At 44.4% G+C, this 964,410-nt stretch overlaps 1 protein-coding gene and 2 long non-coding RNA genes across 6 annotated transcripts; 1 reads left to right on the top strand and 2 right to left on the bottom strand.

The window, feature by feature from the left end:
• The first annotated feature begins 19,009 nt into the window (after positions 1–19,009).
• NPHP4 (nephrocystin 4) lies at positions 19,010–505,566 on the top strand. 3 transcript variants are annotated; one of them, XM_068240494.1, is made up of 31 exons: positions 19,010–19,307; positions 19,425–19,485; positions 42,060–42,227; positions 83,309–83,464; positions 126,981–127,150; positions 135,378–135,442; positions 151,302–151,457; positions 164,040–164,176; positions 176,332–176,516; positions 177,905–178,031; positions 217,436–217,618; positions 220,489–220,618; positions 256,436–256,491; positions 257,752–257,877; positions 316,747–316,892; positions 340,230–340,421; positions 344,899–345,086; positions 348,572–348,732; positions 360,493–360,673; positions 407,683–407,811; positions 417,504–417,715; positions 429,507–429,733; positions 431,150–431,339; positions 434,799–434,882; positions 438,946–439,102; positions 440,062–440,147; positions 469,652–469,737; positions 486,966–487,137; positions 488,647–488,826; positions 497,698–497,838; positions 504,340–505,566. In XM_068240494.1, exons 3-31 carry the CDS (start codon positions 42,093–42,095, stop codon positions 504,496–504,498), a joined length of 4,317 nt encoding a protein of 1,438 aa, XP_068096595.1. In that variant the 5' UTR covers positions 19,010–19,307; positions 19,425–19,485; positions 42,060–42,092; the 3' UTR covers positions 504,499–505,566. The 3 variants fall into 3 exon arrangements, with proteins under 3 accessions (XP_068096595.1, XP_068096593.1, XP_068096594.1); XM_068240492.1 differs by having other exon boundaries at positions 177,902–178,031; XM_068240493.1 differs by lacking the exon at positions 19,010–19,307 and having other exon boundaries at positions 19,314–19,485; positions 177,902–178,031.
• LOC137521364 (uncharacterized) lies at positions 422,831–470,136 on the bottom strand. The gene is made up of 3 exons (XR_011022110.1): positions 469,994–470,136; positions 469,836–469,900; positions 422,831–423,054 (listed from the first exon to the last, which is right to left on the bottom strand). It is a non-coding gene; the product is annotated as an uncharacterized lncRNA (long non-coding RNA).
• Positions 505,567–783,135: 277,569 nt separating the features above from the next.
• LOC137522677 (uncharacterized) lies at positions 783,136–812,180 on the bottom strand. Of its 2 annotated transcripts, none has more exons than XR_011022399.1 (2): positions 812,104–812,180; positions 783,136–783,373 (listed from the first exon to the last, which is right to left on the bottom strand). It is a non-coding gene; the product is annotated as an uncharacterized lncRNA (long non-coding RNA). The 2 variants fall into 2 exon arrangements; XR_011022400.1 differs by having other exon boundaries at positions 812,087–812,156.
• Between the last annotated feature and the right edge of the window lie 152,230 nt (positions 812,181–964,410).

The raw sequence follows: 964,410 nt of genomic DNA, 5'->3' as shown, positions 1-964,410 counted from the left end.
GACGGATGACATCTACTAAGTGACAGCCTGACAGGTATAGTGTCAGGCTCTAACACAGGCCATACATGCATGGATTTTTCACATTCGATTCCAGGCAGTTTCAATCACTGATCAAATCCACTAGCAGTTTATTACACCAGGAAAATAATAAAATAGACTGCTCAATCCTAATACCAACAACAGACCAAACTTCAGACAATTACTGTGAGGGGGTGACTGTAATTACTGTGGGGGGTGACTGTAAGTCACCCTCCCCTCCCCCCCACCCCCCCACCCATCTAGGGCCACCTAAAATAATTTAGAGCAATGAAAAAAAGAAAGAGGCCACTAAACAAGGGGGCATTCATACAAATATAGAAATGCTTTAAAGGGATACTGTAGGGGGGTTGGGGGAAAATGAGTTAAACTTACCCAGGGCTTCTAATGGTCCCCCGCAGGCATCCTGCGCCCGCGCAGCCGCTCACTGATGCTCCGGCCCCGCCTCCGCTTCACTTCTGTAATTTCTGATTTTAAAGTCAGAAAACCCCTGCGCCTGCGTTGCCGTGTCCTCGCTTCCCCTGATGTCACCAGGAGTGTACTGCGCATGCACAGACCATACTGGGCTTGTGCTATACACTCCTGGTGACATCAGCGGGAATGAGGACACGGCAACGCAGGCGCAGGGGTTTTCTGACTTTAAAGTCGGAAATTCCAGAAGTGAGCCAGAGGCGGGGCTGGAGCATCGGTGAGTGGCTGCGTGGGCACACGATGTCTGCGGATGACCATAACAAGCCACGGGTAAGTTCAACTCATTTTCCCCCGACCCCCCTACAGTATTCCTTTAATAACCAATTGGCACAAATTACAGTAAAGACAAAAAGTAGGTTTTAAAATATAAGTCATGCCAGTAGGCATAATCCTGAATTAGGCCGGCAGACCCCTACATAAAAAAAATCAAATTGTTGAAAAACAGGATGCACGCACTCCATTGCCACAGCTTTGAAGAGCATAAGCTACCATTCCAACTGACAGGCGGTCAAGATCAGAAACACCACACACTGTTGTTCTGCTAGCATGCATATCATAATGGCAGGGCCGTATTTGTACTTTCCAGCACCCTAGGCCGACTGTCACCAACCACCCCCCACCCCATTCTGTTCAACCTTGACTAGTGATCACTGGTTTGAATGGGCTCCTCTCTGTTTTGTTACTGCTTTGCCCACTGTTCAACAAAGAAGCAGTACTTGCTCTGTCCATTCTCTGTAATTTTGCACTCCAGTCTAGATGCACAGCAGCCGATAGTGTTCTGGGCTTGCATACTTCAGAAATGACGCTCATGTATGAGCAGCACTTGTCAAGTACGCATACCCATAACACTTGTCTGTTGTACACATCCGTACAGGAGCACCAAATTACAAGGAGCGTGAGTGGACAGAGCATGTGCTGCTTCTTTCTACTCTGTGCTACTGGCTGCAGTCAGAGCCACAAACAGGTGACAGTGCAGTGCAGCGCAATGGAGAGAAGTCCATCCAAAACAGAGAATAGGTAAGTAGAAAGATCCCACACTACACACGCTGGCATAGATGTAGTGTAATGCTAGATACACATGATGCAATTTTCTGATAGATTTACTGTCAGATCCATTATTTCCAACATGTCTGATCTGATTTCCGATAAATTTTTCGATTAATTTTCCGTTCACTTCTATGAAAAATCATTCAGAAAATCGATCGGAAAGCAGATCGGACATGTTGGAAATAGTCGATCTGACAGTAATTTTGTCAGAAAATTTGCTTCCTGTATACCTAGCATAAGCTCAGGAGTACTTTACACATTGACAATTTAGCACTTAGGGCAAGTTAAGACAGATCTTAAAATCAGTTAGCGGGAAGTTTTTAAGTTTTAAACAGAATGATACTATTTGTTGGCCAACTGAAAAGAAAAACAGTGAGCCTTTGGTTAATGAGCCGTCTTCAGACTTTGTTCCTGTATACAAGATGTTAGAGCACACAGCTATATATACAGACAGCAGGAGATGCATAGGTTGCTTTGCAAATATAAATAAATGTAATACAGTTGTCACTCTGTTTCAAAACATCCTGCTTTCACTGACGGCTAAGAAAGTACAATGATTTGTTGCTACTAAAAAAAGAGTCAGGAAAGAGTTAAACTGTAGTTTAAAGAATGTTGCTGTCATTCCCTAGGAAAAAAACAAACAAATCATAAATTTAACAGGTCTCAGGTCTTTAACAGCACTGACCAAGTAATAAAACTAACATCAGTGAGGGAGAAAGGAGAACTGTAACGATTGTGGGATTATCTCCGTGATCAGCGCACAAGACGTGCGCTGACACTGCGGAAATCCTCCACAAGCGTGTAATTTGAGAAAACCCAGCAGAAGGTGCAATGCACCTGTAGAGGGAAATTCCTGTCGGCAGGTGGAGCTGTGGAGTGCAGAGGAACAGCTCCTCTGCCCTACCACACACGCCAGACAGGAATTGTACGAAGCGAAGAAACGCAATCGCAAGAGAGGCGATTGAGAATGAGCACAGAGACAGATTGTAAGTGTGTGCACCAAACTAGTCGCCAACCCGCGACGGTGCACACATCACAGCAGAAATGAAGCAGGAACGCGATCGCAAGAGGTGCGATCGCCAGACGTGACACAAGGCTACAGCAAGACAGAGCACGAGAGTAGCAAAGGCACAGCAAATCATACAATGAGGAGATACGGAAAATAACAAACGCTAGCTAAACGCGAACACCGCACTCATTCGCAACAGTGCACGCGTTTATGCGCGGTCTCCACGTGATAAGCACAATAGAGACAAACACGCCTAACTAACCACCGACAGACAAACATAAAACAGAGGACGCGAGCGCTTGCTTAACGGTTACCTCACCGAGCCTCCAGCAAGCGTTCGTAGCAGACAAGACAGACACACGAAAACAGGAACAGGCGAGAGACAGGATCCACAGCACTAGCGAAAAGAGGCCAGTGTGATCCAGGGAGAAAGAGAGATGGAGATCAGACGGATCCACAGCACTAGCGAAAAGAGGCCAGTGCGATCCAGGGAGACAGAGAGATGGAGATCAGATGGATCCACAGCACTAGCGAAAAGAGGCTAGTGCGATCCAGGGAGACAGAGAGAGGAGATAGCTGGTAGCAACCGCTGCTCCAGCTATACTCCAAGAACAAAGATCAGAACGACTTCCTGCCGACCACCGCAGGGACAGGACAGTCGCAACAGACAGACAAAACAGATATGCAATCCTAACTACACTAGGGAACCCTGCCGAGTGCAGTCCCAGGAATTACTCTAAACTAATATCCAAACAATGAGCAAGGCTGACACTCTCCAGAGTGTTTCACAGGATGAATCCTTATGACCAGCGCAGGTCTGTGATATCACATGGTATATATAGAGCAGGCCTACAAGGGATGTGGCTAGGCAATTTGCATGACAAACGTATGCAAATTCCTCAGCAGCAGCAAGCTGAAAAACTGTCAAACGGTCTCTCTTCCAGAGACCTGCAGAATGCAGACCTGAACAATGGTCAAAAAGCTGCCTGCCTGCACAGGCAGCTGAGCAGATCATTACAGTACCCCCCCCCCCCCCCTAGGGTCGAATTCCAGACGACCCTCAAAACTACTATTAGCAAAAGACTCCAACCGAAGACTCATGAAGGTCGGGACAGCCCGACAAGGTCCAATTCCAGAGTCAGTCCACCCGAAACCGACCTCATTGGAAGCAGAAGCCACCGAAACATGCCCATCAGTACTACAAGTCTCAGTGTAACACCCATCAGGACTGTGAATGCCAGAGAAGAAGCCATCGACACCCTCCAGACCATGGCAAGCAGACAAAGATAGCAGGAAAGCTGGCACTGCTGCAAGTGTTCAATTTATTGTAGCAAAGATAAAGTGCAAACGTGCAGCATCTTGCAAAAAGTATAGCATGGAGAAACACATACCCTGGTGGCAGCGCCGCCCCTACTTCCGCGTCGCATGCATAATTATGCAGTACGCATGTATCTAATTGGCATGCGTACGTTGTAGGCGCCACGCGGATTTTCGTACGCATGTGACGTACTTTGACGCAACGCGTCATTGTGTACGCACACGTGACGCGGAAGTAGGGGCGGCGCTGCCACCGGAAGTGACGCTAGACGCTGGCTCTGAATAGTATTTAACCAGCAGCCATTGCCCAACAGTGTTGCAGCCTCCGTAGAAGCGCTGTTTAGCGCGAAACGGCCGTCAGGCATCCTGTGCCCAGCACCCACCATCCTCCACGCCTCTTCTCACCAGGGTATGTGTTTCTCCATGCTATACTTTTTGCAAGATGCTGCACGTTTGCACTTTATCTTTGCTACAATAAATTGAACACTTGCAGCAGTGCCAGCTTTCCTGCTATCTTTGTCTGCTTGCCATTTGATGTTGTTGCTTGAGCACGCTGAAGAGGTTTAAAGAAGAGGTGTATGTGTAGTCCTCCTGCGCAAACTGCCTGTTGTCGCAGCTGATGTGTGCATGCCATTTCACTGTAGTGCCAACCATCTGCTTTTCTATGAATCTACCCTCCAGACCATACCCACCACCTTCCAAGGAGCGTCCGAAGACACCATACCTGCCACAATACCTGTTCGAAGTGTCTCTTACAAAACAAAAGCCACTGTTGATCCTATCCAGGGTATCAAGCAAAATCTCTCCCGGAATCTTCCAAAACCCTTTGGAGCCCTGCAGAGATCCCAAGAGGCCAGAACGCTCACCAGGCTCACATGGAGAACCGCCAAGAACCCCTATGGAACCAATGATTATTCTGGATTCAGAATTACCCAGACACCCATCAAGATCAGGACTTTCCGGGACCACTTCTGGGCATGCGACCAGGCAGGCCATATCAGAGCATGTCTCCACTGAGGAAGCATCTGAGTATGCTGGTAACCGAGGCACACTTGGGCTTTCTGGGTCACAGAGCACACTGGGGTACACCAGCACAGGAGAAACCTCAGGACATGTTGGGGAACTGCCAACCTCAGAGTCCGATACGAGAAAACCAAAACCAGGCATGGGCATAAATTCATCACGAGTAGGGGCCACAGGCACTGGTCTTTCAAAAGAAGACTCGGACTCAAATTCAGAAATTTCTGTGACTGCAATATCATCATTGACTACACATGCGTGAAGCTCCGTCAGAGCTGCAAAGGTAGTCAGCACAACAGCAATGCCTACTGAAGTGGGCAACACCTCAGAAGGACTTGGGGGGCAGGAGACATCTCCTACAAGTTCTGCACCCTTTGGGGGGAACTCGGAGGTCTCCAGGACATCAGACAAGACCTCAGGAACATCATTTTTCACGTTTTCTGAGAAGGATTCTGAACTATCCATGTTACAGGGCAAAACTGGAACTTTATTTTGTGAACAGGGCAGATGTCCCAGGGAAGGTTCCACCATAAACTGAGACTGAATTTCATCATCATGAGCGGAACGTACAGGAATATTTACTGGAACACACACTGACTCCCTAACTTTAATCTCGCTGCACCCAGAATTCTGCGTAGCAGTCAAACTAGCTTGCAACTCCAAAACTGCAGAAAAACAGGTGAGTATAGTGGCAATACCTAGACGAGCCTCTAGGGACACTGCAGGAGACTCTAAACAAGGCCATCTTAACTCATCCAGAGTACAGGGTGCAGAATCAGCATTTTCCTCAGAACAAGAAAGGGACTCACAAATGTCAGTGTGATTGGACATCATATTGCTATTCATGGTACAGGGCAGGCTCAGAGAAACTTTCTCTGGACCCAGCAAAGATGTTTCAGAGTCAGATTCGCAAAACCGAAGCGCTGTCTCACTCTTAGATTCGGCTAACAATGTCAAATCCGTGGAGCCAGAACGCAAAACCTGCGAATCAAAAATCACTTTAGGTTGTGAAACTGACGCTTCCATAGCGCAAACCTCTGCGATCTGCGGGGCAGACTGTAAGGTGTTCAAAACAGAAACACTGGAGCAACTGTCACCAGGCAACGGGCCCTTACAGGTGTGAACAGGGTGACACAAAGACGCATCTGCAGTAGAAATAGCGACAACATCAGGAAAAACTTTATTAGACATATTAACCACTTGAGGACCACAGTCTTTCTACCCCTTAAGGACCGGCCACTTTTTTTCCATTCAGACCACTGCAGCTTTCACGGTTTATTGCTCGCTCATACAACCTACCACCTAAATGAATTTTGGCTCCTTTTCTTGTCACTAATAAAGCTTTCTTTTGGTGCTATTTGATTGCTCCTGCGATTTTTACTTTTTATTATATTCATCAAAAAAGACATGAATTTTGGCAAAAAAATGATTTTTTTAACTTTCTGTGCTGACAATTTTCAAATAAAGTAAAATTTCTGTATACATGCAGCGCGAAAAATGTGGACAAACATGTTTTTGATAAAAAAAAAACCATTCAGTGTATATTTATTGGTTTGGGTAAAAGTTATAGCGTTTACAAACTATGGTGCAAAAAGTGAATTTTGCCATTTTCAAGCATCTATGACTTTTCTGACCCCCTGTCATGTTTCATGAGGGGCTAGAATTCCAGGATAGTATAAATACCCCCCAAATGACCCCATTTTGGAAAGAAGACATCCCAAAGTATTCACTGAGAGGCATAGTGAGTTCATAGAAGATATTATTTTTTGTCACAAGTAAGCGGAAAATGACACTTTGTGACAAAAAAAAAGAAAAAAAAAAGAATCCATTTCTTCTAACTTGCGACAAAAAAAAATGAAATCTGCCACGGACTCACCATGCCCCTCTCTGAATACCTTGAAGTGTCTACTTTCCAAAATGGGGTCATTTGTGGGGTGTGTTTACTGTCCTCGCATTTTGGGGGGTGCTAATTTGTAAGCACCCCTGTAAAGCCTAAAGGTGCTTATTGGACTTTGGGCCCCTTAGCGCAGTTAGGCTGCAAAAAAGTGCCACACATGTGGTATTGCCGTACTCAAGAGAAGTAGTAGAATGTGTTTTGGGGTGTATTTTTACACATACCCATGCTGGGTGGGAGAAATATCTCTGTAAATGACAATTTTTTCATTTTTTTTACACACAATTGTCCATTTACAGAGTTATTTCTCCCACCCAGCATGGGTATGTGTAAAAATACACCCCAAAACACATTGTACTACTTCTCCCGAGTACGGCGATACCACATGTGTGGCACTTTTTTGCACCCTAACTGCGCTAAAGGGCCCAAAGTCCAATGAGTACCTTTAGGATTTCACAAGTCATTTTGCGGAATTTGATTTCCAGACTACTCCTCACGGTTTAGGGCCCCTAAAATGCCAGGGCAGTATAGGAACCCCACAAATGACCCCATTTTAGAAAGAAGACACCCCAAGGTATTCCGTTAGGAGTATGGTGAGTTCATAGAAGATTTTATTTTTTGTCAAAAGTTAGCGGAAAATTGATTTTTATTGTTTTTTTCACAAAGTGTCATTTTCCACTAACTTGTGACAAAAAATAAAATCTTCTATGAACTCACCATACTCCTAACGGAATACCTTGAGGTGTCTTCTTTCTAAAATGGGGTCATTTGTGGGGTTCCTATACTGCCCTGGCATTTTAGGGGCCCTAAACCGTGAGGAGTAGTCTGTGTAATGATCGCTGCTGCAGCAGCTATTACTGGAAGTAGTAGTGCTGCAGCTCAGGCAGTTCTGATCTATTTCCATGCAAGCTGCATAGCTTTGTCTGTCTTTCCCTGCTGTCAGCTTGTGACTGATTATCATTCACCTGTGTGGGAATCTGCATGTCTGCTCCCATTGGATGACCTCAGTATAAAGATCTGCTTCCTGCAGGGTTTCCTTGGGTTTTCATAGCTTCAGCTTAAGCCTGCCTTGCTGTCGCTTTAGCCCCCGATCGTGTTTCTTGTTATAAAGATACTTTGCTGGTTTTTGCATCATATATTGGTTCATTGCCAATATATATGCATACCAGCACGTTTATTATTTTCCTTGTATTTGTGTTACGTTGATACATCAGTGTCGCAGATGTATACGTACACGAACTGTTTATATCCTGTGTGCAGTTAGTCAGCTTTCCAGCACGTTTTGGTAGGTTGCGCGTACCGTGACCACCCGTGCTGAGGTAGTTACCCTGCTCCTGGTTCTGTTTGTGGATAGCGTTCATCTCTGCGTAGAGATAACGAATCCTTCTGAATCCTGTTCTGTTACTGTTTGTGGATTGCGTTCATCTCTGCGAAGAGATAACGAATCCTTCTGAATCCTGTTCTGTTACTGTTTGTGGATTGCGTTCATCTCTGCGAAGAGATAACGAATCCTTCTGAATCCTGTTCTGTTACCGTTTGTGGATTGCGTTCATCTCTGCGAAGAGATAGCGAATCCTCCTGAGTCCTGTTCCCTGTGTTACTCCATTCCTAGTCAGCGTTCCTGCTTATGTCATATATCGGTTCATTGCCGATATATACATATGTTAGTCAGACGTTACAAATAGTTTCATTGATAGCTGTAATTGTAATACGCTAGGAAAACATACTTATTGTATATTTATCTGTGTTACGTTCATCTATCTTAATCCTGCTATTTTCTGACTATCCTGTCCTGTCTTTGTGAGGCACGCCATCGCCGCATCGCATTGGCTGCCTCATTCCAGTCTGTCTGGTTTTGGACGCTTGCTGTCGCTAAGTAGCCGCTAGCTAGCAAGCGTTCATTCTGTCTACCTGTCCTGATCTCCTCAGTTCTGGTTTGTGCGCTCAGCGCTACTTTGCGCTGAGACGTTATAACGAAAGCATTGTTTGTGGCTGTCAGATCTGCACCGGCTCTGTGCGCCACAATCTCCTATTGGAGTCAGTCCTCCCCTCCACTATACTAGGGATAGCCTGTTTCCTGGTGCTAGTGTGTGTACCTCCTCCACGCCAGCTCATGCGTTGCATGCTGACTGTGGAGAATACACCACCAAGCCTTACAGTCTGGAAATCAAATTCCGCAAAATGACCTGTGAAATCCTAAAGGTACTCATTGGACTTTGGGCCCTTTAGCGCAGTTAGGGTGCAAAAAAGTGCCACACATGTGGTATCGCCGTACTCGGGAGAAGTAGTACAATGTGTTTTGGGGTGTATTTTTACACATACCCATGCTGGGTGGGAGAAATAACTCTGTAAATGGACAATTGTGTGTAAAAAAATCAAAAGATTGTCATTTACAGAGGTATTTCTCCCACCCAGCATGGGTATGTGTAAAAATACACCCCAAAACACATTGTACTACTTCTCCCGAGTATGGCAATACCACATGTGTGGCACTTTTTTGCACCCTAACTGCGCTAAAGGGCCCAAAGTCCAATGAGTACCTTTAGGATTTCACAGGTCATTTTGCGAAATTTGATTTCCAGACTACTCCTCACGGTTTAGGGCCCCTAAAATGCCAGTTCAGTATAGGAACCCCACAAATGACCCCATTTGAGAAAGAAGACACCCCAAGGTATTCCGTTATGAGTATGGTGAGTTCATAGAAGATTTTATTTTTTGTCACAAGTTAGTGGAAAATGACACTTTGTGAAAAAAAAAAATAAAAATCAATTTTCCGCTAACTTTTGACAAAAAATAAAATCTTCTATGAACTCACCATACTCCTAACGGAATACCTTTGGGTGTCTTCTTTCTAGAATGGGGTCATTTGTGGGGTTACTATACTGCCCTGGCATTTTAGGGGCCCTAAACCGTGAGGAGTAGTCTTGAAACCAAATGTCGCAAAATGACCTGTGAAATCCTAAAGGTACTCATTGGACTTTGGGCCCCTTAGCGTACTTAGGGTGTAAAAAAGTGCCACACATGTGGTACCGCCGTACTCAGGAGAAGTAGTATAATGTGTTTTGGGGTGTATTTTTACACATACCCATGCTAAGTGGGAGAAATATCTCTGTAAATGACAATTGTTTGATTTGTTTTACACACAATTGACCATTTACATAGAAATTTCTCCCACCCAGCATGGGTATGTGTAAAAATACACCCCAAAACACATTATACTACTTTTCCTGAGTACGGCGGTACCACATGTGTGACACTTTTTTGCAGCCTAGGTGCGCTAAGGGGCCCAACGTCCTATTCACGGGTCATTTTGAGGCATTTGTTTTCTAGACTACTACTCGCGGTTTAGGGCCCCTAAAATGCCAGGGCAGTATAGGAACCCCACAAGTGACCCCATTTTAGAAAGAAGACACCCCAAGGTATTCCGTTAGGTGTATGGCGAGTTCATAGAAGATTTTATTTTTTGTCACAAGTTAGTGAAAAATGACACTTTGTGAAAAAAACCCAATAAAAATCAATTTCCGCTAACTTTTGACAAAAAATAAAATCTTCTATGAACTCATCATACACCTAACAGAATACCTTGGGGTGTCTTCTATCTAAAATGGGGTCACTTGTGGGGTTCCTATACTGCCCTGGCATTTTACGGGCCCAAAACTGTGAGTAGTCTGGAAACCAAATGTCTCAAAATGACTGTTCAGGGGTATAAGCATCTGCAAATTTTGATGACAGGTGGTCTATGAGGGGGCGAATTTTGTGGAACCGGTCATAAGCAGGGTGGCCTTTTAGATGACAGGCTGTATTGGGCCTGATCTGATGGATAGGAGTGCTAGGGGGGTGACAGGAGGTGATTGATGGGTGTCTCAAGGTGTGATTAGAGGGGGGAATAGATGCAAGCAATGCACTGGCGAGGTGATCGGAAGGGGGTCTGAGGGGGATCTGAGGGTGTGGGCGGGTGATTGAGTGCCCTAGGGGCAGATAGGGGTCTAATCTGATAGGTAGCAGTGACAGGGGGTGATTGATGGGTAATTAGTGGGTGTTTAGAGGAGAGAATAGATGGACAGATGTAAATAATGCCCTGGCGAATTGATAAGGGGGGGTCTGAGGGCAATCTGAGCGTGTAGGCGGGTGATTGGGTGCCCGCAAGGGGCAGATTAGGGTCTGATCTGATGGGTAACAGTGACAGGTGGTGATAGGGGGTGATTGATGGGTAATTAGTGGGTGTTTAGAGGAGAGAATAGATGGAAACACTGCGCTTGGGTGGTGATCTGATGTCGGATCTGCGGGCGATCTATTGGTGTGGGTGGGTGATCAGTTTGCCCGCAAGGGGCAGGTTAGGGGCTGATTGATGGGTGGCAGTGACAGGGGTGATTGATGGGTGGCAGTGACAGGGGGTGATTGATGGGTGATTGACAGGTGATTGACAGGTGATCAGTGGGTTATTACAGGGAAGGACAGATGTAAATAATGCCCTGGCGAATTGATAAGGGGGGGTCTGAGGGCAATCTGAGCGTGTAGGCGGGTGATTGGGTGCCCGCAAGGGGCAGATTAAGGTCTGATCTGATGGGTAACAGTGACAGGTGGTGATAGGGGGTGATTGATGGGTGATTGATGGGTAATTAGTGAGTGTTTAGAGGAGAGAATAGATGGAAACACTGCGCTTGGGTGGTGATCTGATGTCGGATCTGCGGGCGATCTATTGGTGTGGGTGGGTGATCAGTTTGCCCGCAAGGGGCAGGTTAGGGGCTGATTGTTGGGTGGCAGTGACAGGGGGTGATTGATGGGTGATAGGTGATTGGCAGGTGATTGACAGGTGATCAGTGGGTTATTACAGGGAAGGACAGATGTAATTAATGCACTGGTGAATTGATAAGGGGGGGGGGGGTCTGAGGGCAATCTGAGCGTGTGGGCGGGTGATTGGGTGCCCGCAAGGGGCAGCTTAGGGTCTGATCTGATAGGTAACAGTGACAGGTGGTGATAGGGGGTGATTGATGGGTAATTAGTGGGTGTTTAGAGAAGATAACAGATGTAAACAATACATTTGGGAGGTAATCTGACAGCGGGTTTGCAGGCGATCTAATGGTGTGGGTGGGTGATCAGATTGCCCGCAAGGGGCAGGTTAGGGGCTGATTGATGGGTGGCAGTGACAGGGGGTGATTGATGGGTGATAGGTGATTGGCAGGTGATTGACAGGTGATCAGTGGGTTATTACAGGGAAGAACAGATGTAATTAATGCACTGGCGAATTGATAAGGGGGGGTCAGAGGGCAATCTGAGCGTGTTGGCGGGTGATTGGGTGCCCGCAAGGGGCAGATTAGGGTCTGATCTGATAGGTAAAAGTGACAGGTGGTGATAGGGGGTGATTGATGGGTAATTAGTGGGTGTTTAGAGGAGAGAATAGATGTAAACAATGGATTTGGGAGGTGATCTGATGTCGGATCTGCGGGCGATCTATTGGTGTGGGTGGGTGATCAGATTGCCCGCAAGGGGCAGGTTAGGGGCTGATTGTTGGGTGGCAGTGACAGGGGGTGATTGATGGGTGATTGATGGGTGATTGACGGGTGATTGACAGGTTATCAGGGAAGATAGATGCATACAGTACACAGGGGGGGAGGGTCTGGGGGGGGGGTCTGGGGAGAATCTGAGGGGTGGGGGGGTGATCAGGAGGGGGCAGGGGGCAGGGGGGGGGATAAAAAAAAATAGCGTTGACAGATAGTGACAGGGAGTGATTGATGGGTTATTAGGGGGGTGATTGGGTGCAAACAGGGGTCTGGGGGGTGGGCAGGGGGGGTCTGAGGGGTGCTGTGGGCGATCAGTGGGCGGGGGGGGGGCAGATCAGTGTGTTTGGGTGCAGACTAGGGTGGCTGCAGCCTGCCCTGGTGGTCCCTCGGACACTGGGACCACCAGGGCAGGAGGCAGCCTGTATAATACACTTTGTATACATTACAAAGTGTATTATACACTTTGTAGCGGCGATCGCGGGGTTAACATCCCGCCGGCGCTTCCGTATGGCCGGCGGGATGTTACGGCGGGTGGGCGGAGCCAGTTGCCGGGGGAAGCGCGCGTCATCAATGACGCGATCGCTCCCCCGGCATGCCTAAAGGACGCGCCGCCTGAAGGCGTATTGCGGTCCTTTAGGCGTCCACTTTGCCGCCGCCCATGGGCTGTGGGCGGTCGGCAAGTGGTTAATTTTACTTTTGATGGTGCAAAATTTAGGAATTTTCCCCATGGCAGAATCACAGATGGAAGATCTTAAAGATCTGTTTCTAAATGATAAGGGGTCCCACACATCCTTGAGAAAACTGGCACATTCATGCTGATCACAATCTGCAGGAACATCACAGAAACAGGCATCAGATCGCACAGATTTAAACTGCACGCAGTCAGGAGAGAATCCTCCAGCATTCGCACAGGAATCAACCACAGTGGCACACCCACTCATTTCAGATCGCACAATGTCACGACTCACATGCTTTACCCCAGAAATGCAGGAACAATCATCCGACAACGATGTCTCTTTATTGGAATCAATTGGTTGGTGTGTGTGCAACTCATCCAAAATCGGCTGCCATACATAAATCATCAGATCCACATCACCCTCGTCACATTCATCGGAATCAATCAATAGGTACATAGAATCGAGACAATCATTCAAGACATCTTCGCTTTTTGCAATGTAAAAATCGCAAAAGGCTTTCCAATCTAAATCAAATTCCTCCATCAAGGCCCCAATGTTCCATGAGGCAAATGGAGGTTCAAACAGGCCAGTATCCAGATAATCTCCATATGGGTGGAATTCAGGAACAAGAACAGATTTTTTAACTGCTTTAATAAACTTTGGATTGAGGCAAAAAACCCGGAGACAGATCAACATCATGGTAAACATCATTATCATACTGAATGGTTTTGCACATTTCAGACTTGACAGAAATAACCTCTTTATTTGTGGTTGCCAGGGGCAACAAATCTTTTGGCTGACAAGCCAAATCAGCAGATTGGCCTGCAAGCACCAACTCATTAACATCAAAAGGGAGTATTTTATTCAGATGCTTGCATCTTCTAGCCTTTCCCTTTTTTGCAACTTTGCATGTCTGCGGTTTAAAACCTGAAGTGGCAACCGACACATTGAACTGATTGTCGTACTGAAAGGTTTTGCGTGGAAGGGAAAGATCAGCTGACTTATCAGCAGCTACACATTCAATCAGAGCAGGTGGCAAGCCAGGCAGTTTAAACCAGTGAGAGAATATCACTGCAAGAAACTGATACAGATGATCATTCCAAGAATTGTTTTTTAGCACATCATATGCCCAGGTGAACAAATCGTCTTTTAAGAGCACATAGGCAAACTGAAGAGCCGACGTGGACGGATCAGTAATCTGAAAGGTGGGATTCAGGCAAAATCTCACACATTCAGAGAGAAATTCCGCTTTGGTCTCTGAGTTCAGTCTTTTAAAGCTCTTAAAGACACAGGACCCATACTCGACAAAATCGTACAAATCAGAAATTCCCTCTACACTGGGAATTTTGGTTTGGCTGGTCATACTGTAACGATTGTGGGATTCTCTCCGTGATCAGCGCACAAGACGTGCGCTGACACTGCGGAAATCCTCCACAAGCGTGTAATTTGAGAAAACCCAGCAGAAGGTGCAATGCACCTGTAGAGGGAAATTCCTGTCGGCAGGTGGAGCTGTGGAGTGCAGAGGAACAGCTCCTCTGCCCTACCACACACGCCAGACAGGAATTGTACGAAGCGAAGAAACGCAATCGCAAGAGAGGCGATTGAGAATGAGCACAGAGACAGATTGTAAGTGTGTGCACCAAACTAGTCGCCAACCCGCGATGGTGCACACACCACAGCAGAAATGAAGCAGGAACGCGATTCCCGAGAGGTGCGATCGCCAGACGTGACACAAGGCAACAGCAAGACAGAGCACGAGAGTAGCAAAGGCACAGCAAATCATACAATGAGGAGATACGGAAAATAACAAACGCTAGCTAAACGCGAACACCGCACTCATTCGCAACAGTGCACGCGTTTATGCGCGGTCTCCACGTGATAAGCACAATAGAGACAAACACGCCTAACTAACCACCGACAGACACACATAAAACAGAGGACGCGAGCGCGTGCTTAACGGTTACCTCACCGAGCCTCCAGCAAGCGTTCGTAGCAGACAAGACAGACACACGAAAACAGGAACAGGCGAGAGACAGGATCCACAGCACTAGTGAAAAGAGGCCAGTGCGATCCAGGGAGACAGAGAGATGAAGATCAGACGGATCCACAGCACTAGCGAAAAGAGGCCAGTGCGATCCAGGGAGACAGAGAGATGGAGATCAGACGGATCCACAGCACTAGCGAAAAGAGACTAGTGCGATCCAGGGAGACAGAGAGAGGAGATAGCTGGTAGCAACCGCTGCTCCAGCTATACTCCAAGAACAAAGATCAGAACGACTTCCTGTCGACCACCGCAGGGACAGGACAATCGCAACAGACAGACAAAACAGATATGCAATCCTAACTGCACTAGGGAACCCTGCCAAGTGCAGTCCCAGGAATTACTCTAAACTAATATCCAAACAATGAGCAAGGCTGACACTCTCCAGAGTGTTTCACAGGATGAATCCTTATGACCAGCGCAGGTCTGTGATATCACATGGTATATATAGAGCAGGCCTACAAGGGATGTGGCTAGGCAATTTGCATGACAAACGTATGCAAATTCCTCAGCACAGGCAGCTGAGCAGATCATTACAAGAACTGATAATTCCTGTCCCTGAATATGTGCGTGAAGAAATTAATCCGAACTCAAAAGTTCTGCTACTTGAGCCCATAAATTTTTCTTCTCACAGCAGCTTGTTTGTCCACACTCATCATACAGAGGACAGGATCATCAGGTGACAGCAGATGCTGACTGTCATCACACACACTCTTCACAAGTGCGAGAGATGCAGGGATCTCAGGGAATTCAGGCAGACCAGAGCAAGCAGAAGAAATGATTTACTTTGACATGTGACCTCTTATCTCTCAAAATCCTGCACCCTGCTGATTTTTAACGCCCTAGGCCATGGCCTTTTTGGCCTTCCCAGAAATCCGGCCCTACATGCTGGTGGTCACATCACAGCATCAAGCAGTTGTATCAAAAGAGTGTAGTTTGCCACCTGGAACTGGTCTGGACTGTACAGCACGATTGAAGAAAGGAGTGAGGACGTAGCGCTCTGGAAGCTGGTGATATATTGATGCTCTGCTGCCATGCTCTGTTTATTGGGGGCAGGGGGGAATAAGTATTTGCAGGGGGGCCCCTGATGAACATGTCACATGACATATGGGGGCTGAGGCCACAAGGAGATAGACTCTATGGCGAGGCTGCCGAGAGAAGTGAGGACTGCCATGCTCTGTCAATGGGGGAGGCGGAGGGTATACACATTTGCAGGGGGGCCAAATGTTTGACCTTGGGGAGGGGGGTTAGTTGAGCAGGGTTTTGCAGGTGCTTGGCTGGCTCAGTTCTTGGAAAACCCCTGTCAGATTTCCATCCCTTCAGCCTTTTCCTGCCTAGCTGTGTAACATCATCCTCCCTGCCTAGCTTCATTTTCAAATCCCAAAGCAGGGACTGGAGGCAGGACCATTGGCTGGCTTGAAGAAGAGGCAGCTTCATTCTCCAAATGAAGAGTGATCTCACCATTGGAGATGCTATAGGCACAGGCCTGAATGGACTTTGACATTGATAACGTTCTCTGTTTTTATGAGGTCCTAAGCAAACACTTGGGTTGATTGTCCTAGCTGTGGCCTACTGGCCTTGCCTAGTTACTACCAGAGAAACATTACACAGCTGACACCTAGACACAGAGTATTCAGTCTGGTTGTCAGTTTTAGATCTAGGTCTGCTTGCAGGAAGAATTAGACAATCTCTCCCACATTTTGGAATAAGGCTTGGTTCCCACTTGCGTAGAAAACATACCCATTCGGTATGTTTTCTACACCTCTGATCAACACAGGAAGCGCACAGGGAATAGATCCTGCGATGTATGTGCAGATCGACCTAGAGACAGATCTCTCTCTGATCGAAGTAAGATCTGTTGGCAGCCCATACATCTCAGGCCTATTCTCGATTGATTTTAGTTTAAAATCTTTTAGGAATTTGCCTTGTAACGCCACTGATTCCAACCATCTTGCCACCCACCAAATGTAACCCTCCCTCCCATCACTGCCCATGTTCTTCGAATGGGAAGAGTGTCAGGACCCGGCCCCATGACACTTTAAACCTGGGGGGCCTGGCAGGCAGCGGCGGTGTGAGGACAATTTCCATTAGATTTCATGCTGTGGGTCTTAGTGTGCAATTTTACTGGGTATCCGATTTCTTACAAAATAGTGGTTGCAACAAAATTGCCACAAGCAGGGAGCGCAGTTGGTCTGTGAGGTTTCCTGCTTAGATTCCTCAACTAGACTAGCGCCCAGGTTTTACCTGGTCAATGAAATAGGTATTTTGACTGATTGCTTTAAAGCAAACCTGAACTGAAAATTAAAATACAAAACAAACATATACGTGTCATACTTACGTCCTGTGTCTCCTTTCCTGTGTCCTGTGTGCTCTTTCCCCTTTCCTGTGTCCTCTTTCTCCTTTCCTGTGTCCTTTTTCTCCACTGTGATCAATAGAATTCTCTGTCCTCCATTTTGAAAAAGGCCATTACCCCATAACAGCCTCCTGGTCAGGACACTGTTAAAGGACAACTGAAGCGAGAGGGATATGGAGGCTGCCATATTTAATTACTTTTGTGCCTCTTTCACAGTGCGATGTTAAAGTCGAAGTTTAAGTTTAGCAATACATTTGCTGCGTTATGTGTGTTGCACATGCTCAGTAATTTTTTTTTTAAATGTAACGCATGCGCCGTTTTCGTTCCATCAGTATGCAACGAAAACGGTGCACCTAGAGACACAACGTAGTACAAAATAACGTCCAATTTTATAACCTACATGCGCTGCATTAGGGGCACGTTGTGCGACCTTAACGTCGCATCAAACGCAACGTCTTAGTGTGAAAGAGCCCTTAAGCAATACCAGTTACCTGGCATCCTGCTGATCCTCTGCCTCTAATACTTTTAGCCCGTGAACAAGCATGCAGCATATCAGGTGTTTCTGACATTATTGTCATATCTGACAAAATTAGCTGCATGCTTGTTTCTGGTTTTATTCAGACACTACTGCAGCCAAATAGATCAGCAGGGCTGCCAGGCAACTGGTGTTGTTTAAAAGGAAATATATACGGCAGCCTCTATATCTCTCTTGCTTCAGTTGTCCTTTAAGCTGTAATATTGTCCACTTGAGCCATAGGGAAACTTGGACATTACCTTGCTCATCAGTTGTTCTTTCAGTTATAACTGACAGCAACTGATATATAACTGACAGCAAATGATATATTTCAGTTCTGACAAAATCTTGTCAGAACTGGAAGAATTCAAAGTAAGAAGAAAATGGTGAGCAGTGAGCTTCTGAGAGGAACAGACGTTGTGGTAAGTATTTCATATTCAATTCCAGGTACAGTACATCATCTGTTTATTTTAAAGAGAAACTGTAACCAAGAATTGAACTTTATCCCAATCAGTGGCTGATACCCCATTTCCAATGAGAAATCTTTTCCTTTTCACAAATGGATCATCAGGGAGCTCTGTATGGCTGATATTGTGGTGAAACCCCTCCCACAGTGTGATGTCAGGACCATGGTTCTGACATCACACTGTGGGAGCCTTGTTGCATTGTAGGAAATAACAGCTGTTTACAACTGCCACAAAAGCAAGCAGCATCTCCTTCCACTGATATCACCTGCCAGCAGTAAAGATGTCACCATGTGATAAATGTCCGAATGTAAATCAGGGGGAGGAAAGAATTTACAATGGGCAAACACTGACTAAATCATTTATACATAATTATTGTAAAAATTAAGCACTTTTTTATTACATTATTTTCACTGGAGTTCCTCTTTAAATAATTTAATTCAGTGCAGGTTCACTTTAAGCATCTGCTCCACTTTTAACCCACTTTCTTTTGCGCCTGCTGTCCAGATCCAGGTACATTATCCAGCATCTCTCTTCTTGCTTCAGCAGCCCAGGACGGTTAGTTGCAGAAGTTCAGCCAGTAAACTACAACTCCCACTAACCCCGATGAGATGTTAGCATCGTGGGGGATGCCGGGGGATGTAGTTCAGCAACTAAATTCTGCCACATTCTTAGCCACCAGTTTTATTATTAGCAACAATATAACGATATTACAGTGCACTCTTTATGCAGAAATAGCCGTTAGTTCCGCATGTGGGAGGCACGGAGAGTGAGACCGTAAAACCTTTTCTTCGCAGCACAGGCCGTCGCCAGGCGTCCCATGCGAAGATTTGTATTACTATAGCAACAGACGCTGTAAGGCAGGAGAAACCAACTGGCGGATTAGCAGGGGTGTCCACAATGTTTCTTTGTAAGCCGTTTGCTGTTTCTCATAGAAATGTAATCATCACATAGCGGATCCTGGTAAGCGTTAAACGTGAGGAGGGGAAAGCGTTCAAAGCAAAGCTATGTTGCCAGTGTTTAATATTCATTACTGAGTTAGACTCCCCTGTAACGTGGGTTTGCTTGTGTTGATGCTAGCAGAGGGAAGATGGCTGATCAGAGCCGATGAATGAAGAAGATGTGCTTTGACTTTGTTATGGTAAGTTGCTGGAAGGGGGGATGCAGAGGAGTATCACTTTGAGTTGTTCCACAGGTTTTGAAATCACTGAAGCTGATAATACCAGAGCTGTGACTTGTAGTTCCACACACACAGGACATACTTATCAAAAAGGGAACACTTCTAAACAGAATCATAAGAGCTCCTATTGCTGAATATATGTTTTTAAATGTGCAGAAAGCTTCAGAGCAGTCAGCCTGATTTTTGTTCTTCTTTTATCACTTGTCATTTAGTTGGAATGTTTATACTGTGGGGAATCGGAGTTGGTGCAGTTCAGTGACTCCCCTGGCAGTGATGCTAGGATCAGAACAACAGACATGGCATTTACATAGGACATGTGACATGAGACATGATGCATGTGAATGTACAGTGAGAAGCAAACAAATAAGTGTGATGTGTTTCTTTTCTTCCTTTACTTCCTGAAAGAGATAATATTTAGCTATTCTACTGACGGTTTCTCTCCAGGCGTGGCCCAGTCACACTATAACGTCCCTCACTGATAAGGTATTACAGCCATTAAACACTTTCCTGGCCTGTGCAGCAGTATGGAGCCACTTTGGCAGGAGTGACTTCAGCTTACTGCACAGGCACGGGCAGGGATCTTCCTGGGATCTCTGCCGCCCAAGGGATCGTGTACCTATCCCTGCTAGGTGACAGAGCACTAATGACGCTTTACAGATGTGTCATCAGCCCTTGCTATGGAGGGGGGCGGAGAGATGACGAGCCGCGTATGACGATGCAGTTACTGGCAGGCAGGGGAGCGAGCAGAACAATGTGATCATGCAATGCTTCAATGTAAAGAGCCAATATGCTGGATCGTTGGCTGCTGCTGTAGACAGGCTGGTCTGATGCCCGATTCTCAGCCATGTCGATTGTTATCGTCCACTACAGCTGAATTCAGCCCACCATGAGCCCACCATGAGTATGTAGCTTTAGGGACTGCCGAAAGTATCCACTCAAAATATTCATTCTCTTTACCCTTCTAAAAATAGATTTAGTTAGACTGTATCATTGATGGACACCTTACAGTGTACCTGAGATGGAACACTGGTGTTTATACTTACCTTGTGCTTTCTCCAGCCCCATGAGCACCGTGGCTTCCCTTGCCGTCCTCTTCAGCCCCTCCCTTCTGACGCTATGACTCCAGGTAATCCGGTCAGTTGCCGCCAGTTGTGGACTTCTGCATCTGTGCAGGTTGGCCATGCGTGCGCCCCCGCTGCACTCAAGTCCCCGGAGCGTTCTGCGCCTACGCCGTACTACGCTCCAGGGGATGTGAGTGCGATGAGGGGTACGTGCGCGGCCGCGCCGCACATGCACAGAAGCCCGCAACTGCCTGGATTACCAGGAGTCATAGCAGCATAATAGAGGGGCGGAGGAGAAAGGTGAGGGAAGCCATGGTGCTCATGGGGCTGGAGGAAGCCCAGGAAAGTATAAATAAGGGCTAGTAAATGATAGTGAACCATCTCAGATTCACTTTAAAGTGTACCTGAGATGGGGGATTCACTTTAAAGTGTACCTGAGATGGGGACCCTTTAAACATTTATACATACCTGGGGCTTCCTCTGGCCTGATCGATCCCTTGTCGTCCTCTGTCGCCTTTTCCTTCACCCGCAACTGGCCCTGCAAAATCCTCCAGTTGGCGCAGACGTAGTCTGGCCAAGCGCCCTCCCTGTCTTGCTCTGCGCCTGTGAAGTAGTACTGCGCAGGCACAGAACGCTCCAGGTGACGTGAGAGCATGCACAGTTGGTCCTGGACTGGGGGACTTTCCGGGGCCAATTGCGGACAGTTGGGGAGTCGAAAGAGGACGGCGTGGGAGCGATCAGGCCGGAGGGGGCTGGAGGAAGCCCCAGGTATGCATATTTTGTTTTTATACGGCCATCTCAGGTTCCCTTTAAGGGCTTCTTTTGCAAGGAGTTCACAGAGTGCTTCAATCAGACTTGCCTCATACAATGAGAAGTTACCAAGAGCTCTATGCTGAACTGAGCAATCCTACTTGTGCGTTAGTTGCCAGCTTTGAATACCTGTGGATGGCAGCATCTAACCAGCATGTCAGATTGCCTTGTGCTGTTTGTAGTGGATTCTGCACTTTACTAAAAGTCACATGGACTAATTATATGCCTCAGGACACAATTTTTCATGTGCATTGTTCAGCTCCTCTTCACATGTCCTGTGCTCATTGTTTACCTTTGACCTCAATTTCTAGGGCTTAGTAAAGGACAGCTAATTCTAGCCCAATGGTGTGAAAGTTGTTCTAAATCCAAACACAGCATACTTTGTACAAAAAAACAGTAATGCTACAAATTTGTCTACAAATTGCAAGTACAGTAGAGTCTCCATTATCCAGAACTCAACTAACCAGCAGTCTCAACCAACCAGCACAAATCGCCAGCAGTACTGTCAGTGGTGAAGGCCAACTTATTAGGCTGTTTGTGGGTTCTGCTATGCTTAAAGGGAACTTTAACTGAGAGGGACATGGATGTTTTCCTTTAAACAATACCAGTTGCTTGGCAGTCCTACTGATCTCTTTGACTGCAGTAGTGGCTGAAGCACACACCTGAAACAAGCATGCAGCTTATCCAGTCTGACTTCAGTTAGAGCACCTGATCTGCATGCCTGTTGAGGGGCTGTGGCTAAAAGTATTAGAGACACAGGATCAGCAGGAGAGTCAGACAACTGGTATTATTTTAAAAAGAAAAATCCATATGCTTCTCAGTTTAGGTTCTCTTTAAAGACTGCATTCCATTGTGAGGGCCGATTTTAGACTTTTTGCCACTTGGCCACTTGAGGCAAACTTGTGTGTGTGTGTGTGTGTGTGTGTGGGGGGGGGGGGGCGACAAGCTGGAGGGGGTAGCGGGCAGGAAGGGGGTATTTGGCACAGCGGCGGGGAGGGGGGTCGGACCCCCCTCCCACACCTGGGTCCCCCGATCCGCGCTCCCCCTCCTAGCTTTAAAGTGCAGCAGCAGCGTATTAATACCAGGCAGCGGGCGGGATGACTCGCCTCTTCCACGTTCCAGCGTGCGTTCCACTTTCATCACTTCCTGCAATGCCGTCCACTTACACTGCAGCTGAGAGTCTGTACTATATTTTCTTAAACCAGCCGAGTCTAGTTTAAGACATTTTTCAATCCCAATCCAGAAATTTTGAATAATGGGGAAAACAAAATTATAATAAGCTATATACAATTGAGTCTTTTAACAAGCTCAAATACATAGACACATTGGTTTCTTCTCTGGAGCCCATCATATAATTCACTGCAGTGTCTTCCTGGCAGCTAGTAGTCAAGCCTTCTACTTACGCCTGATTAGAGTTGGACAATAACGACTGCCTCAGCCGTTAGTCAGGCGTGTATAAAGAGGCCCCCGACCAGTGACGGCCGCTTGGCAAACGATCCACCCAGCAGATCCACTTGACCTTGTCTTCTTTGAAGACGCTGCTCTCCTGCCCGCCGCGTGATGTCACTCACGTGCCACTTTGTCGTCCCTCCGCCCCCCCCCCCCCCCCCTTTCATAGTAGCAGAACACATTGTCCGCTACACAGCTGACGTGTCTGTACAGGCCGACCCAGTGATGTCGCCCAAGGAGATTCCCTGATGGCTGACATCAGTTGATAGATGTGTACGCACCTTTAGGTCCAATCTACACGATAACATTGTTTGTTCGATTCGATTACGATTCTATTTGCGATCCGATTAAATCCGACATGTCTGATCAGGATTCAATTTGATTTGCCATTGGTAAATCAAATTGAATCGAATCCCGATCGGACATGTTGGATTTAATCGGATCGCAAATAGAATCGCGATCGAATCGCACAAAGAATCGTATCTTGTAGATGGGGCTTTAAAGGCTGAGATAAGTCACATGGTGTGACACGATAATTCATCTTCAGCATTCCTACAGACTTCTAGGCCCATATGCAATTCACTTTTTCTCCTGTGTTTTCTCCAAGGAGATACAATTTCATTTTCCATTTAAAACAACTTTTCAGCACTTTGCAATTGGAAAAGTACCAAAAAAAGTAGGGGAAAGAGGACGATTAAAATTATTTTAAACATTTTCTTGCTTGCTGGCGGCCAAGACCTGGGAGAAGACTAACATACATCTAGGCAGTGGAATTCAGGAATCCATGATTATGCAAATTATTCTTATCCTATATAATAATAGGCAACTGTCCCTGCGTACAGCAGGGACAGTTGTCTCTGTGTAGCTGGGTCCAGCCTCACACAGACAGGAGGACAGGCATGGGCGGGCGTGTGCAGGGCCGGGCGCAGTGTAGGAGGGGGCGCACAATTCATTCAGCTGTCATTCCTAATTGTGTTTGAAGGAGAACAAAATAAGAAAAGGGGATACATAGCAGTGACTGCAAGCCAGATAACTAGAGATTAAGGTGTTGGGGGCCCTGGTGTGCCTCTTAGTCCAATAGCAATCAGTGTGTGATGGCTGGGGTTGCAGGGATGGAGGGGCACACTTTGGTGTCTCAGCCTTGGGTGCTGGAGGACCTTGTCCCAGCTCTGGGCGTGTGAGAGGGCGGCAGAGTGTGCACGTGCGCGGCGGGTGTGCATGTGTGCGGCAGGTGCGCGCGCAATGGGAGCGCACGGCGGGTGCGTGTGTGCGCACTAACAGGCGTTGGTGGCGGCGGGGATCCACAGACCTAGAGCCTGTTTTTAAACGGGCTAAGGTCTGTTAGTACTTATAATAATATCCATTGTATCAATCACCAATCGCCATCCTCCCTAGTAATCCATTTATCCTTGTTGAGTAGAGATGCACAGTCTCAATTGCTTAACATAAATATAGTGTACTTTTGAAGTAAATTATTAAATGGGGTCATCTAAGCAAATAAGAGTTCCAATAACATTGAAAAAATTCTCAAAGTGACACTGAAGCGAATAAAAAAACCTTATGATATAATGAATTGTATGTGTAGTACGGATAATTAATAGAACATTAGTAGCAAAGAAAACAGTATCGTATTTTTATTTTCAGTTATTTAGCATTTTTTTTTTATAACATTGCATCATATTTGCAGTTTACGAACTACACTCTGCATTTTAAACTATGAAACAGAGCAGAGCTAATGACCCTTTGAACTTAATTGCAAAGAAATGAACAGCGCTACTTAAAAACAGATGAATGCTTACCTGCAAAAAAGTGCAGACCCCACTCATGGGATACAAATACACAATGAGCACACATACAACCTGTCTACCATTTGGAGGATGTTAGTTTCCACTAACAGCTTGCAATGCAATTTGTTAGGTACTCGTCCCTCCCACTGTCGAAGAAGTCTTTCCTCCATGGGAGGGGACCTAACACTAACTAAAACCTACCTATGCATATGCATAGCCTGGGCGCGCTACCAGTAAAATTAAGAATTGCGCAGAAAAAGTGTTCATTTCTTTGCTATGTTTGATTTAATTCTGGTCAGCTGCTCCCACTTGTTAGTTTTTCTTTGGTGTATATGCAGAGCCTCTGTTTGGGTTCAAGGTGCGTTTGTAGTTCCTGGGGGGGCTCAGCGCATCTCTGAGCTGAGGCCATTCAGAGGTGGCCTGGTGATGCGCTGATCCCACTTTTTCTGCGCAATTCTTTGAACTTCATTGCAGTAAAATCCTATCTGAAGTTGTCTTTTACTGTACTTCAGAAAATAGCACTGCTCTCTGATTAAATTAGTTGAAGAGCTCGGAGAAGCTCATTTGCATAGGTTACTGAAGTTTTTTTTTTTAACTCTTCCTGTACTGGAAACAATATGAGACTCATATGTTTGCTACTAATGTTCTATTTCTTAGCTGTACTACATATACAATACATTAGATCATAGGTTTATTTTCACTTTAGCCAATTTTGAGGACCATCGCCCGTCGAGGATCCATGATGATTGGGTCTTGATTCCTTAACCACTTGAGGACCGCCCCCAGCCGATGGGCGGCGGCAAAGTCCGGGCCCAAACGACCGCAATACGCCAATCGGCGGGGGCGGCTGCGGGAGTGGCTATGCGGCGATCGCATCATTCGTGACGCGATCAGCCGCCGGGGACTGGCTCCGCCCACCGTTCGCTGTAACCCGCCGGCCGTTCGGAAGCGCCGGCGGGTTACTAGCACCCGGATCGCCGCTACACGCATGTATAATAGGCTTTGTAATGTATACAAAGCCTATTATACTGGCTGCCTCCTGCCCTGGTGGTCCCAGTGTCCGAGGGACCACCAGGGCAGGCTGCAGCCACCCTAGTCTGCACCCAAGCACACTGATTTTCCCCCCCCCCCTGCCCCCTGATCGCCCACAGCACCCCTCAGACCCCCCCCTGCCCACCCCCCAGACCACTGTTTGCACCCAGTCACCCCCCTAATCACCCATCAATCACTCCCTGTCACTATCTGTCAACGCTATTTTTTTTTTAGTCCCTAATCTGCCCCCTACTCCCTCCTGATCACCCCCCCACCCCTCAGATTCTCCCCAGACCCCCCCCCCCCCCCGTGTACTGTATGCATCTATCCCCCCTGATCACCTGTCAATCACCTGTCAATCACCCGTCAATCACCCGTCAATCACCCGTCAATCACCCCCTGTCACTGCTAACCATCAATCAGCCCCTAACCTGCCCCTTGCGGGCAATCTGATCACCCACCCACACCAATAGATCGCCCGCAGATCCGACATCAGATCACCTCCCAAGTGCAGTGTTTACATCTCTCCTCTCCTCTAAACACCCACTAATTACCCATCAATCACCCCCTATCACCACCTGTCACTGTTACCCATCAGATTAGACCCTAATCTGCCCCTTGCGGGCACCCAATTACCCGCCCACACGCTCAGATTGCCCTCAGACCCCCCCTTATCAATTCGCCAGTGCAATATTTACATCTGTTATTCCCTGTAATATAGCAAAGAAATGAACAGCGCTACTTAAAAACAGATGAATGCTTACCTGCAAAAAAGTGCAGACCCCACTCATGGGATACAAATACACAATGAGCACACATACAACCTGTCTACCACTTGGAGGATGTTAGTTTCCACTAACAGCTTGTATGCAATTTGTTAGGTACTCGTCCCTCCCACTGTCGAAGAAGTCTTTCCTCCATGGGAGGGGACCTAACACTAACTAAATCCTACCTATGCATATGCATAGCCTGGGCGCGCTACCAGTAAAATTAAGAATTGCGCAGAAAAAGTGGGATTAGCGCATCACCAGGCCGCCTCCGAATGGCCTCAGCTCAGAGATGCGCTGAGCCCCCCCAGAGACTACAAACGCACCTTGAACCCAAACAGAGGCTCTGCATATACACCACAGAAAAACTAACAAGTGGGAGCAGCTGACCAGAATTAAATCAAACATAGCAAAGAAATGAACAGCGCTACTTAAAAACAGATGAATGCTTACCTGCAAAAAAGTGCAGACCCCACTCATGGTCATGGTATGCAGAGACTCTGTTTGGGTTCAAGGTGCGTTTGTAGTCTCTGGGGGGGCTCAGCGCATCTCTGAGCTTAGGCCATTCGGAGGCGGCCTGGTGATGCGCTGATCCCACTTTTTCTGCGCAATTCTTAATTTTACTGGTAGCGCGCCCAAGCTATGCATATGCATAGGTAGGATTTAGTTAGTGTTAGGTCCCCTCCCATGGAGGAAAGACTTCTTCGACAGTGGGAGGGACGAGTACCTAACAAATTGCATGCAAGCTGTTAGTGGAAACTAACATCCTCCAAGTGGTAGACAGGTTGTATGTGTGCTCATTGTGTATTTGTATCCCATGAGTGGGGTCTGCACTTTTTTGCAGGTAAGCATTCATCTGTTTTTAAGTAGCGCTGTTCATTTCTTTGCTATGTTTGATTTAATTCTGGTCAGCTGCTCCCACTTGTTAGTTTTTCTGTGGTGTATATGCAGAGCCTCTGTTTGGGTTCAAGGTGCGTTTGTAGTCTCTGGGGGGGCTCAGCGCATCTCTGAGCTGAGGCCATTCGGAGGCGGCCTGGTGATGCGCTAATCCCTGTAATAACCCACTGATCACCTGTCAATCACCTATCAATCACCCCCTGTCACTGCCACCCATCAATCACCCCTTGTCACTGCCACCCATCAATCAGCCCCTAACCTGCCCCTTGCGGGCAATCTGATCACCCACCCACACCAATAGATCGCTGTCTTGAGCCTGAACGGAGAAACTGGGATTGATTGCAGTTTGCAGCAACACAGACACTGAGACAGGAATAAACTATGCAGGAAGGTTTATTTACAATCGTGCATACAGTATTATGCAATATCAATGCAGCAGCACACATAACACTATGTACAGCAGTCAGAGAATATGGTGGCAATTATATACAAGAACGCAACCACCACATACATACACACCATACAATTAAGGCAAGATGCAAAAATCCCAAACCCTATCTATCTATCTATCTATCTATCTATCTACCTAAATATATACAGGATATATATACACACACAGATACACCGGACAAAGATATACAATATATACACCAAACGCAGTACAAGAAGGCAGGCACAAAATCACAGTCAGGACAAAGCATAGGTCGGCAACAATCGAGCAATCACGGTACACAAGGAGCAGGCAGTAAACGAGGTCAGACAGAAACTAGGTTCAGAAACAGGATAACAGATACAGGGATACAGGATACCAGAGAACCAGGGTTGTCCAGATACTCCAGCTAGCGAGCACAAAGTTCTGGCAAAGGTTGCTCCTTGCAGGGCTCTTAAATAAGGAGGACACACCTGCAGCATGCTTGACAAGCAAAGTCCATAGAGAGCAACCCTTGCAGTGGCAGAGCTGTCTCCAGCCAGCATAGAGCCACCCAGTGGTGGAACAAGGAAAGTTCAGGTCCTGCAAAGTCTCTAGAGCCATCTGCTGGTGGAATAAAGGAAGTTCAGAGTTCAACACGATGCTGCCACCAGCAGGCAGGAAGTGGCATGACCATATTCCTAACAATTGCCCGCAGATCCGACATCCGATCACCTCCCAAGTGCAGTGTTTACATCTCTTCTCTCCTCTAAACACCGACTAATTACCCATCAATCACCCCCTATCACCACCTGTCACTGTTACCCATCAGATTAGACCCTAATCTGCCCCTTGCGGGCACCCAATCACCCGCCCACACCTCAGAACGCCCTCAGACCCCAGCTCTGATCACCTCGCTAGTGCATTGCTTGCATCTATTTCCCCCCTCTAATCACACCTTGAGACACCCATCAATCACCTCCTGTCACCCCCTAGCACACCTACCCATCAGATCAGGCCCTAATTTGCCCCGTGTGGGCTCCTGATCACTCGGCCAAACCCTCAGATTCCCCTCAGACCCCCTTCCGATCACCTCCCCAGTGCATTGATTGCATCTATTTTCCCCTCTAACAGCCCCCTGAGACACACATCAATCACCTCCTGTCACCCCCCTAGCACTCCTATCCATCAGATCAGGCCCAAAACATCCTATCACCTAAGAGGCCACCCTGCTTATGACCGGTTCCACAAAATTTGCCCCCTCATAGACCACCTGTCATCAAAATTTGCAGATGCTTATACCCCTGAACAGTCATTTTGAGAAATTTGTTTTCCAGACTACTCACAGTTTTGGGCCCGTAAAATGCCAGGGCAGTATAGGAACCCCACAAGTGACCCCATTTTAGATAGAAGACACCCCAAGGTATTCTGTTAGGTGTATGATGAGTTCATAGAAGATTTTATTTTTTGTCAAAAGTTAGCGGAAATTGATTTTTATTGTTTTTTTCACAAAGTGTCATTTTTCACTCACTTGTGACAAAAAATAAAATCTTCTATGAACTCACCATACCCCTAACGGAATACCTTGGGGTGTCTTCTTTCTAAAATGGAGTCACTTGTGGGGTTCCTATACTGCCCTAGCATTTTAGGGGCCCTAAACCGTGAGGAGTAGTCTAGAAAACAAATGCCTCAAAATGACCTGTGAATAGGACGTTGGGCCCCTTAGCGCACCTAGGCTGCAAAAAAGTGTCACACATGTGGTATCGCCATACTCAGGAGAATTAGTATAACGCGTTTTGTGGTGTATTTTTACACATACCCATGCTGGGTGGGAGAAATCTCTCTGTAAATGGACAATTTTGTGTAAAAAAAAATCAAAAATGTGTCATTTACAGAGATATTTCTCCCACCCAGCATGGTTATATGTAAAAATACACCACAAAACACATTATACTACTTCTCCTGAGTACGGCGGTACCACATGTGTGGCACTTTTTTGCACCCTAAGTGCGCTAAGGGGCCCAAAATCCAATGAGTACCTTTAAGATTTCACAGGTCATTTTGCGACATTTGGTTTCAAGACTACTCCTCACGGTTTAGGGCCCCTAAAATGCCAGGGCAGTATAGGAACCCCACAAATGACCCCATTTTAGAAAGAAGACAACCCAAGGTATTCCGTTAGGAGTATGGTGAGTTCATAGAAGATTTTATTTTTTGTCACAAGTTAGCGGAAAATGACACTTTGTGAAAAAAAACAATTAAAATCAATTTCCGCTAACTTGTGACAAAAAAAAAAAATCTTCTATGAACTCACCATCCTCCTAACGGAATACCTTGGGGTGTCTTTTTTCTAAAATGGGGTAATTTGTGGGGTTCCTATACTGTCCTGGCATTTTAGGGGCCCTAAACCGTGAGGAGTAGTCTTGAAACGAAATTTCTCAAAATGACCTGTGAAATCCTAAAGGTACTCATTGAACTTTGGGCCCCTTAGCGCAGTTAGGGTGCAAAAAAGTGCCACACATGTGGTATCGCCGTACTCAGGAGAAGTAGTATAATGTGTTTTGGGGTGTATTTTTCCACATACCCATGCTGAGTGGGAGAAATATCTCTACAAATAGACAATTGTGTGTAAAAAAAATCAAAAATGTGTCATTTACAGAGATATTTCTCCCACCCAGCATGGGTATGTGTAAAAATACACCCCAAAACACATTATACTACTTCTCCTGAGTACGGCGATACCACGTGTGGCACTTTTTTGCAGCCTAACTGTGCTAAGGGGCCCAAAGTCCAATGAGTACCTTTAGGATTTCACAGGTCATTTTGAGACATTTGGGTTCAAGACTACTCCTCACGGTTTAGGGCCCCTAAAATGCCAGGGCAGTATAGGAACCCCACAAGTGACCCCATTTTAGAAAGAAGACACCCCAAGGTATTCTGTTAGGTGTATGATGAGTTCATAGAAGATTTTATTTTTTGTCACAAGTTAGCGGAAATTGATATGTATTGTTTTTTTTTCCACAAAGTGTCATTTTCCGCTAACTTGTGACAAAAAAAAATCTTCTATGAACTCACCATACTCCTAACAGAATACCTTGGGGTGTCTTCTTTCTAAAATGGGGTCACTTGTGGGGTTCCTATACTGCCCTGGCATTTTAGGGGCCCTAAACCGTGAGCAGTAGTCTAGAATCCAAATGCCTCAAAATTACCTGTGAATAGGACGTTGGGCCCCTTAGCGCAGTTAGGGTGCAAAAAAGTGCCACACATGTGGTATCACCGTACTCGGGAGAAGTAGTACAATGTGTTTTGGGGTGTATTTTTACACATACCCATGCTGGGTGGGAGAAATCTCTCTGTAAATGGACAATTGTGTGTAAAAAAAATCAAACAATTGTCATTTACAGAGATATTTCTCCCACCCAGCATGGGTATGTGTAAAAATACACCCCAAAACACATTATACTACTTCTCCTGAGTACGGCAATACCACATGTGTGGCACTTTTTTGCAGCCTAACTGCGCTAAGGGGCCCAAAGTCCAATGAGCATCTTTAGGCTTTACAGGGGTGCTTACAATTAGGCACCCCCCAAAATGCCAGGACAGTGAACACACCCCACAAATGACCCCATTTTGGAAAGTAGACACTTCAAGGTATTCAGAGAGGAGCATAGTGAGTCCGTGGCAGATTTAATTTTTTTTTGTCGCAAGTTAGAAGAAATGGAAACTTTTTTTTTTTGTTGTCACAAAGTGTCATTTTCCGCTAACTTGTGACAAAAAATAAAATCTTCTATGAACTCACCATGCCTCTCACTGAATACTTTGGGATGTCTTCTTTCCAAAATGGGGTCATTTGGGGGGTATTTGTACTGTCCTGGAATTTTAGCCCCTCATGAAACCTGACAGGTGCGCAGAAAAGTCAGAGATGCTTGAAAATGGGAAAATTCACTTTTGGCACCATAGTTTGTAAACGCTATAACTTTTACCCAATCCAATAAATATACACTGAATGTTTTTTTTTTTTATAAAAAACATGTAGCAGAATAACTTTCGCGCTCAAATGTATAGGAAATTTTACTTAATTTGAAAAGTGTCAGCACAGCAAGTTAAAAAAGTCATTTTTTTTTACAAAATTCATGTCTTTTTTGATGAATATAATAAAAACTAAAACTCGCAGCAGCAATAAAATAGCAGCAAAAGAAAGCTGTATTAGTGACAAGAAAAGGAGGTAAAATTCCTTTAGGTGGTAGGTTGTATGACCGAGCAATAAACCGTGAAAGCTGCAGTGGTCTGAATGGAGAAAAAGGCTCTGGTCCTTAAGGGGCGAAAAGACTGTGGTCCTTAAGTGGTTAAACAACAGTTGGGCCTGAGACTGTAAAGATGCATTGCTAGCCTATAGGCTAGTGAAGCAATCTGTTGCTATGCATGGTAGAGAACGGCCAATGGTGCAGCGCAGAACGGAGTGGGCGGCGAGATTAGGAGAACAATCACCTCTGACTGCACTCCGCCGACACATGAAGAGATTCTTGTCAGAGGCAGCCTCGACCAGTTGTCTTTGCTGAGAACTGTCAAGCGTGTGTACAAGGCTTTAGTGATATCTTCAATATCCATACAACTAGGTAGCCTAACCGAATGTGCTAAAAGAGCCATGCATGGGACAACAGCAGAAACATTTATGGGGGTTACATAGCCATGATACAATCTTAAAGGGGTATAACACCATCCAGAAAATGAGTTAAATAGATTTTCATGTAAATCTATATTTCTAGAGATGTTAAGCAGAGGGGAGGAAATTCTGTTATTGGTGTTATCAGAAGAGGGGTCCAGTTCGAACACCTACATAGATAGGATTTCTCTGGTACACTCTTCTCTGTAGAAATGATTAGTAGGTAGTCACAGGAGTGTTGAGTGTTTTTATAAAGTGCTTTAGTTGTCTGCAATGGAAAGCTGCTAGCATCCCCTTGTATACTGAAGGCTGTGTATCTCTTGTATATTGAAGGAGCAAAAATACAGGAATGGTACACCCTAACCAGAGATCACTAATCCTATAGCAGATGTTTGGGTGTGAAATCCCTACTTATTTTAATCAGACAAATGGATTCCGGGGGAACATTTGACTAGCTGCACATTTAAAAAACAAAAAACCTTTTGTTTTCCACGTTTGTGAATGGTTTGAGCTATAATTGTTTGAGAACACTTGCCAAAGCCTGCCGCATGGGTAAAGAAACATATTTTAAAGCTAATTTTAGTCATATGCACCATGTTCCAAATTATTATGCAAATTGTATTTTTTCCTGATTATTCAAAGTAGTCGATGTAAGCTGTCTGTATAGTGTTTGAGTCACCTACCATTAGAGTTATAGAGTATAATTCAAATGCTACTGAGCAAACCTCCTCATGATAACGGTATGTTTTTTTAAAATTACGCACTGTTCCAAACTATTATGCACCACAGAGTTTCAAAACATTCTATGGATTGTAAAGGACTGAAAATGGTAATTTTCTGAATTTGCGGAATTAGGAGGTCATATTTACTGAATTTAAAAACTATTTCTATCAAATATCTTAGCAGATCAAGTTACATATTAGCATAGGACACCTTTGATAGCAGCTTGCATCTATTGAACTTGTGAGGTTTTGGCGAGTTTCTGCTTGAATTTCCCTGCAGGATGTCAGAATAGCCTCTCAGAATTGCTGTTTGGATGTAAATGTCTCCAACCCTCATGGAACTTTTGGTTGATGGCCCACTGCAGCCATTTCTGCTTGTGAGCATTGGCTAGGTGTGACGGTATAGAAGGTTTATGCATAATTGCAATACTCTGGAGGATCTTGTACCTTCATGTTCGCAGGACTCCAGAGGCACAAGCAGCTTCAAATACCTGTTTGCTGCTTTGTAATAGCTTTTTAGTAGCTGCTCTCTTAATCCAAGGTATTTGTCTATGAGAAACCTTGCTCATTTTGCCTTTATCTGCACAAACCCATGTATGCTCTGAGTCAGTCACAAATCTTTTAACAGTACGGTGATTGCCTTTAAAGTGGACCCAAATTAAAAATACAAGATTTCAGAAATAAAATGTATTTTCTAAATTATAATAATAAATAGCAGCCTTTTTTCAGCTGCATGATGACAAATATAAAATATTTAAAATATTTTACATTTATTAGAGGAACCCCTCTCTTTCTTTCATATTGCCGGGACAGAATCCGGCAAACTGGTGGAGTAGGTAGTGTCCAGCAATGGAGGAATTGCTAATGGCTGCCACCTGCATAACCCTCCTAGTTATGAAAAGAGAAGGGTGAAAAGCAGGCACTGAAATGCTCATAGGCTTGAAGGAGTGTTTATTTATATTTGTATGTGTCAGAGTGGTGCAACTAATTATTTTGAATTAAAAAATGTTTGGTTTGGGTCCGCTTTAAGTTTCCGTGAAATATTTAAGGTTTTCATACCTTGTCCAATGCTTTCAACTATTTCACGCTTCTTGGCAGCAGATGGACCCCTTTTCTTTCCAATGTTGCTTGAAAGTGGCAGTGTGCTTAATAATGTGGAACACCGTTCTTTAGAACTTCTTTTAATCGGGCTTACCTTGAAAACTAATTATTACAGGTGTCCGAAATTGTTTTCAGTGATCAAAAGAGCCCCGAGGCACTAAATACAATTTGCATATTATCTGTAATTTGGAACGCAGTGTAGGTAAGTTAGAGTACTAGAAAAGCACCCTAATTCTGGGAATGCACGGTTCGTTTTTGAGGTGATTAGATCGTTCGATAGATAATTTCAACATGTCTCACTTTCGATCCTTTCGGCGCTCGATTTCTGATAGAAGTGAATGAAAAAAGATAAGAAAAACGAGCGGAAGATAAGAGAATCGACTGCAGAATTGAGCGGCAAAAATGATCGAGAGGAGAATCGAGCACCAGAAACGAGCCGTGTATGCCCAGCATAAAACCGCTATATCAAGTGTTGGACTTTTTATGGTATTTGACATTGTTGCATTGCAAACAACGATCCAGAGACCAGCATGACGAGTTCTCTTAATGAAAGTGATCTGGGGAACCCTTTTAAAGCTGCAATTGGTAAATTGCTCCTTTCTGTGTACTCTGCCTCTGTTAGTCAAACACGGATTAAGCAGCAGCAAGTGCCAAAATATCTTTGTACTGTAAATAGCATTCAGTTCAGCATTCCCAGTCAGCTGTGTGGTTCCTGTATGATGCAGCCCGCTCTTGGCATCAGTACAGTGAGGAGCATGACATCCAGAACTGCCAACTATTATCTAATCATTTCCAGAGGATTATGGGATTTACTGATGTCATCAGTGTAAACAATGGCTACATTACTCCAGTTAACCAGCAATTTTGGCACAGAAAAGCCTGTTTTCTCATGGCTTTGTACTATCTCTGTGGCTTTAAAATACAAACCTGGAGAATTAAAAACGTAAAGCCCAATTACACTCAAAACTCAACAAAGCAAATTGTAAAGGCTCATTCACCCAACACCTGGTACACACCATGCAATTTCCTGTCGCATAGATGGGTTGAATCGATTATTTCCGACAGGTCCGATCTGATTTCTGATTGTTTTTCTTATTGATTTTTTGATCACTTCTATACAAAATCACTAAGAAAAAATGATCAGACTTGTCGGAAATAATCGATTTGACTCATCTAAATCTATGGACTTTCATGTTACCATGAGCATCGCACACTGTGCGGTGCATCATAACTGACAGCAATGCGAATAGTGTGAATGTATAGAAGCAAAGTGCTGGACAATACTTTTTAGTTTAAAAAAAAAATGTGCTACACAAACTAAAATACAGATTTCCATCTGCTTTCTGTAGATATAGCTGGTGGATGAGTCAATCAAGTGTGACCGTCTGACCCACAAAACAAAACAATAGAAACAGGACTACTTTTCCCAGCATTGCTTTTTAAAATGTGCCTGAATGAGGTGGCAATGGCAGTGACGAGGGCCGAGCATGGAAGGAAGTAGAATTTTAAAGACTTCACTCTTCGAACAGGAAACTAGCCCGAGCAAGGGTCTTGCTTGAAGAGATGTATACTTCCAGACAAGCGCAGCTGTAACACAGATTTTTTAAATTAAATAATGGGTGCATGAAATAATGGTGTGAGGGGAAAAAAGAGTGTGGCTGGATATAAAACTGGCACGGCTGGATGATAACTAGCTCATTAACGGAAAAGTTTGTTTTCAAGTGGGTGCCAAGTGAAACCGAAAAATGAACACGATAAGTACCGTTTTAAAACAGACAGGGAATCAAAACGAAAAGATATTTACTTTTAAAAACCATGACATAATTCAAGAATACAGTTTAACCCAACCCTACTCTCTCCCAGAACTCCTAATTGCTGGGTGCTTTGCTATTTGCTGGGCTCAGAGCTTTGCTGGCTGCTTTGCTATTTGCTGGGCTCGTGGCTTTGCTGGGTGCTTTGCAATTTGCTGGACTCAGAGCTTTGCTGGGTGCTGTTCAATTTGCTCTGCTGGGGGCTTTGCTGGGCGCAGGGTGCTTTGCAATTTGCTCTGCTGGGGGCTTTACTGGGTGCTTGGTGCTGTGCAGTTTTCTGAGTTGGGAGCTTTGCTGGGCTCTGGGCTTTGCTGGGTGCTGTGCAATTTGCTGGGCTTGGTGCTGTTCTGGGTTCTTGGTGCTGTGCAATTTGTTAGGCTCGGGGCTCTGCTTGGTGCTTTGCAATTTGTTGGGCTTGGGGCTCTGCTTGGTGCTTCACAATTTGCTGAGCTGGGGGCTTTGCTGGGTGCTTGGTGCTGTGCAATTTGCTGGGCTGAAGGCTTTGCTGGGTCCTTGCTGCTGTGCAATTTACTGCGCTCAGGGCTTTGCTGGGTGCTGTGCAATTTTCTGGGCTGGGTGCTTTGCTGGGTGCTTTGCACTTTGCTGGGCTGGGGGCTTTGCTGGGTGCTGTACAATTTGCTGGTCTGGAGGCTTTGCTGGGTGCTTTGCTGTACAATTTGCTGGGCTTTGCTGTACAATTTGCTGGGCTGGGGGCTTTGCTGGGTGCTGTGCAATTTGCTGGGCTCAGGCTTTACTGTGTGCTGGGTATTGTGCAGTATGCTGGGATGGGGGATTTGCTAGGTGCTTGGTGCTGTGCAATATGCTGTGATCGGGGCTTTGCCATTTGCGGGGCTAGGGGCTTTGCTGGGTGCTTTGCAATTTATTGGGCTGGGGGCTTTGAGTGCTGTGCAATTTGCTGGGCTGGGGGCTTTGCTGGGTACTTTGTAATTTGCTGGGGAGGGGAGCTGACATCGTTCCACCCGCGCTCTCCATGGGACCCCCTGCAGAGGTAGGTGACTCACTCAGCTGCTCGGCTCCATGCAATGTCCGCTTCAGCTGCCAGCTCCTCTCTTGCGGCCTTATCTCTGCATGACGCGTCATGTTGGGAAACAGGAAGTAGAGAGGAGCTGGCATTGAATGGAGCCGAGCAGGTTAGTCAACGCACCACTGCCCTAGCTCTGCAGGGGAACACAGGAGGGTTGCCATGGAGAGGGAGGGTGAAAAGATGTTGGCTTCCTTCTCCTGTTGGAGAATAACAACTGGCAACTGCAGCATTTTTTAAAAGCAAGAAGGTCCACTGGGGATTCTCCCAGCATCTCACTGGGCCAGTCAGACCCTGCTCTCAGAAGTAGTACTGTCAGCTTGGAGTGTGAGGTGACTTACAGGGAATGGGAGAGCACAGTATTGCATAGAGAGAGCACAACAGTGGCAGAGAGTGAGAACAAAGTGGCAGAGATACATGCTGCAGAGAGAGAGAGATTGCAGAGTGCTGCAGAGAGAGATAGAGAGAAAGAAGAAGAAGAAGAAGCACAAGGGCCTTTATTCAAATAACTTTTTATTCCAGGAGATAATTTTTCAGTTGCAAAGTGCTGAAAAGTTGTTTAAAACACTTTGTCCTCCTTGACGTATAAAAACGTCAAGGAGGACATGCGCGCTCCTGCTTGCTCCCGCGGTCGATCGTGCACGCGCACTCCCGGCTGCGGATTCGGTAGCCTAGGAATCAGTGAATCGGGCTATGGTGCCCGATCACTGATTCCTCTCCCCCGCAGAAAAAGCGACAGCTTCTCTCGGAAGCTTCGCTTTTTCTGACTCTATGTCCCTCTAAGCGTACATTGTACGCTTAGAGTGATGTCATGTAAACAAACTCAAGGTTGCCATCTTGTGGCCAAAGAGTAAAACTACATCTAAAAGTAAGAAAAAATTACACTACACAAATATTTTCCTAAATAAAACACTATTTACTTCCAACCCTCCCAAAAATACCCACATAAAATGTTTAATAAAAAAAAACAAAAACCTTACAATAAAAAAACAAAAAACAAAAACACATAAATATTTACCTAAGGGTCTAAACTATTTAAATATCTATGTAAAGATGAAATATTTCTATTTTTTTTTATATATATAAGCTTGTAAATAGTGATGGATGCAAAATGGAAAAAATGCTCTTTTATTTCCAAATAAAATATTGTCGCCATACATTGTGATAGGGACATAATTTAAACGGTGAAATAACCGTGACAAATGGGCAATTACAATACGTGGGTTTTAATTATGGAGGCATGTATTATTTTAAAACTATAATGGCCGAAAACTGAGAAATGATGAATTTTTCCAGTTTTTTTCTTATTCTTACTGTTAAAATGCATTTACAGTAAGGTAGCTCTTAGCAAAATGTACCCCCCCCCCCCAAAGAAAGCCTAATTGGTGGCGGAAAAAACAAGATATAGATCAGTTCATTGTGATAAGTAGTGATAAAGAGAGCTTAAGTGGTTAAAGAGAGGATAATAGATTATCTCCTAGGAGAAAACTCAGGAGATCAAGTTTATTGAATAAAGGCCTTGGGTTTATCAGAATCAAAATCTATTTAGCCAAATAAAGTTGCTTAACAGACACAAACAAAACAAAACAACACAAGGAAGACAGTATGCAATTCACTTTTTCACCTGCGTTTTCTCCCAAGACATTATTTTTCAGCTTCTTTTTAAAACAACTTTTTGGCACTTTGCAATGGAAAAAAGTACCAAAAAGTAGGTGAAAAGGTAGTCAACATTATTCTGAGTAGTTTTGTGCTTGCTGGTGGCTTAAAAGGCATTTTATTGATAAGGCATAAAAATATCACCCATGAGAAAACTTTAATTGCAAATGGACTTTGTTGTCTCAAAAAGATTGTGAAGTATTGCAGACAGAGTGCACAAAGTTATTATTTTTTTTTTTTATGCAGAATTAAAACCGCATTGGATGTACACAAGCACACTGATAGATATGGGCTTTTTGTTCTAGAACATTTCCACATGATTGCAAAACCTAGAAAACAAAGTATGATTGAGGCCTTTACCAATTTTCTTTCCTGTCCCTCTGACCTACATGGTTTCAATATTAATACTGGCACTCATAGGGGCAAGAAATGTAAGACCGCAATTAAAACTTGATGGGGAAGTTTAATGTTTCAGCAGAAGTAATTAACCTTTTGCACACTCACACATGGACTCATTGCATGCTAGCCTCTCAAATGTAGTCAATGAGGTTTAATGTTTCTCCACACCACACAAGGTTTTAGGTGTCGCTGCCTCTGTCCATGGTGGAGAGATTTACTAAGTTCTTGCCAGGACAGGAAGATGGAGAAATGATCTTAGTTGGACACAGACAGCAGTAGAACCCTGAAGAGATTTTAATCTAATTCCATGCCATTTGAAACTACAGTAAAATGAAGTTGTTTTGTGGAATTTGAGTTTAAACAGTTATTTTTATGTTGTGTATCTAAACAAATGTTGCTATATAGCATTTTTATAATGACAAAACATTTTTGATAAACTGCAAGAGTGATTTTGTTGAGTTTAAGTGTCTCCACTGGACAAAGTATGTTGTATAACTTTGTGTTCTGAACACATGGTACACGAACCCCAGGGCGCACTTTAGTGGTATCCAAGGAGTACTTGAGTCAATCCATTGTACATAGTTCTGAGTTAAAAAAGGAGAATCATAAATGACATATAAACATACCGAAGGGCTGGGACCCACTAGGAGCGCTTTTGCTGCGCTTGTCAATCACCGGCAATTGGCAAAGTGCTATGCCAGTGGATCCCTATAGGTATTATCCCACTTTGTTGTGATCACAGAGCGATCACCAAACGGTGCTTGCAGCATTTTGTAAGTGATCTCAAAGCATTCACATCAGCGGCTACAGTAGCCAAATCGCGAGTGCTCTGGGAATAGCCATGAACTTGTGGCACTTCCGCAATTTAGCAAATTGCAGGCACTTTGCAATTGCCGCAAAGCACCCCTAGTGGATCCCAACCCCAAGTGAGGCTTTATAGAACGTTGAACAATGATTCAGGAAGCCATAGGCTGTTATAGTTTTGGAACTATCATTTTTTAATGTGTAAAGGTGCCCATTAACGGTAAATTTTTTTTCCCACCAAATGCGATCTTTTGATGCGATTTTAATGATCAAATTGTATAGAAAATTTGCAGTTTGAAGGCAATTGATAAGGAATGATTCTTTGGTTGATTGATTTTTTTTAATTTACCAATCTGAAAGTTGTATTTTTTAATTGATTTTGAAGAAAGAATTGTTCAGTAAATGTGAACAATCTATAATTGCCTTCCGATTAGCTATGTTCAAATAGCATTGATAGATCGTATCTGATGAAAAAATTGTACCGTTAATGGGCACCTTTAGTCTAGTGATGTCAGTTTAGCACTGTTTCTACTTATGGGGTAATTTCCCTTCAATTAAGAAAATTCAGTCAATTCAGTCCAACTCTGTATCTGACGAAGATTAAACGTCACATTTGTCGATAGGAATGCCAAAGTTTGCAGTCACTGGAGTAGCGACGTTTTTGTGGCTCCTGCTTTGTGCATTTTATTAACCCCGAAGTAAGGTGGGAATTTATTAACCACCTGCTTTCCACAGAGAATACCCATGCTGTGGTTGCAAAGAAATTCAATTTAAGTTCACTATCAGTCAAGTTTTAAAAATTGTTGCTGGCTGCCATTTAAAACTAAAGATAATTTTGATAGTATTAAATTACAAAAGGATGTTTACACCACCAAACTATGTCTATGGTAATTTTATAATGAAAGTTGAATCTCCCCTTTGAAGTGCAATGCAAGTCCCTGGGACTGTCATTATTTTTATTTTGTTGCTTGGTGTGTTGCTGACCAAGAACTATACGTGCTGAAGTATCTAAACCTGTCCCAACCACACTTGTAACCAACTAATCACACTTTGAGTTAGGCCCTGCTTCCACTGAGTGTCGGCGACTTTGAACCCATGGAGAAAATGAACTAATGAGGTAAACACTTGAATCTATGTTCTGACTCCTGAAAGTTACTTTTTTAAAATCCCACAGTTTTCTTTTCTTTTTTAAAGCTGATAAAATAGGTTTAATGTTGTATTGTTTCATATGACTGATAATCTTACAGTGTCGCAGAAGCTAAAATATATCAACTCTTTATTGGGATTTATTATCAGCGAGGATTATGCTATAGTCCTAGGTCTGGACTGGAGAGAAATTGTCAGTTGCGCACCTAAAAGTTTAACTTTTTTTCAGGTAGAAAAAGAAGAAAAGAAACACAGCCTAGATATTTGTATGCTTGGAACTGTACATACATGTCTGTCTCATCATGTCACATGTCGCATTGGGTACACTTTAAATCAGGACAGCTCCATCCATGTATAAATCCTGATTCAAAGGCTACTATCCACCCTGCCACTGATCTGGGTCCTACTGGAGAAAATGCTTTACAAATATTACTGCTGCTGCTGTTGTTGACATATCCATTGGATAAATCATTGATGTGAATGAAAGCCTATTAAAGGCTAAAGTTTTCCTGATCGATTTTGGCTGAAATACCAATCAGAAAAGGTGTTTCTTTATTAATCGAAGAACCACAGGAGGAGCAGCACATGATTGACATCTGAGTAGTACAAAGCTAGCTGTAGTGACATTCTTATCTTTATTCAATCAGATTTTTGCTGTGTTGTGATTGACCTAGAGTGGTGCACAGTGGTAAAATGATCAATACTTCATGGTTTATATTCCATCATAGAAATAGCGATCATGTACTTCATCAGGCAACCATTACATAGTGTTTTAGTACCTTAAATATGGTCAGATGCTGGTAAAGCAGCCATGTGCCCTGCAGTAATAGGATAGGAGTGTCACTATTGCAATATTTACAGCATACCACGGACAATACACTGGTTGATTATTTCTGTCCAAAGGTATTGTTTTTAATTAATAAACAATATTAATGTGAGGATTTCGGATGCAAAGTTTTTTTTTTAATTTATTTTGAAGGCAAATATTTAAAAGGAAGTCAAAGTAGACAAGATGGCAGACTGGGAAACTGTGTTTGGCCAAAGCCGGCTCATACCGCAACATGTCCAGCGATGGAAGCACAGCACTGGCGAGTCACTGGGATACCAGCTGTTCCTGGCCACTCTGGAGGGGATTCCAGACAAGCAGGTGACCTGTCAAGTGACTACATTTGGTCAAGAATATTTACCCTACTCTGGTTAATTATCACTAATGTTGTTTGCATTATTTGTTTCAATACCACATATGGCCAGCCTTAAAGTGTAACTGTCGGGCATAAAATCAAAAATCTATTCTTTATTTATATCTGGTAAACAAGTAATAGGGATGCTAACCAGGCAGTCCAAAAGTTAAAAGTCACTATTACTTTTCTTGTTGATAAATGATCATTCCCCAGTTTACCTGACCTGACTCATATTTGGTACATTGCCGCACAAAGGAAGTTACAGGGCATGCTGGGTTGTCTTTTTTTTTGCTTCTTTACTTTCCTCTCAGACTTAACTAATGCAGCCTTATTGGCTGAATCCTCTCCCCCCCCCCCCCCCTGTTTTCCCCAGCCACACCTCTGTTCCTCTCTGATTGGCCAATATTTATCATGCTGAGACAATGCACTTTCTATTGCAGAGCTGGGTGGGAGTGCCTGAAGACTGGGAGGAGGGCGGACAATGCATTCACAATCAGGCAGAGGAGAGTGAGGAAGGAAATTACATCAGGATTGGCTTCAATCCTAAAAAGGATTTTCTCTTTTTTTACTGTAGAAAAATCACTAAAATCAAAACTTGGACAGTGCAATACATATGTTATGTAAGGAGAGCACATATTTATCTACTTATATATGTGTTGTTTTTTCTGAGATAGTATGGCAATCCTGACAGCAAACTCTGCTGCAAGGAACGCTTGCTGGCTGGTGTAACTCTAAGGAAAGGAACATGAGTAGTTAAACAACTAAACTGTGAGTTGCAGAACTTTCATCTCAGAATTCTGAAGGTAATTAATTTAATAGTATTGGTGTTGGAATTCGGAATATCTAATTGGAACACCCAAATACTGCAGATCATCACACTTCAGCACCATTTCAGTACCGAACAAGCGGACAGGGTCAATTTATGTACTTGGCCTTCACGGCGCGTTTCATGTTACTCTGCTGCTTCCTCCTTCTGGTTCTGGAAGGAGAAAGTATCGGAGTCACATGAAACGCACTGTGATGCACAAGCCAGTGTACTGATGCTGCCCGCTTGTTCAATTCTTCAATAGTGCTGAAGTGTAGTGATCTGCAGTATTTGGGTGTTCTAATTAGATACAGTATGTCGAATTCCAACACTATTAATTAGTTACTTTTAGTATTTACATACAAGTCAACTTCAGATATCTGGAATACACGGCTGATTTTGAAAGATATAGCATATCTATAGTATGTAGTAGGCATACTCTTTGTGATAGAGATATTTAATTGTATCCAAGAAGAAAATGGCAGGTTTTCTTAAAGGGAATGTCCGAGCTCTTTTTAAAAAAACAACTACTTACCTGGGGCTTCCTCCAGCCCGGCAGCTGCTATGTCCCGTGCTGCAGCTCCGCTCTCAGCTTTTGGCTCCCGTCCCCCACCGGTGCATAGGCCGCCAGGTCGTCCTCTATTGCGCCTGTGCAGTACATTCCGGACAACGTGGACTTGATCGACAGCGGCGCTGGCGCAGTAGAGGACGACCTAGTGAGGTCAGCCTCTGCACTGTTGGGGACTGGGAGCCAGCGGCTGAGAGCGGAGCTGCGGCTAGAGACATAGTGGCTTCCAGGGGCTGGAGAAAGCCTCTGGTAAGTAGGTATTTTTTTATCTAGTTAATATATTAGCTGTCTCATGTCCAATTAGTCATTCATTCATCACTCATATAGTGCTGAGTTCTTCCATGCTTCAGAGTACGTTTAAAGTGAACCAGAGATAAAGCACCCTCATGTATTTTACCATATATGTGTCAGTGGGAACATTAGATAAAACACCTACCCTGCTCTCTGTTTCATTCTTCACTGTTCAGCCTGCTTCTTATCACCCCTGATAAAATCCCCGACTGAGCATTCAGTCTGGCTTTGCTCAGGAATTATTATAGCTGAGTCATCATAGCAGAGCCACAAGGGGGCAGGCTTGGGCTTGAAAAGACATCAGAGAACACAGACTCAGCTATAATAATTCCTGAGCAAAGTCAGACTGAATGCTCAGTCTGGGATTTTATCAGGGGTAATTAGAAGCAGGCTGAAGAGTAGAGATGTAGCGAACTGTTCGCCGGCGAACGGTTCCAGGCAAACTTTGGGGGTTTGCGGTCGCCTGCACCAGGCGAACTTTTGCGGAAGTTCGATTCGCCCCATAATGCTCTATTGAGCAAAACTTTGACCCTCTACATCACAGTCAGCAGTCACATTATTGCCAAACACACTGCTCTCACTGCTGGAGGCCCGCCCCCCCCCCTCCCTCCTCCAAGCAAGGTCCATATGCCATTTCACTCACTTGTCTGCCTACACTAATTAGTTAAGGGACAGCTGCTTCCCTCCACCCTTCTCCCTCCACCTATTCCCTCCTCCCTCCTACCGGAGGGAGGAGGGTGTCATCTGCCAGGGAATTATACTATTTTAATAACCAGTTTACATACCATAGCTGGGAATCGAACCCAGGTCTAACTGTGTGGTGGGCCAGCACCCTAACCGCTGTACCACAACAGTACTAACTGAAGCTGGCCTAGCATTTACTATTTATGCTCAATGCAATAGAAACATTAGGTTGCTTAAAGGGAACCTTAACTGAGAGTGATATGGATGTTTCCTGTAAACAATACCAGTTGCCTGGCAGTCCAGCTGATCTCTGTGACTGCAATAGTGGCTGAATCACACCCTGAAACAAGCATGCAGCTAATCCAGTCTGACTTCAGTCAGAGCACCTGATCTGCATGCTTGTTCAGGGGCTGTGGCTAAAAGTATTAGAGACACAGGATCAGCAGGCGATTCAGGCAACTGGTATTATTTTAAAAGGAAAAATCCATATCCTTCTCCGTTTAGGTTCCCTTTAAGGATTTGTAGCATAAAAGCCAACTCACATTGGCTGGGATTTGAACCCGGGTCTCACTGTGTGGTGGGCAAGCACCCTAACCGCTGTACCACAACAGTACCAACTGAAGCTGGCCTAACATTGACCATTTATGCTCAATGCAATAGAAACATTAGGTTGCTTAAAGGGAACCTTAACTGAGAGTGATATGGGCTTCCAGGTATTAGAGCCCTTGAAACATGTTTTCTATCATTTTTCCAGCCAGTAGAATTTTTTCAAATTTTCAAAGTTCGCCTCCCCATTGAAGTCTATTGCGGTTCGCGAACTTTTTCGCGAACCGAACCTTTCATGGAGGTTCGCGAACAGGGTTCGCGAACCGAAAATCGGAAGTTCGCGACATCTCTACTGAAGAGTGAAGAATGAAACAGAGAGCAGGGTAGGTGTTTTCTTTAATGTTCCCACTGATATATATGGTAAAATACATGAGGGTACTTAGTCTCTGGTTCACTTTAACGATTTGTAAAATCAGAACACAACAGTCTGATATATGTACAGGAATCCTCCAACCTGTGTAGCCTACTAAACTTTTTTTCTTTATGACTGATTGTGATTATATATTCACTCACAGCAAGAAGTCTCCTTTATTCTTATGCTTAATGAGTGTTGAGAAGGAAATATATGGAACTCTTTAAGCTCTAGCTTTTAAAGTGAATCTCAGCAGCACTGAAATGACTCAGCAGCACTGAAAATGCTTGGTGTTTCTTTAACAGTGGTACAGCATCAGAACTTTATTTTTCATACTCAAGCCTAATTTTTAGCGGCTTAGAAGCTAAGCTCCCCCCATCAAAGAAAACATGCCATGCATTTTTCCCCTGATGCTGAGCAAAGCATGATGGGATTTCTGATGTTGTTGTTCTCGTTGCCTAGTAGCTGCGAGGGATGATCAGGACACAGGGCAATTGGAACTGTGTCTCATGCTCCCTGTCACCTCCTTTCAACCAAAAAGATGACTGCCATCAAGAAATCACAAACCTTTGCCTGTTCTTGTATAACAGGGTGGGTAAGAGATTATATTACCTATCTATTTTAATTAACATAACTAATGTAACTTAATGACAGTATGTTTGTTTAGGCTGAAGTTCCTCTTTAAGGACCATGGGCTTTTTTTATTGGTTCACAGTGATCACAGGGTCAGTAGGCAATGAAATTGACTCCTAACTTGCACACAGAGTCTAGGTATTGTTAGTCACCTAGGTTTAGTGACAACAGAAGTGGGGTTGTGGTGTAAGCTGGGATATTGAAATCTATGCCCTGGCAGAGATAAGAATCTGCAAATGGCATAAGTTCAATATGCTGCATCCCCAACAGGTTAATAAATAGGCTAGATAGGGAACGTAATTAGAATCTGAAATATGATCTAACACTCCATCACACTACCAAGTTTATGTTGCTCTCACCCGGACAGGAAGTCAAAATTGTTCTAGGTTAAAATATGGGGTACATATATTGGTAGTAAAATAATGGCTTACCTGGCACCTATCGTAACTTCTATCCTCCACTTAAGGTACCTACCCTTAACCCCCTTCTGAAGGTACCTAACCTTAGCCCCCTCTATCTAATGCCTAAGATTAGTCCCCTAAAAGTAATTCCCACACATTTTATTTGCCCGTTAGTCCCTGCTATCACAACATTTTAATTATGTTCCTAGTACAATGTGTGTCGACAATATATTATTTGGAAATAAAGGTGTATGTTTTCTGTTTTGGGGTTTTCTTTGTATGTGGTCCACAATTACAAGCCTTTATTTACTAAAATAACAGTACTATACTCTCATGACATAAATATTAAAAAAGTCCCTAACATAACTGTATATCACATGCTTTATTTTGTTAACTATAGTGAAGGGGAAAGTAAGAGGTTAAAATTAATTGGGGATTATCTTTAATTTTTTTTATTTAGCATATTTATATTGGCCACTAGATGTCCCCACACTATCCTGTGTGCTGAACAGTACACAGAGAGTATTGCAAACCCGTGTGTTTACTTTTAATTTGTGAATGACGATCGGCCTCATTCATGCCATTTCATCATTCACTACCGGGAAGCTGATCTGGGAATGGGAACATTTTCCCATTCACAGATCACTACTCTGCAGCGAGGGGAGGTCACAGGCAGGTGCTTTCACGTGTGCCACGCATTAAACGCCACAGATGCATAGCTACGCTCCTGGAGCGGTAAGTGAAAAGGAAAAGATTTATCATGGGAAAGGGGGTATTAGCTACTGATTGGGATGAAGTTCATTTCTTGGTTACGGTTTCTCTTTAACCTTCAATTAACACAAAACCCTCTGATCACAAGGCTTGAAGGACAACTAAAGTGAGAGGTATATAGAGGCTGCCATATTTTTTTCTTTTGAGACCACAGTGATTGTGTTGCTTTGCTCCGCTGCACTCTCCAACACCGCAGCTCATCGCAAGGGAGATGCAAGTCTATGGAGAATTGCACAGTTCACACGATGTGGCGTGACGCAATTATCAAAATCGTAGTGCGCATTGTCAAAATCAGGCCTTAGTGTAGCTTGTTTGGATAAAACGTATACTTTGATCTGGTAAAACTACAATGTATATGCACTTTTCTACGTGATTGAAGTCTTTGTATACAAAATTCTGTACTTTTTGGAATATTAACCACTTCTGTGCCAGGGGTATTTTTGCTGATCGGTGCTGCGTGGGCTCTCCAGCCCGCAGCACCGATCAGCTAGCAGCCAGGGCGATTAGACTTCCCCCCCCCTTTTTTCCCCACTAGGGGGATGTCCTGCTTGGGGGGTCTGATCGCCGCCGGCTGCTTGCGCTTCCGGGGGGTGGCTCTTCAAAGCCCCCCTCCGCAGCGCTTCCTGGCCTCCTTCCCTCCCTCTCCCTCCCCCTGTGAGCGGCGCAGGACGGATTTCCGTCCTGCGCCTGATGGGATAGGCTTTAGCCTATCAGATGCCGGCGATCCCCAGCCAATCAGAGGCCGGGGATCGCCGATCTCCTCTACGGCGCTGCTGCGCAGCAGCGCCGTATACATGTAAACACCGGGGAAGATCTTCCCCGTGTGTTTACATTTACCCTGCGAGTCGCGATCGGCGGCTCGCAGGGTGTTCACGGAGACACCCTCCGTGAACTGACATGGAACGGCCGCTCATACGAGCGGCCGTTTCCATGGAATCCACTTCAGGATTCAGGGGCGTAGTTAAGCGTACGCAGAATCCTGAAGTGGTTAAAAGAAAAAGTATTTTTTGCAATTTTTTGGTTTCCTGTGTTTTCACTATATCCCTGACTAATTGATTAGTATTTGATCTGGTAAAAGGCTGGGCTCACACAAAAAAAGGTGTCCAGTCCTGTCCTGTCAGTTTTTAGTAGTGTCTGCACCAGGGCCGTTTCTTGCCCCGTTCAGCCGGTTCTGCTGAACGGGGCGCCAATGAGAGTGCCTGATTGGGGGGTGCCAGGCAGAAGGATGTCACTGCTAGGAGCCGGTGACCAGCGCGATCACCGGCTTCCTAGATCCTTCTGGGCGCTCTCCCCCTGTGGCCGCCGCTCTCTCCCTCCCTCTGGCCGCCGGCGCCGCCACGTCAGACCTCGATCAGGCGGCGACCAGTAGTGCAGGCGCTAGGACCTAGCACGCCGCACTGATATGCGGAAGTGACATCACTTCTGCATATAGAGCGTGTGCGTCCGGCGCCCTCTTACTGGTCGGGTTGCCCGCTGATCGAGGTCTGACGCTGCTGCAAGGTGAGGAGGTGGCGGCGGTGGCGGCTAGAGGGGGGGGGGGTCCCCTTTCACTCACTCGGGTCCCTATACCCCTGGCTCCATATACTGGGCACATATACCCCCTGGCTCCATATACTGGGCACATATACACCCTGGCTCCATATACTGTCTGGGCACATATACCCCCTGGCTCCATATATTGGGCACATATACCCCCTGGCGCCATATACTGGGCACATATATCTCTGGCTCCATATACTGGGCACATATACCCCCTGGCTCCATATACTGGGCACATATACCCCCTGGCTCCATATACTGGGCACATATACCCCCTGGCTCCATATACTGGGCACATATACCCCTCCCTACATATACTGGGGACATATAGCCCTGACTACATATACTGGGGACATATACCCCTGACTACATATACTGGGGACATATACCCCTGGCTCCATATACTGGGCACATATACCCCCTGGCTCCATATACTGGGCACATATACCCCCTGGCTCCATATACTGTTTGGGCACATATACCCCCTGGCTCCATATACTGGGCACATATACCCCCTGGCGCCATATACTGGGCACATATACCTCTGGCTCCATATACTGGGCACATATACCCCCTGGCTCCATATACTGGGCACATATACCCCCTGGCTCCATATACTGGGCACATAAACCCCCTGGCTCCATATACTGGGCACATATACCCCCTGGCTCCATATACTGGGCACATATACCCCCTGGCTCCATATACTGGGCACATATACACCCTGGCTCCATATACTGGGAACATATACCCCCTGGCTCCATATACTGGGCACATATACTCTCTGGCTCCATATACTGGGCACATATACCCCCTGGCTCCATATACTGGGCACATATACCCCCTGGCTCCATATACTGGGCACATATACCCCCTGGCTTCATATACTGGGCACATATACCCCCTGGCGCCATATACTGGGCACATATACCTCTGGCTCCATATACTGGGCACATATACCTCTGGCTCCATATACTGGGCACATATACCCCCTGGCACCATATTCTGGGCACATATACCTCTGGCTCCATATACTGGGCACATATACCCCCTGGCTCCATATACTGGGCACATATACACCCTGGCTCCATATACTGGGAACATATACCCCCTGGCTCCATATACTGGGCACATATACTCTCTGGCTCCATATACTGGGCACATATACCCCCTGGCTCCATACATACTGGGGACACTGGCTGTTTGTCATTATGTGCATTTACTGGTGAAAAGCGGTCTCTTGTTAAGTGCATTTACTGGTGAAAAGTGGTCTCTTGTTAAGTGCATTTACTGGTGAAAAGCGGTCTCTTGTTAAGTGCATTTACTGGTGAAAAGTGGTCTCTTCTTATGTGCATTTACTGGTGAAACGCTGTCTCTTATGTGCATTTAGTGGAGAAATTTTGTCAGTAAAAATGTTTTGTCAGTAATTTTTTAGGTATTTGTCAGTAAAAAATAACGTGAAAGGTTGGCAACACTGGCAGGCGGCGCAACGGGAAAGATACAGGCAGCCCACCTCACGCTTGAGCTGGGCTGGGGGAAGAGCCGACGACAGCGAGCAAGAGTAGGGTGGCCGCATGCAGCCATAAATACGCAGTGTGTGACTGCGTCGCACTCGCAGAGCCTCTCAGCCTGAGTCAGTCCAGAGACTAGCAGACTCGCAGGCAGCCAAAGCCAGCCAGGAGCAAGCCCATGGAAGAGGGGTAGTGAAATAAAATAAAAAAATAAATAAATAAAAATGGTGAGTTGGTTTCAAGAAGCCTTTTGACATGATTTCACTTAGCAGCTTTGATTTTGGGGAGGAGGGGAGGGGGGGGGGGCGTTTTTTTTGACTCTCGAACTGGGTGAAATTTAGCCTAGAAACTGCCCTGGTCTGCACCAAGCATGCAGCCAGTGGTAACAGAACACCTCATCTGCTTGTTTGTTCTCGGTTGGTGATTGAGGCAGAGGATCAGCCCAGTAGCAAGTCTGGTAGCATTTTAAAAAGGGTTATGGCATTGGTGTCTTCCGTAATCAACATCAAATGTTATTGTAGTTCTGTATAGACAGTAAGCTTATTTTAAGCTCTGGTCACCTTTAATCACCTGATATTGAGTCACTTTTAAAGTATCTGGTCAGGAGCACGGGCACCTGTCATTACGACTGCAATTTTCACAGACCGCTTGCTCCACTCCCTTGCAGCCTGAGTAGCATGATAATAATGAGCCAAGCAGCAGCTGCTCCGCACATGGAGTTTGCTACTGATCATGTGTCCAGAATTCTGTAACAGGATTTTGTGCATAGATTTTCATTGAATCAATCAAAATTAGCTGTAGTTGGAAATATTGGCAGTTGATTGACCATCTCTAGGTGAGATATTTTGGCATACTTAGTAGCATTGTTCTAGAAACTGTTGGATACTGTAGAATGCTGCTCTAAAAACGTTCAGGGAGTCTTATCTGTGGTTTTGTTTTCTGCATATAGAACTATGCTGTGATATTTACCTTCGTTTGGCAACTTGGAAACCATCACTGTGTTGCTATGTTACTTTCTACAATGTTTGTCATCATCTCAGTTGTTGTTTATTTAATTCAAGCATTGCAACTGTTTATTGAGCAGAGCAGCCTTGTTTGTGTTGCTGTTGGCACAGTCAGCTTCTGGCATAGAGAAGAAGTAGAATTATTGTCCAAATATTTAAAGGGAACCTTAACTGAACGGGGGGGGTAAAGAGTTTCAATTACCTGGGGCTATTACCAGCCCCCTGCAGCAGTCTTGTGCCCTCGGCGCCGCTCTGGAATCCTCTGGTCCCCCGCTGTCACTTAGTTTCGTTTTTGACGACTCACCAGTCGCCGGCCGCCATGCGTATTATAGGACGCATTCACCAATACAATTAGCGCTATTGCGGACCGTAACACGTACAAAAATACGCATTGCAGCATTCCGCACGCGTAGATATGCGGCAACGTGTATTTTTGTACGCGTTGCGGTCCGCAATAGCGCTAATTGCATTGGTGAATGCGTCCAATAATACGCATGGCGGCCGGCGACTGGTGAGTCGTCAAAAAAGAAACTAAGTGACAGCGGGGGACCAGAGGATTCCAGAGCGGCGCCGAGGGCACAGGACTGCTGCAGGGGGCTGGTAATAGCCCCAGGTAAGTGAAACTCTTTACCCCCCGTTCAGTTAAGGTTCCCTTTAAGCGTACCTGAAGTGAAATGTGACATGAGATAAACATACAGTGTACATGTAATACTAGCCCTAGTAAGAAATTTTGTTTCTGTTTTTTTTTTTACAGTATAGCAAGCGCTAATATACTATAGTTGTTAATTGCGCTTTAAGGTACTTACCTTCCTTCTATTAGATTACTATACCTTGGGCGCCTCCTAAACCATTTATTTGTTACAGCCCACAGAACTCCTGCAATAAATCTACAGTGTGTCTCCTTCCTGCTTTTATGGAAGCAGAAAAAGGGTTAACATCCTGTGTTTACAAATTAGCTGAGGCTTCTGAGGCTGCCTAGATTCCTGTGCTGACACAGCTGAGAGATCATATTACAATTATAATTACTTGCAGCTGAGGGGAATCAGATAGGCTCTTTACTCTAAACACAAACAGGGTGGATTAATCTATGTTTTTCTTGTGTCCTGTGCATGAGTGCAGGTCAACTTTCACAAGGCAGAGTGTGGATTCTACAGACGTCGGGCCGACTTCACGCGACATCAGGGCTAGGCTCAATGAGCACAGAAGTAACATTAGAACATATAAGGATGAGGAATCAAAAAAGCCTAAAGACAAATTTGATTCTCCCGTAGGCAGACATTTTCATCAATGCAAGCATAAAGTCGGTGATCTGAGATGGTGTGTGCTGGAAAAGGTTTTCGATATTGAAGGTGTTGACCCGCAGACCTTATTACTGCGAAGGGAATGCAGATGAATAAGTGATTTAGGATCTTTGACCCCTAATGAGATAAATGAAGCATATAGCTTGAAATGTTTTTTATGAGTAACTTTGCATTACCTGTTGTATCTACTGTCACTTTAAGTTTTGTGCCCGCCCCAGGGGTGTGTTTTATGCAAATTTATGTCCTTTAAATAGGGTTTGGCACTTTTGTTCTGTAAGCACTTGAGAAAGACCTCTGTGGTCGAAACGTTGTGCTCTGCACTGTGGTACTTGCAATAAAGTTGGCCAGCCGGCCTTAAAGAGACTCCGTAACAAAAATTGCATCCTGTTTTTTATCATCCTACAAGTTCCAAAAGCTATTCTAATGTGTTCTGTCTTACTGCAGCACGTTCTACTATCACCATCTCTGTAATAAATCAACTTATCTCTCTCTTGTCAGACTTGTCAGCCTGTGTCTGGAAGGCTGCCAAGTTCTTCAGTGTTGTGGTTCTGTGATGCATCTCCCCCCTCCTGGCCCCTCTATGCACACTGCCTGTGTATAATGATCTCTTGAGATACAAAAGGAATGCTGTATACAGCCTGCTTGTGTATGGATGTATTTTCTATGTGTGGACATACTGTACATCAACCTACTTCCTGTTTTGGTGGCCATTTTGTTTGTTTATAAACAAACTTTTTAAAACTGTTTTTAACCACTTTTAATGCGGCGGGGAGCGGCAAAATTGTGACAGAGGGTAATAGGAGATGTCCCCTAATGCACTGGTATGTTTACTTTTGTGCGATTTTAACAATACAGATTCTCTTTAAGGTACCCATACACTCGTCAGATTAGCAGCAGATAGATCATCAGATGGAATTCTTATCTATCTGATGTGTAAAAGGAACATTTTTTACTAGAATAGAATTCCAATAGATTTCAGTTTGAAATCTATTGAAAAACGATCTGATGGCATTTTTTTGCCATCAGATTTCCATTAGGGCCAATGCAAAATGATAAGCAATCTCAACAGATCGACCTAGATTTTCCACCCTGCCAGTTCGATGGAAATCCATCGAAATCGACCGAAATCGGCCGTCGATCGGTCGATTGGGCAACCGATTTGCAATCGATCAATTGATTTTGATCGATCGATCGGCCAGAAAATCGGCTGAGTGTATGGGCCCCTTTAAATCCAGGTAGAGACCCAGCATCTTTGTTCAATGTGTAGAGTGTGGATTCTACACAGCAATTGTAACCGTCTGATACAATCTTAACCACCTTAGCGGTATGGACGAGCTCAGCTCGTCCATTACCTCCAGAGGGTGCCGCTCAGGCCCTGCTGGGCCGATTTTGACCAAATAAAAAGCAGCACACGCAGCCGGAACTTTGCCAGCCGCGTGTGCTGCCTGATCGCCGCCGCTCTGCGGCGATCCGCCGCGAGCAGCGGCGAAAGAGGGTCCCCCCAGCCGCCTGAGCCCTGCGCAGCCGGAACAAATAGTTCCGGCCAGCGCTAAGGGCTGGATCGGAGGCGGCTGACGTCAGGACGTCGGCTGACGTCCATGACGTCACTCCGCTCGTCGCCATGTCGACTAAGTAAGCAAAACATTTTGGCCGCCGGAGGCGATCAGAAGAACGCCTCCGGAGCGCCATCTAGTGGGCTTTCATGCAGCCAACTTTCAGTTGGCTGCATGAAATAGTTTTTTTTTTAATTTAAAAAAAACCCTCCCGCAGCCGCCCTGGCGATCTTAATAGAACGCCAGGGTGGTTAAAAAATAAGCCATTACAATGACATGTTACCAATGTTCTATTTATCATCCATACTAATAGAATTATTTATCTCATAAGTTTTTCACTTCAGGCTCATTTTTAGAAAGAATGTGAAGGCTGCTGTCATCATTCCCCTTTAATTGAAAACTGTGAAAAACTATACCTCAGGATAAAACTTAATGACACTGCCGCAGAGCCCACTGATGGCAGGTTTTCCATAACCACATCCACTTACAAAATCTAACTTTTTCACTACCTTAGTTATGAGTTAAAAATAATGGTCACATGATCTATGTTACTATGTTCTACAAAAGTATGGCTGGCTTAGTACTTCCCATTTTTAATAAATTTTTATGACAAGTCTCTCCAATGGTTTTCTCTCCTTTTTCACCATTTCTGGGACAAGCTGCCTGATTTTATGCACTGCACAGTACGCTCCAGACAACGTTAGCACGACCCCAAGCGGCTCTCAAGCAGGTGCAGTAAATGCCGACCTGGCGTAGTCGGCCTCTGCCACCGGCTGGGAGCGGAGCGGCAGCGAGGGTACAAGATGGCTGCCAGGGGCTGGAGGAAGCCTCGGGTAAGTAGAGTTTTGTTTTGTAATTACTTCAGACCTTCCCTTAAGGTTACTCCTATTCCCCCCCCCCCCCCCCCGCCTCTGTGACAAATCCCCCTGTCTCTAAACTCCTTTTGCATCACTGTCAGTGGGCTATAGCACAGGTGACTGCAGTACAGTATGCCACAACTTGCAGCTCACCATTTGCAGTGTAATTGTTAAACACTGTGTAGGTTTATATTGGCCCAGGAGGGGAGCCTCGTGCTTCCTGACTTATTGGAGTTATTAAGACTTGGAAGGGGAGCTATACTTTCTTTTAAAATTATTTTTTAATTATTGTTGCAACTTCTAAAGATGGTCAGTATGGAGTTAAAAATTCTGACTGGCATTCAAATTGAATTTAAATTGTATGCAGCTTGGGATTGAGCCAACCAAAAAAGGTAGGAAGTGCATTTAATTATGCCATTTCCAAGATACATATAATTTGCATTAAATGTGCATGCAAGCCAGAATTATTATGACCTCATTGACCATCTCCAGAGAGTTCTACATTCTGTGCCAAGTAGATCTGAGGAAGGGCAAAGTGCTGCCATGCTCCTAAGGGGAATTTAATCAGATCTAAGTATAATAAATGTATTGAGGGCGCTGCCCTGACTATATAAAATCCTATTAATATTTCTAGGAATACAACTTCCTCCTGCTGCAATCCTTCAAGGTGTGGTATCCCCTAACCACACCCTCAAAAAAACAAGATTTAAAATAAAATAAAATAAAAGGTGCGCTGGAATTGATACAAATTATTATTTATATTTAAAAGGTCGTTTTTATTATAATAAGTTTTCAATATATTTTCGTTTGATACGTATAGTACAAATAAGTATTCAATAATTCCACACTATGTCTCACACTTGTGTATACAGTCGTCCATACATACATCCAAACATACAAGGAGCGTGCTGGTTCCCCTAAAAAAGGTTTAAAGTTATCCTTTAAAAATATTAATCATAAGCTTTTAGCTAAAAAAAACCCCTTACAGGGAAATAAAAGCATGTAATCTCCGTGACGCTTGATGGACTGTTAGTTCCTGAATGTCCACAGCAATACAAGGCTGCAAGCGACATGAAATCCTAAATACACTCCGCAGATGATATACATATATATAGCGTGCCTGTTTGGCAGATCTCACCACATATCACAATCTTGGGGAGTCCTGAATCCAGGTGACCTCCTTCAGCCCAGAGAGTTACTTCAAAGTATCAGATGTTCTCCGGCAGGATGACACGCAGTGCTGCTCAGGCGGTTACTGCTCTACTTCAAACTTTTGTTCCACAGCCGTCTCGGATGAGCGACTTCCGGCTCCTCGTCTTCAGAGCGTGGCGTCACTTCCCAGTGCGCCTCAGCTCAGTGCTGTAATGACTTCCTTGCGTTCCACCGCTTTTATTTCTCCGTGAGTCACAATGATTAAGTGACCAATGGTGGGAACAAAAGAGTCACTCTGTACTCATGTGGGGCGCTCCTACAAAGTTACAGTAAGCAGCTTGATTAACATGTTTCGCCGGCCCGGCCGTCTTCTTCAGAATCTAGAGGATAATTCGGAAGTCGCCATCTTTATATAGTGATGCTTATCACCAAGCTCCTCCCTCTCCGGTCACATTAAAGTGGCTCTCCGTCCAATATTTGCACACTGTTCAATGATACATTAATTCCATACTATATTGCACAGAGTTTTATTCAGAGGAAATTTTCTGTTATTCTGATCATGTCTCTAATTCCTCAGAGTCCTAATCAGTGGGAGAATGTATTTATCAAGTTCGATTTTCGATTATTATTACATTATATTTCTCCCAATTTTTTCTCCTTTTCTCAAAAGTTTAAATCCTCCTAAAAAAAGGGGGGGGGGAGGGGGGGGGTTGGGGATTCCAACAGCTCCCTGGGGAACCAGAACACTCATATTATCAAGAAATAAAATTATATAAAATATGTATGCCTTGTATTGCTGTGGACATTCAGGAACTAACAGTCCATCAAGCGTCACGGAGATTACATGCTTTTATTTCCCTGTAAGGGGTTTTTTTTAGCTAAAAGCTTATGATTAATATTTTTAAAGGACAACTTTAAACCTTTTTTAGGGGAACCAGCACGCTCCTTGTATGTTTGGATGTATGTATGGACGACTGTATACACAAGTGTGAGACATAGTGTGGAATTATTGAATACTTATTTGTACTATACGTATCGAACGTAAATATATTGAAAACTTATTATAATAAAAACGACCTTTTAAATATAAATAATAATTTGTATCAATTCCAGCGCACCTTTTATTTTATTTTATTTTAAAACAGACTACGATTTTAATTGCGGTTATAGCAATGCCTAGAGTGTAATGTGGGCATAGGAGGCGCAGGATGTAACTGAGCTCTGGAAGATGCCGGCAGACCAAAAATAAGCATCGGAGGGACAGCACAGATAGTGGCAGAGCAGAGGTAGTGACCGCAGGGGTAAGTAGTATGTTGCACATTTGCATTAGTGAGGGGGTTGGGTTAGGTGTAGGTAGCATTAGGCTAGCATTAGGAGCAGGTAGAAGATGGGTTAGTGTGAAAGTAAAATTAAGGCGCCCAAATCTCCTGTGCTGTTATTGCAGTGCTCGGTGCAGCATAATTCAGTACGGATTGAACTAGGATCAGTCTGTAAAATGGCAGATCACCCAGCACAATGCTACAATAACCAAGGCAGGGTATAATAAGAGCATGCACTAGCATTTTAGTAATGGCCTGTGTGAGGTGTATACAGGATATAGGTTTAAGTTAAAGCTTTTCCTATTTTAATAAAGCTTGCTGATTAAAGTTTTATGATGATTTCAGGAAGTTCTGTCATCCAGGCAGTAAGAAGTTTAGTTTTAATTTAGTGTTTCGGGCCTGGGGAGAAATGCTTAAGTCTGGAACAATGGGCTGCAAGGTAAATAATTGATATTAATCCCTGTTTTTGCTGAAAGTGAATAGAGAGGGAATGAGGCTGAAACGGAAAAGAAATTAACAGGCAGCTTCTGACAAAATGGACTGTCATTGTGATCGCAGTGGCTGACTCACTTTAATGATTCATCAGGACATTATTCTGGTATAGGACTGTGCACAGTTCACACAGAAACACTTGACACTCAGTATATATCATGTTATGATTAGTAAATAGGGATATTAGCTCCAATGAAACTCCAAACAAGCAGCACAAAAACTTTCTGAAAACGTCAAAACTTCCAATATGTCTATCTGAGGTTCGGAATAGAGGAGGATTTTGATTGTGCAGATAAGCTAGCATACTACATGGAAGTGGAAAAATTGACCAATGACTGGCCAATCAAAATTGAATGCGTGTACCAGGCTAAAGCACACTTCTAATTATGATTTGCCAATCACTGACTAATTTTACCACCTCCATGTAGCATGAGGGCCAACTGATTGCACGGATTGTGTAGGTAAACCCTCATACTTACTGCATGGAAGTGGTAACACTGGCCATTCAATTGGATGTGTATACCAGGTGTTATGTTGGAGAGCGCTCACAGATACAATGTACACTGAGATGGAAATAAGTACCTCTTCTGCCAGGATAGTGTACTGGCTCTGCCTCTGACACAGGAGACCTGGCTTTGAATCTCGGCTCTTCCTGTTCAGTAAGTCAGCACCTATTCAGTAGGAGACCTTGGGCAAGACTCCCTAACACTACTACTGCATATAAAGCGTGCCCTTGTGGCTGCAGCTCTGGCGCTTTGAGTCCGTCAGGAGTAAAGCACAATGTAAATGTTATTTGTCTTTTCTTGTTTTGGCTTATTCAACTGTGATCTTATAGAGACTTGATCAGATTGTGCTATATCAGAATCAGAATTTATTTCGCCAAGTACAACGGGGGTTGTACCAGGAATTGGTTTTGACACTACAGGGTTGGTTGTGGTACAGTAGCAAACTTTTATATACAGAGGTAAAGAAATCACTACATGCAATATGCATTTGATATAGTAACATACAGTGGTACAGTAAACAGTATTGTGCCATATGCATACAGAAGATGGATACAGTAGAATATACAGATGTTTGGCTTAGATAGAAAGGTTACGCAAAACATGGACCCAGGAGAAAGACCAGGGAAAGATCTGCTGCCGTCTATGGCACTCAAACCCTTCTGCTGCGATAAATGAATCAGATGCCCCACAGCCTGTCCCTGGGGAAGACAGAGAAGAGAGGAAAGGAGAGATTGAAAGAAAAGAGAGAGTGACACAGAGAGAAAAGAAAATTGAGTCCCCTTTGGGAAGTGGCAGAACCTGACCAGTTAATGTCCTGGCTGGCTGGCATGGCCGAAGGCCTGCTGTGAGCTGGCTTCTGGCCACAATCCAAAATGAAGCACCTGGCTTGCAGCCTAGTCCAGACGTCCTGGAGCATACTAGTGCCCTAAGGAGGATGGATCTGTGGAGGGGTCCGGCTGCACAGCTGCAGGGTCTCATCCCCTGTGTAGGATGGCTGCAGCAGCGTTCAGCAGATGATCATAAAGGGACCTTGGGCAATTGAACTTTAAGTGCTCCATACAGCAGGGGCCTCCCAGAAAGTCTGGCTTATTTCAGTGGCAGGGATGGAGCAGGACAGGGAGCAGGGGACCTTACCCCTCTGGGCCATTGTGGTAGAGTAGGCCTCTTGTTACAGTGGTGGCATCTGGTGTCCCAGGACAGCAGTGGTGTAGTGGCCCCATGTGATGAGAAGCAGCATGGTTGGGACCTCAGGCAGCTTCCGAGTCCTCTGCTTGTGGCGGTGACTTAGTGGATGCTAGTGCAAGTGGCCATCCGCACTATGTAAACACTAGAGTAAAACCTGGTAACACTTTTAATTATAGTTGGCCAATCACTCACCATTTTTTCCACCTCCACGTAGTATGAGGGTTTACCTACACAATCTACTCATAGTTTTCATTATCTGTTGACCCTCATACTACATGGAGGTGGTAGAATTGGTCAGGGATTGTCCATTCATAATTGAAAGTGTTTACTAAGCTTAAGATTCAACACTATAGTTGAATGGCATTGTTTAGACAGCAGCAGGAGAACCAATGAGGATGCCTCCTCAATATTCCAAAGACTTAAAAGACCACGAAGGTAAGCTATATGATCTGTACAGTGTTCTCCCCAGGCTCTTAGTTTTGGTGAGCACCCAGCTGTCACCGACTCACCTCCTCCTCTGTTGTAAGCAGAGTTGTGTAGAAAAGCGCCGGCCTTCAATTCTCTCATCTCGCCCCTCCCGGCTATTTTTTCATGCCACCCTGCTGGAAAAAAATTCTGGGGAGAACACTGCTCTATCACCACTGGAACATCCACCATTTATCTGTCTAGAACAAAGATGGCACCTGGGCATTATAAGGTGTCCAAAGTAAAAATGGCTTCTGGACTAGTACTCCAATATTTTATGAAAACTTGAAACAGGAAATGGGATTATAACACCTATAGACCAAGGTGTTAAACTGAAATAGAAAGTGGTCCAAAATTGAATACTGAGACCTAGTCGCGGGCCAACCTCTATGTCTACTGGCCACCTTCCTCCCTTATAAAGTTCCCTGGTGTCTAGTGCTTTTCCCCTTCCTGCCCCATATGGCTTCCCTGGTGTTCTAGGTCTTCTCCTCCAGTATAGCTTCCCTGTTGGTCTAGAGGGGACCAAACATAATGCAAAATGGGGAAACCACTTTGGGGGAAAATGTAATGACTCTGAGGGCCAGATTGGGCCCCCGAGCCAGACTTTGACATGTATGCTGCAGAGGAATGGTTTCGAATTGAAATATTTTTCCACAGATTGAATCCAGTTAGGGCGATGGGTTTTGTTGTTGTGGACTTTCTTTCTCCTGGATTGAGGTATAGTGGGGCGTAAGAGGTGGAATTTGATGACTCTTCACCTTTTTAACCTATAAAACTTTGCAACTTAAAGCACACCTAAAGTGAGGGTAATATGGAGGTTGACATATGTATTTCCTTTTAAATAATGCAAGTTGCCTGGCTGCCCTTCTGATGCCCTGCCTCTAATACTTTTGGTCATAAACCCTAAACAAGCATGCAAATCAGATGTTTGACTTAAATTTGACTGCATTTACTGCATGCTTGATTCAGGAGTGTGATTTAGACACTACTGATGCATTAAGGACAAGGAAATATTCTCTTGACCTGATTTTGTAGATGTATCATGTTATATTATTGGGTTGGGTTACTAGTGTGTTTCCATGGAGAACCCAGTAAAGTCAGTTAAGATAGCCAGATTGAGTTCCATAAGAAAGGTTCAGTGACTACAACAGTACAAATAATTTCTGTGAGTAACTGTCAGTTTAAAAGATCATGTTTAAAGGGACCCTAGTGAAGTATACCTAAGCAGTATAAATTAGTACTGTATATGCCAACAGCATACATAATCAGGGGTAACTGCATGACAGAATTATTATTTGTTTAAAAGGGAACCTGAACCAAGTAAAATTATTTACAATAAGTGCACGATGCACCTGCAAATGAAAATTACATACTTACTTTGCCGTCAGTTCCTCTCAGAAGCTCACCATTTTCTTCTTACAACAATTCCTTCCAGTTCTGACAAGATTTTATCAGCTGCTTTCAGTTATACAGCATACAAGCTGCTGTCTGTTATAACTGAAAGGACAACTGATGAGCAAGGTAATGTCCATTGTATGTATGTTTGTAACATCCCTTCCTTGAAGGGTTAATGCTAAAACGAATACCTGACAAGAATGTGTAATGATCCGCTCAGCTCATTCCTCAAATCTGTGGGCTGCAGGTCTCTGGAAGAAAGACCATTCTTCACTTTGCAAGTTTCAGACCTGCTCTGCTGCTGAAGAATTTGCATACATTTGTCATGCAAATTATCTAGCCGCCTCCTTTGAAGGCTTGCAGCATAAATACCATGTGATCCCACAATTCTTTGCTGGTCATGATGGTTTGTTAATACACTCCTGGAGTGTCAGCCTTGCTATTGTTTGCTAAAGATTATCTTAGAGTATTCCTGGGGACTGCACTAGGCATCCCATTAGTGCAGTCAGGTTGTATTATCTGTATTGCCTGTCTTGTCTTGTCCTTGCGATTGCACTGTCGCCAGCGGTTGGCGATGGTGAATCGTTTGGTCCAGTACCTGGATCGCACTTGCCCTAACGTTAGTGGCAGTGGGTCTCTCTAGTCTATGTCTTGGAGTTTTACCGTAGCTGCGGTTGCTACTGGTTACTCCTTCTGTCTGTCTTGCCGTGTGGTTCGCACTCACTCTGGCGGTAAGTGCAGTGGATCCTGCTAGGCCTATTCCTGTATTTGAATCACACTCGCTCTGGTGGAAAGGAGCAGTGAATCCTGCTAACTCTGTTGCTGTACTTGGATCTCACTTGCTCTGGTGGAAAAGAGCAGTGGATCCTGCTAACTCTATTTCTGTACTTGGATCACACTTGCTCTGGTGGAAAAGAGCAGTGGATCCTGCTAACTCTGTTTCTCTACTTGGATCACACTTGCTCTGGTGGAAAAGAGCAGTGGATCCTGCTAACTCTGTTTCTGTACTTGGATCACACTTGCTCTGGTGGAAAAGAGCAGTGGATCCTGCTAGCTCTGTTTCTCTACTTGGATCACACTTGCTCTGGTGGAAAAGAGCAGTGGATCTTGCTAGTTCTGTTTCTCTACTTGGTTCACACTCGCTCTGGCGGAAAGAGCAGTGGATCCTTTCTGTCCTATCCCTGAACCCGGATCGCACTCGCTCTGGCGGAAGAGCGGTGGATCTTATCTGATCTATTCCTGTTGATCGTTCGTCTGTCTGTCTGGAGCAAACGCTTGCGGTTGCCTGTGGTAAGGCAACCGTTTAGCAAGCGTTCCTGTTATTTGTTCATTTGTCTGTCATTGGTTAGTCAGGGTGGGGTGTTTGTCTCTGTTGCGCTTATCGTGCGGAGACCACGCCGTAAACGCGTTCGCTGTTGCGAATGAGTGCGGTGTTCGCGTTTAGCTAGCGTTTGTTATTTTCTTCACCTTCTGATTGTTGTTTGCTGTGCCTTTGCTACTCTCGTTTTCTGTTCTGTTCTGCCTTGTGTCACTTCTGGCAATCGCCTCCCTCCTGCGATTGCGTTCCCGCTTTGTTTCTGCGGATGTGTGTTCACCGTCGCCGGGTGGCGACTAGATTGGGGAACACACATTTGGTCTGTCTCTCTGCTCTCTCTCTTTAAGGGCTATCTTGGCCTGCTTTGCTGTCCCATTACGTACAATCATTATCTGGCATCTGTGGCTGTGCAGAGGATCTGTTCCTCTGCACTCCACAGCTCCACCTGCCGGCAGGAATTCCCCTCTACTGGTACATAGCATCATTGCTGGGTTCTCTCCGATTATACGCTTGTGGAGGATTTTAGGGGGAAGCCAATTTACTTATCTGTATGTTTTATGATGTGGGAGGAAACTGGAATGCCAGGAGGAAACCCACAATCATTATTTTTTCAGGTTTCCTATAAAGTTGTTTCTACTGTGACTTTGCTGTATGTTGAGTTTTTTCATTTGACTTTTCTTTTTCTTTAAATAAAAGGACAAACTTATGTTGGAGGCAATGATAAGCGTCATTGTTTCAGAAGTTTATTAGTTTCAGAGTCGAAATCCAGATGTTTACAAAAAGCTCATTTTTTGACTAGTTCTCTTTAAGAAATCCTGAGACTAGGACAGTTTCCGTTCTCCTTTTTGCTATTTAAGTGATGTAGCTAGAAGCCCCGACCTTCCCCGGAGAAGCATAATGTCCCTGTGATAATGGTGAGATTACACTTTTATCGCTGTTGGAATTGTCTGCTTTGCTTTTTTTTATTTCTATGCTGATCCTTTGGTACAATTATGCAGTGAGAGGAGGATGGAGGCAGCAAGCACTGCAGTATTATGCAACGGCCCCAGAAACTGCAGAGACAGCTGCTGACTGAATAGAGATCACAGTTTTTTCTTACCTTGCAGTCATTCTGCCTGAACCATGTACGGACAAGAGTGTACACTCCCTATAAAGGCAAATTGTCATTCAGAGGCACATTGGATATTGACATGACTTTCTTTCCTGTCATGGTGACATTTACCCTTTTTTTTTTTTAAAGTTAGATGCATATAAAGCAAAATAATAAAGTGAAACTAGATACTCCCTTGTTTGGAAACGAGATAGGGACTGTTCTTAACCTGAATCTGTCCATAAGTTAAAATACTGTGCTACCTCTGTCCTCCTCTCTGCCCCCCTGTGCCTGCAGTGTCCCCCTCTGTGTCTCCTCTGTTCCCTCGTGCCTTTAGTGTCCCCCTCTGTCCCACCTTTGCCCTCCCAATATGGCACCTTTGTCCACCTGGGCCCTCAGTGTACCACAGCAAAATGTCATTGCATTGGTTTAAAAAAAAAACAACTATTTTTTTACATTTAAGTTTATCAAAAACTACAAGGTCTTTTTGAAAAAAATATTTTGACTTCTTACCACAGAATCAAATGTCGCATTTTCTGGCTGCTCGTACCGTCAAGTCTTTTGTAAGTCAGGTGTTTGAAAGTCAGAGACTTCCTGTACATAAATTTCAAGTGCAACTCTATGTTGAGAGAAAAACCTTTTTTTTTTAAAGAGCAAGCGCTACTTCAGCTTATTTACTTTGTTTTTATGTGAATGTACACATCAGTCTTATCATCCTGCATCTTATATCCGTATGTGTTCTTCTGGCTTCAGTGATTCTCTTTTCGTGCCACAATCCCACTGCTGAGGATGGAGGCTTGAGTAAGGAGCTATGGACTATGACATCTGGGCCGCACTACTCATCTGCATGCTAATGCGCTGGCGCGGCAGTGCTCATGTGTCTGCACCACGGCCACCACGGCCATGCTCATGATAGAAGAAGAGGGCCCCGATGTTAAACAAGTGATGGGGGACCAGGGTACCACGAGGGAAGCCTCAATAGGATCCAGAGTCTTCCCTTTCTTTAGGTAAGTATCTGTTTCTAAACTAGAGCTTCAACTCAGGTTCTTTTTAATGATTACCACTATCCAAATATATACACATATAAAGGTGAATATTGCCATCATAGCACCAATGAAGAGCTCACACAGTAGTTAAAGGAGGACTCCAGTACATTGTCATCCCCTTATTCTTACACCAATGGATAAGGAACAGTATCACTGGCATGTTGGTACTTCCTGTTGAGCATTTGGTCTAGAAAAATGAACAAACCTGTATTCTCAGTAGTAACCCCACTATGTATTACCTTTGGCCCACAGGCCATACCTGCACCAGGGCACTTCAGCAGTCTGAAACTATGCTCCCTTACTAACCCACCCCTTTCCCTCATTTAGTTCCAGCCAGACAGGCCTGGGGAATTAATGGTGCTGGTGTTGTGAGTGTCATGTTGGCCTGTTGTCTTTTATGTAGGCACCACTAAATGTGAGTTCTTCAGGGGATTTGCATAATTCTTGTTTTCAGGGTACCGTATTTTCCGTAATATAAGACGGACTTTTTCTCCCCCCAAAATGGTGAGAAAAAGTCCCTGCATTATATATTCCAAAGACAGGGAATCCCCGTCTTATAAACGCCCACCGATACGAACCGCTGGCCCGCAGCAACTTCGGGGACTTCCTGCCTTGTCTCCCTGTGTGTTCCTCCTGCCCCCTGGAGTAAGAATAGCGGCAGACCGGCTCACCTTCCTATCGATTCTAGCACTGTGTGGTCCTCCGCCTCCAGCATGTCTCCGCTACCCCTGCGAAAGAATAGTTAGCGGCAGAGCGGCTCACCTTCCTAGCTATTCCAGCAGCGGTGATCTGCAGACATCTTGCGTTTCATGCGGCTTCCCCTAGTCACGGCTCCTGTTGAGGAAGTCCCCATCTAACGCAAGCGCATGCCTACATTACCTTGCAGCTTCTAAGGAAGACTGGAAGTCATGTAAGTCAATGGCGATGCAGGGTCTTATAAACACTAACGTGGTGGCATTGCCTGCATGCATGCACGGAAGCGTATTTTTACAATACGCTTCCATGCACTTCCGTATTTCCAAAACAGGAAGTGATCGAGCATCACTTGCTGTTTGGCTGTCAGCCAGAAGTGGTTTACCGCGTGCTAGTGTGGTAATCCCTATTGGCCTGTTTTTGGCGGTGCGGCCCTTGGGTTGCACTGCACGGCTGCCGCCAGCCAGTAGTCTGAAACTGGCCTAAATGTTTGAGAAACCAAGAGTTAGACATTAAATCAATTGGCAAAAAGTGGTTAAAAACAAAGACACTCTTGGTCTATATTTAATCAACGTATTGATCAGGAAAGCCCATTCTTTGTTTGAGGGATGCTGGGGATGCAAATCAGATATAAATTATGCACTAATCCCTAACCTAAAAATTTGAATGCAAACTGAAGCATATGGATGCAGCTAGCCATAAGTATACTTACATTTTTTGTACAGCTGGAGATATTGGCAGCACTTCCAGACAATGGCTGCACCTGAATAAACTACCTGCATAGATGTGCATAGCTCGAAATACGGGCAAATTACCAACTTGCATTCAAAACAGGTACAGCAAAGGAGGACATTAGCTTCAGCACCATGCTGCATACGCGTGAGCGCCCTCTCTCTTGCTCACTTGTGCATATGGAGCCACCTGTATTCGGGAGGACTTTGCTCCCATAGACTTCGGAAGCCCCCTTGGTGGGAGATTCAAACGGGAGAACCAGTGCTTAATGGAGGGGACCGGGAGAGGAGCGGGAAGGCTCTATAGTATCCAGATTCTTCCCTCTCCTTAGGTATGTATCTGGCTGTATTTTTTTTTTTTTTATTGATTCCCATTGACTTTAAGACAGATCCTGAAGTGACAGGCTCTGTCTCTTTTATACTGGAGGTACTCTTTAACAAGCTTATCACATGCCTCTTCCTACTGACTGTAGGAATCTTCACAAGGCTTTTTTTTACACTGCAAGTCACAATCCTGATTATCGATTCCGAGTTGTGATTTTCACTAAATGCTAGCTACACAAGAAGAAAAACGCAGCATGCAGGACTTTTTTTAATTACATAAAAAATCTGAATCACATGTAGTTTTGAAACAGGTTGTTTCTACTTTCATGTGTCACGTTTTTGTGGTTATTTTTCCCACATTTGTAACGTGTTATTCATTTATTGTGCTGAGTTGTTTAATATCTTAGTGCTTTATAAGTAAAGCATGAGGATGATGATAATCTATGAAGACAATTGTGAATACAATATGCTCTTCCTGTGCAGCAGGTGACCCTGACCATCGCTAGACGTTGCAGTTGAATGAAGGAAAGCTAGTTATCCATTAATCTCAGATCTGAAATGACATTCTCCTTATTTCCATTCCGATTGGCAAACCCTGGATAGCTACGTTAGGTCTATGGGTCACCTAATGGCTTTGTACACAGCTGATCATAATGACGTCCACTGGTCCATCTTTCTTATATATGGTGATGCATTGCTAAACGTTTGGCTGCTGCTGCAGAAACTGTTAATGGCATCCATTAAGGCTGAATAAGTTAAGGAACATTTATGTACCATGGCTGTCCAGTGCAAGAACACCATTTATAAAGCAGCGAGCAGGAAGTAAAACAAGTCTGCAGTGCAAGCCTCCCCAACAAATTAACAATCCTGCTGGGTAGCTCTTATCAAAGATTTATAGTGATCCTTAGGGAGTGCATCTGGATGACTATACCGAAGAACACTTCCTCCTGTGTGATCATCGCTTTGATAGGTAATGATTTACTGGGATAGCCTTTTCTTTTATGCATCTGTATTGCAAAGAGAGTCATATTAATCAAATCAAGGCAACTGCAGGCACACTTGTTCCATAGTCATCTGTATTCTTTCATTGACAAATCTTTTCTTATGTGTGCACAAGCTCCTCGATTCCTTGATGTCCAATATTTTTCTATGAAAACATTGAGACCCATGCACATGCTAGATGAAAGTCAGCTGAGGCGGCCGATGACTACTGCCGATAATCTGGCTTGTGCACAGTAGCACCTGGGCAGCAATCCGCCAGGTGAATTAACTTGGCCAAGCGATGGCCACATGACATGTCTGCTCCACTCCATCTGCCCTCTGCCCCCCCTGCATTGCAACAGAACGCATGTTCAGTATGTAGGCTAGCTATGCGTCTGTACAACCTCGGCCAAGTGATGTCGCCTAAGGGATCGGGTCCATATCTTGAGTTCAGTATGTGCTGGTCTCTGCTATTCTCACTGCTTTGTAATTACACTACACTTCTCGCTGGTTGTAAATCATATCTTTCTCAGTCCTTAACACCATGCAGGTATTCTCAGAACTTCAGTAACCATTGAGTAAAAAGTGTAGACTAGTCATAAGTTATTTTTGTGGCATAAATAGGGATGGAATTCACCACAACATGGGTTCTCCAGCCGTGAACTTCCATCCCATAATGGGCAGTGTGACCTTTGACCTGAAGTCAGGTGGCCAATGATGTTCATGAACTTGCGTGTCCAGCTAAAAACATCCGTTTTGGTTAATTGACTTCAGGTCAGAGGTCATGCTGGGCATTATGGGATGGAAGTTTGGCTCTGGTGAACGCATGCTACTTCCAACTCCATCCCTAAACATAAATGATAGAAGGGACATACTTGTTAGCTAAAACAGAGCTAGAATCAGTAAAGCTGACCTTACAGGCGTTGATTTTTCTGATTGGTTGCTTATTCCTGGTTGCTCCAGCATAACCGATCAGTTGACTTTCAAATGATTTTGTGAAGCTAAAGTGGTAAGATTGTACAATGAAAATTGTATAATTAATGGCCACATTTATCAACTGAAAGTCAGATTGGACATGTTGGAAAATGTCTGTGTGATGTGGGTGTGGGGGAAGTGGATCAATGGATCACTGCATTAAGCTGTGTAGCGCTTGTAGTTTGATTGATACTCAATAGATTTATGCTGCAAAAATAATTATAAGAATAATAATAAGAAATGACCACTATCTGATTGAATTCCAATCGGATTGGCATATCGGTCCATAATGAATCTGTTTTTAGCTAGCTTAAAGGGAAGGTCCGAGGTGATTAAAGAACAAAAATCTACTTACCTCGGGCTTCCTCCCCCCTTGCAGCTGTCCTGTGCCCTCGCCGCAGCATCTACTTGCGCTTCAGCATGCGGCTTACATAGTCACACTGACGTCATCCGGACTGTACTGTGCAGGCTCAGAACTACTACGCCTGCACAGTACAGCCCGGATGACGCCAGTGTGACTCCGTAAGCTGCACGCTGAAGTGCAAGTAGGCATCTTGTCCTGGAGGTGACTCCGGGCGACCGGCGTGAAATGGAGCTGTAGCAAGGGCAAAGGATTGCTGAAAGGGGCTGGAGGAGGCCTGAGGTAAGTAGATTTTTGTTTTTTAATCACCTCGGACCTTCCCTTTAATGCAAGTACATTGTGTTATTGATCAGATCAAAGTACCTTGTCAGGAGCCCGTGTGCCAGCTTTTACCTGTGGACAGAACAGTCTTCCTGTGCCAGTGACTGACTGATGCTGCTTGGTCGGACTGAACACCAGTTTGTGAGCCATTCACAATCCTTCCCTATCAGGTACATATAAAAACGGTGCTGCAATAATTTGATTGACTGAATAAGCTGCTAGTAGAATATCTGTAAAATTACAAAATCTTTTTACCAGCCCTAACCCTCCCTGTACCGATAACTAACACTAACCAACCCTCTCCTCTGCAATCTCCACCAATATTTATAACCTAACCTAAACCTATTCTCACGTTAACCCTCCCTCTATCGAAGCCTAACACTGACCTTACGATGATGGTTGAGGAAAGCTACAACAATATATACAATGTAATAGATAATGGGTGAGGAGAGCTACAACAATATACACAATATAATAGATAATGGTCAAGGAAAATATAACAATATACAATTGAGAAAAATATAACCATTTACACAGCATATTAGATAACTGTTGAGGAAAGCTACAACAATATACACATTTATGGGTGCATTTCTTTTACATTTCACCTTTAAGTCCTGTAGTGTTATCTTACCCTGGAGAACCTTAGTATTTGAGCCCTGTGTGCCAATGCTCTGATTCAGGCTAATGATAAACCATTTGTTTAGGCAGACCTGAGGCTTTGTAGAATGATAGGCAGGCTTTGCTGCTGTCGTAAGTCAATAAAATGTCAAGAGACTAGGCAATAAGGTTGGAGCCACTCTGTCCCAACACATGTTCTCGCTAATCCTGGGTCAACCTAAGGTTAGGAGCTGATTATTAATTCCAGCATTACATAGCTTGAATTACTGACATCAGGCTCCCATAAGATGAAATATACAGATATAAGCAGTGACCTCTGAGATTACTGGTCTCTGCCATATAAGGCCAGTGAGCATCCACAACAAGCTCATTGTCATTTCCTTCTACACAGAGGCTTTGCACAGGATGAAATCCTTTTAATTTGAGAATTCCAAGATACAGTAAACAAGTCTTCCCAGTTCATTTTGAAGCCTAAGCTAGACATACACCATATGATATTCTTCATAAATTGCATGTTAATTTTGATAAAACCGTTGATTTAAACAGAAAACCCCTCTCAATTTATAATCAATCATTTTATCAGCTGATCACTGATTGCGAAAGGCCGATCTTCGTCAAATTGAGCAGCCCAATGAGCGAGGCTGGGATTATATTTTTTGCCAACTTTCTTGTGTCCTCTTCCATCTATAGCATTGATTTCCATGTGTAACATCCATGTACGGCAGCCCCTCTGCCATGTGTGACATCCATGTACATCAGCCCCCTCTGCCAGGTGTAATATCCATGTATAGCAGCCCCTCTGCCATGTGTAACATCCATCTATAGCAACCCCTTTGCCCTGTGTAACATCCATGTTCAGCAGCCCCTTTGCCATGTTTAACATCCATGTATAGCAGCCCCTCTGCCATGTGTAACATCCATGTGCATCAGCTCCCTCTGCCATGTGTAACATCCATGTATAGCAGCCCCTCTTCCATGTATAACATCCATGTTCAGCAGCCCCTCTGCCATGTGTAACATCCATGTTCAGCAGCCCCTCTGCCATGTGTAACATCCATGTATAGCAGCCCCTCTTCCATGTATAACATCCATGTTCAGCAGCCCCTCTGCCATGTGTAACATCCATGTTCAGCAGCCCCTCTGCCATGTGTAACATCCATGTTCAGCAGCCCCTCTGCCATGTGTAACATCCATGTTCAGCAGCCCCTCTGCCATGTGTAACATCCATGTTCAGCAGCCCCTCTGCCATATGTAACATCCATGTATAGCAGCCCCTCTGCCATGTGTAACATCCGTGTATAGCAGCCCCTCTGCCATGTGTAACATCAATGTACTGCAGCCCCACTGCCATGTGTAACATCCATGTGCAGCAGCCTCTCTGCCATGTGTAACATCCATGTATAGCAGCCCCTCTTCCATGTGTAACATTCATGTTCAGCAGCCCCTCTGCCAATTGTAAACATCCATGTACAGCAGCCCCTATGCCATGTGTAATATCCATGTACAGCAGCCTCTCTGCCATGTGTGACATCCATGTACAGCAGCCCCTCTGCCATGTGTAACATCCATGTACAGCAGCCCCTCTGCCATGTGTAACATCCATGTTCAGCAGCCCCTCTGCCATGTGTAAACATCCATGTACAGCAGCCCCTCTGCCATGTGTAAACATCCATGTACAGCAGCCCCTCTGCCATGTTAACATCCATGTATAGCAGCCCCTCTGCCATGTGTAACATCAATGTACTGCAGCCCCTCTGCCATGTGTAACATCCATGTTCAGCAGCCCCTCTGCCATGTGTAACATCCATGTATAGCAGCCCATCTGCCATGCGTAAACATCCATGTGCATCAACCCCCTCTGCCATGTGTAACATCCGTGTATAGCAGCTCCTCTGCCATGTGTAACATCCATGTACAGCAGCCCCTCTGCCATGTGTAACATCCATGTGCATCAGCCCCCTCTGCCATGTGTAACATCAATGTATAGCAGCCCTTCTTCCATGTGTAACATCCATGTACAGCTGCCCCTCTGCCATGTGTAACATCCATGTTTAGCAGCCCCTTTGCCATGTGTAAACATCCATGTACAGCAGCCTCTATGCCATGTGTAACATCCATGTATAGCAGCCCCTCTGCCATGTGTAACATCCATGTTCAGCAGCCCCTCTGCCATGTGTAAACATCCATGTACAGCAGCCCCTCTGCCATGTGTAAACATCCATGTACAGCAGCCCCTCTGCCATGTGTAAACATCCATGTACAGCAGCCCCTCTGCCATGTGTAAACATCCATGTACAGCAGCCCCTCTGCCATGTGTAAACATCCATGTACAGCAGCCCCTCTGCCATGTGTAAACATCCATGTACAGCAGCCCCCCCTGCCATGTGTAACATCCATGTATAGCAGCCCCTCTGCCATGTGTAACATTCGTGTATAGCAGCTCCTCTGCCATGTGTAACATTCGTGTATAGCAGCCCCTCTGCCATGTGTAACATCAATGTACTGCAGCCCCTCTGTCATGTGTAACATCCATGTGCAACAGCCCTTCTGCCATGTGTAACATCCATGTACAGCAGCCCATCTGCCATGTGTAACATCCATGTATAGCAGCCCCTCTGCCATTTGTAACATCCATGTATAGCAGCCCCTCAGCCATGTGTGACATCCATGTACAGCAGTCCCTATGCCATGTGTGACATCCATGTACAGCAGCCCCTCTGCCAGAGTACATTTGAAATCGGCGCCGGTAGACTTGGGCGCGGGATACAGCGCTAAATGGCTGATCCTGCTTCTGCTCAAGTCCCGGCCGATTTAATTACTATTCCCTCTCCAGGCCGCCATGGATAGTGGGGGAATGAAATAATTCGGCTTCCAGCGATTGCTGGAGGCCGAATTATTGTGTTTTTAAGCAACTTCGGTTCCGTCTTCTGACGGAGCCGACGTTACTCACTGAGCGCCGCTATAGACTGATTCCCATTACAGTCTATGGCAGCGCTGGCTGCGCCCAAATCTAGCAGCGCTGAAAAGCACTGCTCCGCCTCTGCCATGTGTAATATCCATGTACAGCAGCCTCTCTGCCATGTGTGATATCCATGTACAGCAGCCCCTCTGCCTTGTGTAACATCCATGTACAGCAGCCCCTCTGCCTTGTGTAACATCCATGTACAGCAGCCCCTCTGCCTTGTGTAACATCCATGTACAGCAGCCCCTCTGCCTTGTGTAACATCCATGTACAGCAGCCCCTCTGCCATGTGTAACATCCATGTACAGCAGCCCCTATGCCATGTGTAACATCCATGTATGGCAGACCCTCTGCCATGTGTAACATCCATGTACAGCAACCCCCTATGCCATGTGTAATATCCATGTACAGCAGCCTCCTGTCCCGATCTCTGCAGGCGACAGTCCTTGTAAATGTAAATGTGCTTTGGCTTCTATTTACTTCTCAGGAGAGCTGAACTGCAGTTTAACTAATGTTCATACATAAAGTACTAGTTTTATTAATCCTTGCAAAGGAAATAATAAATAGATAAAAAGTGAGCACATATACAGTGGCTTGCAAAAGTATTCGGCCCCCTTGAAGTTTTCCACATTTTGTCCCATTACTGCCACAAACATGAATCAATTTTATTGGAATTCCACGTTAAAATACCAATACAAAGTGGTGTACACGTGAGAAGTGGAACGAAAATCATACATGCTTCCAAACATTTTTTTACAAATAAATAACTGCAAATAGGGGTGCGCGTAATTATTCAGCCCCCTGAGTCAATACATAGAACCACCTTTTGCTTCAATTACAGCTGCCAGTCTTTTAGGGTATGTCTCTACCAGCTTTGCACATCTAGAGACTGAAAACCTTACCCATTCTTCTTTGCAAAACAGCTCCAGCTCAGTCAGATTAGATGGACAGTGTTTGTGAACAGCAGTTTTCAGATCTTGCCACAGAGTTTAGGTAGATGGCCTTGTCTTGGTAGGTTTACAGTTGTGCCATACTCCTTCCATTTCTGAATGATCGTGTGAACAGTGCTCCGTGAAATGTTCAAGGCTTTAGAAATCTTTTTGTAGCCTAAGCCTGCTTTAAATTTCTCAATAACTTCACCCCTGACCTGTCTGGTGTGTTCTTTGGACTTCATGGTGTTGTTGCTCCCAGTATTCTCTTAGACAACCTCTGAGGCCGTCACAGAGCAGCTGTGTTTGTACTGACATTAGATTACACACAGGTGCACTCTATTTAGTCATTAGCACTCATCAGGCAATGTCTATGGGCAACTGACTGCACTCAGGCCAAAGGGGGCTGAATAATTATGCACACCCCACTTTTCAGTTATTTATTTGTAAAATTTGCTTGGAATTATGTATGATTTTCGTTCCACTTCTCACGTGTACACCACTTTGTATTGGTCTTTCACATGGAATTCCAATAAAATTGATTCATGTTTGTGGCAGTAATATGACAAAATGTGGAAAACTTCAAGGGGGCCGAATACTTTTGCAAGCCACTGTAGGTTGTAAGTAGGCTTAGTGCTATATGTACCTATGTTTATATCATCACATCACATATCAAATCAGACATGCTTTAAAGAGGAACTTCAGCCTAAACAAACATACTGTCATTAAGTTACATTAGTTATGCTAATTAAAATAGATAGGTAATATAATCTCTTACCCACCCTGTTTTTAAAAGAACAGGCAAATGTTTGTGATTTCATGGGGGCAGCCATCTTTTTGGTGGAAAGGAGGTGACAGGGAGCATGAGACACAGTTCCAACTGTCCTGTGTCCTGATCACCCCTCCCAGCTGTGTGCTCTAGGCAACGTGAACAACAACATTAGAAATCCCATCATGCTTTGCAAAGCATCAGTGGAAAAATGCCCGGGCAGATTTCTTTGATGGGCTGGAGCTTAGCTTCTGTACAGCTAAAAATGAGGCTTGGGTATGTAAAACAAAGTTCTGATGCTGTTAAACTGTTAAAGAAACATTGCTCTCCTGTGTCCCTGGGTACGGTTGTCCCCAGTACAGCGCTGCCTTAGATCGCAGCGCTGTGCAGCCTAATTAGACGCCGGTTTTGCCGTCTAACAGTCTCCGAGCGGCGATTGCCGCTGATCTCCTACTAGCCCCATAGAAGGCCGTTCACGCCAATCGGCTTGGAACTATCCTGGGGCTGAAGCCGTCGGCTAGTAGGTAAAGTGTACCTGAGACCAGACTTATTGCATGATTTATACTTACCTGGAGCTTCCTGCAGCCCCATGAGGACCGTGGACTTCATCACCGTCCTCCTCGGCAGCTTTGTTCTCCCACTCTGAGCTCTGTTAGTTTGGCCAGACATGGCCAGTTGTGCTCTTCTGCACACATTTGCCCATGCATGAGCCCCCGTCATACTCCCATGGCTGAGAGCAATCTGCCTCTGTGCAGTAGTACTGTGCAGGCGCAGAAAGCTCCTGAGTGGGCCTTGCATGTGCATACAGCGCAATTGGCCAAACTAACAAAGCTCAGACCGATGATGCCCATGGGGCTGGAAAAAGCCACAGGTAAGTATAAATCATGCAGTTAGTCTGGTCTCAGTTTTCCTTTAACATATGGCTGGGCCTTTGTATTGTAATACAGAATTAGAAATGCTCAATTAAATCTATAAAAGTATTCTATGAAACTATTATTTAAGTATTATATATTGATTATGTTGAGACTAATGCAAATTTTTGCTTACAGTAACCCCCCCTCCTCCCCCCAATCCCTGTATGTCATTTCCTGCGACTGAGGCTGCAGCCTCACCTAACCTCACCTTATGGTCGGGTCAGCCCTGTATGTAGCTACTAATGATTGGGGATCCTATAACAGGGTTTGGGCGGGGAGTGCTCAGATCACAAAAATAGTCTGATTTTTGTAATATTTTGTAGCTTATCCGAACGTTTCATCACTGTTTGTAAGGAATATAAAAGCCTAGCAGCATCTAGTGAAAATCTATTCTGCGTTCCCACAGAGTCTAAGTAGGTCAACAATTTAATTATGAGAGAAAGCCGCCATTTCATTTATGTAAGTGAAAACAGAAAAGAAGACGATGAGGTTGAGTTTTAAGCCTATTGATTTATTAGCGAGCATTGTGCTTGGTGATGTCAGCGACTTTGCAGCTGTCTGGCAGAATATTAGCTGGGCAGCCCAGCTTGCCCTTGGACTTTGCTAGTTCAGCTGTGTCTCTTGGTGTTTTTAGAATCAAGGATCTTCTGCTTTGTCTCCTATGTGGCATTTACGCAGATAATGCACCTGCATTCATACCCAGCTCCCATGCCCTCCCTAACCTTTCTTTATTCCATTACCACAAGCAGTAATTTGAGACTCTGTGATTCATTTTTCTTGCTGATAAGCAGGAGATTGTTTTTCTAGGTATAACATTACATTGTATCAAAAGGGGCTCCTTTGTAGATCGGTGAATGTGTACTCAAGGGCAGTGCTTGTTTTTATATTTGTAAAATCTTGTTGAATAGCTGATATAAAAAAAAAATCACTCTTTAAATTCCCTGGTCAGAAATTCATTCAGCAGGCCTACAGGGTTTCAGGCTGTGATTTTTTCGGACGGCTCTATCTAGTGCAGAGGTTCCCAACCCATGTGTCACAACATGGCAGCCTAGGGTATGTGACGCAGCTCTGCCCCACCCTCCGATATTCATTTCTTGCAGGAGTCTTGATTGAAGTTAGTGAGGAGGAGGAACGGAGGGAGAAACTGACCACAGACTGGATTGTGAGTAAAGGAAGTCTACACCCTTTACATAGAAAGAAAGGGTGTGGCTTCCTCTGGTGGACATTTTAGCAGCATGCCAGCAGCAGCAGTTAGCATTGTGCCAGCAAAAGGCAGTAATTACCATTGTGCCAGCAGCAGCTATGATTGTAGCAGCAGCAGTTACCAGCTAGTTACCAGTTACGAGTTAGCAGTTACCATCAGTTACCAGTTACAGCAGCAAGCACTGTGCCAGCAACAGTAACAGCCACTGATCAGCAGCCATCACTGTACCTGTAACAGTAACAGCCTCTGATTAGCATAGAAAGCATTAACACCTCTTGACAGTTTTAAATCCAAAACTAGATCATGGCTCATTTATATAGAAATGGAGTTAAACTTGAGTTTGTCAACAGTTAGGCCAGGGTCATGGAATGCGGAAATGTACATGTGAACAACTTTTATGTTAAATATAGGATCCACTTACACTGGTACATTTTCCAGTGGGTCCATTGGATCGATACCAGTAAAAGGGGCTCAAAGTTCCAACCTGCTTGATTTCCTGAGCAAGTCATGTGGTGCAGATGCCAATGGAAACAATGAAAGCCTATGAGAACTGACAGTGTCCATTCTCACTAGTCTATTTGCCATATATATTCCTGCACTTTCTTCTGTTCTTCTGTCCCCTTCTATAGAAAAAAATGGGATTGGGATGCACTAGAGCCAATATGCTTACTGACCCCTTAGGGTAGCCACCCTCTGTCACAAAATTTCACAAGACAGAAAAGACTTACAGAGAGTGTCTTCAAAACAGTATCAAAATTTATTATAACATCTTATACAACCCTCATCACTATACCCTTATCCCCCCTTAAAAACACGGCCGTGTTTCTACTGGTCAGCTGACATCACCCCTTTCACCCACAGCACTCATTCACTACTTGTTTAAACAGGGATGACTTTTCACTAAATCATATAGGGTTTGCACATCACCTATAGTCCTCCAATGTAGCTCAATTTCAGGTGCTGATTGATAGTATCACAATGCTTGGTTGTAAAAAGTCCCCAATTTCAGCATACAGAGCAGAGGAACTTAAAGAATTTGATATGGCCGTTTTAAAGTTCAGAGGTGGTTTACTTGGTATCCTTTGCATGCAGGTATTAGTACTGGGACAGTCATTGCACCAGCCATCCGGCTTAGTTGACACTTGATATTCAGGTTGCACAACCTTGTAACTTCAATTGTGCCCAATAATACCACAAGCACTAAGTTCCACTGGTAAACCAGTATTCCTGGAGCCAAGCATGCACACAGCTATTTCAAGTGGCATCATACTACCACAACTCCAAGAGACAGGCTAAGTCCATTGCCACATAAACAACATGCCATGCAAAGCGGACATACGGATGCAGATAAACAGCACTGCCCAGCGGGCTCTCACCACCGCTGTTTAGACCGTCTCCGTCAGCCTTGTTGTCCTGCCTGCGATCACAGTTCCAAGTTCCACTGCATTTCCCTTCTCTGTGTTGGGGCACTTCACTGCAGCAACTCCTGATGATGTTCCGGCATGCGCCGTTGTACGGAGCTCCGGTCAGCTGATCGTGACGGCCGTGTCACGTGACTAGTTTCGTTTGGTTCTCTCTAAGCTTTCTCAAACGTGAGTCAGGGTTGGCTGTTGCCTCCTTCAATATATAGTCACGTGTCTAGTGCTTCTCCAATTAAAAAATATAGACCTAATCTACCTAGTAACAGATGATGCAGTATTGGACCTATCACTGCCTCTTTCACTACAGCTCAACTTTTTAACTATTTAAAATCAAATATCATCATAGCTAATCGTAGTAGGGCATCAGAGGGTCTTTTATCTTAATTAACATGCATCATATCTTATTATACACATGACTTTTACATACTCCGGGGACCCAGTGGATGTACGGCCGATTACTCAGACATTAGAGCCCTCCTATGGGACTTTTTGCCGGTCTCGGCTAAGGGTGTACATGCCGCAAACCTGACTATAAATACGCCTAAGGCTTGCATGCAAGTAACTCTTCCCCCCCCCCCCCACATAGACCGATCGACCCCCAATCAGTATTTTGAAATTAACAATGCATCACACATCTTCACAAAGTGCCCGGGTCCCCACTGCAACGTGAGGGCTGCCCAGCTTTTTGATATCACACCGCAGCAGCCTCCACCTCACAGGGGCCACCCACCGCACCCCGCATTATCTTGGTAAAAAGGGGACCAGGGACAGATCTGTATTCAATCCCCTAGGTACAAGTGTGTGCAGTCTGAAAATCCACTTAATTTCCATTTGTTTTAGTGACCTCTCATAGTCACCCCCTCTTGGAGATAATTTAATTTTATAAAAACCCTTGAATCTGATTTTATCAGGATCACTAGCATGAAATTTAAAAAAATGTTCCCCTAGGGGCGATCCAATGGTTGCATTCCTGACATTACTAACATGTTCCTGAATACGAGACTTTAAAATTCGTGTCGTCTCCCCCACATATTTTAGTCCACACGGACATGTGATCATGTAGAGGACAAACTTGCTATTGCAATTAATAAGCGATCGTACATTATATTCATGTCTTGATTCTGCATCGGAGAAGGTGTCACTTCTCTCAGCCAAAAGGCATACACTGCAGCCAGAACAGGAATACATCCCATTGGGGCGTCTCGACTCACCCAACCACATGGTTGTGGCTGGCACCGTTTTGGGCTGGTAGTCAGAACGCACCAAAAGGTCACGCAAATTTGGAGCCCTCCTGGCCGTCATCTTGGGATAATCTCCCACCAGGCGAGCTATTTTTGGGTCAAGCTGGAGTATATGCCAGTGTCGAGATAGTATACCCCCCAATTGATTCCAATGGGTACCAAACCTGGTAATAAGTCTGATGGAGTCATCCTTTTTCTTAGACGGATTCTTATCTTTCCGCTTAATTAGTGACTCTCTTACTGCAGACTCAGCTCGCAGTTTGGCCTCATGTAGTACTTCATCATCGTATCCTCTTTGGCGAAATCTTGCTGTCATAGCCTCAGCTTCACCGATAAAATCACTTTCCCTTGAGCAATTCTTGCGAATACGCAGAAACTGACCCAAAGGGATACCCCGGATCTGAGTCTGGGGATGGAAGCTCGAGGCATGCAGCAACATGTTGCCAGCTGTTGGTTTCCTGAAAGTACAGGTAGAGATTCCTTCGTCATCTTTCCTGATCAGAAGATCCAGGAAACTAATTTCCTTACTGTCTACTACATGAGTAAGTGAGATATTCCGATCATTCATGTTCAAGTGGTCAAGAAAAACCGCTAGATCGCCTCTTGTGCCTCGCCAGACCAGGACGACGTCATCTATAAAACGAATCCAACAGGCGGCGTGTGCCCCAAATGCCACATTGCTATACTCCTCGCTCCGCTCCCAGAAGCCGAGGTGCAGACAGGCATATGCTGGAGCACACGCCGCCCCCATCGACGTCCCCCTGATCTGGCGATAAAAGTTACCACCAAATCTAAAACAGTTTCTGGTTAAAACTATCTCAAGTAGTTCCAATATGAATTGTTTCCTTTCATTGTGACTTCAGTAAGAAAAAATTCAATTGCCGCAATACCAACATGGTGCGGTATGGACGTGTATAGGGCCTCGACATCGATACCTACAAGCATATCATTGGGTAACACCTGAAAACCATCCAAAAGGGTTAACACCTCACCCGTATCCCTTGCAAAGGAACAACTTTTATGTTAAATATAGGATCCACTTACACTGATACATTTTCCAGTGGGTCCATTGTATCAATACCAGTAAAAGGGGCTTAAAGTTCCAACCTGCTTGATTTCCTGAGCAAGGCATGTGGTGCAGATGCCAATGGAAACAATGAAAGCCTATGAGAACTGACAGTGTCCATTCTCACTAGTCTATTTGCCATATATATTCCTGCACTTTCTTCTGTTCTTCTGTCACCTTCTGCCTTCTTCTCTCACCTTAATATTCTGCTTTCTTCCATCACCTCCATCTTCTGCCTTCCTCTGTCACTTTCTGCCTTCTGTCACCATCAACTTCTGCCTTCTCTGGTTGCCTTCTTCTTTCTTGTGTCACCCTCTCTGTATCTTCTGGACAATCACCACTATACCAATGGGAGCTGAGGCATAAACCACCCTGGCTCCCCATTGGATTTAAACAGACTAGTGGGAGTCCGACTCCTACCTCTTTGGGGAGGATTTTTATTGGTTCACCACTCCATGTCTCCTGAGTGGCAAACCAATGAAAATCCTCCCTAAGGGAGGAAGGATTCCCATTGGTCTGCCTCAATCCAATTAGGATCCCCTGAAGTTGATTATTTTTTACCTGGGCCCCCATTGGTACTGAGGTGCTTACCATCTGTGGCAGCAGCGACAGTAGTGGACCCGGGCAGAGTGCACATTGGTGCATAGTATAAGCAAGGCAATAAACACTGCAACAAGCACAGTGTATACATACAGAATACCCTGTGAATGTACCATTGTGCATTCAGGATAGCGTGGACATCAAAATGGTCATCCTTCACATGAAACAATAAAAATGTTAAACTTAAAGAGAGTCTGAAGCCATTGTAAAATCTTCTTTTTACCTTCTATTTATGTTAAGCAGTATCAGTAGACCTGAAACGCCGCATTCCCGCTGCAAAAACAGGGTTTTAGATCCCCCAAATCCCGGGACAAACATCCACGACTTTCAAAGTCATTGATTTTGCTGCCCAGGGAGGCAGAGCTTTGCCATGTAGCTCTGCCTCTACTGAAGTCAATCTGTGCGCGGATCTCCGCCTCTCCCCATCCCTCTCTGTGAAGGTAGACTGAGAGGGGCGGGGAGAGGCAGCGATCGGTGCAGATTGACTACAGTAGAGGCAGAGCTACAGCGCTAAGCTCTGCCTCTTACAGGAAGCGCTGCCCACAATTTGCCCTGGGGATTTGGGGGGGGGGGTATAAACCCCTCGTTCTGCCACCTGAATGCAGTGTTTCAGGTTTACTGATACTGCTCAACATAAATAGAAGGTAAAAAAAAGAATTTATTTTGGCTTTAGAGTCTCTTTAAGTTTCTAGCTTTTAAACACAAAATTAGAATGTTGGATTCTAGGAAACTCCTGTATAGGAGTAGGACTGTAAGTACCATTGTTTATCTCATCAGCTTATTTTCAGTTCAGCTTTCCTCTCAAGTACAGGTGGAATGTGAGTATTGGAAATGAAGGCCAGTCCATGTATACTATGAAGTAGGGGGCAGGAAGTAGGATGTAAACTGGGAAATGGAAAGTGAGACATTAAAAGTAATGACTGAAGTAATGCTACTAGTGTTAATATCGCAAAATGCAAAAGCATACAGTACAGGCAGCGAGCATACTAATAGGCCTGATGGTGTTTTTTTATGTATTCCAAACTTCCAAAACTTCCTTTGATTCTAACAGGAAACCTGAGAACACATGGGAATGGTCATTAGGCTTAGTCATGACCATTCCTACTGCCTATATAGCAAGCACCTTTTTGCATACAGTTAAAATAATACAACCAGCTTATAATTATGAGCACACATGTTACTGCTATTTATCTATTAGAGTGGTCACATATGCCATTCAGCCATCTTGATTGTTAATCACTATAAAGGCCCATCCATTTAATGTGTGATCGGCAATGTAATTTAATGCTGGCCCTTTTCCGTGCCTAACAAGGCGCTCAGAGCTTGACAAAGTTGTTTGTCAAGCTCTTGTTGTTTTGGCGCCTGCATTGACCTGAGGTAGCGGCTATAGGCCATAAAACGTATTATCGTAATGCGCATTTTGTTTTTGGAATAAAGAAATCAAACGTTAATCATTGCTTTTTCATTTGTTTTGTAACCAGTCGCTAATGGTAACATGAGCATAGATTATTGATAAACAGAGGTGGTCAGTGAGATACTGATAAATCTGGTTTGCATGCAGATTTCATACAAATTGTATGCAGTTTGGAATCAGACAGTTTATATGCTCTTGCTGACAGTTCTATTGGCCCAATTCCAAGTTGCGTACAAGCTGAATTACTAGCATCTCGCTGACCATCTCTAGTGATAATTCACATATCTGGTTTGCAAAGCTGAAATATTTATTGTCTAAATAGTATGCCTCCTGTTACTGATATGGAGGAGACTATCAGCAGCACAGATAATGCTTTTATTGTCTTATTAAGGATTGAATGCGGAGACTGGAGGAGAGTAGGGACTGTGTGCAATGACATTGGGTAGATGGTATAGTAACATTTCATCCTAAAATAAATGGACTTGCATCTAGAAAATGGTTGGTTGCAAAAAATGGTTTCAACATAAAAGTTTTATTTATCAAGTTCATGAACCCAAAATATCACTAAGCTGACCTTATTATAACAAAAGTGCAAGTGACAGGTTCAATGTACTTATTACATCTAGCATGAAAGTAGGAGGGCTTGGATCTATATCATTATTATTCTTTTTCTTTATAGGGGGCTTCAGATGTTGGTACTGACAATCAATATCAGGTCCGATTGTCATTATTTGATTTCACTTACCACCATTTCTTTGGAAGGACCTGGAGAAGTTCAGCAAAACCATTAAAAACTCTGACAGGTCAACAGACTTCAAAAGTGTTCTTCAATGAGGTAAGAGAAATCTGTAACTGTCAATATTGTCATTAGAATGAGAGAAAACTGGGGAATGGGAGAAGCTATGGCTGCATTTGGGCAGGCTGAGCATGTGTCAAGGCTACAGTGTACAGTAAGAGTACAGATGAGAAAGAGCAAACACAGGGAGATCAGAATATGCTGACTAAACAGTGAAGACCAGCAGTACCTTGATGAGTCATCACTCTGCCCTGTCGTCCTACCAGGAAGGTCACCATCAAAGTCTGACAGCACTTTGTTGCTCCATCTCCATCCCTAGTCTAGGAGCTACTGTTTTGGTGGTTAAAGGAGACTTATTTTGATAGTTAGTTTCAGGACTGGTCATTGAGATGCTCATAATTCCAAGTTGCTGCAAATTATATATACATATATGCAATTTGCAACTGGGCTAGTCAAATACAGCAGCATTTCATTGGTGCAATTTGCATAAAATCTCCATGAACTTGGAATTGTTGGCATCTTTTTGAAAACCTTTAGCTAGTTATAATACATGATAGTCTGTGTGTGCTTAAAAAAACAACCCCCCCAAAAGAACGGTGTATAGCTCCATCCTCTATTGCCAGTAGATAATGCAGGGTAAAAACACTCCACTAAAGTCATACAGCATTTCAGTGTGGTGGATATTCTGCTGTCTGATATTAACACAATGCTGCAGATGGATAGTCTCAGAAAATACAAATCAACCAGTATTACTGATTGGGCTCAATAATCATTAAGTTGATCTATATTTCTCCTGGTAAGACGATGATTTGGGCGCCACCATAGGCCATAATATAAATGATGGCTATAGTGGTGCTCAGTGACTGTTATACTCACCAGTCCAGGGGTCCAGCGAAGGCCTCTTAAGACTCCGTTCTGGCAGGCCTCTGGGAACGGCATAGACGCCGTCCTCATCCTGCGATAGCCCGCAATTCCGCAAGTTAGTTGTAGCGGGGTGGGGCTACAGCACTGGTATTTAAACCCTGGCCACTCATCGCTGTCTGGTTCTTCTTCAGGCACGGGCATGGCCATACTGCGCCTGAGTAAGTATGGCCGCGCACAAAGCTGGGACTAGGTCCTCCAGCACCCAAGGCTGAGACACTAAAGTGCGCCCCCCCATCCCTCCCACCTCAGCCGCCACACACTGATTGCTATTAGACTAAGGCCTGGTGCACACCAGAGGAATTTTTCTGAGCGTTTTGAGTTTTTAAATCTGCTGCTAATGTTATCCTATGTGTCTGTGCACACTGGAGCAATGAGGTTTTGTAAAAAACCCATAGCATTACATTGGGAAGAGCTTTTGAAACCTCTAAAAGCTCTTCCCAATGTAATGCCATGGGGTTTTTTACAAAACCTCATTGCTCCAGTGTGCACAGACACATAGGATAACATTAGCAGCAGATTTAAAAACTCAAAACGCTCAGAAAAACTCCTCTGGTGTGCACCAGGCCTAAGAGGCGCCCCAGGGCCCCCAACTCCCCCAACACCTTACTCTCTAGTTATCTGGCTTGCAGTCACTGCCATGTATCCCCTTTTCTTATTTCTCTCTGATTCAAACACAATAGGGGAATGAAAGCTGAGTGAGTTGTGCGCCCCCTCCTACAATGCGCCCTGAGGCTGGAGCCTCTCTTGCCTCTGCCTCGGCCCGGCCCTGCACAGTAAACTGGAGCTGCTCGTGCATGAGTTGCTCTGTGCTACTGCACAGGGGCAGTCGAGGGCGGGGCAGCATGGCTTTTTCCCTGTTTTTTTTTTTTTTTTTTAATTTAGTCTTGTTAAGCATTATATCCTAAGTGGAATCACCGCAATCCCGCCGCAAAACAAGTGTTTTTTAATAGAGAAAAAGCCCAGCAGAGTTACTGGGCTCGTATGGCTTTAATTCCTTGAAGAGGCAGAGCTTTGAGCTGTATCTCTGCCTCCTCCGCAGTCAATCTCTGCCGATCGCCGCCTCTCCCCGCCCCTCTCAGTCTTCTTTCACTGAGAGGGGCGGAGAGGAGGCAGAGATCCACGGAGATTGATTGCGGAGAGGCAGAGCTACAGCGCAAAGCTCTGCCTCTCCAGGGCAGCACAATCTGCGCCCTGCAAAGTCGTGGAACGTTGTAGGTTTTTTTTCTCTATTAAAAAAACACTTGTTTTGTGGCTGGATTGTAGTGATTCCACTTAGGATATAATGCTTAACAAAATTAAATAAAAAAACAGGGAAAAAATAAGACTTCAGAGTCTCTTTAACTTACTTCTTTCTTGGTATGTAGCCCTGCCCTTCCAGTAATGTCACAGCCTAGGCTGTTTCTCTTCCCAGAGCATTCTGGGAGACCAGGTATTATTTCTACTGTCTTTGGAACAAAAAGTAAACAAACATTCCACAGCGATGCACCTGCCAGCATCCAAAGATGTTACTACTTGTTTCCTCACCTGATTTACATTCAGAATTTTAACACATTTTACAATGGGCAAACACTGGCTAAATCATTTATAAAGTAATATTGTAAAAATGAGCAATTTTGTTCATTACTATATTATCAGTACAGTTCTTCTGTAAGATAAAGTGTAGTATCTTGTACCAGGGGTTGTGCAAAATAAATATGTATTCCCCCGTGTAGAAATACGTGAGTCTATCCCATTTACTTGCCAGGTGGCCTAACAGCATGTGGGCCAGATTTATTAAAGCATTACCGACAGTTTTTTCTTCTAAAACTGTTCTAACCAGCAGAGGAACTGTTCTGCATGATAGTAAGAAACTTCTCAAATCCTTCGTAATAGTGGCAGTTTAGCTTGGATTTCTAGAGCTGCACTACAGTTAAGATAACTGCAAATCCATCCCTAAACTGCTGCAGATAAAGAAGTGCTTCATAGCTGTTCTCCAGATAGTGCAGCAGTGCAGGCTAGATGTGATTTGTGAAGGGCTCCTCCCCCCTCATTCAGAGCCTGCTGACAGCAGATGTGTTGGTTACCTCAGCAACAGTAATTTCCCGCACACACTGCACTGCCTGAGAGACCTTCCTAACTCCTATTCCTGAAAGTTAAAGAAGGAATCTGTACTATTTAGTGATTTCTTAGGATGTCTAAGACCATTCTGCACGGATTTCTAAACACCTACTAATATTTTGTCTCAGAGACTCTTGATAAATGTCCCCCTGAGTGTTGTACACAATGTGGTTTTAGATAGTTAAGGGGCCCATACACTCAGCCGATTTTCTGGCCGACCGATCGATGCCGATTGATCGATCAATTGATCGTTTGCAAATCGGTTGGCCGATCGATGGCCGATTTCGATGGATTTCCATCGAACTGGCAGGGTGGAAAATTTAGGTCGATCTGATGAGATTGCTTATCAGTTTGCATTGGCCTTAATGGAAATCTGATGGCAAAAAAATGCCATCAGATCGAATTTCAATAGATTTCACACTGAAATCTATTGGAATTCTATTCTGGTAAAAAATGTTCTAAAAACGCATCAGATAGATCATCAGATGCATTCAGGGCCGGCCTTAGGTTTCACAGCGCCCTGAGCGAAATCTGATTTTTGTGCCCCCCCTTCATCTGCTTCGTGCATGCCCACACACTTACGCATGCACGCGCACACGCACACACACAGGCCCATATGCAATTCAACTTCTCTCCTGAGTTAACTCCTAGGACAGTGATTCCCAACCTTTCTGAAGTCATGACACATCATGCCAAATGCTCAGATCTTTGTGACGCATCACATATGTATAATAGAAAAAAAAATATTAATAACCACAAAATGGATGGAAAGAGTGCATTATCCTGAATAAACTTAAAAGATGAAGGCTGAAACCTTTCAGGAATATTAATAAAAATAATCAGTGGGACAGTTAGCCCCCCCAATTTGGAATGATCGCACAGCACCGACAATTAGCACCACACGTTATTGCCCCAGCGCCCCCCCCCCAAAAAAAAAACGCCATCAGACTCAGTATAGATAGGTAGCCAGGTATAGGTGCCCCCAGTATAGGATCTCACGTGTAAGATTCCCGCAATATAGGTAGCCAAGCATAAGTTCCTCCAGTATAGAAAGTCAATTGTAGGTCTCCCACCATAGGTAGCCAGGCTTAGGTGCCTCCAGTATAGGTAGCTAGGTGTTGGTTCCTTCAGTATAGGTAGCCAGGAGTAGATGCACTCCCTCAGTATAGGTAGCCAGGAGTAGATGCACTCCCTCAGTATAGGTAGCCAGCTATAGGTGCCCCCAATATAGGAAGTCAGGTGTAGGTGCTCTCAGTATAGTTGTCAGGTGTAGGTGCTCTCAGCTATACAGGGAGTGCAGAATTATTAGGCAAATTAGTATTTTGACCACATCATCCTCTATATGCATGTTGTCTTACTCCAAGCTGTATAGGCTCGAAAGCCTACTACCAATTAAGCATATTAGGTGATGTGCATCTCTGTAATGAGAAGGGGTGTGGTCTAATGACATCAACACCCTATATCAGGTGTGCATAATCATTAGGCAACTTCCTTTCCTTTGGCAAAATGGGTCAAAAGAAGGACTTGACAGGCTCAGAAAAGTCAAAAATAGTGAGATATCTTGCAAAGGGATGCAGCACTCTTAAAAATGCAAAGCTTCTGAAGCGTGATCATCGAACAATCAAGCGCTTCATTCAAAATAGTCAACAGGGTCGCAAGAAGCGTGTGGAAAAACCAAGGCGCAAAATAACTGCCCAAGAACTGAGAAAAGTCAAGCATGCAGCTGCCAAGATGCCACTTGCCACCAGTTTGGCCATATTTCAGAGCTGCAACATCACTGAAGTGCCCAAAAGCACAAGGTGTGCAATACTCAGAGACATGGCCAAGGTAAGAAAGGCTGAAAGACGACCACCACTGAACAAGACACACAAGCTGAAACGTCAAGACTGGGCCAAGAAATATCTCAAGACTGATTTTTCTAAGGTTTTATGGACTGATGAAATGAGAGTGAGTCTTGATGGGCCAGATGGATGGGCCCGTGGCTGGATTGGTAAAGGGCAGAGAGCTCCAGTCCGACTCAGACGCCAGCAAGGTGGAGGTGGAGTACTGGTTTGGGCTGGTATCATCAAAGATGAGCTTGTGGGGCCTTTTCGGGTTGAGGATGGTGTCACAGACCGCTAGGCCGGTCTGCGGATGGGGTAAATCGATCAGCGTCAGAAATCCTCTTACACGGTCATTTGTTCATCACGAAGGGTAACCCGCGTTCGCAATTTGATGAACTGACGCGCAAAGGGAGCGTTCTGATACCAACCGAATCACTCCACACACATACACAATTCAAAGATCTGCCACCAAGCGAGTTACACAGCCCGCTACTGTAATTTTACTAGGACTTCGAGAACGCTCTATTAACCCTTAGCAGTATGCAGGAACCTGGGTCAGATCTTTATATCTGGGCCGGGTTCTCGCATACGGGTTATAAAGGTGTATACTTCTATTAAACACAGGGTAGCGAGTTCAGGAAAATAGGTACGATTGTGTATGTTCAGCAACAGGTCATAACCGCTAAACGATTTTTAAACGTTTAATAACACAAATGCATTACATACAGTTATATACACCTATTAACATATAAAACACAGAGCTTAAAAATAAAAGGAATAAAATCAGAAAGTTCTTACTTAGTTAGCTGAGCAGTCCATTTGAAGCATGAAGAAAATAGTCCAGTTTAAAAGTAGGCATTCAGTTTAAAAGTCCTTTGTACACTGCAGGCGCTGGCTCTCCTTAGCGCCTGCATAGACGTTCCTTAGTCGATGGAATTTGGAGAACTGGGAGGAGTTCCTTGCAAACGCTTTTTACTGACCAGAGTTTTGGGGCGGTCACTACCTGGAAAGTAGGTGTGTTTGAGGCAGGGTTACCTCCTGGCAGTCAGGTTGCCACCCACAGACTTGGAGCAAGGAATGTACCAATTATTAATAATTTGTGTAATTCCGCCCCAGATGGGTGCATCGCAAATCCGAGACCATATTCTTAAACAATAGTTTTTATTATAGATTTTTCTTTTTTTTCTTAAACAATAGTTTTTATTATAGATTTTTCTCCGAGACCATATTCATAAGCAGCATGCGACTCTTATTAAATGAGACTATACACGCCTAGTCTGTCGAATTTGCTCTACGCAGGCCGGATAAAGTGGTCTCTCTATTGATTCCTGATAGCCAGAAAATTATAAATCATGTGAGTGATAGAACTGATTTCTGGGTATCAGGAAATGTGTTTGTTGTCTTTCTGTGCCAAACCCATCTTGAATTATTAATAAAGTAAATGTTCCCATTGTGTGAAGCTATAAACTTGGAGGGAAATTTGAAGTTCAACCAGTTTGAGCTGGTTTGGTGGAACATGAGCTGTGTGACCAAATGGCTGCTGCCCAGGTGGTCTGGCCACCTGACCTGAACAGGATGTGGGGGAGGGCTGCCCTCTCTTAGTAAGAGAGAGGGAAATTGACATCTATTGTGCATTTACCCAAGACTGACAGGAACTGTGCACGACCATGCGAAAGTCGATGGCGCTAGCGCACGACTTTTCCGTAATGTTCGTCACAGATGGAGACAAGCTCAACTCCCAGTCCTACTGCCAGTTTCTGGAAGACACCTTCTTCAAGAAGTGGTACAGGAAGAAGTCTGCATCCTTCAAGAAAAGCATGATTTTCATGCAGGACAATGCTCCATCACACGCGTCCAAGTACTCCACAGCGTGGCTGGCAAGAAAGGGTATAAAAGAAGAAAAACTAATGACATGGCCTTCTTGTTCACCAGATCTGAACCCCATTGAGAACCTGTGGTCCATCATAAAATGTGAGATTTACAAGGAGGGAAAACAGTACACCTCTCTGAACAGTGTCTGGGAGGCTGTGGTTGCTGCTGCACGCAATGTTGATGGTGAACAGATCAATACACTGACAGAATCCATGGGTGGCAGGCTTTTGAGTGTCCTTGCAAAGAAAGGTGGCTATATTGGTCACTGGTTTGTTTTTGTTTTGTTTTTGAATGTCAGAAATGTATATTTGTGAATGTTGAGATGTTATATTGGTTTCACTGGTAAAAATAAATAATTGAAATGGGTATATATTTGTTTTTTGTTAAGTTGCCTAATAATTATGCACGGTAATAGTCACCTGCACACACAGCTATCCCCCTAAAATAGCTAAAACTAAAAACAAACTAAAAACTACTTTCAAAAATATTCAGCTTTGATATTAATGAGTTTTTTGGGTTCATTGAGAACATGGTTGTTGTTCAATAATAAAATTATTCCTCAAAAATACCACTTGCCTAATAATTCTGCACTCCCTGTAGGTGCCCCCCTTGGAAGCCGGCGCCCTGAGCGACCGCTCCGGTCGCTCATATCAAAGGCTGCCAATCTGACGAGTGTATGGGCACCTTAACAGGTGATCTCTCTTTTCAATAGACTCTCCTGCTCAAAAAGTTCATCAGTCATTAACCCTCTACAACCCTTTGGATCCCTATCTATATTGTATGCGTTTCCTCACTGGATCACACTTTGTCTTTTGTAGAAAAACCTTTGTGCACACAATGGCCTCAATTCACTAAGCTTTATTAAACACTTTTTTGAACGTTTGATAATTTACCTCATGGGTAAAATCTAATTTTGAATTCACTAAAGTGTTATATATTTTTTGAATGTTTTATCGATAAAACGTTCAATAAATCTATAACACCTTAGTGAATGCAAAATTAGTTTTTACCCATGAGGTAAATTATCAAACGTTCGATAAAGTGTTTGTTAAAGCTTGGTGAATTGAGGCCACTGTGGATTATTGAAAGTTCTATTAGATATAAATTTTACATTTAGTAAAACCACTTTCTTATCTTAAGTTTCCACTTTTCCATGATTGGAAATCCACGTTAAACATTTAATTCACTGTGTAAAAATGCATCACTGATGCCTTCTACTGGATCATTGCTGCCATTACAGCTTTATGTTAAGAAATATTTCTTTCCATTAAAGTACAGTTGAAGTGAGAAGACTATGGAAGCTGCCATATTTATTTCCTTTAAACAATACCAGTTGCCTGGAAGCTCCGCTAATCTGTTTGGCTGCAGTAGTGTCTTAATAGCACTAGAAACAAGCATGCAGCTAATCTTGTCAGATCTGACAATAATGTCAGAAACACCTAATCTGCCGCATGCTTGTTCAGGGTCTATGGCTAAAAGTGTTAAAGGCAGAGGATCAGCAGGACAGACAGGCAGGCAACTGGTATTGCTTAAAAGAAAACTAATATGGCAGCAGTGGCGGACACAGGCAGCAGTGGGCCCCTGTGCAAAATATCAATTGTGGGCCCCCTGACCTGCGGCGCGCAAAGCGCGCCGCGTCAAAAAATGGGTGCAGCTATAACCTGCGGCGCGCGAAGCGCGCCGCGGCAAAAAATGGGCGTGGATAGAACCTGCGGCGCGTAGCGCCGCGGCAAAAAATGGGCGTGGCAATGACCGGATAAGGGCGGAGCTAACTGTAATTTAAAGTGATCCCGGGGTGAGAGTGATATGGAGGCTGCCATATTTATTTCCTTTTAAACAATACTAGTTGCCTGGCGGCCCTGCTGATCTATTTGGCTGCAGTAATAAACTGAATTACACCAGCAACAAGCATGCAGCTTAATCTTCTCAGTTCTGACAATATTGTCAGAAACCCCTGACCTGCTGCATGGGGTCATGGTTGAAAGAATAAGAGGCAGAGGACCAGAACGGCCAGAACGGCAACCAGGCAACTGGTATTGCTTAAAAGGAGAGAAATATGGCAGCCTCAATATTATTCTCACCTCAGGTTCCCTTGAAAAGTGCAACGCAAAGACAGTGGGCCCAAGTTTTGGTGACCCTTTCCCCAGAAAATTCACATAATTGTGCAGGTTTTCTCAAGAAAATACACATAATGTGAGCAGATTTGCCCAGAAAATACATTCAATCATGTCGGCAGATATGCCCAGAAAATACGTGCAATGATGTCGGCAGATATGCCCAGAAAATACATGCAATGATGTCGGCAGATATGCCCAGAAAATACGTGCAATGATGTCGGCAGATATGCCCAGAAAATACGTGCAATGATGTCGGCAGATATGCCCAGAAAATACGTGCAATGATGTCGGCAGATATGCCCAGAAAATACGTGCAATCATGTCGGCAGATATGCCCAGAAAATACGTGCAATCATGTCGGCAGATATGCCCAGAAAATACGTGCAATCATGTCGGCAGATATGCCCAGAAAATACGTGCAATCATGTCGGCAGATATGCCCAGAAAATACCTGCAATCATGTCGGCAGATATGCCCAGAAAATACCTGCAATCATGTCGGCAGATATGCCCAGAAAATACCTGCAATCATGTCGGCAGATATGCCCAGAAAATACGTGCAATCATGTCGGCAGATTTGCCCAGAAAACACATGCAATCATGTAGCAAATTTGCCCAGAACATACATGCAATCATAATGTGAGCAGATTTGCCCAGAAAATACATTCAATCATGTCGGCAGATATGCCCAGAAAATACGTGCAATGATGTCGGCAGATATGCCCAGAAAATACGTGCAATGATGTCGGCAGATATGCCCAGAAAATACGTGCAATGATGTCGGCAGATATGCCCAGAAAATACGTGCAATGATGTCGGCAGATATGCCCAGAAAATACGTGCAATGATGTCGGCAGATATGCCCAGAAAATACGTGCAATCATGTCGGCAGATATGCCCAGAAAATACGTGCAATCATGTCGGCAGATATGCCCAGAAAATACGTGCAATCATGTCGGCAGATATGCCCAGAAAATACGTGCAATCATGTCGGCAGATATGCCCAGAAAATACCTGCAATCATGTCGGCAGATATGCCCAGAAAATACCTGCAATCATGTCGGCAGATATGCCCAGAAAATACCTGCAATCATGTCGGCAGATATGCCCAGAAAATACGTGCAATCATGTCGGCAGATTTGCCCAGAAAACACATGCAATCATGTAGCAAATTTGCCCAGAACATACATGCAATCATGTGGCAGACCTGCCCAGAACATACACGCAATCATGTGGCAGACCTGCCCTGAACATACACGCAATCATGTGGCAGACCTGCCCAGAACATACACCTGCTAAAATAAATAATAAAAAAAAAACATTTACTCACCTGCAGCAGCAGACCTCCTGTCCCAGCCTCCATCCGGCGCGCAGCTCCCATGGGTGGTTGGGTGGATAGGTAGCCTGGTGGGTAGGTAGGCAGCCGGGTGGGTAGGTAGGTAGCCCTTAGCCGGGTGGGTAAGTAGCCTGGTGGGTGGCTGGGTAGCCGGGTGGGTAGCCTGGTGGGTGGCTGGGTAGGCGGGTGGGTAGGTAGCCTGGTGGGTGGGTAGGTGGGTGGTTAGGTAGCTGGGTGGGTGGGTAGGTAGCCTGGTGGGTTGGTAGGTAGCCGGGTGGGTAGGTAGGTAGGTAGCCTGGTGGGTAGGTAGCCGGGTGGGTGTGTAGGTAGCCGGGTGGGTGGTTAGGTAGCCGGGTGGGTAGGTAGCCGGGTGGGTAGGTAGGTATCCGGGTGGGTAGGTAGCCGGGTGGGTGGGTAGGTAGCCGGGTGGGTGGGTAGCCAGGTAGATAGGTGGCAGGGTGGTTAGGTAGCCGGGTGGGTAGGTAGCCAGGTAGATAGCCGGCAGGGTGGTTAGGTAGCCGGGTGGGTAGCTAGGTAGCCGGGTGGTTAGGTAGCCGGGTGGGTAGGTAGCCAGGTAGATAGCCGGCAGGGTGGTTAGGTAGCCGGGTGGGTAGCTAGGTAGCCGGGTGGGTGGGTAGGTAGCCTGGTTAGGTAGCCGGGTAGGTAGCCGGGTGGATGGTTAGGTAGCGGGGTAGGTAGCCGGGTGGGTAGGTAGCCGGGTGGGTGGGTAGGTAGCCGGGTGGGTAGGTAGGTATCCGGGTGGGTAGGTAGCCGGGTGGGTGGGTAGGTAGCCGGGTGGGTAGGTAGCCAGCAGGGTGGTTAGGTAGCCGGGTGGGTGGGTAGGTAGCCAGGTAGATAGCCGGCAGAGTGGTTAGGTAGCCGGGTGGGTAGCTAGGTAGCCGGGTGGGTAGGTAGCCAGGTAGATAGCCGGCAGGGTGGTTAGGTAGCCGGGTGGGTAGCTAGGTAGCCGGGTGGGTAGGTAGCCAGGTAGGTAGCCGGCAGGGTGGTTAGGTAGCCGGGTGGGTAGCTAGGTAGCCGGGTGGGTAGGTAGCCGGGTGGGTAGGTAGCCAGGTAGATAGCCGGCAGGGTGGTTAGGTAGCCGGGTGGGTAGCTAGGTAGCCGGGTGGGTAGGTAGCCAGGTAGATAGCCGGCAGGGTGGTTAGGTAGCCGGGTGGGTAGCTAGGTAGCCGGGTGGGTAGGTAGCCAGGTAGGTAGCCGGCAGGGTGGTTAGGTAGCCGGGTGGGTAGCTAGGTAGCCGGGTGGGTAGGTAGCCAGGTAGATAGCCGGCAGGGTGGTTAGGTAGCCGGGTGGGTAGGTAGCCAGGTAGATAGCCGGCAGGGTGGTTAGGTAGCCGGGTGGGTAGCTAGGTAGCCGGGTGGTTAGGTAGCCGGGTGGGTAGGTAGCCAGGTAGATAGCCGGCAGGGTGGTTAGGTAGCCGGGTGGGTAGCTAGGTAGCCGGGTGGGTGGGTAGGTAGCCTGGTTAGGTAGCCGGGTAGGTAGCCGGGTGGATGGTTAGGTAGCGGGGTAGGTAGCCGGGTGGGTGGGTAAGGTAGCCGGGTGGGTAGCTATCCGGGTGGGGGGCCCGACTCCTATCCTCCCTCACTCACCTCGGGGCCCCCCTCCCGGTATGCGCTGCAGCCGGCGGGAGAGCAGAAAATACAGGAAGTCTCCGGCCGGGGCTGCAGCAGACGCTAGAGGCAGCTGCTGCTTAGTTTCCGATATGTCTCCAAAGTTGGAGACCAAGCGGCAGCTGCCGCCCCGGCCGGAGACTTCTTGTATTTTCCGCTCTCCCGCCGCATGAGGGGGGGGGGGGGGAGGTGAGGGGGGAGGACAGGAGTTGGGCCCCCCAGGTTAAAAAAAAAAAACATAAAAAAAAAAACAAAAACCCTGCAATACTTAATGGGCCCCTGAAGCAGCAGAACTTCAGGGGCCCTTGTGCGGCGGCACGGCCTGCACGGCCGTATGTCCGCCACTGTATGGCAGCCTCCATATCCCTCTCATTTCAGTTGTCCTTTAAGTCTTCTAATACAGTACATTTAAACTTACTTACTGTTAGGGGCATTCTTTAGTCCCAAATCCAATGACTTTTATTCTCCATCAGAACGGGTATTAAAAATGCTCTGTTGTAGTTCCCTTTCTTGCTCTTTTATTTCTAATTGACCCTCTTACTCCTCCTTATTTTGATATCTGCTTTCCATTTTTTTCTATAGCAAGTGTTCAGTATATAAGCCATGATCAGGGACAGTTTTGCTAGAGGTGTGAATGTGAATGTTCCTCTAGTAAAAGAAGGAGCAGGATATTACTGGTAATTACAATGGCCTCAATTTACTAAGGGCCGATCAGTAAATCAAAACTGTTTAGGAAACTACCACACTCTGTATCTCTGATTTTTTTTTTTTTTTACTTCACCAAAGATTTAATGAATGCAGGTGACGTTCTGTAAAATAGTTAATCTGGTAAGGTACTCTAAAGCAGCGGCCCCCAGTTAGTCAGTGGGCTGCTTTCTGCCGGTCCGCGGGTCTCCCCACTCCCCCTGCGGCTGCCACTGGTGATACCTTAGCTGGCGGCCACTTCCTCTTACATATTCCCCTGTCTGCCCCTCTCCTCCTTGCTCATCTTTAACTTTAACTTTTTCGGTAGTTTTACATGAATACAACTTGAACACTACTAAAGGGGTGTCCATTAGGTACATCGAGATCTACCGGTAGATCCCAAAGGGCTTGTAGGTAGATCCCACACTGCCCACCTGAGTGACATACGCGTCATACTGGGTCCCTTTGATTTGGATGATCTGCTGTCCTGAAGTTATGCACAGCAGTGTAGTAGCAAGGTGCTGATTAGAATTTTGTTGGACACTGAGCATGATACTGTAAGCATGATATTGAGACTCTGATCTATTTAGCTTACTGAGGAGTACTCTGTATCTAATTGATTGGTGGAATGTGGTAATCACTAATGGACTGCCGCTGTGCATGTGCTGCAGTTGTGGCTTTCATCTATAGGTAGAGTCTACCTGGTAGATCATTTTCAAATCATAATTTTCTTAGTAGCTCGCAAGTTGAAAAAGTGTGGGTACCTCTGCAATACCTAATGCAGTATTTTACTGAACAATCGATAGATCGGTCTAAACTGCTTTGTGAATTGAGGCCTATATTGGTATCTGCACAAACTGCCATTTTCTATCCTAACACTAATCTTCCCCCTCTCGACTCCCAACACTAACCTCTCCCATCTCCACTCCTAACACTAACCTTCCCCTCCACTGCTAACACTATCCTCCCTCTCATCTCCTAACACTAACCTTCCCTCGCCACTCCTAACACTATCCTTCCTCTCCACTCCTAATACTAACCTTCCCTCTCCACTCCTAACACTATCCTCCCTCACTACTCCTAATACTAACCTTATGGTCTATCTACAGGGAGTGCAGAATTATTAGGCAGGTTGTATTTTTGAGGAATAATTTTATTATTGAACAACAACCATGTTCTCAATGAACCCAAAAAACTCATTAATATCAAAGCTGATATTTTTGAAAGTAGTTTTTAGTTTGTTTTTAGTTTTAGCTATTTTAGGGGGATATCTGTGTGTGCAGGTGACTATTACTGTGCATAATTATTAGGCAACTTAACAAAAAACAAATATATACCCATTTCAATTATTTATTTTTACCAGTGAAACCAATATAACATCTCAACATTTACAAATATACATTTCTGACATTCAAAAACAAATCAGTGACCAATATAGCCACCTTTCTTTGCAAGGACACTCAAAAGCCTGCCATCCATGGATTCTGCCAGTGTTTTGATCTGTTCACCATCAACATTGCGTGCAGCAGCAACCACATCCTCCCAGACACTGTTCAGAGAGGTGTACTGTTTTCCCTCCTTGTAAATCTCACATTTTATGATGGACCACAGGTTCTCAATGGGGGTTCAGATCTGGTGAACAAGGAGGCCATGTCATTAGTTTTTCTTCTTTTATACCCTTTCTTGCCAGCCACGCTGTGGAGTACTTGGGCGCGTGTGATGGAGCATTGTCCTGCATGAAAATCATGTTTTTCTTGAAGGATGCAGACTTCTTCCTGTACCACTGCTTGAAGAAGGTGTCTTCCAGAAACTGGCAGTAGGACTGGGAGTTGAGCTTGACTCCATCCTCAACCCAACAAAGGCCCCACAAGCTCATCTTTGATGATACCAGCCCAAACCAGTACTCCACCTCCACCTTGTTGGCGTCTGAGTCGGACTGGAGCTCTCTGCCCTTTACCAATCCAGCCACTGGCCCATCCATCTGGCCCATCAAGACTCACTCTCATTTCATCAGTCCATAAAACCTTAGAAAAATCAGTCTTGAGATATTTCTTGGCCCAGTCTTGACGTTTCAGCTTGTATGTCTTGTTCAGTGGTGGTCGTCTTTCAGCCTTTCTTACCTTGGCCATGTGTCTGAGTATTGCACACCTTGTGCTTTTGGGCACTCCAGTGATGTTGCAGATCTGAAATATGGTCAAACTGGTGGCAAGTGGCATCTTGGCAGCTGCACGCTTGACTTTTCTCAGTTCATGGGCAGTTATTTTGCACTTTGGTTTTTCCACACGCTTCTTGCGACCCTGTTGACTATTTTGAATGAAACACTTGATTGTTCGATGATCACGCTTCAGAAGCTTTGCAATTTTAAGAGTGCTGCATCCCTTTGCAAGATATATCACTATTTTTTACTTTTCTGAGCCTGTCAAGTCCTTCTTTTGACCCATTTTGCCAAAGGAAAGGAAGTTGCCTAATAATTATGCACACCTGCTATAGGGTGTTGATGTCATTAGACCACACCCCTTCTCATTACAGAGATGCACATCACCTATAATGCTTAATTGGTAGTAGGCTTTCAAGCCTATACAGCTTGGAGTAAGAAAACATGCATAAAGAGGATGATGTGGTCAAAATACTCATTTGCCTAATAATTCTGCACTCCCTGTAGCTTTCTGCAACACAACTGTGGTCCTTCAGTCCACTGTGGTATAGCTTAAATCCCTCAGTCACGTATGACAAGGCTGTGATCGCTCAGGCTCTTGTCACAGGGTTTCAGTCCCTTATTTTGGCATAGCTGTAGTCCCTCGTGCTCCTGTTAGACAAATTCAGTCCCTCAATTCCTTGTGACATGGCTATGGTCCCTCAGGGCCTTTGTAGCTCACAGGGCACCTGTGACACAGCTATTGTCCCTCAGGACTCCCATGACACGTCAGTGGTCCCTAAGTTGTATTAGCATCTCATTGACCATCTGTAGTTCTGAATAACATATCCAGTGTGGCCGGACTTCTTGGTTTGGTAGCCCAGATTTGCTCAGTGCTGCCCATGCCTCCCCACATTTGTAAAGCCTCCATCCCCCTGACTGACACATCCCTTCCAAGTCCCTTTGTTGAATCCTTGCCTGGCCTCTGAACCAGTACTGAGGCTGTCAGATACCCCATGGAGGGGATGCTAAGCTCATAGTCTGAGTCTGATCTAGCTATGGGGACATCCTGGGGGAGCAGTGAAGTCCTATTTTGATGGCAGCCAGTGCTGCTGAGGTAGTAAGGTTGTATAGTATACTGTAGTGAACTCTAAATACCTTTAAACTGGTATACGGCGCTTTAGCACAAAATTCAGTGGACTTGGGTGTTTTGGGTGCTGGATATTGGGGCTCATAATTTTAATACTGTCCCCAGGAACGGCTCTAGACCAAGTTGCGCCTGGGGCAAGGTCAGGTTTTGGCGCCTAAACTGCCAATCCCTATCCAAATTTTGCCGCCTTTTTAAGAATTCAACAAACTGCGCCTGGGGCAATATACCCGCTTGCCAATAGATCCGTCCCTGACTGTCCCCAGTAACTTAAAAATTGTGTTCTAACCTCCAGCATTTTAAATCCTTTCCCTAAGGCTGAATACTCACCACCTAACGGGTCCAGCAACTTCCCCTTGACAATGAGTGTTCGCTGATTCCTCTTCCTGCTCGCAACATAATGCAATGTACACTACAGCACACAACGGGCACAAACCGGAAGTCAAGCAATCGTTGCACTTTGCACAACGTCGTCAGGGATCTTAAAGATCTGATCCACCGTGATGATCATTATCGGCAGGCGTTGGTTAGCGAAATTCTCATAATCGCGCCCCTGTACGCACATTGCGAGATCGGGGAAACGATCGCTCTTCACTCAAAAAAAAAAAATCGCCAGTCACGGAAAAACCATGGGGAAAATCGTGTGCTGGGTATAGGCCTTAACCCCCTGCCAGGGCTCATGTGACTACTACTCTCCAAACCCACTTTAGCCTGATCACTGATCTGTCACAGTAATTAGGGTATTGAAATTACCATTTTTGTCCATTGACACTATTGCTTATAGACCTAGGAATGCAATTTCTTACTTTGGCCAGTAGAGAGCAGTCATGTTCTATGAATAGCTACAAGCTCGTCTCTACTGATGAATTACAGTAGTGTCATGTTCTGCGATACTGTGGCTCCCTGTCATTCTTATCACACGTCTAATTCGTGAGAGTTGCTGGCTCTGTTAAATATATACACATGCATATAAAATACTTCATGCTCCCGGAGTGCAGCTCAGTGCTGTGTGACAAGGCTTGAATTCTCAGTATTGATTTTATACACATCAGTCTGTGCTTCTCATTTATTTGCCATCACAGCAGCTGAACTATGAAACAAAGAATAAAGCAATAGCATTATTTCCCATAGCAACTGCTAACATCTTAAAGGGAACCTGTTAGCTTCTAGGAAAACTCATTATAGTGCCAAGTGCATTCATATTCCTTCATTTTAGCCCTTTGTTCACCCAAAAATTTCACTGACAGGTCCACATTAAAGCCGAACTCTGCTTTTTAGTGCTTGGTTATAAACCCTGTCAAAAGCCATTTGCAATAGCATATGCTTCTGGAGGTGATGGCTGTGACCTATTTGGACATGTCAGTTTGTGGTTTTTTTGTATGAAATTGGCATTGCATGTTCAAGCCCATCTCCAGTTTGGATTGGTTAGAAAGTGGATAGGGTGCAATAAGGCATACGGGAAAGGGGGACATAACTAGTTAAAAACTGTACTCAAGGATTGAACTTCATTCCAATCAGTAGCTGATACCCGGAGTCCCGTAGACGTACTGTCTGCAGTATAAAGATACTGTTTCAGGGCCGGATTTACCATAAGGCACTGTAGGCACGTGCCTACAGGTGCCTGATGATGGATAGGTGGCTCACTCCCCTCCCTGAGCGCCTCCCTCCTTTCTTCCCTACGCAGAGTCCTGATGAGTGTGTAAATGAGAGGTTACTCACCCTGCTCTCTGCATTCCACTGACCATCTCTCCCTTCAGTCAGGGGCACCTCTAGCTACTTAATACTGAGGTTCCTCTAGCTACCTTATACTTGGGGGCACCTGTAGCTACTTACCCACTTGAGGACCGCAGTGTTAACCCCCCCTAAAGACCAGGCCATTTTTTAACAAAATAGGCCACTGCAGCTTTAAGGCCTTGTTGCAGGGCCGCCCAACTCAGCACACAAGCTTCAGCCTATGACAGCGGATCACTTTCGCAACTACAGACGGGACAGCGCTGCCTTAGATTGCAGCGCTGTACAGGTTAATTAGACGGTGGTTCCGCCGTCTAACAGTCTCCGCTCTACTCAGTCACTCATATGGAGTTGCGCGCGCGATCTCCTGCAATACCCGCCCCAAGGACCTTATGCCGATCTGCGTTAGGCGGTCCTGGGGCTGCAGCCGCGGCCACGGCCATCGCCATGACACGTTCGGCAAGCAGGTAAGGTAACCCCGAATCAGGCTCGAGACGGAAATCCACAACTCAGATTGGTAATCCCGAATTGGATCCATTGCAGGGGTGGAATGTGTAGGGCTGCTACAGAGCTATCTAGTGGTATGATTTGTAGGGTCTAAAAGCTTATGAAAAAATTGCACTGCTTTTGGACAATAAAATCTGGAAATAATCATACCGCCAGGGAGGATAATACTGAGAGTAGTTTTGGCTACCTAATACTAAGGGACATCTGTAGCTACGTATGACGACAAGGGAAGTAAGGGAGAAGTAACAGCTGGGACAGCCAGCACACTTGCGGTGTGGTTTGGTGGGGCGTTGTAGGTTAATGGAGGGCAAAATCTAAGGTGCCAGGATACCTGTGGTTATAAGTAAATCCTCGCCTGCACGGTTTTGTATTTGAGGAAGTAGACCACGCTCCGTGAAACATGTTATCATTTATAGTGCCTGATGAATAATACATCTTTTGGTTGAAATTGGCATTGCCCCTTCTTTTAGAGGTAAGCAGTTTTTTTATTATTTTTAGTCACATAATGTAGATATACCTGTCATCCACTACCACCTATTGTTTGGGCGCCTTCTCCCTCCATCACAGCCCCCTACCTGCTTTTGGGGGGTTATTCTTGTGTTCACTTCTAAACTATTGCTTTTTTTTCTGGAGTGCGATCCACGCACCTGAAGACCCGAGTGAGGACAGGATTTCCTCACCTGCCTTCATACTGTGGTTGCTAGTCGTGCAACCTACATTTGTGAGTATTCTTTTGCTCTTTAAGATTACATGATTAGCACTAGACATACTACACCATAAGGGGCTTCTGGTGTCCCTATGTTTTTTCCTGTCCCCCTAGGAAGTCTGTTGAATCCCTTGGGATAACACACACCCTCTCCTTTTCCTTAATTATACCGGGCTGCCGCACAGCTACAATGTACATGCCATCCTCAGAACACATTATTTCTTTCTATAGCGCCAACATGTTCCACTTATGCGCTTATCCATCGCCTCATGGAAACTTCAGTCTCTAACTTTAACTGCTTTTATGCTCCTGTGGTGGCATACTTTGCCATGTAGTGCACCACCATTTCCTGTAGCTGGAAGGACCAATACTGCAGCAAGTGCAACTTAATGAAAATCCATTGCCGTGAACAGGCACAATTTAAAGCATTGATCTCAGCTCTTTCCCAGAGGCAGATTATTGCAGTGCAGCACATTCGTTATCAATATGCCCTAAATTAATCTTTTCTCATGTGCATCCTTCATACCTGTAGTAGCATTGCTATTTAACCTATCCCTTTCCACTGGCATCTTTCCATCCTAACTCAAAAAGGCTGTTGTGACTCCACTACTTAAAAATACCATCTCTGTATCCCACCGCATCGCCAACTACTGCCCTGTGTCACTTCTCCCATTTGCATCTAAATTACTTGAACGCCATATACATGCTGAACTAAGCCATTATTTATCTGCTAACTCCCCACTTAATCAGTTTCAGTCTGGCTTTTGCACAAACCACTCCACAGATACAGCTCTTACTTATTATTCCATACTCCTTCTTCTTGATCTGTCATCAGCAATTGATACTGTTGACAACACCTTACTCCTGCAGATACTTTCATCTATAGGCATGAAGGGCTTCACTCTCTCTTGGATATCTTCTTATCTCTCTTGAAGAGATATTTACTGTCTCTTACTCAGATTGGATCGCTTCTCCACATAATTTGTCTATCGGGGTACCTCATGGCTCTGTCATTGGCCCCCTCCTTTTTTTCTATCTATTCTACGCCATCTCATTTGGTTTTCAATACCACTTATATGCAGATGATACACAACTGTACTTCTTAGCCCCAGGCCTTAACTCCCTCCTCACACATGTTCCTGACTGCTTGCCTGTCATATCCTACTTCATGACCTTTTGCTTTTTAAAACTTAATATGAGTAAAACCATCTGGCCAAAAGACTTTTTGGATTAGCGTGCTGGTTATGATACCAAGTCTACCAGCTTTTCATGAGAGCATTTTATAGTGTGAGGAAAGAAAGGATCCATTTGTTTTGGATTCTGTTGTACAGTTTTTCTTGTGTACTGCTTTCACAGAGCCCGCTGTAGTTGGGTGTGCCATATTGGTATTTATTCTTAAGTGCTGAAGTCATGAGGACTTGTTTTCAGGCTTCAGGGAAGTAGTGAACATACAGGACCAGATGAAAGGCTTTCAGTGTTTGTGTGTATTTTGGGTGAACTGTGTTTGATCATCTCTGATAGGATTCCATTTGTACCACCAGCTTTTTTACACTGCATGAGTTTAATCTTCTCGGTTATTTCCTGCAGAGTGATTGATGCATTAAGTAGGTTTAGGAAGTCCTTGAAAGTCTCCTCCATAGCCTTTAGTTTGGTGATAATTTAAAATACAGTAGTTCTGGAGTAAAGGCTAAAATCGGAAGCAATTTAGCAGAATAAATGCAATTTTTTTTCTGTTTTTCCATTGAATTACATTAAATGCAAACATCACACACAGAAGAAAGTATCACTGCAGCGTGATTTAAAAATGCAGCAAAACAATGAAACATTTCAAGATGGGGTGTTGAGTGTGTGGGAAGATTTAAATTATTTATTACAGACCAAGCAAGGAAAGAGGAATGGTAGTTGCAGTGCTGGCCACAAAGAGTGATGTAGGAGGAGGTAGACAGGGTTATATGATCTGCTCTGTTCTGGGAAAGGAACTCCTACTCCTCTGGCAATGAGAAAGTGCCTTACAGAAACCTGATGGCTAATTTCAATTTATTTAATGCAAAGAAAAAAAAATACAGATGTGCAGTGAGCAAAGCTTTGTGCATTGATAATTAATGCACATTTTCTAACAAGTGCATTTGAAAAGAGAGGCTTTAAATTAAGTTTTTACTGTACATGCTTTTCAAAATATTACACTTATGCAGAGCGTTCCATCTGTTTGAAAATGGAGTTGTTATACGCAGTAGAAGAACACCATCAGTTAAAGGGCAACTGAATTGAGAAGACTATGGAGGCTGCCATGCTTATTTCCTTTTAAACAATACCAGTTGCCTGGCCGCCCTGCTGGTCTGTTTTGGCTGCAGAAGTGTCTGAATAACACCAAAAATAAGCATGCAGCTAATCTGTCAGATCTGACAATAATGTCAGAAACGCCTGATCTGCTGCATGCTTGTTCAGGGTTTATGAATGAAAGTATTAGAGGCAGATGGTCAGCAGGGCTGCCAGGCAACTGGTATTAAAAGGAAATAAACATGGCAGCCTCCATATACCTCTCTGTTCAGTTGTCCTTTAAAGCTTCCTCCCTTCAAGGCAAAGTGATATGTTTGTATTTCGCTCACCTGCTGCTTTATTTTTATGGTTTACATTTCTTTATTTCCTATCATTTTTGCTTTTATCAGCTAATGCTATCAGGACACCTGCACAGCAATATTAATCCTCACTGCAGACATCACATATGGCCATATGATAAAAAAAGACACCTACAAGGTTTCTTTTATGGGGTATACAAAACAATGCATGCTAAGTAGCCAATCGTCTTCCAGGTCCTGTTCACTGCTGATGCTGTCATTACTGGTCATAATGAGGCCCAATGCTGCATCGCTAGACCAATGTCATGCTGCGATCTGACAGAAGTCAGGAAACTCTCCTAAAGACTTTTTTCCTCTAAGAATCAATTTCAAAGCTAAAGCTGTGCTTTGTGAGGCTTACAGTGGCAATAGATGACAATTATATTTCGTTTCTGTTTTGTTCCCTGTGAACTTTGGCTTGCTCTACTTTGTTTGTCCTCTGAAAACAGCAATTCTGGGAGATTAAAAGAAGATATTCATATTGTAATGTTATTACGGTATCATCAGGCAATCTGGATGCTAGGATAGCTTATCATGCCGGGAAGGAACTGAAGAGTTGGACAAAACCAATTTAATCCGATTCCAGTAGATAGTACCTGACTAATATAAAGACAGCGGCCTCACCAGGATGTAAAGGGGCTGGCGTCTTAAAAGAAAACAGAAGTAAACACTGGCTTATTTAACTCATATGTTTTCCTCTTTTATCCAACACAAACTAATTTATATCCACCGATTTGTAAATAATCTCAAATACCCTTTTTAAACATCAAGGGAGGTTATGGGGACTGTAAATAGCTGTTGATGAGTCTCCTCACTGTAATAGCTGTAATATCACACAGGGAGACTCAGAAGGAGGCCTTCTTTCTTTCCTTTGCCTTTCCACTTATTTCCTCTCTAAGGCCCCGTTCACACCTGAGCGTTTTGCCGGCGATTTCGGCAAAACGCTCAAGCGCTTTTGAAAGTGCTAGTGAAATAGAAACCTATGGGCCCATTCTCACTTGGGCAATTTGCATTAATCGCCGGCGATTAATGCAAATCGCCCCCCAAAAATTTGTATCCTGCACCATTTGCAGGTGATTTCCCATCGATCGCGTTTAGTGCTATAGAAGCGCCAATCACAGAAAATCGCCCCAAGTGTGAATGGCGTTAATCGCCAAAAACCACCAAAGCAAAACGCTAACAAAAGCGCTAGCGTTTTGCGTTTTGTAAGTTTGAATGGGGCCTAAAGATGGTCATACACTAGTGTTGGTGTTTGAATTTGGGATATCAATTATGAACACCTGAATTCTCCCAAACACCACACACCCCCTGAACTGCAAACCCCCCAACCATGTCCATTTGTTTGATACTGAATGGTGCTGATGTGTGGTGCTGGAAAAATTTGGGTGTTAAGAATCTAATATCCTGAATTCAAACACCGACACCAAACAACTTTTTCTTTTTTTCTTTAGCTCTTTTAAATTCAACACATTTTCTGATTGATTGTATTGTTTGAAAAATCAAACCAATCCACCATAGACTTTTCATTTTTTTTCTAAGAATTGATCAGAATTATTTAAAAAAAACTAGCGCTAGATAGGCCATGCTTCATTCAGAAGCTGTTGTTTTGGTTAATGAGCATTATGCAAGACTTGTGCATTTGCAGTAATAGGTTACTGAAATTTAAAGACAAAGCCATAAAGATCTGAAAGTGTTAGACCAGATGCTATGGGGTGTATGCACTAAACCATGGTAAGTGGAATAACGTGCATTACGTGTTACCGTACATGAGTAGAGCAGAATGCAATACATTATATGCAATGCATCTCGCTTTACTCGTCCTGCATAATTGATATGCTCTGATACCTCCATGGGACTAAGCATGGGTTGGACTGCATGAGGATTGGCTGCATTTTGTAGAGAGGCTGCATGATTGGCCCAAGGATGAGCAGGAAGTTTCTGTACCCCATTGCAGGACGCAAGGCTGCGATTTGTCCAGCCTGGGATTAGTGTTGCCTGGCTATGCAGCCCTAAGGTATGTAGAACTAGTCCTTGTAGTTCACAAAATGTGCATACTTGCTAAAGAGTACCAGCGGCGCTATCTGCAATTTTATGCCATGTATCACTTGTGAAATTATCTCTGTCACAAGTCCAGCAAGCAAACAAAAATTCTAAGATTGCTGTCAAGCACAGGTTGGACTGCATAGGTAATCTTTGTAGCCCATTCAGACATCACCTCACCTGCCAGTGTGAAGAGAGCAGCTGATCATTGGTTTCATACTGACGCGTGATGCATGCACCGTCTACTTTTTACTTTATCCAGAGTCAGCTTCATCTTGGCCTAAAAAACAATTTTACTAAACCCAAAGTTTTAATATATCCGGGTTCACTATAGCAGGCGTTGCTCCCATAGACTTATAATGGAGATTGGCCAGTTCCTGGAGAGGAAGTTTACTATATCCGAATGTTTACTTTAGCCGAGTTTACTATAATGACATTCTACTGTAGTAGAAAATGGATAAGCAATTGTGCCATGTTCAAAATCTTTAGTTGGTTACACTATAGTTGAGCGCCTATAACTTCTCCCCCGACTGCAGGCACTCCAGCGTCCGCAGCGCCACTATTTAGTGGTCTATAGTGGTGCCCAATATACCACACCTGTGATCTCCTGAACAATTAGGGGTGACTCCACGTGGCGGTGACGTAGACGCTGCGGCTTGTGGCCGTTTCCGGGATCCAGCTATACTTGAATATGGCAGCATGGAGTTTGCTTTGCTGGATGGAAAGTGATATCACAGAGTTGAGGATTTCTCCAAAGGAACTCTGTCAAATGAAGTGTTGTTACTGCCGCAACCAGCACTGGTGAATTTGATGAATAATGCAGTTGGACTGTATGTCTTAATAGTCCTGCTAAGTGGCTGAGTTGCATGGGGAAACTGCCACCCGGGAGAGATACTACTGTATCAGGTCGCATGGTGTTTTTTTCTTACATGGTAAGGCCTTAGCCAATGATTTACTGTTGCAACAGACTGTCATTCCTATGAGTGCCCATGCACTTTAAATTCCTCCTATGGAGTGGCCTCTCTCATTCCGTTTTAGGAACTGCATACATTTGATTGCTGTGCAGTTTTATAATGCATCCTATGGACATGTTGGTTTTTTCCACCTTTGAAGTTATGAGGTCCTTTTTTATGCTATAGACTGCCTTGATTTTTTTGGATGAGGATTGCCTATTTATGTCAACAATAATGTGTATGTTGTGGGGTGATATACGGGCTTATACTTTGCACTAGATAGGAGTGAGGCTTATCAGGTCTTAACATGTATTGTGATATGTATGCAACCATACCCGTATTTTGGGGATTTTTGTTGGTATGATTAACAGTGAAGCATATTTTTTGCTATTAAAATTTCACCTGTTTTGAGTGCAGCTAGACTGGTTATGGTTCTTTCTTTCTTCTAATATAATTAGATATATTACTGTTCTTATGTTTATGTCTAACTGTGTGTTATATTTGTGATCCACTTTGGATGAAGACAGCTGTCAAAATAAAGATAAGAATTTCAAGCCGTGGGTTTATAAAGGGTTTTAGTAACTATATTGCGTGCATCAGCTATTTCATGAATTCCAAATCTAAAAATACTAATGCGGATGGATCACTAACTGATGTAAAGAAGATAGTAAAAGAGTTGTGACTGCAATAAATAACAAATTCATAAAACCCTCTGGAGTCATTCCACACAAGTGACAATAAAATAAACACAGAGGGTGGGGTTTCTTCCAAAGGGATCATGTTTCATTGTGGTAATTTATCATTTCATTAGTATGTGTAGGCTAAAGCTAGGCATACACAGATTTATTATGGCCTAATATGCCAAGCCAATTAATCCTTCTCTGATCAGAAACTGATTGACTTCTACACCATGAGGCAGGCTACATATCGGTGGATTTAGCAGAAATCTATTAAGCTCCACTTGAACTGCAATCACTGTATTGCTCAATGATGTGTAACGCTATGCAGCCATCAATCCACCAACACCCCTTCCCTACCCACTCGTACAGGAGTTTTTCTACATACCTAATCTCAATGTGACATGATGTGTATGTACAGTGCCAAGCATACAAATAACTAGGCTACATTGTTTTTCTTCTTTTTCTGCTTGAAAGTGTTAAACTTTCAGATATGCTAGTGACAGTTTCTCTGCAGCCGGGACCTAGTTGGACTATAGCATAATTCTTACTGATAAGGAATTACAGCCTTAAAACCCTTGCCTTGCAGGGAATAAATAAAGTTCAATAATTTGTATATTTAATCTCTGGGACACCTAAAAACTGTCAATGAGCAGGGTCGATTACACATTAAATCTACTTTTTTTTAAAGATTTGAAACATAAAATAAAACTGTGGGATATCTAAAAAAAGTCAATTTTAGGAGTAGGAGGATGGATACAATTATTTATCTTATTCGTTTTATTTTTTTCCTCTGATTCACTTCACTATAAACAGACAGGCAACAATTCAGATTAGGAGACCAAGAGATCGGAGCTGTCAGATGTGAGGCACCACCATCTGACCAATACCAACCCAAATGGCTGTTAATGTTGGGGTTACCTTAAGAGTGGGGTAGAAAATTCCCCTATGTGATGCCAAATCATTGTCCCAATGTTGAGAGACAAAGGGCTTTAACCATTTCTGTGTCCCTCAAAAAGCCAGTGGGAGTAATTGATTGGAGACCTATAATGTTATCTGACTGGATGAGAGTTTAATAAGGCTTTAAGGGGGTGGCCATGTTGTTAGTTTTTATTAAAAAAAATAAATATATTTATTCATTCTTGCAGAGATGTTTGTATAAAAAAGGCAGCATTGTTGGCTATTGCTGGCAGTCAATGCAGTCATCATCTGGAGCACACAGCTCTGTAGCCAGGGACCATGTGCCAGGAAGCACATATGGAATTCCCTAGAATACACATATGCTCACAAAGTAGAACTACAATCTGGATTTTTCCTGAATGCACATCATCACCGCGTACTGCGGCTTTCATAAATTGGGCTCAGTGTGTCACGAATGGGCATGGGAATCCCCAGCGCTAAGTCTTTATCACAGGGAGGTGTTTTCAGTGAGGTACAGCTGTTTTACTTGCTTATGAAAATGTTTATACTTCATTGGGACACAGAGTGTTGTTTTGAGTGATGTTCCTTAATATGCTGCCTGCGCTTGTTAAGTTCTCATAACGAGCACATTTCAAATGTATGTCCCTGTCATTTATACGTGAAAGGTAAAACGCAGGCTTCCTAAATGACTGCTATTATCAATGGAAAACTGAATTGGAAGCACTGAGCACAGGCAGTACTTGAAAGGGGTAGGAGGCACCCGTGGACGTATAACTGTAGTTCTTATAATAATTCAGATAAGGTACTTATAGTCCTACCTTAGAGTAGTATAACTCACACGTACAGTAGTAGTTGGAGTTTTTCAAGCTTTATTAGGGCACAAATGACAACGCGTTTCGCGGCCAAGCCGCTTCCTCAGGTCTATAGGTGTGCCTTTGAATACAACATGGCAACAATCAGGATAAACATATAACTAAATATCGGTAAAATCATACACAACAGTAGTAAATAAATAAAACCTATACATGCATGACATCAATAAAACATAATAAATAAAAAATTAGGTAAACATCACAGAATAAGATGTATGTCCTCATATGGACATGTAACTGTATAGATGCATGTATGTGTATTCGCATACATATAAACAAGTATATCTGTACAAGTAACGTATACCTATATATACACAAACATTCCCCTTTAAGTTGTACCATCAGGTGTAATATAATCTGAAAGACAGGGGTATGTATGACCTCAAGGGATTTAGGCAAGATTAGTACACATAGGGATAGGGTGGTTTATATGGGGGATATATTTATAGGGGATTAGAAGGTTAGATGACCCGTCCGGGGAACGGATCTAAGGCACATTTAAGTAGGAGTGTGTGGTAGAAGGCCAGGAGGGGGCCCACGTTATGGGAGGGGGGTTAGGATAGGTATAAGTAGATACTATAGAAATAGCCCGTGACAGGAGAGAGGAATAGGACCCATAAAATACATAGTTGTCCAGCTTAGAGGCTTACCTAGAGGGGTCCACGTCTAAATCCTGAGCGCCATGTAGTGCTGCACGTGGAGCAGCGCTGATTAAATAACTGGATACACGCGCCGGAGGGAAGCCCCTGTGACGTCATGGAGAGGCGTGTCAAGGAGAGGCGTGCGTCAGGGGGCGGGGATGTCCTGTGTCGAAGCACCATGACGTGCTGAGGAAACGTGCTATAGAGCACGATATGTAGGCTGGCGGGCATTTTGGAGGAGTCCTATAGGGGAAATCATTATGGAAAGGGCTCAGAACGTGCTGAAGAGCATGATATGTAGGCCGGCGGCCATTTTCAAGGAGTCCTGTGGGGGCAACCATTTTGAAGAGGGCCCAGAACGTGCTAAAGAGCACGAGAGGTAGCCAGGCAGCCATATTGGCGGAGGCACCTGGAAGCGGCTATATTATAAAGGATTAGGGATCAGATTGGACAGCCAGTATGGCCGAACAATAAAAAAACATTAAAATTACAATTAGAAGTTGGATATATATATACAGTATAATATACTGATATATACATTAGAACAACAAAACTGTAAAATGACAATATAATAGGTATTTTAAACCAGTATATAATAAAAAAGTATATAATAAAAAAGACTGTAATATGTAAAAGAGTGTGTATTGGTAGTGAAGATAATAACCAGACGAGCAATATCCTTTACATGCATATCTATAAAGAAAAGTATGTGTAAAAGTTCACAATAAAAATATGTATTACAATAAAAACACTGTATGCAAATATCCTGTATATACGCCCACTTACCCCCATCCCCATTTATCAGTGTTTAGAGTGTACTGGGTTAGAGGTGGTGGGTTGCGCCTCTGACTTACAACAAGCCCTCGGGTTGGAGGGTGTTCAATCTGAAAACCCAGTACATTTCCCTTCTTTTTAACTTCCCATGTCGATTTAGGGTATCATCGGGGATATGTTCAATGGGGCAGATGTTGGTCATACCAATACTCTGACCATGTTGGATTTTGTAATGTCTAGAGAGGCCATGTTTCAAGTAGCCATTTTCAATGTTCCGCCTGTGTTGGCCCCATCTTGTTCTTAACTGTTGGGTCGTGCGGCCCACATATTGAAGTCCGCAGGGACAAGTTATTAAATAGATGACAAAGTCCGAGCTACAGTTCATTTTCTGTTTTATCATAAAATGTTCTCCTGCGGCTGTGGACTGGAAGTCTTGTTCACCTTTTTGAATCCTATTGCAGCATAGGCACAGGCAGTGCAATTGATGGACATAGTGAGGCCCTTCCAGTCACAACAGAGCTGAAGATTGGAAAAAACAATACAATATTATTATTATTATTATTATTTAGTATTTATATAGCGCCGACATTCCGCAGCGCTGTACAGTGTATATATATATATCTTGTCACTAACTGTCCCTCAAAGGAGCTCACAATCTAATCCCTACCATTGCCATATGTCTATATTATGTAGTGTAAGTACTGTAGTCTATGTAGTCTAGGGTCAATTTTAGGGGGAGCCAATTAACTTATCCGTATGTTTTTGGGATGTGGGAGGAAACCGGAGTGCCCGGAGGAAACCCACACAGACACGGAGAGAACATACAAACTCTTTGCAGATAGTGCCCTGGCTGGGATTCGAACCAGGGACCCAGCGCTGCAAGGCGAGAGAGCTAACCACTACGCCACCGTGCTGTCCAAATATGATAATAAAGCGGTTAAATAGTGGCAAAACCTGTATAATCGATTTCATTTCTTAAAATGTGAGTGGTTTACCTTAGAGGCCAGCTGTATTTCTATGCCTTTGATTTTTAAAACAGGTTTTATTTGGTTTTTAAGTTTAACAGCAAAATTAACAGTCTACAGGTACAGAGAGAAGAGTACATTTTTCAATGCTCCAGTCAAGGAGCAGCACCATAGGTGATGCACAGTATGATTTAGTTTGCGATTTAAGTTGGATGACTAGAGCAGTGGTTCCCAACCTTTTCCGGCCCGGGGAACACTGTCTGACCAAATTTTTCTCCGGGGACCGGCGCGGGGGGGACAGGGGACAGGATGCGGCCCCCGGTTGTTTGCGCGACCTAGTGGACAGTCCCGTGCGCAGCAGGCTATGGGGGGGGCTGGGGTGCGGCTGCATAGCTAGCATAGTTGCCCCAGTGTAGGGAGTTTAGTTGCCTCAGTGTAGCTAGTATAGTGCCCCAGTATAGCCAGTATAGTGCCCCAGTATAGCCAGAATAGTGCCCCAGTATAGCCAGAATAGTGCCCCAGTATAGCTAGTATAGTGCCCCAGTATAGCTAGTATAGTGCCCCAGTATAGCCAGTATAGTGCCCCAGTATAGCCAGTATAGTGCCCCAGTATAGCCAGTATAGTGCCCCAGTATAGCCAGTATAGTGCCCCAGTATTGCCAGTATAGTGCCCCAGTATAGCTCCCCAGTATAGCTAGTATAGTGCCCCAGTATAGTGCCCCAGTATAGCCCCCAGTATAGCTAGTATAGTGCCACAGTATAGCCAGTATAGTGCCCCAGTATAGCCAGTATAGTGCCCCAGTATAGTGCCCCAGTATAGTGCCCCAGTATAGCCCCCCAGTATAGCTAGTATAGCGCCCCAGTGTAGCTAGTATAGTGACCCAGTATAGCCAGTATAGTGCCCCAGTATAGTCAGAATAGTGCCCCAGTATAGTGCCCCAGTATAGCTAGTATAGTGCCCCAGAATAGTGCCCCAGTATAGCCAGTATAGTGCCCCAGTATAGCCAGTTTAGTGCCCAAGGATAGCACCCCAGGATAGCCAGTATAGTGCCCCGGTATAGTGCCCCCCGCCCGTCCACGCCGCTGTTATTACCTTAACAGCTGCCGCTCTCCCCTCTCCGGCGCGTGTATATTCAAGCAGTGTATCTCCGGCTGCTCTGTGTGATGCGGAAGGAAGCAGGGCAGCGGCTTCCTGTAACGGTGATATGTATCGCCGTTACTATGGTAACCGAGCCCTGCCTCCTGCGCATCACATACAGAGCAGCCGGGAGATACGCTGCTAGAATAAATACATGCGCTGGAGAGGGGAGAGCGGCCGCTGCTAAGGTAATAACAGCGGCGGCCGCGGGGACGGGCGAGAGGGGGATAAGAGGACGGCACACCAGGCGACGTTCCGCGGCACACTAGTGTGCCGCGGAACACTGGTTGAAAAACGCTGGACTAGAGCATTGGGAGGCTCCTTCTTTGGTAGGCCATCCTGGTGCAGAATATGAGACAACTAATAAACAGAAAAACTAATCCAACTTGCATTTCTTTAAAACCCCTAAATTAAACACCCCCCCTCCCTAAACAAATGGGTCTTTGCTCTCTCATTTTAGGGGATTATCATTCGTAGTCAAGATACATTAGAAGTACACATGGCTTTAAGATGATATTTCCAAAGGGCCTAAGGTACCTGATAGTTGTTCAGTACAATACCAGGAGGTGTATTTGAAAGGTTCCATTAATCTGTTAATCTCCTCACGAGAAAAAGTCCATTTAATATAAGATTTCCATATCTTGAAAAACATTTTTGAGTTCTTTTCTTTATGCAATAGAGTGTCAGTTTTATCCATGACAAATAAGTCTAACATTTCATCTTTGACATCTTGAATAGTAGGGGTAGTGGGATATATCCATCTGTTGTAGATGTTTTTTTTTGCTGCAGCAAAAGTTAGATGTAGGATATCTGGAGTTCGCGGGGGGTTCGAAGGGTTGGTGTGAGTTTTTTCAAATGCATGGAATAGAAACAGTATTGGGTTACGGGGGTGATGACCACATCCTAATCTATTAAGGAACCGAGAGACTTGTTCCCAGAAGCGTTCAATCTCTGGACAAAACCAAATGCAGTGTGTTAAGTCCGCGTTAGGATGCCCACACTTGGGGCATTCAGGTTTGCAGTTTGGAGGGGGTTGATTATATTTGATGTTGAAAGCGTATTTAGCTTTGTGCAGAAGAAAGAGATGAGATTCTCGCCACGTTTTACTTATGATAGTGCTTTTATATATACTCAGGCCATCTAGAATTTTGTCTGTAAGTTGAGGATGGGAAAAATATTTTGTCCATTGTTGAAACGCCAAAGAACTATATTTTTTAGAATTGAGGTCTTGTAGGCCTCTATGTAGATAGGATAGGGAATGTCTCTCGGTTCCTGGCTGAAGGAAGCGATCAAATGGAGTTAACATTGATATTGTAGACACAGAGCTCAGATGCTTATGAGTATAGGAACGTATTTGTCCATACATCAGAAAGTCCGATTTCGGTATATTCCAATATCTATTCAACTCTAGGAATGTCCACCAGCGGTTTTCCCTAATATTGAGTAGTTGACCTAAGGATTTGATACCTCTGGCTTCCCATCGAAGAAAGGCATTATGCTGCATCCCCGGTGAGAAGTCAGGTGTACCCCATAGGGGTAAGTATTTGGAAATTCTCCATGGGAGTTTAAACAATTTACGTAGTTCCTTCCAGGTAACTATCGTGTCTCTGATCACTGTGTTGTGTTTTAGTCTGAGGCGGAGATTGGAGCATGAGGAGTGTAATAACCTGGGAAGAGTCCAGGGTTCGGCTAGGGAGCTTTCGAGGTCGTAGTTGGAAAATTCCGAGGTATGGGACACCCAGTCTCGGATATGACGTGTCATACATGCTAAGTTATAAAGCCTTATGTTGGGAAGGTTTAGCCCACCCATATCTTTGGGCATTTGTAGTTTGTGGAGGGCAATCCTGGGTTTTTTATTTCTCCACAGGAAACTGGTGATCTCTTTGTTGAGTATTGTAATGTCTTTGTGTTTTAGTAAAAACGGGAGGGTCTGCATGGGGTATAGTAACTTACCGAAAGTGATCATTTTAATTAAAGCGCTACGTCCTGTGACGTTTAGGGGAAGGTTGTGCCAGGAACGCATTTGGGAGATCAGCTTAGGGATGAGAGAAGAGATATTTAATTGATATAGGGAGTGTGGATCTCTATTTAATTGAATACCAAGGTATGTGATTGGCCCTTTAGTTATATGTACTCCTAATGGGTTAGATGAGGGGAAATAGGCTTTAGATGAGAGGTAAAGTAATTCACTTTTAGATTGATTTATCTTAAATCCTGACTCTTTTCCCACTTCTGATATTATCTGGAGTATATTTGGGACTTGCGTGGTGGGGTCGGTTAGGAAAATAAGGATATCGTCCGCAAAGAGTGTTTGGGATACCCTAGTCTCTCCTACTTTGAAATCTGGTATGATAGAGTCTATTAGTCTAGTGAGGGGTTCAAGAGCGATGTTGAAAAGTAAGGGCGAAAGGGGGCACCCTTGTCTGGTGCCTCGTTGCAGTGGTAAGGGATCCGAGATGAAACCTGGGGTATAGATACGAGCTTTTGGTGTGGCATACATTAATTTAAAAAGTTTGAGAAACTCTCCCGAAAATCCCATTTTATCAAGAGTGAGATTAAGCCAGTCCCAATTAACTGCATCAAATGCTTTCTGTGCATCAAGAAGCAATATGGCTGCATTTTGGTGGGTTATGGGGTAGGCTTTTACTTGCTCCATAATCACTAGAAGTTTGCGGATGTTGGAAATTGCTGATCTATCTCTAATGAATCCTACTTGGTTGGTGTGAATGAGTTTAGGCATGAAGGTGGCTAGTCGATCTGACATGAGCTTAGTAAGAATTTTGAGGTCCTGGTTTATGAGAGAGATGGGGCGATAGGACTCGGGCAGGGAGGGATCTGTGTTTTTTTATGAATTAGTTTAATGTATGTTTCATTGCCTGAAGGAATGAATTTTTTCCCGGATAGTATATCATTATAAAGGGTTTCCATTGTGGGGGATATCTGTGTCTTAAGAATTTTATAAAATTCATAGGATAGGCCATCTGGTCCTGGGGCTTTATTATTTGCTAGGTTGGTGATGGTTGCCGTTATTTCTTGGACTGTGACTGGAGCATTTAGTAGTGCTAGTTCTTCTGTGTCGAGTTTAGGTAGGGTTATATTGTTGAGGATATGGGCACTGTTTGTCTTATTACATGTTGATGGGGATGTATATAAGTTTGCATAGTATTGCTTAAAGATGTTATTTATTTCTTTAGGGTGACTCCTTGGGGTGCCTGAGTCGTCCTGTAGTGCTGAGATAGGGGAGGGGTCAAATCCCCCTTTAGCTATTATTGCTAGCAGTCTTCCGGCTTTGTTGCCATACTTAAAGTATTGCAATTTTTTGTATGGTTGTGTATATATTTCTCTCATTTTGAACCATTGGTTTGTTTGGGATTTAATTTTGAGCCACTGTGCTCTATTTTGAGTGGAAGGTGTGCTTTTATAGGAGCGATAGGTTTCTCTGGACATTTGTACATATTTGTTAAATTCTTGATTTGCCTTTTTCTTTTTCGTTGATGTGTATGCTAGAATATGGCCTCTCAGCACTGCTTTGGCCGCATCCCAAAATAATTGGGGTGTGTCCATATGCTTCTTGTTATCATGATAATATTCTAGCCACCAGTTTTGGAGTAGCAGGTGGAATTCTTCATCAGCATATAATTGAGTAGGAAATCTCCAGAGAATATCACTGCCCCTAGGGATTTGTTTGGTAAATATAGCTATTGAGGGTGAGTGATCTGAGATGAGAAGGTCAGATATAGATGCGTCTGTTAGCCTATGAATTAATGAAGGAGTAACAAATAAATAGTCTATCCTTGAGAATGATGAATGTGGGTGGGAATAAAATGTATACTCTCGATCGTAAGGGTGAAGATATCGCCAAGTATCATGTAAAGAAAGAGTTTCAACCATCTCTGCCAGTGGTGTGACAGAGGCTGGGGAGGGGGTTTTCCTTGTTTTTGTATAGGTTTTATCTTCCATCACATGCATAATATCATTAAAGTCACCCCCTATTATTAAATTGGAGTGCAGGTGTTGCGATATAATAGGGAGCAGCTTCTGAAAGAAATCTTTTTTGCTCTCATTTGGCCCATATATATTGAAAATCACTACTGTGTCACCGGGTAGCGTGATGCGTACAGCTGAACATCTGCCCTGAGTATCGCAGTATATTGAGTCTGCTTGGCACTGTAAATGTTTACTTATTAAAATGAGAACTCCTCCTTTTTTATTTTGAGTAGGTGATCCCACACAATCAGCTACCCATTTTTTTTCATGTAATTAAGTTCATTCGCCTTTAAATGAGTCTCTTGAAGCAAGGCAACATCTGCGTCAAGAGATTTAAGATGACGTAGGATTTGGGCTCTTTTAATTGGGGACCTAAGTCCTTTTATATTCCAAGATATCACTTTCATTATTGATTTATTTAGGTGTATATATAATCCAGTCGGCGTTCAGCTATAGGCACCAGGCCAATCTTATATTGAGATGCAGTTCTAATGCGGGAGACATGTATGCAATCTTTGTATTTTATATTTAGGAGTAACCCCTGAGAGAGCAAAGACCAAAACCCCATTTTATAAAAGAACATTATCAAGCAGGTGCATAGAAACATAATAAACATGGTGATATTTGTGGATACGGCTGGTAGTAGCTTCAGCCGTTGGTGAAAAAAACAGGTAGAATTAAAAGTCAGTAATAATAAAATGAGAATGCGTGTAATAATAGCAAGAACAGTATTCACATATAGGACTTCGCTTCTTCCCTGCGTCCACTAGGCATCTTAGCTTCCAAAGCAGTATGGTAACCATGGCAGATAATATAGTAGATAAGTAAAGAAAAAAAAGGGAGTGAAAATACAAAGGAGAATACTGCCCTGATGTCCGGTATACGATGCAAGTAAGTTCGTTCACTCTGGGTCTTTATGAGGAGACTTGGATGGCGAGCGGTTCTGTGGAAGAGCAGTTTTCCGTGAAGAAGAAGGATTCAAATGGTTAGCCATCAGGTACTTGTCTGCATACTTGGCGCGTTTGAAAAAGTGAGTTTGACCGTCTTCTTCAGTGATTCTGAGCACTGCAGGATATAGGAGAGAAAATTTGATCTTTTTTAGTGCCAGAAACGAGCACGCCTTGGTAAAAGATTGTCTCTTCTCGGTCACTTCCAAGGAATAGTCATTGAATAAGCGGATTCTGGATTCCATATAGGATAGAGGAGAATTGCCAGCCTTGAATGCACGCAATATTTTAGCCTTGGCCCCATAATCTAAGTATCTGTGAGGATCCGCTCGGCTTTTTGACCACTGTTCAGGTCTGCATTCTGCAGGTCTCTGGAAGAGAGACCTTTTGTCAGTTTTGCAGCTTGCTGCTGCTGAGGAATTTGCATGCGTTGGTCATGCAAATTTCCTAGCCACATCCTCTGGAGGTTTGTACTATAAATACCATGTGATATCACAGACCTGGGCTGGTCATAAGGGTTTGTCCTGTGAAACACTCCTGGAGTGTCAGCCTTGCTCATTGTTTGAAGATTAGCCTAGAGTAATTCCTGGGACATGTTCCCTAGTGCAGTTAGGATTGCATATCTGTTTTGTTTGTCTGTTGCGATTGTCCTGTCCCAGCGGTGGTCGACAGGAAGTCGTTCTGATCTTTGTTCTTGGAGTATAGCTGGAGCAGCGGTTGCTACCAGCTATCTCATCTGATCTGTCTTGTCTGCTACGAACGCTTGCTGGAGGCTCGGTGAGGTAACCGTTAAGCAAGCGCTCGCGTCCTCTGTTTCATGTTTGTCTGTCGGTGGTTAGTTAGGCGTGCTTGTCTCTGTTGTGCTTAACACGTGGAGACCGCGCAGAAAACGCGTTCGCTGTTGCGAATGAGTGCGTTGTTCGCGTTTAGTTAGCGTTTGTTATTTTCCTTATCTTCTTATTGTATTATTTGCTGTGCCTTTGCTACTCTCGTGCTTTGCCTTGCTGTAGCCTTGTGTCACCTCTGGCAATCGCCTCTCTCGCGATTGCGTTCCTACTTCATATCTGCTGTTGTGTATGCACTGTCGCGGGTTGGCGACTAGATTGGTGCACACACATACCCTCTGTCGCTTTGCTCTCTCTCTTTCAGGGCTATCTTGCCCTGCGTTTCTTCCCTTCGTACAATTCCTGTCTGGCGTCTGTGACAGGGCAGAGGATCTGTTCCTCTGCACTCCACAGCTCCACCTGCCGACAGGAATTTCCCTCTACAGGTGCATTGCACCTTTTGCTGGGTTCCCTCAAATTATACGCTTGTGGAGGATTTCCGCAATGTCAGCGCACGTCTTGTGCGCTGATCACGGAGATAATTCCACAATCGTTACAGTATCGTGCCATCACTACTCTTGGAGGGAGTCTCGAGGTAGAATTTGCGAGGAGGTCTAATTCTATGTGCTCTCTCGATTTTAAATTCTCCTGTCAGCTTTAGCAGCTGGGGCAGATTTGTTTCGCAAAACTCGATCAGCGTGTCAGGACCACTTGTTTCAGGGAGGCCTACTATCCGTATGTTGTTCCGCCTCGACCTGTTCTCTAGGTCCTCGATCCTGCTGTGAAATGTTCTATTTTGCCTGGTAATGAAGTCTATAGTATGGAACGCTTTATCTAGGTCATCTTCGCACTGTGTAATGCGCTGTTCAGCTTCATCCAGTCTAGCGGAGTGAGCGTGCAGTTTTTGGTTTATGCCTGTGAGGGCCTTAGATATGGCCGCTTCCACGGCGGATTGGAGTTCTGGCGCTAGGATTTTCATAACCTCTTGTGCCATGTTTTTGTAATTTATGTGGGGAGATGCACCCTTACCATCTTCCGATGGGGCGTCTGATTCTTCATCCCATTCTGGTTGTGATGAGCGGTCATCGGATCTCAGGCCGCGCTTCCGCGAGGCAGGCGCCATCTTGTCTCTGGAGCGAGTGTCGGCTTGTTCGTGATCCGTGCGGGCAGGTCGTGTCAGGTAACGTTCCATTATGAGCCTACTTTGGTGGGCGATAGTGTGAGCCGCTCGGGGATGTAAGTGCCGGGCGATTTGGAGAGGTTTTCCCCCTGTAGTGGGTCAGGCTTGTCGGAGCTCCGCTCTCGTCCTCCCTACATGCAGGCGCCGGAACTGGAAGTCTTCTATGCCTTTTTTAAAATAAAGGTGTAAAACAAAATTAGAGATAAATGTGATGGTGTGAAATTTATCTTTTCGCCACTAGATGGTGCTAGAAACACTACCCTGGTTAACCAGAAAGTGTTTAATTTTAATTTTTTTTTTCTGTTTTGCTACGTAATTATGAATGGACATGGTCCCTGATTAGGTTCATGTCCTTTAATTCCAGGCACTGCGATTGGTTCGGGGAACCCTCAGTTCCCTTCCCCAATCGCCGAGACGGAAAAGCCGCCTGGTAAGAGCAGGGTCGTGCGCACCCACCGCTAGAACACTGAACGCCTATACGCGTCCAGTTAGAATCAGAATCAATCAGAATCTATTTATTTTCGCCAAGTAAGTTTGCACCTACAAGGAATTTGTCTTGGCAGTTTGCTTAACAAACACAAACAAAAACAATACAAGGACAGACAGTGTGAATATTACAAGTTAAGGACATTATAAGTATAGTGGCAGTAAGCAATGTGAGAATTGTTTATTTACAGTTCTGTGCTGATTACTATCAAGTCCTAGCAGCTCTAACGTGGTTCAGCATTAAGTATGGCTACCGCTTGAGGAAAAAAGCTGTTCCTGTGTCTGGAGGTTTTGGTAGCGATTGACCGGAATCTTACTCCTGAAGGCATGTGCTGGAAGATGGAGTGAGCTGGGTCAGAGGCCATTTTGGTTGCTCTCTTTTTGCACCTGCTAGCGTAAAGATCCTGCAGGGAAGGTAAGCTACAGCCAATTATCCTTTCCGCTGATCGGATGATGCGCTGCAGCCTCCCCTTTTCTAATGCTGAGCAGGAGCCGAACCATACAGTCATAAATAATGTTATGGTGGATTCGATGATTGCAGTGTAGAACTGCACCATTAGATTTTGAGGTAGGCCAAACTTTTTCAGCTGCCGTAGATGGTACATTCTCTGTTGCGCTTTCTTGACAATAGTGGCAGTGTTGTTGGCCCATTTTAAGTCGTTTGAGATCATGGACCCAAGAAACTTGAATGACTCTACCTGGGTTAGAGCATTAACAAGTTAGACTTGAGTGTGGACAACTATAGTTGTCCAGATAGACTGAAGTGGTTAAAACTCCATGAAAATGCTCAAAATTATTTTGATAGTGCTTTTTCACCAACTTTTAGGTACTTTTTCAATTGTAAAAAGTGTAAAAGTTATTTTAAAGAGAATATGAAAATTATCTCCTAGGAGATAACTAAGGAGAAAAAAGTTACCTGGATTTGGGCCCCTGTCTTGAGGGATAAATGTGCACTTTATGGTTTATTTTTGGATACATCTCATGGCTGTGGAGGACATTTTAGGATCCACATTGATTGGATACAATTATTGTACATACGATTTTTTGCCAATATATGCACATACGGTATGTATGTACAAGTTTTTAGGCATGCTTCACATTATTACACATCATGCGCACATGACAGAGGAGTCTTTTCCCAATCAGGGAATTTTAGAATATTTTTTAAAGTTTGAAAAAAAAAAATATACTGCAACGCTGTTGGATTTGAACTTTGTTCAGTATCCCTTATGCTTTTGTATTTTGAATGTAGCTAATCTTGTCAGATTTTTGTCAGAAACATTTGATCTGCATGCTTGTTCAGGTTCTATGGCTAAAAGTATTTGAGGCAGCGAATCAGGAGGGCTGCCAGGCAACTTGCATTGTTTAAAAGGAAATAAACATGGCAGCCTCCGTATTTCTCTTACTTCAGGTGTCAGGTAAATACAGTTTGTGTCGTAGGGGGTTGACAATGTAGGCTTGTTTTAGCTTGCAAGTTAAGCCATCATCAAATATAAGATGACAAATGTGGCTGGATCAGGCAATAATCTAATTTGGAAATAGCCAGCAACCACATGACCAATATTTGGAGGAAATATCTGGATGCTTGATATCATGCTTAAATATTATTGTTCATCCTGAGATAAGCCATTAGCATTTGCTGCTGGCTCTCAACTGCTAATTCCCCCTTCCTCTCTTCCAATGCTAGCTAAATGCTTGGCTGGGTGTTTATCTTACTGTCCTAGCCTGCCAGTGGCACCCCATTGAGGGTTGTCACATGCCTGTATGTCTGACCACCTTCTGTTCTGCATAGCAAGCTGTAAAATGTAAATCGCATACAATTCTACATTTTCATTGCCCCTTTGAAATGAAGATAAGCTCGGGAATTTGTTTAATTTGCTGCTATAGTGTTTGTAATTACTGTTTATAGTGTTTTTCTTAAAAAGCCTTATGACATTTTCATTATTTTGGGGGAACTTCTTGGCCTGGTGTTTGAGGCTGCTATGCCCTCTGTTGTGCTTATTTACTTATACGCAAGTTCAGGCTTGGTTACTTGCCCAGCAATGAAAGGTACAAATAAGGACAAAAGTGGGCTTTGCAATCAAATGTGGATTTGGAACCAGTGGACAGGTCCTCTTTAAAAACACAGACTTTTCCCATATTGTTTTCTTTATGAAAGCAGTAGTCAGCATTGAGCTCCTCAGTGAATCATTCAAGGAAGTGGCCTGCTTGGTTTATGCTAAGATGGCTTTAAAATGAGCTGGAATGAATTCCGCTTCGGGCCACTCATATTTCCAATATTTCCAAATGTCAGGAGTTATTTGTTATACATGCTCATTTTTTTTCTCCTAAATGAATGCATAATGTTTAAGAGGCCGATATCTATCATTTGAGTCATCCACAAAGTCACATTTTCACATCTACGCTGGATCAAAATAGGACCGCCTGCTCTCGCTATACATCTTCTGCATGCTTAAAGTGATTTTTAATGAAGCAAGTTATCTGCTTATTCTGGAACAGGAGGGTGGGGGGCTGGTGTTAGAAGAGAAAAATAAGAAACTGAAAATGAAAACTGAAGACAAAATCTTTCTCTGCCTTTATTCTCCCTTTCTCTGTTTCTCTTTGTCTGGCTTTCTTTAGCTATGTACCGTACATGCATAGTATCAGGAGACATTTTAGGAACAATGATAATACTAACACATTGCATGGCAGCCTATGGGGTGACTGAATGGCTGATATTGTGGTGAAATCACTCTCACATTGTGATGTCATGAACATGGTCCTGACAGTTTGCTGTCTGTGAACCTTGTTGCGTTGTGGGAAAAAATGGCTTTTTCCAACTGCCAAGCAAGCAGTATCTCCCTCTGTACATAGAACTCTCAGTAACTCTGTGCATAGAACTCTCAGTAACGAACATTACGTACAGATTACCTTGCAGGACTTAGAGACTCTGAAGCGAGATTGAGGGCCCGTTTCCACTGTTGCGACGCGATTTCGCCGGCATCCCGACGCTTGTAAAAACGCATGCGGATGCGTTTCCGCATGCGTTTTTACCCGCGATTTCCCGTGCGATTTCGCATGGCAGGGTGCCATGCGAAATTAACCATGACTCTGCCAGGGCAAAATAACATTAAAAAGGTGCGAAATCGCACGCGAATCGCGGGTAAAAACGCATGTAAAAAACGCATGCGTTTTTCCTTCTAAATACATTAGCGGCGATTCGCATGGATTCCCGACGCAGGCGAATTCTGTGGGTCCCGTCGTGCAGATTTGGCCCGCCGCCAAATCGCTCCCGCACGCCGCACATATGGAAACATCTCCGGCCACTTCAATGTACCAAGCGAATCCGCATGTCGGCGCCGCATGCGGATTCGCTATGGTGGAAACGAGCCCTGAATCAATGATTTTAACTTGTATTAATGTTAAGCACTATAGCTAGTGCTAAAACGCCGATATCCCACGGCAAAATGAGGGGTTTATACCCCCAAATCCCCTCTACAAAATCCACGACTTTATTGGTTGTGGATTTTGCTGCTCATGGAGGCAGAGCTATGAGCTGCAGCTCTGCCTCCATGCGTGTCAATCTGCCGGCAGATCTCCGCCTCTCCCCGCCCCTCTCAGTGAAGGAAGACTGAGAGGGGCGGGGAGAGGCGGCGATCAGCGGGGATTGACACGCGAAGAGGCAGAGCTACAGCCATTAGCTCTGCCTCAATCAGGAAGCGCTCCCCGCAGTTTGCAGAGGGGCTTTGGGGGTTATAAACCCCTTGTTTTGCTGCGGGATAGTGGCGTTTTAGCACTAGCTATAGTGCTTAACATTAATACAAGTTAAAATAATTTGTTTAATCTCGCTTCTGACTCTCTTTAAAGAGGAACCCCAGTGTGCCCAGTATATGTAGTCAGGGGGTATATGTGCCCAGCATATGTAGGCAGGGGTATATGTCCCAGTATATGTAGGCAGGTGTATATGTCCCCATTGTAAAATCTTTCCTCTCCCTGATTTACATTTAGACATTTAGCACATGGTGACATTTTTACTACTGGCAGGTAATGTCACTAAAAGGAGATGCTGCTTGCTTTTTTGGCAGTTGGAAACAGCTGTTATTTGCCACAGTGTGATGTCAGGACCTCACAGCTGTGAGATGCTGGCATCACACTGTGAGAGGGTTTTCACCCCAAAATCAGCCATACAGAGCCCCTTGATGATCTGTTTGAGAGAAGGAATGGATTTCTCATAGGAAAGGGGGTATCAGCTACTGATTGGGATGAAGTGCAATTCTTGGTTATGGTTTCTCATTATATAGAAGCAAATATATCGGCGCCAAGGGACAATGGAACCGCCGCTGAGAAGAACAATGTCCAAAAGTTCAGAAGTCAGGCATACATCAAAGGTCAGCGCAGGTTTAGAAAGTCATTATATGTAGGGAATGGTAAATTCTTCACCACAATATATCAAATGCTCAGAGGTAGATATCCGCCAAACATCAAAACTAGAAAAGGCTTACCAGCTCCCAACAACCCACATTATAAGGTTGTAAAATGGCTCAGGTCACAGATAACGTCCAGGGAACATCAGACGTCGTGAAGATCCAGTGGACATCCGTATGGAGGTAAAGTTTCAGGAATTTATATAGGAAAACAAAAACGGCAATATCTAAGCGTAACCCGTTTATTTAGATAAAATTTCTTTAAAAGGCAGTAGATATAAAAACAATAACTCACAAACGGGGCCCATAAACAGGGAACCCCGGAAGATTAGCGCGCATGTAATTCTCCCCTGATGACGCAAGACTGCGAAACCGGTCGGGAAGGTAACAGGCGGCACCATTGTCTATTGATCTACGATTGACCATTACATGCGCGCTAATCTTCCGGGGTTCCCTGTAATAAGCAATTTTATTTATTATGTTATTTTCACTACACTTTCTCTTTAACGTGGATCTGAGCTCAGAAGTTCCTCTCTGCTCTAAAAGATTAGGGACAGTATGAAAACAACCAGGGAAAAAAATACCTTTGTTATGATGCACAGAAATAATAAAAAAAAAGCCCTAAAAGTTACTGGATACATTTTCAGGAGCAAAGGTAGGTTTAAAGCATGTCTTTCTTGTACAGCTAACTAAGGTGCTGTGAGTCATGCCTACTGATTACACACGTGTTACACTCAACTGTACCTAAATAGATACAGCTCAGTGCACCTGATTTCTACAGCATTTCTATGTGGAATGAACACTTTTCAGTTTGTTCTTTGCTAGTTTTGGAAGTCATGCAAAGAACAAACTCTTTAAAGTGGCACTTAAGTCAAATAAAAAAAAAATGAGTTTTACTCACCTGGGGCTTCCCTCAGCCGCCTGCAGCTGATCGGTGCCCACGTTGAGTCGCTCCGATCCTCCTGGACCCGCCGGCGGCCAGCCAACAGGCTGGGAACGCGATTGATTCTTCGCGTTCCCAGCCACAATAGCACCCCCTATACTGCTATTGCGGCCTTCCTTGCCGCAATAGCAGCATAGAGGGCGCTATTGTGGCTGGGAACACGAAGAATCACTCGTGTTCCCAGCCTGTCGGCAGCTGACGGCGAAATCGGAAGTGGCCGTCGGCGGGTCCAGGAGGATCAGAGCGACTCTACGTGGGCACCGATCAGCTGCAGGGGGCTGAGGGAAGCCCCAGGTGAGTAAAGCTCATTTTTTTATTTGACTTAAGGTTCACTTTAAGTTTTGGAAGTCTTTTAGCTTGTTGATTATTTGCATTTGTTATTATAACATTCATTTTGTATTGTATATATTGTATTGTATATTTGGTTAAAAATTTTTCTTTTGTGCACTCCTATCTTGCAATTTGTTTGTTCTCTATTTTACAGGCCATCTACTTTCACACAACCTTAAATGATCCTAATGTTGTCATTGTGGCCGAAGTCATCGTCCTATCCAAAAAGCAAGATGGAAGCAAGCAGGAGTTGTCTTGTGGCTTTGGGCTTATGCGCTTATTTAATAGCCAGTCAGATGAAGAAACCTCCTCTCAGAATAAACGGTAATGCTAGCTCCTCTAGTACCAAATGGTGTTTTGTGTTGTTTTTAAAGGAAACTTGAAGTGAGAGATGTATGGAGGCTGCCATATTTTTTTCAGTTTAAACAATATCAGTTGCCTGCCAGTCCTGCTGATGCCTTTTGCTGCAGTAGTGTCTGAATCACACACCAGAAACCAGCATGCAGTTAATCTTGTTAGATTTTTGTCAGAAACGTCTGATCGGCATGTTTGTTCAGGATCTGTGGCTAAAAGTATTAGAGGCAGAAGATCAGCAGGAGTGCTAGGCAGCTGGCATTGTTTAAAAGGAAATCATGATGGCAGCCTCCATATCCTTCCCTTTTTTAAAGGGATACTTAAGCCTGATTTTTAAAAAAAATCAGTTTTACTTACCAGGGGCTTCTACCAGCCCCCTGCAGCAATCCCGTGCCCTTTCAGTCACTCACAGATCCTCCTGTCCCCTACTGCCAGCTAGTTTCGTTTTCGCCAATAGGCCCAACAAGCCTGGCCATGCGTCTCCTTTTTCGCATTTCCATCCGCAATAGCGTCTTGCACAGGACACTATTAAGGCCGGAAATGCAAAGAAGGCTACGCGTGGCCAGGCCTGTTGGGCCTGTGGGCAAAATGAAACTAGCTGGTGGTGAGGGACAGGAGGATCCGTGACTGCAAGAGCACATGATGGTTGCAGGGGGCTGGTAGAAGCCCAGGTAAGTAAAACTGATTTTTTTTTTTACACAGGCTTAAGGATCCCTTTAAATACCTTCTTTATTTCTTTATAAAGCTATTTCTGTGGTCTACTCTTCAGCCCAAGCTTCTAGATATAGTCCGCTGTGGTTTGGAATCTTGTGGCAGGCAGCATAGTGGTATATAGGACCTTGCAGTACTAGTCATTTCAGATGTAGCATCCCATCTCTAGTGTGTGAGCGGTGGTGGAAGATGCGTCTTATGGCAGTCATGCATTTGTGAATATTAGCTGTAGGAAGAAGCATTTATTTATTTTTATCTTTTTGTACAGCTAATGTTGTTGAGCTGTTCAGTGAATGAATTATGCCATTTTTATCCTCCTGAAGTGCAGCTTTATTTCATGGAGGATTACATACATTTTCATTGCAATAAACCTGGAATAAAATAACATTTGTACTTTTTTACCTATTTTTTTTACGCTGTAGAAGTTATAAGCAGCAAATCTGAGTATTCTGAACACTTCTGAGTATTCTGAAAACAGATTTGCAGAACTTTTTTGCAAAATAACAAAGCTTTGTGAATCTGTCCGTAAATATGCCACCGGCTTTGGATTGCGAAAATACATGCACGTGATATAGAATTTACTGGAAATGTGCGTAACAACATCTTCATGATAAAAGTAACATACAATTATATACAAATCTGCACCATAACTTTATGGTAACTGTTATAACACACACTCATGTAGAAATGTGCACAGTAGGAAACTTGATGGTAATCACATACAAAAGTGCATGCAATGAACTTTACAGTGGCTAATATTGTGCAATGTGCATATTTCCATGTGTTTATACATTATTCCAGAGTTTACAGTTACCAGATGAATGCACAATCACATAGAAATGTGCACAGTAGAAAACTTTATGGTAACTGTAATGATGCAGCATCACATGGAACTGTGTACAATAGTAATTTACAGTAACTGGAATAACGCCCAATCATGTACAAATGCAGGGCATTAACCTTTACAGTGATCAGTGACTGGAGTAATGCACAATCATGTCCTGAATAGGGTTTTCAGTAACTGGAATAAAACCGAATTACCTGAAGATATGCACAATATTAACCTTCATGATAACTGGAATAATGCATAGTTGTGAACAAACAATTGCATGATATTAAACTGTTAGTAACAGTTTATCCAGAATGTTTGTCTAGACTACTGCTTGGCCCACTGAGAGAGCAGTGTGTCCTGTTCCATGAGGAGGGGAAGGGGTGGACGAGAGAGGGTGGTGCCCTTTAACAGGAACTACACTCACTCGCCAAGGATTTTCTACCTTGACTAATCACTGAATGTAAGGGCCACCAATGTTGGAAGACACCTAAAGGTGCTCTAGATTTTAACCTCAAAAGATTTAAGGTATATGTAGCCTGAATGGACCTTAAAGTGGACCCAAATTATAAATACAAGATTTCAGAAATAAAATGTATTTTCTAAATTATAATAATAAATCGCAGCCTTTTTTCAGCTGCATGATGACAAATATAAAATATTTTACATTTATTGGAGGAACCCCTCCCTTCCTTTCAAATTGCCAGGATTTTTCCTGCAAACTGGTGGAGTAGATGGTGTTTGGCAATGGAGGAATTGCTAATGGCTGCCCCCAGTATAACCCTAGCTATGAAAAGAGAAGGGTGAAAAGCATGCACTGAACTGCTCATAGGCTTGAAGGAGTGTTTATTTATCTTTGTATATGTCAGAGTGGTGCAACTAAATATTTTGAATTAAAAAAAAATGTTTAGTTTTGGGTCCGCTTTAACTCTTGCACAGGACAGAAGGAAAACATAGAGAAATGCACCCTTTGTGTATTTAGAGAGTTTAGCCTAATTCCCCTCATCTGTGACTAATCACTATTGTAATTTGAACTCTCAGCTGTATCAGCTCAGGAAACTTGGCAGTCTCAGCAGAGCAGATAATTTGTAAACACAGGATGTTAACCCTATGTCTGCTTCAATGAAAACAGGAATTATACAGTAGACAAACTGCTGATTTATCGCAGGATTTCTATCAGCTGTAACAAATAAATGTTTTTTTAAAGGTTGTTATGCTGTTGCTTATCTTTCAGAGCAGAGAGGAAGTCCTGAGTTCAGGGCTTTAAATTTCTTCTGCTTCCTAGTGGAGGGACAAACTTCTCTCTGTCAGAGTCCATTTTCTATCAGTCTCTTGGCCAGGTCACAAAATACTGGAGAGTGGTGTCTTAGAAATGTAAGCAATAGTTGGACACATTTGCATAAAGCTCGGCAAGATATTGCTATTGAAATTCTAAGCGGTTTGTTGACAGCTGAAACCTGTTGTTCTTCAAGTGTTATAGCCTCATTACATTGGCCAGCATAGCGAGTATCTGTGAACCGCCACCATTTCATAGCACAGAAGTCGAGGTGTTAACTAAGCATTCTAATGGCTGTCATGCCTTTCTGAATCCACAAATTAAAAACTGGCACCATAGAGCACCCAGATGGCTTTCATTCCTTCATTGGCAATACAGAGGAGGAAACACAGCAGAAAACCTACCAAAAATATTTACCGTCGTTATTTTGGGTGTAATTTGGACAATGCTTTTTCATTTAGATGGATGTCATAGCATATTGTTGGTATGATTACACGGTCGCGCCTGTGGGCCTGCAAAAGGGGAGATTCTGCAAGAAACGGCTTAATAAATGTCGCAATATAGCCATCTCGTTGAGAAGACAGTCATTATCAGAGACACAGTCCTCTAAAGAGATGTCTGTATTGCTGTATGTAATGTTCCACTGATGTGAATAATGAAATGGATAGCTAATAGAATATTTGGTTAGAGAGACGTTAAGTTAGTGGAGCATGAATGATAATCTGCTTGTTTTGAGGTCACCGTGGCACTTGCAGAATGTTAATCATGTGCCAGTCTATCAGAATTTACCTTGGGCATTATGGCCATGTTAGAAAATGTTATGAGATCCCTGAAACTAATAGTGAAAAAAAAATGCATTTATTCGCCTTATGAAAACCTATTTTAAATTGCCAATAGCCTTGTTTCCCAGTACAGCTAATTTCCTGGGATTGATTGTTATAGCACGACTTCAGGCAGACGAAATACACTATTTGTGAAATGGCTTATTTGTCAAAATGTTTTTATTCTGTCCGTTCAGTCCTGTGGTTTAGCCTGCCCAAGAACACAGCTTGTGTGTATTATGCTGGTTATGCAAATTGTTTAAAACACATTATGTAATTTGCGTAATTTCTGGTAAATAATGTATGTACGTTATCTGCGCATGTAAATTTTAATGTTTTTTAGTGACTACACCGCATAGAGTCTTAAAAACACATTTACTTACCGTACATACTTGCATATAAGCTGACCCATGTATAAGCCGAGGTACCCACTTTTCCCTCTGAAACCAGGAAAATAATGATTGACTCATGTTTAAGGCCCCCTCCCCAGTATAGCCCCCTCTACAGTAGCCAGCTGTGCTCCCAGTACAAGTCAGCCCCCCTACCTATAGCCAGATGTGCCCCAAGGATGATACAGCTGTGTCTCAAGACACCACTAGTTGGCATCATAGATATGAGACACAGCGATTGTCACACAGGAAGAATCCCTGATCACTGCACTGCACACTCTGCTCCACGAGCCAGGGGACACAGATAGTCTTGAGCAGTGCACTCTGCACACCATGTTGCAGGGGATGGGGGCACAGACACAGCAGGGAACCAACAGGATCACTAGTGCAAGATACTTATGCTCCTCTGCCGGTAACAAAAGCTGCTTCACCATCCGTTCTGCTCTATTGACTTGAACATAAACCGAGGGGGTAACGGTTCAGCACATTTTTTGTGTCAGGCTTATATGCGAGTATATACAGTAAGTAAAGCTTTTTACAACGAGCAAACACTAACTAAATCATTTATACATAAATATTGTAAAAATTAAGCAATTTGTTTTTATTACATTATTTTCATTGGAGTTCCTCTTTAAGGCAAAATTGACTTTATAGATGTCCTATTTGTGCACAAATTAGTGCAACTATGACATGTAATAAATGTTTCTTCTGCCAAAATGCACGTGCACGCGCCCGTTTTAATGCCTTAATGGGGTGGCTTCACACTGAATGAGCTTGGTTTTGCAATGCATTTTTCTATTCTCCAAAATTCAAGGTCTGTGATGTAAACTTTGTGGATATGTTTCCACATGTGCAATGTGATTGTGATCCAATTTGCCCATTTGCAAATGTAAGACCGGCTGCCTTTTTGGAGTATAGAAAGTTTAAGGACACAGGAAAATCTCTTAGCAAATCGCAATGCTAATTGTTTGCTGCACTGTGTTCCTTTTCCCTGTCGTCAATTGCAAATGCAGTCGCGCTGTACAGGCAGACCAAGCGTGCAATATTCGGGTGTGGTGTGAATAGAAAAAAATTGTGGTTGTATTATAGCAAGTTTGCAAAACCAATCACGATTTTCAGTGTCAAATCATCCTAAAAACTTCCTTAAAACGTTTTTAAAGAGACACTGAAGCGAAAAAAATTAAAATATATGATATAGTGAATTGGTTGTGTACTATGAATAATTACTAGAAGATTAGCAGCAAAGAAAATATTCTCATACTTTTATTTTCAGGTATATAGTGTTTTTTCTAACATTGCATCATTCTATAATATGTGCACATTACACAACATTCAGCATTCAAAATGAGTCTTTCAGAGCAGTCTGTGAAGTAATGACCTCTCCTCTAGCAGAGGAAAAGTAAATAGTCCAGGAACAGTTGAGATAATAAAAGTCAGTTAACAGCCCTCTCCACCACTAACTTAGTTGGAGAGCTTAATGGCTTGTTTGCATAGAGATAACTGGAGTTTATCAACTCTTCCTGTACTGGAAATAATTACACTGATGTATCTGATCTTAATGTTTTATTTCTTAGCTGTGCTACACATACAAATCATAATATCATAATTTTTTTTTTCGCTTCAGTGTCTCTTTAAATACAGCTAAATTCCTGAAATACAGCTAAATTCCTGTATTTGCATATAGGTTTCTACAGGCAGTGATGCAGTGTGATGCAATCAGGCTTTGCTGCCTTGCACATTTTTTGTCACTCCAATAGTGGGGATTTGATTGCAAGATGGTAGATCAGAATAATCTTGCCAGTGTGTTGCTAACGCACAGTGTTCTCCCCAGAATTTTTTTCCAGCCGGGTGGCATGAAAAAGTAGCCGGGTGGGTCGGCACGGGGAAATTTGGCGGCGTGCGTAAGTTACCAGAGCACGCTATGCTGCACTACCGCAGCCTAGCGTACGCTCGTCTCTCTATCGCTGTCCACTTTTACCATTTAGTTTCCAGTTGCATTGGTTGTGGGGTATTGCAGATAGTGTGCAGGGGCCACATATAATCAATTTATTATAGGAAATGTCCAAGGAGTTAAACAAAGATCTACTTACCAAGGGGGCATTCTCCAGCCCCTGGCAGCAGTCTTGTGCCCTCGCCGCAGCTTCGGTGTCCCGGTATCTCCTCCGTTTCAGATGGCAACCCTGTCTGTCTGGCATCTACTGCACCTGCGCAGAACGCTGACACCAGGTGCAGTAGATGCCGACCTGGCGAAGTCGGTATCTCCAACGGGGAGGATCCCGGGATGCCAGAGCTCAGGCGAGGGCGCAGGATGGCTGCCAGGGACTGTAGGAAGTAAACCTTTGTTTACTAACTCCTAGGACACTTCCTTTAATATATTATAATCATTATATGTAGCCCTTGCACACTATCTGCAATATCACATGACGCCCAATTTACCCTCCCAGCAGCCCCCTCCCCCCGGCGATATCATGCACATCAACCCATATCCATGGTCAGTGAACATAACAGCCTGCAGATTGCGTATACAGTATATATAATCACAGTCCGCATATAGTATTTGATCACAGCCCGCATATAGTATTTGATCACAGCCCACATATAGAGTTTGATCACAGCCCGCACATAAAATTTGATCACAGCCCGCACATAAAATTTGATCACAGCCCGCACATAAAATTTGATCACAGCCCGCACATAAAATTTGATCACAGCCCGCACATAAAATTTGATCACAGCCCGCACATAAAATTTGATCACAGCCCGCACATAAAATTTGATCACAGCCCGCACATAAAATTTGATCACAGCCCGCACATAAAATTTGATCACAGCCCGCACATAGAATTTGATCACAGCCCGCACATAGCAGCCCGCACATAACATTTGATTCAGCTTCAAGCCGACAGTGAGCTGTGTGCATACCTGTCTCCCCGTCTCTGCACAGCTCACAGACACACGGCTCTGCAGTCGGCGGCCAGCGCGACATCTCGCGCTTCCCGGTGAGCTGGTGCTGTGATTGGCTCAGCGCATAAGAGCCAATCACAGCACCAGCTCGCCGGAAAGCGCGAGATCTCGGAAGCAGGAGAGAAGCAGCGCATCCTGACAGCCGAGCACTCGTTAGCGGCGAGCGCTGCTCACGGTGACAGGGACACAGCGTCACAGTGACAACGGGGCATGCAATCTCACCAGCCGGGCGGTAATTAAATTTACCCGGGCGCTCCGCCCGGCTGATTGATCCTAGGGAGAACACTGAACTCACATGTCCAATCAGCACACAAGGGGAGGGGCTTTGCCCTGGCTGTGTTGCTGAACTGAAGAGAAACAGAGAGGAGGGCACAGGAGTAGTAATGCAGAATGTACTGTGTGATTTGGCTATCTTACATAGTTACATAATTACAGTTATTTCGGTTGAAAAAAGAAATACGTCCATCGAGTTCATCCACAAAACAAAGTACAACACCAGCCTGCTCCCTCACATATCCCTGTTGACCCAGAGGAAGGCGAAAAACCCTTACAAGGCATGGTCCAATTAGCCCTAAAAGGGAAAAAATTCCTTCCGGGCTCCAGATGGCAATCAAATAAAATCCCTGAATCAACATCACTGGGCATTACCTAGTAATTGTAGCCATGGATGTCTTTCAACGCAAGGAAAGAATCTAAGCCCCCTTTAAATGCCGGTATAGAATTTGACATATCTACTTCCTGTGGCAATGCATTCCACATCTTAGTCACTCGTACTGTAAAGAACCCTTTCCTAAATAAATGGCTAAAACGTTTTTCCTCCATCCGCAGATCATGTCCTCTAGGCCTTTGAGAAGGCCTAGGGACAAAAAGCTCATCCACAAGCTTTTATATTGCCCTCTGATGTATTTATACATGTTAATTAGATCCCCTCTAAGGCATCTTTTCTCTAGACTAAATAAACCCAGTTTATTTAACCTTTCTTGGGAAGTGAGACCTTCCATCCCTCGCCTTAGTTACAGTAATGGCTAGATATAATTAGAAATATAGTGGCAGGTAAGAAATGTTATATTTACTGGATTTCAGCCATATATTTATCTTCTCTTATCCACTGTTAAACAATCATTGGAAACTCTAGTGAGCCCTTTTTCAGCTATTCTAAGTGTCTGTTGCAATAAATGTTCTATTTCTTTGTACCGTTCTGTTTTAGGTTGAATCTTTATCATGGATCTCCTCGAGCACTCCTGCATCCATCTTTTAAGGATCTGACTGAATGTAAGTTTAATGTGATTAAATGCAATTTTTGCTCCTCCTTCATTGATCATAGTGGAAGGTCAGTAGATTTGCTAGTCATGTTCTCTCACTTCTTTCTCATCCTGTTTGACACAGGTAACATTATTTGGTATTTGTCAAATGGGCACATGTGGCTCCTGTACAAATCGGGCGCCGCCATTAATTACCATATGAAATAACGGCAAGCCGGCGCCAAAGTGAAAATACGTGCACCCCGCAGTGCCCAATATTTACCAATTTTGTGGAGGTTTTGCCTTTTTTTGGTGTGGTTTTGACACCCACCATATTTACTGTATGCTGGTGGGGTTAAAGGTTAGGTGTCAGGACTGGGGTATGCCTGGAAGGGAGGGTTAAAGTGGAACAGTAGTGAAATAGATGTATTCATTTATAGATTATTTAGTCAGTGTTTGCCCATTGTAAAATCTTAGTTCTCCCTGATTTACATTCTATAATTTATCATGGTGATGACTTCTTTAGTTCTGCCAGGTGATCTGTACAGAATATTTCTTACTGAGAGTTCTCTGCACAGAGGGAGATTTTGCTTGCTTGGCAGTTGGAAAAGGCTGTAATTTCCCACAATGCAAGGAGGTTTACAGATAGCAAACTGTCAGGACCTTGGTCATCTGTGGTGTGAGAGTAGGGTTAGGTTTAGCTATAGTAAAATATCAGTAAGATTTCCCAATATTTTACTATGGAAAATGAACACTGTAAATAGTAGATTATCGGTACTATCGGCAGTTTACCTGCACCCATTTTTCCCTGGCGCCTATAATTTGGATGTTTGAAACAATATTGCTAATAAAGCTGTATACTGCAGTGAATATCTGGTAGAACCACTTTCTTGTGTGTAACTTTGGGAGGCATATGAATCCCCCTGCATGTGGCTGGTCCTCAAAATCATGTTATGATAGTGTGTATTTATTTAGCACTGACATCTTCTGCAGGTTTTTACATAGTCTATATATAGTCATGTCACTAGCTGTCCCTCAGAGGAACTCGCAATCGATTCCCTACCATATTCAGTCATTTTCATAAGTTCCTAATGTAGTCTAAAGACCTTTTTTTTGGGGGGGGGGGGGGAGTGGTGGTGGTGGGTTTGGGGGACATCAATTAACCTACCTGTATGTTTAGGGGATGTGGAAGGAAACCAGAGTACCCTGAAATCCACACAGACACAGAAAGAACATACAAACTCTGAGCGGATAGTACCCTGGCTGTCTTATTGACTGGTGGTATTCCGCAGCGTTTGAGTGATTTGGGTACGGCATGTAAAAAAACCCTAGGGATTATCGCACCTGTTGTTTTTTAAAGTGACCCTTTAGTGACTTGCTACCTCTCTATAGACAATTAGTAGCATAGTATACAACCTTACTACCTTTGCCGGCTTACATCTGGCTGCTCTTGATATAGAGGCTCTATTGAGTTTGTGATTGCCTGGTTACGAAAACCTAGCCAACCCTCACTCCTGCCTTTCCTCCATGTTTATAACATTATTCTCATCATGTTTTATGAGACCTTCAATGGGCCTTCACCCCTCTCCATATCCTCCCCAGACATCCCTCTCCAGACTCAGAGACTCTCATAGGCCTGGTGCAAACCAAAAACCGCTAGCAGATCCGCAAAATGTTAGCAGATTTTGAAACGCTTTTTCTTATTTTTCTGTAGCGTTTCAGCTAGCATTTTACGGTTTTGTGAAGCGTTTTTGGTGTAGTAGATTTCATGTATTGTTACAGTAAAGCTGTTACTGAACAGCTACTGTAACAAAAAACGCCTGGCAAACCGCTCTGAAGTGCCGTTTTTCAGAGCGGTTTGCGTTTTTCCTATACTTAACATTGAGGCAGAAATGCCTCCGCAATCCAAAATCTGCAGCAGCCCGGGAGTATGCGTTTCTGCAAAACGCCTCCCGCTCTGGTGTGCACCAGCCCATTGAAATACATTACCCAAGCGTATCCGCAGCCGCAAGCGGATCGCAAAACACAGCTGAACCGCTCTGGTGTGCACTAGGCCATAGGCCTGGTGCACACCAAAACCCGCTAGCAGATCAGCAAAATGCTGACAGATTTGGAAACGCTTTTTCTTATTTTTCTGTAGCGTTTCACCTAGCATTTTGCGGTTTTGGGAAGCGTTTTTGGTGTAGTAGATTTCATATATTGTTACAGTAAAGCTGTTACTAATCTGCAGCATCCCGGGAGTATGCGTTTCTGCAAAACGCCTCCCGCTCTGGTGTGCACCAGCCCATTGAAATACATTACCCTAGCGTTTCCACATCCGCAATCGGATCTGAGAAGGTTGCCGAACCGCTCTGATGTGCACTAGGCCATAGTGTGTATGTCAGCCTGACTGTGAGGGGACAGGCCAGAGACACACATGAAAGATACTGTAAATGCTCTTAATGTTATTTTATATGCACACCAATACAAAGTAAGTAGATTCCACTAATGCTATACCTTATCACCTGTGAGCTCATATATCATGTTTGTAGGCAGTCATAAACGGTTCCTTCCTGTGTCTCCCTGATTTGGCTGCCCTAGTTGTTATTTTTGCTGTTTATTCTGATTAAATGCATAAATGCATACTAATCCTCATAAGCCTCATCATTTCTTTCCTGACTGTTGTTTTAGAATAGAAGCGTATGAACAGTTTATCATTTTTTTTTCTACATTTGTTTCTTGCTCCACACCCATTCTACACAGAGCATATCTGAAATAAAATAACATCTGTAGCTCACAATCACAAACAAATCAAGTTAACAAAGTTTAAGGCTGTGATCCTCCTACAGCGGAAAAAAATTAAAAAAACATTTTTATGCTCGGTTTCCAGCATTGCAAAATCGACAGTGAACGGATCGTATATTAGAAATAGGATCCGTTCACAACTGTCAGTCTGCAATGGATTTGTTGGGGTAAGTGGACTGCACTTTTCTGCTATCTGGGATTTTCCCACAGGCAGAAGGCTTTTCCATGTATCCTATGGTTGAAACTTATCCACCCTGGGCTCCCGAAGCAGGTTACTTTGGCACATGGCACTCAGCACCTAACGTTGAAGCTGGGCGGCGTCATAACAGCAATGCTATGATGCGCGCCCCGCACAACAGTAATTCAGGGATCCGATGATCGCCAGACCCCAAATTACACCTCCTGCCGAGTTGCTACAGAGAGAGGGAATGGTATTTAACGTTGCCAGGGAGTTTAGCGGCAGCAGGGAGAGCTGTCATTCAGCTCGTCCTGCGCCCAACTCGCTGGCAGCCATACTATCTGTACGCTGGGCTTCAGCCTCACTACAACAGACCATTGGAGTGATTACTATGCTGTCCCCTCCCTGGCTGTTCATGATCTGGCTGCAAGTGGAAACCCAGCCTAATGCTCCGTACACACGCTCGACCACCATCACCTGAAAGGAACGTGGAATGACAGGACAGCCAAGAATTATTAAAGAAAAAGTGTTCCGATGGTAAAGGAGTGTGATTATCATCCTTTTGGACCGTTCTGTCCTGGCAGATAGGTTCGGCCGTTAGTTGTTTGTATCAAACGATGACAAATGATCACTCTATACTGCTCACTTGTGGCTATTTACGCACTTTCGGGTCCTCATTTTTTTTAAAGAATTGACAGATCGTTGTTGAATTCAAACATGTTCAGACATTGTTGGATTGTCACAAAAAATCAGGAATCACTTGTTTTATAACTACGGGGATCGAGCACTTGTACGGAACTTTAAAGGATACCAGAGCTGAAGTAAATAGGAAAAACAGGGGGAGAAGACATGTAGTGGAAGCTGTCCTACATCACACGCTCTGCGCATGACATAGTGGTGATGTCATGTGCAGAGGGCTCCTGGCCGTTGACGCGCAATGTAGGAAGTGCGCAGTCGGGCCAGCGCCTGCGCATTAATGCCAGATCCGGCCGACCTGCAAGAAGCTGCCGGGGGACAGAGGAGAACAGGGCAGGGGATTGGTGGGCATCAGGACAGCTTCCACTACATCTACATCTAAAGTTTGAAGCCAACATTTTGGAACCCACGTAGTATCCCTTTATCAAGGCAATATATGATCTAGGGCCATATCCGGCCTGAGTACGCTGTTACTTCCTCTCCTTCTCCCCTCCCTCCCTGCAGAGTTGCGAGCAGGCAGTTACGGGAGGACTTAAAACTCACCTGATTACCAATTCCTGCGGCTTGTCTCCATGGCAACAGGGTGTCACATGACACGACATCCTGACGTTGTCATGTGACACCATGGAGACTCAACGTGGGAATCGGCGATCAGGTGAGTTATAAGTTCCCCCGCAACCGCCCGCTTGTGACTCTGCGGGGAGGAATGGGGAAGGAGAGAGGAGGGTTACTATTTAAGGAATGCCTCCCGGGCCACGCAAACTTTGCCCAGCCCTGCTCTAGGCAATTATCTGTCTCCTGCACGCTAGATAAAAATGCTTTATTAGCAAGTCCGGTTGTAGTCACCTCTAAGCTCTCACGCTAAGTAATGTGCTCTGAGTGAGCGAGTGAGTGAGCTTCCACTACATGCCTGCTCCTCCCTGTTTTTCCAATTTACTTCAGCTCTGGTATCCTTTAAGTAGAAGTGAATTTGGTACTTCCCAATCCCCCTTTGCTTCCCAGGTATTGTCTTCTGTTTATTACAGGTGTATCCACTGTTTTAATTATAGAAGGAATACTTTATGAGATTCTGGTGATGAAGAGTAAAGTGTTTAGACAAAATAAACACTCATAGTAGAATCTAGATAGCACTTCCCCATAGACTGATCTAAAAAAAGCTAGTAAAAAAAAAAGAAGAAGAAAGAATAGAAAGCAGGAGGGATAACACACATATTGCAATGTGTGCATCAGAATTTCAGAATGAAATGAAGACAATTTACAACCAGAGCTGTTGAGTTGTTACAAACGTTATCTGACCTCAGACACCTTAGTTTATCCTCTGACTCCAATTCCTCTGTTTCCCTGTTGTCAATATAATACTTTCTATGTTGATTGAAAGAATGTAACATAAAAGACATTTCTTCTCTGTTACTTAGCAGTTTTAAAGAGATGATTATGAAAAGACCTATCCGGTTAAATAATATTAAAATAAACACACTACCTGATCCAGGGGAGGACTGGGACCTTTTAGCCTGGGGGGAAAACAAAACCTAGAGGCCCTTTTACAGCAGCCCCAGCCCAAATGTACCGGATATCTATCTTGTGTACAAATATACAGTGGGTTGCAAAAGTATTTGGCCCCCTTGACGGTTTCCACATTTTGTCATATTACTGCCACAAACATGAATCAATTTTATTGGAATTCCACATGAAAGACCAACACAAAGTGGTGTACACGTGAAAAGTGGAATGAAAATCATACATGATTCCAAACATTTTTACAAATAAATAACTGCAAAGTGGTGTGTGCATAATTATTCGGCCCCCATTGATCTGAGTGCAGTCAGTTGCCTATAGACATTGCCTGATGAGTGCTAATGACTAAATAGAGTGCACCTGTGTGTAATCTAATGTCAGTACAAATACAGCTGCTCTGTGAGGGCCTCAGAGGTTGTCTAAGAGAATATTGGGAGCAACAACACCGTGAAGTCCAAAGAACACACAAGACAGGTCAGAATTGAATTGAGAAATTTAAAGCAGGCTTAGGCTACAAAAAGATTTCCAAAGCCTTGAACATCCCACAGAGCACTGTTCAAGCGATCATTCAGTAATGGAAGGAGTATGGCACAACTGTAAACCTACCAAGACAAGGCCATCCACCTAAACTCACAGGCCGAACAAGGAGAGCAAATGATCAGAAATGCAGTCAAGAGACCCATGGTGACTCTGGACGAGCTTCAGAGATCTACAGCTCAGGTGGGAGACTCTGTCCATAGGACAACTATTAGTCATGCACTGTACAAAGTTGGCCTTTATGGAAGAGTGGCAAGAAGAAAGGCATTGTTAACAGAAAGCATAAGAAGTCCCGTTTGCAGTTTGCCACAAGCCATGTGGGGGACACAGCAAACATGTGGAAGAAGGTGCTCTGGTCAGATGAGACCAAAATGGAACTTTTTGGCCAAAATGCAAAACGCTATGTGTGGCGGAAAACTAACACTGCACATCACTCTGAACACACCATCCCCACTGTCAAATATGGTGGTGGCAGCATCATGCCCGGGGGGTGCATCTCTTCAGCAGGGACAGGGAAGCTGGTCAGAGTTGATGGGAAGATGGATGGAGCCAAATACAGGGCAAACTTGGAAGAAAACCTCTTGAAGACTGCAAAAGACTTGAGACTGGGGTGGAGGTTCACCTTCCAGCAGGACAATGACCCTAAACATAAAGCCAGTGCAACAATGGAATGGTTTAAAACAAAACATATCTATGTGTTAGAATGGCCCAGTCAAAGTCCAGATCTAAATCCAATCGAGAATCTGTGGCAAGATCTGAAAACTGCTGTTCACAAACGCTGTCCATCTAATCTGACTGAGCTGGAGCTGTTTTGCAAAGAAGAGTGGGCAAGGATTTCAGTCTCTAGATGTGCAAAGCTGGTAGAGACATACCCTAAAAGACTGGCAGCTGTAATTGCAGCAAAAGGTGCTTCTACAAAGTATTGACTCAGGGGGCTGAATAATTACGCACACTACACTTTGCAGTTATTTATTTGTAAAAAATGTTTGGAATCATGTATGATTTTCGATCCACTTCTCACATGTACACCACTTTGTATTGGTCTTTCACGTGGAATTGCAATAAAATTGATGCATGTTTGTGGCAGTAATGTGACAAAATGTGGAAAACTTCAAGGGGGCCGAATACTTTTGCAACCCACTGTATGTAGTATAAAAATATGTAGCATAAAAACGCAATACATTTTACAGTTACATTAACTAGTTCTTGCAAAACAAACATTTTAAAATGAGGGTCGGAATACACTTTCAGGTGCTGCTTGGTGTGGGGGGGGGGTTTCATTTGGTCGCTTTCTGATGGGCGGTCGGGTTAAAAAAGCAATAAGATTGATCCTGGCTGCTGGTAGTGGTGTAATGGTGTGGGTGATATATTCTTAGCACACTTTGGCCCTTAAGTACCACCTAGGCTTTGTTTAAAGCCTACAGCCTACCTGGATGTTGTTGCTAACCATACCCATTGCTTCATGACCACAGTGCACCTGATGGCTTTTGAAGGCTAGTTCCAGCAGAATAATGCATAATGTATGTCACAAACCTCAGATCATCTAAAACTGGTTTCTTGAACATAAAGAGTTTAGTGTAATTCTATGGCCTCCATAGTCATCAGATCTCAATCTAATAGAGTACTTTAGCGTTAGGTAGATTAGTGTTAGGTGCAGCGGCAGTGAGGTTAGCGTTAGGTGCAGCAGTGACCATAGCTTTAGGTGCAGTAGCAGTGAGGCTAGCAGCGTTAGGTGCAGTGGCAGTGAGATTAGCAATAGGTGCAGCGGCAGTGAGGTTAGTGTTAGGTGAGGCAGTGACGATAGCATTAGGTGCAGCGGTGAGGCTAGTGTTAGGTGCAGCTGCAGTGAGGTTAGCGTTAGGTGCAGCAGTGACCATAGCTTTAGGTGCAGCGGCAGTGAGGCTAGCAGCGTTAGGTGCAGTGGCAGTGAGATTAGCAATAGGTGCAGCGGCAGTGAGGTTAGCGTTGGGTGCAGCAGCGACGATAGCATTAGGTGCAGCGGTGAAACTAGTGTTAGGTGCAACGGCAGTGAGATTAGCGTAAGGTACAGCGGTGGTGAGGCAGCAATGAGGTTAACGTTAGTTGCAGCGGTGGTGAGGTTAGCGTTAGGTACAGGCTAGGTACCAGATAGTCCCGCCCCCCAAGTATAGGTAGCCACAGAGCCCCACATAGAGGAAGCCAGGGAAACCCCCCAGGATAGGTACCAGAGAGCCCCCCCCCCCCCCCCCAGTATAGGTAGCCACAGAGCCCCACATAAAGACAGCCAGGGAAATCCCAGAGGATAGGTACCAGAGAGCCCCCCCCCCCCCCCAGTATAGGTAGCCACAGAGCCCCACATAAAGACAACCAGGGAAACCCCCCAGGATAGGCATCGGGGAGCCCCCCAAGTATAGGTAGCCTGTGAAGCTCCCAGGTTATGTGGTTGGAGAGAGGGAGCCCCCCAATACAGAGTTTGCAAGTGAAAGAAGGGTGATGTAACTCACCACTACAGAGTTCAAGAATACCTCCAAGGTTTGGAACGAAGCTTTGACCCGGTTTGGGGGCGGAGCTTCGCGGTAATTTTGGGGGCGGAGCTTCGCCACGATTTTGGCGGATGCACAGGTTCCCTGAAGCCAAGGTTCTCTTCCAATTCCCTCAGCACATGGCGTGTATTAGCACTGCTGCGGCCTCTCCTCTGACAGCTCCAGGCCAGGGGCGGAGTTAAGACTCCAGAGCAGCCATCCTGGACCATTCTGCATCGGGGAGGAGCTGGAGGTCTCACCCAATGCCTGGACACTGAGGAACAGCTACTGATGGGGGCGAGGCTTAGTCTGCATATCGAGCAGTCGCAACACTGCAGTTATGCTCGGCAGCCGACACCTGTGTAGATAATTAGTTCTGCCCCACCGGCCCTGAATGTGTGAGGAGGCAGCGGCCCGGGGGGCAAATGCCACCCGTCCCCCCGGGTCAGTCCGCCCCTGACCTGATCTGAAAGGCAACTCGGATCAGGTAGACTCCCTTACCACCACTCCTACTCCTTGCAATCCTCTGGTTTCTGTAAAAAAAAATGGTTGTGACACAGAGCACACTGAGGAGGAAAAGGGGCAGGGGAGGGCAGTGGAGAATCGGAGAAGAGGAGGGTAGAGGAAGGGGCACGCAGGGGCGGACTGACCCGGGGGGACGGGTGGCATTTGCCCCCCGGGCCGCTGCCTCCTCACACATTCAGGGCCGGTGGGGCAGAACTAATTATCTACACAGGTGTCGGCTGCCGAGCATAACTGCAGTGTTGCGACTGCTCGATATGCAGACTAAGCCTCGCCCCCATCAGTAGCTGTTCCTCAGTGTCCAGGCATTGGGTGAGACCTCCAGCTCCTCCCCGATGCAGAATGGTCCAGGATGGCTGCTCTGGAGTCTTAACTCCGCCCCTGGCCTGGAGCTGTCAGAGGAGAGGCCGCAGCAGTGCTAATACACGCCATGTGCTGAGGGAATTGGAAGAGAACCTTGGCTTCAGGGAACCTGTGCATCCGCCAAAATCGTGGCGAAGCTCCGCCCCCAAAATTACCGCGAAGCTCCGCCCCCAAACCGGGTCAAAGCTTCGTTCCAAACCTTGGAGGTATTCTTGAACTCTGTAGTGGTGAGTTACATCACCCTTCTTTCACTTGCAAACTCTGTATTGGGGGGCTCCCTCTCTCCAACCACATAACCTGGGAGCTTCACAGGCTACCTATACTTGGGGGGCTCCCCGATGCCTATCCTGGGGGGTTTCCCTGGTTGTCTTTATGTGGGGCTCTGTGGCTACCTATACTGGGGGGGGGGGGGGCTCTCTGGTACCTATCCTCTGGGATTTCCCTGGCTGTCTTTATGTGGGGCTCTGTGGCTACCTATACTGGGGGGGGGGGGGGGGGGGCTCTCTGGTACCTATCCTGGGGGGTTTCCCTGGCTTCCTCTATGTGGGGCTCTGTGGCTACCTATACTTGGGGGGCGGGACTATCTGGTACCTAGCCTGTACCTAACGCTAACCTCACCACCGCTGCAACTAACGTTAACCTCATTGCTGCCTCACCACCGCTGTACCTTACGCTAATCTCACTGCCGTTGCACCTAACACTAGTTTCACCGCTGCACCTAATGCTATCGTCGCTGCTGCACCCAACGCTAACCTCACTGCCGCTGCACCTATTGCTAATCTCACTGCCACTGCACCTAACGCTGCTAGCCTCACTGCCGCTGCACCTAAAGCTATGGTCACTGCTGCACCTAACGCTAACCTCACTGCAGCTGCACCTAACACTAGCCTCACCGCTGCACCTAATGCTATCGTCACTGCCTCACCTAACACTAACCTCACTGCCGCTGCACCTATTGCTAATCTCACTGCCACTGCACCTAACGCTGCTAGCCTCACTGCTACTGCACCTAAAGCTATGGTCACTGCTGCACCTAACGCTAACCTCACTGCCGCTGCACCTAACACTAATCTACCTAACGCTAAAGTACTCTATTAGATTGAGATCTGATGACTATGGAGGCCATAGAATTACACTAAACTCTTTATGTTCAAGAAACCAGTTTTAGATGATCTGAGGTTTGTGACATACATTATGCATTATTCTGCTGGAACTAGCCTTCAAAAGCCATCAGGTGCACTGTGGTCATGAAGCAATGGGTATGGTTAGCAACAACATCCAGGTAGGCTGTAGGCTTTAAACAAAGCCTAGGTGGTACTTAAGGGCCAAAGTGTGCTAAGAATATATCACCCACACCATTACACCACTACCAGCAGCCAGGATCAATCTTATTGCTTTTTTAACCCGACCGCCCATCAGAAAGCGACCAAATGAAACCCCCCCCCCACACCAAGCAGCACCTGAAAGTGTATTCCGACCCTCATTTTAAAATGTTTGTTTTGCAAGAACTAGTTAATGTAACTGTAAAATGTATTGCGTTTTTATGCTACATATTTTTATACTACATACAGTGGGTTGCAAAAGTATTCGGCCCCCTTGAAGTTTTCCACATTTTGTCACATTACTGCCACAAACATGCATCAATTTTATTGCAATTCCACGTGAAAGACCAATACAAAGTGGTGTACATGTGAGAAGTGGATCGAAAATCATACATGATTCCAAACATTTTTTACAAATAAATAACTGCAAAGTGTAGTGTGCGTAATTATTCAGCCCCCTGAGTCAATACTTTGTAGAAGCACCTTTTGCTGCAATTACAGCTGCCAGTCTTTTAGGGTATGTCTCTACCAGCTTTGCACATCTAGAGACTGAAATCCTTGCCCACTCTTCTTTGCAAAACAGCTCCAGCTCAGTCAGATTAGATGGACAGCGTTTGTGAACAGCAGTTTTCAGATCTTGCCACAGATTCTCGATTGGATTTAGATCTGGACTTTGACTGGGCCATTCTAACACATAGATATGTTTTGTTTTAAACCATTCCATTGTTGCACTGGCTTTATGTTTAGGGTCATTGTCCTGCTGGAAGGTGAACCTCCACCCCAGTCTCAAGTCTTTTGCAGTCTTCAAGAGGTTTTCTTCCAAGTTTGCCCTGTATTTGGCTCCATCCATCTTCCCATCAACTCTGACCAGCTTCCCTGTCCCTGCTGAAGAGATGCACCCCCCGGGCATGATGCTGCCACCACCATATTTGACAGTGGGGATGGTGTGTTCAGAGTGATGTGCAGTGTTAGTTTTCCGCCACACATAGCGTTTTGCATTTTGGCCAAAAAGTTCCATTTTGGTCTCATCTGACCAGAGCACCTTCTTCCACATGTTTGCTGTGTCCCCCACATGGCTTGTGGCAAACTGCAAACGGGACTTCTTATGCTTTCTGTTAACAATGCCTTTCTTCTTGCCACTCTTCCATAAAGGCCAACTTTGTACAGTGCATGACTAATAGTTGTCCTATGGACAGAGTCTCCCACCTGAGCTGTAGATCTCTGAAGCTCGTCCAGAGTCACCATGGGTCTCTTGACTGCATTTCTGATCATTTGCTCTCCTTGTTCGGCCTGTGAGTTTAGGTGGATGGCCTTGTCTTGGTAGGTTTACAGTTGTGCCATACTCCTTCCATTACTGAATGATCGCTTGAACAGTGCTCTGTGGGATGTTCAAGGCTTTGGAAATCTTTTTGTAGCCTAAGCCTGCTTTAAATTTCTCAATTCAATTCTGACCTGTCTTGTGTGTTCTTTGGACTTCACGGTGTTGTTGCTCCCAATATTCTCTTAGACAACCTCTGAGGCCCTCACAGAGCAGCTGTATTTGTACTGACATTAGATTACACACAGGTGCACTCTATTTAGTCATTAGCACTCATCAGGCAATGTCTATAGGCAACTGACTGCACTCAGATCAATGGGGGCCGAATAATTATGCACACACCACTTTGCAGTTATTTATTTGTAAAAATGTTTGGAATCATGTATGATTTTCATTCCACTTTTCACGTGTACACCACTTTGTGTTGGTCTTTCATGTGGAATTCCAATAAAATTGATTCATGTTTGTGGCAGTAATATGACAAAATGTGGAAACCGTCAAGGGGGCCAAATACTTTTGCAACCCACTGTATATTTGTACACAAGATAGATATCCGGTACATTTGGGCTGGGGCTGCTGTAAAAGGGCCTCTAGGTTTTGTTTTCCCCCCAGGCTAAAAGGTCCCAGTCCTCCCCTGGGCACAAAGAGGCGGGGAAAGGGCATCCCTCTCCTGAAAGCAACACCTCTTCCCTTAGCTGCTAACGACAAGCAAGCTTCTGGGGGGATGGCATGTCCCATTCATGGAGCACATTCTGTCTTTTTGTACATTTTAAGATAGTATCTGTGTTTTGGGAACAAAGCAAAGCTCCTGGCCAGGAAGTTGTCGCACTAACCAGTTGGCCATCCCAGTCTCTCACTGCCAACTTGAAGAAGGAGACCTCTGCATTTTATTATCATAAATTTATCAGTTTCCCCTTGCCTGTGTTTGTTACAGGTGTGCATTAAAGCTGTGTCTGCTAACTCAGTTACAGGCCTGCACAAAGCACAACCAGATTGCCGTATTTGGCCCATTATAATTAGCTGAGGCTGTAGCCAGGCACAGACAGTAATTAACATGCTGCGCCGGGCACCTAGACGAATTGTCACGGAGGGAATATCATTCAGGAAACGGCTTCAGCTTTCTCTGCTTCTGCTTAATTTGAAATAAAAATAAGCAAGGCAGCAGTACTTTCCAATTAGCATAAGTTCTTCCCAGACTCACTGCTACGCTTTTAAGTGGCTTAATGTTCTGAGCAGGCAAACAGACGTAAAGTAAACGAAATCAAGAAAACTCTGCACTGCTGAGAGGATGCTTACATATCACAGGTGTGCCTGTTTCAAAAAGGTACTATTTCCATCATGAGAAACCAGATTCCCTCTTTAGCATTTGTAATTAAAAAAGAACTGTACTGACATAAACACAATTAAATATTTATTTATAAATTATTTAGTGTTTTCCCATTGTAAAAGCTTTCCTCTCCCTGAATTACATTCTAAAATGTATCACAGGTGGTGACATACAGTATTTAGTGCTGTCAGGTGCAGCTCTGTGGGATGTTAGTATACTTTGTGTTCCAAAGTCAGTAGAAAAAATGCCTGCCTGGCCTCCCACAATGCTTTGGGAGAAGAATTCAGCCTAGGCTGTGAAATCACTGGAAGGGCAGAGCTACATACTGATATACAGCAATATGTAGATACAGGAAGTGTTTCTGATGCTGGAAGGTGTCGGCTCCTTCTGTTCCCACAGATACCACAGGACACTTAGAGGCCTTGTGGATTCCATGCCTCTATGGGTTAGATCTGTATTTAGTATACAGCCTTAGTATATCATATTTTGAGCCACTTGTAAAGACACGTTGGGACTCAGTAGAACCCTGTTTTGTGACAGCAGCCAGCAGTGGCATAGCTAAGGAGCTTTGGGCCCCAATGCAAGTTTTACATTGCCCCCCCCCCCCCCCCCCCTCCCCAGCACGCTATACATAACAATTAATACGGTGTACCAAAACCTGCTAGTTCAACCACAGAGTCAGAGGTGCAAGAAAGGGATGGGACATGGTTTGTTAAAGGGGCAGTATGGTGAATTGACTTATAATACAACCATTCAATATAACCGTTTACTAAGTGGAGCAATGTATTGAGCTTGTATTGTTGTAGAATAAAAGTCAATTACAATAGGGCATTAGCCACAATCAGTGAAGGAGTCACATCGGGAGAGAATTAGAGAAACCTTACTGACGCACAGTTAGCATATACCATTGTGGAGTAGGAGGCAGCCCTGTCAGCTGTTTGTATTTTCGTTATTCTTCCCCCTTTTGATCATCCCGGAGAGGATTGCTCCTACTTGTAACGGCACACTCGTGCAGTTTTACCGCTCATCAGAGCCGCTGTATGCAGGGCTGGCCCGCTCATGAGGCGGGGTGAAACTTTTGCCTCAGGCGGCACATTTTTAGGGGCGGCATCCGCCCGTCAGTGGGTGCGGGGAGCCGGCCGCCGAGCTGGAGGGGAAGCGGGCAGGACAGGGGTATTGGGCCTAGCGGCGGGGAGGGGGGTCGGACCCCCCCCCTCCCTAGTCTGGGTCCCCCGGCCTCTTCTCCCATCCAGCCTTAAATAGATCAGAAGCGCTACTCGTAAGAGGCAGTGGGCAGGGAGGACTCACCTCTTTCTCGATCCAGCGTGCGCTCCACTGACGTCACTTCCTGCAACGCTGCCCACTGTATTGTAAGTGGTCGGCGTTGCAGGAAGTGACGTCAGTGGAGCGCACGCTGGATCGAGCGAGGAAGAGGTGAGTCCTCCCCGCCCACTGCCTCTTACGAGGGGGGGGGGGGGGGGAGCGGCAGCAATAATTTTTTCAAAATTTGCCTCAGGCGGCAAAAAGTCTAGGGCCGGCCCTGGCTGTATGTCCCAGGGCAGTGATTTATGGGTACACACAATGCAATTTTCTGACAGATTTACTGTCAGTTCCGTTATTTCCAACATGTCTGACCTGGTTTCCAATTGATTTTCCATAGAAGTAAATGGAAAATCGATCTAAAATCAGATCGCACATGTTAGAAATAATTGATCTGACCGTGAATCTGTCAGAAAATTGCACTGTGAATACCTAGCATAAGAATCTGTGATAGTCTGTCCATCAGCTCAACTTTCTGTCCTTCATGTGCAGCAAGCAGGCAATTTATTACATTTAGAGGAAAGTCAAAACCCCTGTCTTATGCGAGTGATTATTTGTTCCATGTCAGTGTCTAGAAAGGTTTGTTTTTTAGCGATTGGCATTACAAAAGAAAACTGTAGAAATACAGTCTTGCAGCCTTAAAATAGGAACTTAAACCCAGAATAGGAACTTCATCCCAATCAGTAGTCAAAACCCCCTTTTCCCACAAGAAGTCTTTACCTTTTGTTCAATAGATCATCAGGGACATCTGTATGGTTGATATTGTGGTGAAACCCCTCCCACCTTGTGATGTCAGGGCCATGGCCCTGGCAGTTTGCTTTCTGTGAACCTCAATGCATTGTGGGAAATAACAGCTGTTTACAACTGCCAAGCAAGCCGTATCTCCCTCTGTGCATAGAACGCTCAGTAAACAAACATCCCGCAGAGATCAAATGACAGCAGGACTCAAAGATGCGGCCAGCTGTGAATTACATTTTAGAATGTAAATCGGGGAGAGGAAAGATTTTACAATGGGAAAACACTGACTAAATAATTTATAATGAATATTCTTAAAAAAAAAATAAAAAAATGTATTCATTAGGTTATTTATAGTACAGTTCTTCTTTAATCAATCATGCATTATGTTCTGGTGGAAGCAGTAACCCGTATTAAGAAATCATTGCTGGGCTTTCTTGTGTTTTTGTAGACTTCATGGCTTCTTTTAATGCACTACACAAAACCCTGGTGGCTGTGGGTCTCCATAACTTCGCTGCATACCTTATATTGCTTTTTTCATATAACAATACAGTGTACTTTTTACTGTAGTGCTTTGACTTGATCAGAACTTGAAGACAACATGTGTATATATAGTGCTAGAGACACAGAGCATTCTGTTCTCATGCGCCTCTTGCAATAATAAATACCAAGACAAAGCATAAAGCTTCCTACGCACTCTGATGCACATTTCAGCGTGAAATAGCAGCGATTAGATTCTCATTCTCAGCACCTGTAATGGTTTCTCTTGCAGTGAACAGACACATGATGCTGATTGAGAAAAGCCACATTCAGTATAATGTGAGGAAGCACAGCGGGCTGCAAGAACTCGCTCATTTACTTCCTCCAAACACCCTGGTGTCCGGATCAGAGAAGATCCCCGGCATCACGCAAGGCAGAGATGACGCAGGTAAGGTGTGGAATAATGGCAACAACAAAAAAAGAGAGAGGAAAAAAAAAGATGTATACACACTAATGCAACTATTAAAATGTTAAAGGGGAATCCAGCTAAAACTTTAAATAAAGTGTATGCTCACAGTTTCCTGGAGGTTTTCTACTTTAGCTTCTCTCTCTTACAGGACAACTGTAACTAGAGGGATACGGAGGCTGCCATACTTATTTCCTTTTAAAAAATACCATTTGCCTGGCAGCCCTGATGTTTTATTTGGCTGCAGTAGTGTCTGCATCACACCAGAAACAAGCACGCAGATAATCTTGTCAGATCTGACAATAATGCCATAAACCCCTGATATGCTGCATGCTTGTTCTGGGTCTATGGCTATGTCACGTACCTGGAGTTATGGAGACCGTTATGCTGAGGACAGCAACTCCTGCAACTTACCAACCAAAGGCCCTGAGCTGGGAACAGGGTACTCTGGTTGGCACGGGGCAGAAGTGCTCGCAGAACCAGTAGTTGGAGTAAACCGGAACTGGAGACTTCCGCAGGACGGGTCTGGTACTGCAATGACCCGTACACCAGTGTTGGTCTTGACACGCAGATCCTGTAGTCAGTAGGCAGGAGAGCAGATCCGTGAACAAGCCAGGGTCGGTAACAGAGCGGGTAGTCAGACAAGCAGGGTTCGGCAACAAAGCGGGTTCTCAGACGGGCAAGGTTCGGCAGCAGAGCGGGTAGTCGTAAGTAGCAAGGGTCAAAGCCAGAGCGGATAGTCAGACAAGCCAAGGTCAGCATGGAGCAGGATCAGGATACAGGCAGACAGAATGTCAGGTCACGGGAACCAAACTAGCTGCAATACTACAGCACAGAGGTCTGGGCTCTCCAGGCTTAAATAGGCCTTTTGGCGCGCACCGCGCAATGCGCGCACGGCGTAGCGCGTCACGCACGCACGGTGCGACGTGCTGCGCGCGCATGCGCACACACGAACGCGCGCATGCGCAAACACACGCGCGCGCCCGCGCACGCGCAAACGCGCACAAACAAGAAAGATGCATAAAACAGACATCCCTGCGCGCGCGCGCAGACGGCCCTCACACCAACGCCTTTCAGCGCTAATGCTCACGCCGCACAACGCAACACGCACTGGCGAGCACCGACAGACCACCCCGCAAGGAGGCCCGCCGGGACCCCCCAGGACGCCTGCCAGCATCCGCATGTGCCAGCCGCCTCGCCTGGACAGGTAACTGACCGTGACAATGCCCCCTCCTTACGGGCAGCCTCCGGATGCCTTTTGGGCTTGGTTTATCAGGAAACCTCTGATGGAACCTCCTTACCAATGCGGTTGCATGGACAAACGAGGCTGGTTCCCAAGAGTTGTCCTCAACTCCATAGTCTCTCCACTTGATCAAGTATTGTACACCACCATTCCTCCATCTGGAATCAAGGATATCCTCCACTTCAAATTCCTGTTCACCATCCACCATATCCGGTGGAGGTGGTACAGAGTTTTGTCCCAGAAAGAGTTCCGGTGATACCGGTTTCAATAAAGAAGCATGAAATACAGGGTGTATTCTGAACCTGCTGGGAAGTTCGAGTTCATAGGATGCTTGTCCTACTCTTCTTTTTATTTCAAAAGGTCCAATAAATTTGGGACCCAATTTCTTGGACGGACATGAGAGTTTCAGATTCCTGGTTGATAAGTACACACGATCTCCGGTTCCCAAGTCCAAGTCTCCCCTCCTGTGACAATCAGCCTTCCTCTTGAAGTTCCCTTGAGCCTGAGCCATAGATTGTTGCAGTAGTTGATTATTTTGAGCCAGCCATTTGACTAATTCTTCCGCAGCAGGAACCGGAGATTCTTTTATCATTCCAGGCAAAAATGACGGATTGTAACCGTAATTAGCAAAGAATGGGGTATGTTTAGTAGAAGAATGTACAGAATTATTATAAGCAAATTCCGCAGATGGTAACAACTGAGACCAGTTATCCTGTAATCCTGAAATGAAGCATCTGAGGTACTGTTCCAATGTCTGGTTGGTGCGTTCTGTTTGTCCGTTGGATTGGGGATGATAAGCGGATGAGAAATGCAACTGTATATTGAGTAATTGGCATAAACTTTTCCAGAATTGTGACGTGAACTGAGTCCCTCTGTCTGACACAATGTTGTTAGGAACCCCATGAAAACGTACAATCTCTCTGATGAATACTGTAGCCGTGATTCTGGCGGAAGGTAATCCCGTCATGGGAATGAAGTGCGCCATTTTTGTCAATCGATCCACCACCACAAAAATCGTATTTGAACCTTCCGCATTTGGTAATTCTACAATGAAGTCCATAGAAATTGAGTGCCATGGTCTAGGAGGAACAGGCAGAGGGTCCAACAACCCCCAAGGTTTAAGCTTCAAACCCTTACTCCGATTACACACCTGACAAGACTTGACATACTTCTCACAGTCTTTTCGTAGAGCTGGCCACCAAAAAGTGCGCTGAATTAATTCACATGTTTTTGCACTGCCAAAATGACCGGTCCACTGATGGTCATGATATAGTTTGAACACTTCCCGTCGATGATCCTCGGGCACGAAGATTCTATTCTTAAAGAGCCACAAGCCATCCTTGGCCACCAACTGTGCTTTAACTTTATCTGGTGGGTCTGAAGTATTTTGACGAAGTTGCTCTATCAGATCGGGTTGTATCAATAGAAAGTTCTGTTTAGAAAGAACAGTGTCCATTACAGGTGACGTATCATCTTCAGGAAACATGCGAGACAACGCATCTGGTTTAGTGTTCTTTGACCCAGGTCGATATGTGATATGAAACGAAAATCTTGAAAAAAAAAGTGCCCATCTCGCCTGTCTGGGGTTGAGTCTCTTTGCCGTCTTCAGGTACTCCAGGTTCCTATGATCCGTGTAAATCAGTATATCTTGGGATGCTCCTTCCAATAAATACCTCCATTCCTCTAAGGCATATTTGATAGCCAGTAACTCCCTGTCCCCCACGTCATAGTTCCTTTCCGCATCAGACAATTTCTTAGAGAAGAATGCTATGGGATGAAGTACGGCTTTTTCACCTGATCTCTGAGACAAAATTGCACCCACTGCCGAGTCCGAAGCGTCCACCTCAAGGATGTACGGTAATACTGGGTCAGGGTGTCTGAGAATGGATGCAGAAGTAAATAACTCCTTGAGCTTTTCAAAGGCACACTGGGCTTCAGCTGTCCATTTGAACGGAATGTGTTGCCGGGTGAGATTTGTAATGGGTAAGATGATGGCAGAAAAGTTCCTAATAAACTTCCTGTAGAAATTTGCAAACCCTACAAACCTTTGAACTGCTTTCCGGTTGATGGGAGCTGGCCACTGCAGAATGGCTTGGACTTTCTGTGGATCCATGGTGAACCCCTCAGCAGAAATAATGAGCCCCAAGAATTGAATTGTATGTTGTTCGAACTCACATTTCTCGGCCTTCGCATACAGACTATGCAATCGTAGTTGTTCCAGTACTTGACAGACTTGTCTCCTATGTTCTTCCAAAGATGCTGAAAAAATCAAGATGTCGTCCAAGTAAACTACTAAAAAGTGATCAATAAATTCCCTTAGTACATCATTAATAAAGTGCTGAAAAGTGGCTGGTGCATTACAAAGCCCAAAGGGCATGACCAGATACTCGTAATGACCGTAGCGTGATCTGAAGGCGGTCTTCCATTCATCTCCTTCCCTTATTCTTACTAGATTATAGGCCCCTCTGAGATCCAGCTTTGTAAAAATCTTAGCATCACGTAGTTTCTGAAATAGTTCTGGCATCAGTGGTAAAGGGTACCTGTTCTTGATCGTGACTTTGTTCAATTCCCTGTAATCGATGCAGGGTCTGAGAGTCCCATCCTTTTTCTGTACAAAGAAAATTCCAGCACCCGCAGAGGACTTTGAGGGTCGAATGAAGCCTTTCCTTACATTTTCCTCGATGTATTCTCTCAACACCTCCTGTTCTGGCTCTGAGAGAGGAAACATTCGGCTAAAGGGGATGGCTGAACCAGGAAATAAGTCGATAGGACAATCATACGGCCGATGAGGAGGTAGTACGTCTGCTTTCTTCTTATCAAAAACGTCAAGAAATGCATGGTATTGTTCAGGTATGGTTTCTTGTAAAGAAGTTGTACAAAGAAGAGTACCTACTGGTCCTGGCCGCTCCCTTATACAACTTTTGTCACAGTAGGTAGAGGGAAAAGATATGGTGCCAGAAGACCAATTAATAGCAGGGTTATGCGCCTGAAGCCACGGTAATCCTAAAATAACGGGATGTAGAGGTGACGTAAGAAGATCCAATGTTAGCTGTTCCTTATGTAACCCTTGAATAGTTGTGGCTATGGGTAATGTTTCCCAGATGACAGGTCCAGAGCTGACTTCACTACCGTCAGCTAGGTGAATGAGAAGGGGGTTCTTCTTATACTGCATAGGAATCTGATGAGTGGTAGCAAATGTAATGTCCATAAAGCAACTACATGCGCCAGAGTCGATGATAGCTGAAACTTCAAGGTTTCCTCCGGTTAGCTGAAAAGAAACAGGGACAGAAAAATGATTAGAGGTTGGTCGGATAATCTGGAAATTACCTACAGGACGTATCCATGGCGCTTGCTTCTTACCAGGCATACGAACCGGGCAAGCTTCTAGGAAATGGCCTGCTGCCCCACAATAGAAACACAAATTTCCTTGACGTCTTCTCTGTCTTTCTTCTGGAGGAAGACGAGGGCGGATTACACCGATCTGCATTGGCTCAGGCTGATCCGGTTGATCTTCAGTTGTCACAGGAGCAGGAGAGCTGGTAGGAAAGGAAGGTACCCAGTTGAAACGTGGGTTACGCTCACTAGCCCTCTCCAACTGGCGTTCCCGGAATCGCCTGTCAATTTGAACTGCCGCAGTGATTAATAATTCCAAAGTAGCGGGAGCATCAGCTCTAGACAATTCATCCTTGATATGGGCTGCAAGTCCCTTCCGGTATTGATATCTTAAAGCAGAATCATTCCAGTCCGTGTCGGCCGCCCAACGGCGGAACTCTGAAGTGTATTCTTCCACCGTCCGACGACCTTGACGTAAGTAACCTAATGCGGTCTCAGCAGTAGCACCGCGCTGCGGGTCATCGTATAAAACGGCCATAGCCTCAAACAGGGTCTCTGAAGTTGCTAGGGACGCGTGCTTCTGATCCATAAGATTATGGGCCCATGCTTGGGGTTCACCCTGAAGTAAGGAAATAATGAGTCCCACCTTGATTTCCTCGGAGAAGTAAGTACGGGGTTGCAGGTTGAAATATAACTGGCAGGAGTGACGGAAAGCACGGAATTTAGTTCTGTCTCCAGAAAAACGTTCAGGCATGATTACACGTGGCTCAGGAGGAGGTGTTGCAGCTGGAGGTGCAGGAGGTGTATTATTGACTGGGGGAGGGTTAGTTACTGGAGCTTGCCCCCCGGCTGCAGTTAGTGCACCGACTCTTCCTTCCAGGCGTAAGTGACTGGTCTGTAGCTCCTTAATGGCATCAGTCAGGGCCGCCATCTGTTCATATAGGGTAGTCAGAACCTTCGCTGCCTCAGCGGTCTCCATGTCGTGGCTGTAGTATTCTGTCACGTACCTGGAGTTATGGAGACCGTTATGCTGAGGACAGCAACTCCTGCAACTTACCAACCAAAGGCCCTGAGCTGGGAACAGGGTACTCTGGTTGGCACGGGGCAGAAGTGCTCGCAGAACCAGTAGTTGGAGTAAACCGGAACTGGAGACTTCCGCAGGACGGGTCTGGTACTGCAATGACCCGTACACCAGTGTTGGTCTTGACACGCAGATCCTGTAGTCAGTAGGCAGGAGAGCAGATCCGTGAACAAGCCAGGGTCGGTAACAGAGCGGGTAGTCAGACAAGCAGGGTTCGGCAACAAAGCGGGTTCTCAGACGGGCAAGGTTCGGCAGCAGAGCGGGTAGTCGTAAGTAGCAAGGGTCAAAGCCAGAGCGGATAGTCAGACAAGCCAAGGTCAGCATGGAGCAGGATCAGGATACAGGCAGACAGAATGTCAGGTCACGGGAACCAAACTAGCTGCAATACTACAGCACAGAGGTCTGGGCTCTCCAGGCTTAAATAGGCCTTTTGGCGCGCACCGCGCAATGCGCGCACGGCGTAGCGCGTCACGCACGCACGGTGCGACGTGCTGCGCGCGCATGCGCACACACGAACGCGCGCATGCGCAAACACACGCGCGCGCCCGCGCACGCGCAAACGCGCACAAACAAGAAAGATGCATAAAACAGACATCCCTGCGCGCGCGCGCAGACGGCCCTCACACCAACGCCTTTCAGCGCTAATGCTCACGCCGCACAACGCAACACGCACTGGCGAGCACCGACAGACCACCCCGCAAGGAGGCCCGCCGGGACCCCCCAGGACGCCTGCCAGCATCCGCATGTGCCAGCCGCCTCGCCTGGACAGGTAACTGACCGTGACAGGCTAATAGTATTAGAGGCAGAGGATCAGCAGGAAAGCCAGGAAACTGGTATTGTTTAAAAGGAAATAAATATGGCAGCCTCCATATCCAGGCGTCTAGTCCTGAGAAAAGAGGTGAGTGGACTCACCTGAAGACCCAAAAAATGGCCGTAGTCACACCGCAGAATGTAGGCGTGGTCATGGGTGGGGCCAGATATACACGATCTTAGCAGTGGTGTAAAAGGTCTGCTGGGGAAGTTTGAGTTCTGCCGTAGTGCATCACCCAAAAATAGCTGTAATTTGATAGCATTTCACCAAAAATACACGTAATCTGGCAGCAGCAGTTCCCCAAAAATACAGATCTGACAGCAGTTCCCCCAAAATAGCCCAGTATAGCTAGCCAGGTCTATAGGTGTCCCCAGTATAAGTAGCCAAGTGTATAGTTGTCCTCAGAATAGGTAGCCAGATGTATAATGTCCCCAGAATAGTTAGCCGGGTGTATAGGTGTCCCCATTATATGTAGCCAGGTGTATATGTGTCCCCAGTATAGCCAGGTGTATAGGTGTCCCCAGTATATGTAGCCAGGTGTATAGATGCCCTCAGTATATGTTGCCAGGTGTATAGGTGTCCCCAGTATATGTAGCCAGGTGTATAGGTGTCCCCAGTATAGCCAGGTGTATAGGTGTCCCCAGTATATGTAGCCAGGTGTATAGCTGCCCCCAGTATAGCCAGATCTATAGGTGTTCCCAGTATATGTAGCCAGGTGTATAGCTGCCCCCAGTATAGCCAGGTCTATAGGTGTCCCCAGTATATGTAGCCAGGTGTCCCCAGAAGGAGGGTAGGCAGCGCAGTGGAGGAAGAGTAGTGGGCACAGCGGCGGGGTAGGGGGGGACGTCTCTCCTTCTCCCTTCCCTCACCTTGGAGCTCGCTCTCCCTCGCTCGCTCTGCCCTCCAGAAGTAAACATTTTTCGGCGGCTAGCAGCGGGTGGGGACTTACCTCCTCCTCCTTCCTCCTCTGCATTGCCACTAGTCTGGTCTGGTCTAGACCAGAGCAGCGACACGCAGAACTTCTCCCAGCACTAGGAACGAGGAGGAGGTAAGTCCCCACCCACTGATGCCAGTTGCCAGCCGCTGCAAATGTTTAGTTCTGGAGCGGAGAGCGAGGGAGGGGGAGCCCCAAGGTGAGGGAAAGGGGGGGGACGTCCCCCCTTCCCCACCGCTGTGCCCACTACTCCTCCTCCACTGCGCTGCCTACCCTCCACTGTTTCCATGCTAGGGTGGACGACGTCTCCGGAAAAAGTAGGTGGACGTCGTCCACTCGCGTTCACGCCTAACTTGACCCCTGTCCATATTTTTTACTCACCTGGGGCTTATACCTGCAGCTGTCCTGTGCCCTCGCAGTCACTCTCGGATCTTCCTATCCCCCGCCTCCAGCTACTTTCTTTTTCAGCTGCCAGGCTTACTGCGCCTGTTGAGGCCTGGCCACACATCTCCTTCTACGTGTTCCCATCCGCAATAACATCATGCGCCTGCACAGGACGCTATTGCGGACAGGAACGCGTAGAAGGAGATGCGTGGCCGGGTCTGTTGGCAAAACGAAAGTAGCTTGTTGCGGGGGACAGCAGGATCCGAGAATGACTGCGAGGGTGCGGGACAGCTGCAGGGGGCTGGCAGAAGTCAGTAAACCTATTTTTTTTCCCCTGGCTTAAGTGCCTCTTTAAGGTGCGTACACACTTTTGACTAATGTTGCCAGTTGGGGATCCGGAACTCATCCTGTTGGGCGACATCAATGGGCTGGGCTGACAGACAGGAAGTCAGCTTTGTAGCTGACGGTGGGCTCTTTTGCAATGCAGGGAGGGGGAGGGACAATGGAGAGGTGCTTGCTTGACGTCACACGGCTGGTGGGATGAGTTATTCGCCGGGCAGATCGCTTGCGGATCGCCGGTCTTATCTTATCCAATGCCACCCACTCTCTTCTTCATGATTCTCAGATCAGAGAGGCATAGAGCGGTTGGTAAAGGAGACAGGCAGGACCTCTAGTGATTAGAGCTTTGATGAGGTGAGCCGCTATTGTAAACCGCTGTGTGTAACCCTGCATGTGCCTCTCAAAGAGAGGGAGGGAGGAAAAAGTTTGGTCCCCTGCAAGCATACCTTGCGCCGCGAGCCTGGTCGATCCCCATGTGGCAGTACCTGTTCTACTGCCCTGATGGAAGCCCTCTGGACAGCGGGGGGGGGGGAGGGGGGGATCATGTGAGAGAGGAATGTGCCTCTACTCCAATTATGTACAATTGGTGTTTTAGTCAGGTGGATGGCTTAGAGGTATAGCTCCACTACTGCTGTACCATGGTCAGGTCTGCTTTAAAGTGAATCCAAGGTGAAAATAAACTGATAAGATACAAAATTGGTTCATACCTCCTACTTCTAAAAAAACCCCACTTTTTTTTAATGTTGGATTATTATGGCTCTGTACAAATTAACAAGCTGACCCATCATTGCATTCCAGCGGTTCTGGAGGTGTGTTTAGCTTCTAAGGGTACAATGGTTAATTTACATATATTCAGCAGTGGTGCTCTGGGAGACATCTCAAGCTCACTCCAACCTGAATTATCGCAAATTCTTTCTGTTTTAGGAAAGCAAACTTTTGTTTTGTTTTTTTAGATATCTCATGCTTTTATTTTATGTATAAACATTTTCAAAGTAGATTTAATGTTTTATTGTCTTAAATCAATGGCAGTGTTTCGAGAGTCCCAGAGCGAAACAAAATGAACTATTGACCTTTTTTTATCTATCCCTTACTCAGAAGATGTCATCTGTTTTTATGATTGTAATTCCTTATAAGATTATGCTATAATCCAGGACAAGGATCCGACAAGAGAGAAGCTGTCACTTTCACTCCTGAAGAATAACTCTTTCAGGGAGGAAACGAAAAAAAATAAACACAGCCTAGCCCTAATTAATAACTTGATTGGCACAGTCCATACACATGTTTATCTCATCATGTCACCTCGGGTACACTGAAAGTGAGTCTGAAGCTAATATTAAAAAAACAAACAGATACTTGCCTAAGGCGAGGGAAGGCTCTGGGTCCTGTAGAGCCTTCCCGTTCCTCTCCTAGTCCCTTTGTTCAATTTCAGGCCGATGGGTTGGAGACTGCTTATTGCTGCTTCAAAAGTCTTTGGAAGTACTCCTGAAGATGGGCCGCTCCGTACTGTGCATGCCCAAGAATGCTCTCTCGCGCACTCGTGCATGCGCAGCACAGAGCCGCTTGTCTTTAGGATCACTCTGGCTTCTGAAGACTTCCGAAGCCTCCCACGCCGGGGAGATTTGAATGGAGGAGCCAGTACTGGAACACGGGAACTGTGAGAGGAACGGGAAGGCTCTATAGGACCCAGAAGTATCTGTTTTTATTGTTTTTTTGTTTTTTTCTTAATATTCGCTTCAGGCTCCCTTTAAGCCATGTACAGGTATCTTAGACTTTTGCCCGAACCATGTATTTTGGATCTTCAGATTACAGTCTAATTTCTACCTGTTCTCCCCATCTTGAACAGCAGACACTGATGAGGCTAATAGCAATCAACAACCATGGATTTTTTTTTTTACCTGATTGCAATTGTATTCCTCCACAGGGAGAGGCCTCCATCTCTTCTCACCTTTTCCCCGACAGGGCTTTAAATCCCAGAAAGTAAAGCAATGTCCTGATCACTACTGCTAGTCTGTTTCAGATCTACACCCAGCGCACGCATTTACTAAACTCCAGCGATCCTGAGAGGGACATTGCGCTTTTCATAATACACTCTAATCTAATCTAGTATAAGAGGACAGTCAGATATGAAAGGTAAATTATTTTTGCCGTTGGTTTAGCTTTCTGTGTCCTCATATAACACCGGCTGAATAAATGCTTCAGAAAGGACAGACTCCAGCCTGATGGCTGCTTTCAAGTAAGCTGGGCAATGTAGTGTGTTTCCACTTGAATTTTCCTGCTAATTTGCAGACACTCCAAGCCCTCCAAGACGTAGCAGTGCATGTAAAAGCGCTTCAACACAGCGTTAGAAGAACACAAAACATTTACTGTCTTTCTATTGTTAAACAAGTGATGTGGGAATATAAATGAATAATGGGGAACAGAACGCAGCTGCTCAGACACTTCATATTTCAGGAATGAGCAGGATTCGCATCCCCTCTGAGAGATACAAACCGCCCCAATGCTGTACAGTATATCCACGTCCAACCCTCCACAGACACATTTACAATAGAAGCTCATCATTTCCTTTATGTAGACAGATTTATTAGAATTTTTATGAAGCGGCTGAACAGCAAATACGCGATTAATGTCCTTGTTTGCATTGAGACATTTTTTTTATTAGCATTAGTAATGCTTATTGCTGGTCTCACATTCATTGTTCCTTACTTCTGTTTATGTACAGTGACAGAGCTGCAGCAGATGTAAAGGGCATATCGCATCTATACCATAGGCAAGGTAGGGTACTCCACAGTTTAGTATCATCAGCTGGGGTGAAAGAGGGGAATCACTGGCGCGTACACCAAATAACTAGTGACTTATAATTAAATAATTAAAAGTATCTGTAGTGTTTACTGGAATTCACAAACACTGGTGCAAATGACAGGCAGGGGCCCCAAGCTCTGCCACCACTTGGGACCCCCAATCCCACATGCAACACCACAGAGAGGAGCGCAGGCAAGCCCTGGAGCTTCCACTACCAAGTGGTGACAGAGTTGGGAGCCCCCACCTGTAAAGTGCACCATTGTTTGTGTGTTTTAAACTTCTTTTTTCAGGGTAGTTAGGGAGGGGTGTGTGAGAGGAATACCTGCACAAGGTACCCCCTGCTGGTCAGGTAGACTACAACTATGTGTGACCGAACCTCTCTCCTGTCTATGGCTCAATTGCTCAGCTCCTGCTAGATTTGGTATTGCAGACTTGGTGTGAGTTATTTGCACCTTTTATTGGCTGCCTGGCAGTCTGCAGACCTATATAAATGGCAGAGCGCTGTCTGGGAGTGAGAATTTGTGCCTTTTGTGTTTGGTGGAATAGAGACCTGTAACTGCCTCTTCCAGTTTTTACAAATTAGAGAGAGAGAGAGATTTTTTTTTTTGAGGGAGGCATGCAGGACAACAGACAGTGTATAGAGGTGTGTAATACTTTCTATAGTTGAATTTTTTGGACCACTACCTCAAAGAGAAACTCTTTATATGTAATAAAAAAAAGTGCTTCTTTTTTTTTTTTTACAATATTTATGTATAAATGATTTAGTCAGTGCTTGCCCATTGTAAAATATTTTAAATCCCTGATTTACATTCTGACATTTATTACATGGTGACATTTTTACTGTTGGCATAGAAGAAAGTCTAACCGCCAAAATAGTGTGCAAGTAAATAGGGAGGGTGGCTGGTATCATACTATTTTGGCAGTGAGACTTAGCAACTGCCATTCACAGAATGCTTTTGGAAACAAGGAATACCCTGAGAATCCGCCATTAGGAGATGGACTAGTTCAAAACCTGTCAGCTCTGTCTGCTTACTTTTTTCACTGTTGTGGTCCTTTAACTGAAAGTTTTTTCACAAAGCACTTCAATAGAAAGTTAAAACGCATCAGTTTTTTTTAGCATATAGTGTAAAAGAGGTCTAACCCTCCTTTAATGCAAGAACAGCAGAATTGCACTTCTGCCATTCAGATCATATGCGCTGCGCTGTCGCACTGCTGCATGCATTTTTTGGCCAAACGCAGCGCTGACCCATTCACTGTAGTGAATAGGATCAGAAGGGCAGCACATAGCTGCACATATGACGTGCGATCAAGTGCATTGCGTTCCGATTGCACGGCCAATTTGCGCTAATGATGTGAACGAGCCCCTAAGGTTACCTATACATTATACATGTTTTATCATGGTTGATTGCACTGTTAACTCACCTTTTTTTGTGATTGTGCAGGTATAGACATCAGTAACCGGTTTTGGCAGAAAACTGGTGCACCCCCAGGAATTTCATACAGATATTATCACATACGGCAATTGAATTCAGGACCTTTGTGCTTTAAAATGAAAATGCTTCCCACTCAACCCACACACTGTGTTATTGACACTAATACTGGTGATCTATATGTGGCTGACACTTTTCCTTGTTGTATAGGAGATGGGATGAAGAAGCCGCATTTGCAGAAGACTGTCACGTGTTATCTAGATAAACTCAGTCTTCTGCTATACCCCTCGCTGGAGAAGTTTGAAGAAGAACTGCTTAGTCTGGTTAATAGTGATCGCTTGCCCAAGGTAGGTGGGAAGCCTCTTCATGGCATTTTAGAAGTTTCCTGCAATATTTATTCTTGCACTGGGGGGCGCTTGCAGAGTGGCAGCAGGAGCACAACTGACCTCTCCAAGTTCCATACATGTTGCCCGCATCTCCTTCCTGCTTCTCAGCTTCAAGACTCTCTGGTAACAGCGCCCCCTGTGGTCATGCTGTTACCAGTGAGATGGGAAGCCGAAGAATAGGAAAGGAGATGCAGAGCGGCGTGTGTGGATCTTGGAGAGGTGAGTTTCGCTCCTGCTGCCACACTTTGCAAGTGCCCACCGCTGCTATGCCTGCCCCCCTCTGCTTCCACTGTGCCTGCACCCTGGGCAATATCCCGCTTTGCCCACCCCTGGAAACGGACATGGAAGGACACATTGGGCATGGCTACTATTAAAGGAGGATACGGGGGAATTGCTACTGTTAATGGAGGACGCAGGTGACTTTGTTACTGTTAAAGGAGGATGCAGGAGGCAGGGCTACTGTTAAAGTAGGACACGGGGTGGTGGGGGAGGGCATGGTTACTGTTAAAGAAGGACACTAGGCATGGTTGCTGTTAACAGAGAAGGCAGGAGGGGACCTGATTTTTGCTAGAGTGGGATGCAGGGGCCTTACTTGTTACTAAAAGGGGCCCAATGTTTCACTTTTTATGAAAGGGAGGCACAAGGTCCACACTTGTTTAAATGAGTGAAGGCATAAGGGCTGCATTTTAATATGGTGGACATGATGACTACATTTATATAGGGTGGCAATGACTGCTACGGTTTATATTTGCTGGATGATGATTGCTGCATTTGTTATTTGGTAAGGCTAATGATAGCTTAATTTACTGCTTGGGGAGCTATTGATTGATGTTGCTGCACTGGATATTTAAGTATATACAGTGGTTTGCAAAAGTATTCAGCCCCCTTGAAGTTTTCTACATTTTGTCATATTACTGCCACAAATATGAATCCATTTTATTGGAATTCCATGTGATAGACCAATACAAAGTGGTGTACATGTGAGAAGTGGAACGATACATGATTCCAAACATTTTTAAAAAAAAAATAACTGCAAAGTGGGGTGTGCGTAATTATTCGGCCCCCTTTGATCTGAGTGCAGTCAGTTGCCCATAGACATTGCCTGATGAGTGCTAATGACTAAATAGAGCGCACCTGTGTGTAATCTAATGTCAGTACAAATACAGCTGCTCTGTGACGGCCTTAGAGGTTGTCTAAGAGAATACTGGGAGCAACAACACCATGAAGTCCAAAGAACACACCAGACAGGTCAGGGATAAAGTTATCGAGAAATCTAAAGCAGGCTTAGGCTACAGAAAGATTTCCAAAGCCTTGAACATCCCAAGGAGCACTGTTCAAGCGATCATTCAGAAAAGGAAAGAGTATGGCACAACTGTAAACCTACCAAGACAAGGCGGTCCACCTAAACTCACAGGCCGGGCAAGGAGAGCGCTGATCAGAAATGCAGTCAAGAGGCCCATGGGGACTCTGGACGAGCTGCAGAGATCTACAGCTCAGGTGGGGAAATCTGTCCATAGGACAACTATTAGTTATGCACTGCACAAAGTTGGCCTTTATGGAAGAGTGGCAAGAAGAAAGCCATTGTTAACAGAAAAGCATAAGAAGTCCTGTTTCCAGTTTGCCACAAGCCATGTGGGGGACACAGTAAACATGTGGAAGAAGGTGCTCCAGTCAGATGAGACCAAAATGCAAAACGCTATGTGTAGCGAAAAACTAACACTGCACATCACTCTGAACACACCATCCCCACTGTCAAATGTGGTGGCAGCATCATGCTTTGGGGGTGCTTCTCTTCAGCAGGGAAAGGGAAGCTGGTCAGAGTTGATGGGAAGATGGATGGAGCCAAATACAGGGCAATCTTGGAAGAAAACCTCTTGGAGTCTGCAAAAGACTTGAGACTGGGGCGGAGGTTCTCCTTCCAGCAGGACAACGACCATAAACATAAAGCCAGGGCAACAATCGAATGGTTTAACCAAAACATATCCATGTGTTAGAATGGCCCAGTCAAAGTCCAGATCTAAATCCAATCAAGAATCTTTGGCAAGATCTGAAAACTGCTGTTCACAAACGCTGTCCATCTAATCTGACTGAGCTGGAGCTGTTTTGCAAAGAAGAATGGGCAAGGATTTCAGTCTCTAGATGTGCAAAGCTGGTAGAGACATACCCTAAAAGACTGGCAGCTGTAATTGCAGCAAAAGGTGGTTCTACAAAGTATTGACTTAGGGGGCTGAATAAATACGCACACCCCACTTTGCAGTTATTTTTTTTTTAAATGTTTGGAATCTTATATGATTTTCATTCCACTTTTCATGTTTACACCACTTTGTATTGGTCTTTCACGTGGAATTCCAATAACATTGATATTTGTGGCAGTAATAAGACAAAATGTGGAAAACTTCAAGGGGGCCGAATACTTTTGCAAACCACTGTATATTATTTCATTGTAGATATGCAGAGGCTTCCTGAGATCTAAAAATGATCGTAAGGATTCCTCTAGGCAAAATAAGTTGAGAAAAGCTGGCATAGACAGTGTTGTCTCATGGGACTTGCCAGACATTGGCATCAGTGGTGCAGTGATGCAGAGGCTGCAATCATGCCAGGGCCCATGGGGCCCTCCTACAGTTACTGTGTTAGGTCTATACTGTTGCTGTAGTGGTAATGACTCTCTAAATGTGCTTTGAACAGTTATCATCTTTAATAAACCATTCTTTTCCTCAGCTTACACCTCTTTCATACAGTGGCTGTCCTTGTAAATCTGGTTTTGGTGGACTGCATTATACTGATTATTATACATACAGTGCTGGTAGGGGTCCCAGTGTAGAACTGTTGCCGTTTCATGTCCCAGAAGCACCCCCCCCCCCCAGCATACACGTAAAACTCCCCAACATAAAATACTGTTCCCCTCCATAATAAACGCTCACAATGTGAAACAAGTTTACACTTTATGTCCTAAAAATCCTCTTTCCCCAATCCCAAAAGTAAGAACAAAACAAAACCCCAAAAATTCACCTAATGACTCTGTGAATGCCTGAAGTTTTTACTGAAACCCTGTGGTGCTGGAATAATTAGGGCCATGAAAACAAAACCCCAAAAATTCACCTAATGACTCTGTGAATGCCTGAAGTTTTTACTGAAACCCTGTGGTGCTGGAATAATTAGGGCCATGATTGCATGACTCTCTCATCTCTAGGCACCAATGTTTGCACTTCTTTTTACCTTTTGGTGTACTCCAACAGTAGCTCTCCACTGGTGTACCACAATGTTCAGAACTTGGACCCCTTCTCTTCTCCATCCACATTCGCAGCCTCTGGAACTGTTGATATGTTCATCTAGATCTCAGCATTACCTATACAGATGTCATCCTCTTTCATGTCCATGCTGTTTCTTCACTCACATCCTCGTGCTTCTTCAAACCTAACTTAAGTAAATCCAGTCCTGGTCTTTACATCTCAGGAGCTTGTAGGCACAGAAGTTCCAGTGCCATGATCTCCATCTTTTGCCAGACTTGCAAATACTGACAAGAATGGTAGCTCATCCTCCGAAATTGCACCTTGAATGTGCTGGCTCACTCGTACTATGCCTGGCCGTCACCTCTCTAACCATTTCTCTGCCTGATATGCCCATGCTCACCATCCTTATGTCCCCATCACAGGAACATAAAGTATTGGTTGAATGGGCTAGATGGATTTGCCTATCTAGACAACCCATCCAGCTCACTTTGCTTCCTCAACAGTGACCAGCCTGGTTCCGTATTTGTAGCATAGAAATCTGAACAGGGAGGATGGATAAGACTGCCCATCTTGCTGCCTGTCCATTTCTCTATTTGGGGGCAGAGGATGTCAGTGTGACTCCAGGATGGTGAATGAAGGTTCCTGGACCCGAGACAGACACCTCCTCACACACTGGAGCCTCTAGCATTCTTTTCTGCCTTTGAGTAAAACAGAACTGATTAACTTTCCACTCACTCTTTCTGTTCTCTTGTCTGTTCTTGTATTTAGATGTCCCTGTTGTACTATGCATGAACTATACCAAATGAGCACATTATTAGGGGAAAATGTACTGCTTCATATTCATGTAATTATTTAATCAGCCAATCATGTGTCAGTTGTACACTGAATAAAATCCTGCAGATAAGGGTCAGGAGCTTTAGTTACATAAAACACTAGAATAAGAAGAAAGTGTGATTTCAGTGATTTTAACTGTGGCATGATTGCTGCTGAGAGATGCAATGATTACAGTATTTCTGTAAATGCAGATCACAGTTTGGTGTCTCCAGCATGGGTTTGAGATGTAGTATATTTGGGAATCTGTAGCATGAATGTATAACTGCCAAATCTGCACTCATTACATGGCGCAATCTTGTCCCCATGGACCAGGTATTTCCAACATATTGTGAAGTCCATGCTTTGAAAAATGGATGATGTTTTGTGGCCAAAGGGAACTTCTATCCAGAATTGATACAGTATAGTGTTCCTAACACAATGCTCAGTGAGAGTATGCCTGTTACCCACTAATGTCTATACTGCACTCTGTATGGTGTTACAGAAGATGGTGGTGCTTTATAAATAAACTAAGAATACATAGTAATAATTACATATGTAAATGTGGATGAACATATTTTCAGAATGCATAATGGGCATCCGCTGCATGTATGTGTTGCGCCGCTGCTGCGTGAGCTGGGTGGTGGGTGGGTCTGCTACAGGGGCGTAGCAATAGGGGGTGCAGAGGTAGCAACCGCATCGGGGCCCTTGGGCCAGAGGGGCCCCGAAGGGCTCTCCCTGAACTTCAGTATTAGCTCTATATTGGTCCTGTGCTCATAAGAATCACTTCTATAGATACTTTGAATTATGGTAATCATTAACAAGCTGTTCCCCATTCCTTTTTTGCACCTCTGACACTGTAGTTGCCATTGGCAGGTTTTGGTGCACCACATCAATTGTTATGTATAGAGTGCTTAGGGGGCCCCATTGTAAAACTTGCATCAGGGCCCACAGCTCCTTAGCTACGCCACTGGTCTGCTAGTAAAATTATGGGTAATTTACATTATGATCTTTTCCTGTGCACTTACCCAGCACCCATTCTCACTTGAACCCTCTCCTGCTAGTACCTAACATTAACACCCCTCTTCCTAGTGCCTAACACTAACCCCCCCCCTCCACCACCTACTGCCTAACACTTACCCCCCTTCTTAGCACCTAATACTAACTCCCACATGTAATGTCTAACATTAACCCTTCTCCCCGTTCCTAACACTAACCCCCCTATCTAGTGCCTAACATTAGCTCTCCAACTATAGCCTAACACTAACTCCTCCTTCCTAGTGCCTAACACACACAATTGACCTGCTTTGATCTGCTGCAATATAGACATAATAGAAGCTAGTAGCTGATCAGTGTGCTGCAAGCACTACTAATGGTGAGAGACACTCACAATGGTCCTGCCATCCGAGGTTTCCTCCTACCACTAAAGCTCAGAAGAAAAGTTTTGTTTCCTAATCCATGGGCAGGACCGGGTTTGTACTTTTTACCGTCCAGTGCCAACTGTCATCAGCCACCTCCCTAACAGCATCTCAGCCAACACCCCCTTCCATGTAGATAGGAAGCGAGCCCCCCCCCCCCCCCCCAAGTATAAGTAGACAGATGCTTCTCCCCCCTCCCTCCTTGTAAGTAGCCAGATGCTTCTTCTCTCCCCCTCACTGTAGATAGCTGAAGGCTTTCCCCCCTCCCTCCCTGTAGATAGCCTGAGCCTTCTCTCCCCTCCTTCCCTGTAGATAGCCAAAGGCTTCTCACCCCCCCCCCCCTTTCCGCCTGTAGACAATTGCTTCTCCCTCTCTTTTGCTCCCTGTAGATAGCGATATACTTCCCCCCCTGACTATAGCCAAATGCTTATCCCCTCTTTCCCTCCCTGTAGATAGCCAAATGCTTCTCCCGCCTCCCTGCCTATAGCCAAATGCTTCTCCCCCTCTTTCCCTTCCTGTAGATTGCCAAATGCTTCTCCTTCTACCCCCACTGTAGATAGTCAAATGCTTCGACCCTCTCTTTCCTCCCTGTAGATGCTTCCCCTCCCTCCATAAATGCTTCTTCCCCTCTTTCTCTGTAGATGACCAAACTCCTCTCCCCCCCCCCCCCCCCGTCTGTACATAGTCAAATGCATCTCCCCCCTCCCCGACTATAGCCAAATGCTTCTCCCCCTCCTTCCCTTCCTGTAGATAGCCAAATGTTTCTCCCTCCCTCCCTGTAGATAGCCAAATGTTTCTCCCTCTCTCCCTGCAGATAGCCAAATGCTTCTCCCTCCCATCCTGTCGATAGCCAAATTCTTCTTCCCCCCTCCCTTTCTGTAGATACCCAAATGCCTCTCCCTCCTCCCTCCCTCTCTGTAGGTAGTCAAGGGAAGGCTTCTCCCCCCTCCCTCCCTGTTAGGTAGCCAAAGGCTTCTCCTAATGCGGCTCCAGCGCTGAAGCCTCACTGTAGGTAGCCAGAAGCTTCTCCTGCTGGCACACCAGCTACCTGTCCCTCACCTCCTGATCAACCCGGTGCTGAAGCTTCCTTCTCTGCTTGCGCTGTCTTCGTCAGCTGTAGCTGTGTATCTCTCTCTCCAGCTGGCGTCTCTCACATGTGACTCGCCAGCATGTTACCGGCGAGTCACATGATCCCGTCTGGAGAGAGAGTTACACAGCCGTAGCTGATGGAGACAGTGAGAGCAGAAGAGGAAGCTTTGGCGCCGGAGGTGAGTGACAATCCCCAACTCTGCAGTCGCCCACGGATGCTACTATTTCCCACTCTGTTAAACAAAAGAATAGAGCGCTCGTGTCAACAATAAAGACTGGCTGCCGCCCTCCTAGTCAGGATAGGTCTCAGGTCTCACCTGATGTATGGTGGCTGTCTAGAAGGATCAGCCAAAGAGGACTTTGTCCCTCTCACCCCGGGGACCAGGCTTGCGATCGCTCCAGCCACACCTGGGTCATCAGCACGTAGGAGCAGTCAGCTGGCAGCAGTGATAGGTGTCCGGGGTCAGCGTGAATCATCAAAGGCAATGTGCGCGTGACGCCACTCTCTCACTCTGTACTATCCAAGGAAGGAGGGGTGGCTATCGCATGGTCATTGAAAGAGGTCGTCACACGCAGTGCTGGAGCGCAGTGCTACGGTGATATGGGAAGTAATGTATTAAAGGAACAATAGGGTATATGACAAAAGCACTTTATTGTGCATAAAGGAGGTATAAAATGATAAAAGATTATGCGTTTCACAGAAAAGCCACTTTCTGTTTATCAGGTCAGTAATACCATAGTCATGTGCCCTATTGTACCCTATTGCAAGCCTTGTTCCCCGGCGTACAAGGGACAAAGTCCTCTTTGGCTGATCCTTCAAGACGACCACCATACATCAGGTGAGACCTGTCCTGGCTAGGAGGTCAGCTGCCAGCCTTTATTGTTGACACTCAGAGCGCTCTATTCTTTTATTGAACAGTAGTCCAGGAGATATCTTTAGAGCTGCCTGACTCCAGGATTGCTTGATCGCACCATTGGGGGATTTTTCCTCACTCCTCACATTGCTGCTATTTCCCACTCAGCACAAACTGTAACGCAGGGAGGCCATGGCGGAGGATTGGGTTTGATTTTGTTGTAGTTTTATCTGGCGCCCTAGACCACGGCCCATGTGGCCTAGCCAGAAATCTGTCCCTGGCCATGGGAAGAAATTTTAATTTTTTTTTTCATTATTAACAATAATAGGATTTAATAACTCTGACATGTCCCCTGTAAGTGGATAACGTAGGATTGGCATCTGTTCATGTATGCTGACATTCAAACCAACAAACGTTTGTTGATTTGATGTCAGAATATCTGCTCCACGACTAACACCGGACCATACTTCGCTTGCACCTGTGTATAAAGTATCTTAATTAGAATTTTTCCTCTTTATAGACAAACCATGATGCTTACCTGTACACAAGCTTTCCTCTATGTAGATTATAAAGCTCTTCATCTGACCTTCATCTGATCTGTATTTTGAATATTGGTGGACACCATTGTCTGTATTATTATTCTCGACCCCATGTTTGTTTCTTTCTTTGTACAGTGCCACGGAATATGTTGGCACGTTATAAATCAATAATAAAAATACCATAGGTTTCTCAGTGACTGTACGACCCGCATCGGCAGTGTCTGACTGTTTCTACCATGTAGACATTTTTGTTTATATCGTCCTTTGCTGCTTCATTTTGAAATTGGACATGTCCTGCACTTTGTTTTTCTGTTTTTATAATGTACAGCTTGTTTTGCTGGCAGCAATATTGCATTGTTGTTTTTTTATATAGTTTGTTTATTTATTTGCCAGGCTTAACCTAATCAGTTGTGAGAATGGGACTAGAACATATGTTGAGCGATGCATTACGTGAGGTGTTTACACATTCCCACCATCTCTGAAACTCTTCCAATGCTGTTACTATAGAAGCTTAGGCGGGAAAGCCTTCTCTGACTAATGTTTCTGGCGCAGGTGCCATATTATTTCCTAAATAGAAAATAAACTGGTTTTCAGCCAGTTTTGTTTTCACTTTTTATGATGTTTTCGTATGTATTATTTATGTGTTTTTTAATTTTTTATTTTTTTTTACTGCCAAGTGATTTATACAGGGTGGTATTTTATTATTGTGTGTTCAAGGCCTCATGGATTTATGAATGATTAGGCATGGCAGTAGCTAAGTGCATTGAGCTAACATCAGCAAACGGGGAACAGAGGCGCCAGCAGGGTAAAAGTGGATAAAACCTTTAAAATTTGCTTGGAGCAAGCGGTGGACTTCCCTCCATAAAGCAGACACGAAAGCCTGTCTGTATAATAGTGATCACGTTTATTATATAGTACTTTTGGGGTACTATATAATAAATGTGATTACTATTATACAGACAGTCTTTCGTGTCTGCTTTGTGGAGGGAAGTCCACCGCTTGCTCCAAGCAAATTTTAAAGGTTTTATCCACTTTTACCCTGCTGGCGCCTCTGTTCCCCGTTTGCTGTACCGTGTCCATCCCTGGTGGAGGGGTGATCTACCCCTTTTCTGATCTACAGAGAGCAACTTCTTAATCTTGAGTGAGGACAGGTCTAATCTCCTCACCTGCCTATACAGTGGTTGCCTTTGTGGTAACCCACGTTTGTGAGTATACTCTTCTCACTAATTATCTTTACTCATTTTATGCTGAACATACTACACTATATTGGGCTCTCGGTTTCTCTAACCTTGAGCTAACATCAGATGCAGAAAGCAGCCCAGTACACAACAGAGTTGCACAAAGAACAGCATTTAAAGTACAACTGTATCAAGAGGGCTATGAAGGCGGCAATATTTATTTCCTTTTAAGCAATACCAGTTGCCTGGCTATTCTGCTGATCCTCTGCCTCTAATACTTTTAGACATAGACCCTGAACAAGCATGCAGCAGATCAGGTGTTTCTGACATTATCAGATCTGACAAGATAAGCTGCATGCTTGTTTCTGGTGTTGTTCAGACACTACTGCAGCCAAATAGACCAGCAGGGCTGCCAGGCAACTGGCATTGCTTAAAAGAAAATAAATATGGCAGCCTCCATATTCTGCTCTCTTCAGTTGTCCTTTAAGGTCCCACCCTTTGAAATGATCATGTTTTGCAGATCTTGTAAAGGTGTTGGTGAGCATGCTAGTTACAGTCAGGCTGTTTAGTAACATCTCAAGTTTGTGGACCAGGCTAATCCAAACTAAAATCTATGTACATCAGTTGTGTATAAACTGTCTGAAGGTATTCTAAGAGACGCTATACAAGATATTATAGCACAGAATAGTCTCATTTCAGCTCGTCAGCATGAGACAGGTCTTGTCTCACCAACATGCTCAACTTTTATGCATGCACATTTAGATCTTGGGAAAGTTATAGATGTAGGGTACTTGGACTTTGCAAGGGCTTTTGACACTCTTCCCTACAATAGCCTGTTGCAGAAGCTGAGGATACAGGGACTAGGAAAAAATGTGTGTTTGTGGATGGAGAACTGGTTAAGGGACAGAAGGCAAAGAGTGGTGGTAAATGGGTCATATTTAAAAAAGGAAACTCTTAGCAGTGGGGTCCCGCAAGGTTCAGCAATAGGTCCAATCCTTTTCAATCTATGTATTCATGGATGGGTGGAATACAGAGTAATGTTGCCATCTTTTGCAGATTATACAAAATTATGCAGAATTTGGATGTGTCAATGGTAGAGCAACATATGAGATAAATGGCTTACAGCTGCAAACATTAGACTTGGAGAAGGAATTGGGAGTACTGGTTGATAACAAGTTAAATACCCATATTCAATAGCAAGCAATAAATCTTGGATTCATAAAAAGGGAAATAAAATCATGAGATGCTAGTATACGATTTCCTCTGTATAAATCATATGAAAGACCACATCTGGAGTATGCAATACAGTTTTGTGCACCACACTATAAGAAGAACATTACCATACTAGAACAGGTACAAAGGTGGGCAGCTAAATTAATAAGGGGGATGGGAGATTTCACTTACCAAGAAAGGTTGGACAAACTGGGTTTATTTAGCTTGGAAAAAAGATGGCTAAGGGTTGAACATACTGTATATAAATACATCAGAGGGCAATACAAAAGCTTGGTCCCTAGGCTTGTATAATGGACAAGGGGCCATGATCTGCATATAGAGGAAAAAATGTTTTGCCATCTATTTAGGAAGGGGGTTCTTTACAGCAAGAGTTGTTAAAATGTGGAATATTTTACCACAGGAAATAGTTTTGACTAATTCTATACCTGCTTATAAAAGAGGTTTGGACGCTTTCCTTGCATTAAAGGACATCCGCAGCTATAATTACTACTTAATTCCTAGCAAAGATGATCCAGGGATTTTACTTGACTGCCACATGGAGTCTGGAATGATTTTTTTCCCCATAAAGGTTGATTGGCCCAAGCCATGTAGGGTTTTCACCCCTTCCCCAGGATCAACTGGGATATTTGAGTAGTAAGAGGGAAATGTATCTAATGCTTATTTATTTTTTGTGTTTGGACTTGATGGACAAATGTCTTTTTTTCAACCAAACTATGCACTGTATTTTTCAGCATATAAGACGCTCTGGACTATAAGACACACCTAGATTTGGATGGCAAAATTCTGGAGGGGAAAATGACTAAACCTGGTGAATTTATGGGTCAGAGGCATCTTAAAGACCCCTCCCAACTTGTTTTTAATTTACACTAACCAGCTACTCTACACTAATCTATGCTACACCTACCAGCTAAGCTACACTACACTACACTAACCCCTGCTGCCCATCAGCTAAGCTACACTGCTTTACAGACTACACTAACCCCTGCTGCCCACCAGCTAAGCTACACTACATTGCACTACAGGCTACCTACTGCCCACCAGCTAAGCTGCAGTACCCACTACACTACACACTACACTAAACTAGCGCTGAAATCACTCTCACCTCATCCTACTGGCGCGCTCCTTTCCCCCTCGCTCAGGTCCTGCAGCTACACACGCGATCCTCTTCTCTTCTGGTAGTTTCCTGTACACTGCGGCCGCCTGCCACTACATATCTTCAATCCTTTGTTCTTCTTGGCTGGCTTTTTTTCCTGATTAATGGTTCCTTGTGTGACCGAGGTGACACATGTGCACTGGGGTCACGCATGACATAAGGCGCATTTTTGCAGCTGGGGTCCTGCAGGGAGCCCATAATTAGCTAGCAGAAACTGCCCAGAAAGAACGAAGGACCAAAGATGATGACGGCAGGAGGCCGCAGTATACAGGAAACTACGAGAGGAGAAGAGCATCAAGTGCGGAGCTGCAGGACCGGAGCGAGGGAGAGAGGAAATCTCTGGAAAAGGGAGTAAGAACTCATTGTGCCATTTGTTGAGTTGGTGCCTCAGATCCTGTTCTGTAAAACTATGGAATTCACTGCTGGGCCATATGTAGCGCTTGCAGCCTGAGTGCCAAGGTTTGTAATTTTTATCACAGTCTACTCAAAACTAAAAAGAAACTTTTGACTTTCACTCTGTAAAAAACTGAAAAATGTCGGTATTGCTTAGAAACTGATTATTTTGCTGTACTGACTTAGAAAATCAAACTAACATGCTATCTAACATTCCAGGGCAGTTTTGTTGCTGGTTGGACCCCAGTGACAATACAAGAACGGCGGCTCCACATTGGTGTGCACAATGGCTGGGGGTTTGTGCAGGAGCCTCAGGTTGTGGTGGTTGCACCAGAAGCAAGGATAATGAAGGGAGTTTCTACTAGCAGCCTAAAGAAAAGACAAAGCAACCGTCAAACATTGAGGTAAGTCCACCTACCCAGCTCTCTGTTTCTGCTTACATCTCCTGAACTGTCTTCACTTGGCTATAACAGCAGAGGGTGTCATGGTCATCTTCACACTGGCGGTGCAGCAAAGGATGGGTCAAGCTTGATTTTCTAGAAGAAAATCTGTATTTGTACATTAGAGTATCTTGGGTTTTGGCTTTTCTTCAGTTTCCTGAGATAAACCTTGAGGGCCCTTTCACACCAAGGTGGTGCGGTATTTTTACCACACCCCACCGCTGGACAATGAAAGTCTATGGAAACTTTCATACTGCCACGGTACGGCGCGATGCGGCGGAAGTCACGTTTTATCCGCATCCCCGAAGCTAGGACAAAACTACGTTAATGCGTGTACTTGCATCGCTCTGCGTCGGACCGGAAGTCATGTTACTCTCTGGCGATTCAGGGAATTTAAATGTATTGACATTGCGGCATGCATGTGTGGAAGTGTATTTTAACAGTACGCTTCCGTGCACTTCTGCATACTCAAAGCAGGAAGTCACGGCAAGCGCGTTTCACTTCCTGCTTGGCTGGTGGCCAGACAGGGAACACCGCATACTAACACGGTGTTCCCTGAAGGCCTGTTTCTGGCGGTGCGGCGGGCACGACGCACCACAACGCTCCCGCCAATTTGCAGTGTGAAACCGGCCTGAGCCTGATACAAACATCCATTTTTTGTTTCAAAAGTTTTTATTGTTTTATTTTGTTTTAGACAGCATCATTTAACTGACATATTCATTTTGATTGACCAATCCCCAGCCAATTTAACACTTCCATGTAATATGGGAAATTAACCTATACAATCTGTTCTTAGTATAATATGTTAGCCCTCACACTATATGAAAGTGATAAAATTGGCCAATCAAAATTAGATGTGTGTACCAGACTTAAGTGCTGTCATTGAATGGATGATGCCTAAAATAGAAAAACCACATCTCAGTTTGGTCAAAAACAGTAATAGTGTTTCCAGCAGCCATTTGTACATGATTTTCTTTTGTTTGTTTATATTTTGCCTGCACACTCTTTTTACATTTTTTTATTTTCTGTTTGTGCGTCAGAAACATACCATAATTCTAGTTCCTAAAACAGAGTGACAAATCAAATAAAAGGACAAGCAAAATACCATTAGAGAAAAGCTATTAATACAGAGAAAAGTATGTTTTCCTTTTCTGTGATGTGGAACAGCTTTAAATCCTGCTTAGATGTGACATCTAGATTAGCGCTTGTTCCTGCGTCAGTAATGCCGGGTGATCTAACACAGCACCAAGCAGATCTATAGCACTAGCCTTATACTTGTAGAGGAAAAGTTGTGGCAGCTATAAGGTAATGTTCAGAAAATGATTTAAAACTACCTATATTCTCTCCAGCAGCTCCATGGCTCAGACTTTGGTATTAAGAAGCCGCATCCGCCTGCCTGAAATGATCAATGACCCCAGATTTGCTGTCGTCTTTCTACTAGAATATGTCTTCTGTGTTCCTAGCACTATTGGCAGCAAGGTACTGTGAACTTATTCTTCTATTCTTCTTTTATTCGTTTGCAGGTTTTGTTTATCCAAGGACTGACGGTGACATTATAATAGACTTATTACATTGCTATATAAGACTAAACTTAAAGTGGACCTCTGCTGTAAATTCCAAAGTGAAAAAGAGTCAGGGCCCATTCCCACTTGTGCCGTGCGCGGCTGCGAGACGCGCGGCGGCACGAATCCTATCAGCCGTGCGGATTCGCAGCCTCCTGTACCGAAACTGATGGAAATGTCGGCCGAATCGCTGGCGCAAGTGATTCAGCCGGCAGCACGATTGTATCCTATGGCAGAGTTTCCCTGCGCGATCTGTTTGTGGGGAAACTCTGCAGAAACTGCGCCAGTGAAAACGGCCCTCTAAATGACACTTACTATGACTGTTCCCCCTCTTGTTTTTTTACCCAGTGCAGCAACAGCTGACTACTTCATTAAACAGCAGGAAAACATTGTAGCAACTCTGGAATGCAACATACTGTGGCTGGCTCTGCAGTTACTGCACTACTTCTCTCTTCACCTCTCCTCTCTGTGGTAGAAAGGCTTAGGGCCTGTTTCCACTACACGCAGATTCTGCATGCAGAAAACTGACTCCAATGAATGTCTATGGGCCTGTTTCCACTGAACGCGATTTTTCTGATGCAGATTTCCCATAGGCATTCATTGGAGTCAGTTTTCTGCATGCAGAATCTGCAGAGGCAGAAGCAGAGTACCGCTCAGGACAAACCATGAGGCTCCTCCCACCCACGAATGACAATCTGTTAGCAGTCTTTACAAAGGCACAAAACTGCAGTGGCAATTTTTCATGCTGATAGTGTGTGTTTTATATTTACACTGCAGGTCCGCTTCAAGTGCAACTCAAGCCATTTTTTTTTTGTTTCAGTGTAAGGCTTGGACCACACTTGTCAAAATCGCACGTGGTTTTACCACATGCAAAAACAAATTACAACTGAAACCCAATGTTAGTCATTGGGATGGTTCAAACTTAAATGCAAATTTTGCACGCAGAAAAAAAAACATTAATCTTGCAACATAATATTGCACATCCTGTCCTATCTTACATTGTCAGTCATTACCTACTGTAGAATAATTTGTGTGTTTAAACTTAGACAATTGCACATAGTGTTTTACAAATAACATGCTGGAAAAATGCTCGCCATTTCTGCACTGACAAGTGTTGTCCCAGCCTAAGACAGGTTTTATCCTGTGTTAAAGAGGAACTTCAGCCTAAACAAACATTATTAAAAACAACTATTTATTATTATAATTTAGAAAATAGATTTTATTTCTAAAATCTTGTATTTTTAATTTCGGTCCACTTTAAAAAAAAAAAAATGCCCTGGCAATTTTCTTTTGTGCAGCTAAAAATGAGTCTTGGGTAAGAAAAACAAAGTTCTGATTCTGTGAAACTGTTAAAGAAACACCAAGCTTTTTCAGTGCTGCTGAGTAGATTTTTAGTCTGGAACTTTACTTTTAGTTTTATTACCATCTGTATATGTGTTGGAAAGATTTCTTGTCACTGCCAGCTGAGAGATCATCTAAATCGGGGGTGCTCAATAGGTCGACCGCCTATTTGGTAGATCGCGGCCTCTTGGCCGCGTCTTGACAAATATCACGGCCTTTTGTGTTTGATACACCAGCCGCGCATTGTAACTAATCAGCCGCGGCTGTCAGAAAATGGCCGCGGCTGTCAGAAAATGCTTCCCAGCACACTGAGGGGAGAGGCGCGGCTGACAGCACAGAGGTGTGGCTGAAGGGGAGAGGAGCCAATTTTGAGCTTCTCCTCTCCCTCCCCTCTGATGGGCAGGAGTTGTGGCCACGCCCCCCCAGGTCCCGCGGGTCTTACAATCACGCGCCGAGGCCGACACCTGACCGCCATCTTGTCTTGTGAGACGCGCCGGAGAGGCTTTGAGGTGGGCACATTACGTGGTGGGTCGGGTCGGTCGCTGTTGAGGTCGGGTCGGTCGCTGTTGAGGTCGAGTGGATTCTTACTGCGGGGTAGTGGTATGTGCAGGGGGAAGGGGATTTAGTGTTTTAATATTAGAAGCCATGTGCTGTGTGGGGGGGAGAACGATCGTTGGGGGGGGGGGGGTTAGTGGGGTTAAGTGCTAGTGGGGTTAAGTTTATAAATGTGGGTACCTGTGTATCTGTGTGGGGGAGGGGGGGAGATACTATGTGCATCTGCTGCCAAATATACTGGGGTGGGAAGGGGGGCTTTCATGTCACACTGTGTGTGTGTGTGGGGGGGGGGGGGGGATACTGTGTGCATCTGCTGCCAAATATAGGCCCCTATACCTGGCGAAGCTACACTGAGGGCTCCTATACTTGGCTAAGCTACACTGAGGGCCCCTATACTTGGCTAAGCTACACTGAGGGCCCCTATACTTGGCTAAGCTACACTGAGGGCCCCTATACCTGGCTAAGCTACACTGAGGGCTCCTATACTTGGCTAAGCTACACTGAGGGCCCATATACCTGGCTAAGCTACACTGAGGACTCCTATACCTGGCTAAGCTACACTGAGGGCCCCTATACCTGGCTAAGCTACACTGAGGGCCCATATACCTGGCTAAGCTACACTGAGGGCCCCTATACTTGGCTAAGCTACACTGAGGGCCCCTATACCTGGCTAAGCTACACTGAGGGCTCCTATACCTGGCTAAGCTACACTGAGGGCCCCTATACTTGGCTAAGCTACACTGAGGGCCCCTATACTTGGCTAAGCTACACTGAGGGCCCCTATACCTGGCTAAGCTACACTGAGGGCTCCTATACCTGGCTAAGCTACACTGAGGGCTCCTATACCTGGCTAAGCTACACTGAGGGCCCCTATACTTGGCTAAGCTACACTGAGGGCTCCTATACTTGGCTAAGCTACACTGAGGGCCCCTATACCTGGCTAAGCTACACTGAGGGCTCCTATACTTGGCTAAGCTACACTGAGGGCCCATATACCTGGCTAAGCTACACTGAGGGCTCCTATACCTGGCTAAGCTACACTGAGGGCCCCTATACCTGGATAAGCTACACTGGGGGCCCCTATACCTGGCTAACCTACACTCGGGGCCCAAATGCCAGGCTAACCTACACTGGGGGCCCATATGCCTGGCTAACCTACACTGGGGCCCATATGCCTGGCTAACCTACACTGGGGCCCATATGCCTGGCTAACCTACACTGGGGGCCCATATGCCTGGCTAACCTACACTGGGGGCCCATATGCCTGGCTAACCTACACTGGGGGCCCATATGCCTGGCTAACCTACACTGGGGGCCCATATACCTGGCTAACCTTGACTGGGGGCCCATATACCTGGCTAACCTATACTGAGGGCACGTAACCCATGCTGCAGGCACATACACCTGGCTAACCTACGTCGGGGGGGGGGGGGGGGGCATGCTTAGCATTTGGGACGTTGGTAGATCTCCTGGCCTCGGCAAATTTTAAAGTAGCTCGCGAGCCGAAAAAGTGTGGGCACCCCTGATCTAAATCATGTACAGAAAAATTGATGACAAAAGCTCCCTGTCTGAAGAAAAGACAAAAATAAGAAAACATTTTAAATCTTACTATCAACCCAAAACTATAAAGTAACATTTTGTCTTTAGTTCCATTTTAATGATATTGACAGCATTCAACTAGATGAAAAAAATTAGGAAGATTCAACTGGACACGTTTTTGTACTCTAAAACTGGGTTTCTCAACTCATGCCTCAAGTACCCCCAAACAGTGCATAGAAATCCACAGAAGAAGTTAATAAGCTCTTAAAACCCCCAAAAATGGTGGTCTGCACACACATGCCCTCTTGGCTTGTTTTCAATCTGCGTATAAATCTCTGTGTAACTTCCTCAATACCTCAAACTAAGTAAATCAATACAGAAAAACTTACCACGATACAATAATAATAATAATAATAATAATAATAATAGTTATCCAACAACTCTGTGTCCTCTGTGTCCTCTTGAGCAACCACCAACTCTCAGCACGGCGGTGCAGTGGTTAGCGCTCTCGCCTTGCAGCGCTGGGTCCCTGGTTCGAATCCCAGCCAGGTCAACATCTGCAAGGAGTATGTTCTCCCTGCGTGGGTGTCTGTGTGGGTTTCCTCCGGGCACCCCGGTTTCCTCCCACATCCCAAAAACATACAGATAAGTTAATTGGCTTCCCCCTAAATTGGCCATAGACTATGATACATACACTACACGATACATACATAGACATATGACTATAGTAGAGACTAGATTGTGAGCTCCTCTGAGGGACAGTTAGTGACTACACTATATACTCTGTAGATGTCGGCGCTATATAAATACTAAATAATAATAATAATACGGGTCTCACAACCGCTCACCCTTTAACTGTGCTAACACACCAACAGCAGTAATGTGTGTTAAGAACAGTTCACTCACCAGATAATTAAAACTGATCACTTTCTCCGCCACATGCTCAACAGGATGGCCTCTCACCCTTTCTCCTGTTGTCCAGATTATAAGACAGCAATAGCACTCAAGGGTGTCCCAATAACTGTTTCCATCTTCCAGTTCACAGGAGGGAATTAAGCTCCTCCCAGTGCGTTTCGTACAGACATTCTCCTCGTACTGACATGCTCATTTAGGGGCTTTGTATGAAAAACATTGGGTGAGCTTTAGGATGGGAGCGATCAGCCCAAGGAAAAGAGTCTGCTGTTTAATACGCTTTTTATTCATATTTTTTATTGGTGCAAAGTTTCTGTTGGAGCGAAGTCCCAGTGGGTGCTAAGCTCCAGTTGATGCAAAGTTACAGTGGGAGCCAATTAGCTGTGGGTGCTAATGTTCCTGGGGCTCCATTATAATTTTGCTTGGGGGCATGGGGCTATTGTTATGCCCTATAAATTATGGTATCTATTGTGTCAGGGTTTGCCCTGATAGCCTGATCTGTTTATTCCTTCTTTAATACAGGTGGGAAAAAAAAGAAAGAGAGCAAACCTATTGCAATTTGGAACTTTTTTTGTTCTAAGAATCATAATCAAAATCAATTTATTTCGCCAAGTAAGTTTGCACCTACAAGGAATTTGTCTTGGCAGTTGCTTAACAAACGCAAACACAAACAAAAAAATACAAGGACAGACAGTATGTATATTACAAGTCAAGGGACAGTATGTGAGTATAGTGACAGTAACAACACAGAACCTGAGAGAAACAGCAACTAACAAAAATGTTCCCTGACAGGGGAATAAAACTTAACGTTTATTAATCCATTAAAAATCCTCGCAAGACTGTCATATTAGTAGCTACATACAGATAGTTGATGCAGTAGGTAAGGTAAATTTGGAGTAGAACTCTCCTCCTACTTCAGCTAAGAGGTGCTTATTACAAAATTACAAAGACCCCCCACCATATAAAAAACCTGACATGTTTCACTTCCTGATGGAAGCTTTCTCAAGGGACAAAGTGCAGTGCATTAGTGCAATATAGTGAAAAGATAGATTACAAAGTAATTAAAACATTATAAATTGTAGCATAGCGTATAGGCCTATGACAACAGCCTGTTGTCATAGGCCTATACGCTATGCTACAATTTATAATGTTTTAATTACTTTGTAATCTATCTTTTCACTATATTGCACTAATGCACTGCACTTTGTCCCTTGAGAAAGCTTCCATCAGGAAGTGAAACATGTCGGGTTTTTTATATGGTGGGGAGTCTTTGTAATTTTGTAATAAGCACCTCTTAGCTGAAGTAGGAGGAGAGTTCTACTCCAAATTTACCCTACCTACTGCATCAACTATCTGTATGTAGCTACTAATATGACAGTCTTGCTAGGATTTTTAATGGATTAATAAACGTTAAGTTTTATTCCCGTCAGGGAACATTTTTGTTAGTTATAGTGACAGTAAGCAAGGTGATAATTGTTCATTTTCAATTCTGTCCTGATTACTTTCAAGTCCTAGCAGCCCTAGCGTGGTTCAGCATGAAGTATGGCTACCGCCTGAGGAAAAAAGCTGTTCCTGTGTCTAGAGGTTTTGGTAGCGATTGACCGGAATCTTACTCCTGAAGGCAAGAGCTGGAAGCAGGGGCGTAGCAATAGGGGGTGCAGAGGTAGCGACCGCATCGGGGCCCCTTGGGCCAGAGGGGCCCCAAAGGGCCCTTCCTCAACTACAGTATTAGCTCTCTATTGGTCCTGTGCTCATAATAACCACTTCTATAGATACTTTGAATAGTGGAAATCATTAACAAGCTGTTCTCCATCCCCTTCTTGCACCTCTTATATTGTGGTTGTCCTTGGCAGGTTTTGGTGCGCTGGATCAATTGTTATGTATAGAGTGCTTGGGGGGCCCCATTGTAAAACTTGCATCGGGGCCCAAAGCTCCTTAGCTACGCCACTGGCTGGAAGATGGAGTGAGCTGGGTGAGAGGGGTCAGAGGCAATTTTGGTTGCTCTCTTTCTGCACCGGCTAGCGAAGGTAAGCTACAGCCAATTATCCTTTCCGCTGATCGGATGATGCGCTGCAGCCTCCCCTTTTCTAATGCTGAGCAGGAGCTGAACCATACAGTCATACCATGTTATCTTGGATTCGATGATTGCAGTGTAGAACCGCACCATTAGATTTTTAGGTAGGCCAAACTTTCTCAGCTGCTGTAGATGGTACATCCTCTGCTGCGCTCATGCATAAGATGTAAGATGGGGGAGTAGGGATAGGAACTGTAAAAAAATTGGAGATTTGTTTTAAAGGTTGTAGTTTTCTCAGCCGTGACCTGGATTATTCCAGCTCAGATATATAAAGTGCTGTTTTATGTTGCACAATCTAACACTTCAGTATGTGCGCTCTTGGTGTGTGTGAAGAATCTCATAAAGCAAGAGCATATGCTGCAGATCACTTATCAGGCACGTTTTAGCGTGTTGTTGTTATCTTGCAGAGTTGTCCTATCACTTCACTTTCATTTCCTCGCAAATACATTTTTCTGCGTGCAGCAAGTATTACTCGATAAGCCTGCGTTCTCTCTTTTATGTGACTTGCATTTTTTCAGAGAAGCTTGTCATGTCACAAAATGTGAGCAAACCTGCAAAACTGCTGCATTTTGTGGCGGCTGTAAATACTTGCTGTGAGCGTTCATACTATGTTGATGAAGGTGGTCGGCCCCTGATCCTCGTATGTGCTGTATTCAAGAGGAGCCCAATTTTCTTGATATTGAAGAATTGCTTCCTCCCTTCCAGCACTGAGCACAAACTTCAGCAGTTTAATAGCTCAATGCCAGGAGCTCACTAGAAAGCAAAGGATTTGGTGTTCAAAAAGTTGTTACTGGACTTTTGCATTGGATTGGGTGTGGATTAGTTGTAAACTGATAAAGCTTAAGGTGGCCAACTAACGATACAATTTGCGCAGCAATTGTTTACGAATGATTCTTTGTATGAACGATTGGAAATGATCGTTTGTGACCACTAATGGAAAAAAATCTCCTAACTGATCCGATCAGATCAATTAAATCGATCCAATTTTCCCATCAATCCGATTGGATTGGTTAGGAGATTTTTGTCTGTTAGTGGTCCCAACCAATCATGTCCAAACATTCATATGAAGAATCGTGCCTAAATGATCAGCAAATTGTATCATTAGTGGCCACCTTTGCTTTCTTGTATAGCAGTGCCCCTGTGAGTTTAAAGAGGAACTAACTAAGAGGAAAATAACATAATGAACAAAAGTGCTTAATTTGTACAATAATTATGTATAAATGATTTAGCCAGTGTTTGCTCGTTGTAAAATCTTTCCTCTCTCTGATTTACATTCTGACATTTATCATATAGTGACATTTTTACTGCTGGCAGGTGATGTCAGTGGAAGTAGCTGCTGCTTGCTTTTTTGGCAATTGGAAACAGCTGTAATTTCCCACAATGCAACAAGGCTCCCTCAGTGTCATGCCAGCACCATGTTCCTGGCATCACACTGTGGGAGGGGCTTTAACACAATATTAGCCATACAGAGTCCTCTGATGATCAGTTTAAGAAAAGGTAGAGATTTTTCATGGGAAAGGAGGTATCAGCTACTGATTGGAATTAAGTTCAATCCTTGGTCACGGTTTCTCTTTAAGGATTTGAGCCTTAGTGCTAAATCACATGGACTTTGAGATGTGTCTTGTATAGCCGATGCTGAACGCTTTTCTATAAATGAGCAGAAAAGCTTTTGGCATCGGTTTCCATCTTCGCGTTTTAAGCTCCATGGGGGGCATAAAACCAGCAACCATCACAGGATGCTAGAGTAGGAAATTTTTTTATTGACCGCGATGTTTGCACAGTTGCAGGCAAACAACGGTAAATGCATTGAGATGAACGCTCACATTAGCGCCGGCTCACACAGGCTTCTGGGGGCGTCTCGTTTAGTTGATGCAACCAAGCAGAGAAGTGTTTGGCATCAGTTCCCATCGTCACATCATCACATCATCACATCATGTTTTAAGTCCCATGATGGGCAAGGAAATGCTGAACGCAACTGCCGCCAGGACGCTACATGCAGTGTCCAAAATTTTGATGTACCGCAACGTTTGCGCAGTTGCCATAAAATGACGGTAAACGCATTGAGATGAATGCTCCCATTCATCTCAGTGCGGGCACCAATCTACCGTAGTGGTAAAAGATGTCCCTGAACGCTAGCAGCCGGCAATCTGATCCAAGCCTTCATCTTGATGCGGGCGTTGGTTGATCCCGGTGGTAAACGTCATCCACGCACACCGGCAACCGCCCGTCTGAACTAAGCCTTATTTCAGCAATCATAGATTGTCGCTCTTGTGTATTTTTCTGTTTGGTTACATTAACAGATGTGGCAGCGTAACAGGTTCACTTTAATGCTTATTGCATTGGTGAGAAAAGCATTTACACCTTCATGATTTCTCCTTTGATTGCATGCTTTTCACACGCTTCTCACGCCAAGTTCTTTTAAGCTGATGTGAAACGCCGCTATTGCTGAGAAAAAAAAAAAAAGCAATCCCTTAAAGGGAACCTGAAGCGAGGAAAATTATTTAAAATAAACACATGACGTAGCTGCAAATGAATATTACATACTAATCTCACCATCAGTTCCTCTCAGAAGCTCACCATTGTGTATAGGGCTTTAAAAAGGCACTGTAGTGAAAATAATGTATGGAATTAAATTGCTTTTTTTTACATTTATACATTAACCTCTTAAGGACCACGGGCTCCTCCCCCTACCCCCAGTGACCAGGTTATTTTTTACAAATTAGGGGTCTGCAGCTTTAACTGTGCGCTGCAGAGCCATACCTGTCAGCATACATATGAATCCTCCCCCCTTTTCTGCCCACCAACAGAGCTTTCAGTTGGTGGGCTCTGGTTACTGCTGTGTTGTTTGTTTATTTATTTGTCTTTTTTATTATAAATTTTACAATTTTTTTTACGTATTTGTATATCCCCCCTCCCTCTCTCCCCCCACCAGCCAATCACAGTGATCGACTCTCATAGACATCAGCTTATGAGAACCAATCCCTTTCTGAGCCTCCCAGGGGGACAGCCGAGTGTCACAGCTGTCCCCAGTACACCGCTGCTACAGATTGCAGCGCTGTACAGTTTGCCATCTAACAGTCTATTAGCGGCTGATCGCCACTGACGGACTGATGATGGAGCTCCGCTCTGTGATTCAAGTGGGGATGCGCGACATCCCCTGCAATCTCCACCCCCAGGACTTCACGGCAATTGGCGAAGTGCGGTCCTGGGGGAGCTGCCACGTTCATGCCAATTGGCGGGGGGCGGTCCTGGGGGAGTCGCCATGTTCATGCCAATTGGCGGGGGCGGTCCTGGGGGAGCTGCCACGTTCATGCCAATTGGCGGGGGCGGTCCTGGGGGAGTCGCCACATTCATGCCAATTGGCGGGGGTGGTCCTGGGGGAGCTGCCACGTTCATGCCAATTGGCGGGGGCGGTCCTGGGGGAGCTGCCACGTTCATACCAATTGGCGGGGGGCGGTCCTGGGGGAGCTGCCACGTTCATGCCAATTGGCGTAGTGCGGTCCTGGGGGAGCCGCCACGTTCATGCCAATTGGCGGGGAGCGGTCAGAAAACCATTATCAGTGCTTGACCATTGTAATATCTTTCCTCTCCCCGATTTACATTCTGAAATTTATCTCTGATTATCTCAATTCACAGGTGGCAACATCTTTAGTTCTGCCAGGTGATCTTTGCGGAATGTTCATTTACTGAGAGTTCAAATACTGCTTGCTTGGCAGTTGGAAACAGCTGTTATTTCCCTCAATGCAATGAGGTTCACAGACAGCAAGCTGTCATTGCCCTGACATAACACTGCGGGAAGGGTTTCACCAGATTAACAGCCATACCCCCCCCCCCCCCCCCACCACCACCACCGGTGATCTATTCAAGAAAAGGGAAAGACTTGTCATGAAAAAGGGGGTATCAGCTACTGATTGAGATGAAGTTCAATCTTGGGTTAATGTTCCTCTTTAAGTTTGACTGCATTTGCTGCATGCTTGTTTCAGGTGCATGATTGCAGACACAACTGTTTCATGAAAGATCAGCAGGATGCCAGGTAACTGGATTTAAAAAAAATAAATAAATTAATATGGCAGACTGTATATTCCTCTCACTTCAGTTCTCCATTAAGCTTGCTTCTATAGTTCCTTACAAAAAGCTCCACTCTCTAGGCTGCTGCTCACCTGCCTATGTTTTGTGGCAAGCTTGACAATACATTTTATTCTGAGTTACAGATGATCTATTTGAGGGGTGTAGACAGGAAGTCCTTCTTTACATTTCTTGAAATTCCACTTTAAAGCCATTTTGACCTATCCTGTCAGAATGATTCAAAAAGTCCCTCAGCTATGAGCTCTGAAGTTATACGTATGTGAGGAGTTCTGTGGCCTGTGTATAAGAAGCATAAGACCGTGAGCCGTATGGTCTTTAACCAGGTCACAGAGCTTTTGCTGTGCATATGGCTCTAGGGGGCACATTTATCCTCTATAATTCAGACCTGCTCAGCTGTTTATTGATTGGCATATACTGTGGCATATGTACACAGAAGACAACAGATATATACATGTAAATGCTTTTGAATGTGCATATTGTCCTGATATTTGAATAATAGTCTCTCTAGGGTACATATATAGTTTATTTTATGAACATGTATAGCTGTAAACACATTCACTATCATTTATAAAGCATTACCGCATTCGGTAATGCAGAAAACAGCTGACTTTACCGAGCACTTAGCAAAATGTCAATTCATGAAAGCAGTTACCGCATGAAAAGCTGAAATTACTGAGCAGTGAGGTAAATTACCAACTTGTGCGGTAATTACCTCAACACATGCCAGTAAATGTCAATTCATAAAGATTAGAACAGGCGGTAATGGCACGGAACATACCGCCTGCTTTGAAGTGGTTATAAGAGAAAAGTCTATGCGGGACTGTATGATGTTAATATAGACTCACAAGCAGAAGCAGTGAGATCTCCCCCCAGGCAGCAGCAGAGCAATCGGAACAAACAAGGCTTTCCCTGAATACCTTAGGCTGTGTTGCCTTTTTAGCCTCTTGGATTCCTGTTTTTGAGATGTGTAGGAGCTGGATGAGAAAATCACAAAGCCTGGCATGTGTTAAGTTTCTTGAAGTTCTTCTAAGCAGTGTCAATTAAATAGATTGTTAAGAAAGACTAATAGACAGATTCAGAGCAGATTCAGTGCAAGCAGAGGCAGTATAACAAAACATGCACATATTCTGATGTTACCGCCAGTTTACTTCGGTAAATCCCCGCACTTCTATCGCAGCTGTGAACATTTTTATGAATTAGCACACAAAAGACTAAAATACTGAATGCAGTATTTTCCCGACCAGATATATTTACCACACAGCCTTTTATGAATGATAGTCATTGCATATAAAGAGTACATACAACGGCCCATGTCAATAACTGTTCATTGTTTGAATTTAAGGTTACATAGGTATCCACCAGACATGCTTGAAGTGCTGGGCTTTTGTATATGAACAAAAGTAGCTTGTTTTGTTAACTTTCATGGCTGTACCCTCATATGAATGTTTATTTTTAAACTCATATTTTCACGCAAAAATAAAGTATACAAACATGACGTATAAGCTTTGAATAGCTCCCTTCCCCCAGCATGATTTTTATAACATGTTTTGCTTGGCATTGTAGATTAATTAAAGTAGAGGTGTTGGGTACATTGATTTCTGCTAAGGCTGGACAGCCAGCATTGTACAGACATGGGAAATGAGAAATCAGTGACAAAGTGGCACCCAACAGCTTCAGACACGTTTTTCTTTGATCTCATGAGAGATGTAGAGAAACCACCTAGGGATAGGAATGGGTCTGTACTGACGCTCCTGGCATAAGAACTCCATGGGTTTCCTTTCATGAGTGATAGACTACATGTTGTGAGACCCCTTGTTATCTGTAGAACATGTTAAAAATTATTCTGCTGAGACATTTATTAACTAATTGCTCTCCTAGGGAGCCCCAGCCAATGCATTTTACTAAAGCTATACTTGTATTTTAAAGACACCTCCTGTTCTGAGTATTTGAAGACCCTCAATGTTTTGAACTTTCTGACAATCTTACCAAACCAAAGCCGGCAGCAAGCTGGAATGGAAGGGTCATTTTTAAGAATTGTATTGTATAAGGTTTTAGATTAATTTTAAGTGTACTGGAGTCACATTTCCAGCATTTCTAAGAAACCTGCTGTGAGAGGAATTTGGCGGCTGTCATCTTTATTCCTTTTAAAAAATCAGAAGCCAAGATATAGAGCCGGTGGGCTGTTTACAGTGTAATAGCCTAGAAGGTTTTACACATATAGAAAGACAGACTTCTTCAACCCCCTGGCCTTACCGATTGGTGTCTGGCAAACCCTCCACAGGGCAACATACATAGATTCAGCAAAGAAACCCACAGCAACAAAGTAAAATCCAGGAACTTTTATTTAGCACATTCAACGGACAGAAAGGTAGGTAGGCAATGCGTTTTAGACACGCAGGTCCTTTGTTATAGCTCGCCTTATACAAACAGGAAATTAGGTATATACAAAATACTCCGTCCATTCAGGGCTGGGCCACACACCTAACAGGTAACGAAATGAGCCCACACCTAAAAGATCTTGAGAAACAATGGATTGGAATCATCAGTATACATTTAAAATCATTGTAATGTCACTTTAATACAAAAGATGAAACTGTAACTGTCGGTCATAAAATTAAAAATCAATTATTTATTTTTATCTGGTAAACAAGTAATAAGGTTGCTAACCAGGCAGTCCAAAAGTTAAAGTCAACTATTACTTTTCTTGTTGATAAACGATCATTCCCCAGTTTACCTGACTTTTATTTGATACACAAAAAGGAAGTTGCAGGGCATGCTAGGTTGTCCTTTTTTGCTTCTCTACTTCCCCTCAGATTTAACTAATGCAGCCTGATTGGCTGAAGCCTCTTTCCCTCCTGTTTTCCTCAGTTCCTCTCTGATTGGCCAATATTTCTCATGCTGAGACAATGCACTTTCTACGAATATAGTGAAGGGAGGGCAAATCAGGCAGAGGAGAGTAAGAGAGGAAATTACATCAGGATTCACTTCAAAATAGCCACAGTTACAATGGGAAATGCTAAATTGGATTTTTTTTTTCTGTAGAAAAATCACTAGAATAAAAATGGGGACAGTGCAATACATATATTATGTAAGTAGAGAAAGTATTTATCTACTTATATATGTGTTTTTTTTCTGAGATATTATGGCTGACAGCTCCTCTTTAAGAGCCTGCCTTGCGTTTAAACCATCCGGCACTCTAGTATCCAGAATGAAAAACTATTGCATTTCACACAATAACAATTAGGGAAAAACATCACCCCCTCTCACTGAGCGAATCCATTTCTCAACACCCTTAACCTCCCTGGCGGTATATTTCTTTCCTGATTTTAGACTCTAAAAGTGGTACAATTTTTTCATGTGCTTTTAGAAAAAGCAGGAACAAAATCTTTCTGCAGAGAGATTTCCTGCAGCCCTGCACATTACTGACCTCCCAGGGATCCAGCGCTGCAATTCTTTCTCCTTTCCTCCGAGTGGTGCTCTACGACTATGGGGAGATTGCTGTCTGTCAGATCCTGGTCTTGCATGTTGTAAAAATTTTGTTTTCCATGTGGCTGCTGTTGTTATTTAGCTACAGCAAAGATTACTGTTATCACTAGTTGATTTTGTTCATGGGCGATACCTTCTACTTTCTTTCCCTAGAGTGTTGCCAAAGAACATTTGGGCATTCCTAAGTTTATTATTGTCTATATCTGTCCTGTTCCTTTTATTTCTATTTGGCTATGTCTGCCATTTATCCTACTAATCCTAAGTATGGATTTATCGACTGTTTGATGTGCTACCCTCAGCCTTCCCAGGTGACTTTTAAAAACAAAAAAGTTAGATACTTAGCTCAGTAGAGGGAAGTCTCTGGATGCTGGAGAGGCTTCTCGGATCTTTCTTGAGCCTATTGTTGCTCGTCCAGTTCCCCTTCTTCTTCACAGCCATGGTCCTGTCTGTGTAACTGCCCGCCCCTGTGCACTAACACGGAGCTCCTTGTGCTCAGAAGAAAAAGCTGTGCATGAACAACTTCATTCTACTGCATGGGCCTTCATGCATCTGAGTTTGTACATTCACTCTGCGTTTGTTTAGAGATATTAGCCTTTCTAATTACCTCTTATCAGCAAGTAATCATAAAGTGTAAATCAGGGATGTCAGCTGTGTCTGAGCTGTGCCATTGTTCTGTGCTAATATGTAAACACTGAAGGTTAACCATTTCTGTGCTCCCAGGAAGTAAACACTGCAGATTAATTGTAGGAGTTCTATAGGTTGCTTATCTTTTAGTGCAGAGAGGAAGTTCAGAGTTTGGGTCAATTTTAAGTGCTGTAGTACCCTCCAGTGAAAGCAAACCTATTTTGAATTTCTTGTTGTTGACTGTTAATTTCACTACATTTGTTTTATATGGATCCATCATCGGTGGGGTACCTGGATAGTGTACTGCTTAAAGAAAACCTTAACTGAAAATTAAAAAGTCAAAATAAACATACACAAGTCATACTTACCTCCTGTGTAGTCTACTCCTCAATTTCTTTCTCCTCTCCCGCATCCTGTTTGTTCACTGTGATCAAGGGAATTCTCTGTCCTCCATTTTGAAAATGGCAGTTACCCCGTAACAGCTTCCTGGTCTGCACACTGTTAAACTGTAACATCACCCACTTCAGCCATAGGGAAACATGGACATTACCTGGCACAGCAGTTGTCCTCTCAGCTGTAACTGACATGAACTGATATATAACTGACAGCAACTGATACATTTCAGTTCTGACAAAATGTTGTCAGAACTGGAAGGGATTATTGTCAGAAGAAAATGGTGAGCTCCTGAGAGGAACTGATGGCGAGGTAACTATGTAATGTTCATTTGAAGTTACCTCATGTGTTTATTTTAAATAATTTTACTCACTTCAGGTTCCCTTTAAGGGCTCTGCCTCTGACACAGGAGACGGTTCGATGTCTCTCAGCGCCTATTCAGTAGGAGACCTGCCAACCTTAATTATTTCTTTTGATCCTTCTAAATTATTTGCAGTCCTGTCCTGCGGTATTGCAAGAATCTTCAAATTAATTATTACATTATCTTTTTGAGCATTGCCCAAGATTTGCTTGTAGTCTACAAGGGTCAAAACAACGTTGTACTCAGCACACTACTTTGAAGATTGTTGCTGCACATGTATGTGATCTATAGGCTCCACTCACCTGCTAGCGTAAACTTCAAGTCTATTATACAGTAGACTGAAGAGCACTGTATAAACAGCATTCAGTAAAGTCAATACTTTGTAGTTGCTGCAATTTCTTTTGTCACCTTTTTATGTGTTGGTACTGCTAAACATACCCTCATTCTACTGCCCTGGCATTTCTCTTCCTTTCAGACCTTTAATGCCAATTCATACACTTTTCCCCCCAAAGAATGGCTCCAACATTTTCTAAAAGTTCAGCAGTCATGCTGTCACTTGCTGGTGATGTCTAGTTTTTTAGTTTCATTATTATCTCCATAGCTTCAGCTTCTGTTGGCTCATGTACATCAGGATCAGCAGTGAAATACACTTCTGCTTCTTCTCCCCTCACTTGACATTCTTACATCTCACTCTCATAAAGAGCCATTACATATTTCCTCCATTATTCCATAATTGAAGTGCCTTCAGAAAGTAGGTTTCCATTGTGAAAGCCTTTCATAGTTCTGTATACCTTCCTTCTATTTTTTAGGGTGCCGAACTCTTCTAGCTCACATGTCTTATATTTGCTGATTCCCTTTTCTTTTTCCTATTGAGGCCGTATGATTCTTTTCTCCTTTGCCTGTATTCATCCATATTTGCTTCTATTGCTCTTTGAAGGTATTTTGGCCTTGCTTCATTCTGTAGTTCCATCGCTCCTCCACATTCTTTATCATACCAATCTTCATTTCTAGATCTATGCTTCTATCCTATTATGCTGCCTGCTGCACTTACTATTGCCTTTTTAGTGCTCATCCATCTTTCATCTACACTTTTGTACTGATTCCAACCATTCAGTTTTACAGCCAGTTCCTTTCTACATGCTTCTTGTACAGCAGATGACTGAAGTTTTTTACAGTCCCACTTTTTGGGCTTTTCCTCCTTGGATCCTGTACCTTGGCAATTCACTGTCTCATCTCTCTACTCTTACTAAATAATCAGTAAATTGGAGTCACAGTTGGCCCTCTTGACTGATCTCACATGCTGTTCAGATGATGGACATCTCCATGATATGTGGTCGGTTTGATTGCACACATTTCTCCCTGGTAGTTTCTGTGTGAATCATTGTGTGCTGAAACCACATGCTACTTATAATTACCCTCCGAGATTCCACTAAATTACAGAATTTTTTTTATCCATGATTTCTACCAGATTCTTTGAGGAGACAAAATCTGTTTCATCCAGTTTTACTATTGACATAACAAGAATTACATTTGTTATGTTTTATGAGTTAATTACATATCTACATGTGTTCGCTGTAAACTCTTTTCTACATCTTCCTTAGCATATTTTGGAGCACAGGCTTTGATGCATGTTATATTGAAAAACAAAAACAGCTTTTGACTCTTAATGTTCAGATTCTGTCATTAATTGGTTCAAATCAGCTGACCTTCTTTAGTTTTGAACTAGAATTCTCTTTTATACATTCCTCGTCTGTGGTCCAATGTAAAGGAATGAATGATTCTTCTTATTTATTTACCTGGTAATCTCCAACACACTTGCTGAACACCTGCAATTTGTATGTAATAAGTTTCTAACTGATATGATTTATTCCATCTGTCCCATTTCTCACAGCATCTGGTCATCCCTCGAACTTTATTTCCAGTTGAGAACTGTCCCCATCTTCTCTCCTTTTCCCAGGTAACTTCCGTAAAAAAAAAAAAAAAAGTCTGTGCCTGTATTCCTGGCAAAAGATTTTGATAATGTAGGGTTGCTAACCATGCAGTCAACCCCAAGCTGGGAACCAGAAACTATTGCAGACTTTTTAGTGCCTGAAGTGCTCTCTTCACCTTGGCAAATGAGTGCCTGGTTGCAGTCGGACTTCTCTCACTCAGTCTTTATGTACTGCGATAAGTGTATTTTCTACCACTAAGCTTGATGCCAACCCTGCTGCCGATCTACACCATCATTTCAGGCCAGAAAATAAATTTCACCCAGGATCCATGCCAGGACTCCCTTCTCTCATCTTCATGCTGATCTAAATGTATTGGTTACCTCCATCTTCAGATGGATTGCTGAACATAAGAGGTGAGAGTGGAGCTGAAACCTTGGGCTAAATTACGTATCTTCTGTGTAGTCATAAGTTGTTCATCCCTCTCCTTTAGATCCCAATTAATGCACGGGTACATTTTTAAAAGAGAAATTTAACATTTAGGTACAAAACATCCTATTTACCATAGTACTAAAGTCTTTGAAAGGATCTCAAAAACAATAACAAAAGACACAGTGCCAAAATAGTATAGTAACTTAAACAATGAAATGTTAGTTGCTAGGAGAGGTAGTCACAGACATAGATCACCCGAGAGGTGACCTCACACCACTCCCAGGTGTTATCATGCTCCAAGTTGAAATGGGTCAAAAACAAACACTTCACCAAAGTTGGGTGCCAACAGGTATAGTGTGGGAGGCACCAAAAAGTGAATAAAATAACTTAAAACCATTTAAAAAGGAGAAAAGTGCTGGACTCTCCTACAAAGATGACAAACCATAAATAACAAATAATGTATCATGCTCAACAAAGTGTGTTTCATGGCTTTATGATACACGCTTCATCAGGTCCCATAGAGCCATAGTGGCAATAAAATAAAACCAAGCTCTTAATATGGTTTAATAAAAAGAGAAAAGGCAAGCATCATTGGGAGCCTTATGAGAAATTTGAATATGATCTTTTCTCCCTGCAAATAATTTTGTATGTAATTTTCAGTGTTTTTCTTAAGGGCACTACACGGAGATTGGATGCAGAATGGATGCAGAATGGATGCAGAAAAACTGACTCCAATGAATGCCTATGGGAAAATCAACAAGACGTAATAATCCGCACCACCTCTAGATCCAGTATCTTCATTTATTATAGAAAAGACATATTAAAATACAAAAAACATAGGGCATTTTTTGTATTTTAATATGTCTTTTCTATAATAAATGAAGATACTGGATCTAGAGGTGGTGCGGATTATTACATCTTGTTGATTCTATGGTCCTGTGATTGTCCAGGACTATTTCTTCTGCACACCTCACCATCTTTAAACTGATGGACAGCCTGTGAGTGCGATTTCATCACCTGAACTGCCTATGGGAAAATCTGCATCAGAAAAAATCGTGTTTAGTGAAAACAGGCCCATAGACATTCATTGGAGTCAGTTTTTCTGCATCCATTCTGCATCCAATCTGCGTGTAGTGGAAACAGGCCCTTAAGCGTAACTACTTGTCTGACTACCATTGCAGTTTTCTGAATCCCATACTGCATGCTAGATCTAGGACAGTGGAACACACAGTTCTGGGAAATTGGAAGATTCAAGAAACTGTTTAACATAAATGGAATAAAAGAAAGTGGAAATCAGACAAAAATTGTGTGGTGAATGAACTAGGTGCAGTATATAAAATTAACTCATGGTGGATTAGGTTTGTTAAAGTTTGTAATGAATTTACTTTTCCTAGACCTGGAAGGACCATCTCTCACTAGTTCCTGACAGATAAAGTTACAGTTGTTATGCACTCAGTTATGAGATGACACTGGGTTTCATACCAGGTTGACACGCTAAAGGCAGTTTCACCTGTATAAATATTAATAATATAAGAGAGAGCTTACGCAGACACAAGAGAGGATTTTGCTCACTGCTGCAGTCTCATTAGACATCTGTCAGCATGCTAATTGGAGAGGCCTTTTTCTGGGTTAAAAATGCCATATAAATTATTGAAGGCGATGGTGAAATCTTTCTCACCGATGTCACTTCATGTTTTGTATGTCCCTTGTGACAGCACTGACTGCCCGGCTGCTCGTCCACAGATAACCCTTGTTTGTCACTCTAAACAATGAAGCACTCTGATCATTTATATCATATTTTAAAAATGGAATTTGCTATTAAAAATGAACTTGCTGCTCATTAATTTCCATCTTTAGTTAGTAGAGTTTTGCCTTTTTGTAGTGGAGGTCCAGCCACAAATGTTTATCGTGCTTTCGTTTGACTTTGGAATGTACCGTATTAAATGGCTACTTGATTATTAGTGGTGCCTGGGTTCTCCTTGGGGACATTTCAGTTCACTTCCTGTCCTCTGCAATATGGTTTCTGAGCACAGGAAGTTAGTGGAAAATGGGGACATAGACAGCAATTGAAATAGACTTTAATAGTAAGGAAAAATTAGAACATTGTTTATGTTATTTGTTCCTGTTTATGAGTATATTCCTTACATCGTGGCCCATATGCAATTCTTTTTTTCTCCTGTGTTTTCTCCTAGGTGAGATTTTTAAATGTGTCAATGAAATGCCTTTTAAACCACCAACCAGCAAGGAAATACTCAAAATAATTGTGAGAGCACTTGTTCACCTACTTTTTGGTACCTTTTCAATTGCAAAATTATGGGAAATTATTTTAAATGGAAGGGAAAAAATTATCTCCTAGGAGAAAACTCAAGAGAAAAGTTTAATTGCATATGGGCCCGTGTTCCAGTGAGACAGGTTCACGGAGATGAGAATGTAATGGAAAACCTATTTAAAGTGTACCTGAAGTGACAAGACATTATAATATAGACGATTATGTACAGTGCCATGCACAGAAATAACTAGGCTGTGTTCCTTTTTATGCCTGAAAGAGTTAAAGATTCAGGTAGGCAAGTGACTAAGTGTAACCCTTACTGATAAGGAATAACAGCTATAACACTCTTGCCTGGCAGAAAACATTTTCTGAGAGCATGGAATAGATAAAAAAAGGTCAATAGTTCATATATTTTAGCTCTGGGACACTTGAAAGACTATGTCCTTAATTAGAGACAATAAAGCATTACATTTATCATTTAAGTTTTAAAACGTAAAAGAAAACTGCTGGATATGTAAAAAAAAAAAAGGCCAGTTTTAGGAGAAGGATAGATGACAGCGGTGGCAGGGAGCAGTGTAGACACTTCAGAAGGACCTGGAAACCACGCAATGTAGTGCTTGCTGGGAGCTGGAAAATGAGAGGGAAATATACTTACTAACATGCTGCAACGTGCACTCTGCATTGGGAGGAAGGGAGCTTGGAAGGCACTTTTGTAATGCATGTGCCCTAAATCTAATGATGCGCATGTGCCCTAAATCTAATGATGCGCATGTGCCCATTACAGACACTTGCAGGGGTGTGACTATAGGTGAGTAGCCCCTGCATCTGCGGGAATGGGGGGTGCAACTTCTGGCGATCCCTTTCTCCAACACTCTCATCTGATTTTGAAGTTGGATAACTTCACTGGTATGAACAGTAAATTGCATGCTTAAAACATTGCATAAAAAACATGCACAAATATTTGGAACACAATTTAAAACAAAGTCAGAAATTGCAGGGTGAAAGCTGTGTTAGACTTTTCTCTACCGCCTATAGCTCTGCGGCATGAATGGCATAGATTAGAAAGCTGGTGGAAGGAAGGTATTAGGGGATAAACAAGGTACATACAGTACTTCAGGGGGCCCCCCTTAATTCAGCACCCCATATCATAGAACTTGTGTTTTAAGATTTCAAATCATTATTGCATCTCCGAATGGGATATTAGATTCAGCCGGGGCACATTTGCTCTCAATTTGGAGACTGGAATGAAGTCCCTCTTGTGCGCTCTTCTGCATGCTCCTGCACACTTGACAAAAAGCATGTGATGCAAAGTAATGATTAATGCGGTTATGCTGATATTTAATCAAGCCGTTATGGAAAAAAAACATAACTGTTAATATTTATTTTCAGCATCAAGGTGCAATTATTTTCTAATTTACTCTTCGTGGCTCTCTGCTTAGCATGGGGTCTTGGTTTAATTGAGTCACGTTTTAAATGAAAGTTACTAAATAGTGACACATCCCTTCCGATCAGATTCCTGCCAAGCTTTATAAAAATAATTTCATGTGGTGCACAGCTGGGTGGCTCCGGCTCACACCTCCATATCATGTAACCTTGATTTCACATAGAAAATTACACATGTACACATGTCACTCATCCCAAATTACTTACTGTCCCTCACAACAATGCCTCCCCATTGATCAAGTAAAAAAAACAATAAATATAAATAAAGCTGAAGGTTGAAAGGACAGAAGCAAAGCTAAAACTAGAAAAAAGGGAGAATCCTTATTTATACTGTTAATCATAACCCACGGAGGCCTTGTGTTCACTGGGGACCTAAATATCACGCAGGGACTAATCTATTATACGCAGCAGTGACTTGGGAGGGAGTGCTGTGATACCGCATGTCACTTCTCTTGACTGCGGGGATTTATAGCAGACTGACAAAAGTCTAGCATGGCACCAACAATAAATCTTTTCTGTGGAAATATAGCTGGATGTTGGTAGTAAAATGCAAAGAATGCCTGCAGTTAAGGAATAATGAAATTGCCTTGGTCAACTCCCCCCTCCCCCCCCCCCAAAAAAAAACACAAAAAAACAAAAACAAACTGGCTGTACCTGTCATAACCTGCTGTATAGGCCACCTTGAGTTTAGTTTACTGTAACGATCGGTGTCAGCACACTGAGAGAATCTCTGATTATTGGTGATCTGCAGTATCACCAAGAATGCAGATATATACCTGATTATTGATGATCTGCAGAATCACCGATAATACAGATATATTGCTAACCTCTGGACACCTATAGGTATGTAAGTGTTTGATGTAACAGTAGTACTTTGAGTAATGCACCTGCTGGTCAGGTGATATTAGGCAGTAAAGGAACACTGCTCTGAGAGTACAGGAACCTTCCAGCAGCCTGAGACTCCCCAAGGGGTGGAGTCAGGCTGGAGACAGGAAGGGCCAGAGAGTGAGTGACACCTGAAGGTGGATGTCACTATCTGGTCTGGAGACTATCTCTTAAGAGGAGAAATAGCTCTCGAGGTCGGACACGCCTGGTCGGTAACACACGGACAGATAAAGTACAAAGACAGAAGGCTGATTCGGTATCCAAGGCAAGCAGGGTCTGGCAACGGAATATCAGATATGCGAGGTACCGAATCAGTGTACAGAAGAGTAGTCAAGAAAGCAATAAGTCATAACAGATATCAAACAATGCCTTGTCTTGGGTGCGAGGTCCGTGGTCTCAGCACCCTGGAACTAGTCTGGAGTATAACACAAATGGTAATACAGTTCCCTAGTCTGGGTGTGAAGTCCTTGGTCTCTACACCCTGGAACTAGCTCAAGCATAAACAGAATAACAGTTTAAGTAATCTGGCTCAGTGTGAATTCCCAGGTCCACCTGGTTCAAAAACACTGTTGGATCTGACTAAGGTCTGAGTGCTTCCACGTAGTGTTCGCAACGGCAGACAACTTGCAACTGGCCAGCAGTAACTATATATGGAGTAGTGCTCTCCAGCACCACCCCTAATTGATCAACCAATAGTATCCTGCTCTGGAGTCAGCTGATCGGTGTGATCAGCTGACTCTCTCTGCCCAGTATAAGAATTCTGCCTCTCAGCGCGCGCGCGCGCGTTTTCCTAAGCCTGTGTGCACTAACAGACTCAGCCACACCAGACACAAGCTGCCGCATGCAAACCGCCGCGCTGGACGCGGAACCAGCCGCCTTACTGTTGTTGCATGCGGCGGCTTTTCCACGTTCTGCCCTGCTACCAGACACACGCTTCCGCGTGCAAACCACCGCATTGGATGCGGAATCAGCTGCCTCCTCAGTAGCACACGCGGCGGCTTTTCCGCGTTCTCTCACATTTACAAAGAGTGGGAACAATTTCAGCTTATGGGCCTAATGCAGTTGTGGGAGTAATATACCTTACCTGTCTCCCTGTATCGTACACTCTTAACCAGCTGATCCATTTGCCAGTGTAATGTTTCACTGCCTAAGCAAACCCGAAGGGCTGGTTCACACTTGGGTGCTTTTAAGCACTTTGTTGATAGCTGGTGATCAGCAAAGCACTGTTACTAATGTATCTCTATGGGATCATTCTCACTGCAGCATTTGCAGAAATGGCAAATGTACTGCATGCAGCGCTTTGGGGGCGATCGCAATGTGAATCACAGCGCAGATCTCTGCAAAATCGGGATGCGAAATTGTGATTGCATTTAGAGTGTGAACTAGCCCTAAATCACCTGATGCATTTAAAGAATCCGCTTTAACATTAGGTTGCTGCTTTTAGGTGCATTGATAGATGCACAGGGCTACTTCTGTTACTTTTGATGAGCTTTCTTTAGCATCACTTACTATTTCTGTTACAGTTGATGAGCTTTCTTCAGCATCACTTGCTATTTCTGTTACTTTTGATGAGCTTTCTTCAGCATCACTTACTATTTCTGTTACATTTGATGAGCTTTCTTCAGCATCACTTGCTATTTCTGTTACTTTTGATGAGCTTTCTTCAGCATCACTTGCTATTTCTGTTACTTTTGATGAGCTTTTTTCATCATCACTTGCTATTTCTGTTACTTTTGATGAGCTTTCTTCAGCACCTCATGCCACTTATCTCTTACTGCTTGACAGGCTCTAATATAGTAATTGTTATCATTTTAAATATATTAAAATACTGTAATAAAAAAATACAGACAGATGGTTGTGTGACATCAAATACTACTAATCAAACATTACTGGGAGGGCAGGGCTGCAGCCCATTATATAGCAATAAATAGATATAGGAAATGTTTCTGATGTTGTAACTAAAGCAATTAGCAAAATGGGTCACCTATATAATATACTACATTCTACTATGTTAATTACGCTTCCTCTGTATTTGCGTTAGCACCTTCCCAGTTTATCAGTTGTTGCAGTTATTAGTAGCCTTTAATGCTAGCAATAGTTGTAATTGCATCAGCCCCATAATATCTCTCTTCATTTTGTATCAGCTTGAAATTGCTTTAAATTCAGAGAGAACACCTCCAAGCAGCTGTCCTTAAAGAGACTCTGTAACAAAATTTTCAGCCTTATTTCTTCTATCCTATAAGTTCCTATACCTGTTCTAATGTGGTCTGGATTACTGCAGCCTTTTCTAGTTGCACTGTCTCTGTAATATATCTAATCTTCTTTTCTTTGTCAAGCTTTGTCGACCCAGAGAGGAATGCACTGCCTCTGCTGTGATAGGAACAAGTTATGCATGCCCCCTCTATGCCCCCCTGCAGGCTCTGTGTGTGTGCTGTGTGTATGAGTCACAGGCAAGGTCACTGCTCACAGCCAGAGTGTCTGCAGCTCATGGAGCTGTGACCTTGTGAACAGCTGTGAGTACAGAAATATCAGTTCAAAGCCCAGACAAGCAGTTAAGGCAACAAATGTGAGTAACATTCCAGCAGTCAAGTCAGGCTTGAGAGGAGCCACTGCAAACAAGCACCTGCTCTGAGGATGTATATCCTGTTTGGCGGCCATCTTCATTGTTTACAAAAAAAGTAAAACAGTGATTTTTATCACCAAGAAAGCAGCGGGGAGCGGCGAAAATGCCACAGAGGAGGCTAGGAGAAGACAACAAACAGGCTGGTATGTTTATTTATGTAAGATTTTCACAGTACAGATTCTCTTTAATCTTCAGTCATGTAAGGACGTAATACATTTATTTCTGTGGACCATGTCTTCTGTCCTGTGTGGCATGACACAATATACAGTGGTATCAAGGGTGACTTACAGTATTACTGGTTCAGTGATGTTATCTCTCCTTGTTATTTCTCACCAATAAACCCCCAATTCTCAAAATAATTGCGCGCGCAGCTGTGTAAACCCCTCATTCTCAAAATAATCATGTGTGCAGGTGCGTAAACCCCTCAATCTCAAATTAATCATGCGTGCAGGTGCATAAACCTCCTCATTCTCAAAAGAATCATGCGTGCAGGTGCATAAACCCCTCATTCTCAAAATAATCATGCGTGCAGGTGCATAAACCCCTCATTCTCAAAATAATCATGAGTGCAGGTGCCTAAACTCCTCATTCTCAAAAGAATCATGCGTGCAGGTGCATGAACCCCCTCATTCTCAAAAGAATCATGCGTGCAGGTGCATAAACCTCCTCATTCTCAAAAGAATCATGCGTGCAGGTGCATAAACCCCTCATTCTCAAAATAATCATGAGTGCAGGTGCCTAAACTCCTCATTCTCAAAAGAATCATGCGTGCAGGTGCATAAACCTCCTCATTCTCAAAAGAATCATGCGTGCAGGTGCATAAACCTCCTCATTCTCAAAAGAATCATGCGTGCAGGTGCATAAACCTCCTCATTCTCAAATGATTTGCTTGCACAGGTGCGTAAACACCTCATTATCAAAATAATCATATGTGCAGATGTGTAAACCCCTCATTCTCAAACAAATTATATGTGCAGGTACTTAAACCCCCAATATCAAAAGAATTGCGTGTGCATGTGTGTCCGTGCATACTTACAGTTTTTGTTTTGCGTTGTGGGTGGTGGCTTAGTGTGGGCGGCACAGGCTTTTGAGTGGTGGTACTGTTTGCATTGTGGGCTGGGCTTAGTGCAGCAGTTATGTTGTGTGTGCATGCAGGTGTGTCTGTGCATACGTATAGCCTTTGTTTAGGATATAAGATAAGAGATCCTGGCTGCATTGGGAAGCCCAATCTGTAACAGCATCAGACCTGAAATGTCAGACCAGGCCAGCAAATGCAGACAGCTCAAGCCTGGTCTACCCAGGCTAGCAGCCAGGGCCATCTAAGCAGTGCTAGGCTAGCTAACAGCTGTCAAAGTGGAGGTGTGGTGGCTGGTAAGGAGATTTTGGGCTAGACTCTCTAACACTGCTACAGTCTACAGAGCGCACCCTATTGGCTGCAGCTCAAGAACTCCATCAGGAGGAAGTCTGTTAGGAGAAAAGCGCAGTATCGATGTTATTTGCCTTGTCTTATTGTAATGTGGATAAACATCCAGCACTATATTATGTATGGAGAGACCATCACTGATGAATCTATCCAGAGCCTTGACTTAATAGTGATTGCCTTTTGTGTTTAAAAATAACAGGTTACAGGTTTCTCTGCTTTCTTATTAATCTAGCTGCTGGTTTCTTATAAAGAACAGTGGATTTTCAGCTGAAATTGCAGACTGCTGAGCAGCAGAGATAGGACAGGCCTGCACTTTATTATATGAGCGAAAATGAGATTGTGCAGGCGTGCAGGAGAAAACTAAATAGTATTGTTAACACCCAGAATAGAGAACCTCTGAGTTTGGGGTGTTTCATGATTGTTCTTGATGGCATTAAAATAGCAAAGCCGATTCAAAAATTCTTTGCATCTATTTTAAAAAGCAGAAATCTTTCTTCATCTTCATCATTTCATCTAATTTAGCTTTCTCTAACATACTACTGCAAGAATAATCTAACCACATTACTCAGGACTGTTTCTGGCCACGTTGGTGCCCCAGGCAAAGCACCTTTTGTCTCCCTATCCCAATCTAGTGGACAGGAAGATCGATACCTACATCAATTAGTTTTGTGGACACTAATAAGAAACTGACAGTTTACATAGAAATAATGTTGTTTCTAAAAATATGTTTGTAAAGGATTCACAAATTATTACCATGCCATATACATCTCAGTGGCCAAAACTCTCCGAACCCATTTAACTATCCTTTCCAATAATGGTTGTCAGGGGAGGACTGGGACCTTTTGGTCTGGGGGAAAATGCAACCCAGAGGCCCTTGAGAGGGGGGGGAGGGGAGGAGGTACGACAAATGACAAAAATGGGCGTGACCATGGCATGCTGTGGGTGGAGCCAACGGCATGACATGCAGGGTGGACCAAAAATCTCAGAGGAATGCCATAAAGAATGAAAATTAAAGGGGAACTGAAGAGAGAGGTATATGGAGGTTGTCATGTTTATTTCCTTTTAAGCAATACCAGTTGCCTGGCAGCCCTGCTGATCCTCTGCCTCTAATATTATTAACCATAGCCCCTGAACAAGCATTCAGCAGATCAGGTGTTTCAGTGGTTCAGACTTTAAAGTCAGATCTGACAAGACTAGCTGCATGCTTGTTTCTGGGTTTATTCAGATACTACTGCAGAGAAATAGACCAGCAGGGCTGCCAGGCAACTGGTATTGATTAAAAGGAAATACACATAACAGCCTCCATATAGCTCTCTCTTCAGTTTCCCTTTAAGGCAGTTCCGATAGCAAAAACAGAATATATTCAGTACTAGCAAGACATACCTAATAAAGTGGCTTGTGAAATACAGGTAGCCCTAGGTTAATGAAGGAAATAGGGAATGTAGGTTTGTTCTTAATCTAAATCTGTTCTTAAGTCAGAACACTGTCATTTCTGTGCCTCTTCTGTCCCCCTCAATGTCACCTTTTCCCCCTGTGCCTTTTTTGTCCCCCTCTGTCTCACCTCATGTCCCTTATTCCTTTTTTCCCCCTGTGTCACCTTTGTTCCCCCTGAGACCCACCCCCATGGATCCTGTGTTCCCCCCACTGTGGCTCCTTTGGTTCCCCACTCCCCGCAGCGGGAACAGCAGCAGTCAACTCACCTACTCCTGGGTGCCTGCATGATAAGCAACCTCCTCTCCCTGCTTCCTCCTAATGCCGGTGTCGCGAAAGGATGTGATCAATAAAAGCCAGCAGTAGGGGGTACCAGTGAGGGAGGTAGGATAACGCTTATCATGGAATCGGCCGCGCTGGGAGTAACCATGGTACCTGGAGGCTAAGCGACAGGAAAGTCACCATAGTTACACTCAGCTTGAGGAGAGCAGAGCGATTTGCCATTGGATCGGGGACATGTGAGTACTACTCCTTAGTAGTACTACTCCTTAGCTGAGCTGTTCCTGTGCTGTCGAGCACAGGAACAGCTCAGCCTGAGGCCCCTGCAGAGAGTGAGGGACCAGGCATGGCCACACGCCTCCCTGATAATGCTCCCATAGTTGGAAATGTTTGCTGCGTGCGCAGTACCAATTTTTAGCAACTTCGCAAACACAGAATGCTCCCGGCTGTGGGAGCGCAATTCAGGAGGCACATGCAACTTTCAGAGGGAACAGCTGCTGAATGGATATCAGAGAGGGACAAGAAGGACAACAGGGAGTGGGAATGGTGAGGGAAACAGGCATGTGCAGAAGAGCATGACTGGCTGCGACTGGCCAGATTATCAGGAGGGGGTTGGTACAAGACAAGATTTTATTTTTTGTCACAAGTTAGCGGAAAACGACACTTTGTGACAAAAAAAATAAAATAAAAAAAAGTTTCCATTTCTGCTAACTTGTGACCAAAAAAATGAAATATGCCACGGACTCACCATGCCCCTCTCTGAATACTTTGGGGTGTCCTCTTTACAAAATGGGGTCATTTGTTGGGTATTTTTACTGTCCTGGCATTTTGGGGGTGCTAAACTGTAAGCACCCCTGTAAAGCCTAAAGGTGCTCATTGGACTTTGGGCCCCTTAGCGCAGTTAGGCTGCAAAAAAGTGACACACGTGGTATCACCGTACTCAGGAGAAGTAGTATAATGTGTTTTGGGGTGTATTTTTACACATACCAATGCTGGGTGGGAGAAATATCTCTGTAAATGAAAAAAAAAATTTTTTTTACACACAATTGTCATTTACAGAGATATTTCTCCCACCCAGCATGGGTATGTGTAAAAATACACCCCAAAACACATTATACTACTTCTCCTGAGTACGGCGATACCACGTGTGACACTTTTTGCACCCTAACTGCGCTAAGGGGCCCAACGTCCAATGAGTACCTTTAGGATTTCACAGGTCATTTTGAGGCATTTGATGACACCCCAAGGTATTCCGTTACGAGTATGGTGAGTTCATAAAAGATTTTATTTTTTGTCACAAGTTAGCGGAAATTGATTTTATTGTTTTTTTGTTTTTGTTTTTTTTTACAAAGTGTCATTGTTTACTAACTTGTGACAAAAAATAAAATATTCTATGAACTCATCATACACCTAACGGAATACCTTGGGGTGTCTTCTTTCTAAAATGGGGTCACTTGTTCCTATACTGCCCTGGCATTTTAGGGACCCTAAACCGTGAGTAGTAGTCTAGAAACCAAATGCCTCAAAATGACCTGTAAAATCCTAAAGGTACTCATAGGACGTTGGGCCCCTTAGCGCACCTAGGCTGCAAAAAAGTGTCACACATGTGGTATCACCCTACTCGGGAGAAGTAGTATAATGTGTTTTGGGGTGTATTTTTACACATACCCATGCTGAGTGATTGATAGGTGATCAGTAGGTGATTACAGGGGAGAATACATGCAAGCAATGCACTGGCGAGTTGATCAGAGGGGGTCTGAGGGCGATCTGAGGGTATGGGCGGGTGATTGGATGCCCGCAAGGGGCAGATTAGGGTCTGATCTGACGGGTAGCAGTGACAGGGGATGATTGATGGGTGATTGATGGGTGATTAGAGGGGAGAACAGATGTAAATAATGCACTGGGGATGTGATCAGTATGGGGTCTGAGGGTGATTTGAGGGTGTTGGCGGGTGTTTGGGTGTCTGCAAGGGGCAGATTAGGGTCTGATCTGATGGGTAGCAGTGACAGGGGGTGACAGGGTGATTGATAGGTGATCAGGGTGTGATTAGAGGGGAGAATAGATGCAAGCAATGCACTGGCAAGGTGATCAGGGGGGGTCTGAGGGCGATCTGAGGGTGTGGGCGGGTGATTGGGTGCTTGCAAGGGGCAGATTAGGGTCTGATCTGATGGGTAGCAGTGACAGGGGGTGATTGATGGGTGATCAGTGGGTGATTACAGGGGAGAATAGATGTATACAGTACATGGGGGGGGTCTGGGGAGGATCTGAGGTGTGGGCGGGGTGATCAGGAGCCCCCAGGGGGCAGTTTAGGACCTAATCTAAAATATAGCATTGACAGATAGTGACAGGGAGTGGTTGATGGGTGATAAGGGGGGTGACTGGGTGCAAACAGTGGTCTGAGGGGTGCTGTGGGCGATCAGGGGGGCAGGGGGACAGGACCAGTGTGTGTGTGCTTTTACATACACAGCTGCCTCCTCCCCTGGTGGTCGCTCGATCTCTGGGACCACCAGGGTAGGAGGCAGCCTGTATAATACACTTTGTATACTTAACAAAGTGTATTATACGTTTTGTACCGGCGAGATCGGAGGGTTAACAACCTTCCGCAACCTGCCGGCGGGTTGACGTTTTGGGTGAGCAGAGCCTAATGCCGGCGGATGCGCGCATCTCTGCGCGCGATCCCCGGCTAATTAGTCCCCCAGGTGCCGCCGCCGATTGACATTACGCGGTCCTCGGGGAGCCACCTTGCCGACGCCCATAGGTAGTGGGCGGTTGGCAAGTGGTTAAAGGGAACCTTAACTCAAATAGAAACATGAGTTTCACTTACCTGGGGCATCTACCAACCCCCTGCAGCCATACTGTGCCCTCGCAGTCACTCATGGCTCCTCCGGTCCCCTGCTGCCAGCTAGTTTCCTTTTTTGCCGGCTGGGAGTCGGCCGGCCGCCATGCGTACCTTTTTACGCATTCCTGCTGGTGCAGGAAGCTATCGCAGACATTAGCTATCGCAGTACATTTTTACGCGTTACAGGTGCAATGCGTACATTTTTGTGCATTACACCCGTAACGCGTAAAAATTTACTTGTTAATGTTCGCAATAGCGTTCTGCACCAGCGGGAATGCGTAAAAATGTACGCATGGCGGCCGGCCGACTCTCAGTCGGCCGAAAACGAAACTAGCTTGCAGTGGGGGACCAGAAGAGCCATGAGTGACTGCGAGGGCACAGGATGGCTGCAGGAGGCTGGTAGATGCCCCAGGTAAGTAAAACTCATGGGGTTTTTTTTTGTTAAGTTTCCCTATAACCATTATATTGTTTATGTAAAGCCTGAGACTTTACAGGTTAAAATATTGTCCTAGCAATACAAGTAGTATTACAACAATTACAGCAATGCCTATTTAGGTGTTAAAATTACCTTCCATCCCTTCCTTAAAGAGTAACTGTCAGGCTGCAAAAGCTAATTTAAACCTCAATTCTCCTGTATTAAACAGTTTAGAAGGAAGCCAAAAAGGCAATACTGAAGTTAAAAATCTCTCTTACTTTGATGTTTGCTGAATAGCAATCCTCTTTATTCCCAAGCTCCTAAGGAGGCCAGCAGGTCGCATAACAGATACTGCAGAGCATGCTGGGGCTGCTTCTTCTCCCTACTGCACTCCCTTGGTCCTCCCCTTCATTTCCCTATCCCACCCTAAGGCTGCTTTCACAGTGAGAAGTTACAGGCTCATGTTACAGCAGCTTGTAACTTGCAGCCCAACTCACAGCACTGAAAAATCAATGTGCTGTTCACAGTGCACATGTTCCATTAGAGTATACTGCAGGAGTCTGCTATTGTTCCTAGCCACATGGCTAATTAATATTCACTGCACAGTAGTGTTGTCTGGATCATGAACGATTAGGATCTTTGATCCGGATCTTTTTTGTGAGTCGAATCATCCGAGATTCGGTTCACAGTGGATGTCTGGAAGAAACACAAACTGCAGCTTCTCTCACTGCTGCAAATGATTCAAAGATTTGGTTCAAAGATCCGGATCTTTTCAATGATCCGATTCGAATCAGAGTGACAGACAATATGCCCCGTTACACCAGAGACTGGTGGGAGTGTCTGAGGGCTGGAACTTGGAAGGGCTAAAGAATCATCAATCAGGAAACAGGGTAAGGGAGGATATTACATCACAATTGGCTTCATACAAGACAGTCAAACATGGAACCTGCCATGAGCTGTCAGGAGCATCAATCTCTGCAAATACTATATAAAAATTCTGTTAACCTCCTTAGCGGTAACCCCGTGTGTGACACGGGGTAAGCCGCCGGAGGGTGCCGCTCAGGCCCTGCTGGGCCGATTTACATAATTTTTTTTTTTGCTGGACGCAGCTAGCACTTTGCTAGCTGCGCCAGCACCCCGATCGCCGCCGCCGCGCGCCCGATCGCCGCTATCCGGTGCAGCGCGCGCCCCCCCCCACCCCCAGACCCCGAGCGCTGCCTGGCCAATCAGTGCCAGGCAGCGCCGAGGGGTGGATCGGGACTCCCAATGATGTCCCGACGTCGTTGACGTCGGTGACGCCATGGCGACGGGGGAAGCCCTCCAGGAAATCCCGTTGAATTTCCTGATCGAAGCGGGCGGGGGGATGCCGCTGAGCAGCGGCTATCATGTAGCGAGCCCTCGGCTCGCTACATGATTAAAAAAAAAAAAATGAAAACAAAAAACTGCTGCGCTTCCCCCTGGCGGTATTTTTCATACCACCAAGAGGGTTAAGTTCTGTTAAGTATACAAATCCCGAGGTGAAAACAGACTGATGAGATAAACAATTGTATCTATCCTCCTTCTCCTAAAAATTGCTTTTTTTTAGATATTCCACAGCTTTATTTTATATTTAATTCCAAGTTTTTACTGTTTGATTGTTTCTGCTCAAGGACACATTCATTGAAGTATGCCAGAGCTAAAATCTATGAATTATTGACCCTTTCTATCTCTTTCCTGCTCTCAGAAGACAATTTCCTGCTTAGGAAAGGGTTTTATGGTTGTAATTCCTTATCAGTGAGGGTTACGCTATAGTCCAACCCAGATATAAACTGTCACATACATACCTGATGTTTAACTCGTTTAGGCAGAGAAAGAAAAAAAAAGTAATGCAGCATAGTTATTAGCGCGTTTGACACTGTACTTACACATGTCTATCTCATCATGTCACATGTCACCAAAGGCTGGTGGTGCTGCAAAGGTGGATGAATTTTGTCAATCCTTCAACCCCTCACCTCTTACTGCTGCTTCTGTTCTCCTAAGTAAATTGCACGGTTAGCTGCCACCAACTGTATCCTCCCCTCTGCAGTTCAGTGACCACATTCTCTCAGCTGTCTAAGTTTTCTTCTTAACTTATCCGCATGAAGGGAGTATGACTTAGGAAATAGCTAAAAAGCAAACAAAAGAGCGCTCTGAAGAACAGAAAGTACAATCAACCGCTGTCCCACCCAGGACAGGTCTTACCGGGAAGGTGTTGGCTTTCTAGTATAGTCCAGCCAAATCAAGCGTTGTCCCCTTTAAATAGACCGGGGACCAGGCTCTCCAGGCGGTGTCTGGCGATGGAGTCTCCATGGGAACTGGTCTGCGACAATCCTAGTAAGTTGAGGGGGTGGCGGCATAGACAACTGGAGGGCTGGGGCAGGAGGAGGCACGTTCTCCCCTGCGTGGCAGGACAGTGGCAGAGCAGCGTCCGCTCCCGATACACTTGCCGCTCACCCAATGCAGGAACGTGTGGTGTCAGGTTGCTGCTAGGCAACGCAGTGGCTGTGATGCGGAAAACTGCAATATGCACAGCGGTTGTAAGAGGATAGGGGCACTGTTTTCCTTTACAGTGTATTTTTAAGGGAACTTTCACACTGAAAAGTAACACACAACTGACACTGTTTTGTGCACTGTAACATGCTGCAATTCAAAGTCTATGAACAGTTCACTCCTCATCAGTTGCCATAACTGATTCTGTTGTTAGAAGGTCAGAATATGCAGTGCTTTGCTAGAATTGCACACGCTTAATTAGTAAAGGTGCTTATTGGGCAGTTGCTTCTTTTCCTGCATTACATCGCATGCCAATGCAAATGATGGTTTTGGTTTCATTATATGCACGCCATAATGCAACACCCCACTGAGAAACTGCCCTTAATGTGGCAGTGCTTGTAAACAAGAGGGGTTCTTAGACCTCTTCAGGGTGGCAAAGTTTGTAATGCAGCAGAACTGCATTATTGATTATAGGGCAATGTGTAATTGATTTGGCATATTTCTAAGTACACTTTACTCTTTGACACTATTGCATTATTGATGATGATGTGCCTTCCACAACTCTCATTCACTTTACCTATGTGTACAAAATAGGCAATGGGCAACACTAGTCAAGTAAAGTTGCTTATGCTAAAGCCTCTTTCCATGTCGATGACTTTAATACAGAAATAAATCTCAGCGGATGAGATACACTGTCATATTCATTTCAGGAGTGAGGCGCCAGCATAATACACGTCTGGTGTCTGTAATGAGCTGCACCGCTGCTTTATCACCAATTGTGCTGATGCTGTAGGCCCCCCCGCCAGGCTGCCAGCATAAGGACCTGTCCAAAATGTCATTTAGGATTTTCGTAAAAGAAGTTGTCCCCATCTTATTTTCCCGAAGACAAGTGGCAGCTGTCATCTGTCCAGAAATTGCCAATAAAAGATATAAATATCAATTTCATGGCGCACACAAGCTTAGCATGATGCCGTATATGTGGCAAACCTCTTCCTGTGAATGGATGATTGCGCTGCAGACTAGCCATGCTCAGCTGTCGGCCTCAGGGCTGCCCCTGGCCCTCCGTTGCTGGCTTGCCATCCCTGGTTTAAATCAATTAATTTTGTTAAAAATGTTTTTTACCTCATTCCTTTTATGCACACATCTCTGTGTGGGTGCGATATCAGGTATTGGAGAGGCACACCTTGCCGTGGGTGGTTTGGGTGCTAAGCCTAGATGCAAAAGCAACATCAGTCCATGTAGATAATCCAAGTACGGCTAGCATACCAATGTAAATATTCCAGGAACCTTATTCCTTATTACATGTGCAACATATGACCATTGTTTCGGGGCCACGGAGGGTCCCCTTCATCAGATACAGTGCAGACATACTGTGTAGGTGGAACTAAGAGAGCCAAGCTCCAGGCGAAAATCTCTTTCTACACAGGTGTAAGATCTCAATGGAAGATGCTTGTTTTATAGGATTAGCTAATCTCACATTATTGCTTGTTTTAAAATCCTTGTACCAGCTCCAGCCTGCCGCAGTGGCTTCCAGAGCTGCAGGATGCAATCTTCTCAGAAAGCTCTGTCTTTGCTTGAGCAAGCATCATCTGTGGCCATTCCTGTCAAGTCTACTATTAACTTCTTCAGCTGAAAAGTTTTAGGTCTTTAGATTTTTAGAATCAGTAGCGATTTTTGTCCTCTTCAGATGAACCTGTCATCGGCCCAGTGCACACCAAAAACCTCTAGCAGATCTGCGAAATGCTAGAGGTTTTTAAAGCAGATTTCAGAGCGATTCTAGACATGTTTAGAGACGTTTTCTAAACATGCCTAGCGTTTTTTGGAGCGTTTTTGTGTAGCAGATTACAAATATTGTTTCAGTAAAAGCTGTAAGGGCCCGTTTCCAGTAGAGCGAATCTGCATGCGTTTCCTGCATGCAGATTTGCATAGACGATACAAGTGGATGGGCCTGTTTCCACTTGTCAGGATTTCTGAGCGTTTTTCTGTGCAGAAAAAATCTGCACGGCAGACCCCGCAGAATTCGCATACCGCACACCGCTATGCGAATCGCCGCAAATGTATTTAATAGGGAAATCGCATGCGGTTTTGGCATGCGTATTTTACCGCGATTTCGCATGCGATTTCACATAGAAAGTAAAGTTAAATCACACAGGCATGACATGGTTAAAATCGCATCAATACTAACCTATGCGAAATCACATGCGAAATCGCAGTAAAATACGCATGCGGAATCGCACCCGCATGCAATTTCGTCAGCGGGGAATCAGCGGCGATTCCGCACCGCACAAGTGGAAACGGGCCCTTACTGAACAGCTTCTGTAACAAAAAGGCCTGGAAAACCGCTCTGCTCTAGCGTTTTTCAGAGCGGTTTTCCACTTTCCTATACTTTAACATTAAGGCAGAAACTCCTCAGAAATCTAAAAAAATGCTGCAGCCCCCGAGTTTGCGTTTGTGGAAAAAAAAAAGCCGCTCTGGTGTGCACCATCCCATTCACTTTCATTAGCCAAACGGCTTTCCCCCTGGTGTGCACCAGCCCATCATGTGGATAGCAATCACCCGGTGCTGCGTAACAGAATACTGAAAAATACATAAACCCACTCATATTTAGGTGAAGAGAAACTCAAGTACTCAGTATTCAATACTTTTTATTGAGTAAAGCAGTTTTTTTTTTTTTTTAATAGAGTTTTGGAAGAGGGATGGTACATTATTTTCTGGTGTTGTACTGTGTTGAAGGTCATTGCAGCAATTTTGACTGAAAAGCTGGAGATGTAGGCGTTCTGCCAGCCTTATAATTTAGGGCCCATTTCCACTTGAGCAGTTGCTCAGGGAAATGCTGCCTTGTTGCATGCAGCAGTTTTTTGTTTCACAATTTTGAATCAGGATTTGGATGCGTTCTCACATCTCTGCAAGTGCTGACGAGCGCCCTGCAAGACGCACACCGGCTCAGTGGAAATCGGCCCTTAGGGATCCTGTCATATCATTAAAGCACACCTGAGCTGAGCCTGAGACTGACATAAAGGCTGACATATTAGGCCTCGTTCAGACTATACGCGCTGCCGTCCGCATTTTGGCAGCGCGTATAGTGTGCGACACGCAAGAACGGTAGAAGGGCATAGACAGCCCTTCTACCGTTCCCATCATATGCGCTGCGTGGCAGCGCGATTGCGCTATCGCGTGCTGCACGCATTTTTGGGAATCGCAGCGCAGATCCCATTCATTGTAATGAATGGGATCTGCAGCGCAGCGCATAGGAGCGCAGATGGCGTGCGATCGGACGCGTTGCGTTCCAATCGCACAGCCATCTGCGCTAAATGATGTGAACGAGGCCTAATGAATGGGATCTGCAGCGCAGCGCATAGGAGCGCAGATGGCGTGCGATCGGACGCGTTGCGTTCCAATCGCACAGCCATCTGCGCTAAATGATGTGAACGAGGCCTTAGGGTATTTCCTTTTAACGAATACCAACCGCAGGCTGTTACACACCTGAAACAAGAATGTGGCGAATCCAGTCAGAAACATCTGATTTGCATCCTTGCTCAGGGCCTATGGCTAAAAGTATTAGGCCTTTTTTCAGATGGGCAGCTGACAGGTGGTGAAAAAAAGTGTATTGTGTGTGGCCACCTGTATCTCAAAGACTCTATCCAGACTACTTTCCTGCATGCTGGTTCATATCTAATGCCTTGTTTGGGTGTAAATGATAAAACTTACGAGCATCTTTTTTCTATACACATTTTAACTTGAAAGTGCTGTTTTGCTTCTGAAGACTCATGCTGTTTTGCGCCACACAATATAATTGCATTGTTAATGCAATGCAATTATATTATTGAATGTTCACATCAACATTAGCAGTGTGGTGGATTCCCTCAGCATAGCTAGGTTAGGTTCACACTGATGGTTTCACAGCTTTTTTAAGGCATGTAACAGAGCAGTTAAGAGAAGATTGACTGCTTCTCCACTGAATAATTGAGAATGTTTATGGAGGAGCTTGTGATAGGCATTAGAAGGAGTTTGTAAGTCACCATGGTAGATTTAGCTTGCACAGATGTACACACGCTGCTTGCAGCTTCTGAGAAGCAGTTGTTGCTACAGCCACCTCTGTAGAATTCAGTGTTTTATGCTTTTGGAAGCAACTGCTCTTTTAATGCCTGTATGTCTTCTCAAATGCTTAGGAAGTTGGAAGAGGTTGGTTGGAGTCATGAAAGAAGAATCCTCAAAACCTTTATGCTAATCTTCTATTACTCAGAAAATATCCATTATTTTCTGTAGCCCTAGGAGGAACATTTCTGGGCTCCTGTATTAAAGGGACTCCGAGCAGTGCAGAAACTATGGAAAGATGCATATCATTTTAAAGCTCTCTTTCTCCTCTTTCCAATGATATACAAACCGCCGCCCTACGCCTTTTAGTTTTCGCTATTTTCGCGATTGAAATTGCCGCGGCCGCAATTTCAATCGCGAAAATAGAGAAAACTAAAAGGTGTAGGGCGACGATTTAGGTGTCGTCAGAAAGAGGAGAAAGAGAGCTTTAAAATGATATCCATCTTTCCATAATTACATTGTATTACACAGGACGACACTTTCCCCAGTGTCAGCAGCTCCATTCAGCAGAATGGAGCTGCTGACTTTAGGAAAAAGTCGCTCTGTGTAATACAATGTAACTATGGAAAGATGGATATCATTTTAAAGCTCTCTTTCTCCTCTTTCTGGCGACACCTAAATCTTCGCCCTACACCTTTTAATTTTCTCTATTTTCGTGATTGAAATTGCGGCCGCGGCAATTTCAATCGCGAAAATAGCGGAAACTAAAAGACGCAGGGCGGCGGTTTATATATCATTGGAAAGAGGAGAAAGAGAGCTTTAAAACGATATGCATCTTTCCATAGTTTCTGCACTGCTCGGAGTCCCTTTAAATGTAGCCGCTAAAGTATCTACCTCAGGAGAGGTGGCAGCGCTTCCCAAAGCAGGCTGCAACTGAATGACTACCAGCATAGGCAGGGTACACAACTTGTATTCAAAACAGATGCACCAAATTCAAATTAATGGAGGATGTTAGCTTCCAAACAGTTTGCATGTAAAGTATTATGTACTTCGACCCTTCCACGGCGATGAGGCCATCCATTTGACAGGGGCCATAACCTCTAACTAATTAACAGACGAGCACAGTGTGAACCTGGAAGAAGTTAGCCATATAATGCTTTATGTTGTCTTTAAAGTATCTACCAGTAGATCAAGTATCAGTTCTTGGAGAAGGGAAGTCAGAACCTCTGTCAGATTTTGGTTGTTTTCTGCATCCCCACTGGGAAGATTACGCTATCCGATCTGTTCCTGTGATCCAGCAGAGAGTAAAAGAAGAGACATTGGTAGCCATGAAAAACCAGGCCATGGTCGTAGCCCATTTCCATGCTAACTTAGACCAAATAAAAGTAATTAACATCCCACTGTGTATTTGATTTATTTTTATTTTGCATGTTTACTTAGGTTCCTTCTGCTACAGTGTTGTCAAGCTCGTCATACATGCGCATGATCCGCTGGGGCTTCTGGAACCCTCTGCTGAATGCTGGGACTACAGAAGTGACTGTACCTCTTCAAGGCGGACCTATGACCAATCCAAGTAATAATCTTGTGTACAAGATCCCCTCAACCAGCATGAGCTCAGATGAGGTAAATAAAATTATATATTTCAGGATGCTTTAGTACTTTTAATGATCCCTGGGGAGGTTTTATCTGGACAAATGCAAACAAAACTGGAAGAGTGAAGCAGTCACCCAATGTAACAATCAGGTTTCAGCTGTTAAATGAAACAAGAATGCTAATTGGTTGTGCCTGGCAACTGGTCACTCTTGTGTATGTATGTGGTAGTATATAGTAGGGGGAGGTTAAGGTTGTGTGTTTGTGAATAATCACTCCACCAGCAGGATACACAGGACGCAATTTTCGTCTCAGATAGACTGTTCATTTGATAATTTCTGCCTTATAGGATCTGCTTACGTTCGAGAAAGGAATACATTTTATGCATTACTGATCTCAAAATTGATCCCTTTCTTGTTTGGGCATGCTGGAAATGTTTAAACAATCAGTCTTAATTGCATCATGTGTACCAGCCTTTAACATTAATTGTCTATGTGTCATTGAGATGGTTCCTTATCACCTGGTATCACCTGAACTGGTTTCTTATCATCATAAAGTGCAATTCCCCCTCGGTCCTCCGTGCCTGGTACTGGCCTTTATAATACTCATGCTTCAGCAGTAGTGAACACAAGGTTTATATCAAATTCAAATTACCACTCCTGTGGAAATGGAAATTGTGAGGGGTGAACTTGTGTGTGGACCTGATGTGGGCATACAGTGAACATTTTTAACAGACATTAGATTGGGAAAAAACATACAATTTAATGATAATCAGGGTCGCCATCAGAACTTTCTGGGCCTCATACTTGGCAAACCTACAGGACTCCACCAGCAGGATACACAGGATGCAATTTTCGTCTCAGATAGACTGTTCATTTGATAATTTCTGCCTTATAGGATATGCTTACGTTCGAGAAAGGAATACATTTTATGCATTACTGATCTCAAAATTGATCCCTTTCTTGTTTGGGCATGCTGGAAATGTTTAAACAATCAGTCTTAATTGCATCATGTGTACCAGCCTTTAACATTAATTGTCTACATGTAATTGAGATGGTTCCTTATCACCTGGTATCACCTGAACTGGTTTATTATCATCATAAAGTGCAATTCCCCCTCGGTCCTCCGTGCCTGGTACTGGCCTTTATAATACTCATGCTTCGGCAGTAGTGAACACAAGGTTTATATCAAATTCAAATTACCACTCCTGTGGAAATGGAAATTGTGAGGGGTGAACTTGTTTGTGGACCTGATGTGGGCATACAGTGAACATTTTTAACAGACATTAGATTGGGAAAAAACATACAATTTAATGATAATCAGGGTCGCCATCAGAATTTTCCGGGCCTCATACTAGGCAAACCTACAGGACCCCCCTCACACCAAATAACAATCTGATAGGTAGATTGTGTGGGGGCAGAGCCACTGTATGTGGGGTAGAGTCAAAGCAACTTGCCTGTGGTCCATAACTCCCTCACCCCTGCATTGATGCATGTTCACCAATCACACAGCAGGGAAGAGGGAGATGACCACACAACTCCTGTTATGCCACGGTAGAATAATTGCCAGCAGAGGCTCGAGTGGCACTGCCACTGTTTGGGCCCCAGACCCTTCCTGGGCCCCATACTACTGTCCCTCTTGTACCCCCCTGATGGCTGCTCTGATGATAATCTATTAATAATGAAGGCCTTGTTTTACTGATTGAACATTGATCAGGAAAGACTGGCCTTTCTGAAATGGGGAATGGGTGTGGACCATGGGCGGAGCAATATGCGATTATGGCAGCAGTAGCTTTATACTCTGAGATATAGGTAAGTATCGATCATTTACCATGGATGTGTATGCATTTCTTAAGCCTGCCATACACTGGAAGAATTTCTCCTGACATGCTCAAAAGATTTGAACAGAGAGGAATCCATTGTTGCCACTCACTGCACATTGATTTTTAATAGAATTTATCCCCTGCCTGCCCCTTTTGACCACCATGAAAACCTTTACGCCTAATCCAAGTAGATTTTTGTATTTTTGAATTTGTTTTAGAAATTGATCGAAATTACAATCTGGCAGCATGTGGTGACATCAATCTGTGTCAGATTTGTTCACAGTGATCAAGTCTTCCGAGAAATATAACAGTGTATGGGCACCTATAAAGAAGACAGAACTACCAGAGTTAAATAGTGGCACCTCAGTCCTAAGTTAAAGGGGAGGACAGGCTCCTGGCAGGAAGAGGAGGCCACACAACCCAATACAGTGTGGAAAACTGCCTAAAGAGTGATGCTGAGCTAGTCAGCACTAACTCTGCGCTTTAAAAAAAAAAAATTAAATCTGGATTTAGATAGGCTTTAACATATTGGCAGGTGATTGAGTACCAACTAGCGCCTTTGATTTGTCTGCTGCAGCTTTTGTTTCTGTGTGAACAGAAATTTATATATTATGCAAATTCTCTTCCTAACAATCCTCTCCTGGAACAAGCGTGGAAAGTGCTGGTTGGAACACCTGATCTGTAGGCTTGATCCAGGGGAGTAATGTGGAAAGAGATATAGCTAGAAGCTCAACATTACAGACAGAAAACATCAGCAGTTACTGCTACTTTGGTGATTTTTAATGACTTTATTGCTAGATTTAAAGGATGTTTTATTATATTTGAAGTTGTGCTTTAATGACTCCGTCTTGATTAATTCTGGCTGCAGCATTGGCAAGGCCTGAAAGCCGATGACAAATGGTTTTATTTGAAAAACCATGAAGGGCAGTAAAAACAAATTGACATTTTGTTAATGGCTGCGGCAGGGAAGCATCCATAAAGAAGAGTTAAAAGAATCTACAAGCATTTAAACATGTTGCCGTGACTGTAGATCTGTAACAGACATACATGACATTTATTGAACTCTTTGTTCTGTAATTAGGTACAACGGGTGGAAGGAGGGACGTTGTGGTTTCACTTCAGTGCCCGGATGGACCATGATGATGCTGCATCAGTGGACAGCATGCCTGAAGAACTGGCTCAGTCCAAGAAGAGAGTTACTTTGGGGAACGGTAATTGGATGATTTTATTTCTTAAGGCCCTGTTTCCACCTAATGCTGGTTTTCAGAATTAGTTTTATTTGCCAAGCACAACTGGGTTTTGCCCGGAATTGGTTTTGGCACATACAGGTGACATGCAGGAAGGTTAGAGGTAAGACACACAAAATTAAACAACTTAAACAGCATTGTAAGCAAGATACTGTACATTTCTTCAGCAAGAGACTGTGATCAGTAGACAGTGTAACAGTAACAACAACCAGCTTTCACAACCTAAGGGGGAAAGAGGGTGTTGAATGCTGGAACGAGGAGGGCGTAGAGAGGGTTTGAGATATTAATAGGAGGGAAGAAAAGTGCTTCTATGCCTTGCAGTCCTGGTGGAGATGGACCAAAACCTCCAGCCTGGTGGGAAGCAAGGAGGTGGGAGGGCTCCTTGGCTTGAGGGGTCATTGACAATCCTCATCACTGTGGAGTGCAGTCTTGCGTTGTAGAGGAGGTTTAGTGGGGATAGGAGTTTTCCAATGATTCTCTCCGCTGATCTGATGACCCTCTGCAGTTTATATCTGGCGCTAGCACATGAGCCGATATACCAGACCAAGATGGATAAGGAGAGGACAGATTCAGTAGTGGTGGAATAGAAGCTCCTCAGACGCTCCCGAGCCATGCCAAACTTCTTTAGTTGGTGAAGGAAGAGTAGTCTCTGCTGTGCTTTCTCTTGGGTAGAGGCGGTATTGGCCTTCCAGCTCAGGTCATTTTTGCACTCGTTTATGTCCAGGAATAAAATATGCTGCCTGAAGCAATTTTTCCAATGACGTGTCCATCCGTTGCTGAATATAGCGCCACCCTGGACATCACATGCGTATCTACAATATGTACATGCACATTATCTGGAATGCCCCATCGGCCACCAGTGGAAACATACCCTCATTTACAAAATTGCCAATCTTGGGCAATAGGAGATGCATGAATTTAAAAAAAGGCAGTCAGAAATTACCGTTAGTGAGAACTGCTTATCAGAATAATCAGTAGTTCTATAGGATATAGAATATAGGCAAGAGATACAGAGATAACACAAGGTGAACATTTGGGATTTCCCTTTGGCCAGTAACGCCTCCTATCACATGAAAGGAGCAGTAGGGAGACTTGGGACTTGGAAGTGGTGGGATAATGCTTAAGATTTATAGAAGCTGCCAGTATCTCAGGAACTACTAATAAACTTGACATGCAGACTTCAAAGAAGGTATTTTTTTCATGTTTTTACTTTCATCATGTGGTCATTTTCTGTTGACCAGTGCTGTTTTTAAGGCAAATATTGTTTTTAACATACATATGGGTGTCATCAGCTTGACGTGCAGAGTTTTTTCTGTGTATGTTCAAAGGCAACAGAGAGAGCTACAAATTATATTTTGTTTTGTAGGGTGGAGATGAGTTACGATCCCTGCTGAGTTTAATTACCGCCTTTCACCTTTTCCTGGAAGTACCAGGGTTCACATACAGGGGCTTATTAAGGTCCAAGTGGCAATACGTGAGGGAAAGTGTGCCTAGTGGCAACAAAGATGGCATAAAAAACATCCAGTTCAGCAGAATGAAACGGAACTGACGCAAACAGGTCCTGTGCAAAGCAATAGGATCCGCTCTCAGTAGTCCGCTAACAGTAGTCCGCAGAGTGGAACGCAAGTATGGATTCTACACAACGTTTCTGGATCGGCTGGACGGAGCGAATACCGCCAGAATCAATGGTAGTCTGTGAGAACGGACAATGTCTCACTAGGCTGGTCACCTTACGTTTCACAAGTTTATCTGTCACCGTAACATTTGCAGTGTACAGGAGTCCTGTGACACCTGCAGACTGGTGGAAAGGCTTCCTGGAGAACCATGCCCAACTGCTATAGTATTTCGGTACAGATTTCTCCTGCTCATCCCTGCTCTCCCTTTCCTTCTACATAGAGCAGAACAGGCTACACTGGAAAGTGACAAACCTCCTTATCCCTATATATCTGTCACTCAAAATGAAAAAATATTGTTTCATTTTTAATTGTTTCAAGTGATATTAAAAAATGTATACAGGTCCTTTCATTCTCCAGCATCTATCTATCTATCTATCTATCTATCTATTTGTTTGTTTTGAACTTGTTTTGTGTAGCTTGCTTCAACGGCTAATTCTCTGAGCTCCGATTAGCCCTTATCAACATAAACCTGATTTACGTGATATTGCGGATGATGCCTCCAGGCATTTGGGCAGTACCAATCCTTCTTATTTGAAAGCAAGCAAGCTTTGCAAACAGATTATGACAGCACCGTGTGCTGAATGTTTAAATCAGATATAGATATTAAAACTTTCATTTGTAAATGAAGCCAATAATGTTAGACAAGATTGTATAGTGATCCCAAACCCTGCCTTGTCACTCAAAGTCCTACTTCATCCTCAGATACTTTTCATTGTTAGTTAGGTGAATGAGGAACTATGCCATTATTAGTCAAAATGAATGGGGGACTATGCCATTTAATATTCATATTCCATGTAGCTATGCCAGAAAGAATTGATATACGGTCCCTAAGTCAGTCGTGATCCAGTGAGAAGACTGACAGCTGCCAGGAAAGTGGCTTTCCCCAGCTAATGAGCAACTCTCACTCTTGAAGTAACTATTGTGAGCTGGATTATGTCCTCCTCCTGAGTGTCTAAATGCTGCTCGTTGTCCTCAGGGTCCCTTGCCATTCCCCATCCCCAGTCCTCTAAGTATTTGACTGGATCCCACTGTCTAATACTTTTCTGGAAGTTTCCCTAAGCAATGGGGAGGCACGAGATCTGAACCCTGTGTGCACTCTTAAGCCAGAACTGGTCCATGAGTGCTTTTATTCAATGCACATGTGCAGTTCCGAATCACTCTGTGCTGCTTAGAAGACTGCAGTGATAAGTGAACTGGGCAAAAGGAATGGGAGGGTCCACAAGGACAATAAGCACCATTCTGGAGACTCAGGAGGAGGTAATCTAGCCCACCATGGGCTCCATTCAGTCCCCCCCCCCATTCAGGGGTATTTTAAGCTCAGAGTTCACCACCTTACCCCACTCACTTCTCCCTTTGGCTGCAAGGAAAATATACCCAAGTATACATGCTAGATAAAACAAGCCAAGACAGCCTATGTACAGCTGCTTCCTGACCCCAGATCTGTAAACGACATCAGTGACTGAGCATGTTGTTCCTTCCTTACTCTGCCCAATGGAAGCCACTTCATTGGGCCTCAATTCAATAAGCTTTATCAAGCACTTTACCGAACGTTTGATAATTTACCTCATGGGTAAAATCTAATTTTGAATTCACTAAGGTGTTACAGATTTATTGAATGCTTTATTGATAAAATGTTCAATAAATATATAACACCTAAGTGTATTCAAAATTAGATTTTACCCATGAGGTAAATTATCAAATGTTCGGTAAAGTGTTTGATAAAGCTTAGTGAATTGAGGCCAATATTATTGTGTGTTGCACTGTTGGCCCTCCTCCCCAGTACAGTACATAGAAACAGTTTAGCTAGGCAGAAGCAGAGTGGCAAGTCTGTACAAAGTCGTGCATTGAATTGTTGCCCTAAGGATTGTGTCTCAGTCTCTATGGGTGACAGATTTTGTATATGTGATAGGGTTAGGGTCTGAACACACTTACATGCCTTTGTGTATTTTCTTTTAGCAATGCTTTCCACTCTGTAACATTGATGTGTTGCCATGAAATGCACAGAAGCACAAGTGTGATTAGGTCCTGACTGTTTGTGGCCAGCATTGTAGATCAGTTTTATTCCCTCCCTGATTATTTCATCCTTGCTTAGTGTATAATAAAACATTTAACCTTTAAATCACAGCTCTTTTATTTTACTGTTTTATGGCAAAACTGGGAAGGGAATGGGAAAGGTAAATGTTTTTTGAGCAGGAAGTCACTAGAAAAACACCTCTGAGGAGACTCTGTAGAGCTGTAGCTGCAGTGCTGGCCACAAACAATATTTCAGCAATATAGGGAGGAGGGTAGAGTTAGGTGGTCAATGATATATTGTACGCTATATGCAAGAAAAAATTAGCCTTAAAGAGAATCTGTATTCTTAAAATCGCACAAAAGTAAACATACCAGTGCGTTAGGGGACATCTCCTATTCCCCTCTGTCACAATTTTGCCGCTCCCCGCCGCATTAAAAGTAGTCTCAAATACTTTTGTCTTGCATTAAAGAGAATAATTCTTGCTTCAGAGCTTATATTCAGCAGGGCATGTGTGCCCCTGCTAAAACGACGCTATCTCGCGGCTAAACGGGGGTCCCTCACCCCCCCCCCTCCCCAAATCCCCCCCTGCAAAATCTACGACCAACTTGGTCGTAGATTTTGCTGCTGTTGAAGCAGGGCTAACGGCTGCAGCCCTGCCTCTCAGCGCCGTCTATCAGCGGCGCATCACCGCCTCTCCCCCGCTGACAGACGCGCGTGAGGCAGGGCTGCAGCGGTTAGCCCTGCCTCAATCAGGAAGAGATCCCCGGGACTCCACGAGGGGATTTGGGAGGTAAGGGACCCCTGTTTAGCCGCGTGATAGCGGCGTCTTAGCAGGGGCACACATGCCCCTGCTAAATATAAGCTCTGAAGCGAGTTTTATTCTCACTTCAGAGTCTCTTTAAAAGTAGTCAAAAACCGTTTTAAAAAGTTTGTTTATAAACAAACAAAATGGCCACCAAAACCCGGAAGTAGGTTGATGTACAGTATGTCCACACATAGAAAATACATCCATACACAAGCAGGCTGTATACAGCCTTCCTTTTGAATCTCAAGAGATCATTTGTGTTCTTTCCCCCTGCAGCTCTCATCCACTGAAGACCGCTGATTGTTTCTTCCTGCAGACAGCTCTGCTGGTGTCTGTAATTCCTCAGTATGTGACAGCATAGCTCCTTTCACAGCCTAACAGAGGATGATTTATCCAGCTTGTAAAAGGCAGCTCTCTTCTCTCACTGACAAGAGAGCAGAGAGGCTGCCTAAAGTAAATAACACACACGGGAGTGTGCATAGAGGGGGTGTGGAGGGGGGCGTGCATAACAGATCAACAACACTGAAGAGTTGGCAACCTTCCAGACACAGGGCGACAAATCCGACAGGGGAAAGATAAGTTGATTTATTACAGAGACGGTGATTGTAAAAAGTGCTGCAGTGAGCCAGAGCACATTAGAATAGGTTTAGGAACTTGTAGGATGGTAGAAAAAAAGATGACATTTTTGTTACAGTCTCTTTAAGGCTTTAAAATTATGGGTGACTGAGCAGGCACACAACCTCTGGGACCTTGACTTTATATACACGATGTGATGCAGGGAATGTTAGTCCACTTTCCCACCTTCCTCAGGTGAATCGTATGCTGTGTCATTTGTATGAGATACAGTGGACCATGTGCTGCATGGAGAGGCTGGGGACAGTTAAGGGTTGAAAAGAGAAACCACTGCTTGGGTTAAGTGTAAGAATTAATTTCCCAGGGCGGAAGTGGCCATCGGGAATCATCAGTTTGTTTACTTTATTGAATGGAGTGTCCCTTTGAATTTCCCTGAAACTGATGCTCAGGCAGTCTCTGTGTTCACAATTTTCCATCCTCCAGACGGGAGTTAATGGAGGAAGTTTAGAAGTTTGATAGCGACACTATTGAACAGATGGCACTCCTTCCTCTTAGACTGACCCGCAGTTCCCTTGTGCATTTGTTTAATTGATATGTCATGTCAGCTGGTGTATAGACAATTTATTTTGCTCAAAGCTTTCAGGAAACTTGTGAAAGTCAAACGTTACCACAATAATAAAAGTCTATTCCCCAGACTGCAGGTCTTTAAAGAAGAACTCTACTACCTGCCTGTATATTAACTGGCTACACATTATAACCCCATTGTTACTTAAAGGGATACTGTAGGGGGGTCGGGGGAAAATGAGTTGAAGTTACCCGGGGCTTCTAATGGTCCCCCGCAGACATCCTGTGCCCGCGCAGCCACTCACCGATGCTCCGGCCCCGCCTCCAGTTCACTTCTGGAATTTCTGACTTTAAAGTCAGAAAACCACTGCGCCTGCGTTGCCGTGTCCTCGCTCCCGCGGATGTCACCAGGAGTGTATTGCACAAGTCCAGTATGGTCTTTGGTCTGCGCAGTATGCTCCTGGTGCCATCAGCGGGAGCGAGGACACGGCAATGCAGGCGCAGTGGTTTTCTGACTTTAAAGTCAGAAATTCCAGAAGTGAACTGGAGGCGGGGCCGGAGCATCGGTGAGTGGCTGCGCGGGCACAGGATGTCTGCGGGGGACCATTAGAAGCCCCGGGTAACTTCAACTCATTTTCCCCCGACCCCCCTACAGTATCCCTTTAAGAAAATGTGTGGTGCGTTCACTGATCACAATATTAACATCGCGCTCAATGCTAGGGAAATACATGTGTTAATGTTTTTTAAAGGAGGGAGTTCTTTGGTAATACAGAAAATTTGAAATAAACTATTCATTTCAGATCCAAGTCTGGTTTGTGTATAAGTGGTTGTGTGATTGAATTTACATGCAGCATCCACAGATTTTTGTCCATTAAGTTCAGTTCTAGATTCAGTTTAAAGGACCACTCTTATAATATCCCTATTGAGATGCACAGAGATGACGATTCCCTTATTAAATCATGGCATGCGAGTGGAGGTGGGCAATAAAGGCTCATATAATAACATTAATTTACATAAAACACACTGAGATAGAAAGCGTGACACCAGCCACTGAAATGGGACAGTGCAGCTGTCACTGAGGTCAGGCTGAAATCCCGGATCCTATGTATTTTGACATACTTGTCTCTATAAAAGTTTGGAGCAGTGATCTAAAGTCTGCTGTGTCCAGGTTCTGTTTCATGCTGCCTAACCCAAGATACTGATTATGAATAGAGCAGGTTAAGGAATGACCCATTAGCTTGCCCCTGCTTTTTTCATGAGTGGTTTTGATGCTCAAACACTCATCATGTAAAGAGGTGCTTTCATGTTCATGTACATGTGATGCTATCTGACCTTAACTATGGCCTCCACAGCTCCTGAAAGTGATAAGGGAGTATCCCAGAAGGAATGACTACCTAGGTGAACTGACACAGCAGCACTTAGAACTGTAAACTTTTGAGCATTGTGGACATGTGATATAAACATTGTGGGTGTTATTGCAGTCCTGACTGCAGAGATTTCCCATCATTTCCAATCCTCGGGCCACCATGGATGGAGATTTGGGTTTTAATATGAAAATTGTTGGTCCCAGCAACAAGAAATGAAGAAAAGCAATAAAGCTAGTGAAGAGATGAACACTTTTCCATTCTACAAAGAAAATAAGGGGCGACATAACCCCACAGCTCACCTGCCAGAGCCACAGTGAATTGTTTTCCTGGAACTGGGCTTTAAAGTAACCATTTGGAGGTCCACAGTAATGTATCAAATACAGTACGGAGCACAAGGCCAGACTTATATATTTCCCACCCCAGGCCAACTTTCTTGTTGCTCCCCACCCATGTGCAGCAGTGTCATCCCATTCCACATGCAGCCTCCTCTCCTGTGTGGAACATTCATGTACAGCAGCGCTTCTCTTACAGCTCCCTTGGGCAGCAGCTCCCCTTCATATGTTTCTCCCTATGTGCATCTTTTCATTTGCAGCCCCTCTTCCATATCAAGCTGCCTTCTTAGGCCTTTATGGTCTCCCCCGCCCTCCAGCGGCACTTTCCTACCCTGTCACTGGGGAGATGGCAGGGTAAGAATAGCAGCCTGACACTCCCAGCTGTATCCCAGCAAAACTCATTTAATGGTGGCAAGTTTGATGCACTTGGAACAGAAGGGAATAGAGCATCTTAACAAATTAGCAAGCGTGCCATAGGACAGAAGTTTGAGGACAGTAAGGCTTTCCTACTGTCCCACTTTAAAGGGAACCTGAACTGAGTAAAATTATTTAAAATAAACACATAATGTAGCTGCAAATGAATATTACATACTTACCTCGCCGCCAGTTCCTCTCAGAAGCTCACAATTTGCTTCTTACAGTGATCCCTTCCAGTTCTGACAATATACCAGTTGCCGTCAGTTATATACCAGCTGCTGTCAGTTACAACTGAATGTGCAAGGTAATGTCCATGTTTCCCTATGGCTCAAGTGGGCAATATTACAGTTTAACAGTGTGCTGACCAGGAAGCCGTTATGGAGTAGTGGCCATTTTCAAAATGGAGGACAGAGAATTCCATTGATCACAGAGGACAAACAGGGCGCAGGAGAGGAGAAAGAGATTAAGGAGTAGACTACACAGGAGGTAAGAATGACGTGTTTGTGTTTTTTTTTCCTTTTCATTTTCAGTTCAGGTTCTCTTTAAAGAGACACTGAAGCGAAAAAAAAAATATGATATAGTGAATTGGTTGTGTACTATGAATAATTACTAGAAGATTAGCAGCAAAGAAAATATTCTCATACTTTTATTTTCAGGTATATAGTGTTTTTTCTAACATTGCATCATTCTATAATAAATGCAGATTACACAACACTCAGCATTCAAAATGAGTCTTTCAGAGCAGTCTGTGAAGTAATGACCTCTCCTCTAGCAGAGGAAAAGTAAATAGTCCAGGAACAGTTGAGATAATAAAAGTCAGATAACAGCCCTCTCCACGACTAACTTAGTCGGAGAGCTTAATGGCTTGTTTGCATAGAGATAACAACTGGAGTTTCTCAACTCTTCCTGTACTGGAAACAATTACACTGATGTATCTGATCTTAATGTTTTATTTCTTAGCTGTGCTACACATACAAATCATAATATCATCATTTTTTTTTCGCTTCAGTGTCTCTTTAAGGCAGGGCAAGGGAAGGGAGTCAGTGGAGAGTTAGAACAGGGGTTGGTAGGCATCCTGCAGTTTGTGTGCTATTACTGTGAAGACACTCCCTTAGCAGCAGTTTACATTCCTTTTGAAAAGGTAACCACTACTTTGGGTTAAAAGACGCAATACGAGCTTTTATAATGTTGACTAATATGTACTGTTTGCATAGTGCAATGAGAGGGAAGCAGTCATGCAGATTATTTTTTTAAATATCCATTCACTTCCAACAATCAACTGGAGCACTAAAAAATGATTTTCTCTGGAGTAGTGGATGCTTGAAATGAACACATCACAGCGTTTCACTACTGCACATCTCTGTTAACAGATCTCCTCCAGGGAGAGCATAGTGTCCAGAGCTCAGGCTGTGATTAACATGCAAAAAGTAGCCAGCAACAAAAAGCATAAATATATGATGAACTTTGTCAAATAAGGCACCCCTTTAGGGAGAACTTACACCAATGTATGCTTTAAATGAGAGATTTCAGTGATAACCTCGTTAAGAGTGGAAGACTAGTGTTTTGATTCTGCCATTAGATGGCACTATATGACAATAAAAAGACAGCAGTGAAAGACCTCTTGTACGAAAGTAATACTGTAACAGCCTTAAAGAGGAACTCCATTGAATGACTGCTTTTTTTAGAACAATAAAAAATATTTTATTATTTAGGGTTTATAAATAAAAAATAATCAATGCCTCATGTAATGGCTCCTTTATGGAGATTTCCTGTCAGCGTATCAGCACATCCGGGTGAATGGGCGGCAACATATTTAATATGGGCAGAGAAAAAAAAATCCTGCTCTGATCCATCTGCCAATCAACTGAAAACACGCCTATAAGGCCAGTGATTGGTTGTTTTCCTCTGCTATGAAAACGTCACTTTTGAGCGTCCAAAACACATGGCCTGCGTAGGACGTGTTGTGAAGATATGTACAGGAGAAGAGAGCTATTTGTAGTGGTGATTAGTTGCCTATTCTCAGTATGACTATATAATAGACTCTACTCTTTCTTCACGTTCTTATTGTGGCAGCGGCTATGCAGGGCTAATGCAAGGGAGACACCACAGAGTGCATACTATGTGGTGATTATCCACCCCTCCCTTCTCCTTAGTATAGCTGTAGAACAGCTTCTGCTTTCTCCACGGGCTCCTTCTTGCAGGGCAGATGCAAGGGAGACCTGGCTGGATAAATCCTTGGTAATAATTATCTCTCTGCACCCTCTCCCAGTATGGCGACAGAACACCCTCCTCTCTTTCTATACTTTTTACGAGGGCCACCCACTCTGACTCCACCAAGTACAGCGGCAGTGTGGTCTGCACGGCCTCCCCTCTTCCTGTATTTGTTTCTGGCGGGTGGCTGTGCAGTGCTGATGTAACGGGAGACCTAGCTGGCTGTATCATCTGTGGACGGTGATGATCTTCCCGACCCGACCTGCACCCCTCCCCTGTGGCGGCATAACAGCCTCTGCTCTTTCCCTACTTACTTCCTCTAGCAGTGGCTAGGCAGGGTTGATGTAGGAGATAACATCTTTGCTCATCCTCCCAAGTACAGCGGCAGTGTGGTCTGTGAATAGTCTCCCCTCTCCCTTCAGTATGTGCTAGTTCTTGCGGGGGATGAGTGCAGCGAGAATGGATGTGGCCGGCTGCATAGTTGTGTTCCTTACCCCTCCTCCTCCTTAGTATAGAGGCAGACTCCGCTCTGCATAGCTTCTGCTCTTTCTTTACTGTTTATAGTTATAGAAAGTGCAGGAAGAGCTGTGGCTATGCAGAGCTGAGTGAAAGTCAGGCATCTGTAAGCAGACTGGACTGTGCATTGCCTCGCTCTTCATTCAGTGTTTGTTTATGTTATACGGAGTGAAGGGCTGCAGCTATTGAAGCCTGGTCGTCTCCCTGATTTACACGAGTGTCTTGTGTTTGTGCTGATCATCTTGGGGAGGGGGTGGGGGCTGCAGTTGTAGGTGATGCTTCTTCTGGTGGAAAAGGTTCTGTTTTTGTTTTTCTAGATGGTTGTAAGTTTTGATTATTGTGAAATTTCATAAAATATACTGGATACATGTGGGTTTTTTTGTTGTTGGATGTATGACAAATATGGGACACCTGTGGCTGTTTTGAAACCCTTATTTATTTTTGTTGATGAGCCCCCGTTTTCCTGGGAGATTTTTTTTTTTTTTTTTATGAGGTCCGTTTTGGTTTCATGTGTCTTACCCCTCCTTTTTTCTGTGAGCATCCTCTCTGGTTTTGTGTGAGCCCCCTTTTTTTAGATTAGCTCCGTTTTTCTTTTGTAAGACCCACTGGTTTTCTATTTGTCACCTATGTTTCCTTTGTGAGCCCCCTGTTTGTATTCCTGTGTGAGACCCCCGTTTTGTTAACTTTTGTAAAACATATTCTGGTTTGTCAGTTAGCATCACTCCCTTGGTGTCCCCATTTGTGCACCCCTTTCCTTTCTCTGTGTGAGTGGATCTTCACTTGGTTTGACTGTTTACACACCCTCCTCTCTTACTTGCCCTATATGTTGTCCCCTCCTCTTTTGGTTTCCCTTTGCGGATCCCTTTTTTCCTTTCGTTTCCCTATGTTACTCCTTTGTTTGCCTTTGTGAGCACCCCCTCCCTTGGTTTCTCTCCGTGATCACTTCCCTTGTTTGACTTGTGTGATTTCACCCTGGTTTCCTTTTTTTTGAACCCCACCTTCCTTGTTTCCCTCTGTGTGATTTCCCCCCCCCCCCCCATTTATTTGGTTTTCCTCTGTGTGGTCCCCCTCCCTTTGGTTTTCCTCTGTGTGGTCCCCCTCCCTTTGGTTTTCCTCTGTGTGGTCCCTCATCCCTTTGGTGTCCCTCAGTGTGGTCCCCCCATCCCTTTGGTGTCCCTCCATCCCTTTGGTGTCCCTCAGTATGGTCCCCCCCCCATCCCTTTGGTGTCTCAGTGTGGTCCCCCCCCATCCCTTTGGTGTCCCTCGGTGTGGTCCCCCCATCCCTTTGGTGTCCCTCGGTGTGGTACCCCCCATCCATTTGGTGTCCCTCATTGTGGTTTGTCCTTACCTTTGGTTTCCCTCTGTGTAGTTCCATCCAGGGCTGTGAAGTCAGTACAAAAATCTTCCAACTCCACAGTTTATGAAACCTCTGACTCAAGGTACCCAAAATGGCTTTGACTCCTTATTCTAATACTTAGCAGGGCTGTGTATTTTGTATAAAAATCATCTGAATCTGACTAAGTTTATGAAATCAACTCCGGGTATCCAAAATTGCTCTGACTCCACAGCCCTGGTTCCAATTCCCTTTGGGTTTCCTCTGTGTAGTTCCATTTCCCTTTGGTTTCTCTCTGTTTAGTTCCATCTCCCTTGATTACCATTAGTATTTACCCCTTTGTCTGTGAGCTCTCCATCCTTCAGTAACAAACCTTCCCCACGTGGACAATTTAAGAAATTCCCAACTGCACAGGTTTCTTAACGTCAAGTTTCCAACAATAATACATATACACAAACCAAAGTTTAATACACAGGATGCGATTCTACCATGAAGCTGTAAGCTCCTGAGGATAGTATGTTACAGTTCTACTTTATTTCATTTTGACAGGAACGGTTCTCTTTTTTTGTTCACAGTACTATTGGTGCCCGCCAGTGCATGCTTGGATATTGCAATACTGTTCTCTATCATTCCATTTTTTTGACTTACTATTTGATATACATTTTTTTCTCCCTTAATTGGATCAGCATGGACACTGCTCACCCTCTTTCATTTCATGAGAGCTTTGTTGCACAGGTGGATGCTGGTTCTGAAAAAACTATCCTCCCTACTGCACAGAACTATGTTTTAAACAGGAGAATACCTTTTGTTATTCTCCCCCATAAGTGATGGCCTTTCTTTAATTGAAAGTTATGCATCGTTTGGAACGCTCTTTCATTCTGTGGAACAATGGAAGCCCGCAACTTTATATTATTAATAAAATATATATATTTATTGTATTTATAAAGCGCCAACATATTACGCAGTGTTGGACAATAAATAAGGATACATACAATATTTAGGGGTGACATGCAGCAAAATGACAATACCTGAATACAAGAAAGACCAGATCATGCAGCACAGTATGAGTACAAGGTAATGCTTAGTCAGTCACTGGATGGAGCATGGAGATTAGGCAAGTTAGGTTCACTCAGATGCATAGCATGGGTTCACAGTAATGGAGGTGCAAGATCAGGTAGGACACAAAAGGAGGAGGACCCTGCCCAAAGGCTTGCAATCTAGAGGGAGAGGTAAGGACACGGAAGGTAGGGGACCAGAGTTCAGCTGTGGGTTTAGAGCACTTGTGAGGGGTAGTAGGCCAGAGTGAAAAGGTAAATTTTGAGGGCTTTCTTGAAGATGTTGAAGGAGGGGACTGCCCTAATGGGTGGAGGTAGGGAGTTCCATAGTGTTGGAGCAGCTCTTGAGAAGTTCTGGAGGCGTGCATGGGACTGGGTGATGCAGGGGGGCGGTTAGGCGAAGTTCATTGGAAGAGCGGAGTGAGCCGCTAGGTGTGTACCTCTGAGTAAGATCGGAAATGTAGGTTGGACAGGTTTTGTGGACAGATTTGTAGGTCAGACACAGTATCTTGAATCTGATTCTGGACTGGATAGTAAGCCAGTGGAGGGATTCAAGGAGGGGATCCGCCGTGGTGGAGCGATGGGAGCAGTGGATAATTCTGGCTGTCGCATTCATGATGGACTGCAGTGGGGCTGTTCGGGTCATAGGGAGACCAGACAGCAGGGCATTGCAGTAGTCAAGGCGGGAAATTATGAGGGCATGGATGAGGAGTTTGGTGGTGGCAGAGGTCAGGAAAGGGCGAATCTTACAGATGTTACGAAGGTGGAAGTTGCACGACTTTGTGAGGTTTTGGATGTGGGGAGTGAAGGAGAGTGCAGAGTCCAGGGTGACACCCAGACAGCGGGCTTGAGAGGTAGGGTGAATGGTAGTGTGGTTAACAGTGACATGCACATCTGGGAGGTTTATGGATGTCCGGGGTGGGAAGATCATAAATTCCGTTTTGTCTAGGTTTAGTTTCAGGAACCTAGCGGACATCCAGGAGGAGATGGCTGATAGACAGGAGGAGACCTTGTCCATGGTATTGGTGAATATGTCAGGGGTGTGAAGGTAGATCTGGGTGTCATCTGCATACTGATGATAGTTAAAACCCATGGAGGAGATAACCTTGTCAATGGAGGATGTGTATAGGGCCGGGCCGAGGCATAGGCTGGAGAGGCTCCAGCCTCAGGGCGTAGTGTAGGAGGGGGAGCAAAATTCATTCAGCTGTCATTCCTAATTGTGTATGAAGCAGAAAGAAATAAGAAAAGGGGATGCATAGCAGTGACTGCAAGCCAGATAACTATATATTAAGGTGTTGGGGAGGTTGTGGGCCCTGTGGCCCTCTTTGTCTAATAGAAATCCTTGTGTGACGGCTGAGGTGGGAGGGATGGAGGGGCGCACTTTGGTGTCTCAGCCTTGGATGCTGGAGGACCTTGTCCCTGCTCTGGTATAGGGTGAACAATAGGGGGCCAAGGACTGAACCGTGGGGGACTCCCACCGAAAGGTGGTTGGGGGTGGACGAGGACTCATTGAAGGCGGTTGTGAAGGGGCGGTTGGAGAGGTAGGATGAAAGCCAGGACAGGGCAAGATCGTGAATGCCCATGGACTGGAGGGACTGGAGGAGTAGGGGATGATCTACTGTGTTAAAAGCTGCTGAAAGGTCAAGGAGGAGGAGAATGGAGTATTTACCTTCAGCTTTAGCTAAGGCAAGGTCATTGACCACTTTGGTGAGAGCGGTTTTGGGTGAGTGGGCAGGCCGAAATCCAGATTGCAGTGGGTCTAGCAGTGAGTTGGCATTGAGGAACTGGGTCAGGCGTTTGTGAACCAGACGCTCAAGGAGTTTTGAGGCAAAGGGGAGGAGGGAGATAGGACGGTAGTTGGAGGGTAGCGAGGGGTCGAGGGAGGGTTTCTTGAGCAGGGGTAGTACAGTGGCCTGCTTGAAGTCTGAGGGAAAGGTGCCTGTGGATAGAGAGAGGTTGAACAGGGTAGTGAGGACTGGGGCCAATTCCGTGAAGTGAGGCTGGAGTAAATCAGAAGGGATAAACGCTCTTGGCATTCTCTTGATGAGCTTCAAGAGGTAGTCACCTGAAATGGTTTTCACTTCACAGGTGTGCAATAGGGGGGATTTCTTGCCTTATAAATGGAGTTGGGACCATCAGTTGCGATGTGGAGAAGTCAGGTGGATACACAGCTGATAGTCCTACTGAATAGACTGTTAGAATTTGTATTATGGCAAGAAAACAGCAGCTAAGTAAAGAAATGAGTGGCCATCATTACTTTAAGAAATGAAGGTCAGTCAGTCTGAAAAATTGGGAAAACTTTGAAAGTGTCCCCAAGTGCAGTCTCAAAAACCATCAAACGCTACAAAGAAACTGGCTCACATGCGGACCGCCCCAGGGAAGGAAGACCAACAGTCACCTCTGCTGCAGAGGATAAGTTCATCCAAGTCACCAACCTCAGAAATCGCAGGCTAACAGCAGCTCAGATTAGAGACCAGGTCAATGCCACACAGTTCTAGCAGCAGACACCTCTCTAGAACAACTGTTAAAGGGAAGGTCCAAGCTAAAAAAAGTAGTTCTTCGCCTGCTCAGTAGAGACCCGATGACGTCACGTGCACCACGTGCCCCCCCGCCGTGGAGCGCACAGAAGCTGACCCAGAAAGCCGACCTGGAGAGGTCGGCTTCTTCAGCGCTGGACACCGGGAGGGAGAGGAGCTGCTGCGAGGGCACAGATCGACTGCCAGGAGCTGGAAGACGCCCCAGGTAAGTGGAGGTTTTTTTTTTTTTTTTAGCTTAAACCTTCCCTTTAAAAGAAGACTGTGTGAATGAGGCCTTCATGGTAGAATATCTGTGGTTTTTACCCTCTAAACCTAGGTGCATCATATTCCAGAGCATATGGTGAGCTTGGCGGCAAATACGGTACCTATCTAACCTATACTAGAGGTAACTATACTGCCTACCGACACTTGAGGCACCTACCTGGCTAACCTATACTGGGGAAAAATATACTAACTATACTGAGTGCAATTAGACCTGGCTAACCTTTAATGTGGCCACCTATACCTGGCTAAAAATGGTGGGTGGAAGAGAGAACTCACAGTGGAAGACAGAGGGTTGGAAAACAATTGAAAAATCACAGGAAAAGGTTTGATAGGAAGGTGCACCCCATAATGGAAGAGGGGAGTCAGCCGCTGGGTGGGCTACTTGACTTATGCCTCCCTTCTTCTCCCTGGAGACACCTTCCATGCTCCCGCCTCCATGGAGATTTTTTTTGAAAGAATATTTTTATTGTGTTTTAAGTGGCAACAGTGCCACTAAAGCAAAACAAATTCAACACTGTAACATTGATACAATGCAGTCCAAAAAAAAAATATTGCTCGGTAGGATGGGGTCCTGAAACCCCAGAAAAGGGGGGGTCTGGTCCAGTCACATGCCTTTCCAGAAAACCATAGCCTCCATGGAGATTTAGCGCAGCATAAAGCTTGGTAAGAGAAACTCACCTTTCTGCTTGATCTGATAGCTGCTGAACTCCATTTGTATAACCGCTGATACACACTCTACTTCATCATTAACAGGTGTGTGAATCAGCGGTATGTAGACAGAGATTTTGCAGCAATTGGAGCAAGCAGGAAGGCTAGTTTCTATTACCGGGCTTCCCACTTCGCCAACTCTGCATAGAGGGGGGAGCACAGAGGGCAACTTCATGGAAAAGGAAGGAAGGGAGATAAGTCAAACCACCATTCTCTCCCCCCCTCCATTATGGGGCACCTACATATCTTATCTATACTGTGGAGTTATACCTACCTGTACTGTACTGTGGGCACCTACATATCTCACCTATAGTGATGGCAACTATACTGCCTACCTATATTGGAGACACCCTCCTATTAAATCTATGCTGGGGCAAAGATACTGGCTACCAATATTAGAGGCACCTACCAGGCTAACCTATTCGGGGGCAATTATACTGGCGCCCCTATGCAAGGCTACCTATACTGGGGGGACCTATAGCTGGCTACCTATACTGGGTGCAACTAGACCTGGCTGACCTATACTGCGGGCACCTATACCTGGCTCCACAGGGGAGGGGTTCCAAAGAATGGTACACAGAGGGAAACAAAGGAAGGGAGAGGGAGCTCTCAGAGGAAAACAGACTGAGGGTTTGAAAACAAAAAAAATGTTGATGGAGATGGATAGATAGGTAATTGCCCCCCATAATGAAGGGTGAGTTAGCCTCGGGGAGGATGGTCTGACTTCTCCCTTCCTATTTCTTCCTGAGGCCGCCCTCCGTGCTCCCCCCTCTATGCAGAGTTAGGCCTCTTTTCCAAGGACAGTTAATAAGCAGTGAAATGCCTCTCAAAGTCTCACAACTGCTCACTGCTGTCTGGTAACTGTTCACTTCTGCCTAGTAACTGGTCACTGCTGTCTAACTGCTTGTTGAGCACACATCAACTGTCCGTTGAAAAAATAGAAAGCCTGGTCAGAAGAACTAACCTTCCTGCTTGCTGATGTCCGTCTGCATAACCGCAGATACACGCTCTACTTCCTGATTAACAGGAAGTATAATTTGAGTCAGCATCTATGCAGTTGTAGAATTTGTGGCGATTGGAGCAAGCAGGAAGGCGAGTTCCTCATACGAGTTATCCCGCTGCACGAACTCTGCTTGAAGGGGGGGAACACTGAGGGTGGCCCTGGAGAGAGTAAGGCAGGGCTGTGGAGTGGGTCCAAAAATCCACCGACTCCTCAGTTTAGGATTCCACCGACTCCTCGACTCCGACTCCTCTAATTTGCATATTACAATTTTGTTGATTAAAAGTATGTAACATGAAATTCGTCTCTTAACTGCCAACGCTTAGGAATTTTACAAGACAACTGAAGTGAGAAGGATATGTAGACTACTATATTTATTCCCTTTAGACTAAAACTAGTCCTTGGTAAGAGTACTTGTAAAAGGTACAAACCGGAACAAAGAACATCTATCAGGCCCTAGGCAATGTAAGTGTGGGTACATGTAAGAGTGATGTGCAGGTGCTCTGCAGGGGAACAAGGAGATTCTTCCTCTATTACACATTATTCATGCACAATCTGAACAAGGTTTATGGGTGACAGACAACACCTCTGTGTTCAATGTGCACAGCATTCTCAGTGGATTCCCTGCAGCTCTGTGGGGAGTGCATATGTAGAGTATAGTGATACTGTGTAACAAAGTAAACCTGAGACAGATGAAATTAAAGTTTTATACATACCTGGGGCTTCCTCCAGCTGCCTTCAGGATAATCAGTCCCTCGTTGTCCTCCTCCACCACCTGGATCTTCTGCTATGAGTCCAGGTACTTGAGCCAGTCGGGCGTAGTGCGCATGCACACACTCCGCCGCCAGGAGCATACTCCACCTGTGCAGCACTATTGCGCAGGTGCAGAATGTTCCTGGCTGTGGGAGCAGTAAATGCTGCGCTTGACCGGTTTCACTGTGTAGGTTTCATCAGCAGCTCCTGATGAAACTTACACAGTGAAACCGGTCAAGCGCAGCGTTTATCGTTTGGTTGGATGGCGTCCTGTACATTGTGAAACGCTGCTACATATTTGGGTCCCTGTCAAATGGGCCCGTATGCGAGTACTCTCTTTTTTTTTTTCTAACTTCCATATGTTTTTATGTAGAAATAAATTTACCTCTGGAAGATAGATACCCTTAGATCTATATGTTTTATTCATCTTTTAACTGCATATTTGTGGCGAGTCTGCTATATGGTAAGACAGTGGATACAGTGTGACATGAGCGAGGCCTAGCAGGAGGAAGACCAGCTGCAGGCCCATACAACCCATATAAAGACCCTGTAATTAAGGTCTATGGATTTCTGAATAGCATTAGTGGTGATAGTGGAGGATCTCAAGAGTCAGCGCTGAAGTGATTTGATTGGCACCTATCTAACCTATACTAGGGGCACCTACCTATTTAGCCTATTCCGGAGGTGCCTACCTATCTAACCTACACTGGTGGCACCTACCTATCTAACATATAATGTGGCCACTTATCTAACCTACACTGAGGGGTTCCTACCTATCTAAACTATATTGGTGGTAACTATACTGGCTACCTATATTGGAGGCTCACACCTATCTAACCTATACTGAGGTCATCTGCCTATCTTACGTATACTGGGTGCAACTATACTGACTACCTATACTAGAGGCACCCACCTAGCTAACCAATACAGGGGGCAATTATACTGTCTAACTATACTGGGGCACCTATGCCTGGCTACCTGTAGTGGGGGGACCTAGAGCTGGCTACCTATACTAGTCACATCACGCGGAAAAAGACTGAAAGCCTGGACCCCTCTCTATCATCGGCTTCAATAGACCATACGGTATGTGTTAACCATCGCTCACCCACCAGCCTGGCTGCTGCACCCTCCCTCACCTGGCAAACGGAGTGAAAGTCGATCCGATCAACCAGTGATCAGATCTGTTTTCAAGTGTGCACCAAGCCATGTGGATTGGGTGAAGCAGAGACCAGATCCGTTTGGCTTTATCCAATGTGAACCAGTTCTCAAAACGTAAACAAACGGGGTTCACACAATAACATACGGAGGGCTCAAACATGTAAACAAACGGGTACCACACTAAACAGAGGGGGCTCACACATAAAAAACAGTAAGCTGACACATGTAAAAACAAACATAGGAAGCTCACACATGAAAATAAACCTGGGTAATCAAATAGGAAAATAAGTAATGGAATCTCACACATGTAAACAAACAGGGAATCACATAGAAAAATAAAAGATTAGGAACATACATCTACACAGAGGGACCACCTAAGAAATTAAATAGGGGGCTCAAACATGTACACAAAAACAAATATATGATCACACATTGTATGTTGCAGGATATGCTATGAAGTTTCCAACTAATCAAAAATCACAACCAAGGAAAAAAAATATCACCCACAAGAAGCATCAGCTAAAACTGCAGCCCCCACCCCCTCCCCAAGATGATCAGCACAAACACAAGACACTCGTGTAAATCAGGGAGACGACCAGGCTTCAATAGCTGCAGCCCTTCACTCCGTATAACATAAACAAACACTGAATGAAGAGCGAGGCAATGCACAGTCCAGTCTGCTTACAGATGCCTGACTTTCACTCAGCTCTGCATAGCCACAGCTCTTCCTGCACTTTCTATAACTATAAACAGTAAAGAAAGAGCAGAAGCTATGCAGAGCGGAGTCTGCCTCTATACTAAGGAGGAGGAGGGGTAAGGAACACAAACTATGCAGCCGGCCACATCCATTCTCGCTGCACTCATCCCCCGCAAGAACTAGCACATACTGAAGGGAGAGGGGAGACTATTCACAGACCACACTGCCGCTGTACTTGGGAGGATGAGCAAAGATGTTATCTCCTACATCAACCCTGCCTAGCCACTGCTAGAGGAAGTAAGTAGGGAAAGAGCAGAGGCTGTTATGCCGCCACAGGGGAGGGGTGCAGGTCGGGTCGGGAAGATCATCACCGTCCACAGATGATACAGCCAGCTAGGTCTCCCGTTACATCAGCACTGCACAGCCACCCGCCAGAAACAAATACAGGAAGAGGGGAGGCCATGCAGAGCAGGGGTCAGCCATCAAGGGGGAGGAAAAAAGAAAGGACCACCATGGATGCAGCTGGCCGGGAAGACGATCAGCCCTGCAAAACTTCCAATCATGCTCCACTTTCTCTAACAGTATCAGAAAGTAGAGAATGGTCGGAGGTATGCAGGGCTGATCGGAAGACCCGACCAGCTACTTCAAATAACACGTATTAAAAAAAAAAATAAGAATAATTAGCACATATGCAATAAGCTAGAGGAGCAGCCACTGCAGCCTAACATGGAAGAACGAATCTAGCATGGCACGTGCAACAGCCTGCTACATCGTCCCATGCTAGTGACGCAGCTGGGCTGAAAATTCCCAGAATGCCTCACTTCATTGAACTGTATAATTAGTACCGCGGTACTGAGCTCTCACTGTGGGAGGGGCTTCAGCATATAATCAGCTATGCTGACAAATCTGGAACAGCTAAAAGAAAAAGGAAACACTTTTTCATTTAAACATGCCTATAAGGTATGCTATGAAGCCAAGTTAAAAATGGCATTGGAGTTCCTCTTTAAGCGTGACAATGGTGGATGGAAAATGAACCAACATATATTTGAAGAAAGGAATAAAAGACTAATGGGAATAAAAAGCAACAAAAGAACGAATGCTCAGGTTGAATAGGGAACAATTCTTTTCACTGTGCCAAGTCAAAAGTTCCCTGAGACCAGGCATACACATCTTTTAAAACCTGGTTTCTCCATCAGGGCTTGTTCACACTATATGCTTTGCATTATATGCAGGTACTGTGCATAGTGTGCGATCTACAGACATCTCGCATGGCACAGAAAGCAATGTCTGACATTCCCATTGCTGCACTGCTGTAAGGTGTGTTATAACATCCCACTGCAGTATGCGATTTTTGTGTGCAGTGTATCACTGCCCCCTACAGAGTAATGAATGGTGACAGCGTTATGCTAGACACAGAACATTTATATCATGCTTTTCTCCTGGTGGACTCAAAGTGCCAGGACTGCAGCCACTAGGTCGCACTCTATAAGCAGAAGCAGTGTTAGGGAGTCTTGCCCAAGGCCCCCTTACTGAGTACTTACTGAGCAGGAAGAGCCAAGATTCAAACCCTGGTCTCCTGTGTCAGAGGCAGAGCCCTGACACAATCAGAGGCCAAGGCTGGATGAAACCCATGGAAGAAGTGTAACAAGCACTGCAGCTCAGAAGTTTCTGATCATTATTTGACTGAGCTGTGATGATGGCCACAAAGAGAAAAGCACATACATTTTTTTCTGACTGATTTGATGACTGTGATTGATCCTGCTGAAAACCCATTTCCCCTAATACATTAGATTGACTTACTTTTGAACAGTTTTGAGCAGCTTATCAATGGACAGTATGATTGGACAATGTTAAAAGTTGAGAGGCAAAGGATCAATGGCCCTCTGGCATTGAATTGCATGCATCAGTACAATGGTTGCAGTTCAGTTGATGCTTAATAGATTTCTTCTGAAGTTGAATTGGGATTGAGTGTGTCGTGTGGTAGAAAATGATCACAATCCATTAAATATCCAATGGAGGGAATTAATCAGCATGCCATTCCAGACTACTATCAGTCCACGTATGCCTAGCTTTAATCTCTCAGCAAAGGGAGAGGGTGGGGACAGGGACGTTACTAAAAATCATGGGTCTCCCCAGCAAAACTTGTATCCTCCCCCCCCCCCCCCCCCAATGTTCACATGCTTTCCCTTGCCATACCCTTGGTGACCCTTAAAGCCTGGGGGCCATCTTGCAAGGGTCATAAAACAAGTGAGGCCATCATAATATTCACACGCTTAACAAAGGGTAGCTACAAAAACACCTGATCTAACGGATGAAACCCTTTAGTCTAGAAAGGGAGGGTTTGTAGTTGGAGAACCCCCCTCCCCCCTGCTCCTCTGTAGTTACACCCCTAGATTGGAAAGGTCAGGTGAGTGGCTACTGCCCTCTCCCAGCTCATCTCTGATTATGTCATGTGTGTGTGATGATGGGACAGGTAGATAGGTAAAGACTGTGAGCAGCATTCTCTTTAGTAATTGCACTGTTATTGCAAGAGGAAGGGAATCTACAGGACTCAGCAGGCAGCATCTACTCAGCAGGTCAGCTATTTTAAATACGTTTATGACAAAAAGTACAGATGTTCAATACATACAAAACACTTTTGCATTGCAAATTAATGTAAGTTTATTATGACAAGGCTGAATTACATCTATAAAAGTTACTGAGCCAGTTCAGAAGGATGTCTGCCGGCAGCCGTTGTTTAACACAATTTTTTTTTTTATCCAATTTTCTGAGATGCTGCGTGTAGCTTCCAGCATTGGCTGCATTCTCGGTTTTGTACCCCCTAAGTGCTCAAAACCCAACAACGGAAGGATAGGAACCGATGCAAACCAAAGCCAAATGCTTTCCTGCACAGTAGCAGAAAGTGTTTAGTACTGGCTGAATTAGCCTCTGCCAACCGTCTGTGTGAACCAGCACATGTTAAAAATGTATCATTGTTGTTAGGATTAGATTTCGTTTTAATAATTATAAGTGTACCTATGTAAGATGTATTTTCTCCTGCTTAATTACAGCACTAATGAGGTCACTGCAAGGAAGGCAGCACTATGCAGGAGGGGGAGGGGGGCATTACATTGTCCAGGCCACTAAGGGGGATACATAATAATCAGGAACACCAATAGGAACACTATAACTATAATGGAAGGAGCACAATGGCAGACACTATAATGGAAAGTGTTATTGGTCAGGGCTTCCCAACCCTGTCCTCAAGTACCACCAACAGTACGTCTTCCACAACCATTCACTGGTGGGATAATTAGTGTGTCACCAGAACTGATTACCTCTGTGGATGGCCACAAAACATGCACTGTTTGTGGTACTTGAGCACAGTGTTGGGAAGCCCTGGTATAGGTGAAACAAGTACAGTGGTGTGAAAAACTATTTGCCCCCTTCCTGATTTCTTATTCTTTTGCATGTTTGTCACACTTAAATGTTTCTGCTCATCAAAAACCGTTAACTATTAGTCAAAGATAACATAATTGAACACAAAATGCAGTTTTAAATGATGGTTTTTATTATTTAGTGAGACAAATAATTCAAAACCTACATGGCCCTGTGTGAAAAAGAAATTGCCCCCTGAACCCAATAACTGGTTGGGCCACCCTTAGCAGCAATAACTGCAATCAAGCGTTTGCGATAACTTGCAACAAGTCTTTTACAGCGCTCTGGAGGAATTTTGGCCCACTCATCTTTGCAGCATTGTTGTAATTCAGCTTTATTTGAGGGTTTTCTAGCATGAACCACCTTTTTAAGGTCATGCCACAACATCTCAATAGGATTCAGGTCAGGGCTTTGACTAGGCCACTCCAAAGTCTTCATTTTGTTTTTCTTCAGCCATTCAGAGGTGGATTTGCTGGTGTCTTTTGGGTCATTGTCCTGCTGCAGCACCCAAGATCGCTTCAGCTTGAGTTGACGAACAGATGGCCGGACATTCTCCTTCAGGATTTTTTGGTAGATAGTAGAATTCATGGTTCCATCTATCACAGCAAGCCTTCCAGGTCCTGAAGCAGCAAAACAACCCCAGACTATCACACTACCACCACCATATTTTACTGTTGGTAAGATGTTCTTTTGCTGAAATGCTGTGTTACTTCTATGCCAGATGTAACGGGACACGCACCTTCCAAAAAATTCAACTTTTGTCTCGTCGGTCCACAAGGTATTTTCCCAAAAGTCTTGCCAATCATTGAGATTTTTTTTTTAGCAAAATTGAGACGAGCCTTAATGTTCTTTTTGCTTAAAAGTGGCTTGCGCCTTGGATATCTGCCATGCAGACCGTTTTTGCCCAGTCTCTTTCTTATGGTGGAGTCATGAACAAGGACCTTAATTGAGGCAAGTGAGGCCTGCAGTTCTTTAGATGTTGTCCTGGGGTCTTTTGTGGCCTCTTGGATGAGTTTTCTCTGCGCTCTTGGTGTAATTTTGGTCGGCCAGCCACTCCTGGGAAGGTTCATCACTGTTCCATGTTTTTGCCATTTGTGGATAATGGCTCTTACTGTGGTTCGCTGGAGTTCCAAAGCTTTAGAAATGGCTTTATAACCTTTACCAGACTGATAGATCTCAATTACAGTACTTTGTTCTCATTTGTTCCTGAATTTCTTTGGATCTTGGCATGATGTCTAGCTTTTGAGGTGCTTTTGGTCTACTTCTCTGTGTCAGATAGCTCTTATTTAAGTGATTTCTTGATTGAAACAGGTGTGGCAGTAATCAGGCCTGGGGGTGACTACGGAAATTGAACTCAGGTGTGATAAACCACAGTTAAGTTATTTTTTAACAAGGGGGGCAATCACTTTTTCACACAGGGCCATGTAGATTTGGAGTTTTTTTTTTCCTCACTAAATAATAAAAACCATCATTTAAAACTGCATTTTGTGTTCAATTATGTTATCTTTGACTAATAATTAATGGTTTTTGATGAGCAGAAACATTTAAGTGTGACAAACATGCAAAAGAATAAGAAATCAGGAAGGGGGCAAATAGTTTTTCACACCACTGTATAATATGGGAGCTAGAATGGTGGGAACTAACATGGACATTAAAATGATGGGCATCGTTACTCTGGGCACTGTAAAAGGACCATATGTAGTGGGCAGTAGCTGTATGAACTATAATAAATGTCATCCTATAATAGAGGGAGCAGTAATAGGAAGCCATATAATTAGGGCACTATAATAAAGTGCACTAATGAAGTTAATATAATGGGGGATCACTAACAAGGGCACAATAATGATGGGAACACTACCAGGGAGATCAAATCAAGAAGGCATGGGCATAAACCACTGCAACTTTATACAAACTAAGAAACAGACATTGTCAACACATATATATCACTAAATATAGTAAATAGATAAAAATCTACTGTAAAAGTGTTATGACTCATTGCCAAGAATATCTCAAAGTATATATTGCTTAAGGATTGGGACATAAGTGAGAACAGATGCAAAACTGTAAATATCATAGTTAAATGTATAACATGTTATTAAAGGACCACTCTCGCAAGAAAATGAAAAAAAAATTGGAAATGCATATGTATGAAATGTGCTATGAATCACTTTTCTCCTATGTTGCATTGCTTACAGTACACACTAAAAATGTGATGGATCTGACAGGTTTTATTATTTGATTTGATTGCCACAGTCAATCCAAGTAAGTTTAACAATTAAAACAATCATAAAATATTAAACAAACTTGAAGAAACATTTGATTTTCTACTTAGCAAGAATACTATCAAATCATTTATACAAAATTATTGAGTACTTCAGCAAAAATACTTGCGGTGATGTTAACCCAGGATAGCGGGGTACTTGCTAATTCCCAGATTTACATGCCGAAATAACACTGGCATAACGTATGCCCATCTTAACAACAGGGCTTCACTTTTTCGAAAATGGTTCATAGTTCTGGCCTATTGTTTTGCAATTGCTTTATTCTCCTAACTGAGTTGTGTCAGCTTTAAAGTGAAAGTTCATGTATGTTTGTTTTACTTTTACATTGACTTCCCTTACATGGACACATGTATTATGCTTTCCCTGCGGTTTTGAGACAGAAAATTTCACATTTCTCAGGCTGGGGCCCAGGAAACAAGATCTGAAAGCCTTTCGCTGTAGTAAACTGGACTGAACTCAAGGTCAGTTCCTTGTCACCTTAGAGAAATTGTAAAGAAGCAAGAGATTGTAGGATGTACAATTTGGAAGCACCTTGCTAGAGTTATAAATATACCTAGTAATATTAAAGTGGCTTGGTACTAAGAACAACTCCACAAATTATACCACCTCTCCTAAATGTGGCCGTTTTCATTTTATTATACATATCACATAGTGCAACACACATTTTTTCATACTATTTTACAGATTATGTAAACCAGTTTTCATCACTAGCTTTTCTGAGCAGGGCTCACACTCTAATGACCCTGATCCTATGAATGGACCATCTTGTGGGAGGCCAGTAAACATGTCACTATGTTTTTGGGGTGTGAGTAGAAATCTGAGCATGGAAACCCCATGCAGAAAAATGTAAACTCCATGCAGAGGCAAAAGAGAAGAGTGCTCTCCACCTATCCTTATAAATATAATATGATAATTGCAAGATTTATCTAAATTATCAGCAAATTAACCGTTCACTTTAAAGAGACTCTGTAACAAAAATTGCATCCTGTTTTTTATCATCCTACAAGTTCAAAAAGCTATTCTAATGTGTTCTGGCTTACTGCAGCACTTTATACTATCACTGTCTTTGTAATAAATCAATGTATCTTTCCCCTGTCAGACTTGTCGGCCTGTGTCTGGAAGGCTGCCAAGTTCTTTAGTGTTGTTGTTCTGCTATGAACTCCCCCTTCCAGGCCCCTCTATGCACACTGCCTGTGTGTTATTTAGGATTAGAGCAGCTTCTCTCTTCTCTCTTATCTTTTACAAGCTGGATAAATCGTCCTCTGAGCTGGCTGGGCTTTCACATACTGAAGAATTACAGACAAGGGCAAAGCTGTTTGCAGGAAGAAACAAGCAGCCTGAAACTTCAGTGCATGAGAACTGCAGGGGGAAAGAAACACACAAATGATCTGTTGAGATTCAAAAGAAAGGCTGTATACAGCCTGCTTGTGTATGGATGTATTTTCTATGTGTGGACATACTGTACATCAATCTACTTCCTGTTTTGGTGGCCATTTTGTTTGTTTATAAACAAACTTTTTAAAACTGTTTTTAACCACTTTTAATGCGGCGAGGAGCGGCAAAATTGTGACAGAGGGTAATAGGAGATGTTCCCTAACGCACTGGTATGTTTACTTTTGTGCGATTTTAACAATACAGATTCTCTTTAAGTAAGTGCAAGTTTACTGGCCTACTTGACCCAGATAATAAAATATACATTTGAAACACTGTATTTAAAATGCCTTACCTGCCAAAAGTTTTATAGTTCTATTCAATAAGTTATTCAGATAGCTGAAAAATGAAGAACATTCAGCAGTTCCTAGTCTGTGACTCTTTTCTGCAGCTGAACAGCACTGTATAGGCAAAGCCCCTCCCACAACCTTCTAAAAGACAAGGCAGGTTATTGGAGCATTTCAATCCATTTCTGGCATTCTATAATCAAAGTGGACTAACTGCACTGTGCATTTTTGCAGACTATGATTCATTCACAGTGACTCCCTTACCCTAAATGGACTCTTTGTGCAGTGTGTACATGTAGAGATGGTTTTAGGTAAATTAGGGCCCTGGGCAAAAATTAAAGTAGAATCACTTACATTTAAATACTGTACTGTCCACAAAGTTGGTTCTTATGCTGTCCTTGACTTGAGGACCTCAGGGTTTGTGTGATTTGTCATATATTGTTGCAATCATTTCTAACAAGTTTCTTTGTTAGAAAGTAAAAAAGTTGTGGCATCTTCAGACTGATGCTAAAAGTTGATGTTTAAAGTGTACCTTAACTCTTGCACAGGACAGAAGGAAAACTTAGAGAAATGCACCGTGTTTGTATTTAGATAGTTTAGCCTGTCGAATTCCCCCTCATCTGTGACTAATAACAAGTTGTAATTTGATCTCTCCCCTGTGTTACCTGACTGCCACGACAGATAAGGCAGATAAGCTAATTTGAATTACGATATGTCTGCTTCCATGAACTCAGGAAGTAGAAACACTGCAGATTTATTGCAGGATTTTTGTCAGCTGTTACAAATGTTTTTCTTTAAAAGGTATGCTGTTGCTTATCTTTTAGAGCAGAGTGGATGTTCTATATATATTATATATTATACGCTATAGCAGCATAGAGGGTGATATAGCGGCTGGGAACGCGGAGGATCACTCGCGTTCTCAGCCTGTCGGCGGCTGTCGCCGAACCCGGAAGTAGCCACCGGTGGGGACAGGAGGATCGGAGCGAGGCTTCAAGGGCACCATACAGCTTCAGGGGGCTGAGGGATGCCCCAGGTGACTAAAAATCATTTTTTATTTTTGACTTAAGTATCCCTTTAAGAGGGGTAAAGATGGGGGTGGGTGGAGGGCATACGAGGGAGCCATTGCAGCAATCCTGGCGGAAAATTAGATTTTAGCCAAAAGTCTAATTTTTCAAGGCTTGAAGAGGGGGTTAGAGCTGGACAATCCAGGAACTGAAGGAAACACAAAACAGAAAAACAAGCGCCAATAGTGCAATATGTCAAAGCATCGGGTAATGATCTGCGTAAGGAGATTTACTCACACCTTTCAGGTTGCAAGCAGATCAATCAGACATACGGTGGTATTCTTGTCACTGCTCGGGTATGAGAAGTTTATCACAGGTCCTACTACTGATTATGAGCCAAGTCCCCGAGAGCAGACTGAGCTGATAAAACCAGCAAACTCCAATGGAGTTGAAAATTATAATGGGAAGAGGTTAGAGGCACTTGTATCATTATCTACTCAACCATTAGGTACTTGCCTTTGGGCATCATTGACCTGACGAAGCGGGCGAAGCCAGCGAAACGCATTGTCATAATCTTGTTTTTCGGTATAAGTAAATAATCTTTACATTTCTCTTCAGGAGAGGCGAGTCTCACCACTGGCTCTCCATGTTAAGCTGTCTTTAATTGTCTTATTGGGCACCTCCACCGTCTTCCCATTATTCTTTCAAGGAGAGATTACAGGAGCTAGGGGATGAGACGAGAAGAGGAATGGACAATGACAAGAAGTATGTGCATCCAGCATGAACATACCTCTATGCTTACCTCAGGTAGCATTACCTCAGGTCAGGTATCATTTAATGGCATTCAGTTACCAAACTACTTTTTATTTTTGCCTCTAAAGTGGGCTTGACCTTTCATTGTTTGTTTTTCAGTACTGCATTGTGTGTTATCATGCTTCATTCCAGAATCATCCTTCTGGACTCACAACACATGCTGGGCAGCTTAAGGCCAGGGACCCACTACAGGCGCTTTGTTTAATCTCAAAGCACCCACACTTTTCTACATTGCAGAAGTGATGTGATTTCCTGGAACAATCGCGATTTGGCTCCTGTAGCCACTGCTGCGATCATTCCGGGATCGCTACCCAACTGTTTTCTCCTTGTGGGACCACCTCCTTTGGGATCCAGTAGCAAAAACGCAGCTAGTGGCTCCCAGCCTTAATTTGTTTTAAAACAGTCATGTAATCTAATCAATGGCACAGCCTGTCATTTCAGATTTGCATAAATTGAACACCTGTAAACTGAGAACCTCCAGTATATGCCAGTTGGGATGGGATCAGGTACATTTTTGCTCTTGCCTTTGTGACTCGGGAAAGGTCTGAAACAACACCATAGAAAGGCATAAAAGCTTCTTATACTTGATAATTTTAAAATAAAACAAAAATTCCTGGACAATGTTTTCACTTTGGCTTATGAACATTTCATCGCTGGCTTGGAGTTAACTATATTCCTTTATGAGACCGCAAAAAACAAGTGTAAGTAAAGCAAAAATGGCCATTCTCAGGTCTTCCAAGATTGGTAATAAAAGTCCCATAACTGGAGTTTATGAGGCATGTAATATCCCTGATGCAAATATTATGGCTTCCTTAACGCCAAAGCCAACTTTCTTGAGCCAGATCCTCATTTTATGAGGAGCGGCTGCTAATGATATACAGTGCCTGTGCAACTATTATTTTACTATGGTTTAATTGATGCTGCTGCAATAATTGAGCATTGTTCTGCTTTTATTTTTGTTGCAATGGTGGCATTAACTGTCTTTGCTGCCCTTTTGTTATAATAAATAAGGTGAGGTGAGAATCACATTTTCTTTTTAAAGGACATCATTTTATATCATATCTGACAACGGTGAATTGATCAGAAAGCATGTTTGTTGGCTTAAGCTTTGCACAAACTTTAGATTTTTCTTTGCCAAAAAGGCTCAGCCAAAAATATAGTGTGTACAGGTGTCCCCCAATGTCACTGGTCTCCCCCGTTTATTTGGTTGGATCCATATCCTCGGAGTTCTTGTGTTTTTTTGTGGGAAAGGAAATCCAACAATGTGAAGTAAGGATTTAAGTATACTTTTAACAAAATAAATGCAAGAAAAGTAGAGCATAAATTACTATGCAGGTAGTCCCCTACTTATGAAAGACCGGTCAATACGAATAGATCAAAAATGTGAAAATGTATTCTGTGGGAACAAGTCAATTTTTTTTACCAAAAAGACCTTGTCATTTCTTAGAAAATCAGTTTTAAAAAAATTCTAAGAAAGAATTGTTTTTTTAACTGGTAAAATAACATTTTGCTGTGCACTGGGGGAGTTTTTATTACTGTCTGTGTCCCCATGTTTTCACTTCCTAGCCAAAAACATGAATTGGATTCTTCTCTCAAACTGAGACCACAACAAAATCTTATTCTGTTTTTTTCTGTAGATGGAAAGAGTTCGTATCCCTTATAAGTGCTTCACATTTTCCATCTATTAAAACCCTAGCTCAGGCTTGTGTTTTTACATGCATATTGCATCAAATATATCATAAGATTTGTGCATTGCACATAAACCGGTTTTGCATTATATTAGGTTTAACATTAATCTGTAATCTGTCCAATTTCCTTCCCTTATCCCATTATTACTCACATGATGGTAGGGAAGAGCTGACGGGGGCAGTAGCAAGTCTTTCACTTGTGTCTAGTGGCTCTTCTCCCTCCCCATATAGTTTTTTGGTGTCTAATGCCTGTTCCCTCCCCTTACAGTTCCATGGGGTTTGGTTGGCCTGTATCCCGTACACAGTTCCCTGGGATTCAGTGGTCCTCCCTCCCCTATACAGTTCACTGGTGTCTAGTGGCACACTCCCTTCCCTATATAGTTGTCTAGTGGACCTCACCTCCCCCATATAATTCCCTGGTGTGTAGTGACCACCCTCCCCTATACAGTTCCCTGGTGCCTAGTGCTTTCGTCCTCCCTCCTCCATATGGCTTCTCTGGGGATCTATGGCTTCTGCTCCAATATAGCTTCCCTGGTGGTCTAGAGTGGGCCAAACATAATGCAAAGTGGGGAAACCACTTGGGAGCCAAATTTGATGGCCTTGCAGTTAATCAACAGTTAATCTCTACATATTCCCTTTCTCCTCATCTTCTCTTTGTGGTACAGTATTCACTAAACCCCGTTAAACTTGTAGGCAGCAAGGGTTACGTTTTGTGAGATTTATGCCAAATAACAGTGCACCACACAAATGTTCAGCCCTGCCTCTTAAGGACTTGTTCTGTGCAATATGTGATTCACAAGTGCATGCATTCCCCCATGGCATTCCCTTTACAGAGTTCCCACCAATGCTGCTTGTTGTATAAATGTACTACTGCACGCCTCTTTGTGTGCTGCATTTGTGTATTCGTAATGCTGTTGATAAAGCATTAAAATGCACTAAAAAGCTGAGAATAGAAGTCAGAAGAATGCTACTTTGGTTCACCTGGTGTTCTCATCTGTCTAAACTACAGTATTTTCTTTACTCATTGTGTCGAGTGTATTTAATATTTCTGACATTGCCATATGAAAATCACATTTTAAAAAGGCAGCAGTGAGTGAAGGGAGAACAGGGATCCTGGAGCATTGGAGAGGAGTGAAGTTCCTCCCTGACAGAAATTATCTTCAGCTATTGCAGCAATAAAGTAAAGTACCGGTAATGGGGATTTGGGGCTGTAGAAAATAGTATTTGTTCCTGTCTTTAAATCACAAAAATGTTCAATCTGCATGCTGTTTTAATGATACAGAACAATTCACTATATTCACTGTCATCTATACCAGCTAAACTGAAAGCTACAGACAGCTATAGGACGCGTTATTTAGAAGTATGTTAGGTGTGCTTAACAGCACAATTCAGTTTAAACAGTTTACACAATTATTTGCACATATGACCCTTCTAAGACAAAAACTAAACCCTGCACCCAAAACAAATGCCCTTTTAAGCCCAAAAGGAGGCCATGTGACTTTTGTGCAACTTTCCAATACAAGTGTAACTGCTGCTGGACTGTCTGTAGTAGCACACAGGGAGACATTGCATGATGCATCCTAAAACGCCGCTATCCCGCGGCTAAACGAGGGTCCTTTCCCCTCCAAATCCCCCCTGTGCTGCCCTGGGAGCGCTTCCGTGTGAGGCGGGGCTATGAGCTGCAGCCCTGCCTCACATGCGTCTATCAGCGGCGGATCTCCGCCTCTCCCCCGCCCCTCTCAGTCTTCCTTCACTGAGAGGGGCGGGGGAGAGGCGGAGATCAGTCACTGATAGACGTGTGAGGCAGGGCTGCAGCTCATAGCCTTGCCTCACACGGCAGCGCACAGGGGTAGCAAAATCTACGACCAAGTTGGTCGTGATTTTGCAGGAGGGGATTTGGAGGGGAAAGGACCCTCGTTTAGCCGCGGGATAGCGGCGTTTTAGCAGAGGCACACATGCCCCTGCTATATATAAGCAAAAAAGCCATTTTTATTATGGCTTCAGACTCTCTTTAAAGAGGAATTGTAATCAAGGATTGAACTTCATAGTTACATAGTTACTTGGGTTGAAAAAAGACATACGTCCATCGAGTTCAACATACGTCCATCAAGTTCATCCCAATTAGTAGCGGATACCCCCTTTCCCATGAGAAATCTTTACCTTTCTGTAATAGATCATCATGGGGTGTCTGTATGGCTGATATTGTGGTGAAACCCCTGCCACAGTGTGATGTCAGGACCTAGGTGCAAGGAGAAATAACAACTGTTTCCAATCAACCAGTATCTCCCTCTGTGTGCATGTGTATATCTATAAAAAAAACCAACCTTTTAGCCTATCACAATGTTAGTGGGCATGGCTATAAATAATGGCAGTTGGTGCTGTCTAGTTTTTTTCTTGTCTGCCAGTAGTAAAAATGATGGCGTGCAGGCTCATTGTGGATCAAACAACATGAACAAATTACATGGCAAATATCAATCATTTTTTTGTAACAAGAATATCAATCATGTCTTGAGCTCCCTTTTTCGCTAAATTTGCTCGTTAAGAATTCCGTTTCCAGCCTTGACCTATATTGTATCATTCCATCTAAATGAGCATTTATGGGTAGGGCATGGAGGTAAATCTATCTTGATTACAGGCCTCTCTCCAAATAAATGTGTAAGCTCAATCAGGTGAGATCTCAGGAAAAGCTAGATGGACAGAATTGTGACCTGCAGTGTTCAGGAACTAGACAGGTAATGTGCTCAGAGAATGTGAGTGACGCAGAATGGGTGTACTGTATAGAAATTTTTAGATAATTGCAGAATCTAGTGAACCATATTCAATATAATTATCGATTATTGCTATAGGCTTTAGCTTTACCGTCCCACTTCTGTGGCTTGCATTACAGTTTTCAGAACAGCTTTCTTAGCAGTTTTATTAATTGCATCAATTTTAATTAACCAACGTATAAACTATTTTGGAGTATCACTTGAGCAAATTGGCCTCAATATTGGCTATGTACAGTATCTCGACAAGCAAAATTCCCATGCTAGACAGGAATACAGTATATTCAAAAAACAAAAAACAAAAATGCTTTAATTTTCTGTGTATTGTGTAAGGTAAAAGAACCTCCTTTTTTTTTTAGTAATTATATTGGAGACTTCAAAAAGGAGAGAATAATCTAAAATAGCAGTTAGCGGCTCGCTGTGTCGTGGATCAATGCCATTTAAACCCGGAGTGACCTTGAGATGGAATAATCAGGTCGGTTTCATTGAGCATCAAAGACGGAAAAAAATGAAAATGAAAAAGCATGTAACATTGACCTATTCCTGGCTGCGGAGACAGGTCTATAAATTCCTTGTTAAGCAAGTTTGCCGCTGACAAAGTCCGCGGGAAGGATGCTTGATAAAAGCCAAATAGAAAAGCCAAGGCACTACCTTTGGGATGGAATCCATAGGCTGGTTGATTTATTTATTAATTTATAAAGGAAATATGAAGTGGAAGGAATATGGAGGGATGCCTTGTGGATTTACTGCTTCAAACTTGCGCTGGTCCGGCTGTTTTGCTTATTCTGTGTTCAAGCAATGGCTCAGAACATGTATGCAGATCAGGTGTTCTCCAGTCCTGCATGCTTTACAGGTTTGTGCATATTGCACCTGAAAGAACAGCATCTGATATAGTTTAAATAGGAACTTTAATGCAGGATTGAACTTCATCCAAAATAGATCATCAGGGGGGTCTGTATGGCTGATATTGTGGTGAAACCCTTCCCATAGTGTGATGTTAGGGCCATGGTGCTGACAGTTTACTATCTATGAACCTCATTGCTATGTGAGACATAACATCTGTTTCCAACTGCCTATATATATATATATATATATATATATATATATATATATATATATATATATATATACATATATACATATCTCCTTTTAGCCTATCATATTGTTAGTGGGTGTGTGTATAGATAATGGCAGTTCTGTTTTTTTTTTTTTGGTCTGTCAGTAGTAAAGATGCTGGCCAGCAGGCTCAATGTTGGTGAAGCAACAAGAACAAATTTCATTACAAATATTAATCTTTTCTTCATTTATTTTCTATTTTTTAAAGAGAGCCCAAGGTGGGCTCATAAAATGAAAAAAAAAAGTAGGCTACCTGATCTGGGGGGCTGAGCGGATCAAGTAGCCGCAAAAACCACCGCTCCTGTGGACCGCACTGGATCACTTTCACTTTTGTGACCTCTGGGTCATGACGCTGAAAGGAGAGACTGTGTGCCTCTAACAGCGTCCCGGGCGGAGGTGGAGCAGCAGGGGGCGCGGCCAGGGAGAGAGAGATGCCCAATGGCAGCTCAGGAAGCCCTTCAGGAATGCCCCTGGCGGGCGTTTTGAACAGGGAATTCCTCTCCCCTGTGTCCACCTTAAATAATGTCGCAGATGGTGGGGGGCTGTAGCGCAGCGGTAGGGGGACTCAGAGGCATGTCATGAGGCAGAGAACATGCCTCTATGTCCCATCTGCCCCCCCAAGAACCACCTCGGGTTCTCTTTAAACTACTCAGAGGAAAATGGCCAGACTGTTAAGCTGCATACTGCAGTAGTTCAGTTCAGTTCAGTACAACATGTTGAACTACATTGGATCTCCCTACTGTAAGCTAACAGCAGAAAGCTCAGGGGGGAATTAAACAAATCGAAATGGTCTAATGCTGGCCTTATGAATATCAGATCTGTTAAATTAATCCTGAAGTGAGAGGCATATGGAGAGTGCCATATTTATTTCCTTTTAAACAATATCAGTTGCCTGGAAGTCCTGCTGATTTTTCTAGCATTAGCCAGCCAGTCTTGAAATTATTTTTTTTTCCTTCAAATAATAAAATTAAGATATTTACCTTTGTGTGTTTTTATAGCAAAGTCATCAATGACGATGTCTGCCAACCTTCAGGAATCTCAGCTAGGACCTGCAGTAAGTGTATTTCTGCTCTCAGTTTTATAATATAATTATGTAAAGGATGTAGCTCTGGGTGAAAGCAATACATCAGATTTTGGTGTTGTGTTTGGGTATGTTTTATTTTCTTTTTTGGTGTCTTGTAACATTGGTCATTGGTGTTGCCCTAGCCTGTATGATAGTCTGCTGCATCTGCAGAACCTATGCCATGTGGATGATATTCTTATCTGATGGAGTGGTTTACCTATGTATTTCCTTTTTCTGACAGAGTTGATTAACAACCATTTTGAATCCCAAAACTAACATGATCCAAAGCCGCACATCTATCACCTGTCTGAACTTGAATATCATTATGTTCCTGTGATAGGATAACCCTAACTAGGCTTAACCATGAACCCATCACTGCCAGCAATCTCCCAATAGATCCTGAATGATCGTTTCCTTAAAGTATACCTTTTTCTTATGCCTGCCTATACCCCATTCTCCTCTGCCCCCTCCATTATAGTCTAATATCCCCCTAAAGCTACTTTAAAGTCAGGAGGGTCGGTGAGCACTGCACAGGCACTGCCTGGCGATGCGCATTTTTGATCACGCGCCTCTAGCCAGGGGAGCTCTATGCATGTGCAGTACGTAGTGTGCATGCGCAAGGGCGCTCCTGGCCTTCTAGTTCCATGCTACAAACTTCTAAGTTTATGTCATCTTGTCATTTACTCACTGATCTGCTGGCAATTTTCTTCTGCATACATGAACTGCTTAAATTCATCAGCATCTTGTGCTGGCAACACTGTCATTGGCAACAGATGCTGCCTGTTGTTTTCTATTATTAGCTACAAGTCACTGCCTGAGTGCATTCTATCCCCCAGAATAATATTGTACATACAGCAGCTTTTCTGTAGATACTCATGACAAACTATCATCATTTGGTGACAAAAAGGGGACCTTTCAAGAAAAAGCCCATCTTGAAAGTGAAGCTGTGAAATGCCAAATAACTATTTAAAGGTTGTGGATGGTTTATCAGAATATGTGTAGAAACTGCATGCACCTTCCCACTGCACACCCAAATCACATAATAGTGCATACTAAAAAAGGTGTTTTTTTTTTCATTACAAAATCCTGGTGAAATGAATTGTGGCCGTTGTTCTTAGTAGGGGTTTGAATTGCAGCCAGGTAGTGCCCTCAGACTGTGCACACCCCTGAGTGCTGCAGTGTAAATTGTACATGCTTTTATTGACCTTTTAGAACACCCGCTGAGAGGGAAATGTTTTGTTTTCACTGTAGCTTTCAATATCCCAGCTGACTACATCGTCTCGGTATCCGACAATAAGCCATTCGTCAAAAATACCGCTGCAGCAAGTCCCCAGCCAGCTGATGCCTTCACCTATGGCCTTTCAGGCATCTCACATGGTAAGTCTGTAACGGTTTAGTGGAAAGTCTGATTATTATTATTATTATTTCATCGTTTTTAATTCATAATTGTTCTATCTTTAATGTTGATTGATTTCCCCTTCTTTAAAGAGAGTCTGAAGCGAGAATAGATCTCGCTTCAGACCTCATAGCTAGCAGGGGCATGCGTGCCCCTGCTAAAACGCCGCTATAGCGCGGCTTAACGGGGGTCCCTGTCCCCCCAAACCCCCTCCGAGCAGCGGGGGAGCGCTTCCTGGTTGGGGCAGGGCTAACCGCCGCAGCCCTGCCCCATGCGCGTCTATCAGACGTGTACCTCCGCCTCTCCCCCGCCCCTCTCAGTCTTCCTTCACTGAGAGGGGCGGGGGAGAGGCGGCGATGCGCGTCTGATAGACGCGACTGGAGGCAGGGCTGCAGCCGTTAGCCCTGCCTCCAGGAAGATCAGCTCCAGCGACCTTTTTCCGACCCAGGTTTGCGGGGGTGGGTTGGGGGTGAAGGGACCCCCGTTAAGCTGCGGGATAGCGGCGTTTTAGCAGGGGCACACGTGCCCCTGCTATATATAAGACCTGAAGCGAGATTTAGTCTCGCTTCAGTGTCTCTTTAAGTATTTACATTTATGCCTATTATCATTAGTTTTGGTAAATAATGAATGCAGCAAGGGCAGCCGTGGTATTCAGTTTGCAAACTGAAGGTGGCCACTAACGGTCCAATTTCTAGCGAAAAATCGTTTGAGCGATCAAATTCTGATCGGATGAAAAATCGTTCACTACACCATCAACTAACCGATCATTGCTTCCTATCTATCATGACCACCAAGAAAATCCAAATTTTCGTTCGACGAAAATTCATTCAGGCGACAATTTTTTCACTCATTCATAATCGATTGTGTCCACCAATAGAGATTATTTACAACCAATCCGATCAGAATTTCTGATCGCTCGAACGATTTTTCGCTAGAAATTGGACCGTTAGTGGCCAGCTTAAGAGTAAGTCTACAGTAAGTGCCAGCTCTTCTTCTCTGAGCAACAGCTGGTGTTAAAGCTTGCCAAACTTGGGGACTTGATTGGAGGTCTTCTCCTGTTGGTTTCAGTCAGTCAAGATTAACAAACTTTTAAGTAATATTTCCCATTTGACTGACTAAATCCTAAAAAAGAATGCTGAATGTGAATGATGAACTCACCTTTAGATTTGCGCACGCAGGATGATGCTGGGGCTTTAAATAACTCAGATGCACATGTAGGGAAGGATAAGGTGGTAGGCTTGACGCACACTGGAGCACCTCTCTCATTCCATTCTGCCTAGCATTTTGCTAAGGTAGATCAAGCTGGAATCCAAGTAATGCAGCTGGTACTCAGGGCAGTTTCTAGGCTATATTGCTCCCAGGACGATTGTGTAAAAATTGTGCCCCTCCCCGTAGGCTTGAGTACACTATTTGAAATGCAGTATTTTGTAGCCCACAGATGTGACTCCCAGTATTAGGTAACAGGATGTATCCTCACAGTATAGGTGCTGCAAGGTATAGGTGCACCCAGTATAGGTAGCCAGGTATAGGTGCCCCCAATATAGGTATCCAGGTTTAAGTGCCTCCAGTATAGGTAGCCAGGTATATGTGCCCTCAGAATAAGTAGCCAGGTATTGGTGCCCCTAGTATAGGTAGCCAGATTTAGGTGCCCCAGTATAGGTAGCCAGATATAGGTGCTCCCAGTTTAGGTAGCCAGGTTTAAGTTACAACAGTATAGGTAGCCAGGTATAGGTGGCCCAAGTATAGGTAGCCAGGTATAGGTGCCCCCAATATAGGTAGCCAGGTATAGTTCCCCTAGTATAGATAGCCAGGTATAGGTGCCCCCAATATAGGTATCCTGGTATAGGTCCCTACAGGCTGGGATTAAAATGCAAGAAAGGGGGGTGCATGCGCGGAGCCGCCATGAGCAGACGCTAGTTGGCAGATCTTCGTCTTCGGGATCCTGATTATCTCTCTCACAGCCTTGTTCACAAGCAATTTTCCTCCCGCTACAATTCTTAACGACCAGGCAATGTCCAGGAGAGGAAAGAAAGATAATCCGCCACCTCCCGAGGCTCCAAAGAAGCAAAACAGACAACGCAAACTTACCGAGCATTTTGGGCCTGCTCCCACGAGATCCAAGATGGCCGCTGCGACCTCAGCCTCGGCTTCCTCGCCTCACTCATCAGGGCCGGGCTCACCCAACTCTCTCCCCGAGTCGCTGCAATCTGCAGTGGAGGTTCCCCTCACAAAGCAACAATCCCAACAGCTATACAAGGACATCAGTTTGCTGTTTAAACGGGAACTAGCAGCCGCGGTAAGCGATCTATCTAACCAGATCAAGGAGGTGGGTGAGCGGGTGGCCACGCTCGAGAAGCAAGCAGACTCCCTAGTAGACGCAGTAGCGGCAGATAAGCTCCAGCTTGATGACCAAGATGAAAAGATCTCGGCCATGGAACTTAAGCTTGAAGACCTTGAAAATAGGTCCCGGGGGGCAAATCTACGAATCTGCGGGGTTCCGGAATCCATTACGGAACTAAAGTAAATGGCCCTAAATCTCTTTTCGGCTATCCTGCCGCAGCATGATCCTCAGAAGTTCCGGATAGTGCACATCCACAGGGCCTTGAGACGCCCTCGTAATGCGGATCTTCCCCGGGACATTGTTCTAAAGATGCAGCATGAAGAGATGAGGGATGCCATCTTAACTGCAGCTAGGCCTTTATCAACACTCCCGGACCTCCCTAATACGATACGTCTCTTTGCTGACCTATCTCCCCTCACACTGGCGCGAAGGAGAGACACGAGGCCCGCAACCCAAGCCCTTATCACAGCTTCTGTGAAATATAAGTGGGGTTTCCCCTTCTCTTTGTGCTTCGAATACAACAACAGAAGCTATGCCTGCAAATCACTGGCTGAAGCCCGCCTTGCCCTGGGTCAGTGTGGCCTACAGCTACCGCCTCACGACCAGACCTCGCTTCCTCAACGTTCCCCCAGACCGACCAGAGTCTGGACGGAGGTCACTAACCGCAGACACCGACGGATCTCGGAGAATCCATCCTCACCACCCTCTCCGGCCCACTCTTCACAATCCATATGATCACGGACAGGTTATGTATAGTTTATAAATATATCACTGAGAGATCAAACTTGCTTCAAAAATACTGTATTGTTGCACAAAACAAACAATTACACCCAATACAATAGGTCCCCCAGTATTGCACAACCCTGTAAAAAGGAGCCCTTACACATGTGATTCATAGTGGAGGGAGAGGACCCAGGATCAACAAGAGCAACCATCACTCAACCTTATCTATCCCCCTCCCCCCCCCAGGCAATAGACAGTTCAGGACCTGGAAGACCCGCCTAGAGAAAAAAACCCAAATTGAACTCTACATTCATTCCCTTAGGGGCCCGGGTATTACACTTATATATCCACATACACTCCTTTTGCAACAGAACTCTATCAAAGTCCCCTCTCCTTGGGCTAATGTTTAATTTATATATCCCTCTAAATTTAAGACCTTTAGGGTCACTATTGTGAAATTCTAAGAAATGTTGCGCTACTGCACTGTCAACATTTTTACCCTTAATGTTTTTAATATGTTCTCCTATGCGAGTCTCCAAGTCCCTTCCCGTTTTGCCAATATAGATTTTATTACAGGGACATATAAGCTGGTAGATAACTTTCGTTGTTGCATATGAGATGTAGTCTCGTATCTTAAATTCAGTTGTACCATTGCTGTCATGGAATGTGTCTCCCTCCAAAACATACCTACAATGTCTACAATTTTGACACTTAAACATCCCTTTCCTTCTCCTATTAGTATTTTGATCTCTCTGGAATTCACTTCGCATCAACATATCTCCCAAACTGCTGCTTCTCCTTGCCGTCACCTGGGGTTTGTCACTCACAATCTGAGCAATATCTTTATCTAGAGTGAGGAAACCCCAATTTTTTTTAAGTAACTCTACCAACTTCTCCCAATGACTACCATATCTTGTAATTACTCTCACTAAGTCTTTCTCTTCCTGTTTCTCTTTCTTTTCTCTCTTCTCAAGCAGGTTTTCCCTGTCCGTTTTTAACGCCCTCACATAGGCTGATTTTATCATTCTATTCGAATAACCTCTCTCTTTCAACCGTTGTCTTAGAACTATTGACTCTTGTTTGTACAGTTCAATTGAGGCACAATTCCGCCTTATTCTTAAAAATTCTCCCGTGGGCACTGATCTAATCTGACACCCCAGGTGGTGGCTCGAAGCATGGAGCAGTGTATTTTCTGCACTTTCCTTTCTATATGTGCTCGAGAATAATTTTGTACCTCTCCTAAACAACTTAAAATCCAAAAAGGTAATAGCGTTTTCATCACAAGTGTAGGTCACATAAATATTCCTCTGATTGCGATTCAAACAATCCACAAATTCTTGGAGGCTGCTTCTGTCGCCCCTCCATACCATGACCACATCGTCAATATAACGGAGCCAGAGGGCGACACGCTCCCCAAACCCCAACATGCCGTACACCTCCTCCAGCTCCCATAACCCTAGGTGAAGGCATGCATAGGTCGGGGAGCATGCCGCCCCCATGGCCACGCCCCTCAATTGTTGGTAATACTTCCCATCAAACTGGAAGAAATTACGAGTCAAAATCAATTTCATTAGGTCTAACACATAGTTATTATGGGCTTCCTCTTCCTCTCCATAATATCTGTCCATAAACCAAGACATCGCTCTTAGACCTACTTCATTAGGGATTGACGTAAATAAGGAATCCACGTCTAATGCTACCAATAGACAATTCTCAGGTAGCTCAACTTTTTCAATTTTATTCAAAACTTCTGTTGTGTCTTTTACGTAAGAGGGCAGAGAGACCACTATTGGCTTTAATTTTCTTTCCACATACTGTGCTATTCTATCCGAAGGGCCCCCATTTGCAGAAATAATTGGTCTCCCCGGGGGGTCCGTCAGGCTTTTATGTACTTTGGGAATGATATAGAACGTAGGAATATTAAATTCCTTTACCTCCATGTATTTAAATTCCTTCTCCAATAGCACGCCTTCCACCAAACCCCATGACAATTTCATATTCACATATTTTACCAATTGCAAAAATGGATTCCCCCTAACTTGCCTATAGCAATTTCCATCCGACAGAAGTCTCTCTGCCTCCCCCACATATTTTTCCACAGTCATCAGGACCACGTTCCCTCCTTTATCACTTTTCTTTATCACTACCTTATTCATTGCTTGTAATTCTTTGAGTGCCTTTTGTTGATTTTTTGTTAAATTGCTCATTTGATCATTATTCCAATCTATTGTTTTCAAATCCTATGTACTATTACATAGTATTATTTAAGTACTATGCCCTCTAATATTCAATATTACCACTAGGTGGCCCCCCTCCCCTCTCCGTAACATAACATGTTGTTCATCCAAGTGACGAGAGGAGTATCCCCACCTGGACCGGACCTTATTCTGGGCACAAATACTCACAACTTTTGCTCTGGGTTTTTTCTACGCTTCCAAATCAATACTGTACTGACTTAATGATTATATACTATTGCTACTAACCGTTTTTCCTACAGGTCTTTCTGCCAATTCACCACCAAAAACCTGTCCTGTTTCATTATTTTAGTTTGACATAGGTTGTGTTACTGTTACTTATTACAGCCTCGGGATCCCCACTCTCAGATTTACGCATGTGGGTACCACTAATATGGTCCCCTACATCTGTGAATCATCTGAAGAGGAGTTTTATCCTCTGGTTATGTTCTTTTGTTATTTGTTTTACTAACATGTTACTGTTTATTTCACTAGGTACCAGGTCATGTCCAAATCCTGTAATAATAATTATAGGTCTAGCCTTCCTAACTCCAGCAAACTTATGCTACGATGTCTGTAGTAAAGCTTAATTTTTTTTACTGTCTTCCATGGTCAGAATAGTTTCCCATAAAGTTAGGGGATTTAATTCCCCCCCTAAAAGACGCAAGGCCATGCAGGATTATATGACACACAAGCCTGACATAATCGCGTTACAAGAAACGCATTTCACGCATTCTTCTTTCCTGAAATTCATTCATACCCAATATAGGCGTGTATATTTTGCCTCTTCCCCCTCCAGGAAAATATTAGGAGTTGCTCTACTTTTGCATAACTCCTTCCCACTGGAGGTAGAACAGGTTATTTCAGATGACTTGGGACGGTTCCTTATTCTAATAGGCTCCCTCCAGATGAAAAAGATGTGTATAGTATCTTCATACTGTCACCCTAATGACCCCCTAGCTACCTTCTCAGCATGTACTAATCGCCTTTTAACTTTAATGTAATGTTTTAGACCTGTTTTTAGACCTGGTCTAACATTCAGTAATTGCACAATTCACAAGGGCAAACAAGGAGTAACCACACCCACTTTTTCTGACAGAGATTAGACCAGCTGATTTCTTTTGGTAAAGTAATTATGTGAGGTAAACTGAACACCCCACACTACGGGATATCAACCTGTGTATCTACAATATGTATGTAGTGCTCGTCTCACCTTTCTATAGATATATCAAACAATTTGGTAAATCAAAGGGAGCTCATAGCAAAAGAATATAAATTTATTAATACACAAAGCAATGAATAGCAATAAATGCAGAACTGCCAACAATATAAAAACACCCTCCCTAAAACCAAACCAGATCAATGGGGTAAATAGCATGTGTCCCTAATAGGAGTGCACTTCCTATATACTGGAGATTCAAGCATGCATAATATCTTCAGGCCCAATTGAACTGTAAAGTGATGGTGTGCAGCTGATCAGCCTCATAAGTGTGGAAGATCTTCAGATTCCCCCCGTGTGCAGATAAGCACGCCTCTGTGTTGAACACTTACGCAGCCATTACTGACACAGGCAGTGTCAAACCTCCCCAGCGTCAAAGGAAATTCAAGCCAGCTCACACGTGAGTGGACTAACACTACTGCATATAGCTGGCTTGAATTTCCTTTGACGCTGGGGATTTTAGATGTGAGGATGGAACCTTTTGAATTAATTATGCAGGAGTTTAATTGTATGCATAGGAGAACTCATCAGATGAAGGAGGTCAGTCATAGCTTCTTGTTTGTGAATTACATCTTTTGATCATTTCCCCTGCTTTACCGACCTAATTACCAAATGGTTTAGACCAAGTCTAAAAACAAGTCTAAAACATTTGGCATTAGTGAATTCCCCTTTGATGCAACTGACCAAACCATCAGTAGACTAAAATCCACCAGTAGACTAGTCTAAACTGCTTAGTGAATTGAGGCCCTGTGTGATATTAATACTACTTGCAGACACTGTGGGCCTACTCTATGGATATAGATTGTTTGCACAGTTTAGGAGAACATCCCGTTGCTACGTCCCTATCATTTAGAAGTGACAAGCTATAGTTATTTATGTACTAATTAATTGTCTCATCAATGCTATGTTGTGATGGCTGTATGGGCTGATACTTGTTCTTTATATTTGCAATTTTAGTCATTTGTAATGTCCTATGTTTATAAAATTCTGTTTTTAATGAAAATTAGATGACCTGACTCACTAATTGCCAATTCTTTCATTGTATATTACATAATTATTACACTCCCCAATTAATAACCCTATTTAGCCCCATACAAGACAAGCATCTCCCTTGGGATGTGAGGAAACCTATTTATCTTTAATTTAAATCTACTTGGTCATTTTCTTTTTAATAATCATCATTTCAATATTTGTGTAGCGCATTTCTCCTGCCGGACTCAAAGCACTTGCGAGGCAGCCACTAGAGTGCACTCAGTAGGCAATAGCAGTGTTAAGGAGTCTTGCCCAATAATTCCTTACTGAATAGGTGCTGGCTTACTGCATGGGAAGAGCCGATGTTTAAACCCAGGTTTCGTATTTCAGAGACAGCGCCCTTAACCAGTACACTACCCAGCCACCTACCTACACTGCACTCTAAACAGCCACCATGATTGCGCGCGCATATTACAACTGCCAGGTACAACTGCGGGGGGAGTAAAGAGAAGGAAGGGGTGTGTGGCAGTGGGGTTGAAGGGGTGGTGCATATCGAAATTCTTAAAAAGAATCATCTGGTTACTGGTCTAAAATATCAGACACTTTACTCAAGAGTACTCAACATGCTGGATCTGTTTGATTTGGCCTATCCCTCAAATCCAATCTAATGTCCTAAGAAACAATTTTGCTAAGAAGCTAATGTATTCTTATGTTGTGGGAGGCATTAGGAGTACCAAGAGGACCCCATGTCTAATTGGAGAGTGCATAGTTACATAGTTATTTTGGTTGAAAAAAGACATACGTCCATCGAGTTCAACCAGTATAAAGTACAACACCAGCCTGCTCCCTCACATATCCCTGTTGATCCAGAGGAAGACGAAAAAACCCTTACAAGGCATGGTCCAATTAGCCCCTAAAGGGAAAAATTCCTTCCCGACTCCAGATGGCAATCAGATAAAATCCCTGGATCAACATCATTAGGCATTACCTAGTAATTGTAGCCATGTAGCATATAAACTACCTATACGGTTAATACCCTGGATGGGGATTTTTACCTTGGACTCCAGGTGGGAGGAAGTCAGAAGCACATGGAAGCTGTGCCTGCGTCGATCCGAACGGAAGGTGAGTTTTGAACTGCCCTCTCCCCCCGCCAATCTAGCCTACACTGGGGGAAGCTACCTATCTAATCTATACTGGGGGAAGCTGCCTATCTAATCTATACCGGGGGAAGCTGCCTATCTAATCTATACCGGGGGAAGCTGCCTATCTAATCTATACTGGGGGAAGCTGCCTATCTAATCTATACTGGGGGAAGCTGCCTATCTAATCTATACCAGGGGAAGCTGTCTATCTAATCTATACCGGGGGAAGCTGTCTATCTAATCTATACCGGGGGAAACTGCCTATCTAATCTATACTGGGGGAAGCTGCCTATCTAATCTATACTGGGGGAAGCTGCCTATCCAATCTATACTGGGGGAACCTACTTATCTAATCTATACTGGGGGGAGCTGCCTATCTAATCTATACTGGGGGAAGCTGCCTATCCAATCTATACTGGGGGAAGTTGCCTATCTAATCTATACTGGGGGAAGCTGCCTATCTGATCTATACTGGAGGAAACTGCCTATCTAATTTATACTGGGGGAAGCTGCCTATCTAATCAATACTGGGGGAAGCTGCCTATCTCATCTATACTTGGGGAACCTGCCAATCTAATCTATACTGGGGAAGCTACCTATCTAGCCTATACTGGAATCACCTAACTATGTAACCTATACTGGGGGCATCTATCTACTATCTACTGTATATAATCTATACTGGGGGAAGATACCTATCTAATCTATACTGGGGGAGGCTACTTATCTAACATACACTGGGGGCACCTACATATCCAGTTTATACTGGGGGTACCTACCTAACCAAGCTGGCACAGCATCACTGTCAGCCAGACCGGCACAGCATCACTACCAGCAATGCCAGCACAGCATCATCACCAGCCATGCCAGCACAGCATAACAGACAGTCGAGTACAGCACACAGGCCAGCCAGGTGAGGGGCTTATTTATGTGAAATACTACCTATTGAATATTTAAGATACGCCACTGCTATGTTCATGTACATTTGGCCCCACCTATGACCATGCCCACTTTCCACGGCATGGCCAAGCCCATTTTTTTATGCACGCCGCACAATCATTTCCTTTTGGTGCCAAGGGGTGCCCCAGATCTCCCAGGAACCTAGAAACGCCCCTGGCTTGAGCTATAGGAGCTATTCTAGAGAGTTCATGATTCTTGGTGAAATGTGCATTAAACTGCTCGATACTGGTTGACAAGTAATGTGGAAAAGGATAATCAGTCGAAGCATATAGCAGCTAAATATCTCTGTTATCAACAAGCATCTTCACCCGGTTTGCTTATTTTTCACAGGAAATAGGAAAACAGTGGAGTTAAGAGGCTGACAAGTATTTAAAGTGAGGCTCACACTTGTGCAGCATTTTTGTTTGTACCTCTTGACCTTCTCCTCCTGTGCTCCTGTCCTGGGGCTGAGCTCACTACACAGGAGAGGATTAGCATTCAGCACCTGATATTAAGCAGCCTGAAAGCTTTCTTTGGTAGCATTTACCCTGTTCCATGAATTGAACTGAATTATTTATTTACATATAACAACAGCTAATGGTACATTACAAATTCAATGGCATATTCACTCAGTCTGTAGCTTCCAGCTCATTGACCTTCACTTTTCACTGTAAACTCTTCCACACTGTACACTGTACCTTTCACATGGAACAATTACTCAGTCCTCACACATTATAAACATTACCGATGTGTTAACTCTTCCGAGAAATATACAGATAACCACAGGAATTACAATGCAACTTACCTTTCATTTTCTCTTCTTTGTACTGCTGCATTTGCTTTGTCTTCAGCTCTGATTTTCTGATGAATTCTTCTCTTGCCTTCTCATCACTTCTTCATTTCCTTTTCTTTTGTTCTAACTTCCCTCTCTTCATATCAGTTTATCTCGTCTCTTAACCTCATCTTCTTTTTTTTTCCGCTCTCCTTAAAGGACGTCCGAGGTGAAAATTAGCTGATGAGAAAAATAATTGTACCTGTCCTCCTTCTCCTAAAAATAACTTTTTAAGATATCTCATAATTTTATTTTATATTTAAATCTAGTTTTAAAGTTTTTACTGTTTTATTACCTCTGCTCAATGATACTTTCATTTAAGTATTCCAGAGCTCACATTTATGAATTATCTCTTTCCGGCTCTCAGAAGCCATTTACTGACAGGAAAGTGTTTTATGGCTATAATTACTTATCACTGAGGGTCATGCTATAGTCTGACCGAGTCCTACCTGGTCCCGACCCAGACAGAAACTGTCACTTGCATGCCTGATGTTTAACTCTTTCAGGCGGATAAAAAAAAAGGAACACAGCCTAGTTATTTGTGTGCTTGGCGCTGTCTGTACACGTCTATCTCATTATGTCACATGTCACCTCGGTTGTCCTTTAACTATTGACCCCCTTTTCAGGATCCAGAAAGCAAAAAAAAATTACTAAAAATAAGGTGAGAAAAGCAATATCGGAATTAAAGAAATAAATCTGCTGTAAGTGGATCTTGCACTTTTCAAAATACCCCAAGGTCCTTTCTTATTGATAAAAATATTTCCTACCTCACTATATAGCCCCAACAGTGCAGTCTAACGCATGGTAGCTTGCTTCCTACTTCCCTGAACTTTAACCCAGGATTGAACTCCATCCTTATCAGTAGCAGATACCCCTTTTCCACAAGAAAGCTTTACTTTTTCTCGAGTAGATCATCATAAGGGGTCTGTATGGCTGAAATTGTGGTGAAACCCCTCCCACGGTGTGACGTCATGATCATGGTCCTGACAGATTGCTGTCTGTGAACCTTGTTGCATTGTGGGAAATAAAGGCTTTGTCCAACTACCAAGCAAGCAGTATCTCCTTCTCTCAGCAAACAAACATTTTGCACAGATCACCTGGCAGAACTAAAGATGTCACCACCTGTGAGGAATTTCAGAAAGTAATTCAGGCAAAGGGAAAGATCTTACAGTGGGCAAACACTAACTAAATAATATATAAGTGAATACTGTAATTAATACTTTTATTAATTATGACCTTTTCACTACAGTTCCTCTTTAACTGATATTGTATATGCTAGATGTGCTGTTATCATGTCATATAAACAAAGCTTAGCTCAGATTTGTGCATTTTAGTATACGGTACTTCTTTTCTGTAATTAAAAAAAGTACAAGAAAAACAAAAAACCAAAAATCGGTACCCTGGGACGGGAAACATACATGAATTCCGGATTACTGTACAAAGATAGTGATGTTGAGAAGTGAACCTATGACCATACCACCCATCCCTCCCACTCTCTTCTGCATCTCCCCATTTCTGTCGACTTTTGGTGGTGGGGTCCCCTTCCCCTCTCGCCCTCCCCCCCCCCCCTTTTTTTTCATTGTCCGTGTTCTCAATGTGACTTAGAATCTCCTTTCTTCAATTGACAATATTTTTTTTCCCCTAAGTTTGTTGGTAAAACTTTAAAATTTAAAGTGACAGTGCATAATTTAAAAATAAACCATTGGGGGTCCCCTTTCGCAGTCACATTTATTTGTATGTGAAAAATGCTTTAGGGTGTAGTTTTACTATTTGGCCACAAGATGACAGTAACATTTTGTTTATGCGACCTGCAAGCGTCCGGAAGGACGCTTGCAGGAAGTACAAAGAGGCTGGGAACTTGATCGCGCTGCTTATCGGAGAAGCAGCGGATCATTGCGGGGCTTAGATCAACGAACGGGAATGGATTTTCCCGTTCATTGATCTCCGGGCGAGCGGCCGGCGGCGTGTTTACCAGCGGGGGTGCGGGCTAGAGCGAGCGGAAGCGCGGGCAGCGGCGGGAGCGCGGAAAGTACGCATTTCTCCGTCCCTAGTGGTGAAAAGATGTAAAAAGGGACGGAGAAATGTGTACGCGTGGGGGTAAAGTGGTTAAAGATCCAACTCCCAGTAATATGAAGCATAGTATGGATACAGAGGCGCCAAAAGGATAAAATAATGTAAAACGTTTAAAACATGAGGAGGCAGTGGTGGACTTACCTCCTGCAAGCAGACACAAAAATTGTCAATGAGTTTGTTAAATACAACAAGTTTATATACATACTTCGGGGGACAATGCAACACGTTTCGCAGGTTTGATCCTGCTTCATCAGGCAATAACAACGGAGCAATAGCATATGTGGTCAGTAGAAGAGCCAGGCACCTTTAGATTCTTTTATCCTTTTGGCACCTCTGTATCCATACTACGTTATATTAAGTCCCCCACTGGTGGAGGCGTGTTACCCCCTTTTTCCCTCATCTACGGAGAGCGACTTCTTAAACCTGAGTAAGGTCAGGTCTAGTGTCCCCACCTGCCTATACAGTGGTTGTCTTTCAGGTAACCCTGCTTTGTGTGTATAGTTTATTACTCTATCATACTTCATTTCAACTACCAGTACATACTACACTATATTTGGCTCTTGGTGTCCCTACTCTGTGCCCAGTAATATGAAGGCCTATAAGGAGATTCCATGGTCTCTCAGGGATTCCATAGAACCCCCAGAGTCAGAAAGTGATAATTGAAGCTATAGGACATGTTAGAACAAGGGGGTCATCCCCAAATAGTCACTTTTCCTTAACACTGGAAAAAGTGCTTATCAAAGGAAGACAGAATGTTTTGCACCCAGTGTTCAGAATATTGTGTTATGCCATTTTGTTATGATCTATTTGCAACAATATTGCTCAATATTAATTAGGGGGGAAAGATACACACTTCTGGGCACTGATGTCCCTGGGAAATACCATTCATGAGACAAGGGGTTGAAATTACTTGGACATGGACCTCCTGAAGTTTGATTTTAAAATGTGTCTTGTGACTTTAAGGCTCCTTTCAGAGTGGGACGTTACAGGCGCACGTTAGAGCAGCCTGTAACGCAGCCCAACTCACAATAATGAAAAATCAATGGGCTGTTCACAGTGCCCACGTTGCGTTACATTGTAACGCTACGCGTTCAATGAAAGTGCAGCATGCTGTGCGTTATAGCGGTTTTAGCAGAGTTAGACTGTTTGCACATGCTCAGTAATGTGTTTTTTTTTATTTACTCGTGCAGGAGAGGAGGAGGGGAGAGTTCGCTATTGTGGCCAGCCACATGGCTAATTAATATTCACTGCACTGCAGTGTAGTGATGGGAAGTTTGGCTCTTTTCAATGAATCGATTCATTAAAAAGAGCCATGCTTCCTATCTCTACTGTTCAGAATCGATTCATCACTAGGTTCAGTCCTGCTGCTCTGCTTCTGAATCGATTCTGAACAGTAGTGATGGGAAGTCCGGCTCTTTTCAATGAATCGATTCATTGAAAAGAGCCGGACTTCCCATCACTACTGCAGTGTTTACTTCCTGGAGCGGCCGCTTATTGGCTGGCAAGACCACGTGATGCGGAGTGTTCCGATCACGTGGTCTCCACAGTCATTTTACGGCGCACCGAGAGCCGCATAACGCGGCTTTATATAGCGTCTACCCTTGCCACCAGCAAGCGTTGCGTTAGGGGACGTTATGCGACCTTAACGTCCCCTAAAACGCAACGTCTTGGTGTAAAAGAGGCCTGAATCAGTTGACCTATGAAAAGTCCTTTTGTAGATTGAAGCATTGGAATGTTAATGAACTAAAAAATCAATTCTACAATTCTTCTCCCACCCATCAGCTGTCAGTAACACATTGTCCTGCCCTGCCAATATGTTAAATTTGATTTTTAAATACACTAGTTATTTTTTAATTAGTTAAACACTAAAGGGGTTTTTCCCCTGATGGACTAGAATAATTTTCACATTTCAGCGCTCCTCCCTTTCATTTGCCAATAACTTTATAACTACTTATCACAAGGAAATTATCTATATCTTATTTTTTTCACCACCAATTAGGCTTTCTTTGGGGGGGGGGGGAGGGGGGTACATTTTACTAAGAATTCATTTATTCTAAATTCATTTAAAGGTACTAAAAAGAAAAAAATTGAAAATATGCATTATTTTTCAGTTGTTGGCCATTATAGTTTTAAAATAAAACGTGCTACTGTGGATGAAACCCACACATTTTATTTGCCCATTTTTCCCGGTTTATTCCTTCTGTGTACTCTATGCAAACAGAGGATGTAAAGGGTGTATGTTTTACTATCACTTTTATCAATGGCCACCAGCATCTCATTGATGCTGGTGGTCATTGATTTCAAGCACTTAGATCTGTGAATGGGAACTGTACTAATGGGTGGCGACGAGTACTTGTGCGGGAGCGTGCACTGGTGCACGGTGGGAGACGAATATCTACGTCCCTAGGACTTCAGATGAAGTTTCCCAGGGCGTAGATATACACTTGCATATTGATTCAGGTTTTAGTGAGGATCTTAGTTTCCAAAGAAGACAGCAGTATCAGTTGTACTCAGCCAGTTCACCACGTTCTAGTTCCCTCCTTAGAACCAAGTAGAGAAGATACTGAAGTCTTTTCTGGTGACTAAGATCGTCCATTTTGACAACTCTCAGTTGCTTTTATTGCTGTCAGCGTTCCAGGTAGTTGTGAGCATGTGTTTTGAGTGCAGAGGGTTGATGATTGTTTGCATGTAATATTCAACCCAACCCAAAGGAAATAATTAATTACTCATATTTAAACAAAAGAAAGTGAAAATAGTCGCGCATCTAACCAAGATGCACCTGACATTGCATAGGGCTGATAAGCCTCTCAAAGGCACAACTGTGCTCATTGCAGTAGAACAGGTGCATTAGAACTAATGCATCTCACAATACAAATAATAGAAGCAAACTTATGCATTTAACAATATTAACTTATTAGGGGTAGTGGGATGCGGGATGCCTGTCCTTACATTCTATCTCCCTCCTCCCTTGGAATCTGCCCCCCTGTGGCTCCCCCTGCTTGCAGAGTGCGCAGCTAAGTGGAGCGGGCTGTCAGCTTACCGGTATCCATGGACGCCTACCGATGTCCGGCTTCAATCTGCTTCCTGTGACGTCACAGGAAGCCAGATGCTAGTACGTGTCCATGGATACCAGTAAACTGACAGCCCGCTCCGCTTAGCTGTGCACTCTGCAAGCAGGGGGGTGACACAGGGGGGGCAGATTCCAAGGGAGGAGGGAGATAAAATGTAAGGACAGGCATCCCGCATCCCACTTCCGCGTGGCTGGCGCCTCGATAATTTTTTTCTTGCATTGGCACCCTCCTCCCCACTCTCACGGCCATCCTCACCCTCCTCCCCACCCACCCACGGACACCCTCCTCCCCATCGTATATGGGGGAAATATTTATTAAAAAAATATTAGGGGATATTATTAATTGAAATTTTTTTTTAAAAAAAAACTTTATAGTAGGTGTGACTGGGGTGTGTGTGTGTGTGTGTGTGTGGGGGGAGGGGGTTATAGGGGTGTGGCCTAAGTGTCTCGACTCCTAACTTTAAAATGTTGGAAGGTATGCTTACCCTTCTCTTATTGAGAGGGACATCAGTTCAACAGCAGGGACGGCTCGTGCAGCCTTCTCTCGGGATCCCAACCCTAACCTATGTTTAAAATCACCCAGCAATGTGGAAACATGCTAGCAGTATAGTCTTGGGAGCAGCAGGCCATATAAAGGGGAAGGGGTGTTTGCATGTATATTGACCACATCCTCGGCACCTTTTTTCCATCCTATTTAAGACCCAGCAGGATGAGCTACCCTTGCTTCTGTATACATGCTAGCAAGTGCTGTAATGATGCAATATGACACATTGCTACCTAGATGTGATCTTCTCACAGCTTACAACTGTGCCTCTTCTGTAGTGACAGTCCCTCTTTTGGAAGTAAATCCCCCTCCCAGACTGCTATCTCTCAGTTTGACCCGATAGTTCAGGTCTGTATAAATGAATGTATTTACCTACTAAAAAATGGTCACATTGTGCTAAATCTTGTAACTAATCTCTAAATTATTGCTTTGCTTATCTCCAAATGCTAAACTAAAGGCAGATTAGTGATGGAAGAAAGGACTAATGTGATTTGAAGAATAAAAAATGTCTTATAAGGGTCTGTCACACTTGCAATCCATAATTTTGTTAACTCCTACATTTTCTCTTGGCTATTAATGCATTGTTTTGAGTGTTTTCCAGTCTCCCTGCTGTCTATTACGTAAAGATGAGTGTTTATTCTGAAAACGCAGCATGGTGCACTTGTAACAATGCAACGTAGCACAATTAAAATCAACTCACAAATGCGAAAACAATAATGGTTTTCTAAGGAGAAACCTTGTGCAGTGTGAATTTAAAAATGCATTGAAACACATATATGGCCCTGGTTCACAAAGCTTTTCTGTTAAACTTTCACACTTTACTGACAATTTAACTCCTGGTTTATCTTTCCTTATTTCACTTAACTCATATTGTATCTCTCGATATCTGTTTATCTCATGCATTAGGTCTCCTTACAGTTAAAGCAATCCCGAGGCGAAGCCCTGTCTCTGAGCGCTGCCCCTCTCCACAGCGGGGCCACGCAGCTCCTCTTCTTGCAGCGTGGCCGCGCAGTAGACCCGTAATCACGGCTGTGCATGCGTAGTAAAACTGAGCCCATGGCTCCAGCTTACTGCACATGTGCGGGCGGGCTCACATGGCTACTGTGATACTGCCTTGTTGCTCATCTTCAGGGGGCCGCGCTCTGCAACAAGGGACATCAGAGTACAGAGGTAAGCCTCAATTGTATTCTGATGATGCTATTGCAGTTTGAGAAAGGGCGTGAACTCCCGAAACAGTGTCTGTCACTGCTGCCTGTCCTGTCATGGAATAAAGAGCTTCAGGGTCCTTTCACACTGAGACGGTGCGGTAAATTTACTGCACCTCACTGCAGCCTAATGTTAATCTATGGGGGAGCTCAAAATCCCCACGTTGTGGTACGCTGCGCCGGAAGTGCTTTATCTAACGTGCTTCAATACCTGTGTTACCGCGCTGCTCCTGCGGTGGTCTGCGTCGGGCCGGAAGTCATGTAAGTCTATGGCAACACACGCACTTTATAAAAATCCGCCACAGTTATCTGTGTCACGCATGTGTGGAAGCGTATTTTAGAAATACGCTTCCGCGCACCTTAACGATTGCCAAACAGGTAGTGAGCAACACTTCCAGCTTGTCTGGATGCCAGAAGGGGGATTAGTTTGTTTATCTCAATAGGATCCTGAGGCTTCCCTCTTTCTAGGTAAGTATCTCCATGTGTGCCCGAGCTTCGGCTTGGGTACACTTTAAGGCAAAAAATAAGTAGGTTTTGTGAATCAACCCCATAGTGTGAGAGGGCTCTTAGGGCGGCTTAGTATACATGTAAAAAGGGCATTGCAGTAATTTGGGTGGCAGGAATAGCGGCTAGTAGAAAATTGGCAAATTTACCGATGTACCCTATGCCTAACTGACCCCATGTGCTGTAATCTCCATGGATTAATTGCTAAATTTGCCCGCTGCCTAATTAAGATAAGTGCAGCCAAACGGACCTGGCTTCATTTACAGAGAAGTCCTAATATGCTGTGGATAAAGCGAGCAAATTTGCTGGTAGTTACTTTAGTGTACACAAGCTAACTAACCTATTAGGAGAATCTTTTTATGTGTCTACTGTCCTACTGACCAGCAGTGTTGCCAACCGCCCGTAAATTTACGGGCAGCCCGTAATTTTAGATACAAATTAAGCTGCCCGTGAATTCCGTAAGGAATTCAGCAGCGTCCGTAAAAGGGCGGCCAATCGGCCGCCCGATTTGTTGCAGGACAGCAGCGCAGTGGAGGAAGAGCTGTGGGCAGCGGTGGAGAAGGGGTGCAATCCCCCCCCCTTCTCTCACCTTAGTGCTCTCCCTCCCTCGCTGACTGTCCCCCTCCTAAGTGACGAGTGACTGGCAGTGGCGTTTGGCAGCGGGCGGGACTTACCTTCCGTCTCGCTCCTGCGCCGGAAGTTCTGCTGCTCTAGTCTGGACCAGACCAGAGTAGCGGCAAATCATCCCGCGCCGGCGACGAGAGAAGACGCAGGTAAGTTCCGCTCACTGCAGCCTGCCACTGCCAGTCACTCGTCTACTGGGCACATATAACCCTGGCTACATCTACTGGGCACATATAACCCTGGCTACACCTACTGGGCACATATACCTCTGGCTACATCTACTGGGCACATATACCTCTGGCTACATCTACTGGGCACATATACCTCTGGCTACATCTACTGGGCACATATACCTCTGGCTACATCTACTGGGCACATATAACCCTGGCTACATCTACTGGGCACATATAACCCTGGCTACATCTACTGGGCACATATACCTCTGGCTACATCTACTGGGCACATATACCTCTGGCTACATCTACTGGGCACATATAACCCTGGCTACATCTACTGGGCACATATAACCCTGCCTACATATACTGGGGACATATACCTCTGGCTACATATGCTGGGCACATATATCTGCTGGCTACATATACTGAGGACACTGGCTGTTTGCCATTATGTGCATTTACTGGTGAAAAGCTGTCTCTTATGTGCATTTACTGGTGAAAAGCTGTCTCTTATTATGTGCATTTACTGGTGAAAAGCTGTCTCTTATTATGTGCATTTACTGGTGAAATTCTGTCTCTTAATATGTGCATTTACTGGTGCAAAGCTGTCTCTTATTTTGTGCATTTACTGGTGAAAAGCTGTCTCTTATTATGTGCATTTACTGGTGAAAAGCTGTCTCTTATATTCATTTACTGGTGAAAAGCTATCTCTCATTACGTGCATTTACTGGTGAAAAGCTGTCTCTCATTACGTGCATTTACTGGTGAAATGCTGTCTCTCATTACATGCATTCACTGGTGAAAAGCTGTCTGTCATTACGTGCATTTACTGGTGAAAGGCGGTCTCTTATGTGCATTTACTGGTGAAAAGCTGTCTGTCATTACGTGCATTTACTGGTGAAAGGCGGTCTCTTATGTGCATTTACTGGTGAAACGCTGTCTCTCATTATGTGCATTTACTTGCCATGCCCACTTTAGCCGCCACAAATTTCCTCTAACATGTTGCCCCCTACCCATTTGACTGCCCCCTCATATGTGCCAGTCTAGAACCGGCCCTGTACCCCTGCCTACATATACTGGGCACATATACCCCTGGCTACCTGTTCTGGGGACATCTCTCCCCCTGGCTACCTGTTCTGGGGACATCTATACCCCTGGCCACCTATTCTGGGGACACCTATAGACCTGGGGCTACCTATTTTTGGGGAACCGCTGCTGTCAGATTAAATGTATTTTGGAAGAACCTCTGCCAGATTACGTGGATTTTTGGTGAAATGCTGTAAGATTACATGTATTTTGGGGGAAGGGGGGGGAAACACTATGGCAGAGCTCAAACTTCCCTGGCAGACCTTTCACAGCAATATTAAAATCATGTATATGTGGCCCCACCCATGACCACGCCCACGTTCTGTTGCGTGGCCACGCCCATTTTTCGCGCGCGGCGCAGGGTGTTTTGTCAGAAAAAAAAACTTTTGTCAGTAAATTTTTAGGTATTTGTCAGTAAAAAATAACGTGAAAGGTTGGCAACACTGCTGACCAGTCTTATGTTACTTTCAGATGCATATCACAGTCTTTGTTTCCTCCTTTCTGTTTGCAAGACAACAATTTGTAGTCTTCTGCGTAACACAGAACATAGAAACAGTAACTATATTCTCACTCTCCATATCATTTCTAAATGAGTTAAAATAAGTAGCAGCAAAAAAAGAACTGCATTTTGTGATCACTTTGCTGTTAGTGTTGGCCCATTTGAATCACTGATCATCAGTTCTCATCTCTGATATGTTAGTCTCCCCCCTGTCCCCTTCTTTTCTTCTCTTTTACAACCTCTTATTCTTTTCTCTTCTTTAGCCTCTGCTCCTTTATGCTATCACTGCTGTTTTCTTGCTTTCTCTCTCTCTTTATCCACCTCTCTTTTCTGTTTCCCCTTCAGACTCGGTTCCTTTCTTTGTGTTTTCCTTTTCTCTCTCTTTATTGATCTGTCTGTTTTAGATAGAGGTAGCCAGCCTGATAAATACAGTATTGTTGTTTTTATGCTTATTTTGTGATATGATCCTTTGATTCTTTTGGAGATGTTATTTTGTCCACTGATGTCTTCCGCCTCATTTGCCATGGCAACCAGATTTCAGAGAATGATATGAAATGCTTGTTGCTAGGGTGGGATAGGTGAATGCTATGGATTCTTTAGGCAATCGTATGCATCATCAAACCAACTTCCCTAGTTTCAAAGGTAGGATACAGGTAAACCTGTTAGTCTTAATGCTAAATCACAGGGTTGCTGAGTAGGCCGAAACAATGTAGAAGTCACTTTTATGTGTATGTATGTGATCCATTCATACTGCCAATGGTTGAATAATCAGGTTAGAGAAAAAAGTGTATATGATGTAACTTCACTTTGTGAGAGAGAAAAAGATTTACACCAGGAGAGCTATATAGAATAGAAGGGTTTTTGCAACATTTTTACACACTCTTAAATTTGTTGTTTATGATTACACAGAAAGCTGTAAAAAAAGACTGTTGTGATGATCGCTGCTGCAGCAGCTGTTGCTGGAAGTAGTAGTGCTGCACCTCAGGCAGTTCTGATCTATTTCCATGCAAGCTGCATAGCTTTGTCTGTCTTTCCCTGCTGTCAGCTTGTGACTGATTATCATTCACCTGTGTGGGAATCTGCATGTCTGCTCCCATTGGATGACCTCAGTATAAAGATCTGCTTCCTGCAGGGTTTCCTTGGGTTTTCATAGCTTCAGTTTAAGCCCGTCTTGCTGTCGCTTCAGCCCCCGATCGTGTTTCTTGTTCTAAAGATACTTTGCTGGTTTTGCATCATATATTGGTTCATTGCCAATATATATGCATACCAGCACGTTTATTATTTTCCTTGTATTCGTGTTACGTTGATACATCAGTGTTGCTGATATATACGTACACGAACTGTTTATTTCCTGTGTTCAGTTAGTCAGTTTTCCAGCACGTTTTGGTAGTTTGCGCGTACCGTGAGCACCCGTGCTGAGCTAGTTATCCTGTTCCTGGTCCTGTTTGTGGATTGCGTTCATCTCTGCGAAGAGATAACGAATCCTTCTGAATCCTGTTCTGTTACTGTTTGTGGATTGCGTTCATCTCTGCGAAGAGATAGCGAATCCTTCTGAGTCCTGTTCCCTGTATTACTCCAGTCCTAGTCAGCGTTCCTGCTTATGTCATATATCGGTTCATTGCCGATATATACATATGTTAGTCAGACGTTACAAATAGTTTCATTGATAGCTGTAATTGTAATACGCTAGGAAAACATACTTATTGTATATTTATCTGTGTTACGTTCATCTATCTTGATCCTGCTGTTTCCTGACTGTCCTGTCCTGTCTTTGTGAGGCACGCCATCGCCGCAGCGCATTGGCTGCCTCATTCCAGTCTGTCTGGTTTTGGACGCTTGCTGTCGCTAAATAGCCGCTAGCTAGCAAGCGTTCATTCTGTCTACCTGTCCTGATCTCCTCAGTTCTGGTTTGCGCTGAGACGTTATAACGAAAGCATTGTTTGTGGCTGTCAGATCTGCACCGGCTCTGTGCGCCACAATCTCCTATTGGAGTCAGTCCTCCCCTCCACTATACTAGGGATAGCCTGTTTCCTGGTGCTAGTGTGTGTACCTCCTCCACGCCAGCTCATGCGTTGCATGCTGACTGTGGAGAATACACCACCAAGCCTTACATTATGAAAACCCCATTACCAATCCCCATTGTGGGGGGATTCCCAGAAAGTATGACACAGTTAATTATGGTTCCTGTTCCTTTAAGAAATTTGAAGAACTTAACCCTGAAACAGAAAATGAGTTTTTCTCTGAATGTGCCAGGTTCCTGGCCAATCCCGATCTCCAAGCGACTCCTGTTTCAACCTGGGCACTCCAGCTAGTTTATATTTTGTTTAAAGGGCAATTGCTTCAGTGGGCATGTGATGTTCTCAATCATTCCGATTTGAATGAGAGACCGCTGGAATTTCTAGCGTTAGTGATCCATAACTGGTTGCGCATAGATCCATTGCCTTTTCCTCTAAATGAACTCCTGGCAGCAGGCCAATCAGCTGCTCCTTCAATTGTTTGCAAAAATGATCAGCAAGCAGAGAGTGTTCCTGATAATTTTCCTGCAGCCTTGAATAAATCACCAAAAACAGCAGGGAAAACAGCAGGGTCTAAGGCAAAACGCAAACGTTCTAAGAAACGTGTCCGATCTGCAGAGTCGTTATCCTTAGCGACTGAGACCTATAATGAGATTCTGCCATTAACAGATAATGAAATGCAATTGTCTTTCAGGGGAGTTAAATGGACTTATGAAACTATTAATGAACTTTCATCACTGGCTAGGGAAAATAAAGATTTTTGTTTAAAAGAATTATCTGAGTATGATTATGAGGAGATATTACAGAGTATTGAACAAATCAACTTATTTGTGAAGCAAGGAAAGTTTGCATACACTACAGTTCAACACTTGCTACAGGTATTAGAGATTCTTAAGAATAAGGAATCTGCCAATCACCTGCTAATTAACCCAATATATGTCCCTGCCACAATCATATCTGCAAACTGTGATCTGCCTGTTAAGTATGCTTGGAATCCTCCATTTGAGAAAGGAGAGATGGAAGCTCTGGTCAATGAATGGAAGAATGATTCAAGTTCATTTTGTCAATTTTACAGTGCAAAAAGTGAATTAGTATTGAATGCATGCATTAAGTCTGCCTATAACCTAATAAAAACTGGTGTGTGGGGGTATGACTTTGTGGCTCCATTGATCGATGTGTGGAAAATGATTTTGGATGATTTTTATGCGATTCAATCAGTTGATACCAGGGAAGACACACTGTCAATTGGAGACTGTCCCACTTCTCCAGTTACTGAGTCCCTGCCATGTCTTGTGAATGTTCCTGTAACTCCACCCTGTACCATGGATAACTCAGTGTTACTTCCCAGTAAAACAGAAGCCACTGATACTTTCTTAACTTTGCCCTGCACAAATTTCTCAGCAGAGAATCCAGAGGTCCTGCTGACTTCTGAGTCCAGCCTAGCCAGTACTCATGAGTCTTTGTTCAGTGAAACAGACACCAGAAAAATCTTGCCTGTCTCTGCAAATACTTCTGCAGAAATTACCCGTGTTAATAAAGTTCAACTCCTGTCTGATCCAGCAGATGCCAATAGATGCACTACATCAGTTTCCCAGTCCCAGCAATCCTGTCTAGAAACCTCAGAACCCCAGCATCTGAATTTTCCAATTTTACAATTGAATGGTGATTCAGATGCGCAAACATTGTGTCTTGATTTTCCTGTTTCTACACCTCGCTCTAGTTTCGTGAATAGCTCAGAGCATCTGCTCTGTGAACCTGAAATCGCAGAATTATTACCTTGTTCAGAAAATGTTCCAATAAATTTGCCCTGTACCATGAATTGTGCAGTAGATCTCTCCAATGAAACTCAGGTCACAGAATCATTATGCTGTCCAGCAGGTGCTTCCATGGTTTTGCCCTGCAATATGGACTGTTCAGTGATCCTGTCCAGTGAAGCTGTGGTCGCAGAGTCTTATGCTTCACCCAGTACTTTGGATATTTCAAACCCTCTAGCAGAGGAGTCTGAGGCACTGCTTACCTCAGTTGGTGTTGCAGTAATATTCACTTGTCTAGCAGCTGTTTTGGAATTACAGTCTGCTCTAATAAAACTTGGTGAATTTCTGCCCAGCAAAGCAGAAGCCATTGAAATATTGTCCTCGTCAGCAATTGTGTTAGATACCTTGCCCTGTACACAGTCTGATTTAACCAATGTTGTTGAGTCCCTCTCCAGTGTTGTAACAGCCGAGGAACTCCAGCCCTGTCCTCTGAATGTTTCAGAAGTCTTGCCCTGTAACATGGATAATTCTGATTCTCTGGTCAAAATAATAGAAATCTCAGAATTTCAGTCCGGTCTGATGAGTGTTCCTGAAACCCAGCCCTGTATCCTGAAAGATTCTGGTTCTCTGGCCGCTGTGGCAGAGGTTCCAGAGTCCCCTTCCTGTACAGGGAATTCCTCAGTTTTGCCTAGTCCAGTGGGGGCTGCTGCAATACTGACTTGTTCTGCAGCGCCTCATGAGCTCCAATCCAGTGTATTAAATGAGTCTCTGTCCAGTCCAGAGGTAGTTGTGGAGTCCCTATCTGGTTCAGTGCATACATCAGAAGATTTGTCCTGTCTTGTTAGTGCCCCTGAATCTGATTTGTTACTGACTTTGCTGGAATCAGCGACATCTAAGTCTGATCCAGCATTCTCGTGTAAAAGTCCAGTAGTTGCGAAGTTTAGTCATGATGATTTTTTTTTGGCCAGTCCTGGTTTTGGTCCTGTCTTGGCTGACCCTGAGGCTCACAGTTCCTTGACATGCCCAGAGGTTTCTCTTGTGCCGGTGTGCCCAGATGTTCTTTGTGTGCCAGAATGCCCAAGTGTGTCTAAGGTGTTAGCGTGCTCTGATGCTTCCTTAGTGGGAACACGTTCTGATGTTGCCAGTCTGCCTGCATGCCCAGAGATGGTTCTGGTCCCTGAAAGCCCTGATATTGATGTTTGTCCTTGTGGCCCTGACTCGGGAATTGCCCTAGGTTCCATAGGGGTTCTTGATAGTTCTCCATGTGAGCCTAAGGGGCATTCTGACCTATGGGGATCTCTTTGGAGCTTCAAGGTGTTCTGGGAGGTCTCTGAGAAAACTTGTCCTGGTGCCTTGGACTGGTTCAACAGTGGGTTTTGTGTTGGTAAAGACAGTACCGGTGGGCATTGCAAAGGCTTTGGCGTTTCTGAACGGTTCCTGGAAGGCGGTGGGTATCGCTCAGGGAATTTCGGAGGGCTTTCTTCTGGAAATCATGGTTCTGATGGGTGTCACATTGGGGCTTGTAGTACTGATGGGCATGGTTCTGTAGGTTCTGGTTCTGATGGGTCCAGTCTTGTGGGGACTGATTCTGGAATTCGATCTTGCCGGGCTGTCCCGGTCATCATGAATTATCAGTCGGACTGTTTTGTTGGGAATTTCAGTTTTGAAAAGCGTCTGGAATCCGCTTTTAAGGGCGGGGGGTACTGTGATGATCGCTGCTGCAGCAGCTGTTGCTGGAAGTAGTAGTGCTGCAGCTCAGGCAGTTCTGATCTATTTCCATGCAAGCTGCATAGCTTTGTCTGTCTTTCCCTGCTGTCAGCTTGTGACTGATTATCATTCACCTGTGTGGGAATCTGCATGTCTGCTCCCATTGGATGACCTCAGTATAAAGATCTGCTTCCTGCAGGGTTTCCTTGGGTTTTCATAGCTTCAGTTTAAGCCCGTCTTGCTGTCGCTTCAGCCCCCGATCGTGTTTCTTGTTCTAAAGATACTTTGCTGGTTTTGCATCATATATTGGTTCATTGCCAATATATATGCATACCAGCACGTTTATTATTTTCCTTGTATTCGTGTTACGTTGATACATCAGTGTCGCTGATATATACGTACACGAACTGTTTATTTCCTGTGTTCAGTTAGTCAGTTTTCCAGCACGTTTTGGTAGTTTGCGCGTACCGTGAGCACCCGTGCTGAGCTAGTTATCCTGTTCCTGGTCCTGTTTGTGGATTGCGTTCATCTCTGCGAAGAGATAACGAATCCTTCTGAATCCTGTTCTGTTACTGTTTGTGGATTGCGTTCATCTCTGCGAAGAGATAGCGAATCCTTCTGAGTCCTGTTCCCTGTATTACTCCAGTCCTAGTCAGCGTTCCTGCTTATGTCATATATCGGTTCATTGCCGATATATACATATGTTAGTCAGACGTTACAAATAGTTTCATTGATAGCTGTAATTGTAATACGCTAGGAAAACATACTTATTGTATATTTATCTGTGTTACGTTCATCTATCTTGATCCTGCTGTTTCCTGACTGTCCTGTCCTGTCTTTGTGAGGCACGCCATCGCCGCAGCGCATTGGCTGCCTCATTCCAGTCTGTCTGGTTTTGGACGCTTGCTGTCGCTAAATAGCCGCTAGCTAGCAAGCGTTCATTCTGTCTACCTGTCCTGATCTCCTCAGTTCTGGTTTGTGCGCTCAGCGCTACTTTGCGCTGAGACGTTATAACGAAAGCATTGTTTGTGGCTGTCAGATCTGCACCGGCTCTGTGCGCCACAATCTCCTATTGGAGTCAGTCCTCCCCTCCACTATACTAGGGATAGCCTGTTTCCTGGTGCTAGTGTGTGTACCTCCTCCACGCCAGCTCATGCGTTGCATGCTGACTGTGGAGAATACACCACCAAGCCTTACAACTGTATGTACCGTATTTTTCGGACTATAAGACACACTTTTTCTCCCCTAAAAGCGGGGAGAAAAAGGGACTGCGTCTTATAGTCCGAATGTAACAACTCACCTGTCCGTGCACGTGTGTCAGCCACAGCAGCGTGATCCTGTGCGATATAGCAACAGCCGCTGAAATTATCTATAATGTCTATGTCCATCTTCCAGCTTGTGCCCGGAGCGTCAGCAGCATGATAAGTGTTAATAGCTCTCCAGACACATAGCAGTAGCCGCTGCAATGATCGGTAATGTCCATCTTCTATCTAGCTTGTCCCCGAGTGGCAGCAGCGCGTTCAGTGTAAACTCCCCGGGGAGGGCAGTATAGCAGCAGTCGCTGCAATGATCGGTGATGCAGGTCCGCTCTTCTTAGTGGCGTTTTGTCCCTGATTCAGCCCCATGTCAGCTAATCCAGGCAAAGTGGGACATCTTCAGCCATGATGCTTGCAGTGTCCATCAGAGGCCACCATACTGCCTTGCTTATTGGTTCACCCTTTGACCCTGGCGCATGTGCGCTGCAGGTCATAGGAGGGCGCCAATATTCAAGGCAGTATGGTGGCCTCTGATGGACACTGCGAGCATCGTGGCTGAAGATGTCCCGCTGTGCCTGGATTAGCTGACATGGGGCTGAATCAGGGACAAAACGCCACTAAGAAGAACAGGACCTGCATTACCGATCATTGCAGCGGCTGCTGCTATACTGCCCTCCCCAGGGAGTTTACACTGAATGCACTGCTGCCGCTTGGGTACAAGCTGGATAGAAGATGGACATTAGACAAGACAAGACAAGACAAATAACATTTATATTGCGCTTTTCTCCTTGCGGACTCAAAGCGCCAGAGCAGAGCAGCAGCCACTAGGGCGCGCTCTATTGGCAGTAGCAGTGTAAGGGAGACTTGCCAAAGTCTCCTACTGAATTAGTGCTGGCTTACTGAACAGGCAGAGCCGAGATTCGAACCCTGGTCTCCTGTGTCAGAGGCAGAGCCCTTAACCATTACACCATCAGCCAATCATTACACATTACCAATCATTGCAGCGGCTGCTGCTATGCGTCTGGGGCACTATTAACACTTATCATGCTGCTGACGCTCCAGGCACAAGCTGGAAGATGGACACACATTATAGGTCATTTCAGCGGCTGTTGCTATACCGCACAGGATCACCGCTGGATCATGCTGCTGCAGCCTCACCAGGAGCCTCATCATGATGGGTGAGACCTTAATTTAATTGCAGTAGTTAGTTAGTGTAGCTAGGTTGGGGGGAGGGAAGCAGGGGTTTGTGTAGTGTAATGAAGCTGGGGGAGGGGGGACATCAGGGTTTAGTGAAGTGTAGTGTAGTGTAGTGTAGTGTAACTTAGAGACATCTTGGGTGTCTAAAGGACACTCCTGGATCATGGATGCACCTAGATTAAGTTTTTTTTTCCCTGGTTAGTTGCCCTCTAAAACTAGGTGCGTCTTATAGTCTGGAGCATCTTATAGTCCGCAAAATACGGTATATTATCAGCACAGGGGTGTGAAGGCATTGATTTTACGTTCCCAGCCTACAGATCCATACTCAGGGCAAGATTTAATCTGTCAAAATGACAGATGAATGATTGTTCCAACTGACATTGTTTATCATTAAAAAAAAAAAAAGCAGAAAACGGCAGTTGCAGACGTCCGATGTACGATGATGTTCGTACATTTTGAAAGACCATCAAGACAGGTCAAACTGGATCAATTTGTTCAACGTCCCTGTGTGTACCGATCTTTCCATTAAAGTCTACGGAACTTCCCCCTTCATCCTCCCTTGTTTAATGGTCCTATCATTGGCAATCTGCTTGTTGCTGCTGTCCAGAACCCATTGGTAAAGATATTTTATGTACAGATCGTGGAAACTTTGTTCAGTTGCAGTTTCCAGTGATTCAGTCTACACATAGGTACTTAGTGTGGCGGACCAGACCCATCAGACAGTGGATTGCTTTACTAAGAGTCTTGTTAACTCCTCCCCAGCGAACCTCTTAAAAGGGGAGGTGTGGCGAATAAACGTTTATTCGTCCAAATAAAGTAGTTAAAGTTTTATAAAATTTTCCATGTTGCCACTATTAAAAAGTGACAACAGATAGGAAAAAGGCTTTGTTTAAAAAAGATCAGGGAAACCAGGGGTTAACACCGTTCCTTTCCCTGGTCAAATGTAGCAACATCATGCTAATTACCCATGGGCAAGTCAGATACCGTATATACTCGCATACAAGCCGAATTTTTGACCCCCAAAAAGGGGGTCAAAAGTTGGGGAGTCGGCTTGTATGCGAGTCTTCCCTGGTGGTCCGTGGTCCGCGGCCCCCGCTCCCCGCTCCCCCCGCCGCCGTCGCCGCTGCTATTACTTGTTTCGCAGCGGCTTCCTCGTCCCCGGCGGCGCTTCCTCTTCCCCGCTCTCATGCCTCTATGAAGAGATCACAGCAGCGCGCCCGACACTGCTGCTCTGATGATGCAGGGGGCAGGAAAGAGCGGTTTCCATGGTAACGGCGATACAGATCGCCGCTACAGGGAGCCGCGCTCTTTCCTGCCCCCTGCATCATCAGAGCAGCAGCGCCAGGCGCGCTGCTGTGATCTCTTCATAGAGGCATGAGAGCGGGGAAGAGGAAGCGCCGCCCGGGGACGAGGAAGCCGCTGCAGGTAATAGCAGCGGGGGGAGCAGGGCACTATACCGGCCACTACCTACCTACACTGGGTACTATACTAGCTATACTGGGGCACTACCTACCTATACTGGGTACTATACTAGCTAAACTGGGCACTATACTAGCTATACTGGGGCACTATACTAGGTATACTGGGGCACTACCTACCTATACTGGGTACTATACTTGCTAAACTGGGCACTATACTAGCTAACCTGGGCACTTTACTAGCTGTACTGGGGCACTATACTAGCTATACTGGGGCACTACCTACCTATACTGGGGCACTACCTACCTATACTGAGCACTATACTAGCTATACTGGGAACTATACTAGCTAAACTGGGCACTTTACTAGCTAAACTGGGCACTATACTAGCTATACTGGGGCACTATACTAGCTATACTGGGGCACTATACTGGCTATACTGGGGCACTATACTAGCTATACTGGGGCACTATACTAGCTATACTGGGGCACTCTACTAGCTATACTGGGGCACTCTACTAGCTATACTGCGCACTATACTAGCTATACTGGGCACTATACTAGCTATACTGGGGCACTACCTACCTAAACTGGGCACTATACTGGCTAAACTGGGCACTATACTAGCTAAACTGGGCACTATACTAGCTATACTGGGGCACTACCTACCTATACTGGGCACTATACTGGCTAAACTGGGCACTATACTAGCTAAACTGGGCACTATACTAGCTATACTGGGGCACTACCTACCCAAACTGGGCACTATACTAGCTATACTGGGACACACTGGGGGGATTATGCGGCCTGCACCATTCCAGCATTTCCTACCCCCGGCTTATATGGGGGTCAATCATTTTTCCCTGTTTTCTCATGGAAAAGTTGGGGGGTCGGCTTATATGCGGGTCGGCTTATATGCGAGTATATACGGTACTCCTGTAATCACTAGGTAGACCAAATGACTTCCTTTCCGAAAGCAATGATCTGGAGATATTGCTAGGATTGCTATGAGTGCCAAAAAGCTATTTGACCTTTCACTGGTCATGGTGCACAAATAATGGGATAGACCAAAGACCAGGAAGGCTCTATGGTATTCAGAACCTTCAGAACCTTGCCTCTACATAGATATGTATATCTAACAATACTAATATTTGTGTAGCACTTTTCTCCCTGGAGACCCAAAGCCCCTTTTACACTAGCAGGGTAAACCTGCTTTCCTTTACCCTATTTTGCCACAAGGGGCTGCAAAAGCAAAGAAAGTATATGGAGACTTTCACACTTATTGTGGTCCCTTGCGGTGCACCAGAAGTATCCGAGCGGATGTAAGGCCAACAGTGCATTACCGCAAGCACCGCAATTAACGCACAGTGCTTGCGGTAATAAAAGTCTATGGGCGACGCATATATTGTAAATGCAGCGTGCATGGATGAACCGATGGGAATCCCAGTAATGTAGCTCAGCAGGGAGTATGTCACTGAGGGGGGAGGGGGGGCAGTGGGGGGCAGTGCACTATGCATATGCATCTGTTGGCGCACTCTTCTGAAGTGTCATATGTTTGTCATTTTTTGTGTTGCAGCGGGGTGCAGCAAGAGCATCGCATCCCCACCGCAACACATAAAATATACTGGTATGTAAAACTGGGCTAAGGCTGTCCAGGGAAGGAGCCTCTGAATTAAATTTTCCCCTCAGATTCCCTTTAATGCTTAATTTCTCACCCCTTCATCAGTTTCGTTTAGTAATGCTGTGTGGCCATTTCATGGGTTCCATTCAAGCAAGTGAACCATCTCCCTGTGTCACGGTTTAACAGTGATTTCTTATGACATATTCAAGCTTGAAATGACTGGGCGATTTCTAACTCACCTGGTGTACTGACCGCATGGAGCAGCCTGAACAGTACCTTAGCACTACAGGCCCACATGGTCCTTGGGCGGAGGGGGTTCTCTGCAAGTGGGAGGTAAAAGTTCTGCTTACCCCTTGTAAAGCACTTTTCTCCATGTCAGTGTGCTCATCACCCCCTTTGCATCCAGGAGAGGTGGGGTTAACTAGCCCAAAACCTGTAGCAATGGCTCTCAGGTGACTTAAGATGGAATATGGAATCCCTCTTTAGTCAGGCCATTTCTTACATTTTTTAATGAAAAATGTTTTACAAAATAAATAAAAATTATTCACCTTGATTCAAAAAACAAACAAACAAAAAAATATGAGGGATACCACATCTAGCTGCATGCTTGTTTGCAATTCAGAAACTACTGAACACAGGATATACCTCCCAACTTTTTACAACCAAAAAAGGGACTTTTTCTAGTGCAAATATCATGAATACTTCCTTGCTAAAATTTGAGACTGTTTCCCTTTAAAGGGAAAAAAAAAGTTTTTTGTTGAAGCCTTGTAGTAAAACATGCCTTAGCATCACCTCGGGAAGGAAGCGTTTTCTGAGATCGCACGAGGTGACAGTCGGTGACACTTTGGTTTAATTATAGATAAACCTTCTTGGCTGAAGGCAAGTAGCATGTCATTCACTTAACTTAATGGAAGTGTTTGGGAATGCTGCCCCTTCACTGAAAATGTTCTTTTCCACTTTCTATATAAGACCTGACAGGAGCTAAGCTTACAAAACATTCCATTGCTGTGCAGTGTAACACCCTTCTAATGAAATAAATATATTCTTAAGGGAGCGTTCACACTTATCCTAGTGTTTTATGCATGCGATTTTCCACATGCACGAATCTGGGTTTGCAGTTTTGTGTATTTTTTAATGAACTTTTGGCACTTTTTTACATTTTTATATGTTTGTATGTAAAATTTTGCATAGCGATTTTTCTGTGAATCTCACCAAAGTTAATTTACATGAAAACCCATCTAATTAACTCCGGAATCTCATGTGCAAAATGCAAATTTTTTTTTAAATTGTTCATACTGACTTGGATTGAAACATGAATCTCACATGCAGTGTAAATTTAGACCACAGAAAACCGTGCACATACATTTGCATACAAGTGCAAGAAAGAATATTATACCATTAATATGTTTTACATGTGTGGCTATAGCATTTTGGAAATTCGTAAATTGCACGTGTGAACCATGCCTTTCGAAAAGTTTTCAGCCTTCCTCCTAGGCAATTAAACATAGTCCATAAATGCGTCCCAAACAGTCTTGTGTTATGTTTAGAAGCAGGGTCGCCTTCAGGGCCTCACAGGGGGGCTTCTGTCTGGGGCCCAAGTGAATCTGGGGCCCGGCGTACAGTGCCAAGCATGGTCGCCAGCTGCGCTCTGTGCCTTTCTGTGTCTGTCCTTCTGGCTGCCCATTAATGTGATGAGAGGTGTCGGGAGGCTCCTCCAGGAGTTACCTTAGTCAGTTAGCGATTAAAGTAAACCTGAGATGAATGGGAAAAAAGGATTTTTACTTACTTGGGGCTCGTTTCAGCTCCCTCAATATCCTTTCAGTCCAATCTGTTGGGCTCTTGTGAAGTTCAAACAATCCTATTGGGTGCCGCATTTCTCCTCCATCGTGTTCCTATAACTGGGAGTGGTCTGTGCAAGTTACAGTCTTAACGAACTGAGCATACGCAGAACACTCCCATATGCAGAAAAGCGGACACACGGACGTGTGTTCAGGACTGCAGAGATTGTTATTTGCCATGTGGGGTCAGAGGGGAGTGAGGGGGGCCCAGTAGGTTTGCCCAGTATGGAGCCCAAACATATTTGATGGCGGCCCAGTTTAGAAGCTTTGTGTATTCAGCAGTATCTTTTTTTTTTGATTGTTTGTTTGTTTTGTTACATATGGCTTTCTAAGTTGCAGCTATGGAAGTGGTGCTAAAGCCAACGTCAATCAAACTTCACACACACACAGTTTTTGTTGCTTGAAGCTGCTGTAAGCTTATTGGTTTTCTTATTGCAGCGGTTTAGATGGGATTCTTATTGCACTGTGTGAAATACATATTTTCTTTTATTTTAACTTGAAATTGTATTAATTTTTGCATTACACATTAATAAGCAGTATGCAAAACAGTGCTGGCCGTAAACAACAACGTTAAAGGGGCACTATGGCATAAAACTGTAAAATGTAAAATATGTGCAAACATAGACAAATAAGAAGTACGTTTTTTCCAAAGTAAAATGAGCCATAAATTAATTTTCTCCTATGTTGCTGTCACTTACAGTAGGTAATAGAAATCTGACATTACCGACAGGTTTCGGACTAGTCAATTTCTTCATAGGGGATTCTCAGGGATTTATTTGTTTTCAAAAGCACTTAGTGAATGGCAGTTGCTCTGTCCAACTGCCAAAATACTGTGTAGTGAGCAGGGAAGCTGGCCAGCATCATTGTTTAACCTATTTTGGTTCCTGGACGTAGAAACTACGTCCAGGAACCATGCGCGCTCCCGCGGCCGATCGCGCGCGTGCACGCGCGCTCCCGGGCCGCGGTTCGTTAGCCAGGCAATCAGTGAATCGGGCTATGGTGCCCGATCACTGATTCCTCTCCCCCACTGAAAAAGCGACAGCTTCTCTCGGAAGCTTCGCCTTTTCTGGCTGTTACCTCCCCCATGCGTCGCTCTAAGCGTGTGTTACGCTTAGAGTGACGTCATGTAAACAAACTCATGGCCGCCATCTTGTGGCCAAAAAGTAATACTACAACCAAAAGTAAAAAAAAAATTAAAATCAACACACATTTACATTTTAAACCAATTGTTTACATCCCACCCTCCCAAAACTACCCAAATAAAATGATTAATATAAAAAAAAAAACATTGCAATAAAAAAAAAAAAAACAACTTGTAAATATTTACCGAAGGGTCTAAACTTTTTAAATATCAATGTAAAGATGATATATTTCTATATCTTTTTTATTTTTAAACTTGTAAATAGTGATAGATGCAAAACAGAAAAAATGCACCTTTATTTCCAAATAAAATATTGTCGCCATACATTGTGATAGGGACATAATTTTAACGGTGTAATAACCGGGACATATGGGCAAATACAATACGTGACTTTTAATTATGGAGGCATGTATTATTTTAAAACTATAATGGCTGAAAACTGAGAAATAATGATTTTTTTCAGTTTTTTTCTTATTTTTCCTGTTAAAATGCATTTACAGTAAAGTGGCTCTTAGCAAAATGTACCCCCCAAAGAAAGCCTAATTGGTGGTGGAAAAAACAAGATATAGATCAGTTCATTGTGATAAGTAGTGATAAAGTTATAGGCTAATGAATGGGAGGTGAACATTTCTCAAGTGAAAACGACGGAACACGAATGGGTTAAACCCTTTTTAGGGAATATCTTTATAAAGAATAAACAATGATGCTGGCCAGCTTCCCTGCTCCCTACACAGTTTATGGCAGTTGGACAGAGCAACTGCCATTCACTAAGTGCTTTTGAAAATAAATAAATCCATGAGAATCCCTTATGAAGAGATGGACTTTTACTCTGGAGAAAACGTACTTCTTATTTGTATATGTTTGCACATATTTTAAATTTTAACATTTTTCGCCATAGTGCCCCTTTGAACAGCACATTTAGCAAACTCGATACAGAATAATTACTGGCGACTTTATCAGTAAGTTATACAAAGCATAAACCTTAGGTTGGAATGGGGCAACATATCAAACTCTTCCTATTCAACATATGCTGCGGAAGCTACGCCCTCAGCCAGGCCCAGATAGCACCCAACAAGGGTAGACCTGTAAGAGTAGTTCACTAAACAATGGGATTGCTGGTGATCCAAGAGGGCCAATTTTCCCATATCCGCAAATATTTGAAATACATATTTTTTGACGGGCACAGTTTTTATTTAATACATATTTAATAGAATATTATTTCAATTATGCATAAGAAATATTGAAATAAAAATGCCAATTGTTTCATTTTGTATATATTTTCTTATATACTTTGATTTGTTGTTTTTTTACATTTTGAATTAAAAAAATCTAAAAAGACTTATTGCACCAACATAGAGGTCCTATTCAACCCCTCAGAGACATCTGTGCAGCCATCATGCCCCTCAGATAACTAGTGCAGCCATAATTGCCCCATACAGCAATTACAATTTTCAAGGTTCCTATCTGACAAGGGAAACCATCATGTGCCCCTCTAACCATTACAGCCATTATGTCCACCCTCCATTATATGTCAATCATATACAGCCATCGTATCCCACAGATAATTAATGCAACCATAACAACCCCTGCATGATGGGTAGCCATCATCTCTCACCATATAACAAGTTCAAGTTCAGCCATCATTTCCCCCCATAACAACTTCAACCATCCCCCCCACACACACACACCTTACTACAGCTGCTGCCATCTTGTCCAAGTACAACCAGGATGTTGCCCTATATCAAGTGTTGTAATTTACTGTATGTCTCCCTTATAGCCAGCACTGCCATCATGGTCTCCAATAACTAGCGCTGCCACCGTGACCCAATTATAGCAAGCTCTGCTCTATTTTTCCCTTATTGCCATCAGATCCTACAATTATAAGTGATTACTGTCTTGCTCAGTAACAAGTTCTTCTATCATGCCCCTCAATGCCAATTGCTGCCTGCTTGTGTTCAAGTGATAGGTGCTGTCAACTTGTCTGTCAGTGACAAGTGCTGCCAGTTTTTCCCTCAGTGACAAGTGCTGAAAGTTTGTCCCCCAGTGACAAATGCTGCCAGTTTCTCCTCGAGTGACAAGTGCTGCCTTACAGTAAAGATTGCTGACAGCTTGTTCATCAGTGACAAGTGCTGCCAGTTTCCAACGTAAAAAGTTTTGCAATTTTGTCCCTTGGTGACAAGTGCTGCCAGCTTTGCCAAGGGGGACCAGTGCTGCTAGCTGGGGTGCCACGTTGTTTTGCTTTGACCAGCACTGCTGCTTTGTCCCCCAATGACAAACGCTGCTGCATTGTCCCCCAATGACAAAAGCCTTTGCCTTGCTGTCCCCTGATAAGTGCTGCTGTCTTTTGTCCCAGGAATAAGCGCTGCCATCCTGTCCCCAAAAAATGGGAAACTATTTTACAGGCGCTGCTTTCCCAACAGGTTGGCTGAGAAGTGCTAGGAATAATTACCTGTTTCCCCACCAGGTGCTTTACAGCTGTCTGACTGTCATGTCTTTCCTAATCCCAGCACATCATATGATTCGATCACATGATTAAGTCACATTATATACATCAGGAGAGCCGAACTGTGGTATGGCACCTGATAAGAGAACCCAGTGATCATGCCTAGTGCTTCCCTGACAGAAACAGTAAATTTGGGCGCATGAGGCAGGTGGACAAAAAGGACGCCGCCATTCACTCCCATAGTAAATATCATTTAATGGGCTCCCAAAAGGAAAAAAGGGCGCCGCAGAAAAATAACGTTTTACAAGCGGCGCCCGGAGACTTTTAATGTTTTATAACTGCTTCTCATGATTACACATTTAATGATTTTTAATTTTTAAACATTATTTTTAAACGAAAAACAGTACAATATTTTTTTAAAACATTATTTTTAAACAAAAAACAGCACAATATTTTTTTAAAACTTTATTAATGCTTATCACAGGGGGGTCTTAGGTTTAGGCACCACCAGGGGGGTCTTAGGTTTAGGCACCACCAGGGGGTCTTAGGTTTAGGCACCACCAGGGGGTCTTAGGTTTAGGCACCACCAGGGTGGTCTTAGGGTTAGGCACCACCAGGGGGGTCTTAGGTTTAGGCATCACCAGGGGAGTCTTAGGTTTAGGCACCACCAATGGGGTCTTAGGTTTAGGCACCACCAGGGGGGTCTTAGGTTTAGGCACCACCAGGGGGGTCTAGGGGTTAGGGGTAGGTACAGGGAGGGTTCTGTGTGAGAGTAGGGTTAGGTATAGTTTTAGTAAAATTCTTATTAATCTTTTATAAAACGTTATTATACATTTCACTTTTTAAACAGGGAAGATAAACGTTTTTACAATTGCCGATTTCATACACATTTAATGATTTATAACCTTATAAAACATTATTTTTAAACGAAATATAGCTCACATTTTGTTTTAACGTTATTCATGCTTATCGTTTAAAACCCTTTTTTCCCGACGCCCTTTTTTAACGTACGCTGCCCTGACCACCTCTTTTACACAGGGGAGCAGCCAGAAGGTTAGCTGTTTACTGAAGTACAAACATAGCCCTGGACAGAAATACCCCCAAAAGCAAAGCAGCCCACAGGCTGTAGTCAAAGGCCCACAGTTCTGTAGCGCATAGTAAAAAAAACGACATAACATCTGCCTTTTAAAAACTGACATTTCTTTCACATTTCTAATGCAAATTAATTTAGCTTTCATGCTTTCTGTCCATCTACATGGGGCAGCCATATCTGTTAATCTTGTAATATGTAGAAGCTGTGATATAGTATTTGACAAGGCGGCTTATTTTTCTTTGCAATATCTGGAAACTCCCCTGGGCTGTTCTTAGCATAGAATGAATCAGATTCAGTAGGATAATGATTTACATTGGTCAACCTAATTGATTGATTAATCAACTCTGAGGTATAATCAATAGTTTCTGAATCTGATTAGCCCTGTTCAAAGCCCTGGTTCTACCCAAGTGAATTCTACTTCCTGTGGAGCAAGACCATCACCTACGGTCAAAGTTTTGGCTCATCCCAAGTGACACTGAATGCACACTTATGATAAATCAGGCTCTTGCTAGCTGTAACAAATCATAGTAAATACAAAAGATAGTAAAAAATAAATAAATAACTTGCTTCCTCCTCTTATCTTTCTTGGCATACCAAATAACATATCCTGCTGACCTTTACTGTCCTCTGGTGCCTAGATACATGAGGCAACCTAGCAGGAGCATTGCGAGTGTCTTACAGCATCAGAAGATAGGAGAAGTTTTATCAAAACCAATGCATCAAAAATTAGGGCAAAGCTGGAGCAGAACCCCAGGTAAAGGATTTTGATTGGTCACTTTGGGCATTCTATCCACTGCTGCACCCGTTCTGCTCCAATAAGTGAAATTGAACATGGCACTTCTTTGTGCTGTGCAATAGCTGGAAACTGCTGGGCTGAACTGAATCTTTGCAGCGGACTCATCACATTTGGAAGGTTAATGATTGATAGCTGTCGTCTTGATTAATAGCGATCAAGTACTCGGGCTTCACCTTTCTAAATCCGATTAGCCTTATGCAAAATTCTATTCAGCCTAAAAGAAATCTGCATCCAGTAGAGCAAAAAACTTGCTTCGAAATAATTATTGATGCCTATTTATAGAGCTTCCTGTATGTACTATATTTCTTAGGGACACGAGGCAATAAAAGTACATATATGAAGCAGAGCCTGCATAGGTTATCAAAAGTATGGCTGCGCATGTGTATATACTGTATGTTTCCTGCACCTAAAAACCTTTTTAAAGGGGAAGATGGCAACCTGTATGCTGCTCTTCTATCCCTATTATCAGTTGTGTAATAAAGACAGCATAACTTTCTCTGTAGGGCTTATGTTTAAAAAAAAAATCCCTGCAAATAGCATTTTTTTTCTGTCACCTAACAGCTGATTTCCTGTCAGAAAGCAACTGCTGCCAGCCCGGTGTTCCCCTACATTACAGTGCCCTCCAGAGGAAGGAGACTGAACTGCATAGTCTAAAAAGCCAAATACATCTGCTAGTACTACTTAGTGCTCTGGCTTGCAATAAAATATTTAGCTACACCCAAATTCACACACTTTACTTCTAAATGTAATTTGGCTTGCAAACAGACAGCTCACAAAAATGTAAGAGTGTGTGAGCAGAAATCATTAGTTGCTCCCAATGGCATGTATGAGGAGGGCAGAAGATGACAGTCAGATCAGACCATGTGGCACAATCGAACACCACATTGGCAGCAGCTGCTTTCTGATGGGAGGTGGATGAAAATGCTACTTGCAGGCATTTTTTGTTGTTGTAAAAATAGGTTTTTATTAAAGTTTTCAACATAAAGAGAAAACAGTTCTAAAGGAATTGAACGGAGGGTGAAAGGACAAATTATACATCATAACTCATAGTTAGCTGAGGAAGTGCATACTGCATGATCACTGGTCTCTCCCGTGTTCAGTTTCACAGATCAACAGCAATATGTAAACATAGAGAGTTGCAGAGTATAGACCAGGCATGGGAAAACTTGGCCCTCCAGCTGTTAAGAAACTACAAGTCCCACAATGCATTGCAGGAGTCTGACAGCCACAGTCATGACTCATAAAGGCAAATGAATTGTGGGACTTGTAGTTACGCAACAGCTGGAGGGCCGAGTTTGCCCATGCCTGGTATAGACTCTATTGATAGTCTGATGAGAGTTCTTCTGTTCCTTTGACTATTGGAGTTTGTTCAGCTACTTGACATTGTCATATCTCGATGGATGGAAGGCAATTTTTTTTAACAGATGTCCTGTGGAGAAATGTATGCTGTCCTTATTGCACAACTGATAATAGGGGCATACATCAGAATCAGGTTTTTTTCGACAAGTACAACGAGTTGTACCCGGAATTGATTTTGGCACAAAAACAGGGTCGGTGATGGTACAGTAGCAGAAAGGTGCATTTAACATACAGTGGATACAGTAAGAACATATATTGTGTACAAATACATACAGTAGGTACAGTGCATGTACATAGAATAAAAGGCATAGATGGTAAGAGTAAGATACTAGAAGGACCCAGGAGAAGGACTGGGGGGTAATCTGCTGCCGTCCATGGCACTCAAAACGCTTCTGCAGCGATATTTTGAATCAGATGCCCCGCAGTCTATCCTGGGGAAGAGAGATAGGGGAGAGGAAAATGAAAGATAGAGAAGGTGAAGAGCAGTGAAAGTGAGTCCCCTATAACTATAAAGGTAGCCCCAGCGATAAATATAATAGCAGTACAATCCATAGCAATAAATTGTGGGTAGTCCATAGCAATGACGGTAGGTGGCCCATGGCAATGAACATGGCAGGCAGCTTTAGATGTAGCAGTCCATAGCAGAGATGTTAGGCAGTCTATAAAAATAATTATGAGCAGACGATGCCCTTATGTTCTGGCAGAGAGAGAGGGTGCATCAGTAGCAGCACTTACAGTTTTGGTAACCACCGGTCAGTGGAACAGTGGAGCAGGATTAATGGTGGCTTTGCCTGGCCTGTGGTGCAGCAGTCTGGGTGATCCAAGTGCATTGGAGGTGTAACTGCAGCAGGAGCCTAGACTGCATGCCAGTGAGTGCAGCTATCAGCTGGCATAAGATGGGAGTGCCGAAAAGGCCTCCGAGGATCTTTCCCACGTGTCAGTCCGGGGTCTCCGAGGACCCGTCCCACGTGGCTGTCAGGAGAGCATCGGCGGAGCATCGGTCTTGCGGGTCCCTCCATGTGGGTGGCCGTGCTACCCGTCGCATAGCTGATCCCACAGAGCGCTCTGCAGGAGGAGGATGCATTTGAGGTAGTGGCAGCAGGCAGCGGTGGTCTGGCTGGGGGGGGAGCATTACTGACCTTCCTGGCCACAGATTCGTCAGGATGCTCCACGTGGCGACGGCACCTCAGACCTCACTGGCAGTGGTCAGACCCTCGGGTGCCTTGCTGGTGGCATCTGGTCTCCCTTGGCAGCGGCAGTGCAGCGTCCTCATGATGGGAATAACGTGGACGCTGAGGTCGGGCTGCCGCTCTTCATGTCTCCAGTGTAGCGGCGGTGAACTGGCCGCGTGCAGCCCATGGACTGCAAGAGGAAGGCGCTGGGCGGATTGAGACCTGCACAGCGGCCTCGGATCGGGCAGATTGCGGTGCTGCACATCTGTGGATGCGATCCAGGGGAACCAAGGGGGAAAGTAGTGAGTGGAAATGAGGTTTTTAAGAGAAAGGCCGGAGCTCTGTTTGGCCGTGGCTACCCATCCGGCGCCATCTTGTATTATTTGAATTATTATACATGAAATAAAGGCACCTGCATAAAAGGGGGCAGGGGGTTGCTGCTAGAAGAATATGGCTACCATTAGCGAAATTCTACTGCTGGATTCCATAGCAAAATATTGATAACGTTTACTTATATTTTACTATAGCTAAAGCTAACCCTACTCTCACCCAGAGCCCTCCCCTGGTCATGCTTAACCAGGCGGCACCATTTTTTCCATGAGGGCTCCTGCATCCTTTTTACCTGATTCAATAATAGTGATATTAGAACAGCACAATTTTTGCCTTAACCCTTTAACCACTTTCAGACCAGCACGGTTGAAATCTATGTCCTGCTTGTGGCTGCACGGCTCTGACAGGACATACATTTCAAATATCGTTTCTGCACAGTCTTGCCTATCGTGTTGCTCTCCCATCTCCACAACTCTCTCGCACTGCCGTCCATAAGACAGCAGAGCTGTGTGAGCAGGTCAGGAACCGATTCAATTAACTCCTGACCCTGTCATCACTGTAAGCCAATCCCATTGGCTTACATTGATGGACAGCTTCAGGAGCCAATGAAAGCGGCTCCTGACCTGCTCACACAGTTCTACCATCTTTGGGACGGCAGAGAAAGGGACCTGCGGCAATGGGAGAGCAGCGTGACCGCCGGGTCTGTGCGGCGATTCATCGCTGAGCGTCATTTTGTGGTACCAGCAGTACTGCTGGTAAAGAAGTAGTTAAATCTACTAACATAATTTTGATAATATACCAGATGTTTTGCTCTGCTCTATTATTTTTCACTGCAGTGCCTGAATAATTAAGTCCAATATTAAATGTCAATAGCACATTTATGATTCTGTGTAGAAAGCCCCTGCTCACAGTTATCTTTATTTGTCTCTCTGCCACTGAACTCAATTTACATTCAGTACGAAACCTGCAGAAACCACACAAAAATATGAATGATTATAGTAAACACTACAGTGTAATAATAACACAAAATGAAAGTGCAAGAAAATGAGCATTATATGGGTGTTCTACCTGCAGAATGATAATATACACTATACAAGTTTACAGTTATCCAGTTAAACCAGCCTGGCTGTGTGGAATCACAGTATCTGAGATGTCATTTCTGCCGACAAGCCAGCATCACAACCTGCAAAACACAGCTTCCGTCACTTGAAAAGTTGGAGCACAGAAGATATTACCTCACGTCTCACCTCACATTCTGTACATCAGCCGAGCCAGAACCTGAAAAGTGACACCCCTTCACCCCTTACCAGCAGATGAGGAGAGCACGCAGGCTGGGATTTATTTATGGTGAGGGTCATATCTGCCTTTTAGTGCAGATCAGCCATACCATAAATGCAAAGTGATGTGCATACAGTGTATGATGCAACCAGCCTGACAGCTCAACTGCTGCAGGTGTTTTTCATTGTAGCAGTAGGTGAATGTTACACAAGGTCTCTGTGTCATACAGGGTCAACCGCTCTTCCTTCATTAACCTGCCCGCTGTAGAAACCACCTGCAGCTAGGAAATCAAACTTACCCAGTCACACTATTGACAGTACGTCTACCCAAAGCAGCTGCCTTGGAATATCAAAGATTTTCACACTAGTGATGTAGCGAACATCAAATTTACTGCAAATGTTCATGAACTGGCCGTTCGCGGTGAGCTCCATAGAGTTAATAACTTAGTACAGGTAGTCCCTGGTTAACAAACAAGATAGGGACTGTAGGTTCTTAACCTGAATCTGTTCTTAAGTCGGAACACTGTGCCATCTCTGTCCACTGTCCCCCTCTGTGTCACCTCTGCCCTCTGTACCTGCTTATACAAGTTTAACCACTTAAGCTCTCAGTCGTTTTCACTTTATGCATCCGAGCAATGTTCACCTCCCATTTATTCGCCTATAACTTTTTCACTACTTATCACAATGAACTGATCTATATCTTGTTTTTTCCGCCACCAGTTAGGCTTTCTTTGGGGGGTACATTTTGCAAAGAGCTACCTTACTGTAAATGCATTTTGACAGTAAGAATAAGAAAAAAATGAAAACAATTCATTATTTCTCAGTTTTCGGCCATTATAGTTTTAAAATAATACATGCCTCCATAATTAAAACCCATGTATTGTAATTGCCCATTTGTCACGGTTATTTCACCGTTTAAATTATGTCCCTATCACAATGTATGGCCACAATATTTTATTTGGAAATAAAAGAGCATTTTTCCTGTTTTGCATCCATCACTATTTACAAGCTTATAAAAAATATATATATAGAAATATTTCATCTTTACATAGATATTTAAATAGTTTAAACCCTTAGGTAAATATTTGTGTTGTTTTTTTTTTTTAATTGTAATGTTTTTGTTTTTTTTTTATTAAACATTTTATGTGGGTATTTTTGGGAGGGGGGGAAGTAAATAGTGTTTTATTTAGGGAAAAGTGTATGTAATGTAATTTTTTTTTACTTTTAGATGTAGTTTGTTTACATGACGTCACTCTAAGCGTACAATGTACGCTTAGAGGGACATAGTCTCAGAAAAAGCGTAGCTTCCCGAGAGAAGCTGTCGCTTTTTCAACGGGGGAGAGGAATCAGTGATCGGGCACCATAGCCCGATACATTGATTCCTGGGCTACTGAATCCGTGGCCGGGAGTGCGCGCGATCGGCAGCGGGAGCGCGCCTGTCCTCCTTGACGTTTTTATACGTCAAGGAGGACAAAGTGGTTAAAAGCCATTTTTTCTTTGATTTTTTTTTAAATCAATTTTCTCAAAAACTACAGGTCCAATTTGAAATTTACTTGTTCCCATGGAAACACAGAATCCATGCCGTTCGTATCGGCGAGTCGTACCTGTATAGCTAGAGCTGCATCGTGGAGTGGTGGCGGGTATGCGGCAGAGATCTTCAATCAAGTTCATTAGAGGATCTTGGCGTGGGATCATTTCCGAGAATATTGGCATAGTTACATTTTATAAGTATTTATGGTTAATTAAGAGTATTAAAGGACTTTTTTCATTGTTGTGGTTTTATTTCATTTAACCGTTTGTGGAAATGGGTAATTGGTAATATGTACCCCTATACTTATTTCTCCTGGGGAGGGGGCTAATATCTGTAAGTACCCTTCTTAACCTCCCTGGCGTTCTATTAAGATCGCCAGGGCGGCTGCGGGAGGGGTTTTTTTAAATTAAAAAAAAACTGTTTCATGCAGCCAACTGAAAGTTGGCTGCATGAAAACCCACTAGAGGGCGCTCCGGAAGGGTCATTGTGATCGCCTCCGGCGACCAGAATAAACAAGGAAGGCCGCAATGAGCAGCCTTCCTTGTTTTGCTTACATCGTCGCCATAGCGACGAGCGGAGTGACGTCATGGACGTCAGCCGCCTCCGATCCAGCCCTTAGCGCTGGCCGGAACTTTTGTTCCGGCTGCGCAGGGCTCGGGTGGCTGGGGTTGACCCTCTTTCGCCGCAGCTCGCGGCGGATCGCCGCAGAGCGGCGGCGATCAGGCAGCACACGCGGCTGGCAAAGTGCCAGCTGCGTGTGCTGCTTTTTATTTTACAAAAATCGGCCCAGCAGGGCCTGAGCGGCGACCTCCGGCGGTGATGGACGTATATATTCGTCCATACCGCTAAGGAGGTTAAAGGGTAATCCCAGATGCCATCATGAACCCCTTCCTAGGGCGTCATCGGCCCCCACCTCCTCCTGGGGCACCGGAGGTGGGGAAGAACCTCTTGTACATGGATTAGACAAGGGCTCTGAGGGAGAGGAGGAAGCTTGACCACCCCTCTCCCCCTGAGCCCCCCATACCATGGACCAGGTAGGCTGGTATAGCTCAGGGTGCAAAGCCCCACACGGCTGGGGCTCAGCATTCTGGCTATCCTAGCCTGTGTGGGGGACAAGAGGTTATATATAAAAATACATTTATATACATGTTAATACATTATCTGTCTGGGAGAGCGGTTCCAGCTTGCCATTATGCAGCAGTGTCCGCGCTGCACTGAGAGCTGCCTCCCTGAATGCCTACAGGGTACAGGGAGAGTGCGGGGACCTTTCTCTAGTATCGGCACCAGAGGAATAGCAGCTAGGTGGTGTGAGTTTTCACAGGGATATGGCAGTTGGGGGACAAGTTAAAATAAAGGCTATACCATCTGTTATTTACAACACCTGACCAAGCTACACCTATAAAGGCATTACAGTTACAGAAGTCCGTCAGCGCAAGTGTGGACACTGACCATACTAGAAATTAAAATAAATGACACATGGAATCTTCTGTATGCTTGGTGTAACTACTATGGGGGTGTTGAAAAATAAATGTTTTGCGATAGTGGTACTAACACTCTGCAAATTTGGTGCTTCTAGCACGTACAGGGGCTTTGCTATTCACTGCTAAAGTCGGCAGCCACTGACTTTAACCTCCCTGGCTGTAATCCTGAGTGTAGCTTGGGCTAGCTGCTGGGAGCTCAAAGAGTAAAGTGCGCAGTGGGTGCTTTTACTCACCTCCTGGGGGATCCAGACGTTGGTAGCCGTTCTCCTTCCTGTCCTCTGAGGCTCTGAGCCACTCTGGTGAGATCGCCGTCATCGATCTCACTACAGAGTAGAGATGTGGCGAACTGTTCGCCCGGCGAATATCTCTGGGGCTTTTACTACTCTCTGACCCGGAATAGTACGCCTGCGCTGCCCGGCGGAGCGCGTCCTAGATCGCACTACTGTTGCCGGGCACTCTCTGTGCATAAGCGTGATGTCGTTCATGACGCCACGCCCATGCGCAGAAAGTGCCCGGCAACAGGAGCGCGATATAGGACGCACTCCGCCGGGCAGCGCAGACGTACTACTCCGGGTCAGAGCGACCCGGAAGTAGTAAAAGCCCCAGGGATTTAGAGATGTTCGCCACATCTCTACTACAGAGTTACAGCGCCACCCGGAGGACGGAGGTAAAATTGCAGCACTGGAGCACAGGGAGGTGAGTGCTGGGGCTGCTGCAGAGACTCTGGCGGCATGACTTTTTTCCTGATTTTAGGGTCTGAAACGTTTTAAAAGACCCTAAAATCCAGAAATAATCATACTACCAGGGAGGTTAATGTAAAAATGCGGAAGCAAATTTGAGTTAAATGCGAACGACGAACAGCCCAAGTTCGCCAGGAACTGTCCGCTGGCAAACTGTTTGGGCCATCTCTATTTCACACTCAGAAAATGTATTCAAATATTAATGGGGGGTGATCTCTTATAGAGTGACAGCGTCTTTGAGGTGATGCTCCAATGTAGGGCCTACCACTTCCTGTCTGGATATGTTACGCCTTCTGTGTTGCTGGAATTCTTGCTGCAGCTGACTTGAAGAATCTCTTGTCAGCTAACTTGCGGAATCGCTGAAGTTGAAAATGGGAGAAATGCGATTGAATCGCATTGTGATCGTGTTTCTCAGTGGAAAACTGCCCTTGTAGGAGTAATGCACACAACGTTACTGGCATAAATACCACTAAAAGTACTGTGTGCTATCTGCGTGTGGTAATTTTAAGATTGTTTCATGAATCAACCCCTACGTGACATTCATCATACTGGAATGTATGGTCACTCCATTATAAGCAGGTACAATACGGTGGCAGAATGGTGGCGTAGTGGTTAGCTCTCTCGTCTTGCAGCGCTGGGTCCCTGGTTCGAATCCCAGCTAGGGCACTATCTGCAAAGAGTTTGTATGTTCTCTCCGTATCTGCGGGGGTTTCCTCCGGGCACTCCGGTTTCCTCCCACACTCCAAAACCATACCGATAAGTTAATTTGCTCCCTCTAAAAATTGGCCCTAGACTACAGTACTTACATTACATAATATAGACATATGGCAATGGTAGGGATTAGATTGTGAGCTCCTTTGAGGGACAGTTAGTGACAAGATGATATATATACACTGTACAGCGCTGCGTAATATGTCGGCACTATATAAATACTAAATAATAATAATAATATTGACTCCATGTAAGTACACACGGATTCGGGCAGCTGTCCATCCAGATTGTACACTGTAGTATAGTGTACCATAGTTGGAAAAACACTTTAATTCTTCTCTTAGTACACACAAAACTCTAGCGATATTTAAAAAAGCATGCTTAAACAAAGTAAACTTCTTGAAGCTGGGATTAATGCTGCTTTAGGAACACAAGCCAACACTTTCTGGTTTATTGACAAGCTATTATTATTTAAGATGTAAAAAGATTAAAAGCACTGTAACTACTTGCAACACATATTTAAGCTAATGCAGCCATTAAACAGCAGATTCTTGAAAGGACAAGAAATCTTTTTGACAAAACACCTAATAAATATATATAAAGCCATCTATATTCCATGCTGCACTTTCTAAATTTCAACTACATTAATATGCAGCAAATGTTAATGCATCGGTGTTGCTAGCAGGCTGTATTTTATGCCTGTGTATTGGTAAGTAATTTGCTCATTTCAGAGATCGCCGTTTGTGCATACTTTTAATTAGCTGTGGTATACCCTTAAAACAATATGGCGGATTTCTGAGGAACTGCTTCACAGAAAACTGGAGCAAATGTGCCCAAAGCAACCAATCAGTTTCAGCTGTGCCAAAGCTGTAAAATGAAACAAAGATTCTGATTGGTTGCACTGGGTAACTGCTCTATTTTGTTTGCAGCTTTATTTCCACCTGTCTAGAAAAGGCCTCTATTACATAGGAGACTGAAGGCAGGGAATTCACAACCTGTCAGCTGCTCCCGCATGCCAGCCGGGTGCTTTCTGGTACTTAGCTATGGCAGTAGAGAGGTGTCCATAACATTGTGCCACATCTGCGTGTGGTGACACTCGGATTTATCAATTTATTTATTACTAGCTGATGGCCCAGCGTTGCCCGGGTATGTATTTGGATGGTGTTGGCTCACTTTTTCTAACCTTAAAACACAATTACTCAATGACCTAGTTTGTGAACTTTGCGGTCTTTGGCATCAATAATTTGCATTGAAATGAAACAAATCTGATTGGCTTTTTGTGGTTCCATCCCCTTTTCTGAATTTGAACCCCAGTTACCCAATGACCAACTGTACCAGGTTTGAGACTTGTGCCATTAACAGTGCAAGAATGGCAGCAATAAAATATTCCCCTTCAAAATCAATAGGTGAATTTTGATTGGCTTTAGTAGGCTCCACCCACTTTTCTGAATATTAATCCCAGTCACCCAGTGACCAACTTTGCAAAGTTTGAGAACCCTACCATTAACAATGTAAGAATGGCTGCAGTTTACATTTTCCCAGAGAAATTTGTATTTGTCCCCGTCCACTTTTTGGTTATGGGGATAAAAAGTCTCCTATATGTTATTCCATGCCACACATAATACATTTTCTCTTTAGGAATCTGCTAAGTTGTAATATCCTTCGCCAAATATTGTTGTAGTTACCATTGCAACTCACAGCAAAAGTCATCCCGGTGGTCTCCTATGGGGGCGGGGGTTTCCACTTACAGTGCTGCTATCACAAAGCACAGCATGTAGCATTTTGGAAGCAATCGCATTTTTGGCTGCAGAACCAAATTACCATCGCTCAGGGAATTGCGTTTAAAAACACAGGACTTTCACAATTTGGAGATTGCCAGCTTTTTGCGATCTCCGGAAGAACAGCAACAGTGTGCTCAAGGCCTTAGAGTGTTATTAAATACCTTATCCACTGTGAGCAGAAGGATGTTGCAAACCAGGAAGCATCAAAACCCCTCCCACAGAGCCTGCTGCTTTTTTATTTGAACACAAAACCAAGTTTTTAAAGGCAGACTGTTGACTGCAGAAGGTAGCATTTTGGGCACTCTACTTGCTTAGCTCTTGAATGGCTTATTTAGACCTGTGCTTGGTGTTGTGCTTGAAGTGCAGGGATCTGTATGGTGAAAAGTTCCTTTTCTGTAAGAAGTCCTTGCTAGCCATGTCCGTAATTCTAGGGGAATTGGGAGAAGAGTTCTCTGCCAAGTTGAGCTAAATGTCCCTGACACTATTATTTGTATTCATTTTGGAGGAGATTATAGAGCACAAATAAAAACAGATTAGCCTCCCATAATTGTATGTGGTTAGCATCCCATGACGTGCCTATAATGGTGCAACATTTAGCTGGTTTAATTAGTTAGGTAATTCTAATAAGATGGCTCCCTAGAAAGCAATTAGCTATTTAAAACAAACTAATTTTTAATGCCATGTGCTTTCGAAGATTGGTTTGCCCACATGAATAATTGACTGAAACATGTTTTCACATGGAAAAGGGGACGTCTAGTTTGCTGTCTGACATTTCCTGTAAATAAAGTGCGTTAATCAAAAGGACTCTGCCAAACGCCTTATGCTATGCCACTATTAAACCTCATCTGTTTGCCTTCATACAAACCTGTTAACCTTGTATTTGTTATTTCATGTGCAGCGTCTGATCTGTGGTTGGTTAAACTTTAAGTGCAGTGATAAAGTATGTTTTCTTATGTGTTCAAAATCCACTTTTCATCAATAATGTCATTACATTACTGATTTTGCTTATGAAACTGGATATAACACTGCAACTTTTTCCTTTGGTTACATGCAGCAGGCTGCACAGAAATCCCATGTCTATGTATCATCCACTCTTCTGCTCTGCTTCTGCTGCTCTTCTCCACACGCCTCTGCTCTTGCTTACATATAGCATACAGATCTTTGCTCACATGAAAGCAAGCTGGGATGGACAAATGAATTGCCCTGGTTACCAAGCTTACTGCCAATCAAATGATTTAACAAATTATTAATCAAACCCAGCTGTCCGGATAATTGATTGGCTGCTAGGAACTTTGATTTACCCGCTGTGCTTCCATTTCCTTGTAAGCAGAGATTTGCATGCTCTGGGTATTCTCCACTGAACGCTGCTTGTGAGGTCTGGTGGGATCTGTTTTGGCGGACCCACACTTTACCCAAACCTATGGTACATGTCCAGTTTTTAGCCCAGGTGCACCTTTAGGAGGTTATAAATACTACTATACAGAATTTTACAGAGCTAGGCCTATCCAACTTGCAGACAGCTGATTCAGGTGTAAATTGGCCTTCATCAGTGCAAGACCTGGATTAATGTGGCTCTGTGTGTGGGACTTTGGAGGTAGGGATTTCCCTGGGAGTACCCAGGCAAGCCATGGCAAACCAGAACCACTAGGATTTTGCAAGGAACTGAAAACAACCCAGAAACCTAAAACATGAAGACCACATTGTACTAAGCGGAGGGATCACAGCTCCTCTTAGTGAAGCTGTGACAGACTAAGTGCCAGGCAACTGGCAGCATATAACCCAAAGTGCAAGCTAACCAGCTGCAGTGTTGTGTGCTGAGCTACATTGCATAACTATCCGTCCCAACTGCTCTTCACCACTAAACTGATCAGAAACTCTGTTGTTGGGCATTTCAATTTGCCGCCTGAGCCTCAAATGGTCCATAACCTGGTGGAAAATTCAATATGCTCAACAAAATAAAATACTCATAAACAGTTTAATATGTGATGACAAGACCATGTATGAATATGTTTGCGATTCACAAGTATTTCTCACCTTGTCTGATCAGCATTACTAGAAATGGGCATCAGCAACCATTTAAAAAAAAAAAAAAAACAGTGATACTTTTCAAGCTACACTGCTGATCTTTAAAATGGTTTACCTGGAACCTGCAGATCAGTGATGGACTTTCTGCTGGATTTCTTGTCCTGCACGTTTGTTCCAGGTAAGTCATTAAGAAAGACTTCACCTTAACCTCACTTCACATTCTGTCTTCTGTCACTTTCACATTCTGCCTTCTACTGTATCACCGCCCTCCACTCTGGTCTGTCACTGTCAATGCTGGGGGCAAACACCACTATACTAGTGTAAACCCCAGCACAGGCATAATCCACTGGGGGATTTAAACTGGCCAATGGGAATCCTCTCTCCCCAAGAAGGATTATCATTGATTCTCACCTACAACGCTCTTTATGTTTCAATAGTTTTTTATTAGGGTTTTTCTACAAAGCTCTTTACAACCTAGCTCCTTATTTAAATAACCTTATTTCCAGACACCATCCTACATGCAATATCCACTCTACTAACATTATTCCTCTGTCTTCCTCTCTGGTCACCTCTTCTCACTCCCACTTACTAGACTCTCCCTCAACACATCCATCAATCACCCACACTTACCTTTTTTGGCGCAACCTGAAAATTCACTTTTTTAGGCAGGCATTCTTTCCTACCAAGGACCATTCATCCTCTGACCACTGTTTTTACCATCTCATACACAGCTTCCCCTCACCTACTGTCCTATTCCTAAAACCTTTAGACTGTAAGGCCTTTTGGTCAGGGCCCTCTTTCTTCTTCTGTATCTCAATGCTGTGTATTATGCACACATATCTTCAACCCCTGTGTAAAAATCTGTAGTTGATTCATTTATTGCATCAGCTGTAACCCACCATAGTCTTGTTAACTGTATATTATTGTTATTTTTTGTTACAACCTGTGTTGTACAGCGCCATGGAAGATGCTGGCACTTTACAAATCAATAATGATAGTAATAGTAATTGTCTAATGAAAATCCACCCTAGGGATGAAGGACTCCTATTTGTCTGTATCAGTGCAATGGGCAGCCCCAACAGTATGCTTTTGCCAGTCCTCCCATCATTGTTGCAGCTCTTGTCCCCAATCGGTGGATCCAATCGGCAGCAGTAGAGCAGAGCAGGTGCATGATGCGCCTAGTGTTTATGAAGTGACATACATTTGATAGGCACAGCATATTTGCACAGGTGTAAATGCACCATTGTGCATTCGGCAAAGTGTGGACTGAGTCCTAGAGCCAAACAGTAAACATTTTTGGAAAGAGGTCAGGATGGTGGTATCCATGTTCCTTTCTTGACAGGTTTTACGTAAAGGTAAATTCAGATGGAATTCAATACTGCAGCTGCTTTGGAATCTCTAAGTAAGAGCAGGAGAAATCTATGGAGGCTTCACAGCTGATTGCTTTTCTGAGGAATGAAGATAGTGCTTATTTTCCAGCTGGTTTCAGGTGTCAAGTAGCATGTCATTGAGAGAGGGAAGGCTTACATGATGTGTCTAAATGCCGCAGGAGTCCCATGAAACAGATACGCAAATGACTCACAGCGAAACAGGCTTTCCTTTTGCAAAGTCTGGCAGTCTGCCTACCAAATCTGACATCAAGGGAAATATTCTGGTTTTAGGCAATATTATTCAACTTATTTTGTGAATGTTTACAAACTGATTTAGTTACATCTGTGGCGGTTCTTATTTATCCAGGTCATGGTGTGTCCAAAAACAAAATAAGGCAACTTCAACAGGACACCTTTTCATGATATAGAGGATGTATAGATGTGTAATCAGTTATAAAGCTTTTTTTTTCTAATTGAGGCAAGAATAATAAAAAACGGTGTATTTTGATAATAAATTAAGACAAATGGCCCGTCCCCTGTTTACGAATGGCTGACTCCTCTTACCCTTCTTGTGAACAAGATTTTGTCTCTGTCCTATATGTGTATCACTATCTGCAAAAGAGGGGCTTTTCTTCTTGAAATCTTTTTATACAGAGTACATTAACTGGAGCGCTGGAGAACCTAAGCGGGGTCCTTAGCATATTGCATGAACCTTATTTAACTAAAAGTAAAGGCAAATTACTTGCCATATACCGTATGTGTAAATTATTGGCACATATGACACATACTTCAGTGGCTGATTCAGTTGCGTAGTTAAAGGGAAACCGTGATCAAGGATTATACTTCATCCCAATCAGTAGCTGATGCTCCCTGAAGAAAGGAGAAAGCTTCTCTCCAGAAACGTGTTGCATAATAAACATTTTATTGTTTTTTCAACCAAACACGGACTTGGCCATGTATCCTTTCCACGCGCACTGCACCTTAAAGGAATCTACAGCCAACTTTCTATCCCCACACACACCGGAAGTTCAGAGTGCGGCTAACAAACTTGCACACACTGCCTCCAGGCACTACATTCAGCAATACCCAGAGAGCGACCATCTATGGAGATCAGCTAATGTGAGTGATCCTGTTTGAATGCACCACCCCTGCCTGCATCCCCGGCATAGAGAGGGACAATGCTAGACTGCTGACAGACCCAAATGGGCTAGTCAGTCAGTCCTAAAGGTGAGATCATTCCCTGGCAGGCTTGCCAAGGACAACTGCTACCTTTCTGAGTGCGCTCTCCTCTCTCCCCCCCCCCCCCCATACCCCTCACCCCTTGTCTATACAAATGCCAGGCAAATGGCAGCACATAACTTAAAGTGCAAGCTGACCGGCTGCAGTGCTGAGCTGCCATGCATCACTTTCCATCCCAACTGCACCTTGCCACTAAACTGATCAGAAACCCTGTTGTTGGGCATTTACTGGTAAATTTGCCAGCAAAGCTTACTATTGGTCCATAGCCTAATGGAAATAAAGCTCTTGACTTTGTGAGGTATTCTGCAAGTAAGGGTACAGAAATCTTCCATCCAACCTGCAAAGAATGCTTTTCCAGCCTCGAAGACAATGGGCTCATTTCCACTTCTGGTTCCCAGGAGAGGGTCAGAGTAAAAGTGAGGAAACCCTGGAATTGGATTTCTAGTGCCACAAGGTGAGCATAGTGGCAATTAAACCAAAGCTCCACTCACTAGTGATGAGCAAAAAAAATCCTAAATAGTGAATTAGCCTCAACCAGGAGGTGGAAGTTGGCTTAGGAAAGTAAATTGTTCTGGTGCCAGAAGTATTTAACCAGCAACTGTTTTGGTTAGTCAGTGATTTGCTAGCATCAACCTTCACCTTGTATTGAAGCAAAGCTAAGATGATCTATAGCTCATTACTAGACATCAAAAACAGCACCATGCAGGCAAATAGCTTTTTTGTAAGAATGCCTGGAGACGGAGGTTGTGGTCTAGATAGAGGTCTCATACACCTCTCTTTCCTCCCTATTGTTTGTTTTTTTTTTTTTACTCCATTTTTTATTATCTTACTCTACCCTTAAAAAATAATTTCAACAACTGATATAAAGGACAAACAACATTACTACAGGGTAAAAAAAAATATCATGGGTAGTGCTTTACGTTGTTGCTATAATGATTTCCATGGTCTGTGCGTTGAATAATGGCAATCACTAACAATCTGTTCCCTTCCTCTGCCTAAATCTCTCAGACACTGTGACTGCCCTTGGCAGGGCTTGGCGCCTTATATCAGTTCTTATGTACAGAGTGCTTGAGGGAGCAAAATGAAAAACTCGCACTGCGGCCCATGATTCCTTAGCCATGCCACGGCTTGGCACCCACTACTGCTTAAAACCAATGTAACATGGCACCCAGTGCAACTTAGGACCCAAATACACTTGTCAACCACTCTTAACATCACACTGCTACTTGGCACTATATGTGGATGTTAACTGGCGTAGAAGTCAATGGAATTTATTTTTTTTTTGGTTTACCTTAAGGTGGCCACTAATGATCTACTTTTTTCATCCAATCTTACCATTTCTATGTAATACAAGGGAAATGCCTAAATTATCAATTCAGTATATTTACTCAATTTACCCTTATACTACATAGATTTGGTAAAATTGGATGAAAAAGATTGAATCATTAGTGGCCATCTTTAGATTACCTTTCTTTGCTTTTTGCAAGCCTGTTCCCTTTGTGCTCAAAATGTACGCATCACCATCCTAAGATGAGTGTCTTCTCATTATGGTGCAGGAAAACCTACAGAGTTATGCTGGGAATACACCATTCATTTTTTAGATAATAGATGGCTTGATAGATAATTTCTGACAGATCCAATCTGATTTAGATTGTTTCTCTGATAAATGTTCTCATAGAAGTGAATGGAAATCGATTGAAAAATTTATCGGAATAACGATTGTAAAATCAATCGGAAAGTAAATCTGCAAAAAAAACCTCACCGTGTATTTCCAGCATTAGACCTCCTACATTGGACAATACACTTAATGGTAGTGTGATTTTCACAAAGTACATATCTTTTCTTTCCCAACTATGATAGTCACAGTAAACACTGAAAACATTGAGGGGAAGGGACATGGCATTTAGAAAATGAATGCTTAGTAATTTTCAGAAATACCATAGCTCACAAACTACTCACAAATATCTGTGCGCTGGTTGCATATAATAAAATAAAACAGAATAATAGTATGCAATATGTACGGTATACAGGTAGTCCCTGACTTACAAACAACCCAGTTATGAACGACCCGCCGATACGAACAGCCCGAAATTTCAGTCAAGTCAAAAAAAATGAATTTCTTTTCAAAAAGACCTTATAGTTTTTTGAAAATCGATTAAAAAAATGTAAGGAAAAATGTTTTTTAAACTGGTAAAATTACATTTTGCTGTGGTACACTGAGGGCACAGGGGGATAGAAGGAGACAGTGGGGGAAACTTGAAGCACAGGAGGGCATCGAGGGGGTACAAGGGACATAGATGGCACAGCCTTTCAACTTATGGACAGATTCAGGTTAAGAATGAACATACAGTCCCTATCTCTTCATTAGCCGGGGGACTACCCGTTCTAAGTCATTGAAAAGCTGCCGATTAACAAAAAGGCAGATCTCAGTCACCCTGGAAATTGAAGCAACAGCTAGCAAATCAAAACCACTGTTCAACGACTGGTTAGCAGGCAGCTAGAAACTTTGAATGCTTGGTCACTATATCCATCCTGTTTGTTAACCTGGCTCTACCGTACTCTCTTGAAATGTAAACAAAATAATTAGGAAGTATTTTAGTCCTGTCCTGTCATCCAAAAAGGAAAAAAAAAGTGTTTTGTTTGTTTGGTCTTCTTTACATGCACTGTGTGTCAGAAAATTCAGCTGGTGCTGTTTTGCCAATAGCTCTTTTTATTATTATTCTCCCTCAATACTTAGCATGTAAATAATATGCAACCAGGGGCTGCTTGTGTCAGAAGTTACACACCGCCATGGTGGCAGAGCAGAATACTGAAACGCCATTTGCATAATGTTTTATGTAGCACCTAGAACCTTTGTCTTCTTTGCCGTTGCTCCCTGAAGTGTGAAACCATTTTTATTTTCAATTACCTGACATGGTGCTTGTAAGGAGAGACCTGAAAAAGTTTTTAATCTCTCATTCTGTGTTCTACTAATGTCCTTTCCTGTCTGACTTTGTATTCCCTGCTTTCAGTAAAGCAGTGCCACATGACATGGAAACCTTAGTAGGAAACAGGCTTAAAGTGTAACTAAGGTCAAGTGTTGTAACCAGCTAAACAGACAAAGAAAGGTTCATTTTGCAGGAATGCTAACATATTTTAAACATAAATCGTTTGTTTTAATGAGATTTCTTTATATTTCTTCTTGCCTGGTTTATGATGATATACTGTTAACTTGACTTTGTGCCAAGATTATTTTTCCCATATCATAAGACTATTTTTATTCGCATGATTCATTCCACTATCCTGTCATTCCATTATTTTGGACGTTCATGATGCCCAATCAGTAAGGCTATGTTCACAGTGGTGCATTGCGGTGTGATATAGCGACCACGTTAGGCTTGATTCACACCGTGCCCATTGCATAACGCGTGCGCTATAATGTGTGTGAACTGCCATGGACACTGGACATAGACGATAATTCAAAGCCTACATACAGCGAGTTACAATAACCGAATCCATTACAATGCAGAGATGTGAACAGGCCCATAGAATTGTACTGTATGTGCAGTGAGTTGACCTGCAGAATTAGGCTGCATTTGCCAGTGGAACCGGCCGTACGGTTCCATTCCGCTCAACGGACAAAAAAAATGCAGCAGGACCCAATTTTCTGGACCGTTTCGCTCCGCAAAACGTAAAGTAAGGTTTTGCAGCTACATAGGAACAAATAGAAAACTGAGTTTACAGCACACTGGCTGTAAAAACTGACAGTTTTCACCTGATCCTGATGGCGGATCCGTACATCCGGCTCCGCAAAAAAGCGTAAAAATGTAAATCTGTAATGCAACTGATGCAGTGTGAAAGGACCCTTATAAAGGTAAAGTCGCACTGCAATGCAAGACCTATGCGACGTTCACAGTGTGGCTGGTGTGGTGCGATCTAACGGTGTGCAGCATCCCAAAGCACTGCAGGCATTGTATTACTGCAAATGCACGCATTAACAGTGATAGTGGAGCATAATTTTTAATGACTGGATGCTTCTGTGCATAACCTGCAGTGCGACTTTCCCTTCTGTTCCTGCTTTTACAGATAATGCAACACCCACTGTGAACCTAACCTAACTGTGATTCCACTGGCTGTTTCTACAATTTGTGTGTATGTAAGTTTTGAGTATTTTTATATTGCAAATCAGAGGTTAGTCTATCTGTTTAGCTGTTTGCATTTCAATACTTTAATTCCATTTTAATAAAATTAAATTCAGGGCAGCTATTTTGGTGATGGGGAAGGGGAGGGAGTTAGTCTTTGTTGACACCTTGCATCAGAAACAAACTTTTTTTTTCAAGGTAAAATCTGTTTACTACAGACATTTTTGTGATCAGTAGATTAACTTAATGCTGCCTTTCAAGTCTACTGCATGGTATGCGACAGAGATTCTAAAGACAGCCCTGGGACTTCTAAAAATAGAAAGCCAATGTGCTTACCTTCAGTACTTTTTGTGTTGGTTATGAGCAAAGAGTGACAGAGAGGATTATGGGGGTGAATGAGTTTGGTGTATGTTTTGATTTATCTAGAACATATTTATAACTTTGTAGTATACGGAAAATTGTTGTAGCTGTTGTTTTAACTCTTGCATTAATTCCTATACTAGAAAAAACAATGTCATTGTGTAGTTGCTTTACAATGTGAAGCTTCTCTCTTAAAGAGGAACTCCAGTGAAAATAATGTAATTAAAAAAAGTGCTTCATTTTTACAATAATTATGTATAAATGATTTAGTCAGTGTTTGCTCAGTGTAAAATCTTTCCTCTCCCCGATTTACATTCTGACATTTATTACAAGGTGCCATTTATACTGTGGGCAGGTTATGTAGCTGCTGCTAGCTGTTTTGGCAGTTGGAGACAGCTGTAAACAGCTATTTCCCACAATGTAACAAGGTTCACAGACAGGAAACTGCCAACAGTACCTCGGTCCTCAGAGCTTCTTGTGGGAGGGGTTTCACCACAATATCAGTCATACAGTGCCCCCTGATGGTCTGTTTGTGAAAAGCAATAGATTTCTCATGTAAAAGGGGTTTTCAGCTACTGATTGGGATAAAGTTACATTCTTGGTTGGAGTTTTTCTTTAAGCTTATTCACATTTTCCGGTGTGCTGGAACAATAGCCTTTGCCAGCCCCGCTACTCTAACAGAATATTGACTGCATCAATGAATTTATAAAATGAGATGTGAGATAAAGATAAGTGAGATTAAACTGTAATCACGTCAAGCATCCAGTGAGATGTAGAGGGTAAAAAGGAAACGCTTCTTAAGTAAATAATCTCTTTTGTTTCACAAAAAAGTGTTGTGCCTACAGCTTCACCATCTAGCTTTCTCATAAGTTGTGTTATGATGTTGTTGATAGGAGATGCCTGGTGTGAGTGGTATCACCCACCTAGAAGCTGACATGGGCATGATTAACCAGGACTACTCCAATGTGGACCATCTACAAGAGCTGGCCTTCTCTCCTGTCCATGCTCCGATTGTCGCAATGGGCACACAGACTGGGAGGTAAGTGCCCCCAGTCCATGCCTACTCACACTACAACTGGGCTTCCTGTTTTAAACTTTATTTTGTACAAGTGTATTGTGCTTATAACAATTATGATTTCATATGTGTTCTCTTTAAAAGTTGTATATCACAAAGCATGTTGCTCTCTTAACGCAGAGTCACAGTCTAACATAGAATAGAAATTTGATTTTCTACCTGTTTTTGTCCTAAAGTAATGTCAGCTGTGTAAAAAGTATAAGTTCTCTCAGCTTAGAGTACAGTATTGCTGGGAGATGCCACTGCATGTGTATTTTACAGGGCCGGATTACCAACCAGGCAACAAAAGCAGTCGCTTGGGGCCCCATTCAGAGTCAAAGGGGCCCCATCAGCACATAAACCAGCCCTCGCCATCCTGTTAGCAGTGGCTGGATGGTATAATGATTAAAGGGACTCTGAGCAGTGCAGTAACTATGGAAAGATGCATATCATTTTAAAGCTCTCTTTCTCCTCTTTCCAATGATATATAAACGGCCGCCATATGCCTTTTAGTTTTCGCTATTTTCGCGATCGAAATCGCGGCCACAGGATGACTTTTCTCCAAAGTCGGCAGCCCGATTCAGCACAATGGAATGAAATATAAGGAACCCAGGGGAATATAATTACAAACATCATGCTGGTAGGTGTGAGGATGTAATGAATTAGTTGTGGGTATGCTTAAAGGCATACCCACAGGCACTGCTCGGAGTCCCTTTAAGGGCTCTGCCTCTGACACAGGAGACCAGGGTTCGAATCTCGGCTCTGCCTGTTCAGTAAGCCAGCACCTATTCAATAGGAGACCTTAAGCAAGTCTCTCTAACACTGCTACTGCCTATAGGGTGCGTCCTAGTGACTGCAGCTCTGGTGCTTTGAGTCCGCCAGGAGAAAAGCGCGATATAAATGTTATTTGTCTTGTCTTGTCAAATGATGCCGTGCGCTGCTGATTGTCTTCAGAGCCAGGCTCTCCTCCTAGGTCCCCCTCCTGCTACTGTGCGCTCTGCCGCTGCCCACTCCGCCCTCCCTTCCCACAGAGAACCACAGCTGCAGTAAGAATGATAGCAGCAGATGGCAAACGCTCACTCACCTATTCATGATCCAAGCGATAGAGATCCCGTCATCTTAAACCCATCTGTCTCTTCTACAGTGCAGCCGCTTGCTCTGAACTTCCTGATTCTCAGATCAGACAGGAAGTAGGAAGTAGTAATAGTAGTAGTAACAGAGTGGCAGCACTCTAGAGGAGACAGATGGGCTCCGAATGACGGGACCTCTATTGCTTGGATCGCAATAGGTGAATGTGAGTCATCTGGTGCTGTCATTCTCCCCCGCTGCGGCTGCCTTCTCTGCTGGACTATCGTATTCACTGGGATGGAGGCTGCATGGTGACTGTCTAGTTTGGGAGGAAATCGGTTGTTCGGTGGTGGGGGTGGTTATGTAATTCTGTCTTGGAAACGGCTTCCGGTTTGGCGGTGTCCAGGGCTTTCTGCTATTGCCAGGCTGGAGATGCAGAGGGAAAGTGCTGCTGCTGTGATATCTTGCGCCCTCTTCACAGGGGTGCCCCAGCCCCTGAGTGCAAATGTCCCAGCCATTCATCTCTCACTCTGCATTTTGCCGCTGCTATTCCCTGCATTGTGCACCCACAGAGGTAAGCGGGCTGTTGCCCATAGCAACCAGTAGCTCGGCTGCCCCGGTGTGTGCGGCATGTTGCTGTACAGCTGCATCTTCTTATTCTATTACGACATGATGGGGGGCCCAAATCAGTTACTTTGCTTAGGGCCCCATTTAGCCTTAATCCGGCTCTGCCCTGAGTGCAAATGTCCCAGCCATTCATCTCTCACTCTGCATTTTGCAGCTGCTATTCCCTGCATTGTGCACCCACAGAGGTAACCAGGCTGTTGCCCATAGCAACCAGTAGCTCGGCTGCCGCGGTGTGTGCGGCATGTTGCTGTACAGCTGCATCTTCTGATTCTATTACAACATGATGGGGGCCCAAATCAGTTACTTTGCTTAGGGCCCCATTTAGCCTTAATCTGGCTCTGGTATTTTATATCACATTCATTCAAAAAGCTCATCAGGGAGGAAATATTATCTGTTTGCTGCTTACAGTCAGCGACCCCTGCACCAAGAAAATCTGCTCTGCACTTGCTCAGTCTAGGCTACTGCAATTAGTGATGGGAGAACAATAAATAGAGCTGCTGTGTCAGTGAAGCACAGTTTTTTTTAACCCTTTCAGTAACTTTATTTTGTTATCGATCAGTTGTTGATCCTTAGCAGTTCTTACAGTATGGCTAATCTGTTGGAACAGTGGGTGGATTTTGACAATAGTTCATCTTTAGTATTTTACTTCCTTTAAAGGGGCACTACAGCGAAAAACTGTAAAATGTATAATATGTGCAAACAAATACAAATAAGAAGTACATTTTTTTCCAGAGTAAAATGAGCCATAAATTACTTTTCTCCTATGTTGCTGTCACTTACAGTAGGGAGTAGAAATCTGACAGAAATGACAGGTTTTGGACTAGTCCATCTCTTCATAGGGGAGTCTCAGCAAGGCTTTTATTCTTTAAAAAGATATTCCCGAAAAAGGATTTAAACAATGATGGTGGCCAGCTTCCCTGCTTCCTACACAAATTTTTGCAGCTGGACAGAGCAACTGCCATTGACTAAATGCTTTTGAAAATAAATATATCCCTGAGAATCCCCTATAAAGAGACGGACTAGTCCAAAACCTGTCACTTCTCTCAGATTTCTACTACCTACTGTAAGTGACAGCAACATAGCAGAAAAGTAATTCATGGCTCATTTTACTCTGGAAAAAGTGTACTTCTTATTTGTATATGTTTGCACATATTTAAAATTGTACAGTTTTTCGGTGTAGTGCCCCTTTACGGACAACTCAATTTTCAAACATTGATTTCACTATTTTTTCAAGATGTCTGCACAGAACAGCTTAACCTTTTCACCCATACTTGTAGATTGTGCATCACATACATTTCAGATTTTCTGACCTACAGTGCAGTTATAATGATTTTATGGAAACAGGGCCTCTCTTGCTCCTTCTGCTATTGGACATTTTCCTCTATGTAAGAGCACATTACCCTTGTATCCCCTGCAAAAGCTTCTGGTGCCAGATTATGTGTCTTCTTCTTCTAAGTATGTTATGTTGCCCTATTGAAAAAATTGAGACTACTTCCTTACTGTGTGATGTTTACCAGCAGAATGTACATAAACAGGCGCTTCCTTATTCAGTTTCCTTATACCTGTAGGTGCCTCCTTCCACACTGCTAACCATGGCTGTGCATGGTAATATTCCTTACATATCTGTGGTCTAATTCACCTATCTGTAATCTGCACACCTTCCCTGAACTGATCACAGCTCTTCATTCCTTTTGTATGACAGAGGCAGTGATTATAGGCTGCCTTGGCCAAGTTTCATCTAGCATGTGTATGAAGCCATAGGCTAGGCTCACATTAAAGTGGCTTCATTGAGCTAATGTACAATTTGCTGTGACTATCCTGTTAAGTCTTGCAACTTTGTTGTAACAAACATGCCATAGATTGCTATCTATAAATATCTGACTTCTGTCCAGGTTTCAGAAAAGTCATGCAGAATGGGACTGTATTCTGTTACCACAATGGAAAAAGTGGGCACAATAGACATGTCAGAACACGTCTCAATGGATCCTAAAGTCTAAGGATACCAGAACTGGAATTAAACACTGTTCTTTTACTTACCTTGGTCTTTTTCCAGCCCCCATAGGCTTGTATGTCCCTCGCAGTACTCCCGGTCCTCCTCCTCAGCTGTTCAGCCTGCCACAGCAGTACTGCACATGTCTTGTAGCGGTGGCCCACATCCTTCATCTGCACATGCGCACTACATCAATCATAGCAACGCATGTGCAGAATGCTCATGGCTATGGTAGCACAATAAAGGATGCACTCTGCCCACCCAGCGCATGTGCAGCACTGTACAACTTGGGCAGCTCCGCTGCTGTAGCGGGCCAAATAGCTGAGCAAGGAGGAGGACCATGAGGACATTGAGGGACATACAAGCCTACTGGAGCTGGAAGCCCCAGGTAAGAAAAATAATATTCTTTAATTATTTAATTTCATCTCTGGAAATGTTTAAAATGGGGGGGGGGGGGGTGTTGAGTGAACTTTTGACCTTTATATAAAAACTTGAAACTCTCAAAAACTATGATGAAATTCTCAATAAACTGATGTTTATTGCATCACAAATGGGCAGAAACCAAGCATTACACAACCATATCACTTCTACGTTGGTGTGCCGTTGTAGGGGGGCTGGGTGACATCATTGGCTGGAAAAAAATAATTGCTATGACCTTTAAATGGAACACAGCACAAAACTTTCTTTTTGCAACATAAATGGGCACAAACATAGCACTATCCAAACACAATGGAATTTTTATTTGTGCTGATTGTAGGCGGTTGGGCAACTTCTCGGAGATTTTGTGGATAGCAAACTGCCAAGCAAAAAAAGTTAGTGCACATTTCCAGTATCGCCCCAAGATTGTGCATTTTCTGGGTGAATAGGAAATTACTTTTCCCCACAGACACTTTTTGTGGTACCAGCTGTTAAAAAAATCACTATTGCAAAAATTGAAACGTTTTAAATGCATAGGTATACATAAATGTAAAATGTATATGTGTTCCAGGGTTAAAATGCACTTTAAATTACTTTTTTCCTATGTTGCTGTCACTTGCAGTAAGTGGTAAAAATCTGAAAGATTTTTGCCAGGTTCTGTACTGCTCAATTTCCTTATGGAGGATTATCAGGAATTCCTGTATCTTTTTAAAGATGCATTCAATAAAAAAAAACCTATGCAAAGATGCCAGCCATCCTGCACTCTCATGAGCACACTATTGTGGCAATTCAACCCCTGCTGTCCAGGAGATGCTTTTAAAAATAAAGGAATTACTGAAAATCCCTATGAGAAGATGGACTAGTCCAAAACCTTTCAGATCTGTCAGATTGTTACTAACTACAGTAAGTAACGGTAAGGCCCGGTTCACATTAGCGGTGGCCCTCCGGAATCGCCGTGCCGGAGCCGCACCGCCTGCAGAACGGACGGAACGGACGCACGGCATAGCAATTAAAGCCTATGCGTCCGTTCACATGGGTCCGTTCTGCAGAACCGGAGCCGGACCGGATCCGGGCCGGATCCGGACTCCGGCCTCCGTTCCAACATGCGCTATTTTTTCATCCGGCCCCTCCGGCAGCCGTATCCGGGGCGGAGCCGGACTGCACCATCCGGCCAATACAAACAAATGGGAACCGGAGGCCGCACAACACACTGGCTGAGAAATCCGGATGTTCTACCCCACTTCCTATGCGGATTTTTGCGGCGATATTGGCTGGGGACACATGGGCAAGCATTTTGGAGTGGAGCAGCACAGCTGGATCCGGATCCGGAGATGTTGGCAGCATGTCGCAGGTGGAGGTGAGTGCTAAACAGCAGAGGGCCTGATTCCACAGGTCCCCCTTCTGCTGACCTCCCAGACCCCAACTTTTTTTTGGTGTTTTACGTTACTTCTGCCAAACGGATCCGGATCGCATCCTGATGGACACCTGATGCAACCTGACCGGATCCGGATCGGATCCGGATCAGAACCGTACGGTTCCGATCCGGATCCGGTCCGGATCCGGTCAGGTCATCCGGTCCGTTTGGCAGACAACCGCAAGTGTGAACCGGGCCTTAGATAGGAAAAATTATATTTTTTGTGCATTTTAGGCCCGGTTCACATTAGCGGTTGTTTGCCAAACGGACCGGATGACCTGACCGGATCCGGACCGGATCCGGATCGGAACCGTACGGTTCTGATCCGGATCCGATCCGGATCCGGTCAGGTTGCATCAGGTGGCAATCAGGATGCGATCCGGATCCGTTTGGCAAAATATACGTAAAAAAAAAAAAAAATGTTGGGGTCTGGGAGGTCAGCAGAAGGGGGACCTGTGGAATCAGGCCCTCTGCTGTTTAGCACTCACCTCCACCTCCGACATGCTGCCAACATCCTGCCAACACCTCCAGCTCGTGCTGCTCCACTCCAAAATGCTTGCCCATGTGTCCCCAGCCAATATCGCCGCAAAAATCCGCATAGGAAGTGGGGTAGAAGATCCGGATTTCTCAGCCAGTGTGTTGTGCGGCCTCCGGTTCCCATTTGTTTGTATTGGCCGGATGGTGCAGTCCGGCTCCGCCCCGGATACGGCTGCCGGAGGGGCTGGATGAAAAAATAGCGCATGTTGGAACGGAGGCCGGAGTCCGGATCCGGCCCGGATCCGGTCCGGCTCCGGTTCTGCAGAACGGACCCATGTGAACGGACGCATAGGCTTTAATTGCTATGCCGTGCGTCCGTTCCGTCCGTTCTGCAGGCGGTGCGGCTCCGGCACGGCGATTCCGGAGGGCCACCGCAAGTGTGAACCGGGCCTTACTCTGAGACAAATGTATACCTCCAAAGTATGTATACATACATACTTTAACCACTCCCTGCAATATGGATGTTTATAAACATCCAATTTATGCATTTTTAGTTCAAGTAGAATGATTATATAAGTCTGGCTATTCTCCCAAAAAGCACATGCTCATCTGTTCCCTTTACGTGTAACTTAACTCAGAATTTCCTCTCTGCTCTAAAAGATTAGCCACAGCATGATAAAACTTTTTGGGAGAAAAATCTGTATGGAAATCCTAAAGAAACGCAAAGTTTTACTTGGTTTAACTTCACTAGAAGCAATGATAGGGTTAAGCTCGTGTTTAGACAGGGCAGAAAGCTGCATCGGCAAAGCTCACACACAGCTCACAACTCTGCTGATAAGACACTGTGGTCTAGCAAAACAAGCATAGAACACAGTCCAGTGAATTTATTATCAACTATAATTAAAATAAAGACTTTTCATTGTGTGATGTGCTAGAGTTCAGGTCATCTTTCAGCCCAAGGCATGAAGTTGTTACATTTTACAATTTTTCATGATAGTTGTCCTTTATGCATCTGTTTTCATTTACGAAGTTGCACATCCTGACAGGTATAAGATTTAAAATACTTAGAAATTTGAGCATCTGCATCTCTAGCAGCAATGTAGCTTTGATTAACTGTAAATTGAAAAAAAAAATGCACGTAGGATTGTTCCTAAACCAGAAATAGCAGTCACCATGTGTTTGTGCAAAATGCCAAGAAGGCTGACTCACACAGTCTGTTCAGCCTGGCTCAGTGTTATTATTTTGTTATATTATCCTGGATGTTCAGCACCACACATTGCCCTGTATAAGATGCGGGGATATACCAGAGCTGTGCCATTTACTGAATCATTTCTCTTATGTGTTCTTTTAGGGAAAGAGTAAATACAGTAAATGTGACATTTTACATTATGTGACTCAACTAACTGAACCAACAGATAGCTATCCTTACAGACAGATGGGGAAGCTTAATGAACTGAAGAGCAATGAGATCAAATGACACATACTGTAGACCTGGCTTTTTTTACTTATGGCTCACGAAATGCATCTTGCCCACGCCCCATGTTTAGGTGTCACTCTGCCTATATTGTGATGGGTTTGTCATGTGTGGCTGGAGTACACATATTCTGTTCTTTAAAGGGAACATAAACCAAGTAAAAATATTTAAAATAAACACATATGATGTACCTGCAAATTAGTATTGCATACGTACCACACCATTATTATTATTATTATTATTATTTATTAGATTTATATAGCGCCAACATATTACGCAGCACTGTACAATAAATAGGATTACAGACAATGATAACAGGGGTGACAGAACAATACAGGTAACAGACCATAGATACAACAATACAGGTAATAGCAATAAGATACAACAACAACAACAAATAACATTTGTAGAGCGCTTTTCTCCCATAGGACTCAAAGCGCATAAGCATGGCTCAGACCATTGTGGTACAGAGGAAGAATTTTAGTCCAGAAAAAAGTCCGGAAATGCCAGGCTAAACAGGTGGCTTTTCAGTCTATAGCTCCAGGGATGGTGCTGTCTTTACTGGGTGTGGCAGGGAGTTCCAAAGAGTAGGGGCAGCATGACAGAAGGCTCTATCTCCAGATTTTTTGAGGTGCACTCTGGGAGTGACCAAGTTTATAGAACTAGCTGATCTGAGGTTGTGAGAGGTGTGGTGCAGCTTCAGCAAGTCCTTCATGTATCCAGGGCCCAGATTGTGCAGGGATTTGAATGTCAGCAGTCCAATCTTGAAAAGTATTCTCCATTCTACTGGTAGCCAGTGCAGTGAGCGAAGGATCGGTGTAATGTGACAGTGGCGAGGCTGGTTTGTTAGCAATCTGGCAGCAGCATTCTGCACTAATTGCAGGCGACGCAGGTCCTTTTTGGGGAGGCCAGCATAAAGGGCATTGCAGTAATCCAGCCGTGATGTGATGAAGGCGTGAACTAGGGTTGGAAGATCCTCTGGGGGAATCAGATGTTTAATCTTTGCAATGTTCTTCAGATGAAAGTAGGAAGATTTAACTATAGATGAAATTTGGTTTCTGAAACCTAAATCCCCATCGATTAGTATGCCAAGGCTGCGCACAAGGTTGGAGCTGTTTATGTCCGAATTCCCAATCCTGATTGGTGTTGCTTTAGGATAGAGCTGTTTTGATGGCGAGCACTGACTTTGGACAAAGAGGACCTCAGTTTTGTCAGCATTCAGTTTCAACCAGTTATCATTCATCCATGCCTGTAGCTCAGCTAAGCAAGAGTTTATTTTTGGAGTAGGGTCTGTTTCACCAGGTTTGAAGGACAGGTATAGCTGTGTGTCATCGGCGTAGCAGTGGTACGTCAGGCCATGTCGTTGGATAAGTGTACGGAGTGGCAACATGTAGATTGCAAACAGCAGAGGGGATAGGATTGATCCTTGTGGCACTCCGAATTGTAGAGGTGCAGGTTTGGACATTATAGGTCCTAGGGATACTCTCTGTGTTCTGTCAGTCAGGAATGATCTGAACCACTGGAGGACTGAACCACTGATGCCACAGTACTCCTGCAGTCTGTTAAGCAGGATTTCATGGTCAACTGTATCAAAAGCCGCTGAGAGATCCAACAGGATTAGGATGGAGCATTCCCCTCTGTCCCTTGCCATGAGCAGGTCGTTGCAGACTTGGATGAGGGCTGTTTCACAGCTGTGGTGTTTCTTAAAGCCAGATACACAACACAATGCAGATAGGAGTACAATGCCAGATCATAAACTGGAATGGTAGTGGTAAAAATTACCAGTTCCAAATTCTGGGTACAGTGCACACAGTCAAGTATGATACACAAGGGGAGAGGGCCCTGCCAAAGGCTTACAATCTAGAGGGAGGGGTTGGTGACACAAAAGGAGGGGGTGCAGCAAGAAGTTATGGGCAGAAAGGATTAGGGTAGTGTTGAGTTGATGTAGGCCTCCTTAAAGAAGTGAGTTTTGAGTGCTTTTTTGAAGGTGGAAGCGAGCCTGATGGGCAGTGGGAGAGAGTTCCACAGGATAGGGGCAGCTCTAGTGAAGTCCTGCAGTCTGGCATGGGAGTGCGAGATGCGTGGGGTGGTTAAGAGGAGGTCGTGAGAGGAGCGAAGTGGGCGGCCAGGTGTATATCTGCTGACCAGGTCAGAGATGTAGGTTGGGCAGGACTTGTGTATGGATTTGCATGCCAAACATAGGATCTTGAAGCTGATTCTGAAGTGAATTGGAAGCCAATGAAGGGATTTGAGTAGGGGAGTCGTGGAGACAGAGCGGTGGGAGGAGTAGATGAGTCTGGCTGCTGCGTTCATGATGGATTTTAGGGGGGCAATGCGGTTTTGAGGAAGGCCTGACAAGAGGGAGTTGCAGTAGTCCAGGTGGGAGATGATGAGGGCATGGACAAGGAGTTTGGTAGTGTCTGGGGTCAGGAAAGGCCGGATCGGATCTTGGAGATGTTGCGTAAGTGGAAATAGCAGGCTCTAGCTACGGTTTGGATGTGGGAGGTGAAGGAGAGGGCCGAGTCCAGGGTGACACCCAGGCAGCGGGCTTGTGTGGTTGGATGAATGATTGTGCCATTGACAGTGACATAGAGGTCAGTGGGGGGTGAAGCAGCACGAGGCGGGAAGATTAGGAGTTCAGTCTTATCCAGGTTTAATTTGAGGAACCTGGCAGACATCCAGGATGAAATAGCTGAGAGACCAGAGGATACCTTCTCCATGGTGGTGGTGGAGAGGTCAGTGGTATGGAGGTAAATCTGGGTATCATCTGCATATAGGTGATAGTTGAAACCCAGACAGGAGAGGAGTTTTCCAATGGAGGCAATGTAAATGGAGAACAGCAGGGGACCAAGAACAGAGCCTTGGGGGACCCCAACTGAAAGTGGGAAGGAGGTTGAGGAGGAACCATTGAAGGAGATCTTGAAGGAGCGATTTGAGAGGTAGGAGGAAAACCATGCTAGGGCAAGGTCTTTGATACCCACAGATTGCAGGGACTGGAGAAGCAGGGAGTGATCAACAGTGTCGAATGCTGATGAGAGGTCTAGGAGGAGAAGTATAGTGTATTTTCCTTCGGCCTTGGCGAGCGTGAGGTCATTGACGACCTTGGTGAGAGCAGTCTCGGTGGAGTGGCCTGGCCGAAATCCTGATTGTAGGGGGTCAAACAGGGAGTTGGAGTCAAGGTAACGGGTCATGCGTCATCAGTTCCTCTCAGACGTTCACCATTTTCTTCTAACAACAATCCCTTCCAGTTCTGTCAAGATTTTGTCAGACCTGAAATATACCAGTTGCTGTCAGTTATAGCTGAAAGGACAACTATTGCGCAATGTAATGTCTGTTTCCCTAAGGCTCAAGTGGGTGAGCTCCGAGATGTCACCCAGTGTATCACTACTGAAATATGCAAAGTAACCATTGTTGTCCCGGAAAGCTAGAGACACCTCCAGATCCACTGGAATGCAATGATGTACAGTAAAACCTTGGTTTGAAAGTAACTTGGTTTAAGAGCGCTTTGCAATACAAGTAAAAAATGTTGTGCAATCTTGACTTGATATGCAAGCAACGTCTTGATACACTGCCTTTGATGCTTCAGGATTGTACTCAGTTGCCACACTAATCCATTCCATGCACTGATGAGGATCAACCAATCCAAAACAGTCTGTATGCATGTTGGATTATTGTTGCTCTTTATATTTAACAAGCTAATATACATAATTGCATTCTAGCGGATCTGGAGGTGTGTTTAGCTTACAGGGACATCTGTGGGTGATTTGCATATTTCAGCAGTGATGCACTGGGAGACATCTCAAGCTCACTCCAACCTGAATTATCGCAAATGCTTTCTGTTTAAGAAAGCAAACTTTTGTTTTCTATAGTATTTTAGTAAGAGACCTTTTGGTACATTGTAGCCCCTTACACACTCCTAGGAGTTCTGGTTCACCATGAGCTTGCTGGGCAATCTGTAACTCTTTGTGTATAAAGGGCGCCGGATGTAGCCGATAAACATGGTTTTGTTTATAAAAGGGCACCAGATATAGCTGATAAAAATATATTTTTTAAAAGGCTCCAGAGGTAGCCGATAAACATGATTTCATTTATAAAAGGGCGCCAGATATAGCCAATAAATGTGATTTTGTTTATAAATGGCTCCAGATGCAGCCGATAAATGTGCTTTAATTTAGAAAAGGGCGCCAGATATAGCCAATAAATGTGATTTTGTTTAGAAAAGGGTGCTGGATGTAGCCGATAAGCATGATTTTGTTTTTAAAATGGCGCCAGATATAGGCGATAAATGTGATGTTGTTTCTAAAGGGTGCTGGATGTAGCAATAAACATGATTTAATTTCTAAAAGGGTGCCAGATGTAGCCAATAAACGGAATTTAATTCATAAAAGGGCGCCGATAAACGTTATTTTGAAGCCGGTAATGTGATTCCATTTACAAAAGGCACCCTGATTTAGCCACTGTTAAAATATAAACCTAACCCCAACCCCCCCAAGTACCTAACCTTAACCCCCATGGTGGTGCTTAAGCCTTAAACCCCCATAGTGGTGCCTACCCTTAACCCCCCCCCCCCCCCCCTCTTTCATTTGATGCCTGAATCGCTGTTCTGCACCAAATAGTTTTCATTCAATTTAAATATCGCGGCTGCCATCTTGGCTCTGTTATAGCTTTCGGGTCACCCCTGTCTTCTCTGTTAGAGAAGTGCATCACTGAATGAAGCAGGAAGAGGAAGTGATATTCATGGCCATTGCAGCAGGCTCCTCCAAAGGGGTCGGAAGTCGTCTATCTTATAGGCATGCCCATGAGAGGTGCTCGGAGTCCCTTTAACCCTCCTGCCCCCTAACTTTAACCCCTCATGGTAGTGCCTAACCTTAAAGTGACAGTGAAGCAAAAAAAAGTATGATATAATGCATTGTATATGTAGTACGCATAATTAATAGAACATTATTAGCTAAGAAAAGAGTCTCATTTTTTTTTTATTTTCTGTTATATAGCTTTTTATTTTTAGAACATTGCATCATTCTGTCATACAGTGGGGTGCGAAAGTTTGGGCAACCTTGTTAATCGTCATGATTTTCCTGTATAAATAGTTTGTTGTTATGATAAAAAATGTCAGTGAAATATATCATATAGGAGACACACACAGTGATATTTGAGAAGTGAAATTAAGTTTATTGGATTTAAAGAAACTGTGCAATAATTGTTTAAATAAAATTAGGCAGGTGCATAAATTTGTTTGATTCCAAAAATGTTATTGATTCCAAAACCTTTAGAACTAATTATTGCAACTCAAATTGGCTTGGTAAGCTCAGTGACCCCTGACCTACATACACAGATGAATCCAATTATGAGAAAGAGTATTTAAGGGGGTCAAGCGTAAGTTTCCCTCCTCTTTTAATTTTCTCTGAAGAGTAGAAACATGATGGGGGTCTCAAAACAACTCTCAAATGACCTGAAGACAAAGATTGTTCACCATCATGGTTTAGGGGAAGGATACATAAAGCTGTCTCAGAGATTTCAGCTGTCTGTTTCCACTGTTAGGAACATATTGAGGAAATGGAAAACCACAGGCTCAGTTCAAGTCAGGCGCGTCGCTAGCGCTATTTGTTGGTGGCACGTGCCCCCAATATGCCTCAGGGGTGCCACGGATCTCAGTTTGGGGAGTGCCCTACATGGGTGCCCCAAATCTATTGTTAAACGCGGCCGCCGTTCGCTCGATACGGCGGCCGCCATGTTGTGGGTGGTGCTGACAGTCCTCCTCTCCTGCACCGCCCCCTGCCCAATCACAAGCGCCGCTGTCACTGAGCAGCACCTGGCAGGGGGCGTGCCGGTGTGGGATCATAGTGTGGACTGACTGTGGAGACAGCCGCAGGGGGCTGGAGTGAGCGAGCGTGGTAACTCCGCCCCCTGCACGCGCTTCTTTTGGGCTCCCGGTCGGCGTCCTCCTGTCTGGCATCCCCGCGATTACATTTTAAAGGCAGGGGGGCGGCCATGTCACTCACTACATCACGGGGGAGGGGGCTGCGCCTATCACTCACTACCTAATCTGGGGGCGCCTATCACTCACTACCTAACGGGGGTCCCTGGTGTCACTCACTATCTAACTGGGGGTCCCTGGTGTCACTATCTAACTGGGGGTCCCTGCTGTCACTAACTGGTGGTCCCTGCTGTCACTATCTTACTGGGGGTCCCTGCTGTCACTCACTATCTAACTGGGGGTCCCTGCTGTCACTCCCTAACTGGGGGTCCCTGCTGTCACTATCTAACTGGGGGGCCCTGCTGTCACTCCCTATCTAACTGGGGTTCCCTGCTGTCACTCCCTATCTAACTGGGGGTCCCTGCTGTCACTCCCTATCTAACTGGGGGGCCCTGCTGTCACTCCCTATCTAACTGGGGGTCCCTGCTGTCACTCACTAACTGGGGATCCCTGCTGTCACTCACTACTTAACTGGGGGTCCCTGCTGTCACTATCTAACTGGGGGTCCCTGCTGTCACTATCTAACTGGTGGTCCCTGCTGTCACTATCTTACTGGGGGTCCCTGCTGTCACTCCCTATGTAACTAGGGGTCCCTGCTGTCCCTCCCTAACTGGGGGTCCCTGCTGTCACTCCCTATCTAACTGGGGGTCCCTGCTGTCACTCTGGGGGTCCCTGCTGTCACTCCCTATCTAACTGGGGGTCCCTGCTGTCACTCCCTATCTAACTGGGGGTCCCTGCTGTCACTCCCTATCTAACTGGGGGTCCCTGTTACTCACTACCTAAACTGGGGCCTCCTGTCACTACATACACTGGGGGGCTCCTGTCACTAAATGAGCTGGGGGTCTCCTGTCCCTACCTGAACTGGGGGACTCCTGGCGCTACCTGAACTGGGGGACTCCTGGCGCTACCTTAACTAGGGGACTCCTGGCGCTACCTTAACTAGGGGGCACCTGTCGCTACCTGAACTATCCAGGCCAGCCAGCCCAGCATCACCACCAGCCAACCAGCCCAGAATCACTGTCAAAAGGGCCACAGCATCACCACCAGTCAGGCCAGCATTCCTTTCAACCAGCCTAGCACAGCCCAGCATTACCGCCAGACAACCCAGCCACAGCATAAACGTCAACCCAGCCACAGCATCACCGCCAGCCAACCCGGCCACAGCATCACCGCCAGCCAACCCGGCCACAGCATCACCGCCAGCCAGGCCACAGCATCACTGCCAGGCCTTTCAGCCCACACATCATCCCCAATCCAGCCAAAAACCGTATTGCCAGGCACAGCAGCCAGTACAGGAGAATTCAGAAGCCAGGTGAGAGGTGTCTACCATATTAAGGGGGCATTCTGCCTATTTATGTGAAATGCTGTCTATTTATGTGCCCCATGACTGCTGAATTTGTCTTGTTGGGGGCTTCATGGTTGCTGAATTTGTCTTGTTGGGAGCCTCATGATTTGTTGGGGGCCTCAAGACTGCTGAATTTGTCTTGTTGGGGGGCCTCATGATTTGTTGGGGGCCTTATGATTGCTGAATTTGTCTTGTTGGGGGCCTCACGATTGCTGAATTTGTCATGTTGGGGGCCTCATGATTGCTGAATTTGTCTTGTTGGGGGCCTCATGATTTGTTGGGGACATCATGTTTGCCGACTTTGTCATGTTGGGGGCCTCATGATTGCTGAATTTGTCTTGTTGGGGGCCTCATGATTGCTGAATGTGTCTTGTTGGGGACCTCATGATTTGTTGGGGGCCTCATGATTGCTGAATTTGTCTTGTTGGGGGTCACATGATTGCTAACTGCGAGACTATGGGAAAAACTGAATCATCATCATATGAGACAATAGCATTAAACCTACTTTTTTAGCTTTTTAAAACAGAAAATAAAACTGGGAGGTTCTAAAAAAAAATAAATACATTTTTTCAGTAGTAGGATGGATGAAATTGTTTATCTTCACAGTTTTTCAACTTGGATTTTCCATAATGTTCATGTATGTGTTAAAACGTTTGTACAGTATTTAGTTTAAATTGCTGTTGCCACTTTGCGATAGATAAGTGACTTGTCAAAATTGTATGTGCGTATACATCTTTGATCTATGCCTATACTGATCGTAAATTATCTAAAGGACAGGGGGCTCCATCCAGTATTTCGATGGGCAGGCCCGTTATCTGTAGCTTACACCGCTGCTAAGTTCATGTACGTTTGGCCCCACCCATGGCCACGCCCACTCACTGCATGACCACTCCCGTTTTTTGCCAACCCCCACCTAGTGCCCACAGGTGCCCCCGATCTCCAAGGACCCTAGGAACGCCCCTGGTTCAAGTTAAGGCTCGAAGTGTTAGACCAACAAAAATCTCAGATAAACAGAAGCGATGAATGATGAAAACAGTCAGAGTCAACCCACAGACCAGCACCAAAGACCTACAACAATCTTGCTGCATATGGAGTCACTGTGCATCGTTCAACCATTTGGCGCACTTTACACAAGGGGATGCTTTATGCGAGAGTGATGCAGAGGAAGCCTTTTCTTCGCCCACAGCACAAACAGAGACGCTTGAGGTATGCTAAAGCACATTTGGTCAAGCTAGCTTCATTTTGGAATAAGGTGCTGTGGACTGATGAAACTAAAATTTGAGTTATTTGGGCATAACAAGGGGCATTATGCATGGAGAAAAAAGGACAAAGCATTCCAAAAAAACACCTGCTACCTACAGTAAAATATGGTGATGGTTCCATCATGCTGTGGGGCTGTGTGGCTAGTGCAGGGACTGGGAATCTTGTCGAAGTTGAGGGACGCATGGATTCCACTCAGTATCAGCAGATTCTGGAGACCAATGTCCAGGAATCAGTGACAAAGCTGAAGCTGCGCCAGGGCTAAATCTTTGTAAAAGACAATGACCCTAAACACTTCTCAAAATCCACTAAGGCATTCATGCAGAGGAACAAGTACAACATTCTGGACTGGCCATCTCAGTCCCCAGACCTAAATATATTTGAAAATCTACGGTGTGAGTTAAAGAGAATCTGTACTCTAAAATTCTTACAATAAAAAGCATACCATTCTCTTCATTATGTTCTCCTGGGCCCCTCTGTACTGTTTCTGCCACTCCTTGCTGCAATCCTGGCTTGTAATTGCCAGTTTTAGGCAGTGTTTACAAACACCTTACTGTGTGACTCATGCAGAGCTTGGAGAGGGTGTGTAAAGCTTCTGCCAATGACAAGCAGTGCTGCACATTCCACACATTCCAGCCTCAGCCCGACAGAGCCGACAGAGGAAAGAATATAAGATTTATTACAGAGACAGTGCAACTAGAAAATGCTGCAGTAAGACAGACCACATTAGAACAGGCATAGGAACTTATAGGATAGAAGAAATAAGGCTCAAAATTTTGTTACAGAGTCTCTTTAAAGAAAGCTGTCCATGCTCCGAAGCTATCAAACCTGAATGAATTAGAGATGTTTTGTAAAGAGGAATGGTCCAAAATACTTTCAACCAGAATCCAGACTCTCATTGGAACCTACAGGAAGCATTTAGAGGCTATAATTTTGCAAAAGGAGGATCTACTAAATATTGATTTCGTTTCTTTTTTGTGGTACCCAAATTTATGCACTGCCTAATTTTGTTTAAACAATTATTGCACACTTTCTGTAAATCCAATAAACGTAATTTCACTTGTACAATATCACTGTGTGTGTCTCCTATATGATATATTTAACTGACATTTTTTATTGTAACAACCAATGATTTATACAGAAAAATTATGACGATTAACAAGGTTGCCCAAACTTTTGCATCCCACTGTATATGCAATTTACAAACCTCACCCTTTATTTTAAACTATGAAACTGAGCTGAGCTAATGATTGTTTGAACTTCCCTGCCGTAGAACCTTATCTAAAGCTGTGTCTCACTGTTTCTTTGATGTATAAGTGTTTCAGAAAGGTACTGTAGCCGACCCACTCACCATAAGGGGGGGGGAATGGGAGGGTGACAGAAGGTAGCATTGATGCTATCATGCTTTTTCTGTCTGAAATTTGACTTTAGCCAGACAGTCAGATTTTTCAAAGGATTGATTACAGACACCGAGAAGAACGAGTAGAGTAATGGGCAACACACAGAGGCATGTGGATCCGTCATCAACATACCTCTCTGCTTACCGTAGGTACCTTTGCTTTGGGTTGGGTGTCCTTTATTCACTTAAGGACCACAGGCTTCTCTTCCCCCCCCCCCCCCTCCCCCCTAGTGACCAGGCTTTTTTTTACAATTCGGGCCACTGAAGCCTTAAGACCTCGCTGCAGGGCCATACAACTCAGCACACAAGTAATCCCCCCCCCCTTTTCCAACAGCCACCAACAGAGATTTCTGTTGGTGGGCTCTGATCCCTGCCAGTATGTTTGTATATTTTATATATATATTTGTTTTATTTCTTATATAAATGTACCCTTTTTTAAATTATTTTTCTTTCCCTCCTTCCCTCTCCCCGCCAGCCCATCACATCGATCGGCTGTCATAGGCATCAACTTATGACAGCCGATTGCTTCTGAGCCTCCAAGGTGGATGTCACACGGCTGTCTCCAGTACAGCGCTGCCATAGATAGTAGATTTATAGTGTAAATAGATGGACAGTCTCCTGGCGGCACCGCATTGGCGCGAGCAATCTCCTGCAAAACCCCGCCACAGGACTTCACGCCAATTGGCGTGGAGCGGTCTTAAAGTGAACCTAAAGTCACTTAAAAAAAACGAGATTAACTCACCTGGGGCTTCCCTCAGCCCCCTGCAGACGATCGGTGCCCTCGCAGCTCCGCTCCGATGTCCCAGGACCCGCCGGCGAGCACTTCCGGTTTGGCCATCACCGGCCGACAGGGATGGGAACGCGAGTGATTGTTCGCGTTCCCAGCCTGTATATCGCCCCCTATGCTGCTATTGCGGCCAGGAGGTCGCAATAGCAGCATAGGGGGCGATATACAGGCTGGGAACGCGAACAATCACTCGCGTTCCCATCCCTGTCGGCCGGTGACGGCCAAACCGGAAGTGCTCGCCGGCGGGTCCTGGGACATCGGAGCGGAGCTGCGAGGGCACCGATCGTCTGCAGGGGGCTGAGGGAAGCCCCAGGTGAGTTAATCTCGTTTTTTTAAGTGACTTTAGGTTCACTTTAAAGATGTTAAACCAGTGAAGATCATTCTGTAAAGTTTCCATGGTTTCCATGCACACATGTATTCAAACTATGTACACTTCTTATAGCTACATTTACATTTAGAGAGGGACAGATGTACTAATATCCAGATAATATCCTTGTCAATTTTGACTGGATGACATCCAGTCCAATTATACTCCCTGTACTCCCCAGTTTATATCTGATACAGAAGGTCACAAATTAAACAGAGGAAAATAATGCTTTAATAAGTAGAAGTTCCAACCATGTGATGTTGAAGCCACCTGCTTCTTAGTTTAAAATAGTTCTTTAATTATGCCAAGGGATCTTATGACCCAGACGTTTGAATCCAAGGTTGTGAATTATCAACATATGTGCTTTCTAAATGAGCTAATTGATAAGAACTCATGGTCATAGGGGATATGAATTATTGCCTGTGTGTTCCGTCTTTACATCTCTAAAGCAAAACTCCAGGCGTAATTATTTTTTTACCTTTCAAATGTGTGTGTTATCTGCTTTTTAAAAAACAACACAGAACTTCAATTGCATCTTTAGGATTGCTCTGCACCAGGGGTGTAACAATAGACCCTGCAAAGAATGCAGCCACAGGGGGGGCAGAAGCCGCTGGAGGCCCTGTGGGGGGAAAAGTTTATTTTGCTCGTCCTGAGAGACTGACAACTACGATCACCAAGAGAAAAAGCTTTCTGCTCTCTGCACAATTGGTCTAATGACTGCATCTGCTCAGCCACTAATAAGGAATTACACAAAGTTTTGTAGGCAAAGATTTGTAGACCATGCCTCTCCACCCCCTTCCCAAGTGCTGTGTACTATAGTGATGCTGGAGCAGTCTGCAGAGCCAGTTCTGCTCCCAGCCTCTTCACCCACCCCCCAAGTGCTGTGTACTGTAGTGATGCTGGAGAAGTCTGCAGAGTCAGTTCTGCTCCATCAGAGATGGACAGAGTGAGTGTAGTAAGCTGAGGCTGGGATCACACTCGTCTGTCAGTTTTCTGTATGTGTTTCTGCACATGTGTGTCTGTATGTGTAAAAACAGGGACATTTTATTACAGAGGCTAATGTAATTGATAGAGAAATGCCTGCAGTTCTTTAATGCTGTCTGTTTTTATTTGCATGGGAAAAACACATTCAAGTGTGCACTAACCAATTGAATAACATTGGTTCTCAGTTTACCCAGGGCCGGATTTGTGGGCAGGCCCCGTAGACCGGGGACTAGGGCGGAGCCTAAGGAGGGGCGGGTTAACAAACTGTCCTAACAGCTACCTATGAAATCCTACAAAATAATGGGCATGTTTGTCTGCAGCCGTCCCTCGGACTGCATCGTGGGAGGCGCCGAGGGATGGAGCTAAGAAGACGCCTGATGGGTAAGATTAACCCCCCCCCCCCTCGCCCACCCGCACAGGTGATTTAATTTACTGGATGAAATCCGAATAACAACTATTCGGATTTCATCCAAAGTCGTTATTTGAGCATGCCGTGTGTGTGTGTGGTGGGCGCTGATGACAGCGGGCCTTGGGAAGTAAAAAGTACAAATCCGGCCCTGAGTTTACCTGTGCAGAAAGTGAGGCACCATCCAAAGTTCTGAAGGGGGGTGGGGGTGGTTTCTAGTTACGCCCCTGCTCTGCACAAAGTTGTTCTAGAAAGATTTCTGATTCAAAAATGTAAAAAAAAAAAAAAACTCCCAGCAACACACATTTAACACAATAACTGGTAGCCAGGGCTCTCTCTATTAGTGTTTCCTGCTAGTTCTCTATATATACTAATTTTTAATTTCCTTGAACATTTTACATGGTGCTTTATTCATCTGTGTATCATCTTTGTTTCCCATATTAAGTTCTCAGCATGTGTGCATTTTAAGTATATGTGCCTAACTGTACAGTGACAAAAAGGGTAATGGTACTATATCAATTGATCATAATAAGAAGGTTTGATATACCACACTAATGTACAGTATTTCAAAGTCCAGTGCACATCAAACTAAAAGTCTTACCAATGCCAAACATCTTGTGTGAGTTGCCAAGCCCCTCACCTGGCTCTCTCCCTGCTTCCTGTTGTCCATCCCATTTATGCTACATCACTTCCTTTTTGGTATCCGTTCCCGGCCTCCCTCCCACATGTCCTGAAGCCAAGTTTCAGAAGAGTCCACTACGTTTGGGAATGGTATCATCTGCATAATTGCCTAGCAGACACGGGACAGAGTGTATCAATATTGTTCTGTGAGCACATTTGTCTTGTATGCTGGAGTGGGCACACTATGGGAGGTGTGTTTTGTTTTCTCCGGTAGCATAACAACTGAAAAGTGGGTATAGAAGTAATGCCAACCAGGAAGTGATGTCACACAGGATGGACAGAACTGACCGGTTCCTGCCATGAATGGTATTGCTTGTGTAGCAAATTCATAATAGATTTTTAAGGGTATGATTTGTCATGATCATATCCTGCCTCATTCTACATAAGAAACAGAAGTGAAATGGAATTGTAACAATAAACAAATCAGAACTGTATCACCTACCTTTACTTTTTCCTCGTCGTGGGAGGTCCTTGAACATTGAGGTCTCCCTATGGTATGGTAGCCAGGGCCATAAATAGCAGTTTATCTTACCTGGGCACACATGAATAATTACATTTAACCAACTGTGCATATGACCTCAGGCCAATATGCTCAGTACAGGCAGCAAGCTGCACCTGTGTGTCCTGTCAAGCAACACTTTACTCAAGAACTATATTAATGGGATACATAAAGGGGTACTGTATTTAAACTCCAGTAGGCCATATGTCTTTATACTTCCAGTTTTCAAGTACGTCTTGAAATTAGCAATAGGCTGCATTTTTTATTAACATGTAATTTGTGCCTCCATCATCCATATTTTTCACATGCAAACACTATTTTCTTTATGAAAACTATACATGGTTATCTTTACTGTACTCCTACAATTCATCATCTGTCATAGAAAACATTTGGACTCTGGCACACCAAAGGATGTCATAAATTATGTGTTTATCTGGCTCTGACAAACCAATTTGCACTGTTTTTGGAACTTTGCCATAGGCCACAGTCTGGAGAAGTCAATTATGTTAAAGCAAACCTGTCATGTAACTGGACGTGACTAGACTACCTGCGATAAGGTGTCTACATTTTCAAAACAATTCCTGAGCATTTGAACGGCTCCTGGATCTGTGGAAACAACATGTGGGTGTCAGTTTTGACTTTCCCACATTTCAGCTAAGCCCCACCTTTATGTGCTGATCTTTGTGTGTGATGCTAGCGCCCCAGAGGCCTGTAGGAGCTCTTGTGTTAAACTATGAAATGGATAGGTGGGGCATAAAAAGGCCGGGCTTAGCACTGGGAAATTTAAGTTGCACCTTGAGACTGCTGGTGAAGATTATTACATAGGTAACACCAGTCCTAAACTTTATCCATGTTGCTTTGATATCAATGTTTTAAAATGATAATGATATGTAATATCTCTGCTGCTGCACATACATACCTTGTGTGATATGCTTTATACACAGTGTGAACAAGCGCTAGTCAAGTTCCTTGACCTTCAAGTCCATCTGTCTAAATTAATTGGCAGGCTTGATTAAGCTTCCATGAAAAAAATCTGTAGAACGGTGCCTTCACAATTATCCCTGCGTTTTTTTGTTTACGTTTTATCGTATTTACAATTCCGCATTCTACAATTTTTCACATTCGATATTTATTTCAGAATCCGATTTTTTGTCTTTGCATACGTATTACATCAATTTAAATGAAATGGTATATAATGAACTACACATAATAATAATAATAATACAAATTTTCACATTTGGAATCCAAACTTTTACATATCCATAGACCTGTATTGTTTGCGTTTCGCATTTCTGGTGTGAAAAATGCATACATGTGGGCCGGTTTCATTCTACAAAAGATCTAGATCTGAAAATTTGCATTGAAACGCTCAAGAAATGCAATGTCATTGACTTTCATTCGAGGTGTGACGAACGCAAATTTTCAAATATGAAATTAGCATACACATTCTGTCATGTGTGAGAGTACCCTTAAAGGGAGACTTCAGTCACACAAAACATTTTTTTTAACTTAACCTGCTTGCAAAGAACGCTCCCAGCCGTGGTAGCATGGTAAGGAGGTGCAGGGCTGGTCAGGTTTGTGGGGGTGGCTGGTGCTTGCCAGAGGGACTCAGACCGACATCGTGGGCATCGGCTAATTCCAGGGGGGCAATTCCAGGTAAGTTAAAATCATTTTTTTTTTGGTGTGACTTAAAGGTCAACTGTAATGAGAGGTATATGGAGGCTGCCATATTTATTTCCTTTTAAGCAATACCAGTTGCCTGGCTGTCCTGCTGATCCTCTGCCTTTTTAGCCATAGACCCTGAACAAGCATGCAGTAGATCAGGTGGTTTTGACATTGTCAGATCTGACAAGATTAGCTGCATGCTTGTTTCTGGTGTGATTCAGACACTACTGAAGCCAAATAGATCAGCAGGGCTGCCAGGCAACTGGTTTTATTTTAAAGGAAATAAATATGGCAGCCTCCATAGCACTCTCACTTCAGTTGTCCTTTGAGATTTCCCCTGAGGACAATTTTAGGTACTTACAAAACCCAAATAAACAGCAAATAGCTGGCATTTGGAGGAGTATAGTAGTCAGCTGATTGGCCGCTTTCATGTAATTGCTTAGATATTTGATATAACATCCTGAAGGAGTATCTTTTCCTGTTTCCAGCACCACCTCCATCTTGTCTCGGGCCTCCCTGGCACGTCTTCACTCGGTTGGCTTCCCTGAAATTTTGGACTGCAATAATGAAGTGGCAGAGGTGGTTGATCCTTCAAGCCCAGTGAACTTTAACCCCCAGAGAGAAGAAGCAGATTATCTGCAGTGTAATGAAATTGTTTTGCAGTTTCTGGCCTTCAGCAGGTAAGCAGTAGCTTCTGTGTCTGTGTGTGTCTGAGCTCCTCATGAATTTTTAGCATCTATTCTTTCTCTGACATATGTTAATCACTGAGCATCCGAAAAACTTGTGTGGCAGTCATGAGTGTCAGGCTTATTTTACAGTTTACAGAAAGAAGTCACAATAAAGAGAGAAAAGTTACATTTTTGCACAGAGTTTGTATGTTCTCCCAGTGTTTGCGTGGGTATTTTTTCCCAGCAGTGAACCCATATACAGTCCTTTGCAAAAGTTTTCGGCTCCCTTGAAGTTTTCCACATTCTGTCATATTACTGCCACAAACATGAATCAGTTTTATTGGAATTTCACGTGAAAGACCAATACAAAGTGGTGAACACGTGAGAAGTGGAACGAAAATCATACATGATTCCAAACATTAAAAAAAAAAAAATGCGGGGTGTGTAGAACCACCTTTTGCTGCAATTACAGCTGCCAGTCTTTTAGGGTATGTCTCTACCAGCTTTGCACATCTAGAGACTGAAATCCTTGCCCATTCTTCTTTGCAAAACAGCTACAGCTCAGTCAGATTAGATGGACAGCGTTTGTGAACAGCAGTTTTCAGATCTTTGAACAGATTCTCGATTGGATTTAGATCTGGACTTTGACTGGGCCATTGTAACACATGGAGATGTTTTGTTTTAAACCATTCCATTGTTGCCCTGGCTTTATGTTTAGGGTCGTTGTCCTGCTGGAAGGTGAACCTCCACCCCAGTCTCAAGTCTTTTGCAGACTCCAAGAGGTTTTCTTCCAAGATTGCCCTGTATTTGGCTCCATCCATCTTCCCATCAACTCTGACCAGCTTCCCTGTCCCTGCTGAAGAGAAGCACCCCCAGAGCATGATGCTGCCACCACCATATTTGACAGTGGGGATGGTGTGTTCAGAGTGATGTGCAGTGTTAGTATCCCGCCACACATAGCGTTTTGCATTTTGGCCAAAATATTCCATTTTGGTCTCAACTGACCAGAGCACCATTTTCCACATGTTTGCTGTTTCCCCCACATGGCTTGTGGCAAACTGCAAACGGGACTTTTTATGCTTTTCTGTTAACAATGGCTTTCTTGCCACTCTTCCATAAAGGCCAACTTTGTGCAGTGCCCGACTAATAGTTGTCCTATGGACAGATTCCCCCACCTGAGCTGTAGATCTCTGCAGCTCGTCCAGAGTCACCATGGGCCTCTTGACTGCATTTCTGATCAGCGCTCTCCTTGTTCGGCCTGTGAGTTTAGGTGGACAGCCTTGTCTTGGTAGGTTTACAGTTGTGCCATACTCCTTCCATTTCTGAATAATTACTTGAACAGTGCTCCGTGGGATGTTCAAGGCTTTGGAAATCTTTTTGTAGCCTAAGCCTGCTTTAAATGTTTCAATAACTTTATCCCTGACCTGTCTGGTGTGTTCTTTGGACTTCATGGTGTTGTTGTCCCCAATATTCTCTTGGACAACCTCTGAGGCTGTCACAGAGCAGCTGTATTTGTACTGAGATTAGATTACACACAGGCGCACTATATTTAGTCATTAGCACTCATCAGGCAATGCCTATAGGCAACTGACTGCACTCAGACCAAAGGTGGCTGAATAATTGCGCACACCCCACTTTGCAGTTATTTATTTGTAAAAAGTCAGCTGTCACTCATCAAGCATGCTCAGCACCTCCTAATACAGAGTCCATGCATATAACACCAGCGCCTATATGCCTAGAATTTATTCACGTTGCATATGTTAGTCCAAGCTGAGCAGCATAAGTGTGGACACAAGAGTCCATATAGTTGCAGCTCACATATCATAAGGCAGAAGAATAAGCATGTAACAGTTCATTGAGGGTGAGCAAAGCCAGGCTGGGAGCAGATCATATATAGCTGAGCAGCAATAGCAGAGAAGCATAGTGACAGCGTGTGCCTGATGGTGGAAAGGCATGTGGAGTGCCCAATGGGCTCTTACTGGTCTCGACAGATGTTGGCTGGGAGGAAGAGATGTGCCAGGGGTTCAGAGGCGGTCGGGCATCAGAACAACTGCCTCCATGAGAAAGGACAGTGTCCTCGATCGATTTCGCCGGCTACTACCGGCTTCTTCAGGAGGCGTGTCCTAGCAGTCATGTCGCGCCTCCTATGTAGCAGCCGCCGCCCAATTCAGCCGCAAGCTGTAGCTACTGCAATTATGGACAAAGAGGCACTACATTGGCGAACAACTTGCATTTAATGTAGCTGGTAATACACACCATGTTTCAGGGTTTCCCCTTTCCTCAGGTATAGCTGCGGCCTTCTGGTCTAACAGTTTCCCCTTGCCTCGCTTTGCTCACAGCAAAACCCTCCGATGTTGGTTATAGATATACAGTTTATGACTACATTACTTACATGTCTGGAATTTTAATGACATATCTGTGATCAGTATTCTAAATTAATCACTGTTCTGGTAAGTCGGAGGCTTTCCTGTGTATGCTTAATTGATCTGACCTGATGTGTAGATTATAGATACCAGATATGGTAGTACTTCTGACCCACATAGCCATTGCAGAAGTAGGAGTTTTGGTGATGGATTTAGGACAGTGGTCATTGAAACTGCACATGGGAAGAGAGGGTTGTGGGCAGGGGCGTTGCAATAGGGGTTGCAGAGGTTGCAACCGCATCGGGGCCCTTGGGCCAGAGGGGCTCCAAAGGGCCCTCCCTCAACTGCAGTATTAGTTCTCTATTAGTCCTGTGCTCATAATAATCACATCTATAGATACCCCTGAATATTGGTAATCATTAACAAACTGTTCCCTATTCCCTTCTTGCACCTCTGACACTGCAGTTGCCATTGGCAGGTTTTGGTGCACCGTATCAATTGTTAGGCATAGAGTGTTTGGGGGGCCCCATGTAAAACTTGCATCGGGGCCCACATGTCTTTAGCTACGCCACTGGTTATGGGTGGCACTACACAAGGAGCATTCAGTACGGTACCATAAAGCCGCCTGCATGACTGTGTTAAAGGGAACCTTAACTGTAAAAAAAATGAGTTTTACTTACCTGGGGCATCTACGAGCCCCCTGCAGCCATCCTGTGCCCTCGCAGTCACTCATGGCTCCTCTGGTCCCCCGCTGCCAGCTAGTTTCGTTTTTGCCGACTGGGAGGCGGCCGGCCGCCATGCGTACGTTTTTACGCATCCTATTGCAGTCATCAACAAATAAATTTTTATGCGTTACGGTTGTAATGCGTAAAAATGTACTTGTTGATGACTGCAATAGCTTCCTGCACCAGCAGGGATGCGTAAAAACGTACGCATGGCGGCCGGCCGACTCCCAATTGGCAAAAACGGAACTAGCTGGCAGTGGGGGACCAGAGGAGCCATGAGTGACTGCGAGGGCACAGGATGGCTGCAGGGGGCTGGTAGATGGCCCAGGTAAGTAAAACTCATTTTTTTTTTTACAGTTAAGGTTCCCTTTAAATACATCTCAAGTACTCATGATTTGTGATGCAGATCTGTGTGGGGAGACTGATAAATCTTCCCCTGTGTACCTCCATCTGTTTATAAGGCAGTTTGAAAACCTTGTGCTATATACAAATGCTTGGGATTTGCTATGACTCAATCAGTAATGTTTATAGCACAACTTCAGGATTAGAACTTATTTTTAAATTTGTTTTCCCTTGCTTATAGTCTGCTCTAAAAGATTACTGAAAACAGACACTTAAAGGGGTACTGTTGCAAATGAATCATTTTTAGTTACTGTTATAAATTATTTTTGCAAGATTAGCAATGTTTAACATAGTTAAATTGTCTGGTAAAAACGAATCTGTACACTATGTCTGAGGTGAGAATCTCCTCACCAGCTAAGTTACCAAGGTCCAGCTCACTTACTGATGTGTTTACAACTGTTAGCAGGCTCATCTGGCTGTTATGTCACTCCCTACGCCCTCCCTGTGAGGCAAACTTTTTATTTCATAAAGTATAAATGCTATTTCTGTTCTATGTCTAGTTCAGTGATACCTCATGACGTTATAGCTTAATGCTCAGTTCTAGGACAAAGAAAAAAATAGTATATCTTTGAATAGTGTGGGGCTAAAATGTATTTTTGGTCTTTATGACTGCCCTGTGTCCCCAGTGCATATTATCCGCCCACGTGTAATTTGGGCCCAGTGAAAAGACAAACAATGGCTCTCCCTGCACTAGGTAATTTTAGGGAATATATTAAATACTGTATATTCCACTACTGATTTCTTCCTCTGGACATGTAATTTGTATTCCAGCCATTGCCGACACCTGAATTGCAGTCATTTTGTCGTACTTGAGACTGCGCTGCTATAGCCGTAATTAACATTACGGCCCATGGCGGCGCCCAAATCATGCACGGTGCCAAGCGGTGCGGAAATAACCTGACCCACACTATTTTTATTAGAACCTTGCAAAGCAAATTTTAGTAAATCACTGTTATCACATTCCTAATAGAATATTAAAACCATTTTTGTCCTTATTAGCCTCCAGGGAAACGACATCTACACAAACTGGCCCCAAACCGTCTACTTCACTTTTCAGTTCTATCGATTCCAACCAGCAACAACCCCCCGTTTGCAGCTGGTACAGGTGCATTCTAAAGGTGCCTCCAGAAGGGAAATATCAACAAGGGTACTTGTGCAGATCAACCAGGATGGTTCTATAAACAAGGGTAAGTGTTTGTGTTTTACTGCTGCTTCCATGGCTATATTGCTAATTGTCTATTTGTACAGTATACTTAGTCACATGACCGATGGTCTGCATCTGTAGAAAGATATTCTGGAGCTTATAGCAACACTGTTACGGTGAGTTGGTAGCAAAGTGAAGGTAGCTGCTAAAAATCCTTGTTGTTACCCATCATATTAAAAACCAGCCTGGCGTTCTATTAATTAAAAAAAAAACTATTGCATGCAGCCAACTGAAAGTTGGCTACATGAAAGCCCACTAGAGGGCGCTCCTGATGCGTACTTCTGATCGCCTCAGGCGATCAGAAATAACAAGAAAGGCCGCGATGAGCGGAGTGACGTCATGGACGTCATACGACGTCCTGACGTCAGCCACCTCCGATCCAGCCCTTAGCGCTGGCCGGAACTGTTTGGTCCGGCTGCGCTGGTCTCGGGCGGCTGGGGGGACCCTCTTTCGCCGCTGCACGCGGCGCTTCGCCGCTGCACGCGGCGCATTGCCGCGCTGCAGCGGCAATCAGGTAGCACACGCGGCTGGCAAAGTGCCGGCTGCGTGTGCACCTTTTTATTTGATGAAAATCGGCCCAGCAGGGCCTGAGCGGCAGCCTCCAGCGGTAATGGACGAGCTGAGCTCGCCCATACCGCCAGGCTGGTTAAACGACCAATTGTAAAACTACGTTTACATGCTAGATTAAACTAGGCTTCAGCAGCTGATAAAGACTGACTCAGGCAGAACCTAGCAAGCATCTTGCGTGTATACATTGTCTAAAGAACCAGGATGCTGGATCTTTAGTGACCCCTGACTACAATGTTCTGTGAGTGGCACCCTGTCCGCAGGAAGCAGCTCTGTTGTGCGCCACTTTTCTCTGCCCCACCTTCTAGTAACAAACGTGCCGTCAGCCTGCGGACTAGTGATGTGTCTGTACAGCATTGGGCCCCGGACTGTTGCCCAAGTCATCACTGCTAATCCCTGTCCGGTAACAGTGTACAGGGCCTTGAACTTCGGAAGTGGAAAGAAACCCCATCTACAGGGGATGTCTAAACTTGTGTATTATTTCAGCAACCTCTGAAACTACTGATTATTTTATTATAGAATTCTAGTTTTAGCTTTAGATGGTTTGGGTATGGGTAAGAACTGCTGTCATGTTTGTTTTTGCTAAAAAAAGAGAAAGGCCCCTTAAAGCGGTATTGTCACCATAAAAATCAAATTTTAACAGCATCTGGTCTGAGTGTATTAAGTGATAAATATGCTAATCCTGCATTCAAAACTTTCAAAACTTTTTCTGCTGTTTATGCTTTGGAGTTATTACATACTTTAGGAGCACTGGCCCTTTAGTAGTCAGTGTCAAAAAGTTGAATGCTGGGAGTTCTTTTTATCTATAATATATTCCTCCTCTTCTATTTATTTCCCTGCCTAGCTGCTTATCAGAAACACTATCTGCTCACTTGTGTTTACAAGCAAGGCTGAGGTGACTCAGCGATTGGAGGAGTAAATAAAAGTAAGTAAATAAAAAGACAGGCAGTTCCTAGTGGGAGTTGTCAGGAACTGGCCCTGCGGCAAGCCTGCAGATACAGTTCCCGACTGCGAGAGGGAAGCAGCCTTAGTCAAGCTACAACAAGGCTGTCACACCTCAAAGCACTTCTCACTGCCACCACTAGCTGCTGCTAGACACTTCAGCGATTCTCACTCTGCTGTCGAGTGATCTACACACAGTCAGCGTTTTCGTATTCGGGTCAGCTTTGCGCTTTAGGCCAAATACGGGAATGCCACGCACACACACACACACACACACACACACACACACACACACACACACACACACACACACACACAGTACAATAGTACAGTAGCAAGGCACAATCAGGCACTGAATCTTGTAACGCAAGTTACACTGCAGTCTCTCTAGGCTATGAGCGTTGGCTTAGTACAGCAGAAGTCAAACTTATTAAATAACAATTTAATATTCCAGAAACAGGTGGAACAATGCAGAAAATAATATATACGCAAGATTTACAAAAACAAAGTAAAAATTACAAAATAAAAGTTACAAAGATACACAAGACAGTTTGCATAAAATAAACGGGAATAAACATTACCAGCATATAGATCTGAGCGTTGTTGCGAGGGGAGCGTGGTTCTGGTCAGACCAGGTTAGTCCTAGCATTGTGCTATCCCCAAAGAACTACGAATTGTGAAGGACCTGTGCGGGTTCTTATAGGCCCATTTGGGGCCTGGGGGTACAAGTCCAACCTGCCTCCGAAGGTTTGCCCAGAATGCTTGTCATATCCTGTGATATGCAAACTTCAAAGGTTTTTCCTGTCCCACTTTTGATCTTTCAGAGATTTCCCATCTCCAATAGATCTAATTTCCACAGGTAAAATTGTATCAAAAGGACTTCAAAACACTTCACACACTTCCAGCAGGCTGTCATATGTAAATTCCAGAGTTTCCTGTTAGCCCTTTGAAGTTCCCAGATTGTATAGTTGGTCAACAGGTAGCGGTTTACATGAATACAGAGTTCAAAGCAATGCAACGCCTTTGCAGGATGCCGGACAAAAGAGGGGTCATTATCTAATTACATAAGGAACTCCCATTAGCAGCTTCTTTGAGCAAGATGACAATAGTACACATCTGAGACAGTATTTCACAGCAGATCAAGGGGAGGGCCTATGACTGGCTAGTGGCCTAATGAACCATTTCCTTGCCCGAAGCTAGCAATTCAATTTAGCAGTTCCTGCTCTGCTGTTCACAAGAATTCACCTTCAGATGCAAATGTATTATTTCCAGGTGACACCACAATATTTCATAGCCCCACACCTGTGAAGTAGACACTCAAGATGGAGGCTACCTTAGATACTAATAAAAAACTAGTGCCCATGTTCTGCATATTACCATACATATCATCATCATCATCACCACATATATCATCACAGGAGTGTCTGAAGCTAATTAATACACAACAAGCAAGAGAAGGGAGGGGGGGGGGGGGGGACAAGAGTCAGGGAGGAAATGTCCGCATTAGCTTGGCAAAATGGCCGCTGCCTAGAATAGGATTTTCTGCTTTTCCTTTATAAAACTCACAGGAATCATTACGTGGATAGCACAATACATCTGTTATGCAAGTAGAAGTAGTATTTATCTACTTATATATATGTTTTTTATTTCTAGGTTTGCATGGGTGTCGCTTGTTCTTTAAGCATGCATATCAAACAACAACATTCTGGGCACACCAATAAGGCCTTGTTTTCTCTTGCAGTTTTTTTTCCTGAGGGAAGTATGGTTGTTTGGGTGTGGAGGTAATAAGACTGAGTCAATGACTGCATGCTTGTTTCAGGGACAAGTCTTGGACGATAGTGAAGCCAAAATATCAGCATGACAAAAGGTTAAGATTGTCAGCCCCTATATTTCTCTCACTACACTTTAGTACAAATAGAATTTATATCTTAATTGCTGTTTTTTTCATGTTTGGTAAAGGCTCACCCGGATATCATCTGAAATACATGGTGGATCCTGGATTCTTGAAACCGGGAGAACAACGTTGGTTTTTACGTTATTTGGCTCTCCAGACTCTTCAGATTGATGTGTGGGATGGAGAATCTCTGCTACTCATTGGCTCAGCAGCTGTAGAAATGAAGGTAGGTACATTTAAAGCCTTTAAAATTAGACTTTACATCCAAAGACCATAGGTCGACTATTAAACCAAAACTCCGTCACATTTTTGCCTCTTGTAACTTGTCTGCTGGTGATGGTTGGTGAATAAATACTCTGAAGCATTGTGTATGGTGCCCCGCTTGCCTTTCTAACTGCTTTAATGGACTGCTTTGATGTATGAGTACACACCATAGGAGTTACCAAGCATCACCATGAGGTCCCCACAAGCGCATTTGGTTTCGACTCTGTGACTCTGACTATTACACTTTATTTCACTGTGGTACCACGCTGTGCCACATAATACTGTAATTAGGCCGGCACACATGCACTGGGTGCGATGCTAAGGCCTGAAAAAAACAACACCCACCAAGAAAAAAATAAGTGCTGGGCGGATGTGGGTGATTGGAAAAATAGATTGGAAAGGGTTAAAAGTGATGTTTTCCCTTTCCTTGACGTTTCCTTGAAGGAAACCTCTTATTTTTTTGTTCTTGGGGACCTCTGTTTTTTCAGCTAGTTTGTTTTTAATATTACTTTTTGTATAGCTGGCATCAGTAAGTGGGGGAAAGGCTGGTTTATTGTTCTGAAAAAATGCTGGCAGGTAAAACAGTGAATTCTTGTACTTTCTTCTTTTGCTTGTGTATGTAAGTGTCTCTCCTAGTAGGTATAATGAGAAATGCTTTGAAAATATACCACTATTAATACAAAAAAGTGGTAGATACAGCCAATTGGATGAAATCTGTTTTTCATAGTAGGCAAGATACAGTAGTAAGAAAAAGTATGTGAACCCTTCAGAATTATACGGATTTCTGCAGAAATTGGTCATAATCTAAGTCACTACAATAGACAATCACAGTCTGCTTAAACTAATACCACACAAATAATTAAATGTTTCCATGTTTTTATTGACCACACCATGTAAACATTCACAGTGCAGGTGGAAATAGTATGTGAACCCTTGGATTTAATAACTGTTTGAACCTCCTTTGGCAGCAATAACTTCAACCAAACGTTTCCTGTAGTTGCAGATCAGACGTGCACAACGGTCAGGAGTAATTCTTGACCATTCTTCTTTACAGAACTGTTCTGGTTCAGCAATATTCTTTGGAGGTTTGGTGTAAATCACTTTCTTGAGGTCATGCCACAGCATCTCAATCAGGTTGAGGTCAGGACGTTGACTGAGCCACTCCAGAAGGCATATTTCAAATGTCTTGATAAACTTTGGAATTTATTTATTTTTTGGTCAAGAATTACTCCTGACCGTTGTGCACATCTGATCTGCAACTACAGGAAATGTTTGGTTGAAGTTGTTGCTACCAAATGAGATTCAACCAGTTATTAAATCCAACTAGATAATAGTTTAAGCAGACTGTGATTGTCTATTGTTGTGACTTAGATGAAGATCAGATCACATTTTATGACCCCAAAGGGGTCACATAATTTTTCTTGCTACTGTAGATATAGAAGAATTTTCAGACTTTGGAATCATTCATATGAGCACTGGATGGGCACTTCCATTACATTTTTTTCCGTGGGAGATCTGCTGCAGTCAAGCTCCAATGTTCAAGTCAAGCGAGCAGTACCAGCCCGTCAGTAAGATGCCAGATGTGCTGACTGTACTATCTCAGTCTTAAGTGGGATTTTTTTAAAGTGTCCAAGAATGGACAAAATAAGTAAGCGTGTATGCCTGGGACAGACTAGATCTGCACATGCCTAGTAGAACGTAGAAAAAAAACTGTACAGGAGTGGCTTAGTTCTCCTGGGCATGCGGGGACCTTACTGGCACATGCCCAGTTCTGGGTGTCCTTGTCCATGGCTAGGATCACAGCCACAAGATTAAGAGAGGCACTGTGCTTGGGATTGAAAGGTGGCCACGCACCATACGATTTTTTACATTTCTTTTTAATTCAAGGTTTACAACCAATTTTTCTGATTGATTGTAACATTTAAAAAAAAAAACCTGTCCAAATCTGTGTTCAATTTTTCCCCATTTATGAAAAAAAATTGCTTGTGTCTCTACATTATGAAATTGTCACGCTACAACACATCATACAATCTTCAAAAAAATTGACCAGAAATGTATGCGACTCCTGATCTAGAAAAATCGAAAAAAATGGAAATCCAATTGTAATTTTCACTCAACTAAAAAAAAAAGCTTTCAATTTTTCTGTAGATACTATCATAGTGAGGGGTGTGCTAAGTGTTAATGCTAAGGCTTAATGCTATGCGTATAAATACGGATTATCATTTTGAAAGGGGCGTTAAGGCTCGTACACACGCTTGATAGTCTGGAATGATGGGTCCGTCCGGACCCTCCCGCTGGCCGGGCGTTCCAGCGACAATACAGCGTGTGTACAGTCTGTCTGCAGACTGATAAGGCTGTTTCTGAGCGATCCGCCAGGCAGATCACTCAGAAACAGCCTTATCAGTGTGCAGACTGTACATACGCTGTACTGTCGCTGGAACGCCCGGCCAGCGGGAGGGTCCGACGGACCTGTCGTTCCAGACTATCAAGCGTGTGTACGAGCCTTTAGTGTTAGGTAGCAGAGTATCGTTGATAGATCATTGCCGATACTTTAACTATAGGTAACACCCAGTGCTTAAGTCAAAAGGCACACTTATGATATGACTGCCAGTAGGCAGACTTACTGGGGTCTATTCGCCCTAAAGATTGTTGAATATTGGAAAACCCATAAAATTACAAAATAGGACAAAAAAAAGTTCCAGGCTAATAAGACTTCCAAGTGATTTTCAGAGTGAAATTTTAGTTTTTTGTAAAAGCATATTTGTAACAGGTTCTTGTTAGCGCCTGTGTGTATATAGACATTTGCGCTATAGTTGTTTAGGTTCTGTGAGACGTAGTTAGAAATAAGTGTACCGTGCATTGTATATGGTGGCAGAAGTCCAAGACATTGTCCTCAAGTCACCCTCTAGTGCCAGCTTGGCACCAAGCTTATAAAAGTCGTGCATAGCATATTTCAGTATAATTACCTAGGATGGCCTCTCCTTTATCAATGCTAAGCCATTTAAGTTATATTTTTTATCCAGATTGCTCTCAATAAAATGCTTACAAAGTTTTTTTTCTATTTCTAACCTTTTATCTAGATTAAATTGCAGTAATATGGTAATGAATATGGTTGAGGGCCAACTAACATCTAATAAAAATGTTAGTGGCAGAGCTTTATGTAGATGTCACAGCAAGCAAACAAGCAGAAATATTAATCTTTGCTGTAGCAACTAGTTGGAGCTGTATGGTTGCATTGATTTAGTACAATCCCTCCCCCCCTCCAACACAATATCACAGTCTATTCAGGATTTGGTGGATTAATTTGCATTTTTGTCTCCTATCTGTGCAGCCACCGAGGTCTTGTTTAGCTGAGCTTTGCATTGTTTTCATCTTGCTCTCAATTTATTTTTGATTTCCTTTCTGGAATGGATAGCCACTGGCGATAGCTAATCAGAAGTTTGGTGCAGGTGCCTAACAGACAGTTTTAGTTCCATTACATTTCTTCACCACCGAATTTCTCTGATTTGTACTTATGTTATCTTAGTTCGATGGCAAGACCAGAGTTCAGTCACTGAATAGCTTGCTCTGCCTGAACCTCAGTCCTCTTAGTTACAGACTAATGTGGACCTACATGACCTGCACTCAAAGCCTGTAATCTACAGGTTGCTTTGCCATATAGTTGGGTACCTACAAGATACAAGATACAAGATGGATTTATTCGCCAAGTGCGGGGGTACCGTACTCGGAATTGCTTGTGGTATACATGGCAAAGGAAAAATACACGACAACAGTTGTCTATCTTACATATATGGCTATGAGTACCTTGACTAAACTAAAAGGATTAACAGTACATTTTACATTTTACGTCTGCAATTTCTACCATTTTTACATGCTGCTGCGTTAGTAGATAACCTTGACGGAGTCCAAGCACCCTTAACAGATACGATGACATCATGGATCATTGTGCTAGTGGGAGTTGGATGCAGACATGCATGCTGATTGCAGGCTAGGAGGGAATAGTCAGGCGTCAGTGTTGTTGAGCAGTAGAACAGCCTGGGGGAAAAAGGAGTTCCTGCGCCTGGTAGTCTTGGATTGGATGGTTCGGAAGCGCCGGCCGGATGGGAGAGGCTCAAAGAAGCGGCTGCCAGGGTGGGAGGGGTCGCAGGAGATCTTGGTGGCCCTCTTCCTCATCCTAGCCGTGTGGAGGAGATCCAGAGGTGGTAGGGGCAGTCCAATGATCCTCTCTGCCTCACTAATGACTCTTTGCAGTCTATGTCTGTCGCTGGCTGTTGCGCCGGCATACCAGACGATTATTGAAGAGCAAAGTACAGACTCCGTGGTGGCGGTGTAGAAACTGGTCAGCAGCTCCCGAGGCATTCCAAATTTTTTAAGTTGGCGCAGGAAAAATAGCCTTTGTTGTGCCTTCTTCTGAATTTTGGTGGTGTTCTGCCCCCATCTTAGGTCGGTGGATAGGGTTGTGCCAAGGAACCGGACTGATGCTACTCTGGAGACTTCGGTGTCACCTATGTAGACTGGTGGGAGAGTGGGAGGGTTCCTCCTGAAGTCAACAGTCAGTTCAACAGTCTTTGCGGCATTGAGGACAAGGTTGTTGTTCTTGCACCAGTTGCAGATTCTCTCTATCTCACTGCGGTAGTCTCCCTCTCCGTTAACGCCAATGAGACCGATGATTGTTGTGTCATCTGCAAACTTGATAACCTTGATGGAGTCCGAGGCGGATCTATACATTTGGCTTGCCATTGCCAAAGACCTTCCCTAGAATACACAGGCTTAGAGCTCAATATCCCAACTCCAACACACACACAATGACCAGTGAGCACACCACATTTTATAAATGTTTGATCTCAAGGCTAAAATCAATCAGGCAAAGCTTTATGGGCATCAACAACTATTTTTCAGAGGTCTTCATACACCTCCTTTGTTCGAGCCATGATGCGCATACACTAATGTGTACGTGTCAACAGGTTTCTTGGAACCACATTCTTTTAATAAAACAAGGTCTCTCACTCACACCTGATTCCAATGATTGAAAATGCCATACTCTGATCTCACCTTCAAATTATATTATTGGATCATGTTTTCAATAAATATATGACCATGTATATTTTTTTGTCAAAGGAAGAGTGGTGGTCAGCACTGCTTCTTCAAATGATTTATTTTATGTGAAAAAACATCATAGCATACATTATACATGTGATAGCAGTTTACTTAGACTGGCACATACCAGAGCGGTCGGATAGGTGCCGGGTACAGGTAGCCTGATGGCCGATTTACGCTAAGAGCTTCATCGGAGGTTGGGAGGCAGTTTGTTTGCATATTTGTGAAATATTTGGCAAATTTGAAATTGCACTTCTCAAATCTAAATCGAATTTCCAACTTCAACAGCCCTTACTTACTTAAAATAGGTATACTTTCTCTTTAAATATATAGAGGTAGCAGTTTAGCAGGCACTGATGTAGAAAGCTTTGGTAGTATTAATAACAGCTGATCCAAGTGTTAGATATGATGATTTATATTTATTCTTTTCCTCAGCAATGTTTCCCCAGCTCATTCCCATAAGCGACACAACATTGATTCATGGCATATGAGACATCTCCAGCCATCCAGCTGTCACTCACAAAGGCAGAATTATGTAGGTGTCTTTGACATTTTAATGAGAGTGAAATGTGAAACAGCACATTACCCACAGAAAATGGAAGGAAAGCCAAACCGTTATCGCACGGCAATGCTGTTTCATAAAACTCAAGGCTAAAAGTGATCAAAAATGTGTCGGAGGTTATTAAGCACACGGGAGATGTTTAAAAGCTAAGAGATAAACAGCAAAATCTCTATCTGCCATCTGTCAAACCGAAACTGTCACTGTCCAAGCTGCAAAACGATCCTTCGGGGTTTGCTATCTTTTCTATGAAGTCTTGTGATTATGATGCCTGGTCTGGCTCCACCCCAACCCAGCCAAGGATAAAAACTGTGGCTTCTCACTCTGGGATGGAAAAGATGGTGCATAAATAACTTTGGAAAACTACATTAGAAATCTAGGCCCACTTTAAAGCTGAATTTCCCCATCTCTCTCATAACTCTCATATAACACTGTAATTTTAATGCCATTGGTAATACTTTAAAGCTCCAGTTCAGCCTAACCTTTAAGGCTTGGGAACCACTGGGAGTGCTTTTGCAGTGCTTGGCGATCACCGACGTTCGGCAAAGTGATACAACATTGGATCCCTATGGGGTGATCCAATACGTATCGCTGCTTGCAGCATTTTGGGAGCAATCCTGAAGCAACCGCATCAGTGGCTGCAGCAGCCAAATTGCAGTTTGTCCGGGAATCGCTTAGATATCACGGCTCTTCTGCGATTTGGCAAATTGCAGACACTTTGCGGTGTGGCGCAAAGCGCCAATAGTGTATCCCAGGCCTAATAGTAAATTTGTATTAAATAGCAAATACTACCGCACTGGTACTGAACACATGCAGTGTGAACATCAGACAGTGCAGTGTATGTACTTCTGATGTTTGTGCGTGTCTGCCTCCTGCACGCGTTGCTGAAATAACGTGTAATGTGAATGGCAACGCGTAATGTGAATGGGGCCTTACTGAATTATAAAGCTAGGAAGTAAGAAGGGGAGTAAGAGACTAAAAACAAGTATTAAACATGTACCGTAATTAACCACCCTCAGAGGAATAGACCTGTGGCCTTTAAGGGTGCCATTGACCTGCAGGGGTGGGAGGGATAAGGAAGCCACTGACCTGCAGTGGTGGAAGGGATATGGGTGCCTCTGACTTGCAGTGGTGAGAGGCTGCTGACCTGCAGGGGTGGGAGAGATAAGGGTACCACTGACTTGCAGTGGTGGGAGAGATAAGGGTGTCACTGACCTGCAGAGGTGGGAGGGAAAAGGGTGCCATTGACTTGCAGTGCTAGGAGAGATAAGGGTGCCACTAACCTGCAGAGGTGGAAGGGAAAAGGGTGCCATTGACTTGCAGTGGTAGGAGAGATAAGGGTGCCACTGATCTGCAGGGGTGGGAGGAATAAGGTTGCCACTGACCTGCAGTGGTGGGAAGGAGAAGGGTGCCACTGGCCTGCAGGGGTAGGAGAGATAAGGGTGCCACTGACCTGCAGGGGTAGGAGAGATAAGGGTGCTACTGACCTGCAGAGGTGGGAGGGATAAGGGTGCCACCGATCTGCAGGGGTAGGAGAGATAAGGGTGCTACTGACCTGCAGGGGTAGGAGAGATAAGGGTGCTACTGACCGGCAGGGGTAGGAGAGATAAGGGTGCTACTGACCTGCAGGGGTGGGAAAGATAAGGTTGCCACCGATTTGCAGGGGTGGGAGGGATAAGAGTGCCGTTTACCTGCAGGGGTAGGATAGATAAGGTTGGGCTGACCTGGGATATGGTCCGGTTCACACTGCAAAAATAAAAAAATGATTAAAAATTATCAGTTTTTTTTATCTGTGACCCTACTTTCTATTAGCACATGGTCAGTGCAATGAATCCATTGCTGCGGATTTATTGCCTTCCCAAACTGTTCTAAGGCCTGGGACCCACTGGGAATCGCTGCAGCGCTTTAAAATCGCCATACAGCTGTGTGTAGCGGTTACTAGGGTGTTTGGCATTTACCTAGGGTGTTTGGCATTAACAGCATTTACCCGACGTTTTGCTTTGCATATTTTTTTTTTTTTTTTTATTAAAACTTTATAATACTTACCAGGCGTCCTTCCATCCGTAGATTACACAAAGTATACATTGGTCTTCCACTGACATATCAATTCGGTAATCTGACTGCACAGTGTGGAATTTTTGCACTACAGCTGCAGGTGTACCGATTGATTGCGGGCCTTAAACTCAGATACTATGAATCTGCATAAACCACCAAAAATAAGTTAGCCCAGGCCTCGCTTGTCACATACAAAAAATCCCTTCCATCCGTAGCCCTGCCCCCTAAAGGAAGGCCATAGGTGCTTCTCTATGACCAATCAGAGAAGCGCCTATGATCTCTTCCTTTGGGGGGCGGGGCTGTGGACGGAAGAAGGAAATACAGAGACCCGTTAAGTATATTAAAGCTTTATTTAAAGAACAACCGAGGTGACGTGACATGATGAGATAGACATGTGTATGTACAGTGCCAAGCACACAAATAACTATGCTGTGTTCCTTTTTTCTTTCTCTGCCTGAAAGAGTTAAACATCAGGTATGAAAGTGACAGTTTCTGTCCGGGTCGGACTGGGTCAGACTATAGCGTAACCCTCACTGATAAGTAATTGTAGACATAAAAAAACTTTCCTGTCAGTAAATGGCTTCTGAGGGCAGGAAAGAGATCAACATGGTCAATAATTCATAGATTTGAGCTCTGGCATACTTCAATGAAGGTGTCATTGAGCAAAGTCAATGAAACTGTAAAAACTTAAAACTAGATTTAAATATAAAATAAAATGGTGGGGTATCTAAAAAAAAAGTCATTTTGAGGAGAAGGAGGATAGATACAATTGTTTTTCTCATCAGTTTATTTTCACCTCGGATGTCCTTTACAGCTAATCGCTCAGGCCCCCAAAGCGCTGCATAATAGCTTTGATAAGCTATTTATGTAGTGCTTATATACTTTGCATTGAGTGCAAATGCGCTCAAAATGCTGCATGTCCTGCGATTGCGATTACCCCTAATCACAATCGCACTGTAAGGTTCTGCCCAACCCACTTTCATTGGCAAAGCATTTTTGGGAATCGCTGGCGATTGTCTGCAATCCCAAAACCCTGCCAAAAACGCCCTAGTGGGTTCCTACCCTAATGGAACAATGTGAACTGATTCAGTTGATTAACATAGGAGCCGTTGGGATTTTGACGGTTTAGTTCCGCTAAATGGACATTTTTAATGCCAATGTGAAGCGGGCCTAAAGGTGGCCATACATGGTACAATTTTTCATTTTTTTTCGATTAGATAATTTAATTCGATTATTCCGTTAGATCGAATATAAAGATTTTTCCAGCATGTCTGATCTGATTTTTCTCGAAAAAACAGGATGATCGTTCAAATTTCTTGATCGAAAAAAAAAATATTTTCAACTTTCATTTAAATCGATCATTTAGATCGAATAAAAGGGATAATCGAACGTTTTTTTTGTACCATGTATGGCCACCATAAGAGTGTCACTGACCTGCAGAGGAGAATAGTGTCACTGACTAGCAGGTAGAGTGAAAATGATGGCACTGGCCAGCCTGGGTGGTGAGTAGCATCATCAGGGTTTGAGAGAGAGGGATGTCAATGAACAGCAGTAATAGAGGAGGAGGGTGTTATTATACAATACATGGGAGAGAGAGAGAAGAGTGCTATTGAGCAGCAAGTGTAAAGAGAGAGGATTTCCCTCACCAGCAGCTTTGGGAGGTAGGGATATAAGTGAACGGTTTCATTACCAGCAGGGAAGGTGCAGTGAAGGATACCTCTACTCGAAAGGGATGGGGGCGAAATAGGGTGCCATTGACCAGCAGAGATGGGGGAGGAAAGGGTATCAGCTGCAGGCAAGTGATGAATAGAGTGGCAGGTGAGGAAGGGTGTTACTGAACAGCATTGATTGTTTGGGAGAATACCCCTAAGCAGCAGGTTTGGGAAAGAGGCATACCACTGACCAGAGGGGTTTGTGGGGTGGGAGAGGATGATGCTACTGCTACCAGACATGTGAGGGAAATGTGCTACTGACCAGCACAGGTGGTGACGTGAAGGTTGCTTCTGACCAGCGATGGGGGTGAAGAACAAACTCAAACATATAACATTTGTAAAGCGCTTTTCTCCCGCAGGACTCAAAGCGCATAAACATGGCTCAGACCCAATAATTGGTTGATTGTAAATTGTGGTACAGAGGAAGAACGTACGGAAATGGCAGGCTAAACAGGTGCCTTTTCAGTCTGGATTTGAATAACTCCAGGGAAGGGGCTGTCTTTACTGGGTGTGGTAGAAAGTTCCAAAGGGTAGGGGCAGCATGACAGAAGCTCTAGCTCCCAAGGTTTTGAGGTGCTCTCTGGGAGTTACCAAGTTTATGAAACCTGCTGATCTGAGGTTGTGAGAGGTGTGGTGCAGTTTCAGCAAGTCCTTCATGTATCCAGGGCACACATTGTGCAGGGATTTGAATGTCAACAGTCTAATCTTGAAGAGTATTCTCCATTTTACAGGTAGCCAGTGCAATGAGCAACTAATCGGTGTAATTTGACATTGGCGAGGCTGGTGTGTTAGCAATCTGGCAGCAGCATTCTGTACTTATTGCAGGCGGTGCATGTCTTATTTTGGGAGGCCTGAATAGAGTGCATTGCAGTAGTCCAGCCGTAATGTGATGAAGGCGTGAACTAGGGTAGCATGGTGGTGTAGTGGTTAGCGCTCTCACCTTGCAGTGCTGGTTCCCTGGTTCGAATCCCAGCCAGGTCAACATCTGCAAGGCGTGAACTGGGCAGCACGGTGGCGTGGTGGTTAGCTCTCTCCCCTTGCAGCGCTGGTTCCCCGGTTCGAATCCCAGCCAGGTCAACATCTGCAAGGAGTTTGTATGTTCTCCCTGTGTCTGTGTGGGTTTCCTCCGGGCATTCCGGTTTCCTCTCTCTCATCCCAAAAACATTCGGATAGGTTAATTGGCTCCCCCCTAAATTGGCCCTAGACTGCAACACATACTACACAATACATACATAGACATAGGACTATGGTAGGGAATTCGATTGTGAGCTCCTCTGAGGAACAGTTAGTGACAAGACAAGATATATACTCTGTAAAGCGCTGCGGAAGATGTTGGCACTATATAAATACTAAATAATAATAATAGGGTTTTAAGATCCACTGGAGGAATGAGATGTTCAATTTTTGCAATGTTCTTCAGATAAAAGTAGGAAGATTTGACTACAGCTGAGATTTAGTTTCTGAAGCTCAATTCCCCATCGATTAGCACACCAAGGCTGTGCACAAGGTCGGAGCTGTTTATGTTTGAATTCCCAATCGTGATTGGTATTGATTTAGGATAGAGCTGATTTTATGCCAGGCGCTGGCTTTGGACAACAAGGACCTCAGTTTTGTGAGCATTCAGTTTCAACCAGTTGTCACCAGAGGCTAGGTAAAGGATGCTATTGACAAAAAAGATAGGGAGAGAAGGGTGGCATTCATCAACAGGGATGGTATGAATAAGAGTGTCACTGACCAGCAGGGATGTGGTGAAGGAGGGTGCCACTTACGAGTCCATAGGGAGAAGAGTGTCACTGACTAGCATGTAGGAGTAGAATGGTGGTACTAACCAGGCTTGGTGAGGGTGGGAACATCAGGGTTTGAGAGAGAAAAGGTTGTGCTGCTGGCAAGCAGTGATGGGGTGGAAGAGTGCCATTAACTGAAACCTGGGATAGCGAAGAGTACTACAAAGCAATACGCATGGAGAGAGAAAATGCCCCTAACCAGCAGTGGTGGGGGAGGGGGTGCCATTACCAGCAGGGTTGGGACAGAAAAGCTTGCCTCTTTCCAGTTGAGTTGGGGAATGTGGGATAGGGACCATCAGCTGTTAGAAGGAGAAGGGTAGCATTGATAAGCAGGGGTGGGATGATGGTGCCAAGTACTATTATGAGGAGGGAGAAGGGTACCAATGACTGACAAAATGGGGACTCGGGAGATTCAAGCATTCAAGCAGCCACTCAAGCATCAAAGCATCCATAGTTTATTGCATTAACCTCTAAATTCCAGTGGTTTGACTGACTTCTCTGTCTGTGTTTGATAGCATCTGCTACGTCAAGGCCGCACTGGAGTGCAGGTGTATCATGAGCTGGAGGTCATTACGACAGAATATGAGCAGGACTCCATGGTCATGAGTGGCGACATCTCAAAGCAAGGCGTGGTTAAACCCATCGGAGTCCATACAGTTATTAAAGGAAGACTGCATATGCGCATGGGCAATGTTGGTAAGACTACTGTGATTTATATGGCCGATTTTATGAGTTTGTGCAGACTTGCCTTGCCTCTTTTAGGTTTGTCAGCATTGATTAGTTATTTATTATTTTTATTTAAATACCATTCCAAGGAACCCAGACAGTTTCACAAACGCTTAAAACATTACCGTTTTTTACGTTTCAAAGGCAAACCTATTCTAAAGAATTACTAATTGCAAAATTTTTGGTGCCTAAATGTTATTTGTTGCCTAATCCAACTTCCTTGAACTGACTTGAATAGTGAGAGTAGTATGAAGGCAGCCATCCTTAGTCCCTTCAAAACTATATCAAATGCCTTTCTTTCATTCTGATCATTTGGAAAGGTCCACGCTAGAGGCTTAAGGGTGTACATACCATTTCCAACTGCTGAAGATCACCATCTGGTGACTGTGCAGTAGGTGAGCAGGCATTTGTCAAACACTTGACAAATGCCTGTTTTGGAGTCTATGGTGGTTTGTTAGTGAACACCTGTTGATCACACAGTAACCTCCTGCAAATATCCAGCACTTGGCAATTGTTTATTGCCGCTCCAGTACAAGTGTGTTGTGGTGCTTCACAATGATGTTAGAGCCGAAAAGGCAGGCATTGGATATTGCAGTTCAGTGCTTCTGTTCGAAAGTTGGGGATGTGGCATTTGTTTTCCTTAACAGTATGAGGAAAGCATAGTGAATCTGTAAACCCTGATCCTATATAGATGAAACGTAATAAAACCTGAGCTGAATGTAACCTGATGAGAGTACCAGGCTTTACTTGCTGATGGTTGGCCCTGTAGTTCTATATCCCAGGGCCACACTATAACATTCGGTGGTAGATCACACACCTTTATACAGCATAGGCAAGTATTAAAACAAACTGCAAGTATTAAACGTAATACTGCAAGTATTAAAACAAATAAATTCATTACTCAGTTTAACCCATAGCTTACTGGTGTCTGTGTTGGTTCTGTTTTTATATGGTACTATGCTATTAATCAAGTTACCTGTACAATCTTTGTTGCTGCTGTAAAGCTTGCCAGGTTATGTCCTCACTCAGTCTCTAGGCCCTAATCTATTACCGTGGCTCTGAGCCCGGCCCACGTCTTTACCTATAGACAAGCCCCCACGTGAGCAGGACACGTTATTTGTCTCCTGACTACGGTTACCCCAGGTCTTAACGTGCAAGGCATACAGACTAAAGTAGAGAGGAGTAACCTGTTAGAACCCTAATAAGGCTAGTAACACAGCTCAATAGTTCATCAGTATCACACAGGGTTATTACCTTGGTTCAGAAGAATGAGGGTGTCAGCGCCGTTTGTCAGTAATGACAGAGATGACAAGTGCAGACTCTCAAGTATCAGGAGAGGGATTAAGCAAATGCACATGCAAGGTTCAGGCAATAGGTAAACCAGGTATGAGACAGTTCAGGCAAGTCTTCATGCAAGGTTATTCAACAGGTAATGCATGATCCAGGTTATGAGATAGTTCATGCAGGTCTACATGCAGTGTTATTCAACAGGTAATAGATGATGCAAGTTATGACACAGTTCCTGCTAGTCCCGCATGCAAAGTTATTCAACAGGCAATAGCTGCACCAGGCAGTATGGGATATAGTTCATATGAGGCTGTATGCAAAGTTTATTCAAATGACTGACAGGAATAATTGGAGTATACTTATCGTCCAGTTCAGGTAGCATGCAAGAAGTATCCAGTAACAGGCAATATCAGTCCAGGCAGCAGACAAGAGTATTCGGTAAACATGCAATGGCCGGTCCAGGTGGCAGGCAAGAGTATCCAGTAACTAGCAGAGGCTGGTCCAGGCGGCAGGCAAGAGTATCCAGTAACTAGCAGAGGCTGGTCCAGGCGGCAGGCAAGAGTATCCAGTAACTAGCAGAGGTCGGTCCATGCGGCAGGCAAGAGTTTCCAGTAACTAGCAGAGGTCGGTCCGGTGGCAGGCAAGAGTTTCCAGTAACAGGCAAGGTCGGTCCAGGCAGCAGGCAAAGAGTTTCTAGGAATCAAGCAGAGGTTAATCACAACAGACAAGGATAGTAAAATACAAACCAAGGTCAATATCCAGTGTATCTTTAACAAGTGAGTGTGCACCCAGCAACTAGCCAAAGCTATGCTTATCACGGGCGATGACTGGGAGCACCTCTCTCCTTGATAAAGCGAGGTGACTCTCGCGGAACTAGTGGGATCTTGTCCTCTGAGGGGATTCCTTGTTCCCTGCTGTGCTGCTGAGATTGACTTCACCATTTCTGGGCTAAGTATCTCCTATTTTTTGCACTACTCCACTTTATGCTCTTTTTCCTATGGGCTGCTCCTTTGCCTTAATTTTTTACTAGGCATCTTATCACTAGTAATACTGTATACTTGGATAGCAATTGTGCACTTTATTTCATAATCTTATATATGCGATATTTATTTGTGTGTTTTTTTTTTTTGTTGTGTTTTTTTTCCATTGCACAGGTGTTGTTTATTGGTCCTGCATCACATTAGGTTGTATACTGAACCCTGGTTCTCCCCCTGTTGGGCTCAATATTGAGCCTACTGTGGGGTTTTATATCTGACAGCAGCATTGTGTCATTATACAATATATTGCATTTAGAGTGATTGTTTCATATGCAGCAGGGATCATGTTGGAATATTTGCTTGGTTTTTAAATGGTTTTATTCTTTATTGAATCATCAGTACTGTGATTATTAATATACCCAATGTTGAATAAAGATTTTTGTTATACTTTTTCAAATTTTACTGTGGGAGGTGCTATTTTTTAAAGAGACTCCGTAACAAAAATTGCATCCTGTTTTTTATCATCCTACATGTTCCAAAAGCTATTCTAATGTGTTCTGGCTAACTGCAGCACTTTCTACTATGACAGTCTCTGTAATAAATCAATGTATCTTTCCCGTCAGACTTGTCGGCCTGTGTCTGGAAGGCTGCCAAGTTCTTCAGTGTTGTGGTTCTGCTATGAACTCACCCTTTCTGGCCCCTCTATGCACACTTCCTGTGTGTTATTTAGTTAAGAGAGAAGAGAGAAGCTGCTCTAATCAGCTGGATAAATCGTCCTCTGAGCTGGCTGGGCTTTCACATACTGAGGAATTACAAACAAGGGCAAAGCTGTTTGCAGGAAGAAAAGAGCAGCCTGAAACTTCAGTGCATGGGGGAAAGAAACACACAAATGATCTCTTGAGATTCAAAAGGAATGCTGTATACAGCCTGCTTATGTATGGATGTATTTTCTGACAAAAAACAGAGAATAGCGCTCGTATCCAAGTTTGTAATTGATAGTTTATTTATCTATACATAAAAAATATCTAGCCTTTGGAGTTAAAACCATATAAGCATAAAGGGTTTCATATACAAGATCACTTCAAAAGTTCTCCACTATATCCCCTCCTGCATATGTCTTCTAAAAAAATAATAATAAGTCGAACAATATAACTTCATTCATGCCATGCACACTGTCATGCATACCATGGAGCCACCTGAATCTCTAATAAAAATTCCCCATAAAAAATTCTCCAGGATGTATTTTCTATGTGTGGACATACTGTACATCAACCTACTTCCTGTTTTGGTGGCCATTTTGTTTGTTTACAAACAAACTTTTTAAAACTGTTTTTAACCACTTTTAATGCGACGAGGAGCGGCGAAATTGTGACAGAGGGTAATAGGAGATGTCCCCTAACGCACTGGTATGTTTACTTTTGAGCGATTTTAACAATACAGATTCTCTTTAAGGGCTTTCTTCCTCTACCATATAATTGCTCTTGTTTTGAGCCCTAGCACACACAGTTATTTGGTTGAGGTGTTGCAGACACTCCCTAGAAACTAAGTAACAGCGTCATCAGCGGGGAACAAGCGCCCGAGACCTGGAAACGGCGTATTTCTCGGCAGACAAAGGCAGATTCCTTATAGCTGTTTCCTGCTGGTAGTAATGTGTTATAGGTTTGGAAACTCTCTGCCATGAGTATCAGCACAAGAAAGCACACTAACAATACCTTGCCAAGTTGCCACTGTATGAGATCGATTGGCAACCTATAATAAAATAAAACATATGATTTTTTTTTTAATGTATTGTACCATGAAAAGCTGCTATTGTTATATGCATAGAAACTTGGCTGAGATGACAATGGGCTTATCCTTGGTGTTCTCTCATATCTATGCAATCTCAATATACTAATATGTTGAAGTATGTGGTCTGTGAATAGAAATGAATGACAATGCCATCAAACTAACACCCAGCTGTTGCATTAAAAAAGACTGGGATTTAATGGCTGCAGTGAATGGGGCTTAATGTTACAGGGTTCAGGGCTTAATTGGTACAAAACGACATCACATTTCCACTAAATTTAAAAAACCTCCATAATTAAAACTCAAAAAAGTAGTATCTACATTTTCTGTTTTGGTTTAAATCCCATGTAATTTTAAGCAGTATCACAGAGAGCCTTTAATTATACAAATAGATGATTTAACAACCTATTCCAGGCACAGATGTTTTCCTAGATCTGTGTAGACTTACAGTAACTGAGCTTATTATTTATGTCTATCTATAAGCTCCTTGATTAACTAATCAAATAAATCACTTGTGAAATACCTCATAAGGAGCTTAGACACTGGCCACTTCTTGTGTCACAGCCTGTCTGTGCTGTAGACTGCAGTCTAGCCAGACAATATCAGTCTGTGCCTTCCCCCAGTGGGGATAATACATCCCAGGTGTCAACAAGAGCCACATCTACAGAGTCTGAAAACTGGCTCACTGAAGTCCTTCTTATCATGTGATCAGAATTTCAAGACAATCTCAACATTTTATATAAATGACAGATAATGGCAGACAAAACAGAAGTCCTTCACCAAACAGTAGCAGCGTGTGCTGCCCCACCTACTCTCATCTGTGCCCCAAACTGTTGTATACATGACCCTAACAAACTTTTAGGCTCATTTTTCACACATGGCTGAACCATGCACTTGTGGGGACGTTTGGCCTCCTAGCTTTCAGCTGCAGTTTCATTTAACAGGTGTTGGTGTTACCCAGTGGCAAAAAGCACATCTGAGTTGAATGTAACTCCTTAGGCTTTTCCAATGCTTTTGCTGTGGGCTAGCAAGGCACCAGGCCCTTGCATGGGAGCACCTCACAAATGGTTTATTGTTCGCCTTCAGCCTCCCATGGAAAAGGGGCCTTACTCCTGTAACCATTCTAATCTCTGCATGATTACAGTATTATCCTATCATCATGCATTTATTTTGCATAGACATCATATTCTGATTAAAGAGGGCCAAGACTTTAACCTTAAAAACCCTCCTTTTTTGGAGCATAAGTGGAGCTATGCTCAGAGGCGTAGCTAGGGTTGTGAACGCCCGGGGACATGGACAGTTTTTGCGCCCCCCCGAAGAAAATGGGTGTGGTCACGGATGCCACCATGTAGATAGCCAGAGAGTCCATTTAGGTAGCCAGAGATCACCCTCCCTTTAGGGAGACAGAGAGTTAGTTATTTTGGTTGAAAAAAAAAAGCATAAAGTTCAACCAGAAATTACAGTACAACACTAGCCTTCCCATCCCACCTCCTTTAGGTAGCTACAGAGATCCACCCTTTAGGTAGCTGCATAATTCCCCCCTTTAGGTAGCTGCAGAGCTCACCCCTTTAGGTAGCCAGAGTGTCCCTCTATATCCAGATAGTGGGCGGTGGGGGGAGAAAACACAGCAGGAGCTGTTACACTCACTTCACCTATCGAGTTGTAGCAGCTCAGAGGGAGATGTAATTAGATTGTGAGCTCTTCTGAGGACAGCCAGTGACATGACTGTGTACTCTGTAAAGTGCTGCAGAAGATGTCAGTGCTTTATAAATACATAATAATAATATGGTAGGACATTACACTATGACAGGATTAGACTGTGAGCTCTTCAGAGGACATTCAGTGACATAACTATGTACACAACCAGGGCTGTGCATTTGCCCACGATTGGTCTAATGGGCAAGCCTTTGGAGGAGCACAACATAACAGACAAGGAGGAAACCCAGGGACCTGTAAAGCTACAACGGAATGCAAGAATCCCTAGGTAAGTAACAATTTTTCCCCCTGTCTCAGGTACACTTAGACCAGAAACCCACTAGGAGCGACTTTCTGAGCGTTTTGCGATTTGAAAAAAACTCCTGCTAATGTAATGCTATGGGTGTGATCCCACTTGAACGATGTGATTTTATAAAAATCCCCCATAGCATTGCATTAGTTAGAGCTTTTTCAAATCACTCCTAATGGGTTTCTGGCCTAATGCTGGGCATACACGGCTCGTTTTATATTATCCATCGAGCCGCTGATAGCTTGATTGATAATTACCGACGTGTCCAATCACCGCGCCGGATCGATACCGCGCTCGATCCCCGCGGGCGGACAATGGAAGAAACAAATCGCAGATAAGGAAGTGCCCACGGGGACGAGCGGGAATCGATCCACGCGCACGCGGGGACAAGCCGGTATCGAGCCATCGGCTAGATTCCGGCGCACCAACGAGCCGTGTATGCCCAGCATAAGGCTGTAGACACACTATGAGTGCTTTCTGAGGGCTTTTCTGACCATCAGAGCTTTCTGAACTTTTTTTTTTTTTAAATGCTCCCATTAACTTGCATTAAAATTGCAGTGAAATTGCTGCGATCGCTATTTAAGAAATGGCAATCGTGGGTTCGTGGCAAGTTTCCTGCGATTTTAATGCAAGTCAATGGGAGCATTTTTTAAAAAATGCTCAGAAAGCTCTGATGGTCAGCAAAGCACTCAGAAAGTGCTCATAGTGTGTCTACAGCCTTCAAAGGAAACCTGAGATAAAGTAAGTACAGTATTGCCCCCTGTAATCCATCTGCTTGATCGCTGTCCTACTGATCCTCTCCGTTTTCTGCGCAGTGAAATGTGACTGGGCCAGTTGGGAAATTTACCGTGCCAAACTACGGGAGAATGGCGATCTAATAGATGAACTACAGGGGGCTGGAGGAAGCTCCTCGGCTGTGGCTACTGTACAGAGTAGAAGTGTGATCTCACAGGGTGTGGAGTGGACAGAGGCAGAGCAAGATTATTAGAGGGCCACAGCATGACAGCAGAGGGGACCCCAGTAAAAACAGAGGATGGGGACAGGTAAGAAGCCCCCCAGATATGGATACTTTCAGACTTGTTTAAAGGGGGGGGAACACAGTGAACAACATAATTTACTACTCACTGCCTGCAGCCTTTTTCTCCCCATCCGGCATCCACCACCACACACCATCAGACACCCTGGAGGCAATCGCTGTGCCGAGTGGAACACTTTTTTCCAGGGGCGAGGAAGAGGGTCTCTATCTGTGCGGCACCTGCTGGGGTTCTCTTCCAAACATCAGACCCAGCGGCAGTCGCACCGCACAACCTCAGACCTCCCCATCCACTTTACTTCCCTGGCTGGGCTCACGGGGCTGGTTGACGTCACATAGCGGGCAAAGCGATGCCCCCAGTATAGCTTAGCTAGGTAGGTGCCCCCAGTATAGGTTAGCTAGGTAGGTGCCCCCAGTATAGGTTAGCTAGGTAGGTGCCCCCAGTATAGGTTAGCTAGGTAGGTTCCCCCAGTATAGGTTAGCTAGGTAGGTGCCCCCAGTATAGGTTAGCTAGGTAGGTGCCCCCAGTATAGCTTAGCTAGGTAGGTGTCCCCAGTATAGCTTAGCTAGGTAGGTGTCCCCAGTATAGCTTAGCTAGGTAGGTGCCCCCAGTATAGCTTAGCTAGGTAGGTGCCCCCAGTATAGGTTAGCTAGGTAGGTGCCCCCAGTAGAGTTTAGCTAGGTAGGTGGCCCCAGTAGAGGTTAGCTAGGTAGGTTCCCCCAGTAGAGGTTAGCTAGGTAGGTGCCCCCAGTAGAGGTTAGCTAGGTAGGTGCCCCCAGTATACCTTAGCTAGGTAGGTGTCCGCAGTATAGCTTAGCTAGGTAGGTGTCCGCAGTATAGCTTAGCTAGGTAGGTGTCTGCAGTATAGCTTAGCAAGGTAGGTGCCCCCAGTAGAGGTTAGCTAGGTAGGTGCCCCCAGTATAGCTTAGTTAGGTAGGTGCCCCCAGTATAGCTTAGCTAGGTAGGTGCCCCCAGTATAGCTTAGCTAGGTAGGTGCCCCCAGTATAGCTTAGCTAGATAGGTGCCCCCAGTATAGCTTAGCTAGGTAGGTGCCCCCAGTATAGCTTAGCTAGGTAGGTGCCCCCAGTATAGCTTAGCTAGGTAGGTGCCCCCAGTATAGGTTAGCTAGGTAGGTGCCCCCAGTATAGCTTAGTTAGGTAGGTGCCCCCAGTATAGCTTAGCTAGGTAGGTGCCCCCAGTATAGCTTAGTTAGGTAGATGCCCCCAGTATAGGTTAGTTAGGTAGGTGCCCCCAGTATAGCTTAGTTAGGTAGGTGCCCCCAGTAGAGGTTAGTTAGGTAGGTGACCCCCAGTATAGGTTAGCTAGGTAGGTGTCCCCCAGTATAGCTTAGCTAGGTAGGTGCCCCCAGTAGAGGTTAGCTAGGTAGGTGCCCCCAGTATAGGTTAGCTAGGTAGGTGCCCCCAGTATAGGTTAGCTAGGTAGGTGCCCCCAGTATAGCTAGGTAGGTGCCGTCGATTATGGGGTGCTGCAGCAGGGGAAGAAATACTGTTCTTACCAGAACTGTCAGGCGATGTCCTCCACTGCACGCATCTGCTCCTCCGTGCCCTCCGATCTGGTCCACGGTGTCCTCCGGTCCTCCTCTTCGTGTCCTCGGCTTCTTCCGTCTGCAGCGCCTCCTTGGTGTTCTGTGTCCTCCGACCAGGTCCGCCGCTTTCTCCTGCCATCTGCATCTTCTCTCCAGGTCGCCAGCTCTTCTTTGACGTCACATAGCGGGCAAAGCGATGTGGCTGGCTGCTGCCCGCTGTCTTGGAAGCCGCTTTCGCTTGGATTCGGAACTAAATTCACTGCTGGCACTCGGGAGAGTCTGCATGCTGGATGCTGCAGACTTTCTTCAGCCTCAGACTGCCCCGCTCGCATCCGGCAGCGCTCCAAACTCGCAGCAGCGCACCCGACCTCGCTGTCCCTCCCTGCCTGGTCGGCTCCTCCTCACTCCTGTCACCCGGCCAGCAATGAATGGATGGGGCTGGCTCTCCGGCGCTCTGTGCACCCGATGCGTTCCACTGCTATGGACGCTGCGTGGGCCGGCGGTGCGGCGACGTGTGACGTCACTGACCAAATAGGGTGATCCGGGCCCGGCGAGCTACTGACACACCGCACGGCTGGGCGCCCTTAGAGACCCAGCGCCCGGGGGCACCTGTCCTACCCCGACCCCCCCTAGCTCCGCGCCTGGCTATGCTTCAGCTCTAAAAAAAACCCTGGCCATCTACTTACCGGTAGCTATGCACACACTTGTATTTTGTCAGTCAATACAATTTTTCCAGACCACTTAAGGTGGCGGTTTTGGACTACTCATTGTACAGGCTACTTGCCAATCAGCGAGCACAGCTCTGTTACAGAAGACTATGAGCAGCACCCCACTGTGGGAACTTCCTTTTAAGACACCACAAGAACTATTGGCATCAGATGAGGGTGATCTGTCTAGCTGATCTCAAGAGGGAAGGACAATGGCGCAGAGAGACACATGTACATGATTTATATGCTTTAGATTTTCGGCTGAGATAATAACACAAGATTGTTTCAGCCAAGGAAAGTCTTTATTTAGCTTTAGGCAAGGACCAAGTTAAGTTTCAGGCTAGTGTTCTGGTAAAAGATCACACAAAGAAATAGCGCTATGCCTCTCATTCCACACCTCAAATCACTGTGCCAATATTACGCCACCAAAATTAGTCTGTCATGTATGGCTGGGACCTCTCAATACCTGACCTATAAAGAACAGGCATACTTCATTTTTCTTGAGTTTGGACAACATTTGTAATAGTGGGCCATATCGGAGGAATGGATTGATAGAAACTTTATTAGACCTAGTATTTGGTCCATGTGACGTGCCCACAGAGACTCCCTTATCCTTCTATTTCTCATTATTTCCCAGGAAAGTGAGCAGTTGTCAGCTGGGATTGCACAGCTGCACAGATCATACCAGTGTCATGTTTCTCCATCTCTGATCAGCAGCGGTAATGGAACTGGCAGAGTGACAGCTCTGCAGGTGGCAGAGAGAATGGGCCTTCTCCGTGCATATCTGCCTGTAATGTCAGTTACCGAGAACATCTCCTATACCGTTAATTACAGCAAGAGGGAATGTGCTGTGAACAATGCTGTGTAATTTACAGATGCACGCTAATGACGATCCATATGTGCATTTGTATAAAAGAAAACAAAACCAGCTAATTTAATCTCTCCTTTGGCCTATAGGTAGAACTCAATAAATTAATCATATATATATTTATTTACATTCAGCTCTCGCCTCTTTTCTCTGAAGGGAAGCTAAATTTACAGTATTCATACATGTAACTATTAAACTTCTTATTGTATTGCGCAGTTTAAGCAATTAGCAATATTTATGCAGTTAGGCAGTAACGGCAGTGCATCCCCAGATGCTACTTTTGTTCCCTATACAAAGGCTCCTTCATGCAGAAGCATCATTTGACACAAAAAGGTAACATTTGAGCAATTTGGTTACTAAGCTCTCATATGATATACAGGTCCTTCTAAAAAATTAGCATATTGTGATAAAGTTCATTATTTTCTGTAATGTACTGATAAACATTAGATTTTTTTTTATATATTTTAGATCCATTACACACAACTGAAGTAGTTCAAGCCTTTTATTGTTTTAATATTGATGATTTTGGCATACAGCTCATGAAAACCCAAAATTCCAATCTCAAAAAATTAGCATATCATGAAAAGGTTCTCTAAACAAGCTATTAACCTAATCATCTGAATCAACTAATTAACTCCACCTGCAAAAGATTCCCGAGGCTTTTAAAAACTCCCAGCCTGGCTCATTACTCAAAACCGCAATCATGGGTAAGACTGCCGACCTGACTGCTGTCCAGAAGGCCATCATTGACACCCTCAAGCAAGAGGGTAAGACACAGAAAGAAATTTCTGAACGAATAGGCTGTTCCCAGAGTGCTGTATCAAGGCACCTCAGTGGGAAGTCTGTGGGAAGGAAAAAGTGTGGCAGAAAACGCTGCACAACGAGAAGAGGTGACCGGACCCTGGGGAAGATTGTGGAGAAGGAACAATTCCAGACTTTGGGGGACCTGCGGAAGCAGTGGACTGAGTCTGGAGTAGAAACCTCCAGAGCCACCGTGTACAGGCGTGTGCAGGAAATGGGCTACAGGTGCCGCATTCCCCAGGTCAAGCTACTTTTGAACCAGAAACAGCGGCAGAAGCGCCTGACCTGGGCTACAGAGAAGCAGCACTGGACTGTTGCTCAGTGGTCCAAAGTACTTTTTTTTGGATGAAAGCAACTTTTGCATGTCATTCGGAAATCAAGGTGCCAGAGTCTGGAGGAAGACTGGGGAGAGGGAAATGCCAAAATGCCTGAAGTCCAGTGTCAAGTACCCACAGTCAGTGATCGTCTAGGGTGCCATGTCAGCTGCTGGTGTTGGTCCACTGTGTTTTATCAAAGGCAGGGTCAATGCAGCTAGTTATCAGGAGATTTTGGAGCACTTCATGCCTCCATCTGCTGAAAAGCTTTATGGAGATGAAGATTTCATTTTTCAGCATGGCCTGGCACCTGCTCACAGTGCCAAAACCACTGGTAAATGGTTTACTGACCATGGTATTACTGTGCTCAATTGGCCTGCCAACTCTCCTGACCTGAACCCCATAGAGAATCTGTGGGATATTGTGAAGGGAAAGTTGAGAGACACAAGACCCAACACGCTGGATGAGCTTAAGGCCGCTATCGAAGCATCCTGGGCCTCCATAACCCCTGAGCAGTGCCACAGGCTGATTGCCTCCATGCCACGCCGCATTGAAGCAGTCATTTCTGCAAAAGGATTCCCGACCAAGTATTGAGTGCATAACTGAACATAATTATTTGAAGGTTGACTTTTTTTTTTAAACACTTTTCTTTTATTGGTTGGATGAAATATGCTAATTTTTTGAGATAGGAATTTTGGGTTTTCATGAGCTGTATGCCAAAATCATCAATATTAAAACAATAAAAGGCTTGAACTGCTTCAGTTGTGTGTAATGAATCTAAAATATATGAAAGTCTATTGTTTATCAGTACATTACAGAAAATAATGAACTTTATCACAATATGCTAATTTTTTGAGAAGGACCTGTATTTCGATATGTGCCTGGAGATGGGTCAGGGATCTTACATAGTTACATAGTTATTTTGGTTGGAAAAAGACATACGTCCATCGGGTTCAACCAGTATAAGTACAATACCAGCCTGCTCCCTCACATATCCCTGTTCATCCAGAGAAAGGCGAAAAAACCCTTACAAGGCATGGTCCAATTAGCCCCAAAAGGGAAAAATTCCTTCCCGACTCCAGATGGCAATTAGATAAAATCCCTGGATCAACATCATTAGGCATTACCTAGTAATTGTAGCCATGGATGTCTTTCAACGCAAGGAAACCATCTAAGCCCCCTTTAAAAGCAGGTATAGAGTTTGCCATAACCACTTCCTGTGGCAATGCATTTCACATCTTAATCACTCTTACTGTAAAGAACCCTTTCCTAAATAAATGGCTAAAACGTTTTTCCTCCATGCGCAGATCATGTCCTCTAGTCCTTTGAGAAGGCCTAGGGACAAAAAGCGCACCAAGCTATTATATTGCCCTCTGATGTATTTATACATGTTAATTAGATTCCCTCTAAGGCGTCTTTTCTCTAGACTAAATAAACCCAGTTTATCTAACCTTTCTTGGTAAGTGAGACCTTCCATCCCACGTATCAATTTTGTTGCTCGTCTCTGCACCTGCTCTAAAACTGCAATATCTTTTTTGTAATGTGGTGCCCAGAACTGAATTCCATATTCCAGATGTGGCCTTATTAGAGAGTTAAACAGGGGCAATATTATGCTAGAATCTCGAGTTTTTATTTCCCTTTTAATGCATCCCAAAATGTTGTTAGCTTTAGCTGCAGCGGCTTGGCATTGAGTACGATTATTTAACTTGTTGTCGATGAGTACTCCTAAGTCCTTCTCCAAGTTTGATGTCCCCAACTGTATCCCATTTAATTTGTATGGTGCTAGACCATTGGTACGACCAAAATGCATGACTTTACATTTTTCAACATTCAATTTCATCTGCCATGTATGTGCCCATATAGCCATCCTATCCAGATCCTGTTGCAATATGACACTATCTTCCTGAGAGTTGATGATTCTGCACAATTTTGTATCATCTGCAAAAATAGCAACATTGCTCACTACTGCATCTACTAGGTCATTAATAAATAAATTGAAGAGCACTGGACCCAGTGTGTGTACATTGACGCAAATAGAAAAAAGCGTAAACAATTAGGTGCACTTGTGTCCGCATTAGTCTTTTTGTAGAGATGCTTTTTAAATTTTGAAGCTCAATAGATCACGTTCTTTGCCTTGTAGCATAATAGATATTTCTATTCCTGTGAGTAATATTGATTTCATCTTCATTACCTGCTACTGACCTCTGTGTGAACATTTTCCAGCATGGTCCACCTCCTGCTATAAACCTTGCCTTGATGTTGACCTTTCCCACCTGCTTTGTGCTGGAAACCTTAGCAGGATGCTCACAGATCCAGCTGACTTACTATGTATAAGCTTCTGTCTCTAAATTAAACAGCTATCTCAGGGATGTAGTTTGAAACTTCAAGGGAACATGAAACTATAAGAGCTCATTTAGATGAATTCCTAAAAATAGCATTTTTAAGCAACCTGGCTGGGTACTGAGTCGATGATTGACTACAACTATTGATCATTTCAGCACCAGGGTTATGGAGATAGTTTAGGCACTCATGCGGCGGATGGGATTTAGGGTTAGGCATAGGGGGGGGGGGGGGGGAGTTAGGTGTATACAGGGGTGTTAGAGTAAGGCATTAGACATTAAGAAGGGAGACGGGTTCTTTTTGGGCACTTACATAAGTTAGGATTAGGTATTAGGTGAAGGGATTAGGCACCTATAGAGGGTTTTAGGGCTAGGCATGGGGAAGGGGAGTTAGGGTTAGGTATCTACAGCGGAGGGTTCAAGAGAGAATAGGTGCCTGGTAGTGCATACTAAAATATTGTTACTCTAAATTACCCATATTTTACTACTAGGGGCACCACCAGCAACCCAGCTCATACACTGGTGCCACAATAGGTACTCACTGAGTCAGTGGTATAGCATTAGGGGATGCAAAGGTTGTGACAGCAATGGGTCCCCTGGACTAGAGGGGCCCACTAGGATCCCTTCTTCATCTATCTTATTAGCTTTTCATTGGGGCTATGCTGGTAATTAGCACCTCTATATGTGCATGGGATGGTGGTAATCCTCAGCAAACTGTAGTTTTACTCTGATTACTTCTCTCAGACACTGCAGCTGTCCTTGATTGTTTTTTTTTTTTTGGCTGTTATCTCAATACAGTGCTTGGGGCCCCATGTAAATCTCACACTGATTCCCCAAGCTCCAAATTAAGCCACTGCACTAAGTGTTCCTGCGTATAAGAGACTGTCATATAATCAGACATAGAAACCGCTACCCAAACTTGACCAATCAGAAATCTTCTTTTATTGTATTGTAAAGGGGTACTTAGCATGAGCCAGCACAATGTTTTGGTTAGAAACCTTTCTCAAGTTTGCCATTGTTTCTCTGTCTGGTACCTGTTTAGGGGAGGTGGTCTAACCTGTTTGACCTGGATGCTCCTATTTTATTCTCACCCACTTTCATTGTAGCATGCAGGATCCTGTAACTTTTTGTCATATAATCATCCCACAGAACTGCTGCTTTATGGATTTTAGTCAGTTTGTCAGTCATAGAAAATGCCCATTGAACACTGGAGTCACTAGTCATCATCTGAATGAAAGAAATGTTCATATAGGTATTCAGCATTTGCAAGACTGCACCTTTCCTGCAACATTTTCTGCTTGTTTTCTGGTCAAACACATTGTATTAGAAGTTAATGGGTGCTCCCTCCAATTGTCTCCCAGTTTGCTTTTTGTGAGTGTGTAGTTTGTGTTCCAGAGAATATTTAATTGTCTGACTGAAAGTGCTGATAGAATGATTGCTATCTTAGATCAGAGACAATATTAACGTGTTATAGGTATTTGATGGATTCTACATGAGAGTGGACTGAATCTTTACATATCAATTCCATATGATGTAGACTCAGCTATCATACTTCTTTAAATAAATATTGTAATTTTCCACGCTAGCATCACATTTTGGGTATTGAGCTGATACCACCCAAACTCATTTGTATTACACCACTTTGTGTGAAATGTAGGTTTTTAAATCTATAGTAAACTAATACCTTATTTGATATATTTCTGTTACTGCATTACAGTTTAGTATTTACATACGTCTGTATTGAGTCCTGGTCTACTGCCTTCTTAGACCTTCTGCTTACACACAGCTCTGGTGAATATAGTATAGTGGGTGGAGCTTTTGTTGGGAGTGTTGTGTCTTAACATTTGTGTGCTGTGAGTGGGTGGTGGTGCCATCGGTCAGGTGCTCAGCGTCTGACGTGTGTGGATGCTGTGAGTATGTAGGGAGTGGAGTATGAGGGAGTTTCTTTGTTGTCTGTGTACTGCCCCTTCTTTCCAACCAAAGCTAAAGGATGACCTTTTTAATATCAAATGCAGTCATTGACCAAGTACACAGTGCTTACTTCAGCTTTTAAGATGCACCCTTCTGATTTTGTGAACACAGAAAGTACTGTCGATGATAGATTGCTACACGTTTTCTATACATTATGAATGTTGAAGACCAATTATTAACACACAAAAACCAATGTTGTCAAAGTAAGGAAAAGGGAATTCTAATAGATTTTCTCTTTCATAAAAATCAAACCATTAAATACAAAGAAACAAATTAAGAAACAAATTAAACCCAAGACTTCAAACAATTAAAAGCAAGTCATTTAAATATTGGCATGCTGCCAAGCCAGCTCTACTTTCGGTGATATAAAATACTGTATATTCCTGCGTATAAGACTACTTTTTGACACTTGAAAATCTTCTGAAAAGTTGGGGGTCGTCTTATACGCCGGGTGTCATTGATACAGGGTGATACGTCCTATCCTGTTACCGCCTCTCAGATCTCACTGCTGAGGACTGTAGTGAAGCGGCGCAGGCGCATATATGCGAGATCTAGGAGGCAGAGAAGGAGGTAGATAGGATACAAGGGTGGGCCAGGCAGGTGAAAGAGGTGTGTTTTATGGGCACAGCGCGATCTATTCTTCCATACCACTCTGATAAACCAGTAAACAAGAGAGCTGACCAATCCACTTATGGAGAGGGAGAGTTGACCAATCCAACCAGTCAATTGACTTTATACTGTTATATACTGGGTAACACATACAGTACAGCACCAGAATATGTCCATATATAGCACCAGTATATGATTTAATTATTTTACTGTGGTGTGCATTGGAAGAGGGGTAGTCTTATATGGCGAGTATATCCCAAACTCTATATTTTAACTGTAAAAGTTGGGTGTCGTCTTATACGCCCAGTCGTCTTTTATACGCTGTAATATACGGTAGTCTGCAGATTGAAGCACAGCTGGCCACTGCAGCTCCCTACCCCGACCCCCCCCCCCCCCCCCTCCAGTGTCAGCTGCATTGTAGTCTGCAGCACTCTCCATTTGGTAGCTAAGAAACTACCCAACATGCAGTTAAGATAGCACCAAGCCCTGGTAACTGTAAGACAATAGTTTCATTCTTCCACCTGGAATAAGCCCCAGCTATCTAAAACTCAACTTTTTTCCCCTTTGTAGGTTCACTTTAAGTCAGAAAAGCTCCCATATACCCACACATCAATTACAACAAAGGTAAATGCAGTGTTTTGAAAATAGGCTCCACACCCTTCCATCAGACACAGTAATCATTAAAGCAACAAACAATGGCCCTTATTCAATTACCTTTTTCTCCTGAGTATTCTCTTAGAAGATAATGTTTCATCTTTTGTTTCAAATAACCTTTCAGCCATCTGTAATTGAAAAAGTACCAAAAAGTGGGTGAAAAAGTACATTTTTTCAGTCTTTACTTGCTTGTTGGAGGAAAGTAAAAACCTCTCATTTACGATTGTCAGAGTGGTGGACTTTTCCACAAGCGTGGGAGGTGTAGGGAAGCAAAGGATTCCCTGTAGCCAGAAATCTAGATAAGAAAGAAGCAAAATCAAATACCATGCAATACAATACTTGGTACTTTAGCATTTCATCTGACACCACCAAAAAGAAATGTTTTTTTCATACCTCAGTGTTACCAGCAGTCTTTCCCCCAGAGGCTTATTCTTCTATATTCTGATGAGATATATATATTGCAGTTGGTTATCATGGAGACAGACCAGACATCCATGTACAGTTCATAAATTTATGAGGAAACTGTCTCAACTCTTCGTAAACTAACAGGAAGTTGTCATTGTCTGTTTTGCTGTGAGAGGGTGCAGCCATGTACAGCTTTTTTATGTTCCATCATCACACAATAACACCAAATCAACAACAGCTTGAGAAGTAGTATGAGTGTCAAAAACATTGCAGTGTGAGCTTTCATTGTGAAATGAACTATACAGATGTAAGTTTACACTTCATTGTTTCAGGGTAACACAATGTAAATAAACATTTTTCTTGCTTGGCTCTTATGCTTATGCTCCATCTCTAATACATTCCAATACACTGACCAAACATGAATATGTAGATCAAATGTTCCGGTTTAAATTTAATTCTGCTACCTGCGTGATTGTCTTAGATTTGTGACGCAAAGTAGTGAGGCCAAAAGATCAGCATGCCAGTCTGACAACTGGAATTTTTAAAAGGGAATGAAGATGACATCCTTCATACTCCTCTATCACCTGGTTTCCTTTAAATGCAAAAAAGGCATTAAACTACTTGGTAGGTTCAAGGTGGCCGGAGGCACCCAGAAAGATGTGTGTACATATACTTCAAAAAAAGAAATTAATACATATGAACAGTACAAAGGAATATTCAAAAAGCTTTTATTGTGCACCTTACGACAACGCGTTTCACGGCATAAGCTGCTTCTTCAGGTGGTAATGGTTCACAAAAGCCACATGATTATTGTTCCAATGGTGAACAAGTTGGGAATTTAGAATTCAAGATGGGCAGAAATTGAGAAGTAGTTTTGAAAGTTTCTCAATCTGCCAGCTGAGGCCATTGTCACTGGAGGGAAAAATGCCAGGGAACCCTTGCTAAGTCCTCAAGGAATCCTGGTTAGGAAAGCCTGATCTAAAGTAACACAATAAACAAATAAATAGACCATTAAGTTGCATTCAGTATGTGTTCTGGAAAATAAAGCTTCCCCTGTGCTTTTGTCGAGCATACATTTTAAAAATGTCTATTTTTTTAAGGTACTTGATGTGAGACTCTGACCTACACTGTGCCATATTAAGACATATTCAAAACTCTTGCACTCTTGCCTGTGTTCAACTCCTGTGTGGGGTTAGTATGTTCTCCAGATGCTGCATTTGGCAAGTACATTTCCGCGCTGCATACATTTACATACAATTAACATTTTTTTTAATTTGCATTAACTTAGAATTATTAAGATTCATTTGACCACCTCTTGAAGAGATGTTCATTAACGTTCAGATTACCACACAAGCAACAAAATGGTGAGGCCTGTATATTTTCTACCGCCTCTATTTCAGCATTGGGTCTTTCACTTGGTCCCACTCTTCACGAATATGGTCACGGAGTACCCCTTGGTCCAGCTACACTGGAACTATAGAATGCTAGGGTATGGGAGACAACCCACCAAGTAAAAGTATTTTAGGCAGCCAATATTGGCAAGGGAGTGTAATGCCTGGCAGATCTCATTTTCCTTCAGCTACTATACCCCAATCTAGTGCCGTAGCTCTGAGCTCGGCCCACAGTCTTCACCTAGAGACAAGCCCCTGCTTGAACAGGACACTGAATATGTCTTTGGTTGCCCCATGTCTAAACATGCAAGGTATAGAGGCTGAGGCCAGGAAAACCAGAGTACCACCAGAGCAAGCAAGACTATGCAGCTGGGTGATATTAGGTAATAGAGCAGAATGCTCTTATGGAGGAGATTACACAGATCACACCAGGAGCTATGAACAAGGGAGCAAGATTGCCCAGAGCGACCGCAGCTCTGAGAATCTGATGTCCATCACACTGAGTAACAAAGACAGACAACAGACAGACAGACGGAATGCTTGTCAATCTAATCGCTGCCCCAGTGATAGCAAACATCCACACTGGCACGGACAGGACAAACAAGTAAGAGCGTAACTAATAGCAACTGCAGCCTATCGTTACGTCCACAGGAACAAGACCAGCAGGAACAGACAGACAGATGGAATGTTTGCCGATCCAATCGCTGCCCCAACAATAGCAAGCATCCACACTAGCACAGACAAGACAAACAAGTAGGAGCGTAACTAATAGCAACTGCTGCTATAGTCATGTCCACAGGAACAAGATCAGCAGGAACAGACAGACAGAAGGATTGTTTGCCAATCTAATTGCTGCCCCAGCAATAGCAAACATTTACACAGGTTCAGGAATGTAAACTAATAGCAGCCACAGGTATAGTTACATCCACAGGAACAGAACTAGCAGGAATACTACCAGTCACCAACGTGGTGAAGGCAGTCTCCAAGCTGTCAGGATAGAAAAGTCTTCACTGTACCCCCGAGGGTGCAATGAACATCCAAGCAGGCAAGGCAAGGTAATGCAATACAATTCAAACTTCACACAAGGAACCCAGCAGTCAACTAAGGCAAAGCTGAATGCTATGACAGGCAAGGTGTGAGAGGAGGAGTAGGCTTTTCTATGGACATCAGCCAATGAGAGTAGACATGCAAATTCCCACACAGCTGAATGGTAATCACACAATCCTGTGTTAGACTGATTGAAGGCTGCAAGCTGACTGTGAATGCAAAGGACTCTCATTACAAATACATGCCAAATTACGCAACAACATGCATGTAAGAAATCCATAGCTGTCTGGCTGCAGTTCAACTGCAGCAAGCCTTAGGTGGATTCATGACAACATCCTGAGCTATTCTGAACTGCAGAGTGATTGCAGATGGCAATGAGACTTATTGCAAATGCAATCAAAACTAAGCAACCAAATGCAAGCAGAGAAATCAAAACTGCTTGGTTGCAGCTCCTTAGCAACCGACAGGACATGCTACTGGAGGGTTCCTTACAGGGAGTTTACCAAAAGCACTAAACACATTTTGGGGATCCATATTCAGGCACCTACTGTACAGGAAAGCTCCACCTTAAAGAAACCCTGAACCAAAGCTCAGGTTCAAAATAAGATATTAACCTGAAGAGAGGGAATCATCAGGATCCTATTGAAGCTTCCCTTGGTGGTCCGATGTCCCCCGTGGCTGAGCACAGCTACTTCCACATCGGGGCCGGACTTCTCCTCTGTTACAAGCTTGGCCATACAGTAGCCATGTGAACACGGCTGCGCATACGTAGTAAAACATGCGCAGTACCCACGCTGAAGGAAGAGAATATGATTAGGGACAATGCCTTGTTGCTAATCTTCCAAGGGTCCACGCTCCGCGATGGGGAACATCAGAACACCGAAGGCAGCCTCAATAGGATCCTGAAGCTTCCCTCTCTTTAGGTAAGTATCTCATTTTGTACCTGAACTCTGGCTCAGGTACTCTTTAACCTCACTCTGTCTGACAGTGCATTAGATACCTACATTTAAAGGACAACTGAAGTGAGAAGACTATGTAGGCTACCATATGTATTTCCTTTAAAACAATTCCAGCACATATAGTAGAAAAAAGCTTGAGACACTTTTTTGGCCTCTGAGGAAGCTTATTGTTAAGTGAAACAGCTGTCAGGCCTCCAACACCCCTACTGCACATCCGATGTCTGTACACTGCTGATTAAAAGGTGCATTTTTTTGCAATTTACAGTGCCTCAAGATTTTCTCTACTATATGTCCAGGACTTGTATTATGAGAGCGTGTTGTTGCTGGTATGCAATCCAGTGTGTGATAGCCAGTCCACCTCCCGATCACATCTAGTGCCGATCCTCTTTCTCTACAATTTTTGCCTTAACCACTTGAGGACCGCAGGCTTTACCCCCCTTAAGGAACAGACCCTTTTTTTCTATTCAGACCACTGCAGATTTCACGGTTTATTGCTCGCTCATACAACCTACCACCTAAATGAATTTTGGCTCCTTCTCTTGTCACTAATAAAGCTTTCTTTTGGTGCTATTTGATTGCTGCTGCGATTTTTACTTTTTATTATATTCATCAAAAAATACATGAATTTTGTCAAAAAAAATGATTTTTTTTAACTTTCTGTGCTGACATTTTTTAAATAAAGTAAAATTTTTGTATACATGCAGCACGAAAAATGTGGACAAACATGTTTTTGATTAAAAAAAAAACCATTCAGCCTATGTTTATTGGTTTGGGTAAAAGTTATAGCGTTTACAAACTATGGTGCAAAAAGTGAATTTTCCCATTTTGAAAAATCTCTGACTTTTCTGACCACCTAGAATTCCAGGATAGTATAAATACCCCCCAAATGACCCAATTTTGGAAAGAAGACATCCCAAAGTGTTCACTGAGAGGCATAGTGAGTTCATAGAAGATATTATTTTTTGTCACAAGTTAGCGGAAAATGACGGTTTGTGACCAAAAAAAAAAATTTGTAAGCACCACTGTAAAGCCTAAAGGTGCTCATTGGACTTTGGGCCCCTTAGCGCAGTTAGGCTGCAAAAAAGTGCCACACATGTGGTATTGCCATACTCAGGAGAAGTAGTATAATGTGTTTTGGGGTGTATTTGTACACATATCCATGCTGGGTGGGAGAAATATCTCTGTAAATGACAATCTTTTGATTTTTGTTTACACACAGTTGTCCATTTACAGATATATTTCTCCCACCCAGGATGGGTATGTGTAAAAATACACCCCAAAATACATTATACTACTTTTCCCGAGTACGGCAATACCACATGTGTGGCACTTTTTTGCACCCTAACTGCGCTAAGGGGCCCAAAGTCCAATGAGTACCTTTAGGATTTCAAGGGTCATTTTGCGGCATTTGGTTTCCAGACTACTCCTCACGGTTTAGGGCCCCCAAAATGCCAGGGCAGTATAGGAACCCCACAAGTGACCCCATTTTAGAAAGAAGACACCCCAAGGTATTCTGTTAGGAGTACAGTGAGTTCATAGAAGATTTTATTTTTTGTCACAAGTTAGCGGAAATTGATTTTTATTGTTTTTTTTTCACAAAGTGTCACTTTCCGCTAACTTGTGACAAAAAATAAAATCTTCTATGAACTCACCATAGTCCTAACAGAATACCTTGGGGTGTCTTCTTTCTAAAATGGAGTCATTTGTGGGGTTCCTATACTGCCCTGGCATTTTAGGGGCCCTAAACCGTGAGGAGTAGTCTGGAATTCAAGTGCCACAAAATGACCTGTAAAATCCTAAAGGTACTCATCGGACTTTGGGCCCCTTAGCACAGTTAGGGTGCAAAAAAGTGCCACACATGTGGTATCGCCGTACTCGGTAGAAGTAGTATAATGTGTTTTGTGGTGTATTTGTACATATACTCCTGCTGGGTGGGAGAAATATCTCTGTAAATGACAATTTTATTGATTTTTTTTACACACAATTGTCCATTTACAGAGTTATTTCTCCCACCCAGCATGAGTATGTGTAAAAATACACCCCAAAACACATTGTACTACTTCTCCCGAGGACGGCGGTACCACGTGTGGCACTTTTTTGCACCCTAACTGCGCTAAGGGGCCCAAAGTCCAATGAGTACCTTTAGGATGTTAAGGGTCATTTTGCGGCATTTGGTTTCCAGACTACTCATCACGGTTTAGGGCCCCTAAAATGCCAGGCAGTATAGGAACCCCACAAATGACCCCATTTTAGAAAGAAGACATACCAAGGTACTCTGTTAGGGGTATGGTGAGTTCATAGAAGATTTTATTTTTTGTCACAAGTTAGCGGAAAGTGATTTTTATTGTTTTTTTTTCACAAGGTGTCACTTTCCACTAACTTGTGACAAAAAATAAAATCTTCTATGAACTCACCATAGTCCTAACAGAATACCTTGGGGTGTCTGCTTTCTAAAATGGGGTCACTTGGGGGGTTCCTATACTGCCCTGGCATTTTAGGGGCCCTAAACCGTGAGGAGTAGTCTTGAAACCAAATGTCTCAAAATGACCTGTGAAATCCTAAAGGTACTCATTGGACTCTGGGCCCCTTAGCGCAGTTAGGGTGCAAAAAAGTGCCACACATGTGGTATCACTGTACCCGAGAGAAGTAGTACAATGTGTTTTGGGGTGTATTTTTACACATATCCATGCTGGGCGGGAGAAATATCTTTGTAAATGGGCCTTTGTGTGTAAAAATAATCAAAGAAATTGTCATTTACAGAGATATTTCTTCCACCCAGCATGGGTATATGTAAAAATACACCCCAAAATACATTATACCACTTCTCCTGAGTACGGCGATACCACATGTGTGGCACTTTTTTGCACCCTAACTGCGCTAAGGGGCCCAGAGTCCAATGAGTACCTTTAGGCTTTACAGGGGTGCTCAAAATTTAGCACACCCCCCCCCCCCCCCACTTGCCAGGACAGTTAACAAAGCCCACAAATGACCCCATTTTGTAAAGAATACACAACAAGGTATTCCATGAGGGGAATGGTGAGGTCATTGAAATTTTTATTTTTTGTCACAAGTTACCGGAAAATGACACTTTGTAATAAAAAAAAAAAATTCTGCTAACTTGTGACAAAAACTAAAATCTTCTATGAACTCACCATGCACCTCACAGAATACTTTAGGGCAGGGGTAGGGAACCTTTTTGGCCGAGAGAGCCATAAACACGACATATTTTAAAATTAAATTCTGTGAGAGCCATACAATATGTTTAAAACTAAATACAAGGTAATGTGTAAATTTTATGCAAAACAAACAGTTTTAAAGTACAATAAGTGTCTGCATTCTTTTTAATAACGTTATGCAGTTGCTAATGGTTAGCAACTGCATAACATTATTAAAAAGAATTCAGATACTTATTGTTTACCATTAGCACCTGATAAATAAAGTACTTCTTACCCTGCATTAATGGGACTTCTGGAGCTGCATGGTTTTGCTGATGGCTTTGTAGTCTGGTTGATACGTGGTGAGGCAGAGCTTCATGCAGGCGTTGAGACTTCCATCCGTTAAACGTGATCGTAGGTTAGACTTAATGTGCTTTAGATGTGAGAAAGACTGCTCACATGCATATGTAGAGCCAAACATCGTCAGTACAGCAATACTCACACGCTGCAGTGTGTGGTATGTAATGTGAAGAGCGTTCCAAGTTTTGAGAATCAGGTGGTCCGCGTGTTCAAGTTTTCTCATTTCTGCCCACTTGTGTTTGCTCGCCAACTCTGCTTGCTGGCATGCAAGTTTTTCCAAATCTTCATTCAATGTCTTGAACTTATTCACCCACACGTCTGAGGCCTTCAAATCAGCAGCTTGTAGCTCAAAATCTCTGACAGAGACGCTGGGGATGTAACTAAGGTCAGTGCTGTCCACTGCACACTCAAGTGGATGGGTGATAAACTTAAAAAGACGAGTGCGCTCACGAAATTCTCCAAAGCGCGCTTTGAATGACTGCAGGAGATTAGATGTGAAGCCTGCTAGCTGCTGAAGATCAAGATGTTGAGCAGGGTCACTTGCTGTGCATTCATCTTTAAACTCTCCCAGTTTTTCAAAGTGTAGTAAACGACCTGATTCAATGTCGGTGATGAACAGTTCTAGCTTGTTTTCAAATGCGAACACTGCTTGTTGAAGGGATAAGACTGTATTTCCAACGCCTTGCATTTTCACATTGAGCTGGTTCAGATGTTCAGTCATGTCCACAAGATAGTAGAACTTCAGGAGCCACTCAGTGTTTGCTAACTCAGGATGCTCAACTTTTTTCATTGCAAGAAAAGTCCGGATTTCGCTCAGACAAGCTGCGAAACGGCTGAGCACCTTTCCTCTTGACAACCAACGCACATTGCTGTGCAGAAGCAGACCAGGATAATTATTCCCAACTTCCTCCAGCAGTGTTTTAAACTGGCGATCATGTAAAGCTCGTGCAGCTATAAAGTTTACAACCCGAATGACCAGTGACATCACCTCACCAAGCTGTTCGCCACACATCTGAGCACAAAGTGCCTCCTGATGTAGGATGCAGTGAAAACTTAGGATGGGTCTCTTTTCATGTTCACGAAGAAGCGATACGAATCCTCTGTTTTTCCCCACCATGCACGGAGCACCATCAGTACACACCGAAATAAGTTTATCCATAGGTAGATTTTGTTCTTTAGCGAACTCAGTGAAAGTCTTGAATAAATCTTCCCCTCTTGTTGTCCCTTTCATAGGCAAAACAGCAAGACTTTCTTCACGTATTTTGTCACCGACAGCATACCTTGCAATCACACTGAACTGGGATAAATGGCTTACGTCTGTTGACTCATCCAAAGCGAGAGAAAATAATAGTGCTGTGTTTATGTCCTTCACTTGTGTTGCCTCAATTTTATTTGCCATCATGATGGTACGATCGTGAACAGTTCTTGCCGACAGAGGCATGTCTTTTATTCGTTTGATTATCTTGTCTTTATCCGAAAAGTCGTCAAAAAGTTCATTGGCAACATCAAGCATGAATGTTTTGGCATACTCCCCATCTGTGAATGGCTTTCCATGTTTCACAATTGCTAAAGCACCAGCAAAGCTAGCTGAATTCCAGTCACCTTGTTGGGTCCAAACACGGAGTTGCTGTTGACTAGCTTGCACTCTACCCAGTAGCTCTTTACATGCTTTCTTCCTGCTGTCCCCCACCGGATATTTTGATGCAAAAGTAGTATGGCGTGTTTCAAAATGCCGCTGTAAATTAGACCGTTTCATTGATGCAATTTTATCGTTGCATAGTAGACACACTGCAGAACCTGCTCTCTCCATAAAGGCGAATTCCTCTGTCCATTCCGGCTGAAAAGTACGATACTGATCATCTTTTTTTCTTTTAGCCATCTTCTGTAATCAGCTTGATGACTGAGGTAAGGAGGATACCACCTTAGTTTGTGGTCCGTGGGGCAGGGCAGAGATAATGAAGGCAGGGTAGCCAATTGCGAGTGTAGCTGGTGGGAAGTTCCGTAACAGCCTGCCAAAGCTGGTTAAAGCCTCCGACACAATTCAAATTCCTATGGAGAAATTATAAGACATAATTGCCATGTTTGACTCCACCTCAACACAGACCATACAATCAAACATTGTTACTTGCTATCTACTGACTACTATGGTAGGATTAGGTTGTGAACTCCTGGGCAGGGGAGGATGGCTAGGGGTGGTGGGTTGGGAAGGCCGGTCAGGGGACAGGGGCGAAACTAGAAATCACTGGGCCCCCCCCCCCTGCGAAAATTTGGATGGGGCCCCCCCATAGGTGCCAAATAATCGTAATGGGGCAGCGTTTCACTATAAAATAATTCTAATGCAGCAATGTTTCACCAGAAATTAATCATAAAGTGGGCAGCATTTCATCATAAAATAATCGTACAGTGGCCAGCATTCACCAGTAAATAATGGGTGCGGCAGGTCAGGGTGTGGAGAGGTAGGTCAAGGTGCTGGGTGGGCAGGTGAGGTGCACAATGGTCCACTCCACAAAATGCAATCTCATCGGCAGAAGATTTCCCCACAAATGCAAGCTCATTGACAGATTTCCCCACAAATGCAAGCTCATTGGCAGATTTCCCCACAAATGCAAGCTCATTGGCAGATTTCCCCACAAATGCAAGCTCATTGGCAGATTTCCCCACAAATGCAAGCTCATTGACAGATTTCCCAAAAAATGCAAGCTCATTGGCAGATTTCCCCACAAATGCAAGCTCATTGACAGATTTCCCCACAAATGCAAGCTCATTGACAGATTTCCCCAAAAATGCAAGCTCATTGGCAGATTTCCCCACAAATGCAAGCTCATTGGCAGATTTCCCCAAAAATGCAAGCTCATTGGCAGATTTCCCCAAAAATGCAAGCTCATTGGCAGATTTCCCCACAAATGCAAGCTCATTGGCAGATTTCCCCACAAATGCAAGCTCATTGGCAGATTTCCCCACAAATGCAAGCTCATTGGCAGATTTCCCCACAAATGCAAGCTCATTGGCAGATTTCCCCACAAATGCAAGCTCATTGACAGATTTCCCCACAAATGCAAGCTCATTGGCAGATTTCCCCACAAATGCAAGCTCATTGGCAGATTTCCCCACAAATGCAAGCTCATTGACAGATTTCCCCACAAATGCAAGCTCATTGGCAGATTTCCCCACAAATGCAAGCTCATTGGCAGATTTCCCCACAAATGCAAGCTCATTGGCAGATTTCCCCACAAATGCAAGCTCATTGGCAGATTTCCCCACAAATGCAAGCTCATTGACAGATTTCCCAAAAAATGCAAGCTCATTGGCAGATTTCCCCACAAATGCAAGCTCATTGACAGATTTCCCCAAAAAATGCAAGCTCATTGGCAGATTTCCCCACAAATGCAAGCTCATTGGCAGATTTCCCCACAAATGCAAGCTCATTGACAGATTTCCCCACAAATGCAAGCTCATTGGCAGATTTCCCCACAAATGCAAGCTCATTGGCAGATTTCCCCACAAATGCAAGCTCATTGGCAGATTTCCCCACACATGCAAGCTCGTTGGCAGAAGATTTCCCCACACATGCAAGCTCGTTGGCAGAAGATTTCCCCACAATGAACTTACCAGAGGAGAGTGGACTGGAGTGACCTCCTGGACCTGGAGTGGCCTCCTGAAGTGACCACGATGGCGGCAGTCCGGCAGGCTCTCACTCGCTGCTGCTTAGTACACGTTCCGGAGGCAGGAGTAGTGGCTGGCTGCGTAGCTATGGGTGCGGCTGCCTCTGGGTCGCACGTCGTCGGGTCGGCTCCTCCCCCCCGCCAAGCTGCCTCTGCTCCCGCTGGCTGCGCCGATGTCTACGTGTCACACGTAACGTGTGACATCACTTTTATAGCCAGCGCCAGCATCATCCATCTCGGAGGAGATCGGGGAAAAAAGGCAGAATTCTGGCGTGGGAGGCGGTGCCGATCAAGGAGGCACACGTAACTATAAAGACCAGGCATGGAGGAGGGGGCGGCGGCGCAGATTGCAAAAGTAAACACAGGCTCTCTGGCAGCTCTGTCACACGTCTTTTAGCGAGCCAGAGAGCCATATGCGGACATGAAAAGAGCCATATATGGCTCGCGAGCCATAGGTTCCCGACCCCTGCTTTAGGGTGTCCTCTTTCCAAAATGGGGTCATTTGTGGAGTCTGTCCTGGCATTTTAGGGTCTCTGCAATCATTACATGTATGGCCAGTATTAGGAGTTTCTGCTATGCTCCTTATATTGGGTATACGGGTAACGCACTCTGGGCTGAAAGGAAAAATGAACGGCAAACATACCTTGCTCCACATCAATGGCAGATCTTCCTCCACATCAATGGCAGTGATAACCTCAGGAGAGAGACACACCGTGCCACCCTGCACTCAGGGTGAGCCACCAACTTATGTGACTGGGCCTCAGAACTTTAGTATACAGCATTATGCCTGTAGTATACAGCAATATGCCTGCCAATATAGATGACTCTGTGTGGCATTAAAGTATCATCATAGGCCCAAAGTAAATCACATATAAACCGGGGGTGTCCACACTCAAGGGAAATTCAAACATGCCGTCTTATATCGCCAACCCAGCACAGATCAGCAATATCAAGCATGGAAACCGATCCTTCTTCCGACTTTTATGCTTACCTGTTTGTTTGGTTTTTCAAGCTTACCTCTCCTCCCCCTGGGACACTGTGCGAAATACCACTGAGTGTGTGCCTACTCCTGTGTCTGGAGTTCCCTAGGTTCTAATAGTGTACATGCTCGTGGTACCTCTCAAAACATTCCCCTAGGCATAGGCCAGGCTGGTCAGGACATTTGGGACAATAAAAACTGGTGTCAGTCCTTCTTCTAGCACTGCTGCAGACACGACAACGTTTTCTTCGGATGCGTTGACCTGGGGTACTCGGAAGCTGATAGGTGTAATGCCTTCCATGCAGTCGGCTAGTTGCATTTGGGGCAGGGGGCCTGGCACCTCCTGGATACAGGAGGTCCAGAACGATCTGTTCCTGAAATTGAAGGAAAGATCCAGTTCTCCCAGCCTTACTGTAGAGAACAAAGCTGTTGTAAACTGCCAATTGAATCAGATAAAAAGACACTTTCTTGTTTTCCGGGAAATTAAATAGGGCGCTAACCTCTGGTCATTGAAGTCCACCCCTCCCATATTGACATTATATTCGTGGACGACAAGGGGCTTTTCAATGACCTCAGTTGCCCGTTGAATTTGGACTGTCGTGTCTGTGTGAATGGTGGACAGAAAGTAAACGTCCCTCCATTTCACCGCGAGCAGGTCGTCAGTACGCAAGGCGGCCCTCTGCCCCCGTTCAAGTCTGGTGGTAACGAGCCGTTCGGAGAAGCCCTGGCGACTAGGCCGCGCATTGCCACAGCATCGGATTCCTTCTAACTTTAAGTGCTGATAGAGGGCCACACTTGTGTAATAGTTGTCCACATAAAGATGGTACCCCTTCTGGAACAAGGGTGACACCAAGTCCCACACAACCTTTCCACTGCTCCCCAGGTAGTCAGGGCATCCGACCGGCTCCAATTTTGAGTCTTTTCCCTCATAGACCCTAAAACGACATGTATAGCCTGTGGCCCTTTCACAGAGCTTATACAGTTTCACCCTATACCAGGCGCCCTTGCTTGGGATGTACTGTTTGATGCCAAGGCGACCGGTAAAGCGTAAGAGGGACTCGTCTACGCAGATGTTCTGTTCAGGGGTATAAGCATCTGCAAATGTTGATGACAGGTGGTCTATGAGGGGCCGAATGTTGTGGAGCCGGTCATAAGCAGGGTAGTCCTTTTTATGACAGGTTTTGTCGTCATTGAAGTGCAGGAAGCGCAGGATGGACTAAAATAGTGTCCTGAACATGGCAGCAGGGTACAAGGGAACATGATGTACTGGGTTCGTAGACCAATACGACCGCAATACATTCTGTTTCATTAGTCCCAAGTGAAGGATAAGGGCCAAAAAGATTTTAAGTTCGGAAACTTGGACTGGTTTCCACCGGAAAGGCTGGGCATAGCTGCTATCCGTGTTCTCGGTGATGAATTGTGTGGCTTTACGGTTGGTCTCAACCACAATTAAGTCCTAGAGAACCTGGGTGATGAACAGCTGCAAAAAGTCTAGGGCCGTTCCTAGATGAGCTGTCGCCACTTGGACTCCAGACTGGGCGGTGAAAGGGGGCACTACGGGTGCGGCGGAATCAAGGGATTGCCAATCTGGATTTGCCAGCACCTCTGGGAGTCTATGGTGGCTGCGACGGGGGTACTACTGCACGTGCCACTGTACCAGTTTCAACTTCCATGCTGGCGCTCACCACTTCACCAGGGTCTACAGAAGTACTGGTACTAAGTCCAGGAGATGCTGCGCTGCTGGTGCCTGCCTCACCAAGAAAACTCTCATCAGCGCTAGCACCACCCTGCTGCCCATGAGGCGGATCCTGCGCCACCTGCGATCTAACGACATGGGGTCTGGTACGCCTGGCTCTAGCTGGGACCAAAACCTCGTCATCACTTTCGGTCAGAGAACCACTGCTTTCCACAGGTTCAAATTCGGACCCGGATGATTCGTCGGCTGAGTCTTCCCAAACGCTCTCATCCGACTGGTCCATGTACCTGTATACCTCCTCATCGGAAATCACCCTTCTTGCCATTGTGGACTGCTAAATTTATGGGGTTTTCCTCCGAGACTACCCAGAAAAAAACAGCACCTAACTAGCAAAAGGGAGTATTTGAGAGGTAGAAAGCTGTGGTCACTGAGTTTTGATAAAAAAAAAATCAAAACTGAACTTTACAGCGCCACAGCTAGTGTAAAGTGTTTTTGCACTGATCAGAAAAAAAAATCTGTCACTACAGTGGGGCGGCTGAACGCAAGTGCGGGCGAACGATCAGGCCTGATCGGGTAAACACTGCGTTTTTAGTGGAGCCTACACTAAGGTGACCCTAATGTACTGCTATAGATCTGTCTGCAATCAGGAATGATCACTAGATACTATATAGTACCAATGCTGATTAGCGACAGTGATGGCGCTAATCGGCGACTAATCAGTGAATGTGGTGCAGTGGGCTGGGCACTAACTGACCCTAACAAAGGGGCCTAGCTAACTGGCCTAACTGCTAACACTAGTGATACTAAAAAAAAGTGTCAGTTTTCACTGATCACTGTTTTTAGATCACTAGGATAGTAACAGGGGGATGATCTGGGGTGGGGGGGGGGGGAGGGGGGTTTGGGGGTGGTGGCGAGTGGAGTCTCAGAGGCAATCAAACAATCATGGGACAATCAAAGCCGATCACGGGACAATCAAATACAATTACAGCACAATCGAATCCAATCACCGCACAATCAAATCTGATGCACTCGGAAGGTGATGGGGGGTGGGGGTGGTGGTGGGGGGTTGGTGGGAAGTGGGGGTCTCAGAGGCAATCAAACAATCACGGAGCAATCAAAGCCGATCACGGGACAATCAAATACAATTACAGCACAATCGAAACCAATCACAGCACAATCAAATCTGATGCACTCGGAAGGTGATAGGGGGTGGGGGTGGTGGTGGGATGGGGGTTGGGGTTGGTGGAAAGTGGGGTCTCAGAGGCAATCAACCCATAACGGGACAATCAAAGCCGATCACGGGACAATCAAATACAATTACAGCACAATTGAATCCAATAACAGCACAAGCAAATCTGAAGGCACTCGGAAGGTGGTGGTTGGAGGTGGTGGTGGGAAGGGTGGGGTTGGGGGTGGCGGGAGGTGGGGTCTCAGAGGCAATCAAACAATCACGGGACAATCGAAGCAGATCACGGGACAATCAAATACAATTGCAGCACAATCGAATACAATCACAGCACAGTCAAATACAATGCTCTCGGAAGGTGATTAGGGGGGGTCTGAGGGCGATTTGAGGGGGTGGGGGTTGATCAGGAGCCCGCACGGGGCAGACTGAGTCCTGATCTGATGAGAGGCAGACACAGTGGGTTACTGATCGAAGATCAGTTAGTGATTGCTGGGGAGGACAGATGTAAACAATGCGCAGGGGATGTAATCAAGAGGGGGGTCTGAGGGCAATCGAGGGTCTGGGCAGGTGATCGGTTGCCCCCGCGGGGCAGTTAGGGTCTGCTCTGATGGGTGGGGGTGCTGAGGGGTGATGGACAGGTGATAGGTGATCAGAGGGGGATCAGAGGGTAAGCTAGCTGTATACAGATGTATACAGTATACAGGGGGGTAGTCTGGGATGGGGTCTGGGGGTGATCTAAAGGTGGGCGGGGGGGTCAGGGGTGATTAGGAGGCAGTTAGGGACCTAATCTAGGGGGTAGCGTCGATAGTTAGTGACGGGGGGGGGGGGGGGTTAGAGGGGTGCAAGGGTGCTGGCAGGGGTCTGCTGGGGTGATCAGGGGGGGTCTGAAGGCTGGGGTGGGAAATCAGGGGGTTGTGTGGGGAAAAAAATGTGTGGTGTATACTTACTAGTGCTTCCTCCTCGCTGGTGGTCTCTGGAACAAAGAGACCACGAGGCGAGGAGGAAGCGTGTATAAAGCACTTTGTTTACCTAACAAAGTGCCTTATACACTTTAATTGGCGGAATTTGTGTATTGCTCCGCCCGCCGGCGCTGCTAATTGGCCGGGGGGCTGTAGTTTAAGTGCCCGGCCATCGATCCCCGGCGGAGGATCGCGTCACGGATGACGCGATCGCTCCGCCCATGCCCCTAGCAACAAAGAAAGTTTATAAACGCTCTGAACCCCCAAACATCATATCAGTCGGTGCAGGATCAGGTCAGCCAGGCCATACGAGATAAATGAACAAAAAAGGGATCCGCAAACCAGACCAGATTGAAGTAGAAAAAGGCTAATATATTTATTTGAAAAATCCACAGACAGTGCAATAAAATCATAGGATCAACTCACGCGTATCGGGCTTACCATCTGCCCTTAATCGTAGTTCACAGTAAAAGGACCGCCACATCTGTGCGTTAGCCGGTCCTTAGGGCTTCCACTTTCCGACTGCCCCTGTGCAGTGGGCGGTCGTTAAGTGGTTAAAACAATACCAGTTGTCTGGCTGTGCTGCAGGTCTATTTGGCTACAGTAGTGTTTGAATAACACCAGAAACAAGCATGCAGCTAATCTTTTCAGATCTGACAATAATATCAGAGACATCTGATCTGCATATGCTTGTTCAGGATCTATGGCTAAAAGTTTTAGGTCTGGTTCACACTGCAAGAGCTTTTTTAAGCACCAGTTATTTGAAGCTTTTGCTAATGAAATGCTATGGGTGATTTTTATAAAATCACATTGCTCAAGTGTGAACAAAACACATAGCATTACATTAGCAAAAGCTTTTAAAAACACAAATGCTTAGAAAAAGCTCTTGCAGTGTGAACCAGCCGTTAGAAGCAGAGGATCCGCAGGATAGCCATGCAACAGGTATTGTTTAAAAGGGAATAAATATGACAGCTCTGTCTTTCTTTACTTGAAATACTCTTTAATTTTTTTGTCTGATTACAGATGCATTTTAGCTGAGAGTCATGTTTTGTAAACAGATGAGAAGGGTACATTGATCAGTGACTTGGGGAATCCTTTTGAATCACAATATCTTTTATATCCTAGAATAAATATTTACATATGGGTATGTTTGTTGCACTGGCGTTCGTCTGCTTTAACAAAAGACAAATCAAACCATTCTGTTAATTTAAATGCAGCCCAAATACATTAGCCTGCCTCTTCTAATGCTCATAGTTAATTTTCAAGCATACAGTTAAACAATTCAGTTTCTTTATGGGGCTGACATCTAATCTTCATGAGAAAGATTAGCTATATTAAAAGTTAAATTGCCATTATCGTACTTTTTCATACGTCGCCTGCGGGGGAAAGATAAGCTTATGGAGAGAGCGGCGCAGCGAATCCGAAAACCTGTCACAAGTGAAATGTCAGTGGAAGCAGATCACCTACTTCCTCAAACGGAACTCAACTCCCCACTGCCTTTATCATAATTTAATGTTCTATTGCTGGAACGGCTCTATTTGCTGGGTGTTTACATGCACAGCTGATGTCACGTGTATGATGTGCACAGATGGCATTTACTTTTAGTACGCAAATTACATCTGCATGCTGCGGGAACCAGACAATGGTGTGCTGGATGACAGTGGCATGTCTTGGGAATTGTACGTAATAAGTTCCCAGTTCATGAATGATAGCTAATCCCGCAGTCTCATTTTAATGAATAGGGAATCTAGGTCATACTGAAATGAAAAGGGGATTTCTTGGCTACTTAAGATGTATGTACGCCATGTATGTAAATGTAAGCTGAAGTATAACGCATGCAGATTGTGGCACAGTTTATGATGCTGAATGCTGGTCTAGCCATTGGTTCAGAATTGCTTTCATATGAGTCTGATGCCTTTGTTTTTCAGAGTAAATATATATATATCCAAGAGCCTAGTAACGGAGATGCAGGGTATCTCGGGTACTTCTATTTCAAAACTGTCAGCTTCCATCATCTGACCTAACCTGTTACTTACCCATTAAACCAACCCACCTAACCCTAGCAATGAGCTAGTCCTCCCTCCACCAGTTCTCTGCCTAACAGTAATCTAAAGGCCTTATATATAAGCTTCCTACACCCTGTCCTCTGCCTGACAGTAATCCTAACCCTAAAGTAACTATTTACCCTATCCATAAATCCTAATGCTGTGTCTACTGTCAGCCGTTTCCCTGACGAATGTTTAACACTTATCCTGACCTTTCCTCTAAACCTAGCCCTAAAAGGAAACACTTAAATTATCTCTAACACTAAGTTATTAGGCAATCCATCAATATTCTTTAGCTAAACTGAAAATCAAACCTAATCCTAAACCTGGTTTTAACACTTACCTAAATACGAATGTTAAACTCCCCAGAACTTAAAGAGGACCTTTCCTGAATGTAGCTTAATAAAATTGCTTATTTTTATCAGTAGTACTTTTTAAAGTATTTAGTTATTGCTTGCACATTGTAAAACCTTTCCTCATTCTTAAATTTATCAGAGGTGGCAATATCCTAACTGCTGGTAGGTGCATCACTGCAGAATATTTGCTTACTGTGTTTTTCAAAGTCAATAGAAATAACACCTGGTTCTGCATAATAAACAGCCTAGGCTAAACATCACTGGAATAGCAGGGTTACATACCAATATACAGTTATATATAGATATGGGAGGTGTTTGTGGTGCTGAAACCAGGATAAGTAGCATAGAAGTAGGTATCCTGAATAATATACTACATTCTACTATATGTTGCCTCTTTAAGCTTGCCCTACCTGTATCTTATAACTTAACACAGATAGTCCACTACTTACAAACAACTGAAGTTACAAATATCTCATACATGCAAACAAAGTTGAGTTAATGTAAAAATTATCTGCATTGTTTTTGCTTACATATGTTTTATATTACATGTGAATGTATTGCATAAATGGTTATAAGTAGCGTAAGGCCTAATGAAGGTATTACTACTATACTATTACTACTATAGTATGTCCAAGTCTAAAGTTGTCCAAAAGTAAATCATTTATCCACACCTGCACCAGTATGAATAACACATAACTAAAAAACAACAAAATCAACTTACAAACACCCTCCCAGAAAGGAACCTGTTTGTAAGTAGGGATCCACCTGTAGTCAAGCAAATACATTTTGCAGCAGGTAGAATATGTAAGAATACAGCAGGTTTGTGCTCTTCTTGTCATATTAGGGTGGAGCCTCTACTTAATCTCTTAAAACAAAGAAATAGTAATAAATGGGAGGTCTCTGATTTTGTACAGTGCTTCATTGCTTTGAGCACATCCTATAAATAATTTAAAATCAAGCACAGCCAGAATTTGTGCTGTGTAAACCCTAATGCAGAAAACTGCAAACTAGCAAATCCTACAAGCTGACTGTTAATTCAACTTACTAACTAAATTATATATATAAAAAAAATAAGGTACAGAATGTCTGCCAAGAAATGATTACATTTCTGTGTAATATTCTGGTATGATACATGAACAGAGTAGACGTGCAAATTCACACATATTCCATTTCCAGCCTGTACTTTTATGTTGTCTGTTCTGTAGTATAGCTAGCACAAAAATGAGGCTAGGAACACACTAGGTAGAAACGCTATCTTGCATAAAATGCTAGCATTTTTGCAATTAATGAAAGTCTATAGGCTGCATGTAAAAATGTATATGCCGGTATGCCCATTTTACAGTGCGTGTAAAACGCACATAATTTATCTCAATGGAGACTGTAATGCTAGGGGGTCATACTTTCTGACCACCCAGCACAACAAGGCTAAGAGCTGGATAATGGAAGAGGTTACACAGGCTGCCCAGAGCAACTGCAGCTCAGGGCTTCCGATATCGCTACACATAAAACACAATGGCAGCGCAGTGCGATGTTGCGCTGCCTTAGTTCGCGCTGTGCTGCCTTAGGGATAGCAAGCATTCAGACAGGTACACGACAGGACTATAGATTGGAGCATAACTAGTAGCAACAGCAGCTCACAGTCACGTCCACATAAGCAGAGCAAGCAGGCTAACAGTCCCCAGCAAGCATCCACCCAGGCAAGACTACAGGATAGAATGTAACCAATAGCAACTGCAGCCTATAGTTACTTTCCCAGAAACTAGAGTAGCAGGAATACTACAGTCACCAACGTGGTGATGGCAGAATCCAAACTATCTGGATAATGGACTTCACTGATCCACCGCGGATGCAGCGAATGTCCGACAAGCATGGAACTAGGCAATACACAATAATAAGAAAAATAACAAACGGCTCAACTAACGGATAAATATATATTAGCAAGTCTGCATATATATTTATCAAGAACTAGCTAAAGCACAAGTAATAAGGTCGCATAGAACTACAATAACTATACAGAGTAACAAGGTGCCCAGTAGATCAGCGTACTGACCACTATGAGGGGAGGGGTATGAAATGGGAGGCAAACCTTTATGCTGGCATCAACCAATGGATGCAGGTATGCAAATCTCCACACAGCTAAATGGTAATCACTCAATCCTGAGCTGATTTGATTACCATTTGCTAGCTGGCTGTGAATGCAAAGGACCCCCATAAGAAATACATGCAGAATTATGTAGCAACATGCATGCAGGAAATCCAGGGCTATTTGGCCGCAGCTCAGCTGCAACACGCAATTGGAATGATGACAGCATCCTGAGCTGCCCAGAACTGCAGAGCGATTGCAAATGACAATGAGACCCATTGCAAATGCACAACCGAATGCAAGCAGGTAAGCCAAAACTTTCCGTTTGCAGCTCCACTGCAACGGACAGAATACGCTACAGGAGGGATCCTTACAGAGACGCAGAGGACTGCATTTTTCCATGCATTTTTAAAGCATTTTTATATAATACTGTATTTTACTACATTGATAAAGGAAAAATATTGATAAATCTGTTTCCCCAGCCTAATCTTTTGTAATCTATCTATTATTAAATAGGTTATCCTGCCTGTGGAGCTGTGGCTGAATGATGTAATGATTAAAGAGACTCTGTATTAAGAAAAATGCCCCTGGGGGTACTTACCTCGGGCGGGGGAAGCCTTTGGATCCTATCGAGGCTTCCCCCGTCCTCCTCCATCCCACGGTGGTCTCTGTCTGCCCCTCGGAAGTCACAGCCGACAATTGGTCAGGCTGTTCAATTTTTTTAAAACATAGTTTTTATTTTTATCTATAACACCAACCATACAGGGTGAGATAATAACAAATCGAACAGATTTAGTACAATACTAAGATATGAAACGCAATTAAGCATATCACATTTGTAAACGTTCATTTGTTCAACTTTTCTAAAATTTAACTGGTCCCACCTGATTTCCCATTTCCCTCCCCCCCTACCCCCCCCCCCCTCCCCTCTGTCATCTCTGGGAGCAGCTGTTGTTCTTGATAGTATTAAGAAATGTCGAGTCGACCCAAGGATCCCTGCAAATGACTCATCAGATACCACTTAGTGTATTTAAAATGTTCCATTATTGCTTTTATTTCCAGGTCCGAGAAAGATGCCAGGATAAATAGTTTCCACTTCTTGAAGAAGCTAGCTGTTTTCTTATCTTTTTGTATAATAGCCTCGAGTTTGTCTTGGTTAAAGAGGTGATAAAGTTCTTCCTGAACATCCCAGACCGTCGGGGCGCTGGGGAAAATCCATTTGTTAAAGATGACTTTACGCGAGGCTATAACGATCAGATGAGTCAGTTTGGACGGACTGGATCTGGTTACACCAGGGGTATCCTGGCTTTGAGGCTCGAAATAGTTGAACAACATCATTAGTGGGTCTAGATTCAATTGAACCCTGCACATCGCTTTCGCATACGCCATAATGTCATGCCAGAACTTAACTATTGTCGGGCAGGCCCAGAGACAATGATAGATATCTGCATTCTGCAGTGAGCACTTGGGACATCTCGGCGAGTAACATGCCGGGGGGATCTTGTATTTAATGTTAAAGGCATATTTTGCTCTATGGATTAGCTTTAACTGTGACTCCCTCCAGTTTTCGCCTGGTGCTATTTTATGCACTATTCTATATCCTTCCAGTATTTTTCCCTCAACATTATCAATGGGAATGTCTCTTTTCCACTTGGATAAACTATTTTGTGCCTTTTCTGACAACTCAATCTCTTGTAACCTGGAATGAATTTCCGAAAGTGAAACTTGATACTTTTGCGGAGAGATAAACCTGTCGAAGGGAGTTGGCATTGCTATATCTGAAATATTAGTCAGTTTAGTCTGTATGAAAGACTTCAATTGGCAGTAATATAAGAAATGGGCCTTAGGAATGTTGAATTTAGATCTGATCTCTGGGAATGAGAAAAGTCTCCCCTTACGCATGTCACAGAGTTGCCCCAAGCGCTCTATGCCCCTGTCCAGCCAGGCCAGGAATCCTCCATGGGCTAGGCTAGCTGGGAAACCTGGTAATCCCCAGAAGGGCATATATTTTGAAATCTGTTGAGGTGCCCCGAGGATTTTCCTTATTGCCCTCCAGGCCTGGATAGTATCTCTAATTACTTTGCTGTTTTTCAGTTTTGGGGGTATATGCTTTTGAGGTGTGTGTAGAAGGCCTGCTAGCGACCAAGGGTCTGTGAAGGCCGCCTCGAGAGAGTAGTTGGAATAAATGCTAGTCTTATTTAGCCAGTCCCTCACATGCCTAGTTAGACACGCTAAATTATATCGTCGGATGTCCGGGATTGCCAAGCCCCCCCACATTCTAGGGAGTGTTAACTTGTTTAGGGCTATCCTTGTCTTTTTATTTTTCCAAAGAAACCTATTAAATGCTCTGGCTGTTCAATTTTTACCTTCACTATCTCCAGCAGGTTTCGCTGTTGCGGCTCTCCGCTTGGAAATATACGGAAATAGCCAATCCCAGTCAGGTCCGCTCTACTGCGCAGGCTCAGACTTGCGCCTGCGCAGTATAGCGGATCCGACTAGGATCGGCTATTTCTGCCTATTCTGGAGCCGAGAAACGCTACTGCGCCTGCGCTGGAGTCGGGAAGGTAAATATTTACATCCCAGCCATTCGGGGAGCAGTATCGCCGCTGTCGTGGGACATAGGAGGAGGTGAGTACCCCCCAGGAGTGTTTTTCTTAATACAGATTTTCTTTAAGGGTTTTGCCTTTGACACAGGTGACTTGGGTGTGAATCTTGGCTCTTCCTCTTCAGTAAGCCAGCACCTATTCAGTAAGGAGTCCTTGGACTAGACTCCCTAACACTGCTACTGCCTACTGAACGCACCCTAGAGGCTGTAGCTTAAGCTCTTTGAGTCCGCCAGGAGAAAAGTGCAATATAAATGTTATTGGTCTTATTTGTCAGATACAGTCTGTTGGGAATGTTTTCCATTTAACAATGATGTGATTGTAGCAGAGTTGAAGTAAACAAAAAGAGCCCAATCTAATTAATTATCTATTTTAAGATTTGTATTAGTTTTTTAACTATAGAGATACAAACAATACATTTCAATACATTTCAAACAAGAAATGTTATTGACAATCTCAGGGTAACATCTATCATGGATGAACATAAAGGAAATATTCCATCTCATGTAGCCAAACATTCTTAAAGAGAACCCGAGGTGGGTTTGAAGAATATTATCTGCATACAGAGGCTGGATCTGCCTATACAGCCCAGCCTCTGTTGCTATCCCAAACCCCCCTAAGGTCCCCCTGCACTCTGCAATCCCTCATAAATCACAGCCACGCTGCTGACAAACAGCTTGTCAGAGCTGGCTGTGTTTATCTCTATAGTGTCAGTCTGCTGCTCTCCCCGCCTCCTGCAGAACTCCAGTCCCTGCCTGCATCCCTTCCCTCCCTGCTGATTGGAGGGAAGGGACGGGGGCAGGGACCGGAGCTATGCAGGAGGCGGGGGAGCAGCTGAGACTGACACTACAGATGTAAACACAGCCACACAGCACGACTGTGATTTATGAGGGATTGCAGAGTGCAGGGGGACCTTAGTGGGGTTTGGGATAGCAACAGAGGCTGGGCTGTATAGGCAGATCCAACCTCTGTATGCAGATAACATTCTTTAAACACACCTCGGGTTCTCTTTAAAGTGGTCTGAAAGTCAGCATTTCTACTTTGCTCTAAAAGATTCCTCGCAGCTTGAAAGCTACTATCCCAGAATTTTCTTTAGCAGAACATCACTGAAATGGTAAAACAAAGCACTTTGTCCTGCAATTCAGCTTCAAATCCACATCCAAACTGGAGATAACAGTATCTTTGTTTGCATTCCAATGTTGATACATGTGTGTAAACAGTGTAACAAATGAAAAGGAGCTCTCTGTGAAGCTATCTGTGCTTCAAGCACGCAAACAGCTCAGAACAACTAATTAGAAGATGTTAATATATAATTAAAAGCAGTTTGAATAAAATGCAATGGCAGGTTTCAGGGAAAGATAAACTACACTTTGGAAACTTGTAAACAGACGATATTTCTTATGCACCAAAGCAAATATGATAACTGTATGACTTATAAAAAGTAGGAAAGCACATTTTTGTTGAATGTTATGTTGGAGTTTCAGACCACTTTAAGACATAAATAGTACTGTGAACAGTGGCTTTATGCAAGAAAAAAATTCCAATCTCATGACCAAGGTTCTATGATATCAGGTCATACTTGAGTACCTGCGACATTTAGGCCCTGTTCACAGTGGTGTGTTGTGGTGCGTTGTAACGACTGCTTTGTAATGCAGCTTTCCTTACTACAATGCACCACCTATGCGACGTTCACAGTTCAGCAGGTGCATTGCAGTATGGTAACGCAGTGCATGCAGTGCATCACCGGTAAATGCACACGTTAACAGTAGAAGTGAAACATACTATTCAGTCACTGTATGCAACGCCATCGCACGGCCATAATGTGTGGTACAACTTTTTATTCTGTTATGTTTCATTCCCGTTATACAGGGCACACAACACGTCGTCTCACTGTGAGCATGGCCTTAAAATTATTTAACCAATCCTAAATATACTTCTTTGTATTATGGTTGAGATAATAAATCATAGATGATCTGAACAAGGGATTAAATAAATAAACAATATTAAAATATATTGACTTGGATATAATAAAAGGAAACAGCATTGGATCTACAACTGGGTTAAAAACAGAACTGTTAGAATATCCATCCTTCACATATTGAATACTGAAATAAAGTCTATCCCTGTAATGAAGAAGGGGTCCAGTTATGAAGGGAATTGCTGATGAACCATTCCAACTATCTACAGCAAGGGGCCAAAAAAGATAAAATAAAGGGTTGCATGTATCGGTACTTACGTCCCCATCCACTACATGCCGCCAGAGCATAGAGAAAAGGGAAGAAGTCAATGAAAAGGAGGAGAAAAAGTTATACATTCAGTAATAAGGATAATAGCAGAGAGGAAGAAAAGAATAAACAAGGAAAAGAAATGGGGAAAACTGTCATAGATTAAAGTTGGCTGAGCTTGGTAATTATCTCTATTTATTCCACAACTTAATAATAAAACTTTTTGGCACTTTTCAAACAAATGTAAATATTAAATAATAATCATAATAAAACAAAATAAAATCATTAAAAATAAGTTGAGCCTGATTTACATAAATGGTTCTAGTTGTTCTGCACAGTGCTTCGAGGGAGGCAAACACACATGTGATTCAGATTATGACACCTTAAGCAGGGACAAACGCAGGATTTTTAAGGGGGGGGGGGGATTCCTGAAAGGTCCAGAAGCACTTATGTCCCCCAAGTGCTTTCGAATACAGGTGGCTCCATACTGACCATGCACAAAAGTGCGCTGGCGTATTACGGAGCTGCCTATCCTTGGAAGTACTCAAGGACACGAGTGTTTCTGAGGGCTTCTGGAAGCAGCAAATTTGAACAGGGGAAAGCGCTGTAACAACTCCCCGAGAGAGGAACGGGAGATAGACTTAGTCTAGTGGACAATTCAGTGGAATATGCCACATAGTGTCACATAGCGCAAGCGATACCCATATGATGCAGGGATATATGCATCTGCGGAAGATGGCGGTGCTATATAAATACTAAATAATAATAATTTGCCTCACCAGGATTGCACTTTTATTTTGCTTTCCTATATGACAAGAAGACACAGCCAGCCAGCACTAGGGGAAGAGGGAAACAAAGGTGAATGAAGGAGGGCTGGTGCCAACCAAGAGGGCGTCTGAGCGTTTTTCAAATCGACAGTGATTTGAAAATCGCTTGGCTAATGTTACCCTATGAGGGTGTTCCCACAGCAGCATTGTGATTTTTTTCAAAATCATAAGTATACTGCATGTAGCATTTTCTTGAGTGATTCATTCAGAAATCGCTCTGAAAATCGCTTCACAAAATCGCACTCACTAATTGCTAGCGATTGCTATTGTGATTTTGGCGTGCACTAGCCCAGAGAGAAGAGGAGTGGAGAGAAATTGAGAATAGCCTGAGATGGAGCATTATCTGTATTGCAGTCCCACATCACACAGAGGCTACTTGCCTGTAATAGGACTCATGTCCCTGCTGGTCTCTCACACAAGTCAGAAAGCAGCCCTTCTGGAGTCTAGGGACTGTCAAAAACTTTTCACCTTGTTTAACACCTTATCCACACATGCAGTCATTATAACAATGGGGAGAGACCAGACAGATTTTTGCCCATGGACCCTCCAGGCAAGGTCTGCATCATGCTCAGGGACGGATCTAGGGGGGGGGGGGGGGGGGGCAAGCGGGTCTCTTGCCCCAGGCGCAGTTTGTTGAATTCTTAAAAAGGCGGCAAAATGTGGATGGGGAATGGCAGTTTAGGCGCCAAAACCTGACCTTGCCCCAGGCGCAACTTGGGGCAACTTGGTCTAGATCCGTCCCTGATCATGCTGTGTATATTTACCAGCTTGCCTGCCCTTTAATTGCACTTTTATCAGCTAGCCTAGGATTTTGCATTGCCTTACAACAACAAACCTGAATACACCAGACACCAGCCCTAAATCACTGACTGAAAGGGGACCTGGGGGGAGATTGCCCCCCTTCCAGCCAGCACTAGGGGAAGGGGGGAAACAATGGTGAATGCCAAGAGAGGAGGAGTGGAGAGACTGAGATAGAGCAGATAGCGTATTTGTATTGCAGTCCCACATCACACAGAGGCTACTTGCATGTTCTCCTGTCCCTGCCAGCCAAATCCAAAAAAGCTTTATTGGCAGGACCAAATACATTTAGCATTGCCAAAGCAAAAACAAAACATTAACAACATGGTGGGGGGGATTGTGGGAATAGGGGAAGGATTATAGGTATACAGTCCATAGGGGTGTGGAGGATGTAAGGGATGGTCAGCCTCTCACACAAGCTGCAGGCAGCCCTCCTGGAGTTTAGGGACTGTCAAAAACTTTTCAACCTATGAAATACCTTATGTAGCTGTCTACATGCAGTCTTTACAATAGGGAAAGAGCTGAGTTTTTCCCACAGACCCTGAATTTTTTTTAAAGGTACAGGAATATCAGGGGGGGTTCCATACATCTGTAACCCCCGCCTGAATACGCCAGTGTTAAGGCTCCCTGCGCACTGAAAATCCGATTTGCAATTCTGATTTGCGATTTGGATTTTCCCGGGATGCTATCAAAAGAAAAATGCAGACAAAATGATGCAGCATGCAGTAAGGATTAAAAATCATAAATCGGAATTGCATGTTAAAATCGATAAAAATCGGAATTGCATGTAGTGTGCAAGAGGCCTAAAAGTCTTAAAATAATACAATCCTCAGAAATCCATTTCAAACATCTCCTGGTCTTTTTTGCGTTTTCTTTTCTTTCCCCCATCTATGAATTCTCCTGTAAAATGGAATAAAATTATCTCCCACAAAAAATAATAGATTGGTATTGTAGACATCCATCCTTCCTGTACATAACGCTAAACACATCCCCTCTCTCACATGCTGGATGGGCGGATAGAATATTGACAACACGAATTGTACATTCTTTGAAGTTGTCAAGCTATTACAGCTGCCTAGTCTATAGCCACTGGAGGCTGTGTAGCACATCAAAGAGAGACGAACACGTTCTACGTGTTGTATAGTATATAGATAGAATATTTTATTATTTTTGATTTTTATTTGCAATGCAGGACATTTTGATGTGTTAATAAAAAGGCAATTCAGTATAAAAAAAGGAATACTGTATTTAAAATCATAAAAAATATAGAAATAGTTTTTCCAAAATAGCTGATATTTTTACCCTTAAAATGTAGACTCATCGTTAGCACAACTGTTATCAAAATTATCCTAAGTGGGGTTTTAAACAATATGACTACAATATTACATCATTGATTTCGCCTCCTCTCCAAGATAGCCCTGCTCTGCGGTGCCCAGAGGCACCCCAACTCCCACTGATCTGAATGTTGTTACTTCTTGTTGTACTTTTGCCTGTGGACCCGCAAAACATGTTGCAGTTTGTTTATGGTGTACCAAATTAATGTTGAACTGGTTGCAAAACATTCCAGTGGATGGCCTCAATTCACTAAGCCTATCTCCTGTCTTTGATAACATTTCTAGAGTTATCACCATGGTGATGACGAGGCATGTACTATTCAGGAAACATTTTACCTCAGGCAAACCTAAAGTTAACTCTTCTGTCTTTAAGTTAACTTTTCAATCCTTACAATAACTCCAGAATTCTAAAGTTAAAGACAGGCTGTTAATTAACTGCGTGTGAAAATAACTACAGAGGAGGTAACTTAACTACAGAGGAGGTAACTTAACTACAGAGGCGGTAACATAAGGAATGGAGAGATAAGATTACTCTCTCACTGTGTGGAGGTAAGTTTTCTCTTGCCTTATTATCTCCCACATGATCTTAGTGAATTGAGGCCATTCATGTCTTCTGTGTGGGAGGTAAGTCCACCTATTAACCCCCATTTTAAATGGTTTTGAATTATTTTTTTCTTTTTTGGCACCTCTGTTTCCTACTCAAAGTTGTTATCCTCCTTTAGTGGATGGTTGGTTTTTGCCCCAGTTTCCTACTTCTATGGAAATCAACTTCTTATCCTGAATGGGGATCGGTTTATTTTCCCCATATGCATCTGTAGTGGTTGCTTGAACAGCTACCACTATTTGTGAGTATTATACTTACCTATAATTTATATTCCTCTTATGTTACAATACTACACTATATTGGACTCTCGATTATCTTCTTATTCTATTTTGTCCCATTATTATCAGAGCCAGTTACATAGTGAACAATACACATACAATAGTATAATGATGAAAATGAATTCTGTTAACCCATAAATATTGAGGGGGTCTTATGCATTCAGCCTACTCCTCAATGTATCATACAAACCAGTTAAAGAGCTGTAACACTTGCCAAACAGCACAGGAGTCCCAATTTCCTTTTCCACTCTGAAAACTATCTACATTGAATGTTTGTTCTCCCAGTATTTCTTTCCTCTAGGCACCTTGGTTTCCTTCCACAACCAAAACTCACATTGACAGGTTAATTGGTTTCCACCACTTGGCCCTAGACTATAATGACGTCATTACACTATGACTATAATTGGGACATTACAGTGTGAGCTCCTTTGAGTGACAGTTAGTGACATGAGGTTTATTTTAAGTGTACTCTCTCAAGTCTTTTTAAAGACCAATCTCAGCTCTATATAAATGCATTATTTTTAATAATACTGTATATGAGATTAGTACATCAACCCCTATCTTAATTGTAACAAAGCACACTTGCAGACAACTATGCACCATTTTAATGTGAATTGCTGTTTAAGTTGTAATGTGTTCAAAAGACGCACACTATTCATGTGGTGTAACATTTGACAAAAGTACAAATGACACTGGCACAGGATAGTGAAGTGACTACCAAATTATATCCAGCGTTTTTAATTTTACAAAACTGTCAATGTAAGTTCTTTGTGCATAAGAGAAAAACATATTGGCCACTATTCAATAAACTTTTTTCCTCTCCTAGGTGATATTTTGACACCTTGTAAGTACAATCTCTCCCAAGCCACCAGCAAGCAAGAAAATGTTTAATAATAATTTTGATAGCACTTTTTGGTATTTTTTCAATTGCCAAGTGCTGAAAAGTTGTTTTAAAGAGAAGCGAAAAAGTATCTTCTGGGACAAAACTTAAGAAGAGAAGTTAATTGAATAAGGCTCATAGAGGTGTACAATTTTACTGAATTTATAAATCCAACAAATGCCAATAGCACTTGTTATATTTTTCAATCTTGGAAGAGGAACTTAAGCAAATCTTTGTTATTGCATTACAGGACATCTTTCTGACCAGAAATTAAAAAGATCTGACTCGCTTCCTCCACCAAGGTCTCGCATCATCACTGCTCATGACAGCAGAAGTAGCTTCCGGGGAGGCAGCTTGTTTTCAACTCAAACCATAGGTGGTAAGTAATCGCTAGAATTGAATGAATGCGTCCCAAGAGGTAAATGTGCCTGCGTCCTACTGCAGGACACTATTTCCTCAAGGTAAGATGATTCTTTAATCAGATTCAAGTAGTGTTTTGACTGCTGTTTCAGGGATAGAGCTGACGTAACGTCTGCCTTCATTATGGTTTTGTCATTGGATGACTTCGATGAGCCTTGGCAACACAGAGACAGGCACAATAAGACCACTTTGGAAACATTTCTCAAGGATTAACTTTTACTTTAAAGCGAAAAGAACACTATAAAAAGATGATGGGAGAGGTTATGCTGTAAACCTCTAAAAACTTTATTGTGTGCATCTGTAATAATACTTGCATATTGAAATGATTTTTGGTTCACACATAGCATCTGAATTATTAAGGTTTTCCTGAGCTGCAGAACATGTATCTGACCAATTATATCCAGGCCATGTTTGCAAGCTTAGGTGATCAAGAGCAAATCAAACCTATTATTTCCTCTCCTGTAATGCTTTGTATCCTGGAGATGCCAAACTACAAATTCTACAGACTACATGAAGACTTCATGTAGTCCTCTGTGATAATTCATGGACATGTATGCAGGCAGAGGTGGGAAAATGAGAGATCTCTGACATCACAGAACCAAAAAGTATGTGCAGTACTTTCACTTTCAGAATAGCCTGAGCTGAATCCCCAAGTGCTAAGCTGCAGCTCTTGCATGCAGTGAACATTATGAGGTTTGAATATATGGTTTTGCAGCCATCAATTTCCAATATGGCAGAAGGTGTTGAGAACAGGCCTGGTCAATTGACTAATATGAGAGCACACTTTAAAGGTTGGAAACCTGATGGATGTTGTGTTACTACACAAGCATGCATGTTTTGAGACCGCACAAACACTTGCCTTTCTGTCCAAGCTTCAAGCCTCCTAGTACCTTTCAGAAAATGTAGCTTAAAACATGAAGGATATTTTTCTTGTGTGACTGTAACGATTGTGGAATTCTCTCAGTGGTCAGCGCACAGGACGTGCGCTGACACTGCGGAAATCCTCCACAAGCGTATAATCTGAGAGAACCCAGCAAAAGGTGCAACGCACCTGTAGAGGGAAATTCCTGTCGGCAGATGCAGCTGTGGAGTGCAGAGGAACAGATCCTTTGCCCTGCCACAGATACCAGATAGGAATTGTACGAAGGGAAGCAACGCAGGGCAAGAAAGCCCTTAAAGAGAGAGAGTAAAGCGACAGAGTGTATGTGTGTCCACCAATCTAGTCGCCACCCAGCGACGATGTACACACAACCATGAAGATCAGGTGAGAAGGCAATCGCAAGAGATGGCGATTGCTAACAGCGACACAAGACAGAATAAGCACAGAGGAGGAATGTATGAAGATCCACCAATCTAGTCGCCAACCTGCGACAGTGAACACACAACATAGGAAACCAAGTGAGAATGCAATCGCAAGAGAAGCGATTGCGAATGAGAATGAGCACAGGGACAGAATGTATGTGTGTGCAACAATCTAGTCGCCAACCCGCGAAGGTGCACACACAACAGCAGAAACAAAGTAGGAACGCAATCGCGAGAGAGGCGATTGCCAGAGGTGACACAAGACTTAAAGGAATACGATCAATTAAAACGACTTTTTTTTTAATACTCTATATTAGTGTACACATTACCACTAGTGCTAGGGGCACTTTATTTATTCACCCAGGTCTCTCTATCGCTATCTCTGCTTAAAAATTAATTTCTCACACAGCTCATAGTAGTTTGGGTGACCCTGAGCTGCTTGGTTACTCTGTCACACAGCTCACAAATATATTTCACTGTGTCACTCACAGCATGCAGCAGACATGAGGAGAAATAGGCTGATCTGAGGTGGGAACAGGTAACTAAATGAGCTGTAATATTGCTGGAATATAACTAGCTATAACACTAGTTTGTGTTTACACTCAGACTGGCTGCCTGCTTGAGGTGATTCACTCCAGGCTGCATCCATTTTACAAGCTGCTGAGAGGGGGCAGACCACTGTCTACAATTAGCATTAATAGTATCTTTATCAGTCAAGAGAAGCAAAGATAATAAACACACATTGCTAGAATCTTTAACCCCTTACCACCATATCAATAAGATTTTTTCAGCAAGGTGATAATTAAACTATAAACTGAGGAGTTGATAGCAACTCCCCTGTGCAGAGACATGGTCTAGCCCTCTGGGAGCCCAGTATTTAGATACATTTTGTATCCAACACTGACGCCAAAACTGACGGAGGATTTTACAGCTGAGAGGAACAGCTGTGTGAGGAATCAAATTGCTGCTAGTACTTGCCCTAATGTGTGCTACAACATACAGCATTTAAAAATAAATGCATACATCGATAGTATTCCTTTAAGCAAGACAGGGCACAAGAGTAGCAAAGGCACAGCAAACGTACAAAGACTGATAAGGAATATAACAAACGCTAACTAAACGCGAACACCGCACTCATTCACAACAGTGAACGCGTTTACAGCGCGATCTCCGCACGTTAAGCGCAACAGAGACAAGCACGCCTAACTAACCACCGCCACACAAACACGAAACAGAGAACGCGAGCGCTTGCTTAACGGTTACCTCACCGAGCCTACAGCAAGCGTTCGTATCAGACAAGACAGACAGACGGACGGGAAACAGGATAGGAAAGATCCACTGCTCTTTCCGCCAGAGCGAGTGCGATCCAAGTAAAGCAACAGAGCTTAGCAGGATCCACTGCTCTTTCCGCCAGAGCGAGTGCGATCCAAGTTCAGGGACAGGATAGGAAAGATCCACTGCTCTTTCCGCCAGAGCGAGTGTGATCCAGGTTCAGGGACAGGATCACCGATCAGAAGGACCCACAGCCGCTACCGCTAGGGGCTAGTGCGATCCAAGCAAGACAGGCAGATGGGATAGCCGATCGCAACCGCTGCTCCAGCTATACTCCAAGAAAGCAGATCAGAAGGATCCACAGCCGCTACCGCTAGAGGCTAGTGCGATCCAAGTAAGACGGATGAAACAGAAGGGGCTACCAGTAGCAACCGCTGCTCTGGTTAGCACCCACAGATAGACAGGACGATTTCCTATCGACCACCATTGGCGACAGGACAATCACAGCAGAGAGGCAACATAGACAAAACAGATAAGCAGGCTAACTGCACTAGAGGAGCTGCCTAGTGCAGTCCCCAGAATTACTCTAAGATAACTATAACAATCCAACAGGGAAGGCTGACACTCCAGGAGTGTATTTAACAATCCGTTATGACCAGCAAAGCCTTCTGGGAGCAGAAGGCTTTTATACTGCCAGCCCTCAAAGGAGACAGCTGGGCAATTTGCATGTATGCAAATCCCTCAGCAAAGCAACTCTGAAAGTTGCAAGATGAAGCCAGGTCTCTTTTCCAGAGACCTGCATCTCTCAGACATAAGGAATGGTCAAACAGCTGTCTGCCTGTGCAGCCAGCTGAGCGGATCATTACAGTGACACAAGATAAAGATGTTACATTAAACATTTTTTTTTTTTTTTTTTTTTTTTTTTTCATGTTTTTTCTTCAATGTTTTGGTGTATGAAACTCTTTTTTTTTTATCAGCATTAACACATAAAAGAAAAGTTTTGTTGATTTTTCTGTTTGCAAAATGTTGCACATTTTAATCCTCTGGCATGCATATCATTATCATGGCACAACCGGAACTAGAGATCACTTGCAAGGAAATACTAAATCCTGCACAATGGATTTGAAAGAGAATAAAATATTTATTTACTATAGTGCAATATACAGTATGTACATACACTCAACAATATGCATGCAATCGGACAATCAGAAACACATGGTGCACCACATATACCAGCTAAACACCTTAGCTAACGAACTACGTAAATATATACAATGGCAAATATTCAGGAGCACAGAAAGTATGTATAAGCAAAATCAGCACACAAGAGAATAATCAGTTAGGCTAGGATCAAGACTACGATATCCGATAATACAGACATTAGGAAACGAATAGTCATGCAAACAGGAGGTCAATACCAGGATAGATGATCAGATTTACAAGGCTACTAGCACAATGATCTAGCAATGTCCTGCTGGTAGAACCAGCCTTAAAGTGGACCCAAATTAAAAATACAAGATTTCAGAAATGAAATCTATTTTCTAAATTATAATAATAAATAGCAGCCTTTTTTCACCTGCATGATGACAAATTTAAAATATTTTACATTTATTGGAGAAACCCCTCCCTTCCTTTCATATTGCCGGGACAGAATCCGGCAAACTGGTGGAGTAGAAGGTAGAATTGCTAATGGCTGCCACCTGTATAACCCTAGTTATGAAAAGAGAAGGGTGAAAAGCATGCACTGAAATGCTCATAGGCTTGAAGGAGTGTTTATTTATCTTTGTATGTGTCAGAGTGGTGCAACTAAATATTTTGAATTAAAAAAATGTTTGCTTTGGGTCCGCTTTAAATATGATGCACGTTGGTCAGGTGACAGTTCAGAAAGCTCACAGAGTTCCATATGTAGATGAACTGAGGAGCTCCACACTTCCTAGGGGGCAGAAAGACATCTGCTGGTGGAAAGTAGAAGTCCATATGAAAAGTGCTGCCACCAGAAGGAATCGTAATTCTGGGAATACACGGCTCGATTCTGAGCCATTTAGATGGCTCGATAGATAATCGGCGACATGTCCGATCTCGCGCCCTATCGTTTCCGTGCTCGATTCCGCATGGAGGACAATGGCAAAAGATAAGAAAAACGAATGGAAGATGAGAGAATTGCCCTGCAGAATCGAGTGCGGAAAACGATTGGGCACAGAATCGAGCAGCAAAATAGACCTGTGTATTCCCAGCATAACACACATATTGCACGTTTTTGTGTGCCTGAAATGTATTACCAAACTTAGAGCACGTAGTAGTAGTGGATAATTTAAGAACTGTCTCTCTCTGAGCTATATGCCTTGCATTCATTACTTACAAACCGTAGGAATGAACTGTTACTGCATAGCCATGCAATGCTGCATTTCAGAAGCATTTATATCCTTGGATTTGTCAATTGTACATGTTCCTTTAATATTACAGAAACATATAAAGCAGCATAGCTACTTTTGTAGGAGGGGGGGGGGGGGGAGAGGCCACTCTCTGAACCACACTATGCCATGAAGGAGGGTGAACATTATAGTTACATAGTTATTTGGTGCCTGGACGTGTTTAAATCCAGACTGAAAACCCACCTGTTCAGTTTGGCATTTGCAGAAATATAACTTTTGTTGTGTGAATACTTCATCCTACTAATTACTGAATCTGAGAGAGCCTAAGCGCTTTGAGTCCTATGGGAGAAAAGCGCTATAGAAATGTTATTGTATTGTATTGTATTGTATTTGGGTTGAAAAAAGACATACGTCCATCGAGTTCATCCAGAGAACAAAGTACAACACCAGACTGCTCCCTCACATATCCCTTTTGATCCAGAGGAAGGCAAAAAACCCTTACAAGGCATGGTCCAATTAGCCCCAAAAAGGGGCTACAGGATCATCATCTGTTCTGTGCTATAAAAATGCATATGCAGGGGTATGGGGCTGATTGACCTATACAAAAGGAACCTTCACTGTATTTTTAATGTTTATGCATATAGTATAAGAAATCCTGACTGCCAAATATGATGACAAGGTCACCATAACCTTGGTGTGCACCTGCTGTGCTATAATTAAGCTAATTACATTAAGACTACTGTATCAGATAAGTACTGTGCAGGATTTGTAAACTGGGCTACTTTTGCAAGTGAATTAAGTCTTTCCTGCCAGTTGAGAACTGAGTAATAATTAAAAGTTTGTATTAATTTAATGCATGCAAAATGTTAGTGTATGTAAATACAAATATGAGGTTTACTGCATACCGTACATCAATGATACATATTTTTTCTCATAAATTAATATAAAAATTTCCTTATTGGGTCACACTGCAGCCAGCTGTGGTTTTCTAGACCTGTTGAATTAGGTTCCTTTGCATTTAATGAGGAGTCCACTGGTGAACGTATTTGTTGTTTGAATGACCGAGAGATGACTCTTGTCCCTCTGCATGACATTAGTGCCAGATATCACAGAATACTTTTGGGCTAAGTTTCTCAGTGGGACGTTAAAGTCGCGCGTTAAAACAGCATTTAACGCAGAATAACTCACTGCAATGAAAAATCAATGCCCTATTCACAGTGCACACGTTGCGTTGGTGCCTAACGCTGCACGTTAAGTAAAAGTACTGCATGCAGTGCGTTATACACGTTATTAGCTGCGTTGGACTGTTTGCACATGCTCAGTAATAACTTGGAAGCATACTTTTCATTGCCTGTATTTTTTACTGTATCTGCTGTATGCGACGGTAACGCTGCGTTGCCACTTTTTGGGCGCGTTGAGTTGTAAGCTTGCGGTGCGACTTTAACGTGGCATCAAAACGCAACGTCCCACTGTGAATCTAGCCTTACAGATCTTTGGCGAGTTCATGCCTTGATAGCTCACAACTGCTTTGGCAGCACAAGAAGGGCCTATACAATGTTAGACAGGTGTTTTTTAATATTTTGGGTGAATGTGCTGAAGCTATTGAATAGGTTGTTTTATGAGAGATGTATGCCCTTAGCATCTTTGACAACTAAAACTGCTGCATAGAATCACAATATCCATGTTTGTGATTGTTGCCGTTTTTAAAAAGAAATTGAGACTTAGCTGTTCCTTTGGAGGTAAATAGTTACTTTTCTCGGGGGTGGATCTTATCCCTTGACAAATGACACTCCTCAAAAAGGTATTTGTTGGGCCCACCTCCAAGCCGCGTACAATTTGCAATAAGCTTGCATGCAGGCTGGAATTATGAACATCTTAATGGCCATATCCAGTGACTCCAAATCAAAGAAGACAATACTATTGGCGTAATATAGCTGGGTAAGTATAGTGCCAAATGTAGGGAAATACAGTATTTCATAAAATCACGGAATTCATCATGGGCACACAATAATTGTTACAGTATTACGACTTGTGGGACAGCCATAATGGAGGCATCTGCTCTAATGTTTGCTAATATAATTAGGCATATTATGAGGACCATCAGGTATTAATGCCTTGATTTTGTAATAGTTGTTTTTGAAAGAGTTGTTTTTTTTGCCATGAGCATAAATGATGGATTAACGCCAAAGGCTGGGACTCACAAGAAAGCAGAAATTGCGGAGCGTTTTTGGAAGCGGTTTTTGGATCATGTGTCAAAGCAATTTCTGGAATTTGAAGTGATTTTGAATTTATTGCAATTGATTTGTTTCACAATGTGGGATTTCCATAGGCTTGGATGTAAAAACGCTTAAAAATTGCTTTGAACAGTTGAAAAACGATTTTACAGCAATCCTATACTTTGTATTGGCGCACAAACACTCCTAAAAGGCTGCAGGCACCTTTATTGAGTAACCTAGCACTTTTGGAATCGCAGACGATTCCAAAATGCTGTTAAAAGTGCTCTAGCAGACTTTAGGCAATAGGCACTTCCAACTTCAGATGTTACCCTATTCACTTGATATGATATGGTGCTGAAAAAATGTTTGAATATAGACTTTTGTGCAAAGGCAGCAATGCTTATCTTTGAAGTTTTAGAGTTCTTTGAATAAAGTGTACTTAATATAATTTAAAGTGTACCTGAGACAAATAAGTGGAAAACATTAATACTTACCTGGGGCTTCTCCAGGGCCCCTTCAGGCCTAGAACTCCCTTGGCATCTCTCTGGGATACTCCAGTCCCCCACTGGACAGCCCAGTACTACTGTCAGTTGCGTTTCGTCACTCCTTAGTGGCCTGGCCACATGGGCACCTCCGTAGCTGAGGTTGTGCATGTGCAACGAAGCACAACTTTGCCAAAGTAACGGGCTATCCAATGGGAGACTGGGAAGCCCCAGGTAAATATGAATCTTTTCCATTTATTCATCTCAGGTTTCCTTTAAATAAAGTTCTGATCAATAATGCAATAAACTGATCATACTACTGTATGATACTGTATGTTCTGGATTTGACATGCTAGAAAAAAAGGATAAAGGCAATAATGCAAGTACCTGTATGAGGGAAATGGCACACATCACGTTACTTAAATCTGGCTTCACCTTCCGTGTGTGTGTGTGTGTGTGCCAATATAAATTATTTGTATACATCTGTTATGGATTTCTGACTGGATTTCCACTTTAAAGGACACCTAAAGTTAGTAGGATATGGAGGCTGCCATATTTATTTTCTTTCAAACAATACTAGTTGCATCCCGCTGATCTTTTATGCATCAGTAGTGCATGAATCACACACCTGAAACAAGTATGCGGCAATTAGTGTCAAACAGCTGAACATCTGAACTGCATGCTTGTTCAGGGTCGTTGACTAGAAGTATTAGAGGCAGATGATCGACAGGACAGCCAGTCAATTTGCATTGTTTAAATGGAAATGCATATGGCAGCCTTGATAGCCCTCAAATTTCAGGTGTCCTTTAATGCTTTGTTCCCTCCAAACCTTTTCTATGAGTTTTGGCTAGAGCAGGAATTGGTTACAACATCTCTAAATATGTTCCTTCTGTCTGTGTCCCCATTGGCAAGACTTTCCTTTACTTCCTATTCTGGGGACCTTCGTGGACCTCCTTAGACATAACACACATTCTGGTGATCCCAGAAGTGAAATAATGGACAGCAATAAAATGTTTGTGGTTTTAACTCTTCTCCATTGTAAAACAAAATATGTTTACCTCAATTGAGAGATTTATCCACATCCTATCAGGGCTATAAAAGAGGGCTATAAAATCCCCCCAAAACATGTTAAAACGGAGATAAGAGGAGGCAATGGTGGATTTACCTCCTCCTGATAGACACAGGCAAAGGCTGAAGTTGTATTAACACAAAAGTGTATTTATACACTGTGGGAATCGATGCAACGCGTTTTACAGGCATGGCCCTGTTTCATCAGGCAATAAAAGTGGAGTATACAGCTGTGGGACAGAGGCAACAAGCTTAGTAATAGATATACTCATCCAGTATGTATAGTAAAACTAGGAAGATCATACATATATTGTACCATATTAAACGTAATTAAATAAAGGGTTTGTCACATTGAGTAAAATGGAGAACATAAATTGAAGACACCAGAAAATGGGGAAACAGAGGGGACGTGAATGGGGTTCTTTTAGGAGTGGTACGGTGGGGGGTTTGGAGGAAGAGGGGGAGTCAGTTTCCACATTATCCAGTACATACTAAACTATATTTGGGTCTCTGTGTCTCCTCTTCTTTTTTATTTACAATCTCCACTAACCATGACTAAAATACAAATTTTGCTTTAACATTTAAATACAAAATAAAAAAATAGAAAAAAAATCTGGATTTTATACTGCTCTTACTGGATAAAAGATGAAATGCTCTAAATCTGAGCTACAGTAACAATAAAGGGTGCACGTCGCTCTTTGCAGTAGGAGCGTCTGCTCTATAAAATGGTACACACTGCAACAAAGACAGATAAACAGGCTTAATTGTACTTATTGCACAAGCTGGTCACACACAGAATGGCTTACCTTGTGCAGAAGCGATCCCTATTAGCGTGGATTTGATAAGTCTCTTCAGGCTCAATTGTATCTAATGGCCAGCCATTGTGTGTCTGAGCATCGTAATAATTTTTGCTGAAATCCCCTTTTTATGTGTCTTTAGCTGGGAAAAATCTCTCTCAGGCGCAGAAGCTGGCCGATTTAGACAGTGAATTAGCAGCGCTGTTACACAGCCGGATGAAGGAGGCCAGCATGGCTTACCAATGGCCAAACAGCGAGAGCGATTCCTCTCAAAGGCGCAAGATGGAAAGAATGATGGCCGTCAGACAGCTGGAGTCCACAGAGAACCTTATCAACAGGAAAGCATTTTTAGTTGTGAGTATCGAGTTTATGTATATCTGACTGAATGTAAAACTGAGCAAGGCACATTCGAACAGCAGTCAAGTGAATAGAAACCGTGTATATCAGCACACACAGAATACCTAGGATACCTGGTTCATGGGTCACATGTGCTTCTAGTGCAGTACAGCTTTCTTCATCTCCTCTCTGGACTTAGCCAGTGGGTGGGTCAGTCAGGTGTGGCCATGTAGCACTCAAACTGAGAATAATTTACACTAGCAGAGAATTGTTTATTTGGGAGCAAGAGACCCATGGTTGTGATGGGACGAGGGTTGTGTGGTTGGAACCAGGGCAGGGAGCATGTGTCTTTCATGACTGGCTAGGTTGCGCTTTGAAGTGTACACCTTACAAACATAGCTGGCTCAGTGTGGTAACTGTAAGCCCTCCTCTGTTTGGCATAAAACCCTGCTGGTATTCCCCATTACATCGTTTGTAATAATTACTGGTATCGGGGGATCATATAGCAATGGCCACTCCAGTCCAGCGGTTCCACTGAACAATAAGGAAGTGACATCACATCCTGCACTGTTAGCACTGGTCGAAAGTGGCTTGTGTAAAATCCTCTGATAAGATTACTGCAGTGTGAAATGCCACAGGGAAATCATGTCATATCTAGGTACTTATACCATCCGCTGATGGATAATAAGATTTCCAGCCAACCTAAACTTGATGGATATGCAAGGCTAATACGTAAGTGCGTTTACCTACAGTGAAACAAGTACTAAATAAAAAGCCAAATATCCTTTTGTAACAGTTTTTCTTTAAAGAAAACCTAAACTGAAAATGAAAAGGTAAAATAAACATACACAGGTCATACTTATCTCCCGTGTAGTCTACTCCTCAATCTCTTTCTCCTCTTCCACGCTCTATTTATACACTGTGATCAATGGAATTCTCCATCTTCCATTTTAAAAATGGCCATGACATTGTAACAGTTACTGGGTCAGCACACTGTTAAACTGTAATATCGTGCACTTGAGCAATAGGGAAACATGGATATTACCTTGTAAAGAAAGAGATTTTTATCCTTTTGGCGCCTCTGTTCTCCTTTACAATATGGATATTACCTTGTACACCAGTTGTCCTTTCAGCTATAACTGACAGCAACTGATATATTCCAATGCTGACAGAATCTTGTCAGAACTAGAAGGGATCGTTGTTAGAAGAAAATGGTGAGCTTCTCAGAGGAACTGACGGCGAGGTATGTATGCAATATTCATTTGCAGATACAGTATATGTTTATTTTAACTTGTTGCCGACCACTCCACACCAATTGGCGTGAACGCGGCGGTAGCCCCAGGACCACTCGACGCCAACTGACGTGAAGTCCTGGGGCGAGGTTTTGCAGGACATTGCGTGTGCTGATGCGCGCGCATCTCCGCTTGCATGATGGAGCGGAGCTCCGTTATCTGTCTCCCAGCGGTAATCGCTGCTAGGAGATAGTTAGATTGTGAAACTGCCGTCATTTACATTGTACAGCGCTGTGATCTAAGGCAGCGCTGTACTAGGGACAGCCATGTGACACGGCTGTCCCCCTGGGAGGCACAGGAGCGATCGGATGTCATAGGCTGATGCCTACAACAGCCGATTGTGGTGAATGGCTGGCGGGGGGAGGGAGGGCTAGGGATTAAAAAAATATAGCAACATTTATTATAAAAAAATACAAATAAATAAAAAAAACAAACGGCAGCAGCGATCAGAGCCCACCAACAGAAAACTCTGTTGGTGGGCAGAAAAATGCTGATTTTTATGGTCCTGCAACGAGCCCTTAAAGCTCCAGTGGCCTTATTTGTAAAAAATAGCCTGGTCACTGGGGGGGGGGGGGGGGTGTTGAAGCCTGTGGTCCTTAAGTGGTTAAAGGATACCTTAGGGATGCGAAAAAATTGAAAATGGGGGGGGGGTGCAGGCATGTGTAGGAAGATAAAATAGAAAAAAAGGAGAAGCCCAATATGGTGTAGTATGTTAAAGACAATTGGTAAGTGGTTTAGTGAGAGAATTTATACTCACAAACATGGGTTACCATTCAGGCAACCACTCAATAGGCAGGTGAGGAGATTAGACCTGTCCTCACTCAGGATTAAGAAGTCGCTCTCTGTAGTAAAGAAATAAGAAAGGGGGTAGCACTCCCCTCCACCAGGAGTGGACACAGAGTATTAGTATGTAGAACAGAGGCGCCAGCAGCATAAAAGTCAATGCAATTTTTAAAAATTGCATGGAGGAAGTGGTGGGCTTGCCTCCCAAAAGCAGACACGGTGGAGAGGCGCTACACCTGCTATTGCCAAAATTCTGTTTTGTCCCCACTTTTATTGCCTGATGAAGCGGGCTGGGCCTGCGAAACGCGTTGAACTGTTTTTGGGGTACCGTATAATAAATGTATTGATTTATATGAAGACAGGATCTCGTGACTGCTTTTGGGAGGCAAGCCCACCACTTCCTCCAAGAAATGTAAAAAATGTTTTATTGACTTTTATCCTGCTGGCGCCTCTGTTCTTCATACAAAGGCATGTGTAGGAAGCTCTCTTCATGCCCACTACTCCCCCCATTCTCCTCTGTCCACCTCCGTTATGTTTTAATGGCCCCCTGAAAATACTTTTAGGTCAAAAGGGTCGGTGAGCAGTGCACAGGCACTTCCCAACGATGCACATCCTTGATCGTGTGCCCGCACTGGGGACACTCAGCACATAATGTCACAACTGTATAGTGTGCATGTGCAGAACATTACCGTCCGCGGTGGCGCATCACCGGGCAGCGCCTGCACACTGCTCACTGAACATCCCGACCCAAAAATATGTTTTTTGGGGGGCGGCATTAAAACATAACGGTGGGCATGAGAAGAATTTCCTACCCATGCCTGCTCCTCTGTTTTGTTTTTTTCACAGCGTTTTAAACAATTTTAATTGGTTCAGGTTCCCCTTCAGGTACAAAGCGCGCATGCGCAGTACTTTCACGCCGGCCGTCGTGATGACGCGAGGCGGCCGGCGTGTGACGTAATCCGCGTCATATGCGGAAGAAGCAGCCCGACACTCGGGAGAGTGTCGCCCGGGCTGCGGCCTGCCAGCCATTCCGGAGCGGGGAGAAGGAGAGGAGCCAGGACGCCGGCGTGGGACCTCCCGACCAGCACTGGGCTGGAAAAAGCCCCTGGTGAGTACAACTTTCCTTTTTTTTCTGAGCTCGGAGTCCCTTTAAGTTTCTATGGAGAAATATTGCAGTTTTTTTCAATATCAAAGAGGAGAGATAAAAGATCTTTCCTTTCAGTTGGCAGTTCTCCCTTCTGTCTGTAAAAAGTTAAGATTCCTTTTCTGCGAGGGAAGCAATTTTCCATGTGAGTAAATTACAAGGGTTTGTAAAAATTAGCAGATCATTTTTTATGTAACATTCCTAGCAGGTTTCTTTGCTGCCTTGACAAACTTATTAATGGGTATTGAGAATTAAATGTACCTGCCAGCACAGTTGTGAGTAGATACAGGTACAGTCAGGGAAATAAATTTGCTAACTCCCAGCAGTAAAGTATAGAAATTGATCTCGAAATTACTGTTTCTGGAAACATTATACAGAGTCTGTAAGTTCTAACTCTTCCAACAATGTTTAAATATTCAGTTTTTCTTTTCAAGAGTTCAGACAACAGTTTTCCACACATCTGTTTCAATGCTTTGCTTTTTTAGTAGGAGGGCTTTTTGGTTCCTTTTATCCCCCTATACATTCCTAGTAGTTTGGGTCACCCTGAGCTGCTTGGTTACTCTGTTGTACTGGTCCAAGCCCTATTTCATACAGCCTTATCAATCCCTGCCATGTACTGATGAGGACCAAAAGTCCGAAACAGGCTGTCTACATGTGGGTTTGATATGGCTGTGTAAAACTAAAAGCTATAGGCTTGCTATAAACCAGCGGTTCTGGATGCTTGCTTGGCTTACAAGGGCGAAAAGGGATAATTTGCATATTTAGTGGTAGTGCATTGTGGGTAACCACAAATGTTCACTTATAACTGAATGATTGCAAATTTCCTTCTGTTTTAAAAAGGCAATTACACCAAGCTGTTTCAATGGGAATCAGTTCAGTCACAGAAGGTGACTAAAATAACATTCGGCCAAAAGGCAGGTATGCTGTACCTGCCAGTACGGTATATGGACAAGCTTATGTGGGCATACAACACCACCCTTGTATGGGCTTGTAAATGCTGATTTATAAAGCCATAGCCAGGAATACTGAGTTGGCCTCTCCTTTGCTTCAGCACCATCCAGCTCGTCTTGGAAGGCTTTTCAGTAGATTTTAGAACATGGCTGAAGGGATCTGCCAGACTCTGTAAGCCATTGCTTTATGGACCTTGCTTTCAGCACAAGGCATTGTCATAATGAAACAAAGAAAAACCTTCCTGGAACTGTTGCCACAATGCAGGAAGCATGCAATTCTTTAGAATGACATTGTGTGAGGTAACATTGGTATTCCTGACATTAAAGAGCCTAGCCCAAGCCTAAATAAAACAGCCCAGATAATAATTCCTCCACTACCAAACTTTTCATTTGGCATTGTACATGCAAGGGCATTTCCACTGCTCCAAGGTCCAGTGGAGGCCTGCTTTATGCTACTTTAGTCAGTGATTGGTATTGTGCATTGCAATGTTAGACTTAAAGGCAACCTGACGCTAATAAAATTATTTAAAATAAGCACATGACGTAGCTGCAAATGAATATTACATACTAACCTCACTGTCAGTTACTCTCAGAAGCTCACCATTTTCTTCTTACAGTGATCTCTTCTAGTTCTGACAAGGTTTTGTCAGAACTGAAATATACCAGTTGCTGTCAGTTATATATCAGAAGCTGTCAGTTACAACTGAATGTGCAAGGAAATGTACATGTTTCCCTATGGCTCAAGTGTATAATATTACAGTTTAACAGTGTGCTGACCAGGAAGCTGTTATGGGGTAATGGCCATTTTTAAAATGGAGGACGGAGAATTCCATTGATCGCGGTGGACAAATGGGATGCAGGAGAGGAGAAAGAGAATGAGGAATAGACTACAAATGAGGTAAGTATGACCTGTGTGGTTATTTTGACCTTTTATTTTCAGTTCAGGTTCTCTTTAAGGTGCTCAACCATAAAACTCAGATTATGAAAGTAATGACAAAACAGTTCTTGCGATGGCATTCCGTGGAAAAGCATTTTAGAACGTAGTAGTGAGCACTGCAACTGAGGAAAAACTATTGTTATTAAGCAGATGAATTCTACAAAGTTGTTTGGGCCTCTTCCCTTCCTCCGCCATTGTTCTGGGTGCCACATTAGATATTGGCAAAGAGCTGGTGGATTGGGCTTGGATTTCTGAAACAAAGATAGCAAGAGGTGAGTATCTATCAGTTAGATTATTTAGGGTTAGGCATCAATCAAAATTGTTAGGGTTATGGAATAGGGCATGGAGGATAATATTATTGGTCAGCGTTTGTAGTTTGCCTATGGGCTGAGAGATTGTGTGAAAAGGAAACTAAGAACTCCTGGACCATAGGCATTCTGAAGAAGTATGGGGGGCAGTATTGTAATAGAGAACAAAATATACATTTGTGGAGTGCTTGGAGGCAGCACATCTCACCCACAAATCTGACCCAGGTGTGGCTCTTATTATCCAATTTGAGCAGAGCATAGCAAAGATTGAAAATAGGCCCACCCCAGCCAAAAATAACATAAGGGAAGAAAGCAGCTTCTAAACAAATTGTTACATTGACTATACAGATGTTTCCATATATTTATAGAAGACCCTACACAAATCACAAATTGTGGTTATTGGACAACTGGTTTGGGTCTAATTTTAGTATTGAAGGTGGCCCTGGAACTTGTTGAACAGATACAGAAGATACAAGCAAATGCCTTGGGCTGGCTATGAGTATCATCATACGTGGGTTGCATTAGCACACAAAAGACAGTGTCCTGGAGGGGAGCTGGCTTCTCCTAAGGGAGGGAAAGGAAGAGCAAGACAAAGGAAAAGACTAATATCCATCTAAAGCTTTGCAAGTGATCAAAGCTATCAGATGTGGAGGTCCTGACGGTGTATATACAGTGGGTTGCAAAAGTATTCGGCCCCCTTGAAGTTTTCCACATTTTGTCATATTACTGCCACAAACATGAATCAATTTTATTGGAATTCCACATGACAGACCAACACAAAGTGGTGTACACGTGAGAAGTGGAACGAAAATCATACATGATTCCAAACATTTTTTTTACAAATAAATAGCTGCAAAGTGGTGTGTGCATAATTATTCAGCCCCCTTTGGTCTGAGTGCAGTCAGTTGCCTATAGACATTGCCTGATGAGTGCTAATGACTAAATAGAGTGCACCTGTGTGTAATCTAATGGCAGTACAAATACAGCTGCTCTGTGAGGGCCTCAGAGGTTGTCTAAGAGAATATTGGGAGCAACAACACCATGAAGTCCAAAGAACACACAAGACAAGTCAGGGATCAAGTTATTGAGAAATTTAAAGCAGGCTTAGGCTACAAAAAGATTTCCAAAGCCTTGAACATCCCACGGAGCACTGTTCAAGCGATCATTCAGAAATGGAAGGAGTATGGCACAACTGTAAACCCACCAAGACAAGGCCATCCACCTAAACTCACAGGCCGAACAAGGAGAGCGCTGATCAGAAATGCAGTCAAGAGGCCCATGGTGACTCTGGACGAGCTGCAGAGATCTACAGCTCAGGTGGGAGACTCTGTCCATAGGACAACTATTAGTCATGCACTGTACAAAGTTGGCCTTTATGGAAGAGTGGCAAGAAGAAAGGCATTGTTAACAGAAAGCATAAGAAGTCCCGTTTGCAATTTGCCACAAGCCATGTGGGGGACACAGCAACCATGTGGAAGAAGGTGCTCTGGTCAGATGAGACCAAAATGGAACTTTTTGGCCAAAATGCAAAACGCTATGTGGTGGCAGCATCATGCTCAGGGGGTGCATCTCTTCAGCAGGGACAGGGAAGCTGGTCAGAGTTGATGGGAAGATGGATGGAGCCAAATACAGGGCAAACTTGCAAGAAAACCTCTTGGATACTGCAAAAGACTTGAGACTGGGGCGGAGGTTCACCTTCCAGCAGGACAATGACCCTAAACATAAAGCCAGGGCAACAATGGAATGGTTTAAAACAAAACATCTATGTGTTAGAATGACCCAGTCAAAGTCCAGATCTAAATCCAATCGAGAATCTGTCGCAAGATCTGAAAACTGCTGTTCACAAACGCTGTCCATCTGATCTGACTGAGCTGGAGCTGTTTTGCAAAGAAGATTGGGTAAGGATTTCAGTCTCTAGATGTGCAAAGCTGGTAGAGACATACCCTAAAAGACGGGCAGCTGTAATTGCAGCAAAAGGTGGTTCTACAAAGAACTGACTCAGGGGGCCGAATAATTACGCACACCCCACTTTGCAGTTATTTATTTGTAAAAAATGTTTGAAATTATGTATGATTTTCGATCCACTTCTCACATGTACACCACTTTGTATTGGTCTTTCACGTGGAATTCCAATAAAATGGATGCATGTTTGTGGCAGTAATGTGACAAAATGTGGAAAACTTCAAGGGGGCCGAATACTTTTGCAACCCACTGTACAGTGTTGCCCAAAAGTATTCATACCCCTGGAAAATTTTGACTTAAAGTTACTTTAATTCAACCAAGTAATTTTTTGAAGGTAAATGATAAAGGTGTCTCCCAAAAGATAATAAGACGGTGTACAAGAGGCATTATTGTGGAAAAAAAACACTTTTCAGCTTTTCTTTACATTTGAGCCAAAAGTGTCCAGGCCAAAATTATTCTTACCTTTCACAAACTGTCACAGTCTGTGGGAAGTTCTATACCATACCAAATAGTCCAAGCTGTTCTAAAGCATCCTAATTACACTTATTCATTGGGAACAGCTGTTTTAGTCAACCCAACAGGTGAAAAACTGCAGCTTTCCGGAGTTGGTTTGTGAACAGTCATGTGTAAGACAAAGGAGCTCAGTGAGGACCTGTGGCTGCGCATTGTGGCTGCACACAAGTCAGGAAATGGCTACAAGGCCATTTCTAACTGTTGTCAAGTTCCAGTGGCTACAGTGCAAAGTATTATTAAAAAATGCAACATGTTCTGTACTGTGGAAAATCTCAGAGGACGTGGTCGGAAGCCCAAAGTGACACCAGTGCTGGCCATGAGGATAGCGAGAGAGGTGAAAAGAATCCAAGGACCACCACCAAGGCCATCCTGGTGAATCTGGACTCTGCTGGTGCAATGCCTCTAGGCATACAATTCAACGGACACTGCACACTGCTGGGTTCCACGGATACAGACCAAGGAGGACGCCACTTCTCCAGATAAGCCACACAAAAACTCGCTTGGCCTTTGCAAATGCTCATCTGGAAAAAAAAGAAGACTTCTGGTCTTCTGTGTTATTGTCAGGTGAAACATAAATTTAATTGTTTGGTCACAATGATGTTTCCTTCATTTGGCAAAAAAAAAAGGGAGAAGCCTTCAACCCAAAGAACTACATCCCTCCTGTCAAACATGGTGGTGGGAACCTAGTGCTTTGGGAGTGTTTTTCAGCCAATGGACCAGAGAACCTAATCACAGTAAACGGCACCATGAAAAATGAGCAATACGTGAGGATTCTCAACGACAACATCAGGAAGTCTGCAGAGAAACTTGGCCTTTGGCACCAGTGCACATGTCAGCATGACAATGACCCAAAACACACAGCAAGGGGTGAAAAAATGGTGGAGTGGCCCAACCAGAGTTTCGACTTGAATCCAATTGAGAATCTGTGGATTCTTTAGCAATGAGCTCCAAATCTCATTGCTAAAGATGAATGGGCAAAAATACCTGTGGAGACATGCAAAACACTTGTCTGCAATTATAGGAAGTGTTTGAATGCTGTAATAGCCAATAAAGGCTTTTCTATTAATTATTGAGAAGGGTATGAATAATTTTGGACTGGGCACTTTTTGCTCAAATGTAAATAAACGCTGAGAAATGTGTTTTTTTCCCCACAATAATGCCTCTTGTACTTCATCTTATTATCTTTTGGGAGACACCCATGTCATTTCACATCAAAAAAGTACTTGCTGGTTGAATTAAAGTAACTTTAAGTCAAAATTTGCCAGAGGTATGAATAATTATGGGTAGAGCACTGTACATCTATTGCAGACAAAATTGAATTATCCACTCTCTCTCCCTCCTTTCTCTGCCACTCCCTTTCTCACCTTCACACTCTTTTCTCTTTTTCAAAAGTACCTCCTCTTTTGTATTCTCTCCACTCATAATCTGCTTATCCCAACCTCCAGCCTTCCCTACTAATGCACTTGCACTGGTGGTCATGTGACTGCTGTGTCACAATACTATCCTGCTGTGGGGTTGAATATGTTGGAGCCCAAAACTGAAGATGGTTGTACAGTAGATAAAGGTGAAACCGAGGAAGCAAGTAGTGAACTTCAACCAACATGCGTGTATCAACCTTTGCAACGTTATGTGGCTGCACTTTAAAGAATTCTTTAATTAGGAGCAAAATAACAGACAACACTAAAATGCGAGGGTGGCAGCAGTGTTCTCCCCAGGCTCTTTTAGCCGGGTGCTCCACCCGGCTAGTTTTTGTGAGCACCCAGCTGTCATCGGCTCACCACTTCCTATGCCGTAAGCAGAGTTGTGCAGAAAAGCACCGGCCCTGCATTCTCACATCTCGCCCCACCCGGCTACTTTTTTATGCCACCCAGCTGGAAAAACATTCTGGGGAGAACACATGGCAGTATAATAAGGCAAACTACAATGGGGGCACTGTCAGGTTCTGACATTATATGGAACACATGCATGCACATAAATCGGTCTCATTTTCTCAAGGAGTGACAAACTGTGCTACACACTTAATTAAATAAATGAGCTGTGCTGGCATAAGAGCAAGAGAGCTACTGCCTGCAGGCTGACCACAATGGACCTGATGCACAAAATCGCAGTAATATTGCTGTGCAAAGATAGCGCACGCCAATATTACCATTACTTCTGGCAGCATGTACCGCGAGTTACGCTATTAGTGTGTCCCGCAGTACTCAAGTAGCGTGACCGTTGCTAATGGTAATGAATGTTACCAACTGTAACACTCCTTAGTAATGCATGTTATCATAGCAATGGTTGCGCTACTTGAGTATCATGGGTCGTGCTAATAACGTAACTTGTGGTACATGCTGCTGAAAGTAACAATAATTTAGTAGTGCACTGTTTCTGCATGGAAATATTACTGTGCTTTTGTGCATCGACCCCCATGACTAAACATACTCCCAAGCAAGGGTAGCTCAGACCAGGGTTTTAAGGGGAAGGTAAGTGCTGAGGGGGTGATCAATTTACAAACACACAATCATTAACCCACTGCATGCAACACACTCAAAACACTTTCACAACAAGCTGGAACTGTAGTTTGCAATTTATATTTGGTTGTAAAAATGGAGGCTATTCGCTTTCAAAATGGATTGCATTGTGTTCTGGACCATTTAAGTAGCCATTGTGATCTGCAGTCTGTAGTTTTTGCCCCTATGCCTATACAACCCATTTATGTAACGCGGATCCGAGATGAAAAACTAACTATAACAAGTAACTTGTCTATATATCTTATCTAAAGTTTAGATAGTTTACACAGCAAATCTAGCTGCCAACAACTTCAACCGTTTATGATGATTTATTCCTGTGATACAATGAGGGCAGCCATGTTCACATTATCACAGGCTGAGGGCTGGAGATGCTATAAGCTTGCCTGTGTGTAAATTCAGTCCCCTCTCCTCCTCCCTCCTCCCCTCTGCCTCTGAAATCTCTGGCTAGTAACCTCCTCCTCCTCCTGCCCAGACTGAGCTCCCATAAGCCCTTGCTTCAGTGCCATGGCACTGTGAAAAAGCTGTGGGCACGGCTTGTTTAGTTTATAGGGAATTAGAGTATTAAAACAAAACAAAAAAAGTATTTGGCTTGAGGAATGCCCTATAAACTATATGAAAGAAACACAATTATGCAATGAGTAAAAGTTTATCTCGGATCCACTTTAAAGCACAGGTGTCAAACACAAGGCCGTGGGCCGAATGCAGCCCCTCCTTGCCATTTTATGTGGCCCTCAAGATCTTTCATCCAATGTCCATCATTGTAAGCAGCAAAAGAAAGCTACTGCACGCACGCACTGCACGCACGCGCACACACACACTCTTTTAAAGTGTGTGCTTTTAAAGTGTCTTAAACTACTAAATAACCGTTTATATAATACTGTAACATTTAACAAAAAAAATAAAGTAGTATAGTATAATTTATACATTTGTTTGTGTCTCTGAAACATATTTTGAGTCTTTTTTAGGTAGACAACTTTGTACTGTACATCTCTTTAGTAAATGACCCTTCCCAGTTTTATTCAACAAGGAGATCCTTCAGCAGTGTAAAGATGTACTGTGTAGATGGGAACATTGTGTATCGTGTGCTGAGGGTAGCAGTGTGTGACCTTACAGTATGAAGTAGCAATGTAGATTGTCATGCCAGCACATTGATGCTGCAAAATTCCTTTGGGACTTAGATCCGGAGAGCCACAGGATCTTCATGTCAGAACAGAACTTACAACTTTTACCTACTTTCACGTGTCACTAGATATTAATGCAAACTTCAGTTTTCATTTCTGGTCCACTTTAATGCTGTATGTTAAGAGTGAAAAGCGCAGCAGCGCTTAGCTCGTTAGATGGTTTATAGAGAAGTGCAGCTTCTTCATGTCTGTTGAGCTGATAGTCTGTATTTTTTGTCTCCAGTCTGCACACGAGGAGCGCACTCAGCACACCAGAGATTTGCAGATCATTGAAGCGTACAGAGAGCGCACCAAAGCAGAGTGTATCTCCAGCATGCTGAATCAGGCCATTACCTCAAATTACACCATCTATGCTACGCTGGGCACTGCCGAGTTCTTTGAATTTCAGCTGAAAAACCCTTATAACGTCCAGCATACTGTATCTATCGAGACAGATCATGCTGACCTCAGGTAAGGCCTTTCCTGTCTGACTTGCTGTCTAGCCCTACTAAAGTGTCCTTGTATTAGGGCTGGACTGCATCCTTTACTTAAAGAGGACCTGTCACCAGCACATACATGTACCTTAGCCTCAAATCAAGTGGGAAAGGCAAGCTTGTTTTTAATTTTTTGTCATAATTTCCTCTAAGCCTGGAATGTATTTAAAGAAGAGAAGACACATCAATAAAAGAGGCTGAACACTGCATTTTACTCTATTTGCACTGACAATATTGTTATAGCTTTAGCAGCTGGGAGTACATTCCTTCATCACAGCTATAGAAATCAGTACTAAATTTTAACACAGGAGCATTCAAATAGGAGAAAAAAATCCTGCCACTTGATATCCAAATTGAACAAATTAATTGTGCTTACAAGTACTGTCAGGAAGATAAAAAACAACAAAATACAACTAAAAAAACAGGACAGTGGTTTCAACAAGTTCCCCACCACAGGTTATTTCCCCTTAAAAACCAGAGTCATTTTCACATATCACACTCCTCCCATTCATTCAAGAATAACGTTATCACATTTATGACACCAAAATGATCTATCTATCTATCTATATATTTATATATATATGATTATTATTATTATTATTTTTTTAATTTATTTATTTATTTATTTTTTCACCATAAAATAGGTTTTATTTGTTTGGTACTTTTTGCTAAGAATTTATTTTGTATGCATTTTGAAGGGAATAAGAAGAAAATAAATATTCTTTCTCAGTTTTCAGCTATGATAGATAAAACCCACATGTTTTATTTGCCCATTTGTCCCGGTTATTACAATTACAGTACATTATGTTCTAGTATGTATAGAGACAATATTTTATTTGGAAATAAAGGTGTATTTTTCTGTTTTCTGTCTCTTTATACTGTAGCATAAGAGGACTGTTAACCCATGAGATCGGGACTTGATCCCTTGGGTTACAGTTTGGGGCCAAGATCTGTACAGATGCATCATGTTCTGTTACTATGGGGAGGAAAACCAGTGCAAACCACAACAGTGCAGAGTTGACAGGACAAGTAGGATAAAAATGCCCTCAGCCTCTGCTCAGCTGAGATGATCTGCCAGGCTGATAACTCACAGATGCATCAAGGGGGATCGGGGAGAGCCATGTACATGTCTTAGGTTCTTAATGAAGGCGGACTTGATCAGCTATCTTGGCCAAGAACCACAAATCTTGAAGTAGGGATAGAACAGTGCAGAGTGATGATCATGTCACCATGAATTGAAGGTGGAAAATAAGTTAATTATACAAACTTTTATTCACAGTAGCTATTATGGCTGTCAGTGTGCATAACAATTTCAGATTCCTGTTAAGAAATAATTTTGTCAGTGCTGAAAATAAATGTAATTGAATGGTCTAATCAGGCTGTATTGTTCCAGGGTGATTATGGATACACAGGAATGGAGATATTTTAAAAATCTGACAAACACAACAACACCTATTGAAGAAAATATGTTTCATGTTGAACAACAAACCACAACACCACAACTGTATCTGCGACCCAAAGAGATGGTCTATATTCCATTCAAATACCAGACCTTCTGCCTGGACCACATGACCTTGCTGCAGGTGAGGGGAATTAACCATTCTGCTCTTTGCTATTATAGAACCAGGCCTCTATCAAACTGTCCTAGATCAGGGTAGAGATATTACAGTAGAGTCCCAGTACCCCGCAACTCAGCTAATCAGCAGTCAGCTAACCAATCAGCACAAATCACCGGCAGTACTTGCAGTGGTGAAGGCCAACTTCCAAGGTTGTTTGTGGGCTCTGCTGTTCTTAAAAACTGGGTCCCATTGCTCCCCATGGTTGATATGATAACCGATACTCTGCTGTAATTTCTTATCATGGTAACTTAGGCAGGGGTCACACTTGTCTATTTCTGTGCATGTTTCCTGCACAGAAAAACTGATTTAAACAGAGAACTCGTGTTAATCAATCGGCGTACTTGGTGCACAGAAAAAAACATCTTGCAGCATAATTCTGCACATTTTGTCAGTTTTCTCTATCTGGTACATTAGCTGCTGTGAAAAAAACGCATGCACATGGTGTGCAGAAAACGCACGCAGAAAAACATGCACAGAAAACTGAAAGACAAGTGTGTCCCCTGCCTTATCCCAGTGGGTTGAGACTGTACTCTCCTCTGAAGTATAGAACTGCGTCGGGTTGGGTTGAGTCTCCGCAGGTTATGTGATTTGTGGTTCAGATTTGGGTAGACTGCATGGTGTGTGAATGGGTTGTACAGCATTCTGGGTGCAGTTAGGCTCATTATCCACTGTGCAGGGTTTTGTGATCTTTTATGGTAGTTATGCCTGCAGGTGTTTTACTAAAGCAAATGTGTAATGGAGCTTCACAGTATCAATTCTAAACAGCCAATCAAGTGATAAAAGGAAAATACAATGTTTAGTGCATGTGGCAGCATGTTCAGAATTATTACAGTGAAAAGTCTCAGTTGTGTTCTGAACATGTTCTTCAGCAACCTCCCTCAGTGTTTGAAAATTCTGTGATCTAGCAGATCTGGTCAGCACTGCAAGTGTGGTGATTCAATTAGTAAAAAATATCTGCACACATCTTTTTCTGGTTCAATAACATTTTTCTTTATGAGCAAATGCTCATAAATGAAGACTGTTTTATTTTTGTAATGAGTTTTGTGAAGGAGGGTTGAGTTTTGGACAGGTTGCTGGTCTAAACACTTGCAGGTCAGGTGTGGGTGCAGGCAATGGGATTATTTTGCGATTCTGAAAAATTGCTTATGCAGGTCTCTACACAGAGGTCCATTTAGTTACATATATACATTTGGTTGAAAAAAAGACATCTGTCCATCAAGTCCAACTCCTCCGCCTTCCCCGGCCTTTCTTTAGGCATTGCTGGCCGCCGGGATCCCCACAACCCCGTTCAGAGCGCGGCGTGACGTCACGGGGCGGGACAAAAATTTAAGGTGGCCCTGAAGAGTCGCACAGGGCAGAAGAAAAAATACATAAATATAAGCCAATCTGCATTTGTATATACATATATACTGTGTATATATATATATGTATATACTGTGTGTATATACATATATACTGTGTGTATATATATATATATATATAATATTTATATATATATATATATGTATATACTGTGTGTATATACATATATACTGGATATATATATATATATATATATATATATATATATATATATATATATATGTATATGCACAGTATATATACACACACGTGTGTGTGTATATATATATATATATATATATATATATATATATATATATATATATATATATATTAGTGTGTCTAATTTCTCCTCATTTCTCTATAAACACAAAATTTGATCTCTCCCATGTCACCTGACTGCCAAGGCAGAGAAGGCAGATAAGCTAATTTGAAAAGCACAGGATGACACTATATATAAAAAGAGTTACCATTTTTTGTCTGGATTTTCACTACTTTCTGTCTGACTTATTTGTACAGTTTCACAATTTTTAAAGTTTATTCATAAATTTAATTAAATCAACAAATTTGTGTTCCATTCTTCTATTTATATGCAGAATGTCTACCAGACATATTTTGGTGAGTTATGACTGAAAAATTGAAGGCCTAAAATTCTTGGAATAAATGTACCGCTTTTGACTCATAATTCCAGACAGAAATGCACCGCCAGGGAGGTTAAAAGGGAAAAAATCCTTCCCGACTCCAGGTAGCAGTCGGATAAATCCCTGGATCAACTCTTCCAGGAATTACCTAATAATTATAGCCATGGATGCCCTTCAGTGCATGGAAAGCATCCAAGCCCTATTTTAAGCATCCAAGCCCTCTTTAAAATATGTCTTGAATGTCTAGACTTCCCTTCCCATTCCCTTTAAGGATTCTGCACTGCCAAGTCTATACAAGCATCTGGGTCTTAGTAATGTCCTTCCACACATCACTGGATGCATGGACACCCCTAAAATCCAGTACAATTTTAAAGTTCCCATGCAAGGTAACCTCAAGGCTCCACCTGTGTCCATAGTAAAAGGTAAACTATAGGTGACTCCCATCGTGGGTTGGGAACTGGAACACTATCACCTCTGACAAATTGTATAATATTTATATTGACTTCCAAAAAACCCAACTAAACACCTGATTCTTTGTATCATTATTAGATAAGAGCAGTTAAAGGATCCCCGAAGTGACATGTGACATGATGAGATAGACATGTGTATGTACAGTGCCTAGCACACAAATAACTATACTGTGTTCCTTTTTTTCTTTCTCTGCCTGAAAGAGTTATCAGGTATGTAAGTGGCTGACTCAGTCCTGACTCAGACAGGAAGTGACTACAGTGAGACCCTCACTAATAAGAAATTCAAACTATAAAACACTTTCCTAGCAGAAAATGGCTTCTGAGCGTAAGAAAGAGATAAAAAGGGGAATTTCTTATCAGTGAGGGTCACACTGTAGTCACTTCCTGTCTGAGTCAGGACTGAGTCAGCAACTTACATACCTGATATCTAACTCTTTCAGGCAGAGAAAGAAAAAAAGGAACACCGCATAGTTATTAGTGTCCTTGGCACTGTACATATACTTGTATATCTCATCATGTCACATGTCACTTCGGGTATCCCTTAAGGAGAATGTCAGGTTTTTTTTTTTTTTTTTTGTTTGTTTTTGTCATCAAGCTTCCTGCTGGGCCACTTTTGCTTCAGCTTCCTGATTTTTGTAACACCAGTGAGATTGTCCCAGTGGGGGACAATTTTTAAAGGGGACTTTTAGATTCCACTAAAAGTCTCATCATTCTATCATGTACAATATCACATATAATTCTGGGCACCGGAGGTGGGGAATTGCTAATTCTCTGGGGAACACCGAACTGCATGGGAGACAAAGGGGTAAGTGGAGGAGAATCTGGTTCTTATGGGCTACGGAAATTGAACTGCTTCTATAGAGTCTGCTGCATTGATACATTTTCTGTTGGCAAAACATGCATGATTTATGTATCAGTGCTAATTGTATATATCTAAAGTATACAAGTAATGTTTGTGCCCTTTGTTACAGAGTCCTGGCATCTCCAGTTCTCGGAAGGACATTGCTCTGTTATCGGAATACAAACCTAACACTATGGCTTCCAAAGTCATTAAGGTAAGGTGATGTCTGTAGGAATGTACGCTGTACATGGAAATTGACTTGCATGCTGGATCGTTTTGGGCTGTCTCAGCTGAAAATGTACTTTATGTACAGCTGCCCAACAATGTCTCTTAGTGATCTGATGTGGCAGATTGGTAAATGACGAACAAGTGCATTGTCTTCTTTTTGTGATCTAATTTGGTCCACTGAAGGTACTCAAATTGTGTGGGCAGAAGCATGCTGTGACCTATAGCAATGCATCTGCTATCTGTTAATTATTGTGCAGGTAGGGAATGTCTGTCACAATATCACAACATACTTTCCTGTATCCAATGCAAAAGTACTGTGTGAATGGGGAAATAGGAAAGCATCAGTCTGTCTGCTGTACCCCCTTCCAAATGATGGTCCTGCAACAAACCTAGTGTGACCTAGCCCTTAAAGTATCCCTGTAGTGAGAGGCATATTGAGTCATATTTATTTCTATCTAGTACAACTTCAGTCTTTCAATCTAGTACAAGTGCCTTGCCATCCCGTTCATCCTGTGCCTAAAATGCTTTAACGCATTTTCCCAAAATCATTCTGCAGATCAGGTCATCTAACAAAAGTGTACTCAACTAGCCTCCAGCTTGCTTCAGGCATGTAATTCAGTCACTAATGAAACCATAAAGATTAGGGCAGCGAGGTAGTTCACATTGTTTGATCAGTTGCTGCCCCATGAGGTGAAAAGAAGTCTCTGTGCTCTCTTCCCTACAAAATTCTAGATAACACTGTTTATTTATCTCTGAGCTGATAAAAACGCTATTTAGTTGAAGAGGAGCGACAGCAATCCCCTCTCCTTCCCCCAGGTTAATTCAATGGCAGGGCTAATTAGGAAACAAATGTAAAATAAACATTTCAGGAGTAAACAGATGTAACAATTCAGTAGCTTATACAATGTGTTACTAATACATTATGAAAACAAATTAACTGTTTAAACAAACAGGAGAGACAGACAAATAAAATGTGTGGGTTGAATGTACAATAGAACTGTTTACATTAAAGCCATAATGTATGAAAGTGGATACATTCTGTATTTTTTCACTTTTTTTCCTTATTTTCCATTTAAATGCATAGAAAATGAGGTATTTACTAAAGCAAGTATCAGCCACAACAAGCCTTATTTGTCCTGAAAAAAACAATATGTAGATCATTTAGTTGTCATAATTATTGATAACGTTATTGCCAATGTAATCAGAGTTGAGCTGAACTATGAAAACGACCAGGGCAGGGAAGTGGTTAAAGGAAGTTAATTATGGAAGTCTGCATATCCATCTCTTTATAGGGTTACTTAAAGGGAACCTGAAGTGAGAGGGATATGGTGGTTGCCACATTTATTTCCTTTTATACAATATCACTTTCCTGGCAGTCCTGCTGATCGCTTTGGCTGCATTAGTGTCTGAATCACACATTTGAAACAAGCAGGCAGTTATTCTAGCCAGACTTCAGTCAGAGCACCTGATCAGCATGCATAGACAGGGTCTACAACTATGCATATTGTAGGCAGAGGATCAACAGGACAGCCAGGCAATTTGTGTTGTTTAAAAGGAAATTCATATGCCAGTCTCTCTCACTTCAGATGCGCTTTAAAAGGAAACCTAAAGTGAGATGCGTATAGACTTGTTTTTACAACATACCGGTACTATTTGCACAGCAGTTATTCTGATCCTCCACCTGCAATATTTTATGAATTATTGGCCAAGTATGCAGATGCTCTGACTCCACTGGCTGCATACGTGTTGCAGGTGTGTGAATCAAAAAGGACTGAAGCCAAAAGATCAGGATGACAGCCAGGTAACTGACATGTTCTTTTACAAGGGGACTCTTTTAAAGTACACTTTTCTGTGTTGTCAATATTTCTAAACTAGAGGTGACAAGACCACCCACAAAAAATTTGTATTGCACTTTTCTACTGGAGGACTCAAAACGCTTCAGGGCTGCAGCCACTTAGGTTGACCAGGATCATTAGGGAGCCTTGCCCAAAGACTCCATACTGGCTTGAGCCTGGATTAGAAACTCTTGTCAAAGGCACAAATTCTATATCAAAGGCAAACAGCCTTACCAGTATGCTATCCAACTGACCCAAGTTGCTTCAGCTATTTCTCTTGTACTCCAAACCTTATGCTAGGTACACGCCAACACCATACAATTTTCTGGCAGATTTACCTGCCAGATCAATTATTTCCAACATGTCCAATCTGAATTTTGATTGCTTTTTTCGATTTTCCGGTCGTTTCTTCCGATCAATTTCCATAGAAGTGAATGGAAATCGATTAGAAAAATGATCGATAAAGCAAAAGCCTAACCCAACCCTACTCTCACAAAGAACCCTCCCCTGGTGGTGCCTAAAACTAACTACTCCCCTGGTGGTGCCTAACCCTAATTACCCCCCCCCCCCTTGATGTCTAACCCTAACCGCCCCCCTGGTGTTGCCTAAAACTAACCGCCGCCCGGGTGGAGCCTAACCACTCACCCTGGTGTTGCCTAACCCTAACCGCTACCTCTGCAGAAACACCCTTTTACACATAGAAATGATAATATCTTTGATAGCGTAAAATCTGTACATATAAACAAAATAATATGACAAAAACTATAATGTTACAAGCTTCTAAAACGATAACTACTTCAGAAACTATACAGTAATGTTCTAATGTTGTTAACGATATTTTTCCCAGCGCCCTTTTTTCTGCTTTGTTTGCCGTATTAACGATAATTGCATTGAAGTCTATGGCGGCGCCCTTTTTGTCCACCCTCGTCCTGCGCCCTTTTCTCCTGTTACCGGCTTATGTATTGTCTTCCCATGTTTAAAAGGGTTCCCTCAAGTAACTGCGGTTTACTTCTACGTTTCAAGAACATACTGATTAGTTAATTATCTTCCCCTCAAAAGTAATCTTACACTGTGATAGGGTGACTATACCATATACCATGACTACGATAGGAACATAAGATTTTGAGATCCATTAAAGGAATCTGAGCACCTGGGTGCTTCTAAGTTAAACAAATATACAAAGCTAACCTGCCCTTAATGGAAGTTCTTAACCTCCCTGGGACCACCTAACGCCGATGGGCGGGGCCGTGGTGGCAGCCCCAGGCCGCTTAACACAGATCGGCATCAAGTCCTGGGGCTGCATTTTGCAGGAGATCGCGCAGGCTCCGCCCCGCCTTCAGTCTCTGATCGGAGATTGCCGCTCGGGAGACTGCTGACGGCGAACCACCGTCTAATTACCATGTACAGCGCTGCGCTCGGCAGCAGCGCTGTACTGGGGACAACCGTGTGACATATGCTGGGGAGTGATTGGCTGTCATAGGCTGAAGCCTATGACAGCTGATCACGCTGGTGGGGGGAGGGAGGGAGGGAGCAGGGAATAAATATTAAAAAAATAGTAATTTTTATAAAAAAAACAAACAAACATAAATATTGATTAAAAAATAAACACAGGGGGGCGATCAGACCCCACCAACAGAGAGCTCTGTTGGTGGGGGGAAATCACTCATGTGCTGTGTTGTGCGGCCCTACAGCTTGGCTTTAAAGCTGCAGTGGCCATTTTAGTAAAAATTTGCCTGGTCTTTAGGGGGGTTTACCACTGTGGTCCTCAAGTGGTTAAATGCTGTGGGCTTTTGGGGTGGGCTGCATGCATTTACTTACCTACAGGGAAGGAGGTTGAAATAGCTGGACAGGAGATGTAATCACATGAACGAAATACATCTCCCGACATGCAATGCGGCAGCCATTGATGCGCACCACTGCTGCTGGTATTTCAACCTCTGGTCCTGCGCCACGGGACAGAAAAGATGGAGGCCCTTATACAGAAGAGGAGCTGTGGCGCAGCCCCCATAGTTATGTAAAGGCGTGCAGCCCACCCTTAAAGCTCACAGCATTTACGAGCCTCCCTTAGGAGGAGGTTACTTTTTATATATTTAACTTGGGAGCACCCTACTGATCCACCTTTGCTTTTGTTTTGTGCCGGTTTTTCTCCAACTTTTCCTTCCTCTGTTTTTTTTTTTTTTTTTTTTAATTGACTTTTGTCTTTATTCTGAACAGGTGTCTTTCAAAGCATTAGATGGAAGGCCAATTGCCATTCTGAGGGTGAATGTTGAGCCTCAGCCTCATGTTGTGGACCAGACCTTCAGATTTTATCACCCAGAGCTGACATTCTTGAAGAAATCGATACGCCTGCCACCGTGGTATACCCTTCCTGGTATGTATGTGTAAAGAAATGGAATGCCCGCCCGCCTCTTTAATATTTATTGTGATGGACCAGAATGAATCATTTTCTTTTTAATGATGGAGAATATATGCAAGTTAAATTATACTTAAAACCCAACTGTGTTTAGGTCTTCTTTTTTAACTATGGATACAGGGCTGGTGCTTGCATAGGGTCAAACTAGGCAAATGCCCAGGGCCCCAAGATCCTTAGGGGATCCACAAGCCAGAAATAGTAGTGATTTCAAGCAGGCATGTTCCTATTGCTTCAGGTTTCCTTTTACTAAGTTCACACTATGCACATTGGTTAAAAAAATATGGCTCTAGACTACAATACATACAGTACACAATACATAGACATATGGTAGGGATTAGATGGGAGCCCCTCTGAGGGACAGTTAAGTGACAAGACAATATATTCTGTACAGCGCTGTGGAAGATGTTGGCGCTATGTAAACACTAAATAATAATAATAGTTGTTTAACGCCCTCATTGTAACGTGCTTGTTATGTTTCAGAGCAGAAAGATTGCTATGGTAACGTACTTGTTCATGTACTTAGAAATGCACTGTAGGAAGGGTGTTAGGATAATGATGTAAACATGTCCATACAATAGTATGGGCAATGCATTCACATGGAGCAAAGCCGTGTGGTGCAATGTGCACAGCGTGACTGCAACCTCCAAGTTTCTCCTGTATATCTTTCTGTCACTGCTGCTGTGTGCTCTTGTGCCTGGAAATACAGCACAGCAAGTCAACAGAGCAAACCCCCAATACTGATTGGTGGTGGCAGCATTGGGAGAAGGTCGCTGTAGGAATGTGATATTATTGCTGGATATTAATTTTGTGGTGGCAAATATAAAGAAAAATTGATCCAGGGCTTTATTATCACTATCCTGACGCTATAAATGTTGTTGTGGTGTTGAATGTGATATGAGACTGTGTTTTTATTGCAGGTGCTCCAGTTGGGTCCCCGGGACTGGAACCTGAACTCTATGTACGCTGTAGTGATCCTAATGTTATCTGTGACACAAAGAAACTGGTAAGTATAGTAAAAGTGCATTCCTTTCATCTCCAACATGCCGCTGTGCAAACCAGTGTTGCCAACGCATCCCTTTAATTACTGACACATATGAATTATACAGGTCTTGTGACTAGTTTGATGCAGTTTAGGCACTGATTATGTATAAGTAGCCCCAGAACTGGTATAACTTAGATGTGTCAGTATTTAAAAGCACCCCTGGTGCAAAACTAACTTCTATTACGCAGTACACATTTAAATAAGAGAGATTAAAAATAGCAGCAACATTTTTTTTGTGTCCTATTTAAGGGCATTTTATTTCCCTTGGAGACCCTACTAGGGAGATCTCTTCTGTCCTGGTTTCAGGTGTTGCTGAGAAGTAAATTAGTAACTTTTCCAAATGTGAAAATAACTGTCAAAACCTTTTCCTTTGGGCAAGGAATAGTTAAAGCTTTAGGTTTTATTGCTCTCTGTGTCCCCATACATGCTATTTCCCCTGAATCCCTGTGTGGTCAAGAGTGTCTCTGAAAACAAGACGTCAGAGTAAATCTTCCCAGCCTTGTCACAGCAAGCAATTACACCTGACAGGCTGCAAGAAAAAAATGTTAGTGGAATTTCAGTACCATCTGATTGAATTTAGAAACAAGATAACAAGTCCAGAAACAGGACGCAGTTTCTGCTTTATATGCTTTATAAGACCTCTAAAAGCAGACTTGTTTTTGATAAAAAGAAAGATGGCAAATACGTGGGCAGCTAGATCCGCGCAGGCGCAGTGGCCTGCTGACTATGATACCGAAACTGAGCCGCAGCTGGGGACTGGAGGATCGTTTTGTCCCGGTGCGGGCACAGGACGTCTGCAGGGGGCCGTTAGAAGCCCCAGGTAGGTTCATCTCTCTTTTTTTTTTCCTTTTTTTTTACTTTGTTACAGGTTTCCTGTAGCCACCCTGGCGGTATGGACGAGCTGAGCTTGTCCATCAAAAACTTGCAAAAAACGCTGACGAGCTGAGCTCTTCCATGCCGACAGGGAGATTTCCTGTTTCTCTGCCCCGCTGGCTGCATTTTTTTCTCATCAGAGGGATTCCCCAGGATGGCTGGATGCCTGTCTGCACTCTGTGGGTAGCGATCTGTGCTACCCCAGTGTGCAGAACAAGCATCCACCCACCCTAGGGAATCCCTGGGCAGCGGATTAGTGGGCAGAGAATGTGTGTGCGTGCGGGGGTTCCCCCTTGTATGCGGCGACTGTGTGGGCGGGGAGGATCCCCTTCTGTGCGGGCGGGGGGGATCCCCCTTCTGTGCGGCGTGCGGGTGGCCTATCCCCCTCCCTCCCTCCAAAGTCCCAGTCTCTGAACATTAACATTACGAGGCTTGGTGATATCACCAAGTCTCGTAATGTAACTGTACAGATAAGGAGACTTGGTGATGAAAGAGGAAGTGCTGTTGCAGCCATCGCTGCAGAGAGCCCTCGGGTGAGTAGATCTATTTACGCAACGGGCTGAGACGGGGGAGGGGGGAAGAGGTTCGGGAGGGGGGACATCTGGCTACCTATAAATCTGGCTAAGCACCTGGATCACTATATATCTGGCTAAACACCTGGCTCACTATATACCTGGCTAAACACCTGGCTCACTATATATCTGGCTATACATCTGGCTAACTATATACCTGGCTATACATCTGGCTAACTATATACCTGGCTATACATCTGGCTAACTATATACCTGGCTATACATCTGGCTCGCTATATATCTGGCTATACATCTGGCTCACTATAGATCTGGCTAACTACAGTATATACCTGGCTATACATCTGGCTCACTATATACCTGGCTATACATCTGGCTGCACATCTGGCTAACTATATCTGGCTGCACATCTGGCTAACTATACCTGGCTATACATCTGGCTACCTATACATCTGGGTCTTATACTCACCATTGGCGTGCTAATCCCTCGTCGCGTACCTGATAGCTTCCCCATTGCCTTCTTCCATGTCCCTTGGTGGATTTTGCTTCTCCCTCGGCGATCACGTCCCCCGTCGATCGGCGTTGATGACACCAGGGTTACACAGCGTCATCAACATCTCGCAGCAAACACTTTTTTTTTTTATTCTATACAATAACCTGTATTGAATTCAATATAAAAAAAATTTATTGCAAAAAAAAAAATGGTTGAAAATCATTGGTAATTAATTGAAACACTTTTTGCACGGAAATCCTGGGGAAATTGAACGCCAGGGTGGTTAAGGTATATTGCTTGTCTTGAGGGCCAAAACAGCTCGGAGTTGTGTATTCTCATTATTGAGAATACTGTTTAAAGATGGTCAGTGAGGGAAGGATCACACTTGCATCTGCAAAACGATTCTCCTGCAAACGTTTTGCTGTGCAAAATTCTGCGTTTTGCGGTATATTTAAACTTGAATTTTTCTGCAGTAGCCATTGATTTCAATGACAAAACTCAAATGTGTGCTGTGGAAAAATAGTGCAGGTTATATCTTTTTTTAACACCATCCGGAATTGCATATGCCACTGGAAAACGCAGCAGCACCATGGATTAGATGGGGCCACACCATACAAATAATACACCTTTATTTCCAAATGATATATTGTCACCATACTTTGTACTAGGGACATACAGTGGGTTGCAAAAGTATTCGGCCCCCTTGAAGTTTTCCACATTTTGTCACATTACTGCCACAAACATGAATCAATTTTATTGGAATTCCATGTGAAAGACCAATACAAAGTGGTGTACACATGAGAAGTGGATCGAAAATCATACATCATTCCAAACATTTTTTACAAATAAATAACTGCAAAGTGGGGTGTGCGTAATTATTCGGCCCCCTGAGTCAATACTTTGTAGAACCACCTTTTGCTGCAATTACAGCTGCCAGTCTTTTAGGGTATGTCTCTACCAGCTTTGCACATCCAGAAAATGAAATCCTTGCCCATTCTTCTTTTCAAAACAGCTCCAGCCCAGTCAGATTAGATGGACAGTGTTTGTGAACAGCAGTTTTCAGATCTTGCCACAGATTCTTGATTGGATTTAGATCTGGACTTTGACTGGGCCATTCTAACACATAGATATGTTTTGTTTTAAACCATTTCATTGTTTCCCTGGCTTTATGTTTAGGGTCATTGTCCTGCTGGAAGGCGAACCTCCGCCCCAGTCTCAAGTCTTTTGCAGTCTTCAAGAGGTTTTCTTCCAAGATTGCCCTGTATTTAGCTCCATCCATCTTCCCATCAACTCTGACCAGCTTCCCTGTCCCTGCTGAAGAGATGCACCCCCCGAGCATGATGCTGCCACCACCATATTTGACAGTGGGGATGGTGTGTTCAGAGTGATGTGCAGTGTTAGTTTTCTGCCACACATAGCGTTTTGCATTTTGGCCAAAAAGTTCCATTTTGGTCTCATCTGACCAGAGCACCTTCTTCCACATGGTTGCTGTGTCCCCCACATGGCTTGTGGCAAACAGCAAACGGGACTTCTTATGCTTTCTGTTAACAATGGCTTTCTTCTAGCCACTCTTCCATAAAGGCCAACTTTGTACAGTGCATGACTAATAGTTGTCCTATGGACAGAGTCTCCCACCTGAGCTGTAGATCTCTGCAGCTCGTCCAGAGTCACCATGGGCCTCTTGACTGCATTTCTGATCAGCGCTCTCCTTGTTCGGCCTGTGAGTTTAGGTGGATGGCCTTTTCTTGGTAGGTTTACAGTTGTGCCATACTCCTTCCATTTCTGAATGATCGCTTGAACAGTGCTCCGTGGGATGTTCAAGGCTTTGGAAATCTTTTTGTAGCCCAAGCCTGCTTTAAATTTCTCAATAACTTAATCCCTGACCTGTCTTGGACCTATCTTGTGTGTTCTTTGGACTTCACGGTGTTGTTGCTCCCAATATTCTCTCAGACAACCTCTGAGGCCCTCACAGAGCAGCTGTATTTGTACTGACATTAGATTACACACAGGTGCACTCTATTTAGTCATTAGCACTCATCAGGCAATGTCTATAGGCAACTGACTGCACTCAGATCAAAGGGGGCCGAATAATTATGCACACACCACTTTGCAGTTATTTATTTGTAAAAAATGTTTAGAATCGCGTATGATTTTCGTTCCACTTCTCATGTGTACACCACTTTGTGTTGGTCTTTCATATGGAATTCCAATAAAATTGATTCATGTTTGTGGCAGTAATATGACAAAATGTGGAACACTTCAAGGGGGCCGAATACTTTTGCAACCCACTGTAATTAAAATCTTGTGATAACCAGGACAAATAGGCATATAAAATGTTTCAGTTTTATTTACAGTAGCAGTGTTTATATTAAAACCATAGGGGATGAAATTGGAGAAAAAGTGTGTTTTTTCCTTGTTTTTCCCTTTAAAATGCATAGCAAATAAAGTAATTACTGAAAACAAATATCAACCCCCAAAAAGCCTAATAGGTGGTGAAAAAAAATACCAAGATATAGATCATTTCATTGTGATTAGCAGTGATTAAGTTATTGACAAATGAAAGGGATGAGCACTGAAAGGTGACAATCGCTCTGGTCCGTTAGGGTAAAAACCGCTTTGGGGTGAAGTGGTTAAAGAAAAAACATTTCTTTGTTACAGCTGATACAAATCCTGCAATAAATCTGCAGAGTATCTACTTCCTGCTTTCATGAAAGCAGACATATTGTTAACATCCTGTGTTTATCAATTAGCTGCTCTGTTGTGCCAGAGGAGATTCCTGAGCTGCCACAGCTGAGAGATCAAATTAAAGTGCACAGATGAGGGTGAATTTTATTTATTGTATTTATAAAGCGCCATCATATTACGCAGCACTGAATTAGACAGCCTAAACTCTCTAAATTCATACAGGGTGCATTTCTCTATGTTTTCGTTCTGTCCTGTGCAAGAGTTCAGGCCCACTTTAAGGAGAAACGTGGGATCATTTTGTCAGAGCTGTGTAATATGTTGGCGCTTTATAAATACCATAAATAAATAAATACATTTGTTCATGCAATGAGTGTGTAAAGGTGCCCATCAATGATACAATCTAGTTTGTACAATCTTACCAAATATATGTAGTAGAGGGGTAAACTAAGTGAATATAATTTAAATGGATACTTTAGGTAAAAAGAAGAATAATATAGGGAGCTCAGAGCTGGTGTAATAGTAAGATATCAAAAATTTATTGCAACCTCTTATGGCCTATGGACATACAAAACAAACCAACATATACCCTCCCTTAAAAACAATCCCTGGAGCAGCTATGGGGCTATGACTACTGCGTGAGACCGGAGTGCACTCCTATATAGTCCTTTTGCATGCATGTAAATATGAAGCTTGTTCCTTTCTTCAGGCCCAACAATAACTTTGCATCCAGGTGCGAACCAGGTAAGGTCACCGATAGTGGCGCTACTGATCAACCCGCATGTCCATACATGTCATTGTGTACCTCTGCAATACAATTGCTTACGCATCTCATTACTGACACTGCAAACGTGTCAAACCTCCGCTCCCCGCCGATTCAACACAACTTATATTCAAACAACTCCCGGAGTGAAAAGCAGCCATTCATCAAATCTGCCGTATGTATAATCTCACCACACCGGTATGTCGGTCATCGTTGGGGCAGCCTGCGGCGCTGTGAGAGTTCCTGGTGGTGTCGGACGTAATGCGGGGGGAGGAAGAGAAGCGGAGGTGCGGGTGATCAGAGCCGGGACACACTTCCGGGTAGCGCCGTGTGTCACGTGACGCGTTTCGTCACGACCCACGTGACTTCTTCAGACGTGACGTAGATAGGGGTGTGCATCCTTTTATGGCTACCAAGCCAATCATATGTGAGTTAAAACAGTCCGTTCGTTGCCACCTACTGGCCATAGTGGCTATATGCACCTTAGAAATGACAACAGGGCAGTTTGTCTACGTTTATAGGGCATTAATGTCCGCGTCCGTGCGTTTTTTACAAAAAAGATTTTATATTCAGATCCCTATTGAGCCCTTTTGGATATAAGCTTTCACATTTATAAATCCACATTGATTCTTTTCTTAAAAGTTGGGTATCGTAGTCCCCACGACGTGGGCTGATATTAAGTTTGTATATGCCCATAAAACGTAGACCGGACACATCCGAATTATGGGTAGTTTTAAAGTGCAGAGCCAGAGGATTCAGTTTCTTTTTATCCACATTGGTACTTTTAATATTAGAAATATGTTCACCAATCCTAGTGTTTAAAGATCTATATGTTTTCCCAATATAAATTAAGTTACATGGGCATTTAATCTGATAAACAACCCGAGAGGTATTACATGAAATATAATCGTTAACCCAAAAGGATTTTGATCCATCAAAATTTGAGAACCGATTACTCTTGAGGACATAGCGACACATATCACAATCCAAACATTTGTGCATACCTTTTTTAGACATTTTACATATAGAGGGGCCACCCCATCCAAATTCACTTCTAACCAGGAGATCATTTAGATTATTGCTCCTCCTTGCAGCCATATGTGGGTATTCCCCAACTATTTTTGCCGTAATTGGGTCTCTTTTTAGGAGATGCCAGTGTCTCTGTAAAATTTCTTTTATCTCCGTATAGTGAGCACTGTATGGGGTCACAACTCTTGACACACAATTAGCTGTATTTACCGTTCTAGGTTGTGATGGGGATATCCCCTGCTGTTCCTCAGCTCTTTTCAAAAGATCCCCCCTATTTTTAGCGAGGGCTCTCTTGTATGCGGTGATAATAATCCTGTTTGGATAACCCCTTGCCAGCAATCTAGCCCTCAGTTCACCCGCCTCTCTTTCAAAATCATTAATATTACTGCAGTTTCTGCGTAATCGCAGAAACTGCCCAGTGGGCACGGCCCATTTTTGGGCGGGTAAATGAGAGCTACATGCCGACAAAAGGGTATTACCCGCTGTGGGTTTTCTATATGTACAGGTCTCTAGGGAGGTCCCTACTTTTTTAATCATCAGGTCAAGGAAGGAGATTTCTCCAGCATCATATGTATAAGTAAGGAAGATGTTCCTATCGTTCGAGTTGAGTTCTGCTACAAATTCTTTTAATTCTAAATCATTTCCTTTCCAGAGGAGAAAGATGTCGTCCACATAACGTATCCAGAGGGCGACGTGCTCCGCGTATCCACGCGTGCACCTCACAACCTCCTGCTCCCAGTATCCTAGGTGAAGGCACGCGTAGGCCGGGGAGCACGCCGCCCCCATTGTAACGCCCCTCTTCTGTCTGTATATTGAGCCACCGAACTCAAAATAGTTATTTTCCAGGATTAGCTTCATGGAGTCCAAGACAAACTCGGCATGGGACTCGTAACCCGAGTAATGATTTATTAAGTAGAATTCAAGAGCCTCCAAACCCCTAGAGTTAGGGATGGAGGTAAATAGGGACTCTACATCTAGTCCCACCAGTAGCCAGCTCTCTTCAACGCACACACCCTCGATGCCTGCCAGTACATCCCTGGTATCCATTACAAAAGAAGGTAGAGCTGTCACAATATCTTTAATTTTAAGGTCAACATAGTTAGCTAGTTTTTCCAAAGGGCCGTTATTGCCCGAAACTATCGGGCGGCCCGGGGGGTTCAATAAATTTTTATGGGTTTTTGGTAAAAAATAAAAAGTAGGAATTGTATATTCATTTATGGTTAGAAATTTTAGTTCTTTTTCTGTTAGAACGCCTTCAAGAAGCCCCATTGGACTTTGAGGTTGATTTTTTCCATCAATTCCTTAAAGGGACTAGCATTAATCCTCTCATAGGTTGATCTATCATTAAGTAGTCTTCTAGCCTCCTGTTCATAGTTGCTGGTTGTCATCAAAACGACATTACCTCCCTTATCACTTCTTTTTATAATGATCTTAGGGTTGGTTTGGAGCGCTTTTAGGGACTCTCTTTCTGTCCGTGTTAAATTATCCCGAGCTTTCTTATCCCAATCAATACTTTTCAAATCTTCAGCCACAAGGTCCATAAACATGGACACATGTCTATTTGAACTCAGGGGGGGCATGTACTTTGATTTTGGGAAAACATTAACATGCAAGGTTCTAGGGCGACTGGCCATTTCAGCTTCCTCAAATTGCTGGCAAGGGGTTATCCAAACAGGATTATTATCACCGCATACAAGAGAGCCCTCGCTAAAAATAGGGGGGATCTTTTGAAAAGAGCTGAGGAACAGCAGGGGATATCCCCATCACAACCTAGAACGGTAAATACAGCTAATTGTGTGTCAAGAGTTGTGACCCCATACAGTGCTCACTATACGGAGATAAAAGAAATTTTACAGAGACACTGGCATCTCCTAAAAAGAGACCCAATTACGGCAAAAATAGTTGGGGAATACCCACATATGGCTGCAAGGAGGAGCAATAATCTAAATGATCTCCTGGTTAGAAGTGAATTTGGATGGGGTGGCCCCTCTATATGTAAAATGTCTAAAAAAGGTATGCACAAATGTTTGGATTGTGATATGTGTCGCTATGTCCTCAAGAGTAATCGGTTCTCAAATTTTGATGGATCAAAATCCTTTTGGGTTAACGATTATATTTCATGTAATACCTCTCGGGTTGTTTATCAGATTAAATGCCCATGTAACTTAATTTATATTGGGAAAACATATAGATCTTTAAACACTAGGATTGGTGAACATATTTCTAATATTAAAAGTACCAATGTGGATAAAAAGAAACTGAATCCTCTGGCTCTGCACTTTAAAACTACCCATAATTCGGATGTGTCCGGTCTACGTTTTATGGGCATATACAAACTTAATATCAGCCCACGTCGTGGGGACTACGATACCCAACTTTTAAGAAAAGAATCAATGTGGATTTATAAATGTGAAAGCTTATATCCAAAAGGGCTCAATAGGGATCTGAATATAAAATCTTTTTTGTAAAAAACGCACGGACGCGGACATTAATGCCCTATAAACGTAGACAAACTGCCCTGTTGTCATTTCTAAGGTGCATATAGCCACTATGGCCAGTAGGTGGCAACGAACGGACTGTTTTAACTCACATATGATTGGCTTGGTAGCCATAAAAGGATGCACACCCCTATCTACGTCACGTCTGAAGAAGTCACGTGGGTCGTGACGAAACGCGTCACGTGACACACGGCGCTACCCGGAAGTGTGTCCCGGCTCTGATCACCCGCACCTCCGCTTCTCTTCCTCCCCCCGCATTACGTCCGACACCACCAGGAACTCTCACAGCGCCGCAGGCTGCCCCAACGATGACCGACATACCGGTGTGGTGAGATTATACATACGGCAGATTTGATGAATGGCTGCTTTTCACTCCGGGAGTTGTTTGAATATAAGTTGTGTTGAATCGGCGGGGAGCGGAGGTTTGACACGTTTGCAGTGTCAGTAATGAGATGCGTAAGCAATTGTATTGCAGAGGTACACAATGACATGTATGGACATGCGGGTTGATCAGTAGCGCCACTATCGGTGACCTTACCTGGTTCGCACCTGGATGCAAAGTTATTGTTGGGCCTGAAGAAAGGAACAAGCTTCATATTTACATGCATGCAAAAGGACTATATAGGAGTGCACTCCGGTCTCACGCAGTAGTCATAGCCCCATAGCTGCTCCAGGGATTGTTTTTAAGGGAGGGTATATGTTGGTTTGTTTTGTATGTCCATAGGCCATAAGAGGTTGCAATAAATTTTTGATATCTTACTATTACACCAGCTCTGAGCTCCCTATATTATTATTCTTTTTGTCGACATTTATACATGGGTGAGACGAGCCAATTAGAGGTGATATCCCGTACCCTCACATTTTTTTGCCCAGTTAAATTGCTACGGTTGATATCCCAGGTGTACTAGTTGGATTGATGATTATAACTACGCACAACAATTTTTAATAGATTATTAATACAATTGATTGCAACTTCATACAATGGCTTATGTACCTAGATTTGATACTTCACAGGACTCTGAAGATCCCTATGAGGGGATAGAGGATGAGGTTGCTAGTGAAGATAAACTGCTATTGGTACGATTATTTCACCAACATAAACGTATTGTTATTAAATTTATTAGGAAAAAGTTAGAAATTATAAGCATGGATAGATATATAGACAAGAACATCATCCCAAGAGGCATTAGAGAGAGAGTAGCCCCGGCCGAACATCTGCAAACTCTACGCATGCTCCCTGAGTGGGAAAAAGAGTGCAAAGCACATGGCCTTAGAATCATGAAAATATTTGTAAAAGAGGAAAAAATCCAATTTAAGGACGTTGAAAAAGAACTTGAGATAAGTACTCAGAAATTAAATGAATATAAAGATAAAGATTCTTTTCAGGAATTAAATGAGAGATTAAAAAAGGATATGGAAAAGGAACAGGAAAGAATCAAAGAAATTAAAGAAAAGAAGTTTAATCGGGATATTGAGGATTATAAAAATGGAGACATATTTAACTTAACTGGTCGAAAATATGGAAGCAGGCGTGGATCAGGCAGGCGTGTCGGCTTTGGCAGTAATATAGAAGAGTCAGGGACTGATACCTCAGGCCACGAGGACAGTGCTGGTTCTGGTAAACCCAGAAATAGAGATAAAAAGGGAAAATATAACAGACGTAAAAGAAACAGAAATACAAATAAGGACAAAAAACAGACTAAGGGTGATGATTCCCGTTTTTTAGGAAAAGGAAAAGGAGAAGGGGAAGACGAGGAAGAAGAAGAAGAGATAGGGATGCAGTTGAGACAGAGGCAGAACAAAGGGGGGTCGTCCCGCTAGATGCAAGTGAAGGACGCCCTAAAGTTTCAATGGACGTGATCAATTTGACACAAGAGGAACTATCTGAGACACAAATCTCCCTTTTACGAAAAGGGCTTAGCTTCTGTCCAAGACAGAATGGCTGTGAATTCGAGACCTTTAAAGATATCCAATTGTTTTTACGTAGGGTTCTTCTGAGACGCATGCACCTTTCTGATGCCTCTAGTGCATCCCTGGATAAAGGTAATCCCCCTGCCCCTATAGATATAGATGATTTTGATCTAGAAGATTTATTTGAGGAAGCTGAAATGGCCAGTCGCCCTAGAACCTTGCATGTTAATGTTTTCCCAAAATCAAAGTACATGCCCCCCCTGAGTTCAAATAGACATGTGTCCATGTTTATGGACCTTGTGGCTGAAGATTTGAAAAGTATTGATTGGGATAAGAAAGCTCGGGATAATTTAACACGGACAGAAAGAGAGGCCCTAAAAGCGCTCCAAACCAACCCTAAGATCATTATAAAAAGAAGTGATAAGGGAGGTAATGTCGTTTTGATGACAACCAGCAACTATGAACAGGAGGCTAGAAGACTACTTAATGATAGATCAACCTATGAGAGGATTAATGCTAGTCCCTTTAAGGAATTGATGGAAAAAATCAACCTCAAAGTCCAATGGGGCTTTCTTGAAGGCGTTCTAACAGAAAAAGAACTAAAATTTCTAACCATAAATGAATATACAATTCCTACTTTTTATTTTTTACCAAAAACCCATAAAAATTTATTGAACCCCCCGGGCCGCCCGATAGTTTCGGGCAATAACGGCCCTTTGGAAAAACTAGCTAACTATGTTGACCTTAAAATTAAAGATATTGTGACAGCTCTACCTTCTTTTGTAATGGATACCAGGGATGTACTGGCAGGCATCGAGGGTGTGTGCGTTGAAGAGAGCTGGCTACTGGTGGGACTAGATGTAGAGTCCCTATTTACCTCCATCCCTAACTCTAGGGGTTTGGAGGCTCTTGAATTCTACTTAATAAATCATTACTCGGGTTACGAGTCCCATGCCGAGTTTGTCTTGGACTCCATGAAGCTAATCCTGGAAAATAACTATTTTGAGTTCGGTGGCTCAATATACAGACAGAAGAGGGGCGTTACAATGGGGGCGGCGTGCTCCCCGGCCTACGCGTGCCTTCACCTAGGATACTGGGAGCAGGAGGTTGTGAGGTGCACGCGTGGATACGCGGAGCACGTCGCCCTCTGGATACGTTATGTGGACGACATCTTTCTCCTCTGGAAAGGAAATGATTTAGAATTAAAAGAATTTGTAGCAGAACTCAACTCGAACGATAGGAACATCTTCCTTACTTATACATATGATGCTGGAGAAATCTCCTTCCTTGACCTGATGATTAAAAAAGTAGGGACCTCCCTAGAGACCTGTACATATAGAAAACCCACAGCGGGTAATACCCTTTTGTCGGCATGTAGCTCTCATTTACCCGCCCAAAAATGGGCCGTGCCCACTGGGCAGTTTCTGCGATTACGCAGAAACTGCAGTAATATTAATGATTTTGAAAGAGAGGCGGGTGAACTGAGGGCTAGATTGCTGGCAAGGGGTTATCCAAACAGGATTATTATCACCGCATACAAGAGAGCCCTCGCTAAAAATAGGGGGGATCTTTTGAAAAGAGCTGAGGAACAGCAGGGGATATCCCCATCACAACCTAGAACGGTAAATACAGCTAATTGTGTGTCAAGAGTTGTGACCCCATACAGTGCTCACTATACGGAGATAAAAGAAATTTTACAGAGACACTGGCATCTCCTAAAAAGAGACCCAATTACGGCAAAAATAGTTGGGGAATACCCACATATGGCTGCAAGGAGGAGCAATAATCTAAATGATCTCCTGGTTAGAAGTGAATTTGGATGGGGTGGCCCCTCTATATGTAAAATGTCTAAAAAAGGTATGCACAAATGTTTGGATTGTGATATGTGTCGCTATGTCCTCAAGAGTAATCGGTTCTCAAATTTTGATGGATCAAAATCCTTTTGGGTTAACGATTATATTTCATGTAATACCTCTCGGGTTGTTTATCAGATTAAATGCCCATGTAACTTAATTTATATTGGGAAAACATATAGATCTTTAAACACTAGGATTGGTGAACATATTTCTAATATTAAAAGTACCAATGTGGATAAAAAGAAACTGAATCCTCTGGCTCTGCACTTTAAAACTACCCATAATTCGGATGTGTCCGGTCTACGTTTTATGGGCATATACAAACTTAATATCAGCCCACGTCGTGGGGACTACGATACCCAACTTTTAAGAAAAGAATCGATGTGGATTTATAAATGTGAAAGCTTATATCCAAAAGGGCTCAATAGGGATCTGAATATAAAATCTTTTTTGTAAAAAACGCACGGACGCGGACATTAATGCCCTATAAACGTAGACAAACTGCCCTGTTGTCATTTCTAAGGTGCATATAGCCACTATGGCCAGTAGGTGGCAACGAACGGACTGTTTTAACTCACATATGATTGGCTTGATAGCCATAAAAGGATGCACACCCCTATCTACGTCACGTCTGAAGAAGTCACGTGGGTCGTGACGAAACGCGTCACGTGACACACGGCGCTACCCGGAAGTGTGTCCCGGCTCTGATCACCCGCACCTCCGCTTCTCTTCCTCCCCCCGCATTACGTCCGACACCACCAGGAACTCTCACAGCGCCGCAGGCTGCCCCAACGATGACCGACATACCGGTGTGGTGAGATTATACATACGGCAGATTTGATGAATGGCTGCTTTTCACTCCGGGAGTTGTTTGAATATAAGTTGTGTTGAATCGGCGGGGAGCGGAGGTTTGACACGTTTGCAGTGTCAGTAATGAGATGCGTAAGCAATTGTATTGCAGAGGTACACAATGACATGTATGGACATGCGGGTTGATCAGTAGCGCCACTATCGGTGACCTTACCTGGTTCGCACCTGGATGCAAAGTTATTGTTGGGCCTGAAGAAAGGAACAAGCTTCATATTTACATGCATGCAAAAGGACTATATAGGAGTGCACTCCGGTCTCACGCAGTAGTCATAGCCCCATAGCTGCTCCAGGGATTGTTTTTAAGGGAGGGTATATGTTGGTTTGTTTTGTATGTCCATAGGCCATAAGAGGTTGCAATAAATTTTTGATATCTTACTATTACACCAGCTCTGAGCTCCCTATATTATTCTTCTTTTTGTCGACATTTATACATGGGTGAGACGAGCCAATTAGAGGTGATATCCCGTACCCTCACATTTTTTTGCCCGGATACTTTAGGTAGTCCTTTTCCAGTACATAGAAGCATTAATATTGTACAATCAAGACTGTATTATTAACGGGCACCTTAAAGAGAATCTGTACTCTAAAATTCTTGCAATAAAAAGTGTACCATTCTATTCATTATGTTCTCCTGGGCCCCTCTGTGCTGTTTCTGCCATTCCCTGCTGCAATCCTGGCTTGTAATTGCCAGTTTTAGGCAGTGTTTACAAACAAAAGACATGGTTGTTAAAAGCTTGTGATAGGCTCAAGTAAGCAGAGTGTGTGAGGCACACAGAGCTTGCAGGGGGCCTGGAGAGGGTGTGTATAGCTTCTACCCAATCACAAGCAGCACAGCACATTCCAGCCAGACTGCCTGAGCCCGACAGACCCGACAGAGGAGAGAAGATTAGATCATATAACAGAGATAACACAGCCACTGTGCAAGTAGGAAAGGCTGCAGTAAGCCAGACCACATTAGAACAGGCATAGGAACGTATAGGATAGAAGAAATAAGGATGAACATTTTGTTACAGAGTCTCTTTAAAGCCTGGTACACACTTTCAATATTGATTGGCCAACCACTGACCAATTTTGCTACCTCCATATAGTAGGAGGGTTTACCCACACAATCTGCTCATAGTGTTCAAAATCTGCGTTGAACAATCAAAATTGATGGTGTGTACCAGGCTTAAGTTGCATTAAATGATCACAGTCATTTGTTAATGTAGCCACTACCAAATCTATGGAGTAGTAACTGAGTAAAGTAGTAAACTGAGTGAATATACAGTACTTTTGCTAATCCCTCATATTATATAGAAGTGGCAACACTGTATCATTAGTGAGCACATTTACTTGTGCTTATTGCACACATATGGATGTTCCTGAAGAACATCCTTCCTAATTCTCCTTCCGTTCCTCTCAAAGCCCAGCCGTGCAGCATGCAGACAGCTCTGTGCACAAGCACTGAGCACACAAACCAAGCAGTTGAATTGTGCCTGTATTGAGAAGCTAGTGTACAAGTGCTCGGGACTACATGTACGGAGCGCTGACCTGAAAGCTGTACCGTAATTTTTTAATTTTTTTTTTATCAGCTTAAATAGTGATAAATAGCAAGTATAAGATGGATTTGCTGTACTGAATCAGGGAATAGGGTTTTTTGGGGGTTTTGTGATGAGTTCAGGTGTGCTTTAAATGAGAAGCTGGAACCAGATTGTGTTACCTTGTTTCTAAATTTGATGAAAGTGTGCAGAAATTGTGTTAATGTTTCTAGTTGTACCCTATTCTTCTGCACGTGAATTTGTCCCTTAAAGGAGAGTGTTTGACATAAAATATGTCACAATCATTTTGGAGGTGAATAAGTGATACAGCGGCACACTTCCAGAAACAGAACATCATATTTATTTTGAATTTATATACATTATTGCAGCATAGAGACTATTGTCCATTCACCTCAACCATATTCTCTTTTTTCGCTTGAAATATTGTATCTTTTTTATTACTGGCAGGAAATGAATCTGATAGTAGGTCAGAGGAAAAGATTTACTATATACTTGCTGACTTATATCATACTGTTGAAAAAAAGACATTTAATTTTAAAATAAAAGGCACTGCAATTAAACTTATAAGATTAATTGTATGTTTATTTTCAGTTTAAAGTGAACCTTAAAGAGACTCTGTAACAAAATTTTCAGCCTTAGTTCTTCTATCCTATAAGTTCCTTTGCCTGTTCTAATGTGCTCTGGCTTACTGCAGCCTTTCCTAATTGCACAGTGGCTGTGTTATCTCTGTTATATGATCTAATCTGTTTTCTTCTGTCGGCTCTGTCGGGCTAAGGCTGGAATGTGTGGAATGTGCAGGGCTGCTTGTGAGTGGATAGAAGCGATACACACCCTCTGCAGGCTCTGTATGACTCACACACTCTGCTTATGTGAGCCTATCACAAGCTGGTTAATTTGTTTGTAAACACTGCCTAAAACTGTTAATTACAAGCCAGGATTGCAGCAGAGAGTGGCAGAAACAGCACAGAGGGGCCCAGGAGAACATCATGAATAGAATGGTATGCTTTTTGCTGTAAAAATTTTAGAGTACAGATTCTCTTTAAGTCACATTAAAAAAAAACGAGTTTTAATCACCTGGAGCTTCCCTAAGCCCCCTGCAACCGATCGGTGCCCACGTAGAGTGGCTCCGATCCTCCTGGACCCGCCGGCGGCCACTTCTGGTTTCGCCGTCACCGGCCGACAGGCTGGGAACGCGAGTGTTTCTTCGCGTTCCCAGCCACAATAGCGCCCCCTATGCTGCTATTGCGGCCTTTCTTGCCGCAATAGTAGTATAGGGGATGCTATTGTGGCTGGGAACGCTAAAACTCATTTTTTTTTATGTGACTTAAGTGCCACTTTAAGATCTGTATTTTTAAGACTGAATTCTAAACAGCAGCCATGACAGTCTGATGTAAAATCTGCTTTGTTCAGCTGCTGAACAAAAAAATGTAATAACCCATTGAATGTTTCAGAACTAAAATCTTATCAGTATTGTTTCCTCAGCCAGATAATAGTTTTACCTTATATTTACTTTTCAATAAATCAGCTAAATTCGATTTTTGGTTTGGCTGCCTCATTTGCATGGATCAGCACTAGTTTTTTGTTTTACCACTTAATGTTAGGAATGACCAAAGAGATGCAAATACTTCTGACTTTATGCAAATTTATGTACATTTTTATGCAGATATATTCAGCTTTAAATTGGACCAATCCATTTAAACCTGGGTGGGACTTGATTGGTCCAATTTCAAGCTGCATATATTTGCATAAAAATGTGCATAAAATTGCATAAACCCAGAAGAATTTGCATGTCATTGATATGTATCATTATACTTTCTGTACAGGACATCAGACAATTCCAGGATCGGAAAGGAAACAGATCACAACGGATGCAAATGGATCCAATGTTAACCTATGGATCTGTGCACACATGATCCGCTGAATGGACTGCAAGTTTCTTGCTGCACCAAATTTTCCGGACCGTTGAGCCCAGCGGAACGGAAATAGAAGCTTTAGCACTGCATTGGGGAGCAACGAGAAAACGGAATGTTTCTTCACACTAGTGAACCATTCTAAATAGAAAAATCCACTTTAGGGGTAGGGGTCTGGGGGGGGAGGGGGATACGGGGAGAATTTTCCTGATTGACGTCAGGAATAGAGATGGCTCGAACCTCCGATTTTTCGGTTCGCGAACCTCCGCAAAAAGTTTGGTTCGCGAAAACTTTTCAAAACCGCAATATACTTCAATGGGGAGGCGAAAGTGATGGAAAAGATATTTTCAAGGGTTCTAACACCTGAGTTTTTGCATGGCGGAGTGGAATACACGCCAAAAGTCCCTGGGAAAAATCCGGATTTGACGCACAGCTGCGTTTTAAGGGCAGAAATTACATTGCATGCTAAATTGGAGGCCTAAAGTGCTTTAAAACATCTTGCATGTGTATACTTCACTCAGGTAGTGTAATTAGTGTACTGCTTCACACTGACCGACCAAACTCACTGTGTAACGCACCACAAACAGCTGTTTGTGTAGTGACGGCCATGCTGGACTGGTGCGCACCATGGCCAGAGTGCAGACGATAGCGGTTTTCAAGCCCATATGGTCGCCGGGCTGAGGTAGCTCAATCACAGAACAACAGTGACTGTCCAGCTGATCGAATTTGGTCTGTCCACAATTAAGCAACAACCTTATTATCGAGACACTCATATAGCCGGCGGTCATTGCTTCATTGTGATACGCAAGCCCCTTCACCGCGGCAAGGTACAATCAAGAAGGGGAATTGACACATGTACATGCCTTTTGTTTTTCTTGATGCAGCTGCAGTACAGCCAGAAAAATTAGGAAGGCGTGTATATGCACCAGAAAAATTATTATAGCGGCCGCTGCTAGTGCCTGGGGTCCTGGACATTGTTGGTGGTGGCGGAGAAGGCAGTCAAGCGGCCTGCAGGCAGAGATGCTGTGTGTGGGGACTGACTTCGTTTTCGGGCGGGCAGTAGCCCTCCGGAAACCATGCCTCATTCATTTTGATAAAGGTGAGGTACTGAACACTTTTGTGACCTAGGCGATGTCTCTTCTCAGTGACAATGCCTCCAGCTGCGCTGGATGCTTGAGGCAGGGCAAGACAGAAGTTGGATGGCAAATTGGGACAGCTCTGGCCACAGGTCAAGCCTGTGCACCCAGTAGTCCAGGGGTTCATCGCTGCTCACAGTGTCTACATCCACACTTAAGGCCAGGAAGTCGGCTACCTGCTGGTCGAAGCGTTTGGTGGAGGGTGGATCCGGAAGGGCTAAGGCAAGACATTGGACTAAAGAATGTCTGCATGTCGCTAGAGCGTCCTGTCCTTGCCTGGGTGGACATAGGAGGAGGAGGGTTGCTGGCAGTGGCACCTTTATTCCGTTGTGCTGTGACATCACCCTTGAGCGCACTGTAAAGTATAGTTGACAGCTTGTTCTGCAAGTGCTGCATCCTTTCTGCCTTCTGGTGATCTGGAAACATCTCCGCCACTTTGTGCCTATACCGGGGGTCTAGTAGCGTGGCCACCCAGTACAGCTCATTACCCTTGAGTTTTTTTATATGGGGGTCCCTCAACAGTCTAGACAGCATGAAAGCCGCCATCTGCACAAATTTGGATGCAGGCGTACTATCCATCTCCTCTTGCTCTTCCTCAGTGATGTCAGGTAAGTTCTTCTCCTCCCCCCAGCCACGAACAATACCACGGGAAAGTTGAGCAGCACAAGCCCCCTGCGACACCTGCTGCAGTTGTTCTTCCGCCTCCTCCTCCCAAAAAAACACCTTCCTCATCATCTGACTCCTCTTCCCCACACGACTCTTACTCCTCCTCCTCCCCCCTCTGTGCTGTCGCAGGTGTTGAGGAATCATTTGCTTCTGCAGAGAATTGATCCCACAACTCTTCCTCCTGTTCCTGTTCACCCTCCTGCAAGCCTTGGAGGTGTCACAACTAGGTCCGCTGCACAGTCACGTACTCCCTGCTTGCCAGTGGTCACACGGTTGACCCAATGGGCTGTATAAGTAATGTACCTGCCCTGACTGTGCTTGGCAGACCAGCCATCCGTGGTCAGATGGATCCTTGACCCAACACTGTGTGCCATAGATGACACCACTTGCCTTTCAACTTCATGGTACAATTTGGGTATCGCCTTTTTTTGAGAAAATATTGTGGCCTGGTATCTTCCACTGCGGTGTCCCAATGGCCACAAATTTTCGGAAGGCCTTAGAGTCCACCAGCTGGTATGGTAACAGCTGGCGAGCTAACAGTTCCGCCAAGCCAGCTGTCAGGCGGCGGGCAATGGGGTGACTGGCAGACATTGGCTTCTTCCGCTCAAAGATTTCCCTCACGGACACCTGGCTGCTGCTGTGTGCAGAGGAGCAGGAACCGCTCAAGGTGAGAGGCGGAGTGGAGGAGGGTGGCTGGGATTGTGAAGGTGCAAGGGAGAAAGCGGCTGAAGATGATGCACCTGAAGGAGGAAGAGGAGAAGGAGGGTGGCTTTTCTTTTGTATGCTGCTTTTCCTCCGGTGGTCTTCCCATTGCAGTTTGTGCCTTTTCTCCATGTGTCTTCTTAAGTCAGTTGTACCTACGCGGGTGTTGGCCTTTCCACGGCTCAATTTTTGGCGACAGAGAGAACAGATGGCATTGCTCTGATCTGAGGCAGACACACAAAAACATTTCCACACTACTGAGCCCAGGGGTGTGGGCACTATCGTGGCATCAGCAGCTGACGTTGAAGTGCATGTTGGCTGGCTGTCCATAGGTGGCGATACATGGCGCCGGACACTGCCACCAGCTGTTTCTGACGACGAGCTCCCCCTGCTTCCTTCAGGAACTCGTCTCCTCCTACTCCTCTCTGACTCCCACTCTGAACTGTCCCCCTGTTCATCTCCTCTATTGGGAACCCACGTAACATCCGTATCATCATAATCATCCTCCCCAGCTTCGACTTGCCTCAGACACCTCATAAACTGCCCCAACAACAGGTACTTCATCATCCTCCTCCTCACACCTTACGTCCAAAGTGTTGCCTAACTCAGACATATGAGGTGGTGTAACTTGCTTAGCGCCTTCATCTTGTTGTAACAATAATGGCTGTGCATCAGTGAATTCCCCACCAAATATCTCCTGCGAAGTGTCAAATGCAGGGGATGTGGTGCTTGTAGTAGCGCTGGTGGCTGCGGAAGATGAGGTGTTCTGTGTTAAATAGTCAACCACGTCCTGACAATCTTGGAAGTTGATGGGACATTCCTTCTTAGCGCCTTCCTGCTTAGCGCCTTCATCTTGTTGTAACAATAATGACTGTGAATCAGTGAATTCCCCACCAAATATCTCCTGCGAAGTGTCAAATGCAGGGGATGTGGTGCTTGTAGTAGCGCTGGTGGCTGCGGAAGATGAGGTGTTCTGTGTTAAATAGTCAACCATGTCCTGACAATCTTGGATGTTGATGGGACATTCCTTCTTCAGAGCACTATACCTTGGGCCAGGGCCGCACAAAATCACGTCAGCACGACCTCGAACAGACCTGCCAGGTGTCCTGCCTCTGGGTCTGCCTCTGGCTCTGCCTCTGCCTGTTGTTTTGTCCATATCGGGTGGGGTGAAGTGAAAGGTATGCACTGACTTGACTAATACAATGTGCAGTCACACAGGTGCAGTGAAAGGTATGCAGTGACTGGTATTATAATACAATGTGCAGCTGTCACACAGGTGCAGTTAACAGGTATGCATGGACTGGACACAGCGTGCGGTCACACAGGTACTGTAAACAATTATGCAATGACTAGTATTACAAATGTGCAGCTGTCACACACACACACACACACACAGGTACCGTGAACAGGTGCAGTGACTGGTATATGATATAACACTGCTTGCGGTCACGTAGGTAGGTGCACTACTGGACAGGTATGCAGTGATTGGTATTACAAATGTACAGCTGTCACACACACACACAGGTGTAGCAACTGACTGGTATATAACACTGCGTGCACTCACGTAGGTTGGTAGGTGCACTGAACAGTTGGGTATGCAGTGATTGGTATTACAAATGTGCAGCTGTCACACACACAGGTACCGTGAACAGGTGCAGTGACTGGTGGTATATAACACTGCATGCGCTCACGTAGGTAGGTAGGTGCACTGAACAGGTGGGTATGCAGTGATTGGTATTATAAATGTGCAGCTGTCACACACACAGGTAGTCACTGAATGTACTGGGCCTGGCAGTGGCACAGTAGGAATTACCAAGTGGCCAAGGTCCAACAGCTGCGACTGACTGACAGGGCTGTATATGCAACACAAGTGTCTGTGGGACACACACACAAAAAAAAGATTACAAGAACAACATTTGCTCTCAAAAGAGCTGTTGAGGATGAGGAGTGCTTTTTAGCAATAAGTATCAGCAAGGAGCAACCTAACAAGCCTAACACAAGAGCCTAACTATGCTTTCCCTATGTCAGCAGGTTCTCTCCCTTCTCTAATTACTGCAGCCACATGAGTGAGTGAAAAGGCTGTCGCTGCCTGCGTTTTATAGGTGGGGGGGGCTCTCCAGGAGGGAGTGTAGCCTGATTGGCTACCCTGTGTCTGCTGATTGTGATGTAGAGGGTTTGACCCTAATGATGTAGTATAGGGGGCGGGTCAAACTCGCATATAGTTCGAGGTTCACCGCGAACGCGAACCACCAAAGTTCGCGGTCGAACCATTCGGGCCATCTCTAGTCAGGAAGTACACAAAACATCACTACGCAAAAGTGCTTTTCTAAGCAAATTGCTCTGAAAGCACTTAGAAAAGCGCTGCAACGAAGGGGGGCCCGGTCCACCTCCTGCGGCAAGGGACATATCAGCTGCCAGGGGCTGGAGGAAGCCCCGGGTAAGTAGATCCTTTTTTTTTTTTATTTTGCTCGTACCTTCCATTTAACTCTGGCATGGATATGGCCATCGAGCACTGGAATTGGACATCCCTGTAGTAGACAATAGCAGCCTTGCATTAGGAAGGAAAGTTCCATTCAGCTAAAAGCTCTGGCATGTACAGAAGACAACCCCTAGCTCAGGGGTTGTAGCTCTTGTAAAGAAATGTGGAGACAAAGGCCAAATACTGTGCACTTTATCCCTTTCCTTCAATTAAAAGCTGGTACACTTTGGAAAGTCTGTACTGTGACAGCCAACACAGTACACTTGGAGCTTAGACAGTTGCAAAATGTTTTATCATTGCAGTTACACTTTTAAATGTTAAGACAGATGTTGGATAAAGATTGATGCATTGCACAATTTTTAACCAGCTTCACTTTAATTGACAGTGTGTGTGTGTGAGATCTGTGTCCGGCGAATCGCAGGTAACAATTTTCTGGTGTTTCAAAGCCCCGGTACAAGGCTTTTTCCAGGAAAACTTGGTCTAATCACCTAGTCACTTGTCTGTAGAGAATGGCTGCTGACACAATGCACAATGGCATCTGGAATAATTACCCCATTTTATCTTGTAGCTTGCTCCTAATCCTCTACCTACACCTCTAATCAGTGTCACACTCACACGGTGGCTGGCTGAGCTGAGATCTTACTGACAGTTTTATTATACCAGCTAGATTCCTGTAAAATAACCCATAAAGGCTTTTATCTATTCTCAGTGACACCAATTTACAATTTATTTCCTAAATCAAAATTAGTGTTCAGAAGAATATCTTCCCCCAATCTCTGGTCTGTACTGAATCTAATATATAGCTATATATTCTCTTTCTATATACATGTATCCCAGAGTAAATTTCACTTTTGGACAAATGTACATCTTTTAATGTATGCTTACCTATTTAGTTTAAATATTACAGTGTTTTGTTGCAGTGTTCTTTTAAGCAATTGATTATAAATGTGTCCCCAGAGCACCCACAGTGGGTTGCAAAAGTATTCGCCCCCCTTGAAGTTTTCCACATTTTGTCACATTACTGCCACCAACATGAATCAATTTTATTGGAATTCCACGTGAAAGACCAATACAAAGTGGTGTACACATGAGAAGTGGAACAAAAATCATACATGATTCCAAACATTTAAAAAAACAAACAACTGCAAAGTGGGGTCTGCGGACTTATTCAGCCCCCTGAGTCAATACTTTGTAGAACCACCTTTTTGCTGCAATTACAGCTGCCAGTCTTTTAGGGTATGTCTCTACCAGCTTTGCACATCTAGAGACTGAAATCCTTGCCCATTATTCTTCGCAAAACAGCTCCAGCTCAGTCAGATTAGATGGACAGCGTTTGTGAACAGCAGTTTTCAGATCTTGCCACAGATTCTCAATTGGATTTAGATCTGGACTTTGACTGGGCCATTCTAACACATAGATATGTTTTCTTTTAACCTCCCTGGCGGTAAGCCCGAGCTGAGCTCGGGCTATGCCGCGCAGGAGGATTTCTCAGGGTCTGCTGGGGCGATTCGCCCCATTCAAAGTGCTGTGCCGCTCTGCTGCGATCGCCCGCACGCAGCAGCTGAAGAGGGCCCCCGCCAGAGCCCTGCGCTGCCCGGATCAATGAGTTCCGGGCAGCGCTATGGGCTGGATCGAGTGCGCATGACGTCAGGACGTCGGCTGACGTCCATGACGTCATGCCGATCGTCGCCATGGCGACAGGAGAAGCCAAACAGGGGAACGCGTTATATACGCGTTCCCCTGTTTGCTATTGATGCCGGCGACGATCGCACTAGAGGGCCACATGCGCCCTCTAGTGGTGTTTCATGTAGCTACCACTCTGGTAGCTTTACATGAAACAAAAAAAAAAAAAGGATTTTTGCCCATTTTCAAAAATAAATTAACCGCCAGGGAGGTTAAACCATTCCATTGTTGCCCTGGCTTTATGTTTAGGGTCGTTGTCCTGCTGGAAGGTGAACCTCCGCCCCAGTCTCAAGTCTTTTGCAGACTCCAAGAGGTTTTCTTCCAAGATTGCCCTGTATTTGGCTCCATCTATCTTTCCATCAACTCTGACCAGCTTCCTTGTCCGTGCTGAAGAGAAGCACCCCAGAGCATGATGCTGCCACCACCATATTTGACAGTGGGGATGGTGTGTTCAGAGTGATGTGCAGTGTTAGTTTTCCGCCACACATAGCATTTTCATTTTGGCCAAAAAGTTCCTTTTTGGTCTCATCTGACCAGAGCACCTTCTTCCAAATGTTTGCTGTGTCCCCCACATGGCTTGTGGCAAACTGCAAATGCGACTTTTTATGCTTTTCTGTTAACAATGGCTTTCTTCTTGCCACTCTTCTGTAAAGGCCAACTTTGTGCAGTGCACGACTAATAGTTGTGCTATAGACAGATTCCCCCACTTGAGCTGTAGATCTCTGCAGCTCGTGCAGAGTCACCATGGGCCTCTTGACTGCTGTAACAAACATTGGAGAGGCAGTTGCGGTGAACAGCGCTACCACCGCAGCTTCCTCCAGCTCTCTGCCTAGCAATCTCTCCGTGCCTCGAGCGTCTAGCACGCCGAGGACGGGTTTGTCAGCTGCACATAAGGTCGCCTTATCGTGTGCGCGCGCGCACAGACACGACCTTTATGCGGGGAGGAGGCGCGTCAGCTGACCGGCCGGTTGGCTGATGTCAGAGGAGACACTCGCCGCTCCTCATTGGCTGAGAGGAGTAGGCGTGAAGGAGGGGTCTCCTCTGCTTCATAAGCCAAACTGAATCACTCGCGAATACTTGGTGTTAGCGCTCAGACCTTAGATAGTTCCGGTGTGCTTTGTTCTCGGAGGAACCTGGGGATTTCACACAAGATAGGAATTGTTTGATAGCTATAAGATTATTCATTACTGTGTTATTATCTGTGCATGACTCTGGCTCGTTCTGACTACTCTTCTGCTCAGTGACTCTGTACCTCTGCCCATCTGATCTTGCTGCCGACTCGGCCTGTTTAAACCTTCCTGTCTCTGCCTTCCGATTTTGTACCGCATCTGTCTGTCTGTTGCCAACCCGATTAGTCTGACCACTCTACTCTCACCAGAGGGCCCTTGACTCTGGTGAGGGGCGCTGTACTGTTAGTACCCACCAGCTCCTCTGGTGAGGTATAGCTAAACCTATCAGTACTACTGTTGCACCAATCACTATACTTGCTATTGCTGACACATCAGCTGTTTGATATACCTGCATTATAGGTGATTCTGCAGATCACCATATAATCAGGTATACATGGGTTGCAAAAGTATTCAGCCCCCTTGAAGTTTTCCACATTTTGTCATATTACTGCCACAAACCTGAATCAATTTTATTGGAATTCCACAAGAAAGACCAACACAAAGTGGTGTACACATGAGAAGTGGAATGAAAATCATACATGATTCCAAACATTTTTTTTTACAAATAAATAACTGCAAAGTGGTTTGTGCATAATTATTCGGCCCCCTTTGATCTGAGTGCAGTCAGTTGCCTATAGGCATTGCCTGATGAGTGCTAATGACTAAATAGAGTGCACCTGTGTGTAATCTAATGTCAGTACAAATACAGCTGCTCTGTGAGGGCCTCAGAGGTTGTCTAAGAGAATATTGGGAGCAACAACACCGTGAAGTCCAAAGAACACACCAGACAGGTCAGGGATCAAGTTATTGAGAAATTCAAAGCAGGCTTAGGCTACAAAAAGATTTCCAAAGCCTTGAACATCCCAAGGAGCACTGTTCAAGCGATCATTCAGAAATGAAAGGAGTATGGCACAACTGTAAACCTACCAAACTAAAAATACAAGATTTCAGATATAAAATCTATTTTCTAAATTATAATAATAAATAGCAGTCTTTTTTCAGCTGCATGATGACAAATATAAAAATGTTTACACTTATTGGAGAAACCCCTCCCTTCCTTTCATATTGCCGGCAAATAATCCGGCAGACTGGTAGAGTAGATGGTGTCCAGCAAAGGAGTAATTGCTAATGGCTGCCACCTGTATAACCCTAGTTATGCAAAGAGGAGGGTGAAAAGCATGCACCGAAATGCTCATAGGCTTGAAGGAGTGTTTATTTATATTTGAATGTGTCAGAGTGGTTCAACTAAATATTTTGAATTAAAAAAATGTTTGGTTTGGGTCCACTTTAACTTATAAGCTGGCCATCTAGCCCTTGCACCATTCCAACTTTGGATATATTTTTTATACTGTTGTGTTAAAGGCAGGCATGCTTGCTTAGCAGGCAGGAGACCTCCAGGTAATTGCTGAGGTGTTGTAAGCTGTATTTTGTCTTTATAAAAAAAAAACAGTGGCAGTTGACACTGTGAATTTTGTGTCTTAGGACACCCTGGCAAGTGACCATCATTTTGCCATCTTATACACAGCTTACCTTCACTTATTGTCCTGTCCCTTAACCATTTCAGCCCACGGGGATTTTTCACCTTATGCATCAGAGCAATTTTCACCTCCCATTCATTCGCTAATAACTTTATCACTACTTATCACTATTTATTAATCTATATCTTGTTTTTTCCACCACTAATTAGGCTTTCTTTGGGTGGTACATTTTGCTAAGAATTATTTTTTTATAAATGCATTTTAACAGGAATATGAAGAAAAAATTTAAAGAAAATCATTTATTTCTCAGTTTTCGGCCATTATAGCTTTAAAATAATACATGCTACCATAATTAAAACCTATGTATTTTATTTGCCCGTTTGTCTCGGTTATTATACCATTTACATTTTGTCCCTATCACAATGTATGGCGCCAATATTTTATTTGGAAATAAAGGTGCATTTTTTCAGTTTTGCATTTATCATTTACAAGCTTATAATTTAACCTCCCTGGCGGTAAGCCCGAACTGAGTTCGGGCTATGCCGCCGGGAGGCACCGCTCAGGCCCCGCTGGGCCGATTTGCATAATTTTTTTTTTTGTTACACGCAGCTAGCACTTTGCTAGCTGCGTGTAACCTCCGATCGCCGCCGCTACCCGCCGATCCACCGCTATACGCGTCGCCGCAGCCGCCCCCCCCCCAGACCCCGTGCGCTGCCTGGCCAATCAGTGCCAGGCAGCGCCGTGGGGTGGATCGGATTCCCCTTTGACGTCACGACGTCGATGACGTCGGTGACGTCATCCCGCCCCGTCGCCATGGCGACGGGGGAAGCCCTCCAAGAGATCCCGTTCTTTGAACGGGATCTCTTGATCTCTGATCGCCGAAGGCGATCGGAGGGGCTGGGGGGATGCCGCTCGGCAGCGGCTATCATGTAGCGAGACATTGTCTCGCTACATGAAAAAGAATTTTTTTTTTTTTTAAAAAACGTATTTGCTGCCCCCTGGCGGATTTTAATAAATCGCCAGGGAGGTTAAAAATTGTTCGTAGTATACCCCCTTCACATGCTTATTTAAAAAGTTCAGACCCTTAGATAACTATTTATGTTTTGCTTTTTTTGTTTTTTTAATTGTAATTATTGTTTTTCATTAAAAATTTTATTTGGGTAATTTTTTGGTGTTGGGAAATAAACAGTTAATTTTTAATGTTATAATATGTGTAAAATGGTATGTAAAATGTTTGCAGATGTAGTTTTACTATTTGGCCACAAGATGGCCATCTTGATTGTTTTTTCTCCTTGTGCTTCTCGCTAACCGTAAGCACAAGGAGGACGGAGAAACTTTTTTTTTGCAGAAAGACTGAAGCCTCTAGTAAGAGAGCATCGTTTTTTCTGCTGGGGACACGGATCGGTGATCGGGAACGATGTTCCCGTTCACTGATCCCAGGGCCACTTGGGGACAGCACGGGGCGCGCCCACGATCGCGTGCTGGAGCGCGCCAAAGCACGGCACCGCAGCAGAGCAGCCGCCTGGACGTGAGGATCACGTCCGGGCGGCTGAAATGGTTAAAGGATACCCGAAGTGACATGTGACATGATGAGATAGATATGTGTATGTACAGTGCCTAGCACACAAATAACTATGTTGTGTTCCTTTTTTTCTTTCTCTGTCTGAGATAGTTAAATATCTGGTATGTAAGTGGCTGACTCAGTCCTGACTCAGATAGGAAGTGACTACAGTGTGACCCTCACTGATAAGAAATTCCAACTATAAAACACTTTCCTAGCAGAAAATGGCTTGTGAGAGCAAGAAAGAGATAAAAGGGGGAATTTCTTAACACTGTAGTCACTTCCTGTCTGAGTCAGGACTGAGTCAGCCACTTACATACCTGATATTTAACTCTTTCAGGCAGAGAAAGAAAAAAAGGAACACAGCATAGTTATTTGTGTGCTAGGCACTGTACATACACATGTCTATCTCATCATGTCACATGTCACTTCGGGTATCCTTTCACCCTATAGATTGTAAGGCCAATTGGTCACCAGGACTCTCTTCCCCTTTTGTCTCACAATGCTGTGTAATAAGCTACATAAACTGTAATCCACCATTGTCTTGTTCACTGTTGTATTGTTTATATTGCATTGTTATGTCTTTTATTCTGTTGTACAGCACAGGGTTCCATTTATTTTGGGTAAGCTGGGCGAAAAAAGGATGTTATAGGAAAATGGAAACCTGGGCAATAATGATTGTGGGACTACTTACATTTTGGATGTGTACTGACAGTAAAGTTGTTGTGACCCCAAGAATCCTTGACTTAGGTGCCCATATGGATCCTTGGGCTTTGGGCAATTGCTTAGTTTACCCCGTTGGGAGCGCCATCCCTAACCAGAAGTGAGAGAAAGTCCCTGAAATGGGAACATGGAACAGTAAAAGTTCAAAAGAGATTCTATCCTATTCCACAATATTTTTTTGTAAAGTTAGTTGGGCTTCTAAACATATTTTATTATTTGTTGCTATACAGGTCTAGTGGAGCTTTTAGCAAGGACCATGTTTAAACTTTAAGAAACAGGTCATCTATAGAGCTCTCAGGTATGCTACTATTTGCAACTAACAGTCAGCATTGACCAGCAATAACGTAAAATGTGTACACGTGCTATAATAAACTCAGAGGCCGCAGTTGAGAATCGAGCATGTGCACAGGTGTGTCCTGAGCTTGATTTAGGATCTGGAATGCAGAATCTTTAAATGGCAGCGACCCCTGAGTGCATTGTTCCCCTTCTCACCACTCCTCCTCTTGTCATTCCTCCTCTTCTCCCCATAGCAGCAAACACATTGCTCTCCTACAGTGTTTAGCCTCCGAAAGAATTGAGTCTCAACCCCCTGCCCACATTTTTGTATGCACTTTTAGTTGTAACTAACTACAAAGAACTGTTAATAGCGTTAGTATATGTAATATCATACGCTATTCAAATTCCTTCCAAAAAGGCTAAATGCATCACATAATGATACACATGAAAATGGCCATTCCAGGTTATCAGAATCATCTGTGTATCTTAGAAGTTGGTCACCATGCACAGCTTCTTTCTGCTAGTAATACTTTAATTTAGAACCACAACAAAATTTGAGCATTTCTAATGACTGCAGCTCTGATGTAACACAAGCACAACTTTTGCATGATATGTATGATATGCTATTTTCTCTTTTAGGGCCCAGGAGAACCCCAAGATGTGTTCCTGAAGGTTGCTGGAGGGCCTAGCCCACAGATTAAAAAGTTCTTTGTGGCCCTTTATACGTAAGTGACCTAATTCTGTGGATAACATTCTTTGTGTTAAAGCCCATCTAGAGGCCAACTTTAAAAGAATATCTGTGGGAGGGCAGCATTATACTTACACTGCAGAAAGTCTTCATCTGGTCCTCAGTATTCCACTTCATTCTTTATGAAGGAACTCGCTGTCCTAAAAACAAATCACAAAGATGCCTGTTGGTGACTTGGACAACCATCTTCCAATAATATTTGAACTATACATTTGGAACAGACTGATCCTTACACTGCATTTCTCAGATCTCTGCTTTGCTCTGTGCTGCTGATTTCGATGCTTTTCATGCCACCCAAGTGGCCTTTTTCATTTTCACTCTAATGCAAGTTGATATTTAGAATTTCTCTTAGGTCACGCTGTTCCTCTGCTAATGACAGACTGGAAGACACAAAATAACCAAAATGATAACATTAATATACAGAAGTAGAAAGGCCAGCCATTATATAAACAGTTTGCTAGCCATGAAATGTTACAGACGTGAAAAGACAAATTCAGCTCTAGGCACACTGCTAAGTTACAGAATGTGTGAATATCTTAAAGAGAACCCGAGGTGGGTTCTATAAACGCTAATTGCACACAGAGGCTGGGTCTGCATATACTGCCCAGCCTCTATTGCTATACCAATCCCCCCACAGGCCCCCCTGTGCTCTGCTTGACCCCTATAAATCATATGCCGAGCTGTCGACACGCAGCGTATCGCAGCCGGCAGTTTATCTCTGCATCTGTCAGTCTCGGCACTCCCCCGCCTCCTCCATAGCGCCGGTCCCCGCCCGCGTCCCTTCCCTCCAATTAGCGGGGAGGGAAGGGACGCGGGTGTGGACCAGCGCTATGAAGGAGGTGGGGGAGCGCCGAAACTGACAGATGCAGAGATAAACAGCTGGCTGCGACACACTGCGTGTCGACAGCTCGGCATATGATTTATAGGGGTCAAGCAGAGCGCAGGGGGGCCTATGGGGGGATCGGTATAGCAACAGAGGCTGGGCAGTATATGCAGACCCAGCCTCTGTGTGCAATTAGCTTTCTTAGAACCCACCTCGGGTTCTCTTGAAAGAGGAACTTCATCCCAATCAGTATCTGATAACCCCCTTTTGCATGAGAAATATTTACCTTTTCTCGAATAGAGTATCAGGGACTTCTGTATGACTGGTATTGTGGTGAACCTCTCCCACACTGTGATGTCAGGGTCATGGCCCTGACAGTTTGCTGTCTGTGAACCTCATTGCATTGTGGGAAATGACCACTGTTTCCAACTGCCAAACAAGCAGCATCTCCCTCTCTCATTAAACAAACATTTCACAGAGATCACCTGGCAGGACTAAAGATGTGGCCACCTGTGATACATTTTAGAATGTAAACTAACTAAAATAATGTATAAATTAATATTGTACAAACAAAAGCTATTTTATTCCATACATTATTTTCACTACAGTCCGTCTTTAAAGAAATCTGTAATACTGTCCAACCAGTCCTGTGATCCAGATGGATATAGACAGGGTAACATGAGAGCAGAGCCAGCAACCTAATCTTGCTAATTCTCTATTCTGACAAATGTGGACTGCTCTGGGCATGCTGAATGGACTGCGCAGATCAGCATTCCACTAATGAGTCATCACTGTGCTGTAGATCTCAGTGTGAGATCAGCAGCATGGTGTCACTCCTCTGTTTCTTAATTTAAAACTGCTGTGCAGAGAATCAGAGGCCTCAAGTCAGAGGGAGTGGGGCCATTGCTCAAGCAAAAGTACAAGCTTGGTTTCTGACAGTGGCAGCATGATGCACCATATTAAAGGGAACCTTAACTGAGAGGGATATGGATGTTTCCTGTTAAACAATACCAGTTGCCTGGCAGTCCAGCTGATCTCTGTGACTGCAATAGTGGCTGAATCACACCCTGAAACAAGCATGCAGCTAATCCAGTCTGACTTCAGTCAGAGCACCTGATCTGCATGCTTGTTCAGGGGCTGTGGCTAAAAGTATTAGAGACACAGGATCAGCAGGAGAGTCAGGCAACTGGTATTATTTTAAAAGGAAAAATCCATATCCTTCTCAGTTTAGGTTCCCTTTAACATAGTTTGGTTGAAAAAATACATACATCCATCAAGTTCAACCAGAAGGAAAAAATATATATATCCTGTACCCCCACACATCCCAGTTGATCCAGGTGGTTGGGGTAGTCTGAAAGCACAAAGTGCCTTTTCAGTATATATGCTCTTGGTTTAAAGGGATACTGTAGGGGGGTCGGGGGAAAATGAGTTGAAGTTACCCGGGGCTTCTAATGGTCCCCCGCAGACATCCTGTGCCCACGCAGCCACTCACCGATGCTCTGGCCCCGCCTCCAGTTCACTTCTGGAATTTCTGACTTTAAAGTCAGAAAACCACTGCGCCTGCATTGCCGTGTCCTCACTCCCGCTGATGGCACCAGGAGCATACTGCGCAGACCAAACACCATACTGGACTTGTGCAATACACTCCTGGTGACATCAGAGGGAGCGAGGATGCAGCTGCGCAGGCGCAGTGGTTTTCAGACTTTAAAGTCTGAAATTCCAGAAGTGAACCGGAGGCGGGGCCGGAGCATCGGTGAGTGGCTGCGTGGGCACAGGATGTCTGCGGGGGACCATTAGAAGCCCCGGGTAAGTTCAACTCATTTTCCCCCGACCCCCCCTACAGTATCCCTTTAAGCTCTTTAATATAGTGACAAGTGTACTTTAAAGGGGATCTAGCTGGCTTTTTATTATATTTGTTTTATTTACAGTAGGCTAATCTTTTACATTCTCCAATTTCATTTTTGAAGCTTCATCAAGTTGTGTGTTTAGTAATGTTTTATGAACATAAGAAAGTGTCCATTTCAAAGGCAGTCCATGACTTATAGTGGACCCTGTTGCTCTTTATGGAGCTACATATACTACAGACCAGCAGGTGTAGCTCCAAGTAAATATACAAGTCTCATTTGGGATATTTTATTATTTACCTGATTAAAACATTTCCCAAAGGTAATTCTACATTTGAAGCTGAATTCTAGGAATATGGAAACTCAGCTTGTACACTTACTGACATCCCATTCCCATAGATATGTTTTAAGTCTATTTTACAAGGGCAGCTGCAGGCAATGTTTATGTCTCTTTTACAAAGGAGGGCTGCAGGCTATGTTTTAGGTCTTTTTTTTACAAGGCCAGCTACAGGCAATGCTTTAGGTCTTTTACAAGGGTAGCTACAGGCAGGGGTCGGACAAGGTTCTCTAGCACTAGAAGCAGAGGTTCCAAAGTATGCCCCCCCCCAAAAAAGCAAGAACTGTACCCACACAGTATAGGTAGCAACTTCCACCCCAGTACAATAACCAGATATGCCACCATAAAGTATTAGGCACCCCCTCCCCATTATAATAACCAGAATGTGCTCCCCTCCCCAATGTATTAGTCAGGTGATCTCCCTTACCCCCCTCCCTTCCCAGTAGTAACCAGATGTACCTCCATCCCTCCCCCCACACTATAGTAAACAGATGTGCCACTATTCCTAGTATATTACCCAGGTGTTCTCCCTTATCCCCCTCCCTTCCCAGTAGTAGCCAGATTTACCTCCGTCTCTCTACCTCACAGTATAGTAAACAGATGTGCCGTCCTCCCCAGTAAATTAGCCAGGTGTTCTCCCTTATCCCCCTCGATTCACAGTAGTAGCCAGATTTACCTACATCCCTTTACCCCGCTGTATAGTAACCAGATGTGCCTCCCTCCCCAGTATATTAGCCAGGTGTTCTCCCTTATCCCCTTCCCAGTAGTAAAGAGATGTACCTCCATCCCTCCCTCCCACAGTATAGTAAACAGTTGTGCTTTCCATGAGAAAATGTATGCGTGCTCAAACACCAAGTTTAACCCTAGCAAGTCTGGCTTTGCAAATCTGGCCTAATTGGCTATTCATGAGACAATGCTCATGCAAATATGCATTTGCTTTCGCATGCCAAACTATGCAGGGTCAAAAAAACAATTCCGCAAAGCGGTCGCCCTGCGGGAATTAGTTCATGCTACATTAGCACTATCCAGGAGCGCCACGGGGAGGCTTCCCAATGCCCCCATACAACCAGGCGCTCTCACTGCCTGGGAACCACAGCGACACCCTGGAGGGGTAGGCTGGGTGGAGCAAAAGACCCCCCCCCCAGAGTGGCCAGCGCCGGGGAGAGCCGTCCGCACCCACCTCCCAATATTAAAAACAGGCACTTACCTTAACGTCCATTGCGTTCTGCTACATGCGCATTAACTTGGGGGCACCACATGAGAAAGGAGTGAAGCATGGGTCACCCCAAGCTTTGGAGCTCAGGGATGGCTCACATACAACACTCCAGTGGGGGGGGGGGAGGACAGGCACAGACAACTCACTCCAGGGCTCACACCACCAGAGCAAGCCATCAGCCACCTGCCTCCAAAGGATACAACTACAAAAAATGCTTTCCATGAGAAAATGTATGCGTGCTCAAACACCAAGTTTAACCCTAGCAAGTCTGGCTTTGCAAATCTGGCCTAATTGGCTATTCATGAGGCAATGCTCATGCAAATATGCATTTGCTTTCGCATGCCAAACTATGCAGGGTCAAAAAACCAATACCGCAAAGCGGTCGCCCTGCGGGAATTAGTTCATGCTACATTAACACTATCCAGGAGCGCCACGGGCATGAACTAATGTAGCATGAACTAATTCCCGCAGGGCGACCGCTTTGCGGTATTGGTTTTTTGACCCTGCATAGTTTGGCATGCGAAAGCAAATGCATATTTGCATGAGCATTGCCTCATGAATAGCCAATTAGGCCAGATTTGCAAAGCCAGACTTGCTAGGATTAAACTTAGTGTTTGAGCACGCAGAAATTTTCTCATGGAAAGCATAGTAAACAGTTGTGCCCCCCTCCTCCCAGTTTAGAAGCCCAACCCTCCCCTGTATAGAAGCCAGGTGTGTGCTTCCTTCCAAGGATAAGAAGCCAGATATGCCCCCTCCCTAGTAACCAGATGCACCCTTGCCCCCCACCCCTTCCAGTATATGAGCCAGATGTGCCCGCTCTCTCCCCAGAATAAGAAGCCAGATATGCCTCTTCTCTCCCCCCTCACCAGGATAAGGAGCCAGATGAGCCCACACTACCCCCCCCCCCCCCCCCCCTCGATAAAGCAGGGCTGTGGAGTCGGTACAAAAATCTTCTGACTCCAACTCCGACTCCAACTCCTCAGTTTATGAAACCACGACTCCAACTCCGACTCCGGGTAACCAAAATGGCCCCGACTCAGACTCCTCGACTCCGACTCCTTAGTCTAAAATTTAACAGGGCTGTGGATTTTGTACAAAAATCACCCGACTCCCGACTCCTCAGTTTATGAAACCACGACTCCGACTCCAGGTGCCCAAAATTGCCCCGACTCCTCGACTCCGACTCCAACTCTGACTCCACAGCCCTGCGATAAAGTAGCAAATTACACCCCTCTCCCCCCTCCTACTCAGCATAAGGTGGCCAAATGACCAGATGAGCCCCCTGTCCCATTCCATAGAATAAGGTAGCCAGCCCCCTCATTCCCCCCATCCCAGGATAAGGTAGTCAGCCCCCCTCTCCCCTAGCCAGAATAATGTAGCTGGATAAGCTCCCTCTCTCCTTCCCCTCCCCAGGACAAGGTAGCCAGCCCCCTCTCTCCCCAGAATGAGGTAGTCAAACAGCACCCTCCGCCCAGGATAACGAGACCACCTCCCCTTTCCTTTCAAGATAAGGTAGCCATATGAGCCAGCCTCCCCTTCCACAGCAAAAAGTAGCCAGTTGTGCCTCTTCCCTCCCTTTCCCCAGCTTTATGTAGGCAGTGCAAAGGTAGCACTCATTCACCTCTTCCTGCTTCCAGGCATTTCAGGTCCCGTCTGCTCTCTCTGTAGTGTGGCTTCTCTGTATTTCTGCTTCACAGATTGGGCACTAGAGCCCATGCAGTGCAGTGACACTACAAAGGAGACAGTTGGACCTGTAGCGTCTGGAACCAGGATGAGTTGAGTGAGCGCTGCCTGTCCACTGCGCTGCAGGAGGGGAGGGGGCGCACAGAGGGGAGAGGGAACACGCTGCCAGGTTGCCACACATCACTGGCACACAGCGATGCAGGAGGGGAGCTCTGAGGAGAGAGAGGGAAGGATAGATGTCAGGCGTCAAACGCCCTGTCAATCATGCGCTCAGAGGCTGTAGCCTGTCCAGCCTCTGCCCGGCTCTGGCTGCAGGCAATGTTTTAGATCTGTTTTACCAGGCCAGCTGCAGGAAATGTTTTAGATCTATTTTACAAGGCCAGCTGCAGGAAATGTTTTAGGTCTATTTTACAAGGCCAGCTGCAGGCAATGCTTTAGGTCTATTTTACAAGGGCGGAAGCTGGCAAGGGTGGCTGGGTGCTCGCATATACTGTATTCAGCACAAGCAGTGAAGAGGCTTCAACCCCATGGTGGCATGGCTGAGCATGATCGTAACTGCACATGTGACACGCAATGTTTCTTTGCTGTCTAATAGCCGCACCTTATGTCATGCGCTGACACAGGTGTGATTCCGAATGCTGCCAATCTGCTGCATTACATTTCAGCTATTTTGTGCTTGTTTTCCACATAAAAAAGTTCATGATACTGACAGCTTTACCATTGATTTTAGCACTGGTTCTGTCACAGTTGAAATGAAGAGATTACTCAGTGGCTGGATAGTGTATAGTACAGTACTAGGTAAGGCAGTTTTCCCCTGCGAGTCCCGGGTCTCTGTCGGCTTTTGCGTTCATGTTCAAATGTTTTTCCATGAACGTTTCCGCGTTTGCAGCAGCATGTACTGTATGCGAACTAGCGTGCCGTGTAAGAAAAAGCAGAAACCTGTGCGATTTGAAAACACGCAGAAAAAGATGAACGCAAAACGCGAATGGTCACAGCGCACGTTTCAACAGCCTGTAAAATCTTGCACATTTTGCCATCCGCGGCAAAATGCACACAAATGCGTGTGTATTCCCTAAACTAACTTCACTTACCTGGGGCTTCTACCAGCCCCCTGCAGCCGCCCAGTGCCCGCGACATCCTGGAACGATCCTTTCGGTCCCCCGCCGTGGCTTAGTTTTGATTCTCTACAGCAGAGGAATGTGTGCATCAAACACCAAGTAAAACCTGATAAATCTGGCTTTGCAAATTTGGCCTAATTGGCTAATCACGAGACATTGCTCATGCAAATATGCATTTGCTTTCGCATGCCAAAATATGCAGGGTCTAAAACTAATACCGCAAAGTGGTTGCCCTGTGGGGATTAGTTCATGCTACATTAGCACTATCCAGGAGCGCCACGGGGAGGCTCCCCAATGCCCCCATACAACCGGGGAGCTGCAGGGCTCCAAGCCCTCTCACTGCTCGGAAACCACACAGCGGCACCCCAGAGGGGGAGGCGGGAGGTGCTGGCGACCCCCCCAAGTGTGGCCAGCTCCGGGAATAGTGATGGCCAGAACGGTTCGCACGCAAACTTATTTGCGCAAACATCGCTGGTTCGCGTTCGTGATCGAACGTGAACTTAATGCGAGTTCAACCCGCCCCCTATACTACATCATTGGGCTAAACTTTGACCCTCTACATCACTGTCAGCAGACACATGGCAGCCAATCAGGCTGCACTCCCTCCTGGAGCGCCCCCCCCCCTTTATAAAATGCAGCATTGTCGGCCATTTTCTCACTCTGTGTGCTGCTGCTATTAGTGAGAGAAGAGAGAGAGGTTGCTGCAGAGATAGGGAAAACTTAGTTAGGCTCTTTGCTGATATTTATTGCTAAAAAGCACCCCAAAACAGCTCTTTTGAGAGCTAATGTTCTTGTGATGTGTTTTTTTGTGTGTGGCCCACTGACACTTGCATATACAGCCATGTCTGTCGCAGCTGGCCCTTGCTAATTGCTAGACTGTGCCAGACCCAGCACATTCAGTGCTTACCTTTTCATTGCACCTGTGTGTGTGACAGCTGCACATTGTATTGTAATACCAGTCCGTGCATACCTTTCACTGCACCTGTGTGACAGCACACAGTTTTATATACCAGTCACTGCATACCTGTTAACTGCACCTGTGTGTGTGCGACAGCTGCACATTGTATTGTAATACCAGTCACTGCATACCTTTTCACTGCACCTGTGTGACAGCACGCAGTTTTATATACCAGTCCGTGCATACCTGTTAACTGCACCTGTGTGTGTGATAGCTGCACATTGTATTGTAATACCAGTCACTGCATACCTTTCACTGCATCTGTATGACAGCACGCAGTTTTATATACCAGTCTGGGCATACCTGTTCACTGCACCTGTGTGTGTGTGACAGCTGCACATTGTATTGTAATACCAGTCACTGCATATCTTTCTCTGCACCTGTGTGACAGCAAGCAATTTTATATACCAGTCCATGCATACCTGTTAACTGCACCTGTGTGTGTGTGACAGCTGCACATTGGATTGTAATACCAGTCACTGCATACCTTTTCACTGCACCTGTGTGCCTGCATATTGTTATACCATACCAGCAGTCACTGCATACCTTTCACTGCACCTGTGTGACTGCACATTGTTATACCATACCAGCAGTCACTGCATACCTTTCACCGCACCTGTGACTGCACATTGTTATACCATACCAGCAGTCACTGCATACCTTTTCACTGCACCTGTGTGACTGCACAATGTTATACCAGCAGTCACTGCATACCTTTCACTGCACCTGTGTGACTGCACATTGTTATACCAGCAGTTAGTGTATACCTTTCACTGCACCTGTGTGACTGCACATTGTATTAGTCAAGTCAGTGCATACCTTTCACTTCATCCCCCCCAATATGGACAAAACAGGCAAAGGCAGAGCCATAGGCAGGCCACCCGGCAGGTCTGTTAGAGGTCGTGCTGTCGTGATTTCGTTCGGCCCTGGACCAAAGTACAGTGTTCAGAAGTCACGTGCCATCAACCCCCAAGATTGCCAGGACGTAGTTGACTATTTAACACAGAACACCTCATCTTCCTCAGCTTCCACACGGAACCGTGACATATCTTCCTCCTCCTGCTCTGATTCTGGCACCCCACTTAACACTCAGTCGGCAGCCACCAAAGTGCCATCATCCCAGGGCTCAGCGATGTGGAAATTTCTGCCTCAGATGAGAGCAATGCCATCTGTACTCTCTGCCACCAAAAATTGAGCCGTGGAAAGACCAAGACCCGCGTAGGGACAACTTCCTTACGAAGGCACATGATGACAAAGCACAAACTGCAATGGGATGACCACATGAGGAAAAGCAGCACACAAAAGCAAAGCCACACACTGCAGTGGAAGATACTAGGCCGCAATTATTTCTCAAAAAAGGTGATACCCAAACTGTACCGTGATGTTGAAAGGCAAGTGGTGTCATCTCTTGCACACAGCGTTGGGTCAAGGGTCCATCTGACCACAGATGCCTGGGCTGCATACCTTTTCACTGCACCTGTGTGACTGCACATTGTTATACCAGCAGTTACTGCATACCTTTCATCCTGGAACGATCCTTCAGTCCACCAACGTGGCTTAGTTTCGATTCTGGCAACAGAGCCGAAATTGCTGACAGTTCAGGCTCAGATCAAGAAGACAGCAGTGGTCATGTGACCGCGGCCTATTAAAGCAAACCTTTGAGTTTAAAAAAGGCAAATGTTAGCTACTTATCTCAATAGATACTGATCCTCAATAGAGCCCTCTTCTTCTTCACGACTATGCTCCTGTATCCACTTGTGCAAGGAGGTAAAAGCAGGGCTAGAGTAGCTGCATGCTACTGTGCAGGCACGGGCATCTGCGCCTGCACAGTGCTGTCATGCTCATACACAGACAGGAACTCTGCCATGCGAACCTCTTCAACAAGCCCTTATCAAACAGGTTTGTGGGGGTCCCAGCACTGGAACAGGGAGCTCAAGGAGGACAGGGGAAGCCTCTGGATTATCCAGAGGATTCCTTCTACTAAAAGGTGAGTATCTATCTTTTCCTCTTTTTAGTCATAGGTATCCTTTAAGTTTCTAGAAATTGTATTCATCTCAACATTTCTTTTAAATCAGTATCATAAAATAGCTGTGCAGGGTAATTTAAGTGGAAAGCAATGCAGAAAGGCCAAATGCATATACTAACTTTTGAATTCATTTATATCTAAATTAAAGTGTTCTCATCTATGTGCTTCAATAGCCTGCAGCCATTGCCCCAGCGCGCACATTGACCATGGCCCGGGCAGAACTGCCACCTACAGGTACACCTGTCCAGTGCATCTTTCTGTAACATAACTTTCTCCAAGTCGTACATTCATTTGCTGACATCTCAAGGCCTTTCTCTGTATTTCCCCCCCAAGCAGAACATATTCATTTTTTATTGTCTGTATCCAATTTCCAGTAAATAAGAATACCCTGGGTGACGTCTAACAAAAGTAATGTGCTCTCTCTCTCTCCTCTTGCTGAATTGCATTTTATAGCATCACAAATTCAGCTTGAACCACGTTTATAAAACAGCCAATAAAAATGTCTGTGGAAAGTATCTTGTTTTACAGCAGCATCAGTATACATTACACAGATAAGCAGACTGTTACATGGTTAATTGTTTAATTCTGTTACAGTTGGGAAGTTATGTGCTTGCTGGTTAAGCTATAAATGTCTGTCGTAATGGTAAATCGACATGAACTTCATGATGCTTTTACAGAGGTCGTCCCTGCAACCTGCGTAGTAAAGATTAAAGGAGAACTCCAGGATGTGCCAAATAAAACTGCCCCCTCCTATTCAGTAATTCATTCCTAAATACTGTTCACTCTGTGGTCTGAGACCCATAGAAAATGTGAATCCAAATCACTAAGCACTTTTGGTAGTGATTTGTTTGGCGTTTTTCAGAGCGATTTCCAGGGTTTTTCAATTGATTTTGAATTTAATGCAAGTGATTTGTGCAGAAAATGTGCTTTGCGATAGCCATTTCAATTGGTATTTCCATAGGTTTGGTAGTAAATTCGCTGCAAAATGGTAGTACAGCGATTGAAAGGTGATTTTGCAGAGATCCTACACTTTGTATTGAAGTGCAATCGCTCAAAAACTGCCGCAGGCACTACTGAGAGAGAGTGAGATCACCTCGATTGACTTTTATTAACCAAGAGTTTTTGAAATCCCCAGTCATTTCAAAATGCTGCTGAAAGCGCTCTAGTGGGCACTAGTCCTGACTCCTGACTTATAATCTGCTGTGCAAAACAACAATAGAAGGTAATGCTTACTCACCAAGCAGCACCTGCTATATAACTGGTCTGCAGAGTTAAGCCAGTCAGCAAATTTAAAGACACAGTAATGTGTCCAGACCTGCAGTACTAAATCCAGCTGAACTGAATTACACTATCTCCCATATACTACAAGGAGACCTTCAGGGCCCTTTCACACTGGGGTGGTGCGGTAATTTTATGGCACCCCACCACAGGGCAATTAAAGACTATGGAGACTTTCATACTGGCATGGCGCAATGCGATGGAAGTGACATTTTTGCTGCATCCTCGACGCTCAGACAGATCTACGTTACCAAGCGGTTATGTGCCGATGTGCAGCGGACCGGAAGTCCGCCCGCCGCAGGTGGTAGGCGTCACACATGCGCGGAAGTGTATTTGTTGCAATTCATTTTCGCGTACCTGGAAATATACAGTGTGAAATCGGCCTCAGTTTCTCAAAGCAATGTGGAAGCAGGAGAGGAGTGTGGTTCTCACCTACCACTAACAATCAACCTGTGAGTTGCATTACCTGTGAGTTACTACAAGCTTTAAACAGAGGTTAGTTTGAATCATATTTAAAGGAATCCCAAGGTGAGCAAAGCTTAGTAAGCTTTACTTACCTGGGACTTCTTCCAGCCCCGCCCTTGGCCAGGAGAATTCTGCGCATGCACAGTGCTACTGCCAGAACGCTCCCGCCTCCCGTCCACAGGTGGAAGCTGACAGTGGGACCCTGGAGGAAGACGGAATTGCAGGGAGGGACCAGAGAGGCTTCTAGGGGCTGGAAGAAGCCCCAAGTAGCTAAAGCTTACTATGCTTTGCTCACTTCGGGATTCCTTTATGCAGTATTTTTTCCCCTCCTGTTGTATAAATAGTACATATCTAATCCTAGGAACAGCAAAGCCATTATGTATTTTCTGGCATATAATACTACTTTTTAACCTAAGAAAATCTTCTCGAAAGTCGAGAAAGTGCTGAAAGTTCCGAGCCGGACTGGTTGCCGCATATGGTGGGCGAGCTCAAAAACATCCACAGCCCCATCCCACTGTATGCGGTGAACGTATAAAAGCAGCAAGGGTGGAAAATCCACTCACCAGAATTCGTGGAAATAAGTGACAACGCGGTCCTGAGGACGAGGTAGGAGGCACCTCACTGGGAAGGTGTAAGTGAAGGGCGGAGCAAGCTGCAGGGGTCCGGGTCGCCCGGGGTATGGAAAAAATAGACAGAGCAGCGATATGCCCTGAAAAACAAGCCTCTTTCACCCGTCTGGCCCACCCTTGTATCCTATTACCATACCTCCTTCTCTGCATCTCAGATCTCGTTCCTGAGAACTGCAGTGAAGCTGCACAGGCACGCATGTACAAAATCTGAGAGGCAGAAAAGGAGGTAATTGTATATAAGGGTAGGCACGAGTGAAGGAGGCATGTTTGCTCTACTACTCTGACCAATCCAAGCAGGCTTTGTATACATTTGAGCCACGTAGAGATAAGGTGGGATTGACTCATGAAACACCTATGTCTCAAATGCGTGCTCAGGATGACATAACGCTGCAGCATGTCTTTGTCACAAAAGAAATCGGAAACATCCGGCACTGCATTGAAAAAGTTACACATTTATTCCAGACTTGTGCTCAAAAAATTGGGATGCAAACAGCAAAACAGTTCAACATTGAGAACAATACAGTCCTACCATAGGTGCGTTGGTGGCAGTGGGTGCTGGGTGTGATACCGGCAGCCTGACGACCGTTTCGCATGGCGGTGCTTCTTCTAAGGCTCAACCACGCCGGCACTCAGCATCAGCCAGGTTTTTATTTCCTGGATGTAATCGGCCTTGGGCGGGCTTAGGTCCGCCTCTCACGTCATCGCCTACTGGTGCTCGGCTGGGCCTGTAACTTGCGCGACCAATACTGGAAGCGCGAGTAGGAGGTCGCATAGAAGTAACGCATTCCGCATCATCTGTATCCAGGCAGAATAACTGCCCTCCGAGATCACGCTTCTATAAGCAAGCCGATTATGATGCATAGTGCATCTAGAGACACGCGGATTGGCTGGGGAATACACCAGCCTTTGTTTACATTATGTGTCACGCCGACGTCAGTCGGCTTGGACCAGTAGGCAAACAAGCGTGATCTCGGAGGGCAGTTATTCTGCCCGGATACCGATGATGCGGATTGCGTCACTTCTATGCGACCTCCTACTCGCGCTTCCAGTATTGGTCGCGCGAGTTACAGGCCCAGCCGAGCACCAGTAGGCGATAACGTGAGAGGCAGACCTAAGCCCGCCCACCGCCGATTACATCCAGGAAATAAAAACCTGGCTGATGCTGAGTGCCGGCGAGGTTGAGCCTTAGAAGAAGCACCGCCGTGCGAAACGGCCGTCAGGCTGCCCGTATCACACCCAGCACCCACTGCCACCAACGCACCTATGGTAGGACTGTATTGTTCTCAATGTTGAACTGTTTTGCTGTTTGCATCTCAATTTTTTGAGCACAAGTCTGGAATAAATGTGTAACTTTTTCAATGCAGTGCCGGATGTTTCCGATTTCTTTTGTGACAAAGGCTTTGTATACAACAGCAGCCAATCACCGATAAGGTACATAACTTGCCGTGATTTTCTGGTTGTTGTGGGTACCGCATACAGTACAGCACCAGTATCTGTACCTGTTTGTACAGTATAGCTATAGCACCAGTACATACAGTATGGTATACAAATGTCCAACAGTCAAGAGGGGTAGTCTTAAAATGTATATTTTAACTGGAAATTTTGGGGGTTGTCTTATACGCCAGAAAATACAGTAATTAAAGATAACACTCATATCTCCAAACTCGTTCAAATAGGTGACTCCGCCATCTGGCTAGAGAGAATGTTTAAAACTTCCATAGCTTTGAGCACTAACAACTTTAAAAAAATATCCAATCTAAGGATGGCTTGTGTAGTTCTCCCTTAAAGTGAACCTCCGGACTAAAAATTGACTCAGCAGCACTGAAAAGGCCTGGTGTTTCTTTAACAGTTTCGCAGCATCAGAACTTTGTTTCTCTTATACAAGCCTCATTTTTAGCTGCACAGAAGAAAACTGCCCGGGCTTTTTTCCCCTGATGCTGTGCAAAGCATGATGGGATTTCTGATGTTGTTCTCGTTCTGCTGTTTTGGTGCAATTTTTTTTTTTTTACATTTTGAATTTGACATTTGAAGCCTAGCGTGTGCAGCTGGGAGTGGTTATCAGGACACAGGACAGTTGGAACTGTGTCTTATGCTCCCTGTCACCTCCTTTCAACCAAAAAGATGGCTGCCCCCATGACAAAGATGGCAGCCCCATGAATCACAAACATTTGCCTGTTCTTTTAAAACAGGGTGGGTAAAAAATTATATTACCTATCTATTCTAATTAACATAACTAATGTAACTTGATGACAGTATGTTTGTTTAGGCTGAAGTTCCCCTTTAACTGTACTTCAAAATTGTTATTTACGTAGAGCTTTGCAAGTATCCCAAAATCAATATTGCAAATATATTACATTCTGCAAGAGGATATCAGAAATACAGATACGCCCGATTGGTTACATACAGCCCCAACACTGATTGCCTCTGTAATGTTTGTATGCACCCACAGCGCTGTACTCTGGGAATGCTATAATAATAGTACATTAAAGGACCACTATCAAAAAATATTGTAAAATTTTAAATACCTGCATACACATACAGATCAGCATATTTGTCCCAGAGTGAAATGGGCTGTTACTGTATATACTCGAGTATAAGCCGACCCTCGAACTTTTATCTTAAAAACAGGGAAAATGAGTGTAGGCCAAGGGTAGAAAACTGTCCCATCCCCACTACCCCTATTCCATTTGATCCACAGGTACTGACAAATGCCTTCCACTCTCTAATTTTAGCCCTAGATTATGGCCCTCTGGCATATGCAGAGCATGTCTACTTCCTCCGAGTGCCGTCTCTTTGTATGTGGCCAGAATTATGTTGGAGCAATTTCAATTAAGCGCAGTGTTTTTCCATTTCCCCCATCCCAGAACGGAGCAGCTTTTATGCTGGTTGTGTCCCTCTCTTCCTCCTCTCCTCCTGTGCACTTAACGTGTATTCCTTGTCTGCCCCCTGCCCCCAGATCGGTGCAGCTTTTATGCTGCAGTTCTTTCCCTGCCCCCGGCATATGCGCTTAAAGTGTATGGCCTTTCTCCCCGCCACCAGATCAGTGCAGCTTTTATGCTGCAGTTGTGTCCCCCTCCTCCCTGGAATAGGCAGAGTGTGCACAGCGGAGCTTTCACGTAACTGGTTAACTGGTTCATGCCGCCGGGATTCCTCTCGTCAGCTTGCCTGTCTTTTCTATGATGTTCTGCACTGGCACATATCCACCACTAGAGGGCGACATAGAAAAGAGAAGAGAGGAATCCCGGCAGCATGGACCGAGTAAGTGAAAGCTCTAAGGGTTAGGCGAGGTGGTGGTGGGGGGTTGGAGAGACTTAAGGTTAGGCATTGGTAAGAGAGCCTATTGCGTGAGAATAGTGTTAGGTTAAGTTGTAACAAAATATGGGTATTATTTACCAATATTTTATTATGGCAATTTGTACCTTTAAACCAAAGAATATCAGTAGATTTTACTGCTGTACTACTATCCAAAATCGGCCGACCAAATTTCTTTCCGCCACTTTTCATGCACTTCTAGGTTCCTAGTGTCCTCCACCCTTTATCCCAGCCGCCAAGTGTCCTCCTAAATGGCTCACAGCGTGTTAGTTCTCTTCTATAGTGTGTGTCAATTTCTCAGGGCCCTTCATAATGTACCCAAGATTCCCAACTTTCCCAGTATACCACCATAGTGTGTCCACAGTTTTTTAGAAGTTTCCAACATTCCAGTTTCCCACTGTCCTGTGCCCAGCTTCCCAGGAACCTCTAATATTATGACCTAGTGTTCCAGCTTTCCAGTGATCCTCATAGCTTGTCCCAGCTTCCTATTGTCTCCCATGGTGAGCTTCAGCTTTCCAAAATTCAGCTGTAGTATGTCCAAACTTTTCAGCGTCTCCTATGTGTCCCAGCATGTGTCCCAGCATGTGTCCCAGCTTTCCACTGCCCTCATAGTGTGTCCCAGTTTTCCAGTCTTCTCCATTGTTTGTCCAAGCTTACAATTAAGCTTAGATTGTGATGAAGACATGCAGCCAGTCTGACAACACCCATATTTTATTGAATGACATGCTGTTTTTACCTTCCATCCTCATGTAGCAATCAGATAAGTGAACTTTCTGCACCTCCCCCCTGCCCCCTGTCTTCTCTGTAGTGGCTGGCAGGCTTAAATAGGGCATTGTGTCACCTTCCTAACCAGTAATTTTTTGGATTATACCATAAACTGAGGAGTTGGAGTCAGTTTGCTTTGCACAAGTGACCATTAAAGTGGACCCAAACACAATAAAAAGTCTTCATTCTACACATAAGTTGCTTATAAACATACAGCTTGGCTTAGAAATTCACTGCTTCTGTGTTATTTTATTCTTTTAGCCAGATAAAACTGTCTTATCAGTAGAAGTGAATCCAGGTTAAAGCTTCAGTTTTTTAGGATTTCCTTAAATTGTAATGAAGAATTGTTTTTACCCATAAAGGTTATCATTCTGTTGCTAATCTTTTAGAGCAGAGAGGGATTTCTACGTTTAGTTACACTTCTATCAGAGCTCTCATAGAAGTACAGCTAGGTATGATGTGCCCCAATCTTGTAAGACGGCAAGAGGGATCTAGAAGTAAACTAGAGTTTTTGGATACTGATGAAATCCTTGCCATATACTATTATCTGTACCTAACCTATTTTGAGTATTTGAAGCTGGATGACCAAATTTAGAGTGGGGTCCTGGTGTAATATCTTCTATGATTTTCATGTGTGTTCCCTATTCAAATGTATGGAAGTATCAATGGTGTGATAAAGAAATTATTGTTCCAATACCAAGCATGTAACAGTTTTCATTAAAGACTATTTTTGCTCTGTTTACTGTTGCAGGGACAGATGGCTGGCTGCTCCCATTCAGATCTGGCAGATCTATGTTCATTCCCTAAAAAGAGTGGACATCAGCTGTGTAACTGGTCAAACGACCCAGATGTCTTTGGTCCTTCGTGGCACACAAGTGGTGAGGAAAGTCCAAGCATACACCTCCCATCCACATGAATTGAAGGTAAGCGTTTCAACCTTTTGGCAGCCATGCCCAGTTATCACGTGTAGATAAGTCAGGGCAGTGGTGCCCTGGCCAGCTATACTCTGCCTGCCTTCCACCCCCTATATGCAGAGTAACGCAGGAAGCACTTTGATATTTACCTATTCCGGGTGCTGAATCAGGGACCACACAGCGGCACTGTATTAAGGCATCCTCCATCAGGTCCTAATAACATGATTTGACATGGTAGAGCCTCACATTTTTTGGCTTAAAGATTGCTACTACTATAACTTATGGAGCAGTCTTGCTTCTACTATACATTTTAAGTATTCGGAAATTGGCCACTGTAACACCTTTGCTTTTTCTGCTGTAGCTACTGAAGGGTAGACTTGGCCCTGTGCTTTGTTGCATCCTTGTGTTTGAACATCTAAGTGCAGCCTGTGCCTATGAGGAGCTTCTGGACTGATGAAGGCAAGCTGTCGTACAATATTTTCTGGTAACATGCTGCATTCACCTTGCCATCAACTTACATTTTTTGAAATATAAGTTACCTGTGCCAGTGTAACTCCCATAGTCCCAGAACATCCCGGACCTGCCTTCACAGTAGCACCTTGTTGCAACCTCCCCATACATATGGTTATGATCTACTTTTTTTATATCCCTTTCCTGTTTTTATACAGTTCAAAAACATTTTCTTGCAGGTCCTTTGACCGTTCTTATTGTTTTCTCATAGCTTGGTAACCAGCAAAGTTAGTGCAGTTCTGAATCAATATAAATTGACTATTTATACACAGACACTGATTCCAATCAAATAAGTCATAGGTGCGTGCTCTTTCCCTGATGGCTAAGACAGTACAATACTCTTTTGCTATTAATTAGAACATGTGTGTCTCAACTTGTGTGTATATTATTAGCCCCAACATACAAGGCTCTGTAAACTTTTGATGAGCCCATCCTATTTTTAAGGTAGGGGTCCTCCCAGATAACAGGCAGGGTGTCTCCCCAATAACAGACTGAACCCCCCATAAAAACTAGACATTGTCCACTAAGCATAGGTGTTGGGTGGTGCCTGCAAAACTAATACCATACTTACTGATAATAGCAGGCCTACCTGTCCTCTGCTACACCAGCAACTCCCACGTGCCCTCCATGAGTGATGTAGCGCATATTAATGATCCCCACGGTGCCATCACTCTCATTGTGATTTGCACACTGACACAGCCTGCAGACTGCATGCACAACTGCAAAAGTGGCTTCAGGGGCTTGTAAAAATGCATCAGCAGTCTTTAATTTGAGGACCCCAGGTATAAAGGAATGCATGTCCCTACCCACTGTACACTATGCATTATGGGTGTTACTTCTTACAGAATTAATTAAAAGTGACAGTTACTATTGCCTTTTGCTTTAAGGAGGCCAGAAGTGTAGACATTTTTCCTATGTATTGACAGAGCAACGTCTGGGCAAAATGCAAAAAATTCTACATATATTTTCACTGTATTTTTGATATAAGACTTTTTCTTTTGTGTATAGACTGAACCAGATGGTGTATTTGTGCTCCCACCCAATGGAATTCAAGACCTTCACATCATCATGCGGCCAAGCAAAGCTGGCAGCAAGTTCATTTATCTAAACTTAGTAGATGTGGACCAGCATCAGCTTGTGGCCTCCTGGCTAGTCTGTGTGGTGAGCCGAAATCCTATCATCTCCAAGGTAAGGATTCTTAGTCTCCTTAGTCTTAGTTATGGACCTATAGCAGCTGCATACAGCTGACAGTGGCAGTAAGGCCTACCTCAATGACTGTGCTATCACATTTTCAGAACAGGGCTTCATTAGGTCCAGGCCAGGCTCTTATTTGCACCCAATCCCCATGCCTCACTTCCCATGTGACATTATTCTGTTTCTGCAAAGGCTGTTCTATATTGCAGCTGGGAGGTGGGAGTGAGCATGCCTGGATGGCCATACTGAAAAGTCCAGGGAAATTTTTGTGCTGTCTGCGGCTCATTACAGACTCATTTTGGCAATGTCATAGCATTCCATTAGTATCATATGCAAGAGCCTACTACATGTGTGTATAAAAGCCCAACTCTATGGGGGAAAAAACTATACTCTGGGCAGCGCTTACAGGATTTTTGCAGTTTTTACAACTGTCTGTGTTCTCATTGGTGAGATTTTTCCTGTTTCTGTTTGACCCACATGGCTTAACACACAAGGAGGGGGGGTTCCCAAGGCGCTCTCCTCACATCGTACATCCAATTGAGGTTCAAATGCAGTCAGCCCACTAGAGTACAGCAACGTATTTCTATGTGAAGACCAGCAGACTCCAGACAATAATACTGAATAAGCAATCTTTTACTGAATTCAGCAAATTTAACAATTGTGGTTCAGCAGTGACAATCCAGTTAGGCAAAAAATTAGTAACCAAATAAATGGCAACCAGAGTCCACCAATAAGCCCAGCTCAACCAGATGTATTAGGCAAAGTGGTTGCAATAGAGTCCAGTATGTATTGCATCAAATCGATGTGTCTTATAAAACTGGCTGTTTAGAAGACACATGGCCAGTTTAGAAGACACATGGATTTGATACTATAAATACTGGACTCTGTAACAACCACTTTGCCTAATTTAAGTACCATAACTACTTTTTACCATTTTTTGCCTAACTGGATTGTCACTGCCAAACAACAATTGTTAAATTTGCTAAAGATTTCTCATGCAGTATGGGCTGGGCTTATTGGTGGACTCTGGTTGCCAATTATTTGGTAACTACCTTTTTTGCCATTTCTTTGCCTAACTGGATCATAACTGCCAAACAGCAATTGTTAAATTTGCAGAATTCAGTAAAAGATTGCTAATTCAGTATTATTGTCTGGAGTGTGCTGGTTTTCAAATAGAAAGAAGTGACCCGCATCACTATAAGATGAACAATGGTGGTCTGACTCTGGGGAGTGGGCTGCAGTTAAGACATAATGGAGAATGATTTTTTATGGTGCTGTCTCTGTCTCCTTTAGAGAGACCTACTCATTTTTTGTCAGGACAGGAAGTGAATGTGGTCCAAGCCTAGAAGAATATTCTCTTGTTCAGGCCAAAATGGTCATCTCCACCCCCATCCAAACTGATCAGCTAGGAAGTTACCACACTCACTTCAGTGCAAAATTCACCAGTTTATGTTCTCTGCTTTACCAAGCCCACCACACTTTATAAACTTCGTATCCTGGTTGGACCCGCAGCTATTACATGTTTGTTTGTAAATTTTTCTAGAAAAAATTAAACTTAAAAGGGAAAAATTAAAATGACCAAAATCAATGATAAATTTCTCTTTACAAATTGAACATGAGAGGCTGTGCAGACTGCGGAGCTCTTTGGCAGCCAAGACACATTGTTAATCTGCTGGAACATAATTATCTATGAAGTTATAGGGCATTCGTGACCTATTTCTACTCAGAGAAATGAATCACAGGAAGCACCATCCATCATGGAGGTGTAATTCCTGCTTTACTGCCCTCTAATGGACTGTCATACAAACTTTTTAAACTTTGCCTGGAAAACTTGTTGCCTTTTCCTGACACTGCGTAATGAGCTCTCAATAGTTAACGAGCAGCCGTTCACTTTCATGGGTATCATCTGAGTTTTTAATCTGTGTTGGCTTATTACATTCATCAGACTCCCAAGTCTTTAAAGGTACTTCTAGTTTTTTATCATGTTTATAAAGTCCATCAGCGAAATTAAGATCTTAATTGAATACGGAACAAACAGAATGTTTTATGAGCCAATGCCTGCTGACTGTCTGATGTATATTTTGAAGACGTGGTTTAAAGAACACCTGTCACTAGAGAAATACACAGAGACTGCCCATGCAAATTTCTAAAAATGCTGAACCACTGACTTTAATACTTTTTACATTCTAAATCAATCATCAGCAATAAGCAGATCAGGTGTTCTGATGTTCCTGTGACACTCCTGATCTGCATATTTACCAAAGAAATGACACCGAAAGGAGTATAGCCAGAGCATCAGGTAGGTGACAACCAGACAACTGGCATTTTTAAAACTGAGATCAGCAGTGACAAGTACACCTAAAGGAAACCTGAGACAATGGGGATAGAATCATTTATACTTACCTGGGGCTACCTCCAGCCCCATGACATCCGTGTGCTCCCTCGCGGCTCCATTCGTCTGCAATTCTTCTCGTTAGTATGGCTTCAGTCACGTCCATCGGGCTGCACCGTCTAGGCGCAGAACTCAGAGCATCAGGCCATGCTTGTTCCAGGCCGCAAATGCGCTGTGCAGCGTAGCCCGAGTGATGTGACTGAAGCCATATTAACGAGAAAGATTGCAGACAAACAGAGCTGCCTGGGGGGGCAGCAAGGCAGCCCACGGCATTCATGGGGCTGGAGGAAGCCCCAGGTAAGTATAAATTCTTCTTTCTCCATTGTCTTCAGGTACACTTTAAATTAAGAAATAACAGGGATATTTTCCTTGCAGATTTATTTGAAGTGATGTGGTAAGGATGGTCACTGTGGTTTTCTCCAAACTTAAGCCACCTGTAGGTAAAAGGGAAACCAGGTGCCTAATGGTGTAGTATAGTTAGCTGGATTAGTGGTGAACAAAATTGCGGGTAATAATACTCACAAGAGTAGGTTGCAGTTCCTAACAGGGGGTGAAGGGAATTAACTGCCCCCTCTCGGTTCTCCAGGTCTTCAAGGAACTTGACAGTCGCTCTACCAGAATTCTTTCTCGTTATTGGTGACCAATTAAGTTATCACCTCCTTTGGTGTTTACAAACACAGGGGTGTGAAAGCACCCAGTACATGTTGACTAAACTTTAAAACAAGTAAGAGAATTATCTTACCTCTTGGTGGTGCCTGCTGAGTGGGGGGCAGACCATGGTGAGCAGGTGGGAGTGGCCACAGAGCTTTAGAAGACTTTGAGAAATATCTATCAAACTGCAACACTATGGGGCATTGATCTACCAACACTTTTACCCCACCACCGATTAATAGAGATTTCCATCCAACTAGATCAATAAATTAGGATTGATATGACTTGATGCGGCATAGATTTCTGACAGGTTCAATCAGCGTGATCGACTCTTCCAGAAATCAACCATAAAAATCTATAAATGTATAACTAACTTTATGGTCCAAGAAAATAGGTGTTGAGTAAAGTTGCAAGTGCTCAGTTTGTTTGAGAAAAAAAAAAAAGAAAGGGTGTGTACACATATCCAATTTTGATTGGCCAATCACTGCCCAATTTTAACACTTCCACATAGTACTTACCCACATAATCTGTTGTTACACAATAACTTTTGCTACTTTAAACTAGAGACTGAAGGCGTACGAGAGAGAACGGCGCCGGAGACTTGGGCGCAGGACACAGCCAGTATATGGCTGATCCTGCTACCGCACAAGTCCGGGCCGTGTTAATTACTATTCCCCCTCCAGGCCGACATGGATAGTGGGGGAATGAAATAATTCGGCTTCCAGCAATCGCTGGAATCCGAATTATTGTTTTAAAAGCAACTTCAGGTCCGTCTTCTGACGGCGCTGAAGTTACTCCCTGTGCCTGCGATAGCCGTAGTTCCTATTACGGCCTATGGTGGCGCCGGCTGCGCCCAAGTCTCCTGCGCTGCTGCGCCCAAGTCTCCAGCGCTGAATTTACTGTGTTCGGACTGAAGAGGGCTTAAAAGACATCTTAAAAGCCTAAAGCTACGTACACACTTTAAATTATAATTAGCCAATCACTGACCAATTTTACCACCTCCATGAGGGCCGGCAGATTTTAAATACTAAAGCTGGGTACACACAAGATAAAAAATCTTTGCAAAATGAAAGATCAAAGATAGTCTGCAGATCTTTTCTTTTTTTTAAACTTCACAAAAGACCTCGAAAGATAGCAACAAAAGATGTTTGTGTCTCAATCTTTCAGATGCATCCCAGTGGATCTGATCTGCAGACAATTGTTAATTAAACAAGGAGTATATGAGGTCTGAAGATATTTCTTAACTTCTGTGTGCACAGGCATGCAGGAAAAAGAAGGGAAGTAAATAGACTATGAAAGCATTTTGCAGGAATTGATCTTTTGCATGTGTACAGTTTCTTAATGCTGGGTAAACACGATGCGATTTCCCGCTCGATCCGCGGGATCGATCGATTATTTCCGACATGTTTTGATCGGGTTTTGATCGATACGGATGTCGATTTTGCACACTTAACATGCAAAATTGACGGCTGTATCTATCGAAACCCGATCGAACATGTCAGAAATAATTGATCGATCCCGCAGATCGAGCAAGAAATCGCATCGCGTGTACCTAGCATAAGATTGATAATTCTTTAAATCCTTCCTGACAAACCTATGCCCTCTTACTACATAGAGGTGGTAAATTGGCCTTAGATCTTTCATTTTCCAAAGACTTTTATCTCATGTGTGTACCTAGCATTAAGAGGACTGTAGCAGCTGCAAGTAAACTGATGGCTACTGCAAATAACAGATTGAAAATGCAAACGCATGCAATTTTAATTTTTCGCTGCTGTGATTCTGTGCGTTTTTATTGTGCGTTTGCAGGCCCCCAATTTACTTCAATCAATGGAAACTCGAAAGCAAATCGCACCAAAATGCAGCAAGTTGCATTTTTTAAAGGGCGCAGAAACAAAGCATTGTAGCAAAAACAATCCCTACCACACAAAGCACATAGATCTTCAATTGATTCCAGCAGAGAATCTATTGAAAATCGATTGAACCACAGTGCACTGATATGGGCCGCCGATTGACTGCTGATGCTGCAAGCCCCCAATCGTCCTAAATCTTCCATGCGGTCTGATCAATACTTTCAATCAATATTAGGTCAATATCTAGTCGAATCTGCTAGGAAAATCCCTAAGTGTATGTGTACCTTTAGTGGGATTAGTCTGATTAGTTCTGTCCACCCTCATCCTCATGCTCTCTCTAATCTCTGCAGACATACCAAATACCAGTACTCAATATTAGCAATACTACTGCAAATGGAAGCCCTAATAGCTGTGATTGGCTGTTTGAGGCAAGAAGAATTGCAGTTAGAACCTAAAAGAATGCAGAAGTCACACGGAATAACAATAAAGTAGGTAAAAGTGACATTGGCTGCCCCCCTCTCTTTGTGCTATACGCTGCTGCCTAGTGTGACTCACTGATAACTATATAGCTCTGACGCTGCTGTTACAGTCTATGTGGATGCTCCGTTCCCTTTAAATATCCAGTGATTATTTTGCATTATGATAAATTGCCGGCGTGCTCTCACTGAAAAGGGATTATTACAAGCTGACATGTATAATTTCATTCTGCTGTTCATTGTTAAAACAATTTGAATTAGTATGTCTAGCATTCACTCCTAGGGGAGCAGCAATGAAACATTACAATTTGAAAATATTAAAGCTCTCCTGTAATTTATTTCTGAAAGTGCTGCGTGAGCAGAATAAGGTGCTTCACCACCCTAATGGAATAAATTAATGAGCTGAAGAGAGTGCACAGTCTCCACACTGAGTTCTGAAGCATGCCAGTTACTCTTGCGCTCTGCTCTTGGCCACTCATTAATATTGTATGGGTTGTAAGGCCAAAGTACACAGGAGATTTGCAGCTGAATTAGTGCCCGCTTACACCTTAAGTATTGCTCTGCATTTGGCAGTACCAATATAACCCATCTAAAATTCAGACACCGAGAAAGGGAAGCCGTGACATTGGGTGGCCAATAATATGGTTGCCACCACAGACTGCAATGTCAATTCGCATCAGTGTGCAGCCACTTGGCTCAAGATGTTCCATTCTGCCCTAACAATCAGCTGTTGCATAGCCAGGACCCAGATATCAACTACAACAGAAAAAATGGGCACCTGCAGTTAGCATATTGAGCACCTTCCAGTGAAGACATCAGAAGCAGGGTATTGGCTGTGGTTAGATGTTCGGGTTAAACACTACATTGGGGGTTTCAATGCTATGGCATAGAATAGGAGGAGGATAGAATCACCAGTTATGGTTAGAGCTAGACATCGGGCAGGAATGTGTTTGGGAGTTGAGGCATTAAGAAGACAGTTGGAGGGCTGCTTCACGCGGCAAAGGCTTTTTAAGGGCTAGAGATTTGAAAGGCTCTTGCTAATGCAATGCTATGCTATTTATAAAATCACATTGCTCAAGTGAGAACACACCCATAGCATTACATTCGCCATAGCTTTTCAAATCACAAATGCTTAGAAAAGCTCTTGCAGTGTGAACCAGCCCTAACTTTACAAAAATGTGTATAAGTTAAGTATTAGGAAAGGATTTCTGGATAATAAGGGCTGGTTCACGCTGCAAGAGCTTTTCTAAATGCTTGCGATTTTAAAAGCTCTTGCTAATGTAATGCTATGCGTGTATTCTCACCTGTGTGATGTAATTTTGTAAAAATCACCCATAGTATTGCATTACCAAGGCCTTTTCAAATCACTAGAGCTAAAAAAAAAAGCTCTTGCCGTGTGAACCAGCCCTTAGAGTGGGCAGGAGGTTAGGGTTAGGAAAGTGAAGGGTAATATGAAGAGATAGCGTATCGATAAAGAGAAGAGGAAATCAACACAAAAATTGCCTGTAAAAGATTTGTAAACCTTCTTAACCAATATTCTAATGAATGGCTCTCCCAGCTGCAACAGAGCTAGTAGAGTATATTGGCTTCCTAAAAACTGATGGATTTTAGAAGGTTAACGTTCTTGTGTGCAAGAAGAAACGCCCATCACCTGAGGATGGTGGGCGGAAAAGTCAAGTTCTAAGCCAGGCGCTCATTTAGAACTTCTGAAATGATTTGCAAGCCCCACCTACTGTCTTGAAGACTTGCGTAATGGTTATTGCTTCTTGCACTTCTGGAAATGAAATGTGTATATTCCTTCTCTTTCTAATAAATGAATACGTTATAAGCAAATGAAGATTCATCACACTAATGCACTATAGTGGGCAGAACCAGAATAAAAGTTCTGATTGCTCTGATGTTTTGAGTTACTTTTCTAGTCAAGTTAGTTCCTATTAGCCATAGGTATTTGGAGGCTGTCATTTTTCATGCGCAGACCAATAGCGGCCATGTTAGACAAATCAGATTACAGGAACACTAGCTGCCAATTTTTATTATTATTATTCTAATCATCACAACAAAGGGGATTACTATAATGTGTGAAGGACCACCCACCCTCCAAACACAAGAGGGTATGTGCTGCCCACATAAAGAAAACAGAGATATTTAGTCATTAGTGTTGTTGTAAGATACATAAAACTGTAAATATGAGTAAAACCACTAATATGAATTGAATGTTAACAATTAACACAGGATGAGACTAGATTGGTTAGTACCCATAGCACTATGCCTTTCAATATTGCCACCATAAATGGTCAGACAAGGGGGGACAAGGATATCACCTCATCCTTGCAACCACAGGGTTTAACTCCGCCTCCAAATGTTAGAGACTGACTGTTGCAATATTGTTCAGGGGCTCTTAGTACCAGACAATAATCAGACAGCTGCACAGTTTTGCCTGGCTGTCATCATGGATTTATCAATAGTCCCCCCCAATCCCTGCAATTGCAGGGGGATTTGGGGGGCCCTCCTCCCATCTGCATGCAGAGTATGCAGGGAGCATTATATTTTCTTGCTTTCAGCACTGTGGATCTTGTGCATCACGTGACTCACATCGGTCAAGGGATAGGGAGCCGGTGAATGGCAGCAGAGAGAGTGTGCTGGGATGCACTGAGGAGACCCGCAGCACTGGAAGCAGGTAGCAACTCTAATATTACCTACTTCCAGTGCTGATGGTCTCCTCCATGCATCACAGCCCACTCTTACTGCTGCCATTCACCGGCTCCCTATCACTTGACCGATGCGAGCCATGTGATTGGGAGCTTTGCTAATGGCACCAAAGAGTGCTGCTGCTGTGGTGCATAGAGATCTGCAGTACTGGAAGCAGGTGAATATAAAACAGAAAACCGAGAGCCCAATATAGTGTAGTATGTATTGGAAAAGAGGAGAATATATGAATCGTAAGTACTTATACTTACAAAGCAGAGTCACCACTAAGGCAACCACTGTAGAGGCAGGTGAGGAGTTTAGGCCTGTCCCCACTCAGGGCTAAGATGTCACTCTCTATGGAAAGGAGAAAAAGAGTGTGTTACACCCCTCTACCAGGGGTGGATATCTTAATTTGTACAGATGTACAGAGGCGCCAAAAGGATCAAATTTGCTAAAATCGTTTAAAAGGTTCGGAAGGCGGTGGTGGACCAACCAACCCAAGACAGACATGATGCTGTTAATTGAGGTAATAACAATTTATTCACATACTCCTAGAAACAACTGGCAAAGCGTTTGGCAGGCATAACCCCGCTTCTTCAGGCAATAAACAGCAGGAGTAACACAAAGCCAGGGGTCCAATACAAGCTTAGCACCTCTGTGAAGACTATGGACCAAAGGGGCCCCATGCATTCTCTTTTTGCAGGGGGCCCCATGCATGGTAGTTACACCCCTGGCTGTCATGCTAGTCTTTAGAATGTCTTATCTTATTTAACAACTTAATAACACAATATCTTGTGTCTCTTTAAAGGCCTTTGAAATTACAATCACCACTGGAGAAAAGGGCTGCAACAAAAGGATAACCTATACAAATCCATATCAAGTTAAGAAGAGATACTCCCTTCATACAAACAGAGCGGACCTTCTGCAGTTTAAAGAAGACACATTTGAGGTATGCTCTTTCTGTAAATAGTTTTCAAGCTGGACCATGCCAACTCTGAACAGTTAGAAAAAAATACTAATGCTTTACTTATTTCTTATGGCCATATTGCAGGAAGAATGGAGGAAATGAAGGAGGCGCATGCTTATTTTACTATTAAGATTAGACTTTAACCATCTTTGAAATTAAATAAATACAGTGGTCGATATAAAGAATTTTTTTTTCTTTAGGAACCGTCATTTTCTTTTTTTTTTTTTCTTAGTAAAATATTTTTTCAAGGTAGGACAAGGGGAACTAATTTACCTCTATTCTCCGGATTTCTTGGGGCCTTCATATTTGAAGGGGCTTTCAGGTTTCCCAGAAACTCCCACCTTCTCCTGGGCAACAGAGATTAATAGGAACCTCTTGTACTTGAACAGGGGTGCTTTGTAAGAGGAGTGAAAGAAAAAAAAAAAAAGAAAAACCCTTTTCCACATTGTCCAAAATGCTCTCCTGCCCTTAGCTTCAGAAACAAACTTAAATTATCTGAACTGATAATTCAAAAGAAAGAGCCCAAATGATGATTCAGTAACAGTGAATCGCCATGGCAGCTCAGGAAGGTCCTATACTGGGATTATTGGCACAATATAGGACCCCTGTATGCCCATTGGCACTGGTAATACTGTGGTTGGAACTCGTCTCACTACGCCTCTCCCTGTGGCAGGCTTGCTCTGAGGCACAGTGCTTATCAGAACACATCTAGTGGGTTCCTTGTAAAAAAAAAAAAAACTTCCTACCCATCTATGACACCATCTCTCATCAGCGCCATTTTTTTATACTCCTTTGCAAAGGTGGTGGTGGGTCTTAATGAAGATGGAATGGCATGGGTAACTAATACAGCCTATATATTCACACTACTTTATTATAATTTCTGCTGCCTGTGTATTTTTGTGTTTGTTTATTTTACGCTTTAGGTCCACTTTCATTGTCTTCTAGTTTGTCTTTAGAGACCTTTAGCTCTGCCACTAGAAAATGTTGTTTGTAGACCGGAAAGGCAGCTTCGGCGCCCACCAGTTAATAAAGCATGTATGAGAAGAAACCTGAACTTGTAAACTCTTGATAAATGGCCGTCGTGCATCTTTCTAATGCACATATGAATGGATTCACCAGACATCGTAGGCATCTTCATTTAAATACTTTGAGTCATTTCCTTTTCATTAGTGCATGCCTGCGTGCATCGGAGGAACTTGCTGTACAAGTGTCTGGAGCAAATACGGGTGACCTGCTCTACTTCCCAATTACACTGACTTAATTAGGTTGTGTAGATGGAATAAGTAATACAGTCATCTCCACCACCGTCAGTGTGTTTGGGGATGTATATGACTATGACAAGGATACAACAGTACAAATGCTGTTATTCTAACTTGTTTTCCTTCACATTCCATCTACACACTCTAATAAAAGAAGCAATCTCTTATTTTATTGAAACAGCTATAAATAATGCGCCCATTATCTTATGAAATAAAAATTTACACGGCAATAGTAATGATTTACTGCTGTAGACCACTGAGAAGCACAATGAGACTTGAGTACATCCAATTCGGCATTAACAAAGAAAACAATTATCCGCACTGATCAAGGCCAAATAGTTATTTCAATGCATCGGCGTTATCGCGCATCATCTAAACTAATAGGATTGTTTTACCACAGTTGCCAAAGTCGAGGACATTTTATTTTTATGTCTTCTATTTTTATATAGAATTTTTTTTCTCTCAAAGTTTCCAGCTGGGTGGTATGTAGGATTGGAAATTGCCACTTTTGTTCAAATCCTGATAGAACATATTTCATTTTATTATAGATGATTTTAGTTATTAAATGGTATTAAAGTGTACCCAAGTGAAAGAACCTTCATGTACTGGGCTTCCCAGAATTCACATTTCTGCTTTTAAAATTGGCTTACTACTTTCCCTGAGATCCTGACTAGATACTGCTGGGGGGCGTTACAGCTATAATATACAAATATGACTGATGTTCTTGGACACAGCACAATGAAAAAAAAGGTGTCAGTGCAGGGAGCAAAGTGCTAGCCCTGAGAGGATCAGGGAGCTGAGACACAATGAAGGTGGTACACTGCACACGAATGTGTCATGTCTGTTACAAACCTGAACGGAGAAACTGGGATTGATCGCAGTTTGCAGCAACACAGACACTGAGACAGGAATATACTGTGCAGAAAGGTTTATTTACAATCGTGCATACAGTATTATGCAAATTCAATGCAGCAGCATACATAACTATGTACAGCAGTCAGAAAATATGGTAGCAACTATATACAAGGACGCAACCACCACATGCATACACACCATACAACCAAACCAAGGTGCAAAACCCCCGAAACCCTATCTATCTACCTAAATATATACAGGATATATACACATATACACAGGACAAATATATACAATATATATGTTACAGCCAGAACCCGAAGTGTGGCCACTTCGCGTTCTGGCCAGCCACTTCGGGTTCTGGCCGGCCAATGTGCGAAGTGGCCACAGCGCAGCGGCCAATGTTAGAAATGTAATGATTACACTAAGCACAATGTATTTTATGGCCGTCTCGCTGCAGCCAAATGTATTACAACTTGCTTAATTTAATTAAATATAGCCGGCGGCAATGTAATAGATGAACCCGCCGGCTTTCGCACTGCCTCCTCCTCCCCCCGATTCCCCCCCCCCCCCGCCTTTCTCCTCTCCCTGCCTCCTATATAATACGGAGCAGCAAGCAGGGACACGCGTATCCCCGAGAGTCGTTCGTCGTGGCAGGGAATCCTGCCGTTCCTGCAGAGCGGGTGCTGGCAGAAGCAATGTCTGCAGCCTCCCCGCTCTGCTGCCCTGCTGCGACGAACGACTTTTCGTGTCACTCATGTCCCGGCTGCTCCGTATTGTATAGAAGGCAGGGAGAGGAGAGGGGGGGGGGAGGAGGCAGTGCGAAACATTGGCCGGCCAGAACCCGAAGTGGCTGGCCAGAACGCAAAGTGGCCACACTTTGGGTTCTGGTCTTACATATACACCAATCGCAGTACAAGAAGGCAGGCAAATCACAGTCAGAACAAAGCATCAGTCGGCAACAATCGAGCAATCACGGTACAAAACGAGCAGGCAGTAAACGAAGTCAGACAGAATCTAGGTTCAGTAACAGGGTAACAGATACAGGAATACAGAATACCAGAGCACCAGGGTTGTACAGATACTCCAGCTAGCGAGCACAAAGTTCTGGCACAGGCTACATCCTGCAGGCCCCTTTTATAAAGAGAACACACCTGTTGCATAATCGAGATGCATGGTCCATATAGAGCAGCCTTGCAATGGCAGAGCCCTTTCCAAACAGTGCAGAGCCACCTAATGGTGGAACAGAGAAAGTTTAGGATGCACAAAGTCCCCAGAGCCACCTGCTGGTGAACTAAAGAAATTGAAGTCCATGTTGCCACCAGCAGGCAGAGAGTGGCATGACCTGATTCCTGACAATGTCACACTAATGGGGAACCACTGCCCTATAATCTATTGCACTGTTAAACATCTCACCTTCACTATTTGACAAGGAAACCTAAGATGATAGGAAGCCTGCCATTTTATTCTCCTTTTTGTGCAAGCCTGGACTCATGGCCGGATTTCCGCACAGGCCACCTAGGCCGGTTCCTAGGGCGGAAACCTGCCGACAGGAGAGCTGGGGCGGCTGTCGCACACAGGCAGCAGATTAGCTGTGGAGCTGTCTGCCGCTGCGCTGTCCTTCAGTTTCTCCTGCGTGGTACACTGCAGTGCACAGAGAAAAGAGCGCCCCGCCTCTCCTCTCTCACTCTGAGGGGTGGGGCTGAGCCAGCAGACCGGGAGATTTGAGCGGAAGGAAGAAGATACAAGTAAGCTAAAGCTATGCATGTGGAGGTGGAGGAGGCACTACTGACAGCGTCAGGGAGTGAGATATGTGCTTGCACTATGTACTGTAGATTACTTGTAGCGTCAGAGGGGGAGAGATGTGTGTGCAGATTACAGGCACTTTACTCACGTGTAGCATGCTGCCTATTGCTAAACTGCTGTAGAGAGAGTGACCAGCTGGCTAACTTCTATCAGTTCTATGTTCATGGAGGCAGCCCTGTCCTTACTACTATCTTGTTTTGTCAATCAGCAGCTTTCCTCTTCTCCCCCCCCCCCCCCCCTTCCTCCACAGCAAATAACCTTTCATTCCCTCACTTATTTCTTTGTTACTGTGGTTTGGTCTTCTGAGCACACATGAGAGAGAGAGAACAGTATCTTCCATAGCCCTTTACAGAGTACATAGTCATGTCACTGACTGTCCTCAAAGGTCTCACAATCTAATCCTACCATAGTCATAGTCTAATGTCCTACCATATTATTATTATGTATTTATATAGCACTGGCATCTTCTGCAGCACTTTACAGAGTACATAGTCATGTCACTGACTATCCTCAGGAGCTCACAATCTAATCCTACCATATGTTCATCATAGTCTAATGTCCTACCATATTATTATTATGTATTTATATAGCACTGACATATGCAGCACATTACAGAGTACATAGTCATGTCACTAACTGTCCTCACAGCAGCTCACTATCTAATTCTACCATAGTCATAGTCTGTCTTCCCATATTATTATTATGAATTTATATAGCACTAACATCTTCTGAAGCACTTTACATAGTACATAGTCATGTCAATGACTGTTCTCACAGGAGCTCACTATCTAATCCTACCACAGTCTAGTGTCCTCCCATATTATTATTATGTATTTATATAGTATTGACATCTTCTGCAGCACATTACAGAGTAAACAGTTGTGTCACTGACCATCCTCAGTCAGTTTAATCACTATAATCTTTTAATCACTAACCTAATTCTTAATGTTATCCCTTTTCCCATAACCCTATTCTCAAATTACTAGCCTCACCCTAAATTGCCAAAAGGCCTAGCTATTAATTTTCCCTAAATGTTTTTTTTTTTCATAAATTCCATACCCTAATATCCGGATCCTACAGAATCTTTAACCTCCTCCCTTTCCTATGTCCGATAACCCTATCCGTGGCCATTAATGATACAATTCTCCAGACAATATTGATCAAAAATGATCATTCGAAACCACTAATAGAAAAGGCAAGCTGCTATTCAATTTGATCAGATTAATGGAAAAAAATCAGTTTTTCAGATCAACTTTGTCAATCTTGTTAAATTGAATAGCAGCTTTCTTTCCATTAGTGGTCCTGAATGATCGTTTTCGTTCGCTATTAAGATTGAATTGGACTATCAGACATTGAGAGAATTGTATTAATTGCTACCTTATCCCGCCGTTGTCATGGTGCGGCTGGAGGTAGTGGGCCTTGGGCAGTAAAAAGTACAAACCCTGCCTGGACTTCATATTTAACAAAAAATATACAGTATGTAGAATTTTTGCTTTTTCTTATTCAGTGGAATAAGTATTAAAACATGGTATTTTAAAGAAAACCTTAATGGAAAATGAAAAAAAAAAAAACACTTTTTTTCTTTTAAAGCTGTTGTGTGTAGACTCACAATTTAATGGCATGAGAGTACATTTTATTTTTTAGCAATGCACAAAGTTTTATACATTTGCAATAAATATACTGTAAGTACTTGGCTCGCTTCTAGCAGGCTACATGCAGTAACTCTTTATAACTGTGAGAGTGGGAGTTCTAATCCCCAGCGCAAAGCGGGTCATGTGACCCAGCCCATCTCTATCTGCTGCTAAGAGAGTTTAACTCTTATCCCCAGCACCACAATATGAGGTTAGAGAGACCCTGTAATAAGAAAAAGTGCCCCATGGGGGGGGGGGGGTACTTACCCTGGGAGGGGAACCTCTGGATCCTATTGAGGCTTCCTGCATCCTTCTCCACCCCACGGTGGTCTCGCAGGGCCCCTCTGAAAGCACATCTGACAATTTGTCACGCTGTGGTGCTGGCACAGTAGCGCCTGCAATACTTACCTTTCCCGACTCCAGCGCAGTAGGGGCTCCCCGATGGGCTAAGGAGTTAATATATGATCCCAATCACGTCCTCTCTACTGCGCAGGCGCAGTCAACTTGAGCCTGCACAATAGAGCGGCCCCGACTGGGCTCGACTAGTTCCGCCTGATCCAGAGCCGAGAGCCGCTACTGCGCTGAACTCGGGAAGGTAAATATTTACATGCCTGCTATTTGGAGGGGCCCATCAAGACCACCATGCAGCGGAGGATGATGGGGGAAGCCTCGATAATATCCAGGGGCTTCCCCCTCCCGAGGTAGGTAACACCCCTGGGAACTATTTTCCGTTACAGGTTTTCTTTAAGCAGTCAATAGTGCAGAAACTGAGAAGGTCATCAGCTTTCTAGAGTCTAATGTGACTTTGGAAAGATATGTATTTGCACCTTTATTTAGCCATTTTGTCTAACAGAAATAATATTGTATAAGAAAGACTAATTCGGTTCTCGCCTAAACCCAATCTTAGTAAATTCTTAAATGGTTTATTTTAGGTGGGTGCAGAGGAAACGTACACGATCGGACTGCGCTTTGCGCCCAGTGACAACAGTGGCCTGGAAGAAATTCTGATATTTATCAATGACCATGAAGATAAAAATGAGGAAACTTTCTGTGTCAAGGTCATCTACGAGCAGACAAGAAAAGCTCCATGAAAGTTCAGACTTAAGAAGTAGAATTGTCCAGAATTTGGGATGCTAAAAAAAACTGCATAAAATGTCACTGGTTTGGATACTGAATAAGAATAACATTTGTAATCAATAGCTTTTAACAGCTTTTTTGCACTTCAAAAGTTATGAGATGTAGATATGGATCATATTCCCAAACTGTTTCTCAAGTCAGACGGATGGCTACATCTCTAGGAGGTCACCAAATCTCTTTAAATGCCTAATAACAGTATTAATCACAGTTGAAAGTGCAAGCTCATGCTTGGCTGTGGTTTACAGACAACAGAATGGCTGGGGTCTGTACTTAAGTAACGGTTTATCATTGCAGACGAATGTACAAAGCATAGAAAAGCCCAGCTTAACCTCACCATCTGCAGTGTACTAACTTCACAAAACATATTTATCACTTAACTTTCTAGAGAGATAATATTAGATAATTTCACTAATACCCTTAATGAGGCAATGTAATGACATACAGTAGAATGCAGTAAATGATTCAGGATACCCACTTTGATGTTAATTTTCTTGGTTTCAGCATCAGAAAGACTTCTTATAGCTATATATTGCCGTATATTGGTAAGTAGTCCTGCCCTTCCAGTGATGCTTAGCCTAGGCTTTTAGGACTAAAGATGCTGCTATCTTTGATAAATGTCAGAATGTAAATCAGAGTGAGGAAAGATTTTACAATGGGTAAGCACTAGCTAAATAATTTATAAATTATTATTGTGGAAAAATATGTAATTTTTTTAATTATGTTATTATCACTACAGTTCCTATTTAACAACTTTAGAACTGGGCGGCTCTGGCCCCTTTAACCACTTCCACACCATGAAATTTTGTGCTGATCTGTGCTGCGTGGGCTCTCCAGCCCACAGCACAGATCAGCTAGCAGCCAGGGCGATCAGACTTCCCCCCTTTTTTCCCCACTAGGGGGATGTCCTGCTGGGGGGGTCTGATCGCCGCCGGCTGCTTGCGCTTGCGGGGGGGGGGCTCTTCAAAGCCCCCCTCCGCAGCGCTTCCTGGCCTCCTTCCCCTTCCCTCCCTCTCCCTCCCCCTGTGAGTGGCGCAGGACGGATTTCCGTCCTGCGCCTGATGGGATAGGCTTTAGCCTATCAGATGCCGGTGATCCCCGGCCAATCAGAGGCCGGGGATCGCCGATCTCCTCTACGGCGCTGCTGCGCAGCAGCGCCGTATACATGTAAACACCGGGGAAGATCTTCCCCGTGTGTTTACATTTACCCTGCGAGCCGCCGATCGGCTCGCAGGGTGTTCACGGAGACACCCTCCGTGAACTGACATGGAACGGCCGCTCATACGAGCGGCCGTTTCCATGGTATACACTTCAGGATTCAGGGGCGTATATATACGCACCGAGAATCCGGAAGTGGTTAAGACCAAAGCTGTCCTTTTCCTATTTTGTATTGTGATTGCTCACAGTAATCACAGGGTCACGAGCCAATGAAATTTGCTTCTGACGAAGATGTGGAATCCCTGCTGTCAGCGTGACAGTAGAGTAAGCGGGTGCAGCGATGCAAACAGCGGTGAGAGCACCGAGACTGTACGGCGGGGCTGATTGAAATCTACGCCCTGGCAGGATTGAGCGACCACAAGCAGGGCTTAGATTTCAATCATTAAGGTCTAGAAGTGGTTACAATGCAGTTGTAAATCCATAAATTACAGATGTTATTTTTATATAGTACTCAATCCAGTGACACCGTAGAGTACTCCTTGCACTAACAAGATAAAAAAAATGATGTGCCCTGCTTCAAAACAAAATGGTTGTACACTAGAGATACCAATTTGCCATTATATTGAGCACAATGATGCTAACCTGTCATGGTACAGAATGTATGACTTTATTTGTTTGATTGTGAGAGTGACCACTTTATTTATATATAATTATACTTCATATGTGAGTTTACTGCAAGGTCCTGATTTTTTTTTAAATTTCTGTATAGTTTTATATTGTACAAACTATTTTAAACAGATTTTGCACTATATAATTAATGGTATGCCTCATTTTGTACACATTTGTTTTAAATAAAGTATTTTGTTATTGTGGTTCTTCTGTATTAGAAGCAGTTTTAAGACCATATTTACTTATGATTTTTAGAGGTGTAACTAAGAGTGGGGCTGTCAAGGAGTAATGAATGTATGCCCAGAAGCAAAAGTATTTTCTACTCCTCTCCTATCAAACAATTAGCTTGTCTCTCCATTGTCACTAGGTTTCAACATGCAAGTGTAACACCGGTTGCTAGGAGAGGAATAGAAAATGTTATATGGCCAGACAGTATTATTTACAAGTCTCTCTTGGGAAATATGCGTACAATTGAGTTCTCAGCTCCACCCCCTGCATAAAACGTGACGAGGGGGTGTAACAGCACCTGCCAGATTCCCAGCTTATATTGTGGTCCCGATTAAAGGTACAATATTTTACTCTGATGCGATCATTTGATCAGATTTTGACAATCAAATTGTACAGAAAGCCACACAGTATGCGGAGATTATCGACGTGAAACAGTTCTATGGTAGCTTGCGGGGGGGGGGGTTACTACAAATCATGGAGCCCCCTTGAAAACCTTTAATGGGGTGCTCCAGTGGTCAGACCCTCTTCCCTTGTCTCCCCTTGGTGATCTTGCAGAGGTCATAAAACAAGTGTGACCAACATGATCTCCACACCCATAATATGCGTAGTTACAAGAACACCTGATCAGGAGGATGGACTTCAGTACTGGAGGGATGGAAGGTTAATAGTTGGGGCTCCCCACAGCCCTGCCTCCCCCCCCCCCCCTGTAGTTGCAGGGAGCTGCTCCCTTAGGCCTCTTGCACACTGCAAGCGATTCAGATTCCGCTTTTTAATCAGTTTTTACATCCGATTCAGATTCCGATTTGCAGTGTGCAGGGAGCAAACTGCAAATCGGAATCGGAATCGGATGTAAAAACTGATTAAAAAGCGGAATCTGAATCGGAATCACTTGCAGTGTGCAATAGGCCTTATAGTTACACCCCAGATAGATTAGAATACAGAATGTTGGATTTTACAATTTTATCTGAAGAGAGAAAGTGCCTAATCTACCCATTTATGTTAACAATCGACCATTACCTTCCGATTACTTAAGATTCATCAAATCTAATTGCATGTTTGCCTCTGAGGAATATATTGTACAGTTAATGGGCACCTTTTACACTATTCAGCAGGTGGAATAAGGCTCCATGATAAAGAGCTGAGAATGAAAGCAGAAGTGGGCTCCCAAATATCTGCCTCTCTGGGGACTTTGAGTATATGGACGTTACTATTAATACTGTGCATTCATTTTTGTTTTCAACAAGAATTTTTTCATTAATAACAAAATTCAGCAATACAAATGGGTCATCACATATGAGACACGTGTACATATGACATCAGAATCGTTTATTTCGCCAAGCATGACTGGGTCATGCACGGAATTGGTTTTAGCATCACAGGGCAGCTCACAAAGTAAGTTACAGCAGAGACATAAACGCAAACAGTGCACAAACATTAAGTTACTGCAAAAATATACAATGCAAGGAAAACCGTGAGGCAGTATCACAGCAAGAAGCAAAACACATTTTGCTGACATCTACTACAAATAGAAACAAATATCAGCTGCATTGAAAAAAAAAAAATTATAAACAAACCAACCTCCCCAAACATTGGGAGAAAAAATAATAAATATTGTACAATTCTCAATTTAAATGAAATTCCTCTCAGTAAGTGGATAGTCATAACACATCTACATATAAGCTGCTCCTCCGGGCTCAGCTGCTGAAATGCACCAATTCTCAGAGGCAACCCTATTTAAACAACTATCTATCTATCTTCCCTTTTTGAACTCTAACTAGGTTATTAAATAGCTACTTAAGTTTCCTTTCTTCGATGGGAGGCCGACCACATGACCCAGGCGTTCCAGATTTCCGAAAATGTATCTGTTTTTTCTGGTAAAGATGAGGGGATTTCCTCATACACATACACAGTATGCAATCTAGAGACACTAGCCAATCTGGGTGGTGGAAGGGACTTCCAAGAGCCCGCAATCAATACTATGTATTTATAAAGAGCTCACATGTTTTGCAGTGCTTTACAGACTACATAGTCATTCCAGATATTGTCCCTCAGAAGAGTCTTGTGTGAGGAAGGTATGGATGCAAGACATGATTTTGACGTGTAGTTGACAGAAGGTGGTTAGTGACGAATGTGTGGAAAAAAGTGTGCTTGACGCGCTGAGTGTAATTGACGTGTTATTAATACAGATTCAGACGGTGGAAAAATAATCATTTCTGTTTTACTCATGTTAATTTTAAGAAAGCTAAATGAGCAGAAAGTCATTTTCTGAGTAAGAATAGTAAGTTGTGTATCATCTGCATGGAAGTGGTATTGAAAACCAAATGTATTTATTCATTTCCCCAAGTCTGTGCAAATGGATGGAGAGTGGTTTGGGTCCAAGGGCCATGCCCTGAGGAACCCCAACAGTCAGGATGTGGAGAGGAGCTGTGCTTTGAATAAAAGACTGTAACAGACTTCCAGACAGATGAGAAGAAATCCAAGATAGATCAAGTCATTTTATCTTTAAAGATGATAGTATTTGGATGAGCAGAGTTTGGTCACCAGTGTCAAATGTGGTGGGCAGATCAAGAAGTATGTGAGGGGGCAAATGTTTCCAAAACTGACTTGACAAAGTTGTAGTACTGTGTAGATGCTGTGCAGGAGGACAAGGAGAGGAGAGGTTGTAGATTATCAGAGAGTGCAAATCCAGGTTGCAAGTTTGTGTGAGCAATTGCAAGAGGGGCAGGAAAAGATGCAGATTGTGGCCACTGCACCAAGCACTGAGAATAAGCAACCAGGATCAGTGAACTTGCGAGAGCAAAGGATTTGTGTGTTGGAATACTAGTAGAACTTCATGACAGCTATGTTACAAATTAAACCCTTATTTGCTTCCTGAATGTAAAGGAACATACACACACACTATTTCTGTCTCCATAAACAAACACTGTATAGACATAGTGCTTGACTATAGCCAAGCAGCATGTGTTGTTCTATGGAGAGGGAGAAAGGACAATGACAATGGAAAGAGCACTTAGCGCTCAGGTGTCTGAAAAAAAGAAATACAATGCCACTTGTGGCTTGATGCTCCGCGATCTGGCACAGGAGTTCATAAAATTATGTAATGTTGCTAAACACATTCTAGATTCTCAGTTGAGACAGTGCCAAACAATTTTCTTGGCCTATGATTATCTAGCATGTGTAAAAGTGGCCATACATCAGACGACCTGGCACCTGATTGACCATTGGTTTCGATTATTATAATCAAATCAGATGAAAATCGGTGCTGCCAAGTGCATACTCGACTGTCAATGCGACCAATTTCGGGACAAAAATTAGTTGCATTGCTGATTGCGCATGCTGAAAGATTTAGGGCTGCCTTGCTCAATCTGGTGCACAGCGGGAACGGCGTGTCATTTTTGCGACGATCGATGAAACCCCTGGAGCTGTCCCCCAATTGAAAAATGTGTCCCCCCGGTGCCTAGTGTAAATTATACATTACTCCACTTGGTGGCTCTGGGCGCATTCCCCTGTTCATGTACTCTCACCCCACGTGGTTTTCTAGTAAGGGCGCGTGTATGACGTCACACATGTGCTTTCTTACTAGGAAACCACGTGGGGTATGTGTGTATGCAGGAGGAATCCCGGAAGCCAGCAGGGGACAAGCACGGGCCGCGGACAGGTAATGCATAGTTTACACTGGGCACCGGGGGGACATTTTTCATTAGGGGCGACAAGGCGGATGGATGCGGCACACAAGACCAATTCAGGATCGATTTCAGCATGAAATTGATCAGAAATCAGCCTGTGGTGTATGGGTTGCTGAAAGATCTCGATTATCAGATTTGATTAGAGAGAGCTTTATCTCTCTAAACACTTTACTGAATAATATATTTGTTATTTTCACTACAGTTGCTCTTAAAGTTGGTACAATCAGCAGAAGCATCCTGTGGTTCAAGGGAGGTCACTGCTGCTCTCAAAGTGCAGGACAAGTTCCATTCCAGTCAGATTATTGGGGAGTATAAAGCTAAGTACACACATGCGATAATGGTCGCCCATCGAGGGATTGGTAAATGATCCTGTGGGTGACAATTCGGAGACCAATACTGTTCAGGCTTGCAATGTGTTCTGTGCCTATGGAGAGGAGCATAGGGACGATAATCGGCAGGTGGAGGGAGTGGAAATAACATTTCAATTGGTCCTACTTGGTGTGTGTGGGGGGCTCATTAAGGATCCAGCAAGACAGGTCCTCAATGACCCCCGGCGCATCAGCAGGATCGATTGGTGGCAGCTGTAAACATAGAACAATTTTGCTAAGGTACCACAAACTCATCAGTTAAAGGTTAGTTCTTAGATATCATTTCATCGTGTGGAGTTACAGGTTCCTACTTGTTAGCTAGTTAATGTTTGTGGTGTCTGTGATTCTCTAAATTTGTCGGGCAAGAGGTTTAGCTAGTCTGTGCTGGTGTCTTATGGGTGTTAGCAGTAACTGACATTGCTTTATACTGTATACACCTTGAACGAAAGTTACATAAGGCTAAGTTCTGACTTGTTAAAAAATAAATATTCATTCGGTACGTGTTTAGCAGGAAGGGGATCCTAATGTTAAAAATAGGATGTGCTTCCACCTGTAAAAAAAAATCATCAGTTTGCTGACTTGTAGTAAACGGAATGCAGAGTCTCAACTTGCTTCACTTTTTCAGATGAGTGAATTCATTGCCCACCTATGGTGCAGCGCATCCGCCCGCGAATGCAATGCCAAAACTGCGCAAACCGAGACTAAGCTATCTTCCCTACCAATCTCCTAACTATCATTTTCTTTCTACCTATTTTTAGCTACCGCTTTTTTTATATGTTATAATTCCATAAATAAACTGACTCCATCCCGCATCCCAAAATAGTACACATTCTTCAGAGGCGACATGGCTAGACCCCAAACCAGGAAATCCAGCCAAAACAGGCACTCACTGGAGCTCAGCTCAGAGGAGTCTCATTTGTGACAACACCATTTGCTGCAGAACTAGGTAGTCTGTATAGTGAACAAGTGGCCGCCACTTCAGACAGCCTTTAAAGACAGCCTTCTACAAAGAAACATTTCCAAAGAAATTTTTTGAGGACCTGTGTGTGAAATTAAGAACACTTAGACCCAGCGTTGCAAAGAAACCCTCTGTCACTATACAATAAAATCCCACCTTATTGAAAATTCATAGGGAAGATAAGGGCTGCTCATCACAGATTTCCTGTTTAATAGCAGAATCTTGATGAGCGCTGAACAAAGCTGGTACGTCAAGGCCTGTGTTATTTCTTCCTTGGATAACAACTTAAATCTCAGCCAATGCTGCTACTAAAGCTCTTCTCGCATGACCTTCAGCTCCTTGGCTGCCATGCAACACTCGGAATAATGATTGTTACTATTGTATCCCGCTAGAGCACCTTGACACCTTGCTTGTCCAATTAATGCGTCTCAGCAGAGGCTATAGAATTCTCCAGAGCAAAATATATCATCGGTTTAACTCTCTGGGAGCCCGTGGCTATCTTGTTGCTGTGAAATGTACAGGATCAGCAGGTGGGGCATATATGTATAGAAACGGAATCTGTGCCACATATTAAACATTTAAAGATCACTGGAAGTGTATTTATTCCGTTGTGGTTTGGCGATATAGAAAATATGTCTTCATTGCTGTCCTACAAACGTGGCTTGGTTTTCCACTCTGAGAACAGGTGAGCATATTGATGCCCAGCATATAATAGTGAACACAATTATCCCTCCATGCTGCACATTCAAAGAAGAAGGAATGAAGTGTTAGAGTGATCCAACTTAGTGCTCATTAGCACAGAGAAAACGGGTAAAAGGCATATTTAAAGTGGGATGATAATCCCACTTTAATTTTGAGTGTAATGTTGCCCTTTTTTTTTACTAGCAATGATACCATTACTATCAGATTTCGAAATCCTAAGCTACAGCAAAGTAACTGGAAAATAGACCCAAGAAAACTCGTAATGATGCTATAGTAGATGAATGGGGCCTGAGGCAGTTTCTTGTGGTTGGAGCCCAATCATCAACTCCCTACAACTATTTCTCTGCTGCTATTTTAACAGCACTGGAACCAAACTACTGTAACAGCCAGAGTGGCAGAACTTTGGTAAACATCCCAAGTAGTTCAATGAATGGAATTACCTAGTTGGCTCCCATGGCACATGACAGGCTTATCATGTGACATGGCTTGTCACCTAGTAACAGAGCAGGAGCATCCACAAGGTAACCAAAGCAACTGCCTGGGGCCTAGTGGGCATCATGGGGCGCAGCTGCCACTTTCAAAGGCTAGTACCTTGCCCTGGGCCCCATTTTATCGTAATCCTTTTCTGCCTAGTTATGATTTGTCTCTCTTTTTTAAACTGTGAGGGCCCTTGCACACTATGCCCATTGTGTTGCAGAATAATTCTGCTTGCCAACTCACTGCCAATACAATTTTATGGGCCTGTTGACACTTTTGTGCTGTAATGAATTGCGTTATTCTAACTCACTGCATGAAGACTTTGAAATAAAGTCTATGACCAGTCTCCATTGCAGTTCTCAGTCATTATAACGCATGTCTTATGCAATGCGCACAGTATGCAGGGGCTCTAAAAGTCACATTGTTCAAACTTCTTTCTCTCTATCCCCCAATGTTTTTTTTATCTTATCTACAAAATACCTTTTCTGCACCTAGTAAGTAAAGAAGTACTAAAACAGGTAAGAGAAATAATATTAAACTAGCCAAAGTGAGAGGTATATACAGGCTGCCTACCATATTTATTTCCTTTAAACAATATCAGTTGCCTGGCATCCCTGCTGGTCTGTTTGGCTGCAGTAGTGTCACCCCTGAAACAAGCATGCAGCTAATCTTGTCAGTTTGGCAAGAATGTCAGAAACACCTGATCTGTGGCATGCTTGTTCGGGGTCTATGGCTTAAAGTATTAGAGTCAAAGGATTAGCAGGGCTGTCAGGCAACTGGTCTTGCTTAAAAGCAGCCTCCATATACCTCTCACTTCAGTTGAGTTTTAAGTTAATTCGGCACAATTTATTTTAAGTACTTTTTCACTTGTTTGGAGCTAAAGGGTATTTAATTGATATACGTGACAAAACATATCCTGTGAGAAAGCTCAGGAGAAACGTTGAGAAAATTAACCACAGAGAGGTACAGTTTTGAATTTGATGAGCTCTGGTAGACTAAAATGTAAGGTTTATTAAAAGACAAGTGTAACCTTTTAACAAAGAAAAGTTAGATACCTAATAGGAGGGAATGCACCTCTCTATGTCCCTCGTTCCACTGCCGCCCCCCTGCTCCAGTCTCCGACTTTAATGCTGAAGAGGCTTTTAGGTCTCCTAGGAAGGTCACTGAAGTACTAAAGTCTCAGATTACTTCCAAGCACGAGCAGCTCCGTACTGCACACGTGCGAGTGTAGACTTGTGCATGCTCAATACAGAACTACTAATTTTCAGGAGTACTCGGAGACCTGAAGACACACACATTGGGAGATTTGAACAGGGGCCTGGTGCTGGAACGAGGGGACGCAGAGAGGAACGGGAAGGCTCTAAAGCATTCAGAGCCTTCCCTCTTCTTAGAGGAGTATCTAATTTTTTTTTTAAGGTTACAATTGTCCTTTAAAGGTAACCTAAAGGAATAAAGAGGCCGCCATATTTATCCCTGACCCCTGATGCTAGTTGCCTGGCTGTCATGCTGAGCTTTAGGGCCAGTTTCCACTGGAGTGGTTTCCGCTCCGAATCCGCAGAGTTTCCCCACAGGCAAATCGCGCGGAGAAACTCTACCATAAGAAACTATGGCACCGCCAGCCGAATTGCTTACCCTAGCGATTCGGCCGACACTGCCCACAGTTTTCGCGTGGGAGGCTGCAAATTCCATAGCCGTGCATGGCACGGCTTCTGGGATTCGCCTGCGTTCCCACAGACCCGGAAGTGCCGCCGCGCGTCTCGCAGCCGCACGCAGTGGCAAGTGGAAATGGGCCCTAAGGCTTTATTTGTGTTTGAGTCACACACACCTGCAACAAACATGCAGCCAGCGGAATCAGATCAGTCAAAACATCTGATCTACATCCTCACTGGGCCATTGACAGTATTAGGGGCAGAGCATCAGCACAGAAATCAGGCAACTGGCATTGTTTATTGGAAAATGAAGCCTCTGTATTCCTCTCACTTCAGGTTCCCTTCAATGCTGACCATGGAATAATATGCTATCAATCATATTGTTGACTTAGATTTAATTGAAATCATCTACAGGAAATCCAGTGTTTATTTTTTCCCCTCTCGGATATAAAATAATATCTGTAAATTCGATCTGTCTGGTAGGTTAGAGATTTCTGTTTGCAAATTAATTCAAATGACTCTTAAAATATGATCATTTCAAAATATGATTCTGCCAAATAGTCTATTTCATCAGAATTGTTGCAAGGTTGAAAAGCTTCCCGGTGTATCTAAATTCCCAAACTGCTACCCACCAAACCCCGGTCCATCCCAATTCTTGAGACATCCTAGATCAGGTTTCTGCTGTGATGGGAAGGCAAGCCTAGACTTCCTCCATCCATCTTGTTCAGGCACTTGATGGATCAGTATTAAGGAACTGGATGCTGCAGGTATAGTTAGTTGTATGTTATGCAGACTTCATCTCAGATATTCTTTATGAGGATATAACAGGTGTTCTTTAAGTATGCTGCTGACGATCTGTATTCCTTGAAATTGCCACTGTGAGCTAAATAAAATATTTCCATAACATACATTTTAATTAATCAGTCAATCAATTAGACTACAAGACACTTAATCAATTCTGAATTAATCAGAGGCGAACAGGGATGGCGTGCTAAGCTGGTTTAGACGGTATCAATGGAAGAAAAATAATGTATGCAATCACAACCTAATTATTTAGAGTAGGATCTGTGTTTTAGACTACTTTCGTTCTATGGCTTCTTTAAGAGCATTTAGAGGGGAACATTTAAGGGGAGAAACGCCAAAAAAAAGTGTTACCATGAGTTACTGCTTATTGCCAAGTCTTCACATCTACATTAGTAAAAAACAATGTTTGTGACAAACAGCATCTGTCAGCCTCACATACATAGAACAGGCTTTCTCAGCCTGGAACACCAGGGTCCAGGCGCATTGTTAGGTCTGAAGATCTGGGGCTAGTGCTCCGGATCTCCGCCAACTATCACACCTGTGAAACGTGTTGCGTCAAATAAAGCTAATTTTTGTCTGAAACCGACATAATCGGGTCTGCTTTTGGGAAGGTAAGTCTGCCACTGTCTCCCTTTTTTAAACTGCTCTTCGCATATTTTGTCCTTTTGTTGGTGCCTCTGTTCAATTACCTAGTGTTATACAGAGACCAGGAATGAAGTGCAATGAAGTGAAGGAGCAGGCAGTAGCACAGTCAAACAGGAAAGCAGAGTCTGCAACGGTCTAGAACAGTGTTTCCCAACCTATGTGCCGCAACACATTCATGTGTCGCGGCAGTCTCGGGGATGTGTCGCCGCTTTGCTGTCTTCCTGTCACGGTCTCTGCCTCTGCTCCGTGTAATTAGAACAGGGCTACAATAAAATGGCCGCCGATGTCCACAAACACGGACGGCGGTGGCCATTTTGTTGTAGTCCTGCTCTAATTATACACAGAGTGGAGATAGAGCAGAGAGAGCGGGTCGCTGAAGAGACGTCATCGCTGGAATTCACGGAGCTGGGTGAGTGAGCCGCCTGCTCATACTACCTGGGGGGAACACCAAGCTCCTATGCTTGGCTACCTATACCTAACATCCTAAACTGGGGAGGCCTATGCTTAGCTAACCATACTTATGGCACCCTACAAACCTATACTGCGGGCACCTATATACTTTTACTGCAGGCACCCATATACCTATGCTAAGGACACCTATATACCTATACTGCGGGCACCTATATACTAATACTGCAGGCACCTACATACCTTTACTGGGGACACCTATATACCTATATTACAGGCACCTACATACCTATACTGCGGGCACCTATATACCTATAATGCAGGCACCTACATACATTTACTGGGGACACATATATACCAGGGCTGCGAAGTCGGAGTCGGGGCAATTTTGGGCACCCGGAGTTGGAGTCGGAGTCGTGGTTTCAGAAACTGAGGAGTCGGGAGTCGGAGTCGCATGATTTTTGTACAAAGTCCACAGCCCTGTTAAGTATTAGACTAAGGAGTCGGAGTCGAGGAGTCGGAGTCTGAGCAATTTTGGGTACCCGGAGTTGGAGTCGGAGTCGTGGTTTCAGAAACTGAGGAGTCGGAAGATTTTTATACCGACATATATCCACAGCCCTGATATATACGGCAGTCACCTACATACCTATACTGAGGGCAACAATATACCTATATTGCAGGCACCTACACCTGACTTTCTATATTACTGGGGGCTCCTATGCTGTGCTACCTATATTGAGGGTACCTACTACCTACACCTCACTTCCTTTACTGGAGGCACCTATACTTGGCTAACTAACTACTTATACTGAGTCTGAGGGCTTTTTTTATGGGGGCTGGGGGTCAAACCGTTGCTAAAATGTGCAGTGTGAATTGTCGTTGCTGTGCGATCATTCTAAAGCAGGCGGGGGGGGGGGGGGGATGTGTCACGGAGATCTGAGCATTTGGCGTCATGTGTCACGACTTTGAAAACGTTAGGAACCACTGGTCTAGAGGATCAAGGCACAGTATGAAGGAACAGGCGAGAGGCAGAGTCAAGACAAGCTAATCATTTCAGAAACAAGTCAGTGGGTACAAGTACAGGATCAGAATAAGGTTTACAAGAGTCTTCAGAATACTTAGGCCTGGGAGCAACAAAGTTCTGGCAACTAGCAGGAGGAAGAGATAGTTCTAATAGTCCATGTATAATAACAACAGGATGCAGCTGATAGTGTGAATCTGCAGACAGTGCTTGTGAATCACTTTGGGGCAGAATGGGAACTGCAAGTCCTTGAGCACAGTGAAAAGCCATCTGCTGGTGGATGGCAAAAGTCCAGAAAAGTCCAACTTCATACTATCACCAACAGGCAGGAAATGACAGTACATTATTCCTAACATGTACACAGAGGTCAGAAGTGGGCTTGTTTACGTGCTTGTGCTGTCATGGGTTTTCCATTCTTCAGGTACCAGCTCTGCTTACTCTACTGTACTGCGCATCCATCACTGGGTTCTGGCAATCATCAGATGCCAATGGCAGTCGCATAATCAGAGGTAGGAAGAGGTAATGGTGGAGAGTGGACAGGTTCAACAAGTGAAAGGGAAGAGAAGAGTGCTGTGAGAAATTTTATGCAGCTCTGAGTAGGGATGGTCGGAAATGCTAATTTGTTTTAGCCGAAAATCCGCATTCCGCCATTGCCAATTACCACTTTCCGCATATAACGTATATAAAATATAATATAAATCGCCTACCTTATGAAAGATCACTTCATTCAGTAGGGGAGATGAATAAATTTATTGATAAAAAGCACTTAGGACAACGCGTTTCGCGGCATAAACCGGTTCATCAGGTCAAAATACAGACCTAGTCAGTAGGTACGGGTAGTCTGGGCGCCAAAGTCTACCCGTTTTATATCCAATGTTTAACATCCCACACTGTGGGAGTGTTGTTTTTACCACAAGATTGTGGTGAAAACGTTTTTGGTGAAGGAGCTGCGACCATCCATTGAAAAGACCGAGTGGGGACGGGCTTTCCCCACATGCCTGTTTGAGTGGTTGCCTTGTCAGCAACCCATACTTGTGAGTAGTATTACTCTTATATTTAGACCAGCTTACAAAGATAATACACTATAGGGGCTCCCGGTGTCTCTGTGTTTTTTTTCCGTTTTTTTTTTACCACAGCCCCCACACTACCAATTCCACTTTCCGTTAACGATTTCCGCATTCCGATGCGGATTTTCATAGTAATTTCCACCGACTTTAACATTGATTTTCTCAAAAACTACAAAGTCTTTTTGAAATATTTTTTTCTTCTTGTTCATATATCTCTGCTTAACATTTCCTGAAAATTTGGAGTTTCTAGCACTTATGGGGGCTTTGCTTATTAACCTCTAAAGTCGATGTCATACCGCATAGCGTTTACAATGCGGATTTTCACTGTAATTTCTGCCAACTTTAACATCAATTTTCTCAAAAACTACAGTCTTTTTGAAATATTTTTTTTCTCTTGTTCCTACTTGTCTGCTTAACATTCCCTGAAAATTTGGTGTTTCTAGCTCTTATGAAGGCTTTGCTATTAACCTCCAAAATCTGCATAATACCGCATATCGGTAATGCAAATTTCTGCATTTTACATTACAGTCAACAGCGGCCAACTTTGGCGGTTAGTAGCAGGGGCGTAGCAATAGGGGGTGCAGAGGTAGCGACTGCATCGGGGCCCTTGGGCCAGAGGGGCCCCAAAGAGCCGTCCCTCAACTACAGTATTAGCTCTCTATTGGTCCTGTGCTCATAATAATCACTTCTATACATGATTAGAATAGCAGTAATAATTAACAAACTGCTCCCCATCCCCTTCTTGCATCTCTGACACTGTAGTTGCCATTGGCAGGTTTTGTTGCGCCGTATCAATTGTTATGTATAGAGTGCTTGGGGGGTCCCATTGTAAAACTTGCATCAAGGCCCACAGCTCCTTAGCTACGCCACTGGTTAGTAGCATAGCCCTCGTAGGTTCTACAAACACCAAATTTTCAGGGTATGTTAAGCAGAAAATTGGAAACAAGAAGGAAAGAAATATTTCAAAAAGACCTTGTAGTTTTTGAGAAAATCCATGTTAAAATCGGCATAAATTACCGTGAAAATCTGCATTGTAACCACTATGCGGTATGATGCCAAAATTAGTAGTTAATAGCAAATCCCCCATAGGTGCTAGAAACACCAAATTTTTAAAGAGAACCCGAGGTGGCCTTGTATTACGTAAGTGGGGCACAGAGGCTGGTTGGGCACACTAACACCAGCCTCTGTTGCCCCATCGTGTGTGTCAAAGACCCCCCTGCTCGCCGCTATACCCCCGCAGAGCTGGCGACACGCAGCGTGTCGCCAGCACAATGTTTACTCTAGCGCTGTCTGTCAGCGCCGCTCCGCCGCCTCCTCCGCATCGCCGCTACCCGCCCTCGTCCCTTCCCTCCCGCTGATTGGAGGGAAGGGACGAGGGCGGGTAGCGGCGATGCGGAGGAGGCGTGGGAGCGGCGCTGACAGACAGCGATAGAGTAAACATTGTGCTGGCGACGCGCTGCGTGTCGCCAGCACTGCGGGGAGTTTAGCGGCGAGCAGGGGGGTCTTTGACACACACGATGGGGCAACAGAGGCTGGTGTTAGTGTGCCCAACCAGCCTCTGTGCCCCACTTACGTAATACAAGGCCACCTCGGGTTCTCTTTAAGGAATGTTAAGCAGAAACGTAGGAACAAGAAAAAAAAAATCTCTCAAAAAGACTTTGTACTTTTTGAGAAAATTGATGTTAAAGTCGTCAGAAAATTTCACGCGAAAATCTGCCTACCGAAATTCCATTACCGATTTCCGAATTTTGATGCGGAAATGCAATTTCCGATTGGAAAAATTCGGAAATTGCATTTCGGTGGAATCCCACCGAGCATCCCTAGCTCTGAGTACTCCTTGCCTCACTCTGCATGAGAAACTGGTCAGCAGGTACTGAAAAAATAATGGGTGAACACTTTCAGTCACCTTCTAGAACTGTCCACCTCTAGGTACATGTTTACCTTGCCTAGAAGGACATACAGCTCTGGCTGACGAGTAAATGGTATGATCTTTACATAAATTTTTTTTACACGTTTATTAGGGAATGCATAGACATAAGATGCATATCAGGTAAAGAAATAGACATCCATGCAACAAAAACAGGAATATACACGGGTGTAACTTGCCATGTAGTGATGGGCCGAACCTCCGATTTAAGGTTCGCGAACTGCCGCGGAAGGTTCGGTTCGCAGGAACTTCCGCGAACCGCAATAGACTTCAATGGGGAGGCGAACTTTGAAAACTAGAAACATTTCTGCTGGCCAGAAAAGTGATGGAAAAGATGTTTCAAGGTGTCTAACACCTGAGATCTTTCAGTGACTACAAGAGGGGACATATTTTTTTTCAAAAATACCTTATAGTTTTTGAGAAAATCAATTTTAACTCCTTCTGACCGTGGGAAAATTAAGCGCCCGCCGACTTTAGCAGTTAATAGCAAAGCCGCTTTAGAAGCTAGAAACACCAAACTTGCAGAAAATGTTAGGGAGAACAGTGGGAATAAGAGGGAAACATTTTTTTTCAAAGAGACCTTATAGTTTTTGAGAAAATCAATTTTAAAGTTTCAATGTAAATTCTCCTTCTGACCGTGGGAAAATATACCACCGCCGACTTTAATGGTTAATTGCAAAGCCCCTTTAAAAGCTAGCAACACCAAAATTACTGGGACTGTTAAGAAGAACAGTGGGAACAAGAGGAAAAAAATGTTTTCAAAAAGACCTTATAGTTTTTGAGAAAATCGATTTTAAAGTAAAAAAAAATAAATCGATTCATAAAAAAAGAACCGATTCATTAAAAAGATCCGGCTCATTCAGGAGCCGTTAGTATAGCAGAGAATGCGTCCTCTGAAGGACGTGAAGCTGCTGGCTCCCGCTGCTGTCTCTCCCCACCTGCCTGCACCTGTCAACCCCCACCTAGGCTGGCACCCAGTGCACCTAACATAAGACGATACAGTTCGTTGGATCATTTACCGAGGATATTGCCGTGGGAATTTTTTTTTAAAGGTACAGGTAAGTATTTCTGGTTAATTAAGAAAATTAAAGGACGTTTTTCGTGGTTGTGTTTTTATTTCATTTAACCCTTTGTGGAAATGGGTAAGGGGTACTTTGTACCTCTATACTCATTTCTCCTGGGAGGGGGTGGGCATCTGGGGTCCCCTTCTTAAAGGGGACTCCCAGATGCCACCATGACCCCCCCCCCAGGGAGTCGTCGCCCCACCTCCTCCTGGGGCACCGGAGGTGGGAAAGAGCCCCTTGTCCATAGATTGGACAAGGGCTCCAGGGGGGGGAAGGGGAAGGCTTGGCTGCCCCTCCCCCCCCCCCCCCCGGAGCCCCCCATACCATGGACCATGCGGGCTGGTATAGCTCAGGGTGCGAAGCCCCAGTCGGCCGGGGCTCCGCATTCTGGCTATCCCAGCCTGCATGGGGGACAAGGGGTTACAGAGGCTCGGGAGGGGGGACCCCACGTCATTTTTTTTTCATTTATTTCCCACACTCAGCACATAAAAATAATAAAAATATATATATACTGTATATATATATATATATATATTTTTTTTTTTTTTAAAGGACTTAACGAGGCCACAAGTGTGAAAAAAGTTAAATACCATTTCATAATCCAGATCCATGGAGGACGCCATCTGCGCCCCCCCCCCCGTTCATTCCGCCATGGCACCCGCAGTAATACCGGCCCCGGTCGGGTCCCGACCCCTCCTAACAGGTCGGGTTCTCATTCCCCCCTCAATATGGCCGCCACAGATTGCCGCGGCTGCGCAGTCCGCATAGATGCGATTGCGGCTGCGCAGCTCTAGGTCCTCCTCCCGATGCGTCCGATGTATGCACGCATATTGATGACGCGGCAGGAGGAGGCCCTAGAGCTGCGCAGGTGCAATCGCGGCTGTGCGGACTGCGCAGCCGCGGCAATCTGTGGCGGCCATATTGAGTTGGGGAATGAGAACCCGACCTGTTCGGAGGGGTCGGGAGTCGGGACCCGACCGGGGCCGGTATTACTGCGGGAGCCATGGGGGAATGAACGGGAGGGCACGGATGGCGTCCTCCATGGATCTGGATTATGAAAAGGTATTTAACTTTTTTCACATTTGTGGCCTCGGAAGTCCTTTAAATATTGTTTCCCGCTATCTTTTTAAGATATCCTGCAAATTTGGTGTTGCTAGGATGTAAGGTGCCTTTGAATCAGAATCAGTTTTATTCGCCAAGTGCGATGGGAGTCGTACTCGGAATTATTTGTGGTTCACATGGCATAGGCAAGTTCAAAAACAGGCAAACACAAACACAGGCAGATGTGACAAGTCATTACAAGTGTACAAAAGAATATAGATAATATCGACAGTGTGAGCAGGCCTGGGAGGCCTGCTTAGAGTCATTAGGATCAAAGAGTTTATAAAAAGTGTCGATAAAGCTGGCTGCGTGGCCTGGGAGGCCTGCGTAGAGTCATTAAGTTCAGTAGGTATCGGAGACCTGGCTGAGTGGCCTTATTGTCCCGGGTGGAGTGAGGCTCAGTAAGAGGGTTCTTGACCTGAAGTGAGTACTTCCCTAGTTTAGCATCCGGACCGCTTGATGGAAGAAGGAGTTCCTGCGCCTGGTGGTTTTGGATGGGATAGTTCTATAGCGGCGACCCGACGGGAGAAGATCAAAGTAGCGACTGCCAGGGTGGGAGAGATCGAGAGAGATCCTGGTGGCCCTTGTCTTCATCCTAGCAGCGTGGAGGAGATCGAGAGCTGGCAGCGGAGATCCGATGATTCTCTCCGCATCAGTGATGACTCTCTGCAGCTTATACCTGTCCCTGGCCGTCGCGCCAGCGTACCAGACAATGATTGAAGAATAAAGGATGGATTCAATGGTTGCAGTATAGAAGCTGATCAGCAGTTCCCGTGGTATGCCAAATTTTTTCAGCTGACGCAGGAAGAACAACCTCTGCTGTGATTTCTTTTGAATTTTGCTAGTGTTCTGCCCCCATTTCAGGTCGCTGGTGAGGGTTGTGCCAAGGAAGCACACAGATGATACCTTAGAGACTTCAGTGTCACCTATGAGGACTGATTGGAGGGGGGTGGGTGCCTCCTAAAATCGACAGTCAGTTCAACAGTCTTTGCTGCATTGAGTACTAGGTTGTTATCCTTGCACCAGCTGCAGATTCGCTGAACCTCGCTGCGGTACTCGTGCTCCCCATTTTTGCCGATCAGGCCAATGATGGTAGTGTCATCCGCAAATTTGATGACCTTCACCGAGTCAGTGGACGAGGTACAGTTGTTGGTGTACAGGGAGAACAGAAGTGGGGACAGTACACATCCCTGCGGGGCACCAATATTGGTGGTTCTCAAACTGGAGAAGCAGTTGCCAAGCTTGACCTGTTGAGTTCTATCTGACAGGAAGTCCTTGATCCATGCCCGAAGAGTGGAGTCGGCCCCGAGCTGCGCAAGGTTGTCAAGCAGGATGTCGGGACAGATTGTGTTGAATGCTGAGCTAAAATCCAGGAACAGGATCCTAGCGTAGGAGTCAGGTCTGTCCAGGTGCTCTGTGATGTGTGCCAGGCCGACATTAATGGCATCCTCCACAGACCTGTTGGCCCTATATGCAAATTGGTGCGGGTCGAGGAGGGCATTGGTGGAGTTCTTGAGGTGGGCAAGGACTAGTCTTCCTAGTACCTTCATGATGTTGGAAGTTAGGGCCACAGGCCTAAAGTTGTTCAGATCCGCGCTGCCCGGTTTTTTGGCTACTGGTATAATTGTTGACCTCTTGAAGCAGGAGGGGACGGTGCCTTCCGATAGTGATCGCTCGAATAGGGAGGTGAGCACAGGGGATAGCTGGACTGCGCAGGTTCTTAGACAAGACGATGACACGCCGTCCGGGCCAGAGGCCTTCCTGGGGTTCAGCTTACGGAGGTGCCGGAGAACTTCTGCCTCCTGGACTGCTACTGGAGCTGAGGTGGCGAGTGTCATCTGTGGGGGGGGTTTGCACCTCTGTCGTGGTTGCCGGGACCATGAGCTGTTCGGCCTGGTGCTCAAACCTACAGTAGAACTCGTTGAGCTCCTCGGCTAGTTGAAGGTTGGAGGTCACAGGTTGTGGAGGGGGTTTGAAGTTCGTGGCTGCCCTTCGGCCTTTCCATTCCTCACGTGTGTTGTTGGACTGGAGGTAGAGTCTCAGCTTGTCAGAGTATGCCCTCTTTGCGGTTTGAAGTTCACATTTCAGGGCTTTCCTGGCTTCTCTAAAATCCTCTTGGGAGCCAGACTTGTGTGCCACCACCTTGAGTTTCCGAAGCCGGCGCAGCTTATCGTTGAACCAAGGCTTGTTGTTAGGGAAGACCTTGAAGGTTTTGGTTGGAACACATGCTTCTTCGCAAAAACTGATGTAAGAGGTCACATTCTCTGCCCATTCTTCTAGAGTTAGTGCCTCCAAGGTCCTCCAGTCGGTGGAGTCAAAGCAAGCTTGCAGCTCCAGTTTGGCCTCCGCTGTCCATTTTTTGACAGATCTGATGGTGGGCTTAGCAGTCTCCAGGAGTCTCCTGTATGTGGGGATCAGATGGATTATGTTGTGGTCGGAGTTCCCCAGGGGGGCTCCTTTGGTGGCCTTGTAGGCGCTCTTGTGGACCGTGTAGCAATGGTCCAGGGTGTTGCGATACCTGGTGGGACAGGTAATGTGTTGCTTGTAGCGAGGCATCTCTTGTCGTAAGTCTGCATTATTGAAGTCCCCCAGGACAATGAAGAGGGCCTCCGGGAGGGCGGTTTCCCACCATGAGATGCTGTCACTGAGTGCTCGCAGGGCAGTCTTGGTGCATGCATCAGGGGAATGTAGACCCCGACGAGGACAATGGAAGAGAACTCCCTGGGGGAATACAGAGGCCTGCAGTTAATGGCAAGGTACTCAACATCCGGGGTGCAGATCTTGCTAAGCGTGATGGTATTGGTGCACCAGGCCGTGTTTATGTAGAAACAGATTCCCCCGCCCCTCCTTTTCCCAGAGAGAGCTGAGTCACGGTCTGCGCGTAGGAGGTCATAGCCTGAAACTTGTAAGGAGTTATCCGGGATGCTGTCGCACAGCCAGGTCTCAGTGAAGCAGAGAACTGGCGAGTTCCTGCCGATGAGGGGTTTGCTGCTGAGTAGTAGGAGCAGCTCGTCTATTTTGTTTGGGAGTGAGCAAACATTTGCTAGCAGGATGGCAGGGATGGGAGAGCATAGGCCTTTCCTCTTGAGCCGCACCTGGGCACCTGCCCTTCTCCCCCTGTGGCAGTGTTTCCTTGGGGATCGCTCAGTGGTTAGATGATGGATGTGGGCAGTGACTGTGTCCCACAGGGGGGATCCCTCCCTTTGCTATTAACAGCTAAAGTCGGCGGGTGATAATGATAACCAACCAGAATTATAGGGGTGCAAAAGTGCTGAATTCTGCCATAGGCTTCCATTAGGCTCCCTATTTCACTTTCAAAAATCTCAAATCTTTTCAAAGGGCAATTGCTCAGCAGTGGCAAATTTTCTAGCATTGTAGGAACTGTTAGGGGGATCATAAATGGTGAGTTTCGGGCCCCTAGGCCAAAGAGGTCTTAGCCTAGGGTCACAAAAACCTGTTTGTTTGGGCAATTTCAATAGTAGTGATTCTGACGTACATAAATCGCAACCATGGCCGTTAGCAACGTCTGAATTTCATGAAATGTCTCATGCAGGTAGAAGACATATTGTTAGACTTGGATTCCATAGATGGGGTCCCTACACCTCTGCAAACCAGAGTTACAGGGGTGCAAACGTAGTAAAATCCCCCATAGGCTTTCATTGGCTTCCTATTTCACTTTCCAAAATCTCACATCTTTTCAAAGGGCAATTGCTCAGCAGGGGCAAATTTTCTAGCATTGTAGGAACTGTTAGGGGGATCATAACTGGTGAGTTTCAGGCCCCTAGGCCGAAGAGGTCATAGCCTAGGGTCACAAAAACCTGTTTATTTGGGCAATTTCAATGGTAGTGATTCTGACGTACATAAATCGCAGCCATGGCCGTTAGCAACGTCTGAATTTCCCGAAATGTCTCATGCAGGTAGAAGACATATTTTTAGACATGGACTCCAAAGATGGGTTCCCTACATCTCTGCAAACCAGAGTTACAGGGGTGAAAATGTGGTAAAATCCACCTTAGGCTTTCACTGGGCCTCCTATTTACCATTCCAAAATCTCACACCATTTTAAAGGGCAATGGCTCAGCAGTGGCAAAACTCACCAGTCATGATCCCCCTAAGAGTCCCTACAATGCTGGAAAATTTGGTACTGCTGAGCCATTGCCCTTTGAAAAGATGTGAGAATTTGGAAAGTGAAATAGGGAGTCAATGAAAGCCTATGGGGGATTTTACTACTTTTGCACCCCTGTAACTCTGGTTTGCAGAGATGTAGGGACCCCATCTTTGGAATCCAAGTCTAACAATATGTCTTCTACCTGCATGAGACATTTCGTGAAATTCAGATGTTGCTAACGGCCATGAAATTACCCAAATAAACAGGTTTTGTGACCCTAGGCTATGACCTCTCTGGCCTAGGGGCCCGAAACTCACCAGTTATGATCCCCCTAACAGTTCCTACAATGCTAAAAAATTTGCCCCTGCTGAGCAATTGCCCTTTGAAAAGGTGTGAGATTTTGGAAAGTGAAATAGGGAGCCAATGAAAGCCTATGGGGGATTTTACTACTTTTGCACCCCTGTAACTCTGGTTTGCAGAGGTGTAGGGACCCCATCTTTGGAATCCAAGTCTAACAATATGTCTTCTACCTGCATGAGACATTTCGTGAAATTCAGACGTTGCTAACGGCCATGGCTGCGATTTATGTACGCCAGGATCTCCTCCATTGAAATTGCCCAAATAAACAGGTTTTTGTGACCCTAGGCTATGACCTCTTTGGCCTAGGGGCCCGAAACTCACCAGTTATGATCCCCCTAACAGTTCCTACAATGCTAGAAAATTTGCTCCTGCTGAGCAATTGCCCTTTGAAAAGGTGTGAGATTTTGGAAAGTGAAATAGGGAGCCAATGAAAGCCTATGGGGGATTTTACTACTTTTGCACCCCTGTAACTCTGGTTTGCAGAGATGTAGGGACCCCATCTTTGGAATCCAAGTCTAACAATATGTCTTCTACCTGCTTGAGACATTTCGTGAAATTCAGACGTTGCTAACGGCCATGGCTGCGATTTATGTACGCCAGGATCTCCTCCATTGAAATTGCCCAAATAAACAGATTGTTGTGACCCTAGGCTATGACCTCTCTGGCCTAGGGGCCCGAAACTCACCCGTTATGATCCCCCTAACAGTTCCTACAATGCTAGAAAATTTGCCCCTGTTGAGCAATTGCCCTTTGAAAAGGTGTGAGATTTTGGAAAGTGAAATAGGGAGCCAATGAAAGCCTATGGGGGATTTTACTACTTTTGCACCCCTGTAACTCTGGTTTGCAGAGGTGTAGGGACCCCATCTTTGGAATCCAAGTCTAACAATGTGTCTTCTACCTGCATGAGACATTTCGTGAAATTCAGACGTTGCTAACGGCCATGGCTGCAATTTATGTACGTCAGAATCACTACTATTGAAATTGCCCAAATAAACAGGTTTTTGTGACCCTAGGCTATGACCTCTTTGGCCTAGGGGCCCAAAACTCACCAGTTATGATCCCCCTAACAGTTCCTACAATGCTAGAAAATGTGCCCCTGCTGAGCAATTGCCATTTAAAAAAGGTGTGAGATTTTGGAAAGTGAAATAGGGAGCCAATGAAAGCCTATGGGGGATTTTACTACTTTTGCACCCCTGTAACTCTGGTTTGCAGAGGTGTAGGGACCCCATCTTTGGAATCCAAGTCTAACAATATGTCTTCTACCTGCATGAGACATTTCGTGAAATTCAGACGTTGCTAACGGCCATGGCTGCGATTTATGTACGCCAGGATCTCCTCCATTGAAATTGCCCAAATAAACAGGTTGTTGTGACCCTAGGCTATGACCTCTTTGGCCTAGGGGCCCGAAACTCACCAGTTATGATCCCCCTAACAGTTCCTACAATGCTAGAAAATTTGCCCCTGCTGAGCAATTGCCCTTTGAAAAGGTGTGAGATTTTGGAAAGTGAAATAGGGAGCTAATGAAAGCCTATAGGGGATTTTACTACTTTTGCACCCCTGTAACTCTGGTTTGCATAGGTGTAGGGACCCCATCTTTGGAATCCAAGTCTAACAATATGTCTTCTACCTGCATGAGACATTTCGTGAAATTCAGACGTTGCTAACGGCCATGGCTGCGATTTATGTACGCCAGGATCTCCTCCATTGAAATTGCCCAAATAAACAGGTTTTTGTGACCCTAGGCTATGACCTCTCTGGCCTAGGGGCCCGAAACTCACCAGTTATGATCCCCCTAACAGTTCCTACAATGCTAGAAAATTTTCCCCTGCTGAGCAATTGCCCTTTGAAAAGGTGTGAGATTTTGGAAAGTGAAATAGGGAGCCAATGAAAGCCTATGGGGGATTTTACTACTTTTGCACCCCTGTAACTCTGGTTTGCAGAGGTGTAGGGACCCCATCTTTGGAATCCAAGTCTAACAATATGTCTTCTACCTGCATGAGACATTTCGTGAAATTCAGACGTTGCTAACGGCCATGGCTGCGATTTATGTACGCCAGGATCTCCTCCATTGAAATTTCCCAAATAAACAGGTTTTTATGACCCTAGACTATGACCCCTTTGGCCTAGGGGCCCGAAACTCACCAGTTATGATCCCCCTAACAGTTCCTACAATGCTAGAAAATTTGCCCCTGCTGAGCAATTGCCCTTTGAAAAGGTGGGAGATTTTGGAAAGTGAAATAGGGAGCCAATGAAAGCCTATGGGGGATTTTACTACTTTTGCACCCCTGTAACTCTGGTTTGCAGAGATGTAGGGACCCCATCTTTGGAATCCAAGTCTAACAATATGTCTTCTACCTGCATGAGACATTTCGTGAAATTCAGACGTTGCTAACGGCCATGGCTGCGATTTATGTACGCCAGGATCTCCTCCATTGAAATTGCCCAAATAAACAGGTTTTTATGACCCTAGACTATGACCTCTTTGGCCTAGGGGCCCGAAACTCACCAGTTATGATCCCCCTAACAATTCCTACAATGCTAGAAAATTTGCCCCTGCTGAGCAATTGCCCTTTGAAAAGGTGGGAGATTTTGGAAAGTGAAATAGGGAGCCAATGAAAGCCTATGGGGGATTTTACTACTTTTGCACCCCTGTAACTCTGGTTTGCAGAGATGTAGGGACCCCATCTTTGGAATCCAAGTCTAACAATATGTCTTCTACCTGCATGAGACATTTCGTGAAATTCAGACGTTGCTAACGGCCATGGCTGCGATTTATGTACGCCAGGATCTCCTCCATTGAAATTGCCCAAATAAACAGGTTTTTGTGACCCTAGGCTATGACCTCTCTGGCCTAGGGGCCCGAAACTCACCAGTTATGATCCCCCTAACAGTTCCTACAATGCTAGAAAATTTGCCCCTGCTGAGCAATTGCCATTTGAAAAGGTGTGAGATTTTGGAAAGTGAAATAGGGAGCCAATGAAAGCCTATGGGGGATTTTACTACTTTTGCACCCCTGTAACTCTGGTTTGCAGAGGTGTAGGGACCCCATCTTTGGAATCCAAGTCTAACAATATGTCTTCTACCTGCATGAGACATGTCGTGAAATTCAGACGTTGCTAACGGCCATGGCTGCGATTTATGTACGCCAGGATCTCCTCCATTGAAATTTCCCAAATAAACAGGTTTTTATGACCCTAGACTATGACCTCTTTGGCCTAGGGGCCCGAAACTCACCAGTTATGATCCCCCTAACAGTTCCTACAATGCTAGAAAATTTGCCCCTGCTGAGCAATTGCCCTTTGAAACGGTGGGAGATTTTGGAAAGTGAAATAGGGAGCCAATGAAAGCCTATGGGGGATTTTACTACTTTTGCACCCCTGTAACTCTGGTTTTCAGAGATGTAGGGACCCCATCTTTGGAATCCAAGTCTAACAATATGTCTTCTACCTGCATGAGACATTTCGTGAAATTCAGACGTTGCTAACGGCCATGGCTGCGATTTATGTACGCCAGGATCTCCTCCATTGAAATTGCCCAAATAAACAGGTTTTTATGACCCTAGACTATGACCTCTTTGGCCTAGGGGCCCGAAACTCACCAGTTATGATCCCCCTAACAGTTCCTACAATGCTAGAAAATTTGCCCCTGCTGAGCAATTGCCCTTTGAAAAGGTGGGAGATTTTGGAAAGTGAAATAGGGAGCCAATGAAAGCCTATGGGGGATTTTACTACTTTTGCACCCCTGTAACTCTGGTTTGCAGAGATGTAGGGACCCCATCTTTGGAATCCAAGTCTAACAATATGTCTTCTACCTGCATGAGACATTTCGTGAAATTCAGACGTTGCTAACGGCCATGGCTGCGATTTATGTACGCCAGGATCTCCTCCATTGAAATTGCCCAAATAAACAGGTTTTTGTGACCCTAGGCTATGACCTCTCTGGCCTAGGGGCCCGAAACTCACCAGTTATGATCCCCCTAACAGTTCCTACAATGCTAGAAAATTTGCCCCTGCTGAGCAATTGCCATTTGAAAAGGTGTGAGATTTTGGAAAGTGAAATAGGGAGCCAATGAAAGCCTATGGGGGATTTTACTACTTTTGCACCCCTGTAACTCTGGTTTGCAGAGGTGTAGGGACCCCATCTTTGGAATCCAAGTCTAACAATATGTCTTCTACCTGCATGAGACATTTCGTGAAATTCAGACGTTGCTAACGGCCATGGCTGCGATTTATGTACGCCAGGATCTCCTCCATTGAAATTGCCCAAATAAACAGGTTTTTGTGACCCTAGACTATGACCTCTTTGGCCTAGGGGCCCGAAACTCACCAGTTATGATCCCCCTAACAGTTCCTACAATGCTAGAAAATTTGCCCCTGCTGAGCAATTGCCCTTTGAAAAGGTGTGAGATTTTGGAAAGTGAAATAGGGAGCCAATGAAAGCCTATGGGGGATTTTACTACTTTTGCACCCCTGTAACTCTGGTTTGCAGAGATGTAGGGACCCCATTTTTGGAATCCAAGTCTAACAATATGTCTTCTACCTGAATGAGACATTTTGTGAAATTCAGACGTTGCTAACGGCCACGACTGCGATTTATGTACGTCAGAATCACTACCATTCAAATTGCCCAAATAAACAGGTTTTTATGACCCTAGACTATGACCTCTTTGGCCTAGGGGCCCGAAACTCACCAGTTATGATCCCCCTAACAGTTCCTACAATGCTAGAAAATTTGCCCCTGCTGAGCAATTGCCCTTTGAAAAGGTGTGAGATTTTGGAAAGTGAAATAGGGAGCCAATGAAAGCCTATGGGGGATTTTACTACTTTTGCACCCCTGTAACTCTGGTTTGCAGAGATGTAGGGACCCCATCTTTGGAATCCAAGTCTAACAATATGTCTTCTACCTGCATGAGACATTTCGTGAAATTCAGACGTTGCTAACGGCCATGGCTGCGATTTATGTACGCCAGGATCTCCTCCATTGAAATTGCCCAAATAAACAGGTTTTTGTGACCCTAGGCTATGACCTCTCTGGCCTAGGGGCCCGAAACTCACCAGTTATGATCCCCCTAACAGTTCCTACAATGCTAGAAAATTTGCCCCTGCTGAGCAATTGCCCTTTGAAAAGGTGTGAGATTTTGGAAAGTGAAATAGGGAGCCAATGAAAGCCTATGGGGGATTTTACTACTTTTGCACCCCTGTAACTCTGGTTTGCAGAGGTGTAGGGACCCCATCTTTGGAATCCAAGTCTAACAATATGTCTTCTACCTGCATGAGACATTTCGTGAAATTCAGACGTTGCTAACGGCCATGGCTGCGATTTATGTACGCCAGGATCTCCTCCATTGAAATTACCCAAATAAACAGGTTTTTATGACCCTAGACTATGACCTCTTTGGCCTAGGGGCCCGAAACTCACCAGTTATGATCCCCCTAACAGTTCCTACAATGCTAGAAAATTTGCCCCTGCTGAGCAATTGCCCTTTGAAAAGGTGGGAGATTTTGGAAAGTGAAATAGGGAGCCAATGAAAGCCTATGGGGGATTTTACTACTTTTGCACCCCTGTAACTCTGGTTTGCAGAGATGTAGGGACCCCATCTTTGGAATCCAAGTCTAACAATATGTCTTCTACCTGCATGAGACATTTCGTGAAATTCAGACGTTGCTAACGGCCATGGCTGCGATTTATGTACGCCAGGATCTCCTCCATTGAAATTGCCCAAATAAACAGGTTTTTATGACCCTAGACTATGACCTCTTTGGCCTAGGGGCCCGAAACTCACCAGTTATGATCCCCCTAACAGTTCCTACAATGCTAGAAAATTTGCCCCTGCTGAGCAATTGCCCTTTGAAAAGGTGGGAGATTTTGGAAAGTGAAATAGGGAGCCAATGAAAGCCTATGGGGGATTTTACTACTTTTGCACCCCTGTAACTCTGGTTTGCAGAGATGTAGGGACCCCATCTTTGGAATCCAAGTCTAACAATATGTCTTCTACCTGCATGAGACATTTCGTGAAATTCAGACGTTGCTAACGGCCATGGCTGCGATTTATGTATGCCAGGATCTCCTCCATTGAAATTGCCCAAATAAACAGGTTTTTGTGACCCTAAGCTATGACCTCTCTGGCCTAGGGGCCCGAAACTCACTAGGGGCCCGAAACTCACCAGTTATGATCCCCCTAACACTTCCTACAATGCTAGAAAATTTGCCCCTGCTGAGCAATTGCCATTTGAAAAGGTGTGAGATTTTGGAAAGTGAAATAGGGAGCCAATGAAAGCCTATGGGGGATTTTACTACTTTAGCACCCCTGTAACTCTGGTTTGCAGAGGTGTAGGGACCCCATCTTTGGAATCCAAGTCTAACAATATGTCTTCTACCTGCATGAGACATGTCGTGAAATTCAGACGTTGCTAACGGCCATGGCTGCGATTTATGTACGCCAGGATCTCCTCCATTGAAATTTCCCAAATAAACAGGTTTTTATGACCCTAGACTATGACCTCTTTGGCCTAGGGGCCCGAAACTCACCAGTTATGATCCCCCTAACAGTTCCTACAATGCTAGAAAATTTGCCCCTGCTGAGCAATTGCCCTTTGAAAAGGTGGGAGATTTTGGAAAGTGAAATAGGGAGCCAATGAAAGCCTATGGGGGATTTTACTACTTTTGCACCCCTGTAACTCTGGTTTGCAGAGATGTAGGGACCCCATCTTTGGAATCCAAGTCTAACAATATGTCTTCTACCTGCATGAGACATTTCGTGAAATTCAGACGTTGCTAACGGCCATGGCTGCGATTTATGTACGCCAGGATCTCCTCCATTGAAATTGCCCAAATAAACAGGTTTTTATGACCCTAGACCAGGGGTCTCAAACTCAATTTACCCGGGGGCCGCAGGAGGCAAAGTCAGGATGAGGCTGGGCCGCATAAGGGAGTTCACGTGTCCCCGCCGCAAAACGAGGGCTGCAGAGCCCCCAAATTGCCCCGGGGGCAATCCGCCGGCATTTCCTGGAAGGGGCAGAGCTTTCAGCTTCAGCTCTGCCCCTCCTGACGTCAATCGCGGCGGATCGCCGCCTCTGCCCGCCCACTCTAAACATAAAAAAAAAAATTGGGAAAATAGGAAAAAATGCCAGGAATCTTCATACAGCCATATTACGGCTGTATAGCGATACCTGGCCAAAGCGCTGCGGCTGCGTATGGACCCCCTGGAAACTCTGTCAGGAAATGTATTGCTCTTTCTTTTGATACATGTAAAATTACACGACCGTTAGGCTTGCTACTAAAAGTGACATTTACCGCATTTAAAAGTATACTATTTTCCTTCGAAACTTTAAAATCGATTTTCTCAAAAACTATAAGGTCTTTTTGAAAAATTGTTTTTTCCTCTTATTCCTAATGATCTCCTTAACCAGTTCGGCCTATCTGGACGAGCTTCCTCGTCCAGATAGGCACTGGTGCTGCCGCCGGCTCGTGCGCGCGATCGGGCGCGCCCCCGCGCGCGCTCCCGCTGCCCGCCGCTAGCCCCCCGATCAGTGAATGGGAATATAATTCCCATTCACCGATCTAACTTCCCCGCAGAAATACCGACGCTTTCTCTCCAGAGAGCGCGGTATTTCTGCCCCCAGGAAACAACTTCTCAGCATTTTAGTTCCTAGATGCGAGCTGGTTCGCATCTAGGAATTTTTTCACTGTGGCCATCTTGTGGCCAAATAGTAAACTGCACCCACATACATTTTTGATTAAAAAAAAACATTATTTTACATTTAAAATTAGCAGTTTCCCTCCCACACCAAAAATTACCCACATACACTTTTTTTATTTAAAAAAAAAAAAAACAACAATTAAAAAAAAAAAAAAAACAACATAAATAGTTACCCAAGGGTCTGAACTTTTTAAATATGCATGTCAAGAGAATATGTTATTATATTATTTAAAATTATAAGCTTATAAATAGTGATGGACGCAAATTGAAAAAATGCACCTTTATTTCTAAATGAAATATCGGCACCATAAATTGTGATAGGGACATCGTTTAAATGGTATAATAAGCGGGACAGATGGGCAAATAAAATACATGCGTTTTAATTACGGTAGCGTATATTAATTTCAAACTATAATGGCCAAAAACTGAGAAATAATGAATTTCTTCCGTTTTTTTCTTATTCTTCCTGTTAAAATGCATTTACAGTAAAGTGGCTCTTAGCAAAATGTATCACCCACAGAAAGCCTAATTGGTGGCGGAAAAAACGAGCTATAGATCAATTCATTGTGATAAGTAGCAATAAAGTTATAGGCGAATGAATGGGAGGTGAACGTTGCTCGGATGCATGAGATTTTCGGACCGCGGCGCTGAACCGGTTAACATATCCTGCAAATTTAGGGTTTCTAGCATTTAAGGTGGATTTGCTATTAACCATTAAAGTCGGCGGGTTTTTAAATGTGTATTTTTTTCCTTTGCAACTTTAAAATCGATTTTCTCAAAAACTATAAGGCCGATTTGAAAAAATTTTTTTTCCTCTTGTAGCCACTGGGGGCCCCTACAAGCTCTGGGGCCTTGGGGCCACAAAATATTGTATTGCGGGCCGCAAATGGCCCGCGGGCCGCGAGTTTGAGACCCCTGCCCTAGACTATGACCTCTTTGGCCTAGGGGCCCGAAACTCACCAGTTATGATCCCCCTAACAGTTCCTACAATGCTAGAAAATTTGCCCCTGCTGAGCAATTGCCCTTTGAAAAGGTGGGAGATTTTGGAAAGTGAAATAGGGAGCCAATGAAAGCCTATGGGGGATTTTACTACTTTTGCACCCCTGTAACTCTGGTTTGCAGAGATGTAGGGACCCCATCTTTGGAATCCAAGTCTAACAATATGTCTTCTACCTGCATGAGACATTTCGTGAAATTCAGACGTTGCTAACGGCCATGGCTGCGATTTATGTACGCCAGGATCTCCTCCATTGAAATTGCCCAAATAAACAGGTTTTTATGACCCTAGACTATGACCTCTTTGGCCTAGGGGCCCGAAACTCACCAGTTATGATCCCCCTAACAGTTCCTACAATGCTAGAAAATTTGCCCCTGCTGAGCAATTGCCCTTTGAAAAGGTGTGAGATTTTGGAAAGTGAAATAGGGAGCCAATGAAAGCCTATGGGGGATTTTACTACTTTGCACCCCTGTAACTCTGGTTTGCAGAGATGTAGGGACCCCATCTTTGGAATCCAAGTCTAACAATATGTCTTCTACCTGCATGAGACATTTCGTGAAATTCAGACGTTGCTAACGGCCATGGCTGCGATTTATGTACGCCAGGATCTCCTCCATTGAAATTGCCCAAATAAACAGGTTTTTGTGATCCTAGGCTATGACCTCTCTGGCCTAGGGGCCCGAAACTCACCAGTTATGATCCCCCTAACAGTTCCTACAATGCTAGAAAATTTTCCCCTGCTGAGGAATTGCCCTTTGAAAAGGTGTGAGATTTTGGAAAGTGAAATAGGGAGCCAATGAAAGCCTATGGGGGATTTTACTACTTTTGCACCCCTGTAACTCTGGTTTGCAGAGATGTAGGGACCCCATCTTTGGAATCCAAGTCTAACAATATGTCTTCTACCTGCATGAGACATTTCGTGAAATTCAGACGTTGCTAACGGCCATGGCTGCGATTTATGTACGCCAGGATCTCCTCCATTGAAATTGCCCAAATAAACAGGTTTTTATGACCCTAGACCAGCCTTTCTCAACCTTTCTACCCTGGAGGAACCCTGCAAATAGCTTTTGGATCTCAAGGAACCCCTGCAAACAATTTTCTGATCTCGAGGAACCCTTGCATTTATTTTGCAGGAGGCATGGTCTTTAAAAGTATGTGTGGCTGTTTATTTCACTACCCCTATTACACTGCCACTCATTATACAGCCTCCTAAGCCCCTAATTTAGTGCTTCTTGTTACAGTAACACCTATTATAGTGAGCTCCATTATACACCCCCACGATGGGAGAAAATGCCAAGGAACCCCTGCAGAGTACTCAAGGAACCCTGGGGTTCCAGGGAACCCTGGTTGAGAAAGCCTGCCCTAGACTATGACCTCTTTGGCCTAGGGGCCCGAAACTCACCAGTTATGATCCCCCTAACAGTTCCTACAATGCTAGAAAATTTGCCCCTGCTGAGCAATTGCCATTTGAAAAGGTGTGAGATTTTGGAAAGTGAAATAGGGAGCCAATGAAAGCCTATGGGGGATTTTACTACTTTTGCACCCCTGTATCTCTGGTTTGCAGAGGTGTAGGGACCCCATCTTTGGAATCCAAGTCTAACAATATGTCTTCTACCTGCATGAGACATGTCGTGAAATTCAGACGTTGCTAACGGCCATGGCTGCGATTTATGTACGCCAGGATCTCCTCCATTGAAATTTCCCAAATAAACAGGTTTTTGTGACCCTAGACTATGACCTCTTTGGCCTAGGGGCCCGAAACTCACCAGTTATGATCCCCCTAACAGTTCCTACAATGCTAGAAAATTTGCCCTGCTGAGCAATTGCCCTTTGAAACGGTGGGAGATTTTGGAAAGTGAAATAGGGAGCCAATGAAAGAGTATGGGGGATTTTACTACTTTTGCACCCCTGTAACTCTGGTTTGCAGAGATGTAGGGACCCCATCTTTGGAATCCAAGTCTAACAATATGTCTTCTACCTGCATGAGACATTTCGTGAAATTCAGACGTTGCTAACGGCCATGGCTGCGATTTATGTACGCCAGGATCTCCTCCATTGAAATTACCCAAATAAACAGGTTTTTATGACCCTAGACTATGACCTCTTTGGCCTACGGGCCCGAAACTCACCAGTTATGATCCCCCTAACAGTTCCTACAATGCTAGAAAATGTGCCCCTGCTGAGCAATTGCCCTTTGAAAAGGTGGGAGATTTTGGAAAGTGAAATAGGGAGCCAATGAAAGCCTATGGGGGATTTTACTACTTTTGCACCCCTGTAACTCTGGTTTGCAGAGATGTAGGGACCCCATCTTTGGAATCCAAGTCTAACAATATGTCTTCTACCTGCATGAGACATTTCGTGAAATTCAGACGTTGCTAACGGCCATGGCTGCGATTTATGTACGCCAGGATCTCCTCCATTGAAATTGCCCAAATAAACAGGTTTTTGTGACCCTAGGCTATGACCTCTCTGGCCTAGGGGCCCGAAACTCACCAGTTATGATCCCCCTAACAGTTCCTACAATGCTAGAAAATTTGCCCCTGCTGAGCAATTGCCCTTTGAAAAGGTGTGAGATTTTGGAAAGTGAAATAGGGAGCCAATGAAAGCCTATGGGGGATTTTACTACTTTTGCACCCCTGTAACTCTGGTTTGCAGAGGTGTAGGGACCCCATCTTTGGAATCCAAGTCTAACAATATGTCTTCTACCTGCATGAGACATTTCGTGAAATGCAGACGTTGCTAACGGCCATGGCTGCGATTTATGTACGCCAGGATCTCCTCCATTGAAATTGCCCAAATAAACAGGTTTTTGTGACCCTAGACTATGACCTCTTTGGCCTAGGGGCCCGAAACTCACCAGTTATGATCCCCCTAACAGTTCCTACAATGCTAGAAAATTTGCCCCTGCTGAGCAATTGCCCTTTGAAAAGGTGGGAGATTTTGGAAAGTGAAATAGGGAGCCAATGAAAGCCTATGGGGGATTTTACTACTTTTGCACCCCTGTAACTCTGGTTTGCAGAGATGTAGGGACCCCATTTTTGGAATCCAAGTCTAACAATATGTCTTCTACCTGAATGAGACATTTTGTGAAATTCAGACGTTGCTAATGGCCACGACTGCGATTTATGTACGTCAGAATCACTACCATTCAAATTGCCCAAATAAACAGGTTTTTGTGACCCTAGGCTATGACCTCTTTGGCCTAGGGGCCCGAAACTCACCAGTTATGATCCCCCTAACAGTTCCTACAATGCTAGAAAATTTGCCCCTGCTGAACAATTGCCCTTTGAAAAGGTGTGAGATTTTGGAAAGTGAAATAGGGAGCCAATGAAAGCCTATGGGGGATTTTACTACATTTGCACCCCTGTAACTCTGGTTTGCAGAGATGTAGGGACCCCATCTTTGGAATCCAAGTCTAACAATATGTCTTCTACCTGCATGAGACATTTCGTGAAATTCAGACGTTGCTAACGGCCATGGCTGCGATTTATGTACGCCAGGATCTCCTCCATTGAAATTGCCCAAATAAACAGGTTGTTGTGACCCTAGGCTATGACCTCTCTGGCTAGGGGCCCGAAACTCACCAGTTATGATCCCCCTAACAGTTCCTACAATGCTAGAAAATTTGCCCCTGCTGAGCAATTGCCCTTTGAAAAGGTGTGAGATTTTGGAAAGTGAAATAGGGAGCCAATAAAAGCCTATGGGGGATTTTACTACATTTGCACCCCTGTAACTCTGGTTTGCAGAGGTGTAGGGACCCCATCTTTGGAATCCAAGTCTAACAATATGTCTTCTACCTGCATGAGACATTTCGTGAAATTCAGACGTTGCTAACGGCCATGGCTGCAATTTATGTACGTCAGAATCACTACCATTGAAATTGCCCAAATAAACAGGTTTTTGTGACCCTAGGCTATTACCTCTTTGGCCTAGGGGCCCAAAACTCACCAGTTATGATCCCCCTAACAGTTCCTACAATGCTAGAAAATTTGCCCCTGCTGAGCAATTGCCCTTTGAAAAGGTGTGAGATTTTGGAAAGTGAAATAGGGAGCCAATGAAAGCCTATGGGGGATTTTACTACTTTTGCACCCCTGTAACTCTGGTTTGCAGAGGTGTAGGGACCCCATCTTTGGAATCCAAGTCTAACAATATGTCTTCTACCTGCATGAGACATTTCGTGAAATTCAGACGTTGCTAACGGCCATGGCTGCGATTTATGTACGCCAGGATCTCCTCCATTGAAATTGCCCAAATAAACAGGTTTTTATGACCCTAGACTATGACCTCTTTGGCCTAGGGGCCCGAAACTCACCAGTTATGATCCCCCTAACAGTTCCTACAATGCTAGAAAATTTGCCCCTGCTGAGCAATTGCCCTTTGAAAAGGTGTGAGATTTTGGAAAGTGAAATAGGGAGCCAATGAAAGCCTATGGGGGATTTTACTACTTTTGCACCCCTGTAACTCTGGTTTGCAGAGATGTAGGGACCCCATCTTTGGAATCCAAGTCTAACAATATGTCTTCTACCTGCATGAGACATTTCGTGAAATTCAGACATTGCTAACGGCCATGGCTGCGATTTATGTACGCCAGGATCTCCTCCATTGAAATTGCCCAAATAAACAGGTTTTTGTGACCCTAGACTATGACCTCTTTGGCCTAGGGGCCCGAAACTCACCAGTTATGATCCCCCTAACAGTTCCTACAATGCTAGAAAATTTGCCCCTGCTGAGCAATTGCCCTTTGAAAAGGTGTGAGATTTTGGAAAGTGAAATAGGGAGCCAATGAAAGCCTATGGGGGATTTTACTACTTTTGCACCCCTGTAACTCTGGTTTGCAGAGATGTAGGGACCCCATTTTTGGAATCCAAGTCTAACAATATGTCTTCTACCTGAATGAGACATTTTGTGAAATTCAGACGTTGCTAACGGCCACGACTGCGATTTATGTACGTCAGAATCACTACCATTGAAATTGCCCAAATAAACAGGTTTTTGTGACCCTAGGCTATGACCTCTTTGGCCTAGGGGCCCGAAACTCACCAGTTATGATCCCCCTAACAGTTCCTACAATGCTAGAAAATTTGCCCCTGCTGAGCAATTGCCCTTTGAAAAGGTGTGAGATGTTGGAAAGTGAAATAGGGAGCCAATGAAAGCCTATGGGGGATTTTACTACTTTTGCACCCCTGTAACTCTGGTTTGCAGAGATGTAGGGACCCCATCTTTGGAATCCAAGTCTAACAATGTGTCTTCTACCTGCATGAGACATTTCGTGAAATTCAGACGTTGCTAACGGCCATGACTGCGATTTATGTACGCCAGGATCTCCTCCATTGAAATTGCCCAAATAAACAGGTTTTTGTGACCCTAGGCTATGACCTCTTTGGCCTAGGGGCCCGAAACTCACCAGTTATGATCCCCCTAACAGTTCCTACAATGCTAGAAAATTTGCCCCTGCTGAACAATTGCCCTTTGAAAAGGTGTGAGATTTTGGAAAGTGAAATAGGGAGCCAATGAAAGCCTATGGGGGATTTTACTACATTTGCACCCCTGTAACTCTGGTTTGCAGAGATGTAGGGACCCCATCTTTGGAATCCAAGTCTAACAATATGTCTTCTACCTGCATGAGACATTTCGTGAAATTCAGACGTTGCTAACGGCCATGGCTGCGATTTATGTACGCCAGGATCTCCTCCATTGAAATTGCCCAAATAAACAGGTTGTTGTGACCCTAGGCTATGACCTCTCTGGCTAGGGGCCCGAAACTCACCAGTTATGATCCCCCTAACAGTTCCTACAATGCTAGAAAATTTGCCCCTGCTGAGCAATTGCCCTTTGAAAAGGTGTGAGATTTTGGAAAGTGAAATAGGGAGCCAATAAAAGCCTATGGGGGATTTTACTACTTTTGCACCCCTGTAACTCTGGTTTGCAGAGGTGTAGGGACCCCATCTTTGGAATCCAAGTCTAACAATATGTCTTCTACCTGCATGAGACATTTCGTGAAATTCAGACGTTGCTAACGGCCATGGCTGCAATTTATGTACGTCAGAATCACTACCATTGAAATTGCCCAAATAAACAGGTTTTTGTGACCCTAGGCTATTACCTCTTTGGCCTAGGGGCCCAAAACTCACCAGTTATGATCCCCCTAACAGTTCCTACAATGCTAGAAAATTTGCCCCTGCTGAGCAATTGCCCTTTGAAAAGGTGTGAGATTTTGGAAAGTGAAATAGGGAGCCAATGAAAGCCTATGGGGGATTTTACTACTTTTTCACCCCTGTAACTCTGGTTTGCAGAGGTGTAGGGACCCCATCTTTGGAATCCAAGTCTAACAATATGTCTTCTACCTGCATGAGACATTTCGTGAAATTCAGACGTTGCTAACGGCCATGGCTGCGATTTATGTACGCCAGGATCTCCTCCATTGAAATTGCCCAAATAAACAGGTTTTTATGACCCTAGACTATGACCTCTTTGGCCTAGGGGCCCGAAACTCACCAGTTATGATCCCCCTAACAGTTCCTACAATGCTAGAAAATTTGCCCCTGCTGAGCAATTGCCCTTTGAAAAGGTGTGAGATTTTGGAAAGTGAAATAGGGAGCCAATGAAAGCCTATGGGGGATTTTACTACTTTTGCACCCCTGTAACTCTGGTTTGCAGAGATGTAGGGACCCCATCTTTGGAATCCAAGTCTAACAATATGTCTTCTACCTGCATGAGACATTTCGTGAAATTCAGACGTTGCTAACGGCCATGGCTGCGATTTATGTACGCCAGGATCTCCTCCATTGAAATTGCCCAAATAAACAGGTTTTTGTGACCCTAGACTATGACCTCTTTGGCCTAGGGGCCCGAAACTCACCAGTTATGATCCCCCTAACAGTTCCTACAATGCTAGAAAATTTGCCCCTGCTGAGCAATTGCCCTTTGAAAAGGTGTGAGATTTTGGAAAATGAAATAGGGAGCCAATGAAAGCCTATGGGGGATTTTACTACTTTTGCACCCCTGTAACTCTGGTTTGCAGAGATGTAGGGACCCCATTTTTGGAATCCAAGTCTAACAATATGTCTTCTACCTGAATGAGACATTTTGTGAAATTCAGACGTTGCTAACGGCCACGACTGCGATTTATGTACGTCAGAATCACTACCATTGAAATTGCCCAAATAAACAGGTTTTTGTGACCCTAGGCTATGACCTCTTTGGCCTAGGGGCCCGAAACTCACCAGTTATGATCCCCCTAACAGTTCCTACAATGCTAGAAAATTTGCCCCTGCTGAGCAATTGCCCTTTGAAAAGGTGTGAGGTTTTGGAAAGTGAAATAGGGAGCCAATGAAAGCCTATGGGGGATTTTACTACTTTTGCACCCCTGTAACTCTGGTTTGCAGAGATGTAGGGACCCCATCTTTGGAATCCAAGTCTAACAATATGTCTTCTACCTGAATGAGACATTTTGTGAAATTCAGACGTTGCTAACGACCACGACTGCGATTTATGTACGTCAGAATCACTACCATTGAAATTGCCCAAATAAACAGCTTTTTGTGACCCTAGGCTATGACCTCTTTGGCCTAGGGGCCCGAAACTCACCAGTTATGATCCCCCTAACAGTTCCTACAATGCTAGAAAATTTGCCCCTGCTGAGCAATTGCCCTTTGAAAAGGTGTGAGATTTTGGAAAGTGAAATAGGGAGCCAATAAAAGCCTATGGGGGATTTTACTACTTTTGCACCCCTGTAACTCTGGTTTGCAGAGATGTAGGGACCCCATCTTTGGAATCCAAGTCTAACAATATGTCTTCTACCTGCATGAGACATTTCGTGAAATTCAGACGTTGCTAACGGCCATGGCTGCGATTTATGTACGCCAGGATCTCCTCCATTGAAATTGCCCAAATAAACAGGTTTTTGTGACCCTAGACTATGACCTCTCTGGCCTAGGGGCCCGAAACTCACCAGTTATGATCCCCCTAACAGTTCCTACAATGCTAGAAAATGTGCCCCTGCTGAGCAATTGCCCTTTGAAAAGGTGTGAGATTTTGGAAAGTGAAATAGGGAGCCAATGAAAGCCTATGGGGGATTTTACTACATTTGCACCCCTCTAACTCGGGTTTGCAGAGATGTAGGGACCCCATCTTTGGAATCCAAGTCTAACAATATGTCTTCTACCTGCATGAGACATTTCGTGAAATTCAGACGTTGCTAACGGCCATGGCTGCGATTTATGTACGCCAGGATCTCCTCCATTGAAATTGCCCAAATAAACAGGTTTTTGTGACCCTAGGCTATGACCTCTTTGGCCTAGGGGCCCAAAACTCACCAGTTATGATCCCCCTAACAGTTCCTACAATGCTAGAAAATTTGCCCCTGCTGAGCAATTGCCCTTTGAAAAGGTGTGAGATTTTGGAAAGTGAAATAGGGAGCCAATGAAAGCCTATGGGGGATTTTACTACTTTTGCACCCCTGTAACTCTGGTTTGCAGAGATGTAGGGACCCCATTTTTGGAATCCAAGTCTAACAATATGTCTTCTACCTGAATGAGACATTTTGTGAAATTCAGACGTTGCTAACGGCCACGACTGCGATTTATGTACGTCAGAATCACTACCATTGAAATTGCCCAAATAAACAGGTTTTTGTGACCCTAGGCTATGACCTCTTTGGCCTAGGGGCCCGAAACTCACCAGTTATGATCCCCCTAACAGTTCCTACAATGCTAGAAAATTTGCCCCTGCTGAGCAATTGCCCTTTGAAAAGGTGTGAGGTTTTGGAAAGTGAAATAGGGAGCCAATGAAAGCCTATGGGGGATTTTACTACTTTTGCACCCCTGTAACTCTGGTTTGCAGAGATGTAGGGACCCCATTTTTGGAATCTAAGTCTAACAATATGTCTTCTACCTGAATGAGACATTTTGTGAAATTCAGACGTTGCTAACGACCACGACTGCGATTTATGTACGTCAGGATCACTACCATTGAAATTGCCCAAATAAACAGCTTTTTCGACCCTAGGCTATGACCTCTTTGGCCTAGGGGCCCGAAACTCACCAGTTATGATCCCCCTAACAGTTCCTACAATGCTAGAAAATTTGCCCCTGCTGAGCAATTGCCCTTTGAAAAGGTGTGAGATTTTGGAAAGTGAAATAGGGAGCCAATAAAAGCCTATGGGGGATTTTACTACTTTTGCACCCCTGTAACTCTGGTTTGCAGAGATGTAGGGACCCCATCTTTGGAATCCAAGTCTAACAATATGTCTTCTACCTGCATGAGACATTTCGTGAAATTCAGACGTTGCTAACGGCCATGGCTGCGATTTATGTACGCCAGGATCTCCTCCATTGAAATTGCCCAAATAAACAGGTTGTTGTGACCCTAGGCTATGACCTCTCTGGCTAGGGGCCCGAAACTCACCAGTTATGATCCCCCTAACAGTTCCTACAATGCTAGAAAATTTGCCCCTGCTGAGCAATTGCCCTTTGAAAAGGTGTGAGATTTTGGAAAGTGAAATAGGGAGCCAATAAAAGCCTATGGGGGATTTTACTACATTTGCACCCCTGTAACTCTGGTTTGCAGAGGTGTAGGGACCCCATCTTTGGAATCCAAGTCTAACAATATGTCTTCTACCTGCATGAGACATTTCGTGAAATTCAGACGTTGCTAACGGCCATGGCTGCAATTTATGTACGTCAGAATCACTACCATTGAAATTGCCCAAATAAACAGGTTTTTGTGACCCTAGGCTATTACCTCTTTGGCCTAGGGGCCTAAAACTCACCAGTTATGATCCCCCTAACAGTTCCTACAATGCTAGAAAATTTGCCCCTGCTGAGCAATTGCCCTTTGAAAAGGTGTGAGATTTTGGAAAGTGAAATAGGGAGCCAATGAAAGCCTATGGGGGATTTTACTACTTTTTCACCCCTGTAACTCTGGTTTGCAGAGGTGTAGGGACCCCATCTTTGGAATCCAAGTCTAACAATATGTCTTCTACCTGCATGAGACATTTCGTGAAATTCAGACGTTGCTAACGGCCATGGCTGCGATTTATGTACGCCAGGATCTCCTCCATTGAAATTGCCCAAATAAACAGGTTTTTATGACCCTAGACTATGACCTCTTTGGCCTAGGGGCCCGAAACTCACCAGTTATGATCCCCCTAACAGTTCCTACAATGCTAGAAAATTTGCCCCTGCTGAGCAATTGCCCTTTGAAAAGGTGTGAGATTTTGGAAAGTGAAATAGGGAGCCAATGAAAGCCTATGGGGGATTTTACTACTTTTGCACCCCTGTAACTCTGGTTTGCAGAGATGTAGGGACCCCATCTTTGGAATCCAAGTCTAACAATATGTCTTCTACCTGCATGAGACATTTCGTGAAATTCAGACGTTGCTAACGGCCATGGCTGCGATTTATGTACGCCAGGATCTCCTCCATTGAAATTGCCCAAATAAACAGGTTTTTGTGACCCTAGACTATGACCTCTTTGGCCTAGGGGCCCGAAACTCACCAGTTATGATCCCCCTAACAGTTCCTACAATGCTAGAAAATTTGCCTGTGCTGAGCAATTGCCCTTTGAAAAGGTGTGAGATTTTGGAAAATGAAATAGGGAGCCAATGAAAGCCTATGGGGGATTTTACTACTTTTGCACCCCTGTAACTCTGGTTTGCAGAGATGTAGGGACCCCATTTTTGGAATCCAAGTCTAACAATATGTCTTCTACCTGAATGAGACATTTTGTGAAATTCAGACCTTGCTAACGGCCACGACTGCGATTTATGTACGTCAGAATCACTACCATTGAAATTGCCCAAATAAACAGGTTTTTGTGACCCTAGGCTATGACCTCTTTGGCCTAGGGGCCCGAAACTCACCAGTTATGATCCCCCTAACAGTTCCTACAATGCTAGAAAATTTGCCCCTGCTGAGCAATTGCCCTTTGAAAAGGTGTGAGATGTTGGAAAGTGAAATAGGGAGCCAATGAAAGCCTATGGGGGATTTTACTACTTTTGCACCCCTGTAACTCTGGTTTGCAGAGATGTAGGGACCCCATCTTTGGAATCCAAGTCTAACAATATGTCTTCTACCTGCATGAGACATTTCGTGAAATTCAGACGTTGCTAACGGCCATGACTGCGATTTATGTACGCCAGGATCTCCTCCATTGAAATTGCCCAAATAAACAGGTTTTTGTGACCCTAGGCTATGACCTCTTTGGCCTAGGGGCCCGAAACTCACCAGTTATGATCCCCCTAACAGTTCCTACAATGCTAGAAAATTTGCCCCTGCTGAACAATTGCCCTTTGAAAAGGTGTGAGATTTTGGAAAGTGAAATAGGGAGCCAATGAAAGCCTATGAGGGATTTTACTACATTTGCACCCCTGTAACTCTGGTTTGCAGAGATGTAGGGACCCCATCTTTGGAATCCAAGTCTAACAATATGTCTTCTACCTGCATGAGACATTTCGTGAAATTCAGACGTTGCTAACGGCCATGGCTGCGATTTATGTACGCCAGGATCTCCTCCATTGAAATTGCCCAAATAAACAGGTTGTTGTGACCCTAGGCTATGACCTCTCTGGCTAGGGGCCCGAAACTCACCAGTTATGATCCCCCTAACAGTTCCTACAATGCTAGAAAATTTGCCCCTGCTGAGCAATTGCCCTTTGAAAAGGTGTGAGATTTTGGAAAGTGAAATAGGGAGCCAATAAAAGCCTATGGGGGATTTTACTACTTTTGCACCCCTGTAACTCTGGTTTGCAGAGGTGTAGGGACCCCATCTTTGGAATCCAAGTCTAACAATATGTCTTCTACCTGCATGAGACATTTCGTGAAATTCAGACGTTGCTAACGGCCATGGCTGCGATTTATGTACGCCAGGATCTCCTCCATTGAAATTGCCCAAATAAACAGGTTTTTATGACCCTAGACTATGACCTCTTTGGCCTAGGGGCCCGAAACTCACCAGTTATGATCCCCCTAACAGTTCCTACAATGCTAGAAAATTTGCCCCTGCTGAGCAATTGCCCTTTGAAAAGGTGTGAGATTTTGGAAAGTGAAATAGGGAGCCAATGAAAGCCTATGGGGGATTTTACTACTTTTGCACCCCTGTAACTCTGGTTTGCAGAGATGTAGGGACCCCATCTTTGGAATCCAAGTCTAACAATATGTCTTCTACCTGCATGAGACATTTCGTGAAATTCAGACGTTGCTAACGGCCATGGCGGCGATTTATGTACGCCAGGATCTCCTCCATTGAAATTGCCCAAATAAACAGGTTTTTGTGACCCTAGACTATGACCTCTTTGGCCTAGGGGCCCGAAACTCACCAGTTATGATCCCCCTAACAGTTCCTACAATGCTAGAAAATTTGCCCCTGCTGAGCAATTGCCCTTTGAAAAGGTGTGAGATTTTGGAAAGTGAAATAGGGAGCCAATGAAAGCCTATGGGGGATTTTACTACTTTTGCACCCCTGTAACTCTGGTTTGCAGAGATGTAGGGACCCCATTTTTGGAATCCAAGTCTAACAATATGTCTTCTACCTGAATGAGACATTTTGTGAAATTCAGACGTTGCTAACGGCCACGACTGCGATTTATGTACGTCAGAATCACTACCATTGAAATTGCCCAAATAAACAGGTTTTTGTGACCCTAGGCTATGACCTCTTTGGCCTAGGGGCCCGAAACTCACCAGTTATGATCCCCCTAACAGTTCCTACAATGCTAGAAAATTTGCCCCTGCTGAGCAATTGCCCTTTGAAAAGGTGTGAGGTTTTGGAAAGTGAAATAGGGAGCCAATGAAAGCCTATGGGGGATTTTACTACTTTTGCACCCCTGTAACTCTGGTTTGCAGAGATGTAGGGACCCCATCTTTGGAATCCAAGTCTAACAATATGTCTTCTACCTGAATGAGACATTTTGTGAAATTCAGACGTTGCTAACGACCACGACCGCGATTTATGTACGTCAGAATCACTACCATTGAAATTGCCCAAATAAACAGCTTTTTGTGACCCTAGGCTATGACCTCTTTGGCCTAGGGGCCCGAAACTCACCAGTTATGATCCCCCTAACAGTTCCTACAATGCTAGAAAATTTGCCCCTGCTGAGCAATTGCCCTTTGAAAAGGTGTGAGATTTTGGAAAGTGAAATAGGGAGCCAATAAAAGCCTATGGGGGATTTTACTACTTTTGCACCCCTGTAACTCTGGTTTGCAGAGATGTAGGGACCCCATCTTTGGAATCCAAGTCTAACAATATGTCTTCTACCTGCATGAGACATTTCGTGAAATTCAGACGTTGCTAACGGCCATGGCTGCGATTTATGTACGCCAGGATCTCCTCCATTGAAATTGCCCAAATAAACAGGTTTTTGTGACCCTAGACTATGACCTCTCTGGCCTAGGGGCCCGAAACTCACCAGTTATGATCCCCCTAACAGTTCCTACAATGCTAGAAAATGTGCCCCTGCTGAGCAATTGCCCTTTGAAAAGGTGTGAGATTTTGGAAAGTGAAATAGGGAGCCAATGAAAGCCTATGGGGGATTTTACTACATTTGCACCCCTCTAACTCGGGTTTGCAGAGATGTAGGGACCCCATCTTTGGAATCCAAGTCTAACAATATGTCTTCTACCTGCATGAGACATTTCGTGAAATTCAGACGTTGCTAACGGCCATGGCTGCGATTTATGTACGCCAGGATCTCCTCCATTGAAATTGCCCAAATAAACAGGTTTTTGTGACCCTAGGCTATGACCTCTTTGGCCTAGGGGCCCGAAACTCACCAGTTATGATCCCCCTAACAGTTCCTACAATGCTAGAAAATTTGCCCCTGCTGAGCAATTGCCCTTTGAAAAGGTGTGAGGTTTTGGAAAGTGAAATAGGGAGCCAATGAAAGCCTATGGGGGATTTTACTACTTTTGCACCCCTGTAACTCTGGTTTGCAGAGATGTAGGGACCCCATTTTTGGAATCCAAGTCTAACAATATGTCTTCTACCTGAATGAGACATTTTGTGAAATTCAGACGTTGCTAACGACCACGACTGCGATTTATGTACGTCAGGATCACTACCATTGAAATTGCCCAAATAAACAGCTTTTTCGACCCTAGGCTATGACCTCTTTGGCCTAGGGGCCCGAAACTCACCAGTTATGATCCCCCTAACAGTTCCTACAATGCTAGAAAATTTGCCCCTGCTGAGCAATTGCCCTTTGAAAAGGTGTGAGATTTTGGAAAGTGAAATAGGGAGCCAATAAAAGCCTATGGGGGATTTTACTACTTTTGCACCCCTGTAACTCTGGTTTGCAGAGATGTAGGGACCCCATCTTTGGAATCCAAGTCTAACAATATGTCTTCTACCTGCATGACACATTTCGTGAAATTCAGACGTTGCTAACGGCCATGGCTGCGATTTATGTACGCCAGGATCTCCTCCATTGAAATTGCCCAAATAAACAGGTTTTTGTGACCCTAGGCTATGACCTCTTTGGCCTAGGGGCCCGAAACTCACCAGTTATGATCCCCCTAACAGTTCCTACAATGCTAGAAAATTTGCCCCTGCTGAGCAATTGCCCTTTGAAAAGGTGTGAGATGTTGGAAAGTGAAATAGGGAGCCAATGAAAGCCTATGGGGGATTTTACTACTTTTGCACCCCTGTAACTCTGGTTTGCAGAGATGTAGGGACCCCATCTTTGGAATCCAAGTCTAACAATATGTCTTCTACCTGCATGAGACATTTCGTGAAATTCAGACGTTGCTAACGGCCATGACTGCGATTTATGTACGCCAGGATCTCCTCCATTGAAATTGCCCAAATAAACAGGTTTTTGTGACCCTAGGCTATGACCTCTTTGGCCTAGGGGCCCGAAACTCACCAGTTATGATCCCCCTAACAGTTCCTACAATGCTAGAAAAGTTGCCCCTGCTGAACAATTGCCCTTTGAAAAGGTGTGAGATTTTGGAAAGTGAAATAGGGAGCCAATGAAAGCCTATGGGGGGTTTTACTACTTTTGCACCCCTGTAACTCTGGTTTGCAGAGATGTAGGGACCCCATCTTTGGAATCCAAGTCTAACAATATGTCTTCTACCTGCATGAGACATTTCGTGAAATTCAGACGTTGCTAACGGCCATGGCTGCGATTTATGTACGCCAGGATCTCCTCCATTGAAATTGCCCAAATAAACAGGTTTTTGTGACCCTAGACTATGACCTCTTTGGCCTAGGGGCCTGAAACTCACCAGTTATGATCCCCCTAACAGTTCCTACAATGCTAGAAAATTTGCTCCTGCTGAGCAATTGCCCTTTGAAAAGGTGTGAGATTTTGGAAAGTGAAATAGGGAGCCAATGAAAGCCTATGGGGGATTTTACTACATTTGCACCCCTGTAACTCTTGTTTGCAGAGATGTAGGGACCCCATCTTTGGAATCCAAGTCTAACAATATGTCTTCTACCTGCATGAGACATTTCGTGAAATTCAGATGTTGCTAACGGCCATGGTTACGATTTATGTACGTCAGAATCACTACCATTGAAATTGCCCAAATAAACAGGTTTTTGTGACCCTAGGCTATGACCTCCTCGGCCTAGGGGCCCGAAACTCACCAGTTATGATCCCCCTAACAGTTCCTACAATGCTAGAAAATTTGCCCCTGCTGAGCAATTGCCCTTTGAAAAGATTTGAGATTTTTGAAAGTGAAATAGGGAGCCTAATGGAAGCCTATGGCAGAATTCAGCACTTTTGCACCCCTATAATTCTGGTTGGTTATCATCACCTGCCGACTTTAGCAGTTAATAGCAAAGGCCCCTTACATCCTAGCTACACCAAATTTGCAGGATATGTTAAAAAGATAGCAGGAAACAATATTTAAAGGACTTCCGAGGCCACAAATGTGAAAAAAGTTAAATACCTTTTCATAATCCAGATCCATGGAGGACGCCATCCGCGCCCTCTCGTTCATTCCCCCATGGCTCCCGCAGTAATACCGGCCCCGGTCGGGTCCTGACTCCTGACCCCTCCGAACAGGACGGGTTCTCATTCCCCACTCAATATGGCCGCCACAGATTGCCGCGGCTGCGCAGTCCGCACAACCGCGATTGCACCTGCGCAGCTCTAGGGCCTCCTCCTGCCACGTCATCAATATGCGTGCATACATCGGACGCATCGGGAGGAGGACCTAGAGCTGCGCAGCCGCAATCGCATCTATGCGGACTGCGCAGCCGCGGCAATCTGTGGTGGCTATATTGAGGGGGGAATGAGAACCCGACCCGTTTGGAGGGGTCGGGACCCGACCGGGGCCGGTATTACTGCGGGTTCCATGGCGGAATGAACGTAGCGCAGATGGCGTCCTCCATGGATCTGGATTATGAAACGGTATTTAACTTTTTTCATACTTGTGGCCTCGTAAGTCCTTTAAAAAAAAAATAAAAATATATATATATATATATATATATATATATGTGTATATATATATATATATATATATATATATATATATATATATATATATATATATATTTTATTATTGTTTTGTGCTGAGTGTGGGAAATAAATGAAAAAAAAATGACGTTAAGTCCCCCCTCCCGAGCCTCTGTAACCCCTTGTCCCCCATGCAGGCTGGGATAGCCAGAATGCGGAGCCCCGGCCGACTGGGGCTTCGCACCCTGAGCTATACCAGCCCGCATGGTCCATGGTATGGGGGGGCTCCGGGGGGGGGAGGGGCGGCCAAGCCTTCCCCTCCTCTCCCTCCCGGAGCCCTTGTTTAATCCATGGACAAGGGGCTCTTCCCCACCTCCGGTGCCCCAGGAGGAGGTGGGGGTGATGACTCCCTGGAGGGGGGTTCATGGTGGCATCTGGGAGTCCCCTTTAAGAAGGGGACCCCAGATGCCCACCCCCCTCCCAGGAGAAATGAGTATAGGGGTACAAAGTACCCTTTACCCATTTCCACAAAGGTTTAAATGAAATAAAAATACAACCACGAGAAAAGTATGTTAATATTCTAAATTAACCATAAATACTTACCTGTACCTTTAAAAAAGTTTTCCCACGCCAATATCCACGGTAAACGATCCAACGAACTGTATCCTCTTATGTTGCGATCTTCAATTAAGTTGATTGAAAATCTCCGACGCCTCCCACATAGCAGAGAATGCCTCCTTTTGGACACATAGCTGCCGGCTCCTGCTGTCTCTCCCCACCTCCTCACCTGTCACTCTCACCTAGCTTGGCACCCATGGGTGCACTGGGTGCCAGGCTAGGTGAGGGTGACAGGTGCAGGCAGGTGGGGAGAGACAGCAGCGAGCCGGCAGCTTCACGTCCTGCTCAGGACGCATTCTCTGCTATACTAACGGTTCTTGAATCATCCGGTTCTTTTTAATGAATCGGTTCTTTTTTATGAATCGGCTCATTTTACTTTGAAAGTTTAAAATTGATTTTCTCAAAAAGTATAAGGTCTTTTTGAAAAAAAAATGTTCCTCTTGTTCCCACTATTCCACTTAACATTCCCAACAATTTTGGTGTTTCTACCATGTAAGGGGACTTTGCTATTAACCGTTAAAGTCGGCGGCCATTAAAGTCTATGGGCGAACCGAACTTTGAAAAAAAGTTCCCGGTTCTCTGCGAACGCGAACCACCAAAGTTTGCCTGGAACCGTTCGCTGGCGAACCGTTCGGCCCATCCCATATACACATCAAAGATATTCAGAATATATCTTACATCAATGGCTATATAAGACTAGATCCAGAAATATAACATTTCAAACTCTACCGCATGCATAGTTATGACAACAATATTTATGTCTAAGTGGGACCAATAAACTAACAGGTAATTAAAACAACTAACCACATTTAGCTATGTCACTCTATCCCACTTTGCAGGATACCAAACAAGTACATATGACTGCTCATTACGCCCCCCCCCCCCCCACCCCCCCAACCACCCTCGACCACACTCCACCTCCAATAAAACAGAGTCAAGTCATTACTTATAGATCTCCAGACATTAAACTTTTTACATTAATGTATCTAGTTTAAAGAGGAATTGCAAGGACATTTTTTTTTTTACAAAACAAAGGTAAAGAGAGTGTGTTATAATTAAAAGAAGAGATAAGCAAAAGAGAAAAAAAATCTGCTTACTCAGTCAGTGTGGTATAGAAAAAGTGCCTCATGCAGAATGGGAGGAATCATGTTTACTACTGATGCGCAGAGCTAGAGTTTTTTTATTTCCTTAGTTGAAGACACACCCCTTTTCCCCCAAGTTTATTCAGATCGCTTAGGGCCCTGTTTCACACTGAAAATCACCACAAAATCCCAGCTAAATTGTCACAATTCTGTTAGCAATTCTCATTCAGGGCGTGATGCTTGTTCCCTGAACAAGAATTGAAAACACAATCACAGCAAAATTTTGCCACAATATTCAGTATGAAACAGACTGGTTTTCACACTGTTATTTTCTGCTACTTCTCTGCTCAAAATTTGGAGTGCGTAGGAGCTATGAGTGCTGTGATATTGAGCCTTTCAAGCGGAACTGAAGAATTAAAAAAACAAAGTGTTTCACTTACCTGGAGCTTCTGGCAGTCCCTTGGAGCTTTCCTGTCCCGAGCCAGTACTCCATGATCCTCCGTTCTCCCGCCGCCAGCAAGTTTTGTTACCGCTGACTTGTAAGTCGATGGCAACTGTGACCAAGCGTATCATTTGTTTGCGTTCCCATCTGAAATAGTGTCCTGCTATTAGCGCAGGGTGCTACTGCGGACAGGAATGCGAATAAAGACACGTGGCCAGGGCCACGCAGGCACAGTTGCCATCAACTTACAAGTCGTAGGTAATGAAACTAGCTGGCGGCGGGAGAAGGGAGGATCGTGGAGGACCAGCGTGGGACAGAAAGGCTGCAAGGGGCTGGCAGAAGCCCCATGTAAGTGAAACACTTTTTTTTATTCTTCAGTTCTGCTTTAATATCAGCATATGTAAATTAGAAATGAGCTGCATGTGATGTCATTACCCACAAGGCTGTGCATCAGTAGGCCGACTTTTAAATAGGCCCACACTGTTGGTAGGGTTTCACCTATTCAGTTGGATTTCCAGTGGCTGCAGGACTTTTTCCCCTCTGAGTACTGGGTTTTTCCTGACAAACCTGCCATCAGCTTCACACTGGTGGTGAGTTCATTTCTACCTAACAGTTCCTCTGTAACAGGTGGCTGGCACAGTACAAAGCTCTGTTGCTGCCACTATCTTTCATTCAAACAAGGATGCTGAGAACAAATGCGGATGAACAGAAACAAGCTTGAGATCAAAGAGGAGAAAAAGTAATTGTGCTCAGCAAGGTGTCCATCCTACTGATAGAGGATACAGTGAAACCGTATACTAAGTACTACCATCCCTGGCCCAACTCACAGCAGTTCATCAAGAAGTGAGTCTGTCTCAAAATATCTAAAGACAATCAGTGAACTGAGTCTGGGCATACAAGGGAAATCACAGGTCCTTGACAAGGCTTTGCTGTTACTCTCAGTCTCTGCTCTTATAAAACGATAAAAGTGTCCACATCAGGATATCGCAAACAAAGCAGAACTCCAGGATGTTTTGCACAAACATTTTCCTCTAGTTATATCAGTTATTGTGGATATTTGACATCATTTTCCCTTGCTTCCCTCCCCTGGCAAAAATATGGGATCAATACTTGTTGTATTGTTCAGTCAGATGTTTTAAGTTTTGGCAAAAAAAAATATCATGAATATGACAAACTATTTTATCTAACAGCTGGACATACACCTGGTTTTGTAGAACATGCCTGTAATGCTTGGGGGTTATACTTTCTGAGTCAGCATGTATGCTCAAGACTGGAGGGCTCGCTCTTCACCTGGCACGCCACTAGCTGACCCTCAACCTGTCCCTGCCTGGCACACCACTAGCTGGCCCTAATAGGACTTAGGCGAGCAAGCATACAAGCTGATGCAGAAAGCAGACCTACCACCAAGAGCAACAAGACTATGTAGCTGGGTAGTGGAAGAGGCTACACAGGTTGCCACAGAAGTAATGAACAAGGGAGCAAGATTGCCCAGAGCAACTGCAACTCTGGGCTTCCGATACCGCCACAAATAACACACAATGGTTGCGCAGTGCAATGCTGCACTACCTATGATCTGAGTAACAAGACAAACAATGGACAGACGGACTGACTGACTGACTGTTGCCCAGGGCAGCTGCCGCCTGAGCCTCCGGCTAAGTAACAAGACATACAACAGAAAGACAGACAGAATGCTTGCAAGACTAATCGCTGCCCCAGCAAGCATCCACACTGACACGAACAAGACAAACAGGAAGGAGCGTAACTAATAGCAACCGCAGCCTATAGTTATGTCCCCAGAAACAAGATTAGAAAGAATACTACCAGTCAACAACGTGGTGATGGTAGAATCCAAGCTATCAGGATAGTGGACTTTACAGACCCCCGCGGGTGCAGCAAACGTACAGCAGGCATGAAAATACAGAGCAAGGCATTATACAATTTTACAATAACAACTTTCACAGCATGGACCCAACCACAACTATAGTAGCTGTACGCTATGTAGCGCAGAGTCTGAAATAGGAGGCAGACTTTTAGGTGGTCATCAGCCAATGGATGCAGGCATGCAAATGCCCACATAGCTCAATGGTAATTACTCAATCATGAGCTAGCTTGATTACAAGCTGCTAGCTGACTGTGAAAAAGGACTCTCATAACAAATACATGCAATATTATGCAACAATATGCATGTAGGAAATACAGAGCTATCTGGCTGCAGTTCAACCGCAGCAAGCAATAGGAGGAATCATGACAGCATCCTGAGCTGCTCTGAACTGCAGAGTGATTGCAAATGACAATGAGACTTATTGCGAATGCGCAACCGAATGCACTGCCCGTATGCAGTTCCACTGCAACCGACAGAACATGCTACAAGAGTGATCCTGACAATGCCTTTATTAATGGCACATTTTTTTCAGATCGAGTTGAAGAAAAAAATAATTGAATCACATTGTAATACCCATTTCTGAAACAAACGCTCAAGTCTAATTATGGGATTAACTCTGCAGTTAAAAAAAAGAGTGCTGGCAGACCAATGACATATCGAATTGGTTTATTAATGGGAACTTGACCCCAACACGAGTTCTGTGAACTAAGTCTAGGTTCTCAACACATGGTATGTGTACGCTTAGGGGTACTTTAGTTGGGTTCATGGGGTACTTGAACTGGTAAAAAAAAAATTATTTAACAATATTAGTTTAAATCATCTTTCCAAAAAAAAATAGTTTCACCTCCTGCTGGGTTAACTATGCAGAGCTCAGCCTTTCATATGTCTTTAAATATAACATTGCGGCTGTGGATCAGCTTGTTTATGTAGTTATCAGCTTGTTTATCAAGTTATGGACTGACTAATTCAAATACCAAGAGTCAGACAGCTGAATAGAGGAACTGATGAAAACTCCAGCAGTTCATAACTTCTGGAAGATATCACGGGCGTGTTCAGAGGGAGATTACTAGTGCCCAGAATCCCCCCTCATTGAGGAAATGCTCGGGCTCCATTGGTACTTATTGTTGCGATCTTGTTATAGTTGTTTGCTGCATTACAGACAGGCCAGTCCCTTGGAAATATCAGGCCTCCATCCCTACAATCAATAAGCCTCCTTTCATGCTGCTACCTCTCTCTGGCAAAAGAGAGGCAGCCAATCAAGCCCGCTACCACAATCCTGTCCAAGCCAGGAAGAAGAAGCAGGAGAGAGTTCCATCTTCCTCATTCTTAGTTCTCAGCCTGGTTTAAAGAAATGTGATCCAGTCAGTCTAAGACATCTACTCCAGGGGATATATGACCTCAACTCTGCAGCAGGGATTGGACAACACAGTATCTTTCCATTTACATCAGTTAGAGCTCTCCTTTAAAGTAGACCTGCAATAATTATGGAAGTACTCAAACATTTTGTGACTGAAAAATATTGGGGGAGCATTTCCCTTGCCTCTCTAACCAAAATGCCTATACATAAAACAATACATTTGCCTCCCCAACTCATAATGCCTATACATAGAGCAATACACTTGTTTCCCTAACTCATAGTCTTAATACATAGAGCAATATAGCAGTACAGCAGCTTGCCACACCGTCATGTGTCCTAACCTCTTGCAGCCAGCGTCACGCCGATGGGCGTGGCCGCTGCGGCAGCCCCAGGACCGCCTAATGCCGATTGGCGTAAAGTCCTGGGGCTCTGATTTGCAGGAGATTGCGCGCAGGCTGCGCATCTCCTGCTTGGGGGGCGGAGCTCCGCCCCGCCTTCAGTCTCCGAGCGGCTGTTGCCGCTCGGGAGACTGTTAGACGGCGTGATCGCCGTCTATTTACACGTACAGCGCTGCGATCTGTAGCAGCGCTGTACTGGGGACAGCCGTGTCACACGGCTGTCCCCCTGGGGAACAAGAGAGCGATCGGCTCTCATAGGCAGAAGCCTATGACAGCCGATCGCCGTAATTGGCTGGCTGTGGGGAGGGAGGGAGGGTAGATAATTAAAGAAACAGGTTTTTTTTTAAATAAAAACAGCAACAATAATATTTATAAAAAAAATAAACATTGGGGGAGCGATCAGACCCCACCAACAGAGATCTCTGTTGGTGGGGAGAAAAGGGGGGGGGGATCACTTCTGTGCTGTGTTGTGCGGCCCTGCAGCTTGGCCTTAAAGCTGCAGTGGCCAATTTTACCAAAAATGGCCTGGTCACTAGGGGCGTTTAGCCCTGCAGTCCTCAAGAGGTTAAAGTATCCTAGGAAACTTGGCATTGCTACTCGCTTGACCTGCTTTCAGAGCACAACCATGATATAGAAACACGAGAGGCGCCCATACAGGTAAAAAAAACGATAAAAATTAGTATAAAAGATATGGTAAGTCTCTGCTTACCTTAATAATTCACTGAAAGCTAAATTCAGACTTTTATTCAGCACAGACATTGACAATGCATTCCATGGCCAACAGCTGCTTCATCAGGTCAGTAAAGAGTGCAGAAAGCATTATCCTGCAGAGTTCTGAGCAGCTTTATAGATATAGGTGCAGAATAAAAAATCTCAATGTAAATGCCTCTTCAAAAGAAACCAGAGACAAATGATTCCCAATAAAATATACACACCTGGGGCTTCTTCCAGCCCCCTCTGGCCTGAACGCTCTCATGGCGTCCTATTCTTCCTCTCTGTTCAATTGGCCCTCGGAATTGGCCCCGGAAAGTCCTCTGGTCTGGGGCCAACTGTGCAAGTGCAGAACTCTCCAGGCAACGTGAACGAGGCGGGGGCGCATCTGGCCGGACTGGCCCTGACTGATGTATTTTTAGAGCCAGTTACGGGCAAATTGAGAGGAAGAAGAGGACGCCATGGGAGCGTTCAGGCTGGAGGGGGCTGGAGGTTTTGAAACATGTCAGTTTTTAATGGGTGATGTGTATGTTTATGGGGGTATGAATCTCTGCACATTTGGATTGGTCTTTAAAGAGAACCCGTACTGAGTAAAAATATTTAAAATAAACACACAAGGTAACTAAAATATTTAAAATAAACACACAAGGTAACTTCAAATGAACATTACATAGTTACCTTGCCATCAGTTCCTCTCAGAAGCTCACCATTTTCTTCTGACAGTGATCCCTTCCAGTTCTGACAATATTTGGTCAGATCTGAAATATATCAGTTGCTGTCAGTAAAATATCAGTTGCTGTCAGTTATAGCTGAGAGGAAAACTGATGTACCGGGTAATGCCCATGTTTCCCTATGGCTCAAGTGGGTGATGTTACAGTTCAACTGTGTGCTGACCAGAAAGAGGTTATGGGTAATGGCCATTTTCAAAATGGAGGACGGAAAATTCCCTTGATCACAGTGAACAAACAGGACGCAGGACAGGAGAAAGACACTGAGGAGTAGACTACATGGAAGGTAAGTATGACTTGTGTATGCTTATTTTGACTTTTAATTTTCAGTTCAGGTTTTCTTTAACCATTCGGGGTGATGTTATCACTATTTCATTACATTGGAAATGCATACCCCTTCATTGGAACTACTGACCAATCTACCGTATGTATGTTTTCCATATGAACTGATAGATGAATAGAGTGTAGTTCATGTAACCACTCTTATTTGTTACAGTGGCTGGATAGTGTGATGGTTAGGGGCTCTGTCTCTGGCATGGAAGACCTGGGTTCAAACCTTGGCTCTTCCTAATCCAGTGAGTATACAAATACTGGAACTATTATCTTTTATATGCACTTGACACTTCAATATGTGTATCTAAGTGTTAGACCGCTGTTCATTTGCAAAGATTATACTCTACCATTGTTATGTTATATGTTGGTGGTGGGTGTGCCAGCCCATTCATACTTTGTTTCTTTTAATTAACATTAATAAAAGTTATATTTTAGGTATTATAGTTACCGGTTAGGAGGGGCTTTGTATCAGGGACTGTGGTTCAGTCCCAGTGTTTTGCTGTCATTTACCCAATCCTAGTTCTCTTAGTACAGTGTTTGCCACGCAATGTGATTAAAAAGAATAGGTCAGTATTGGTTAGGGAGCCCATCCTGAAATCCCTGTTGCCACTGTCCCCCTTAGTGGCATTCAGACGTGCACCCACCGTTGGTGACTACATCACCCGGAGTGAGAGCACTCGGATTCCCACGGAGAACTGGTTATTGAGGTGTCGGCCAAAGGGGAACCACAGATGTCAGTTTTGCTCCCACTGCCAATTTATGCAAACCGGCACTTTTTTTTTCCTGTGGGTGCATTGCAGTGGACAGTGCGTGATTTTATCACATGCAATAATAAATTTGTGGTATATGCTCTGTGGTGGCCCTGCGGCCGATTCTATATTGGTAAAACTACCGCCCCTTGAAGGAGAGGATACAGGAACACTGGCGCTCCATCGAAAATGGTAAAGAAGCTACCAGATGGATTGCTCATGTCTGACAGGCATACAACAGTAAACCTGAAACACTTAGGTTTTGTGGCCTGGCACAGGTGATGACCCCTACAAGAGGTGGGGATCATGCACGTCTTTTATTAAGGAAAGAATCACTTTTGATTATTAAGAGTGAAGTCCTCAGTCCATTGGGCTTTAATGACCACAACGATTTAGCATGCTTTTTGGACCCATAAACCTAATAGGTCATGGTTAGGAGAGATTTTTGTAAAATGGATTATAATGGAATGTTTATTGCTTGTAACTGAATAAGATGAATGTCTCCTACAATATGGTCCTGATTTGTTTTTCAGGATACTTCCCTCCCTTTCGCATTTTTAAGTGCCCTTACGTATTTTTTCGCGTTTCACGCTCCACATGCACGTTTGAATTTTTGTACTTTTGCACAACCATTAAAATGGCCATTTTTGATATTCCCATGTGGTTTGCATTTAGGAGGAATATACTCCTTTAAGATGGTGAATACACCATCTTTTTTGTCTCTATGCATATGTAGTTACGCATCAGCATGCGTCCCACTGTGAGACGCATGGTCTACGCTGATGCGTAGCTTGTGACGCAATATTGGGACGACGCTTCTCGCTTTTCTGTATGGGTGTATGGGGCGCATACGTTTCTGGTCAAAGCATACATTTTTACGCATACAGAGTTAACGCGTACGTCATTGTGTACCTGCCCCAACACGTGATACAGGAAATTAAATCCAGTGGTTTTTTTGTGTGTAATGGTGTGGATCAGCCTCGGAAGAAGCGCCGTGCAAAACGGCCGTTAGGCTACAATCTTTGCCCTGCACCAACTTACTATGAATTTTTGACTGTGTCATCCTAGCACAAGTTGTTTTGCTTATGACTTATGCACCTACCTATGAATACAAGAAATTTACACGCTGTGGTTCACACTATATTTGAATCTTGAATAAATTTGAATCAACTGCAGTGCCTGATGGAACTTGTTTCTTTCCTCATTGATCCATGAAGAGAAACTTAGCCTTGGGCAACAGTGAACATTTCAGCATGACATTGACCCAAAACACACAGCAAAAGTGGTGAAGAAATAGTTAGCAGACAATATTAATGTTTTGGAGTGGCCCAGCCAGAGTCCTGACTAGAATCCAATTGAGAATCTGTGGAGGGAGCTAAAGATCAGGGTGATGGCAAGAAGACCCTCCAACCTGAACGATTTGGAGCTCATTGCTAAAGATGAATGGGCAAAAATACCTGTGGAGACATGCAAAAAAGTGGTCTGCAATTATAGGAAGTATTTGGTTGCTGTAATAGGCTTTTCTTTTGATTATTAAGAAGAGTATGAATAATTTTGGACTGGACACTTTTTGCTCAAATGTAAATAAAAGCTGAGAAATTATGCAGGAGAACAGAGGCGCCAAAAGGATAAAAGGAAGCTAAATGAGCTTAAAAAACAAATTCTTGGTAAATAGAGGAGGTAGTGGAGGACTTGCCTCCTCCAAGTAGACACACAACAACTGTAGTAAAGACAGTCAATATATTTTATTTATGAACTCCAAATATGCAACGTGTTTTGCAGGTTTGTTCCCGCTTCATCAGGCAATAACAACGAGCAATAGCATATGTGGTCAGTAGAAGAGCCAGGCACCTCTGTGAGGGTATGAATAATTATGGGCAGCACTGCATACTGGCTAAACTTACATCTGGCTACCTGTACTGGTGCACCTATTCCAGTCTACCTTTACTGGCTACACCTATGTCTGGCTACCTATACTGGCGCACTTATTCCAAGAAAGGAAAAGTGGGATACCAATATATATCTGGTATCGTTGGATTCAGCAGAATCAGGGCTTTTACAAACAGTAACATATTTGTCAGTAAATGTAATTCTTTGGGGAAAAAAAACCACAACACAAATACATTTTATTTTTTATTTCACTTTTTTAAACATATTTTACTCAAAAATGTTGTTATATCTTCAGAAAAAAAAGTACAACATTTCATTTCAGTGTTCAAGCTCAATTCATTACAAAAAAAACACTATATAGTATGTGCTATTTCATGTAGGTAAACCTAATGAATGCACAATGTCTAAAAGCTGCTTGGCAGTAGACACCGGCGTACCTACCGGGGATGCGACCCCCTCAGCCGCAGGGGGGCCCGGGGCTGCTCTGGGGCCCGCTCACTGTGCGTGGGGGGAGCGCTGCTCTGGACCCCCCAGCAAGGTGCTCAACTGGCCGCAGCGTCTGATAGACGCTGCGCCAGTTCATTCCCCGCTGCCCCGCTCCAGCAGCCTGCATAGTCTCCGGCAGGCAGAGCAGGACTACGGCAAGATGGCCGCCGTAGAAGCCCTGCACTGGAGACTATTCGTGTCTCTAGTACAGGGCTTCGGCAGCCATCTTGCCGTAGCCCTGCACTCTGCCTGTCAGCGCGGGAGATGTGCTGCAGGAGGACTCGGTGAGCTGCGAGCCAGATGCCGGGAGAGGAGAAGACTTCTGTCAGGTAAGTGAATTGTTTTTTGTTCACAGGTGCATTTTTTTTTCTAGTGTCTGCTGTCTACATTATGATTTTCAGGTGTCTGCTGCCCACATTATGATTTGCAGGTGTCTGCTGCCCTCATTGCGATTTTCAGGTGTCTGCTGCCCACATTACGATTTTCAGGTGTCTGCTGCCCACATTACGATTTTCTGGTCACAGCTGCCCACATTATGATTTTCTGGTGTCTGCTGCCCACATTACGATTTTCTGGTGTCTGCTGCCCACATTACTATTTTCTGGTGTCTGCTGCCCACATTATGATTTTCAGGTGTCTGCTGCCCACATTAGGATTTTCTGGTCACTGCTGCCCACATTGCGATTTTCTGGTGTCTGCTGCCCACATTAGGATTTTCTGGTCACTGCTGCCCACATTGCGATTTTCTGGTGTCTGCTGCCCACATTACTATTTTCTGGTGTCTGCTGCCCACATTATGATTTTCAGGTGTCTGCTGCCCACATTACGATTTTCAGGTGCCTGCTGCCCACATTACGATTTTCAGGTGTCTGCTGCCCACATTACGATTTTCTGGTCACTGCTGCCCACATTGCGATTTTCTGGTGTCTGCTGCCCACATTACTATTTTCTGGTGTCTGCTGCCCACATTATGATTTTCAGGTGTCTGCTGCCCACATTACGATTTTCAGGTGCCTGCTGCCCACATTACGATTTTCAGGTGTCTGCTGCCCACATTACGATTTTCTGGTCACTGCTGCCCACATTGCGATTTTCTGGTGACTGCTGCCCACATTAGGATTTTCTGGTCACTGCTGCCCACATTGCGATTTTCTGGTGTCTGCTACCCACATTACGATTTTCAGGTGTCTGCTGCCCACATTACGATTTTCAGGTGTCTGCTGCCCACATTGCGATTTTCAGGTGTCTGCTGCCCACATTACGATTTTCAGGTGCCTGCTGCCCACATTACGATTTTCAGGTGTCTGCTGCCCACATTACGATTTTCAGGTGTCTGCTGCCCACATTACGATTTTCAGGTGTCTGCTGCCCACATTACGATTTTCAGGTGTCTGCTGCCCATATTATGATTTTCTGGTGTCTGCTGCCCACATTACGATTTTCTGGTGTCTGCTGCCCACATTGCGATTTTCAGGTGTCTGCTGCCCACATTACGATTTTCAGGTGTCTGCTGCCCATATTATGATTTTCTGGTGTCTGCTGCCCACATTACGATTTTCTGGTGTCTGCTGCCCACATTGCGATTTTCAGGTGTCTGCTGCCCACATTACGATTTTCTGGTCACTGCTGCCCACATTGCGATTTTCAGGTGTCTGCTGCCCACATTACGATTTTCAGGTGTCTGCTGCCCACATTACGATTTTCAGGTGTCTGCTGCCCACATTGCGATTTTCTGGTGAACTCTGCCCACATTACGATTTTCTGGCCCACATTACGATTTTCTGGTGAACACTGCCCACGTTACGATTGTCTGGTGAATGCTGTCCACGTTACGATTTTCTGGTGAACGCTGCCCATATTACGATTTTCTGGTGAACTCTGCCCACATTACGATTTTCTGTCCCACATTACAATATTCTGGTGAACGCTGCCCACATTACGATTGTCTGGTGAATGCTGTCCACGTTACAATTTTCTGGTGACTGCTGCTCACGTTACAATTTTCTGGTGACTGGTGCCCACATTACGATTTTCTGGTGAACTCTGCCCACATTACGATTTTCTAAAGGCCCACATTACGATTTTCTGGTGAACTCTGCCCACATTATGATTTTCTAAAGGCCCACATTACGATTTTCTGGTGAACTCTGCCCACATTACGATTTTCTGGCCCACATTACGATTGTCTGGTAAAATGCTGCCCACTTTACAATTAATTTACAGTGAAACGCTGCCCCATTACGATTATTTGGCACCTATGGGGGGGGGGGGGCCCATCCAAATATTCGCAGGGGGGCCCAGTGATTTCTAGTTACGCCCCTGGCAGTAGATGTTCGCGTTTAGGACAAACCAGCTGGCAGGGAAAGGGTTAAAGGCATTTTATTGATAAGATGTGAAAATATCAGGTAGGAAAAATCTTAGGAGAATAGGTGAATTGCATAGGGCCCACTATATCTCTCACATGCTTAACCAGCTGTGTTCAAAGATAATCAGTCTCAAATATTTATTTTGTAATATCATCAATCTCTCAAGCTGATTTAGCACTAAAGCTTTACCAAACAGTTGTTTTGTTCTTCTTTTATTAACTGTATTACTTTTTCATCCTTCCACTCTGTAAAGGGCAGTGTGAAAAGTGCAGCATATCAGCATGGGTACCATGACACTAGCAGAGGAACAGCATGGGTGCCATTACAGTAGCAGAAGAACAGCAGGGTTACCATGACACTAGCAGAGGATCAGCATGGGTACCATGACACTAGCAGATCAGCATGGGTAATGTGACACTAGCAGAAGATTTGCATGGGTACCAAACAAGGCCAGGCCAAGGCAGAGGTGAGAGAGGCTCCAGCCTCAGGGCGCAGTGTAGGAGGGGTTCGCACAGCTCACTCAGCTTTCATTCCACTATTGTGTTTGAAACAGAGAGAAATAAGAAAATGGGATACATGGCAGTGACTGCAAGCCAGATAACTAGAGATTAAGGTGTTGGGGGTCGGGGGCCTTGGGGCACCTCTTAGTCTAATAGCAATCAGAATGTGACGGCTGGGGTGGGAGGGATGGAGAGGGGCACTTTGGTGTCTCAACCTTGGGTGCTGGAGGACCTTGTCCCGGCTCTGGTACCAGAGGAACTGTTCTGCATGATAGTAAGAAATGTCTAAAATCCTACGTAATAGTGGCAGTTTAGTGTGGATTTCTGGAGCTACACTGCAGTTAAGAAAAGTGCAAATCCATCCCTAAACTGCTGCAGATTAAGAAGTGCTTCATAGCAGTTCTCCAGATAGCGCAGCAGTGAAGGCTAGATGTGATTTGTGAAGGCTCCTCCCCGCTCACTCAGAGCCTGCTGACAACAGATGTGTTGGTTACCTCAGCAACAGTAATCCCCCCCCCCCCACACGCACACACTGCACTGCCTGAGATACCTTCCTAACTCCTCTTATTGTTAAGAAGGAATCTGCATTTTTTAGTGATTTCTTAGGCTGTCTGAGAATTCTGCATGGATTTCTAAAAACCTACTAATAATTTGTCTAAGACACTCTTGATAAATGTCCCCCAGTGACACTAGCAGAAGATCAGCACCGGTACCGTGACACTAGCAGAAGATCAGCACCGGTACCGTGACACTAGCAGAGGATCAGCATGGGTACTGTGACACTAGCAGTGGATCAGCACCGGTACCGTAACACTAGCAGAGGATCAGGATGGATACTTTGACACTAGCAGTGGATCAGCATGAGTAATGTGACACTAGCAGAGGATCAGCATGGATACTTTGACACTAGCAGAGGCTTAGCATGGGTAATGTGACACTAGCAGAAGATCAGCACCGGTACCGTGACACTAGCAGAGGATCAGCATCGGTACTGCGACACTTGCAGAGGATCAGCATGGGTACTGTGACACTAGCACAGGATCAGCATGGGTACTGTGACACTAGCAGAGGATCAGCACCAGTACCGTGACACTAGCAGAGGATCAGCATGGATACTTCGACATTAGCAGAGGATCAGCATGGGTAATGTGACACTAGCAGAGGATTAGCATGGATACTTTGACACTAGCAGAGGCTCAGCATGGGTAATGTGACACTAGCAGAAGATCAGCACCGGTACCGTGACACTAGCAGAGGATCAGCATCGGTACTGCGACACTTACAGAGGATCAGCATGGGTACTGTGACACTAGCACAGGATCAGCATGGGTACTGTGACACTAGCAGAGGATCAGCATGGATACTTTGACACTAGCAGAGGCTCAGCATGGGTAATGTGACACTAGCAGAAGATCAGCACCGGTACCGTGACACTAGCAGAGGATCAGCATCGGTACTTTGACACTAGCAGAGGCTCAGCATGGGTACTGTGACACTAGCACAGGATCAGCATGGGTACTGTGACACTAGCAGAGGATCAGCACCAGTACCGTGACACTAGCAGAGGATCAGCATGGATACTTTGACATTAGCAGAGGATCAGCATAGGTAATGTGACACTAGCAGAGGATTAGCATGGAAACTTTGACACTAGCAGAGGATCAGCAACGGTACCGTGACACTGTCACAGGATCAGCATGGATAATTTGACAGTAACACAGGATCATCATGGATACTTTGGCACTAGCAGAGGATCAGCATGAGTGCCAAGAAATACACATTTTTAGGGGTTTTACAAAGGCAGCCTCCACAGGATTCCATGCAAGATCAGCTTTAAAAAGACTTATTAATCATATTTTATGTGGTGTAAAGTGAAATGAAGTGTCGGTGTGTAAAGTACATTAACCAGCTGAGCGGTCTGGACGAGCTCAGCTCGTCCAACACCGCCAGCGGCTGCCGCTCAGGCCCTGCTGGGCCGATTTTAATGAAATAAAAAGCAGCACACGCAGCCGGCACTTTGCCAGCCGCGTGTGCTGCCTGATCGCCGCCGCTCTGCGGCGATTCGCCGCGAGCAGCGGCGAAAGAGGGTCCCCCCAGCCGCCTGAGCCCAGCGTAGCCGGAACAAAAAGTTCCGGCCAGCGCTAAGGGCTGGATCGGAGGCGGCTGACGTCACGACGTCGGCTGACGTCGATGACGTCACTCCGCTCGTCGCTATGGCGACGATATAAGCAAAACAAGGAAGGCCGCTCATTGCGGCCTTCCTTGTTTATTCTGGGCGCCGGAGGCGATCGGAAGATCGCCTCCGGAGCGCCCTCTAGTGGGCTTTCATGCAGCCAACTTTCAGTTGGCTGCATGAAATAGTTTTTTTTTTTATTTAAAAAAAACCCTCCCGCAGCCACCCTGGCGATTTAATCAGAACGCCAGGGTGGTTAACCTCTAATGACCAGCTAGAAATCATCTCTGATCAGCCTACAATGAGGTGAGACCTACTTGGCTGGGTAAGTGAACTCTGCACATGGTCCTATTGCTGGCTTTGCCATACAGTATAAAGCTATTCTGTCTATTTTTACTGCTGAATGCTGAACCCCATGAATGCTTTAGCGGCAGTAAAATAAGTAAAGAGATCGTTGATCAGGCTGGTTGAGCGGAGGGAGGAGAGAGAAAAACGGCCCATAATACACCAGTAAATAAAGAAACATTTATGGCCTCGGCAAGAGGACGGTGTTTAAATACAACTTTACAGGTCTCTGGTATGTAAGCCATAATAAATAAAAGTGTTTCGCTCCACTACGTAAATTACCAGCATAGACTGTTATCTGTGCAGCAAAGTGAACCGAAAAGAAAAAACATCTCCATTCTCTAGCCTGTCAGCTGTAACTGATATAGATATATATACTGGTCATACTCGCTACAGGCTACAGCCAATCTGTCTGCAATTCAGATGATAAAAGAGGGTATTTAAAATTACACTTGAACAGATGGGTAAATCTATATCTGAAACAGAGTTTGAGTCAAAAGGTTTTTACTTCTAGAAACAGTGGGCCCAAGTGGCTCCCTGTCCTTCCTGCCCTCTGCAGCTAAGCAATCCAGCCTTCTGATTGGATAATGCAGAATAGCAGCCAGAGCCAGCTCTACCATAGAAGCAAAGGGGGCAATTGCCCCAGGGCCCCAGAGCTTGTATGTGCCCCTAACGTGTCTCCTTCCCTGTTGCTCCCCGGGGCCTCTGCAGAGTCTTTGGTAGAGTAGCGTGGTCTGTGCTGGCAGGCAGCTGAGATACTACACTGCCAAAGACTCTGCAGGGGCCCCAGGGAGCAAATTAAAGTTGGGGTGTCTGTTGGGGAGGGGGGGCAGGTTAATTTCTCCCTGGGGCCCTATTGTTACTATAACTGGCCCTGATAGCAGCACGCCAATGAGTCAACATACTGCTCTACTGCAAGCCTCTTTCTCTGATAGAGAAAGCACTGTACAAAAGACCACATTTTTCTAGCCTTAGTGCTTCTAAGAAGGGGAATACAGAAAGCTGATATACAACCAGAATCAGGTACGTCCAGGGTTGGTTCTAGACTTATTGCTGCCTGAGGCAAACTTGTGAGGATGTGCCCCCCTCCCCCCCAAATTGGAATGGTCAGACAATTTGCACCACACGTTATAGCTGCGGTTAGCCCCCCGAAAAAACATCCTCAGTATAGATAGTAGCCAGTTATAGGTGCCCCCCAGTGTTGGAAGCTAGGCACAGTTGTCCCCAGTACAGGTTAGCCTGGTACAGCTGTCCCCAGTATAGGTTGGCCAGGCCCTCTCTTCACTTCCTGTTTCTGCCTGGTGCTGTCCCCAGACTTCTGCCGCTTGAGGAAGTCACCTCACTTGGCATCTTGGGCAGATCAGGCCTAGGTATATCACATGGCTGTATGAGGAGCTGATGATGTAAAAACTCACAAGTTTTACAGCAAGTGAAGGTACCATACTCACTCATCTCTAATGGGCAGGGGATGGCGGTTCAGTGGTATCTTCTTGTGCATGGAGTTGGGCTTTAAACATATGTGTCATTGCTTACAGAAGTGTCAACAGTTGTTTATGTTATAACCATATCTCAGTAGAGCTTGTCTTTAAAGGGAAACTAAAATGTATAAAACACGTGACATCACTACATAAGCCCTTTTTGTAACAGAATGCCAGTAAATGCCTTTTGAGCTAAGTCTTCAGTTGCTGTAATCTTCTATTAAACATGCTGGAACTATCACTACAGAATATAGTTTGGCGTAAAAGACTTACCAGAGTACTCCTCTCTCAGTCATTGGTTCATATGTCTGCACAAAGCAGGTAAAGCACATACAGTATCTTTGCCACTACAGTGTCTCCAGTTTTACCACAATTCCCTACTGACCATACAGGGAGGGATTTTACATGTCTCTCTGTGTGCTCAGGGGATGCATACAACTCAGCTAAGGTCATCAATACAAACAAGGACATTAATGATGGAAAACATGCACAACTCTAGAGCAATCATATGTATAGCTTGTTAAAATACATGACATGTATCAAGAGTGGCAGCAGTGGACACAGGAGACCTGGGTTTGAATCTCCGCTTTTCCTGTTCAGCAAGACAGCACCTATTCAGTAGGAGACCTTGGGCAAGATTCACTAACACTGCTACTGCCTATAGAGCGCGTCCTAGTGGCTGTACCTGTAGGGAAAAAAGTGCTCCATTTAGATCCCTCAGTGGAAGGAAGCCACTGGATACCCCAGAGACTTCCTCCACCCCCCTCACCTCCACCGATCCAGTACTGCGACCCAAGGCAGGTTCTAGACTTTTTTGCTGCCTGAAGCAAACTTGTGAGGAAGCGGCTGGGTGCTGATAGGGAAGTGAATGGGTGCTGACAGATGTACAGCTGTGTGCAGATTTGTAGGTGGGTGCCTCAGTGCTGACAGTTAAAGGTGGCTGGCTGGGGCAGCACACACACACACTCACACTACACTCCCTGAGTCAGGCAGAATCAGCAGAGCAGAGGAAGAGACTGGTAAAGATTGGCTGAGCATAGAGCTGATGCTGCCCCATAGAGTCTGCTGCCCTGAATCACGTGATTCAGTTGGCTTCATGGTAGGGCCAGCCCTGCTGAGACCTCCCCAAACCCCTTTGACAGGGGTGAAAATCCCTTCCAGAGGGTCCCGGCATCCAGCAGTGGTCTCATGGAGGATCCACAGGCTTCCCTCTACTGAGGTAAGTATCTGACTTTTGGGTTTCCTAATGTTCCAGGTTTGCTTTAAATTAAATCCATGAATGGATGAAGGCTGAAATAGTTGACCTGTTCCTGAATTTGCTAATCGTTTGGCTGTAATGCCGATCCTCAATTGCCGAGCTACAATACTCTCTGATTCGTGGATCTGGAACAAGTATTCAGGTGTGTCAGACAATCTGATCCACATACCTGTTTCAGGTTAATGGTTGAGAAAGTGTAACAGGCAAAGCGTAGGGATTGCAGTCATGGTACTAACATTTTTTCCCCAATAAGGTCAGCACAGGGGCTCCTTCCATATATCTCCCATGACAGGTGTACATTAATGTTTATTTCTATGTACATTGCTATACTCTCCACAAGTCTATTCATCACTTTATTTGCTTTTAAGCAACTCAAGGTCATTAGACGGCTGGAATTTTTCAAACAAAAGTTTGTCAATCACCCCCTCGCTGGAGTGTGACAGTGATTCATATTTCACTGCTAGGACATAACCTTGAAACAATGATATTTGCAGCATAATAGATTCCTCCACGGGTTGTAAGCCGCCAAGTCAAGGAAATCACTGACTTTTATGAAAGGGAGAGGCAAATGCTGCAGCCTAAAACTGTAGGGATAGCTCATTTCCTTTAAAGGGACAAACTATAGATTCTAGGCGCCATGCAAAAAAAAAACAAAAAAAAACAACTACTGCTTGTATGGTTATTTGATGTTCAACAAAACGTCTTTTTGCATGTACAATAACAATCTATGGATCAAGTTGCCGCTCTAATACTGGACCATATAGAGTAGAGAACAAAGAGCAAAAGTGAGAATGTGTAGGCGCAAGTAATGGCAATGAAGTATAAAACATAGCTTTTAATTACAATATTCGTTAATAGTCAAATATGATACAACATATAAAAAAAAAATCACTGAATCACATTTAGTTCAGCACGGAATAGCCTAACGCACGTTTCATGGCCCTGAGCATGGCCACTTCTTCAGAGGCATAGTTTTGCAGTTCACAGATAAGGAAAGGTAAAAACAGCTGTTCCTAGCCACGCTACTGCCACGTTATCACCTATATGTTGTAACCGTCATACAAATGGACTACTACTGTCTATCTACCTTGACTTTATGCTATAACTATGAATTGGGCATCTTGCTGTTTGGACGATAAGAACAAATGTAACATTCCAGATATGGTTGTACACTAAAACTCCATACTCTTTGGTTTTACTTCCTTATCTTATCATCAGGGGCGTAGCAATAGGGGGTGCAGCGGTAGCGACCGCATCGGGGCCCTTGGGCCAGAGGGGCCCCGAAGGGCCCTCCCTCAACTACAGTATTAGCTCTCTATTGGTCCTGTGCTCATAATAATCACTTCTATAGACACTTTGAATAGTGGTAATCATTAACAAACTGTTTCCCATCCCTTCCTTGCACCTCTGACTCTGTAGTTGCCATTGGCAGGTTTTGGTGCACCGTATCAATTGCTATGTATAGAGTGCTTGGGGGGCCCCATTGTAAAACTTGCATCGGGGCCCACAGCTCCTTAGCTACGCCACTGCCTATCATCCTTATCACTATCTCTGGCCTTGCACAACTAATGCTCTGAAGAAACAGCCATGTTCAGGGCTGCAAAATGTGCGTCAAGGGGCCCATACACCTAACGATTTTCCCGTCGATATACAGCAGATTCGACTATTTCATGCTGAAGTAAACGTGATTTAAGGATTTTTTAAATATGTTGAGTCATATTTGACTACTAATGAATATTGTAATTAAAAGCTATGTTTTATATTTCATTGTCATTACTGGGCCTGAAAAGCCACACTTTTGCTTTTTGTTCTCTACTACATCTATAGTGATGTAGCCACTAACCAGATGGAAACTGTAAGGAGACAAAATAGCCCCTCTGTGTAGTCATGTGGTGGTTGAATGATTCCCGCAAGATTTCATCCTGAAATCGGCCTGCGGTTTATGGCGACCAACAGAACTCTTTCCATTCAGAGATAGATCTGTCTCTTGGTCGATCGGCCACCAAAATCACTAGATGTATGGGTAACGTTATCCCTTACGCCTTATCTGCTGCCCCATGCCATGTTAATCTTTATCATCATAAGTAATAATCCCGGTACACAGTCAGCTGTCAGCCTTGCAATTAAGCATGCTCCCTCATTACCTTCCCCTTATAAACTCCTTGTACTACTAATATGTACTTGTGCCTACTATCAGTGGTGTAGCAATAGGGTTTGCAGAGGTTGCGACTGTATTGGGGCCCCGCAGGACCCTCCCTCAACCACAGTATTAGCTTTTTATTGGTCCTGTGCTGGTAATAATCACTTCTATAGAATAGATGATTTGAATCCCTATCACCTTCTTGCACCTCTGACACGGTGGTTGTCCTTAGCAGGTTTTGGTGTGCAGTATCAATTGTTATGTATAGAGTGCTTGGGGGGCCCCAATGTAAAACTCGCACCAGGGCCCATAGCTCCTTAGCTATGCCACTGCCTACTATCACACCAACTTGGAAAATCCTCCTAACCTTTCCCTGAAAAAAAGAAAAAAAGTACCTATGTCAGGGATGCTACACACCATAACATTCCTGCATTAAAGGGAACCTGAGGTGAGAGACATATGGAGGCTGACATAGTTATTTCCTTTTAAACAATGCACAATGCCTGGCTATCCTGCTGATCCAGTGACTCTAATGCTTTTAGCCATATACCCTGAACAAACATGCAGCAGATCAGATGTTTCTCATAAAAATCTGACAAGATTAGCTGTATGTTTGTTTCAGGTGTGTGATTCACTACTGACTAGAAAGATCAGCAGGACTGCCAGGCAATTGGTAATGTTCAGGCCTAGTCTGCCAATGACGCCAAGTGAGGTAACTTCCTCAGGCAGAAGAAGTCTGGGGGCAGCACCAGGCAGAAACAGGAAGTGAAGAGAGTGGCTGGCCAACCTATACTGGGGGCAACTGTACCTGGCTAACTTATACTGGGGCAACTGTACCTAGCTACCAATACTGAGGGCACCTATACCTGGCTACCTACATAAACTGAGGGTGTTTTGTCTTGACGGCTCACCGCAGCATGCGGTGAAAATTGTCGGGTGTTGCACGATTATTCCTAATCGGGAGGGGGTTAGGAATCCTCACAAGTTTGCCTCTGGTTGCAAAAAGTCTAGAATCGGCCCTGGTATTGTTTAAAATGAAATAAGTATGCAGCCTTCATAGGTCTCTCACATCGGTTTCCTTTTAAGTTGAACCAGTTCTGCAGTCTCAGTGTGGAGGTTATTGCGTGTCGCCCCAGTGCTGTGCCAACTCCTCTTAGCTCTCCATCCATTCCTGCGGAGCTCCAGATGCTCGGATCATACCGGACCAAATTGCCCTGCTTCACCCCTTGGGGTTCATCCAGGTCAATCTGGCTACTATAAGGACAGGCTAAGAATAACACACTACATATCCTTGTACTAACGCTATCTATAATGTAGTCACTATAGGTATCGTTACAATGAGGATGTGTAGTGTGTTGCATATGAAATCACAACGTTCAGCTCACACTGCAGCTCTGTTTTCCCAATGCTAGATAAAGGAACTGTGCTTAGCTGTGTATCCACTGAAAGGGTTAAACAAAACAACCTATTGATTAGTTTTGGGTAGCAGTCGCTGTCGCTACCTCCCGCTTCTCATTCGAGTGAATTTGGTGCGCTTAATTAAGTCTGTGCTGATCTTCCCTGGAAAGTGATCTCAGAGATGGTGGCCAAAACATGTTCCCTAATATTACAAGAGACAACCTCTTGGCCCTCTCCTCCGATGCTGGCCGCCGTGCGCAGCAGACTCAGCAATATGACTAACCTGTTATTTGCTGCTCGATGAAGGTCATATCTGTGCCAAATCATTTGATACAGAAGAAGTACCGTGTGTGCCAACAGTCTGCCATCCAGCGCTTCCAATGTCCTCCACACACTATCTGCAGTATTCACTTTACTATTCACAGTCCTCAGTTTGTATAGAATCACAATAGCCAGGCTTCAGGAGCACGTTGTCTCATGCTGTACACAATTAGGCTGAGTGACAGACTGTTGTGTTTCCGGGTAAATTAGTCTTCTGTTGGTAAAAAATAATTTTTAAAACTTTGGTTTCATGACCTGAAGCCGCATAGCTGAATTATTTAACTGTAGTCTTGGGCAGGGCTACTTCATCACTCACCAAAATCATGCTGTCTATACCACAAGGGGATGGGTTGGGCAAAGACTGAACTGTCTGGTCTGAGAAGATCACAGCCTAAAGCTCTGTGCTTTAGGAAAGGGAGATGAAGAAGATTCTGACAAAGTACTTTAAAGCAGCAGGGACAGCCATACTATCCCAGGGGAAAATAACACATTTATAAGTAGATAAATACTTGTTCTACTTGCATAACATATATATTGTACTGTCCACGTGTTGATTTCAGCAAATTTTGTATAGTAAATAAAGAGAACACTGTTTAAGGCATTTTTCATCTTTGCTACCTCTGACTGAAGCCAATTCGGATGTAATTTCCTTTCTTACTCTTTTTTTTGTCCTAAAAACTGCACTGTCATATCTAGCTTACTTTGTAAACACATGTGAGCACAGCATAGATCATATTTTAGTAGCTTCTCCCTTCTCAGCATTGTGTCACACTGAACTGCCCTCAGCCAATCAGTGAGGAGGAGGAATGTGGGAGGGGAGATAACAAGCTTCCGTCTCCTCGGCAATGTTCCAAATAGAGTCAGGCTGGCTGAGATAAGTTTTGTTACTGAAACATTAATAGTTGTATTTGGAATGCTTGCAAATCAGGGTCAGGTTGTAGACTGTATAATGAACACAGTGCAGTGGGTAAATGGAATTTGATTTTATGACTGACAGTCCTGCTTAAAGTGATCAGTGTAACCTAACCAAGTAGCTTATACAGAACAAAAAAAGATTGTCCGTTTCTGCAATCCACATAGGACTAGAAAAACATTTGTGCTTGAAGTCAGGCTTTAATGCAGAATTGAACAAACCCACATAATTCCTGCTTGCCTGATAATGTCTGCATGCTAGAGAGCAGTTACAACTTTGAATTAGCTGCATTGTGCTTTACTTTTTCTTCTGCATGGAAGCTAAAGTCCTCTTGCAGCACTGACTGTTCGGCGTTGCAGGAAGTGACGCGAGTGGTGGAATGCAACGCTGGAATGAAAGAAGGTGAGTCATTGCTTCCCCTGCCCGCTCGCTGATGACTTCAATGCAAAGTAAATAGCGTGGTCGGGAGAGCCCCAGATGAGGGAAGGGGAGGTCCGACCCCTCTCCCCACCGCTGTGCCCGCTGCTCCCCCTTCCTGGCTGCTACCACCTCCAGCTCGGCGGCCCCCCTATCCACAGCCAGGCGGGTGCCGCCTCCTCTTCCGCCACCTCAGGAACCTGCCTCACCCCACCTCAATACTTCTTAGAGGCTATGTGGGCCATATTGACTATACTTCTTAGATACTATGAGGGCCATATTGACTATACTTCTTAGATGCTATGGGGGCCGTATTGTCTGTACTTTTTAAATTCTTATTAACACAACATGCTAGCACATAGTTCAAATTCAACAAGTGCCAATCTAGGTTTTTCAAAGAAAGCATTGTGCTTAGTGGATTCAGTTACAGCAATTGCACTCAAAGATGGGCAAATACATTGGTCCACCTACCCTGTGATTAGTTTGGATAGTTTCTTAAAAATGTGCTTGCTGCCTTTCATTCACCACACACTGATACCTCCACCTCACCAGTGTGAAATAGGGCTCACCCATAATTCTGATCCCCTAATCAGGTTTTTGGGGCAATTTAAAGCACTTCTAAACTGAGAGGAATATGAAGCATGCCGTATTTATTTACTTTTAAACAATACTAGTTGCCTGTCTGTTCTACTGATCATCTGCCTCTAATACTACCAGCCTCAGATCCTGAACAAGCATGCTGATCAGGTGTTTCTGACTGAAGTCTGACTGGATTATCTGCATGCAGGGCCGGCCCGCTCATTAGGCGGGGTGAAACATTTGACTCAGGCGGCAGATCGGGGGGGGGGGGCGGAACCCGCCTGTCCATGCGCTGGGGGCCGCCCGCCGAGCTAGAGAGGTAGCGGGCAGAAAGGGGTATCGAGCCTAGCGGCGGGGAGGGGGGTCGGACCCCGCCCTCCCTCGCCTTGGTCCCCCGATCTGCGCTCCCCTCCAGCGCTAAGTACAAGCCTGCATATGCTAAAGAGGCAATGGGCGGGGGAATCACTCACCTCTTCCGCGTTCCATCGTGCGCTCCACTGATGTCACTTCCTGCAAGGCCGTCCACTTACAATGCAGTGGGCGGCGTTGCAGGAAGTGACATCAGTGGAGCATGCGATGGAACGCGGAAGAGGTGAGTGATTCCCCCGCCCGTTGCCTCTTCATCATATGCAAGCTTGTACTGGATGGTGTACTGGTTAAGGGCTCTGCCTCTGACATGGGAGACCTGGGTTCGAATCTCGGCTCTGCCTGTTCAGTAAGCCAGTAATTCAGTAAGGAGTTCATTGGGCAAGACTCCCTAACACTGCTACTGCCTACTGAGTGCGCTCTAGTGACTGCCTCGCAAGCGCTTTGAGTCCGACAGGAGAAAGGCGCTATACAAATACTGCCATTATTATTAACGCTGGAGGGGAGCGCAGATCGGGGGACCCAGGCGAGGGAGGGGGTTCCGACCCCCCTCCCCGCCGCTAGGCCCAATACCCCCTTTCTGCCCGCTACCCCTCCAGCTCGGCGCCCCAAAGGCTTAGATTTTTTCTAATTTTGCCTCAGGCGGCAAAAAGTCTAGGGCCGGCCCTGTCTGCATGCTTGTTTCAGATTTGTTATCCAGATACTTCTGCAGACAAATAGATAAACAGGTTGCCAGGCAATTGGTATTGTTTAAAAGGAAATAAATATGGCAACCTCCGTATTCCTCTCAGTTCAGGTGTCCTTTAACCCATTCGCGTTCCGTCGTTTTCACTTGAGAAATGTTCACCTCCCATTCATTAGCCTATAACTTTATCACTACTTATCACAATGAACTGATCTATATCTTGTTTTTTCCGCCACCAATTAGGCTTTTTTTGGGGGGTACATTTTGCTAAGAGCCACTTTACTGTAAATGCATTTCAACAGGAAGAATAAGAAAAAAACGGAAAAAATCATTATTTCTCAGTTTTCAGCCATTATAGTCTTAAAATAATACATGCCTCCATAATTAAAAGTCACGTATTGTATTTGCCCATATGTCCCGGTTATTACACCGTTAAAATTATGTCCCTATCACAATGTATGGCGACAATATTTTATTCGGAAATAAAGGTGCATTTTTTCCGTTTTGCATCTATCACTATTTACAAGTTTAAAATAAAAAAAATATAGAAATATATCATCTTTACATTGATATTTAAAAAGTTTAGACCCTTAGGTAAATATTTACATTTTTTTTTTATTGTAATGTTTTTTTTTTATATTAAACATTTTATTTGGGTAGTTTTGGGAGGGTGGGAGGTAAACAATAGGTTTAAAATGTAAATGTGTGTTGATTTTAATTTTTTTTTACTTTTGGTTGTAGTATTACTTTTTGGCCACAAGATGGCGGCCATGAGTTTGTTTACATGATGTCACTCTAAGCGTAACACGCGCTTAGAGTGACGCATCGGGGAGGAAACAGCCAGAAAAAGCGAAGCTTCCGAGAGATGCTGTCGCTTTTTCAGCGGGGGAGAGGAATCAGTGATCGGGCACCGTAGCCCGATTCACTGATTGCCTGGCTAACGATCCGCGTGCCGGGAGTGCGCGTGCACGCGCGTGATCGACCGCGGTAGCGCGCATGGTTCCTGGACGTAGTTTCTACGTCCAGGAACCAAAATAGGTTAAGGTCTCCTTCTGCCACCTCCTGCTTTGTGCACTTATTCCTCTGTAAATCCTCCTGTTTCACTTTTGGTTGGCCTTTCCCCTTCATGATAATAACGATACATCCTAGACACAGGCCACTGCAGCTTTAAGGGCTCGCTGCAGGGCCGTACAACTCAGCGCACAAGTGATCCCCCCCCTTTTCTTCCCACTAACAGAGTGCTCTGTTGGTAGGCTATGATCGCTGCTGGGATGTTTGTTTATTTGTTTTTATTTATTTATTTTTTAAATACATTTGCCTTTTTTTATTATTATTTTTCCCCTCCCTCCCACGCCGGCGCGCTGACGTCATCGGACGTCCTCCGGGCTCTACTGCGCATGCGCAGTACTTCTGCGCCTGCGCAGTAGAGCCCGGAGGACGTCCGATGACGTCAGAGCGCCGGCGTGGGACGCAGAAGTTCCAGGCCTTGGAGCGCAGAAGAGCCCGACCTGGCAGCCGGCCTGGCCAGGTCGGGTCGGCCACCGGAGACCACCAGGAGCCTGCGGAGCGGCGGCGAGGGCACCTCCTGCCTGCCACGGGCTGGAGGAAGCCCCGGGTAAGTGGAATTTGATTTTTATTTTTTTACCCACCCTCCCTGAACCTTCCCTTTAAAACTTGCCTGAGTTCACCTTTTATATTATTTGCATTACAAGAGTTAAGCAAGTCAAACTGCAGACAATTGCAGCTGTGGCTCTCCTGAAAAGTAAATACTTACCTTTTCTGTCTGTGCAAACAATCCCTGATAACAGTAGACAGCTGAATGAACCAAATATTACGTAAAGGTGGCCATACACTTATAGATTTACAGCAGATTTGGCCATCAGATTTCTGTCACATGCCTGTCAAGTCTAATCTGACAGGAATCTATCTGATGTGTGCCACACACTAGGAACAGATTTCCAATAGATTCCAGAATGCATTATTGGACCATTAGATCCAATGCAACTCTATGGGTCATCGATCTGCTGCCAGCAGCAGATTGACCTAGATTTTCCATCCTTTCAGATACATCAAATTGATCGGCTAATCGATCGGCAATCACCCACCAACTGCCCACAACTGAAAATAATGTAGTCACCCCACACTTCCCAGTACCCACACAAAACACATCAGGCACCAGACTCAGCTCCCCCCCCCCCCAAACAGTAATCACCACTACCCCCTTCTCCCTCAAAAAAAATAAAAAAATCATGCAGCCATGCAGTGCAAGTACATACAGTAGATAAAGATAAAAAAAAAATGTACACCCCCGACTCTGGCTGCTCTCTCTCTGCAGCCCCAGCCTCTTCATGAGTCCTACTGTACCCGGGTCTCTCTCAGACACAGCCACAGGGTAGGCTGCTTCCGTGTCACACACAAGCCAGCACACAGAGACGATGGCTGCAAGCAGGCAGGCTGAGTCTCACTAGTGGCGGGAGCGTCCAGCATTGTCCTCTCCTCTTCTTACCACTGTAGAGATGGCCCGAACCTCCGATTTTTGGTTCGCGAACTTCCGCGGAAGATCGCGAACATGCAAACTTTTGCAAACTGCAACAGACTTCAATGGGGAGGTGAACTTTGAAAACTAGAAACACTTATGCTGGCCACAAAAGTGATGGAAAAGATGTTTCAAGGGGTCTAACACCTGGAGGGGGGCATGGCGGAGTGGGATAGATGCCAAAAGTCCCCGGGAAAAATCTGGATTTGATGCAAAGCAGCGTTTTGAGGGCAGAAATCACATTGCATGCTAAATTGGAGGCCTAAAGTGCTTTAAAACCTCTTGCCTGCGTATACATCAATCAGGGAGTGTAATTAGTGTACGGCTTCACACTGACAGACCAAACTCATTAACGCACTGCAAACAGCTGTTTGTGTAGTGACGGCTGTGCTGGACCATGCGCACCATGGCCAGAGTGCAGGCCGTGGCAGTTTTCAAGCCCATATGGTTGGGCTGAGGTAGCTGAATGACAGAACAACAGTGACTGAGTGTCCAACTGATTGAATTTGGTCTGTCCACAATAAAGCAATTCCCTTATTATCTATTTTCTTGGGACAGGTGTGCCCCCCAACCCCAACACACTCAAATAGCCGTCGGTCATTGCTTCATTGTGATTCGCAAGCCCCACCACCTCGGCAAGGTAACGATCACGAAGGGGATTTGACACATGTACATGCCTTTTGTTTTGTTGTTGCAGTGCAGGCGGAAATATTAGGCAGGCATGTACATGCACCAGAAAAATTATTATAAATTCAGGAATCCACCTGGAGTCCTGGTGGACCCTGTTGGTGGTGGCAGTCAAGCGGCCTGCAGGCAGAGATGCTGTGTGGGGACCGACTTAGTCTTGGGGCAGGCAGTCACACGGCATGCAGGCAGAGATGCTGTGTGTGGGGACTGACTTAGTCTTGGGGCGGGCAGTAACCCTCCGGGATCCATGCCTCATTCATTTGATAAAGGTGAGGTACTGAACACTTTTGTGACCTAGGCGACTTCTCTTCTCAGTGACAATGCCTCCAGCTGCGCTGAAGGTCCTTTCTGACAGGACGCTTGAGGCAGGGCAAGACAGAAGTTGGATGGCAAATTGGGACAGCTCTGGCCACAGGTCAAGCCTGCGCACCCAGTAGTCCAAGGGTTCATCGCTGCTCACAGTGTCTACATCAACACTTAAGGCCAGGTAGTTGGCTACCTGCTGGTCGAGGCGTTGGTGGACGTTGGATCCGGAAGCGCTAAGGCGAGGCGTTGGACTAAAAAATGTCCCCATGTCCGACATCATCATGAGATCGCTAGAGCGTCCTGTCCTTGCCTGCGTGGACATGGGAAGAGGAGGCTTACTGGCAGTGGCACCTTTATTCCGTTGTGCTGTGACGTCACTCTTAAACGCACTGTAAAGCATAGTTGCCAGCTTGTTCTGCATGTGCAGCATCCTTTCTGCCTTCAGGTGAGTTGGTAACATGTCTGCCACTTTGTGCCTATACCGAGGGTCTAGTAGCGTGGCCACCCAGTACAGCTCATTCCCCTTGAGTTTTTTTTATACGGGGGTCCCTCAACAGGCTGGACAGCATGAAAGACGCCATCTGCACAAAGTTGGATCCAGACGTACTATCCAACTCCTCTTGCTGTACCTCAGTGATGTCAGGTAAGTTCTCCTCCTCCCCCCAGCCACAAACAATACCAAGGGAGCGTTGAGCAGCCCAAGCCCCCTGCGACGCCTGCTGCGGTTGTTCTTCTGCTGCCTCCTCCTAAAAAACCACCTTCCTCATCATCTGACTCCTCTTCCCCACACGACTCTTCCTCCTCCTCCTCCCCCTCTGTGCTGCTGCAGGTGTTGAGGAAACATCTGGTTCTGGTGAGAATTGATCCCACAACGCTTCCTCCTGTAACTGTTCCTGTTCACGCTTATCCACAGCTTGATTCACCACTCTACGCACGGCACGCTCCAGGAAGAAAGCATATGGGATCAAGTCGCTTATGGTGCCTTCACTGCAACTCACCAGGTTTGTCACCTCCTCAAACGGCCGCATGAGCCTGCAGGCATTTCGCATGAGTGTCCAGTACTTTGGCCAGAACATCCTCATCTCCCCAGAGCATGTCCCTTGACTGTAGTTGTAGTGATACTGTTTGACGACTTTCTCCTGTTGTAGCAAGTGGTCAAACATCAGGAGGGTCGAATTCCAACGAGTCGGGCTATCGCAAATCAAGAGCCTTACCGGCAAGTTGTTTCTCCGCTGAATATCGACCAAGTGTGCCTTGGCCGTGTAAGACCACCTGAAATGCCCACACAACTTCCTGGCCTGCTTTAGGACATCCTGTAAACCTGGGTACTTAGACACAAATCTCTGGATTACGAGACTGAGCACATGTGCCATGCAGGGTACATGTGTCAGCTTTCCCAAATTCAAAGCCAAAATGAGATTGCTGCCGTTGTCACACACCACGTTGCCGATCTCCAGTTGGTGCGGGGTCAGCCACTGATCCACCTGTTTGTTAACAGCAGCCAGGAGAGTTGCTCCAGTGTGACTCTCCGCTTTGAGGCAAGACATGTCTAAGATGGCTTGACACTGTCGTACTTGGCATGCAGCATAGGCCCTGGGGAGCTGGAGCTGTGTAGCTGGAGAGGAGATCGCAGCACCAGTAGAGTTGCGCTGCCACTCAGCCAAGGAGGAGCAGGACAACAGCGAAAAGGATGTAGCAGGAGGAGAAGGAGAGGAGGTGGCAGCAGGCCTGCCTGCAAGCCGTGGAGGTGTCACAAGTTGGTCCGCTGCACAGCCACGTACTCCCTGCTTGCCATCGGTCACCAGGTTGACCCAATGGGCTGTGTAAGTAATGTACCTGCCCTGACCGTGCTTGGCAGACCAGGCATCCGTGGTCAGATGGACCCTTGACTCAACGCTGTGTGCCAGAGATGACACCACTTGCCTTTCTACTTCCCAGTACAGTTTGGGTATCGTCTCTTTTTAGAAGTAATTGCGGCCTGGTATCTTCCACTGCGGTGTCCCAATGGCCACACATTTTCGGAAGGCCTCAGAGTCCACCAGCTAGTATGGTAACAGCGGGCGGGATAACAGTTCCGCCAAGCCAGCTGTCAGATACCGGGCAAGGGGGTGACTGGCAGACATTGGCTTCTTCCGCTCAAAGATTTCCCTCACAGACACCTGGCTACTGCTGTGGGCAGAGGAGCAGGAGCCGCTCAAGGTGAGAGGCGGAGTGAAGGAGGTTGGCTGTGATTGTTAAGGTGCAAGGGAGAGCGCGGCTGTAGAAGATGATGCACCTGAAGGAGGAAGAGGCGAAGGAGGGTGGCTTTGCTTTTGTGTGCTGCTTTTGCTCAAGTGGTCTTCCCATTGCAGTTTGTGCCTTTTCAGCATGTGCCTTCGTAAGGCAGTTGTCCCTACGTGGGTGTTGGCCTTTCCACGGCTCAATTTTTGGTGGCAGAGAGTACAGATGGCATTGCTCTGATCTTTGGCATACACACTAAAACATTTCCACACCGCTGAACCACCCTGGGGTGTGGGCACTATGGAGGCGTCAGCAGCTGAAGTTGAAGGGCATGTTGGCTGGCTGTCCATAGGTGACGATACATGGCGTCGGACACTGCCACCACCTGTTTCTGATGATGAGCTCCCCCTGCTTCTTTCAGCAACTCGTTTCCTCCTACTCCTCTCTGACTCCCCCTCTGAACTGTCCCCCTGTTCATCTCCTCTATTGGGAACCCACGTGGCATCCATATCATCATAATCATCATAATCATCCTTCCCAGCTTCACTTGTATCAAACACCTCCAAAACTGCACCAACAGCAGGTACTTCATCATCCTCCTCCTTACACATGACGTCCATAGTGTCGCCTAACTCAGACATATGAGGTGGTGCAACTTGCTTAGCGCCTTCATCTTGTTGTAACAATAATGGCTGTGAATCAGTTATATCCCCACCAAATAACTCCTGTGAAGTGTCAAATGTAGAGTATGTGGTACTTGGAGTAGCGCTGGTGGCTGCAGAAGATGAGGTGTTCTGTGTTAAATAGTCAAGCACGTCCTGACAATCTTGGGAGTTGATGGGACATGCATTCTTCTGAGCACTGTGCCTTGGGCCAGGGCCACACAAAATCACGTCAGCACGACCTTGAACAGACCTGCCGGTTGGCCTGCCTCTGGGTCTGCCTCTGCCTGTTGTTTTGTCCATATCGGGGGGGATGAAGTGAAAGGTATGCACTGACTTGACTAATACAATGTGCAGTCACACAGGTGCAGTGAAAGGTATGCAGTGACTGGTATTACAATACAATGTGCAGCTGTCACACAGGTGCAGTTAACAGTTATGCACGGACTGGTATACTAAACAGCGTGTGGTCACACAGGTGCAGTGAACAGGTATGCAGGGATTGGTATTACAAATGTGCAGCTGTCACACACAGGGACCGTGAACAGGTGCAATGACTGGTGGTATATTACACTACTTGCGCTCACGTAAGTGCACTGAACAGGTTAAAGGTACGCACTGCAGTGATTGGTATTACAAATGTGCAGCTGCCTGTCACACACACACAGGTACCATGAACAGGTGCAATGACTGGTGGTATTAACAATGCGTGCGCTCACGTAGGTATAGGTAGGTAGGTGCACAGAACAGTGAACAGGTGCAGTGATTGGGATTACAAATGTGCAGCTGCCTGTCACACACACGCACACAGGTACCGTGAACAGGTGCAATGACTGGAGGTATTAACTATGCATGTGCTCACGTAGGTATAGGTAGGTAGGTGCACTGAACAGTGAACAGGTGCAGTGATTGGGATTACAAATGTGCAGCTGCCTATCACACACACGGGTAGTCACTGAATGTGCTGGGCCTGGCAGTGGTACAGTAGGAATTACCAAGGCTATCTATGCAACACAAGTGTCTGTGGGACACACACACACACACAAAAAAATACATCACAAGAACAAGATTAGCTCTCAAAAGAGCTGTTGAGGGATGCTTTTTTAGCAATAAGAATCAGCAAGGAAGGTAAATATATTTGATGTCTCTTCCCACCCGCTCCATTTGGGTGGGGAGTGATTGTTCAATGTCTTTATATGTTGGATGTGAATGTTGGAAGCTTCAGCATTTGAAAAAGGGCCTTTCGCCCGAAACGTCATACTGTCTGTGATGCTATGTACTACTGCCATTAATGTGCAATAAAGATTCAATATAGATCCGTGAAGGGGTGAGTCCTAATTGGGAATGTTTTGAGCTTTGCAATCTTTAACCTCCCTGGCGGTTAATTTTTTTTTCCCTAATTGAAAAAATCCTTTTTTTAAAAAAAAAATAATTTTTGTTTCATGTAAAGCTACCAGAGTGGTAGCTACATGAAACACCACTAGAGGGCGCATGTGGCCCTCTAGTCCGATCGTCGCTGGTATCTATAGCAAACAGGGGAACGCGTATATAACGTGTTCCCCTGTTTGGCTTCTCCTGTCGCCATGGCGACGATCGGGATGACGTCATGGACGTCAGCCGACGTCCTGACGTCAGGCACACCCGATCCAACCCATAGCGCTGCCCGGAACTGAGATCTCCCCCTGCGCGGCATAGCCCGAGCTCAGCTCGGGCTTACCGCCAGGGAGGTTAAAGAACACCTGAAGTGAGATGGATATGGAGCTAGCATATTTATTTATTTCTAAACAATACAATTGCCTGGCTGTCCTCGTGATCTGCTGCCTCAAATTCTTTTAACCACACAGACCCTGAAAAAGCATGCAGATCAGATGCTTCTGACAAAAATCTGACAAAATTAACTACATGCTTGTTTCAAGTGTGGGATTCACTACTGCAGCTAAAGAGATCAGCAGGACTGCCATGCAACTGGTAGTGTACAAAAGGTATTAAATATGTCAGATTCCATATACCTTTCGCTTCAGGTTCCCTTTAAAGATCAAATTTAACCCTTTAATGGGAAAATAAAATTATGAAACACTGGGAAAGTTCTAAATACCACTGCTACTACACATACAACAAATGATCTCTTTATTTTCAGTTCAGCTTTGCTTTTATACTGATATTTGACAGTATTTGACATAATATGCAGTAGAGATTCCCTTCTGCCAAGAGAATAACATGGATGAGGAATTATGAATAGAATTACCAATAGAAATCACACTGCTGCTGAGCGCGTGAATGAAATTTACCCAGAAGCTCTTGAGCCAGTGTAAACTGACCCTTCATGAAATGCTGTGTTCTTGGGCATAGCACGCTCTAAACCATTTTCAGTACAGCATATGTAAACTCTTGACCTCATATGATGCTAGTCTTAACCTTGCAGCTTGATCCTAAGGTTAAAATTTGATTGACATTTGCAGATTTTTGGGAACTGATCCAATCAAATCTGACATAGACTGGCCTTTTTCGTATTACTGAATATGAATATATCCTTGACCTTGTTGTTTTCTGCTACCAAATCTCTTCGTCAAGCAGCCTGGCAGCTAGGTATAAAATTCCACACTTAAAATAAGCACTTCCTTCCTACATTACTGTCTACTAGAGGTTTATTTTATGTGTCCAGCCAGAGTCCGTAATATGGCTGGTACTGAGATAATGGAGTAGAGTCTATAACACAACGTAATTATATAAAGTGCAAGCAGGCACTTAACAATGCAGTTAACCAGTTTTACTAGACAATGCAGTCATACAAAATATCACAATATTCCTGTCCAGGTCATGGTATAGCCAAAGAGAAAAATGTAGCATCAACTGAACACTCTTTGTGTTCTAGATTATTTTCACTCTTTCAAAGCAACGTTTTCAGTTCTAATGAGTGAAGTAAATTACAAGACAATTTAATTCTAAAATAGGTTTAAATACTCCATCCCCCCAATTCTAACCGACAATGTCCACACAGTCCATCAGTTTGGAAACCTTTACACTTACTGAGATGAGAAAGGTGAACATCTTCTTCTAGCACCCCCCCCCCCCCCCCCCCAATTCTAACTGACAATGTCCACACAGTCCTTCAGTTTGGAAACCCTTACACTTACTGAGATGATAAAGGTGAACATCTTCTAGCATGAAAATAACAGGGAAAAAAAACAAAGCAAGACCCAACTCCAGTAATTCCCCACAACACCTCCCATTGCCCATTTCACCACTAGCAGTGTCTTCACCACATCTCTCCATACTTTCACCACACCCCCAATAATGCCCCCTCTACACTTCCCGACAGGTGCCCATTTCATCTCTGTGTCTTTACTACATCTCATCATACTTTCATCACATCCCTAGTAATGATCTAACTACACCTCCTGACATGGGTCAATTTCCCCTCTAGTAGTTTTTCACCACATCTTACCACACTCCCACCACACCTCAAGTAATGCCCTCACTGCACCTCCTGACATGTCTCCATTTCACCTTTAGTAGTGCCTTCACCACATCTCACCATACTTTCACCACACCTCCAGTAACATCCCCCAAAAAACCATAAGTATAATACCACAATGTGTTAGGAGAAAGCAAATAATAGATGGGACAGTAACCAAAGAAAACCACTCTAAAAAGTACCGTACCTAAGTTGTAGGATTAGTCTACAAATATGATATGACAAGGGAATAATAATCAATCAATACTTGATTAAATGACAAAGGCAATAAAAACAATTAAAAACTAGCAGGGCTTAAAGTGAACCTGAAGTATCATGTGACATGATGAGATAAACATATACACATATGATACTAGTACTACTAAGAAATTATGCGAAATCCCTTTCTGTTTCTCAGTACAGGAAGAGTTAAAATACTTCAGTTGTTATCTATGCAAAAGAGCTTCTAACTAAATTAGTCAAAGTCAGTCCCCTTTTCAAAAGAGCTTAAAGAGGAACTCCAGTTAAAATAAAAGTAATGAAAAAAGTGCTTACCTTTTACAATAATTATTTATAAATGACTATGGTCGTGTCATCACACTGTGGGAGGGGCTTTACCACAGTATCAGCCACAAAGACTCCCCTGATGATCTATTTGAGAAAAGGAAAAGATTTCTCATGGGAAAGCGGGTATCAGCTACTGATTGGGCTGAACTTAAATTCTTGGTTACAGACCGGTTTCTCTTTAAACAGCCAAGAAACAGTGATACAGCTGGAGGAAAAGTTTTACTGCAGGAAAGTTTAAAGGGTCGTTAGTTTTACAGCTTAAAAAGCAGAATGTGGATTCTAAACTGCAACTGTGACAGTCTGGTGCAAGTTATACATAAAGCTGCATAACTGAAGATAAAAATAGGAGACTGCTAATGTTCTATTAAGTATCCATACTACGCATACAATTCATTCGTTTTTTTTCTTGCTTCAGTGTCACTAAGGACCAGGGTATTTTTGGATGATCTGTGCTGCGCGGACTCTCCAGCCCGCAGCACAGATCGGGTAAAAGGCAGGGCGATCAGACTTCCCCCTTTTTTCCCCACTAGGGGATGTCCTGCTGAGGGGGTCTGATTGCCGCCGCTCCGTGTGGCCTTGCGGGGGGGCTCCTCAAAGCCCCCCTCCGCAGCGATTTTCTTACCTCTCTCTCCTTCCCTCCCTCTCGTTCAGGCTATGGGCGGCACAGGACGGCTATCCATCCTGCGCCGCCACTAATAGGCTTTAGCCTATCAGAGGCCGGCGATCCCCGGCCAATCAGAGGTCGGGGATCGCCGATCTCCTTTATGGCGCTGCTGCGCAGCAGTGCAGTATTGATGTAAACAGTGAGGATTTCTTCCCCGCGTGTTTACAATTAGCCTGCGAACCGCGATCGGAGGCGCGCAGGCTGTTCACGGAGACACCCTCCGTGAACTGACATGGAACGGCCACTCGAACTAGCGGCCGTTTCCATGGAAACACCACTTCGACCTGCCGACGCCTATCGGCGTTAGGTGGTCGTTAAGTGGTTAAGCAGCCTGATTGGGCATAGATAGAAGAATAATTACTGGTAATGGAATGACAGTAGTACTGCTGCCACAATTGTCAAACCATTACACACCCATGTATTTCAAAGGAAAAAAATTGGAAGTGGCACAGGTATTTTTCAACCGTGATTCACAATTCTCAAACAATGCAGGAGTCAGGACTTGTCAAATTCCAATATCACACTTCTGGTCAGTATCCAGGTAGAAGCAACTTTACAATTAGAGTGTGTGAGGTGACACTCCCTCTTGCCTAGGATACCTAAACCTAGAAATGCCCCTGATTTATACCTTTACTACACCTCCAGTTCACATCTTCAGAAACATACAGTACATTTCATTGATATTCAATTTATATCAGAAATCACACTGGTCATACTTTTCATCATGGCTTTTTCTAGTATTATCATTTGAACATATAATTAAGTGATAGAAACCACCATTGAGATTTTGCTCTAAAATAAGCGCTGTTCTTCTAAATGAGGGACCATTGATAGCTATGGGTCAGGGTCAGTTTTGGTTTTCAGCTAGAAAATTCCTTAAATACTGTATAATATAAGAGAGTGGACATTGCAGGTTTTGTTTTTCTAACATTTTGGGGGAAAAAGCTAATCCAGTAAAGATGATGAAGATCAAAGAATAGGTAGAGGAAGGGGTAGATGTGGTGCAGAACCAGCAGCTTCAGTGGAGGCCACACTAATGACTCCAGTGAATCAGGGGGATGACTAAGGATTTTATCACTCCTGCCCGTGGAGTGTTCTCCATGTATTTATGATGGCCCCTTCCCCACCTTCTCTTTCCAGTTTAAGCCATGTCTTCTGGCTGACATAATTCCCCATCTAAGCTCTGCTCCTTGACGGCTGGTCTTCCGGAAGTCACAACCCAACTTTGTATTTGACCAGGCTTTGTGAACTTCCTGTGAAAACTCCTCCCAGTTTAAGCTCCACTCCCTGACATGTGTCCTTACTGATGTCAAACCCAGTCTCAACTTCCTCTTTAAACCCCTTGCCCATTCCTGTGACATCACTACTTCCTCCTTATTTAGCATCCATTTTTAGATGGAAACCATGTTAAGGATTAGCTCAAAATGTCCAAGCATGAGTGTCATAATACAAACTTGAATGTACTTTATGGAAAAACACATCATTTTGATCTGTATGAAAATGTAACCTTAAATGTACAGAAATGTACAATTATACTCATTGGGCTTGATTCACAAACCGGTGTTAACCTACTTAGCATGTCTAAAGTGTTTAGACGTGCTAACCAGGGTGCTAAGTAGGTTAGCACCGGATTTCTCAATCAGGTTGCGCGCAAAGTTTTTGCGCGCGCAAAGTCCTGTGCGCGCGCTAAGTCCCATAGGCTTTAATGGGCACTTCGTGCGGAGCGCCCTGCGCTCTGTGCAGTGCGTGCGTAAAACTTTAAGCGCATAAAGTTTTGCGCGCATAAAGTTTTGCGCGCGAAAAGCTCGTTTAGACGTGCTAAGGGGGTTTCACAGGCGTGCTAACAGTTAGCACCGCTTTGTGAATCAAGCCCATTATGTTTCAGAATTCAACACTTACTGGCATTAATAAAACATGTCAAAGTTGTACTATTTTTTTTAATAGATCAGTTGGCGTAAAACAACTTCAAGTATATTTGAAATGTTGCAGCTGAAAGGGATAAAAGTTTTTTTTAAAAAAGCTATATAAATGGATACAAACAATAGTTCATTATAGCACATATTCATTAGAAGCAAATGTGGTGGCAAATATGTGACAGAAAAGCAGGGGAAATGTACAAGACACCTATCAGCGGGTGGTTTGGCAGGCGATATCTAACTCCCATCACTCATAAATGTGAGGGATTTTGTCTTAATGGAGCGCTTCCTAGCATTTACATGAATACCAATGATGTTACTTTAAATTATAGAAATTATAGCACACCTAATTAACCTCAATATTGTATTCTTGGGCAAAATGCGATTTTTATGTGTTAAGTAACTTGTGTTGAAACACAAATCGCACAGCGCGTGAAAAAAGGTAGATTCTGCCATCTGAATTTTAAACACAAAAACATTTGCAGACACACAAATCAGAGATACAATGTGATGCCATTGAGATACATTACATCTGTGTTTCCACAATTTCACAAATCGTCTACAATTTTTAATAATTGTGAATCCTGCCTAAAAAGCATTTCTATTCAAACTAATTAAACACGTTAAGCATTAAAATTATTTTTTAGTTTATTTAAAAGTATTTATTAAGCACATTACATTATAAAAAGTGGTTCTCCTCTCTTTGACTGACAGACAACAGTGGATTTGACACTTGCCAGAGCTGGATTTGCCAGTCGGAAGTAAGCTTGCATGCACCAGAGCACTCACATTTGCATTGGTGGTTTGCTTTCAAAAGTACATTATCCTTCGCGCATTTGTGTCACTATTAACTGTTAATTCATTGGCAGACGAGCCCAAGCATAATTACCAACCTTACAATAAAATGAGTAGTCTAGGCCCCACCCCTTCCTTTGCCCTTGCTTCCTTTCGTTTGGAGCACGCATCCACGTGGATTACTTTATCCCACAGTATCACAGACTGATTGACTTTTTCTGGTGCACATGTGATTTTATGCATATCGTATGCCTCTGAGGAAGCAGCTTCTAAGGCCCGGTTCACATTAGCGGTGGCCGTCCGGAATCGCCGTGCCGGAGCCGCACCGCTTGCAGAACGGACGGAACGGACGCACGGCATAGCAATGAAAGCCTATGCGTCCGTTCACATGCGTCCGTTCTGCCGGACCGAAGCCGGACCGGATCCGGGCCGGATCCGGACTCCGGCCTCCGTTCCAACATGCGCTATTTTTTGATCCGGCTCCTCCGGCAGCCGTATCCGGGGCGGAGCCGGACTGCACCATCCGGCCAATACAAACCAATGGGAACCGGAGAGCGCACAACACACTGGCTGAGAAATCCGGATGTTCTACCCCACTTCCTATGCGGATTGTTGCGGCGATATTGGATGGGGACACATGGGCAAGCATTTTGGAGTAGAGCAGCACAGCTGGATGCGGATCCGGAGATGTTGGCAGCATGTCGCAGGTGGAGGTGAGTGCTAAACAGCAGAGGGCCTGATTCCACAGGTCCCCCTTCTGCTGACCTCCCAGACCCCAACATTTTTTTTTTTTTTACGTTACTTTTGCCAAACGGATCCGGATCGCATCCTGATGAACACCTGATGCAACCTGACCGGATCCGGATCGGATCCGGATCAGAACCGTACGGTTCCGATCCGGATCCGGTCCGGATCCGGTCAGGTCATCCGGTCCGTTTGGCAAACAACCGCAAGTGTGAACCGGGCCTAACCGAGAAGCATGTCAGGCTCTTTTGTAATTGGAAATCGGCTCTGTGCACCTGATCTTGAACCTACAATGGCCTCAATTCATAAATGGCCGTGTGATAAAACATTCTGGTCGTTAAAATACTGCATTCGGTATTTTAGACTTTGTGTGCTAATTCATAAAGATTTTCACAGATGCCTATAAAGTTCGGTAAATTACCAAAGCCCACTGAGCGGTAACAGCAGAAGTGTGGAGTTGTCTGTCTTTTGTTACATGCTGTTACATGCAGTTACATGCAGTGAGGGCATTACAATAGTAAGAGGCATCCCCGACATCCCATTAGAATGCACGTTTGTTATACTGCCTCTGCTCACTCTGAATCTCTGCCCACTAGTCTTTCTTAACATTTTATTTAATCGCCACAGCTTATATGAACTTCAAGAGACTTTACATATGTTATACTTAGGTGAATTTACTCACTAGTTTCCTCCCACTATATTCAAACAAACAACAAACAAACAAACAAACACAGAACACTTATATTGCGCTTTTCTCCTGGCGGACTCAAAACGCCAGAGCTGCAGCCACTAGGACGCGCTCTATAGGCAGTAGCAGTGTTAGGGAGACTTGCCAAAGGTCTCCTACTGAACTGAATGGGTAGTGCTGAAGGGTTTCTGGGGAAATATGTTTTGTTCTAATTCTCTGCTGGCTGCCTGAGGCTAGAAAAGTTTTGTTCCGCCAGAGAAGCCTGTCCTGGTCCTGTCCCGGTCCTATCAAAATCCGATCAGGAGACAGGGGCTGTTTCTTTTGGCTCCTTGACAGGTGTCTCTGCTTCTGCTTGTGTGAGTCACAGTTCCCAGCACAGACTCACATAGACTTTACATGGTTAAGACCACACCAGAGGTGCCGGAATTTATCGTGGGTATTACTGCATGTTCTAGTTTTTATGAACGGACATTTACTGACATGTGTTGAGGTATTTACCGCACAAGTTGGTATTTTACCTCACTGCTCGGTACTATCAGCTTTTCATGTGGTAACAGCATTTATGAATTGACATTTTCCTAAGTGCTCTGTAAAGTCAGCTGTTTTCTGCATTACCGAATGCGTTAATGCTTTATGAATCTAAGCCATTTTGTACCTAAGCAAAGAAGAATCAAGAATGAAGAGCGATGCTGATATTTGTGACACTGTGTATTTTGCCCCATAGAAGCCCCCAACTAACAGACTCTGTATGATTAAAAACAGCATGGGGAACCATGTGGCCAGATGTTTACCTAACACTATCCACAGTTGGCTTAGGGAACCTAGAATAAAAATGGCCTTGCTGGTGGTTCTGGGGCTTCCACTCATGTTGAACCAACAATCTCTACTTATTGGAAGCGTTAGGTGTATCCATTGGATTTATGGGGTGTATGCAATAATCTAGGTCAAGCAAGATAACGTGCATATAGTCTTATTGCACAATGAGTAGAGCAAAATGCAATACGTTACATGCAATGCATTACACTCTACTCATCGTGTGTAAAACTTTACTGACATTATTCATATCCTAGGTGTGGTAAACCAGGGTCTTTTTTTTCTGTCTGCCCTTTTTTATTTTTGTTTATATCAGCCGAACAATTCTGTAAAATGATATAGCAGATTATATTCATTTCTGAAGTTTTTTGCAACGATACTCCTTAATGTGACTCCAGGGACTCAAAAATCTAAATATGTATGTCACAAAATAATTTATTACATAAAAATAATGATTCACCCTTTAACATTTTCTGCTTAGTTTTACTGTGACTTTTGAAGCAAGTGCTCCAAGATAAACTCTTCTCCCCGTTATAAAAGGAACTTGGTATTTGTAAAAATGATTTATTTATGGAAGTGAATAAGTCATAAGTTGGGAGAGAAAAGAATAAAGAATGGAGGCGCTCCGGCTAAAGGTGACGGACATGCCATATATCATAGCTATAGAATACTGACGCTCTGCAATCTGTGGGGAACATAGATAATTCACAAGGAAAAAAAAAACAAAGAAGAGTCATGGTTGGTAGTCAGCCACAGGAAGCACATAGCATAGATGCTAAAAGACATATGGCATTATTTAGTAGGCAGAAATGGGGTAAATGCTAATATAGAGATCCTGATTAACTAGACAAATAGACCAATAACATTTATATCGCGCTTTTCTCCTGTCAGACTCAAAGCGCCAGAGCTGCAGCCACTAGGATGCGCTCTATAGGCAGTAGCAGTGTTAGGGAGACTTGCCCAAGGTCTCCTCACTGAATAGGTGCAGGCTTACTGAACAGGAAGATCCTGGTCCCCTGTGTCAGAGGCGGAGCCCTTAACCAGTACACTATCCAGCTACTTACAACTAAAGATCGCCAAGGCAACATATATAATCACCACACCTGGCTTGGATGCTCTACTGGTAAACCATTCCAAACCACATCTAAAGCCTGGAGAACACCTTCAATTTTGATTGGTCCATCACTGACCAACTTTACCACCTCTAAGTAGTATGCATGTTTACCTACACAATCTTCTCATAGTATTGAATATCTGTTCACCCTCATACTAGATGGAAGTAGGAAAATTGTCCAATCATCGACCAATAAAAATTGAAGGTGTGTAGGCTTCAGAGTGCTTACACACATCCAGTTTGACCTCTTCCATGTAGTATGACAGTGAACAGTTTGAATACTATGAACAGATTGTGTATGTACATCTTTATACTGCATGGAGGTGGTAAAATTAGCCAATTGTTGTCCATTCAAAATTGACCTGGTACTCTGGTACAGACTTTCAATTATTATTGGCTAATCACAGACCAATTTTACCAGCTCCTCGTAGTATGAGAGTCAACAGATACTGTATACTATAAGCAGATTGTGTAGGAAAACCCTCATACTACATGGGGATGGTAAAACTGATCAGTGATTGGCCAGTCATAATTGAAAATGTGTGCTTGGCTTTAGGGTATGTACACACTTTCAATTTTGATTGACCAATTTTGCCTCCTCTATGTAGCATGCGGGTGAACACATTTTTAATACTAGGAACAGATTGGGCAGGCAAGCTCTCATACTACATGGAAGTGGTAACATTGCATGTGAGTATGCACCTTTAAGCCCGGTATACACTTTCAATTATAATTGGCTAATCGCTGACCAAGTTTACCACCTCTATGTAGAATGAGGGTCAACAGATATTGTATATTATTAGCAGATTGTGTAGGTAAACTCTCATACTACATAGAGGTGGTAAAACTGGTCAGTGATTGGCCAATCATAATTGAAAGTGTGTTCCAGGCTTTAGTCACATCACTGCGTAGTGAAGATTGCTGAAAGATTAGTAAATGATTAGTTGCACAGTTGTTGTCACAGACATGTGCATGCTTAACCACTTCAGGATCACAGGTTTTCTTCCCTTAAAACCAAAACAACTTTTACATTTCAGCGCTCCTCCCATTCATTCACTGATAACTTTATTGCTACTCATCACATGTGAATGATCTATAGGTTGTTTTTTTCGCCACAAATTAGGCTTTTCAAGGGTGATATTTTATTTTAGTAATAATGTTATTCTCTATGCATTTTAAAAAGAAAAAAGAGAAAAAAATGAAAAGATACACTATTTCTATATTTCCAACCATAAAAAAAAAAGCAAGGGAGGCTAGGATTAGATCAGGGTTGATCAGGGTTAATCAGGGTTAATCAGGGTTGATCAGGGGTATATAGTCCTGGTATATTTATTTATAAGTCCTGGTATATTTATAAAATCCTCTAGGTGGCAGTCAGACTACAAGAAAAGAAGATCCAGTTACCTTGTAATCCTCTCAGGAGTGATTACAAGGTAACTGTATCTTCTTAAGTGCTGGCAACATTGTTTGTAAACCTCACAAATGAATGAGCACTGCTATTGGCTTATAGCAGTGCTCATTCATGGTTACAGGCATCTGATTGGTGATGGGAGTAATTACTCCCATTCATCAATCCCACCCAGAAATAAATGAAGCTGGTGCACGTGCACGTGCACGCACGGGGGCGCGCACCCGCGGGCGGGAGCGCGGGGGAGCGGGGGCGCGCGGGAGCGCGCGCGTGCACGCGCGCGATCGCGCCCGCACAGCACAATAGCGGCAGGGGCGTTTATAAACGCCCCTGATCCGCTAATTAAGTCAATAGGGGCGTAGTTATGCGTCTGGGAAATCCGAAAGTGGTTAATATTGTATTCACACAGCTGTTCATTCGCTTACTTTCCGTCTACCTAACTGGTTGTTATTAGCAAGGTAAGGGTTGCAAACTTTTTGTCACCTAATAGCAACAAAAATCAAAAGGTTGTAGGATTGTCTGTGTCTTCATTAAAACACCAGCACTAAATACACTTAGTAAATCAGGTCTGGAGTGCATAAGCACTGGTTACATTGTTAGATATAGAACTCAACGTTAATTTTTGACCAGAGTCATGACTTATAATGGCCATCGGTCTTAAAGGGGAACAACAAATCCATCAAAAGTTCTTTTAGGTGAATAAAAGTAAAGGAGAGACATATGCTGGGCAGCTTGAAAACAGGCAGGAGCCTGAAACAGCATGCTGTAACAGTGAATCTAACAGTCTCTGCCTTATGAATCTTAAAGAACTTTTGATGACTTTGAGTATTCTGATTTCATTGGAAGTCAGGGCACTCTGAAGTGATTGTTAATGTTAATAGTTTCGAAGTCCTGAATGGTACAAAGGAAGAGGATTGAGACTCACTTCCTGAGAAATATATCATGGGTGCTGTTTTCATTTCACTCAGGCTAAATGGATGGTGCCCATACATGGTACAATTTTTTCATTTTTTTTGGCTAGATAATTTTGTTTGATTATTCAGTTAGATCAAGTATAAAGATTTTTCCAACATGTCCGATTGGATTTTTATTGAAGAAACAGGATAATCGTTAGCTTTTCTTAAAAAAAAAAAGGATTCTTTTAGAATTTAATTTGTTCTTTTTGGTTGAATGAGCAGGAAAGTTGAATATTTAGGCAGATTAAATGTAAACATACCTAAACATTGAAGATATTGAGGTAATATTAACCACTTTACCACCGCAGGTGCGCATATCTCCGTCCCTTTGCACAACCTTTAACCAACAGGGGCGGAGATATACGCACCTCCTGCCGCTACCGCCGCTATGTGCGCACGCTCCCGCGCTCGTGCACGCCGCCGCCCGCTCGCCCGGAGATCAATGAACGGGAATAACTATTTCTGTTTGTTGATCTAAGCCCCCCAGCAATGATCGGCGGCTTCTATGAGAAGTAGCGCGATCATTGTAAAAAAAAAAAGTTTCCCAACCTCCCTGAACTTCCTGCAAGCGTACTTCCTACGCTTGCAGGACGCATTCACAAAAAGTTACTGTGGCCATCTTGTGGCCAAATAGTAAAACTACACCCAAAAGCATTTTTCATATACATTTTACATTATAAATTAACTCATTACCTTCCACACTTCCCAAATTATTTTTTTTTGTAATAAAAAAAAAATTACAATAAAAAAAAAAATATAAATAGTTACCTTAGGGACTGAACTCTTTAAATATTTATGTCAAGAGTGTATAACACTGTTACTTTATAAACTATGGGCTTGTAATTAGGGATGAACGCAAAAATTTAAAATATGCACCTTTATTTCCAAATAAAATATTGGCACCAAACATTGTGATAGGGACTTAATTTAATTTCAAACAGTTTTATTGGAGATAGCAAAATAGTTACAAACAATCCCAAATGGGATATACAATAGAATAGCAAAAAGTTAAACAATTGGTGAACATAAACCAATAAAAATTAGCCACTCCAGAAATGTATGGGAAGAGAAATCTTGGAAGGCATGCAAAACATTTTGTTACATTTGCAACGTTTTATCCAAGAAAAAAGAACCCAGTCTGTTAGATCAGAGTGGCCTAAACTCAAAAGTAGGTTGGAGTCTGGGGCGTCCTGGAAAGTGGCATCTAAAATTTATATTTTCTAAACCAATTATTGAGCAGTAGTTATTGCTAACAGTAAGTGGACAGGTCAGCAACCTAAGCCAGGAGAATCCTAGTCGTTACCCTTCCTGTTCCACTAAAGGAAAGCCAGTATTGTAGTATTGTGAGGTAGATAACTTAACAGCAATGGGGTTAGATATCAATATAATTATAAGGAGGAAGTGAAGGAAAGAATTGAAGGGAGATGGCTGATTATGTTAATTGGGGATGGGAGGTATGGGTCAACCATAGGATGGGGAGAAATGATAAATTGTTAAATGCAGTCCCTTGAATTGGGAGATCAACTAAAGTACATAGTATAGTGAAGACCCATATTATCCGCATACTGTATCCAGGGGTCCCACGTCTTTTGGAAATGGTCTGCTCTGTCCGAACAGATAGCTAGCATTCTTTCATAAATCATTAATTGATGAATTCTATTAACAAGGGGTCTAATTGGTAGGGCAGAAAACTTCCAATTGGCTGCTAGATATGATTTGACTCCCATAGCGATATATTGGACTAATTTATGGGCCTGGTGGGTAAAATGTAAAGGTTTGTGACCCAAGATTAGAATTGCTGGATCTAGTCCTATCGTAAGAGAAGTAACTCTATGAATTAATGTTGTAACTTTATTCCAGTAGGATGAGACTAGTGGGCATGACCACCACATATGAGAGAACGTGCCAGTTCCTCCACAGCCTCTGAAGCATAACGAGGAAGGGTTTAAGTTGGCCTTATGAAGGCAATATGGGGTAATGTAAGCCCTATGAAATACTTTGATATTTGTCTCTATCAGGGAATAATATAAACTTCCCTTCGTGAGGGTAGTGAAGCACTCCAACCAGTCCTCTTGGTCCAGGGAAACCCGAAATTCCATGGTCCAAAAATTTTTGATCTGCTCAATTCCTGAGGAGCTATGCTCTAAAATAGTGGCATAAAGTTGAGAGATAAGTCCCCCTTCCAGGGGTGAATTAGTTACCCAAGTTTCAAAATAGGTACTCTGAATGGTGTAGCCACGGGGAATAATTGATCGAGGATTTGAGTAATTTGGTAAGAGTATTTGGGTGAGAGCTCTGCTTTCTCCAGGACCTCTCGACAGGTGAGTAATCTGCCACCTGACCAAAAAGCTAATAAATTAGTCATATTTTTTTTTAAACTGAAAAATAATGATTTTTTCCCAAATTGTTTCCTATTTTCCCATTAAAACACATTTAGAATAAAATAATTCTTGACATAATGTCCCACCTAAAGAAAGCCTAATTGGTGGTGAAAAAAAACAAGATATAGTTCATTTCATTGTGATAAGTAATAATAAAGTTATTGGTGAATTAATGGAAGGAGCGCTGAAAGGTGAAAATTGCTCTGGTGCTCAAGGGGTAAAACCCCTCAGTGGTCAAGTGGTTAAGGTTTTCAAGTACACAACCAGCTATTGACTAGGTGTTTATTGAGTTCGATGAGATGTCCAAGTACCGTACATGTATCACCATAAATTACGTAATTGCTTCAGACTGGGCCAATAAATGCTGAGGAGGCTCAGGTGCCACATACAGAGGCAACCTTAAAAGCCAACTCTGGCTACCACTGGCCAGATCAGCTTCACCAGTATCTTCCAATGAAAATGAAAATGTATAAAATAATGTACTGTATGTACTTTATGCACGTCACATACTCTCCTACTGCTATTAGTCATTTTAGTCATTTTTATTTCCTAGGTACCTTTACTTAAGAAGTAACTGTGACCAAGGATTGAACAATCGGTAGCTGATACCCCTTTTCTAATGAAAAAACTTTACCTTTTCTCAAACAGATCAATGGTGGGTCTGTATGGCAGATATTGTGGTGAAGTCCCTCCCACAGTGTGATGTCATGGCCATGGTCCTGACAGTTTCCTATCTGTGAACCTTGTTGCATTGTGGGAAATAAAAGTTGTTTCCAACTACCAAGCAACCAGTATCTCCCTCTGTGCATATGTATATCTATATGAAAACAGCCTTTTAGCCTATCCCAATGTTAGTGGGTGTGGTTATAAATAATTGGGTGACCGCAGTTGGTGCTGTCTAGTTTTTTTCTTGTCTGCCAGTGGTAAAGATGATTATGTACAGGCTCATTGTGGATCAAACAACATGAACATGAATGGGTACAGGCTGTGTGGAGTCCACCACTGGTACCCAAAAGATCAGGGCTCCACTGAGGTTGGAGGACACAGTGCGGATTGGGACACCTTTGGCCTTGCTGGATGCCGGCTCCATCCATCCATCCATTGGCTGCTGCTGTTCCACCTCAGCAGGGGCTTCTTTGGACCAGCCCCTCCATGATGCCAGCTGCTAATCCGGAAGTAAGGGCCGCCATGGCCAGTCGCTACTGTGACATCCAGATTATATTGACCAGCCCTGCCAAATTCTGCCCTGGAGTCGGGACCCACCACAGAAATCAACACTACTGAACCTTTTGAATGGGCCACTATTGGGCAGTATTGCCAGATGCCAGCAACCGGGAGCCTCAGCAGTGTCAGCCATCACCGCAGGTTTATTTCATGAAGAACTGGGTCATCACTGCTGAACCTTCACCTCCATCTGTCCAAACCCCCCCTCCTTCGATGTCTCCTTTGAGATGATACAAAGTGCGACTGGTGGCGCCGTAGTATGGCAGCCTCGGCTCTTGGCTTTTAGACATTATCCCACCTCCCTTCCAGAACCTGTATGAACCACAACCAATTCTGGGTACAACCCCCTTTGTACTTGGTGAAATAAATTATTCTGATTCTGAACAAATTACATGGTGAATATCAATAATTTCTTGATCTCTCTTCTACTTTTGAACTTCTCACTTTGCAATTTATTTCCCCCCTTTTGGCTAAAGTTCTTCTTTAACAAGCTGATGAGTGACCAGAGAGAAACATGACCGGTAAAGTGTGATTTACAAAGTTTTTTCAGGATTGGAGAATAGCAGAAAACCTTAGTGAGTGAGAAAACCAGGTCTGATTTTTATTTACATTCCCTGCAATTAGGTAGCCTTAATTTGCAGTACACACCTGGGTAATATTAGAATGTGCTGCCATCTAGATCATTTTTGATCTTTCCAGACCATATATCACCGGGGTCACATATGTTCTTTGAGGATTGCTGTCCTTTGAGACCCTTAAAGGACAGCTGTAGTGAGAGGGATATGGAGGCTGCCATATTTACTTCCTTTTAAGCAACACTGGTTGCCTGGCTGATCCGCTGACTCTAATACTTTTAGCCGTAGACCCTGAACGATCATATGCAGATCAGGTGTTTCTGACATTATTGTCCGAACTGACAAGATGAGCTGCATGCTTGTTTCTGGTGTGATTCAAACACCACTGCAGTCAAACAGACCAGCAGGGCTGCCAGGCAACTTGTATTGTTTAAAGGGACTCCGAGCAGTGCAGAACATATGGAAAGATGCATATCATTTTAAAGCTCTTTTTCTCCTCTTTCCAATGATATATAAACTGCCGCCCTACGCCTTTTAGTTTTCGCTATTTTCGCGATTGAAATTGCAGCAACCGCGATTTCAATCGCGAAAATAGAGAAAACTAAAAGGCGTAGGGCGACGATTTAGGTGTCGCCAGAAAGAGGAGAAAGAGAGCTTTAAAATGATATCCATCTTTCCATAGTTACATTGTATTACACAGGACAACTTTTTCCTAAAGTCAGCAGCTCTATTCTGCTGAATGGAGCTGCTGACACTGGGGAAAGTGTCGCCCTGTGTAATACAAGTAACTATGGAAAGATGAATATCATTTTAAAGCTCTCTTTCTCCTCTTTCTGGCGACACCTAAATCGTCACCCTATGTCTTTTAGTTTTCTCTATTTTCGCAATTGAAGTCGCGGTTGCGGCAATTTCAATCGCGAAAACTAAAAGGCGTAGGGCGGCGGTTTATATATCATTGGAAAGAGGAGAAAGAGAGCTGTAACATGATATGCATCTTTCCATAGTTTCTGCACTGCTCGGAGTCCCTTTAAAGGGAAAAAAATATGGCAGCCTCCATATACCTCTCCCTACGGTTGTCCTTTAAGCCTTAGTCTTTCAAAAACCAAACTATTTAAAACAAATGTGTAGAAGGGGTGGGGGGAGGAGTTAGATACTTCCCTTAGTAATTGAAAGCATCTGAACAGTGCAGTTGTAGGGCCCATTTTCCCAGTACAGGTAACACTTTGTCTTCTAGCCATGTTTCCAGCCATGGACAAGTGCATATGGAATGTGCATGTGTTAGGTTTGCGCATGCTCAGTAGACTGAAGCTGCTCATGCACAACTTTTCCTCAATGCACAAGTGCTTCCTTCTACTGGGCATGTGTGGACCTTACTCACGTATGACTAGTTTGGATTTACAGGCAGAAAAAACCTAGATGACAACCTTTTGTTTAGAGGTACCTGGGCAGCAGCTGTAGGTTGTAGGATTACCAGGGTAGCCTCTAGACTATCCAAAGGCTTCCCATTACTGAGGTACTATCTAATGTTATTATTTTGCTGCCTTCAAGTATGCTTTAAGAATGGCCATTACACTTGTTACAAAAAGCTTTAAAAAGCTGAAATTGGTATTTGGAGTTTCACTTTAAATCTGGTGGCATTATTGTAATTTCTTTCCTGCATGGCTTCAGCCTTTGACACATTGATTTAATTCACAGCTACTCTTTAATAAACCAAAATAACACACTATTAGAATACGGTGTCCAAATCGATCAAATATCTCTTAGCAATGTATAGATCATAAATGAAAAATAAGCACTAGGAAATCTAACCCACAGGCTTAATTAACATTTTCCTGTGCTGAGGTTACTCACCCTAGGTCAGAACCGCATATTGACATCATGGATGTTATATAATTGCCCTACAACTACAAATGCTCTATAAGCCAAGTAATTCAGTTTCTCTTTCTTCTCCGCTGTTAATAAATTTAGCCCTTAATGGAAATCTACACTGTTCCCCTGTAAAAGAGCATTGAGGCTGAAAAGAAATTACAGTGGACCTGACTCTTGCAAAGGACAGAAGGAAAACATAAAGAAATGCACCCTGTATGTATTTAGAGAGTTTAGCCTGTTTAATTCCCCCTCATTTGTGTCTAATCACAAGTTATAATTTGATCACTGCCCTGTGTCACATGACTGCCATGGCAGATAAGCTCATTTGAAAGCACAGGCTGTTAACAATATGTCTGCTTCCATGGATAAGGACACACTGCAGACTTATTTTAGGATTGGTATCAGCTGTAACAAAGAAATGTTTTTTGTTTAAAGGTTATTATGTTGTTGTGTATCTTTTAGAGCAGAAAGGACATTCTGAGTTCAGATCCACTTTAACTATTTCAAGTGTGAAGTAAACAGCAAATTCAAGAGATAAAAAGACGTGTAAAGTAATTAACATGCTAGGTTAAACTCCTCCAAAGCGGTTGATAAAGACAGCCTAAGGCAAGAATCTTGCATGTGTACAGTGATTCCCGATCCCGCTTACTACGTACATGTTAGATTAAACTCATGCTAAGCGGCCGATAAAGACAGCCTTGGGTAGGAATCTTGCATGGTTACAGTAGTCTTCGATCCCCCTGGGCATACCGGGGGCATTGTTCTCCCCACCCACTTCTAGTGTTCTCTGCCACCCTGTCGGCGCCTCTCCCCACTTATAGCAATAGAACATTCTCGGTCCCACACTGCAACCCGAGGGATAGAGTCTTGGTTCCTGATGGGTGACAGTCCTCGTATGTGTCTACAAGGTGTAAACCTTTGTTTTAGGTGGAGGTATTATTGCACTATTTGGACCTGGTAATAATTAAAATAACTAATTTCCGCACAGGAGTGTGTATGCATAATCAAGTGTGAAGTGTAGCGTTGGACCTACTTGTCATTAGTGTTATAGTCAACTGGTCCACCATATTTGGTAAAAACACAAGCAAAGCACCACTACAGGGTTTCTTTAATCACCTGTTAAATCTTGCCCAGTACACAGTTAAATCTTGTGGTTGCTCAAGTCCGACATGACAGATTGAAATAGACCAGTTCCCGCTGTGATCGATCACTTAAACCGCTGCTAAACTTAGTTGTATAATTATAGCTGAATTACATGCTCTGATCAGGAGCCAATTTCATTTTGGCTACCTACCCTGTGATCCCTGTGAGCCAATCACAGTGTTCATAGAGTAAAAATAAAAAGCTCTAGTCCTTAAACTGTACCAAATATCGCAATGTATAACTAATCAATACTTACCTGCAGCTTTCTCCAGCTCCATAAGCACGTGTGAGTCCCACGCTGTCCTCCCGAAGTCTACCGTTCAGCAGCAATCAGTCCCGGTAACAGGCTCAGTTGAGTCCAGTCTGGGTCTTCTGCGCATGCGCGGACCTCCCTTGCATGTGCAGTAGACCTGGACTGACGTAAGTATCAAATCTTTAGATATTGTGATCTCTTGTTTATGTTAAGGGGTCAGAGCAGTGTGATCCTAAAGAGGTTCAACCTTTACATCTAACATACTTGAAACATAACTAAAATCAATTAGATACAGCAGCCAAACATGTACCAAAGTCATAGTAGTTACATCACCAGGATGTTTTACTTTTGTTAATAAAAATATAATAAATAAAAATGCAATAAATATAGAAGGGTGGGTGCTGCACGAGTGTTTCTACAATCAGATGATATCCCTGCCATACACTGATGAGGACCAAATGTCCGAAACAAGCTGTCTGCATGTGTGGTTGATGTGACTCTGTAAAATTTAAATTATAGGCTTGCCACCGGTTCTGGATGCTAGCCTGGCTTTCAGGCGCATAAAGAGATAATTTGCATATTCAGTAGTGGTGCATTGTGGATAACCACAGCTGAATTATTTAAATTCCTTCTGTTTTAAGAAGGTAAACCAAACTAATCATTGCTTTTTAGTAGGAGGGCTTTTCTGTCTTTTTAGTCCCCTATACTCTCCCTGTGGTTTTGGGTCACCCAGGGGTGAGCCTGGGGTGCCTGGCACCTGGGTGCAAGATTTTCTCTGGCGCCTATGGGAGTGGTTAAATTAACCGCGCCCAACCACATAACCACACCCGCGTCCTGCCTAATCACACCCACACCTTCCACCTCTTTACGCATGCATGTGATACCCCATTCCTACCCCTCTTCCATGGGCTTGCTCCTGTCTGGCTTTGGCTGCCTGCGAGTCTGCTAGTCTCTGGACTGACTCAGGCTGACAGGCTCTGCGGGTGCGACGCAGTCACACACTGCGTATTTATGGCTGCCTGCGGCCACCCTACTCTCGCTCGCTGTCGTCGGCTCCTCCCCCCGCCAAGCCCAAGAGGTGGGCTGCCTATATCTTTCCCATTGCGCCGCGCAGCCTGCCAGTGTTGCCAACCTTTCACGTTATTCTTTACTGACAAATACCTAAAAATTTACTGACAAAAGATTTTTACTGACAAAATTTCCCCACTAAATGCACATAAGAGACAGGGTTTCACCAGTAAATGCACATAATAAGAGACCACTTTTCACCAGTAAATGCACATAAGAAACCGCTTTTCACCAGAAAATGCACATAATAAGAAACCGCTTTTCACCAGTAAATGCACATAATAAGAGACAGCTTTTCACCAGTAAATACACATAATAAGAGACAGCTTTTCACCAGTAAATGCACATAATAAGAAACCGCTTTTCACCAGTAAATGCACATGATAAGAAACCGCTTTTCACTAGTAAATGCACATAATAAGAGACAGCTTTTCACCAGCAAATGCACATAATAAGAGACAGCTTTTCACCAATAAATGCACATAATAAGAGACAGCTTTTCACCAGTAAATGCACATAATGACAAACAGCCAGTGTCCCCAGTATATGTAGCCAGCCTGGACCCCCTTTAGGTAGTGAGCGACAGGGAGCCCCGTTTAGGTAGTGAGCGACATGGAGCCCCGTTTAGGTACTGAGCGACAGGGACCCCTTTAGGTAGTGAGTGACAGGGACCCCTTTAGGTAGTGAGTGACAGGGACCCCTTTAGGCAGTGAGTGACAGGGACCCCCAATTAGGCAGTGAGTGACAGGGACCCCCGTATAGCTAGTGAGTGACAGGGACCCCTTTAGGTAGTGAGTGACAGGGAGCCCTTTAGGTAGTGAGTGACAGGGACCCCCATTTAGGCCGTGACAGACAGGGACCCCCGTATAGCTAGTGAGTGACAGGGACCCCCGTATAGGCAGTGAGTGACAAGGACCCCCGTACAGCTAGTGAGTGACAGGGACCCCCATACAGCTAGTGAGTGACAGGGACCCCCATACAGATAGTGAGTGACAGGGACCCCCGTACAGCTAGTGAGTGACAGGGACCCCGTACAGCTAGTGAGTGACAGGGACCCCCGTACAGATAGTGAGTGACAGGGACCCCCGTACAGATAGTGAGTGACAGGGTCCCCCATACAGATAGTGAGTGACAGGGACCCCCATACAGATAGTGAGTGACAGGGACCCCCGTACAGATAGTGAGTGACAGGGACCCCCATACAGCTAGTGAGTGACAGGGACCCCCGTATAGCTAGTGAGTGACAGGGACCCCCGTACAGCTAGTGAGTGACAGGGACCCCATACAGCTAGTGAGTGAAAGGGACCCCTGTACAGCTAGTGTGAGTGACAGGGACCCCCGTATAGATAGTGAGTGACAGGGACCCCCGTATAGCTAGTGAGTGACAGGGACCCCCGTACAGCTAGTGAGTGACAGGGACCCCCGTATAGCTAGTGAGTGACAGGGACCCCCGTATAGCTAGTGAGTGACAGGGACCCCCGTACAGCTAGTGTGAGTGACAGGGACCCCCGTAAAGCTAGTGAGTGACAGGGACCCCCGTACAGCTAGTGAGTGACAGGGATCCCCATATAGCTAGTGAGTGACAGGGACCCCCGTATAGATAGTAAGTGACAGGGACCCCCGTATAGCTAGTGAGTGACAGGGACTCCCGTATAGCTAGTAAGTGAGTGAGTGAAAAGGAGCCCCCCCCCCTCCTCTAGCCGCCGCTGCTGCTCCCTCCTTACCTTGCAGCCAGCAGCAGCCCAGCGTCAGACCTCAGGATCAGCGGCGACCCGACCAGTAAGAGCGGGTGCCGGACGCACCCGCTCTATATGTGGAAGTGATGTCACTTCCGCATATCAGTGCGGGCGCTGGGTCCTAGTGCCTGCACTATTAGTCGCCGCCTGATCGAGGTCTGACGTGGGGGCGGCGGCGGCTAGAGGGAGGGAGAGGCGGCGGTGGCCAGAGGGGGTGAGCGACAGCCGGGCGGCGCCTGTCGAACGCCTGGGTGCAATGCACCCGCAGCACCCGCCCAGGCTTGGCCCTGGGGTCACCCCAAGCTGCTTGGTTACTGTATCTTTCCGTCTTATTCTGCAGCCAACTAATACTTTCTAAAAACTGTCAGTAAGCTCACGTTGCTCTTTTTTGCATTCTTGGCAACATTACACTCTGTAATCTAGGGCTGCCCAATGCGTCAATAGGGATCTACCAGTAGATCGTGAAGGACTGCTGGATAGGCATTTTAAAATAGTACGCCAGACACTAATTATGCAGCACCAACGTACCATCTAATTGCACTGCTCTGCTGCCCTACGCAGAGCAGCACACAGCCAATAGGGAGAGGTGCGGCAAGCGAGACCCGCGTCCTGCCCAGCCCCTTTCCTTCCCAGCCCACCTCTTTCCTCCTCGGCCTGCCTCCCTTCCTTTCCGTCCACCGCTCTCCTCCACCACATTGTTGGGTTGCCCCCTCACTGACCCTGCATGTCCAGCGAAGCATGTAGCACTGTATTCTCTGTTTAGCGGCAATCCGCAGTGGAGAGGAGAGCGGTGGGTAAGGACGTGCATAGAGAAAGTGCTTTTCCTGTATACATGCCGTTACCCTCCAATCTCCTCTCCACTGCTGGTCGCCGCTAATACGAGGTCTCAGTGCTCCATTCCCTGTTGGACATGCAAAGTCAGTGAAGGGGGTGACAATGTGGAGGTGACAATGTGGAGGAGAACGGTGTCTGGTGGAGGGAGGAGGGCACCTATACCTAACTATCTATATGTGGGGGGCACCTATGCCTAGCTATTTGGGGGGCGCCTATGCCTAGCTGTCTATATGTGGTGGGCACCTATGCCTAGCTATCTATATGGGGGGCACATATGCCTTGCTATCTATTTGGGGGCACCTATGCCTAACTGTCTATATGGGGTGCACGTATGCCTAGCTATCTATATGGGGGGCACCTACCTCTTGCTATCTATGTGGGGTGCACTTATGCATAGCTTTCTATATGGGGGGCACCTATGCCTAGCTAACTATGTGGGGGCACCAATGTCTTGCTATCTATATGGGGAGACCTATGCCTAGCTATGTATATTAGGGGCACCTATGCCTAGCTATCTATATGGGGGGGGGGGGCACCTATGCCTAGCTACCTATATTGGGGGCACCTATACTTGGCTATTTTAAATGTTGGTAGATCTCTCGAGCTCGGGAATTTTCAAAGTAGCTCGCGAGTCAAAAAAGTGTGGGCACCCCTGCTGTAATCTGTTATTAGCAGCACAGGGCAAGAAGTTTTGTAAGGTTGGCCATACACAATACAATAAGTTATTATTTTTTATAATTTTTTTTTATTTTTTATTTTGATTCATTTTCTAGTTTGTATTTCAAGAATTTTCTCACTGATATACCATATACCGGTGCATATGTTCGATTTTCTGAAAAAAATAAAAACCGCAAATAAAAAAGTAATAATGATAACAATTTGTTCAAAAATAAGGCCTCGTTCACATCAATTAGTGCAGATGGCTCTATGGATCACAATTGCACACCATTTGCGCTACTATGCGCTGCTGATCTTTATAGTGCATGCAGCAGTGTGATTGCGTATCGCACTGCTGCGCAGCGCATATGATGGGAATGGTAGAAGGGCTGTCTATGTCCTTCTACTGTTCTTGTGTGTTGCACACTATACGCCCTGCCGAAATGTGCACTGCAGCACGTATGGTTTTAACAAGGCCTAAAGATAAACTGAATACATACAAGTCTTTGTATGACTCTCACATGAAATTTACCGGTATACACTGTAACTGTGTCTATTGTTACTGTAGCCATTTTGCTATGCTTTTCTGCTATCAGTTTTGGTTTAATATGAGTTTCATTTGGCTTTAAACTTTCTGCTGCACTTTCTGCTGACTACAGCTACCAGGTGGGAATATTACATTTTTAATCTAATTGGTTGCCTTGGACAACATTTTTTGAGAAATGAAAGCGGTTAGCTGAAGTGGATGTACTGTGCCCTCACACGTGAGAGAGACCCTAGTTACCAGCGGCTCCAACTGTGTGCCTGTGACTTCAAGCAATCTTCTTGATTGCAAAGTGTTTGTAGAGCTTATTGTGCTTATATTGTCCCACTACGTGTATTGATTTCTTTAGCCTGGCAATTCTACAAGAAGGTAAATTATTATAACACGGTGGATTATCGTGATTACCTCTGAGCGTGCCACCCTCCCCGGGGAGCCGGCAGCCATCTCAGGATATAAAGCGGCGGTAAGAGAGAGAGAGCAATATGTGCTGTACGACAAGTGCTGCTGACACTTCTAACACACACTCAACCTGATTTAAGAAGCTGAGGGATTGCAATTTGTGATCCCTCGGCTTTTCCCCAGAACAATTTCCACAGGGGATCCAATACATCCCGTCCACAAGGTGAGCAATGGTAGTACGCCGAAACCACGAGCTACCACAGTGTTCAGCTATCAGGAGACCTTCCTGATTCCATCAGGAGTCATGCGTGGCTTCCTTTTCCATGAAAAAGTCATGTTTACTTTTTGCGCAAGCAGTAGGACTAGTAGAGTTGAATTATTCCATGCGCATGTTAATATCAAATCACCTGAAGAAATATTTCACAAAATGTAATTATAAATTAAGAAATCTAATGCTGGAAGCAGACTAAGGGTAATAAAGAATTGCTCCACCTCTGACTCTGCTTATTCTTTTCTAGAGCCCTCCCTGTCATTCTTATCCCTTGAAGGGCTGTGTAATGTAATAACTTATGAGCATGACACTGACGCTGTGACAGAGCTGCTGCTGTGAGTTCCTCAGCAGGGGACTGAAAGAGGAACTTTACCGAAACATAGTAGTAGAGGAAAAAAATAAATCAAGACATTGCAGAATGAGAAGTTAAAAATATAAGATAGATTAAAAAATTATCGATACTCACTGTGTAATTTGTTCATGCTCTTTGGTCCTCCGCGAGCCTGTAGGTCAGCATCTTTACAACTGGCAAGCATAAAAAAATAAACTTGGACAGCACCAATTGCCCTCCATAAACACACCCTTTAACAATGTGATAGGTGATTATATATATATATATATATATATATATATATATATATATATATATATATATATATATATATATATATATATATATATATATATATATATACACACACACACAGAGGGATATGCGTAGCTGGGAACAGCCATTATTTTCCACAGTGCAACAAGGTCACTAATGCACTGTTAGAGAAAATGTAAATATTTCTCGTGGGAAAGAGGGTATCGGCTACTGATTGGGATGAAGTTCAATCCTAGTATTCCAAGGGACTAGTTGTTGCAGCAACAATAGGGCTGCTGTAAGGATCGGAGGCCACCAGAGCTGTGTTGTAGCATATTCTTGTACCCCTAACCGAAATGTCATGTATTGAAAAATGAAGCTGTAAGAATTTTAGCAATTTCTATTTTCCTCCTTTACTTCCAGGAGAGCAGCCATGTCCCCCCTGCTCACCTGACCATAGCCAGCTTTCCATACAAGTTGATCTTTAGGTAAAATGGGCCCTAGGCAACAGTAATCCATGGGCCCCATTTCACTTCAAAATGTTATTAATAGTAAAATGCTATCCCATGTAAGCTGATTAACAAACCTGTATGCTGTTTAAAGAAAAATAACATGCTGAAAAAATATTTTATTGCCTTAAATTCTGTATTATTCATTTTCTCATGCATAGTCAAATTAATTGCATTGATGTTATCCCTCTTCCATTGCTGACTCAGCTTGCTCTCACAATGCCTAGGAAACTGCTTGTTTGGAGCCACGCCTTTCCCTTATGATAGACAGGACAGTGCACATAATAATTATATTGTGCTTTTCTCGTGGCGGACTCAGAGCGCTTTAAAGCTGCAGCCACTTAGGGCACACTTCACGGGCCGCCAGGAGCATTAGCGATCCTGGTGGCTTGAGCCTGGATTTGTACCCTTGTCCAGTACACAATCCAGCTGTCCACACAGACCAGTGGGGTGGCCTTAGAGTACGCGGGGCCTGGGGCGAGTGTCATATGCGGGGCCTAGAGATATATGCTGTGGATACACACGTTGTGGAAGCACACACTCTGTATAGGTTAGATAGGTAGGTGCCTCCAGTATAGGTTAGATAGGTAGGTGCCCCGCAGTATAGATTAGATAGGTAGGTGCCCTGCAGTATAGATTAGACAGGTAGGTACCCTGCAGTATAGATTAGATAGGAAGGTGCCACTGCCTGCAGTATAGATTAGTTAGGTAGTTACCCCGCAGTATATATTAGATAGGTGCCTGCCGTATAGATTAGATAGATAGGTGCCCTGCAGTATAGATTAGACAGGTAGGTGCCCTGCAGTACAGATTAGATAGGTAGGTAGGTGCCCTGCAGTACAGATTAGATAGGAAGCTGCCTGCAGTATAGATTAGTTAGGTAGGTACCCCGCAGAATATATTAGATAGGTGCCTGCAGTATAGATTAGGTAGGGTGGTGCTCTGCAGTACAGATTAGATAGGTGCCTGCAGTATAGATTAGATAGATAGGTGCCACCCTGCAGTATAGATTAGATAGGTGCCAGCCTGCAGTATAGATTAGATAGGAAGGTGGCTGCAGTATAGATTAGATAGGAAGGTGGCTGCAGTATAGATTAGATAGGTAGGTGCCTGCAGTATAGATTAGATAGGAAGGTGGGTGAAGTATAGATTAGATAGGTAGGTGCCTGCAGTATAGGTTAGATAGGAAGGTGACTACAGTATAGATTAGATAGGTGCCTGCAGTATAGGTTAGATAGGTGCCAGCCTGCAGTATAGGTTAGATAGGTGCCAGCCTGCAGTATAGGTTAGATAGGTGCCAACCTGCAGTATAGATTAGATAGGTGCCAGCCTGCAGTATAGGTTAGATTGGTGTCTGCAGTATAGGTTAGATAGGTGCCAGCCTGCAGTATAATTAGATAGGTGCCAGCCTGCAGTATAGGTTAGATAGGTGCCAGCCTGCAGTATAGGTTAGATAGGTGCCTGCGGTATAGGTTAGATAGGAAGGTGGCTGCAGTATAGATTAGATAGGTGCCTGCAGTATAGGTTAGATAGGTGCCAGCCTGCAGTATAGGTTAGATAGGTGCCTGCAGTATAGGTTAGATAGGTGCCTGCAGTATAATTAGATAGGTGCCAGCCTGCAGTATAGGTTAGATAGGTGCCTGCAGTATAGGTTAGATAGGTGCCAGCCTGCAGTATAGATTAGATAGGTGCCAGCCTGCAGTATAAGTTAGATAGGTGCCTGCAGCGGAGCTGGGAAAAAAGGGCGCAGGCAGCTAGTGGACAAAAAGGGCGCCGCCATTCACTCCCATAATAAATAACGTTTAATGGGCGCAGAGCAGGAAAAAAGGGCGCCGGAGCTAAATAAAGTTTACAAACGGCGCCCGGAGCTAAATAAAGTTTACAAACGGCGCCCGGAGCTGTTTAATGATTTATAACTGAGCTTGTGTTCATTTACGTTTATAAAATGCACCCGTGCCGAATAACGTTTATGAAAATACTAATTATATTTATCTTATTTAAATAATTAAAACATTATTTAAAGTTTTATCCCTTACTGTTTTTAAAACATTATTCACAAAACAAAGCGATCAGTACGTAATGTAAATTGGAATATATTTTTTTATTTAAAGTTTTATCCCTTACTGTTTTTAGAACATTATTCACAAAATAAAGCGATCAGTACGTAATGTAAATTGGAATATATTTTTTGCATCCATAATTAGTAAAACATTATTATCCACATAATAAAGGGGGGTCTTAGGTTTAGGCACCACCAGGGGGGTCTTAGGTTTAGGCACCACCAGGGGGGTCTTAGGTTTAGGCACTAACAGGGGGGTCTTAGGTTTAGGCACCACCAGGGGGGTCTTAGGTTTAGGCACTAACAGAGGGGTCTTAGGTTTAGGCACCAACAGGGGGGTCTTAGGTTTAGGCACTAACAGGGGGGTCTTAGGTTTAGGCACCACCAAGGGGGTCTTAGGTTTAGGCACCAACAGGGGGGTCTTAGGTTTAGGCACCACCAGGGGGGTCTTAGGTTTAGGCACTAACAGGGGGGTCTTAGGTTTAGGCACCACCAGGGGGGTCTTAGGTTTAGGCACCAACAGGGGGGTCTTAGGTTTAGGCACCAACAGGGGGGTCTTAGGTTTAGGCACCAACAGGGGGGTCTGGGGGTTAGGGGTAGGTACAGGGAGGGTTACTTAGGCACCAACAGGGGGGGTCTTAGGTTTAGGCACCAACAGGGGGGTCTTAGGTTTAGGCACCAACAGGGGGGTCTTAGGTTTAGGCACCAACAGGGGGGTCTTAGGTTTAGGCACCAACAGGGGGGTCTAGGGGTTAGGGATAGGTACAGGGAGGGTTCTGTGTAAGAGTAGGCTTAGGTATAGTTTTAGTAAAATTTTAGTAATAATTACTAATGTTTTACAACACTTATTACGAACGTACTTATATTTATATAATCGTTATAAAGAATATTTTCAGATTTTATTATAAGAACAAACCATAAATGAAGGTTATTCACAATAATATACAATTATAACAATTAAACATATATTATTGTTTTTTTAATAAAAGTAATTATAAGTTTAACTTTAGAAATAGGGAAGATTAACGTTTTCACAATTTCCGATTTTATAAACATTATTTAATGATTTATAATTTTGTTAAACTTTATTTGTAAACAAAATATAGCACACTATTTTTATAAACCCTATTAATGATTAATTATTATTTAGAGTTTACACCCCGCGCCCTTTTTGTCCAGGCGCCCTTTTTGTACGTACGCGCCTGCAGTATAGGTTAGATAGGAAGGTGGCTGCAGTATAGGTTAGATAGGAAGGTGGCTGCAGTATATATTAGATAGGTGCCAGCCTGCAGTATAGGTTAGATAGGTGCCAGCCTGCAGTATAGATTAGATAGGTGCCAGCCTACAGTATAGGTTAGATAGGAAGGTGGCTGCAGTATAGGTTAGATAGGAAGGGGGCTGCAGTATAGGTTAGATAGGTAGGTACCCTGCAGTATAGGTTAGATAGGTGCCTGCAGTATAGATTAGATAGGTGCCAGCCTGCAGTATAGGTTACATAGGAAGGTGGCTGCAGTATAGATTAGATAGGTAGGTGCCTGCAGTATAGGTTAGATAGGAAGGTGCCTGCAGTATAGGTTAGATAGGAAGGTGGCTGCAGTATAGGTTAGATAGGAAGGTGGCTGCAGTATAGGTTAGATAGGTGCCTGCAGTATAGATTAAATAGGTGCCTGCAGTATAGATTAGATAGGTGCCTGCAGTATAGATTATATAGGTAGATGCCCTGAAGTATAGATTAGATAAGTAGGTGCCCCGCAGTACAGGTTAGATAGCAAGGTGGCTGCAGTGCTGGGGAGAGTGGTCATAGTTGTTAAAACCAGTGGCGTAGCTAAGGAACTGTGGGCCCCGATGCAAGTTTTACTATGGGGCCCCCCAAGCACTCTAAACATAACAATTGATACGGCGCACCAAAACCGTCCAATGGCAACTACAGTGTCAGAGGTGCAAGAAGGGGATGGGGAACAGCTTGTTAATGATCACTACTATTCAAAGTATCTATAGAAGTCATTATTATGAGCACAGGACCAATAGAGAGCTAATACTGTAGTATTGAGGGAGGGCCGTTCAGGGCCCCTCTGGCCCAAGGGCCCCGATGCGGTCGCTACCTCTGCACCCCCTATTGCTACGCCCCTGGTTAAAACTCACGTGTCTCCGATGCTCCAGCTACCATCTAGTTCCTCTCCCAGCATCTGTGTATTGGTAACAGTGCCCCCCTGTGGTGACATGCGGTCACGTCATCCCAGGGGGCGCTGTTACCAATACACAGATGCTGGGAGAGGAAATAGATGGAAGCTGTGAGGACCGGAGGAAGACACGTGAGTTTTAACAACATTGGCCTCAATTCACTAAACGTATCTCCTGTCTTTAATAACTCTTCTAGCGTTGTTACCATGGTGATAAGGCATGCAGTATTCAGGAAACATTTTACCTCAGGCAAGCCTAAAGTTAACTCTTCTGTCTTTAAATTAACTCTCCAATCCTTAAAATAACTCCAGAGTTAAAGACAGGCTGTTAATTAGCTGCATGTGAAAATAACTACAGAGGAGGTAAATTAACTACAGAGGAGGTAAATTAACTACAGAGGAGGTAAATGAACTACCGGAGAGGTAACTTAAGGAATGAAGAGGTAAGATAACTCTCTCACGTGTGGAGGTAAGTTTTCTCTTCCCTTATTATCTCCAGCATGATCTTAGTGAATTGAGGCCTATGCCCGCTCTCCCCAGCACTGCAGAGGGTGCGGGGCCTTCCCTAGACGCGGGGCCTGGGGCGATTGCCCCACTTGCCACCCCCAAAGGCCGGCTCTGAGTGGGATGGAGGAAAAGTGGCAACTGTCTGAGCCATTCTCCTCACAGAATAGGTACTGTGGAATGAGGAAGAATGACAGCTTGATCATGCATCTTTCCAGAAGACAATGTGCTTCCACAAAGGAGGTTGGGGTAAACCAGCTCACAGCAGTGGTACTAATTACCTGACTGCACCTGTGCACCACGGAAAAGTAAAGTCACAGTGTAAAATTTGCACTAGAGCTCATAGTTTTGTAGCTACGCCACTGTATAGAGGTTATTGCCTCTTTTATGTCTGTCCAAAGATTTGCGTGATGAAGATTTGTCAAAAAATTGTAAACAAAGGGGTAGCCTGCTGTCTCTCTTGGTAGCTAGGTCAAAGTTCATAGGACGGTCATGATTGACAAAGCCCTTCACAGTAGCCTTTGAAATAATCCATATTTATACCCCCATTTTCCATTTATGATACAGCTGTAATGACCGTTATGCTTCAGTACCAGTTAGAGATCAGCCACCATGCCTGACTTTATTCTGTCCTCCCATTTATCAGCTGAACAATCCATTTTTTTCTGAATGAACAGATTAACTGAGCGGGTTACATAAAGTGAAATCGCTATTCTATAAACTTGACCTGGTGAAGAATGATCTTCATTTCACGGAGGTAACTCGGGGTCATCTAGTATTCTCAGCCCAGTGGCTTGTGACATTATGGTAATAATCCATGTTAAGAAGACAGAATAACTAGACCTGACCAATCTGTGGAAACATGCACTACAATCAGCTCAGGTCAAGTCACATGACACACCTTATCCATCTTCTTTATGTGACAGGTAATAACATGGATAAAGGATAGGGGACTGCAGGGGTCCTGCCTGTGACTAATCTGCTGTGCTTAGAGACAAAGTCAGAGAAGTACCAGTTATAACTAAATGTATAATACCATTAAAATTACCAATTAAATATTCAAGGAGTATATCACAAAAAGTATACAATTCATACAGCAGGAGCAGCATAAAAACATGTATGATTGTAGAGCAAATAGGTGTTTTAAGGATGTGGAGACTGCTGCAGTGTTACCTACAAACTGTATCTGGAAGGATTTTGTTATCTTTGGAAGCACCATTAGTGGTATGATATCTGATACGTGTAACTGGTAAGTAATCTCCTACCACAGAAAAAAATACAATAAAATCAAAGCACAACATACCAGCCAATAAAGGCCTCTATTCATAAAGCATTCCCGCATGCGGTAATGCTCAAAACAGCTGACTTTACCGACCATTTAGCAAAGTGTCAATTCATAAAAGCTGTTTCCGCATGAAAAGCTACAATTCCTGAGCAGTGCGGGAAATTACCGCCTTATGCGGTGATTATCACAACACATGTCACTACATGTCAATTCATAAAGATTAGAGCAAGCGGAATGGGAACGGAGAATACCGATAAGCGAGCGATAACAGGCAAGATAACAGGCAAGCTAATGGAGACAGACCTCGCAGGCAGCAGCAGTGAGAGCAGAACAAAAAAAAAAGGCATCCCAGAATACCCAGACTGTGCTTTTTAACCCCTTGGGTACCTGTTTTCGGATAAATTTCACATCAGAAAGCCTGCATGTGTAACATTTCTTGAAGTTCTTCTAAGCTGCGTCAATGAAATAGATTGTTTAGAAAGACTAATAGACAGATTCAGAGAAGATTCAGGGCAAGGAGAGGCAGTTTTAAAAAAAATGCACATCTAAAGGGAAGTTGGGGCTGCCTCCTTTATAGTAACTCGGTCTCTGCACAGAGAAAATGTATCAACTCAGCCAGCACCGCTAGTTTAGTGCGGAAATTTCCCAACCTTTTATCGCAAGTGTGAAGGCTGCCTCGGCACTCAGCTCCCATAGATTTTCCTCTTTTTCTCCTCTTTTAGTTGTTTTTGTCAGTAGTTCTGTAGTTTGTCAGTAGGTTTTGGCATCTTTAGTTTAGTAACATTAGGATTTAGTATAGTTTAGTATAGTTGCTGCCACATACCTCCTGAACACATACCTCCCACGGGAACACAGTCGGTCGGCTGGCCCCGTTATTCTGCCTCCATCCTGCTGCTCCACGGTGGGTCTCCCAGTGTGACCAAATCCCGGCGTCATCAGAGATCGTGTCCCCGGGCCCTTGTCTGCTGCCGAGTCTCCTGGATTCTGACCATCCTCCGCCGGCAGAGAACCGATGCCTTTCACGCTGGTCCCCAGCCTTGGTGCCTGGTTTGCTGCGCAGCTCCTCCGCCTCCAGCTGGTTCACTGCACAGCCCCTCCGCCTCCAGCTGCGTGCCACTGCTTCCCTCCCGAGTCCCATTTGAGGCAGCGAGCGGCTGCGCTCTCCGCTCCTTCACTGAAGGTCTCCAGCTCCAGCTCCCACGTGCTCGCCACATGGACTACCTCTCCGACTGGGCCCAGCGCTGTGAGGAGGCTCTGACGCCGCTAGCTGATGCCTGCACAGCTGACTGGGTATCGAACAGTGACCACCCACATGGAAGCAGACCTCACTGCATCAAGTCCCCGCTCTGCTGCTCTCCACCGCCTGGAAGGGATACGATCGGCCACCCCATGCTTTGGGTCATGCGCCGCCTGGCAGCCGCAGCACCCCTCTTCACCCCACCAGGCTCCTCCATCGGCTGCTTCTCACAGGTAAGCCTGCTGCTCCTACACCGGTGGCTGCTCCCTGTCCCCAGAGTCTGCTGAACAGGCTCAGCCCTGCACTGCCAGCTACACGGACTACAACGGGGGTGTTCTGTTCTGCTCCATGTGCTGGCTTCCCTCATGTTCTGGCTGGCGTAGGGCTGTGCTGCTGGGCTGTGCTGCTGTGTTAAGGCACACTGTTTTTCCAACACTGGGGCATCAGGTATATTGATTGAGTGTGTAATCTGCTCCTGGCTTTGGGGCATATGGACTGTGTGGGGTCTTTTGCATAGGGACTGTTATTTATCTGCACTGTGGCACATGGACTGTTGTTTAATTGCACTGCCACTGGGGCATATGGACTGTTGGTTAACTGGACTGTGCATATGGACTGTTGTTTAACTTACACTGCACTGTGGCATATGGACTGTTATCTTCATGTGGGCTGAGTGATCTGCTATCTGTTCAGGGAATTTGTTGGCCATGCCACCCGCCAGCAGCCGATTGCGCTGCACCACCACCCGTCGACCCAATGTCAACTACCCAGGATCTGCTCCCCTCTTGCCACAGCCCAGTCGCATCACCCTCTCCAGACCACAGCTCCTTCAGTGGGAAGCATACGGTTCCTCACCCCCGGAGGGCACTCGACTCTACGACTCTGTCTGGAGCCACGCTCAACTAATCTCAGCCTCTGCCCCGAGGTCCCATGCGGGGCCGCGGCATAGGGGCTGCCACTCAGGGGCACTCGTGAGGCTAATGAGGAAGGGTCTGAGGTTTGCCATCCCCTCAATCCTTCTAGCAAATGTACGTTCCCTGCCCAACAAGCTGGACGAACTGTTCCTCCTCTGCGACAGGAGGGAGCTCAGCACAAACTCTCCAGAACTTTGCTTCACAGAGACTTGGCCCCACAAGGATATCCCTGATGAGGCCCTACTACTCCCAGGCTTCAGCCTCATCCGAGCTGACCGTGACTCCGCTCTGTCCGGGAAAAAGAGAGGCGGCGGGATCTGTTTCTATATTGGCTCTGCATGGTGTCCCAACACGTCAGTTCTAGCCAGGAAATGCTCCCCAGACCTTGGGCTCCTTCTTGTTAACTGCAGGCCAGTGTACTCCCCAAGGGAGTTTTCCTCCTTCGTCTTGGTTGGAGTGTACATCCCACCGGATGCCAATGTCAACTTTGCCCTGCTAGACCTGAGCGACTCTATTTCCCAGTGGGAGACATCTCTCCCGGACTCTTTGTTCATAGTTATGGGAGACTTCAATAGAGCCAACCAACGCCACGAGCTTCCGCGCTATCACCAGCATGTTGTCTGCCCCACTAGAGACTCGGCCACTCTCGACCACTGCTACACTGTACTGAAAAATGCATACAAAGCTGTCCCGGGGGCAGCGCTGGGCTCCTCTGACCACTGTCTCATCCATCTCATCCCCACCTACAAGAGGCGCCTGGAGACTGCAAAATCTCAGGTCCTCCAAGGTTTGGTCTAGTGAGGCCAAGCTCCAACATCAAGCCTGCTTTGACTGTACGGACTGGCAGGCTTTGGAAACACCAAACCTGGATGAGTGGGTGGAGAACGTAACCTCGTACATCAGCTTTTGTGAGGACACCTGTGTACCAACCAAAACCTATAAAGTCTTACAGACCAACAAGCCATGGTTCTCCAATAAGCTACAACAACTTCGGAAACGCAAAGTAGCTGCGCATAAGTCAGGCAATCTTGAGGAATATAGGAGGGCGAGGAATGACCTCAATCATGAATTGAGGGTTGCCAAACGAGAGTTCGCTGAGAGGATGGAACAAAACCTCTGTTCAAATGACTCACGAGCCATATGGAAAGGCCTTAAAGCTGCCACCAATTATAAGCCTCCCCCCCAAAACGCTCCACCTAGCATCAAACTGGCTGAAGAGCTCAGTAAATTCTACTGCAGGTTCGAGTGCCAGGATTCGCTTGCGGGGCATCTGTTACTGCCCACAGATCGCAATCTGTCAAGCTGGGAGATATTTCCTCTCATCCACGGTCCACAAACATGGGGGCTCCACAAGGCTGCGTCCTGTCTCCAATGCTGTTCTCTCTCTACACGAACAACTGCAGATCCACAGTGGACTCAGTCAAGGTTATTACATTTGCAGATGACACCACTATCATTGGCCTTATTACCAACAATGACGAGAGTGCCTTTCGTCAGCAGATAGACAGAATCTGTCACTGGTGCAGTGAGAACAGGCTGGTCCTTAATGCAGCAAAAACCGTGGAGATGGTTATCGATTTCAGGAAGCATGCCCCCTCACCACCACCAATCCACATTGACGGCACTGAAGTGGCGATAGTTCCCTGTGTCCGCCTCCTGGGCACCACCATCTCAAATGACCTGAGATGGAAGGCTAACACCAGCTTAACCATGGCAAAGGCCCAGAAAAGGCTCTTCTTCCTCCGCCAGCTGAAAAAGTTTGGCATGTCCCATCAGGTCCTCACAAGATTCTACTCTGCCACCACAGAATCTATCCTCTGCTCTACTATCCTGGTCTGGTACGCTGGTTCCGCCGTCAGCGACAGACAAAAACTCCAGAGGGTCATTAGATCAGCAGAGAGAAACATCGGGAAACCCCTCCCTCCACTTGACCTTCTCTACAACTCGAGACTACGCACCAGGGCGCTGAAGATAGCCATGGACCCCTCTCATCATGGCCATTGCTACTTCAGTCGCCTGCGTTCAGAGAGTAGACTCCAGGTCATCCCCACCAGGACCACGAGGCACAGGAACTCTTTTTTTCCCCTCTGCTGTCAATCTCTTGAACTCCACTCACGTTCCACCTCCTCTCCATCCTTCTTAGGTTCACAGACGGGGTCCTGTCATAGGCATTCTGCCATTCTGTGCTTGGAACTTATACACTGTCATTAGTACTGTCATAGGCAACTGTCATAGGCAACCTATGTCCTGGCATAGGCATTCTGCCATTCTGTGCTTGGAACGTATGCACTGGCTGCCCTCACGGGCTTGGCCCTCATAGCCTGCCACCAATATCTGTAGTATATTGCTAAATGCTTTATCATGTACATCTCTGTATACTGCACTACTTTTATCATGTAATGTCTCTTGTTTTTGCACTACTTTTCATGTTCTTGTAGATGCTAAGCTCTGTATGTGTCAAACCCAATTCCAGGCATGATCCTGTCATGCTTGGCGAAATAAATGATTCGGATTCTGATTTTTTATGAATTAGCACAAAAAAGTCTAAAATACTGATGCGGTGTTTTCCCTCCAAGATTTCTTTTCCGCAAATGTTTTATGAATAGAGCCCTAAGTAGCCATCACAACAGCAACACTTTGAAGTAATGCACAGTGCTATAGTTCAGCTGTGTTGGTTTCTTGTGTTTCCTGTAGCAATTGGTTGGATGTCACTTCTACCATTTGCATCCAAATTACTTGAACACCAAATACCTTGCTGAAAGATCTTTCACAATCTTTTACTCCACATCTTTTGTTTGTGGGGGTACCTCTTCTCCACATCTTTTGTCTGTGGGGGTACCTCAGTCCTTGCCCCTCTCCTCATTTCCATTTACATGCATGGTCTTGGTAACTTAATGAACTCATTTGGGTTTCAGTACAACTTATATGCAGATGATTCACAACTGTACCTCTCAGCCCCAGACCTCAACTCCTTCCTCACACGTGTTCCAGACTGTGCTTGTCTGCTATATCCTCTTTCATGACCTCCTGCTTCTTAAAACTTAATATGAGTAAAACAGAACTACTCATTTTTCCACCTTCTCTGTCCTCCTCTCTGCCTGATATAACAATACATGTTAATGACACCCCTATAACTTCATAACATATTTGACTCCTTTCTCTCTTTTATTCCTCACATTCACTCCCTAAGCAGCTCCTGTCATTTCCAACTCAAAAACATATCTCACATTGGACCTTTTCTCACTCAGGACACAATACTAAAATGTTAGTGCATGCTCTTATAATATCTCCTCTGGACTATTGTAATATACTGCTTTGTGGACTACCAACTGACAGACTGGCACCGCTCCAATCTGTACTGGAATCAGCTGCTCGTCTCATTGATCTTTCTTCTCACTAATTCCCTGCTGCTTCTCTTTACCAAGCTCTTAACTGGCTGTCAATCAACCAACCAGAGGATCCATTTCAAACTCTTAACCCTAACCTACAAAGCTCTTCTCAATCTCTCTCCCCTGTACATCTTCTCACTATTTTTAAGATACCAACCAAACCGCAATCTCAGATCTGCACATGACCTTCTTTTGTCCTCCTCTAGAATCACCTCCTCGTATTCACGTATACAAGATTCTGCACGTGCTTCACCCTTCTTCTCGAATGCCCTTCCACAACACATCTGTCACTCTCCAACCTTTGAAATCTTTAAACGCTTCCTCAAAACTCACTTTTTCCAACTATCCAATGCTCTAACTTAGGCCATTCCCCATTCCCCATTGCACTCCTGACAGGTAACCTAAAAACATACTGCCTTTAGGTAAAAATATTATATACTACACCACCTCTTGTTCCCCCCTATTCCGTTAGATTGTAAGCTCTCAAGGGCAGGGCTCTTTTACCCTTTTGTGTCTTGGAATTTGTTATACATTTTATTAATCATGTTGTTTTTGTCACTGTAATTACCAATTCTGTATTTTGTTATTGGTGTACACCATGTCTGTAATAATGTTTGATTCTCACTTTGTACAGCACCACAGAATATGTTGACACTTTATAAAGCATTAATAATAATAATAATAATAATAATAAAAAGACTGCGCTGACATAGCAAGAAATGCAATGCGTTGCTATGGCAATGCAAAATATGCTATTTCAGCTGTTCTGCTCAAAAAGGAGAGATCAAGGAGGAGTCCTGAACATTATAACGGTTGAGCCACAAGTGGGCATGTGGCTAGCCAAATACCATGAGAAAGGTTATCTCATATGGCTGAACAAAATAAATGTACTGTATATGGCAGGTGATTAAGTTCCTTGCTGCCTCAGTGTACATTACATTTCTCATATAATAGTTATGCTTAGTACATAAGTAATTTATAAAGCAGGATTTACGATTCTGGCCTTGCTGACAGGTACATAGAAATATGGATACAACTTCAGGAGTCCTAAAGCATACCTGAAGTGACATGCGACTTGATGAGATAAACATCTACATATATAGTCCTAGCCCTACAAAGAAATTGTCCCCTTCTGTTTTCCAGTACAGTACAGCAAAGGAGCTTGTCAAACAGCTTGCTCCTGAACAGTAAATAGAAGCCAAAATGCAGAGTGATGACTGATAAGGTTTTGCTGCAGGAAAGTTTTAGGCCCATCTCAAACTTACCACATCATGTTGCGTTGCGGTACTCTTCCCTGCTACAGCTCGCCACAGTGGCCATTAATGTCTATGAGACATGCCACAGTACCCATGGTGCAATGCGATGTGATGGAAGCACTCAGGGCACCACAGAAGTAATGCACAGGCTGCTGTGCATTATGCTTCAATTCCTGTAAGTGGGCTAGAATTCCCATGTTATTTTTTTTGGGCTATAACGAGTGGTGTGACTCGCCTAGCCTGTTGAGGTGCGACTGTCCAAACGCTGGACAATAGGCACTGCTGTGGTGTAAAAGGACCCTACAGAGTCATTACTTCAGCTTCTTTTCAGCTTAGAAGGCCTGGATTCTAAACTGCAACTGTGATAGTCTGATTCAATCTTAAAAATAAAGCTATAAAACTGAAAATACAAATATGACTTTTTATATGCTACTAATATCCTTTTTATTTATTGTACTACACATACAATGTATTATCTCGTAAGTTTATTTTAACTTTAGGTTCCCTATTATTTACCTTTAGTTTAAAAACACTGGATGTGTACGGATTCAGATTCTTACAAAAGTCCATTTTTGACCCAGTCCCTTTAAGACAACTACCACTATGCTGTGCAACTCTTTCATGTATGTAACCAACACTGAGCAGCAGCTTTTAGTGTGTGTAGTCAGTTGGGAGCACCTGTCTTTTTGATCAAATAGATAGACAGAAATACCTTCACATCACCAACACAGAAGAGATGGCGTCATGTACTACAGCTATCCAAGGATGAAAAACAATCCCTCGTATACATTTTCAAGCCTTATTTTTCAAATCTGACCAGGGCTTACCTTTAAATAGTACATTTTTGAGGACATGACGGCACTGCATGCATTACTATGCGCATATTATATGTTTGTGCTCAGTCTAGCCTCTGTCTAGAACTTGCCAGTCAAGCAATCCATCTCCGTCCAACATAAATGTGTGAGGTATTTTGGTGCACACAAAATACTGTGTCTGTTTATGAAACCATAAATCACAACTAGGTTCCCTAACCCACTTCTCGATTTTGGGAAGAATATTTATTAGGCTGTCCTTCTCTCACTTGGTGTTCCAGATTACACTTTATTTTTTTTAACTAATTTGGAGAATGGAGAATTGTATACACCATCTGTACCCCTCCTGGTCTGCAGTTAACCATGCAGGGGGATTATTATTGCACTGCACTCAGTTTCATCTGTATAATACCAGGCAGGGCATGAAGACAGCTGTAACACAGCTACAGAATATGCACACTGACGTGGCTGGCTGCTAAGGAGGAAACTTATACCAATGCAAGGATAAAATACAATAACATTTGTAAAGCTCTTTTCTCCCATAGGACTCAAAGTGCATAAATATGTCTCAGATCAATACAGGGTTGCACGCTGGATTGTGTTATTGAAGAAGTAGTCAGGTTTTCATAAACGTCAGACTAAACAGGTGGCTTTTCAGTTTGGGGCTTAAATGTTCTCAGGACGGAAATGTCCTGATTGGGTGTGGCAGGGAGTTCCAAAGTGCAGAGGCAGCATGACAGAAGGCCAGAGGCATAGCTGGGGGGGGGGGGGGGAGGGGAGTAAAAGGGGATATGTGTCCCCGGGCAATCAGCGTGGTCCTAGCACCCCCATGTGCTTGAGAAGTGGTTAGCTTCCTTGATGTCCTCTCCTTGATGACATCGGCGTCTCTTGGCACATCACAACGCTGTTACCAAGTAGATGTTACAGTAGATGGATGACCACAGTCTTCTACAAAGACGGAGTGAGTACTGACATTTTATAGTGAGTTGTCTTCGCTCTGTAATAGGAAACTTTGTGACCAGTGCATTATCACAGCAAGTGAATGATCTGTTACGTTACAGGAGATGCAATGACAGCTGCCATGTACAAAGACTGAGTGACATTTGCCATGTTGCCAAGTGAGAACTGCTTTGTTACAAAAGAAGGAGTGGCAACTGTAATGTTACAGGAGGCAGAATGCCCGCCGTAATGTTCAAAGATTGAGTGAGGAGCAACTGCCATATTCAGAGACACTAATGACTGCTGCTTTCTTGCAGATTAACAAGAGAGTGAAGTAAAAAGGAGCAATCCGTCACTCACAAACTATAAAAATACAAAACTTTTATTGATATTGCAGTGAATCAACCATGGCAACCCACACTCCCAAACCATTAAAATCCCCCTAGACCCACCAGATCCCTCTCAGGTGCGCTCCTGACAACTGCACAATCACTCTTGCATATGCACCACACATACTAATTCATGGACTGACAGTCCCTTTAAGAAGAAGCGTGTGAACCAAGCTGGGCTATTCCATCTCTATATATTCAAAGGCCTTGCTGAATCTTCTGAATTGTAGCGCAATCGCTAATTCCTATAGTCCCATGCCATCAATAGTGACAGTTCCACTGGCAGCTGATGATGGAAAGGCGGCTTAGTATCTTAATAAAAAAGGGATTTGGGCTAGAATGATCATGAATTACTTGCCTGGTCTCTATGTGTATATATTTCTACCTTATTCTCTGGCAGGGTGGGATTTACCATAAGGCACTGTAGGCATGTGCCTATAGGCACCTGATGATGCAAAGGCGGTATAGGGCCTGTACACACTGAAAAACGCAAGCAAAATCACAAGCGCATGCGTTTTTAAAGTGCATGTAGTTTTAAAAACGCATGCGCTTTTGCCTGCGTTTTTTGTGCGTTTGCGGTTTTCTTGTAATTGCTGATTGGCTAAAGAATCCTTTGTTTTTTTTCTAGTTTACATTTCAACAGGAATCAGGAGATTGCAGAGTCTTCTGGGATACTGACTTCTGAAAAACGCAGGCAAAAACGCAAGCGCATGCGTTTTAATGCGCTTTTCATGCGCTGCGCTTTAAAAAAAGCGCAGCAGGCACTGCGATTGCGTTTTTCTAAAAACGCATCGCACCAGTGTGTACAAGTCATCACGATTTTCATTATTTTTCAAAAGACCTTGCGATTTTAAAAACGCAGCGCAAGCGCAGCAGTGTGTACAGGCCCTTACTCCACTCGCGACTCCCTCCCTCCTTTCCTATGCAGAGTCCTGATGAGAGTGTAAATGAGAGGTTACTCACCCTGTTCTTGGCAATCCACTGACTATATCTCCCTTCAGCCAGGGGCACCTCTAGCTACTTAATGCTAATACTGAGGTTCATCAAACTGCCTAATACTTGAGGGCACCTCTAGCTGCTTAATATTTCTGGGTACCTAATACTAAGGGGCACCTGTAGCTACATATGATGGACAAGGAATAAGTGACAGCTAGGACAGCCAGCAGACTTTGGTTGGGGTTTGTAGGTTCATGGGGGGAGGGGTGAAGTCTAAGGTACCAGGACATCTGTGCCTATAGGCTCCTGTGAGGTAAATCCAGGCCTGCTGGTAACATCACAAGTGAGGAAATTACCAACATTCAGCAACATTACAGTTAATTGAATCACTATGGCACAAGAGAGTAGTGATTTGTTGTCCTATTCCTATCTGAGATGCTGCTGGCAATCAGTTTCTAGTGATGGAGCAACAAATCACTCTGATGGCCAGTAAACATGTTTCTCTTACCTGTCCCTCAACCAGGCATTGCATGCTGCAATCTGTCCAATATGGGTCATATATCAGTGACAGAACAGTTGAGTGAACCTTTAATAATGATACAATTCGAGCATGTAATACTCCAGTCCTGACTTATCTTTTCTAATAATCACAAATGGCTACTGTGAACCTATTGTGGCAGCTTCTGATTAAGACAGCTACCAAACCATCATTTTGCCATTTACTGCTGCAGCCCTCTAATAAGTGATGTGTGTATATCTGCACACATCTGTCTCTGTACACTCAGAGGAAAGGCTATCATGCAATTCAGGTCAGTCTGAACCCCTAAACATCAATTATTCAATAGGCCGAGCTGATTACGTAATTATAGCATTATTTATATGTGTCATTCTGATAATCAGCTGGATGGAGGAAGCCTGCGTGGCTTATCTGATAGAATCCATTTACTTTTGTGCACTTGGCTCCATAAATAATCCGGCCTGGTGTGCCATGTTTCAGTAACGAGGATGTAAATCCTCTGATTGGTTAAGATGTATGTGGCATGAGGCAGGGGGGACACTGGATGTGTTCCAAACTACATGCACAGCACTAGGGAACTCAGTCTGAGCTTGTTGGGAAGGATTGACTTGTGATGACTGCAAACACAACATTTTCTTGGTAACAAACTAGTAGTAACAAACTAGCAAGGCAACAAAGTGCTAAAGAAATAACTTGCACCCTCCATCCTGATATGCACACATGACAGCAGGATATTTGTTAAGAAGGTGAGGAAAGTTAGGTCCCTTTTACACCTAATCAGTTGGTATGCGTTAGTGCGCGTTGGTACGCATTTTTTCAAAAGCAGTGCATTGGGAAGAAGATTTCAGTTAAAATGCATTAAGAGTGAAAGGTGCCATAGGAAAACATGGGCATTACTTTGAAAATCAGTTCTTTCCATTTTAACTGAGAGCAACTGATTGAGTGTAAAAGGGCCCTTAGGGTTAGTGTTAGGGTTCAGGTCTGTGTTAGTGTCAAAGATATGTTTAGGCTAGAGTTGTGTGATAGTATTAGTATTGGGTTAGACTAGATCTACTGACAGATCTGGAAATAGGTTACAGGTAGGCACAATTTAATCGGCAAAGGTTTAGGCATTTAGGCTTAGAAGAAAATTGAGGCTTACTATTATTCTTTTGGCATGAATATGATTAAAGACCATTTAAACCAAAATAATAATAATAATAACAATAATAAACAAATGTAATATGCCATTAAAGTGGATCCGATATAAACTTTTACTCATTGCATAATTGAGTTCCTTTCATATAGTTTATAGGGCATTCCTCAAGCCAAATACTTTTCTTTGTTTTAATACTCTAATTCCCTATAAACTAAGCAAGCCTCACCCACAGCTTTTCCAGAGTGCCTAGGCACTCTAAACCTTAGTAGCAAGGGCTTATGGGAGCTCAGTCTGGGCAGGAGGAGGAGGAGGTTACTAACCAGAGATTTTAGAGGCAGAGGGGAGGAGAGGGGGGTGAAGTTTTTACAGGCTGAGGGCTGGAGATGGTATCAGCTTCCCTGTGTGTAATGTGACAAACAGAACATAGCTGCCCTCATTGTATTACAGGAATAAATAATCATAAACTGTTAAAACTGTTTGCAGCTAGATTTGCTGTAGATATATAGACAAGTTATTTGTTATAGTTTGTTATAGTTAGTTTTTCATTTCGGATTCGCTTTAAATAATAATATTTAACTAACATTTGTATAAGGCTTTTCTGCTGCCAGAGTAAAAGCACTTGAAAGATGCAGACACTACAGGTGGCGAAAAAAACAAGATATAGATATAGATCATTTTGTAGTGATAAGTAGTAATAAAGTTATAGATGAATGAATGGAAGGAGCGCTGAAAGGTGAATATTGCTCTGCTACAGAAGGGGAAAAACCCCTCAGTAGTAAAGTGGTTAAAAGAAAATAAATATGGCAGCCGCAATATGCCTCTTACTTCAGGTTCCCTTTAAGTTGTATTTGATGTGTTATGGCAATCTCCCGTTGTGCTATTGTCAGGCACAAACATTTCAGTTTAAAAAAAAATGTAAAATATGTGATGCTCATGTCTATACATTGCATCCTGTTACAGCTATGTCTAGTGGGTAGTCCATTTAAGTTTTGTAACTGTCAGAAACTCCAATGACCTCCTTCCACACCTCTTCATATGCTTTTGTTTCCAGTGGATCCGTCTTCCAGGGTCCACCGCCTGCCGCACGATAGGCAAAACCCAAGGAGGGGAGCATCCAGTGCACTTAGCAATGCCGGACCGCGGCTGTATTGCCCAAAGGAATAAACCTCACGCAGTGGTAAGAGTCTGGTCTGGGCAGGACAGTGTTCCAGTGGAGACAGTGCATTGGCAGGATCTTGTATACTTTGACAAGTCGGGGGGAGACCTGGGGGGCCATCAGCCAGCTCTGGGCCCTTGGGCAATTGTCCAGGTTGCTATGGTAGGACTGGCTGTTACATTCAATCTGTATGCTAATTATCAGCAGCAAAATGATCATCTTTATTAAGCACTAACAATTTTAAAGTTCAGCTCCATCCACATGTCTTGCAGAACAATCTCATAGCTCCCAACTGTCCCTTTTTCAGAGGGACAGTCCCTCTTTGGGAACTAAATCCCTCTGTCCCTCTTTTTTCCTTATTTGTCTCTCTTTCAGGACTCATGTATACATCTATGTAAATATATATTTTTTTCTACTCAAAAATGTGTTTCATATACTAGAAAGGTTATTTATATCATTTAAATTGATATACTGTATTTCTTATTTAATGTTAAAAAAATAACTAATGAGGATAGAGAGGACCAGTGAGTACTGCATTTTAAAACTTCATCTTTTGCTTCTGAATTCATGTGGTATTAGTGATTAGGCGCGTGGTGGGGCTGTGACTAGGGGTGTGGCAGGGGCGTGTCTTAAAGTGTCTCTCTTATCGCAAAAAGTTGGGATGTATGAAATCTGCTAATCTGTCTGTGAATATCGAAGGTTTGAAGTTAACCTCACATCATGAGCTTTGTCTCGTGATTTAGCTAGCTGCAGACTGAGATAAATAGGAATATTGTATTCCCATTAAATTAGGCACTGGGGATTAACTACAAGGTATGGGAGAGGAGGAGAGAGGTGCAGCTTTTCCTGCCCTCCAGAGCCCTCCTGCAGTTAGGGAGGCCATTGACACCCAACTATACTGCTCAAAATATTTAAAGAAATCAGAGTATGGCATCAAATTAATAACACTTTTGGGATATTGATCAGGTCAGTTAAGTAGCATGAGGGGCTGTTAATCCGTTTCCCCTGATTTGTTGGTGTTAATGAAATTTACGACAGGTGCACTACAGGGGCAACAATGGGATGACCACCATAACAGGAATCGTTTAATGGGTGGAGGCCCCTGACCTTTTCCCTTCTTCTCTTTTCTGAGTGTTTTTTTTACCCTAGTTTTGCATGTGGCTTTTGGCAGCATCCTTACTGTTTAGCAAGAGGCAATACCTTGACCCTACAGAGTTTAATCGTTCGAGATTTCGAGATTTAACTGCTTGTTGACAACCTCCTGATTCAAAATTAGTGTATTGGAAGTGTAGCAAATACCTACAAGGTTTTAAAACTTGAAAAATGAATCTTGATCGTGTAACCCAGAGTTTAAAGCAGCAGCTCACTCATCCGCCACAGCCTGCAGCACAAGATTCCAGAGGTGCATATACTGCAGTCTTCCCAGAAAGCCCTGCTGTGCTCAGTCCCCCTAAACAGAGTAATGGTATTGAGGCAGGCAGGGTCAGCAGGCCAACACATTAGCCATATTCACTAGATATCATAAAGTTCCAATGCACAGGTGAATATAGCCTAAATCCTGCTGTTCACCCTCTCCGCTAGGCTCGTTTAGGTTATGCAACCACATTTTTCTGAGAGATTATTTTACTGAAGGAGCCTTAATTTATTATACACAGTAAAGGTAACATTTGGACACTCACTTGCTAAACTAATAGATAGAGGGCCTGATGGAAGTATCGCCAGTATTTTGCCATGCACAGGCAGTGCAGGCAATATTACTGGTACTAATGCCAGCAGAGTACCGCTAACACACATTGCGCAGCCTGACCCATGGGAAACGCGGTTGTTCAGGGCCGTGCAGAGGGTCCTTAAGTGGGGGGTGCTCAAATTTAAAAAAAGGGGCCTGGCAACATCTTCCTCCGCATGCCCCCCTCCTCGTTTCTGGCTGGGGGGTATTGGTTGTCAACAGTGCTGAATGCAGATGCTGGGTGCCATGTGGGTTCTGGGTGTGAGTACAGAGTCTCATGTGGGTTCTGGCTATGGGTGCAGGTACTGAATGTGACATGGGTGCAAATACTTGGCACCATGCCTGTACTGGGTGCTGGTACTTTATGTGCAGGTACGGGTTAAGTGGGTGCTTGGTGCAGATAGTGGGAGCCATGTGGAGGCTGTGTGCAGGTGTGAGTACTGGGTGCAATTTTAGGCATGGGTGCAGATACTTATACCTTTATAGCAGTATCAAGCAGACTTTGTGTCTCCTTCCAACCAACTCTTTTGGCGCCACCACCCTCAAATCAGCAGTGATAGGTGCCCACTGTTAGTGGGTTAGAGTGGGCACAGTGGAGCCCACAGTGGAGGCACAGACTCACCTTTCATTACTGGGACCTCTGTCCCTCTTGATCAGCACCCAAGCTTCTTTTCAGGCAAAGAAGAAGTGGTTACCAATATGCAGTGGTTGCTAAGCATTAGTAGATGCAAAACTGCAGTAAGTGCCAAGGTGCAGCAGGTGCCCAGATACAGTGGGTGGTAAGATGCAAAGGTTCACTTTGTACTAAGTTGCAGTGGGTGATGAGATGCCAAAGTACAGTCTGTGTCAAGCTGATGTGGGTACCAAGGTCCAGTTTGTATTAGGTGTTTATTTGCAGTGGTGCTATGCAGTATTGGGTGTTGAATGAGTAGCAGATGTTGATAAACAATAGTGGGTGCCACGTGAGCGCTAATTGGTACAGGGAGACATGTGAGTGTTGGACATGAATGAGTTGGGAGTGTCATGTGTGGTCTGGATGTGTGCCATGGGAGAGTACTGAGTCTCATATGGGTTTGGGCCAAGGATGGGTACTGCGTGCTATTTGGGTGCTGGCCATGGACGGGTACTGGGTGCATATAATGGCTTTGGAACTTGGTGACGTGCGAGTACTGTGCCATGTGGGTGTTGATTATGGGGGTATTTGGGTCTTAGATACAAATACTGAGTGCCAAGTGGGTACTGGGAGTGAGTACATGGTGACATATGGGTGATGGATGCTGGATAGTAGGGTATTTGTTGTCATGTGGGTGCTAAAGGCAGATGCTGGGTGCCATGTGGATTCTGGGTGCTGACACAGGGTGTCATGTGGATTCTGGCTTTATGGGTGTGTATCAACTATCATGAAGGTGTTGATTGCAGGTACTCAGTCCCTTGTGAGTTCTGGGTGCAAGTACTGGATGTGATAGGTGAGTGCTTGGTGTTTGTACTGGGCACTAAGTGGAGGCTTAGTGCAACTGGAACTACTGCAGATGAAACATGTGGGTGTTGGGTGCAGGTACTGGGTATCATATAGGTGCGAATACTTGGTGCCATGCCTGCACTGGGTGCTAGCTATGGGTGGGCATTGTGTGTTATGTGGGTTCTGTGTGCAGGTACTTTGATTGCTAGTACTAGTTATGTGAGTGCAGATAGTGGGTGCCATGTGAAGGCGGTGTGCAGGTGTGAGTAGTGAGTGCCATGTTGGGACTGGGTGCAAGTACTGTGCCATGTGGTGTGGGTGTGAGTACTGGGTGTCCGCTATAGGGTGAAGGGTTGCAGGTACTGGGTGTCATGTGGCTATTTGATGCAAGTACTAAGTGCCATATTGAGGCCGGATGTGAGTATTGGGTGCAGGGTGCAAGTACTGGGTGCTTGCTATAGTGGGGGTTACTGGTTGAGTGTAATGTGGGTGCTGAATATTGGTGGGATTGTTGTGGGTGCAGGGGGTGGGAGATAACTGTGGGTACTGCTATGAATAGCATAGTTGCTGCTAGGGGAGGTAGAGGTTAGTATGGTTGCTGGGGGAGGTAGAGCTCAGTGTGGGTGCTGGGGGAAGGGTAGGTCACTGTGGGTGCTGGGGGGGAGTAACTGTGGGTGCTGTGGAAGGTAGAGGTCAATATGAGTGCTGGAGGAAAGGGAGGTCACTGTGGGTCCTTTGGGGGAGGTCACTGTGTGTCTTGGGGGAGGTAGAGGTCATTGTGGGTGCTGGAGGAAGGGGAGGTCACTATGGGTGCTGCTGCTGTGAATGGCATAGTTGCTGCTAAGGGAGGTAGAGGTCAGTATAGGTGCTGGGGGAAGGGTAATTCACTGTGGGTTCTGTGGAAGGAAGAGATCAGTATTGGTGCTGGAGGAAGGGGAGGTGACTGTGGGTGCTGGGATAGTCAGTGTAGTTACTGGAGGAGGGAGTGAATGCTGGGTGTTGGGAGAGGTCGCTGTGGGCGCTGGCAATGGGAGAGATCACTGCAGGTGCTGTTTTTGGGTTAGGAGGTCCCTGTGGGTGCTGCAGGGGACAGGAAGGTAGCCACTGGGGGAGGGAAAGATCACTGTGGGTGCTGGGGGAGGGATAGGTCAGTGTGGGTGCTGGGGTAGGCAGGATCACTGCTAGAGCTGGGGAGGGAGAGGTCACTGTGGGTGCTAGGTGGAGGGAGAGGTCACTGTGGGTGCTAGGTGGAGGGAGAGGTCACTATGGGTCTCAGGTGGAGGGAGAGGTCACTGTGGGTACTAGGTGGAGGGAAAGGTCACTGTGGGTGCTAGGTGGAGGGAGAGGTCACTGTGGATGCTAGGTGGAGGGAGAGGTCACTGTGGATGCTAGGTGGAGGGAGAGGTCACTGTGGGTGCTAGGTGATGGGAGATATCACTGTGGGTACTGGAGAGGGAGAGGTCAGTATGGGTCCTAGGGGGAGGGAGAAGTCACTGTGGGTGCTGGGGGAGGGAGAGGTCACTGTGGGTACTAGGTGGAGGGAAAGGTCACTGTGGGTGCTAGGTGGAGGGAGAGGTCACTGTGGGTCCTAGATGGAGGGAAAGGTCACTGTGGGTGCTGAGTAAGGGAGAGGTCACTGTGGATGCTAGGTGATGGGAGATATCCCTGTGGGTACTGGGGAGGGAGAGGTCAGTATGGGTCATAGGTGGAGGGAGAAGTCACTGTGGGTGCTAGGTGGATGGAGAGGTCACTGTGGGTGCTAGGGGAGGGAGTGGTCACTGTGGGTACTAGGTGGAGGGAGAGGTCACTATGGGTGCTGGGGGAGGTAGAGGTCAGTATGGGTCCTAGGTGGAGGGAGAGGTCAGTATGCCACACTAGGATTCCTGTTTGGGCCTCTTCACTGCAAACTGTCCCAGACGGGGGCGGAGCTTCCCGCGGGTGGGCGGGGCTTATCGCGGTCGGGGGCGTGGCTTATTTTGCGCGACCAGAGGGGCCTTTTTTTGAAGATTTTAAAAGGGGGGATGCCTGGGCACCCAGAGCACCCTCCTCTGCACGTGCCTGCGGTTGTTGATATAGTAATGTGCATGTTTGTTTGATGTGTTTTTCCATAGTAAAGCTGAAGTTACCCATGTGCCATGTGTAGTGCTAATTGTGCAATGTGTGGTACTCTGCTGGCATTAGTACCAGTAATATTACAGTGCGCTGCCTGCACATGGTAATGTTACCAGCACTATATGCATCAGGTCCAATATGAGAGGCACCCAGAAAGTAACTCCCATTTGCTTTTATCTGCTACACAAGGTGTTCTGGGTAACTTAACTTGCATCTTCAGGGTGACCTCTTCTCTCCCTGAGCAGCTTGTCACATGTCTGCACAATGCTAGGGTGCGTACACATCATATTTTGATTGGACAATTCCACTACCTCCATGTAGTATGATAGTTTATTTACACAATATGTTCATAGTATTCAAAATCATTCCACATGAAGTGGTAAAATTGGCCAATCAGAATCGATTGTGTGTGTCTACAAGGCTTAACTGTTTGTTCAGCAGCATTAACATGAAGCCCCCCATCCCTGATCCCTCCAATTCATAAAGGAGGAGTATGATGCTACTGCAACAAAATGGACTGAATACCTTGCAAAAAGATACATTAAATGTTTAAATAAAGGAGATGATTTTGTTGAGAAATAAACAGGAGATACAGTGTGTCGAAAATAAAATAAATACGTTTCCTTCATTTGTTAAATGAAAATGTTGTTTATTTTGCAGATGACCCACTGTATATTGAAATCTGCAACAGGAGTTAGTCTCTAATACAAAATGTCCTGCAATGTCCTTTATAGAAATTCACTCCTAGATGTGGCAGCTGCTACCCAGCATCCTCCATGCTAAATTAAAAAGTCTATCATGAAAATGACATGTAATGTCAAGGCATTAGCTAGTCTGTGACTGCTGTGACAACTCCCTTGGCTATGGTAACAGCTTCAGCGCTCGCCTCTTGCTCAGGTGGCCTTCGGGTTGACCAGGTCCATGTGAAGCAGTTCCCTTGTGAGGATCATTTTTTAGAAGAAAGAACTCTTTCTTTGTATTGTCATGAAACAGCCATAGGGCTTATTATGTCACATGTCCTAAATGAGACGCATTGACAGACAGGGGCACCACCTGTGGGATAGAAAACTAAAGCAACTTGTGTGTTCCTGTCAGCAATACACGTTTCCTGGGCATTGTATCAACAAGCATGGTCAGTCAGGCTCTGTTACCTGCCTGGAGAATATTGACCTTTTTATGGATTGTCATCTAGTAGTGGGGTTGAGTTGAAAAGATCCATAAAAAAGCCAAACAAAAAAACAAGAGGAGGTCTCTATGGGACTGAGGAGAAACACATAGCCTATTCCTTTTGCAAACTAGGACAAAATATACATGAGCAACTGCTGGTTGACAGCAAAAAAGTGCTATATACAGTGGTGTGAAAAACTATTTGCCCCCTTCCTGATTTCTTATTCTTTTGCATGTTTGTCACACTTAAATGTTTCTGCTCATCAAAAACCGTTAACTATTAGTCAAAGATAACCTAATTGAACACAAAATGCAGTTTTAAATGATGGTTTTTATTATTTAGTGAGGAAAAAAAAAACTCCAAATCTACATGGCCCTGTGTGAAAAAGTGATTGCCCCCCCCCCCCTTGTTAAAAAATAACTTAAAGGTGGTTTATTACACCTGGGTTCAATTTTTTGTAGTCACCCCCAGGCCTGATTACTGCCACACCTGTTTCAATCAAGAAATAACCTAAATAGGAGCGATCTGACACAGAGAAGTAGACCAAAAGCACCGCAAAAGCTAGACATCATGCCAAGATCCAAAGAAATTCAGGAACAAATGAGAACAAAAGTACTGTAATTGAAATCTATCAGTCTGGTAAAGGTTATAAAGCCATTTCTAAAGCTTTGGGACTCCAGCAAACCACAGTGAGAGCCATTATCCACAAATGGCAAACACATGGAACAGTGATGAACCTTCCCAGGAGTGGCCGGCCGACCAAAATTACCCCAAGAGCGCAGAGAAAACTCATCCGAGAGGCCACAAAAGACCCCAGGACAACATCTAAAGAACTGCATGCCTCACTTGCCTCAATTAAGGTCAGTGTTCACGACTACACCATAAGAAAGAGACTGGGCAAAAACGGCCTGCATGGAAGATATCCAAGGGGCAAACCACTTTTAAGCAAAAAGAACATTAAGACTCGTCTCAATTTTGCTAAAAAACATCTCAATGATTGCCAAGACTTTTGGGAAAATACCTTGTGGACCGACGAGACAAAAGTTGAACCTTTTGGAAGGTGCGTGTCCCGTTATATCTGGCGTAGAAGTAACACAGCATTTCAGCAAAAGAACATCATACCAACAGTAAAATATGGTGGTGGTAGTGTGATGGTCTGGGGTTGTTTTGCTGCTTCAGGACCTGGAAGGCATGCTGTGATAGATGGAACCATGAATTCTACTGTCTGCCAAAAAATCCTGAAGGAGAATGTCCGGCCATCTGTTCGTCAACTCAAGCTGAAGCGATCTTGGGTGCTGCAGCAGGACAATGACCCAAAACACACCAGCAAATTCATCTCTGAATGGCTGAAGAAAAACAAAATGAAGACTTTGGAGTGGCCTATTCAAAGTCCTGACCTGAATCCTATTGAGATGTTGTGGCATGACCTTAAAAAGGCGGTTCATGCTAGAAAACCCTCAAATAAAGCCGAATTACAACAATTCTGCAAAGATGAGTGGGCCAAAATTCCTCCAGAGCGCTGTAAAAGACTCATTGCAAGTTATCGCAAACGCTTGATTGCAGTTATTGCTGCTAAGGGTGGCCCAACCAGTTATTAGGTTCAGGGGGCAATTTCTTTTTCACACAGGGCCATGTAGGTTTTGAGTTTTTTTTCTCACTAAATAATAAAAAACATCTTTTAAAACTGCATTTTGTGTTCAATTTTGTTATCTTTGACTAATAGTTAACGGTTTTTGATGAGCAGAAACATTTAAGTGTGACAAACATGCAAAAGAATAAGAAATCAGGAAGGGGGCAAATAGTTTTTCACACCACTGTATGTGTGAAAAATCTTGCCTTGCACAAGCCAGCCTAATGCAGTTTTTTTTTAAATGTACGGTTGTTTGCACTCTCACTTTATAACCCTATGGTCCCTTATTCAAACTATGGTGGCCATACATGGTACAATAAAAATGTTCGATTATCCTGTTTATTCGATCTAAATGATCGAATCGAATGAAAGTTGAAACATTTTTTTCTTTTTCCATCAAGAAATTCGAACGATTATCCCGTTTTTTCGAGAAAAATCAGATCGGACATGCTGGAAAAATCTTTATATTCGATCTAACGGAATAATCGAACTAAATTATCTAATCGAAAAAAAATGAAAAATTGTACCATGTATGGCCACCCTAGGCCAGGACACCATCTGTATAGAATTTTTTTTTCTCCCCCTGCCTGACTGCATTTCCTCCAGGTTTTTCGGTCTCCTCCCACATATTAAAAATGAACAGACAAATGAATTGGCTTCCCCAAAATTGGCCTTAGACTATAATGGACGTATGACTATGGTAGGGATTAGATTGTGAGCCCCTGGGAAAGTTAGAGACAAGACTCTATAGTGTATAAAGCAATGCAGAATACAGTGGGATGCGGAAGTTTGGGCAACCTTGTTAATCGTCATGATTTTCCTTTATAAATTGTTGGTTGCTACGATAAAAAATGTCAGTTAAATATATCATATAGGAGACACACACACACACACACACACACACACACACACACACACACACACACACACACACACACACACACACACACACACACACACACACACACACACACACACACACACACACACACACACACACACACACACACACACACACACACACACACACACACACACACACACACACACACAGTGATATTTGAAAAGTGAAATGAAGTTTACTGGATTTACAGAATGTGTGCAATAATTGTGTTAACAAAATTAGGCAGGTGCATACATTTGGGAACCACAAAAAATAAATGAAATCAATATTTAGTAGATCCTCCTTTTGCAGAAATTATAGCCTCTAAATGCTTCCTGTAGGTTCCAATGAGAGTCTGGATTCTGCTTGAAGGTATTTTGGACCACTCCTCTGTACAAAACATCTTTAGTTCATTGAGGTTTGATGGCTTCCGAGCATGGACAGTTCTCTTTAACTCACACCACAGATTTTCAAATACAGGTCCTTCTAAAAAAATAGCATATTGTGATAAAGTTCATTAATTTCTGTAATGTACTGATAAATATTAGACATTCATATATTTTAGATTCATTACACACAACTGAAGTAGTTCAAGCCTTTTATTGTTTTAATATTGATGATTTTGGCATACAACTCATGAAAACCCCAAATTCCTATCTCAAAAAAATAGCATATCATGAAAAGGTTCTCTAAACGAGCTATTAACCTAATCATCTGTATCAACAAATTAACTCTAAAAACCTGCAAAAGATTCCTGAGGCTTCTAAAAACTCCCAGCCTGGGTCATTACTCAAAACCGCAATCATGGGTAAGACTGCCGACCTGACTGCTTTCCAGAAGGCCATCATTGACACCCTCAAGCAAGAGGGTAAGACACAGAAAGAAATTTCTGAACGAATAGGCTGCTCCCAGAGTGCTGTATCAAGGCACCTCAGTGGGAAGTCTGTGGGAAGGAAAAAGTGTGGCAGAAAACGCTGCACAACGAGAAGAGGTGACCGGACCCTGAGGAAGATTGTGGAGAAGGACCGATTCCAGACCTTGGGGGACCTGCGGAAGCAGTGGACTGAGTCTGGAGTAGAAACATCCAGAGCCACTGTGTACAGGCGTGTGCTGGAAATGGGTTACAGGTGCCGCATTCCCCAGGTCAAGCCACTTTTGAACCAGAAACAGCGGCAGAAGCGCCTGACCTGGGCTACAGAGAAGCAGCACTGGACTGTTGCTCAGTGGTCCAAAGTACTTTTTTTCGGATGAAAGCAACTTTTGCTTTGTTCCATGAGATACTCCCCACATGTGGGGAATTCTTGATATTTTGGCTCGTTTGTTAACTGAATTATACTTTAATAAACACCCTTGGAACGAAAGCAACTTTTGCATGTCATTCGAAAATCAAGGTGCCAGAGTCTGGAGGAGGACTGGGGAGAGGGAAATGCCAAAATGCCTGAAGTCCAGTGTCAAGTACCCACAGTCAGTGATGGTCTGGGGTGCCATGTCAGCTGCTGGTGTTGGTCCACTGTGTTTTATCAAGGGCAGGGTCAATGCAGCTAGCTATCAGGAGATTTTGGAGAACTTCATGCTTCCATCTGCTGAAAAGCTTTATGGAGATGAAGATTTCATTTTTCAGCACGACCTGGCACCTGCTCACAGTGCCAAAACCACTGGTAAATGGTTTACTGACCATGGTATTACTGTGCTCAATTGGCCTGCCAACTCTCCTGACCTGAACCCCATAGAGAATCTGTGGGATATTGTGAAAAGAGAGTTGAGAGACGCAAGACCCAACACTCTGGATGAGCTTAAGGCCGCTATTGAAGCATCCTGGGCCTCCATAACACCTGAGCAGTGCCACAGGCTGATTGCCTCCATGCCACGCCGCATTGAAGCAGTCATTTCTGCAAAAGGATTCCCGACCAAGTATTGAGTGCATAACTGAACATAAATATTCGAAGGTTGACTTTTTTTGTTTTAAAAACACTTTTCTTTTATTGGTCGGATGAAATATGCTAATTTTTTGAGATAGGAATTTTGGGATTTCATGAGCTGTATGCCAAAATCATCAATATTAAAACAATAAAAGGCTCGAACTACTTCAGTTGTGTGTAATGAATCTAAAATATATGAAAGTCTAATGTTTATCAGTACATTACAGAAAATAATGAACTTTATCACAATATGATAATTTTTTGAGGAGGACCTGTATATTCAGGTCTTGGGACTGAGATGGCCATTCCAGAACATTGTACTTGTATCTCTCTCTGCATGAATGCCTTAGTGGATATTGAGCAGTGTTTAGGGTCATTGTCTTGTTGAAAGATCCAGTCCTGGCACAGCTTCAGCTTTGTCACTGATTCCTGGACATTGGTCTCCAGAATCTGCTGATACTGAGTGGAATCCATGCGTCCCTCAATTTTGACAAGATTCCCAGTCCCTGTACTGGCGCACAGCCCCACAGCATGATGGAACCACCACCATATTTTACTGTATGTAGCAGGTGTTTTCTTGTAATGATATGTTGTTTTTCCTCCATGCATTACATCCCTTGTTATACCCAAATAACTACATTTTAGTTTCATAAGTCCACAGATTGTCCAAATGTGCTTTAGCATACCGCAAGTGGCTCTGTTTGTGCTGTGGACAGAGAAAAGGCTTCCTCTGCATCACTCTCACATACAGCATCTCCTTGTGTAAAGTGCGCCAAACAATGCACATTGACCCCATCTGCAGCAAGATGATGTTGTAGGTCTTTGGTGCTGGTCTGTGGGTTTACTCTGACTGTTCTCACCATTCGTCTCTTCTGTTTATCCAAGATTTTTCTTGCTCTGCCACTTTGTGCCTTAAAGGGAACCTTAACTGTGGGCCCCCCAAAAAAATTCACTTACCTGGGGCTTTCCCAAGCCTCCTGCAGCCGTCCTGTGCCCGCGCCGGTCCTTCGGTGCCCTCCGGTCACCCTCCGCGGCTAAGTTTCATTTTCGGCCGACTGCCAGTCGTTCTCCCGCAAAGCGTCCTCTTCTTCCGCATTCCCCGTCATAAAGAGCCGTAAAGCGCATCCGCATGACGCGTCTTGCGTCATGCGGACGCTCTTTACGGCTCTTTACGACGGGGAATGCGGAAGAAGAGGACGCTTTGCCGGAGGACGACTGGCAGTAGGCCAAAAACGAAACTTAGCTGCGGAGGGAGACCAGAGGGCACCAAAGGACAGGCGTGGGCACAGGACGGCTGCAGGAGGCTTGGGAAAGCCCCAGGTAAGTGAATTTTTTTGGGGGGCCCACAGTTAAGGTTCCCTTTAACTTGAACTGAGCCTGTGGTCTTCCATTTCCTCAATATGTTCCTCATTGTTGAGACAGACAGCTGAAATCTCTGAGGCAGCTTTCTGTATCCTTCCTCTAAACCATGATAGTGAACAATCTTTGTCTTCAGATCATTTGAGAGTTGTTTTGAGACCCCCCATGTTGCGACTCTTCAGAGAAAATTAAAAGAGGAGGGAAACTTACAATGCTCTTTCTCATAATTGGATTCACCTGTGTATGTAAGTCAGGGGTCACTGAGCTTACCAAGCCAATTTGAGTTCCAATAATTAGTTCTAAAGGTTTTGGATTCAATAAAATGACAACAGTGCCCAAATTTATGCATCTGCCAAATTTTATTTAAACAATTATTGCACACTTTCTGTAAATCCAATAAACTTAATTTCACTTCTCAAATATCACTGTGTGTGTCTCCTATATGATATATTTAACTGACATTTTTTATTGTAACAACCAATGATTTATACAGGAAAATCATGATGATTAACAAGGTTAAAATGCTCACCAATCATCCAGGCACCATCTTCATGCTTTCATACATACAAACAAAGTGGTCTCCACATACAAAATATACTGCACAAAAAAATGATTATATGAGCGTGCAAGTGTATATTAAATAGATGTATAAACCACAGTTGAAATAGGTCAACTAATTTATTGAGTTCATTCCTTATATAGCAAATATAATAAAACCTTGTTATTTAACATGCTTTACCCGTACAACCGGTACCGGTTGTACGGGTAAAGCATGTTAAATAACAAGGTTTTATTATATTTGCTATATAAGGAATGAACTCAATAAATTAGTTGACCTATTTCAACTGTGGTTTATACATCTATTTAATATACACTTGCGCGCTCATATAATCATTTTTTTTTGTGCAGTTAATATAGGTGGGATTAGGGGTTAACCCACCACAATCTGGGCAGCAGCAAGTGGGCAGTGCAAACTATTAGCTATAGTCTAGCAGCGCCTTCCAGTATATATTTGTCTTGTTAAAATATACTGTACTGTTTTGTTATTACAGATGTATATTTTTGTAGTTACAGTATATAATAGTATAGTATGAAATGTTGTAAGTAGTTAAAAAAAAATTAAAAATGTATTCAAAAGTATCAAAAAATGTTGTTTGTACTGTAAGCAGTGGCACTTCTAAGCACAGACAGTACAGGCAATTGCCACAGGTTTTCTCGCCTGGAGTGCAGAGCTGGGACAAGGGCCTCCAGCACCCAAGGCTGAGATACCAAAGTGCTCCCCTCCATCCCTCCCACCCCAGCCGTGACACACTGATTGCTATTAGACTAAGAGGCTCCCCAGGGCCCCCAACCCCATTAACACCTTATTCTCTAGTTATCTGGCTTGCAGTCACTGCCATGTATCCCCTTTTATTATTTCTCTCTGCTTTAAACACAATAGGGAAATGATAGCTGAGTGAGTTGTGCGCCCCCCTCCTACACTGCGCCCTGAGCTGGAGCCTCTCTTGCCTCTGCCTCGGCCCAGACCTGCTGGAGTAACAAGATGGCTAGAGGCTTCCTTGCCTGGAAGCAGTGCTATAACAGTATTCCTTTAAATTACAGGTGGGGGAAACTGAAGTTTAAAGGAAAATCCTGCCATTATTGAGCCCTCAGGTGAATACAGATAGTAAACCTAGGCTTAATGCTTAGCCCTCCATATATGTGGTAGTCATATGTTTAACTCTCCTTCTGTGGTGGAAACAATTAACCCTTCAGAGGCCTGGTGGTCATTATTAACACTTCTCCTCTACGACAATTCACGGTGGGTCATAAAACTTTCACAGTACATAGAAGACAATATCAACCCATAACTAGCTATGTAGTGTTTTCTTGAAAGGACAGGTGTTTAAGCTTACACAATGTCCATTGGAGGATCTAAACCTCAAAGATGCCCCAGGCTGTATGACCACTAAATATGGCCCTGGCTGCACTGAGGGGCTGTGCATGTAAAGACACTGGCTATAGCACATGTGGCTCAATATTATACTATATACCAAAACCTAGCAGCATTGCAGAAAAACAAAGCTGCAGACTAACAGTAATTCCAGAGTTCACAGGAAAGTGGCTGTTTATTTCCTCTTTGCTTAACCATAAGCTATGAGGCGTGGATATACAGAGCTGCTGGAGAGGACAATAGAGACATGCATCAAATTATTGTTCTGTGGCATCCAGGGAGCTGCTAAAAGCACTGACATCCAGTTTATTACTGTATTGTCGGGTGAACTGAAATGACTGGGGACTCTTTTGAAGGTCACATACAGTTTTTCTTCTTGTCAGTTACCTTAAGGCTATATGATGTTATTAGATTTGGAACCCAACTGCCAGTCAGCAGTCAAGGGCACCACTTCCTGTTCTCTTCTGGGCCTCTTGGTTATTGCTGTCTCCTGCCTGTGCATTGGAAAGGATGAAAAAGAAAATAAGTAATACAAATGTGGAGAAGTGCATTTCTTCTCTGCTATTTTTTGTGCTCAAGACTGCTGGAGAAAACAGGTGTTGCTTAGGGTGACCATATTTTGATTTCCAAAAAAGAGGACGATCACAACAGCATGTGGGCGTGGTCATGGGCGGGGCCAAATATACAAGACCTCAGAAGTGTGCTGTCCAACTTCGCGGGCATGGAGGGCCGGTTTTTTTTTCCAGACCACATGGAGGAGGGCCGGCCGACCACAAAATGCAATCAGATTCGCAGAATATTTCCCCACAAATGCAATCTTATCGGCAACAGATTTCCCCACAAATGCAATCTTATCGACAGCAGATTTCCCCACAAATGCAATCTTATCAACAGCAGATTTATCCACAAATGCAATCTTATCGACAGCAGATTTATCCGCAAATGCAATCTTATCGACAGCAGATTTATCCACAAATGCAATCTTATCGACAGCAGATTTATCCACAAATGCAATCTTATCGACAGCAGATTTATCCACAAATGCAATCTTATCGACAGCAGATTTATCCACAAATGCAATCTTATCGGCAGAAGATTTCCCCACAAATGCAATCTTATCGGCAGAAGATTTCCCCACAAATGCAATCTTATCGGCAGAAGATTTCCCCACAAATGCAATCTTATCGGCAGAAGATTTCCCCACAAATGCAATCTTATCGGCAGAAGATTTCCCCACAAATGCAATCTTATCGGCAGAAGATTTCCCCACAAATGCAATCTTATCGGCAGAAGATTTCCCCACAAATGCAATCTTATCGGCAGAAGATTTCCCCACAAATGCAATCTTATCGGCAGAAGATTTCCCCACAAATGCAATCTTATTGGCAGAAGATTTCCCCACACTGCACAGATGGGATAAAAAGCTAAAAAATTAGTTAATGATGTAAGATGCTTATGGTGAATGTAGGTAGAAGTGCAGGGCAAGAAAACTATCATATAGAAAACAGTGAAAGTGACAGTGCACATTTCCCAACTAAGAACTCCTAACCAGCAGTGAGGGAGTTAATGCAGAACGATGAAGTGAGAGAGCTTGGAGTGATTAGTGAGGGGGGAAGAAACAGCACAGATAAGCAGCTCACCCAAAGGAATGCCAAGCATGTATGTCTTGTCCTCATCCCGATCTGTCTGGCTGCATCATGCTTCTTTATTTAATCCACCCGCGCTAGCTCTGGAGGATGTGTCTTCGCAGTCAGAAGCAGCCAGGCAGCACGTGACAGCATTACGCTGAGGAGCGTCCGCATAGAGGCAGGGAGGGAGAGGAGAGAGGCACTCGGGGAGGGGAGGGACCCGCCTCTCCTCCAATCAGGCGCCTGTAGGCTCTGTGCCTCGGTACTTTAATAGTAATGAGCCGATTTGGGAGCTGAACGAGCCGGCTCTTTGGGAGCTGGGCGGCCAAGCAAGCCAGAAGAGCCGATGCTTAAAGAGCCGGAATTCCCATCACTAGACTGAGACTCAGTCTAGTGGTGGGAATTCCGGCTCTTTAAAGCATCGGCTCTTCTGGCTTGCTTGGCCGCCCAGCTCCCAAAGAGTCGGCTCGTGTTCGGCTCTCTGTCTCTTCAAGCGGCTCTTCTGCCGCTTGGCTCGCTCTGTTCGGCTCTCTTCCCCGGACATTTCAAAAACCCGACAGGACAGCCCAGACAGGTCTGAAAAAGTGGACCTGTCCGGGCAAAAGAGGACGCCTGGTCAGCCTAGTGTTGCTGGCTGCTTCCTGAGGTGGAACTGGCTATGGGGTCTCATAGCAAAATCCCGATGGGACTCCCAGTACAAACACATTGTAATGAGGCAACAGCAGGCTGAACGCGGAGGATTGTCCGCGTCCGCATCAGCAGCGCGACCGCCCGCATGGTCGCATGCGGAACGTGGAGAAACGTCCACGCCCGCAGCGGTAGCACGATCCACCGCTCAGTCGCAGACCTTTTGGCGTACTCCACGTCGAGGCTGCACTTCTGGAACACCTTCACAGGCCTCACGGCATGCTGCTCGCCGAGGCACTTCTCATGACAGTCTGGACCCCGTAGGGGCCGCGCGCGTGTGCAGTAGAGCCTTTTATACTCTTAGAAGAAGAGTCAGCTGACCAGCTGGTCAGCTGACCTCAGCAAGGTCCTTGAGCTGTGCTGCAAGGTCCTTGAGCCATGTTGTGATTGGTTGAATGGCTGGGCGGGCTGTTTGAGTCCAGCACAGTATAAAAGCAGGCATTCTGTCAGTTGCAAGTTGTCTGCAGTCTGCGAATACTTGTGTGTTAGCACTCAGACCCTAGTCAGATCCCAAAGTGTGCTAGAACCAGCTGGAGCTGGGGATCCACACTTAGCCAGATTCTGTTGATAGCCTAAAGTACTAATTGCATTATATATTGTGTATGACCTTTTGCCTGTTACCTGTTTATTCTCTTGTCTCCTGATCTTGTACTTCGCCAGCCCGTACCGTTACCAACTATTGGCTTGCCTTATGACTACTCTTGTGTTTCTCGATTCTGTACCTCTGCCCATCTGATTTTCCGTTGCTGACCTTGGCTTGACCTCTGATCTTGATTTCTGTCTGTCGATTCGGTACTTCCTTGCCAGTTCTGATACCGAACCGTTTTCCGTTTGTCTTCGCCCCCTTTAGTGGTTCGTCCACTAAAGGGTTAACTCTGCTGAGTTCTCCCTGCGGGGAACTCAGTAACTCCTCAGCATATCATTGCTGTTGAGGAACGCGATTCTGCGTTCTTATCCTAGTCGCAAAATCGCACACACTGCCCTTCCTTCCAGAGGTCACCATCCCTCTGAGTTAACGTCAGTGTGGTGGGTTTTCCACAAGTTATTTCATCTGTACCTTGTGTTTTCCAGAGTACGCATAAATATTTGTATTATTGGTGATGCCGCAGATCACCATATAATCAAATATATCTGTATTACTGGTGATACTGCGGATCACCAATAATCAGAAAACTCTGAGTGTATACACCAAAACACCACATTATTACACACAATCAACATCTCCTGCTCTTCAACATGGACAAGTGTCTGTTGGTCACAGGTTAAGGATAGCAGTGAACAGATAGGAACAAGCTGTATCCCACTACTAATGGGATTTATAGCAACAGCTATAACTGCTTCAGTTCTCTACTTCATTATTATAATTATTATTTATGTAGCGATAACATCTTTCACATCACTTTAAAGAGTATATAGCCTTATCAATAACTGTCCCACAGAGGGGCTCACAAATGAATCCCTACCGTAGTCATATTTCCATAATAGTCTAGGGCCAATTTTTGGGGCAAGCCAATTAACGTATCTGTATGTTTTTGGGATGTAGGAGGAAATCAAGGTTTCTGGAGGAAACCCACACAAACATGGGGAGAACATATAAATTCCTTGCCACTCTGGACCTCCTCTACCACTCCAGGCTGAACACCAGAGCATTAAAGATCGCCAACGACCCCTCGCACCCAGGCTACCGCTTCTTTAATCAGCTCCCCTCGAGCCGGAAGTGCAAGTTCTGATTCATCTACACCAGGACCTCAAGACACAAGAACAGTTTCTTTCCCTCGGCTGTCAACCTCCTGAACTCTCTCCATGGAAATGCCCATCCCCACCCCACAATACCATGACGTACTGAAGCACTCTGCACATAGACTGCGCTCCAGCTCAAGCGTACCTTTCGGTTGTTTTTGTATTGTAACTTATGCCACATTGTCTCCCTCTGCATAAAGGTTATATAATGTTCTGTATTCTGTTAATGTTCTGTTCCTACTGCACGTCCTGTCCTGTATCTGTAACTATATTGTGTATCAGTACCCTGTACGTGCCAAGCCCAATTCCGGGCACGACCCAGTTGTGCTTGGCTAAATAAAGTTTCTGATTCTGATTCTGGTAGTGCCCTGGCTGGTATTGAAAACCGGGGATCCAGCCCTGCAAGGGAAGTATGCAATTAATTATGCCACCATGCTGCCCATCACTGATGGCTCCATTTTGTTTTGCAAAAATCATTCAGTTTTTTTGGAAACTGTCTAATGGGTCTCACAAAAACAAGATACATAGAAGTTAGAGGGAATGAGATTATAAGGGTAATTTAGAATAATATAGATGTTCTAAATGAAACCTAACTTTGTAGCAACATCTTGCCAGCATCCTAAGCAAGTGTAGAAGCTGTGTCATGTCACAGGTTAGCAGCTCTGTGGCCACAGTGTAATCTCATTATATCTTTGAGGAGAGAAGAAATCTCTTATGATTACATCATAGACAGAGAGTTGGGGGCAGCTACAGAGCTGAAGGCTGGGCTATGGGGGAGGTGAATCAGCTTTCAGAAAAAATGCCATGGCATTATTGTGTGAGAGGGCGGAGCCTAGATAGTGTAGCATGGGCAGGGGGAATTGTGTCTATTGTAATTTATTATAATGCTTGGTGCTTTTTTAGTAGGAGGGCTTTTTGGTCTCTTTGGCTACCTATACTTTCCAAGTGGTTTGGGTCACCCTGAGCTGCTTGGATACTCTGTTGAATTTATTATAACAAATACTGTAGATCCTTATTCAAGTAACTTTTTCTCCTGAGTTTTCTCCTAGGTGATATTTTAATACCTTACCAATAAAATGCCTTTTTAAGCCACCAGCAAGCAAGAAAAAAGTTATTTTGCCAGTACTGTTCACATACTTTTTGGTACTTTTTAAATTGCAGAATGCTGAAAATGTATTTTAAACAAAACATAAAAACATATCTCCTGGGAGAAATTGAATATAATAAGGGCCATAAAGTAAGTGTCCATGCCATTAATTGTAATTTACAATGGAGGTCAGCTTGAAAAGACAATTCCTAATAACGTTTTTGTTTTGATATACTGTATAACAAGCTGACCGGACATTCTCCTTCAGGATTTTAGGTAGACAGTAGAATTCATGGTTCCATCTATCACAGCAAGCCTTCCAGGTCCTGAAGCAGCAAAACAACCCCAGACCATCACACTACCACCACCATATTTTACTGTTGGTATGATGTTCTTTTGCTGAAATGCTGTGTTACTTCTACGCCAGATGTAACGGGACACGCACCTTCCAAAAAGTTCAACTTTTGTCTCGTTGGTCCACAAGGTATTTTCCCAAAGGTCTTGGCAATCATTGAGATGTTTTTTTAGCAAAATTGAGACGAGCCTTAATGTTCTTTTTGCTTATTTGTGCCTTGGATATCTGCCATGCAGGCCGTTTTTGCCCAGTCTCTTTCTTATGGTGGAGTCGTGAACACTGACCTTAATTGAGGCAAGTGAGGCCTGCAGTTCTTTAGATGTAGTCCTGGGGTCTTTTGTGGCCTCTCGGATGAGTTTTCTCTGCACTCTTGGTGTAATTTTGGTCGGCCGGCCACTCCTGGGAAAGCTCATCACTGTTCCATGTTTTAGCCATTTGTGGATAATGGCTCTCACTGTGGTTCGCTGGAGTCCCAAAGCTTTAGAAATGGCTTTATAACCTTTACCAGACTGATAGATCTCAATTACTTTTGTTCTCATTTGTTTCTGAATTTCTTTGGATCTTGGCATGATGTCTAGCTGTTGAGGTGCTTTTGGTCTACTTCTCTGTGTCAGATAGATCCTATTTAAGTTATTTCTTGATTGAAACAGGTGTGGCAGTAATCAGGCCTGGGGGTGACTACAGAAATTGAACTCAAGTGTGATAAACCACAGTTAAGTTATATTTTAACAAGGGGGGGGGGGCAATCACTTTTTCCACACAGGGCCATGTAGGTTTGGAGTTTCTTTTTCTCATTAAATAATAAAAAACATCATTTAAAACTGCATTTTGTGTTCAATTATGTTATCTTGGACTAATAATTAATGGTTTTTGATGAGCAGAAACATTTAAGTGTGACAAACATGCAAAAGAATAAGAAATCAGGAAGGGGCAAATAGTTTTTTCACACCACTGTATTTTAGTACTCAATGTTATATGCTGTATGTGCAGGTTGTAGCACCTATCTATAAACAGATTTATGGATTAAAGAACAAAAAAAGTTGGCTGGAATGGAAAGAGTGATGAGGACAATTCTGTGGGAACAGCTCTGACATCTGCATCAGCAGCAATAAAGAAGCAGAGCGTAATGCAAAATGTTCCCCCCACAATCAGAATCATTGCTGCTGTATATGGCACTTTCATTCACATTGTTCACTCCAAAGCTTATCTACACTAAGAAGAGCCCTCTCCTTTATCCGCTTATACGTATGGCCTACAGCCATGCATACCAGTCTAGAAGTACTCACGAGGGATTCAGGGGGTAATTGAACTTGTAGTCTGTCTATCATAATGAGTTTGTGGTTTAGGAAAATTATAATCATATATAAATAAGCCTGAATATGTATTTTTAGTTAAATAAAAAATGTAAAGGAATGTTTGAAAAGCATTTACATACAACTACAAAGAACACCTCACAAATATCTGTGTCAAGGCATACTTGAGATATTATTCACAATAGGAGGTACTCTGCAAAACTGTTGAGGTTCACTCACTTACAGGATAGTGGAATTCCTCTCTCGGGGTGGGGTTGTGTGACTCCCAAATTTAACAACACCTGTTGGTAAGTATTGTGAGGAGAGGGGAAATGTATGGTACATTGTTAGGCTGGGGGGCGGTCTGAGAGAAAGTAAGTAGAAAAAATGATGGACATTCAATTTGGAATACCCAAAATTAAAATCTAAGTAAATCATTGATATTTTACTATCATTCATTGGCCCATATTGCAATTCACTTTTTCTCCTTTGTTTTCTTCTAGGTGATATTTTTAAACTTGTAAATAAAATGCCTTTTAAGCCACCAGAAAGCAAGAAAATACGTAAAATAATTTTAATATTAATTTTTAACCTACTTTTTGGTACTTTTTTAATTAAAAAGTGCTGGAAAACTATTTTAAATTGATGATGAAAAATTATTTCCTAGGAGAAAACTCAGGTGAAAAAGTGAATTGCATATGGCCCATTGTGTTATTCTGATAGTAAAATATTTATAATATTTACCATTTTACTATAGCTTAACCTAACCTTATTCTTACAAAGAGCCCTCACCGTATTGATGCTTGAACCTAACCACCCCATCTCTGATGCCTAGCACTGATGCCACCTTACTCTTTTTATGCGAAACCCTAAAGCCCCGTTTACACTTAATCAGTTGGTATGCGTTAGTGTGTGTTAGTATGCGTTAGTGCACGATGGTATGCGTTTTTTTCCATAGCAGTGCATTGGGAAGAAGATTTCAGTTAAAACGCGTTAAGTGTGAAAGGTGCCATAGGAAAACATGGGTATTACTTTGAAAATCAGTTTTCTTTCAGTTATAACTGAGAACAACTGATTAAGTGTAAAAGGGGCCTAAACCTCCCCTCCAATGCCTAACAGGAAACCCCCCTCCAATGCCTAACCCTAACCTCCCCTCCTGATGTCTAACACTAAAACTCACCCTCCAATGCCTAACACTAACCCCTGCTTAAGCCTAACAACAAGCCCCCATCCGATGCCAAACAGTTATTCCCTCTCCCAATGCCAAACACTAAAACCCCCCTTTGATCTCTGACACTCAACCCCCCATGTCTAACACTAAAACTCCCCCTCCAAAGCCTAACACGAACTTTCTTCTTATGCCTAACACCAAACCCCCCACCGATGCCCAACACTAAACCCCCCATGTCTATCACTAAAACTCCCCCTCCAAAGCCTAACACTAACCCCCCTTATGCCTAACACCAAGCCCCATCCGATGCTTAACACTTACCCCCCCGATACCTAACACCAACCCCCCCTCCAATGCCTAACACTAAACCCCCCATGTCTATCACTAAAACTCTCCCTCCAAAGCCTAACACGAACCCCCTTCTTATGCCTAACACCAAGCCCCTATCCGATACTTAACTCTTACCACCCCCCCCCTCCCCGATGCCTAACACCAACCCCCCCTCCAATGACTAACACTAAACCGCCAGCAATGCCTAATACTAACCCCCCTACAATGCCTAACACTAAAAGCTCACTTTCGATGCCTAACTCTAAGCCTCTGCCGCCCCCCCCCAACATATAATATGAGCGCTGGCTTAAGCTGCTATTACTGTTAATTTGCACCTCCGACACCCAAATTAATCCCTTAAAAAAATGATTTTGCAGAATTGGACTTTAGGTTCTTTAGTGTTCATTAATATTCTTTAGCTGAGGAGAAAACACAGGGTGACCGAGAGGCAACTTGTTGCCCATGAAGGGGCTGCTGCTACATATAGGAAGAGAAAGTTGCTATTTCAGTAAGGGCTGCTGCACACCAAGACAGAGTACTTCTGAGCGCTCTTTAAATCATCAGTGCTTTAATAAGCGCTTGCCTACTGTAACCCTAGGTTGTTCCAACGGCAGCATTGTGATTTTTTAAAAATCGCAAACACGCTGCATGTAGCATTTTTAGAAGTGATTCAGCTTAAATGAATGTGAAAAAAGCTAAATGAGGGTCAGACATTAAGAACCTAACCTTAGAAGGGTTGAAAGATATAAATCCAGCCTGGTGGGAAGGTAACACAATCCATGTATGTTCCTATTTGTGATCAGGGTGTAATTCATATTTTATAGCTGTATCCTGAGCAGTGTTATGCAGAAAAACAATCTATGCCCCAGGAGCTACATTAGGCATTTAGGAAGTTAGCAGATGCATAAAATTTGTTTTCGCTATGGTGTTATTATGTATTACACTCACTGTGCTCATTTTATGACACACCTGTCTTAAAAGCTTGTTATGCTTTCAATGTATTGATAAAACAACTGGCACAATTTGCTTCATAATTGCTGCTGTAAGTTTCTGAGTGCCCCAAGTGTGCATCTCTGGGGTATGTTTGTAATTTGTCTAGACAGCTAATTTACTTGTTTACCGGCTACGTGAATCAAAACACTTACCTCTAATTTTTCAGAGTTTTCTTTGTTTTAATTCAATACGGCAAGACAGTATTAACCTCTATATCTTGGAAAGGAGTCAAGCGGGTAATCATTTTCTATCAGGAGCTGGCACAGGAGAGGTAGTGAATGCTTAACTAACACCATAGGCAGGCTTAGCTAGCCGGTGGCATGCCCTCTGCAGTTGGCTGCTGACAGTTGTTGTTTCTTCAATGGAGAGCCTATTTTGCTTTTACCTGTAGTTTAAAACAATATATATATTTAACTAATAATTTAGCCCGCTCCATCAATGGAAGCTAGGTAGCCTCTTGCTGCACTGCACAGGCCCACGTGCACGCGCAACCTACCCCCCACCCCATGCGTGCAGCCAAAGTTGCAGTCTTGCACATGCGCACTACAGGTGGCACACATGCGTGCAGGTGGACGCCGAGACCAGTTATTTTATTAGGTAAGAAGATATCATTTACTTTCATGCACCTGTGACAAGTTTTTCTGCACTAAGTTAACATTTGAATGCAATTCTATACTTGCATTTAAAAGGAGCTTTCTTCACTTTAAAAGGAAACAACAACTGCTATGACGGCTCAGTCTGGGAAGATGATACCTTTATCCAGTCAAGGAGATTTCTGCCCTTGTGGCTTATCGATCCAGATTGAGGTGTGGTGAGGTTGAACTTGGTGGATATTTGTCTTTTTTCAGCCTATCTACAGTAACTACAGTAACTACGTAATTATGAATCTTAATATGGAATGTACATATCAATGTTGCAGTTAATCTGAAATTATGAAACAATTAAAAAAGAGGAAAAAAGAAAAAAATAATCCAGATTTAAAGTGTACTCGAGGGGGAGTAAAAAAAAAAATAGATACTAACCTCAGGAGATCCCACATCCTCCTGTCCCCCACCATTGTGGACCCCCATAATATTTTCAACATGACCTATCCAGTAGTGGCTCGATAGTGTACTGGCTAAGGGCTCTGCCTCTGGCACAGGAGACCTTGGTTTGAATCCCGGCTCTATCTGTGCTTGCCCAAGGTTTCCTACTGAATAGTCAGCACCTATTCAGTAGGAGTCCTTAGGCAAGACTCCCTAACACTGCTTCTGTTGGCTGCCGCTCTGGCACTTTGAGTCAACCAGGAAAAAAGCGCAATATAAATGTTATTTGTCTTTGTCTTGTTAGATATATTATTGTGGTCGTGCTCCTCTTCATGCATGACCATGACTATACTGCACCTGTGCGAGAACGGCCGTGCCTGTGCAGTAAGCTGGAGCAGCTAGTCTATGGCCATACACAAGTGCAGCACGGCTATGCTCATGCACCTTGAGCAGCGCAGACCTGAACTTCCAGTGGCAGTTCTCTGGAGGAGAACATAGGAAACCTCTGGAATTATGGCTTCAATTGTCTTAAGTAAATACCTAAATTTTTTTTTTCCTTTACCACTGTTACTCTTTAACCTCCCTGGCGGTATGATTATTTTTCACAAGCTTTTAGACCCCAAAAACAAGAAAAAAATACCACTGAAAGACCTGCAGCAGCTCCTGCATATAACTCACTCAGGCATGGGATTACCGCTCTGAGCTGCGGATTTCCATCCTGAGCCTGACTCGGGATTACCGCTAAGGAGGTTAAGCAAATGTTTCATCTATCCCATGTCCTACATACCTAAACAAAATTGTTTTACTAATTCAAATTGTCATCTATCCTAGCTTTCTTTTCCCAGATCAGTCTCCAGGCTCTTAAATGCTTGCAGATTGTATGGGAAGGCTACAAGCTGGAATTTTATACACTCTCCCTTCTGTTTACATGGCTGTCCCTCTCCCAGCAGATGAGGTACTGATAGATGTTTTGTGAGAGCAATCGCAGGAGCTACTCTCTTAACAAGTGATTCAGAGAGTCCCTGAGTCCCAGAAAGGGGAAGTTTTTTATTACTGGGTATTTTAATTTGAAATCTTTCATGCCAGTTCAGCATGATTTGTAATCGTTTTTGTTATGTGCAAAAGGTTCAAATGCAGCTCCTCCAGAGTTTGAAATGGAATTTTCTTACATTTTCAGTCAGTCAGTAGTCTGCAGGTGAGGTGTCAGTTACTACTCTTATTCACCAATTTGTCCTGAAAAATGAATTTTCACTCAATCCCAAGAAAAAATGACGGTATAGGATGGGGACCGTTAAACTTTTCCAGGACATGGAAATGTATTGGAAATATTTTCAAGGCACACACGACAACTGGGGTTAGTTTTCTGGTGCCCAGTCAGTATATCTAATTTTTTTCACTGCCTCCCAAAGTTCATCCCACCATCCCAGTGTCCCAGGTCCTGCAGTATATCCCATGTTTCTCCACTATAGTATGCATCCAATTAAAGTGCCTCTCCCCATTATAGTGTTCCACTTGCTATAGTGCCCTCATGATAGTCCCATTATAGCAACTCTGTTAGCATTCCCTTCATTAAAGTACTGTCATCATTTCATTACAGTGCCATCCATTTGTGTCTCCTTTATTACAGTACCTCCCATTAGTATAGTAGTACAGTAGCTCTTTCTCTTGTATAGCGCCCCTTTTTTATAGTGCCCCCTTTTTACAGTGTCCCCTGCAAAATGGTGCCCCTCTAAAGTGGTCTACTTATTATAGTACTCCCCATAGTTTTTCCTTCATTTGAGTGCCCCCTATAATGCATTGCTATTATGGTGAACCTCATAATGTTCCTTTTATAAATGTAACCCCCATCGTTTTCCTTTTATTACACATCACTCCCCATATGTCTGTAGTGCGCCCATACTAGTCCAATCAGACACATGGGGAGTGCTGTATAATAAAAGGAAAACATTGGGGGCTATATGAATAAAAGGAACATTATGAGGTTCACCATAATAACAAGGTATTATAGGTAGTACTCAAATGGATAATTTTGTATAGGTTCCCAATTCCCCCTGCTCCCATTGCTATAGTTCCCCTACTGTGCAGAGTAGCACACTACCACCTGACTTCTGGGTTACATTGACCATAAAATATATTGGATAAAACCCATGAAGTAAGCGAGTTACAGAAAAAAATTCACACCCTCACATCGGACAAATGTGTAAAGTGTGGCAAGAGACCCCAGAACACATTACCGATGGTGGGAGTGATTATATGATCACTCTGACCTGAGGGCAATAGGACAGCTCCATAAACACTCACCTTATTGCTGGGCACTCCACTGAGCCAGCAGGTAATCAAAAGCTCCATGCCAGATGGCAGTGAATGCAGTACTTTGCAAGGAAGTGGGCGGGTAGGCTGCAGTTTTTTTGCAGGGCTATAGGAGCTGGTAGCCGGAACTGAGGGGGACACCCACACTTGCAAGCTGCTGTAGCTATGTGGAAAGTAGAACAAAGTCATACTCGGTTTTTGTTTACACATTAAAAAAAACAAACTAAAAACAAACAGTTCTGAGCATCAAAGATTGTATTTTATTATTTTACATAATAATATTACAGCTCAGCTGTGTGCTATCAGATCTAAGGTTCAAAAACATTATTTTATTATTTGACATAGTAAAATTACATTGGCTGTGTGTTATCAGTGAATACTTGCTGTGTGCAGATCCCAAGTTAGTCCTTAGGCCAGGCATGCAAGACAGCTGATTAACTTCACTTCAGTATTACTTGTATAAGCTTCTATTTAGCATGATCTTGCTGGTTGCTAGTGTAAAAGGTTTGATGCAAATAAGGCTATAAAGGGAAATGTTGCATGAGATGTTTTGTCTATCAACCTCAAAATTGTATCTGAATAACTAAAGCATGACATCTGTTTCCTATCTTAATTCTTAGTATGCTTTTGTTTACAATATACATTATAAAATAAAGTGAGCAAAAGGTAAAACATGATATCCTTGTGAGAAAATAATTTTGTGGTCTTACTGTATATTTTAGTCATCTTATTTACCTAACACTGGTTCTTCTGGCCACTTAGCCAGTGATCAAGACTAGAGCTAAAAATAAAGTGAGAATGAACCTTGACTCAAAGTGTACCAGAGCTGAAACATTAAAAAGATTTTATACATACCTGGGACTTCCTCCAGCCCTATCTGCTTGGATCACTCCCACGCCACCGTTCTCCGCTGCCCGCAGCTTCGGTACCGGGTCCTGTCACTTCCGTCAGTCAGAGCCAGTCTAACGTAAGAGAAGTGCGCTGTTTACGTATCTCTCCAGCAGCCGCTGGAGAGATATGTAGAGGGCGCACTTCTCCTGCATAGCTGGCCGCTACTGACATCAGTGACGGGACCCGGTTCCCAAAGCTGCGGCGGCGTGGGATAAAATCTTTTTAATGTTTCAGCTCTAAGTCCATTTAAGGCCTATACACACTTTAGATGGACTTCACTCGATTGGGATTGAGACCCGTTCCATCGGTCAGCATCGCTGGGCCGAGGCTGTACAGACACGTAGTTGGCCTGTAGGTTAACAGTGTGTTCTGTTGCAATTTTGGGGGCAAAGGGATGGTGAAACGTCGCAGGCGTGACGTCACATGAGTGGCGAGAACACAGCTATCTGCCATCCTGTGGCCAAGTTGATCCACCTGGAGAATCGCTGGCCGGCAACGGTTGCGGATTGGGGGTTGCTGTACACATGATGGATTATTGGCAGAGGTGTTAGTTATCAGCCAATCTAGCGTATGTACAAGCCTTTAATCAGGGAAGCCTGTTCTATCACTGCAATAACATGGTTATTAACTAATGTAAAACAAATTTATTTAAAATTACCTGGTCAGGGTTATTTTCACTAGCCACTTCCTGGACCACAGGTGGTCTCTATACCCTGAAATCTTTTTTATGAGAGAAAACGGGCAATCTGCTCTTTAAGGTATTACATAGTATATATACTGTACATATGTGTCTGCAATTAAGCCATCTCTTACCTGTGGCGTCTGCCAGCCCCCTGAAGCCGCCTTGTGCCCGAGCCATCATGGATTGATCCTTCGGTCCCCCACTACCCTTAAGTTTAATTCTTGCTGACTTGCTGATGTGGATGGCCACTGTGTCACTGGGAGTGTCACTGCGCATGTGCAAGATGCTCTTGGAGACGGGAGCATAATCGAGAACGTGCACGACCAGAGCCACGCAGGCGCACTGGCCATTGACTGGTCAGTTGACAAGAACTTAGTGGTAGACCGGAGGATCAATCCATGACAGCGCAGGCACAGGGCGGCTATAGGGGGCTAGTAGAAGCCCCAGGTAAGTGAAACTCTTTTTTTGTTTCAGTTTAGGTTCCCTCTAAAGGTGCGTACACACGCACTACTACAGAGAACAACGGGTCCGTCAGACCCTCCCGCTGGGCGGGCGTTCTCCCGACAGTAGTGTGTGTGTGTACAGCCTGTCTGCAGACTGATAAGGCTGTTTCTGAACGATCCGCTGAGCGGATCACTCAGAAACAGCCTTATCAGTCAGTCTGACAGACTGTACACACGCACTACTGTTGGAAAAACGCCCGCCCAGCGGGAGGGTCTGACGAACCCATCGTTCTCTGTAGTAGTGCGTGTGTACGCACCTTAAGATACCTTAATTGAAACAAAGTATCCAAACAGAGTCTTGAGAGGTTGTTAGCTGATTTATGTCAAATAGATAAGACCCTTTGTTCACTCAATCCTCACATAACTGAGACTCTGCCTGGCACAGAGGCATCCTAAATTCCGACTTCAAGAGTTAACTACATGCAGAATGGATGCAATTTGTCTAGGTTGAAAAAGAATTATATATATCATATATCATATCATATCATTATAAATATCATCAACTTCATACAAATGTAAGAAATTGGTATCCTTGTTTAATATTTTATCTACAGATTTGAACCAATGTATAAATTTTGTCTCTGCTATTCGTTCTCTTTCTGCAATGTAAAACCACCCTCCAGGGCAGTAACCTGAAGATCATTTAAGCTGTGTCAATGGGACCGAAAGTGTGTAGGGACTGGGAGATCAGAGTCAAAATTGGTGTGCACTTGGCAGCACCCGTTTTCACCCAATTCGATATTATTAATCGAATCGAATGGTCAATCGGCCGCCAAGTCACTAGATATATGGGTACATTTAAAATTTTTATACATCATTATCATTTTTACTGTTCCACTGCCTTCTTAAAGTCGAACACTTAAAGGAAAACTGTAATGAGAGGGGTATGGAGGCTGCCATTTCATTTTAAACAATACTAGTTGCCTCTAATACTTTTAGCCATAGATCCTGGATAAGCATGCAGCAGATCAGGTGTTTCTGACATTATTGTCAGATCTGCCAAGATAAGCTGCATGCTTGTTTCTGGTGTTATTCAGACACTACTGCAGCCACAGAGATCAGTAGGGCTGCCAGGCAATTGGCATAGTAAAAAAAAGTAAATAAATATGGCAGCCTTCATATTCTTCTCACTTAATTGTCCTTTAAGACCAGCCTATAAATTAAGTTAAACTTACCTCTTCGATGGCGGTCTCTTCGCTGAAAATTCTCATGATGTTTTGGTCTGATGCAGTTATTTTCCTAGTGACAACTACAACTTCCAGTGCTGTGAGCCAACATTGGGACACCAACCTATCATTGTGAATTTAAATTACTAGACTGATGACTAGGAGTGGTAATTGCAATATATAAATCGATGAAAGATTGCACACCACAATCGAGGTGCAAGGACCCATATAAGTCAAACGAACAAGATCCAAGAGGTCCGCACACTCAAATAATGAACTTCCAAGATTTATTCAGACATTGGCTATCATTCATAAAGAGGCTGTCGGTAAGGGGAATCAGTGCGGGAAAACACCGCTGGCGGTGTTTTAGACTTCTGGGTGGGCATTCATAAAAAAGTATCCATGTGCGGAAGCACTGCGGAGATTCCCCGAACTAGGCTGGCGATAGGCAGGCGGTAGGCAGGTGGAGACACGGAAGCTGCAGAGTTGATACATTTCTCCGTGTTCCGCTCTGCTGCAGCTGCCTGGGAGGTCTGTGTGTCTCCATTCACTTGCATTGGTATCGCCACATCAGAGGGAGCGGGACTTCCCGACCTGACACCGCTTGCGGTGTTCTTCATGAATGAACATTTTGCTACATTTGTTCCGATAATCACCGCACAAGGCGGTGATTTATCACTCTGCTCGTTAGTGTCATTTTTTCATGCGGAAAGAGCCTTTATGAATGCTGACTTTGCCGAGTGGTCGGTAAAGTCAGCTGTTTTTAGCATTTCCGCATGCGGAAATGCTTTATGAATGATAGCCATTGTGACAACGTTCCATTCCAAATACCAACGATTCGTTTCGGGGCCCCGTGGGGTCCCCTTTGTCAAGGCAACACAAACAGAATGGTGTTTCTGTTTGTGTTGCCTTGACAAAGGGGACCCCGCGGGGCCCCGAAACGAATCGTTGGTATTTGGAATGGAACGTTGTCACAATGTCTAAATAGATCTTGGAAGTTCATTATTTGAGTGTGCGGACCTCTTGGATCTTGTTTGTAATTGCAATATAAGTATTTAAAGGTTTACAGTGCTGAACCCTCTGGCTATCACTAGGAACTTGGGAAGCCAATGCTGACCGATTAAGACATTCTGGGGCAGAAAAATAATATTTTCCCCACTATTGTTGCCTTCACAAAGGTTTTGTATGCTTTAGTAGACCTGATAAGATAAGGAAGAGTAAGGGTGCAAATACAGGGAGTGCAGAATTATTAGGCAAGTTGTATTTTATAATTTTATTATTGAACAACAACCATGTTCTCAATAAACTCAAATAACTCATTAATATCAAAGCTGAATATTTTTGGAAGTAGTTTTTAGTTTGTTTTTAGTTTTAGCTATTTTAGGGGGATATCTGTGTGTGCAGGTGACTATTACTGTGCATAATTATTAGCCAACTTAACAAAAAACAAATATATACCCATTTCAATTATTTATTTTTTACCAGTGAAACCAATATAACATCTTAACATTCACAAATATACATTCCTGACATTCAAAAACAAAACAAAAACAAATCAGTGACTAATATAGCCACCTTTCTTTGCAAGGACACTCAAACGCCTGCCATCCATGAATTCTGTCAGTGTTTTGATCTGTTCACCATCAACATTGCGTGCAGCAGCAACCACAGCCTCCCAGACACTGTTCAGAGAGGTGTACTGTTTTCCCTCCTTGTAAATCTCACATTTTATGATGGACCACAGGTTCTCAATGGGGTTCAGATCTGGTGAACAAGGAGGCCATGTCATTAGTTTTTCTTCTTTTATACCCTTTCTTGCCAGCCACGCTGTGGAGTAATTGGACGTGTGTGATGGAGCATTGTCCTGCATGAAAATCATGTTTTTCTTGAAGGATGCAGACTTCTTCCTGTACCACTGCTTGAAGAAGGTGTCTTCCAGAAACTGGCAGTAGGACTGGGAGTTGAGCTTGACTCCATCCTCAACCCGAAAAGGCCCCACAAGCTCATCTTTGATGATACCAGCCCAAACCAGTACTCCACCTCCACCTTGCTGGCGTCTGAGTCGGACTGGAGCTCACTGCCCTTTACCAATCCAGCCACGGGCCCATCCATCTGGCCCATCAAGACTCACTCTCATTTCATCAGTCCATAAAACCTTAGAAAAATCAGTCTTCAGATATTTCTTGGCCCAGTCTTGACGTTTCAGCTTGTGTGTCTTGTTCAGTGGTGGTCGTCTTTCAGCCTTTCTTACCTTGGCCATGTCTCTGAGTATTGCACACCTTGTGCTTTTGGGCCCTCCAGTGATGTTGCAGCTCTGAAATATGGCCAAACTGGTGGCAAGGGGCATCTTGGCAGCTGCACGCTTGACTTTTCTCAGTTCATGGGCAGTTATTTTGCGCCTTGGTTTTTCCACACGCTTCTTGCGACCCTGTTGACTATTTTGAATGAAACGATTGATTGTTCGATGATCATGCTTCAGAAGCTTTGCAATTTTAAGAGTGCAGCATCCCTCTGCAAGATATCTCACTATTTTTGACTTTTCTGAGCCTGTCAAGTCCTTCTTTTGACCCATTTTGCCAAAGGAAAGGAAGTTGCCTAATAATTATGCACACCTGATATAGGGTGTTGATGTCATTAGACCACACCCCTTCTCATTACAGAGATGCACATCACCTAATATGCTTAATTGGTAGTAGGCTTTCGAGTCTATACAGCTTGGAGTAAGACAACATGCATAAAGAGGATGATGTGGTCAAAATACTCATTTGCCTAATAATTCTGCACTCCCTGTACATTACTTGATTTTTGGCATCGATAGCTGGCCAATTCTGTCATAATGATCAAATCTGACAGATATTGATGTCGCAACATGGTCACCTGGTCCATTGTTTTGATTGAAATTGGTTGAGAGGATCATATTGGAAAATCTCAGTATCAAGGGCTCAATTAAATGCATTGTGCAAATTGTGTTCAATTTCCCAATGACCGATGGACCCGACAGACCCCCAGCGGGTCTCCCCACAAGTGTATGGGTACCCCCTTTGCCTGTGGTTAGTGTTCCAGGTTCACCTGTTATGCCGGCACAACTCCTGGCCTCTCCTGCACCTGGCATCTGTTAAATTGCCACCATGATCGCCTGTAGCATGTGACACTGCTGCATGTACTGATGTTACTACATGTGGTGGTGTCACGTAGTACAGGTGCTTGTAGTGTCAATTAAAAAAAATGCTGGTTACAGGATGAGGCGAGGAGTCATGCCAATATGAGAGGCGAGCAGCTTCCATACTCATCATGTGCTGGGGAGTATTTCTTGGGGGGTCAGCCCAGCAGGCGGAGGCGGTGCTAGGACAATTTCCAATTTGAAATCTATTGGGAATATGTCTACAGTGTGTGGGCAAGCAATAGATGCCTCTCTGATCAGATTTGATCAGAGAAGGATCTATCTGATGGTCAATCTGGTAGATGTAGAGATTTATGCAGTGTCATAGCTAAGGAGCATTGGACCCCAGTGCAAGTTTTACATTGGCCCCCCAAGCATTTTGTACATAACAATTCATGTGGTGCAACAAGCAACATCCACAGTATGAGAGGTGTAAGGAGGGGACAGTTTGCTAATTATTATCACTATGCAAAGCACCAGTAAAGAGCTAATACCACGGTTGAGGGAAAACGCCTATTTGGTCCCTCTGGTCCAAGGGCTCCAGTGCGGTTGCAACCTCTGCATCCCCTATTGCTACGTCACTGGATGTATGGCCACCTTAGATTTTTATCTTCTTCCCTTGTCTATATTTACACAATGTCAATGAGCGCTGCAATATAATAGCTGCATGATAGCTGCCTCTAAATTGAATTGTACTTCATTATGTAAGGAAAAGAGATACCACTTTAACCACTTCCCGACCGCCTAACGCACAGAGGCGGCCGGGAAGTGGAGCCCTGAAGGACCGGCTCACCCACAGAGGCGGCGGTCCTTCTAAGGCCATGGGCGGAGCGATCGCGTCATCCGTGACGCGATCCTCCGCCGGCGCCTGTCACCGCTCGCCCGCCGCAACATCCCGCCGGCTATACGGAAGCGCCGGCGGGATGTTAACCCCGTGATCGCCGCATACAAAGTGTATAATACACTTTGTAATGTTTACAAAGTGTATTATACAGGCTGCCTCCTGCCCTGGTGGTCCCAGTGTCCGAGGGACCACCAGGGCAGGCTGCAGCCACCCTAGTCTGCACCCAAGCACACTGATTTCTCCCCCCCCTGCCCCAGATCGCCCACAGCACCCATCAGACCCCCCCTGCCCACCCCCCAGACCCCTGTTTGCACCCAATCACCCCCCTAATCACCCATCAATCACTCCCTGTCACTATCTGTCAACGCTATTTTTTTGTATCCCCCCCCCTGCTCCCTGCCCCCTCCTGATCACCCCCCACCCCTCAGATTCTCCCCAGACCCCCCCCCAGACCATCCCCCCCGTTTACTGTATGCATCTATCCCCCTGATCACCTGTCAATCACCTGTCAATCACCTGTCAATCACCCGTCAATCACCCGTCAATCACCCGTCAATCACCCCCTGTCACTGCCACCCATCAATCAGCCCCTAACCTGCCCCTTGCGGGCAATCTGATCACCCCCCCACACCAATAGATCGCCCACAGATCCGACATCAGATCACCTCCCAAATCCACTGTTTACATCTATTCTCTCCTCTAAACACCCACTAATTACCCATCAATCACCCCCTATCACCACCTGGCACTTTTACCTATCAGATCAGACCCTAATCTGCCCCTTGCGGGCACCCAATCACCCGCCCACACGCTCAGATTGCCCTCTGACCCCCCCTTATCAATTCACCAGTGCATTAATTACATCTGTTCTTCCCTGTAATAACCCACTGATCACCTGTCAATCACCTGCCAATCACCTATCACCCATCAATCACCCCCTGTCACCCCCTGTCACTGCCACCCATCAATCAGCCCCTAACCTGCCCCTTGCGGGCAATCTGATCACCCACCCACACCATTAGATCGCCCGCAAACCCGCCGTCAGATTACCTCCCAAATGTATCGTTTACATCTGTTATCTTCTCTAAACACCCACTAATTACCCATCAATCACCCATCAATCACCCCCTATCACCACCTGTCACTGTTACCTATCAGATCAGACCCTAATCTGCCCCTTGCGGGCACCCAATCACCCGCCCACACGCTCAGATTGCCCTCAGACCCCCCCCCCTTATCAATTCGCCAGTGCATTAATTACATCTGTCCTTCCCTGTAATAACCCACTGATCACCTGTCAATCACCTGCCAATCACCTATCACCCATCAATCACCCCCTGTCACTGCCACCCAACAATCAGCCCCTAACCTGCCCCTTGCGGGCAATCTGATCACCCACCCACACCAATAGATCGCCCGCAGATCCGACATCAGATCACCACCCAAGCGCAGCGTTTACATCTATTCTCTCCTCTAAACACCCACTAATTACCCATCAATCACCCCCTATCACCACCTGTCACTGTTACCCATCAGATCAGACCCTAATCTGCCCCTTGCGGGCACCCAATCACCCGCCTACATGCTCAGATTGTCCTCAGACCCCCCCTTATCAATTCGCCAGTGCAATATTTACATCTGTCCTTCCCTGTAACAACCCACTGATCACCTGTCAATCACCTGCCATATCACCTATCACCCATCAATCACCCCCTGTCACTGCCACCCATCAATCACCCCCTGTCACTGCCACCCATCAATCACCCGCTGTCACTGCCACCCATCAATCAGCCCCTAACCTGCCCCTTGCGGGCAAACTGATCACCCACCCACACCAATAGATCGCCCGCAGATCCGACATCAGATCACCACCCAAGCGCAGTGTTTCCATCTATTCTCTACCCTAAACACCCACTAATTACCCATCAATCACCCCCTGTCACTGCTACCTATCAGATTAGACCCCTATCTGCCCCTAGGGCACTCAATCACCCGCCCACACCCTCAGAATGCCCTCAGACCCCAGCCCTGATCACCTCGCCAGTGCATTGCTTGCATCTATTCCCCCCTCTAATCACACCTTGAGACACCCATCAATCACCTCCTGTCACCCCCTAGCACACCTACCCATCAGATCAGGCCCCAATTTGCCCCGTGTGGGCTCCTGATCACTCGGCCAAACCCTCAGATCCCCCTCAGACCCCCTTCCGATCACCTCCCCAGTGCATTGATTGCATCTATTTTCCCCTCTAACCACCCCCTGAGACACCCATCAATCACCTCCTGTCACCCCCCTAGCACTCCTATCCATCAGATCAGGCCCAATACAACCTGTCATCTAAAAGGCCACCCTGCTTATGACCGGTTCCACAAAATTCGCCCCCTTATAGACCACCTGTCATCAAAATTTGCAGATGCTTATACCCCTGAACAGTCATTTTGAGACATTTGGTTTCCAGACTACTCACGGTTTTGGGCCTGTAAAATGCCAGGGCGGTATAGGAACCCCACAAGTGACCCCATTTTAGAAAAAAAGACACCCCAAGGTATTCTGTTAGGTGTATGACGAGTTCATAGAAGATTTTATTTTTTGTCAAAAGTTAGCGGAAATTAATTTTTATTGTTTTTTTTTCACAAAGTGTCATTTTTCACTAACTTGTGACAAAAAATAAAATCTTCTATGAACTCGCCATACACCTAACGGAATACCTTGGGGTGTCTTCTTTCTAAAATGGGGTCACTTGTGGGGTTCCTATACTGCCCTGGCATTTTAGGGGCCCTAAACCGCGAGGAGTAGTCTAGAAAACAAATGCTTCAAAATGATCTGTGAATAGGACGTTGGGCCCCTTAGCGCACCTAGGCTGCAAAAAAGTGTCACACATGTGGTACCGCCGTACTCAGGAAAAGTAGTATAATGTGTTTTGGGGTGTATTTTTACACATACCCATGCTGGGTGGGAGAAATTTCTATGTAAATGGACAATTGTGTGTAAAAAAAATCAAACAATTGTCATTTACAGAGATATTTCTCCCACTTAGCATGGGTATGTGTAAAAATACACCCCAAAACGCATTATACTACTTCTCCTGAGTACGGCGGTACCACATGTGTGGCACTTTTTTACACCCTAAGTACGCTAAGGGGCCCAAAGTCCAATGAGTACCTTTAGGATTTCACAGGTCATTTTGCGACATTTGGTTTCAAGACTACTCCTCACGGTTTAGGGCCCCTAAAATGCCAGGGCAGTATAGGAACCCCACAAATGACCCCATTCTAGAAAGAAGACACCCAAAGGTATTCCGTACGGAGTATGGTGAATTCATAGAAGATTTTATTTTTTGTCACAAGTTAGCGGAAAATGACACTTTGTGAAAAAAAACTATTAAAATCAATTTCCGCTAACTTGTGACAAAAAAATAAAAACTTCTATGAACTCACCATACTCCTAACGGAATACCTTGGGGTGTCTTCTTTCTAAAATGGGGTCATTAGTGGGGTTCCTATACTGCCCTGGCATTTTAGGGGCCCTAAACCGCGAGGAGTAGTCTTGAAACAAAAATGACCTGTGAAATCCTAAAGGTACTCATTGGACTTTGGGCCCCTTAGTGCAGTTAGGGTGCAAAAAAGTGCCACACATGTGGTATCGCCGTACTCGGGAGAAGTAGTATAATGTGTTTTGGGGTGTATTTTTACACATACCCATGCTGGGTGGGAGAAATACCTCTGTAAATGACAATCTTTTGATTTTTTTACACACAATTGTCCATTTACAGAGGTATTTCTCCCACCCAGCATGGGTATGTGTAAAAATACACCCCAAAACACATTGTACTACTTCTCCCGAGTATGGCGATACCACATGTGTGGCACTTTTTTGCACCCTAACTGCGCTAAAGGGCCCAAAGTCCAATGAGTACCTTTAGGATTTCACAGGTCATTTTGAGAAATTTCGTTTCAAGACTACTCCTCACGGTTTAGGGCCCCTAAAATGCCAGGGCAGTATAGGAACCCCACAAATGACCCCATTTTAGAAAGAAGACACCCCAAGGTATTCCGTTAGTAGTATGGTGAGTTCATAGAAGATTTTATTTTTTGTCACAAGTTAGCGGAAATTGATTTTAATTGTGTTTTTTCACAAAGTGTCATTTTCCGCTAACTTTTGACAAAAAATAAAATCTTCTATGAACTCACCATACTCCTAACGGAATACCTTGGGGTGTCTTCTTTCTAAAATGGGGTCATTTGTGGGGTTCCTATACTGCCCTGGCATTTTAGGGGCCCTAAACCGTGAGGAGTAGTCTTGAAACGAAATTTCACAAAATGACCTGTGAAATCCTAAAGGTACTCATTGGACTTTGGGCCCTTTAGCGCAGTTAGGGTGCAAAAAAGTGCCACACATGTGGTATCGCCGTACTCAGGAGAAGTAGTATAATGTGTTTTGTGGTGTATTTTTACACATACCCATGCTGAGTGGGAGAAAGATCTCTGAAAATGGACAATTGTGTGTAAAAAAAATTAACAAATTGTCATTTACAGAGATATTTCTCCCACCCAGCATGGGTATGTGTAAAAATACACCCCAAAACACATTATACTACTTCTCCTGAGTACGGCAATACCACATGTGTGGCACTTTTTTGCAGCCTAACTGCGCTAAGGGGTCCAAAGTCCAATGAGCACCTTTAGGCTTTACAGGGGTGCTTACAATTTAGCACCCCCCAAAATGTCAGGACAGTAAACACACCCCACAAATGACCCCATTTTGGAAAGTAGACCCTTCAAGGTATTCAGAGAGGGGCATGGTGAGTCCGTGGCAGATTTCATTTTTTTTTGTCGCAAGTTAGAAGAAATGGAAACTTTTTTTTTTTTTTTTTTTCTCACAAAGTGTCATTTTCCGCTTACTTGTGACAAAAAATAATATCTTCTATGAACTCACTATGCCTCTCAGTGAATACTTTGGGATGTCTTCTTTCCAAAATGGGGTCATTTGGGGGGTATTTATACTATCCTGGAATTCTAGCCCCTCATGAAACATGACAGGGGGTCAGAAAAGTCAGAGATGCTTGAAAATGGGAAAATTCACTTTTTGCACCATAGTTTGTAAACGCTATAACTTTTACCCAAACCAATAAATATACACTGAATGGGTTTTTTTTTTATCAAAAACATGTTTGTCGACATTTTTGCATGTATACAGAAATTTTACTTTATTTGAAAAATGTCAGCACAGAAAGTTAAAAAAATCATTTTTTTGCCAAAATTCATGTCTTTTTTAATGAATATAATAAAAAGTAAAAATCGCAGGAGCAATCAAATAGCACCAAAAGAAAGATTTATTAGTGACAAGAAAAGGAGCCAAAATTCATTTAGGTGGTAGGTTGTATGAGCGAGCAATAAACCGTGAAAGCTGCAGTGGTCTGAATGGAAAAAAAGTGGCCGGTCCTTAAGGGGTAGAAAGCACTAGGTCCTCAAGTGGTTAAACACCTCTGTATTTGCCCTTGTGCATTTCTACTAATTTTTTTCTTTGCTGCCAAACGTTGGAGCACAAATATCCAGCTTTAATTCATCAATACATCACTCAGTCTCATCTGTAGCTCTAAATTGAGGCAAATGTGTCCTATTTCCACATGATTACTAAATAATCCCTCAAATGAAATGTGATTGGTGAGCCACTAAAGTTTAATTTAAAAGGTTACTCAGCATAAGAGTGAAAAGAGGACAAATTTGCTGTAATTTATGGAACGGAGGAGTCTGCGGTTGCCACAGTTTCGTTTTTGGTACAGTTAATGTGAGAGACCGGTGGGCTTATTTACTCTGCACTATTCTACTAAAATTCATGTTTTGATTTGGCATTTTTATTGCTTATTATGTTCTTCAGAGAAACGTACTTAGAGGACCATAACTGTTTCAGATTTCCTGCATAACAATAAATGTAAGTTTTGTCTCAGAAATACAATACAATACAATACAATACCATTTGTAAAGCGCTTTTCTCCCATAGGACTCAAAGCACATAGAAATGTCTGGTTCTGAGAGACTTTTTATTCATAATAGGCTCCAATGATTTGCTATGTATTTTTAATATTTTGGCTTTAAACATTATTTTCAAAAAGGATGTGTAAGTGGAATGTTTATCATATACACTTTAGCTTTATATTTTGATTTCTACTTTGTTTAGTAGTTTGTACATTTGTTAAGTAGTAGAACTTTGGACTCATTGCTGATCCTCCTCTGATTAGGTTCAATTTAACGTTCATCAATAAAGTTTTCATACACCTCAAAAAAAAAAAGGCGTGCATGAAAAAAGGCCCCGTGAAAAAAGGGCCCGACTTACGAACGAATTTGGCGCCAGGTATTAACGAAATTTGATAACGAGAATCATCATTGTCAAGCTTTATTAACGATATTTCCTGTTGCAAAAAACAAATGAGATATAATAACGAATAAACATTAACATTAAATGTCGTTGCATTTTTCGTCAACACTGCTTAACCCAACCCTACCCTCACACAGAACCCTCCCCTAGTGGTGCCTAAAACTAACCACCCCCCGGTGGTGCCTAACCCTAACCACCCCAGGGCCGGATTTCTGGAAAGGCCAGAAGGCCACGGCCTAGGGCGATAAAATTAGATAAGATAAGAAGGGCGGCATGACTTGGAGAGAGAAGAGGTCATATGTCAAAGTAAATCATCTCTTCTGGTCCCGCAGCGCAGCCATCCAGCGCCCTGCTCTGCACTAATAGCTGAATTCCAGAGTTCCCCAATCCCTGCATCTCTCTCTCACTTCCTGATGTGTTAAAACAATCAGGATCAATCATAACGGTCACCTGATAATCCATTCCTTTCTTTGTATGATAGACTTACAGATCGATGTGAGAAATACCAGAGATATACATTACAAACCAGATAGAACTAAGTTCTGCTGAGTGTTATTGCAGGCATTCCCAAACATCAGAGAGCTCTGCAGTTTCTTCTTCACCTCTTTTATAGCTTTGACACTGACCCCAGCAGTTGTTAATTTATCTAATCCTAATTTATGAGGGTCTTTCTTTTTTTTTTCCTAGTAGCAGTGGTCGCTTCTCTTCCTTAACTCTTTCCTGACTCATTTTCTGTCCTCCTACCATCTATGAGACTGCAGGATAAAAAAATGTTGTTTTCTTCCCTTTCATTGCTAAACTGTCATTTTAAATACACCTGAGCAGTGGTGCTCATCCAATATTTGGGTATCGGAACTACCCAGATAATCTGAACTTTTTCCACTATCCGAACTTTGAATAGCAATTCGGATATTTTTTAAAATCTGAATAGCACTATCCGAGCAAACTTGGATTTCCCATCTGAAAGAGAGAGGGATTTTAAGTCCCCACATCATTAAAAAAACATGATGTTACATGCCTTATTTACCCTAAAAAAAAGTTTTTTAAAGGCAATTTAAATAAGCGTTCTTCAGACTTTGTTCCTGTATACAGCCAATATGTTAGAGCACACCACCATATGTACATTCAGCATTCAAAAGAGATGCATAGATTTTTCAGCAAATATAAATAAATGTCATTCAGATGCTTTAAAGTGGAGCTGAACTCTTGCACAGGACAGAAGGAAAACAGAGATATGTACCCTGTATGTATTTAGAGAGCCTGTCTAATTCCACCTCCTCTGTGTCACAAGTTGTAATTTGATCTCTACACTGTGAGTGTCACCTGACTGCCACAACAGCTAAGCTCATTTGAAAGCACAGGATGTTAAAAATGTCTGATTCCATAAAAGCAGGAGGAGAAGACACACTGCAGATTTATTGCAGGATTTGTATCAGCTGTAACAAAAATGTTTTTGTTGAAAGGTTATGTTGTTGCGTATCTTTTAGAGCAGAGAGGAAGTTCTGAGTTCAGGTCCACTATAATTACAACAGAACATCCAAAGTGGGTCTTGACAGGATGTTTGCTGCTTACCTGTTCTCTGTTTTGGATGGGCTTTTCTTCATTGCACTACCCTGCCACCTGTTTGTGGCTCCGACTGCAGCCAGTCACACAGAGGACAAAGAAGCAGCGCATGCTCTGGTCACTCGCGCTCCCTGTAATTTCTCGCTCCTGCCCAGATGTGCACAGCAACCGAGGCCGGTACAGTGTTATGCATTCTTGACAAGTACCGGTCATACATCAGCGTCATTTCTCAAGTATGCATGCCCAGAACACTATCGGCTGCTGTGCACATTCGGACAGGAGCGCAAATTACAGGAATTATTTGTTGAATGGGGGGCAGAGCAGCACAACTGAGATGAGCCCATTCAAACCAATGATCACTAGTCAGAGTGTTGGACAATTTTTTTTTTTGGGGGGGGGGGGGCGCTTGGTGACGGCAGGCCTAGGGCACTGGAAAGTACAAATCCAGCCCTGACCACCCCCCTGGTGGTGCCTAAAACTAACCGCCACCTAGGTGGTGCCTAACCCTAACCACTCCCCCTGGTGGTGCCTAAATCTTACCACTCCCTCTGCAGAAACACCCTTTTACATATATTAATGATAATACCTTTGAAAACGTAAAATCTGTACTTATTAACAAAATAATATGACAAAAACTATAACGTTGTAAACTTCTAAAACGATAACTACCTCAAAAACTATATTGTACTAATGTTATTAACGAAATGTTTCATGTTGCCCTTTTTTCTGCTTTTTTTTGCCGTATTAACGATAATTGCATTAAAGTCTATGGCGGCGCCCTTTTCGTCCACCCTCAGCCGGCGCCCTTTTTTCCTGCTACCAAAAAAAGCTTTAAATATTGTGACATCACTATCCTACTCCATTACACTATATTAGCAGCAAAACCAAATGAGAAGGTTTGATGCTGCCCTTTCGATGTACTGCCTGGCTGAGACAGAACTACACTTCCCAGGAACCCTGGTAGTGACCACCAACTGGAAACACTCAGCTGACAGATCTTAATCTTGACGGTTGCTCTCTATTTGTAGCATCTGTGTCCTTTTTATTATTGTTAATACAGCAACATCTATAGAGATAACAGGTGAACAAGTACAACAATGGCCTCAGTTCACTAAGCTTTTCTCCTGTCTTTAATAACATTTCTAGAGTTTTACCATGGTGATAAGGCATGTAGTATTCAGGAAACTTTTTACCTCAGGTAAACTTGGTTAATTCTTCTGTCTTTAAGTTAAGGTGTGATCTCTAAAGTTAACTCTTCAATCCTTAAAGTAACTACAGAATTCTAAAGTTAAAGACAGACTGTTAATTAACTGCATGTGAAAATAACTACAGAGGAGGTAACGTAACTACAGAGGAGGTAACCTACGGAATGAAGAGATAAGATAACTCTCTCACTGTGAAAACTTATCGTTACACCTTAATAAGGCAAAATCGATGTGTGGTGGTAAGTTTTCTCTTGCCTTATTATCTCCAGCATGATCTTAGTGAATTGAGGCCAATATATTTAACTTTAGACATACAACAATTTTCTTTTTTCGCTTTACATTTTGACCAGAAATTCTACTTAAAGTAAACCTGAGAGGGTGGGAACAAGTTATATCTTACTTTCCTGGAGCTTCTTCCAGCCCTGCGTAGCAGATCCCTCGGTTTCCTACCAATCCCTTCTGTTGTGCTGCTGTGCCACTCTGAAAGTCGCACACCTCCTCGATCACGCTCTCGTTGCTGGGAGCATTTTGCTCATGCAGTTTGTAAAGACTTAAACTGCACATGTGCAGAATGCCACGATCATGTGCAGAATGCCACGATCAAGGAGGTGCTACTGGGGCCACATATGTGCAGCTGTCAATCTTTCAGAGGGGCACAGCAGCAAAACGGAGGGGATTGGGAAGAAACCGAAGGACCTGTAAGGCTATGGGAGTCTGTAAGAAGTCACAGGTAAGAAAAATAGAACATGTTCCCTCCGGCCAAGATTTACTTTAATTTTAATAATAATGAATAATGATATACAGAGTTTTTAGGGACCCTGAGCAGTATCAAAAAAAAAAAAAAGAAAACTGGACTTACCTGGAGCTTCCTCCAGCACACCGTAGTCCGCGAGGTCCTCCGGAAACCCTCCTGGCCCCCTCCACGGTTCCACTTGTGGCTCCTGTAATGCAGCATCTTCGGGTGAACATGTGCGGGCACACACCCTGCGTGTCATCACGCCGGTCGTCGTGATGACATGCAATGCGGCGCGACTTCACCCGAAGTCGCTGCATTACCAGAGCTGCCAGCGGGACGGAGGAAGGGGCCAGGAGGATGCTGAGGGACCTCGCAGGCTTTGGGGAGCTGGAGGAAGACCCAGGTAAGTTCAGTTTTCTTTTTTGTCATCGCTCAGGGTCCCTTTAAAGAGATTTACAGTGATTTGAAATCCACATGGTTGATTTCTTATGCATTTAGAGCAGAGTTTCCCAACCCTGTCCTCAAGGCCCACCAACAGTACATTTTTTGCAGGAAACCACACACAATCACATGTGAGGTCATTAGTGTCTCAGTAGAGCTGCTTAACTACCTGTGTGGATTTCCACAAAACATGCACTGTTGGTGAGCCTTGAGACAGGGTTGGGGAACACTGATTTAGAGTGTTTAATTTAAAAACAAAAAAATAACAGTATTTTTGTAAGAAACATATCACTGTTAAATATTTTATTTTGCGGGCCTCCCTGGCTGGTTTTACTGGTGTAGTTATAAAAACTTGGGTTAGGGAAGTCAAGCAACCTAATCTGGTGGGTAACAATTAAGTTCTGTTTTCTCTGTGGCAGCATATTTTCTACATAACAATACAAGAAGGACAGATTCTTAATTAAAAAGATTGACAGTCAAGCCAGCAGACAGAGCTCTAAACAAGAACCAATTTTGATGGTAATATTTTTTATCTTTCTTATTAAAAAGTAAAAAAAACAACCCTTTTAGTAGTTTTAATACATAAAACAACATTTTAAAAAATCACTGCATATTTCATGGTAAGATGATTGATTGTGAATGCTAAAAGCTAAGGCCTCTCGGTCTCAACCATCTTGTAACAAATATTTAAAGGTAAAGAAAAAACAACTACTGTATGTAAATAAGAATGCAGTGCACACTTACTTTTTTCTTTTGCTCCAAAATATGTGATGATTCCCAAAGGTTCTGAGGCGAAGTTTGCACTGTTGCTGGAGTATATCCTTGTTGTGTTTCCATATTTGAGGTAAACATTTGTGGACGAAAAGTGCAGAAGCTCATTAGTCACATAAAAAGCTTTACTGTCTCATTTCTGTGACTGGGGTTATACTTCAAAACAAAAAACAGTGCTTTTAGTTCAGTCTTTATTGCCACGTGACTATAGTCTATGAGTCACAGAGAGAGTTGTGTCCCTTATGTTACACAAGCTATTCTGTTAAAAGATATTAACGTTACAAATCATTACGTAATTCAACAATACAGCTTAACCAAACCCTACCTTCACACAGAACCCTCCCCTGGTGGAGCCTAAAATTAACCACTCCCCTGGTGGCGCCTAACCCTAATTACCCCCCCGGTGGTGCCTTATTCTAATTACCCCCCAGTGGCGCCTAATCCTAACCATCCCCCTGGTGGTGCCTTTCCCTAACCCCACCCCCCACCGGTGTTGCCTAAAACTAACCGCCGCCCGGGTGGTGCCTAACCCAAACCACTCACCCTGATGTTGCCTAACCCTAACTACTCCCTTTGCAGAAACACCCCTTTACACATAGAAATAATAATATCTTTGATAACGTAAAATCTGTACATATAAACAAAATAATATGACAAAAACTATAACGTTGCAAGCTTCTGAAACGATAACTAATTCAAAAACTATAATGTTCTAATGTTAACAATAATTTTTGTGGCACCCGTTTTTCTGCTTTTTTTGCCGTATTAACAATATTTGCATTAAAGTCTATGGCGGCACCCTTTTCGTCCACCCTCGCCCTGCACCCTTTTTTCTACCTGTATACTGGCCACAAGTTTTGGGTTTTTATTATAGTTTACTAAATGAATGCCCTTTTCTCTTTCTTCTGTGCCAACTTGGTTTTATCTATTAAGGTACTTATCGGGGTGTTTGTTTTGTTTGTCATATTGGCTCATTTCTGAGTTCACACAGTCTGATAGACTATTCATTTATCAAGCAGGGTAGTCATAAAATAAAGCAGAGGAATGTATACAGTTTAGGAAATGATAATATGAAGATTAGTGAAAACTACACACTCATCTGAACACAGTCTGAAATATGAGCTTTAGGAAATAAGGAAAGAGAGGGCTTTGTAGGAAGAAGGCGACTAGTACATAGACACCAAATCAATCTCAGTGTGTACTATTGAAGGCATATACAAAACATCTATATGACTAGTGAGTGTAGAAATAGCAATGGAATGCCGGGTTGAGCTAATTAATTAATCGTTGTTTCCTATTCGCATAATTCTTTCTTCACTTTTTTCTGTGTGTAGTACGCATAATAATACCCAGAGACTTTAATCTGGGATTTTATCCAGCAAGGCTGCCATTTTGACTGTTTTGATACCAAATGTAACTGCATCACATATCTTTTTTTATTGTTGTTATGCATTAACCTCCTCGGTGTTTACTTACCCTGCAATTTTTGTACCAAGAGCGGTACTTTTTTTTTCAAGCGTTTCTTTATACTGTTTTTTTTTTAACTTTATTATTTGATGCTATGGGCAGTAGTGCTGCCCATAGATTTTTTTACACTTACAATTTTTTATTCAAAATGTAATTGATTGCGAGCGGATTATTTGAATTATTGCACAACTTGTTTGCCAAGGAGGACCAACCTATAATTAGATACGCCAAACAATAAGAAAAATTGGCCCTACATGTGCATCATATAACTTTATTTGTACAAAATACTAAAAGTGGGAAGGCACCTGTTCACACTGTTAAAATCCATTAAAACCTCTGGCTGAGCAGGAGTGAGCGCTACTACACAAACATTGTATGTTCCACCAGCCGCCTCCAGGTTAATGCTTACAGCGATCGCCCAGCGTAAGCCTATGCAAATCGCTTCCGCCACCTGTTGAGGTCTGGCTGTGTGTGGACCCACCACCGACGCACACCAAGGCCTTCAAAAAGCAGCTGCAAACACTTCAAACAAAAACCGGAGTACTTGGGAATTTTTTCACTGACAAAGTGTGAGTCCTTTGTAAGTTTCCTCTCTATGCAGATTGTTCTCATGCAAGAATGCCTTAGTCTTGAGTTGGTATCAATAACCACTTCCAGATCGTGTTGTACATACTAAAACAATTATTTGCATCAAACTTTTTTTCCCCCTTCCAGGATTTTGATATATAAGTCACACTTCGTTTAGCGGTAATAGCTGTTGCAGATCCCTTTTATATACTCACGGCTTTTGCTTCAGCAAAGCCAGCGGCTATGGCGGCGTGTGAGTGGATATATGGACCAGCCGTCTCCGCGGTCTTCAGTGGTGCTCCAGCTATGGTGTTAGCGAGCTCCACTCCTTGCCATCCGGATTCAGGCTCAAGTGTAGATCCGCTATCCTTCAGATCTCCCGCCGCATTGGCGTCTTTGGTGCGGCCGTTGCTGGGTCACGTGAGCGCTCACTCCAGCTCCTCCCTTCCTGCTGACGCGTTTCGCCCCTCCCACCGGGGCTTTCTCAAAGCAGCTGAGGAATAGTGGGAAGATAGGCTGTTTTATTCATTCTTGGAGGTGGGTTAGGTCTCGGAAAAATCCGCCTTCTCATGCATATTCATTACTTCTCCGTAATCGCTCATTTTCACCATCTATTGACTATTTATAATCTCCTCCCTTAGCGTGGAATATAGAGGGTTACGGAATCTACACTTCACATAAATTCTTGTTTACAGCAACAACAGATGTATACTCTCTATTCACACGGATTTCCGTATTCTTATAGAAAGTAGGATAAATTTAGATCTGAGTTCAGTCCACTGAGGGTCACCAGTCTATAGATCCATGTAGTTTCAATTTTATGTAGCTCTTTCTCGATGTCACCTCCTCTGTTGGAGATTCTTTGTTTAATAATCCCTTTGAACTTCAATCCCTTTGGCTGGCCATTGTGGAAATCCTGGAAGTGTTGTCCCAAGGGACTATCTTTATCTGCTTCCTCAATATTCGTTAAATGTTCACCAATCCTTTGTCCCAATTTTCTTTTTGTCTTTCCTATATACAGCAGCCCACATGGGCATTCTATAGAATAAACAACTCTTTCAGTGGTACAGGTTATTAAGTCTCTTATTTCATAGATTTTACTGTTTTTTGCATTTCTAAAAACCTTTGTTCTTTCTACGTATTTGCATACTCTACAATTCCCGCAACTGAACATTCCTTTGGTTCTAGGATAATCCTGCAGCCATGTCCCTTTCCTTACACTATTGAATTCTGACCTGACCAATTCGCCTTTTAGGTTTTGAGCTCTCCTTGCTGTCATAAATGGTCTTTCGCCTACATATCTCCTAATTTTTTCATCCAGCATCAAAATGTGCCAATGTTTCTGCAATACTTCTCGCAATCCACTCCAATGAGAGCCATATGTTGTTACCAATCTAAGTGGTTCATTTAATTTTTTGACATTATCTTCTCCTTTCATCTTTATCTTTTTTAATATCTCCTCTCTTGGTTTTATTCTGATTCTCTCCTTTTCCCGTTCCAATAAACTTTTTGGGTACCCTCTTTTTAATAATCTCTCTTGGAGTTCCTCTGCCTCCACCTCAAAGTCACCATCCGTCGCACAATTTCTTCTAAGTCTATGGAACTGCCCTCCCGGTATCGCCTGTTTCTGAGACGGCAGATGGTGGCTTGTGAAATGGAGCAGAGTGTTACCTGCCGTAGGCTTTCTGTACGTTGTAGTTTTTAGAGTACCTTCTTCCTTCCTGATCTTCAGATCCAAAAAGGAGATTTCTTTCCTATCACATGTATATGTAAAGTTCAAATTTCTTTCATTTTTGCCCAGGGAGTCAACAAACTTCTCCAGGGCCTCTTCTGTGCCCCGCCAGACCAGGACCACGTCGTCTATGTACCTCAACCAGAGCCGAATGTGCTCCTGGAAGAGGCACATAGGGTACACATCCTGCCGCTCCCACAACCCCAAATGGAGGCATGCGTAAGCCGGGGCGCAGGATGCCCCCATTGACGTGCCCCTGGCCTGGCGGTAAAAACGTCCATCAAATGCAAAACAATTATAACTCAAGAGGAACTCCAGAGCTTCCACGATGAACTGGTTGTGGAGTGGGGATTCAGGGTAGTGCTCTTTTAGGTAGAAGGCTACGGCTGCCATGCCAACATCGTGCGGTATAGATGTGTACAGCCCTTCAACATCTATACTGACAAGTAAGTCATCCTCACTCACTTTAAATCCGTCAAGAGCTAACAGTACTTCACCCGTATCTTTCACATACGATGGTAGCTCTTCCACCATCTTTTTCAATTTTTTATCTAAAAATTTCCCTAGATTTTCCATTGGTCCCCCCATGCCCGACACTATCGGACGGCCTGGTGGGCATTCAAGATTTTTGTGCACCTTCGGAATTATATAAAAAATCGGTATTCGGAAAAAATTGACTTCGCAGAACGCAGCCTCCTCCCTATTCAGCAGGATTTTTCCGAGACCTAACCCACCTCCAAGAATGAATAAAACAGCCTATCTTCCCACTATTCCTCAGCTGCTTTGAGAAAGCCCCGGTGGGAGGGGCGAAAAGCGTCAGCAGGAACGGAGGAGCTGGAGTGAGCGCTCACGTGACCCAGCAACGGCCGCACCAAAGACGCCAATGCGTCGGGAGATCTGAAGGATAGCGGATCTACACTTGAGCCTGAATCCGGATGGCAAGGAGAGGAGCTCGCTAACACCATAGCTGGAGCACCACTGAAGACCGCGGAGACGGCTGGTCCATATATCCACTCACACGCCGCCATAGCCGCTGGCTTCACTTAAGGCGGAAGCCGTGAGTATATAAAAGGGATCTGCAACAGCTATTACCGCTAAACGAAGTGTGACTTATATATCAAAATCCTGGAAGGGGGAAAAAAAGTTTGATGCAAATAATTGTTTTAGTATTTACAACACGATCTGGAAGTGGTTATTGATACCAACTCAAGACTAAGGCATTCTTGCATGAGAACAATCTGCATAGAGAGGAAACTTACAAAGGACTCACACTTTGTCAGTGAAAAAATTCCCAAGTACTCCGGTTTTTGTTTGAAGTGTTTGCAGCTGCTTTTTGAAGGCCTTGGTGTGCGTCGGTGGTGGGTCCACACACAGCCAGACCTCAACAGGTGGCGGAAGCGATTTGCATAGGCTTACGCTGGGTGATCGCTGTAAGCATTAACCTGGAGGCGGCTGGTGGAACATACAATGTTTGTGTAGTAGCGCTCACTCCTGCTCAGCCAGAGGTTTTAATGGATTTGAACAGGTGCCTTCCCACTTTTAGTATTTTGTACAAATAAAGTTATATGATGCACATGTAGGGCCAATTTTTCTTATTGTTTGGCGTTACAATTTTTTATATTGGATCCAATACAGATGTATTGAATTTGCCGCCTGATGTGATGACTCGACACCAGGCATGCAGCGTCATCAGAGGGACATGCCAGGGGACGTGGTTGCCGAGGGACAGCAAACGATGAAAGGAGGTTATTGCTGCCGGGGTTTGTGGCGAAGAAGACAGGCATATGCGTGCAGGGAAGCTGCAAGATGCCGGCAGGGGATCCTGCACGACAGTGACACCGCAGGTGAGTAATAGTAATTACTGGAAGATCCTGACTCGTCCTTATCAATTTCAGCTATTTTTTAGGATGAATCAGGCTTGTCCGTAATGCTAGGAAGGTTAAGCTATTTCTGTATTTCCTTTATTTAATTTTTCATGTCCTCTTTAACCCTTCCATTACTCTCCCTCCCCCCCTTTGTCTAATTTTTCCTCTACTTTGTTCCTCTTCTGCCCTTCTTTTGGGTGGTTATTATCAGGAGCGTAATAATAGACCCTTCAATGGATGCAGCCGCAGGGGGGCCCAGATGCCACAGGGGGCCCCGTCCTGAGAGACTGACAACTAAGGGTAAGGAGAGAAAAAACTTTCTGTTCTCTGCACAATTGTTCTAATGGCTGCATATGCTCAGCCACTGATAATGAATCATACAAAGTTTTGAAGACAAATATTTGTAGACAGTGCTTATTCAGTGTGGCGCAGAGTCCTGTGTACAGCGCTGTTCTACCCCCAGCCTTACCCCACTTTCTACCTGTACTGTAGTGATGCTGGAGATGTCTGCAGAGCCAGATGTGCTCCATCAGAGGTGGACAGAGTGAGTGTAATAGGCTAAGGCTGGGAGCATACTCGTCTGTTGTTTTTCTGTATGCGTTTTCTTCACACCACATGTGTCTGTTTGTGTGAAAACAGCACATTTTATCACAGAAGCTTATGCAATTGATAGATAAAATCTGTGCAGTGCTTCATTGCTGTTTGTTTTTATCTGCATGGGGAAAACACATTTAAGTGTGCACTAGCCAATTGAATAACATTGGTTCTCGGATAGGGGGCGTTTGGTGGAAGAGGGCCCCATCCAAAGTTTTGGAGGGGGGCCCAGTGATTTCTAGTCACTCCCCTGGATATTATGCGTATAAGTTTGCGATTTTCACCATTATTATATATGGTACAGTGCTGCATAATATGTTGGTACTTAAAGAATAAAAATAGTATTAAATAAATATCACAATATTTGGACTTGAATTTCAGGCGTTTATTGTATAAGGCATACTAGCTTTACTGTGTGTGTTGAATTGACTGCAGTTTTTTAGGTTGTAGTGGTGGTAGGTCACTCTCTGTAAGACCTTGTTGTATGTTTTGTTGTGTATGTTGTATGAAGTGCACTGGAAAAGAGCTGTGGAGAGGCAGGTTGCCAAAGTTAGAATATCCAGATATCAACAGTTTTTAAGCTTTCATACTGTTTCCATCACCCAAAAGAGTCCGACATCACAGCTTGTTCCCTTTAAGGTAGATGGATTGGTCTGTGAAACTCTATATTTAAGTCAGGTGAAATCAATTTGTCTCCCTTCATGTGGTCAGGCTCACAGCCAAACTCGATGAGACTGACCGTCTAAAATAATATCAAAAATATAACGTGTAATGTTAGCTCAAGATTAGTTTGAAGAAAAAAATATTTTCAAGATAATCATGTATTGCTGTGTTTCTATGGGCTTCATCTTTGGTCTAAGATTTCAGAAGTGTTTTAAAATGAGTATATTGTATGTTGCATTCAAATGTTATTAAACTGATAAAATCAACATTTTTAACAAACCACTGTAATGTGTTTACTAAACTCACATCTATATGACTTTGCCTTACAATCCTCTTATTTATAAGGATACAAGTACTGTATATTCCGGCGTACAAGGTGACCCGGCGTATAAGATGACCCCCCAACTTTTCCAGTTGAAATAAAGAGTTTGGCATATGCTCACCGTATAAGACTACCCAGTTCAGTGTGAGGGTGCCGGGGGTAAATTACCTGATGCTGCCTGCAATGTGCCGCTGAAAGGAAACATAACTCACACTCTCTGTTCCCCCCCAAAAAACCCATTGTAATATCTTCTTGCGAGCGAGAAGCCACTTGCGCGGTTAGCAGAGCGGCTTCCAGCGTCACCTGACTGGTGACGTATGCGCTCCACTGATGATGCTCACGCATGAAGAGATTGCTGGGATGTATTGTGAAGCGCACACGTCACCAGTCAGGTGACCCCGGAAGCTGTGCTGCTACCCGCACGAGCGGCTGATCGGAATAAGCTGTTACAGGGGTTTATTTTTTAAACAGAAAGCGAGATCTATGTTTCTTTTCAGGGCACAGTGCAGCATCAGGTAATTTAAAGCTCTGCATGACACTCAGCACCTGGGAGCCTCACACTAAAAAACTGACACCTGGCGTATAAGACGACCCCCGACTTTTCAGAGGAAGATGCTGACAGCTGCTGGTGTGAGTGAGGTGGCTGATGAATAAGTCGCTTATGAAACCTAATCTTTATAAATCAGAAATTCCCATGTGTTTTGATTTAAATACAGTTTGCCTGTGTAGGGATCTCAGTAAGAATGTCTATAAACTCTGGGAGGAGGGTGGGCAAATGTACTTAAACATTGATGCAGAAGAGAAAAAAAGTAATGGAGGAAGTTACATCACTATTGGCTTCAGAGGCACTAAAGATGAGGAATGTCAGGAATAGTTTTTTTTTTGTTTTACTTTATAAATGATCAAAAAAACATAATAAGCCATAACATAGGTTATTCAAGTTAAACTGTTATTTATCTTCTGATTTATTTAATTTTTAATTTTTGTACTTAAAGTAAACCTGTAAGGTCAGTTTGGAGGAAAAAAAAGTTACCTCAGAGGGGTAAGCCTTTGGATCCTATAGAGGCTTTCCTCATCCTCCTACGTCAAACTACTTCCACACTGGAACCCCCAAAAAGAGACTTCCCTACACATGCACACTTTCACCGTCCCACAGTAGCACGGATAGGGTCCGTAGTACTGCGCATGTGGCTCACGCTTGCGCAGTAACATGGACCCGATCCGACCCAGCACTTTTTTGCTTCAGGTATACTTTAAAGCGTAATGAAACCCAGCATTTCTTCTTTGCTCTAAAAAAATATTAACAGCATATTATATACAACCAGCATTTTTTTTTACTAAAACAGCATTCAAAGGGTTACACGCAGGACTTCAGAGTTCAGTGCAGAGAAATCTGGACGCATCTGAAGTGGAGATAATGTTATCTTGTGTTTACTTAATTGTATCAAGTGAGGAATGTGACACATTCTCTGACTGTGCAGAAGCTCCTGGACACAGACAGATACTCAAAGCATTTCTGCCTTTAATACATAATGAATAAAACCAGTTATGAATAAAATGCAAAGGCAGCTCTCAAAGCAAAAAAACTGTACTTTTGGGAACTTGTAATTTCTAGCAAAAACAAATATGATAACCATATTTCATATACAAAGTAGGAAAACTTGTTTTTATTGATTAGAATGTCAGGATTGTATACCGCTTTAACTATGGCTTATAATTTTGTTAAATGTTACTGTAGTGTAAATCAACACTGTATTTTGTGTGTTATATTTGTGTTGCCAAATTAACCTTATACTTACCCAACAGCCTTCAGACATAATCTACCAACTTAACTCTTGTCAAATACTAATCTGAAAGTTTGTTCTTCTCCTTTTGAGGACAGGGTTTGCTCATCCTTAATGCTTTTTATGTCCCTGAAAAAAATGCTCAGTTCCTGCCCTTGTAACACCAATGTTTTGCTCAAATTAAGGCCTATGATGTAAAAAAAAAGAGTGTGACATCAGTAGAATCAAATAAAAAAATATTTTGCCCACTTTACTAAATAGTCTCTGATGAAGAAATGTATCCACTTCCTGTTTAGAGAAGAAATTAGGATTTTTTCCCTCTAGGGGCAAGCATGTTAGCAGTAGCAATAAAGCCCCAAATTAGGCTGTAACAATGTTCTACTCTATCAAAGCCAAATAACAGTTTTGGGGGGAGTTGGGCTTTAAGGGCTAGTTCTCAGTGCTCAATTCCATTGCAGAATAATTCTGAATGTCAATTCACTGCCCATACAATTCTATTGGCCTGTTCACAGTAGTGCGTTGTAACTGATAGCGGTTTTCTAACTCGCTGTATGCAGGTCTTGTATTAAAGTCTATATCCAGTCTGGATTGCAGTTCACACTCATAATGCATACCTTATGTAACTAACCACTGTGAACCTAGCCTAAGGGAAATCTAAAGTGAAAATAAACGTATGAGATAATGAATTGTATGTGTAGTACAGATAATAAATAGAACATTAGCAAAGATAAGAGTCTTATGTTGTTTTTCGGTACTGGAAGAGTTTAAAGAGGAACTCCAGCGAAAATAATGTAGAAAAAAAGTGCTTCATTTTTACCATAATTATGTATAAATGACTTAGTCAGTGTTTGCTCATTGTAAAATCTTTCCTCTCCCCGATTTACATTCTGACATTTATTACATGGTGACATTTTTACTCTGGGCAGGTTATGTAGCTGCTCCTAGCTGTTTTGGCTGTTAGAGACAGCTGTAAACAGCTATTTCCTGTCTGTGAACATTGTTACATTGTGGCAGTTTGCCCAGAGTACCGCGGTACTCAGAGCTTCTTGTGGGAGGGTTTTCGGCACAAAATCAGTCATACAGCGCCCCCTGATGGTCTGTTTGTGAAAATCATTATATTTCTCATGTAAAAGGGGGTATCAGCTACTGATTGGGATAAAGTTCAAGATAGGTTGGAGTTTATCTTTAAAAAGAGTTGTTATCTATGCAAAAGAGCTTCTCTGAGCTAGTCGTCTAAAGGGGCCCATACACCTAACGATTTTCACGCCGGGCCCCAGAGCTACACAGAACTTCCTGTCCCGGCAGGAAGTTTAAACAGTAAAGCGCCCTCTACTGTTTAAACTTCCCCTGGACAGGACGTTCAGTAGCCGGAGCGTGGTGGGGCCGGAGCGGAGAAGAAGACAGCGGGGACTCGCGCCGGACGGAGCAGGTAATGTATGCGGGGGGGGGGGGGGGGGGGCGGAAGCAGCCAGGGGTGCAGCTAATGTTTTTGTGGCCCCAAGCGGACTGTAGTAAGTGGCCCTATCCTGCGCGCCGGCGAAAAATGGGTGTGGCTATCCCGAATAAGTGGGCGTGGCCATGACATGTGGGTGGAGTGGGAGGGCGGATTGGGGCGGAGATGTTTGCGGGGAAAAATGGATGTGGGGGTGATTGAGGCGCGCGCAGCCATGCCATGACATTGTATGAGCGGAGCTTAACCTTTGCACAGCAAATATAGCCAACTATGACCATTAAATAATAAATGCAGCAACAGTTACCCCAGACACCAGAAAATAAAAACGCAATTTGTGCCACATTTCAGCAGAAAACAAACGCAATTTGTGCAACATTTCAACAGAAAACAAACAGAATTTGGGCCACATTTCAGCAGAAATCAAACGCAATTTGGGCCACATTTCAGCAGAAATCAAACGCAATTTGGGCACATTTTCAGCAGAAATCAAACGCAATATGGGCACATTTTCAGCAGAAATCAAACGCAATTTGTGCACATTTTTAGCAGAAATCAAACGCAATTTGGGCCACATTTCAGCAGAAATCAAACGCAATTTGGGCCACATTTCAGCAGAAATCAAACGCAATTTGGGCACATTTTCAGCAGAAATCAAACGCAATTTGGGCCACATTTCAGCAGAAATCAAACGCAATTTGGGCCACATTTCAGCAGAAATCAAACGCAATTTGGGCCACATTTTCAGCAGAAATCAAATGCAATATGGGCACATTTTCAGCAGAAATCAAACGCAATTTGTGCACATTTTCAGCAGAAATCAAACGCAATTTGGGCCACATTTCAGCAGAAATCAAACGCAATTTGGGCCACATTTCAGCAGAAATCAAACGCAATTTGGGCACATTTTCAGCAGAAATCAAACGCAATTAGGGCACATTTTCAGCAGAAATCAAACGCAATTAGGGCACATTTTCAGCAGAAATCAAACGCAATTAGGGCAAATTTTCAGCAGAAATCAAACGCAATTAGGGCACATTTTCAGCAGAAATCAAACGCAATTAGGGCACAGTTCAGCAAAAATCAAACACAATTAGGGCACAGTTCAGCAGAAATCAAACGCAATTAGGGCACATTTTCAGCAGAAATAAAACGCAATTTAAGCACATTTTCAGCAGATATCAAACGCAATTAGGGCACATTTTCAGCAGAAATCAAATGCAATTAGGGCACATTTTCAGCAGAAATCAAATGCAATTAGGGCACAGTTCAGCAGAAATCAAACGCAATTAGGGCACATTTTCAGCAGAAATAAAACGCAATTTGAGCACATTTTCAGCAGATATCAAACGCAATTAGGGCACATTTTCAGCAGAAATCAAATGCAATTAGGGCACATTTTCAGCAGATATAAAATGCAATTAGGGCACATTTTCAGCAGATAAACGCAATTACGGCTGCAAAAAGAAAAGAATTTACTCACCTGGCACTGGCAGAAGTCTTCTCTCCCCGTCTCCTCTCCTGGCCGGCTCCTCAGGCGTGCAGTTCCCACGGAGCTCCCTCCCTCCTGCAATCTCCAGCGCTGATTGAATGCAGGGCTACGGGAAGATGGCCACCCGAAGCCCTGTACTGGAGACATAAATAGTCTCCAGAGCAGGGCTTCGGCGGCAGCCATCTTCCCGTAGCCCTGCTCTGCCAGCCCCGCGGGGCTGCGGGAAAACAGTGACGTCACGCCGACATCACAGAGCGCCGAGGCCCCTAAGACCTTGAGGCCCCAAGCGGCCGCGTGGTCTGGCAGCAGCGGCAGCTCCACAGTTTGTGATCGGTTCCAGTCCTGTTTTCTGAAGATCTTAAACAGCCAGGAAACAGAGACAGCTTGAGATAAGGTTTTACTGCAAGAAAGTTCAAAGGGTTATTAGTTCTGCTTTCTTCTACAGCTTAACATACAGAGTGTGGATTCTAAACTTTAAATGTGAAAGTCTGATGCATTGATTCATTATCTAATAAGTTCCTTTTAGATTTGCTTTAAAAGGAGTTTATGTGCTGTGATTAACATTAAAAATAAAATGAAAAAAAAAAACTATAAAAAGGAAATCTAAGAAATATTACAAATAAACCTTAGTTTTTTAATCCTAACAGTGCACTTTGACTGCAGAATGTTTTCTACCAGTGAGTTAATGTAAAGAAAAAAATAAAACATTTTTACTACGGGCCCTTTTAATAAAATAATTCTTAAAATTTGCAGTTTTTTATCAATAACTTTGATGAAATATCATATCAGTTAACTAACATGATTCTTGACTCCTTCTCCCATGGGGTGGGAACACAAGGACAATAAAGAGGAAATTAAAGAAGTGTCAGTTTATTAAGTGATTCCCAGACATTCAATATTGAACAATCTAGCTCTGAAGAGTTCAAGGTATTTTCCGTATTAGTTGCAGGCATCAAAGGATTCATTAAACAATACTCATTTATATTTGAAAGGAACAGTGAACAGCACAAAACTCCAGAGACAATGGCTGATAAAATATTTAGAGTCTCTGTTAAGCTTCATAAAGTCCCTTTATTTCAGAGTAATAAGAAGTGGTAAATTCCATTCAACCCCAAAGGTTTTTACAATGTTGTCAGATGTCTTCATTTTATCACCAGTATTTTGTGTTGCCATGGACAATTGACTTACTTTCAAAATTGGTCTTATTAAAAAGAATATCATGGTTCTTGGTTCATTTAATTTGTTTTATTACAACTGAAGTTTGACATATTTTTAATTATTTGCATTATTATTTTATTTTAAAAGTGAACATTGAAAGCAGAGAGCATACATGATTAATTTTTAGTAGATTCTGGTTTTTCTCGTACTCTAATCAGAAAGCTCATCCTTGCCTTTGTAGCTGGAGACATAATAAATTAGACTGAGTCTATTTACAGTAGGTAATTTTGCTGGGAAATGGACCTTACATATGGTATGTATGAAACTGTAGGGCAGCAGTGTGACATAGTGGTTAGCGCTCTCGTCTTACAGTGCTGGGTCCCCAGTTCAAATTCCAGCCAGGAGTTAAGTTTGTATGTTGTCTGTGTGGTTTTCCTCCTGGCACTCCACTTTCTTCCCACATCCCAAAAACATACAGAAAAGTTGATAGGCTTTTCTCTAAATTGGCCCTAGACTACAATACAATACACTACACGATACATACATAGACATGTAACTGTGGTAGGGATTAGAATATGAGCCCCTCTAAAGGACAGTTAAGGAACAAGACCATATACTCTGTACAGCGCTGTGGAAGATGTAGACGCTATATAAATACTAAATAATAATAATAAAAAAGATGGGGAACACTGTTTAGCAGAAAATGTAATAGACATGTATGCATATTTCAGAACAACAGGAAAAGGAAATGATATGACCTATGTTACCTTTGCAGATCCCACAACTTGCCCACTTGTAGTCTAAAAACAATGTCAGATATTGCACTGGGGAAAACATGTAAAACAAAGAAAATCCGTAGAGGTACTAAAATATAATCTTTACTAATTTGGTTCAAATCAAAAGATATGTATCTCAACATACAGTAAATGTTGGTGGGAGCAGGGTGTATTTTCTATTTAGAAGTCATTACACCGATTTGCTCTGTCACCCCTGATGCCAGTTGCCAAACATAGTTTCTGGTCAGTAGTATAATATTTATTATTATGCATTTATATTGCACTGCCATCTTCCACAGTGTTTACAAGAGTACTACCTAGATATGTCAGTAAATGTCCCTCAGAGGAGCTCAGAATCTAATCCCTACCATAGTTCTAGTTCAATGTCCCTACCAAATTTTAATCACGGGATTTAATCAAGGGATCCAATTAACTTCGGAGTGTCCAGAGTAGGGATGCCAAAAAATGCCTCTGACATTATCGCAAAAAAATTGTGAAACATAAGGTCATTCCTCAAATGTTTGCAAAGACATTACCACACACTACATTGAAGTAAATGATGCTGACTTTAGCAGTTAAAGTGTAACTGTTGGGCATAAAATAAAAATCAATTCTTTATTTTTATCTGGTAAACAAGTAATAGGTATGCTAACCAGGCAATCCAAAAGTTAAACATCACTATTACTTTTCTTGTTGATAAATGATAATTCCCCAGTTTGCCTGACTCTTATTTGGTACGTTGCCGCACAAAGGAAGTTACAGGGCATGCTGGGTGGTCTTTTTTTGCTTCTTTACTTTCCTCTCAGACTTAACTAGTGCAGCCTGATTGGCGGAAACCTCTTCCCCCCCTGTTTTTCCCTTCCACATCTCTGTTCCTTTCTGATTGGCCAATATTTCTCATGCTGAGACAATGCACGTTCTATTGCAGGGCTGGGTGGGAGTGCCTGAAGACTGGGTAAAGGTTAGGCAATGCATACACAATCAGGCATAGGAGAGTAAGGGAGAAAATTACATCAGGATTGTGTGAGAAAATGCGGAAAAGCCGCTGCGGGTGCTCAGAGCAAGGCGGCTGATTCTGCGTTCAACACGGCAGGTTGCGCGCGTGGGCCTGCATCTGCTAGCATGACTGAACGCGGAGAAACTGCCGCATGTCCTGAGAACAAGGCAGCGGATTCCGCGTTCGACGTGGAGGTTTGCACGCATAGGCCTACATCTGGCAGTATGGCTGAACGCGGATGAACCGCCGCATGCTCTGATAGCGGTGCGGCTGGTTCCGCTCTCAGCACAGCGGATGGTTTGCAGCACAGGTCTGGTGTGGCTGGGACTGATAGTCCACACAGGTTCAGAAGGACACGCGTGCGCACTGAGAGGCAGAGCTTTTATGACAGCCAGAAAGGAGTCAGCTGACCAAGCCGGTCAGCTGACAATTCCACCCCTTCCCATTGGTCCAGCACTTAGGGGAGGCGCTGGAGAGCGCCTTGCTATATATACTGGGTGCTGGTCATTCTCTGGTTGTCTGCTGTTGCGATCACTACGTGGAAGCACTCAGACCTTTTTGTCAGATTCTGTATTATTCCTTAGACCAGTTCCTGAGGGTTGATGACCAAGGACCTCACACCTCAGATTAGGAATTCTGTATATTATCTGTGTTATTCTTCAGACTAGTTCCAGGGTGTTGATGACTATGGAGCTCACACCCAAGATTAGGAATTAGCTTTACCATCCTGTTATATCTTCAGACTAGTTCCAGGGTGTTGATGATCAAGGAGCTCACACCTATAGACTAGACAATTGCTGATTATTTGTTATGACCTTCTGCTTTTCCTGACCTCTCTTCTGATCTCTGATTTGGTACTTCGCTATATCTGATACTCCGTTGCCAAACCTTGCTTGCCTTAGGATTCCGTATCAGTCTCTTTCCTTTGTATCTGATCTGTCTGTCTGTTGCCGACCTGGCTTGTCCGACCTCGAGAACTATCTCCTCTGTTTGGAGATAGTTCGCAGATCTGTCGGTGACACTCCACCATTGGCGTCACTCACACTCTGGTCCTTCCCACTCTCAGCCTGACTCCTCCCCTTGGGGAGCCTCAGGCCTTTGGAAGGAGCCTGTTCTTTGGGCAGTATCTCTTACTGCCTTGCACCCTCTATACGGAGGCTCTCCTTAAAGTATTACTGTTGCACCAAACACTCATATTACTCAGGTATCCAGAGGTTAGAGATATATCTGATTATCGGTGATACTGCAGATCATCAATAATCGGGTATATATCTGTATTCTCGATGATACTGCAGATCACCGGTAATCAGATCCTCTCTGTGTTACACCGATCGTTACAGATTGGCTTCAAGATAGACACCGTTAAAATGGAGAATTCTATTTTTTTTACTATAGAATAATCACGAAAATCTAAATGTGGGCAGTGCAATACATATGTTATGTAAGTAAAATATATATACTTATATATGTGGCTTTTTTCTGAAATAGTAGGGCTGACAGCTCTACTTTAAAGGGAACCCGAGGTGAGAGGGATATAGAGGCTGCCATATTCATTTAATTTTAAGCAATGCCAGCCTGGCAGTCCTCCTGATCCTGTGTTTCTAATTCTTTTAGCTATAGGCCCTGAATAAGCATGCAACAAATCAGGTACTTTGACACAGCTGACTCAGCCATATGCTTGTTCCAGGGTTTTAACTCAGACACTAACTACTTATGCCAGAAAATCTACAGGGCTGGCAGGCAACTAGCATTGTTTACAAGGAAATAAAAATGGTTGCCTCCATATAAGTGAACTAAGGCTTTTGAAGGAAAAAATATAGAATGCAATTTTAAATACTGAATATAGTTGGTAAAGAAACACTTCTAATTGATTTAACCACTTGCCGACCGCGCACTCATACCGCGCGTCGGCAAAGTGGCAGCTGCAGGACCAGCGACGCAGTTCTGCGTCGCCGGCTGCAAGCTAATTAATCAGGAAGCAGCCGCTCGCACGAGCGGCTGCTTCCTGTCAATTCACGGCCGGGGGCTCCGTGAATAGCCTACGGGCCGCCGATCGCGGCTCGCAGGCTAAATGTAAACACAAGCGGAAATAATCCGCTTTGTTTACATCCGTACAACGCTGCTAACAGTATCAGCGTCGTACCAGATCAGCGATCCCCGGCCAATCAGCGGCCGGGGATCGCTGTCACATGACAGGCAGGAGCCTGTTAGAGGCTGCACAGGACAGATCCGTTCCTGTGCAGCCTCGGATCTCCGGGGAAGGGAGGGAGGAGAGGGAGGGGGGGGGGGGGGGGAATTTCACCGCGGAGGGGGGCTTTGAGGTGCCCCCCCGCAACACCCAGGCAGGCAGGAGCGATCAGACCCCCCCAGCACATCATCCCCCTAGTGGGGAAAAAAGGGGGGGCGATCTGGTCGCTCTGCCTGCACCCTGATCTGTGCTGGGGGCTGCACAGCCCACCCAGCACAGATCAGCTAAAACAGCGCTGGTCCTTAAAGGGGGGTAAAGGGTGGGTCCTCAAGTGGTTAAATAGCATGTAACCTGTAAATAGTAATATAATGGTGCCTGTGTGTGTAATCAGCTCCTGATTCTGTTGCACATTGAAGAATGTACAATTCTATTTCTGAGTGTCATTTTACTGAGATATTCTCTATCAGAATCCACAGCAGTCATTTATCTATTAGCCTCAATTGAAATCTCAACATCAGTGGCGTAGCTAAGGTGCTATGGGCCCCGGTGCAAGTTCTACATTGGGCCCCCCAAGCACCATATACATAGCAATTGATATGGTGTACCAAAACTTGCCAAGGATTTCCACAGTGTCAGAGGTGCAAGAAGGGCATGAGAAACAGTTTGTTAATGATTACTACTATTTAACCAGAAACCGTGACAAGAATTGAACTTCATCCCAATCAGTAGCTGATACCCCCTTTTACATGAGAAATCTATTCCTTTTCACAAATGGATCATCAGGGGGCTCTGTATGGCTGATATTGTGGTAAAACCCCTCCCACAGGAAATTATGAGGACCATGGTCCTGCCAGTTTCCTGTCAGTGAACCTCATTGCATTGTGTGAAATAGCTGTTTACAGCTGTTCCCAACTGCCAAAAAGCAAGCAGCAGCTATTTCCCGTAACATCACCTGCCAGGAGTAAAAATGTCACCATGTGATAAATGTTAGAATGTAAATCAGGGAGAGGAAAGATTTTAGAATAGACAAACAATGACTAAATCATGTATACATAATTATTGTAAAAATGAAGCACATTTTTTTTGTGATTACATTATTTTCACTAGAGCATCTATAGAAATGATTACTAACAGCAAAGGACCAATAGAGACCTAATATTGTGCTTGAAGAAGTGCCCCTAGGGGCCCCTCTGGCCCAAGGGCCCGATGTGGTCGCTACCTCTGCACTCCCTATTGCTGCGCTACTGGTCAACATGTGTAAGTATGGGAATTTAGGGATGAACAAATGCTTTTTGCTCTCATCTATCTATCTATCTATCTATCTATCTATCTATCTATCTATCTATCTATCTATCTATCTATCTATATCTAATGAATAAGGGTTATACAACAAGAGTCCTGCAGTGAACATGTGCAAGTTCTGAATGTTTCCAAACTGGGTCATTTCCCCATTAAGTTCACTGAATTTACCTCGAAACACATGTACACAAGATCTTAGTTGGAGCTAGAGGGTTGTTCCACTGACCTGCTGAATTTAAAGGCTGTGGAATCAGTAGCTGGAGTTAAGCCTGGTACACACTTTCATTTACGATTAGCAAATCACTGACCAATTTTACCACCTCCATGTACAGTATGAGGGTTTACCTACACAATCTGTTCATAGTGTTTTATCATAGGCGCCTATGGCAGCACCTTTTTTCCATAAGGGCTCCTGCGCCTTTTTTACCTGGTTAGTTTTTTTTCTCGCTTTAATTTAATGTTGAAAAGTCTTGATTCATGTTTGTGTTCAGCATAAGATTTGCGAATGGGTCTGCACAGCCAGTGACATATGTAAGCAAAGAACAGTGTCTCTATCTGATAAGAAGCAATAGATTCTTTTATTCCCCCGGCTGTGCTGGCCAGAGCTATAATTTCACAATGTCACAGGGATCCTTTTATAGCAGAAAAGATTCACACCCTAGATAAAGCTGCCTGATCTGTTCTATGGCTTGTTTTGTATTTATTCATTTTTCGAAGACATCAGGAGGCTGTAGATGTGGACTGTTCACTAGAGATGGCCCAAACCTCCGATTTTCGGTTTGCGAACCGCGAACACAAACTTCCGCAACAGTTCACGAACATGCGAACTTCCGCAAACCGCAATAGACTTCAGGGGGGAGGCGAACTTTGAAAACTAGAAACATTTATGCTGGCCACAAAAGTGATGGAAAAGATGTTTCAAGGGGTCTAACACCTGGAAAGGGGCATGGCGGGGTGGGATACATGCCAAAACACCCTGGGAAAAATCAGGATTTGACGCACAGCAGCGTTTTAAGGGCAGAAATCATATTTTATTGCTAAATTGGAGGCCTAAAGTGCTTTAAAACATCTTGCATGGGTATACATCAATCAGTGAGTGTAATTAGTGTACTGCTTCACACTGACACACCAAACTCACTGTGTAACGCACCGCAAACAGCTGTTTGTGTAGTGACGGCCGTGCTGGACTTGTGCGCACCATGGCCAGAGTGCAGGCGATGGCGGTTTTAAAGCCCATATGGTCAGGTTGAGGTAGCTGAATGACAGAACAACAGTGACTAAGTGTCCAGCTGATCAAATTTGGTCTGTCCACAATGAAGCAACGACCTTATTATCTATCTTCTTGGTGTGCCCCCCAACCCCAACACACTCATATAGCCGGCAGTCATTGCTTCATTGTGATACGCAAGCCGCTTCACCGCGGCAAGGTAATGATCACGAAGGGAAATTGACACATGTACATGCCTTTTGTTTTATTGTTGCAGCTGCAGTGCAGCCAGAAAAATTAGGCAGGCATGTACATGCACCAGAAAAATTATTATAGCGACTGCTGCTAGCAGCGGCCTTAAAAATTCAGGAGTCCGCCTGGAGTCCTGGTGGACCCTGTTGGTGGTGGCAGTCAAGCGGCCTGCAGGTAGAGATGCTGTGTGGGGACCGACTTAGTCTTGGGGCAGGCAGCCAGTCACACGGTGTGCAGGCAGAGATGCTGTGTGTGGGGACTGACTTGGTCTTCGGGTGGGCAGTAACCCTCCGGGGTCCATGCCTCATTCATTTTGATAAAGGTGAGGTACTGAACACTTTTGTGACCTAGGCGACTTCTCTTCTCAGTGACAATGCCTCCAGCTGTGCTGAAGGTCCTTTCTGACAGGACACTAGAGGCAGGGAAAGACAGAAGTTGGATGGCAAATTGGGACAGCTCTGGCCACAGGTCAAGCCTGCGCACCCAGTAGTCCAGGGGTTCATCACTGCTCACAGTGTCTACATCCACACTTAAGGCGAGGTAGCCCGCTACCTGCCGGTCGAGGCGTTGGTGGAGGGTGGATCCGGAAGCGCTCAGGATAGGCGTTGGACTAAGGAATGTCCTCATGTCCGACATCATCATGAGATCGCTAGAGCGTCCTGTCCTTGCCTGCGTGGACATGGGAGAAGGCTTACTGGCAGTGGTACCTTTATTCCGTTATGCTGTGACATCACCCTTAAACGCATAGTTGCCAGTTTGTTCTGCATGTGCATCATCCTTTCTGCCTTCAGGTGAGTTGGTAACATGTCCGCCACTTTGTGCTTACCCAGTACAGTACAGTACAGTACCCAGTGGCCACCCAGTACAGCTCATTCCCCTTGAGTCTTCTTATACAGGGGTCTCTCAACAGGCTGGACAGCATGAAAGACACCATCTGCACAAAGTTGGATCCAGACGTACTATCCAACTCCTCTTGCTCTACCTCAGTGATGTCAGGTAAGTTCTCCTCCTCCCCCCAGCCACGAACAATACCACGGGAGCGTTGAGCAGCACAAGCCCCCTGCGATGCCTGCTGCGGTTGTTCTTATGCGGCCTCCTCAAAAAAAAAAAAAACACCTTTCTCATCATCTGACTCCTCTTCCCCACAACACTCCTTCTTCCTCCTCCTCCCCCCTCTGTGCTGCTGCAGGTGTTGGTGGTATATTACACTGCTTTCGGTCACGTTGGTGCACTGAACAGGTTACAAGTATGCACTGCAGTGATTGGTATTACAAATGTGCAGGTGTCACACACAGGTACCGTGAACAAGTGCAGTGACTGGTGGTATATTACACTGCTTGCGGTCATGTAGGTGCTTTGAACAGGTTACAGGTATGCACTGCATTGATTGGTATTACAAATGTGCAGCTGTCACACACAGGTACCCTGAACAGATGCAGTGACTGGTGGTATATTACAATGCTTGCGGTCACGTAGGCGCACTGAACAGGTTACAGGTATGCACTGCAGTGATGGTTATTACAAATGTGCAGCTATCTCACACAGGTACCGTGAACAGGTGCAGTGACTGGTGGTATATTACACTGCTTGCAGTCACGTAGGTGCTCTGAACAGGTTACAGATATTCACTGCAGTGATTGGTATTACAAATGTGCAGCTGTCACATACACACACAGGTACCGTGAACAGGTGCAATGACTGGTGGTATTAACAATGCGCGCGCTCACGTAGGTAGGTAGGTAGGTGCACTGCAGTGAACAGGAGCAGCGATTGGGATTAAAAATGTGCGCTGCCTGTCACACACACAGGAAGTCCCTGAATGTGCTGGGCTTGGCAGTGGCACAATAGGAATTACCACCAAGGGGCCAAAGGCCAGCTGCGACTGACTGACAGGGCTGTTTATAATGCAAGTGGGCCACACACACAAAAAAAAAAATCACAAGAACAAGATTAGCTCTCAAAAGAGCCATTGATGGGTGCTTTTTTAACAATAAGAATCAGCAAGGAGCAAGCTAGCAAGCTAACAAGCCTACAAGAGCCTAACCAAGCTTTCCCTATATCTCTCTTTGCAGCAGCTCTCCCTTCTCTAATTACTGCAGGCACACGAGTGAGTGAAATGCCTGACGCTGCCTGCCTTTTAGAAGGGGAGGGGGGACTCCAGGAGGGAGTTTAGCCTGATTGGCTACAATGTACCTGCTGACTGTGATGTAGAGCAGTGTTTCTCAACATTTTATTGGTATGTACCCCTTTTAAAACCCTGTACTCACCAAGTACCCCCTAGCATAGTAATCATTATCACAAGTACCCCTTGACAAATATATATTTATTCGTAGCACATGAAAATTGGTTCTAAACAATTTCCAAGCATTTACTATTGCTTTTAATTAGCTAAAACACTAATTTGGTGTTGTTTAAATAATATTTATCATTTTCTAAAACTCTAAATTTGTTTTTCTTGGTTAAGTATATCAAGCCAGAGTACCCCCTGGAACCATCAGAAGTACCCCCTGGGGTACGCGTACCACGCGTTGAGAGCCTAGAATGTAGAGGGTCCAAGTTGACCCTAATGATGTAGTATAGGGGCGGACCGAACTTCTGAAAAAGTTTGCGGTTCTCCGCGATCGCGAACCACGGAAGTTCGCCGGTTCCCGCCGGTGAACCGTTCGGGCCATCTCTACTGTTCACGTTGCAAAAGTATTCGGCCTCCTTGAAGTTTTCCACATTTTGTCACATTACTGCCACAAACATGCATCAATTTTATTGGAATTCCACGTGAAAGACCAATACAAAGTGGTAAACATGTGAGAAGTGGATCGAAAATCGTACATCATTCCAAACATTTTTTACAAATAAATAACTGCAAAGTGGGGTGTGCATAATTATTCGGCCCCCTGAGTCAATACTTTGTTGAACCACCTTTTGCTGCAATTACAGCTGCCAGTCTTTTAGGGTATGTCTCTACCAGCTTTGCACATCTAAAGACTGAAATCCTTGCCCATTCTTCTTTGCAAAACAGCTCCAGCTCAGTCAGATTAGATGGACAGCATTTGTGAACAGCAGTTTTCAGATCTTGCCACAGATTCTCGATTGGAATTAGATATGGACTTTGACTGGGCCATTCTAGCACATAGATATGTTTTGTTTTAAACCATTCCATTGTTGCCCTGGCTTTATGTTTAGGGTCATTGTCCTGCTGGAAGGTGAACCTCTGCCCCAGTCTCAAGTCTTTTGCAGTCTCCAAGAGGTTTTCTTCCTAGTTTGCCCTGTATTTGGCTCCATCCATCTTCCCATCAACTCAGACCAGCTTCCCTGTCCCTGCTGAAGAGATGCACCCCTCGAGCATGATGCTGCCACCACCATATTTGGGGATGGTGTGTTCAGAGTGATGTGCAGTGTTAGTTTTCCGCCACACACAGCGTTTTGCATTTTGGCCAAAAAGTTCCATTTTGGTCTCATCTGACCAGAGCACCTTCTTCCACATGGTTGCTGTGTCCCCCACATGGCTTGTGGCAAACTGCAAATGGGACTTCTTATGCTTTCTGTTAACAATGCCTTTCTTCTTGCCACTCTTCCATAAAGGCCAACTTTGTACAGTGCATGACTAATAGTTGTCCTATGGACAGAGTCTCCCACCTGAGCTGTAGATCTCTGCAGCTCGTCCAGAGTCACCATGGGCCTCTTGACTGCATTTCTGATCAGCGCTCTCCTTGTTCAGCCTGTGAGTTTAGGTGGATGGCCTTGTCTTGGTAGGTTTACAGTTGTGCCATACTCCTTCCATTTCTGAATGATCGCTTGAACAGTGCTCCGTGGGATGTTCAAGGCTTTGGAAATCTTTTTATAGCCTAAGCCTGCTTTAAATTTCTCAATAACTTGATCCCTGACCTGTCTTGTGTGTTCTTTGGACTTCACGGTGTTGTTGCTCCCAATATTCTCTTAGACAACCTCTGAGGCCATTACAGAGCAGCTGTATTTGTACTGACATTAGATTACACACAGGTGCACTCTAATTAGTCATTAGCACTCATCAGGCAATGTCTATAGGCAACTGACTGCACTCAGATCAAAGGGGGCTGAATAATTATGCACACACCACTTTGCAGTTATTTATTTGTAAAAATGTTTGGAATCATGTATGATTTTCGTTCCACTTCTCATGTGTACACCACTTTGTGTTGGTCTGTCATGTGGAATTCCAATCAAATTGATTCATGTTTGTGGCAGTAATATGACAAAAGATGGAAAACTTCAAGGGGGCCGAATACTTTTTCAACCCACTGTATGTATATATATATATATATATATATGTATATATATATATATATATATATATATATATATATATATATATATATATAATTTTTTTAAATTATAAGACATGTTACATATTGCACAACAGGTAGACGACAGGCACTGTTGCAAGTTGTGTGGTTATGATTAATTATTGCCACTCTAACCTCTGACTTCATCATGGGGCAACTCACCGGATTGTCAGACTCTCAGCATGTCTAGGGCATATGACTGCCTCTGTGGCTTTGCTGTCCTTTGACTCCAGTGGCTTGACATATCTCCAAAAGATAATGCATAGCATCACCAGAGGGAGCAGGAAACAGACAGGATGGTTGCACAGACACAGCACTGGACTCCAGAGGGGAGGTTAGAGCACAGCTCCTGCTGTGTTATGTTCTGCCTTTACACACTGGACTGGGGGAGCGCAGAAGGGGGACAGGAACAGATAGTGGGACAAGCAGACAAAGCTGGGCACAAAGGGGGACAGAAGGAGGCACAAAGTGGGACAGAAGGAGGCACAAAGGGGGGCAGAAGGAGGCACTGTGGGACAGAGGGAGGCACAGAGGGACGCACACAGAGCCAGATCATCCACAAAGCAACGTAGGCAGGTGCATAGGGTCTGGAGAGAGTCTAGTGGTCTGGTTTATGCTATCCCCCAACAAGTCTTGCCAAAAAAAGCTAGGTGGCCATCAAGGGTGGGCCCAAAATCGTTACTTGCCTAGGGCACCTTAATCCATCTCTGGGTGCACAGGAGCGCAGAGGTGGCACAGGGGGATCAAATGTGGCAGAAGGAGACAGAAGGAGGCACAAAGAGAGACAGAAGGACGCACAGGGGGACAAAAGGAGGTACAGGGGAACAGAGGGACACACGGGGGGCAGAGGTAGCACAGAGGGGCTGAAGAAGGCACAAGGAGACAGAGAGAGGCAGAAAGGGGGACAATAGGAGGCACAAATACCCATGGGGCGTGGCTTAGTTCCAGGGGCAGGGCTTAGTTTTTGAGTGGGGCTTAATCAGGGGAATGGGGCTGCTCAGGACCAATGGCATTCCATGTGGTAAACTGGAATGTTTAAGCATAAAAACACACCTGCATGAACAGAAGGAGCACTGCTCCACCCGACAGGCACAGGAAGCTTTGCACGTGCGCAGTAGCATGGCACTTCCCAGGCCTGGCAAAGCCTGAATGGCCCCATGCTACTGTGCAGGTGTGTGCTGTCCTGTGCCTGCGCAGTACAGCCATGCTTGTTCATGTATGAGAGTGCAGCTGCAAACTTTCAGGGGACTTCAGAGCCCAGCAGTGATCTGGATCCAGTGGCTTCCTTCTACAGAAATAAATATCTGATTTTTCTCTCCTTTTAAAGTGAACTTGAGGTGAGAGTGATATGGAGGCTGCCATATGTATATCCTTTTAAACAATACTAGTTGCCTGTCAGCCCTGTAGCACTATTTGGCTGCAGAAGTGTCTGAATCACAACAGAAACAAGCATGCAGCTAATCTTGTCAGTTCTGACAATATTGTCAGAAACACCTGATTTGCTGCATGCTTGTTCATAGTCTATGGCTGAATGTATTAGAGGCTGAGGATCAACAGGGCAGCCAGGTAACTGGTATTGCTTAAAAGGAAATAAATATGGAAGCTTCCATATCACTCTCACATTGGGTTCACTTCAAACTTACAGGTTTGCTCTAAGTCTCAGATCCTACCTAACAATAGTGCCAACAAAAGGTCCACCAACACCCAAGGCAAACGCAAATACATTAAATACAGGGAGTGCAGAATTATTAGACAAATGAGTATTTTGACCACATCATCCTCTTTATGCATGTTGTCTTACTCCAAGCTGTATAGGCTCGAAAGCCTACTACCAATTAAGCATATTAGGTGATGTGCATCTCTGTAATGAGAAGGGGTGTGGTCTAATGACATCAACACCCTATATCAGGTGTGCATAATTATTAGGCAACTTCCTTTCCTTTGGCAAAATGGGTCAAAAGAAGCACTTGACAGGCTCAGAAAAGTCAAAAATAGTGAGATATCTTGCAGAGGGATGCAGCACTCTTAAAATTGCAAATCTTCTGAAGCGTGATCATCGAACAATCAAGCGTTTCATTCAAAATAGTCAACAGGGTCGCAAGAAGCGTGTGGAAAAACCAAGGTGCAAAATAACTGCCCATGAACTGAGAAAAGTCAAGCATGCAGCTGCCAAGATGCCACTTGCCACCAGTTTGGCCATATTTCAGAGCTGCAACATCACTGGAGTGCCCAAAAGCACAAGGTGTGCAATACTCAGAGACATGGCCAAGGTAAGAAAGGCTGAAAGATGACCACCACTGAACAAGACACACAAGCTGAAACGTCAAGACTGGGCCAAGAAATATCTCAAGACTGATTTTTCTAAGGTTTTATGGACTGATGAAATGAGAGTGAGTCTTGATGGGCCCGTGGCTGGATTGGTAAAGGGCAGAGAGCTCCAGTCCGACTCAGACGCCAGCAAGGTGGAGGTGGAGTACTGGTTTGGGCTGGTATCATCAAAGATGAGCTTTTGGGGCCTTTTCGGGTTGAGGATGGAGTCAAGCTCAACTCCCAATCCTACTGCCAGTTTCTGGAAGACACCTTCTTCAAGCAGTGGTACAGGAAGAAGTCTGCATCCTTCAAGAAAAACATGATTTTCATGCAGGACAATGCTCCATCACACGCGTCCAAGTACTCCACAGCGTGGCTGGCAAGAAAGGGTATAAAAGAAGAGAAACTAATGACATGGCCTCCTTGTTCACCAGATCTGAACCCCATTGAGAACCTGTGGTCCATCATAAAATGTGAGATTTACAAGGAGGGAAAACAGTACACCTCTCTGAACAGTGTCTGGGAGGCTGTGGTTGCTGCTGCACACAATGTTGATGGTGAACAGATCAAAACACTGACAGAATCCATGGATGGCAAGCTTTTGAGTGTCCTTGCAAAGAAAGGTGGCAATATTGGTCACTGATTTGTTTTTGTTTTGTTTTTGAATGTCAGAAATGTATATTTGTGAATGTTGAGATGTTATATTGGTTTCACTGGTAAACATAAATAATTGCAATGGGTATATATTTGTTTTTTGTTAAGTTGCCTAATAATTATGCACAGTAATAGTCACCTGCACACACAAATATTCCCCTTAAATAGCTAAAACTAAAAACAAACTAAAAACTACTTTCAAAAATATTCAGCTTTGATATTAATGAGTTTTTTGGGTTCATTGAGAACATGGTTGTTGTTCAATAATAAAATTATTTCTTGCCTAATAATTCTGCACTCCCTGCATTCATACATATACAGACTGGTATAACTGCTTGTTAATGTATTTGCAATGTGTATAACTGATCTAGTGAAGATTGTTTTTCATTAGTAAAAGTAGAGTCACACTTTAAATGGGTGGCAATGTATGCCGTAACGAGTTAACATACAATCCCTAAAGTCAGCTTGAAACATTCAGCGGTTGAATCATGCCGACAGCTAAATATCAGTTTTGGGTGGACTGACCTTTCAGACTGAAGGAAGAAGTTAATCTGGTGGAAACACGGTGCACTGTAGCAATCTTATTCCAGTGTTTAGCCAGATTATTTGGCCTTTTTCCATCTTCTATTATTCAGTACACACAGATGTCTGATGGAAAACGACGTTATTCTTTTTATGTTGCAATAATCACATATTTGCTAAATAAACGGCATGGCGAATGATGCCTCTGTAAAAACGATGCACAAATTCTACTATTCTCAGGACAAATAAAGCCTAAAATTGAATTTCCAGCAGATGAAGCATACAGTTAAAATGTTATCTCTTATCTGCCTACAAATTGTAACACAGCCTTGTCACTGAACATGGTTTAATGGAATGATTGCTTCCAATCATCCTCATAAGCAGCAGGTATGACAGACAGGAGACAATTGCTGAGTGATACAGATCAGAGACAGATGCACTCATTGAAGGGTGTCATTACAAATGTGTGATGGCCTTGTGACCCCAGATATAATGACACACTCCTCCTACCCCTCTTCCCAGGATACTACTGGATGTAGAGGAATTCAGGCCTGGTGCACAACGAGTGGTTTTTGAAGCGTTTTGCAAACCGCTTCCGCCTGTGAAAACGCTTTGCTAATGTATTTCAATGGGATGGTGCACACCAGCTGTTTGCGGTTTTTAGCAAACTGCAAACATGGGTCCTGCAGCACTTTTGCGGTTTGTAGAAGCGTTTCTGCCTCAATGTAAAGTATAGGAAAAGCTCAAACAGCTCTGAAAAACGCTAGATCAGAACGGTTTTCCAGGCGTTTTTGTAACAGTAGCTGTTCACTAACAGCTTTTACTGTAACAATATTTGTAATCTGCTACACAAAAATGCTACAAAAAACGCTAGGCATGTTTAGAAAACCTCTCTGAACATGCCTAGAATCGCTCAGAAATCTGCTTCAAAAACCTCTAGCGTTTTGAGGAACTGCTAGCGGTTTTGGTGTGCACTGGGCCTCAATCACTTTTCATGCATTTTCCTCCTCCGAAATGGAGTGTGTCTGTGTGTATATGTGTGTGCGTGCATGCTTGTGTGTCTGTGTGTACGTGTGCATGCTTGTGTGTCTTGGTGTGCGTGCGCATGCTTGAGTGTCTGTGTGCATACACATGCTTGTGTGCCTGTGTGTGTATGCGCATGTTTGTGTGTCTGTGTGCATGCTTGTGTGTCTGTGTGTGTGGATGCGCATGCTTGTGTTTTGGTGTGTGTGCGTGTGCTGCAGAAGTACCTGACCTATGCAGCCCCTGCCACCTCCTCCCAAATCACAAAAGTAGCTGGCCTCTGCAGCCTCTACCACCTCTCCCCAAATCACAGATATAGCTTGCCTCTGAGGCCCCTACCACCTCCCCCCAGATTGCAGAAGTAGCTGACCTCTGAAGCCCCTACCACCTCCCCCCAGATCACAGAAGTACCTGGCCTCTGCAGCCCCTACCACCTCTCCCCAGATCACAGACATAGCTTGCCTCTGAGGCCCCTACCACCTCCCCCCAGATCACAGAAGTAGCTGGCCTCTGCAGCCCCTACCACCTCTCCCCAGATCACAGACATAGCTTGCCTCTGAGGCCCCTACCACCTCCCCCCCCCAGATTGCAGAAGTAGCTGACCTCTGCAGCCCCTACCACCTCTCCCCAGATCACAGACATAGCTTGCCTCTGAGGCCCCTACCACCTCCCCCCAGATTGCAGAAGTAGCTGACCTCTGAAGCCCCTACCACCTCCCCCCAGATCACAGAAGTAGCTGATCTCTGAGGCCCCTACCACCTCTCCCCAGATTGCAGAAGACTCCAGACTCCAGAATTAGGAGGTCTATGCAGACTCTACACACTCACCCCTCCGGATTGCAAAAGTAGGTGGCTTCTCTAGCCCCTCTCCCGCCTCCCTTCCAGATTGCAGAAATAGCTGGCCTGCCTCTGTAGTAAAGTACCAGGGATAAAGCTTCCAGTGCCAGCATAAAAAAGGCCTGTAGGACAAATTCTATTACTGAGCTCCTGTAATTTATCTTCATAAACAATTTTTTAGTACAGTTGTAATATATGCAGTATTTTATTATTTTTATTGGGATAGCAGTCACTAAAGATAAGTGTGTGTTGGGAAATATTTGCCCCAAACCCCACTAATCTTACACAACATTATTTATGATGTTGTCAATAAAACATTTGTTAATAAAACAGCCTGCAATGTAATTTGTTCAACAGACCTTTAAATAACCTTTAGAGATTTTGTAGTAACAGTTCCCTCACAGCCCCTCCCAATATCTTGGTTAGGGAGTATAGATCATTCCTAGGTATGGGTCCCAGTCTAATAGAGGATCAAAGTTCCTAGGAAAAACATATTAAATAAGCTAGCATGAGAATGTGTTCACCACAGTGTGTGTAAGAGAGAGAGAGAGAGAAAGAGAGACAAATAAATAACAAACAAACAAATAAATAACAAACAAACTATACTTTCCACTACTAATTGATGCGAATGCAGCTACCTAGCCGCATCGCATCACCTCCGCCGCCGGCCACATCACTTCCGCATCGGGAGTTGCGGAAGTGTATTGGAGGAGATGGGACATGGCTGCGGGCGGACGCGGCCGTGCGAGAATCTGCAGCACGCTGCAGATTCTCGGATCGCTCCGCACAACATGCACGCAGTGGAAACTCTTCCATTGCCGTGCATGTGTTTCAGGACACCTGCGGTGCGATGCGACTATGTAGCCGCATCGCACCACTCCTAGCGGAAACAGGCCCTTAACTGATTGTTGTGGAAAAAAAATTCTAAGCTTTTATTTACATTTGAGCAAAAAGTGTCCAGTCCAAATTTTTTCTTACCCTTCACAAACCTCCACAGTCTATGGGAAAATCCGAAATTCTATACCATTGCAAATATTTCAAGCTGTTCTAAAGCATCCTAATTACCCTGATTAATTGGGAACAGCTGTTTTAATCAACTCATCAGGTGAAAAACAGCAGCTCTCTGCAGTTGGTTTGTGGAAAGACATGGCTAAGACAAAGGAGCTCACTGAGGACCTGAGGCTGCGCATTGTGGCTCCTCACAAGTCAAGAAAGGGCAACAAGGCCTCTAAATGTTTCCAAGTTCCAGTGGTTGTAGTGCAAAGTATTATTAAAAGAATACAAGATGTTCTGCACTGTGGAAAATCTCAGAGGGCGCAAGATACCGTCTATACGAAAAAACGATATTTACACTTGTAATAAGCATAGTAATAAAATTGTAGATATTACAGGTATTTTACTGAAATTATACCTGACTGTACTCTTACATACATAGAACCCTCCCTGTACCTATCTCTAACCCCTAGACCCCCCTAGTGGTGCCTAACCCTAACCACCCCCCTGGTGGTGCCTAACCCTAACCACCTCCCCTGGTGTTGCCTAACCCTAACCACCCCCCTGGTGGTGCCTAACGCTAACCTCCCACCTGGTGGTGCCTAACCCTAACCACCTCCCTGGTGGTGCCTAACCCTAACCACCTCCCTGGTGGTGCCTAACCCTAACCATTCCCCCGGTGTTGCCTAACCCTAACCACCCCCTCTGCAGAAACACCCTTTTCCACATAGAAACGATAATATCGCACAATCTGTACATACAAACAAAATAATATGATAAAAACTATAACTTTGCAAGCTTCTAAAATGACAACATATTTTCAAAAATGTTAATGTTCTAATGTTGTTAACGATATTTGTCGTGGCGCTCTTTTTTCTGCTTTTTCCACTGAATTAACGATAACTGCATGAAAGTCTACGGCGGCGCCCTTTTTGCCCACCCACAGCGCAAACACCCTTACATACATAGAAACAATAATATATTTGATACCGTAAAATACTTCACACAACATGAATATAATAATTTATATATTTTGAATACAGTAAATAGCCTTACAATCACGTAAACATTTAAAATATTATGAATAGTAAAAGTTATATATTGGTAATAGAATAAATAGCTTTACAATCACGTACACATTAAAATATTATAAATAGAAAAAGTTATATATTTATAATAGAATAAATAGCCTTACAATCACGAACGCATTAAAAATCTTAAAATAACGGTAATATTAAGAACTATATATTAGTATGATAATAAACCTGAAAACTATAATTTACGCATAATATTTCTGAAAACAAGGTTAATAGTAATACCAAAAACGATATATTTGCAATACAATAAGCTTGAAAACGATATTTAAGCATTATACTTATGAAAACAAAAATTTACTCATTACACTCCTGAAAACAAAATTTGAAAACGATAAAATAAGTTAAACTGAAAGTAAAAACGAATTTGTAAACGATATTTGTAATAAACCTTATTCTGCAAATTAAAACTTTTGTTAACATGATCCTTGCAAATGCTATTTCTCGGGCGCCGAAATTTACTTGCTGGCGCCCAATAGCTGATATTTTGCATTGCAGTGTATGGGTGTGTCCTTTTTGTCCACTAGCCATATGCGCCCTTTTTTCCTGCTTCCCTCTACACTGGCTTGCTGGCGTTTACTGCCTCTAAAAGCAACATGTCGCTTTTGAGACAAGACACCAAGATCTACCGCCAGGCTTTCATAAAAGCCTGCAGAAGCTGGTTCTGAATGCTCTATTCACTTGAATGAGACAGCGCTCAATCCTGAAAAACGTTGTGGCCAAAACTTCACATTAAACGCCGGCAAACCGTCCCTCCGAACCAGCCTAAATGGAATTAATAGTTATGTATAATGATTGCATAAAGCACAGTTTGCCAAGAAAAGCTCCTTGGTGACTAGAGATGTCGTGAACCCTTTCGATTTTCGGTTCACGAACACTGTTTGCGAACTCTCGCGGAAGGTTCGGTTCGCGTGAACTTTCGTAAACCGCAATAGACTTCAATGGGGAGACGAACTTCAAAATTTTAAAAGATTTCTGCTGACTGGAAAAATTATACAAAAGAGGTTTCATGGGGTCTAATACGTGGAGGAAGACATGGTTGAGTAAAATACACATCAAAAGTCCCAGAAAAAAATCTGGATTTCATACAAAGCAGTGCTTTAAGGTCAGAAATCTCATTGAATTCAATTGCAGGTCTACACTGCTTTATGAATACCCCTCACTCCCTCCTTTCTTCTCTCCCTCTCGCCCTCCTCCCGGAGGGTCTCATCTTCCAGGGAATTGTAGTATTTCAAAAGCCAGCTTACGTACCATGGCTGGGAATTGAACCCAGGCTGGGCTGGAAATTGAACCCAGGGCTCAGTGTGCAGTAGTTAACTCATTTAACCACTATACCTCCAACCACACTACATCCTGAAGCCAGCCTAGCATGTACCATTGTGATATACCAAAGAGAAAAATTATAGTAGTTGGTGGTATTGTGATATACCAAAGAGAAAAATTATAGTAGTTGGTGGTATAGTGGTTAAATGAGTTACCTACCACACACTGAGACCTGGGTTCAATTCCCAGCCACGGTATGTAAGCTGGCTTTTGATATAGTACAATTTAGTGGATTAAGCAAGCTAATTTTTCTCTTGGATTGATCATAATGGTACATGCTAGGCTGACTCCCTCTGGGAGGAGGGAGAATAAGGAATAACAATCAGCTAGGAACAAGCCTACAAGATCCTAACTAAACTCTCCCTAGCAGAGTCTGTCAGCAGCTGTCCCTTAACTAATTACTGGGCAGACGACTGAGTAAAATGACAGGAGAACCTTGCCTTTTATAAGGGGGGGTGGGGCTCCAAGAGTGAGTGCAGTCTGATTGGTGACAATGAGCCTGCTGACTGTGATGTAGAGGGTCAAAGTTCTGCTCAATAGAGCATTATGGGGTGAATAGAACTTCTGCAAAAGTTCGCCTTCGCCGGCGAACGCGAACCACCTAAAGTTCTCCTGCAACCGTTCGCGGGCGAACTGTTCGGGACATCTCTATTGGTGACCTCTCAAGCAACTGTCACTTCAAACATCTGACTGGTTTGTCTATGCCTAAACTGCCCTGCCTGCAAGGCTTCTCTCTACTGATATGCAGCCACTTTGCCATAGAGAACAACAGTAGCTGTGCCTACAATTAAGTGGCTGTTCTAACACTAGAACTCATACTTCTTGATGCCAAATCATAGATACACCTCAGGTAGAGAATAATGACAATGGAAAACTGCTAGTTTGCCATTAGAAATATGAATATTTTCTTTTGTTATTTTCCATACGAGATGCCCAGAGTATTTCATAGAAAAGTAAAATTAATTACTTAAAATTAACATAATTCAAAACAAAAAACTTTTAGATCTTTTTAACAAACACATAAATAAGTACATTACTGATGAAGGTTAATTCTAAAACATTAGTAACCGTGGTGCAATATACAATTTGTGGATTAAAAACATAAAAGAACACACAGGGCCAGATACACTGACTTTTTCTTGTGCGTTATCACACTTTATTTATGTCTCAACATATTTATTGAACAACTTTACAGCTTATAGCAAGCAAAACATTTACTCAAGCTGTTCCCAAGGAACTAGAGTCTGATATTATCTCTTCACCTTATTTACAGTATTTTTGTCTTACTAGATATTAAAAAAAAGTATTATACAGAAAAAGGATGATAAAATAATAGGGGCATGTAACTTACGAGAAAACCTTAGTGCTTTTGTGCCATTCTGTGATATTTTCTGTGCCACTCAGGTTGCTATATTAAAACTGTGTTACTATGTTTAGTATTTCTCGAAAGGAATCTTGCACAGACCGCCATTGTGAAACTAGGTTAATGTTGGTTTGTCAATGAAGGGCACAGGTAATGCAAATTAGCGATGCTCCAGATGTGTCAGACGAGCCCAAGCGACGGATTTCTTCCTCACTAAGAGGTTGGGTGACCTTGTGAAAATAAGACCTGGGAGAGAAAAAAAAATGGCTTGAAATCTATTCATTACAATGATGTTTCTTATTAAATCAGTCAAAAAATGATAATTTAGTCTCTTTATTGCCTGTTTTATATCTTCTATAACTTCTATAATTTTGCTGTCTTCCTCTTTCTCATGATTTACAAACAATAAACCTTTGTTTAGGCTTGTGTTTTTTATGCATTTTGTATGTAAAATATCCTAATTTGCAGTGCATTGTAAAGAAAAATATCAAGCTTTGTAGATTGGAAGTGAACCATTTTTGCAGTATTCATTTTTATTACCTGTCCAGCTGGGTTTGCATAAATGTCTTAGGCCTTACACATTACAACATTTGTGTGCGATTTCCATTTTTTTGGAATTTCACGTCCGCTGCACATATACTGCAAGTCAATGGCATCGCGTTGAGATGCAAATTTTTCTCCAGAAAATATTTGTTAGGCATGTATGCTCCCCCCGCCCCCGCCCCCAACGGGCATGCGATTCGCATGTCTTGTAAACACGCTCAATCAATGTCACCTGATGGGGATTGGGACCCGATCCCTTGGGCGACACCCTCCTATGTTTACTAAAAGTTAAATTTAAAGTGACAAATGATTTATTGCAAGAGATGCAAGGTAATTGGGACTTATATGAACACATTGGGAAGGGTGTGGGAAGGATTAAATGCTACATTACATACTTGTAAGATGCGATAATATTGATCATATTCTTACAATATAGAATCCCCATTTGCTTTAGAGAACTATGATTTAGTCAGGAGACTCTATACAGAGTTCCCCTTTAACCACATAAGGGCCGCGTCACGCGTAACGTCAATTGGCGTTAAGTCCTGGGTGCATGGTTTACAGGGGATCAATGCGCTCTGCTCCGTCATCAGTCTCCCAGCGGCGATCGTTGGTAGGAGACTGTATAGCTGAAAGAACTGACAGACTCCGGCACTCCTCATAGAATCTTCTTTTATTGAAGCCACAAAGCACAGGTACAAACGAAAGCCCCTATGTCAGTTGGTAGGAGACTGTTAGACGGTGAGACCACATCTATATACACTGTACAGTGCTGCAATCTACGGCAGCACCATACTGGGGACAGTCGTGTCACTCGGCTGTCCCCCGGGGAGGCACAAGAGCGATCGGCTCTCATAGGCTGTTGCCTATGACAGCCGATTGCTGTGATTGGCTGGCGGGGGGAGGGAGGGCGGAGCTAAAAATAAATAAATTAAAAAAAAAACAAATTTATTGAAACAATAAACAACCTGGCATGCAGCATAGGCCCCGGGGAGCTGGGGCTGTGCAGCTAGAGAGGAGATCGCAGCACCAGTACAGTTGCACTGCAACTCAGCCGAGGAGGAGGACGACAGCGAAGAGGATGTAGCAGGAGGGGTAGGAGGAGAAGGAGGGCAGGTGGCAGCAGGCCTGCCTGCAAGACGTAGAGATGTCACAACTAGGTCCGCTATACAGCCACATACTCCCTGCTTGCCAGCGGTCACCAGGTTGACCCAATGGGCTGTGTCAGTAATGTACCTGCCCTGACCGTGCTTTGCAGACCAGACATCCGTGGTCAGATGGAGCCTTGACCATGCCCGTTTCTAGCCCCGTGCGGGGCGTGCCACCGCCCGGGGCGCTGTTGGGAGGGGGGCGCTGTAATGGAGGGGGGAAGCACCGTAGCCGCGGGGAGGGCAACCCGACCTCTCCCTCCCTCTCCCGGGCCGCCCTCCGTGCTCCCCCCTCAGATGTTTAGTGAGCAGCATCCAGGGAGGGAGCACTGTATACAACATACCTCCCTGGCTCCAAGCGCTGCTCTCTCGCCGCCGGTCTTTTTCTCTCTGCATACACACTTATACACACGCTGCTTCCTGTTTAGCCGGAAGCAGCGTATGAATACGCGAGTAGGCAGATGGGAGAAGACCGGCGACGAGAGAGCAGCGCTTGGAGCCAGGGAGGTATGTTGTATACAGCGCTCCCTCCCTGGCTGCTGCTGCTGCTCACTATACATCTGAGGGGGGAGCACGGAGGGCGGCCCGGGAGAGGTTGGGTTCCCCCCCCCCCCCCGCGGCTACGGTGCTTCCCCCCTCCATTATGGGGGACAGCTACCTATCTAACCTATCCTGGGGGGCACCTACCTAATCTAACCTACGCTGGGGGGCAGCTACCTATCTAACCTATCCTGGGGGGCACCTACCTAATCTAACCTACGCTGGGGGGCAGCTACCTATCTAACCTATCCTGGGGGGCACCTACCTAATCTAACCTACGCTGGGGGGCAGCTACCTATCTAACCTATCCTAGGGGGGCACCTACCTAATCTAATCTACGCTGGGGGGCACCTACCTAATCTAACCTACACTGGGGGCAGCTACCTATCTAACCTATCCTGGGCGGCACCTACCTAATCTAACCTACGCTGGGGGGCAGCTACCTATCTAACCTATCCTGGGGGGCACCTACCTAATCTAACCTACGCTGGGGGGCAGCTACCTATCTAACCTATCCTGGGGGGCACCTACCTAATCTAATCTACGCTGGGGGGCACCTACCTAATCTAACCTACACTGGGGGGCAGCTACCTATCTAACCTATCCTGGGGGGCACCTACCTAATCTAACCTACACTGGGGGGCAGCTACCTATCTAACCTATCCTGGGGGGCAGCTACCTAATCTAACCTACGCTGGGGGGGCAGCTACCTAATCTAACCTACACTGGAGTGCAGCTACCTATCTAACCTATACTGGGGGGCACCTACCTAATCTAACCTACACTGGGGGGCAGCTACCTATCTAACCAACACTGGGGGGCAGCTACCTATCCTGGGGGGCACCTACCTAATCTAACCTACGCTGGGGGGCAGCTACCTAATCTAACCTATACTGGGGGGCACTTACCTAATATAACCTACACGGGGGGGCAACTACCTATCTAACCTATACTGGGGGGCACCTACCTATTCTAACCTACACTGGGGGGCAGCTACCTATCTAACCTACACTGGGGGGCAGCTACCTATCTAACCTATACTGGGGGGCACCTACCTAATCTAACCTATGCTGGGGGGCAGCTACCTATCTAACCTATACTGGGGGGCACCTGTCTAATCTAGCCTATACTGGAAGGGGGGGGGGGGCAGCTACCTAATCTAACCTATACTGGGGGGCACCTACCTATCTAACGTATACTGAGGGGAACATACCTATCTAACCTATACTGGGGGGCAGCTACCTATCTAACCTATACTGGGGGGGCAGCTACTTATCTAACCTATACTGGGGGCACTTATCTAACCTGTATTGGGGGCACCTACCTACCTAGCTAGCCTATACAGGGGACAACTATACTGGCTACCTATATTGGAGACACCTATGGGGGGGCGCAATTTTTACACCCTCGCCCTGGGTGCATTTTAGCCTAGAAACTGCACTGCCCTTGACCCAACGCTGTGTGCCACAGATGACACCACTTGCCTTTCATCTTCATGGTGTAATGGACAACGGGGCAGCTGCGGCGAACAGCACCGCCGCCGCAGCTGCCTCCGCGCTTCTGCCTGACCTCCCGGCGTATAGGACGCCGAGGACGGAACGTTCGTTGTCTCAAAGGGTCACCGTCTCTTTGGCGGGCGCGCGCACAGACGGGACCTTCATGCTAGGAGGAGGCTCGTCAGCTGACCTGTTGGTCGGCTGACGTCAGAGGAGTCTCACGGCGCCCAGGATTGGCTGATTGCAGGGGGCGTGCCAGTGAGGTCTCCTCTGCTTCTTAAGCCTCCGGGCTTCATTCAAGCACTGTCTGCTGTCGTGAATACTTTCGTGTTAGCGTTTAGACCTTAGACTAGATCCCAGGTGTTAAAACCAAGGACTTCACACCTAGACTAGGAGATTGTTATATTGTATTGATTATCTGTGTATGATTCTGGCTATACTCTGACCTTGCATCTGCTCACTGATTCTGTACTTCTGCCTGTATGACTTGTTGCTGAACCTCTGCCTGTTTACCAGTTATCCTTTGCCTCACAATTTTGTACTTCTGCCTATCTGACTTGTTGCTGAACCTCTGCCTGTTTACCCGTTATCCTTTGCCTCACGATTCTGTACTGATACTTATCTCTCTGTTGCAGAACTTAGCCTGTCTGACCACTCTGTCCTCACCAGTGGACCTAGCCTCTGGTGAGGGATTCTTAGTATAGAATCACCTGCTCCTCAGGTGATCAATATTTGCAGTACTGTTTGTAACTCCTGCTCCTCAGGTGTTCACTAGCCTGCAGTACAGTCTTAATCACCAGCTCCTCAGGTGATCATTAGTTGCAGTACTGTTTGTAACTCCTGCTCATCAGGTGTTCACTAGCCTGCAGTACAGTCTTAATCACCTGCTCCTCAGGTGATCATTAGTTGCAGTACTGTTTGTAACTCCTACTCCTCAGGTGTTCACTAGCCTGCAGTACAGTCTTAATCACCTGCTCCTCAGGTGATCATTAGTTGCAGTATTGTTTGTATCACCTGCTCCTCAGGTGTCCTCTAGGCTGCAGTACCGTCTTATTCACCTGCTCATCAGGTGATCACTAGGTTGCAGTACAGTCTGAATCACCTGCTCCTCGGGAAATTCTATCTCTTCAGTATCAGTATCTCCAGCTTGCTGGGGCTTGTACGCTATTATACAGTCAGTGTACTGATTGTACCTCACCAGCCCCTCTGGTGAGGTCTCGCCAAACTATTATATTATGGTTGCACCAAGCACTACACTCTTAGCACCCTTTTGGCTATACTAGTATTATTGGTGATTCTGCAGATCACCACATAATCAGGTATAGCGTCTGCATTATTAGTGATTCTGCAGATCACCAAATAATCAGACATCTGAGTTGCTACACCCAACTGTTACAGAACAGCAGACCAGAAAAATATGGAGACACTCTGCAACCGGGTCGATGTGTTAGCCACTACTGTTAATGAACTCATTAAAATGGTTAATGCACAACAGACTCAGATTGAACAACTGACTGAGTCAGTTAACCGCTTACTAGACCCTAATGCACGAGTGTCACCCCCTTCTGTGATCGAACCGAGGGTGCCCCCCCCTGAGAAATTCTCGGGGCATCGCTCGGATTTTTGTAATTTTAAGCATAGATGTTTATTATATTTTGAATTAAGACCCATCTCTTCTGGTACAGAAGGTCAGAGGGTCACCTTCATTACGACATTGTTGTCTGGAGATTCGCAGTCCTGGGCTTAAAGTCTTCCTACTGGGCATGAGGCCTTGGTTTCAGTGACAGAATTCTTTAAAGCTATGGCTGTGATTTACGATGATCCCGATTTGGCAGTAACTTCTGAAAGGAAGTTAAAGACCTTCAGGCAGGGACACAATCCAGTTGAAATTTACGCAGCTGAGTTCAGGAGATGGGCGGTGTCAGCCAGGTGGGGGCAGTACGCACTCTTAGACTGCTTTTTATCAGGATTGTCTGATGCGGTAGCTGACCTCATGTTGGGTCATCCAGAACCCAAGTCCCTGGATGAGGCCATATCCTTGGCCATCAAAATTGATAGGCGAGTTCGCTACCAGAAACAAACTCGTACTAAAGCCTCAGGGAAGTTCTCTTGTACTTTCTCAGCTCCTACGCCTTCCTCTCCACCCACTGACGAGCCAATGCAGATTGGACATGCCAAGCTTTCAGAGATTGAGAAGAATAGAAGGCGGGTAGAGAAATTATGTTTGTATTGCGCCGACAAAGGGCATATGGTTTCTGCTTGTCCCAAGAAGGCGGAAAACTCTATCGCCTAGGAGTAGCTGGAGGTACTACCCTAGGCAATCCAGTCTTACCTCTAAATAATAAACGTGTGTTGCTTCCATGCTCTATCACTTGGGAGCGTCAGGTTCACACTACCCAGGCTTTTATAGACTCGGGTTCCGCGGTTAATGTCATGTCTAAAAAATTTGCTGATCAGTTTGGGTTTCCTTTGACTCCTGTGGGTCAACAGACTAAGATTACGGCTGTGGACGATTCCCTACTGCCGCTTACCATCACTCAGACTCCTGTATTGTTGTGTCAGATTGGGGTTTTGCACAAAGAACAAACACAGTTTTTGGTACTTGAGATGTCCACTTCCACTGTCATCCTAGGGATGCCGTGGTTAAAGAAGCACTCTCCGGACATTGATTGGAGTACCAGACAGTTGATAAGTTGGTCTCCATACTGCCATGTTCACTGTCTGGAGCAGGTTCCTCTCGCGGCTACTGAATTACAAGTGGATGAAGCTGCTGAGCAGGATTCGGAACCCTCTGAGGAGGAGGTCGGGGTAGATTGGGCTTCTGAGTTAGCCCCTTTTCAACAGGAGATTCCTGAAGGAAAACCGGAGGGGTTCTTTTTGTTCCCCTCCAGTTTAGATTTAAAGTGTTACAGACATTTCATGCTCATAAAAGTGCTGGTCACCCTGGGGTGGTTCGTACCCAGGAGCTATTAAGTCATAGTGTGTGGTGGCCCTCAATCAATTCTGACTGTAGAGAGTTTGTAGGAAGCTGCCCTGTTTGTGCCAGGAGCAGTGGCGTAGCTTAGGAGCTGTGGGCCCCGATGCAAGTTTTACATTGGGGACCCCCAAACACTCTATTCATAACAATTGATATGGCGCACCAAAACCTGCCAATGGCAACTACAGTGTCAGAGGTGCAAAAAGGGAATAGGGAGCAGGTTGTTAATGATCACTACTATTCAAAGTATCTATAAAAGTGATTATTATGAGCACAGGACCAATAGAGAGCTAATACTGAAGTTCAGGGATGGCTCTACGGGGCCCCTCTGGCCCAAGGGCCCTGATGTGGTTGCAACCTCTGCACCCCCTATTGCTACGCCCCTGGCCAGGAGCAAGACGTCTAGACGGGCTCCTGCAGGTACTTTGCAGGCACTCCCAGTGCCCGAGGAACCTTGGAGATTTGGTGTGGATTTCCACTCGGCATCTGTCCTTATGGCAGCCCTCTGTTAAATTGGGTCCCAAATTTATAGGGCCCTATCCTGTTTCTAAGAAAGTGAATAATGTTACCTACATGGTGTCGCTCCCACCCAGTTTCAGGGGTGGTAGGATGTTTCACGTGTCACTTTTAAAACCTGCTGCGTATGTAGATTCCACTTCCCCCCTGGTCCACTGGCGAGGGTATGGTACAGAAGAGAGATCTTGGGTACCAGTCTCTCGCATGCATGCGGAGGAACTCAGGGAGGAGTTTCATAGGTTGCATCCAGATAGGCCGGGTGGTGCGTGTTCGGAGTCCATGCCTAGAGGGGGGGTACTGTAATGGACAACGGGGCAGCTGCGGCAAACAGCACCGCCGCCGCAGCTGCCTCCGTGCCTCTGCCCGTCCTCCCAGCATCTAGGACGCCAAGGACGGAGCGTTCGTTGTCTCAAAGGGTCACCATCTCGCGCGGGCGCGCCCACAGACGGGACCTTTATGCTAGGAGGAGGCTCGTCAGCTGACCTGTTTGTCGGCTGACGTCAGAGGAGTCTCACGGCGCCCAGGATTGGCTGATTGCAGGGGACGTGCCAGTGAGGTCTCCTCTGCTTCTTAAGCCTCCGGGCTTCATTCAGGCACTGTCTGCTGTCATGAATACTTTCGTGCTAGTGCTCAGACCTTAGACTAGATCCCAGGTGTTGAAACCAAGGACTTCACACCTAGACTAGGAGATTGTTATATTGTATTGATTATCTGTGTATGATTCTGGCTATACTCTGACCTTGCATCTGCTCACTGATTCTGTACTTCTGCTTATCTGACTTGTTGCTGAACCTCTGCCTGTTTACCCGTTATCCTTTACCTCACGATTTTGTACTTCTGCCTATCTGACTTGTTGCTGAACCTCTGCCTGTTTACCCGTTATCCTTTGCCTCACGATTCTGTACTGATACTTATCTCTCTGTTGCAGAACTTAGCCTTTCTGACCACTCTGTCCTCACCAGTGGACCTAGCCTCTGGTGAGGGATTCTTAGTATAGAATTACCTGCTCCTCAGGTGATCATTATTTGCAGTACTGTTTGTAACTCCTGCTCCTCAGGTGTTCACTAGCCTGCAGTACAGTCTTAATCACCGGCTCCTCAGGTGATCATTAGTTGCAGTACTGTTTGTAACTCCTGCTCATCAGGTGTTCACTAGCCTGCAGTACAGTCTTAATCACCTGCTCCTCAGGTGATCATTAGTTGCAGTACTGTTTGTAACTCCTACTCCTCAGGTGTTCACTAGCCTGCAGTACAGTCTTAATCACCTGCTCCTCAGGTGATCATTAGTTGCAGTATTGTTTGTATCACCTGCTCCTCAGGTGTCCTCTAGGCTGCAGTACCATCTTAATCACCTGCTCCTCAGGTGATCACTAGGCTACAGTACAGTCTGAATCACCCGCTCCTCGGGAGATTCTATCTCTTCAGTATCAGTATCTCCAGCTTGCTGGGGCTTGTATGCTATTATACAGTCAGTGTACTGATTGTACCTCGCCAGCCCCTTTGGTGAGGTCTCGCCAAACTATAATATTACGGTTGTACCAAGCACTACACTCTTAGCACCCTTTTGGCTATACTAGTATTATTGGTGATTCTGCAGATCACCACATAATCAGGTATAGCGTCTGTATTATTGGTGATTCTGCAGATCACCAAATAATCAGACATCTGAGTTGCTAACCATTACACATGGTACAGTTTGGGTATCGCCTTTTTTGAGAAATAATTGTGGCCTGGTATCTTCCACTGTGGTCTCCCAAGTGCCAAAAATTTTCGGAAGGCCTCAGAGTCCACCAGCTGGTATGGCAACAGCTGGTGAGCTAACAGTTCTGCCAAGCCATCTGTCAGACGCCGGGCAAGCGGATGACTGGCAGACATTGGCTTCTTCTGCTCAAACATTTCTCTCACGGACACCTGGCTGCTGCTGTGGGCAGAGGAGCAGGAACCGCTCAAGGTGAGAGGCGGAGTGGAGGAGGGTGGCTGTGAAGGTGCAAGGGAGAAAGCGGCTGAAGATAATGCACCTGAAGGAGGAAGAGGAGAAAGAGGGTGGCTTTGCTTTTGTGTGCTGCTTTTCCTCAGGTGGTCTTCCCATTGCAATTTGTGCTTTTTCGTCATGTGCCTTCGTAAGGCAGTTGTCCCTACGTGGGTCTTGGCCTTTCCACGGCTCAATTTTTGGTGGCAGAGAGTACAGATGGCATTGCTCTCATCTGAGGTAGACACACGGCATCAGCAGCTGACTTTGAAGGGCATGTTGGCTGGCTGTCCATAGGTGGCAATACATGCTGCCGGACACTGACACGAGCTGTTTGTGATGACGAGCTTCCCCTGCTTCTTTCAGCAACTCGTCTCCTCCTACTCCTCTCTTACTCCCCCTCCGAACTGTCCCCCTGTTCATCTCCTCTATTGGGAAATCACGTGACATCCATATCATCAGAATCATCATTATAATCATCCTCCACAGTTTCGCTTGTATCAGACACCTCCAAAACTGCACCAACAGCAGGTACTTCATCCTCCTCCTCACACCCTATGTCCATAGTGACGCCTAACTCACACATATGAGGTGGTTTAACTTGCTTAGCGCCTTTATCTTGTTGTAACAATAATGACTGTGAATCAGTTAATTCCCCACCAAACAACTCCTGTGAAGTGTCAAATGTAGTGGATGTGGTGCTTGTAGTAGCGCTGGTGGCTGCGGAAGATGAGGTGTTCTGTGTTAAATACTCGACTACGTCCTGACAATCTTGGAAGTTGATGGCACGTGCCTTCTTCTGAGCGCTGTATTTTGGTCCCGGGCCGCACGAAATCATGTCAGCATGACCTCGAACAGACCTGCCGGGTGGCCTGCCTTTGGCTCTTCCTCTGCCTGTTGTTTTGTCCATATTGGGGGGGATGAAGTGAAAGGTATGCACTGCCACTGACTTGACTAATAGAATGTGCAGTCACACAGGTGCATTGAAAGGTATGCAGTGACTGGTATTACAATACAATGTGCAGCTGTCAGGTATGCACGGACTGGTATATAAAACAGTGTGCGGTCACACAAGTGCAGTGAACAGGTATGCACGTACTGGTATCACAAATGTGCAGCTGTCACATACACAGGTGCAGTGAACAGTTATGCAGTGACTGATATATAAAAATTGTGCGCTGTCACACAGGTGCAGTCAACAGGTATGCAGTGACTGGTATGAATACAATGTGCAGCTGTCACCCACACAGGTGCAGTGAACAGTTATGCAGTGACTGGTATATAACACTACATGCTGTCACGCAGATGTAGTGAACATGAACAGGTATGCATGGACTGGTATTACAAATGAGCAGCTGTCACACACACAGGTGCAGTGAACAAGTATGCAGTGACTGGTATATAAAACAGCATGCGGTCACACAGGTGCAGTGAACAGGTATGCAGTGACTGCTATATAACACTGCGTGCTGTCACGCATGTGCCGTGAACAGGTATGCAGTGACTGGTATCAATGCAATGTGCAGCTGTCACATACACAGGTGCAGTAAACAGTTATGCAGTGACTGGTATAAAACACCGCGTGCTGTCACGCAGGTGCAGTGAACATGAACAGGTATGCACAGACTGGTATTACAAATGTGCAGCTGTCACACACACAGGTACCATGAACAGGTATGCAGTGACTGGTATATAAAACTGCGTGCAGCCACGCAGGTGCAGTGAACAGGTATGCAGTGACTGGTATCAATACAATGTGCAGCTGTCACACACAGGTGCAGTGAACAGTTATGCAGTGGCTGGTATTATATAACACTGTGTACTGTCACGCCAGTGCAGTGAACATGGACAGGTATGCACGGTCGGACCGGTATTATAAATGTGCAGCTGTCACACACAGGTGCAGTGAACAGTTATGCAGTGACTGGTATTATATAACAGTGCGTGCTGTCATGCCGGTGCAGTGAACATGAACAGGTATGCATAGTTGGACTGGTATTACAAATGTGCAGCTGTCACACACATGTGCAGTGAACAGTTATGCAGTGACTGGTATTATATAACACTGCGTGCTGTCACGCCGGTGCAGTAAACATGAACAGGTAAGCACGGTCGGAGTGGTATTACAAATATAACAAGCCTAACAACAGCCTAACTAAGCTTTCCCTAATCTCTGCAGCAACTCTCTCCCTTCTCTCACTAACTACGCAGTGTTATAATTTAAGTAGGCCTCAGTTATTTGGACTGAGTTAGTCAAAAAGGCTTGGGGAGCAGACCTGCCCTTTAAGGGGGTTTTCTCTTAGAGAGAAAATCTGCAGTTCTGTCAGCAGAACCAGAACATACCAAGAAGCTGTTCTATGGACAAGGGCACAGGTCTCCCTGACCTGTGCATGTACACCACTAGAACAATAAACATCAGCCATATTTACTAAATACCGAAATTCTTGTATGTATGTCAAAAGCCGCATTGAATATTATTCGAGTAGGTGTGTATGATGACACCACGAGTGGGTCCACCAATAGTCTGATCTAGGGGATGGCGAAGATGATGTCATATTTAACTCTTTTCTAGTCGGTATTAAAGCCCGAGTGAGCGATGAGAGCTCACTCTGCTTCTTACTTTCACACTAGCTCTAAATGCTGACTGGAACCTCTAAGTATTTCATTCTTTTCTATAATCTGATATAATGTATGCTGTACATAGGTAGTCTAGTGTAACATAAGTTAGAAAGAAGATACCTGATTGACTTCAGCAGGAAGTTTAATCAAGAAGCTTGTAACACAACATGGAGATTGGCGTGGCTAGGATATGATGAACTGTATCTATCTGTATTTCTGTTTCCTGAATAAATAACGTGAATATTGAAGAAGCCTGAGAAAGTCTATCTCCTGCTTGCTGTGTTGAGAGTCAAGTTATCTCACAGTCCGTGAGACGCAACTATAAGAAGTTGCTGGTGCCGGAAAAAGGTGATTAGAACAGTTTATAACACGCAGCACATAGAGTGATAACATGGCCGACGCTGCTGCCTTTTATAAAGGGGGGGGGGGCTCCAGGAGGGAGTGTAGCCTGATTGGCTACCATGTGTCTGCTGACTGTGATGTAGAGGGTCAGAGTTTAGCCCAATGATGTACTAAACTTGCATAAAGTTTGCGGTGCACCACACACCAGCGATGTTCGCGCGAATAAGTTCGCATGCGAAGCATTCATGCCATCTCTACCTGAGAGCACATATTGATTGGTTTTAGGCACGGGGTACAGAATGCGGGAAAAGTTAAAGTGCTAAAATTGTGTACATGTAAAAATGTCTGATAGTGATTTAAATTAATAATTCTATTCTCTCCTGTGTTAAAGAGATTATCATACTGAGTTTAAAAGTCTTCTTAACTAGTGAGCTTTTGGAAAACCCCTTCAGAACATTGATATTCAGGTAGATACCATGCCTCTCTGTCCTGGTAGTCTACATGTGTGACTGTATACCGTATTTAATTACTTTAACACTGAAGATTCATAAGTATTTCCCAACACTTTTACATTTGGGTTTATACAACCACAAACAAAAGAAGCTAAACACATTGTTTTGGGCAATCCAGATCAATAACATCTTCTCCACCTATTTAATAATGATCTCCGGGGAGTCAGGGACCCTACAGTGCACTCCATTCTGTGACCTTCCGCCTTCATCCTCAATAGGGCTCCTGCTCTCTGGGACCTGGTGGCTTGTACATAATCATGAAACATGCTGCTAGTTCAAAGAGAACAGGTGTCCACTGGAGCTGAAGATGGAAGGGCACATGAGAGAGTGCTCCAGTGGACAGGTGAGTGCGCTCCACTGCAATCACTCTGCAGCGGGATCACTATTAGATGGGGAGACCTGGAGGGTGTTTCAGCTGGCCGTCAATGTATTGCTGTGCCCCCATTCCACCCCCTTTGAGTGAGATCTTTGTGTCTGGCGCACTCAATAATGTTGATTGATTTCAGCCAGAATCGATCACTAGGGTCAAATCTGATGGGAAAATGAATTAGTGTATGGACACCTTTGCAGTAGGTTTCAAAAATCTGACAGGTTTTGGACTAATCTAAAAAAACGATAAAACTATTCCCCACCCGGATCTCTGACCCCCCATGGAAAAGCCTAAACTAAAGCAATACTAAACCAATACTCACTTTTTACCATCTTTACTACTAAAATCCCAGTCCAATCGAATGACAACACCCAAATAAGCCTCTTTTGTCTGAAATCATAGCTCAGGCTAAAATAAACTGCTCCATCTTGGAGGGGCTCACAGAGAGTGGAAAATAGATGCTACTTTTCACCAAGCATTGCTTATTAGTAGCAGGGCTTTTAGGTCTCTTTTATCCCCCTATACATTCCTAGTGGTTTGGGTCACCCCAGGCTGCTTGGTTACTCTGTTGTACTGGTCCAAGCCCTATCCCATACAGCCATATCAATCCCTGCCATGTACTGATGAGGGCCAAAAGCCCGAAACAGGCTGTCTACATGTGGGGTTGGTGTGGCTGTGTAATATTTAAAGCTATAGGCTTGCTATACATCAGCGGTTCTGAATGCTTGCCTTGCTTACAGAGGCGAAAAGGGATAATTTGCATATTCAGTAGTGGTACATTGTGGGTAATCACAAATGTTCACTTGTAGGTAGCTGAATTATTGCAAATTTCCTTCTGTTTTAAGAAGGCAAATTTCACCAAGCATTACTTTTGATGTGTGTGCCCACACTGAATTACACGTCATGGAATGGCAGAGGTTTCACATTTTATCTTAGGGTCTTAGACAAAGAAGTGTCTCTGTCTCTCTGACTGTGCATTGCCGACAATGCACAGATGCTGGAACTTAGAATGGGGTTTCGTAAACATGGCAAGGAAAAAACATTACCAAGCTTAAAGAGACACTGAAGCGGAAAAAAATATATGATATAGTGAATTGGTTGTGTACTATGAATAAATACTAGAAGATTAGCAGCAAAGAAAATATTCTCATACTTTTATTTTCAGGTATACAGTGTTTTTTCTAACATTGCATTACTTTATAATATGTTCAGATTACACAACACTCAGCATTCAAAATGAGTCTTTCAGAGCAGTCTGTGAAGTAATGACCTCTCCTCTAGCAGAGGAAAAGTAAATAGTCCAGGAACAGTTGAGATAATAAAAGTCAGATAACAGCCCTCTCCACCACTAACTTAGTCGGAGAGCTTAATGGCTTGTTTGCATAGAGATAACAACTGGAGTTTCTCAACTCTTCCTGTACTGGAAACAATTACACTGATGTATCTGATCTTAATGTTTTATTTCTTAGCTGTGCTACACATACAAATCATAATATCATCATTTTTTTTTCGCTTCAGTGTCTCTTTAAGGAAATCAGTACTTAATAGAATATGAATGCTGTCATTCTGATCTTTTGAATTCAGTAGAGTCTGAGCCATGCACTAGCAGCAAGCATGCAGCCAATGGAGGCAGATTACTTGAGCTACACATTTGATCAGGCATTGAAGGTGTTAAAAGCAGAGGGGCAGTATAATATGCTGGCAAGTATTTTTTTTTATGTAATAAATGTGTATTCCTCTTACTATAAAAGCCCTATAGGCCATTGTCACACAAGCAATTTGTGCGATAAATGCTTTCCTATGGGAAATAACAGCCAGCAACAAATCTATTAACAGCAGAATTACTTCATAGCTATCACTCTTTGCTGTATGCATTTGCAGCAGAAATTGCTGGTAATAAAATATTTTAGTAGCAGCAATTTACTGCTGTCATTGTATTACTTGGGTGACATGGATCTACTGGGCCTGTACACACAGGTAGTGCTGCTGGGTACTGCACACAGCTCAGCACTACTGCAAGCTATGGAGGTTCATATAGAGACATACAGCACCATTCTATACAAGTGAATGGAGCTGCCAGTCTCCACTGCTAGAAAATATATGCAGTTACATGGTGCTACACTGCACAGCCTAGACTGTCAACGCCACCATGTCAGTGAAGGGGCTGTGGTAGTGATGAAATAGTGTAGAGAAGTGTGTACTGCTCTGCACCACATATAGTCAGGGCCAGATTTGTATTTCTCACTGCCCAAGGCCAGTTGTCACTGGCTGGCAGCCAATTGGAGCAGTCCCTGCAGGAAGGTGGGAAGTGATTGCTGTACCCGAACTTCTCTTCCGTAGCCACCAGAAGCAGGCTGCAGCTGTGGCGGCCGCAGAAGGTGGACTGAGGCTACTGTGTGGGCTCCTGACTACCTGCCCTTGTTACTTTGGTGCCCTAGGCCATGGCCTAGGTATCCTCCCCCCAAATCCGGCCCTACATATAGTGTGAACAACTTTAAAAAAAAAGACAAAACCGTTTCACATTTAACAGAGAAGAAACAATTACAATCACTCTGTGAGCAAATCACCAAATGTATTATAATATATATTGAAACAGTCTGCATCCAGTAGATTTTAAGAATACATCTGTATATGTGACCCAAGTTAATCTTGTTACACATGATTATTCATTAAAATAAATAGACTATATGGTGTGTGCAGTGCTGTGGAAGATGTTGTCAGTGTATATATACTAATAAATAATAATATAAGTAAACTGCAAGAGGGTGTATATACATGGCCAGATTTCTGGAAAGGCCATTGCCTTGGGTGCTGAAAAGAAGAGCAGGAGGGACCGGACCTGGACAGACAAGAGAACACATGTCAATGTAAATCATCTCTTCTGGTCTGAAGCTGCACTGCTTTACCGTATATATATATATATATATAATGATTATTATTATTTATTTATAAAGCGCCAACATATTCCATGGCGCTGTACAATGTAAGAAAACAAACAAGGGATACATAATGATACAATGATATACATCAAATATGGACACTTGTACAAAATACAGAACTGGTGATTAATAGCAAATTTAACATGATGACTAAATGTATAACAGACTGCAAGCTATTAAATGAATAACATTCCAAGACATAAAAGGGTGAGAGAGCCTAGCCCTTGCGAGCTTACAATCTATATATTTATATATACTACAATCTATATATATACTAGCTGATGGCTTGGTATGTATTTGGCTGGTGTTGGCTCTGCCCACTTTTTCTAACCCTAACACACAATTACTCAATGACCTACAGTAGTTTGTGAGCTTTGCAGTTTTGACATCAATAATTTGCACTGAAATGAAACAAATCTGATTGGCGTCTCCACCCCCTTTTCTGAATTTGAACCCCAGTCACCGAATGACCAACTGTACCAGGGAAACTGTACCAGGACCACCTGTACCAGGTTTGAGGCTTGTGCCATTAACAGTGCAAGAATGGCAGCAATTAAATATTCCCCTTGAAAACCAATAGGTGATTTTTGATTGGATTTTGTAGGCTCCACCCACTTCTCTGAATACTAATCCCAGTCACCCAGTGACCAACTGTGCAAAGTTTGAGAACCCTAACATAAACAGTGTAAGAATGGCTGCAGTTTACATTTTCCCAGTGAAATTTGTATTTGTCTCCGCTCACTGATGACCCAGCATTGCCCGAGTATGTATTTGGCTGTTGTTGGCTGCACCCACTTTTTCTAACCCTAAGGGCCCGTTTCCACTATCGCGAATCCGCATGCGGGCAACGCATGCGGATCCGCACAGTCAGTAGAAGTGGATGGGACTGTTTCCACTTGTGCGTTTCCCCGCACGTTTTTCTGTGCAGAAAAAATCTGCAGGGTAGGGGCCTCAGAATTCGCCTGCGTGTGGAATGCAGGCGAATCGCACACAATGTATTTAATAGGGAAATCGCATGCGTTTTCCCCATGCGTTTTTTGCCGCGATTTCGCATGCGATTTCGCATAGGTACCCATGTTAATTCACACAGGCAGTGACATGGTTAAAATCGCATACAGCCTTACCTATGCGAAATCGCATGCGAAATCGCGGCAAAAAACGCATGCGGAATCGCACCCGCATGCGATTTGCCTGCGGTGATTCGCCGGCGATTTCGTAACGCTACAGTGGAAACGGGCCCTAACACACAATTACTCAATTACTCAATGACCAAGTTTGTTAGCTTTGTGGTCTTTGGCATCAATGATTTGCATTGAAATGAAACAAATCTTATTGGTTGTTTGTGGCCCCAACCCCTTTTCTGAATTTGAACCCCAGACACTCAATGACCAACTGTACCAGGTTTGATGCTTGTCCCATTAACAGTGCAAGACTGGCAGCAATTAAATATTCCTCTTAAAAATCAATAGGTGAATTTTGATTGGCTTTTGTAGGCTCTACCCACTTTTCTAAATATTAATCCCAGTCACCCAGTGACCAACTGTGCAAAGTTTGAGAACCCTACCATTAACAATGTAAGAATGCTGCAGTTTACATTTTCCCAGTGAAACTTGTATTTGTCTACGCCCCTTTTTTGGTTATGGGGATAAAAAGTATCCTATATGTTATTCCAGGTAGTATACAATGTGTGGGCCAAATTTCATTCAATGCAATTCAATGTCTAAATGCAAATAGATCTCAAAAAACTTATATTGAAAAATATACTTTATGTGCATCATAAACAATTGAACACTTACTGTAAGGTGTCTTTACATCAGGTGACTTGGCGGCTGATCGACCATCCGATTTTCTTTATTATAATCATATTGGATGAAAATTGGTGCCACCAAGTATATGCCTGACCAACAATGCGACCAATTTCGGCCATGAAATTGATTGCATAGTTAATCGCACATGCTGCAAGATGTTGGGCCGACTTGCTCGATCGGGTGCATGGTAGGAATGGTGTGCAATTTTGAAATGATCAACAAACGCGACAAAACTCACGGTGCTGTCCCCCTAATGATAAATGTCCCCCCCTGGTGCCCAGGTGCAATGTATACACTACCTTTCCTCTGCCTTGGCTTGTCCCTGCAGGCTCCAGAGCATTCCGCTATGCATACATGTGCGTCCCATGTGGTTACCTAGTAAGGGGCGTGCGTATGACATCAGACGTCATACACGCGGCCACGTTACTAGATTGCCCCCCTTTTTTCCCCCCTATGGGGATGATGTGCTGGGGGGGTCTGATCTCTCCTGCATGCTGTGGGTGGCGGGGGGGGGGGGCACCTCAAAGCCCCCCTCCGCGGCGAAATTCCCCCCCTCCCTCTCCTACCTGCTGCCTCCCCCGGTGATCGGGGCTGCACAGGACGGCTATCCGTCCTGTGCAGCCAGTGACAGGACGTCCCCTGTCACATGGCGGCGATCCCCGGCCGCTGATTGGCCGGGGATCGCCGATCTGCCTTACGGCGCTGCTGCGCAGCAGCGCCGTACAAATGTAAACAAAGCGGATTATTTCCGCTTGTGTTTACATCTAGCCTGCGAGCCGCCATCGGCGGCCCGCAGGCTATTCACGGAGCCCCCCGCCGTGATTTGACAGGAAGCAGCCGCTCGTACGAGCGGCTGCTTCCTGATTAATTAGGCTGCAGCTGGCGACGCAGTACTGCGTCGCTGGTCCTGCAGCTGCCACTTTGCCGACGCACGTTATGAGTGTGCGGTCGGCAAGTGGTTAAGTTTTGTCTCAAACAAGATACCATACAATGATTACCTGACTAGAAAACAAAGAGTATCCAGAAGGACCTGGGAGAGCAGAGCTGCGTGTAACAAAGAGTTGTATTCACTAGCTGTTGCTAAAGTTGCCTAATTGTACAACATGCATTACCTACTCAGTGTAGGAACTGTAAAATTGCTGTGCATTTCCTCTGCACAGAAATTTTACCAACAGTTAGTGAATAAACCAGGCTGGGAAGTGCACTGCAAACACTGATTAAACAGCAAGCATTGCACAATTAGCCTGATCTGAATTACTAGGGTAACTTGCAGTATGCAAGTAGTGCACCTTGCATTACCCTAGTGATTCTCGCGTTACCTGGGTGATGCCGGATATGCTAATGCAACACAACACAATGAGCTATGTGTACTCAGAATAGGTAACTGTAAAATTGCTGTGTGTGCTCACTGCACATGGCAACTTTACCTATACTTAGTGAATATATACCCCTATGCTTCTATACACATGCACATTGTAAAAACCCAATTGTTTTATTTTTATTTTTTTTCAATTGTATTTATCTGTGATTGGTGGAGCACATAGAAAATGAAGATTGGGCTCCAAAAAAGTATGCGAAGCAATGGAAGAAACCATACAAAAAACATGTTTGAAGTAATTAGGCTGACCAATACTTATAGTCAAGTGTACAAGACCATCCAGTGGCAGTTTCCTGCTACCAAATATAAGGTTAATAGATAATGCTAGTGTTAACCAAAGTACTTACGGTGGACCGATTTCCAACATTTACAACCTGCATATATAATAGCCATTGTACCAGTAGGAGGATAATTGGTCAACCTAGGGAAAAAAAAAGATGTATCTGCCCCATTATGAAGGAGTCACAAAAGCAAAGATTGCCATGCACTATACAATGGCCCTATTTACTGGCCCCTTTAGCGCCAGCCAACTATAAGCATGTGCCTACCATACCTAAAGGTAAATCTGACCCTGACTGTTGTATAAAATGGGGGCAGCTGTACAGCTGTACGTGGAAGACAGGGGTTGTTGAATAAGGAAAGTGAGTGACATGATACAGCTGGCATAAAGCTGTACAAATAACAAATCATTCAGTACCTAATACACTTTAATATATAAGCTCTGGAGTGGCTTGTCAGTGTTCTAGATCAGGGAATCGTTCATCTGAAAACAGCTGACAGCAAATGTCTGCGTTCATCATGACATACTGTAACAAGCATTAGCTGCACTATTACATACAATACATATCCAAAACAATCTCAGGTGACATTCAATGCTTTTTATAACAACAGATATAATCAGTGTATGCAGATAAAGCACTGTCTAGGCCAGGTAATGTATGATCAAACTTATGTGAAAGCACAGAATGCACTCTGTCACCAATTCTGTTCGTATATGGCTCAAAATTCTGTGCAGTGGCCGTATGGATTAACCATTGCAAGTAATGTCTTAAAGCTAATGGGAACCCATTTAGAAATAAAAAAGTCAGATACTCACCTAAGGAGAGGGAAAGGGAAGGTGCCCGGTCCCGCTCAGGATCCCCCGTAGCAGTATTCGACCAGTTCGGTCAAATACTGCCACTTCTGCTGCCGAAGGGAGGTTTCGGAAGTCTTCGCATGCGCGAGCGTCCTCTATGATGCACTCACGCGTGTCTATGACGCACTCGCGCGTGGACTCGGCTCCAGAAGACTTCCGAAGTCCTCCGCGGCGGGGGATTTGAACGGAGGATCCTGAGGGCACCAGGAGAGAAGAGGGAAGGCTCATTAGGACTCAGAGTCGTCCCTCTCCTTAGGTGAGTATCTGACTTTTTTTTTTTAGGAGGGGTAACATTGGCTTTAAAGCAGCAGGGACAGCCATACTATCCCAGGAAAAAAACACATATATAAGTAGATAAATACTTGTTTTACTTACATAACATGTATTGTACTGTCTGCATTTTGATTTCAGAGAAATCTGTTCCAGGCATTTTCCATCTTTACTGTCTCTGACTGAAGCCAATCCTGATATAATTTCCTCCCTTACTCTTTTTTCTCCTGCCTGAAATGGTGTATTAATTGCCAGCCCTCCTCCTCACTGAGTTCTGTAGAAACTGCACTGTCATAACTAGCTTGCTTTGTAAACACATGTGAGCACAACATAGATCATATTTCAGAGCTTCTGCAGAGGGATGAGGTGTATTTTCCTTCTCAGCCTCCCGTCAAACCTCACTGCCCTCAGCCAATCAGTGAGGAGCAGGAAAAGGGAGGGTGTTGCTGCACATGAAAAGTGAGTCACAACATATTTGGCCTAGGGGCACACAACGTATAAATCCAGCCTCTTTACGGTTTATATTGGAATGCTTGCAATGCAGGATCAGGCTACATAATACATTGGAATACATAAAAAACGTAGCGCAGTGGGTAAATGGAATTTGATTTTATGGCTGACAATCCTGCTATAAAACAAGCAGTCAGGTCATATCCATGCTATTTATTATCAAAGCACTGATTTCTCACAATACTGATAATAATAATTGAACAATTACTAGTAAGTATGTAAGCTGACTTGGACTGAATTAACTGAATGCGCATATTTACAAAAATACTATAAACATCTCTATATATAATAGAGTAAGTGCCTCAACCTTCAAGCAAGAAGAAGAAGTAGCGCCCTGCCCCCAGGGCCGGTCCAAGCAAGAAGAAGGGGCTGGCCCAAGCAAGAAAAAGAAGTAGTGTCATATCAAACCAAGGGCAAAGAGGGATAATTTGCATATTTAGTAGCAGTGCATTGTGGGCAACCACAAATGTTCACTTATAACTGAATTATTGCAGATTTGCTTCTGTTTTAAGAAGGAAAATTACACCAAGCTTTGCTTTTTTTTAGTAGGAGGGCTTTTTGGTCTCTTTTATCCTTCTATACATTCTTAGTAGTTTGGGTCACCCTGAGCTGCTTGGTTACTCTGTTGTACTGGTCCAAGCCCTATCTCATACAGCCTTATCAATCCCTGCTATGTACTGATGCGGACCAAATGGCTGAAATAGGCTGTCACATGTGGGTTTGATATGACTGTGTAAAACTTAAAGCTATAAGCTTGCTTGAATTACTAAGGGTGAAAAGGAATAATTTGCATATTTAGTAGTGGTGCATTGTGGGTAATCACAAATGTTCACTTATAGCTGAATTATTGCAGATTTTCTTCTGTTTTAAGAAGGCAAATTACACCAAGCTTTGTTTTTTTCAGTAGGAGGTCTTTTTGGTCCCTTTTATCCCCCTATACATTCCGAGTGGTTTGGGTCACCCTGAGCTGCTTGGTTAGTCTGTTGTACTGGTCCAAGCCCTATCTCATACAGCCATATCAATCCTTGCCATGTACAGATGAAGATCAAAAGTCTGAAACAGGCTGTCACATGTGGGTTTGATATGGCAGTGTAAAATTTAAAGCTATAGGCTTGCTATACACCAGTGGCTCTGGATGTTTGCTTGGCTTACTAAGGGTGAAAAGGAATTATTTGCATATTTAGTAGCAGTGCATTGTGAGTAGCCACAAATGTTCACTTATAGCTGAATTATTACATATTTCCTTCTGTTTTAGGAAGGCAAATTACACCAAGCTTTGCTTTTTTTTAAGTAGGAGGTCTTTTTTGTCCCATTTATCCCCCTATACATTCCGAGTGGTTTGGGTCACCCTGAGCTTTTTGGTTACTCTGTTGTACTGGTCCAAGCCCTATCTCATACAGCTGTATCAATCCCTGCCATGTACTGATGAGGACCAAAAGTCTGAAACAGGCTGTCTACATGTGGGTTTGATATGACTGTGTAAAATTTAAAGCTATATGCTTGCTATAGACCAGTAGCTCTGGATGCTTGCTTGGCTTACCAAGGGGGAAAAGGGGTGATTTGCATATTTAGTAGCAGTGCATTGTGGATAACCACAAATGTTCACTTATAGCTGAATTATTGCAGATTTCCTTCTGTTTTAAAAAGACAAATTACACCAATACACTGTGCGGCATTACAGGAAGTGACGACAGTGGAACGCACGATGGAACAGGTGAGTCATCCCCGCCCGCTGCGTCTTACTAATAGTGGCGGCTGCTACTGTGCTTAAGCAGGAGGGGGAGCGCACATGGGGGACCCAGGTGAGGGGGGGTTCCTGCTGAGCTTAAGCAGGAGGGGGAGCGCACATGGGGGACCCAGGTGAGGGGGGGGGTTCCTGCTGAGTTTAAGCCGGAGGGGGAGTGCACATGGGGGACCCAGGTGAGGGGTGGGGGGTTCCTGCTGAGCTTAAGCTGGAGGGGGAGTGCACATGGGGGACCCAGGTGAGGGGGGGATTCCTGCTGAGCTTAAGTTGGAGGTAGAGCACACATGGGGGACCCAGTTGAGGGGGGGTCCAACCCCCCTCCCCGCCGCTGTGCCCAATACCCCCTTCCTGCCCTCTACCCTCTTATGCAGCGTATGCTACGCCGCGGGTCGGCTAGTGGAAATATAAAAAAGCAATAGGGAACAAAACCACACAAAGTTTCTCTCTGGGCCTGATGCAATTCCAAGTAATGAAAGCCTTGTCCCACATAAGTATCCCAGCGGCTTGCATCGCACATAAGCTACTGGCTAATTCAAGTTTTGAATTAATTCTTCCTATCCCTGAGCAGATTCTAACTCACCTCTGGACCCTTGTTCAATTAACTTTTTATCCTAAGCTTTCTCCTAGGTGATATTTTAACAGCTCATCAATAAAATGCCTTTTAGGCCACCACCAACCAAGAAAATATGGTTCTTTGTCACCTAGTTTTTTAATACGTTTTTGATTGACAGAGTGCAAAAGTTATTTTAAACAGAAGATAAAAAATGATCTTCTAGGAAAAACATTTAGGAGAAAAAGTGAATTGAATGAAGGATCCAGCATGTTAAATCAATTGACCTGAGCATTAGCAAAGTAGGGTGCATACTTTTCTATCCTCTCCTTTACACTTCTTTTCTTCAGAAAACCAAGCAGCTCGGGGTGACCCAAACCACTAGGAATGTATACGGGGCTAAAAGAGACCAAACACCCTCCTACTAAAAAACAATGCGTGGCGTAATTGGCCTTTGCAAGTTTCCTTCTGTTTTAAGAAGGCAAATTACACCTAGCACTTCTTTTCTTCTAGTCTTTTTTTCCATTTTTATGCCTTTCTTCCTGATTGCACAGCTGCCCTCTGCACATTTGTCCCTAATGCAATAACTCCAAAGCACCACTAGACGCAGCGTAAAGTACGTTTAAATCTCCCACCAGAGCACCCTATGGTCCAATAAAAGTTCTTCCTGAGGAAGATTCCCATTGGACAGATTGAAATACTAATGGGTATTCCTGGTGGCACATTCAAAGATGGGATTGTAATGAGGCTCTTTTCTCTCTACTATTTAGAAACCCTGACAAAAGCATCTTTGAATTTGCTGCTTGTTTCCTACTGATGCACTCATTTCTATGATTTTCTGATTTACTGACATTCCACGCACATCCCTAAACACCTTTTGCATGCCCATGATCTTGGGGCAACTCACACAGGTGTTATTATGGTGTTGCTAGGATCTGAAATGATCTGAGACACTCTCGGGAATGAATGAAGAAGATGTAATGTGTGCTGGGGCAAGGAGTGAACATTGTCATGACAGATAGTGGGCGGGGCCACACACTGTATGTGAACCTAGCAGAGGTGTAAATAGAGATAAATGGGCCAAGAAGTCACAAATCCAGCAAGCACTCCAAGTTAGGCTAAGCAATGGGAAATCTGCTTAGCCTTTTGTGTGCTAGATTGTCGACAACACTAGCGTAAAGTCATACTAATTATTTGCTTGCTGAGATAAGGTGTTAGAATGGTATAGTTGTGTGACATGCATACGTGTTAAGGTCCGTACACACGTCAAACATGTACACAACCACATGACCAACACACGACCAACACGACAAACCGTACGTCTTGACCTTTATATCCACACATCCTGATGGCTAAACAACCAACTCATTTACATAACGCTCACGCAAGCAGAATGATGGACTACACATTCAAAACAATTACAAGTCGTTCAAACGCACCAACTGCACATACCAACATAGACCAACATAGATCCGACAGTTGGATCGAGCAAACCACCTCTTATCAGTTGCTCATCAAGTCATTTTTTGCACGCGCACACATGCCTGATTGTCATCCGGCAAACTAAAGTCAGACGATAATCAGGCTGCAAGTTGGTCCTTGTATACTTATCTTAATACCGCCGCCTGTCAGCTGGGCGCAGGGTGAGCCGAATGAAGAGCCGAATTTCAGCGGTGTTAAATTCCATTCCACTTCTGATTTGTAGCAGCTCGGAGGGAGAATTGCCAGAACCTCACATTACCCTTGCGTGTGGTGCACACTATAGAGCACCAAAACCCTCTGCTTCTTTGTGACATAGACGATTAAGCATTTTGTTCTTAACAAGTAATTTTACTTTTTTTTTAACAATTTTTTTTTTTAATTATTTGTTTAAAAAAAAAAAGACAAAACAAAGACACAGGTTAATAACAAGAAAAATGCGTTAACCACTACACCAAAATAATATAAGGCAACTTTCAATATACTGTACTTCCCTTAATATATAAATAACTAGAACCTTATAGATATTTAGTAAACGGGAAAACAATGTTAGTTTCAGCAGACTCATACACCAAAAATGTATTCTTACAGATAATTTTGGAGTAAGGTCATCCTCCTGCTTTTTAGCATGGGAAGGATCTCTTCCTTGTTTTGTTTCCCAACAAACACAACTATAATGAGGTAAATTAGACCCAATATGTTTAAATTACCATATAGCTAATAGCCTCAATTCACTTTAATCATAAAGTTGACTACTGAAAAGGTCCATAAAATACATCTGAGACTTAAGTGATAGTATGTAGAAGAAAAAAGGAAAACGGTAAGTATGAATTACAGAAAGAAGAATGTAAGAAAAAGAAGCCTCTCCTGCCTAGTCTCCTTTTGAGGGGCTCGATTCACAAAGCCGCGCTAATGCATAACACGGCCGGGCTATGCGTGTAGCGTGCAATGATACTCCCGCAAAGTTTTACGCACGTGAAGTTTTACACACGCGGGCAAACAAAGCTCTTCGCGTGTTAACACAACACAATAATGAGCGCATTATGCCACGTTAACGCGTGAAGAGCTTTGTTAGCGCGGGTGTGTAAATCTGTGCACGTGTAAACCTGTGCGTGCAACATGCATAGCACAGCCGTGCTATGCATAAGTGCAGTTTTGTGAATCGAACCCGTGGACTGTTAGCTCTTCTGCACCTAACCAGGGTGCCCAAATGTTGTCAAATTTGTGGGGAAAATTTCAGCTTAAGGGACAGCGTGGGGACAGTTTCTACTTAGGTAAATAAGCCTATGTAATTGAACTGCTTTATTGATGGCCTTTAAGCAAGTTGATTTAGTAGGTGCAGAAAATCCTGACCATTTCAAGAATATTTATCTTCTGGTATAGATGCATAAAGATTTTACTTACAATTGACCATATTTTTTAAAAAAATATTTCACACAATAGCCCCAGGAGAATAGTTTCAGGCACAACTTGTGTTTTAAGTGTGTTAAAGAGGAACTGTAAACAGAAAAACAGTTTTTTTTTCTTTATTCCAGCAGTTGTAACTGTTATACAGTGAAGGCTGTAACCACCTTTTTTTTCTTTTAACTGACTGATGTCATTAGAAGGCGCCCAATGCCAGTGTGGAGAGAAGTGCAGTTAGGGAACTAGGAGGCTAGTGGTTGGTTGGTTTGTCTGTCTGTCTGTCTGTCTGTCTGTCTGTCTGTCTGTCTGTCTGTCTGTCTGTCTGTCTGTCTGTCTGTCTGTCTGTCTGTCTGTCTGTCTGTCTGGGCAGCACGGTGGCGTAGTGGTTAGCGCTCTCGCCTTGCATCGCTGGGTCCCTGGTTCGAATCCCAGCCAGGGCACCATCTACAAGGAGTTTGTATGTTCTCCCCGTGTCTGCGTGGGTTTCCTCCGGGTACTCCGTTTTCCTCCCACATCCCAAAAAAACCATACAGATAAGTTAATTGGCTCACCCCTAAATTGGCCCTAGACTACAGTACTTACACTACATAATACAGACATAGACATATGATAATAGTAGGGAATAGATTGTGAGCTCCTTTGAGGGACAGTTAGTGACAATACAATATATATATACTGTACAGCGCTGCGTAAGATGTCGGTGCTATATAAATACTAAATAATAATAATAATAATAATATACAAACAAAATTGAATGGCTGTTGTGAAGCAGTTTTAGTAAAGTAATTGCAGCAGGGTAAATGAACAGAAAAAAGGTGGTTTATTGTGATGAATGGGGAAAAGAGAAGATGAGGTCTATTTCTGTACTGTGAGAATCAAGTTTCAGCCTAGAGCAGTGATGGCTAACCTTGGCACTCCAGCTGTGACAAAACTACAAATCCCATCATGCCTCTGACTCCCCGATGTATGCTTAGAGCTGTCAGAGTATTGCATTGCCTCATGGGACTTGTAGTTGCACCACAACTGGAGTGCCAAGATTAGCCATCACTGTCCCTAGAGGGTGGGGCATAGAAAGTTTCTGTTTCATTGCTACTCACGCAATCTGAAAAAAGCAAATACCTCCCCCATCTTATGCCGGCTACACATCATGCTATTTCCCGTCTGATAGTCGGGTAGAATTGATTATTTCTGACAGATCCAATCTGATTTCCGATTGTTTTTCTAGTCGATTTTTCGATCACTTCTATACAAAATCAATTGTGGATGTGATTGGTTACTTTTGGCAGCTGCGGGATGTGAAGATTTTTTTTCTTTTTGACTTGGATACATTTTAAATCAGGTAGTGCAGTTTTTGGTTCTTTGACTTTTAAAAGGTCCAATGTTTTTACTGTAAGCTGTGTTCTGTCAGTAAGGGCCTGAGTCCAATGACACAGTTATGTCAGCTTTTCAGTTACACACCAATGTTACAGATGCTGAAAAGCAGACAGAAGCAGACAGAAGCATTAGTGGTCTCAGGCCCTTAGGCTCCTTGTACACTATGAGGTTGATTCACTATAACAAATAGAGTGCCTTATCAGTTAACATGCCTTATCAGAGTTAGTGTGCCTTATCAGAGTAGCATAGCGAACGCTACAAACTTATGCCTGCTAATTGGCAATGACGAGAGCTCCATCTGCCCAGCCCTGAGCCCCTGCGGGTCCAATCACTTTAAAGGACATCATCCCCGCACTTTGATTGGCCCAGCAGCCTGTCAAGTTCCTTGTGAAGGGCAGCCTATTGGGCCAATCAAAGTGCGGGGATAATGTCCTGAAGGCTGGATGCACACAAACGCTTTGTGGAAAACGCTGCGTTTTTGCCGCAAATGGAAGTCTATTGGCCGCAGGAAAAAACGCATATCAAAAACGCACATGCGTTTTCGCTACATGCATTTTTGAAAATGCTGGTTTTGTTGTATAGTCTTCAAAAACGCATCAAAATGCATCAAAAACGCACATAATGAAAGTCAATGGAAACGCAATGGTATTCGTTTTCCATGTGTTTGTATGCCTTTTTTGATAAAAAAAGGAAACAAAATTGTTTTCTGATGTATTTCTGTTTCCTGTTGTCTTCCCAGTGATTTGCATAAAACGCAAAAAAATGCTGCGAACTGCAAACGCATTAAAACGCACACAAAACGTTTGAAAAACAAATTGGCGGTATAAAAAAAAGCTAATATAAACACACCAAAAATGCAGCAAAAACACACACTGCGTAAAAAAAACATGACATAAAATGCAGGCTTTCATGTTATGTGTACACCTACCCGAAAAGTGATTGGACCCGCAGGGGCTCAGGGCAGGACGAGTGGAGCTCTCCTCATTGCCTATTAGCAGGCATAAGTTTGTAGTGCTCACTATGGTACTCTGATAAGGCACGCTAACGCTAATAAGGCATGCTATTTGTTATAGTGAACCAACCCCTATATGCAATGTGATCCGTCACAACACACAATATCGTGGCATCCCAATGCGATGCAATGATGTTTCTATGGGGCTAGTAAACTGTGCACATTGCATTGCAATGGGTTATCTGGATAATGCACTGCTTTATAGTAGCAGTGAAGCATACTTTAAGTTATACTGTATGCATTACAACGCATCGTATTTCTAAGGTGTGATGTGACTTTTTGGCAGCATTGCGTTACGATTCTATCATAATCAACGTACATAGTGTGCAAGGAGCCTTAGCCTGTGGAAAGGGTGATGGGAAATTTGGGCACCTGCTAGCAGCAGAAGTTTCGGCACCCCTGTAGGTGCCCATTGAAATCCGCAGTGAGGTGAAATTTGGGCACCTGCTAGCAGCAGAAGTTTCGGCACCACTGTAGGTGCCCATTGAAATCCGCAGTGAGGTGAAATTTGGGCACCTGCAGCGCCGGTATTACAATTGGCACCTATGGTGGCATAGTGGTAAGCACTCTTCCCTTGCAGAGCTGGGTCCCCGGTTCAGATCCCGGCTGGGGCACTAACTGCATGGAGTTTGTATGTTCTTTACGTGTCTGTGTGGGGTTTCCTCTGGGCACTTTGGTTTCCTACAACCTCAGACAAGATGGCGTCCCCCTAAATTGGCCCTAGAGTACGATACATACATAGACATATGCCTATGACAGGGATTAGATTGTGAGTTTCCCTGAGGGACAGTTGTGACATCTGTCATTTGTCCTGGAATCTCTCCCGCTATTTTGACCAGTTGCACACTTCTGTGCATGCGCGGCCTCGTCCACGGGCCCACGCCACGCTCCTGTGCCCTGGAGCATACTGCGCATATCCCTCCTGTGCACAGGAGCGTGCAGGAGAGCGTGGCTGATGGACAGCGAGGGAGCCCACATACTGTACCTCATAGGGCTGGAGGAAGCCCCAGGAAAGTATAAATATGCCCATTACTGTTATCTCAGGTTCCCTTTTATAGTGAACCTGAGATGAAAGACATCTCAAGCTTTATACTTATCCCCCTTAGAGCCGCTCAATCCCTCACTACTTCCCTGGGTGGCTCCTGTCCCCCATAGTATGGCCCAGTAGCCTGGCCCATTGAACGTATTGTGCAAGCGCAGAACACTCCCAGCCACGGAAGCATGCCTGGCCGAGACACGCATGTGCGACGAAGCAAGACTCGGCCATGCTACCAAGCCATGCGGCGGGGGAGGGGAGGACTGGGACCTTTTGGCCTGGGGGGAAACACAAACCAGAGGCCCGTTATCATGGCAGCCCCAGCCCAAATGACGTCACACTCGCACCCCACATTGTATATGCCAGTAGTCACGTGGAGCACAAATGCGGAAATACAGGCAACAGGTGCACATAATACATTTTGAGGGGCAATGGCCGGGGTTTACGTCGTGTCTATCCTCCCCTTCGCCACCATCTCTACTAATCCCTCAAATGCGCCCCTCTTCCACCTTGGATATCCCCTCCCCCTTTACCAGACACATCCTTACTGACCTTCCTGCTGGCACCATGATCCCTGCCTCGTTAATGCTAATTTCCAAGGGTTTGATACCCCTCCTTCCATCACTGTTTTCACTCCCCCCCCCCCCCCCCCCCAACATCCATGCCTTGCTTACCTGCTTTTTATTGGTGGTCAGTGGCAGTGAATCACTGCCTGCCCACGACCCACTTTACTATAGTATGAAACCCTATAGGCCACATCCATACTCAGTACTGACAGGTGGAAAAGCCATTATGATTCGATCATAGTGAAAGAATCTGTCCGTAACAATTGATGCATGTATGGCCAATTTTAGATTATGGTTTCTAATAACAAGATTGGAGAGAGGAGAGAGAAGGCAGGTGGTTTTGGTGCATGGCGCTCAGCACCGGTTACCCAAACTAGGAGCCCCATAGCAGCAATAATATGCTGCGCGGGGCGCGTAAGGGAAATTCGGGGCTCCGGTGATCGCCGTACCCCAAATTACACCTCCCTCAGAGTTGCAACGACTCGGAGGGGGAATAGTATTTAACACCGCCAGGGAGTTTAGTGGCAGCAGGAAGAGCCATCATTCGGTGCTCCTGGCGCCCAACTTACCCACAGCGTACAAATACTAAGGGCTCAGACACACTATAAGCGCTTTTATGAGCACTTTTTAGCCATCATAACTTTCTGAGAGCTTTTTAAAAAGGGCTCCCATTGACTTACATTAAAATCATGGTAAAATCATGATTGCGGTAAAATCGCTCAGAAAAGAGTTTATAGTGTGTCTGAGCCCTTATGTAGAGAAGGGGAGAAGCGTTGAGGAGAGAAAAGCTGAAAGAGAAGGATGAAGATAGTTAAGTGACAAGACAATATGTTCTGTACAGCACTGTGGAAGATGGCGGCGCTATATAAATACTAAATAATAATATCAATAATTTGCCTCACCAGGATTGAACTTTTACTTAGCTTTCCTGTATGACAAGACGACACAGCCAGCTCTAGGGGAAGAGGGAAACAAAGGTGAATGAGGGAGGGCTGGTGCACAGTGATTCTGAGCGTTTTTCAAATCGACAGTGATTTGAAAAGCTCTTGGCTAATGTTACCCTATGACTGTGTTCTCACAGCAGCGTGATTTTTTAAAAATCACAAACACACTGCATGAAGCATTTTTTGGAGTGATTCATTCAAAAATCTCTCTGAAAATCTATTCACAAAATCACACTCGCAAATTGCTAGCGATTGCTATTGCGATTTTGGCTTGCACTAGCCCAGAGAGAGGAGGAGTGGAGAGAGACTGAGAATAGCCTGTGATAGAGCAAAGCTGTATTGCAGTCTCACATCACACAGAGGCTACTTGCCTATAATATGACTACTGTCCCTGCCAGTCTCTCACACAAGTCAGAAAGCAGCCCTCCTGGAGTCTAGGGACTGTCAAACTTGTTTAACACCTTATCCACACATGCAGTCATTATCACAATGGGGAAAGATAAGACCGATGTTTGCCCACGGACCCTCCAAGTAAGCTCTGCATCATGCTGTGTATATTTACCAGCTTGCCTGCCCTCTAATTGCACTTTTATCAGCTAGCCTAGTGTTTCACATTGATTTACAACAACAAACCTGAATACACCAGACACTGGACCGGACCTAAATCACTGAATGAAAGGTGGCCTGGGGGGAGATTGCCCCCCTGGCCAGTCCGCGCAGTGGCGGGGACAGGAGCCACCTGCAGAGACATCGAGGGACTGAGAGGCCTCTAGGAAGCCCCAGGTAACTATAGTATATAAAAATGTCTTTCATCTCACGTACACTTTAAAAGACTTCCTATGTGACAAATATTACTCACCTGGGGCTTCTTCCAGCCCCTAGCAGCAGTCTCAGCCCCTTGCTGCAGCCCCGGCCCTCCGCATTGTCCCACTGGTAAAGATCGCGACCCCAGCAGTGGGTTGCCCATGCTTCCATGTCATCTGGAGCGTACTGCGCCTGCGCAGTAGTTGTGCACAGGCGCAGTATGTGTCAGATGACGTGGACACGCAGCCCACGCAGGTGCAGAAGAGACGTCCTGACGGCGGGGTCGCAATCTTTACTGGTGGCCAGTGGGACAACGCAGTGGACCGGAGCTGCAGCGAAGGACTGAGATTGCTGCTAGGGGCTGGAAGAAAGCACAGGTGAGTAATAATTGTCACATTGGAGGTCCTTTAAAGGACTTACGAGGCCAGTTTTAGTAAACAAAAAAAAAGTTAGATACCTGCTTCAGTGTGTAAGGCACGGAGGACGCCGTCCACGCCCTCCGTGCCGTATCGCTGGGTCCCCGCCGCTCAGTAGCCCCCCGAACGGCCCCCGACCGCACTGCCCGGAGGGAGGTGTAATCTCTCTGTCTCCCGTTTTCTCTCTCTCCCCTCGTTAAAAGTTTACACAGTAGCCTTCTCCCCTCCCATTTCAGCGACATGTGTTTAACTCCCCTCATCCCAGCTGGAATTTCTCTCTTCAGCTCTTTATACAGCCTCCGACAGAGGCGGGACAAGGTCCTCCAGCACCCAAGGCTGAGACACCAAAGTGCACCCCTCCATCCCTGCCACCCCAGCCATCACACACTGATTGCTATTAGACTAAGAGGCGCCACAGGGCCCACAACCTCCCCAACACCTTAATATCTAGTTATATGGCTTGCAGTAACTGCCATGTATCCCCTTTTCTTATTTCTTTCTGCTTCAAACACAATTAAGAATGACAGCTGAATGAATTCTGCGCCCCCTCCTACACTGCGCCCTGAAGCTGAAGCCTCTCCAGCCTATGCCTCGGCCCAGCCCTGGCCTCCGATGATCTTATAGCTCTGTCTGCATGTCATGTGCATTCACCCGACATGCAGGCAGAGTTAGAGGATCCAAGGATGTAGGCAGAGCTGAGGAGAAAGGGATTCCAGCTGGGATGAGGAGAGTTAAACACATGCCGCTGACTTGATAGTGGCAGCGGCAGCTTCACAGGGCAGAGAGGGATGATGAATCATCCCAGCAGAAGCTTATGAGGGGGCGTGGCTTCCTACTTAAAGGTGCAATTCCAGCATAATGCTGGATTTATGCAGGGCAGCACGGTGGCGTAGTGGTTAGCTCTCTCGCCTTGCAGCGCTGGGTGCCTGGTTCGAATCCCAGCCAGGGCACTATCTGCAAAGAGTTTGTATGTTCTCTCCGTGTCTGTGTGGGTTTCCTCCGGGCACTCAGGTTTCCTCCCACATTCCAAAAACATACGGATAAGTTAATTGGCTCCCCCTAAAAATTGGCCCTAGACTACAGTACTTACACTGCATAATATAGACATATGGCAATGGTAGGGATTAGATTGTGAGCTCCTTTGAGGGACAGTTAGTGACAAGATATATATATATATATATATATATATATATACACACTGTACAGCGCTGCGTAATATGTCGGCGCTATATAAATACTAAATAATAATAATAATAATAATATTTATATCAGGAAATACTGGGTTTTCATCTATAAATTGGGTATAGGCTACCTGCTGGCAATAAATTATTTTGAGCTTACAGTTCCTCTTTAAGTATGGAGTTGATAATTCTAGACTTATCAGGCCAAGACACTGTATTGAAGGGCATTTCCAAAACAAAAGGAAATGTGTATCAAGAACTGTATGGCTTCTCAGACAATGGGAATTTCTAGATAAACCCATCACTGACAGCCTTTGAGGTCTGCAATCATTTCTATGCCGGAATTTGATTTGGTTAACCTAGCCCTAGCAAAGATTATTATATTGGGGATTTTGCAACGAGATAAAAACAAGGAACACCAAGAGCCCCAATAGTGTAATATGTACTGGTAAATGGTTACTAGATAGAGTAAATATTAATACTCACAAACCAGGGTTACCATTAGGCAACCACTGTAAAGGCAGGTGGGGAGATTTTCCTGACCCCACTCAGGAATAAGAAGTCGCTCTCTGTAGATGAGAAAAAGGGGTTCAACCCTCCACTCAGGGTGGACTGTTCCCAGAGGTGCCTGGCTCTTCTACTGACCACATATGCTATTGCTCCGTTGTTATTGCCTGATGAAGCGGGATCAAACCTGCGAAACGCGTTGCATATTTGGAGTTCATAAATAAAATATATTGACTGTGTTTACTACAGTCGTTGTGTGTCTACTTGGAGGAGGTAAGTCCACCACTACCTCCTCTAGTTACCAAGAATTTGGTTTTTAAGCTCATTTAGCTTCCTTTTATCCTTTTGGCGCCTCTGTTCTCCTGCATAATATTACATTGGGGAATTCTTCTTGAACTTCTATCCAGCCATCTATAGTCATCGTAGACATACCTGCTAATCATTTATTCTTATATTCTGAATGTTTGGTAGAGCTCGCAGATGAATGTTCAAAATAGAGAATAATAAAGGTTTTTCTAAAGTACTTTGGATCAGCAATTTTTCAACACTGTGGCTCTCCAGAACCAAGGGGTTTGTCTGATTGTATTCATTAAAAGCGTGCCACAGATGAAATAATCTAAAGATTATGTGTATATAGGTTGCCCTCTGGGGCAATATATCTTTGATACTATGGGCTCGATTCACAAAGCGGTGATAACCCAGTTAAAGACTTTAGGCGTGATAACCATTTTTATCATGCCTAAACTCAGTTTAGGCATGATAAGTTTAGGCATGATAAGTTTAGGCATGCTAAGTTTAGATAAGTTTAGATTGCATGCAAAGGCCCGCACGCAAAGCAGCGCCATTAAACTCTATGCAAAGTGCATCAGACTTTGCTAGCGCAAAACTTTTGATCAGCTGTGCACTGCGGTGCTAACCCAGTTGGTGCTTAAACTTATCACGCCTAAAAACTTATCACACCTAAACTTATCATGCCTAAACTTATCATGCCTAAACAGAGTTTAGGCGTGATAAAGGGCTTTTCACCACAGTGCTAACTGTTAGCACCGCTTTGTGAATCAGGCCCAATATCTGGCCTATATTACCGTATCAGGTAAAATTGGAGTAGGTTCATTATGAGCATGTTGGAAGCAGGCATGTAAGTTTCTCATACAACCCAAGGAGTCCTACCTCTGCCGCCACTTCCCGGATAACACACATGTTGTAAGAACCACCAACTGACTAAGACCAGCTGATCTGCCCAATAATGAATTGGGAGTAGGAATGCCAAACCTCCATTATCCCCTCGTAGCTGTAGAGTATTCAAGGCCAAGGGTAGTTCTATGCCAAAGAAAGGAATTTATTATTGAGTCATCATTTCCCATAAAGAAAGACCGTATTTTTCGCTGTATAAGATGCTCCGGAATATAAGACACACCTAGGTTTAGAGGGCAAAAACCAGGGAAAAAAATATAAACTAAAATCCATATTTTAGGAGCGTCTTGTACATGACCTCCCCCAAATGGTGCCCTCCTGTGTCCCCATGTGTCCTACGTCCCAATGTCTCCCCCATGTGTCCTCCTGTTACCCCCAAGTGTCCTCCTGCCTTAGAATTCCTCCTGTCTCCCTTAGATGTCCTCCTGTCTCTCCAAGGTGTCCTCTACCACCCCTATGTGTCCTCCTGTCACCCCCAGGTGTCCTGCTTTCTCCCCCACATGTCCTTTTGTCACCCCCATGTGTCCTGCTGTCACCCCCATGTGTCCTTCTGTCACGTACATGTGTTGTCCTGTCTCCCCCAAGTGTCCTCCTGTCACCCACATGTGTTGTCCTGTCTCCCCCAAGTGTCCCCTGTCTCTCCCAAATGTCCTCCTGTCAGCCCTATGTGTCCTCCTCTCTCCCCCAAGTGCCCTCTGGTCTCCTCCACTCTATGGGCTTGATTCACTAATGTGTGATAACTGCTATCACAGCAGTTATCACGCGAGCTGCCGTGTGCAAAGGTTAGTGCGAGAACAGCGTTACTTCGCGTGATAAGCGAAGGTTTGCGCGTGATGACGTGCGCTTTTCATGTGAAAAGCGCACGTGATCACGCGCAAGCCTGCGTTTATCACGCAAATTAACGCTGATCGTGCGCTAACCTTTGCTCGCGGCAGCTCGTGTGATAACTGCTGTGATAGCAGTTATCACACATTAGTGAATCGAGCCCAATGTGTCCAGCTGTGGCTGAGTCCCCCCAGCTTGTCTCTACCCCCTCCTCGTGTCGCCAGGTCCCCCCGTGTGAGAAGCGGCAGAAGCTTACCTCCTCCATCATGCACACGGTGATTGAAGACATCCGGCTCCTGCGTGCGGTTTCCTCTAGTGTTGGCTTCTAATGATGCATCATTAGAAGCTGGCACTAGAGAAAGCCGCACGCAGAAGCCGGATGTCTTCAATCGCCGCGGGCAAGATGGAGGAGGTAAGCTCCTGCCACTTCTAACACGGGGGGACGACGATCCGGCAACACGAGGGGGGGGGGGGATAGAGACAAGCTGAGGGAGAAACTCAGCCACAGCGGGCACACAGGCAGGGAATCCCCGATGACGACGGGTCAGTGGTTCGTATTGGCGGACGTCCATAACTTGGGGGTTCCTTGTCTTTGCCATATAAGACTCAGGGACTGTCTGCGTCTTATACGGCGGAAAATACGATACTTCCATTTCATGGTATGAAATGCCTTTTTTGTGTCTGGAGAGGCCTCGTCCCCCTAAGCAAAGATGCTATGTTAGTGAAATCTCCTTATATTAACATCTGTACCCTTCTGTAACGATCGGTGTCAGCAAAGACAGATTTTCTGATTATTGGTGATCTGCAGTATAACCAATAATACAGATGCTATACCTGATTACGTGGTGATCTGCAGAATCATCAATAATGCGAGTATAGCAAGACACAGGACAACCAGGTGTAAGATAAGTGTTTGGTGCAACAGGAAATGTAGATGGAGATACCCACTTTCCCAGAGGAGCTGGTAGAGGGAGGTATCTCTATAGAACACTGGAATCAGTACTCCAGCAGGCTGGAGATGCAGATGAAGTAGTGATCAGGTCACCCGAGGAGCGGGTGATGCACAGTAAGACAGAAGGTACTTATCATCCGAGGAGCGGGTGATTCAGACTGTACTGTAGCTATCAACCTGAGGAGCAGGTGATTAAGACTGTACTGCAACTATCAACCTGAGGAGCAGGTGATTAAGACTGTACTGCAGCTATCTACCTGAGGAGCAGGTGATTAAGACTGTACTACAGCTATCAACCTGAGGAGCAGGTGATTAAGACTGTACTGCAGCTATCTACCTGAGGAGCAGGTGATTAAGACTGTACTGCAGCTATCTACCTGAGGAGCAGGTGATTAAGACTGTACTACAGCTATCAACCTGAGGAGCAGGTGATTAAGACTGTACTGCAGCTATCTACCTGAGGAGCAGGTGATTAAGACTGTACTGCAGCTATCAACCTGAGGAGCAGGTGATTAAGGCTGTACTGCAGCTATCAACCTGAGGAGCAGGTGATTACTATACTGAGGATCCCTCACCAGAACTAAGCTCACTGGTGAGGGCAGGAGAGTCAGACAAGCAGATACGGCAACACCCGGACAGATACAGTACAAAGACAGAAGACAGGATCAGAGTAAGGTTCAAGCTGAGTCGGCAACAAGATCAGACAGGCATAGGCACAGAATCAGTAGGCAGAAGAGTAGTCAAGGCTAGCAGAGGGTCATAACAAATAATACAATTAAATTAGTACTTTAGCTATCAACAGAATCTGACTAAGTGTGGATCCCCAGCTCCTGCTGGTTCTAGCACACTTTGTGATCTGACTAAGGTCTGAGTGCTAACACGTAGCATTTGCAACAGCAGACGAAGAGCAACTGACAGGCAGGTCCTATATATGCCTAGAGCGCTCATCAGTGCCGCCCCAGTCACTCAGCCAATCCGGAGCACTGCTGGAGTCGGTTGACCGGCTGATCAGCTGACTTCCCTTCTACTCGCATAAAGGTCCTGTCGCCTGGCGTGCGCGCGCGTAGCCCTCAGTCTATGTGCAACTGAGGGACCAGGCGAAACTCCACCATGCAACTGCGCGGTGGAGGCCGCCGGCTGAGATGCGGAGACAGCCGCCATGCCGCTTACCGCCGCGGCGGCATCTCTGCTATCAATTACACCTTCTCTGGTATAAATCCTGATTGGTCCTTCCGTAAAATCCAATCTCCTCTGGTAGCTTAGTAAGATTGCATAAGTGAGGTATCAGCAGCATATGTTTTACAAAGAAATCAGCTATGATGATAGCTTTATCTGCATAGGAAACATCCCCCAGATGTGGAAATCCAGTATTTCCTAGGTAACTTAGTAATTATGCATAAGAGTATAGATGTCTCTGTAAAACCAGCAAAATTATTTGCTGATATCAACAGGGTCGGTAGTAATTACCCCTTGTATCATCTTAATTAGAGACATCATTGTTACCTGATTTTGGATTTTGTTCCTTAGCTAACTATGCTAAAACCTTCCAGTTGTTATCACCCAGTTCAAAAATCCCTTGGGATCGACGTAAGAGCGATTTTTTTGTCTAGCTTGGTCAAATTCCCTTTCCATAGTACAACATGCCAGATCTGGAATCTCTCAAGCTCCAACTGTGCAAGTCTATTTTCTAATATAGATTTTTCTATTCTCGTTTACTCCTTGTTATTTTTAATTGCTTAGGCGTACATGCCCGTTACTGGGGAGATGCGGAATCGTTACAGTTTACCCAGTAATCTATTAAGCTGTTTAAAGGCCCCAGAATCCTGCAGAGATGGCAGGAAGGTGGTTCTGGCTGTGTAAGACTGGGTGAAACTGCTTAATTGGAATCAGACTGTCACATGTGTAATAAGTTTACTGCAAACATGTCACAGATCCAATTGAATACAGAAAATGATTAAGAGAAAATGGAGCCCAAAGCAAGGCAATAGATTTATCTTCTCTTGATAGTCTTTTTGTTAAGCTGAGGTGGAAGTGGAGTCAAAAAAGGTAGCTGCTGGACCCCTAGACACCCACTAGGCTCCAAGCACCTGCCTAAACTGGTCTGTTGTGCTTTCTACCAATCTCACGATTGCCTTGTGTATGTGATGTAGGACAGTTGTATTGGGGGTTGTGTGGGTGTGAGCGTGGATGGGTACTGGGAGCCATGTATCTCTTCTCTGCCCCACACAGTGCCCCTACTCTACCCTATGTGCCCTTTCCATACCCTACTTTACACCACCCTACTTTGTGCCCCTTCCTACCCTATCCATGCCCCAACCCTACCCTGTGCCCATAGTAGAGTAGGATAGAGAAGGGGCACAGTGTAAGGTAAGGTATGAAAGGGGCACAGGGTAGGGAAGGGGCACATTAAATGGTAGGGAAGAGAAAAGACACAGGGTAGGGGCACAGGTTAAAGTAGATTATGGTAGGCTAGGATAAAATAAGGTTGTAAAGGGGCACAGGGTAGGGTAATTTTATTTAGGATGACATGGTAAAGTTTAGAAGGTTAGAGAAGGGGCACAGGGTAAGGTGGGGTAGGGGCACAGGGTAGGGAAGGGGCACAAGGTAGGGTAAAATAGGAAGGTGCACAGGGCAGGGATTGGTAGCTGCATTAGGGGTTGAGAGGAAAATATAAAATCAAACCTATCTAATGTGTTCAGGCTCATCTGATCTACTTTTTACAACTTCTCCGTCATCTTTCTGGTCTCTGGAGCCCAGGCCTCTCCTGTTACTGCTGCTGCCTAATTACTCTAGGGCCTCCCAGCATATCTTTCCATATCTTAGCAGCTCTTGTGACATTATGGCTGTCCTGCCTGACATCTGTGACACATGACTTCATCTTTACAGTGTGGTTGCATGAGGTGTGTCCTCCACTGAATTAAAAGATTAGGCATAATAAGGAGACAGAGGATAGTAATGGGCTGATACACCTCATACAAGCCTGCGAGTCCACATTTCCAGGAACAGTTTCTGTGCCAGCTGTGTTTTCAGTTTTAGTTAATCTCCTACCACCAGTGTTTTATATTCACTGATCTTCCCATGTCTGTGCATATCTCAGACTGAAGTACACCTGTCATGTGAGAAGGAAAAAGAGAATTGCCATAACTGACCTGCTGCTGAAAATGCTGCTTCCCTAATAAAGCTCTGATTATTATGCATTCTGGGTTTCTAAAGCTGGACAATGGGATTCTAATAACACCACACTGATGCAAACGTTATGTTTATGTTATGCAAGTGTATTTAGCTTGGAACTGGACCAATTAAAAACTCAGCTACATAAACATAAAATTCACATCACCTTTAAATGTTTAGCTTCCCATTGAGCATCTCTACTAGTTTATAGCCTTCCATCCTTCCTTAGTCAGTGCCATACAAAGTCCCACCACCATCCATCCCAGCCCACTCAGCCACATGCACATTTCAGCAATGAGGCGCTCAGCCTTCCTCCCCAACCACCAACTGTCTTGCGCCCCTTCCCAGGCACCACAGCAAGTACTGCTCACCCTATACTCCCTACCCCAACCAGCGTTGCAGAGCTTGCCTACTACCCTAGTCACCTCCACTCAGTTTCACCTTCTCTATTCCTCTCCTGGCTTCCAAACCACAAAACTGCATAGCCAGTCTTTTGCTAACCACTGTCATCCCATGCCACTGGGCACATATAGCCAAGTAAAATGCAGGTGTTGGAGCTCAGCAGTGGGTTGGTGATACAAGCAGTTACTGTGTCTTAAGTGTGGTGAGTCTCCCTGGCTTTCACAGTAGGCTGTAAACACTTGGTAAGAGCTGCTGAATTCATTTACAAGCAGCAGTGAACAGCTAGTATACAGGAAGTGAAATAATCACTATTGTACTGTCTGTCTAAATGAGTCTTAAAGGACAACCGAGGTGACATGTGACTTAATGAGATAGACATGTGTATGTACAGTGCCAAGCACACAAATAACTATGCTGTGTTCCTTTTTTTTCTTTCTCTGCCTGAACGAGTTAAACATCAGGTTTTGTTTCTGTCTGGGCAAGACTGGGTCAGACAATCGCATAACCCTCACTGATTACGCTCATAAAATACTTTCCTGTCAGTAAATAGCTTCTGAGAGCAGAACAGAGATAAAAAAGGTCAACAATTCATAGATTTAAACTCTGACATACTTCAATGGAGGTGTCATTGAGCAGAGAAGTATAAACAGTAAAAATCTTAAAGTTTCAGAAATCAGAATAGAACAGGTATACAACAAATCCAGTCAAACAGCGTTGCACCTTAGATATCATTTAAAGGAGCTCTCTAGAATGCGCTAAAGTACCCCTCATTATTTTTCTTTGCTTATAATATCAAATATAATTTCTGCTACTGAAAACACTGTGTAATCTTGGAGTGATATAAATTGAATTGTTTTATACCTTATATTGCAGGTGGTAACTATTCAAGGATGGACATTTGTAAAACATGAAAACTGCACATGTTATTCTTAAACAATGCCAAATGAAATGAAACTTTATGTAAAGGCAAAGCTAGAAAATGAAGCAGGGCTATTATGTGCTCAGCACAACCCTGCCTTTCTTACCTTGCACGAAAGTGATTTTTTGTGGTGTAGTGTATGTGTGGCATGCTCCCCTGCATGGACTCTGGCTATCACACTGGTCCTAAGACCATGGCCCTGCTCCTGTGGCCTACGCTACAGTATGAGAAATCCCTATTCTGGGAGGTAGGATGTGCAGGGCAGTGCTGCAAGTGCAGCATTAGCCCAGCTGTTTTTTTTTCAATTTTACCTTCAAATGGACTTCAACAAGAGCTAAAAAGAGGTTCTGGCTGAAGTCCTGCTTTAAAACAGTTTAATGTGTGTGGTGTACATTCACTACTATTCTGACAAGCTGGCATCATGGGCATCAGCAGAAAAACAGCAGATTTTTTTTTTTGTAATTTGCAAAAATCCTTAATTCTGATGCATGAAATTGTTCTCATGAGTAATCTCTTCTCTTTTTCTAGTTTTAACTACCTGATGCCTTTTCAGCAACTAGCAAGCAAGGCACATGTAATATTAAGGGCCCATTTTCACTTGTACCAGCGTGAGATGCTTCCCGTACTTGTGAAGCAACAGCTGCACCCTCATTGCTACCATTCTCAAGCTCCCAATTACATGACATTCATCAAGAAGTCAGAGGTTGGCAGTACAGAGCACTTTACACTGCACCCTGCTCTACCATGCAACACATGGAGAGTGTGCAGGTGGGAAAGGTTCAGAGGGAAGGGAGGTGGAGTGTTTAACTGGCCACACTTGAGGGAGTGGGAGGAAGAGAGGGTTATTGTCTAAACTTCACTGTGTGTGTGTGTATGTGTGTGTGTGTGTGTGTGTGTGTGTGTGTGTGTGTGTGTGTGTGTGTGTGTGTGTGTGTGTGTGTGTGGTGTGTGTGTGTGTGTGTGTGTGTGTGTGTGCCTGTGTGTGTGTGCCTGTGTGTGTGTGTGTGTGTGCCTGTGTGTGTGTGCCTGTGTGTGTGTGTGTGTGTGTGTGTGGTGTGTGTGTGTGTGTGTGTGTGTGTGTGTGGCGGGGGGGGGGGGGGGGTTGTGGTACAGTTACTTCCCTGACTTATGTTTCTAACCTATAGGATGCTATACTTAGAGCTATGCCTTGAGTTGGGTTTGTAATTTTGGCTTTAAATGATATTAATTAGAAAGGATGAGAAAGAAACTCCTGAAAAACTAACTTAATTAGAGACACTGTAGAAACCAGGTAACCACAATCACTATTGTTTATATTATTGTAATTTGATTCAAATAAATTCTGTATTTTATAATAAGATAGAGTAGCTCTTATCTGTGTTTTTTTCCATTAGTGTCATCTCCTGAACAGAAACATCACTGAAACCTGCAGATCTGGAAATATATGAATGGTACCAGCCCTTGTATTGTGAATGTATAGGTGAGCTTCACTAATGTTGTGTGTAGTGTGTGCACATCTTCCCCCTCTATGTACCACTGGAACTGATGTAATAATATGATGATAGGTAGTCATTCTCTCTAGAGAGAAAAGGAAGGGAGGAGGAGTAACACCCCTTGCATTGACACCCATGGCTCTGGGAAGTATTACCACCTTGCCATATGCAAAGCAGGGATAGGTGCTTTACATAGAACGTGCCTTCTCAATCACAGCCTTAACATTCTATAGGCATGCTTTGTGTATTTAGCTATTCAACTGGAGATACCCCTTATACCAAATCCTTGCACAGGGAACATTGTCTTCCTAGTTATTCATTTAACATATTGTATTTACAAAGGAATCCACATAAATACTGCTCGTAACCTTCATTCTGTAAATAGTGTGATGACTTATCTATCTTCAGCTGAAGACGAGGTGTTTTTGTGACATTGTAACTGTGCAGTTAGATTGCCCACGCTTAGGTGGGATTACAATTTCTCTAACAATGCAGCTGACCTCCACCTCCAATTTCACAGGAAACTAAGCTCCATGGGAATTATCTAGTTGCGACAGCACTGACTTTTAAATCTGATAAACGCTGCATCCTGACATTGCTACCGACCGCGCCATTTCTCACCGTCAGGGGTCGGCGGTTAGGAAACCTCCATGATGCATAGACACAATATCCTATATACGTATCACCTCTGTACATTGTGGCCATTGCATTCCATCTGGATAATCTTCCTTCTGATTTTCTCAAGCTGATCCTTCTAAGTCAGCCCGCGGCATGGGTTGATAATCTGTGTCTAAATTCTAAAAGATATCCGAGGGAAATAGCTCTTGCTCTATTTTGTGCACAGCTGGGATACGTTTTTTGTGCAAAAATATTATTTTGCTTTTCTGACCTGTTATGGGCAGTGTTAATTAAGCCTGTTGTTATCACACAGGGTGTAAATAAGCCAGCGGCCCTCAGTATGCAAATATAGTGCTCTGATACACGAGGTACGCTACAATGAAATGATATGATCAATACAATCTCTTTGTCAAAGCATGCTGCCATTGGATGGATATATGTAGATGGAGGTAGACAAAACTCTTCACATCTACAGTATACTGAACTTAACCTAACTTTGCTAGACCAGGTAAGATAAGACAGAGAAAAGGTTTGTCAATTTTAGAGCCAATTATACCCCTACTTATCACAGTGTTCAAACATAAAAGAGAAAAATGCAACACATCCAAAGAGAGTGTGTTGGGAAAAAAGAGGAAAAGAAAACAAGGTATGCCCAGCCCCATGCATTATATTCATTACAATTAATCAAGGCATAACTCAAAGTTCTTGCAATACTGGGTCCCCAGTCCAAATCTGGGCCGGCCCAGAACGCTATGTGCACAGAGTGTGTATGGTCCCCCAATGTATGTGTGGGTTTCTTCCAGGTTCTCTGGCTTACTATATCAGAGTTTACTATCGCGAGATTCTACTATATTTGTAAAATTAAATGTTACAGAAGATTTTGAAAAGTCTTCTCCTCAGTTTAAGTTGTTGATTTTTTTTTTCTTGAATCTCCAAGTATTGCAAAATTAAGATTAAATACCCATGTCTAAGAATGTTACAAACTCTCTCTCTCTCTCTCTCTCTCTCTCTCTCTCTCTCTCTCTCTCTCTCTATATATATATATATATATATATATATATAAATATTTATCATTTAAACTGTTATACATTACCTAAGGATTTAAGGAACTCCTTACTTCTTTTGAAGTTATTCACATAAAATTATATTTTGAGTAATACATTTTGACATTATTTCTTAAAGGTACAGATCAGGCTTAGTAAAATGTCCTAGAAACTATGGCTATTTACCTTCTGAAATAATTTTTAGGCTCCTTTCACAATGCCATGTTTTCATTGCGTTGTGTTATCCATTTTTTAACGCAGGGTGACACTAAAGTAATTAAAGTCTATAGGACATTTCATATTGGATCCGATGCACCGTGTTATAGGACAGCATCTGCTGTACCGCACATTGACGGGAAGTCATTAAAGTCAGTGTTGCCAGAGATATTGTAAACTGTTTGTTCGGTAGTGTTATGGCGCGCGTGCCAATTTAATCTGGCTCTGTGATGGAAAAATTGCTTGCGATGCGTCTTTCCGCAAAAGGAAGTGAGCAGTAAAGAGCCTCACTTATGGTATGTTTTGCTGTCAAGAATCACATTAATGCTCATTAACCATTTAGGGACAATGTAACGCATTAAAACGTCATGTTCGCCGCTATTAATGGCAACAGGACGTTTTAATAAGTTACATTGTAGCTCTGCTGCTGTGTGCGAGCGGGCGCGCTCCCGCTGCGCGCGCACGTCGGGTCCCGCGGCTTGGTGATTGGACCAGGGAATCACATGGTCCCTGGGCCAATCAAGTGCCAGTAACAAGGCAGATCATTGTTACAAGCCAGTAACAATGATCTGTCCTGTAGTGTCTGTAAACAAAGTTGCTTTCTCCCTCCCAGCTCATCTGTCACCTCAGACTGCTGTCAATCAGCATTCAGAGGTGACAGGAGCTGTGAGGGAGAAAGACTGTGATTGTGGTAGGATTTTTATATTTTTAAATAAAATTTTATCCCCATACTTTTTTATTAACCCCTTATCCTCCCCCTCCTTTGCCATTTACTGATTTTCTGTTTTATTTTAGTACTTTTTAGTACTTCTTAGTACTTTTCTGTACTTCTTCACCCCTCTTTTACCCTTTCTCTGATATTTCTATCTATACTTTCTTTCTATCTATATCCTTTTTTTCATCTTCATAAAAAAAAATAAAAAAAAAATAAAAAAAAAATCTTTCTGTTATTGATCAATTGCTCGGTTGATCGATCGATCTGTCTGTCTGTCTATCCCATCCATCCATCCCATCCATCCATACATCCATCCCATCCATCCATCCATCCATCCATCCCTCCCTCCCTCCCACCCTCCCTCCCTCCCTCCCTCCCTCCCTCCCTCCCATCCATCCATCCATCCATCCATCTATCTATCTATCTATCTATCTATCTATCTATCTATCTATCTATCTATCCCCTTTGCTTACTATGGCGAGGAGACTGTATTCTGTTGAGGAGGCAGCCGCCTTCCTCCAGCAGAGCAGCAGCAGTGGGGACGATTCAGGGAGCGAATGGCACCCAACGAGCAGCAGCTCTGAGTCATATTCTGACAGTTCAGAGAGCGTTGGGCAGCCATCTCGCCGCTTCAGGAGGGATGATGAGTCCACTGGTGAGGGCCCTTCAGAATCCACCGCAGGGGGCTCGGTGGGTAGCACAGCTGCAGCTAGCAGCACAGGCCAGAGAGGAACCACTGTCCAGGGCCCTTCAGATGCCACCGCAGGGGGCTCAGTGGGTAGCACTGCTGCAGCTAGCAGCAGAGGCCGAAGGGGAGCCAGGCAAAGGCAGGTACGCCCACCGGTACCTGAGGACATAATTCGGGGCACCTGGTCACCCGCTAACCTTGTAGCACCCAACATCCCGCCTTTTACAGGGGCAAGCGAAATATTAGTGCCCACTGACAACTTCGGGCCTGCTGACTTCTTCCAGCTCTTTGTGGGTGATGATTTGCTGCAGCACATTGTGCAGCAAACTAATTTGTTTGCACAGCAGTATATTGCCCAGAAGCTCACCTGCTATTTGGCTGAGAAATGGGAGCCCACCACCATACCTGAGCTAAAGGTGTTTCTGGCCCTAACACTACACATGGGCATACTCCAACAGCCAGAAATAAGACTGTACTGGTCTAAGGACTTTATGCACGCAACACCCCTGTTTCCAGCTTCCATGAGCAGGCAGCGCTATGAGGCTCTTATGAAGTGCCTGCACTTTGCCGACAATTCGGACAATGTCCCCAAAGGTGATCCTGGACATGACAAGCTTTTTAAGCTGAGGCCCATCCTCACCCACCTCAGTACAAAATTTAGCGAGGTGTACACCCCAGAGAGAGAGGTTGCAGTGGATGAATCCCTCCTACCCTTCCATGGCAGATTAGGGATAAAACAATACATTCCAAGTAAGGCTGCCAAGTATGGGATAAAATTTTATAAACTATGTGAGAGCAGCACTGGCTACACCTATTCTTTTTTCCTGTATGAGGGCAAAGATAGCCATTTGCAACCAGCTGGGTGCCCACCATACATGCCAACCAGTGGGAAAATTGTGGTGGAACTAGCCAACCCACTCCTCCACCAAGGCTATCATTTGTACGTGGATAACTTCTACACCAGCATTCCCCTTTTCAAATTTTTATATTCTGCAGAGACTGGTGCCTGTGGGACAGTGAGGCCAAACCGCAAAGGCCTCCCACCACAGGTGGTTAATAAAAAATTATTGAAAGGGGAAACACACAGTCTCAGAAGTGGTGAGCTCCTGGCTATAAAATTCAGGGACAAGAGAGACGTCATGGTCCTGACTTCAATTCATAATGAAGAAGTGGTTCCTGTCACAACCTCCAGAGAGCGGATCGAGAAGCCAATGGCATTGGTCGACTACACAAAAAATATGGGTGCGGTGGATCTTGCGGACCAAATGCTCTCCTACTACTTTTTAAAAAAAAAAAGAGGGCCTGGTACAAAAAAGTTTTTTTTTACCTCCTGCAGATGGCCATGCACAACGCATTTGTGCTTTATAAAAAGAAATGCCACGGTGACAGCTACCTCCCGTTTATGCGACAAGCTTTAAGATCGCTGATCAATGAAAGCGTACACCTTATGGAGGAATTCAATCCAATGCAACTGGATGGCGCAGTTCGCCTAAGGGGAAAACATTTTCCTGCCCTGATCCCCCCGAACCCAATTAAGGCGAAGCCAGAGAAGCGATGCCGGGTGTGCACCAAGCACAAGAGGCGGAAAGACAGCAGATACCACTGCCCAAAGTGCCCCTCACAGCCGGGACTCTGCGTTGCCGGCTGCTTTGAGGCATACCATACCCTCAGCAGCTATTAGACTTTTTTTTTTTTTTTCCTTCTTCATTACCCTAAATTTTCACTGGACTTTTTCCTCTCTACTTTTATTTGCCACTTACTGTCCCTCAAAGGAGCTCACAATTACCACTAGTTAACATTACCACCTTTTTTGGGGATGTGGGAGGAAACCCAGAAGCTTAGAGGAAACCCAAGACTCCTACAACCTGCAAATAGTTTTTTTCCCATTTGGACTTGCTGCTGCAAGGCGAGAGTGTTCGCCACAAGACTTTACTCTGCAGACCACCCCCCATCTTCTGACCACTGGCTTGCCTTGGCGTATGACCTCTGGCCTTTCTCCATCCTGCTAGACCTGCAATGGTGAGTTCCAATATATCTGTCATTCATGTTATGGATAGTGATTTAGGCCTCACTTAAATTATTCTATTTGCAACTGAGTAGGCCTGAGTCTCTAGTTTTCAGAATGGTAACATTTGTGTCTTTTATTGAATGGTCTTACACTCCTGGGGCTTTGAGAAGAAAGAATTACATTGTTGCATTTGGTAAAAAAGGGCCTTAGGGCTCTTTCACATTAGGGCAGATTTTCTGCGTTTCAACGCAAAGGATAAAGTTTGCGTTACCCAAGGTGAAATGAAAGTCCATAGACTTTCATTTTAGCTTTCACATATAACGCAGCCTTTTTGTGCGTTGCGTTCCACTGCACCCAGGCGCAGTTTTTTGGCCAACGCTAGCTTTATGCGTTACAATGTTAGTCAATGTAAAACGCACACTATGCGCGTTTTTAATCCGTTAACGCAGGCAATCAGTCCCAGAATGCAACAGAGGAACAATGTAGAAAGTTGACAACTAAAAGAAAAAAAAATTACCTGCGTTTTTCTATGTGCAGTAACGGATTGAAAACGGATTAAAAACGCACACTCACTGCAGTGCAACGCATATCAAAACGCAGTAAAAGGCATACAACAAAACGTATGCTTTGAGCGTTCTCCAACGCAAGCTCTGATGTGAAAGAGCCCTTAAAAAGTACATTGGCACTGCTCATGATTAACAGTGTATTATGTGGCCAAAACACTATCTGATGATGTGTGTAGGGTATCATTTTAACCGTGACAAGCAAGAGAAGAGAATTTGGGGTGTTTGAGAGATTATGCATATGTCATTTGAATTGTTGTTGTGTGCCAAAGTAAAAAAAACTGTCAAAAAATACAATTTTCTAAGTTGCGGTGCAATTTCAGCAAAACCGTACAAGTGCAAATGTTACAAAATATGTATATTTGGGTAGGTCTGGTTCTCTAGTTTTCAGAATGGTATCATTTATGACCTATATCAAATGTTCTGAGACACCAGGGGTTTTTCTAGGAAAGTATGACTGTATTGTTTCTGGTGCAAAAAATGGCCTTGAAAAATACATTGGCGCTGCTCATGATTAACAGTGTATTATGTGGCCAAAACATTATCTGATGATGTGTATAGGGTATCATTTTAACCGTGACAAGCAAGAGAAGATAATTTGGGGTGTTTGAGAGATCATGCATATGTCATTTGAATTGTTTTTTCATGCCAAAGTAAAGAAAACTGTAAAAAAAAAAACATTTTCAAAGTTACGGTGCAATTTCATCAAAACCGCAAAAGTGCAAATGTTACAAAATATGTATATTTGGGTAGGTCTGGCTCTCTAGTTTTCAGAATGGTATCATTTATGACCTATATCAAATGTTCTGAGACACCAGGGGTTTTTCTAGGAAAGTATGACTGTATTGTTTCTGGTGCAAAAAATGGCCTTGAAAAATACATTGGCGCTGCTCATGATTAACAGTGTATTATGTGGCCAAAACACTATCTGATGATGTGTATAGGGTATCATTTTAACCGTGACAAGCAAGAGAAGATAATTTGGGGTGTTTGAGAGATTATGCATATGTCATTTGATTTTTGTTTTTTGGCAAACTGAATGAGAAGCAATAAAACTGTTATTTCCATATACTCTGTACCAAAATAAAACACTTGTAAAAAACACCAAAAGTGACAGAATTGAAAACCGAATGCATAAATAGTTACCTTAGGGACTCAGCTTTTAAAATATATATGCTATGAGGGTGAACTACTGTTATATTTGCAAATAAGGGCTTGAATTCATTGGCAGTATGCAATGAGAAAACAAAAAACACAACATAGGAAAAATACACCTTTATTTCCAAATAATATATTGTCACCATACTTTGCACTAGGGACATAATTTATATATTGTGATAACCAGGACAAATAGGCAGATAAAATGTGTGTGTTTTATGCACATTAGCAGTGTTTATTTTAAAACTATAGGGGATGAAAATGGAGAAATTGTGTATTTTTTCATTTTTTTCCTTGTTTTTCCCTTTAAAATGCATAAAAAGAAAAGGTATTACTGAAAATAAATATCGCCTCCAAAAAGCCTATTTAGCGGCAATAAAAACAAGGTATTGATCAATTTGCTGTGATACGTAGTGAAAAAGTTATTGGTGAATGAAAGGGAGGAGCGCTAAAAGGTGAAAATTGCTCTGGTCCGTTAGGGTAAAAACCCTTGGGGGTGAACTGGTTAAAGCAGGTATTTCTGAAGCTTGTTTTTTGCAGTGCGATGTGATCATCTTATCGCACTGCAATGAAAATGTTGGTTGCCAATGTGAAACCAGCCTCAAATTCATGGTAAATAATATTTGAAACATAATTTTCACATCAATCTACATGCATATACTCTAATAACAAAACTACTCATGCATTTTAGTGCTTTTTAGTGCTAAATGCAATAGATACTTGACGATTTAGCTCAGTAAATTGCATACACTGGCAAGACAGACTTTTAGGGTTAAAATAACAGCAAAGTCTGTTCATAACAACTTGCTCCACACAGGATTAATGAGAAGATACCCCCCAATGTATACCCTTAACCTGTGTGCTACACCCTTGTCTTTGGTTATCTCTGATATCTACAAGCCTTGGGACTCAATAAACCTTACTGGTTCACTATTCGTTATCTGCCATGGGCAAATATTGTTCAGTTTTTTAATCGTGGTTATGACTAAGAGGGATGGGTTGGTTATTTGTTTTATTTGTCCACTGGTGAACCGGCCACATTCATCAAATTCTATGTCATGCTTGAGGAAAAAATTTAAAGTTTTGATAGTTTGCACGAAAACTATATACAATTAATCATTAAAGGTATTATCCGAATCAACATGCTTTTTACCTTGGCAGACAGGCTCTGGGGTGGCACATAATTTATATAGAAGCCTATGAGCCCAAGACACTTGCTTTGTCAGATCATGTCTTAGTTTATGATCCTCTTCAATTTTCTAATACCTTTTTCCCCTGTACAGCTGCACTCTTGTAGTTGAGCAACAGTCCATTACTACTGTTGAACCTGTAGCTGACTGAAAAGTCTGCCCAATTTTCCAAGAGTACAGATCCATACTTCCTACACTAAATTCTCAGCAACTTATTTAAAGCTCCTTTTGTCTCAGATATAGCGTGTGGCACTGGAAGTATTTCTAAAAACACTATCTGGATTAAGTCCTTTGTTTATGTTCCCTGCAATATTTCCACCTCCCAATAACTTTGTCGTTGGTGCTTATGTGTAACTTGAAAGCTAGATGCTCCCTAATCTGTTATCTCACTTGTTTATCTGTCTACACAATCTACTAAATGCTGAACCTATAGTATTTTAGAGATATTGTTGACTTTTTTTTAACAATATTAAAATACTGTTATATATTTGCAAAATGGAAAAGTCCAAGTAAAGAAGCTTTAATTGCAAATAGGTCAAATCAGGAAGGACCTGCGTGAGAAAATCTAGGTAAAAAAAAGGGACTGTTGCTATTGGAAAATATGCTTCAATAGATCAGCATTGTTAAAGAAGCCAGAAATAAACAGCAGACATGAACATGTGGCTTTCCACTTCATTGAATTTCTATGTACAGAAGATTCCTAAGTAGAGTAAATGTTTCTTTTAAATGGCACCTTTCCTGTGCAGTGGATTGCTGTTCTGGAGGTAGCGGTTTTAAGGCCTGTAATTGTGATGCTTCCCCGGTGCGTGGGATTTTATTCTATTGTGCTCCAAAAAACAAAGTCCCCCTGAAAGCCGACGTGTTAAACTTTTAGCAGCATTGTGACATTTGGATGAATACCAGCATGCTGCGAGAGAAGGGACATTGCGTAGTTAGAGTCTATGCCTGGGGCACCGCTCTTTGAATCCATACATAACAAGTTTTACCACTGAATAAAAACAGGCAGGATATTTCAGAAGATAACTGCATTTCATCTGCAAGAACAGGGTTCAAAGCCATTATATTTAATAATGCTGAACTTTGTTTTAATTTTTTTTTTTACAGTCATATTATTAGCTAGGTGCATCCAGTGCCAAGCTGTTTTAATGCAGGATCCTTTGCATGTAGACGGCTCCATTGATTGACGTACCAAGCAGAAACTGTGACAAAACTACCTTGGCACCAAAGCAGTAGGCTTTGATCGTTCACAGCATTCGTGCAATCTCAGCCCTGTACATTCCAGTGCCAGGTGTATTGACACAAGCTTTGTGAGATTTTGGTGCTAGTTACTGGATAAGGATACACACTTGACAAGACAAGACACAAAACATTTATATCGTGCTTTTCTCCTGGTGAACTCAAAGCACCAGAGCTGCAGCCACTGGGGCACACTCTATAGGCAGTAGCAGTGTTAGGAAGTCTTGCCCAGGGTCTCCACACTGAATAAGTGCTGGCATAGGGACTTTTTCCATTAGAAGCGATGAAATGCAGCATCGCACTGCAGTTGGCCTGAACCCATTGAAGTTTCCATTGCGTGTTGAGCGATCTGAAAATCAGCTGCATCCGCTCGCCGTCTCCTTCAATACACTTGCGCATCGGGAGATGCGGAAGAGAGCGGAAGTGATGCATACCCACATTGGCTCCCATCCACAAACAGAAACGAGCCCTGGGATTCAAAATCTGGTCTCCTGTGTCAGAGGGAAAGCACTTAACCAGTACACTACCTAGCCACTATCCAGAAGGGAGGCTTGAAAGGTCAATGGCGAGTGGCTTCTTTTAGACACTTAAGACTGCCGATAACTGTACCAATCTATCAGGCCTAATAGATTGCATTGATAGAATCTGCCAACTATTTACTGGCTTTAGCAAGGCCCAGCTTTACGGCTAGTTTTAGCAACAACATGAGGCTCTCTGCACACTGCATGCAATTTCGATTCTGATTTCTAATCGTTTTTTACATCTGAATTTTAATCGTTACTGCATGCTGCGTTTTTTTTCTCCGTTTTTCTGTTGATTGTATTCAGGGAAAATAGGAATTGAAAATCAGAATCGGAATCGGAAACAGAATCGTAATCGCAAAAGGGATTTGAAGTGTGCAGGGAGTCTGAAGGTTATTTCTCTGGAATGAAAAATTGTCTTGCTGTCTTATACAGTACATACATACACATGCACAAATTACTTTAGCATGCAATCACTATGCATTATTTTACATTGCTGTAAATTTTTTAAAAAAATGTAACGGATATTTGCAAGATACAAATTTTGGCAAAAATTAGAACTTTCTTGAAATTTCTCATATGTCCATATACTTTTATGTATTTAGTTGATATGTGTTTTCTCATGCCCTTAGACTTCAATGCATCTGATGAAAATGTGTTGAAAATTCAATAGACACGTAGCACGCGTACTGTGAATGGACTTTTGCAAATTAGATGCAAATACATAAGTTAATTAAATTTTATATAACTTGCAAAAATATTGCGAAAGCACACACAAAATCGTTATTACAATTAGATTAAAATATCTAAGTCCAGTATCTAAGACATCTGGTAGGTGGCAACATTCTGAGACCAGGAACATTGAAGCCATCACAGCCATCACGGCCATCACATCACAGTATTAAAAATTATACAGCTAATTAGACTAACAAAGCTGGAGGCTGGAAAATAAAAAATATGTTGCTTGTGATTTAAAGTGGTGATTTTTACATTATACCCAAAGCCCTTCCAAAGTAGCAGAGGAACCAGCTCCAGCATCTTCAGTGAAAATGTGGGAAACAGGAGGAGCGTCAGGGGACAATAGAGTTTGCCCTTCCCTACACCACTCTCTACTGTTCCAAAGGATTACATTCTAGACAGAGAGAGACCTGGGGAGTTGGGGGTTCCATTGTGGTTCCGAAATCTAACTCTGCACACTCAACTGCCCCTTCTTTGAGTGAGATCTTCCCAGCCTGATCTTTCTGACCACGTTGTGGCATCGATCTTTGACAGAATCTGTGAACTGATGGAAAAGGAAGTTTTCTTTATATTTTGCAAGAACATTTTTTTTTCTTTTTACAAAGCATTACTTATTTATTTAAATATTTATATAGCGCCAACATATTACGCAGCGCTGTACAGAGTACATCGTCTTGTCACTGACTGTCACTCAGAGGGGCTCACAATCTAGTCTCCACCATGGTCCTATGTCTATGTATGTATTGTGTAGTGAATATTTCATAGTCTAGGGCCAATTTAGGGGGAAGCCAATTTACTTATCTGTATGTTTTTGAGATGTGGGCGGAAAACAAGTGCCTGAAGGAAACCCACACAGACACAAGGAGAACATACAAGCTCCTTGCAGATGTTGACCTGGCAGGAATTCTAACCAGGGACCCAGCACTGCGAGATCGCTAACCACTACGCCACCACGCTGCCCAAGCTTTATGCATAATTACCTCACAATTATGTTCTATAAAATGCTTATAAAAAAATACAACCTGCGGTCATTCACTAGTGAAAGCATCAGTAGATGTAAAACAGTCACCTGAATTTGGCCCCCTGTGTACACTATTTGTAAACATGTGTGCTGTACAAGAAACAAGATTTTCAGCAATAACTGGTACAATGTCCACCATTTTCTCTATTGCTAAACATTGCAAGCTACAGTTTTCTTTTGTTTAAGCTGGAGTGCATGTGACTGCTCCAAATATAAAGGCAATGTGGATTATTTTGAATGTGTGATTGCTTTGAGTCACATCTGTTGCATAGCATGAGCTTCTTGGATTTATTTCACCTTGTACATTACAAATAAAAATTGTGTCTTCTAAATAACCATCTCCAGTTACAAGTTCGCTGAAAGTATAGTGTAGTGAATATCACTAAAATTGCTTACCTGTTGAACGTAGAGTTTGGATTCTGTGATCCTCTGTGGAAGTGTAATGCTCTGTGTATTGCATAAGACCTGGCGCATAGGAGGTCACCACTTGAAGCATCGAGACTTCGCTGCTTTGGATTGAGTAGAGCGGTTTGTCAACAGATTTCTCAGTGGAATGAAACAAGCTTGACTGATTTAGAAGCATATTACGGACATGCGGTCAGTTTCATTCATCAAAAACAATATAGTGCCCATGTCAAAGCCCGTTCTGCTGCCTGAGCCTGCATGACCCTCCGAATGGAGTTTAAAGTATCATCGAACATCTAATCATATTTTTTTTATTTGTGCAGAACCTTGTGCTGGTGACATGTAAGGGCTGATTGATGTATTTAATCAATGAGTTGAAATACGCCTCTCAGAGTGGAGAGACTTGGGTAGATTTGTGATCACATATTGTCTGTAGATAGGAAGTGTTTACAGCCAAACTCTGGGAACAGTTCTAAATAAAAGAATCTGATAGCTTAGATTAGGAAATGGGGCACCCAAATGAGCAATCTTTGTGTAGCTAAACAACCTGTTATGAATTGGCAGAGCCCAAAATGAAGGGTTTAATAGCAGGCTTTGAGGCCAGGGCTGCTGCTTAATTCAGCACTGTCACACTATTAAGACTGTAAAGGGCTCCAGGTCAAACACTGAATTTTTACAAAGACTGCAGCCTTAATCTTGAATAGAGTGAAAATAAGGTTTCAAGACCTTATTACCAGTGCTGGTCGTAATGGAAAAAGCTACGCTTACGGATCATTACGCGTAATTTTACGCTATTACGCATTACGAAATTACGCTTACGGCATAGACATTCAATTTCGGTACATGTCTGTAATTACGCATTGCCCTTACGCAATTACGCGTAAGAATACCGTAATTCAGGTTGTTACGTTATAGGCTTACGCGTAAAATCCTACTAGCAATTAATGCGTAAGGTCATGCTGCCAAGCGGAAAAGTTGACGCATGGATCAATGTTAGGCAGCCGCCGACTTTAAGGGTTAATAGCAAAGCCCCCTTAAGTGCTAAGCGCCTCAAATTTGGAGAATATATTAAGGAGATCAGAAGGAATAAGAGGAAATTTTTTTTTTCAAAAAGACCTTATAGTTTTTGAGAAAATCGATGTTAAAGTTTCAAAGGAAAAATATATACATTTAAAAACCCGCCGACTTTAACGGTTAATAGCAAAGCCTGCTTAAAATTTAGGAACACCAAATTCACAGGGTATATTAAGGGGATCAGTGGGAATAAGAGGAAAAAAAATTATTTCAAAAAGACCTTATAGTTTTTGAGAAAATCGATTTTTAAGTTTCAAGGGCAAAAATGTCTTTTAAATGCGGAAAATGTCAGGTTTTTTTGCACAGGTAACAATAGTGTTTTACTTTCATAGATTCCCCCAAGTGGGAAGAGTTTTACTTACTTCGTTCTGAGTGTGGGAAATATAAAAAAAAAACGACGTGGGGTCCCCCCTCCCAGACCTCTCTAACCCCTTGTCCCCCATGAAGACTGGGATAGCCAGAATGCGGAGCACCGGCCGCGTGGGGCTCCGCACCCTGACTATACCAGCCCGCATGGTCCATGGATTGGGGGTCTCGGAAGGGGAGGGGCAGCCAAGCTTTCCCCTCCCCCTCCGAGCCCTTGTCCAATCCAAGGACAAGGGGCTCTTCTCCACCTCCGATGGGCGGTGGAGGTGGAGGCCGCGATTTCCTGGGGGGGGGGGGGGGGTTCATGGTGGCATCTGGGAGTCCCCTTTAAAAAGGGGTCCCCCAGATGCCCACCCCCCCTCCCAGGAGAAATGAGTATAGAGGTACTTGTACCCCTTACCCATTTCCTTTAAGAGTTAAAAGTAAATAAACACACAAACACATAGAAAAAGTATTTTAATTGAACAAAAAACATAACCACGAAAAAAGTCCTTTAATATTCTTAATTAACCATTAATACTTACCTGTCCCTTTAAATAAATGATCCCTCGAAATAGCCTCGGAAATGTTCTATCAGTTACAATGTAACAAAGTTATTACAATGTAACAACTTTGTTACATTGTAACTACGCCGCACCCGACGTCACTCGCCGCCGCCGCCGCCGCCGCCTCGTCTGCGCTGCACGGACCCGACAGAGCTCTGAGCTATAGCTCAGAGCTCTTGAAAGCATCTTTGTATTTGGGCTCCAAGGAGCCCCATTGGTCCTTAGCAGACCAATGGGGTTCCTTTAAATCAAAAGGAACCCCATTGGTCTGCTAAGGACCAATGGGGCTCCTTGGAGCCCAAATACAAAGATGCTTTCGAGAGCTCTGAGCTATATAGCTCAGAGCTCTGTCGGGTGAAGGGACGCTAAGTCCCCGCCGGCTCCGCTGCCCTCCCCGCCTCTCCCACATGTCACCTATATACATGTATATGGGTGACAGGTGTGAGCGGAGTGGACGGCGGGAGCCGGCGGGGACTTAGCGTGTATGCGGCGGCCGGCGGGTGAGCGGCGAGTGACGTCGGGTGCGGTGGTGTTACAAAGTAACAAAGTTGTTACATTGTAATAACTTTGTTACATTGTAACTGATTAGTATATTTCCGAGGATATTGCGTGGGAACTGGCTTTTAAAGGGACAGGTAAGTATTAATGGTTAATTAAGAATATTAAAGGACTTTTTTCGTGGTTATGTTTTTTGTTCAATTAAAATACTTTTTCTATGTGTTTGTGTGTTTATTTACTTTTAACTCTTAAAGGAAATGGGTAAGGGGTACAAGTACCTCTATACTCATTTCTCCTGAGAGGGGGGGGTGGGCATCTGGGGGGGTGGACTCCCAGATGCCACCATGAACCCCCCCCAGGAAATCGCGGCCTCCACCTCCACCGCCCATCGGAGGTGGAGAAGAGCCCCTTGTCCTTGGATTGGACAAGGGCTCGGAGGGGGAGGGGAAAGCTTGGCTGCCCCTCCCCTTCCGAGACCCCCCAATCCATGGACCATGCGGGCTGGTATAGTCAGGGTGCGGAGCCCCACGCGGCCGGTGCTCCGCATTCTGGCTATCCCAGTCTGCATGGGGGACAAGGGGTTAAAGAGGTCTGGGAGGGGGGACCCCACGTCGTTTTTTTTTTATATTTCCCACACTCAGAACGAAGTAAGTAAAACTCTTCCCACTTGGGGGAATCTATGAAAATAAAACACAATTGTTACCTGTGCAAAAAAAACTGACATTTTCCGCATTTAAAAGACATTCTTCCCCCTGAAACTTAAAAATCGATTTTCTCAAAAACTATAAGGTCTTTTTGAAAAAAAAATGTTTCCTCTTATTCCCACTGATCCCCTTAATATACCCTGTGAATTTGGTGTTCCTAAATTTTAAGCAGGCTTTGCTATTAACCGTTAAAGTCGGCGGGTTTTTAAATGTATATATTTTTCCTTTGAAATTTTAACATCGATTTTCTCAAAAACTATAAGGTCTTTTTGAAAAAATGTTTTTCCTCTTATTCCTTCTGATCTCCTTAATATATTCTCCAAATTTGAGGCTCTTAGCACTTAAGGGGGCTTTGCTATTAACCCTTAAAGTCGGCGGCTTTTTTATATTATACGGGAGCGTAATATTACGCGATTACGGCAGACTGTGTAATTTCAATGGGAGTTTACTGTCTTACGCGTAATTTGTAACGCGTAAAAACGTAACCCACGGTCTACGCGTAATTAATTACGCGTAATACCGTAACCTTACACGTAACGCTTATGGTGCATTTGTAGTGAATTACGATGCGTAATTACGCTAATGCGTAATTTCGGCCCAGCACTGCTTATTACTGTTATTGTACATTTATACTTAGTAGTGAGGATGTTAAAACTGGTATAAAGTATGCTGACGATGGCATAGTATTTTGCTAGTAGGCCCATGTTAATAGGCATGACTAGCTAGCTTCTATACCTGCTAATTTGGACACTGGAGCTGCAGTTTGTGTAGTGGGCAGCCCCGGCACACATTGTCTTATCGGGTGGCTCCGCTGTCCAAAATTCTAGATAGCAGCTAATCGTGGCTTATTACATGGGCACCTATGGTGGCACCCAAACAAACAAGATGGATAATAAGACGTTAATGAGTGGAATCAGCAGCACTTGGGGTGAGGGATGATTAGGGTTAAGCACCGGGGGGTGGGGGGGGGGGATAGGGTTAAGCATTTTTCAGCAGTGGATCGGCACTGGATAGAGTTAGACACTAGAGGGGGAGGGGGTGGTGGTGGCGGTGGTGGTGGTTGGGGGGGGGGGGGGGGGGGTTAGACATCAATAGGGGAAAGGTTCAAGTGAGAATGAAGTCGGGTTAGGCAATAGCAAAGTATCTGTAAAAATTACCTTTATTTTACTATCATAATTACATTGCGCCAAACATTATTATATTTTTATTTATGTAAAGCCAACATCTTCCAGAGCGCTGAACAACATCCAAAAAACATACAACAATGGGAAGCATAGTTACATGAGCAGTTAAACACACTGTACAATCAGGACAACCAGTGACGCGATTACAGGTACATACAGTTGATGTGTGTTTGAACAGTGGCATAGCTAAGGAGCAGTGGGCCCTGATGCAAGTTTTACAATGGGGCCCCCCCAAGCACTCTATACGTAACAATTGATATGGCGCACCAAAACCTGCCGATGGCAACTACAGTGTCAGAGGTGAAAGAAAAGGATGGGAAACAGTTTGTTAAGGATTACCACTATTCAAAGTATCTATAGAAGTGATTATTATGAGCACAGGACCAATAGAGAGCTAATACTGTAGTTGAGGGAGTGCCCTTCGGGGCCCCTCTGGCCCATGGGCCCCAATGTGGTCGCTACCTCTGCTGCAACCTCTATTGCTACGCCCCTGTGTTTGAAAAACATCACCAATACTGAAAGATGTGGTAGTGGGGCACACTGGGGAAGAGGACAATGGGTTAGCAAATGAGACAGTGAGCTTTAAAATTCTAGCTATAGCAAATTATGTTTGTCTGAATAGGTGTGTCTTGAGGGTACATTTGACTTTTTTGCCGGTATTCAACCAATGGCTATCTTTGGCGTCCTTTTTACCATGGCACCCTGCCTACATGTACACAAGATATTACCAACGTCCTGCCAATATGTGATTCTAAGAAGATGCAACAGCACCTCGGCAGTCCTCAATGGGTGTGCGAGAACCAACCCCTTGTACCAGCAGGGTAAAGGTGAAAATTTTTTGAAGATAATGGTCGGCACCACGTCCAAACTATGGACACTGAGTGGTTTGTATAAGAGCCTGTAACCCGAAACAGTGGGCTGTAGCTGCTAGACAGCATTTTATGGACCTTCAATAAAAGCTGATTCATAATTTGGACGTGGTGTAGTCCATTATCTTCAAAACAACATCCTGCCAATCGAAGAACTGGTGGATCTCTTTTACAGTGGCAGAGACAATGATATTGCTGTCACACTTCCTTTGTAAATTGCTGGTCAAACTGGCAGGAAGAGATTGAGTGCTCACAACCTCGAAATAGAGTCTGGGAGACACAGACAGACGTACAAACCCAGGGAGGAGAGACTATGCCAACACTGTGAGCAGAAGACCCGTGAGGATGAAAGCCACTTCCTGCTGCATTGCCCCAAATATACTGCAACCAGGGACACTTACTTTAAGAAATTGTCGGAACTATTCCCAGACTTTCTCACACTAGAAGATGAGAGAAAAACATATATCCTACTGGGAGAAGAGGAATCCACAGTGACAATCGCTGCACGCTATGTCACAGCATGCCACAGACTGAGAGGAGCATAACGGAACTGTAAACCTAAAAATGTCCACAGACTGCTTAGCCATTGTCCCCCTACCCCACCCCCTCCCATGTCCCCCTTTTTCCCCTTGCTTTGGCAATACCTGTAGGAATCTTGGTCATGCCAATAAAGCTATCTTTGATTTGATTTGATTTGATTTGAGTGAAGGATTCCCCAGAGGGAAATTAGAACGCAACAACAGAGGCTTTGTCTCTTTTTCCCTTCCTTGATCATTCTGGCTTCCTAAGTACTATGTGAAACATTAGTTCTATGTATTAATCAATGTTCCTATTTATTACAGTCATTTCTTAAATACTCCCCCCCCCCCCCCCATGGTTTTAATTGGCTTTATATTAGAACAGCTTTTTCTAGTTTTATCATGCCTGCTTATTATTTTACAATTCTGAAAACATGTTTAGAAAAGCTTTATTCTGCCCCCCTACCTGTATCAGCAATACTGAGCAACTTCTCTGAATCAGAAGTGGTCAATTCAGTTTTTGTTTGTGTTGTGGCACCTTTGTTGTCCCCTCAGCCATCAATGAAGATTTGATTGTGTCAGACTAATGCCAGTATAATTACTGACTTCAGGAAGTTAAACAGACATTCATAGCCTCATACATACACTAGAGGGCACTCTGCAGGAAGCAGACAACCAACATCATCTCAGCAAAGAATCTAGCATGTTCATCGGTGACATACAACGTCACTTAGAGATCTGACATGCCAGATCTCTAAAGGTGGTCATACATCTAGCGATAATGGGCAGATTCGACCAAGAGACAAATCTCTCACTGATCAAATCTGATTAGAGAGAGCAGGGGCGTAATTATAAATCACTGGGCCCCCCTGCAAAACTTTGGATGGGGCCCCCTCACACCAAATCCTCCCGCCTTCCCCCTGCTTTCTGCACAGGTACCACAGGTACAAGTGAGAACCAATGTTATTAATTTGGCTAGTGCACACTTTAATGTGTTTTCCCAATGCAAATGAAAACAGACAGCAGTAAAGCACTGCATGTATTTTCTCTATTAATTACATTAGCTTCTGTGATCAAATGTGCATGTTCTCATACATACAGATACACATGGTGTGCAGAAACACATACAGAAAACCAACAGACGAGTGTGATTCCAGCCTCAGCTTCTTACACTCACTCTATCCATCTCTAATGAAGCAGAACTGGCTCTGCAGACTGCTCCAGCATCACTACAGTACACAGCACTTGGGGAGGGGTAGAGAGGTTGCGGGCTGTACACAAGACCATGCTGCACACTGAATAGGGACTGCCTACAAATCCTTCTCTACAAAACTTTGTATGATTCGTTTTCTGTGACTGAGCAGATGCAGTCATTAGAATAATTGTGCAGAGAGCAGAAAGTGTTTTTCTCTAGCCCTTAGTTGTCAGTCTCTCAGGACGGGGCCCCCTGTGGCTTCTAGGCCCCTCTGTGGCTGAATTCCTTGCACGGTCTATTGTTACGCCCCTGGGAGAAAGATCTGTCAGCTGGCCATACACCACAGACCGATTCCCGATCAATTTCAGCATGAAATCACTCGGCAATCATCCGAGTCCACCGTGTCTGCCGCACCCGACGCCTCACCGCTGCCCCCCTAGTGTGCCTCCCGTGTGTGCATTTATACATTACCTGTTCTGTGTTGCCCCTGGGTGTGGTGTCCATCTGTCTTCGGAATCCTCCACTCTTCCATTAGCACTATACACGCCACAGGCGTATAGCATGTAGCTTGTAGATATCTGGATCAACACTATTTTTTGTCCTTATATATTAATGTCCTTTTCCAAGCCCCTTTGGCTTATACACATTTCAGCATCTCTGTTGGCGATCCAACAAGATTGATATCTTCAACAGTCATTCCCTGCTCCCTTTGACAACTTTCTTGAAATGCCTCACCATGTCAGAGCTTTTGTCTCCTCCAAGTTCCATCCGTCCATCTGCTTTCTATCACAGGAAATATATCGCCTAGGAGTTAATGAGAGTTTTGTCCTTCCCGTTGCATTTTTTCGGAGCTGATTTTCAGAGAGAAAGGACAATGACGAGAGCTTCTGGAACACTTTCAGTGACATTCAACTGTGAACAGTAAACTTTGGCAAGTGTGTTTTATTCCGTTGTTACCCATATGGTCATTTTTGCCTGCATTGTAATCTTTCAGTAACGATCGGCGGGCAGGGTAAACAACATTACATATGAATAGACTTCATGGGATTCATATGCATTCAGCTGCACAGATGTTTCTAGCTCCCGCTTAAAAGCGAACAATATCTTTGTTTAAAGTTTCATTGAACTTCAGCGTTCTAGCCTCCATTTTGAATTATTTAAAAGGCTCAGTGGCTGTTGTTTGCCAGCTGTCTAGTATTTACGAGACAGCCACTATTCCGAACGCGCTGTAGCAGTTTCCCTCTGAACTTGCGCAGTGACATACGGGAAGCAGGTGTTGTAAGAAGAATAAAATTGCAAATAATGCTTTGAATATTAACATTTACATTACGAGGAATTATAACTAGTTCAGTTTATACAAAATGATCTTTCGTATACAAATTTCTGTGCTAGAGGAAATGTGTACTTTTTTCCATTCTTATTTTAAATAGTTATTAAGTGTGGAATTTATATTTATAACAATAACAATAATATTTTTATAGCGCTTTTCTCCCTGGGGACTCAAAGCGCTGTGACCCTGCATTATGCAGTCTCAAAGGCTCGGGAAAAGAGGTGAGTTTTTAGCCTTTTTTTAAAGCTGTCCAGAGAAGGAGCCTTTCGTACTGATTGTGGAAGTGAGTTCCATAGAGTTGGGGCTGCATAGGAAAAGGCCCGAGCACCAAATGTTAAGTGTGTCCTTGGAATAACCAGCTTCATCTTGTTGGCAGAGCGGAGGGTGCGTGGAGGGGCATAAAGTTCCAATAGATCCGCAATGTATTTGGGTCCCATGTGGTTTAGAGCCTTGAATGTCAGCAGGCAGATCTTAAAATGGATATATATATATATATATATATATATATATATATATATATATATACTGCATATATAATTTTTTTTTCAAAGTTTTTTTTTTGTCATTGTTCAAAACTAGGAAGAAATGCAATGCTTTAAAGCGTAACTGTCAGGCATATCATCAAAAATCAATGGATGCTAACCAGGCAATCCAAAAGTTAACTCTTACTTTCCTTCTCCATAAAGATCATTCCCCAGTTTTACCTGGCTCTTATTTGGTACATCTGCCGCACAAAGGAAGTTGCAGGGCATGCTGGGGTTTCTTTTTTACTTCTTTACTTATCTAACGAACCTAACAGACCTAACGAATGCAACCTGATAGGCTGAAGCCTCTCTCCCTCTCATTTTCCCCTCCTACACCTCTGTTCCTCTCTGATTGGCCAATATTACTCATGCTGAGAAGCTGAAACCAGCTCTGCAGTCACACAATGACAATGCACTTTCTACTGCATAGCTGGTTGGAAGTGTCTGAAGACTGGGAGGTGGGCAGGCAATGCACAAACAGAGTAAGGGAGGAAATTATGTTACGATTGGCTTCAAGATAGACAGAGTCAAAATGGAAAATCTTAAGAAGGATTTTCTCTTTTATTTACTATTGAAAAATCACTAAAATCAAAATGTGGACAGTACAAAACATATGTTATGTAAGTAAAGCAACTATTTATCTACTTATATCTGTGTTTCTTTCTGAGATAGTATGGCTGACAGCTCCTCTTTAATAGGGACGCTCACTGAATTCAGATTTCTGCGATTCTGGTCGGAAATTGGCAATTCCGTTCCGTCGCATCGGAATGGAAATGCTATAGCGCTAAACGGTAATTCCGGGATTGCTATGCGGAATTCCGTCGGAATGCGGATTTTTTAAGCCAATCAGAAGGAAGACCCTACACAGAAGCTTAAAAGTGAAAACAACAGGATTTCTGCATGAAAATCGGAATTTCTGCACCAATTAGAGTCTTAACAAAAACCAACCAATCCTACGTTAGCAACCAGCTTCCTAGCTACCTATCATCAACTATCCCACCCATTTTGTATATAAAAGAGGTGTGCAGTCACGCAGCTTGTGGGTTTCAGTCTGGTGTTGGAGAGAGAGGAGAGACAGAACCATATTAGTTGTTTCAACATAAAACAATAGTCTTCTTAAAGACTGTATATAAACCAAAAGTCTTTTTAAAGACTGTGTGAGAGAGTTAGATCGGTGTGAGCTATATAAGTTGTAGTAGCTAGGTGTATTGGTGAGAGATTGACAGTAGATTGTTAGTTTGAGTCATAGATTGTACTGTAGTGTGCTAGTAGTTGCTGCAGAGCCAGCCAGGCCGCAGGCTTAGTGTTTGACAGAGTAAGAGAGTTAGGTGGTGATTGATTAGTTGAGTGTAGTGGATTTTTATTTTTTCTTTTGTTTTTCTAAGTTCATTTTTGTTGTTGTTTTTTGTTGTTTTCTTTATTTAGTTTTTTTGATTTATTTTCTTTATTTCACCCCCTTATTTTCTTATTTGTTCTGTCACTCATACCCCTTCCCCAATAAAGTTTGCGGCCCCAAAACAATGGAGCAAGAGCAGCAGCAATTTCCTGCCACTCCTAAGGGCCCGTTTCCACTATCGCGGTTTCCGCCGCGATTCCGCAGAGTTTCCCCGCACATGAATCGCATGGGGAAACTCTGCCATAGGGGATAACGGCGCCGCGACCGAATCGCTTGCGGGAGCGATTCGGCTGGAACCCCTGCAGAATTCGTGGCGGAGGCTGCGAATCCCATAGCCGTGCATGGCACGCCTCATGGGATTCGCCTGCGATCCCGCCCACCCGCTTAGTGCCGGCGTGCGTCTGCGAGACACATGCCGCACTAGTGGAGACGAGCCCTAAAAGAAAATGGAGTGATGGTGGTGTTGGTGGATCACGTCAAGTACATGATCAGGTTGAGGGTGGCAGCAGCAGCAGGAAGCGTTCTCCCTAGTCAGAGATTTCTTCCCTGTGTTCGCACGCAGGAAAATTTTGACAGAGCAGCAGGGGAAGAGAGTTGTCGATTATTTAGATCAGGAACCCTCTACCCAGTCTGAGGGACTTAAAGCTAGTTGCAGCAGCACCAGTAGTGGCCAGGTTCCTTATGACCAGAACCCAACGCAGCTGCTTCTCTTGATGAGTTTGCTTCCTCCCAGTACTCTCCTCCAGAAGTAAAGCACACCTACATCGATGACAGAGAAGTGGAGAAGGATTGGGCGGAGGCATTGGAGGAGACCATGGGACCAAGCTCCCAAGAAGTGGTGGGTTCTGTGGTGACAGAAATGGCCCTTGTGTTTTCTTCATCCAGGGTCACCAGTCAACATCACCACCAGTCAACTACAGAGATGTTTGGTGACCAGGTGGAAGGTCCAGAAGAGTCACTTATGGGTTCCAGTGCTTTGGTTGAACTGGATGATATTTTGGATGATGAGGCATCTGATCCAACGTGGTCGCCATCTAGTGGTGGGTTAGGCACTAGCAGGCATGAGCAGCATGGAGAAACAGAGCAGATGGTTGGCCAGCAGCCTGCAAGTATTTTCCCGTCTGTCAGTACCCTCCAGTCCAATGCTGAGCGAGGACGTGCTAGAACAGGTCGCACCATTCGCACTACTGCTCCATGTGCACACACATCCCCATCATGGAATGTAAGGGTAGAGGTTGGGAGAATAAAGTTCAAGGGAGAAGTAAAAAGAGAGGACTAGTTGGTAAAGAGATATGTTGTTGGTGGTGATGATGATAATAATAATAATTGTATCCTAAATCTTTAATACGTTTAACCTAGATCCATGATGTTAATATGGATGTTGATGTGTTTCTACTGAAGCTTCTAGTTCACCTGGCTGTCATGCTCGGTGCTAGTAAAAAAGGGCGCACAGGGATAGTTGACAAAAAGGGCGCCGCCATAGACTGCAATGCAAAATATCGGCTATTCGGCGCCCGACATGAAAAAAGGGCGCCCGAGAAATAGCGGTTACAGGGATTGCGTTAACAAAAGTGTTCGTTTACAGAATAAGGTTTATAACAAATATCGTTTACAAGTTCGTTTTGACTTTGTGTTATACTTATTTTTTCGTTTTTAAATTTCGCTTATAGCAGTTTTTACTTTTTTTTTCGTTTTAAAATTTCGCTTACAAAAGTATAACAACTACATTTTCGTTTATACTTCTTTGATCATTTAAAAATTCGTTTTCATATGTATAATGCTTTCTTCAAATGTAGTTATGCAACCTGACTGTAGAACAACGACGTGCCAGGCTGTAAGTAGTGTTGGGCGAACACCTAGATGTTCAGGTTCGCGAACGTTCACCGAACATCGCCGCGATGTTCGGGTGTTCGCGCCGAACTCCGAACATAATGGAAGTCAATGGGGACCCGAACTTTCGTGCTTTGTAAAGCTTCCTTACATGCTACATACCCCAAATTTGCAGGGTATGTGCACCTTGGGAGTGGGTACAAGAGGAAAAAAAATATTTGAAAAAGAGCTTATAGTTTTTGAGAAAATTGATTGTAAAGTTTCAAAGGAAAAACTGTCTTTTAAATGTGGAAAATGTCATGTTTCTTTGCACAGGTAACATGCTTTTTGTCGCCATGCAGTCATAAATGAAATACAGAGAAGAGGTTCCAGGAAAAGGGACCGGTAACGCTAACCCAGCACCAGCAGCAGCACACGTGATGGAACAGGAGGAGGAGGCGCAGGAGGAGAAGGCCACGCTTTTTGAGACACAACAACCCAGGCCTTGCATGAGGACAAGAAGCGTGCGGATAGCATGCTTTTTACTGCCATGCAGTCATAAATTTAATAAAGATGAGAGGTTCCATAAACAGGGACCGGCAACGCTAACCCAGCAGCAGCAGCAGCACACGTGATGGAACAGGAGGAGGCGCAGGAGGAGAAGGCCACGCTTTGAGACACAGCAACCCAGGCCTTGCATGAGGACAAGAAGCGTGCGGATAGCATGCTTTGTACCGCCATGCAGTCATAAATGTAATAAAGATAAGAGGTTCAATAAACAGGGACCGGGCGGCAACGCTAACCCAGCAGCAGCAGACGTGATGGAACAGGAGGAGGCGCAGGAGGAGAAGGCCACGCTTTCAGGCGCAACTCAGGCCTTGCATGAGGACAAAAAAATGCGTGCGCAAAGCAATGCAATGAGTAGTTTTCAGGACACAATGGGCTATTCGGAGGAGCTATTCCCACCCCCACAATCTTCTACCTGTGAAAGGTCAATGGAACAGCCACAAATGTTGTGCCCGGATTCACAACCTTTTTCTGTGGAAAATGCACCTCGCACTGAAATGCAAGGCGAGGCCGAGGATGAACATGACGTCAACAACTCAACATGACGCAAAATGGGGGCGGAACAGAAAGCTGCTTTCAATGTTTTGAAGGCCTTAATTGCCTCCGGTGGCCAGTTAGATGCATCATTCATCACACCCAAATCCCAGAGCAATGTGTGCAGGAATTTGAATCGCAGGAGGTGTACCGAGATCATCTGGACAAGTGACCAAGTGACCAAGTGACAAGTGACCGAGTGACAAGTGACAAAGTGAAAAGTGACCAGTGACAAAGTGACAAAGTGACAAAGTGACTGACAAAGTGACAAAATGACAAAGTGACAAGTGACAAAGTGACAAGTGACAAGTGACAAAGTGACAAAGTGACAAAGTGACAAGTGAGAGGTTGTTCTGGGGAGCTCTACTCCACTGCACACAGTCACATATGAGGAGAGGTCTCGTCGGGACTGCTGATCCTCCTCAGCTTGCTCAAAGCCTTGAGGGTTCCTGAAGATCCTCTGCTTGGAGTTCGCCGGGGTTCAGCTTGGTGTCGGGGTCGGCGGCGTCCTCCTCACTCCAACGTGGCAGATCTTCTGTTGAAGGAAAAAAAAAAAACATTTTTAAAAGTCCAGTACCGCTTCTGAAGGACTCACCAAGAGATGCAGGAGCGCTTCAATCTAGCGCACCATCGCTCGCTGGGTGATGTCCCTCCCTACGCGCTGGAATTCTACGCTGCACATGCTAGCACGCTTTTGCGCAGTGCCGAGGCGCATTCCAGCAGCTAGCTACCAAGCTTCTGTGGATCTGATTGGGCCACCATGTTGGATCTCTGCCAAGTCCTCCAAAATTTTGAGCAATCCACGTTGCTTGTGACTGAGCAGTGAAAACTCTACAGTCAGCATTACAATACCACTGCTGTGTTTACTGAAGAAATCAATGTTGAAGATGGAAACCGCTGGCATGATGCAAGTGGGGGAATCTGAAGATGAAAACGATCAGCGTGATGATACCAACATCAGGCAACCTGCCTCAGGAAACGCTGGTCCCAGCTATGACAAAGAACAGGACGAGGAACAGCTGGAGTTGGAGCAGGAATTGGATGCCCCCACTGCCGAGGGACAGAGCGGTGCACGTTGGACTTCCACAATTTAGCGGGAATGGACAGCAGAAGAGGAAGAAAGTGATGCTGGTGACGAATATGGTGCATCACAACAATCACAACGCTCACAAGAACATGAAGACAGAGGAGTCTGGCAGGATTCTCTGGCACACATGGCTCAATTCATGCTAGACTGCATTGAACGCGGCCCGCGCATTATTCACTATTCATTATTATTCATTATTCTGGACAACACCAATTACTGGGTTTATACCCAGTTTATACAAACACAATGTTAAAAAACTGATTGAAGAAAGTGTCAGACAGGTCAAAAATGGAACAATTCCAGCAGGCCCTTGAGGATGGAGACTTTAGAGAGGAGATTGACATCCTCCTCCTTCTCTAGCCAGTTGTACGCCGACAGACTGACTTCAGCAAACCCAGGAGGACCAGGAGGGCAGCAAAGAACACAAGCTGCTGCTAGTGCCCAAAAGGGAATGGTATTGGCAGTGTCCTTGGAGTGGGAACATTTTCTGACACCCATGCAGCAGCCCACAGAACAGCAATCGGGCAGTTCCACGTCCTCCAACACCAATCGCCTGGAGAAGATGGTCAAGGACTACATGTCAGATGGCGTAGCTGTGTTGAACAATCCATCTGCAGACAGACGGTGAGTGTGACAGCACAGAAGGACCATGGCAACTCACTTATAGTACCACAGTTTGATAGTGCTGCCCAAAAAATTATATGGATCCGTGGACCCGGGCAGTACTGGGAAGTGGGAACGCAGATTTTAGTACCTAAACACACGATACAACATGTTTTCCGGGGTCAGACTCTGAGGCACATACAGATGGTCCCGATCATCATCCTCATCATACAACTCTTCTCCTGAGTCTGACCCACCCACCACCTCTGCCACCCCAACATCCCCAGACACAGACCCCTCATCGTCCTCAACATTAACTTGGGATGCTGGCCTGAGCCCGACCTCCTCCTCCACATCAGGCCCGATCATCTCCTCAATGGCAGCCCTCAATAATCGCTCTGGCGCCGGGCCGATGGACACAACGTTCTCCTCCGGGGAGGGCTGCTGCTGACCACTGGCTGCTGGGGTGGATGTTATAGCTTGCGTGGGGCGTTGGCTGTTGCTGTTGTTGGGAGTGCTGCTCACAGCGGAGGTCTCTGAGGAACTCATGGTGAGCTCATATAGTGGTTGACGTTGAGTGGAGTATTACTGATCCCAGCAATATACACACTGACTGGCAGAGTACGCAATGCTATATAGTGGTTGACGGTGAGTGAAGTACTACAGATCCCAGCAATATACACAGTGACTGGCAGTACAATGGTATGGGTGGGTGAGCAGAGTACTACAGATCCCAGATGCTATATAGTAATGAGGTGACTGAGTGAGCGGCATTGTACTACTGTTCCCAGCAGACACAGAGTGGCAGTAAACACAATGCTATATAGTGTGGCTGAGCGAGCGGTGTACTACTGTTCCCAGCAGACACAGAGTGGCAGTAAACACAATGCTATATAGTGTGGCTGAGCGAGGTACACAGAGTGGCAGTAAACAGAATGCTATATAGTGTGGCTGAGCGAGCGGTGTACTACTATTCCCAGCAGACACAGAACAGTAAACAGAATGCTATATAGTGTGGCTGAGCAGTGTACCACTATTCCCAGCAGCGACACAGAGCACAATGCTATACAGTGGCGGGTGAGCGGTGTACCACTATTCCCAGCAGCGACACAGAGCACAATGCTATACAGTGGCGGGTGAGCGGTGTACTACTATTCCCAGCAGACACAGAGTGGCAGTAAACAGAATGCTATATAGTGTGGCTGAGCGAGCGGTGTACTACTATTCCCAGCAGACACAGAACAGTAAACAGAATGCTATATAGTGTGGCTGAGCGAGGTACACAGAGTGGCAGTAAACAGAATGCTATATAGTGTGGCTGAGCGAGCGGTGTACTACTATTCCCAGCAGCGACACAATGACTGGGGGGACCCTGGCTAGCGTGGCTGGAGCGCGAACTACCCTGCCTGCCTACCCAAAGCTAAACCCACAGACAAATGGCGGAGATATGACGTGGTTCGGGTATTTATTTACCGGAACCACGTGACAGTTCGGCCAATCAGAGCGCGTTCGGGTCCGGACCACGTGACCCGTTCGGCCAATCACAGCGCTAGCCGAACATTCGGGGAACGTTCGGCCATGCACTCTTAGTTCGGCCATGTGGCCGAACGGTTTGGCCGAACACCATCAGGTGTTCGGCCGAACTCGAACATCACCCGAACAGGGTGATGTTCTGCAGAACCCGAACAGTGGCGAACACTGTTCGCCCAACACTAGCTGTAAGGATAACCAATCCCGTCAAATGCGAAGTAAAGCAGTCGGCACCGTCTTCAATTGCTATTATTTATTCAGCTTAGTCATGTAAAACACAACGTTTCGGAGCGCAGCTCCTTTCTCAAGTGATGACTGTCTGACAATACTGAAAAACATATGCCTGTTTTATACCATTTCCCTGTAGACATGCTCCAATCACACCCCTGGACTCAAAAGAACCAATCACTGCTCTCAACATAGAGCGGACCTGATGGGGAACGCATGTGTCATACAGTGGGCCAATGGGTGTACGCCAAAAACACCATGTAAAACAGGAATATGTTTGTCAGTATTGTCAGACAGTCATCACTTGAGAAAGGAGCTGCGCTCCGAAATGTTGTGTTTTACATGACTAAGCTGAATAAATAATAGCAATTGAAGACGGCGACGACTGCTTTACTTCGCATATGTATAATGCTTAAATACCGTTTTCAACCTTATTGTATTAGAAATACATCGCTTTTGGTATTAACTTTTTTTTTTACTCTTATAATGCGTTGAATATAGTTACTAAAATATCACTTTTAATATTACTGTTATTTTAAGATTTCTAATGCGTACGTGATTGTAAGGCTATCTATTGTATTGTATATATTTATATATACTTTTCTCTATTTATAATATTAATGTATACGTGATTTTAAGGCTATTTTAAGGCTATTTATTCTATTACAAATATATAAATTATTTTATTCATGTTATTTGTAGTGAAGTATTTTAAGGATTAAATATATTATTGTTTATATGTGTTTAGGGTGTTTGTGCGGTGGGGATGGTTAGGTTTAGGCATTACCAGGGGGGTTTAGGGGTTAGGGATAGGTACAGGGAGGGTTAGGTATAGTTACAGTATAATATACGCAACCAGGGGGTGGTTAGGGTTAGGCACCACCAGGGGGGTCTTAGGGTTAGGCACCACCAGGGGGGTCTTAGGGTTAGGCACCACCAGGGGGGGTCTTAGGGTTAGGCACCACCAGGGGGGTCTTAGGGTTAGGCACCGCCAGGGGGGTCTAGGGGTTAGGGATAGGTACAGGGAGGGTTCTGTGTGAGAGTAGGGTTAGGTATAGTTACAGTACAATATACACCACCAGGGGGTGGTTAGGGTTAGGCATCACCACGGGGGGTCTAGGGGTGTTGGGCGAACACCTGGATGTTCGGGTAAGTTCGCCGAACATGACTGCGATGTTCGGCATGTTCGGGCCGAACCCCGAACTCCCCAAACATCCCGCTTTTGGGGGCCCTATGGGGTCGCAGGCATAAGGGGGGAGCATGCCCCGATCGCAGGAGGGGTCGGAAATTCCCCCCACCCCCTCCGCTAGCGCTCCCCCCTCTGCCCGCTTCCCCATTCAAAAGTTTAAGGAAAGTACCGGTGGTAGTGGATGGCCTGGCAGTGGCACTGTGGAGTGAGGAGGAGGAGTCCGGAGAGTGACGCGTTGAGGGAGGCCGGGCAGCGGGCGGTTCAGCGGTAGTACCCTTGTGGTACTTCCGCCCTTTCTCTGACCTCACGCCTGCTGCCCGGCCTCCCTCAACGCATCACTCTCCGGACTCCTCCTCCTCACTCCACAGTGCCACTGCCAGGCCATCCACTACCACCGGTACTTTCCTTAAACTTTTGTATGGGGAAGCGGGCAGAGGGGGGAGCGCTAGCGGAGGGGGTGGGGGGAATTTCCGGAGGGGCCCTGTTTGGCCAGGTTCGGCCAGGAATTGAGCCGTTCGGGCGAACGCGAACAGTTTGGCCGAACACCACCAGGTGTTCGGCCGAACTCGAACATCACCCGAACAGGGTGATGTTCTGCAGAACCCGAACAGTGGCGAACACTGTTCGCCCAACACTAGGTACAGGGAGGGATAGTTACAGCACAATATATGTAATATGTACAATTTATTAAATTATGTATATTTAAACAAAAGGGGGTCTAGGGGTTAGAGATAGGGATAGGGAGAGATCTATGTGAGCCTACAGTTAGGTATAATTGCAGTAAAATATCTGTAAAATATACCATTGCATTGCTATGCTTAATACAAGTGTAAATATTGTTTTTGTTATAGACGCTATTTGACGTTTCATTTCATAATTCGTTTGTTGTTATAGACGGTATTTCGCCATTTCATTTCCGTTTATTTAACCTATTTAGCACTACATTTTCGTTTACAACTTCTTAAACGAAAAATATGGTTTTGCATTAAAATTTTAAATTTCGGCTATACCCCGCGCCCTTTCTTCCAGGCGCCCTTTTTTCATACACGCGTCATGCTCATCCTCGATTTTCATTTAATCAGTGATCCAGTTCAAGCATGCTGTCGGTGAAGCCAGAGGTCCATCATGCTACACAGCACTATACAATACAAGTACAAGAGGGTGACAAAAGTAAGGAAGCAGTTAATGCATAGTATAAATAAGCACAGAACTAAAATACAAATATATGCGGCATTGGTAGGCGATGAGCAAATAATACAAAAAACAGAAGTGGGGAGGTCCTGACCTTAAGATCTCATTACTCAGAAATGCCATGTTCCATATTTCTATAATAGGTACAGTTTAATGCAACAAACTTTACAGAGTTACATTTCTTAAAGTGAATCCAAGATAAACTTTTATTCATTGCATAATTGTGTTCCTTTCATATCTAAACTTTAGATAAGATATATAGACAAGTAGAGATGGCCCGCACCTCCGATTTTTGGTTCACGAACCGGGTTCGCGAACTTCCGTGAAAGGTTTGGTTCGCGCGAACTTTCGCGAACTGCAATAGACTTCAATGGAGAAGCGAACTTTGAAACTAGAAAAAATTATGCTGGCCACAAAAGTGATGGAAAAGATGTTTCAAGGGGTCAAACATCTGAGTTTTTGCATGGATAAGTGGGATAGATGCCAAAAGTCTCGGGGGAAAATCTGGATTTGACGCAAAGCAGCGTTTTAAGGACAGAAATCACATTGAATGCTAAATTGCAGGCCTAAAGTGCTTTAAAACTTCTTGCATGTGTATATGTTACGGCCAGAACCCGAAGTTTGGCCAGAACTAGAAGTGGCCGGCCACTTCGGGTTCTGGCCGGCCAATGTGCGAACTGGCCGCTGCGCTGCGGCCAATGTGAGAAATGCAACAATTCCTGTAAGGTTAATGTTATGTTGTGGCCACAGCGCAGCGGGCAAATGTATCACATCTTTAGTTTATTCAATGAAATTAAGCCGGCGACAATGTGCGAACTGCCTTTTTTTATCTGCCTCTCTCTCCTCCTCCCCCCCCCCCGCCTCTCTCGCTCTCCTATGGGCAGCCTGGCGGGGACACGCGTGTCCCTCCGGAGTCGTTCCTCGCGGCAGGTAATCCTGCCGTTCTTGCAGAGCGGGTGCTGGCAAAAGCAATGTCTGCAGCCTCCCCGCTCTGCTCTCCTGCCGCGACGAACGACTCTCCTGGACACGCGTGTCCCCCGCCCGCTGCCCATAAGAGAAGGAGAGAAAGGCGGGGGGAGGAGAGAGGCAGAGAAAAAGCCGGCGGCTTAATTTCATTGAATAAACTAAAGATGTGATACATTTGCCCGCTGCGCTGCGGCCACAACATAACATTAACCTTACAGGAATTGTTGCATTTCTCACATTGGCCGCAGCGCAGCGCCCAGTTCGCACATTGGCCGGCCAGAACCCGAAGTGGCCGGCCACTTCTAGTTCTGGCCAAACTTCGGGTTCTGGCCGTAACATATACATCAATCAGGGAGTGTAATTAGAGTACTGCTTCACACTGACAGACCAAACTCACTGTGTAACGCACCGCAAACAGCTGTTTGCATAGTGACGGCCGTGCTGGACTGGTGCACACCATGGCAAGATTGCTCTTCCTAACTCAGTTGTGTCAGGTAATGTCTGACTGCCTTATCAACTTTCAATGGTTCTTTCTCTACCATTGTTAAAGCTTACATCTATTTTTATAAATACTTGTTCTGCTTGCTGTTCAGTACCCGCAACGAGAATCTTATGGAGGGCAAGCCTGCCATTGCGAGTAACCACGGGTAATGGCCAGGGGAATCCTGGTTCGATTCCGGTCCGGGGTGGGAGCCTAAGAAACGGCTACCACCCCCGCACATCCAAGGAAGGCAGCAGGCATGGCATGCACGTCCCGAGGTAGTGACCAAAAATAACAATACAGGAGGAATTTCGAGGCCCTGCTGTATATGTGAAATTAATCAACTTTAAATACTTTAACGAAAATCTGTTATGGACGGCAAGTCTGATGGTGCCTTCACTGCGACTCACCAGGTTGGTCACCTCCTCAAACGGCCACATGAGCCGGCATGCATTTCGCATCAGTGTCCAGTTGTTGGGCCACAACATCCCCATCTACCCAGATTGTGTCCTTCTACTGTAATTGTACAGGTACTGGGTGACGGCTTTCTCCTGTTCTAGCAGGCGAGAGAACATGACCAGGGTCGAATTCCAGCAAGTCGGGCTATCACATATCAAGCGTCTCACCGGCAAGTTGTTTCTCCGCTGAATGTCCACAAAGCGTGCCACTGAATGCAATGATGAGGTGGGTTCACTGAATACAACAGGTAGGTATATGCAATGATGAGGTGGGTTCACTAAACAAAACAGATAGGTATATGCAGTGATGATGTGGGTTTACTGAATACAACAGGTAGGTATATGCAGTGATGAGGTGGGTTCACTAAACACAACAGCTAGGTATTAGAGATGTAGCGAACGGTTCGCCGGCAAACGGTTCCAGGCGAACTTTAGTAATATAACTTATATAAGGCAGCCTCCGGCAGCCATTACACTCACTCGTGCCTGCTGCAATAAGACAGACTAGGGAGAGCTGCTGCAGAGTGTTCTCCTAGGAAAAGATTAGTTAGGTTCTTTGCTGCTTAGCTTGCTCCTGGCTGATTATTATTGCTTTTATAGCACCCCTCAACAGCTCTTTTCAGAGCTAGTCCTGTACTTTTTTTTCTGTATGTCAAACTGACACTTTTGTTGCATGCACAGGCTTGCTAATTCATAGTGTGTGTGCCACTGCCAGCAGCCCAGCACATTCAGTGACTACCTGTGTGTGTGACAGGGAGCTGCACATTGTACTACCCAGTACACTGCATATACCTAGCTTTCTGTTGAGTGAACCCAGGTCACTGCATCTAACTACCTGTTGTGCTGAGTGAACCCAGCTCACAGCATAACCTAGCTTTGTGTTGAGTGAACCCAGCTCACTGCATCTAACTACCTGTTGTGTTGAGTGAACCCACCTCACTGCATCTAACTACCTTTATTGTTGAATGAACCCACCTCACTGCATCTAACTACCTTTACTGTTTAGTGAACCCACCTCACTGCATCGAACTACCTTTATTGTTGAATGAACCCACCTCACTGCATCTAACTACCTTTATTGTTCAGTGAACCCACCTCACTGCATTTACCTACCTTTATTGTTGAGTGAACCCACCTAACTGCATATAACTACCTGTTGTGTTGAGTGAACCCACCTCACTGCACCTAACTACGTTTATTGAGTGAACCCAGCTCACTGCATATAACTGTAACAAATGTTGGAGAGGCAGCCGCGGTGAATAGCGCTACCTCCGCGGCTGCCTCCAGCTCCCTGTCTAGCGCTGTATCCGTGCCTCAGGCGTCTAGCACGCTGCGAACGAGGCTGTCTGTTGCGCATAGGGTTGCTTTGTCGCGTGCGCGCGCGCATAGACAGGACCTTTATGCGGGAAGGAGGCGCATCAGCTGACCAGCCGGTCGGCTGACGTCAGAGGAGACGCTCGCCGCTCCTCATTGGCTGATAGGAGGGGGCGTGCCTGATGGGTCTCCTCTGCTTCAAAAGCCTAGCTGATTCACTCGCAACTTGTCTGCTGTTGCGAATACTTCGTGTTAGCGCTCAGACCCTTAGATAGTTCCGGTGTGCTTTGATCCAGGAGGAAACCGGGGATTTCACACAAGGGGCTTGATTCACAAAGCGGTGCTAACTGTTAGCACGCCTGTGAAAACCCCCTTAGCACGTCTAAACAAGCTTTTCGCGCATAAAACTTTACGCGCACAAAACTTTATGCGCGTAAAACTTTACGCGCGTACTGCACAGAGCGCAGGGCGCTCCGCGCGAAGTGCCCATTAAAGCCTATGGGACTTAGCGCGCATAAAACTTTGCGCGCGTAAAACTTTGCGTGCGCAAAGTTACCGCGCGATCTGATTGAGAAATCCGGTGCTAACCTACTTAGCACCCTGGTTAGCGCGTCTAAAGACTTAAGACGTGCTAAGTAGGTTAGCACCGCTTTGTGAATCAAGCCCAAGATAGGAATTGTTTGATAACTCTAATCATTATACTACTGTGTATTATATGTGCATGACTCTGGCTTGTTCTGACTATTCTTCTGCTCAGCGATTCTGTACCTTTGCCCATCTGATCTTGCTGCTGACTCTGCTTGTTTATACCTTTCAGTCTCTGCCTTCCGATTTTGTACTGCATCTGTCTGTCTGTTGCCAAACCCGATCTGTCTGACCTCTCTACTCTCACCAGAGGGCCCTTGACTCTGGTGAGGGGCATTGTACTGTTAGTACCCACCAGCTCCTCTGGTGAGGTATTGTTAAACCTATCAGTACTACTGTTGCACCAAATCACTATATATTGTTGTCACTACAGCTTCTGATATACCAGCATTATAGGTGATTCTGCAGATCACCATATAATCAGGTATACATCTGCATTATAGGTGATACTGCAGATCACCTATAATCAGAATTCTGTTATTTGCTGACACAAATCGTTACAATAACTACCTGTTGTGTTGAGTGAACCCACCTCACTGCATCTAACTACCTTTGCTGTTCAGTGAACCCACCTCACTGCATCTAACTACCTTTATTGTTCAGTGAACCCAGCTCACTGCATCTAACTACCTGTTGTGTTGAGTGAACCCACCTCACTGCATATAACTACCTGTTGTGTTGAGTGAACCCACCTCACTGCATCTAACTACCTTTATTGTTGAATGAACCCACCTCACTGCATCTAACTACCTTTACTGTTCAGTGAACCCACCTCACTGCATCTAACTACCTTTATTGTTGAGTGAACCCACCTCACTGCATCTAACTACCTTTACTGTTCAGTGAACCCACCTCACTGCATATAACTACCTTTATTGTTGAGTGAACCCACCTCCCTGCATATAACTACCGTTATTGTTCAGTGAACCCACCTCACTGCATATAACTACCTTTATTGTTCAGTGAACCCACCTCAATGCATATAACTACCTGTTGTGTTGAGTGAACCCACCTCACTGCATTTAATTACCTTTATTGTTCAGTGAACCCACCTCACTGCATCTAACTACCTTTACTGTTCAGTGAACCCACCTCACTGCATATAACTACCTTTATTGTTCAGTGAACTCAACTCACTGCATATAACTGTAACAAATGTTGGAGAGACAGCTGCGGTGAATAGCGCTACCTCCTAGGCTCCCTACAGCTCCCTGTCTAGCGTTGTATCCGTGCCTCAGGCATCTAGCAAGCCAAGGTTGAGGCTGTCTGTTGCACATAGGGTTGCTTTGTCGCGTGCGCGCGCGCACATAGACAGGACCTTTATGCGGGAAGGAGGCGCATCAGCTGACCAGCCGGTCGGCTGACATCAGAGGAGACGCTCGCCGCTCCTCATTGGCTGATAGGAGGGGGCGTGCCTGATGGGTCTACTCTGCTTCAAAAGCCTAGCTGATTCACTCGCAACTTGTCTGCTGTTGCGAATACTTTGTGTTAGCGCTCAGACCCTTAGATAGTTCCGGTGTGCTTTGATTCAGGAGGAAACCGGGGATTTCACACAAGATAGGAATTGTTTGATAGCTCTAATCATTATACTACTGTGTATTATATGTGCATGACTCTGGCTTGTTCTGACTATTCTTCTGCTCAGCGATTCTGTACCTTTTCCCATCTGATCTTGCTGCTGACTCTGCGTGTTTATACCTTTCAGTCTCTGCCTTCCGATTTTGTACTGCATCTGTCTGTCTGTTGCCAAACCCGATCTGTCTGACCTCTGTACTCTCACCAGAGGGCCCTTGACTCTGATGAGGGGCATTGTACTGTTAGTACCCACCAGCTCCTCTGGTGAGGTATTGTTAAACCTATCAGTACTAAGGCGCATGCGCGGCGGATCCAGGATGGCCGCTTAGAGACAGAGCTCCGGCCCGACCCCGCACTGAAACCGCCACTATCCGCTCCCTCTCCGCTCCAAAAGCTTGGCGGACACGGAGATCAGCATCCGGACATCCCCCCGCACAGATGGCTACAAAAACAGCCCCCAAGCCACCCGCACAAGCCGGATCCATGGATCGGTTCGTCCGCCCTCCTCCCTCCCAAGATGGCGCCGACCACGCTGATGCTGCAGGCTCTGCATCCGCCCTCCATACCTTACAGCAACAACAGACTGGGATGGCCTCACAGTCCACGGGGGAGACACCGCTGACTGCAGCAATGCTGGAGGTAACACTAGATAAGCATTATCAGGCCCTACATGACTCACTGCAGCAAGTTATACTCTCAGCCATAAAAGACCTTAAGGGGGACATTACATCTTTAGGAGAACGCACTAGCAGCTTAGAGGCAAAGATGGACACTCTGACTATTAAACACCATGGGTTGGAAGATGAGCAGCATATCATCCAGAATGACTTGAAAGCTATAAGATCTGCTCAGGAAGACAGTGAAAATAGAGATAGGAGACAGAACATCAGGATTAAAGGCATGTCTGCAGCGATCACACCTGATCTCCTAAAACCACATCTTACTGAACTTTATAACTCTATAGTACCTGATCAGCCAAGCGAATTCTGGCGAATGGACCGTGCTCACCGATCTTTGGGAGAACGGCAATCGACAGCACGCCGGCCCAAAGATGTAATAATACGACTCCATTACTATGAAGCAAAAGAAGCCTTAATGCGTGCCCTGCGCAACACCCCCAAAGTGTCATTTAAAGGAGATGAACTGTCTATTTACAATGACTTGTCACTTATTACTCTGAATAAAAGAAGGGCCCTCAAACCTGTTACGCAATTGTTAAATGAAGCAAAAATTCCCTACAAATGGGGGTTCCCATTCCGCCTTATGGCTAACACGTTGGGTGCTCAGTTCACGCTTACTGACATAGACGATGCACCTATGTTCTTGAAGCAAATGGGTCTCCGACTACCTCCAGCATTGCCAATACAACACTCCTTTTCCCCATCGGCCAGATCCCCCCCACGAAAGTTTCGACATATCTCCGAGTGGAACAAAACCCCCGTGCGCAGCCTTACTTATCCTGACAACCAGGACGAAATGGAAGCTCTGCCGAGCTGATCTAACCACAGGGGGAAAATTGTTAAAATTGGATTGACATCATAAGCTTACCCTCAACTGGCATATCTAGCCCACTACACTTTATGATCTCCCTAAACATTCATCATTAGGGGATCGGGCTCTGGACTCTGAGGGTTTTTTCTCTTGGGCCCCTACATGTACCTCCGGAAAGGTGCCTACGAGACTGCCTCAAAATTTCAGCTTCTCCAAAAAGGTGTTTTTTAGGTTATATGTGATTTATGTATATACTTCTCTTCCTTTCTTCTTTACACTTCCATGCTATACTAAGGTTCTATACCTAAGGGTTACCGGTTGCCTACATGCTAATTCATTCCTTCTTCTAGACAATGGTTAAGCTGTACACGTTAAATACCAAGGGCCTCAATGTTCCTCAAAAAAGATTATCTCTTTTAAGAGACCTACGGAGACTTGACGTAGACTTGGCCTTCCTCCAGGAGACGCACTTGACTTCCCAGGACTCCGTACGCCTCCATAATAAACACTATACTGATGTGTTCCTAGCCTCGGGGCCAAAAAAAAGAGCTGGGGTAGCATTAATCTGCAAGAAAGGACTTCCCCTACAGGTAGAAAAAATAATACGTGATGATAAAGGACACTTCTTGATTTTACTGGGTTCCCTCGCAGGCAAACCAATTACATTAGCAAATGTATATGTTCCAAACACACAACAAATTCCCTTTTTGTCCTCTTTCCTCAACAAACTGCAAAAAAATGCTAAGGGTACAATTATTCTAGGAGGGGACTTTAACCTGGCCTTTTCCTCCATCAAAGATAGAAGCAAAAATATCTCCTCATCCTCATTCGCTTCACATGACCGAAACTCCCGTAAATTCCGTATCCTTCTCAGAAAGTTTGGCTTACTAGACCTATGGAGAATAGTCAACCCAACTATGACCGACTTCACATTCTTCTCTCCCCCCCATGCTTCACACTCACGGATTGACTACTTTTTTGCCAAAGCCCAACTCCTTCCCATTTTAGCTGACGCTTCCATAATTCCTACCGCCTGGTCTGATCACCAAGCAGTGCTACTAGATATAGATTGGGGGTCCAACCCACACAAGCCAATGCATTGGAGGTTAAACGAATCCCTATTAAAAGACAAAAGGGTCACCTCAGAATGCCTAGAGGAGTTACAAGCATTTTTTGATACAAATATCGGCTCGGTTTCATCCCTAGGCTTAATTTGGGAATCTCATAAAGCTTTCATTAGGGGCTTTTTTATCTCACAGGGCTCTAGAAAAAAGCACTTTACCTCAAACAAACTCAAAGAATTAAATAACTCCCTTGCAAAAGCACTTAATACATACAAACAACAACCTACGCAAGAGAACTACTCTGCTATTCAGCAACTTAAACTAGATATCCGCACTCTCCAATCTTCTCAACTTGAGAAAAGCCTCAAATGGACTAGACAGCTGTTTTTTGAGAGAGGTAATAAACCACACACTATTTTAGCCCGAAAGCTTAACCCGCAAAATTCCCAACATACAATCTATGCAATGAAAGATTCCCAGGGCACCACCCACTATGACCCAACTAAGATTGCAAGTATATTTTCCTCTTTCTACAAACAACTCTATAACTTACCGGACCCATCCACCAACCCACACTTCTCTGTAAAAATATCAAGTTTCTTGGAGCAGCTCCACCTCCCCAAACTAACAGACCAAGACTGTACCACCCTAAACACCCCTATCACTACATCTGAGATACTAGACGTCCTTAAAAAACTGCCCTCTTCTAAATCCCCAGGTCCAGATGGCCTTCCCTACTCATATTACAAGCACTTTCAATCAGTTCTCATACCACACTTAACTGATATGGCCAATAAAATTATGAAAGGCGAACTCCCACCCTCTACAATTCTTAACTCACTTATCACAGTTATCCCTAAAGATGGAAAAGACCCCCAACTCCCTCAAAGCTATAGACCTATTTCCCTTCTAAACTCGGATTTAAAAATCATTACTAAAACTATAGCCAATCGCCTTAATCCCATATTAATTAGACTCATAAATAATGATCAGGTGGGTTTCATCCAAGGCCGCCAAGCGGGCGATAATACACGTAGAGCCATAAACTTAATATCCATAATGAGCAGAACCAGCAGGCCCTCTCTGCTCCTAAGTTTGGATGCAGAGAAGGCATTTGACCGACTGAATTGGTCATTCCTTTTCAAAGTACTGGAGCACCAAGGCTTTACAGGTCCTTTCATGCACCTGATTAAGTTTCTATATTCGAGCCCATTAGCCTCAATCAAACTACCATTTGCCCCCACTAACCCCTTTCAAATTTTCAATGGCACGAGGCAGGGCTGCCACCTCTCCCCACTCTTATTTGCCCTTAGCATTGAGCCTCTCGCAGAAGCAATTAGACAAAATGTCAACATAAAGGGAGTTAACCATGGTAGACACGAGTATAAGATCTCCTTATTCGCAGACGACATTCTATTGACTATTGTAAACCCACTTACCTCATTGCCAGCCCTGCATAACACCTTATCTCTATTTGAATCCTTATCAGGTTTCAAATTGAATCAGGATAAAACTGAGGCCTTACCCATAAAAATTCCCTCAGATCTCCTTACTTCCTTACAAAGTAGCTTTCCCTATAAATGGCAAACCCACTCCTTAAAATATCTAGGAATCCACCTCACACCTACCTATAGTACTATATATAAGTGTAACTTCCCATCTCTTATACAGCGAATCATGCAAGATCTACACAAATGGACTGCCTACAAGATTTCCTGGCTAGGACGAATATACGCCTTAAAAATGAACATTCTGCCCCGTCTTCTATATCTTTTCGAAACCCTCCCAGTATTGATCCCATCCTCCCAATTGACAGCCCTACAAACGGCCTTCCACAAATTTGTCTGGAATCATAGAAGGCCAAGAGTCCACAAAAACATTCTCCTCTCTCCTAGAGAACAAGGAGGTTTGGGGCTACCACATATACGCTACTACTACTATGCTGCTCATCTACGTCAGTTATCTGAATGGTCCGAATTAAAAGTATATACAAAATGGGGCCTTATAGAAGCAACAAGTATGCTCCCGGTTTCATTAGCCTCCTTAATTTGGGCAAAATCTGTACCTAAAATACAACAACAGCAACCTATACTCCCCACAATTAAATTCACATTACATATCTGGCGTATTACCGCTTCTATGGCCGGGTTGAGGTCCTCTCCTTCACCATTATTACCAATACTGGGCAACCCTTCCTTCAAACCAGGCCTTTCTGAGTCCTTCATGAGCACTTGGTATAAATGGGGTTACTTCAACCTTAAGGATTGGATACATCCCCTCACAAGTAAACCATATACTAGAACTCAACTTAAAAACAAAATTTCCTTCACTCCTCAACGGATAATGGAGCATAACCAAATTACCCACTTTATCAATTCAATTATCCATACACCCGAAATTACGCTACATTTTTCTCCTTTTGAGCGATTATGTGATAGTGCAGGACATCAGAAAGGCCTGATTTCCCAAATCTATATTCTGTTACTGACTAAATCTGGATCCTGGTCTCCAGACCATTCTTATATGGCAAAATGGTCGTCTGCAATCTCCACACCTATATCTCTAGATGACTGGTCTGACATATGGGATAATGCTAAGCACTCCTCAATGTGTATCCAAATTAGGGAAAATATATACAAAATTTTATTCCGTTGGTATCTTACACCGGAAATTTTATCAAAAGCCTATCCTGGCTCATCTGATTTATGTTGGAGAGGATGCAATAACAAAGGCACTCTAGAACACATTTTTTGGTTTTGCCCTCTTCTCACCCCTCTTTGGACCAAGATACAAGACCTGATTCATAGCACTACTGGTGTCATGATACCTCTGGAGCCTCTTCATATGCTTCTAGGCAAACCTATTCCAAAGACAAACAAACACACAAATCGCCTAATTACCCATATAACAACAGCAACTAGGTTGGCCATAGCCTCCTCCTGGAAGAAAATAGCCCCACCGGACATCTCTGAGGTAATCCTTAAAGTCAATTGGACTAGATCAATGGAACAATTGACAGCTTCCCTGAGAGATACAGAAAATAATTTTCATAAAATCTGGGACTCATGGCCTTACGCATTCCCAATCTATCAACCCCCTTAAAGTTACAGTTGCAGGTCTATTTTTGGATCCAAAGAGATCTCATGACACCAGAGAGGTATTATCTTATCTAATCATACCATAGAACAACATTGGGCCCTAATCCTAAACCAAAGGCACCGGACAACCCTTCTTTTCTTCCTTCTTTTTTCTATCTTTTCCTCTCTTCTATAACCCTGGCCGCAAGAAGCACTGCCATGTTTTCTCTACCCCATCTGGTTTCCCTTCACATCCCTCATGTGCTTTCTCCTACAATTTCTCTATTAGCTGTAATAGCTTACTTCCCTCTTATAGGGACTGATATAATCTTCGATAAAGTAGAATAAAATATGGTTCCTTTTCAACAGGTTAAGTGTTTTATAGACATCAGATTTAGTACCTGCTAACAGTATCCAGGTTGGGAACAGCATTTAAAACTCACCGACACCAAGGATACATTCCCAATCATACTGGACCTTTTTGCTATCTGTTTGATGGGTGTTTCCTTCCTGAGATCATCTAAACAAACTATTTCAAGCTTGATCTGATCCCTTTTCGTTGATACTACAAAGCATCACTGTCACTCTTAATGTTATATATGTTGTTATCATGACATTTGTTGGAAACATGTTTTATTACTTTTCTACCCATGTTAAAAGCTTGTATGACACTTTTATTGATAAGATGGAAATCAATAAAAAAAAGTATAACAAAAACAAACAAACCTATCAGTACTACTGTTGCACCAAATCACTATATATTGTTGTCACTACAGCTTCTGATATACCAGCATTATAGGTGATTCTGCAGATCACCATATAATCAGGTATACATCTGCATTATAGGTGATACTGCACATCACCTATAATCAGAATTCTGTTATTTGCTGACACAAATCGTTACAATAACTACCTGTTGTGTTGAGTGAACCCACCTCACTGCATCTAACTACCTTTGCTGTTCAGTGAACCCACCTCACTGCATATAACTACCTTTATTGTTCAGTGAACCCACCTCACTGCATATAACCACCTGTTGTGTTGAGTGAACCCACCTCACTGCATCTAACTACCTTTACTGTTCAGTGAACCCACCTCACTGCATCTAACTACCTTTACTGTTCAGTGAACCCACCTCACTGCATCTAACTACCTTTATTGTTCAGTGAACCCAGCTCACTGCATCTAACTACCTTTTGGGTTGAGTGAACCCACCTCACTGCATATAACTACCTGTTGTGTTGAGTGAACCCACCTCACTGCATCTAACTACCTTTACTGTTCAGTGAACCCACCTCACTGCATCTACTACCTTTGCTGTTCAGTGAACCCACCTCACTGCATCTAACTACCTTTATTGTTCAGTGAACCCAGCTCACTGCATCTAACTACCTGTTGTGTTGAGTGAACCCAGCTCACTGCATATAACTACCTTTACAATGCCCCCCGCAGCTCACACATCACCCCAGTACTGCAAACTCTTCACTGGTTGCCAGTAAAATGGAGAATCAATTTTAAGATCTGCCTGCTGACATTCAAGGCTCTACACCACATGGGACCCAAATACATAGCGGATCTATTGGAACTTTATGCCCCTTCACGCACCCTCCGCTCTGCCAACAAGATGAAGCTGGTTATTCCCAGGATACACTTAACATTTGGTGCTCGGGCCTTTTCCTACGCAGCCCCTACTCTATGGAACTCACTTCCACAATCAGTACGAGAGGCTCCTTCTCTGGACAGCTTTAAAAAAAGGCTAAAAACTCACCTCTTTTCCCGAGCCTTTGAGACTGCATAATGCAGGGTCACAGCGCTTTGAGTCCCCAGGGAGAAAAGCGCTATATAAATATTATTGTTATTGTTATTGTTACTGTTCAGTGAACCCACCTCACTGCATATAACTACCTTTATTGTTCAGTGAACCCAGCTCACTGCACAGCTACACTCCCTGATTGATGTATACACATGCAAGATGTTTGAAAGCACTTTAGGCCTACAATTTAGCATTCAATGTGATTTCGGCCCTTAAAACGCTGCTTTGCGTCAAATCCAGATTTTTCCCCGCGACTTTGGGCATGTATCCCACTCCGCCATGCCCCCCTCCAGGTGTTAGACCCCTTGAAACATGTTTTCCATCACTTTTGTGGCCAGCATAATTTGTTCTGTTTTTCAAAGTTCGCCTCCCCATTGAAGTCTATTGCGGTTCGCGAACTTTTCCGCGAACCGAACCTTCCGTGGAAGTTCGCGAACAACGTTCGCGAACCGAAAATCGGAGGTTCGCGACATCACTACTAGGTATATGCAATGATGAGGTGGGTTCACTGAATACAAAAGGTAGGTATATGCAGTGATGAGGTGGGTTCACTAAACAAAACAGATAAGTATATGCAGTGATGAGGTGGGTTCACTGAACACAACAGGTAGGTATATGCAGTGATGAGGTGGGTTCACTAAACACAACAGCTAGGTATATGCAGTGATGATGTGGGTTCACTGAATACAACAGGTAGGTATATGCAGTGATGAGGTGGGTTCAATGAATATAACAGATAAGCATATGCAGTGATGAGGTGGGTTCACTAAACATAACAGGTAGGTGTATGAAGTGATGAGGTGGGTGCACTGAACACAACAGGTAGGTATATGCAGTACTGGGTATTACAATGTGCACCTGTCACACAGGTAGTCACTGAATGTACTGGGCCTGGCAGTATGAATTAGCAAGGCTGTCTATGCAACAAAAGTGTCAGTGGGACACACAGAAAAAAAAATAGATCACAAGAACAAGATTAGCTCTCAAAAGAGCTGTTGTGGGGTGCTATTTTAGCAATAAGAAATCAGCAAGGAGCAAGCTAACAAGCCTACAACAGCCTAACTAATCTTTCCCTATGAGAGAGTCTGATGCAGCTGTCCCTTCACTTATTACTGCAGGCACACGAGTGAGTTTAATGGCTGGCAGAGCCTTTTATAAGGGGGAGAGTGGCTCCACGAGGGAATTTAGCCTGATTGGCTACAATGTGCCTGCTGACTGTGATGTAGAGGGTCAAAGTTGACCCTAATGGTGCACTATGGGGCAAACCGAACTTTCGGGAAAGTTCGCCTTACATGGCGAACGTGAACCACCGGAAGTTCACCGGCGAACCGTTCGGGACATTTCTATAGACAAGTTACTTGTTTTAGTTTAATTTAGTTATAGTTTTTTTTATCTCGGATCCGCTTTAAGCTAGATTACCTCTTACAAATATAAACAAAAATGGAAGAAAAGAGCAAAACTGGTGTTGCTATGGTAATAAAGACACTCCTCTCCAATAATTTCATACAAGAGGGTTAGTATGAGCAGAATTGAATGTATTACTCTCATATTTCTGAAAAATCCATGGCAATTTAAAATGCTCCCCATCTGAATATTTCACCGTGACTGCCACAAAAGAAAGAACATTATTCCCGGCTTATCTGATATTGTCCGTGGCGTGCAGGCGGCAGTCCCTCCATATTGCTCTCCTTAGTTTCTGTCACCTATAACAAATTGACTAAACTCATCTGGCAAAAAGAACAAAAAAATATTGCTGATCCCTGAAATGTCAGGCGGGCGGCATTTGTAAGTCATCGCATTATGTTGTAAACTCATCTATTTGTCGCTGATCTCCACTTATCACAGAGCTTATTATTAGATGACTTGTGTCGGAGATAAGGGATGAAATAAGCGTGCACTTCACACTCATGTACTGGGGATTGCATTTACATGCAGAATTACACTTGTAAATGCAAAGGCCGCGGATGCATGGCGCACACATAATAGATATCTCTTTCTAAAAGGGATTATTCAAGTGTATTGGATGTGCTTGGCGAGAGAAAACCCGCTGTATGTAAAGAGAAAAAACGCCCAGAAGAGAAAAAATGGAATAAAAATAAATAAAAGCGGCAGTTTTCCATCTTGAGAAATGGCACCTACGTAGTTATAAAAGCATATGCATAAAAATGCACGCCCATCTATTTCTGCCTCACATAACAATTATTTTAATCCATAGGAAGACAAAGCAAAACCCATGGGATACTGCAGCAACATTTCCATCTGAGGAAGAAAAAAATCCCACAGTGGTGTAACTACAATTCATGCGACGTTAAATACTATTCCCCCTCCAGGCCGCCATGGATGCAGTTGCTGGAGGGCGAATTATAGTGTTTTATAAGTAACTTTAGCTCCGTCTTCTGACAGCGCTGAAGTTACTCACTGTGTGCCGCTATAACCGGAATTCCTATTACGGCCTATGGTGGTGCTGGCTGCGCCCAAATCTCCTGCGCTGGAATGAATGACCAGGGCTGTATTTCTGGAAAGACTAGAACGGCATGGGTCTTGAGTGGCATGGAAAAGGGGTTGCTGCATATGGAAGAAAAGAATGCACATGAACTAGTGAGGATGCCAGAAGAAGGTAGCTTTTTATGTTCATTACTTATCAAGAAGGGTGCTGCACATGCCAGGAAAGCCACAAAATTTGGCTTTTACTATAATCTGACCCAGTCCTGATCCAGATAAAAACTGTCACTTGCATACCTGATGTTTAACTTTTTCAGGCAGAGAAAGAAAAAAGGAACACAGCATAGTAATTTGTGTGCTTGGCACTGTCTATCTCATCATGTCACATGTCACCTCGGGTATCCTTTAAGAGAGGATGCAATATTTTTCATATCTGCGACTGCGTGTCACTGACCTCTTCATTATGGAGGAAAGGAAAATGCACGTCTCTGAAAATGCTGGGGCCAGATTGGCAAGGCTGCTGGGGATACTGTATTTACTTATATTGTGCATACTAATCACTACCAGTCATCACTTCTTGCTAAAAAAGATATTCCCATGCATTGCATTGTCAGAACCAGATCACAGCAGGTATCTCAGTGTAACAGTTTGTTCACATTCCTACAATGTACTTAGGTGGCCTGGGGAAAATATATATTTTTTCTCTTATTGTGGAAGTGGAGTTACAAATCAAAGGATCTCCATTCCTAACTTTTAAAATAATAGCCCTTCTCTCACTACTATATATCATGCCAATACTAATGTGACTGGCACAAATATGGAATAGCATTGTGTATACCTAACTACCACAGTGTCTAGATTATGGTGCCAAATTGCACCGATCCATATTTCTTTGTCCCTGTTTAGTTAGCAGAACAAAGAGATGAGCAGTGGAGGAGCGCAGTCATTCAGCTGAGACAAACCAAAATGCTTTGCCACTGTACAAAATGGCATCAGCTTGGCACAACCACCCTCTCCAGGAAGGAACGTAGCCATTGTTCAACTAAAGAGCCACAGTTAAATTCTGAATATTTGCTGTTATAAATAAACAATGAACAGTCTGTCTATTATTCCAACTGGCAAGCTGGGTAAGGACTTTTGTTGTTAGGGTGCTGATTAGTAACGCAAGGCTGGAGTCCTCGATTATTACCATTTAATATCAAACATCAGCAAGGAGGTAAACATTAGAATTCATACAAATGATTGTGCTAATACACCTTGGCACTTGCTAATCTAATTACTTTATTGTGACTTTTTTGTAATTCAAATTTCTCTTAAGTATCTTCTGGAAGATCATGCAGAAATTCATCTTTGGAATAATACTTGTCATACTCTCCTTGCGCGAACTACTGTGATTAATTTCAAGGTGGTTTTATCCCTCCCTTCTGCCTCCATCATTCATTTTCTTAAGTAGTGATTGAAAGCGACAGTCTCTATTCTGAGACCTGTGTGGTGATGGCAAAACTTTACACGGACACTGCTCAGCCTGTTTGTTTAAGCTAGCGGCAAAGTTGTCTTGTATCTTCTCTAACAGGAATAATCAAATGTGTTTTCTTCAAGGGGCTCTCCATCTTTTCATCTTAGAAGCATAAGTTAGAAGTAATGAATGCTTACTAAGAGCATAGGCACTTCATCATTTATTTTAATATTTTATCCAGCTAGTAATCTCGTATATAGTTCCAACTATACTTTTTATTGGATTTGTACCGAGTATTACCCAGATAGCACATGGTGACCCAGAACCACTAAGATATTTTAAGCGGCTCGAATGGGACAAAAAGCGCTTTTGCTAAAAAATATAAATCTTCATTCTCAAAACAGGTAGTTGCAATTTTTCAGCTTTCCGTGAGTTTAATAATTAATATCCTAATGGTTTTGGGTCAGCTCACCTTTAGCTATCTGGTAGCCCTGTATTACTTAGCCGTCACACCCTGCCTACCTCAAAGAGCAATAATAATCAATAATATGGCTCTTTAACTACTTGGCGACCGCGTTACGCCGATGGACGTGGCACCAGCCCCAGGACCGCCTAACGTCGATCGGCGTAAAGTCCTGGGGAGGGGATTTGCAGGAGATCACGCCACAAGCCGATGCGTGCGCATCTCTGCTTAGATGACGGACCTCCGCTCCGCCATCAGTCTCCCATCGGCGATCACCGCTATGAGACTGTTAGACAGCAAAACTGACGTCTATTTACACAGTACAGCGCTGCGATCTACAGCAGCACTGTACTGGGACAGCAATGTGACACGGCTGTCCCCTTGGGAGACAGGAGAGCAATCGGCTCTCACAGGCTTAAGCCTATGACAGCTGATTGTCGTCATTGGCTGGCAGGGGGAGGGAGGGAGAGTAATAATAATATTAATAATAATAATAATAATAAAAAAATAGCAACATTTATTTAAAAATAAATACAATAAATATTTGTATAAAAAATAAACATCCCAGTAGGGATCGACGCCCACTAACAGAGAGCTCTGTTGGTGAGCAGAAAAAGGGGGGGGGGGAGGAATCACCTGTGTGCTGAGTTGTGAGGCCCTGCAGCGAGCCCTTAATGCTGCAGTGGCGTAATTAGTGAAAAATGGCCTGGTCACTAGGGGGGTTTAAGCCCATGGTCCTTAAGTGGTTAAAGTCACTGGGAATCAATATTAAAAAAAAAAATATCAGCCAGAGAGGGAAGGTTTTGGGTCCCTGGTAGCAGTATTTAACCAATTTGGTCACATACTGCTCTGTCTGCCACCGAGGAGGCTTCAGAAGTGTTCAGGAGTCTGAGTGTTCCTGAAGACGGGCTGTTCTATACTGCGCACATGCGAGCGCCCCGCCCTCTCTCACACACTCGCACCTCTGCAGTATGGAAGAATTCGGAGTGCCCCGCAGTGGGGAATTCAAATGGGGGAGCCAGCGCTTAATGGAGGGGACCTGGAGAGAAAGGAAGGGACTACAGGACTCAGAGCCTTCCCTCTCCTTAGATAAGTATCTGGCTGATTTTTTTTACATTGATTCTCATTGATTTTAAAATTAAAAGTTGATAGGGGTTCTTCGCCCTTCACTGGTTCTGGATTTGTGTCTGGCATTTAGGGACATAAAGAATGATTTGCATATTCAGTAGTGATGCATTATGGGATAATTTTCTTTCTCACATAAACTTGAAAGAAAGATGCCAGCACCATCAGATATCTTCTTATGCTCTTTTATTCATCCAAAAACAGCGTAGCCATCATAGCAACGTTTCAGAGAACACTTCTCCTTTGTCAAGCTAAGCCACGTAGTAATACACTTAATATACATTTTTTCACGCTTTATATATAGGACATGGTAGGTAATCCACCAATAACATGGGAGATTGGTGTTTAACCAATCCCTCAGGTCCGCTGCTAGTCGGACCTGATGGGAAACTGCATAGCTTTAAGCCTATTGGGCGCTGATAGGGGAACCCGCCTCTCCGCTCTTTTAAATCTATTGGTCGCCGCCACGAGCCACCGCTAACCATGCCGCGCCTCCTCCTGCGTGTACCGCCCACCATCTCCGCGAACAGCGGACCTGATGGGGAACATCGCAGGGTGACGTGGGCGGGAACAGCGTCATACGCTTGTCCACGCCCCGCCAGAGTTGCAGCCAATGATGTAGGTGCCGTCGACCATCGGCACCTCGCATCACCCATGATGTAAACAAAGCGGCAGAGCGTGCGGTGGACTATACAAGTCAAGGCGATCATATACTTTGTTACACAGACACGACACTAGCAGGAAGCCATAAATAGAGGAAGCTGGGAAGGGAAGAGAAATAAGGAACAACAGGGGAACACATACTATAAATAAATACCATAGTAGCGTAGATCGTCATGTCATACAGATGGATAAAATTGCAATTATAAGTGCAGCAGCCCAAGGGGAGGTACCTACAGAAACGGCAACAGATCTAACTCACGGTTTAAACCCCGTGGTTCCATGGTATCGAGTTTTTTTATCCAAAAAGCCTCACGCCATAATAACTTCTTGATCCTGTCACCACCTCTTCTAGGGGGTGAAACTTGCTCCAGAATCATGAATCTAAGTTGAGATACATTATGTCTAGCTAGAGAAAAATGATAAGGGACTGCCTGATCAATTAAACTTTCCCGTATTGCGTGTTTGTGGGATGAAAGTCTCACTTTCATTTTCTTAGTGGTCTGGCCAATGTACAGAAGGCCACAGGGGCATTTAAGTGCATATACTACATACATTGAGTCACACGTGTGACATCCTTTAATCTTAAATTTAGTGCCCCTATGGGGATGTATAATTTCATCGCCTTTAATGACCGAACTGCAGTGAACGCAGTTCAAGCAAGGGAAGGTACCTTGTCGGGTAGAAACTGATTTAGAGGGCGGATTTGTATCTGCATGTACCAATCGGTCCCTAAAATTTGGTGCTCTACGATAAGAGAACAGGGGAGGATTCACAAAATGTTCTATGTCTGGAAAGCTGTCGGACAAATAGTGAGAATGTTTCCTAATAATTTTAGATACATTATTACTGGCTGTAGAGTATCTCGATACAAAGGGTATCCTATTTGACATCTGTCTATTATTTCTTTGTCTGCCGCCATTGCTCAGGCACCTCCCATGGGCTGCCTGCACAACATCAGGGGGATAACCCCTCTGTGTGAACTTTAAATGCATCTGGTCCATTCTCTCTTTCCTCACTGTCTCATCCTCTACAATTGTCTGCACCCTCTGAAACTGACTAACTGGAACCGACCTCTTGGTGGCCCACGGGTGGAAACTCCCAAAATGCAACAGGGAGTTTACATCCGTGGGCTTAACAAAAAGGTCGGTGGTCAAACGGCCATCCTGTCTGATGACCATGGTATCAAGGAAGCTGATCCTCTCTCTAGAGCTGTGGATAGTAAGTCTAATGTCGTGGCATTGGTCCATTAGTTCCGAGACAAAAGAGTCTAGGGTCGAATGTGGTCCCGCCCACACGCAAAAAACATCATCTATATATCTTAACCACTGTAGGGCATGTTTTTTCAACAAAGTGCTGGTATATACATACATCTGTTCATATGAGCCCATGTAAATGTTTGCGTAGGACGGGGCCACATTCGACCCCATAGCAGTGCCCCTCAATTGCATATAAAAAGTATCTTCAAATCGGAAGTAATTATACTGTAGGACAATCTCCAATAATCTACACACAAAATCAACCTGTTCCCTAGAGTAATCAGAAGCGACCTCCAAAATATGTCGGACAGCCTCCACACCCCCATCATGTGGGATGGAGGTGTAGAGGCTCTCAACATCCATAGTAACCAACCAACAATCATCCGGAATACACTGTACATTACGAATCACTTTCAAGAACATAGGAGTGTCACGTAAGTAAGACTTCTGTGATATCACATAGTGTCGTAAAATCCTATCCAGATATTTAGCAATGGGGGCAAACACTGATTCTACCCCCGCCACTATAGGTCTACCTGGGGGGTTATCAAGTCTCTTATGGATCTTTGGACAGACATACATTACCGGGGTAGTGGGATGGTCCTGAATGAGATAACTAGCAAGTTTCTCATCAATAATGGACTGTTCCACAGCCCGTGAGACTGTCTCAGCTATTTTAGTCTGTATTTCCTGTAAAGGGTCACATAAGAGGACCCGATAGGTGGTCTGATCTGTAAGCTGTCTTAATATCTCTCCACGGTACATTGTAGTGTCCATGACAACAATAGCCCCGCCCTTGTCGGCAGGTTTTATAGTTATGGCCGGATTTGCAGCTAATTGTTGGATAGCTAAGTTCTCAGCTTGTGTAATGTTTCTCTGTATCTTCAATCCAGTGAGTCTATTGCTACGCATTAGATTGTCCATATCATCCTGGACCTTTTTAATAAAGATGTCTATGATTTGACAAGAGGGTGGCTGGAACTTGCTTTTAACCCTCAGGCCAGACTCACTCAATGATAGCTTTTCTGTCTCACTTGGCAAGGAAATTGCCGAAGGAAATTCTCTTGGGATGGAGAAATAATATTTAAGTTTAATAGAGCGAAAGAATCTCTGCAAATCAATGTCTAATTCCAGAGGTTCAGGGAAATGTACCGGAGCAAATGAAAGTCCATGATTGAGTGCAGACAACTGCGAGGCAGTGAGGACAGTAGAGGAAATATTGATCACTATGTTTTCCTGTAGGGCTTGTTTTGTCGTGACCTGAGTCGCTCCCTGATGTTTCCCCCGCCTCCGCCCGCCCCTGCGCCTCCTCCTGCGCTTGACGGGTGATCTGAGAGGCCTTCCTGGGAAGAGCTTGTTAAAAAATCAGAGGAATCCTGTTGGCCTGTTCCCTGTTGTGGGCCTGGTATAGGTCCTGGCCGGGGTCTGCGTATAGGTCTGCCGGAGCGTATTGGTCTCTGCCACTGATACACATATCCGGAGCTATAGTCCTGAACATCACGTTGGTATTTATCTCTCTTTATGTTTTCAATTTGTTGTTGATGACAATCAACTGTTATAATGAGTTCAAGATCAAATTTCTCATATTCCTCCTTGGAGATCAGGGTCATCAGTTTCTCCTTCAATGTCTGGCGTTGGGTAGCCAGTTTAGGTAGCTCTTGTTGTAAGCGCTCAATGGTCAAAAGCATGGAGTCAAAGGAAGCTCTGCTCCAAATTAGGCTCCACCTGTGGCAAAAGTTTGGATCGGCAGGGAACATAATAGGGGCTACATTGGATCTCATGCCTCTTGGTATCCGTTTAGTTCTATAATATTCCGCCAGTGTCTTAGCGTGCAACTCAAATGTGACATACGTCTTAGAGATTTTGATGATTTGTTTACGGATCGCCCTTTCATCCGCCATACTGAGGTAAGCTACCTCAGTTGATACTTGTGAGATGATTCTGGATGCCTCCTCAGGTGTATAGGAGAGAATCAGGGCCTCCATATCAGCGTCCTCCACGTCTAAGCCAGAGGGTGCACTCGCTGTGTGCTGTGACATCATAACTGGTAAAGGTGTGTGAGGCACCCCTCTGTAGTAACTGTGTGATGTGCCTTGGCAAGGCCCGGCAGCACTCCTGGCTAACTTGATGCTTGAAAGAAAGATGCCGGCACCATCAGATATCTTCTTATGCTCTTTTATTCATCCAAAAACAGCGTAGCCATCATAGCAACGTTTCAGAGAACACTTCTCCTTTGTCAAGCTAAGCCACGTAGTAATACACTTAATATACATTTTTTCACGCTTTATATATAGGACATGGTAGGTAATCCACCAATAACATGGGAGATTGGTGTTTAACCAATCCCTCAGGTCCGCTGCTAGTCGGACCTGATGGGAAACTGCATAGCTTTAAGCCTATTGGGCGCTGATAGGGGAACCCGCCTCTCCGCTCTTTTAAATCTATTGGTCGCCGCCACGAGCCACCGCTAACCATGCCGCGCCTCCTCCTGCGTGTACCGCCCACCATCTCCGCGAACAGCGGACCTGATGGGGAACATCGCAGGGTGACGTGGGCGGGAACAGCGTCATACGCTTGTCCACGCCCCGCCAGAGTTGCAGCCAATGATGTAGGCGCCGTCGACCATCGGCACCTCGCATCACCCATGATGTAAACAAAGCGGCAGAGCGTGCGGCGGACTATACAAGTCAAGGCGATCATATACTTTGTTACACAGACACGACACTAGCAGGAAGCCATAAATAGAGGAAGCTGGGAAGGGAAGAGAAATAAGGAACAACAGGGGAACACATACTATAAATAAATACCATAGTAGCGTAGATTGTCATGTCATACAGATGGATAAAATTGCAATTATAAGTGCAGCAGCCCAAGGGGAGGTACCTACAGAAACGGCAACAGATCTAACTCACGGTTTAAACCCCGTGGTTCCATGGTATCGAGTTTTTTTATCCAAAAAGCCTCACGCCATAATAACTTCTTGATCCTGTCACCACCTCTTCTAGGGGGTGAAACTTGCTCCAGAATCATGAATCTAAGTTGAGATACATTATGTCTAGCTAGAGAAAAATGATAAGGGACTGCCTGATCAATTAAACTTTCCCGTATTGCGTGTTTGTGGGATGAAAGTGAGACTTTCATCCCACAAACACGCAATACGGGAAAGTTTAATTGATCAGGCAGTCCCTTATCATTTTTCTCTAGCTAGACATAATGTATCTCAACTTAGATTCATGATTCTGGAGCAAGTTTCACCCCCTAGAAGAGGTGGTGACAGGATCAAGAAGTTATTATGGCGTGAGGCTTTTTGGATAAAAAAACTCGATACCATGGAACCACGGGGTTTAAACCGTGAGTTAGATCTGTTGCCGTTTCTGTAGGTACCTCCCCTTGGGCTGCTGCACTTATAATTGCAATTTTATCCATCTGTATGACATGACAATCTACGCTACTATGGTATTTATTTATAGTATGTGTTCCCCTGTTGTTCCTTATTTCTCTTCCCTTCCCAGCTTCCTCTATTTATGGCTTCCTGCTAGTGTCGTGTCTGTGTAACAAAGTATATGATCGCCTTGACTTGTATAGTCCGCCGCACGCTCTGCCGCTTTGTTTACATCATGGGTGATGCGAGGTGCCGATGGTCGACGGCGCCTACATCATTGGCTGCAACTCTGGCGGGGCGTGGACAAGCGTATGACGCTGTTCCCGCCCACGTCACCCTGCGATGTTCCCCATCAGGTCCGCTGTTCGCGGAGATGGTGGGCGGTACACGCAGGAGGAGGCGCGGCATGGTTAGCGGTGGCTCGTGGCGGCGACCAATAGATTTAAAAGAGCGGAGAGGCGGGTTCCCCTATCAGCGCCCAATAGGCTTAAAGCTATGCAGTTTCCCATCAGGTCCGACTAGCAGCGGACCTGAGGGATTGGTTAAACACCAATCTCCCATGTTATTGGTGGATTACCTACCATGTCCTATATATAAAGCGTGAAAAAATGTATATTAAGTGTATTACTACGTGGCTTAGCTTGACAAAGGAGAAGTGTTCTCTGAAACGTTGCTATGATGGCTACGCTGTTTTTGGATGAATAAAAGAGCATAAGAAGATATCTGATGGTGCCGGCATCTTTCTTTCAAGCATCAAGTTAGCCAGGAGTGCTGCCGGGCCTTGCCAAGGCACATCACACAGTTACTACAGAGGGGTGCCTCACACACCTTTACCAGTTATGATGTCACAGCACACAGCGAGTGCACCCTCTGGCTTAGACGTGGAGGACGCTGATATGGAGGCCCTGATTCTCTCCTATACACCTGAGGAGGCATCCAGAATCATCTCACAAGTATCAACTGAGGTAGCTTACCTCAGTATGGCGGATGAAAGGGCGATCCGTAAACAAATCATCAAAATCTCTAAGACGTATGTCACATTTGAGTTGCACGCTAAGACACTGGCGGAATATTATAGAACTAAACGGATACCAAGAGGCATGAGATCCAATGTAGCCCCTATTATGTTCCCTGCCGATCCAAACTTTTGCCACAGGTGGAGCCTAATTTGGAACAGAGCTTCCTTTGACTCCATGCTTTTGACCATTGAGCGCTTACAACAAGAGCTACCTAAACTGGCTACCCAACGCCAGACATTGAAGGAGAAACTGATGACCCTGATCTCCAAGGAGGAATATGAGAAATTTGATCTTGAACTCATTATAACAGTTGATTGTCATCAACAACAAATTGAAAACATAAAGAGAGATAAATACCAACGTGATGTTCAGGACTATAGCTCCGGATATGTGTATCAGTGGCAGAGACCAATACGCTCCGGCAGACCTATACGCAGACCCCGGCCAGGACCTATACCAGGCCCACAACAGGGAACAGGCCAACAGGATTCCTCTGATTTTTTAACAAGCTCTTCCCAGGAAGGCCTCTCAGATCACCCGTCAAGCGCAGGAGGAGGCGCAGGGGCGGGCGGAGGCGGGGGAAACATCAGGGAGCGACTCAGGTCACGACAAAACAAGCCCTACAGGAAAACATAGTGATCAATATTTCCTCTACTGTCCTCACTGCCTCACAGTTGTCTGCACTCAATCATGGACTTTCATTTGCTCCGGTACATTTCCCTGAACCTCTGGAATTAGACATTGATTTGCAGAGATTCTTTCGCTCTATTAAACTTAAATATTATTTCTCCATCCCAAGAGAATTTCCTTCGGCAATTTCCTTGCCAAGTGAGACAGAAAAGCTATCATTGAGTGAGTCTGGCCTGAGGGTTAAAAGCAAGTTCCAGCCACCCTCTTGTCAAATCATAGACATCTTTATTAAAAAGGTCCAGGATGATATGGACAATCTAATGCGTAGCAATAGACTCACTGGATTGAAGATACAGAGAAACATTACACAAGCTGAGAACTTAGCTATCCAACAATTAGCTGCAAATCCGGCCATAACTATAAAACCTGCCGACAAGGGCGGGGCTATTGTTGTCATGGACACTACAATGTACCGTGGAGAGATATTAAGACAGCTTACAGATCAGACCACCTATCGGGTCCTCTTATGTGACCCTTTACAGGAAATACAGACTAAAATAGCTGAGACAGTCTCACGGGCTGTGGAACAGTCCATTATTGATGAGAAACTTGCTAGTTATCTCATTCAGGACCATCCCATTACCCCGGTAATGTATGTCTGTCCAAAGATCCATAAGAGACTTGATAACCCCCCAGGTAGACCTATAGTGGCGGGGGTAGAATCAGTGTTTGCCCCCATTGCTAAATATCTGGATAGGATTTTACGACACTATGTGATATCACAGAAGTCTTACTTACGTGACACTCCTATGTTCTTGAAAGTGATTCGTAATGTACAGTGTATTCCGGATGATTGTTGGTTGGTTACTATGGATGTTGAGAGCCTCTACACCTCCATCCCACATGATGGGGGTGTGGAGGCTGTCCGACATATTTTGGAGGTCGCTTCTGATTACTCTAGGGAACAGGTTGATTTTGTGTGTAGATTATTGGAGATTGTCCTACAGTATAATTACTTCCGATTTGAAGATACTTTTTATATGCAATTGAGGGGCACTGCTATGGGGTCGAATGTGGCCCCGTCCTACGCAAACATTTACATGGGCTCATATGAACAGATGTATGTATATACCAGCACTTTGTTGAAAAAACATGCCCTACAGTGGTTAAGATATATAGATGATGTTTTTTGCGTGTGGGCGGGACCACATTCGACCCTAGACTCTTTTGTCTCGGAACTAATGGACCAATGCCACGACATTAGACTTACTATCCACAGCTCTAGAGAGAGGATCAGCTTCCTTGATACCATGGTCATCAGACAGGATGGCCGTTTGACCACCGACCTTTTTGTTAAGCCCACGGATGTAAACTCCCTGTTGCATTTTGGGAGTTTCCACCCGTGGGCCACCAAGAGGTCGGTTCCAGTTAGTCAGTTTCAGAGGGTGCAGACAATTGTAGAGGATGAGACAGTGAGGAAAGAGAGAATGGACCAGATGCATTTAAAGTTCACACAGAGGGGTTATCCCCCTGATGTTGTGCAGGCAGCCCATGGGAGGTGCCTGAGCAATGGCGGCAGACAAATAAATAATAGACAGATGTCAAATAGGATACCCTTTGTATCGAGATACTCTACAGCCAGTAATAATGTATCTAAAATTATTAGGAAACATTCTCACTATTTGTCCGACAGCTTTCCAGACATAGAACATTTTGTGAATCCTCCCCTGTTCTCTTATCGTAGAGCACCAAATTTTAGGGACCGATTGGTACATGCAGATACAAATCCGCCCTCTAAATCAGTTTCTACCCGACAAGGTACCTTCCCTTGCTTGAACTGCGTTCACTGCAGTTCGGTCATTAAAGGCGATGAAATTATACATCCCCATAGGGGCACTAAATTTAAGATTAAAGGATGTCACACATGTGACTCAATGTATGTAGTATATGCACTTAAATGCCCCTGTGGCCTTCTGTACATTGGCCAGACCACTAAGAAAATGAAAGTGAGACTTTCATCCCACAAACACGCAATACGGGAAAGTTTAATTGATCAGGCAGTCCCTTATCATTTTTCTCTAGCTAGACATAATGTATCTCAACTTAGATTCATGATTCTGGAGCAAGTTTCACCCCCTAGAAGAGGTGGTGACAGGATCAAGAAGTTATTATGGCGTGAGGCTTTTTGGATAAAAAAACTCGATACCATGGAACCACGGGGTTTAAACCGTGAGTTAGATCTGTTGCCGTTTCTGTAGGTACCTCCCCTTGGGCTGCTGCACTTATAATTGCAATTTTATCCATCTGTATGACATGACAATCTACGCTACTATGGTATTTATTTATAGTATGTGTTCCCCTGTTGTTCCTTATTTCTCTTCCCTTCCCAGCTTCCTCTATTTATGGCTTCCTGCTAGTGTCGTGTCTGTGTAACAAAGTATATGATCGCCTTGACTTGTATAGTCCGCCGCACGCTCTGCCGCTTTGTTTACATCATGGGTGATGCGAGGTGCCGATGGTCGACGGCGCCTACATCATTGGCTGCAACTCTGGCGGGGCGTGGACAAGCGTATGATGCTGTTCCCGCCCACGTCACCCTGCGATGTTCCCCATCAGGTCCGCTGTTCGCGGAGATGGTGGGCGGTACACGCAGGAGGAGGCGCGGCATGGTTAGCGGTGGCTCGTGGCGGCGACCAATAGATTTAAAAGAGCGGAGAGGCGGGTTCCCCTATCAGCGCCCAATAGGCTTAAAGCTATGCAGTTTCCCATCAGGTCCGACTAGCAGCGGACCTGAGGGATTGGTTAAACACCAATCTCCCATGTTATTGGTGGATTACCTACCATGTCCTATATATAAAGCGTGAAAAAATGTATATTAAGTGTATTACTACGTGGCTTAGCTTGACAAAGGAGAAGTGTTCTCTGAAACGTTGCCATGATGGCTACGCTGTTTTTGGATGAATAAAAGAGCATAAGAAGATATCTGATGGTGCCGGCATCTTTCTTTCAAGCATCAAGTTAGCCAGGAGTGCTGCCGGGCCTTGCCAAGGCACATCACACAGTTACTACAGAGGGGTGCCTCACACACCTTTACCACTTTCTCACATAAACTTGAATAATTGCAAATACCTTCTGTTTTAAAAGGCATATTTATGTTTAGTGTTGGATTTTTGTTGCTATGGTTTAAATAGTGACACTTTGATCAATTTTTTTTTTACAATCTTAGATGAAGTTGAGAAAGATTAGAACCTGTTTGGACACTTATTGATATTTGTACAAGTAACAGCCAGGACTCTTCTGTGAGCTCCTGTGACTCTCTTGTGAGTGTTTTTAGCTTTACCCATGCCTTGACCTCACCTCCTACTTGAACCAGCGGTGAGTCAAACACTTCCAGGAGGCAGCCGGGCTCCTTGCAGAGTGGGGAGAAGGGAGTGTCTCCAGGGTTACCGTGGGTGCTTGTGCATATAGTTCCTCCAGTGTTGCCAGGTGAAAGGGGCGTGTTATATGCTCAGCATATGTTTTCTTCATAATATCATAATATCTTCTTAATATCATTAAACCAGCTATGATTGTCCCTAGAGATCAAATTGTTCAAATCGTGCCTTCTTGCATCTTCTCATAGTTTTAAACAGCCTTAAATTCCCATTTCCCTTGTGTGGTTGACTGAAAAAAAAAAAAGTAAACAGCATTCCCATCTACAATCCTCTGTTTTTCTGCAGTGATTGTTTTGTGCCTAAGAATAGGATAAGGGGAAGTCAGAAATGACAAATACAGGAACAGTGAATGGTCCTCCATGAGACCCTACTGAGCTAAAGTGCAGTATGTACAATAAACCAAGCAACAAAAAAACCACTTTGAAAAAAAAAAAAAAAAAAACATACTCACAAACCTCTATTGCCTCTGTAGGAAACCCCTTTTCTAGCTTGCAGTGATAACATCTAGCCTATCCACTGTAATGATTGGTGTCAGCAAAACAGATTTTCGGATTATTGGTGATGTGCAGTATCACCAATAATACAGATGCTATACCTGATTATGTGGTGATCTGCAGAATCCAGACAACCAATGTGATATAGTGTTTGGTGCAGCAGTAATGAGTAAGAGGAGTTCTCCCGAGGGGCGGGTGACTCAGACTGTACTGCAGCCAGTGGACACCTGAGGAGCAGGGACCACTGACTGTGCTGCAAGGATGATCACCTGAGGAGCAGGTGATTAAGACTATACTGCAGCCAGTGGACACCTGAGGAGCAGGAACCACTGACTGTGCTGTAAAGGATCATCACCGGAGGAGCAGGCGATTAAGACTTTACTGCAACTAGTGGACACCTGAGGAGCAGGTGTTACAGATAGTGCTGCTAAGGCTGATCACCTGAGGAGCAGGTGATTAAGACTACACTGCAGCCAAGGGACACCTGAGGAGCAGGTGTTACAGACAGTGCTGCAGTTGGGCTTCACCTGAGGAGCATTTGAAATGCCACAGATCCCTTGCCAGTGACTAGGCCCAAGCAGAGTAGGCAACGTACGGACAGATAAGGTACAAAGACAGGCAGGGTCGGCAACATGAATCAAATAAGCAGAGGTACAGAGTCAGTAAGCAGGAGAATAGTCAATGGAAGCAGAAGGTCATAACAGATAATACAATGAATTAGTATTTTAAGCTATCAACAGAATCTGGCTAAGTGTGGATCCCCAGCTCCAGCTGGTTCTAGCACACTTTGGGATCTGACTAGGTCTGAGCGCTCACACGTTAGCATTTGCAACAGCAGACATGGAGCAACTGACAGACTACCACTATATATACATAGCAGCTCCGCAGCGCCGCCCCAGTCACTCAGCCAATCCGAGATAGCTTTCGGAGTCAGATGACCTGACAGATCAGCTGACTCTCCTTCTATTCACATACAGGTCCTGTCGCCTGGAGCGCGCGCGCGTAGCCCTCAATCTATGTGCAATAGAAGGACCAGGCAGAGCACCAACATGTAACTGCGTGGCCGAAGCCGCCGGCTGATACGCGGAGATAGCCGCCATGCCGCCCATCTCCGTGGCGGCATCTCCTCTATCTATTACATCCACACTCAGGTTTGGATCTGAATAAATGGTGGTTATTCTCCAGGGAGATTATTTATGTAGTAAAACTATATTAAAAAAATAGACTCTTGACAGAGGTGTATAGAACGATCGTGTAGTGGAGAAGTGGATAGAACGATCACGGAGTGGAGAGGTGGATAGAACGACTGTGGAGTGGAGAGGTGGATAAAACGATTGTGGAGTGGAGGTGCACAAAAAAACAAAAAAATTAACAACAGATTAAAAAGGAGAACCTTTCCTCTTTCGGAAAACAGTGCCACAATGTAGATGTATACTGTAGGTTTATTATCACAATGTAAAAATACAAGCAAGGGCCTTATTTAATTCACTTTTTCTCCTCAGTTTTCTCCCAGGTTAAAGTTTTACACTTTATCAATAAAATGCCTTTAAAGCCACCAGTAAGCAAGAACATACACAAAATAATTTTGACAGCAATTTTTTTTTCACTCACTTTTTGGTCCCATTTCAATTGCAAAATGCTGAAAAGCTATATTAATGAGAAGATTGAAAACTATCTTGTAGGAGAAAACGTAGTTGGCAGAAAAGTTGAATAGAATAACGGTCACTAGTCCATATGCAATTAACTTTTTCTCCCGAGTTTTCTCCTTGGTAATATTTTAACACCTTCTCCTTATCAATAAAATGCATTTTAAGCCACCAGCAAGCAAGAAAATACTCATAATATTTTTGACAATACTTCTTTACCAACTTTTGTACTTTTGGTATTTTTTCAATTGCAAAGCGCTGGAAAGTTATTTCAAACAAAAGATGAAAAATTATCTCCTAGAAGTAAACTTAGGAGAAAACGTGAATTGCATATGGGCCAGTTTTCTCCTTGGTGATATTTTCATACATAATCAATAAAATGCCTTTCAAGCCACCAGCAAGGACAAAAATAGTCAGAATCATTTTGACGGTTCCTTTTTACCTACTTTTTGGTACTTTTTAAATTGCAGAGTGCTGAAAAGTTAATTTAACCTCTTTATGACCACATAATGTCATATGGCAGCGGCAGAGCGGCTCTGTTGTACCTCCGTGCCACCATATGGTGGTCTCACGAGAGGCCAGATTAGACAGGAACTAGGAGTTTTCTCCTAGTAGATAATTTTTCAACTTATTTTTAAAATAACTTTCAGCACTTTGCAATTGAAAAAAAATACCAAAAAGCAGTTGTGAAAGTACCTTAAAAATAATTTTGAGCATTTTCTTGCTTGCTGGTGGTTTAAACGGTGTTTTTTGGGAAGTTGTGAAAATATCACCTAGGATAAAAGTCAGGAAAAAAAGTTAATTGCTTTTGGGCTTTTGTCTTTTTACATTGTTGTAATGAACATACAGTATATCTCTATATTGTGGTAGTGTCTTCCTGGATAACATGGCCCAACATGGCCCATACATAATTAACTTTTTCTCCAGAGTTTTCCCCTAGGAGATAATTTTCATATAATTTCTCTTTAAAATAATTTTTAAGCATTTTACAACTGTAAAAGTCCCCACAACTTGGTTAAAAAGTACTATAAAAATTATTTGTATCGCCAGTTGATTCTACTTTTTTACATGTATACTGCAGCTGTCTGGACACTACTTTAATTGACTTATTTAAAGTGTTACTAGGGCATATTTTGAAGTAGGGCTTATATTTTGAGCATCCTCAAAAATCCAGAAAAATCATGCGAAGGTTTATTTTTAGAATGGGTCTTTTTTTTGAGGGTAAGCCAGCACCTATCTCCCATTTAGCCTGTTCTTATGTATTCATTTATTTATTTTGGGTGCCTTAATCCCACGGGAATGACAAATATTTTTCTTAGAGGCTGATCCTTCATAGACACCACTAGCTGAATGTAATCCCACATCTACCAGCTGAAACATAATGATCAATATAAATATGTAACTGTAGTGAAGTTTGCTAAAATCCTTGAAACAATTTAATTGACCTGGAGGGAATTGTCTTTTGTTCTATGACAATGGAGTTAACTTCAAATGTGATTCTATCTTCCTTGCACATTACAGATTCGTGTCATCCATTTACTACTTCCTGGGAGTGTGACCTACATATCCAACCAAGATATGTTTTTGTGCAAGTCTAACAGCATCCTTCTTAAGCTATAGAGAAAGAAGCAATATGGCTGTAACATGTAATCTGACTGCACAGTATTTCTGTGATCAGTTTTAAAGTTTACCTGAGATGGTTAATAGTGGTGTATTTATACTTACCCGAGGTAAGTATAAATACAGACAACATAACGGGCCTGTTTAGCAGATAACATAATGGGCCTGTTTAGCTTTGGGCGTTCTACTCATAGCCGGCCTTTGAGATGAGCGACCGGAGCGGTCGCTCAGGGCGCCAGCTTCCAAGGGGGCGCCTATAGCTGGTTGCCTATACTGAGGGCACCTACACCTGATTTCCTATACTGAGGGCACCTATAGCTGGCTACCTATACTGAGGGCTCCAACACCTGACTTCCTATACTGGGGACACCTATAGCTGGCTACCTATACTGAGGGAGGGCACCTACTCCTGGCTACCTATACTGGAGGCACCTACACTTGGCTACCTATGGGGGGGATGGAGACCTTCAACTGACTTCCTATACTGGGGGCACCTATGCTTGGCAACCTATATTGAGGGCACCTATACATTAGATCCTATACTGGGGGCACCTATACCTGGCTACCTACCTATACTGAGTCTGAGGGCATTGGGTGGGGAAGGGGCACACTGCGGCTATAACGCGTGGGGCAAATTGTCAGTGCTGTGCTATCATTCTAAATGGGGGAGGAGGAGGCTAACTGTCCCACTGATTGTTTTTATTAATATTCCTGAAAGGTTCTAGCCTTCATTTTTAAGTGTATTCAGGATAATGCACTCTTTCCATCCATTCGTGGGTATCAATAGTATTTTTCAATTATACATACGTGACGTGTCACAGAGATCTGAGCATTTGGCGTAATGTGTCACGACATCAAAAAGGTTGGGAACCACTGTCCTAGGAGATATCTCAGGAGAAAAGGGGATTTGCATATGGGCCTTTGTGTGTGTATACGTGCGTGCGTGTATATGCACGTGGGAAAAGGATGAAGGGGGCACAAAAATCAGGTTTCGCTCAGGGCGCTGTGAAACCTAAGGCCGGCCCTGGTTCTACTGTATTGCTCTGAGTGTATATTGACCACGGTTGTTTGACCTTCCCACTTTACTGGCAATATTGACCTCTGCTTCATGCCTTGGATTATTCACTCATTTGCCTCATCCTCCGTGTTTGACTTCTGGCTAATTCCTGACTTTGAGTTTGTCGTTTGCTCAGACTGACGAGAGCCAGGGCCGGATTTGTACTTTCCAGTGCCCTAGGCCTGCTGTCACCAAGCGCCCCCCCCCCCCCCCAAAAAAAAATATTTGTCCAACACTCTGACTAGCGATCATTGGTTTGAATGGGCTCATCTCAGTTGTGCTGCTCTGTCTCCCATTCAACAAATAATTCCTGTAATTTGCGCTCCTGCCCGAATGTGCACAGCATGCGATAGTGTTCTGGGCATGCATACTTGAGAAATGACGCTGATGTATGACCAGTACTTGTCAAGAATGCATAACACTGTACCGGCCTCAGTTGCTGAGCACATCTGGGCAGGAGCGAGATATTACAGGGAGCGCGAGTGGCCAGAGCATGCGCTGCTTCTTTGTCCTTTGTGCGACTGGCTGCAGTCAGAGCCACATACAGGTGACAGGGAGCGCGAGTGGCCAGAGCATGCACTGCTTCTTTGTCCTCTGTGCGACTGGCTGCAGTCAGAGCCACATACAGGTGACAGGGAGCGCGAGTGGCCAGAGCATGCGCTGCTTCTTTGTCCTCTGTGCGACTGGCTGCAGTCAGAGCCACATACAGGTGACAGGGAGCGCGAGTGGCCAGAGCATGCACTGCTTCTTTGTCCTCTGTGCGACTGGCTGCAGTCAGAGCCACATACAGGTGACAGGGAGCGCGAGTGGCCAGAGCATGCACTGCTTCTTTGTCCTCTGTGCGACTGGCTGCAGTCAGAGCCACATACAGGTGACTGACAGGGAGCGCGAGTGGCCAGAGCATGCGCTGCTTCTTTGTCCTCTGTGCGACTGGCTGCAGTCGGAGCCACCAACAGGTGGCAGGGCAGTGCAATGGAGAGAAGCCCATCCAAAACAGAGAACAGGTAAGTAGAAAACATCCTGTCAAGACCCACTTTGGATGTTCTGTTGTAATTACAGTGGACCTGAACTCAGAACTTCCTCTCTGCTCTAAAAGATACGCAACAACATAACCTTTCAATAAAAACATTTTTGTTACAGCTGATACAAATCCTGCAATAAATCTGCAGTGTGTCTACTTCCTGCTTTTATGGAAGCAGACATATGTTTAACATCCTGTGCTTTCAAATGAGCTTAGCTGTTGTGGCAGTCAGGTGACACAGTGTAGAGATTAAATTACAACTTGTGACACAGAGGAGGGGGAATTAGACAGGCTCTCGAAATACATACAGGGTACATTTCTCTGTTTTCCTTCTGTCCTGTGCAAGAGTTCAGCTTCACTTTAAAGCATCTGAATGACATTTATTTATATTTGCTGAAAAATCTATGCATCTCTTTTGAATGCTGAATGTACATATGGTGGTGTGCTCTAACATATTGGCAGTATACGGGAACAAAGAAGGCTTATTTAAATTGCCTTTAAAACGTTTTTTAGGGTAAATGAGGCATGTAACATCATGTTTTTTTAATGATGTGGGGACTTAAAATCTCTCTCTCAGATGGGAAATCCGAGTTTTCTCGGATAGTGCAGATTTTAAAAAAATATCCGAATTGCTATTCAAAGTTCGGATAGTGGAAAAAGTTCAGATTATCTGGGTAGTTCGGATACCCAAATATTGGATGAGCACCACTGCTCAGGTGTCATTTAAAATGACAATTTAGCAATGAAAGGGAAGAAAACAGCATTTTTTATCCTGCAGTATCATAGATGGTAGGAGCTGGAAGACAGAAAATGAGTCAGGAAAGAGTTAACTAAGGAAGAGAAGCGACCACTGCTAAAACAGTCATAAATTAGGATTAGATAAATTAGCTGAGGTCAGTGTCAAAGTTGTAAAAGTGGTGAAGAAACTGCAGAGCTCTCTGATGTTTGGGAATGCTTGGCATTAAAACTCAGCGGAACTTAGTTCTATCTGCTTTGTAATGTAAATCCCTGGTATTTCTCACATCGATCTGTAAGTCTATCATACAAAGAAAGGAATGGATTATCAGATGACCGATATGATTGATCCTGATTGTTTTTACACATCAGGAAGTGAGAGAGAGAGATGCAGGGATTGGGGAACTGTGGAATTCAGCTATTAGTGCAGAGCAGGGCGCTGGCTGGCTGTGCTGCGGGACCAGAAGAGATGATTTACTTTGACATATGACCTCTTCTCTCTCCAAGTCATGCCGCCCTTCTTATCTTATCTAATTTTATCGCCCTAGGCCGTGGCCTTTTTTGGCCTTTCCAGAAATCCGGCCCTGACGAGAGCTGGACTGCAGAGGGAAATACAGATTTTCGGAGGCATCAACAAAGGGACTTTCCACTCTCCTGTACTGATGAAGATGGTAAGAATATTTGGGCAGTAAGACCTTGAGTGCTGGGAAAGGTATTGTTTATTATTACCTGAAATAAGCATGCAGCTAATCTTGTCAGATTTTACTAAAAGGCCAGAAACATCTGGGGCTTGATTCACAAAGCGGTGCTAACTGTTAGCACGCCTGTGAAAACCCCCTTAGCACGTCTAAACAAGCTTTTCGCGCATAAAACTTTACGCGCGCAAAACTTTATGCGCATAAAACTTTACGCGCGTACTGCACAGAGCACAGGGCGCTCTGCGCGAAGTGCCCATTAAAGCCTATGGGACTTAGTGCGCATAAAACTTTACGCGCGTAAAACTTTGCGCGCGCAAAGTTAGCACGCGATCTGATTGAGAAGTCCGGTGCTAACCTACTTAGCACCCTGGTTAGCGCGTCTAAAGACTTTAGACGTGCTAAGTAGGTTAGCACCGCTTTGTGAATCAAGCCCCTGATCTGCTGCATGCTTGTTCAGGGTCTGTGGCTAAAAGTATTAGAGGCAGATGATCAGCAGGATAGCCAGGGACCTGGTATTGTTTAAAAGGAAATAAATATGACAGCCTCCATACCTCTTTCACTTTAGGTGTTCTTTAAATGGAAATCGTTTGATGACTCAAGTATAGGTTGACTCAGGAAAGTGTGCTATTAAAGGCTTAAGTCGCCAAATACAGCTATACAGTAGTACCCTGTAGCCCCAAAGTGTATCCAAGTGTGTTAATACACAGCCAGTAACAGCAGAACAGCGCCTCATAATACTGCATCTGTAAAAATCGGGAAAGGGGTTGCGCAACTGCTAGGCAGACAAAATATGTGGTCTGCTCAATAAGAATTATTAAACATTTTACCAAATTATATGTAGTGTTCAAAAAACCTAATAAAAGTGTTAAAAGTGCAGGTAGATACAGAGCAATAACAAGGTGCTTAAAACCCTGAACACAGCTCTGGCATATAGAAGTGCACCTCTAAATTAAAGCATCCGTGCATTTACTGTGCACTTTTGCAACTTTTAATTGTGGCACTTTGAATATGTAATAAAAAGCGCTAAAGCTGTACTTTAACAATACTGCTGGAGCAGACCTCTATACAGCAGCACATGAAGGTACCTGTAAGCTTCTGCTTCTGTCTGCACTGACGCTGTCAGACACGTCAGGCACCAGCAGTGTTGACAGGAAGACACACTAATAGGCGGTGGTACTGGGGGAAGGGATGGGGTTTAGTATTACAGATTGTCACAGTAGAACCTGCAGTTTACAGGACTAAAAGTCAGAAATGTAGGTCGGGGCCAAGTATAAATCACCTCCTATGATTTACTTCAACCATTTAAGCCTTTTGAACATAGCTGCTACGTCCAAAAGGCTGCTGCCCAGCTGCCGCCTGCTCCCACAGCCGATCGCGTGCCCGCACGCTCCTGCACCGCCGCCCATTATTCCGGAGATCCCATTCATTGATCTAAGTCCCCGTTAGAATGATCGCTGGCTTCTATGAGAAGTCATGATCGTTCTATTTCCCCATCCACTCTTCAGCTCCCGTAAGCATACATAGTATGTTTACAGGACGCCTAAAAAAAAATGACTGAGGCCATCTTGTGGCCAAATAGTACATTTACATCCACATACATTTTTTTTAATACATAGACCCACGCTTACATTTAAAATTAACTGTTTGCCCTCCACACTCTCCCAAAAATGTTTTCTAAAAAAAAAATACAACAAAAAAAACATCAATACCTGAGGTTCTGAACTTCTTTTTAATATGCATGTCAAGAGGATATATTACTTATTTTTAATTATAAGCTTGTGAATAGTGATGGATGCAAAACTGAAAAAATGCACCTTTATTTCCAAATAAAATATTGGCGCGATACATTGTGAGAGGGACATAACTTAAATGGTGTAATAACCAGGACAAATGGGCAAATAAAGTACGTGGGTTTTAATTATGGTAACGTATATTATTTTAAAGCTATAATGGCCAAAACTGAGAAATAATGATTTTTTTTCAATTTTTTTCTTAATATTCCCGTTAAAATGCATTTCAAAAAAATTATTCTTAGCAAAATGTACCACCCAAAGAAAGCCTAATTGGTGGTGGAAAAAACAAGATATAGATAATTTTGTTGTGATAAGTAGTGATAACGTTATTGGCAAATGAAAGGGAGGTGAAAATTGCTCGGATGCATACGTTGAAAAAACACTGAAGGCTGAAGTGGTTAACAAGTCACTGTCAGACCTAAGCTTTTCATCTTATAGTCGAGTCTATACAAATATATATATATATAAATATACATATTCACACTGTAATGTTTGAATATAAAGGAAAAAGCTTGAAGAAGCTTTTTTTTTTCCCTGTCTCTGTACACAGCCTCTTTGGCGGTAATCCTGAGCTAGGGTCAGGGCGGAAAACTGCAGCTAAGAGCTGTAATCCTGACCTCTGTTCGGGGTAGCTACCGTGTGCCGAGTATAGCGCACAGCAGGCATTTATACCTCCCGGGGGATCCCGACATCGGCCGCCATTCTTCTTCCTCTCCTCCGGGCTCTGCTTAATTCTGGCGAGATCGCGGCTGTCGTCATGACGACAGCCGGCAATTTCACTTTAGAGTTGCATAACTGGCAAAGGCATAACTGCAGTGCTGGAGCCAGGGGAGTTGAGTGATTGTAAAACTGCTGCAGATCTCCCTAGCAGCATGATTTTTTCCAGGTTTTAGGGTCTGAAAGGGTGCAAAAAAATTGCACTGCTTTTAGACCCTAAAATCCGGAAAGAATCATAATGCCAAGGGGGTTAAACTCTCTCTTTCCTTCTCTGACACCTTGCACTTTGTCTCCAACACCTCCCTCCATCTGTGGTCACTCTCTCTCTCCTGCAGTTTTGTTGTCTCCCTCTGCCTTTTTTTTCTCACTTTGCTTTCTCTGCACCTTCTATACTTAAAGGGGCACTATGGCGAAAAATTGCAAAATTTAAAATATGTGCAAACATACACGAATAAGAAGTATGTTTTTTCCAGAGTAAAATGAGCCATAAACTACTGTTCTCCTATGTTGCTGTAATTTTTTACAGTAAGTAGTAGAAATCTGACAGAAGTAACAGGTTTTGGATTAGTCCATGTCTTCTTGGGGGATTCTCAGGGATTTATTTATTTTCAAAAGCACTTAGTGAATGGCAGTTGCTCCGTCCAACTGTAAAAAAATGTGTAGGGAGCAGGGAGGGTGGCCGGCATCACTGTTTAAATCCCTTTTAGGGAATATCTTTATAAAGAATAAAAGCCTTGCTGAGAATCCCCTATGAAGAGATGGACTAGTCCAAAACCTGTCACTTCTGTCAGATTTCTACTACCTACTGTAAGTGACAACAACATAGGAGAACATTAATTTATGGCTCATTTTACTCTGGAAAAAAAACATACTTCTTATTTGTCTATGTTTGCACATATTTTAAATTTTGCAATTTTTCGCCATAGTGCCCCTTTAACAACCATTTTTTCTTGTCACTTTTATTGTCATCTGCACGTTAAATTAATAAAAGATAGTTTCATTGTTGCGTGATTAGTTGAATGATAATTGAAAACCTAATCAGCTTAAAGAAAATTGAAAATTCATATATAAACACACGAGTGAGCATTCCTCCTTAAAGAGAATCTGTATTGTTAAAATCGCTCAAAAGTAAACATACCAGTGCGTTAGGGGACATCTCCTATTACCCTCTGTCACAATTTCGCCGCTCCCCGCCGCATTAAAAGTGGTTAAAAACAGTTTTAAAAAGTTTGTTTGTAAACAAACAAAATGGCCACCAAAACAGAAAGTAGGTTGATGTACAGTATGTCCACACATAGAAAAATACATCCATACACAAGCAGGCTGTATACAGCATTCCTTTTGAAACTCAAGAGATCATTTGTGTGTTTCTTTCCCCCTGCAGTTCTCATGCACTGAAGTTTCAGGCTGCTCTTTTCTTCCTGCAAACAGCTTTGCCCTTGTTTGTAATTCCTCAGTATGTGAAAGCCCAGCCAGCTCAGAGGAAGATTTATCCAGCTTGTAAAAGATAAGAGAGAAGAGAGAAGCTGCCCTAATCTAAATAATGCACACACAGGCAGTGTGCAGAGAGGGGCCTGGAAGGGTGAGTTCATAGCAGAACCACAACACTGAAGAACTTGGCAGCCTTCCAGACACAGGCTGACAAGTCTGACAAGAGAGAGATAAGTTGATTTATTACAGAGACAGTGATAGTATAAAGTGCTGCAGTAAGCCAGAACACATTAGAATAGCTTTTGGAACTTGTAGGATGATAAAAAACAGGATGCAATTTTTGTTACGGAGTCTCTTTAAAGGAAATGTATAGTATTTTGTTTTCATTTTCATTTATTCATTTGTTAAAGGGTCACTTAAGGCTAAAAAGAATGAGTTTTACTCACCTGGGGCTTCTACCAGCCCCCTGCAGCTGTCCCGTGCCCATGCAGTCTCACACGGATCCTGCTGTCCCCGCTGGCAGCTACTTTAGTTTTCGGCGACAGGTTCGACAGGCCTGGGAACGTGAGTGATTCTTCGCATTCCTGGATGCAATAGCGCCCTCTATACTGCTTTTGCGACCAGTAACGCGAATAATCACTCACGTTGCCAGGCCTGTCGGTCTTGTCGCCGAAAACTGAAGTAGCGGCCGGCAGAAACAGGAGGATCCAAGTGAGACTGCATTGGCACGGGACAGCTGCAGGGGGCTGGTAGAAGCCCCAGGTGAGTAAAACTCTTTTTTTTTTGTCTTAAGTGTCCCTTTAAATTTAGATTAAAAATAGATTTTTAGAGTATTTTTTGTTGGTAAATGAAAGATATGACATTCCTTTAAAGCTCCGTCATAGTACATGAAAAGCAATCTTTGCAAATACAAGAAAGGTCACATATAGGAAAAGCTAGCATCACACAGAGCAGTAGGGCCTTTTTTTTTTTACCATATCCCAAATCTGTGGACCGAGCTCTTATTTATTGGTACAGTGAATGGATGGCCTACTTTTGCTCACAAAATATTACCAGGTAGATGTGCAGGTGGAACGCCAAAATACCCATAAATAAATGCAATAAAGATGAGAAAAACAGAGGTGCATTCCTTTTGAAATGTTCCTGTTGCCAACTATTGAGCTGTATGGAAGAGTCATGTTGTTTCAGCACACAACTGCAGTCACAATGCTTACAAAGCATCCAACAGCAGCTGACTGGTTGAAGGCTTTCTCTCTAAAGAGCCCTGTCAATAGTTTAAACAGAGCAAACTAGTTATAGTAATATTTTAAAGTATACCTTTCCCTTCCTTTACCAACATTTTACACCATTTTCTTCATATCCAATAATAAGGATTAATGAATACCGCCAAAAACACACACATCACATCCCTATAGTTATATTCAAAAATCTATGTTAAAATCAAACTCCACTTATATGTAAGTTACTTATTAATGGCCCATTAGGAGTAATATCTTCATAAAGAATCTTTTCATACCTTCTTTGTTGGTTTAAACATGTTGTGGTCTGTTGTGAATCATTCTTATGGTGGCCATACATGGAACCATTTTTTCTAAAAAATTTTATTAGATAATTTAGTTTAATTATTCCGTTAGATCAAATGTAAAGATTTTTCCAACGTGTCAGATCTGATTTTTATTGAAAAAACAGGATAATCGTTTTGTTTTTCTTGATCGAAAAAAAAGAGATTCTTTTCAACTTTCATTCGATTTAATCATTTTGGAAAATCAAAGTTTTTATTGTACTATGGGTACCACTAGACATGTTGCTTAACTATATTGCTGTATTGCTATAATCTTTTGCTTTGCAGCTGTTGAGTGGTTAAGCAGTCAGTTGCTGCTTGTTATGCTGATAGTCTTTAAAGAGAACCCGAGGTGGGTTCTAACAATGCTATCAGCACACAGAGGCTGAGTCTGCTTATACTGCCCAGCCTCTGTTGCTATCTCGATCCCCCTAAGTTTCCCCTGCACTCTGCTATGCCCTCATAAATCATCAGCTGAGCTGTCGACACACAACGTGTCGCAGCCGGCTGTTTACATCTGCAGCTATCAGTCTCGGCGCTCCCCCTCCTCCTCCATAGCTCCGGGCCCTGTCCGCGTCCCTTCCCTCCCTGCTGATTGCAGGGGAGAGCCAAGACTGACAGCTGCCGATGTAAACAGCCGGCTGTGTCACTAGCTTGGCTGATGATTTATGGGGGCCTAGCAGAGCATGAGGGGAACTTAGAGGGGATCAAGATAGCAACAGAGGCTGGGCAGTATAAGCAGACCAAGCCTCTGTGTGCTGATGTGTGCTGATGGCATTGTTAGAACCCACCTCGGGTTCTCTTTAACCACCCTGGCGTTCTGATTAAATCGCCAGGGTGGCTGCGGGAGGGTTTTTTTTAAATTAAAAAAAAACTATTTCATGCAGCCAACTGAAAGTTGGCTGCATGAAAGCCCACTAGAGGGCGCTCCGGAGGCGATCTTCCGATCGCCTCCGGCGGCAAGGAATAACACGTAAGGCCGCAATGAGCGGCCCTCCGTGTTTCGCTTCCCTCGTCGCCATGGCGACGAGCGGAGTGACGTCATGGACGTCATCCGACGTCCTGACGTCAGCCGCCTCCGATCCAGCCCTTAGCGCTGGCCGGAACTGTTTGTTCCGGCTACGCTGGGCTCGGGCGGCTGGGGGGACCCTCTTTCGCCGCTGCACGCGGCGGATCGCCGCGCTGCAGCGGCGATCAGGCAGCACACGCGGCTGGCAAAGTGCCGGCTGCGTGTGCTGCTTTTTATTTGGTGGAAATCGGCCCAGCAGGGCCTGAGCGGCAGCCTCTGGCGGTGTTGGACGAGCTGAGCTCGTCCAGACCGCTCAGCAGGTTAAACTAACTTTGATATATTACAAATCTTGGTCTAATTGAGCAACTTGCAACTTTGTAATAGACTCAATTTTGCCTTCTTCTTAATTTCATTGTATAACTTAGTTTGTACTACACAGTTGTTTTTGTCTTACAACATAAGTTTGTTTCAAGATGTTCTTTCCTTTATTGACTTCTTAATAAAATATGATAAAAAAATTAAACTCCACTCCCAAAACAGCCTCATGCAGATGCCAGCTCTACGCTCACACAAGGGGAACAACAATCCAGATCCAGGATATATAGCTTGTACGAAGGTCTTTTGAGAATAAAACTTCACTGAATCACTGGGAACATCATGAAGATCATAAACCACAGCAATGTTTAGGTGATTTACTGCACCCTTTCTGAAACTCTGAGCACCAACCAGTGATTCAGTAAAGGAATATTTTATTCCCTGAAGACCACTGAGATAAGTATATATCTTGAGCCTTACAATTATGCAGATTTCACAAAAATAAACAGAAATTCAGTCGGCAATTAATAATTCCAAGCTAAGCGACAGTTGGAAGACAAAGAACATCAGAATTATTTTCACTTCGATAATTATTTGAAAGGTAACAGCAATAAGAAAGCAACAAAGCAGAATAAAGAATAAAGAAAAGAAAAAGGAAATTGAATAAAATAAAGACATATAAAAAAATTATATAAAGAAGAATTATACTAATATTAATGACAATGGGAAAGATTATAGATAAGATGTATACTAGCTGGGATTTGTATGCAGGGACACAGCTGCATGCCATGCTGTCTCCCCGCTCTTCCTGTTCGTGATTTTGTGATCCTCTGCCGTTGCTGCAGCCCCATTGCTCTGCTGTCATAATGACACCAGAGTTCCATGTGCTGGTCAGGAGCCAATTTCCTTGGCTCTTGATCCCATGATCACTGTGAGCCAATTACAGTGATCATAGCTCTCTTTTCAGAAAAAAAGAATCTGGTCCTTAACCTCTTTACGATCGTGTCAGGCCGATGGGCGTGAATGTGGTGGCTCCCCCAGGACTGCCTAATGCCGATCGGCGTAAAGTCCTGGGGGCGTGTTTTGCAGGAGATCGCCGCTAGGAGACTGTTAGACAGCATTAGACGGTGCGACACGGCTGTCCCCCTGAGTGGCAAGGCAGCGATCCGCTGTGTAGGGCTGAAGCCTATGATAGCCGCAGGGGGAGGGGGAGAGGGAGGGAGGGTAAAAAATACAATAAAAAATAGGGAAATGTATTTATAAAATAAAGAAAAAAATATTTAGATAAAACAAACAAACTAACACACTCCGTCCAACTGCCAAAATAGTGTGCAGCGAGCAGAGAGGCTGGCCAGTATCTTTGTATAAATCTTTTTCACGGAATGTCTTTATAAAGAATAAAGGCCATGCTGAGTATCCCCTATGGGGAGACGGACTAGTCTCAAACATATCAGTTTCTACTACCTACTGTAAGTGACAGCAACATAGAAGAAAAGTAATTTATGGCTCATTTTACTCTGGTAGAAATGTACTTTTTATTTGTATGTGTTTTGAAATTGAAGATTTTCACAACAGTTCCTCTTTTAAAACTCCAGCTGGCATCATTTTCAAAACAGTTTTCATTTTGGAAAAAAAAATTTCAATATTACAAATCAATTATGAAAATTATTGCAAAATTAAGTTATGATGCTTACAATAATAAAATACTTATTATTCTTAAAGAGAACCTGTACTAAGTAAAATTATTTAAAATAAACACTCGAGGTAGCTTCAAATGAACATTAGATAGTTACCTTGCCATCAGTTCCTCTCAGAAGCTCACCATTTTCTTCTGACAATGATCCCTTTCAGTTCTGACAACATTTGGTCAGAACTGAAATATATCAGTTGCTGTCAGTTATATATCAGTTGCTGTCAGTTACAGCTGAGAGGAGAACTGATGTGTCCATGTTTCCCTATGGTTCAAGTAGGCGATGTTACAGTTTAACTGTGTGCTGACCAGAAAGCTGTTATGGTGTAATGACCATTTTCAAAATGGAGGACAGAAAATTCCATTGATCACAGTGGACAAACAGGACGCAGGAGAGGATAAAGAGATTGAGGAGTAGACTACACAGGAGGTAAGTATGACTTGAGTATGCTAATTTTGACTTTTAATTTTTGGTTCAGGTTTTCTTTAACCAGTTCCCCACTAAGGTTTTTTCCCCTTAAAGGACTTTCGAGGCCAAATTTAGAAAAAAAAAAGTAAGATACCTGCATCAGTTTGGAAGACACGGAGGACGCCGTCCGCGCCCTCCGTGCCGTTCCGCCAGGTCCCCGCCGCTCAATAGCCCCCCGAACGGCTCCCAACCTCACGGCCGGCTCTCCTGCCTGCACAAAGATGGCCACCGGAGCTGGCGCATAGGGCCAACTCCCCGATCCACGTTTCCTGTAGCGTGGATCGGGGGGTTGGCCCTCCGTGTCCTCCGTGTCTTCCAAACTGATGCAGGTATCTAACTTTTTTTATTTATTTTTTTCTAAATTTGGCCTCGGAAGTCCTTTAAGGACCAGAGCAATTTTCACCTTTCAGCGCTCCTCCCTTTTATTCACCACTAACTTTATCACTGCTTATCACAATGAAATCTATATCTTGTTTTTTCTGCCACCAATTAAGGTTTCTTTGGTTGGTTCATTTTTCTAAGAATCATTTTATTCTAAATGCATTTTAATGGGAATAATAAGAAAAAAATCGAAAAAAATGTATTTCTCAGTTTTTGGCCATTATAGTTTTAAGACAAAACTTTCTGTGGAAAAAGCATGCAGAGTTTATTTGCCCATTTGTCCCGGTTAGTGCAATGTTTAAAATATTTCCATAGTAAAATGTATGGCAACAATATTTGATTTGAAATAAAGGTGTATTTTTTTCTGTTTTGTATCCATCACTAATTACATGCCCATGTATGCAAAAGAAAAAACAAGCACAAAAACAAACCCCAGTATCATACCCTCATGACATACATATCAAAAAGTTCAGTTCCTAAAGTAATTGTTTATTTATTTTTTAATTATATTTTTTTGAATATGCATTTTTTTTTGGGGGGGAGGGGTTAACTATGGGACACTGGGGGAGGTAAGTAGTTAATTTTTATAGTATATTTATATGTATTTCTTAAATAAAATATATGTAGGTGTAATTTTACAATTTGGCCACAAGATGTCCTCAGCTCACGAGATATACTCAGTCCTCAGAAGTCATTAGCGTCCTGCGAGTACTGTTTGTACGCGAACAGGAAGTAATGAGTGTAAGTGTAATGAGTGTCATTTACAATAACCGCAGGCATCCTGTTGATGCCGATCATCATTGATACGGCAACTTAGATCAATGAATAGGAACTGCTTTCCCATTCACTGATCTCCAGGTGAACGGGTGGCAATGAGAACGTGCGCTGGAGGGTGCAGAGTGGAGATCGCAGTGCGATAAATATCTCTATGAGGCTAAGATGATGTTTTAGAGGGGTAGATATACTGTCGCCGGAGCGACAAATGGTTAAAATGTACCAGAGATGAATAATGTCCAAAATGTATACATATCTGGGGCTTCCTCCAGCCCCATCCACATGGATCGCTCCCACGCTGCAGTCCTCAGCCTTCTCCATCTTATTATTGGGTCCCGTAACTTCCGCCAGTTGGGGCCAGTCTAAGCAAGCACAGTGCGCTCCCTCCGTACTGCGCAGGCATATGCATAAGGCAGGCGCCGGAGAGACAGAGGGAGTCACTGTACATGCATAAAACTGGCCGCATCTGGCGGATGTTACAGGACCCGGTAAAGAAGACGGAGAAGGCTGAGGACGGCAGCATGGGAGCGATCCGTGTGGATGGGGCTGGAGGAAGCCCCGGGTATGTATAAATCTTGTATATATTATTAATCTCTGGTTCCCTTTAAGCATGTCCTCCTCACAGATTTGATATTTATTATTGATAGACTGTAATGCATAAATGGAGCTGGGGTTCCCTTTTTTGCATTATGTATTCTGCATAATAATACCACAAGAATTATCTCAAACAATCTTTATTATTGATCGCTTTCTTTTCCATGTTTTATTGTCCTCTCTTTTGCAAATGAATTGAAATAGTTTGTGTCCTTCGATGTACTTTGTAATTTGCTTTGTGCTCAGGAGGACATTGATTATACAGATGGAATGCAGCTGAAGGTAATTGATGAGTGACAGGGGTTTTGAGTAGTGTTGGGCGAACAGTGTTCGCCACTGTTCGGGTTCTGCAGAACATCACCCTGTTCGGGTGATGTTCGAGTTCGGCCGAACACCTGACGGTGCTCGGCCAAACCGTTCGGCCATATGGCCGAACTAAGAGCGCATGGCCGAACGTTCCCCGAACGTTCGGCTAGCGCTGTGATTGGCCGAACGGGTCACGTGGTTCGGACCCGAACGCGCTCTGATTGGCCGAACTGTCACGTGGTTCGGGTAAATAAATACCCGAACCACGTCATATCTCCGCCATTTGTCTGTGGGTTTAGCTTTGGGTAGGCAGGCAGGGTAGTTCGCGCTCCAGCCACGCTAGCCAGGGTCCCCCCTGTCATTGTGTCACTGCTGGGAACAGTAGTACACCGCTTGCTCAGCCACACTATATAGCATTCTGTTTACTGCCACTCTGTGTACCTCGCTCAGCCACACTATATAGCATTCTGTTTACTGCCACTCTGTGTCTGCTGGGAATAGTAGTACACCGCTTGCTCAGCCACACTATATAGCATTCTGTTTACTGCCACTCTGTGTACCTCGCTCAGCCACACTATATAGCATTCTGTTTACTGCCACTCTGTGTCTGCTGGGAATAGTGGTACACCGCTCGCTCAGCCACACTATATAGCATTCTGTTCACTGTTCTGTGTCTGCTGGGAATAGTGGTACACCGCTCGCTCAGCCACACTATATAGCATTCTGTTTACTGTTCTGTGTCTGCTGGGAATAGTGGTACACCGCTCGCTCATCCACACTATATAGCATTCTGTTCACTGTTCTGTGTCTGCTGGGAATAGTGGTACACCGCTCGCTCAGCCACACTATATAGCATTCTGTTTACTGTTCTGTGTCTGCTGGGAACAGTAGTACACCGCTCGCTCAGCCAGAGTATATAGCATTGTGTTTACTGCCACTCTGTGTACACCGCTCAGCCAGACTATATACCATTGTTTACTGACACTCTGTGTACACCGCTCAGCCAGACTATATACCATTGTTTACTGACACTCTGTGTACACCGCTCAGCCAGACTATATACCATTGTTTACTGCCACTCTGATTCTGCTGGGAACAGTAGTACACCGCTCGCTCAGCCAGACTATATACCATTGTTTACTGACACTCTGTGTACACCGCTCAGCCAGACTATATACCATTGTTTACTGCCACTCTGATTCTGCTGGGAACAGTAGTACACCGCTCGCTCAGCCAGACTATATACCATTGTTTACTGACACTATATAGCAGACTATATAGCATTGTGTGTACACCGCTCAGCCAGACTATATACCATTGTTTACTGACACTCTGTGTACACCGCTCAGCCAGACTATATACCATTGTTTACTGCCACTCTGATTCTGCTGGGAACAGTAGTACACCGCTCGCTCAGCCAGACTATATACCATTGTTTACTGACACTCTGTGTACACCGCTCAGCCAGACTATATACCATTGTTTACTGCCACTCTGATTCTGCTGGGAACAGTAGTACACCGCTCGCTCAGCCAGACTATATAGCATTGTGTTTACTGCCACTCTGTGTACACCGCTCAGCCACACTATATAGCATTGCGTACTCTGCCAGTCAGTGTGTATATTGCTGGGATCAGTAATACTCCACTCACCGTCAACCACTATATGAGCTCAACATGAGTTCCCCAGAGACCTCCGCTGTGAGCAGCACTCCCAACAACAGCAACAGCCAACGCCCCACGCAAGCTATAACATCCACCCCAGCAGCCAGTGGTCAGCAGCAGCACTCCCCGGAGGAGAATCTTGTGTCCATCAGTCCGTCGCCAGAGCGATTAATGAGGGCTGCCATTGAGGAGATGATGGGGCCTGATGTGGAGGAGGAGGTCTGGCTCAGGCCAGCATCCCAAGTTAATGTTGAGGACGATGAGGGGTCTGTGTCTGGGGATGTTGGGGTGGCAGAGGTGGTGGGTGGGTCAGACTCAGGAGAAGAGTTGTATGATGAGGATGATGATCGGGACCATCTGTATGTGCCTCAGAGTCCGACCCCGGAAAACATGTTGTATCGTGTGTATAGGTACTAAAATCTGCGTTCCCTCCCAGTAGTGTTGGGCGAACAGTGTTTGCCACTGTTCGGGTTCTGCAGAACATCACCCTGTTCGGGGTGACTATATAGCAGACTATATAGCATTGTGTTTAATGCCACTCTGTGTACACGGCTCAGCCACACTATATAGCATTGTGTTTACTTCCACTCTGTGTCTGCTGGGAACAGTAGTACACCGCTCACCCGCCACTGTATAGCATTGTGCTCTGTGTCACTGCTGACAATAGTGGTACACCGCTCACCCACCACTGTATAGCATTTCTGTACTGCCACTGTACTGCTGCCAGTCAGCGTGTACTTTAAGGATAAGTGAAATGAGGAAGAAATCCGGTGAAAGAGGGAGGGGCAAGGGAAGAGGTGTTTCCCCTGACGGTTCACGTACAGGCCACAGGGGAGCACCCAAGAAAACCCACTCAATACTGCCCATGTTGTCCAGGACAACAACCCTCACAGATCCAAAAGAACAGGACCAGATAATTACTTGGATGACCTCTCAAGCGTCCAGCAGTGGGTTAAGCAGCACCAGCACATCACGCACGAGGTCCGAGTCCTCAGCCAGTTAAAGTCTGGGCTTTCTTTGAAGACTGCACTGAGGATGTTACCATGGCGATTTGCAAGGTGTGCAAGACCCGCCTGAGCAGGGGGAAAAGTATTAACAACCTCTCCACCACCAGCATGAGCCGCCACATTCTATCCAAACATCCCACTCTGTGGGCAAACGCGGCAGGACAGGGTACCACCAGCAACACTGCCTCCCTTGGGTTCACCAGACTCACCACCAGACCCGCCTCAGCAGCAGCAGTAGCCCAGCCATTGCGTGGTTCACAACATTCACAAACATCAGACGATGCTGACACTGTCACTTTCCGGACTAGTGCTCTTGAGGTCTCCCAGTGTTCATCAAACACAACAACCAACAGCCCTTCGGTGTGCAGCGCTACGGTTGAGTTGTCTGTCTCTGAGATGTTTGAGCACAAGAGGAAATTGCCAGCAAATGACCCCCGGGCCGTGGCAGTAACAGCCAGCCAGCATAGCCAAGCTTCTGGCCTGCGAAATGCTGCCATATCGAGTGGTGGAGACAAACAGCTTCAAGGGCATGATGTCAGTGGCCATCCCACGTTACGTGGTTCCCAGCCGCTACCACTTTGCGCGCTCTGCAGTGCCTGAGTTGCATGAGCACGTGGTCAGCTAAATAACCCGAAGCTTGAAGAATGCCGTTGCCTGCAAGGTTCACCTCACCACTGACACCTGGACGAGTGCGTTCGGCCAGGGTCGATACATCTCCCTTACCGCGCACTGGGTGAACCTTGTGGAGCCTGGCAGCGATTCCTCACCTGCTACGGCGCGGGTGTTGCCCACGCCGCAAACAGCTGGATAACAACAGCAGCACCTACCTCTCTGACTCCTTCTCCTCCAACGCATCTCAAAGCTGTACCTCATCCGGAAATGCTAACCCAGCACCAGCAGCAGTAGGATCGTGGAAGCAGTGCAGCACAGCTGTTGGCATGCGTCAGCAAGCGTTGCTGAAGCTGATCTGCCTTGGGGATAAGCAGCACACAGGGGAGGAAATTTGGAGGGGAATAAAGGAACAGACGGATTTGTGGCTGGCACCGCTGGACCTGAAACCGGGCATGAAGCTAGACACCTGGCACGAACTGGCAATGTACGCAATAGAGGTGCTGGCTTGCCCGGCAGCCAGCGTTATGTCGGAACGCTGTTTCAGTGCTGCCGGAGGCATCATCACAGATCGGCGTATCCGCCTCTCCACAGAAAATGCAGACCGTCTGACTCAAATTAAAATGAATCAATCCTGGATTGGAAACGACTACGCAACACTCCTGGACCCCAACCAAGTAACATGACCGATGAACATCTGGGATGGTTTAGCGTTTCCGGTCCCTGTTTATTGAACCTCTCATCTGTATTACATTTATGACTGCATGGCGGCAAAAAGCATTGCTGCTATATCCGCACGCTTTTTGTCCTCATGCAAGGCCTGGGTTGTTGTGTCTCACAAAGCGTGGCCTTCTCCTCCTGCGCCTCCTCCTGTTCCATCACGTGTGCTGCTGCTGCTGCTGCTGGGTTACCGTTGCCGGTCCCTGTTTATGGAACCTCTTATCTTTATTACATTTATGACTACATGGCGGTACAAAGCATGCTATCCGCACGCTTTTTGTCCTCATGCAAGGCCTGGGTTATTGTGTCTCACAAAGCGTGGCCTTCTCCTCCTGCGCCTCCTCCTGTTCCATCACGTGTGCTGCTGCTGCTGCTGGGTTAGCGTTGCCGCGTGGTCCCTGTTTATTGAACCTCTTATCTTTATTACATTTATGACTACATGGCGGTACAAAGCATGCTATCCGCACGCTTTTTGTCCTCATGCAAGGCCTGGGTTGTTGTGTCTCACAAAGCGTGGCCTTCTCCTCCTGCGCCTCCTCCTGTTCCATCACGTGTGCTGCTGCTGCTGCTGGGTTAGCGTTGCCGCGTGGTCCGTTTATTGAACCTCTTATCTTTATTACATTTATGACTACATGGCGGTACAAAGCATGCTATCCGCACGCTTTTTGTCCTCATGCAAGGCCTGGGTTGTTGTGTCTCACAAAGCGTGGCCTTCTCCTCCTGCGCCTCCTCCTGTTCCATCACGTGTGCTGCTGCTGCTGCTGGGTTAGCGTTGCCGCGTGGTCCCTGTTTATTGAACCTCTTATCTTTATTACATTTATGACTACATGGCGGTACAAAGCATGCTATCCGCACGCTTTTTGTCCTCATGCAAGGCCTGGGTTGTTGTGTCTCACAAAGCGTGGCCTTCTCCTCCTGCGCCTCCTCCTGTTCCATCACGTGTGCTGCTGCTGGGTTAGCGTTGCCGCGTGGTCCCTGTTTATTGAACCACTTATCTTTATTACATTTATGACTGCATGGTGGTACAAAGCATGCTATCCGCACGCTTCTTGTCCTCATGCAAGGCCTGGGTTGTTGTGTCTCAAAGCGTGGCCTTCTCCTCCTGCGCCACCCTCCTCCTGTTCCATCACGTGTGCTGCTGCTGGATTAGCATTACCGGTCCCTTTTCCTGGAACCTCTTATATGTATTACATTTATGACTGCATGCCGACAAAAAGCATGTTACCTGTGCAAAGAAAACAGACATTTCCCGCATTTAAAAGACAGTTTTCCCTTTGAAACTTTAAAATCGATTTTCTCAAAAACTATAAGCTCTTTTTGCTAAAAAATTTTTTCCTCTTGTACCCACTCCCAAGGTGCACATACCCTGTAAATTTGGGGTATGTAGCATGTAAGGAGGCTTTACAAACCACAAAAGTTCGGGTCCCCATTGACTTCCATTATGTTCGGAGTTCGGGTCGAACACCCGAACATCGCGGCCATGTTCGGCCTGTTCGGCCCGAACCCGAACATCTAGATGTTCGCCCAACACTAGTTTTGAGCTGCTTCTTCCAGTGACTAGTCAAAAGTTTGAAATAATGTCAGGCTGACTGTATTCAAGGCAGCTTTTAGTAATATTCAATAATGGTTTAATATAGTTGCAATATCAGAATGGTTGTCTGAAAATCATTTTGATAGATATAGCCATTAACAATGAGTGAGATTATGGTCCAGAATGGAAGTGCGGTGAGCATGACATTGCGCCACTGCTCTGAAGTGTTTTTTTTTTTTCAGAGAGGTTTTATAGTGGATGTACATGTTACATCTGGTATTATCGTTGAGTAGGTGAGGCTAAACAGAGCTTTGCGTCACAAAAGAGCACTTATATTCTGGCCAACAATCCTGCAAATGATGGAATTTCCAACAAACAAAACAAAACTTGTCATCTTGACATTCTCTACCTGGTATCATTTGAGCAGCAGATATTAGCATGACAAAAATAACCTAAAGTATCATTTAGAACTCAGCTGCCTTTCCTAATCTTTTACAAATTCAGTTAATATAATTAAATGTACCATAACCTGAAACCTAAACCCCAAGTGCAGTGGCGTAGCTATGGAACTATGGGCCCCGGTGCCAGTTTAACATTGGGCCCCCCCAAGCACTCTATACGTAACGGTGCTACAAAACCTGCCATCCACAGTGTCAGAGGTGCAAGAAGGGGATGGAAAGCTGTGTGTTAATAATTACTACTATTCAAAGCATCTATTGAAGTAATTATTACCAGCACAGGGCCAATAGAGAGCTAATACTTTGGTTGAGGAAGGGCCCCATGGGGCCCCTCTGGCCCAAGGCACCCGATGCGATCGCTACCTCTGCAACCCCTATTGCTACGCCACTGCCCAAGTGATAACCCTACATTAACCCTAGTCTGACTCTAGGGTTAATGTAGGAATCTTTGACTTCTTAAGCAGAGGTGGTAAAAAAATAGTCTGAATTGGGTAATGATAAAAAAAACAAAAAAACAAAATGGGAGCTTGAATCTGTTTCTGGTTCTTGGGGTTGATTTACTAAGAAAAATAGCACGAGTAACCTCCTATTACTCACGCTATTTCATCAGTGTGCCTTAATTGTCAGTGCTAGCATGCTACGTGCGTTATTGGCTGCGTAGCGCGCGTTATCAACCCCATTGACTGGAGCACACGCTATGCTGCTGTATTGCAGAATAGCGAGTGCGAGTAACTTTACATCTGCTCTCGAAGGGGCTAAGGGTAGGAGGAGTGGAGCAATACAATACAGCAGCATAGTATGCGCTCCTGTCACTAGGGTTGATTACACGTGATGCGGTACGCTACCAATAGAGCGCGTAGTGTGCTAACACTGACAATTTAGGCTCGCTGATGGAATAGCACGAGTAACAGGAGGCTACTCATGCTATTTTCTCTTAGTGGATCAACCATCATGTGTTTATTCACAATACCAAGGGTGTAACAACAGACCCTGAAAGGGATGCAGATGCAGGGGGGCCCAGAAGCCACAGTCCTGAGAGACTGACAACTAAGGGCACGGAGAGAAAAAAAACTTTCTCTTCTCTACACAATTGTTCTAATGTCTGCATCTGCTCAGTCACTGATGAGGAATCACACAAAGTCTTGTAGACAAAGATTTATAGACAGATCCTATTTAGTGTTCAGCAGGGTCTTGTCTACAGCACTTCTCTACCCCCAGCTTCTTCACTCCTCACCAAGTGCTCTGTACTGTGGTGATGCTGGAGGAGTCTGGGCACGAGAGAAAAAGCTTTCTGCTCTATGCACAATTGTTCTAATGACTGCATCTGCTCGGCCACTGATAAGGGATCATACAAAGTTTTGTAGCCAAAGATATGGAGACTAAACCAGTCTGTAACCAGCAGCTGTAGGAAGGGGGGATGGAAGATACCAAGACAACGCCGGGATCTCAAGGTCTACTACACTTATGCATTTCTGGGGACAACCCTCTTCCTCTGAGTGTAAGGGCCATAAAAACAACAGCTATTTAAACATTGCATTAAAAAAAAAAAGTAGGACCAAGGCATAATTGAAGAATTAACCTTAGGGCTGCAATCAGTGTATGGGCACTTGGAAAGGAGGCAAATGACAATTCCTGACTTCCAAGTACTCAGTTATAATTATTAGTGATTTATAAAGTGCCAACATATTCCATGGCGCTGTACAACGTAGGAAAACAAACAAGGGGTGCATAATGAAACAGACAATGATATACATCAGATAAGGACACTGGCACAAAATACAGAACTGGTGACTACAATGACAAATATAACATTATGAATAAAATGTATAGCAGAGCGCAAGCTATGAAATGCATAACAAATTCCAATATACAGAAGGGTGAGAAGTCTCTGCCCTTGCGAGCTTACATTCTAAAGGAATGAGGGTAAACAACAGGTGGGGAAGTATGCAGTGTACATACAGGCAGTGTGTGTTCAGGGCTGGTTCAAAACACAATGGGGCCTCGGAACAAAGCTAACCTGGGGGCCCCCTGCCTCCCCCCAACACTGTATTCACCCCCCCCCTCAATTTCATTGTGCTCCGTGGGATTCCTGCACTGTTTTTATCAGCATTGCTCCAGTGTTCTCACCATCATCCTCGCAGGGGCGCCTCTTCTCAGTGACCCACCCCATGATATTGCATAATTACATGCAACTAATCATGGATAAGAGGCAGCCAGCAGCAACAAGGGTGTGGAGCACAGAGGGAGCAGCGCGCTGGGACAGGTGAGATGCTATACTGACAAAACTTTGCAGGGGCACCAGGGAGCAAGTCAGGTTGAGACCTGAGGGGCCCAGCAGGGCTTTGCTGCCCTGGGGCAACTGTCCCTTTTGCCTCTATAGTATCACTGGCTCTGTGTGTGTTTAGGTCTAGTAAGGAGTAAAACTTGACGAGAGGTCGAAGGGGGATAGGCAAAAGTTAGAGCATATGCTTGTCGAAAAACGTGGGTTTTGAGGGAGAGTTTAAAGATTTCAAAGGTTGGAGAGTGACTGATGTGCTGTGGAAGGGCATTCCAGAGGAGGGGAATGCGAATGGGGCAAGTAAATCAACCCCACAGTGTTAACTAATCCTAAAACAAAATGCATTTCTATGTGCAGCGATATCTGCATTTTCTTATAAAGTCTTCATATGCTTGCCTTTTCTTCACAATTGCGTAGTAAAGCCATGGGATAAACATGACAACAAGGGAACTAGAAAATTTTTGAACATACAAAAACAAAACACGTAAATCAGCAATGGCATTTGCCAAATACGGTATACTCATCATGATAGGCAGACTTTAAGTGAAATAAAGTTTATGCTAACTTATAAGTGAAGAATTGACCTTGTTTTTCTATTGACTACCATTAGCTGTGAGTGTTCTAAGCAGTAACTATGCTCTATTGCTATGCTACGTGCTCTGCCATTATTATGAATAATATTTACATTGGCATTTGCTGTGCAATTCCTCAAGTGACAACTGATGATTTCCTATTCTGTTACAGTATTCTAAACAACCATTTAAAAGCGCTTAAACTAAAGTGCTTAAAATTCATAACCCACTATGGAAATCCCTAAAGCCATTGATATTATAGACACTGTCTGAATTTTACTGCTTGTCAAGCTATACCATTTAAAATGTATTCCTCACATAACCATGAACATTAATGCTTGCGGGTCATAATAGGTTCATTATTGACGTGCTGGTTCTATCATACTTGAGTCCCAGGAAGGCTGGAATAATGTGTCTACGTGCCTTGTCAGCACCATCTGCAGGGCTTACCATTAGACTAGGCTGATGTTTCTGGGACTACATACTTCAGTTTATAGGCATATTTATATTCAGTCTAGTTGTTTTCTTCTGTCAGGCTTTTTCAAATGTCAGTTCTTGCATTAAAGCACAACTCCAAAACGTATAGAAAGTTGAATTTCAGCCTGTATCCTTCAGGGATATTTTTCCTCACTAGTTCCTACTCCTGGAGTGTACATGAACTCGATGGACGTATGTCTTTTTTTCAACCAAAATAACTATGTAACTATGTAACTATGTAATTAAGGCTTTGAGAAATGTGGGCGCAGGTTGAAGCCAAAAATATGGTTTAGCCTACTCCTGCAAAAGTTCCGGCAGCTTTAACCTCCCTGGCGGTTAATTTTTTTTGCCAAATTGGCAAAAATCCTTTTTTTTTAAAAAAAAATTTTGTGTTTCATGTAAAGCTACCAGAGTGGTAGCTACATGAAACACCACTAGAGGGCGCATGAGTCCCTCTAGTGCGATCGTCGCCGGCATCAATAGCAAACAGGGGAACGCGTATATAACGCGTTCCCCTGTTTGGCTTCTCCTGTTGCCATGGCGACGATCGGAATGACGTCAGCCGACGTCCTGACGTCAGACACCTCCGATCCAGCCCATAGCGCTGCCCGGAACTCATTGGTCCAGGCAGCGCAGGGCTCTGGCGGGGGGGGGGGGGGCCCTCTTGCGCCGCTGCGTACGGGCGATCGCCGCAGAGCGGCGGCGATCGAGCTGTACGCGCGGCTAGCAAAGTGCTAGCTGCGCGTACAGCATTTTGAATGGAGGCAATCGCCCCACTAGGGGCTGAGATATCTTCCTGCGCGGCATAGCCCGAGCTCAGCTCGGGCTTACCGCCAGGAAGGTTGATTACTATTTACCCTCCAAGCTGCGGACAAATTACCCTGTTTTTATTATAATTTATGCTCCTCCTGTTGCCATGGCGACGATCGGAATGACGTCAGCCGACGTCCTGACGTCAGACACCTTCGATCCAGCCCATAGCGCTGCCCGGAACTCATTGGTCCGGGCAGCGCAGGGCTCTGGCGGGGGGGGCCCTCTTGCGCCGCTGCGTACGGGCGATCGCCGCAGAGCGGCGGCGATCGAGCTGTACGCGCGGCTAGCAAAGTGCTAGCTGCGCGTACAGCATTTTGAATGGAGGCAATCGCCCCACTAGGGGCTGAGATATCTTCCTGCGCGGCATAGCCCGAGCTCAGCTCGGGCTTACCGCCAGGAAGGTTGATTACTATTTACCCTCCAAGCTGCGGACAAATTACCCTGTTTTTATTATAATTTATGCTCTGTCTTTTGACGGCGACCAAATTACTGACTGAGCCCAGATATAGCCATAATTCACAATACAGCCTATATCGGTGCCCAGATGTCCTGTGCTGTTATTGCTCCTGGACCTCCATGCCTTTAATAAGGACATTGTTGACCTCAGGGACAGGAAACAACATAGAGTAATCATTTCTTTTTTTTTAATCTTCTTACTATACACAAAGCAAGTTTTATTTGTTGCTAAATATTTTTTACAGATGTAACCATTTCCCAAGAGAACAGGTGCTGCAGCCCGCCCCCCAGTTTGTTGGCTCTAATATTAGACTGCCTAACTGTGGGTGGGCTGCAGCAACAACACAGCTGCGGGTGGCCACATGGCAGTTTTGCCTCTGGGGAGGGGGATTCAGACTCAGGTAATTTAAGGGTGAGAGGAGGAGTTGAACGCATTTTTAATACATCCTTACTATGAAACGTGGAATGCTGCAAATGTATTCTTGAGCGGGATTCAGGTGATTTTTAACAACTAAGCCACTTACTGTAATATGGATGTTTCTAAACGTTGTATTTGTGCACCTTTGTGCAAATATGACATTTTTTAAGTCCACTTGCATGTGCGTGCATGCCACAGGAGCAAGCGTGCGTGTTTTCTCTTCAGCCCATGGCATGGCAAAGAGGGTAAAAATGAGTAAAAATCAATATCAAACTTATTCTGAGTATTTCCTTGCTTGCTGGGAGGTATGTTATTAAAAAAGGTGTGAAAATATCTCCTGAATGAAAACTCAGGAAACAAGTTAATTTATTAAGGGCCAATATGTTTGTTTGATCACCAGTTGACAGATAGGTACAGATATCATCAGAGAATGATTACGATAAAAGGAGGCCCCAGGCAAGATGGCAGTTTTTGCCCACCGTTTATGATCACCTGGCTTTTTAGTAAGATTTGGTGGAGGCTAGCATCACCAGGCCCCTAGATTCTCTCCAGGCCTTAGGCAGCTGCCTAGGTTTGCCTTGTGGATGATGCAGCTCTGGATATCACAGAAGAGATACTCTAGGGACATGTAGTTTTGCTCGAAAATGCCCTGGTTCAATTGGTGGGCAGTTAGGGTAAAACAGGTTGAAATTAACAAGGTCTGGACTTTATCTAGGTCAAAACTACTAGTGCATGTTTGGCATGTTTTGGCCAGTGATCGATCTTCGACATTAGTATTTATGGGGTCTTTCTTCACTTTTCAGTTTGTTGAGGTTCGTTTTGGTGCCGATATACTCGTTGACCATCAAGAACAAGAAATGCCTATTGGTGCTACCTGAGGTCAGGTCTGCCTACTACTGCCTGACAAAAGTTTGAAATTCCAGTGTTACACATCTTCTTCTGGTGGTGGTGCAACTGTTACTGTCTGCTTTTCTTTTGTGGATGAAAATGCTGTAACGTGTTGCCATCGGGCAAGGCTTTGTACAAAAAGCTTAGAAGTGCCTTCTTGTAGTGGCATGCTTTGACTCCCCTGTTGTATGATGAGATGTAATTACTGTTACTTTGGTCTGGTAGTGGGGATCTAAAAAGGATGGCAGAAGAAAAAAAGAAAAGAATAAAGTATCAACATTTTTGTGGTAATTCATTTTTTTTTCTAAAATGGTAAATTTTTACCCATGTCTGTCACATCTTCTAGTTGTGACAGCAACAAAGCTAAAGTCTTAATCCGTGAGGTGGGACATATACATGACATCCCTGAAGATATTGTTTCAGATTCAAGGGTGCAATTTGCCTCATAGTTTTAGAGAGAATTGTGTGAAAGATGAACATAGATAATTATTTCTTGTCTAGATGCCATGCTCAGCTAAGACAAATAGTCAGACTTAAAAGACGAATCAGTCATTTGAACGGTACTGGCATTGCTACGTTAGTGCCTCACAAGATGATCAGGCCAACCCCTTACTGTGAGCAGAGTTTGTCTACAACAACTCCAAGCCTTACACAACTTCCTCATTTATTGGACCATTCAACACATTTACCTTCTTTCTCTCCATCTAAAAAAATTGCAAGACACTCATGATGCTCAAAAACTTTAAAGACAAACAAATCTCTTGATAGAGTCCAAAGAGCCACAGAGTCTCATTTTGATAAGAAAGACAGGAGTGACTCTATCTAGATAGCATACAACCAGGTCTGGTTATCAACTACTCATCTAAAGCTACATTGATCCAATCTTTGTCCTAAATTCATAGATTTGCATTACATGAATCCTGTGATGGTAGAGCTTGACTTACCCCCCTTATCTTAAGATCCACCCAGACTTTCATGCTTGCCTGCCCAATAAGGTACCTGACCAAACCCAGAATCCTACCCTTCTGTTCTGATTGATAATGAAGAATATGTGGAAGTTGAAGCTATTCAAGAGAAGAGCCTGGAATAAATTGCAGTATTCTCCTAAAAATCTTCAAAACACACCTGTTCAGACAAGCCTATAATTAAAAAGAGTCTCTGTAAATTGTATCCCCGGGGGGATACTTACCTCGGAAGGGGAAAGCCTCTGGATCCTAATGAGGCTACCCCCATCCGCCTAAGCCTCAGGGATCCAGTGCTGTCTCCCCCCTGAAAATAACCTACTGTGATCCTGCGCAAGTGTAGTAGTGGCTTTCCGATCGGGCTCAGATGGACATAGTCTATCCAGAGTAGAGCGAACACGGCCAGGTCTTGGCTATTTCCATCAACCCGTGTGTTTCCTTCCCTAAAGTCTGCAACCCACTACCCTGTAGTGGTTAGCACTGCTAGATCCCCAGATAGAATTCCAGCCAGGTCAACATCTGCAAGGAGTTTGTATTTTCTCCCAGTGTCTGTGCGGGTTTACTCCGGGCAAGGTGATTTTCTCCCACATCCCAAAAAACATACAGATAAGTTAATTGGCTTCCCCCTAAATTGACCCTAGACTATGATATATGCACCACACGATACATACTGTACATAGACATATGACTATGGTAGGGACTAGATTGTGAGCCAATCTGAGGGACAGTTAGTGAAAAGACTATATATACTCTGCTAAGTGCTGCCTAATATGTCAGCGCTATATAAATACTTAAATAAATTTAATTTATCATATGAACATGCACTAATATTGGTGATGTCTCATACCACACATCAACTATATATGTATTTGTATTGCTGGACGTCCTGCTTGTAGAGAGTTTTGACCCTCTCATGTATCTATGTTCCCCATTATTTGATTTGTACTATGTGCAACCCTATGAAAGATGTTGGTGCTATATAGATACAGAATAATAATAAATGAATTAAATAATACATAATTATGGAACAAAATAAAACTCTTGGGAGCCATAAGAGAATGTTCATGCCCCTAAATTTGTCCAAGCCTTTCATCATAAATTTCCTGGTAAACTGGTGCCAAGATTGGTGTATACGGAAAGGGTTAATGTTCTAACTCACCTCTCCATTGGCAATGGTGGCCTCTATGCCCTCTTGTGGTGTGTATGCATAATCACAACTTATGTCCTCCTTAGAGTTCATGCATCGTGCTACAAATTAAAATGCTCTTAGGCCTCTTTGCCCCCCTCGGGTCAGACTCAGGCCACACACCCTCATTAGATCTATTTAAGGGTGCTGCTGTGCACTCTCTCACACCCTATGGATAGGACAGCTACAGCTTGACTCTTGAAGCCATGATCAAAAGGTTCCTCCACAAACCTTCCATAGGTTAAAACCAGTCCTTTTTATTGAATCATCTTAGAAAAATAGCAAAAATAGAACAGCATGCAAGCTTGAAGCCATGTTGGCCAGGCTTCAAACTCTAGCTCTCCTATACTTATGTCACTACATCTCTTTATTTAAATGGTGTATATGAGAGTGTTTGTAGCTCCCTGCAAGGGCTGTGACTGCCAGGGGGCTTGGGGAGGGGGAAGCCTGAGGGGCAGGGCCGCCATCAGACATTTTGGGGCCCCTCACACATCATCAGACCTGGGCCCCCCGCTGAACTCCCCCCACACCCCCCCCCCCCCCCGGATTTGGAATGATGGATGATCGCACAACAACACAAATTTTCACCCTCAGTATAGGTAGGTAGGTAGCAAGGAATAGGTTCCCCCTGTAGAGGGTATCCGGGTATAGTTAACAGCACTATAGCTAGCCAATATTGTTGCCCCCTGTATAGGTAGCTTAGTATAGTTGCCCCTGTCTAGTTAGCTAGTAAAGTTACCCCAGTATAGGTAGTTAGTATAGTTGCCCCAGTATAGGTAGTCTAGTTGACGAAGTATTGGTAGTATAGCTGCCCAATATAGGTAAGCAGTGTCAGTGTCAGTGGGCGGGGAATGACTCACCTGACTTCCATGTTTCTGATACCAGAGCGCTGGGTGCCACAGGTCTTCTCAGCCTTCAATGCTGCGTACTGTACTTCCACTAATCAGGAAGTTCAGTGAGCGGCACTGAAGGCGGAGAAGACCTGTGGCACCCAGCGCTCTGGTATCTGGAATGGTCAAAAACAGCCAGTGACATGACTATGTACTCTGTAAAGTGCTGCAGAAGATGCCAGTGCTATATAAATACCCCTATGTCACCCCTAAATATTGTCTGTAACCTAAACTAATGTCCAGCGCTGCGTAATATATTGGCGCTTTATAAATACAACAAATAAATAAATAAATAATAATAATGTAGTAGGACATTAGACTATGACTATGGTGGGATTAGATTGTGAGCTTCTCTGAGGACAGTCAGTGACATCACCATGTACTCTGTAAAGTGCCGCAGGAGATGAGCTATAATACATAATTATAATAACATGGTAGGCCATTAGACTGTGACAATGGTCAGATTAGATTGTGAGCTTCTCTAAGGGACAGTTAAGTGAGATGAAAATATAGTCTGTGCAGCACTGCAAAATATATAAATACTAAATAATAAGAATGCATTATAATATTAGGGCTATAAGGCAATAGCGCTCTTGCCTTACAGTTCTGGGTCCCCGGTTTAAATCACAGCCAGGGCACTATCTGCATAGAGTGTTCTCCTTGTGTCTGTGTGGGTTTCTTCCTGGCACTCAGTTTCCTCACACATTCCAAAAACATACAGATAAGTTAACAGGTTTCCCCCTAAATTGTCCCTAGACTATGATACACTACATGATCCATACACAAACATATGACTATGGTAGGGACTAGATTGTGAGCCCCTCTGACGGACAGTTAAAGGGAAGATCTGTGCTTGTAATAAAAAACAAACTGCACTTATCTGGGGCTTCTTTCAGCTCCTGGCAATCGATCGGTGCCCTCGCCGCAGCTCCTGCGTCTCCTGCGTGTCCAGCGGTGAAGAAGCCGACCTCGCCAGGTCGGCTTCCGGGTCGGCTTCCGTGCGCTCCATGGTGGGGGGTCACGTGGTGTAAGCGATGTCATCTGGTCTCTACTGCACAGGCGCAGTAGGTATGCGCCTGCGCAGTAGAGACCCGATGACGTCCCTACACCATGTGACCCCCCACCGTAGAGCGCACAGAAGCCGACCCGGCGAGGTCGGCTTCTTCACCGCTGGACACTGGGAGACGCAGGAGCTGCGGCGAGGGCACCGATCGATTGCCAGGAGCTGAAAGAAGCCCCAGATAAGTGCAGTTTGTTTTTTATTACAAGCGCGGATCTTCCCTTTAAGTAACAAGATAATATACTATACAGCACTGCGGAAACAGTCAACGCTATATAAATACATGAGAATAATGAGACAGAGATAAGTGAAAAAAACATAGCAGAGAGAAGTCAGGTAGATTGGAGGGACAGTAGAAGATAACAGACAGACCAGGAAAGTGGGAGAGTGTCACAGAAGAGAGGAGGTATTGAAGGAGAGTTGGGAAGAAAATAGGTAGATAGGAAGGGGAGATGTTGGGAAATGGAGGACAGTCAGAGTGAATGAGAGAGACAGACAGGGGAACATGCTGAAGCATAGGGAGGAGAAATACAAGAGGAGGGAGGGAGACAGGGAGATGGGGCATATGGGAGCAGAGACTAGCAGGGCAGTCAGACAGGCACTTTATAGCAATACCTTCTAATCTCCTGTCATCAGAGGGGGGCTCCTCACACAGCTCTCTCTGCTCACATGACAGCCGTGTCTGCTGTGCTCCTGGAATTCCATCCTATCCCTCTGGCTGGAGCTGGCTCTCTTCTCCTGCTCTGCTGTCCATCAGGGGGGATGCAGGGGGTACAGACTGGCCAGCTTCTAAAGTCAGGGGCCAGCAGCATGGTCTAGCCTGACATCAGGCTTGACTGGCAGTGGGCGTGGCTAGGGGCGTGGCTACACGCAGTAAACACTGCGTCTGTGGCTGAAGAAAGGAGGAGAGGCTTGGAGCAGAGCTTTTCCCTCCTGTCTATTGGCTGGCCAGCTTCAGGGGGCGGAGGGGAGAGACTTGAGTGCCTAGCACGCTGCACTCACATGTAGCATCGCCCTGAAGCTGGCTGCCGCTGCTGACAGGAGGTCGGGTCGGGGCATGAATAAACGCTGGTGTTGCAGCTGCGGGCGGCCGGTGCTCCAGTCCAGTGTAGTTAGAGCAAAGCTACAGAGAAATGGCTACCGATGTCTGCATTTGTGGACATCGGCAGCCATTTTCTTGTAGCCTGCTCTAACTACGGAGCAGAGAAGTAGGGGGAGAGAGACCAGAGCGGGACCCGGGGACACATATAACAGGTGCCGCACGTCAGAGGGGGGCCCGGGCCCCCTGGGAGCTTGGGGCCCATGACTGTAGTGCTGGTTGTACCCCCCTGATGGCGGCCCTGCTGAGGGGGCCCGGTGGCTCTGGGGCTCGCCACCCACCCTTATGCATTAAAAAAACGGACGGCCATAGAAAATTAAACATTTATTTTTTATTTGCTGCCCGGTGCCTGGCACAGGCTGTGTGCTGTATAGCTGGCGGGCACTAGGACTGGGTTCTCTTTAAAAGTTATGCAACTTCCTGGGGGCTCTGTTTAACCTCCTTGCGGGTCTAATTCCCGCAGCCCTGCGGCCGCGGGAAGGTTTTTTTGCTTTTTTTTTTTATCATGTAGCTAGCCTAGCGCTAGCTACATGATGCCTCCCTCCCTGCGGCGTCCCTCCCACCCCTCCGATCGCCGCCGGCACACTCTCCCATAAGGAAATCCCGTTCTGAATGGGATTTCCTTTAGGGCTTCCCCCGTCGCCATGGCGACGATCGCGATGACGTCACTGACGTTGTGAGTCCCGATCCACCCCTCAGCGCTGCCTGCCACTAATTGGCCAGGCTACGCACGGGGTCTCGGCGCGGGGGGCCCTCTAACGCGGCAGGTAGCGGCGAATCGGCGGCAAGCGGCGGCGATCGCAGGTGACAAGCAGCAAGCAAAGTGCTTGCTGCGTGATTTAAAAAAAATTATGTAAGTCAGCCCAGCAGGGCCAGAGCAATCCTCCGCGGCGGGTTACCCCGAGCTCAGCTCTGGATAACCGGCAAAGAGGTTAACTCACCATTCATGTGGCCATTTTCGGTGTTTAGCCTTGCCCCTTTCTTGATACTGTGCAGCTTCTTTGGCACTCTGTATTTCTGATACAGAGAGTGCCATGGCATGCGTCTGGAAGCGGGTGGGGCTAGTCACTAGAAGTGCCTGCACGGAGGGACTCAGAGGCTGAGTTAACCCCCCCCCCCCCAGAGGTCAGTATAACTTTTTAAGAGAACACGGTACATGTACATGCCATGTTCATTTTTGCCTGTATGCATGTGTTGCTTTAACACTATGTTAGACCAGGCATGGCGTGAGTCCTATAGACTTGGATACGTTTCTCAACTTAAATGGGATTAATATCATGAAGCAGGTTGATTCAGCATCAGTAACCTCAACAAACAAACTAAACTTTGCAGCAATAGATGATATTTACAGCAGAGCAGCCTTGGGTCACACTTGAATTTAGTTACTATGCTGGACCTAAAGTTATTAGGTGATGATAGGCAGAATATTTGGCACTGGAGTATGACAGAAATGACAGAAAAAAAAAATCAAGGGTCAGGCTAGAGCAGCAATATTGAGGGTTAGGGTACAGAGTTGAGCTGTAAATATTAAGGTTACAAAGGTAGGATTAGGCAATAGGCACTAGGAAAGGGTTACGATTCGGGGCGATGGTCGATAATGGATAGCAATCAGAGAGGGGCAGGTAGTAGTGCCCATGCCAATTCGGGTATGCTAAATCCATATGTACCCCTAATAGTAATCATGACAACACAGATGTGTCTGTTGCAGCATAGTTCTGCAATATGGGTACCAGCTCTATTGATCTCAAGGTCATAACACTAAAGGGCAATCTTAAAAACCAAAATGAGCAGAAGAAGTAGGAATTGAAGTTGAAGATACAATTTTTATATCGTAATATCTGGCTTGAACAGAGAGAGGAATATTTCTGAAAGCACAGTGAGCCATTGAAAGGTAGCACTATATTGTTCAGTCTGATCCACATTGCAGCAAACTCTTATCAAAAGGATGCTTTGAATCTCAAAAGGACCTTGCCTGCAGATAGTGACACCTCAGAACGTGTCACTTCTTATCAGCTTCCACTTCCTTTACACAGAGACTGACTGAGGATATGCCAGGTCAATTTATACACACTAAATGTGTTTTTCATATGGATGCCCAAATGCTAACAATGTTATTATCCCGTTCCAGTGTGTATACAGCATTAGAAATATCGGTTTCTATATTATATCATTCTTGACAAAGGCACCTGAGCTGTCTCAGAAATTGAATATTGAAATCAACTCAGATAGTCGAATAAATCACTTAACTCTCTATTTCTTGTTTCTTCAAAAAAAGATCTGACATTATCTGCATCTTAAACAAATGTAAATGCTCATCACAGTATACAGGGATTCCATTATTTCTTCTTCCCAATCGCAGGCTACTTCGTCCTGCTTTTTACATGGCTGCTGTTATCTTGCTCGTGTCTTCAGCCCTGTGTGCAGCACCTGACCAAAAACACATACATTCTCTCTCTTCCTTTGCAAGCGATCTAACCTTATTATATGAAGTATTTCTTTAAAGCTAATGGAAAGCCGAAACCCCCGCAAAACAAAACACATACTTATCTAAGAAGGGGAAGTCTTGGGGTCCTATAGAGCCTTCCCTTCCTCTCACCGTCTCGGCGTTCCAGCACTGGCTCCCCCGGTAGCAGTATTCCACCGATCGGCTCCTGAAGTCTTCGTTAGTCTTCAGTCTCCTAACTGCACTGATAAACGACTAAACGTTGCTCCATTGCCCTAGGTAAGCCCACCACCAAGTATCCTCCAACCTCTGCTACACCATTTTCCCTACCTATTTTCACCACCACTCCCAGTGCAACAGTATGTATCCCCAACACATCATTATGCCTACCCCCCTCATACCTCCTCCTCTTTCCCTTAATCACCCGCCCTATTGGTGCCTCATGTTCTGGCTCCATCTGCTCCTCCCCCTGGCCCCTTGTCCACTGCTCACCACACATCCTAACCCCAGGCCCACTCCGGTCTCCCAACCCCCCCGTTCCCCTCCTCATACTTCCCACCTCACCCACCACAACCAAATTTACCCACCTAGCCCCTCTCCCCGCCGCACCTCCCACCCTCCCCATACCCACGAACATTCTCGCCCCAATCTCATTCCCATCCGCCCCATACTCAGACAATCTCTCCCTCTATCTGGCGCTCTCTGGAATGCCAGATCTATCCGCATCAAGCTTACAACTATCCATGACCTCTTTATCTCAAAAACCCTCACCTTTCTTGCCCTTACTGAGACCTGGCTCACCCCCTCTGACCTGCCTGCAGCTGCAGCCCTATCCTACGGGTGTCTACACCTCAGCCATACCCCAAGACCAGATAACAGGCCTGGGGGAGGGGTGGGCCTACTCCTCTCCCCATCCTGCACCTTCCGTGTCCTTACCCCTCCCCCTTCTCTTTACTTTACCTCCTTTGAGGCCCATGTTATCCGCCTCTACCATCCCCTCCCAGCCATTATTGAAGTCCTATACCGCCCCCCCTCCAGTACTATATCGCACTTCCTAGAAAACCTTGCCTCCTGGCTCCCACACATCCTGTCCTCCGACCTCCCAACAATCATCCTCGGAGACTTTAACATTCCAATTGATGAGCCTACCACCTCTGCTGCCACTCAGCTTCTCTCGCTCACCAACTCCCTTGGTCTCACTCAGTATACTAACGCCACAACCCACAGTGCCGGTAATACCTTGGACCTAATTTTCTCCAAAGCCATCGCACTTACCAACCTGGACATTACACCATTCCCCATCTCCGACCACCACCTCATCACCTTCACCCTCACTCCATCCAGCACCCCCTGTCCCCCTCCCCAAACTGGACGTTGGCAGAGAGATCTGCGCAACCTTGACCCCAATGTACTAGCCACACCCCTCCACTCTCTCTCCTCCTCCCTCCCCAGCCTAACCTGCCCCAACGAAGCGGCAGCTCAATACAACAGTAACCTCTCTGCAGCCTTAGACCATGCGGCTCCCCTGACCTTTCGTTCCAACAGTCGCCCCAACCCCCAACCTTGGCACACTGCCCTCACAAGAAAACTACAAAATGAGACACGAGCTGCAGAACGCAAATGGAGGAAATCCCGCAACAACAATGATTTCCTGGGATACAAGACCAAGTTGCAGACGTACCATGCTGCCCTCGCTGATAGTAAACAGATATACTTCACTCACTTGATCGCTACCCAAGCCTCCAACCCACGTCGTCTTTTTGCCACCTTCAATGCCCTACTTAACCCCACACCTCCCCCCCCCAACCTCCACCCTCTCAGCCACTGACCTATCAAATTACTTTATCAACAAAATTACAACCATCCGGAGGGATATTTCTCTCCTCCACTCTTTCGCCCCCGCCTCCCCACCACATCCGACTCCTTCCTCTTTCTCCTCCCTTACCTCCTTCAATCCTGTCACGGTGGAGGAAGTCAACCAGCTGCTGGCAACTTCACCTGCCACTTCCTGCCCCCTAGATCCGGTCCCATCTGATTCTCTGCGCCCACATTTTTCTGATCTGGCCCCTGTCCTCACCCATCTGTTCAACCTCTCCTTCTCCACCGGCATCTTCCCCTCCGTATTCAAACAGGCCACTGTGCTTCCCCTGCTAAAGAAATCTTCACTTGACCCTGCTCTGCCATCCAACTACTGCCCAATCTCTCTCCTCCCTTTTGCCTCAAAAATTCTTGAACGCCTGGCCCACCAACGCCTGACCAACTTCCTTAACTCCAACTCCCTTCTCGATCCTCTGCAATCTGGTTTTCGCACAGCCCATTCTACAGAAACCGCCCTCACCAAAGTGGTAAATGACCTCGCCCTTGCCAAAGCCGAAGGTAAATACTCCATCCTGCTCCTCCTGGACCTCTCCTCGGCATTTGACACTGTCGACCACTCCCTCCTCCTCCACTCCCTGCAGCTAATGGGCATTCAGGACCTAGCCTTAGCCTGGATCTCCTCCTACCTCTCCAACCGCTCCTCTACAACATTTTTCAATGGCTCCTCATCCACTCCTACACCCCTCTCAGTTGGTGTTCCTCAAGGTTCCGTCCTAGGACCCCTACTGTTCTCACTCTATACTGCCTTAATTGGCAAAATCATCTCCTCCATGGGTTTCAACTACCACCTGTATGCCGACGACACCCAGATATATCTCCACACCCCAGACCTCTCCTCCTCTACCATGGACAAAGTCTCTGCCTGCCTCACATCCATTTCCTCCTGGATGGCTGCCAGGTACCTGAAGCTTAATTTGGACAAGACTGAGCTTCTAATATTCCCACCCCGCACAGCTGCACCCCTCCCAGATCTGCACGTCACTATTAAAAATACTATAATCCACCCTACCTCCCAAGCCCGCTGTCTAGGCGTTACTCTGGACTCTGAACTTTCCTTTACCGCCCACATCCAAGGTATTGCCAGATTCTGCAACTTCCACCTCCGCAACATCTCTAAGATCCGCTCCTACCTGTCCCCTGACACCATTAAACTCCTTATCCACGCCCTTGTCATCTCCCGCCTAGACTACTGCAATTCTCTTTTATCTGGCCTCCCCTCTAACCGTACTGACCCACTTAAATTGGTAATGAATGCGGCAGCCAGACTGATACATTCTTCTCACCGCAGCGCCTCTATAACTCCGCTCTGTAAAGCACTACACTGGCTCCCCATCAGCTTTAGGATCAATTTCAAAATCCTGTGCTTTGCCTACAAATCAGTGCACAAGACCTGCCCAACCTACATCTCTGATCTGGTCCACAGGCACATACCAGCCCGCCCCCTCCGATCCTCCAATGACCTGCGCCTAGTCGCACCACGCATAACTCAGTCACACGCACGATTGCAGGACTTCACCAGGGCCGCCCCTACTCTCTGGAACTCTCTCCCACCAGCCGTCAGACTCGCCCCCACCTTTAATTCCTTCAAACAAGCTCTCAAGACTCACCTCTTCACGCTCGCATACCCCCCTACACCAGCACCATAATATGTTCTGTTAGACCCCCTCTCAAAAGACGCACCTATTGTCTCCACCCCACCCTTTAGATTGTAAGCCTCCGGCAGGGCCCTCCTCCCTAACGTATCCAGCTTGATTATGCAATCTTACTCGCAACCACCCCTCTTGTAGACTCGAACAGTCTCTATTTTGACCTATGACACTGTATTGTTATCAAATCTTTTGCATGATCTTGTTTTGTTGTGAGTTTCCATATGTTCTACCTGTATGTTAACACATTTATCTATTGTGCAGCGCTGCGTAAGATGTTGGCGCTTTATAAATACAATAAATAATAATAATAATGTATAAATACATCAGAGGGCAATATAATAGCTTGGCGGATGAGCTTTTTGTCCCTAGGCCTTCTCAAAGGACTAGAGGACATGATCTGCGCATGGAGGAAAAACGTTTTAGCCATTTATTTAGGAAAGGGTTCTTTACAGTAAGAGTGATTAAGATGTGGAATGCATTGCCACAGGAAGTCGTTATGGCAAACTCTATACCTGCATTTAAAGGGGGCTTAGATGCTTTCCTTGCATTGAAAGACATCCATGGCTACAATTACTAGGTAATGCCTAATGATGTTAATCCAGGGATTTTATCTGATTGCCATCTGGAGTCGGGAAGGAATTTTTCCCTTTAGGGGCTAATTGGACCATGCCTTATAAGGGTTTTTTCGCCTTCCTCTGGATCAACAGGGATATGTGAGAGAGCAGGCTGGTGTTGTACTTTATACTGGTTGAACTCGATGGACGTATGTCTTTTTTCAACCAAAATAACTATGTAACTATGTAACTATGTATGCTAATCAGCAGTGCCCATTTAGGTGTTAAGATTTCCATTCATCACTTTCTTAATGGAACCAACAGTTGTGTATAAGAGTCTCATAAAACTCTGCACTAAGGATAGCTCTGTGGTGTCCCCTCCTTGTGGTGTCACTCAGACGTCTGCTTGGTGTGCCTATGCCTAAAAACAGCCCTTTCCCTCGCCAGTTTCTACTGACTAAATGTCTTAGTAGATTCAAAAGGTAGAAGTCCTCTATTACCTAAAGATACGAGTCGACTGCTGTTGTATCCAAAAATGGCTGACATGAATATTGTTTTCCAAGTAGAGGCTAGTATGTAATAAGTCTTTGCACTTATAGATGCCTGCTTGTGAGTGATACATTTGATCGGTATTACCATGTTAATCATTAGAAATAACAGTGGCACCAACTGTGAACAAATAACATGAACACCCCCAACAACAGAAAAGTTTACACTGAGGAATAACATGCATAAACAAAGAAGTCTAAAGGCTCACCAAGCTAACGCTGACCTCCAGATCCACAGAGACATCCATACGCTGCTCTGACATGGAGGAGTTCTGCTGTAGAGGGTTGACAGAGAAACCTCATCCATTTGCCAAAGTGAAGGAAGCGGAGCATCTGCCAAATGCTATCCCTCCTTCTTCAGTAACAGAGACAGCCACTGACTTGGTGATGATAGCCACTAAAAAAACTGAAAATATATTCGAAGTCACCTGATGACCATCTTTAATCTGGACATGTGGATGTGTCAATGGTATTTTCTGATCCCTGCAGCCAACTCAGTCCCAGACAAGATAAAGGGCTCAAAGGCATAGCAAGAGAAGCCTAATACTAGGCACCAGGTATTGCAGGAAAATGACAAAATTACCAAGCCTGCTCCAGTGGTGGACAAAGCCAACAATAGGTCCCTGTGCAGAATAAATGAAGCGGGCCACAAGTGAGTGGGTGTGGTCATAACAGATCATGGTTGGATCCAAACAATGCTGATAAGATAAAAGTACATAAACCTAGGTCACATTCTGTAGGCACTGCACAGTAGCACACATTTTAAACTTCTATATGACTGGGGTACAAGTTATTATTACTGTTTCTCTTGAGTTTCAGAGAGAAAAACATGAAGAAAGCCTAGAGGATAATCAGGCCCTAACTGGTGCAATTGCATGGTGCCCAGAGGCTGCACAGCCTGCACGGGTGTATGCCCACCTCTGGCCCGCACTCACTAACCCTCACCCTGTAGCAAAACAGACTGGGACCACACTGACGTGGGGAGGCCTACATGCACATATTGATCCTTTCATCTTATTTCTAAGGATTTGTTGTGGTGGAAGGTACTCTTTGAAATAAAATGTGACTTTCTCCAATTACTTAATTTGTATCTCTGCTACACAATCTCCCAGATCAGCCGCTATCACACCTCCCATATGGTGAGCTCAAGTTGAATAAGTGAGAGTGAAATAAATCATGGGTGAGAGCGACATATGCTCCCCAGTGGAAGTCAGTGGAGAGGGGCTGCAGGCACTGAGACATATGCCTGGGATAGGTGGGGAGATATTCTGCGCACACACAACAAAATGCTGCTGCTGCTTCTCCAGGGGAGCTACTTAATGAGACGTTTTAACTGTTCCTATCGTTATCCAAAACCAATAAAATTAATGGCAGCCAGCTAAAAGCTCAGAATAACTAGTTCTACAGTGTGACAGATTAATCGTGAAAATACCCCAAAGTATACAACTCCTAATAGTTCTGTAATAACCTTACCATGATTAAAGCTACACCAATGTCAAATACAGAAGGAAATTACAAAGTCATGTAGCCACACCACTTTAAAGTAGAACGCCAACCTTATTTTTATAGAGATGGAGAGATTGCAAGCATTTTATTGCGTTATATAAGTTCTCATTGTGAGATTTCCCTGCACTCCGAGCAGGTCCATCCACAAGACAAGCTAGGCAGGTTCTTGGGGCCTAGCAGGAGTCAATCTGCCATCTCGTTTGAACCTTTTCCCACCTTAGCTTAGCAGAAAGACTGTCATGGGGAGCCAAAGTATATCCTTGCCTAGGGCCTTACTTTTTCATCTGTCTATGCCTGCACTTCTACTTTTTGTAGTCAGTCTTTTACTGGAACAGAAAGTAAAGGTCCCCTGAGATTTAGAAAATAGAGTGACCAAAATTCAATATGCAAAATGAATCACTGCCCTATCCAGGACAGGTCTCACCTGACTCACCTGTGGCTGCCTGTCAGTGACATTCAGGGTATGTAGGCATTTGTACTTTTAAGGCAGTCGGGAACCGGGCTCTCAGGATGGCAACCACGAGACAACCTCCAAATGGCGTTGACAGCTTTGGATACTTTTGTGTGCAAAATGAGGCTTCTCTAGCTTAAAAACCTGTCTTGAAAATTTGATCACATGGCTAGAAGCAACTTGATACAGGGAGTAAGTGTTGTGCTCTGTAGGTGTGGCTTCTGTCGATGTTCGGATTGCATAATCCCCTTTTCTCACACTTTGGATGAAATTGGCAGTCACATTCAAGGGCTTCACATGCAGGATGCTGCCCACAAGCAGGCTCCTTTTTCCTGTTTCAGATGAGCTTGCCTCTAGCGCTCTATATGGGCTGGTGCACACCGAGCGGCTTTTTGGGCGTTTTCAGATCCGCTTGCGGCTGCGGATCTGCTTGGTCAATGTATCTCAATGGGGTGGTGCACACCAGAGCGGCAGGCGTTTTGCAGAAACGAAAAATGCCTGGGTGAGGCATTTTTTGGATTGCGGATGCGTTTCTGCCTCAATGTTAAGTATAGGAAAAACGCAAACCGCTCTGAAAAACGGCACTTCAGAGCGGTTTTGCAGGCGTTTTTGTTACAGAAGCTGTTCAGTAACAGCTTTACTGTAACAATATATGAAATCTACTATACTGAAAACCGCAGCAGCAATCCGCAAAACGCTAGCAAAACGCCTCATAAAAATAAAAAAAAGCGTTTAAAAATCTGCTAGCGTTTTGCGGATCTGCTAGCGGGTTTTGGTGTGCACCAGCCCTAAGCCTGGAGAAAATCTCTGTGGTGTTAGCAGGAGGTCAGCTCTCTGTCTGGCATGCAGTAAGGAGTAAGCTGACATATATTAAAACACTGACAGCAGTTTGAATGCATTTCCACTAAATACTATCATGTTTTTGGAGGAAAAATGGTCACATGGTAAAAAGTATACATGGTCAATGAGATGACAGTAATTCCCACTTGCATGCCAATGTAATCCAAATTGTATGGATCATGGGATAGGATAGGACCAGTCTTATGCTGGGAATACACAATGAGTTTTTTCAGCAGATTTACCGGCCGATCGATTTTTTCCAATCATTTTTCCCATATGATTTCCATTTACTTCTATGAGTAAATCAATCAGAAAAACAATCAAAATCAGATCGGACCTGTCCTACAGTATCTACGGAGCCACCTATCTGCCAAAAAATCATGGTGTATTCCCAGCATTAAGCTCCAAGAAGTTGATCTGATTGGCCCAGCTCCAAGCTGCATACAATTTGCATACACCCCAAAAATATTAGCATCTCACCATTCTAAATAGTGGGACAAAGGTTTTGCAGGGAGTAGGGGGAGAATTTCCTTCTCCCCTTTGCAGTGCACCTTCTAATGTTAAAAATCATGTGAAGTTTTATTCTCCTCATAGATCAAAGGCTCCACCTTGTTGGCTACTAAATCTGCATGGTGAATACACTGAAGTGCCCTTTAATTCCACCAGAATGTTATTCAGCACAAATTTAATTTTTTTTCTATTATTTGTATTAGTTAGATGTTCCTAGGTGTCATTGCCAAGAGTGACATCATATGCAAACAGCATCTTCAGCCAACAATCTTTCTATGTGAAATATACACAAAAAGTGTAAAGCCACTTGTAATAGCCATCATGGGCAAACCTTCAGGCCTCTTTCAGACGGAAGGCTGAACTGCGCACTGTTGGCACTTGTTAGCCAGCCATGAGCACTTTTCTGCTGCAATTTAATGCAGTCAAATGGCTGCGTTTATAACTCCATATGTGTCAGCGTTTGGGACCCGATGGAATTACCTGATGGCAAAGTGTGCTCAGTTGTGACTCAGTGCCTCTTCACCCCTCATGCCAAGCACTAGCAAGCACCCAGCTGGTGCACGTGAGTAGCTGACTGGTGCTGAATTCACCTCCCTGATAGTGATGGTCCTGTCTAGGACAACTCATGGAGAAGAAAGTCAATCTGATAATGTTGGTACCACAATGGAAATTTTATTAATTAGCTTCTTATTGAAGTAGAGGTTTCTGCAGTGACCCTTCCAGTAACTTGGAAACCTTTCTTGTTTTGTTTTTTTTTGCTGCTAGTTTTATGCTGTGTTTAATTCTTTAGATCATAGATGAAATTTGAGCTTCATTTTACTTTAAGCCTTATTACTCTAACCTGAAGCTTAACCGTTAAATGATCCGTAAGATCATGGTGCGGGGGTCAGCCACTGATCCACCTGTTTGTTAAGAGCAGCCAGGAGAGCTTGTCCACTGTGACTCTACGCTTTGAGGCAAGACATGTCTAAGATGATGTGACACCGTCATACCTGGCATGCAGCATAGGCCTTGGGGAGATGGGGCTGTGTAGCTGGAGAGGAGATCATAGCACCAGTAGAGTTGAACTGCCACTCAGCCAAGGAGGAGGAGGAGGATGACAGCGAAGAAGATGTAGCAGGAGGAGAGGAGGTGGCAGGAGGCCTGCCTGCAAGCCGAGCAGGTGTCACAAGTTGGTCCGCTGCACAGCCACGTACTCCCTGCTTGCCATTGGTCACCAGGTTGACCCAATGGGCTGTGTAAGTAATGTAGCGGCCCTGACCATGCTTGGCAGATCAGGCATCCATGGTCAGGTGGACCCTTGACCCAATGCTGTGTGCCAGAGATGACACCACTTGCCTCTCCACTTCATGGTACAGTTTGGGTATCGCCTTTTTAGAGAAATAATTGCGGCCTGGTATCTTCCACTGCGATGTCCCAATGGCCACAAATTTAAGGAAGGCCTCAGAGTTCACCAGCTGGTATGGTAACAGCTGGTGAGCTAACAGTTCCGCCATGCCAGCTGTCAGACGCCGGGCAAGGGGGTGACTGGCAGAAATTGGCTTCTTCCACTCAAAGATTTCCTTCACGGACACCTGGCTGCTGTGGGCAGAGGAGCAGGAACCGCTCAAGGGCAGAGGCGGAGTGGAGGAGGGTGGCTGTGAAGGTGCAAGGGAGAAAGCTGCTGAAGATGCTGCACTTGAAGGAGGAAGAGGAAAAGGAGGGTGGCTTTTTTGTGTGCTGCTTTTGCTCAGGTGCTCTTCTCATTGCAGTTTGTGCCTTTTTTTCCATGTGCCTTCGTAAGGCACTTGTCCCTACGTGAGTTTTGGCCTTTCCACGTCCTGCCTTTTTGGAGGCAGAGAGAATAGATGGCATTGCTCCGATCTGAGGCAGACACATTAAAAATTTCCAAACCGCTGAGCCCCCCTGGGGTGATGGCACTATGGTGGCATCAGCAGCTGACGTTGAAGGGCATGTTGGCTGGCTGTACATAGGTGGCGATACATGGCGCCGGACACTGCCACCAGCTGTTTCTGATGATGAGCTTTCCCTGCTTCTTTCAGGAACTTGTCTCCTCCTACTCCTCTCTGACTCCCCCTCTGAATTGTCCCCTTGGTCATCTTGTCTCTTAGGAACCCATGTGGGATCCGTATCATCATAATCATCATAATCATCCTGCCCAGCTTTGCTTGCCTCAGACACCTCCAAAAATGCACCAACAGCAGGTAATTCATCATCCTCCTCCTCACACGTTATGTCCATAGTGTCGCCGCCTAACTCAGACATATGAGGTGGTGTAACTTGCTTAGCGCCATCATCTGGTTGTAACAATAATGGCTGTGAATCAGTTAATTCCCCACCAATTACCTCCTGTGAAGTGTCAAATGCAGCGGATGTGGTGCTTGTAGTAGTGCTGGTGGCTGCGGAAGATGAGGTGTTCTGTATTAAATAGTCAACCACATCCTGACAATCTTGGGAGTTGATGGGACATGCCTTCTTCTGAGCACTGTACTTTGGGCCAGGGCCACAGGAAATCAAATCAACACGACCTCGCACAGAGCTGCCAGGTGGCTTGCCTCTGGCTCTGCCTCTACCTGTTTTGTTCGTTGTGTCCATATCAGGGGGCGATGAAGTGAAAGGTATGCACTGACTTGACTAATACAATGTGCAGTCGCACAGGTGCAGTTAACAGGTATGCACGGAGTGGTATATCACACTGCGTGCGCTCACATAGGTAGGTGGGTGCACTGAACACAACAGGTAGGGATATGCAGTAATGGGTATTACAATGTGCACCTGTCACACACAGAAAGGTAGCGGACAGGCACAGTGACACTGCATGCGCTCAACTCACGTAGGTAGGTGGGTGCACTGTGAACAACAGGTAGGTAGGTATATGCAGTGATGGGTATTGCAATGTGCACCTGTCACACACAGACAGGTAGTGGACAGACACAGTGACACTGCGTGCGCTCAACTTACGTAGGTAGATGGGTGCACTGTGACCAACAGGTAGGTAGGTATATGCAGTGATGGGTATTACAATGTGCACCTGTCACACACAGACAGTTAGTGGACAGGCACAGTGACACTGCATGCTCTCAGCTCACGTAGGTAGGTGGGTGCACTGTGAACAACAGGTAGGTAGGTATATGCAGTACTGGGTATTACAATGTGCACCTGTCACACACACAGGTAGTGTGCTGGGCCACGCAGTGCACAGAGTATGAATTATCAAGGCTGTCTACACAACACAAGTGTCAGTGGGACACACAGAAAAAAAAATAGATCACAAGAACAAGATTAGCTCTCAAAAGAGCTGTTGTAGGGTGCTATTTTAGCAATAGGAATCAGCAAGGAGCAAGCTAAGAAGCCTACAAGTAATCTTTCCCTATGAGAGTCTGCAGCAGCAGCTGTCCCTTCTCTATTTACTGCAGGCACACAAGTGAGTAAAATGGCTGGCCCGGCCATGCCTGCCTTTTATAAGGGGGGGGGGGGAGTGGCTCCAGGAGGGAGTGTATCCTGATTGGCTACAATGTGCCTGCTGACTGTGATGTAGAGGGTCAAAGTTAACCCTAATGGTGCACTAATGGGGGGCGAACTAAACTTCCGGAAAAGTTTGTGGTTCTCCACGATCACAAACTCCCGGAAGTTCACCGGGAACCGTTCGCCGGCGAACCGTTCGGGCCATCTCTAGTTATAACATTTAAGTTAGGTTGGCAGACAACAGCAGACCCAGTGTGGAACAGGTTCCAAGCCCACTTCAGCTAAGTCCTTATTGCAATATTTGCAATATTTTTCTCCATACGACATCATAAGAAGTCACTTAAAAAGAAATTATCTGACTGGAAAAGACGCGACTGCCCACAAAGAAAGCCAATTATGGATCCAAAGTCTATCACAGCACAGTGCATCCAGAACAATCCAGTTAGGGGCCTTCAGGATGAAATTTGCTTTCCTAAGTATCTGATTTCAACAACCTACACTGAAACAAATTATAGCCGGTAATATAAGTGATTTCTCTGGGGTAAACACTTATTGCTTCTCATTTCCTATAGCTTAGCAGATAACAGTCATTATCCAGAGAGATTAATATTGCTGGGGTCTGATGTAGGTGGCGGCGTGCTGCAAAACAGATTAATCACTCCACAATGTATCGAATCTTCGCTGAACTTCAGGGTCTTCCAGCAATAAAGATGTATTGTAGCAGCTTACTCCTAATTTGTAGCATTACTTAAAGGTACGTGAGCTGGAGGATCACCTGGGTGTTAGCCAAGCGTCAGTCTTAATGGGGTCTTATTGAGGGAATATATGGTCTGATTTCATACTCTCATCAATCTTGCTTTTTGCCTAGGGCACCATATTGATTTAAAGGAAAACTTCAGCTTTAACCCTGTTTTCCAGAATCCATCTTTTGTAAGCCCTGAACTAAGTCGTTAACATTCAGTTAGTAAGCCTCTAGCTATTCACAATGGCCAGTGCACCTAATTTTACTTCACTATCCTATACTGTCCTTGCAGTTAAAGCTTTTCTTAGGTGGGCAAATAACCAGATTTTTTCTTAAAGTGGACCTGAACACAGAACTTCTTATCTGCTCCAAAAGATAAGCAACAGCATAATAACCATTTCCTGCACTAAATCAGCAGTTTGTCTACTTCCTGCTTTCATGGAAGCAAACATATTGTTAACATCCTGTATTAATTCTCTGCTGTGGCAGTCAGCTGACACAGCTCAGGGATCAAATTACAACTTGTGCTTAGTCACAGAAGAGGGTGAATTAGACAGGCTGCACTCTCTAAATACATAGAGGGTGGATTTCTCTATGCTTTCCTTCTGTCCTGTGCAACAGTTCAGGTCCACTTTAAAGTACAACCTAAGTGAGAGGAATAGAAGGCTGCCATATTTATTTCCTTTTCCACAATACCAGTTGCCTGGCTGTCCTGCTGTCCATTCGGGCATCAGTTGTTTCTGAATCACATACCTGAAAAAGGTATGTGTATCTTGTCATATTTCTGTCGAAAACATCTGATCTGAATGCCTGTTCAGGGTCTATGGCTAAAAGCATACCTCCCAACACTTTGAGATGAGAAAAAGGGACACTTTGAGGGCTCAAACCAGCCTTTTTTAAGCGCTAGGGATTTGAAAAAGCTCTTGCTAATGCAATGCATTTGGGGGATTTTTATAAAATCCCATTGCTGAAGTGGGATCACACCCATAGTACTACAATAGCAATAGCTTTTCAAATCGCAAAGCGATCAGAAAAGTGCTCCTAGTGGGTTCCAGGCCTAACACATGCTCTTGCCACACCTCTAATCAAGCCCCCACCACACCCATTGCCACCCATATCACTAAAAATTCATAAGCAAAATATGTCATTTTAGAATTCAAACCACACTGGTTCTTTCTATAATCACTAGTTTTTCTTCAAATTAACGTTGGAAATTAATATATCAATTTAAAGGATGGGAAATAAAGTTTGAGCCAATTAAACACATTTTTTTTTCAGTAGAAAAATGCATATATTTACATAGATCTGTACATCAGTCCTGAAATTGGAGGAACCAATGAGGAAGAAACCGAGACAAAGGGACTGGGTTCCAAAAGAGGGGCTGTTTCTCCAAGAGAGGGACAGTTGGGAGCTACAGTGGGATGCAAAACTTTGGGCAACCTTGTTAATTGTCATGATTTTCCTGTATAAACCGTTGGTTGTTACGATTAAATATATCATATAGGAGAAACACACAGTGATATTTGAGAAGTGAAATGACGTTTATTGGATTTACAGAACGTGCGCAATAATTTTTTAAACAAAATTAGGCAGGTGCAGAAATTTGGGCACCACAAAAAAGAAATGAAATCAATATTTAGTACATCCTCCTTATGCAGAAATTACAGCCTCTAAACGCTTCCTGCAGGTTCCAATGAGAGTCTGGATTCTGGTTGAAGGTATTTTGGACAATTCCTCTGTACAAAATATCTCTAGTTAATTCAGGTTTGATGGCCTTCAAGCATGGACAGCTTTCTTTAACTCACACCACAGCAGTGGCGTAGCTAGGGTATTTGACACCCGGTGAGGACAATATACCGACCCCCCCCCCCCCCCCCAAAAAAAGTGAAGCGCGCCACAGCAAAAAAATGGGTGTGGCCATGATATCACATGGGCGGAGCTAACTGTAATGTAACTGTGTAACAGTAAGGCAGTGGGCTAATATAGGTAGCCAGAATAGTTGCCCCCAGCATAGGTTAGATAGGTAGGTGCCCCCAGTATAGGTTGGTTAGGTAGGTGCCTCCAATATAGGTAGCCAGTATAGTTGCCACCAGTATAGGCTAGCTAGGTAGGTAGTTTCCCCCAATACAGGTTAAATAGGTAGGTGCCCCCAGTATAGATTACATAGGTAGCTGCCCCCCAGTATAGGTTAGATAGGTAGCTCCCCCCAGTATAGGTTAGATAGGTAGCTGCCACCCAGTATAGGTTAGATAGGTAGCTGCCCCCCAGTATAGGTTAGATTAGGTAGCTGCCCCCAGTATAGGTTAGAATAGGTAGCTGCCCCAGTATGGGTTAGGTAGGTTGCTCCCCCCAGTATAGGTTAGGTAGGTAGGTAGGTGCCCCTCCATAATGGAGGGGGAGTCAGCCGCGGGGAGGGCAGCCCGACCTCTCCATCCTTTCCTCTCCCCGGGCCGCCCTCCGTGCTCCCCCCTCCGACTGCAGAGTTAGCGCAGGGAAGAGCTGTAAATAGTCAGTAACTCGCCTCCCTGCATTCCAATCGCAGATCACTTGCCGCTGGTCTCCTCCTCTGCATAGACGCTTATACACATGCTAAACTGGAAGTATTGTGTATATAAGCGTCTATGCAGAGGAGAAGACCAGCCGCAAGTGAATCCGCGATTGGAACCAGGGAGGTGAGTTACTGACTATTTACAGCGCTTCCTTGCGCTAACACTGCAGTCGGAGGGGGGAGCACGAAGGGCGGCCTGGGGAGAGGAAGGGAGATGTTTTAAGGGGTCTAACACCTGGAGAGGGGCATGGCGGAGTGGGATAGACGCCAAAAGTCCTGGAGAAAAATCTGGATTTGGCGCAAAGCAGCATTTTAATGGCAGAAATCACATTGAATGTAAATTGCAGGCCTAAAGTGCTTTAAAACACCTTGCATGTGTATACATCAATCAGGGAGTGTAATTAGAGTACTGCTTCACACTGACACACCAAACTCACTGTGTAACGCACCGCAAACAGCTGTTTGTGTAGTGACGGCCGTGCTGGACTGGTGCGCACCATGGCGAGAGTGCAGGCCGTGGCGGTTTTCAAGCCCGTATGGTCGCCTGGCTGAGGTAGCTGAATGACAGAACAGTGACTGACCAGCTGATCAAATTTGGTCTGTCCACAATGAAGTAATGACCTTATTATCGTGGGTGTGCCCCCCTCCCCCCGACACACTCATATAGCCGTCGGTCATTGCTTCATTGTGATACGCAAGCCCCTTCACCGCAGCAAGGTAATGATCACCAAGGGTAATTGGCACATGTACATGCCTTTTGTTTTGTTGTTGCAGCTGCAGTGCAGGCAGAAAAATTAGGCAGGCATGTACACGCACCAGAAAAATTATTATAGTGGCCGCTGCTAGCAGCGGCCTTAAAAATTCAGGAATCCGCTTGGAGTCCTGGACCCTGTTGGTGGTGGCGCAGAAGGCAGTCAACCAGAGATGTCACCACTTGCCTTTCAACATCACTTTGAGAAAAAATTGCGGCCTAATATCTTCCACTGCGGTGTGTGGCTTTGCTTTTGTGTGCTGCTTTTCCTCAGGTGGTCACCCCATTGCAGTTTGTGCTTTGTAATCATGAGCCTTCATAAGGTAGTTGTCCCTACGCGGGTCTTGGTCTTCACGGCTCAATTTTCGGTGGCAGAGTACAGATGACATTGCTCTCATCTGAGGCAGACACACAAAAAAATTTCCACACCGCTGAGCCCTGGGGTCAAGGCACTTTGGTGGTGGTGGCCGACTGAGTGTTAATTTAAGTGGGGTGCCAGAATCAGAACAGGAGGAGGAAGATATGTCACGTTTACTTGCGGAAGCTGAGAAAGATGAGGAGTTCTGTGTTAAATAGTCAACTACGTCCTGACAATATCGGGGGTTGATGGCACGTGCCTTCTTCTGAACACTGTACTTTGGTCGAGGGCCACACGAAATCATGACAGTGCGACCTCGAACAGACCTGCCAGGTGGCCTGCCTATGCCTTTTGTTTTGTCCATATAGGGGGGGATGAAGTGAAAGGTATGCACTGACTTGACTAATACAATGTGCAGTAACACAGGTGCAGTTAACAGGTATGCACGGAGTTGTATATCACACTGCGTGCACTCACGTAGGTAGGTGGGTGCACTGAACTCAACAGGTAGGTACAGTATATGCAGTGATGGGTATTACAATGTGCACCTGTCACACACACATATAAAGAGAAAAGGAAAACTGAGATCCCATTCCCAATATAGTGTAGTAAGTACTGTACAAATTGTAAATATGAAAAGAGTACAGTAATTATACTCACAAAGCAGGGTTACCTCCAAGGCAACCACTGTACAGGCAGGTGAGGAGATTGTCCTGTCCTCACTCAGGATTAAGAAGTAGCTCTCCGTAGATAGGAAAAAAGGGGTATCCCCCTCCATCAAGGGTGGATAATATATGCTAGTATAAGAAACAGAGGCGCCAAAAGGATAAAAACAGTAAATAAAATGTTTAATAGTGCTTAGGGGGCAGTGGTGGACTTACCCCCTGTAAGCAGACTCAAGAAACTGTCTTTTTCAAGCAAAAATTGATTTATTGGCATACTCCAAACATATGGGGGGGGGGGCTACAATGCATTTCGCAGGTTTAAACCCGCTTCCTCAGGCAATAAGAGTAGGAGCATACAACAGTATTTGGTCCCATGAACACCTGGCGCCAGGTGTAAATGGGACCAAATACCGTTGTATGCTCCTACTCTTGTTGCCTGAGGAAGCGGGTTTGAACCTGCGAAATGCGTTGCACCCCCCCATATGTTTGGAGCATGCCAATACATTTTTGCTTGAAATAGACAGTTTCTTGAGTCTGCTTGCAGGGGGTAAGTCCACCACTGCCCCCTAAGCACTTTTAAACATTTTATTTACTGTTGTTATCCTTTTGGCGTCTCTGTTTCTAATACTGTCACACACACAGGTAGTCAATGAATGTGCTGGGCCTGGCATTGGCACACACAGTAGGAATTACCAAGGCTGTCTATGCAACACAAGTGTCAGTGACACACACACAGAGAAAAATAGATCACAAGAACAAGATTAGCTCTCAAAAGAGCTGTTGAGGGGTGCTTTTTTAGCAATAAGAATCAGCAAGGAGCAAGCTAACAAGCCTACAAGAGCCTAACTAAGCTATCCCTATTAGAGTCTACAGCAGCTTTCCCTTCTCTAATTAACGCAGGCACACGAGTGAGTCCAAAGCCTGACGCTGCCTGCCTTTTATAAGAGGGGGAGTGGCTCCAGGAGGGAGTGTAGCCTGATTAGCTGAAATGTGCCTGCTGACTGTGATGTAGATGGTCAAAGTTGACCCTCATGATGCACTATGGGGGCGAATCGAACTTCTGGAAAAGTTCGTGTTCACTGGCGAACGCGAACCACCGAAGTTCGCCGGGAACCGTTCGCCGGCGAACCGTTCAGGCCATCTCTAATATTGGGTGTACATCTGGCTAACCTGGGGAGGGGGGCTGTTTAATACTGGGGGTACATCTGACTACCTAACCTGGGGAGGGAGACTGTCTAATACTGGGGGTACATCTGGCTTTCTAACCTGGGAAGGGAGGCTGTCTTACTCTGGGGGTACATCTGGCTATCTAACCTGGGGAGGGAAGCTTCCTAATACTGGGGTTACCTCTGGCTATCTAACCTGGGGAGGGAGGCTGTCTAATACGAGGAGTACATCTGACTTATCTGGGGAGGGGGGCTAAACATGGCTATCGTACCTGCATCACTGGGGGGGGGGGGGGGCACTTTGGACTCTCTGCCTCCAGTGCTGGAGAACCTTGTCCTGGCCCTGTGACACCGTGATCAGTTCACAGTTTCTTTTTATGCCATGCGGATGCGGTATCCCAGGCCATGAATATTAATACTGAAGTAAAATAAATGTATATTTTTATTGTAGTTGGATGTAAACCAGGGATGGTCAATGAGGTGCAAATACTTCAACGTGGATGCACATTTTAAGCAGATTTATGCAGCATAAAAATAGATGGATCCTTTTTCAAGCTTCTTAAATTTTTACAAAAACTATTAAAAAATTTGCATCAATGTAGAACTATCAGCATCTCATTGACTCAGTGGCGTCCCTACCATGGGGCGGCCAGGAGCGCTCCGCTCCGGGTGTCAGCTCCAGGGGGGGTGTCATCAAGGCCTCTCCAGAAGCCTTGATGACATAGGAGGGGAAGCAGCGCTGAAGGAGGGGTGGCAGCGTCGGCGGGGAGGGGGGAAATACCCCCCCACATCTCCCTCACCTGGGTCCCCTCCTTCGGCGCTTCCCCTCCACGGGCGCCGGCAACGGGCACTGACAGGGCGGCTGATAGCCGCCCTCAGTTTACCCGAGCAGGGCTACGGGAAGATGGCCGCCGAAGCCCGCACTGGAGACAAACATAGACGGCAAGATGGCCGCCGACGCCATCTTTCCGTCTATTTTTGTCTCCAGTGTGGGCTTCGGCGGCCATCTTCCCGTAGCCCTGCACTGATGACGCAGCAGGAGACGGCGCGGGACATTCAAGAGGAGCTGCGGAGGCTGCCTGGGACTCGGAAGAGAGGTTTCATCTGCAGGTAAGGTTTTTTTCTTTTACAGGTGCACCGGCCCGGCCACCCACCGCTGCTGCCCACCTACCCACCACTGCTGCCCACCACCTACCCACCACTGCTGCCCACCTACCCACCAGGCTACCCACCACTGCTGCCCACCTACCCACCGCTGCTGCCCACCTACCCACCGCTGCTGCCCACCTACCCACCACTGCTGCCCACCTACCCACCAGGCTACCCACCACTGCTGCCCACCTACCCACCACTGCTGCCCACCTACCCACCGCTGCTGCCCACCTACCCACCGCTGCTGCCCACCACCTACCCACCACTGCTGCCCGCCTACCCACCAGGCTACCCACCACTGCTGCCCACCTACCCACCACTGCTGCCCACCTACCCACCGCTGCTGCCCACCTACCCACCACTGCTGCCCACCTACCCACCACTGCTGCCCACCTACCCACCAGGCTACCCACCACTGCTGCCCACCTACCCACCACTGCTGCCCACCTACCCACCGCTGCTGCCCACCTACCCACCACTGCTGCCCACCTACCCACCACTGCTGCCCACCTACCCACCAGGCTACCCACCACTGCTGCCCACCTACCCACCACTGCTGCCCACCTACCCACCGCTGCTGCCCACCTACCCACCAGGCTACCCAGCAGGCTACCCACCGCTGCTGCCCACCTGCCCACCGCTGCTGCCCACCTGCCCACCACTGCTAGCAGGCTACCCACCACTGCTGCCCACCACCTACCCACCGCTGCTGCCCACCTACCCACCGCTGCTGCCCACCTACCCACCGCTGCTGCCCACCTACCCACCACTGCTGCCTACCTACCCACCAGGCTACCCAGCAGGCTACCCACCACTGCTGCCCACCTACCCACCGCTGCTGCCCACCTACCCACCACTGCTGCCCACCTACCCACCGCTGCTGCCCACCTACCCACCACTGCTGCCCACCTACCCACTGCTGCTGCCCACCTACCCACCAGGCTACCCACCACTGCTGCCCACCTACCCACCACTGCTGCCCACCTACCCACCAGGCTACCCACCTACCCACCAGGCTACCCACCACTGCTGCCCACCTACCCACCACTGCTGCCCACCTACCCACCACTGCTACCCAGCAGGCTGCCCACCTACCCACCAGGCTACCCAGCAGGCTGCCCACCTACCCACCACTGCTGCCCACCTACCCACCACTGCTACCCAGCAGGCTGCCCACCTACCCACCAGGCTACCCAGCAGGCTGGCCACCTACCCACCACTGCTGCCCCCCTACCCACCATGCTACCCACCTACCCACCACTGCTGCCCACCTACCCACCAGGCTACCCAGCAAGCTACCCACCACTGCTGCCCCCCTACCCACCACTGCTACCCAGCAGGCTGCCCACCTACCCACTAGGCAATCAGGCTGCTCACCCTTCACCACCTACCCACCAGGCTATCAGCTTGCCAACACTCAAATCTGCTACCGATATTGTGTATTTTGTGGTCAGATCTGCTACCGACATTGTGTATTTTGTGGTCAGTTTAACTACTGTCATTATGTATTTTGTGGTCAGTTTAACTACCGTCGTGTATTTTGTGGTCAGTTTAACTACCGTCATTGTGTATTTTGTGGTCAGTTTAACTACCGTCGTGTATTTTGTGGTCAGTTTAACTACCGTCATTGTGTATTTTGTGGTCAGTTTAACTACTGATATTGTGTATTTTGTGGTGAAATCTGGTGCTGACATTATGTATGTTCTGGTCAAATCTACCGCAAGATTGAATGATTTTTTTCTGGTCAAATCTGCCGACATGATTGAATGTATTTTCTTGTGAAATCTGCTCACATAACGTGTAATGTCTGGTGAAATGTTCTCGCATTACGTGTATTTTATGTTGAAAGCTTCTGACATTTTGTGTATTTTCTGGAGAAAAGCTGCGCAATGATGTGAATTTTCTGGAGAAAGGTTGACTAAAACTTGGGTGCACTTTTAAATTAGCTCCGCCCCATCTGGTCATAGCCACGCCCATTTTTTTCGCCGCGGCGCGCTTCGCGCGCCGCAGGTGGTGTACCGTGGGGGGGGGGTGTCTTTCAATACCTAGCACCGGGTGTCAAATGCCCTAGGTACGCCACTGCATTGACTAGTTCACATTGTCTCTAATGTGAACTAGGTAGAGAAGTAGTACTTGGGGCCCCATTACAGCTCTGGGCCCACCTGCTGTCTAACTAGTCCCCCTGTAGGCTAGTACCCTGTAGTCATGTGCCTGGATATAAGGAAGAGAGATAGCAAAATGACAACTGACGTTATGTAGCTCCAGTTTATGCCTTAGTTTTTTTTTTGTTTTTTTTTTTACAGCACTCACAGTGTAGTGAACCAGAGAGCAAGGCAATGGCCTTAAAACTCTGTGGAATCTATTTAACTAGATATTAATTTGTAGATTATTACCTCTCTCCACACCCCATTAGAAGGTAACAAAGAGCACTTCTTATAAGATTTACATGAGATAGAAATGACATAATAAAGCTGAGGAGAGTCTCTTAAAATGTGCATTGCTTTTGTTGAAGAGTTCAACGCTGTAATTGATAGTTGCTCAGGGAAGAACATATTCCATTTGTTTCACTAAATATTTATAGCAGAATTACAGCCTTGCATAACATACAATAAAAATGTGTTTTCCTACTCATTATTGCCCTATAGTAATCCTGCCTTCTTTTGTCCACAAGCAATCTTATCTGTAAAAATCACGAGATGCCTCAGCTCACAGAACTGCATTGCTTGGAGCTGTCATTCTCTGTATAGTTGAATCATCAAATGAATTCACAAATCTATGTGAGCAGCTCTGTATATGGACAGGATACAGAGTTTCCGTGCCAGGCAGACACACTGAATACTGCAGAAAAAAACTCTGCTCTGAGTTTGTTTGTTCAGTCTTATCAACTGCAATTAGTGTTCACTGCAAAGACATCTGCAGAATGGGAGCTTGTGATATGCTTCATAAGAAACTAATGAAGCTTTCAGTAGCTCAATAAAATTGTCTCTGAAGCCTATCATGGCGTAGCTAATGTGGCTGAGGTGGTCCGACACTGCACAGGTGAATACTACACTTCTCCATGTGCTACTATGCAGAAGGGAGAGGAGGAGCAGGCGCCCTTCCCCCTCTGCAGTTGCGGTGGTCATGGGGGTTATAATTACATCTATGGCTACAAGGTGAAACTGTTAACCACTATACCACCATGCCACGCATTAATGCTAATTTTATTGTCTTATTTTGTGGTTTCCTTCTTTTAAATAAAATGAACACTTCATCCCAAGATCAAAAGATTACATTTTGTCTAACTATTGCAATATAGACAGCAGACTTTCCAACGAGGACGAGCAACACTCCTCCCCTACGCAGTTCCTGTGGACATGGACACCCATGGCCATGTCAGTGTAACTATGGGTCTGACTCTTCCCACAAGGCTGAACATAAGTGATTTTTGAAGACTAACTTAATTTTCTTCAAATAAATTGCTGTTAGGTAGTAAAGGTTTGTAGCCCTTACCTGGTCAGATCTAATTATAGCAAGGATAACCAAAACATTAGTGATTAATAGCCAGAACTTTTTGTGATCAATGCAGGAAAGTCACGATTTTCTACAGAAATGTTCTCATTGTAAATGCAATGCATGCAACTTCAATCACGCAGTCTGTTTCACTGGACTTTTAAATCAGTCAAGTATTGCATAGCTCCCAAGTCTCCCTCTTCTGGAGGGACAGTCCCTCTTTGTGATTGCAATCCCTCTGTCACTCTTTCTCCCTCATTTGTCTCTCTGCACAGATCTATGTAAATGGCAAGCATGAAAAAAGGCCGCCAGGAAAAAAGGGCATGGCTGGATAACTAAATGGTGCTGGTGGATTACGAAATCTTAATAACGATAAACATTGTTAAGGAAATTGTTTAATGATAAATACGGTTTTAAAACATACCGGAGTTGATAACGAAAATATATTAACTGTACAAATTGTTATGTACTTCAACAATGCAGCTTAACCCAACCCTACTCTTAACAAAGAACCCTCCCCTGGCGGTGCCTAAAACTAACCACTCCCCTGGTGGTGCCTAACCATCCCCAGGTGGGGCCTAACCCTAACAACCCCCGGGTGGTGCTTAACCCTAACCGCCCCCCGGGGTGGTGCCTAACCCTAACCACCCCCCGGTGGTGCCTAACCCTAACCACTCCCCCTGCAGAAACACCCTTTTACACATAGAGATGATAATATATTTGATAATGTAAAATCTGTACATACGAACAAAATAATATGACAAAAACTATAACGTTGCAAGCTTCTAAAACGATAACATACTTCAAAAATTTAAATATTCTAATGGTGTTAACAATATTTATCAGGCACCCTTTTTTCAGCTTTTTTTCCATACTAATGATAATTGCATTAGAGTCTATGGCACCCTTTTTGTACACCAGCCGCCGGCGCCCATTTTTCCTGCTTCCCGTATATTCTCCTGAAAAATGTGCTTAACCACTTCCCCGCCTCCGTACAGTATATCTACGCCCCTTTAAACTTCACTTACCCCCCCCAGGGTGTAGATATAGGTACCTCCACCGGCGCCGCCACCGCTGCTGTCCGCTCTCCCACTTGCTTGTGCGCGCTCCTGTGCTCGTTCACATCGCCTCCCGCTCGCCCAGAGATCAATTAATAAGAATTCATTGATCTAAGTCCTGAAAGCAATGATCGGTGGCTTCTTTGAGAAGCCATGAGATCATTGTGAAAAAAAAAAGTTTCCCATTCACAGTACACTTCCTGTAAATGTACATACTACATTTACAGTATGTATTAAAAAAAAAAAAAAATCACTGAGGCTGTTTTGTGGCCAAATAGTAAAATTACATCAAAAAACATTTTTTTTTTATCATTGAAAGCATTTACAATTAACCATTGCCCTCCCACACTCTCCCCAAGGTGCCCAAACATAAAAAATAAAAAATAAAAAAAAAAATACATAAATAGTTACCTTAGGGACTGAACTTTTCTAATGTGTATGTCAAAAGCATGTATTACTGTTATTTTTTAAATGATGGGCTTGTAAATAGTTATTATTATTATTTATATTATTTATATAGCAAAAACACAGGGAGAGGGAGGGGAGGTCGGCACTACAGCTGGATCTACATGCAAAACGAAAGACCAGCAGGGTCACGGCAGGCCTTGCCTGTGGCACAGTCAGTGTGCTCAAACTGAAAGTGAACAAGGATCAGATGATAGAAACAAAGAGTGCAAAGTCGGCACTGCTGTGATCTGTATTTTAATCCACAGGTGGTTATTCATCACATACCGTGCAGTATTGAAAAGTTACACATACCATAAGGTAGAGGCTGAGAGCTGTGAGCTGGTGTTGGGTGCTGGGTACGGGAATTAGCCTTACGGCCGTTTCATGCTGTCCAGGCACTTTTGTAGAAGTGCCTGGATAGCGTGAAACGGCCGTAAGGCTAACCAGCTGTGGATTAAAATACAGATCACAGCAGTGCCGACTTTGCACTCTTTGTTTCTATCATCTGATTATTTATATAGCACCGACATCTTACACAGTGCTGTACAGTATATATATAGTGTCTTGTCACTAACTGTCCCTCAAAGGAGCTCACAATCTAATCCCTACCATCGTCATATGTCTATCCATGTATATATCATGTAGTGCATGTATTGTAGTCTAGGGCCAATTTAGGGGGAGACAATTAACTTATTTGTATGTTTTTGGGATGTGGGAGGAAACCGGAGTGCATGGAGGAAACCTACACAGACACGGGGAGAACATACAAACTCCATGCAGATAGTGCCCTGGCTGAGATTTGAACCCGGGACCCAGCGCTGCAAGGCGAGAGCACTAACCACTACGCCATTGATGAAAAACTGAAAAGCTGAAAAAATGTACCTTTATTTCCAAATAAAATATTGGCACCAGACATTGTGATAGGGACATAATTTAATTGGTGTAATAACTGGGACAAATGGGCAAATAAATTACGTGGAAACCATAATGGCCGAAAACTAAAAAAATAATGATTTTTTTTTATTTTTTATCTTATGTTCCTGTTAAAAAAACATTTAAAATAAAACAATTCTTGGCATAATGTACCACCCAAAGAAAGCCTAATTGGTAGTGAAGAAAACAAGATATAGTTAATTTCATTGTGATAAGTAGTGATAAAGTTATTGGCTAATGAATGGAAGGAGCGATGAAAGGTGAAAATTGCTCTGGTGCTCAAGGGGTAAAACCCCTCAGTTGTGAAGTGGTTAATTGACTCTATTACTTTATTTCCATCCTTTAAATTGATATATTTCTTATATTCAAATGTTTAATATAAAGGAAAATGAGCCAGCTTACAAGAAAGGACCAGTGTGGTTTGAATTATAAATGCACATATTTTTTGTATGAAATTTTATGGTATGCATGATTAGGGGCGTGCCAGGGATGTGGTTAGAGGTGTGGCAAGGTCGTGGCTTAAGTGTTCCTCTTTCTTATCTCAGAAAGTTGGGAGGTATGGTATTGTAACATATGCCACGCTGTAAAAGATCATTCTTAATAAATCCACTGCAGGTATTTTCGATAACCTATGCTCTCCAGTCTCCATCCCTGTTAAATCTCAGTATATAAAGCTCTATGTAATTAAAAAATTTAAAACTTTAAAGTTAAAAAATTCCCTTGAAACATACATAGGCCTGTGTGTGACCCAGGTGTTACCTAAGCGAAAGCCTTAACGTCTGCTCATCTAGGGAATGTATAAACTGATTTCATGCTCCCATCAATCCAGCTTTTATGGCCCGGTGCACCATACTGATTTAAATGCATCTGTCATCTCTGCGCGTTCTCAGAATGCCGCTTTGCCCAACCCCCTCCAGGCAGATGTGATGCTGTATTAATGACCAAATTAGGATTTTCAGATGACGAATGTACCATACAAACTACTGAATTATTTACATGCCGCTGTGTGTTTAAGTAACGCTGTGGAACACCGCTTCTGTCTGTCAGCGCATATAATGAATAATACAAATAGCGAAAAGACGGTTGGATGAGAGCAAAATATTACTGGTGTCAAAAAGAATGACACAGGAGGGATAAATATCTGAATGATGTTGCAGCGCTTGAAAAATCGTTTGAGAGGTGCGTGCTTCACTGATAATCAGGTCTATTTATACAAACTTTTATCCATTATTCAAAGTGTATCAAACAGTATTACATTCATGCTCTTTTAAAATTATATTTAGATATCTGGTGGAACTGGTGGGAGCAGATTACCCTTATGCCAGTGAATGCCAATTAATGTTCCTGCCTTAAAGGGAACTAAAAGAGAGAGGAATACAGAGGCTGCCATCTTCATTCTCTAATAAACAATGTTGGTTGTCTTGACTTCTGTGCTAATGCTCTGCAGGCATGGTCTAAGCCACGTGGGGTTCCCTGGGCAAAAGTAACTTCGGGGCCTACCTCCCTTCAAGCAAGCACAGTCAGCCCCCAGGCCCCTGCTCCACCAGGCTTCCCATGTTGTCTCCCGCTGACTGCTCCTGTGGTCCCCGTAGCTGAGACTTGAGCCTGCGCTGCCTTGTAGCAACTCACCTGTCCCAGCGGCTGCTCCGTCTCCAGCTAAACTGCCTGTGTCTTCTTCATCCAGTGCATGTTATGTGTAAATAACGTGCTAGGCATGCAGAAGACTCAGGCAGCATAGCTGAAAACGGAGATCAGAAAGAAGCAGGAACAGGTGAGTTGTTACAAGGCAGCTTAGGCTCAGCTACGGAACATGCGGGGCTGGGGGCCATTGGAGCAGTCAGCGGGAGACCACCTGGGGGGTGCAGTGACACGGAGGCCCTGGAGTGGTCAGGGCCCTGGGACAATTGTCACCTTTGCCTCAATGGAAGCACCAACCCTAATGCTCTGTCTTAACTATTTCAGTCACTGTCCCAGAATGAGCATGCAGATCAGATGTTCTGAATCTTGTCTGACTCCACTGGGTGCATGTTTGTTGCAGGTGTGAAACAACTACTTCCGTATATACTCAGATATACTGTAAGTCAACACTTGTATTTGACCCTTTTATGTTGGAATTTTTTTAATGACTTGGTTAATATTGATCTTTTTTCATCAATGTTTATTAACATTTAAAATAAACAAATGAGCAGCCGCAGAACACGTATTAATATGTTTGTAACAATATTGCTCTTTTGAACTAACTGAATCCTGGATTCACAATCCTTTTAGGTGAGGGCAGACTATTGGAGGTGTGGGATGAGTTCACAAGAGGTGTTACCTAATTGTTGAAAATAACTTCACAATATTTTATTGATTATGAAACACGTTCCATGCACCTTTTGGATGTTCAAATGCATACATCTTAATGATATTGATTTACATTAGCAAACAAATCTCTGTGGCTCCTTCAAAATTTAAGCATTTGTTCAGCACACAGGATGAAAGAGTCTGAACAGGTACTACTACTTACTGAAGTTTACTGTTTGAATCTTTTAAAGTTAGCCACTATATGGTATCATCCTGATTCAAAACTCTTTGCCTTACCCAATGGCTAACAAGGTACAATACTTTAAAAACAATGAACATAAAAAGGTAAAATTTGAGCACACTGATCACTAAGCAAACCTGTGAGGAGAAAGTTATTAAAAATTGGATACTTAGTAGTTGTGGATGGGATGGCCCAGAGGCTTCCCAGACCCTTTTCCAGCTTTCCATTGCTGCCCAGGACCCTTTTCTTCCTATGGCTGCACTCCCATCCATGTATGAGCTTATTTATACTGGGCATGCACGAGTGAGGCCCTCACTTGCCCAGAGCAAAAAAGTTGTGCATGATCAGCTTTTACTGTGCATGTGTGGACTGATAAGCTTGTGCATGACAGCAGTGCAGCCATGAGAAACATATTCGCCAAGCTCTTGTCAAATATGCTTAGATAGTGCTAGATGGTAGGGTGTAAGAGGATGGAGGAAGCTTGTGAACTACCAACTAACAGACTGACAGCGCTTCAATCTGTACTTAACTCGACTTAACTCATTCATCTTTTTTCTCACTCTTCGGGCTTGATTCACTTAACCATGATAACTCATTACGGCCACACTAGCATTTTTGTGTGCGTTTTCGTGCTCAAAAGCGCTAGAGTGGCCGCGATATGAGTTATCACGGTTTACTGAATCAAGCCCTTCCTCTGCTGCAAGGGATGCACAATTCTGTAGTAGAGTTGGGCCGAACCTCCAATTTTAGGTTCGCGAACCGGGTTCGCGAACTTTCGCGGAAGGTTCGGTTCGCGTTAAAGTTCGCGAACCGCAATAGACTTCAATGGGGATGCGAACTTTGAAAAAAAAAAAATTATGCTGGCCACAAAAGTGATGGAAAAGATGTTTCAAGGGGTCTAACACCTGGATGGGGGCATGGCAGAGTGGGATACACGCCAAAAGTCCCCGGGAAAAATCTGGATTTGACGCAAAGCAGCGTTTTAAGGGCAGAAATCACATTCAATGCTAAATGACAGGCCTAAAGTGCTTTAAAACATCTTGCATGTGTATACATCAATTAGGTAGTGTAATTAAGGTACTGCTTCACACTGACACACCAAACTGTTCACTGAACAGAACAGGTATGCAGTGGCGGGTTCACTGAACAGAACAGGTATGCAGTGGCGGGTTCACTGAACAGAACAGGTATGCAGTGGTAGGTTCACAGAACAGGTATGCAGTGGTGGGTTCACTGAACAGGTATGCAGTGGCGGGTTCACTGAACAGAACAGGTATGCAGTGGCGGGTTCACTGAACAGAACAGGTATGCAGTGGTAGGTTCACAGAACAGGTATGCAGTGGTGAGTTCACTGAACAGGTATGCAGTGGCGGGTTCACTGAACAGGTATGCAGTGGTGGGTTCACTGAACAGGTATGCAGTGGTGGGTTCACTGAACAGGTATGCAGTGGCGGGTTCACTGAACAGGTATGCAGTGGTGGGTTCACAGAACAGGTATACAGTGGTGGGTTCACAGAACAGGTATGCAGTGGTGGGTTCACTGAACAGGTATGCAGTGGCAGGTTCACTGAACAGGTATGCAGTGGTGGGTTCAATGAACATGTATGCAGTGGTGGGTTCAATGAACAGGTATGCAGTGGTGGGCTCAATGAACAGGTATGCAGTGGCAGGTTCACTGAACAGGTATGCAGTGGTGGGTTCAATGAACAGGTATGCAGTGGTGAGTTCAATGAACAGGTATGCAGTGGTGGGCTCAATGAACAGGTATGCAGTGGCAGGTTCACTGAACAGTTATGCAGTGGTGGGTTCAATTAACAGGTATGCAGTGGTGGGTTCAATGAACAGGTATGCAGTGGTGGGTTCACAGTACAGGTATGCAGTGGTGGCTTCACAGAACAGGTATGCAGCCAGGAACAAGCTAAGCCTAACTAATCTTTCCCTATGAGAGACAGTGCAGCAGCTCGCCCTACTCTCACTAATGCAGGCAGGCACACGAGTGACCGTAATGGCCACCGCTGCCTGCCTTATATAAGGGGGGTGGGGCTCCAGGGGCTAGAGTAGCCTAATTGGCTACACTGGGCCTGCTGACTGTGATGTAGAGGGTCAAAGTTGACCCTCTATGGTGCATTATGGGGCGAACCGAACTTCCGCAAAAGTTCGCCTGCGGGACGCGAACGCGAACCACGAAAGTTCGCGTGGAACCGTTCGCAGGCGAACCGTTCGGCCCAACTCTATTCTGTAGACAGCGTTGTGCACAGGCCTTTGTAAGCAGATCCTCGGAGTGCTACGTTACAAAGCTGATTTATCAATAGTCCATGAATAAGAAGAAAGTGGAGGAGCACATCCACTGCTAAAACATAATTTCCATAGGCAACAGGCAACTTATCCTGTATGGGAGGTAAGCATACAGAACAGTGCAGGTAAAGGGATGAAGGCGCAAGGGGGCACGAGTCTGAGATGTTATTAGCAGCAGTAGGGGGGTACTCAACAGCGGGGAGGGGGGCCCAACCCCACCTCAGCCCCCCCTTCAGAGCTCCTGGTTCCCCCCTCTAGAAATAATGGCAGTTGGTGGGGACTGCGGGCAGGGAACTCACCTCTTCCTCTTCCACATTCCAGGCGACAATGGAGCTCTGCATGCCTCCATCTTCTGTGTTTCCAACATCACTGACTTCACTTCCTGTCAGCTGCATTGGTGACATAGAAGACGGAGGCATGCAGAGTTCGCTGCCTGGAATGAGGAAGAGGTGAGTTCCCTTCCCGCTGCCATCATTTCTGGAGGAGGGAGCTGGGAGCACTGAAGAGGAACCCGAGGTGAGGGAGGTGGGGGAATTGGGTCCCCCTCCCTGCCGCTTCTCCCCCCTCCAGGCTACCTATACTGGGGCCACCTACAGACCTGGATACCTATACTGGAGGCACCTATAGCTAGCTAACCTATAGGGGGGCAGTGGGCACCTATAGACCAGGCTACCTATACTGTGGGCACATATCAACTTGGCTACCTATACTGGGGGCAGCTATAGCTAGTTAACCTATACTGGAGGCGCCTATAGACCTGGCGCCCTATACTTGGGGCACTTATAGCTACTGTAGCTAAACTATTCTGGGGGGGGGGGGCTATAACTTACTGCGGGACTATAACTGGCTACCTATACTGGGGGCATCTATAATTGGCTACCTATACTGGTGGCACCTATAACTGCCTACCTATACTGGGGGCAAGTATAGCTGTGTACCTATACTGGTGACATTGATAGCTGGCTACCTATACTGGGGGCATCTATACCTGGCTACCTATACTGGGGGCACCTATACCTGGCTAACTATACTGGGGGCACCTATACCTGGATACCTATATTGGGGCGCCTATGACTGGCTATCTATACTGGGGGCAACTATAGCTGTCTACCTATACTGGTGACACCTATAGCTTGCTACCTATACTGGGAGCACCTATACCTGGTTACCTATACTGGGGGCGACTATAACTGGCTACCTATACTGGGGGGGCACCTATAGCTGGCTACCTATACTGGGGGCACTTATAGCTGGCTACCTATACTGGGGGCACTTATAGCTGGCTACCTATACTGGGGGCACCTACAGCTGGCTACCTATGCTAGAGGCACCTAAACCTGACTACCTATACTGGGGGTACCTATAACTGGCTACTTATACTGGGGGCACCTATAGCTGGCTTCCTATAGCTGGCTTCCTATACTGGGGGCACCTATAACTGGCTACATATACTGCGGCACCTATACTGGGGGCACTTATACTTAGCTATACTAGGGGCACCTATCCCTGGCTATCTATATTGTAAGTTTTCTCTTTTTAATCATATCCTGCCTGGCCTGTCTTTCTAATTTCGTTTTTTTATTGGGGGGGGGGGGGGGGGGGGGGGGGGTTAGGGGAGCCATCCAAAGTTTTGCAGGGGGACACAGTGATTTCTGGTTATGTCCCTGCTCTGCTCCTTTCCTCGATCAAGCTCTTCGTTGCCTGCCAATTAAATTAACCACAGGATCCGTTTCAGACTCTTAACCTTAACCTGCAAAGCTCTCCACAATCTCTCTCACCTGTACATCTCCTCACTAGTTTACAGATAATAACCCAACCACAATCTCGGATCTGCACACACTAGTGTTGGGCGAACAGTGTTCGCCACTGTTCGGGTTCTGCAGAACATCACCCTGTTCGGGTGATGTTCGAGTTCGGCTGAACACCTGATGGTGTTCGGCCAAACCGTTCGGCCACATGGCCGAACTAAGAGCGCATGGCCGAACGTTCCCCGAATGTTCGGCTAGTGCTGTGATTGGCCGAACGGTTCACGTGGTTCGGACCCGAACGCGCTCTGATTGGCCGAACTGTCACGTGGTTCGGGTAAATAAATACCCGAACCACGTCATATCTCCGCCATTTGTCTGCGGGTTTAGCTTTGGGTAGGCAGGCAGGGTAGTTCGCGCTCCAGCCACGCTAGCCAGGGTCCCCCCAGTCATTGTGTCGCTGCTGGGAATAGTAGTACACCGCTCACTTAGCCACACTATATAGCATTCTGTTTACTGCCACTCTGTGTACCTCGCTCAGCCACACTATATAGCATTCTGTTTACTGCCACTCTGTGTCTGCTGGGAACAGTAGTACACCGCTCACCCTCCACTGTATAGCATTGTGCTCTGTGTCGCTGCTGGGAATAGTGGTACACCGCTCACCCGCCACTGTATAGCATTGTGCTCTGTGTCGCTGCTGGGAATAGTGGTACACCGCTCAGCCACACTATATAGCATTCTGTTTACTGTTCTGTGTCTGCTGGGAATAGTAGTACACCGCTCGCTCAGCCACACTATATAGCATTCTGTTTACTGCCACTCTGTGTACCTCGCTCAGCCACACTATATAGCATTCTGTTTACTGTTCTGTGTCTGCTGGGAATAGTAGTACACCGCTCGCTCAGCCACACTATATAGCATTCTGTTTACTGCCACTCTGTGTACCTCGCTCAGCCACACTATATAGCATTCTGTTTACTGCCACTCTGTGTCTGCTGGGAACAGTAGTACACCGCTCACCCGCCACTGTATAGCATTGTGCTCTGTGTCGCTGCTGGGAATAGTGGTACACCGCTCACCCGCCACTGTATAGCATTGTGCTCTGTGTCGCTGCTGGGAATAGTGGTACACCGCTCAGCCACACTATATAGCATTCTGTTTACTGTTCTGTGTCTGCTGGGAATAGTAGTACACCGCTCGCTCAGCCACACTATATAGCATTCTGTTTACTGCCACTCTGTGTCTGCTGGGAACAGTAGTACACCGCTCACCCGCCACTGTATAGCATTGTGCTCTGTGTCGCTGCTGGGAATAGTGGTACACCGCTCACCCGCCACTGTATAGCATTGTGCTCTGTGTCGCTGCTGGGAATAGTGGTACACCGCTCACCCGCCACTGTATAGCATTTCTGTACTGCCACTGTACTGCTGCCAGTCAGCGTGTACTTTAAGGATAAGTGAAATGAGGAAGAAATCCGGTGAAAGAGGGAGGGGCAAGGGAAGAGGTGTTTCCCCTGACGGTTCACGTACAGGCCACAGGGGAGCACCCAAGAAAACCCACTCAATACCGCCCATGTTTTCCAGGACAACAAACCTCACAAATCCAAAAGAACAGGACCAGATAACTACTTGGATGACCTCTCAAGCGTCCAGCAGTGGGTTAAGCAGCACCAGCACATCACGCACGAGGTCCGAGTCCTCAGCCAGTTACAAGGAGCCAGTGGGCACAAAGCTGACACAACCGGCAGCGACACCACGCACACAACTGCCAGATAACCAGTCCGATGAATTACCTCAGGACACAATGGGGTATTCGCAGGAGCTATTCCCAGCCCAACAAACTTCCACCTTTCAAAGGTCATTGTGTCGCTGCTGGGAATAGTAGTACACCGCTCACTCAGCCACACTATATAGCATTCTGTTTACTGCCACTCTGTGTACCTCGCTCAGCCACACTATATAGCATTCTGTTTACTGTTCTGTGTCTGCTGGGAATAGTAGTACACCGCTCGCTCAGCCACACTATATAGCATTCTGTTTACTGCCACTCTGTGTACCTCGCTCAGCCACACTATATAGCATTCTGTTTACTGCCACTCTGTGTCTGCTGGGAACAGTAGTACACCGCTCACCCGCCACTGTATAGCATTGTGCTCTGTGTCGCTGCTGGGAATAGTGGTACACCGCTCACCCGCCACTGTATAGCATTGTGCTCTGTGTCGCTGCTGGGAATAGTGGTACACCGCTCAGCCACACTATATAGCATTCTGTTTACTGTTCTGTGTCTGCTGGGAATAGTAGTACACCGCTCGCTCAGCCACACTATATAGCATTCTGTTTACTGCCACTCTGTGTACCTCGCTCAGCCACAATATATAGCATTCTGTTTACTGCCACTCTGTGTCTGCTGGGAACAGTAGTACACCGCTCACCCGCCACTGTATAGCATTGTGCTCTGTGTCGCTGCTGGGAATAGTGGTACACCGCTCACCCGCCACTGTATAGCATTGTGCTCTGTGTCGCTGCTGGGAATAGTGGTACACCGCTCAGCCACACTATATAGCATTCTGTTTACTGTTCTGTGTCTGCTGGGAATAGTAGTACACCGCTCGCTCAGCCACACTATATAGCATTCTGTTTACTGCCACTCTGTGTACCTCGCTCAGCCACACTATATAGCATTCTGTTTACTGTTCTGTGTCTGCTGGGAATAGTAGTACACCGCTCGCTCAGCCACACTATATAGCATTCTGTTTACTGCCACTCTGTGTACCTCGCTCAGCCACACTATATAGCATTCTGTTTACTGCCACTCTGTGTCTGCTGGGAACAGTAGTACACCGCTCACCCGCCACTGTATAGCATTGTGCTCTGTGTCGCTGCTGGGAATAGTGGTACACCGCTCACCCGCCACTGTATAGCATTGTGCTCTGTGTCGCTGCTGGGAATAGTGGTACACCGCTCAGCCACACTATATAGCATTCTGTTTACTGTTCTGTGTCTGCTGGGAATAGTAAACACCGCTCGCTCAGCCACACTATATAGCATTCTGTTTACTGCCAATCTGTGTACCTCGCTCAGCCACAATATATAGCATTCTGTTTACTGCCACTCTGTGTCTGCTGGGAACAGTAGTACACCGCTCACCCGCCACTGTATAGCATTGTGCTCTGTGTCGCTGCTGGGAATAGTGGTACACCACTCACCCGCCACTGTATAGCATTGTGCTCTGTGTCGCTGCTGGGAATAGTGGTACACCGCTCAGCCACACTATATAGCATTCTGTTTACTGTTCTGTGTCTGCTGGGAATAGTAGTACACCGCTCGCTCAGCCACACTATATAGCATTCTGTTTACTGCCACTCTGTGTACCTCGCTCAGCCACACTATATAGCATTCTGTTTACTGTTCTGTGTCTGCTGGGAATAGTAGTACACCGCTCGCTCAGCCACACTATATAGCATTCTGTTTACTGCCACTCTGTGTACCTCGCTCAGCCACACTATATAGCATTCTGTTTACTGCCACTCTGTGTCTGCTGGGAACAGTAGTACACCGCTCACCCGCCACTGTATAGCATTGTGCTCTGTGTCGCTGCTGGGAATAGTGGTACACCGCTCACCCGCCACTGTATAGCATTGTGCTCTGTGTCGCTGCTGGGAATAGTGGTACACCGCTCACCCGCCACTGTATAGCATTGTGCTCTGTGTCGCTGCTGGGAATAGTGGTACACCGCTCAGCCACACTATATAGCATTCTGTTTACTGTTCTGTGTCTGCTGGGAATAGTAGTACACCGCTCGCTCAGCCACACTATATAGCATTCTGTTTACTGCCACTCTGTGTACCTCGCTCAGCCACAATATATAGCATTCTGTTTACTGCCACTCTGTGTCTGCTGGGAACAGTAGTACACCGCTCACCCGCCACTGTATAGCATTGTGCTCTGTGTCGCTGCTGGGAATAGTGGTACACCGCTCACCCGCCACTGTATAGCATTGTGCTCTGTGTCGCTGCTGGGAATAGTGGTACACCGCTCAGCCACACTATATAGCATTCTGTTTACTGTTCTGTGTCTGCTGGGAATAGTAGTACACCGCTCGCTCAGCCACACTATATAGCATTCTGTTTACTGCCACTCTGTGTACCTCGCTCAGCCACACTATATAGCATTCTGTTTACTGTTCTGTGTCTGCTGGGAATAGTAGTACACCGCTCGCTCAGCCACACTATATAGCATTCTGTTTACTGCCACTCTGTGTACCTCGCTCAGCCACACTATATAGCATTCTGTTTACTGCCACTCTGTGTCTGCTGGGAACAGTAGTACACCACTCACCCACCACTGTATAGCATTGTGCTCTGTGTCGCTGCTGGGAATAGTGGTACACCGCTCACCCGCCACTGTATATCATTGTGCTCTGTGTCGCTGCTGGGAATAGTGGTACACCGCTCAGCCACACTATATAGCATTCTGTTTACTGTTCTGTGTCTGCTGGGAATAGTAGTACACCGCTCGCTCAGCCACACTATATAGCATTCTGTTTACTGCCACTCTGTGTACCTCGCTCAGCCACACTATATAGCATTCTGTTTACTGTTCTGTGTCTGCTGGGAATAGTAGTACACCGCTCGCTCAGCCACACTATATAGCATTCTGTTTACTGCCACTCTGTGTACCTCACTCAGCCACACTATATAGCATTCTGTTTACTGCCACTCTGTGTCTGCTGGGAACAGTAGTACACCGCTCACTCGCCACTGTATAGCATTGTGCTCTGTGTCGCTGCTGGGAATAGTGGTACACCGCTCACCCGCCACTGTATAGCATTGTGCTCTGTGTCGCTGCTGGGAATAGTGGTACACCGCTCAGCCACACTATATAGCATTCTGTTTACTGTTCTGTGTCTGCTGGGAATAGTAGTACACCGCTCGCTAAGCCACACTATATAGCATTCTGTTTACTGCCACTCTGTGTACCTCGCTCAGCCACAATATATAGCATTCTGTTTACTGCCACTCTGTGTCTGCTGGGAACAGTAGTACACCGCTCACCCGCCACTGTATAGCATTGTGCTCTGTGTCGCTGCTGGGAATAGTGGTACACCGCTCACCCGCCACTGTATAGCATTGTGCTCTGTGTCGCTGCTGGGAATAGTGGTACACCGCTCAGCCACACTATATAGCATTCTGTTTACTGTTCTGTGTCTGCTGGGAATAGTAGTACACTGCTCGCTCAGCCACACTATATAGCATTCTATTTACTGCCACTCTGTGTACCTCGCTCAGCCACACTATATAGCATTCTGTTTACTGTTCTGTGTCTGCTGGGAATAGTAGTACACCGCTCGCTCAGCCACACTATATAGCATTCTGTTTACTGCCACTCTGTGTACCTCGCTCAGCCACACTATATAGCATTCTGTTTACTGCCACTCTGTGTCTGCTGGGAACAGTAGTACACCGCTCACCCGCCACTGTATAGCATTGTGCTCTGTGTCGTTGCTGGGAATAGTGGTACACCGCTCACCCGCCACTGTATAGCATTGTGCTCTGTGTCGCTGCTGGGAATAGTGGTACACCGCTCACCCGCCACTGTATAGCATTGTGCTCTGTGTCGCTGCTGGGAATAGTGGTACACCGCTCAGCCACACTATATAGCATTCTGTTTACTGTTCTGTGTCTGCTGGGAATAGTAGTACACCGCTCGCTCAGCCACACTATATAGCATTCTGTTTACTGCCACTCTGTGTACCTCGCTCAGCCACACTATATAGCATTCTGTTTACTGTTCTGTGTCTGCTGGGAATAGTAGTACACCGCTCGCTCAGCCACACTATATAGCATTCTGTTTACTGCCACTCTGTGTACCTCACTCAGCCACACTATATAGCATTCTGTTTACTGCCACTCTGTGTCTGCTGGGAACAGTAGTACACCGCTCACTCGCCACTGTATAGCATTGTGCTCTGTGTCGCTGCTGGGAATAGTGGTACACCGCTCACCCGCCACTGTATAGCATTGTGCTCTGTGTCGCTGCTGGGAATAGTGGTACACCGCTCAGCCACACTATATAGCATTCTGTTTACTGTTCTGTGTCTGCTGGGAATAGTAGTACACCGCTCGCTAAGCCACACTATATAGCATTCTGTTTACTGCCACTCTGTGTACCTCGCTCAGCCACAATATATAGCATTCTGTTTACTGCCACTCTGTGTCTGCTGGGAACAGTAGTACACCGCTCACCCGCCACTGTATAGCATTGTGCTCTGTGTCGCTGCTGGGAATAGTGGTACACCGCTCACCCGCCACTGTATAGCATTGTGCTCTGTGTCGCTGCTGGGAATAGTGGTACACCGCTCAGCCACACTATATAGCATTCTGTTTACTGTTCTGTGTCTGCTGGGAATAGTAGTACACTGCTCGCTCAGCCACACTATATAGCATTCTATTTACTGCCACTCTGTGTACCTCGCTCAGCCACACTATATAGCATTCTGTTTACTGTTCTGTGTCTGCTGGGAATAGTAGTACACCGCTCGCTCAGCCACACTATATAGCATTCTGTTTACTGCCACTCTGTGTACCTCGCTCAGCCACACTATATAGCATTCTGTTTACTGCCACTCTGTGTCTGCTGGGAACAGTAGTACACCGCTCACCCGCCACTGTATAGCATTGTGCTCTGTGTCGTTGCTGGGAATAGTGGTACACCGCTCACCCGCCACTGTATAGCATTGTGCTCTGTGTCGCTGCTGGGAATAGTGGTACACCGCTCACCCGCCACTGTATAGCATTTCTGTACTGCCACTGTACTGCTGCCAGTCAGCGTGTACTTTAAGGATAAGTGAAATGAGGAAGAAATCCGGTGAAAGAGGGAGGGGCAAGGGAAGAGGTGTTTCCCTTGACGGTTCACGTACAGGCCACAGGGGAGCACCCAAGAAAACCCACTCAATACCGCCCATGTTGTCCAGGACAACAACCCTCACAAATCCAAAAGAACAGGACCAGATAACTACTTGGATGACCTCTCAAGCGTCCAGCAGTGGGTTAAGCAGCACCAGCACATCACGCACGAGGTCCGAGTCCTCAGCCAGTTACAAGGAGCCAGTGGGCACAAAACTGACACAACCGGCAGCGACACCACGCACACAACTGCCAGATAACCAGTCCGATGAATTACCTCAGGACACAATGGGGTATTCGCAGGAGCTATTCCCAGCCCAACAAACTTCCACCTTTCAAAGGTCAATGGAGGAACAGCCAGAAATGTTGTGCCCGGATTCACAACCATTAACTGTGGGAAATGCACTGCGCACTGAAATACAAGGCGAGTCCGAGGAGGACTCGGAAACCCAAATCCCAGCGCAAGTTGGGCAGGAGGGGTTGCAATTGCAGGAGGTCGGCGGACAAGATCTGGAAGACGACGTTGGAGTGAGCTGCGCAGAGGTTGTTCTGGGGAGCTCTACTCCATGGCGGCGGCCCCCCCACAATGACATATGACGAGTTTGAGGAGATGGAAGAGGAGAGTATGGACAATGTGGACAGAGACCCAGATTTTGTTTGTGAACGAGAACATCGCCGTCGTAGCAGCAGCACAGATGAGTCTGTTGAAGAACCCACTGCTGCACGAGTTCGCCTTGTGCCACAAGGTAGGCGGCGCGCAATTTCAGGCACCACAAGTGTGGAAGACTGCACTGAGGATGGTACTATGGCGATATGCAAGGTGTGCAAGACCCGCCTGAGCAGGGGAAAAGTATTAACAACCTCTCCACCACCAGCATGAGCCGCCACATGCTATCCAAACATCCCACTCTGTGGGCAAACGCGGCAGGACAGGGTACCAGCAACACTGCCTCCCTTGGGGTCACCAGACTCACCACCAGACCCGCCTCAGCAGCAGCAGTAGCCCAGCCATTGCGTGGTTCACAACATTCACAAACATCAGACGCTGACACTGTCACTTTCCGGAGTAGTGCTCTTGAGGTCTCCCAGTCTTCATCAAACACAACAACCAACAGCCCTTCAGTGTGCAGCCCTACGATTCAGTTGTCTGTCTCGGAGATGTTTGATCGCAAGAGGAAATTGCCAGCAAATGACCCCCGGGCCGTGGCAGTAACAGCCAGCATAGCCAAGCTTCTGGCCTGCGAAATGCTGCCATATCGAGTGGTGGAGACAAACAGCTTCAAGGGCATGATGTCAGTGGCCATCCCACGTTACGTGGTTCCCAGCCGCTACCACTTTGCGCGCTCTGCAGTGCCTGAGTTGCATGAGCACGTGGTCAGCAAAATAACCCGTAGCTTGAAGAATGCCGTTGCCTGCAAGGTTCACCTCACCACTGACACCTGGACGAGTGCGTTCGGCCAGGGTCGATACATCTCCCTTACCGCGCACTGGGTGAACCTTGTGGAGCCTGGCAGCGATTCCTCACCTGCTACGGCGCGGGTGTTGCCCACGCCGCAAACAGCTGCACCGCCGTCCCTCCCACTGGATAACAACAGCAGCACCTACCTCTCTGACTCCTTCTCCTCCAACGCATCTCAAAGCTGTACCTCATCCGGAAACGCTAACCCAGCAGCAGTAGGATCGTGGAAGCAGTGCAGCACAGCTGTTGGCATGCGTCAGCAAGCGTTGCTGAAGCTGATCTGCCTTGGGGATAAGCAGCACACAGGGGAGGAAATTTGGAGGGGAATAAAGGAACAGACGGATTTGTGGCTGGCACCGCTGGACCTGAAACCGGGCATGGTTGTGTGTGATAATGGGAGTAATCTCATTCGTGCTTTAAGGTTGGCTAAGCTGACACACATCCCTTGCCTGGCGCACGTGATGAACCTAGTAGTTCAGCGGTTCCTGAGGACATACCCAGGCGTGGCCGATCTTCTGTTGAAGGTGCGACGAGTGGCCAAACATTGCAGAAATTCCAGTACTGCTTCGGGGGCACTCACCAAGACGCAGGAGCGCTTCAATCTCCCCCACCATCGCTTGCTGTGTGATGTCCCTACGCGCTGGAATTCTACGCTGCACATGCTAGCCCACTTTTGCGAGCAGAAGAGTGCAGTGGTCCAGTACATGACGGCGCAGTACCGAGGCGCATCCGGACAGCTGCCAAGCTTCTGTGGATCCGATTGGGCCAACATGTTGGACCTCTGCCAAGTCCTCCAAAATTTTGAGCAGTCCACGTTGCTTGTGAGCAGTGACAACTCTTCAGTCAGCATTACCATACCACTGTTGTGGTTACTGAAGAGGTCAATGTTGAAAATCAAGGAAACAGCTGTCATGATGCAACTGGGGGAATCTGAAGGAGAAAACGATCAGCGTGATGGTACCAACATCAGGCCATCCGCCTCAGGAAACACTGGCCCCAGCAGCTATGACGAAGAAGAGGAGGAGGAACAGCTGGAGTTGGAGCAGGAATTTCCTGCCACCACTGACGAGGGCCAGAGCAGTGCACGTTGGACTTCCACAATTCAGCGCGAATGGTCAGCAGAAGCAGACCAGGAAGAAGGTGACGACTATGATGCATCACAACAACTATCACAACGCTCACAAGAGGATGATGAGGATTCTGGCAGGACTCTGGCACACATGGCTCAATTCATGCTAGACTGCATTGAACGCGACCCACGCATTGTGCGCATTCTGGACAACACCAATTACTGGGTTTATACACTTCTGGATCCACGGTACAAACACAATGTTCCAAAACTGCTTGAAGAAAGAGTCAGACAGGTCAAAATGGAAGAATACCAGCAGGCCCTTGTGGAGACTTTAGAGAGGAGATTGACATCCTCCCCCTCCTCTAGCCAGTTGTACGCCGACAGACTGACTTCCGCAAACCCAGGACGACCAGGAGGGCAGCAAACAACACAAGCCGCAGCTAGTGCCCAAAAGGGAATGGTATCGGCAGTGTCCTTGGAGTGGGAAAATTTTCTGACACCCATGCAGCAGCAGCCCACAGAACAGCAAGCGTGCAGATCCACCTCCAACACCGATCGCCTGGAGAAGATGGTCAAGGACTACATGTCAGATGGCGTAGCTGTGTCGAACAATCCATCTGCACCCTTCAACTATTGGGTATCGAAGCTAGACACCTGGCACGAACTGGCAATGTACGCAATAGAGGTGCTGGCTTGCCCGGCAGCCAGCGTTATGTCGGAACGCTGTTTCAGTGCTGCCGGAGGCATCGTCACAGATCGGCGTATCCGCCTCTCCACAGAAAATGCAGACCGTCTGACTCAAATTAAAATGAATCAATCCTGGATTGGAAACGACTATGCAACACTCCCGGACCCCAACCAAGTAACATGAACAATGACCATCTGCGATGGGTTAGCGTTGCCGGTCCCTGTTTATTGAACCTCTCATCTTTATTACATTTATGACTGCATGGTGGCAAAAAGCATTGCTATATCCGCACGCTTTTTGTCCTCATGCAAGGCCTGGGTTGTTGTGTCTCAAAGCGTGACCTTCTCCTCCTGCGCCTCCTCCTGTTCCATCACGTGTGCTGCTGCTGGGTTAGCGTTTCCGGTCCCTGTTTATGGAACCTCTTATCTTTATTACATTTATGACTGCATGGCGGTACAAAGCATGCTATCCGCACGCTTCTTGTCCTCATGCAAGGCCTGGGTTGTTGTGTCTCAAAAAGTGTGACCTTCTCCTCCTGCGCCTCCTCCTGTTCCATCACGTGTGCTGCTGCTGGATTAGCGTTGCCGGTCCCTGTTTATGGAACCTCTCATCTTTATTACATTTATGACTGCATGGCGGTAAAAAGCATGCTATCCGCACGCTTCTTGTCCTCATGCAAGGCCTGGGTTGTTGTGTCTCAAAAAGCGTGGCCTTCTCCTCCTGCGCCTCCTTCTGTTCCATCACGTGTGCTGCTGCTGGGTTAGCGTTGCCGGTCCCTGTTTATGGAACCTCTTATCTTTATTACATTTATGACTGCATGGCGGTAAAAAGCATGCTATCCGCACGCTTCTTGTCCTCATGCAAGGCCTGGGTTGTTGTGTCTCAAAAAGCGTGGCCTTCTCCTCCTGCGCCTCCTCCTGTTCCATCACGTGTGCTGCTGCTGGGTTAGCGTTGCCAGTCCCTGTTTATGGAACCTCTCATCTTTATTACATTTATGACTGCATGGCGGTAAAAAGCATGCTATCCGCACGCTTCTTGTCCTCATGCAAGGCTTGGGTTGTTGTGTCTCAAAAAGCGTGGCCTTCTCCTCCTGTGCCTCCTCCTGTTCCATCACGTCTGCTGCTGCTGGGATAGCGTTGCCGGTCCCTGTTTATGGAACCTCTCATCTTTATTACATTTATGACTGCATGGCGGTAAAAAGCATGCTATCCGCGCGCTTCTTGTCCTCATGCAAGGCCTGGGTTGTTGTGTCTCAAAGCGTGGCCTTCTCCTCCTGCGCCTCCTCCTGTTCCATCACGTCTGCTGCTGCTGGGTTAGCGTTGCCGGTCCCTTTTTATGGAACCTCTTATCTTTATTACATTTATGACTGCATGGCGGTAAAAAGCATGCTATCCGCACGCTTCTTGTCCTCATGCAAGGCCTGGGTTGTTGTGTCTCACAAAGCGTGGCCTTCTCCTCCTGCGTCTCCTCCTCCTGTTCCATCACGTGTGCTGCTGCTGGTGCTGGGTTAGCGTTACCGGTCCCTTTTCCTGGAACCTCTTCTCTGTATTACATGTATGACTGCATGGCGAGAAAAAGCATGTTACCTGTGCAAAGAAACATGACATTTTCCACATTTAAAAGACAGTTTTTCCTTTGATACTTTACAATCAATTTTCTCAAAAACTATAAGCTCTTTTTCAAATATTTTTTTTCCTCTTGTACCCACTCCCAAGGTGCACATACCCTGCAAATTTGGGGTATGTAGCATGTAAGGAAGCTTTAAAAAGCACAAAAGTTCGGGTCCCCATTGACTTCCATTATGTTCGGAGTTCGGCGCGAACACCCGAACATCGCGGCGGTGTTCGGCGAACGTTCGCGAACCCGAACATCTAGGTGTTCGCCCAACACTAGCACACACATGACCTTCTTTTATGCTCATATAGAATCGCCTCCTCACATTCTTTTGCATGTTCTTCCTCCTTCTTCTGGAATGCCCTTCCACTGCACATCTGCCACTCTCCAACCTTTGAAATCTTTATACGCCTTCTCAAAACCTACTTTTTCCGACAAGCACATGCTCTAACTTAGGCCATTCCCCATTTGACCTCTGGCCAAGTGGTACTCCTTACTAGATAATCTAAAAACACACACAGCCTCTGGGTATAAATACTGTATACTATGACACCTCTTGTCTCCCCCCTCCCATTCCTTTAGATCTTGGTACTTGTTATCCATTTTAATCATGCTACTTTTGTCACTGTAATTTTTTAACGATTCTGTACTTTGTATTTTGGTTTACATCATGTTCTGTATTGTTTGTACCCCATGTTTGTTTCTTAATTTGTACAGCACCACGGAATATGTTGGTGCTTAATAAATCAATAATAATAATAATCCTCTACCACTTCAACAACATACATATGGAAGTTGTGATGTTTCAAAATGTGATGTTTATGAAGAGGTCCTTTGCTTGTCTGTTTAGCCATGAAATACGCTTTCATGGCTATATATATATATATATATATATATATATATATATATATATATATATATATATATATATATATATATATATATATATTCTTTCATGCATGTTTTTCATGTACTTTATGATGTATCCCTATTGCAAGTACGGTAATAGAAATAATTTTCTCGCATGTCATAGTCACTGTATTGTGACCAACTTTATGTGTCACGTAACACCCACTGCATTCACTACAGTATGAGTAATTATTCACTTTGTGACAGGATGACTTAAGGGTAGAGACCTGCAACAGTCTGTGCTGTATTTAGATAGCTTCAAAAAGAGAGATAGTCATAAAATAGTGTAGCCAGCTTCCCAGCAATTGCTGCCATCCACTGAGTAGTTTTACAGTTTTCTTGTAACCTTACTTGTGACTAGTGTTGGGCGAACAGTGGTCGCCACTGTTCGGGTTCTGCAGAACATCACCCTGTTCGGGTGATGCTCGAGTTCGGCCGAACACCTGATGGTGTTCGGCCAAACAGTTCGGCCACATGGCCAAACTAAGAGCGCATGGCCGAACGTTCCCCGAACGTTCGGCTAGCGCTGTGATTGGCTGAACGGGTCACGTGGTTCGGACCCGAACGCGCTCTGATTGGCCGAACTGTCACGTGGTTCGGATAAATAAATACCCGAACCACGTCATATCTCCGCCATTTGTCTGTGGGTTTAGCTTTGGGTAGGCAGGCAGGGTAGTTCGCGCTCCAGCCACGCTAGCCAGGGTCCCCCCAGTCATTGTGTCGCTGCTGGGAAAAGTAGTACACCGCTCGCTCAGCCACACTATATAGCATTCTGTTTACTGCCACTCTGTGTACCTCGCTCAGCCACACTATATAGCATTCTGTTTACTGCCACTCTGTGTCTGCTGGGAATATTAGTACACCGCTCGCTCAGCCACACTATATAGTATTCTGTTTACTGCCACTCTGTGTACCTCGCTCAGCCACAATATATAGCATTCTGTTTACTGCCACTCTATGTCTGCTGGGAATAGTAGTACACCGCTCACCCGCCACTGTATAGCATTGTGCTCTGTGTCGCTGCTGGGAATAGTGGTACACCGCTCACCCACCACTGTATAGCATTGTGCTCTGTTTCGCTGCTGGGAATAGTGGTACACCGCTCAGCCACACTATATAGCATTCTGTTTACTGTTCTGTGTCTGCTGGGAATAGTAGTACACCGCTCGCTCAGCCACACTATATAGCATTCTGTTTACTGCCACTCTGTGTACCTCGCTCAGCCACACTATATAGCATTCTGTTTACTGCCACTCTGTGTCTGCTGGGAATAGTAGTACACCGCTCACCCGCCACTGTATAGCATTGTGCTCTGTGTCGCTGCTGGGAATAGTGGTACACCGCTCACCCGCCACTGTATAGCATTGTGCTCTGTGTCGCTGCTGGGAATAGTGGTACACCGCTCAGCCACACTATATAGCATTCTGTTTACTGTTCTGTGTCTGCTGGGAATAGTAGTACACCGCTCGCTCAGCCACACTATATAGCATTCTGTTTACTGCCACTCTGTGTACCTCGCTCAGCCACACTATATAGCATTCTGTTTACTGCCACTCTATGTCTGCTGGGAATAGTAGTACACCGCTCACCCGCCACTGTATAGCATTGTGCTCTGTGTCGCTGCTGGGAATAGTGGTACACCGCTCACCCACCACTGTATAGCATTGTGCTCTGTTTCGCGGCTGGGAATAGTGGTACACCGCTCAGCCACACTATATAGCATTCTGTTTACTGTTCTGTGTCTGCTGGGAATAGTAGTACACCGCTCGCTCAGCCACACTATATAGCATTCTGTTTACTGCCACTCTGTGTACCTCGCTCAGCCACACTATATAGCATTCTGTTTACTGTTCTGTGTCTGCTGGGAATAGTAGTACACCGCTCGCTCAGCCACACTATATAGCATTCTGTTTACTGCCACTCTGTGTACCTCGCTCAGCCACACTATATAGCATTGTGTTTACTGCCACTCTGTGTCTGCTGGGAATAGTAGTACACCGCTCACCCGCCACTGTATAGCATTGTGCTCTGTGTCGCTGCTGGGAATAGTGGTACACCGCTCACCCGCCACTGTATAGCATTGTGCTCTGTGTCGCTGCTGGGAATAGTGGTACACCGCTCAGCCACACTATATAGCATTCTGTTTACTGTTCTGTTTCTGCTGGGAATAGTAGTACACCGCTCGCTCAGCCACACTATATAGCATTCTGTTTACTGCCACTCTGTGTACCTCGCTCAGCCACACTATATAGCATTGTGTTTACTGCCACTCTGTGTACCTCGCTCAGCCACACTATATAGCATTGTGTTTACTGCCACTCTGTGTCTGCTGGGAATAGTAGTACACCGCTCGCTCAGCCACACTATATAGCATTGTGTTTACTGCCACTCTGTGTACCTTGCTCAGCCACACTATATAGCATAGTGTTTACTGCCACTCTGTGTCTGCTGGGAACAGTAGTACACCGCTCACCCGCCACTGTATAGCATTGTGCTCTGTGTCGCTGCTGGGAATAGTGGTACACCGCTCACCCGCCACTGTATAGCATTGTGCTCTGTGTCGCTGCTGGGAATAGTGGTACACCGCTCACCCACCACTGTATAGCATTTCTGTACTGCCACTGTACTGCTGCCAGTCAGCGTGTACTTTAAGGATAAGTGAAATGAGGAAGAAATCCGGTGAAAGAGGGAGGGGCAAGGGAAGAGGTGTTTCCCCTGACGGTTCACGTACAGGCCACAGGGGAGCACCCAAGAAAACCCACTCAATACCGCTCATGTTGTCCAGGACAACAACCCTCACAAATCCAAAAGATTAGGACCAGATAATTACTTGGATGACCTCTCAAGCGTCCAGCAGTGGGTTAAGCAGCACCAGCACATCACGCACGAGGTCCGAGTCCTCAGCCAGTTACAAGGAGCCAGTGGGCACAAAGCTGACACAACCGGCAGCGACACCACGCACACAACTACCAGATAACCAGTCCGATGAATTACCTCAGGACACAATGGGGTATTCGCAGGAGCTATTCCCAGCCCAACAAACTTCCACCTTTGAAAGATCAATGGAGGAACAGCCAGAAATGTTGTGCCCGGATTCACAACCATTAACTCTGGGAAATGCACCGCGCACTGAAATACAAGGCGAGTCCGAGGAGGACTCGGAAACCCAAATCCCAGAGCAAGTTGGGCAGGAGGGGTTGCAATTGCAGGAGGTCGGCCGACAAGATCTGGAAGACGACGTTGGAGTGAGCTGCGCAGAGGTTGTTTTGGGGAGCTCTACTCCACGGCGGCGGCCCCCCACAATGACATATGATGAGTTTCAGGAGATGGAAGAGGAGGGTATGAACAATGTGGACAGAGACCCAGATTTTGTTTGTGAACGAGAACATCACCGTCGTAGCAGCAGCACAGATGAGTCTGTTGAAGAACCCACTGCTGCACGAGTTCGCCTTGTGCCACAAGGTAGGCGGCGCGCAATTTCAGGCACCACAAGCGTGGAAGTTCAAGTGAGAGGCAAAAGAGGCGCAAACAGAAATCGCCAGCAAGGCAGGTGCTCCAAAGTCTGGGCTTTCTTTGAAGACTGCACTGAGGATGGTACTATGGCGATTTTCAAGGTGTGCAAGACTCGCCTGAGCAGGGGGAAAAGTATTAACAACCTCTCCACCACCAGCATGAGCCACCACATGCTATCCAAACATCCCACTCTGTGGGCAAACGCGGCAGGACAGGGTACCAGCAACACTGCCTCCCTTGGGGTCACCAGACTCACCACCAGACCCGCCTCAGCAGCAGCAGTAGCCCAGCCATTGCGTGGTTCACAACATTCACAAACATCAGACGCTGACACTGTCACTTTCCGGAGTAGTGCTCTTGAGGTCTCCCAGTCTTCATCAAACACAACAACCAACAGCCCTTCAGTGTGCAGCCCTACGATTCAGTTGTCTGTCTCGGAGATGTTTGATCGCAAGAGGAAATTGCCAGCAAATGACCCCCGGGCCGTGGCAGTAACAGCCAGCATAGCCAAGCTTCTGGCCTGCGAAATGCTGCCATATCGAGTGGTGGAGACAAACAGCTTCAAGGGCATGATGTCAGTGGCCATCCCACGTTACGTGGTTCCCAGCTGCTACCACTTTGCGTGCTCTGCAGTGCCTGAGTTGCATGAGCACGTGGTCAGCAAAATAACCCAAAGCTTGAAGAATGCCGTTGCCTGCAAGGTTCACCTCACCACTGACACCTGGACGAGTGCGTTCGGCCAGGGTCGATACATCTCCCTTACCGCGCACTGGGTGAACCTTGTGGAGCCTGGCAGAGATTCCTCACCTGCTACGGCGCAGGTGTTGCCCACGCCGCAAATAGCTGCACCGCCGTCCCTCCCACTGGATAACAACAGCAGCACCTACCTCTCTGACTCCTTCTCCTCCAACGCATCTCAAAGCTGTACCTCATCCAGAAACGCTAACCCAGCAGCAGTAGGATCGTGGAAGCAGTGCAGCACAGCTGTTGGCATGCGTCAGCAAGCGTTGCTGAAGCTGATCTGCCTTGGGGGATAAGCAGCACACAGGGGAGGAAATTTGGAGGGGAATAAAGGAAGAGACGGAATTGTGGCTGGCACCGCTGGACCTGAAACCGGGCATGGTTGTGTGTGATAATGGGAGTAATCTCATTCGCGCTTTAAGGTTGGCTAAGCTGACACACATCCCTTGCCTGGCGCACGTGATGAACCTAGTAGTTCAGCGGTTCCTGAGGACATACCCAGGCGTGGCCGATCTTCTGTTGAAGGTGCGACGAGTGGCCAAACATTGCAGACATTCCAGTACTGCTTCGGGGGCACTCGCCAAGATGCAGGAGCGCTTCAATCTCCCCCACCATCGCTTGCTGTGTGATGTCCCTACGCGCTGGAATTCTACGCTGCACATGCTAGCCCGCTTTTGCGAGCAGAAGAGTGCAGTGGTCCAGTACATGACGGCGCAGTACCGAGGCGCATCCGGACAGCTGCCAAGCTTCTGTGGATCCGATTGGGCCAACATGTTGGACCTCTGCCAAGTCCTCCAAAATTTTGAGCAATCCACGTTGCTTGTGAGCAGTGACAACTCTTCAGTCAGCATTACCATACCACTGCTGTGTTTACTGAAGAGGTCAATGTTGAAAATCAAGGAAACAGCTGTCATGATGCAACTGGGGGAATCTGAAGGAGAAAACGATCAGCGTGATGGTACCAACATCAGGCCATCCGCATCAGGAAACGCTGGCCCCAGCAGCTATGACGAAGAAGAGGAGGAGGAACAGCTGGAGTTGGAGCAGGAATTTCCTGCCACCACTGACGAGGGCCAGAGCGGTGCACGTTGGACTTCCACAATTCAGCGCGAATGGTCAGCAGAAGCAGACCAGGAAGAAGGTGACGACTATGATGCATCACAACAACTATCACAACGCTCACAAGAGGATGATGAGGATTCTGGCAGGACTCTGGCACACATGGCTCAATTCATGCTAGACTGCATTGAACGCGACCCACGCATTGTGCGCATTCTGTACAACACCAATTACTGGGTTTATACCCTTCTGGATCCACGGTACAAACACAATGTTCCAAAACTGCTTGAAGAAAGAGTCAGACAGGTCAAAATGGAAGAATACCAGCAGACCCTTGTGGAGACTTTAGAGAGGAGAGTGACATCCTCCCCCTCCTCTAGCCAGTTGTACGCCGACAGACTGACTTCCGCAAACCCAGGACGACCAGGAGGGCAGCAAACAACACAAGCCGCAGCTAGTGCCCAAAAGGGAATGGTATCGGCAGTGTCCTTGGAGTGGGAAAATTTTCTGACACCCATGCAGCAGCAGCCCACAGAACAGCAAGCGTGCAGATCCACCTCCAACACCGATCGCCTGGAGAAGATGGTCAAGGACTACATGTCAGATGGCGTAGCTGTGTCGAACAATCCATCTGCACCCTTCAACTATTGGGTATCGAAGCTAGACACCTGGCACGAACTGGCAATGTACGCAATAGAGGTGCTGGCTTGCCCGGCAGCCAGCGTTATGTCGGAACGCTGTTTCAGTGCTGCCGGAGGCATCGTCACAGATCGGCGTATCCGCCTCTCCACAGAAAATGCAGACCGTCTGACTCAAATTAAAATGAATCAATCCTGGATTGGAAACGACTACGCAACACTCCTGGACCCCAACCAAGTAACATGAACAATGACCATCTGTGATGGGTTAGCGTTTCCGGTCCCTGTTTATTGAACCTCTCATCTTTATTACATTTATGACTGCATGGCGGCAAAAAGCATTGCTATATCCGCACGCTATTTGTCCTCATGCAAGGCCTGGGATGCTGTGTCTCAAAAAGCGTGGCCTTCTCCTCCTGCGCCTCCTCCTGTTCCACCACGTGTGCTGCTGCTGCTGCTGCTGCTGGGTTAGCGTTTCCGGTCCCTGTTTATTGAACCTCTCATCTTTATTACATTTATGACTGCATGGCGGCAAAAAGCATTGCTATATCCGCACGCTATTTGTCCTCATGCAAGGCCTGGGATGCTGTGTCTCAAAAAGCGTGGCCTTCTCCTCCTGCGCCTCCTCCTGTTCCATCACGTGTGCTACTGCTGCTGCTGCTGGGTTAGTGTTTCCGGTCCCTGTTTATTGAACCTCTCATATTTATTACATTTATGACTGCATGGCGGCAAAAAGCATTGCTATATCCGCACGCTTTTTGTCCTCATGCAAGGCCTGGGATGCTGTGTCTCAAAAAGCGTGGCCTTCTCCTCCTGCGCCTCCTCCTGTTCCATCACGTGTGCTGCTGCTGCTGCTGCTGGGTTAGCGTTTCCGGTCCCTGTTTATTGAACCTCTCATCTTTATTACATTTATGACTGCATGGCGGCAAAAAGCATTGCTATCCGCACGCTTCTTGTCCTCATGCAAGGCCTGGGTTGTGTCTCAAAGCGTGGCCTTCTCCTCCTGCGCCGCCCTCCTCCTGTTCCATCACGTGTGCTGCTGCTGGGTTAGCGTTACGGTTACCGGTCCCTTTTCCTGGAACCTCTTATCTGTATTACATTTATGACTGCATGGCGACAAAAAGCATGTTACCTGTGCAAAGAAACATGACATTTTCCGCATTTAAAAGACAGTTTTTCCTTTGAAACTTTACAATCAATTTTCTCAAAAACTATAAGCTCTTTTTCAAATATTTTTTTCCTCTTGTACCCACTCCCAAGGTGCACATACCCTGCAAATTTGGGGTATGTAGCATGTAAGGAAGCTTTACAAAGCACGAAAGTTCGGGTCCCCATTGACTTCCATTATGTTCGGAGTTCGGCGCGAATACCCGAACATCGCGGCGATGTTCAGCGAACGTTCGCGAACCCGAACATCTAGGTGTTCGCCCAACACTACTTGTGACCTGTATTACCAGGGCCATTTCTGGCCATGTTGGTGCAAAAGTGCAAAAGACAAGGCAGCCTTTGCCTAGATTAGAACACCCTCCCGGGGATGAATAGGAAGTCAGTAGCCTGCATTCTTGGCTTTGCAGAATTGATAGGTTAGATACAAAACTATTGTTCCTCAAAACATGTATATAAAGTATATACACCTCATTACCAGGCCAGGTACACCTCATTGGCTATCATTCATAAAGGAGCTGTCGGTAAGGAGAATCAGTGCGGGAAAACACCGCTGCCGGTGTTTTAGACTTCTGGCTGCTGATTCATAAAAATATATCCAGTTGCGGTAGCAGTGCGGAGATTCCCTGAACTAAGCTGGCGGTAGGCAGTCGGTATGCTTGCGGAGACACGGAAGCAGCCGAGTTGATACATTTCTCCGTGTTCCGCTCTGCTGCAGCTGCCTGGGAGGTCTGTGTGTCTCCATTCATTTACATTGTTATCGCCACATCAGAGGGAGCGGTACTTCACAACCTCACACTGCTTACGGTGATCTTTATGAATTAACATTTTGCTACATTTTTTACATTATCGCTGTGCTCGGTAATGTCAGCTTTTGATGCGGAAGGAGCCTTTATGAATGCAGATTTTGCTACGTGTGCGGTAAAGTCAGCTGTTTTAAGCATTTCCGCATGCGGAAATGCTTTATGAATGATAGCCATTGTCTCAAAGTCACTCAATCCATATAACAAATCCATCCTATAAATGTTAAGATAGGTGTGTAGCCACTGTAGAAAAAAACAAATATACTGTTTGTGTGAAGCCTGGGTTATTACAGGGTGGAATATTCTCCTGGAAATCCATACTGGCCAAATGAAAACAATTAAAGGTTATTTAGCACATTAACAGTACCTGTCATTGATTGTTAAGCTAGTCAGGCAAGCTTTGTTATGTTAATCAGTAGTGTCCATTTAGGTGTTAAAATTACCATTCACCCTCAGCCATGTCTTTGTGGAACTAGCAGTAATGCCTAAAGGTAGCCATACACTGGTCGATTTGCCATCAGATTCGACCAACTGACAGATCCCTATCTTATCAAATCTGATCAGAGAGGGATCGTATGGCTACCTTTACTGCAAACAGATTGTGAACCGATTTCAGCCTGAAACCGTTCACAATCTGTTGTGGTGGTGGTGGTGCTGCCGCCGCTCCCCCCGCCCGCATGCCCGCATACATTACCTGCTCCGCCGGTGCGACTCCAGTCCCCAGGTCACCGCTGCTCCGTCTCCACTCTGGTCTCCGGCCCCGGCATGCTTTACTTCTTCCTGCCCGGCAGGAAGTTTAAACAGTAGAGCGCCCTCTACTGTTTAAACTTCCTGCCGGGCAGGAGGAACTGAAGCATGCCGGAGACCAGCGCGGACACGGAGCAGCGGTGACCGGGGGTAGTCGTGCCGGTGGAGCAGGTAATGTATGCGGCTCTATTGCGTCGATCGTCGGGTACTCGAACGCCGCTAGCGACGTGCTCCCTACCCACGGGCGATCGACGCTAAGTTTCCGCACGGAGCGATCGACGGGATCGGACGAAAAGGATCGAAATTCGGCGTGTAGCGCGAACGATTGGCAGCAGATTCGATCCCAGTGATCGAATCTGCTGTCGAAACGGCGGCAAATCGGGCCAGTGTATGGCTACCTTAATACACACAGTATGATTTTATGTGCGATAGATAGATCAGATAGATGAAATCCGTCACGTCAGATATTGCTCCCGATCGTTTCAGCGCTCAATTTCTCATAGCGGTGAATGGAAAAAGATAAGAAAAACGAATGAAGATAAGAGAATTGAGTGCAGAATCGAGTGCGCAATTGTGCGGGAAAAACGATCGAGTCAAAAATCGCACGGAAAATCTTACCTTGTGTACCCAGCATTAAAGAGTAACTGTTAGCCCCCAAATTGAAATTTAAATCTGTATTGCAATGTTTTATTTAGTATTTCAGTGAACCAAAAAGCCAATGCAGAACTTTAAAATCAATCAAATTTTTTTACAATGTAACCTTTTTCCCCGCTCCGGACGCAAAGCCGCATATCTGATACTGCTTAGCATGCAGAGCATGCCTATGTCTGCCCGACCCCCCTCTCCCCACCAGGACCAGGTGCCAATATATTCTCCCCACCAAACAGCTGACCGCTCTGACACGGAGAGAGAGCGGCAGCACTTCCAGCACTGTCACCGCAGAGCAGCCGCCGCCGAGTCACATGTGAGAGAATCACATGTGAGAGATGCACGGCGGCGGCTGCTCTGCGGTGACGGTGCTGGAAGTGCTGCCGCTCTCTCTCCGTGTCAGAGCGGTCAGCTGTTTGGTGGGGAGAATATATTGGCACCTGGTCCTGGTGGGGAGAGGGGGGTCGGGCAGACATAGGCATGCTCAGCTTTTGAGCGAACCTAAACGGAGAGCTTCCTCTCTGCTCTAAGGAGATAATCAACAGCATCATAACTTTAAAGAAAAACATTTCTTTGTTACAACTTACAGAAATCTTACAAAAACCCTGCAGTGTTTACATATTAGCCCAAACTATGGCATAGAGTGGCACACCTGACAGCCCTAATTTACACTTGCTGTTTATTTGTTGATAAGGCCTAATTAAACAGGCTAATCTCTCTAGACCAGGGCTTTGCACCTGTGGTACGCTTGCCACCGGTGGTACTTTGCTGTTGGCCAGGTGGTACACACCAATTTGCCTGCCACTTTTTTGTCCACCTGCCACTTGTCCTGGTCCTGTCCTGCCTCCACAAAGTTTGGCTCCCCCTCCCTCGCTCCTTGCTGTGCTTCTCTGCAGCATACTTCAGACCTCAGATTAGTGTGGAGGAGACAGCCAGGTCAACGGTGCACAGCGATGGCGCAGAAACAGAAAGTGACATCACTGCTCATTTGAAGTATACACGCCGTCACTGTGCATCGCTTGTCTCTTCACTGCGGCTGGCTTACTAATGTCCTAAGGTGTGAACTATTCCGCAGGGCAGCACAGCAAGGAGTGAGCAAGGGGGGATCCGAACTTTGTGGTGAATCACTGCCTAGCTCTCAGGTGGTGGGACCAGGCTACCTATAATTAAGCGCGGGGGGGGGGGGGGGGGTCGGCACTTGTCTGGCTACCTATATTGGCAATCTACCTCTAGATTGCCAATACTGACAATATGTAGGCTAGTAATCTAATTGTAGTTTATTTCCCCTACCAATGCCTCCTACTTTTCCCCTCCCAAATGCCTTTTTTTCTTAAAGTGTACTTTGTAAAAAAAAAATTGCCCCGGGGGGTACTTACCTCAGGGAAGGGGAGGCCTTTGTATCCTAAAGAGGTTTCCCGCTTCCTCCTCAGTAGATGGGATCCGGTACTGGGAGCCTCAAAGTTCTCCTCATCGGTGTGCGCATGCGCAGTAGCTGCTCTCCATTCAGGCTCCAGCAGAAACAGCCAAGCCTGATCGCATCCAATCTACTGTGCAGGCACACTGGTGGTACTTGAAAGTTTTCAAGCAATAAAAGTGGTACAATTAGTGGAAAGATTGAAAAGCCCTGCCCTAGGAGATGGTAGGTAGTAACAGGGCAAGAAGCAGTAGTATTGGTGTTGCTTGAGTTACTGATCTCATGGATATTAGGAGAAAGATTGCTAGCTACTATTTTTTTGCTTGTTGTTGCACAATCCTGCTTATAGTTTGTCAGAACATATGAAATGTTAATGTTAATCAGGGCCCAAATTAGGAAAAATGAAAAAAGAGGACAACAAATTTGCCAAGATACCCTGAAAATTCATTTAAAATTACAGTTCCATTGAAAAAAACAACCACATGGAATTACCTTATTTTTTGGAATGTAAAATGCTCTGCGCCTATGCTTAGAGGGCATAAATCTGGGGAAAAAATAAAATAATGGGTCAGGGACTTCTTTTCCTACCCAAGCTGTCTCTAAGCTACACTATCTATGCTACACTGGCCAGCTACACTACACTACACTACACTACAAACTACACAACACTAACCCCTGCTGCCCCACCAGCTAAGCCACACTACACTGCACTACTAACTACACTACACTAACCCCTGCTGCCCTACCAGCTAAGCCACACTACACTGCACTACTAACTACACTACACTAACCCCTGCTGCCCTACCAGCTAAGCTACACTGCACTACACTACACTAATCCCTGCTGCCCTACCAGCTAAGCTGCAATACATTACACTACAAGCTACGCTACCACCGCAATCTCAGTCACCTGATCCTGCCGCTGCACTTCTCGCCCCCTCTGTCTGGTCTTGCAGCTCCACAAGTTATCCTCTTCTCCTCCTGCAGCTTCCTGTACACTTTGCCCCCCTGCCCCATACTGCTTTGGTCGGCTACTTCCTGATTAGTGGTTCCCTGCATGACCCCAGCTACTCTCGTGAGCAGGGGTCATGAATGACGTACATCATACATGCACCGCTGGGATCACGCAGGGAACCACTAATCAGTAAGTGGCCTGCCAGGAAGTATGAAGGACCGAAGCGGTACAGCCGCAGGCCGCTGCAGTGTACAGGAAGCTGCAGGAGGTGAAGAGCAGCCTCGGACAGGCCCACCGAACCACCGATGGTCCCATCGGTGGGCCCCGGCCGTCCCACCTCCTGGGGGCCCCAGTGCTAAAAAGGAGGGGGGCTAAGCGCAGGAAGGGGGGACATTGTGCACAGATCGGCGGGGAGGGGCGGAAGCCTCCCCCCCCCTCCCTCACCTAGGGGCCCCCCTTCCGCGCTCCCCCCCCTCCAAAATTGCAGCCAGCGGCAGCACCGGGGAAGAATCACTTAACGGCATGACAGAGAGATCCGTAGCTCTGCGTGCCGCTGGCTGGTCTCTCTGTCTCCTGAACTGACTGTCCAATCACGCTCTCGCAGGAAGTACTGCGAGAGCGTGATTGGACAGTCAGTTCAGGAGACAGAGACCTGCCAGCGGCTCGCAGAGCTACGGTTCTCCGTCATGCTGGTAAGTGATTCTTCCCCGGTGCTGCAGCTGGCTGCAATTCTGGAGGGGGGGCCCCTAGGTGAGGGAGGGGGGTGGCTTGCGCCCCACCCCGCCGATCTTTGCCCGCTGCCAACCTGATTGCATTTTGAGGGGGGGAGGGGGGGAGTATCTGCCACCAACCTGCCCACATTACGATTTTCTGGTCACTGCTGCCCACATTACGATTTTCAGGTGTCTGCTGCCCACATTACGATTTTCAGGTGTCTGCTGCCCACATTACGATTTTCAGGTGTCTGCTGCCCACATTGCGATTTTCAGGTGTCTGCTGCCCACATTACGATTTTCAGGTGTCTGCTGCCCACATTACGATTTTCAGGTGTCTGCTGCCCATATTATGATTTTCAGGTGTCTGCTGCCCATATTACGATTTTCTGGTGTCTGCTGCCCACATTGCGATTTTCTGGTGCCTGCTGCCCACATTGCGATTTTCTGGTGCCTGCTGCCCACATTGCGATTTTCTGGTGCCTGCTGCCCACATTGTGATTTTCTGGTAACTGCTGCCCACGTTACAATTTTCAGGTGTCTGCTGCCCACATTACGATTTTCAGGTGTCTGCTGCCCACATTGCGATTTTCTGGTGTCTGCTGCACACATTGTGATTTTCTGGTGTCTGCAGCACACATTGTGATTTTCAGGTGTCTGCTGCACACATTGTGATTTTCAGGTGTCTGCTGCCCACATTACGATTTTCAGGTGTCTGCTGCCCACATTACGATTTTCTGGTGACTGCTGCCCACATTGTGATTTTCAGGTGTCTGCTGCCCACATTACGATTTTCTGGTGTCTGCTGCCCACATTACGATTTTCAGGTTTCTGCTGCCTACATTACGATTTTCAGGTGTCTGCTGCCCACATTGTGATTTTCTGGTGTCTGCTGCACACATTGTGATTTTCAGGTGTCTGCTGCACACATTACGATTTTCAGGTGTCTGCTGCCCACATTACGATTTTCTGGTGACTGCTGCCCACATTGTGATTTTCAGGTGTCTGCTGCCCACATTACGATTTTCTGGTGTCTGCTGCCCACATTACGATTTTCAGGTTTCTGCTGCCTACATTACGATTTTCAGGTGTCTGCTGCCCACATTACGATTTTCTGGTGTCTGCTGCCCACATTACGATTTTCAGGTGTCTGCTGCCCACATTACGATTTTCTGGTCACTGCTGCCCACATTGCGATTTTCAGGTGTCTGCTGCCCACATTACGATTTTCTGGTCACTGCTGCCCACTTTTGGGGGGGGGGGGGGGTATCTGCCACCAACCTGATTGCATTTTGTGGGGGTATCTGCCGCCAACCTGATTGCATTTTGTGGGGGTATCTGCCGCCAACCTGATTGCATGTTGTGGGGGTATCTGCCGCCAACCTGATTGCATTTTGTCGGAAAATCTGCTGCGATTTGACTTGATGAATTATCATGAGGCATGTAACTACTTGAATATTTTATCTAAAATGTATCTGGCCGGACCTAATCTCTGTGAATAACACCGCTACTTATGTTGTGTTTGTTTTTTTTTTAAGCCTGCCCATGACTCATCGTGACCACGTCGATGTTCCAGTGCGTGGTGACACCCATTTACTTTCGCTGCAGCGCGCTAAGCGCGCCGCATGTGGACATATCCCTATTGGAGGCTGTCCTCAGAAGTGCTCACGATCTTTTCCCTACCATAAACTCATGCAAAATTTCTAGAGTACATGTGTATGTGAGCCCAAAATGGGGGGGGGGGGAGGAGGAGGGGATCGGGGGGGGGGGGGGTGCAGGCTCAAACTTCCTTGGTGGGCCCTTAGTGTCCCAGTCCGACCCTGGTGAAGAGGATCGCGTGTGGAGCTGCAGGACTGAAGCGAGGGGAGGAGAAGCGTGATGGCGGGATGCAGTAAGTATATTCCGGCAGCAGAATGACCATATATTCTGAGTTTTGGGAAAGAAAAAGTGCATCTTATAGTCCGAAAAATGGTTATATTTTCCAAGTTGCCTTTCAATATATGTAATAACTGATTGCCGTCCGCGTCACGCCGATGGGCGTGGCCATGGCGGCAGCCCCAGGACCGCCTAACGCCGATCGGTGTAAGGTCTTGCAGGCCTGTTTGGTAGGAGATCGTGCACGCTGATGCGCGCATCTCTGCTTGGTAGGCGGAGCTCCTCTTCGCCTTTATTCTACCGGCGGCAATCATTTCACCATCTTTTCATTGTGCACAGCGCTGCAATTTAAGACAGCGCTGTACTGGGGACAGTGATTGGCTGGCGGGGGGAGGGAGGGAGCAATAAAAAAAAAAAAATAGGAAATTTATTATAAAAATAAACAAATAAATAGTTGCTAAAAAAATAAAATTAAAAAAAAAATTGGGGCAGCAATCAGACCCCACCAACATAAAGCTCTGTTGGTGGGGAGAAAAGGGAGGGGGCAATCACTTGTGTGCTGAGTTGTGCGGCCCTGCAGCGAGGCATTAAAGATGCAGTGGCCAATTTAATGAAAAAGGGCCTGGTCTTTAGGGGGTTTAACACTGCAGTTCTCAAGTGGTTAAATTAATATTGCGTGTACTCAAATACTGGGGTATTTTAAATGTAGCCCTTCTAGAAGACTAAAAATGTAATAATATGGCCTTCCCTATTATTTTCTTTCAGTACATTCTATAGAAGTTCTGAAATTCCATGGACATTCTCATTGTTCATCCCTAGCTTCTGGCATCTAGTCAGTGATATGACAGGTCAGCAGCTGTGCTAGCTGGTAGGACTGACTCTCAGTGGCATAGTCATTCTCAAACAAAGCATTCTAAGCTAGATATTGGGTTCTAATATAAATATTTTACAAGTAAGCCTTTGCAATTATAATTAGATTTGTTTTATTAATGGGTAAATGTTACATAAGGATTCTTGAAAAGCTCCTGGGTACTTGGATTTTCTAAACACATACACTGTGTTTAGATAACAAGTAAGCTTATATTTCCGACCTATGTCAGTTGCAGGCACAGGCAGATCTATGACAGGAAATAGCAGGTGTGATCTGACATATCCTAGCCTCTCTTTGACATGTTGACATATGCCTTTTCCATGTCCATTCCTCTGCCCTTTAAATGATTTGCTGGTTAAAAACTCACTCCATGAGATCATGTATGAATATCACAAATATATATTTTCAATGTTTTGTTTCACAGTACAGTCAGCTGTGTGCTGGGCAGGGACTGTAAGGCAAGAGTTGGAATTTGTTAGTAATAGTAATTTTCTATGCAAAAGACACTATCCCTGAGTAGTTTGATGTGATGAAAAATCATATTTGGATCAGTGTAAGTGGGAATAAAATGTTTTAAAAGTGTTTCACTTTCCATGTGAGTGCAGAGCCAACATGTGTATATACAGTGCCAAGCAGTGCCAAGCATACAACTATAACTAGGCTAGGTTCCCTTTCTTTTTTTTTGCCTTAAAGGGAACCAAGCACCACTTTTTTTTCCTGCAGTTTTTCCTAGCTTCTAATAGCTACAGGAGCTGCCATCCCCCCGCTTCTAGCTGCCCATTATTTATCCAGGGGAAGGTGGGAAAATAGAATCTGTGGTGTCTCTAAACTCCTTGAAGCATAGTGTCCTATCTTTCCACTCCCTGCTGATGAAAGCTTTTGCTTGCTCTCTGCTCATGTGTGCAATAAAATAATGATATCAGTCCTTATCTGGGTTAAACCTCTGCTGTCAGGCTGGCAGGCTGGCAGGCCTCGGAAGTAGCGTAATAAAATCCTCTGCTAAATTTTAAAATGAAGAAGGTAAAATTGAAGTTTTTTTTTATAATGAGCCACATTGTTGGCATACATTTTTAATGTGCTATTGAGATGCCCTAGGTGCTAAAATGGTGCTTGGTTCACTTTAAAGAGTTAACCATTCAGGTATGCAAGTGACATTTTCTTTTCAAGATTTAGTCAGACTATTTATAGCTTAATCCTCACTGTTAAGGAACTACAGCCATGAAACAGCCACACATTTTCAGGAGTAGTAGGGTAGGTACAATCATTTATATACAGTAATTTTCACCTCAAGTTTCCTTTAATATTTGAAATTAAAATTTTGTTTTAGATCATGAGAGACCTTTTATAAAATATAATTTATTCAAGTAGGTACGCATACAGTGGCCAAGATTAAGAAAATGGTACATGAAGCCAACCAGATGTGCAAGGAACATGTTGCTATTTAGCTGCTCTCTCATAAGGTGTGTACACACGCACTACTAGATGCAACGATGGGTCCGCCGCACCCTCCCGCTGGGCGGTCTTTAGCCGTCAGTATGCGCGTGTGTACGCTCTGTCGGCGGACTGATAAGGCTGTTTCTGAATGATCCGCTCAGCGGATTCAGTCCGCCGACAGCACGTACACACGCGCATACTGTCGGCTAAAGACCGCCCAGTGGGAGGGTCCGGCGGACCCGTCGTTGCATTTAGTAGTGAGTGTGTAAGCACCTTTAGTGAACACAGTTGGGCTGGCGATTGCTCCACATGCATTCATGTTGGGATTTGCATGTAGACAATAGGACTTGATCCCTCAGTTGACAGTTCAGACTGAGTCCTGTACAGATGCATTAGCAGACTACAGGTGAGTGACACATTATGTTGCTGTGGACGTGGAAGGAAGGATGAAGGCACAGCGCTCAACAGAATGGCTTCCGCTGGGAGGGGTAAGATGCACTCTTTAGACCTTTTTCGATGATGCATCAGGATGGCTGTACATTATATATTGAAAGGACAATCCAGGACAGTCCAATACTACAAAACACAGAGTTCCAGCTAGTGTTGGGCGAACACCTAGATGTTCGGGTTCGCGAACGTTCGCCGAACATCGCCGCGATGTTCGGGTGTTCGCGCCGAACTCCGAACATAATGGAAGTCAATGGGGACCCGAACTTTCGTGCTTTGTAAAGCTTCCTTACATGCTACATACCCCAAATTTGCAGGGTATGTGCACCTTGGGAGTGGGTACAAGAGGAAAAAAATATTTGAAAAAGAGCTTATAGTTTTTGAGAAAATTGATTGTAAAGTTTCAAAGGAAAAACTGTCTTTTAAATGTGGAAAATGTCATGTTTCTTTGCACAGGTAACATGCTTTTTGTCGCCATGCAGTCATAAATGTAATACAGAGAAGAGGTTCCAGGAAAAGGGACCGGTAACGCTAACCCAGCAGCAGCAGCACACGTGATGGAACAGGAGCAGGCGCAGGAGGAGAAGGCCATGCTTTTTGAGACACAACAACCCAGGCCTTGCATGAGGACAAGAAGCGTGCGGATAGCATGCTTTTTACCGCCATGCAGTCATAAATGTAATAAAGATAAGAGGTTCAATAAACAGGGACCGGGCGTCAACGCTAACCCAGCAGCAGCAGACGTGATGGAACAGGAGGAGGCGCAGGAGGAGAAGGCCACGCTTTCAGGTGCAACTCAGGCCTTGCATGAGGACAAAAAAATGTGTGCGCAAAGCAATGCAATGAGTAGTTTTCAGGACACAATGGGCTATTCGGAGGAGCTATTCCCACCCCCACAATCTTCTACCTGTGAAAGGTCAATGGAACAGGGACAAATGTTGTGCCCGGATTCACAACCTTTTTCTGTGGAAAATGCACCTCGCACTGAAATGCAAGGCGAGGCCGAGGATGAACATGACATCAACAACTCAACATGACGCAAAATGGGGGCGGAACAGTAAGCTGCTTTCAATGTTTTGAAGGCCTTAATTGCCTCCGGTGGCCAGTTAGATGCATCATTCATCACACCCAAATCCCAGAGCAATGTGTGCAGGAATTTGAATCGCAGGAGGTGTACCGAGATCATCTGGACAAGTGACCAAGTGACAAGTGACCAAGTGACAAGTGACAAAGTGAAAAGTGACAAAGTGACCAGTGACAAAGTGACAAAATGACAAAGTGACAAAATGACAAAGTGACAAGTGACAAAGTGACAAGTGACAAAGTGACAAGTGACAAGTGACAAAGTGACAAGTGACAAAGTGACAAAATGACAAAGTGACAAGTGGCAAAGTGACAAGTGACAAGTGACAAAGTGACAAGTGACAAAGTGACAAAATGACAAAGTGACAAAGTGACAAAGTGACCAGTGACAAAGTGACAACTGAGAGGTTGTTCTGGGGAGCTCCACTGCACTCAGTCGCATATGAGGAGAGGTCTCGTCGGGACTGCTGATCCTCCTCAGCTTGCTCAAAGCCTTGAGGGTTCCTGAAGATCCTCTGCTTGGAGTTCGCCGGGGTTCAGCTTGGTGTCGGGGTCGGCGGCGTCCTCCTCACTCCAACGTGGCAGATCTTCTGTTGAAGGAAAAAAAAAAAAACATTGTTAAAAGTCCAGTACCGCTTCTGAAGGACTCACCAAGAGATGCAGGAGCACTTCAATCTAGCGCACCATCGCTCGCTGGGTGATGTCCCTCCCTACGCGCTGGAATTCTACGCTGCACATGCTAGCACGCTTTTGCGCAGTGCCGAGGCGCATTCCAGCAGCTAGCTACCAAGCTTCTGTGGATCTGATTGGGCCACCATGTTGGATCTCTGCCAAGTCCTCCAAAATTTTGAGCAATCCACGTTGCGTGACTGAGCAGTGACAACTCTACAGTCAGCATTACAATACCACTGCTGTGTTTACTGAAGAAATCAATGTTGAAGATGGAAAACCGCTGGCATGATGCAAGTGGGGGATTCTGAAGATGAAAACGATCAGCGTGATGATACCAACATCAGGCAACCTGCCTCAGGAAACGCTGGTCCCAGCTATGACAAAGAACAGGACGAGGAACAGCTGGAGTTGGAGCAGGAATTGGATGCCCCCACTGCCGAGGGACAGAGCGGTGCACGTTGGACTTCCACAATTTAGCGGGAATGGACAGCAGAAGAGGAAGAAAGTGATGCTGGTGACGAATATGGTGCATCACAACAATCACAACGCTCACAAGAACATGAAGACAGAGGAGTCTGGCAGGACTCTCTGGCACACATGGCTCAATTCATGCTAGACTGCATTGAACGCGGCCCGCGCATTATTCACTATTCATTATTATTCATTATTCTGGAATCTGGACAACACCACTTACTGGGTTTATACCCAGTTTATACAAACACAATGTTAAAAACTGATTGAAGAAAGTGTCAGACAGGTCAAAAATGGAACAATTCCAGCAGGCCCTTGAGGATGGAGACTTTAGAGAGGAGATTGACATCCTCCTCCTTCTCTAGCCAGTTGTACGCCAACAGACTGACTTCAGCAAACCCAGGAGGACCAGGAGGGCAGCAAAGAACACAAGCTGCTGCTAGTGCCCAAAAGGGAATGGTATTGGCAGTGTCCTTGGAGTGGGAACATTTTCTGACACCCATGCAGCAGCCCACAGAACAGCAATCGGGCAGTTCCACGTCCTCCAACACCAATCGCCTGGAGAAGATGGTCAAGGTCCAGGACTACATGTCAGATGGCGTAGCTGTGTTGAACAATCCATCTGCAGACAGACGGTGAGTGTGACAGGCAGCACAGAAGGACCATGGCAACTCACTCATAGTACCACAGTTTGATAGTGCTGCCCAAAAAATTATATGGATCCGTGGACCCGGGCACTGCGGGCAGTACTGGGAAGTGGGAACGCAGATTTTACTACCTAAACACACGATACAACATGTTTTCCGGGGTCAGGCTCTGAGGCACATACAGATGGTCCCGATCATCATCCTCATCATACAACTCTTCTCCTGAGTCTGACCCACCCACCACCTCTGCCACCCCAACATCCCCAGACACAGACCCCTCATCGTCCTCAACATTAACTTGGGATGCTGGCCTGAGCCAGACCTCCTCCTCCACATCAGGCCCCATCATCTCCTCAATGGCAGCCCTCATTAATCGCTCTGGCGACGGACCGATGGACACAACGTTCTCCTCCGGGGAGGGCTGCTGCTGACCACTGGCTGCTGGGGTGGATGTTATAGCTTGCGTGGGGCGTTGGCTGTTGCTGTTGTTGGGAGTGCTGCTCACAGCGGAGGTCTCTGAGGAACTCATGGTGAGCTCATATAGTGGTTGGCGGTGAGTGGAGTATTACTGATCCCAGCAATATACACACTGACTGGCAGAGTACGCAATGCTATATAGTCTGGCTGAGCGGTGTACACAGAGTGGCAGTAAACACAATGCTATATATAGCGTGGCTGAGCGAGGTACACAGTGGCAGTACACACAATGCTATATAGTCTGGCTGAGCGGTGTACACAGAGTGGCAGTAAACACAATGCTATATATAGCGTGGCTGAGCGAGGTACACAGTGGCAGTACACACAATGCTATATAGTCTGGCTGAGCGGTGTACACAGAGTGGCAGTAAACACAATGCTATATATAGCGTGGCTGAGCGAGGTACACAGTGGCAGTACACACAATGCTATATAGTCTGGCTGAGCCGTGTACACAGAGTGGCAGTAAACACAATGCTATATATAGTGTGGCTGAGCGAGGTACACAGTGGCAGTAACCAATGCTATATATAGTGTGGCTGAGCGAGCGGTGTACTACTGTTCCCAGCAGCGACACACAATGACTGGGGGGGACCCTGGCTAGCGTGGCTGGAGAGCGAACTACCCTGCCTGCCTACCCAAAGCTAAACCCACAGACAAATGGCGGAGATATGACGTGGTTAGGGTATTTATTTACCCGAACCACGTGACCGTTCGGCCAATCAGAGCGCATTCGGGTCCGAACCACGTGACCCGTTCGGCCAATCACAGCGCTAGCCGAACGTTCGTGGAACGTTCGGCCATGCGCTCTTAGTTCGGCCATGTGGCCGAACGGTTTGGCCGAACACCATCAGGTGTTCGGCCGAACTCGAACATCACCCGAACAGGGTGATGTTCTGCAGAACCCGAACAGTGGCGAACACTGTTCGCCCAACACTAGTTCCAGCATGGCAGACACTTTGCATATGAAAAGAGTCGGCATTGGTCTAGATTGTGCTGTACACAAAGCAGCTCTGATATTCTGATGTCTTGGTATAGAGACATACTAATTAAAGTAGTGTTGTTGTTTGAATTCGAGACCAAGTGATTTGGAAACCCGAACAGCTGCATTCAGCACCATTGCAGTACCAGACAGCAGGACAAGGTGTGTTTCTTGTAGCTCTGATACTTCCTGATTCCAAACTGGAAGGAGAAAGTATCAGAACTAAATGGAACACCTCCAGTCTTGCAGTCCTGTGCTGAAATGTGCTAAATGCGGCTGTCCAGGTTCTGAATCATGTGGCCCCAAATTCCAACAGTAACAATACATTTAAGTAATATTATTGATTGGGCCCCCATAGGGATAGTCAGGTATTCTCCCCAAAATTTCCTTGAAATGCAGATGGTTCCACAAATTTCCAGCAAAATAGTTTTGAGCATTGCATTGCATTAAAGTCATGGGGCCAACTTTAGAGGTTAATAGCAAAGTCCCATCAAACCAAGATCATCCAATCACTCATACTACTTGCAAGGTTTTCAACACCAGGGAATCAACCAGCCTGCACCAGGACCAAACAGTGATAAAGTACACAATCGTGAAAGAACTGATCTGGTCTCGACCGGGATTTTGGCATTTATAGCCCAATTTACTGTATTATAGCCACAGCCACAACGTTTCGGCACATAGGTCTTTGTGAGGTGTTGACTCTTCCAAATTCTAGTTTCATCATTATATCAAATTAACATAAGCCCCCCCCCCCCCCCGCAAAATTTGTATGTAATATAATGATGACCCTAGTTGGTCAGCAATTGACAAAGGCCTGTGTGGCAAAACTTTGTGCGTGCTTTACTGTGGCTATGATACAATAAATTGGGCTATAAATGCCAAAATCCAAGTCAAGACCCGGTCATTACCTTCACGTTAGTAGCAAAGTTGCCATGTATGCTATAATCACCAATTTTTTTTTATACATATACAGAACATAACACTGAGGAGCTGTAATCTGCAAGGTAAGAAAATAGGAACAAGTCACTGGATAGTCTGTGGCTGTAAATAAACAATTTTCCCTGTTAGAGCTGTAATTTCTGGGGGTACAATTCTGTGAACCCCTGAAATTCACAAACTGTGACCGTGAGCCTAAAGGAAATTTTTCTGTGCTCTGTGCCCACAAGCGATCAGTCAGAAAGCGGCCATGGCGACTCTCTGGACTGCATTTGCGGGGAAGTTCAGTAAGTAAAATCAGCCCAATTCTCCCCAAGATTAAACTTTATAATCTTTCTCGCTCATCAGTGGCATAACAAACATAACAATTCATATGGTGCTTCAGAACCTGCCAAGGACATCCACAGTGTCAGAGGTGCAAGAAGGGGATGGGGAACAGTTTATTAATGATTACCACTATTCAAAGCATATATAGAAGTGATAATTAACAGCACAGGTCCATTAAAGGCCCTGGTGCAGTCGCAACCTTTGCACCCCCTTGCTACACCACTGTTGCTCATCCCTAGGTCCCCATATAAGGCCACCTTACAAAAACAAAGTGTAACTGCAGCCACCCTTTAAGTTTTAACTCAAGGCTGGTTGTACAACAAAATTAATTGATATAAAAAGCTCAGAGGGTCATTAACTTTGTTACAATCAGACATCTGGCAAAGCATAGCAAATACATAGAGGATTTGTTTTTCGTATTCAGGCAAAGAACATTTAAAAACAAAAACAATACCAAAATATGAAAACTTTGCAGGTAATATTGCAAATGGAGCCAGTTTGTTTTTCCAGACCATCAACTTTAATGAAACAATTAGCGGCTTTGCGTGCTGCACTGGAAGTAAGGTTCAGCAAGGATTATGCTGAAAAGCTCATTTTTGTGCATCAGAGAACAATTAATGAAACATATTTTGCTGGACGGAGGTGCGGGGTGGTGAGGTAGAGCCAATAAATGACAATAGAGAATGCAGCTAGAGGTATGTCTGGAATATTAATTAGCTTTGGTTAGTGACACAAATGTTTTTGTTCTTGCTGTATGGACAAGAAAAGTTTTACAACAAGCACCTTCATTATCTTCATGGTTCAAAAGGGTTTTGCTAGCCTGAATGGCAAATTGTAATCCTAATCCTCAGGACACAGATCTAAATGTACCATCTCATGGTTTAATAAGAAGTGTGGTTAAATGTTACATTTTTGTGTCTAACAAGTGTTATGCAGCCAAAAAGAAAGTTATAAAAATTTCAGATGACCTGAGGCAGAGGAACTGAATCATTTAACAGCAGGCTGTGAGGAGGGAGCTCAGCACCATCATGAGGTACAGAGTGCAAGAGCGCAGGACACACACAGGGCTTAGACTCTTTCAAACAGGAGCAAGCAGTTCAGCCTCTCACCTGCTGCCCACCAATCACCTTCCACCTGAAATTGAATGTGGCCAAGTGGCAGCGTTAGTACCCTGACGCCCGTCAGTGCTTGACATGCGATGCGGTCACCCAGCTGCAAGGAACTGCCTTATGTTGCATCTGAGAGAGGCTGTAGCTGCAATAAGATGTGACTACGTGCAAAAGACACTTCTCCACTTCCCTTGCTGAATGCTGGCAAGCTCCAGCTGGTGCACAGCAGCAGCTTACAGGCAGTGCATGCATCACCCGCAGCTACCCGTATAAAGTGGGCCTAACACTTGCAGTCTCTAATGCAAGAAGTTACTGGGTGAATCATGTACTGAAAAATTAAAGGGGAACTATTTGACATCAGCTACATGTATATACTGTACTATGAGTAGGAAGACATCTGTGTTTGAAGTCCAAAAGTGAGTTAAGTATAGATACAGTATATATATATATATATATATATATATATATATATATATATATATATATATATATATTGAGTCATAACAACAACCTTTATAGATTGTTGCAGTAGTTGTGCTAAGTGCATTCCATGCACATACTGTAGCTGCAAAGTCACGTAATGCACTTACTGTTGGGAAGTGTGCATGTGACTGAGGGGTTAGGTGCAAGTGACATCTGACAACACTTGCAGACACGTTCGGGGGTGGGAGCATAAAGATTTCACATTATCTGCCACAAGGACAAATGTGCAATGGTGCGGTGCAGCAATGGGCTATTCTGATGCTCGCAGATCGCACTGCACCATGCATGCCTAAAACAATGTACAGTGCCTGACTGTACCGCTGATGCTGTCTCTCTAATATTTTTAGCCGCAGATCCTAAACAAGCATACAGATCACGCAGATCAGGTGATCTGAGTGAAATATTTCTGGATTAGCCACATGCTTGCTTCAGGTGGATGAATCAGACACTACTGATGCATGAAAGGTTAGCAAGACACCAGGCAATTGGTGGTGTTTAACCCCCTTGCGACTGCCTAACACCAATTGGTGTTCGCAAGGTGGTGGCCCCAGGACCTCGCAGCGCAAATTGGCGTGAACTGCTGGGGGAGTGTTTTGCTGGGGATCGCGCACACCGATGCGCACGCATCCCTGCTTGAGTGATGGAGCTACCAGCAGCGATCGCCACTAGGAGACTGTGAAACCGCTGTCTATTTAAATTGTACAGCGATGCGATCTATGGTAGTGCTGCGCTGTACTGGGGACAGCCGTGTCACTCGGTTGTCCCCTGGGGAGCCTCAGCGAGCGATTGGCTCTCATAGGCTGATGCCTACAAGAGCTGATTGCTGGGATTGGCTGTCAGGGGAGGGGAAATACTAAAAAAGAGACACATTTATTAAAAATAAAAGTAAAAATAAATAAACAAAAAATAAATAAACATCCCAGCAGCGATCAGAGCCCACCAACAGAAAGCTATTTTGGTGGGCAGAAAAGGGGGGGGGGGGAATTCATATGTGTGCTAAGTTGTATCGGCTCTACATCGAGCTTTTAAAGTTGCAGAGCCTTGAATTGTAAAAAATAGCCTGGTCACTAGGCGGTGTAAGCCTATGGTCCTGAAGTGGTTAAAAGCAAATAAATGTGGCAGTCTCCATATCCCTCATACTTCAGCTGTCCTTTAAATCAGAATGAACAGACTACATGTTCCATTTCCCTCCCATGATATCAAAGGTCTGATACAGTGTTTTACCATAGCTGGCTTTTTTCTTTTCATCCATGTGGCCTCCTGGTCGCAAAATAGCAGCATAGGGGGCGATATACAGGCTGGGAACGCGAACAATCACTCGTGTTCCCATGCCTGTCAGCCGGTGACGGCCAAACCGGAAGTGCTCGCCGGCGGGTCCTGGGCCATCGGAGCGGGGCTGCGAGGGCACCGATTGTCTACAGGGGGCTGAGGGAAGCCCCAGGTGAGTTCATCTCATTTTTTTGGGGTGACTTTAGGTTCACTTTAAGCCAAAGGAAAAGTCTCTTCCTCGATGGGACAGTTGTCTGAGCAAGACTTTATGGCAATTTACTGTATTTAAAGATAAGTAATTCATTAGTGTTTACTTATTATTACAAAGATTGTATGTGTATGTTTTCCTATTTGTATTTGCAATTGTGCAGTTCTGCTATTGCTTTTGTTTTGCAATATTTTAAATATTTTGCTTTAGTAGAATTAAGTTTCTTGCAACAAGTGTGTGCTTCCTTAGCAATTACGGTATATTGAACAATACATTTAATATTTCAATCATAGCATTACATGTCCTAAAGTAGGATGTGATCACAGCAAATCAGATCTTTGCAAATTTATCAGCTGATCAATCACATTAGACCATCACTATTGTCCAATGTCAGTAAGGACCTGTGCTCACTTATGCGATTAGCGGGTGATTCCTGCTAATCGCCAAAGTGCTAGCGCTTTTTAAAGCGCTAGCTTAATGTTAACCTATGGCAGTGATCTCACTGCCGCAACTGCCACCAATCGCGGGTGTTTCGAGATTAGCGGCAATTGCAAAACGTGTTCCCTGCAGCACTTTTCTGCGAGAGTGTAAAGTGATTTTACCGAGCTAATCGTGGTAAAATCACCCATGCAAAATGGTAGCACTAAGCACTACCGTTTTGCTACTTTTAAGTGTGAATAAGCCCTAAAGCAATTATGTTTGTTCCTGAATTTTAGTAGGCTAGGAGCTGCCATTGGCTGCAATACAACATGTGATGCACTGGAATGTTGATGTGGCTAAGCAGACATATTTCACTGTATTGCTGTTTGCAACGTCCACAGCAAACACGAAACATGTCTGCTAATCTCAGAATAAACAAACAGAATACAATCTAATTACAAAAGAGCTCACTTTTCTTCTTAGCTTGACTTATTTTTCTGTGCAAATGCATGTGCTTCTTCTCTTTTTCTTCTTTTGTTTGTTTCTTCTTTTATAGTGTCTTTGTTAGTGAGAAGTGTAATACATTTTAAAGCTTACTGAAAATTGAGCAGACATGTAAACAGTGTAATAAACTTGTACTAATGAATGACTTCTTCTACAATAGCAGCAGTCTGTGCTCTCCTGTGGATTATTAAGAAAACTAAAAAATTGAAATTTATTTCTCTGCTGTACTCTTGTTTTTGTAAGTTTGAAAACCCTTTTCACAAGTTGCTTTTGACCATAATAGAACTAATAAAATATCGTTCCTTGAAAGGTTTGACACCCCAACACCTTCAGAACAGCCTCAATCTAGATGGACTGACAGATCACAACTTAGGCCTTGAATCCATGGTCCTTAAATATAACCACAATGTCTCAGCCGCTTTTGACGCCATAGCTCCCTTAAAGATTAAACGTTCCGCACCATTACATCACGCTCGCTGGTTTGACAACTCTATAAAGGAACTAAAGAAACAGGGACGCAGACTGGAACGAAGGTGGCGCAAACATCAGTCTCCTGATGACAAACTTTCCCTAATTGCTCACCTGAAAAAATATCAAACGATGATTAACAAAAAGAAGTCCTTATTCCTGTCTCACGAAATTGCAAATGCAGCCAACAGACCTGCCCAACTCTTCCGCACGGTTGACAGTCTCTGCAATCCATCTTGCAGGAAATCCAGCATCAGACCTTCACAGGAACTGTGCGAGAAATTTGCCCACTTCTTCTCAGACAAAGTCTCCTCCATACGATCTGCCATTCAATTGACAGCCCCAGAAACTCATGCAGAGCCATATAACAGGTGCAAAAATAGCCTACCACCATGGTCTGATTTTAAGGTAATCACTGAAGAAGACATCTTGGATATCCTCTCAAACCTTCGCCAGACTACCTGCGATCTGGACCCTGGCCCCACTAAGTTCATGTTGAAATGCCCTGAACTATTTACACCGGCATTCCACAAAATAGTCAACGGCTCCTTACAAGAAGGGTGGTTTCCCTCTACTCTGAAAGAAGCAATCGTCAGGCCTCTACTCAAGAAACCATCCTTAGACCCAGATGCTCTAAACAGCTACAGACCTGTCTCAAACCTCCCCTTTCTGGGAAAAGTTATTGAAAAGGCTGTCTACCTCCAACTTGAAGCCAGGCTCTCCAGAAACAACATCCTTAACCCTCTTCAATCTGGTTTCAGGAAATATCACAGCTGTGAAACAGCCCTCACCCAGATTTGCAATGATCTGCTCATTGCAAGAGACAAGGGTCAATGTTCCATCCTGATTTTGCTCGACCTCTCAGCGGCTTTTGACACAGTCGATCATGAAATCTTACTCAACAGGCTACAAGAGTACTGTGGCATAGATGGCATTGTTCTCCGGTGGTTCAACTCCTTCCTGGCTGGCAGAACACAAAGGGTAGCCTTAGGGCCCTTCCTCTCCAACCCTGTACCACTAAAATACGGTGTACCTCAGGGCGCAATATTATCCCTTTTACTGTTCACCATATACATGCTGCCACTTGGAGAAATCATACAAAAACATGGCCTGACATATCATTGCTATGCTGATGACACCCAGCTATATTTGTCATTCAAACCCGATGTCACAGACCCTACTCCACAAATAAACGCATGCTTAGCTGAACTTCAGGAGTGGATGAATAATAATTGGCTAAAACTTAATGGTGACAAAACTGAGGTTCTTGTTATCGAGGGCAAGGGCTCAACAGCAAAGCAGCCCCAGTCTCAACCAACACCGCTAAGGATAGGGAGCTCAGACCTGAACAACTCAGACTGTGTGCGCAGCCTGGGAGTACTGATTGATGGGAAATTAAGCTTCAGGAATCAAATCTCAGCTGTTGTGAAACATTCCTTCTTTCACCTAAAGAATATTGCAAGGATTAAACACCTAATTCCTTCAGAGGATCTTCCAACCCTAGTTCATGCCTTCGTCACATCAAGGTTAGACTACTGCAACGTCCTCTACACAGGCCTGCATAAGAAAGACTTACGCCGCCTGCAATTAGTACAGAATGCCGCCGCAAGGCTGTTAACGAGCCAACCCCGCCATTGCCACATAACACCAACCCTGAGCTCACTCCACTGGCTACCGATAAAATGGAGAATTCTGTTTAAGATTGGCTTACTGACATTCAAATCCTTGCACAATCTGGGCCCTTGATACCTGAAGGACCTGTTGCAACTACATCACACCCCCCACAATCTTAGATCAAAAGGACGTAACACCTTGGTCACACCCAGAGTCCACCTCAAAACCTTTGGAGACAGAGCCTTTTGTCATGCTGCCCCTACACTTTGGAACTCCCTGCCACACCCAATCAGGACAGCCCCATCCCTGGAAGCATTTAAGTCTAAACTGAAAACCTACCTTTTCAGTCTGGCATTCATGAACATCTGACTATCTCCTCTGTAACACAACCCAGCCTGAAACCCTGTATTAATCTGAGACACAGCTATGCGCTTTGAGTCCTATGGGAGAAAAGCGCTTTACAAATGTTATTGTATTGTATTGTATAATAAGAAATGTGTCAAGGGCATTACCTGGCCCTCACAGGGTTAATATACTTTTAATTACTGTATTTTAAAGGACACATCTGAGGACTTTTAAAATAAAAAAAAATCCACTTACCTGGGGCTTCCTCCAGCCTCTGCCATCTGTCCTGTGCCTACACCGCAGCTCCGCTCCATGCTGGTGGGCTGGGGTCCCCTCTGATGCAAGATGCTGACTGCGCCTGCGCAAGCGGCTCTCAGAGTCGCGCTGACGTCATCCAGACTGTACTGTGCAAGCGCAGTTCTGCCCGGATGAAGTCAGTGTGACTCAGTGAGCTGCACAGTGGAATGCAGGTAGATTCAGGAAGATGCCGACCTGGCAAGGTCGGCATCTGCACCAGAGCCAACAGAGCTGCGGCAAGGGCACAGGTTGGCTGGCACGGGCTGGAGGAAGCCCGAGGTAAGTGGATTTATTTTTTTAAGCTTCCCAGGCCTTCCCTTTAACATTTAGTACAGAGTTCATGATATGTATACAGAGTCAGGGGATTGTACTGTATTAGCTATGCCTATTTTTAACACGAACACGATAAGCTGTGGAAAACCTTAGGCGAACTGGACGTGCCAAATCATCTGGTTATGCTGATAAGATCACTATATGATGGACAAGAAGCTACAGTGCATACACCCTATGGAGACACTGATTGGTTAAAAATTGGTAAAGGTGTGAGGCAAGATTGTATCCTATACCCCTTCCTGTTCAATCTTTACGCCGAAGTGATCATGAGAAAATTGGATCTTGAGGAAATAGAAATTGGCGTGAAAATTGGTGGACGGAACATCAGTAACCTTCGGTATGCTGATGACACAACTCCTCTCTCCTAAACGGCAGATAGCCTGCAGCATCTGATTAATCGAATCAAAGATGAAAGTGCAAAGTTCGTCCTCCACCTAAATATCAAAAAGACCAAGATCATGACAACAGTAGATGCAATATTAAGATAGCAGTTGACGATTAAAAGATTGAGTGTATCACCTTCCTCGGCTCTCAGATCGATCGAAATGGTGATTGTAGTCATGAAATAAAACATCGGATAACCCTTGGCAGAAACACGATGGTAAGCATGAACCAAGTATGGAAAAGCAAAGTCATTAGCATTACGACCAAATGTGGACTGGTTCATGCCATTCTTTTCTCCATAACCATGTATGGCTGCGAAAGCTGGACTCTAAGAAAAGCAGATAGAAGAAAGATTGACTCCTTTGAGTTGTGGTGCTGGAGATGGTTGCTTCGCATTCCATGGACAGCAAGGATGATGAACAAAGAAGTATTGGAACATATAAGACCAGACATGTCACAAGAAGGCAAGATCACCAGACTCAGACTCACATATTTAGGCCACGTGATGTGATCAAATTCCTTAGAGAAAGACCTAATGCTAGGACTGATCAGTGGCAAAAGGCGACAAGGCTGCCAGAGAACGCATTGGCTTTACACCATCAAAGCTGACACAGGATTGAGCTTAAGGCAAGGCAACCGGCAGAAATGGTACAAGACTGGACAGCATGGAGAGACAGAACCCATAGAATCACCAAGAGTCAGATATGACTGAATGGATAACATCATCATCATTTTTAACATTCAGTCTCAAGCAACCAAAAAGTACACTTATCTGGCATCAGCCAATTCCCATGGTTGCTGGATAATGTGGACTTTGCTGTATTCACTGCTAAAATGTTTGTTACTTTAACACGGTAATCAGAAATGTATTTATAAAGCGCCAACATACAGTATTACGCAGCGCTGAACGTGTTTCTCATGTATGACTTAAGGAATAATTTAAGACTGGTTAAAGGGCCTTATAAAGACCGCTGTATATAGGTTGCGTTTGCTTATCTGGTCAATTCAAACTTGCGTGTCATTTCCGCCTCCCCCCTACCCCCACCCCTCCCACCCAAGGGCATACAGTTGGAATTGCCACCGGTGAGCTAAGCACAGGATGAGGCAAATAATGGCTCACCCTGCTGTGGCTGAAATTCCTGGTGGCGTTAAAAACTATTCTACTCTTGGACACGTAAATTGACGGCTGGGTATTGCCGGAACTCGATAGTGATGCCCAACTCAGGCGCTAAGCAGCTACTTGTGTGCGCCAAAAAACAACCTGCTTCGATTTTTTAAAAGCTCCTGTGCTCATCAGGGATGTGCCTGGTGCTTTACTGGTGGGAGGATTTTCTTTCCCTTTAAAAGCCTGTTTTGCCTATTACTGAATGGATTAGTAGGTATAGTTAAGTAGAGCTGGGAAAGTGGGGGTGGGGAAGGGGTTATTGTCTGCCTGCTTGCTGGTATCTCACTGCTCATCATTACCTCTAGTGGCAGCATCAGATAACAAGTAGAAACAGCCATATTAGACGTGTACTCATGCAACATACTGTAAATAGTATGTTTCAATAATAAATCAAACAACCAGTGAGTTGTGGTACGCTGTGGTAATTTATGTGCTCATTGTCACTGATTTATACAGTACAGTCCATATTTGCATATCTGTTCCCATTCATGCTCACGTTTTTATGGAAAATACACCATAAAACCATGTAATTAATAATGATGAGCAGGCCTACCATCAGGAATTAATAGCATAGTCCGCTGGTGTAAAGAGAACAAGCTGGTCCTCAACATGGCCAAAACCGTCGAGGTGATCATCAACTTCAGGAAGCATGCCCCTAGTCCACCTTTGATCTTCATTAACGGTACTGAAGTTGAAAGAGTATCTTTTTTTGTCTATCTCCTGGGCAGAACCATCTCCAAAGACCTTTGCTAAAAGGCCAACACCGCCTCTACCCAGAAGAAAGCCCAGTAAAGACTTTTCTTCTTTCACCAACTAAAGAAATTTGGCATGGCTCAGGAGCTTCTAAGGAGCTTTTACTCCGCCACTATTGAATCTTTCCTCTGCTCATCCATCCTGGTCTGGTATGCTGGCTCCTCCGCTAGCAACAGATACAAACTGCAGAGGGTCATCAGATAAGTGGAGAGGATCATCGTAAAACCCTTCCACCCATTAGATCTTCTATACAACTCCAGACTGTGCTCCAGAGCAATGAGGATTGACAAAAACCCTTCACACCTAGGCTGCTGCTTCTTCAGTCGGCTCCCATCAGGTCAGAGATTTAATTCCATCTCCACCAGGACCATAAGTCGTAGAAACACTTTTCCCTCCTCTGCTGTACATCTCTTAAACTCTCTCCATGGCCTCCTCCATTCAGCCTTCACTGCCCTCTTTTCACCCGTAGGGTTGTGACCGCTGATTGCTGTTACTAATAAAGTGTCTATTGAACAAACGTATCTTGTTTACAATGATATTTAATTTGTCTAACTCTGTATCTCTTACCTCCTTCCCTTGAGTCCTATAGCTGTATTTTTAGTGCTAGTAATGTGCCTAGTAATGCTCAAGGACTCCCCTCTTCCTGCATGTGTAAATAGCCGGAACATCAGAGTTCATTGCAACTCTTGAGGGTAATCAATTGCTCCAGTTACAAAATACTGGCTGAAAGGCTGGGCTATGTACTGTATGTGGCTGTGTCTGAAGTTGCAACCAAAGTAAAATATTTGAAGCTATAGCTTATACATTCCTTGTGATGTATAGATCTGAAAGTAAGGATTGCCTTTTATCAGCATGTTTAAGACATATAGGATTAATATATAATATTAATAATCACCACCAGAGGCAATTTTACTGAAACACAAAGTGGACCATGGAAACATAAACTATAATTCTGCATATTTATGGGAAATGTAATATCTTCCACTGTTTTGAAGCTACTGCCACTTTAAAGTTGAATGTTTTCTTATATAATTTTCCTAAAGTGCTGCAAGGCTGCATACATTTTACACGCAAGCCTGGCACTCTGCTGCTTGCAATATGTTGTTTTGACAAACAAATCGTTGTTGGCACATTCATTATATCACCGTCTATGGAATAAATATTTTGAAATTTAGCATAAAGTGATGCACAATTGCACATCTTGTTCTTCCAGGATCTGCCACAAATATGAGAAGAGATCTGCCTGCAGTATTGTGTATACTTTTCAGTCAGTCAGCTAAAGCCAATCTACTGGCACCAATTGTAATTAACCTTCCCAGGGCTGGCTTGACCAATTTGCAGAACTTGTGAAGCATAAGGCACATTATTGGTAGTCCTTGCATTTCAAAAGCCCCAAAAGACTTGTTTGAGAGCATGGTGAACCAAATTTCACACCCCCCCCCCCCCTATTAAATTTCTGCTGTTATTTCAAATTTGTTTCATTTCCATCCAAAAGGTAACTTGTTACCACATTATTCTTTAAGAAAACCTGTATTAAAAAAAAACGCCCCTGAGGGGTACTCACCTCCTGCGTGCCTCCATTAGCCTGCCCAGGACCCACGAAGTGCAGTGATGTTAACATTTACCTCGCCGCATTCCAGCGCAGGCGTACTAGCGGCTTTTCGTTCGGGTAAGGAAGAAATAGCCGAACCCGATCAATCTGCTCTACTGCACAGGTGCGAGTCCTTATGCTTCTGTGCAGTAAAGCGGATCCGATCTGGTTTGGCTATTCCTGCCTTACCCGAAGGAAGAGCCGCTACTGCGCCTGCGCTGGGTCCCAGCAAGGTAAATATATCAAAACTTGTCAGGCTTGTCGGTGGAGGATTGCGGGAGCTTCGGGGGAGCCAGAGCTGGATTGCCTACAGCTTCAGGGATGGGGAAGCCTCATTGGGACCCTGAGGCTTCCCCCTCTCGAGGTGAGTACCCCGGGGATATTTTTTTTTTTTGGTACAGGTTTTCTTTAAAGCCCACAGACAGCAATAAAGAGAGCATAAAGAGAGCTTTCAAAACAAGATCATGAAATCTCTACCTAGAGAACAGTTCATCAGAGCCAGAAAAATATAATTGAGAGATGAAGATAACCTTAACCACTCAATGACAACTGTATGTTAATAAACGTCCAGTGTATTTTTGGAGAATGCACCACCAGTTTTGTTTCTAAATGAGGCACATGTAGCATCATTTTAAGAGTTGTAGAACACATTGCGATGGTTCTTAAAGTTTGGATACACATCATATAAAGATAGGTACAAACAAACAATTACATATAAAGATAGGTACAAACAAACAATTACAAAAAAAGTCATTTTCAAAATTATGATCAAACTTGGGAAAGTTTTAGCAAAACTACAAGAGACATATGTAGTAACATTTTAATTGTGATAAGTAGTAAAATAGAGTTTAGAGAGTTTTAGGGTTGAGGCCCATGTTTTGCGTATTCTTTTTAGTCACAAACTGAATCAAAGGCAATTTTCATATTCTGTACCAAAATAAAAGACTTGGAAAATGAAAACAAAGTGACACAATATGAAAGAAAGAAAGAAAGAAAGAAAGAAAGAAAGAAAGAAAGAAAGAAAGAAAGAAAGAAAGAAAGAAAGAAAGAAAGAAAGAAAGAAAGAACATTTATTGTCACCTTAGGAACTTGGCTTTATGTATGATATGAGGGTATATTACTATTATTTTTGCAAATAAGGTCTTATAATCATCAATAGTGTACAATGAAAAAGCAAAATACCTCACCCTACATTGTGCTAGGAACATAATCTAAATGTTGTTATAACCAGGATGGATAAGCAAATACAATTTGTGGGTTTAACTTATAGTTAGCACTGTTTATTGTAAAGCTATAATGGATGTAAATGGAGAAATAGTGTGTTTTTCTTTATTTTCCCTTTAAAATGCATTGAAAATAGGGTAATTACGAAACAAAATTATAACACAGTAAACACCTAACTGGAAAAAAAAACAATATAGAGATCATTTAGGTGTGATTAGTAGTAATAAAGTTATTGGCGAATGAATGGGAGCAGTGCTGATATGTGAACATTAGTTTGTCCTGAAGTGGTTAAAGGGAATCTAAAGTAAATTAAAAAAAGGCAGTTTAATTTATCTGGGGCTTCTACCAGCCCCCTGCAGCCACCCAGTGCCCACGCTGTCACTGAGCAATCCTCCAGCTCCCCACAGCACCCCTCTTTCAGTTGGACTACTTAGCGAGTCCATGGCCCCTGCGCTTGTGCAGCCCTGGCTTCGTGCATCCTTGATTGCGCTCCCTTCGCTGGGAGCGTCTTGTTTATGCACAGTAGAGATTTTCCCATACTGCACATCCATGGGAGCATGATTAGGAGGCATGCAGACCAGGGCCATGCATCCAGAAGAAAGAGGGGATCTGCAGGGGACTGGAGGATCCCTAAGTGATGGCGCAGGCACAGGGCGGCTGCAGGGAGCTGGTAGAAGCCCCAGTTAAACTGGCTTTTTAAATTTACTTTAGATTCTCTTTAAAGAGGCACTGTAGTCGGCTGCAGTAAATTATTCAGGATACCCATTTTTAAGTTAATTATAATAATAATAATTCCTTTTTTTGTATAGCTGTAATGATTGTGGAATTATCTCCGTGGTCAGCGCACAAGATGTGCGCTGACACTGCGGAAGTCCTCCTCATGCATATATAACGACAGAACCCAGCTTTGGTGCTATGCACCTTTAGAGAGAAAGTGAGCACAGAGACAGAATGTATGTGTGTACACCAATCTAGTCACCACCCGGCAACGGTGAACACACAACAGCGGAAACCAAGTGGGAACGCAATCGCAAGAGTGGCAATTGCCAATAGTGACACACGACCGAGTAAGACAGAGCACAAGTGTAGCAAAAAAGACACAGCAAATAACAACAATCAGAATGCCAAGGAAAATAACAAACGCACTCGCTAAGCGCGTTCGCCACGCGAAAAGCGCAACAGCGACAAAGCACGCTAATGGCGCGGTCTCCACACAAAAAGCGCAACAGAGACAAAGCACGCCAACCCTAACTAATCATTGAAACATAAAAACGAAAAGAGAACGCGAACGCTTGCTAAACAGTTACCACACCGAGCCTACAGCAAGCGTTCGTTCCAGCCAAGACAGACAGAAGGAGTAACCAGTAGCAACCGCAGCTCTGGCCTACACTCCCAGACAGAAGGAACCACCGCCACTACCTCCAGGGCGAATGCGATCCCAAGAGACAGAATGATTCCCTGTCGACCGCCACTGGCGACAAGACAACCGCAACAGATAGACAATACAAGGCAATACAGATAATACAACCTGACTACGCTAGAAGGAATGCCTAGTGCACTTCCAAGGAATACTCTAAGATAATCTCAGCAAACGATTTGCAAAGGCTGACACTCTAGGTAAGTAAGCAGGAACAAACCAGTATGACCAGCAAGGAATTCTGGGAAGAAATGGTTTTTATACTGCAAGCCATCAGAGGAAGCAGCTAAGCAATTTGCATGACAAGTGGATGCAAATTCCACCCCAGAACAGCAACTCTGCGGCTTGCAGAGTGGAGACAGGTCTCCTTTCCAGGGACCTGCAACGCTCAGAGCTACAAAATGGTCAAAAAGCTGTCTGCCTGTGCAGACAGCTGAGAAGATCATTACAATAGCGCTTTTCTCCTGTCAGACTCAAAGCGCTTGCGAGGCAGCCACTAGAGTGCACTCAGTAGGCAGTAGCAGTGTTACGGAATCTCGCCCAAAGAACTCCTTACTGAATAGGTGCTGGCTTACTGAAATAGGAAGAGCTGAGATTTGAACCCAGGTCTCCTATGTCAGAGGCAGAGCCCTTAACCATTACACTATCCAGTATCCTAGGTACTGCATCAGAAATATTGAAAAAATTACTGTTATTATACCAACTAGAATAGCTGCTAATAGTCCATTAAAGAGGTATGAAACCCAGCATTTCTTTTTTGCTCTTAAAGATTATTTACAGCATATTATATACTACCACCATTTTTTTTTTACTAGAACAGCATTTAACTAGTTAAACACAGCCAGGACTTACAAGCTCCCTGCAGGGAAAGCTGGACGCATCCGAATTGGAGATAACATTATCTTGTGCTTACTTAAGTGTATCAAGTGAGGAATGTAACATTCTCTCTGGCAATTCAGACACTCCAGAACACCGACAGCTACTCAGAAAGCATTTCTGGGACATTACAATATGAATAAACCAGTTATGAATAAAATGCAATGGCAGCTCTCAGAGCAAAAACATTGTACTTTGGGAACGTTTAATTTCTAAATGGATAATAATACTTATGCACAAAAGCAAGTATGATAACTGTATGGGATATAAAAAGGTAGGAAAACATGTTTTTATTGAATATTAAGTCAGAGTTTTATACCGCTTTAATAATAACACTGATATACTACTGCCATATTCATGCACAAATTTCTTTGCGGCTTTATTAAATGTATGCTAATGTATATACTTCCTCGGTGGAGTCATTTACCACCTATTTCCTGTGTGGTGATATATACTGGAGTTGGGCTGTAACTTGATGAGGGATAACATGTAGTGTGTACACTTGTAATGCAAAGTCTGTCAAATTCTGAGAAAATTAGTTCATAAAAGTTTGGTATACATATTAAAAATGGACCAATCAAATGTAGATTCAACCAATCGTAATTGCATCTTTAAAGGAACACTATCGCGAAAATCATAACACTTTAAATACATGTAAACACACTGAAATATGAAATACATGTCTTCCAAAGTAAAATGAGCCATACATTACTTTTCTCCTATGTTGCTGTCACTTACAGTAGGTAAGAGAAATCTGACAGACTAGTCCAATTCTTCATAGGGGATTCTCAGGGTTTTCTTTATATTCAAAAGCACTAGGCGAATGTCAGTTGCTCCATCTAACTACCAAAATACTGTGCAGCGAGCAGCATCTTTGTATAAATCCTTTTTAGGAGTGTCTTTATAAAGACTAAAGGCCATGCCCAGAATCCCCCATGCAGAGATGGACTAGCCCAAAACCTGTCAGTTCTGTCAGATTTCTACTACCTACTGTAAGTAACAGCAACATAGGAGAAAAGCAATTTATGGCTTATTTTACTCTGGGAAAAATGTACTTCTTATTTGTATGTGTTTTATGTATTTTAAATTTACATTTTTTTTTTTTTTTACGATAGTGGTCCTTTAACTCGCACAAACTCTGAAACATCAGCATCTCACTGATCATATCTCATGCATATATTATTATTATTATTATTTTTTAAGTTTGCCTTTTTCCTGTAAGACACAAATTCCTCTACAAAAAGTAATTTCAATTTTCCTGTAAGATACAAATGGCCACAAGTAATCCTTTCATAACACAGGTGCACAAGACACAGATGAGCATTTGTTATTGACGGCGTTTGTGCGTTACGTTTGCAGCGTGCCAACAAATTATTACAGTTCATTACACAGGTGAACAGTAATCTTTGTATCATAAGTCCTCACACAGCTAATTTGAGTAAAATAATCAAGCCTTGTTGGGACAAATAACACCGTGTTCCTCCAGTGTTGAAGCAATGGTTCGGAAGAAACAGTTGTTTTTATTTGTGCTTTGTGTGTTTAATTAACTTGTCTCTATTAACATATCTCTCTTGCTCATTGCCATCCTAATATCTTCGCATTGTGTTTATGTCAGGAGCAAAATTGAATCCAGCTAATGAGTTAATTCCCCCTCCAATCTCAGCTCTGATTTCCTATCTGAATGATGGAGTATGCACAGGAATTTTGGCTTCTGCTTTGCTGTGCTATGTCCATGATATCAGTTTCCAAAATAAAACTCCAAGCATAAATGTTTACCTGCTGTAATATAAGCACTCAGCGTTGGAGATTATTTTAATAGGTGTAGAAACTCTTTCCTTAGCTAAAATCAAATAAGTGACTTACAGATTATCTGGGCAGCACGGTGGCATAGGGGTTAGCACTCTCGCCTTGTAGAAATGGGTCCCCTTCAAATCCGAGCCAGGGCACTAACTGCACGGAGTTTGTATGTTCTCCCTGTGTCTGCATGGGTTTCTTCCGGGCACTCTGTTTTCCTCCCACATGCCAAACACATACAGATGGGTTAATTGGCTTCCCCCTAAATTGGCCCTAGACTATGATACAAACACAATACATACATAGGCATATGACTATAGTAGGAATTAGATTGTGAGAACCTCTGAGGGACAGTTAAGTGACAAGACAATATCATTTGTACAGCACTGTGGATATAAATAATAATAATAATGATCATTAGCAACTTTACAATTGGTTATCAATTATTAGAAATAGCACCAACATATTATGCAGCACAATGTAATGCGTGCAATAATTAGGGGGTTAATGATCAGAGAAGGATCTATCAGATGGTTGATCTGGGGTCCATTGACTCGTGTATGGCCCCCTTTACAGTCTAAGAGGTGGGGGACCACGGCACTGAACACGTGACTGCTGTTAATTTGTAATGAAGGGTTAGGAAAGGGTGTAAGGTGGGTGTAACGCTTGGTGGTGTATTCTCCACAGTCAGCATGCAACGCATGAGCTGGCGTGGAGGAGGTACACACACTAGCACCAGGAAACAGGCTATCCCTAGTATAGTGGAGGGGAGGACTGACTCCAATAGGAGATTGTGGCGCACAGAGCCGGTGCAGATCTGACAGCCACAAACAATGCTTTCGTTATAACGTCTCAGCGCAAAGTAGCGCTGAGCGCACAAACCAGAACTGAGGAGATCAGGACAGGTAGACAGAATGAACGCTTGCTAGCTAGCGGCTACTTAGCGACAGCAAGCGTCCAAAACCAGACAGACTGGAATGAGGCAGCTAATGCGATGCGGCGATGGCGTGCCTCACAAAGACAGGACAGGACAGTCAGAAAATAGCAGGATTAAGATAGATGAACGTAACACAGATAAATATACAATAAGTATGTTTTCCTAGCGTATACAATTACAGCTATCAATGAAACTATTTGTAACGTCTGACTAACATATGTATATATCGGCAATGAACCGATATATGACATAAGCAGGAACGCTGACTAGGAATGGAGTAACACAGGGAACAGGACTCAGAAGGATTCGCTATCTCTTCGCAGAGATGAACGCAATCCACAAACGGTAACAGAACAGGTTTCAGAAGGATTCGTTATCTCTTCGCAGAGATGAACGCAATCCACAAACAGTAACAGAACAGGATTCAGAAGGATTCGTTATCTCTTCGCAGAGATGAACGCAATCCACAAACAGAACCAGGAGCAGGGTAACTACCTCAGCACGGGTGGTCACGGTACGCGCAACCTACCAAAATGTGCTGGAAAGCTGACTAACTGCACACAGGATATAAACAGTTCGTGTACGTATACATCAGCGACACTGATGTATCACGTAACACAAATACAAGGAAAATAATAAACGTGCTGGTATGCATATATATTGGCAATGAACCAATATATGATGCAAAGACCAGCAAAGTATCTTTATAACAAGAAACACGATCGGGGGCTAAAGCGACAGCAAGACTGGCTTAAGCTGAAGCTATGAAAACCCAAGGAAACCCTGCAGGAAGCAGATCTTTATACTGAGGTCATCCAATGGGAGCAGACATGCAGATTCCCACACAGGTGAATGATAATCAGTCACAAGCTGACAGCAGGGAAAGACAGACAAAGCTATGCAACTTGCATGGAAATAGATCAGAACTGCCTGAGCTGCAGCACTACTACTTCCAGTAATAGCTGCTGCAGCAGCGATCATTACAGTGGGCAGGTGAGTTTGAAGAGGGGGGCTTTGAGGGTCTGTTTGAATGTGTTAAATATGGAAGTACGGAGGGCTGGAACAATTTCCATAAACACCCAATGCAAAATGTCAGTGTGCCACCCCCAATCCCCTCTCCCCTGCAAGGAAAAGAATGGGATAGAAGTTAGCACAATGCAACAAAATGGTGTAAAAGCTGTCCCGAAGACCCGCATCACCCGGCCTCCACCGCCCAGCCCCACCAGGCGCTGGAGAAAAACGCCAAGATAATTTTTGCTGTAAATACGGTATCTTGGCATTTTTTTCTCAGGGGAGAGAGGGGAGACAGGGCCAGTCGCCGGAAGTTGGGTGATGTGGGGTCTTCGGGACAGCTTTGCAGGACAAGACAGTGCATTATAACTTTATGTTACAGGGAGGCTGTAGGATTTTAAGGCTTGGGACCCCTTGAAATTAAGAGCAAGAGTATTACTCTGCAAATGTGAAAAGCCTCCTCCACTTTAAGGGCAGATAAAAAGCAGAATAGATATATATCAGATCTAGTGATAGGTCAGTGTTTTAACCATCATTTTGTTACTGTATACCAGGCTTTCTTAACCAGGGTTCCTTGGAACTTCAGGGTTCCTTGAATGCTCTGCAGGGGTTCCTTAGCATTTTCCCCCATGGTGGGAAATATAATATAGCACATTATAGTTGGGGATCCTGAAAAAGAAGCACTAAATTGTACTAAATGAGAGGCACTGTAATATGGGAGACGTGATATAAACAGCCCCACCTACTTTTAAAGACCCTGCCTCCTACAAAATAAATGCAGGGGTTCCCTGAGATAAAAAAAAAATGTTTGCAGGGGTTCCCTGAGATCCAAAAGTTATTTGCAGGGTTCCTCCAGGGTAAAAAGGTTGAGAAAGGCTGCTTTATATATTCCAATATAAAATCCCAAGCTTGACAAGTACCCCTTGATATATCAAGTACCTCTTGACATATGTACATTTGTTAATAGTAGTAACCCATAATTGTTTACAAATGACATCTAAGCATTTTTTTTTACTTTAAATGGATTAAACCACTTGGTTTTGTTTATATATGATTTATCATTTTCCAAAACTCAAAACTTGTTAAACATAATTAACTGCAAGAAGCCTGATAATACCCCTGAACTCATCAGAAGTTTCATCTGGGGTTTTTTGAAATTATAGGTTGTAGATAACACATTAGACAGTTTTGAGGAAAGTTTCTTAAAACACCAAAACATTATATGATGGGAATAGACTGAGTGACAGTCCAAAGAAGTTATCAGATTGCCAAATAAATTTGGATTTTTTTGTTTGTTATTAAAGCAAATTAATCTGCACTTTTCAAGAGTTTTTGATCTTCTGATGGATCAGCTGGAATTTCCGAGGCTGTAGCCTTTTCTTAAGGCTACTTGCACACCAAGACGTTGCGTTAGGTGCTACGTTAAGGTCGCATAACGTGCACCTAATGCAACGTATGGTGGTGCGGGAGAGGGTGGTAGAGTGAGCCGCGTTAGGCGGCTCTATCCATATAAGGTCTCCCAGAGTGGCGCTGATTGGCCGGCGGGACCACGTGATGCGGAGCGAGACACTCCGCATCACGTGGTCCCGCCGGCCAATCAGCGGCCGCCAGTGCAGTGAATATTAAGTAGCCATGTGCGCGGCTACTGTAGCTGCATCTCCCCGCCTCCTCTCCGCCCCCCACTGAGCATGTGCAAACAGTCTAACGTGGCTATAGCCGCTCTAACGCCGTAGCATGCTGCACTTTCGGCAGAACGTGCAGCGTTACATGTAACGCAATGTGGGCTGTGTGAACAGCCCACTTGTGTTACATTACTGTGCGTTGGGGGAACGTTACAGGCGCATCTTAGTGTGTAAGCAGCCTTAATGTTGATTGGACTATGTGAACATGTATTTTTTCTGTCAACCTATCTATATTGTCTTTTACAAGGCTCAAATGACTGCTGCCTACTCATATCCTCTTCAAAGCTCACCCCATACAGGAAGTGAAGAACAGGAGCGTCCGTCCAACCTCTGGACAATGCTGAGAGAAAGTTTTTAATTTAAGAGCTGCAGAGTAACCACATTTCAATCGGAAGATTTTGTTCCCAAACTTTCCATCTCATTTGTAGCTCAATTAGAAGTGACCTACTTGAGCTTGCCAAGTTTCTGAGATCAATTAAACATTCCCCAGATAGCCGACTGGACAGCGCTGGGATTTTGAAATGATCTTCCTCTTTCCTCTTTGTGTCTCTAATACTTATTATTATGAAAAGAACAATAGTAGGAAGATATTTTCTATTTCAGCATACCAAAAAATGCTTGATATTAGGATTTCTATTTCTGTATGACATGCATATAAATGGGCAGATATAAAGTCAAGCGCCTGCAGACATAATGTAAAGGTGAAACAGAGGGGACCTGATTTATTGACCCTGTAATGATCTGCTCAGCTGTCTGCACAGACAGACAGCTGTTTGACCATTCCTTAAGTCTGAGGGCTGCAGGTCTCTGGAAAAGAGACCTGTCTTTGCTTTGCAAGTTTCAGACCTGCTCTGCTGCTGAGGAATTTGCATACATTTGTTATGCAAATTGCCTACCTGCCTCCTTTGAAGGCTGGCAGTATAAATACCATGTTCTCCCAGAATCCTTGGCTGGTCATCTTAATGGTTTGTTACTGCTAAACACTCCTAGAGTGTCAGCCTTGCCTGTTTGTCAAAGATTATCTTAGAGTAATTCTTGGGACTGTACTAGGCATTCCCTCTAGTGCAGTCAGATTGTATTATCTGTTTTGCCTGTACAGTCTTTCTGCTGCGATTGTCCTGCCGCCAGCGGCGGTCGACAGGAAATCGTTCTGTCTGTCTGGGGGTGCTAATCAGAGCAGTGGTTGCTACTGGTAGCCCCTTCTGTTCATCTGTCTGGATTGCATTAGCCCTAATGGTAGTGGCAGTGCTTCCTTCTGTGTCTCGATTACCTTGTCGCCAGCGGCGGTCGACAGGGAATCGTTCTGTCTGTCTGGGAGTGTAGGCCAGAGCTGCGGTTGCTGCTGGCTGCGCCATCTGTCTGGATTGCACTTGCCCTAGTGGTAGTGGCAGTGCCTCCTTCTGTATCTCAGCCTTTGGGGTGTTAACCAGAGCAGCGTTTTCTACTGGAGGCCCCTTCTGTTTATCTGTCTGGATCGCACTTGCCCTAGTGGTAGTGGCAGTGCCTCCTTCTGTATCTCTGCCTTAGGGGTGCTAGCCAGAGCAGCGGTTGCTACTGGCAGCCCCACCTGTCTGTCTGTCTTGTCTGATACGAACGCTTGCTGTAGGCTTGGTGAGGTAACCATTTAGCAAGCGTTCGCTTATCACTGGGCGCCTAACGCGCGGTGATCGTGAAGAAACGCGTTCGCTGTTGCGAATGAGTGTGGTGTTCGCGTTTAGCTAGCGTTTGTTATTTTCCTTATCTTCTGATTGTTGTTTGCTGTGCCTTTGCTACTCTCATGCTTTGTCCTTCTCAGTCTGGTGTCTGTTGGCAATCGCCTCTCTCCTGCGATTGCATTCCCGCTTTTGTTTCTGCAGATGTGTGTTCACCATCGCTGGGTGACGGCTAGATTGGGGAACACACATTTAGTCTGTCTCTGTGCTCTCTCTCTTAGAGGGCTATCGTGCCCTACTTTGCCTTATCTGTACAATTCCCATCTGGCATCTGTGGCCGTGCAGAGGCTGTGCTCGTCTGCACTCCACAGCTCCACCTGCTGGTCGGAATTGCCCTCTACTGGTGAATTGCACCTAACCTGGGTTCTCCAAATTACACGTTTGTGGAGGATTTCCGCTGTGTCAGCACGCATCTTGTGTGCTGACCACGAGATAGAAACCCGCAAACGTTACAGACCCTCTCCAAAGATCTACAAACATCTCCAATGAGGTTTTCATAACTGATCCAATAAACCTGAACAGAAATTTAATATGCTTTTATGTGGGAAAAGATTGCAGCTCTCATCTGGGTTATATTGGATATTAATGGGAGTTGATAAAAGTTTAGTAAAACATCACTGATGTGTCTTTTGGTACATACTGCATAATGAAATCACACAGCTAACAATACCTAAAAAAATGCCAAAACCTTTAAGGCGCGTACACACGCCTGATTTATTCAAATGACGGGTCGTCAGACCCGCCCGCGGGGTGGCCATTCTAGCAACAGTTTCCCTGTGTCTACAGTCTGTTGGCAGGCAGATAAGGCTGGTTTTGACAGATCCGCTCAGTGGATCTGTCAAAACCAGCCTGTCAAAACCAAGGAAACTGTCGCTAGAACGGCCGGACCCATCGTTTGAATAAATCAGGCGTGTGTACGCACCTTTAAACAATTCAATCCAGGCTTGGTAGATCACTTATGTTCGTCCCACTGAAAAATTCTTTTTCTGAACAGACCCCCATGGACTCACATTGCAGCCCTACAACCAGAGTATGAACAGAGGGTGTCAGGAACCGGCCCGCGGCACGCCTGCGTATACGGTTCCCGACTGCGGGTTTGACCAGATTGAGAGGGGAAGCAGCCTTAGTCAAGCTAAAACAAGGCTGGGACCCCTCAGAACACCTCTCACTGCCACCACTAGCGGTTTGCTAGACACTTCCACTCTGCTGTCGAGTCCTCAGCGCGCACTCCGCGTTTTCGTATTTGGGTCAGCTTTGCGCTTAGGCCAAATACGGGAACGCCACGCACCCACACACAAACACAGTTGCAATCTTACACTGTCGTGAAGCAAAGACCCACTAACAGTCGTTCCGAACGATACTGTTAGCCACTCTGCTGTCGCTACTCGCACTGGTGTTGTTCGTACGTTGGGTCAGCTGCGCGCTTAGGCCAACGTATGACAAACGCCCCCACACACAATGCAATTACAATTTCATACGGTAGTGTTGCTCAAGCGTACAATTAGGCATGAACTTATACACGGTTACACTTCAGTCTCTTCTAGGCTATGAGTGTTAGTTTAGTACGGCAGAAGTCAAACTTATTAAATAATAATTTAATATTCTAGAAAAACATAGAACAATGCAGAACTTAATATATACAACAAGATTACAAAAAACAAAGTAAAAATAGTTACAAGATAAAAGTTACAAAGATAACACACACGGATATTTGCGTAAAATAAAAATGGGGATTAAAAAAAACGTTACCAACTTGAAGGTCTCAAAGTTGTCGGCAGGAGCATGCCGCTTGTTCGACCGGAAGTCGAGATCGACTCTAGCTATGCGCTAACTCCCAGAGCAGATGGTCACTAGGCATTTGCCTCTGCTTTTTATACTCTGAGCTACGCCTGGAGGCTGCAACTTACTTGGGGAGGGGAGGAACTAGGTTTTAATTAAATCTCAGACATATTCCATTTCCAGGTAAAAGTCTACTATACATCAAAGATTGTGAAGTTAGGCTTTCAACTCCAGGTGAAAACTTGATTAAGGCGTTTTCCTGTCTCCGTTCTCAGACATAAATGGGATTTCCAGAGATCCACATACATGAAAAGGGTACTATAGCACACACACAAAACAAAAGACTTCCTTCACTTCCAATCTCCCCAGGTTACAGGTGACAATTGATTAAGGCTTTCACATTGCAGCAGGATGTCCTGTGTGATAGGTGACAATTGCTCCCAAACACAATACACCTCGGAGACATTATTCAGACAACATGGTCTGACCACCTGTATAGGCTTCACAGCAACTAATTAAGGGTTTCCTAATTAGAAGCAGACAATGATAGGTAATTTTCACTTTATACGGAATTTCAGGAAGACTGGCTAACAGACAATCCCATATGATAGTCAAAAAAAATGAAGGAAATATGTTCCTGTTATCCTTAATATCATCAGCACCTCAATATATCTCCACACCTCCGCCGTTAACTGGGTGCAAGGCAGATGATCTTCCCAGATCATCCTGCCTGCACCTACACTGTTGGTTCTGCTTGACGGGACAGCCCATCAGCATTCCCATGATTGCTCCCCTTCCTATGTTGAATGGTGAAGCTATATTGTTGGAGAACTAAGCTCCATCTCAGCAGTTTTCCATTGTCCCCGGAAACCCGATGTAACCAACTAAGAGGGTTGTGGTCGGTTACGACGGTGAATACACGACCGTAGAGATAGTGCTGCAGCTTTTGTAGGGCCCATACAATTGCCAAGCACTCCTTCTCTATGGTGGCGTAAGCTACCTCCCGGGGTAGCAGCTTCCGACTTAAGTACAGAATCGGATGTTCTTCCCCAGTTTGGTTTACCTGGCTTAATACAGCACCTAGGCCAAAGGCTGAGGCGTCCGTCTGGACTACAAACCGTTGGCTGAAGTCGGGCGCTTGCAACACGGGAGGGCTGGCTAGGGCCCTCTTCAGAGCTGTGAATGACTGTTCACATTCTGGTGTCCAGAGAATCTGCTTGGGCAGCTTCTTTTTTGTGAGGTCTGTCAATGGCTTGGCGAGGGCACTGTAGTTGGGGACAAACTTTCTATAGTACCCTGCAGTCCCTAAGAAGGACTGAATCTGTTTCTTCGTCTGGGGGGTGGGCCAGGACACAATGGCATCTACCTTCCCCGTATCTGGACGAAGCTCTCCCCCCCCCCACCACATGTCCCAGGTACTGTACCTGTTTCATGCCGATCTGACACTTGCTAGGCTTGACTGTTAGTCCTGCTGCAGTGATGCGCCCCAAAACCTGTGACAGCTGCGCTAAGTGGTCGTTCCAGTTGGCGCTAAACACGGCGATGTCATCCAGGTAGGCGACAGCGCAGTGTTCCAAACCTTCCAGGAGACCATTAACAACCCGTTGGAAGGTGGCCGGGGCGTTTTTCATTCCAAAAGGCATTACATTAAATTCAAACAGACCTGAGGGGGTGATAAAGGCAGACCTCTCCCATGCCTCAGCTGTTAGAGGGACCTGCCAGTATCCCCGACTCAAATCCACGATTGTTAGATATTGCGCGCCAGCTAGCTTATCTAACAATTCGTCGACCCTCGGCATTGGGTAAGCATCTGACGCAGTTATCAAATTTAGTTTTCGATAATCTACACAGAACCGAGTGGTCTGGTCCCGTTTGGGTACTAGCACTACAGGTGATGCCCATGCGCTGTGCGACCGTTGGATCACCCCTAGTGACAGCATTTCCTCAATCTCCTTGCTGATGTGGGCCTGAACCTCAGGGGAGACTCTATAGGCTGACTGTCTAACCGGCTTGTTATTTCCGGTGTCAACATGGTGTACAGCCAGGCTGGTCAGACCAGGGCGGGCTGTAAAGGTACCACGGTAAAGGGTCAGCACATCAGATAGCCCAGCCTGCTGCTCTGCTGTCAACTCCGGATTGATCTGCACCTCGGCAACAGAGTCGGTTTCCTGGGTGGATGCCAGGATGTCAACCAGGGCCTCTGCTTCACCGTCCGGTAGCAAACTGCAGACAGGGAGAGCGCAAGCGGTTCTAGCATGATGTTCCTTTAACATATTTACATGGTATGTGTCACAGACCGCGAGCCGGTCTGCGGGTGGGGTAAATCGATCAGCGTCAGAAATCCTCTTACACGGTCATTTGTTCATCACGAAGGGTAACCCGCGTTCGCAATTTGATGAACTGACTCGCGAAGGGAGCGTTCTGATACCAACCGAATCACTCCACACACATATACAATTCAAAGATCTGCCACCAAGCGAGTTACACAGCCCGCTACTGTAATTTTACTAGGACTTCGAGAACACTTTAGTAACCCTTAGCAGTATGCAAGAATCTGGGTCAGATCGTTATGTCTGGGCCGGGTTCTCGCATACGGGTTATAAATGTATACTTCTATTAAACACAGGGTAGCGAGTTCAGGAGAATAGGTACGATTGTGTATGTTCAGCAACAGGTCATAACCGCTAAACGATTTTTAAACGTTTAATAACCCAAATGCATTACATACAGTTATATACACCTATTAACATATAAAACACAGAGCTTAAAAATAAAAGGGATAAAATCAGAAAGTTCTTACTTAGTTAGCTGAGCAGTCCATTTGAAGCATGAAGAAAATAGTCCAGTTTAAAAGAAGGCAATCAGCTTAAAAGTCCTTTGTACACAACATGTGCCCGGTTCTCCGTGAGCACATGTCTGGACTTCCCTCATAGATGGAAATTGAAGAACTGGGTGGGGTTCCTTGCAAACGCTTTTTACTGACCAGAGTTTTGGGGCGGTCACTACCTGGAAAGTAGGTGTGTTTGAGGCAGGGTTACCTCCTGGCAGTCAGGTTACCACCCACAGACTTGGAGCAAGGAATGTACCAATTATTAATAATTTGTGTAATTCCGCCCCAGATGGGTGCAACGCAAATCCGAGACCATATTCATAAGCAGCATGCGACTCTGTATTAAACGAGACTATACACGCCTAGTCTAACGAATTTTCTCTACGCAGGCCGGATAAAGGGGTCTCTCTATTGATTCCTGATAGCCAGAAAATTATAAATCATGTGAGTGATAGAACTGATTTCTGGGTATCAGGAAATGTGTTTGTTGTCTTTCTGTGCCAAACCCATCTTGAATTATTAATAAAGTAAATGTTCCCATTGTGTGAAGCTATGAGCTTGGAGGGAAATGTGAGTCTCAACCAGTTTGAGCTGGTTTGGTGGAACATGAGCTATGTGACCAAATGCCTGCTGCCCAGGTGGTCTGGCCACTTGTGAATTCTTTCCTGACCTGAACAGGATGTGGGGAGGGGGAAGGGCTGCCCTCTCTCAGTAAGAGAGAGGGAAATTGACATCTATTGTGCCTTTTACCCAAGACTGACAGAACTGTGCACGACTATGCGAAAATCGTTGGCGTTTACGCGCACGACTTTCGTAATATTCGTCACATCTCTCCCCTACCAGACGGACGCACAGAGTGGGTCTGCATGACCCGCTCTACGCGGCGCTTAGCTACTGAACGGGTTCTCCGCAGCGCGACAGACCGTCGGCATTCTGGTGCCGACTCCCCGCCTTATGCTGGATTGTGAAGTCATACTGCTGCAGGGACAGACTCCAACGCATGAGTTTGCCATTGGTTCCAGCAGCACGATTCAGCCAGGTAAGGGGGTTGTGATCCGTGATGATCGTGAAAGAGCGACCGTACAGGTACGATTGTAGTTTATGTAGGGCCCATACAATCGCCAAGCACTCTTTCTCGGTGGTTGAATACGCTACCTCTCGGGGAAGCAGCTTCCTGCTCAGGTAGAGGATAGGGTGTTCCCCGCCCTTCTCGTCTACCTGGCTGAGAACTGCCCCGAGTCCGTAGTCAGAGGCGTCGGTTTGCACCAGGAACCGACGTCTGAAGTCCGGGGCTTGAAGCACAGGAGCGCTGACTAGCGCCTGCTTCAAGGCCTGAAAAGCGGCCTCACACTCCGGGGTCCAACTGACTATCTTGGGGTGCTTTTTACTAGTGGCATCGGTCAGGGGCTTGGCCAGGGTACTATAGGCTGGGACAAACTTCCTATAGTAGCCTGCTGTGCCTAGAAAGGCCTGGACCTGCTTCTTGGTGATAGGTCGAGGCCATGCTAGGATGGCGTCAACCTTCCCAATGTCAGGTCTCAGGGTGTTGCCTCCCACCCGGTGTCCTAAATACTGTACCTCTGTCATGCCAACTTGGCACTTACTTGGTTTAACTGTCAAATTGGCAGAGGACAGCCTCTCTAGAACCTGCGACAAGTGATTGAGATGTTCATCCCAGGTGGTACTGAACACGGCAATATCGTCCAGGTAGGCTACGGCAAAGTCTTGCATCCCTGCCAGCAGGTCGTTTACAGCCCGCTGAAACGTGGCAGGCGCATTTTTCATGCCAAACGGCATCACCGTGAACTCGAAGAGGCCGAATGGCGTGACAAATGCCGATTTTTCTCGCGCTTCGGGTGCAAGAGGAATTTGCCAATACCCCCGGCTCAGGTCCATGATTGTTAGATAGCTTGCGGCAGCCAGCTTATCCAACAATTCATCGATGCGAGGCATGGGGTAGGCGTCAGTGGTGGTGATGGCATTTAGCCTCCGGTAATCCACGCAGAACCGAGTGGTCTTGTCCTTTTTGGGGACAAGGACCACTGGGGCGGCCCATGCACTGCAGGATTTCTGAATCACCCCTAACTCTAACATCTCCTCTATCTCTCTCTTCATATCTGCCTGTACCTCAGGAGAGATGCGATAGGCAGATTGCCGGAGGGGCGAATGGGCTCCTGTGTCTACTCTGTGAACAGCGAGATTGGTTCGCCCGGGGGTACTGGTGAACGTCTGGCCATGCCTTCCTAACACCTCTTGCAGCGGCGCTTCCTGTGAGGGGGTGAGTTGGGGGTTGACATTGACCCCACCTTCGAACCCCCGTGTGTCGGCCAGTAAATCTAAAAGGGGATCTGTCTCTCCTGGTTCCAGCTGGCTACACACTGGCAAAGCATACTGCGTTCTGTCTCTGTGGGCCTTCAACATGTTCACGTGGAAGCTTTTTTGCCTTCTACCTCCCATGTTCACTAGATATGTAACAGGGGTCACCCGCTTCACTACAGTGTACGGTCCCTCCCATGCGGCGTGCAGCTTATTATGCTTTACCGGGAGTAACGCATACACTTTGTCATTTACCTCATATGCTCGGTCTCTGGCATTGCGGTCATACCACATTTTTTGATTGGCCTGTGCCCGGGCCATGTTTTCAGTTACCACCTCCATGAGTGATTCCATTTTGTCCCTGAATTTAAGGACATAATCAATCACGGACGAGTCGGTGGGGTCACCTTTTCCTTCCCACGTCTCCCGGATCAGCTTCAAGGGACCTCTGACATTCCTTCCGTACAGGAGTTCAAAGGGTGAGAACCCTGTGGACTCCTGTGGCACCTCTCGGTACGCAAATAACAGGTGAGGCAAATATCGCTCCCAGTCCCCCCCTTGCGACTCGACGAACGTTGAAAGCATCTGCTTCAGCGTCCCGTTGAATCGCTCGCAGAGGCCGTTGGTCTGCGGATGGTAGGGGCTGGAGACGATGTGCGTCATCTGGATTTTCGTACAGAGGGCCCCCATAAGGTCAGACATGAATTGTGGTCCCTGGTCTGAGAGCATCTCAGCAGGGAAGCCTACTCGTGAAAAAATGCCGAGTAGCGCATCTGCCACTTTGTCTGCCCTTAGGGAGGAGAGTGCGGCAGCCTCTGGGTAGCGGGTGGCATAATCCACCACCGTCAAGATGTATTTTTTCCCAGAGCTGCTTGGAATGGGCAGGGGTCCTATTATGTCAACTGCCACCCTCTGGAAGGGTTCACCAATGACTGGCAGCGGACAAAGAGGAGCCCTGCAGGTTCTTCCCTTCTTAACCTTCTGGCACACCGCACATGACCGGCAATAATTAGTCACATCTGACCGAACTCCAGGCCAGTAGAAATGCCGTTGAATGCGATCAAATGTTTTGTGGATCCCTAAGTGTCCTGCCAGGGGAATGTCATGTGCAGCTTTCAGCACATGCCCTCGGTAGGCCCTTGGTACCACAAGCCACTTGGCATCCAGGCCTGTCTCCTCTCTGGTGGGCTGTATCGGTTCACTATACAGCTTCCCTTCTTCCCAGTACACTTTAAAACTGGCACCGTCTGCGAGTGGCTCAGAGGCCTGCCTTCTGAGCGACTCCAGACTGGGATCGTCCCTCAGTGCCTGAACAAAACCGTTAGTCTCAGCCAGCTGGCCTGTGGTATAGGTGACCAGCTGTTGAGGGGTGCTATCCCTGGGGTTGGAGCAAGGAGGGGGGGCTGCAGCGCCTCCTGCTTGCTCCGAGCTCAGGCGCTTAGCAGTGCTGCTGCGAGTCACTGCTAACACAGGTATAACATCAATATCACCATCATTGTCATCATTTACATTAGTTACACATATATTGAGAGCATCATTGTCAAGTTCTGTAGTAGAAAAGCCAGGATTGGATGGCTGTACATTCAAACCCAGTACCTCTGTAGAAGGTACTACCACATCCCCTCCCCTCTCCTGTTCAGTCCCAAGGGTGCACAGTACCTGAGGGTTGGCAGGGGTTTCCCGTTGGCTGGCGGCAGGCTCATAATACGACACTAACCTGCCCAGGTCAGTTCCCAGCAACACGGGAACAGGGATATTATCCCAGATGCCGACTACTTTCTCTTGGGGGCCTACACCCCAATCAATCTCCACACGAGCCTGGGCAATGTGGGAAAGGGTGCCCCCCACTCCTGTGAGGGTGAGGTGCTTGTCAGGGATAATGTCCTTTTCCGCAACAAGGTGGGAACGAATCAAGGTGATGTCGGCGCCGGTATCTCGGAGGCCAGTGACAATCTGGTCGTTCACCCGTACAAGCTGATGGTTATCGGAGCTGCGATGGGTGCCCTCCTGGCCGACAACCAGAGCCGATGGGGAGGAAAAGGGGTTGCTAGGCAGCCTCTGACTGGGCCCTGGCGCTGTCATCTTTGCCTTTGGACAGGCGGACTTGAGGTGTCCTCGATCCCCACACTGGTAGCACTTGGGAACATAGGTCGCATCTGACGAATGAGCAGCAGGTGCAGCTCCCGGCCTCTGTGGCTGTGGGACCCGGTTCCCACGGTTCGCAGGGGGAGGAGAGCTGGGTTGCATAGGTCTCCCCCCTCTCCAGCTCGGGACTGGAGGTTTGCGGCTGTCCGGCACACGGGTGGCCACAAAAGTGTCTGCAAGTTCTGCGGCAGCTTTGGCGGATTCAGGCTTCCGCTCCAAGACAAATTGCCGGACATCTGGAGTGCAGCAGTTCAGCAACTGCTCCTGCACGATGAGGTCCTCCAGACCTTGGTGAGAGTCTTTTTTGAGGCCCCGTGACCACTGCCTGAACACAGTCAGCAGGCGACTCTCCAGGTCGGTGTAAGAGTCGGTGTGGCCTTTCTGCAGGGAGCGAAACTTTTTGCGATAGACCTCTGGGGTCAGCTGGTATTTGGCGATAATTGCAGCTTTTATCGCCTCATAGTCATTGTCTTTCTTAGCGGGTAAGTCCACAAACGCCTCAAGCGCTTTGTCCCGCAAGTTGGGGATCAGATATCTCGCCCACTGCTCCTGGGGCAGATGATGCTGACGACAAGTCTTTTCAAATGAGTGTAAATAAGTGTCCGGGTCGGTTCCCTTCTCCATTTCTGAGAATTTAAACTTTGGAGTCCCAAACGGGCCTGCTGTGGGCCGGAGTTCCGGAGCACTTTGTGAGGGATTTTGGCCTTGCGTTCGCAGGTTGGCCATTTCAAGGTCATGTCTGCGTGCGGCTGCTCTCTCCTCTCTTTCCGCTTCTCTCTCAGCAAACCACCGGCGCTCGGAGGCTTCCCGTTCTGCCTGCTCCCGGCGTTCTGAGGCTTCCATTTCCGCCTGGCGCTGGCGTTCTGCACGGTCAGCATTTTCTCTGACAATCTGCATGTACAGCTCAGGATTTGTCTCCAACAGCCTTTGTAATCCAGGTTGCATTCCAGCATCAGGAACACAGAAAGGGTTTGCATGGGCGGGCTCCTGCCGGCCACCATGCTCCTCAGCAGTTACAGCGACCGGTTCAGACGCGGTACCGTTTTCCTCTGGGTCTGGAAGTGGGTTGCTTTGCTCCAACCGCTCATTTTCCTCTGCCCCAGTTACAGCACCGTCTGAACCAGGAGTGTGCTCTCCCAGCATCTGCTCCGGCTGGGTATTCAGTCGCAACAAGTCCTCGATCAATTGCGATTTCTTTTTTCTATATGTCATAATGCCTTTTTCTTCACACAAGTTCACTAGGTCTACCACTGCCATTTTCTTGTATCTTGCTGCAGCCATTTTTGCCAAATAAAAGATAGGATAGGAAAAGAGATTGGGGGGGAACTCTGTGCTACATGTTTAGTCTATATAAATGGTAATGCACCGGTTATCGACCACAGATTTTTGATCTGTTCTGGCAGGTTAATCAAATAACGTTGCCGTTGATGTTCTGAACATACACAAATCCCAAAAAGCTGCCAAACAAATGTCACAGACCGCGAGCCGGTCTGTGGGTGGGGTAAATCGATCAGCGTCAGAAATCCTCTTACACGGTCATTTGTTCATCACGAAGGGTAACCCGCGTTCGCAATTTGATGAACTGACTCGCGAAGGGAGCGTTCTGATACCAACCGAATCACTCCACACACATATACAATTCAAAGATCTGCCACCAAGCGAGTTACACAGCCCGCTACTGTAATTTTACTAGGACTTCGAGAACACTTTAGTAACCCTTAGCAGTATGCAAGAATCTGGGTCAGATCGTTATGTCTGGGCCGGGTTCTCGCATACGGGTTATAAATGTATACTTCTATTAAACACAGGGTAGCGAGTTCAGGAGAATAGGTACGATTGTGTATGTTCAGCAACAGGTCATAACCGCTAAACGATTTTTAAACGTTTAATAACCCAAATGCATTACATACAGTTATATACACCTATTAACATATAAAACACAGAGCTTAAAAATAAAAGGGATAAAATCAGAAAGTTCTTAGTTAGCTGAGCAGTCCATTTGAAGCATGAAGAAAATAGTCCAGTTTAAAAGAAGGCAATCAGCTTAAAAGTCCTTTGTACACAACATGTGCCCGGTTCTCCGTGAGCACATGTCTGGACTTCCCTCATAGATGGAAATTGAAGAACTGGGTGGGGTTCCTTGCAAACGCTTTTTACTGACCAGAGTTTTGGGGCGGTCACTACCTGGAAAGTAGGTGTGTTTGAGGCAGGGTTACCTCCTGGCAGTCAGGTTACCACCCACAGACTTGGAGCAAGGAATGTACCAATTATTAATAATTTGTGTAATTCCGCCCCAGATGGGTGCAACGCAAATCCGAGACCATATTCATAAGCAGCATGCGACTCTGTATTAAACGAGACTATACACGCCTAGTCTAACGAATTTTCTCTACGCAGGCCGGATAAAGGGGTCTCTCTATTGATTCCTGATAGCCAGAAAATTATAAATCATGTGAGTGATAGAACTGATTTCTGGGTATCAGGAAATGTGTTTGTTGTCTTTCTGTGCCAAACCCATCTTGAATTATTAATAAAGTAAATGTTCCCATTGTGTGAAGCTATGAGCTTGGAGGGAAATGTGAGTCTCAACCAGTTTGAGCTGGTTTGGTGGAACATGAGCTATGTGACCAAATGCCTGCTGCCCAGGTGGTCTGGCCACTTGTGAATTCTTTCCTGACCTGAACAGGATGTGGGGAGGGGGAAGGGCTGCCCTCTCTCAGTAAGAGAGAGGGAAATTGACATCGATTGTGCCTTTTACCCAAGACTGACAGAACTGTGCACGACTATGCGAAAATCGTTGGCGTTTACGCGCACGACTTTCGTAATATTTGTCACAGTATGTTTTCAGCTGCTTACCTCGGTCATCCAGCGCGACCACATAGGTCACATCACTAATCTTCCTATGTATGGTATAGGGCCCATCCCAAGCGGCCTGCAGCTTATTCTGTCGCATCGGTTTTAGGACCCATACCTTGCGACCTACCTCCTAAACTCTCTCCCTAGCCCCGTGGTCATACCACTGCTTCTGGGTGGCCTGGGCTTGAGTCAGATTCTCTCGCACTAACCCCACCAGGGTGTCCATCTTTTCCCGGAACTTTAGAACGTATTCCACTATGGAGACCCCGGGACCCATGTCCTGCCCCTCCCAGACCTCTCGAATGAGATCGAGGGGTCCGCGTACCCTCCTCCCATATAATAGCTCAAAGGGCGAGAACCCGGTGGATTCCTGGGGCACCTCACGATAAGCAAACAGTAAGTGGGGCAGGTATCGCTCCCAGTCTCTCCCTTGCGATTCAACAAACACCCTTAGCATCTGTTTCAGAGTACCATTGAACCGCTCACATAACCCATTTGTCTGGGGGTGGTAAGGGCTGGCCATGATGTGTTCTACCTGCATTTGTTTACAGAGGCATTCCATTAGGCGCGACATGAATTGCGGGCCGTGATCAGTGAGCATTTCACGGGGAAAACCGACCCGTGAGAAAATGCGCACCAATGCGTCCGCAACCTTGTCTGCCCGTATGGAGCTCAGGGCTACAGCTTCAGGGTAGCGAGTGGCATAATCTACCACCGTAAGAATGAAACGTTTCCCTGTGCTGCTGGGTATCGCTAGAGGCCCAATTATGTCAACAGCAACCCTTTGGAAGGGCTCCTCTATTATGGGTAAGGGCCTTAGTGGGGCTTTGTCGGTGTCACCTGCTTTGCCGACCCGCTGACAGGCGACACAAGACCGGCAAAAATCAGCAATATCTGTCCCCATGTGGGGCCAATAAAAATTGTGGGCAAGCCGGGATTTGGTCTTGCGGATCCCCAAGTGACCAGCCAGGGGCACCTCATGTGCTATTCTTAATAGCTGCTCCCTGTACCTGTGGGGAACAATCAACTGCCGGTCGGCCTCCTCCACTTCAGACGGCTCAGAGGGAATAACCTCTCTGTACAGTCTGCCGTGTTCCCAGTACACCCTCACTTTGTCGCCCTCCACCGGTGCCCTGTCCGCCAGACTCCTGAGCTCTTCCAGGCTGTTATCAAGTCGCACAGCCTCGGAGAACTCAGCGCTGTCGGCCACAGGCACCAGGGAGGTGGCAAACTGAGAGGCCTCTGGGTCCCCAGAGCCAGGCTCTGAAGTGGAAGAGCCCGACCCAGTGACATCAGCCCCTTCAGTGGACAATTCGTCTGCTGCAGCCCGGTGAGCACTGCGGGTCACCACTGCAGCTGACGGAGCGTTCACTGTACACATGTCATCATGCAACACATCACATATTACATCAACATTATCTGCATTCATGGGAACAACGTGTCCTCCTCCAGGCCTGGGCACTGGAGACTCACTAGGGCTGGCTCCTAGTACACAGTCCGTAGCCCCTGGGGCCTCACCAGCACTCCCCGCTTGCACAGCATTATCACACAGTACCTTGCAAGAGTCCGGAACTTCTGCGGGGGATGCAGGCTCCATGGGGTGTGGAGTAGGCTCATACCGGGCCACTAACCGTCCCAGGTCAGTACCCAACAAAACGTTCGTGGGGATGGCATCCGTTACCCCCACTTCTTTCATTCCGCTACCGGCCCCCCAATCCAGGTGGACCAAGGCGGTGGGTATGGCGGGGGTGACACCCTCAACTCCTTTGACAGCCATAGTCTTGCCAGGAATGTACTCCTCAGGGTTCACAAGCTGAGGGTGCACTAGAGTCACCTCTGCTCCAGTGTCTCTTAGACCGGTGGTAACCGTATCCCCAACCGTGACAGGTTGCAGATTCTCTGCATAGCTACCTGCATTCCTGGTGGCACACAACGCATTTCGGGCCCCGCCAGAGTTTGGGGCTTCCTTCTTCTTTTCTGGGCACGTAGCACTGATGTGACCCGGCAAAACATCTCCGAGTGTCAACGGTGGCTGTTCTACCTCCCGGCGGCTGCGGGACTTGGCTTCGCTGGGTGCTCAGAGGAGAAGGTCTCGCAGGCTTTTCTCCCTTCCAGCTGGGCGCCGTAGTCCTCCGAAAGTCAGATGCTCGATTGGACGTGTAGGCATCAGCAACTTTCGCGGCCTCATCCACGGTCTTCGGTTCTCGGTCCCGTACAAACTGCCGGACCTCAACAGGACAAGTGTGGAGGAACTGGTCTTTTATTATCAGTTCCTGCAGGGCATCAAAGGTTTCAACCGACAGTCCTTTTAACCACTGCTGGAAGGCAGTGCGCAGGTTGCAAGCATGATCCAGGTAGCTGTCATTAGGACCTCGCTGCACTGTCCTGAAACGTTTTCGATACACCTCTGGCGTGAGGTGGTATCGCGCAATGATGGCTTTCTTAATTGCCTCAAAGTCTGTTTCTCCCTCCTGGGGGAGACTCACAAACGCCTCCAGGGCCTTGCCTCTCAGCCCTGGTGTGAGGTATCTTGCCCACTGCTCACGGGGCACCCCATACTGCCGACAAGTCCTTTCAAACCCCTGTAGGAAGGTGTCTATGTCAGAGTCCTTGTCCATAGCGGGGAACTTATCCAGGGGGATTCTGTGGACTCGCTCACCTTCGCGTTCTGCGGGTCCAGCAGACCGGTTCTGCTGCTGAAGTTTAGCCAGCTCCAGCTGGTGTTGCCGTTCAGCTCTTCCCTCCTCTGCCCGGAGTCTGTCCCTCTCGGCCTGGAGTCTTTCACTCTCGGCCTGGCGTCTTTCACTCTCGGCCTGGCGTCGCCGTTCAGCTCTTCCCTCCTCTGCCTGTCGGTGCAGTAGGATCAGCTTTAGGCGCAGTTCAGGATCAGCCGAGTTCAGTAGCTGTAGATTCTGTGGCGGGAGCGATTCCTCCTCTGGCGTGTCGTGAGCTGCATCCGCTGACGTTGAAGCACGGGCTCGCTCTGCCTCATCATACTCCTCGAGCGCACGAACTAACTGCTCCTTAGTCTGGCCGCTCACCGTCTCGATGCCTTTGTGCTCACACAGGTTGAGTAGCATCTCTTTGTTTTGCCTTGCATAGCTGGATGCTTTCTGAGCCATCGTGTTGCAAAAAAGAAAAAGAAAAAAGGGGGGGAGGGAAAGCAAATACCAAGTGTGTATCTTTGAACCAAAAAAACAAACAAAAAAAAAACATATATAGATTCTGCACTGAGTAGACTTCTGTAGGCTATTTGCTTCTAGCAAGCTTCCAGCCTTTAGTACTCAGAATAGCGAGCTAAACTGCGTACTAATGTACTAAACGATGCCACCACTGCCAGCCAATTAGGTCAGGAATCGGCCCGCGGCACGCCTGCGTATACGGTTCCCGACTGCGGGTTTGACCAGATTGAGAGGGGAAGCAGCCTTAGTCAAGCTAAAACAAGGCTGGGACCCCTCAGAACACCTCTCACTGCCACCACTAGCGGTTTGCTAGACACTTCCACTCTGCTGTCGAGTCCTCAGCGCGCACTCCGCGTTTTCGTATTTGGGTCAGCTTTGCGCTTAGGCCAAATACGGGAACGCCACGCACCCACACACAAACACAGTTGCAATCTTACACTGTCGTGAAGCAAAGACCCACTAACAGTCGTTCCGAACGATACTGTTAGCCACTCTGCTGTCGCTACTCGCACTGGTGTTGTTCGTACGTTGGGTCAGCTGCGCGCTTAGGCCAACGTATGACAAACGCCCCCACACACAATGCAATTACAATTTCATACGGTAGTGTTGCTCAAGCGTACAATTAGGCATGAACTTATACACGGTTACACTTCAGTCTCTTCTAGGCTATGAGTGTTAGTTTAGTACGGCAGAAGTCAAACTTATTAAATAATAATTTAATATTCTAGAAAAACATAGAACAATGCAGAACTTAATATATACAACAAGATTACAAAAAACAAAGTAAAAATAGTTACAAGATAAAAGTTACAAAGATAACACACACGGATATTTGAAAAATAAAAATGGGGATTAAAAAAAACGTTACCAACTTGAAGGTCTCAAAGTTGTCGGCAGGAGCATGCCGCTTGTTCGACCGGAAGTCGAGATCGACTCTAGCTATGCGCTAACTCCCAGAGCAGATGGTCACTAGGCATTTGCCTCTGCTTTTTATACTCTGAGCTACGCCTGGAGGCTGCAACTTACTTGGGGAGGGGAGGAACTAGGTTTTAATTAAATCTCAGACATATTCCATTTCCAGGTAAAAGTCTACTATACATCAAAGATTGTGAAGTTAGGCTTTCAACTCCAGGTGAAAACTTGATTAAGGCGTTTTCCTGTCTCCGTTCTCAGACATAAATGGGATTTCCAGAGATCCACATACATGAAAAGGGTACTATAGCACACACACAAAACAAAAGACTTCCTTCACTTCCAATCTCCCCAGGTTACAGGTGACAATTGATTAAGGCTTTCACATTGCAGCAGGATGTCCTGTGTGATAGGTGACAATTGCTCCCAAACACAATACACCTCGGAGACATTATTCAGACAACATGGTCTGACCACCTGTATAGGCTTCACAGCAACTAATTAAGGGTTTCCTAATTAGAAGCAGACAATGATAGGTAATTTTCACTTTATACGGAATTCCAGGAAGACTGGCTAACAGACAATCCCATATGATAGTCAAAAAAAATGAAGGAAATATGTTCCTGTTATCCTTAATATCATCAGCACCTCAATATATCTCCACAGAGGGTGCATCAGACTACAGGTTACAACTATAAAGAGAGACTTAGGTACTTTTACTTTCTATACTTGAAAATATTCAACAAAATCAAGTGCACTTTCTGCTGATTTTTATTGCCCCATCTAAGCTGCAGAGAATTTAAATTCAATTTATATGCAGCCCAGAATTATTAGCAGTTCATTGACCGGCTCCAGTGTTATTATACAGAAGTGAAGAGGACTTTAGAGATAGCAGTAGACAAGGAATCAATTAAGGTTGTGGGGTATAGGGTGATAGGGAATCTGAAGTGAGGAAACTCACTTCAGGTTTCATACGTACCTATGTAGAGAGAAGGTTCTGGATAGCATAGAGCCTTCCTGGTCCTTGGTCCATGCTGTCGTTCCTGCACCACCCCTATTTGAAGTTATTGGACCTGTTAGGTCGAATAGCTCTTCGGCAATCGGCAGTCTCAGACAGACTTCAGACATACTTACAGAGTAGTTCCAAAGATGAGCGCATCTGTACTGTGCACACTTGTGTCCATCCGCATGTGCAGTACAGATGCAATTGCCTTAAGAAGTTACTGTTAGGGGAAATAAGTAGTTTGGATGGCTGTCCAAGGAGTACTGCAGACCCAGTAGGCCATATAACATAACCTGGGGGAGGCCCAGGAATGATGGGACAGACCGAGGAGCAGGTAGGCTCTATAGGATCTAAAGCCATCCTTCTACAAAGGTATGTATGGAACCTGAAGTGAATTTCACACTTCAGATTTGTTGTGGCACAAAAAATAAAACCTTTTCCTTTGTGTTGGTTCTGGAGTAACACATTGAAAGAGGAAACGCTACAACTCTTTGCATAGTATATGTACCAGTTATGGGAATGAAACGTCGATGGATTCTTGACCTACAACGGAACTGAGCAAACCACTTGGCCTCTGCACTTGTACTGTAAACAGAGCAATGCATGGGATAGCAATGTTCTGCCACCTACAATAACCTAGAGAAACCTGTTTGATTTTATGTTTTACATAACTAACCATAGTTAACTGAAGCCTGCATGGATGACATGATACTACATTTTACATGCCCTCCATGCTCCATGCACTGCTGTAATGAATACGCCTCATTTCTCTAGCAAAGAAGGATGTTTTCATTTGTTTATCTCTGTATTACGGAGCTGCTTCTGCGTTTAATGATATTCCCTGTTGCCAGCTGTCTATGTGTTCCGCCAGAGAGGGGAAGCACTTCATTCATGGACTGTGATTCAGTCCGAGGCGTGTCCCTAAAGAGCCCCATTACTCATTATTAAGCACGTCTGATGATGCACTTAAATGCAAATGTTCCGGGCATTTGACTACAGCGCACAATCTCAAGATTGTAACAGATGTTATAATTAGGTTTAGGCCAATGGTGCAAAGCTAAGACCTCATTATCATATTTTAAGACCAGCTGTTAACCACTGTGCTATGTTTCAATCCAAACACAGTCAAAATGCTAGGAAATAAAAATTGCCTTGAAACTTTGTAGCATTTTGTAATGAAATGTATAGAGATGTGAGTATGGCATTAAGGCCTAGTTTATACTGGTGGTGCTATGTCCAGCAACCTTTATTAACAGAGGGAACAGTGATTGTGTGTTGGTAGCTGGAGTTAAAACAAAGACACCAAAAGATTGATATCGGTTAGGGGATAGGTTAGGAGAGGTTAGCTTCATCAATTTAGTTGAGTTGGTTATGATTAGATAATATTTAAAGTTGGAGGTTAGGTTTAGGCATCTCTAAAGGTGGCCACACACGATACAATAAATTGATCCGATTTTACAGTAATTTGATAAAAACGATCGTATTGCTCGAAAAAAACTGAAAGCTTTTTTTTCATTCGACTGAAAAATCCGATTAGATTTCCCGTTTTTTTCAATTTAAATCGATCCGGAATGTCAGATATTTCTCTTCAATTTCTAATAAAGATTGTATGGTGTGTGTTGGATTGTTAATTTATTAATATACACATCCTAGCAATTTTCTCTGAGTTTCCAATCATTTTTCTCATAATTGAGGAAAAAATTGAACATAGGTGTGTGGTACATTGGTCATATTTTTGAAATGTTACAATCAGTCAGAAAAAATTGATTGCAATTCTTAAATTGAACAGATAGTAAAAAAATTGTATGGTGTGTGTGGCCACCTTTAGATTGTCAATTTATTAATATACACACCCTAGCAATTTTGTCAGAGTTTTCAATCATTTTTATAATAATTGGGGAAAAATTTAACATACGTGTGTGGTACATTGGTCATATTTTCGAAATGTTACAATCAGTCCGAAAAATTGATTGCAATTCTTAAATTGAACAGATATTTAAAAAATTGTATGGTGTGTGGCCACCTTAAGAAGGATATTGTTCATTGGGTTGATTGGCCTGAATTTAACTCAGGCATCATGAAGAAAGGTTTCATTAAGGGAGGAGGTTAGGGTTAGGCACTAAGCAGTAAGACCAGAGCAAGCACAGCTCTTTTGCAGACTGTAAACTGATAGGGAGAGGAGAGGTTACTGGGCAACAATACAAAAATAGATCTTGTTTATAGAGCTTTGCTTTCCAAAAGGTGATATAATTGCTACATCTAAGTGTTATTTCTACCAGTGACATGCAGTGGATTTGAGAGAATGACATTGATATTTACTTGTTTTCCCATTCATGTACAGAACACACGTGTATGTGCTCGAGGGACGCTGACCACTGTTTTAGTTACTTGACCTGTCTGGATTAAGTAAATATTGGTAAAGCCAGTATGTTTTACTACTGTTATGCATATTTTGCATAACACTATGTTACCATCATATATCGTTCTCTTTTAATAAACATGCTTTCTTTATTCCAAAGCCCAGAGTTATCTAAGCTACCTAAAGATAATCTGAAGTCTCATAAAAATCATGTTTTTATATTACAAATCTCTTTAACATGATTGCCTTAACTAAAACGCTGCATCCCTGCAGCTGAACTCTAACTAAATCCCCCCAAACTCCCCGGGGCACATTGCGGGGAGCCCTTCCGTGAGAGGACGAGCTTTAGGCTGCAGATCTGCCTCTACACGCGTCTATCAGTGCGGACCGCCGCCTCTCCCCGCCCCTCTCAGTCTTCTTTCACTGAGAGGGGCTGGGGAGAGGCAGAGATACGCGCGGATTGACGTGCATGGAGGCAGAGCTGCAGCTAAAAGCTCTGCCTCCCGGGGCAGCAAAATCCACGCCCAAGAAAGTTGTCGATTTTGTGGGAGGGAGTTAGGAAGGATTTAGTTAGAGTTCAGCCATGGAGATGTAGCGTTTTTGTTAGGGCAATCATGTTAAAGAGATGTTTTATATAAAAACATGATTTTTATGCGACTTCAGAGTCTCTTTAATTCTGGCAAACTATTTCAGTCCACAGTGAGGGCAGTTAAATAACTGTTGTGTTCGTGGAACTAGCATCACAAAAACTTCTCACTGCAGTGTCAAATACACAGCTGAATTCACTCACCTCTATTCCACTAAGTTTTCCAACCAATCAACCCCAGCTACAGTCCAATATTAACTTGACGAAGGTTGTAATTTTTTTATCTCCATTTAAATAAATTCACACCAGGTTTGCAGGATCGCCTACATTTTTCATTCCTGGAGAACTTTAGTAAATCAGGCCCAGAGTAAGTGAACTGTAGCGTGTGTGAAAGAGTTTTCCTAATGTGGGCATCAGACAATTCTGCATGACATTTCATTAGTAACCGGTTCTCTTGAAAGGTTTCTGCTTCTTTCTAATCAAAAAGCAGAAATCTGTGATGGGAAAACTTTCTCAAAGTGTATTTGTAATCATCATTTTAAATACACATTTGATTCTGGGCAAATTAGTTATGATCTTAGTGATTCTTTTTTGTTCCTTCAGGGTCTCCTCTTGCTTGACTTTGAAATATAATTGGTTCTCTTTTTCTCCCCTAACCTCTTCAAGACGCATTGCTAAAAAAAGCTCAGAGCTGTCTGTGGCTGTGTTATTCCCCAAGGTTGCTGTCTCCCTGTTCAGTGGCGTGCAATTATTAAATGATATGGATCATATTTTGTATTGATGGAAAAGAGAGATGAGGATACTGATGTAATACAGTAGTAATTACTTGAAAAATGTAATTATTGCTATTAATAATAGTGATAATTTGCTATATATAAAACATTTATTTTGTTTAAAGTCCATTTCTAAGAAAGGGCATTTCTTGCCTGTTGCTGTCTATGCCAACTAACAAATGTAAAGGTAGTCCCTGGTACCCTAAGCGCCCCCCCCCCCCCATACGCACTTCGAATCCAGAAAGTAATATTGTTGTGGTCAATCTGGGGCATCCTTGAAATGTCCTGGCCTCCCACTGCGACATCTTGGAGGAAGTGTTGTCTTTGTGGTTCTACTCACTTCCTTCCTGCACTGCTGATTGGAGGGTAGTTGTGGCTGTTATAGCTATGAATGTCTCTCTAGTATACTTAGTAGCCCAGGGAGGTACTTAGGAGGTGATGCTAGTGGGGTGGGGCTGTGACTCCTTTAAGAAAACACTTTAATAATTTTTTTTCAGGTAAAGTTAAATTGCATCTGTTGTTCATAAACAAGGTATTCACAAATTAGAAATTAGATTAACTTCTTTTAAAACATGACAACTATTTAATGGTTAAAGAGACTCTGTAACAAGATTGTGAGCCTTATTTCTTCTATCCTATAAGTTCCTATACCTGTTCTAATGTGGTCTGTCTTACTGCAACCTTTTCTAGTTGCACTGTCTCTGTAATAAATCTTATCTTCTTTCCTCTCTCGGCTGTCGGGCTCAGGCTGGAATGTGTGGAATGTGCAGCACTGCTTGTCATTGGCAGAAGCTTTACACACCCTCTCCAAGCTCTCCTCTGAACCTATCACACTCTGGTTAGCAGCCATGTCTTTTGTTTGTAAACACTGCCTAAAACTGGCAATTACAAGCCAGAATTGCAGCAGGGAGTGGCAGAAACAGCACAGAGGGGCCCAGGAGTGGAGATGTCGCGAACCTCCGATTTTCGGTTCGTGAACCCTGTTTGCGAACCTCCGCGAAAGGTTCGGTTCGCAAAAAGTTGGCGAACCGCAATACACTTCAATGGGGAGGCGAACTTTGTAAAAAAGAAAAAATTCTGACACCTAGAAAAATGATGGAAAACATGTTTCAAAGGCTCTAATACCTGGAAGCAGACGTGATTAAGTGAAATACACATCAAACGTCCCAGGCTAACATCTAGGTTTCACACAGACCCCTATTTTAGTCATCCTCCCTCCACCCTTCTACCTATTCCCTCCTCCCTCCTACCGGAGGGAGGAGGGTCTCATCTGCCAGGGAATTCCAGTATTTAAAAAAACAGCTTATATACCATGATAGGGATTTGAACCCAGGCCTCAGTGTATGGTAGGCAACTAACATATCCATTGTACCACCAACACTACTAGCTGAAAGTAGCTGAAAGTAGCTGAAAGTAGCTGAAAGTAGCTGAAAGTAGTTGAAAGTAGCCTAGCATGTACCATTTATGCTTAATGCAAGAGAAAAATTAGACAAGACAAATAACATTTATATCACACTTTTCTCCTGGCAGACTCAAAGCACCAGAGCTTTGAGCTACTTTCAGCTACTTTCAGCTACTTTCAGCTACTTTCAGCTACTTTCAGCTACTTTCAGCTACTTTCAGCTAGTAGTGTTGGTGGTACAATGGATATGTTAGTTGCCTACCATACACTGAGGCCTGGGTTCAAATCCCTATCATGGTATATAAGCTGGTTTTTGAAATACTGGAATTCCCTGGCAGATGAGACCCTCCTCCCTCCAGTAGGAGGGAGGAGGGAATAGGTAGAAGGGTGGAGGAAGGAGGGAGGAACCCACAAACAGGCTAATTAAAATCTCCCTAGCAGAGTGTGTAGCAGCTGTCCCTTAACTAATTAGTGTAGGCAGTATAAGGACCTTACTTGGAGGAGGGAGGGAGGGTAGGCCTCCAGCATTGAGAGCAGTGTGTATGGCAATAATGTGTCTGTTGGCTGTGATATAGAGAGCCAAAGTTTTGCTCAATAGAGCTTTATGGGGCAAATCGAACTTCCGGGAAAGTTCGCGTTTGGTAGGCGAACGCGAACCCCCGAAGTTTGCCTGGAACCGAACGCGACATCTCTACCCAGGAGACCATAATGAATAGAATGGTATGCTTTATATTGTAAGAATTATTTTAGAGTACGGATTCTCTTTAATGTGTAAAATCCTGAACATTGAACTGTCACAATTATGCTTCATTAGTGACCTCAGCCTTTACTTCAAATATGTATAATTTGCCTAATTATTGATATGTTTACATTACACGCCATTGTTTTGTTTTATTTATGTGGGGGGGGGGGGATTTGTACTGTGGTACTCATTTCAAATGAAATTAGTTTGCAAAAATATTTAAAATACAACTTGTATACAAAGAAAAATAATCTGTTTTTTTACATCATTGAATGAAAGTAAGCAAGCATAACAATGCCACAGTAATAACATATCTAATTCTATTAACCTATCTGAAACCAGTTTAGCAAGACCCAATCAGCTTGCTCTAAAGGAACTTGATGATACAATTCAAAAATGTCTTGAGACATTATACAGAGCTAATTGTGCAATGGTCAAGCTGTTCTGCTTTTTATTATTTTTTTTGTTAATGGATCATTTCAAAGGCTGGGTGCTGCTGCCTGTGGAATGTTCCATTCCTTTGTGAGCTACAATTTCACCAGATTTTTAAACATGCTAAGAAAGAAACAATAAACTGCTAGAAAAAAAATCCTAGATAATTTGAGCCCTCACTGCCCTACCCTGCTGGCTGGAGAAAACATGGTGGGGCTAGGCAACCTCATCTAAGTGATGGCCAGCTGGTTCACTCCTGGTGGCTCTGGAAAGTCCAGATATTTTGGCACCTAATGCTGAAATGCCAGATTGCCCAACACACAGCAAGTTACAATGATGTTGATAACAACAAGTTATATCAAGGGACATGAGCCTGTTTTTCAGCAAGTCAAAGCACCTTTCTTGCACCAATCTCATCTTACCATGGGTCCAGTTGTGTGCCTCCTCTGAAGGACTTCTAGGGTTGTGCACAGAGGTCAGAAGTAAAGTAAATTGCTTAGATAATTTGTATTTGTGTGATTGTCTGGCCATAGTGATGAGAATACTATCATTTCCTAGACAGGTGGTGTAGTTGTAATTATTGATGTAATCTGAAATTTGCCACAGCAGTTTTTCCATCTCTCCAGTGAGTTGCAGTTCCTCTGGGGTGAACAGTTTAGTTTAGAGCTGCATAGTACAGTCAGATAATATGGCATGCATAAGCACATGATGGAGATGCTTAGAGGCCTGGAGCTCTCACAGGCGTGCATATGGTTGTTACAATGGTATCTAGTTGGAGAGCTTTGGCCAAACGCATGTGCAGTGATTCTCCCAAAGAGAGAGTATGTGCATTGTGGTGTATATAGTTCCCCATGTACTATAACTTTAAAAATTATGGAGACTCTCCAGTACAAAATTTGCAGTCTCGAATTTCGAGTTAGGATTATTCCACTGACCCCTGTACTGGCAGTAGGCTTGTGCTGTCCCAGGGCATAGAGTGGCTACGCATCTTCACCAGAGCACTCCACAAGTAATGATGGGCCGCCACCCTTAGTGAGTGACAAACTTCTTTCTTGTCTAGTATCCACCAGTTTGCCTCACAAGTGGGATTGCCCCACAAGAGCTGAACAGAACATAATACCAGGTGAAGAGCAGACTGATAATCGAAGGCAGGGTCAGACTTTCATTGATCAAGAGAAGCAGCAATCAATCGAAGGTAAAGACAAGCCAAGGTCAGGATAGGCAGAGTTCAATCATAAAAGAAACTAGTCATGGTCTCTTAGATGTGTAGGAAGTATTGGAACTCCTTAGTACTATTGAGGTCAGTTTAGCCCACAAAACATACTGCTGTGAAGTATTAAGTGTTTTAGCAGAATCACTTAAACCAGTGACCAGAAATACAGTCTTAAATATGGCAAAGCAAGCCCAGCTGGAAAGCAAATAGGAAATAGATTTAAATAGCCATATAAAGGACTAGGAAAATCTGTTTTTATTGTATATTCTTGGGGTGGCATGCCAGTACCTTAAAATTAGGTTTTAATACATAATAAAACATATACTGCATTATTGACATGGCATTATTTTATGGATTTCTTATTTTTTGTTACATTTTTAAACGATTAAAGACACCAGACCAGAACTCACCTATGTTTAGAGTCCTTCTATATTTAATCAGCAGTGCTCAAACTTGACTTTTTGTTTCAAACAAGGCTTCTGCCACTTAAAATTAAACTGGATTTAAAGAGAAAGTATAAGTTTCTTTTTGAATCTTTAAACCTTCAATTTTTTTTATTGCTTTACACCAAAATAAACATAGTGAACAAAAGTAAATCCCTATTTAGTATATTTTTATTGTACAATCGGTTTATTTTCACTTCTGGTTCCCTTTAAAAGGAAATAAAGATGGCATGTAATAGATCGCGGAAAAGCCGCCGCGTGTACTGGCAGCAAGGCGGTTGATTCCGCGTCCAGCGCGGCGGTTTGCACGCAGCAGCGTGCGTCTGGTGTGGCTGGGTCTGTTAGTTTACACAGGTTGAGGAATACGCGCGCGCGCTGAGAGGCAGAACCTTTATGACAATCGAGGAGGGATCAGCTGACCAGGTTGGTCAGCTGACCTCAGAGCAAGTAGCTATTGGTTGATCGGTGATGGGTGGCGCCAGAGAGCGCCGCTCTATATATAGTTACTGCTGGTCAGTCTCAAGTTGTCTGCCGTTGCGAACACTTACGTGAAAGCACTCAGACCATAGTCAGATCCCACAGTGTGTTAGAACCAAGAGGACCTGGGAATTCACACTGAGCCAGATTATTTCTGTGTTATCATTGTGTTATACTTCAGACTAGTTCCAGGGTGTTGAGACCACGGACCTCACACCCAAGACTAGCGATTCTGTGTTATCATTGTGTTATACTTCAGACTAGTTCCAGGGTGTTGAGACCACGGACCTCACACCCAAGACTAGGGATTCTGTGTTATCATTGTGTTATACTTCAGACTAGTTCCAGGGTGTCGAGACCACGGACCTCACACCCAAGACTAGGCATTGTTTGATATCTGTTATGACCTATTACATTTCTGACTATCCCTCTGCTTTCTGATTCGGTACCTACGCATATCTGATTACCTGTTGCCAACCCTGCCTGCCCTTGGTTACCGAATCAGCCTTCTGTCTCTGTACCTTATCTGCCCGTGTGTTGCTGACCTGGCTGGCCCGACCTTGAGAGCTATCTCTCTCCATTGAGAGATTAGTCTCCAGACCTGCTCGTGACACCCACCTTCCAGGTGTCACTCAGCCACAGGTCCTTCCTGCTTTCCAGCCTGGGGCTCCACCCCTTTGGATGTCTCAGGTTGCTGGAAGGTTTTTGCACTTCCCAGAGATATTTCCCATACTGCCAAGGACCACCTGCTCCTCGGGTGGTCCCACTCAAAGTCATTACTATTGCACCAAACA

Source organism: Hyperolius riggenbachi, chromosome 6, assembly GCF_040937935.1.
Source record: "Hyperolius riggenbachi isolate aHypRig1 chromosome 6, aHypRig1.pri, whole genome shotgun sequence".
Classification (NCBI taxonomy): domain Eukaryota; kingdom Metazoa; phylum Chordata; class Amphibia; order Anura; family Hyperoliidae; genus Hyperolius; species Hyperolius riggenbachi.
This window is presented reverse-complemented; position numbering and strand designations above follow the sequence as displayed.

What these genes read in the sequence shown, in the direction of transcription:
- NPHP4 (XM_068240492.1), top strand. Translation starts at nt 42,093, where the DNA reads ATGGCAGACTGGGAAACTGTGTTTGGCCAAAGCCGGCTCATACCGCAA. An exon ending in AGCAACCGTCAAACATTGAG is followed by an intron (nt 176,517 to 177,901) that starts GTAAGTCCACCT and finishes TATTCTCTCCAG; the next exon opens with CAGCTCCATGGCTCAGACTT. An exon ending in ATGGGCACACAGACTGGGAG is followed by an intron (nt 316,893 to 340,229) that starts GTAAGTGCCCCC and finishes TCCTGTTTCCAG; the next exon opens with CACCACCTCCATCTTGTCTC.